General features: G+C 40.0%; 2 protein-coding genes and 3 long non-coding RNA genes across 8 annotated transcripts; 1 reads left to right on the top strand and 4 right to left on the bottom strand.

Moving 5' to 3' along the window:
* Positions 1-340,570: 340,570 nt before the first annotated feature.
* Positions 340,571-1,003,659, bottom strand: PPARGC1A (PPARG coactivator 1 alpha). Of its 3 annotated transcripts, none has more exons than XM_049709463.1 (14): positions 1,003,091-1,003,659; positions 805,987-806,051; positions 432,581-432,760; positions 380,337-380,531; positions 378,383-378,505; positions 377,320-377,524; positions 373,208-373,253; positions 373,025-373,098; positions 359,835-360,750; positions 359,171-359,275; positions 358,898-359,018; positions 350,653-350,774; positions 350,170-350,321; positions 340,571-343,886 (listed from the first exon to the last, which is right to left on the bottom strand). In XM_049709463.1, the coding sequence occupies exons 2-14, from the start codon at positions 806,002-806,004 to the stop codon at positions 343,783-343,785; spliced, it is 2,361 nt and encodes a 786-aa protein (XP_049565420.1). In that variant the 5' UTR covers positions 806,005-806,051; positions 1,003,091-1,003,659; the 3' UTR covers positions 340,571-343,782. The 3 variants fall into 3 exon arrangements, with proteins under 3 accessions (XP_049565420.1, XP_012387199.1, XP_004266246.1); XM_012531745.2 differs by lacking the exon at positions 805,987-806,051 and adding an exon at positions 639,321-639,486; XM_004266198.4 differs by lacking the exons at positions 805,987-806,051; positions 1,003,091-1,003,659 and adding an exon at positions 437,709-438,441.
* Positions 684,662-694,268, bottom strand: LOC125964311 (uncharacterized). The gene is made up of 3 exons (XR_007477217.1): positions 694,098-694,268; positions 691,882-692,316; positions 684,662-684,693 (listed from the first exon to the last, which is right to left on the bottom strand). It is a non-coding gene; the product is annotated as an uncharacterized LOC125964311 (long non-coding RNA).
* Positions 1,003,660-1,025,778: 22,119 nt separating the features above from the next.
* On the bottom strand, positions 1,025,779-1,033,094 carry LOC117200062 (uncharacterized). The gene is made up of 2 exons (XR_004481490.2): positions 1,028,546-1,033,094; positions 1,025,779-1,026,340 (listed from the first exon to the last, which is right to left on the bottom strand). It is a non-coding gene; the product is annotated as an uncharacterized LOC117200062 (long non-coding RNA).
* Positions 1,033,095-1,044,414: 11,320 nt separating this feature from the next.
* DHX15 (DEAH-box helicase 15) lies at positions 1,044,415-1,096,872 on the bottom strand. Its single transcript, XM_004266199.4, has 14 exons — positions 1,096,631-1,096,872; positions 1,090,360-1,090,795; positions 1,087,005-1,087,198; positions 1,071,905-1,072,064; positions 1,070,106-1,070,324; positions 1,065,815-1,065,982; positions 1,057,736-1,057,822; positions 1,056,573-1,056,722; positions 1,056,058-1,056,166; positions 1,055,354-1,055,545; positions 1,052,343-1,052,465; positions 1,047,896-1,048,086; positions 1,046,189-1,046,358; positions 1,044,415-1,044,981 (listed from the first exon to the last, which is right to left on the bottom strand). The coding sequence occupies exons 1-14, from the start codon at positions 1,096,699-1,096,701 to the stop codon at positions 1,044,864-1,044,866; spliced, it is 2,388 nt and encodes a 795-aa protein (XP_004266247.1). The 5' UTR covers positions 1,096,702-1,096,872; the 3' UTR covers positions 1,044,415-1,044,863.
* Positions 1,096,873-1,097,010: 138 nt separating this feature from the next.
* On the top strand, positions 1,097,011-1,152,579 carry LOC117200063 (uncharacterized). Of its 2 annotated transcripts, XR_004481492.2 has the most exons (5): positions 1,097,011-1,097,320; positions 1,110,182-1,110,335; positions 1,125,794-1,125,828; positions 1,140,984-1,141,102; positions 1,151,719-1,152,579. It is a non-coding gene; the product is annotated as an uncharacterized LOC117200063 (long non-coding RNA). The 2 variants fall into 2 exon arrangements; XR_004481491.2 differs by lacking the exon at positions 1,125,794-1,125,828 and having other exon boundaries at positions 1,151,719-1,152,570.
* The last annotated feature ends 854 nt before the right edge of the window (positions 1,152,580-1,153,433 follow it).

Raw genomic sequence — 1,153,433 nt, 5'->3', positions numbered from 1 at the left:
AGACTAATTTTGCATGTTTCTTTTGAATCCTCCATAACATCCCCCATAGTGGATAATCAGTAAACACTTACTGCCTGATGTTTAGACAGTCTAAATGCTTTATTTCCCTGTGAAACTGTCTGTTTCTAATCAACAAATGGAAAATAAAAGTTATCGTAAGAAAACAAATCCAAAGAGAGAAGAAAAAACCAAAAATGTTTAAAGGTCACATTAGATCCGTTTTAAAAAGTGGCCAGATCAGGATTCTTTAACAGTTTTGGTGAAAATAAGCCCACTATATTATTTCCCTGGAGATCTGAGAATAGAAGAGAGTATCAGTGCCAGAATCTTCCTTGCCAGTAATCTTACCAATCTCGTGGATGTGGTGGGTAAGAACCAACCACACTGGACAACCACCAGGTAATACTTTACAATGGAGCATCCCCTCTCAATCTGCCTTAGAAACGTGGTCTAAACCAGCATCACATCTGACATGGTGAATGTTTATATTATCATTTCAGATTTGGGAGATTGAAGAGTTAACTCCAACCTCGAGAGGCAGCGGTATATATGTAAAGAAATTCAAAACAATTGTGATGATTAGATTTGCCACCAACAGGCTGAATAAGTTGAAGCTGCTTTCCTGATACATGGAGCTTCAGTAAAAAAGTGAAGGGCAACTCAACCTCACCGGTATGTTGTAAAAATTAATGCAATAACATAATTATCATCTGCCCTATTATAGGCACTTAGCAAATGGTGCTATCACCGTGATTAAAAGATTACTCATGGGGAGCACCTCCTTTCTATAGCCATCTGGGTTTTGAGCATTTCCAATTACTGCAAATATAAATTGAGATAGGCTTAAAAGTATAAAGCATACATATGTTTACACACACACACACACACACACACACACACACACACACATATATATATAGTTTTCTCAAGTCAGTAATTATATCTTATACCACTGTCACTGTGACTAAACCTATTAAATCATACTAACACATATGTATGAATTAACAAATAAAACCTTAAGTAAATCAATTATAGCTATTTACCATGTTGAATTTTTAAATAGATGAAATTTCCTTGAGATGTAGCTAGAAAAATTATTGGCAAGGCACATTTTTTTCTCATAAATTGTATTTTTACATTCAGGCAACATCTTTCCTCCATTGAGTAAGCTAATTTTTTTCAATGAACTTAAATACTAAAACCAACACTTAAACAGTGAAATAAATAAGGATCATAAAATTTTTTGCAAATCTGCCAAATGCGTAACAAGTGAAAAGAATTGTCTGATATACCTTATGTGTCAGTAAATTTAGTACTGTCATTGAGAAAATATTGATATATAGCTGATGTTGATCTACTACCAAAATATATATTTTAGGAGCTGTGTGGTTTATTTTCAGCACCTGCTCCATGATAGGTTGCATTCATGTCCAGTTAAATGCTGAAACCTGATTTTTATTCCTGAAAACCAATCCACTGACTCATCTAAACTGGTCTGAAAAACAGAGATCTTCATACTGTTTCCTTCTGGCTAACATAAGTGCTACCAGACCCTCAACATCATGTCCATTATCCCCCTCACTCACATTCCATTTATATTAAATATCCAGAAGAGGCAAATCTATAGAACTAGAAAGTAGATTAGTGGTTGCCTAAGGCTGAAGAGACACAGAGGTGGGGGAGCTAAAATAGAAAAAAGGGTATGGGATTTCTTTTGAGGATTATAAAAATATCCTAAAATTGATTATGGTGATGGTTGCAAAACTCTGTGAATATACCAAAAATCATTGACTTGTATACTTTAAGTGGGTGAATTATATTATAGGTAAATTATATTCCAATAAAGCCTTTATAAAAAACATAAAATAAGCTTTTAGAAAGAGTTAAAAGAACAGATGAAGCCATGTGACTTCCATCAGCCAAGTTTTACTGGCATCTTAGTTCAATCCATCTTGATTGAGGGATTCAGAAGGAAAAAAAAGACTAGAAGTTTCCCCATGCAATATCAAGGCAAGCAAAAACTATTTTAATAATGCCAACATATTTACCACAATTTTTCTGCTTAACCAGCTCTATTAACATGATTCACACATAAGGGACAGTGAAGGGGTAAGACCAAAATCCCATCTGTCACATCCTGTAAGTTGCCACGTTTGATGTACAGAAGCTTTGTGTATGGCTTTAATGATTTTCAAGAGGATGACCAGAGAATTATAGAGATATGACTTTATTTCCAGGGCAGTGGGCACTTTCATCCTGATACAGGGTAGAGTCACATCATATACATACTCAACTCAATGGAATTTCATTGTAGGTATTTAAATGGGTGGGGAGGAAAAGAAACAGAGAAGAGAAATATTCATTTGATTGATACTGAATAGTCAACCTGTACAGCTATTTAATGTGCAAATATCCCAGATGTAGCCTAACCTGGGAGCTCAGAATCCACCTTCTGCCAGCATCTTGGTTTCCATATGCCTCTCAGAACCTGAGTATCTCACCTGTGAACCTATGTTTAAAGAACCTCTACATGGCCTGTATAAAGAAGCCAACTACTTTATCTGTGGTTCAACTGAATAAAGAGTGTATGATTCCAATACTGGTGGAAAAATGGACTTAACTTTGTTAAGGAGGATCTCCCACCTAGAATCTATCGAATGGAGTTTCAGACGTAATTTGAAAATACGCAATTGTCTTCTTATTTATGCTCTGACCTTAGACTCTAGCCCTCATGTAAGTGGTACCTTCACCCTTCACTTTATTTCTTAGTCTGCTCATTTGATACAGTTTTTGGACATGATGGTAACTCAATGACAGCTCATAAGTGAGAAAGAGCTGTGAGACACTACCAGAGCATCAGATACAAAACATTATGCAGATAAAAAGAAACTTGGAGCAAAAGAGAAGCAGTGCAAGAAAAAGAAAATGCATGTTTAGAAAATCCAAAAGGAAACTGACAATAAAAAGGGAGACATGAAATGAATTCTGTGGGCCTTCTTGTAACCTTGTCTCATGTAGCAAATAGAATTGTTTCAAATATATACTTTATTTGTGTCTGTGGTTGTACTTTAGTACCTTAACTTGCAGTACTCCAGTTGATCTGAGATTTGAAATATTACTCTCTCATTAAGTTAATTGTACTCTCAATATTTAAATAATTATTAAAATTTTCCATGGGAGAAAAATTATTGTGAAAATGACCCAAGTTGAATTACTGTTTGACTAAAGAAACTTGTTCAGTTTTGCTTTGTGTTGGCTTATCTTAATGAATTTGTATTGGAAGCGATACTTCATTTATAAGTAGAAAGAGGTGAAAGCATTATGCTGAGTTAGAGAGCACATAAACAAATGCAGAAATCATAAGATCTTATAATTTTTTCATTCTGAAAATTTAATTTACTATACAGTGGCCTACTGAAGCAACACCAACTTAATATGCAATGGTTGACTGGCTCCACTAAGGCATCAGCATTGCTCCCACTAGTGGGCTTCTTCTGCATAATATATGTTTATTTTAAAGAGGGACGCAACTCCTTGCCTATCAGCCAACTAACTGAGAAGTTAGTAGGTATCTAGGAATAAACTAGGGGGAGTTGAGAAATATAGGGAAAATAAATGACACTTTTCCTTTACCCTAAGAATTTCCATTATTGTTTGGGGAAAACAAAACTGAGTTAGAAGAAACAGAAAATAGAAGATTACTATCATATTGCTGTATGGTGACTTTCCTGACATGCGTGCTACAGGAATTCAGAAATGGGAGATCTAAAGCTAGGCTCTAAGAGTCAAGAGCAACTTCATGGAAAAGGTAGAATTTTAATTGGGTGTTGAAGAATGGGTAGAATGGGAATAAACAGAGGATGGGAGCCAGGCTTCTCAGACAGGGGAAAATGGCTCAACAAAAAGTCAAAAATTGGAATGGTTATAGATAGTGTTTGGAGAAAGTGGGAGAGAGACAGCAGAGGCTGGCTCAAATGATGGGGCTCAGGTGTGGGAGCCCCAGTGAAACTTTGAGTTCTGTTTGTGACAGGATAGCAACATGTTGTGGCTACCCTTTCCTTTCATATCCAAATAAACTACTGTAACCCATCTCAGCTGTGAGAAAGCCTGACCCCATTTCCACCTCCTGAGGATTCCCAAGGTGGGGGAGCTGATGTTGTCCTGCCCCAGTCACATGCCAACCATTCCCTGCTTTCTTGATTCTGAATATCCTTGCAGATCTTTACTTTTGAAATTCCTATTAATTTCTTTAACTCCTCAACTCTCTAGCTATTACCTGGTAGACACAGATCTAACCCCTCCATTCCTGGAAGAACCAATAATTCAGGCTGGTATAGAATATAGCATATTCTAACTGAAGATTAGAGAAACAATACAGAAGTACTTGGTGGGGTGGGAATATTATAGCACAATGGGAAACATTCTAAGATTGATATTATTGAAAATAAATGAAGACAGCAAAAGCTAGAAGAATTCAGCACCACCAAACCAGCTCTATAACAAATGCAAAAGAAGCTTCTCTAGACAGGAAACACAAGAGAAGAAAAGGACATACAAAAACAAAACCAGGGCTTCCCTTGTGGTGCACCGGTTGAGAATCTGCCTGCTAATGCAGGGGACATGGGTTCAAGCCCTGGTCTGGGAGGATCCCACATGCTGCAGAGCAATTAGGCCCATGAGCCACAACTACTGAGCCTGCGTGTCTGGACCCTGTGCTCTGCAACAAGAGAGGCCGCAATAGTGAGAGGCCCACGCACCGTGATGAAGAGTGTCCCCCGCTTGCCACAACTGGAGAAAGCCCTTGCACAGAAACGAAGACCCAACACAGCAAAAATAAATAAATTAATTAAAAACCCTTAGAATGTAAGTGATGAGAGGGATACAAAGGTATCTTTAGAAAAAAAAAACCCAAAACAATTAAGAAGATGGTAATAGGAACATACATATCAATAATTATCTTAAATGTGAATGGATTAAATGTTTCAACCAAAAGACACAGGCTCACTGAATGGATAGAAAAGCAAGACCAATATTTATGCTGTCTACAAGAGACCCACTTCAGACATAGGGACACATACAAACTGAAAGTGAGGGGATGGAAAAAGATATCCCATGCAAATGGAAATCAAAAGAAAGCTGGAGTGGGCTTCCCTGATGGTGCAGTGGTTAAGAATCCACCTGCCAGTTCAGGGGACACAGGTTCGAGCACTGGTCTGGGAAGATCCCACATGCCATGGAGCAACTAAGCCTGTGCACCACAACTACTGAGCCTGTGCTCTAGAGCCTGTGAGCCACAACTACTGAGCCTGTGTACCAGAACTACTGAAAACCATGCACCTAGGGCCTCTGCTCCACAACAAGAGAAGCCACCACAGTGAGAAGCCCGCACACCACAACAAAGAGTAGCCCCCACTTGCCACAACTAGAGAAAGCCTGTGTGCAGCAATGAAGACCCAATACAGCCAAAAATAAATAAATAAATAAATTTATTAAAAATGAAAGAAAACTGGAGTAGCAATACTCATATCAGATAAAATAGACTTTAAAATAAAGAATGCTACAAGAGACAAGGAAGGACACTACATAATGACCAAGAAGAAAGTACAACAATTATAAATATATATGTATACAACATAGGGGAACCTCAGTACATAAGGCAAATGCTAACAGCTATAAAAGAGGAAATCGACAGTAACATAATAGTAGTGGGGGACTTTAACACCTCACTTACACCAATAGACAGATCATCCAGACAGAAAATTAATAAGGAAACACAAGCTTTAGATGACACAATAGACCAGATAGATTTAATTGATATTTATAAGACATTCCATCTGAAAACAGCAGATTACACTTTCTTCTCAAGTGCACATGAAACATTCTCCAGGCTAGATCACATCTTGGGTCACAAACCAATTTAAGAAAATTGAAATTATATCAAGCATCTTTTCTGATCACAATGCTATGAGATTAGAAATAAATGATAAATAAGTTATTTATTTCTAATAAATAAATTTATTAGAAACAAATTAGATTAGGAAAAAGTGTAAAAATAAAAACACAGAGAGGCTTAACAATCTGTTACTAAATAACCAAGAGATCACTGAAGAAATCAAAGAAGAAACCAAAAAATGCCTAGAGACAAAGATCAATAAAACTAAAAGCTGGTTCTTTGAGAAGATAAACAAAATTGATAAATCTTTAAACATATTCATCAAGAAAAAGAGGGAGAGGACTCAAATCAATAAAATTAGAAATGAAAAAGGAGAAGTTACAATGGACACCACAGAAATACAAAGCATCATAAGAGACCAATACAAACAACTCTATGCCAATAAAATGGAAAGCCTGGAAGAAATGGACAAATTCTTAGAAAGGTAGAACCTTCCAAGACTGAACCAGGAAGAAATAGAAAACCTGAAAAACCAATCACAACTAATGAAATTGAGACTGTGATGAAAAATCTTCCAGCAAACAAAAGTCCAGGACCAGATGGCTTCACAGGTGAATTCTATCAAACATTTAGGGGAGAACTAACACCCATCCTTCTCAAACTTTTCCAGAAAATTTCAAAGGAAGGAACACTCTCAAACTCATTCTATGGGGCCACCAACACCCTGATACCAAAACCAGACGAAGATACTACAAGAAAAGAAAATTAAAGACCAATATCACTGACGAATATAGATGCAAAAATCCTCAACAAAATACTAGCAAACAGAATCCAACAACACATTAAAAAGATCATACACCATGATCAAGTGAGATTTATCCCAGAGATGCAAGGATTTTTCAATATATGCAAATCAATCAATGTGATACACCATATTAACAAACTGAAGAATAAAAACCACATGATCATCTCAATAGATGCAGAAAAAGCTTTTGAAAAAATTCAACACCAATTTATGATTAAAAAAACTCTCCAGAAAGTGGGCATAGAGGGAACCTACCTCAGTGTAATAAAGGTCATATATGACAAACCCACAGCAAACATCATTCTCAATGGTGAAAAACTGAAAGCATTTCCTCTACGATCAGGAACAAGACACGGATGTCCACTCTTGCCACCATTATTCAACATAGTTTTGGAAGTCCTAGCCACAGCAATCAGAGATGATAAAGAAATAAAAGGAATACAAATTGGAAAAGAAGTAAAACTGTCACTGTTTGCAGATGACATGATACTATACATAGGGAATCCTAAAGATGCCTCCATAAAACTACTAGAGCTAATCAATGAATTTGGTAAAATTGCAGGATACAAAATTAATGCACAGAAATCTCTTGCATTCCTATACACTAACAATGAAAGATCAGAAAGAGAATTTAAGGAAACAATCCCATTCAGCATTGCAAGAAAAAGAATAAATACCTAGGAATAAACCTACCAAAGGAGGTTAAAGACCTGTACTCAGAAAACTATAAGACACTGATGAAAGAAATCAAAGATGACACAAACAAATGGAGACATATTCCATGTTCTTGGATTGGGAGAAACAATATTGTGAAAATGACTATATTACCCAAAGCAATCTACAGAGTCAATGCAACCCCTGTCGAATTATCAATGGTATTTTTTACAGGACTAGAAAAAAAGTCCTAAAATTTGTATGGAGACACAAATGATCCCGAATAGCCTAAGCAATCTTGAAGGAAGAAAATGGAGCTGAAGGAATCAGACTCCCTGACTTCAGACTATACTACAAAGCTACAGTAATCAAGACAGTATGGTACTGGCACAAAAACAGAAGTATAGATCAATGGAACAGGATAGAAAGCTCAGAGATAAACCCACACACATATGGTCACCTTATTTTTGATAAAGGAGACAAGAATATACAATGGAGACAAGACAGCCTCTTCAATAAGTGGTGCTGAGAAAACTGGACAGCCACATGTAAAAGAATGAAATTAGCATGCTCCATAACACCATACACAAAAATAAACTCAAATGGATTAAAGAACTAAATATAAGGCCAGACACTATAAAACTCTTAGAGGAAATCATAGGCAGAATACACTATGACAAAAATCACAGCAAGATCCTTTTTGACCCACCTCCTGGAGAAATGGAAATAAAAACAAAAATAAACAAATGGGACCTAGTGAAGCTTAAAAGCTTTTTCCCAGCAAAGGAAACCATAAACAAGATGAAAAGACAACTCTTAGAATAGGAGAAAATATTTGCAAATGAATCCACGGACAAAGGATTAATCTCCAAAATATATAAACAGCTCATGCAGCTCGATATTTAAAAAACAAACAACCCAATCAAAAAATGGGCAGAAGACCTAAAGAGACATTTCTCCAAAGAAGATATACAGATGGCCAAGAGGCACATGAAAAGCTGTTCAACATCACTAATTATTAGAGAAATGTAAATCAAAACTACAATGAGGTATCACCTCACACTGGTTAGAATGGGCATCATCAGAAGATCTACAAACAACAAATGTTGGAGAGGGTGTGGAGAAAAGGGAACCCTCTTTCACTGTTGGTGGGAATGTAAATTGATACAGCCACTATGGAGAATAATATAGAGGTTCCTTAAAAAACTAAAAATAGAATTACCATATGACCAAGCAATCCCCCTACTGGACATATACCCAGAGAAAACCATAATTCAAAAAGACACATGCACCTCAATATTCATTGCAGCACTATTTGCATAATCCAGGTCATGGAAGCAACCTAAATGTCCATGGGCAGACGAATGGATAAAGAAGATGTGGTACATATATACAATGGAATATTACTCAGCCATAAAAAGGAACGGAATTGAGTCATTTGCAGAGATGTGGATGGACCTAGAGACTGTCATACAGACTGAAGTAAGTCAGTAATAGAAAAACAAATATTGTATATTAACACATATCTGTGGAATCTAGAAAAATGGTACAGATGAACTGGTTTTCAAGACAGAAATAGAGACTCAAATGTAGAGAACAAACATATGGACACTAAGGGGAGAAAGTGGTGGTGGGGAGTGATGGGATGAATTGGGAGATTGGGACTGACTTATATACACTAATATGTATAAAATAGATAACTAATAAGCACCTGCTGTGTAAAAATAAAATAGAATAAAATTCCCAAAAAACTTTTTTTCAGCCATTTCTACCCCAAGAAATGTCTTACAAATCCTTTCTGCTCAGAATCCAGATGGCCATAATTTCCTGATTTCTGCGTGTGTCTATGTGTGAGTATATATATATATATATATATACACATAAAATGTGTGTCTCTATTTTCTTCTTCACCTCATTCTAGATTACACCATTATCCCCCCGCCACCAAAACCAGTGGGGCACAAAAGCAAAATTCTTGAGACTTGATAATACAGAGTAATTTTGCTTTCTGTCTCTACTCCCATCCTGGACTAGCTTTGGGGGCCTAATTTTGCATAACCTAAAATTCCCTTCAGTAAGTTTTTCTAAACAAAAGATCATCTACTCCAGAGATGAATTCTGCTCTTACCCTCTAGCAGAAAACAGCTGCAGCTATTTCTATTTTTTAGTGATCTTTATTTCTTGCCTGTTACATATTATTGAAGATTGATTAGCTGAGCAAATCATTTAGGTTCAGGAAGAGGTAAAACAAACACATGCTTGAGGATGACAAAGCCCATTTGAAGCAGGCTCCGGGTAGTCCTTGGTTCATACTTGGAGAAAAAACAGAGACCTTGCTTTTCTTTTCCTTTCTTTTTTTGTCTTTCCACCATATTCAACAAAATAAACTCAGCAAATAAAAGGAAAATCACTGTATGAAAACAAGGCGATAGCACTCAAAGTGCAGAGTGGGAAAAACTGGCAATGCAGATAGCACAGCTCTTTATTTTCACAAAATATTTTGCCCTTCATTGGTGACCCTTTGCATCTGTTGCCTATGGTGCTGAGCCAGGGACATTAGGAGACTCAATGGGGATAATGTAACAGACTCCAGTTCCCTAATGGGAGAAAAGCCCTCATTTATGCTGGTGTAAGTATGCATTCTAAAGACTTACAAACCTGTTTGGATTTTCTGTAGCTTTTAGATTTCCCTGAAAAATCACCAAACCACAATCTTCATCTGTGTAATGTTTTTGTCTGTTTTTAGGAAATGTGTTCATAGCAGTCTTTCTGAAAAGGCAGGTTTGTGTGAGTAAATGGTTTGATGTGTCCTCTACTGGTCTCTGGTAAGAGTATTGGACCATGAGGTTGGTTTGACAGAAGTTGCATTAAGCAAAAACTTAATGCAGCTTCAAGGAAGTTTTTCCTTAATGCAGCTGCCAGATTAGGATCTTTTGTTGTTAGCCTTGAAAGTCAATTTTAGAGTGAACATATACCCTTTGGTTTCTTACCATCACCTTAAATTCAACATGTAGGTAGTGAAATTAATCTCTGATCTCTCTCCTACTAACAAGCTAGTCCCAAATTGGTTCCTCAGCTTCTTCAAATTATGATGCCCTAATTTTGTCACCGAACATTGAAATTTCACCATCATTTTTGATATAAATGCAAGAGATTTAATTTTGATATAAATTTAATTTTGATATAAATGCATCAGATATAAATGCAAGAGCATAAAAAATTGAACTGCCAGAAGGCACCATACCTAAGCAGGGTCAGGGATCCAAACAAATCACGCAGTGATTTGTCACATGGACAAAGTCTAAGTAAGATGAACCTTGCTGGAAGCCTTGATCAATGAAAGTGGAGCACAAATATCACAATCTGTTATCAGTGGATAGAAGTGGTGTGGGGTCAAATCTAGCTTCCAAGGGGAGGCCCTGAGATTCACGTGCTAATGTTAATGTTTATGTCAGTGACAAGTTGATAGCTATGCCCTTTTCTTCTTCCCAGGTCCCTGAATCACAGAACCCATTGGAGACAGTTCTGTGGTCAGGAATGAACTTGCCATAAAATCTTTGGCTTCCTGTTACTTTCAAGGCACACCCAAGGAGGCGAGATGTGGGTAAAGACTACATGCTGCCTGCAGAAAAATATATTTCCCTACATGAAGACCTTACTTTCCTCATCAACTGTGAGACTATAGTCAGCCTGCTTTGTCCATTTGTTGAAGCATGGTATCAACTATCATTCTTTATTGTCCTAAACAGTCCCTCTCCTTGGTGATGCCTGGGTGTATCAGCTACTTGGCTACAACTGAAAAACTTTTGCTATAGACAGGGAAGCACTACCTTCCCTTCTGGGTCTAAATTTTGGTGCACACTACCCCTTGATGGATGCAGATGTAAATTCAAACTGCATGTCTTTTGTGAGTTGCGTGCTATTTCTCCAGCTTTTTTTTTATACAACATCCTCCTGCTTGCAGGGAAATAAGCATGCTGGATTTTATATGGTTATAAAATCCCACATAAGACAAACTAGACAAAAGCCTTTTTATGTAGCTTGGGAATTCTTCACGATACTTTTTTTTTTCCTGTCTCTGCCACACACCCTACCTCCCATGCTGTTTCCTTCTTTCATTCTCCGGTCTTGAGACCTCTTATTCAAAATATTCTGGAGACTTCTAGTTTTTTTCTGTCCATTTTTGACAGCTTTTATCAGCTCATTGCCTGGGAATTATTCTTTTTAACTATGAAGGAGCACACTGAGGGAGGTTTGTAATGACAACATCTGTTTGTTTCAAACAGAAGTTGGAATAATTCATTGTTACACACTTAGCATGTTGGTCAGTACAAGACAATATTCAGCCTGAAAGTAAGGATCCCCTGGTGTTCTGGGGGCCAAGACAGATATTTGATAATTTAAACTATAAACTACTCTGGATGGTGAACCTCATTTTTGGATAAAAATCTATAAAAACACAACAATGCTAATCCCCATCTGCTGCAAAACTCAAACTAGTTATGTGTATTGTATTATAAATTATGTAGCATATAAAGCTACTGCCCACTTTATGAAATTTATTTTAAAATAATATGCATAAGTTCTGCATTGCCTTGAGATATGTTTGTTTACACAATAAGCCCAGATAAACATTCCACTACATCACATGCTATCCTTATTAACAGAAGTCAAATATTCCAAAAGGCTTTTTTGAGTTTAATTTAATCCGTCATTAATCATGACCTTCAAATGAAAACTTGGCTCTAGTATTATTTTCAAAAGAAAACTCCAATACCAGCCATACTTAGCTAGTGCCAGAATGCTTACAACATGATCAGCAAGTTACACATATACCCTTAAAAGCAAGTCAAAGGGTTATAATTGAGAAGCAGGCTGAGAATGTGTTATGATGGTGAATGTAATTCAAGATGCCCAGACAATATGAGGCACAGGTCATCCTAAACTTTACACTCAGAAAAACAACTTTCAGAAGGAAGTGATGCTGAGCAGAAGCCTACGTGCAAGGAAGGCACCAGCCATGCAAATATCTGGGGAAGAGGACAAGAGGCATAAGAAACAGCAAGAATGAAAGATTAAATTTGGGAATATGCATGAGAATAGGAAAGAGGCCAATGTTATTGGAGCAGAGTCAGCGAGAAGGTAGGAGGAAATGAGGTCAAGAAAGTAGCCCAAGGTGAGATATGGCCTTATAGACCATTAAAAGCCATTTGAATTTTATTCTAAATGTGGGAAGCCCAAAAAGTTGAGACCAGAAAAATGAGGAGTAATTATCAAAATAATACATTATGTTCCAGTGTAATAAGTACAAGCTCTTTAAAAACTAAGAACCTAGAAAAGGAAATGCCTAATATTTCTTAGGATGCCAAAAAGGGTAAAATTGTTTTTTGATTTGGAAGTACTTGGCTGAGAAGGGAGAAAAGGTGATTCAGATTGAAGCAACACGTCTGTGCAGAGGGAGCAATATGCATAAAAGTGGATGAGGGGAAAATATGATATATTGAAAAATAGTTTATCTGGTTGGAGTATGGAAGGAAGTGGCATGAGATGAGGTTAGCATTAGATCTTCAAGGTCTTTGCATGTCACCCAAAAGAATTTGGACTTTAACCAGTGGGCTAGGAAGCCACTGAAATATTTTAAGCAAGGAAGTGATACAATACAATCATAGTTTTATTTTGGAAAAACAAATTTGTCTGTAGTGTGAAGAATTAATTGAAGTACAGAGGAGTGTCTGAGGTCAGAACTACCAGCTGGGTAACTTGAAATAACCCATATGAGTAAGAAGAGATGAACTAGGGCCATGACAGTAAAGAGAAATATACTGGAGAGTTATTTAGAAGATAGGGGTTCACAACTATTTGGATATGAGTGGAAAAACTGACTGTCATCAAGGAAATTTTCTTGGCTCATGGTTTGAGGAATTTTGTCATGACATCATTACCCAGGATAGTCTGCATGAACAAGTGTGAGACTAAACGTAATTTCAGTTTTAACAAAATGTGCAATTTGTGAAATAGAGGAGGTACCCAATGGACTAAAGACCTAAAGAAGGTAAGAGGATACAGGTACAAGAATATAGATGTAACTGCTAGCTTTTGGAAAAGAATGAAGGACAACTTATCTGTAAAGGAGAAAAAGATATAATAGTTGATGAGAACATGGGTAAATTATGAGATGGAAGGGAAAAATAAGAGAGTTCACTCAGGATTACCCTCTTTGCTCTCTCTCAACCTCTCTCCCTCTCTCTTGATAGATAGATAGATAGATGGATGGATAGATAGATGATAGACAGATAATGTAACTTTATATGTGTAACAACTTAATGCATGTATATACATACATACATGTTAATTGGGAGAAAAGTTTGCATGAAAGATATATAAGCTGAAACAGGCTTAAAAGGATGGATAGGATTTGCTAAGCTAAGAATAGTCAAAAATGATGGTGAAATTTCAATGTTTGGTGACAAAATTAGGGCATCATCATTTGAAGAAGCTGAGGAACCAATTTGGGACTAGCTTGTTAGTAGGAGAGAGATCAGAGATTAATTTCACTACCTACATGTTGAATTTAAGGTGATGGTAAGAAACCAAAGGGTATATGTTCACTCTAAAATTGACTTTCAAGGCTAACAACAAAAGATCAGAAAGAAATTAAGGAAACAATCCTACTTAACATCTTATTGAAAAGAATAAAATACCTAGGAATAAACCTACCTAAGGAGGCAAAAGACCTGTACTCAGAAGACTACAAGATACTATGAAAGAAATCAAAGATGACACAAACAGATGGAGAAATATACTGTGTTCTTGGATTAGAAGAATCAATATTGTCAAAATTACTATACTTCCCAAAGCAATCTACAGATTCAATGCAATCCCTATGAAATTACCAATGGCATTTTTCACAGAATTAGAACAAAAAATTTTACAATTTGTATGGAAACACAAAAGACCCTGAACAGCAAAAGCAATCTTGAGGAAGAAAAATGGAGCTGGAGGAATCAGACTCCCTGACTTCAGACTATGCTACAAAGCTACAGTAATCAAAACATTATGGTACTGGCACAAAAACAGAAATATAGATTAATGGAACAGGATAGAAAGTCTAGAGATAAACTCACTCATCTATCGTCAACTTATCTATGACAAAGGAGGCAAGGATGTACAATGGAGAAAAGACAGTCTCTTCAATAAGTGTTGTTGGGAAAACTGGACAGCTACATGTAAAAGAATGAAATTAGAATATTCTCTAACACCATACACAAAAATAAACTAAAAATGGATTAAAGACTCAAATGTAAGGCTGGATACTACAAAACTCTTAGAGGAAAACATAAGCAGAACACTCTTTGACATAAATCACAGCAATATCTTTTTTGATCCACCTCCTAGAGTAACAAAAGTAAAATATGGGACCTAATTAAACTTAAAATTTTTGCACAACAAAGGAAACCATAAATAAGACAAAAAGACAACCCTCAGAATGGGAGAAAATATTTGCAAATGAAGCGACTGACAAAGGATTCGTCTCCAAAATATACAAACAGCTTATGCAGCTCAATATCAAAAAAGTGAACAACCCAGTCAACAAATGGGCAGAAGACCTAAATAGACATTTCTCCAAAGAAGATATACAGAGGGTCAAAAAGCACATGAAAAGATGCTCAACATCACTAATTATTAGAGAAATGCAAATCAAAACTACAATGAGGTATCACCTCACACCAGTCAGAATGGCCATCATCAAAAAAATCTATGAACAATAAATGCTGGAGAGGGTGTGGAGAAAAGGGAACCCTCTTACACTGTTAGTGGGAATGTAAACTGTTACAACCATTTTGGAGAACAGTATGATGGTTCATTAACAAACTAAATATAGAAATATCCTATGATCCAGCAATCCCACTCCTGGGCATATATCTGCAGAAAACCATAATTTAAAAAGATACATGCACTCCAATGTTAATTGCAGCACTATTCACAATAGCCAAGACATGAAAGCAACCTAAATGTCCATTGGGAGAGGAGTGGATAAAGAAGATGTGGTACCTATATACAATGGAATATTGCTCAGTCATAAAAAAAGAACAAAATCATGCCATTTGCAGCAACATTGATAGACCTATAGATTGTCACACTGAGGCAGTAAGTCAGACAGAGAAAGACAAATATCATATGATATTGCTTATATGTGGAATATAAAAAAAATGGTACAAATGAACTTATTTATAAGATAGAAATAGAGTAAAAGATGTAGTAAACAAACGTATCATTACCAAGGGGGATGGGGGAAGGGATATGTTGGGAAATTGGGATTGACATATACACACTACCATATATAAAATAGATAATTAATAAGGACCTGCTGTATAGCACAGGGAACTCTACTCAATACTCTGTAATGACCTATGTGGGAAAAGAATCCAAAAAAGAGTGGAGAGAGATATATATATGTAAACTGATTCACTTTGCTCTACACCTGAAACTAACAGAACATTGTAAATCAACTATACTCCAATAAAAAATTTAAAAATAAAATGCAATAAAGTAAAATTGAAATTACACTATTGAACCAAATATGGGTGGTCTCAGCAAAAAGGATAAATCTGCAAAAAGATAGTTGTTGAAGCTACAGAGTTATATTGGTAGCAAAACATAAAAATGGTAAAGGAGAAATCCTTGGACAATGTTAATCAAAGAGAGAGCTGTGCTTGTCCATAGACTCCAGAGTCACATCCCAGCAAAGTGTCTTATATTGGCTCTGAACTGGCTAATTACTTGAGAATGGAAATCCTCCCATAAGAAGAAGATATTTTACACCTAAATGACTCCTTAATAGAAATTGATGAAAGCAGGATGGAAAATGCCTGTTCATGGAGCATGTGATCAGAACATCACTAGAAAGTCCATGCAGGACGATAAAAATACAAAATGAAAACTGAGAGATTTTGCACAGGCTGGATGAAAAAGAAAGACACCTTAGATAAGTCCTAGAGACTGAGGCCATCAACATTTGCAAAGAGCTGAATTTTGAAAGAAAAACAAAACAGGAAAATGACAGTCTCTGGGAGAAGATACACTATGTATACATACATGTCTACCTCATCATAGATAGAGTAAATTGGCAGTGGTAACAGTAATCTTTTGCTCAGACATTCCTCCAATCTGAATTTAAGTTTACACGTTGTGCATTCCAGAAAAAGAACTAACCAGCATTCAGTGATGCTAGGATGCTGACACCCGATTTTCTCCATCCCTCTTTCTTATGCCAGTTCCACCAAGTCTCCACTAGTGTCTGGCAATACAAATCTGAGTTCTTGGAATGGAATTTTGCCTGCATAAATGCCCTTGAGGAAGATGATTGGCTTATTCCCCAATGTGATCATTGTGGGGCCAGTGCTGTGAAAATCTCATGTGTCCCATTAATTCCCTGTAATCTTTAAAAGGTTAGAAACATCAGAGCCTTGGAAATAAGTTAACACATCTTCTGAGACTCTGAAGAAAGTATACAGATCTTTTTGAGAGACAGTCCAGGTTACAGCTGCTTCTGAAACCTCAATGCCACCAGCCATTGAAAATATCTGTGACTGAAACCATGCAGAATATGAAACTGTGGAAAACAAATTTCTTTGAACTTTAAACACACAGAGAAAAAGAATTAGATTTTTTACTTCATTATTTTTGGTCTTTAACTTACAAAGTGTTGTTATATTTGTAGTTTTATTTCTTTTAATAATTTTTTTAATGAGTTGGGGTTTAAACTCAAACTGAGACTATTCTGGTCTTGGTGTTATCCTATTGTACCCTCACTGCACATTTTACTATTGGAGTATCTTACTGGTGTTATCTAATCTGACTGATGAATTTACGATATGCTCCATTGAACAATGTAACTGGCCAGAATAGAGAAATAGAACAGGAAGTGAATTTTCAACTCTGGTTAAAGACTGACCTGAAGTTGATTATATAACATATACTTCTGACCCATTTCATACCTTTATGTGGACAGACCCAACTGCACACAGTTGGTGCAAGGACAAAACCCAAATGAGTTCTAGTTGCCATTGAAGGAGTAACTTCATGGGGGTGAGAGCAGAGTAATCCTGATAGAGGTCAAATCACTCCTATGCAGCTGCCAGCCACATCTTTAATTGACTGTAGTCTTAAGAGTTAAACTCAATGGGCAAAGAAAACAAAGAGATGGGGAACTTTAGGGAAGAGCTCATCCTGTCCATTCTTCCACTCGTAGTTTCTATAAAAGGAGATGTGGTAAGCAGATTAATGTCCCCATTCTCCCAAAGGTGTCTACAAACTAAGCCTCAAAACCTGTGAGTATGTTACCTTACATAGCAAAAGAGACTTTTCAGATGTGATTCAGTTAAGGATCTTGAGATAGGAAGATCATTCTGGATTATACAGGTGAGCCCAATGTAATCACAAGGGTTCTTATAACTCAAAGAGGGAGGCAGAAAATCAGTGTCTGTCAGAGAAGGAGATGTGGTGATAGAAGCAGAAGTTGGGGTGATGCAATTGCTGGCTGGAAGCTATGAGTTAAGGGATGCAATTAGCTACTTAGAGGATGAAAAAGAAGAAAAAAGATTGCCCCCCTAGAGACTCTACAAGGAATACTGCCCTGCTGACACCTTGATTTTAGTCCCATGACATTCATTTTAGACCTCTGACCTCCAGAAATGTAAGATAAATTTATGTTCTTTAAGCTACTAAGTCTGTGGTGATTTGCTACAGCAGTGATAGAAAAGGAATACAGAAGGTTTTTCCCTACTTGTAGCCTCTGTTTAGCTTTGCTCATACTTCCTCGGAGGAGAAATGCCTTGCTTGATTTGTATATTTAGGAAGTTAAAACAGAAATTTTTAGGGTTACCTCTTCTCTTTTTCTTCTTGCAAGTGTGCCTGCACAAGCTCCTCTCTTGTTCTCCATGTAGGAGTATTATCTGAGGACTTGGGTGGCCTGCCGTCATCCATGGTGGTCTGTGGTTGCATGGGTGAGTCTGATTTTTGGAGCTCAGTGAACAGGACCATTTTGCTCTCACACAGCCTTTATCAATAATTAAGATAATATTTTGATATCAACCTGGTGTTTCCTTCTGATTTTTTATTTTTAAAATCTGGGTGAGGAAGTGGGCTATGATTTATTGGATGCTTGAAGCCCCAATAAATACAAAAGGTAGGTGGCAAAACACACTCAACATTGTGGGAAAAGTTGAGACTAATAAGGAAGACTAAAGACTGCTGGATTTGGTAATGAAGTTACCATAATATAATACAAACTTATCACCCTCAGCCTGAAGTATAGCATCATGCTTAAGAAATGCTAGAAACATTTAACATTAACGTTAGGAAACAGGGTGTCCCCTTACACTGCTTGTAACCTTCTTGAGGTTTTAGCCAACTCTATTAGAGAAAAAAATAAATTAGAAGTATAGAAACTGTAAAATGTGAAGTAAAACTATTACAACATGCTGATAACATGATTATGTACCTAAAAATCCAAGAAAAAAGTTAAAATGATTAAAAAGTTATGATAGTTTAAAATCTTAGATTTTTATGTGATTTACAATCATATTTTGTGTATTGTATATACTGTCTCATTTCAATCATTATACTATTTTTTTTCCCTAATTGCATTGCCTAGGAGCTCAGTACCATGTTGAATAATAATGGTCAAAAAATTTTTTCATCTTATTCCTAACTTTAATAGTCATTAAGTATGATATTGTTATATTCTTTTTAAAAATACTCTTCATCAGGTAAAGGAAGTCTACTTTTATATAACTGTGTTTAATAAGTTGTATACATTTCTGTGTGTGATTTATTATCAGTGTATGTAGGATTATTGAAGCTATACCATATTTATAAGTGTGATTGGTCTCTTTATATATATTTCTGTTAACTGTTCTTGCCTGATATTGATATCTATGAGTTATACCAACTCACAAAATGTTTTCCTTCTCGCCTAGTCTCTGAAATATTTTATTTAAGAAAAAAATATTTTACTTAAATTTTTGGTAAAAATAGTCTATGATAATAACTGAACTTGGTAATTTGGGTATGTAGCTTTTTTAATTACAAGTCAATTTCACTGCTTTGTCCTCCATATTTTTAAACTACTCTGTCACATTTTCACTTCTTTATCTTTCTGATTTAGATTTTGGATGAATTCTTCATCCAGTGTAATTAATTTCAATCACATTTTATTTCATTAAATTTCTCTTTAACAGTGTCACACTAGAATAGATGCAATATATTGAGATTTTTAAATTTCAATGACCATATTTCCATTTTTATAATTTTATGTATACCTATTCACAATTCATTTCGGGCAGCTTTAATATATTCTTTTGCCTTTAGATATATTTTTATTTTATTTCTTTGAGGATTTTACTTATTTTTAAGGCATTTTGAGATTGCTCTTTATTTTCATTTTTAGAAGTGATTTTAATTCCTGACATATTTTCTAGCTTCAAACAAAACGTTACAAATACCTTTGAATTTTCAAACTTATCTTATATGACACATTTATTACTACTCTTCTGTCTCTACTTGGCCTTCCCTTTATAGCAGGTCCACAGGTTCATTTACTCATATTCCTGTAGCTTCTGTCAAACATGACGTGTCATGTCCATGTCTCTGAGATCCTGTCTCATGGTGCTGCTCAGTTACTGAGACAGCACGCAGCTTGACCAAGGTCTTGGTTACTGAGCTGTCTGCTTCTGTTCCAGAGATGGTGCTTGTGTAAGTGGTAGCTAAGACTCACATTCCCACTAATCTCTTAATTTCAATTCTTGAATGAAGAAGCAAACTCCAGGCTACCAATTTTAAGCAGTGTGACTTGCTCTAGTCTCCCAAACAAATGGAAGTCCGACTTTCTGCCATTTCAGCATTCTCTGGTACCCTGAGGCCAACACACCCAAAGCTTTAGTCTTTCTTTGTCACTGTAGGCCCCTGTTGAAGGAATATTTAATTTTTAAGAATGGCTATATATTTTTATAATATATAAATATATTACAAATAATTAACTGTAATTAATAAAGAAAACTTTGAAAAATATAAACATGTTTCTGATATTGACTTCAATTCAAATATTGTTTCAAAAAAGAAATGTTTAATTTTTGTAGTTAATTTGAATTATTTTTTGCCTTTTATTTTAATTTAAATTATTATTTCTCCCTTTACTGTTATAATTGACATACCAAAATACAGTCTTTAAATATAAAAAGCACTGTTGTGGTTGTATACTTTACATTTAAATGTGCCTATGTTTTTCATTCTTTTACTTTCAACCCTTCAGAACCTCTGTATTTAGGCATGTTTCCTTTAATCATTATATGATTGAGGTTTTTTTATTATTCAGTCTAAAACTTCTTACATTTCTCAGCAGTATTATTCTATTTATACTTTATGTAAGTATAGATATATTTGGTTTAAATCTACCATCTTAGAATTTGTTTTTGTTTGTCCTGATTCTGATCTCTTTTTCTCTCTCTTTCTCTCTTTGCCTCTCCATTTTCAGGGAATACATTTATTATTCTATTGCCCAATTCACTGGAAATTTTATATATATATATATATATATATATATATATAATGATATTATAATTATATATAAAATACACATTATATATTGATATAAAGAATTATAATATATATAAATGAAAGATTATGTTTTATATATACACATTATAGTATATATTATATAAAATAAATATTATTTTATATATTATATTATAAATATATATGCATTTAAACATTTATATATAAAGAGACTACACATAAAGATATAAAAATAGACATGAATATATATATATCTTGATAATTTTTCTATTATTTAGTGTTATTTTTTTGAAATTATAGTGTGAATCCTTGTCTTAGCATTGCCTAATATAAATTAGTACTTTTACCACTTCCAGGATAATAAAAATGCTTTAAAATATTTTAACTCCATTTCTCCCCTTCTTGATCTATGGGCTAATGTTGTCATATGTTTTAATTCTATGTGTAAAAACCAACAATATTTGTTGTTGTCTTAACTAGTCAATGTCCATTTGTATTTACAAATATTTCTAGTCATTTTATTCACTTTTGTTTATTCTGGGATAATTTTCTTTCTGACTGACTTTTTAATACTTCCTTTCCTGGATGATGAAGGCAGCCAATTCTTGCATTTGTTTGTCTGAAAATATCTTGTTTTTTAAAATAATATATCAAACTCTGAATATTGAATTTAAATCTGCAGTTATTTCCTTTTTTTCCTCTGGCTTCTTTTAAGATTTTGATTTTGCTTTTCAACAATTTTACTATAATATGCGTGAGTGTTGTGTGAGTGTGTGTATGAGTATTTAGATGTGTATGTGTGATTTTTGTTCTTTTGCATTCATCTTGTTTGAGGGTTGTAATTCTTCTACCATCTATATGTAATACATTTTGTAAGATTCTCGGCCATATGTCATCGAATATTACTTCTACTATGATCTCTTTCTCATTTCCTTTTGATATTACAATTGTATGTATGTTGGATTTTTCACTGTATCACACTTTCCTCTGCGTATTCTTTCATCCATTTGTCTCTTTACAGTTCAGTTTGTGTATTTTCTTTTAACATGTCTTCCAGTTTATTAATTTTCTCTTCAGCTGTCTTTAGTTTTTTTCAAAACATCCACTAAGTTCATAATTTTACTTACTCTATTTTGAGTTCTATAATTTTTATTTTATTCTTAATTATAATTTTATTTTTCCTGACATAGATCTCTATCTTGTCACATATTTAGTTGAACTTAGTAACCATAGGTATTTTTAAGTCTAATAATTTCAATTTGTGCATCTTCCATGGGTCTATTTCAATTTCTCATTTTATTCTCTTCAATTTTCAGTGAGTCATTGTCTTTCAATTACCAAATTATATTTAATTATCAGTATTGCATAAAATTATAGTAAAAATGATATTTTGGATTAAATTACATTCCTCCTAATAAGATTTACTTTTTCTTCTTCCTAGCTACTATTTTAAGGGTGAATCGCCTTAATCAATAATTGAAATGATTAGAAATCTGGGTTTAGTCTTGATAATTATTCTATTTCTGTTTCACATTATTGTTAGGATTTAGGCAGTCTTCTCAGCCTTCAGCCATCATTTTGGCTTTAAGCACTGGTGATAAGTCAAGGAGAAAAATGCTCCAAAATCTGGATTCACTTCCCTGGACTTTCCTTATTTTCAAAATCTTGATCCTGAAAATTTTCACTGCCTTGATAAGCTTGCCAGTAATTTCAGTCATCTTTTACATATAAAATTTGTCCAGTTTTATTGTTTGTCATCAGGAGAGTTGGTTCAGAGCAATATTCCCTCATTTGTGGAAGGAAAATGTTTAAAACTTTTGTGTGAAGTCTCATTTTATCTTCAAATTCATAAAATGTTTTACTGTTTGCAAATATCTATGTGTGCATATATATACATAAACATAAATGGAGGTATATGTATATCTATATATATCTATTTCTAACTATCTATCTATCATCTATTTGTTTTAAATGATCTTTATATAGTAACATCAATGGCTAGAAAAATGCTTCCATTTAATCCTGTGGCTTCCCATCATCACAAACAAACCAAAACATACCTCCAGGAAGCAAAATATCTCATTTCCAGAAGTTAGTAAATTAAATGAAGAGTTAAGTGAGCAATGAGTATTTCACCTCAAGGTGTTGCATACCAGTTTTATAGTTCAGAAGCTGAGTACTATAGAAATGGTAATGAAGTAGACTAATTTTTCCTTTGTAAATATTACTTTTCCACATATTTTGTTGTACTCACTAACTCAGTTGTCTACTTCTACCTAATTATTCACATCTTAGCACTGACTCAGGGAGGAAAAATGATCCTGAATTCACAGAGGCTAGAAGAAACAGAATATAAATAAAAATTATATTCCATTAAACTATATGCTGTGATAAATGACATTAAGAGAGTTGTGGACTCTTTGTAAGATATCATTTGTTCATTTGAAATAATTTATGAAATTAATTTAGCCCTAGATGTTGGCACATGAATAATGGTGCCATTTATTGCATGCTTAGAAGTGCCCTCTGAACACAAAAGGGAAAACTGGGCAAAACAAATCATCTAACATGGTATTTTCCAAAATGTAAGACATGTGGTTCCAGAGTTTGGAATTAAATACTATTAAATCACAGACCGAAATAGTTATTCCATTTCAAAGTTTTCTTTCAATACTGATTATTTCAAGAGAAAATCAGTTTAATTTTTATCACATTTAAGGCATCTTAAACTAACTGCTAGTCCCTCCTCTTACCAAAGAGAGTGCACACTTCCAGCTCTGAGCACTTGGCAGGCTGCAATATCTAGCTAAAATTTAATGGCATTGCCCTTTCTTGTTTTGTTTTTATTGCATTGTTTTGTAATGTTACACTTTATTTATCACAAGTGGTACATTTTCCTTCTGCAGCAGTGTTTTTTGTTTCACTTTTGAAGATAGTATGTTAGGTAAAAAGTGAATGAATAGAAAATATTAACTATTAGGTTGAATTATATGAAATTCTCAGTATTCGGCCATTATGGTTGAATATCACAAAAAATGTCAATATTATGTTGTTCAAACTAATTATAATACTATAGGTATTATGTGGTAAGAAACAATTTGTGATGACATTATGGGCATGTTTTAAATCTGGGAATACTGATATCATAATGAGTCCCTTTGACAGGAGCTCATATTATTAACAGCTGACAAGAAGAACTTTTTCTGCCCTCTTCTTAATGTGTTAAAATCATTTTTTAACAAGGAGAGTGATGCTCACTTTGATTCTAGCCTTGGAGCCAGCAATGACCCACATACTGTCATTCTCTAATCTAGCATATTAATTCAGCAGATACTAAAAAGAACTAGCAAAATTAGAGGTTGACCTTTGTGCCATGAGCCACGAACCAAAACATGACTTCAATATGTAATTGGCTGGCATATCCAAAACTTTGAGATTATTGAGAGAAATTTACTTTACATTACAAAAGTCATAATATTCTAATTAAAACCACCACGTGAACTGGGCAAAGACCAGAGAAAACACAAATTTGTTAGTAAAGTTGATCCTTGTCAGTTACCAAGCTTCCACAAATAAAAGCCTTATTTCTATTATAATTCATCTGTTTAGTCTTATTGCTAGATGAGTTATATCAAGAAGTTTTAGAAGGAAATTGTCACAACTGAAGAGCCTGGTACAGAATACAAATGGAAATAATTCTAAGCTATCAATACATAATCTCTGAAAGTGAGATCTCAGTGCTAAAAATCAGAAGGTTATGAGATTAAAAAGAAAATTATAAATGCATTCCAAAAATGTGAGAAAATGAAAATGGAAGAGAACTTGAGGGGAAGCTTCTTAGAAGGAAAATAATTAACTCCTCTCTCACTATACATCTTTTCTTGTCCAGAGAATTCACCCAGCCCTTTCACCAATGACCAAGAAAATTGATGCAGTGTTACATATACATCTTAAATGTAAAATGAAGGAAGAAAATAAATAACCAAGGCCACAGTTTCCAAACCAAGAGAAAAAGAAATGGAACACCATAAAACTATACAAGCAAAGAGGAAAATCAATAAAATTCAGTGCAACACATCTTCCTGCTCACTTCTGAGCATACAAAGTCCACTCATCTAAAATGCACCAGGTGTATGGTATGTGTTATAAATCTTTCAAGTCTTCAGAAATATGATCTATCATTAGAAGCACTGAAAAAGACCAGTTAGCTTCACTAATTGTGGTTTTTGCTTTCTTCCAAACTTAGGTATTGACCAGCACCCTGTGGGCTTTGGATCCATGTTAGAGTGAACAGAACAGTCAGAGAGAAGGTAGACACTAAGAACAGTGTTCTTCACAGAAAATGCTAGTTCTCACTCTTGCAATCCTGATTCAGAGAATCTGAGAGTTTATTGTCTCTCTTACTCCTCTTCTAGGTAGAGAAATGCCATTTCTATACCAGGATGTTAAGGTACCACCACCTCACCCCATCCCTGGTGATTGAATATTTTCATGGTCTCAAAATTACTAAGAAGAGTAATTCTCAAGATTAACTTTCCATCAAAATCATCAAGTTTTTTTTAAATTAATGTAAATTTCTAAGCACCATCTTCAACTTAAAGATATGATACTACCTGGGAATTTACAGGGATGTGCATTTTTTAAAAAATAGGATATTCTGATATAGCCAGTCATAGAACCACATTTGGGTGCCATTGTATAAAAATACTCATCTCTCCCTTTATCTTTATAATGGGCAAGATTTAATAGCATTCTTCTCTACCTTTGGATAAAAAGGCTCTATAAAACCTTTCCCCATTCCCCCCCAAAATGTGTCAGAATACCCCACCTTAATTAGTCTTAACTTTATCAAATATCTTCTTAAAATATCTCATCCATTTCCTTTTAATCTATTCCTAAATCCTAATGTCCTAGGTCTGTTAAGTTCCCATATAAATATTGCAATATGTAAATAATCCCTAGTAGTGAAGGCTGGCTAGCCTTTACTGACATCACATTTCTCCTAGCCTGAATATATATCAGGAAAACTAGAAACATATTTCTACTATTGAGCCTAATAAACTGACAAAAACCTATTTAAAACTTCTTAGCCACCGAGCATTGTGAAAAAAGGCAAGCTGCAATATTCCAAATTTCCCAAGTGGCTTGTTATAAGCATTTCCCCATGTCACTTAGAGACATTGCAGAGAATTCCAATAATATCCGCGTGTTTAGATCAAGACCCTGACTTCACTGCAGTGTTTTCTGCTGGCTGGGTTTTGTCTAGTAAAGATGCTCCAGTGGGATGCTCTGTTGTATGGCCTAAGGGGAAGGTACTGAATGTCTTCCATAGTTAAGTTCTTGACCAAACCTATTATTTCCATGGCTCCTTCCTACTTTATCCTACCTTATGCATAGATCATGATGGATTCAAGATGCCAAACGTATTTTTATTACACTCCACATTATATGAGTTCCTTGGCTAGGTAGAAAATGGTATGAACAACTCAGGTGTCCTGGACTTATCTCTGTTAGTAGTGACCTATATGGCAGTGTCAGCCACTTACCTCTCTGGTCCTTAATATGTTTAACTGTCAGTAGATGGCATTGGTCAGGACAAGTAGCTTTAAGCTGTTCCTTTAGATATATAGAATAATATATCAAACACTCCTGAAGTGTAACATTAACAGCCAAAACCAAATTCTTTCATATCAAAAACCCTTTCTCCCCATTGGAATAGTAGCAGAGGTAACCATGATCTATCCTGAATTACTGTATATCATTATCTTTTTTGCTTTTAGAGTTTTAAAACTGTATTTGTATCTTTAAAAATATGTATATTCTGTGCATCCTTGGTGGCACAGTGGTTGAGAATCTGCCTGCCAATGCGGGGGACACAGGTTCAAGCCCTGGTCTGGGAAGATCCCACATGCCGCGGAGCAACTGGACCCATGAGCCACAACTACTGAGCCTGCGTGTCTGGAACCTGTGCTCCACAACAAGAGAGGCCGCGACATTGAGAGGACAGAGCACCGTGATGAAGAGTGGCCCCCACTCGTCGCAACTAGAGAAAGCCCTCGCACAGAAACGAAGACCCAACACAGCCAAAAATAAATAAATAAATTAATTAATTAAAAGAAAATTTACAAATCAAGCTTAAAAAATTGTGAAATAAAAAATATTTTTAAAAATGTATATTCTTAGTTTTATACATTTAAAATTTTATATAAATAGTTTCATAATATATATTCTTATGTGACTGGTTTCTGTCCATTATTATTATTGTATCAATAAAGACCAAAATGTATATATCCATTCCCCTGTTGATAGATATTTGGATTGGGTCCAATTACTGCCATAAAAATTTTTATACACCTCTCTTCGTGGCCATGTGTATTTACTATACAGAAACATTTTAGAATCTTAGTGTATACTCATCTTCAACTTTACCAGGTAATGCCAAATTACTTCCAAAAGTGGTTGTATCAATGCATAATCCAACCAGAAATGTGTGAAAATCCCTGTTATTCTAAATCGCATCAGTACTCCAGATTTTTTTCAGTTTGGTGGGTTAAAATTTTATCTTCCCTGTACTACCACTAGCAATTAGATACATTCTATTATAAATGAAGACTCACAGAACTCAGAATGATAATACTTACAAATCTATATTTTTAGAGAGAAAAATAATACAAAAAAGCAAGAGAATTAAAGTAAGGATATCCATCAAAGTTAAAGGCTGCTTAACAATGAGAAATCCAAGGAAGATAGGCATGAATTCCAATTGTCCTCTCTCTGTAAGGGTCATGACAAATGTACCTTTTCTCTCAACAAAGAACCACAAACCTGTGCATAGCATACCCAGGAAAAGGGAGCCCAAGACTGAGTTTCAGCCTAGTCTTATTATACCCTCTTGATCAGACAGACACAGTTCCTGTACAGAACTGTCCCAATGGCAGAGCTCTCCAGGGGTTTCATGAAATCCAGGTGCAAATCTTGGTGGCCTTTTTATTAATAAACAATGGTGACAAGCTGATCTAAATCACCCCAGGCTCCTTGGACCCATGATAACAAAGAAAAACTATTAATCATGTTTTTCATACCTTGTCTGGGAATCAATACTGTACTGATACATTTTTATCTTAGTAAAATAGCTCAGGCCAGTTCCAGGCCTCTGTACATCATCATTCTTGCAATTTGAAATTCTCTGAAGACTAATGGATAAATTCATATATTAATTGACAGCTTGAAATTTCTCTCATGAAATTCCTGTCCTGGTTATTTGATATTTTTTTCCTGAGTTTTTATTTTTCTTTCTTTTTTGTGTTGGTTTTTAAAAGTCTCTTACATATCTTGGATACTAACTCTTTACTACAACTTACTCTCTAATTTACAAATTCAAATTGTCATGTATAGACTATCTCATCCTCTCATTCATAGTTTTAACCTTCCTCTTATATTTTTGCTCTTCATCCTAGATTTCAAATGGTTTACTCTGAATCGTCTTCTAATTCACTAATTCTCTTTTCACTTGCATTTAACTGACTGTTTAACTCATTGTATTTGTTAGCTAATTAATTAATTAATTTGTTACATAAAAACAACTCAAAACTTAATAGCTTAAATCATTGATTGTTCACTGTCACCCACAAGTCTATGGATCGTCTGGGGATTGGCTCATGTAGGCTGAACTCAGCTCAAAAGTGTTGATTCCAGATAATATGTGGATCAATGGGGATTGGTAGATCTAGGCTTAGTTTGGCTAGGAAAGCTTGATTAGGATGACTCTGGTCCACGAGGTTCTCATTCCTGATGCGTTTTTCTAATGATGATGGAAGGAACAAAAGAAGGCCAAAGGAAACACACACATGTGTATATATATACACACACACACACATATCCACATCCTATCCTATTGATTCTATATCTCTGGAGAACCCTAATATAAGAGTTTTTGTTTTTTTTTAATTTCAATTCCTTTTTTTCTTATTTGTAGAATTATACCAATTATTTTTCAAAATCTGCCAAATTAGTTTGATTCTATTTAATCTCTTTAAGTACATATTACATATTTAATACATTTAAGTATATTTAACAGTGTATATTTTAATATATATTTAATACATTTAGCATTCATTATGCTATAACTATAAGATCTTAAGTCTTCGCTTATCTGAGTCTATAGATTTTTGTTCTGACCTCCATTTTGCCTGATTCCTTTTTCTCTGGTTCCTTTCAAGATTTTATCTTTGTCTTTGATTTTCTTCAGTTTGAATATGATAAACCTTGGTGTAGTTTAAACAAAAATTTGTGAGCTATTTATCCTACTAGGTGTTCTCTGAGCTTCCTAGACCCTTGTGATTATGTGTTTGTATTAACTTTGGAAAATTCTCAGCCATTGTTATTTCAAACATTTCTTCTGATTTTTTTTTTTCTTCTCCTTCTGGTATTCCAATACACACAAGTTCTACCTCCTGGAATAGTCCCACAGTTCTTAGATAGTCTTTCAATTTTTCAAAATTATTTTTTCTGTTTCCATTTCAGTTTTAGAATTTCCTTTAGGCATATCTTCAAGTTCATTGATCTTTCCTCAACCATGTCCATTCTATTGATGAGCCTATCAAAAGCATTCTTCATTTCTATTAGTGTTTTTGATTTCTAGCATTTCCTTTGGCTTCTTAGAGTTTTCATGTAACTGTTTACATTACCATCTGTTCTTGCATGTTGTGTACCTTTCCATTACAGTCCTAAGCATTGTAGTCAAAGTTATTTTAAATTTCTAGTCTGATATTCCAAAATGTCTATCATATCTGAGCTTGGTTTTGATTCATGCTTTGTTTTTTTAAACTGTGTTTTTAGCCTTCTATTATGCCTTGTAACTTTTTGGTTGAAAGCCAGAAGTGATATACCCCATAAAAGGAACTGAGTAATTAAGCCTTTAGTGTGAGGTCTTTATGTTTATTTGTCTAGGAGTTGGTCTCTTTACTGTTTGCTGTAGCTGTAGGTGTCAGAGAGTAAAATTTTCTCCAGTGTCTTTGTTTTTGTCTCTTATGATGTTATTGGGTTTACCCAGAGGCTCCTTCTGAAATAGGATCTGAAGCATCCAGTTAGCCTACTTGAAATCCCCTGTTATTATACAAAAACCTGATTGACATTGTGATAAGGTGGTAAGATTGGTAAGACTACATTCTATAATCCAATAATTACACCTCTGTCTTTTCATGAGCCTATGCCTTTTGTCTGTGATTCTCAAAGTGGTTTTCAACTTGTTTTCCTCTCCCTTAGGTGAGACGGGGATGGATTTAAGTGTTCCACTTTCTCCAGGTCAATTAGGTTTTGGTAAAATTCAAGTTGGTTATGTAAGGTTATGGTAAAATAGTGCCTTTTGAGGAGTGACAGAACTCCTTTGTTGAGAAGAGAATGCTCTGAATGTATTTCAGAATGGTTACTTTCTCTTCCCCTCCCCCCCACCCCGAAGTCTAAGGGGAGTTTTCTCCAATATGCACCCTGAGGTGAAGGTGGTATAGCTCCAGGAGGTAAACCTCACAAAAGTGTGGGGGACCCTAAAGGCCAAGCCGCAGGAGATTTTACTCCAAAACTAGTCCTCACATAGCCTCTAGAAATTCTTCAATCACACTTTAGTTCTCTTATGAATACTGGCTCCAGAGGCAGGGTTCTGATTGGGCTTCTGCTCTAGGCAAGCAGAAGGTAATGTGGTTTTTGGTATCTAATTCTCTCTCCAATTTTTAGGACACTAGTTTGTCTTGTGACATCAATTATCTGATGGGTCTAAAAAGAGTTGTTGATTTTCAGTTTGTTCAACTTTTTACTTGTGAGAACAAGAGTGATAATTTCTAACATCTTTATATGTTTGACCAAAAACCATATGCCTTACTTCTTCATGAGTTTCTTTTTAATGTTTCTGTAAGCTTATATTCCTTTGGAGTTTTACCTGTGGAATTCTATAACATCTGTGCTGAGAATGCATTCCTTGAGAGAGGATCTGCATTTGCTTCTGCTAGACCCTTGAGGGAACTCTAGCCCAGGAATATTTTACATAATTTCTTGAATCAGGACTTTTAGATACTGTAGGCCTTAATTCTCAACTTATGTGAAGGCTAATATGTAGTTAAGAACTTTTAGAATAAACTTTTAAAATGTTATCCCACCTAAGACTCAAGGCTGGGATTGACAAGGCTCTTTGCTTTTTCCCTTCACATGGTGTATATTTTTCTAATTTGTCTTTTTTTCTGAGGAAATATCCTGTTATGAATCTCAGCTTTAAGGGTGAATGTTGTGACTCTGCAAGACGCTTTCTCCTCTTCTCCACAAGATTGTTAAAAGAACAGCTATAGCTTACTAGAAATCTACAAATACTTTAATGAAATCCTCCGTTTTATTCCACTGTATTTCTGCCTACTTTTTTCTGTCCCTTAAGAACTTCTATTTTACTGAGTACTAAAATACATTTAAATTTTATTTTTAATTTCCATTTTTTTTGTGTGAAAGAAATGTGTTCAGTGTACCTAGCCCACCATGTTGTGAGGAGTAGAAGTCTAGTTCAGCTTTTATCTGTTTAATATACTAGGATTTTTAAAAAATAATATATTTTGGATAAATGTTTCCATGACTACAAAAATGTTAAAAATCATTAAATTAGAAAATATCTATGAGTGTTTCCTCTTCTAAATTCAGTATTGTAGTTAAAAAATATGAGCTTTGGGGCCAGATTAACGGAGTTTGATTTCCACCTCTGATAATTATTCGAGTGACCTTAGGCTAGTAACTGGAGCTTTCTGTACTTTAATTTCTTCATCTTTAAAATGAGGTTAATACTATCACCTTCCTCATAGGCTCAATAGGAGGTTTAATGAGACGGCATATCTAAAGCACCTAAAATTGTGACTGCCACATAGCAAGCATTCAATAAACCTCTACTACTACACTAATGCTATTATGTATTTTGTTGTACTTATTATTGCTGTTGTTTGGGGATCATTCTTAGTTGTTATGGATTAAATGTTTGCATCCCCCCAAAATTCGTACGTTGAAGTTGTAACCCCCAATGTGATTGTATTTGGACATGGGAGGAATTAAGTTTAGATGAAGTCATGAAGGTGGTGTCCTCATGATGAGATTTGTGCCCCTGTAAGAAGAGGAAGAGACACAAGAGCACTCTCTCTCTCTTCTTTCTCTCTCTCTCTCCAGGAGCACACACTGAGAGAAGACAGCTGTCTACAAGCAAGGAAGCAGGCCCGCACTGAATCTTCAGACTCCTTGATCTTAGATTTCTCAGCATTGGACTATAAGAAATAATTTTCTGTTGTTTAAGCCACCCAGTCTGCAATATTTTGTTACAGTAGCCTGAGCAGATTAAGATATTGGCTATTTTCAGATCATGAGTAAATCTCTGTTCTTGCACTAATATGCAAGAATTACTTATCTCTTTGGAATATACTGCTTGACTGAAGTCAATACCTCTAGATGAACATAAGCTGACCACACACAGGACACCTGGAAGTAGGTACTATTGCCAAGAAAAAAAAAAGTGAACACTTTTCTTCAGGTGCAGCTCTACGTACTGTCCTACAAACCTACTTTGTTCAAAGCTGGTGTTTTTCTTTCATCCAAGGACAAAATTCCATATCCTTTATAAAGTTGAGAGTTTCTGCTGTCTAGAGACTGAATAGCTGTACTGGACTCTCCTGGTTTAATTTCTTTATGCCCCTGGGCAATAAAAAGATAGATTTTCAGGTAAAATCAGTGTTACAGGGAGGCCACTTCCACATCTACCTAGACTTGTACTTCCATCTTTTTTCCTAACATCACATCACTGAGGACCAAAGCTATCCATGCCACTCACATTCATTTATTCACCTCAAGTGTTATTTACCAATTTTACATTAGGTACTATGCTAGGCACTTGTGATACTGTGTGGCTTAACAAGAAATCCCTTCTCTCCAGAAAGTCACAATCTAGTGACAAAATTCATCCACTTAAAGAATGTACATATAGTGCCTGAGGGGGTGAAAAAAAGGCTTCTGAATGGAAGTGATATTTGATCTAGGTCTTGAAAGTTGAGAAGGAATCTACCCATTGGAGAGAAAAGAAAGTACATTCCAGGCAAAGTGAACATTATGTGCCAAAGTATATGAGTCAATAATTTGGAATAGTATGGCTTCATTTAGCCAACCCACGTGGCTGAAGTGTAGGATGTATTTGGGGAGGAGGCACAAAAATGAGTCTAAAAGTTAAATGGAGAGCAGAGGCCTCATATGCTAAGGTTTGGGGCTTTGTCTTGGGGGTAGTAGGCCTACAGAGCAGAGAGTTAAGCAGAGAAGGACATAATCAAGTTTGCTTTGAAGAAAAAAGGCAGTGGGAAGTGGGATGAAGAATTCTCATGTTGAGACCAATTAGAGGACAGCTGTGGTGATCCAGGTCTGAGCACAGGCAAAGGTAGTGAAAATGGATTAAATGAGAGTGATTTGAAGATGTTAACAGGCAAAAATGACAGGACTAACTGAGTGATTATAAAGGAAGGATGAAAAGAGCAGGGCAGGGCTTCAGAAAGACTTCTAGTGTGGATGGCATATTTAAGTGACATAGAGAATACAAAGTGAAAGCATTAGAAGAGCACTCATTTGTTTTTAATTCTATACCAGGAAAAATTGGGCAAGGCTTGATCATGTAACCACAAAGGCCTTTGCACTCTTGAGTTTCTGGACCCTCTGTGGCCCAGGCTTGCTGCTGTCCTGTCTTTCCTTGGAGCAGGCCCCAGGGACTCCACCTACTCCCAAGTCTCTGAAGCTGTAAACACCAACTTTATCCCTCGAGGATTCTCTCCCCTGGAGCTTCCTTGCAGAGAGTAACAGTCTTCCCAGATTCCTCCTTCCTTCCAGTCCCCAAAGACGAATGCACATGACATTTTAAAAAATTACTATTAATCACCATAGAGAAATGGAGAAAAGCAAGAATAACAAACACTAGGGAATTGCAAAGTTTAAGAAATTTTACAGACTTCTTTATCCTTCTCTTACTGAAAAAGTAACAGAGAACCCATTACTGCATTTTGTTATACCTTTATTGCTAAGCATGGATGGCAGCCATCTCCTCAAGCTAGTGCCAGTCTTTTAAGAAGAGGGCATGATGACTCCTTTCTCGTGAAAGCCCTTTCCTTTAAAGAACTGGCCTGATTTCCTTCATATTTGCCCATTAGTTCCACAAGTATTTATTGAAACTTGCTTTCTCCAGGCACTGTGCTGGGCCCTGGGACTACAGTAGGGAAAATGACATAGTTCCTGCACTGCAGGCTCACCCAATAGTGGTGGAAGAAGCTGAATACTTTACCAGGCAGTGTCCTTTTCCCAACCAAATAACATATTCAGGTAACCTCCATGGTGGCAGGAATATTTTTTAAAAATATGTTTTGTTCCCTGCTGTCCATCAGTCTTCCATCACCAAGAATAGAGCTCAACTAACAGCTGGTGCATAATAAATGCACTTTGAATCATGAAATGTCCTTTGTCAAAAACAGAAAGGTATTTGAACACTTCCTCAAAAAAGCATTGATTCCTTTTATGACTGAGGTATTCAAAAATAGTCCTATAAGAATAATAGTCTTCATATTCACAAAACTATTATTAAAAAAGTAATTCATTCATTGGAATTGACTTTACTTCATTCACAACTTTACTCCTATTCTGTGAAGTGTATTAAGAATACCAGTTAGTGAGTTGCACTAGGATTTTTTAAGTTTAGACCCTAAACATGGGGTATAGGGAGATGGAGGAGGAGGCCATCAATATGAGGACTTCAAGACACCACTGGGCTTCTTATACTGAGATTAGTACATTTTGGGTCCATACTTTTGGCAGATTGTATTTCCCAGAGGTGGCAGATTGTATTTTCAGCAATATCTCCCAACACACATGCTCTTCTTTCAGTGTGATTTTAATTCTCCTTTTATTGAGAGGTGGTGTCTCAGTTCTCTCTCCTTGAATATGGGTGGGCTTGTAGCAAAAATGATGCTACATGACTTTTGAAGCTAGGCCATAAAAGCAACATAGGTTCTGCCTGGCTTTCTTGGAACACTGACCCTTGGAGCTCTGAGAAACCATATTAGCAGTCTGGCTGTCTTCAAGCCACCATGCTGTGAGGAAGCCCAAACTAGCCTACATGCAGAGACCAGAAGGAGAGAATGGGTGTGAAGCTATTTGAAGAAATAGATAACTGAGACAATAGTAAATATTGATTTGCATTGAGTCATTGTCACTCAAAGCTGGCATGTAGTATTGTTGTGTCCTAGTGTTCATTCCTTATCAAGTTCTTAATAGCACTCAAATATTTTTTCTCTTTTCTTCCTTCCTTTCTTCCTTCCTTACTTCCTTCTTTTCTTTCTTTCTTTCTTTCTTTCTTTCTTTCTTTCTTTCTTTCTTTCTTTCTTTCTTTCTTTCTTTCTTTCTTTCTTTCTTTCAGAATTACCTCTCCATCTGTGGTTGGTCTTGGAGGAAGGGTAGGTAAAACAATATACCAAAGGTGAGTAAGAGTTCAAGTTTCTCCAAGGACATTAAATCTTGGAAAGAGTAAAGTAATTACCAAAAAATAGAGCTTATTCATCCCATCCATCATGATGAGGTTATTAGTCAATGTTCTCTAAATCCCTGAAGTAGTTCCAGCTCTCATCCTATTCTAAACACACTTTTGTGAACTTTCCTGTAATCCTATACAAATTCCTTTTCTGTAAATTTATCTGGCATACAATTTATGTACATTCCTAGATAATCCAAGTTGAGTTTTGAGTTTCTATATGCAGACTGATCAACCCATACAAATAATGACAAAAAAAAAATGCTGAATCTCCAGCAGATCAACAGATCTGGTCCAGCAGACCAGAAGATCATTTTGGTTCCTGACACATTTCTTAATTTGATATTCCCTAGCCAAATTGACGTTTAGGTGTTCCTGAAGTCAGAACCTCCTTTTCATCTATTTTTATTGTATCATAGATTTTGTAATATTCTTATGTTTACAAATGAATATATATTCCTCAGAAAACTTAGAAAGTAATGATAAGCCAAATGGAGCAGAAGAGAAAAAGAAGAAATTGAATCTCTCCATATTACCAAGGAACATACAATTGGAAATTAGAAGATGCTCAATTTGAACTAGTTTAGCTAAGAAAGAAATGTATTGGCTCATATAAACAAATTGCAACAGGGCAAGGATTGTGATGTTCTCAGAGATGACTGGGTCTGGGGATTGAACATGTCAAGACTTTCTCCCTATTTTCATCTGTACTTATCTAAGTGGAGTTGTTGTACTACCTCATATAACACAGATTGGGAGTAGAACGATTTAACTACAGGCAATTCCAGGCTGAGTCTAGCACCAATGCATACAGATGACCTCCAGGAAAGAAATATGTTATCCAGCTGACTCTTTGTCTTTATTTGGAAGCTGTAATTTTCAAAGGTTCTACAAATTTCTTTTTGAGTATGAGACAACCTGACCAACCCATATAAACTAGTTAGCATGAGACAATCAGTTCTGTCCCCCTCAGTCACTTCCTGTTGTGCAGTTAGTTAAATATTTGACTCTTAGATATCGACACAGACTCCAACCCCATTTCTACTGCCATGAATAAGTGATTCCCTGGTAATCCTCATTATGTCACTAGAAGTAAAAATTCTACCCAGCTTTGGCTGCCAAATTCATATGATGATTCAGAAGTCTCTGGCATTCATAATACCCAGGATCCCAGGCTACAGAAAAGTTTCCATTTACAATCAATCCAAAGGCTTCTTATTTCATAAGGAGGGAGAAAAAAACATATATATATTAAATACCTACTGTTTGTCAAGTACATGCTTATTTCTCCGAATATGTTTCTCAGTCCTTTCCCTCAACAGTGTGAAATTTCCTGGTCAGATTCAGAGGCTGCCCTAAGGTATATATTTTAAGAGATCACAGCACCTCCATTCTTGGGCAAGGGTCCAAGTCTTCTATCATAGCTCTTAGGGTTTTAGAGGATCAAAACACAGCAAGTCTATTTCTCACCAAGATTTGGGGCCAATTAATAGATAGACACAAGAAGATGGGAACAAAATTGGTAGCTTCATTACTGATTTTTTAAAAAAACTAGATTGGAGGACTTGGGTGAGATTTGCAAACAAATAGGATTCTGTGGCTCTTTGTCCCATACTCATCCTTTCATATTCTTTGCTTGGTTTAAATGTTGGGTCAGGCTAGCTAAGGGATAGTGCCTACAAAGGACATATGCATGCCTAAGGCAGGTGCTTCTCAATGTCTTGAGGCAACAGGAAAGAAAGGAGAACAACTCTCCAGTATTTCAGTCATTGACAGGAATATCTTACTTGATAAGGAATTGTGGACTGATGACAATTGCTATTTCATGGGAAAATGTTGAATATATAGTGAAGGAATAAAAGTCAAGGGTATCATTCTTATGGTGGTAAGTCCACCTAAAAACATGAAGAGAGTGAGACAAGTGGTTCCTCCAGCCCTGCATGTTCCTGGCTGCTACAAGTACACTAGCTATGAATGAGAACAGTAGTTTAGATTAACCAAGTGGTCTACGCTCAAGCTCAGGGGCTTCAGTTTTCTCTCCAGGTCAAATTTCTCTCCAGCCCTGAAGTCCTCAAGTGCTGATAATGCAGGCAACCCTTCATGCATCACTTTCCATCCTTTCTCAGGTACTCTAACATCCCTTAACCAGAAGCTCATTCACATAATATTCTCTCTGCCCCTAAATCCAAACTTCTCTCCATGCCCTCCCAAGCCCTGTCATATTGCCCACGGGTTATGGCAATATATCATCAACATAATATCCTACAATTATTCTCAAATTTTTCTCTGAATGGTCCCTTCCTTTTTTTATCAAACTGAAACATGGATAACCCCTGAGAACTCTGCTTCCCTACATCTCTCAATCACACGCTAGATTTCTCTCAGTTTTACATACCTTTTGACACTTAACTCATATCTATTTCCTCCTTACTTCTCATTGCTTCTTTCAAACAATTTTGTTCTTTCAAAGACCCCAACTTCTTTAAAGTGAATATTATCAGGTGTCATCATCTACTTCTGATTTTTGATGTTGCCATTTACCCTTTCAGTCCTTTCTTCTCATTTATAGATGACCATATATATCCTTCTTCGCTACTATTTTGGTCATTTTTGACACTCAACTTGAGCAGAATGGATTTAACCAACATGCTGATCTCTCACATCTTCTAAGTCCTTCACCAAAAATATCTTCTTCCACAACCCTCCTGTAATCATACTTCAGCCCCTCCTGTAATCATACCCTGAGACTTATACCAATAACTGCATCTCTGTGTGTGTCTCTCTTCCTTTGTCACTCTCTCTCTACAACCAATACTTATTTTCCTTTTAATTAATTTTCCCTTGAACTCCCACTCCAACAATTATCCAATATCAGTGAGATTTCTAATCCATTGACTCTGATATTTATCCTGTCCGTTACCCTCCTCCTATTCTCACATCCTAATTTACCCTCAATTCCATAGGTTGACATAATAATTATATTCAAAAAATACTCAATGTCCCTGTTCACATTTATTACTTTCATAGTCCTTGCATTTTTTTCTATCCTGTGTAACAAATTACCACAAACTTAGTGACTTAAAACAACATCCATTTGGCACTATTTATAATAGCCAGGACATGGAAGCAACCTAAATGTCCATTGACAGATGAATGGATAAAGAAGCTGTGGTATACACACACACACACACACACACACACACACACACACACAATGGAATATTCCTCAGCCATAAAAAGAATGACATAATGCCATTTGCCGCAACATGGATGGACCTAGAAATGATCATACTAAGTGAAGTAAGTCACACAGAGAAAGACAAATATCATATGATATCCCTCGTGTGGAATGTAATTCTTTAAAAAATGATATAAATGAACTTATTTACAAAACAGAAACAGACTCACAGATTTCAAAAGCAAACTTACGGTTACCAAAGGAGAAACATGGAGGTGGGAGGGATAATTAAGAGCTTGGGATTAACATACACACACTACTGTATATAAAATAGATAACCAACAAGCACCTACTGTATAGCATAGGGAACTCTACCCTATATTCTGTAATAACCTATATGAGAAAAGAATCTGAAAAAGAATGAATATATGTATATGTACAACTGAATCACTATGCTGTACACCTGAAACTAATACAACATTGTAAATCAACTATACGCCAATAAAATTAAAAATAAATACACAACATCCATTTGTTATTTCACAGTTTCTATGTATAATGGAATACTACTCAGCCATAAAAAGGATGAAATTTTTCCATTTGTAATAACATGGATGGACTTGAAGGGAATTATGCTAAGTGAAATAAGTCAGACCGAGAAAGACAAATAGTGTATGATATCACTAATATGTGGAGTCTAAAAAATAAAATGAACTAGTGGATATAACAAAAAAGAAACAGACTCACAGATGAAGAGAACAAACTACTGGTTACCAGTGGTGAGAAGGAAGGGAGGATGTCAAGATAGGGATAGGGGATTATGAGGTACAAACTACTATGTATAAGGTAGATAAGCTACACAGATATACTGTACAGCACAGGGAATATAGCCAATATTTTATAATAACTATAAATGGAATATAACCTTTGAAATCATGATGCACCCCTGAAACTTATGTAATGTTGTACATCAACTATACCTCAATAATAAACAAACAAACAAATAAATAAATAAATAAAAAGAAGTCTAGGCATTAACTGGACTGAATGTTCACAGGATCATAAGGCTGAAATCAAGTTGTCAGCTGGACTGTGTTCTTCTCTGGATGCTCTACTAAAGAAGGACTCACTTTCAAGCTCCCTCAGGTTGTTGGCAGAATTTCTTTCTCTTCTGGCTGTAGATTTCATAGAACTTCTTTCTTCAAATTCAACAAAAGAGAGTTTCTGCTGTCTAAAGTCTCTATCTTCAGGGAAGGATTGCTTACTCTTTTAAAGGAGTTACCTGACTAGGTGAGACCCATCTAGGATAATCTCTCTTTGATTAATTCAAATTCACATGGTTAGGGATCTTAATTAGACATCTGCAAAATCCCTTCACCATTTCTATATTTTATTGGTTAGAAGTCAAAAGGAAGGTACTGTGTGTGAGACTTTTGGGGATAAATTTAAGGTGTGTCTATACAGGCCTCTCAAAATCTCAGTTCTGATTTATGTTGGTTCAATTGAACTCACTGTTAACTCTGCCCCTGCACCCAAACATACAAATATTATCAGTTTTAAAAAAAAAATCACAGACTTGGCTGTTTGGTTACTTTTCAAACACATGGAAATAAACCTCAAATGGCTATTTAACACTGGATGTACTTCACTAGAAAAATCCCTCTCACTTCTAGGAAATGATTTTCACATCTTTCACTCCTCACACTTAGCTGATGACAGTGCCTTATACTCCAAAGACAGCTACCTCATCCTTCTGCTATCAAGTCTACAAACTCCCCATCATCTGTACACACTCTGCCTTTTATTCTGTCTCTGCTTCTATTTAAGACCAACACCTTTCCCTTGTACCATAGATCTCTTTCTCATGGATCACTATCTCAAGGAATTTGTTCTGTCATGATCTCTTTTTTCTGTAGTATCACTTCATCTCTCTTCCTTAAAAAAAAAAAAAGGAAAAAAAAACTTATCTTAAAACACAATATCCAAATTCAATCTCTGCAATTATTCAATAAATCTAAAATTATTCCAAAAATAAAAAATTTATAAAAACAAAAGCAAAACAATGTCCTTTGTCTCCAAATCTTCTGGTTGCATTTCAATTCCATGTTTCCTTTCACACCAAAGCTCCTTAAGAGTTGTTTCTATCAAATTTCTGAACATCCTCACTTCCCATTCTCTCCTCAGCTCCTCTTAATCTATTGCCTTTTTATCAACATCATTGGTTTTTCTTCCTATTGTAGGCAATACTCAGGTCCTCATAATTATCTTCAATTAACCACTCCCTTCTTCTTGAATACCCTTTTTTTCTGAGATTCATTGGCACCATAGGCACCATACTGGACTATTTTTTTTTCTCACAATTGACTGTTCTCTCCTTCCCAGTCTCCTTTGCTGGCTCCTTTAAATGCTGTAGTACCCCAGAGCTCTCTCCTTGGCTCCATGTTTTCTACCAACAGTTCTTCCATAGATGATCTCATCAGTTCCATAACTTTAAATACAATAAATCTTCTAATGATATGTTTGTCACAGGATGTTCTCTAGGGATCCAGATCCATACACCCTATTTCTTATTTGTCATCTCCTCTGAATGTTCAAAATGCATCTCAAATTCCACATGGCCAAAATACAACTAGTTATTTTATTCCAAAAATTTACTTTTTCACAGACATTTTCTATCTCACTAAATGATACTACCATTTACTTAGTTGCTTAGTCTAAAACCCTGTAAATCTCATCTTCGTGCTCCATATTCAAGACACTTGGCCCTTACTCAAAAATATATTCTGAATATAATTGCTTCTTAGATGGCTCTTCACTGATCTCTTCTACTAAAGCAGCACTATACTCTCTTTACATTCTCTCTCATGTTAGCACAGTTTACCTTTTTTCTGTTCCTAAAATTCTTATAGCCTTTGTTTATTTTTTCTCACTTTCACCCTTGTCGATGAGAATATAAGTACTTGGAAGGCAAGGACTCTATGGTATTCTCCAAATAAGGGAACTGAAGCTCAGTTAAATGGTTGAAAATGCTAATATGAGCAAAAAGTGGTAAAAATGGAGTTTGAATAGGTCAGTTTCCAAGCCCATGCTGTTTCTATTGCATCACTAAGAAGAAAACCTCTTAGATTAATAGTAAAGGAATTGTATTTAATCTCTCCAATTGTGTCTTGCATGTGTCCCATATTTTCCAACCTGAGTTTGCTTTAGATGAGATACTATGAGCAGTGGCCCACAATATTTCTGATATCATGATAGAGAGAGGTAATAACTTCACTCAGTAGTGATACTTCCTGGCTGTCACCTTGGAAATCACATAGCTTCCTTCTAAGTTAAGACACAACCAGGCTTATAACCTATGGAATCATTTTTATTTTTAAAAGTTTTTCTTATAGTGGTAGATTTCATCTGGTTTAAAGTTAAAACTTTAAAAAATTTTTTTCCAATTTTTTATCTGCCCTCTCTCTGACCCTAAATCCACTCTCAAGGGAGCAACCAGCAGCATCTTCTCCTGAGGTATGATTAAAGAATAAATTAGCATCATGAATTCTAATCCCAAGTATAGCAGCTACCAGTTTCATGGCCTCAGGTAAGTACCTAAACTTTATAGATCTTCGTTTCCAGTATATCAACCAGGGATTTTAAAAGAGACTTGCCAATTCTATTACATAATCCAGATACATGTAGCCTATGCTTTTACTCTGGACCAATTTAAATCTAGAATTGGCTCTTATCTGTATTTCCCAGAAAGAATCCACTTCCCCCAAAAGTATCAGTCATGAATATAGAACATAGAAAAATTTATAAAAGGGGACAGAGGTGGAAATTTTTCTCCCCCATCGCATATGTAAAACTAATCCTCAAGTAGATCCATTTTCCTAGTTCCTCCTTCCACTGTTTGCCACCACTAGGGAGTTCCCTTGGTTGTCCCCCTTCTATGTAGCACCCAAATTCATTGGCTCCATTTGCTCTCCTTCTGAATTTCACCCCTCCCGTGACTCCTCACATTATTACCCCATTTCTCCAAACTTGCTTACTCACACCCATTCCAATGTTCAGCAAAGTACTATTCAGCTGCCATGTGAAGGGGGATTCTCCCTCCTAAGAAGGCATTGGTGAAGGGGGCAGTTAATTTTTAAACTACCTTACAGTTAGAATGTTGCTACTTAATGGTTCCTTCACTTACAATTGCCCTAGTTCTTTGGTATCAGTTAGGATAGTTTGTGTTTCAAGTTACAGAATACTCCTAATCAAAATGCCTTAAAGAATAAAGAAATTTGTGATTTCATACCTGAAGTCCAGAAGTCAGGTTCTATATTCTACTAGTATAGCTTCAAAGATGTTAACAAAGACCAGGTGTGTTCCATCTCTCTGTTCTGTTATGTTCAGCATTGTTTGACCCACAGGCTTGTTTCCTTCTTGAAAGCAAAATGTTTGTCAGTAGCATTCTGCATTACATTCTTCCTTGTTTACATATAGTGGAAGAATGTGAGAAAAACTCCATTCCTTTAATTTGATTGAGTCATTTCCAGTCAAATGCTAACAACTTGGTTGAATCGTAGGTGACCATAAAATTTATTTGTTAACTATGCTGGAACAACAGGTGTAAACCAGGAGAGGTCAAAGTAGACTCAGACATATGTCAACTCTAATAATAGTTACTAAATCAATGTCCTATGCTGACTTTAATCTCTACAATAGTGAATTTATTTTTCAGTGTTTTAGGGAAAAACTCCTGCTTTTCCTCTTTTCTGGTTTCTCCTTTAAAGTTTTCTTTGTCCATCTCTTAAATATTAACCTTTTAAAGGTTTTGCTCTGAGCCTTTCTCACATAGCATCTTCTCTCACTGGATAATCCAATCTACCCTAATTGCATCATTTATCATGTATATGCTAATAACACCAAATCTTTATCTCAGCCTATACAACACCCATGAACTATAAATACAAACTAGTGTGTACAAAGGCATGTTTTGGACACCAAGAAATTGATGCTCCACAGACACCCCAAAAATATCTAGTATTTGAGAACTCACAATATACCAGGTACTATTCTGAAATTTTTACATGTATTTTCTTATTTAATTTTTGTAGAACTCTATGGATTTAGTACTACTACTATCGTGTTAGTTAGGGTTCTCCAGGTTAAACAGAACCAATAAGATATGTGTATATACAAATATGTACCATATGTATAGTCTCATGTGACTATGGAGACTGGCAGAGTGGGCCAGCAGCTAGGGAGCTAAATAACAGGTGTTGTTGAAGTTCAGATTTGAAGGTGGTCTGCTGCAGAATTTCCTCTTGCTCTGGGGAGGTCAGTCTTTTGTTTCATTCAGGCCTTCAACTGGTTGGATGAGGCCCACCAACACTATGGAGTACAATCTGCTTTACTCAAAGTTCACCAATTTAAATATTAATCTCATCCAAAATGTCATCACAGAAATATCCAGAATAATGTTTGATCAAGTATCTGGGCACCATGGCTCAGCCAAGTTAACACAGAAAGTTAACTATCACAATTAACTAATAACATTTTAAAGATGAAGAAACAAAGGTATAGGGAAATAATTTGCCCAGGTTCACACAGCCAATAAATGGTGGAGCCAGGATTCAAAACCAGACAATCTGGTTCCAGAGCTCATTCACTTAATTACTATATTATTTCAAATTTATTATCTCCAACACTGAGCTCATTATGTTATTGGACCCCCTCCAAACTTGGTTCTCCTTCTGATCCATCACTCCATTGGAAAGAATTATTCTATTCAGTTGCCCAAGTGATCTACCTAGAGGTTAGTTTTAACCATTCTCTCATATCTAACCAAATCTTATTGTTTCTACCACCTAAATATATCCCTACTCCAAATTTTCAAAGCTAGTACCTTAATTTGAACCACTATCCTTTCTCACCAAGATCTCTTCTCTAAGTCATGTTGCAACCAGATGTACCTGATGATCTCCCCCAGCTGCATGACTTTGCATACAACATTTCCTCCAGCCTAGAACACATTCCTACCTCCCTGTCCCTATACATCACACACACACACACACACACACACACACACACACACACACACACACACACACACACACACACTACCAACCTAGATCCTATTGGTCAATTAGACATCAGGTAAGAAATTATTTTTCTACAGAATTATTTATTGACCTACTAAGACCTGGTGAATTGGTACCTTTAAGGGCTTTTGCAGTTTCACATATCAGTGCATATTAACTGTGGTCGAATTACCTGGTTAACTATTTGTCTCTGCCACTAAATAATATGGTCCTTCAAATCTTCCATGTTTGGTCCAGGGCTTGTATACAGTGAGCATTCTATAAATTACTATTGGGTGAATATGTCTCTTTATTCTTCACACATATCCACCCCATCTCTCTTGAATTTGTAATATCCAGCTCAGAACTGCTGTATTGAAATACAGGTCTAGATTAACATATAGCATCATGAAAAATGTAAAGGAAATGTGCATTGCTTCTGAATGTTTAAAAATATACCCTGTATAGTTTTATGGCTAGGTAATGTGCAGAGTCAATACTTTGCCACATGGAAATGATGATCCACTGGATCAGTCAGGAAGATACTGAGTTTTATCTAGATTAATGAGTAGAGTATGCTCAAGAGGAACTCAGTTCAGATTGTCAACATTATCCATGAAAGCCTAAGTGGGCAAGTCACATGAGAAATGGAAATGGTAGTCCCCAGACAGAAACCACAATTTTAGGTATTCTGTTGAGGCTGGAGTGGTGAAAAGAGAAACAGGACCAGAGTCTGTGACCAGAGGAAAGGAATGGAAGAGATGGACAAAGATGAAAGAGGTCCAAGATTTGACCCTGTGGAGAGTTATTTTTTTTATCATTAGAGAACTGAAGCATAAGCAGTAGCAAAGGCAGGACCTCAGGACTTTGGGAAAGTATATCTTAAGTTTATAAGCATAAGGCTGCCTACTGTACCTGTGTGATTGACTCATGATGTGCCTTGGCCAGAGATTCGTGGCTAGGGTAAGGATCAACATTGGTCCCAATAGCCTCATAAAATTGTGAGCTAAGCCCACCATTGGGAAATGCTGGAAGGTACTGAAAACAACAGTGAAAATTTTATTTTCTTTGATGATTTTGCCTAGTGGTTATTGCTGATCAGAAATACATTAGAAGTCATTTTTTCCTGACTTTTTAAAATAGAGTTTGCATATTATCAAAGCCTGGCTTACAAGAGCTATTTGTAGGTGCAGAACGTTTATTTTTTACTTCCTTCTTTCTGTTATTCTTTTAGAATCTCATCTTCTCCTCATGTCTACACTACAATGTAACAGTTAAGAGCATGGACCCTGCAGAAAATGCCTGGGCTAAAATCCCTCCTGTGCCACATCCTACGTAGTTGAGCTTGGGCAAGTTACTCAAGCTCTCTATGCCTTAGTGTCCTTGTCTGTAAAATTAGGAAGACAAAAGTGCCTACATATCAGGATTGTTGTGAAAATTAAGCGGTTAGTGTATGTGAAATCTTGGAAAGGTGGAAAGCAATAATCTTGGAAGGGTGGAATGCAATAAGCTCTGTGTGGTATTGGCTATTATTTTTCAGAGTTCGACAGATACACTTTCACATGCTTGAATAATACTTTATGTATAGCTCTAGCACACTCCAATCAATTGTGTTTTACTTGTACATTGTCCCACTAAGTTGGGAGCTCTTTGAGGGCAGGTATTATATTCTCTGTTCTCTTGACTGGATAGCAGTGCTTGGTCCTTACTAAGTGCAAAACGGTATGTTTGTTAATCAATTGAGTCCCATGAAATATACAATGTCACTCTCCTTTGTCTTCCAATGTGTAAAAGGGATATGTTATGGTGTTTCAACTTCTTAAAAACTTGAAATAAATAAAGAAATACAAAAGTCTTTCCCAAATTCCTGAGTCCATGCCACCAAGAGCAAAAGGGAGTGCTTCAAAATGTGATTCTGGAGTTGCTTTTGCTGTATTTAAAGTCTCAATATATTACAGTAATTAAACTGCTTCATGACCTCATTGAAATCCTATAAGGCTTAATTAATGTTTGTAAAGCCTTTTACAATCCTTAGATGAGAGGCACCAGGAAAGCATTAAGGAATCATTATTATTATGACTGATGCCATCTTAAATGACTGCAAACAGTTTGCTTCACTTGGATTTGCTGATTAAATCCTAGCTATGACCATGCAGAAACACAGGAAAATTCACTTCCGCAATGTAGCTCAGCTTGTCTTATTTAAAAGGTCTTAGACAGATATAAATAAATTTTAATGCACTATTTTTCAGAAGGACAATACTTAAAATGAAAGAAGGGATAAAGTCAAAAGCATGAGAATAAGCCATTGGCCTAAGCTGTACCATCTTGCAAACTATCTTCCCATAAACTCTGGAGCCAAGCAGATCTGCGTTTTTAGAGTCAGGCAGATCTGGGTTGGAAAACTGGCCCTGTGATTTAACTTCCTTGAAACTTTGGGAAAATAACTTAGTATCTTTGCCTCCTCAACTAATCCGTGAACTCTGTGGGGAGCATGGGTTCTGTCTGTCTAGTATAAGATTTTTACCAAGTGCTCAACATATGTATTCAAGATATATTTTTTAATGTATATCTATAACTCTTCATATGAAACGATTAAAATACAATATCACCAGCGTTTAAAAGATTGATCACCTCCATCTTTTGAAGGGCCTTCATTTCATCATCCAGAATGACTTATTCACCAACCGTTCTGGATAACTGGATTTTACTGTGATATTTCCATGACTAACGATTCTATTTTTGAAGGGCACTCAAAGGTAATATCATACAAAGGATTTACCTAATATGTTCTGTTTATCCAGTGTTTATCTAGTTCTGTTCATTTATTATCTATTGCTTGTTCTATCTATAAAAAACACCTCAAAATTTCGTAGTGTTACACATCCATTTTATAATGCTCATAATTCAAACAGGGAATGTCTTATCCTGGCTGCCTGATGAATGGGACTCAACAGGGCTGGCTCAAGTGGCTGGATTTTGCTGGAACAGCTTAATGAGGGCTATATTTTAAGGACCTATTTATCAGTTGCATTCTTCAATTCTTCTCCACATTATATCTCCTGGGACTAGAACATCCAAGATGGTGTCATAATTCAAAAATCTGGTCTCTAGATTGGGATGGCTGAGACAACTGGGGCTGGCTGGTCATCCCACTCTGTCCATGCATGCAGACTTTCCACATGGTTGTCTTGAGCTTCCCTAAAGAATGGTATTTTCAGGACTTCTTACTTGGCAACTGAGCTTTCCAAGAGGTATAGACAGAACCTGCATGGGTTCTTATGACTTAGCCTAAGAAGTCCAGAATATCACTTTCACCACATTCTATTGTTCAAGCAAGTCACTAAAGACATCCCAGATTCACAGGGAAAAAATTAGTAGACTCTACCTCTCAATGGCAGAACTTGCAAATATATATTCACCTTTTTCTTCCCCATAAGAGAAAAAAGATTGCTGCCTTAATTTTTAGAAATCTGAAAGTCATCATAAAGAATTCTATCTTAGTCATGCTTCTTTCCAATGGGTAACTGCCTGATCCACTTCAAAGGGTTAAGAGAGATGGGTTATAAACTTGATTCTACCACTGATTAACTGTGTGACTTTGAATACATCTTTTTTTTTTTTTTTTTTTTTTGCGGTACGCGGACCTCTTACTGTTGTGGCCTCTCCTGTTGTGGAGCACAGGCTCCGGATGAGCAGGCCCAGAGGCCATGGCCCACAGGCCCAGCCGCTCCGCGGCATGTGTGATCCTCCCGGACCGGGGCACGAACCCGTGTCCCCTGCATCGGCAGGCGGACTCTCAACCAGTGCGCCACCAAGGAAGCCCTACTTTGAGTACATCTTTTAATCTTTCTCATCTTGTCTCTTCATCTATCTCAGAGAAAAATAATGTCTCTGTTATCCATGTCACTGAGTTGTGGAGAAGATGAGATAATAGAAGGATAAAGTGATAAAATTTTAGAAATCCTACATAGCTGCCAGTGTCATTGTTAGTAAAATATAGGAAGGAAGCTACAGTCACTAAGCTTTCCAAGTCTAATTAGAAGAGTTAGTTTGTTAGCTGCCTTGAGTTCCTGGATTCATTAAGACTGAGACTGATAGAAATCCAGAGACCAAGGCATAGTTCATTCAGTCTAGAGGTCAAACTTAGCTTCCAAATTCAGGTCTTGGTCATATCTGGGTTTAACTATGCAAGGCTCTTGAGTCTCCCAGCTGTGCTGTAACCATCTCAAATGGAAAGATGAATAAAGTGATAACTTCCTGTGTAAGTAACAAGTAAAACCATCCAAACATTTGTGTCTTTTGGTCAATTTAAAGCTTTTTAATTATGGAAATGAACTCAATTATTTGTTCATTATCTGAACAGAAAACCTTTAAGGCTCTAATTCTTGTTAGCAACAAACTGGGGAAGGGAAAATATATCCAAGTGAGCCATTTAGCAAAAACTGGGGTGTAGCTGCTGCTGTGATCCCAAAGTCTATATGGCTTTAAGGTGGTATCATGTAGTTTGTGGTTTTCATAACTGTGCATCTCCCCTTCATTTTGTGCTTCTGATCATGTTTTTCAAAAGTTGTATATTCTACGATTATTTCTGGAAAGATAAAGGTTTTTGTGAATAATGTTTAAACACAAACATTTGAACCTAGTAAAGCAATGTGGTATAGAGAACATGGCACAAGTCTAGTCACAGTACTTGGGAAAGTACTCTAAACTTCCATTATTTTGAAGACAATGAGGTCAAACTACTTGAATTTCTGGGAGTTTCACATGGCATGATTCTGTGATACCATTTTTCAAATAGGTGGCCATTATAGATTCTGAAACTATGTAATTATAAACTAAATGTGACCATTATAGATTCTGAAACTATGTAATTATAAACTAAGTCCAAATTTAAATTCAAACAGTGAGATTATCTGGCAAATTTCTACTGTTATAGAATACCAGAAGCCCTGATTTGACACGTTTCCAAGTGGTAAGTCTTTCTACCTTCACTTATGATCTGAAATAAGTAAAAAATGCTGAATTCTAGCAAGCACCCAATATGTAGATTCTACCAACCTCTCCTTAGTTCACACACTCTTTATGCATCAAAATTGTTCTCAGACTTCCTTGCCACTAAATCCCATGTCCACTTTCCAAGCTCATCTTCCCTGACTTTTGGCAGCATTTGACGCTGGTGACAGGATTCTCCTTATGAAACCGTCCCTTAATTTTATTTCTGAGACATAACCCTCCTGATTTTCATCCTACTGTTCTGACTAATTCTTCATAGTCTTATTCATGGCATTTCCTTCAATTGCCCAATTTTGAAATGTATATGTAATATAATCCTCCTCTCTACACATGCTTCTGGAATGATCTCACTCATTCTTAAAGCTTTAATTATCATCCATTTGACATTCATGATTCATAAATATTTATTGAATGCCTTTTGTTTTCCAGATACTATAACTTGATATTCCAAATACAAATCTATAACTTAGTGCTTTATGCTGAGCTCCAGACATACATATACAGCTGCATACTTGCAGATAGAGGACATGGCAGAACTCCTGAGTGCAGTGGTTATGCCCTGCGTGTGCAGCTCTCTGTCTGCCTTAATGTATGACTCAAAGTCAGCTTGTCCAAAATGAAACTCACCTTCCATTTCCCAAAAAATTATTGCTCCTTTTGTGTTTTCTAGCTCAGTGAATTAGTTTCAAAATTGGCAAGTTGTGCAATCACTGAGTTGTCAGGATCTTCAGCTTAAAAAAAAAAAAAAAAAAGAAAGAACAACATCAGCCTTAAAGGAGCGTAAAGAAGATTAAGGGAAATAATACATGTAAAACACTCTTTCTAGTATCTGTCATATATTAAGCACTCAATGTTTATTACTCCCCAATCCCTACTGACATCCAAGCTAGAAATCAGGACCTCATCTTTGACTTAAAAAAAACTGTTTTCAACCCCTTCAATAAGTTCAAACAAAACAACATTTTACAAATTTTAAATCTCATAAAGTATATCCTTGTATTACCACTACCTAAGTGAATGAACATTATATTTCTATTTCATCCTACTAACTGGTTTTCTTAATTCTGGCCATGCTAGATCTCCCACCCCCATCTATTTTTTATACCTCTTCTTCACTGAACTTTCAGAATAGTCTTATATATGCTACTGGTCTGTTAGTTACTCAAGCACAAGCTTTCCATGACTTTTAGGGACAAAGTCCAAACTCTTAAGCTTGGCATGCAAGGCACTGCAGGACATGGCCCCTTTCATCATCCACCTCCCAAAACTCTGACCCAGACAAATTCAAATGCTTTCAGTTCCCTTGTCACACACTGCTTCTACTGCTGGAAATACCCCCTCCTTCTTTCTCTAACTTACTGCTACTTACTTTTCAGAACTTAGCTCACAGGTCATGTCTTCCAAGAAACTCATCCTGGACACTGAAACTGGATTATGTGTCTGTATCTCTTACACTGGTGATAGTCTAAGGTCCCTGAAGCAGAAACTGCATCTCACCCATCTTTGTACTCCCAATGCCACAAAAGACCTAAAGTGCATATGTTTGTACAAGCAATGAATGAATGAAAATTTTACCATTCAGACAAATGCTATGCAGGCAATGATTCTAGCTGTTACATCTGTATAAAGAAGGAATTGCTTGAACTTGGTGGTAGTGGAGGTGGTGGTAGCAGGCAGCTTAGAAACAACCTGTGCACCTTCTCAGGATCCTAATGGATCTGAATAGGTGTAATAGAATGGTGGGATTGTAGGAGAAAAAATTACTTGTATGAGATACTAAAGAGCCTCTATAGGGTCACAACATCTTAAAGCAAGGCTTAAGATTTTTAAAAAGTTTTATGTTAAACTTGGATGATATAAATAGACACAACAGATTGTAAAAACATACCAACTTATAACTGTGTAATACAAGAATTTTTAGTGCCAATGTTAGTTCTTAAATAACGCTATTTTAATTATTGTGTGCTAATGAGAAGAAAAAGAAAGGGTGAAAATGATTTAATACATTTTGTGTCGCTTTAACATAAAGTGTAGGTCAAATTACACCAAGGCTCATTGAATGAAACAACTATGCAATCTTGTAAAAAGTGGAAAACAGTGGAGGAATTTTATACATGTTGCTCTAAAAACAAGACAAAACTGTGCCATAGCCCATCAATACCATATTCCCATTACAGGAATTTAGTTTCAGCAAAACAACATCATCCACCAGGGTATCACATTACATTATACTGTTACTTTTAGATTTTGTTTCTGTTTGCATTTACCTTATAAACTTATTTTTGCTTTATATTATACACAAGCTTTAAAGATACAAATATTTAGGAAACAGTATAATAAAAATAACTTAGTATAATGATAGAGACCTGAGAGATTATCTTCTTTAAAATAATTCATACTTAACTCAGGGTGGCAAAAGACTATGTTAAAAAAAAGGACATAGCAAGCCTACTTGGGAATAAAAGCTTCCTTATCAGAGTAAAATGATTTATCTCTTAGCCCAGCATGTGCATACATACACATATACCACACACATGCACATACAAAATCACATACAAATAACAGAGATATACACCACAAAAGAACACACATAGCACATACTTCTACCTATATGTATGCGACACACAAATACATATGTATCTGCTTGTATCACAAATAACCCCATGCACAAAGGAAGCACACACACACACACACACACACCTTCCATAAATGTATATCTGCATTTTATAAAGAGACAATAAATACAAACTGAGAAAGCTAAAGTTGAGCACAGCATTTTTAAGAAGGGGGCCTCTAGAATTAGACTACCAACTTACCAGTGCCAGTTCTGCCCCATCCTAGCTAAATAGCCTTGGACATATTTACTTAGTGCTCAGTTCCTCACTCTTCTTGTCATTAAATAGGAAAAGATAGCAAGTACCTAACTCACAGAATTGTTCAGAGAATTAAATACACTATTGCATGTTGAGAAATTTGACACTGTGTTGGCACCTAGGAAGAAATCAATAAATGATGACTTCTTTATGTACATGTATATGTGTGTGTATATATTATAATATATATATTATATATATACACACATACACATACACATAGAGCACTGCTTTGGGATGCTGTAAGAGTTGTCCCACCAAAGAGAGTTTTTCCCTTCATGGTCAGAGAAAGTGAGAAACCTGGGGGTCATCCCTAACATTTGCAATACTTCATTGTCTGTATTCAATCTATCACCAATCTTGTTGACTTTTTTCCCCTCTGACACTCTCTCAGATTGATGCATCTCTCTTTACCCCATATGGGCTGAAGCAAGAGGCTTATAATTGCTTTTCCCACATTTATTCTTTTTTCCTCACTGACCAGGCAGCTCTTTTTCGAAAAGCACATATGACCATGTATTCCCCATAATACTTTAATGACTCCCCATTGCCTTTAGGGTAACCTTTGCACAGTCTAGCCCTTCTCTACCTCTTCATCCTTCCTGCTGGGTCAAGACACTCTTCTATATTGTGTGGCATTCCCCTATTGAAAGCCTATTAAGAACAAGGATGGTCTTTTTTAGCTAACCATTGTCTCCTTGTCACCTAGTAGAAGCCTCTGTAAACATTGATTGGTTGGATGAGAAGAACATGACACTGCTTTAACACATCAGTAGAGGGATGTGGAAGATGGTGCCTCACAAAAAAGACTATGATGCCTGATATAATAGGACAGTACTCTATGGTATATTTCAGTGCCTGGTGAAAATCAGTAGTATAAAGTTCATCATCAATGTATGTTGGGAGTGAATGTAACCAACAAAATTTTCAGCACTGCCCAATAAACATAATGGTTTCCAATAAAGGAAAACAGATTAAGAGAGGAGATTTTTATTTTGTTTGCTTGCTTGCTTGTTTGTTTTTTTAAATCTGTGGTTTCTGAAAATACTTATCTGTGAACACAAAGGTGATTCCTCCTGGCTCTTCTTGGTTATATACATAGTGGGATCATTAAAGCAGAGTGGAAGGGCTGTAAGATCCAGCGTAGTGGTTGCTATTTAGCTGTATCTCACTTTTTTACCAAGTGAAATGAAAGATGTGTCCTAGTCTGGTTCTCTGACTTGCATGATAATAAAAAACTACACTCACATATCACAGTTTTACAGATTATTGAGGTCACGGATCCATACCCAGCATAGTTTCTCATGTCACTTAGCTCAGGTCACACTAGTGAATGAGGATAAATGTCACTGGCTCATCAATTCTAGTTTCTCTTGGTTCCATGGAGACATATTTATGAAGGCAACATGGTCTAAGGAGGTCTAGAATAATTCATTGTTAAGTTTGAGATGCTGCTCATAAATTTCTTCACAAATGCCCTTATTTTTGGTATGAGAAGCATTGATGGTTTTTATCTGAACATGTTCAACTAAGTAAGATATATATTCAGTTTGCCAAATCTTAGTCAGCTTACTTATATCTCTGATTCAAGCATCTTCTACACATGTACCCCTATTATACTATATCCCACTGTAAACATCGCCTTAAAATGTATCCTAAACTGAATTTTTGTTAAGGATGTGTACTTTTTCCATTGCCCTATTTTAGTTTTTCCAAGATCTTAAACTCTTATTTCTGGTGTATAGTCAATTGAAAGCAGTTCCAATACTCCATTCTTGTGTATTAACTTCATTTTCTTTCCAGCTTAACCTCATTCTATAAAGTATTTAACGATCTGATAACTAAGAGCTGAATGCACTGGTAGACTCTGATATTTCAATAATTCCTCTGTGAACTTTCTTGTAAAGTGAACAATTTTTTCTGCAATAAAAATGATCCTCCCCAGTTATTGTTTTGTAGATTTTCAGAAAGAGGAAACTATTTTTTTAAACAGCTGCCACTGATGTGTATAAAATGAATGACTAATAAGAATTAAAAAAAAAAAAAAGAAGGAAGAAAGAGACGAAGCAGTGGCCTCTAACTACTAGTGAGTGAGAAAGGAGGCATAATTACATAAATAGGCAGCAAGGCCAGAGTGGTAATTAAAATAGCTTGACTGTATAAATCTTTGGCAGTAGCTAATTGATCACAGTCTATGTAGGATTAGAATAGGTTATGTCATTTTAGGGAGAGGGAAATGTGTTTTCATTTATACAAGGAATTTATTAGGATAGGTAAGAATAATTTTTAATATATAACTATGGGGAAAGTCAAAGAAGTCAAAGTGTCGGACTATAGTAAACATTCTTTTTGCTGAGTTGTTCCTATTTGGGGGGAAGTCCCAAGATCAGGGGAAGCAAGATTCTACCTCTCATTGCAGAAGCCAAAGTGGAGAAGATAATCTGTCTTCCCTATCTTTTGGGAGACAGAGTGCTGGCACAAAAAATAATAATAATAATTTTAACTATGCATATATTTATTAATGAAAGTTATAGTGAACACTATATAGAGATTACTAATTTGTTCAGAATTTACATATTTCCCCTTAACACTAAAATAATAAGAAATATTTATTTTCTTCTTGTCACTTCATAATTCTGCTGTATTTGGGAATCAGTATTCATACTACTATAAAGAAAAATATGGGTGTCATTTATTTAGTGTTGTTCATCAGATTTTTTTGAAAGGAGGGGGCATTTGATGATTTCCCAGGAACCATTTTGTTGTATGATCTGGTTATTTTTTCACATTCTTTAACTGTTCTACAAGTAGTGCAGATAATTAATATGTTCATTCATTCAATTATTCAACAAATATTTACTGTGCAATTACCATGGACTAGGCATTGTCTAACAGCTTTATCAACTGTTATGATTAACAAACAATAAACTACATATATTTAAAGTGTACAATTTGATAAAATTTGACATATACTTATCCTCATGAAACCAACACCACAAAAAACAACAAGCATATCCATCACTCCCAAAAATGTCTTTGTAAGCATGTGATCATCCCATCCCAAACCCCATCATCAGGCAACCACTGATCTATCTGTCAAAAAAGATTAGTTACATTTTCTAGAGTTTTAGATGAATGGAGTTATACAGTATTTAGTATTTTGGGGTCTCCTTTCTTTCCCTCAGCATAATTTCTTTTAGATTCATCCACATTTTTGAATGTATCCATAGCTCAATCATTTTTATTTCTGAATAGTAGTCCATCGTATGGTTATACCATAGTTTGTTTATCCATTCACCTCAGGTTGACATTTGGGTTAATTCAAGTTTTTAACTATAATAAATAATGATGCTATGAATCTTCAATGAACTTATGCTTTCAGTTCTCTTAGGTGAATACCTAGCAGTAGATAGATGTTTAAGTTTTTAAAAACTGCACTTCTTTTCCAAATTGGTTTTAGCATTTTACATTCCCAATAGTAGTATATGAAATTTCATTTGCTCTTCATCCTCACAACATTTCATATGGTCAGTCTTAAATTTCAGCCATTCTAATATACGTTCAGCTGTATCTCATTGTGGTTTTAATTTGAATGGACTAAATGACTAACTACATTGAGCATCTTTTCATGCGTTTATTTGCCATCCCTATTTTCTTCCTTGGTGCAGTATTTATTCAAATATTTCCCCATTTGTTACTGGGTTGTTTGTTCTCTTGTTTTTTAGTTCAAAGAGTTATTTATATATTCTAAGCACTGTCTTTTACTGGTATATAATTGGTAAAAAGTCTACTAATCTGTGTTTTCTTTTCATTCTCTGAACAGTATCCTTCAAGGAATAGAAGTTTTTTTCATTGTTGATAAAGTCCAATATATCAATTTTCCTTATATGGATACTGCTTTTGCTACTGTATATAAGAAGTCTTTGCCTAGTCAAAGAGCACAAAGATTTCCTCCTATGCTTTTTTTTTAGAAGTTTTAAAGTTTTACGTTTTATATTTAGGTCCATGACCCATTTTTAATTTCTGTATATGGTGCAATGTATGGATTGAAGTTCACATTGGGCACACATAAATATCCATTGTCCAGCACAATTTTTTTGAAAAAAAAAAAAAACTATACTTTTTTCCCTGAAATGCCTTTGCACCTTTTTTTTGAATTAAGTTGTCCATATAATGTGGGTTTATTTCTGATCTCTCTATTTTGTTCCACTGATTTATTTATCTATGTATCAATACTAAACTGTCTCCATTACTGTAACTTTATAATAAGTCTTGACATCTTCCCTTTCAAAGTTGTTTTGGCTATTTTGGGTTCTTTATCCTAAGTCAGAATTTTAGAATTAACTTCTTAATTTCTACAAGATAGCCTGTTGGGGGTTTGATTGAAATTATACTGAATCTATTGTTCAATTTGAGGAAAATTAATATTGTGATAATATTGAGTCTTCAGAACCATGAACATAGCATGTCTCCTTTTATTTAGGGTAACTTTATCTCAGCAATGTCTTGTAACTACCATGTACAGTTACTACACATAATTTTGCAGATTTTCTCCTATTTAATGTGTTTTCATACTATTCTAAATAGTATTAATTTTTCAATTTAAAATTTTGATTGTTGCATATATATACAAATACAATTGATTGTTGTTCTTGATTATGTATACTGCACCATGTTAAGCTCATTTATTAGTTCTAGTAAATTTTTGGTAGATTCAATGATATTTTCTACATAGATCATGTCAATTCTTAGTAAAGTTTCCTTTCCAATCTGAATGTTTCTATTTTTTTATCTTGCCTTATTATACTGGTTCAGACCCACAGCAATATATTGAGTAGAAAGTGAACACCCTCCTTTGTTCTAATCTTAGTGGTAAACCCTCTAATTTTTCAATGTTAGTTGTGGTGTTAACTAGAGATTTTTCTTAGATATGCATTATAAGATTTAAGAGGTTCCCTTCACGGCTGAGAGTTTTGCATTAACGTTCATTTTACGTTTTTAAGTAAAAATAAAAGTCATGTTTTTCATTTTCACCAAGAACTTTATTGAACAATGTATTCACCGTTTTGTTCCACTACCTTCTGCCATTTTTCAGGCAACTTCATAATCCCATCTTCCCAAAACTTTTGATCTTTTTGAGCAAAGAACTGTTCCAGGTGCCTGTTATAGTCTTCCAGGGAATTGAATTTTTTCCCATCAAGAGAATTTTGTAAATATAGAAATAAATGGAAATCCAAGGTGCAATGTCGGGTGAATACGGAGGATGAATCAGAACTTCCCAGCCAAGCTGTAACAGTTTTAGCCTGGTCGTCAAAGAAATATGCAGTCTTGAGTTATCCTGATGGAATATTTTGTGTTTTCTGTTGACTATTTCTGGATTTTTTTATGTGTGTATTTCTATAAATATTCTTAGCTCTGTATTAGGACACAATTTATTTATTTGGAAGCAGTTTAATCCTTTCAAGTCTTTATTTTAAGGGTTTTTGTTTGTTTTATTTTGTTTGTTTGTTTTTAGGCAGGACCAGAGCAGCATTTGGTCTAGGGATAATTACCCTCTACTTCTAAGACAAGTCCTTCTGAGTACTCCACTCAATGTCTTGTGCATTGTTTTTTATTTTTATTTTTTCTTTTCTTTTCTTTCAGTCTGGTTGTTAGAAATAGGCACCATTTCCAGCCTCTTGTGAGTGCCAGGCATTCTTCTTTCTAATTCTCTCAGATGGATTATTTCTCCAGCCTTAATTAGTTTTCTCATAGGTATATTGTGATTTTTACTCTGCTGAATACCTGAGACTATATATGGCCTCTGCACATATCCAGTTTTCTCTCTGAAACTGTCTCCTCTTTGATATTCCTTGGTGTAAATTATTGGCACCCTTTTTCTATTTGAATTCTCAGCTCTGTCTTTTGAACTCAGATTGTTCACCAAGGCTACCTGGGTTTCACTCCCTGTGCCATGGCCTGGAAACTCTCACTTTTTTTCTGCCTCATTTACCACTTTTGGATTCCCTCTTAATATTGGAGGACCCCAGGTAATCTCTTTTCTTTGCATTATTCACCTCCTTGATGTTATCATTTGTTCTCATCTATATGTTAATGACTACCAAATTTATATCTCTAGCTTGCGTATCTTCTCTAAAATACGTATTTAAAACACTCAATATATTGCTTAAGCCTACTATATTAAGATATATTAAGATGTCCAAATCTGAGTCATGATCCCTTTTTCCCTTCTCAGAAACATACTCCTCTTGAAGTCTTTCTCATCTCAATTAATGGTGACACCACCCTTCCAGTTTCTTATGCTCAAAACCATGGAAAAATCCTTTAATCAGCATTTTCTCTCATATCCTCTAACACTTCAACAAATCTGCTGATTTTATCTTCAAACTATATCCAGAAACTAACCATTTTTCACCACTTCCTTTGCAATCAACATCATCTCCTATCCAGATATTATCTACTTAAAGCCTCAATGTTATCTGTGTACAGTGTAAGGCTACTTCTTTAAACAGAAATGTTACAAATAGTTTTCTTCAAACATTTTGAATAAACATTTTATTTTGAAATAATTTTAGATTTACAGGAAGGTTGCAAAGATTGCTTGAATTATACCTTTACACTGCTTACCCAGTTTTAGTTTCCTCTAATATTATCATTATCATTTAGTTTCCTCTAATCATTTAGTTTCCTCTAATATTATCATTATCATCTTACATTTGTCAAAATTAAGAGACCAACATTGGTATATTACTTTTTAACTAGACTCCAGAGGTTATTTGAATTGTGCCAGTTTTTATATTTTTCTCCTGTTTCTATTCTAAGACCCAGTCCAGAATTCTACATTGCGTTTAGTTGTCGTGTCTCCTGGTTTCATCTGTTCTGTGACATTTTCTCAGTCTTTCCTAGTTTTTCATGATCTTAATAGTTTTGAGCTGTACTGGTCATGTATTTTGTAGAATATTCCTCAAATGTGGCTTATCTGATATATTCTCATACTTAGAATGAGGTTATGGGTTTTGGGAAGAAACATCACAGAGGTGAGTGCCCTTCTTATCATATCACATTATAGAGCACCTGGCATGCATATGACATTATTGATAATATTAATTTGATCACAGGTAGTGCTTGACAGGATTCTTCACTACAAATTTCCCATTTTTTCCCTTTTTATACTCTATTCATTGGAAGTGAGTCACTAAGTCCAATCCACACTCAAAAATAAGAGTGTATCAACATTTTGAAAGGAAAATATGTCTATTCTCCTCCATTTACTATTTATTTATTCAGTCATTTATTTGTATCAGTATGCATATCTGTATATTTATTTTATACTTTGGCTATAATTCAATATTATTTATTTTGTTGTTCAAATTGTTTTAGCTTTGGCCATTGGGAGCTCTTCCAGGTTGCCTTATATGTCCAATAGACATGACGCTGCACATGTATTTTTGGCCACTTCCTTTCTAATATTTTCAAACATTTTACTTTCAAGGAATGAAAAAAGTAATAACAGCTGAAAATGTTTAGGTTTTTATAACACTATGACCTTTATGAAAGCAGAACATTTGTCATTGGTTTCAATTACTTACTACAGCAAAGATGCCTGGGGATAGCAATTTAATTGGGTTAAGATGCTCTGTTAAAGTGTTTCTTTTCAGTGTAGCTCAAGGCTGTCTGATGCTTCTAAATTTCCCAAGGCCAATCTACATAATTTCTTTGAATTCCTTATTCTATTATAGACACCACTGGTGTCTGCCACAAAACAAGCAAATATATCTAAACATGCCCTTTGTTACATTAATGTGCATATCTATCTTTGACTTAATTTTTTTACATTTAGTTGTACTATACTTAAGGGAAATTATAGTTCCCCAAAATATTTTCTTTTAGCTGATCATAGGTGGATAGAATATGAGGCACATATAAAGGATAAGTTATATGTTACAATGGATGATGAGAACCTCTAAAGTGAATTAGATAGTAAAAGCACATATGGTCAATATTTTTACATTTGCATCTTTTCTAGTGTTCTCATGGTTCTTAATATATGAAGATGCTTAGAAGCCAAACCATGACCATATATATATATAGATGTGAATATATATAAATATATATTCATATTACAAAGATCCACATATATCTTTGTAATACAGATTTTTTTACATGGCCACTATCATTAGTATCTATTTATTATTTTTGTATATACTTAGAAAGTTTTCCGGTAAGCTGTATAGTTACCTATGTTAACATCACACGATACATTTTCAGCATAGACATTTCTCCCATACCATTTTGTTTAGTCAAATGCTTTGGTTAATATTAACATTAACCAATTGCAGATGTCAACAATTAAGCTCAATGCAGCAAAACATTTAGTCAGGCACTTTCCTCAGACAGAATAAAAAGACTTTACATAAACATGCGTAGTGCATTTTGAGTCTATCTTAAGATAAAATAGTTGTGTTTAGTGACTAAACATATCATTACTCAGATGCCTTATCCCCTTTTGCAGCTGTTCTTGCTGTTTTGGTTCTACATAGCCCCTTTGCTTGTATTTCTTGTGGCTCTCACTTAGTGTTGCACTATTTGGGGGGAAATCTGCAGATGAGGGGTTCTGGCTGATTTTGTAATGTGCCTGCAGAAAGCTAAGCTTGCATTGTAATGAGGTCAGATTTAATTTCTAATCAAGGTCATGCTCCTGGGTTGGTATAACTCCAAGGAAAATCAAAGTGCTGACAGAAACATCTAAAAGGTGATGATTCAGTAGGTGGCACTCTTTCCTCCCTGCAAATTGTGTTGTCAAAACTCAGGTTCATTTTGCCTTTCAGAGTAGATTTACATGTCCTCTTTTGACCATTAGGGAATCTAGTATAAAAGAGTTTATTTGAGGAGTGTGGGGGAGGGGATGTTGGTTTATAGTTTTCTTCAGAAAACAAGGATGTTGCCTTTAATTCCTGTGTCTTAGATATACATGAGCTCTGTATTTTTGTTTTGCTTTACCTAGAATTTCAACTTGATGGGCTGGGCTAACTGTACAGGCATATATGCTGCTGAAAAACTTTATTCTGCTTGGAAGACATTTTCTTATCTGTGTATGAGTTTTCTACTTTCTGATTATTTATGAAATTCTCATTTAGTTCCCAGAGTTGCAGAACCCACAAAATTAGCCTGCCTTGTAGAAGCTTCAAATTTTAATGACTACCAAAAAAATACAAATACTGATTTCTTTGCTCTTTCTTCATGAGCTTGGGACACAGCAATTTTAGCTTTTATTAAACTGAATGTCAGCTAGGATCCAGAGGATAGATTTATTAATGAATTAGACTTCCTTCTGAAACTTTCCTTTTCCTCAAATGTAAAAATAAAACAAAACATGGAGCGGTACTTTCCACAACAAAAGTCATAATAGAGCACGTTTATTCCCTACTTTATAAAAAACACACTGAAACTACTTCGAGAACCATTCATGGTGTCTCATTTAGATTGAAGATCAGTAATGGAGAAATTAAAACTCCCTCCCTGCCCAATCACACAAAAGAAAGTGCTAGACAAGTAGAAACAATATGAGCTGAAAAAAATTGTTGCTTCTCCTATCAGATTATTACATTTTCTTTTGAAAATTTTTCTTCTTTTTCTTTCTCTGCTTACATTAGACTTTTGCTTGTCATGTGACTTGGCTTTTGTTAAAGTGTATAAAGAATGTCAGGTGTGACTGAACTTGAACTTACAAGAGCAAAGGAGTGTAAGTAAATTCATTTGAGGTTCTATTAGTTCAACCTGGAAAGATTGCCTGGGTGTGATGGTTTGACATTTATCAGTACCCATAGAATGTTGTGCAGAAAGAAAAAGAATTCACACACACATTCACAGGCACACATGTGTATGCACACACACACACACAAACATACACACTGTAGGGTTCCATTGAGTCAAATCAACTTGATCAGCTCCAAAGAGAAACGAAAGAGACAAATTTCCCAAGAATGCGATAATCATATAAACCATCTCCTTCCTCTAGTAATGTTGTTTGAACCCCTTGAATAGCTTTATTTGGATCCCCTCTCAAATCCTCCCACCAATTAAGTTTTAACACACCAACCAGTGCCAACCATAAACTCCAGTCACAAAATTGTATGATCTGCAAATCTCCCTGAACTCCTTTGGCTCCTATTCCTAGAACAATACTGTGCCATACATAGTATTAATTGTTCCTGATGACAGGGATAATTTTAGAGAGGACTTGGCTGGCTTCTCTGGCCTCCTTATTTGCACTTCTTTGTGACAAGTTCTAGAAGAAGCCAGGCATAGACGCTGTGAATTCCCCTATAAAGCTAACTCACAGTCCTGAGGTAATATGCCTTCATGGGAATCCTGCATTCTTTTTTCTTATTTAAACAGGTCAGAAAACGCAAAGCAGGCTTAACTGGCATTATTTGTGCTTGACTCTATATAGCTTCAATCATCTTCTTTGGATCTTGTGATATAGAGATTTTGAACAAATCTTGACTGCAAATAAGAAATAACCACAAGTTTTTGTGGCTTAAGAAGATAAAAAATATCATGTTTACATAGTGAGACACATCATCATATCAGAGTGTATTGAATCCTCACCTCCATGATCCCTTGAAGTTTCTATTCTAGCAAATCTTCACTTATGTTTCAAGCTTCTGTACATTCTTTTCTTTCTCACAAAAATACTTTCCCCAAACCCCTCCTTAATCCACTTTGCAAACTTTTATTCCTCTTTCAGAATCCTGTGCAGACATCTACTCATTGGAGAAGCTTTAGTTTACTCCCCACTAAGGCAACTGAGTTCATCTCTTTATTCCCTGATCAATGACTGGGCTTCATTAATTGAGTCTCCAGGGCCATAAAAATCCACACTACTAGAGGTGATTAGCACTATCTTCTATATGGATGGTGCCTTTGAAGTTGTGGAAGGAGGCAGACCTAGCCTAGAAATTACTGCAATGCCTTCCACATAGAACCTACTCAGTAGATGTTGATTGAAATGAATTTGTCTAATGTAAAACCAAGAACTACAGCCATAAATATGCTAGAATTGAAAAGAACTTTAGATGTCACTTGGTGCAAACCATTTAATCTATAGATGAGCAAATGATGCCCAAAGCTATGAATTGACCCATTAATTTTTTCACTGCTTGGTGGTGGCAGATTGACTTGGATTAGAACCCAGTTCTATGTATTCATCCTTTCTGCAGCAGCAGGATGCCTCACAAATTGCTGAAATGAAAAGGTATTATTCCAATGGGGAAATATTGATATTATTAAATCCTGCCCTTGGAAAGCATCCCCATGGAGAGATTCATGTTTCTTCCACTGTGGCTGTAACTAAATTGAGCAATCTCTTCAACCATTTTTTGTTCTCGGGTTGAAAAGCACTTTGCACTCTTTTCCTTGTAAAATCACAGAGTTCTCTATAGGTACTAATTAGGCCTCATGACACTCCCCTGTGGAAATGATCTTATTATTATGACTAAAATGATACTGAAGATATTTAAGATGTTTAACCTAAAAGTGAAGAAAAGGCATTAAGTAGTCCAACCCCAGGCTCCTGGTACTGAAAGCACTGCAATGCCAAGAAGCTTGACAGTGTGGCCTGGGGCAAACTGAAGAAGTAGAAAATACCTTGTCTATTGGGCACAGCTTCAGAGGGTCATCAGTATTAGTCAGGGCCCTTCACAGCAACAGAACCAATAGGTTATTAGGATGTATACATTTACACACATACATACATACATATATGTGTATATATACATACATATATGTATACATATATATGTATGAATGTGTGTGTGTACATATATATATATATATATATATATATATATATATAGAGAGAGAGAGAGAGAGAGAGAGAGAGAGAGTTTGAGAAATTGGCTCATGTGATTATGGAAGCTGAGAAGTTCCATGATTTGCCATGTGCAAACTGGGGACCCAGGAATGCCAGTGATGTAATTCAGTGGGTCTGAAGGCTTGAGGACCAGGGGAGCTGATAGTGTAAGTCCCAGTCTGAGGGCAGGAGAAGATGAGATGAGATGTCCCAGCTCAAACAATGAGGTAGGGAAAAGGTGAATTCTCCTTTCTCCATCTTTTATCCTATTCAAGCCCTCAGTGGATTGGATGATGCCCACCTACACTGGTGAGGTCAACCTACTACTCAGTCTACCATTTCAAATGCTAATCTCATCTAGAAACACTCTCCTAGACAATCCAGAAACAATGTTTAATCTGGGCACTGTGGTCAGTCACGTTGATGCATAAAATTAATCTTAGCACCATCCCCCTCACCTCCAACCTTGCTTACACCTTCCTCCTTTCCAGACTACTTTAGCTTTACCTTCTCTGGACATTTTTCCAGCTCCCCTTTTACTCTAATTTGGGAATTCCTCTAATAACCTGATGTCTAACCCTGACAACTGACTGCTTAACACTGCAATGCCTTATGTAGGTATCCTTTCTTTGACAACTGTTTTGTTTTGCCTTTTATTCTATGGTACAGGGTGAAAATATATACGCTGTAACTTTTATTGAACCAAACCAATTGTAATGTATTCTAAGCACCTATCCATCCATGCTGCCTGGAAATTCATTCTACATCATTTAGGGGTTTTTATTTGCCACCCAGCACACTGCATTAATGCAAAAGTTCTGTTGTGGAAGAGGTATCTCATGCAACTAAGAGAATTCAGAGAGAATCGTCAACTTTGATCCACACCGATCTTTGCTAATATAGTCACTGGTTAATTCCTCTGAGTTTCTTGAATATGACGGCCATCTTGCCTCTGAGCCTCCCTTGGGCATGATAGTACTTGCTAAGGTAGGGAAATGAAGGCCTTGACCTTGCTTCCTGAGATATCCCACACAGCTCTTGGTCTCTGAAGTCATTTAGCCTTAGCGTGATGTTAGAAGTGACTCTGGGAAGTTTCCCAGAGGTCATGAAACCTGTGCCTTTTACAGTCTTTTGGGAACTTCTCCTCATCTCCGTCTAGAGTTCAATTGCTTCTGTCTTCCCAACCCAAGCCTCCCCTCTATCCTCTTTCCCCTGGAAACACCCTGAACAAAGTTCTCTGAACTGACCTTTAAAAACATAACTCTATCCTTTCCTTCCTCTGGGAAGAGGTGGGAGATAAATTCATCAGTGCAGTTGTTTTCACCTGTTCACTATTTTCTTTCCTCCTTTCTTTCCTTCCTTCCTCCCTTCTTTAGGTCAGTGTGATCCATCTTCCTCCCTCCCTCCCTCCCTTCTTTCATTCCTTCTTTCCTTCTATCCTTCCTTCCTTCCTTTCTTCCTGACATAGCTATTCTTTATATCCTCCAATTAACTTAATGTTTTATTAAACATAGCTTCCATATTGCCCTCATGCAATTTTATTTCAAACTTCTTTGTTTATGTGTTTCCATTTTCCTAAACTTGCTTTTCTTACTATTTTATCAGCAAACTCCTATTATGAGAACAAAGCCCAGCTCTGAGGTCACTTCATTCAACATTTTAATAAATATTTAAGATTTATAGAATAATTTCAAGTTGTAGGTGTATTTTAGTAAAAACAAAAGGTTAGATTCTGCTTTCATTATGCTTATCCCCTTTGTGAAGCATACTCTGCCATTTCCCAGTATTGATATGTATCTTCTATTACAGCAGTGATTCTCAACCAAGGTGTATTATTGCTATTACTGTGCTGTATTTTAATTATTGGTTTTCATATCTGTACTTTCTATAATTCTGAAAATCCTTGAGGGTCTTACTTGTATCACTTTGGTTTTGCCCCCTCCTCCCCATTGCTCAGTATAGAGGCTTGTACACATTAGGTGATCATAAAGTGCTTGTTGAATTTTGATGATTTCAAATTTCTTCAGCATCTACTGTACAAAAAGCACTTTAATAGTCCCCTTAGCAGTTTTAAAGTTTGATAAAATGGGTATTGTTACACTCAAAAAAACTAACAGGGAGAAATAGGGAGTTGCAGTTTAATGGGGGTAGAGGTTTAGTTTGCAAGATGGAAAAGTTCTGGATGTTGTTTGCACAACAATGTGAGTACACTTAACATCACTGAACCACATTTAAAATGGTTAAGATGATAAATTTTATGTTATCTGTATTTTACTTTATTTTTATTTAAAAAGACTAACAATGTAATAGGTATCAGTTTTGCTCATGATATCAAGTAAAGAGTGATAATTCTCCTAAGAAATATACAGATCTGACTGGAATTCAGAAGATGGTGAAGAGACCAAGGAAAACCCAATCTCCTCTTTTCCAGAGATGTTGCCTACATCACACTTGGAAGACTTGACTGTCCTGTGTGCAAAATCTTTGGAATTTTATAAAATAATAATGGAATTTATGAGGAAAGAAGAACAGGTTAATATTGGTTGATTTTGAATCAACTGTAACCTGTCAGGACTTCCTAGGAGAATTTGTCCAGTAGCCATAAGAAATGTAAGGTATTGGCTTAGGAAAGAGGTCTGAATGGAAGATAGTGGCTTAAAAATTCATTCCCAACAAACCTGGACCCATGAGACTATATTATGTCTAAAAAGGAAAAAGGTCAGGGGAAGGAAAGCAGAGAAAGCTAAGGACTGATCTTGTAATAAGTTTAACTAAGGGCACAAAAGGAAAGAAGGTGATGAAAAGGAAACATAAGAAGAGATGTAAACATACTGATTTTTTTAATCTTCTAATAATGAACTCTGACCTTTACTGGTGCTTTATAGTTTTAAAAGAAAAGTTATGATATGTATTTTTATTATCTATTAATAAATACTAACATTTGAGTCATGCTTTACAGTTTACAAAGTCGGTCCTTAGCACATTCTTATGAAGAAAGAATCCATTTTTCCCATTTTGCAGAAAAATAAGTGCTATGTATTATAGTTTATTTTGCTGCCACATGGGTAAACAGCAGAAACCATGTTTTCTGACACCAATTCTCATTTTCATTTCAAACACAATTTATTAACATCTTATTTTTAACACCAATTCTCAATTTTTCCTTACATCATCCTTTTCCTAAAAAGTATTAATTCCCATTGAAGGATAAAATTCATGATTTTACAATCATGGATGACTTCGAAGAGAGCAAATTGAGTTGAAGAGCTGAGATCTTTGCCTGTCCCCAAGGAGTGTGTGTGTACTATGAAAACGAAGGCAGAAAATGTAGATTACTTTTTGAGGCACTTTGATAGTGCCTCAAAGCAGAATTAGGCTGTTTTCTCCAAAGGTGGTAGGATTGGATAAGACTTTCTCTAACATATAAAAGATCTGAGAATTTTTAGGAAGATAATTATACAGTGGGTTAGAAGAGATGGAAAAATGCAAGAAGGAAAAATGAATAACAGAAGGAGGGGGTCCTTGAGGAGACAGGAAAAAATGGAGTCAAGAGGATTAGCTTGAAAAAGGAGGAGGGACACTTCTCCCAGACATAGAAGATCAAAGTCTACCTAAAGGTAGAGAAAGATATAGAATGGTTATGGTAGGGCTGTTGACAAAAATTTTGAAATGGAGAGAAGATAAGTCAGCTGCCCCAGATAACTTCAGTCTTTTCAGAAAATAAAAATGGACATAAGAGTAAGGGAGAACAAAATCTACATTGAATTACAGGAAAAATTTTAAAAGAACTCTGTTGTGCTGACAGAGGAATGGATAAAGAAGATGTGGTACATATACAATGGAATGTTAGCCATAAAAAAAACCAAAATAGTGCCATTTGCAGCAACATGGATGGACCTAGAGATTATCATACTATGTGAAGTAAGTCAGACAGAGAGAGAAAAATATGTATGCTATCACTTATATGTGAAATCTTTTTTAAAATGATATAAATGAACTTATTTAGAAAACAGAAACAGACTCACAGATTTCGAAAACAAATGTATGGTTACCAAAGGGGAAATGTGGGGAGGAGGGATAAATTAGGAGTTTGAGATTAACATATACACACTACTATGCATAAAATTGTATGACACAGGGAACTCTACTCAATATTCTGTATATGTATAAGTGAATCACTTTGCTGTACACCTGAAACTAACACAACATTGTAAATCAACTATATTACAATATAAAATAAAAATTAAGTTAAAAAATAAAATAAAAGGAACTCTGTTGCAAATGTTACATGGCACCAAATGTGGTGAATAAAACAAACTTAAACTTGAAAAATGGAGTCTTGAGATGGTTGAGAATGAATCTAACCCATTGTGCCCAGTTCTTGGTGTCTAGGTATCATTCCTTGCTAAAAGGAATTAAGAGTTCCTTGGAGAAATGGCTAATTCCAAGGGAAGCGGAGGAGGAAAAGAGAATACAAGATAAACCAGAATATCTTGTGCCTGAAAATAAAAAGTGCTCAAAAAATGGACTTGTGAAAGTAAAAAGCAGCCAGATTGAAGTGGTTCCCAGGAGGCAAATCTGAAACAATTTGAGCATCAGCATAAATGATGATGTTAATGTGTTATAATCCATTGAATAAAATAAGAATACCCAAGCCCATACTGATCATAAATGAATCAAGAAACATTGGGGGAAAGTGTAAAACAGAATGACAGCTAATAAATGTAGAAAAAAATGAAACAGCAAAATCACCATTGTGAAGTCACCGTAAAAATAGCAGAATCAAACAGAAATCAATAATGAGATCCTAACACTAGTGTCTAAAAATTTCCTGAGAAATATAATATTTACAAGGTCTTAAAATATCTCCTCACAGATTTTTTATTTTTTTCTTTTTATTTTATTATTTTATTTTATATTTTCCTGAATTTTATTATATTTACTTAGTTTTTATACAGCAAGTTCTTATTAGTTATCTATTTTATACACATTAGTGTATATATGTTAATCCCAATCTCCCAATTCATCCCACCACCACCATCCCCCACTTTCCCCCCTTGGTGTCTATATGTTGGCTCTCTACCTCTGTGCCTCTATTTCTGCCTTGCAAACTGGTTCATCTGTACCATTTTTCTAGATTCCACATATATGTGTTAATATACAATATTTGTTTTTCTCTATCTGACTTATTTCACTCTGTATGACAGTCTCTAGGTCCATCCATGTCTCTACAAATGACCCAATTTCATTCCCTTTTATGGCTGAGTAATACTCCATTGTATATATGTACCACATCTTCTTTATCCATTCGTCTGTCGATGGGCATTTAGGTTGCTTCCATGACCTGGCTATTGTAAAGAGTGCTGCAATGAACATTGGGGTGCATGTGTCTTTTTGAATTATGGTTTTCTCTGGGTATATGACCAGTAGTGGGATTTCTGGGTCATATGGTAATTCTATTTTTAGTTTTTTAAGGAACCTCCATACTGTTCTCCATAGTGGCTGTATCAATTTATATTCCCACCAACATTGCAAGAGGGTTCCCTTTTCTCCAAACGCTCTCCAGCATTTTTTGTTTGTAGATCTTCTGATGATGTCCATTCTAACCAGTGTGAGGTGATACCTCACTGTAGTTTTGATTTTGGCATCTCTAATAGTTAGTGATGTTGAGCAGCTTTTCATGTGCCTCTTGGCCATCTGTATGTCTTCTTTGGAGAAATGTCTATTTAGGTCTTCTGCCCATTTTTTGCTTGGGTTGTTTGGTTTTTTAATATTGGGCTGCATAAGCTGTTTATATATTTTGGAGATTAATCCTTTGTCCATTGTTTTGTTTGCAAATATTTTCTCCTATTCTAAGGGTTGTTTTTTCATCTTATTTATGGTTTCCTTTGTTGTGCAAAAGATTTTACGTTTCATTAGGTCCCATTTGTTTATTTTTATTTTTATTTCCATTACTCTAGAAGGTGGGTCAAAAAGATCTGCTGTGATTTATGTCAAAGAGTGTTCTTCCTATATTTTTCTCTAGGAGTTTTATAGTGTCCAGTCTTACATTTAGGTCTTTAATCCAATTTGAGTTTATTTTTGTGTATGGTGTTAGGGAGTGTTCTAATTTCATTCTTTTACATGTGGCTGTCCAGTTTTCCCAACAACAATTATTGAAGAGACTGTCTTTTCTCCATTGTATATCCTTGCCTCCTTTGTCATAGATTAGTTGACCATAGGTACGTGGTTTTATCTCTGGGCTTTCTATCCTGTTCCATTGATCTATATTTCTGTTTTTGTGCCAGTACCATATTGTCTTGATTACTGTAGCTTTGTAGTATAGTCTGAAGTCAGGGAGTCTCCTTCCTCCAACTCCATTTTTTCCCCTCAAGATTGCTTTGGCTATTCCGTGTCTTTTGTGTCTCCATATAAATTTTAAGATTTTTTGTTCTAGTTCTGTAAAAAATGCCATTGGTAATTTATTAGAGATTGCACCGAATCTGTAGATTGCTTTGAGTAGTACAGTCATTTTCACAATATTGATTCTTCCAATCCAAGGACATGGTATATCTCTCCATCTGTTTGTGTCATATTTGATTTCTTTCATCAGTGTCTTATAGTTTTCTGAGTACAGGTCTTTTACCTCCTTAGGTAGATTTATTCTTAGGTATTTTATTCCTTTTGTTGCAGTGGTGAAGGGGATTTTTTCATTAATTTCTCTCTCTGATCTTTTGTTGTTGGTGTATAGGACTATAAGAGATTTCTCTCCATTACTTTTGTATCCTAAAACTTTACCAGATTCATTGATTAGCTCTAGTAGTTTTCTGGTGGCATCTTTAGGACTCTCTATGTATAGCATCATATCATCTTCAGTGACAGTTTTACTGTGATATGTGATATACCATATTAACAAATTGAAGAATAAAAACCATATGCTCATCTCAATAGACGCAGAAAAAGCTTTTGACAAAATTCAATACCCATTTATGATAAAAACTCTCCAGAAAGGGGTCATAGAGGGAACCTACCTCAACATAATAAAGGCCATATACAACAAACCCACAGCAAACATCATTCTCAATGGTGAAAAACTGAAAGCATTTCCTCTAAGATCAGCAACAAGACAAGGATGACCACTCTTGCAACTATTGTACAACATAGTTTTGGAAGCCCTAGCCATGACAATCAGAGAAGGAAAAAAAATAAAAGGAAAACAAATTGGAAAAGAAGACTATTTATTAATTCGAGGGAAAGTAGTAACTAAGTGAGGAAACATGACAGTCATAACTTTAGCTAAGAAATCAAAGTTAAAATTACCCCAAATGGGACAAATCAACTGACATTCTGTGCCTCCTAATGTGATGCTCTGAGGACACATAATTACCTCTGTGGCATTCCTGCCTTAAAATGCACACCTTAAATCTAATCATTAGAAAACATTAGACACACCATATTGAAGAAGATTCTACAACATAACTGCTCTGCAATCCCACTACTGGACATATATCCAGAGAAAAACATAATTCAAAAAGACACATGCACCCCAATATTCACTGCAACACTCTTTACAATAGCCAGGTCATGGAAGCAACCTAAAGGTCCATCGACAGATGAATAGATAAAGAAGATGTGGTACATATATACAATGGAATATTACTCTGTCATAAAAAGGAACGAAATTGGGTCATTTGTAGAGACGTGGATGGATCTAGAGACTGTCATACAGAGTGAAGTAAGTCAGAAAGAGAGAAACAAATATCATATATTAACGCATATCTGTGGAATCTGGAAAAATGGTACAGATGAACCAGTTTGCAAGGCAGAAATAGAGACACAGATGTAGAGAAAAAATGTTATGGACACCAAGGGGGTAAAGCAGTGAGGGTGGGGGTGGGATGAACTGGGAGATTGGGATTGACATATACACACTAATATGTATAAAATAGATAACTAATTAAAACTTGCTGTATAAAAAATAAATTAATTAAATTAAATTTTTAAAAAGTTAGAGAAAGTCAAATACTGTATGATATGATATCACTTATATATGGAACCTAAAAAGTACAACAAATTAGTGAATATAAGAAAAAAGAGGGCTTCCCTGGTGGTACAGTGGTTGAGAGTCCGCCTGCCGATGCAGGGGACGCAGGTTCGTGCCCCAGTCCAGGAGGATCCCACATGCCATGGAGCGGCTGGGCCCGTGAGCCATGGCCGCTGGGCCTGTGCGTCCGGAGCCTGTGCTCCACAACGGGAGAGGCCACAACAGTGAGAGGTCCGCGTACTGCAAAAAAAAAAAAAAAAAAGGAAAAAGGAAAAAGAAGCAGACTCGCATATATAGAGAACAAATTAGTGGTTACCAGTAGGGGGAGAGTGTGGGCAGTATAGGGGTGGGGCAGTGGGAGACACAAACTATTGGGTGTAAGGTAGGCTCAAGGATGTATTGTACAGCGTGAGGAATATAGCCAGTATTTTGTAAAAACTGTACATGGAAAGTCACCTTTAAAAATTGTTTAAAAGATTAAAAATTAAAAAAAAAATTAAATTTTCTCATAATATTTTCTTACAAATAAAAATTAATTTAAAACTAAAAAAACCATACCTGCTCTGTACTTTTCAAAAACATTGATATGACGACAGACAAAGAAAGGATAAGAAACGGTTCCAGATGAAAGGAGACTAAATAAACATGACGACAATTAAATAGATGAGCTTGCATTGAATCCTGATTCAGAAAAAAAAAATAAATTTCTTTGGAGAACCAATTGGAAATATTTGAATATTAGCTGTAAATAAAAGTATTTATTAATGTTTAATTTCCTGACTTTTATAACTTTATGATGATTACATAGAAAAGATGCTTTTGTTCCTAGGAAATAAAAACTAAAGCTTTCAGGAGCAGAGGCTTGATGAATGTAATTTGCTCTCAGGTGGCTCAGGAAAAAAAAAAAAATAGAATGTTAATATATATAGAGAGGGGAAGAAAATGATTTAAAGCAAATGTGGCAAAATGTTAACAACATGTGAATCAGGGAGAAGGGAGTATGAGGTTCTTAATGCACTTTTTGAAATTTTTCTGAAAGTATGAAATTATCTCAAAGTAAAAATGAGAAAATAATGACATTTGCCACCAAACTAGTAATTAATGAGCACCTATCAGACATCAGGCCCCAGAGAGGTACTGGAAATCCAGAACTCTAAGATAAAATTCCTGGTCTCAAGTGGTTCCCAGTTTACATCAGGGGACAGAGGAACCAGCACTCAGGATACTGGAATCAGTGCTGGGGTATGGAAAGAAGTGGAATGGGCTTATAAACAACACTTAAGCTGGAAAGTGAGGTCAAATGTAGGTTGGTTCATTTTACTTATCTATCAAAATTTTCAAAGAGCTTCCTGTTTCTTACCAACCCCCCGCAAAACAAAACAAAACAAAACTTCAAATGTTTTAGTTCAATGGGTTTTTTCTCCTTTACCAAACTCAGTTGAATTGTACTGGCTGCCTCTCAGATTCAGTCTGACGCCATGACATGCACTGAGGTATAGGAACATCACCTGGCACAGCACTGTGGATCTGGGGTCAGTTTCCATTATTAGTTTGCTAGGGCTGCCTTAACAATGTACCACAGTGTGGCCCAAACAACAGAAATCTATCGTCTCACAGTTCTGGAGGCTGGCAGTCTGAAATTATGGTATGGATAGCGTTGGTTCCATTTAGGAACTATGAGGGAGAATCTGTTCCATACATCTCCCCTAGCTTCTGGTGGTTTGCTGGCAATCTTTGATGTTCCTTGGCTTGTAGATCAGAGAGCATGTTGATCTCTGCTGTCATATTCACATGGCATTCTCCCTGTCTGTCTCTGTGTTCAAATTTCCCCTTTTTATACAGAAAGAGTCATATTGAATGAGGGCACACCCTCATGACCTCATCTCCTCTTGATCATCTGCAAAGACACTATCTCCAAATAAGGTCACAGTCACAGGTACATGGTGGGTTAGGTTTTAACATCTTTTGAGGGGATGTAATTCAACTCATAACACTGCCTCACCATGACATTTACAGCTCTCAAAGAATCTTCCCAAACTATCTGCTCAATCTTATTTCATATTCCTCCCTATAAAAACACCTATCCCAGATAATTTGCTATAAATGCCCTTGGAATACCTTTTCCCTAGATCTGATAATGGCTAACACATTCTTCTTCCAGCCTTAGTTTGATTGTTACACATTGAGTTACTCCCTAACACATCACGTGGCTTGATTTTCTTTGCAGAAGTTACATTCTGATCTTATGTATGTGTTTACTTATTTATAGTCTGTCTCTTGCTACTAGGTTGTATGCTCCATGAACGTGAGCATTCTGCCTGTCAGGGTGACTACCACAGCCTCAGCCAAGTTCAGTGTTTGGCACATAGTAGATGCTGAGTATCTCTGCAAGTGCAATGAGGACAGGGGCCATTTCAGTCTCTGTTATGTATTTTCTTCTTATTTTGACCAGTCCTGCTTCACTAACTCAGAGTAGGCATTTTCTGTTTTGAATAAGTGTATAAATCAAAGTGACCTGGATGACAATAACGAAGATTCATCAGAACAAACAAAATGTCCAATGATGGGATAGCCTTTGAAAGCCAACCAAATGAACCTGTTTCCATGACTATAACTAGTAAAGAAAAAAACTCAGTTGGAAGTAAATTAGAAATGTGAAGATAATAAAACATAGGAAAACCACAACAACAAAATCTGTAACATGGAAAAAATACTTCAAAGCCCATAAAAGCTTATGAATCTACCTTGCAGTACTCACATTGCCAATGTTGGAATAACCAGTAACAGAAAATATTTAATTTTGGATCATTTTGCTGTTGTTGTTGCCCAACCTGCTTTTGTACAAATTGTTTTTTTTTCCAAGTGCATTCAGCCTCAGTGCTATTGTGTATGTGTGTGTGTTTGTGGTTTTGGTTTTTGGTTTGTTTGTTTGGCTTTTTTTAATTTTTTTTTTTTTTTTTGGCTAATTACCAAGGGCATACAAAAGCCATTCATTAAATTGTTAAATGATAATACTTGTTACTATTATTACTGGTCTTCACAATATATGTATGTGGAAGGTGGAAAAGGAACACAATTTTAAACATGAGAAAATGAATGCCTAAAGGTCTTACATGCCTAATCCAAGGTTAGGCAGGGCTAGAATGAGAGTCCAGAGAGCGCCTTCTTTCCCTGGTCCACACTTTCTCTTTAGATTTGTTTGTTCAGTCACAGTCCGGAGCCATACTCTTTGGGGACAGAGTGCCTAGGGTCCTGTTTCACCTGCCCCTCTCAGACTCACACTGCCAAGCTGTAAGGTTAACCAGTGTGACTCAGCTGCCGGCTGTACTGCCAGTTGATAGAGTCACATGGCCAATCCCTCACATGCAAGGAATGTCACCATTCCTGGGTTTGTCCCCTGTGTGTGGGTATAGCAAGAGGGCCCCAAAGGTAAAACTGCAGTCACACTGACAGTTACTTAGCTGTTGTCTCCATTCACTGTATAGCAAAACAGTGGGACACCAAAAAACAGAACTGACATGACACAGAAAAACAAGCACGGGTGGAAATTGCATCCTACGATGACAAAGGGAAAAAGAATGTGTCTTGAGTTTGATTTTCAAGAAGTGTATTCGTCAAAAGTGGCCATATGAGTAGTTAGATGTAGTTGGAATATATTTTAGTTATAGTATGCTCATATAAAGAGTAGAGGGTAGACTCTCTCTGAGTTCATAGATGACAACATTGAGAATATGCCAAGCCACCTTTTAGGGAAAAAAGGACAATGCACGTTCCTTCCACAAAACACGACATCCATGGTCAAATATAAGCTGCATGGGCAACAACATAGTTATTATCCCCTCCCTGCCATCCATCTGTGTCTCTCCTCTTTCTCTCCTCTTGCCTTCTTGGTGGCCTTTTGCATAAAAGTGAGTAATGCATTGCTTACACACTTGAAACAGAAATATATACATTTTTAATATGCAAGTCTAAAGGTTCTGTTTGACAAAAGAAATCCCAGTGATCTATATTGTCTCTTTTTTAATAAATTTATTTATTTAATTTATTTATTTTTTGCTGCATTGGGTCTTCGTTGCTGCATACAGGCTTTCTCTAGTTGCAGAGAGTAGGGCTTCTCATTGTGGTGGCTCCTCTTGCTGTGGAGCACAGGCTCTAGGCATGCGGGCTTCAGTAGTTGTGGCTCTCGGGCTCCAGAGTGCAGCCTCAGTAGTTGTGGCTCATGGGCTAAGTTGCTCTGTGGCATGTGGCATCTTCCTGGACCAGGGATCGAACCCGTGTCCCCTGCATAGGCAGGTGGATTCTTAACCACTGCGCCATCAGGGAAGCCCTATATTGCCTCTTAAATTGATCCAACATATTCTGGTATTCAGGCTGAGTTACTTGCTAATAATTTGTTAACATAAAATGGAAAGACAATAGCATTAGTAAATCAAGCCAAAGGTATGATTAAATGCCATGTGAATATCAGGCATTTGTTTCCATTCCATCAGTCCGACTTCATGGCAGACCAGCCAGGGGAGGAGGTCCTGTCATTTGAATGCTACAGCAAAGTGCATTATACAAATCACCCAAAATTATCCACTGCTACAAGAGAACTGGCTGCTGGAATATAGCGTTCGTATATCAAATGCAAACCTCCAGTGAGGACACACCTTGATTTCTCATTTAAGAGGATATCCTTTGTTGCCTTACAGTACGTGCCCTTCCCCAAATCCAACCATACTAGCTTCCCATCAGGTTCTTTGACGTTTAGCCAACATGGTAAACTGGCAGCAACCTCTTACTTAACAACTTTTACTCTTTCTACACCTTTCTCAATACAACAGGCATTTCTCTATCACCAACTTCCACAGAATTCTGAGTTTTAAGGCTAATTTTTATTCTCATCTACAGCTTGAAATCAAGCTAGATCTAGTCTTTTCTCTTCTGTGCTTGCTATCTCAGTTTAAACAATCATTCCATCCCTTTTCACATTTGAGTTTTGACTGCTTGGGTCAGAGATACATCTGAATTCCACAGTGGAATCTGGGTGCTACTGTGCTCTATGAAACACATTTCCATTAGTGACCCATCCACAGATGAAGTGTCTGAACTCTCAGGAATGACACGAGAAATCCAGGTGCTAGTCTCAAAGTTTGAGAACTCATCATTTCTTTCTGTGGCAGAGTGCCCTCCAATTTTTATGGGGATCCCTCTTTCAGAGTCTCACACAGAAAGCCTGATTTAGGGGGTAAATCACTTACCAAGTGGGGAAAAATATATCTGCTTATTCATTTATTCATCGTATGTATTTTGGGATATGAAAAATGTGCAGACATGTTTTAACAGACAGGGCAAAAAATTGATTCAATTGTAATCCTTGGTTTATAACATATTGCTGTTCTTCAAGCATGACCTTCTCAAGTTATTTATTTAATTATCTTAGCTGGGTAATAAGAAGATAACTAGCACTCATGACGAACCCATCACCTAATTACATCTACCAATTTGCTTCTACCTAACCCTATCCCTTTTGCTTCCACAAGACAATGACTACCTGAAATTTTGTATTTCCTTGTTTTATTTAAATTATTCTTAAGCATTATTTGTTTTTGAATTTTTTGAGAAGGGCACCATGGAGTCCTCCAAGATGTCATTTTTTTCACTCAGAATTATATTATCGAGATTTATTTTTCTAGTTGCACATACAGTTGATTCTCATTATTTGCAGTAGTTGTATTCTGTAAAGTCACTGTGAATATTGAATTAGCCAATAGTGAAAGATTGCTCCTAGTGGAAATTCAGGGTTAGGTTCCTATGAGCCTCTGGTCACAACATTTTTCTTAAGTGATTAATACCTAATCTTGTTCTTATGTATTTTTGTTTAAAGACAGCTTATTTAACATATTAATATTGACCTCATACAGCCAACAGGACTATAACTCATGCCTGGTCAAAGCTTATATAACACATGCATTTTCTCTGTAAGTCATACCACAGCCTTCTTGTACTTAGGGCCACTTGTAAGCATTTTAGCAACTGCACTTGGAGGCCATTCAAACAGTAAAATCATCAACAAAATGCACAAAAGTGATAAAACTATGACACTGAACAGACTGTGAAAAGGATATATGTTTACAGCATGAGAGCTGAAACAAGAAGGCAGAGTATCTTGTGCATCAGGCAACTCAAACTTCTCACTCCATGTGTCCATAAGTGACCCCAAAGTGCCATAAGTATTTGTTTTGGGGCTACACATACAAGTTTTAGCAAGTTGGGAACTTGCAACTATTGAATCAGAGAATAATGAAGATTGACTGTAGTCACCTTTCATTCATTTTTATGGCTGTATAATATTTCATCATGTAAATATACCCCATTTTAAACATCACCCTTCTGTTAATGAACATATGAGATTTTACTAAGAAATTTTTTTAATGAATTTTAAGTTTTCCTTATACATGAATTGATCATGCTACTGAAATAACTGTGCGGGGGAGAAATGCTGTTTTCATGTAAATATAATGTTCTGTACTTACACGGCAAAATGCCATCAGCTATCTGCTATCAATCTAAGTATTTACTGTACATATTTAACACTTGACTTTGTAACAGAAACAAAGATGTATTAGATACAGAGCAACTTTTATCAAAATTTTTGAAGACAAGTGTGTATTCTATGTTAAAAATATGTGTGTGCACTGTGGTAAACTCTGAAAACAGAGCTAAAAGGATGATCATTGTCTCCATGAGTTCCAAGTCTAGGGACGTGTAAACAGGTAACATAAAATTATAAATACAACCAAAGTAGTATAGAGGCTTCAAAATCCAGTCACAGGAATGTTGACCTCTGCAAAGGAGGTGGAGATGATGTTGATATTTGAAACATAGTGATACCTACACCAGGATCCCTTAATGACACTTTCCAATGGAAAATTTGCAAATTCTCTGGTCCTCATTATTACTTGTATCATTTGAAATACAGAGAGACCAGGTTTGGCCTTTACACATGATTGCTTCCCTCAATTTCATGCAGTCTTCCCCGTTGACACTAAATAAGGGCTTTAGATGCTGTGAGCTGGTTTTAGCTGCTGTAGGTTTTGAAGAAATAGAATTTATCCTCCTCTATACTCCCTTAACCTTTGGTTACATGTGCATTGCGTTTGTGCTATTTCTGAACTTGATGGTATGATATGATTGGTCATTCTTTTCTGAATAGTGTCAGTTCCTCTTCACAGACACCCAGACCTTGTCAGTATAAGACAAGGCTTTCAATGTGTGGTTTTCAAAACAGTCACACCAGCCTTGTTAGAAATATTAATTCTTCACCCTCATCCCAGAGCTACTGAGTCAGAACTTCCTGGGGTAGAGTCCTGTGATCTATGATTAAAGAAATCTTTCAGGTGATTCCAATGCATGCTAAAGTCTGAAAACCAGTGCAAAAGGAAATCTTTATTGATTTAACTTATACCTAAACACCAGATTTTGTCAGGGCTGCAAATTGATCAAAGGATGTTTTCTGGCTCTATTCTTAAATAAGGACTTAAGAGAGAAAGTGATCAGAAGACTGTAAGTTGTAAATCACAAGCGGAAAGTCACAAATGCATTACACAGGTTGGAATTGAGAAAGCACTTAGAGAAATGAAGAAATATGCCATTGTACCCAAACCCACATGTCAGTACCTGGAAGCAGCACTTAAGCCTGTTTCTTTAAACCCACCCAAATGGATTTATAGATCTGTGGTACAAGTGTCTATGCCCATCCTATACAAAATATGGTCCACCCTTCAGCAATATTGGCTTCATCTGGGAGCTTTAAGAACTAAAGAATCTTGGTACTCCATCCCAGACTCATTGAATGGGATCTGCTTTCAAACAAAATCCCTAGGTGACCAATTGCTCACAAAGTTTTGAGAAGCACTGGTCTAATCTTTTGCACAATAGTGCATGGTATATGTTGCTTCTTAATTTTGAATTGATGAAAGAATGAATAGAACCTTCCATAAGTCATTTAGCCTTTAGATATTAGACAGAAACACACTTAGTATGAGTAAACACTTGTCTAGCACTTGCTATGTGCCAATCATCATTTAAAAATGTTACATACATATATACAACGGAATATTACTCAGCCATAAAAAAGAATGAAATAATGCCATTTGCAGCAACATGGATGGACCTAGAGATTGTCATACTGAGTGAAGTAAGTCAGGCAGAGAAAGATAAATATCATATGATATCGCATATATGTGGAATCTAAAAAAAATGGCACAAATGAACTTATTTACAAAACAAAAATAGAGTCACAGATGTAAAAAAAAACAAAAACAAATTTATGGTTACCAGAGGGGAAAGATGGGGAGTCATAAATTGGGAGATTGGGATTGACAGATACACACTACTATGTATAAAATAGATAACTAATAAGGACCTACTACATAGCACAGGGAACTCTACTCAATACTCTGTAATGACCTATATGGGAAAAGAATCTAAAGAAGAGTAGATATATGTATAACTGATTCACTTTTCTGTAAAGCAGAAACTAACACTATATTGTAAATAAATCGTATGAAATAAAAATTTAAATAAACAAATAAAATGTTACATATATTGATTCATTTAAGCCTTACAACAATCCTATGAGATAGGTACTGTTATATCCACATTTTACACAGAGAGGTTGGGTCACTTGTTCAAGGACATTAATTTAATAAGGGACAGAATTAGGATCCAAATTTTACCAATTTGGTCCCCAGTCCTGTAATATCCCTAAAGCTCTCTCGCCTGATTTTCATATGAGCAGAGAGCTACAATGCACTTGATTAGATTAAGGAATTGTGTTGGTTTTGTATTATAGAAACTCATAACCAAACTATGGACAATGAGGAAGATTATGTTTAATTGGAATCTTTTTTCCACAGTCCTCATGATTTCTTTTAGAGGAATTTACTAGAGAAACACTTCTGGACTCTTAGTTCCTCGAAGTTGCCTGACAGATGAATCTGGGATAAAGAGCTGGGCCCATTATGGATCAGCTGCTTCTGGGTTCTCTAAGCCTCTCCCTGAATGGAGCGAAACCTGATCTCTCCAGAGAAAAGGGCCTGTCTCTATTTTGTGAGACCTAGGGTTTTCTAGCCCTACTTAATACAGAGGGTTAAATTTTGCAATCTTAAGAAACTCGTTGTTGCTGGACACCTAAGCTGCATCCTTCAATCCATCCATCATCACCAATTAACACAGATATTTTGGTCTATATTTTTTCACTTAAGATAGTCAATCTCTTAATATGTTCTGGAATCAAGCATGGATTCTTTTCTACCTTCAAAACCATTAAGATGTATACACTAAGGGAAGCAAGACTGCCTTTTCAGAATTTTCATAGCAAAAATAGTCAGTCACAGGGCTTCCCTGGTGGCACAGTGGTTGAGAATCTGCCTGCCAATGCAGGGGACACGGGTTCGAGCCCTGGTCTGGGAAGATTCCACATGCCGTGGAGCAACTAGGCCCGTGAGCCACAACTACTGAGCCTGCACGTCTGGAGCCTGTGCTCCACAACAAGAGAGGCCGCGACAGTGAGAGGCACGCACACTGTGTTGAAGATTGGCCCCCGTTTGCCGCAACTAGAGAAAGCCCTCATACAGAAACGAAGACCCAACACAGCCAAAAATAAATAAATTAATTAATTTTTTTTAAAAAGTGCAAAGATCCCTTTAAAAAAAAATAGTCACTGTAACATCCATAAGTGAAATCTAATTAAACTGTTTCCATATAATGAAGAATCTGGACTTCTGTGGTATTGTACAAGCTCTTTCCTCTACCTTGTCCATCTGGAAAAGTCTTGCTCCTCCTTAGAGATAAGGTCACCTCTCCAGAACCCCCCCTTTGTCATGAATTTTTCCATGGCCTCTCAAGGGACCACTGTGTGCTTCTCCTCTTCCTCTCAGGGACTCTCTCTCTCTTTTTTTTTTTTTTCAGTACGCGAGCCTGTCACTGTTGTGGCCTCTCCCGTTGCGGAGCACAGGCTCCAGACACACAGGCTCAGTGGCCATGGCTCATGGGCCCAGACGCTCCACGGCATGTGGGATCTTCCCGGACCAGGACACGAACTCGTGTCCCCTGCATCGGCAGGCGGACTCGCAACCACTGCGCCACCAGGGAAGCCCTCGGTGACTCTCTTGATACCTATATTATAATATTCACTCCCAGGAAAGAGGCCTTGAGTACAAGGGCTACTTAACTTTTCTTTGAAAATAGCTAACACAGTTATGCCTGGGTACGAAGTAGCCATGAAATAGATATTCATTCAATGAATAAATGGATGAATAACTTGGACTTGCAAGGTGAACATATTTTGAAATTAAATTTGAATTAGTGCAATCTTTGCACACAGAAAAAGAATTATCATAGAGATTCATGAAAGAATAGCTGCACTGAGTTGGTTAAAAGCCCAACACCAAATTGAAATATAATCGTGTTATTTTACAATGCTTACAGAAAATATGGTGATTTATAGCCTAGAATTTTGGAACAGTATCAGACTGATAAATTCAAGGCTTTTAGCCCAATAAACACACTCACAGGAGAGAGAATATACAGTCACAGGGACAACAATTCAATCTAGCCTTGCTCTGCAGCTCAGTGGATGTCTTTAGGGAACTCGTCAAAATGTCCAGGTAACACTTGGCCTACAAGTGGCTCTGTGGGAAAGTGCACCCTGATACACTTGGAAAAAAATCAGCTCCCATGAAAATTTGAGTATTTTCCACAGTTCCTCCTCATCTTCCTGATCTTGTTTGCCTTGAACTTGCACAATCAAGGCAGTGCTGGTTACACAAATCCCTGTCTGAATTATCACAAATTTCAAATTCGCAGGATCTGAGTTAATGAAAATTTTACCCAAATGCATTCCATTTCAGCTCTTCCAGATAAAATGTGCTACGGAAAATTTGGAGGCGGTCCAGAAGCCAGCAACTAAAATGATGAAAGGTTTGACTAATATTCCCTCTGAGGAAAGGCTGAAGGAGTTTACTTAGCCTAGAGAAAAGAAGGCTGAATAAGGAATTAATAACAGTTCTCAAGTATATGAAGAAGTGTGTGAGTGACAAGAAGCAGATTCCCTTACTTCTAATGAGTCCAGAACAAGAGGAAAGTGGCTTGCGACAGGGGAAAACTGTGTGTCATCCTTAGAAAGCCTTCCTGACTTAAGACTCACAATAGTGACACCTCGGGGACAGCTCCAGTGGATGTTTTATGAAAAACCTAAGCATTTACCTTCTTTCATGGGCTCATGTTAAGTCTTGCCTGGATGCAAGTGGTTTAGATTAAATGACCTCTCAGCGTCTTTTCTAACCTGGTGATTCCATTTGATGAAAGGTCATTTGGTTGAATTGATTGGAAAGTTAAAATTGCACTCCTGGATCAGTGGATTTGTACTGCAAGAGAGAGCCCTTCAGTTCTGTGTGGCCAGTTCGAATTTCATCCTGTTGGCAGTGACCCAAAGTTATACCACACTGCCAGCGCAGCCGGGCACACTGCACTGTCCAAAGTAATAAGCCTTGTTGGCATTGCACTGAGAGTGTTCTATCTTGCCTTTGAAAAAAAATGTTTCAGGGCTGTATGAACGACAAAACCACAGCATCTTTTAGATTTACCTCAGGTACTAAGACAGCAAAGTCTCTGCAACAGAGCATTGTGCCAGAAGAAACAAGACAGTCTACGCTTTAACCTCTAAGAACTTCAGAGATTCTGAAACAAATAGAATCAGAATAGGATTCCTAGAACATGAGTGTCAAATATATATGTGAGGGACTTGCAGTCTCTATATTGTCATCTAAAAGACAGGATGGTCACAAACTAGGGATCCTGAAAATCTACTCTAGTAAACATAACAGTGAAAAGTCTTCTTGAGAAATTCAAGTATTCCCCTAGACCTGAAATCAAGGTGACATTCTTGACTCCTTCCTCTCTCCCCACAAGCCCCTCCCAAATCTGTATCCAGTATCCAGTTACTCGTCCAGCCCTAGGCTTCTTTATTCTGTACAGCTCTTGTGCACAACCCCTTTTTGCAACCTTATTACCACCCTCTGATCCATCTTCTTTACAAATTTCAACTGTAGCCTTGAAGTAACCTCCTCACCAGTCTGCCTTCTTCTTCCAGCTCACAAGCCACTCTACACACAATAGCCAGAATTTTAAATTGCAGATCTAATCATATCACTTACCTGCTTGGGGATCCTCAGTTGATTCTCCTGAATTCCAAAATAAAGGTCAAACTCCATCCCAGTAAGACTATGAAAGACTTTCATAGTCTTACTGGTGCCCACTTCCTTAGCCATACTAATATCCCCAGTTGAAAAGTAATTTTCTGTTCCTTCAACGACTCATGGTTTTTCAAACCTGTATGGCTTGGCACATATTACTCCATTTGTGTAAAAATGTCTCTTGATTTCCTACCGTAGCTCCCTGCTCCATACTTCACACAGATAATTTGTTTTCATATTTCCGTTAAAGCACCACTTCCAACAGAAGACTTCCTAAATCCTTCAGGGCTATTCCACCGCTAACACTGTATACTTCTACATTCTCCTGACATAGAATTATTTTAGTGGTCATTTCTGTGTGTTTTTTTTATTTTTTTGTCTGCCCAGAATCCATGCCCTCTTTTTCTAATTTTCTTTTCCCTGTTATGTGAATTCTTGGGTGGTTTGCCATCCAGAACGCCCTGCTTTCCCCTAGCCAACTGGGGAGTTGAGATAAAGCTAGGCCAATTGAGCTTACTCTCTTGGAAACTTGAGATCTTGAGTGGAGAACTTAAGGATGGAGAATCGTTAGTGCTGATTAACCAGAAAAAAACACTGATTGGTCCCTGACTTTTATCATGGAGTCCCTCTGGCTCCTATCCATTTGGAAGCCTTAGTTACTCAGATTTCCTTTTAGTACTGTGAGCAACTCCATAGCCTTCAAATAATTTTTTAATTAAATTAACTAGAGTTGATTTCTATTGATTACAACCAAAAATCCTAACAGATACGACTCTTCTAGAACTTATCTCTTATTTGTTTGGCTCACATTATAGGCTGTTTTCTCTTAAAGGGCAGGGAGCAGGCACTTAACATCCTTTTGCACTCATCATTTAATATAATGCCTGCCTTATAATAGGTGTTCATAAATAAGTGAATGAATGATTTACCTTATAGAATGAACACGGGCAAGAAGCAGTGATTAATACCAGCCTAGTGGAAGGATACTAATGTCTCTAGTCTGGTTTACATTATTTGTCAATGATTAGGATGATGATTTAGATGACATACCTAACACATTTGCAATCTTCACTTAACTGAGAGGGATAGAAAATATATCAAATGACCAAATCAGGTCCCCAAAAGATATAAGTAGGCTAAAAGGATGAGTTACATTTTTTAAAAGTTTTATTGAGGTATAATTCACATACCGTAAAATTCATTTAAAATATACCATACATAGGGTTGTAGGATAATCACAGAGTTGTGAAGCCATTGCTAAAATCTAGTTTTAGAACATTTTCATCACTCCAAAATAAAACCTCATACTCACTAGCAGTCACTCCCTATCCCCCACTACAATCCTCAGCTCTAAGCAATCACTAATTTACCATCTGGCTCCATGAATTTGTCTTTTCTGGACATCTCATAGAAATAAAATCATACAATATACCACATGTGTGACTGGCCTCTTTCACTTAGCATAATGTTTTCAAGGTTCATCCATGTTGTAGCATGTATTTATACTTCATTCCTCCCTATTGCTGAATAAATATTCCATTGTATGAATAAACCACATTCTGTATATCCATTCATCAGTTGATGGACATCTGCATCATTTTAATTTTTTGACTGGTATAACTAATGCTGCTGTGAAGATTCATATACAAGTATTGTGTTGCTATATGTTTTTCTTTTTATTTGGTGTATTTTAGAAGTGGAATCACTGAGTCATATGGTAAAGTTATGTTTAACTTTTTGAAATACTACCAAACCCTTTTGCAAAGTGGCTGCATTTCTACCAACAATGTGCAACGGTTCCAATGTCCTGGAAATATATTTTGCCATTTTTTTAATTGGGTTGTCTTTTTATTATTAAATTATAAGAGTAGTTTATATATTCTGGATAAAAGTCCCTTACCGGAAATATGATTTGCAAATATTTTTCTCCTATTCTGTGAATTGTCTTTTCACTTTCTTGATGGTATCATTTACAGAACAAATATTTATTTAATTCAATTTATTTTTTTTCTTTCTTCATTTGTGCTTTGGGTGCCACATCCAACCCAAGGTTACAAAGTCTTACTTTTAGGTTTCTTCTGTGAGTCTTACAGTCTTTGCCCTTATATTTAGGTCTATGATCCATTTTGAGTTAATTTTGTGTATATGGTGTGAAGTGTGTGTTCAACTTTGTTCTTTTTCATGTGGATATCTAGTTGTTCCACACCTTTTGTTGAAAACACTATTCTTCCCCCCTATTGAATTGTCTTAGTACCTCTGTCAAAAATCAATCAAACAAATATGCATGGATTTATTTCTGAACTCTCAATTTTATTCCATTGAACTATACATCTATCTGTATGTATGCCAGTACTGCACTTAGTTCTGAAATTGAAAAGCATGAGTCCTTAAACTTTGGTCTTTTTCAAGATTGTTTTGACTCTTCTAGGTCCCTTGCATTTCTATATGAATTTTAAGATCAGCTTGTAAACGTCTGTAAAAACAAACAGCTGGAATTTGGATGAGTTATATTTTATATTATAAAATATAATCCGTTTAAATACCTGAAAGCATCATTAGTGAATGAGGACGGGGTAATTTAAAGTCCTTGTCAACTCTGGAATAGCAGAATTCTGAAAATTAGCCATGGTAAAAGAGAATAAATATTTACAAGTACAAAACATAATAATTTAATTTAATTAATTCTTAGGTGAGAAATTTCATTTACCCTTTTGCCAGCCCCAAGCTTCAAAGCATTTTTTTAATTTGCCTGAGGCTCATTATTGTTATCACCATCAAGCATTAATATTTATAGCTATTGATGATCAAGCTGTTAGCTCACCATTGTGATTTTAGCTAACTTAAAAAATAATAATAATTTCTTTTAGAGAGGCAGGAAAGGTTTCCAATCCTGAGAGGATGGAGACCATGCTTTATTTCCCTTTAGAGAATTAGCATTACGTATCTAGTATCTACATCTAGCGCTAATAGGTCTCAGATTTTCCAGGCTGAACATGATATTTAAAAAGGTTGGTTTATAACAGCACCAAATGACATTCATTTGGTTGTTCACCCACAGATTATCGCAATGCCTCTAAACATGTTTCTTAAGAACCTTTCCCAATTCTTAACCGACCTTTTCTGAAAAGCCCAGAAAATGCTCACAGATGGCCATCAGGACCATCTTCTTGGTTATTAAGTATTATCTGTCATTTTCCTATGATTCAGTTCTAGCTCTATGAAGAGGTGTATGAGACTTCAAATGCACAGAAGCTCCACAAAAGTCTGCACAGCTCTGGGGACAGTGCTATCCCATCAATCTAGAACTCTATTCTATTCTCAAAGCTGGTATGCTACATCCCCTTGAGGCATTTTGCTTCTCCAGGCTAAAAGTCTTAATAATAGCAGGAAGGATTTTAATACTACTATTAATAATAGTGATTTATTGATTTTCTTTTCTAATAATTCCTTATTCATATCTTTTAACGACTTTCTGAAATCAGTTCTTTTTTCTTATCTTTTCTCCTTGACTTGCAGGAGTTTCTTTTATATTCAATATTAATCCTATATTGGCTTGTGATACTGTGAATAATTTTCCCAGTCTATTATCTATCATCAACTTTATCAGTGGTTTCCTTAAGCAGATATCCTTTATTTTTAAGTATCATAATTACCAGTTTTTCTTCTTATGTTTTGCTATTGCCATCTTGTTTAAGAAGTGCTTCATCACCCTTGGGGACAAATATGTCTCCTACTTTTTATCTAAGAGCTTTATAGATTTTTCTTCATATTTAAGTGCTTAATCCACCTGTGGGACAGGGTGGGAGCTCTTTTATATGGTGTAAGATAGGGATCAAGGTTTCTTTTTATTTCCTAAAAATTGAGCCAGCCTTTGTTCCTCAATGATTTAAACCAAATTGTGATATATAAATGGGACTTATTTTAAATTCTTTTTGCTAGCTTTCTCTATTTTATCCCACTGCTCATATATATGTTCTTTTCCTTTTCTTTCTTTTAACTATGGTTTTGCAACATAACTTTCCAGAAAGAATTCTCTCTTGCTGCTCTTCTTTTTAATATACTCTACATAGCACTTTCATCTTTCTTTTAAATTTTGGAATAAATGTTTCAATTTTGTCAAAATATTAAGTTGAATTTTTTAGGATTATATTAAATCAATTGATGAAATTTGGAAACTGCCCCTTTATAAATGAATTTCAATCATCTAATAGCATATATCAATCTTTCTACTTGTCTTAGATTTTCTTTTAGGTCAATTAACATAATTAGTTTTTTCTTTTTAAAAGTATTTTACATTCTTTGTCAGGTTATTTCCTGGATACTTTATATAGGGTTTTTATTGTTATTTGAATGTTATGTATTGTATACTCTTTTCTAGATAAATATTATTGGCTAAAAGGGAACACAATTGATTTTTTATAAATTTATCTTTGGTAATCTAACAGATTACTCAGGTAAGTCTAATATTTTATTTTAGAAGTATGTTGGATTTCCTACACAGATCATCTTACCTAAATCATAAATTTTATTTGTACTTTTCTAATCTTTGCATTTCTTATTTCTATTTTTTTCTCACAGCATAAGTAAGGAAATCTATGTTAAACAAGAATGGTTATTAAAAAACATCATTATTTTATTCATAAACCTGAAGGAATGTGACTCAAGTTTTTCCATTGAATAAGAAGTTGTAGGTTTTAACTATAAGGTCTTTATTTATTAATTTAGGGAAGTTTCATTCTACAGGTGATTTTCTGAGTCTATGTCAAAAATAGACATTGAAATTTAGTAAATGATTTTTTGTACCTATTAAAATAGTTTTATGATTAGTTCTTTATATGGTAAAACATAAAATGGATCTATAAATGCCTTATTTTGTATTCTACTTATCCAATTTCAAAATCAATATTTTACTAGTCTCATAAAAACTTGGGTGTCTTTCTCTCTTATTTTATTTTCCTTAAAGCATTTTATAACATAGGAACAATCTATCCCTTGAAAGCATGGAAGAACTCAGCTATGAAGCTATTTGGAACTGAGACATCTTTGGAGGAGAGCCTGAAATTACCGTTTTAATTTCTGTAATGGTTATTGGTCTACTCAGGTTTTTTATTCCCCTTGCTTCAATTCTGGCTTTTTTTATAGTTTTATACAAATATCTCTCTTCTTTCTAGGTTTTCAAATATATTAGTGTATAGCTGCTATAATATTTTTTAAATTATTTCCAAATCTTTTTTGTATATATATACATATAATATTTTTTTCATTCTGTGTTTTGTATATTTGCTTTTATTTTTTTCCTAGATCACTTTTGCCAAAGATATCTGTACCGTATGAATCCTTTCAAGAAAACACCTTTTGGGAACTATTATCTCTGTATTGTTGGGGTTTATTCATTCATTTATTAACGATGTATTGAGTACCTGTAATGTGCTAGACTTTGTTACAGGCACTCTGATATAGCAGTGAATAAAGCAGACTAAAAACCGTGACCTCATGGAGGTTACATGCCCATGCTATTCTCTAGATCCAGCTAAGATTATGATCAGCTCCTCTTGCTTCACTGGCTTTCTTTTTTTGTTTGTTTTTTCCAGCTTTTTACATTGGATGCATATGAATTTCCCTCTTCAAAATGCATTTACATTATCACTAAGTGGCTAAGTATTGTATGTTTTAATTTCCTTTATGATTTCTTCTTTATATATTTTTTATTTTTAATCTCCAGTTAATTATGCCTGACATAAATATTCACTAATATATCATTTTAAACTTACTAATAGCTATATCTTCCCCCATACAGAGACCTTGCTTCTTTGGACAATAAACTTGATTGAACTATTTACTCATCCTTAATGTCATTTACATATTATATCTATCTATCTATCTATCTATCTATATCTCTTCTAGGATTTCTCTTATTTTCTAAGTACTTTCTCCAAAAATAATCTCAAAGAGGGTTATGCGGGGTAAACCTTATGAACACTGAAAATAGCTTTATTTGTTTATGTATATTTAAATAATTTCTAGCTTATTAAAAATTTTAAGTTTGATGTTCTTTTTTTCAACAGTTTGAAAATATTACCCCATTATCTTTCCTTGTTTTTCTATTGAAAAACTTGATGTTCAATGATTTTGTTTTATCTAGAGAGTTTTAGCATATTTTATTTTGGCCATTTTAAAATTCTTGTCATTCACCACAAGTTGTCTATATATAGGGTTTTTTTAATCTAACTATTTGGCACTCTATAATCCCTTTCAAATTGAGGTCTTTCGTTATCCACTAACTCTCATGAATTCTCAGCCCTCATTTCTTAAAATACATTTTCTCCTCCATTTATGAGTTTTCTTACCTTTAAGGAATCATAAAAAGTTAAAACTGCTAATTCTATTCTTCGTATCCTCCAACTCTTTATTTTTTCTTTTTCATCTCTCAATTTCTTTCTGTGCTCTTGTGGTGACATCCCCAAACTCTATATTCTAGGTCAGCAATCCCTGTTGGATGGATACATGTTGCTATTTATTCTTTCTATTGAGTTTTTACTCTTAATTCATATTTTTATTTTTTGTATGTGGATGGCACCAGGGTTTGCCTCACCCTGGTTTGCCATTTGCTCCTCTTATCAGTTAACAATGCTTCCTATGACCTTGAGATTTTTCACATGTTTAGAATTGATTTGTGTATTTAAACGCTCCTCTCTTTCATATGTGATATTATCAGGGTGCACTTCATGGGAGGGAAGCACAGTATACTAATTCCCACTCTTGTCAAGATTATTCTTTTATATCAAGAGTAGCAAGCAGAAGGAAGTTGAGAATTTAGGTGTGAATCCTAGCAGGATAGCCCATGGCCAGGCTGGGTGTCTTCCAAGAATGTCCCAACCATCAGGTCTATCTGGGACCTGCCAGTACATTGACCATATCTGAAGAAGATTGAGGACTTGAGGAGAGTGACATAAAACTCAAGCAACAGGGAAATGAATTCCGATAACAAATAACATTTTCACTGAGAAACAAGTGATCAATATTCTTATTCTTATTCTTATACCTACAAAGGCACTGACTGAAAGATAAAAAGAAAATATTCCCTGTTCTCACCTAGGCAGTCACCCTGGAGGGTTTTAGAGGCACATGGATTGATTCTTAGCAATTGGAAGCCTTCAGAATTTGCTCTCCTTTCTTCTATCTTCTTTCCTCTCCTTGTCCTTATTTACACACATACACACACACACACACACAGCACTTCTTTATTTCCCCCCGCATTCCACATTACTTGAAAACTGATTACTCATGAACAGGTTGTCACAGTTGATTTTGCATTTTCTTCCACATTTTCTGCCCTCTATTATGAAGAGCATCTTACTATGTATTCCAAAAGAATATACAGTAAATATATAGTAATATGTATTTACTATATAATAATAAGATATTAAATAATATTATAGTATTAACATATGATGCTTTACTATAATAAAGTATATATTATATACTTGCATATATAATATATTAGTATATTGTATGTTATAATAATAATTATTATTATTCTGTACTACATAGTATAGTAAAATATAGGGGTACCTGTTTTTCTTCTGATGCATTTTCTAGGTGTCTTTGGGAATCTGTATATTCATATTATAGAAAAAGGAGATGTGGAATTCTCAGTAGTTTTCCATGTTAAAAGTGCTCTTGGAGGAGCTTCAAGATGGCGAAGAGTAAGACGTGGAGATCACCTTCCTCTCCACAAATACACCAGAAATACATCTACATGTGGAACAACTCCTACAGAACACCTACTGAACGCTGGCACAAGACCTCAGACCTCCCAAAAGGCAAGAAACTCCCCACGTACCTGGGTAGGGCAAAAGAAAAAAGAAAGACAAAAGAATAGGGACGGGACCTGCACCAGTGGGAGGGAGCGGTGAAGGAGGAAAGGTTCCCACACACTAGGAAGCCCCTTCACTGGGTGAGACAGTGGGTGGTGGGGGGGAAACTTCGGAGCCACGGGGGAGAGCACAGAAACAGGGGTGCAGAGGACAAAGCAGAGAGATTCCTACACAGAGGAGCAGTGCCCCAAAACACTCACCAGCCTGAGATGCTTCTCTGCTCACCCAAAGGGATGGGTGGGGGCTGGGAGCTGAGGCTCTGGCTTCAGAGGTCAGATGCCAGGGAGAGGACTTGGGTTGGCTGTGTGAACACAGCCTGAAGGGGGCTAGTGCACCACAGATAGCCGGGAGGAAGTCTGGAAAAAAGTCTGGAACTGCCTAAGAGGCAAGAGACCATTGTTTTGGGGTGTGCAAGAAGAGGGAATTAAGACAACCCCTTAAAGGAGCTCCACAGATGGGCTCGAGCTGCGGCTATCAGCGTGGACCCCAGAGCCGGGCATGAGACGCTAAGGCTGCTGCTGCCAACACCAAGAAGCCTGTGTGCGAGCACAGGTCACTATCCACACCTCCCCTCCTGGGAGCCTGTGCAGGCCGCCACTGCCAGGGTCCTGTGATACAGGGACAACTTCCCCAGGAGAACGCACGGCGAGCCTCAGGCTGGTGCAACGTCACGCTGGCCTCTGCGGCCGCAGGCTCACCCCACATCCGTACCCCTCCCTCCCTCCCAGCCTGAGTGAGCCAGAGGCCCTGAATCAGCGGCCCGTCCTGTCTGAGCGAAGAACAGACGCCCTCAGGCGACCTACAAGCAGAGGCGGGGCTAAATGCAAAGCTGAACCCCAGGAGCTGTGCGAACAAAGAAGAGAAAGGGAAATCTCTCCCAGCAGGCTCAGGAGCTGCAGATTAAATCTCCACAGTCAATTTGAAGTACCCTGCATCTCTGGAATACCTGAATAGACAACAAATCATCCCAAATTGACAAGGTGGACTTTGGGAGCAATGATATATATATATATTTCCCCCCTTTTTCTCTTTTTGTGAGTGTGTATGTGTATGCTTCTGTGAGTGATTTTTTTCTGTATAGCTTTACTTTTACCATTTCTCCTAGGGTTCTGTCTGTCCATGTTTTTTGTTGTTGTTGTTTTAGTATACTTTTTAGCACTTGTTATCATTGGTGGATTTGTCTTTTGGTTTGGTTGCTCTATTCTTTCTTTTTTTTATTACTTTAAAATAATTTTTAAAAATTTTCCATTTTTCTCATTAACTTTATTTTATTTTATCTTCTTATTTTCTTTCTGTTTTTCTCCCTTTTATTCTGAGTCATGTGGGTGACAGGCTCTTGGTGCTCCAGCCAGGCATCACAGCTGTGGCTCTGAGGTGGGAGAGCCAAGTTCAGGACACTGGTCCACAAGAGACCTCCCAGCTCCATGTAATACCAAATGGTGAAAATCTCTCAGAGATCTCCATCTCAACGCCAAGATCCAGCTCTACTCAACGACCAGCAAGCTACAGTGCTGGACACCCTAGGCCAAACAACTAGCAAGACAGGAAGACAACCCCAACCATTAGCAGAGAGGCTTCCTAAAATCACAATAAGGCCACAGACACCCTAAAACACACCACCAGGCGTGGACCTGCCCACCAGAAAGACAAGATGCAGTCTCATCCACGAGAACACAGGCACTACTCCCCTCCACTAGGAAGCCTACACAACCCACTGAACCAACCTTAACCACTGTGGACACACAACAAAAACAATGGGAACTACGAACTGCAGCCTGCAAAAAGGAGATCCCAAACACAGTAAGTTAAACAAAATGAGAAGATAGAGAAACACACAGCAGATGGAGGAACAAGGCAAAACAAATGTATACCACCAGACCTAACAAATGAAGAGGAAATAGACAGTCTACCCGAAAAACAATTCAGAATAATGATAGTAAAGATCATCCAGCATCTTGGAAATAGAATGGAGAAAATACAAGAAACATTTAACATGACCTAGAAGAACTAAAGAGCAAACAAACACTGATGAAAAACACAATAAATGAAATTTTAAATTCTCTAGAAAGAATCAATAGAATAAATGATGCAGAAAAACAGATAAGTGACCTGGAAGATAAAATAGTGGAAATAACTACTGCAGAGCAGAAAAAAGAAAAAAGAATGAAAAGAATTGAGGACAGTCTCAGAGACCTCTGGGACAACATTAAGTGCACCAACATTCAAATTATAAGGGTCGCAGAAGAAGAAGAGAAAAAGAAATGCACTGAGAAAATATTTGAAGAGATTATAGTTGAAAACTTCACTAATATGGGGAAGGAAATAGTTAATCAAGTCTAGGAAGCACAGAGAGTGCCATACAGGATGAATGCAAGGAGAAACATGCCAAGACACATATAAATCAAATTCTCAAAAATTAAATACAAAGAAAAAATATTAAAAGTAGCAAGGGAAGAACAACAAATAACACACAAGGGAATCCCCGTAAGGTTAACAGCTGATCTTTCGGTAGAAACTCTGCAAGCCAGAAGGGAATGGAAGGACATACTTAAAGTAATGAAAGGGAAAAACCTACAGCCATGATTACTCTACCCAGCAAGGATCTCATTCAGATTTGAGGGAGAAATTAAAACCTTTACAGAAAAGCAAAAGCTAAGAGAATTCAGCACCACCAAACCAGCTTACAACAAATGCTGAAGGAAATTCTCTAGGCAGGAAACACAAGAGAAGGAAAAGACCTACAATAACAAACCCAAAACAATTAAGAAAATGGTAATAGGAATATACATATTGATAATTACCTTAAATGTAAATGGATTAAGTCCTCCAACCAAAAGACATAGACTGGCTGAATAGATACAAAAACAAGACCCATATATATGCTGTCTACAAGAGATCCACTTAACACCTAGGTACACATACAGACTACAAGTGAGGGGATGGAAAAAGATATTCCATGCAAATGGGAATCAAAGGAAAGTTGGAGTAGCAATTCTCATATCAGATGAAATAGACTTTAAAACAAAGACTATTACAAGAGACAAAGAAGGACACTACATAATGATCAAGGGATCAATTCAAGAAGAAGATATAACAATTGTAAATATTTATGCACCCAACATAGGAACACCTCAATATATAAGGCAAATACTGACAGCCATAAAAGGGGAAATCGAGAGCAACACAATCATAGTAGGGGACTTTAACAGCCCACTTTCACTAATGGCCAGATCATCCAAAATTAAAATAAATAAGGAAACACCAGCTTTAAATGATACATTAAAAAAAGATGGACTTAATTGATATTTATAGGACATTCCATCCAAAAACAAGAAAATACACATTCTTCACAAGTTCCCATGCAACATTCTCCAGGATAGATCATATCTTGGGCCAAAAAAGATGGCTTGGTAAATTTAAGAAAATTGAAATCGTATCAGGTATCTTTTCCACCAAAATGTTATGAGACTAGATATCAATTACAGAAAAATATCTGTAAAAAATACAAACACATGGAGGCTAAACAATACACTACTTAATAACCAAGAGATCAATGATGAAATCAAAGAGGAAATCAAAAAATACCTAGAAACAAATGACAATGAAAACATGACAAACCAAAACCTAAAGGATGCAGCCAAATCAGTTCTAAGAGGGAAGTTTAGAGCAATACAATCCTTCTGCAAGGAGAAGAAACATCTCCAATAAACAACCTAACCTTACACCTAAAGCAATTAGAGAAAGAAGAACAAAAAATCCCCAAAGTTAGCAGAAGGAAAGAAATCATAAAGATCAGATCAGAAATAAATGAAAAAGAAATGAAGGAAATGATAGCAAATATCAATAAAACTGAAAGCTGGCTCTGTGAGAAGATAAACAAAATTGATAAACCATTAGCCAGACTCATCAAGAAAAAAAGGGAGAAGACACAAATCAATAGAATTGGAAATGAAAAAGGAAAAGTAACAACAGACACTGCAGAAATACAAAGGATCATGAGAGACTACTACAAGCAACTATATGTCAATAAAATGGAAAGCCTGGAAGAAATGCACAAATTCCTAGAAATGCACAACCAGGAAGAAATAGAAAATGTGAACAGAACAATCACAAGCACTGAAATTGAAACTGTGATTAAAAATCTTCCAACAAACAAAAGTCCAGGACCAGATGGTTTCACAGGTGGATTCTATCAAACATTTAGAGAAGAGCTAACACCTATCCTTCTCAAACTCTTCCAAAATATAGCAGAGGGAGAAACACTCTCAAACCCATTCTACGAGGCCACCATCACCCTGATACTAAAACCAGACAAAGATGGCACAAAGAAAGAAAACTACAGGCCAATATCACTGATGAACATAGATGCAAAAATCCTCAACAAAATACTATCAAACAGAGTCCAACAGCACATTAAAAGGATCATACACCATGATCAAGTGGGGTTTATCCCAGGAATGCAAGGATTCTTCAATATATGCAAATCAATCAATGTGATACACCATATTAACAAATTGAAGGAGAGAAAACATATGGCCATCTCAATAGATGCAGAAAAAGCTTTCAACAAATCGACACCCATTTATGATAAAAACCCTCCAGAAAGTAGGCATAGAGGGAACTTACCTCAAAATAATAAAGGCCATATATGACAAACCCACTGCCAACATCTACCTCAATGGTGAAAAACTGTAACCATTTCTACTAAGATCAGGAACAAGACAAGGTTGCCCACTCTCACCAGTATTATTCAACATAGTTTTGGAAGTATTAGCCACAACAATCAGAGAAGAAAAAGAAATAAAAGGAATCCAAATCAGAAAAGAAGGAGTAAAGCTGTCACTGTTTGCAGATGACAGGATACTCTACATAGAGAATCCTAAAGATATTAGCAGAAAACTACTAGAGCTAATCAATGAATTTGGTAAAGTAGCAGGATACAAAACTAATGAACAGAAATCTCTTGCATTTGTATACACTAATGTTGAGAAATCTGAAAGTGAAATTAAGAAAACACGCCCTTTACCATTGCAACAATAACAATTAAGTATCTAGGAATAAACCTACCTAAGGAGACAACAGACCTGTATGCAGAAAATTATAAGACGCTGATAAAAAAAGTTAAAGATGATACAAATAGATGGAGAGATATACCATGTTCTTGGATTGGAAGAATCAACATTGTGAAAATGACTCTACTACCCAAAGCAATCTACAGATTCAATACAATCCCTATCAAACTACCACTGACATTTTTCACAGAACTAGAACAAAAAATTTCACAATTTGTATGGAAACACAAAAGACCCTGAATAGCCAAAGCAGTCTTGAGAAAGAAAAACAGAGCTGGAGGAATCAGGTTCCCTGACTTCAGACTATACTGCAAAGCTACAGTAATCAAGACAGTATGGTACTGGCACAAAAACAGAAATATAGATCAGTGGAACAGGATAGAAATCCCAGAGATAAACCCATGCGCATATGGTCACAGTATCTTTGATAAAGGAGGCAAGAATATACAGTGGAGAAAAGACAGCCTCTTCAATAAGTGGTGCTGGGAAAACTAGACAGCCACATGTAAAAGAATGAAATTAGAACACTCCCTTACACCATACACAAAAATAAACTCAAAATTGTTTAAAGACCTAAATGTAAGACCAGACACTATCAAACTCTTAGAGGGAAAACATAGGCCAAACACTCTATGACATACATCGCAGCAAGATCCTTTTTGACCCACCTCTTAAAGAAATGGAAATAAAAACAAAAATAAACAAATGAGACCTAATGAAACTTAAAAGCTTTTGCACAGCAAAGGAATCCATAAACAAGATGAAAAGACAACCCTCAGAATGGGAGAAAATATTTGCAAACGAAGCAACTGACAAAGGATTAATCTCCAAAATTTACAAGCATCTCATGCAGCTGAATATCAAAAAAACAAACAACCCAATCCAAAAATGGGCAGAAGACCTAAATAGACATTTCTCCAAAGATATACAGATTGCCAACAAACACATGAAAGAATGCTCAACATCACTAATCATTAGAGAAATGCAAATTAAATCTACAATGAGGTATCATCTCACACCAGTCAGAATGGTCATCATCAAAAAATCTAGAAACAATAAATGCTGGAGAGGGTGTGGAGAAAAGGGAACCCTCTTGCACGGTTGGTTGGAATGTAAATTGATACAGCCACTATGGACAACAGTGTGGAGGTTCCTTAAAAAACTAAAAGTAGAACTACCATACGACCCAGCAATCCCACTACTGGGCATATACCCTGAGAAAACCATAATTCAAAATGAGTTATGTACCAAAATGTTCATTGCAGCTCTATTTACAATAGCCAGGACATGGAAGCAACCTAAGTGTCTGTTGACAGATGAATGGATAAAGAAGATGTGGCACATATATGCAATGGAATATTACTCAGCCATAAATGGAAATGAAATTGAGTTATTTGTAGTGAGGTGGATGGACCTAGAGTCTGTCATACAGAGTGAAGTAAGTCAGAAAGAGAAAAACAAATACCGTATGCTAACACATATATATGGAATCTAAAAAAAAAAGGAAAGGAAAAAAAAATGTTCATGAAGAACCTAAGGGCAAGACCGGAATAAAGACACAGACCTACTAGAAAATGCACTTGTGGGTACAGGGAGGGGGAAGGGTAAGCTGGGACAAAGTGAGAGAGTGTCATGGACATATATACACTACAAACCGTGAAATAGATAGCTAGTGGGAAGTAGCCGCATAGCACAGGGAGGTCAGCTCAGTGCTTTGTGACCACCTAGAGGTGTGGGATAGGGAGAGTGGGAGGGAGGGAGATGCAAGAGGGAAGAGATATGGGGGCATATGTATATGTATAACTGATTCACTTTTTTATAAAGCAGAAACTAACATACCATTGTAAAGCAACTATACTCCAATAAAGATGTTAAAAAAAAAAAGTGCTCTTGTTGGAAATCACCAGTCCCACATATTCAAAGCCCAATCTCAGCATTTCTTATGTCCTTTGAAGGGTGTGGGAAGCACAGAGGGAGAGAAAACAAGCAGAACTCCATAAATACTCAAGGTCTCCCTTAGACTCCTAAGCTCTGTATGTGGCTGGACTTTCTGTAACCTTAATCACTGGAGCCTTGTTAGTGTCCAACCTGGCCATCAGGAAACAGAGATGAGTTAGTCAGACCAAATGTGTTAATAAAACCAGATTGCACTACTAAAAAAGAAAAATCAGCTACCAGTTATCAGATGACTCTTGCACAGTTTTTATTATGCTCTGACAGAACGATACATCCTTTCTTTCATGTGTTTCTGGGGCAGGAGAAAAGACAAAATTCTAAATCAGACATGGTGAGGCCAAGGCAAGATTGCTGTGTTGGATGCAGGCTAGTATTTTTGTGGTCTCTGTACAAGCCAGGTACTTTATAAGCATTACTTCATTTTATTTTCCCAACAAAACTGTTAGATGTATGTTATTATGAACATTTTACAGAGGATGAGACTGAGCTTAATGTCATTCAATATCATTTTGGTTTCACAAGTAACCATGGAGGAAGCAGATTTCCCCAGAAGAATGTTTAAATGTAAAGTTTGTACTCATTTCACTCTTACAAAGATAGGAGCCTGCCTTAGAGAAGGGTTTGCCCTTAATTAAACATGAAGCAGCTTAAGAATACCTGTGATACCTCCCACCTGTAACGTTCTTGTTATAGATCTTATTTTCCCTTTGTAGTATCCCGCTCCCTACCATTTAGGCATTCAGTACTCTTAGCCAGTATCTAAGTTTCCTAGAATATCTCTGATATTCTAATTCTCACTTTGGTGTTAGCCAAGAAGTTGTTCTTTGTTGTTGTTGCTTTTTGCTTGTTTGTTGTTTAGATTGTTTTGTGTTTGCCTTACTTAGAAAACCATAGATAAAGGGTAAATCGTTTGTTTCCTATCTCCTATTGTTTAGTTCAAAGACATGAATTTCTGAATGTAGAGTTTCATTCTCTCGAACCTAAGAACAAACCATGTAAACCTGGGGTCCCCAATCCCGGACCATGGACCAGTATCAGTCCTTGGCCTGTTAGGAACCAGGCTGCACAGTAGGAGTTGAGCGGCGGGCGAGCAAGCAAAGCTTCATCTGACACTCCTCATCGTTCCCCATCTCTCACATTACTGCCTGAACCATCCCCCTGCCTTCTGTGGAAAAATTGTCTTCCATGAAACCAGTCCCTGGTGTCAAAAATATTGGGGACCACTGATGTAAACATTAAATTTACTATCATCAAAATACAGTCAAATCTAGGAAATTATAAATGCCCCATGGTCATTTTGGTACAAGAAGACATAGTATCTAAAAACGCAAGAGAAAGTAAATCAGGGGATCTTGAAAAAGATTCCCTTGAGACAATCAAGGTAGAAATAAAGAAATCTCAAAAGTTTGGTGTGTGGATGTTTACCTTGCTAGTTACCGTCAGTAGTTTTCTGTAGCTGCTTATTGAGCTGGCTAATGTTTAATTTGAGTAACCTTGTGGAAAGACCTGTTTAAGTGGAACTATCAAACAATAGCAGCAAGAGGAGAGATAAGGAGAAAGTATAAAAGAATTATTAAAGAAACGCTGGGGGTGGAATTTATCTCTCCAAACAAATCAGGGTGTTCTGGGCTTAATAGAAAAATCTTATAATAGGTGGACAGATAGGAAACTGTTATTTTCCAGAACGTAGTAGCATGTAGGTGGTTTTACTCTGATTTTGTGGAGGGGAACTGGGGAGGGGAGACTGACTTTCAATCATTATTTATTTATTTATTTATTTATTTATTTATTTATTTATTTTGTGGTATGCGAGCTGCTCACTGTTGTGGCCTCTCCCGTTGTGGAGCACAGGCTCCGGACATGCAGGCTCAGCGGCCATGGCTCACGGGCCTAGCCGCTCTGCGGCATGTGGGATCTTCCCGGACCGGGGCATGAACCCGCGTCCCCTGCATTGGCAGGTGGACTCTCGACCACTGCACCACCAGGGAAGCCCCAATCATTATTTTTATAACACATTTTCTAAGATCTTGACATCCTAAATACTTTTATTTTTAAACAAGGGATCAAAGTGGAGGGAAGGACAGGGGTTTGAGAATGCCTTCCCTAACTTGCCTTCCATAATGTAGTTGCATAGGAAAGAAATCTCTGTTGATCCCTTTTGCAACCCTGATACATTTCACAGTAACACTTGGATAAGCTTTGGCCAGTTGCATCAGAGTAGTTTTACTAAACATCTAGAGTAGAAAAGAGATATAGAGAGTAGAGAGACTAATTACTAAATAGAGGCTGAGTTTGCCTTTCATTACCTCTGTTACCTAGCTAGACATAATGAAATTTCCAACATGTGTTCCTTGTATTTCTCTATCACAGAAGAGAATTAATAATGTGCATGTATTGAACTTTTATTTGTATAGTTGTTGAAGCAAAGAGGTTGATGTAAAGAATCCAATATTCTATTTGACCAGTCAGTTTATATTTGTTAAGAACTTAATAAGTAGCCACTTCTGTGGGGATTTGGAGCAGGGCTATCAGAAATGGAGTGACTTTTTTTCAGGTGCTTACAGAAAAGGTGGGTTGACAAGACATATACACAATAATCAGGACAGTGGAGCAAGATGCTATAGCTTTGACAAGTCTCACTTCCTCTTCTGTGTTAGCAGTAGATAATTACTGGACTTTTCCATAGAAATGAAAAGCTAGGATGAAGGTTTGAACAACTAGCTATGCACCACAGTTATCTGCAAATTTCTAAAAATTCAGATGGACTGGCTCCACTCTAGATGAAACAAATCAGAATTTCTCTGGATAAGTGTTACAGATTAAATGTTTGGGCCCCCAAACTTCATATATGGAGTGTCCCCCCAAATTCATATATGGAAGCCCTAACTGCTAATGTGATGGTATTTGGAGATGAAGCCTTTGGAAGTAGATGAGGTAGTGAGGGTGGGGTCCTCATTATGGAATTAGTGCCCTTAAAAGACAAGATATGAGGGCTTGCTCTTTCTGTGTTATCATAAAGGGGAAGTCAGTGAGTCTACAGCAAGAAGGAGGCCGTCTGCAACTCAAGGGGAGAGTTCTCACCAGAACCCAACCATGACAGCATGCTGATCTTGAATTTCCAAACTCCAGAATTGTAAGAAAATAAATTTCTGTTGTTTAAGCCACCCAGTCTGTGGTATTTTGTTATGGCAGCCTGAGCAGACTAAGGCAGTGAGTCTTGGAGATTGTGATGAACTTAGTTCCTTGTCTTTCTGCCTCTACTAAACTATTTTTACAAGATAGTAATTAATTTTTTTTCAAAACTTTTCTTATTGTCTCATTGTCCTCCAACCATTCATCTGTAGTCACCACTGCCTCACTAGGAGAGTGGATATAACTCAGGAAAAAACAGACTTAAGCATGTTGTGGGTTAAATGGTGACCCACCAAAAAAAAAAAAGAGAGAGAGAGAGATGTTAAAGTTCTAACCTCCAGTGCTTATTTGGAGGTAGGGTCTATACAGAGCTAATGAAGTTAAAATAAGGTCTTTAGGGTGGGCCTTAATCCAATATGACTTATATCCTTATAGAAAGGGGAAATTTGGACACATAGACATAGAAAGAACACTATATGAAGATTGTATTATGCTGTCCTAAAACAAGGAATGCCAAAGAGCACCAGCAAACCACCAGAAGCTAGGCAAGAGGCATGGAAAATATTCTCCCTCATAGCCCTCAGAAGGAGTCAACCCTGCTGACACCTCAGTTTAGGACATCTAGCCTCCAGAACTGTGAGATGATAAATTTCTGTTCTTTAAGCCACCCAGTTTGTGATACTTTGTTACTGGCAACTAGAGCAGATTAATACAAATCATCTGATAGCTAAAGCACTTATGATTTCTAAGAGCCAAGATCTTGAGGAAAGATTGCTTGCTTGTTTGTTTGGGACGTTTTTGGTTTTGTTTTGTTTTTTCTAGAATTTGCCAAGACTTAAAGTCCTGTAACACTTAGACCAGTTGTCCTCAAAATTTAATATGCATCCAAATGGCAGAAAGTATTTACCAAAACACAGACTGATGGATTTATCCTCAAAGTTTCTAAATCAATAGGCCTGAGATGAGGCCTGAGGATTTGCTTTTCTAATAAGCTATTAGGTGGTACTAATGATGCTGGTTGGAGGACAGAGAAGAATGTTGGCTGACAAAAGAGCCCATTTAATAAGCAAATGGTGATGAGAGATGGAACAGTCAGTAGAGAAAGAGTCAATGAGTAAACACAGAAGCCATGCCAACTGGGATATAGTCTTGGTACTCAAATATGTAGAACAAGACAGCTTAATCAGTGGTTTTCTAAAAGAGGGTCAATATAAGTCATCAGGTATTTCACAGCTTTAGTAGTTCAGATATTTTAATATATTTGTCCACGTTTTCCAAAACATACAATTCTGGGAAAGCTGGGTTACTAGAGGTGGGGTTAGAAGGGTAAGCAATAAGAAAGTTTCAGGCAGAGTGAAAGAGTGAATAGCATGTGCAAAACTCATATAAAGCATGTTATAGTGCAACAGCTCACCTCTGTAACCCTAGAGGTGGGGGAGCATTTCTCTGAGACGAGACTGCAGGTTACAGTCTGGGTGGGCATCCCAGGAGGTGTCTGTTAAAGCAGTTAACTCACTTTGGTTGTTTTAGAGTTGAAAGAAGCCTCTAACTTCCAGATCATCCAATTTGTACAGAAAGGTAAAGATATGATAGGGATTCCTCATGAATTTCAAGCTATCTCCTGAGTCCAACCTCTACAAGCCAGTTGGTAGCCAGATCAACAGTGCAGGCATTCTATTTTCTATAGAAAGCATCTTAGGTCATGTCTCCAGAAGCAGACCCTGAGACAAGATTCACTTGAATGTGATTTATTAAGGAACTGTTCCTAGGATAAGCTGTCAAGAAGTGGAAGAATAATAGGGAAGGAGAAGTTAAAATAGGGTGCTATCCTGATCCTGCTGCTGGAGGAGAACTCTGGAGTGTAAATTACATTGTGGTAATCTTGGTCTGAGTGGGGTCAGGAGAATACCCAAGAGCTGTCCTCTAAGAAGAGAGCTCCCTGGTAGCTATTGGAAGCCAAAACATACCAAAATTATGGGAAGAATGCAAAGAAATGGTAAAGGATAGCTGTCTTAGTCTGCTTGGGCTGCGATTACCAAATAGATTGGGTGACCTAAATAACTCAAATGTATTTACTCATGGTTCTGGATGCTGAGAAGTTTAAGATTAAGGTGTCATCCAATTCAGTTTCTGGTGAAGTCTCTCTCCTTGGGTTGCAGACGACTGACTTCTCACTATGTCCTCAGTGCATGTGCATGTGGGGAGAGAGAAAGATGTATCTCTATCCTCTTCTTATAAGGGCACAAATTCCATCCTGAGGGCCCCATACTCATGACCTAATCCCATTACCTCCCAAAGGACTAGGTCCAAATACCACTACATTGGATGTTAAGGCTTCAACCTATGAATTTGGGGGGTTGGGGGGGGGGACAAACATTCAGTCCATAACAGGAGTCTAGCGGATATGGTTGAAATGTGGACAATAACATCTGCTACAATATGTCTTTCATGTCTGCTTCTAGTCTTTCCTGATGCTGGCCTCAATCAGCATCACTTAAATTGATCAAATATGTTCTAAATGTTTGGAAAGTTTTACACTGGTTTAGAAGACTCTTTTATTTCTGCAGATTTTCCTGTTTGCCCAACCCTTTATGGTTGTGTGCAGGGAGGAGCACCAAAGACTTCCTCAGCCTGAGCTTGAGCCCTAATGGAGTCAAAAAGACATGCTTCAGATGCACACATTTGGAGAAGAGGTATGGACTTGTGCTACATTTATTTAATTGAAAGATCATAGGGGTGACTCTCTCAGAACAATGGAAGTCTACTATTGAGGAAGCATCTGAGTATGCAACTCCAGAAAGAGAAAACAGATAGCAAAGTCCAGATGGGAATTCCCCAACTTAAAAAAATAAAGTCCCTTCCCTGGAAGTACCACAGTGCACCAAAAATAACATCAAACACCCTTACCTCCAAGGAGCAGGAAGGATATTTCTCTAGAAAAGTATTTTATTTTTTTCCCCTGCACTGTAGTTCAATTTGTTCCTGAAGCCTATTCCAGGTTAAGGATGGAAAAGAATTACCCAAGAGATCAATACAAACATCATCCCTTGCAGAAGGTCCTTTCACACTGAGCTTGCTGATGTTGCAGTCTTCAATTTTACACTGTTTCTGGTATATATATGTATATGTATACATACATATATGTGTATGTATATATGTATATGTACACATATGTATATGTATACATATACACATACACATATATATACACATATATATACCTGAATTTTTTTGCTTTACAAGCCTCTTCTGGTCTTCAGGCTGACTGTAGGCATTAAAATAAATAGTTGTAGAACAAATGCATTAGACTATGGGCTTTGGCATCACAAAGAGCTGGATTTGAGTCCTAGCTCCTCCACTCTTGTGTGTAACACTAAGCCTCTCTGAGTCCCGATCAACTCACCTGTAAAGTAAGGCTAATTATACCTTATCTCAATTAGTTGTCATAAGAAATGCATCCAATTATTTCTGTAAAACTTTCAGCTCAGTGCTCAGCACACAGTTATAAGATAAATATTTACTAATATAAAATAGCAATATTTAAAGAAAGAAGTAAAGAAGGCTGAGAATATTGATGCATATGCTTAAAGCAAAAATGATCCATTTCCTATTAACTCAACTACCCCCAAAACATATTTTTAATTGAGAGAATGAGTCAGTTTGACAATGAAGTTTGTAGAATGAACGAACTTTAGTGCTTGAAGGAACCTTAGAATCAAGTATTCCTCACTTTCAGATGATCAGAGTAAGGTATCAAAGATGCTCTGACTTGGTCAAGGTCAAAAGCTACCAGGCAGAGGCAGCGCTAAAACGCAGTACCACACTGTGTTTGGTACCACAATTTATTCGACCTCAATTCCTATTTGCAGAAGGAGTGGATCTGTTTCTTTTTAGAATTCATGTATAAATTTATAAAGCTGGTTCAGGACATTCCATGTAACATGTCACCAAAACAACTGAGCATTGGTTTGACACACATAATTTCTAGCCAACAAAAAAGCTTACGTGAGACTCCCCTGGTGGCGCAGTGGTTAAGAATCCACCTGCCAATGCAGGGGACACAGTTTTGAGTCCTGGGCCAGGAGGATTCCACACGCGGCTGAGTAACTAAGCCCATGTGCCACAACTACTGAGCCTGTGCTCTAAAGCCCTCAAGCCACAACTATGGAGCCTGAGTGCCACAACTACTGCAGCCCGTGTGCCTACAGCCTGTGCTCCACAACAAAGAGAAGCCACCACAATGAGAAGCCCGCACACCGCAACAAAGAGTAGCCCCCGCTCACCACAACTAGAGAAAGCCCGCACATAGCAACAAAGACCCAATGCAACCAAAAATAAAAAATAAATTAAATTAAATTAAAGAAAAAAAAAGCTTCTGTTGATGCCTGAACACATTCCAGAGTCTTGGAAGTAGAAGAAAAGGTTTTAAAATGCAAACAAACCTTAGTCATGCTATTAAAGGACACGTTTTGGAATAGAACTCTGGAGTGCTTAATTATCAACATGTGCCTTTCCATCCCTGGCCTATTAAATCATCTGGCCTGCTAATAATAGCCTGTTTAGCCATCAGGAGAAGATGGATGAGTTTTAGTTCCCATTTTCAAATCCGAGGGATCTGCCCTGTTTCTGAATTATCCACAGATGAAGATTAGTCACTTAGGTATCTGTAGGTTGTACAGAGGACACTGGAGTCTTGGCCTGCACATTTATCCTCACCACTGTGCTCCCCCCTCTCCTCCCAGGCTTCCACTGGTGAATAGTGACTGAAAGAGCCAAGGTTAAATGCAGGGAAGGAAACCTTACCAATGAAAAGCTCTTTTTAGCATTTGTAAACTGGATTTAATTGCTTCCTGTTTTTAAACCATCCATGAATAGATCACCTATTTAGCTTGGCAATGGCAATTGTACATGTAGTATGACTGCTTTTACAAAGACAGCTGTTTTTTTTTTCTTTGTTCTTTTTAATCTGCCTGTTATCTGTTGATGTGTAACAAACTATCCCAAAATGTAGTGGCTTAAAACAATAATTTATTTGGATCATGGTTTTGTGGATGAGGAAGTTAGGAAGAGCTTCACTGGGTATCTCATCTCTGCTCCATGAGGTGTTAACTGGAGTTACTTGACTGGTCCAAGGTGGCTCACTCACAGGGCTAGCAAGTTGGTGCTGATGTTGGCTGAGAGTTTAGCCTAGTTTTTTGTCAGGGTAACTTGGTTGTGATTCATGAGGGCCTGTCTGCAGTCTGGTTGGACTTCTTTATAGCAAGAGAAGCTGAGTTTCTAGAATGAGTGTTGCTTCAGCCCAGTGAAAGCTACAAAACACCTGACCTAGCCTCAGAGTCCCAGAAAGCCACTTTTGCCATATTCATTGGTCAGGCACATCACTTAAGGCATGCTCAGATTCCATGGGATGGAAAATAGACTCTCTTTCTTAACGGTAGGACAACAAAGAATTTTCAGACATCTTTAATCTATTACATGGGGGAAAATCATAATCATTCAATTTTAACTACCCCCTCCACCCCAGGGGGTAGTTAAAATTAAGGAAGTTAGGAACCTCTTCCTAACTTCCTCATCCACAAAGTCATGATCCAAATAAATTGTTGTTTTAAGCCACTATGTTTTGGGATAGTTTGTTACATATCAACAGGTAACAGGTATCTGACGTTTCTCAGAAGCTTAAAAGTATTTTTAATTTATTCATCAGATCTCCCTCCACTCATGATATTTAATATGTAACTTAATAAATTAAATATTTTATTTATTTATTTAATTAAATTATTTAATATTTAATTTAATAAATATTGTGTGATGTTTTAAAACAATGATTTCAATCAATCAGTCAATCAAATTCCATTTATTTTTCTGATGATTACTCCTTTCCTTTCCCAGCCCATTTCCATGCTGATTATAATACTTCAAATGCCATTCTGGATTCTAAATAACTAGTAAGTGACACATAATGGAAGCTTCAACACAACATTCTCTGTGAAAGCAAGGCAGACAGGGAAAAAAATAATTTAAAAACACTTGCGAAGCTAAAGAAGAATCTTAACAATGGCAGAGCTTTTGAGATATTTAGGTAGCTCTCATGCCACCCTTTCTCTTTTATCCTCCAAGGAGTAAGGATACAAAAAAACAGTTTTGCAGATCTTATCTGTAGAATCCAAAGTAGAAATTAACTAGTAGTAAAAATCACATATATTGAGCCCCTTTTCATTTGCATATATTTGCATATGAATTACCAACTAATTGTTGTGAAGTAACAATTAAGAGAACAATAGAAGAAAGAAAAGGGGATTGAAGCTGCAACAGACACCTGGAGACTGTATTTAAAAAGCTTTTTAAATATTTGAATTTTTTTCACTAAAGACAAAGGCACTGAACAATGCACAGAAAATGCTACCAAAAGAATCGAAGTGGGAAAATGTTCGTGACTTACTAACACCATTTTTTGATGAAGAGAACTTTAATTCTTCCCCCTTTAATATGATTAGAACCTAAGGCACTGTCTAGAGACAGTGCTGAAGCAAGTTCTAAGATTCCTCTGCCAAGTTCATAAGTTTGCACTAACCCTTCTTCAAACTGAGATTTTAAAATAGTTGTTTAATGTTCTTTTAGTAGAGAGCTTGTTTACTGTGCTTGGGATGAGGTTGCCTTCCTTTTGCCCCTTTGTCATCCTGAACAATTCAACTCTGGCCCCAAATTGGCTTACCTCACTCAGCAAAACTAATGACTTCCATTGAACCCTTTACACTCTTCTTCAAAACCAACTTGGCAAACATCTGTGCTACGTTGAGCACAACCTCTGTGGGATTTACCCCTGTAATAGATTTTTTTTTTTTTTTAATTTTGCCTGCCTAGCATCTATTTCCTCTTCTGGAAATAGAACCCTAATTTTTCTTCATACAACTTTATCTCATATTCTCAGTCACTGTGGCTTCTGAATAGACTCCCACCCTGAGCTTTAAGAATAGAGCCAAAGGCTTCCCTGGTGCCGCAGTGGTTGAGAGTCTGCCTGCCGATGCAGGGGACGTGAGTTCGTGCCCTGGTCCGGGATGATCCCACATGCCGCAGAGTGGCTGGGCCCATGAGCCATGGCCACCGAGCCTGCGCATCTGGAGCCTGTGCTCTGCAACGGGAGAGGCCACAACAGTGAGAGGCCCGCGTACCACAAAAAAAAAAAAAAAAAGAATAGGGCCAAAACAAGGGGAGGTATAGTTCAGAGATAGAGATGGACCAGACAGAGTAAGTTGAACATAAGAAAAGAAATGGAGGAAAGACAGAAGGAAGGAGAGAGAGAGAGAGAGAAACCAACAGAAAACACTGATGACATCGTTTGAGATCTTGAATCCAACCATGCCCCAAACTATATTTTCGAGTTATACAATCTTCCTCCCAAACACCCCCCCCACACACACACACATGCACGCACAAAAGCATTCTGTTAATTTATATAATAATATTAGTTATTATTTTGCTTAAGCTGGTATGATTTGAGTTTCTGTCACTTGAAATCAGGCTTTATTAGTACAATCCCTTACCAACCCCAAGCAGAGTCTCTTCCAACTGTTTATAATACTGCCTTTGAAAAGCACTGTCAAATCTAGACTAGTATGTTAAATTCACTCCACTGACTTTCATATAATAAGTGCAATCCAACCAATGGTAGCCTTTCCAAATTACTTATATCTTGTATGGGATTATTCAACATCACTAACTAAATTAACCAATATAAAATTATTTAATTTGTCTAGACAAAACTTTCCTGTTAATATACTTACACACACTCACACATACCTTTTGAGTAAGGGTAAAAGGCCACAGTACTCCAATTCTCTAGGTGGGTGCACATCTAATTAGTGTCCCAATATGTGTGTGTATTTGGTAGTTTGCTGGAGTGACAAACAACTCCAATATCTCAGTGTCATATAACACAAAGGTTTATTTCTTGTTTACTTTACATGTAGGCTTTTATCCAGTAGAGTTCTTCTCCAGCAGTGGCTCTGTTCCATCTGTATTGTCAATTAGACCTCCGGACTATAGGAGCAACTTCTATCTGGAATGTGCCACTCTCAGAGCAGAAAGCAGAAGGAAGAGACTAAGCTGAACCATGCAGTCATATTTAAAGCTTCTGCTCCAACATGGCACACATCGTGTTCACTCAGATTACACTGTTAGGAAGCTAACAGTGTCTTAGCTTCCTAAGGGACAGGAAGTCTTCCAATGGGACAGGAAATTATATGCCACCTACACACTGGCACAGCAAGTTACACTATAAACACAAGGACATATAAACTCCTTACAAAGATGGGAGTGAATTGTTTTGAACAATAATGTAATCTGACACAAAGATATAATCTGATGCAATAGATCTGTGTCAGATTATATTACTCTCTTTACCTGGCTGTGCTCTAGGGCACCTTTGCGGCTTGAATCCAGAGCCCAGCCTTCATTAGATTTCTAGAGTCTCCAATGAGAAAATTTACCTTCAAGATTTAGCACAGAGAAAAACCATGTACCCCTGCAGTGGGAACACATGCCCTAGAGCTATGAAAGCTAAGGATTCTTGCATTGTGCAGGGGGAGAAGTTCCCTTTCTATCATGGACTCCCCTATGGTCATTGCTTTATAACTATAAAGCTTGCTCAGAAAGCTATATGAAAATGAACTAACCCTAATGTGTTGGTCTTAGATATGATTAGCAAATATTTTGACTCCACCATCCTATTCCTCTGACTCTAGGGTGTTTTTTTTATAAATATGCAAAATATACACCCCTCAAATGTTGGCACTATTAAGATGCTGTGGTTATCAGTGGGATGACTTATATTCAATAATTTATTCATACACTCATATACTCTAAGGCATTCTAGTAAATACAGTTTTCTCCATTTCTCTATATTTCCAGTAATATTTTAGGAATACTTTGGTGGGCACTATTCTAGTGACAATGGCTGTTTAACAAACCACCCTAAAGCTTAGTGACTTAAAACAACAATAATCATTTATTATTTCTCATGATTTATATGAATCAGAAATTTAAGAGCAGCTCAACTCTGCAGTTCTGAATTCATAGACTGATGGTGGCTAGGGCTAGTGTCATGAAAACTTCCTCACTCATGTGTATGGAACTCCAGCTGGAAAGACTTGGATATCTGGGAATAACAAGGGTTCCTCAGGTATCTTTTTGTAACCCTAAGTTGTGTCCTATGTGATCTCCAGCATGGCATCTTCAGACCTGCTTACATAGCCGATCAGATCTCCAAAGGTCCAATTACATAGAGGGAGGGAGAGAAAGAGAGAGAGAGAGAGAGAAGGGCTTCAGGTGAAGCTATATTACATTTTATAACCTAGCCTGAGAAGTCAGGCAAGTGTCAGTTTTGCCATGTTCTCATAGTTGAAGCAGTTACAAAGGTATGCTCAGGTTTGATCATATGGACCAGAGACCTCACCTCTCAGTAGAGGATTGTCAACATCACTTTGTAAGAAGAGTGTGTGGGATGAGATTAATACTGGTGTTATCATAAGTGGAAAATCCAATTTGCCAAAAATACCTTGGCTTCCTTGCCCCTTAATCTAGTTCTGATGAGATACACTGCATTTGAATCAAAAATGTTATAGCTAAAAGGAAAAGACCATAAAATAATCTCAGGCAACTCTTTCCAATTGCCAATTCAAGGAATTTAAGTAATTGCCCAAGGTAAGACAGATAATTAGATATAATATACCAACATTAGACTAGGAGTCCCTATCCTGAGCCCTTTTCACTGAATCACAGCAGTAGGATTCATTTTATTGGGCTTCTGCTTTATAGGTCATGGCCATGGTGTAGTTAAAATGATAAAAGCTGAATCTCAAGTTCTATTGAACTGCAAATCAACTGTTATCTGGTCTTGGATATTTAGGTTTTTAGATTTTTTTAGCTAGTAGTGATACATACTTATATCATTGGTCAAAAACAGAACAGACTTCGCACTCACTCAAAATTAACTCCAAATGCACCATAGATTTAAGTGTAAATATAATACTATAAAACTTTTAGGAGAAAAAAAATATCAGAATATAATATCAGATTACTAAAGAACATAAAGTGATACTTGGTATGATTTTTTAAATATTCTTAGCTCAAATCTGTATGAAATAAGCAGTATTAAGAATTTATAAGAACTTCAAACTCAATTCCTTAATAGTTGAATTCAAATCCCTTAATAGTTATAGGGTAATTGCAGTCATCTATTTCACAATCTATTTTATATTGGATAAGTAGTGGTAGCTTCTGTTTTTTAATAAAGTGATTTATTTCATCAAAATTTTCTAATTTAGAAAATTATGAAGAATTGTTCATAATTCTTCAATACATGAAGAATTGTTCATAATATATCCATATTATTTTTTGATATATCTGCATGATCTGTAGTGGTATCCCCTGCTTTATTTCCCTTTCTTTCTTCTTTTTTTTTTTTCCTTCCTCAATGTTGCTAGCTGTTTGTCAATTTTATTGATCTTTTTGAAGAATAATCTCTTGGTTTCATTGATTTTTTCTATTGTGTTTCTAAGTTCACCAATTTCTGCTCTTATTATTTCCTTCCTTCTGTTTGCTTAGAGTTTATTTTGCTCTTCTTTTATGGGTTGAAGTGGAAGCTTAGATTATTGATTTGAGACATTTTTCCTAATGTGTGAGTTTAGTTGTACAAATTTCCTCCTTAGCACTGTTTTATCTGTGTCCCACAAATTTTAATAATTGTATTTCCAATTTCATTCAGTTAAATGAACATTTTAAAAATTCTCCTGAAACTCTCCTATTGACCCATGGATTATTTACAAATATGCTGCTTAGTTTCCAAATGTTTGAAAAGTTTTCTGTAAATTCTCTTACTGATTTCTAGTTTGATTCCATTGTGGTCAGAGAAAACAGCTCTGTATAATTTCAACTAGTTTAAATTTTTGAGGTTTATTTTATGGCTTTCTACTGCAGGATATGATTCATGGGCACTTGAAAATGGTGTGTGTGTTCTGCTGTTGTTGAGTGTTCTAAAAATATTGAATAGATACTGTTGATTAAACACTGCTGTTGAGTTCTTCTATATCTTTGCTGATTTTCTGTCTAGTTTTTCTATAAATTGCTGAGAGAAGGATGTTGAGGTCTCCAAGTATAATGATGAGTGTATATTTTTTGTTTCAGTTTTATCAATTTCTGCCTCACACATTTTGCATATATGTTGTTTGTGTACACATATTTAGAATTTCTGTGTTCATTTGTGGGGTTACCCTTTTATCACTGTATGTCACCAGTTCTTTTCTGTGATTTTTTTTTTTGCTCTAAAGTCTACTTTATGTGATATTAATATATCCATTCCTGCTTTCCTTTAATTAATATTTGCATTATATACATATATATATTATATAGACATATGAAACCTAAACCTATTAAAATGTAAACCTTCCCTCCCTTTAAGTCCCTTTGAACTCTCCTATTTATAATATAATTGTCTTAAATATTTTCTTGGCATAAATTTAGAACCTTGTCACACAATGTTAAAATTTTTGTGTCAATCATCAAAAAAATTAGAAAATTCAAGAGAAGAAGGAAAACCTATTGTATTTTCCATATTTTCTTTATTTTGCTCTTTCCTCCTCTCCAAAGTTCTAGGGCTCCTTACTTTATTTTCCTTTCTGCTTAGAGGACTTCTTTTAGCCATTCTTATAGAATAGGTCCAAGAGTGAGAGATTATCTTAGTTTTTCTTCCTCTAAGAATATCTTGGTTTCCCTTTTATTCCTGAAGGATATTTTTGATAGGTATAGTTTTCTAGGTTGAAAATTCCTTTCTTTCACCACTTGAATAATATTGTCCACTTTATTCTAGCCTCCATCATTTTTTATGAGAAATCAGTTATCATTTTACCTGTTTTTCCCCTACAGGTAATGTGTCATTTTTCTCTGATCACTTTCCAGATATTTTCTTTGTCTTTAGTTTTCAAAAGTTTAATTATAATGTGTCCTTCAATGGATTCCTCTCGGTTTATCCCGTATGGAATTTACACATCTTCTGAATCTGGAAATTTATGACTTTTGACAAATTTGGGAAATTGCTGGTCATTATTTCTATGTGTAACTTTTTCATCCCTGTTCTCTTTTCCCTCTTTATCTTAAATTCCAGTGGCCAGACTGTTAGGTGTTTGATTATAGTCCCACAGATCCCAAAGACTGTTGATTTTTTCAGTCCATTTTCTTTTTGCCGTTTAGATTGTATGATTACTATTCCTCTGTCTTCCATTTACTGATGAGTTTCCCTGTCCCCTCCATTCTGTGATTGAACCTATTCACCAAGGTTTTATTTCAATAATTTTATTTTCAGTTCTAAAATTTCTGTTTAGTCCTTTATATCTTCCATTTCCTTGCTGAGACTACTTCTTTGCTAAGACTTTTTATTTTTTCATTTGTTACAAGCACATTGGTAATTGGTCATTAAAACATTTTTACTGTTGCTGCTTTAAAATCTTTGTTTGATCATTTTAACATCCCTGTCATGTCAGCATTGGCATCTCTTGATTGTATTTTATTTAGTTTGAGATCCTCCTGATTCTTGATATGATGAGTGATTTTTTATTGAAACCTGGATATCTTTTAATTATGTTGGACAATTCTTTTTTTTTTTTTTTGTGGTACGTGGGCCTCTCACTGCTGTGGCCTCTCCCGTTGTGGAGCACAGGCTCCGGACGCTCAGGCTCAGCGGCCATGGCTCACAGGCCCAGCCGCTCCACGGCATGTGGGATCTTCCCAGACCAGGGCACGAACCCGTGTCCCCTGCATCGGCAAGTGGACTCTCAACCATTGCGCCACCAGGGAAGCCCCTGGACAATTCTTGATATTATTAAACTTCACTTTTAGCTGGACTTTTTGGGCATGACTTGTTGAGGGAAAGGAAAAGGTACCATCTTTTTACTGCCACATGGAAATAGAATTCCAAGTTTGCCACTTAGCCTCCATTAACACTCAGGTTGGGCAAGGCTCCTCATTACTGCTGGGCAGAGGTGGAAGTTCTGACCCCCCATGTAGTCCCCACTGACAGCAGTGGGGGTGGCTGTATTACCACTGGGTGATGATGAAAGACACCACTCTCCATTAACCTTCTTCCGATACCATCTGAGTGGAGATTGGGAGCATTACTGCCAAGTATGGATAGGAATCCAGGCTCCCAGGTGGTCTGCCTTTACACTGTGGGTGAGGAGCTTTGTATGCCAGTAGGGATTAAAATTCTTGCTTCTTACTTAACCTTCTCCAACTCCATCCCAGCAGCGGTGTTATATTTCCTCCTCACATCCTCAAGTGGATTCCTACTCAGCCTTTGCTGGCATGGGTAGAGTTGGGCCAGACTTTTCTCTGTGTTGTTTAGCTGTCTTATTAGGCTGCCATTTTTCCTGGTCCTTTGGCTAGAAAGAGCAGCCTTTTGTTGGGGCCATTTTTGTCAGTGCTGGCTGGTATTTTCAGGTTGCTGGCTTCATCAGCTCTGAGTCAGGATATATGAGGCAAAAAGAAAACCGAGGTAACTAACCACCATGTCGTCCCTTAAGTCCTAAGTTTCCTTGACAGTCTGTCACCTTCTTTCTATATTTCAGAGTCTTCTTATTTTAGTCTTATATATATTGTTTAGTATTCTTAATTGTACTTAGTGTGATGATAAGGGAAGTATGTCTACTCCATCTCCTAGAAGCAGAAGTCTTATTAACCAAAGTTTTATTAAAAATAAAAATTAATTTATATCATTTTAAATTAAAAATCCACTGTCTAGTTTGTTTGAGAGATTGCCCAGCAAGTGACAGAGTCATAAAAATAATATTTGCTACTGTGATCAGCCTATCCTAGAAAGTGAACTCAAATAGTACTTAAAATATTGTTACCCATGCAATCCTTAGCTCCCAAAGAGCCAGAAGACCATTAACATATGTTTGCCTTCAGGTCATATACTGGGGCAAGTACTTGAACCAGTCACATCAAGCCAAACCTTGGGGCAGATATTAAGACCAAACAAGAAATCATGGTCACAGGTAGACAGACAGACCAGGGAGAACAGGCTGGTCAGTAGTCTTTTACTATCATGTCATCTCCCTTCATCTTGACCAAAGCCCTGTGAAGTAGGTACTATTATTGATTTTCATTTTACAAAATAGGAAATAGGCACTTAGGGACTAAATAATTTTCCCAAGTTTTCACAGAAAATAAGTGGAGGATCTATTCTTTAAAATGTGTCTGTCTGACCCTAGAATCTAGGCTCTTAACTATCAGAAATCAGAGATGCTCAGATGCAGTGACAGTAATATTAGCATTCCAGATCAGAGAACATAATAATGATATCCAAGTGTCACAATAACCTCTAATTTCAGACAAAATGATCTACTAAGATAGTGATCCGAAAAGTAGCTAGGCGTTCCAACAGATGAGCTGAGCTTCAGTAAATTCCAACACAAATGCTCTGTAGTTGCTGGAAGAGAAGCAAACTGGTAGCATCAGAAAAATAGTCAGGGAGAAGAAAGCCCCAGTTCATGGATCAGGGTCAGAGTAAAAATTTCTGGACTAATTTGAAGGGACTTGACAGAAATGTAAGGAATAGACAAAAAGCTCGTGAGGAAAGGGGAGGACTGCCCAGATGATTAGAATTATGACTCATAATCAATAATCACATTGATAATGACCACCGATTATTGAGTGCCTGCCATATATCATAGGCTGAGCTAGATACTGAAATAAATTTCAATAATTGGAAACTTATTTTAGCAGAGATTCAGATTTGAGTTAAGTTTTCTGAGTTCCCTTTATCACAATGAAGCCCCTTAAAAGGATGTACTTGGAATCTCACCATTCAGCACTGAGGGTTTAGAATCCTTATAAGAAAAGACAACTTTGTAAGAAATTTCTGAATAAGAAAATGGAAATCCTTATATACTTCCTGCCTCAAATCATGATCGCTTCTAGAACACAGGATGCAACAAAGTCTGCAGTTGAACAAATCAATGATCTGTGAGGTTAGAAATTTAAAAATATATATATATTAGGCATAAAGTCTCTCACCTTTACTAGGGACACATATATTGTTCCAAATCCAAAGGGGAAAAATCAATAAAAGATAGCATCCCTTCAATCCATTCACCTATCAAACATTCATTCATTCATTCACTCATTCAACGACTAGTTACTAAATACCTATTCTATGCTTGGAATCATGCTAAGTCCTCTGGATACAGAAAAGAACAAAAGATGTCTGATTTCTGCCTTTGTTGGGCTCACTGCCTAACACCAGAGAACACAATACAATAAATTGATTGATTAATCAGAGTACATATGAAACAGTAGACTAGCTGTTTAAATGCAGAGGTTTCCCTTCTATGAAGGATGTAATAAAAGTGTATAGCAGAGATACATAACCTTGCTCAGGGAATAGAAAAGCCTTCCCAGCGGAAGTGACATTCAAGCCTCAGCTTGATTTTTAGTGGAGTAAGGAAGGTGAGTGTTAAGAAAGTTCTAGTCAGAGTGAATAGTCTGTGCAAAAGCCCTGAGCCTGGAAGTTACACCTCATGCTGAAGAAGCCAAAAAAAGGCCAGAGGGGCTAGAATCTGGTTAGGGCACAGTTCACCTCTGTGACCTTAGAGGCAGGAGAGAATTTCTTAGAGATGGAACAGAGTACTGGCTGGGTGGGCAGCCTAGGAATTGTCTCTGAAGTGGCTGGCTCACTTTGGTTACCTTATGGGTGGCAGGAACCTCTCTCTAAGGCTCTGCCCGCCTTGCTGTCTTTGTACTAAGCACAAAGGGTGAAGATGTGAGAGGACAACTTCTTATGTCTTAAAACTTCATCTTCTCCACAGCAGGAGTTCTCAAATGGCCCCAAGTTGGTATTTGGAGAGCAGTATTAAGTCTGCCCTTGTGAAGAGTCATCTATGAGCAATGGAAGTTACTTCTGCATCAGCTCCTCAGATCAGAGGCAGCCGGGCAGCCAGGATCCACATGGCCTGATCCAGGTTGCCATGTAGCTGAGGAGGATAGGGTAGGGACTCTGCCAGCTATAAGATCTAGTACTGAGAAGCCAAATCATGTGTTTTAATCTGCTTCAAAATCAGTGGATGTTTTCTCCTCCTCTGAAGATCATTACCATTAGTAATCCCACTGACATCTAATACCAAAGGGCAGTTGAGAGGTATAATTTTCCAGCCAATTCAAGCATCCTGTTCTGCTAAAACCCATCTCATTGTAAGACTACAGAATAGTGTATATCACGTATTTCTTCCCCATTTATATTTGGAATTATTTTGGCTCGATTTTGTGTGTTTGTTTCTTTATTTATGTAAAGGATGGTTGTCATGATTTTGATAGAGTAACTACCAACCCTGTGTAGGTAGAATAATTAAATGCATAAGCTTATTTTATTTATTCAATAACTATTTACTGATTCCAACTACCTGTGAGGCACACACCTATGTACCAGAGGTCAATGGGGAAAGAGATACACAAAGTTCTTGTTCATGTGGGGTTTGTAATCTAAAGAGTTGAGAAAATAGCCAGGTAACAAAGGAAAAGAAAGAAAGAAAGAGAGGGAGGGAGGGAGAAAAGTAAAAGGAAGGAAGGGAAGGAGGGAAAGTGGGGTAAAGGAAGAAAAAAGGACATTTCCAGTAGTGTTAGCTAGTAGGAAAGTGTAATGTGATAAACCAAAGCATACTTGGCATGTGTCTGGTTAACCAGTGCTCTGCAACACACTACTCAAATACTTAGTGACTTAAAACAACATTGTGGGGTTTTTTTGTTTGTTTGTTTTTTGCGGTACGCGGGCCTCTCACTGTTGCGGCCTCTCCCGTTGCGGAGCACAGGCTCCAGACGCGCAGGCCCAGCGGCCATGGCTCACGGGCCCAGCCGCTCTGCGGCATGTGAGATCTTCCCGGACCGAGGCACGAACCCGTGTCCCCTGCATCGGCAGGCGGACTCTCAACCACTGCGCCACCAGGGAAGCCCCAACATTGTGTTTTGTTTTCAATTTTTTTGAGTTGAGAATTCTGGAAGTATTCAGCTGGGGGATTTGTCTGTGATCCATATAGTGACAGCTGGGACAGGAAGAACCACTTCCAAAAACAGCTTTTTCATTCACATGTCTAGTACTCAGGTCCTCTCTCTCACTCTCCCTCTTTTGTCTTTCTCTCCCTTTCTCTTTCTACACAGCGTTTCATCCTGAATCTCTCTTTGTGGCTTGGGCTCCTTACAGTATGGTGGTCAGAGAGGAGTCACACTAATTACATGGTAACTTGCTTCTAAGTGTGAGTGAAAGTTGCCAGTCTCTTATCACCAGAACCCAAAAGAGACTGGCAACTTCTCTTTATATGAGCAGTCATGGGGTCCACCCAGTCTCAAGGAGATGCTACATGGGCCTCCTGCTCTCAGTGGAGAAGTGCCAAAGCGTACATGGCCATCTTTAATCTACCACAGGGTCTCTGATATAATGTTGAATGATTAGGATAGCTTTCCTCAGGAAGTTACGTTTTAACTGAGTCCTGAATGAAAAGAAGAAACTAAAGTGCTAACTTCTAAAAGCAGACCATAATAGGCAGAAGGAGTAGCAAGTACAAACCCCTGACGCATAAATGATGTATTTGAAAAAAGAGTGAAGGCTAGTGTGGCTGGATCTCGAAGACTGAGGGAGAGACTTTAAGGAGATGAGATAGTAAAAGTAGAGTCATTTGGCCATGGGCAGGAATTTGGATACTATTCTTAGTGTAAGGGAAGGCATTGGAAGCTCTTGACATTAGCATGAAGCAATTTACATATTTAAAGGATTATAGAAGTTTAAGAATAGCAGTTGGAAGAACAGTTAGGAGACTATCACAGTAATTCAAGTATGAGATGATGATGACTTAGACTCACTTGAATCCAGTGGAGACAGATTTAAGATGAATGCAGATATAGATATAGGCATAGGTTTAGGAATAGCTGTAAGTAGAGATACAGATAGAGAAGTAGAGATAGATTTAGAGGTAGACCTATATAGGTATAGATTTAAATATAGATAGAGATTTAGATATATGTATGCACATAGAAATCAATATGGAAATAGTTATATAGATTGAGAGAGAGATAGAAATATATAGAGAAACTGATATAGAAATAGGTAATAGATTTAAAGATAAGATATAGAGAGATGAAGATATAGAAATATATTTAGATATAAATAGAGATAGATATCAGTGCAGAAGCAGATGAGTTTAGACAGAGATAGAGACACCAATGTAGATGTAGATACACATTTGAGGTGGATACAGTAGAATTTCCTAGTGAATTAGGTAAGAGAGTAAAGATACAAAAGAATTCAAGGATGACTTGAGAACTTAGACGCAGAGTAATGTCGCTGACTGAGCTGGAGGAGACTGTTTATGGAAATTATTCCACTAAAGAGGTAAAAGAGGCCCAAGAAAACCTCTGAAATCAGAAGTACTTGAGGAAGTAATGTCACACCTACGTATGCACCCACTGAGTTATCTCCTCTTCCCTCTCACATGAATGCTCTTTCTTGCCTCTATCTTTCATACCAGCATTTCTCACATCTGGAATACTGGGAGTGGGAGAGCATCACAGACTTTGGAGCAAGAGAGGTCTGTATTTAAACCCAGTTGCTGCCATTTACAAGCTGTAGCATTTGTACGGGCAAATGAGCTCACTTTAAGCTTTAGCATCTTCCACTTCAAACTGGAAATAAATTTACCCATCTCACAGGGCTGCTATGAGAATTAAAATGTAAAAATGTGTAAGACGCATTTAGCGCTGTGTCCAGAACCTAGTAGGGCTCAAGAAATGTTAATCTTCTTTTCCTTATATCCTCAAGCCTTTTAAAATCCTACTTGTTTACTAAGACCCAACCTTTCTTAGCTTCTTTTTGAAACTTTTAAAATCATCTCCGCTCCTCAATGCATTATTCCATGATTATTACCATTGAGCTAATGCAATTCCTCAACTAAACTGTAATTTCCTTAAAGGCAGGGATTCACTATTAACACATCCTCTTTTTTCCACAACATCCAGCTCAATGCTGAACACTCCACAAGTACTATATAAGTAAACCCTGTTGGTTGATTTTTTTTTCTTTTGGTGAATTAAATAATTCTTCTTCAGTAATGAAGTTTCGATGAAAAGTTGCCTCTAAAATGATTTAATATATAGAGTTTCATGGATTTTCCTAATTAAATAAGAAAAAGACTTTGGAGAGATTTGTTTGTTTTTCTTATTCTTTTCAAGTGTTTCTCATATTTAATAGAATGTAATAGATATAAAAACACAAGGTCTCTGTAATGGATGATTTTTTTCTATCAAGGTCTCTGAAAGTTAGTCAACATCTACAAATTACATTGATGTGTCATAGTCTTAAATAAATTATATTAGAATGTTTGTGAATACTAATTCTCAGTGCTCTTGATGTAAAATTTATGTCTGAAAATTAACTTCCTGAGACAGATATTGTGTATTATATTTTAAAGTATATATGTTACAAATAGTATTTTTTTAATTCAAAATGTGACTTCTGGATAAGGTTTCACATTAAAATAATATCTTACTCTTCTTTCTGTCTCTGCTTGTGACCATGAAACTATTCTCTTGCTTACACAGACTATAAAGTCATACTCACCAATGCTGGACTCTTCCTATCACTGCAAAAACTGTGACCACTGAGAATGAAACTTCTTCACCAATTCTAATCAGATATAAGAATCGATATCTTTGTCAAACTTTCTTAATGTGAAGAGAATTTATCTTTTGGTAGGTTCTTCATCATGTGTTTGTAAAATTATCTCTTTATTGTTTGAGAAATTTTATTTTCAAGAAATATCTCTCATTTTACATTATTATTGCTTATTGGTCTTGGTATCCATTGATTTCCCACACTGGATGTTTTTATGAAATAATAGTTCCTATTTTAAGAATAATCTCATATATATAAGATATTTAAAATAACATATATACAAATACACTTTTCTGTACTATGCAGATACCATTGTTGGTATATCCTTTTCATCAGAGTTGCAAACTGAGTATTCTATAACAAAGGCTATATATAATCATAATAAGAAAAAGAAAATTATGAAATAAGAAATATTAAGCAAAAAGTTTCCTTTCCCTGGTACAAATATAAAAAGATTCCCTTATGTATAATTTTTAATAGATTCTGGAATGTGGGCTATCCCACTGTTGAAACATTGGCATAAAAATCTATGTTCCAAATGGATGATTCAGTAAGTAAAAGGAATAGTCAAAAATGCCCCAAATCCTTTGATCATTTTTCATCTGTCCCTGGTGTGATGTGGATGTCTGGACCCTTCTTTCCTTTCTGTCCTCATGTCAGGTTACTCCTTGCCTTGCTCAGTAAGCTCCAGACACACTGATTCTCTCTGATTCCTTGAACACACATAGCTCTCTTAGCACAGAGATTTTGACCCTGACATTTCCTCTCCCTCCAACATTTTCCAAATGCCTCTTCACATAGTGCTATCTTTTCATCCTTTGGTTTAAATATCACCTTCACAGTAAGACTTTCTTCAGCTATTTGAAGTACAACTCCCTGTATTGATAGAGCATCTTCTTTCTTTCAGAGTACTCATCCCAATGTGTAATTGTAATCATACATTGTTCAGTGGTTTATTTTCAGTCTTCCTCATTAGAATAAAACTTCCATAAGGACAGGAAATGCATCTGTTATTGATCATCACTCTCTTTCTGGTGCTTATGAACTGACTGGCACATGGCAGATGGTCAACATATTTTCTGCATGTATGAATGAATCATACACTTACACCATGGAAATAAACTGAGTGGTAGGTCTATATGACCCCACCCACCATCATTTCCAAGGACACAACACTAAATCCTCCTTCTCCAATGTAGTCTACTTTTAGCCTTTTGTTATTCTCTCTAATGTGTGAGAAAATTATACTCTTTGGAGTCTGAACCCAAACTGACAAGTTTATTCATTAACTCATCCAGCAAAATAATATGATATTAAGTATTGGTGAGCTAAATATTGACTGCATGTAAAGAAAATATTGGGCAGCTACCAGAATAGAAAGGAACTTTTATGTTATTATTTCTCAAATTTGTCTGTTTAATAGAATCCAAGGAGCTTGTTAAAAAGTAGAGATACACAACAACCCACTCCTCTCCCAGACTGACTGGTAGATTGACTCTCCATGTGTGACACTTAGGAACCTGGACATTTAACAAGAACTTACTTATGATTAAGCAAGTTTAGGGAACACGAGTAGACTTCATACTAGAAATTTTTTTCCTGAAGATGTGGGGAAAACAGTTCAGGAGTTTAAGCAGGAAGTAATCTTTAGGAAGGACTTCCTGGTAGCTGAATGTAGTAGTCAGAATGCAGAAGGGGCATGATTTCTATGAAATTAGGTGAGAACATGGAGGTGAACTTTGGCCAATGCTTAGATTTATGGGTTGAAACTTTTGAGGGGAAAAATCATGTGGATAATGGTGCCTTTCACTGACACTGAACTTTCAGAAGATCAACTTCAGAGTAGAGTGGTGTGTGTGTGTGTGTGTGTGTGTGTGTCTGTCTGTCTGTCTGTGTCTGTGTCTGTGATTGATGGTGCTTGGTGGTAGGAGGTTGAAGAGTTTAGCTTGGGAGACATGAGATTCGAAGCACCTGTGGAGCAGTCAGTTCCAGTGAGCAGCTGGGAATATGTTTTAGGGTTCTGGGGCGTGATCTGGGTTGGAGATGTTAATGGAGAGTGGTCAGTATAGAGACAACTGTTGAAGTCAGCAGAGTAAATGAGATGGGGGAGGGAGAGTGTTTAGAGAGAGAGAGAAGAGGGATGAGGATATACCCTCATGAAATTCTAATATTTAAAGGAGAAGCAGAGGGAGAAGGATCCATAAAGGAAGCTGAGGTAATGACCAATGATATAGGAGGAATCGGATAAATGATGTGAGGGAAAAAAATCAGAAAGGATTTTCTAAAGAAAAGTGATCACAGTCTTAACTTTTGCCAAAGTTAAGTAATACTAGAAGTCAAAATGCTTACTGCATTTATTAATAAGATCACTAATGACATTTACTTATGAACTTTTGATAGACAACAGTAGAAGTTTGATTATCATAAGTTGCAATATGTGTAAAATAAGAGTACAAATGTCTATGACATTCAGGTTCTCATCTATGAAATGGGTACAGTAATACCTTCCTTGAAGGGCTGATGTGAAGATTAAATGAGATCACAGGCTTCTAACACACCATTTAACCATTTAGAACATAACAACTATCCAAAAAAATATCTTGAAGAAATTTTTGTTCAATATTATCAATACAAAATGAGGGATTCCATATTAATTCAGTAAAATTTAGTTCAGTTTATATGGGTTAAAAGCATAGAGTCCATTAATTAATATAATGAAGATAGTGACTCATTTTCATAATTGTTTATCAATGATGAGGACACAGGATAATGTTTCTGAGCGCATAGAACTTATAAAATTAATCTAAGTAATATATGCTAAAATCCTATCAAAAATTAATAATAATTTCAGTTACTTTGATATTCTTTGGGGCAAAATAATGCCCTTAAAACAAAATTGTATATATGCAAGTCTGATATAATGTAATCACTTTATATTCATGAGTCATTTCTGTACTGCAATCCAGCATTAAAAAGATGTTTATTATACTGTATTGCCAGGGAGAAAAAACTGTAAGACAAGTTACCATTTATTAGGCAGTTAATTCAGTTTTTAATTCACGTTTTTAGCGAATTTTATGAGTGAAACATATCATATCACTTACTTAAACTTTACAATAACCTTATTACTCATTCCTCTTTCACAGATGACAAAATGGAGATTCATAGAGAGTAAGAGTATTGCCCGGGACACACAGCTAATTAGTACTAGTACTTGGACTGTGACAGTTTAACTCTTAAGTAAACTACGATGTCTATTTCACTTGTTCTCAGCATCTCCACTCTAAGAAGCAAGGTATTGAGTTACCATCATTGTTCAGCCTCCATAAACATATATCTGCTGGTTATGCAATATGGGCAGAGCTCTCTGTAAAATCTGTGTGTGTTGATGAGTATAAGACATCGTCCACTGCTTTATCAGAGACAAATGAAATAATGAGAAATGCCCACAAAAGACTTATTATTATTAGTTAGAACTTATTAGTATTAGTGCATACATACTGAAGAATGAAAGTTGTATCTATGATTAACTTAATATTTGAAGGTTGGAGATTTTATCTATATTTGAGTCCAGCCTTACTCCTGTACATTGCCTTATAGCACTGGATATTGTTTACAGGAATTAAGAAATTTGTAAAGGTGATGAACTGCTGATACCTAGACACGAGGTAATGTATGGAGTCAAGAGTACAAAAAATAATTGGTATTAAGTTAGGCATGGAGCCAAAGTGGCCAGAACTTGTGCTGTTGGTGAGCTGAATAAAATATACTTTAAAATATTTCAGCATAGCCCTCTATATTATACTGTTACAGGTTTGTTAATTGGTTAAGCTATAATCACATGCAAATGGCTGCTCTAATCAGGAATTCACACTTCAAGGGTATCTAGCATTTTTAATTTAAAAACTCTTATTCTAGAATTGGCTTCTACCTGTGCTTCTTTTACCCTGATCTCAATTAATAACAATGTTTTACTAAATAGCTTGGTAATTGTCAGGAAAAAAAGTTGTCAAAATCAATATGCTATTAAATATCATGGTTAATATTAGACATGAGTTCTCATTGGTAAAATATTCAAAATAGTTTAGATTGGCAAAAAATATATTAGAGAAATTCTAATCCTTGCATTAATAGCATTTACAAATCCAGGCTGCACTTTAAGAAACAGTTCCTTAAGTTCCTGTGGCAGCCCACCAGTTAGGAAGATTTCTGGTTGCCAGCTCTAGACCATAACGGCCACCAATCACTACCTCTGGCCTGTTGTCACATTTACCTTGAGCGAATGTTTCCTGCAAGGTGATGGTCAGAATACCTAGCAGGATGGAGGGCTGGAACTTATCAGGTTTACAGAACCAAATACGTGCACTTTCAAAGACTGCTTCCAAATAAATGTTTAGAAAACAAACAAACCCAATAGTTTGTGTGAAAGATATTGATCTGAAACTTACTGTTATGATAACCAGGTAGCATGCTTGTAGAGAATTAGTCAGCCCTGACTCTCTTCAAAATTCTTGGTTGACCTGTTTTCTAACAGTAAGAATCTACAAGTTATATATGCCTATATTGATTTGAGGTAGTGTGCATAATACCAGAGTACATGGACTGAAACATAGTGGGGAGAGGTATTTTTGATTATTAAGAAATAGTCATGGCTTTCTATAATAAATATCATCATACAAGAGTGGAAAAATCTCAAAGCAGTCAATAAGTCTGTCTCCCATGACCCTACTCTTATTCTCCTTTCTGCTTCATCAAGGATAACTTTACCACTTTCACTAAGACAAGTATCTTTCCTATACAGTCCAGGGTAATCATAGAACATTACCAACCATTGGTATACTTTTCTGATATAAAAGTCCTTATTAAAATAGCTCCATATAAAAACACCTGTTTTTCCAGTTTTTCAAAAGTATCTTGCATTCTAATGTGTGCATGTTAAAAATATTATCTCTAAATATTTTGAGGATAATTTTCCAAATTAATATGAAAATTTAAAGTGACTTATTCTGTGTTAGATATAGTTATTAATTAGTTATTAATGGATGTTAACAAGAAATATGTCCACATATGTCATGGTGTCTCATATCTATTTAATATTACATTCACAGTCCAGTTTGGAAAACTGATAGAGTTCTCAAAAAAAAAATTACACCGTTTGGATCAGCACAAAGTTTTGGCTTCACATAATAGAAATATAGTTATACAACATTTAGATGATATCGCCATTCCTTCTATTGGGATTACCAATCGTTAACTTGGAAGAATGCTTGTAGTCAAACAGAGGCTATTCCATACATAGCATTTAGAGGAGAAACATAATGGAACATGGTCCATTACTGAATCCATTCTAAAAACGTTTGATTAGAGCACCTGTTAATTCTCTCTGTCCTTAATTTTGCATGTGGATAGTACATTGGGTGCCAAGGAACTCAAAGTTTCATTTTATTTTATTTATTTATTTTTTTAACATCTTTATTGGAATATAATTCTTTTACCATGGTGTGTTAGTTTCTGCTTTATAACAAATTGAATCAGTTATACATGGACATATGTCCCCATACCTCTTCCCTCTTGCATCTCCCTCCCTCCCACCCTCCCTATCCCACCCCTCTAGGTGGTCACAAAGCACCGAGCTGATCTCCCTGTGCTATGCAGCTGCTTCCCACTATCTATTTTACGTTTGGTAGTGTATATATGTCCATGCCACTTTGTCACAGCTTACCCTTCCCCCTCCCTATATCCTCAAGTCCATTCTTTAGTAGGTCTGCATCTTTATTCCTGTCTTGCCCCTAGGTTCTTCACGACCTTTTTTCTTTTTTTTTTTTTTTAGATTCCATATATATATATGTTAGCATATGGTATTTGTTTTTCTCTTTCTAACTTACTTCACTCTGTATGACAGTCTCTAGGTCCATCCACCTCACTACAAATAACCCAGTTTCATTCCCTTTTATGGCTGAGTAATATTCCATTGTATATATGTACCACATCTTCTTTATCCATTCATCTGTTGATGGACACTTATCAAAATTTCATTTTTGCTAGAGGGAATCAATATTAGTGATTGAATGGGACAAGTTCATCTGTCTACCCAATATTGAAATATGACTGATGTTGTGAAAATACATCTAGTTGGAGGAAACAGAGACATTTGATAGCAAAATAGGTGGGATCTTGCCAAAGAACTCCCCCCACCTTCTCTTTCTCAGTGACATTTGGACAAGAACCAGAGTAAGAACTAACATGTTTCTGAAATGTTCCAAGGTCACCTTCTGGGAGTTGTTTCTGCTATCTTCCTTAGATACATGTTTATTCTCATTTTTAAATGAGGTTCATCTATGGAATAAGTTTTTTTAATAGGAGTTGTGCATTTTAAATCTAAACAATATATTTTAATAGGATGAGGGAGGAGTGATAATTTTTCACAAGGCACTATTCCAAATTCCTCTAGTCCTACACATCACATCTTCCTCATTTTGGATGTATTCTTGACAGAGCCTAAGGTTAACCCCCAGGCATAAATGCACATTTTTAAGAAAAAGGTTTGCATCCTCCAATGCAGACTTGCATCAAGATTTGAGGGGGGTTTGTTTTGTTTTTGTTTTGACTTACAAAAGGAGTATTTCTTAAAATGCTCCATTAAAAGTCCTTGGCCTAGCAGCAGGCAAAAATGGTGAATGCAGGCATGGGCACTGGGGACAGCTAAATATATCTGACCTCGGTGGACTCTTTGGTACTTAGGTTTTCAGTGATCTGTTAAATGTTCTGCACATTTGAAAAGCTGTTTTCAGGCAATTCATGTAAGATGGCATAACAGGTCATGGTTTGGATTTGCAAAACATGTTTATTTAACAAATTCAGATTTACTTCAGTTTGATACTTTGGCATATTATATTTTTATCTCTTCAAGATTTAGAAAACTTTCTTTAGGAGCCTTCCAATCTTTCCTACAAAAGAGTAACAAATGCTGTCTTGCCTGGTAATCTTTTGAATGGTATTCTCAAAACAGGATTTTGGGAATTTCTTTTCCTGCTATAGAATCCTGAATCAGCAAAATTTGCAGCCTTGCTGCATACTTAAAATAGGTTGGCATGAATCTAGTATGGTATTGCTGGCATGTGTTACGTTTAAAAAAAATCTGTAAGGTCGTCAGAATATGACCAGTGCATAGAAAGAAAGAATCTATCCTCCTGAAACACTCCAGTGCCTGCTGCTTTTCTATTGCTTTGCCTTTGTGCTTCAAGACTAATGATTTTGAATTACAGTGGCCTGGTGGCTTGTCAGTGACAGAAATGAATGACTTTTGAGCTATCCCAGTTTTCACAACTCCTCACTATTGGTTTCTCCTTAGCCATTCATAATCAACATTTAACATCCTATTTAGATACTCTTAAATCTCTAGATAACCTGTTTAAGATAGAGGGCTGTTGGAAATTGGGAAAGGATATTAACATGTGGTAGAAACTACAATTTCTTTAATAATTGAAAGAAAGCTTGGCTTCAAGGTATCTGGGGAAAACAATTCAAACACAAAAGAAATCAAGAACCAATCCAGAAGAGTCTTCTTTGTTTCATTTCTGAAATCTACTCTTTTGCTGAAGGGGTATTATCCACCGCTTTGGAGAACTTTCTCTATGAATCCTAGTGGGTTTGTGGTGTGTGTGGGTGTTTGGTGGTGGGAAGGTATTTGACTCCTAATTTTGTCTCTTACTCATGGTCTCGCTTTGGGCTGCTTTCATAGTTCTTGATCTCTGAGGATGGAAAGAACCACTGGAGAAGGTGCTCACGTGCTGTGTATATTTACTCTTCTGTCTGCCTAGCATGCATAGGTGCTTTCCAAAAACTCTTGTATTTCCTGTATGGGGTTAACTCTCCTCCATTGACATCAGTCTTGATGGGACTGTAAATCATTCATTCCCTCCCCTTTAGAAGCCAAAGGAGTCCCTGGAGACATGATAGGCTTCTCCCAAGAGGTCTTTTCTCTCCAACTCAGTATAGCCAACAAGTAGGTTAGCATAATACTTAAGTTCAACCAGTCAGATTCTTCTTCCTGGAATTTTGAATCTCAGCAAAAGAGTTTTAAGATCTGAATGAAACATGGTTGGTATTGATTTATTCTAACTCTGGCACCCTGATATACTGGCTGAATAGTTTTTCCTGCCCTGATTGTTCTTATTCTGTTTGAAAGTATGTGTGGATATGTGTGTGTGTGTGTGTGTGTGTGTGTGTGTGTGTTCTAGTTTTATGGTCTATATACTAATTTTGTAAGCTACTAATATCTTTCCAGTAAATTTATTTTTGCTCAGAAATAATAATAGATTTTTATTATTTGCAACAAAAAAAACAAGCAAACAAACAAGACAAATACCCCTAAAGGATGTATCCATCACAAACCCTTTCTAGAATAAAGTAGGATAGAAATAAATGTAATAATTAAGTATGAAAACAAGCTCTGGGCATAATACATTTCTTCAGGTGCTGGGACTGTTATTAATTCTAGACATCTTGTAGGGATGTTACGAAAAAGGTTTCAAACAGTATGTAGCTTCAGACAGTAAGAAAATTTCAAACCAAATGTAGTAAGCACCTACTATATGTCACATTTCATATGAGAATAGATATGAGAGATAAAACAATGAAGAAGTCACTCTCAAGCAGTTTATAATCCAGCCTAAGAACCACATATAAACAGATGATTTCAAAATAATTATGTAACAGCTGTAAGCCCATATGAAGCCCTATTTTTGCTCTATGTCAACTTTGACCTAGTGTATCTCATCACCTAGATAGAACTTACTCACATCAATATGTTCATCAGCAATATAGAATTTTCTCAAAACTGTGTTAGGGAGGAATATGGATATGGAGGATTTTATATTGCACACTCAAAACTTCTGCCTCACTTATACATTTTCTGCATGTCTCCTTTCTTAGGCTTCTTTTTTTTTTGTCCTTTCTCCAGGCAATTTTTGTCCTTTTCTCTCTGTTACCAACAAATGTCTTCCTTGACACTTCCCTTCCTCTCACTCACACTTTTCTTTTTTACCTACAAAATGATTACTCCTCCAAATTTACTTTAACCCCCCCCCCCCCATAACCCTTCTCAACTAACCAGGGATCTTCTGGTAACAGGATTCATCATCCTTAACAGACAACGGTAGGATACAAATGAAGGTGTTTTGGTAAAGATGATGGTATATGATCTGGGTTTCAGTCTGTACCTAAAATCTGCCAATTAGCATGGGTCTGTGCAAGTCTCCTATCGTCTCTAAGTTTTATTTTTTCCAACTTAACCCAGACCTATTTCCTTTAAGTGTCTGTTGTGAAGATAAACTATGTTCTTCGCAAAATGTTCCATATTATAGATGTGTAAGAAAATAAAATTCTATCTAGGTGGTAGTTTGACAAGATCACCTTTATGTTATCTTTTTTTTTTTTTTTTTTTCCCCGTACGCGGGCCTCTCACTGTTGTGGCCTCTCCCGTTGCGGAGTACAGGCTCCGGACGCGCAGGCTCAGCGGCCATGGCTCACGGGCCCAGCTGCTCCGCGGCATATGGGATTTTCCTAGAACCGGAGCACGAACCCGTGTCCCCTGCATCAGCAGGGGACTCTCAACCACTGCGCCACCAGGGAAGCCCACCTTTATGTTATCTTATCCCAAGATGTCATCTGTTACATGAATCATTACATAGAAGAAACCCAATCGAAGGTACATAAATGACAAGGAGGGCATCTAAGTTGTCATCACCAAAATTTCCAAAGCAATAATCTTTGCCTTGCAAAGTTCGGTACTTTTATAGCACTGCTGAGTAACCTGATATTCCCATTCAAAAGTGTTCACTTGGGTTTCCCTGGTGTCGCAGGTTGAGAGTCCGCCTGCTGATGCAGGGGACACGGGTTCGTGCCCCGTTCCGCGAAGATCCCACATGCCGTGGAGTGGCTGGGCGCGTGAGCCATGGCCGCTGAGCCTGCGCGTCCGGAGCCTGTACTCCGCAACGGGAGAGGCCTCAACAGTGAGAGGCCCGCGTATACCGCAAAAAAACAAACAAACAAAAGTGTTCACTTGGATCACACTAGACTATAATCAAATACTCCTACCCATGGTCACATTTTCTTATCTGTTCAGTGGAACTGGGTCTAGGAGGATGAGATCAGGGACAGAGGCAAACACATTGAATACTGAAAATACTCCATTACAACAAACACTCTCCCAAACAATACCCACACAAACACACACAGACCAACACAGGCACAAATACCACACAAACACAAGCCCCTTTAGTGTCAGAATACCTGCTCTCCTGGGGGTCTTTTTCCAGGAGTCAATTGTCACGAAAGGGGTTGTTTCTCCTCTTTCTGAAGACCCACTCTCCTCCCAAAAGTGTTGATTTTCTCAAGAACCAATCAAACCTCAGGACAAGAAATACTTAAAATCCAGTTTGAGATTCACTGCGTTTACAGTATTGGGCTATGTCTGGGGCAACAGGTCTTTCTTTCGCTCTCAGAAGTTTCTAAATTTCTGGGACATCAGATCCTATTAAAAATTAAGTATAAGACAAAAGCCATGTGGTTTCTCTGCTACTGGATTTGGTGGCAGGCAAGGAGAGATTCCGCAGCTAATGGACACGTGGGTTTCGGTCACAGCTCATTACATTGCCTTCTCACGGGGCGTGTGTATTAGTGATCACCTCCAAGCAATCAATTTCATCCAGAGTGGACGTAATGGAGTGCTAATATATATTGCTGTATTGAAAATATACGCAATGCCCCTTGTGTCTGCACTGACATAAGACAGTGAAAAGTAAGGCATTTATAAACATCTAAGATAAAAATTCTGTGACCAGTTGCTTTATAAGAAATAATGATTATGGTAACCTGGCCCCAATCTGGGAAATAAAACAAGAAGCCTTTGGTTAAGCTTAATACTACATAGAGCTCACCAGAAGACACATGACCTAGGTAGGCCAGGGTACATTTTTCAATTACTCTGCCCCAGCCTGACAGGCTCTACCTTGCCCCACTGAGCAGGTCCCACATAGCAGGTCTGTGCAATGCATACAACTCTGCCTTTTGTATATAGAAATCTGGTGGCCACACAGACATCTATCAACTGTGCAAACAAGACTATCGGTTCAGGATCCCAGGGAGTCATATAAGGACAGGACTGCTTCCTCCCAGCTGTGTGACCTAACACCCCAGAGCCACCAGCACCCCCAGGAAGCTGTCAATGCTAAATGAATGAAAGCCTATGACAAACCAGTGCCTCCCACAGTGCGACTTGAAATTCAAACAACTGAGGACTTCCCAAGCCTGCCCTCCTGACTATTTATTAAATTATGATATATGAAAATCTATTTTTAAGCCCTAAGGGAGCATTCAGGCAAGAATCAATTTAAGAAATAACTAAGATATGCCTCACATGCAACTCAGAGTTAGGAGGCCAGCCATTCAATTCTTTCCTCATCCCCACTGTAGTAAGACTTCTAAATACACAGACTTGAACTTGAAGCAACCCCATAGGCAATACGGTTTGGCCAGTTATAGTTTTCTAACTCATGAGAGATTCTGATGATTAAAATAGGGAGCGGATCACTCTCAAACTTACAAGCAAATGGCTTTTAAACTAGAGCTAATGCGTTCCCAATAGGTTTTATTTATTAGCAAACATGCAACACATACCTGGCGGGCATGAACTTTCTGGGAAAGCATATATACACAGAATGAGGAACTATGAGCACATACACTTAAACGTGCTTAAAAAGACAACAGTATGTTTTTCTGTTGCTTCCTGAATTAACTCTGAATTGGAAAACAAAGTTTCAGATTACAGCATGAGTAACGCATGCAGTGTCTTCTTCCCATGCCTCTTCTGGCAGAGGGATGTGTTGGCAAGAGCAGAATTATACTTACAGGTTGACTTGGCCAAATCAGCCTGAGGATTAGCTACAAAAGTGATGGTTACATGCAGATGATGATGTTGGCACAGGGAGGACTCTCTTTATTTATTTTTAGGCATTGAATTAGATTGACTGAAACAAAGCTTCATAGGCATCTCATATCTGATGTATTTTAATCTCTCTGGGAAGCATTCCTCGACCTCACTTTTCAGTTTGTGGTGAGGGCTGTGGGATGAACATTTTCTGGTTTATCGTTCCCTTTAGTCAGACATTCTGGGGTCTCCGACTGCAAACTAGGCTTGAATGCAGTTGCTGTGGAATACATTAATTAATTACATTTATTTTACATAATTGGCATTAGGGCTTTCTGAACAAAATGCAAATTTATGGAAATTGGTTGAAATACTTATGCAAAATTATATAAAAATGAACCTCTAAATTATTGGAAAAAATAAGGTAGTTTTAATTGAACAGCTAAAAGATTTGTACGTTACTATATGATTATATCTAGTAAACTCAATTTAAAAAGTAAGTTCATTTGCTTCTATCTAACCCTTCCATACCTTGCTCAGTATCATTGGTATAATTTTCACCAATAAAGGACCAGTCTTCTTTTCTATCTCTTTTTGCATCAAGTGTTAGTTCTGTAAACAGAAATGGAATATGTTATTCTTTTGAACAGAGCCTTGTGCATTACAAATTAGGAAGCATCAGGCCAAAGAGTTGCAAAGCAACCAATTATTGCTTAAAGGGGACATAATGCAGCACCCTGTTTATTTGTTGTTTTGCAGGGGGAATGACTTTGCTGTAGAACAAAACTTTCCACAAAAGATCACTGCGAAGCAGTTGTAAGGTAAATGGCCTTGCAATCAATAGAATATATCTGGCTACGGTGGCAAGGAAGGTGTAATATGGAGGTATATGCAGTTAGGGGTGTAATAAAGAGTACTATGATGCTTGTGACATAGGAGTGAATACCTGAATACTGATAAATGAACACTTAATAAAAGAATGTGTCAAGAATTGTGAAATATGGATGGGTAAGCACTAAATGAAAGGAGTGAGAAATAAAACATTCCCAGGTTAGGGGACAGAAACATTTACATTCAATTAATAGGTTGTTAATTATTGATGGACAACTCCCAAAATTCAAAGAGATCCAATTTAATATACATTCAGCTAATCAAGAAATTAGACTGACCTCCAAACTCCAAGGGTATGGAAGTAGTTTCACAAGATTCAAATAATTATGCTAATGCATTAACTTTCTTATTCCGTATTTTTTCCTTTGGAGGGGTGGGGAGATGGTTTGGAACAGATTGAGGGTGAGCTTACTTTTCTGGTGCTATTTCAGTACCTCCACTTGGATAATTATTTCTGAAAACATCCTTGGGATTCAATTGAATACTTTATTCTCTTTAGGTTCCTACCATAAAATGTAATGGGAGGTTGCCTGAGACTATTTAAATCTTGTCAACCTCTCATCAAGAAATGGTAGGTAAATTGATCTTTATAAATAGAGGGCTACACTCTCACACCTTGTTCCTCTGGAGTGATAAGTAGCTAAAGGACAAATCTGTAGTAATCTGAAGAAATGAAATTAGTAAGTCTTAAAAACTGTTACCTGAAATATTCAGATTTTTAAAGTCAATATGGGGCTGTGATATTAATATTCTCATCATATATTTTCTGTGTGATGATACATCATTTCTTCCATTTTCCTCTTTTGTTTTACAATGTGCTGCACTGCATGTGTATTTTGCCCCTACTATGTGCAAAATAGTACAAGTTCTGAAGAGAAATACAAAAATATAATTCACAGTTCTTGCTCTTCCACAGACCCTTACAAAATACAAATTATCAAGCAGTGTGTGAAAGGGTTATAATGAAAGTAGTCAAGAATGAGGTTTAAAGAGAACTAACTTAATCGTTCCTAGATGAGATACATAACAAATTGGATTTGAAGCGCATGTCTCCTTTACTCATCATTGACATCATATGTTTCATTTCAATATTACTGTAGAAAGCATTGAAATAATTATACACATTCTCTTCCTCCCTCTTTCTTGTCTCTTTTCATTCTTTATTTATCCTTAAATTAAAACTATTTGGTGGGACCATGCAAGATTTCCAGGAGAATTGTCTTCTGCCAAAATTGTGGGGAGTTCAAACTAGAAAGATATAATAAAAATCAGTGAATTATTCAGTTCAAATGGGTGAATGATATGGTATATAGGTTAGATCTCAGTAGAGCCGCTAGTAAACCAGCAAAAATACTGGGTTAACTAGTAAATCTGTTGTTGAATGTAAGTTCATGTGCCCAATGCACAGTGAGGCCAAATAAACCATAATGTCAGAGTTTGGAGCAGAGAAATGTTTCTTGCAAGGGCAAAACAAGGAGAACGGGCAGTTCATGCTCAAAAACCCCAAATTCCTGGATGGTTTTTAAAGGGAAAATTTGCGGGGAGGGCTGCAGAGTGTGTGACTTTCTTCTGATTAGTTGGCAGTGAGGTAACAGGGTAGTGTTCTAGGAATCTCGATCATCAGCCTTCTGGGTCCAACCAGTCTGCTCTCTCAGCGTATAGTTACAATCCTCCATCTGGGTGGGAGCTTTGGTTCCTGTAGAATAACTCAAAGATATATTGTTATGTATATTCCTTGAGGAGGACCAAGGACTCTGGTTCATAGCTGTACTATTGTGTCTTGACTGTTTTTCCTTTGTTTCTGCATTCCTTCACTTCCCTGATTAGTGCCTGTTTGAATCTACCCTTTGTGACTCAGGGAAGGTCTAGGAGGCTGAAGTCTTTTTCCTACAAACAAGACATGGGGGACATGGAAAGGCTTTGGTACGCAGGAGAGCCCCATAGTGTCCTGCTTGGTTTCAAATTCATACTAATAAAGCTATAAGAATGATTAGTGTTGGAGTCCACTTACTCATTCACAAATTCATTGGGTATTGTTCATCAAACATTTGGCTCAATGTTGGAAGTATACCCATGAATACAAATCAGTGCCTAGCCCCTGCTTCAGTATAGGAAGAAAAACAGATGTGCAAAAAAATAAAAGTGCAAAAACACCATTGACTCTACAGTGAAAGGGGCTAAGTGAAATGAAAAGAACAGGTTTCAAGATCTGAGATTGGAGGGTTTCAGGAGAAGGGGTGAGCGTATGAGGATGGTCAGCAGTGTGAAGGGAAGATTCTTGGGTAAGGTGAGTGCTGAGCTGGGTTTTGAACAATAAATAGACATTTTTGGATAAAAAGTATGTGCAGTTGTGAATTGGGAAATTCTACATCATACACAAAGATAACAATGAGTGTAAATAATAGAAAGATTATATTAAATTATTTAGGCATTAACTATAGTGGAAGAACTCAAAGATGTTAAATATTTCTAGTGTGTAAAGTTCCAGGATATGACCTGCTAGAGACAGTGGTCAAGTCATAAATGGTTTTGTATGCCAGAGCAGAGAGTTTGAACTTTTTAACCTGTTAGCAATTTCTCCCAAAAGACTCCTTTAGATTTTCTTTTCAATTTTCCATACATCCACACAGTGGGCCTTGTCAGAACTTGCTAGTCAATAGAAGATCATTTTTCAACCAAATCTTTCCATAGTATAAGGTTTGTTGTCCCTTTGCTATCCTGAAAAAGAAAAAAAAATTAGCTTATATTATAGTTTCTCTTCCCCTTGCCAGCCCCAGAATTCTGCCTTTAATTAATTAATCAACATTATTTTTATTAAATATCTACTATATGCTTAATAAGAATGGGGGGAAATGTGATTTTATAGTCTTTATTAATATTAACAGAAAGTATTTATACTCAAAGAAAAGATGGTTCAGAACACACTAAATTTTGTCAGCACAAAATGTCACTCACGAAAAAGGTCTAGATGTTTCAAACCAGGAGTAATGGAAATGATACATGATACATTTGATGTTTCTTTCCCTGTACTGTAAAGCTTCAATGCACTCATATGAGAGCACTATGTAAACCAGGATTCATTAACTCCACTTGCTACATCAAGATACCAAGACCCAGAGAGAGTAGGATACTTATTACAATCCCCACAGCTCTCTATGAGCACAGCTGGATCTCAAATTATAGTTCCCTAATTCTAACTCAAAGTTTTTCCAACAAACTAATCATGTTCACATTCCATCCTTTGGGTCTCAGAAACCTCACTGGCAAGAAGCTGAAATGAAGAAAAAGTATGGGGTTAGTATTGTAGGAATTAAAGGAAAACCTAAAGTTTGGTAAGTATGAGTGAGTTTTAGGAAATTAACTTAATTGTAAAAGATTATTTTACAAGTCATAGTTCCTAACAATAAAATTCAAAAACCTCCAAATTATTTTTATTATGTTGGTATTTTATAGGATGAAAGTTGGGGAGAGGATACTTAACTTTGATAGTCTTCATAAGTAACCAAATAAAGAACCTAAAAAACAACTACACGCACATGTGCATGTCCACACACATGTTGTCTCTCAGGGGGAGTGTGTGCTTGACCAAGAGTGAGTCCCCAAAGTAGTGGTGCCCCAATACCTTGCTGTTATTTCTCACATTTGAACCCACACTCAGTGCCAGTCATTGTGCTAAGTGCCATATATAAATATATTCTCATGTAATTTCCACAATAACACTGAGTTGAATTTTACAAACTAGGAAATGTAAGTAATAGGTGTTGAATTTGAAGCAATGTCTGTCTGATTCCAGAATCTACTCATTTAATCTTGATATCACCAATATTGAAATGGGGGGGAGGATGCTTTGAGGTTTAAGTTTCTTCCTGACCACACACTCAGACAGCGTGTGTGGGAAAACTAATGAGTTGACTGTCCCACAAGCTAAATTATATTTACAGTTGATTGTTATATAAATAATAACTGCAAATGATATAAAAATCACTTAAAATACAGAAGATATAAAACGGAAACTTCTCCCACTCCACTGACTTATCCACATACCCTCTCATCAGATAATTGCCGTGAGTAATTCACTTCAGCTCAAATGGGGACAACTATGTATTTATCAACTTTATGTACAAAACATGTATTTATCAACTTTAAATAACTACTTTTAGCATCCAATTTAAATGATGAGGTAACTTTCAGTTTATACCACACTTATTTCTTCTTCTCTATTCAACCAAGTTCTCTCAGCAATATTATTACTTTTACATTGTTAAGATTTACACCACTATCACTGAACTTAGCAGTCATAATTATACTGTCTAGTTTTGCTTACAGTTTGATTCTAAATGCTGAAAATTATTAAAGTGTCTAGCTTCTACCTAGATGGTCTAAATGGATCTGTAAGAAACACTGAACTACACCATTTAAAAGATAATATTTTGTAAGTCTAGATCAAATTATCTTTTCTCAATTGCTCATGTTTATGCCATTTATTTTCTTCACTTTTGAACCTTGATTTAGTTTTGAACAAGGTTTGATCTGAAAGTTGAAAATGAAATCATTGTGACCATATATGTATTGTTCACTGACCCAAAGTAACATTTCCTCCTTATATAAGACTTGGTCTTTTTGGAAGTTCAAATGCCTTTTATTTCATAATAGTACATTACTTGCTGTTAAGCACTTAGGGTCCAAGTAAACTCCAAACCAGCTCATGGAATCATTTTTTCATCTCATAATAATTTCTTCTAAGAACAGTTTGCCCTTCTCTTCTACCCTAAATTTAAAGTCCACTAGACCTCTTGCACAACAATTATCCTGGGAATTCCCTTCATTGTTTCCCTTAGTTGGAGCCACTGCTTCTTGGAAACCATATGGTAAGCACAGTGTAACTATAAACCATGTCAAATAGCTTCCATGCTTAAAATCTTTATGTGTCCATTTTAATTATTAGTTTTATCGATTCTTTTGTGGTTTCCTTTTGTGTTTGAACGTTTTTGATTGTGCATTACACATTGTCTTTGAAATATTATTTTGGGTCATGGATTCTCTATGACCTAGGATGAAGTTACTTTCTACCAAGTTCTATAAATCCATGACGACCCTAAATCAAAGCTGTGGTTTACTTGGAGTCCCAGGCAGCATGAATCTGAACCACAAATCTGAGAGACAGCAATGAAATAACCACAGCTTTTCAGAGTTGTTGCTGTTGTTAATACTCTTTTCTTTTCCTTCCTTTATCTGTTCAGCATCAAGGCAACTTTTTCTGTGTTCTCTGAGGAGAGAATTCATTCCTGTTCACCTTTATCTTCCCAAGTTAATGTGGAGGTGTCTCCTGTTCAGTATTGGATGGGACATTCTTGCCTAACCAAAGGCCCAAGTTTGCCAGCAGTAACAAATGCCCTCAGAGCAAACACTCCTTTATTCCAGTACAGGACACTGCTTGTATCTCTGGGTTCTATAGTCCCACAAATTTTTGACTTAGTAGATCCTCATCATCTTTTCAGCTACCCAATACTTTGAAGAATTTTTAAAATATTTTATCTAGCAATTTTTGTCATTTTTAGCAAAATTATCCAAATAACCTGGATCCCTATGACTGGAAACAGGAACTCTTCTCTTTATTCTTGCAGTTCAGTTATTTCACTAGTATATTTTGATGTTGATGTGTTAGGGACAGGTGTACTTTTTTCATCTACAAATACAAGCTCTTTCTTAAATTTCACAATAGTTTTATTTTCATTTTATATTTTAATATTTTATGTTCCACATGTTCTATTCTCATCTTCAGAAACACCATTTTTTTTACAAATATTCAATTTCCTTTTTCTGTCTTCCACACTGAGTATAATTTTTTATAATCAATTTTAAATGTTATTTTATTCTCTTCCAATTTTCCCAAACCCATTTGCAATATTTTTGACAGCATTTTCTGTTGAAGTTATGTCTTACTGTTGTTGTTTTTTTATGTGACTTTTCTCTCTATTCTGTTTTCATTGTTCTCTCCCATATCCTTTCTGAGCTCTTCCTGCTTGGCTTTCGTCTCTGACTTTTGTTTTATAATTTCTTCTTTAAATCCTTGTGTCTTTTGGTTGACACCTTGTTTACTTCTTTGTATTAATAGATAAACAATGTCTGCTATTCTTTTGAGTCTAAGTCTAACTAGTTGTCTGAATCCATCTTGTGTTTCCTTGGGTAACTCTGTTTATGAAAAATCTTTTCTTATTAAATTATTTTTTGTAAGGAAATAAATCCAGATGACAGATCCAGGGGTGTTGGTTGGAAAAAGTTGGAAGGAGCCTTGGGACTTCCTATAAATCCACTCTTTCTCTATAAACTACTGATGGGACTATAGGACCAGGATTAGGCATTCTGAGTTGATATGCTTAAATTGGAGAAGGACAAGGAAGAAAGTTTTTCTATCCATTACATAATTACACACTGTTTTCTTCCTTGCCATAGCTTAGAGTTTTTCTTTTCAATATTCTAATGGATCTAAGACTCACTAACCATTTATAAAACCACATTACAGTCTAAAAAGTCACTTTAACAAAGTTTCCAGTAGATGCATAAAAGTATTTTGAAAATACCATATTGTTATTATTTTTATGATTATAAGCATTCAAATGATTGAAAGGAGGTATTTTTTTTATCATAGCCTATAGTAGTTTTCTTTGCTCTAGTTCAGAGAACTAGGAATGACACAAGCATTCATTTTACAGAATTTTGAACAAGATTATGTCCAACTTACCTTGACTCCTCCAGCAATGTAGAGACATGAGTGGCTTCAAACATGTCTTTGGATAGAGGGAATGTAAAGACCCTAAGGTGGGAGTTAACTAGCATGTTTGACAAACTGCAAGGGGACAGTGTGAACGGAACAGAAAAAGGGAGGTGGGAAGATGAGGGCCGATAGGTTGGGGAGCAGAGTTACACTGGGCCTTTTTTGGGTTTTTGACTTTTACTCTGAATGAGATGGGGAGCCACTGGAGGGATTGTAGCAGAGGAATGAGATAATCTGGCCTGTTTCAAAAGGATTACTCCAACTGGTATCTTAAAATTACATTGTAAGGGAAGACAAGTGGAATTAGAGAGACCAGTTGGAAGGCTAATGAAATGATACGGGTGAGAGATGGTGGCAGCTCATAAGGAGCATTTGCAGTAGAGGGAGTGAGCAGTGGCCAGATTCTACATGTAATTTCCAGCAATCATCAAAAGAATTTCTGATGTTTTGGATATGGGCTATGAAAGAAGAACCCTACAGAAGGATAATTCTTTGTTTCTAGTCCTTATCAACTTGGATGGATTCAGTTGTTGTTGAACAAAGATGGAAGAGACACTGGGTGGAATGTGTATTTTGGGACAGGAGATCAGGAGTTCAGGTTGGACATGTTAAGTCTGAGATGACTCCTAGAGATACGTCACCTGAAATGGAACTTGGAATCTTAGTATACTGAGTTGGATAGTGTCTCCTCAAAATTCATGTCTATGTGGAACCTTTGAAAGTGGCCTTATTTAGAAACAGGGTCTTTGCGGATGTAATGAAGTTAAGATAAGGTCATACTGTATGAGGTGAGCCCTAAATGCACTGTGACTAGCAACCTTATAAGAAGAGGGAAATTTGGACAGACAGAGACAAAAACACATGGGGGAGAAATCATGTGATGACAGAGGCAGAGACCAAAATAATGCAACTACAAACCAAGGATGCCACTGACTGCCAATAGTCAACAGAAGCTAGAAGGGCAAGTAAGGATCTTCCCTTAGAGTCTTCAGAGAGAACATGGCCCTGCACATACCTTGATTTCAGACTTCTAGGCTCTACACCTGTTAGGTAATAAATTTATATTATTATAAGGCACCCAGCTTATAGTAGTTTGTTATGACAGCCTAGGAAACTAATACACCTGTGTATGTTAGTATGGCCTGACTGGCTCTTAGCAGTTCAGAACCATTAGCTCCCGTATTCTGGATTCTCTGTCTCTTGCCCCAGTCACAGATCATATTCACTCCAGGGGCAGGAATCTCCCTCATACATGTGACTCACATTGAGCTAAATATCTACAACCACTAGATTCAGGGGATGCTGATTTTTTTTTGTTACCGTCCTGCTGGTTAGTTCATTCTTCGTCTTGTATTTTTGCATATGATATTCTCAACACAAAATCTTTCTGAGATTTAATTTCTTCATGTATATGAGAGAGAGGTTCTAAGAAATGCAGTGTATCCATACAATGGATTTTGGAGTTATACAGGAAAGATTAAATACAAAAACTTGAAGCAAAATTCAACAGCTTGTCTCATGTTGTAAACACTAAAGCTAAAGACAGTTTTGTGGGTTAAGAAGATCAGTAACTTAAAAAAAATAGTTCACATTTTGTCTAGTTCAGATATTGTAAGTCATGGTGATTTAAATCATGATATATCCAAAATGTTAGTTCATTAAGCAATCCATTCTTGCTCTTTAGGAAATGAAGACTGCCTTATCCACCTCCTAGGCTTACAAGAAAAGTCTAAGCACTCATACTACAAGTGGCAATGCCTTATCCAAAAAGACTTTAGTAGCTCCTGTTTTAAAATTTTCCATCTGAATTTGCTTATGGCTGGTAAAAAAAATGTTATGCATGTTCGTCCTTTGCCATGTGCCCTCATCATTTTGAGTTATTTGCAGTTGTAGAAAGAAGGAAAGCTGGGGAAAGACCTCAGAAACTGCAGAATTTCTCTGAGGGTCAGAAAGACAATAGGCTTTTTGGAAAAGTAAGGAGGAATTCTCACATGGTGAGGATAAGTTGTTGGGATTGAGCTAAAAGCTAAGCATCTGGCTTATGAAAATTTTTGCTGTCACTGCTGGAGCTAGTCAGCATTATATAGTTCCTTGATCACTAGGGACTTTACGAGCTGTCTGAAGTTATTTGTGCATTAACAGTAACTTTAACTGTTCATTTCATGATTTCTAGTATTTGTAGGGAAAAAAACAGAGTAAACAGTGTCTGAAAAATCTGAACATAAAGACATGTTAAAATAAGGAGATTGAATGTTGAAAAACAAAAAATACAGAAGAACACCAGGAGATGCAATAAATCCAAATGGTTTTCCAAACAAGAAGGGAAAAAAACTAGCTAACACAAAACTGAACTGAAATATGCAAATAAATAAGTAAATTTCTCATTCAGAATCTATTTAGACACTGTATTTCTTGCAGAGTTACTGCTTATTATTGTCATGCTTCTAGTTTCCCATCTCCTTTTGTCAGTCTATTGAAAGCTTGTTAAAATCTTATTTGCTTTTCCTGTTCTTTTGTGGTAGCTGCTCTTGCCTTAATTTTAATGTTAAATCATGTGGAATTAAGGTAAGAGGTAGAAAAAAAATCAGCATGAATCATCACTGCAGTGGTCTAGTTTTATGGATATTTTATATATTGATCAGTTTATGTTTTATTCAGACAAATGGGAGAAAAATTGGGAAATAAATAATATTTATTTGCATTGAAATTTATTATTTCTCTTAAATAATAAATTGCAATGCTGATGCAAAATGTCTAAGGGTTTCCTAGAGAGACTGGTTAGAGTCTGAAAGGGCACTGATATAGAAAGGAAATAATTTGTCCATGGATATTCCAAGGAGAACAAGACGTTGCTACACTAATTCTTATCTCCTTGTTTTGGAGAAGATGATAATATATTTTATCCTTGCTGTCCAGAACTAAGCACAGAGTTTGACAGATAGTAGATCTGCCATAAATAGATGGTGAAGGAATATATGAAAAACTTGATGATACCAATTAAGTACACATTCACCCAATTAAAAGTAATCTAGTGCATGGAGGTTCTAATGGTCAGAAATGCTGGATTGTCCACATTCAAACCAAAGATCACTTGAATACATGTTAGCCACTGCCCAACATGATTTAGAAAGTACTAACTGTGTAGTTTTGGGCAAATAACTTTTGTGAGCTTCTTTTTCTAAAATTGGAATAGAATGAGATAATATCTCAAAACATAGTTGTGATGATAATAAGTAATAACTGAAGTACTTATCACTGTGTCTGGTGCATAGTTAACATCACTGGGGATGATGATGGTAGAAGTAAAGGAGTATTAAGTGTTTTCCTCTTTGTCAGCTACTTCTGTAACATTTTCTCTTTCTTGTTCCCAACATTCACTAGAGAATTTTAAAAATCATATTCATCCTTGACTGCCTCTCACAATGCTGTCATCTGCATCACGGAGGGCCATGAGCACCTTAACATTTGCTCATTCTCCACTGATAACTATCACACCAGTCCCTGATTTCAAGTCCACACTCCACATTGCTCTAGAGACTATGCAGAATCTGGTGAAGCCTGTCTGGCCATTTTAATTGCACATAAGAAATCCTAATAGAATACTAGTGCCTTGCACATAGAGGGCTACATTAAATATTTCTTTTTATTTAAGAGTCTTGTTTACTTTCATCAGCTAACTATACCTTACAGCAGAAGGTGAAGACAAATTCACAGACATGTTTTCCACCTCCCCCCAATTTTAAGTTTGAGTCTGGACTTCAACAGGCCAAATCCAGGGACCTGGTACTTACATCAAAAATCGCAGAAAGTCTAGCTATATCTCATGAGAACTTCAAGACAATCTCTCCCAATGATTTACCTATGAGATTAATCATTTTTTTTCTTCAGGAATATTTTACAGTGCCTCTTTCTAGAAGATGCTGTGCTAAACATTAATCTGTATTGGAATTCTAAATGAATTGGGCCCACTCTTCTCAAAGGAATGAGAGGAAATGCATCTCTTAAAAAATTAAGATTACCTCCCCTAACTCCACCCCCTACCCCCCACCCCAAGCCTGTTACATTGGTGCTAAATATGATCTCTTACCAGGGTGTGTACTGCATATCTGAAAATCAAGCATGGTGAGCCTCTGGAGTCTACTCCTTTCTTTCTTTATTAATGAAAGTGTTTTTATTTGTGCCCTCCATTATTCCCAGAAGTACAACACAAAACAAGATGGGGAACCATGATTTATCTTCTGTTTGATAAAAACATCTGCAGAATAAACTGAGCCTCTTGATGCCAGAATTGTCATCAATGATGACTTTGACAAAATGAGCAATACATAATTTCCTATCTCCCTCGCAAAGCTGAAAAAGATTGTCAAATAAAACACTGGAGGAGATGCATATGGGCTGAGTAGACCAGCTTTGAATAGGAACACACACAGGTGGTGGTTTAGTAGTGGCTCTAAGAAGGAGGACTGCCCTAATTTGGAGGGTCATTTGCATTTGAAAATGCTCATTGCTCAATAATGAGTATTCCCTGTAGGAGAAGAGAATGGATATGGCCAAAACTTGCATCTATTTCTGTCCTTTGGTAACTTGAATAAATCGGAGAGCCCAAGCAAAGGAGAGGGCAAGTTATACTCAAACAAACTGTAATAGTGGGCTTTACAGAATACAAATCAGTAACATATGAAAAAGACGTTTATGAAAATCAATTGCTTTATGGTTAAAGATGGATTTTCCATCAACACTAAGCATGGAAAGTGTGCTAATGGGTATATTCAGTATGCTTTTTAAGAAATGGCAATCAAATGCTTTTATTAGTCTTTATATCTGAAAACTACAGCAGAAGTCATGTAATTATTTTAAGTTTGAATTTCACAAGCCAATACTAGTTGCCAAGATAGACAATCATAGCTCCTATACCCTGAAGATTTGGATCCTTTACCTGGGAGAACCTGCCTCCACTGAAATTCCTGTTAAGTTCACTTCTTCCCTCAAAAGAAGAAAGCAATTGATGTTTTGCCATAAGAGTTACATCATTTACTCAAAATATTATTCTCCTTTAGTGTATATGTATTTCTAATAAATTTTTTATTCTAGAATAAATTTAGATTTAGAGAAAAGTTGTGAAGATAGTACAGAGTGTTCCATTTAGCCCACAACCAGTTTCTCCTGTCATTGACATTTTACAATAATATATTTGTCAGAATTGATGAATCAATATTGATACATTTTTATTCAACCCATACAGATTTTCTTAGTTTTTACCTAAATGAACTATTTTTGTTCCAGGATCTCATCCAGGACCCTGCATTACATTTAATAATCATGTTTCCTTAGGCTCCTCTTGGCTATAACCGTTCCTCAGGCTTTCCTTGTTTTTAGTAGCCTTGACAGTTTTGAGGAATATAGGTCCAGTGTTCTGTAGAAGGTTCTTCAGTTTGGGTTTATCTTATGTTTTTTCACATGGTTAGACTGGGGTTATGGAGACCACAGAAGTAAAGTGTCATCTCATGCAATCATATTAACAGTGCATGCTCTCAATGTGACTTGTGTTGAGGTTAATTTTGGTCACTTGGTCAAAGTAAAGTTTTTCAGCTTTCTCCACTGTAAAATTATATGTTCTCTCTTTCTGTGCACTTTAGAAGCAAGTCACTAAGAACAGCTCATCCTAAAGTAATGGAGTGGTTAAACTCCATTTATTTGAGAGGGTATTGTCTACATCACTTATTTGGAATTCTTCTGCACATGAGATTTTTATATGTAGGATCATAATCCAATACTCTGTACCTTTATTATAGTCAGGGTTTTCCAGAGAAGCAGAATGAATGAATAGATTGTGTGTGTGTGTGTGTGTGTGTGTGTGGAAAGAGAGAGAGAGATATTAAGGAATTGGCTCATGCAATTGTGGAGTCTGGCAAGACCAAAATTTGCAGCGTAGGCTGGCAGGCTAGGTCACCCGCATTATGGAGAGTGATCTGTTTTAATCAAGTCTAATGATTTAAGTGTTAATCTTGTCTAAAACTATATTTATAGGAAAATTTAAAATAATGTTTGACCAAATATCTGGTTACCGTGACCTAGCCAAGTTGACTCATAAAAGTAGCCATCACATCATCTTATTTTGTTGCTCAAAGGGTTTCAGACTTGGCCATTGGGAGCACTTTCAGTGGTCTCCCATGACCCTCTGCTATACACCTATTATTGTGGATTGTTTTTTCTTTTGCGGGGGGAACTTCCTTACTTTCCGGCACTATAAGAAGCTCAGACTCGTACAGTAGTCCCCTCTTATCCACGTGGATATGTTCTAAGACACCCAGTTGATGCCTGAAACTGGATAGTACTAAACCCTATATATACTGTTTTTTCCTATACATGCATGCCTAGGATAAAGTTTAATTTATAAATTAGGTACAGTAAGAGATTAACAATAATAATTAATAATAAAATATAAATATTTAAAAATAAAATAAAAATATCTGTTAAATACCTAAAAAAACCCAAAATGGAACAACTATAACAGTATACTGTACTAAAAGTTATGTGAATGTTGTCTCTCTCTCTCTCTCACTGTCTTAAAAGATCTTATTGTACTGTACTCACCCTTCTTCTTATGATGATGGGAGATGGTAAAATGTCTATGTGATGAGATGAAGTGCATTGTGACATAGAGTTAGGCTGCTGCTGACCTTCTGATGACATGCCAGGAGGATCATCTGCTTCAGGTGATCCTGGGTCATCAAAACATGACAACATTGATAGTTGGAAGTGAGGAGTAGATGACATTGATGGTTGGGAATCCTGGGTGGGATGAAGCAGGATGGTGCAAGATTTCATCATGCTACTCAAAATAGCAAGCAATTTAAAACTTATGAATTGTTTATTTCTGGAACTTCCCGTTTAATATTTTTGGACATCTGCTGATGATAGGTAACTGAAGCCTCAGAAAGTGAAACTGCAGTTAAGGGACAGGCTACTGTGCTGTATTTTCCTCCCACATCCCTATTCAGCCATTTCTCCAAGCATTCTGAGCGAGGGAGAGAGAGGAGAGAGAGAGAGGAGAGGGAGAGAGAGAAGAGAGAGAGAGAGAGAAAAAACGCACTTTGGTGTCTCTTCTTTTATGAACACTAATATTATCAGATCAGGGTCCCTCCTTTATGACCTCATTTAACCTTACTTACTTCCTTAAAGACCCCATCTCCTATTACAGCCACACTGTGGCATTATGGCTTCAAAAATATTTTTTTTGTGGGGGGGCAAAAAACATTCACTTCATAACATATCATTTTCTTTCTGCCTGAAGAATTTTAAGGTTTTTTGCAAGGTAGGGCTGCTGGAGATAAATCTCAGTTTCTATTAGACCGAGAAAGTATTTCTCCTTTACTTTTAAAGGATAATTTTTCTGAATATAGAATACTATATTTGTGGTGTGGGGATGGATGGTTCTATCAATATTTTAAATATTTTGCTCCACAGTCTTCCTTTCTTTTTTAAAAAATTTATTTATTTATTTATTTATTTTTTAACATGTTTATTGGAGTATAATTGCTTTACGATGGTGTGTTACTTTCTGCTTTAGAACAAAGTGCATCAGCTATACATATACATATATCCCCATAACTCCTCCCTCTTGCATCTCCCTCCCACACTCCTTATCCCACCCCTCTAAGTGTACAAAAAGCACAAAGCTGACCTCCCTGTGCTTTGTGGCTGCTTCCCAGTAGCTATCTATTTTACATTTGGTAGTGTATATATGTCCATGCCATGCTCTCACTTTGTCCCAGCTTACACTTCCCCCTCCCCATATCCTCAAGTCCATTCTCTGAGTCTGTGTCTTTATACCTGTCCTGCCCCTAGGTTCTTCAGAACCTTTTAATTTTTTTTTAGATTCCATATATATGTGTTAGCGTACAGTATTTATTTTTCTCTTTCTGACTTACTTCACTCTGTATGACAGACTCTAGGTCCATCCACCTCACTACAAATAACTCAATTTTGTTTCTTTTTATGGTTGAGTAATATTCCATTGTATATATGTGCCACATCTTCTTTATCCATTCATCTGTCGATGGACACTTAGGTGGCTTCCATGTCCCGATTATTGTAAATAGAGCTGAAATGAACATTGTGGTACATAACTCTTTTTAAATTATGCTTTTCTCAGGGTATATGCCCATTAGCAGGATTGCTGGGTCGTATGGTAGTTCTATTTTTAGTTTTGTAAGGAACCTCCATACTGTTCTCCATAGTGGTTGTATGAATTTACATTCCCACCAACAGTGAAAGAGGGTTCCCTTTTCTCCACACCCTCTCCAGCATTTATTGTTTGTAGATATTTTGATGATGGCCATTCTTACTGGTGTGAGGTGATACCTCATTGTAGCTTTGATTTGCATTTCTCTAATGATTAGTGATGTTGAACAGCCATGTGTTTGTTGGCAATCTGTATATCTTCTTTGGAGAAATGTCTATTTACATCTTCTGCCCATTTTTGGATTGGGTCGTTTGTTTTTTTGATATTGAGCTGCATGGGCTGCTTATAAATTTTGGAGATTAATCCTTTTTCAGCTGCTTCATTTGAAAATATTTTCTCCCATACTGAGGGTGATCTTTTCATCTTGTTTATGGTTTCCTTTGCTGTGAAAAAGCTTTAAGTTTCATTAGGTCCCATTTGTTTATTTTTGTTTTTATTTCCATTTCTCTAGGAGGTGGGTCAAAAAGGATCTTGCTGTGATTTATGTAAGACTGTTCTGCCTATGTTTTCCTCTAAGAGTTTTATAGTGTCTGGACTTACATTTAGATCTTTAATCCATTTTGAGTTTATTTTTGTGTATGGTGTTAGGGAGTGTTCTAAATTCATTCTTTTACATGTAGCTGTCCAGTTTTCCCAGCACCACTTATTGAAGAAACTGTCTTTTCTCCATTGTATATCCTTGCCTCCTTTGTCATAGATTAGTTGACCATAGGTGCGTGGGTTTATCTCTGGGCTTTCTATCCTGTTCCATTGATCTATATTTCTGTTTTTGTGCCAGTACCATATTGTCTTGATTACTGTAGCTTTGTAGTATAGTCTGAAGTCAGGGAGCCTGATTCCTCCAACTCCATTATTCTCTCTCAGGATTGCTTTGGCTATTCAGAGTCTTTTGTGTTTCCATACAAATTGTGAAATTTTTTCTTCTAGTTCTGTGAAAAATGCCAGTGGTAGTTTGGTAGGGATTGTATTGAATCTGTAGATTGCTTTGGGTAGTAGAGTCATTTTCACAATGTTGATTCTTCCAATCAAAGAATATGGTAAATCTCTCCATCTATTTGTATCATCTTTTTTTTTTTTTTTTTTTTTTTTTTTTGCTGTAAGCAGGCCTCTCTCACTGTTTTGGCCTCTCCCGTTGTGGAGCACAGGCTCCGGACGCGCAGGCTCAGCGGCCATGGCTCACGGGCCCAGCCACTCCGTGGCATGTGGGATCTTCCCGGACCAGGGCATGAACCCATGTCCCCTGCATCGGCAGGCGGACTCTCAACCACTGCGCCACCAGGGAAGCCCTATTTGTATCATCTTTAATTTCCTTCAGCAGTGTCTTATAGTTTTCTGCATACAGGTCTTTTGTCTCCTTAGGTAGGTTTATTCCTAGTTATTTTATTCTTTTTGTTGCAATGGTAAATGGGAATGTTTCCTTAATTTCTCTTACACATTTTTCATCATTAGTGTATAGGAATGCAAGAGATTTCTGTGCATTAATTTGTATCCTGCCACATTACCAAATTCATTGATTAGCTCTGGGAGTTTGCTGGTAGCATTTTAAGGATTCTCTATGTGTAGTATCATGTCATCTGCAAATAGTGACAGCTTTAATTCTTCCTTTCCAGTTTGGATTCCTTTTATTTCTTTTACATCTCAGATGCTATGACTAAAACTTCCAAAACTATGTTGAATTATAGTGGTAAGAGTGGACAACCTTGTCTTGTTCCTTATCTTGGAGGAAATGGCTTCAGTGTTTTACCATTGAGAATGATGTTGGCAGTGGGTTTGTCATATATGGCCTTTATTATGTTGAGGTCAGTTCCCTCTATGCCTACTTTCTGGAAGGTTTTTATCATAAATGGGGGTTGAATTTTTTCAAAGGTTTTTTCTGTGTCTCTTGAGATGATCATATGGTTTTTCTCCTTCAATTTGTTAAAATGGTTTATCACATTGATTGATTTGCATATATTGAAGAATCCTTGCATTCCTGGAATAAACCCTACTTGATCATGGTGTATGATCCTTTTAATGTGCTGTTGCATTCTGTTGGCTAGTATTTTGTTGAGGATTTTTGCATCTATGTTCACCTTTGATATTGGCCTGTAGTTTTCTTTTTTTGTGACATCTTTATCTGGTTTTGGTATCAGGGTGTTGGTGGCCTCATAGAATGAGTTTGGGAGTGTTCCCCCTCTGCTATATTTCAGAAGAGTATGAGAAGGATAGGTGTTAGCTCTTCTCTAAATGTTTGATAGAATTCGCCTGTGAAGCCGTCTGGTCCTGGGTTTTTGTTTGTTGGAACATTTTAAATCACAGTCTCAATTTCAGTGCTTGTGACTGGTCTGTTTATATTTTCTATTTCTTCCTGGTTCAGCCTAGGAAGGTTGTGCTTTTCTAAGAATTTGTCCATTTCTTCCAGGTTGTCCATTTTATTGGCCTAGAGTTGCTTGTAGTAATCTCTCATGATCCTTTGTATTTCTGCAGTGTCCGTTGTTACTTCTCTTTTTTCATTTCTAATTCTATTGATTTGTGTCTTCTCCCTTTTTTGCTCGATGAGTCTGGCTAATGCTTTATCTGTTTTGTTTATCTTCTCAAAGAACCAGCTTTTAGTTTTATTGATCTTTGCTATTGTTTCCTTCATTTCTTTTTCATTTATTTCTGATCCGACCTTTATGATTTCTTTCCTTCTGCTAACTTAGGGGGTTTTTTTGTTCTCATTTTTCTAATTGCTTTAGGTTTAAGGTTAGGTTGATTTGAGATGTTTCTTGTTTCTTGAGATAGGATTGTATTGCTATAAACTTCCCTCTTAGAACTGCTTATGCTGCATCCCATAGGTTTTGGGTCATTGTGTTTTCATTGTCATTTGTTTGTAGGTATTTTTTGATTTCCTCAATGATCTCCTGGTTATTAAGTAGTGTATTGTTTAGGCTTCATGTGTTTGTATTTTTTACAGATTTTTTCCTGTAATTGATATCTAGTCTCATAGTGTTGTAGTGGGAAAAGATACTTGATACGATTTCAATTTTCTCAAATTTACCAAGGCTTGATTTGTGACCCAAGGTATGATCTATCCTGGAGAATGTTCCATGAGTACTTGAGACAAAAGTGTATTCTGTTGTTTTTGGATGGAATGTCCTATAAATATCAATTAAGTCCATCTTGTTTAATGTATCATTTAAAGCTGGTGTTTCCTTATTTATTTTAATTTTGGATGATCTTTCCATTAGTGAAAGTGGGCTGTTAAAGTCCCCTACTATGATTGTGTTACTCTCAATTTCCCCTTTTATGGCTGTCAGTATTTGCCTTATATATTGAGGTGTTCCTATGTTGGGTGCATAAATATTTACAATTGTTATATCTTCTTCTTGAATTGATCCCTTGATCATTATGTAGTGTCCCTCTTTATCTCTTGTAATAGTCTTTGTCTTAAAGTGTATTTTATCTGATATGAGAATTGCTTCTCCAGTTTTCTTTTGATTTCCATTTGCATGGAATATCTTTTTCCATCCCCTCACTTGCAGTCTGTATTTGTCCCTAGGTCTGAAGTGGGTCTCTTGTAGACAGCATATATATGGGTCCCGTTTCTGTATCCATTCAGCCAGTCTATGTCTTTTGGTTGGAGCATTTAATCTATTTACATTTAAGGTATTATCTATATGTATGTCCCTATTACCATTTTCTTAATTGTTTTGGGTTTGTTATTGTAGGTCTTTTCCTTCTCTTGTGTTTCCTGCCTAGAGAAGTTCCTTTAGCATTTGTTGTAAAGCTGGTTTGGTGGGGCTGAATTCTCTTAGCGTTTGCTTTTCTGTAAAAGTTTTAATTTCTCCCTCAAATCTGAATGAGATCCTTGCTGGGTAGAGTAATCATGGCTGTAGGTTTTTCCCTTTCATCACTTTAAGTATGTCCTACCACTCCTTTCTGGCTTGCAGAGTTTCTGCTGAAAGATCAGCTATTAACCTTATGGGGATTCCCTTGTTGTTTTTCCCTTGCTGCTTTTAGTATTTTTTCTTATATTTAATTTTTGATAGTTTGATTAATATGTGTCTTGGCGTGTTTCTCCTTTGATATATCCTGTATGGGACTCTCTGTGCTTCCTGGACTTGATTAACTATTTCCTTTCCCATATTAGGGAAGTTTTCAACTATAATCTCTTCAAATATTTTCTCTCTCCATTTCTTTTTCTCTTCTTCTTCTGCGACCCCTATAATTCGAATGTTGTTGCATTTAATGTTGTCTCAGAGGTCTCTGAGACTGTCCTCAATTCTTTTCATTCTTTTCTCTTTATTCTGCTCTGCAGTAGTTATTTCCACTATTTTATCTTCCAGGTCACTTATCCCTTCTTCTGCCTCAGTTATTCTGCTATTGATTCCTTCTAGATAATTTTTAATTTCATTTACTGTGTTGTTCATCATTTTTTGTTTGCTTTTTAGTTTTTTAGGTCCTTGTTAAATGTTTCTTGTATTTTCTCCATTCTGTTTCCAAGATTTTGGATCATGTTTACTATCATTTTTCTGAAATCTTTTTCAGGTAGACTGTCTATTTCATCTTCATTTGTTAGGTCTGGTGGGTTTTTACCTTGCTCCTTCATCTGCTGTGTGTTTCTCTGTCTTCTCATTTTGCTTAACTTACTGTGTTTGGGGTCTCCTTTTTGCAGGCTGCAGGTTAGTAGTTCCTGTTGTTTTTGGTGTCTGCCCCCAGTGGCTAAGGTTGGTTCAGTGGGTTGTGTAGGTTTCCTGGTGGAGGGAACTAGTGCTTGTGTTCTGATAGATGAGGCTGGATATTGTCTTTCTGGTGAGCAGGTCCATGTCTGGTGTTGTGTTTTGGGGTTTCTGTGACCTTATTATGATTTTAGACAGCCTCTCTTCTAATGGATGGGGTTGTCTTCTTGTCTTGCTAGTTGTTTGGCATAGGTTGTCCAGCAGTGTAGCTTGCTGGTCGTTGAGTGGAATTGGGTCTTGTTGTTGAGATGGAGATCTCTGAGAGTTTTTCACCATTTGATATTATGTGGAGCTGGGAGTTTTCTGGTGGACCAATGTCCTGAATTTGGCTCTTCCACCTCAGAGACACAGGCTTGACACCCGGCCAGAGCACGTAGTCCCCATCAGCCACATGGCTCAGAAGAAAAAGGAGAAAGAAAAAGAAAGAAAGAAAGAAAGAAAGTTATTAAAGTTAAAAATATTTAAAATATTAAAAAATTAATAAGTAATAAAAAAGAAAAAATAATAAAGAAAGAAGAGAGCAACCAAACCAGAAATCAAATCCTCCAATGATAACCAGAGCTAAAAACTATATAAAAGAAAAAAAAGGACACACAGAACCCTAGGACAAATGGTAATAGCAAAGCTATACAGACAAAGTCACACAAAGAAATATACACATACACACTCAGAGAAAGAGAAAAAGGAAAAAAATATATACATATGTCTATATAATTTTAAAAAATGGAAGAGAGAAACCAAATCAATAAACAAATCTACCAATCATAATAAACTAAATACTAAACTAAGATAAACATAAAACCAGAAACAAATGAAATGCAGAAGGCAAACCCCAAGTCTACAGTTGCTCCCAAAGTCCACCGCCTCAATTTTTTGATGACTTATTTTGTCTATTCAGGTATTCCAGAGATGCAGGGTACATCAAGTTGATTGTGGAGATTTAATCCACTGCTTCTGAGGCTGCTGGGAGAGATTTCCTTTTCTCTTCTTTGTTCTCACAGCTCCTGGGGTTCAGCTTTGGATTTGTCCCCGCCTCTGCATGTAGGTCACCTGAGGGCATTTGTTCTTCACTCAGAGAGGACGGGGTTAAAGTAGCAGCTGATTAGGGGGCTCTGGCTCACTCAGGCCGGGGGGAGGGAGGGGTACTGAATGCAGGGCGAGCCTGCAGCGGCAGAGGCCGGAGCGACATTGCAACAGCCTGAGGCACACTGTGTGTTCCTGAGGAAATTGTCCCTGGATCACAGGACCCTGGCAGCAGCGGGCTGCACAGGGTCTCGAGAGGGGAGCTGTGGATAGTGACCTGTGTTTGCACACAGAGTTCTTGGTGGCGGCAGCAGCAGCCTTAACGTTTCATGTCCTTCTCTGTTGTCCACACTGATAGCCGCAGCTTGTACCTGTCTCTGGAGCTCATTTAGCTGGTACTCTGAATCCCCTCTCCTCACACAACCCAAAACAATGGTCTCTTGCCTCTTAGGCAGTTCCAGACTTTTTTCCAGACTTCCTCCCGGCTACCTGTGGTGCAGTAGCCCCCTTCAGGCTGTGTTCACACAGCCAACCCAAGTCCTCTCCCTGGGATCTGAACTCTGAAGCAAGAGCCTCAGCTCCCAGCCCCCACCCATCCCTTTGGGTGAGCAGAGAAGCATCTCAGGCTGGTGAGTGTTTTGGGGCACTGCTCCTCTGTGTAGGAATCTCTCTGCTTTGTCCTCTGCACCCCTGTTTCTGTGCTCTCCCCCGTGGCTCCGAAGTTTCCCCCCCCCGCCACCCACTGTCTCACCCAGTGAAGGGGCTTCCTAGTGTGTGGGAACCTTTCCTCCTTCACCGCTCCCTCCCACTGGTGCAGGTCCCGTCCCTATTCTTTTGTCTTTCTTTTTTCTTTTGCCCTACCCAGGTACGTGGGGAGTTTCTTGCCTTTTGGGAAGTCTGAGGTCTTCTACCAGCGTCCAGTAGGTGTTCCATAGGAGTTGTTCCACATGTAGATGTTCCGCAAATACTTCTGATGTATTTGTGGGGGGCAGAAGGTGATTTCCATGTCTTACTCTTCTGCTGTCTTGAAAGTCTCTCCACAGTCTTCTTGCTTGAATTTTTTTTGATGAAGGGTCTGCAGTAATTATTATTCCTGTCCCTCTATTTTTCCCTCCCTCTGGCTCAAGATTTCTCATTTTAATTTTTTTCTTCAGTTTTAATATAATATTCTTAAATATAGTGGGGTTTTTCCCTATTTATCTTGTTTTGTTTTCTTTTATCTTCCTGGATTTGTGGTTTTCTGTCTTTCATTAATTTTGGAAAGTTCTAGGCTTTTATTACTTCAAGTATTTATTCTGCTCAATTTTATTTTCTTCTTCTTCTATTTCAGTGACGTATATGTTATACCCTTTGGAATTGTCCCACTGTCCTTGAATGTCTGTTCTCTTTCTAAAATTCTTTGAGAAAAAAGAACTACATTTCAGTCTGGGAATTTGGTATTGACCTATCTTCAAGTTCACAGATTCTTTCTTGGCCATGTCAAGTCTACTGATAAATTTATCAGAAAGCATTCTTCATTTATGTTATACTGTTTTTGATTCTTTCTTAGGGTTTGTATCTTTCTACTCACATCACCCATCTATTCTTTCATATTTACTCCTTTTTTTCATTAGAGCCCTTAACATGTTAATTGTAGTCATTTTAGATAATTTGTCTGATAATTCCCAAATCTGTGTTATATATGAATCTAATTCTCATGATTTCTTTGTCTCTTCAGACTTTTGTTGTTGTTGTTTGACTGTTTGCTTTTGCCTTTTGACATGCCTTGTACTTTTTTTCTTGAAAGCCAGACATGCTGTATTTACTAATAGGAGTTGTGGAATTGCTCTTTAATATGTAGATTTAAATTAATTTGGCTAGGATTTAGACTGTGTTTAATGGTTGCTTGTATCTGTCAATGCTAGAGGCTTTAACTTCCTCTAATGTCCTTGTTTAGGTCTTTTCTATGCGCTATTCCTCAGAGGAGTTTGTACATACAGCTTTTCTAGGTAAAACCCATGGTTATTGTACCAGATCTCTGTTTGTATAATGGTAAAGTGAAGGGGAAGCAGAGTGTTGTATAATCTTCTGACTAATTTTTAGCCCTTTAATGGGCCTTTTTGTTTCAGGGCTTTTTTTCAGACGTTCATAACCGTTTCCTCCCATATTAGTTTTTCTACCACAAGCCCTTTATTCCCTTCCATAGCCACAGTGTTCCCAAATTATTCCCTTGTATACTGACTCCTGAAGACTGTATTTTCCTCCTTAGGTGAGACAAGAGGCTGGAGTGGGAGGAATTCCACTCCCTCAGCTGGGATTAGGCTCTGGCAAAGCTTTATTCCCCTCAAAGAGTGGGCCTTTGTTATGAGAAGGCTCTGGGTATATTTCATAATGATTACTCTTCCCTTCCCTTTGCCAGAGCCATGAAGGGTATTTTTCCTGTATCTTTATACGAACCTGGTGGAGTTCCTGGAGGTTAAACCCAGAGAACTGTGCCCCTCCTCCCCCAAGACTTTGGTCACCAGGTATTTCTCAATATCCTGCTAGTCCATACTCAGCCCAAGCAAATCATCAAGATTACCACTTAAGTGTTATTGCCAGATTATGGCCCCAGGATTTCTGTCCCTGATAAGCAGATTCAGGCCGTATCTCTTTAGATGTGCCTACCTCTAGAGATTTCAGGAAGCTGATTTGTCCTGAGACTTCAATTCCCTGATTGGTGCAAGAAAAAGTCAGTGATTTTTCAGGTTACCCAGCTTTTCTTGTTGTCAGCTTGGTGGTGACAGCTTTCAATCACTTTATATGTTAGAACTGAAGCCAGCAGTCTATATTTTTTAACTCTATTAAATTTTGCACATGTAGTTGATGCTAGTCTTTTAAATTAGAATTTCTAAATGGCCATGTCATAGAAATTGTCTTTTACCTTCTTCTTATGTGTGCAACATTATCTAAAAATGTTCTATCCCTACCAATTCACTATGAGGAATTTTTGTTAATTTATTTCATTTTCCTCATCTACTACAAGTCATATCAACTCTCCATTAAAGGCTAAAGACTAAAATATAGCAAATTTCATATTCTCTTATGATATCAAATAGTAAATAATCATTCAGGACAGTTTATGACTCAAATATAACTCCAGGCGTTATTTATTAAGGGAACACACAGCCTATAATGGCCACACTAAAATGACAGGACAAGAATAGAGTCTTTAAAATAGTAGTACATAAATTGTGGCTGTTGCTGTTTTTTCTTTTTTTCTCTACTTCTAACTTTTTTTCCTTTGGTAGTACTTTATGGATTCAGTAATTGAAAATTTAGAGTCTGGGCTAATGAATGTGTCAAAGCATGGGACAAAGTGCAACCTGGTGCTTCCTGACAATAAATGTTTAATCCTCCTTCCTTGAGAGACTTCAGAAAACTCTGAAGCAAGAATATCTAACCCTGGAGTACAACTTTTTATGAACACTGTGTAGTTCATGGCACGCAAGGGATCTTTTAAAAACAGAGCTTTGGTGTTCAGTAAGTTTACCCTTTGAAAAATGACTGTTTTACTGTATACAATACTCCCTACAAAACTTTTACTACTGTTACACAAAAGAGTAGTAAAACGAGATACACCTTTTTTTTCCTTCTCTATTTATAGATCTCTTTTGCCTCTGTAACTAAGCCTAATATTTACCTGAGGGAGAAAAAAATTCTAGGGAACCCTATGTGGGGTTGATAAAATAATCAATGAGCTAACCTATGAAGCAGTTTATTGACTTACTGAATAACCCAGGAATATCCCACCACACCCCCCCATATTCTGCCAGTCCACAACTGGAGACCCAGTAATAGTGACCCTACCAAAAGAATTGTCATAGAAAGATGTAGGGGATATTTGTATTTGTAAAGATGAAGGGATATTTCCCATTTCATTATTTATGTTTTCTTGTGCCATCCTATTGACAAAATGTTCAATATGAATGCAGAAATTTACAAGTGTCCCCCCTCCCTTCCCCCCACACTCCTGCACTGTATACCTAAAGAGAAATTTTGCCAGAGATGGTATCATATGGAACTAACAATACACTCCATTAATTACTCTCTCTAAGGAAGAGACATGTGACACGTCTTACAGAATCAGCTCAAAAGACAGAAAATCCAGAGCACTCATTATATATTTTCTCCTGACACAGCACATTAAAATCTGAAAAAAGAAGGCCATCTTATCATAAAGTCAGCAAAAAAGAAAACAAAACAATGCTCCTATTTGCACACCTCTGATCATTTGGAAGAGTATGCATTATGCTACAAACATTGTTTTCTGAAGACCCCACATGGTGTAGAGCAGGGAACATAGAACGGTTAATTAAAAACAAATTAAATCTCTGTGACTTCCTAATCCATGTGATCGTCTAAGAGTTATTTAACCTCTCTGTTCCTCAAATTAATACCTATCTTCGAAGGTTGTAGTAAGAATTTTTATGAGATGACAGATGTAAAACACCTAGGAAAGGTTTTAGCACAGAAAATAACTTAGCAGATATTCGTTTCTTCTTGCTTGACAGTCTCTCAGTAGGTAAATGAAACCTAAAATATAGCCAGAATGGCTTAATTACTTTAACCACTAGTAGGTTGGGAGATAGTCCCTAGAAGTATAAACTATTTCATTCAGTTAACAATCCTTTATGCTTCATCTGGTAAAAGCTTCTTTCTCCTTCTCTTTTAAGGCCTTTCTCATCAGCATATTACATCACAGGTTTTAAATAAAAGCTGCCAAATTAGATATCTAGTATTCTAGGTACATTGAATGGGCCAAAGCTAGAGAACACCACTTCCTTGGCTAAACTGATTGGCTTGGGATTAACCAAGGAAAATCAGGATCTTTCACTAGAATTTTTCAAATGGTTGCTGGAAATAGAGAAATAATTTCCTGTCTAAAGAAATATGAGTGTGGAACTTGGGTGGGAAAGTAATGTCCTCCACCAGAGGAGAAATCCAGTTGCAATAGAAAGGAGTGTGCTGACAAGCAAAAGGAAGCTTCAGCTACTCTTATTCTGCAGTGACGTTCTTGAAAATTAAAAAAATTCCTTTAAGATTCAGTGCAGATACTGCCTCCTCTAGGAAGTCTGTTATGATTCTGCCATGCTGGATGTAGGGCTCTATCTTCTGTCTTCACATAGAATCCTGTGACTACTTCCATCTTACGTCTGACCGCTTTATAATTGCTCTCCCTGTCATCACCACTAGTCCCTAAGAGTCAAGAAAGACTTGTTTTATCTTTTAATACTCAGTACTTCTCTTGGTACTGAAGGCAGCCTAGTCGCTGGGACACAGACATATAATTCTATTTTAACTAACACTTCTGATTTTAGTTGAGTTCTTTGTTGCCCAGCAGTCCACAGCTGTGCCACAATATTTGAAATTTCATCTTCATGTGTCTTTGTGGTTGTTTTGATTGCTCTGGTTGATATTTGATGACTTAAATACATATATGGCTTTATTTTAACATCTTTTTACTATCATCATAGGCAACTAGAAACCTTTCAGCAAAACAATCCTAAGGGGTTGGAAAAAAGGCAAACAAACCAAAAACAAAAAAACTGTCTTTCTGCCCATCTATACACAAATGCTTTGTGTTTAATTTTGGCAAGGAAAACCACACTTCTATTTGAACGTTTATCTCATTTTTAAAAGTTACCCTGTTTGATTGTATTAATTATGAAAGTGTTTCAACCCACAAACAAAATATCACATGTTAAATGTCAAAGTTTGAGAAAAGAAAAGCCACAATCTTTTACATGTTTTAGTTCAAAAGGTTTTGCTATTTATTTATTTATTTAGACTCTTGAAGAATATACAAGGTTCTTAAATGAATTGAAATGAACCTAAAGTGAAATGATTTTCACACTCCCTAAACTTTCCTCCAGGAAACAATAATCAGAAGCCAAAGACTGAGGTGCCCACAGGCAAGAAGCAGTTGGAAAATAAATGGGAAATTTTTCTAAGAAGGGCAGAAATAGATTGTTTTGGCTTATCCCTTTCAAGGTTTTTACTAACTCTCCTTTAGAAAGTCATCGCTGAATTCTCAATACTTAACAAATGTCCTTCACAATTTGGGACTTTCTCTTAGATTCAATTTCCCAAAACTGCCTTTTAAGCCAATCCATGTTCAGTGCCACTGAGAGAGGATTTATGATCGACCTCTTCATTTGGGTTGCTCATCCAACCCCCCAAATCAGGGAACAATGGGACCTGCACTGATTTCAGAACCAGGGAGGCTTGTGTTCAAATCCAGTTCTCACTAAATCCAAGCTGTGATCTTTGGCACGTCTCAGTGTTCCTAACCCTTAATTTAACTGTATGAAAACTATGGCTATGTGATACAAACCTCTCAAGTTTGCTGCATGGAAAAATGAGATTTGTGTATAAGTACATGGTACAGTGCAGGACATGCAGAAGGTGCTTTAAAAAGGTAGTGGTTATTCAACAACATTATGACATCTTATATTTGTTTGTGCCAGGTATTGTGATGGGCACCGGTAAATAAGGGGTGAGGGCAAGTTATTTCCCTCTGAGAGGTAGCTTCTCTAAGGGACAGACCCATCAACAAGTAAACGAATGAATGAGGGAATAAATGAATGAATACCTACAGATTTTTAAAAATGAAGGGGAACAACAATGAAGAGAATGTTGGCAATGTAGGGGGAAAATATGATTTCGATAAGGCTTTCTGAATATGTGATATTTACATTGAAAGGTTCTAAGGATTGCTGTCTAGCCAGTGGAAGTCACCAAGGGAAAAAACTTCCAGGCAAGAAAGACACATGCAAAGGTCCTGGGGCTGGAATGGGCTTGGCTTTCAGGGAACTGAAAGGAAACTAGCATGAATGGAGATTAGAGAAAAACTGGATTTTGGAATAAGATTAGTTTAGAGGTGAGCAATAAAAAAACAGGAAGCAATGGCAAGAGTTTAAATTGGATCCGAAGAGCAATGGGGAAGGAAGTCTTAAAAGACTCAAGCAGAAGAGTTACTTGCTCTGAGTAATCTGGTGTGTTTTGAAAAGACTACATGAGGGCAAGTGTTGAGACGGGGACACCAGCCAAAACTTTATTAGAGTAGTCCAGTGGAGAAATGATAGTAACATTTACTAAAGTGGGAGTCATGGAAACGAGGACATTTGCACTGTCACATCACACAATTTTCTCCCTTATGGTGTTATGATTAAGAACATCAAGACACCCCATCAAAGCACCTACACTCAGCATTGGCTCACAGCATCCTCAAAGTTCCACTTCCTCTACTCTCTATATTTTATTTGCACATGTCTCTCTTGCTCTCTCTTAGATCAAAAGCTCCTGTGAAGTTGGAAGCTCCATCTTAAACCCATCTTGCTTGCCAATTCCCTCCATCCCTTCATTCCTATCCTAAGTACAAGCATATAACATTTGGATAACAGGCAAGAACATAGCCAAGATAAATAAGTGATGAATGTCACAATGGGCAGTTTGGAAGCTTAACAGTTCTCTCTGGTTCTCTTCCCCTCTAGAAAAGTATTGCCAGTCTCCTTCCTCTGAAATTTGAGGTGCCCTGACATCTTTCAGAATGCTACCCATATCAACAGTGCAGAAAAGTCTGCCTTGATTATCTGGTTTAGAAATAGTTTCTTTGAACATCTCATCATAATCAGAGGTGAATTCTGGCTCTGGCATTATTACTGGCCATAATTAGCTCTAGTTAAACCGCCCCTGTGCAGCCTGGCAGGCAGATCACCTACATCAATACAGCTACCGGCTTAAGCTTGCTCTGGGGAGACATTGTATGTGACAGACTTTATCTTCAGGGCAAACTGCCACCGAACGCAGTTGCAGAATCCATCTCTCTGTTTAGTTCAGCTAGAACTGTATTTGATTGGTGGGCCTTATGGTCGACTGTCAGAATAATAAGGATACTAATCATTTGTAATCACATGGCACCGTTCATCCAGGGATCTCTGAGGACTTTGCTGGAGTTAATTAATTTCGACCATGCCTCTGTGAGCTAGGTAAGTGTTATCATCCCCATTTTACAGATGAGGAGACTGATTAATGGAGAAATTAAGCAGCCTGCTCAAGGTCACTCAACAGATGAAAATTCAAAAAATGTCCCTGAGCCTGCTGAGCCCCTGTTGCCTTGTCAATTAAATACGTCAGCTCATCATTACACGCTGCTTCTTAAACGATCATGTTTTACTAATGTACACTGTTAGGTAGCTGCCATATTTCACCAAGAGGTGGTCACCTTTCAATCAAGGAGAGAGTAATTCAGGTTTACCGCAACTGTGGTAGTAAATGCTAAGGGAAAATTAAGCTGCCTGTCTTCTATTATATCACTCACTCTTTGCCCTTAATGACTTCTTGCTTGGGAGGAAAATCTGGTCAGAAACTTTTGACTGGTTGCTTTGTATCTAAAGGTAATTGGGGGTAATTTTTAACATAGGAGAGAACTATTAGACAACCATACTTCTCAATAAGGGAGGAAAAACCTGCCTTGTTATTAAAAAAATAACCAAACTCATTATTTTACTTCAGCACCAATAGAAAAGTGACTGAAATAAACATGGGAAATATTCCACATAATGAACCTGAAAGGAGATGAGAAAATTTGAAAGCTGAAAAAGTGTATCCAGGTAGAAATTTTTAAACCCTCACTTTGGTCAGGGTGTGATCCAATTTTTGTTCTTTGCAGGATTACAGAGTTAATGGAAAGATGAAGGGCAGAGAAGCCAAGCCTGAGACAGATGTGAAGAAAGGGAAATTTGTTTTCAAGGCCCAGCCATGACCTTTTCTTTGCTTGCTTTCTTGCACAGTACCATGTGGCTGTGAGAATGTGGTGCTTAGGAATAGGAAAATATTTTGCCACTTTTATTTGAGTCACCTTGAGAAAGATTTTTTAATTTTCTAAATCCTTGTTTCCTCATCGGTAAATTTGGAATATAATCCACCTCGCAGGATTATAGAGAAGATGAAACGGAATAGCGTGTGGAAGATTCTAGTCTTGTGCTTGGCAGGCAATAGACACTTAAGAAAAGGTAGATAATGCAATTACTGTTAGCAGCCTCTTTCTCTAATGCAAACATCCTCAATACCCTTCAAACCCTCAAAGTCACCTTAGCTATTCAATATGCTCGCTACCAGTTCAGTAAGAACTGACTCTCTCATATGCTGTCTCACTTCTCCTTCCCCCTCCCCGCTGCTTACTTACTCTTTAATCCATTCCTTGAATTCATTCACCAATCAGAGCCTCAGTTTCTTCCTCTGTTTGATGAGAAGGACCTTCCCTTCTGCCTACCTTATCTCACATGATTAATCTAAGAAACAGATGGATAAACAACTCAGTTGGCATTGTATACTCTGGCATGCCATCCATCAATTTTCAGTTTTCAAACACCACCACTATTATTTCTTAAGGCTTCACTAAGGGAAGAAATCTCAATTTAATTATTCACAGTAAGACATTAGTGATAAAGAGGAAATGGTTTACCCCTGCTAGGTAACACTGATTTATTTAATAGAGACCTTTAGTGCCTTAATCCAAAATTGGAAATATTAGTGAGAATCCAAAGCAGAGGAAAGAACATGGAGGGGATTTACTGGCATGAGGGAACGCCTAAAATTACCTTGCATGTGTTTTGCCTTTAAAAAAGGATCGTCCGTTCTGGCACATTTTATGCCTGCAAACCCTTTGCACAGTATTCAAATGTGATCTTGAGAGAGAATTTGTAACAAAAAGGGGGTTGATTATCGGGTCATCAAACAGTCAGTATTTCATTTTCCTCTCTTCTCTCTCTGCTTTTAATACTGAGGTTTCCTTGTTTGACAACCTCAATTTAAACTTTTTTTCCCTCATGGCTAAGAAGAATTTTCTGCTGCAAGTGTTAATTGTCCTGATAAGGATGCCTGTCCTCTTAATTTGAACAGTGGCTGTGCTAAATGATGCAAAATATCCAAAGATCTACAGTTATACCCCCCCAATAGGAAATGTTATTATGAAAAGGTCTTCTGCTTTTCATATAAAATTCCCTGCTAACTGTTTTAGTGGTGAAAAATTAAGCCCAATACAAATACAAAATCCAAGTGCCAAAAAGCAAATAAAATGATTAGAAGATCCTGGCACTGATTTGCAATGATGTGCTGAAATATGCCAAGTCATGTTCAGGAAGAACGTTAGGTTGTTGCTGTAAATGGGACCTATGGATCAGCTAAAGCAATAGAGTCTAATTACTAGTATTAATTGTAGCAAGAGTAAATTAATCTCTCCTATCAGCAAGCAGATATAATATTGGCCTTTCCTTTCAAAGATAGCTCTAATGCTATTATTTACTATACCAGCCATGTTATTCTGCAGTACTAGTCACAAAATGATTAGCACAACGATGTCCCATGCTGCACTTTCAAAATTCTTTTGAATTCCATTGGGCACAACGATGGTCATGCCCTTCAGCTGCAAAGCATCAGTGTCAATGCATTAAAAATGTAAGGAAGAAAATAAACACCAGCCTAGCTAAGACGATCAGCTGAAATAATGATGATCAATGAGGTAAAAGATATCTCACATTTGTCCATCCATCTGTCCATCCATCCATCCCAATCATCCTGCTCCCCTACCATCACCAGCAGCATGCATTGAAGAATACCCATTGATAGTAGAAGCAGGATTCCCAAGGGAGGTCAGGTGTGGCAAAGATAGTTTGCACCCAATAAATCTCAGGCATTCTAATACATTTCTCATATCAGGGCATTAAGTCTTGTGTATACCAATGAACTGTGAGAGAAAGTGACATCTGTCACTTCAAGGGCAAGGCAAAAAGTAAGTATCCGTCTGTCTCCTTTACCTCTCTCTTCTCCTGTTAGAACAATTTTGGAGGCCATGTGTTGCAAATAGCATATCCACACAGTGGCTGAAGACCACCTAGCCCACATCAGTTTCAAGTAAGGAAGAAGGAGACCCTTTCATTGTATTAAGCTGCTGGATTGTGAGGCTTTGTCTATTGGAGCAACTAGTGTTAATCTTCCTGAAACATAAGATCCAAGCATTATCATAACATGTTCAGTGACCCTGGGCAAGTCTCTCAGAGTCTTGAGGTCTATTTTTTTCACAGATAAAACAAGGAATACCCTTATTTCTAGCATTCTATAGTTTGCAATATGTTTCTTGAGTATATTGGGGGAAAGGCATTTAATTATTGGATTTCATCTATAACTTTCTCTTACTCTACAGCCAGAATATATTGCCCCACCATTAACATTCTTACAGTTTCTATGCATAACTCTCCTATAATATTTACCCCACTGTATTGTCTTTGTTCATACATCTCTCTGTGTTTTGTTTTTGTTTTTGTCTTACATAGAACGGTGAGCTCTTCTGGGACGGGAATTGTTTTTTTGATCACTTTATCGCCAGTGAGAGAATGCTTAGCAATCAATATTTTTTGTTGTTGTTGGAATGTAATTATGAATCTTGGAAAGAAAGCTTGCAATAGCTTGTTGTCTCTTTCCTGCCACCACTAGGGGAACATTACCATATAGGATATATAGGGAGTTTTAGAAAACGGAAGTGCATGCAAAGGAGGGACAGAGGATGAGAGATAGACAGAATGAAAAAGGAATTGAGAATACTAGGGAAGAGAACAGGAATAACTTTTTGATGTCAAAGGGGACACAGAGAAGGTATGAGTGAGTTAAGCCAGAGAACATAGTGAAAAGTCCAGGTCAGAGCACAAAGACCATCTCTAGCAGAGCACCTAATCATTTTTGAAGGAGAAAATGAAATGTGACTGAGAATTGGGAGTTCAGAGACAGGATGGTCATACATACAATATCTTTTCCTTTTAAGCAGGGACATGCCATTGCTGGGACTTAGAGGGAATGAAACTTTGAGATCTGATGGCAGGGCCTCAACTCTCCAGATGTCTGGGGCCAAGAAATACAAGGCAGGGTGAATTGGTCAGGATGCTGGTGACAGTTTCAAACTTGTTTGACAAGTAGAACAAGACAGGATGATATGACTAGATGCCAAGTGGAGTATCAAGACTCTGGTATTGTCTCAACTAATATAATCAGGGAAAGAAAACATTCCACTCTCTCTATTGCTAGAAATGTCCAACCCAAAGTGGGAATCTCAACAAAGCAACCACTACTCCTCAGCATGTCACCAGGATTCTCAGAAGGCTGTTTATTGTAACACAGGTTAGCAATTGGTCTTTGCCTGATTGTTTTCTACTAGCAAAGCAGGGAGCCTCAGTTTTTCACCATGAAAGAATCTTCCCTATCTCTGAAACTTGTTCTTGATATACCAAAGTACCTTGGGGTTCAGATATCCCCAATCTGAGGAAAGTGACAAAGCTAGGACAACAACACATGATGACTGCAATCTGCCTGACCCTTTATCAAATCCCACCCAGATTGGGGTGTGGGCAAGCCTGACCAAGGTGCCAGCTACAAAGAACTACATTCAGGCTGGGGATTAAATTGCAAGCTGCCAGAAGACTAATAAATAAGCAAAGAGCTAAAGAATATTAGTGGCAAAGTTTTTAGGGAGTGTTGAGAGTCAAGTGTAAGCCCTGAATCTAAAAGGCAGCATCATAGGCAAAATAAAGAATGAAGTCAAAGATCAAGGCACAGGTGGCCCTGGAATAAATGAGAGGAGATGAAGAGTAAGGAAGAGTGAGGGGTTGATGTTTCTATGCCAGTGTTTTCCAACGTTGGGAAGTAAACTTCAAACAGTTCTATACCCTAGTTCATATACATGCTGTCCTTTCTTAGGACTAGAGCTCCAAAAACCATGTCCCTGAAAAGTTCTGTATCTAAATTCCTTCCTTAGGTTCTTGCTATATTTATTTATTTATAGGCCTAAGGAGGCCTCTTAAAGAATGGAATCCCCCATTTTGGATTTCACAAACCCAGGTTTTTCATCTTCCTTATGAGTCATCCAACAGGGATTGTCTACCTGATGGTCTCTCTACTAGATGCTCTTATTTCCCTACCTGTCTCTTTCATGTTGTCTTTGCATTAATTTCCTGGATCTCTTAACCCTCTCTACTTTCTCCGGGACCACTGTGTTTCTAGGTCCAGAAATTCTCTCTTGAATGCAGCTAAGTCAGTGTGCATCCTGTCCCCAGGCACTGACTCTAATTTCTTGGTTTCTAGCTGAGTTCCAAGTTCCAAATCTGATTGCTGCAGTCAATTAAGATTGCTAATTGTATAACATCAATGTATGTGGTATCCAACCAGTCTAACTAAGTTATTAGTTGATTTTGCCTGCTTTCTCCATAATTAAAAAAAAAATTTTGCATTTCTTTAACCAGTATTACTAGCATAATTACTTTTTTTTTTTTTAATTAGGGAAGAAAAATCTCCAGTTCACAAGTTCCCTGATTTCTCCTATTGTGTCTTAACTGGGGAACATGTCTGACCAAGGGAAATGATACAGTGATGACTGCATCAATCATAATGCATTCTGGGGTAAGAGTCTAAATGCCGTGTAATCAAAGGATCTCCACGTACTATCTGAACAAATTGGAGTTTGTTAGCAGGAAAGAAAGGGGGAATGACTGATGTATATGCAATGGACTTTGTCTGCATATTTTTATTTATGACAACATCATCAAATTAATTGAAAAAAGAAAACTCTGAAAATTAGAATTGTCCAACGATCCAATGGAGTCCTGAGTTCTTGCTCTGGAAATGTCCCAGCAGAGGTCAGTTGACCACCTGAAAGTATAATGTAAATGGGAAGCTGAGATAGACCTTAATATTCCTGCCCCACATAGCAGATAAAGTCCCTAAGCATCTGGGGAAAATCATGAAAACATTGGAAGTGAAGGTAACTGAAAAAAAGGAAAACTTTCAAAAGCACACTTGGCTCCCTCCACAACTTTCTGGGACCTGTGAACAGATGGCCCCTATTGATTATGTCATAGACTGTTGCTTCCTCCAATTTCCATTCTCACATTCCTACTTTAGTAAGGAAACTGCTAAGTTTTAATTGTACATATGGCTGCCCAGCTGATGACTACATTTCCCAGCTTCCCTTGCAGCTGGTATGACCATGCTGAGTTTTCTATAAAGGAATGTTTTAAACTTCCTGTGAGTGGCCTTAAAGGCAGCAGATTTGCTGTCCTTATGCCCTTCATCCTCCCTCTTCTTGCCTGAAATGTAGACATGGATGGAAAATGATCTTGGATGATTTCAGAAAAGGCAAAAAAACACAGAGCAAGCAAACAGAAAGTTTTGTTCCCCAAGACTGGGGTCACTAAATAAGTCTGTGTTGCTTATGCAGAGATTGTTGCATGAAAGTGATATACACTTCTTCCTTGTTTAAGCCACCATTATTTTTGTCTGTTACACTGGGCAGATGTTTATCCTAATAAAACTATGGCTCTTCTCCATTTCAAGCAGTAGCTTTTGCAAACTTTTGCCAGGTATCTAATAGCACAAGCCCAATCTTAACCTCTTTCACTCTCTGTAAATGGCCTCATATCTTACTTTTTGCTGACAATTCTGGCAATTAAGAGAAATTTTCTGAAAATTTTTAACCCTCCAATCCACAAATCTATCTGCATCAATATCTATTTTGATCTAGACCCTCCTGCCATCACAGACCTAGGGGCACAGAGCAAGATTTCTCAAGGACATTATTCTATTCTTTTTTTTTTCATATAATGTTAACATTATTCTCTTTGTTGTTATATTGCATTGACATTAATATATATTCAAGTCCTCCAACTCTGTGTGTGTGTGTGTGTGTGTGTGTGTGTGTGTGTGCAGTTGGAAAACAGAGATGGAAGTGAGGAGAGAGCGACTGAAGTGCATTCCGTATCTTAGACTTCGTGATTTTCATCATAAATATCTAGGAAAACACAGAAAGACATGAGAGTGCATAATAAACTAAGAAACTAAGATTGACAACTAATCTACTGCCAAAATCTTAGAGGAATTTCCTCTAATTATAATATTTATGGAGTGGAAAAGAGAAAAACAATTGTCAGGTGACATTAACATATACCTTGTCACTTGCAGGAGATCAAAACTGCCAACGTGAAGGACAATGCAGAGGCTCATCAACACACTTGCCTATGCCTTGGCTCAGAAAAGCAGAATCTGTGACAACCACCAACCACCAGATATATTGTATAGCTACAGCCCTATCAAATAGAACATGGAACATGGATTCTAAAGTACCTGTGTATGTGTGTTTGTGAGTGATGTGTGTATCATATGAGAAGGATTACACAGACACACACACACATGCACACATACATATATTCCACTTCAGATTTCAGATTCCCCAGTTTTGACATCTTCTAAATAATTTCAGGGATTACAATTTTCAGGAATCCTACACACCCATTGGCAGAGAAGTTAAGCTATAGCATATTTTCATCTTAGAATAGAACATGAAAAGAAAAAAAAATGCATGTTAGTGGAACTCCAAGTTTTGCCTTTATTGTTTCAGGAAATGGAAGGACCTCTCGCTACTTTCAATCATCTATAAATACATGTTCCTCCCAGTAATAATAATAGCAAACATTTATCAGATGCTAAATACAGAGCACTCACTGCAAGCCAGGTGGCCTGGATTCTAATGCCATTTTTACATCTTACAAGCTATGTAACCTTGGGCAAATTGCTTAATTTATTTCTACCTCAATTTCTTCACCTATAAAATGAGTATAAAATAGTTGGGACAATTCTGTGAGTTAATGTTTGAAGTACTTCAGAACAATATAGCTTTGATATCAGTATCAATTCTCATATGATGCAATAAGACATGTGCTATTATAGTGACCATTACACAGGTAGAGTAAAGTAGGTCTTGTAGAGGTTAAATGACTCTTCTAAAAATTGGTAGACCCAGAATTTGAATGCACCGTTTTCATGTACACAGTACATTTAATATCCTAATTACTACAGTATGTTGCCTCCTCACAGCAAGTCAAGGATACCTCAAGAATAGATGTTAAATACCTCAACCTCATCATTGACCACTAGACACCATAAATTTGACATTGAGGCATAAATATCAACCAACTTTTTGCTCCAGATCCGGGAAGAAGACTTTAACAGTAATCTAGGGCTAAGTGGAAGGAAATGATAGTCCTCAGTCAACCATTGATAGTTACCCCTTTGTTTAAAGATAACAACACTGAAAACAGAAAAATAAACGGTTCCAATGAAAATATTGTGCACACTAAAAGGAAGAAAGAGTGATCAAGATGCAACAAAAGAACAGTTTAAAAACTCACTAAAGGAAACAGAAATTGCTGAAATTGTCTGCTTTGTAATCTTAATAGAAATGAAAACTACAGCCTCTGAATAAAGAGATGAAAGATGAGATTATATGAAAATAAGTTGAGATAAGAAGGGAGTTGGCTGAGAGGCAGGTAGAAATAAAAACAGGAGTTTGACATGATAAAGAAAGATTTTAAGGAGATTAAAAATGCAATAATAGAATAGAAATCTGCATTAAAAGCAATAAAGAGCAGAATTAACACTATAGAATTAGTGATAAGTTTAAAACCTAGAATCTGCAGAAAAAATGCAGAATGAGGAAAAACTAAAGATGCAGACATTGCTGGTAAGGACAAAGAACAAAGAGAGAAGCGTCCAATGTGGGGATTTTTTAGAAGCACACATGACAACAGAAGCAATTAGTAAAGCTACTTTTGAAGAAACATATATAACATCTATATTCAATGAGTTTACAGATCAAAAAGGATTACTTACAACATGAGTTATACATGGCTGTCATTTTTGTTTTGAATGTATTTATAGATCAGTGTTACTGCTTATTACATGAGTATAATATGCACATTGAGGAAAAAACTAAAAAATGCAGATAAATAAAATATTTTTAAAGTTGCCTACAACCCTTTTACATAAATATTACTAGCTCTATTCTGTGTATTATTTCAGACTATACATGAAAATTAATTGTATCATACAAACATATAAAACATACATAATATTTTATAACATATCTGTATCCATATCTGTGCTATATATTTCATAATCATTTAATCATAGTTAATACTACTCTCAGATTACATTAGGATAAGGTGAGTTAAAGTATACAGAACTTAGAAAAATGCTTAGTACACAATAAGAATTATATAAGTAGTGATATTTTTTGTCAATGAGAAAAAAGTTAAAAATTCATGCAATCCATAAAATTATGAATAAAAATTTAATCACCCCAAATTTCTTTGAGAAATAAACTGTCGTCACTTTGAAAATGATTTTCCAGGTATCTCTTTATACAAATGGAAACCAGTTAATATAGATGAACTATGAATCTGGCCAAAAGTAAACATAGAAATATAGATAAATTGTTACATAAATTAATCATATAGCCAGTGCTATATTGATATCTACTTTTTCACTTAGCAATGTATTGGACACATTTTTATGTCAATTAATAGAGATTTATTTTATCATGTTGATTCCATCAGATTATCTTGTATGACTATGCCATAATTTATTTAATGCATTGACTACTGGTGAGCACTTGGATTACTTTTAAACCTCTCTGTGGCTTAGTTTTCTCATCTGTATAATGGGAGTAGTTAATACTACTCTCAGATTACATTAGGATAATGCGAGTTAATAAGTGTACAGAACTTAGAAAAATACTTAGTACACAGTAAGAATTATATAAGTATGTGATATTATTTTAATTAATATTGTATTTAGATTGTACATTCTTTTTTCAATCATAAATATAACTATGAGGAAGAAAAATCTTTATGTGTACATTTTTATAAATTAGTTCATCTTTATTCTAGGTAGTGCCAGAATCAGATTTAAATGTTAAGCTTTTCCCAGGGTCTTTATTATTTTTGTTATTCTTGGAAATGAAATTTTTCTTTGTTTTGTTTTCTAGTTGGCTACTATTAGATATGTAAAAATCTGTTGCATTTATATTTAACTTTGTAATCAGTCTCCTTTTCTCCTTACTTAATTTTCTTAATAGAATTTCCTAATATTTTATTTATGGGTCTTCATTTAATCATATTTACTTATCTCATTAAGTATAATCTTTTTATTATTTTAGTAATATATCTGCACATTATTATATTATATTATAAAAAGCATAAGGAATATAACACCAAATTCCCTCCAAATAATCTTACTTGCCAGAAATAATATTTGGTGAGGCCTCCATGCATATAAGACTCATGTTTTTTAATCTATTTAAATAGACATGATAGAGGTAGACAGATACATACACAACAAGACATGCTAATATTCTGGTATTAAATTTATAAGGACTTTAATTTTACCTGAATTTAAAGAGTATTAAAGAAAATGTAGTCAATCTAAAGGAATTAATATATTTTACTTAAAAAGTTTTTTACTTGATTTTTAAATTATGAGATATTGAATCCTTTAAATTTGTCTGGGTTTAAGGCAAGAAATATTGAAAATATTAAGAAGCTAAGGCATGAAGAATTTAAGCTCATGTTCAACATAGACAACCTTGAATTATTCCTTGTTGTCAAATATGAAATAGACTCATACATTTCCTCATATTTTAACCCTCCCTTAATTATTCTTTTTGATGCACATATTTTATTTCAAATTTTCTACAATTTATATTATGCTCTGTAACCATAGTCATCCCAGTCAGTCTTATTTCTACATTGAAATAGATTTAATGATTTATGGATATTTGTCCCACTTTTGGGCTCTTATTTTAATCCACCTCTTGGTTAGTATTCAGTAGATTTTTTCAAAGGAGAAATTATGGATTCCATTTTCTCTGAGTTTTTTCAAGTTTATATGTTCTTTTGTCCTGTATGTCTATTGTCCTGTCTGCTTCAGTATATCTTGGTTCGGTATGACAATTTTAGGTAACACTTTCTTTTCCTTAGAATTCTGTATATTTTACTATAGTTTTCTAAGAAGCCTGAGGCTCATTTAAAGTTTTTATCCTAGAAAGTAGACTTGATTTTTCTATATGAATGCTTGAGGAAATCTTTCCTTATGATTAAAATTTAGCACTAAATCAAGATATAGTTAGATGCATATTTGTCTTTTTCAATTCTCCTAATACATGGTGTGCATTTTTATTTTTCCATATAAATTGGAGAATATACTTACAAAGTAGCTAAAATGTGAGATTACGGAAAAATTTATAACATTAGTCATCCCATCCATGGAATACTGTTGATCACCGTAGTAGTTTTGTGAATTTTTTGTTATTCCCTAGATTCAGAATAGTTTTTAGTCAACACATGAATTGCATTTATTTTTTTAGTGTACTGTAAGCTGATTTTTAGATTACTTTAAATTGATCCTATATACGATAAACTTATTAAACTTTCTCATTTGATAGAGTTATTTGCTACTTCTTTCTTCTATGTAGATGATCAGATCTTCCACAAATAATGGTAGTTTGAGATTTTCCCTTTCACTCCCTACACATGTTATTTCTTTTAATTTTCTAAGAAATTCCCCAGGACATCCTGTACTATGTTTGTTTGCTTTAATTGATTGACTATATTGAAGTACATTTTTATCTCTCAACATAACTTTTTTTTTTTTTTTTTTTGGCTGCATTAGGTCTTCATTGCAGCGCCCAGGCTTTCTCTAGTTGCAGGGAGCAGGGGCTACTCTTCACTGCGGTGCACAGGCTTCTCATTGCGGTGGCTTCTCTTGTTGTGGAGCATGGGCTCTAGATGTGCGGGCTTTAGTAGTTGTGGCACGTGGGCTCAGTAGTTGTGGCTCACAGGCCCTAGAGCGCAGGCTCAGTAGTTGTGGCGTATGGACTAAGTTGCTCTGCAGCATGTGGGATCTTCCTAGACCAGGGGTCGAACCCATGTCTCCTGCATTGGCAGGCAGATTCTTAACCACTGTGCCACCAGTGAAGTCCCGTTCTGTACTACGTTTTTTAAAAAATGTAATAGTGAGTTTTGTTGCCTTATAGAAACTATATTTAAATTTCTCTGTCATATTTTTACCATTTGTAGTGAATGCTATTGTGTGCTGCTCAGAGCCTCTCCTTCAATACTGAAACTCTCATTCTCCAGCTGCTGGCATATCAACAGCTCTCATCCAAGTCCCTCCAAAACTTGACCTTGGCTGAAGAGACCCTCCTTGCACAAGATCACAGTCCTTTCCCAGGGACCCACTACAGCTAATGATGGGTAGATTTGGTTATATAGAATTATCACCATCTTGTTTCAAATGAGCTTAACTCTGAATGGCTGTACCCAGGCTGCTTACAGGATTAGGTGAGGCCTTTGTTACAGTTTCATAGCAGTTGATCTCCTCTTGCCCAATGCTGCTTTCTTCACTCTCCTCAAACCCCAGTATTGTTCATCAGAGCACTCCTCAATAAACTTTCTAAAAGGAAATGTCTGTCTCAGGGTCTGTTTACCATCAGTCACACTAAGATAGCAAGTGACCTTAAGTTTTCAGTTTAGTAAGGATTTTTTAATCAAGAATACATGTTAAAATCTGTTAAATATCTTTCTTCGTCTATTCATATAATCATTTGATTTTTCTCCTATATAAATGCAATATGTTACCATATTGGTAGACTTTCTGATGATAAGCCAACCTTGCATTCCAGGGATAAACCTAACTTAGGGATCATAGTATATTTTATAAAACTCATTGGATTCGTTTATATGTAACATAATATATAATCATATATATGTAGATTTAAAAAATCTATATTCACAAGTAAAGTGAGCCTATCAATTCCTTTTCTTGTACTGTCCTTAATTAAATTTGTAATAAAACTATACAAGACATTAAATTAGCTGTAAGTTTTGGCTATAATATTAATCAGAATAGGTGAGACTAAACTGTAAAAAAAATTATCAGAGTCTTAAATGTAGCATTTTATTTCTTTCTTATGCAAATTAATGAGAAATGTTACAGCTCCCAACATCTCTCTATTGGAATTGTGCTCCATGTAGTGCTCTTTGATTTTGCTGCTCTGCCATCCACATGTGAGACTTCTTCACTGCCAAGCCTGAAAGTGACAGGTGTCACTTCTGTTCACAGTCTATTGGCAAACTGGTCACATGATCCCATCTAATTATAATGAGGACTAGAAAGTAGAGAATTCTGTGCCTACAAAAGAGAGGAGAACTAAATGTTAATGAGAACCATTTCATTTTGTTTTATATAAGACTTATATATTTCTCCTTAAAAATAAGCTTAAAATAAGTGGGAGATGGTGGGTGCCTGGTAACTATTTCAATTGAAAGTATATTATAAACTAAAAAACAAAAGGTTGGAAGACAATATGTGGCTATAATCTTTCAACTGAATAGGAAGAGATAGTGGGATTTGGAGAGGAGATGAGGTTAAAAAAAAAAGAAGTAGGAGGAGTAAGTGCCTAAGTGAGAAGGAAAGGGAAGGGGAGAGAAAAATAGAGCATCCAGAAGGGTTAGGAGCAAGTTTCAGTCCCTTGGTGCCTTGGTCAATGTCTGGATTTACCGCTGATAAACATATAACTTAGATCAAGTTACCTGACCTCAGTTTGTCTTAGTTTCTTAATTTGCAAAATGAAAATAATAATAGTGCATCTCTACCAAGGTTATTTTGAAGTCTAAATGAGTTAGTATGTGTAACACATCACTTAGATTGATGCCCAGGACATAATGAACACTAAAAATTATAAACTTTTATTTCAAAGAGGAAGAAACTAGACATAAACATGTATAAGAAGTAGAATGTTTGGCTGTGGAATTATGTTTACTGGTTAAGAATTCAGACTCTGAGCCAGACTGCCTGGGTTGAAATCCTATTTTTGCCTTTTAGGGGCTTTCTGTCATGGAATAGATTACTAACTTTTCTGTGTCTCGGTTTCACATCTTTCAACTGGAATAACAACAATCACTGCCTCAGAGAATTAACTGAGTTAATAAATATTTAGTTTTGAACACAGTGCTGGGCTCATAGTAGGAGCTACAAAAGGACCCCCTCACACCTAAGCAGTTTTTTTCTGAGGATAGAGCAAAGTTTATTAACTCTATTTTGCATGTTGTGGGGAGTGTCTGCACATGTTTTGAGAATTTTAATTGGGTTATGTAGTGACCCTTTCAAACTTTAGCAAAACTGCATCACAATGTAAACATTTGTGTTTTGTTTTTTTTTTTTTGGTAAAAGGTTGGAAAAGGTAAAAGGTTGATCTATATAACAGCTTCTCATTATTAAGTGGTTTCTTCTTCATAACTCATAAATTCTTTTTGCAATTTGGACTTTCTTATTTTTAAGCAAATATTTATTCACTTGCTTCTTTCTTACTTCTCTAGAGAATTTTGTCATTCAAAACTTAAAGGCCTAAAGGGGGAGTGTCAAACTCCTATGTTTCTCTATAGTTCAGTTAAAAGTTTACAGTGAGAAAGGAGACATTCAGACCCACGTCTGCTATGTAAGATCCAAATAACACCTAGAAATCATGTAGCCTGAACTCAGGATGACTTTTCTGACCAGGAAAAATGCACTTTACATTCAAATTTTGTGCTGGTTCCTGTAACTTCTTCATTCCAAGGAAAGTTCTATTAACATCATTGACATAATTCTTTAGTAAACCACCGCAGACCTCTGTTATTTAATTTTGCCTATTTGTGTGTCTGGTACTATTCTGGAATCTGGGAATATAACGTTGGACAGCAATAACAAGGTCTATGTCTTCATGAAGCCAGCAAGTCACTGAGAAAAAGGCAACCAAACAAATAGAGCAATGCAGAATTATATGTACTGAAAAGGTAAAAAAAATAAATTAATGTCTCATATACACACACACTCACTTTTAAACTCATAAACTATAAAATAAATCAATTTAAAAATGAAATATCATTACCTATCAAACTGCACTTTAAAACTAATAATAATATGATTATTCATATACTCAAAGAAAGGAAATCAACCTAAATATCCAAAAAGAGAGAACTGTTCCAATGAATTATGGTGCCCTCACACAATGAAAGATTATTCAGTCCTCTGCTCTGAGGGAACATGAGATTAAGTAGTCACAGGATTCTACCCTCTGGGCATATCAATAGTAGCATTATGAATTGGATATCATTTCAGCACATTTAAGACTGAAACAAGAAATAGATCTCCACAGTTAGCCGCCTTGAGTCGCCTGATCCTATTTATAAGGCTCTTGAACATTCAATGGCTCTTTGAAAACAGTCTTCTCATACCTTAAGTGCAGCTTGAATCAGAAACACATATATTTTGTAGGTATTTGAATCACAAAAATGATTGAGTTTTTGTCAGTTTAAGAGGGATTATCAACTTGCATATCATATCTTTGAAATGTCAGTGGACTCCTACAGGATTTTTACTGGAAGAAGCATACGCTTTATTGTCAGATGCAACTTGGTTTGCAACTCAGCTTTACCAATGCAGCATTACCTTTACAAGTTTCCTACATTCTCTTTAGTGCATTTTACTTACCTGTAAAATGGGGATTACAGTGAATGGTTTGAAAGTATTGAATGGGTTCAGGTTTATAGAGCATCTAGAACTGTAATTTGGCCCATAGTTAATATTTTAAGAATGATTTCATTTCTGCTTTTCTTCTTCCTTTGTAGCTTCCATATGCCAGTTGGGAAAACCTAAAGATGCTTAGCTCTGGTGGGGAAATTAAATCTTTAAGGAAGAAGAAAAGGAACCCTGAGTGGGAGGGCTGCATTTTACAGTAGCAGAGAATATTGGACCTGCATTAACTTTAGAACCAAGTCTTATTGAAAATAGAACTCAAACTAGTCCACAGAACTGGCTGGGGATGAGGAAATTCCTAGTAATTAATCGGAGTCAGAGGCAAATAGAATTGGGCAAAGACAAGTTGTGGTTCAGACCAACTGGGTGATCGAGTGTCATAACAAAGTCAGACAGAAACTGAGACTCCAAACTTTTCATTCACATAGTCTGAAGTTGAAGAAAGGATTCTAGCCTTTCTCCAAGTATGGTAGGGACTCAGGCCACTGGTGACATATGATATTATTTTTGGTGATACAGAAATAATTTTAAATTAATAGTTACTTTCTATAGGTCAAAGAAAATGGTTTTATAAACAATATAAATTTTCTTTTATAATAAATTGATATAATTTTTTAAAAGTAAATTGACTTTAGAAAAAAATTTAAAATAAATAATAGTACAGATGGTACTCAGATATGACTAAAGTAGTACAGGTAGTATATCCAAATGTCTAAAGTTTGGGAGCCACTACTCCAGACAAAGTCAAGAAAGAGGGCTTGTCTTAGTCCACTTGGGTTGCTATGACAAAATAACATAATTGAGTTTCTTCTAAATAACAAACATTTAATTCTCAGAGTATTGGAGGCTGGGAAATCCAAGATCAAGGTGCCATCAGATTCAGTGCCTGGTGATGGCCTGCTTCATTGACAGCTCTTTTCCTTCCCACTGTAACCCCACATGGTGGAAGGGGTAAGGGAGCTTTCTCTGGTCACTTCTGTAAAGTGACCAGAGATTCCATTTGTGAGGGAGACCTAATCACGTTCCAAAGACTGTACATCCTAAATACCATCACCACCAGAGTTAAGTTTCAGCATATGAATTTTGGCGGGGGGGCATAAACATTCAGACCGTAGGAGGGTTTAAGAGGTAAAGCAGTAAGATATCCCTAAGCCAGCATTGTGTGTGAGCTGCTAGGCATTTATTGCTCTGAAAGTTACTTAACTGCTCCTGATTTAGACCCCAGCGTAGTGTCATGTACACAATATATATCTAGTGATTGTTACTTCCCTTCTCAGTCTTTTGACTGTTGCCCACTCCTCGTCATTTGGAAACCCTTCCCATTACGATTAGACCCTTTCATCCTGTCTGTCAAAAGGGCTGTGATGAGAGGTTGAATTCCATGTCTCTCCCTGGTCCTGAGTGCCTGGGCCTCGACAATTCAGAGAAAGGTCAAGCTTGGTCAGAGACTTTTCCCAATTGTACACTTTACTAAACTTTAAAGTAGGACAGGCAATTCTCTACCTCAATCTTAGACTATTAGTCTGCAAAATCTTAAAGACAATCCATGATAGCAGGACCTTTCCATTTGAAGAATGGGGAAGTCAAACCAGCCTGAATATCTTCCATTCTAGTTAAGAGCAACATTAAGTACTGCCTGGCAAATGATAACCACTGAGAGAGACACTGTTACGGGCTGGAGATCCGAGAGTGAAAAGCAAATGCAGGGATGTAGCTTCTGCTGGTGTTTGGAAGTCAAACATTCCAGATACAATTGGACACATGAGCATATCTAGAACCCAAGAAATCAACATGAGTAATGACAGAGAGGGGGCATTTAAAAATGCTATGGCCTCTTATCAAGTGCATGAGGGCCTGGGCTAGGGAAAAACAACACCCAGAGCATGCAGTTCAACAGATGAAATCAGATTATTTAGGTCTTTATTAACCAGACTTCAGGGATATAAACCGTGGGAAGGAATAAGTTATGTTTTACATGTTTTCAGTGTTACTACAATTAAAAAGCGCTTTTCTAGAATAAATGACAAAGGAAGGTACTGTCAATTAAATAACTATTATGGGCTAAGTGTTTTACTCACATTATATTATTTTATTTACTTATTCATTTAATAAATATTTATTGAGCATCTAATATATTGTTGTTACAAGCCAGGGAATATTAAAGTGAGGAAGACAACATCTTTCTTCTCAGGGAACTCAGATCTCAGTGAAATAGATAACAAGTAAAGTAATAAATATGCAATGTAATTTCAGATATAAATAAGTATTATGAAGAAAAATAAAGCAGGTAAGGATTAAAGAGTGACTGAGAAGACAGGCTATTGGACAAAAAGTGACCAGGAAGACCTTGTGACCAAGTGCACTAGAGCTTACAACTGAAGGGAATCACAAGTTAAATAAAAATGCAAGGACAGTTCCAGCAATGGGAGGAGCACATGCTCAGGACTTCAGGCAGGAGTGGGTTTGACCCATCCAAGCAAGAGCAAAGAGGCCAGTGTGGTTGGAGCTGAGTGATTGAGGAAGGAAAGGTTAGAAAGAAGCAACCACGGAGAAAGCCAAAGATCCCAGCAGGAAAAATGATCATCTTACCCTCGCAGTACTCTGGCAAGGGAGGCTTTCTGACCCTAGATTCTAAGATGCAGGAAGCTGGGAAGAGGGTCTCAAAGTTATTAATATACTATATTATATATATCATTAATATTATAGCATAGTATAATAATTATGTAATAATATAATACTATTATTATAATTATATTAATACTGCTATTATACTAATATAATAACAGTATTATATAATTATTATACTAATATAATAGTATTATATAATTATTATATTATAATAAAATTTTATTAATATTATAATATAATATATTAGCATATTATAGTATATACATGTATATATAGTATATACAATAACATATAGTATGTTATTATAGTATATATATTATATAATTATATACAATATATTTTAATTGTAGTATATAATATATATAATTTTGCATTAGGGAATCTGATACCCGAAGAGACTAAATGATATGTGTAGATCAGGTAGCATCAATGCATGAGATCTGCATTTCTAGAAAGTCTTACTCTCTGGAAAATCACTAGAAGGTATATTAAGGGTGTTTATGTACATGATTTTATTTATTGATGAATCATTGAAGTGCAAGTAATAGCCCATAAACACAGGAATCAAAATACATCATGGTCTTTATATCACAAAGAATAAACCTTAATACATACAATTTTTAAAAAAATCTAGGATTCTGAAGTATCCTAGAATGGCATGAAGAATGTGACAAAACAATCTAATTACAAATGTATAAAACAACCTCACTGAAGGGATAAGGGGAAAAGATGCTAATCTAATCTAAGTAACTTTGGAAGTGCATGGAGTCTCCAAGTTTAAAGGCAAAAGAAATTATATATAAGCTCTGTACTCTAGTTAACATTATTTCCCATGGGAGTATGGGTTAACAGCTCTGATACCTCAATACATATATACTTGAACAATTAAATAAATGGATGGCAGATGGTGGGAGCCAGGTTTCTCACTGTTGGACTGGGAGGTTATAGGTGGGCAAGAAGAAGAGACGAGAATGATCTATGTTGTAAAGGATTACAGTCAGAGACATCAGTATGAATTTGTGTTTAGCTTAATATAGATACAGATGGTTAGACATAGAAATATTTATAGCTATTTGTGTATACACAAGTTAATATACACAAACATACATTTCCTCATTCTGGCAGCTGAGCTTGCCTAGAAACAACTGCATTCCAGTAGCAAGAAGTACATCTAGAACCCAGATCTTGGTTTCTACTACTATTCTCCAATAATTGGAGCCAGAATTCCTTGGAGAAATGTTTGCTTCTCCAAGGGCAGGAAGTATATAAGACGGACATATGGTAGTGACAGAAATTAAACACACACACAGTGATCAACGATGGGGACATGTGAAAGGGATCCAAGAGCCCAGTGAAAGAACTCCTATTGGACTAAGATGCAACAATTTGAACAACAAAATAAATAAAGTAATAGTGGATTATAACTTAAAGTATAAAATAAATATCATGGGTCTAAACTGATATAAATAAATGATAAATAAATGGGGAGAAGAGACAAATCTCCTTCACAGAATTTGAAACAATTTATGTAGTTAGTCCACCCTCCAGAAGGTGGATTATAACTTCCCACTCCTTCAGTGTGGGCTGCCCACAGTGACTTCCTTTTAAAGAGGAGAGACAGTATGAGAAGGGGCAGGGAAGAGTAACTTTACAGTGGAGAAACCTGACAAATATTACTTAAGGCAGGTGATCAAGGTCTAGAGCTACAGTGATAAGTCATGTTGATAGTGTGTACCCTTGATAGGATGGATTGGAAATGTCTATTTGATCCTATGCTCTTCACTCAAAACTCATTAGCCCAATCTAATCCTAAGAAAAATACACAAAACTGAGGAACATTTTACAAAATACTTGACTAGCTCTCTTCTAAATTATCAAGATCATTAAAAAACAAGGAACGTTTAAGAAAAGTCACAGCCAAGAGGAGCTGAAGGAGATGTGACTCCTAAATGTAATGTGTTATCTTGGATGGACTCCTGGAACAGAAAAAGAGCATTAGGTCAAAATTAAGGAAATCTGAATAAATGATTGGCTTTAGTTAATACCAATGTATTGATATTTGTTCATTAATTATATCACCTCCCATAGTCTATAAGATGTTAATAACACGTGAGCTCTTTGTACTATCATCCCAAGTTTTCTGTAAACCTAAAACAGTTATAAAATAAATTTTATTTTTTAAAAAGACCATAGTAGCATAGGTGTACATTATTTTAGAACTAAAATAAATCTTGAGCTATCTCAATATAACCCTATCCTCTTATTTTGCACTGAGGATACCCAAAGAGACTAAGTGACATGTATAGATAACGTAGCATCAAAACTTGCTCAGAGTCGTGATTATTTCACTTTATTCTGAATGGTGATACAAGCTCAAAATGACTTGAAGCCCAAAAGTTTCTTTTGAAAATGTGTGAAATAATTTCTCGTCCAGCAATCCCTTCAAAAATGTTGACCAAAATTAGTCAAATTGTAAAAAGAGTTGTCCAAAATTGTGTCTACTGAGACAATATTTAGCTCACAGAATTAATAACAATTTTTCCAATGGATAGCTCCAAAAGAAAGCCAGAAGGTCTTTGTCACATGGTGCAATGCTTCAGCTGGATTTTTGTGGTTTTATCTGTCCTACAATCTTTAAACCCAAAGTTTCAGGGTCTCTGAACTAAACAGGTTTTGGGAAACTAATTGTGCAGATCAATCGTAGAGGAGACTAGGAGCTAATTTAGGAAGCCATTTCATTGATTCAGATATAATGAAATACCTAAGTGTCTCAGAAACCAAATCTCTGGTGTTAACACGATCAGCCCAAAGTTGCTCAGTAGTTTGACCAACACAAGGAGCCACGCTATATGGAAAATTGTGCTCGGCACAGAATCACAGCAATGATGCATAAGTTGAACCATTAATGGAATTAAATTCACACGCCCTCAGTCCATTTTGCCACAGGAAAGGACTTTCTTTGGCAATGCTAGCAGTCCATCACACTCTGCCCCCTTGGTTCTCCTGTTCCAGGGTTTGTCAACCTGGCTCACATGAAAATCACCTGGGGAACTTTGAAAAACGCTGATGCTAGATCCCTGTCCCGGTGTGTCTCTGGTGGTGGGATTCCAACCTTGCCACCTTGACACTAGTAAGTAGCTCCACAGATTCATCTAAAAAGCCACAGCTGAAAATCACAGATCAATACCTTCTATTCCCCCTACGAACCCCCTCATGCTACTTCTGAAAGCCAAATTATTTTGGAACTTTTATTTCAAAGAACTATAAAAGCTAGAATGATAATGGGAACTTCATAGTTTAATAGACAAGTGCTACCAGTATAACAACACACATGCCGTATGCTGAAGAATTACAGTGTTCAATTCCAATAAAATATATCTTTATTCATATACATTTTTATATCATGCTGTATAAGAAAAGGAATTATATTTCTGCTAGACATTTCCTTAACTTAGAGAAACTCCTGCCAGCCTCTCCTGGCTCTGCTGTAAGGGCAGCCTACGTCATGGTCCTCATCATCAGGGAAATATGAGAGAGAAGGGGGTAAGAAATTAATTTAGTATTTATTAGTTTGTAAAGTGTCACATTACTATTTTGTAGAGTGTTATTCCTGGTTTGGTATGGTTCTAAAGGGTCAATTTTCTATGCTGTTCCTTCCCTCCAATTCCCAGCACTAAAAGTGGGGTGTGGAGGTAGCAGGAGACATTGGCTATGACTCATTCATGGGCTTGTTCATATAAATTAACTTCTCCTTATTCTCCCTGCATTACTTACGGTGTGTGAAAAATTGATCAGATCTTCACTTCAGCAAAGAGAGAACAAGGACACAGACTAGAATGAAAACATGGTCCCAACAGGTTTTTTTCCTTGTTTCTCTTGTTCTTAATGTTTTCTGATTCAATATGAGAATAGATAGGTGTTGTGTTTAAAAATTAAATTTTTAATTTTGTAAATAGTTATAAAATGTTATTTCTTAAAATAAAACAATAAGTTAAGCTAAACTAAGGGATTAAACATTTACAACTAATATTAGTAGAGAAGCATAGAAGAGGAATCTAAGACATTACAATGAAAACATAAAAAGGCAGGGGTGAGAACTCCCAATCTGGCTAATGTTTACTAATCTCTGTAAGTGGTTTTGTACATTTCTCTTTGATCCACTATTTGTAGATTGTAAGGTTTAGTACTGAAAAGCTGAGTTTTCCCCATCTGTAAATGTCTAAATGTTGGTGTCTCCTTGGTCACCACGCACATTTATATGTATATTTACTTTCACCTTTTGCTACTTCCTTTCAAGTGAAAGGAAGATACATATGCATCTGACTGCTCTTATATATCTGGCTTCATCAAACATATCTGACATCCTTCAATACATCTGTCTATACTAAATATATCTGCCTGAATCGAATGCATGTAGCATTTTTCCCCAAATACAGATTTCCATGTAGCCCCAATGTTACAGTGTTTTAGAATAGATGGTAGAATCTGGTTTTGCTCTACCTTATTAACTTGTATTTCTTTCATTGTCACCCCATGGGTTAACTTGAATAGTGGCCTGGCAGCTGTGGTTCTCCCTTTTCTAAAGTTCATTGGGAGTAACTTTCATCCCAGAGCTGACACTAGGATTTAGCTCTGAAGTTCTAAGAGACTGAGCCTTAGCTGTATTTCAGGGCTGGGTCAAAAGCAAAGAAAGTGAACCTGCAGAATTCTCGTTCCTGGCTTTCTTTATTTGTGTACCACAGTCTTCCACGAGCTAGGAAAACATCAAAGGAAAACAACCAAGATACCCTCTAATTATCTGTAAACTCAACCTGCGTTAAAGATAAATGAAAAGGGAAGATTTAGGCCTTGACTTGTTCCAGTCGACAACCAGTAAGGGACCTTTTGCAATGCCTAGCCTAACCCCAATCACACCTGGTACCCCTCATTTTTCTTATAAATTTCATTCCAGCATACATTTCAGAGAAGTGAACTCAGAGCAAGCAAGCTGTGACTAGACAGGAACGTTACGATGGATTCACGTGTGACTGCATGCATTTGTCTTTATCTGATTCTTCTCCCTGTCAGTCTCCCTCACACATACCTCTCCACCCACTGCCTCCACCACTGCTCCATACACATTAGGTTGATATATTTAAAAGAAGTAGCAAGAGCTTCCCTGGTGGCGCAGTGGTTGAGAGTCCACCTGCCGATGCAGGGGACACAGGTTCGTGTCTCGGTCCAGGGAGATCCCACATTCCGTGGAGCGGCTGGGCCTGTGAGCCATGGCCGCTGAGCCTGAGCATCCGGAGCCTGTGCTCCGCAACAGGAGAGGCCACAACAGTGAGAGGCCCGCGTACCGCAAAAAAAAAAAAGAAGTAGCAAGACTTTCTGAAAACGTGGCTAAAATAACTGGAGAAACTTGAACAACGTTGGGGCTTGAATATGAAAGAATTTAAAAAACAGTAATTAGCTGCTTTGACCAAACCCTCAGAGGCAGTCTCTAGAAGTGTAAACCCACAGTGGTTCCAGCAAAGTAATCCAATGGGCAGCTAGGAGCAATGGATTCCCATAGTACCCTGCCTCCTCACTTCCATCTCTCCCAATTCTCTATGCAATATCCTAAGTTTCAACATTTTGTAGGAGCTAAGCATATCTCAAATACTACTGTACTTATACCTGCTATCAATCTGGTCAACCAAAGTTCGGTCCAGGTGAACAGCTTCTATTCCCCAAGCACTCCTCATGACACTGGAAATTAGACACAGGCTCTGCCCTAGAAGTACTTCTAGTCCAATAGTGAAAAGCAGTTGTATATAAATAGGTGATTAATATGATAAGAACTAATGGAAGATGAATTCATAACACATTGTAGCAACACAAGAAGAGCTCTTAAATATACTTAAAATTCAGAAAAGGAGAAGAGATGACACACAAATAAGATAAGAGTTCGGAGAATAAATATGGGAAGGCTTTTACAGAGGGGTGAAATGAATAAAGTAAGAAATGGAATAGTAAATGTGGTTAACTTCAAGAAGTTAAGCAGTATATGCCTGTCAAGTGTAAGACAAAGAAGGCAGGAATTAAAGCTATAGCAATAGGTTGGAGATGTTTCAGGGAAGCCATGGGGAGACTAAGGAATTTAGAATCATTCTGTAGATGACAAGGAGTCATTGAAAGGGTTTAAAGCTTCAAATGATCTCAGAGTCTCAAAAGATGTAGGTGGGAATGTCATTGAGAGGACCTGTAATATAAAGACCAATAGGATCCACTATACTCGTGATATGGAGGTTACTGGTGACTTCTGTTAGAAGGAATCAGGAAGGGAAGGAAGACAAATGAGATTGCCCTCAAATGCTTTTTTAGTTATCTATTGCTACATAAAAATTACCATAAATTTAGCAGCTTAAAAGAACACACATGCATTATCTGATAGCTTCTGTGAGAGCTTGAGAATGGCTTAGCAGAGTCCTCTGCTTGACAGTCTCACAAGACTACATTCAAGGTATGTCAAGTGGGCTGCATTCTTACCTGGAGACTCAAATGAAAAGATTCCATTTCCAAACTCACTCAGGTTGTTCTCAGAATCTGTTTCTTTGAGGTGGACTTAGGGCCCTAGCTTCTTGCTGGCTGTGGGCTGGAGGCCGCCCTCAACAACTAGGGGTTGTCCAGAGTTCTTTGCCATGAGGGCTTCTCCACCATGGCCACTTACTTCACCAAGCCAGGAAAAAGAGTCTCAAGAATGAGCATCCCAGCAAGATGGAATCTTTTATAATGTAATATAATCATAAAAGTGGTATTCCATCACCTTTGCCATATTCCACTGGGTAGAGGAAAGTCACAGGTCCCGCTCATGCTCAAGGGTATGCAATTCCACAAGGACATGCACACCAGGAGATGGAGACCATGGGGGCACCTTAGAATACATCTGCCACAAATATCATACCTTAAACATTTTCTGTGCCCAGGTTTTAATTTTTAAGGTGACTGAGTGATGACCTGGACAGGTCAGTTCATTGAAAGAAAGATTTAATGTTACTCAAAGTTCCTCTAGTGAGGCATGACTTACTGAAGAGCTACAGGAGGAACGTCAGGTTTCAGGAAGCAGAAGCAGGACCAGGGGATAGTTTGAGGGCTTTTATTGGGATTTCCATAGGAAAGACATGTTAGGGAGGGGTAAATAGTTTAGGATTGGATAGATTGAATAGTTTTGACTGCCTTTGGGCTAGAGGGATGATCTCTAGTTGCCTGGCACTTGGCCTTGGGATGATTAAGGCAGAGGAATATTGCCTCCTGGGCTGTAGGAATCAGATAGAGGAGGTCTGGCTCTGGATTGGTGAGTTTGCATATCAAAGTTAGCTCCAGGCTGGGCCCTTTGCTGTCTCTAAGCATTGGCTAGCCCTTGAAGGGGAGTCTCTTCCCAGCCAGAAAAGTATTTTAAGACATCAACACATCATAACATATAGAAAATTTTAAGTATGATTAAAATTAGATATCTGTATGTTTTCCTTTCTATATTTGGTACCAGGATGGAGGTGGAGGAAAAGTAAAAGAAAACAGAAAAGTGAATAGGAATAAAAGTATGTGACTATAACTCAAGAAATCCATTGGCCAACTGGCTGCATCATCACCCATCTAAGCCTAAAATACAGCACTTGGACTTCCCTTTGATTCCAGGACTAAATGAGGCTGGAAGGAAAACTATCAGAAAGACTTGTATTTAGGAGAGAAAAGAGAGCAACCAGTATAATAGTAATATGTGTGGAGAAATAGAATCCATGAATGCAAATGAATAACATCTTCCTTTTCCATAGAATTCTTTGGGTTCTCAGTGCCAACACAGACATTGGGCTTTTGCCTAATGGCCTTTGTGAAGTAAGAAACATAAAGGCTAATGAGCTCTCTCAAATACACTGAATGTGACGATATTCTCCAGTCTTTCTCTTTTCTAACTATGCTTCTCCCAGTTTCCTTCTCTCTGCCTTTTCTCTCTCTCAAACACACGCACACTTGCCTCACATGCACACACACCCCTTCTCATGTTCCTTCTCTCCTAAGGTCACACACCACACTCCAGAATCAGATAAATCTGGTTCAATCATTAGCCCAGCCATTTACTAGCTATTTTTTTTTCTTAATTCTTGGAAATAGGTATGCAAATACCACTTATCTCAGGTGGTTATTTTGAAATTTCAATAACATGAGTAACTCACTAAGCACAATGACTGGCATATAGGGAGCATACTGTGAACGGTATCAATAATAATGATAACATTGACAATGGTGATAATAATAATGACAGGGGGAAATACAGATGTGATAATCGTGACTTCCTTGCAGGGATTTGCAGAGCAATTGCCAATGAATTAACTATATCAGCAAGGGAAGCTATCAATATCTGGCACATGATGTCCTAACCCCTTCCCTAACCCCAATTAAAGGGAAAGTTCCAGGATAAATGATGACTGACAAAATCAATAATTCACAGTGTGACAGACTGAGATGTTGCCCAATGAAAGGAGTAAAATAAGGTTCAGAATAGATTTAGCCAAGGTGTGTTGGCTTTGGATTCTTGTTTATGTTTTAAAGGAACATCAACTGACAGATTAGTCAGAAACACTTAGTGACCACACACAGAAGAGAGTCCCAAAGGCAGTGAATTGATGCCTGGAATGCTCTAGGTTTGGGCACCTTTGATCTAACCATTTTGGGGGCACTGGGCCATTCTAAATTCACACGAACAATGGGGATTACAAGTGTGACCAATATTATCAATTCCCGGGGAGTGCTAAGAAGGCAAGTCCAGTTTGGAGGCATGAACAAGAGAGATTACTGGTGTGACCACAGGAGGGAGAGGAACCGGGAGGGACTCATGTAGAAAGAGTAAATGAGCCATTTAAATGATGTTTTTGAAAGCTTTAATGGAGCGAAACAAAGTTTACAGTACAATTTTAAGTGAAAAAAAAAAGCAGTATTCATAATTGTATATTCAGTAAATAATTTGAAAAATACAAAATCTAGCTCATTTCTTCATTACTTCCTCATCCCTCACCGCACCCACACCCAAGATAAGAAGAAAAGGTGCCATAATGTTCAGGGTTCATATCTGATGGATAAGGACTTAAGATAATTGTTTTCCTTCCTTCTTTATCATTTTCTGTTTTCCAAAAAGTTCACGGTATGTATGCATTAACTACACAATTGACAAAAATAAGAACAAAAAAACCTGTTTCCTTGGTTTGTTAGACTGACCTACTTCATCTAGCTGACTCCTACTTAATCTCCCTGCACATTTAGCTCTTACTTTATCAAGGAAGACATCCACCCATCCCAACAGTGTAATGGGAGGAGCCATGACATTATCCCCATAGCGCTCGTCTTCACCCACCACGTACTCTATGCACTGTAATTCATTTTCTGTTTCTCTACTAAATGGTAAGCTCTGAGAACAGGGACCATGTGTTTCTACATCACTGTTGTATTTCAGTACTTATAATACCTGGTCCCTAGGAAGGAGAGTAAAAACAAAGAATTGATGCAAAAAAAAAAAGAGGACATGAGAAAGGTTTAACTTTAGTGAGTAGAACCAGAAAGGGCACCTAAGCAAAAGGGTGTCTGAAGGCAAGAGAATGAGGGCAGGGAAGAGAATTAGTGCCTGAAGCAGTACTAACCAGCTGAGGGCAAAGGAAGGTGCAGAAAGGCAGGTTGAGCTCACCTTAAGACCGCTGAAGTTCAGTAATAAAGTCTTCAGCTGACAAAAGGGATGAGGAAACACCACTCAGGCTTCGGAGGAGAGAATTGGCATGGCTGGGAAGAAATTAGGAGGAAAGGTTTTATGTCTGGGACTAGACAGCATTATAAGTGGAAACACAGAAGGCATTACTTCAGATCTAAAATGGAAGCAGAGGCTCTTGATTTTCCAGAGTCCTAAAATGCTGTGTCATCCTCCTGCTCTCACCTCTTCAGGAGACCTGGCAGCACCTCCTGCCCTTCTCACCCCAGGTAAGCTGGGAGAGGAGGAGGGATGGAGGGAGGGAGCGAGACTAATAATCTATACAGGGGGAAACAAAAGCAAGCTCTCCAGGCCCCATCACAACCAGGAGCCTCCTGCCTCTCTGCTGTTTTTGAAGGGATGGTGGCTTTGTTTGTATTCTTTTGAGGAAATCTATTTGCAAGTCAAACTTTTTATCCTGGTTAACCCACTAGCTAAGCAAATAGAACCAAAGCTGACAAAATGTCTCTTTAGAACAGAACTCAAAGCCAATTGTGTCAGCTTCCTGTTTTAAAAGCTGCTTTGGTTTCTGGACCCTCTAAGAGAACGCTTGCCTCATCGAGTTAAAGCTGCTTGAAGGAGCTGAGTGTCTATCCTGGGGAATGTTATTATGTAAAAGACTGTAGGAAACAGTCTTGGGTCTTCTGCTTGGCTCTGCTGTCACGAGAGAGTTATGACAAATCCAATGCACCACTCCAGTAATATTTTAATTACATAGGAATTGGAGCATTAGCAGGTTATCTTCAGAACATTGAGCTTAAACTGGCCAAAGTCTATGTCCTTCTCAACAAAATTCTTGAAGAACAGCCAGCGTTAACAACCAGACAAAAAAAAAAAAAAAAGTATCTAGGAGCATAAGATAATCAAGAACCCTGCAATGTACTGCAGCCTTCTGCTCCAAATTGGAAAATGACATTTTGATCTCTCTGAGCCCACCCTCTCATGGCTACTCTGAGAATCAGTTCTCAGATCATATGCAAGCCTAAAATGTGTTTACGACATTAGAACATTTTAAAGTTTTGAATTGATATATTGTGGCCTGTGGGGTTTTCACTAGGTCCTTCTGGGTGAGGTGTTATGTTACGGCAGTTAGTCTTTATTTTAATTTTTATTTTTTATTTTAATTTTAATTTTATTTATTTATTATAAATAAATTTTAATTTTATTTATTTACTAGTTTTCTTGCTAACTTTTATGGACCTGAAGGAAAGTATTTGCTGATACTCTTTATTTTAATTTTAATTTTTTATTTTAATTTTAATTTTATTTATTTATTATAAATAAATTTTAATTTTATTTATTTATTAGTTTTCTTGCTAACTTTTATGGACCTGAAGGAAAGTATTTGCTGATACTCACCCTGTAGAATGGTTGTCAGTGTGGGTATTAGTCAGCATTCTGGATTCAAAGCAATGGAACCCGATTCTAGATCAATTCAATGGAAGTGAATGATAAGAAGGAAGTCACAGAACTGATAGAAGGCTGGAGAACTAGGCTTACAAGTGAACAGGCATCAAAAGAGCTCCAAAGTATTAGGAGGAAACACAGCAGTAGTTCCATAGCAGGAAATGTCTGAGCAGCTGGAAATCAAATGATCTTTACCTAACACTGCCTTCTAGAGCTACTAGGTCAAAATGCAAGGCCTCAGCATATGGGTAACCTAGAGGAGGAGAAAGAATGGAAAAGCAGCCCTACCTCACACCCTGACTATATACAATGAAGAGTTGCCCCGAAAGGACATCAAGGTGCTCTTAGGAAGGAAGACTTGAATGTGGTTAGCCAAAAGATGGTAAATAGTCATTCTGGTCTGATAATCATAGGAAAGAGATGCAGAAAGGTCCTTTAGAGATCAGTTAGCATAACCTACAAATTGAACACAGTCAGGTTCCCTGATTTTAGGACAAAATGCTAGCCAAAATATCATACTAGTGCACCAAAAGCTTTCATCTGATTTTTTTAAATGCATTTTTACCTTTTAAAAATTTGGTTTTAAATTATAAAGAAAAAATGGTCATTTTGGAAAACTTTCAAAATGCATAGAAGCAGAAAAAAGAATACATATGTTATTACTCACAGTTCCTTCATTCCCAATACTGATGAGATTCCAGTTATTTCCTTCTGTTTCCTTTGTATGTTTATTTCCCAAATATATACACTTGTATATTCTACTTTTCTTCTTATCTTCATAAAAAGAATTTTCCATATTATTAAAAGCATCTCGTAAGTGTTATTTTAATGGTTGTATAATATTCCATTGCTTTGTCTATCATTAAGTCACTATAGTCTTTGGGAAATATTTACTTTGTGTCATCATTAAAAATAAATATCAATAAACAACTTGGTACGTAAATTTTCTTTTTTCCATTTGAACAAAATATGGCTTACTTGTAGTAGAAATGTTAGATAGAAAGGTCTGAAACTTTTCAAACTCTGCTACAAGCAAACCATATTGGATTTTCAATCCACCAGGCAAATTTGAGAAGAGCAAATCACGTATCTCCTTTCATATTTGAATATATAATAAAAAATACATGTGGTCATTCAATAGTCAGTGTGGAATCTCTACTGGTTTAAACGATGCTTTCTTGTTTGTACTTCTCTGAATGTTGGTGAACTTGGGACAGTTAATGGAAGGTATAGGAAAAGGAGTGCCAGACAGGGACCTAATTCTGAAGTCTGAAGTTCATTTGTTTATTAACTTGTGACTTGGGCAAGTTATTTAACTTCTCTCATACTCTCCTCATTCACAAAATAGGGAAATAATAATGACCATCATAGAGTGTTGTGAAGATTCAATGAAGTCATCATGCATAAAATTGCTTTGTAAAATATAAAACTATCTTTAAATCAAAGTGTTTTCTTAGATGTCAATATATCTTGGAAGTTTGGGTGAGGGGTGTCCAGAAAAAGCTCATCTAAGTTCATGCCTCCTTTCACACGAGTCCAGCATCATAAAGTACAGAAATCCCTGCTGTGTTTATGCATGCCAAATCTAATATTAGATCATCAGGGGGTGTCTGATTAAAATTAGGCCCGCTTTCCTCACCTGGCAATGTAGTAGCAAATTAACTTTTTCTTATCGTAACAGAATTGCATCTACTTCTCAGGATTTTACCAATATTAAAACTAGAGTGTGGTATAGTGAAAGAATGAAGAGAAATCTTAACTTGAACCCATTATATCTCCCTCAACAATAATATTCTCAAGAAGATCTTCTCCCCCCAGATTTCTCCCACCACCTTCTTCCAAGTTCAGGATGAGTTATATCAATGGTTACAGTGCCATACAATTAAAAACATCACAAGGGACAGATATACAAACCAAGTAACCCCACCAGGTAGCACAAAGAACACCTTAGTCTCCCAGGACTAAGTGCCAATTGGGTCAGGAAGTTTGTAACTATCTATAAGCCAGGGACTTTAATATAGAATCAGGGAAAGGTCAATGATAGGCTTTTGGGGAGATTCTAGTATGCTTTTTATTCCACTTAATAATTCCTAGAGTTCCTGAATCTCAGGACAAATCTTGTCCTGTCTAGAGTGTGATCTAAAATTGATGGAAAGCCTAGGAAGAATCCAGGTGTATTCTTGATTTTGTGTTGTTGTAAAAGTGTGTATAGTCCCCAAAGATTCATTTTCAAAAGGAATTAATTACAAACCCACCCACCCACCTCCCCAGGTAAGGGACAACAGGAAAGTATGGCTAAGGTTTTCTATGATGGTGTCTTTTAAAAATAAATTGTTTGGTAAGTTCCCTTGTAGAAATAATGGTGGATCCCTCTAAAACATGACTCATTGTCATGAATCCTATTTCCCTATTTCTTAGGGAAATCACATGTTCTAAAACAGCATAGCTCCAGGTAATAAAAGACCAATTCATATAGAAGGCAAGCACTGTTAGGGAGTTCTATATTCTTTGCCAGTTTATCTTCATGCTATTCTAAGGAACTACGGGTGGCAAGATCAGGTGATTAACAACAAAAGTTCTGGAGTCAGACTGCCTTGGTTCAAAGCAAAGCATCTCCATACAAAAGCAATGTGCTTTGGGGAAGATGCTAAATACGCAGAATCATAGTTTTCCTCTCTGCAAAATGAGAGGAGTAATAGACTCTACATCTTAGACTTGTCATGAGTATTAAATAATTTGCGTAAACCAATTACAGCAGTTCCTAGAACATAGTAAATGCTCAATTAGTATTTAGTGGTATTATTTTCAGAATTAGAACTTCAAGAAACTGAATAGAAAAATAAAAGCTTTCCTTAGGTAAGTAAACTTTGGAAATCATGTTATGGTTATACTTTTTGTGAGATTCACAACATAAATTTATTTATTAAAGGCTCTGAAAAGTCCTGCACATGTTTAACACAATTTTACTAAACTTAATTAACCACACACTCATTTGGAGCTTTTTATGTGCTATACCTGTTTAACATCTCTTCTCACCATCCCCTCCAAATTAGCATTTCATTCATTCATGGAGTAATAATTCAAAATCTCCCTTTAGAAGCATACACCTTAAGACAGCATTACAGATGGCAAATCCCACTTCTTAGGAAGTGTGAAAGTGGTCTGACTATAACATCTGTCCCCTTTCTACTCTGTATTTGGGATAGCCAAGTATACGTCCTCTTCACACTTGGTTTGAGAAAATAGCCTTCTTAGAGGAGAAATTTTCTCTAGACATGCTTTATAAGAAGCTTTTGTTTCCTTCTAGAATGACCACTCCATCAGAGAACCCCAAACACCCCAGGAAATATAATCTCCATTAATGGGATGATGTATGTGTTTTGCAAGTTACTGGTGCTTGAATTACTAAAATTCCTGAGTCTCCTATGCCCTCTTTTGCTGTAAAGTGCTGGTATGGGCCTGTGCCTCTTTTCATTAAGTGAAGAGGAAAAAAATTTTCTCTCTCTTCTTTTCTTGAGGTTTAACAGTGAACTTGACTGAGACAGTTTACTGAAAAATGCCAAGGTCATCGGTATTGGTGACCCCAGTATGTAGAGACTCCTCAAGGCTATTCCCAGAGATGTCAGAGTACAAACCTGACCCATGGAATTCATACTTCCTTTGCCTGCTCCTGGGTCCAGAGATTCCCTGATAAATTATTTTTTACTTACAGATGTCAGATCTTTTCCACCCTCCTTTAGGCTAGTCCATAAATATGCAGTGTGGTGTGGATGTGGGTGACATTTTTCTCTTGGACATTTTTGTCTACAGCAAATACCGTTTGTTCCAGGTACACTCCAGACACAATTATGAAGGCTCAGAAGATCCTGTACTATTTCTCTGCTCAAGCTGTTAGTAAAAAAAACTTTTTTAATGGTATAACTAGCACTTTGTGTAACTCATGGTGTGAGTTATCACATATCCTTTGAAATTTTAAATAAAGAATAGTGATTCAGGAGCAAACTTATTGAAAACACCCTTGACCCATATACTCTGGTTTGAAGAGAGGGGTACTTAGATTGGTCTGTCCTGGATTGTGTGGTTTCCTAAAATCAGTCACCAAAAGTCAGCATATGTGATGAGGCTGGGAGTGTGAGCTGAGGCTGGGAGTATCATGATAACCATGGGAATTGGGGGAAAGCAGTTCCTACAAAGGAAATAACTGGTAGAAATTTCCAGAGGTTCACTTAGGAGGAGAAACACAGTCAAAGAAGAAACGTGGGGACTAGGTAGAGACCAGATAATATAGGACTTGAAGACCACATTATTAAAGGTAAATCATTATCAAAGACTTCAGTAAGTACCTATCATCGTGGCCCAAGATGACCCTTGGGACTTGGCCTAAGTCTCTGCTTCAAATTCACCATGAACAAATCCCCTTGTCCTGCATACTTCAGCCACATGACACTATACATCCCACCAAATCACCACGTCCAACCTTCTTTAAGAGATATTTTGGACATGTTATTTCTATTTGAATGGTTTCAAATAGAAAACATATTATTTCTATTTGAATGTTTTGCACCCCCCTCATAAGATGATTCTTAAACTTCTTAAGCCTACTGGGGTGGCTCTGAGGATTTTCCCTCATAGCCCTTGTAACTACTTGTAATTATATATTTACCTGTGTGATTATGTGTGTATTGTGTCTCCACCAATCAGCTTGAAGCCCTCTGAAGTCGGGACCCACATTGCTGTTGAGCGTCATTTTATTCCCCTGGCTCAGCACGGTACCCCAGCACTCTATATGTGCGATAAATATTTGTAGAATGGATAGATTAATAAACACACCTTATATTTCAATCATTTTCTGAGTATAGAATGTCCTCTCATACTCTTGTGGTGCTGTATATGCTACACTTCCCTTCCCAGATTCTCTGCACGAATGCTTTCGCTCCTGTGTTATAAAAACTCATTTTCTTCCCCTTTTCTACACTGTCCCAGGCTTTCCATTCTCTCTCAGAAAAACAGATACTTCCGGTGTGTGACCCTAATCACCCAGTGCATACTTCCATAATGGCAAGCCATTGCACTTCATTGTAAATTATGCTGCTATTACCTACTTTCACTGCAGTGTGTTCCTTAAGAGCAAGTAAATTTGCATCAGCAACAACTAGCAAAATGCATGCAACACAGCAGTCATTTCATAAATGTTTCTTAAATTAATGAATGAGGTGAGAAAATAATAGTTTATTACTGAAAGAGGCTACAGAAATCCCTTTATTTTATAAATGAGAAAGTCACGTTACATAATAATGTTATTTTATCTTCCAAGTCAACCAGAAGATGAATTATGTGTCTCTCTTGGGCATCATTATATCCTAAATGTCTAGTGTTATGCACAGTATATATATCCAATGAATAATGCTTAAATGTTAAAGTTTAAAATCTCATAATCAATTAGTGACAGTGCTAGTTTAACAAGTAAGATATTCAAACAAGTAAGATTTTCAGAGGCTTCCCTGTTGGCGCAGTTGCTAAGAATCTGCCTGCCAACACAAGAGACACGGGTTCGAGCCCTGGCCTGGGAAGATCCCACATGCCGCGGAGCAGCTAAGCCCGTGCGCCACAACTACTGAGCCTGAGCTCTAGAGCCTGCAAGCCACAACTACTGAGCCCGTGTGCCACAACTACTGAAGCCCGCGCGCCTAGAGCCCATGCTCCGCAACAAGAGAAGCCACTGCAGTGAGAAGCCCGCGCACCGCAAGGCAGAGTAGCCCCTGCTTGCCACAACTAGAGAAAGCCCACACACAGCAACGAAGAACCAATGTAGCCAATAAATTTAATTAATTTAAAAAAGAGAAAGAAATTCTTTTAAAAAAAGTAAGATATTCAAATGCCAGATTCATTTTCTGTTTCTCAATGTGTGCCTCGTTAAAAAGTGCTGTCAGGGCTTCCCTGGTGGCGCAGTGGTTGAGAGTCCACCTGCTGATGCAGGGGACATGGGTTCGTGCCCCGGTCTGGGAAGATCCCTATATGCCGTGGAGCGGCTAGGCCCGTGAGCCGTGGCCACTGAACCTGCCCGTCTGGAGCCTGTGCTCCGCAACGGGAGAGGCCACAACAGTGAGAGGCCTGCATACCGCAAAAAAAAAAAAAAAAAAAAAAAGTGCTGTCTTCTTAGAGTTGTTTTCAAAGTAAAGGAAAACACCTACGCATTTCCAACTTAATAAAATAATCCCCCTTTACTCTGTTTCCTCCCTTTTTCTCTATTTTAAGGTTGACCTTTCTCCCTTGAAAGACCATCATAATCTAAACTCTCCAGTTTGGATTCAGTTCAAATCCAAGTCAAATAATCAACCCTGAGCACAGGGCAGTCACGGCTGTGGTTCTTGGGAAGCAAACCAGGTCAATGCATATTGACATAAAGCTAGCATACAAGCCCCTGTGTTCCCCTGTCCATTTATAAAATACCCTCACATCTTTCAAAATCCATCTCTAGCATTCTCTGCTTAAAACTGGTTAAATAAATTATAGTGGCTCTTCACCACAAGATATTTTGCAACCATTAGAAATCTTTCAAAGACTCAAAGACTTTTCAGTGAACTGGTGAAATAGTCAGTACACAATACCAGGTGATGAATTGGGAGAGAAAATTATGTCTATCATTTGATCTCAATTTTTAGATAAATGGATGAGAAAAAAACCACATTGAAATATTAAGAGTGGTTTTCAAGAGGGGTAATTCTCTAGTAAATGTCTTCCCTCTATTTTTTATCTATTTTCCAAATATTTTTCCAATGAGCATGTAAAAACTCTTGAACCAGTGAAAAATAATGTTGTAATAATTCTCATGAAAGGATCTACAATTAGTCATTTCTACATCAGTGCGGTTTTATTTTATTACTTCATCCCCTCCAGAGGCATTTTCTTTCAAACTTCTTTTCTCATTGTGAAATAAAAGGCTTTATTTCCATTCAGAGGGCTTTCAAAAATAAGAGGAACAGTAACAGTACTGGGGAACAAATTTGTATGGTTGGAAAGAGCATGGATTTTTGGAATCAGAAAAAGGCGAGTTGAGTCTTAAGTCTGCCCTTTACCAGGAGAATAATCTTCACTAAGTTGACTGAGCTCTCTAAGATCCAGTTTTTTCATTTGAAAACCAGAATTGTTAATGAGAGGAAGAAAGGGCACAGTAAAGAGGAATTAATATGGTACACTGAAGATAAGATGGACTGTGTTAGTCAGATAAAATGGGAGAAAATAGGAGCAATGACCCACACAGGCTCAAGGTAAGTAAAAAATTATTTAAGTTTACTTAGTGTCTATTATGTCCTGAAGTGTGCTTTGCTTTGAATATAACTTTACTAGTTTACGAAGTGACAACTGTATAAGCAATGTGGTTAAAGTGATTGGTTTGGGATAGGTAATCCAAAGCTGAAGTACTTATAGGTGCCAGGTTACCCAGTGACCTAATTTAGGACTAAGATATGTATCTATTTTCTCTACATTAGTATCACTTGAATACCTTTTAAAGCTACTGATGCTTGGGATTCTTCTCAAATCAATGAAGGTGAGGAGGTGAGATTCAGGCATGCATAATTTTTAAAAGCCTTTTAATATGATTCTAATGTGCAGACAGATTTGAGAACCATTGATCTGGGCTTATCTTCTTTACTATTTTTCTCGTTGCTTGTGTCTCCCTTCTAACTTTCCTTTCACTGTGATTTAAAGAATGTTTACAACAAGGAGCTTCTCAACTGGAAGATATATATCAGGGTTATTGTTTCAATAACAGCTGAGCCTACACCTTTATGTCAAGGAGGCATTAGGGAGTGGTGGAGACTAGGATAAACTGGAGAGCAAATGTCCTATATTAACAGGCATCTGCTACTCACTCATCTAATGCCTGTTGTTGCCAGGTGGAATGCCTACCCACTGTTGGAGGTTTCTACCCTTTAAAAAGAAAAACCAGAACTCAAGATTTTCTGTAACATCTCTTGATTTTTAAATGTTGGCTCAATTTTTGTATAACAACGTAGGAGACAACCAAACCATGTCTGTGGGCCAATCCAACATTTTAGCCACTAGTTTGTGATTAGGGGATTAAAATATGACATAAGCATCTATCATAGGACTCTTGGAAGGGCTGGAGGAATGGACTATTTCAATGAAATATCCCTGCTATGAAACAGTCTATCATCAGGCTGTTGAGAAGTTGGTTCTTATCTCTGCACAAGGGACACAGCACTTGCACTGATGTTGGCAGTGTTTAGTACTTAAGCCTGCTCACCTGGTTTAGGTCCACTCCCAGAGACCCAAGCCAATCCCTGCAGGGGCCATAATGATAATTCCTAACACCCTAGAGGTAACATACGTAAAGTGTGTATTACAGCACCTGCACATAGAAGACATGCGATAAATGTTTGCTTTCTCATCCTCTCTTAATTGGCTGCCTTTCCTCCTCTCCCAGGCTCCTGTAAACATTTGACATGTCATCTTCTTCTCCAGCATAGCCTTGGTCAATGCAATTGACTGCTGCTATCATTGCTTTAGAGCTTTTGAATATCTGATATAAACATTTATTGAGCATCCTGTTCCCTACCCAGAGATCAGCAAGTAATTCTGACAGAGTAGTTCTAAGGCAAAATAGGTATAAAAGAAGGGCAATTTGGCAATATCCATAAAAATGTAAATTACCCATCCTCTTTGACACGTGAATTCATCTAGGAATTTATTCTACAGATAGGCTTATACATGTACTCAGAGATGATGAATTTGGAATGCTCAGTGCAGCATTTTTTGTGTGATTTCAAAACTTGAGAACAACCTAAATATTTATCAAAAGGGAGTACATATTTATAGAATAGGGGCACCTAAAGCCACATTTCTCAACCAAGGGCAATTTTGCACATCAAGGAACATTTGGCAATTTCTGGAGATAGTTTTGGGTTTTATGACTGGGAAGGTGCTACTGTCACTAGTGTGTTTAGGCCAGAGATGTTGCTAACATCCTACAATTCACATGACCGGCCTCCACATCAAAGAACTATCTGGCCCCAAATATCCACAGTACCAAGATTGAGAAACCCTAGCTTTGCAGATACTAAAGAGAATGAGCTTGTCTGTGTAGGCTGATAAGGAGTAATCTTGAAGACACATTGTTAGGAGAGGTGAGGCATTTTCTATTTTCATTTAGGTAACTAAAGAGAATAAAGACACACACACACAATGCACACATATATATACACCCTATGTATACTAGTATATCATATATGCATATATGTTTGTATATTCGAGTATTTCTGGGGAAATAAACTTCAACATTTCCTAACAAGTTGCTTCTGGAGAGAGGTCTAAGAAACTGGCGATCCTCAATAGAGGGTAAGCATTGCACTTTATACACTTTTGTATTGTTTGAAGTTTTCAGCAAATCATCTTAGTTCATTTTCAGTTGAAATTTAGATTTTATGCTTGTTGTTAAGTACAATGGGTAAAGGTAAAATGGAACTGTGACCAATATGTCTCCTTTTCTATTCCCTTCCTTTCTCTCCAAAAAGGTATCCTCCCATTCAGGATATCAGGACTCTTCTCTTGTCACAGTGGTCTTCCAAGAAAAGCTCAGCTATCAGTAATTTTTACTTTAATAAAAATTTAATTAAAATGTAAACTCTATTAGGAAGTTTTATGTTTTCAACCTTGTTTTTTCAAATTCTACTATGAAATAAAAAATCGTGTCATGTGTAGTGGGATTTTAAGGATGGAGTACATTCTAGAGACGGGAAGATATTTTTGGAGCTGCTGAAATTGTGCCAACTATGGAAGCATCCTGCTTAATTTGGCCAATTTTCTTTTGGGACTGTATCTCTTTATTCGCATGCTCAGAGCATTCACAAAACTTTATAACACGTCAGTTCAGTGATATATACTACAAGTTCCAAGGAAGTTAAAATTTTTGGTTTGATTTTGGGAGTTTACTTTTGTTTCCAAAAGTTTCCAATTAACCCTAAAATTAAAACCTCTGTCCCTAATTTCAAGAATCAATCATGGCATTTTCTAGTTAACTGATGGCTATTTTATGTGACAAGAAACACTAAAAAAGTTAAATCCTGTTATAATTGAAAAAGGAAAATCCTGGGACTTCCCTGATGGTCCAGTGGCTAAGACTCCATGCTCCCAATGCAGCGGGCCCAGGTTTGACCCCTGGTCAGGGAACTAGATCCCACGTGCTGCAACTAAAGATCCTGCATGTGGCAACTAACCCAGTGCAGCCAAATAAATAAATAAAAAGAAAAAGAAAAACCCCAATATTTAAGTAAAGCTTCCTGGTGTCTTCAATTTTTATCAACAAACAAGAAAACAATCTGGGACTGGTGTCATGACGTAGTTTGTAAGAAAAAAATTCTGAAAATATGACGATGTGGGATGGGGGCTGGTATTAGAGATATTAAATAAAGTTGACATATAAAGGGCTATATGATCCTATTGGCATTTGTGTTGTGTATATTTAGAATATTTCAAGGCAGTAAATACTTTTTTAAAAAATGCCACCTCTTTACTATGTAAAATAGTCTTTTATAGATTGGCCTCTTTGTTATATCAGCCCTTCCAATCAAGCATCCAACTGTAATCCTGGCTCCCTTCCTTGAATCAGTTTTCACTAGTTGTATATTCAATACACAGCCAACACTATATAGTTATGGTCTCCATCTGCAGACTCCTATATCTTCAATGGCCATAGGAAGATTTCCTTTGGGTACTTTGAACAGAGACAAAATAGGCAATCGATGATCCTGAAGCAATTATAAAACTGGATTGTTCAATTCTTTATGGTAAGAATTCATGTGCCTAACTCCCAACATAACATCGCTTCATATAAATGCAATAAAAACTATAGGCTCAGACTCAATTCTGGCATCACATATAAGAACATTGTATCTTAGCAAAAACATTTCTCAGGTGACGAGAGTGGCATGGACATATAGACACTGCAAAATGTAAAATAGATGGCTAGTGGGAAGCAGCCGCATAGCACAGGGAGATCAGCTCGGTGCTTTGTCACCACCTAGCAGGGTGAGATAGGGAAGATGGGAGGGAGACGCAAGAGGGAGGGGATGTGGGGATATATGTATACGTATAGCTGATTCACTTTGTTATACAGCAGCAACTAACACAACATTGTAAAGTAATTATACTCCAACAAGGATGTTTTTTTAAAAATTTCTCAGGTGAAATAAGCTGCATATAGTTACAGAAATGCTTCAGCCATAAATGTGATTGCCATAAAAAAAACCACGTTAGCGAAAGGTCTACCATTTAGAGAGTCAAAAGAACCATCTAACATGCTCTGCAAAAAGAAATTCTCAGTTTCTGCCAGTGAATCCCCAAATTAAAATACTTTTCAGTGAGCCAAATACTATGGATAACGTAAGTATAATTACTTACCTCGGATGACCACTACTGTAGCCTCCTAATTGTTCTCTTTTAACAGAAAATAACAAATGTCTCCAAACTAGCCTCCATGGTTTTGTCAGTGTCATCTTTTTCTAAACGACAGTCTCATCTGGTCACTCTCCAGTTTCAAAACATGACTCATCCCTGTGATCCACAGGGTAAAGTCTTTGGAGATTATCTTCAGAGAACAAACAAGACTTTTCATCATCTTACCCCAGCCAGTGTTTCTAGCTTCCCTCCCTTCAATTCTCCTACTCTTTCCGTGTACTTCAGCAATACCTTAATAACTGCAGTTCCCTGCATATTTCTATTATTTGATGCTCAGGGATAGGACTAGTTTGAGGAGGGTGAAGATTTTGCCTCAGATGTGAAATTTAAGAAGACGCCAAAAAAAAAATCAGTAATCAAGGTAAGTAATGTTATAATGCAATATTTTAAAAAATAAATACAAAAGTTCAAAATGAATAAAATATCAAACTATTTTAAATATATATACTATTATGTAAATGTCAAAGATAGTTATCTGTGGATCATCATTCCTCACTTTGTGTATCTGTTCTGTATTTGTTTATCTTATTATTCTTATTCATCCTTCAAGAAATACCTCTCCTAGGAAGCTTTCTCTGATTTTTCCCTTTCCAGAAAGAACTGGGGGCTCCTTATTCTGAACTACCATGGTGCCTTATACATGCTTCTATTTTTGCACTTATCACCCCATGTTTAATTGTAAGTGTGTGTGTGTGTGTGTGTGTGTGTTTGTTTGCTTATTTATCTCTGTATCAACCTGAGGTTAGAACACTGTGGATTCCTGTCACATGTTTCTTTCAAGTCATTATGTTTATTGTCCCCAACATCTCTTATAGATACTATGGTAAGCAGAGTTCCAAAATGGCCCCATAATCTCTGCCCCCTGGTGTTATGTTCATGATTAAGTTACATTATATGGCAAAGGTAATGGATCCCACTCCCTTGAGTAGGTTACATTATAATACAATTATAGAGGAATTTTGTAGATGTAATTAAAACCCTAAATAAGTTGAATTTAATCAAAAGGGAAATTATCCTGGACAGTCCTGACTTAACAAGTAGAAAGCCTTTAAAAAAGGGCTTAGGCTTTCCCTGAAATCAGAGATGGTCTTGTTGGCTTTCAGAAACAAATTACTGTAAGTTCTACAGTTGTAAGAAAATGAATTTTGCCCCAAAACTGAATTTATTTATGTAAAAGCATGTGATCACCATCTTCTCATTTATGTATATATGCACTGACATTCGTGTATCTTCATAGAAAGTTTCTAGAAGTATATACAAATAGTAGTCAATGGTTGTTAAGCCCTGGAAAGCTGAATTGAAATAAAAATAATTTTTTTTGTAAGTTTTTACTAATCATTAGAGAAATGCAAATCAAAACCACAATGAGATATCACCTTGTGCCTGTTATAATGACTAGCATCAAAAAGAAAAGAGATAAATGCTGGTGAGGATGTGGAGAAAAGAAAACCTTTGTTTACTGTTAGTGGGATTGTAAACTGGTACAATCAGTATGAAAAACAGTATGGAGATTCCTCAAAAAATTAAAAATAGAACTGTCATAAGATCCAGGAATTCCACCTCTGGGAATATATCCAGAGGAAACTAAAACACTATGTTGAAGAGAGAGATATTTGCATCCCCATGTTCATAGCAGCACTATTTACAATAGCCAGGACATGGAATCAAGCTAAGTGTCCATCAATGGATGAATGGATAAAGTATTTCTGGAATATTATTCAACCATGAAAAAGAAGGAAATCCTCCTATTTGCAACAAAGTGGATGGAACTTGAGAGCATTATACTAAGTGAAATAAGTCAGAGAAAAATAAATATAATATGATTTCATTTATATGTGGCATCTAAACAAACAAAAAAACCAAGCAAATGAACAAACTCAGACATAGAGAAAGAGATCAGATTTGTGGTTACCAGAAGCAAAGAGTAGGGGGAATTGGATGAAGATGGTCAAAAGTTACTAACTTCCACTTATAAGATAAATAAGCACTCGGGGTGTAATGGACAACATGGTAACTGTATTTAACACTGTAGTATGATATATAGATATAGATATGCATACACATACATATGAAAGTTGAGGGACTTCCCTGGTGGCACAGTGGTTAAGAATCCACCACCTGCCAATTCAGGGGACATGGGTTCAATCCCTGGTCTGGGAAGATGCCACATGCCGCAGAGCAACTAAGCTCGTGCACCACAACTACTAAGCCTGTGCTCTAGAGCCTGAGAGCCAGAACTACTGAAGACCGCATACCACAACTACTGAAAAGCCCACGTGCCTAGACCCACTGCTCTGCAACAAGAGAAGCCACCACAACGAGAAGCCCGCACACTGCAACGAAGGGTAGCCCCCACTCGCTGCAACTAGAGAAAGCCCACGTGCAGCAACAAAGACCCAACTCAGCCAAAAATAAATAAATAAAATAAGTTAAAAAAAAAATGCTGAACAAAGTAACTCCTAAGAATTCTCATCACAGGAAAAACATTTTTTAAATTTTTATCTTCTTTTTTTTTTGTATCTATAGGAGATAATGGACGTTAACTAAACTAATTGTAGTAATTATTTCACAATATATGTAAGTCAAATCATTATGTTGTACATCTTAAATTTATACAGTGCTGTGTATCAATTATATCTCAATAAAACTGGACAAAAATTTTAAAAAATATTTTAACTTTGTAAGTTTAAAAATTTTTTGATCTGCTTGGCCATTTTATTACGTTCATGTATTACTTTTAAAAATTAATAAAATATGTACATTTATTATAAAATAAATATAATAAATTATATAACTATATATTTATATATAGTTACTTATAATACTTGTCTGTATCTAATATATACACAACTTCAAAGAAGAAATATAATCAAAAATTCAATATAACCACATTTCCTCTATTTGAGGAAAAGGGGAAAAAAACACACAAACATACAAATCCAAGATAATTATTACCTTCATGTATTTTCCTTGTCTTTCCTCATATGCATGCTTTTCTCCTAGTTTTTATTGTATTTGACATTGAATTTTGCATAAACAAATTAATTTGTATAAATTAACTAACATAGCAAATATTTGTTGAGATTATTCCATAATCTTCATAAAGCATAATTTTAATACCTGGAAAATATATCTTGAAGTATTGTGCCATATTTATTAAATCAGTATATCATGAGCTAGCATTTAAGTTGATTTCATTTATTCACCATTGTAAACAATATTGCAATAAATATTTGTTTTGCAAAAATATTATCCTTATTTAGCATACTTTTATTAAGATAGATACCCAGGGTCTTCCCTGGCAGTCCAGTGGTGGAGAATCCACACTTCCACTGCAAGGGGCACGTGTTTGATCCCTGGCCAGGGAAATAAAATCCTGCATGCTGCATGGCGTGGCCAAAAAAGAAAAAAATAAAAATGATAGATACCCAGATGTGGAACTGTATCAAATGTACCAGTTACCATCCTTATAGACTTTCTTTACCCTATTCCCCCCTAATATAATCTCTCCCTGATAACACATTTTAGTATGTTGGTCTATTTTTACATACTTAACTACTATCTATCCTTTACAATGCATATATCTATATCCCATAGGTAACTAATTTCCATATAACACACGAATATATAAATCGGGTAGTAATAAGTGGAAGATGTTCTTGCCAGGCTGTTATGATATGAGGCTAATGGTAAGGGGCTACACTAGGGGCTTCAGTCTGTGGTACTTCTGCTTCATGTACCCCTGCTGTTGTATGAAGTCTTTCCAAGAGTTCTGAGTGCCCAACTTCCTTAGGTACTCTTATATAAAATTGGTCCCCTTGAGAACGTTAAAGACATCATGCAATTTTTTAAACTTCCCTCCTGCTTTAAACAAAACCTCTTTTCTTCTTGTTTAAGATAGAAAGGCATAGCTCCCACCAATCCTGGAGTCTATCTCTGGTAAAATACCCCATATGAAAATCTATGACACCAAAACAAAGGGACACATACTGGTGGAGATGCTGAAAAACTGTATGAATCTAATAAGTAGGTGACAAATTTTTTTCTGAAAGCTAGGTGGTTTCTAATTCTTTACTTTCAGCAAAACTAAGGAGGATTTAAGTTGTCAGCTAATAGATTAAAAATAATTTATGATGCTAGATGACTATGTGAATTCTGGCATATATCTCTGAAGAAGATCAAAGAATTGAGTAACGTTGCTCCTTCCATTCCCATCCCCTTATTTATGTGAATATGATTTCTTAGTGCTTACAACTATAAAAAAAATAGGAGCAGAATTTATGCAGTAACTATATGATTCTAGCAATAAGTAATATTCATTCATAGATATGAGCCAATGAAAGAATAAAAAGACATCTATCTCATTAAGAGATGAATTTCCAATAAAATATTACTTTTATACTTAATGATTATTGATCATTTTTGAAATATAACATATTGTTTTGATCAATGATGTACTTAAGACAATTACTGTAACTTAATGTGGAAGATAATTTTAACACTTAACAGTCTTATGGTTACAGGAAACATTTAAAAAATTAAATCTCAACTTATATACATGGTTTATTGTAGAGAAGTATGTTCAGGTGATCTATAAAGACTTTCAAGCACAAAACACATGACATTGGGATAAAATTATTCAGAGAAAGTAGACTAAAAAATACTAGTTCGAAGAGTAAAAAGAATTTTATTTTATTTAAAGTTGTTCATGTGGGTTTTTTTGCAGTACGCGGGCTTCTCACTGTTGTGGCCTCCCCCGTTGCGGAGCACAGGCTCCGGACGTGCAGGCTCAGCGGCCATGGCTCACGGGCCCAGCTGCTCTGCGGCATGTGGGATCTTTCCGGACCGGGGCACGAACCCGTGTCCCCTGCATCGGCAGGCGGACTCTCAACCACTGCGCCACCAGGGAAGCCCTGTTCATGTGTTTTAATGGGACTTCCCTGATGGTCCGATGGTTAAGACTTTGTGCTACCACTGCAGGGGGCACAGGTTCGATCCCTGGTCTGGGAACCAAGATCCTGCATGCCACGTGGCACAGCCAGAAAATAAAAAATAATAAAAAAATAAAATAAAATTTACCACTTTATTTAAAAAAGTAAAGTTGTTCATGTGCTTTAAATGAATGGTGATAAGTATTTATTATTATTATTGTACTTAAATTTTATTGGAAAAATTTAAAGCATGGTCTAACAGTTTTATTTTACATTTTTAATATTTCTACCACGTGGAAAATGACATTTTTGAAAGTATTTAAATATATGATGACATGGGCTTCCCTGACGATGCAGTGGTTAAGAATCCACCTGCCAATGCAGGGGACATGGGTTCAATCCCTGGTCCAGGAAGATGCCACATGCCGCAGAGTAACTAAGCCCATGAGCCACAACTACTGAGCCTGCGCTCTGCACATGCCACAGTTATTGAAGCCCACGTGCCACAACTACTGAGCCCATGTGTCAGTTTTGGCAAGAGAAGCCGCTGCAATGAGAAGCCCGCACACTGCAATGAAGAGTAGCCCCTGCTTGCCGCAACTAGAGAAAGCCTGCGTGCAGCAACAAAGACCCAGTGCAGCCAAAAATAAAATAAATTTTAAAAAATAAGATAAATATTTTAAAAATAAATAAATAAATAAATGATGACAAATATCAGTTGCCAAGTGAAAACTGAACAAGTGTATAGTTTTACTAAATTATTTTAGGGATACTCTGTAAGCTACAATTATTATACTTTATGTTTCATTATAATTATTATCAAGTGGTATGCACAGAAGTCAACCTCACCTCACCCTTGTGCTTCACTCCATACCTATAATACTACCTATGACTGAGTCTCACCACAAACCTTACTCCATTCCAGGTTCTTGAGCCATCCTTGACCTCCACCAAAACGGCTCAGTTAAATGACACATATTGAACAAAAAGGACAAATAAACTGCTAAAATTTTCAGTAAATACTGCAAGTTTGCTCCTTTAGTACAAAGGATATCCAGGTGAGTTCCAGTGAGCTCCCTGCAGGTGCCAGGCCAAGCATCTCTTCTGCCAAAAAAACTGACTCCTCTGATGGTCCAACCACTGAATTCCCCTGTTACTCCTACTGCTCACAGCCATGGCTGTGCCAGATACTATGGCCTCTCAGTTTCCCAGAAATTTTACGTTCAGGAGGGAAAAATTATGCTCTTGTTAGTTTAGTATTTCACAAATCAAGCATGTTTGCTACATAAGATATTTCAGATGTGATTTTTAAAAGTCTTTCACTTTAAAATTTTCCTGAGGACTTATGATTTTCCATGTGTGGGTTATTTAGACTTTTATTCTAGGACATTTTTATCTGGAATCAAAGAATGGATAAGATTGAACTCATGCTGATTTGAAATTTTGCATTTAAAATATAGTATGGAAGATTGATACAAGCCTAAGCAAGGCAGGCTATGCCATAGGTTTGTTACTCAAGATAAAGCTCTATTAAAATGCTCCTTTATAAATTGATCTAAAAATTTGAAGTATTTTTTAATTAAAGTATAACTGACTTACAATATTATATTAATTTCAGGTGTCCAACATAGTAATTCAATATTTTATAGGCTATACTCTTTGCAAGTTTATTATAATATATTAGCTATATATCCTGTGTTGTACATTATATCCTTGTAACTTATCTATTTTATACCTAGTAGTTTGTACCTCTTAATCCCTCTCACCCATTTTCCCCTTCCCTCCACTCTGGCAACCACCAGTCTCTTCTCTGTATCTGTGAGTTTGTTTCATTTTGTTATATTTGTTTGTTTTATTTTTTAGATTCCACATATAACTGAAAACAAAGTTTTCCCTCTTTTTATAAAAAGGAGGAAGCATTATGTTATCTTCACGTAAATGAAAATGCATCACAAGTCTCAAACTGAATAGAAAATTCAACCAGCATATAACTCTCTGGATCCAAGGGTGCCTTATAAACTCGTCAGGTTGCAAGACAGTTATCTGTAGCACAACACACCAGATCTTGATTGTTCTACCTCCTTTCCACCTCTCCAAAATGTAACCATTAAAATGTAATTAGGGCTTCCCTGATGGTGCAGTGGTTGAGAGCACACCTGCCAATGCAGGGGACATGGGTTCGTGCCCCGGTCCAGGAAGATCCCACATGCCGCGGAGCGGCTGGGCTCGTGAGCCATGGCCACTGAGCCTGCACGTGCGGAGCGTGTGCTCCGCAACAGGAGAGGCCACAGCAGTGAGAGGTCCGCGTACCACAAAAAAAAAAAAAAAAAAAAAAAAAAATTATTAAAGCCAGGTAATCCAGTTTAAAATTACAGTGATTTTTTAATGTTAAATCTAAAAGACGCTTAAAAACATGTTGTTACACATTTCCACCTAACACACACATCTAGAACTTGAACTCTCTACTTGGCACTATAAGGTAGACTCTAATATTTTCATAAAGCTCTTTGTACATATAAAATGTACCCAGCAGTCTTCAAGGTATTGGGGATTAAAAATAAATAAAAAATAATCCCTGCCTTAAAGAGTTCACTGTGTGTAGGGGAGGTAAATTTATAGACAATGAATTTAAAATTGTAAATTGTGAATTTATAACTGTAAAATGCAAAAAATAAGTTAGAAATTGTAGTATATTAAATATTTTAGTGAAATAAATACTAATTTCCCATTATTAATTCTGTTCCTTCTACATAGTAGTTATTGCGCCCATCACATGACTTCCTATTTCTCTTCTCCCAGCCGTGCCCCAAGGTAGATCTTGTTATCCACTACAACTAAATTGAGAAAAAAATAAATAAATAAGTAGTCAATTTGACTTGTTAAGTGTGTGATTATGACATATGAGATAATAAATGCCTGTAAAAATGCAGGATTTTGTCCTCAACCCTCTTTTTTCATTCTTATAGTCTCTCAGTAAATGATCTCCTCCATTCCCATGACTTAGAATGCTATCTTTATGTAGATGACTCTAAAATTCATAATATCAAGAGTACCATCCCTCTACACCCCAGATCCATATGCAATTACATATTTTCACTCCCAAACTTGTCGGTTCAAAGTTGAACCCTTGTTCTCTCCTGAAATCTGGAAACTGGATATTTTTCCCTTTTGTTGCCAGTAAGGGGCTCTGACATCTATCAGTTGCTAATGCCAGAGACTGGAAGTCATCCAAGATTGCTTCTTTTTCCCTACCCAACATTGAATCCATTTAAAGTCTCATTGGTTCTACTTCTAAAAATATATTTTGAATCTGTCCCATCTCTACTATCAGCACCAACATCACCCTTGTCCTAGACCACAGTAAAAGCTTTCCTCTCAGTGTTTCCCTGCTTTCACCCTTCTGCCCTCTCCAGCCCACCTAACTTTCAATCTATTCCCCACACTATAGCCACGATGCTCTTTCCTAACCCATAATTTTGATCATATCACTCTTTTGCTTAAAACCTCCATTGCCATCCTTTGCTACTTGGAATGAAGCCAAACTCTTTTCTGTAATCCAAATATGAACGATATGGCCCCTGCCTAATCCTTCAGCCACCTCTTACGCCATCATTCTTATGCTCCAGAGACATTGGCCTTCTTTCAGTTTCTCCTCCATGTTAAATGTTTCCTTTTTCAAGATGTTCATACACGTTATTACCTCTGCATGTAAATACCTTCTCCTGTGCTTTGTATGGCTATTCTCTTTTCAATGTTGGTCTAAGCTCTCAACATAATCTTCTCAGAGAGGTTTTCCCTGATTACCTTATCTAAGAATTCTTGCTGACATTTTTTTAATATTACATCTAAACCCTTCCCATCTCTTCAATCAATTTGCAAATATACATTTCTTTACTTGTTTATTTTCTGTCTTCCCTACTGAAATGTGAGATCCATAAGACCTAAGACTGTCTATTTCATTCATCAAAGTAGATCTAAGACTGTCTATTTCATTCATCAAAGTAGATCTAGAGCCTGTAATAATATCTGCCACATAGTTGATACAAGTATTTGCTAAGGATGAATAAATTAAAAAATGAGAATCTTATTGAATACATGAAGGAGGCATGGCTTCTAAACATTTGAGAAGCAGTCAAACAAAACTGTGTCTTTTTAGCTCACTTATAAAATAGGGATAAGAATGACTATCATTCCTAAACTCATAAGGATATAGTAAATATCATGAGAAAGAAATTGATGTGAAAGTCTGAAAAGTTAAAAGCATTAAATCATTGACTTTTTTTTTTTTTTTTTTTTGCGGTACACGGGCCTCTCACTATTGTGGCCTCTCCCGTTGCGGAGCACAGGCTCGGGACGCGCAGGCTCAGCGGCCATGGCTCACGGGCCCATCCGTTCCTCGGCATGTGGGATCTTCCCGGACCGGGGCACGAACCCGTGTCCCCTGCATTGGCAGGCGGACTCTCAACCACTGCGCCACCAGGGAAACCCTAAATCATTGACTTTTATTATTACTTAATGGTTATAATTTTTATCACTGTCATTGTCCTAGATGATATAAATTCTGATTATTAATAACTAGATGTCACCAAACGTTGGTGTCCCTTTTGAAAATCATGTGATAATATTCTAGTACCAGTGCATACATAAGAGTTTCCATGTTAATCATAAAACTGACCCAGCATGACTTAGGGACTAAAACACTGCCACACCCCACTTTTTGCTCACCCCAGCCTTAATGTGGAACTTCAGGGAATTTGCTTAGTCTCTGGGGGCCTCAGTTTCCTTATCTATAAAGTGGAGCCTGCCTCTTAGAAAGTGCTCAGTGAAATAACTAATTATGAGGGCAGTCACTAATTGCTGAGAATGAAATTGGGAATGAGGGGAAATCTGAATGTTAAGGGCTATTAATTGTAATAAAGCACAAAGGTCACTAACTTACATCTTTCTCCTTTGAGGGACTCAGCCAAATGGATTTGGAGCACTTTTGCAGAAATTCCTATTAGGTCCTTGCGTTGAGCTCACAATGTCCCTGGGGTTTGGGGAGGAGAAATCAATGGTTCACTATAATAGGAGTCCTGCAAGGATAATAATGTATTTCAACGTTCTTTATACATAGCCCTTTGATAATCCACAGAGGATGCTTGGCAACCAACAGTCAAGATAAAAAGTGTCCTATTTTAGTGATTTTCCTTTTGATCACCAAAACTCCACATTATTGTGACAGTGAGCTAATGCTCATGATATCCTGTTAATCAGCCGGACCTAGGCAACCCTCAGGAACTACTTGCTTTCAGGTAGCTTCTTTCTCTCTGACGCCAATTTCATCTTCTGGAAATACTACATTAAACAAATCACTCCACCACTTAAAGGTCCTCAGTGCCAGTTGCTCTTGTGAATTTCCAAGGACATTAAGAAATCAAGCAATGCTTGGTTAGCATTCAAGGCTCTCCCTGACTTGATTTGGCTTATCTTCTGATGCTCTCCTTCAGATGCCCCACACTGCAGCCAGACTGATCTGGAATTGTTTCCTCATGCCTTCCTCCTCATGCTGACACTTCTGGCCATTCCATTTTCAGCTAAATAAAACCCTTGCTCTCAAGCCCTCTACAAAGTCTACGCTTGCTGCCCCTCTTGCCTGGAATACTCTTCAGCCATTCATTCATTCAATTCATGTTTATTGAGCACCTGTCATGTATCTTGGGCACAGAGCCGTAGAGAAAATAGGCACATTTCTGAACTCATGGAGCTTAAATAATGCTAAAGAGAGACATTCAATGAACAAATAAAAGAAGTGTACCTCCTGAGGTAATAAATACTATGAAGATAAATGATATGAGGTAAGGGGTGTGGCAGAGAGAGATGATTTGGGAGAAGTATGTTGTGTATGGTGGCCATGGAGGGCCTGTCTGTAAGAGGTGAGAACTAAGTGGAGACTAAGTGGAGGGGGGAAAAAATCCATGTATCTATGTATATATCATGGCAAGGACGTAGGGGCATTTTGGGAAAAGGGTTCCGAGAAAAGGAAAAGGGAAGGCAAAGAATCTGCCTTGTTTGAGGAAAAGCCTGGAGTTTCAGAAGCTCTTCAAGCTTCTGAAGTACTTCAAGATGGGATTCCTGTAGGTACTTCAAGATGCATGAACTAGGAAGAAGGGACTAGGGACAGAGGTAATGGCAGGGAGTGAGACTTTTACTGCCTAATAGATTTTTTTTTCCTGAGGTGGGAAACCATTAGTGGGTGTTTGGAGAAGAGGTGTGACATCTTTTGATGTCACATCAAATAGATGTATTTTATAGACCCTCTGATTTTTTTCTTCTCTGCTCGATGAGACTACAGTGCTCTGCTAGCTGGTGCCTGGTGCCTGCTCCCTGCACTACAGTCCAGAAAGCCCTTCCACACAGAAAGCCCTGTAGAGCTCACATCGTTTGTTTCCCCCCTCTGTCCTACACTGCCTATTTCCAATGCTTCATACATTTTGACCAGTTTTCTTGTTATTTAAAGTAGGAAGGCAGGTCCAGTACCAATTAAGAGGAAACTCCAAAATTATTTGCATTATGATTTGAATGCTTATATTTATTTTGTTGTCTGCTTTAAAGGAACTGGAAGTATTGGAAGGAAAATGTTTAAATTGCTCAAATAATCTAAAAATACTATGATCCCAAGAGAAGTCTGTAAAAATCATACATTAAGGATTCATTTCTCCTTTCTCTCTGTAGTGGGGAGAGGTACAGCAGATCACTTACACATCTATATTTGATTTTACTGTGTGTGACAGCTATTCCAGGAAGGGTCTCCCTCAGCCTTCCTTGTTTAGCACTGACACTAAAGTGACTCTCAGATAGCACCCCTTCTGGGAGGCACATTGCCTTCTTTTCTTGTTGACATGGTCATCACTGTCTTCCTTGTTGTTATTGCTGTTTTTTGCCTCAATAGTGGACCTTGAAATAAATTTTGAATGGAAAGGGATCACAATCTACTAGATGCTAAATCAAATCATGTGTCTAATGCCACCAATTATCTCAATTAATGTCAGCATCGACTCATCTGCTAAAAGTACTCTCTCACAAATCCTACTTCTTCTACTCACCTGCACACATATATTCTGTCTTCAAGCCGTTTGTGTTTAGATGGCTTCCTTCAGTCTACACACTGTTCTTCTTTCAAGGCTCAGTGCATGCCCCAAGTCCATCAAAAATATTTGCCAATTACTAGTATTTCCTAGCATATACACTTACTGTCTGTCTATTATACACACCTGGCCCTTAGTTATATACTCTACTATGAATTAGGCTAGGTTATATGATGAATCAACAGCTGTTCACTAACCTTATGGGCTCCTTGGGATGTTATATGTTTTGTATCTATCACAAGTCTTAAAGTTAGGATCTCAGTAAATACTTAACAAAAGTTCATCAATCTTGTTATATGTAATTCCACCAATCAGTTGCTCATCATGAAAATACAGGAACATTTTTTAAAAAGGAAGATCATTTGTAAAATTAAGGCAAAAGGGAATTCCCTGGTAGTCCAAGGGTTAGGACTCTGTGCTCTCACGGCTGAGGGTCTGGGTTCAATCCCTGGTTGTAAAACTAAGATCCCACAAGCTGCGCAGCATGGCCAAAAAAAAAAGAAAAAAATTAAGGCAAAAGGTATGAACCAACAATTCACAGAAGATATATAAATGGCCTATAAACTTGCAAAACTATTTAGCTTTAATAGTAAGCAAAGAAATGCAAATCAAAATGGCAATGAATATGTATTTTCAATTTTAAAAATTGGAAAAGATATTTTTAAGTAATAATGTTCAATGCTAACAAAACTAGTGAAAAAGGATCATTTTTCAACTACTAGAGGGGATGTAAACTAGCACAACTTTTCTGAAAGTCACTTAGCGATATATATAAATTGTTTAAAACAATCCATACCTTTTTATTCTTTTCTCAGGAATCTACCCTATGGGAATAATCATAGATTTACCAAAGAAAGGTGTGGTAAAGGATACTATTCATAACATTACTCATAACAGCTCATTAAAAGCAAATACACACCAATAAGGGAGAGGATAAATAATAGTACATATAATGAGCTTTTTACATTGCCATTAAAAATGATGTTTCAAAGAATATTTAATGACATGCAATATAACATGTAGTGAAAAGTCAGGCCAAAATCAATATATAGAAATGTTAACAATTTTGTTAAGAGTCTACTCATACACTCAAGAAAATAAAAATAAAAAAAGAAATAAAATTAAATGGACTAAATAAAAAAATTAATGAAATGATTCTGTTAAATCCAAATATGTCAGTATTTATATTAAATGGAAATGGATAAAATGCTTTACTCTTTCTGGATAGGAGTTTCTATTGTGTTATCGTCTGTCATTCTATTAAATTGTTATTTACTAATTCTTTAAATGGCCACCTTAGAAGTTACAACTTGCATTCTTGATCTTAAATTAATAACCTTCCTCTCTCTCAGAAAATGCAAGTAATAACACTTTAACTCCATCTTTTGTGCTACTACTATATTTTGGGCCCGCTTTAGGATATACCAGGAGGTGTTTAGCAACCGGTTATCTGGGAAAAAATGTATGCAGAGATACATAAATGAGTTTATTATTGTTTTTCTTGATAAAAAGCATGTGTAGCACTAAATTTTAAAATAAAAATAAAATGTACAATACTATCTGTTATAAATTCCATATAGTCAATTGATTCTCACAGAATGCTTACGCTGCATTTTTTTCAAACTCTTGTATCCTTAGTCAAACTATGGCTGAATTTGATAAATACATATAGTTATAACACCAGTGGGCTCATATCTTGGTTACATTAACATGAATGATGAAAATGAAACAAGGATAAATGTCAGAGCTTGACAAACTGACATGAGCTATTTCTTTGCTAAAATGGTTGATAGTTAATCTGCTTTATCAACATTTTTATCACTTTCTACACAATTAACAAAAACAATAAATCAAGCCCTGATTTGTAGTATATGCCAATTTTCATGATATAAATACTCCCATGAGAGCCAGCTCCAAGTTACAGTGTGACATCACTGAATGCATGTTGAAAACAGTTGTGCATTAATACACCATTATGTGGTATTTCCATCATAACATATATAATAGATATAAATAATCTCCAGAGCATAGATAAAATGTAGTAAGATAAGGAATAGGAAGTTATGGAGTTCTGGTTATTTATTACATTTGTTGTTACTAAAAATTATTTTACTGGAATATTATGCAATTTTTTTTTTCTTTGCGGTACACGGGCCTCTCACTGTTGTGGCCTCTCCCATTGCGGAGCACAGGCTCCGGACGCGCAGGCTCAGCGGCCATGGCTCACAGGCCCAGCCGCGCCGCGGCATGTGGGATCTTCCCGGACCAGGGCACAAACCCGTGTCCCCTGCATCGGCAGGCGGACTCTCAACCACTGCGCCACCAGGGAAGCCCTTAATTTTTAATAATAGTTAAAATACTGTGTTCAACAACCAAATTTCAGAATTCCTGAAAACTTAACAGTAAGTTCTTACAAGCCAGTACTAGCTGACTCCAGCACATCACTGGACTCTATATATATATCTCAATTCCTCAAAACATCATTTTAAACAGTTATGCTTATCCACATATTTATCTTTTTGATAGTTTTTATTTCTTCCTGAATTATCATGGTTATTATTAGAATTATTTTCCCTCTTCCTGAAGAACTCCCTTTAGTATTTATATCAGTGAAGGCCAACTGGCAGCAAATTTTTGAAGTTTCTATTTTTCTGTGTGGTAGGCAGAATAATGGCCACCAAATACGTTCACACTCTAATTCTCAGACCTGTGAATACATTACAGTATGTTACCTTTCATGACAAAAGGGACTTTGCAAATGTGACTAAAGTTATGTACCTTGAGATGAGAATATTATCCAGAGGTCCAGTCTAATCACATGCATCTTTAGAAATAGAGAGCCATTCCTAATTTCAGGGAATGAAAAAGATGGCAGTGTGAGAAAGCCTAGGTCCACTGTTGCTGATTTTAAAGATGGAGTAAGAGTCCCAGAACAAGAAATGGAGGTGACCTCTAGAAACTTGAAAAGGCAAGAAAATGAATTCTCCTCTAGAGTCTCCAGAAGAAAATTCAACCCTGCCAACACTTTGATTGTATTCAGTGAGACTGGTGTTGGACTTCCAGTCTATAAAACTACAAGATGATTATAAGTTTCTATTGTTTATGGGATCAAATTTGTGGTGCTTTGTATTGACAGCAATAGAATACTAATACAGTTTGAAATGCCTTTAATTTACCTTCATTTTTGAGGCATTTTTTAACATTTTTATTGGAGTATAATTGCTTTACATTGTTGTGTTAATTGCTGCTGTACAACAAAGTGAATCAGGTATACATATACATATATCCCCATATTCCCTCCCTCTTGTATCTCCCTCCCATCTTCCCTATCCCACCCCTCTAGGTGGTCACAGCACTGAGCTGATCTCCCTGTGCTATGCGACTGCTTCTAACTAGATACCTATTTTACATTTGATAGTATATATATGTTAATGCCACTCTCTCACTTCGTTCCAGCTTACATTTCCCTCTCCCCGTGTCCTCAAGTCCATTTTCTAGTAGGTCTGCATCTTTATTCCTGTCCTGCCCCTAGGATCCTCATGACCATTTTTTTTTTTAGTTTCCACATATATGTGTTAGCATATGGTATTTTTTTTTCTCTTTCTGACTTACTTCACTCTGTATGACAGACTCTAGGTCCATCCACCTCACTACAAATAACCCAGTTTTGTTCCTTTTTATGGCTGAGTAATATTCCATTGTATATATATATGCCACATCTTCTTTATCCATTCATCTGTTGATGGGCATTTCCATGACCTGGATATTGTAAACAGTGCTGCAATGAACACTGTGGTACATGACTCTTTTTGAATTATGATTTTCTCAGGGTATATGCCTAGTAGTGGGATTGCTGGTTCATATGGTAGTTCTCTTTTTAGTTTTTTAAGGAAACTCTATACTGTTCTCCATAGTGGCTGTATCAATTTACATTCCTGCCAACAGTGCAAGAGGGTTCCTTTGCCTCCACAGCCTCTCCAGCATTTATTGTTTGTAGATTTTTTGATAATGGCCATTCTGACCTGTGTGACATGATACATCATTGTAGTTTTGATTTGCATTTCTCTAATGATTAGTGATGTTGAGCATGCTTTCATGTGTTTTTTAGCAATCTGTATATCTTCTTTGGAGAAATGTCTATTTAGGTCTTCTACCCATTTTTGGATTGGGTTGTTTATTCTTTTTGATATTGAGCTGCATGAGCTGCTTGTATATTTTGGAGATTAATCCTTTGTCAGTTACTTCATTTGAAAATATTGTCTCCCTTTCTGAGGGTTGTCTTTTCGTCTTGTTTATGGTTTCCTTTGCTGTGCAAAAGCTTTGAAGTTTCATTAGGTCCCATTTGTTTACTTTTGTTTTTATTTCCATTTCTCTAGGAGGTGGGTCAGAAAGGATCTTGCTGTGATTTATGTCATAGAGTGTTCTGCCTATGTTTTCCTCTAAGAGTTTTATAGTGTCTGGCTTTACATTTAGGTCTTTAAGCCATTTGGAGTTTATTTTTGTGTATGGTGTTAAGAAGTGTTCTAATTTCATTCTTTTACACGTAGCTGTCCAGTTTTCCCAGCACCACTTATTGAAGAGGCTGTCTTTTCTCCATTGTATATTCTTGCCTCCTTTATCAAAGATAAGTTGACCATATGTGCATGGGTTTATCTCTGGGATTTCTATCCTGTTCCATTGATCTATACTTCTGTTTTTGTGCCAGTATCATACTGCCTTGATTACTGTAGCTTTGTAGTATAGTCTGAAGACTGGGAGCCCGATTCCTCCATCTCCATTTTTCGTCCTCAGGATTGTTTGGCTATTCGAGGTCTTTTGTCTTTCCATACAAATTGTGAATTTTTTGGTTCTAGTTCTGCGAAAAATGCCATTGGTAGTTTGATAGGGATTGCACTGAATCTGTAGATTGCTTTCAGTAGTATAGTCATCTTCACAATGTTGATTTCCAATCCAAGAACATGGTATATCTCTCCATCTGATTGTATCATCTTTAATTTCCTTCAGCAGTGTCTTATAGTTTTCTGCATACAGGTCTTTTGTCCCCTTAGGTAAGTTTATTCCTAGGTATTTTATTCTTTTTGTTGCAATGGTAAATTGGAGTGTTTCGTTAATTTCTCTTTCATGTTTTTCATCATTAGTGTATGGAAATACAAGAGATTTCTGTGCATTAATTTTGTATCCTGATACTTTACCAAATTCATTGATTAGTTCTAGCACTTTTCTGGTAGCATCTTAAGGATTCTCTATGTACAGTATCATGTCATGTGCAAACAGTGATAGCTTTACTTCTTCTTTTCTGCTTTGGATTCCTTTTATTTCCTTTTCTTCTCTGATTGCTGTGGCTAAAACTTCCAAAACTATGTTGAATATCAGTGGTGAGAGTGGACAACCTTGTCTTGTTCCTGATCTTAGTGGAAATGGTTTCAGTTTTTGACCACTGAGAACAATGTTGGCTGTGGGTTTGTCATATGCGGCCTTTATTATGTTGAGGTAATTTCCCTCTATGCCTACTTCCTGGAGGGTTTCTATCATAAATGGGTGTTGAATCTTGTTCAAAGCTTTTTCTGCATCTATTGAGATGACCATATGTTTTTTCTCCTTCAATTTGTTAATATGGTGTATCACATTGATTGATTTGTGTATATTGAAGAATCCTTGATTCCTGGGATAAATCCTGCTTGATCCTGGTGTATGAACCTTTTAATGTGCTGCTGGATTCTGGTTGCTAGTATTTTATTGAGGATTTTTGCATCTATGCTCATCAGTGATATAGGCCTGTAGTTTTCTTTTTTTGTGATATCTTTGTCTGCTTTTGTTATCAGGGTTATGGTGGCCACATAGCATGAGTTTGGGAGTGTCCTCCCTCTGCTATATTCTGGAAGATTTTGAGAAGGATAGGTGTTAGCTCTTCTCTAAATGTTTGACAGAGTTCACCTGTGAAGCTATCTGGTCCTGGGTTTTTGTTTGTTGGAAGATTTTTGATCACAGTTTCAATTTCAGTGCTTGTGATTAGTCTGTTTATATTTTCTATATCTTCCTGGTTCAGTCTCGGAAGGTTGTGCTTTTCTAAAAATTTGTCCATTTCTTCCAGGTTGTCCATTTTATTGGCATATAGTTTCTTGTAGTAATCTCCCATGATCCTTTGTATTTCTGCAGTGTCAGTTGTTACTTCTTTTTCATTTCTAATTCTGTTGGTTTGAGCCGTCTCCCTTTTTTTCTTGATGAGTGTGGCTAATGGCAATTTTGTTTATCTTTTCAAAGGACCAGCTTTTAGTTTTCTTGATCTTTGCTATTGTTTCCTTCATTTCTTTTTCATTTATTTCTGATCTGATCTTTATGATTTCTTTCCTTCTGCTAACTTTGGGGTTCTTTTGTTCTTCTTTCTGTAATTGCTTTAGGTATAATGTTAGGTTGATTTGAGATGTTTCTTGTTTCTTGAGATAGGATTGTATTGCTATAAACTTCCCTCTTAGAACTGCTTTTGCTGCACCCCATAGGTTTTGGGTCGTCGTGTTTTCATTGTCATTTGTTTTTAGGTATTTTTTGATTTCTTCAGTGATATCTTGGTTATTTAGTAGTGTACTGTTTAGCCTCCATGTGTTCATATTTTTTACAGATATTTTTCCTGTAATTGATGTCTAGTCTCATAGAGTTGTGGTCAGAAAAGATCCTTGATATGATTTCAATTTTCTTAAATTTACCAAGGCTTGATTTGTAGCTAAGATGTGATCTATCCTGGAAAATGTTCAATGAGCTCTTGAGAATATACTGTATACCTTTGTTCTTGGATGGAATGTCCTGTAAATATCAATTAAGTCCATCTTGTTTAATGTATCATTTAAAGCTTGTGTTTGCTTATTTATTTTCATTTTGGTTGATTTGTCCATTGGTGAACATGGGGTGTTAAAGTCCCCTACTATGATTGTGTTACTGTCAATTTCCCCTTTTATGGCTGTTAGCAATTACCTTATGTATTGAGGTGCTCTTATGTTGGGTGCATAAATGTTTACAATTGTTATATTTTCTTCTTGGACTGATCCCTTAATCATTATGTAGTGTCCTTCTTTGTCTCTTGTAATAGTCTTTATTTTAAAGTCTACTTTGTCTGATACAAGAATTGCAACTCCAGCTTTCTTTTGATTTCCATTTGCATGAAATATCTTTTTCCATTCCCTCACTTTCATTCTGTATGTGTCCCTAGGTCTGAAGTGGGTCTCTTGTAGATAGCATATATATGGGTCTTGTTTTTGCATCTATTCAGCCAGTCTATGTCTTTTGGTTGGAGCATTTAATCCATTTACATTTAAGATAATTATTGATATGTATGTTCTTACTACCATTTTCTTAATTGTCTTGGGTTTGTTATTGTAGGTCTTTTCCTTCTCTTGTGTATCCTGCCTAGAGAAGTTCCTTTAGCACTTGTTGTAAAGCTGGTTTTGTGGTGCTGAATTCTCTTAGCTTTTGCTTGTCTGTGAAGTTTTAAATTTCTCCATCGAATCTGAATGAGATCTTTGCTGGCTAGAGTAATCTTAGTTGTAGGTTTTTCCCTTTCATCACTTTAAATATGTCCTGCCACTATCTTCTGGCTTGCAGAGTTTCTGCTGAAAGATCAGCTGTTAATTTTATGGGGATTCTCCTGTATGTTATTGTTTCCTTTCCCTTGCTGTTTTTAATAATTTTTCTTTGTATTTAATTTTTTTTTTTTTTTTTTTTTTTTTTTGCAGTACGCGGGCCTCTCACTGTTGTGGCCTCTCCTGTTGTGGAGCACAGGCTCTGGAACTGCAGGCTCAGTGGCCATGGCTCACGGGCCCAGCCGCTCCGCGGCATGTGGGATCTTCCCAGACCAGGGCATGAACCTGTGTCCCCTGCATCGGCAGGCAGATTCTCAACCACTGCGCCACCAGGGAAGCCCTGTATTTAATTTTTGATAGTTTGATTAATATGTGTCTTGGTGTGTTTCTCCTTGGATTTATCTTGTATGGGACTCTCTGTGCTTCCTGGAATTGATTATTTCCTTTCCCATATAAGGAAGTTTTCAACTAAAATCTCTTCAAATATTTTCTCAATCCCTTTCTTTGTTTCTTCTTCTTCTCGGACCCTAATAGCTCAAATGGTGGTGCATTTAATGTTGTCCCAGAAGTCTCTGATACTGTCCTCTACTCTTTTCATTCTTTTTTCTATACTCTGCTCTGTGGCAGTTATTTCCATTATTTTATATTCCAGGTCACTTATCCATTCTTCTGCTTCAGTTATTCTTCTATTGATTCCTTCTAGAGAATTTTTAATTTCATTTATTGTGTTGTTCATCATTGTTTATTTGCTTTTTAGTTCTTCTAGGTCCTTGTTAAACGTTTCTTGTATTTTCTCCATTCTATTTCCAAGAGTTTGGATCAACTTTACTATCATTACTCTGAATTCTTTTTTCAAATAGATCACCTGTTTCCTCTTCATTTGTTTGTCTGGTGAGTTTTTATCTTGCTCCTTCATCTGCTGCATATTTCTCTCTCTTTTCATTTTGCTTAACTTATTGTGTTTGGGGTATTCTTTTCTCAGGGTGCTTGTTCATAGTTCCTGTTGTTTTTGGTGTCTGCCCCCAGTGGGTAAGTTTAGTTCAGTGGGTTGTGTAGGCTTCCCGGTGGAGGGGACTGGTTCCTGTGTTTTGGTGGATGAGGCTGGATCTTGTCTTTCTGGTGGGCAGGACTGCATCCGGTGGTGTGTTCTGGGGTGTCTGTGAACTTAGTATGATTTTAGGCAGCCTCTCTGCTAATGGGTAAGGCTGTGTTCCTGTCTTGCTAGTTGTTTGGCATGGGGTGTCTGTCACTGGAGCTTGCTGTTCATTGAGTGGAGCTGGGTCTTAGAGGCATGTTTTTGGTGGCAATTGGATTCTAGGTTTAAAATTATTTTATTTCAGCAGTTTAAAAGTCATTTCATTATCTTCTGGTCTCATCTTTTCTCTATAGCTCCTCTTTTGAAATCAATATGTCTTTTGGTCTCTGGCTTTTAGGTTTTCTGTTTGTCTTTGTTTTCTGACAATTTTACCATGATGTGCTTAGATATAGCTTTATTTTATATTTATTTATCCTGCTTTGGTTTCTCGGAGCTCTTTAAACCTGTGGCTTAATGTCTCATGTTGGTTTTGAAAAATGTCTTTCTTCTTTTCTTGTATCTGTTAAAAATGTTTTTGTCCCATTCTCTCTTTTTTCCCCTACTCTGAAACTCAATTTACAAGTATGTTATACATCTTTGCTGTATTCTAGGTGTCTGGTATTCTTCTTTTTATATTTTACATTTTTTCTCTATGTCTCAAAATGGATATTTCCTACTGTTTTATCTTCAAATTCTCTACTCCTATCTTCTATTGTATTTAATCTTCTACTAAAAGCAGGTGTTGATCTCTTAATAGCTGCTATTTTCTTTTTTATAACTAGAATTTCCATTTGATTTTTCTCATATATTTAAGTTCAATTTCAATGTTATCCTTCTTTACATTTTTAACACATTAATCTTAGTTATCTTAAAGTGTCTGTTGGATGACTCTAATAAATGTTTCACTCAAGGTTTTTATTTTTTAATTTTTAATTTTCTGTGTTTCTTCTCCTTCTCCTGTTTTTGGTCAATATTGTACAATATATAGCATTCAATTAAATAAATGTCATGAAACAATTTTAAAGGGTCTGATGATGTTATCTTTCAGAGGATTTATTTGTCGTCTGGCCAGTAGCTAGAATATGATCATATCACCTTAATCAGTCAAGATCAGTGGCCCTTCCAGGCTCTCAAGAAAATTTGGACTGTTTACCTAGGCTTTCCTTCATTACCCTGAATTTCAATTTTATCTCCCAGTCATTACAAACTGCTTAATATTTTATTTAGTTTTTCAGCCTCTTAAAAATATCTTCTTGAAATATTGTCTCTCAAATCCTGATTGCCTTGGTTGTTCTCTATATCTTCAAATAACTGTTTTTTCCTTTGTACTTTATCCAGATTTTTTAGTTGGTTCTGGTGAGAGGTTCAGCCTAATATCAGCTATTCCATTAAATCCAGAAGCAGAATTGACTAAGGGACCATGCTTTATTTCTGTATATAGCAAAGACTTAACTTAATGTTGGCAAATGTTAGGTATTTGATGTAAATTGATAGAAACAGAATTAACAGGTTAACAGCATTTATTATATATGAGTTCCAAAAAACTGGATACTCTGAATAATTTACACAGTACTCATTGGAACTGCATTTAATGAATTATGCTTTAATTTTATGCCAACTGTTTACCCTGTTGAACCCTAAAATAAATAGTCCTATAAAAGTATTATGGTGTGTACTATTTGACATATTATTGAGGAACTTGTTTATTATGACAGTAGTGTTCTCTCTAGGAGAGCACTCAGAAAACATACTCTTTTGGCCATAGTGCCAAGAATAGGTTATTTTTGCCATATTGATTGGTCTTTATTCTGAAGTTTCTATGTTGTGTAACTCTCAGGGTTTGGTTTGGTTTTTTCCATTTGGTTAAGAGGAAACATAGAGGACATAGAGGAAAGTTTGTAGTCTATCCATAAGAAATATATGATTTAGCTTTATCCCTCACTACATTTTATTTTCCTGACTTTTTTCCTACTACACCTAATTTAAATATTTTTGTTTATTTTATGTATTTTTGATTGCAGCCTCAGGTTGCCTTGAAACTAAACAGAGAGGACAAGTAAATTACTTGAATTCTTTACAAAGGGTTTTCTGCAACATATATTCCTTCTCAAAACAGTGCTTAGCTACATTTACATTGGTAGGAAGGCTTTGATAAGTATAACATAGACATATATAATACATATTTTATAGTCTAAATAGATTTACAAATTTTATTTAGTTGTTTAATATCCAATAAAATAGTATAAATATTACCTCTGCCACCTCTTTAACAAATAAAAAACCAAAGTGCAGAATCAATTAGATACCATGTGAACAAGTTAGAATTTAACCCAAATATCCTGATTTCAATAAAATACAAATAGAAAATAATAAACATAAGTGCTTCCTTTAAAAACCATGCCAAGAACTTAGATGCTTATTCTCATTGTCTTTCTACTTTGCTTTTGTGTGTCTTCAATTAATCAGTACAAATATTTTCTTAAGTATGATAACACAATTTTATTTTAGCTTAGTACTTACAAATCCTTTCTTTGCTTATCACTACACTTTCTGTAAAATAAGAGCTCTTTAATTCACCTTTCATACATTCCTGCTTGAAGATACACCTTCAAATGGATCAAATTTAATTGCAGTGTGGCCCTTAGCTAGTTCAAATTCCTCAATCAATTCACCTCAGACTCATCTTCTTTCAAGACTAAGGGACCCCATTTTTCTTAATCTCTTCTCATGTTCCATAATTCTTTCCGTTCCATTTATCATTTTTGTTGCCCTGTTCTCTCTCCAACTTAGCTATAATGTTCCTCAAATAAGATCTTCTATCAGATGGGCACATGCTTAAAATCTCCTCTTCTATACTCACACTAGGCCAACTAAGAAGCTGCCCTGGTAATTTCAGCTTGCACAGTTATTATGAGCCTCAAGTCTGTGGAATGTTGGATACAGTATTCTAAAGAGGTGGGAACAGTTGACATTTCCTTGTGTCAATATTTTGAGGCAACATGGTACTTTGCCTGAAAAATAAAAAGATGAGTCTTCAAATCCCAACAAAGTAAGTGCTTTGCCTGTAATATGGATTTTTTGATGTCTGTATTAAAGAGCTACTTTGCAATTTCAGGAGATAATGTCATAATTGTAAATAAATAAATATGGTTTCTTTTCCCCAAATACCCAGTGACTCTTGACAAGAGTTTATCTATCATTATCAAGGCAATGAGTCTGATGTGAATTCAGGGTCTTTGCAATAATGGACCAAATTCATCATAAGATAGTATTTGCTTAAAAAAATTAAGTAAGCAAGAAAAAGCAAATGTTACCTAAAAAAGTTAGTCTGCAGTTCTCTGAGGCACCTCGAAAAAGAAAGAAACACTGGTGTAAGAAACATCAATTACAAAAGCCCCTGAGTGATAAACAGCTACTTCCATGCAAGTAGTAATTACTGTCTCCTGGAGCTGACCCAGAGAATCTCTGTAGGGAGCAAATGTAATAGTGTAGTTGGAGCCATATGCCATGGGCATCTCTATGCTCTGATGGAGAGGACTCATTTGGGAATGAGTTGGAAGAAGTCATGTGTGTTTATGCAAAACAATCTTGCCATTTTGTTATAAAGAGCTCAAATGTTATATTCAGATTCTTAAGGGAAAGGCAGAGTGGCAAGACCAGAAGTTGGGCAAAGCAGTTCACTGGTTAGATTTTGAGAGCAAGCACTCAACTAAAACAGGCATGGAGAGCATATCTAAAAGGCTTGGAATATTTGTTGCCAATAGTGCTGAGCATTTCAAATGCATTTGGCAGTTTCAACACTTGGAAGTCAAAAGAGTAACTACCTTTGTGTTGTTTAGTGGTAAATGATATAGCACCAATTTTCCTAGTTTAGGGGAAAATGATAATTTGTTGGCCCTGGCAACTGAAAATTTTGATCATATTCTGGCTTCAGATACAGATGGATCCACAGGAGATCAGTGGTATCCTCAGGATTCAATCTTTATCCATCTCTGAACTATGCTTTCTTCTGTATTTGTTCCACTGTCAGGCAGAGTCTTCATTCATGATGGCAAGATAGCTGCCAGCACCTCCAAGTTTATATTTCTATCCTATCCTCTCAGCCATGTCAGTAGAAAAAATGTGTTTCTTTCCCAATAGTTTTAAAAGAAATCCAGAATGAGTCTTATTGACTCTGATTGATCTGGCTTGTTTCATAAGTCTGACTCCAGACCAATCACCCTGGCCAGAGGAATATGATTCTCTGATTGGTCAGACATGGGTCACTTCTACTGCCTCACTCACAGTGCCTCCCTTGGAGTTAAGAGAAAGATTAGCCCTCTCTCCCAACAATTGCATGGGCTAACTGGTGTTTCTCCAAAGGAAAACCATAGTGTTGGTATCAGAAGAAGAAATAATTTTTTTGAAAAAGTCAGGTGTTTAATTCTCCATAGAATTAAAAGCAAAAGAGCTATTCTGGAAAACCCCATAGGACTATAAAAAGTAGACAGTGGCATTCCTCTCACATTTAAATATGTACTTATGTATATTTCTGACTACTACAACTGCCCCAGAGATGTTTAAAACACTACTGGGAACAGAAATCCCCTTAGTCATGTGAAGTTGGCTTTATATCTCTCAAAAGACATGAGATCAATTATTCCAACCCTAGAAATCATCACTTTTTAATTGTTTTTGCTGTTTGTTTGTTTGCTTGCTTGTTATAAGGTATGAGAACACTCTGCTAAGTGCTTTACAAACATTAACCCATTTAATTGTTAAAACAGTCCCATTTAATTATAATTTAATTATTCTTCTTTCCCTGTTATTAAAACAGTTCTGAGAAGTAGTATTATTGACAGTTATTTACACATGAGAAAACTTGGTCACAGAAGGTTTAATGACTTGTGGTTCCACAGCCATTGATGGCAAGACTGGGATTAAGACACAAATTTCTTAGACCTTTTTTCTGCATAATGCTCATTCCCACTCTAAGTTAGCAATACCATTTGAAAAGCAGGAAAAGTGAATTCTAATTTTATTGTGAAGTAGAAAGCTGTTTTGCAATCATCGTATACAACACTTCAAATCCTCGTCTTTCCTTAGTTTGTAACCCTTGTACAGCCACTTGAAGAGAACTGAGAGTCATTCAGAGCTCCACAGATTTAGGTTTTATACAGTTTGGCAGCCATTTCTGCAGTATGGAAGGTGATTGTATGTCCAAAGAAGTTGGAGCTTTATGAGTTCAAAACTCATTTCTACCACTTTCTAGATGTGTGAATTTAAATAGGGTTTTTTAAGCTCTGTTTTCAATTATTTTCCCAAATACTAAATAGGTATGATATTTGTCCCTCCTTCATGATATTTGTCCCTCCTTCTGATAGCTATTTTGAGGATTAAATGAATTATACATGAAAATGGCTTAGAACAGTCCCTTGTACACAAGATGCACTCAACATATTTAGTTTTATTGTTATTGTTATTGCTCCTGTTATTGTTGTTGAAAGTAACTGCCATAACATAATTACCAAGATCTAAACAAATCAGGAAGCAGAGCCTATGCCTAATAAAAAGCCTATGTGGTTAATAAAAAGATAAATATAAAGCAATTATTTTGCTGTGATTTTGAAAGCACTAGTGGAGCTTGAAATATACAAATCCAAATATACACATGGGGAATTGATGACTACAATTTATTCTCCAGTCATCAAGAATGGATTCTCAGCAGGAAAGGAAGATGAACAACTAAATGAACAAAAGAATCAACCATTCAAATGGTATCAGCTCTGTGAATTTGTCTAGTTACTTCCTGAAACTTTGGACGCCACATTTGCTCCTTTGAGATCATCATATCTATGCCCAGTCACTTATGGAGGCTTCAATAAAATACTGTGATAGTTTGTGCTATATAGTGGGTACACTGCACAGTGTGGAGATTAACTTGGATACTCATGGATGCAGGATTCTGTCTGACTTTAATTACCCTAAATTATATTCTTTCCACTAGCACTGTGTTTCAAAATTAATGCAAATACAGTCTCCAGGTCAGTAAACTAAAATTCAGAAAGATTCTAACTTATTTAAAATATTTTTTAAAAAGCTATTAAGTGACTCTAAAGTACATCATCATTTCTTTCCTCTACCACCTGTTCTAAATTTTTCTGTTTTGGCTAGCAACTTCAGCTGGTCTGTGTATTTTATTGGGTGGAATGAGCCAAATCTTTATCCCCGAATTTTGCCATAAACTCCACAGAGTGTCTTTCACAAACATTAATACGCTTCACTCCATAAAGTCATCCAGATCGTGCAATCCAAGCAGCAGGGCCACTTGCATGGAGCCATAAACTTCCACAGAGCCATTTTCTCCTCTGGGCCCCATCAAACATGTCTGACTTTTGGGTCATTCAGGGTATGGATTAGAGCAATATTTCCAAGTATGGTATTGGCTTTCTCCAGAACCTGAAAACTTCTATGAGATATTGTGCTTCCTTCATCACCAAGTGAGATAGAAAATACAATCATCTGTCCTTTCATTTGGAAGGTATGTCACAGCATGTCCCAAATCACTGGAATCCTAAAATTTTCACTGATATATCTTCATCATGTTATCTCCTATTTTCTCGAGGCCATGTGTCTTACTGAGGCCTCTCATCTACTTGCCACATCTTGCTCATTCATGCCAGTTAGCATGATGTCATTATAGATTGGACCAGTGGGATGCTCTGAGGTATGTCAAGAGAGTCCAACTTTTCTCAGTCTATATTTTGACAGAACATGGGAGAATTTTCACATAGCTCTGGGGCACGACTATAAATGCATACTGTTTTGATTTTTTTTATTTGAAGGTAAACTTCTTTTGATCCACCCTTTTGATAGGGATGGGAAAAAATTATTCACCAGATCAATAGCTGAATACCATGTACTTGAGGCTATTTTTATCTGTTCTAGCAAATATACCACATCTGGCACTATATCTGCAATTGAGATACTACTCAATTGAGTTGGCAGTGACCTACTATTATCTTTCAGAATTCATCTGACTTTTATAAGGTAGAGACTGGTGAATCAAATGGGGATATGATAGGATGCACTACCCTATATTCTTTAGGTTTTTAGGTAACATTAATTTCTGTCATTTTCCTGATCTTTTTTTTTTCTAGCTGTCTTAGCAAGAGAGAGAGTTTCAGTTTCAGAGGTTTCACTTGGCCTTCCTAACTACTGTGGCTCTTATTCCACAATAAAGGAATCAAAATGAGCATATCTATGTCAATTATTTATTCAGAGACTGGGAAACAACCACTGGGTGTGTCCTTGGACCCACTGGACACACTGGTGAGCCAGACCTGGGCCAGAACATCATTTATTACTTTGCCATATACTTCCACTTTACCAGAGGAGTCATGAAACCTGGATATTAACTCGAATCCTCCCTTCTTGAAATATTTGGATAGTCTTCTTTCCCTGTTGTAAATGTCTGAAGGCCCTTTTGAGAAGTATTGCGGAAATATTACTCTATATTTTACCTGGTTTTCTAGGATCTTTTCTTCTGAAGATCTGGCCTCTCTTTCAGTCTATAGATTCCAGATGTGAAAATTGGCTTCTATTTAGAAGCTGAACATGAGATCACGACTTTCATTGGGTAGCTATTCTCAGTCTCCTGATCGTTCAGACTTGGTATTTTTTTGTTAGTAAAGACTGTGCAGTATGCTTTTAGCTATTGTTCTGGACACAACCTTCATAGATCCCTACAAGTCAGGACTTCCTGGATGCCACTCCAGCCCTGCTGTTCATTATGATAGTTACACCGCCTTGCCTTCTGAGAATTAAGCACTGCTGCCTAGCCTCTTTTATTTGAAACCCTATCATTTCCAATGCTATAAGGAGCCAACTGTGTAACATCTCCCAATGTCAAGGGATGATATCATCTCAGAGGAAAACCATCACTGAGTTTCTCAGTGATGCTGACACCCTTTTAACCAGTGAACTCTTTATTAATTTGGCAAACAAAATGATCTCTGGGCTCCCCCATGGAACATAACCGCCCAGTGGGGTTTTCAGGTTTACACCCACTTTCACATGCCTACTTCTTGGAGCTTTCTGAGCTCCTCTTCCGTGGTGTGGCATGAGTTACAGTATTTCTACTTTATTTAATGTGCATCATAACTGTCTCCAAGCTCCTAAGGGCCCTCCTAGCAGATGTTTCCACAGCCCCCTGTACCCTTATCGGAGTGTTAAATTCCACCCCCGCCCCCAGAAGTATGCTCACATACAATACAGCATTTACAATCAGGTCAATCTGATTTCAGACTCAGTATTCTTTCATTCATTTCCCCTTTGTTAAAAAGGTTTGCATTTTTTCTAATTTAAATAGGTAATAAGCAGTTTACCATCTTTCTTTCAGAATGGATTCATGTTGTTTTTTAACAGAAGGTCCTAAAATACATGCTGGTGAATCCTGACCAATAATGAAGAAGGAACAATGAGTGTGAAAACTCAATTTCCTGGCTAATTTCTGTGAATTTCCCTCATATACATACAGGAAAATATACTTAATATAATTAAAAGAACTTTTATTTTTGTAAGATTCAACAGATTCCTCCTAACAGAATATTTGAAGTAAAGTGACCAGTTTAATGGATTAATAAATGATTAAGTAATCATAATTATAAATAATAAATCCATCAAATGATTGTATCTGAAATCTATTTTTCTGGTTTTGTTCACTGGTCAATATCAAGCATCTAAGGCAGTGCCTGGCACATACTACTTTCCCAACAAATATTTGGTAATGAATGACCATTAGGAAATAATATACACTTATACGATTGTGTGTGTGTGTGTGTGAACATATATAGTTTTAAGATATCCTTTTAATACAATTAAATAGATGTTTATTTTAAAATATTTAAGCAATGTAGATATCTCTAGTAAAACATGAAAGTTGTATTTCACTCTCAACTTAATGTATTTAATTCATTCATTTAGCAAATAGAGAATCTTCTATGTGACAATGACTATGCTATGTGCAAGAGATATAACATTAAGCAAAAATAGAATGATCCCCCTCAGAATAACCACTGTTACCATACTGGTGTTTATCCTTCCAGATATTTTCTTGTCTATTTTTAAATACAAAAACACCCACATATACACACACATTCACATGCCAAACAAACATTTTTTTAACATAAATGAAATTACCCTGTATATATGATTATGTAATTTCAGGTTAACATAAGGTGTTTTAAACTTCTTTACTTCATGGCAAACATACAAAATGATAATATTTATACACTGTACTAGGATAAACTGTTTATAACTTAACATATAATGGACATTTCTTTTGTTAAAGTAACCCTTTGGTTACCTAATACTAAATCATGAAATATTCTTTTAATAAGTTACTGGATCTAGTTTGCTAAATTTCAATCTAGAATTTTTATATATTTATATATTTTCTGTATGTTTATATTTATATGTAACTGTGATTGGACAGTAGTTTTCTTTCACCTCTTTTAAAATCTATATTTTTCCAGAATTGCTGTAAGGATTATGGTTGCTTTATAGAATGAGTTGAGAAGCTCTGCATTTTATCCTAATATCTGGGATCATTTTTTACATAAATAAAGGATTTATTTGCTCATAACACATTGATGACTCTCTTATGTAAGACTGTCTTGGTTTATTGCCCTTGGTGTGGGTAGAGGGTTACCATGAGATCTTTACTATTTTTCAAGTTTTTTCTATGATTTTTAGTCTGTTAAGATTATTTCCCTCCATTTGAATCACTTTGGTCATTTATTTTTTCCAGGAAAATCAGCCATTTCATCTCAATTTTAAAATTCTATTTGTTAAAATTTTTCTCTGTAGCTTATGTCAACTTTCTTATTTAAAGTGAATTTGTTTGTGATTTCCTTCTTTTATTCTCTCCCCACAGTGACAGGACTGGTTAACTGCTGGACTGATTGGAGTGGGCTTATGGACAAGCTGACTTCCCTTACAGCTAGTGAATCGATCAAAACAGGTATGAAGTTTGCCCCCTCCTCCTTAATTACCAGAGAAAAGATGCCTTTACTCTGGACGAGAAACTTGTCAATGACTTTCACACTTTGAATAGTGGGGGGAGCTCTCTTTCCTTTTTCAATTATTATTATTATTACTTTTATTCTTTCAGATCTACTATCAAGGTCTGAAATCATAGCATCCTCTGATTGGCTTACCCTCATCAGGGTAGCCCTCATCAGGAATACCTCTTGCTTTCAGCTAAGAGCCATGTGCTAAAAGAGCCAATGTTATACTCTAGAGGAAGCATAACTGGACCAACTCTTCCATAGTTAAGCCTTAATTCCTCCCCACATCATCAACTTACTGACTGCTCATGCTCTTTCTGCACCTTCTGAGCTAAGTTTTCTCCTGATCCAAATGGGCAAGAACTGCTCTTACCTCCATAGTTATGATTTTCTCTGTTCTAATTTCTATGACAATTTGATTCCACATGCTTTCTAGCTTCCAGAATTTTTCAAAATTTCTATTTCACTGATAGCATCACTTCCTCTGTTAGGAATGTGTACAAGTTTTACAGTGTTTACCTCACCCTTGCAAATTGTAATGAATGGTCCTTTTGCCATTTTGATGGGTTGCAAAAAGCAAATTCTTTGGAACCTAGACAGGTGACATTTGTATCATATTTGCTTACTAAATGTATCTATTCATGTGAGAATTATAAGGAATTTTATAGTTGTACTTATACAACTATAGAATGTATAAATTAAGAGTTACGAAGTAATTTAAAGTTGTATATGAAGTGGTCTTCCCTTTTGAAGAGTTATTTTCAAAATCATCTGTGTTCTAGCAAAATCTGTAACAGCTTGATGTGGACCTGTTTCTGAGATGGTGACTGGAAAGCATTTCCACCAACATGCAAAGAGTTTCCAGTGTCTGTCAGCACTGTCTGATTTTCAAATATATGCATCTTTCACCACCTAGATTCCTGCTCACAATAAGTGACATGTAGATTTTTAGTGCTTCCTGCACCAGGGACTGTCTTTACAACTCGGATTGTGAAGTCCTTTCAGAATTCAGCAGCATTATTCATCTTCATTATGCCACCGGTCTCTTTGATGGGAGGCTCACCCACTTCCTTTAAGAATAAGGATGAGATTTAAGGTTTAACTTCAAACATTTAAGGCACTTAAGATGCCAGGTCCAGTTTATTTACAGCTTCTGATCGATGTCTACTTTCTGTGTGGAGCATGAACTGAAGATCAGGATTACTTCCATCAGTTCACTCGCCATCCCTATGTACATGCAAAGCCAGGACCCTTCTCCAGAGTCGCCTGCTGCCACAGTCATCTTTTGACATCAGATCTAAGCAAGATTTTTCAGTTTTTACTCTTTGGACTTTTAATGGTCTAACTGGAGAGCTGTTTGGACAGCATATACAAGAACAGTTTTAAAAATGGGGCCCCTTTAGAACATTGAGTGCATACTTGCCAGTATAAAAGCCAAACCTGTATTAAATTTTTAAAACAATTTTACTTAATCTGGTTTGGGGCCAACGAAATATGTAAACCAAAGTTGTTCATTGGGGTGGAAGACTGTCTCTAATTGAATAATGTTGCTTGTATTTTATTTATGATTCTTGCTTGATTTATAATGTTTTAATATAATCTCCTTGGAGAGAAAGCATGGTCCTTTGTAGTGGCGTGATGACTAGGCAAGGAGATATGTGACATGACTTTTAATCCTCAATCTGTCACTAAGAATTGTCTGACCTTTGTTATCTCACCGATCTGGACATTAGCTTCCACAGCTCTGAAGCAATCTTTAAGTTTCCTCTCATTTCTAAGAATCTATTTTCTATGCTACTGATTGTTTTTTGTTTTATGATTAGGCTCTGAGAAAATTATGAAAATCCCCATACAAGTAAATAGACAATCATAATAATGACAAAAACAAAAATTAGAATCCACAACTTCATTTTTTCCCTCTAGCAAGTCGGTAGTTATTCCAGTATTGTCTACAGGTATCTGATTTTACTGGAGTGCCATATTTAAACATTCATTATCAACTCATGCAATCAGACTTAAGTGCACCTAAGTACACCATCTGTCTTTTTCTTTCTTATATATTCCTCTGTAGTCACACACATATATCTGCTATTCTAGTAGTGTCTAGAGCCTATTATAGCTGCACCAGTTACAGTGCAATCAGCAAAGGAGGCATTCCCTTTCCAAGTCCTGATTTTCAGAATTTAACTGCACCAACATTTATAATGGCTCTACCCTTAATGTGATACATTCACGATTTTCTACACAGGTGTGTGTGTGTGTGTGTGTGTGTGTGTGTGTGTGTGTGTGTGTGTGTGTGTGTGTGTGTGTGCCTTTTCCCCCAAAGCTCCAAAGGCAAAGTCTATCTTTGGAGGAACTGTTCAAAGCTTGGACCTCTTTTTAAAAAGGCAAAGCATGACAGAAAATGTTCTGCAAATCCAAGAGGTTTCTGGTCAGTCTGTACCGTCATGCAAACCATTTCAAGACTACAATGCAGACAGAGGGTGGTTCGGAGGCTGTTGGCTGTTCCATCACTCTAATCCCTGAGGCCAGAGCCTGGTCCTTTAAATTGGATTCTACAGTCACATTATTCGAATAGTGTGCCTGATCTTGACCCAAAGAGACTCAGTTCATCCTCTGAAAAGCAAACTGGAACACACCTTTTCAACATATCAGTGATGACTTGACGGCAGTGGGACCCAAAGGTACAGATTGGGACTCTCAGCGGTAGGTCTTGCATTTTGGCAACATAAGCATGTAAATGAATAGGACACAGGGTGAGGATTGAGGCCTTTTGGAAACCAATAAGATCCTGAGGTTGCATTCTGGAATAATCAACTACACATTGAAATGAAATGCCCCTAAGTATGCTGACTCTTGTCGCTCAGTTCTTGTATTATATATTTTATGGTCTCTTGGGACCTTTGAAATCATTCCGCCTTCATTGTAGTTCCCATCCCTGCCATTTATGAATTGTGTGGTTTTAAGCTGGTTGCTTAACCTTCATTAGTGCTGGTAGCCTCATAGGTGGGATGGGGATTATAATACCCATTGTTCATAGCTTTTGCGAAGATCAGCAAGACAAAGCACAGTGTGCCAAAGGTATGCTTAGCACTGCATAAATGAGACAAGAAAAAATAATACTATAAGGCACTTACTATATTCCAGGCTCTATTCAAAGAGCTTTCATAGGTTGTCTCTGTTAACCCTCACAATAACTAAGAGGTCAATGCTATTAGTATCTCCATGATAGATGAGGAATTTGCAGAGAGGTTAAGTAAGCACCTGAGTACATTCAGCTTGTTCTTGATGGAATCAATTACTGAACCCAGAAGTCTGATTTCCTAGTCCACACTCTCATCTACTACCCCATACTTCCTTGAAGAAAACCAAGCAGCTAGCCAGCTGGCCATCCAGATTGCCCAATGCACAAGTATGCTAAAAAATATTGTTTATTACCTGACCTGTCCACAGTTCCCAGAGGTTCACATTGCCTCTCCTGGCCTCAGCTGGTTAAACCACTCGATGACCTGGCTCAAGAACTGTCCATCCAGAAACAAGCCAGCAAGTGATGATTTGGCCAAATGCAAAAAGTGGTGCAAATAAGATTTTCTCACTAAGGAACTTGAATGAAAAAAGCATGGAGAGAATTTGTCCTTAAGCAATGAGAATAAGAGTTGAGACAAGAAAGAGACCAGGGTGGATGAAATTTGTCATGGTAATATCAGTTTTATGAGCCCACATTGACTGCACTATGATAATTTTAAATACCAAAACACTGGTCTTTTTCTTCCATGATGTCATTATTTTACCATTTTTAAAAAATCTGAAACCTGAATAATTTAAAACTTTAGAAGTTACACAAAGAGACTGATGGAACCAAGCAGTACTCTGCAAGTGTTCTAACTGTATTTCTCCCTTGTTTAAAATCTTTCCCAAGTATTTTATTGATGTTTCCAATTCTTCTTTCTAAGGTGATCATCTTCTCATATGTTTAGTAATCATTTTCATACCTAAGGACCAATTTGGGTTCGTTGTTACTTCTGGAGGTCCTGATAGGGTTGGCTTAGAGTGGCAGCCGTTACCTTAAGGAAAATAGTAGGAGGGTGAGGTAAGGGGATTGGGAGAGAAGAGGACAGGGAAAAGGTGGGGAGGTCTCCGAGGCCCAATCTCTAGCTACTTCCCTAGAGCCTAACCATCTCCCTTCTTCACGTGTGTGGGTCCCTCTTTTCCCCCTGCTCCTTTATCCTCCTCATAAGACCAAGTTCATTCCTTAGGATCTCATCACTGCCATCCCTCCAGCACCATGGACACTATTATTTATCTTAACAAAGGCTATATTTCCCAACCATCTGCCTTGGGGATACTCTAGCCAAAAGGCCCGAATAACCTTAATTTTCTCTCAAGTAGAACAGAGTGTGATATACGATGTAGAACCATATTGCTCAATGCAGTAGCCTCCAACCATAAGTGGCTGTTGAACATTTGAAACGTGGCTAGTCCGAATTGAGGTCTGCCACAAGTGTAAAGTACATGCTGGATTTCAAAAACTTCATAGAAAAAAAAAGAATGAAAATATATCTCACTATCTTTATATTGACTCTCTGTTGAAAAAAATAATTTGGAGTATTTTTAAAAATAAAACACAGTATTAAAAGTACAGTATTAATATTAATTTCATATGTTAATGTGCTTCTTTATACTTTTTTAATGTGACTCCTAAAAAAATTATAATCATATATATGTCTTTTATTATATTTATGTTGGTGTAGAAGTTGACAGTAATCATATTTCACTTTTTATTAAAAATATTGGTATTAATACTGGTGTTAATACAGCTATTTGGAAATTACATGAAATAAGGATTAAAATGCTGTGATGGTGATTTTGCTTTATAACAATCTCTGTGAGGTATTATAGGCAAATCAAAATTATGAGAAATGAGTCAGTAGAAGCTCTGAAGAAGGGAAAATATAGAGAACAAGTAGAGGATCAGGAGCCTGAATTGCAAAAAGAATAGATAACAGAATAGAAACGAGTCGAGGAGAGGGAGAATGACTGATAATACTGCCTCCCAAGCAAAGGGCAGACACCCCCAACTCCAGCTCTTAGGTCCTTACTGGCGTCTGGAGCCATCCTTTTCTTTCTTTCTGAGGCTGGGTAGCTTCACAGGAAGCCATGTATTCTGGGAGGCAAACTTTCCTTGTCTTTATGAAGCACCTTCAACATACAAAGCATCTTTCTTTTGCTTGGGGACGTAATAGTGAGCAGGTCTATTATGTAGTATTATTTTATGTAATAGTAAAAACAGGTCTTTGTTTACACTTCGAGAGCAAGAAACTAATATTATAGAAATAATCAATATTTAAGAACTGTGAAACAATATCTAAGCAAGAAAAATGGATGCAGTGAGAAGATCTCTGAAGACTAGAAAACAGGTGGATGCCACAGAGGGTTTTTGCCAGGAGATGGCTACTCCTTATTCAGAAAGTGACAGGTGAGCTGAGATGCAGAATGTGAGAAAGAGCCAGTCATGCAAAAAGTCTGGAATAAGGAGAGAAAGGGGAGAACATTCCAGGAGGGAAGAACAGCAGGTGCAATGTCCCGAAGGCAGAAAGATTTTTAGTTTATTGGAGAAACAATGTGATTGTGATTAGAGGGAAAGAGAGTGGTGTGAGATAAGATGAAAGAGTCAGACAGGGAACCAAGTCATGTACACAATTTGGGTTTTATTTGCACTGGAAAGCCACTGAAGGGTTTTAAGTTGTGCAATGACATGACCAATTAGGCATCCATTGCAGTGGTCCAAGCAAGATGTGATAGAAGCTTGGCTTTGAATAATCCCTGGTACTTTTGAATCAACAGAATGTAGGATTAAGTCATCTGTATGGGATTTATTTGTCAAAAAATAATAATATTCAGCTGGCTTTTTAATATGCTCCATTCTAGTTTTATCAATAACAAAATTTATATATATTCTTTGAAACAAACTTTGAAAATACAAATAAGCACAAAAAAAATCACCCATACTTCTGCCACCCTGTAAGCATGGTTGACATCTTAGGAGTGTATGAGTCAATACATTTCTAACATCTAGGTGTTTGTGTATACACAGAAATAGGATCATATTTATATATTTTTCAGAAGTTTTATAAAACTTATACTGGGGATGTACTTTATATCATTAAATATTCTACAAAATCATAGACTGCATGGCAATTCAAGTGTATGGATATTAGAGAATTGATCTGATACACTATACTTAGGGATTTAATTTGCTTCCAAGTTATTACTAGTATTATTTTAATGTTTTAATAGTATAACAAAATGTGATTATTGCCATCTTTATAAATAAATATTTGTGTTTACCCTTAATTATTTCCAAATGATAAATTCCAAACATATAATTATATCCTAATTTAAACTATTTCCACATTTTCAATGCATAATGTATATGGTAATGTATCCTTATTTCAGTTTCCCAGGAGTTTTGGACACAATGGATACGATCATTTTAAATTTTTTTGCCTATTTAATAGGCAATTAATAATACATCATTATTATTTTGTTTAAAGTACATATTTTAAATTTGTATTTCTGTCTAGTAAGGTCAAATATGTTTTTCTTTTGCTTATTGGCCAATTTACCTATAGTCTCTCAAAATTGCTTATTCATATCCATTTTGCTATGGGGTCCTCATTTAGCTTGGCCTTAAAATAAATAAAAGGATAGAGAAATTGTTGTTGAGATGTTATTTCTGAATCATGAAGTTAATCAGGAAAAAATTCTATTAAGTAACAGCACACATAATGCCAAGTAATCCCTGCCAAAGTGATAGTGACAGACACTGAAAAGATTCCACCTACAAGGAAATGGTTCAACACAAAGTTTCCTTCTATTCAATAATGTTTGCTGGGAATATTCTCAGAAGTTTTTGAGGATTCCAAAATATTATTTATGTCATATTTTATGTCTCTTATTTATAGGAAGCTTCACTTACTATCTACTCAGTTTGTTCAGGGTTCTGATTTCCCTGAAAAACAGCTCAAAGTGAAATGTCGTAAGTTAGAGAAAGTCAAGGAGGTAGTGAGAAAAAGATGTATATCCTACCAGGTGAAAAACCTAATAGGCTCTGTTTGAGGGGTGATAACTTAAAACTGGTTATTTTTCTAACTAAACAAATGACTCCAAGAAACTTTCTAGAAATATCCATATGGGTCAGAGCTTAGAACCATACCTAGTTTCTTGGCCATTTAGTATTTTTCACATAAAACAAATTGTTTCATCTAAGAGGCCAATGCTAGTTCTTTAAGCTCCAAATAAAGGATGTTTACTTCACCTGAGTGCACATATTACTCCAGTGAACAGGTTCATAAATGATCTCAGACAAGACATAGCAGAGCTCAGTTGAAAGGTTAGGAGATTAAGAGACTAAAGACTCGGATTCATGTCCTGGTTTCTTCAGCTTCTAACTTGTCTCCTTGTGGGAGGCACTTTAACAAAGCCTCAGTTTATTTTTCTATAAGCTGTATTTATTCTGTAAAATAAATGAAGATATGTAAACTTACTATCAACTGCAGAAGGTTTCTACAAACACAGGATGTTTTTGGCCCTGGAGTGACAAACCCAAACATCTTCAAGGGGTAGGTAGTCTTCTAACTGCACGCGGTGGATCCATTGGGCTCTGGTATCTTCTAGTTCCATAGGATTGCTGCCGTCGTGGCAATAAAAGCCAGGTGTTATCTGATATTTCCTTTTTTTTCCAAAAAAACCCTTATAAATCCTGATGAGTGTGTAAAATCTCCATCTTTAAGTATTGACAGCTGATTAAAATATATTTCAAAATGATTTTGTTGACCAATCAAATCATACTGGCTACTCATTTTACAAACTGTTTTATTGTCTCCAATTTACACTGCTGCTAAAGCCCCTCAAACCTCCATGTTAGCATCTTTAGTTTCAGAGTATTTATTGTACTGAGTGTATCAAATGCAGTCCAATCTTGTAGTAACCAATTATATGTAATTATTTCCACGATGAGGGTTTTTCTCTTCAGGTGGCCAATTACTTCCTATCAAATTATCACTGAAAACCATTATTTTCATTTCCATTTGTAGACATCTCAAGACTTTATTTTCTATTCGGTACAAGTAAATGAAAAGGAAATAATAACAGCCAATGCAATTATGACTGTGATCTTATCTGTCTGGATTGATTAGAAGTCCTTACTCTAATCATGCAAACTCTTTATAATGTTAAGTTTATTAAAACCTAGGTTCAGATGTAGTTTTTTCTTTAAAGATTTCATTTATTTTATCTTTTTATTTTATAAGATGGCAGGGAAGGCAGGATAGGGAAACCAAAGGAAAGCCTAGTTACCAAAGGGACCTAGTCTTTCCTGTAATTTGGCTTCACCACACTGATCTACTTTAAAACCCTTTCTCCATTTATCAAAACTCTGTCTCTGGTGAATTACAGTGAAGTGTTGCTAATTCATACTAATGACTGGGATACCCAGTGCAGATTATTGAATTCTGAGAATTAGCAAGTGAGCAAAGAAGGTGAAAAAAATGACAATAAATGGAGGCCACTGCATCACAAAAGGGTCCTTTGTTCCTTTGTTTTCTTAATTATAAGCCAGCTTTTAATTACTTAGGTTAATGTATCATTGATACTAGCACAAATTATGTCCCTAGAGTTTTCCAACTTTAAATATTAGTTAAAAATTAGGTGTAAGTTTATTTGGCAGTGAGTTGAAATAAAGCATTGGCAGAACGGCAAGGCTAGATTTAAATTGGTATTAAATTCACAAAATTTCCACTTACTGTAATATTCTTTTTTTTTCCCAGCCTTGGCATCAGTCATTGGTATTAAATATGCTTTTTGATTAGACCAGTACTCTAGGGAAAGGCTACCCGCTGTTGAACACTTACCTGCTTAAAGAAATGGCAGCTGGGTGTTCACAGGAGTTGGCATGGTTGCTGCTCCTCCAAGTATTCCCACAAACATCTCAGGGTGAAAACCACTCCCCACCCCATTTTTCAAGAAAACAAAAGGAGAAAGTTTGGGTAGAATTTCATAAAAATATAATTAACTTCTTTTGAATGTTAAGCATTGGAGAGCTCCTTATGTAGAGGTGATGAAAATGCAGATCAGAGAAAGAGAATGAGGTTCCACAGAGAGGACCCAGTTTCATGCTTTTTCAATCTACCTCCTTGGATGCTGGAAGGCACCCCACACTCCTTCTCACATTTTGTTATTTATTTACAATTTATTTATTCTTTTAATGAATCGGCTATAAGACCGGGGTGTGAATTTGTTTTCTGCTCACGCTATGCCCACACTTCCTAGCAAAGTTCACTAGCAAATCATAATCACTCAGTACACATGCATTCGGGACTGAATGTTTATATGATAGCATGAGGAATCCCAGGATCTAAGAACAGAGCTGTGGACCTTTCCTTTAGAAAGCTCACATTCCTGAGAAGGAAAAAAATAAGTAAGCAAATAGGTAGGATGTTTCTATACATTTCTATACAGTAGAATGTTTCTATGATAGAGGGTAAGCTCAGATTGCCATGAAAGCACAGAGTAAGTGAAGCAAAGTTGGCCCAAGATAGTAAGGTTATGCAAGGCCTCCAGAGGGAAATGGGATTAAAGAATGAGGAAGAGTGAGTTAGACGCAGAAGGCTGGAAAAATGTTTAGGGAGCTTCACCTAGTTCATTCTGGAGAGGGGGGTAGAAAAGTAACTAGGAGCTAGACAGGAGAGTTCATAAAGAAGTTGGGATGCCATGTGAGCTACTTCAGTTTCATTTGTTTGTCATCAGGAGCAGAATCAAAGATGGACCAAAGGGGACAATGCTAGAGGCAGGACACCCAATGAGCAGACTGGCAATAGCCCAGCTGAGATTTGGCAAGGACCTCATGGGATCAGTTGTTGCTACCCTGAACATATTTCCTCGTGGTACACAGGATTTCTAGAAAACTACCCTTCCCCCTACTTTTAGCCTGCAGTGTGAGTGAGATGACTTCATCCTCAGCTCCAAGGGTGATTCTTAATAAACACAAGCTAATCAGCAAAGCCCACTCACTTGGCCATAGTCATTGGATTGGAACTAGACACCTGACTCAAGTGGAACAAATGTGGCCAGAGAATATCTGGGCTGGGCTTTCATTCATTTGTTTGTTTGTTTGCTTTTGTTTGTTTTTCTGCTTTAAGAGTAGTTTATTAAGAGTGACATGCTATTTTTTTTTAATTTTGTTGGAGTATAGTTGATTTACAATGCTGTGTTAGTTTCAGGGGTACAGGAAAGTGTTTGCTATACGTACATATACATTCATTCTTTTTTAGATGCTTTTCTCATATAGATCATCACAAAATATTGAGTAAAGTTCCCTGTGCTATACAGTAGGTCCTTGTTGGTTATCTATCTTATATATAGTAGTGTGGGCTGGGCTTTTGGAAGAGAATCTCCTTTGCTCTTTTGGGAAAACTACTAGGAATACAGATTCTTCTGACTTATGATGGTTTGACTTATTTTTTGACTTTACGATGGTGCGGAAGTGATACACATTCAGCAGAAACCTAGAAAACCTTGAATTTTGATCTTTTCCCCACTTAGGAATATGTGGCAACCATTCTGTCTTCCACGTTCAGCAGAGTAGTCAACAAATTACATGAGCTATTCCACACTTTATTATAAAATAGGCTTTGTCCTAGAGGATTTTGCCCAGCTGGAGGTTAATGCGCATGTTCTGAGCACATTTAAGGCAGGCGAGGCTAAGCTAACATGTTTGCTAAGTTAGGTGTGTTAAATACATTTTCACCATGGGATATTTTCAACTTATGTTGAGTGTATCTCGACATAACCTCCACGGTAAGTCAAGGAAGATCCGTGGTATTCTCTCTTCCGTGACCAAGCAAAGCAGCCTGGACACTCTTGGCTGCCGAATTGTGAACAGAAAGACAATCAACCTTCAGATTAGGCCAACACTTCAGAAAGCAAACGTGGAGAACCAACTGTACCAAACCCCACTTTAAGTCTACTCTAACTTGGGGTCATAGATAAACAGAATTATGAATTTTTGAAAATCATTTATGCCTTTTAAATGGGTTTTTCTGGAACTTGGACATTCTTTTTCCTGAAAGTATCTTAACTGCTAAAAACCTGTCTGTGGCAGCGACAATCTGGATAAAGGTAGAGATTTAGATGACCTCTTCCAGTCTCTTCATTTTTACGATTCCCTCTCATCCTTAGTTTATTAAGAAAATATCAAGGCTGCAAACAGCAGGCTGATGACTGAAGAAAAATGACATAAACATCACAAGAGTCAAATGACTCCTCCACGGTCCCCTGACAGCTTTTCTCCTTTTCTCTCTGTTGCCTGCCTGTCTCTGGCTGCCAAGAATTTGCTGTTTGCTTCTCACTTCCCTCATCCAGTCCACACTGAGAAGATAATGTGCTCAGAGAGCACCAGCACAGAAAGCAAACGTCAGCACACATTTCCCAGTGAATGAAAATAACCTACCGGTGCAGAGTGCCCTCTGCTCTCCAGGGTTGAGACCGGGTTGGGTTGGGTGGGGAATTCTTCAGCCTTCTGGTCCTGGGATTTCAGCTAATGGCTTTGGGGTTTTGCACAAGCCACATGCTCCTGGCTTTAATGTTGCCACTGTGGATGAAAACTTGTCATGTTGGATAATATTACACAGTTACTCCAAAGCAGCTTTCTGGCTAAGTGACAGCTTTTGACATGTCTCTAATATTGACAGTAGTGGTGACTTTCAAGTGTGCTATTTATTTCAGGTAGAAAGGGAGCAGAGAGTTTTAAATAAAATAAACATGTGCAAAGGAAATGTGGCTTATGGAGTAAAAATGTCAAGGGAGCTTGAATACCTGCTCTGCTATTTTTTAGTCATGGACCATTGGGCAAGTCTAGAGACTCAGTACCTGTCTGTAGAATGGAAATGGTGATAATGTCCACCTTCAAGCATCAAAATCACATTATCCAATGTGTCTAAGTGTCTTGTGTGATGCCTGGCTCACTGTAGACGATAATGGTACATCTATTAATTGGGATTCCTGCCCAATTGTCATGTCATGTCATGACCTTTTCTAAGTAAACAGCTATAATCAAGCACTTAAATCTGAGAATCCTCAGGCAACATTGGTTCTGCCATAAGGCTTAGCTACCTTGGCCACAGACGATTATACCATTGGTAACCAGGCTCAACACAGGTGACGTATAAGGTAGCCAAGAAGTTATGACCTGGCAGGTACCTAAATTTGAACTACTTCTAAGATTTTGATAGACTCTTGCTTGAGTCCTGAAAAAATCAGAGAGTTAGTAGCCAGGGTTGAAACTGAAAGGATTTACAGAGAGAAGCCATGATGTTAGGGCAACAGCATGAAGAATCACTGAGGTTATGAGAAAGGAGAGTGTAAGCAAACTGGCAAAGTTTGGAATGATTCACAGACGGGAAGAATCCATGAGTTTATGGTGAGGGCAGCAGATAGATCTACAGAGAAGCAGACATATTAAGAGGAGCTGAGGTGCATGAATGGAAAATCATAAGTTTGAGACCAATGAACCTGTCTGTTGAGGACCTGGCAACTTCTTGTAGATCATATAGAGGTCCTGGAGGAAACAGTACGGTGGAATTGTTAATCACACAGCTCTGGAGTCAGAATAGCTGGGCTCAAGCCCTGTCTCTGTCACTTACCAGCTGTGGGGATTTAAACAAGTTTATCTGTAAAATGGGGAACCAACGGGACCCACCAATAGAACCATTCTGCGGAACAAATAAGTTAATACATGTGAAGGCATAGTACACCACTGACACATAGTTATTTTTCAATAAGTAAATATTAGCCATTATTAGCTATTATCAACTATGCCTCAACTGACATAAAGCTGGCATATTTAGCAGCCCCTCAGTTCTAATATAACTCCTATTTCCCTTATATCTAAATGTACCTTATAATTAATATCACTGTCAATCAAAAGAGGATACCTAAACATTATTATCATTTTTATTTGAAGAACAAGGTAAAAAAATAAGAGGGGCAAAAGGAGATAAAATGTTAAATACAACAGTAATGGTTACCATGTTTGTGTCCTAACAATTTTTTGTGTCATTCATTCATTCATTTATATATTTGTTTATTCATTTTCAAAGATGTATTAAATTCCTACTATGCTGGAAATTCAATAAAACAAAGCAAAGAAAAACAAATTCAGCCCCTGTATTTGTGGAGCTTTAAAATTTCTTGGCATTAAGCAAATATTGAAGAAGGATCATTTTTAAGCTGACATCTGAAGATGAAAAATCTGTTTATTCCCTCATCTCATTTAGATAGTGACTCAAAGTCAACTTTTTGGTGAGTTCTTGTCTAACCAATGTTATTAGTCAGAATAAGATACGTAATGTGGTGGTAAATTAACAAATTTAAATTTAAATGGCTTAACACATCAAATATATATTTCTTGTTCATATTATGTGTCCAAAGTGGGTTGGTCAGGCAATCTGTGTCTCACACAATTACTGAGGTTGATGAAGACTCTACCATATTTTATTGGCACCATCTGGAGCATGCAGGCTCATGGCCTCAGTGGCAGAGGAAGAATGGCCATGAGGAATGTACAGTTTCTCGGGCTTCCCTGGTGGTGCAGTGGTTGAGAATCTGCCTGCCGATGAAGGGGACACGGGTTCAAGACCTGGTCTGGGAAGATCCCACATGCCACGGGGCAATTGGGTCCACGAGCCACAACTACTGAGCCTGCGCATCTGGAGCCTGTGCTCCACAACAAGAGAGGCCACAATAGTGAGAGGCCCACACACCGCGATGAAGAGTGGCCCCTGCTTGCAGTACCTAGAGAAAGCCCTCGCACAGAAACGAAGACCCAACACAGCCAAAAATAAATAAATAAATTTATTTAAAAAAAAAGAATGTACAGTTTCTCTTTAATTCCTAAATGAAGTGACCATATCACTTTTACCACTAAGCCCTTGGCCCAAACTAGTGATATGATCCTATCTAACTGTGAGGGACTGGAAAGCCTTTCCAGCTACCAGGGAGCACAGAGAACTAGCCATCTGTACCAGAGATCATCTCATTTCGACTGTAGCTCCAGCCTTAACCCTCCCTATCTCTTTCTCTGATTTATTTTTCTCTTTAGTCTTTTCTAACATCTAACATTCTAATTTAAGACTGTCTCTTCTAACTAGAATGTAAGCTTTAAGAAGGAAAGCATTCTTGTCTGTCTTGTATGCTGATACCTCCCTAGCACCTAGAACAATCTTTGGCACAGAGAAGGCACTTGATACATATTTGTTAAATAAATGAATAAATGAATGTTATTAGTGAGAAGAGATGGCAATTAAAAGGGGTAAAAAGCATTAAAAAGACCCCAAGAGGGGCTTCCCTGGTGGCACAGTGGTTGAGGGTCTGCCTGCCGATGCAGGGGACACGGGTTCGTGCCCCGGTCTGGGAGGATCCCACATGCCGCGGAACGGCTGGGCCCGTGGGCCATGGCCGCTGGTCCCACGCGGCCAGAGCCTGTGCTCCACAATGGGAGAGGCCTCAGCAGTGAGAAGCCCGCGTAACACACACACACACACAAAAAAAAGACCCCAAGACCGGAAGGAACTTGTCTTGTTCAAGCAAGAGTTAAAAACCAACCTGGTTACAGAAGAATGGTTAAGAAAATTGGCCCAATGTTTATATGCATTTTGTTAATGCTTGAAAGATCCTTCCAAGGTAAGAATTATTATATTCCTAGGAAACAAAAACTGAAGCCCAGGATAGTAAGCTAACTTTCCTAAGGTCACACAGCTGCTGAATTGAAGAAGTAGATTCAATCTGAGTTTACACATTTTCTGCTCTACCAGTGAAAGGGTCTGGCTGATTCAAACCAACCTAGAGCTGCAGGGAGCTAGATCCATAAAATCACTGTTATGTGACGAACTAAGAATAATATGGACGATGTTAGTTAGATATCTGTCAATTTAGGCACCTCCCTATAGTAATACCTGATATGTTTGACATGATGAAAATATGTTCTAAGTCCTACTAACTTGTACATGTATACCTTAATACATCCTAACCAGAGCAAAAAGGTTAGAATTGAAACCAGAGGCCTGACACCAAATTAGTTGTTTGAACCCAGTAAGATAAACTACTTTTAAAAAATGGGAAAACCTAAAAATCACCCACAATTAGCATGAGTACTAAGAGGAGAAGCACAAAGCCTCAAAACAAATGGGAGGAAATTTTACATTGGGACCACCCATTACTCACAAAGAAACACTGACATCCTTTTGTAAAATTTCCGGAAGTCATAATTCAGAGGCAAAACCTGAAACTGGGAACTGGAGGCCATAGTTGGAATGGCCTGTGTAATTTTGGTCTGTCTCATATCTGAAACTCTTTTAATGTTTGAGAAATTCCCTAAGAAACAAGTCTTGAAGGGAGATAACTTAATTCTTCTAGAAACGTTAAAATGCAAAAGTCAAGAATCACTTGCCCAAACTGTTTTCATGGGCATGTGACCTACTCTCAGCCAATAGGATGTATCTGCTAAGGACTTTTACCAGGAAACAGTAAAACTAAAACCTGCAGCATAGGGGAGTCTATTCAAGTGGAGACTGTATGTGGGCAGGAACATTCAGCTTCCATGTGTTCAGGGTCAGAGGGGCATCCAGGGTTCAATGGCAGTGACAGCTCTATCCTGGTGAGTAATGGATGGTCTCAAAGTGAAATTTCCTGCTGCTTTCCTGACCGTTTCCTGAGTTTGATTCTGCAATGTTTCTTTTATTAAATGCCTTTTCTAGTTTAATCTAACAGAGTCATTTCTATTGCTTACAATTAAGAAAACTGAATATTATGATACTCACATATTAATTTCAGTGGGTCTAGCAAGGAGGTGACACAGTAGAATCTATGAAGGATAATGATGAGAGACAGATGATATGACTGTCTCTTCAAGTGTTAGAAACTTTCCTAAACACTTGAAATATATTATTCCCACATTCATTTGTGCTGAGCACTTTTATTTCTACCTTAGATGAGTAAAATAAGAGAGGCTAAGCAAAATGTTCAAGGTCACAGAGCCAGTACGGTAGATTAGATTACTGTTTCTCAAAAATTCACTTCTTCTCCCCAACCCACCTACCCATTGGATGATTGTATATCCCTACCCCACTGATACTGAATGTGGCCATGATACTTGATTTGGTCTCATAAAGGGTTGAGTATTTTTCCCATTGACTTAGGAGCTGGTCTTGTGATTTGTTTCAGTCAATGGGGAGTAACTGGCCATAACATAAGCAAAGTGCAAAATACGACTGCATGTGATTGGACTCTCAACTCACACTTCTGTCTTCATTGTTACAGGAACATGGCCCAAGTAGCCTGTGAGTCTCAGAAGAATTGAAGATAAATTGAGTATGCCTGAACTAAACCAATGTTCCAATACCAAGACCAGATGAGCCCAGGCTAGATCAGCTAAGCTCTAGCTGTTCCACAGACATCTCAGTCAGTAAAAGATTCTAGTTTTTGCGTCCTTCTGAGTTTGGGAGTGATTTGTTACTCAGCATTATTGTGGCAATAGCTGACTGATAAACGTAGTAAGCCATGCAACCAGGATTCAAACCTGGACCTGGTTTGACTCATAAACCTGTTTCTTAATTACTTTGCTGTATCACCTTCCCTGCTAGGTCTGGATATTTGCACTGAAAGAATACAAAAGCAGGACAAAGTATTATCACACCTCGGACTCTGACATTTCCATAGGCATAAGAGAGTCCCTTAACTAGAAATGTCTATGATAGTGTATCTGCCTTTTTTGGACCATAGCCTCACTTTAGTTAATTTGTCTTGGTCAGTATGTCTTGCTTCTGTGTTTCTTTGTTCCATGCTGGTCTCCACAGGCAAATTATTTCCTGGTTTCAATGCTAATGGACCTAGTACAAAGATTCTAACTTCTCAGAGTGCAGTATATTGAAGTTCTGCTCTTAACTCATGAAGCTCAGCAACAAAATCTGTATTTCTTTCTCTGATTCTGCTTCTATTTCTGCCCTGAATTCTTAGTTCACAAATCTAGGTAAAACAAGAAGTACATGAGGTAAGAGTAGCTTGTAACTAACTGGTGGGAGTTCCTAAGTATCTTGCTCTTCTAGTGATTGATAGTTTTGTCCTCTTTGGTTCAAGAAGCACATTTGTGCCAAGTAATTCCTAAAAAGGTTTTCCCCCTACTCATGCACACTTTCCATCATAACTGTTTCCTGCCCGCTCCTTAGAGATTATTGCATGGTCAAAATGTTGCCTTTTCCTATTGGTCTTGGGTATAACTCTTTCATGCCACTCAACCACTGTCTAAAGATTTATATTAGCACATTTGCCTCGTGTCTCCTTACATTCTATTGACTTTGTGTAACCAAGGGTCAGATGATTAGCTGAAGGCAACTGACCTTGCCTGATTGCCACCTGGAGTGGGAGAAGCAAGACAGAGTCGGTGTTTGAGCATCAGTGCTGATAACCACCATCCACTTAATATCTGGTCTGTGTACACTCTTTGAAAGGGAAAGAGATCCGTAACTGATGTGTCTGATATAAGAAACAGCTTAAAAGCACAATATCAGCTATCCATATAGAAGAGAAGGTGTTTTCATTTTCACTTGAATGTGGTATGAACGGGACCCTTCCTGTTCCTACCTTTCAGGTAATGCCCATTGTTTATTGCCCACGTGAATACGGTGCACTAACCCAGAGGAGATACAAGCTGATTTTGGTCCTTTTAGCTAGAGAGAAACAAGCCACAACTGAGTCTTTCCTGCACTTGCCACTCACAGGAAGTCCTTGCCCTGACTGTTTCCTGCCCTGTGCCTTACCCTGTAGATGCCAAGGGTTGTAAGAGCTAGGAAAATCACACACACGCGTAGAAACACCCACCTGGATCCGCAATGTCAGGCCCAGGCTGGTCCGAGGCAGAAGAGAAAATTAATCAACAAAATCCTGATTTAACTGTTTACAAAGTACACAGGATGGATGTCTTGGGACCATGAACTGAAGCTAAAAACCACTCAGTTGCAGGACCTCCATCTCTTGCTATGGGAACAACCTCTTTCAGATGGTTTTTTGTATAAGAAAATGCCCTTTGTAGAGCACACATAAGATTCCAAGTTTCTTTCACTACTGCAACTATTTTAAAGACTAGGCAGGGTCTCTAGAAACATAAGAAGGAAAAAGATGCTAATATAAAAAAAAAACTGAGGCTCAGAGATATATAAAAAGTTTATAAACAATATCCAATTCCCCATGCAGAAAAATGGATCTAAAGAATCCCTTCTTCGTTCTACCCACAAATCCCTAGGGACATCAGATATAAGATTCTATTAACTTCATATGGTGGCAAAATCAAATGATTCAATGAAGACCACTGCACTTGTCTGGTTGCTACCTGCAATGGGAGACGTGATCAGTTGATGAGTAATTCTCAGAACTTAAGGATCGCAGTAGTTCCGGGTTTTGTTTTTTCTTCTAATCATGAGTCATAACCTATTCTCAGGCTTATTGAGCAAAATGAAAGGAAGTATATTGAGAAAGTAATTGAAACAAGGTGAACATTCTAGGTCAAGCCAGAACGAGGACATGGCTGTGCATACAGTGTGGATCTGTACTCCAGGGAGGGGATCATGGTCCATTCCTCCGCTCCCATTTTTATAGATAAGAGTGAGAAAACAGACCTATCTGTGGAGAGTGCACAGGCTTCTCAGCACTGGGAGGTCTGGATGTGGGTATGCTCGGAGTCTCTGGCACCATGAGAATTTGCGGTTCCCCTGCTGGAAGGAAGAAGGCCTTTGCCCATGAAAGGTGAACTTGGACACAGCCTCTCCCCCTGGAGAAAATCTTGGGGGAGGTGGAGCTGGCCTCACCAGCTCAGTGTCCAAGCATCCCAGAGTGAGCACCCAGGGTCACATTAAACAGTTCAGCTTCTCTGCCCACACCGTGTCACTGGGCTGGTGTCCCCCAGTGTGTTTAAGAAAAAACTTACTAAGTAAAGAGAACCGAACCCTGCGTGGCTGAGGCAACCTCATCAATATAGACCATTAATTAAAATAAAACCTGACTCTGAGTTGTCTTTTTTTTTTTTTAACAGATTGAACGAGGTGTAATGTATACTGATTTTGTTTTGTCTTGTTTTGTTGCTGCTTTAAAAAATGATTCCAACACTGCATTCCATAAGGGCATTTCATTAACCGGTTGAATTTAAGTGACTTAACTGATGTAGTTAAAGCATTCACTTTGCTGATAAAAAATAAAACGACTCAGGGCAAACACGCTATCATACTGTTATTATTGAACATGGACTGCAAAGCGCTGGCACAGGAGATGTTGCAGAGCACACAGTTAGACATGGTCCGTGTCCCAGGGGCATGCAATCCCAGCAAGGTTGTTATATGGTATTCATTGCAATTTGATGAACTTCATTTATCTAGACAGCCACTTATTTAGGATGAATTGGAACCTATTGAATCATCTTAATTCAGAGGCTTCTGTGGCACCATGGGTCTGCAGCATCTATTAAACTTGGGAAGATTCGGCAGCCATGACACAATGAATGTTATTAGTCCCAAAAAATTGTCTAGGGGTGATGAATCATCAGCTTTAGGGACAGGTGTGGGGTGATACCCACTATCACCTTACTTCCCCCTTAGGTTTTTAAGTATGATATCAGTGCTGCAGTCCCTGTTACTCATCTTCCCCAATAAAGAAGTTATCTGTCACAGATGATGCTATTTCCCCAGTAACACAATCATTCAAATCTTGGGGAAAAAAATATCACACAGTCTGAAACCCTGATACAAGATGAGGGTTCCCCTAGGCACTGAGTTTTCTGAAGTGATGAGTTAATGAGGAGAGCAGAGTTCTCTCTGTAGCAGATACAGCCACTTTATGGCATCCTGTTACTAATTGAGAGTAGGAACTCCCATAAACTATACTTAGAGGATTTATTTGGATTATTTACAAGGCCAAGGGAGGAAACAGGCAAATAGAGACTTGCATCTAGAGTGAATCCAATTGCTGAACAATTGTACATTCTATTTATAGACTAGAGGGCTTTTTCGAAGACTGGTGCTATGTAAAATTTGAAAAAAAATCTTAGGGTTGTCACTTTCCAAATTCCTGGCTGCTTTCTAAATTCAGTACCAGAGACTTTTATAACCTAGTGACCAAGTCTGTGTTGTCTTTGATGATAAAGCTTAAAGCTTCAAAATCTCAATGGTAGACTCTTCCAAAAAGTCACAGCAACTTTTAATCCTTTCAGGCTTGAAAACACACTAAGGGCATTGTATCAGCCAGGGTTCTCCAGAGAAGCAAACAGAACAAACATATACATCATATGTCATTATAAAATATATATGAAATATTATATATGATAAACATATGATTTATTCATGTATATATGGTCTATTTTAAGGAATTGGCTCACACGACTATGGGGATGGCAAGTCTGAAATCTGAATTTGTAGGGCAGGCTGGCCGGCTGGAAACTCAGGCAGGAATTTTTTATTGTTACCATCTTGAAGTAGAATTACTTCTTGTCCAGGAGATTTGCTTTTGTTCTATGGCCTTCAGTCGATTGCATGAGGCCCAGCCACATTATTGCTGTTCCTTCTGATTGTAGATGTTAATTACACCTGCAAAATACTCCCGCAGCAACATCTGCATAAGTGTTTGACCAAACAGCTGGGCACCATAACCTAGCCAAGGTGACACATAAAATTTAACCATCACACATATCATCTCTATTTGTTGATATCTATGCTGTGAACTTCAGCAAACAATATTTCCTAAATTGGCACATACAAAACCAGTAAGATCTGTATTCAATAGAAGAGGATCATCTAACTTTTGCCCATATTACAGCTTTAATGAAAGGTTATTTAGATTCAGAATACATAATGCTTTTTTGTGCTGATGTCAATTATTCTGCTGAAAAGGGTAGTTCTTGTGTTTTTGTAAACCCAGTGTTGGCAAATCATGACCCACAGCTAACTCTCATCCACTGCCTGTTTTTCTATGGCCAATGAGCTTAGATTGCTTTATATGTAAATGGTTCCATTATAAATAGTTATGTAAGGAAGTGCAATTAAAAAATGGTTAAAATGGTAAAATTTATGTTAACTGTAATTAAAACACACACACAGACACACACACACACACACACACGTTATGTAAGAACCTCTTGGCCTTCAAACTCTAAAATATGTATGTACAATCTGACCCTTTAAAAAAGTTTGCCAGCTCTTGTTATAAACCAAATACTTGCTTACTGAGTGAAGTCCTAAATATCCCACCTAGTGATATGCAGCATTATTGTAACAAGTTCCTTTAATCCATCTCATAATATCATAATTCCTCAAGAAGCATTAAAAATAATAGATTTTTGTTTGTTTGTCTTTTTACTTAAAATCCTATCTTTATGAAGTAGACTTAAAAATATCAGGAGTTCTGGTGTTTAATGAAAGAAACCTTCATTTAAATCAGGAGCTTGGTATAAACATACTCACACTACTATATATAAGATAGATAACCAACAAGGACCTACTCTATAGCACAGGGAACTCTACTCAGTATTCTGTGATAACCTATAAGAGAAGAGAATCTAAAAAAGAATGAATATATGTATATGGATAACTAACTCACTTTGCTGTACACCTGAAACTAACACAACATTGCAAATCAACTATACACCAATAAAATTAAAATGAAAAATAACAAAGCTAATAAAAGCAATCAGGCTGCAGACTCTCAAGGTCCACCATGATCTGGTCCTCTGCCCTCCCCTCCAGCCTCACCTCCTATGGTCTCCCACCCCTCATTCCACTCCAGCTCCATGGACTTCTTTTTATTCTTTGAATACTTCCATCTTGTTCCCACCTCAAGCTTTTGCACTTGCTGTTCCCTCTGCCTGGGGCACAGTCCCCCCAGGGCCTCACATGGCTGCCCTCTTCTCATCAGGCAGATGTCAACTCAACCGTGACCTACCAAGGCAGGCTGTCTCTGACCACCCTCCTGACCCACACCCCCATCCATCTCTCCATCTCGCTATTCTGATTTAATTTTATATAGTGCCATCTGGAATTATTTGTAAATGTGTTACTCATCTTTCATCAGTACAACGCCAGCCCTAACTTGTTCAAGCCTGTACCTCAGTATCTAGAACATTCCATGGCCATAGAAGGCATTCAGTTGATATTCATGTAGTAGGCAAGTGGGAAAACAGAACACTAGCCAGACTGAGTTAATATGTCATCCTCCCTAGTGATTAGTCTTCCAATTAAGTCACCATTGGGTTAAGAGTGGTATTTAATCTGACCATTAGTTCATTTAACTAAAGGCACTGAGGACCCAACTCAGGGAAAGGACTAGGTACTGTGGATCCAACAGTGAAGAAGACAGACGAGGTCCCTGCATTCAGAGAAGTCACAAAATGATACATCAGGAACAGAGAAGTTTGAGATAATGCCATACACCAGTGTTATTATAAAACATTTTGTATATGTCACTGAATATGTTTCTTACCTCAAATAATTTCCAAACCACTTTGAATAATCATTTTCTAGCTTTAATAACATTCACAGTGGTTTCTTGAATATGTAGGGTTTTGACACCATATCAGTGTTAACTATAAAGGATTATAAAGATTTAAGCTAAAAACTAAAGGAAAGACAGAAAAAAAAATATTTTGTGTGCTACAAAACACTATATAGAAAGTAATTCGGGGGACCTTGAAGATGGCGGAAGAGTAAGATGCGGAGATCACCTTCCTCCCCACAGATACACCAGAAATACATCTACACGTGGAACAACTCCTACAGAACACCTACTGAAGGCTGGCAGAAGACCTCAGACCTCCCAAAAGGCAAGAAACTCCCCACGTACCTGGGTAGGGCAAAAGAAAAAAGAAAAAACAGAGACAAAAGAATAGGGACGGCACCTGCACCAGTGGGAGGGAGCTGTGAAGGAGGAAAAGTTTCCACACACTAGGAAGCCCCTTCGCGGGCGGAGACTGCGGGAGGCGGAGGGGGGAGCTTCGGAGCCAAGGAGGAGTGCACAGCAACGGGTGCGGAGGGCAAAGCGGGGAGATTCCCGCACAGAGGATTGGTGCCGACCAGCACTCACCAGCCCGAGAGGCTTGTCTGCTCACCCGCCGGGGCGGGCGGGGCTGCGAGCTGAGGCTCGTGTTTCGGTTTCGGCCGGAGCGCAGGGAGAGGACTGGGGTTGGCGGCTTGAACGTAGCCTGAAGGGGTTAGTGCACCACGGCTAGCCGGGAGGGAGTCCGGGGAAAAGTCTGCACCTGCCGAAGAGGCAAGAGACGTTTCCTTCCCTCTTTGTTTCCTAGTGCGTGAGGAGAGGGGTTTAAGAGCGCTGCTTAAAGAACTCCAGAGACGGGCGCGAGCCGCGGCTAAAAGCGCGAACCCCAGAGACGGGCGCGAGCCGCGGCTAAAAGCACGGACCCCAGGGACGGGCGGGAGACGCTAAGGCTGCTGCTGCCGCCACCAAGGGGCCCGTGTGCGAGCACAGGGCACTTTCCACACCCCTCTACCGCGGAGCCTGTGCAGCCCGCCACTGCCAGGTTCCAGGGATCCAGGGACAACTTCCCCAGGAGAACGCACGGCGGGCCTCAGGCTGGTGCAACGTGACGCTGGCCTCTGCGGCCGCAGGCCCGCCCTGAATGCAGTGCCCCTCCCTCCCCCCGGCCTGAGTGCGCCAGAGCCCCCGAATCAGCGGTTCCTTTAACCCCGTCCTGTCTGAGCATAAAACAGACGCCCTCCAGCGACCTACACGCAGAGGCAGGACCAAATCCAAAGCTGAGCCCCTGTGAGCTGTGAGAACAAAGAAGAGAAAGGGAAATCTCTCCCAGCAGCCTCAGAAACAGCGGATTAAAGCTCCACAATCAACTTGATGTACCCTCCATCTGTGGAATACATGAATAGACAACGAGTCGTCCCAAATTGAGGAGGTGGGCTTCGAGAGCAAGATCTATGATTTTTTTCCCTTTTCCTCTTTTTGTGAATGTGTATGTGTATGCTTCTGTGTGAGATCTTGTCTGTATAGTTTTGCTTCCACCATTTGTCCTAGGGTTCTATCCGTCCATGGTTTTTTAAAAAAAAATGTTCTTAATAATTAATTTTAATAACTTTATTATACTTTACCTTTGTTCTTTCTTTCTTTCTTTCCTTCCTTCCTTCCCTCCTTTAGACAATGAATCATCCCAAATTGAGGAGGTGGTCTCTGAGAGCAAGATTTATGCTTTTTTCCCCTTTACCTCTTTTTGTGAGGGTGTATGTGTATGCTTCTGTGTACAGCTTTTGTCTGTATAGCTTTGCTTTTGTCTGTATAGCTTTGCTTTTTGTCTGTATAGCTTTGCTTCCAACATTTGTCCTAAGGTTCTATCCGTCCCTTTTTTTTTCTAAATAAGTATTTTTTAATTCAATAACTTTATTATACTTTATTTTATTTTACTGTATCTTCTTTCTTTCTGTCTTTTTTCCTTCTTTCCCTCCTTCCTTCCTTCCTCCCTCCCTCCCTCCTTTCTTTCCTTCTTGCCTTCTCTGCTTCTTTCTTTCTTCTTCCTTCCTTCCTTCCCTCCTTTCCTTCTTTCTTTCTTCATACTTCTACTAATTCTCTCTACTTTTTCTCCCTTTTATTCTGAGCCGTGTGGATGAAAGGCTCTTCGTGCTCCAGCCAGGAGTCAGGGCTCTGCCTCTGAGGTAGGAGAGCCAACTTCAGGACACTGGTCAACAAGAGACCTCCCAGCTACACAAAATATCAAACGGCAAAAATCTCCCAGAGACCTCCATCTTAACACCAGCACCCAGCTTCACTCAACGACCAGCAAGCTACAGTGAGGGACACCCTATGCCAAACAACTAGCAAAACAGGAACACAACCCCACCCATTAGCAAAGAGGCTGCCTAAAATCATAATAAGGCCACAGACACCCCAAAACACACCACCAGATGTGAACCTGCCCACTAGAGAGACAAGATCCAGCCTCATCCACCACAACACAGGCACTAGTCCCCTCCACCAGGAAGCCTACACAACCCACTGAACCAACCTTAGCCACTGGAGACAGATAACAAAAACAGCGGGAACTACGAACCTGCAGCCTGCAAAAAGGAGAACCCAAACACAGTAAGATAAGCAAAATGAGAAGACAGAAAAACACACAGCAGATAAAGGAGCAAGATAAAAATGCACCAGACCTAACAAATGAAGAGGAAACAGGCAGTCTACCTGAAAAAGAATTCAGAATAATGATAGTAAGGATGATCCGAAATCTTGAAAGTAGAATAGACAAAATGCAAGAAACAGTTAACAAGGACCTAGAAGAAATAAAGATGAAACAAGCAACGATGAACAACACAATAAATTAAATTAAAAGTACTCTAGATGGGATCAATAGCAGAAAAACTGAGGCAGAAGAACGGATAAGTGACCTGGAAGATAAAATAGTGGAAATAACTACTGCAGAGCAGAATAAAGAAAAAAGAATGAAAAGAGCTGAGGACAGTCTCAGAGACCTCTGGGACAACATTAAACGCACCAACATTCGAATTATAGGGGTTCCAGAAGAAGAAGAGAAAAAGAAAGGGACTGAGAAAATATTTGAAGAGATTATAGTTGAAAACTTCCCTAATATGGGAAAGAAAATAGTTAATCAAGTCCAGGAAGCACAGAGAGTCCCATACAGGATAAATGCAAGGAGAAATACACCAAGACACATATTAATCAAACTGTCAAAAATTAAATACAAAGAAAGCATATTAAAAGCAGCAAGGGAAAAACAACAAATAGCACACAAGGGAATCCCCATAAGGTTAATAGCTGATCTTTCAGCAGAAACTCTGCAAGCCAGAAAGGAGTGGCAGGACATACTGAAAGTGATGAAGGAGAAAAACCTGCAACCAAGATTACTCTACCCAGCAAGGATCTCATTCAGATTTGATGGAGAAATTAAAACCTTTACAGACAAGCAAAAGCTGAGAGAGTTCAGCACCACCAAACCAGCTTTACAACAAATGCTAAAGGAACTTCTCTAGACAAGAAACACAAGAGAAGGAAAAGACCTATAATAACGAACCCAAAACAATTTAGAAAATGGGAATAGGAACATACATATCGATAATTACCTTAAATGTAAATGGACTAAATGCTCCCACCAAAAGACACAGATTGGCTGAATGGATACAAAAACAAGACCCTTATATATGCTGTCTACAAGAGACCCACTTCAGACCTAGAGACACATACAGACTGAAAGTAAGGGTATGGAAAAAGATATTCCATGCAAATGGAAACCAAAAGAAAGCTGGAGTAGCAATTCTCATATCAGACAAAATAGACTTTAAAATAAAGACTATTACAGGAGACAAAGAAGGACACTACATAATGATCAAGGGATCGATCCAAGAAGAAGATATAACAATTGTAAATATTTATGCACCCAACATAGGAGCACCTCAATATATAAGGCAAATACTAACAGCCATAAAAGGGGAAATCGACAGTAACACATTCATAGTAGGGGACTTTAACACCCCACTTTCACCCATGGACAGATCATCCAAAATGAAAATAAATAAGGAAACACAAGCTTTAAATGATACATTAAATAAGATGGACTTAATTGATATTTATAGGACACTCCATCCAAAAACAACAGAATACACATTTTTCTCAAGTGCTCATGGAACATTCTCCAGGATAGATCATATCTTGGGTCACAAATCAAGCCTCGGTAAATTTAAGAAAATTGAAATTGTATCAAGTATCTTTTCCAACCACAACGCCATGAGACTAGATATCAATTACAGGAAAAGATCTGTAAAAAATACAAACACATGGAGGCTAAATAATACACTACTTAATAATGAAGTGATCACTGAAGAAATCAAAGAGGAAATCAAAAAATATCTAGAAACAAATGACAATGGAGACACAACGACCCAAAACCTGTGGGATGCAGCAAAAGCAGTTCTAGGGGGAAGTTTATAGCAATACAAGCCCACCTTAAGAAGCAGGAAACATCTCGAATAAACAACCTAACCTTGCACCTCAAGCAATTAGAGAAAGAAGAACGAAAAAACACCAAAGCTACCAGAAGGAAAGAAATCATAAAAATCAGATCAGAAATAAATGAAAAAGAAATGAAGAAAACAATAGCAAAGATCAATAAAACTAAAAGCTGGTTCTTTGAGAAGATAAACAAAATAGATAAACCACTAGCCAGACTCATCAAGAAAAAAAGGGAGAGGACTCAAATCAATAGAATTAGAAATGAAAAAGGAGAAGTAACAACTGACACTGCAGAAATAAAAAAGATCATGAGAGATTACTACAAGCAACTCTATGCCAATAAAATGGACAATCTGGAAGAAATGGACAAATTCTTAGAAATGCACAACCTGCCAAGACTGAATCAGGAAGAAATAGAAAATATGAACAGATCAATCACAAGCACTGAAATTGAAACTGTGATTAAAAATCTTCCAACAAACAAAAGCCCAGGACCAGATGGCTTCACAGGAGAATTCTATCAAACATTTAGAGAAGAGCTAACACCTATCCTTCTCAAACTCTTCCAAAATATAGCAGAGGGTGGAACACTCCCAAATTCCTTCTATGAGGCCACCATCACCTTGATACCAAAACCAGACAAGGATGTCACAAAGAAAGAAAACTACAGGCCAATATCACTGATGAACATAGATGTAAAAATCCTCAACAAAATACTAGCAAACAGAATCCAACAGCACATTACAAGGATCATACACCATGATCAAGTGGGGTTTATTCCAGGAATGCAAGGATTCTTCAATATACGCAAATCTATCAATGTGATAAACCTTATTAACAAATTGAAGGAGAAAAACCATATGATCATCTCAATAGATGCAGAGAAAGCTTTTGACAAAATTCAACACCCATTTATGATAAAAACCCTGCAGAAAGTAGGTGTAGAGGGAACTTTCCTCAACATAATAAAGGCCATATATGACAAGCCCACAGCCAACATCATCCTAAATGGTGAAAAACTGAAAGCATTTCCACTAAGATCAGGAACAAGACAAGGTTGCCCACTCTCACCACTCTTATTCAACATAGTTTTGGAAGTTTTAGCCACAGCAATCAGAGAAGAAAAGGAAATAAAAGGAATCCAAATTGGAAAAGAAGAAGTAAAGCTGTCACTGTTTGCAGATGACATGATCCTATACATAGAGAATCCTAAAGATGCTACCAGAAAACTACTAGAGCTAATCAATGAATTTGGTAAAGTAGCAGGATACAAAATTAATGCACAGGAATCTCTGGCATTCCTATATCCTAATGATGAAAAATCTGAAATTGAAATCAAGAAAACACTCCCATTTACCATTGCAACAAAAAGAATAAAATATCTAGGAATAAACCTACCTAAGGAGACAAAAGACCTGTATGCAGAAAATTATAAGACATTGATGAAAGAAATTAAAGATGATACAAATAGATGGAGAGATATACCATGTTCTTGGATTGGAAGACTCAACATTGTGAAAATGACTCTACTACCCAAAGCAATCTATAGATTCAATGCAATCCCTATCAAACTACCACTGGCATTTTTCACAGAAGTAGAACAAAAAATTTCACAATTTGTATGGAAACACAAAAGACCCCGAATAGCTAAAGCAATCTTGAGAACGAAAAACGGAGCTGGAGGAATCAGGCTCCCTGACTTCAGACTATACTACAAAGCTACAGTAATCAAGACAGTATGGTACTGGCACAAAAACAGAAAGATAGATCAATAGAACAGGATAGAAAGCCCAGAGATAAACCCACGCACATATGGACACCTTATCTTCGATAAAGGAGGCAGGAATGTACAGTGGAGAAAGGACAACCTCTTCAATAAGTGGTGCTGGGAAAAATGGACAGATACATGTAAAAGTATGAGATTAGATCACTCCCTAATACCTTACACAAAAATAAGCTCAAAATGGATTAAAGACCTAAATGTAAGACCAGAATCTATCAAACTCTTAGAGGAAAACATAGGCAGAACACTCTATGACATAAATCACAGCAAGATCCTTTCTGACCCACCTCCTAGAATAATGGAAATAAAAACAAAAGTAAACAAATGGGACCTAATGAAACTGCAAAGCTTTTGCACAGCAAAGGAAACTATAAACAAGACCAAAAGACAGCCCTCAGAATGGGAGAAAATATTTGCAAATGAAGCAACTGACAAAGGATTAATCTCCAGAATTTACAAGCAGCTCATGCAGCTCAATAACAAAAAACCAAACAACCCAATCCAAAAATGGGCAGAAGACCTAAATAGACATTTCTCCAAAGAAGATATACAGACTGCCAACAAACACATGAAAGAATGCTCAACATCATTAATCATTAGAGAAATGCAAATCAAAACTACAATGAGATATCATCTCACACCAGTCAGAATGGCCATCATCAAAAAATCTAGAAACAATAAATGCTGGAGAGGGTGTGGAGAAAAGAGAACACTCTTGCACTGCTGGTGGGAATGTGAATTGGTTCAGCCACTATGGAGAATAGTATGGAGGTTCCTTAAAAAACTACAAATAGAACTACCATATGACCCAGCAATCCCACTACTGGGCATATACCCTGAGAAAACCAAAATTCAAAAAGAGTCATGTACCAAAATGTTCATTGCAGCTCTATTTACAATAGCCCAGAGATGGAAACAACCTAAGTGCCCATCATCGGATGAATGGATAAAGAAGATGTGGCACATATATACAATGGAATATTACTCAGCCATAAAAAGAAACGAAATTGAGCTATTTGTAATGAGGTGGATAGACCTAGAGTCTGTCATACAGAGTGAAGTAAGTCAGAAAGAAAAAGACAAATACCGTATGCTAACACATATATATGGAATTTAAGAAGAAAACAAAATGTCATGAAGAACCTAGGGGTAAGACAGGAATAAAGACACAGACCTACTGGAGAACGGACTTGAGGGTATGGGGAGGGGGAAGGGTGAGCTGTGACAGGGCGAGAGAGAGTCATGGACATGTACACACTAACAAACGTAAGGTAGATAGCTAGTGGGAAGCAGTCGCATGGCACAGGGATATCGGCTGGGTGCTTTGTGACCGCCTGGAGGGGTGGGATAGGGAGAGTGGGAGGGATGGAGACGCAAGAGGGAAGAGATATGGGAACATATGTATAACTGATTCACTTTGTTATAAAGCAGAAACTAACACACCATTGTAAAGCCATTATACCCCAATAAAGGTGTTAAAAAAAAAAAAGTAATTCATTTACAACATTCAGAAATAGTGATGCTCTGACTTTATGACTACTGTTTTGATGGCAGAGATGGAAAATGTCCGTATAAAGATATACATGATGATTTTTCTGTTGTATGGATTTCTGACATTCAGATATAACAGCTCATTTTTAGCCAGAAAGGAGATATTTAACATGCCTACCTTTACTTCCTCCTTTTTATGCTTTTTAATTTTTTTTATAAGAGTTTACTTTATAGTTTATACATGGTCAAGCCCAGTTTTGAATTTTAAAACTTCAGGTGACCTCCCAAGCCTAGGGTCCCTATCCCAAGAGGAAAGGTCAACGGTAAAACCTGGCAAAGAATCCAGTAGCATCTTAGACCAAGAATGAAAAGGAGAAGTAGAGACACTGAGTTCACACACTGTGTTTCATGTGTTGGTTTGCTTCATGGAGAATTTTGTATTTTTAACTCAGCCAGCACAAGTTTATTAAGTAGCAAAAAAAAAAAAAAAAAAAAAAAATCAAGTCCTACCCAATAAATCTTTCTTTATGTACCTGCCAATATCTGTGTGGGTTCCCATGACCTTGTTTCTTAGAATGTATCCTTCTAAACACACAGGCGTACACAAACATACAAACTGAAGGGGAATTTGAGGGTTTCTCTCTTATTTACTTCTTAGTAAATTTAATAAGAAAATTTGCATTCCAATTAGCCTTTAACATAAAATTGAGAATTTTGTGTATATATATAAATATTCTCTATATATAGAATAGTGTGTATTCTATATGTAATGTGTATATATAAATAATTTTTATATATAAGTGTACATATATATATAAAAATATATATTCTTTCCCTACCCTCAAGAGTCAAAGCGACAGATAGGTGTATATAACTGCCACAGAACTGAAAACAAGAAGCGCTGCCTGGGTTGTAGCACAAATAATCTTTGAGCTTGAATAACAGACTTCACTTCTTTGTCAGTTTCCTCACCTGTAAAATGAAAACATCTTATTATATCATCTCTAATCTGTTCACTTCCAATTCTAGGTTCTACCATAAAGTTTAGTTTATATAAATAAATAGCACCTTGTCTCATTATAGTAAGCATAGCCAATTTTAAGCAAGGATAAACCAGAATTTTTTGGAATTTCAGGACTGACACTGGATACACATGTCAAAACATATAAAACTGCACACTTTAAATGTATGCAGCTTAATGTATGTGAACTATACCTTTATAAAGCTCTAATTTTAAAAAATAAAAGAATGACATTCATTATCTATAAAGAATTTAAATTAACAGCACTTTGGAGGAAAAAATTAAAAATGACATATTTTTATATGGATATTATTTTAAACTGCTGCTCAGGTAAGTAAAAAAATAAATGTGTCCTTTAAGAGCCACTCTTTTTTTAATTTAATTTTTATTCTATATTGGAGCATAGTTGATTTACAATGCTGTGCACAGCCTTAAGTAGCCTTCGGTACACAGCTAAACTGCTTTGAGACAAAGCCCCTAAAAGCTGAATTTTGTCCACCTGTTTGAGTTGTTTAACCTCTTGAATTCGGCAGGTAAATAGGTATGCATCATTTTCAAAATAACCGGTTGTTTGTTCGCCACCTCCCACTGCTGCCCCCAGCCTGGATAGGACTGTGGGGCAGAGACTCTGCTCCCAGCTTGTGAGTGGAAGAAGGCAGGCCTGTTTACGTGCCAAGAAAGGTCTGGGATGAGCTCACGACTCAGCTGTATTACCGCAAAGCAAAAACAACTCGTTAAAGAGAAAACAATTCAGTCAAACTGAAACAAAACATAAATTTCTCTGAATTCAACTGTATTTTGAGAGACTACATTCAATGAAACCGATTAACGGAGAGTCAGGCAGCTTTAGGAATAATAAGGAGAAAAGAAAACTGTGGGATGGAGGGAAAACACAAGGAGAAAAAGAGATGAAAACAAAAGAGAGACAGGAAATGGCAGTTTGCAGTTTCGGGATCAACATTCATGTTTTCTTATACTTTATTTAAAAAACAACCCTTCTAGGATTCCCAGGCAAAAATCTCTGCCAAGATGCCAGCTCTGTGAATACAGAAGAGAAAACGGAGAAGTGAAGCAACTACACAGATTCTGTAGAATGGTCTTTACTGAACATCGAGGTGATTAAAGCCAATTCTTTTTCTTTACCTTGCATTATTCACAAAATTGTCTTAACGTTTCACTTCTCATTGTGTTGTAAACAGAGCTAAAGCCAAGTGAAAAGTTAGTCCAGTTCTTTGCATAACTCAGGCAAAAAAATCTGTATTATACACATATTTGCAAATGTGTAGACTGGCATTGGAGAACTTTGTGAAATAGAAGACAGATAGCAAGAGAGGTGTCTATCAAAAGCACAAAAATGTTTTGCAGCATTTTCCTATATCTTTCCTGAATGGTCAGGGATGTTTTAAACAAGGTTCTGCTTTCATTATCACGTAGACACTTTTCCCTCCTCAACACTGAAATGACATTCTAAATGGCATGTCTGTGTATTATAACCAGGTCCCAATTTCTCCTTGTTTTTGCCTTCCACGTTAGCAGCGAGAAAGGCAAAAGATTGCCCTGGACATTGCTAAAGCAATGCAGAAACGCCTTTAGTTATTATTACCAAAGTAAATGAAGAAACTGCCGACCAGATGGGTGTATATTATCTATCCAACTAAAAAAGTGTCTTGTTAACAGAGATAAATGGTCTGAAATGGCAGAACATTTTCTTGCAATTTTAAAAAATAATAGCAGCAATATTTCAGAGGATAATTCTGCAATTTTTTCAAGGTTTCTGTTAAAACCCACATTTGATATTGATAGATACATTCTTAAACTGTTCATTGACACATTCATAAATATGAGAAGTTGAAAGGGGATTTTTTTTTTAAAAAATCCAACTATAATAATCTCTCTTGGAAGCTTGAAGACCAGATAGCACCCAGTAGGGCTGAAGATGTTTCATTCATTCCTGAATCAGCATTACCAAAACAAAATCAAGGCAGAGTGATGCAGAGGGGAATGTGTAAGTTAAAAGAATCAGACAGACCTGGGCCGCTCCCATTACTATCCTTGTGACCTTGAGAGTGTCAAATATGTTAAGTAATCTCAGTTTTCATATCTCTAACATGTAGATGAAATCTAGGACTTTAGCATTGCCTTGAGAATTTTTTAAATACCTTATAAATTTCCTGCATGGTACATGCAAGTTGCCATCTAAATGTTAACTTCTCAATGAGCAGTATTTGTACAACACATTGGTTCTTTTCGTCTTCTAGAAATGAGTTTCTAGTTTTATACAATTGGAATATTTTGTTTTCTTTCAATGTTATGGGTACATTGCTACACTTTGGATAGAAAATGAAACAAGATCTTTGGCAAAAATTTATAACACATATTATCCTCTTCTATAGTCCTTGGCCTGGTTACATCAATGGTACAGTTAAACCTAAAATCTATTATGAATATGAAAACATCACTTTCATTTGCATCTAGCCATATCTATAGTCAAAAAAAAAAAGGTTATTTGCTAGAAGAAAAATACAATTAAATTCTGAGATGTTTTATTTCATTTGGAAAGCCTCCTTTCTCCAGGAACATAACAATGACTTACTGATTTATAAAGTGCTATACTTTAGAGGCAGTCAAAATGCTTTCCTGTAATTATGACACCTTGTATTTCTAATCTCCGTAATACCTAGCTAGAACATCAAAAACTGCCTTTAAAGAGGCTTTGGGTCTTTTTTTGTTTGGATCACCTCAATTGCCCTTGGAGCCACCCAGAAGCTGTGGGTAAGTTTTAATATTTCCATTTTTAGCATTTGGTTAGTTGGTTTATTTAATTACTAGGCGTACTGAAGAATACAAGTGACTTATTAGCTTGTCAAGCCCAGGAGAAGCTACAACACTGCATGTGACACCCCAGGAATAAAAAAGAAGATGAAGATGTCTTTCCTGACACTTGCAGCCTGGCTGTGTAAAGTCTGCTTTGATGAGCAGAATCAGAAGAGTTCCATTTTACTTGGAGTTTCGAGTCGGAGCTCTAAATGGTGATCATATCAAGTCAAAGCACTCTTGGAAAAAAAGAAAGCAGCATGGGTGACACTCACACACTATTTTCATTATAATAGGTCCAAAGCAAGCCACTCTTTTTTTTTTTTTTTTTTATAAATTTAATTTTATTTTTCTGGCTGCCTCGGGTCTTAGTTGCAGCACGTGGGGTCTTCCTTGAGGCATGAGGGATCTTTCATTGCTGCGTGGGCTCTTTGTTGTGGTGCGCAGGCTTCTCTCTAGTTGTGGCATGCGGGTTTTGTCTCTTTAGTTGTGGCTCGAGGGCCCCAGGGCATGTGGTCTCTGTGGCTTGCGGCACATGCGCTCTCTCGTTCAGGTGAGGCCCACAAGCTCAGTTGGTGCACGGGCTTAGTTGCTCCACAGCATGAGGGATCTTAGTTCCCCAACCAGGGATCGAACCTGTGACCCCTGCATTGGAAGGCGGATTCTTTACCACTGGACCACCAGGGAAGTCCCAAAAGCAAGCCACTCTTGCTCCAGCGTCCCTCTGTTCTTCAGCTGAGCACCAGAGGAAGTATCTTGCTTGGACTGAGAAGATCTGGCCTATGAAAAATACATACCTCAGCACAGTGTGGAAGCTGAGACAGATAGTGGCAACTTCAGATTCATCTCTCTTAATTCACGATATAAGAGAACTCTGTGGCAGGTCCTCTGGGGACCTGAGGTTGTATTTATGTGATTAGATACATATTTTAAGTGACTCCATCACATTACTTTTATACCCAGGAAAACTCAGTTTCTGGGAACAGATCCTTCCCTACTCCATCTATGTGCTCCTGACTGGAGTTGCCATGTTTTTATTAACGTCACCCTCTTCCCCAATCTGGACCAATCCCTACACTTTCCTAAGATATTTATAGATTCAGAACACACAGAGGGTGATACAGTCTCCCTCTTGTGGCCAAAGCAAAAAATGTGAATGTTGGTTTTTCCATATGCCTCCTCAGAAACATGACATGCGATGAAAATAATAAAGTTGAAATGCAGACAGATAGCACCGTGAGACTTGCAGGGAGGGTCTAGTGCACTCACACCCCTGGACCTGGTTATTCCTGAGACTCAGCTGCGCCCCTCTCCTTGGCCTTGTTTGGTTGGTCAACTCTGCCATGATCGTACGTGTTGATAAATGACCCTCTTACTAATAGCTTGCTAGGGTTAGGCTTCTGACACTTGCAACCAAACTAATACACTCACCAAAGTATTATTTACTCAGCTCAATTTTCTCCTAAGCAGAAATAGAACTATCACCCTAATAAAATCCTTATTACTTGCACACATGTATAGAGGTCTTTGCAGAACCCTTCACTCTGACAGTCTGATTTAACAAGCTGCTTCAACTCGCTGTGTCTTAATGTCCTCATCCATGAAATGACACTGGTGAACGAGGTCAGAGGAAATAAGGGATGCACACACACCACCACACCCCATGGCAGTTATTAAGTACCAATCCTGGCATTCTTCCCAAGGACCTTCGCTTCTGTTTCAGAAGCTTTCTCAACACAGTATACAAGAAGAAATTTATTTTTCTTTATTGGACCTTAAATAATCTCAAAATAGCATGATAACCTTTCTGCTAGTCCAGTGTATTAGACCAGGCAAGTATCTGATTCCCACTTCACAGGTAAGGAGATTGAAGGACAGAGGAACATATGGTTTACGTAAAGCTGTTCACCTTGCTTTTAACCCCTCCTCCCATTCAGGAGTGGGAGGGGGAAGGAGGATTAAAACTGTGGCGCCTTTAAGTATAGTGAGTTTATTCCCTGCGAAAGGGAGCACAGTGAGGCAAGTCACTCCAGGCCTTTTGTATGTTGCCTTGGAAATTATCTCCTTTGCTTCCCCACCCCTTTCTCTCCCTTACCTTATTCCATCACATTGGTACCAGTTGGCTGTACCTCATATCAGAGGAAGAATGTGGCCCAGCCAATGACTGCTTCTCTGCACTAAGATGTACCCTGGTGAGTAGCACTCTCAAAGGGGTTTAACTTATGAGTGGGAAATAACACAGGAGCCAAGGGAAACTGGCTCAGGGACCCACTTTTGAACCCAAGCAGAGATGCAAATTTGGGGTCTAAGCATGCCATTTAGTCAACCATGCAAATTGGCACATGCTCACTTGCCTGGGGCCTGAAAGAAACCAGGAGGGGGGGCCACAAGGAATTCCAAACTGTTCTGTTTCTCCTTCAACTGACTTTTGGTCATGTTTTCATTGGTATTTGCTTCTGCAGATTCCAATGGCTGAAGGGGAATATTTGTTTTCTTAACCTGGGCATCAGGAAGCAGATGTGAAGTAGAACAAATGAGTTAAGATTGAAGGTTAGTAATGCTAAATTTTAGGAGTAAACTAAGAAGAAAAGGTTAAAAGAATAAGATATATAAAAATTATATCTATATAAAATTTTACACAACACGTGCACACACATACCTCTGAAAGACTGGTACAAAAAGGCAATTCAACCTAGTCAACCCCACATCTAAGAATCTTTCTTTCTTTTTTCTTTTAAAGGTTACCATTTGCAATCACTGTTTATGGGTGCAGGGGTTAGGACGACTGTATTTAGTTGCAATTGTTCAAATATATGCTCTTCATAAAAGCAACGGTCTCACTCTGACAAGGGTTGTAACCCTCATATATTTCCTATAGCTCTAGCTGAATTGCAACTATTAGGTCCTATTCACTTACACCTTCTCAGCAAAGATTCCATTTCCCAAATATTGGAATAGCGAGTCAAATAAAAGCAATATTGCTAAAGAAAACAACATGAAAAGAGCCTTTCAGTATCTAAAAAAGCTGGGGAACGATTTAAACTAAGTAGTTGGAAACATATCTCCATCCATGGCTTCAACTACAAAGGTGGTGATGGTAGGGAATGGGGTGAGGACAAGAGGGGTAGGAGCTTGGAGCAGGGGCAAGGAGGGGAGAAAATTCATTGAAGTAAAGAAAGAGAATTGGTACCTGGTATTTCCTCTGCAATCTAATGCTGTCAGGCCAGCATCATGCACAGTTACCCAGGTTGAACACTTTGCTATTACGGAAGCAGAGCTCCCTTCTAGGATAGATTCAAGAGCTAAAAGGTGAAACCAACTGCAGGGAGCATCTGTTTTTTTCACTTCAGAGCAAGAGTCCTAGCAAAACTGGAAAAATACATGCTCCAGATTTCTTAGGGGGGTTGTAGTCTAGGAGGCGGTTTCTATATTTTCCAATTTTTAAAGAGCCCTAAGCTCAATGAATCTCCATGATTCCTTCCAACATGTGACTTGTCATAGCAACTTCACCTTCTGAAATGTTACCAGTGTGAAGAGACCTGGAGAAGCACAGTGCCACTTTACCCAAGACATCGCCTATCAATGGCCTTATTCTTTTTTTTTTTTAAAGTACTATTATTTATTTATACATTTATTTATTTACTTTTGGCTGTGTTGGATCTTTGTTTTTGCGCGGGCTTTCTCTAGTTGCAGCGAGAAGGGGCTACTCTTTGTTGTGGTGTGTGGGCTTCTCATAGCGGTGGCTTGTCTTTGTTGTGGAGCACAGGCTCTAGGCACACGGGCTTCAATAGTTGTGGCACATGGGGCTCAGTAGTTCCAGCTCGCGGGCTCTAGAGCGCAGGCTCAGTAGTTGTGGCGCATGAGCTTAGTTGCTCCGCGGCATGTGGGATCTTCCTGGACCAGGGCTTGAACCCGTGTCCCCTGCATTGGCAGGTGGATTCTTAACCACTGTGCCACCAGGGAAGTCACAATGGCCTTATTCTTTGAGTGAGACCTGCGTGGATATATCTGTGCATCCTGGCTCCTGGGTACCTTGAGTGGTTGCCCTGTTACTTATGCCCTAAAAGAATAGATGACCTGCTTCTTCTCTGTCATTGTAAACTAAACAAATGATTGGAAATGACAAGTCTGCCAAACATCTGGGGGTCATACAGCCAACTCACAGAATCTTTAAGGATTTCTTTGAGCAGGGATCAAGATGTATAGAGTATGAATGGTGGGAGTGTCAGAGAAAGAAGAGACACTCAGGATATTTGTTAAGCAGCAGTGGTAGGTCAAGCAATTTAAATTTGTTATCTCATGAAACCTTCACAATAACCCTGCAAATAAAATTGGATTATTCATATTTTCATTGAAGAAACATAAGACTTATCAAGAATCTCCAACATCCCTGACTGCAGCCTTGCAAGGTAAACTCAGCTGTCCTTGACTCCAAAAGCTCATGAACCATGGCAAATGCATCCACCTCTCCCCCAGCTTTATTGAGGTATAATTGACAAATAAAATTGTAAGATGTTTAAAGTGTACAATGTGATGATTTGCTATACATATACATTGTGAAAGAATTCCTCCCATTGAGTTAATTAACACATCCATCACCTCACATATTTACCTTTTTGTGTGTGTGTGAGAAAAATTAAGTTCTACTCTCTTAGCAAATTGCAATTATACAAGACAGTGCTATCAATTATAGTCACCATGTTATACATTAGATCCTCAGACCTTATTCATCTTATAACTGAAAGTTTATACCCTTTTACACACCTCTCCCTATTTCCCCCACCTCCCAGCCCCAGTGCAGCCACTTTTAAAGTTGTGTCACCTTCTCCTGAAATCCTATTTTAAATAGCAGACACTTCTGGGATGAAGAGAGGGCTCCTGTACACTAACGTGCTGTGGGTCCCTATGGTTTAGTAACAGGGCTTTTGGAGCTCTTTTGAGTATGATGCACATAAGAAATGAATACTATTGTGACTCTGTACATATATACCTGTTACATATGTGTTTTATAACTGAAAAAAGTCCCCAAACAATATTTTCTGTTATATATGCAATGGATTCTGATGTTTAATATATTTTTAGACTATGTTGCTATGAACCCACTAGCACAGTGGTTGTCAATGCACTATGGAGTAAAACCAGCTGAGATCAGATCTGAGTCTAGTCATGTGCTAGCTGTATGAACTTGAAAACATTACTGAACCTATAATAATAGTAACATTCATAGGGATTATGATGGTTAAGTTAATGTATCAATTTGACTGGGGTAAAGATGTCCAGATAGCTGGGAAAACGTTATTTCTGGATGTGCCTGTGAAGATGTCTCCAAAAGAGATTAGCGTTTGAATCTGTAGACTGAGTGAAGAAGATCACTTCCATTGATGAGGGTGGGAACCATCCAACCCACTGAGGGCTTGAATAGAACAGAAAGGTGGGCAAAGTGTGGGCATTTGGTCTCTCTGCTCAAGCTGAGACATCCATTGTTCTCCTGCCCTGGACATCAGCACTCCTGATTCTCAGGTCTTTAGACTCACAGTAAGATTTCAGCCATCAGCACCCCCATTCTCAGGCTTTTGAACTTGGACTGAATTATACCACTAGCCTTCCTGGCTCTCCAGCTTGCAGATAGCAGATCATGGGACTTCTCATCCCTCATAATCATGTGAACCAATTTCTATAATAAATCTATTTTATGTATCTATGTCTATATCCCATTGGTTCTATTTCTCTGGAGAATGCTAACTTAAAGATGTTGTGAAGATTAAATAAATAAATATTACATGAAAATCACTGACACATTAAATGTACCCAATGAATGTTAACTCTTATTCTGTGAAGCCCTTAGCATAATGTGACACAATGATGGAGCATCTTTACAGTGACTGACGTACAGAAAGTGCTCAACAAATATTAGCCATTCGTGGTAATGTGTTCTTATTATAGCTACTAAGTATAGGACAGTATGCTAAGAGTATTGCAAGTAAAAACAAAAGAAACTGGAGACTATTTAAATCAATGAGAAGAAAGAGGAGATCAAACGACATAAAGACTTTTGTGGAGACAGAAACATTTTTTACTACTTTGGCATCAGAACCCTAGCCATTTCCTTTTGTAACAATATAAAATAATATGGTGTAAGTATTTGTCTGTTCTCTTATTTTAGACTATCTCACTAGACTGTCAAGTCTTTCAGGACTGAAGCTGTGTCTTGTTTTTTTTTTTTTTAATAAATTTATTTATTTATTTTTGGCTGCATTGGGTCTTCGTTGCTGCGTGCGAGCTTTCTCTAGTTGCGGTGAGCAGGGGGCTAGTCTTCGTTGTGGTGTGCAGGTTTCTCATTGCGGTGGCTTCTCCTGTTGTGGAGCATGGGCCCTAGGCGCACAGGCTTCAGTAGTTGTGACTCACAGGCTCAGTAGTTGTGGCTTGCGGGCTCTAGAGCACAGGTTCAGTAGTTGTGGTGCACAGACTAGTTGCTCTGCAGCATGTGGAATCTTCCCGGACCAGGGCTCAAGCCCATGTCTCCTGAATTGGCAGGCAGATTCTTAACCATTGTGCCACCTGGGAAGCCCAGGCTGTGTCTATTAATCCACCACTGTTAACCTAGAGCCATGCCCTTTACATAGAAGTCACTCTATAAATTGCTATTGTTGAATGGATAAAGAAATGAATGGACACACATTATTAGTTTATTTGTATCCATATGTCAAAGTAATTGTTCAATTGATTAAAAACTATAGTCTTGTGGCTAGTGGTTGTATTGAACAGAGCCCTCCCCTAAACTTTACTCACTACCCAGTTTTTAACATCATGTTGGTATTCATGCACTATGAGAGAGAGAACATACAATGTGTTTGTTCAAACCCTAAAAGAAAAACTAGATTTGGAGAAATTTTACCTTTTTCTGTGAAGCACATCATTCCAGCTTTGGGACAGCTCTTGAGAACTCTACATGCTATTGTGAGGTAAGCTTAAAGATGAAGTTGAGATCTCCAGTTGCCCGGGCTAGGAAGTTGGTCAAGCATGAATTCCCACTCCCTACACTACCCCAGAGGAGGGAGCGAAGTTGAATGAAATGACATCACTTAAAACTTCCATTGGTGTGTTTTTTCTTTTGACTTCCTCTATTGATCTGGGCAAAAGTACAGAAGAAACTGGTAGTAGAAGAAAAGCACTGAAACCCAAGAGGGAAAAGACCTATGAGATTATGACACATTGTTTCCTGTTGATGCTTCCAGCTTCTTTTCATGCCCAGTTGGCATTATATCCTTAACCCCTCTCATTTCCACTTCCGTTAATAGCAGAAAATTCTGTTAATTCTGTTCATTGTGCTAGTGCAAGGGAATTACAATGTTGAAATTCTTCAAAACATTGAGGGATCATGATTCAAGGTACAATGGCCCTGATTCACCTCTCAAGTGAGAGATGGCAGGACGAACAAGGTCTTGAGATGAATAAGCCAATTATGTAGTATTGTTGAATGCCTACTGCTTGCCTAATGTTATGCAGGGCAAAACAGAGGAGGAAGAAACAGAAGACTCAGTCTTAATCAAGAGCTATGAAATTTTCTTCCTAATAGGACAAGATTGACTGAAACATGAAGGACAAAAAACCCTAAGGGTAGGACTTGTTTCTTATTTATCTGTAATTTCCTGTACCTAGCACCAGACCTAGCACACAGTAGGTAAATGCTGGTAATTAACCAATGAGTAGGTTAAAGTAGTACAAATGTAACCCTTGGAATTGGACAGACCTAGATCTCAAATCTGTCATTTTCTAGATATGTGATTCTGCACAACTTACTTGATTTCTCTAAGTGCTGGCTTTCAAAACTCTCCTCATCTTATCCTAAACATAAACATTATGAAGATTAAGTGGATCAGAGATAAAACATCTAGAACAGTGCCTGACAAGGAATGTCTGCTCAATTATTGCCTTATAGTTGTGGTGACATCATGCCTTAGCCCATACTCAGCAGGGCGAGCTCCCTTTTCTACACATGAAGATGCCAGGACAAACCAGGATGCAGAGCACAGTTCCTATGTTTATCCAGGAGTAAGCCTGTGGGCTGTCCCCAATTTAACTATGCTCATCAAATATCTCCCCCTCTCGTGTTCTACTGATCTCAGATTCTATCCTTAGCTGTCCCTTGGGTAATACTGATCCGTGGCATAATAATAAAGGTAGCCTAATTTGCACCTAGATGAAGAACACAAGGCCCAGTCTTATCAGAGCAACGCTAACAGGTAGTAGAGTGATACTGAAGAGCTCTAAGCCATGAGGCAGACACCAAAGTTTACACGGTTGAAAGAGAACACACTTTTCTGACAAATCTTGAGTTCAAGTCCAAGTCATGCACTAGATATATGCACTAAGGCAAATGGTTTAATCTTTCTGAACCACAGATTTAAAATGTAGATATTACCTAAAAGTTTATTTTAAGAATTATGTGACATAATGTATAATGCGTTTAACATGGTTACTGGCACAGAATAATTAACCAATACCTGATTTGAATATTTTTTCTCCTCTAAACTTGATAGTAGAACCCTAACAGTGGGTGCAGCCACTGTCCTGCATACCCATTCTGTCTTCCTAATGTATTTCTAAAAATACTGTAATTTCACATTGCTTCAGTGAGCACTTAATATTTCTCGTCCTTTTGAATCATAAGCCTTTTTAGTTTGTGAAGAACTGATCATTTCTGTCACCGGTCCCCAGAAACTCTCAACTCCTGAAATAGTAACTTTCCTTCTTGAGCTAAAGAAACGTCATCAACAGCCATTACCAACTGCGGCAATGACTTATTCTTTCAAAGCCTCTAGAGGGCAAGATCACTATAATTTGCTCCTAAATTTCATGACTTGTGATTCCAATTTAGCCAGAATTATGAAATGTCCCTTCAAATTAAGTAAACCACAGCAGTCCTTGTGCTATCTACAGGATGACAATGTATCCCATTAGCCCTGCTCTACAGATTTCAATGAAATCCAAACCCATCTGTGATGGCCCTACAATTGGCACTATTGTCCTTGATCAGTACCAAGAGTCTATTGATGGAAAGGAGCCATCAGCAATCAATAGAGCGTTAACTTCCCAAAAAAGCCTATGGTTAGCAGTTATTTATTGAGATACTGACAGTTTCTAAACCCAAATCAAGGTATAGAAAACAGAAAATTAGGGGACTCCACCATCATTAATGAGATATCTCTAGAGAAGGTAGAAATATTACATAAATATAATGTGATTCTGTGTTCTTAAATGGAAATAACTGTATTCGAGGACCAGAAAGTAAAGCATTTGATGTCATTATCCAGGAAAAGAAGTTTTCAGACAGGTTAGTTAAAGAAGTGGATAGTGCCGTATGGTATTACAGAGGGGGAGGTATTTCATACATCTAATCTATGCCAATCTGCAGAGCTTTCTTGTTTATATCACACAATCCTTCCTACAGCTCTATAAAACAGTATTATCTCAATTTTAAAGATGAGTGAATTGAGGTTCAGAAAAGCTGAATAACACATCTAAGGGCACAAAGGTAGAGGTGGAGGAATTAGGATGGGAACATGGGTCCATTTGGCTTTAGAATCCATGCCCCAGGCTGACTGTGAGGCATAAAGCATCAGAAGCATATTGCATTGAGGACAAGGACTAGAGAGGGATAATTTTCAACTCAATGTTGAGTTCAATTAAATTCTTTAAGCATTCTTTTAGTAATTGTAATCACAGACTTTTATCAGCTGCCCTAGAGAAGCTATATACCTTAAAGTTTATATCTGTGGGTTCTAGAGTCAGATTCCCTTTGTATTTGTATCTCTGATATGCCTCTTACTAGCTGTGTAAACTCAGAGAAATTAACTCAATTCCCAGGTTTCCTCATCTGTAAAATGGATATAAAAATTACCTTGTACAATTTCCATGGAGATTAAACGAGATGGCTTATAAAAGCAAAGTACTTTGCCTGGCATAGGGTGCATTCAACACATGGTGATGGTTGTTATTATCCTTTTAATACAAAGTTATCTTATAAATTAATGCAATGTTAGTGAAGCAGTCGAATCCTTCAGTGGAAATATTATTTCTTGTTAGAATAAGAGTGGACAAATATCGTTTATTCAGGACAAGGAAAAAGTTGAAACCAATCATCATACCTTAACCAGAGTTATAGAGAAAACAGGAATATGAGATGGATTCCCCCATGGTACTGCTGAGAGCCATACATGAGACAGATGGGGGAGGGGGGAGGGCAGGCTCTTACCTGCCTGTGTTAAAATTTTATGTTATTATTTATTCAAAATATCAGAAGGCAAAACTTTTACTAAAGCTTGTGACAATTAACACTGACTGAGAAAATCTAATGGGCAGTAAACATCCAAAACCACTTAGAAGGTGTGGACCATCCCAAGAATTGTATTGTTCTTTCAGAATCTGGTCTTCCGATTCTTTAAAATTGTTGCTTAGCTGGTAGTTTAGGGGCCTCACACCCTTTTTAAAGAAGCAGTTCATCCAGGATAGTTTCCTCAATTCAGATTAATCGTTTTGTTGGGGAAGAAAATTGCCACTTATGGCCACAAAAATGCTTACAATTCCCCCCAAGCTCCTGTAATCCATGCTGTCCTACGTCTTCTGGGCATATAATCCAGATCACCTGAATTTGGCCATATTTGATCAGAGGCAAGAAACGGGATCACAGTGGTAGAAATGAGGCAGAAAAGAACTTCCAGAACACTGAGAAGCAGTCCCCACCAATCCTGCACCCAGCCCAGTCCTATTTCATGTTAAAATGAAACATTCACATCACCCTTTTGGTCATCAACTCCCCATACATTCCCGTCATTTCATTTCCTAAGCAGAAGGTAGCTATGTGGACCTCTACTAAGCCAATCTATTTCTCTATGGAGAAATTTCTATTTCCCATGAGGTACATGCAGGAAATGAATTCATCACCTTCAATAGATTCCATATAAAGATGAGAGAGGCATCAGCCTGAGCTCGGATGCCAAAGACCTTCTGTACGATGTCCCCAACACACAACCCTGGAATCCCTGAGCACTCTTACTTCTTCTCCCCAGGCCAAGGTTACTCCCTTAGCCAGCACTTTCTCATCCTCTTCTGGGTTCTTTGCTTTTCTACTTCCTTTCCTTCTCTCTCCTTTTCCTTTGCTGCAGGCTCCAAATGCTTCCACAAATCATTAATACGTTTCCTATTCTGTACCTTCTTTTTAATTTGACCTCTTCCTACCTTAGTCCTCTGCCCAGTTTTATATGCTTCATTCTCACTGGGATCTTCTTCCCTTGGAAACCTCTACTTGGCATCTCTTCCAAAACTTATTTTCAGTTTTTCAGTGCTCACAGGAAGCAAGGTAAGCTTGGAGGGCAAGCCTTGACATTCAAAGCATCCTGGAATATTTATCCCAACTGGGTTCTTAGTCCCAAAAAGTTTGCCTTTCTTTTTCTTCTTAGCATATGGCTGGAGTGAGGAAAAGGAAGACAGTATGATTGCTGATCTTGGTCTTACGAGACTGATACTTTCAGGGGAACAGCCTGTTTGTTTACAGACAGGGCCCTTGGGGTAGTTACCATTGGTGGTTGCTGTGGCAGCTTCAATAGCACCATCGGCAAGGAGTCACCTCCACCCTGTCTTTTCCCCACATCTCCCTCCCCTCTTTACCCAGACCCTGGTTACCAGGAAACAATAGAAAACCAAAACGTTATGTAGACCTCTTCATTGATAGAAGAGCTCATTTGCTATAGTTGAGCCTATAGTTGCAGAATTAAACTCACCTACTTGCCTGCATTTCTAAACACCTCACACTGTCAAAGCCCAGGACAGATGAAATCTGCTTCACGTTCAATCATTCTTTATGTTGGCTGTGTACCTGACACCATGGTAGTTCCATAGGAAAAGCCAGATTTCCTGATCAGCTATGGCTTGGATCCACCTGTGGCTGACACCAAGGCAGCTCAGTGTGATGGGGCTTAGGATGATCAAAGAGCTGGCTGTCACTAGGTACTACACCTGGTTTCTAGTGTGCCTGGGAATACACTGAATCCCTGAAACCTCTGCCTCGCTACCTAACACCAAAGGCAGTATCAGATCATCTGACTGGCTTTATCCTTTCTGTTTTTTCCTTCTCAGTCCTAACAACCTAGCCCTTTTCAACCAGAGAAAACTCTACTTTCAGACACGTGTATCAATACAAACTGATCTCTTCCATTTAAGACTGTGACACCAAAGTTTATCATGCCACACTTGAGTCTTTTTGTATTTGACTGCTGAAATATTGGAAATAGTTGAATTGGCTTGAAGAAAGATCAGGTTGGATTAATACTAAAAGATACTCTAAATGTGATGCTTTGGGCTCTGGATCTTCCTTGAAAGGAAACTTATCAAGAACACACTTTATTTCTAGTATTTTTCAGTAGCTTAAGAGAACATAAGTAGAGAAGTTTTAAAGCAAGTCACCACTTTTTAGGTGAAAGTCCTAGGAAGCTTTGCTTTTCATCTCACATCCTCCTTACTCTTTTCCATGACACAGAGAAGATGGGAGCAAGGAGGAAGTTCACCCTAACTTCATGCCAGTAAAATATACTGACTAAACAATTTAAAGACAATCACAGGGTCCCAGGCGACCAGGCCTCTCAGTTTTAAATGACTGTGGACTCATTTAAGCTTTTATTCACAGAGGGGCAGAAGTCTATAATGGATCATGCAAGTCAGAGCTGAGTAATGGTTCACCATGGCCTAGTTAATAGTTAGACAAGCTGTTCCCGTTTGATTAGGGTTTTCTTTTCCATTGCTATAATTGTATGATAATTAACTCAACAGAATTACATCTCATTTGGGGGAAATATGTACATTTTGAAGTTTTAGGAGTAACAGATCCCACATGCCAAGGAAAATGTCTGAAATTATACTGTGGGTCTCTTGCTTAGCCATAAAGATTGAATCGTTAAGCATGCGCCTTGTGAGTTTTTGCCTCCAAAGGAGCTAGTGAGTTTCCTTAGCTCTGACTTCTTCCAAAGGCTCTATGCACAAAAGTACTGAACTCAGACAGCTGTTGATAGATTAGAATTGCCAAGTGGCAAACAGCATGAACATCTAATGTAATCTGACTTTGGAATTCAACGTGAGATGGAGCACATGAGGCTTCCCTAAAAGAAAAAAGCACCCATTAATACAGGCACCACCCCATGATCAGGTGTTTTACATAATGGAAGGAAAGTCTTTTAAAGCAGATGGCAAGGTATCAGAGTGGATGTCCAAATTAAGTCATTTATAAATTGGTCATACCGATAACTGTGGAGATCTTTTCCCTCCTCTAACCACCTATAAACTTAACTCTATCACACATGGCAGCTAATAATCATTTACTGTTTTGTGGTTATGCTAATTTCTAGAGTTGCTTGTATCTTTAAAGAGAGAGAAGACACTTTAGAGCAGAAACTCATCTTTGTTCTCTCCAAATCTTGCTAGTTCAGTGCTAGTGCACGATCTGTGCCTAATGCATGGGTTGAGTCACCCTCTAGGCCTCCGTGTCAATGTCATTTTTTTCTAAGAAGCCACACTTGACCATCAGTATTGAGTAAGTTGTTTCTACTCTGTGCTTCTAGAGCTTCCTGGACTTAAATTTATCAAAAATAGGACTCCTGTATTAAAATTATTGTCATGCTCGTCTTGCTGGTCTACAGTTTGTTTTCAATACAAATTTTGCGAGAGTAAAAGTTCTAACACATTTACCTTTCTCTTCTAGCAAACAGGAAGAATCACGCAAAGATCCTTGATAAACAAGGTGTATCTACCAATTTATCTCCTGGCTAAAACTTGGCATTATTCTCCCACCAAGTTCCAGTAGTCTTACCATATTAGGATTTAGAAAGCTAAACATACTCTCTTAGGCTGTCAGTAATGAGCTATCTAAATGTGGGCAGGGTGGAGGGTGGGGAGAAAAAGATTCTAAGATTTCTGAAAGGCCAGTATGACATTGCTTGATGAGGCAGATAGCGAATGATCACCCTTAACTGCTGTCCGTGCTAAGTGTTGCTTCTTCCAGGGACCTTTGGATCCTAGACTCACGGGTAAGATTGACTGATGTGGTACAGTCAAAACAGCATTGATTTTCCTGTTGTTTGTCTACCAGAGAATTTTAGGGACCTAATATCCTTAACTGAAATCCTTGATTTGGGGGTAGATAAATATTCTAGAATCACTGATGTGTGAATCACCCTGTACTCCTGCTTCCCTCTCACACCATGAATTTTCTCTCATTGAATTTTTCCTCCCTCTTACCCATTTCCATCTCAGCAGGGAAGTTCTTCTTTTTCTCTCTGGTCTAAACCTGGCTATAAATCCCTCTCCTTATTTCTCCCTAGAATAATAGGCTGACATTTTGAACAGATACTTTATGGAAAAATAACCTGATCCAACACAGGTATAGAGTTCATTATACAGTTCACGTTATCATGTCTATTTTTCAGATTCTATACAATGTAGGAAATGCAGTGAAGAGCATTCACACCCCGAATCCCTACCCTAACATAATCCCCTCCTGAAAGTGCTTGACATAGCAGTCACTATGGTTCTTCCTCCCAGCCTGGCTGCCCATGTTGCCCGAGGACACCATCTTGCCTCTCCAGCACCCACGTGTAGAGCTACTTATATATTATATCCTTCCAAGGAAAAATGTCAATGCATTAAATGACAACACATGGGAGTTAGAACCTTGCAGACACCTAGGGACACCTTCCCACTCAGTTCCTATTTCCCGGTGGAAGGTCTAGTCTGGTACATAGAAAAATAATTAGCAAGGAGGTATCCTACCTGTTATCCCCTTGAGCAACCTGATTCTTCCATTTCTGCATTATCATTCATTGTTCACACACCTAGACAATTCTAAATGACTCATTGAAGGGAGTACCATCATCTAAATACCGAAAGAAGTGATATTTCTAGCAGACACCTAGCAGTATAGTTACTAGAACATACATACAGGGACTTCCCTGGTGGTCCAGTGGTTAAGAATCTGCTTTCCAATGCAGGGGATGCAGGTTCGATCCCTGGTGGGGGAACTAAGATCCCATATGTCTTGTGGGCAACTGAGCCCGCAGTGCTCTAGAGCCTGCGTGCCACAACTAGAGAGAAGCCTGCGCACCACAATGAAGATCTTGCGTGCTGCAACTAAGACCCAACACACCTGATGCAGCCAAATAAATAAATAAATATTTTTTAAAAGAACATACTTACAATAAGCATGTACAGTACTTTTTTTATAGATGTATTGGGTTTAGAGACACTATGGCAGTGACACTTGCAATCGGTCTATTAATTTAAAGAAATGTAAGTGTTAAACACACGACTACCTGTAATAGTAGACATTACACTCTCTACATACTTGTTAATGTTTCTGTCTCCTTAAGATCAGGAACCACTTGAAATCAGAGATTAAGTCTCTTTAAAAATTTTTCATTTCCCTCATCCAACACAGTGTCTGACACTCTGTTAGCCCTCAGTAAATGTTTGATTAATTAGCAAATGAATACCTGAGTTAATTAATTGTCTGATACAAAGCAACTTTGCTTTCTATAGTAAGTACTATTTAAATTTAGACTAAGAAAAGGAAGCAAAACTATTATATAGAGAATGGATAAACAACAAGGTCCTACTGTATAGCACAGGGAACCACAATATATTCAATACCCTGTGATAAACCATAATGGAAAAATATGAAAAAAATGTGTGTGTATATATATATATATATATATATATATATATAAATTACCTTGCTGTACAGTAGAAGTTAACACAACATTGTAAATCAACTCTACTTCAATAAAAGAAAAAGAAAAAAGAAAAACATAAGCAAACTCAGGTGAAGCTTAGTGATTGAATGTCCTAAACGTATATGGGAAGGTGATGTTGTTTTGGAAGCACAGGCAGAAGGATGAAAACATGGGTTTGACAATTCTGGCAAGTTGATTTCCTTTTCTGAAAATCAGGGATAATAATACTTACAGTATAAGACTGATAAAATAATGTTTACAAAGACCTTAGCATGAGCCTGGTACACAGTCAGCACTCGTAAAATGGAAGCTTCTGCTGTTGTCATCCATGTGGCAGTGTAAGAAGGCAAGGCACAGCTAAAGAGGTTCTTAGTTAAGAAGATGCCTAGATCTAAGCAAAACATTGTCTGAGGTATCCATATTTGCATAGCTTATCTCCAGACCATAGCCTAAAGTTACCAAATATTTAATCTCCAGGGATATTGACAAGAGCCAAATGGGATCCTTTAAGCAGAACTGAAGGTTTTGAATGGACAGAAATGACCACATAAAAACTGGGCTCAGTAAGAGCAAAGGCCTGTGACCCTATGGCCGTGTAGAGAGGCCTCATTCTCAGCAAGGAACACCAAGCCCCCACTTCCGTGCCAATGGGTTTATTCTAAGCCTCAGTGGACATAGAAAGTGTGTTTGGTAGTAAACACTCTCTGTCTGAGTTGTTGTAAAGTCAACAGGGGTGTGGTTAAATCCATGAATGGGGACAGCTGTGGACCAAACTGGGAGGAGCTGGGGAGAGCGGAAGCAGGTTGACAGAGACCAAGATGAGAACAAAGCATCCTGTGCCTAAGGGATGACCATGGCATTGGGGTGCTGGTTTGTAGCTGAACTAGGACAAAGGAAAATCCTGTGTGGGCAGGCCCTCTTCATATGACAAACACTCTGGGCATCCATCAAATTGAAATCACATTCAAAGTGAAATCATGTTTGTGTGACCAACAATAGGGCATCAATCAAAATGTACATCCAAGCTCAGAATGTATTGAGAAATCAGAAATATAAGATAGTGGCAAATGCCGAGAGCAATACAATGTAGAAGGCTCAAGCAAGAAAATTTTGATAAAAATACCACAGAACAACAGGGTTATGGGCATACATCATGCCTCAGGGTTAAGTTGTCCTAAAGAGACATGTCCCCAAATGCATTCTTCCTAGTTTTAAACTGTGAGAAGCTTCAGGGAAAAAAATTGTTTCTGTGCTCAAGTAACTGAGAAATGCTATAGCCCTTTTTAGAGAGTTTTCATATAACATTAGCATATTAATGACAAGAGAAATCCTGCTAAAAATCATGCTTGTATTTATTTTTTTTTGCGGTACGCAGGCCTCTCACTGTTGTGGCCTCTCCTATTGCGGAGCACAGGCTCCGGATGCGCAGGCTCAGCGGCCATGGCTCACGGGCCCAGCCGCTCCGCAGCATGTGGGATCTTCCCAGACCGGGGCACGAACCCGTGTCCCCTGCATCGGTAGGCGGACTCTCAACCACTGCACCACCAGGGAAGCCCGCTTGTATTTATTTAATCTAACACTTCCCAATCTTCTGCAGCCACCATTTCCTTTTCACAGTACTTAATATTCTGTGAAGTAACTTTGGGAAGTTATGGCCAGGACCAACCATATTAAAGCAAGTACATGTTTTTGGTTTCCTCATTTAAGTAACAGAGATGCCAAAAATATGAGAGCAAAGTGCAAGGATCAAATAAGGTAAAGTATGTTAAGCACCAAGAAAGCAATGGACCAGCTACATGGTATCTAGAAACAATGGAAGATAACAAGGAGAGCCATTGAGAATAATGGTAGCCGAGAAGGATAATATTACTAAGACAGTCAACGTATCATTGAAATATTAGAACTAATACTCTTTGGAATATATAAGCTATGTATTTTGCAACTGTATCCAGTATCCAAGAATGTCTTAAGCACATTCTACTACAGTCTTATATTATAAAACAGCATGAACCATTCCTTTTTCCCTCCTCATATCAAATATGTCTGATCACTGTCAATTCTCAGTTTAGAAGATCTCTCTCTCTCTCTGTGGTCATCCAACTCCTTTCCTGCTTTCAAAAGCAGCACCACTTTGTATGGAAACTGGGAAACAAAAATAAAACAAAATGCGTATCCTATTTCTTTCCTTCAGGTCTTCAATGGGTGGGATGACTCAGGTCAAACAGAAAAATCTTGGAACTGAAATTTAGAGAAGAATGAGAAACAAGAAAGATTCCCTCCCACCAACACACCCTCAAGATAGACATCTCAGTGACAAGGTCATCATAGGCCTTGCACAGTGTTGATTTCTAGAGATTCAAATGTTGACTTTTTAATAGGCCAGGCCTTCTGCCAGAAGTCAAGACTAGGCCTACATCCATTTGCCAGTTTCACATCTCCAGTTGGATGTCAAAACAAAATTCTTAATTGAACCTCCTGCTGCCTCCAGGCTACCAAACTTCTTCTTCCATTGTCATTCAGTAAATACGATAAGCAGCAACCCAAGTCTATCATTGCTCAACCAGAAGCCCTGGTGTCATCTTTGATGTCTCTTTCTCTCACACATCACTTCCAATTCTTTAGCCAAATCTGTCAGTTCTATCATCAAAATATATACCAGGTACTCACCTGCTAGCCACCACCATCTCTTACCCAGATTACTACACTATCCTCCTAACAGACATACCTGTGCTTCCACCCCATGATCCTTCTCACATATTCATCTTCTAATGTGAGCCCTCGGCAGCTGGCCAGCTCACTCATGGTATAATCCAAGGTCCTCACCATGGCCCCAAAAGGCCTGCATTCTTTTTTTTTTTTTTTTTTTTTTTGGTACGCGGGCCTCTCACTGTTGTGGCCTCTCCTGTTGCGGAGCACAGGCGCCGGACGTGCAGGCTCAGCAGCCATGGCTCATGGGCCCAGCCGTTCCGCGGCAGGTGGGATCTTCCCGGACCAGGGCACGAACCCGCGTCCCCTGCATCAGCAGGCGGACTCTCAACCACTGCGCCACCAGGGAAGCCCAAGGCCTGCATTCTTTAACTTCTCACCCCATCTCATCACACCTCTGACTCTCTTCCCACTCCTTCTCCTCTCCATTCACTTATCTCTGGCCTTCTTGCTTTCCCTGGAACATTCAGGAGTGCTCCCACTTCTTAGAACTGTTGTGAGGATTAGATGGTTGATATATATAAAGTACTTAGAGCTGCATCTTACTCATAAGAGGTCTGAGTTAACATTGCATCACCACTATTTAAAACCCCTATATATTTCTTTTTACTTTATCTTTTCACCACATCATGTATCATGGGTAGTGTTTTATGTCCCCACCACAGAGCATTTCTTCCAAATATTCCTTCTGCTCAAATATCCTTCCCCCAGAAAGCTACATGGTCCTCAGCCTCACTGCCTTAAGATCTCTACTAAAAGCATCTTAACCATAAGTCTCTCCTGATCACACTATATAAAATAGCACTCACAGCACAGGATCTGGTGAAAATGTAGAGAGGAAAAAACAAAAAGTCAAAGGGGCTCCAAATAGTTATGACATAATGTTAATTGAAATTTATTATAAGACATGACTCTAAGAGCTTTACATGAATTGATCACTTAATCCTCGCAACAGCTTTGTGGGACAGATAACATTATTAATTCCATTTTTTAGAGAAGAAATTTAAGACACATAGAATTTACTAACCTGCTCAAGACCATGCAGCTAAAAATTATGCAGTGATGTTAGGATTTGAACCCAGGCATTTAAACTGATGGCCACTGTGTTTATCTACATTACAACCTGGTGTCTTCCTGATCTTTCCATTTTAGTGTCCATAGAGCTCTTCTTTCACTGATTCAGCCATGTTTTGTTGAACTCCTACTATATGACATGGTGTAGGGATGGGAAAAGATAAAGGTAAGAAATTAATTTGGAGATGTAGCCAGGGCTCAGATTGCACGTGGCTTAGCAGGTATTGTCTTAAATGTGATGAGAAACTATTGGAGTGATATGACCACATCTGCATTTAGATGGAACACTCTGGTTGCTTAGTGGAAAATAAGCTGTAGGAGGTGATAGAGAAAGCTGCAGGGTCAGTAAGGAGGCTATTGCCAGGTCCCAGTTCACAGGAACCATGATGGATGGTTCCTTGAACAAGGATGCCTATGGTGGAACTGATGAGAATTGGTCAGATTCACAGTATATTTTGAGGGAAAACTAACAGAATTTGCTGGTGGTTTGAACATATGTCCCCCATTCTTTAAGTTGTACCGTTATATTGCACAATATGAATACTCCATTGTGATTAGCCATTCCTCATATTGAAGGCACCTCCCTACCTTTTTAAAATCACAAAGTGTGCTAGAATGTTTGTCTGTATTCATGGTTTTTTCCACACGTGTGATTGTTTCTATAGGGCTGTGAAGTGAAAATGCTGAGTCACAGAGTCCATGAAAGTTTAATCTTAACAGATATTGACAAAAAAAGTCTCTAAACCATGTGTACCGATCAGCCTGTGCCAATTGATATTCCTCTACTTCTCTCTTTAAAATGTGTTGACAGTGTGATTTCAATGTGACATTGAAAACAGGCCTTCTCCCTGTTTTCCCAGTCTGTCTGCAGGTTATGCTGGGACGCAACCTCATCTATGTACCAGTGATAAAATGATCCTCATTACATCACTGGCCTCCCCTTGCTCAATCAATGCCCAAGCAAACTGCCACTTCTATTTGCAGCTGTCTGTTCTGGGCAAAGCTGAGAAATCACAGAGAGAGAAGAGGTGTGGGCCTTTCCAAGGAAATTGTAACTGCTGCATTTAGCTACCCTTGTAAATACCTGGATACAGGAAGAGCCTTCCCAAATCCGGTTATTTCCTTGTCAAGAACGTGTCTTTTCACAGCCCTGGTACAAGGTCAGGCAGTGCCTTCAGGGGCTGTTAAGAACAGGATGCCCTGTAATTAACTGATTTTCTGCAATACAGTAGTAAAGCATGTGTTTCTGTAACCTTGAATATCACCTAGTACATAGGTGCTCATTTACCTAGAAGTTGAGGGCTTTCAAGAAAAAGAGATAACTGTGCCCAATAATCTTTCTTACCCTCTGCTACCTAGTGCAATCACCCAGAGATTGCCTATCACAACAGACTGTAGACTTTCTGATAAACAGTGTTTTGGACACTTTCTAAACTTTATCTCATTAACTCTTTCAAACTCACATGCCTGGGAGCAAGGCAGGCAGGGATATATTATTCTAAGTTTACTTAAGGTCAACCTGAGGAATGGAAAGGTTAACTGACTTGGCCAAGGTCATAAAACAAGCTGTAAATAGAATCAAGAACAGAATTCAGATCTCTGGAAATGTTTCCAGTCTAGTGTGGGAAATGTTAAAGTACTGTTCCTTTCTATAATCTTATACCCCAAGAGCAATTTTGCCTTTCTAATTACTCTCAATTATGTTTTCATATCATGGCATGCACAGAAAATGACAGCACTTATATGAGTCATGAGGGTAAATGGATGAAAATGTCTGTGGTGCCAGGTGACCAGCTTGGAGCCCCAGTTATCCCAGGTCCTGCTAGACTCTTTTGAAGAGTGAAGGCATCAGATCTCTGCCAACTATAATCCATTTGGGTCAAACCAATGAGGAATCATCCAACATTCCTATAAAGTTCAGCTTCGTGCAAAGAACTACTTTGCTCTGCCTTGGGACAGATGTAAAAGTATGGCAGGACCTGAAGAATTGAGATTTTGTGTGTGCTGGGCATCCTGTAGGCCTGGGATTCATAGTAATTTCTCACTGGAGCTGTAGGAGACCAGGTGTTTGGAAAAGGGAGCTAAGGGCTAGATCACTCCAGATAAGAGAGGAGGAGCTGCAGGAGCATGGGAATGGCAGTGGCACAGAAAGCAAATACCTGAATTAAAAGAAATTTCCTAGGAACTGGTGACCATCCATGGATGTCTTCAAGATGATTAGCCTTTTAAAACTTCTCCCTAACGTTCCTTTCTCTATACTTAACATATGGTCTCAAATCTTATGTAGTTATTTTTCTAACACAAAACTTTGATCACACTTTCTGTGAAAGCTTTAACTGTTTCTTATCTGGCATAAGAAAAAGTCCAGACTCATTACCTGGGCATACAAGATCCTTCAAAACCAGAATCCAAGAACAAGCCACCAGATTTCTCTCTCTCCACTGCCTATCTCAAAACCAGGGCTTCCAGACACACAAAAGAATGATCCTTCCCTTCCAAACTGAGCTTTTCAATACCTTCTGGATGGTCTTTGCTCTTTCCCTTACCTTGTTCTCTGCCTGACAAAATCCTCCTCGAGATCCTACATGAATGTTACTTCCTCTGTAAAAACTTCCCCTAATCTACCAAGCATGTAAGTTTTCTCCCTTCCTTTTCCTACCATAGAACCTTGCTATTCTTGCATATTAATTAGTGATCTGTATGAGTTCTGTCTCTTCCAATGGGCAATGAATTTCCCCCCAAGGTCAATGCTAAGATTTAACACCCAGCATCTAGCATGGTGCCTGGAACATAATAGGTACTCCAGAGTGTTCATTTGAAGAATTGAATAAATAGATCTTCCATGCTGAACAATGTTTGTGGACTAAGAAAATGATTATTCCTTTTATTGTTCAACATCCTACTAGAAGTGGGCCTTATTGATGCCATCATACATGATTTTGAATCTCATTTTTGACTTAAGATTTTAAGTGACTTAACATCTTGGAGCCTCCTTTCTCCCACTTATAGAATGAATACAACAATAATCTTACAAGGTTGATGTGAGAAACCAGTGTTATCCTAATACTTGCCATATGTCAAGATATTTAGTAAACATCTCTTCCCTTCTGCTTTTATTCATTGAAAGCACTGTAAATGTTAATAAAAATATATATATATTTTTTACAATTCCAGTCTTTATTCACATCTTAATCTACTATTTTATAAAGGTCACACATTTACTTTTGAAATTACTTATCCATGTGAACATAGCATATTAAGGTACATATGTATAGCTGTATCTTCAAGTATATAAACAAAAAATTTTTAATGATATCCCCAAGAAATCTATTATTGTTGCTAAACACTCATACAGGCAACATATGAATGGCTAAAAATGAGTAATAGTAATAAGCTTATTGCAGTAATCTTATAGTAATAACCTGAGAGGTAATAAAATATGGGGGTTAAGTGCGTGGGCTAGGAGTAAAGAACAAACTTGGATTTTAATTCTGACAATATCCCTTACAGGAGAATCTGACTTATGATGCTTCAGTTTCCTCAACTGTATCATGGACATAATAAAACATATTTAACTCAAAGAATTATTGTGAGGACAGAAAGAGATAGAGAATGTAAAGCATGTGGCACAGAGCCCAGAACATGGTACACTCAGTGGCTCTAAATTTTATGGTTGCAATCATTATAATTATTTCTCCAACTTCACCCAAACCTACTATTGCAGACTTCCAGGACCATGATAATCTCACACACATATTCTGAGCATCCAACAGGTCGTCCCCAATGTGCCTATAAATGACATCTCAGCCTTCACCCAATAGGGAGTATAGAATGGGCAAATAGGGCCTCTTGGTGAAAAAAGAGTGTGACCATGGTAGATCCATGCAGGAAGCTGTGTGACTCTTTCTTATTAATTCCCCTGGTGCCAGAAATGCAGTCACCCACCCTCTGACCCTCTACCACCCCCCTCACCTCTGAGCACTACCTCGGCAGACGCAGCCATCTACAAGCACTGTCACCCCGCATCCCCCTGCCACCTGGGTATTTCCAGTGTACAACAGCTCTTGATGTGCCAAAGTAGCACTGAGTGCCGTGCCAACGTGGAGAGGATGCTTTGCCACCATCTGTCTTGTTACACTTGTGGCATAGACACAAAAATGGTTTTGTCTTGAGGCTCAATATTGTATGGGGTTTTCAGTGTGTGGGAAATAGAGGTTCATAGGCTGTGGTAAAACCTGAATGACTGAGGGTTCTTCTATTAGAATGACTCTTATTCCCTTTCCAATAACAGAGTCAGATTACCAGACACAGCCAATTTGTCTTTCTCTTCCCTTCAAAGAGAAAGTCACTCTAGTTAGCACTCTTCAAACTCTCCCTCCCAAGTTCTATACACAGTGAACCTGAACCCCATGTGTCTAGGAACAGAGCCAAAAATGGCCTGACATGAGAGCAAAATCTCTTTGATGTGCCATCTTTTACCTTAGGGAAAAAAATCATATGAATTTGGCATCCTCTTTGTGGTATTATATTAATCTAAAATAATGGCATTCTTCCTCCAGATTTTTTAGCCCATTTCACGGCTTTGGGTTCCCTCTGGAATTCCCAACCAACCTCAATAGCACTCATATCCCATGTTAGGATCCCTGATCAGCCTTGGAATAAATGAGCTCTCTCTCAGGAGACGCCTTCTTTGTTAGTACTTGGTGGAAAATAGATTTCTGGCATGCTCTTTTCACTCATTTGTCAAACATGCCCTGACATGGCTGAATCCCAGCCATAAACACAGTGTAAGGTTAAACTTGACTCCCCTGTTCCCCAAGACATTTAAGCCCTGCCTCAGAGACATCATGAAGAACCTCAATTTTTATCCTACCATCTGCCTATGCATTTGCTGGGTAAATGTGAGGTTCTGTTGGCTGAGTAGTCAAAAGCAGAAGGTTTGCTGTGCCTGATTACTGATGGAAACCACACTGCTTCAAAGTATGAGCAGACACAAGGGAAGCATTTGATAAATGTGTCTTAAAGATAATGACTTACATGGAAGTTTAGCTTTCTACGAAAAAAATTTGGGTTATCCAAAGACATTCAGGGCCTTCCAGAAAATAAAACCCATTCAATTAGTTCTCTCCATGTACTTAAGCATATAAAAGTAATGGATCCATATAAATTATTACATTCCATATCCACACCAATTAAAAATTCCTCAGATGGTTCAGTCAATGGCCCATATGTATTATAGTTCTAGCGACTCCCATCTCTTTTATAGATGCAAGTCAACCATATGCAGTGACATAGGCTGTGCCAGAAGTACCAAAATAGTCTTTGGAAATGAATGCATCTGCATTGTGGCTCATAAAAATACCTGTGCATTATAAATGTAAGTCAACCCAGCCCAGTATTAGTTGAATGACAAGAAGCTAATTGCTGAAATGCAGCGAGATCCAGAGCTAAACGCAGTGGGCAAAGACTTAATGGAAAAGTAATAAGGTTAGGTCACGTTACTATTATCTCTAAATTCATGTGGTTTTCCATGAAATAAGTGGAGCTCACTGCAGTCTTCTGAGACCTGGAGGTTTATAGCCCTCATGTTGGTTCTGCTTAAAAAGGCCAACCTCCATAAAAAGGAAGGAAGTACCGATACATGTTACAACATAGATGAACCTTGAAACATTATGTCAAGTGAAATGAGCCAGTCACAAAAGGCCACATATTATACGATTCCACTTACATGAAATCACCAAAACAGGCAAATCCGTAGAGACAGAAAGTAGATTAGTGTTTGCCAGGGGCTGGGGGAGAAGAAAATGGGGCCTGGCTGCTAATGAGTGGGCGTTTCTTTTTGGAGTGATGAAGTGTTACAAAATTAGATAGTGGCAATTGTTGCACAACTCTGTGAATATACTAAAAACCACTGAATTGTATGTTTCAAAAGAGTGAATTTTATGGTAAGTGAATTATACCTCAATAAAGCTGTTATAAAGGAAAAACAAAAGTTCAACCAGGGTGTAATATGAAGTGGAGCCTAGGACTGGGGAAGGATGAACCATGGCCAAAAAAAATCCTCAGAAGGGCTATACTGGACCCATCCATTCTGGACAAGCTTCCAGAGTGAAGCCCAGCATCACTTTCGAACCTCACCGATTTCATTCCCCAAATCCATAGGGTGATAGTTTTCAAGTCACTAAGATATTTTCATTCCCTTTCTTTCTTTGTTTTTTTTCCCCCCTTCATTGAATTTTCTAGTAATTTTGAGTCAGGTGGAGAGGAGTCCGCTCTGCTTGTGCTGTTCATTATGGAAATTGATTTGACCCTCATTTGCATCTATTTGCACCGCCATCAAGCTGATTTAGAATCCGAGGGTGGTTGCAACCTCCTCGGAAGCTGGCAGATTTGCTCTAAAAACAGAGCCCTGGAACTTTCTAACCAGCTCTGAAGAGCTTGTTCTCTTGCCCTTTTGATTTCTGAATAACATGGGCAGAGTTTCAGAGAAATACAACTCGTGGTAAAGGAAAGAAAGGAAACCTTTGTTGCCTCCTGCTATAAATAGCCTCCATCCACTTGCCTTCCCTCCAGGCTGCTAGTCAACCTTGCAATCCTGGGTTGCACATCAGAAACAAATACGTTGGTCTGTGGAGCAAGTGGCCCCAGGCAAGCTTGCAGCTGGCAACCGGCAGCAGAGGAGTTAAATCTTAAACAGTCTAATATGACCTGAGCGCAACAATTATGCTTGCAGTACTGACCCACATGTTCCTCACGAGCCGCAGGAAAGGACAAAGCGCAACCCTGCATCCTGGACCAACTCGTCAAGAGTCGTGATAGGAACTTAGGAGAATTCAGACTACCCCTGCCTTAGACATGCTTGCCTCTCCTCTTTTATTTCCCTTTCCTCTACAGGCCTGGGCTGATTTCTTGCTTTCCATTTAACTCCTTCTCACACCTGCTCTGTTTGGTCCCTTCTTTCATCTAGCAACCAACAACCTCATCTTCTCTATACAACCTGCACTCTCTCTTATTATGATGGTATAGCTTGATTGCTATCCGTGATTGTAAAACATTGAATTCTCATTGTAAAAAAAATTTCAGTTTATATAAAAAGGAAAATAAGAAGGTATAAAAATTAACTCTATTTGCCACTCAGAGAGAAATTCACTGGTATTTTGAATGCAGAGTCTTCAAATTCAAAGAGAATATATATATTTTTTAAATGAAACCTATGAGACATATCTATTTTTCACTTAGAAACCCATCTTGTGCATCTTTGCATTTCAATAAATATAGATCTACACTACCATTTTTAGCAATCTCTATAAATGTATCCATGATTTGCACACTTAGTCTGTTTCTTCTTGATTCATATATATATATATATATATATATATATATATATTCATAGATAATGTACACATTCACAGTTTTTTTTCTTATCCCCAAATTTATCCATGAGGGCTTCACTCTATCCACAAGTTATCCAAGTTTTCCTAGTCGCACCTGCCATCTGGACCTCCTACTGTGCCAAACTGTCTGCTCATCAGAAGTTGCCCATCCTAGGCCTTATTCTTCACAACCGTATTCCATTTGATGGTAACAGGGAAACTGCAGGGAACAAAGTGAGCTAATGGGTTAATTGGGACAGTGGCTTTTATTTGGTTTCAACAGATAATTGGAGCAGGATGAGCTTGAGAAATAACCCGATATGGCACTTCCCCAAGGTGTCAGTTCACAGGAAGGTAGGAGGGAGTACAGGGGTTAGCGTAAGTATTAAACAATTCTCTGGCCCCTACTCCAGAGCGTCCAATGTGATGAGTTTGGAGTGGGGTCTGGAAAACTAACATTTAGTAAGCACTCCATGTAATGATTTTGATCAGTCAAATTTCAGAAACGCTAACTTTATCCAATAGCTTTATCTTTCATATGAGGTCATAGAGGACCAAAAATATATAATTTGTCATGTCTACATGAACAATTAAGGTAAGACTTGAGGTACTGCCTATATTTTCCTATCTCCAAACTTGTCATCTCTTCACTGTGCCAGAGCATCTTATTCTAAAAAAATTTTTTATTAGAACAAAGGACTTCTAAATAGAATACTGTAACAGGAAGTATTTTTGCCTGGTACACAGTGACAGTTCTGGTACTCAAAGTGGGCTAAAGGGAGATTGACTTTGAGGCAAAAAATGTTCTTTTACTGCCACTTAAATCATATAGAACGCAAATGGCTGTTTGCATTGTGTGTGTATGTGTGTACATATGCCTATATACAGGTCTTAGAAAAAAAATACAGTGAAACATAATTATAGAACCAACAGGATCAGAATAAAGGCTTTAAAGACCTATTTCTAGAACTATCTCCAATGGAAAAAAAATACCAGGGCTAACGCAGAAAGACTGAATCTAATCAAAAGCAAAGTTTCCTTTGATTTGAGTCTGTCGTGATCCATGCAGAAAAAAATGCAAATCTTTCAGCAAGATTTTCAACTTGCACTAGAAATGCATAACACAGAACATGCAGAGATAGAAAGAAGACTTCTTAAAAGCAGTATTCAATAGTGGGCTACTTATCTGGTCTAGTGGTCAATTCAGTTTTGGTGTTTCTATATAATAAGTATTTGGCAGGATTCTTTAATTCAGGATCATATAAAGATAATAAAAGTGGTCATTTAAAATGCCCTAACCTCATGGAGTAGGAACTGTGATGGAAACCTTCCATTTTCCCAAGAAACAGTAGTGCTTCCAGTGAGCACAACTTCAAGTGGTACGTTCAGTTGTCTACTTTGCATGGGAGGAAAAGTAACCATATCAATTTCCCAGGTTCCTGTCATGGGTTGAACTGTGTCCCTCCAAAATTCATATGTTGAAATCTCAACCCTCAATGCCTCAAAATGTGACCTTATTTGGAAATGGGGTCATTGTATATCTAATTAGTTAAATGAGATCACAGTGGAGTAAGGTGGGCCTTTAATGCAATATGACTGGGGTCCTTATAAAAAGGGGAAATTTAGATGCAGAAACAGACACACATAGGAAAAATGCCATATGAAGACTGGAGTTATACTGCCACAAACCAATGAAACCCCAGAAGAAGCTAGAAGAGAGGCGTAGAACAGATCCCAACTTATAGCCTTCAGAGAATATGGCCCTGCTGACACCTTGATCTTGAACTTGTGGCCTCCAGAACTGAGACAATAAATTTCTATTGTTTAAACTACTCAGTCTGTGGTACTTTGTTACAGCAGTGGTCAGAAACTAATACACTACCCTTCAGAACACAGCCTTCAACCAGATGACACTTTTTAAGCCAAGGACAATCCAACGATAGGCTAATACCCATGACATTCACTGTTTGGACCATACAAAAGCTTAACAGATTCTGAGACCCTAATGGCAAAGGACTAACACCTGCAACAAGGTTCAAAACCTGATTCTCGGGGCTTCCCTGGTGGCGCAGTGGTTGAGAGTCCGCCTGCCGATGCAGGGGACACGGGTTCGTGCTCCGGTCCGGGAGGATCCCACATGCTGCGGAGCGGCTGGGCCCGTGAGTCATGGCCGCTGAGCCTGCGCGTCCGGAGCCTGTGCTCCGCAACAGGAGAGGCCACAACAGTGAGAGGCCCGCGTACCGCAAAACCTGATTCTCTTGAAATAGAAGCTGACTGTTCCCCTCAGTTATTTCATGATCCTTGTGCAGCTGCACTAACAGAGAGAAAAGGGTCATTGTACCTGCAGGGATGATTGATCCTGAGTCTTGGATTGTTGCTATTAAACATTACAAGGAGGACAATATATGAAACGTAGGATGTCACCTGGAACACCTCTTAGTAACCCCTTGCCCAACAGTAATAATGAATGGAAAACTGAATCAACCCCCGCCTCACATTCTCTCTAAATTGTAAGATCCGTAAGGATGCAAAACCATGTGAACAAAGGTTCAGGTCACCACCCACCTGGGCAAGGTGCTGCCAGAAGTCATAAGGAACCTGAAATGCATAGCAGAATATGATGGTGACGATGGTGATGATTACCAAATTGGGCCTCATGACCAGCTACTGAAGCAGGACAAAAGCAGCAGAACATTATGATTATTTACTTTTTTTTTCCTACTACTTTATATGATGACTGGTGGCTAATGTTTTCAGTTTCAAGTAGAAGAATGAAGGAATCAACCATCACCCCTACGATGATACAGTAGCAACTTTGTCTGTCTCCTGTGTTTAGGCCATAAGATTTTTAATGGATGAAGGAGTGGCTTCTCAGAGGCCAAAAGGATTGACTGTGCTCCTGATCTCTCCAGATCTGCTCACTGCTCTTCCCAACCCTGCTATTTGCCTCAGGAGGCTGACCTATAAATGTTGCATCAATGGTCTTTCATCTCTCTGGGTTCTTGTTGGGATCACCCAGTGGGAACACTGGCAAGAAACGAGATACAGAGGAGACAAAGAAGTCATGATATTTCCCTCACTTCTTCTATTAAGTCAGTGTCTGACTGGCTGCATTCTCATCAGAAGATCATAGGGCCCATCAAGTGGCCCTCACCTCATATTTCTTTCTTTTGAGTTCCAGGAAGTATTCTCTTTCTCTTCCCCTTTATGCCTAGAAATGGTAATGGTGCCACAACCATCCCACTCACACACACACAGTTTAATAGTCCCTGGTAACTGATCTCTATTCTTTGTGGTTTCCCTGTATCTTTGAAAGCACTTTATTAAATGTTCTTCAAATGAATCTATTTGAGTATGCCATCATTTGTTTGCCAGGACTCTGATGAAATAGAAACTCTGACTTGTTTAGCTATATGTATAATGTATACAAATTCTATTTAGCAAACTTAAAGTGCATCTAAAATTGAATTCTCATTTTAATTTCCAAGTTTTCCTTCCCAAGAAATTGATGAAAACCCCTAGCTGGCTATGGTTCAGTCCATTATAGACTTGTGCTCTGTTGGCTGTAGCCGTGGTCTGTTGATCCTCAATGCTGAGAACTGGGCTGCCTTTGTTCCGTGGCAGTATGCGTTCAGTTGTCCCTTTCTTATATCCAAACTAGTTTTCAATCCAAGTTGATTTTTTTTTTTTTTTTACATCTTTACTGGAACATAATTGCTTTACAATGGTGTGTTAGTTTCTGCTTTATAACAAAGTGAATCAGTTATACATATACATATGTTCCCATATCTCTTCCCTCTTGCGTCTCCCTCCCTCCCACCCTCCCTATCCCACCCCTCCAGGCGGTCACAAAGCACCGAGCCGATATCCCTGTGACATGCGGCTGCTTCCTACTATCTATCTACCTTACATTTGGTAGTGTATATATGTCCATGCCTCTCTCTCTCTTTGTCACAGCTCCCCCTTCCCCCTCCCCATATCCTCAAGTCCATTCTCTAGTAGGTCTGTGTCTTTATTCCTGTCTTACCCCTAGGTTCTTCATGACATTTTTTTCCTTAAATTCCATATATATGTTTTAGCATATGGTATTTGTCTTTCTCTTTCTGACTTACTTCACTCTGTATGACAGACTCTAGACCAGACAGGTCTATCCACCTCATTACAAATAGCTCAATTTTGTTTCTTTTTATGGCTGAGTAATATTCCATTGTATATATGTGCCACATCTTCTTTATCCATTCATCCGATGATGGGCACTTAGGCTGTTTCCATCTCCGGGCTATTGCAAATAGAGCTGCAATGGACATTTTGGTACATGACTCTTTTTGAATTATGGTTTTCTCAGGATATATGCCCAGTAGTGGGATTGCTGGGTCATATGGTAGTTCTTTTGTAGTTTTTTAAGGAACCTCCATACTGTTCTCCATAGTGGCTGTACCAATTCACATTCCTACCAGCAGTGCAAGAGTGTTCCCTTTTCTCCACACTCTCTCCAGCATTTATTGTTTCTAGGTTTTTTGATGATGGCCATTCTGACTGGTGTGAGATGATATCTCATTGCAGTTTTGATTTGCATTTCTCTAATGATTAATGATGTTGAGCATTGCAGTACTTTCAAGTTTTAGTTGTTAGGTTTCACTTGGACCATTTACTTGTTTACCTATGGTATTTCTAGACTTTGTTCTCCCTCTGATGCATTTTGAAAAATTCTGGCCAGATATTATTTTTACCCAGGTAATGGCTTTATTTCTACCTCTCTCTTTATATTGTCCTTTTTCCTTCTCCCTTTCAATCTCCCCTCCCCTCCCCTCCCCTCCCCTCCCCTCTCCTCTCCTCTCCTCTCCTCTCCACACTCTTGTTCTATCATTGCACAGAGCAGCAGTGGGAAAGCATTTCATTCTGCTTCTTTTGTGGAAAGAGTAACTTTTGTATCAGGAACTATACTGCAAGGAGTCACACCCTGTTTAACAGTGGCTGTAGCTTCTTAGGGATATTAAACTATTACTTGTGTAGTTTCGGGTAAATTAACTACAATCTTGCCGCTACTGACTTTATATAGGAACTCTTTTTTTTTAATTTAATTTTATTTATTTTTTTATATACCAGGTTCTTATTAGTCAACCATTTTATACACATCAGTGTATACATGTCAATCCCAATCACCCAGTTCATCACACCACCCCCACCCCCTGCTGCTTTCCCCCCTTGGTGTCCATACGTTTGTTCTCTTCATCTGTGTCTCAGTTTCTGTCCTGCAAACCAGTTCATCTGTACCATTTTTCTAGGTTACACATATATGTGTTAATATACGATATTTGTTTTTCTCTTTCTGACTTACTTCACTCTGTATGACAGTCTCTAGGCCATCCACGTCTCTACAAATGACCCAATTTCATTCCTTTTTATGGCTGAGTAATATTCCATTGTATATATGTACCACATCTTCTTTATCCATTCGTCTGTTGATGGGCATTTAGGTTGCTTCCATGACCTGGCTACTGTAAATAGTGCTGCAATGAACATTGGGGTGCATGAGTCTTTTTGAATTATGGTTTTCTCAGGGTATATGCCCAGTAGTGGGATTTCTGGGTCATATGGTAATTCTACTTTTAGTTTTTTAAGGAACCTCCATACTGTTCTCCATAGTGGCTGTATCAATTTACATTCCCACCAACAGTGCAAGAGGGTTCCCTTTTCTCCACACCCTCTCCAGCATTTGTTGCTTGTAGATTTTCTAATGATGCTTTCTAAGTGGTGTGAGGTGATACCTCATTGTAGTTTTGATTTCCATTTCTCTAATAATTAGTGATGTTGAGCAGCTTTTCATGTGCTTCTTGGCCATCTGTATGTCTTCTTTGGAAAAATGTCTATTTAGGTCTTCTGCCCATTTTTGGATTAGGTCATTTTTTTAATATTGAGCTGCATGAGCTGTTTATATATTTTGGAGATTAATCCTTTGTCTGTTGATTCATTTGCAAAGATTTTCTCCCATTTTGAGAGTTGTCTTTTTGTTTTGTTTATGGTTTCCTGTGCTGTGCAAAAGCTTTGAAGTTTCATTAGGTCCCATTTGTTTATTTTTCTTTTTATTTCCATTACTCTAGGAGGTGGATCAAAAAATATCTTGCTGTGATTTATGTAAAAGAGTGTTCTTCCTATGTTTTCCTCTAAGAGTTTTATAGTGTCCGGTCTTACATTTAGGTCTCTAATCCATTTTGAGTTTATTTTTGTGTATGGTGTTAAGGAGTGTTCTAATTTCATTCTTTTACATGTAGCTGTCCAGTTTTCCAGGAACGACTTATTGAAGAGACTGTCTTTTCTCCATTGTATATCCTTGCCTCCTTTGTCATAGATTAGTTGACCATAGGTGTGTGGGTTTATCTCTGGGCTTTCTATCCTGTTCCATTGATCTATATTTCCGTTTTTGTGCCAGTATCATATTGTCTTGATTTCTGTAGCTTTGTAGTATAGTCTGAAGTCAGGGAGTCTGATTCCTCCAGCTCCATTTTTTCCCCTCAAGACTGCTTTGGCTATTTGGGGTCTTTTGTGTCTCCATATAAATTTTAAGACTTTTTTTTTCTAGTTCCATAAAAAATGCCATTTGTAATTTGACAGGGATTGCACTGAATCTGTAGATTGCTTTGGGTGGTATAGTCATTGTCACAATATTGATTCTTCCATTCCAAGAACATGGTATATCTCTCCATCTGTTGGTATCGTCTTTAATTTCTTTCATCAGTGTCTTATAGTTTTCTGCATGCAGGTCTTTTGTCTCCCTAGGTAGGTTTATTCCTAGGTATTTTATTCTTTTTGTTGCAATGGTAAATGGGAGTGCTTCCTTAATTTCACTTTCAGATTTTTCATCATTAGTGTATAGGAATGCAAGAGATTTCTGTGCATTAATTTTGTATAATGCAACTTTACCAAATTCATTGATTAGCTCTAGTAGTTTTATGGTGCCATCTTTAGGATTCTCTTTGTATAGTATCATGTCATCTTCAAACAGTGACAGCTTTACTTCTTCTTTTCCAATATGTATTCCTTTTATTTCTTTTTCTTCTCTGATTGCCGTGGCTAGGACTTCCAAAACTATGTTGAATAATAATGGTGAGAGTGGACATCCTTGTCTTATTCCTGATCTTAGAGGAAATGCGTTCAATTTTTCACCATTGAGAATGATGTTTGCTGTGGGTTTGTCATATATGGCCTTTATTATGTTGAGGTAGGTTCCCTCTATGCCCACTTTCCGGAGAGTTTTTATCATAAATCGGTGTTGAATTTTGCCAAAAGCTTTTTCTGCATCTATTGAGATGATCATATAGTTTTTATTCTTCAATTTGTTAATATGGTGTATCACATTGATTGATTTGCGTATATTGAAGAATCCTTGCATCCCTGGGATAAATCCCACCTAATCATGGTGTATGATCCTTTTAATGTGTTGCTGGATTCTGTTTGCTAGTATTTTGTTGAGGATTTTTGCATCTATATTCATCAGTGATATTGGTCTGTAATTTTCTTTTTGTGTAGTATCTTTTTCTGGTTTTGGTATCAGGGTGATGGTGGCCTCATAGAATGAGTTTGGGAGTGTTCCTTCCTCTGCAATTTTTTGGAAGAGTTTGAGAAGGATTGGTGTTAGCTCTTCTCTAAATGTTTAATAGAATTCACCTGTGAAGCCATCTGGTCCTGGACTTTTGTTTGTTGGAAGATTTTTAATTACAGTTTCAATTTCATTACTTGTGATTGGTCTATTCATATTTTCTATTTCTTCCTGGTTCAGTCTTGGGAGGTTATACCTTTCTAAGAATTTGTCCATTTCTTCTAGGTTGTCCATTTTATTGGCATAGAGTTGCTTGTAGTAGTCTCTTAGGATGCTTTGTATTTCTGCGATGTCTGTTGTAACTTCTCCTTTTTCATTTCTAATTTTATTGATTTGAGTCCTCTCCCTATTTTTCTTGATGAGTCTGGCTAATGGTTTATCAATTTTGTTTATCTTCTCAAAGAACCAGCTTTTAGTTTTATTAATCTTTGCTATTGTTTTCTTTATTTCTATTTCATTTATTTCTGCTCTGATCTTTATGATTTCTTTCCTTCTGCTAACTTTGGGTTTTGTTTGTTCTTCTTTCTCTAGTTCCTTCAGGTGTAAGGTTAGATTGTTTATTTGAGAGTTTTTTTGTCACTTGAGGTAGGCTTGTATAGCTATAAACTTCCCTCTTAGAACTGCTTTTGCTGCATCCCATAGGTTTTGGATGGTCGTGTTTTCATTATCATTTGTCTCTAGGTATTTTTTGATTTCCTCTTTGATTTCTTCAGTGATCGCTTAGTTATTTAGTAACGTATTGTTTAGCCTCCATGTGTTTGTGTTTTTTACATGTTTTTCCCTGTAATTCATTTCTAATCTCATAGCATTGTGGTCAGAAAAGATGCTTGATATGATTTCAACTTTCTTAAGTTTACTGAGGCTTGATATGTGACCCAAGATGTGATCTATCCTGGAGAATGTTCTGTGCGCACTTGAGAAGAAAGTATAATCTGCTGTTTTTGGATGGAATGTCCTATAAATGTCAATTAAATCTATCTGGTCTATTGTGTCATTTAAAGCTTCTGTTTCTGTATTAATTTTCTGTTTGGATGATCTGTCCATTGGTGTAAGTGAGGTGTTAAAGTCCTCCACTATTATTGTGTCACTGTTGATTTCCTCTTTTATAGCTGTTAGCAGTTGCCTTATATATTGAGGTGCTCCTATGTTGGGTGCATATATATTTATAATTGTTATATTTTCTTCTTGGATTGATCCCTTGATCATTATGTAGTGTCCTTTCCTGTCTCTTGTAACATTCTTTATTTTAAAGTCTATTTTATCTGATATGAGTGTTGCTATTCCAGCTTTCTTTTGATTTCCATTTACATGGAATATCTTTTTCCATCCCCTCACTTTCAGTCTATACGTGTCCCTAGGTCTGAAGTGGGTCTCTTGTAGACAGCATATATATGGGTCTTGTTTTTGTATCTATTCAGCAAGCCTGTATCTTTTGGTTGGAGCATTTAATCCATTTACCTTTAAGGTAATTATTGATATGTATGTTCCTATTACCATTTTCTTAATCGTTTTGTGTGTGTGTGTGTGTTTTTGTTTTTTTTTTTTTTTTGTAGGTTCTTTTCTTCTCTTGTGTTTCCCAGTTAGAGAAGTTCCTTTAGCATTTGTTATAAAGCTGGTTTGGCGGTGCTGAATTTTCTTAGCTTTTGCTTGTCTGTAAAGCTTTTGATTTCTCCATCAAATCTGAATGAGATCCTTGCTGGGTAGAGTAATCTTGGTTGTAGGTTTTTCCCTTTCATCACTTTAAGTATATTATGACACTCCCTTCTGGCTTGTAGAGTTTCTGCTGAGAAATCAGCTGTTAACCTTATGGGAGTTCCCTTGTATGTTATTTTTTGTTTTTCCTTTGCTGCTTTCAATAATTGTTCTTTGTCTTTAATTTTTGCCAGTTTGATTACCATGTGTCTTGGTGTGCTTCTCCTGGGTTTATCCTGTATGTGAGTGTCTGTGCTTCCTAGACTTCGGTGGCTATTTCCTTTCCCATGTTAGGGAAGTTTTTGACTATAATCTCTTCAAATATTTTCTTGGGTCCTTTCTCTCTCTCTTCTCCTTCTGGGACCCCTATAATGCAAACGTTGCTGTATTTAATGTTGTCACAGAGGTCTCTTAGGCTGTTTTCATTTCTTTTCATTCTTTTTTCTTTATTCTCTTCTGCAGCAGTGAATTCCACCATTCCGTCTTCCAGGTCACTTATCCATTCTTCTGCCTCAGGTATTCTGCTATTGAATCCTTCTAGTGTAGTTTTCATTTCAGTTATTGTATTGTTCATCTCTGTTTGTTTGTTCTTTAATTCTTCTAGGTCTTTGTTAAACATTTCTTGCATCTTCTTGATCTTTGCCTCCATTCTTTTTCCGAGGTCCTGGATTATCTTCACTATCATTATTCTGAATTCTTTTTCTGGAAGGTTGCCTATCTCCCCTTCATTTAGTTGTTTTTCTGGGGTTTTATCTTGTTCCTTCATCTGGTACATAATCTCTGACTTTTCATCTTGTCTATATTTCTATGAATGTGTTTTTTGTTCCACAGCCTGCAGGATTGTAGTTCTTCTTCCTTCTTCTCAGCTTAAATTAATTCCCAGACTGTCCTCCCCTTTTTGTCCTCTCTCTCTTCCTCTTTGTCTCATTCTTTCTTTCTTCTCTCAATTGATAATGAGTGGAGGAATAGAGAAAATGGAATTGATCTGCTAGTGTTAGAGGGTCTCCTGCAGAGGCGGGGGGTGGCTGTGGCTCACCATGAGGACAAGGACGCTGGCAGCAGAAGTTCTGGGAAGTACTCCTTGGCGTGAGCCTTTCCAGAGTCCTATGTAGGAACGCTTCACAGAATATACCAGCTGTTAATGAGATACTGCACTTGCAGCATTTCATCATAAATAGCAGATCCTTGAGGATAAGAAGGAGTGTTTTGGTGTATGAGGCAACCCACCATCACCATCATGAAAATATTTGAAGAGATAACATTTTTAGAAAACAATCTTTTGAATCACATTTTGTTGCTAGATACAGGCTTGGGGTGGGGTCTTGGGTTTCCATGATAAGCAAAAACTACTCTTCCAGTGGCTGTGACTCAGAGCCTTTTCTCTCCTCTTGAGTTGAAGTTATTTAATTCATCTCTGCTCAATTCAATTCCATTCAATTCATTTTAATTCAACCCTGAAGACAGAGATGGATGACTTATATGTACTTGGTATTGTGAGAGATTCAGTGATGGGAAGTTGCTATCATTTTATTCTTAGCACTTTCCCATTCACAAATTTACTTCCTCTTGCTCATCATCCATATTTGTTCATCTCCCATGTGTCCAGGTCCTTCATACTGTGACTCAATTGGGCAAAGCCTCATATAGTGCCGTGCTTCCATCTATACTTGAACCTCAAGAAACAAAAGCTCTTCTCTCATTATTTTTAAGCAAACACCCCTCCTTTGCATGCATTCCAAGAAAGACATGCATTAATTGTTGTAGAAAGATCTAATAAATTCACCCCCACTATTATTTTATCTAAGGTGGAATAGGAATGGTAAGAACTAATTTGATTACATCTCCCTGGGGTAAAATTTCGCCTTTGAGCATAATGCTCTAAGACAATGGAGTCTATTATTAATACAACTTAAAGTTTTAGTAGAAAATAAGGTGGTAAAACGATTGGTTAGGGAGTGGTCCAGATGTTCCATTGATTTTTGTTTTGTCAGTAGGATTCTTTCTCCCACTGTTACTACATGAAGATCTCCTCCCAGAGCTCTTTTTAGTGAAATCCTTGGAGGATTCTGTGCTTTGCATCTGTAATTGAGGAAGTGGCTGGATTAAAGGGAATAAACTCTGTGAAAGGTGATGCTGAGGAGAAAATAGTCCAAACCCATTTACACAACTGTGCCATTATGCTTCTTCAAGAGCACTTTTTTTTTGGCTGTGTTGTGTCTTCGTTGCTGCACATGGGCTTTCTCTAGTTGTGGCAAGAATGGGTTGCACTTATTTGCAGTGAGCAAGCTTCTCTTGTTGTGGAGCATGGGCTCTAGACATGAAGCTTCAGTAGTTGTGGCTCGTGGGCTCTAAAGCACAGGCTCAGTAGTTGTGGCACATGGGCTTAGTTGCTCCGTGGCATGTGGGATCTTCCTGGACTAGGGCTTGAACCCATGTCCCCTGCTTTGGCAGGCAGATTCTTAACCACTGCACCACCAGGGAAGCCGCCCCAAGAGCACTTATTTTTAGAGCTTTGTGCTTTATTTTTTCTACACACATCGAGGTGTAGTTTACAAACAATAAAATGTATTCTTTTTAGGTGACAGTTCTATGCATTTTGATAAACTTATATAGTCATGTAACCACACAATAATCAAGATGTAGAATATTTCTGTCACCCCAAAATATTCCCTTGTGTCCCTATGTAGAAAAATCTCCTTTCTTCACTTCCAGGCCCTGGCAACCTCTGATCTAATGTGTGTCCTTTTAGTTTTGTCTTTTCCAATATGTTATGTAAGGGGAATTATACAGTATTGTAGCCTTTTGAGTCTGGCTTCTTTCAATTAGCATAATGCTTTTGAGAGTTATCATTTCTATTCAATATTTTAGTACTTCATTCTTTTTTTATTGCTGAATAAAATACTTATTATAGTATTTTGCTGTATGGTACACCACAATTTGTTTAACCATTCACCAGCTGGTGGATATTTAAGTTGTTTCAAGTTTTGACAATTATGAATAAAGCCACAGCATGTATTATTATTTCTCTTTGGTAAATACCAAAGAATATTTTCATAGGTTGTATGGTAAATATCTGCTTAAACTCATAAGAAACTAACAAACTGTTTTATAAAAAGCCACACCATTTTGAAGTTGCACCAGCAGTATATTAGAATTCTAGTTTCTCCACATCGTCATTGACATTTGTTATTGCCTTTTTTTAAAAAATTGAGCCATTCTAATACTGGTTGTATTTCTTTGTAGTTCTGATTTGCATTTTTCTAACAGTTAATGCTTTTAAATATCTTTTCATGTGTTTGTCATCTATATACCTTCTCAACTGAACTGTAGGATCAAATGTTTTGCCTCTTTTTTAATTGGGTTGATTATTTCCATATTATTGGGTTTTGAGAATTCTTTATATTGAATATATTCTGGTTATTAGTACTTTTTCAAATTATTGTCTTTTTAAAAAATGTCAGCAATTGCCTTACAAACATTGTAACCGGAAGAATAATTTTCTCATTCTTTCATTACTTTTGGAGGATCATTGATTCACAACTATTATACTTTTCCCTCAATCTTCTAATCTTAAAATTTTGATCTTGGGTCACTTTGAAAGTTATATAAAAACTAACAGTCTACAGTCTCTCCATAAAAATCTGTATATATACAAATTTTTTCATAGCTTTTTAGGAGTCCACAAGATACCTACTCCTGAAGTTGCATATGGACCATGAACCATGAATTCCAGATTAGAAACTCATGTGTGCACCCTGTTAATGCCAACTTGGATCACTATAATTATCTTCCTCTTTATCTTAGATGGACACAAGCTACTGGGTGATGCTGGATAAATCACACAACTGTGCAAATTAATACACTAAAGATATTCTTTCAACTATTTCAGCAAGGTCTACACAGCTATACAATAATATTGCATTAGTCTCTGTAGTTCTATGTTCAATTCTTACCAAAGCCAGTCAACACATGTTCTTTATTGCCATTTCCTTCACTCTCTACAGATGGTCCTGCTACCTACTTCCCAGAAAAATAGAAGAAATCAGGTGTGAATGAGCCCCCACTTAATTTAAACTTACACATGTACACAGCCTTTCTTCTCTCTAGTCTCAGAGAGAGAGGTGACATTCTTCCAGCCAATGCTAATCCTTCCTTTTGGGCTCTTGATCCTACTCTATCCTACTCTAGACCTTGTTCATATACCCATCTAGTCCACCAATATTATTAATGTTGCCCTCTTAAATTGCTACTTATTCTCAAGATTTCATTATTTTTTATTTGAAAAGAGACAAAAAGCTCCCTCGATGGTATAACTCATTTTTACTCCTTTCCATACTCTACCCCATCCATTTCTCTTTTTCGTAACCATACTTCTGAGAAGAATATGTTACACTCACTACCTTCAATGGTTCCATTTCTCAAATCAATCCAAACTCCTGTAGCATCTCTGATACTCCATTAAAATTGCTCTTCACAAGTAATGAATAACTTTACATATGCTCTAATCATAAAAAAATAAATTGGTTATTTTCAGTTATTATAGATGTCCTCTTGGAAATATTTGCTGTTGATGACTGTTTCCTGGAACTCATTTCTCTCTTGTCTTTTATAGCAATATTCTTTCCAAACTTCTCTGTTAGTGTCTGAACTTTCCTCGATCTCTTCTCCCAAAAAGCACCACTATGATGGGGATCCTCAGGTCTCTCTCTCTGCTAAGAACTTTTTTACCTCAATACACAGAGTGTTTCTGGATGATGAAACTGTATGATACTTTCAACAACCAGCTACCTATGAATCAATGAATCACAACTCTTGACCTCACACTAGATCACTTTTAGAAGTTCCACTAAAAACCTTTTAAGCATTCTTTTCATAAGCCGCTTGAACCCAACCTGTCTCAAGTAAATGTAATCATTGTCACCCTCCCCAAATTATTCTCCAAATTTGTTTTTCCCTCTCTTGCCCTAACTCAGTGATTATTCCCACCATTTCCCTGTTGCCCAAGAAGAAAACAGTGTCACACTAAGTTTACTCTTTTTCCTAAAATTCCCATTTCTGAGTAGTCATTTAGTCACTCACACATTCATCTGTGCAGTAAATATTTATTGAATGCATACCACATGCCAAACACTCTGCTAACCTTTTGCCAGGTTGAATCAGACATTATACTTGCTCTCTAACTGCTTACATTTTAATGTTGCAGATGCTATATACTATATATAATGTGAGCTCAAAAGTAGGATTATCTTAATTAACTTAAATGTGGGAGAGTCAGAGAAAACTTGCCAGGGGTAACCCTTGAATTGAATGATAAAGGATAAATGGTAATTAGCTAAAGAAAGGAGAAAACAATAGTCCAAGAAGGAACAGTCTACTTCAAGGCATGGCAATATGGTTCTGCTTCCTATGTCACTCCCTTTCACTTCCTCTCCAGATGCACTGCCAAGTACTTACATACAGCTGGTCCATCATATTTTTTACCAATACAATTAAAAAGTGCTCCTAACAGGTTTCATTGGCCTCTAGTATATCTTCCTCCAATCCACCTTCCACACGGCTGCTAAAGTGATCTTTCTAAAGTGTCCCTCTGAGCATACCTCTCTCATATCTAAAATCAGTGAATAGCCCCCAAGTTTTTAATTGCATCCAGAGGCATAATGAGTTCGCTTCTCACTACCGTATGGATCCAATAAGCTACTATCATCGGACACTCTACTGACCACTCAGCTTGCTGAATATGCCAATGTTCTTGCCAACTTTTGAACTTTTCCAAGTGCTGGTTCCTTTTCTACAATCCATAACAATGTATGCATATGTTTATTATAGCATATATCACGTCATATTATGCCTGCTTACTTGTCTATTTCCCATCACACCTGGAAAGCCTTGAGGAAAAGAAAAATGTCTTACTCATCCTCATATATCCAGTGCTCAGCATAGTCCCTGACATATTCATAGGTGTTGAGAATATTTATTGAGTGAGCATTAATTAATTAATTAATATTAGGTACATCCGTTGATTAATGAGAAAGATTTCACAAAATCTTTCTCATTAATTTCATATCTGAAAATATGTCTTTCCTACAACACTAAAGAATCAACAAATATTGCCAAGCTCTTACTATATAGTCGCCGCTGTGTCAGGAACCGATAATTTAAAAATGAAAAACACAGTCCCTACTTTCAAGGGGCTCGTAGTCTATGAGGGAAGAGAGACATGAACACAGGCATCTATAAAAGATAAGTTTTAAGCACTATGATAAGGGAAATAAAGAGAACTATGAGAAAAGGGGTAGAAGGGCATCCAACCTGAATTCTTAGAGTAACTTTCCAGAGCCAATGAGGTTTAAGCTGAGATCTGAAGAATAAACAGGTGGATGAGATAATTATTCCAGGCAGTGGTAATTTCATGTGACTGTCCTGGGTGAGAGTAAAAAATCACTAGAATTTAAAGAAGTGAGATTGTGAAGGGCTCTCAGAGTTCCCAGGGCTTAAAGAAAGGGACAGGAAAGATCAGGTTATGTTTAAGAAAATCACACTGGCCGCAGGATAGAGATTGGTTTGGAAGAGGGCAAGAATGAAGGCAGAGAGATCAGAAAACGATCTATTCCCATCATCTGGGCAGGGGATGATGGTGGTATAGTCAGAACTCTGTCGGCTCCACCAGTCTTTAAGAATGTGCTCTGTGATCACAGATTTTTAAAAAGCTGTTATGCATCAAAGTGCCTCTAACCTCCTTCCTCCCTTACTGGGAAATGACAAGAAGCCTGTGGAATAAAGGCAAGAAGGAGCTCCTTTATCTGAAGATATCCTATGTCTTCATCTGGATGCCAATTTAAATGTGTGAGGGAAACCTATACAAGACAAGGTGTGAAGAGCTGAAACTCAGAGATGATGACAGATTGATGATTAGGCTTTGGCCAGCCACACCGCAGAAATGTTACAGAATACAGTGTGAACAACAACCATAAAAGTATGTTCCACAGGCAAGAAAAAACTGCTCTCAGTGCGCTGCTGAAGGTGACTGGCAGTAAAACATGAGTCTATTCAACTGGACAAAAGTTAAATTCAGGAAGGAGGCAATATAAAGCCAAAAAGGGGCTTCTATTCATGTACTTTCTGGTTATGAAATGGATGAAAAATGAGGTTTCTCTGGTTTTACGTCACAGCCTAGCACGGGCATCCAGGCTGAGTTCAGATTCTTCCAAGTTGCTGCTGTCATTTTGTTTTCTTAGAATCTGGCTTCAGATCCTTCTTCGCTTAAAGAAAAAGTAACTTGAAGGGGAGAGTAGGATCTCAGTGTGGTGAGACAGAATGTTTTCTACCACACTCTTTTCTCAAAATAAATAACTGCTGTCAGGAAGAACTCCCCTCAATTTCCCCACCGAGTCCCGTATTTCAACGCCTCACAGCCGAGTTTCCACTTGGCTTTATAATTGCAGAAAGGAATTCAAGTATACTTTAAGCACCCTGATGTCCTAATACCACCCAACCTTAGCCATATATATTGGGCTTATTTCAAGAAAACGAGAGGCTCCCCCTCTTCTATATTACCAACTATGAAAATGTACATTTTGCTGGCATAGGTTTCCCATAAGCTCTCAGTCACTCAATTAGATGTTAAAAATATGGCCTAAAGTCTCAAGTCATATTTACTACAGAGGAACGGTCATATATACATTATATTACACATTCCATGCGGAAGGTGCATGGCAAGCTCTGCTTGGTTCACATTTTTAGATTCATCTCCATCCCATTCACTTTTCTCTATCCCAGTGGCCACTGCCATAGTTCAGGCCACTATGATCTCTCACCTGGAGACTGTAGCTGACTCCATTCCAGAGGACTCTGCCTACCATCTTGCCTCATCCAATCCATCCTCCACACTGCAGCCAGAGTGATACTTCTAGAATGCAAATGAATGAAACATGTCACTCCCCTACTTAGCACTCATCAAAGGTTTCACAGTGTCATTAGGATAAAGTCCAAGCCCTTCAGAATGCCCTTTGTAGCCTGGCATCCAGCTTTTCTTTCTTGCCTAATCTCTCATCCTCTTGTCCTTCCCTCTTTATGTTCAAATTAGGTAATGGATCCTTTTCTAGTTCTTGAACATAATTTTATTCCTACTCACTGAACTCTTAGTATCCATTTGTTTTTCACTTTAACTATCATTGAGCAAAGCTTTACTGCCCCTTAATAAACAACGTCAAGTACCCCTGCCCTGAGTTAACACTGTATCTTGCATCTTATTGCTTTACCCAGCACACTTTATCTCAAGTGATGATTTAACTATCTGATTCTCCTGCTAGACTGTAAACTTCCAAAGAAGTGAGCTTTCGAATTTGTTCACCATCATATTCCCAGCAGCTAGCACAGCAACTTGCAAATCAATTTACTGAGTGAATGAATGGTTGGATGAGTGGATGGATAAATGGACAGATGAGGATGAGCCTGCTGGAGAGCTTGGTAAAGAAAGTGAATGGAGGGCTTCCCTGGTGGCGCAGTGGTTGAGAGCCCGCCTGCCGATGCAGGGGACACGGGTTCGTGTCCCGGTCCGGGAAGGTCCCACATGCCGTGGAGCGGCTGGGCCCGTGAGCGATGGCCACTGAGGCTGCGCGTCCGGAGCCTGTGCTCCGCAACGGGAGAGACCACAACAGTGAGAGGCCCGCGTACCGCAAAAAAAAAAGAAAAAAAAAAAGAAAGTGAATGGCGTCTTTTGTCCCTTCTATAAAGTGGAGATGATAAAAATATCAACCTCATAATCATTGCCGTGAAGGTTAAATGAGATATTTATTGAATATTATATGTAAAGCATTTAGAACTGTGCCTGGTATGTTCTAAGCATGCCTCCAAAAAATACTAGTATTGAGAGTCATAATGTTATGTTCCCAAGAAATATGATAATAGATTAATGGGTAAAAAATTTTAAAAGCCAAAAAGACAATTCAGTAGTAAAATCTAGATAAGTTCTCACTGACGTTTCTGTCCTGCCCTTAATTACAAAATGCCTTTGAGACTTCCTGACAAGGCCCAGCATCTGTGGTCCCAACTCATCCACATTCAGCAGGCAGACACAGAGTACAATGGAGCACTTTCTGCCCTAGGATCCAAGTTCAACCCTTATTACTAGACTTATTTCTGCCTAATTCCTAACCTCTTAGACTCTGGACCCTGTCTGTGCTCTGAGATCTAGGACATCTTTTGGCTTCCCCTTGTATTAGCTGACCTTTCGGTCTTTGGTCCCGTGACCGCCTGCGCTGGTGGTACCTGATTAATTGGGCTTATGTTCCTGACCCTTCCTTGTTTGGCTTGTATCCAGGATGGGTCAATGGCTTTAAGGACATGCCCCTGGGCAGTGCACCATGCCAAGACACACAGGAGAGGAATACCATGCCAGTTGGTCTACATTAGCATAATTCTCTCTGAATCCACTTTCAACCAAGTCATTCTTTGTCTGAAGCCAACCTATTTTTTACCTTGGCTTTATTTTTATTACTTCCTTACCAGTTGCCCTTTCAACTTGGTGTTGTCCTTTTTAAGGCTTTGATTAGCTTTCTCCTAATGTGACATTTCCTTGGAAAATGTTTGGCTTGGTCCCGGGATCCCGCATATCACTGAACATACTTCTGTGCTGCTCTAACTGGGTATAAGCCAGAGGTGATATACAAAATATTTAATGAGGCAATAAGGAGTCAAACTGAATGTTGGCAACAGGACTGGAGGAGGATTCTGGAAAGTTCTCATACTATGTCAAGCACTAATCCTTTGGTAGCTGGATCTGAGGGTATAGACTGGGGACTTAGGGAAACAGCCACTCACCAAGATGTATAAAAGCATTCCAGGGCTTCTCAGGTGGCGCAGTGGTTGAGAGTCCGCCTGCCGGTGCAGGGGACGCGGGTTCGTGCCCCGGTCCGGGAAGATCCCACATGCCGCGGAGCGGCTGGGCCCGTGAGCCATGGCCGCTGAGCCTGCATGTCCGGAGCCTGTGCTCCGCAACGGGAGAGGCCACAGCAGTGAGAGGCCCTCTTACCGCAAAAAAAAAAAAAAAAAAAAAATTCAACAACCATGATAACTATACCTCAGCAAAGATTTTATCTAGGATGGTGTTTTCTAACACAAACACAAGCCTATTTTCTTTTTTTATATCCCCACAAGGCATTGCCTATTAGACTAATCTTTAAACTTAGGCATTAGGAGATAGGATTTCTCACAAAGGCTATGTCTACACATCTATTTGGCTTTAGTTTCTTCATATGGAGATTACTAGAAGCAAAGTCATCCCCGAGGTTACTATGCTTTTGAGGAGATGATATTGCTCAGAAAAGCTCAAACTTGTGACTGTTTAATAATTTAAGCCCTTGAAACTTCACGAACAAGAAATGAACTAGGAAGCTTGTACATGCCTCAGGAAGATCATTTTCTCCAGAGTCTGTTTCAGATTACAGCCACGATGGATACTAGGGATCATATTAGAAAAGGATAGGCTGACTGTCTAACAAAAAAATTGTACTCCACTGCCAAGGAGAAGCCCTTGCCATTTGATGTGTGTTACAGACCAGTAATTTGTATGTAACACCCAGTCTTCCTTTTTCCAAGATGGAAATTTTATTGTAGTTACCCTGTTCCACGGTTGGATACTGGAAGAAGGTAACAGAATACTTGTCTTTCAGCTAATAGTCACCAGACCAGGAAATTCACTCCTGGATCTGATAGTGAGTACTGGACATCACTCTCAGAGATAATGCACTTGAAGCTAGATTCTAAAATGAATGAGATGAGGGGTTAATTCCTGTGGGACAAAGATGAAACATATCTATATGAAGAAGGCTATATGAAGATTCCCACTAGTGTAAGGGGCAGATTATGTTACAGACTACTGATTGGTTAGTTAAGTACTTACCTCTAACCCTCTTCTTCCTTGCCCCATCTATCACAGAGGCCAGAAAAGCTAAATATATGCTTTCCCAGCTTCCCTTGCAACCAGGGTGAGCCACATACTTCTAAACACAAAGAGATGAAGGTCAGAAGTAATATGTGAAGGTTGTTACTGATCAAATAAGCAGACACTACTGATTCTTTACTTTACCACTTTTTTCCTAACTTTAAGGTAGACATGAGACTTGGCGGTGTGGCATCCATCTGATAATCATGTGAAAAAACCCAAGAGAGTTAAAGTACAAACCCTGACACTATTATGGTATTGAACATGTCAGCAATAATCAACCTTCTGATTCTTGTTAAGTGAAAAACATTTATTCATATTAATTTACATCGCTATTGATTGGATTTGCTGTTTTTGCAGCTGAAAGCATCTTTACTAACAAAGTCCTTTGTAACGTAATTGAAGTCTCCAACATCATTAAACCTAGTGAAAACAATGGTAAATTTTGCACTGTATACCTTTTGCTTTCTTAGGTTGAAATCTGTTTCCTTATGGTCCATGTGGGCTATCTGCTCTCTGCCATGAAATCTGTCAGGGTACAACTTTGTAATAACTCCAACTGGGCAAACAATACATGGGCCAGATGGCTATGATGATACATCAATCTTTCCAGAAGTAAATTTTATAATAACAAGTTTAGAAACCTACCCAAAAAATTATCAGAAGAAAACTAAACATAATTGAAGTAATAATTAGATATGAATCACAATGAAAAATTCATAGAACTCAAGCTGGCACTTGTAAGCATTATGTTCATGATAGGTATTTCTAAATGATTACGGAATATTTTTTCAGCGATACCTCTTAATGTCTAAGAATCCTTCATTAGGGAAAGTTCTACGTAACCAGTATCAAGTAATTGGCGCTGACACATAATGTGAAACCTAACTATTTGTTAACAATTGCATACACACATTTTGTAGGTATGGTTCATGATACAAACACAAATCCGTGCTCACCAGGAACTGATAATATTTTTTGGTGGGCAGGGAGAGGGTACCAAGTGAATGTTTCAATTTTGTTTTGCACCCTCTTATTTCCATTAAGTCCTAATTAACCTTGTCATCCTCATCCTAGTCAAGAAGATATACAGAATCTCTTTGAGTTTATTCAAAACTCCATTATTATGACATTGTATTCACTGTATTCATGACTAGAGCTAGTAAACGATCCTGTTGCTTATTGCTTTTATCTCTGTCCCTTTATCTTTGCATCTGAACATTTAAAACTTCAAAACTATTCTTACTGTTATGTGTAAAAAGATGCTTCCACTATCCCTTTACAAACGATTATTTATCTGCCCTTTTGGACAAACTACAGCCGTTGATGGAAAAAATTTGTTTCTAGATATGACTTTTGGAAGACAGCCCCTCCCTCTCCCCCATGCAGGAAAATAGCTCCCTGCTTGAGTGACCTTCCATTTCCAACCAATGGGCAGTTTCCCGCCAGTTGTCAAATCTATCTGGCAACTTAACCTAAAGGATAGATGAAAAGGAGCAGGGCTATTAGGAGTTAATACTTAACACTTTCCTGCATATGGAATGTAGTTATTTGATCTGGGCTACAGTGAAAGAGTGCTAAAAGATACCTCCAAAAATACCAAAATAGAGATGTTACCCAGAAACTCAGGCAATTGCTCTTTGGTGACCTGAAAGAAGGAATAACATGAGAAAAGCAAATGAGAAAATGCCAAGAAAAGAAAATATAGATTGGGGGGGAACAAAACAGGACAGAAAATTAAGTTTAATGACATTTTAGAAATAGGTATATGTGCATGAAAAAAATAATCTAAAAAAAATCGGCTCCTGCTAAAAGCAACTCCAGAAATACAAAGAATGTGAAAAATATAGAAAGGTTGACTTAAAATCAGCTGGTGTCAGTGAGAAAGAATGGGCATGGAAATTCCAGCTCCCCATGACAAAATGGCATGATCTTGAAAAATAATTGTAAGTTCTCTCATTGCAAGAGACACTGTGAACCCTCCCCAAGGGAGGAAACAAAAGCCCACGTGAAGCAAAGACAGGAAGCAAATGAAGGAGGGCACTTTGGCTTTGATTCAGTCATTCATTTATTCAAATATTAGTGAGTTCCTACTAGTTCTAGGCACTGCTTTAGGTGCTGAGTGTACATCAGTTAACAAGAGCCTCAAAACCCTTGTCTTCATGGAGCTTACATTTCTAGTGAGGCAAACAGAGATGATACAATAATAGGAAACATAGAGATAATCTCATGTCATTCCCATGGTGCTGCCATTGGGATAGGCCATCCCACCTTTGTCCTCAAAGCTTGCTCCTAACTTCACCTTCTGCATCGAGACATAATATGACAGACATACATTAAATCAGGGCTGAACAATATCAGAAGAAAACAAGTCCACTAGTGGAAAGCAAGAAAGCGCATTGGTTGGCGGAGAGGAGGCCGGCCTGGGTGTCAATCCCCCTGGGGCCCACTCACATCCCTCCCTTCCCACGGTTTAGTTATGGGGACCACAAATCCCTGTTGTGTCTACACTCATGCCTGTGGGGTTCTGATATGCACAACCAAATGGGCATGACTTCTACACAAGATACAAGAGCAATAAGCTGTCCTCCACCTTATTTCATCATTGGATAACATTGTGTTAACATGCATCTGATGTTAAATAATGGAGCTCTCTGTATGCTGACTGTTGGTTCTGGTTTTTGCTGCTAAATGTTGTTTCTCATTTAATTGTATTCCCTTCCAAAATGATGCTGTGTTATCTATGCCAATTTTGATATAGTACTTGTAAGAGGTTAATGTAAATACAATCACACACACAAAACTCAATAGAAAATGTTTCAAACTTGTTTTGATTTGAAAACTGTGGTCAGTGTGAATGTATCCAAGAGAAAAAACTGCCCGCAAATTAAACAATTGGCACAATGTTGTTTAAAAAAAAACAAACAAACTCATGTCATTCCACACTGTGTAATTATGTAAAATAAAGCCTAAGTATTTGACAACTTCTCAGATACAACAGACTTGTCATCTAATAAAATCAGTGTAAGAGATAAGTTATATATTTGCGTATACACGTTGTCTTGCCTTTTTTCATGTGTCAGCATCCCTCCCTATAAGAAACCATGCTTGCTTGGTGAAAGGTAGAAGCTCAATTTCCTGATCAGGAGAGGTAACTTGGACTAGGCGCCCTATTGCATGTTGTTCCTCCTAACTTTGACTTTAGGCCAAGGAGGATTAAACCCACAAGGAGATGGGAGCAAAGCAAGGTATAGAAATAGAAAAATCTCAAAGAAATTAGTAACAATGATCAAGGCCAAAACACTGAGAGATAACATCTTTTTTTAAAGGTGAAAAAAATAAGTATAAGAATATGCTAAGAAGTTATGTTTTCATATAGAGATGGTTGTTCTAGGTCATCCATCCATCCATCCATCCATTCATGTATTCTAAACAGAGTAAGGCATAGGCAAATTTATCTTCACTAAGAAGGAGATGCCCAAATATGAGTTGACTTGCAAAATCACATTCGAATCCCATGAAGTTTATTCTGCAGGCTTTGTCAATAGAGCTGATTCTTGGGGGTAAAAACTGTGACGTAAGCCATATTTGTCTTGAGCCCAGCCTCTTTTTCTCTTCCTGTGCATTGCCACATCTTTACATTTCCTGTTTAACATATAGGCTTGGGTGAGCAATTTCCCAAAGTTGTTAGATGTGTCTGTTTGTAGAAGAGTCAAACGAAAAATCCTAAAAAGAGAAAACTTCCTCCTGTCAGAGGTCTGGTATAGTTTTGTCATGAATGATGTAGAGACATTCCACAAAGCATTAAAGGAAGCCCTGGGAAATTTATGTTAAATGCAATCAGTCTTACATAGACATATATCTTGAAGTCCACTCTTTGACATTTCCTCCTTAAGACAAAAATTAAATAATGACCCCCTATAAAAACATTAAAGGGCTCCTTTTGCTGAAAAAAAAAAAAAAAGCAAAATTACATGGCAGATTTTAAGCTCAACTTGTGTTTAGCCCACCTTTAATTCCTTTGACACACTCCCAGCTCTACCTTAACAACAATAGGAACAATTCCGTTAAGCTAGAGATTTATAACATATGACAACTCAACCCAGATCCTTATGAAACTAGAAGTGAGTCAGCAACATTATATCTGCTTGAAATTCAGGGCATTTCAGAATGAGGGGGAGAAATCTTCAAGAATTTCACAGAGAATGTTTTACTCTCTGAAAAATTGCTAGAATTCCTCATAGGCAAAGAGGTGACTGAGGTTTGCTATCCCCCTATGGCTAGGTGGCAAACGAACCCAGGCTTTGTGAGCCAGGGCCAGACAGCTGACAACAAAAAGGGCCACATCCTCAGGATATTTAGTTGCTACCACACAACGTTTCTTAAAAAGGGATTAACCTTCAAAGGCTTCCGTCCTCTTCAAGCAAATAATCTCTACTCCTTAATGCAGGCCACGCGGCCCTTAGTGAATAGGCTTTTGCTTGACCATCCACACGTGTCACCCACTCAGTCTTCCTGCCCCTCTTCTACATACCCCCTGCTAATTTCAGACATATTGAAATTCTTTCATTTCCTCAATAGATCGTGCCCTAGTTCTAATTATTATTGAGATGACTCATGATAGATTCATAATATAAAATAGTTACCATACATAATAACAACAAAAATAGAGCCTCCATGAATTAAGTATTTACTGTGTCGGACATGAGTCTTGTGCTTACATATAGCGTGCTAATCTTCACCCAAACCCCACAAAGCAGGCTATATCTATTTTTGAGCCCAGGAACCTGCATTTTGAGAGGATGGGTAATTTGCCTAAGGTAACACTGAACATATATGGTAGATGTGAAACGTTAGCGAAGGTCTATTGATGTCCAAGCACACCATCTTCCTCTGCTCAAGACTCAGTACCATGCCTAGAAAGTCTTCCTTGGATGCCCTCTGCCCCTACTTGCCATTTGAAAGCAAGTAAGGATGCTACAACTTACAAGTCTGCTTGCATCTCTTTCCCTTAGAGTGCAAGCAACAGCCCGGCCCTCTTCTCTCTCAGTTATCACATTACCGTGTATGAGCTGAGGGCTCAAAAGGTGTTTGTCACCCATGGCCAGCCATAAATGAACGAATGATTCAAAAGATGCTGCGTGACGATTCAGGGACCAGGTGAGTCGCAGGAAGTAACTATCTCAAGTCTTTCTGAGAACGCTAACTGGTATAACCAGATGTGGCTAAAACCCAGGGCTTTGTTTTCTGAGCCCTCCATCTCCCCTTCCCAGCCCAATTTACTCCCACAGACGATCCAGGAAAAGACAAAATTATCGCCCTACAAGGAGATTTAATAGTGATCATGACAGGTGGCTGCTGAGGGGCCTGTGTGAAGTCATGATAAAGGCCGTGAGGAGGCTTTATGGAATTGTAACCCAGGAGAAATGTGGCTGGTTTCATCCTGTTGTGGTTTGGGGACCTATGAGCAAGTTTTACTGGCTGACCTGAACTAGTGAATTGATTTTTCTTTTCTCACAGACACCTTAGCAAGAGTGGAACAGAGAAAAGACTGGAGGCCTGGAAGATGAACAGAAGAGATGGCAGAGCTGAGGGGAGTCTTTCCTTCCTTCTTCAAGATGAATGTGTTCTCTGGAGACTGAGCCCTGGGGGAAGGAGACCCCACCACCCGGGCCCAGCTGAAGATGAACCCACTGTATCCCCTGGCTTCTGCGAGTTGGGCATTTCCAGACCAAATTATAGAGCAGGTCATAGAATCAGGTCACAGGTGGGGATGCCAATTTCCTGCTTCTCTTTCAAGAGTGCTAAATGACACATATGAAATCTCTCTCTTTCTCTCTCTCTCTCTCTCTCTCTCTTTCTTTCTCTCTGCTTTTAACAAGGAATCACTATAGCACATAATCACTATAGCATAATATAGAACAATATTGCACTATAGCTCTCCACACACTTGTATACTAGGTAGGATATGCCTTCAGTCAATTACATGTCTTACTATCCTACTGTCCTAAGAGGACTAAGTGGGCATTGGAGGGAGTGTCATCTATCTGAGTGCAGGAGCTCTTCCAAAGTATGCCATTTATTAAGTGATGAAAGCTTTTCCTTGGCAGAGATGGTTATCACAGAAGTTGCACAGTCATTTATTTTAAAAAAAGATAACCGTTGTTTTTTCAAAAAGCGTTACCTGTAGTGATTTCTGACCTGTGACCGTGATTCTCTATAATAATAGCTATTGATTGGTGTAATCACACTTAACTCATGGAGACTGTGAGCTTCTGATTAGGGCATGAATCTCCGGCAGTGCTTGAACAGGGCAATAATCATCTCATCGATGTTTTGTTATGATTAACTACTATTAATATTATCCCCAGTTTACAGGTAAAGAAGCTGAGGGTTAGAGGAGTTACACGCTTGCCCAAAGTCACACGGCTAGTAACTGACTGAGCCAGGGTTTGCTTCTCACTGGGCCACGTGAAGGCTCTATCAAGGCTTCTTGACAAGAGACATGAGTGCAGAATCCGAGGAGCAGAGAGGGTTCCCGCAACTGCCTCTTTCTCTCCCATAACTCAGAGGAGAATGCCAAGAGATGCTTTCCGATAGCTTAAGTAAGAGGAGGGTCCCACACTATGTGGTGAGCAATCAGCAGTGGTCCAGTTTCACCAAAGACCTCCCAAGCCATTGTCTCAGAACCAAGTCACTCAAGCTGGGAAGTTGTGGTAACTCCTTGGAACTCAATTTCATTCTGACACCCTATTCATCTTCCAGCTTATTTCCCATCACTGACCCTGATCTGATTAGAAGGACCTTGGAAAATATCAGTAATGGCACTTTTTTTTGACAAGTTACTCCAGAATGTATTTAATATCTTAAAATTGTCATTGATTGAAACTGGTAATTCTAAATGAGCAGTTTAAAACTAATATCCCTCTTTTTTTTCTTAATCTTTTTTCTTCCTAGCCACTGGTTACTTGATCTTTTCAAAGGTGTCTTCCTAAGCATTCAACAGGCTGTAAAAATGTTGAGAGAGGAAGATAGAGAGAAATGTCCCATAGCATAGAACCTCTCTGGAAGCATAAGTTGTTTCCCCACTGAATTTCCTACGTAGAACAGAGCCCAGTGCACAGCAGTTGCTCAAGAAGTGTTTTCACAAATCAGAAAAAGGTTTTCCTAATGGATTCTTATTATTCAGAAAATTGGAGACCTGAATCTCAACACTCAGTAGTGGTTTTCCAGAGGGGCTCCTGTAAGCAAGGACATGCCAACGTGTAGGTAGGATGGGTGATGTTATTCAGTGAGATTTGAGAGGCAATGAAGTTTTGTCTACTTCAACCATTTCTCTCTTCCAGTCATCTTTTACCAACTGAAATTTCCATCTCTGATTCTGTATTCAGTACCAAAGGAAGGGCATTGACTGGAATTAAGAGCTATTAGTTCAGATAAGTTCATTTAATTAGCGAATTGAGACATGGGTCCCTAAAGGACAAACATATAGGGGTGAGTGAGCCCCAGTTATAGGAGAGAATCAAAAGTGCTCGACAAAAAGGGTAGAATGATTTGTTGCTGTTTGTGCAGGGAGAGCTGAGAGGAGCATGCCAAAGGGAAGGTCACCCAACCAAATTCACTAACTTAACTAGCCCTCGCCTAAGTGCCAGACGAGTGACATGTGTTTGCTCCAAGAAAGCCATGTTTGCACGGTCCATGAGAGACATGTAGCATTATAAGACAATCATGAGGGAGGTGATATGGGTTTATGTGTATATGTATAGCTGATTCACTTTGTTATACAGCAAAAGCTAATGCACCATTGTAGAGCAATTATACTCCAATAAAGATGTTAAAAAAAAAAAAAGACAATCATGGAGTTGGAGTCTGGAAAACTTGAACTGGCATTCTAGCTCTGTATAACCCCAAAGCTTAGCTGCCTGGTTGCCAAACCATGCCCTTCATCTGAAGACTCTAAGCAGCCTTTTACCAGAGAGGGAGATTCCCAAGCTGCAAATAGGAAGCAATTCCTTAAGAATAAAAACCTCCGTGTAGGTAAAAATAAATAAATGAATAAAATAAAAGCCCCCGAATCAAAGGAAAACTTGGTGGGCACTGATTCTAAAACATCAGAGAAAGTGACTAAAGGGGAAGCTTGATCAACCACCATCACAGAGTCACAGAGTAAGGGAATGTTATCTCATCTTGGAATATTCTGGAAGAGAAGAGGTTCCATCTCTCCCGCTATTTTATTCATCACCTCTTCAGAAGTATTCAAATGCGTTGAGACAACTGCTTCACTTGGCATTTGGATCCATCTATTAGCTACTCAGGGCCTCGAGTGCTTAGTCATTTCTCAGCTCATGTCACTGCGGCTTTGTTCTCACATTTGACACTGACTCCAATGACCTTGTAGCATCTGCCCTGCCAATTCCCTGAAAACCCTGAGCAACCTGCTCTGATGAATGCTCCTCTGAATGTCCTTTTTTCTCTCTCTCTCTTTTTTGACAAGGAAAAGAGCTACCAGGTTTCTTGAACATTCCTGAGTAGCTAATTCCTGGAGTCCTTGTCTTCACTTCTTTCCCTCTGCACCTTACTGGCATTTGCTCCAAAATCTGCTGCTTTTCCAACAATGGCCTGGCATGGAGCTGAGGCTTTCAAATGTTAACTCCCTGGCACCAGTCCTGTAGGTGCTGGCAGAACTCTTCCCTGATTTGCACACAAACCCTTTCATTTTGATGCAGCCGGGTCAGCTCGGCTTTTTGCCTGGCCTACAAGGTGGTTAGGAGGCCATGGTCCAGGGAACAGAATACAGAAGTGTCCTCTTCCTTTTCAGATCATCTCTCAGCCACTTTCATCTGAGTTTGTAGAAATGCATCGTCCTTCCAGGCTCTTACTTAAACCCTGTGGGCAGAGCCAGAGGGTGGACTCTTGCCTAGATATCAGCTTTTCAGACTTCCTTCAGGGAGGTCTGCACAGTCTCCAGCTTGCCTGTGCGGTTCTCATGCCCTTGCTCAGGGGAAAGCTTTTCTAAAGCTTCTATGATGGAAAAACCTTTCCACCCAGGAGCCGCTATCAATATGTCTATTTTAGTGGAACACCAGGGGGCTATCTGTGATGTCTACTCTGGGGTGAAGGAGTAGTCTCACCTGCCTGACATCCATCGGTTTCCATATTCTCTGCCTGATTCTTATGAACCGAATGTAAATGGAACATGGTAAGGGGAAAACAGGAGAAAAAAAGATACGAGTGAAAGAGATAATCCATTCATTCATCCATTTATTCACTCAAAAAGCTTTTCTTGAGTGCTACTATATGGATCTGGGAAGGGTGCTGGGGTTTCAAACATAAATGACACAATCTTTGTCTTCCAGAAATTCAAGACTCTAGAGAAGAAAGAGAAACCATTCCAATAGCAGAGTCTGTTACTTAGGAGAAGTATTGCACCAATGTTGAAGGAAGATTAGGGGGTTAATAAAAGCTTCCCAGAAGAAACAGTGTTAGAGTTGAATCTTGATGGAAATAACAAATTTTACAGTGGCCTTGCTGTGGGTCAGACACAGTGACATGTGCTAAATAAATGTGAACAAAATAGACTCTGTCCCTGACGTCGTGCAGCTTAAATTCAGAGCAGGGCATAGAGAGGTGTGGTTGCAGGATGGGGGGAGGAGCTTAGAATCTCTGTAAAGGACAAACATTTGCTAACAATGATTGAATGTTCCTATGTGCCATATGCCATACTAATTGCATCATATTTAATCTTTAGAATAACATTATGTAGCGGGTATTGATATTTACATTTTAAAGGTGATCTAACCAAAATTAAGCAAGCACAAATAACCTGCCCACCATTACAGAGCTTGTAAGTATGAGATCTGGCATTCAGTCTTAGGTGTGTCTTACCTCAAAGCAAGAGCTCTTAACCGCAGGGGGAAAAGACCCTCAGGCTCTCTGACAGGGCAGCAGAGGGAGGGCATTCCAAGTAGAGGGAATAGCTTTTGCAAAGTTTTGGAAATAGGACAGAATTGAGGGTGTATATTCCAGAAACTACAAAGGTGGAGTAAGAGTGAAACTGTAGTACAGGGGAGCTATGGAGCTGGGAGCATGGTAAAAAGTAATGGGGGATGGTAGGGGCCATTCATGGATGAAATTATACTCAATAATAAGACCTTTGCGTTTGTTTCCAGAGAGCCACGTGAAACCATCAGTGGGTTTAAGAACAGGGTAGGATAAATTTAGAGTTTTCAAAGCACTATTTTGACTGCTAAATGGAAGCTATAGTGGAATTGGTTATAACTGGAATAATGAAGATGAAAAATTTGAGAGCTTTAATAGAAGTAGAGGGCTTCCCTGGTGGCGCAGTGGTTGACAGTTCGCCTGCCGATGCAGGGGACGCCGGTTCGTACCCGGTCCGGGAAGATCCCACATGCCGCGGAGCGGCTGGGCCCGTGAGCCATGGCTGCTGAGCCTGCACGTCCAGAGCCTGCGCTCCGCAACGGGAGAGGCCACAACAGTGAGAGGCCCGCGTACCGCAAAAAAAAAAAAAAAAAAAAGAAGTAGAATAAATAAGACTTGGTGAGCTTAGATTTGGTGAAATTAGATATGGTAATGAAAGAGAGGGAGGATTTATGATGACTCCCATGTTTTTGCCAGGGAATTTCGAGTTGATGATAATCTCTGAAAAGGAGAATATAAGTCTATTTTTTTAAGGAGTAAGATGTTGTGTTCAGTTTGGGACATACTGTGTTTAAACTTCTAGGAGAAACTCAAAAGGAAATGTCCAGTAGGTCTATGACTCTGAAGCTTGGGAGAGTGACTTGGGTGAGAGAAATTGATTTAGAATTCATCTTCCATGGTCTTCAGGCATTCACTGTTATCGTGGTCAAGGATACATCTCGAGAACGTGCATCAAGAAGAGAAAGACGATTAAAGAAAAAATCCAGGGGAATATCGACATGAGAGAGATAAGTAGAGGAAAAAAAAAAAACTAATGAAGGAGACTACAAAGGGGTGGCTAGAATGGAAAGAGAAAGATGAGAGGATAATGCACTAAGAGTATTTTCCTATTTCCATAGCAGGTTAGAATTGGGAGCTATCTGCCCCTTTCACTTTAAAGATGTGAAAAGTAGTGCTTGGGATACAGTTGGTGACCAGAACTGAAGCCCAGAGCCGACCACGGTTTTGTGTTTTTGTTTGTATTTCCTTTAGTCTCACTGTCTAGCATAGTGTATAGGAACTGAAAAAATATATATATATACAAAAAAGCAGTGTCCTTTTGACATCAGATTTCATCACAGCTTTCCAATTTTTCAAAGGCATTTCAAGTGCCCATTTGGACCACTAAGAAGAAAAGGGAGTATGCTCATCATTTCCCCAGTGGTTTTACAGAGATTAGCCCGGGACACGTCATATCAACCCCACAGAAAGGGCTTTGTTTTCCCATTTTCTCTTGAAGAAACTGAGGCTAAGAAATGTTAAGAAATAAATTTGCTGGGATCACACAGCTACGGTAGACAGTTATTTCATGGTCAGATTGCCCTAATTATTTCTGTCTGTCAGTTTCTCGGGGATTCGGTGCTGACTCCATGTGCAAACTAGCCAGAAGGGACAATTCTAGGGGTTATCTTAATAATAATAATAAAAGGGTAGATTGATTTAAAAGCTTTGTTCTCTGCATTGGGACACTGAGATGAATTCTAAAGTGGTACCAGAGCTTTGAGGAAATTAGTGATATCTTTCAAAAAATGCCAATAATTGAGAACTAGCTCCAGAGTTATTAACGGAGTCGGCACTTTCTACTTTCAGAAAGAGTCTATCATTGTGCTGGGGCCTTGGCCTCTTGTGTTGGAAATGAGTTAATGTCGTCAAAATATGACAAGCTATTTTTATTCCTCACCCAGATCAGCCATAGTTTAACAACGCATTTCCAAAGTAAGGCTGATGGAAGCTCCACCTGAAACCTGTTCTCCCAGATAAGTATCTTCATCCCATTCATCGTTTCAAGAAAAGAAATCTTACTGCATGGCAGCATTTTCATCTGCTTTGGTTTCAGCTAGAGATAAATTGTGCTTGCTGCAGACTAATTAATATCAGTCACCTGGAAAGTAGAAATTGGGAGACAACAGGCTTCTCTTTCTTGATAAACAGATTGCTGGGTAAGGGATGCACATGGATGTGACAATTCATTTGGCCGTAGAAATAGCAGAAATGAGACTTTTTGGATAGATATTTGGAAGGCATGGGGAGGCAAACCTCCCCAGCTTTTGCCATTTCTGCTCAGGTGGGCCTTTTGTGCTAAGTTTCAACATTCCCTAAGTTGTTTGGATCAGCAGAAATCTCTATGCCCCCAGAGAAGTTTCCCTAAAGCTATAACCAGAATTTGAAAATAATGACCAACTCCTGGGAAAGCTCTTTTTGCACCCCAGTCATCAGCAGCCCCCTTGCCTGAACTAAGTTCCCACTTGGCCAAAGAACCATAAAGGATGGCCTGGGTGATGTGTAATCCAAGGATTCCATCAGAGCTATGCTGCTAGCAAGGAAAAACAAAGTACGTTTAGAAGCAATAAACAGATTCCTCCCCAGAACTAGCCTGTGGTGGCCAGGGGAGGGGTGGGGGAGGATGAGTTGTAAAGCTCTGAGGAAAGAGCCCATGTTTCTCATGGACCCCGTAGAACCAGCTCGTCATGACTGCCCTCAAATGAGGAAATCACATTCTGTCGTAGCAAGCTCTAGTTTCAGGGAGTGGTTCTTTGAAAGAGGCAGAAGAGGGAAAATGCCACCATCTGAGTCTTCCTTACACCCAATTTCTCAGAGAAGTCTTGAGGGATCATTTTTTCCATATCAAGAATCATAAATTGCCCTTTTTATAGGAGCTTGAGACGAATGATCTTCCAGAAACGATTCAGAGCCAGGGCATTTGGGGATTCGTTTAGCGAAAACTGAAAATTCTGTCAACTTTTCATTCATCTATCCAGTCAGGTGTATACACAGAAGATGTAAAAATGAAGTTAGTTCTGCAAATCTGGGGCAGAAAGTGGGGAGAGAAAGGTATGGAAAGTTTTTCTAGAAAAGGCAACACTTGAGCTAAGTCAATGAAAGATGGCAAGTATTCACAGGCAGACAGATCAGGGAAATCTTGAATGTTCCCGATTTGAGGAGAGATTCTGGGGAAAGAGAGAGTTTTACTGCTTCTGCTTCTCCCACTGCCCAGTTCCACATTTCAAGGTCAGTTCTGTTACTAAAGATCCCACGGAGGGACTTCCCTGGTGGCCCAGTGGTTAAGACTCTGCACTCCCAATGCAGGGGGCCCGGGTTTGATCCCTGGTCTGGGAACTAGACCCCACATGCCGCATCTAAGAGTTGGAATGTTGCAACAAAGATCCACGTGCCGCAACTAAGACCCAGCACAGCCAAATAAATCAATAAATATTAAAAACAAATCCCATGGAGCTTTCACTGTCCATTCTCCCTTATGAGAAATAAATTTGTTCCTGTAGGTATTGGGACATTTCTGAATTGTTCACTCATTACATTGTATATGCATTCACTAGGCTGCAAATTCCTTGAGGACAGGGTATCTCATTCATTGGTTTTTGCTACCTCTGGTGATGACAACAGTGTCTGCGACATAGCAGGTGTTTCCGTAACGTTTGTCAAGTACTCTGTATGTCTCCACACTTGATTGGGAGTTTCTTAAACGTAGAAACTACATTATTCATACCTTCCAGGTCTAGCTCAAAGTACATATTAAATAAATATTTAATGAATGTCTAAATAAGTGAGAAAGAAAGTCCTTAGATATTGAGAATACAAGTGAGTATTACATCTTCTTATAGGAACTCACTCAAACTTCAGCATGATAATGGTGGCAAGGACACACTCACTGTATGTCCTTCTTCTGACCACCCAGTGTCACTGTCCTTCCTGTCTTCCTTCAGGGAGGGAGGACTTGGGTTTTCCAATTTCTCTCACTTTGGGTCTAACACAACCACCAATTATCTTGAAATGATCTGAGCAACAGTGAGTTAGGACTGGTAATGGCCATAGTTTTTCATCTTTCCCAAGAGTACTTTCAGTTTAATTAAAACCTATATGAATCACCAAGTGTTGAATTTCCAATATGATTGGTCAGCCGTAGAAGAGATATTTTGGAGAAAGGCATCTGCCGTGAACCTCTCAACTCATACTGTGGATGCAGCTGCCTAATTAGTAGTTAATTGTTCTGCATGAGTTTGTTCTTGTCAATGTGTTGCTGGTTCATGTTCTGATATTGTATGGTGCCCAGCAACTTGTGATGTCACTGAAATAACAATGACAGCCTGTATTCTTCAGGTCATCGTGCGACCTGAAGCCAGGGACTTATCCACTATGACCCTGAGTGTCCTTGACTGTGTCCCCTAAGACTCTCCTCCTGATGTTAATTCTATCATTCTTTGAGTTTTATTTATCTTCTCAGATAGAGTCCATGAAGTCAGTGGATATGGTATTTCACTTATTTCATCTTATTCATAAGTTTCATTTGGGAGAGGGAGGGATGACCTTGGAGGGATGTAAGAATTGTGTAACTTGTTACTCATGGTGATTCATTAAGCTGCAGAGAGGTTCACAGCCCATCCAAGCTTCTTAAACAACCCATCCAGTCCCAGCCCCTGGCCTGATCATGTAGAGGTTGGAAAATTCACAGCCACAGAAAGCTCTGGAAATGGAATAGCATCTGTATATATGTTGGGTGATGGGGGAGACATGAAGAAGAAAAAGAGACATATCCGATGGGGGAATGGCGGAGTAGCATCTTCTGGCATCCAGATTTACTTTAGGACCACCTCCTACTTCAATTTAAATATTCACTGATTGTGTACAGTGGTCCTCAATACAGAAAGGCCACCCCCTCAAGGAAAACCATGCCCTCCAAACAGATACACAAACCACATTCTAGCAAGATTCTCCCAGAAAAAAAAACAAAAACAAAAAGCCCCTGCATTTCCTCTATTAAGCTCAACCTCCTTTCATCAATTCCTTTCTTCCTTGGTCCATGAAACGAATCATGAAGAGATTATTTTCTGGGAAAATTAGTAGAAAAACCCTGATGCAGACAGTTTCCCTTCTGATTGCAGTCTGACTTCCACGTATTGAATATCACATCAAGTATTGGTTCAGGGGTTTCAAAGGAGAGCTCAGCAAAAGAAGAAAAACAAATAAGCCCACAAAGTTTTTCAATGTACCTACTGCAGAGTTATCAGGTCATAGATCTAAATGTCAGCGCTATATGCCCGATTTGCACATTTCAAACCGATTTGGTAATTTTTTTTCATTTTTGTCTGCACGCATGAAGTGCTTTAGAATACTGAAACAATTTAGAATCATATTTAGTTTGCAACAGTTCAATTAACTTAAGTGCTGAAACATGCTCCCCAGCTGGTAACTAGTTTAATCGGTTACTATTACAAGAAATAATTTCTTCAGTGCTGGGGCTTCCCAATGTCCTCTTTGGAGAGGGCACGGCCATTCACAGGTATGTGGGAATGGGAAGGTTAGGACTCTGGCAAAAATCTCTGATTTAACGGAGAAGAAAAATCAGAACCCATTCTATTATTTAAAAAACAAAAAACCAAAAACGTAGGTATGGGTTTCCAACTTCTCCTGTGATTTTATGACTCCCTGTTCCCTTGGAATAACTTATAACCACTCAATAAGCAAGATGAGGGTGTGGATCAAGGGTCGAAGACTTTTAAAGATATTGCATAAATGCACTTAACCATGAGCCAAAGTGATAAATAGGAAACCAAGATGAATGTCAGGAATGCTGTGAAGAATGATTAGCTGGGACAGTTGAGCAGCTGCTAAGGCAACTCCAAACACCTGGAAAGAAGGATTTCCTTCTGGCTTACAGCGAGGCTGAATTGTTTTAATTGCATTTGCATTAAAAGGCACCACTGGCAAATTGCAAAAAGGATACCGTACGGTGGGAAAACATTATGTAAATTTTCAAAAGGCACAACATAATACTGCATCTTGCTTTTGGAAACAGGGAAAGGTAGTTAGGAGAAAAAGAAATGGATGGGAATAGCAACACGCCAACTACAGGAGACAGGTCACTACTGAGGAGGGAAGGAGAAAAAAAGAGATGGGTATGTGTTTTTTTTCAGAGCGATCTTAAGCATAGAGGGTAAAATGTTAAGATCTTATACATGAGGCTCTATTCGATTATTTTATGCACTTACGTGTCTGTTTGGTATGTTTTCTAATTAAACCTTAAAAACATTTTTAAAAGAGTCTGTGACAATATCCATTTTGCAGCCACTGTTAAGCCAGTCGTTGCTGGAATGTTTTCTCTTACCCTGGAGACTGATAGCCCTAGACTATTTTTTTAAGGTTCATAGAATGTCAAAGACCAAAGTCTGTGATGAACTACCCCTCTTTCCCTCTTCATCATTTTTTTCTTTTTAGTTATTTATTTTTTATTGGAGTATAGTTGATTTACAATGTTGTGTTAGTTACTGCTGTACAGCAAAGTGATTCAGTTATACATACATATATATATATATACACACACACACACACATTCTTTTTTATATTCTTTTCATTGTGGTTTATCATAGGATATTGAATATCGTTCTCTGTGCTATACAGTAGGACCTTGTTTTTCCAGCCTATATATAACAGCTTACATCTGCTAACCCCGACCTCCCACTCCAGCCCTCCCCTAAGCCCCCTTGGCAATCACCAGTTTATTCTTTATGTCTGTAATTCTGTTTCTGTTTCATAGATAGGTTCATTTGTGTCATATTTTAGATTCCACATATAAATGATATCATCTGGTATTTTTCTCTTTCTGACTTACTTCACTTAGTATGATAATTGCTACTTGCATCCATGTTGCTGCAAATGGCATTATTTCGTTATTTTTGCCCTCTTTATAATTTTAACTGACCTCGTTGAGCTTGGACACTGGATTGGAAATGTAGCCCAAATATTGCAGTCTTAGAAACTGAGCCCTCTTTTCTCTACTCTTGATTCCAGGTGCAACATGGACACTACCCCCAAAAGGCCATCTATAAACTCAAACTGTGAGTGTCTAGTGATTGATTGCTTTCCACAGTAATCCTAAGACCTTACTGTAGAAATGTTAGCATTGGAGAGAGAAATCCAGACAAAATACACCTGAGAAATTTTAAGAAGGTCCTCTATCATGAACAGCTGATATTCAAGATAAAAATGACTATACACACAGGAAAGAGAAAGCACTCAGTCAAAAGGGGGCTAGTGATTATGCCTTCAGCTTGTCACATAGCTTAGCTTTAACCGAGAAACTTTTAAATAGTGTTGGGAAAACCGTAAAGAGCTATCAAATATTGATTATTTTTGTTATTGAATACCTAAGTGGTAATGGTGTACCAACTCCAATTTAATTTTAATGCAGGGAGGAGGTCTACCTTTTTTAAAGTTGATTGGCAGTGCTTTTAAGTCAAATTGTTTATCATGGGATCACAGCACTTTGCCATTCCTGCCCATTAAGTATGAGAATCTCTGGCCTCAACCTCATAGACATTAGTAATACCGCAATATACCTTCCAGAAAACACAAATACACACGCACACACACATATACATATGCATATATGTATTCACATGTATACACGCATATGTACATACACACATATACATGTATACATATACAGTTGACCCTTGGACAACATGGGTTTGAACTGCTAGGGTCCACTTATACTTGGATTTTTAAATATGATGCGATGTGGAACCATGGATATGGAGGGCTGACTGTAAAGTTATTCTTGGATTTTTGACTACACAAGTTGTAGGCACTCCTAACTCCCCATGTTGTTCAAGGATCAACTGTACATATATACATATACACTTGTGTATGTGTATACACACACACACACACACACACACACACACACACACACACACACACTTTCTCTCTCACACTCCTGCTAAGAGTGCCCTGCTGTTGTTATTAGTAAACACACAGTTTAATTTTTTCTTACTATGTTGTCAACTAGTCCCTTCTGCTCCTAGTACCTAGTATGGTTTCTGGCCCATTGGAAGTGTTCAGTGAATGTGGAATGAATGAATGCATTACATAACATTCATTCATTCTAACAAGGTGATAACAACAAAACCACACAAACTTTTCCATCACCTCCAACAGAAAAATATTTTATTTGGGGCGTTAATATTTTATTGGAGGCATTATATGTATGAAATAGTCAATTAAATAAGTTTTAGGGTCAACTGGACTTTACCCAAACGTTGGCAGCTTCTCTACACCTCCATTTTCTCATCTATAAGGTGAGAATAATGGTACACTACCTCATTCTTTACTTAGGAGGATTTATCAAGAAAATTCACATAAAGAGTCAAGCAAAGTGACTAGAAGATTGTAAGCCCACAATAAATGTTAGTTGATACCACCATAGTCATTATCATTAACCTCACTGTTTTAATCACAGCCTGAATTTGCTGGACTTTCGAATGGAAGATAGATTTTCATATTAGCCTTCTTACTGCAGCAGAAAGATGCATCTAATTTGAAAATTAAGATGTTAGAGGAAGAGTCTCAGATTAAGTAACATCGTTATCTGAGGTGGAATTGCTGAGCAACCGAACAGCCAGGTGTGTCACTAAGACCAGATTCCGAGAACAGAAGCCTCCAAGTTGATCAAGTTTCCAAATGGAGATGGTAAGGCTAAGTTTTTAAGAGCATGCAAAAAAAAAGCAAATGATGCCTTTAAATCATCCCATTGCCATGAACTCAAATGTCTCCATGGTATCTAACAGATATGACTTTTGAGGGGGTTCAAATTTAACCTTTGCAAGTCTCTGATGCTCCCTTGCTGCAGGTGGTGACCCTGGGGATGGTAAAACTGGACCAATTAGAAGGAAAAAAAAGGATCTTCTGCAATGCATCATCGGAAGGTGAAGAGTCCTGTTTATTGTATGCACATGTGGTATCATTTTAATATTCCCCCAAAATAAAGTTGAAAATTTCTCTCCAAAAACCTCATTAGGGAAACCTCTAAGAGCCTCCCACCAATGTTAACAGCCCAGGCACTAAACAGGATTTTAATAGCTCCTCCAAGCAAACACCAGGTCGGTAAAGGCCGACTGCTGTCTAGCTGACACAGAACCACGCACACATATGGAATCGGCTTTGGAAGGTCCATTCTCTTATTCACAGCTCCACTGCCCTCGCAGTACAATTGCCCCTTTTGTTTATATAATCCCATAGACTGAGTTGGCATAAAAGGCAAATAAGAAACCAAGGGGAATCTTTGCCCAAACATTGCTCTGTACCCGAAGTTCAAATGTGTTTGGTTAACCTTTTATTTATTCCTTCTCTTTCCTTCAGCTGAGCTTTCTAGTTTTAGTCCTTGCCATGGTGAGTCATGGCAGAAGGTGGCTCAATGAGACCCTGGCACTATGTGACAGAGGAACTCTTATGAGCTCTCCATGAATTGTTTCATTCATCAGGCACATACACTGACACTCCCTACGGATGCCACCATACCTGCCATTAAAAAGGGGAAAACGTCAGCTATAACACACAGGTACTTCTCAACTTCAGACACAAAGGCCAAACATTTGGTGGAGAACTCCAGTTTTCGCTTTCCTTCTAATCATTTTCCTATTGGATGGTTTGATAGAGATTCAGATGTTGACCCTGCAAAAGGCAGCTCATTGGATAGTACCAGGATGTTTTGTAGCCAGATAATTGGAGGAACATTAGGCCGTGTGTTGCCCTTGATCATGAAGTTACCTGACACGAAAGTAACATGGCCACATCACATGTTGTGTCACCGATTACTAACTTATCCTTCTCTGGCAAGCAGAGTAATTAACCATCATTCTGTGCACACACATTCCTACCAACAAATAGTGACATGCTTACAGAGGGCAATACCTCTAAGTACTACAAAACATGAGTCATTTGATTAAAGGGTATAGCAATCAAGCTGAAAACCTAAACTAGGAACAAACACACCCTTATTTTCTTTAAGTCTTAAGTGTGCTGTGAAGCTCTGGTAGGAATAGGAGACCTGGTTGGAAATGAAGTATAAGAGGAAATAAGTATAAGAAATCATTCATTGATATGAATGATTTTCAACACCACCAAAGTCAATCAAAGTACCTGTGAATTCCCTTAAATGACCTGCTGGAGAGTATTGTGTGGTAGCTATATTATTATAGTCCCCCTTTTTCTCATCAATTAGTAATGTTAAAGAGAAGCTTGGATAGAGTTCCTAACAACAGCAAAAACAAATTCTCTCCAATTAAGTAGTCTAATAAGCTACTTAGGATTTTACCACTTAACATTCTTTCCTTCCCATTTAATTTCAGCTTTCACTTGGATGTCATCTGGTTGAAAATCTATCACAGAAAACTACATGGAAGAAAAGATAATGTTGCTAAGTGCTCCCAATGTTCCAAAACGAGCAGAAGCACATTTTTTTCTAAATCAACCCAGGACTTTGCCTAAAAATTCAGCTTCTTCCTACTAGAAATTAATATATGAAAATGGTCAATATGCAAATTTAAATATCACACTGGCTACTCACCTTCAGTAAGTGTTATATGCATACATTTGGAGGAATACAATATTTTAAGGTTCTTGATGATAATATGCCTTGGTGTGCATGTGTGCATGTATAATTATGCTCATTTAATTTAATCAGAAAAATATTATAGGATCATTTGGTTTTCTCCTCTAAAAGTTCTCTCACTTTATTCAATTAATTAATTCCACTCTGCCCCTTTTATAAGTCAGCCGATGGTAAGTAATGGTTTTAGGGTTAAAAGGAATATGGTCACATTCCTGTAAGAATGATGGACAGAAAGGAGGCTAGGGGAAGGGGGTGGCCTCTTGTCCTTATCATACATCCTAATCAAGGAAAAGTGTTAGGCTTTTCAGTGGGAACCTGGTCCTAGAAATATCCAAATTTTCTGATCATTTCTTCCTGCAAGTTTCCAGCGGCCCTGAATGCTGAGAATTTGCCCCGGGGGCAGTCACCTGGTTACAACAGAAGCCCAGGAAACAAGCTCATGTGACCCACACATTCCACATGCTTGACTGGAGTGGAGCTTGTGGGACTTTGCAGAATTACTGGAATCACATGGGATATACCGAGGGGAGCAGGAGGGTAGAGGACATTTAACTTAAACCATGAACTAGAAGAGTAGATAACGTCACGGTAAGTAGAATAAAAAGGACCATGTTGATTGAAAGGGAAGAAACATGACACAAAGGTCATTGCATATTATCTTTCCCCCACCAAGGAAATCTTATTTTCTTTCTCATAGAAGAAACTTTGTTCCTTTTCCCCAACATGTTAACAGAGACCAGTGAAAAGAAATAGGCTGCTTTGTTCCCATCAATAGAATCTATACAGCATCTTTTCCCCCAGGGATTAATTCAGCTTTTGATTAAATCTTTCTGAGATTTAAATCATGATGTTACAAACCTCCGAGGAGCTCCTCTATGAGTTGTGACCTTATTTATTGCTCTCTGCTGTTTGATAAAGTGTGAAGATTGATTTATAATAGTGTATACTGTGTTTGAAAACAAGGCATGGTAAAGAGAATTGCAAAATACAAGATTAATATAAAGTAAACATTGCAAAAAGTACGTCTTGGTTATAATACGCTATAATTAATACTGAGTTACAACTGTGTAGCTAGTAACACTAGTGTCAAATGAGTATAACAGTGCTCTCAGAGCTGTAAATTATATCCAATGATTAGCTAAATAAGGCTACAATTAAGAGAAAACTGGCAATGCTGAAAAAGGATTTTGAACCAATATCACATTGTATACTTTAAACAGATTAGTTTGGAGGACTTTTGAATGGAAACAAGCTCCTTTTAAATAAACTATTCATATCCAGTGTTCATTTATTTTTGTCAGCCTAATTTTGGATTCAATAATTATTTTGCCATTAGTGTCATTAAGGATGGAAGCGATTTAATGTTTGAGGACAACATCAAATGAATCCTTTATCTCTAATCTAGTCTTGTCCCTGTACAAGACTCAAAAGGTTTTTAAGGGTAAAAAGTTAACCCTTCAAAAGGAAGGCTGTCATTATTCTATTGCCCTTGCTAATTCCAGCCAGAAGATTCAAAATGCCCTATACAATTTAAACACCAGTGGAGACAAGTCACAATGTGAGGCCTACCCACTGAATCACAGTTGTAGATGAATGCAGTATTGGGGTAAGATAACAGGAAGTTTTTATTTTCTATTTTGATAAAATAATTGGCAAATCTTACAGTGCTATAAAATAGAGAGCCATGGGAAGTGCTTCTTGTGTTATTTAGCAGATTTCAATGTACTATTGATAGCTCTATCACATTTCCAATAATTACGAATACATTTTTCTGTAGGAGAAAGGGGGGTGGCTAGGAACTGGAATACATTTAACCACCTTTCCCCATGGCTAGGCTTATGCTGAATCTTGCAGTGCAAGTGGCTGGGAGTGAGGACCACATCTGAAATCTGGACATGGCAGAGCACTAATAACACATTCTCTGCAATCTCTGTCACGAAGATCACCAATCACCTACAAGGCACAGTGGACATCCTGACAGCAAGCCGTACCGGCAGCAATCTATCAGCTTGTCCCATATTTAACCTGATGACTTACATATGACGGGGGGACAGGGAGATGCATTCTGTTACAAGTCTTCAAAAAATATTCAGTCCATGCAATACACCAGAAACTAACATAACATTGTAAATCAACTGTCAATAAAAAAAAATTCAGCCCATTAGAGTACAATTGCTTCCTAAGCTGAAATATTTAGCAGGTTTCTCACTAGGGGCAGTGGCTCGTACCTAAAATTCACACTTTCCAGGGTTAAGTACCAAAACAGAGCTAATCCGTTTGATAAAGTCCCACATCACTTCTCATTATAGAAATCACCACTTCTGCCTTTGCCATTTGAAAGGAGACAAGGTAAAATACAGAAGGTGCATGTTACCTTAGAGCTGAAATCCATCCATGAATATGGAAAAGCAGGGGGAGGGGGGAGATCCAGAGAGGAAACAGAATAACGATAAGCGAGTAATGTGTACTGATCTGAGGAATATGCCAGGAGTTTGGTTATGATAAATAAGAAAAGCAGAAGTAGATTTGAAACATTCGTTTCCCTTTATTAGCTCAGTGAGGCTGATGTGTACTGCACATTTAAAAAAAAAAATCACAGGAATTTTCATACAATGAATAAAACCACAACAATACATGTAGAGTTGGCAGGTGGGAAAAAAAAAAAGCCCGACAAGGGCTCAACTAATCGCTCACTTTCCCTCTTCAGCATAGTTCAACCAACAGTATTACACTTTCACCTACAAATCTTATAGTAGCTCCATCAAATCAGCAGTTCATATTATTGAAAATGTCTGTCACATAGGTACAAATTTAGAATCATCACATTATATTACATGGCTATTCTAGGTCATCTATAGATCAGGTCTTAGACTACAGTGATTGAAGTTCTCGTTACAGCCATCAAAAAAGGACACATAATCATTACCTACTGTAAGTTCACATCTAAAGGCATGAAAAGGTTTCCTTTTTTTCAACTGACCCAACCATCATACCCCAATAGTGCAAAGTTCCCTCTCTGCTGCTTTGAATGTTGACAGCCCAACCGTTGCTCTCAGAGTCGTTTAGCAAAAATTGATTTTGTTGCACTGGAAGAATTATTCTGCTACATCTCTTGAAAAACAAAAAACAACCCACATTTCTAAAGCACCAGTTCAGTTACCAAAATTGTAGATGTGGTACTTACCACAGCATGAAGGCAATGGCCCGGGGTCATCTAAAAATCCTACAGATCTATGCTGAAATTTGCCTCCAGTGATGATGGGGTGCATGTGTTCATTGGAAATATTCTCTCCAAAAAAAATTTTAAAAATAAAAATAAAAGGAACACAGTTTACATTTTGATGGGCTACCCACAGTGTCTGCATAAGATACAAAAGCTCTATTTGGATGGTCTAGTGAGTCTCTCTTTGCACTAATTTTAGATGCAATTTGAAGTCCATGGAAGAAAACTATCTTCATGGTAACAATATTTGTCAGGCCAGAAGGGGGGATAAATGAATCCTCAACATGAAATCTGTAGTGTTGTCTTTTCATAAGTAAGAAAAGAAACCAAGATTTTTACTCATGTCAACAATCCAGGGCAAAAAGGAGAATGTATTGAAAATTGGATCACAAAAAATTTAAAGGCAAAATAGAGAAAGCATCTGGTCCTTGAACACATAATATGATTTACTAAATATTGATTTCTTAAAAATAATTTATTGCTCTTAATAGTCTTTTTTTATTCTTATTCTACAACAGAAGATACTCAAAATTCAGAAAGAAAGACTGTAAACTTTAGTTTGGCGTCCACACAGAGTTAAAATACCTGCATTTAACCTACGGAACAACAAGAATTAGGCGGATTAAAGATGTGTTACGGTCGTAACGCAGGACCTGTGAACAAGTTCTTTTATTTCATAGTATTTTTATTGCTTTCTATCTACTTAGAAATAAGAAGCCAAAAACTCAAGCAAGCATCCGACAGGACAGACAGTGGATTCACTCAGAACACAATATGCTGGTGATAAATGAATGCAGCTTTCAAAATTAGCTGCATTGGCCTGGGGGTGAAATCCATTTTATAAGATCGTGTTGGGCGAGAGAAAGGAAAAGAACGATTACGTAGTAGGTATATCATGTCTTCCAGAAAAGTCATGTCGGCCAAACTGTAATCGGATCTCAATTTAAAAACTTGAATGTACACGCCAAACTTTACTGACTTCCATTCCAGGGCTCCACACTCAGAGGAAATCCTGATGCTCAAAAATGGAGGTTTTTCTGAAGTTTTTATTGAATTTAGCAGAAGCAATGTCATCAAGAACAACTTCATGGTCACGTCAGAGGCCATGCTAGTGCAAGTAGAAACACTGCTTCTGCAAAAGCGGAATTTCCCAAATGAAACACTTAAACTCCAACCTGACAATTGCCATGCATCCTAGGTAGAAAATTTCCACTGGCTTTATTATTTTCATCATCTCATAATTTATAATAAATAGGCTATCTGCAACTGATAAATATGTCTCTTTAGTAAACAAAGGAATGAAATATCAGTATTTATACAGGATGCATAACTGTAAAAAATACAGATAAATACCATCATCATACTCTGCCAAGGGAAAGAGATACTGGCTTCAAAGATAGTCTTCAGACACACATTAATTATTGTAAAAATCATACTGTAATTATTACCTCAGCATTTTGTATCAAATTAAAATCACAAAAATTAAAACAAAACAGCATTTTAAAAAGATTTTTGACCTCTAGTTTCAAAACTACTGTTGATAGAGAAAATAAAAACATTTCTTAATGGTTACCCATTGAGAGACTTTACATAAAATCATGATATCTTCTAGAAAAATTTTAGATGAGAAAATTTCATTCCCCTAACAAATCCAGTGTATAAAACTTCAAAGAAAAACAAGCAACAAGAAAATGTGGAAAAATATCGCAGAAGTGGTTAATACCTTTAGGGGGCTAGGAGATTTCTTGACAAGATGCTTGGATCGAAGCTCACCTAAGAAGGGATGGTTGTGCATAAAGCATCGATTTGTTGTGTTGCACTCAACGGACACACACACTGTCCTTTTTTGTTTGTTTTGTTTTACAATCAAATATATATAAGCGGTAAGTTCAGCTTCTAAATATGTTAGTGTACAATAATTGTTTCACCTCATAATTACATTTGAATATTCTCGATTAAGAAAAATTTAGCAGTTTTGAAAAGAAGGCTGCATTTACAGTGCATAGCTGTAACAAAAAAAGAACATCATTGTATCATATGTACACAAAATAAAAATACTCCATTTAACATCTGTAAATACTTAACTACATCAGAGAATGTAGCAATGATACTATCTGAACACATCCCAGAGAGTTCTACCCAACTCCCATTAGTAATGTAACACCGTGCTCGCTCCTCAGAAAGAACCACTGAACAAGCTGCAAGCTTGACCATTGACAAGGCTTTTGAAATTCGCTGTGGAAGATCAACATTTTGGACATCTACATGGGTGTCATGAGAAAGGACGAACTACAGAAACTTCAAAATGTTAGGAAAGTTGAGCTCGGTGCCCGAAGTATCCTCTCCCACCCAGATTCCATGGCAAAAGGAAAAAAAGAAAGAAAAAAAGGGAGAGAGAGAGAAAGGATATGAGTTCTACGGAACCTGCAGTTTCTTCGGGATTGTCATATAATCGTTACGTTATGAGAGAAAGCTTGCTTCAAGTTGATTTTGCACTTTCTTAAAAAAAACAGAGTACGGAGGCTGATGCCCAGACATCAGTGGCTGTCATTTTAGGGTGGCTTGTGGTTGGTTGGTTTTCTTTCCTTTTGGATGTACATATTTTTTTTTTCCTTTTGAATAGAATATGAACATTTTGAAGTTCTAGGTTTTAAGTGTGTCTTCATGGAACTGCTGCCATTTGAAGTGGTTTGCCCTTGCACGCTCTGGTCAGGTGCTCCCAGTCCCCACCTGTACATACACACTTCCCCCAAACCAGGCAAGCACACGCGCGCGCGCGCACACACACACACACACACACACACACACTCCATCGCCAAGAGACTCAGGGAAAGCAAAGCTGACACCCATAAATAAACATGTGCTTACTGGGTTTCCATTCTGTCTCTTGCCTCTTCAGCAGCTGTGTTCATGTAAACCATTGTTGTTGTTCTTGTTGTATTGTTGTTGTTTTGTTTTGTTTTTGTATAGAGAGTGTAAAGTAGGAGAAATTCCTAAGTATGACTTGCAACAGTCTGTTAGGGAAGGACGCGCTGTCCCGTGAGGTATTCACCGTCCCTCTGTCATCCTCAGCCAGGGAACATGTTACCTGCGCAAGCTTCTCTGGGCTTCTTTCAGTAAACTATCGAAATCCAGAGAGTCATACTTGCTCTTGGTGGAAGCAGGGTCAAAGTCATCTGAGTTTGAATCTGAAAGAAACCCAAGCCAGAGTTAGATGTACCCTCTGCTGATGGTCATTAACTCAATCATCTATTCTAAGATTACCTGATTCAAGAGCAACTTATCCAATCGATATACTTTAAAAAATATGCCCAGCTTTTATTAGTATATGATATTGATGTTGGTGTACACATATATATGCATATATTTACATATATATTTTTTCAGAAGGTATTTATATGTATGAATATTAATATGCGTATATCTATTTGCAGAAGGTATTTTTACAGTATATGGTACTGGTATATATACACACGAATATTTTAGTTAATTAATTGTATATTTATATATTTATTTATTTATAGCACATGTATATATTTGCAGAGGGTAAGGAGTGATGAGCATTCAAAACAGTCATCTATTGACTCATTTTAGATTTAAACACTCCTGGAGGTAATCAGAACAGACTTTAATATTTCTTTTCAATAGTAACTTAGTCAATCAATATGCTTTAAAAATAAGCCCCCTCTCCCTTCCTGGCATGTTAAATGACTTACCCAAGGTTCCTCAACCACTTAGCTGGAGAGGTAAAAGTAGAAGCTGGAACTAATTTTCCTATTCAGTGGGATGGATTTCATTGAGCATGAAAGCCAGTTGAGTGGGAGAGAGATAATTGTCAGAACTTCACCCACTCATCACCCTGCTGCTCCCCTTTCAGGAGGGAGGGACATACGATCTCCAGTACCTTGAGGGACCCCAGCAACAGTGGCACAAACTCTCCCCAAATTAGAAGGTTTAGGAAAATGCTTCATGTCCAGAGAGGGCAAATGCAGCCTCTTTACTCACTAATAGGAGAGGAAAAATATACCCGTATAAATAAAGCCATGGTCTTTCTTAGATCTTTAAACTAGTCCAAGTAAGCTTTTGTGCAAAGCTCCACATGCCACTTTAAGTAGCCCTGAACAAAATGGATGTATGTCAGCCACGTTGGACGTAAGGTAAAATTCTGTCAAATATTTCTGATTTTTCTCCTTTGACATCTATGGAAAAGTCAACTATTTCTGCTGGTCTCTCAGCTTGAGAAAAGGTATCTTGGAAATACAATAGAAAGCCTCTGGCAAACACATTCATTCCTTGGAAAGCACTTACTAGAAGAGAAGACTAAACCTTTCTGGGAAACGTTAACGATCTTACTAAAATATAAATATTTGTGTTTTACCCAGATTAAATTACAAAATAGAAATGCTCGGTGACAGAAAAAGGTAATATTAGATAATATGGGGGCTAATCACTGACCTCACAAGGTGTTCTTCTGAAAAGGTTGCAAATCCCTTACGCTCTCCAGAACCAGGCTGATTCCCCTTCCCCACCAGCTTCAATCTACTTTAAAGACAAGGAAATTCCTTCACTTTTTTTTTTTTTCTCATTCTCACCATCCCTTGTCTTTACTGCATTTCTTTTTCCAGGTAAGATGAACAATTATAGTCAGCCTCAGATATAAAAACAGGACAAAAATGGCCCATCTTTCCTCACTAAAATTTTATATGGTCAATCTTAAATTACACTGGCTTACACTCTTCTCTTCATAGCCTAATGAATAATTTGCCTGTATAACCAAAGCCTCATGAGCAGCTGTTGTTCAAATCAAAATCTCTTCTGTAGACACACAAAAAAGTTCTGCTCATTGTCAGAGATTAGCCTGAAATCAGAATTCCACTTGCACTGTAGATGAAGACGGAGGAGCTGTCCAGTGATGGCAGTCTGTGTGACATAAAGTCAGCATAGAACCGTCGAGAATATATATGTGTATCTTTCCTTGGAGGAGATTTTGAGAATATTTAAAATGTCTTAATTTGGGATTATTCTACATGAAACCCAGAATTTTCTGGGTTTTCATCAGTAAATACTAAAAGCACTTTGATACAGTGGATTTCAAGAGTTTCTACACTGAAATACAGTGGCTTGGTGCTTACGTATATACCAACTTTCATGGGCATACTATGTCAGTCGGCACCCACAAAATCTTTCTCATTTCTTGAAGAGACAATGTGTTTATACGCAACTCCTGTGGCAATAACATCCACTCCACCCCTTTCCCTCCACTAAAGGAAGGATATTGCAACACAAGTAAGAGATAATGAAATTTTTATAGGAATAACCTGAAAGCCACGCTAACAAATTAAAAAAATAAAATTTTATAATTAATAATACTGTATTAATAGAAACAAATCACATCACAACTGTATTCCGAGCACCTAGAAAACTGTTGGCACAAAGTAGGCACTCAGTATTTGTCTAATGAATGTATTAGTCTTGAACACCCACATATTATTAAAAACGTGATTGAAAATATTTGTGTTTAGATCTGGGATTGATTTACCAATGAATGGCAAGGGTATATGTAAAGTTACATATGTATTCAAGATGTTGATAATATACTACATTTATTTGAGTTAATAAAGAGTTTGTGACCAATGTTATTTGTTTACTTTTTATTATTTACAAATTCTAAGCCAAAACTAATTCCTGATCAAAATGATCATATTCTTAATCATGACCCATCCTTCTGTTTTGACCCTATAGTCCTAATTTAATTTCTGTCTTTCCTCTTTGAGATTTTTCATCAAGCTCTTTCAAATGGAAAGATCTATTTGTTTATAGAACAGTAAACAGAAAGACACACAGATTACAGATTCATAGAAACCAGACTTAAATATTGGCTTCATCATGATAAGCTGATCATCCCTTTAAATTCTGAGTCTCATTTATAAATCTGGCTCATAAATAGTAACCAGAATCATTGTGTTTTGCACTAATAGTATTGTAAGCAACCATTAAGTGGCCTCAACAGCAGAAAAATGGAGGCCTAAATAGACATTTCTCCAAAGAAGACATACAGATGGCCAACAGGGACCTGAAAAGCTGCTCAATATCGCTAATTATTGGGGAAATGCAAATCAAAACTCTGATGAGGTGTCACTTCACACCAGTCAGAATGGCCATCATTTAAAAGTCTACAAATAATAGATGCTGAAGAGGGTGTGGAGGAAAAAGGAACCCCCCTACACTGTTGGTGGGAATGTAAATTGGTACAACCACTATGGAGAACAGTATGGAGATTCCTTAAAAAACTAAAAATGGAATTACCATATGATCCATCAATCCCACTCCTGGGCATATATCTGGAGAAAACCATAATCTGAAAGGATACATGTACCCCAGTGTTACAATAACCAAGACATGGAAGCAACCTAAACGTCCACTGACAGAGGAATGGACAAAGAAGATGTGGTACATATATACAATGGAATATTACTCAGCCCTAAAAGAGAATGAAATAATGCCATTTGCAGCAACATGGGTGGACTTAGAATTTATCATACCAAGTGAAGAAGTCAGACAGAGAAAGACAAATATCATATATCACTTAAATGTTGAATCTAAAAAAAATTATACAAATGAACTTACTTACAAAACAGAAATAGACTCACAGACATAGAAAACAAACTTATGGTTACCAAAGGGGATGAGGGGTGAGGGGGGTGGGGGAGATAAATTAGGTGACTGGGATGAACAGGCACACACGACTATATATAAAATAGATAAACAACAAGGACCTACTGGATAGCACAGGGAACTCTACTCAATATCTTATAATAATCTATAGTGGAAAAGAATCTGAAAAAGAATATATATATACATGTATAACTGAATCACTTTGCTGTACGCTCGAAACTAACACAACACTGTAAATTAACTATAATTTAAAAATAGCAGAGAAATGGGATACATGAGCTAACTTAATTTAGGAGAGCAAATAAAAATTTTAAAAATTGGTAATCTATCTAAAATGATAGGTTGCTTCACTTTTGGTAAAATTAATCAGTATCACATCATTTTCACTTTACTCTTGACATATACGTAAGCTCCCAACCCCTCTAAGAGTCCAGGATATGCTTATATGCACCTTATTCAGCATTCATGGCCCGAGGCACTTAACTTCAACTATTCAGGGAATAAAGACAAGACATACATGATGTTGTTTGGTTCCAAAGCTGGCCCCTGGTGTTGATTCTTTCATTTTAAAATAACTTCAAATTTATAACTTCTCATAACAATCATTTTTATTATAATTATAGCTACTATTCATTGAGAATCTATTTTGTGCCAGACACTGACACTATGCTAAGGGTTTCACAGACACAAATTTAATCTTCACAACAACATTATAATGTATTTTACAAATGAAGAACCAGAAGCAGAGGGAGTTTAATTGCTCAAGGTCAAAAAGCTAACTCAGGTTTCAAAACCAGGCCTGCGAAATTCCAAAGCCAAGGCGCTTTCAACTACACCAGGCCTACACTCAGATCGACTCCACTTCCTGCATTTGTAAGGCTGGAGGGAAACGGAAAAATCCATGCTATTACAATACACATCAAACACACCTTTCAGGAAATCAGAGCTAGCTTAGCAATGGCAAAGTTTCTATTGCTGCTGGCAAGGCAGAGAGATAACTAGAGGAGAAGCATTCTTCTTAGAAATATTTCAGGGAGGCTCCAGTGCAATTTGGAAATACTATCCCATGCTCCCTTTACCAGTGATGAATCACGATCTAAAGGCCCCTCTAGGTAGCTTATTCTAAACTCTAGATGTTTTGAGAGACTAGAAAACACCCTGGCCTTCATCACCGAAGAAAATAAGTCAAATCAACTCAAGACTTCAATCTGTCTGGACTGTTTTTATCAGCCAACATTTGAACAAATGACTTGCCACCTTTTATATTTTCATCCCTAGGCGTCTATCTCTCTAACAGTCAACTGTCTCTCCCCTGCTTCATACTATCTATTTAGCTTGTGAAGTGAATTATAGCATATTCCTCCTGAACAATGCACCCCACCTGTATCAATTACTCTAGGAAGACATCAGTTCAGCTGAAGGAAGAAAAAAGCCCTGTATTTGGTATTCATTTTTTTCTTTATACCAAAGCCAAAGCAAGTGCAGATAGACATATAATAATGCTTAGGAGCAGATTGATATGTTAATTTCATGATGATTATTATAAATTGATTTCAATAATTATGTCATATGCACAAGACATTTGCCATTTTCCTTCCTTCATTATTTCATGAAGGAATTTAAAGGCTTACAACACACACATTAGTTAGGGAATAACATGGAAAGGAACAAAATTAAAATTGGAAAGGAAATCAAGATGTCCATCGTGGCATTATTTATAATATCAAAAACTGAAAATGTGTTTAGCTATAAGGGAACGATTAAGTATAATGGCACTATTTGCCAGACAGAATGCTATACAACCATTAAAGTGTACTGGTAAATTATTTTTCACCCTTTGAATCACAGTGGAAAATGAACTTATATAATATTAATCGAGAAAAGTAGAACTTAAAAGTGTATATATATGTATAATATGACCTCAACTACAAGAAATTTGACGGTCTGACACAAAATACTGAACAGCAAATCCCATACTAGGTAGCAGTGGTTATCTCTAGGTGATAGGCTATTTTTCTTAATACCTTTTTATATTTTCCAAATGTCACCCCTTGAGTCTGTACAACTTTTATAACAGGCAAAAAGGAATACTTATCTACTTTTCAGCTTCCTTACCTGTAAAATGGGGATGATAATATCCACTTCCTAGGATTGTTCTGGTAATTAAATGAGAAAACGCTTACAAAGCCTTGGCACAGTGCCTAGCATATGGAAGCACTAAAAAAAAACAGGGTTTTTTTTTCTTCTTTTGTTTTAAAGAAAGTACAGTGTGATTTAGCACATGAAATTTTACTTTCTCCTCTCTCTGGGTGTAATTTGTAGAAAATGTTGACATTTCTAAGAGTTTGTGAGATAATAAGGAAAAAAGAATAAGACTTTTGCATATTCTGTTCTGCAAAGCAATGATGCCAATGCTATAGCTTGTACAAAAGGATTCAGGGTAGGCACGGAAAGCAGTAACAGATTACAAACGAATACAACACTTGCACACTCAAAACATACCACACACACACACACACACACACACACACACACATACAAATAGTGCAGAATTTCAGCATATGGGCAGACAGTAGAAACAATTTGCTTCTTCTCTTTGTTGCCAAAACTTAAGCCCCTTGCTTCTGAAACTGTCTCGTGTGTTAAAAAATAAAAAATAAGATAAAATCTGTATTCAAATATTCCCTCTAGTAAAATAAAGCGATGGTCCAACCCAATGTGCCTACAGTTTACATATGCTTCCATTTTGAGCTCTACATTATGGATTCCTCATTCTATGTACAGTAAAATCCATACCTAGGTCTGCATAGTTAGACTTGAAAAACTGCTTGCGTCCACAAAAGTACAGCTCGAAGTCAGTTTCATTCGACCTGCGCAAAGTATATCCATTTTCAAGAGCAGCAAAAGCATCACAGGTATAACGGTAGGTAATGAAACCATAGCTGTCTCTGCAATGGACAAAGAAGAGAAGTTCAAAGCTAGTGAGGAAGGATTAGCATATATGACTGTAACCCTTTCTACTTTGGAGACTTCGCTGGTGCCAACGTCTGAACCACTGCATCCATTTATCAGTGTGATTGTCCTGTCAAGCAGCTAAATACTTATTTCTGGGATAGGAAATCTCAACTAGAAAGATTAATAAATAGGGATGAAAGAAAATAAATAAGGTTCTGAACTCAACATGTCATCTGTCAAAGCATTCCCATTCTAGTAATCTTATGGCCATAATTTTTTACATATGTCAGCTTCTAAACAAGAAATAATCTTGAAGATTCTCACCCATCATCCCGCAGATTTACTGTGCACTCCTCAATTTCACCAAAAACTTCAAAACGGTCCCTCAGTTCTGTCCGTGTTGTGTCAGGTCTGATTTTACCAACATAAATCACACGGCGTTCTTCCTAGGGGGGGAAGGTGAGAAGACACTTGCTAGTTCTGAAGATAGGAAAGAAGTTGAATGCTAGAAACATTTATAAATGTGCAATCATGTATAATAAGAACCCCCCCCCGAGCATGCCAATTAAAGCAAAACACACACTAAACCTGAACAAAAGACTACACTTGAACCAAGTTTTACTTTCCATTTCTTCAGTATCACTCTCTTCTGCCTCTCACTCTCTTCTACTTTTTCTATCCATCTGTTTCTTTGTCACATGAAATTTAATGTATTATAGAAGAAATGTGTGTAATGCAATCTTTTTTATCACTGAATAGCTGAATAATATCTATTAAATATTTTAACACTTGTGACTTGATTATTAATCTTCAAAATTGGTAGGAAACTGACCTGGCTTGCAAAACTCTTTAATTTCTCCTTAACTCAGAATTGTAATAATAAAATATACACATATTTTAGTTCTATTGACAAATCATTGACATCCGTTACTATGTAATTTTAAGATGTACAGCATGATAGTTTGACATCCAAATTTTGACACCCCTCAAAATATTGATTCTTAAACTCTAGTATAAATACAAATTACCTGGGGTGCTTACTAAAAATGCAAATGATTGGGTTTATTCCAGCTGTATTAAAAAAATTTGGAAAGTAAGCTTCAATGATCTTTATTTTTAACAAGCACACCCCAGTGATTCTGATACAGGTGGTCCAAAGACAATAATTTTAAAAATACAGTCTTAAAATACTGGCCATTTTAAGCCATGGGTCTCCAAAGAATAAGAGCTATAAAAGAGGCTATAAATTTCACTTTGCCAATGAATCTTATTTTAGGAACAGACGAGAAGGGTGTGGCCTAATTTTCACAAGTGGAGTCAATATCATCATAATCTGAAAGTCAACAGCAATTTATAACCTACAAAATATGGGAAGAATATTTTATAGCCTGAAGATGGATCACTTTTTACAGAACAAGAATGCATTCTTAGTGTAAGAAGTAATCGTGTATCTCTTATTCCAAGAAGACAAGGCCAAAGATGATGACGTTTCTCAAGCTGAGAAAAGGTGTAAGAAGTTGGTATAACGAAGTGCTTACCAGTTAGCTTGCATGTCTATCAATGGCAAACAAGAATGAAATGAATTTAAGGTTGGAGAGATTTAAGTTAGACGGAGGCAGAGACTAGGAAACACAGGGCAAAGGTACAGATTTAGCCTGCCTAAGAGTTTTCTCTGGATGTGCTGAGAATATCTTTTTACATCTTGGATGATGTAAAAAGTCATTTAGGCTTAAAGCAAAGAGATGTCCTATGTTATTTACTGAACATATGTCCATTTCATGTGCCCAGTATTTAGCAAAGAACTTGGTAAAGAGTGGACTCTCAATAAATGTTTGAGAAACGTAACTGAACAATTCACAGACCCTATAATACGTATCCTCCTAGGTGATTTGATCATCCATGTTTCTTCCTTTACCATATGCAACACTCATATTTCCGTTTTCATCAGGAAAGTTCCTCTGAGCTTCAGGTTCAAATAAACAACTATCTATTTGACATCTCAGGTTGGATGTCCCATAGGCACCTCAAACTAGACCAACATTACCCAAACCAAACTCTGTAGTTCAGCCTCTTCCCAGTGGGTCTTTCTTGTATCAGTGAAGTTAACATCATTTTCCTTTCTGAGACTTGAGGTGAGGTTCGGCTTTCTATTACAAGTTGCTCTGATAGAACACTCTACTTCTCCTTTGTAGTTCTGTGCCCAATTGTAATTAAATAATTAATAGTTTATTCGGTGTTTAATGTCCATCTCCCCCAACAATGAAAGCTTCATGAAAGCACAGACCATACCAGTCATATCGACTACTATATTTTAAGGGTACCCAAACATAAGAGTCTTCTTAATGAATATTTGTTGAAAAATCAATCAATTAATCACTTTTGACACCTAGTTCCATACCCTTCATTACATCAAAGGTGACTAAGTGTGGTCCTTACTCTGAGACTCTCTAAGACAGTGGAGAATGAAAACCAGGTTTGGTGCTTTATCATAGGAAAAACCTTACCCAAGTAGCTCAGCTGAGTGTACTAACAAAGGTTTCCATGATTTGCTTTTATGGTTTAAGGGTAAGTGCTCTCACTTGTCTCACTCCACTGAAACAGCTGGTAAAACACAATTCTCTGACAGCAACCATTGAGCCTACGTAACTGACCAGACGAAGTACAGCAAGCAGAGAGGGCTGCCTGATTCGCTTCCATGTAGATTGTATGTCTCAACTGAAGGCTGTAATTGTGTTGTTCCAGAGCACCCAGCACATCCTGGAGGTCAATAAATATAAATGGAGAGTGAGGCTCATCCCGGAGCAGTGCTGTACACTTGAGCAAGGGAATCATCACATCACATTCCATTCTATTTATGCAGCCAGCTCCAGCCAAACAGCAGAATTTGATGGGCCTGTTATCTAAACTTCCTGGCGCCTGCTTGCATGAGTGTTATTTATTTATTTTTTTTAATGAATGTTTTTAGGAAGGTTACTACTGTACAGAGGAAAAGGAGGGAGAAATGCAGAAGAGAGAGAAAGAAATTGAACCATCACGAAGAAATTGCTCATCTACCATTAAGGGAATATACACAGCCTATGTTCATCTTCAAGGAAATTCACAGTAAAAGTGAAAATCGACCATATGCACATCCATATGCAGACATATTGGGATAGTCTCTGAATTGCTTCTTTATACGAAACTCTGCGCAACAATAATCCCAAAAAAGGATAAACCAGAGGACCTTTTATATTGGATACTGATACATTCTGCAGTAAAAAGAAGACACAACCTAGATAGGAAAGACAGAAATCCAAAGGGCTGTTCCGCAATCACTTAAATTACCTATTTGACTGTCAATCTTCTTTTATGCAACATAAGAATGCGACCACATCTTGCTATCTTACAAAGATCAGAGATTGAATACATGTTGAAATTCTCATTTGAGAAAATGATTAGAGTGTTTGGTTTTCCTAGTGATAAAAATGAAATTAAAAGGCATCTGAAGGTCTAAAAAGCAAAGACAAAAATCTTTCCAAGATTGACCAAAATGTCTAGTGAAGAACTGATTATTTTTAACATGTTGCAGTTTTATTAGACAGATGAATAGATTCCATATCTTTAAAAAACCTTAACATTTGCAGCCAATTTTTCAAGACATTAATTTCTAAACAGGAGATGAAAGGAAAAGAAATCAAAATGCTTAATAACATTTCCAACTTCTTAAAGGCTTGGAGGAACTCTAAACCTTTGGAAAAAGCTCCTTGAAAAATGATTTTCAGACCAGTTTTCCCTATCGAGGAGGAAGGAACATTTATCAAGTATATTTTAGCTTCAATTTTCACAAAAGCTAGTTTGCTGATGGGGTGGATAATAAAAGTGAAGATTTATGTTGCATTAACAGGTATGGTAAATCCTCATTATATCAAAACACAGGGGATGAACAGAGGAAAAAAATCCGACTGAATTAAACTGACTTTGCATTATCAAAATCTTTATCAGAAAGTGTGTAGAGCCTCCCAGTTAGCTGGGGGAAATATACAATGGTTGTTTCTCATCGAAAAATAAGTAGCTCCTGGTAATAGGGGTTTGACTAAGAAGAAAAGGAAATTAGTAGTGAGATTAACACTTACTAAATTCTAACAGATGCCAAGTGCTGTGCTTGATGCTTTTCTGTGGGTTATCTCACTAAAATGCTCTGCAGTGTTAGGGAACAATAAGGAACAGCCTGACATAATTTGGATTTTAGTTCTCAGAACTTTTATTCTACATTTCCAAGTCAGGATAATTTAAACATCCCTCTTCCTATGCTAAGGAAACTGCATGTCAACTTTGACAGTGAAAGATTTATGTTCACCTCCAGATTAGTTACAACCTAACTTCCTCAAAAATTCCAAGGATATTACAAACACTATAGATGAGATGAGTGGATAAAATGCATGCCACTTCTACAGTGAATGGTATAGCTAGGTCCTCTATCTAAAAGAGAAAGTGAGAGGGGTGAATGACCATGAAGAGGTGTGAATGGATAGAAACAAAGGCCAAAACTCTGACATAATGCCAAAACAAGTTTCCTTTTTTGTTGTTTTTTCTCTTGTTCTTAACATTGATAACACTCATCTGATTCAGTAGGCATTCAGTAAGTGACCGTGACTAGGAGACACTTTCAGGGGAGAAACAAAACTATAGCTTTCAGTTTACCAAAGTTACTTCCATCCAAGTATGGTCCAGGAATACTCCTCCTTAGTGTCTTAGGTTGGATGGATGTGAATACATCCAGGTTAGTTTACTTAAGAGCTAATATAATTAGACATTAAGTACTATACTCTGGCTTCCAGAGTTCCAATATCCTGAATTATTTCAAGCCTATGAGACTGAGAAAAGCAGAGGATAAATTGGGTTTTGAGAGCATTTAGATGGAAATTGGAGGAAAACAGCAACTTAAACCATGGCAATATTCAACCACAACATATGATTCTGTGTAATTACTAATTATTAGTCTTTTCTTAGCTGTCTAATTTGGTACACTGAAGTCGGTCTGAATAAAGACTTTTGGACACATACATATTAAAAAGTTTATAGATGACCTAAACCACCATCTCCTTCTTATGGAACTCAAAAATAAGTCAGTATTATAGACCACAAGACAAGGTAGCAAAGGTTAATTTTGTAAAATATCTATTACATGATTGTAACGTTATTTTTTTCATTTCCTTTTGGAGCCTCTGTTTTGCTGCTCCCCTGATTATAAAATTGATCTGAATTAATGAATAATCCAGCACTGCACCCAAGATATTCCAGATATAATTTGCTATTTATTCATTACTTTCAGGGTGTCTCAGAAATCTGAATGGAAATCACCTACCCGATCAACTTCGGCAAACTGTCCTAGTTCCTCTAGCTGTTTCATGAATGACTTTTCAAGCAAATCTAGTCAAATGAGTCAAAAATCATTGCTTGTATCTCCAAGTCCGTAAAAATATATTTTGCAAATGCATTATGGCACAAGAAAGCAGACCATTTTGAGGAAGGAAATCAATCAGAAAAACTTCCTGCGGGTAATCTCATTAAATAGTTCCACTACGCCTTCAAGATATTCTTCAAAATCTTTATTATGACTTAAAGGACCCTTCAAGGATCTGGCGACCATGGAGCCCTCCAGACTTATTTCTTGCCTCTCCTGTACCCTGGTGTTCTAATTAAATGACTAGCAGTTTCCCAATATAGCTTGTTCTTTTCCAGAGACTTAGTATAAGCTAAAGTCTCTGCCTAGAATAGTAATTTCCAATAAAAATATAATGCACCATATGTAACTTTTAAATTTTCTGAGGCACATTTTAAAAAGTAAAAAAACAAATTTAATTTTAATAATATATTTTACTTGGCTCAGCATAGCCAAAATATTATTGTTTCAACTTGTCATTGATGTAAAAAATATTAATGAAGTATTTTACACTCTTTTTTTTTTTGTACTGTCTTCAAAATTCAATCACACTCATAGTGCATCTAAATTTGGGACTAGCTGAATTAGCCTCATGGCTAATGGCTCCCACACTGGACAACACAGGTGAAAAAAACCTTTGCCCTTTCCTCCCTTTAGGTTTCAAATCAATCTCACCCTCTCCAGGGATGCCCTCCCTCGTTCCCAGGGCTGGTTGCCGACCCATTTGCCACTGCAGTACCTTAGGCGCATCCTCTGCAATAGCAATTAACACACCCTATTGCCTCTTCATGTATCTTTACCAGCCAGTAGACTTGAACTCCCTGGATGTGGGGACTAGGTCTTACCTAATTTTAGAACCCAGGCACCTAACAAATGTCTCTCATACACTCATGTGTTTTCACTTATTTTAAGCAAAAATAGCATCTAATAGTCCAAGTGGGCATTGGTTTAATAGTTAAGTCCCAAATCTTTATACTAAGCTCTTACTACCTATGGGTCACTGTGTTAGTAAACAATCTCTATGTCCTAGTTTTCTTTTTTAATCTGCTTTTTAAAAACAATAAAAATCTCAAAGCCAGAATTCTCACAAACATCTAGTTAATTATGATGACTTAATATAAGCCAAGTTGACATTTGCACTATAATTGCTGTCTTTCAAAGGGAACTGATACAGACTGTCTTAGTCAAAGAATTAACCAAGGAACTGGTCAATATTTGTGACACAGGGAAAGGCAGGGTGGTAGGGTGGTATCTGCTTCCAGACTGAGGCTAGTGGCCTCAAGAGTGCTTTTGGCTCAGGCATCTATGGAATATAGACCATCACACTCTTTGATCTATTTGTAAAGAACCAAACTAGCAAAAATGACCCCTCCCTCCCTTTCTTCACCCTAGTAAGTATCTGGCACTAAATTATCTTTGGAAGAATAGAATAAGCACATGTCATTTATCTACATCTATCTACATAGCTTTGGTTACAGCTGTGTTATATTTTGCACAAATGAGCAAATATATGATAAAACAATTTCTCTCTTTAGTGTCATTCTTTTGGGAAGAAACATGAAGAGTTTTATCAAATATGAATATGAAAACATTGAAATAACTATTTACCTTCATGCTTACTCAACATGACTCTCTTTGGTATATATTAACTGTACCATGCCACACTACAAGGCTTTGTAAACTATATGGCACTCTATAAATGTGAATTATTATAATTATTGAACAGGCTATTAATTAAAAACATCTAAATTAGAAAATTGAATTTTTAATTTTCATTAGTCTTCTTAAGTGTTAACTAATGATACTCTGGCAGATGTTAATATCACAGCTCATTTGAAAGTTGAGAAAAATGAGGGAAAGTGTTATAATTTTCTCAAGGCCTTTAATTTGGTCTTAGGTAGATTCCAAGTTAAATGGCAGCAAAGCCCTAGATCTTTAGCCTACGTATTCAATTACTTCTCCCTTCTTTTTCCTTGAGTGCCTGAGTTAACAAACCTCTCAGTTAACCTTTTTCCTCCAGTTGATAACTGTTGGCCAACGCTCGATTTGGACTCTATTAGTCAGCTCTATTAGTCGATTTGGACTCTATTAGTCAGCTCTTCTAGGTAGGTTTTTCAAGATTTTGTTGATGGTTGTGGGTTGTTTTAAAGGTACCATATCCATCTAACATTTCCAGCTAAAAACCATTTCCCTAAGCCCTGGTTAGCTTGTATGCAAGATGTGTCAAAGGTTGATCTTCATTGAAATGACGTTTAGCAGCTAACAGACAGCAGCTGCAATGAATGAAAACAGTGCCATTTCCAATGGATATGCCATGGCTCCCTAAAGCACCATGTTGGGAAAGCCCTCAAGGCTCTATTGGGGCTCAGTGGGAAAGATTTCCTTAATCAATTAGGAATATCTGCCTTGAACAAGTACTGGATGCTGACAATTGGAGGACCTCCTTTTTGCCTTCTAAGGTCTGACCAACGGAGAATGAACTAGATGCACATAACCTAGATCCTAACCCCAAAGGGTCAGTACTGTGTATATGTCAAGCGAATGTAATACCCTGCAGTACGTGGTGCTGAAATCCATAATAGGTTATTGAAAAGCAGTTCATAAGAAATATGGATGTGTTAGTTGTTGACCTGGCACAAGGAAGAAATGATGACTTTCTTAGCAAATCTTTCTCTACCACTGCCTTTAAATCTAACTCAATCCAACCCTCACGTCTGCCAAAAAGACGAAAACTGAAACCAAATAGTGATATCTCTTCATTTTCCACTCAGAGAAAAAAAAGCAGCAGAGAACAATACAAAGAACTCATCCTCTGGCTTGATGGGACCAGTACCTGACTGGACAAATCTCTCCTTCCTCCATTTTTAGAAACAAAGGTCGAAAACAGTAATGAGCTTCAAGATGAATGAGAAACAGGTAGTATGGAGGAGAAATACACTGACCTAACATTTTGCTTTCCAATAGTCTGTGTTAAGAGGGACTGAGGACTCACTGATGCTTTAAAGCCAAAAGGCTGAGTATTGCATATTCTAACAAGAGTCTTTCCCTTATTTTCTAATCTATGCCCACCCCCACGAAAAGAAAAGACAGGAGAAAAAAAGAAAAGAAACCCTCCTGTAAAATGAAAGTAAGCTCCAAGCTGCTTACAATTGCCTTCTGCCTTTGCCTCTCTCTCTGTTTGGCCCTTTCAGACTCCCGTTTCTCATACTCTCTGCGGTATTCTTCCCTCTTCAGCCTCTCGTGCTGATACTCTTCGTAGCTGTCATACCTGAGAAACATAACTTCATCATTAAGGCAACCACCTCCAATCGCATGAGCAAAATTAATCGGAAATTGGGGAGGGGGCAGGGTTTTAGAAAACATCTTGTCATCTACGGGAGGAGATGAGAGGCGCGGAGGGAAACGGACGTGTGTCATTACCTGGGCCGCCGGCCGTAGGGCGATCTTGAACGTGATCTCGCGCACAGGGGAGAATTTCGGTGCGCGCGGTGTCTGCAGTGGCCTGACTCATAGTAGTAGCAAGATCTGGGAGAGAGGAGGAAAAACAGAAGGGCATTTGCAACTGCCAGTGAACCCCAGTTTATCGGCATGACTGAACAGCCCCTGGAATTCCGCATTACATAAACCGGCTTTCAGTTCCCAGCTACTTGTGAGATTTCCCAGTGACAGTTTGTGATCATCTAGTCAGCTTAGAGGTCTGGAGTGACGTGTTCTCTTGCAGCGTCTCTTATTGATGTGAATGCCGAACGCCGGCCTGGTACACTGTCAGCTTTATCTTGCATGGATCTCACCTATCCTGGCACAAGGCAGCTCTCCAGGTAATGGAAAAAGGTAGATGAGCAAGTTTCTTACAAATTGCTCTCTCAGATCTGACTGGCTCAAGGCACTGTGTTCAAGAATGACAGACTTAAGAGAAGATGGGGAGGAATGTATGGGTAACGACAATCTCCTTAGTTCCTGTGGCACTGGGAATGGATGGTGAGGGGCTGGGCTGCCTGTGGGTTTTGAATGCATTTTTTGCCTTTGTTTTTTTTTCACTTCCTGGGGACGCCTTAGGCTTTGGGTGGGTTTTGACAAGGTTTACCTTGAAGAGGATCTACTGCCTGGGGACCTTGATCTTGACCTGGAATATGGTGATCGAGAACACGACCTATGTCGAGAAAAGGACCGTGAACGAGAGCGCATCCTTTGGGGTCTTTGAGAAAATAAGGATTTGGGTGGTGACACGGAATCTCTACACGGAGAGTTAAAAGAAGAACAAGAAGGCGACACATGGAACAATGAATAGGACTGCGTGCCGTCCCAAGGGGACTTCAGTTTATCACTTTCATCCTCGCTGTCATCAAACAGGCCATCCATGGCTAGTCCTGAATTTATAAACATAGGTAGTTTGGAGAATTGTTCATTACTGAAATCACTGTCCCTCAGTTCACTGGTCTTGTCTGCTTCGTCGTCAAAAACAGCTTGACTGGGATGACCGAAGTGCTTGTTCAGCTCAGCTCGGATTTCCTGGTCTTGGAGCTGTTTTCTGGTGCTGCCGGGAGAGACCTGCCTGCTCACCCCCGAGGCCTCTCTCAGGTAGCACTGGTCTGAATCTGCGGAAGAGCGCATCTGCCCCTGCCAGTTGGAGGAGGCATCTTTATATTCTAGTTGTCTGGAGTCGTGGAGCTCCTGTGATATATTAATGAGTATTTCCGTTTTGGAATTAATTGACTGACAATAGTCATGGTCACCAAACAGCCGCAGACTGGGCCGCTTGGCCTTCCTTTCCTCGTGTCCACTGGTGAGCACGGAGGTCTTGCTGAGCTGTGCGTACAACTCAGACTGCTCGGGCCCTTTCCTGGTGGAGTTATTGTCTTGGATACCGGAAGACTCACTGTACCGGGCCTTCTTTGATGGCGGAGGTACCACAGTCTTGCAAGAGGGCTTCAGCTTTGGAGAAGCCCTAAAAGGGTTATCTTGGTTGCCTTTATGAGGAGGAGTTGTGGGTGGAGTTAGGCCTAAGATGATAAAAGAAAAAAAAAAAAAAGGGGAGGGGAGAGAGAGAAAGAAAAGAGACAGAGATATGTTGTTAAATGCCAGGATATGTTTTCCTAACTTTTCCAAGATTTCAGACAATGGTTAAAACTCAGTGAAAAGGAAGGAAACTAAATTCACGATAAGACCGGAAAAAGTGACTCTGTCTCCCGAAGCCTCTGTCACCAAGAAAAGATGGATCTACGATATGAGGCTGTGGTGAAAGCCATGATATTTTGTATTTCAGACGCCAATGCTAACCGATCCTGCTTCCCAGGAAACATGACCACGTCACCACCAGGCATTACAAAAGCTCAGATTTACAGGGGCTTCTCACAGTCTTAGTTGTGGAAAATTAACACGGTAGGGACACAGGGAAATCATAGAAGACCTTTGGTGGCATTTGTCTGTAAAGAATGCTGGGGAGGATGCATGTAGGTCAGGAATTTTTGTAAAATCAAGGATATCTACCCACGGAGCCAAAGAATTAGGCAACTTTAAAAAAAAAGAAAAGAAAAGAAAAGAAAAGATGGGATGACAGCAACTGGGGGGGAGGGTGGGAATGACATTGGCAACATCAAAAGTAAGTTCAGTAAAATGCAGCCGGCTAACGCAGGGTACCAGACAACTCTACAACGTGACGGCAATGATTCTCTGTCTCCACAGTTCATTAACTTTGTAAACCATGGCTAATGTAGGTATAGTACATTCTTGTAAGCATAACTAATACATTCTGTCAAAAATATGGTTCTGCAACAGAAACTTAAGTGCACAGTAACACTAAATATTGTGGTACCAGCACACCATTTTATCTGGAGCACCCCATCAGGGCGGGTTAGGAGGCTGAAGGATTGAAACGAATCCAAGCTTCGGCAACTAACTAATTGAAAAAATGAAAAAAAAAAAAGAAAGGAAGAAGAGGGGGAATCTGTCAGCTGTTGCCTTTTGTGCTTTTCTACAGAGGGCAGAAAATTCCATCACAAGTCATTGTGGGAGAGCGTGTGAAGCCTAGTTATCTCTGTTCAGTTTCACCCCTAAGTCCTCCTCAGCCCTTTATGCCAAGGAAGAAGAATTGTGGAAGAGCTCCAGAGTTGACGGAACTTTGAAGAAGGGCAGGCTGGAGTTCAAATGACTTTATGCTTACAAGGGAACATTTTAGTTTACAATACACTTTTTATTTAGGAGGACGGGAGGATGCTATTCAGCAAAAAAGAACTTAAGTCCACAAGAAGCCTGGGGTTGGACTTAAGGCGACTGCAGGCTTCAAGGAAAATTCTACCTTGACACACACACATACATACACACACATAACCAAGTAGGGCACAGAACGCTACATGAAGTTTTGGTATGAACAGGAAGACACTGCCTCTCTCCCCTACTTGACAATAAAGAGATAGAAGAAATTAATATTTTCCTTAAAATGAAATATTTTGCACCAATATTTGGCAACTTTTATTATACGTAGCTAATTCTCCCTAAAGGAGGGAAGGAAACGTACAAGAATGCAAAAAGGTTTGACTTTGGACATCTATCCCAGAAAAGTTCAGAAAGACAGGGAAATGCAAACACAAAGAGAAGGAGACACTGCTCTCCCTTCGTGACACATCTGAGTCTCAGAAAAGCTTCCCTTTATCAGCAGCCTACTGTACGCCTGCCCTCCATTCTTCGCTTGAAGATAATAGGGAGGTGACATTACTGAAGGAATCATCTATGTCACTGAAGTTCACTCTCCTTGTGTTCCCTCTTTCATAGACAAGTATATCTTTTACTCACTCTAAGAAATTCCTATGTGGCCAATTTTCTCTCCTCCTTCCCTCCTTCCCCTCCTCCGTCTCTTCCTATTCCTCCCATTTCCCCCTCCATCTCCTTCGCCCCTTCCTTTTCGTGCTTTCTTTCTTACCCTGTCTATCTTTCTGTTTGTCCATCTCTCTCTCTGCTTGTTTCCTCTACCCTTTGCACTGCCCCATTCATACACACTGATTTCAACCACATGCTACCTTCAATTACTGCTACAACAAATGTAAAGATACCAACTCCCAGCAAAGAAATGACAAGATCTCAAATATTTCTCACAGGAAGCTAAGATGCTCAAAGAAATAATGATGAATAATCTCTCTTTGCTGAGTAAATAACAGTCAAATATTCCAAATGAGATAGCCCTTGAATTGGGGGAAATGACATTCAACATCCTCAAATACAACTTCATAGATCTTTTCATGATACTCTGAATGGGGGTAATTTTTACTTTTCCAATAATTCACTGCCAGGATCACTCACTTACCAGATATTGCTATATTTTCACGCTTATCTTTTTGAATGTGAATTACATCTTGTCTCTCCAGACAGATGAGAAGCTCTCAGTGGAATATTGCTCGGGCTTATTTTTGCAAAATGTTTCACTCATTTTTATTTTTCTAGATCCTCCTTTACTAGTAGGTGTCCCATTTCAGTGGCCCATGGATCACTTGGGAAGCTGGTCAAATATTTTTAATGACACGGTTCATAGACCACTTATGGAGAGCCACTATCCCGCCGCGTCTATGTGGCACCTTGCCTTGATCTCAGGCAGATATATTTTGACTGACATTCTAGACTTATAAAAAGAAACCCTAAACTTCAGAAACACCAAATTAGGCCACTATTAAAGAGAGACTAGTTCTAAAAATAGCTCAGCTATCTAGGGATTTTAAATATAGAAATTCTTTTTCGTCTTGAACATTTGAAACCCTTGTCCTAGTACCTAAGCTCATTATCGCTTAAATAACCGATTCTCAAGTTGCTCTTGGGAGCGCTAACACATGATTAGAGTTTCTTGGCGTTGAAAACAAAGCCTTTTACTTCCTTTTCATTTTAGATGGCCTGTGGCAATTAAACAGACTTTCACTCAGCACCTACTGTGTGCTGAATATTCCACCAAATGCTGGCATTTCAGGGATTCAGCCCCCAGGACTTCATAAAGAGATCATTCTTTAAAATCTGCAGTAAGTACAGATTTTCTTGTGTATCTGCTTAAAACTTACAGAAACACCCTGAGATAAGCAGATATACCCTGTGAGTGAAAATATCAGGACTAGAAATTTCGGACGGCCCTGCTCATTAAATAATACTCTCTTAGTGGATGGAAGTTATTTTAGGATTAGTGAGTCGGTGGGCAGGGAAAAATAATTCAGATCATTCCCTAACCTTTTGACTATTTACTGAAACTTCTTCAATCCGAGGAGCATACCCCAGAGCAAGACTGAGACATCTTAAGGAGCACGAGACTGCGTGTCACCAGTGCCTCATTGAAAATCTATTTCCAGATAGGGTTGAGATCCAGAGTAAAACAAAACAAAGCAAAACAAAAGTATAAGAAGCGGGGCTTCCCTGGTGGCGCAGTGGTTGAGAGTCCGCCGGCCGATGCATGGGACGGGGGTTCGTGCCCCGGTCTGGGAAGATCCCACATGCCGCGGAGCGGCTGGGCCCGTGAGCCATGGCCGCTGAGCCTGTGCGTCCGGAGCCTGTGCTCCGCAACGGGAGAGGCCAAAACATTGAGAGGCCCGCGTACCGCAAAAAAATAAAATAATAAATAAATAAATAAATAAATAAACATGTAAGAAGCTTTTTCTTTCTTTTCTTTTCTTTTAACGTGATGTCCAGCTTTTAGGAGTTGTGCCCGGGACAGGGAACCCTTTGCTGCACCTGAACTAATTAGATTTCTCTAACCCCATCTCCTCCACCCAGAATGTTTTCCCCTGCGGTACAAGGGCAGTCAATAATCAACTCCTCAACCCCACTACCTTTGTCATCTTCCCACTAATTGCCGGACTCTCAATTTCAGCCCACAAGCCTAAATCAACCGGGCTAATGCCTCCCATAACCTCCGGATTATTTCCTGTGTGTTGATTTTCTGGGGAATGTGTACATTTTGGTGTTGACAGTACAAGGTATATTCCATGCTCTCTCTTGAACTTAGCAGGTTTTGACAGATTTATGTGAGGACAGATGGCCATTACAGGCTGAAGGCTGACAAGAGGCAGTTCAGAACATTGTTAACACACTTGCACAAACTCTCAGCAGTGCAGCACTGTGCAGAATGTAATTCAGACTATAGCTTTTTTATTGCTGCCTATTTTCTTTTGTCAGAAGAGCCTGCTGTGCAGAGCAACAAATGGCTGCTATTACCCAGAATGTAATGGGTGTCAGACAAATCACGTAACACAAACAATCAAGAGTATGTAGGTCATATTTCAACGGAGCACAACCTTAGCAATATTTATGATTACTGCATTGAAATGTGCTCTATAATAAACAAGTACCTCTACATCACTCACACTTCTGCACTTCTGCACAGCAAATCTGGGGGAAGTGGTACACACTCTCCCACACTCTCCAGTTATCTTTTTAAACAGCCCTTTAAAAAAAAAAAGTCAGAGACAAGTTTGGTTTGGTTTTGTGTTTCATTATGTGCTCTAAAACGATCTCCTTTGAGGAGTTCTCTTTTGGGTTGGTGTGTTTAATTGAATGACTGATAAATGGCAAGTCTTCTGCTCTGTATTCTGTGCTCCACTATCCAGACAATGACTTCAGCAAGATCTTTCTTAATAGTTTACACAGTTTTGCAGTTTACATTTCACACAACCTCCTGCTAAATCTGTGACTCGCTTTGGAGTTTGACAGTGGGATTTTTCTTATGTCAAATGCCAGTTCTAAGATTTCTCAAGGAAAGACACCAAGAAGATGATTTTCTAATTTGCTTAAAAACTCACCAAAGAAGGAGGACTGGGCAAAGAGAGGAGAGTAACTTGAGTTCTACTCACATATTTTTGGCCTCAAGAACTTGGAGTGGGTGTCAAGGGAGCATAGGAAGGACTGATACTCAATCAGTATGAACTGTTACTGCTATCATTGTTAAAATATTTTGTTGATAAAAGCTCCTCCAGTGCTCTCTCTTCACCCCTAACTTCCCCAGGACTCACTGGATCTCCACAAAAGCCAGCAACCAAAGTGTTAACCCCTGACACAGAAGGTCCTCCCACACCTCGCTCTGGTACCCAGGCTGGCATGTCCCCTCTGACTGATGGAGCCCCCGCCTTTCCTGCTTTTTAAGGATTTCCTGTATCAGCTCTGAGAACTGGGGAACAAACTCACTGCACAGAAAAGCTTCAGAACATTCCTATGACATGTGTCTAGTGCCCCAACTCTTGCTCATGGAAGATGAAGCTGTTATTCACTGGCCCTCGGGCACTTTCCCACAGAGCTGGGGCAGGAGAGGGGGTCCGGGGCAGGGAGGGAGGAGTCTGGCTTTCCAGGTGTCTCCCACCAAACCCCTGAAGTTGATACGGGAGAGAAAATTGCTTTGCTATCCTTGGCTTGCAAGACATTGGATAGTACCATTTCCAGAAAAGAAAACTGAGGTGTTTTGCAGACGCTGAGTCAAGAAGAATGAGATTAAAAATAGAAAATGAGGGATATGAAATATGGAAGAAATATGGAAGAAATTCCTGTCAGGACGAGTTGCAAAACACTGGAGTGGGCTGTGAAGAGAATTCGCTGGGTCTCCCTTTCTTGGCTTCTTCAGCCACAGGAATGGATTATATGACCTGTCAAAATCACTTTCTAGTTCTCTGTCGCTGTGGCTTTCTGTTAAAACGACCAACTACTATTCCTATTTTGCTTTGGTCTATTTCCCCACGGGTAAGTCACATACAAAAGATGTATACACCAAAAGGGTACAGCAAATTTATGCTGTTTGTCCATATACCATCCAGCGAAATCAGCTTTGAAATGGGAAGTCCAAAAATGACAATACAAGACTCCACATAAAAGAATAAGAAATTACTCAGTGATGGGTTAACGAGCTGGGTTTTTTAAGCGCAAGTCTACTGAAGTGCAATTTCAATAACTGCCGATTTAAAGCAAATCCACCATCATGAAAACCATGGGGAAAATATACATATTGATGGAGGAAAGCATTGCTAAGACCTCGTCAGTTAGGGTGATGAGAGTGCTGATGATTTTGCCCTTATTTTCCTAATTAGTTATATTTATTCTTATTACTTTTACAGTAATAAAAATAAAACATTTATATATACATATACATGTGTGTGTGTATATATATATATATATATATACACACACACACATACACATATATATGTATGTACATGTAAATAAATATATATAAATAAAAGTTTGGGGGTTCCTAATCAAATTCCTTCATGTCCTGTGGTTAAAACCATCACCTTGTTGAGCTGACATTGCTTTGCCATTGCCACTTCAGAAGCAAAAAGTCTAGCACTCTGAACATCTCCATATGCAATGGATTTAAATGCCTTCTGCCAAAAGAGCATTCTCTTTTCTCTCATCTTGCTTTACTAACAGCTATTTTGAAATCAAATTAGTTTTTACACCTGTAAAAGAGAAGCATTTTTTTTTTTTTTTATCAGCCAAAATGAGCTACTTTAGGACAATCACAAAGTCAGACCAGCTGGTGATACTTAATAAAGCAAACTTCCTATCTCATCCCTCCTGTTTCCCAAAGACTCTGCAGATGGGGCAGAGGGATTATTCTTGAGGTCTTAGAATTTTGTTGACTCTTTACGTTTTCACTTAAATGTTTGGAAATTTTCACTAAACTTTGTAAAATTAAATAAGAAGACACCAGAAAGTCCTGGGCAACAGCTTGATCCATGTCCTCTGTTGCAACCAAAGGCATTAAGCATGTATACGAAGGATCAACAAATCAACAACCTGAATGCTGTTCGCACCCTGTCCACCCTTCTGCTGCACTGACGGCAGACATTACTAACTGATCATGACATTCCCACTGAGTACAGACTTGGCCTTAGCATCCTTCTCAACACAATGCTTCTGGCAGCCAATACCAATCAATGACACTTGGCAAGTGAAATAAAACCTATTTAACATAACAGATGTCCACTACTATCTTTAAAATTTAGGCATCAGGAAAGAGACATAATCTCTAGTTAGACAGACTTGCTTTGAACCCAGGGTCCACCACAGACCTAGAATCGACATATAGCTTTTTCCTTCACAATTAAATGGACAGACAGTCAAAAAATAATACATGTGGGGCTTCCCTGGTGGCGCAGTGGTTGAGAGTTCGCCTGCCGATTCAGGGGACGCGGGTTCGTGCCCCGGTCCGGGAAGATCCCACATGCCGCAGAACGGCTGCGCACGGGAGCCATGGCCGCTGAGCCTCCGCGTCCGGAGCCTGAGGCCCGCGTACCGCAAAAAAAAATAAAAATAAAATTAAATAAAAATAATACATGTGAAGTGCCTATTAGTGAATGTCTAGCCTCTAGGATTTGTAGTAACAGCAGAAGTACCTGTTGTTGAGAGAATGAATGCCCAAGGGGAGATTTTTCTACCTTGATTTGGAAAATCCCAGCCCCACACCAAAAGCAGTATATGTTCAATTTCATGGGGAATTAGGGGAATTTTACCACAAAAGAGAATAAATAACTTCATATATGAGAGTGCTAAAGAAGAGCTAGTACAAAGGCCAATAAAAGGAACCAGGTAAAAGGTAGTCAAAAGTTGAAAAGGTGAGCAGGAAGGTACAATGACCTCCAGAAATGAAGTTAATGTAGAATTAGTAATTAAATAGCTAATAGTTATTGAACACATATGCTGTCACTGGACTAAGCTTTTTTCATGTTTTATATCATTTAATCCTCACAGTGACCCAATGAGATGCAGGTACTGTGATCAGCTTCATTTGATACATAAGCTTCCTGAGTCTTACAGAATTTAATTAAATTGACCAAAGGCCTTACAGCTAGATGGGGGTAGACCCAGAATTTAAACTTGGGTTTGTCCAATATCAGAGCCAAGGTTTTTCACAGCTTCACTAAACTGTGCTGTCTGTTTTTTTAAAAAATCATAATAGACTACTTTCATTTGGAGATTTGCAGTTTGTAAAGTATCTTAGTTCAGGTAGTATCACACGAAATTGCCAATTTTTTTGGTATGTCAAAAATGTTGAATACTGGCAATTTTATGTTTCAATTTACAATACAGTATCTTCTGCTCCATCAATATCTTCTCTCCTTTCCACCCACACACTTAAAAATCAGATGCAAATATTTTTCTCCCTTAAGGCACCCCAAGTCAGTGGAGCGCTCAATTTCCTCCAAACTCCTTTCCACAGATCAACTCTGTCACTCACTGCCTAATGGTATTGCCTTAATGCTTCCTTCAGTCCTGAACTGTCTCTACAATTCTTTTCAATCTTTTGCACAATCATGGTATTTAACTTGAAGCCATGTTACAGGGTTCCCTATGAAAGCTTATTTTCTCCCTTTGGTGATTCTCCTGAGGCACAGTCAGTGTTTGTCATATCCTCCAAACGCTACTACACAACAAATTTTACTGAAGACGTTTAGTGGGGATGGAGGTCATGAACATTACACATTGTCTAGCACTTCAAACACACAATAGCTTTATCCAAAAAAAAAAAACCCTCTTCTCCCCCAATCTCCTCCTCCCTATACCATCCTCCGAGCAGGTTTCAAACTTCTCCTTCTAGCCACCTTCTACAGCCTCCAAGTTCTTCTTCATCCCTTGATTTTCCTGTAGCTCGAATTCCCTTCTTGCATGTAATGCAATTTGGCCATACATCAGCTTGTGTAATGTGTATCTGCACTCATTACCACCATGCTCAACAAATGAAAAACAACCTCTGGGCCCACCTTCTTTTGAAAGTAGCAAAACATTATAAACAGTAAATAATATTTTCCTTTCATGCTACTTGGACAATATGTGTTATTTTCCCAACTGACTATAAGCCCATATCTTAAAAACAAGGATATTTATTTAGCACCTACTATGAGCCAAGTACAATAGTCCATGGTTTGCATGGATTAGTCTCTATGTCTTTTTTTTTTTTTTTTTGCGGTACGCGGGCCTCTCACTGTTGTGGCCTCTCCCGTTGCGGAGCACAGGCTCCGGACGCACAGGCTCAGCGGCCATGGCTCACGGGCCTAGCTGCTCCACGGCATGTGGGATCTTCCCGGACCGGGGCACGAACCCGTGTCCCCTGCATCGGCAGGTGGACTCTCAACCACTGCGCCACCAAGGAAGCCCAGTCTCTATGTCTTATGCTTGATAAATATTCCCCAAGATCTACAGTGTTGCAAGCATAGAGCAGGTATTATATATGTTATATATGTTGGTAAATTGATTTCCATTGTACTCAATAATCTTTCAAAGCACTAATAAAAAGGGGTTTAAACTAGTAAGATGAATTCTGGTTCACCAACAGAAATAAATCCACTGTATATATTTTTAGGATGCTAAGTATTTTTTTAAAAAGTATCTTCTATAAATTCTCAACAGTGTAGCCTACTAACCTTTCAAATGTATAACTAAATTATTTAAAATTAGGTCAGTAAGAGAAATAATAAAACTTCTGACAAGAAGAAAATAAAAATAAGTGCTTTTTTGAGCTCATAACACCATAATCTTATGAGTACAAGGAATGCAATTTAAATGATGTTATACACATAAATGAGCAAAATATTTAAAAAACGAAGATACCCAATGCTAGCAAGGATGTAATAAAGCAAATATATCCACATAGTGATACTAGGACTATAAGTGGAAACACCTCTTTTGGAAAGCAATGGGGCAATATGTATCAGAAGCCCCCAAGATATTTATATCCTTATATTCGTATTAATAACTACTAGTAATTCATTTTGAGAAAAATAAGATTTAAAAAATTTATGAACAAAGATTTCCACTGCAGTGCTATTTCGAAATGGTAACACTGTAAAACAACCTAAATGTGTAACAAAGAAGTATAATTAAATTTTGATACATTTTGATGCACCTACTCAAACTAATGTTATACAGCACACTAAGAAAAGCCTGATAATAAAGGGTCTGTGATGATATAAAACTTCCTTATTAAAATGTTAACTGAAAAATCAGAATGCAAAATTATGTATATACAAAATGATCACAGATGTAAAAATATCCATAGAAAACAATTTAGAGCTATACACAATTTTCCCACTAGTTTGTATTTTTGACTTTTTTTTATAGTAAGCTTATATTATTTATAATCAGAGAAAAATTTAAAAAATGTTTCTTTAATGGAAAGCTTGGTATCCGTATATACAGTGGAAGCTTTCTCAAACCTCTCTAAACCAAAGCAACTTACACCTACAGCCATCCTAAACACTCCTAGTTAATAGATTCCTTTCAGCTGGTTGTTACTATAGCCAAGGTAATGTATTTTCCCAAATCCACTAATGTCCATTGTACTGGTGACTGAAATTATGTCAGATAATAAAATATTATGTAACTGAATGAAATATTAGTAAGAAAAGTTTTTTCTATTAAAAGACCCGATAAAGGTATATTACTAAAAGAAGGGCTGTCAACTTAGTTGTAGGTGGATGGTATGGGAAAACATAAGGAATTATGATTATGATTATGTTAAAAAAAATCATAAAAACCTAGAATGGGGCTTCCCTGGTGGCGCAGTGGTTGAGAGTCTGCCTGCCGATGCAGGGGACACGGGTTTGTGCCCCGGTCTGGGAAAATCCCACATGCTGCGGAGTGGCTGGGCCCGTGAGCCGTGGCCGCTGAGCCTGCACATCCGGAGCCTGTGCTCCGCAACGGGAGAGGCCACAGCAGTGAGAGGCCCGCGTACCACAAAACAAACAAAAAAAAAACAAAAAAAAAAACCTAGAATGATTCTGCACTCATACTACCACACAAATACCCTTAATTATTTTCCTTCAAAAAGCAAGAAACAAAATGTGAATACCATCTTTGATGCATTATTAGTGAAGTTTGTGCCAGAAAGATGAATGGATCCCTAGTTAGTACATTTAAGTTCAGTGCAAAGGTCTCTCTGTCTTATACCAAAAATTTTATATTTGAATGTATAATTTGTATGTTTTAAGCAAAAGTAAAATGATTAAACTGTGTATACTTCAATCAACTTTTTAGATAAAACCACCAAATACTCACTCATTGGTCGGACAAGAAGGCCTCTACGGCACATAATACACGCACACAAAAGTTACTTATGATCACATGTGTAATTGTAATTTATTTAAGAAATGATGTTATATATATTCTTTATATGTGAATACATGTGTGTACATGTACTATTATATAACGATATATTTATACTTGTATATGCACATATAAAATATATATAAATACCATGAAATTAACTGCTCTACTGCTTGACCAAATCATGCAATCATGCAACAGACCTTTCATAAGGAAGTAATTTAGCAAACTCAAAGGGTGAGATTAAACTTAGTAACAGTGTCCACGGTGTGTGTAGGCACCATAGTTCTGGTTGAAAGCATTTGTTTAACTTACTGTTCCTTTACCCTTATCAGCAATGGCCAAAGCCTAGGAACTTCTTGTACAGACATCCTCAGATTCACTTTCTGGCGGGGTTCAAGTGCCTAAACCTAGGCACTTACTGCAAAGGCACCATTTGCAGCCAACTCAGAAGTCTGCCTAGGAACTCTGGATTTGTAAGTTTCTCAGGGGTTAGTTCAAGTTTTTAAAGCTTCTTCCTCTTCAGAATGTGAAGTAAGACTGGCCAAATAAATTAAGAAGTCCAAACGGTGAAGGAAATTGCTCTTGTTTAAAATATATAAGAACATTTTGTTTTGGTGAATGGACGTATTTTCATTTTTTTCCTTTACTGGAAAGATATAAAAATGGTAACATATATAGGAGAGCATTACACTGTTGAGTACAATGGTGATTAAGAAAATATTTCAGGTGAAGTACTGATAATTAGTAAACCTGAGTTCAAACCTTTGCTCTTTGTTTTCTAGCTCTGCAATCTTGGGCAAGTTACTTAACATCTCTGAACCTTATTTTCTCATCTTAAAAATGAAAAATACTACCACCATCTTCATGAGGTCATTATGAAATTAGCTAAAACCACTTACATGCTTGGCATATCTATTGAGTGGAAGACCAATAAATGTTAATTTCTCCTCCTACTCAAGTTTTAGTGTCTTAATCGGAAATAGGTTTATTTGTGGATCCAAATCAATGATATATATCAGAGGGTCTGGCCCAGGTGTGACACACAATAAATGTCTCCTCCTAAAAAAATAAACAACTGAAAATATTTATAGATAACTTCTTATCCAATGTTGTTTGTACTCTGTGAATTTCATTAATCACATAGAGAATATACTCTAATATATATTTCACATACAGACTCACCCACACAAAAAGATTCAAGTGAAATGTAAGGCTTACCTGCAGTTCCAGAGAGTTCCACACTTAAGGTTCGTTCAATAGTCTTGTTCTCAAATGGGGAACCCTTGGGGTCACTGGAAGATATGGCACATTTATAAAAACAAACTGAAATGGAGTTGCTGTAGCCAAATGTATTAGAACCCCCTTCCCTTTCTGAAAATGGTTACATTTCATAATACTTACTTTGGTGACTCTGGGGTCAGAGGAAGAGATAAAGTTGTTGGTTTGGCTAAAGGAAAAAAAAGGAAACTAATTATGAAATATTGAGAGTTTTCAGATTTGTTTTCTTTCTACAAGTCAAGTTGGGAACTGGAAACTGGAAAGCTAAAGTAAGGAAGTCCCTGAATATTGGACCAAACTCAGACAACAGTCCATTATGCTAAAACAAATTCCAAACAACATTTGCATCAGTAAACTATCATTTGAAAACACATACGAAAACAGAATTTTCCCCAAAATGTAGCATCCCTGTTAAGGATACAAAATTTGCATCAGACCATCAGAGAGAAATAATGTTTTCTTTTTTAATTTGGAATATAGTACACGGTTTGTTTAGGCAAGAAAACAGCAGAGTAACTACAAGACGACAGAACGTTATGAATATTCAGCTGATTTTTCTCCTAAAATGTATAATTTTATATCTAGCCCTGAGAATAGGTTATTTCTATGGGCCAAAGCTCACTCAAGAACTATTCTATTCACTGAAAATTAAGTGAGAGATTATGGCAAATTGTGGACACTGACCCAGATAGTTTAAAAGGCCTTCAGATCCCCAAATCTGATAGACAACTAAAGGAAAACTACTGTTTATCAGTTGAGAGACGTATAGACTTGCAAAGAGAGCTCATCTACTTCTTTTTCTGCTTCCTAAATCTTACCCTCCTACAGGAGGCATTTCCCAGTTATGAAGGGTGGAGTAAGAATCTTCTTCTCACTCCAAAATTTCAATTGCTTCTCCTTGGCAGTCTTGTCTTTTGAACAGAAGGAGGGGAAAACATGATGAGAAACGTACTTGGGATATACGTCCACATATTATGTATATATATGCTTATCTATAAAGATATTTTTATATGTATGTAGATTTTGTCAATTTTTTCTCATTAAAATAACTACTTTCAAAAGGTCAAGAGGTAGTCATTTATGTAATGAAAATTATGGACTTGAAACCAAAAAGGTCTTCAGTATAAACTTTCTTATTTTATGGATGAAAAACCTGAGACCTAAGATGCTGCATGATATTTCCAGGGCCATAAAACTAGTAACTGGCAGAGTCGGGCCCTGAATATGTTTTCTTTCCCCTATTATCAAAAGGAATTGCATTCAATAGATATTAAAGGAAATTAATCAACACCAGTAATTAAGGCCCTTTGAAATGTGAAAATACTATTTATGTCCAAATTAGGTTGAAATTAGGTATTTTACTTGGACAAATAGTATTTACATATACAAGTAGTATTTACATAGTATTTAATTTATAGATTTAGATTTCATTTTTAAACAATTGAATGGTTTATCATCTATCCAATATGCATCCAGAAATATGAAGCTCATGCTGTCTTGTGCAAATTAGGTACATTGACTGATTGGCTTTTTCAGATATACCAATAAATGAACTGATTTGACATTAACTTTTTAATATGTCTGACATAATGAGCCTTTCAAAAAGAACACACTTATGAAGGAACTTTACCAACTTCTACGGTGCTCAACTAATAATTAAGATAACACACACAGGTTCTATACAAAATATCACCAGGTATGAATATGTGCTATGTCACACAATAATGTACATTGAAAATCAGTCACTGAAATTCCAGTTTTCAAGGTGTGGGGTAGCCTATCTGGAATGCTCAAAGGAACATCCCCCAAATTCTGATCGTTGGGTAAAAGTAAGGCCTATGGCAATGGAAGGAAAGGAACAGGCAGTGGTCATATTTCGTGGGACAAAATGCAAACAGGAAATGAGGGTCACAGGAAGGGTACAGCTTCAAAGCACATCCAGAATCTAATCCCAAAATAATTCCACGTTCACAAAAACTACCACTAGAGGAGCTTTGATTTGGTTTACTGGAAGTTTAATCCACACTGTTCCAATGACTGGTAGACCAGAGGCTCTAAGATCCTTGAGGAGAGGAATGAATCTTTTTCATGAAGATCATGATATCTTTGATGAATGAATCAATAAATGAATAAATGGGACCATACAATCGCCAAAATCCAGACCATTATCCTAGGGAAGTGAAAAGAACTGGACCCTACAATGGTACAGAGAGCACACGTGAAGCTCCGTGCAAAAAAATGACAATATGTTCAATAAGGTAACCTCAGAAAGTCCTCTTAGTTATTGTTTCTAATTGTTCATATATTTTCTACATTAAAATTTTGAATAATAATTTAAATAATCCCTGAAACTCAGCATTTATTTCCTGTTGGTTATTAACAGCCAGCCATGTTTGCATGTTTATTTTCTTTTAGACCTCTAGTAACTACAGGAATTTTTTTTTTTTTTGGTTGTTGTTGTTTAACAAGCTTTGTTCTATTCTGGGATATACTTCTGATGCCTCACCACAGATATATACCTTAAAAAAAAAAACCCTACATACAGCAGGTTTTATCTAAAGTGTATGTCCTTCATAGGCCAATTTAGTTCTTCACTGCCATGGTTTGTAACAGATTACAATAATATTTAGTGGTACATGGATTGACAAAATTAATAAACCCTCAAAATCCAAAAGGACCAAGTAAAATTAAAAAAAAAAAAAAAAGACAAAAAACCCCCCACTTTAAAACATGTGCTGCTGGACTATGTTTACTGACTACAGGGTTCCAGCAAGTTTGGGGCTTCAAATTCAGCTCCAGAAAATGAACATATGACCAGGACCATGTGGGGAGGAGCCCAGTGAATTCTTCATTTCAGGTCACCCACTAGAATCCCACAGCATGTCTGGTTCTGCACTGAGAAAACTGTTCCAGCGCATGCATGTGAGAGGCCAATCAGGGTGCAGCAAACTGAGAGACTGTGGCCCATTTTGATAAATATATTTCCTTGAACTGACAGAAAGGGATGGACAGTGATTTTTGAGATATCCACCAGGGAAAATCTAATTGAGAGCCAATTAAAAATATTAAAGGAATATGAAAATCCCGGGTTTATGGTGAGGTAGGGATGAGAGAGGGAAATTCAAAACACTGGAAAAGAAAAGATGTATTAAAAGCAGCAGCAACAGCATACCTGTATGAAATAATCATGGTTCAAAACAGGGATCAGGGGCTACCACTCTGCAGCTGGAAGGGGAATTGGGGAAACAAAAGGGAAAAAAAAAAGAGGTGGATGTTTATAACTGCTATTTTAGAATGTGTCTACTTCCACTACAAAGTCAGAGGTACAGATAATGTGGAAGTTAAATATTTTAAAGCAACGGCAACTTTCTATGGGCTCTTGTTGGGCCTCTACAATTAGAATATTTTGAAGGAAGATAAAGAAAGAAAGAAAGAAAGAAAGAAAGAAAGAAAGAAAGAAAGAAAGGAAGGAAGGAAGAAAGGATGAAAGAAAGAAAGAAACAAAGAAAGGAAAGAAAGAAAGAAAATTTATCTTTGCTAAGACAGACTTTCCCCAAATCACCCTAATCTGCCTCAGAAGTATCAGCCTTCTAGTAACATACGGGGACAATAAAAATCACCCCAGATGTTTAGTGTAATATAAGCTTATATTTTTTAAATAGAAAGCAAATTTTTAAAATATCCAGGAATTTCCAAATCCTTATTTACAAAATAAAATTTGTGAGTATACCACGTAGTCTAAAACAAGAAGAATGCACATGATAAATGAGAGACTGCATAAATACTAGTTACTATTTCATAAGGGATAGACAGCAAGCAAATCAACAGTGCCTCATTTTTTTTTCCATTATTGGAAGGGAAAAAATAAAAGCTCTTTCACGAATTGGCTAGCCCAGCTTGCCCAGAACTTCAGTTATCTCAGCAATTCAGAGATTCCTACAAACCTCATCCGATGTTGCAATTCCCTCTACACCACCCCTGGCTCCCCACCCGGCTAACATTTCAGGTGCCTTCCGGTGATTGTGAATTAGGCTGCATTTCAGCTAAATAGGGTATGTTCAACCTGTGTCCAAGGAAGGATTTCTTTTCCCCCAGTTATCAAGAAGTGCTGAGTTCCCTTTCAAGAGAGACACCGATGGAACAGAAGCCCGAAGGTTGGGTATCCTCAGCCCAGTGTAGGCTTGCCCTGCCCTCTGCGCCCTCACCAGCAGCTTGTGTTTGGGTCCACAGCCTACCTTGTAAATGCTGTGACTGAGATTGTGTGTGGACCTTCTTTTTGGAGGTGCATTTGTCTCTGCTGCTGTTCCGGGTCTCTGTGGGTTTGGTGTGAGGAGGGTCATCATTTGTGGTCAGATACTTGAGAAGCTCCGAGCAGGGACGCCTTTGTGGCTTTTGCTGTTGACAAATGCTCTTCGCTTTATTGCTCCATGAATTCTCGGTCTTAAAAACAAGGCATAAAGAAAGCTAAAATTGGTGAACTGAACCTTATCAGAATGGATATAGGTTTTCTGAAGAGATGAGATTTTCAATGAAGTGTTCAGTCTAAGTGTACTAGATCTATGAGCTGTGAATAATTGTTTGCAGAACAAGGAAAGAAAATTACATTTAAAATTCCTAAATGACATTTATGCAGCTTTTTATTTCATTTCTCCTACATTTCAGTGTTCCTACTCAGCAACATGTAACTAACAAGACCCTACAGAGCCTTTACTGTGAGTAAAAAAAAAAAAAAAAAAAAAAAGCCGGTTTAAACCTTAATTTGCCACTGATTGCCAGAGCCCAGTATTCACAATTCTCTTAAGTACCCCTTAACGCTCCGTTTTCACTCACAGTGAATGGCAAGACAAACATTGTTTAATACAGCCCGCTAACCGAATTATGTCATTCCAGCATTCCATGCAATTAATGGCAGAGATAGATCTTTTGTGGTGATTCCAGAGTAATCTTTCTCAGGTTAGACAGCTGGCAAAATGGCAATCCAGCATCTTAAAGTCACTCATAGATGATACTGGACTATCAGCAAATTTGCCCACGCTGCTGCGTGTATTAATAAAGTAGGCAAGAAGTAAGAACTGTCATTTCAATCGTCCAAAGACAAAGCGTTGATGAACTCTTCCTAGTTTAAAATAGCTAGAGTATTGCTTTTGGAAACCCATTTCGTAATCTGTTTCACCATTAGGAAGCCGCTGCAGGATTCCAGCTGAATTAACACATAGAAACCTATTGTTTATTTTATAGCTTTAAGCCAAAGTCCCTTGTGACTTCCCCTCCTGTATTAAAAAAACTTTACATTTGTACCTTAACAACTGCAGGGTTTGTTCTGATCCTGTGATTATGGTTTGCATGGTTGTGGGTACTGAGGCCACTGCATTCATTATAACTTAGCTGAGTGTTGGCTGGTGCCAGTAAGAGCTTCTTAAGCTGGAAACATATCAAGGAAGAGAGAAAGCAAGAAACGTTAGGCATCTTTTCAGCATTAGAATAAGCTGTTGAAATTTTAAACTTAAAATTAGTTAATTTTAATTACAAAAATGAATTCACTCTAATCATAGCACACCTTAGCACAATAGCACTAAGGAAACATTTTTAAAAAGTAAGAAAAAGTTTGGCATTACACTACAAACTGTGAAAGTGTTACCTTCTCCTACATTTGAGACTTAGTAGTATCTACCTTAATTTTCCTTTTAGATAAAGTAAGCCAGAAGAATCTTCCTAAAAGGATTTCCAAATACCTATGAGGTGAGAAAAGCTGCTTTACTAAATGAAGACTAGGGGATTTGGGGGTGGGGGTGGGGTGGGGTGTACATTTCCCCCTCAATAACCCAAATGAATCAAGGGGCAATAAAGAAAAGATTCTGTGATGTTTTGAATCATGTTTCACAATCAAGTGTAAAACACTACTGATTCAAATAATATTTCGGATAAAAGAGTGGCTTTCACTAAAAAGAATTTTTAAGTAGGTAGAGTCCTGGCCTGTAGATCAAGAGATCTGGGTTCTGGCTTTGGCGAAGCATTTCCTCTCTTTTGACGTCTTTCTCTTCATTTGACTTGCTGGCCTTCCAGGACCTCCCTGATGGGATATGTAGTATGACTCTGAGTCAACAGCCCCTCCCAACTGAAACCACTGTGTGGATGAACATCATTGGGTATCCACGTAAAGAAATCAGAGTCTTAGGCAGCAAAGCCAATGACACTGGCACATGGAAAAATTGGGGAATACATATGTTACCACTGCTTATGAGATATTCTCCTCTAAACCAGAAATCTCAAACTGCAAAGGCATATGAGTAGGGTCTCCATAGGTTTACATGGAATGCTTTTAACATGTAGAAACTTAGAGACGGGAGAGAAACAACACCTAAACGGCAGGCCAAAGCACACTATTAAAGTTTGCAGGATGGCATTCCATAATTTACATTGCATGCTTTTACATCAGATTTATGGCAAATGACAAATGGCTACCATAGCTGAGAAGGTAAACTGTGTCTTAGAACTAATAAAATCCTGGTCGAGTACTGCACTGAAAAGAAAATTCACTCTTCATTGCCAATAAATCTACTCTTCATTGCCTACCATAAATTTAGGTAACTTAGGTGGCAAATGTGCTATTATTTTCCAGTCTTCATAAGAATTATGGATCCAAAGGCTTGAAATACTGCATACTCTTTGATCTACCTTCTATTTCTAAAATAATATGCATGAGAATAAAACTACAAATACGTCAATTAGCATACAATTTATGACGGTGAAAAAAAACAGGAAAAAGACTAAATATCCCCACCATAAGGGATTGCTTAATAAATTAGTTCATCTCCAAACAATAAAATACTATGCAACCATTCAAAATTATGCATCTATTTAAAATTCATGAACATGTTCATGATATATCTTAAAACAAGAGATTTCAATAATTTTTGATACTAGAGATTATTTGAAATTACAGGTGAATTTTTTGTCTATTCTCTTTAGTTGTCTATATTTTCTAAGTTTCTAACCACACACATCAATAATACCAAGATATAAAAACCTACAAAAGGTAGTTTTAAAAAACTGCAGTGAGACCACATGAAGACTGTATTATCAACATTTTTCAACACAGAATCACAGAATTTGCAACTCCGAGTGTGCTTGGGGATTATTTTGGCACCAGTCTAAATGAAAAATCCAAACCTTATTGTTACTACATCATACCCACGCAGCAGGTAGCCAGAGGCAACTCCAATTCCTGTTAAACAGTAGGAAGGGTTCTTACCAGAGACGGCTCTTCTGTCTCCTGAGGCGGAGGGGTGCCATCAGGCATGGAGGAAGGACTAGCCTCATTCTCGGTGGTCACATCTCCATCTGTCAGTGCATCAAATGAGGGTAATCCGTCTTCATCCACAGGGAGACTGTCCAGTGTCTCTGTGAGGACTGCTAGCAAGTTTGCCTCATTCTCTTCATCTATCTTCTGCAAAAAACAGTAAAACAGAAGTCATGAGTTAGTTCACATTGGGAGATGAGTAATCTATTAATCAGCATAGGCTGAATATGTTTACCCAAATGAGTGCGTGATACATGAAATTTGGAACATCCGTGCCAGAACACAAGATCACGTCTTCCTTAAATTCCAAAGCCCTTTTGGTCTGAATCACGCAATCAATTAATACCTTTAGTGTACCAATCTCTGATTGTTGAGCTGTCCAATTTAGCTATTTATTGTGTCGGTGTTAACACTGCTAAATACGATTCTGTCTTGTTCACAGTCATTTTCCGTATATTTATGTCTTGTTTCCTTAACTAAAAGAGAAGATTTAGAGAATCTCAGGGCTTGAGAGCATTTTAATTATCATCTATTGCATCTTCAGATATAGTGTTTCAATCTCCTGTACAGCATACCCACCAAAATGTTTAGATAACCCTCTGTTTGAACACCACTACAAACTGAAACTATACCAAGAAAAACTATACACTTCCATGGTTTCAATTATAATCTCACCACTGAACACTCCACAGTCATTTATTTCTCTCCCTGACATCTCTCCCAACTTTAGTCATAAATCTATAACTGCCTACTGGACATTTCTACCTGATAAGAGCTCCCTCATCTCAAAATCCAAACTTAGGACCTTTCGTGGAAAAAAACCCAAGAAAAGAAAAACAAAACCAAAAAACTTGCTGTTTCTCTTGACTTTCTGGGTTTGGATAACAATTCTTCAGACCCTAAACTCTGGAACCACCTTGAGTCCTCTGTACCTGGCCAGTCACCAGGTAGAGCCTTACTTTGTAACATCTCTTGAATGCATTCACTTCTTGTGACCAGGGGTACTTTCTAGGGCAACGTCGCCTCTAACGGGGGCTCTTGCAAACATGGTTTAACTCATTTTCCTACCTGCCACACTCATTTCCACCAACACATCCTTGGAAAGCTCATCTTCAGTTATTCATTGCACAAATATTTTTGAACACCTACTGTATGTCAGGGCCATGTTAAGTGTGGAGACACAAGGAGAAACAAGACAAAACTCTGCCCCTCTGAGAAACCACCAGGGGAAGGAAAGAATCTGTAAACAATTTATTATAAAAGAGAATATTCATTTATTTCAGCACTCTGTAAAAAAAAAACTCAAGATCTTCCAAACTGGAGCTTATACCCCTTGTCTATAGGTCAATGAGCTATATTCTTATGTACCTGGGCAACCAATGCCAATGCTGGGCATACAGTAGACAGTCATTGATTACTTGCTGAATAATTCATTGATCTGCATTTTTTTTTACCTAAAATATATGTTGTGTAGATCACTTTCTTTTCCTTCTTTTAGCACTTCACGTTGTCCAATCTGACCTGCTTCATAAGTCATTTTTTTAAGTTCTGTACGCTATGACATTAACAATATCAGCTAAATTATCCCACACAGATTCTATTACAAAATACACCTAAACTGCTGACATCTAACAAAGTCAGCAGTGCCACACTTCCTTTCTCTCTAGCACTGAACTCCAGTTAATTGACCTGACAAAATTACAAGAATCACAGAATAAGACAGCTAATCAGAAAATCAAATTGTATTACTAGAGAAATTAGGCAGGCGTTTATCACGTATACATTCTATTTTCACATAAAAATTGCTTTCCCTCCTTACTGATGATTCTCCATCCAGGAGTAAAACTATGAACGTCTTTCTGTTTTGGATTCAAGAAGGCAAGAAGAGCCATAGATACTCATGGTAAACTTTATTTGGCACTTTTAACATTTGTTCCCATCTCCCTAATGGCCCTGTACTTGACCTTGTGAGTCAAGTGGTTTGGGGAACACAGTGTGGAGTAACAATTCTAGGAGTTTTTAGACTCTAGTGCAGGCAGTAAACCCTAATCAGAAGGGGTGAAATGTTAACTTCAAAATTGCACCACTTCCTTCCATAAATTGGTCAATCCTTTAAAATCCAAATTGCTCAATTCAATAACAAGACTTTATTGAGCATCCCCCTCACCCTCAACTCTTCTGGACTCTGTCCATGTAACCTTAATAATAAAGATACATTAATAATTTGCTCCTATTTTCTGCAGAGGCTCATAATCTGGTATCCAAAGATGCCAATCTCTCCCTTTTAATTTTGATTTCGATTCTCCCACGTACCAAAAACCAAATTCAGGTCATTAAACTATTCTGAATAAAAGTTATATTTAAATGAAATATATATTATTTTAAATCATTTCAAAATCATCTCAAAATCTCAAAATCAGATTTACACTAATATAAGAATCCCCATATTGCCTAATAAATATAATCTTTGAAAATGTCTCAAGCACACACATGCATGCTTACACACACACACGCACATGCACACAACACAAGCACACGCACAAGCACTTTCAATAAGTTGGACATTTTTTCCAGGTATCCCAGTTTTCAGAAAGGCTTACTTCACTGAAGTTCAAAAAGAGCTCAGGAAAAATAGTTAAGCATGTTTACCAGTAAATGAGTAATTTTGTTTACTCTGATTTAAATTTTGCATTTGGCTTCCCAGCAATACTACCAAGCCCCTATTTGCTTTCAATCACATAATACAATAGTGTCTTAGTTCTATCCCTAGTGTAAACAAATGACGATAATTCCAATCAAGTCAAAATGACAAAGAACACTTAAATTAACTAGTTTTCTTCAGTTCCTTTAATAAGCCTGGGTGAGTGTACACCAAATACAATGGCAGAAATACTGGAGTTTGATAATGTCATAATTAATTTACAAGACCTGATTAAACCACCAACTATTTAAAGTCTCCTCTTTCCTGAAACCACCATGGGAGGGTAGGGTTTGTGGAATGGAAGACTGGCATTGTGGGGGGGGGGAGGGGGAGAGGGAGGGAAGGGGGAGAGAGGAGGGGAGGGGGAGCGGGAGGGGAGGGGGAGGGGGAGGGGGGAAGGGCAGGCTGGTCTTAAATCAGTATGGAACAGTGGGACTGTAATCATTATTTACAGGCAGTGTCCGTTAGAAATAATTATTAAACCTTTTTATTATCATCCTTGTGTATGTGTGACTCAGAGAGGTGCTCCAAGACCATTTGTTTTAATAAAGTTGCTCTTGAATTAAGGTAGAAACGAATGCTATGATTTCAAAATCTCTGTTTTCTTTCGTCATAGCATACTGGGAAGAAAGTTTGATGACACTTCTGTGTTGAAGCTCAACAGATATTCGTACGTGTAAAGTTGAGTGAACACTGTCCCTCATTCTGACAATTTCAATTAATTTGGCATGAGTTTCAACGATCGAACACCCCAGAGAAGGCAACGCATGTGACCAAAAGAACTCAAACAATTAATGTCACTTTCCATTATTGCTTCGGTCCCAATTTACAGAGCAAATAAATGAAAGTCGCTGCAGACAAAGCCCACTGGCCTACTAACACGTGTCTGTTCACAGGGCATGGAAATACATGAGTCAGGAAAAATGCCATTGCAAGATAACCTTTCCAAGACTCGGCTCTGATACTGCTTTCTAATTGTTCAAAATAACTGTTTTTATAAAAATATACTAATTAGCTCCATGTAAGTTAGGAAAAGAAAAGCAGAGCGGTGAAAAAGAGAGAGCAGATCACCAATTGGGTGGTGATCTACAGCTACACAAACAGCTCAGTCTCCTCTGGGGGCAGAAAGGCAGACGTAAGGTTGGGAAGCAGACAAGGAACATTTCCATGTGGAGCTCTGTGGCTATCAAGCTGCATTTCCCACGATGGGTTTCAACCTTGGCCTCTCCTTACATAAAGGAAGTCCACTGCTATTCTTCTGACCTAAATAAAGGTCCTTGTGACTCTAACACTTCAATCTCTAAGGGCTCTCCAGGAATAAAGAAGGCATAGCAACAAAAACTCACTCAAGGTGTAAAGAATTTCCAGTGACAGATACACATACACATACGTGTATACTAACAAACCACAATTTAGAATGTGCAACAAATCGGAAGCCGTATTGTGTCCTTAATAAACGATAGTTCAGAACAGTCAATAAAACCAGAAGATTCATTACCTCTCTTTGGAACTGTCGGGTCCCTATATGAATTGCACTAAGTGTGATATAATTCAAAAGGTACAGCTGAAGGAAGGTAGATTCAGCCCCTTCACACGCCCCAAGTCACCTCAAGATTGAAATTTGGGATCCAGTGTGTAATATCTGGGCCTTGCTCCTTTGTGAGCAGTTGAAAAAAGGATCTTCCAACCAGTTACACATGGTGGGGTAGACGATGCATTCAACTCACCCAAATGCACACAGAGTGAATAAATCCACTAAATTAAGGAGAAGGTGAGGGACTCTGAGATGCTGACGCCTGAAAGGAGAAACACAGAGTGCAAAACTGCAAGAGGTATCCCAAAGATTTTTAATGCAGACTATCTGGAAGGACCATGCCCTGCTTATGATAGTCATTTTTTCCACATCTTGTAGAATTGCAATTATACTCTGCATCCCTAGGTTCTTACACTTGCTTGATCTCTGTTTGATAAAAATAGTTTAATAGCCATTTAATCACAGCTTCATTATCTTAGCTCTCTTAATGCGAATTAGGCCAGGAGAATTCGTGCCTCCTCATTAGTCAAATCATCAATAAGAAGGAAACAGTGGGGTCTTCTTATCATTCATTAATCAGTTTCAATACCTTAGGGGCTGTTTACTCTGAGATCAATCTGTGTGAGAGGTCCCTTAACCTCTCTGAGCCTCTATTGTTTTACTATGTAAAATTTCGAGTTATCTCCCGAATTCCTATTACAGAATTTTTCTGCACTCATGAGTAATAAGGAGTTGATAAACGCCTGAGAATTCTTAAAGAAGGTGCTCAATAAACATCTCCTGTATATGCCCATCATCTTGATTACCTGTATTTGAACTTCATTCTTTGAGCACGTTCTACCGCTGACTCTTAGCACTGGGCCAGCTTCCTCCCAACTTCCCAGCATGCCTTGGGCTTCCTTCTTGCCCCATCCTGCTGATTTGGAAGCAGCTAATGAAGACAAAATTAACTCCTACTTTAAGTGAGGCCTAATTAAGAAGGGAATTCTGCTAGAGTAACATCTGGTAATGTATTCTGAAGCCAAATATAAATGACATTTTTGGATTAACCACTATATTGGATTATTTGTTCCAATAGATCCCACCAGGAGTTGAAATAAATAAATAATAAAGTGAATTTTATGATAGATTCAGGGGCTCAGATAAGGAATACAACTGATCATAGGCAACCCTTTCCCAAATCACCATATATAAAGTGCTGTACCACCGTTTCATGCACGAAAAGGCAAAAAATGGTTGCATGTATCAAGGTTGGTTTTGATGTATAAAGTTTGATTCAAGATTTTCAAGAAGCTGAATTCAAAATAAAGAAAAAAGTTTTCTTCTGAAATGAAATAAAAAATAACAATTCGGATTAAACCCCTGAAATAGAATTTGAGGTTTTAAGTTTTTTTAAAAACCATTTTAATGAGGACAGATAACACTTCACTAATTGTTTATTGCACATGTCTGCTCTGCAATCCACTGTGGTTTTTCTTGTTTTACTTACACCCAGGCATGGGTAACAACAGCACGTCTGTCCACCTTCTCACACTCCAAATCGGGCAGAATCCCCACATGGCACTTATAGGTTGCTAACTCCTACCCCATTCCATAGGAAGAGCCTCTAAAACACTCCACTAACTTTTTGCTTAGCATATGGAATAAAGGGCTTTGAAAATGGGATGGTCACTTGAAGGCAGAAAGAAAAAACAACTTAAGAAATCTCAAGCATATATGTCCAGCAGAAAAATAAGCAAGACAGTAAAGACCACCTTACCTCATATCACATATTTCTTATAAAAAATACTTTTTCATCGATTCATTTCTTACAAATACCCCCAAAGTTAGCTTAGTCCTCTATCTTATTCCCAGGAGAGATACAATGAGTACATTAGGCGCCACTGTATTTGCCCTGTCAGATGCCAGAGTGCTGGTTGTATGATATAGTGGCTAACAGAAAGAACACAAATTTAAATTTCACTGTCTAGGCAACTCCCCATGAAACTACAGGCTACTTAAAATATCGTGTATGTAAATGTGTCTACACACATCACACCCCTCAACACATGTAAGTCTGCATTTCAAGGACATATTTAAAACAGAATCTATGTATATGTGCCTCTCAGTCTCTTGAGTGTATTCTACATATTCAATTGTCATTGACTGTGTAAGTGTATAATCAGTGCATGTATTTTTCCTCCCAGTTATCCACTCTAACTGAAGAAAGCAATGAAGAAAAACTGAAGATAACTCCTGCAAAAATAAAATAAGGATCAAGTGGAAATAAACACAAGCAAAACTGAAGGATTCCCTCCATAGATATATTTACCTGTGGGAGTCCATTTCATTCCCGTTAACACTTAACGCTCCCATTTAAGCAGGCATAAAATTTAGGTTCACATCTGTACTTAGGCGCTATACTAACTTATTAGCTTATATCACACACTCATGAGTTAATAAGCATGTCCTGAACATATGGAGTCCATTATTCTGAAAAGGTCACATGAGCCAAAAGTGTAAATACAGAAGTTCAAGAGAAAGGCCTAAGAAAATCCTGGCTGATGCACTCAAAATGAGCTAGTTAAGGGGTGGGTGGGGGAGATGTTTCACGTCTATTCCTCACACTATATAGAGGAAGCAACTGGGTTGTGCCATCAAACAGGAGGCTTAATAGACCTGGAAAGAGCCAGTAAGGCATTCCATTTGTCCTCAAGTTTAAACCAAGAGAGAAACTGGGCAGGTTATAAGAACACCAGACTGGAAGTCAAGAGAATGGATCCTAGTCCCATGTGGACCACCAGCTATCTGTATGGCTTAAGTCAAACAACTCAATTCCGGCTGCCCTGCACATGCTAGAATGATCATTCTATAGGCTCCCAACTGGCTTCCTGTTTTCACTCTTGCCACTTGCCACTCCATCCCAATAGTCCATTCTCAACCCAGAAGACAGTGATCCTGATAAAACTTGAGTCTTATCTTGCCTCAATTTTGACCACACCCTCCATGGCTTCCCATGTCTCTAAGAGTAAGAGTCAAAGTTCTAAGAGTGACCTTCTAGCCTAGGATCACCATATAAGTTATCATCCAAGCCAGAACACTTTTGAGAGTGACTGGGAATCATCAACAATCAACCACTGGGGGCTTAACCCAGACTACTGCAGGCTAACTGAGATGCATTGTTGGCTGCCCTATATTAGACCTATATCCTCTGATGCTCTCAACACCCCCATTTATCAGGCTGAATCCTTTCCAAACACTCTGAGCTCCTTACTAGATCACAAAAATGCCAGGCATTCCTCTGCCCCAAGGCTCTGCACCTGCCGTTTCCCCTTGCTAGAAGGAGCTTCTGCCAGAAGGCCACATGGCTTGCCCCCTTTATCCCCTTATTTACTCAGATGTTACCTTCTCAGTGAGACCCTCCTAACTACTCCAAACACAGTCTATCCACCTTCCTGGTTTATTTTTCCCTTTGAAACTTACTGCTTAACTGAAACTTAACTCAGTATATATTTTAATGACAATTGTTCATGGTCTGTGTAAAATAGAAGCCCTGCAAGGTCCATCTGAGCGCTGGTTAAAACATGTGACGTATAGTAGAAGCTTATTTAAAATGAATCAATAATAACTAACAAGTCTAATCAGTTCTAAGAATATAATGTGACTTTTCATCCTCCTTTTGTTATTGCCACTGTTGTATCCTCTGTAATTCCCACCTCTTCTCACCCTCAGCAGATTTGTCTTGATAATAATGTTTATCTTAGGCTCTGATTTAAAAGAGCTTCCATTCATTTCTCATGCAGTTTTTGTAAATCCATCTTTTGTAAAGGAAGGGTTTGGGATGGGTCTTGTAAATGTAGAGATTTACTCTCACCAATCCTGGTGTTTGGAAAGATACTGGAATGCATTATTAAGCAATTAATTCGCAAATATCTCAAAAGAGCCAAGAGAAACATCATGCCAGACCAGCTAACTATCTGCCCATGCAGGAGCATCAGGCTCACTAATCAAGAGAAAACAACTGATACAATCTATCTGGATTAGAGTGAGCTTCTTTATTTCATACCTTATAACATACTCGTCTACAAGCTGGGTACATATATTACTCTTAGCCAGAGGGTTTTTCAAACTGTGTTCCATGGAACCCTGGACATCAGTACAGTTACTACAAGGATTGATTGTAAATATTTTAGTATATATTTTATATAATTGAATCCGTATACAAATATAAATAATTTGCTTTTAGAAAGCAAAATGTACATTCAATTGTGTTATTTATCTTATCATAAACACAGTGGAGATCACCACTGCCTTAACCTGCCAAGTTGAGTCATTTGGCATTGGTCTCAAGATTTAAAAATATCTTGAGATGTGCACATGAGCAGTTTAAAACCTGACGCCATTTACAAATACTCCTTCCTACGAAGCAGGGTGTTCTCCATCCTCTTCAATCAAAACAAAGTACAAAATAATCAGTTGCTAAGATTGCTATAACATACTAATCATTATCTTATAACCCAACTTCACTTTTTTATGTTCATTTAAATAGTGTCAAAAATACTGTGACATATAAATGTTATTTTGATATAAAAACTAGTAAACAGCAGCTGACCTTTACTGAGTGCTTCTCATGTGCATGGTGCTGAGTTAATTTCTTTATGCATATTATTTCACTTAAACCACCATTAACCCTAGTAGTAGCCCGAAACTCATGTGGCTAATAAGAAGCAGAGTTGGATATCAAAACAGACACCTCTGATAAAAACTTGTTCTCCCTCCCTTTTTTTATATGTTAGGATTTTATGGAAGAAATTATTAGAACAAAAATGAAAGTGGGCATGGGCTAGTCTAATCTATATTCACATTTGGAGGGTACAAAATGAGTTGGAAAGACATGTCAGTTCACTATCAACAGGTAGGGACTAAGGTGAAGAAATATAGTTACATCCCATGAAGCAGAGTTGGCCTTCCATGTAGAAAGAGGCGGTTTCTCTGAGATTGCTTCTTACTATCTGCTGCTGGCCCAGTGTTACTGCCTATCTTTAGTCCTACTGGGTGTGATTTTCTCTTCGATTAGAATGATCTCCCCTTTCCCCTTCATTTTTTTTCATATCTCTGACTCCCACCTCAAAGCCTATTATAAGTGGTCCTTCTTTAATGAAAAGGTTTTCAACAAATCCAACCCGTACTGGTGTCTTCAAGCCTTTATAAGAGTAACCTGGATCCCTGGTTAGAAATACAGATTTCTGGATCCCACCACATACCACCAAATCAAAATATCTAGATCAGTGTTTCTCAGCTTTGGCACAATTGACATTTTGGATCAGATCATTCTCTGCTCTAGGGGAAGCTGCCCTGTGCCCTGTAGGTTGTTTCACAGCTTCCCTGACCACTACCTGTTTAGATGCCTATAGCACCTCTCCAGTTGTGACAACCAAAATTGTCTCCAGATATTGCCAAATATTTGCCAGGAGGCAAAACTTCTCCCATTTGAGAACAATTTCCCTAGAGAAACAGTCCAGGATTCTGTAGTTTCGATAAGCACACCAAGTGATTCTGATAATCATGCAAGTTTGGGTAAGTTGCTATTTTGTGCCTGTTGAGAAATGTATAAATAAAGTTAGAATATACGATTCCACGTATGCTAGATTTATCTCTTCTCACACATGCAATTCTAGTAGTGCCTAATAGTTATTAATAACATTTTTGATTTATTCTATGTGAATGCTTATTTCTAATAAGCATTCTAATAATTAATGTGCCTAGGTGTTTTACAGCTTACTCCCCGAATTTCTTTTGGATTAGTTCTACAGCATTTTACTCTTTTTATTACCAATCACTCTCCTCTCTCTTCAGCATTTTCTGACCATCATCATTATCGTAAAGTTCATTTTCGTTTTGTAGCCTATTTGATTACATAGACTAGATGCCAAACGATTCTTGAGGATTTTCTTCTATATACTTTCACAGAGTTCTTAAATATTTCTAGACTTCTTAAGATTTTTTTAAAGATCAAAAGCACATAAAAGCCTTATAAGATTTTCATGTTCTTATGAAAGAGGCAGTGAGGCAAAATATAGATTCTGAAGTTAGATTGCCTGAGTCGGGATCCTGAATTCATCCTTACAAGGTATGTAACCTTCAGCAAGTTACTTAACCTCTCCATGTCTCCGATTTCATGTCTGAGAAGTGTGTTATAATAATGACTTAAAGGGACTTCCCTGGTGGCGCAGTGGTTAAGATTCTGCACCCCCAATTCAGGGGGCCCGGGTTCAATCCCTGGTCAGGGAACTAAATCCCACATGTACGCTGCAACTAAGAGTTCGCATGCCACAACTAAGGAGCCACCCAGCACAACCAAATAAATAAATATTTAAAAAAATTTTAATTAAAAAAATAAATAAAACTCTGAGCTTAATTTAAAAAAAAATAATAAGACTTGCATTGTAGGGTTATTTTGAGACGCAGTTGTGCTAATCCATGCATACATGTAGAACAGTGTCTGATATATAGTAACGACTTATGTTTGCTATTAATAATATTATCACTATTATTGTCCTCATGCACTAGATTGAGTTCAAAGTAACTGAGACCAAATATAAATTTGTTGAAAAAATAATATGAAGGAACACAGAGTAGACTTTGAGGTAGGGACAGAGTATAAACAAATGAAGGGAAAAGGAAAGAACATTCTACTCAATAAACTGACACAATATAGAGATTCGAAATGTGCCATCAAAATTAGTAAATATACGAATGCTCAGAAATCCTTACAATTTGTATAAAGGTCATTGCCTACCTGTTACTTGTTAAGGCTGATATGTCCGAGTTAACAGGCATGGTTTGACATAATCCCTGGATGCTTGCATGTTTATTACATGAAGTGATCACCTGAAATCCATATCAAGCTAAACTTTGATATCTACACTGGACATACACTTGTGCACACACAGGCATAAATACCATATTTATGTGCATGTTTATAAATGTATGTTTTTATTACTTACACTTTTTTTTTTTTTTTTTTTTTTGCGGTACGCGGGCCTCTCACTGCTGTGGCCTCTCCCGTTCTGGAGCACAGGCTCCGGACGCGCAGGCTCAGCGGCCATGGCTCATGGGCCCAGCCGCTCCGCAGCATGTGGGATCTTCCCAGACCGGGGCACGAATCCGTGTCCCCTGCATCGGCAGGTGGACTCTCAACCACTCTGCCACCAGGGAAGCCCTACTTACACATATTTATTGAGTGACTACTACATGCTATAATCGTTTTTCTAGAAACTTACATTTTAGTTTGGTAGACAGAAGATGGCAGACCTTCCAAAGATTAGACTAATATATACATATATGTATAAATATATATACATATATAATATATAAATAATATAGAGTATATATGCATACTACACAGAGTACATATATATATAGAGAGAGAATATATTTGGTTCATTTATATATATACATATATGTAATATATACATACATAGAGAGAGAGAAGGAGACAAATTATTTGGAGTATATAGATAGACAAAAATGGAATATATGTGTGTATGTATATTTATAGCGTAAACGCATATATATACCTTACTCTGTGCGTGTGTGTGTGTGTGTGTGTGTGAGAGAGAGAGAGAGAGAGAGAGAGAGAGAGAGAGAGAGAGAGGGCGGGAGACAGAGAGAAAGCATTTGAAGTAGCAAGCCATAATACCTGAGAAAGAAATATTTTAGGCAGAGGACAGAGTAAGTACAAAGGTCCTGAGGTACAAACTTGCAATGAGTAAGATATTAATTTTTCCACGGTTTACATATTGGTAGAAGGGTGAGGGAGGTAATATTGAAAATATTTAACAAACATTCCACAAGAGCATTGATCAATCAGAACAGCAGCACTAGGACTTCAGAGAGGAGGCTTAACTCTAAATGACTCATAAAGTTTTATTTTTTAAATTAGCAGATTATACTAACCCTGGCCATAAGCAATGTTTTTTAGATTGACTCTGTAAGAAACATTTATAACAATTTTCCATTACAACTAATAAATTCTCTCTAAGATAGTACATTTTCTGCCCCAAAGAACTGCTTAGAAGGCACCATTACAGAGGCCAACGCAAAGCTATTTGTTCCTAAAGGCTTAGCACCACAAGCTATGTGTGCAAAACGTGCAGCTGCAGATGCCTGGCACCTGGATCTAGATGGCATATTAAGGCTGGGGACGCCAAGATGCAGGCGATGTCAAATGATCCGATTACTGCAATATTCTGGCAATAGCATTAAAATGAGAGAAAATTGTCTCAAGGTAGTTAGAAGCTAATCAGAGGCAAGGCTGTCCTCTCTATGGGGCCTCTAGGGTGAAGGAAATCAGCGTGTACATCCTGAGAATCCTCTGTGCCACTCCTGGCCTGTCCCCAAGAGAAGAGGAGCCATTCACATCCTGGGATTGGACCTTAGACTCCTTGAGCACCTTTCATTTTCCATTAAAGCGTTCCTGCACAGAGCAGTGCGTTGTCAATAAATACTTGCCAAATAAATACAATATGAGAAGTTCATCTTTTCAATTACTTTGTAGTTAACTAAGTATTTCACATAGGTTTGGGTTTCCAAAGCAGCTGAGTAAGTCTGCAATCTCCTAGGATTTAGAGATTGAGCTTCTCTTAATGCCAGACTGAGTGCAACCCTCCTGAAAAATCTTTAAATACTTTATACTGAATTCCTTCTGGATACAGAATCATTCATGATGGTCAGTAATTTATATGCATACACAGTTAGCACGCACAGCAATGTAGCCTAGGACATCCAGTTAGACAAAGTGGCTAATAACACCAAAGGTAACATATTCAAAAGTGGCCTTGATAGCTGTATTTTTAAAAGTGTATGTGCCTTTAACAACATGGGAAATGACAAGAGAAGTACAAACCAAACTGGATAAAAATTTGAGAGTTACAGAAAGGAGAAAACAAGCCTCATATAATGATAGAACATAGTAACAGAAATGCCAAACAGTAAGAGCTAAAAGAGTCAACTCATCCAGTCACATGATTCTGGAGATTAGACAACTGACCCCCAAAGGGTTAAACAGACTTTCTCAAGGCCAATTAGTAACTGATCTAAATCTATACTTGTTTGTGGCCTATGGTTTCCTTACTTTTTCTACTATACTATGTTGTTTCCCAGGAGAATTAAAGGAAATAATAGCAAATAATCTTTCTCATGCACTTGCCACTTTATTCTTTAGGCCTCAACATTGTTTAAAATATTGTAAATGGCAGTGTGTACATGTCAATCCCAAACTCCCTAACTATCCCTCCCCTCCCCACCCTTCCCCCCTGGTAACCATAAGCTCCTTCTCTGAGTCTATTTTTGTTTTGTAAATGAGTTCATCTGTATCCTTTCTTTTTAGATTCCACATGTAAGGGATATCATACATATTTCTCTTCCTCTGTAAACACTGCTATATTTAAGATGGATAACCAACAAGGACCTACTGTATAGCACAGGCAACTCTGCTCAATGTTATGTGGCAGCCTGGATGGGAGAGGAGTTTGGGGGAGAATGGATACGTGTATATGTATGGCTGAGTCGCTTCGCTGTGCACCTGAAACTATCACAACATTGTTAATCAGCTATACCCCAATATAAAATAAAAAGTTTAAAAAAATAAAAATAAAATATTGTAAATGGAAAGTTCCCGTTTCAGTCCTCTATAGAAATGCTGGACTACAATTAAGTTCCATGTCTGTGCTTTTCAATAGACCATAAGCTTCTTGGGAATAGGAATCATGATGTGCGTGTCAAACTGAGTGTCAAACAATGTTAATGAATATTTATTGAGTATCTACTATGTGCCAGGCATTCTTGACAGTGGGAATATGAACAAAATAATTAAAAATGAACAAAGTAATTAAATGTCCCTCCCCTCACAGAGCTTATTCTAGCAAGGGAAGACAGATGATTAAAAAAATAAATTACTGTAAATGAAGTAAACAATTGTGAGGAATAAATGACTAGATAAAATAATAAGAATTCCACTTTTATTCAAGAAAAGCCAAATATTTTTAAAAATCAGATTTATACAAAACAGGGCATGACTTTTCCTTAGAAAATATTTCATACTGGGATAACACAGAAACACTCAAACTATTGAAAATATAATTCTTAGTACAAAAACTTGACTCAAAGAAAAGTTTCCTGTTGTCTTTCACACAAAGTAAAAGGCATCTGTGAGTCTCAACTTTGGCTACATATTAGAATGACATGAGCATTTAAAAAAATACTTATGCTTGACACCCCCCTATCCCCACCCCCAGAGCAACTAAATCAGTATCTTTGGAAGTAGGAATTAGTATTTTTATAAAGCTCCGCTGGCAGGATTCGGGAGCCAGGACTTAATGGTAGAGTCTTTGAGGGAAGGTGAAAATGCTTGCTATGATCTATATTTCATGGGCTTTTCCATCAGCGCAGGCCAGTGTCCCACAGTGAGTCGCCCTGAATTCTCACATGTTCCACAGAATGTGGATGCTTCACCTTCATCCAGTGCACATCAAATCTGGCCCCTTTGCTAGGTGAGGCTTTCTTTCCTGGGTCCTGTTCTCATTTCAATTTCCCACTCAGACTAGGAGCTGAGAGTTTGACCTTTGAATCCCTGGGTTAGTTCTGTCAGTATCTCCGGCACTGGATCCTTCCTTAGTACTCGTAAGTCCATCAAATAGATCTTTTTGGCATATGGCAGGGACAACCACCAGCCAAGAGCCTCATTGCTATGACTGCTGCCGTCATACTGGATCCCTTCTTTTAAAAAAAAAAATCATCACAGATCACGTTAGAGTGGCCTCTGGCTATAGGCTGGGCAGGAGATGAAAGCTTGGGTTTCAAGTAAAAAGATGTCCAGGAGAACACACACAGTGACATGCTACATCCATGAAAATGATGATACAGATGTATATCATTAAAATGAAATGTACCCATTAAATACTATTAAATCAATAAAGAAATTTAGCAAATAGCACTTGTTCAGCCCATGATCTATGCATGTATATGGGGGAAACATCTGAAAGAATAAACACCAAAAATTACAAGGAAGTGAGACTTCCGATGACTTTAGTTCAATTTGTCTTTTCTCTAATCATTCTGTAATGATCACTTTTGTATTTATAAAACATAAAAACAAAAAGCGTGTGTAGTAATGTGATAAAAGGGACAAGAGAAAAAGCTTAAGTGTGATTGAAGAGTTAATCCAGATCGGTCCAGGTCTACTCAGCTTTGTGGCTCTGGCTTAGAATCTGCCTTCCTTGGACCTTAATTTTCTCAACTGTAAATGGCAGCAGTGAAATATGCCCTGGTTATTCCTGAAGGTTACTGGAAGTGGAAACATCGTAATACCTATGTGTTTTGAGGAAGAGTTGAGAAGCAATACACAAAAATGTAGTGCTAAAGGTACATGTGTGTCAGATAAAATCATTCAAACAATATTCACTGAATTTGCAATATACTTCCATAGTTGAATACTTTACTTAAATTTAGTTCTTCCTCACAGCACCCCCACAATATCAAGCAAACTATAGCAACCTGTATAAGAACAATGACAGAATTGGCTGAACCAGGACAAAAGTATCATTAAAAAAAATAAAGTACCACTGAGTCATAGGCAATATAAACAGGGGGTATATAGGAAAAGAAAAGGTTATTGTGTTGGAAGACTCCATGGAAGGGGATTGAGCCGTGGAAGGGGATTGAGAAACGACTCTGACACCCTTGTTGCCCCAGCTGACATCAACGGTTGTAGACAGACTTTCCAGGTATGTTTGTTGGGATGATGTCAGCCTGCTGTAATCTGTTCAGGGGTGAAAGATCTGATGCTATCAGCTAAGGGTGGCCCTGGAGTAAATCCTTTCACCTCTGGGCACAATATGAAAACACACAGCTTTAGCAATTGACAGCAAAATAGTTCTGAGCCATCACAGCATCAATTGCTGCTCACTTTGTCCCTGGCAGAGCATTCAGTAGTTCAATATTCCTGAAACATTAACCCAAGTTCCCTCATTTTGCTTCTGTTCCTATTGATATCATGTCCACTGTGAATACTTTTAAAGTAATAGTCAAAATCTTATGAGATTTGGCCTAAGAAGAATAGGGTTCAAGTTCTGATTCTGTCACACACTAGCCTATATCCTTAGAGAAGGCATTTGGGCCCTGTGGCCCCAGTTCTATCAACTGTATATAGAGGTAGCTGCTTCACAACATTGAGGTAAGGATTAAATGAGATACTGGACAAAAGAGTACCATAATACACTATGGAACTATTTCCTACTATTTCTCTAGTGATGTTCCTTTTAAAAACTCATTTCAAAATGTCACCCTGTCAATAAAAGAGCAAAACTTAGGAGAATGTCCTAAGAAATCCTATGTAATAAGAACTTATGATGAGCCATTTCACAATCTTTACCCCTGATTAAATAGCCTTTCTACTTACACAATAAATTGGGTTTAGTAACTGATAAAACCTTATAGATATTGCCTTCAATTTGGAATAGCTGAACTAGGACAAAAGTATCATTTTAAAAAATCAAATACAATTGAGTCGAAGGAAATATAAACAGCAGATATAGGAAAAGAAAAGGTTATGGTGGTTGAAGATGATAATGGGAAGAAATAATTGATTCATCTTATCTAAAAATAAGACTAGGTAAAATAGTCTTCAGTAAATATAGCAGATATTGCACTTTCATTTTTTATATCTTTAAAAAATGGGAAAAAAGCCTCAATACATATTTAAGCATTTTGAAGTCCATAGCCATGTTTTATGTGGCTTTATTCATTCATTCCTCCTTTTATTCATTTGTATATTTAGAAAATACTTTTTGAATGGCAAGTGTCTAAGACACACAGCCATGGCTCTAACAGACACAGTCCCTGTTCTCATGATGTTTACAGCATCCCAGCTGCTCAGCAGTCATTGGTGTAGAATCTAACATAATTATTTAAACAAAAAATGAAGGAAAAATAGACTAAAAAATGAAAAGATGGAGAAAAAGAAAACTGAAAATCAAAGAAAAGGAAATTAGGAGAATGGAATAATTCATAATTTTATCATCACTTTTAGTTAGAAATGAAATACTCTTTTCATATTATACTCTTTGTTTGGGCTGTGGGCTTCAGAAAATAATTACTGTCTTTGAAATGTGAATTAAAGTTTTAATCACCACACACAACTCTTCAACCGCTCTTTATTCTTAAACATTGCCAAGATCTTCTTTGGGAGCTATAGCTATAATAAAACATTAGAGGAGAAGTAAGATTTTTCCTTGAGATTCTGTGACAGTGATCAGAGTATTATTGCCATAAAGCCAAATAAAATCAAACCACAATCTACCAGGGAACTAAAAAGTAAACTCTTTTTGGCAGAGTGGCAGAAACTGTCCATTTCTGTAAAGTACAAGTATGACAGTAAGATACAACTCTCTTTCTAGTAGATAATACAATGGCTGCATGCTTTTTAATGATTACATATTTAATCTTGAAAAAAATAAGGTTGCTCTAAGACCAAAGTTATTTCAAGATAAAGGGCATGTGAAGAAAAATATCTACGTTGACAAATAAAAGAGAATAGTAGTCTTTGAGTTCTTGCTATGTGCGAGGGATATTGTACCTGCTATGTCTTTTTATCCGTAAACAATCCTTTGAAACAGCTATCACTTCACCATTTTACAGATAAAGAGACTGAGGCTTAAGGAGGTTAAGAAACTTGCCTAAGTTTACATTGCAAACATGTGACTGAGTGGAAATTTGAACCCAGGGTCCCCCTCTCTTCAGTGTCCCTAACATTTCTAGAGCATTTTTCCAGTGGCAGAATTCAAAACTCTTATACCTTCACAGGTGTGAATTTCAACTTAATTTTATTTTCAAGATCTCTTTGGGGAAAAAACACAGCTCACCGAATATTCTTCTAGAAATAAAAGTCACATGTTTCATGGCTTCTAATGAGTTGTTGCAGCTCAGAAGTTTCCATTATATTCTGACAATTACGTTGCTAATAAACTGAGGAACCACTAATTGACTCACCTATCTCACACATTCAAGATCCAGCTAGTACCCTACAACACAATTCCCATCACTGAACCAAAAATCCCTCACATTTTGCAATCCACTTAGTGAGTAGATTTGATCTGAGTAAATTTCATATGGTTCCCGTATTTGACATGAAGTTCTGACTGGGAACACACACCAGCACCTTGTCACATATTAGTGACAACGTGCCTCACTGCTGCCGACTGCATTATAGGAATGATAAGATATTGTTATGCTGGGACCAATGCAATGACTGAGGACCCAATATAAAAAAATTTATGGTAATTGAAACCACAGAATCTTAGGAAATGCAGTCAATTTCATAGAGTATCAAAAGGTCACCCTATTCAATTCATACTTGAGGCTGAGCACGATATTGAAAAAACCACGTGAAAGCCGACGACCTTATCAGTTGTCCAGGATGCAACATTTACTGACTATATAAGGTAATTTACTGATTACCAAATAAACGCCTTACCTGTGTGTGGAGCCTTGCATCTGGCTCACCAAATTCTTGTAAAGAACTTAACAGTGTGAAAGCATTGTTACATATGTCAACATTACCATATTAACTGCTCTGTTCAAGCTTCAGTAAAAGCAAACATTTTCAGTTCCATGTTCCACTGGTAACACTAAAGGTTCTTGGAAATGTTGCTATCTGCTCGAATTGTGGCTGTACAATTTGCCTTACAGAGGCCATTTAAAAATAAGAACATTAAGCGTACTAAATCAGGTGCTTCGCATCGCTGGATGACGTTGGTAAAATGCAGATTCTTACCCTGGGGTTCGGCCTGAGATTCTGAGTCTCGAATAATCTCCTGGATGATACGGATGCGGTTGGTTCACAGACCACAGTTTGAGTAGCAAGTCTCAAGTTTTCTTCATAAACTCAGCACATTTTCTCTAATACTTGCCCCATCACACAGGACAGAAAGATTCTGTTTATTACAGTTAATCCCCACTAGAAAGACACGCCATAACATTTTGGATGAAGACTTAAGATTTTTATGTCATTTCACTCATCCTAGCTCAGGTTCCAAATCGGAGGTCTTTGGGCCAGAACTAGCCCAGACATATGTTTTGTTTAGATAACATAGTGTTTACCTACAAAAGGTTTTAAACATTATTAGATTGGGTAATAATATTTACTAAACTGGAGATTTCATCTGAAACTTTTGGTTTTCCAAAGAAATCAGAGGATTCAAGGAGCAGCTGATCACTTTACACAAGGGATGTCCTCACCAATTCTCCACTCTCTCCCCTTATAGCTCTGCCATTGAGTTTCCATGGCCTTTTTTACTGTGTTGCCCACCGGCATTAAAGTCTCTCTCTCCTCCGATCTTCCTTTTTTTCCCATTTACCTCCCTATTCATTATGGTATCTCTAATATAAAGTACTTTTCCCAATTTTTTTCCTCATAGAAATCCTAAGTATGGCTTAAGATCCAGTTTGATTTTTCCTATCCCATTAAATATTACTTAAGCACACCAATATAACTCTTTTAAAGTGTTTCAGCACATCCTACTATACTTTAAGCTTATCATGTAAAGCCTAGTTTGTATCTTTTCATTAGCACATTTTTATCAGTCTTCATCTATGTAGTGATAGACAGATGCAAGAAACATGACTCAGATAAGCATATGAGAGAGAGAGAGAGAGTGTGTGTGTGTGTGTGTGTGTGTGTGTGCGCATTTGTACACCAGTTACTTCAGCTTTTAACTAGATTGTCACTGTCTTCAAGGAATTAACAATGCGCAGTGGTGTTTGCATATTAACAGGATGATCCACAGGAAGTAATTATAAGCAAAATTATTTGCTAATTTTATGCTGGAGCTATGATAGATCTCCTTTCACAGGTTTTCCTTTTTGTATAAGGGATTTGTAAAGTTTTTTTTTTTTTTAAAGCATTTAGCGCTTAGGATATCGGTTTTCTATATTAGAAGATCTGGGTTACAGAAAGCAAAGACAGTCAAAACTTTTAACTACTTAAAACATCATAGCTTGATTAAAGGTAAGTACAGAAAGAGGGGATCATCTTTAGTGGAAGACACACTCTGAAACATCTCTTTGAATGGGGAGTGTGAAAGATGTGTAAGAAACACAGGTAGAACAGAAAATTCAGCATAAAAGCAATATCTACATCAGGGTGGTGATACTTTATATGCACTATTACAGTGGGCCAAAGTATTATTATTTATTAAATAGATGAAAGGAAAGATTTCCTAAGTTATAGCTACTATGTTGCCTCAGAAAAAAATGAGCTACATTTTGAGGAGGGTAAGTATACTAGATGAATCTCAAACTGGGGAGTCAGACATGTTTCCATATCTGAACTTGATCAACACTGAGCCACTATGAATTTTCAGTGGTGAAAATGAAGAGGGATTTCTGCAGAAAATTCTTATGCTGAAATAATCCCTGCTCCTTAGTCAAACTCCGCAGAATATTAAGGTAGTAACTGCCTTATATCTTCTATCCAGAAGGATATATCAAAACATGATAAAATTATGAAAACATCTGGAAAGCTATTTGATAAATCAATCATTTCATTTTTTTTGGAGCCCCTTCCATGTATGAGTCATCATTCAGTAACGCATGAGATAGCTGGAGAGGTCGTAGAGTGAAGGATCTAAGGATACAGGAGCTGGCGTCAGACTGTATGGGCACAAATCCTAGCTCTGACACTAGGGCTGAGGACAGAGGGTGAGCTGCTGAACTTCTCTATGACTTGGTTCCCCATATATAGTGAAGACAATTATAAAATATCTGCCTCAAGGTTGTTGTAAAGATTAAATGAATTAAAACATGTAAAGTGCTTAGAATACTGCTGGCACATAGAGGCCTTCAATAGTTAAAAGTTTTCTTTGTTATCCTGAATGAGTGAGTTTATGATCTAGTCAAGGAAGTGTGACGGGAACAATGAAAATATAACTAACTCCACAAGGCCACGGACATATGACATGTGTCAGATAAGTCATTCAGAGACTGAAGGTTAGTTCTGAGAAGGGAGCATTATTTTTAGTTTTACATAACGTTGCCAGGAATCCAGGCAAGGGATTTCTTATAGAAGTCATAGCATTTTTAGCATAGTTACATTATTTTGGTCATGGAAATCCCTTCAACAACAATTACAGAACAGGCCTCTCCTAATGTCTGGGTATGCTGAGACATCTAGGTTTTCCCTCTGACCTGTGAATGAAGGCTCATGGTGAGCACATCTAGACCTCACACTCGCGTTGATTATGAACCTATCCAATTACCAGAAACACGTACAAGTTTCCGATGGCCTTGCAACTTGTCTGGCCTGAGAGGCCATACAGCCAAATAATTTCACAGGCTTAGCAAAGAAGCCTAGCTTGAGAGAAAAAAATTAAAACCTCTATAAACGAAGATACCCTTGCCCCACAAAGATGAGTTTTATTTTTATTTTTTTAACAATCTATTACCTTTTATACAAATGTAAGAGTAGAGTTTTATCTTATTTACATACTTTGTCATTATAAATCCAGTAAAGTCAGAGCATGTATACAAATTAGGAATGATGTAACATTAATATGGAAAGCCACAATTGGGGGAAAAAAAAGTATGCTTTCTTTGCAAACAATAAATGCTGGAGAGGGTGTGGAGAAAAGGGAACCCTCCTGCACTGTTGGTGGGAATGTAAATTGGTACAGCCACTATGGAGAACAGTACAGAGGGTCCTTAAAAAACTAAAAATATAACTACCATATGATCCAGCAATCCCACTCCTATGCATATATCTGGAGAAAACCATAATCTGAAAGGATACATGCAACCCAGTGTTACAATAACAAAGACATGGAAACAACCTAAATGTCCATCAACAAAGGAATGGATAAAGAAGATGTAGTACATATATACAATGGAATATTACTCAGCCATAAAAAAGAATGAAATAATGTCATTTGCAGCAACATGAATGGACCTGGAGATTATCATACAAAGTGAAGTAAGTCAGACAGAGAAAGACAAATATCATATGATATCACTCATATGTGGAATCTAATTTTAAAAAACGGATACAAATTAACTTATTTAAAAAACAGAAACAGACTTACGGATATCGAAAACAAACTTATGGTTACCAAAGGGGAAACATGATGGGCAGGGGGGATAAATCAGGAGCTTGGGATGAACATACCCACACTACTATATATAAGATAGATAACCAACAAGGACCTACTGTATAGCACAGGGAACTCTACTCAATATTCTGTGATAACCTACATGAGAAAATAATCTAAAAAAGAGTGGATATATGTATATATATAACTGAATCACTTTGCTGTTCACTTGAAACTAACACACATTGTAAATCAACTATACTCCAACAAAATTAAAATTAAAAAAATAAATGTGACATAACTAGATAGAAGGTAGTTAAGTTAAATAAAAGAAAAATGATGTAAAAAAAGTATGCTTTATTTGATATTAATTATTTAATAGAAGCCTATCAACTCCATATAAAAAGCTTCACATATTGGCATTTACCAACAACAACAAAAAATGGCAATACATAGGTTCGCTATCATTTATATCCTTTAGTTCATCATCTGAATGTCAAATAATAAAGACGCGTTTTAATACCGATATACTCACTGCACTAAAATGTTTGGCTCAAAGGCAGGGCTCACCTTAAAAACTGTTCACTTGTGTGTATTTCCTAGGGAGGGATGTACCATTTATTTTTGTATGCTGAGTCTCTGATACAGCAGATGCTGTGCAAATCCCAGATGGATGAATGAATGAATGTGAAGAAAAAAAGGGGAAAGAAGAGAAAGAAAGGACTTACTTCAAAATAAAATAGGTTCAAATATTTTACCTTTCTCTTTAAGTGATCCTCCCATGACGCCACTCTTCATTTCTCTTTGTCTTATTTGAACCTACCATCACTCGAGGCAAATAGCACTTAATATTAATTATCTTTTAAAATACCCATCTTGGGAGTTCCCTGGTGGTCTAGAGGTTAGGATTCAGTGCTTTTACTGCCATGGCCTGGGTTCAATCCCTGGTTGGGGAACTGAGACCCTGTAAGCTGAGCGGCGCAGCCAAAAGAATAAATAAATAAATAAAATAAAATACCCGTCTTTACTTCTAAATAGACAATGACCTGGAACATAGTAGGCATCCAAAAAGCACTTGTCAAAAAATGAGAATGGCTGAGTTAACTGTAAGCTCCTTTAGAACAAGCAAGTACCTACTTATGCTTGACGGTTCTCCAAACAGCAAGCATTGTACCTTTCATAATGTACTCCAAAAATAATTTCAGATTTTTTAATGTCTTACTCATTCAACATATGCATAACAAGACCTGACTATATTTCAGACACTGAGTTAGGTAATGGGACTACGTTAGTGAAAATCACAGTTCAGACCCTCTATGGGGCACATAGTAGAGATGCCTGGATGTCTTGGGGACCAGAGGGAGATAGTCTAGGGGAGGTGATGTAGAAGGGGAAGTCTGGATGATAGTAAGAAATTAGGCAAGCAGCAACGAAATGGACAAAGAGATGTGCTACATCTAAACAAAACGATATAACTTACACATAGAAAAACCCAAAGTGTCACCAGACCTAGCATCTAGTAGATGTTCAATAAATAACCACGGAATAAGTGAATGATTACACAAATGTTACATTACGGGACCCATTCAACATTAAACTACCACCAGGTTCTCCCACCCTGAACCAAAATAAAGTGGTGGTTGGGCATTTGTTATACAGTCATAATACAAATGTGTTACATAGTTATAAAACAAAAAAATATTTATATGCCCTAATCCCACACCAAATTGCTCACACAACATAGATTAGAGCTTACTGCCTTTCTAGAATGTGCCCCTACAACCATAAAGAAAATCAAACAGCAGTTGTTGCAAATGCCAAATTCTGAACTTTTGCAAGCAGTATTCTGAGCAAAGGTTCCCTGTGTCGATGTTTTCTGCAGTGTAGGCCACTGCTTCCTGGTTTCCCCTTACCATGGACTCATTAGTCATCGCAAACATCATTGACTAAATGGGGTCCACTTTAACATATAAAATGCCTTTGCTTGTTGGCTCTCCTCAGCCACATCAGAGAGAGGTCCGGGCCATGCTCAAAGCTGCTGGACACGCTAAGAAATCACACTGTGCTTGCTTGTCTTCCCTCCAAAGGTTACATTTCATGACAGAGATTAAACACCTCGCCCGTTCTAGGATCGCTTTTGGAGATTAAGCACTAATGTTAGCCACTCAAGCAAGCAGCTTAGTCATTTCCCTTTGGCCTCTGTCTAGAGCTTCCCAGTTTGGTCATTTTTTCAACAAATATTTCTTAGGTGCCTACCATGCGCTGGGACCCATGCTAAGTGCAGGGTCTGAGGTGAATAAAAGAGACACGGCCCCTCCCTCCTGGAATTTACCTTAGATTCAAGGTACGCATTGGATACACACTAGGAAGTCACTAAGCAGAAACCCCACTTCCCCTTCATCAATGACGGGCTGGCACAGAGCCCAGGGGCGGGCTGCTGGACACTCCTTCCCCGGAATTTGAATCTTGCCCAGAATTCTCTTGCAGTTTTTGTTCCCAAGGACACTTTGGGTTTTACAGAGTTATCCAGGAAATTTGAGGTATCGAATTTTCCTACAAATGGCCATTTACTGACTACCAATTAGGTCCAAGCATTAAACTATGCACTTCCCTTACATTATTTCTACATATATTATTTGAGATTTTTTTTTTTAAATGAGAAGACTAATGTTTCTTGGCAGAGAAACACAAGTGATTTCTCAGGGACAGCAAATACATGTGATTATGGAGTGTATCCCCAGAGCCAGCATACCACTGGGCTCACAGAAGATGCTCATCACTGATCTGCTATATGTGTTTCTGGGATTGTTGGATCACTATAAAGGCTATGAGTGCATACTGCCAAATGCCAATGAGATATACAGACCACAGGATGGAGAGCTCAACTTTGGCAAATAACGTCAGAAACAAGGTTTCATAAAACGTAATTTATTGTGTGTATGTATACAAATGTATATTTATATTTCGAAGGCACAAGTAATTAAAATATCAGTGCTATTTTTAATTCATGGAATTTCAGAGGAGAGACACTGTGTGGTCAGATTGCCACTGTTTATTTAGGAGCAAAAGCCCTGTTCCTTTCCTCAATGTCAAGCATTTTATGCTGACAAGATCCTCCAACCACCTTAGGACCCTATAGCTTTCATGTCTTGTTTCTTGACTTCCCTGTATTTTGTAGTAGCACCACAATTTCCTCTTACAAAATGATCCCTTCTCCATTAGATACACACTGAGAGCCAGAAAGCCAAAGCCCCACTCTCTGCTCACCACCCAGGAGCTGGCATAGAACCCAAGCAAAAGCTATTAAGATTTGAACTGTGATCAGAGCCATCTGGCAGTTCTGTTCCAAGGCTTGTAAGCCCACTTCAACCTCTCTCATCAGTTCCATCAGCCACTGATGTCCTTTTGCTCCTCTGCTTGGGAGTAGACTCTATATTTTTTTTTTCCATCCTGTTGTTTACAACCAAAGAACTCAAAAATTCTAAATTCCAACTATTATAGCTAAACTGTAAATGGTTTTCATGGAATAGACTGATTCTTGGAAAATTTAAGGCTTTGTTCATATTACATTTATTATCTTTACAGATACCCTTAAGGATGAAGGACAAATAGCATCACCTCCAGCTGTTTACAGATTTTTTATTTGTTAAAAATCATTTCTTGCATATCCACTATGTCCAGGCACTGTGCAAAGCACTTTCATTGCATTATCTCATTTAATCCTAACAACAACCCACTAGAACATAAGCTCCAGGAGGGCAGGGCTTTTAATTCCCTTGTTTACTACTGAATCCCCAGTGTCCAGCAGACTTTTCACATGTAATAAGTTATCAGTAAATGTTTGCTGAATGAATTAATAATTTGACGAGGCAGGCACTAGTATATGAAAGAGGAAACTGAGACTCAGAGGAGTTATGTAAATGTATCCATGGCCCTACTGCAAGTAAGTGGTGGAACCAGGATTTCAAACCCAGGCCTATCTGACTCTAGGACCCAATCTCCTAACCATCCTGCTATGCCTTTGGATTCTTGGGATGCAGAGAAGAAGGAGGTCACCGATGTCTAGGAACTTGGGAAAGGCCCTCTGAGTCTCGGTGTCCTCTTGTGAAGAGGAGATATGGCCCTCATTTGTTTTTTGTAGATTTTCCATAATCCCTTCGTACACATGGGAAAATGTCATTTGTAGAGATAATATGCTAAAATTGAGAGAGAGGATTGAGAGTCAAATGTCACCTTTGCCATTGCTAGCTCATAGAGTGGCAGGCTTTAATTCTGAGACTGAGCCCCACTCTGCCAAACATTTGCTTTCTAGTCCCTTTAGGAAGGCAGGCAGAATTAGTGCAAGTCGTATGGACTGACTCTGAGTGGAAATAGAAATAGAAATTAAGGTATATAAACATATAATTATATAAGTTTAAGGTATAAATTTATATTTTATAAGATAACTTATAAATAGAAATTAAGGTAACACATAAATATAAATTTATATAACATAAATCTAGTTTTAAATATAAATTAGACTATTATTATGATAACTTTTAATACCAGCCCACTCCAGTACACTCTTCAAAGCAATTATCCACTCTGTGCTCTTCCCCAGGAAATAAAGTTATACTAGGAGGGTTCTCAAGCATCATTTCATAAACCATTCTTCCTTGCCTCTGTTAACTAGGGAAGAGTGATACTGCCTAAAATGCTAGTCCCAACGTCAGACCAACACAAGGCTCAACGCAGAGATGATGGCAACACGATCAACAGAGCCAGTTCAGATGTGAGCTTTGGCTTGAACAATTAGCTCCGGTGTGCCTGCATCCCGAAAGTGTAAGGGACAGGTAATGTAAGGATCTTCTAAGCAAAGGAAAGAGAAGAGATGTGCTCAGAGAAGTAGGAAGAAAATTAGGAGACTACAAAAAGGGAAATTAACAACAACTAAAACATTTAAAATAAAATACCAAGGGAGCAAAGAGTTTTACTACCTCCCGGTCAATGGGGAATAATCAAATAGCACAGGAAATTCCAGAAGAAGGGGGACCTGATCAAGGGATTTTATATTAGACAATTAAGAATTCCCTGATGATATCAGAGGAAGCGCCGTTAAATTCAAGAGGGGGAAATTAGATGCAATGATACTGTCTCCCCATAATCCTTCAAAAAATGGATGAAAATATGAGTATTAAGGTGAGAAGGAAAAAGGAGTAACAGAAGAATTCTAAAAAGTCGAGGAATTCTAAATAAAGAGTAAAAAGGTGGGAGCAGGACAATATAAGGGCCAAAATCTAAATAGTGGTTCTCAGAGGGCATTGGCTTGCTCCCTGCTTGATAATATTCACCTACTGACCATTCTTAGCCTTCCTGGGATGACCAGGCTCCCAGGAACAACCATAGTGCCTGGTAATAACAGCTGCATTCTTGGATATCTATCTTCATTCAATCAGCAGTATAACTGTTACCATAATACTCTGATCACTACTCTTCTACCCAAACCAGAATACGATGACCTTTAAATACAACATATTTCAAATGAAGGGCAAGTCCACATGACAGTCCTTTCTCCGTGTGCTGCAGCAGGAGTGGTTGCAAGCAGTCTTGTGTTTAGACAGCAATAAAACACTGTTTTGTAAATGTAACCAGAAATGCAAAATGGGCACCACTTTATCTTAAACATCAGTGCACAAAAACCTGTATTATTTGAAGCAAAGAATGAACTAGCTGAAATGGAATCATTGGCTTAACCAAAGATTTTGATACAGTCACCAGACGCAGCCTGGCAGCTACTCAAGAGATCTTGTTACCCAGGTAATTTTCCCAGTCCCCTAAAAATACTTCCAGGATGGTTTAGAAGATCACAAGTAAAATGTCATTAATTCATTCATTAGGCAGCACTGAGTACCTTTTGTTCACAGAATTTTGAACTAGGAACGAAAGAACTGCTAAGATAACACAGGAACCAAAATAAATAAAAATCAACATCCCTACTTATAAATTAGCTGAGGGAATAATACACAGCCTTATGACATGTATTTATTGAGTTCCTATTATATGCAAGGCATTGTATATAAGAAAAAGATGAATAAGGCATAGTGTGACTTCTTAACCCAGGAGCAACAGAAAAACAGAATATTAAGAAAAAATGCACGGCCACAATGCAAAATGATTTGATGTCCACTAAGGGAAGGAGAATTGTCAGAGCTGAGTGAAATTGTAAGAAATGGTTTATTGGGGGAAATATGCCTGTTTTCAATTGCATTTTAAAAGAGTTATATTACCACTAAACTTGTCTTCTGGGAGACTTATCTCACAGGCATATTCTACCAAATCTAGTTTACGAAGACATGCCCATGAGTTCAATAAAGGACTTTAAAGCCAAGTTTAGGATGCTTTATCAATACTTTGCAACTGCCCTCCTTCTCAACCAAATACCAACAAAAGTATTGGTCCATCAGTCAACACGCATCAGGAATATACACACTGGGGGCATGAAGAATATCACAAACAGTTCCTGGCCTTACAATTTTAATATATGCTTCCAAGGACAATCCTCTGCAAATGAAAACATCTACAGATCCATGTGCAATAAGGCATAAACTCTGATCTGTTGACCAGGCTGTGGCAGGATGGATTCATGCAGTCTCTCCACTAAATAACATGAAATCTACTCTAACAAGATCAGATCTGGGCTCTGCTAGCTGTTGGGGTAGAGGTGGAATTAATCAGGGAACACTTCCTGAATCTGAGAGGTTCCTGTGATTTTCAAATTCAGGAGAATTGAAAACAAGGGGACAGAAATAATTCCAGGCATTTGGAAAATTTTAAAAAGGCTGGGAGTAGGAGGGGATGAGAAGCTTAGAGCACGGCAATAGCAGTATTAAGTCAAAAGGTTTGGTTAAAAATTCAAGTTTGGGAGTTGGGCCGTCTTAGTTCTTCTGGTTACTTTTTGTAACTTGGCCCTGGACAAGTTACTTATCTAAGCCTCATTGTCTGAACAGTAAAGAGGTAACACCTCCAACCCGTCATGGCAATTAGGTGAATCAAACGAGATCATTTATTTTTAATATATTAAGTTAAACTTTTTAAAAAAACCTTATTTTTTTTTTAATATACAGCAGGTTCTTATTAGTTATCTATTTTATACATATTAGTGTATATATGTGAATCCCAATCTCCCAATTCATCCCACCACCACCACCCCACCCCCTGCTTTCCCCCTTGGTACCCATACGTTTGTTCTCTACATCTGTGTCTCTATTTCTGCCTTGCAAACCAGTTCATCTGTACCATTTTTCTAGATTCCACATATATGTGTTAATATACGATATTTGTTTTTTTCTTTCTGACTTACTTCACTCTGTATGACAGTCTCTAGGTCCATCCATGTCTTTACAAATGACCCAATTTCATTCCTTTTTAAGGCTGCGTAATATTCCACTGTATATATGTACCACAACTTCTTTATCCACTCGTCTGTCCATGGGCATTTAGGTTGCTTCCATGACCTGGCTACTGTAAATAGCGCAGCAATGAACATTGGAGTGCATGTGTCTTTTTGAATTATGGTTTTCTCTGGGTATATGCCCAGTAGTGAGATTGCTGGGTCATATGGTTAATTCTATTTTTAGTTTTTTACGGAACTTCCATACTGTTCTCCATAGTGGCTGCATCAATTTACATTCCCACCAACAGTGCAAGAGGGTTCCCTTTTCTCCACACCCTCTCCAGCATTTATTGTTTCTAGATTTTTTGATGATAGCCATTCTAACAAGTGTGAGGTGATACCTCATTGTAGTTTTGATTTCCATTTCTCTAATAATTAGTGATGTTGAGCAGCTTGTCATGTGCTTCTTGGCCATCTGTATGTCTTCTTTGGAGAAATGTTTTTTTAGGTCTTCTGCCCATTTTTTGATTGGGTTGTTTGTTTTTTTGATATTGAGCTGCATGAGCTGTTTATATATTTTGGAGATTAATCCTTTGTCTGTTGATTCATTTGCAAATATTTTCTCTCATTCTGAGGCTTGTCTTTTCGTCTTGTTTATAGTTTCCTTTGTTGTGCAAAAGCTTTTAAGTTTCATTAGGTCCCATTTGTTTAATTTGTTTTTATTTCCATTACTCTAGGAGATGGGTCAAAAAATATCTTGCTGTGATTTATGTCAAAGAATGTTCTTCCTATGTTTTCCTCTAAGAGTTTTATAGTGTCTGGCCTTACATTTAGGTCTTTAATCCACTTTGAGTTTATTTTTGTGTATGGGGTTAGGGAGTGTTCTAACTTCATTCTTTTACATGTGGCTGTCCAGTTTTCCCAACCACACTTATTGAAGAGACTGTCTTTTCTCCATTGTATATCCAAAATTAAACTTTTTTTTTATATGAAAATGCTGTTTGAAAGTGTAGTCCTAGTGTCTAGCACATAAAAATACCGAAAGTTACTGTTACTATTGGCAAGAAAAAGCCTGGCGAATTACTGACCTCAAAGCAAAAGTGAAAAATCTTTAATCTGTCAGACAAAGGGGAACCTTGATATCCCTCCTCCACAGTGTCTGCCAAATAAATATTTCCTTTAAGACACCCATCCTCATAAAGACTTCCATGACTGCGCCCAAGCTCAATTATTATATTTTTTTTCACAGACTTCCAATAGCAGCCACCCCAGGCTCTTTACAATCGAAGCACATTACATTCTAGACCCTTCCTCTCAGTTCCTGCCGTGATCCACATACCCTCCTCTGATTCTCTTATTTTCCTTAACTGATCCCAAAGTCTCCAAATCACCCAGGCTTGAAACCACAGCCATTTTTACTCCTTTTTCTCCCACCACAGCATTGAACCTCTCACTGGATGGGATCAAGATCTTCATCGATTCTTTCTTCACAACGTCTCCCACATCCACCCCTTCCTTTCATTGTCACCATCATCTCCTAATTCCAGTCCTATTACCTCAAGCTTGAAAACCACAACAGCCTCCTCACTGGGCCTCCGCCTGCAGCCTCTGTGCAAGGTAACACTTCTTCCATGATAACAAGCCCTGTCTTCTGTCTTCCCCCTGCTTGTCCTGACCTCAAGCTGTTATCTATCACACAAGTCACATAAGGTACCTGGGCCTCAGTTTCCCTATTGCTGGACTAATCTCTCCTCATATTAATTTAGTCCAATGCTAAGATTCTATTCACTTGTATCTACTTTCCTTCTTGCCCAATCAGATTCGTTCTTATTTCCCAGTCATCCCTTGGGCTCTCTCCAGCACCATGATTTTGCATTTAACGTGGTCCCTGTCTCATCCAGTTTGTTATGCCAACAGCTAGTATAAATCCTGGTACATAGCAGGTGGGCAATAAGTATGTAGTAGGGATGAAAACTGATGTCTGAAATACTTCCCTTTCCTCTCTGCCGATGGAAATCTCTCTCCATTCTGAAGATCTATTTCAGAAGATCTGGCTTCTGTGTTCCCGCACAGGCCTTACGGATCTCTTCCCAATTCTAAAACTCTTAGAGGAGTTTGCTAATATCATGCCGATGAGCACATGTTTCCTTATGGGACAATGAATTTCTAATGGAAACTGAACACAGGGACTAGATCACTGACTCGTATATTTTACGTTGTGCCTAGAATAGGGCTTTGTTGAATGTCCATCCACATTTCATCCACTGTTCAATTGTGTCCCATGAGTAGGTCTTGTTTCCTCACAAAGCTGTGTATCCCAAAAAAGGTTATCCCTAAAGTCCACATATTTCTTCTATAGGTACCATAGTTTCTGGCAAAGCTCTAGACACACAGAAGAAGCTGAAAAATAATGGTTGGTTTCATCATCAAGTATGGAGTGTGTGGGATATGATACCTTCTGAAGTAGCTGGGAACAACACCACCAGGGAAGCACTAAAGGGGGCTGTGATCACTAAGTGCAAGTTGATATGAGTTAAAAAGAAATGACGAGGAAGATGTGATCATTCACCTAAGAACAGGAAGTTCTCAGCAACAGACCGAACATGGAGAACAAAGGACGGGGAGACGGAGGCAGTGACCCTAAGGCTTGTGGTTTGGGGGAAAAACAGCAAAGTGGTTTCTGATCCCTGGGAGCACACAAACAAGAAGTTAGGCAACCTGGTGTGCGCTGGGTTGCAGAGTCAGCCTGTGCTAAAGATTAACAGCCGGTCTTAAAGGGGACTAAAGATCAAGAGCGAGCTTGTAAAGCACAAAACACCTCCCTGGCAGCAGACTGCAATGGCAGGACAAAGAATGCCCAGACCCCACCAGTGCTCTGCAGAAATAGGCACCATTTGTTCATTTAACAGGCAATAGAGCAGCTCAAGGAAGCAAATATATCCTTGGAGATGGTCATGCGACTGGCCAGTGTTTCTGAAGCTTCCTGATAGAAAACAGCAATTCCATCCTACTGACACTGAGGGCAAGCAATGGGAACCAGGGAATTTGAGTTCTGGTTAAATACTAACTCCTAAATCCCTAATCTGTGGGAAGATAGAAATCATGCATAACCAAGAGGAGTGGTGGGGCATTCATTTATAAGGGGCCTAATGACATGTTTATGAGAAGGCTGTTAATTGAGGTAGGATCACTCTGGAAGAGAGGAAGCCCAGGCATGGTGTCTGGATCTCTATAAATGTCCTAAACTTTTCTGACTGCCACCGTGTGGGCGTGGGCAACTTCCTTCTGCCATTCGGTGACAAGCCTCCTTGAGAACTGAAGGCCTGCCTTCATCACCTTTCTAACCGCCACCTCACCTGGTGTACCATCTTGCTTATACTATGAGCTCAAGAGACTTTTGGCTACTGATTGCTGAAATCTACCCGATACTGGATTGGCAAATTGTCTTCTGAATTTCAATAACCCAGTCAATCTGGGAACAACCTTAAACTCGGACGGTTAACAGCATTGTTTTTGATGAACTAAGTAGAAATTAATGCATTGTTAAGTGTTGTAATCCACACCTTATATGGTTATATGATTTAAACTGAGATAGCTCACACGTATGCCTCCAGACATACACCCAACACCCACCAACCCACACCCTCAAAAAACACACAGGGCTGTGAACAATAGAAAGCTGATAGAGTTGTCTGTATATACTATATAGAGACAGACAGACAAGAATTGACAGAGCAATTGTCTCACAAAGAGTTGTTAATATGTAAGAAAGAAAGATACTAGGAATAGCCAGCCTAGTGTTTTAAGACGGCATTTTCTTTGCTTTCTGCTTTTAAATTACACACTGCAAAGTCACTGAGGAGAAAGCTTTAAGAAAACTTTCATTTGCTATGGTACAGCTCACCAGTCTTTCTTTGCCTAAAAAAATAAATAAATAAACCCCCTGGAAACGTTTCTTTCTTCTCATAGACATTAATAATGATAGCCTGAACTGTAAAGATTTGGTTTTACTGAAGGTAATGGAGTAATGTTTATTTCCATTAGGCTACGCCTATAAAATCCTCTTTTTATAACCGTGAGCCTACAATTTCAAAACAGCAAAGTTTGACATTTTGGTCTCTGACAGGCAACACTTAATATTGGCATGTTTAAAAAATCTATATGAAAAAAGCTCCTAATACAAGATAGGCTGAACATTTTCCCCGAAAATGGTTTGTTTTAGCTATCTCTCTTCCTCCTGGATGGACAAGGAAAATCAGACAGCTTATTGGCTTAGTTTGTTAGGCCAGGTTAAAGGGATGCAACGCCAAAGACTCTTAAGGGAGCTTACCCTTGGGCTAAAAATAGCACGCACTAGAGAATTATCTTAAATACGACCAAACTTGTTCTGCACTGTGAATGCAGATAACTGTAATATGTTTCCATTTTTGGTCTTTTCAGGGCTTTTTTTTAAGTTTGGCTTGTGGTAGCTGACTATTTAAGTCATTTCTGATTCTATTTGTCACATTTGCTCCCAGGGATACTGCCAAGAGTACCTGACTGAGGAATTCTTCTCATTTAGCTCTGCTGCTTTTGTTAAAATCTAATGAGCTACTGGACTGCCAAGCGTGACGTAGAACGGCCTTGTTAGAAGGCAGATTCATTTAAAAAAAATGTTATTAAGGGCCTAATGTGTGCATCCTTTTTCTTGGCTATTCCGTTTTCCTGCTAAGAGATGGGAAATGCAGTTTACTGTATTTTCTAAGTAAATAGGAGTGTGTTTAACCCCTGATGCGATGAAGTCTCAAATAAATAACCTACCAACACTTACAAACTTTCCTCCCTTTTCACCCTTTCAGCAGACAATTTTACTCCTCTGTTTGTGTCTTCATCTCTACTTTTGCCACAAAATCCATGCCAATATCTTATAATTTGTTAAGTGTCTTTTCACTAGACAACCAACTCTGTGTCCTAAATATTACATACATAATACGTCCTTGTATTCTGAGCACCTAAATTAGTGCCTTACACATAGTGGATGCTCTTTAAATGGTCAATAAATGGGTCAACTTAAGAAGGACTGAAATAAATTCCTGTATCAGAGCATCCTATATAATAGCATACTAAATTTTAACCCATGAGTCAGCCTAAACAGGTACCCACATGGGCTGGGTAAACTGTTCCCTTTGAAACAAAGACAGCTCACTGGGGTCTTTGCTAAAATAGCAAAGATGACCAAGAATTCAACTGTTCTACAGAAACTGGTAAGAAATTCAGGTTAAGGGGATCCTTTTGCTTTGCTATTTTTGCACCCAGGTTTCCAGCCTATACACCAAAGCAAGGCCAAGACATTCACAACTTCTGAAGAGCCTGAACGCCTTGGGAGATTAGCCATCCTTTGCCATCCCACCATTTCTTTCTAGCCTCTGTGCTTGATTCTTCCAGGAAATAGGATAACTGTCATAGAGCTATGGTACTGTAAACTTGTGCGATTAGGCAATCACTTTTCCTCATGAGATAAATTCTTTTCATTGCAATTTTTGACAAGGAAATGACAACAGAAACAAAATATCTGCAAATGTTTGAAGTCTGGATCTGTTGAGAGAGGCAAAACAGACCAGGAAATATGGGCACAGTGTGGGAACGATGTGGGCCATGGGAAGCTGGGGCCATGCATTTTTATAACTCCCAGGTAACAGCTGATCCCTTGGACAGAGGCAGAGTTAATCCGATGCTCTGGAACGCCATAAAGGTACCAATTCTTCAGCTCTTCACTGAGTGTGAGAAATATTCCCTCTTCCGTAGGAGAGAGGAGTGAATACTCGACGTCCAAAGCAGACATACAACAGTGTCTTTTTGTGCCAACACACACCAGCTTAACACATGTCTTGCAACTGCCATTATAACCACCCATCTATCTTAATCTGAGGAGCAAGTTTCAGTGAATTAGAAGGTAAGTTCACAGCTAGTCTGGCAGGTGCACACACACTGCTGTCACAGTTGGCTCTGTTTACAAACCATCTCTTGGAGAGCATGCTCTCAGATCTTTGAGATGTCTTATTTTTAGCAGGATTGGTCTAAATGGCTGGGAAGGTCATTTTATTCTCTCTCTCTTCCTCTCCCTGAATCTGACAGAAACACTGTAAATCCACCCGCTAACAGACAGCAGAGATAGAATTCCAAATATGCACAGTTTTGTGCTCGGCACAGAGAAGGTGACGAGGTAACAAGTTAAGGCACACTTACAAAGGATACGAGGGAATGCCCTCATGCAGTTCATAATGTAGCTTGAGGGATACTGCCGGAAGGACAGACCCCTATGGCCACAGTGCAAAGACCTTCACAAAACGAAAAGATGCTCTTTGGCACATGTGATAATAATACTCATTTTGCCTAAGAGGGGCCACTCATAGCTTCTTAAGTTTAGAGATTTAATAGTTTATCCTTTGCCTGGTGAAGGTTCCCACTGAACACAGACCCAACCAACCACTGGCCTTTAGTGTAGCACATGGTTATAATACAGTTTATGGACATTCGGTGTATGGCAAATTTCCTTTGGACTCTCATTTCTTAAGACTTATTTCCACTGACACTCAAAGGAGGACAGATTTAATTTCTGAGAACCCCCAACTGCACATCTTTTTCTGTCCGTGCCTCCGCACTTCATTTGCATTGATTCTTTCCGTTCCACTGCTCAGCTCCACGGAGGACACTGAGATGGCAGGGCAGCCAGCTTGCACGCAGCCTGGGATGGGCTTTTATGCTCCTGGATGAAAGGTTGGGTGGAAAGGCCCACCATCGACACAATGGATCTGGTCCCTCAGGGACCATCCACTGGTTCAAGAATAGCTTGCAGGTGAGTGATGGACAGGGTCACCACTGCCCGACTGTATCAGGAGCTATTATGACAGCCATAAAGAGAAAGGGAAAAATTGAACAACGGAAGAATGACTCCTGAAGGGGACATGAAGAGAGGCACAAATGTCTTCATACAAGGGAGAAGCGTGAGAAGTACCAGGGGAGCTGGGCTGCTTACAGTAGTCAGGGTGGACGACATTCTTTGAAATTGCCAAAGTTTGAATATTAATGAGTGGTCATGCCCCAACCAAAGCTCAGGGTCCATATAGAGAAACCCACGCTGTCCGTTCTCTCCCCTCGGTTGAAAGGTGACAGAGCTGGGCCAGAGAGTTTGGATAAAGAAGACACAGTTATACCTTTCCTTGGGTTTCGAGAGAGAAATGAGATTTAGAGAACTCAGTGTTGCACGTTATCTGAAATCCTGTACCCAAAACCAAGCAGCGCATTTCGTGATTGTCTTGTAAGCCCTACAGCCTCTATTTATAAGGATCTCCAAACAAAATGGGAAAAAAAGGGGGAAATTACTCATAGTACTGGTAATACAATTGAGTGTGTTCTCAAAGAATATAGACACATAAATTATGCATTGTTGGAGTGGTGGTTTATTTGGGGACTGGGTAGAAAAGCAACAAAGGCGAAAAGTATCAGTAATTTCCTTCTAAGGTAATGCGGGGAATTACTTATTTAAGGATAACTCTGCTGAGCTGTATTTGTCTTGACCAATGGCCTTATAGCTAAAGAGCTTTACTCCTGACAAGAAAAAAAAAATCAGTGATCTTTTTTTTTTTATAAATTTATTTATTTACTTTTGGCTATGTTGGGTCCTCGTTTCTGTGCGTGGGCTTTCTCCAGTTGCGGCGAGCGGGGGCCACTCTTCATCACAGTGCGCAGGCCTCTCACTGTTGTGGCCTCTCCCGTTGTGGAGCACAGGCTCCAGACGCGCAGGCTCAGTAGTTGTGGCTCACGGGTCCAGCCGCTCCGAGGCATGTGGGATCTTCCCGGACTGGGGCACGAACCCGTGTCCCCTGTACTTGCAGGCGGATTCTTAACCACTGTGCCACCAGGGAAGCCCTCAGTGATCTTTTTATTGGAGGAAATTTTTTCCAGTTGTGTTCTTTTTGTCTTGTTTTACTTTTGGCTGCGTTGGGTCTTCGTTGCTGCGCGCGGGCTTTCTCTGGTTGCGGCGAGCGGGGGCTACTCTTCATTGCAGTGCGCGGGCTTCTCATTGCGGTGGCTTCTCTTGTTGTGGAGCATGGGCTCTAGGCGCGCACACTCAGTGGTTATGGCACACAGGCTTAGTTGCTCTGCAGCATGTGGGATCTCCCCGGACCAGGGATCGAACCTGTGTCCCCTGCATTGGCAGGAGGATTCTTAACCACTGCACCACCAGGGAAATCCCACCAGTTGTGTTTTTTTAAGGGAGAAAGTGATCTGACAGATTATACAATGAAGTTTAACATTACATGGAATGTTCTCCTATTAGGTACTACTACGTGGGAAAAACAGGATGATATCCAGACCCCAGGAAAATCTTTTAGATGTAAAAATATGTGTGTGTGTTTGCATATATGCCTCATTTATTTCTCATGATCAGGCATTAATCCACATGGGCACCTGTGCAGCTGAATCAAGAAGCTGAATGGTTAACCACCCGAGTTTTTATTAAAGCATTTAATAGGAAGATTTCAAAATCATTTACATATTTCCCTCATCTTAAAAATTATGAGAACTGATTTTTGTAACATTATGTGATATTGTAAAATGACCACAGGGAGCTATTTAGAAATATAGTCCTGAGAAATATAGGGCGCTTTGCCCTCAACTGAAATGGCCCCAGACAGTCATATTTTGAGGAAGTGTCTACTTTTTGTAGTTTTTAGTCTCATCTGTTTTGGCCAGTTCCTACTTCCCACCCCTCGCCTCTACAAGCTCATTAACTTTCTAAATCATTTCTTCTCATCTCCCATGTGCTCAGAACACAGATAACTAGATTGGTGTAAATTGCAAGTAAAACAAAAGGAAGCAAGTGGTAAGGGAGAGCTGGAGAAGCTTATTGGGGAATAAAATGCATTGAGTTTGAGGGTATGATTTTTTTTTTCATCTGGCTTGGCTTCTCAGAGACATTTATACAAATGGTATGTTTCTCAGCTATGTTTCAGACAATTAATAATACTAAGTTAATAATGGCCAGAGAAATGAGGTCTCCTACTATGAATTATAAAAATAACCACTGTGATTAAGTAAAAGTGCATCCCATCTATGGAACATACATCTTCCCTTTCAGCTATGAAACATGTCGCTGGAAATAAAAACGAACCAGCAACTAAAGGAAAAAAAGTGGGATCGCTGTTTTGTTTTTCCATATCACAAAAGCAGGAGGGAGGCCACACAGTACCGTTGGAGGGTATCATGCCTTTTGCTGACTCAGAGAAGAAACACATTTGCCATTCAAAGACAAATTAAACAGGGCATGGATCATGCTACGTGGATTGCCAGACTCAGTTATCTGCCAAGACCAGGCAACATTCAGTTACCTCCAAAGGCATCTAAACACAGAAAATTCTTTGGCTGTGTGTGGACAGAATGCCTTTGTCAAAATTTTCAGTTGGAACAAATATTGCAAAGCAGTCCAGATGAGATTTGTCCCAGGAGAAATTGACACAAATTCCTTTAGGACAGAGGAAGCTACCTCAGCTACACTGCTGGGATTGCCAGGTGATAGGATTAAAGGAGCTAGAAAGTGGCATCGTGACCTAATATAACTCTCAAATCTACTGCACACAGAGTCCTAGAACTGTGGACCAGAGGGGTGAGAAGTCACTTAACCCATGCAGCATCACGGCGTTTGGATGCTCAGGTATTTGACTAGACCCTTCTCCAGTGGGAACAGGAGGCGAGCCTGCCCATCAGGCAGCACTGCCTAAAAGAAAAGGCAAGCTGATATCGGTGGCTCAGAGGAGAGCAGGGTGTCCCTGCTAAACATGCACTGGCAAGACACAAGAGGATCCTGACATGAGAACATTTCTGGACAGGATCTGAGTTGGCGAGGATCCCTGGACACCTGGGAGAACTATGTCTGGAATACAGAAGCCCCAACTTCACCTCTGAACAAATGTGATGGCACCCGGCGAAGCTAATGTCCTTAGGCCAAGAGTCCATGTAAAAACCAAGGGCATTCCTATAATAGAGGGACTTTTTTCCCTATACAAGCATCATTCAAATCAGAAATAAACTTCTCGGAAAGGACTGGGGAGAAAAAGTTTAAGCTGGAGAATTACAGGGAAGTGAAAGAGATCTAATTGAATCAGGCCCAGCAGAGATGTAATGCTTGGTACCTCCAGAGAGAAGAGGAAAGAGGTAGTGAGCATTCTTCCTGTGCCTGCCTCATTCACGGAAGCAGGTAGGACCATCCATGAAACAGTGCAAAGAAAGCTCCAAGACGTAGAAAAGCCACATATTCAAGGTGTCGCATATAGACAAAAAGTGTGTCAGGCTTTCCAGCTGGACTGAAATATCATCCTCACAGAGAAATGTCAACAGGCCTAAAAGATGCAAAACGGTATTCATCCAAAGGAGCCCCAAATGCGTTGCCAGGGGCTCAGTGTTCCACTCACGGCAGCATTGTACACTAGTGAGAGAACTTGCTGCTGACAGCCTTGCCCTCTTCCCTTAGGTTGACTACCTCTCCTCTTCTCTCAGCCATTCCAATGAGCAAACTGCTGTTTTTCTCAACACACAGTGGGTAGGACACCATAAATCCCAGGTTCTCTAATTTCAAATATTCTGTCCCACTGCCCTGCTTTTGATGGACCCTATGCCTGGGCTCTTGGTTTGGAACAGAAGGTCCCATTAGCCAGGAGAAATGCTCTCCAGCAAAGTTCCATGTCGAGGTGAAGGCATTTCTGAAGATGATAAGTGTACCAACCCAGAGAAGGGCAGAAATTATCTGTGAGCGATAACAGGCAGGTGGGGAAAGTCCCCGCTTTGCTTTCTCTATCAGAGAGCTTATCTCACTTGATTTTAAAGCCCTGTCTTCATCACTAACCATGAGCTTCATAGTACCATGGACTTGTCTACACGTAATCACTGTATCTTCAGAAAGTGGCAAGGAGACGGGCATGCTAATGGTTGACAGTAATTTTTTTTTTTAATGAAGGGATAAATAAATCAGTGAGAGAATAGAGAAACTGTTAAAATCCAGAAGCATGAAGAAATGTGAAACTACGCACAAGTTGGAGACCAAGTAGCTTCAGCCGGCAAGTGGTTTCTTCCAAGAGAAAATGTGACCCATCCATACCACAAGTGATATGGGATGAAAGATCAGTGTTAGTCATACCCCCTCGGTAATACACACATTCTAAAGCACAGTCCTGAGGTTTTAAAGTTGGCATCTTAACCAGGAAAATCCACATGACGGCAGAGATAGCCGGCAACACCTTCTGTTTCCAGACCATTTGAAGGAAGATGGGGAGTGTTGAACACACTCTAAGAATTTCTCCAAAGTTCAAAAGTACTTGGCATCAGTTTCTACTCATGCCTCTGGTGCCGAAATATCAGCCACCGTGGAAACTGGTCTCTGCAGTTGCTCCCCAGCGACTGGTGAGTATGTTTCATTTGTCCCCTTCTCCTTTCAGTAAGTTGCACATTTGCTTCAATCATTTCTCTGCTGCATCTCTCTAAATTCTCTATCGTGGGAAAGTCTGATCAAAATGTCCAGCCTTCACTATGACCCAGGGCTCTGGTAATGAATTAAGAGTTAACTGGAGTGCACATGAAACAGAGAGCTTGCCAGAAGACGGTTAGAGAATTTCATGACAATTAGGACTGATTTGCGCTACAAAAATACAAAAAAAAAAATTGTTTCAAAGGAGAACAAAAACAGCTTCTCACACATACATAACCCAAAAAAAGCCTTCTAGCACTGACTGAAAATGATACCATTGGATGACAGAAGAAACACACCAGATTAACCAATTAGCATTCACCCAAGAAAAGTAAGCACTTTGGAGAGAAGGGAGAAAAGGAACCCATCAACGGTAATATCAACTTTACAATAGCCCTGACTGTTTATCTACCCAAAGGAAGTGCTACCTCCCAATTTTTTTTGTGACCCTCTTGACAATTCTGGGGGAAAAAGTGTTAGTTCAACATTATCGCAAGCCAGAATATGACTCTATTTATGTGACAAGTTGACAACATACAATTTCATGCTTGTTGAACTGATCGGTGTTATATATTCACTGTGCATATTACGAAGGCTCACTGTTATAAATATGAAACAGTATACACTTATTCAAAGTAACTCCAGCAGTGGCAATTTATAACTGGGTTGTTTGTGCTCTTACGAAGCCCATTGCCACCTTAAGGGGCTGCAGCGCACAGAAACAGATGTGAAGTGTGACTCTGACCAAAATGGACTGACGATGACCTATGTGAAAGCAGGCTATTACATTTTGGTCTGCATGGCAGCTGACACTGGTTTGTATTTAGATATGTGACTGGTGAGAACACTGTGTTCTTAAAGCTCTGTTTAAACATGGGCCAAGACATTTGTCTGCTGGACTAATTATTTTACCACCCAGCCATGGCAAGTATCCCATTCTTCTCCTTAAAAAAAGAAAGAATGTGAATGTGTATGCACACACACACAGGCACACAGTTCCACTATGCTGTGTAAAGTTACAGTCAGTACTTTAAACCTTGGTCATGTCAGGTGAATGTTGGCAAGAGTTCTGGAACGTCTGCATAACAGAATCGTACCACGTTCTCGAGCAGGTGCCTGGGAACGGGACAAGGCCACAAACCATCAAATCATAAGCTGTCCCAGACACTGTTTTTGGTCAAATCATTTCCTCCTTTCTTTCCCCGCTTTCTTTCTTTCTCTTAGCAAGCTTCAACCAATTTGCAAGTGTTCACTTCCACAAGGACAAATTTGGAAGAGTGAAGAACAACACAGTTTATCCAAATGTGGAAGGAAATGAGGGAACCAGGTGCCCTGCTAAAGCTAGATATCACAAATTTGCATAAGTAGTTTCCCAACGACAGAAGTGCTATTTGGAACAAAATAAATTGCTTGTATTGTATGCAAGGGCACAAACCTTGACCAAGTTTGTGGTTGCTTCCCTGCTCCTATGTTTCTTTAAGTACACCCTGATATTCCTGCTAAGAAGCCCAAGTTGGTGGCCCTCTGTAGGTAGATCTAAAAGGATAATAGTTTATTTATTATTTCATTTAACTATTTGTTTTTAGGTAGACCTAAAAATCTTACTGTTTATCTAGAAGTCTTCAACATCTGTATGTGACTATTAAGAAAAATAAATAAAAAATATTTGAAATATGAATTACGTTGCTGCAGGATTTTCTAGTAATTCTTCTGTTTCCTTTTTGTTTGTTTGCTTAAAAGTAAGTAACACCCTTAGCTCTCATTTTGAGATCTAGCAATGCAGTCAGTGACCGGAATCGTGGATCTTTTTTGAAAGATTTTAATTCTAGTGTTTCGGAACTTCCCCACTCCAACAAATTTGTTATTCAGAATCTACATCTCTTTCTACTTTTCCTGTTGGACTGAAGTGAAGGTGTTGTCAGTCTGTCTAGTAAATCCAACCCACAAGATAACATAATCACATACATTCATTTCTCAGAGACCTTGGTGGTTCTTATCTCCTTGCTTTTATGATCTCTTATGAACAGCCAGGAATAGCAATTTGCAGGCTGTTTGTAAAGCCATCTTAGTCTGAACCTAGCCTTCCCCTCTTTTATCACACGGCGATATTCTGCAGCTAAATCCCACTTGCCATAGCAAAATTTGCTCTGAGCTCCATTTTCGAATAATTTAAGTATTCTCTGTGTGTACGGAACATATCAAACATGCAGTGTAGGGCGATTATCATTTCAATGAACTATTTATTAATAGAAGGTGGTGTGTGTGCTTTGCTTAGATTTATTGATATGCTGCCCACTGTATATTGTAGCCTGATGCTATTTAGTTCATGGTCATCAGCGTCTCAGATAAGCAGTGCTGTGGCTCTCATGGTCCCAGTTCTTCTTTGTGCTTTGCTCAACTTTATTTTACCACTGTATCACCTAGAACCTTAAACACAAGGCTTGAGTTCTGTGTTAAATCACAATTGTTTCCTATTAAGTGTTCCAAGCTCCCCATTTTTATTAAGTTACTTTATTAAATCCTTAATAACATAGATAGAATAGTTAGTTAATTTGTGTGTTGAGCCATGGATGTTAATTTGTAAACATAATAACATACTGCAATCATTTGCATAATAGCATTTTAATCTTTTTAGTAAAAGCTGTAATTCCCTACAAAGTACACTGCAGTAGAAACTAAGTGACTATTGGTAATAGTACAAAGGCCTTAAAATTCTGATCCTATTATAGTGTTGGAACATACCCAAACTGCTTCCATAATCTCTGAAATGTTACTATTCTCTGATTTAGGTGTCTGTGTCAAGAATAAAAATGAAGTATAACTGGTAGCAATAGACTATTTCCTAAATGTAATTTAGTATTCACGAAGCACCAGCACTTTGCAAATAGCTCTGAGGCTTTCCTTCAAAGTTCAGAGCTCCAGCCCTGCACATTGTGTGAGAAACACCAAGGATCTCACACTAAACTTGGTTGTGCCGAAGACAAGGCTCCAATAAATCATGCTGATGTGGCACAGGGCAGGGCATCGGCCACCAAGAATTTGGCTGTTAAGTCTCCTCCCTCCTCCCTGCCCGACCGGCCTGCTTTTACCTCCTTGAACTAACTGCTTCTGAGCAGCAGTTTGGGAGAGAATGAAAAAGTGGGGGAAATAGTTAACAAAGAGACTTCTAAAAAAAAAAAAAAAAACCAAAAAAACCAAAAAAACAACTCTAGAGGGGGCTTGAAAGAGCCCATTAACACCAATCACAAGACTGGCCAAAAAAAAACAGAAAAAAAAAAAAAAAAACAGAAAAAAAAAGCCTACTTGTTTAAAAGTCAAGCCAAGTCATTTTACGCAAGATCTGGTAATTCATTAATCTATCCGGCTGCAAACCTTGAATGAATAACTTGCTCTAGTAATGGAGATGGGCAGGTCTACACAGCATCAGTGTTTAGGATCTGAAACTATGCAAATTATTCTATCATTTTGGAAGAGAAAAGGCACGAAAGTATCTCCTATTATCATTTTGGGGTAAATTGCGTAATGGATAAGAAGTCATTTATCTTTGTAAAAATTTGCCCTTGCCAAGAGTAAGAGTGTGTATTTCCTGTGTATCTCTCTCCCCTTTTCCCTTGCTCTCATTCTAGCTGCTTGTAATTCAGCATCTTTGGCAGGCTACAGTAAAACACAGTACCCTGCTTTGCTTTCAAACTATACCTCAGAGCGCACAATCTTGAAAGTAACCTGAGAGGTTAAAGAAGAAGAAAAAAAAGCGTCCTTACAAAATTGTTTTACATCACAGGCAATTCATTTTATAAAACACACAATAAAAGTTTTCATTGTTAAAAGAATAGGCGCATAATTATCGGGACAGATAAACCTTGTTAAAAAGGTGAAGTCTGGGGTAGAGAACAGTGGAAGAACAATTTGGCTGTCGGTCTTTAATGTTCATCTTTTTATCTGCTTTGTGTGTTGATCTCGTTCAGAGGTGAGCCATCTGCTGGGCTGTGTTTCCAGGACATTTCATATAGATGGGGGGAGGAGGACAAACAGACACTATGTATAAGCTTACCATGCAAGCACACATCGTTGCTATACAAAGAGACAGTTTGTCCACTGCAGCATCCTGAATCTTAATGACTTTAACCTCGACTAATATCTTTGAATAAATCTAAGAGGCAGTGCGCCACTTCTTCCTGATTCCTCCCCAAGTTTTCCTCCTTGTGAATGTGGGTCTCCACTTTCCTGGCTCCCAAGATATCCAGGGGGAGTAATGTTTAGTTCAATGACCCACTGGAGAGTCCAGGAGGTAGGTAAAGCCCAAGAAATGTCTCACCTCCTTCTTGGAGTGCCAACAGTATCGAAATAGTTGGTCTCTATCCCCAAAACACAAACTAGCACCTTCTACAATCATTGTGCCCAATTACACTTACGGATCCTCACTTTCCAAATTGCAAATGGCTAAGAACTAGATTGACTTCCCTGAAAAACAGCAGCCGACCTCATCTTTTGTAACCACAACTTACACTAACAAAAGCAACCATCAGGAAAGTTAGTGGCGAAGGATGTCATTTAACTGGCATCCTTTGACTTACTATTTATTAGTAGGGATTGATGCCAATAGACATAGCCCCATGGGTCAGAGCTCCTGAGCCACATTTTCCCAGTGGTCAGCACAATGGCGAGGAAGAAACAGGGTGATAAACCAGATGTTCCCAAGATAAGGCAGATGTTATCAAGACAAGAAGTCTAAACAGTCTTTAACTGAGGTGTGTAGAGACACACACACACACACACACACACACACACACACACACACACGTGAACACTATTCAGTCTCCCAGCTGGATAAGCCCACAGTAGAGGTTGAAAATAAAGCAGCACACAGGCTGGGTCAGATGGTTGCTTCCTGATTTGTGACTCTCCGAGATGAACATCTAACTGATTTATACCCAGAATTTGAAATTTTGCGGTAGACTACAAATGCAAAGAGAAGTACAACATAAATTTTTAAAATACTCCATAAGTCTCCAGGAGTTTCAACATTCTTCAATGTTCTTATGTTACAGCCAATTATCTCCCCACTTAAATGGCTATTATTTTCTTACTTGAAGTCTATATTCTCCCTAAGCGTCATTACCAAGTGTGGCAAAAATCTGGTTGTGGGCCGTAAATTGAATTGAAATGACAAACTTTTATTGATTGCAAATTGGAAATTCCAGAAATCTTCAAGAAGTGATTATTGTAAATGAATTCGGTCTCTCCACATAAAAAAGGAGAATTTATTCTCCTGATGATTAAATTAAGAGGAGGTGGTTTGGACACACATTTTTTTCTCTGTTTGTTTTATTAAAATTCCAAGAGGTTTGCCATTCATAGAAAAGTCTGCCTGACCTCAGGCACAGGCAGAAGCAGGAATTCATTACCATGGAAGGCTACAGAATTTCCTCCAAGGAGACAAGTGAGAAAAAGCAGACACCACATGAATTTGTGGATTGGGTTAAATAGGTTCTGCCCCTGATGCAGCAGGGAGATGGCAGCCCCTTTGTAAAATGACTCACAGTCCAAGAAAGTGCTTCAGCTCCTAAAGGTGAGCAGAAACTTAACCAGATAGATACCCGTGAAGTTCCAATTCCCTTTGGAATATTTTCGAGTTAGTCTGCTTTGCCACCTCCCTCCCTAACCTAACCCATATTTATCAGGACTGATGGAATTTTCCTTTGAGGTGCTTAAATTTTGTTCCCTGGACGCCATCCCCTCTGCTGTCACCTTGTCCCTTCCCTGCACCTGCATCGCATGGGGTTTGGAATGCAGCAGAGCCTGCTGTCGGATTTCCTCTACTTTCTGCTTGTCCATAGCTCTTAAAACGATCAGAACGATCACCCTTAAATACCATCCCCGTCACGTTGCTCTCCTGTTAAAAATCTTCAGTGGCACCCTAATTCCTATCGTGGAAACTCTAAACACTTGCAACTGGGTCCTCAGGGCCTGGCATAATTTTGTACCCACCCTAAATCCAGACTTACCTATCTTACTCCTGTGCTCCCATTAATACATTTTTCACTTTGAGTAAACCAAACTCTTCACCTTCATAATCTGTCTATGAAAAGACTTCACTCTTATTCTCTTATTAACCTTGGTGATGTTATTCTTGCTGATTCCCTCCTTAGCTAGGATACATACACACACACACACACACACACACACACACACACACACACCCCTACATGTATACATGTATATATGAATACACACAGTCTTGCCATATTTGCCACTTGCTAATATATATATAATATATAACCCCATGCATATAAATATACATGTGCACATATACATGGATGTATATAGTGTTACGTTGTTCTCCAATTACTGATATATATGAACATGTACATATATACGTATATTTGTATACACAGTCTTCCATTATTTGCTAATGGTTTCCGATTTCACCCTCCCCAACTAGATTTAAGGTCCTTTAGGAAATAGATCTATTGGAGCTTTATATTTAATTTTCACATTAACTAACGCAGTTCACGCCATCAATAAATATATGATGGTTAACTCATTCATGAGGTTGCAACTATTTACTGAGTACACACTTTCTCATGCTTTCTAAGAGAACATCTAGAAAAACTTCAGTGAACAAGACAAGCTGGTTCCCTGCTCCCAGAATGCTCACAGTCTCTTGAATAGCCAAGATCTGTTGTTTTTAACTTTTTCATAAGTATATAATATATGCCCATTGTAGAAAAAATTAGAATACAACTGAAAGTCGAAGGAAAAAATGTAAAATCATCTATATTCTGACCATAATGATCGAATATTCTTGAAAGTTTCCATCCGCCATTCCCCGGTGGCATATAGCAGGACACCTTACAGACAGATAGCAGGAAACCACCCTTTTTCTTTTACAAAAGTTCACAGTATCAGACCTTCCTGCAAGTTTCAGTAATCACCCAACATGAATACTGGCCACAGCTTAGAGACCTTCCCTCCCCATTAGCAAAGGCAGCCTTCAGTACGTATTCTGAGCAATGACCTAGAGGCAGCTCTAGGTCCTCACTCTCCACGTACTAAAGAACCCCAAGTAGCTGCATTCAGAAGTTACCAGACCAACAAATGAAAGATGCCCATTCAGTGGAATCAAGGAGGCATCAAAGCAGAGGTTAAAATAAAGCAGAGACAAGGTGGCCCACAATGTCCCAGAAGAGCCAATCTGCTATTTAACCTAACCCATGCCACCCATCTTTACACACTGCCATGCTTTAAAAGTACTTCTTTATTCTCCTCCTTCAAACAATGCACAAAGCAACAGAGAGAAGGAAGTTGTGTTGCAATATTCTGAAACATAAATCTTGCTACCAGCCGGTCCAGGGACAGCATCCTGTTTTCCTGACACATGGATAAGATAAACTGGGTGCTGCACCTATAGGCCTTGTGTCCTGTTTTGCTAAGTGGCTTCTGAATCATACGTGGTCACCTGCATTTACACATCCAAACATAGGTTGTGCAAGCAGAGAGCGCTGTTTGTGTGCCCAGTTACTCAACCAACATGCACAATTACGTGTCAGCTCACTCTTCTCCCACTCAGGAATTCACTGTCTCCCCAGTTGGGACATTCAATTCCATTCTTTTTCTTCTTCTTCTTCTTAAGTTATTCAATACATAAAAATCAAACTAAGATTCAAATTATGGAAGAGGTCAAAGGAAGAAATTTCTATTTATTCCCCACGTTTAAACATTCTGCAATACTAAATGTAACTCTAAATACCCGCTTTCTTCCCGCTTTGATGAGAATTCAGAAATCCCGTGGCCAGTTTCCAGCAGTGTCATCAATGTGATACTTGAGTCAGGGAAAAGTGTTGAACTGCTCAGTGCCTTATTTTATTCTGGGAATCCGAGGTAGATAATGCTTGTTATTGGCAGATCAGAGGTGGCAGAGACCGTGACTGTTGGGCTTGCTCAAGTACAAGGCCTTCACAAATGTGATGAGGCAGGGTTTTGAGAACTGGAGGAGAACAAGGGAGCACAGGTGAAAGTCCGCTGTGAGAGGTTTAAAGTCACAGGCGCTGGGAAATGCCTTTGGGGTAATGCAGCTTTGGTAGAAGCAACGTGCAAGGCTGTAGCCATTCAAGGGTTATTCTGTTGCCTATGGAGTTTCTTTACAGGGGAGGACACAATTTTAGAATTCCACCTATGCCCAAAACACACTTTTTTTCTTCGTTATAGAAAAGATGTCTGAGTTTAACGCTAGAGGGCAAAGAGTAGAGGCATCTTTCTGTATGCAAATGCTGAGGAAGCCGCTGCTGTGTGTAACAATATTGCCACATTTGGCCTTACCCTCGGCATCAACAGAGAAGAATGGGCTTTGTGACATCAGAGAAAACTGTTATGGGGACTTATTGATACAGTCACTTTTGCTGTCTGCCACTAAGAGAAGTCCCGACATATCATTCCTGGGGCCCTGCGCATCTCGATAATTTTATATGGCTTCTAAGTCTTCATATCCTGTATCTTAACTCTATTTTCTCTCTCAGAAATCTGACAGATTCATCTTTAGTGTTTTCTAAAAATTGCGGCGACTTTTTTTTTAAACAGGGTTTCTTCACCTCAGCACTATGGTAATGGTCACTTGGGGTCAAATGATTATTTGCTGTGGGGAGCTGTCCTGTGCATTATAGGATGTTAAGCAGCATCTCTGGTCTCTACCTACTAAATACCAGCAGCACCTCTCTGCCTCCTGTCCTAAAAATCAAACATCCCTCCAAACAATGCGAAATATCCCCAGGCAGGCAAAGTTGCCTTCAGTTGAGAACCACTGGTTTAAAATGAACTGATGAGAGATTAAATGAAATAAACCTTGTGTTTAGCGGGTTGAAAACAATTCCACCAGTAGTATAAAGTTATATAGGAAAACAAAAGGGGTGTCTTTGTGTAGATTAAGCATCTATAGATATATAACTGGTTGCCAAACCCAGTCTCCCGGAAGTGTAAATGAGAAGTACCTCATGCAGTTGCCACGACATGAAATACAGGGACACCAGCCATGAAAAAAAGGTGTATTTTTTGCAACCAGCCCACAAGGGAGGCCTTGACCACCACGCCATCGCCCCAACCACCTTTTAGTTTTTCCCTAACCATCTTCTACAAAATGCATGGCATTCACCCAATATGAAATAGTCGATTTTTAGATAAGAGGTCTATGGAGATGGACATTTTTAAAAGTACTGTTTACTTAATGCAGCATGACTTAAAATGGGCCTGTAACCTGACAAGTGTACTGAATGAGGAATGTTCAATTTACCAGTTCGAACCAGCCAAGTCCTCACATGAACTTTCTGAGACCCGGCTGAGAAGCCTGGGAAAGTATAACTAACCACAAACCCTCAGTGTTTCCTCCACCTGATTCCTTCTCCCCAGCTTTCACTCCATTACCTTAAGCACTCTTCTAAGACCCACATAATGCTCCAGGCATATTATAAAACCTTAGTGGTCAACAGAATATACAGCCATCTCAGCTCACCAGCTATATACCTGCTTCCATGTCAACCAACACTGAAAGGAAAGATTCTGTTCTATTTTTAAATATATTGAGCAAAGAAGCAGCTTGGTATGTAAAGGATGGCTGTCACCCAAATTCACTGTTATTCTATTTTTAATCAAGGATAATAGACTTCGAAGTCAGATACATCTGGGGTTCAAATCCCACGTCTTTGTCAACTGTGTGATTTTGGGAAAATCACTTAGCCTCTCTGAAACTCACTGTCTGCATATGTAAAATGGGAATGATAATAATAGTACCTAAACAATAGGTTGTTTTGAGGGATGAGTGCGATGACATACATAAAGCAAAAGTGTGCCCAAATGTTGGCCATTTTGTTATTACTATTACTCTTATGAACATACCATATTCATCATTCACTCACTATTCACAAAGCACTTATTCAACACCTTCTGTGTGCTGGAAAAACTCAGTAAATATTGTAAAATGGGTTTTCTTAATGACTCAATAAACATTTATTCAGTGCCTTTTATGTGCTGGGTGCTGGAAAAACTCAATAAATATTGTAAAATTGGCTTTCTTAATGACTTGAGATTTCAACCAAACAACATTGAAGTATAAGAAATGTCTCTTCTGGTGGATAAAAAAATACATTTAAAGTGCTTTGTTTGGAGGCTGGCACATGGTAGATAGAAAATGTTACATGATAATGGTGGTGCTGGTGCTGGTGATATTGAAAACGAGTTGATTTGATAATCTTTACTCAATTCACTTGCCAGAGTTTGTCCCTCTAAGAAACCATTTATTTTCAAGTAAATGAGGACTGATCTTGTAAGAAAGAACTTCTTTTCTCAAAGTAACTGTTTAATAGGTGCAGATTAACATTCTTTATTACAGGGTAGGCTTATAATAAAGAGTCTAGAGCCTGGGAGGTAATTCTCACTACTCAAAAGTAAATTAATTTTGACTAATTTATAAGTAAATATCAGAGTAGTTGGGCTTAGAAGTTCCCATAATATAAAGAAATCAGAGGTACGATTATAAATATGACAATGACAGTAAAAAAAAAAAACTGCTCACCTACTTTGTAAAATAATTAAAGGTAGACCTCATGCCTTGGTTAAAAAGAAATGTATTCTTTTACATTCTACGTTAGTTTACAGTAGGCACCATTTTCTGTGGGAAATACACAGGGATAAACAGGTGTAGACGTTTGTTCTTCTTTGCCATTTATTCTTTCACAGTCCCTTAGTATTTCAACAGAGTTTGATGCACTCTGTTGTGGGTCCTTAGGGCCTTAATTCTCACAAAAAAAAAAAATTTGTTTTCCAAAATCGTTTTTCCACAAAATAGGAAGTGCCTAAGTATGATAAAAAGTCTTTTGGTGACAGCAAAGTAAGAACTCATTATGCTTTCAGGCCAATAATATTTTAGTGTGGCATAAGCCAAGTTCAATGAGAAATTAATTTTCACCAAGGGCTGTCCTTACCTCAAATATGTTTGCAGGCTCATTGTTGTACTGATTGGATATTATTTCTGACTGGTCACTGCACCACTTGAGTCCACCCAGAAAGCTGTCTGTATCCAAGTCGTTCACGTCTAGTTCAGAAAGGTCAAGTTCAGGAAGATCTGGGCAAAGAGGCTGGTCTTCACCAACCAGAGCAGCACACTGCAGGGGGCAGGGGAGGAAAGAAAAAAGCTTTCATTAACTGCAGGAATTTATTAAACTGCAATAGCATGTGATAGGAATTAAGCCTGGTTAATTCAACGACACCACCAAAGCTGGTTTCCAGGGTTTTAGTCCCCAGAATAAACATCCTAAATTCTTTAACTCACTTTGCTCCCAAAGGATACTTTGCCAGAACCATTCCATCCCAAATTCTACCTCCAAATCCATAGTAAATGCCATGCTTCCATGAAGCCTTCTCTGATTCGTCCAGTTAGAAATCAACTTAGATTTGTTGGTACCTCTTCGATAGTTAGCACCTACCAAGTTTCAAATTGTTTTCTGGTTAACTATATGCAAAAGTTCACTCTACTCTTAGAGTATAAGCCCTTTGAGGGAAGGATACGGATTTGATTTCACCTTGGAATTACATCACACGTACGAGAGACAAACGATGACTAAATGAGAGGAAAAAAAACCCATAAGAACTATACCAGGAAGACTTTCTCCATTTACTCTCTCTTTAACCATTATAATCCATAAAACTCATTTAGCAACTAATGATGCAACGTCCTTTAACATGTCTATGGTTCTCTTGAATTGTTATTTAAATCTTTTACTTGACTTTTCATGAGATTCTGAACTTCTCAAACAGGTCAAAAATAAATCCATTGAGATGAAGGACAAAAATCATATTTTTTATGATCTTTGTTATCTTCCACTATGTGTACCTTGCAAGTCTTCTGTGTTGGTGTGTGCGTCTGTGTATATGTGTATACCGTTGGGATCACCTGAAGTCTGAAAAGAAAAACCACTCTAGCACACCACAACTATGTTTTTGTTCATCATTTATATATTCCTAAACTATGCTCTAAGTGAATTCAAAAGAACAATTTTTTATTTGGAGTTTTAAAAATGGTTTCAATATATTGAGAGGCTTCAAATACCCTCTACCGGGACTGGGCTGCTTGTCACCTCCTTGCACAGAGTAAGTGGTCTGTTAACTCTCCTGCACTGTGGGTTTCTGAGGAAAGTGGACCCGCTTCCTAAGGTGGGCTTCTAACCTCGAATTGGCTATCTGACTGCTGTTTCATCACTGCCAATTGTGAAGAACCCTGCAGAAACTTCCTTTGGAAGGGATCTGGTGACGCCAGAGCCATAAGGACTTTATCTATCTGCAAACTGAGGGGTCTCAACTGAAAGACACACTCTCTGAGGTGGTACCCTCACGGCCCTCCCTTCCAAGGCCAGGAGAGATGCTGGGGAGTTCTTCCCATCCAGGCAGCAGTTGGGCATGAAGCTAAAGATACTGCTTGACATTTCGATTTTGAATAAAATAAGTTCTACGCAGATTTTTTTTCTCAAGCACCCCTGTCATCCCTGGCAGGCTACATTACACGGGTCATATGCAGCAGCATGTTTGTAAGCAGCACGCTGAGAAGTAGGTACTGGGGAATGGAGCCAGCAGTTGGTAAGGGGAGGCTGGGAGAAGGCTGAAAATTCCTGCACTTCCTCCCTAAGACCACTGGGCCCCACTGAGATCCCAAACTGCAGGCACAAAGGTAATGCCAAGAAAGGGCAACCCCCTTCATCTCAACTCTTCCCTTATCATTTTATCGGTCTTTCTCTTTTATTATTGGAGTTAGCCCAAAGTTACAGATCCGTATACTTGACTAGATTGATAAGTGAGCGGAGGCTGGGCTGAAGAGAAGATTTTGTTCTGGGACAGTGTTTGGATTTTGTTACAGGCATAACACTTCCCAGTCTCCACACTTGCCCACTGCTTGTCCTCCAAACACAAACACACACACCCCCACACACAGTTAACTCTTCCACAACACGACCAATTCAGAGACAAGGGGGGAACTTTTTCACTGGTGCAAAACCCACTAGGATTAGGGGAGAGTCCTTAAAATAAAAAGCCTAAACAACAAAAATGACGACAAAAAAGAGTAAGTTAGACAACGTAGGATCTCTACATCTGGCTTAAATTCCTTTTGTGGACGGCATACTCTAGAACCCGTGTTCGGGAATGTTGATACCAACTGGTGGACAACTTCTTGCTGTCTCCCTCTTTAACAGCCCTCTCGAAGCATGACTTCTCCAAAACCCTTTAACCTTTCAGAAATATGTATTTTTCAGTAACTTTTGAAAACCATTAAAAAGATCAGATCAATTTTTTGTATTTTACTCTGCTGTAATTCACGTATTTCTTTCCTTTCCTCTCTCTGTCTGCCTCTCTCATTTTTGCTTTTCTGTTATCATTGAAAAATGTGCATGTGCTCTTGCCAATGCTGACGTGCTAATAAAATCAGGGCTTCTGAACGTGGCATTATCCTGATAATCTAAAACACATTAGTGGCAGCAAGTGTTCCTGTTATTAATTTATATTTGGCCTTTGGATGATGCCAGACTTAACAGTCCGAGCCCTGTAACTGTCCTCATCTGACACTCTGATATTTACTGCTTCCCTATACATCTGTAACAGGTGTGCTTTACTGCAATTACAGAGACACATTCTACTGCCTCTTCGCAACTATGACAGCTATTTCACAACCACAGCCTTAATTTTATAATAAGATTTAAGAGGATAAAGCAGTCACTAAACACAAAAGGCTAATTATTGTACGTTATTTCACCCCAACAGACTTTTCTCTTAGTTAAAGAGCAGACAATAAATTAGCTTAACTGCACTGATGATAATGAAACATTATAATTAAGTATAATTCTCCATTAACCTTTTGGAGGTTTTTGTGCCATTGATGGTAAATTTTAAAGAGACAGAGAGCAGAAAGAGTGGACTTGGCCACATTAATTACATTAATGAAGAAAGAACCTGACTTCTTAAAAAAAAAATTAGGACAGGGGATAAGGGGCAGGGCAGGGGTCAGTAAAGAATGACAGTCTTAGTAGAGTGTATGTCATCGGAACTGTCTCTATCAATCTTGGTAAGCTTACTGGACATCACCTTCATTAAACTGTGAAACACGGGGCACTCTGAGTAGCTATAGTGATAGAGGCCTTTATTAACCAACGTACTGTCCCGTCATTATGTGCAAAAGGGCATAATATGTTTTAGGATGACAGCAAACATTAATGATTCAAAAAATGAAAGCGGCCTACGCTACCTGCTGCTCATAATATCTGAGCCTGGCGGAGGTGATTCCCAGGGCTGCCACCACGAAGGCTGGGCTGCTAGCAGCCTGCTGCCTCCAGCGCGATAGAGAAGCGACTGGCCCATCTCAGCTGACCGACAACTCAATCCACGGCTGGACAATTAGCCCGAGACCTCACCTCCTTAAGAACAAAATTAAAAAGCCAGTGTCCTAAACGGTTCTGACGCTTATTTGAAAATGACCGCAGGAATGCCGACGAGGAAAGGAAATCTTCCCTATTTCCATATGATCTAGTTCTTCAATCAACTCCTAGCAGCATCAGGAAGAATACATGATGGAAAAATGAAACTGCAGCAGCTGAGACCCACAGCGCCAGCCAGACAACCGCCCGCAGGATACTCCAGCTACTCGAAGACAATTAGGACTTTGAAGCCACTTAGAGCCCTGAGTCGTAAGAGCTGCAGGACGTACGAATTATCCATAACTCTTCCACCTTACCAAGAAATCACAACAAGAGAAGAACAGTTACAATCTGCAAATATATATCTGCCAAGGCAAGAGAGGGCAAACGGAGCCAGCATTTGCCAGCCCAGCGAAGAGTTAAGGATCCAGGGCATGCCTCACTAGAGAGGAAAAATGCATTCGCAGACGGCCTTGGCCAAATTATTTTCACTTTAGATGTGTATCGCAGCACCACATGGACATCTTATTTAATCAAATCACGTGTAGCCCTTGATCCTCCCCTTACCCTACGTGCCCCCAGCTTCCCAGAGGAAGCTCTCCCAGCCCTTTGCCAGATTCATTGTTAGCTGCTCAGATCCTCCCTGCAATTCAATTCGGGTCCATCTCACCAGAGTCCACAGAAAGTTTTGCTTGTTTCCCAAGTTGGCCAAACTTCCCGAGAACATTCCATTGTGTTGAATGCGAACATGCCGCGGTCCTCCGGCCCCCCCGCTAGTCACTCTAGACTCCAGAGATTACGAGGAAACCAGCTCGCTTTTTTGCCCCCTGTATGAATTGTAGCCAGCAGAGACTGTGGAATTGATGTATTGCCATCTATTTTTACACAAGCAGTGAGCAGCTCCACACACAGTCCTGCATAAACTCTCTTCTCTCTCCGGCTTCAGGCAGCTCTCCGTGGTACAGAGAGATTTAACCATTGGCTTCCCTGCCACTGACGCTGATGGAAAACCTTGCACTGTAAGGCTTTTTTTTTTTTTTTTTCTTTACTGGCCAAAGCTTTCAACCACATAGAGGAGTTTTAAAGGAACCAGCTTTGTTGTTTTGTGTTCTGTGGGGAAAGCAATCTAAAATAGCCCAGCAGGATTATTTAGGATTCTGTGAGTTCTCTGATGAACAGAGAGGGAAGAAGAAAAAAATCCAGACTAGAGTCAAAACTGACTAGATTTGAGCCCATCTATTTTAATATTTTTATCTTCATCTTATTATAAATAGAAATGGCATTTTTCCAACCAGGCCACTAAACACCACTGGAAAGACTTCAGCTTCTGATTCATATCAATATCTTAGGGCATAAATATTGCATATGAGTAGAAACAGAGCCAAAGGCACATGGAAAGAGTTTCTAACTGCAACAGATCCTGATGACAGCAGCTAAGCTTTGATTTGTTCACGGTATCTCAGAGCCACCTTAAAATAGCAAACTTATTGGAGTTAAGATAAGATTGAGATTCCCTTCCCAAAGCTCCTGCCGGGGCTACTCTGCTGCCTCCTCTCCTCACCCAAGCCCAAGCCCTTCCCCCTCTTACAGGAATAATTGCATTGCGAGGGAAGCTTCCGTCCTGGCTGCAGTGCTGAGCCCAGCCCCACCTCACCTCGATGTCACTCCATACAGAGTCCTGGTTGCACATGTCCCACGCCATCCAGCTCCTGAATGACGCCAGTCAAGCTGTTTCAACTCCAATCCACAGTGACACAGAGCACACACTCATGCAGGCAACCAGCCCCTTACTGAGAGTGAACTGAAGGCACCTGTCTTACTACAGTCCCCAGTCACATGACAAAGCTATTAAAAAGTAGGCTGGGCTGTCACTCACCCAGCCTCCCTTCTCCTGTGCTGCTAGCTGCTCAAACTCGTGACGTCACTCAAAGGCAGCCCTCTGCCTCAGTGAAGTAACGCTTAAAAAAAAAAAAAAAAAAAAAAAACGGAAAGAAAGAAAGAAAGGAAACACTTGGACTTTTGGAGCATCATGCTGTGACTAAAGCCAGCTTTGAATGCCACCGACTCTAAATGGAGCCCTGGCCATATAATAACTAAAATCCCCTGCAATCTTTTTTTAATTTATTTTCCTTCCAAAACAAGCAAGTGGCAAAGCTCTCTGTTTCATGACAGAGTAACTACATTCTGAGCTAAAATGTGGACTCCCTCAGAACTCAGATTTGAAGACATCCAAGTGGACTTGGTTTGGGACTAAGGCAAGATCTTATCACATGATGGATTTTTATGAGACATTTTCTAATTGGGGGAAGTGTTTGAAAACAGAGAATGGGACATGCTTTCTTTCTTTTTTTTTTTTTTTTTTTTTTTTGCTTATTTAATCAACAAAACAGCCTGTATTTGTTAAGGTATAAACAAACTCCTCTACCCAGAAATCTGCTGTCCCTGTGGCAGTAGGGAATACCAGCTCCCGAGAAGTGTTACTGCAGTTTACTTTGCTCCATATAAGGAGAACAAGCAACAAAATACCACCCTTTCAGGGTCCTTCTAATTATTTCCATTTCTCTCATAGGCTCTCAGAAAACAAGTGTTAGTAAAGACAGTCGCTGCCGCTTTGCCCAGATCAGCTTAGTTTCCCGGCTACCTTTTTTTTTTTTCATACATGTAGCATTTCCTCTGCAACTGCCTTAGGGTGCCTTTTTGAATAAACACTGGATTCCAACCCTAGTACCCTGGGTTGTGCAGTTTACCTTTGAGATCAAGAATGTCCATGGAGTAAGGGAAAAATACCGACATGCTATTAGCAGAAATATTCATTTCTTGAGCTTTTTCATTCTTTGAATTTTTCAGCTTCTAGCCTGAGACAATGAGGGCTAATGCAGGTTCAACTGTTTTATGATGACACTACATATTGAATCCATAACAAACTCAAGGTACTAGACAACGCCAGGAAACACTTCCCATAACACCACAGAGGTCGGATTTAACCCTTCCAAGTTCCAGAGTGATGTTCACGTGGACATATATTTGTGAATATACATGTTTTTATAAAATTTTAAACCCCATATATTTTAAAAACCAACTCAGTCTTTTACTTGATAATTACTCATCTGAAAAAAAAAATTCCCCAGGTATTTAAAAATGATTCTAAAGCACTATTCATTTAATCTCCTATTCTACTAAGTTTAATGTAATGAATTCGCTATTGTCCATTCCTTTATCAGGAAAAGAATGGTGATCTGCTCTAAATATAAAGTTGCTCAAATATTAAAGTGAAAGAAAAAACAAACCAAAAAACATCAGACTGTTTCTTCTTTCAGATCACATCTATTTTAAGAAATTTGTCTACTCTGAGATCTGCAACAAGTTGCTACTATATTCCTGAATAATGTGAGGAAATTGACAGTTTGTCATTACTGGACATAAAACGATGGCCAAAAGCTTTGACGTTTTAAGTTAGCTGAATACATTTCACTGGCACATTTTCCCTCTTACAAATAGCGGAAAATTACCATAGTTTTAATTTTCCAAATCAAGAAAGAACAGGAAAATACAACCTCAGGAAGGCTTTTATACATGCAATTAGTGGCATTACTCTGCACTCCCCACAAAGAAACACTAATTTTCTTCACAATTATATTCTGATTTAATGTAAAACTACAGTAAATTATTAAAATGCAGGGCAAAGGTCATTGGCTCTGTGCTCAACACAGTCAACTGTGAAATAATATTGGTCGCTTGACCGAGAAGACTGATGTTTATTCATTATTATCAGGTGATCCCTGTGTCGTGATATTCTCTGATACTTTTGCGTTCATTGAATGCTAGGCATCCATTATATTTATGTGAATATATATATAATTTTTCATCCTATCTTTTAGAGATGTTCTTTACACTGGAACATTCTGTATTATTATTTTTAATATTTAACCTGTTCATATTATGTTATCGGGGTTTTCTTGTTTGTCTTTTTGCCGCCTAATTCCACTTTTTCTTCATCAAATCAGCACATCCACTGAAAGCAAAGGTGGTTTTATATATACATACATTTTCTTTTCTTCTTACCATCACAAAGAGGGTTAGTTAGGAGTCAAAACATTGAAATGATTTATAAACTCCAGCATACTGCAATTTTTCCCTCAAATTTCTATTATTGTCCACATAAAAATTTAAATAGATTCTTGGGGAAAATTAGAGTACCTTCCACTGTTGTTTTTTTGGTCTCAAAATTACAACTCTAATGAGAGGGATACTCTAGAGGTCTTATAACTTGGTTAATTAGCTCTTCAGATTAAAGTTTCTCTTCTGTCCAGTTTTCCTTTTCTCAGGAGAACATAAAGTGTTAGTTGCTCACCAACCTTGGTCTTTCCTGGTTTCCCAGGATGTTTCTATATTTGATTCTCCCTCAGGCCTTGACTGTTTCTCTTCCTTTCTCCCTGCAGCCCTCTTTTCACCCCTTCATCAACTCTGCCTCCAAGATTTCCAAATGTTTGGTTTCAATCAACAAGGATCTATTGAAACCTTACTGTGTCCACAGCAATGTACTGCAAGGGCTGCTAAGAAGGCATATGTCATGAACACAAGGGAACTTACAATTTGGGGGGATGACAGACCTTAAAAACACAGAATAATCTGATATGAAAAACACAATGCTATTTTGGTCAATATCCGATTCCTGTCTTCCTTAAAATACACCCTTTCTATGTACAAGGTCCTTTCACTAACCATTAAATTCACACCCAATCAACCCCATTTTGTCTCAACAATAGAAGGAGGTATTTATTAACATCTGTTGAGTGCTCATAATTTTCCATATCTACACAGAGCCTGGATTCCACCCCAATGGAATTTCTCCCTTCAGTAGTTCTGTTATTGTTCCCCAAGACTCCAACATTGGTGGAGGCAAGAGTATCTATCCTTAAAGTCGATAACAAGAGAGAAATTAAACCTTCAAGAGAAGAATTCAATTCTATGAAAAAAATTTGACAAAGTACATGATGTTTGAGTTTCCTTCCCCTCTCCTGCCCCAGATTACAAGGCTTTTGCTGCCCTGCCTATTTCAGACATCTGCCACTTATAAAAAATAAACACCATCAAACCCAAATACCCAAGTAGACAACAGCAGAGACAATCGGTTTTGATCTCATTATTGAACATAGGTGAGAACTCAGAAGTGAAGACCTACTAGTATAAATATCTTTGCTCATGTGTTTTTCTAAGCTTACAATAAACTACATAAGAATAAATTTAAGGCGAAAAGTTTATAAGGAAGAAAAATGGGGAGGAAAATATACAGCAGAGCTTACAAGGGCTAGACACTGAGATTAGCATTTTAGATACCACACTTCAATCAATTTAGTCCTCAAAACTACCCAATAAAGATGATCTGTGTACCCATTTTATAACTGAGAAAAATAAGACAGAGCCAGGATTTAGACAACAGCTGAAAAGAGCATACAGATCTCTGAAAACCCTTCTAGGAAGAACTAAAGTTTCCTAATAAGAATAATATTCATTCCCAAATCAAAAGCACAGCAAAGTCCCCCGAGGCAACTTAATAACCTAGAGACTGTCTACGTAGCTGGAAACCAACATTCTTGGGAATGCTGCCTGCATAGAAAGGAAAGGGATCTGCCCAGAATGCCTAATATTTTTAAAGTTAATCATTGATAACGGGCATTCAGTTGCTGGCTTTTAATTCCTAGAGGGGCTAACTGATCCTGAAACCCCACATCAGTCTGAGCACGTGCTCTGAGCCCCTGGGACGTGTTTGAAGCGGCTGCTGTGCAGGGCACAGAAGGTGGTAGCAGGGCAGGGTATAACAAAGGCCTCTAGCCTATACCCACTCTACAATGAAGTCTTATTTTACACAAAATCACCATGGTGATGGCACTGTGAACTAAGCACATTTGGGAAACAGAGGAAAATCAGTAGTCGGCTTTAATGCCTCCTAGCATTTGTTTATTTTATCTTCTAATAAACTAAACAACTTCAGCAACCTCTGTCTCATCTCCAGCGACACCTTCTGCAGACCAGCTCTATGCAACTGAGCCTGTATTTTAACGTGGATCTCAAAATCTGCTCTTGGCATTTTTCACATTAAAGTAAAAAATAATGTGCAAATTAATCCAAATTGCAATCAACTGGACTAATCTAAACATAAGGCAAGAAGTATGCTTATTAGGCCCACAGATAAGAGATAATAAAAGGATGGTTAAAATCTGATTTCATCTGATGCTTAACTCTGTTGTATTTGTGCATTTATAGACATTTTCATTTACCTTAATTATTTCAGGTTAATTCATTTATAATGCAGCGAGTTACTGACTATTTAAACAAGAAATGTTCAATAGGATTATTTAGCATTTTCTTTTACTGAAACTGAAAATAAAGCACATCATATCTTATTAAATTTGTTATTATTTAAAATTTTAAAGTCCTATCGAAATTCAATAACATAATTCACTTGGTAAGAGAGATATTTTATCCCCTAACTGAAGTTACTGAAGGCCAGAGTAACCTCAGGTAGAAACACAAATTATTAAATTGGAATAAAACTGTTAGTCAAACAGTTCCCCCTGTTTGGTACTTATTTCTAGAGCTGGGGTCTTAATGAGCCTAACTTTTTTTGCTTGTAGAGAAAAAATTGTATTTTCAACTATTGTTGAAATGGAAGAATTAAATAAGTGAAGTTTTTTTTTTTCTTTTTCTTTTTTTCAATCCCACCAGGTAAGATTCAGAAGGGTTTTAGTTATTTTGCTTTTGTTTCTGTTGTGGATTTCTCCAGTGCTTTGGTATTTGAATTTTACTCTAGCGGAGTGAATATATATCCTAAAAATGTGGGGATGTAGAAAGGAAATAAATTCTCATCTTAGGAAGCAATTAGCTTAAGGTCTAGCTAAATTTTGTGATACCTTATATAAAATCTTATTTTTTGCTAGCCCAAGTAAACACAGGAGTTTTGAGGAAATATTCTTAATCAAGAAGACCACTTCTAAGACTGACCTCCACATTTAGCAGCTCAATCAAAAACAGATGTCAAATACTACTGGTCAGATTATAAATGAGTACAAAAACGTTAAAAAAAACGTTAAAAACGTTAAAAATGGGCATCCCCATAGATCCAGAAATTCTACTTCTAAAAGTTCATCTTAAGGAAATAACAGGGGGATATGTGCAAAGATTTTTAGTGTGAAGATAGTCAATGCTACATAATTTACACTATTGAAAACTTGAAAGCAGTGTAAATGTCCAACAATAATGGCCTAGCAAAATAAATAATGGAACACTATATATATAGAAACTCATATATATTCATACACATATATTCATTATGTATATATATTCAATGCTATCATTAAAAACTGTTGTGAAATACATTAGTGGCATAATGATAAAATGTTCAAAATATATTAAGGTTTAAAATTATGTTTGAAAAAACTATAATCACAACAAATTTACATATAAATATACGCTCAGAAAGACAGAAGAGCTAAGAGGATAAGGAGAAAATATAATACGGTGTTAATAGTGGCCGATGACATAAGTTCTATTAAATTTGTGTTTAATAGACATGTGCCTTTATGTAAGGGGGTATATGTGCCTTTCTGTAATTTTTTTAATTTTCTATGCTAAATATGTATAACTTTTATATTCAGAAGAAGAATAAAAACTATTCATTTTAAAAAGAAACACAGAGATTCAGACTTATAACTGTGCCTTCTTAATATACAGGGAATGTAGCAAATAGAAATAGCCCCTGACATCCAATATAAGCCTCAATATTCATCATATATTTAAAAGAAAGCCATTTCTGTCTATCAAATCGAGTCTAACAGCCACTCCCCTCAGGATGCAAAGCTGAGAGAAGTCACTACCTCGCACCCTGAGAAACCTCTGAGTTCCGAATTATAGGGAGAGGAAAGCTATCCACTATTAGCTTGCCTCAGAGGTGGGCCCAGACCACTGACACCCAGATGCCACAGCCATCTTCACTTTGTTTCTCAAGTTGAAATTTCATCAATTAAGTGAAACAAACATTCCATTCTAAACTGCAATTATCCTTGGTAGGGTTAAGGGGATTTCAGTTATTTATACAAAAGCAGCTATTTGTTAATCATATTTTTTATTCCCTTCTAGCATCTAATGGAGCTCAGAAGCACATACCAAGAAAAAAAATAGTAAATGCTTTCAGAATGTTATGACTAAAGTATTAAGAAAATTTCTCAAGAAGGGATTGTTACTGACTAGCGAGTAGGAAGGGGCAGTTCTAGAAGGAAGAAGGGAAGAGGTGCTGGAGATGTGGCTTCTACTGGAGACCACGGAAATTGACTGGATGGGGAAAATACAGTCCACGTTTCAAACCAATGACTTGCAAGTGAACTTCTGGACCACAATCTGTTCCAAAACGGGGAGCCACCTGTATAAATGCTGTCATGTTGCAGCCCTGTTCTTGGGCAAGAAGCTCATTCTGGGTTCTCCAAATGTCACATGAGACCTTGACCCATCTCCTTCCCCCTGGAAGGCTGACTATCTCCACAGGAATGGAAGCTGTATTATGAGCCTCTTCGACTTAGCATCCTTGCAGTTTCATGGGCCTTTCCTGCAAATCACTCTTCCTACACTTGGGTGATCATTATTTTGACCATTAAGAATTCTCATGAGAAGATGGTTGACGGGGCTGGAACCAAGGCCAAGCTCATGAGATATCAAGTGATTACATGAGGCTCAAGTCTTCCTGATAAGTAGAGTGACTTTGTGGATCTTGATTTAGCCCAAAAGAGAAGGACAAGGATGGTAGGAAGGACATGGGTCCTGCAATTCAACTTTGGGCGGTTCACTTAATGATTCTGCGCCTCAGTTTCCTTATCTATCAACAAAGATGGCCGGATTCAATTATATCTAAGATCCCTGTCAGCTCTCAAACGCAATGCTGTATCTGCCTTGACAGACACAGGCAACCTGGGAAGACTTCTCTGCACGGGGTGAATCCAAATGTCTCATTGTACAAAGGCACTAGAAATCAGGGAGGGTGTGCAGGAAAGGTATCTGGTGCTCAACTTTGCTGAAAAACCACAGCTTCATCACTTTCATAGCAATATGGATATTTAACTTCCTAACCATTCCAGAAAAAGAATAGATGAGAACTGGTGAAACATAATACTTTCATGAATATTGGCTGTTAAGAAGACCAGCTTCTACAGACCTGGATTTCTTACAAAGCCCAGGTCATTGCCCCAGAGAAACAGCAAGCTTTCATCTTGTTTATCATTAATTCTATTAAATGGTACAAGTCACGTAGAAGATCAAGTCCCTGCTTGCATAGTAAGGATGAAAAACACACAGCTGATATGATAGTGACTATTCACTTCTGCCTGCATATAGATGCAATTTTACATACTAACATGTGATTTGGTTTTACAACAGGTAAGAAATGATGTTACCCAGAGAGAGAAGATAGAAAAGAGGATGGATCCGAAATTCAGGGTTTTGTAAATAGGAATAAGGTCTAGGGAAATACGAGCTTAGAGTAACACTTTTGCCTCCTAATACCAGAGCACTCCCCCCGTTAAATAAACAGCTCATGGTATTGGGTCAAAGAAGACCTTACCTTTTTTTTTTTTGTAATTTGAGAAGGATCATCTGAGATATTACTTTAGGGTGTGGAGGCAGAAAAGAAGGACAAATGCCTAACATAGGTTATCCTGGCATTATTAGCAAATATATTAAACCAACTCTGTATCACAAGGTATATAGCTGATGCATCACTGGGAGTTATCGAGTTTTCCTGTTTAGCTCTGTTCTTTGTACATATGACCCTATTTATCAGGAGGAAGACCCGTGCTTCAGAGCCAAATAACATCACCAACTTAGAGACCTTCCTTTAGCGCTGAATGAATAGCCCAGCTGCAGCCACACTAGATTCCCTAATAGGACATTTGGAGAGGGAGCCCTGGTAACAATGGAGTAAGCAAAGTAAGACCAGGTGAATGATAAACCTCAGTAAGGACAAAGCCTTGACAGAGCACCAGCTCAAACAGTGCTGGACACTCCAGCAGGACAGATTTAACTTCCTGTTTTCTTGCACCCAGAAAAAAGAAACAACAAGAAAACTAACATAAGAAAGCTTGATTTCTGGGCCTGTGAAACAGCCTCCAAAAGGCAGTTTACAAGTTTCCCTCTTCAACAGTCCAAAAGCTTGATTATTCTTTAAAGAGCCCAGGTTGTACTTTGCCCCAAGCAGACGATCAGAAAGGCTTCTTTTCCTACCTCTTTTCAAAACAAAAATCTCTGACAACTCCTGAGGTGTAAGTTCCTACCATCCATCTTAGTACATCCATTTCCATGTAGGGTACCTAAAAATAGGCCACACCTAACCTTTTGCACAGCCATACAAAGCTCCTTAGTGGGAACTCCAACTATTCAATCTCCTGTGGGTATTTTCAGACTGTGCCCTCCTTGCCTTCCCTATTGTATTACCCTATGTTGAATATTGCGTAAAAACACAGAACAAGAGAGGTTTGCTGGGAGGTACCTTACACTGCAACCGTTAAGGCTCCATATTTGAGCTTTGTGATTTTGTTTTAGACTGAATCAAATGAAACTGTGGTTAATAATGTTCTTTAAAAAGCAATTTAAATAATAATTAATGTTCAATAAACTTATTAATTCCACTGACAATATTATGGTTGTTGAGGTCCTTCCACTTCAAAAGTATAGCCAAGTATATCAATGAGAATGAATAAACTTCTAGTACACATCAAAATGTACATAATTTCCACAAACATAATGTGAAGCAAAAGAAGCCAGACACACCAAAAACGTACATACGTACTTACGCTAGTCATTATACAAATAAGTACAGAAACAGATATACCTAATTTATGCAGCCAGAAGTCAGGATAGAGGTTGCCTTTGGTGGTGGTTGGAGGCTGGAAGGGGCTCCAGAAAGCTAGTCATGGTTTATTTCTTGTTGGCAGTGCTAGTTCCATGGGTCTGTTCAGTTAGTAAAAGTTCATGGAACTGAACCCTTATGATATATGCACTTTTTGGTATTCATATTATATGTCAATAAAAAGTCTAAAAAGCATAGAGAAGAAAGAGAAAGAAGTCTTTCTATACTCCCAAGTTTTAAAGTTTGCTACCTTTCTGTTAAAAAAAAAAAAATCTGAATGTTCAATTTATCTCAAAAATCCAGTAAATCACATAGACAACCAGAGTGGAGTAGGAATCAAAGGGATCCGATGTGTAGGTTTGTTTGTTGACCTTGGACAAAGCCATTTCACCTTTCTAGATCTATCTTCTATCAAAAGGTGGGATAAGATTAGGTATCTCTGAATGTATTTCCTAAATGAATGAAGTGAAGGAAACTTCCAACCCTATACCTTTAGTATTTTGCCGTTGGTTTAAAATTTGTTATTGAAGGGGGTCACTGACTTGGTGTGAAAACAATGGTCCCCTTCTGTGAGAACATAAGCTTTGGGATCAGTCAGCGCAGATGTGCCACTGGGTATCTATCTGTGTGAGCCCAAGCAAGTTACCTAAACTATCAGACCTCTCATTCTTAGCTGTGAAAATGGCAACGTAAATACCTACTTTACATGATCGGTGTTAGGGTTCAATGAGATGTATACAAGCCCAGTGCTTAGCATATAATAAGTACACAGTAATGATACCTGTCATTCACATACCAATACTTAAAACTCACTGAACATCAAACACCAGTAGAATAAATACATAGGTTTGCTTTTTGCCTGGCTCCTCCATCTAAAAAAAGTCCTGAAAGCAAAGCAGAGCAGACTTTCTTTCGAAGTCTTACATTAAGCCAACTCTCTACGAGTGTACACACTGTACCTGAGGAAGGGAAAAGCAGTCTCAGACCAGCCTCGACCTGGCTCTACCTCTAAAGAGACCAGAAGGAGCAAGTGCAGAGAACAGTTTTTGTTTCCATGTTGCTGTCCACAAAAGTGATCTGAGCCAAAAGTCTTTCAAGAGTTTCTCTGTTAAGAAACAAGACATCCATATGGTGCCTGAAAACTGACAAGACACCATGAGTTTGCAAATTCGAAAAGATCCGCCAAGTAGCAAATCATGTTTTAAAATGATGATATCTATGGGGTAAAAGTGGAAAACAAAGCTGCAGGAGCAAAACAATTCACTATAAAGTCAATTTTGCCACCAGTGGCCCGTTAACTAAATTGTCTTAGCATTCATACTCTTCTCGAATTTGTGATCAATCATACAATTACTTTTTAAATTGATAAAGTGACATAAAGGGTATGTTATATTTTGTTTTAGATAGTTGAGGTTTTTTTTTATTTCAAGTAATCTTTCTGTGTAAGGATATCCATATACATTAAAAAACTGTGCTGGCATATACATTTAAAAAGTTGGCATATACTTATATATTAAATATATATATTTAATATATTTAGATATAAAAATATATTAAATATTTATATTTAATATATTTATTTATATATTTAATATATTTATTATATATTGAAGTATATATTGTATATATTAAAGTATATACCTTGGCATATACATTAAAAAACTGTGTTGTCCAATGCAGCAGCCACTACCCACCTATGGCTACTGGGCACTTGAAATGTGTCTAGTCAAACTTGAGACGTGCTGTCAATGCAAAATATACAGAGGATTTCAAAGTCTTAAGTGTGAAAAATTGAATGGAAGATATTAATAATTTATAGTGATGACATGTTGATATAATATTTTGGACATATTGGGAAAAATAAAAGATTTTATTAAAATTAAACTTACCTTTTCTAAATGTGGCTACTAGAAAATTCCACATTATATATGTGATGTACATAATGTTCCTATTTGACAGTGGTGGCCTGAAATTTTGCACTCATTCTCGAGTAAGTGATATCATAGATGCAAATTAAATGAATGAATACAGAATCAGGGCATTTCAGAAGAGAAGGGGTATCAGAGCAGGGCCCCAGCAGTACACAACTCTAGGGGCATCACTCCCATCCCCGTCAGTGAACAGTGATCCTTGGATCTTTACCGTATTCTCACACAGCCCTGTATTAAATGTTGTATGATCCACCTCCTTACATAATCAGGAAGTCCTTCTAGAATATCCTCGAGGCAACCCCATATTATCTTTTCAACACCTTCCACACCTTTTTAAAACATATACATAATAACGCGATGGAAATTTTTAAAGTGAGGTCTAACTGGTACTCCAGATTGGGGGCGGGGGGTGTGGATAGAAAATAGAGCTGATCATATTATAGAACTCGAACAGGCTGCAGGAGAAGGCCAGAGCAGCACAAAGTATGCAAGGTCTGAGGGATGAGTATGCAAGGTTCTCAAGAAGACTGTTCTCTTCCTGGGGACTAGAGGCATTTTTCAGAGGGTAACATTCACTTGAATTACAAATGCACCCGCCTCTCTCTTCCAAGGGAGAAAAGCCCGTTGTTGCATCTATAATGTAGCTTTAGTTTTCAGTGCCAAAAATGATTCAGTAAACACAGTTATGTTACGGTATACTATTCTTATTCAGTGCTCAAATTAATCTCAAGGCAGTGCTGGCATGAATTCAATTTGATGCCTGTACTTAGGATTTCACATAGGTGCCTTCATCCAATTCTTCTTCGCAACTAATAAAATCTTAATTCATGGTAATATATTTATTTCTAGTTCAGTTCATATTAAGGAGTGCAGTACTTTACAGAAAACTAATTAATATCAATCATATATTATAACATTTTTAATGGTTCAGAGGAAAATCTTACACTAGGGGAAAGATTAGATGAACCGGGGGTCTTAGCCCATCCTATTACTCTATTCTAGAATTTGAGAAAAAGGTATCAAGCATCACTTAAAATATTAATTTAATTGAAGATGTGCATCATGGGAAGTCTGGGAATTAAGAAACCTCGTTCTTATCCCTAATAGGACATTGATTTGATGTGGTCCAAGAATGTAATTTACACTCTCAGAAATTCTGTTTTCCATCTATTTTGTGTAACAACCATATAATTTGCAAGTTGGTAAAGACAGTCAAATTCAGATGCGTGACACTAATAAAATAATGAACTTCACTAATAGCATGCCTTCTGCAATTGTTGGTAACAATTCTATTTTTATGTAATGTCTGAGTAATGTTAATAGCATCATATTTTCTGGGATTGGACATATAGTCATCAGGATAGTACAAGCGTGAGTCCTTGACTACGACAGAATGGTGCCCCCTGGAGTTGTGCAATATGGTGGCCCTCCATTGCCTTAAGGAACGATGTTTAAAAGGCCTGATTATCCCCCAGGTACAAAGGACTGGAGCAGTGGTTATACAACTCTTGAACATCTTAAAAAACAATAATAATAATTCAATAGATGCCTTGAAATTGTACGGTCATACTATCCAGCCTTTCCAAATCAGGCATTAGGCATTCATTCATTCTATAACAATTTCCCCACACTGACATGCTCTAAGCAAAAAATAAAGTTAAATAAATAAATAAAAATGAAAAAGATAGGCACATCCTATTCTTTTTTTTTTTTGCCTCTTTAACAATCTACACATAAAACCTCCAAATCTGAGACAGACAGATAGATATAGACAGACAGATATCTATATATGTATTTTTTAAATCCTGATAAGTAGAAAGAAAACAAAAGCCAAGACACCAGAAGGAGTCTGGGGACAGAGATCATGCCTCTTGATACTCACTTTCAGAACCGAGTCCATAAATGCGAACCCCCAAGATGCATGTCATTCATTTTACTGCAGTGTAAATACTTGCATGGCAAGTTGAGGGAACACTCACGACGGGGGCTCACACACGCTACTTTTTAATTCACAAGGGCATGATGACGTGGGAGGGCACCTCAGAGTCACTGCTCAATGAACTCCACAATAGGGCACAAATCTGAAACCCAATCTTAGCCTGATACGGACGTAAGAGCAAATATATACAGTATCATGTGCTTTCCAACAGCCCTGTGTCTCGAGGGAGCTCTCTGACATCAGCAGTTGAGACAGGTGGTTCCCTTTCCAACTGTGGAAAATAAAACCCCATTGCAGAGGCACTAAGTAAATATAGCTGTACTGTAATTTTTCTTTGGTGCACTCTCCCTGTGATTTCTGTCCTGTGATGATACTTTATCGAAGGAACCCATCCAGGGCATCCTTCCATGCTAAACACTGATTAAACATTGGCAAACGGGCTGAAATTGACATTCAAGACACTGGTTGAGGATTCTGTTTTGCTGCTCTGGTTGGAGAGTTCCCCTCCTCTCGTTGTCAAGTGGCTGCCTAAACCTCTGCTGGAATATGTCCCTGTTACTAATACAGCCCAACAAAATGACAGACAAGAGTCAGACCATCTGAAAATCACATGCACAGAGCAGGTTAATACCAATTACATCCAGTTCAAGTCTGAGAACTCAAATCAGCTGAGATGTACTAAGCCCTTTGTGACCACAACTATTTGCTTTTGCATTTAAGAATTATTAGCAGAAGGGCACCCTGTAACTTGTGTATAAAATTACTTAATTCAATTTCTGTTTCCCTTTCTGAACATAGATACTTTTACACTCTGACAGCCTCTGGCTCTTGAAGCATTCTCCTTTTTGTTGTATCTCCTTAGAAACACAAATCTTGTTCCCTGGCAGCGGCGGCTCTAAGTGCTGTACCACATGCCCAAACTAGTTCTCCCTCGCAGCTTTAATTCACAGTAAGTGGCATGAAAGGAGGTCAACCCTTCTCGAAAAACACTCAGAGTTCTTTTCGACTTTGGAATCTATTTTGGAAAGCCACACTCCCTGGTACGTAAAGAGCAGCTTCCCATTTTGAAATTCTGGCTGTAACTACTGACAACTTGACGGAATGGCCTCAAAGGGGCAGAAGCAAGGTGACAATCACAGTTTCAACTCTTGATCATCATTCTCTCAGGAAACTCCATGAGATAAGAAAGTCAGTAAGCTGCCATCCCGTCTTTGCCCCCAAATAACCCTTTTATTTGAAAACTACTTATGGCGGGCATACATGTCTTAGCTTTGCTTTCCTGAGGTGTTTATTGAATGCTTAACTCAATAATGCCATCTTAATCCCAAAAGTTTCCATGGTAACCTACCACTGTAATAAACAAGTCTGAAGGATGGGAAATGAAGCACGGGGCTCCTTTCTCCCCCTCTCCTTCTTCAGCTTTCAAAGAACAGACTCTTTTCTACTTCTAGAGAACGTTCTACTTCTAACATTCACAGTCCATACCTCTTTGAGCTACAGTCAAAATAGCAGCAATTAAAAAAAAAATCGATGGCCAACATTTGGTGAATATTTGCTATCATGCCAAGCACTGTGCTGAGAAGCTTTGTGGATTATCTCACTTAGTTCTTGCACCAACAGGAGAAGCAGGTACTATTATTATGTCAGTTCTAGGAACTGAATCTTAAAGTTTAAGTAACTTTTCTAAAGACAAAAAGCTGGTATGTAGGAGACCTGGGACCTAAAGTCAGTCTTGTCTGACTCCAGACATTCTGCAGACTGTGCAGAAAAATGGCATTTTTGCTTGTGCCCCAAAGTCACGTAAGTTAGACATCTAGGAATCTCTCCACGAATCAGAAGGGAATCATAGCTTCCCATTCAGAATGAAAGTAAAAACACCACACACATCTAGCTAAAACTGCCAGGGAAATTAAGAAAAGGCAGAACTCAAACAGGATCACAGCCAACACATGGCACCCTGCTCTGGTCAAAAGTAGGCACACCACAGGGCTCTTTGAATGTGATTTGACAAATCATTTAAAAGAACGTCCCTTTCTCTGTGGATTAACCTCTAAAGTTAACTTGAGATGTCTGATTCAGATCACTGACAGCACCCCCAGAGAAAAAGGAGCCCTTATTATAATGCCACTCTTCTCCCTAAATGAAATTTAGACTCCTTCTGAAGATGGCGATTGCAAACGAAAGTCAGATTGGAACACATCTTAGGACCACATGGCAAACCATATTACAAAAATGTTTTCCATGCCACATATCTGTTCCTATACAAATCTATCCCATGAAGTACAAACAATATGCTTATCTCACTCTAGAACAGGACTCAGTAAATACACCTTAAGTTTGACCCTTAATACCAATAATTGAATAAACTTATAATTTTATAGCCTTTGCTTGGAAGTGCAGCCAAATACAGAAAGGTAGCATGAGTCAGGGCCATTCAAAACTCATCATGGTACTAGTCTTCAGAAACGGGAGCTAAAAAATATGGTTTTCTAATCTCCTCTGATTTATGAAAAAGAAATAAAACAAACTCCACTGAATGCATTTACCCCCCAAAAATGTAAGCTTGCAGAACCTTGCAGCTCTGGTCTTAAAACAATTATAACTAAGACCCAAAGTACCTGGGTCACCTGGTGGACTAGAGGGCCATCATTCAATGGGGCAGGTTCCCAAGTAAATAGCCCAGAATTCAAAGCCAGAATGAGACTGTGTCCTTTGATACGCTCACACCTCTTGGAGCCTAGAAGAACAGAGGCAAACAGGGATGGCCTATGGCCACTTGGGGAGGTAGGCATGTGTTATTAATTCTGAAATCCCCATGGCTACCGTCACCACCACGCCTAAAAAAATATCAAAACCACACTGATTATAACTGAGTAGGAATGAAAGTTGCATGTTTTGGTTTTGTAATATTTTGAGGTCTGGTCTGAATGCGATGATTTTAAAAAGGAGAAACTCACTTTCTAAAAGAGCATTAAGCCAAGTTCACATTCGTGATCCCTTTCTAGGCATGCAAGTTATGCTGCTAAGAACAAACACTTGGAAGCAAAATCTAATTCCGATGGACGCAGAATACATTGGCTGTGAAGGCTGTGCCCTCAGCAAGGCGCACCAGACACAGACATGAGTACGAAGCCACTTCAGAACATTTCATCTCAATCCCAAGAGCCGAACTACTTATTTTCTCTGTGCCTTCATTTTCCCATCTAGAAAATGGACATAATGCCTACCTCCCAGGCTTATCACAGGGATTCAACAGGAAAAGCTGAAGGGGTGTAAGTAAGGGGCATACAAAATGAATGCCTCACCTACAGGAGGAGCTACACAAATGCCCACTTGCCTCACTTTTCAGATTTCTCAGATTCAGCTATTTCTCTGTCCTCTCACTCCTTCTCCCTCCTTTCCTAAAGCATTTTAAAGTAAATTATATGCAATAAAGTTTTTGTACCTTTTAGTCCATGGAGTAGAGATTGAGATTTATGAATACACAAAGGTGTATAAGAACCAGGACTCATGCTTCCTTCTCTGGGGTGCCTTGCCCACTTACTGAAGGGAGAGAAGAAATGACAACTCTGCTTGGAGGATAAAGTAAGTCCCAACTCAACGTATAAAAGAGAGGCATTTTTAAAGATCAAAGATTCCTGTGAAAGAAAAATCCTGAAAACTTTTAAATGGAAAAAAATTTGATATTTGGATTTATCGCCGATGCTTTAGTCATTGCCAGTTTGGGTAAATGTATGAGGAAAGAGATAGTACAAATTGCTACCAAATGTCACTTGCTTCAAAAGAACGAGTGACAGACAATGTCTACATCTTCCAACTCCAAGCATCTCTTTTGTTATTTATAGGCAAAATTATTAAGGACTAAATATGAAAAATCAAAATTTTGAAAATGCAGAAATAGGTGAAGTGCGAAAAATAAAAACAAGCAAACAAACAAACACAAGGAAAACGTGAAAGTTGGATTACTCATATGCACCAAAGCTCTCTCTGAATATCTGCATCATAAAGTTACTGTAGAAACGCCCAGAGGTTAAAATAAGTAAAATAAATTAAACTGGTGATATAGGAGAGAAGAAATGTATTCTCAGAATCTATATATTGTTTTTCTAAATATTATCAGTAACCATCACCACTTGAAAGGGGAAGAGGGAAGTGGAAAGAAAACACCTTACTGCTTGGAAAATTATCCACAAAGGATTCGTCTCTGCGATTCATGTCCATAGTCGTTATTTATAGTCTCAGACAGTAACTTGAGACTTGTCAAAGGGTGTGAGATGGACTTCCTTCTCCTCCACATGAATTCTGCCTACTAAATACTAACTGTTCACAATCTTCCCACCTTGTAAAGGTAGATAAAGTCGATCCTAAAGGCTACAGTTAAAACTGAAAGTCCTGGGCTTCCCTGGTGTCGCAGTGGTTGAGAGTCCGCCTGCTGATGCAGGGGACGCGGGTTCGTGCCCCGGCCCGGGAAGATCCCACATGCCGCGGAGCGGCTGGGCCCGTGAGCCATGGCCGCTGAGCCTGCGCGTCCGGAGCCTGTGCTCCGCAATGGGAGAGGCCACAACAGTGAGAGGCCTGCGTATCGCAAAAAAATAAAAAAACTTAAAATCCTTGCTCAAAGACTTGGGGTCAAAGGACAACGTCAGTGTCATGATGCCGAGGCAAAGAGGAAGACACACATCACCAATCTCTCTACACCTAGCCACCTGTCTGGGAAAATAGATACCTGTAAACATGTAGAATGCAAGATTAAAGGGGAAACAGCCAGGTGTTACAAGTCAACAAATCAGTAAGTATCCACTACTATCCAAAAGATGGTCCAGCAACATGCCAGGTACTTAACTTGTATAAGACTGTATAACTCTCTGCCCTGAAACTTCTTATAGTCCAAGAGTGAGTGGAAGGTCAGACTCAAGATCAATTAATACACTCACATGTGAACAGAACAATAGAAAGTGTGTTGAGGGAGAAGAGATAGTGATCAGTTAGGGACTTGAAAATAGATCTATTTCACTTTATAAACATCCAGACTGTGAAGACCTTAGAGGCTCCTGCCCCACATGTAATTCAAAATAAAAAGTAGACTAATTACTAAATTACATATGTATAGAGAAGCCTAGTAGGGTTCTAACCTTTGTCACAATAGCTGTTTCCAATGATCACTTTTTTAACCATTTTTTAAAATTGAAGTATAGTTAACTTACAATGTTGTGTTAGTTTCAGGTGTACAGCAAAGTGATTTCAGATTCTTTTCCATTATAGGTTATTACAAGATATCAAATATAGTTCCCTGTGCTGTACAGTAGGTCTTTGTTGTTTGTCTATTTTACATATAGTAGTGTGTATCTGTTAATCCCAAACTCCTAATTTACCTCCCCCTTTCCACCTCCAACCTCCACTATCCCCTTTGGTAACCATAAGTTTGTCTTCTGTGTCTGTGAGTGTATTTCTATTTTGTAAATAAGTTCCTTTATATCATTTCTTTAGATGCCGCGTATAAGTGATATCATACAATGTTTGTCTTTCTCTGTCTGACTTATTTCTCTTAATATGATCATCTCTAGGCCCATCCATGTTGGATGCAAATGGCACTATTTCATTCTTTTAAACAAACGTAATAATCTTTCAAAGGAGACATTTTGGTGCCCTTGCATGTGTGCCCTGCTCTGCTGAGTGCCCTACTCACTAGCTTAGTGTAGTATTGGGTAATCCTGTATGCTTGCCAACATGCAAATAAAGGAAAACAGAGATGTGGTTTGCCAGGACCTTGCCCGTCCATTCATGGGCCCTCCAATAAAAGTTCTGGGATCCCGAATAAATGATTGCAAGAGGCATACGTGGCCGGAAAAGAGCATGTGGATTCCTCTAGCTCTGGGATGGTGGGGGTACCTGCTGAGACCCCAGAAGGGTGAAAGGCAGAAGGAGGAAGGATAATGAAGGAGAGATTTAAATGAAGGCCGACCTGAGGACAGAACCAGGCTCTGATACTTCCAGACTCTTTGAAATGAGTCAAGATATTGATACTGAATCTCCCTGGGTCTCTATAAAATAAGGATGACACCAATGCCCTCATGGAGAATGTAAGGATCAGATACCTAGAGCGGCATCTGTAGATATTTGGTTAAATTTTAGTTTTCCCCAAAACTAAGGGGACTAGAAAATAAAAAGTCCTGGTGACAAATGATAAATCATACAAAGTCCGGTGTTAACTGCTAAGGGAAATACAAAGAAATACGAAAGGCGGTGAGAGCCAGGATCGGGCTCTCAAGCAGGTGGTAGGACGCAGCTGCTTATGTGATATTATTGGAAATCAGTCTTTAACCCACAACATTCTAGGAAGTAGCTAGACCAGAGATAGAAAATCAAAAGTAGTTTAAAACGGAAATAAGTGGTTTTCTTAAAAAAATACAATTGAATGTATAAGGTCCATCACGTACCCACTACCATTCTAAGTGCTTTATACATATTATCTTATGAAATAGGAACTATTCTTATCCCTTTTTTTTCAGACGGAGAAAGAGACACAAAAAGTTAATACATCTACACATCTAATAAATGGTAAGGTTGGAACTTGAACCTGGGCAGCCTGTTAACCTCTACACTAAATTGCCTCCCTCTGCTGCCTGACAAAGTTTTTAATCTTTGCTAACTAAAGCTGTGTGATGCGCTACGGCTACATAGTTGAATTAGATCTGGCTGCTGGCCTCACAGAGCCCACAGTTTAATAGGGATGATGGAATCTCTGAGTCTGGAGCAGCTGTACAAGAGGAATCTGTTGGACAAAGAACAGGGCGACCCAGGCTGCCTGGAAGAGAGTGGGGAAGGAGAAGCAGGCGTCATCAGGAGCCTTTCTCCCATCTTCCCTTCTGTGAAATCATTCTCTGTGTGCCTAGCGCAGTGTGGGGCACACCCAGTGGAACTCATCGCCTTTGTCCTCTTCTGAGTATCAAGATAATATTTTCTACTGATCTTACTCACAATTATGAATAAAATACAATCTATCCTCTCACAAGGAGTTTATGATCTTGTGGGGACAGAGATGTGAACTTAAATAATTCTAATACGGGTTCACATGTTTTGCGGTGAAATCTTGAGATGACAGACATGATATACAATTAGAGTCCTGATATAAATAATGACACCAACAAGTTCTGATAGTTACCTGATGATCTTCCTAACGGGCCATCAGTCTGACAAAATCTGCTGTTAACTGTTGATAAACTGGGATAAATGATCATGTATTTAACCAATAAACACATGTTAAACTATAATTAATCAATGATTTTCCAATTGGACAAAAGATTGACAATGTCCACCGTGGACTAGAGAAATTATGATACATGAATACAAATTATTTCATCAAGAAATATATACTGGGCTTCCCTGGTGGCGCAGTGGTTGAGAGTCTGCCTGCCAATGCAGGGGACGTGTTCGAGCCCCGGTCTGGGAGGATCCCACATGCCGCGGAGCGGCTGGGCCCGTGAGCCACAACTACTGAGCCTGCGCGTCTGGAGCTTGTGCTCCGCAACGGGAGAGGCCGCGACAGTGAGAGGCCCGCACACCGCAATGAGGAGTGGTCCCCGCTCGCCGCAACTAGAGAAAGCCCTCACATCGAAACGAAGACCCAACACAGCCAAAAATAACTAAATAAAATAAATAAATAAAATTAAAAAAAAAAAAAGAAAGAAATATATACTAAAATGCATAGGAATGGATTCTGGAAAGCATCTATTTTTAAAGATATGCAATCCTAGGGGCTGTTCAGGAACTGCCTGTCCCCAAATGTACACAATCACAAACTGCATAATCACAAAATGGAAAGACTAAACCACAAAGAGATCATCAGGATTCATTTGAAAAGATACCCAGTATGCAGAACTACTTTTTTTTTTTTTTTTTTGCCGTACGCGGGCCTCTCACTGTTGTGACCTCTCCCGTTGCGGAGCACAGGCTCCGGACGCGCAGGCTCAGCGGCCATGGCTCACAGGCCCAGCCGCTCCGCGGCATGTGGGATCCTCCCGGACCGGGGCACGAACCCGCGTCCCCTGCATCGGCAGGCGGACTCTCAACCACTGCACCACCAGGGAAGCCCCAGAACTACTTTTTAAAGTAGAAAAATGTCTTAGAAAAGATTTAAACAAAGAGAGGGAGAGGGAATTCCAGGTGAAGAGATGGCATTTTCAAAAGTGGGTTCTCGGTTGCTAGGCCAGGCTGAGAGGCAACATGGTACAGACAGAACCTCACACCCTCGACTCTGACACTGACCTTGGCTCAGAGCCACATGGCCTGAGGAAAGGTTGGAAGGCTCTCTGTGCCTTCTGTAAAACAGGGCTCACTGTGCCTAGGCTCTTTAGGTAGATTCTATAAGGATCATAAAAGATAATATTCTGATTGTCTGTGTGTCAACTCGGCTGGACTACGGTGCCTAGTTGCTCAAACACTAATCTAGGTGTCGCTGTAAAGTTCTTTTGTAGACGTAACTAATGTCTACAATCAGTTGACTTTAAATAAAGCAGATGACCCTCCATAATGTGGGTGGGCCTCATCCAATCAATTGAAAGCTATAAGACCAAAAACTGAGGTTGCCCTAAGAAGAAGGACTTCTGCCTCAAGGCTGTAACCTAAAAAATCCTGCCTGAGTTTCCATCCTGCTAGCCTGCCCAACAGATCTGTAGATTTTAGGCTTGCCAACCTTCCCAATCGTGTGTACCAAGTTCTTCAAATGCCTTTCTCTTTCCGTCCCCCTCCCCTCCTAATTTAATCAAGAAACACATGTTAAACTATAATTAGTCAATGACTAATAGTCAATGACTTCCCTTTCCCCCCACCTCCTATCTCTGTCTCTATCTCTCTCAACCTCTCTCTCCCCTCTGCCATGTAATAAATGAGCATATAGAATGTAGGCCCTTCAACAGTAGGAGACCAACCGGTGAAATGTCTAAAAGCTCAGGAATATAATTTTTAATGTAATTTCAAAAGTAAATTAGGACTGAAGCACAGAGATATTTAGAACACACTCTCCATGAAGACAATTGTTCACAATTATGTCCATAGGTCTAAAACGGTAACTAAACAACTTAAAAAACATGTGTTGGAAAGGAATGAATGCTAGAATTCTATAGCTATGTACAGCAAGGTAGGATATTTTTTCCTATTGGTATCCACCCAAACTCTTTTTCTTCTGAGCTAACAGAACATCATGGAGGAGGTATGTATTCAAGCACCCATCCTCACATGCATCCGTTCATAAAGCAGGCACTGAGAACCTGCCACATTCCACAGGCTGTGCTGGCCTTCAGACTGTGAGATAAAGAAGATATCTTCCCTTTGGAGCACCACAGGCTGGTAAGTGAGCCGATGAATAAACATGTATAATATGTTAGTAAAATATATTGGAGTTAAGCAATGCAGGAGGTGCTGGGCAAGCTCACAGAATGGATACCAAACCTCTTCTGGAATTCATTCATTCATTCATTCATTGTGTTCTTTCTTAAATGAATCTTTATTAAGGTGAACTCTGTGCCATACATTCTGCTATGCCCTGGGAATACTCAGATAGTATAATAAATAATACTAATAATGGGTAAATTATATTGATCACTTACTGTATTTCAGGCATGTTCTAAGCCTTTTACTTTATTTACAGATTCTCCTTATACCAGTAGGGAATCAGGTATGTGTTTTCCATATCTTTCCTATAAGACAATCATATGGGCATAAATTCTCATATTTACTCTTCAAAGAGTTGTTGATCACCGACCATCTAGAAGGCACTCTGTTAAGCACCAATTTATGTGATTAACACCTAATCTCTGCCTTAAATTTAGTGGAAGACACTGACATATCCACAAACAACTACAATATCAGGCTATGTGACACCCACAATCTTGCAAAGGCCTTGTCATAAGCATAAAGATGCCACCTCCAAAACTTCACAAAAACTTGGGAATATGATTATGAACACAACCAACAGAAATGTGTTGAGAGTGGGGTGTTTTTGCTTTTTTTTAATTGAAGTATAGTTGGTTTACAATGTTGTGGTATTTTCAGGTATACAGCAAAGTGATTCAATTATACATTATCTATTTTTTGTCATATTCTTTTTCATTATAGGTTATTACAAGATATTGAATATAGTTCCCTGTGCTATACAGTAGGTCCTTGCTATTTATCTACTTTAAGTAGTGTGTATCAGTTAATCCCAAACACTTTGTTGTTTTATCCTATCCTTAAGCCAGAAAAATAACCAAAGAAAAATATCGTTAACATGCATGATAGACAGATCTTCAAAATTATATTTAAAAACAAAACTCTCTCTTTTTCGTGACTAAGGACTAGTTACCACGTTAACTGCAGGTCAACATTGCCTGAACCAAACATAGACGCCTGGGATGTCAGTCAACACCAGTGTTTTCAGTCACCTTCCAGGCACTAATGTTAACATAAAGTCTTGTTTCTCAAGATCGCAAAGTTAAAGGTGTGAGCATAACAACAGAAGATGTTGACATAAATATCTTACATTATTGATAAATAGCTTGAATTTGTCATCAATTAACACCAACTATAGATTGCAACAGCTCCCAAATGAAGCCTTGTAAATAAATGTAGTTTTAATTACTCTAGGAAACTACAATATCCACCAGCATCCACAACTCCTGCCAAGTATCACCATGGTCCTAGGAAGTTTCACAGTCACTTAAAAAGGTTATAGTAATAAAAGAGGAAAGATTTTTGTATCTCAAAAGAAAAAGACCAATTCTAGCCAAGAAACACAAGTCTAAACCTTCTTGGAAAGAGAGAGAGAGACAGAGATAGAGACAGAGTCAGAGAGAAAGAAAGAGAAAGAGAGAGAGAGAGAGAGAGAGAGAGGGTCATGGGCATTGGGGAGAAAGCAATCAAAGTAATAAACGAAGAGTCCCCAATCAAGTCAGAAATGAGATTATTCAACAGTCAGTATGAGAAAAAAGAAGGGGAGATTCCTTTGAACTCAAGGAAAATTGGTTGTTTGGTTTCTCTTGTACTTTTCATTGACTCTATTCATTTCTTTGATATTTAAAATGTATATCCTATCTATTTCTAAAAATGGGATTCAGGATTACATATGAAGTTAGACACATAAAACAAGACTATAAAAATCAAAACCACATCAAGTCAGGTTAAGAGGAGTCAGGAATTAAACATTAGGTATATACTTGGAATGCACTACTTTTTTTGTAACTGAGTTCTGAATTTACTTCTGAGTTTCCTGGCCATTTGGACAAAAATCAAAAAGTGTTTGGGTTAGATAAACATTCATTATTCAACAAAAGGAAACAGGACTTCCCTGACCTCTCCAGTACAATTGTAACCTCACCCCTACTCCCATTGCCCAGCCATTACTATCCCTATTCCTTCCATATTTTTCTTCATAGCATTTATCAATTTTCTAAACTTGTATCTTTTGCTTATTTTCTGTCCCCTTCCACTAGAATGTAAGGTTCATGAGGACAGGAGTTTTTTGTTCACTATTTTATCTCAGTTCCCAGAACAGTGCCTGGCACATAGTAGGTTATATATGGATAAGTGTTGTCATGTAGCCAAGAGTGATTTTTTTCTCAATACTGAATTCCAGCAGAAATTTATCATGAGGTCCCCTAAATAAATTATACCAGGCTATGAGGCCACGTTGGGATGGGGAGATAATGGGCTGACAATCCACGGCAAGCATAAAATGAGGCACATGCAAACGTGTAGTGACAAGGGAACAGAATTTGGAGCCAGAAGAGCTCATTTCAGCTACCAAGTCTACCTCCTCCCACCCTGCACCTTCTATCAGGCAGCACAGCATCACTGTGAAACACGTGGACTCTGGAGTCAAGCAAACTCGTTTGAAATCCTGGCTCTATAAGCTTATAAGCTGTGTGACCTTTGACAATGTACTTAACCTCTCTGTGCCTCAATTTCTTCATCTGTAAAATATAGATAATAATAGGACCTTACCTCAAAAGATTTCTGTGATAATTAAATGAGTTTATATGTGTAAATCAATCAGAATATTGCCTGACACAGTAAAACTAAGTACTGGCAGTTAATTTGAACTTGTGCCCCTCATTTGTAAAGCATGGATAATAACTATCCTTGGAGTGGTCGTAAGGATCAAGTGACCTTAATATATGGTAATGTGCCTAAGTTTTTTAATGGATGACTTATTGTTTATTTTCATGAGTGTAGCACACGTTCATTGTAAGTTTTTCAGAAAATGCAGAAAGATGGAAAGGAGAAAGCAAAAGTCTTCTATATCCCAGTAAACAGTGACAACCACTATTAGCATTTTCTTGTATAAATATCCAGATTGCTTTCAATGCTGTACCTACATACAAATATAGATGTCTGTGAAAATATAGTTTTTAAACAGCATTAGACACGCACAATAGACCTGCTTTTCTAAAACTTATCATGGGTGTTATATCAGCAGATAAAGATCTACATCATTCTGTATAACAGCTGCCTAGTATTCCATTGTATGAAAGTGCCTTGATTTATTTAGCCAACACTCCATTCACAGACAGGTTGTTTCCACTTTGTGAAAGTGCTTGGTAAACTACAAAGTAATATACAAATGTTAGCTATCGTTATCATTATTTTTAAAATAAATATCTAGACATCACCATTAAACTTTTTTTTTTTTTTTTTTGCGGTACGCGGGCCTCTCACTGTTGTGGCCTCTCCCGTTGCGGAGCACAGGCTCCGGACGCGCAGGCTCAGCGGCCATGGCTCATGGGCCCAGCCGCTCCGCGGCATGTGGGATATTCCTGGATCGGGGCACGAATCCGTGTCCCCTGCATCGACAGGCGGACTCTCAACCAGTGTGCCACCAGGGAAGCCCTAGACATCACCATTAAACTTTTGAAAGGTCTTTTTTTTTTCACTATTTCTTTAACCCCCTGGAAATGATGCTTTGATCAAATTGTATTCACACCATCATTCAAAAAAGCATGGCATTTAGGGATCCTATGTCTGAACAGGAAAATCAACAACTACTAAATCAGAAGTAGGGGGAGACGTTAGGGAATGAATGTCCCAAAGAGCCCACTTCTCAGTACAAAGCCTGTGTCCTTTCCTGGCACCTGCCACCTCACTCTCCTTTGCTCATAGACTGACACTGCTCACTGATTGCCACCCTTTTCAGAATCTTCCCATGGCTTCAGAATCTTTTTTGATAATGAATTCCAAGTAAACATTACGAAACAATTGGAACAGACAAGAGAGATGAAATATACTTGTTCACTCCAAGTTGAGGATATAAAGTGATATCTACCAGCATTTACTGCGCAGCTACAACTTATAGTATCCATGTTGTAAATGGCAGATTTTGTAGCTATGTTAATTTACATCATCGCCCCTCCTATATTCTGAGTTCCTTGAGATTAGAAACTATGTCCTGTCCTTCTATGTAGCCTCACCTTTGCCTAAAAGAACGCCTCATAAGAGTAGATGCTTAATAAATGTTGTTCACTTGTGGGTGAGCAGCTGAAATAATGTCTGGAGTCCTTGATCTCATGTATTTTACAATCTCATTGATTAATAACTGAAATTAAAATAAGTGCCAATGTATTCTCTGAAAATAAAACCTGCCAAATTATTTCTGGTAGAGTGGAGTTGGATAGGGCATCCAAATGCATGAAAACAAGTAATTTAGAATTGCTACTCTTTTTTTACAATAAATTTTCTCCACTAATTAATGTCGTGACTTAGAGCAAATGTGCATGGCAGGAAACAGAGGGCCGTGTTTATACCAATTTTACAGAAGAAAGTGGCTGTGCATTGCGATATATTGTGAATATTCTACGTCCTAGCTCAGGTCCCAGCAAGAGTTGGATGGATTCAGCTCATAAAACTCTGGCCTTTCACCTCTTCAAGGCTACAATTAACTTCACTGTGAGTTTCATTCATTCAACAAATATTTACTGCATGCCCAATATATACCAGGCACTGCAGTAAGCACTAGATTTGGAAAGGTCCAGCATGACCAAAAAATGATTTAAATTCAAATAGATTATACATAAACATTCCATATCCCTTAACAATGAATGGGTCATCATGACAAGTATTATTCATGACTGTCGAAGACAGAGATTGTGTGTTTTTATTTCCTAATATTAAAATAGGAGCTCATCACTCTAACCAGGAAGATATTTCTATCCTAACGTGGAAATTAACAAATAGATTTCATTGTCTCCTGCCTATTTCATAATGGCTACCAGAAATTCACTGCTTAAAAAAATTCAACCATGTCTAAGCATTGGGAAAATTTCTACGATCAATGAGTAATGTCTGCCGTGAATAAAGAGTGGGGCAAGCGGCCTGTGTGTCAAGTACTTGCCATTCCTATTCCATATATATCATGCTGACCCTGCTCCTCTGTTCTGGGCTGTTCTCTCTGGATAACTTTTCTATTGGTTCTTTGTGAGTTATTTGAGGACTCATCTATTCCATAAACCATGACCCAACATGGTTAATATTGAGTGCTGCCCCCATCCACACTGCACCATCTAGCACTTGCTTCTATGCCGAGCTTCACCCTTCTCCAGTTTCTTCATTTGAATATATCTAATTTTTATCTAAAATCATAAAGCTCCCTGAGAGCAGCAACCTTTTATCTTCATTCTCTGTTGCCCTACAGCACTAAGCACCCTGCTGGCTATGTCAAAAGTACTCAATTATTTTTTTGTATGGTTGCATGGGGAAAGGATCAATCTCAGAGCCCTAAAAACCTGGCTTCCTATACTAATTCTCCCCTTACCATATACAAGACTTTGTATACATTTACGTAACTATTGTAAGCCTCAGTTTTTCCATCCCTAAAATAGAGCGGTGGCAAGAGAAAATCTCTAACTTCCCAAATCACCCTAGCATTCAATGATTCTACGTATCTTAGAGGATATTTTGCTTGAAGGAAAACTTTTGCTGTTTGAAATATCTCTTTTCATCTAAGAAAGGAAGATATTGTTTTTTCTTTGAAAAAGAAGTGAATTGTGAATCCTCTTGACAGGCAGCCCAGCCTTCGCCCGCTCTCTATTCTAACTTCCTAATAAATGAATGGTGATTTTCTCCTCTTGCTTCAGCCCTTAAGAAAAGCCCACCCTCTTACTAATAGAAAATAGGCTTTGAGTGATGGCTTTTATGCTAATTGGTCAGGAGCTTAGATAAAATATTGTTATTGACAGACTGTTCTCTTTTTTCATGCACTGATAAAGTGGCTTAGCAGAGGGAATAGAGAGTAAATGCAGGACAAAGAAAAAGTACCTGAGATTTGAGTCAGATTGGAAGAGTCAAGTCAGCACTGTAAAGTGCTTGCTAATAAGAGACCCTGAGAAGAGGACCTAACAGAAGCCAACGTATTCAACAAGACAATGGAAACAGGAAAGCGAGCATCACCAGTGGTGGGTGAGAGGTTAAGAGCGAAGATCCAGAAGTCCGACTTGTTCTCTTTGACCCTTGAGGTCCATGTAGGATCAAATGTAAATGAGATCATTTTGAGACCATAATTTTTAACTCAGCCAGAAGAGTGGGATGCATAAAGCAATCCCATCGCAATCTGTCAAAAACTATTGATTTTAAAAGATAAAACATAAAATGTTCAAAGCAGCTTTGTAAGTGTAATGGAATGGGTTAAGATCAAGGGCAGAGAAGCTTCTGCCGGTGGGACTGTATTCTCCTGTGGCAGGTGATGAACTAACTCAGTAATCTCTCAGGTCTTTTACCTAGAAAGGCACCTCTGGCTACTATGACTTGATCCATCTAAATTTTAGAAGATGAAAATGGAACCAAGGTTAATATTGATGCTAATCGTCATAATGGTAATTTGTTTATACTGTGGTCAAGACTTTAATTTGCCATCCCTCAACACTAAACTACAAAATGCAGAAAACACTACTCAGCCAGCAGCTTGGCAGTGCACTAAGGAAATGGAAGCCATGAGAGAGCAAGCAGTGCCCCCTGCCCCCGGGGAATCTGATTCAGGCATAAATACCATAATCCTTTCGTTTTAAGCAGTGCTTGGACAAACCAAATCTTCATTTTCCCCCAAACCCTAAACTTATCAATGAAGGACACTGCAATCATTCTTCTAATCTTTTCCTCTTACACCCCAACTCTCCTCTTCCCATCTCCTCAGTAGCAACCTTCCCTCAACTTCAGAAATGGGTACGTTGGGGCAAGTTTGGCTGGAATTCTTTTATGTAGTCTCTGTATCCTACAACTTGGCCTCGAGAATCCTCCTTCCTGCTTGCCCTGCGATTGAAATGACCAGAGCCAGACCAGACTCAGGTTCCTGTTTGGAAACAATAAAGAGGTTCCTCCCGGTTGTTCAAACCAGTCCCAGCAATGGGGAGCCTGTCCCAGGCAGAACTCACGCTCTGCTGAGGATTCATCAGCTCCACCACCCAGCCCGGGCTTGCCCACCAAGTAAACAACCAGGAAGGCACAGCCCGGAGAACTAGGGGTTCATCTATAAAAAGAACGCCACCCACCCACACCCCTCCTACCCTGCGTCTCAGAGGGGAGGGAGTGGGGTACTCCACTTTGAGCTTCGGGCAAAGGAACAATTCCTGTCTCCCACTCATCACATTCTTCCGAGGAATGGGGCTGACTTTGATTCATCAGATTACATTCACAATTCAACTCTTCAAGACTTTGTATTCTGGGAAACCGGTAAACAACCCAAGGCTTGTCCTCAGATAACCAACTGTGTGTGTGTGTGTGTGTGTGTGTGTGTGTGTGTGTGTGTGTGTGTTGGGGAGACAGGCATGGAGTGTGTAAGGATTTGCACTGAATGAATGAGAAGGGATTCTTCGACTCCTGAGAAGGTCTCCACACAGAGAAGTGCATGAGAGTGAAACACCTTGTAACCTAAAACTATGTTTCTCCCGGCATCTCCAGTTCTCAGCCTGAGCCAGGTCGGCCGTGGGATCCGACTTGGCTGTCCTTGCATTAAACACAAACACCACACTGCTGGGCCGACTCCGGGGTGCCAGACAGCAACTCATGAAAAGTCCCCCGGGGCACCCTGAACACCAGTTTGTTTGACATTTCACTGGCGACCACGGAACCGTCTGAAAGTGCTCAGATCCCATCAGGCCGGCAGGTGGGAGGGGAGGGTTTAACAAGATAAGCACACTCTGTGTGGGGCTTCTCTGGAATTTATTGTCAAAGGAACGTGGAGCCAACTGAATACAAGCACAGTTTTACAGGGGCACATTTCACGTATTCGTTGGGGTGAAACGCTATTTGGACTCAGCTTTCAAAAGGCAGTTCAATCCTGGTAGCCATAAATTTGTTTTCTACATCCGTGACTCTATTTCTGTTTTGTAAATAAGTTCATTTGCACCCTTTTTTAAATTTTTTTAAAGATGTCACACATAAGCAATATCCTATGATATTTGTCTTTCTGTGTCTGACTTACTTCACTCAGTATGACAATCTCTAGGTCCACCCATGTTGCTGCAAATCCTGAAAGCAATCATAATAATTCCGTGGTTTCAAGGAAAATACGGCCTTCGCCTAAACAGAAGGCCTCTGCCAGCCCCCAAATTATAATGTGATGCTAGAAATGTTAGAGAGCACTTTCTAAGTGTGTGAGCCTTGCTTATGACCCATCGACAGGGAATAATATCATTCATTCATTCCACAAATATTTATTGACTATCCACAATGTTTGTGAAATATTCTTATCATACTAGAAGGTAGGCAGAGCACGGAAGGATACCCAGATAATCAGATCTGGATTTTGACCTTATGGAATTTGCAGTCTGATAGGAGAAACAATACACAAACACTAAAGATCTTTCGGTGCAAGGAAGAAATATCAGGCATGAGAGAAATTGGCCCCTGATGGACTGGGTGTTTGGCACTTGAAGAGAAATTGATTCTAGCTGGGGCAGAGTATATTTCTTAGCTTTGGTATGCAATGCAAGACAGGGAGGAGCCCTCAACATCCCATCACATCAGGAAAGGAGCATCTGTTGGGGCTTCCCTGGTGGCGCAGTGGTTGAGAGTCCGCCTGCCGATGCAGGGGACACGGGTTCGTGCGCCGGTCCGTGAACGTCCCACATGCCGCGGAGCGGCTGGGCCCGTGAGCCATGGCCGCTGAGCCTGTGTGTCCAGAGCCTGTGCTCTGCAGCCACAACAGTGAGAGGCCTGTGTACAGCCAAAAAAAAAAAAAAAAAAAGAAAGAAAGGAGCATCTCTAAGACGACTTCACTTTCTTGCCAAGATATGCAGGTACACATCCATGTGTGGTCTGAATTTCTATAGCCATCCAGGGGTTTTCCCTCCTTTCTTGCCCCCAGTAACAGCAGGGAGTAGACGTGTTCACACAATGGCTAGGCTTCATTTTTTTTTTAACTCTGTCATGTTTTAAGAGGATTAGCTTTATTAGCGCAGTTAGTTCCCTTTCCTTTGATTTTTTCTTTCATGTTAAAAACAAACCGAGAATAAAAGCAGGAGTTGACTTCAGTCATCCCCAGCAAGGCACTAACTCTCTGGGTCTGAGGTGAAGGAGTCCGCCAGCATTTTAGCCCGCCATGTGTTTGTCTGGTTTACTCCTGACAGATACAGTGGAATGCTTCAATGAGAAACACCCGACTCATGTTCGATCTATGAATGAACCGAAGGCATCCCGTGGCTATTCAACCCCACTGGAAGCCTGCTGGCTCGTCCATGCTCCACCATGATTGTACCCACTCTGGCTTCCACATGTAACTTACTAAAGTCTGTGCTGTTTCCTGGCAGGATGATTTATCGCTGACGCCTCTTCGCCACTTCAACTGGGGGCCACTGCGATGGGGCAAGGTTCAAGGAAGGTGGCCAAAACCGAAGCAGACATTTTATCAGCTAACTATTGCGTTTGCTAGTTCTTGACTTTTCCCCAGGAGCTCCTGGTTTTCATTTTGGTGGCTGCCGTTAACTCTTCCAGTGGCGTACAACCGCAGGTTGTTTTTTCTGAAAATGAAAGCACCTCCAGTACAGCAGGGTTTTTTGGTAAAAAGATATGGAGGCTCCTTACTCCTAACAACTGAGTCTCACCATGGTTTCGAGCATTAGAGGAGTATTTCTGAAGACGCTGGATAAATGGGCAGACTGAGGTATGGAATTAAGTCAAGAGCCTGAAATTATATACAGGTCAAAAGAGGCAACTGAGGAACGTGGCCGTTTGCTTGACTCACCCCCTTGAAAACAACTGTATTCCAGTATCTGTTACTTTTATAACTTCTTCACTTGCTCGATCACTCATTTATTTACTCATTTATTGACTCACTTAACAAATGAACTTAGTGATCTTAATATGAGAAAGATTACTGTGTAATGACTAAATGCTAGTGATGGAAACAAAAAACTGAATAAGATATGGATGTTCCTCTCAAGGAATCCACAGTCCCATAGGGAAAATGCATCATCAACAAATACTCTTGAGGCGGAAAAAAAAGAAGTGACTACTAGAAAAGAAGTACATCAAAGAGCTGTCAGAATATAAAGGGGAGAAAGGAGTATAACCTGATCAACATAGATTTAGAAATAGTTTCCAAAAATGCTCCAGTTATACCCGAAGCAAAATTTTAACTTGACTTCCTGAGATGGAAAAGAGAGAGAGGAATCAAATCCACCCTCTACCTTTCCCCTGAGATAAAATATTTCCAAAAAAAGTTCCTTTTGAAATAATTTCTCCACCTCCTTTTCCTTAATTTTACACCCACCCTCAACACTTTCTTCATATTTTCATCCTTTTTGCTCTTGTTGAAGCCACATAGTTTTCTTCAAGAGGACACAACCCAGAACTCAAGAAGAAATCATGAAATCTCCTTCCAGGATTGGCCTACACTCTCCTTCTTTACTAAGGACAGATGCCGTTTCTGCGTCTGGGAAGCAAGGGTAAATCAATTTCAGGGCTGGCTCTGTCCTGGACTGTCCTGGGCACAGGTAGAAGTGATACCAAACTATGCTGAATCACTTACAGTGGTTTTATGCTGAAGACGCTTAGTCATAGAAGATCGACTTGACCATCAACTCCATTTTGTAATACTGAAAAATAGGTTGGACACCGAATGGGCCAGTCCTACACTTCTTAGCCTCCCTCTCTGTGTAAACAAGTGCCCTACCTCTCCTAGGAGACTCCCTACCCCATTTTCAGGGGCCATCCGTGCTATCTAGAGGAAGCGTTGCTCAATTAATGTCCACAGTAGACATGTCCAAATTTCTAAGGCAAAAAGTAAAGGAAGAGTTTTTATTCCATCTGTTTTCTCAGACAGGACTCCAATCACAAGGCTGTGGGACAGCTTAGCCTTTGCAGGCACAAACTTCCATGAAGCACCAAGCCCAGGCAGGACCAACTTCCTCACCATAGATGCTCACTGAATTCCATCCTCACTCACATCACCAAAGGGCACGAGGGATGTGGCCGCCTGAACTAATTAACCCTTTGGTGACACACGCTGTTTTCATTTAAGACTCTCCTGCTCCATCTCTTTCACACACCAAACAGAAGAAGGACAGTGTTCTCCCCCTTTCCTCTCTTTTATAGAAACCTGATAGGCTCATGGTGAGAAGATCAGAACACATCAGTGTCGAGCAAAACACATTATGTTTCGAAAAGTGTGAACTACTTGAACAATTAAATAGCTTAAAAGACAAGCCTTCAAGTGTCCTCAGAAGAGATGTGTAAGCACAATTTTCTCCTAAAATGAAAACCCGGAGAACTAAATATGGGCCTGAAAGCATTTTGTTTTTAATTAACTTTCTAAAAATCCTCTCAACAGGAGTGATCTTTCACCAACCCATTGTCAACTGGAAGAAACAATTAATTTGGTCATCAAAAGAGTCATTTTTACCAATGAACCATCATTATCAATCAATTTAAGCTTCTCTGCATATCCCTGCACTAAATACAAAAATGAATAGGAGAATAATTCTGTAGGTGAATAAATTTTCTGCACACCAATCCCCACAGGCTATGTGTTTATAAGTCAACAGCTTAAAATGAAAACATCTGATGAAGGTAATACACCTGTTAAAGGAGCATAAAATTCCAAACCCAAAGGTAAAATATAAAGATTATAAAGCCTCTTAAAGGAGCCATCAAAGCGAACTATTAAATGAGTACATCTGCTCCATGCTAGACTCTAGTTTATAAGTGCCACTCAAAATAAAAGAGATTTAGGACAAACATTTCATGAAAGAATGTGAAAAGCAGTGAAGGGACCATCTTTTGAGGATGATGAGAGAAAATGGAATGGATTCAGTTAAAAAGAAGAATTGACCTAAACTCAGTCCAGGACTCAAACAAAAGGTTTTATGAGTCTAGTTTTCACCGAAAGGGGTGCGACATGAGAGGATATAGGAAGATCATTTTTATGCCCCACTTTATACTTTGGTTTTAGTCTACAGGCAAAAAGGAAAATAAATCAGTTTAATGCTTAAAGTTACGTGTCATGAAACATGATATTTAAGAAAAATACATATATAAATATATATATATTAAAATATATATTCAGTCAAGGAAGTCAAGGTAGTTCTTATACGACTTTGAACCCAACATGTTACCAAAGAAGTCTAATAACAGAGGAGTATTAATTGTGCAAGACTGTGTGTCTACCTGACCCTCTCAAATTTGATTGTAGTCATGCTGTATTTTCTGGGTTTTCTACCTTTCCAAATGGTGCTTCACAGTTCTCCATCCCTATAATGTTGGTGTTCACTATAATTCTGTCCTCGGCCCACTCTGCTTGCTCTTCATACTCTTCCTTGGATTATGTCATTGCCTCTCAAGGTATCATCACTACAATAATGATACCCATATCCATGTCTCCAGCCCAGAATGCCTCCCCTCAGCCTTTGAGTCAGCCAGCTGCCAACCACTGACACCTTGCAAGTCCAGGGAAACTCAAAGTGTACAACCTATATCTTCACATCCTCTCCCCAACCCAGCTGTTTCTCTGTGTTTTGCGGTACGCGGGCCTCTCACCGCCGTGGCCTCTCCTGTTGCAGAGCACAGGCTCCGGACGCGCAGGCTCAGCGGCCATGGCTCACGGGCCCAGCCGCTCCGCGGCATGTGGGACCTTCCCAGACTGGGTCACGAACCCGTGTCCCCTGCATCGGCAGGCGGACTCTCAACCACTGTGCCACCAGGGAAGCCCTCTCTGTGTTTTTTGTATCACTTGGAAAGTAGCTGTGAGATCCACCCAAACCAGAGATACAGGCATCACTTTTTTTTTTTTTTTTTTTTTTTTGCGGTACGCGGGCCTCTCACTGTTGTGGCCTCTCCCGTTGAGGAGAACAGGCTCAGCGGCCATGGCTCAGGGGCCCAGCCGCTCCGCGGCACGTGGGATCTTCCCGGACCAGGGCACGAACCCGTGTCTCCTGCAACGGCAGGCGGACTTTCAACCACTGCGCCACCAGGGAAGCCCACAGGCATCACTTTTAACCCCTCATCACTCCTAAATGTGGCCCTTCTTTTCCATTCCACTCCCAAGGTGCTAGTTCAGACCCTCATCAACCTCATCTCAGTACTCTTTCTAAGACACAATGATGGCCACACCCACCTTGTTACCTCATTTCAGGGCCTCTACACTGACCTAGAGGGAGCTCTTGAACATGGCGGGGAGGCCTTCTCTGAGCTGGCCCCTGCCCATGCCTTCAGCCTGACTTCTTACCAACCACCCCTGCACCTTCCAATTTCCAAAAGAATGATCTTTTTCATGCCTTTGCCCAAGCTCTACCCGAAATCCCTTTCCAGGTCTTTTCCCTTAGCTAACATCTCTTCTTCCTTGAAGAATCATCTAAGATGTCAGCTTGTCTGGGAGATCCTGCTGACCCCTTGAGGCTAAGTTAGGTCATTCTGCTCAGGGTTCCCAAGTGCCTAGTATACTCATCTGTTACAGCACATTATATGCCCATTTCCCCCAACAGACAATGAGCTCAAAGACAGCAAGGGCACTCTGATCCGTCTCTGTATCCACCACAAACAAGACAACAATTATTGAATACAAGATCTCTCACAAAAATGCATATACATACACCTATACCCCACACACAGATATTTTAAAGATACTATCATCTAATCACGCCAAAAAAATAAGAACTTCATATATGTTTACTTCCTTACATCCCTTAAGAAAAGGTTTATGGTTTCTTTCTTGGTTTTGTTTTGTTTTGTTCTGCAGTTAGAGAAGAGTGTAATCGGAGCTGGTTCACCTTTTCTTGAAGGAAATTAAATTTGAACATGAGTTTTGCCAAACTATCTAATAACATTAAGAATAAATAATAATCCACTGTTCTAGGTGCTGTAGATGTCTGAATTAATTTATCCTTGCTGTAGCTCTAGGCAGCTTGGGTCCAGGTATTACTGTTCTCCCCACCTACACAAAGGATAACTAAAGAATTGAGAATAGCTCATCTAAAGCCACACCAATCAGAAGGGGTGGAATTTTGATGCAGCCCAAGATCTTCAACTGTGTACTACACTGCCCTCAATCAAAATTCAGCTCATGATGACTGACTCCTACATCATGGAAACAAATTGTACTATGGCTCAAAAATGTTCATAGGCATAACAGCCTATATGGAAATGGACATCACCAATCAGAACACATTCTAGAGGGTCCTGCTACAACAATTAATTCTTTGGTTCCTGTATCATGAGGCAACCGAGGGATTCCAAGAGCAGAAGCCAAGGTGACGGGGGGTGCAGGCACTCAGAGGGCTCAGGCAGCAGCTAGTTACTGATGACCACTTCACTATTTTGACAACTGATAATATCAAATGAATATCAACCCTGATCTAATTCATCAGAATAAAGGTATCAAGAAAAAATGTCTGGCCTATTCTCAGGTTTGACGGTTTACCCTCCCAAGGGTCACCATCCTTGTATGCAGCCGCCATTGAGTAGAATTTCCTTAGAGGGAAAAAATCCACAATTTCTGGTGGAAGGATAGAGGCAGCAAAGTTATTCTGGGCTTCTATGCTCTTTTTTTAAATTTTGTATCTCCAGGCCCTAGAAGAATGTCTGGCACAAAAAAAAGGCACTCGGTAATTATTGTTAAATAAATGGATAAGTAACTCACCAACACTGGATTAAATGTTAGGACAGATGGGGAGGGACACAGAGCACTAATTTACAAAGGATGCTAAAGCACTGCTGGTGACAAAGTGAGACAGAGGGCGCTAGATGTGGTAGAAGGAAAACTTTGATAAGTTGCTCGAGACGGAAGAATGAAACCCCCCAGCATGTGCTCACATCATAACAGATGTTCCTTAAACTGCTATCTAAGGATGGAGGCCCTGTGAACCACAGGCCTGTTGTACGGTTGAATGGCACATGCAAGTTGGAGCCAGAGCTGAACTGCTCGGGGCAATAGGATGGGGCTGATGCTGCCTGCAGGGGTCCTCCCACTCACGCTATCATTTTACCGGAAGTGGTCCTGGTCCCTTTGGAGTAACAAAGTGGGAACATTGTTGGATGTCAGTGACAAAGGTAGTAGCAGGCACTGCACTGAGGGGAAGAAGTGTGGCACTCATGGGGATATGGCGGAGGATTTGGGAACTTGCTTGACCCTCAGTAGGAAGACTGAAGTGGTCTCAAGGTTGAAATCATCCTGGAAATGTCAACATTTCAAGTCTGTGTTCAAAGTCTTCTGCCTTCTGCTGCTGAGCATGCAAACAATGACAATAACAAGAATAATAACTAGAGCAACACCTGTCAGCTTTCACTGAGCACTCATTGTGCCCTAGGCTAAGCCTGTCTAAGCCTCTTCTCATTAAATCTTTTTAACAATCCAATAACGAAGGTACTATTATTATTCCATTTTATAGCCAAATGTTAACAGTGCCTGAACTCACCAAGGAAATCCTCAAAACACGGCTGTTTTCCAACATCTCCTAAAGCTTTGGGATCCCATTGTTTGTCCCTCCAGGGTACCCCACTGAGCATAGTTACATTTTAGCACCCAGGACATTATTTAGATGATGTCATCCAAATTCTGCTCCAAACACTCTGTTTTATTTACTGTTAAGTCCCCAAATAAAGTTTGAAATTTCTTTTCACTCAAACATAAAGATCATTTACATTGCTTCATATGGCTTCAAGCAGGACAAAATCCCTCTCTCCACATGAGGGGCTGTGACATTTTTATTTATTTCTTTTTTTATTGAAGTATAGTTGATTTACAATGCAGTGTTAATTTCTGCTGTACAGCAAAGTGACTCAGTTATACACATATATACATTCTTTTTTTATATTCGTTTCCATTATGGTTTAACCCAGGTTATTGACTAGAGTCCCCTGTGCTATACAATAGGACCTTGTTATCTACCCTTTCTATATGTAATAGTTTGCATCTGCTAAGAGTGGCTGTGAATTTGATTTTTGGCATGGCAGCCCTCGTGCAGTTGGCTACCATTGTGCCCTTCCATGGACACTCAGGGCAGCATATAAGTAATAAATCATAGCATTTCTTATGTTTGCTTTGCACCCTCCGAGACATCAATCGTATCGTGAGGAGGAACGCCTTCTCACTGCTGACATTTAGGTACGACGCTGAATGACTATTTCTCTAGCCAGGATTTCCATGGAGTTCTCTAATATCTTAAAGATCAACCTTAGCAACAACAACAACAACAAAGGCATAGAATTTTATCAGTACAACGTGTAAGAAAAGAAAGGTTTTGAAATATGAACAACTATCACCATTGATTTTTTTTTAAGCCCAAAGAGCATATACCATTCAAGCTATAGGGACAAAAATAATTTGCTACTAAGGGGCCAACCAGATGGGAACCAGTAGGATCCTTTGAGGTCCAATGGACTTCTTTGTTTCTTTCTCCTCCCCCCCCTCCCTTCCCAGACTCTCAAGGGGACAAACTCGTGTGGGAAAGTGATCCTGGAAAGAATGGGTTAATACATGCCATACAGTGCCCTCTGTGATGCCTTAAATAATTGTCACATGGCCCCTATAATCTGTCCCATGCTGTCAGCACTGGGTTAGTCATAATAATATCAGATAAGAGCTGTTCAAAGTGACACACTAACCAACATGAGAGCCACATGACTTTCTGGCTCGGCTGCTGCCCTTCAGCTGAACTTCGGCTTAGAACGAAAGACTCCCAGAGGCGGCCCATGCACATGCCCCCGAGGGTCGCGTGGCATTTTCCGTTGCTAGGGCCTCTGTTGCTTCCTGAGCCGGTGAGGGGCAGCCGGGGCTCAGTTACAGGGAGTCGCCGGCTCACCCGACCTCTTGGGCCAGGGAGAGGGAAGCGCGGCGGGGCGGCCGCGGCTGCCTTTCGGAGCCTGGGCTGGGACTCCCTGTCCCCGCCACACTTGATTAGTTTTGCAAATGTGTGTGCCACACCGTTGTGCCGAGCGCCGCAGCGGGGAAACGGAACCCCACAGGGAGTTTGTGCCGGAAGAGATGGAGAAGGAATGTGGCTCCTGGCTAAGCGGACGCCAAGGCAAGGGCAGGAAAAGAAGGAGGCAAAAAAAAAAAAAAAAAAAAAAAAGAAGGAAAGTGGTCATCTCTGGGTGGAAGGTTATTATAGGCTGACTCTGGTTTATTTGTGCTTTTCTGCTACTACTGCCCCCTCCCTGTTTTTTTGGCTTCTGGCATGTTTTAGATTTTTAACTTGAAAAGTAAAGTCATATCTTTTTTTTCAAGGAGAAGAAAGGAAGCAAAGAATAGTGGAAAAGAGGAAGAAAGGAGGTGACCCGTTGACTCCCTGATTCATTCACAAAGGAGAGAGCAGAAAAGAAGGGAGAAAGGAGGTCATCTGACATTGGATTTGAGAACATTTATTGGCTGTGTGCCTCTGGCATATTTACCTAACGTCTCTAAGTGTTGTTATCCTCAGCAGTAAAATGAAATAATAATACCTAATTTACAATATTTCTGTGAGGGTAAAAAGAAGTGATCCATGCTAAGTGGCACATGTGGTAGATGCTAGATAAATAGTAGCTACTGGAAAGGCACAGAAGCTGTGGTGATCTTTGGAGTCAGAACTACCCAAGCCCACAATCTGGCTCTACCACTTACTGGCATGTGACCTCAGTCGAGTTATTTCACCTCCATGAGCCTCAGTCTTCTTATCTATAAAATGGGGATAATGACACCCAACTGTCAGAGTTATTGAAAGGAATTATGGAGGTAATGTTCAGCACTCAGCACAAAGCCAGGCACTGAGTAGATATTCAGTAGATAGTAACAGTGGTGGTAGTAGTGGTGGTGGTCACAGGTAGGTAGGTAGGTAGGCAGGTAGAAAGAAAACAAATCCATTCATTTATTCAGCAGATGGAAGTCACAAGAAGTAGAAGCAAACGAAAATTTATACAAAGGTAGGGAATACATAACTAAAAATCAAAGGGAAGGGTCAGTAAAGATAGGAAGGTTTTTTAAAGGACACAAGTACATGAAGAGACAGAGAACATTCTGAGTAGGACTAATCATATTTCCTAGTTGGACATTACCTAGTCCACCCTCCTTCTGCCTTTAGGGAGGTAACATATTATTCTTCCCATCTTATAGATTGAAGGTCAGAGATACATAATGACTTTTCTAGGATCACACAGCCAGTAAGTAGCATAAGGGGACCTAACCTGCAGCTAGCACCCTTACTATGCTCTTTTAGGAAAGACAGGTGAGTATCAAAAAGCATGACAGAAGTTCCATGTAATTAGAGAAACATTAGCAACTAAATGAAAGGCAATAAATGGTATTGGGCAAAAATTCCTGTTTACACGACGGGAAATGGAATAGAAAATAGGGTTGTTGTTTTTTTTTTAATAAACACAAACAGTATTTTGACAAGATGAAAATTTTAAAAATGAGAAATAAAAATTGTATTTAATAGAAGGACAACTTATCGAAGATAAATCAAGGAAGCTAGAAATTCATGGAGAAACATAAGTAGGAAGAATTCCAGTGGGAAGAAGGAAAGCTAGACCCCCTCCTGCTAGTGTCCCCACATCTGATTATTCAGGGCGCTGCATGTGCTAATGCCCTGAGAAAGGCCACAGCAACTTGCTCTGCAAAAAGGAAAGCCACCAACATATGGGGTCTAGGAATCCTAGTCTTGCTGGTTCTAGGCTGTTAACATTAGTTGCTGCAGGAAGAAGAAATGACTTGCATTGGCCAGGTGGGGACACTGCACACTCTTCCCTACAAGTGGTGGCTCTAAGGGGATAAAAATAAGAAGACCCCAAAGCAAAGGTGAAGCTCAGCAGGAAGGAATGGAGCCATTGCCTAATTATTCCTACACCAAAATATCTGAAAGCTTGTGAACATTTTTCAAGTGGAGCCCGTTCCCTTTCCGGAAGCCAGGGGGTGCACTAGAGCAGAAAACAGTCACGGATGATGAACTGTGCCTCTCGCTTTTGCCACTCAGGAGCCAGGTGGACTTGGGCCTGTCTTTGAAGCTCAACATCTCCATCTTTCTTGCCTCAGATATGAGAAGAAAGCCTTCAGGGTTGTTTCAAGGATTAAATGAGATAGTAGGATGCACCTGGCACATTATAAGTTATTAATACTCTCATTTTTCCTTTGCATCCAGGAGCACATGTTTCCCCACCACACAAAAGCTTGGCTTGTTGGGTGGACTAACTCTCACCTGCTCACCCCACACTGGCTGGAGGCTTATGAAGCTTAAGTAAAAGAAACGAATATGAAAATGGATAACAAAGAATGGGAGAAAAAGAAGAAACACAATTCAGTGTTAAGTAGAATAGTACTGGCCCAGCATTCTGAGGCACTAGAGGCATTTTATTTCAGAGAGCTTCCTGGCTATCATCTAAGTTCATGAGTGCTAGCCTTGCCTTTGCCATGTGTATAAATCATCTCTGCGCATTTAATAATAATCATAAGAGCTTACTCTTATAGGGCTTTAGTTTAGGAGGCACTTTCACATACATTACTTAATCATTCACCTGACGCCAGGTACCAGCAGCTGCTGACCACTCATCTGCCAGGAGCGGGCAAAACAAATCTTTCTTTAGTTATGTAAAGATGAGTACCAATTCCTTCTGGGAAAGAGGTACTATATCCTGTGTGGTCTAACAAAGATGTCTCCCAATATCGCTTGCTATGTGAACCCATCCACTGAAGGATGGACTTACAAACAAATTGTCATGGGGATAAGGAGACTCCTGGAAAGAGAAATTGGAACGTCTCATTTAATGTTCAATGTTATTGGAATCTCGCTATTAGAATGAGGCAGTCTCAATTCAGGTCCCAAAGAGGACCCATATGAAGGTGACATGGGGAAGGATGGATTTGGCTGAGACTGGAAATCCACCCAGAGCCTGCTACCCTGTCTTGGTATAATGCTATGAGGAACACTAACTTAGCATGTGAGTGTGACGAAAGAATGTGGCAAGCCGGAGCCCAAGCCAAGGGACATCAGTGCGTCTGCTTGGAGATCTACAGCAGCAAAGGTCCCTGCAGAGCAATGGACCAGGCTTCACTGTGCTATGCAGGACCACCATCAAACAGTGACACTGTGTGGTAGCAACAGAAGCAGCGGTGCCAGTAGAAAGCATAGCATCCACTTGTCCTGCTAGCATGGTATAAAAAGAAAGAAAGAAAGAGAGAAAGAAAGAAAGAAAGAAAGAAAGAAAGAGAGAAAGAGAGAAAGAAAGGAAGGAAGGAAGGAAGAAGGAAAGAAAAATAGAAAGAAAGAAAGGAAGAAAGAAAGGAAGGAGGAAGGAAGGAAGAGAAAGGAAGGAAGGAAGGAAGGAAGGAAAGAAGGAAGGAAGGAATAAAGAAAAAAGGCTGGATCCTCTAGACTAAATAAAACCCTAGTTACTGTGAACAATTAGGATTGTCATCTGTGAGATGATGGAGAGACTTCAGGAAGGCTATTTCAACTTCCTGCAACAATGGCAGCTGAGACACTGCTGATTAATAACAAGAAGACACATAACTGGGTGGCCCAGGCTGGTGAAGCCCATCCTCTTGGTTACATCTACAGCAAATATTGGTTGAGCAAAAACTCTGGGCCAGACACTCTTATATAGGCAGAAAAGTTTTATTATTCGTCTCACTTTATAGGTGAAGAAACTGAGGCTCATTTAGGTTGACTGGCTTCCTAAGACCCCAGTTCCAGGAAACGAATGAGGAGGTTCCCTTTCCAACGAAGATGATTCTAGGTAAACAAGAAACAATGTCTCTCCTTTGGGGCAAAAGTGGAATATCCTACCAGATACTGTGGAATTGTCTCTGCATGTGAGGCTGCATCATTTTCACAAAGGTTCCCTGTCTTTTCCACTCCCCTACATGTACTTGGGCAGAAACCAAGCTCGCGGTCCTGCTCACATGCTTGTGGTTTGGCTGCCAGCTAGGGATCACATTCTCTGCTCCACGGGCAAAGCCAAGGATTCTTCTTGCAAAATACTACTTGTGTCCTGGTACCACCTCCTGAAAGAGCCGTCGTCTACAATAGCCACATGCCCGGGAGGTGGGGTGGGCAGGATCAAGCACTGGCAACCAGAACATCCAGCGAGAAAAGACTATTTTTCCCCCAGTAAGTTTCCTAAGAGTCATAGACTTGACCATTGATAAATACAACACACATTCAGGAAATCTCTCAGATGAACTTAAAGAGAAACAACACCGGTAGTTGCTCATATACCAATGTTGGCCACTTTTTTGCTCCTTACACATGTGGCAGAGAAAGAGCAGATAATCATGCCTTTCTGATTCACAGGTACTCTTCCTAGTTGTATCATCATAATGAAAATGTTAGTAGATACCAATTTTTATAACAGAGCCACTTATTGCACATCTCAAATGGGTGCCATTTACATAGAATACAGTGTTGAATGGTGCCCCCTAGAGGTGTGCAACATGGCTGTTTCTATAGACTACTTTCCTTATGCCAGGCACCAACATGATTTACATGTAGTATCTCATTTTGATATAATGACAAACCATGTGGTAAGCATTAGTATCTATTTTATAGACAAGGAAACAAATATTGAAAGTTTAAATTATTTACCTATGGTAACACAACTAGTAAGTTGCAGAAGCAGGATTCAAACTCAGAACTATCTGAGTCCAAAACTCATATTGTTAATTGTTTCACTATCCTAGCTGATGCCATAGTATAACAGTTAGACATGAACCTTTAAGAAAGAATTACAAAGCTGGTTAGTATCTAAATGCTAACTCCATATATAAGCAGACCTTTAATTCTATTTTTTCAAAAAGACAAATGGATTAAGTTTTCTTGTCCTCTTAACATGTAATAACTTTTCAGTACATCTCTTTAATTTAGTGACTATTAAGTACTGATATTACTACACATTCATTCATGCCCACGTCCAGAAAAAAAAAGTTTAACTGATTTCATTTCATTTAAAATAAGCCAATATCATCACAAAGCCTTTAGATACAACTGATCTATCACTATGATTTCAAGAGCTAATAACAAAAGCTAGCACATGTTGAGTAACTACTATGTTAACAGTTCTAAGTCATTTCCATAGCATGTCTCATCCCCAAGACACCCTTATAATGCAAATACTATAGTTAGGCCTACTTTACACAGATATTTTAAGGAATCAGAATATGAACTGGGCAGCAGTCTGGCTGTGGGTTCTATTTTACTGACGCAAAGATCTGAAGGATAGAGATCATAAGATACAGAAAGCAGCAGACGGAGCCAAGAAGGGGAATCATATAAAAACAGAAAGAAACAGGATCCCAGAACAGGGTAAAGCACCAGCTCCTGCATGTACGAGACATCAAAAGCATCGACTTCGCCATAATGCCCAAGAATGAGGGGGCACTTTCTGTGCAGTGACCAAGAGTGGTACCATGAAGGGTGCCACAGTGACAAACCCCAAGTTTCGTGATCCACAGGACGATGCAACTCTTTCAATCACAACTCTTTTGCATAGAAAAGAGAGGAAGAGAAGACAGGATAAACCATAAGATAACAATATCCCCCGTGTAATGTGCACTGATGTACCCTACTTTCCTTGCCTCTATGGTAGTTTTACAAGTGAAATTCATCTTTCATTTATGTGGGTGGTCTTTCTCCCACCAACATAGGGAGCTCATACAATGCAGGATGATGCATTCAAAAGTGCTGCTGATCCCATTCTGAACCAGGAAAGGGAGTCAGAAAGTTCCACCATTTCTGCCCAAAGTTAAAACTTGGCGCTAAGTCAGAGGTAGAATCGTGGGTCATAACTGACTCCCAGTTCCCAGCACACGAGTTCCCTTTTCCTTTCACTGGAAAAAAAAGTGAACCCAAATATAATCTCTGTTGACTCTCTTCACCTTTTTTCTATTAAAATAAACTAAATTTCTGTCTGTCCTCAACAGGTATACTTATACCAGAAAGGTGAGAAGGTACTGCCAACTGTCTAATCATTGAGCATAAGTTCACTTGTTGGGTGTTCACTCTCCCATTCTGTACCCTGCAAGTCCAAACTGCTTAATAGATTTCTACCGGAGACAGAAATGATCCCTCTGTCTTTCTCCCCAGAAGGAAGAACAGAGCCTTATGTGCTAGCATTTTCTGCCTCATCATCACAGTCCTTTCAATTATACAACTTCTCGTTATTTAGGGTCAGTCCCTTTTCACAGTGTCCCCAAGGAACATGCCTCAACAAACATCCCATTCATCTCAACAGAACTTAGCAAACTCAGAATAATATGCATAAGCACAATTGGGCTTGGAGGTAAGTCCAAAAGAAACTAGCAAATGCTGTGGCCCTCGGGAGGCTTGGAGTGGCCAAAACGGGTCCTATGAGATCGAGTTGAGGTTACGAAAATAAGTAAACCAAGGAGGTGGAAGAGTCGCACAGAGACAGGAAAACCAGAAAAAAAAAAAAAGGTTTCTGGTCCTTGCTATGGGTTTAATTTCAGCACCTCTAAGTCTCCTGAGTAAGAATTGTTGCAGAGAAAGTCTGAGGAACAATGAAAAGTCCCTCTTTGGAAGGTAGAGGCACCGTATGACACTTCTTCATCTAAAAAGAAAAACGCACATCTTTTCCTGGTCCAACAACTCTCTAGGTCAATCATTTATTCATCCTTTCATTAAATTACTGCACACTTAGTACATGTCATACGTTGTGCTAGGTAGTCACTGGAGGATACAATGACAAATAAGACATGCCTTCGAGGAACTTGCAGTAGAGTCAGAAAAACAGACTCTAAAAGACTGATGAAGATGCAAGATGCTAAGGGAGTAGAGAGGAGAAAATGACTAACTAAGGATGACAAGGAAGACCTCCTTGAAGATGTGATATAAAGCACCGTGAACAATGAAGGTGCAAGTGCAAGAGGCAAATAAGTCAGAGAAGGACACTCAGGGAGTGGTAATATCATCACCCCTTTCATTAAGTAGGGATCACTTAAAAAAAAAAAAAAGAGGTTAAAAGCAAAAGCCAGAGAACTGATGAGAGACAGTGTCAGGGAAGTGAACCTTCCTTCCAGCCCTCTAGGACATTACTTCCATGTCGAAGAAGAGCTGTGAGGAGACAGTGTGTCTCCCGCCCAGCAAAGGTTGGTTGGCCTTTGGCAGCTAGAAGGCACCCTGTGGCTGCCCTGGTGGGTGCCCCCTTGGAGTCAGGGAGAAGCCTCCACAGCTGCTCTTGTTCAGAGGCTCATCAAGGCTGTTTTGGGCTGGATGGGGTCCATGGTGATGATCGCCTGGCCAGGGCAGCTTACCCAATGTTACTCTTTAGCATTCTGTTTTCCTTGTCATTTAGCTCTGTACCATACAATTACTCAAATAAGGAGAAAAAAAAGAAAGGGAAGAAGAATATGACTACATCTTATTTTTAGTACTCAAATCAGTGGTGGCGAGATCCTCTGCATTTCGATAGAAATTTTGCATATCGAAATCCCCCCAAATAAAGCAAAGTAAACATATTAAAATCCATAATGACATTTTTTCTGCACTGTTTCAAAATATGTTTGTTTGTTTTGAAATACCAAAATGGCTCAGCCCAAATTAAAGACTACTTCATTGCCAGATGGGCAAAAATAATGTATAAATGCAATGAGCATCCTCACCTTAGTGCCCTCTAGGTCAAAGAATAATTTAAAATATAACAACATTTTTAAAAAATTTCAATACTCTCTCCTTCTAAAGAATTCAACACACATTTCAAAGATGATCATAGTCACAGGAATCTACAGTGGTAGGGACTCTTAGAGATTTTGCTGTCTTTGCTCTGTGTGTAAACATTCTCTGCGAGATGAATTTCTAGCCCATTTGATTATTACAGAGGGAAAACGTTAGAGGGTAGCTCACACTAGTAAATGCCACAAACCTAGGAGTTAGAGAGATCCTCACTTCAACACTATTGATGCCTACCATTTAACCAGCTATGTGCAGACACTAATGCCGAGAAGTTTACATGCAACGTCATAATTTAACTCTCACGATTACTCTGCAGAAGTTGATATGACCTTAGTTTTACCCGTGAGAACACTGAGGCTAAAGAAGACAAAGCTTGTAAGGGAGAAACATAATAAGAACCTTCGAAGTCTGATCTTTTTAAAAAAAATAGCATGTTACCTCTTAACAAGGAAAAAAAATCATTCTCATTAATTTCTCTCTTCTCATCTTCACTTGCTTGAAAGTGGTCAGAATCTGCATATAATTAACTGTATGTATTTGAAAATATATTTTAATCGTTTTGCATCCCTAAAACCTTTTCCAGAACACTGAGTTTTCAAGCATCCCCTTATTGGTCCAAATTTCTAAAATGTAATCAGCAATTTACCAGAACATATAAAAATTGTGTTGATCTCAGTTCATCCAGCAATTAATTTACCAAATATGTATTAAGTGCCTTCTCTTGCAGTACACTCCTCTTTTTATCCACAGAGATGAAAGTATACCATTCCTGCTTTGAGGAATTCAAGAGACATGCAATAAATAGTTGCAGCAATGTAACAAATTCCATCCTATAGCAGAGAACTATGGAAGGTACTACATGGAACATGGAAGAGAACGTGCCAACTCTTCCGTTAGCTCCGGGGAAATTTCCAGAAGGAAGTGATATTTCATTTAAGTCTTAAAAGCTGAGTTGAAATTTCTCAGGTGATCTAAATAAGCAATTGTCAAAGGAGAGAGGACAGGTGGAAGCACATTCTAGATTTCCATTTGAGAATATGCTATGGTTTCTATGGTCATGTTAAAAACAAAAAAGAAACAACTAATTTTCACTGACTCTACATGCTTATGATAATAGCAAATGAATAATCACTATGTGGTCAGTAGAAGCAGAAGCATGAAACCAGATGACATCAACAAAATTAATCCATGAGATCTTTTTATCTCATTGGTTCAAGTGTATGTGTGTGTTATTATTGGTTTTGCTTTGTTTTTGTTTTGTAGTTAGATCATGGAATTCTCTTGTTTGGTGGGCATTCGACAAGCTAGACCTGGGCCTCACAAAGAATCACCCTATAAGATCCAATTCTAATTTTCCAGGATCCTTCTCGGATGCTTGCTCCTTAAAGCCCCAGCATAAGATCGTTCCCCTCCTGACTCTAGAACACCACTTAGCTCCGTAGGAAATAGATGAACTTTAAAGCCCAGATGTAAAGTAGTGTCTCTAAACTGTAGGCTAAAATGTAGAATGCCTTATGAAATTAATGTTTGTTAAACAGAGACTTTGGCAAACAGAACTCTGAATCACTGAAAATAATTTTTAATGCCTTAACTCTAAAATGGATTAACCAATTCATATAGCTTTGTAAGAGAGAAAGTAAAAATCTAACTTCTAGATTAGAATGTAATATCCATCAGACTGGATCAGATGGGCAACTGATATAAACAAAGAATTTCAGGATTACCTTCTAAAATGGAAATAATAGCCCACCTTTAACCTCATCCCTGAAGGGACTTATAAATTCACAGACAGAATATATAAACTCCATTTCACACATACCCATTTAGAAAGGAGAATGGCTCTGGTGACATATTTCCATGTCAAGGGTACCTACTGTTGCTTTTTGGAGTAGGAATTCTGATGCAAGACCGTTCTAGCTTTATGAGGCCATGTACCATCCTAGGGCACAGTGTCACCACTGGATGGCTTCGTATCCATCCATCCTTCTAGGTATTATTTCCCTGGATACATGTTGAGTATCATCACTAAAAAAAACGCACTGCATGAATCCAAGCCACAGCACCGACCACTGCTACAATTACATTATGAATGACTATAATGTCTTTCCTTTTCCTGCTTACCCGTTATACTAAGAATGATTTTAATTGGATTTGGAGACTAAAAAACCACCATTGTTTCAGAGAATGGTCAGAGCTCTTGGTCCTCTGTACTTTAAGCTGGGCAAAGACTTTAGCTCTTAAAGGACCCAAGAATACCATATAATGTGAGAAGATACAGTCTTTCCACTGTGGGAGATGATGGATTGCAAAAAAGCAAAAGAAGAAGGAGAAGAAGAAAAAGGAGGAGGAGGAGGAAGGGAAAAGGAGGAGGAGGGAGAAGGAGGGAGGGAGAGGAGAGGGAGGGGGAGGGGAGGAGAGAGGGAGGGGAGGAGGGAGGGAGGGGAGGAGGGAGGGAGGGGAGGAGGGAGGGAGGGGAGGAGGGAGGGAGGGGAGGAGGGAGGGAGGGGAGGAGGGAAGGAGAGGAGAGGGAAGGGGAGGGGAGGAGGGAGGGGGAGGGAAGGAGGGAGGGAGAGGAAGAGGAAAAGGGGGAGGGGAGGAGGGAGGGAGAGGAAGAGGAAAAGGAGGAAGGAGAAGGAGAAGAGCAAGGGGAAGAAGTACAATTTCATGGATTTTTGACCTTAACGAAATAGTTTTCAAATTTCACCTCTTGCCCTACTGATCCAAGTGTGTTCTAAAACAGTACCATCAGCAGCACAGTTCTTGGGATAAACAAGGAACTGATGAGCAGTGAGGGAAAAAAAGTAATTGAATTCACTGAAGAACAGCTGAAAATGTCCCTCTGAGAAAGGAATTAGTATCCATATTTAGATTTTGATTGTATCTAAATGATTCCTAATTTCTGATCCACTCTACACAGTCAGATTTCACAGAACCAGTGGATTTTGCCGTTAGTAATCTCAGAATTTTTCCTCTTTTCCTCCAGTTCCCAATCTAAATATAGTACACTAAGATCATTCCAAATAAGTATAGGGTTTAGGACAAAAATCTCAGTCCTTTGAAACACCCACATTGTTATTTATTTAAAATTCACCTCCACACTTATTGAATCTGTGCAGCCCTGTTTTCAACATATCCCATTGTGCTCATACACTTAGTATTAGTAAATTGGTCCCTTTGGGAATCTAAACTTAGGTGCACGTAACGCTACATCTTGGAATTCATAATTCTTCCATAATCACCTCCCATTTGGCATCTGTGAAATCACAAAGGCAGGTTTCCTCAGTAAAGATCTGTTCAGAGTCCAATATTTACATAAACAGTTTCTGTTTGGAGTGTAGGTTCTTTCATGCACCAATAACCTCTCCATCTCTGTAGTTCTCTAAATTTCATGTTAAATAAATTTTAGCACTGTAGAAATACTTCAAGCAATCTTCATCATTTTTTTCAGCATGAAAAGTCATGTAGACAGTCTAAAGAGGTATTTTGTGGATTTTTAATGGAATAAATATAAGTACAATTTGAATTGTAGGTACTATTTGAGTTGCAGGAATAATTTGAGGGTTTATTTTTTTTAATGTTACCTCCATCCCTAGATTAAAATATCCTTGGGAGTGGGAACTAGCTACCTATCCAGAACACGGTCCGGCAAATACCCACTGAATTAACATTTTAGATAATCTGAGTTATTTCCCTGATAAAAGAGTGATTATGATTTTTCAGTCAAAACAGGACTTTGACTTTAAATCCTTCTTTTTAGTAGTATATCTACTACATGCTTAAATTTTCTGCTTATCAAATCATCAATGATTAAAAGGATTAATATACAACCTTGCTATGGTTTGGTAAAGATAGCATTCACCAGTGTAAATAGGTATTACCTTTCTATAAAGTAATTCTCCACCAAAATTTAAAGTCTTTTAAAAATACCTACTCTTCGACCCAAATTTATATAGAAAAGGTTTTTTTCTAAAGAAAATAATTTGAGGGGTTCAAGGATAATTGTAAAGAATATTCATGTGGCATTGCTTTAAAAGTTGATATAAATGGAAAAACCTCAGAGTCTATCAATAGGGAGTTGGGGAAATCAGCGGTGGAACACCCATGCAGTGTAAAAATGCCATCATGCTCTCCGCTCAAGGAAGCAGAACTTAACTCCCCATCCCTTAAGTGTGGGCTGTATATAGTGACTTGTTTCTAAAAGCACAATCTGGAATGCAGGGTAGGGAGTAACTTCACAGTGGAGAAATCAGACACACAGACCTCAGCCTGATGATCAAGGTTAACATCATCACAATTCATGCTGATAGCATGTACTCTGGACGTGATGTGTTGAGGATGACGCTTCACCTCTGTGGGCTTCCCCCGCAAAACCCATAACCCCAGTCTAAACATGAGAAAAGCATCAGACAAATCCCAGTTGAGGCACATTCTATAAAATTCCTGACCAGTACTCCTCAAAAGTGTCAAGGTCATCAAAAACAAGGAAAGTCTGGGAAACTGTCACAACCCTGAGAAGCCCAAGGACACATGACAACTAAATGGAATGTGGGCTCCTGGATGGGATCCTGGAACAGAAAAAGGATATTATGGAAAAACTAATGAAATCTGATTACAGTATGGAGTTTAGTTAATAACGATGTACCAAAATCGGTTCATTAGTTGTGACAAGTGTGCCATAGTCATACGATATTAAATTAGGTGAAACTGGTTACAAGGTATATGGGAATTCTCTGTACTATCTTTACAACTTTCCCATAAATTTAAAACTATTCTAAAATAAAAAGACTATTTGAAATAATACAGTCATGAACAGCGATGATAAATAAATGTGTGCACTACTTCCAGATTAAATTAGGTGTTGCCAATGTGCCCCAGAGTACCCTGAACTTCTCCTATCATACAGCACAACTGTCTCTTTCCTATTTCATGAGAGCAGAGGCTAGTTCTGTTCTGTGCAAAATTCTCCCAAGACTATGCAGGAACTTAGTAAATAAATGAATGGATCACCACGTTGCCAAGTAAAAAAATCATCATCATAATAAATTACAAAGCAGTCTGTATAGCATGCGCTATCACATATTAGCTATACAACCTTGGGCAAGTCAGTTCAGAACTCTGAGCCTCAGTTTCTGCATCTTTAAAACAAAGATAATCATCACCCATATCCCATAGATTTGTTCTGAGGATTCAAGGGTTAATATGTATAAAATACACTGTTCTTCCCCCATCTCTCCATCATCCAGATGGAGTGATTAAAAATTATGTATATTAGAAGCTACATATCTAAAGTGAATGATATTTGCCATTTTAAGATGTGTATTTTCAATTTATTTTTGATTAGCTCTGTTCATAATTTTTAGATAATGAAAATATATTACACTCGTTAAAAATATTAATAAAAGGAAAATAAGTCAACATACATACACATAACACCAATGAGACACAGCAAAGATCCATAGAATATTGTTCTGTCCCCCAAATAATTTACAATCTAGCTGAAGAGGCAAGGGACAAAACCACTGCTGAAAAGTTGAAGAAACAGTAAAGCAATATAAAAGATGCCTTAGGGCTTCCCTGGTGGCGCAGTGGTTGAGAGTCTGCCTGCCGATTCAGGGGACACGGGTTCGTGCCCCGGTCCGGGAAGATCCCACATGCTGCGGAGCGGCTGGGCCCGTGAGCCAGGGCCGCTGAGCCTGCGCGTCCGGAGCCTGTGCTGCGCAACGGGAGAGGCCACAACAGTGAGAGGCCCGCATACCGCAAAAAAAAAAAAAAAAAAAAAAAAGATGCCTTAGAGTAACCTCTGAGGAGCAGGCGAGTGACCAGAAGAAGCTATCATTAGAACAGAACTTGAGAGAAAGGAAAGGATGATGCTATGAGATGCCAGCTGGGGACAGAGTTGGGGGCAAGGTGGTCCTAGCCGGAGGGACAGCAGCAGCGAAAGCACAGTTAGGGAAGCTCAGGTGTGAGAGACACCCACCGTTCACACACAAGCCTGCCTTGTATATCTTTACATCAATCCAGGTTCTTGAATTGTCCTCAAATCCCCAAATATGTTTTTTTAAGAACTCCTGATTAATTAACCCTCATCAAGCCTTCCTAATCCACTCCCATTACGTAGAAAGAAGAACGAAAGACCAAAAGAAGCCTAACCTCATTTCTGAATTTACAGTTCCAACGCCAGTGACTCACGCACGTGTCAAGATGGTCAGCCTCGCGTGACCTGCAGATGTGGGTCACAAAGAGATGCAGAGCGGGCACAACCCAGGACAGCTGGAAGCGGACACAGAGTGACAGCCCAGCCCCTCCCTCCTCCCAGGGGTGAATCAACCCCGTCCATATCATAACTTGGCTCGGGTATCTTTAGGATGCCAGGCTTCCAGACAGAGAGGGAGTGAAAAGAAGTGGGGAGCTAATTTCGTCCATTACTTGACAGCACATCATGGAGTACACACTCTCCCATCTCCCCCAGAAAAGAGTACCCATTTTGTCTACCACTAGAACTTATGGACTTTTAAAAATAGATTTTGCCAAACAATCGTGCGGGCAAATGCTGACTTGCAGTCTGGGAGCTATCTCTTCGTCAGGCCCAGCAAGATGAAAGCAGGTTCTATTTTCATCATGAGAGAGCCGCGCGTGGAGGCACAAAGGAGAAATTCACTTTTCATCTCCATCAAGCAGAGCCCCTCACGAGCCAAAGCGGGGCTGGCTCCAACAATCGCCAAAACGCCCTGCGCGGGAGGGGGGTGGGGGGGGTGGGGGGGAACAGCAGCTTCTGCTTGAAGAATGGCGTCGTGCAGCTACAAATCCAGGACAGGAGGATTTCCCAGCGCCCAGCTCGAGCTCAAAGTACAGAAAAATTCTTTCCTAGTCTGGCGTGCCAGGAACTTGACAGTGGAAGAGTCTTAGTAGCGAGAGCAGCAAAGGTACAGCGCAACCCAGGCATACAAGCACGAAAAGAGAACACGGATAAAGCCTGCTCCGAAAGCATAGGGGATTGGTGCTTTTTTTGATCTCTTTGATTTTCCCCCCAGGGCGGATTGTGCCCTTCAAGCTTCAAGTCTGAGAGTAGTTTCAGTATATTTCTTTCCTGGTGGGGAGGTTAAAAATTATTTTTTTAATATTCGTATGTATGTATTTTGCTCTCTTATTAACTGCTACCAAGTAGTATTTTTTAATATTCACAGGGTACCTCTCATGTAACTATCTCTTCACAACAATCGAACTGAACCCAAAGAACCCAGTTGTGCATTCAGCCTCTGGCAGGTTAGTGCAAAATTCCATTTGTACTAATCAGCCCCTGGCTGTTGAAGCATGTAATATACTAGACGTGACAATTCCCTGTCTTACCGTATCCGCTTTTTCCCCCTGGAGGTTCCCTGATGCCAGCTAACTGGGAGCAATCACCTCACTGAGAGAATTCGGTATAACGAAGGGTGAGGTTCAAACCCATTAATAATGATGGTGACGATCCTACTAGCATTAATATGGGAAATGGCAGCTAATAATGGTCATGTGCCTACTGTGTGCCAAACACGAAACCAAATGCTTTACACAGATCCTTTCATTTTACCTTCAAGCTAAGCCTGTAAGGTACATAGAATTATTATCGCTGTTTAATAAATGGGGAAGTGGAGACTTAAAGAATTTGATCAGTCTGCACAGGCTCACACTAGTAATCAGTGGAGCTGGAATTTGAACTTGGGCAGTGTCACCCGAGAGCCCGTGCTCTGGTCCGCTGCTCAGATCATAACTATATCCTCCCCAAAGCTATGCTTACCACCCCTTAGTGCAGACAGGAAACAAAAGCCACCCAGTCGAGACAGGACCCATCAGATTTCACAGACATTCCAGGTGGACACCCACCTCCTCTCCAGTCCAGTAGGGGGGCAGAGGGCGAGCACAAAGGAAATTACATGTGTTTCTCCCTCCCTGCTGTGCCGAGCTCCAGATTTGCTTCCTCTCCATCTCAGAAACTCAGCAGGATCTGGGAAGCCATGTGGGGACAGGAGGACCAGTTCTTCCTTGGTTATGACAAACCCTCGAGAAGAGCCTTCTTATTTTGCCACTCAGCGTAAGTTTCCATTGGGGAAAGACCACTCTGTGTTCTCGTGCTTCCTGAATTCTTATCAGCCAAGAACACAGTCACACTCCTCGCTGTCTGAGAAACCTCTGCTGTGGAACAACCAAGATTCTTTTATTCTTTAATTCATTCATCTATTCAACGAATGTTTACTGAGTACTGCTCTGTCCCAGGCACCATGTGACTGGGATAAGTGATTAATAACACACAATGGCTAATTTCAAAGGGGTCAGCCTCGATTAGGGAATACAAAACTCTGGTCCCTTCCTTTAAAAATGTATATTAAGACATGCTACAGAGTGCAACTGTCTCCGTGGGGAAGGGAGGAGGGGGTGGAAGGAGGCAAGAGGACAAGCAACTCCTGTGTGACAGTCCCTGTCCTAGAAGCTTTATGCACATCTAATTCAATTATTTCCCCAGTTCTGAGAGGCAAGTACCGTGAGCCCCATTTCGTAGCCAACCGAGGTACAGAGAGGTTCAAAAACACCTTTTCCCTAGACAGTGAAGGCTTCACAGCTCCTGTCTGGGAGATCCTGAGGGGCTGAAATCCAGCTGGACTAGGGAGCTCGAGAGGGCTTGTCTTGAAGTTGCATTTGCAAAGCGGGTGCGTTATTCTGACTTAGGGTCACCGCACATCTCAGTGTCTCCAGGTCCGTCCTGCTTTATGCCAGGGTCCCTGAGTGATTATTCATGAACTGAACTCCTCTTTTCATTTGTAAGTGTTCCATGTTGATGATAAATGACACGGGCACCCTATTTTTTTTTAACATCTTTATTGGAGTACAATTGCTTTACAATAAATAGCGTGTTAGTTGTTGCTGTATAACAAAGTGAATCAGCTATACGTATACATATATCCCCATATCCCCTCCCTCTTGCGTCTCCCTCCCACCCTCCCTATCCCACCCCTCTAAGTGGACACAAAGCACCGAGCTGATCTCCCTGTGCTATGCTGGGGATCCTATTTTTACTTCAACTTTACTCATTTGAATCGGCTTGGAGAAGACTGGTGGACATTGCTGGGATTAAATCTTCTATTTCCCAAGCCAGCCCTTTGGAGCACCCAGAGCCAAAAGGTTCATGTCCAACCCTAGTAGGATTCTTCCCCAAATTATGAGACTCCAAATCCACTGTTTTTTCCCCTAGTACTCTTGCTTCCTAGGAGAATCATAGCTAGAGATGGACATAGAACTTAACTTCCAAACCACATTACTCTCTTGGCCTAAACTAGTTTTTCCCTTCATATTTCAAGTCCTAAGGCAGATAGAGAGCTGAATGGCACAGGACTGGTTGAATGAAGATCATTTCTGAATTAGCTGCCCATTATAAGAAAATCAGAATAAGATCAATGAACAGACCAGTCAGAAACTCAAGGAGCCAACATGCAGACATGGGCCAAGCACAGCATCACTCATCCTGCAAAAAGTCAATACGATGTCTGATTTGTCAACCATGTATGGAATGATACGCACAAAAGAAACAAAGACAACATCATGATGCTTGCCACCATCAGCTCTCTCTGTGCTGGGCTGTTCCATCGTGTAAGTCCCAAAGCACCAAGCAAGGCACTAAATTACGTACAGGTAGTGGCTGGATATAGGCTGCCAGCCGGCTTTTAGCAACATCCCCCATATGGTTAGGAGCGCTTGTGCCAGTTAATTAGCACTGGCATGAATCGAGAGAAGGAACATTGACCAGGACATCGAGGTTATCCTTAAACTATTTAAATGTGTCACGTGATCATTCGTTCCATCTGTTATCAACATACCTCACACTTAATCCAGTAAATAAACTCCCTACCACTTTAAGCAAATGATTCCATTTTGCCAGGCCTCTTTAGGCTTTGCAAATCTCGGGGTGTTTTTCTCCCTAGAATCTATAGTGTGAAGTGTGACAGTGTCCTGATGTGAATTCAAGGACAAGAGCGACCCCTCCCCCCATCCATGAAATCCTGGAGAAGTATCCGTAAGAGGTGGGGGGATAAAATCAACCACATGCCATCACTCACTCAAATGCGTATTTTTCACTTTGCAGCTACCCAACAAATCTGCCTTATTTTCTTTCCATGCTCACAATGCTGCTGAAAGCACATGGAAAATAAAGCCCCGTTATTCAAATGAATTTCACTGTGCACTAAAAATGTGACTATGTTTGGGGGAAACCCATTTTAAAAGTGATCTCCTCTGAAATGGATGATGCCTAGCAAGGTATAAAACACTTGGTACTTAGAAAAGCAGATAGGAAATAGTCCAACCTCAAAACACTTCATTGGCAAATTGACTCATTATAGATAGACCCAAAGTAGATTTCCAATCCACGTCCTAGAAAGGTATATAGACCATGCATTTTTAGAAACACTGGTAAACATCTTCCCTGAGAAACTTATCTTCAAGAGTCTCTTTTCTTACCCTAAGAAAGGTTATATATTCAATATATCATTAATCTTTGGCATTTCTTTATCTACCTCTTCCATAGACTTCTTTCCTCTTCAACACTACCTCCAAAGCCAATTCTCATTAAACTGATGAAAATGTACACCATTTTCCCAATGCCCTCTTCCTTTAGGAAGAGGCCAAAACCCCCTCAAAGTTATAAAAGGTCTCGCGTATTGGTCAGATGAAAGTAAAAATAATGCCTGATCATGATGGAACGTCTCTTAGTGCTGAGACATCTTAGAATAATGAATAGAAAGCACTGAACCTGACTGAGGAGGATCAGGGTTCAAATCCTGCTGCCTCCAGAATGGTGACCTCAGGGAAATTACTTCATCTCTCCTGGCTAAAAATGACAATAAAATCCCTATTCTCTCCAAATCATAGAGTTAGCATGAGATCCAGCGTAATAATGGACATTGTCATTATCACCTTACTCACTGTGGACTTGGCATAGAGTGGTAATCAAGGTTAGTTCCCTTCTCTAGTACTTCATATAAAAGGTATTACCTAATCTGCAATGTCGTCTTAAAAGAAGTACAACTTACTCTTTCAGGTAGCTCAGTGTGATGAAGCAGACATTACTGGTCTAATTTTACCCCAAGCACAGGGAAAATCCAAAAGTCATCTCAGGATCCAATTAATCAGAGAGAGATAATTAAATTTTACACATTGGACTAAGTTTTAACTAGGACACTAGAGCTACCTTGAGGATTACATAGTGTTTCCTGCTCTGGGGAAAATGAAATTCGTACAATTATACAATTGTTCAGCTCGACCAATACCTATTGATGATCCGCTTCATGCCAGATCCTACACACTCTGAACACAGATAGGAATTCGACCCTTTTCCTGACCTGGAAAACCATGTGGTCTAGGAGGCAAAGATATGATGCGATATATGATATGAAAATTAGGAGACAGAGGTACACAGAGAATCAGGGGGTGGCTTCCTGTAAGGGATGTCATGTCTGAGTCAAGATGAATAAGAGTTAGATGAGTGACTAGTCACAGGAAGGGATGCCAGGCAGAGGGAAGAGCACAGACAAGACCCTACATGGAACCCTTACGGGGAGCTAGATGCCGTGCTTTTTACTGGAAAATCGACATGAAAGAGCAAGGTCTGGAACATGAGGCTAGGGAGTATGACAAACAGATAACCTAAGAAGAGGAGAAATGGTGCCGTGCACTATTAAAGGATTCTTTACTTTACCATCAAACATCACACAGCTTTTCTTAAAATGAAGATCAAAATAGACAAGCAAAATGCATTCGTGTTTGTAAAACACAGTCTTACAATAGATTCCAAAGAAACCATCTATTTACCCAAATAAGGAACAGTGGGATACATAAAAAGATGGAGACAATAGTCTCCGGGATGCTGCAAAGCTGACTCCCTTGACTGAAACTCACAAAAACAAACAAACAAACAAAGACCCCAAACTACCTGGGAATTTAGAAGGAAAAACCTGGATCTTAGCAATCCTGCTCTAACCTCCTCCATTTATTGACTAGAATAATTTGCAGTCTCTCAATCTAGAACCCATTCACGAAAAATAAATCCTCTCCCCCTTGCCCTGCCAGAAGAGTCATTGCCGTCATCTCCAATACAACACTCCAGAAGTCTAACATTCCTATCCATTCGTCAGTGGTATGTGTAAATATCTGAACAGTTATTAACAAAAGCTCAGGCTGAAAGGTAGTTGCTCATCTGGAAAGTGTCTGTAGATTGAATAATTCTGTTTATAATTCATGGTCATTTCCTTCCACTTCCCCATCACAGTTTACCATGTGGGACACACTGGCCCATGGTTGTTCTGTGTGTTCTGTTACTTGTTTTAACCAAGGCTCTTGTACAAACTAAAGTCTGCAGTACAACTTTAAACATTATGTTGCATATTATCCTTCTCAGAATCTACCATAAGAACCCACACCCCGCACATTCCCAGGCTCACAAGAATCCACCTGCCAATGCAGGGGACACAGGTTCAAGCCCTGGTCCGGGAAGATCCCACATGCCGTGGAGCAACTAAGCCCATGCACCACAGCTACTGAGCCTGCGTGCCACAACTACTGAAGCCTGCGTGCCTAGAGCCCGTGCTCCGCCAACAAGAGAAGCCACTGCAAGGAGAAGCCCGTGCACCGCAATGAAGAGTAGCCCCCCCCCACCACAACTAGAGAAAGCCTGCGCGCAGCAATGAAGACCCAATACAACCAAAAATAAATAAATAAAATTTAAAGTAAATAAAATAAATAAAAATATATGACCATAGAAACATACCCCTGACCCCCCTTGGGGCCTTGGAAGGGGTCTATAGAATGAGAAACCCTGAAGCCTAAACTTGATTTGTTTCACGGTAAGTCCCCTCTCTGCTGAAGACTTCCCACTTTGGCCTGTCTCTTGGTGCCCCAGCATGCCTGTTTGTTCTCTTTATAAGGTCACACCTCTATAAGGAACCCCTTCATTAACGTTTCTTCATGTACACAATCTGTGTTGATTCTGAGTCCTGCAAAAATCCTTGCCCATTCTAATGTATTAAGTGAAGATGTGATAGACAACCTTACTTTCTTCCCCTTCTGCCTACCTCCCTGAGAGACGTGAAAGTTTCCTGTAACTTAGTGTAAATTTTGAGCCTTTCTTTCCAAAAGCAGTCATGAAAAAATAAAACTAGGCAGGACTAGAAGAAATACTTTACTCTCTTATGAGCTTTTCCAAGCAGGCCACGAGCTAAATGAATTGGGTCTATCCTCACTAAATACATAAAAGAAATATCGTGGCACCTTTCTAAAGATATGTTTGGTCAACTACTTTTTGGCAGTTGTAATTGCAGTGCAGCTATCCAGCGTTTTTCTTGCTGCTCCTTTTGAATAAACATCTTAGTAAACACCCCAAACAAAGCATTATTATGTTACATAAACAGAGAGAAGAACTTTATTATGGAACCATGTTGGTTTGGCTCTAACCATACAGAGTACACAATTCTGCACGTATTTGATGCAGATGTTTGAATTGATTAGCCCCTTGCTTTTACTATAATATCCAGGGTCTGCATCAATAGATTATAGAGCAAAATCCCCAGTAAAGTGGTGAGAGCTTCAGTTCCCTGGATATCCAAAGCCCACTCAGATTAAGCCTGCAATGGTGTATTGCAAGCCTGTTGTTTCTTTTTAATTTTCAGAACCATGGCATTCCTAATGTCTACAGATGGAATACTCAGTAGTAAAAGAAATGGTGACCATTTTACAACTGATTCAAACAACTTCACCTTCCAAAGTTAGAAACTCTAAGAGCTACATACCAAGAAGAAAACACAAGGCTACATTGTCACACGTGGAAATATACAATGGTATTCGAGTCACCTCCTATGATAAAAGTGCTTCAAATTAGAACAACACATTCATTGTTAGGAAGATGTTTCATAAGACTACACTGTCCACTAAGACATATTCAGTTAATTTCCTCTGAAACATGGCTTTTTTCCCTCCATATCATCACTTATCCACCTAACTCTCTACCGTCAGTCTTTGGTTTTGTTTTTTAACTCTTCGTAGCAACTTCACAACTCAGAGTTTAAATTGTTTATGGATGCTGGCTACCTTGCTCAACCAAGTTGAAATTTACATTATCAAATTTTTACTACATTAGTGTTTCTAGGATGGAAAAGAAAGGAACAAGAAGATGAGATCTTCATAGCAAGTTCACCATCCTAAATGTGGCACAGAAAATAAGCAGGCTTATTTTTTTCACTCTGGCAGTTTAGTAATGCTAACTGTGGGAATATCCAGTTTTTATATTGCATATTTACTAAGAGTAAATTACACATTTATTAATATGTTAGTAAACAAGTACATATTTGTTTTAAGCAGTGGTCATTTTAAACGCTTTTTTGACAATTTTGTACTATTTGTAACTTAAATGTAATATATGTTCTTTTATATTTAAAAGAACTCTAGAGAATTTTTTCATACTGTTTACAACCTAAGATCTTCTAGAAAGAGCTCACATTTAAATGTTTAATGTGAACAAGTTTAAATAAAAGTTTGAAATATTCTCAATAATTATATAACAATAATTTGGGCATAATTCTAGTAGATGCCAACTGGAAATATAAATGTTGATTAACAAACCAAATTAAGATGGAGAATAAGAAGATAAACAGAAAACATATATGTATTTATCGCTACCAAGTTGTAAAGAAATAGATTGTTTCATATTAAGAGGCAATACTCTGCTCTTTTTTATTTGTAATAATTATAACATCTTAGAAATCTGAGTCTGTTTCTCTATTTCCTAACTCCTAAAGGCTGTGCTAAGAGAAGATATTTACAATAATGGAAGATCTAAGAAAATTATCTGATACTTAACACCACAGCCCAGTATTATATTCACAACCAGGAAATAGCTGCACATAAATTCTCAGTTTTGCTGTTGCCTCGCTCTTTGCACCAAGTGTCCCCAGATATCAGTATTTGCTAAAAGAGATATCAGAGTGTAGCTAATAAGAAAAGGCAGAGGTAAAAAGGCAGGAACATTCCATTTTTCTTGAAACTGTATCTTTCTTTTGAGGAAAAGTTATACTTCAATTGGGGAGATAACCAAAATATTGATCTACATTCAATTTAAGTTCAAATCAAGGTCCAAGTATTAAATACCAGCATGGTTATTTGCAGCATTCCCTCAAAATGGGAAAAAAAATCCATGACAGTGACTTTCTTTTATTGATGCTTTTAAAATGTATTCAAAACACCCCATGCTTGTGTTACTATTAATAAATGTTAATTCTTTACCCTAGAAAACCTCCGGAAATACACACAGCATCTGCCCAGAATATAAAACAACATTGATTTATGCCTTGAACGTAGGGTTACAATGAATAACAAACAAATTCATTATGATGGCATAAAAATATCAAAATAAATTACTCCCTAGTATCTATATCACATTGTAGGTTATTAGTTATTAATATCATTATTCATGACAGGCTTAAATACTGATGTAAAGGAGTAATTTTCTTTATTACTATGCGTTCTTCTAAAATCGGTTAGTTGGACAAGGACAGAAATCTAGGTAACTTAGAGTGAATATTTAAAAAAAGCTGTGTTAGATGTGCCTGATAAGAAATCTGCATTGGTGCCTGAAAAGAAATCTGCAAGCAGGATTAAAGAAAAGCCCTGGGATGTACCTCAGTCATTTATTAATATTTTTACGGAGTAATAAGAATAATTGCTGATATGTACTGAGCACTTACTATGCACTAGTCTTTGGGGTAAGTACAATAGGTGCATTATTCCCATTTATTCTTATTATTTCATGGGTAAAATTATATCTTCATTTTATAAGTGGAAAAAAAATCAAAACGGAGAGATTTTAAGTAACCGCATGTGGGCAAATAGCATCAGTATGACTAGGACTCAGGTCTTCCTAACTCCCAAGTTCTTTCTGTAGATCAGAAGCCAGGAAACTTTCTGTTAAGAGCAATGTAGTAATATTTTTGGCTTAGTGGGTCATATCTTCTCTGTGGCAACTACTCAACTCTACAGTTGTACAGCAAAAGCAGCCATTGACAACATGTCCAGGAATGAGCATGGCTGTGTTGCAGTAAAACTTTACTTAAGGACACTGAAATTCGAATTTCATATAATTTTATATGTCATGAAATATTATTCTTCCTTTATTTTTTCTAACCATTTAAAAAATATAAAAATGATTCAGCAGATGAAAGGACAGAGAAGATGTAATATATACACGCGTGTGTGTGTATGTACACGTACACACACACACACACACACACACACACACACACACAATGGAATATTACTCAGCCATAAAAAAGAATGAAATAACGCCATTTGCAGCAACATGGATGGACCTAGAGATTATCATACTAAGTGAAGTAAGTCAGACAAAGAAAGACAAATACCATATGCTAGCGCTTATATGTGGAATCTAAAAATAATAATACAAATGAACTTATTTACAAAACAGAAACAGACTCACAGACATAGGAAAGAAACTTATGGTTACCAAAGGGGAAGTGAGGGAGGGAGGGATAAATTGGGACTAGGGGATTAACAGATGCACACTACTATATATGAAATAGATAAACAACAAGGATTTACCATATAGCACAGGGAACTATATTCAATATCCTGTAATAAACTATATTGGAGAAGAAATTTTAAAAGAATATATATATATATATATATATATATATATATATAAAACTGGATCACTTTGCTGCACACCTGAAACTAAGACAATATTGTAAGTCAACTATAATTCCAAAAAAAAAAAACATTCTTAGCTCTCAGGTTAAAACAAAAACAGTGAGCTGGATTCGGTCAAGGGGCTGTAGTGTGCAAAACCTGCTCTGAACTAGTACTTTTCTACTTTAATGTACACACACATTAGCTGGGAGGTCTGGGGTGAGGTCTGGAAATTCTGAATTTCTATCAAACCCCCAGGTAATGTTGACGCTGCTGGGCCACAGACCACCACGCTCTGAAGAACAAAGCTCTACACTGTAATGCTCTCCTAAGCAGTCTCTAAAGATGCTCATTTTCCGACACCCAGGGTTTTGGGTAACGACCTCACTGAAGCTCACAGTTGTCAAAGTTGGGAAGCTTTGAGCCCCCGGCCCCATTCTTATTGTTCCATAGCTGATTTATCTCTCCAGAGGCTCTGCCTCCTTTCCATCCCCAATTCCATTGCCAATCACATCTTCCAAACAGTTCCCTAGTCTTCAGTCCCTTCTCTCTGAAGCCTCTCCTCTATTTGGCAACATGGGACTTCTTTCTCTTTAAAATAAAATAAAGCCCGAATATTTCCCTTCCTGACTTGCACTCATCTCAGTTGTGGCCCAGGGCATACAGAATAAGATTCAAATGTTAAGTTCTTCACAGTCTCACCTAACCCACCTTACCAATTTCGTCTCGCATCATTTCCTAATGATAATCATGATAACAGTAGCCCCAAACTTTTGTTAAGCTCTTATCACGTAGAAGGCACAAATACATTTCTTTTAACCATTGCTCCAGACTACTGTATGAAGTAAGTTCTATTATTCCTATTTTATAAATAAGGAAACTAAGACATAAAGAGCTTCAGGCACCCAAAGCTACAGAGCTCCCAAACAACAGATGTGAAGCCAGAACCCTGGCCTTCTGACTCGAGCCCGCAGCCTAACCGCTAAGGTGTATTCCCTCCCAAGGTCATTTCACATGCTCATCGCGCTGAACTACTTGAGTCCCTAATGCAGGTCACGCATTTGCGGTGGCTCATCTCTGCCTATGACCTGCTTTACTGCCATCGTCGCTTGCCCCCTCCTCACTCAGCACTCAACTCACAGGTCACCCCTCCCAAAGTCTCCTTTGTCTCCCTCTCTCCTCATGGTGCAGAGATGCCCGCAGAGTCATTATTTTTCTTGTGTCCATTTCCCCTACCAACACTGACCTCCCTTAAGGCAGGATCTCTGTTTATTGTTTTCTGGTACCCCCGTCAGTTAATACTATGCTTGGGAGGTAGCCGGTGTTCAATAAATATCTGACAGATGAACAAGAGGGTCGAGGAATGAATGAATGGGTGGGCAATCAATTTAACAAATCACCCTTAGCTGGATTTCCACATCTGTATAAAGAAGGGGTTGAATCAGATAAGTTCTAAATTATTTTCGTCAAAACCCATCATATATTTATTATTCATTCACACCCTTATTTATTAAATGCCTACAGCCTGCCGGGCACAATTCTAGATCCTGAGCATAGACAGTAGCAGAGGGAGCAAAGTCCCTGCCAAAACTGACTTAAGGAGCACTCTTTTAGACAGATGTACACATATGCATAACAAAAAGACAGCTATTTACAGGTGGCACTTATAATTGTATTAATCAACTCATATATGTACAAGTAAGAATCAGTTCCTTCTGGTCTTCAAAGAATATGTATTGCCGATATGGCAAGAATATGGGATATTGACAAAAGGACAGAGGGGCATTTGAGTTTAGGTTGACTATAGTGTCCATTTGGGGCCTCAAAATTGCAGTAGTTTTGCATTTGATGTATTTAGTTGCTAGCAACCCATTCCTGAGTGTGCACTTACAGAAGGACACTGCAAATAAGAAAAGTAAAGAGATATGAAACAACTTTCCATGGCTTCAGAAACAGTTATCTTGTGGAGAAATGGAAAGTTATACTTGTTGAATTGCGTATGAAAAGCACAAATGATTTGTTCATTCTATTTAAGTTTAAATTAAGTTCCAAGTATTGGATTATTTTAACAATAATCATCATTTTCTTACTTTTCATTTTACTTACTGGTCATTTTTACTGCACATAGAATTGTAGTTACAATAGAAATAGAAGCATTCTTATAGAAAAAAATATATATATAACCTGAAATCCTTGTAAAATTTTCATAAAACCACAGTAAGATAAACTTGTAAATTAGTATTCAGACATTTAAAACAGCTGATAACTTGACAACCACAAATTCATAACAAAAACAGATATGAACCCAGGGGCCTAAGCATAGTCTTCAAGTTTATAACTCAGAATTTTCTTTACCCTGTTTAAAATTCTGCTTTACTTTAAGTAAATGTATCTGTATCAACTGTAATCTACTCCAACAATTCATTTAGCCTTAATGGTATCAATTTTGCTCAAGTGCAATGCAGTTTTCAAATAAATGGTCTTCTGTGGCTATCAATACCTACGTTTGTGATTGTAACTCATTGCCCTTTCTATAAGAAAACCTAGAAATGTATAATATTTTTCTTATAGAAATCTTTTCTTATAGAAAACATAGCTAATGGAAAACAGGTAATAGAAAATAAAGGTTTTGTACTTGCAATATTTACAGTAAAATTATTTCTAGAAAGTGCTTAAGCGTATTTATGAAATGGAATTGTCTTCAGCATAGTCTCAGACATAAAATGAAAATAGATCACTATGCCCTTCCCACCAAGGAAGGCTAGAAAATGTTAGTAGAGATACACCCAGAGTCCTAGTTGCCTTTATTTCTTAAAGAGTGTGTTTGTTAGTATGACTTACCCCCAAAGGATTTACTAATATTAACATAAGGAGCAGAATTTGGAAGATATCCTAGAACTTCAATATGCAAATAAATGGCTTTAGCTAGTACCCTTGATTTAGAAATAAATGAAGCCTTTTATCACTCTATGCTCAGTCCTGCTCCAAGCACAAGGTCCTTGGCATTGGAGAGGAGTCTCCCCTTTACTGTCTCATCAGGGAGTGAATGCAAATGTGACTACATTGACTGAGGGTGGGCATTACACACCATATGGCCCTGTTCAACAGAGTCAACATGAGGAGGGGCTCTTTGCTGACAGACAACTAAGCAGGGAACAAGGTGAACACCTGGTCAGATAAAAATCCATCAGGATATTTGAATCGGCTGCCCAGTCTCCAAATTATTTGTAGGCATCAAGTCCGAGGTAAAATGAAATGTGCCCCTCTCGCATATTTCAGTGATTATTCTGGTGTTAGAACGTGCATGAGATATCCCTGAATGGAAAAACCTTCTCAACTGGCCAGTATGACTTTTAATTCCACAGAAGGTGGTGATAAGGTGTGGTGAACAGCTTAAGAGATTAGAAATGGAGACACCCTGCCATTTCTTCAGCGGGCACAGACCAGCCCAGTGTGGCTTTGGGGAACACCACCCTCCCTAGCTTTGTCTTGACTATTTGGAAAGATGCCAACAGTGACTACCGGGCTGCTGGCTGCCCTTTTAAGCCCTCAGGTGGCTGGGAGGCCTTGGACTCTCCCGTGAAGGTAGAAAGAGAAGAGGGTATGTGACAGGTCAATCTTTCTCCTTTTCTCTCTGATCAGCAGTTCTTTGTCCTTCTCATTTATACAGCAGAACTTCTATATCAGCCGGGAAGATGATGGCAGCAGAAGATTTTAAATCGTTGGAAGCACCAGTAAAAGGCTGCTTATCAGTAAGTGCACCAGGCCATGGTAAGCTCAGCGAGCTTCTGTAATGAGTGCCCAAGAGCAGAGGGGAAACCTTGAGTGTGTAAAAAAGCAACCCAGCCTCTAAGCTTGGTCAGCCTGGGCAAGTGCTCAAAATGGCAATTTCAAAGCCAGACTAATGAGCTAATAAATTATAGTCACTTCACACGCAACATGGTATGATTTTTCCTGCTGAGTTGGATCAGGTAGCAATCTAGACTAACCTTTAAAAACTGATTTGAAATCTCTCAATAAGGTGGCCCGATAGATTCAGCCTCTGTTTTGGATATGAAGGCCTAAATTTTCATCCTTTTGTGTCAGAAATATCTCTAGAGCAGTAGCGATTTTGTCCCCCAGGGACATTTGGCAATGTCAGGAGACATTTTTAGTTGTGACTGCATGGGGGGGGAGGGGGTGGGCAGGGATGCTTCTGGCATCTAGTAAATAGAGGTCAGGGATGCTGCTAAACGTCCTACAGCATATGACAGCACCCCTCCCCATAAAAAAAATTATATAGCCTAAAATGTCAACAGTACTGAGGTAGTATTAAGAATCCTTCTCTAGAGGGTATACAAATTGGTAAACCACAGCTTGTTTAACCAACAAGAGTGAGCTGGCAAACTCTGGCTCCTAATTTGAGAGGCAGGACTGAACAAAACATGTAAGTCGGGCTTCCCTGGTGGCACAGTGGTTGAGAGTCCGCCTGCCGATGCAGGGGACACGGGTTCGTGTCCCGGTCCGGGAAGATCTCACGTGCCGCTTAGCGGCTGGGCCCATGAGCTGTGGCCGCTGGGCCTGCGCGTCTGGAGCCTGTGCTCCACAACGGGAGAAGCCACAGCAGTGAGAGGCCCGCGTACCGCGAAAAAAAAACAAAACATGCAAGTCCACTTGCGTTCCACTGGGCAGGGCTTGGTCAAGTAAATCCACTACGAAGTCCTGTTGGGGTAATGAACTTGTCCTGTGCAAATGACTAAATGGAAAAAGGAATAAAATTATCATTATTTCCGGCAGAGAGCCCCATCATCTTGAATTGTGCAGTGTGTCCTGCAGATGGGTAAGATTTAACGAGCATGCCCAATTAGCTCTATTGCCTCCACTAGGGTGAAAGTCATCACATTGTTTCAGTGCCTGAGGCTTCAAGCTCCCCTTAATCTGCCCCAATTCATAACAAAATTAAGCATCACTAAAGTCAGTCATTCCACTTTCTCTGGGAACCCGATGGACTAGTGGGTTTATAAGCACGTGACAGAACAATGGTAGTTAGATTAACTACCAACTCTGTTCACTGAGCGCTCTCACTTCCAGATATCAAGGAAATCATCTATGAATAGTTGCTTTAATTATGTTCCTGTGTTTCAATTTAGCTAAGTCTACATGTTGGTGGAAAAAGCCAAAAAATGGCTAAAAGCATGTGCGTGTGTGTGTGAGCATGCATCTGTGTGTGTGTGTGTAGTTTTTCTAGATAGTTCTTTAAAAAAAACTCATATATCTAGGCAGCTAAAAATAATGTCAAGAATGGGGCAGGGCTTCCCTGGTGGCGCAGTGGTTGAGAATCTGCCTGCTAATGCAGGGGACACGGGTTCGAGCCCTGGTCTGGGAAGATCTCACATGCCGCGGAGCAACTGGGCCCGTGAGCCACAACTACTGAGCCTGCGCGTCTGCAGCCTGTGCTCCGCAACAAGAGAGGCCGCGATAGTGAGAGGCCCGTGAAGAGTGGCCCCCGCTTGCCACAACTAGAGAAAGCCCTCATACAGAAACGAAGACCCAACACAGCAAAAATTAATTAATTAATTAATAAACTCCTACTCCTACATCTAAAAAAAAAAAAAGGTTAAGAATGGGGCAGTTACACCATTTTACTATTTTCATCTTATAACAATGCTATCTCTTCAGGAAAGATCTGCCGCCATAGCAGAACTTCTGATCTTCTGATGACAGAAGAGCGATTTAGATTTAATTTCCCCCTGAGCAAAATTTCATCAAACTTGGAAGAGGGTCAGAATATCCTAACTCAAGTCCCAGGGCAGGACAGTTCCACTCGTGGAGGATTTCCGGGATTCAGCTAAAGTATATGACGTGATTTACCCTTATGCTTCTATAGAAACCATATGGTACCTGGAAGTTCTCAGCATGCTCAATTGAACCTATTGGGGAGAACAGCCATCTCCCTAACTGACTCCATTACACTTTCTATTAAAGGTTAGGGCACTTGTGGGTAATTTCAGCATGAATCCAATCCCTAGAGCAACACATGACAATTAGGCTGTCTGACAAGGACACGTGACCCCCCACCCTTCCATGTCACCTGTTACTGTGTTACAACTACATGGAACAAGAACTGGCCTTTTTCACTATGGCGATTGGGATAGGCATTGAGTGGCCACATTCCCTGCCTATCAAAAGGCCCCCTGTGCTTGTTATGCAGTGATGAGATGCCCATCGCAGAGGACTCTGCCGAAATCATCCTTTTCCCTACATGGTGACACCAGCCCTAAAGGTGTCCAAGTGAATACTTTAACTAATAGGCTATTTTGAGGACTTTGGACAAAGAAGTAGGTGTGAGGATCCTGACCAATAAAGATAATGAGCATCTGCACTGTTAGATACCATTTCCAACTAAATCAAACCCTCTGGCCAGTAAGAAAAGGGCTAGAAAAAAAATCCAACAGCAAATCTGCTGAGAAAGCCAAATGGGTCCGCCTTCCACAACCCCTTCTCTACCCCGTTTTTTTGGCTTTTTTTTTGAATAGTACCAGGAAGAAAAGCAGAAGTAGCAGGGGTGGGGGCAGTTTTTCTTCCAGTTAAAATGTAGAAGGACAGAAAATTCTGAATATCCATTCGGCAACAACTGTCAAATTCTACTGTATGTTGGGGGTGAGGCAGAGCATGGCTGAAAGGGACTGAAGCTAGGTTTGTCACCTAAGCATAGCATGTTAGGACCATGAGGTCACCTGGCCCAACACCTTCATTTCAAAGAGGAGAAAACTGAAGCTCAGAGCGGGTGAATGATTCACTCAACCAATTCTCTAGTAAGAACACCAGGAAGCGAAACTTCCAATTTCATCCTGTTGCCTCCCCTCACTGGTCCACTCTTTCAAGTCCATTGCTTAGACCTCCCTCGAGTCTACCATCTCTGAGTTCAAAGCTGTCCAAGACAATTTGACAGTCTAAAGCAACCGATGCTTCCCAACTCCCAAAACCAAACTGGGAGTTGGAACTTGAGGTTGGCTCTCCCTAGCCAGGAAGATATTTTTTCTGACTCCCAGCAATCCCAAATGTCAATACAAGACTTCTATTTGCCCAGGGCTTACCGCAGGAACTTGGTCCTCTGAGCGAGCGCATATGGCCTGCTGGGCACCTGCACATATAGATTATAACCTTGACTGAAGGCCAAGTAGAGGAGGTGATAAAGGCCACTGCCATTAGTCTGTGCCTTTTACCTCTTCCATTTCAATTGTCTCTTGCTCTTACCTGAACCCACAGGAAAGCTGCACAGCAAGAAACACTAAAAAAAAGGGAGGCCTCTTAAGCTCCAGGGACTTGAGCTCCTAGCCGCAAATTTCCTTTCATTCAAAAGAATGATCTCCACCTTTTTTCTCAGCACAACACTTAGCATGCCCATGGGGGGGTGGCGGGGGGCGGGAAGTGTTTCTCACCAGGAATAAGCTGCAAGGTATATTTGAAAACTGAGATTTTTGAATTGCAATTGGCATCTCTCGGTGCCTTTCAGATGGGGGCCATCTAACTGCAAAGTGACATTTTGTGATCAGGACTTGGTGGAGACCCAGTGAAAAACTACAATCAGTCAGTTTCTAAAACACAGGCTCAAGAAACTGGGGCCTAGCATTAAACCTAGACAATCTTTCATGATTGTTCATCAAAGGAAAATCACAAGAGACATTCAGTTTTCAAATTATTCTCCCTCGCTAGCCTGCTCTTATTGCTATTACCATGTGCAATATCATTCTTTACCCACTGCAGGAATCTTTTGTGAGCAAAATACCATTGAAAATCTTTACTTTCGAATCCATTCACTCCTGGCAAGAAGCAGTCCTGGATGAACTTTCGGGTGCCCAGCTCAGTAAAGGAGTGACCTTTGGTTGATCTAATTTACTTGTCTCTTTTATCCACATATGATTTATATTACATGTGTATTTAAGTAATGCCTTTGTCTTCTAGCACCTGTAAGCCCTTCATAATCATTAATTAAGCCTCAAATCCACTTGAAATAACAGATTTCTTCGCTTTGTAGAGATGGAGAAACTCTGGAAGGATTGCAGGTCCACGTGGAGACAGTCTTGACTCAAGCCCTAGAGGGAGACTGGTACATTTCCCAACCTCTCCAGGCAGCCTAACTGTCCATAAATGTGTGGCCATAATATTAAGTCCCTACTAACCACATAATTGCATTTATGAAACCCAGGCAGCTCTGTATTCACTCCTGGGTGCTCTTGGAAAGTTGGCCAAAGAGATGAGGGTATTGGAGCATGGCTAGAGTGAGGAAGGGCCAGCCAGGGAGGAAATATTGAAGTTTTTGATGGCTTGATCTTGAAACAAATATTCTTTATAACATGGTCAAGCAACTGTGAAGAAGCCATTAGAGAGGGATGAAGATGGAGGCCAGGGGCCCAGTTAGGATGTCTTTATAGAGTGAATCCAGAAAGTACAGTGGCTAAGGGCACAAGTTGGGTTTTTTTGGTTTTTCTTTTTTGGCTGTGTTGGGTCTTCCTTGCTGTGCATGGGCTTTCTCGAGTTGCGGCGAGCGGGGGCTACTCTTCGTGGTGGTGGCGGGCTTCTCATTGCGGTGGCTTCTCTTGTCCCAGAGCACGGGCTCTAGGTGCGCAGGCTCAGTAGCTGTGGCACGCAGGCCCTAGAGCTCAGGGGCCTCAGTAGTTGCAGTGAGTGGTCTCAGTAGTTGTAGCTCACAGGCTGTAGAGTGCAGGCTCAGTAGTTGTGGCGCACGGGCTTAGTTACTCCGAGGCATGTGGGATCTTCCCAGACCAGGGCTCTAACCCATGTCCCCTGCACTGGCAGGTGGATTCTTAACCACTGCGCCAGCAGGGAAGTCCCTCAGGGCACAAGTTTTGACATCAGTCAGCTATGGGTTGGAATGCTGGCTTTGTCACTCACCAGATGTGTGGGCAATTTATTTCCCTTTTTGAAGACTCTTGTTTTCTCATCTGTAAAATGGGACTAACAAAAGTCCCCCATAGGGCTGTAGAGATTCTATAATATAAATGTAAATCACTCAGCACAATATTCAGTGCAAAGAATGTTCAGTTATAATTGCAAAAACTGAAATAACGCTTACACTTGCTGGGCACTGTTCTGTTACTCTTTAAATTCTCACAACAGCTTGAGAGGCAGTGTTATATTTTGTCTCCATTTTGCAGGTGAATAACTAAGGTACAGAGAGGATTTGTAACTTCAGTTATGGAGCCAAGATTCGAACCCACACACTCTGTCTCCAGAATCTGTGCTGCTTATTACTCCTCTAATAATAGCCATTAGTATTGATTACTAAGGCCCTAGATCTGGAATGGAGACAGATGGAGGACTGCGTCCCTGGCAGGACGTAGGGATGACAAGAGAAGGGATGATCCAGACTGGTTCCCTGCGGTTTTGACTTGAGTGATGGTCCATGGTATCTCTCACAGTGGCGGGTGGTGGGGAATACAGAAAGAGGAACAAGTCTTATATACCCGTAGAACATTCAGATATAAATGGTTAATAGGCGGGTGCATACATGGATCTAGAGTTCAAGGCAGAAATTAGGGTGGGTTTTATAAATTTGGGAGTCATCAGAAAATACTTGGGAATGGGAGTCCTGTGAGATCACACACACAGTGTATGGGGTGAGAAAAGAAGAGGACTGAAGAGGATCCCTTTGGGGGGAAGCAGGGGGGCTCCAACATTTAAGGGTTGAACAAAGAAGGGTCCTTAAAGGAGCGCAAGAAGGAGTGGGTGGAGAAGGAATGTGCTTGCTGAAAGCCAAGAAGGAAGAGGGTTTCAACAGTCTTTCTCTGATTTAAAACTAGATTTTTTTTAATTAGGGAAAATATTTTATCTTTCCCCACTTACCTCTTTAGGGTACCACTCCCCAACCAAATACAAGGAATTTAAGTGTAGATGGATTCGTGCCATGCCAGCTCATTTCCTGGGAAAATAAAAAACTCACATCATGGGCTAAGGGGAGGTCAGCTTGTCCATCCCTCTCTCCATCTCTGACTGTTAAGGACTCATCTATTCTTCATCTCAAAGGCTGCCATGTCCATGAAGCTCTCCCACGTACTCTAGTTGGAATTTAAACCATGTTCCTTTGTGGTTCTAGAGAATTCCAGACATATCTATACCACATACTTTTGGTGTAATTCATGTCACAGTTGTTCGCACAACAGTTCAATCACTTGCTAGACCAAAATTTAATCGATGGCAGGACCACATCTCAGCCTTTCTGTATCACTAGTGGTTGATGCTGTGTCTGGCACATAGTAGGTGCTAAATAAATGCTTGTGGGCCATGAATGAATTTAGATCTTTAAAAAATTTTATTTATTTATTTTATTTTATTTTTTATAAATTTGAATTTAAATTTTTAGTGAATGTAGCCTAACGGGTACATTCAAGTCAGTTACCATCTTGCTTCTGGCTTCCCCTTTTATGCACTGTACCTCAGTGCAAAAATACAGTATCACGTTTCCATATCTGTAAAATTAATGAAATAGAGCTAGTGGGAATTAAATGAGATTAGAAACGGAAGGTACTTAGAACATAGCAAGCATCCAATACTCGTTAGCTATTAAGTGCCAGGTTCTCAGCTCAATGACCGGCCGAGCCCCTCTGGGGAGGGTTTTAGAAATTCCTTGCTGTGTTTGGATTTCCCGTGGGCCCCTCACAGACCCAGGGGTCCTGGTTCCCAACCTAGTCCTTTAACTCCTGTCCTGTAGGATTTATAGCCTGACTGTGACAGCTAATTTTGGAACTGTAATGCCTCCTGTCATCTTCCATAAATTTGACATAAATAAATCACAAAATACCCTTTTTTTATCGCTTTTTATCTTGCCACGCTCCTTGTTTCTTTTGGAAACAGTTTTTATGGCACATGCACAGTGTAAATCCACCCGGCAATAAAGTATGCCAAGCAAGCGTGTAGAACAGGCACCTGAGAGGAAATTACCCGCCATTTGCAGTGCTGCACACAATTACCAGCAGGATGCTGTGGAGTGAGCCTATTCAGCGTGCCGCTCTGTCCTCCTCACGCATGATTTGCATAGCCCTTGTAAACAACACTGTCACACAACACAGAGAGGACCCACTGGTCTGCGTCTTCATGCCGGCCTCCCCCAGTGGCAACGTGAAATCCTGACTTTGCGTGGCATCTCCCCTGCCTGCTTCCCTGAAGAGGTCCTTTCTCCTACAGCGGCAACATCCAGTAGAACCTTCTGCAATGATGGAAATGTTCTGTACAGATACGCTCGCCATCCAGGATGGCAGCCACAAGCCCCATATGCAGCTACTGGACACTTGACATGTGGGTTGTGAGACAGAGGAACTAGATTTTTCAATTTGAGTGTAATCAATTTAAATGTAAACTCCACCTGATAATTCTGTAGCTGAAAATATATACAATGTTGGATTGATGTAGCTAATACTTCATTTCAAATGTTTGCATCTATAAGTGAAATGATACATAATTTACTTTTCTCGTATTATCCTTATACAGTTTTTGAATGAAGATTACACGAACCTCAAAAAAAAAAAAAGTAAATAGCCACATGGGGCTAGTGGCTACCATAGGGATAGCACGGCAAAGATCGTTTGACCTGTCTTCCTTTTCAGATACCTTGTTCCGTACTTCTCCAATTTCAAACACCAGGAATCATGGTTCATATCCACTGAGTACTTTCTCACGTGGCTGCTCTGCTTTCACCCTAACGGTGACCCTGTGGGGTAGTTATTAAGATCTCCATCATTTAAAGGAGGCCCCTGAAGTTGAGAGATTTTAAGTGACAAGTCTGAAGTCTCTCTGTGATGGAACAGAGACACGCACCCAGGTCTGTCTGTCAAAGCTTTGCTGCCCTCAGAGTGGTGTTCAGACCAGGCATTCTGGCTTCAGGTTATTATAACTGAATCATTAGGGCAACCTTTGTATGAATTTGTTACCACTGCAGGATTCAATACCTAGCTCTGCAGAGCTCTCTATACGGGGATGGAGAGAGCTAGCTTCTCATCGCACCCTACCGCCCACTAGCTGCAGGTGTGAGGCCATGCACTTCTGGACACATCTCTCCGTGTGTGTACAGGCTTGTGGCTGCCTCACAGGTTTGCTGGGAGCACTTGAGAGATCCATTTGAGGATGTGCTAAAGAATAAAAGCGCTGCACAAATATAAGGCCTTGCGATTAAAGGAAACTCTGATGAATCCTACCGCACCCTATTTATTTCCGGCCTAAGTTGCCACAAAATCCATGTGCAATATCATTACCCACATCGATATTTACTGAACACCCCCGAAAGCCTACATCCTGTGCAGCAAAATTAAAGGAATGCATCCTGTGGCTTTTTTGTTATACCAAATTAAAGCAATGGCTATCCACAGCAGAAAACCCACCCCACCGTGCACTGATTATTAACATGTTAATTTCTATGTCCCAGCTTTCGAAAATGATTCTGGGAACTACTTATTGAATTTTTAATTTGCAGATTATCTACCAAATTGGCTGCAATGGCTCTGAGCAATGGGGCCCACATGTCAGCTGAGCAGGTAAGGCAGCTGGATGCAGGCAACAGCGGCTCAAGTTCTGATGCGTCTGCCTACCCCAGGACCTGGGCCCCTTACTGGCTCCTGAGAGCTTCGTGTTCAAGAGAAATAATAATGTATTTCCCATATGTGTGTATCAGGAGGGGAAGAGATATTAGAATCCTCCCCTAAAGAGGTTTCTAAAAATCATTCCACAGTCTGAACCTCTAAAGTCATTTACCAAGCTTATCTTTTATTATGCAAAGCCTCCCTCTTTCCCTTCCTTCCTTCTTTCTTCCCTTCCCTCCACCCTCCCTCCTTCCTTGCACTGGGAATACCAGATGGAATAAGGCAGACCTGTCTCTGCTCTCACAGAACTCACAGTCCAGCTGAAGCTGTGGACACAAACAGTATGTGACACAACAGTGTGACAAGATCTACGTATGAAAGTGTATAGGAATCCCTAGCCCAGAGACGCGGAGGAATAATACCAAAGAAGCCTTCCTAGAAAAAGCAAATTAAAGGGAGAGCAGGAGACAGTCAAATGGGTGAAGGGAGAGAATATTTCAGGCCGCGGGAACAGCAGAAGAGAAGAACCGGAGGTGGAAGGAGGTGGTCCTCCACCAGGGCTGCAGATTCTAGCCCCACCCCCTCGCAGGTGCAAGCGGAAGAGCCCCAGCAGCTGAAAGCCTCCCCCTCCAAATCAGGCAGGAAGCAGAACGGTCCCCAAAGCCCCTAAGCACCACTTGTTAGCCATTTGTCCTCCAGAAAGTGACTTTCCCTTTCTAAGCCCCCTCAGATCACTGGAGATCTCGCCTTCACCTGGAGTACCTTCAGCTCTCTTTTTCTTCCCCATTCATTCTCTACTCACTCTCTTATATACACAGTCATCTTTTTCTTCTACATACCTTATTTCTGCAACTAGATCATAACAACTTATTCCTAATAATAAACGCCTTTCTTAAAGTAAAAACTACTGCGACTTTGCATTTGCCCAGAACTCTGTACCTTGCAAAGGGGTTTCACCGGAGGGATTGTTATAGAGATCGGCAGCGTAATCCCCTCAGTCAGTAGGGCAAGTATTAAGATCCTCAATTTACTGAGGAGAGCGCCGTGCTTCGGAGAAGCACAGATGCTATGTGACGTATCTGAAGCAACACAGCTGCTTCATGGTTGAGCTGATACGAGGACTCAAGCCCTAGAGCCAAGATTAGATCCTTGATAAATGTTTGGTAAGAGTCTTACCAAACATTAAATGGCTGACATTTTAAGTGCTTACTGGGTATGCTGTTCTAAAAATGTTGTATGTATGAAGTACATTGAACTTTAAACTCATTGTATGAGGCGAGGGCTACCATTATGTGCTTTATTATGGACAAGGAAACTGAGCCACAAGGATGTTAAACAGTTTGCCCAGGCTCACTAAACTAGCAACGCTGCTGTGACCCACGCCTAGATCCACCCCACAGCACGTATCCAGAGCCTCTAGGCACTCTGCTTCTCTTGATGACAAAATTTCTTTTACGCTTGTTAGGAATCCTCCAGTGCTGGGAAGAACACCATGAACGCTGAAGAGGCTCAATGAATATTTATTTATTTATCTTTAAAACAGTTTACTCTCTTATAGGAATTAAAAGTTTCTTGACAAGTTCGAAGGCTTTGATTGTTTATTTCTTCCAAGTTCCCATAACGATCACAGCTGCCCGTGAATCAGCTTTCTCTAGTATCTCTTTACATGCATTCCCAGCCCTGGACTGGGGACATTCTGCTATTGTATTTCTCTCTGCTGCTGGGTCACCCATCGGACCCACCCACGTTGGCTCTCCCAGACATACACCTGCCTCAAGAGCAGCCTCTCAGCATAAATCACACACTCTCAGCAGGAGGCACTTTCAGTACCACTTGCTCAAAACAGCCCATTATGTCCCTTAATCATTCCCCCCCCCCCGGCCCCGCCCAGAGGGTAAGGACTTTCCTTGGTTCCCTTTTTCTTTTCCCACAGAGATGAGGAAACAATTCTCCTTAACCTTTTGAAAACAAACAACAGACAGCGAAATCATGACACAAGATACAGATAGATACATGCTGGCTACCGTGAATATTCTATGGGATTGTTTAGTGTGTGACTGTCCCACTTCTCATTGACCAAAAGCAATGTGGACTGAGGAACACGTAGACAGACTTCTTATTTTACGAGATATCCTTTTACTTCCGGGTCTAAGAATTCCTACATCAGTCTGCAGCAGACTGGAGAAAAAGCTTAAGTACAACAAATTCCAACTCACCATAGCAGCCATCATTCGATAAGACAGGAAACCAAACGATACACTCAACCCTTTTCCCACGGCTGCAAAGGGCGGAGGTGATCCCGTTGCAAATTCCTCAGCCTTTGCTACCGGAGCTGAGATTTAATGGGTTAATGACGGACCCTGAAGTCAGATGAACCTGGCAACTCCCAAACTGCTATTTTGCAACTTAACAGAAAGCAAGCTGTTAGCCACATGTCCTGGCCTAGCCCCTCCAATTTTTCAAATCATGATTTGTATGCTTGGCTGCTTTTGTCTGGGGTAGGCACTGTAATGTGTGCTGATATGAGGGGGTAGGCAACCACGGGGAAACACTACCTGGAGGTTCAATTAACAAGCTTGATTTGACCCTCGGAGAATGGCAGATACAATTCGTGGAGTCATATGCTATGTCTTTTCCCTCAATCAACTTATTTTCACAAGTGTTTACTAATCCATACAAAATGTGTTACCTGCAGCTGAGGGACCTCGGGTCACCACTTTACGTACATCCTTTCTTCCTGGCTCAATGGAAAGAATAGCAGATTGGTATCTATTTGGTCTAGTGTCAGTGACTACGATTTTGGTTAAGGGTCAAAAGGCTTTTATACCCCAGGTTTTTTTTTTTTTCCTTTGTAATTTTTCTAAAATGAGAAAAATGGTACCACTTCAGTCTATTTCTTAGTATCCTTCTCATGGTATATTCTGCTCTGACCTGCAGCATAGTACAGCTGCACTGGCTGTTAAACATTAAGACACTTCCATGCTGGCTACTTGGGTGCAACATCGATCACCCTATGACGTGATGCAACCTCCCTTGGATGCAACAGCTAAGAGGGGGGCGCCTAGCACAGCACAGTGCAGGGGGCTCCACCATTCTGCTCTGGGCTGGACCTGGGTCCATTTTGATTGGTCATTGCCCTAGTTTTCGTACCTGTGGTTATCTATTCCAAATAGTATCTCAGGATATATGGGATAATAGATGCAAGAATCCTAACAGATTTTTGCAAGGTTCCAAGGTTCCATATAAATTTAAGAGAGTATCATAGTAATAACTCATGTAATCAATACGGTTGGGGCATAGTATGTTCAGAATGGCCTAATTCGCTAATTTACTCAAGGTTAACCCACTTCTGCAGGGAGATCGACTGAAGCAAAGGACCTTTCCTCGAACAATATAGAGGACGGCACCTTGGACCTGCATTTCAGACATTTGACTTTAGTGATCGAGCTTTTCTCTAATTCATATTTTTAGCAGAAAATAGGACTTTTTCACCAAATACAAAATCCGTCATCTGGACCATCATATATTCTTAGAAACAGCATGCTAGGCCTGCTGAGTTGCTGATCTCCAATGATGTGGTTAAGCAAGGTGGAAGAGCGAAAATTCATCCTCCCCACATGACACAGGAATAAAGGCACAGACACTTAAAGAAATAAAGTAAAATTTGAAATGTAAAACGTCAGAGGTGGTGCTTAGGAATAATGAAACTGTAAGAAGTTAAACACAATCAGGTTTAAAGAGATAATGATAAAAATGAAAATCTGAAATCTCTTGCCAGTAGAGTAAACCTAGTCTAGGAAAATGAATTCAATATTTCCTGCAAATAAACAGTGGTTTCTAAAAATAGAAAACACAGATGTGAAAGCCAGAAAGTTTCAGGGGATCGTAGGTAGTGATGGTCAAAGTATGACTTTTTTGTGACTCTGTGAAATTACAGATGAGGGATTGCAACCCTGAAGGTAACTGAGATTTTATTAAACCGACAGACTATATTTTAATACATCCCTGATGAAATATACATGTGCTCACTTTTCAGACATAATCTGTATGAAAGTGCTTTGTGAAGCACTAAACCAGTGTATCTTCAAGTGGATTGCAAAGAATCAGACCTGTGAGACACTTAGTGAAAAATCAAACTACTATTTCACACTGTTTCTCTGTTAGATATTCACAATGCTCATGAATCTATTAAAGGCTCTGAAAAGTCCTGCAATATTTTTTTAAATTCCTTTAACTTTTTTTCCTCTCTTTAATCAATATTTCCCAAATTTACCTGAGCAGAGACACCATTTTTATTTGTCACAATTTGGGGGTTGTTACATTAGAAAAATATAAGGAATTATCATTTTGCTACTGGAAGATTTTTGAAACACAAATATTCTGTGCACACCTTCAGGTGTCTGATCCTAAGGGTCCTCAAAGGCACCCTCTCAGGCTTCACCTGTGACTTCCTATCTGTATCAGCGATACAGATAGGTTTGAGGGTCTTTCAGCTGCTGGTTAAGTGAAGATGAACTGCATTATTACTCAATTGCAGTGATTCTACCCACTGTCAATTCCCTAGAGGATCAGATAAGTCCCCCCACTGTGGTCTTCCTGGGCTCAGGATGCTGGCTTGCAAGCTTCCCTAATAGCTTCACCCCCCTCACTTCCTACCCTGCATTTTTATCACTGGCAGGTGTTAGCAGGAAGCACAGTCCTGTGGCCGAAGGAGGAGAGAAAATATAGAGCAAGCGCCTTCTTTTAAGGAGAGCAGCCTTAGCAAAAATGTTACAAATTAGCTACAATTTACAGGTTCTCATTCTTTCCCGATTTCTTCAGGTGCCTGTGCTTGGCTCTCCAAAGGCTTTTAAACTTTATTTTCCTTTCTTTGATTATGCTGGTAGAAAGATGGAATTCTAAAGGAAACGCATCATAAAATTTATATTTGGGCAGTCTTATCAGCATTGGACATACATAATCTTTCATTGCAAAGTTTTTGCTATGAAATTGCACACAAATTCGTTTCTAAAAAGAGAGACAGAGACAGAGACAGAGAGAGGAAACCCTCTATGTTTTTATGGTGTTTGATGCCTATTTTTATGTTTCTTAAAGATAAAGCATTTATTCTATGCATGATTTGAATTTTATGCATCTCTTCTTTTTGCCTTAACGGAAGTGAATCCTTATTTCATAGCCAAATTTTACACTCAATTTATACTGCAGAGTAACTCCCTTCCTCCAGATGGGACTATAAACCAGTAGAAAGAAGTTTTTTAAGTGTTACTAATTGAATATAAGGGATCTACTTCTGAAAGGAAATCAAAGGCTCAGGGGAAAGCACAGAACATTATTGGTAAAGGACACTAATATCCATAAAATAAAATAACAAAATTGGTGCCGAGGTGGCTTGGTAACCAGGTTGGGTTGGTAACTTTGAAGACATTGCATCGCCCAGTCACAGAAAGGGCAGCATATGGGGGGAATGCAGAGGAGGAAAGGCTGTCTTACTTGGTAGAAAAGATTTCTCCAGCTTCTTTGAAAGCTATTGGAGATCAAAGATAAGGGCTTCTAATGGCTTGGAAGATGAAAGGGAGAAGACTAACTACAAAGCTGTGGAGAGCAGGCCCAAGTATTAGAGAGATCGAGAGGGAAAAACTAGTTGCATCAGGACCACTATTATCAAGGATCCAATAATGATAACACGGAAAAAAACTTCTTTGCTTAATGTGTGTGTGTATGTGTGTATGTTTCCCCACAAAACACCTGTGATAATGCAGTATGCAAGCAGAACAGACAACTGCCAGGGCACCCACAATAATATAATAACAATAATAGTACCACCTCATAGTATTTGCTGAGTACTTACTATGTCCCAGGAAGCTGTGCTAAGCCCTTTGTAATGTATTTTTAAATTCTCTCAGCAACGTTTGAGGCCAAAACCCTGTCTCTAGTGGTCACATGAAAGGTGCTAAATAAATACTCATTGAATTAATAAATATTGCCTTGATGTGGTTACCGTTATTCTTCCTCTTTCACATACGAGAAAAATCAAGCCTCAGAGAGCCTTGAAGAGGTGAGGGAACCATACAGCTAGTAGTTGCAGAGGTTGTCTTGCACCCGTGACTGTCTTTGTCTATGTTTTATTTCAGTGATACTGCCTAAACTGGGACAGAGACACACATAATCTTTCCTCACAAAGGTTACGGGGGATGGGGTCTCAGGATCTGGAGCCATGGCTGTAGAGACAGTGCAAAGCCAGGAGAGAGGAAAGAGCATGGTTATAGGACAAAGAATCACCTAGTTTGATTTTGGGGTCCATTATAACTAACTGCTGACCTCAGTTTCCTTATCTGTAAAATGGGGAAATTGAAGCCCATCTTATTCAATTGTGAAAGTTTGAGGTTATGCAGACAAAGTGGTATTCACGTGTTCAAAGTTGGTAAACGTTATTTATATTCTGTGTAATAAAAATAGCAATCCCAGCCGCCTGGAGTTTGTTGGGTGGCATTTCATTGTATGACCATGTGAAAATAAGAACCACTGGGCCCTTGGTTTCTTCATCAGTTTCAAATACTGAGTTAAACTATGAAGGGTTTCTAGAATCTCTTCCTGATCTCAGCTGTGCTATTCACTCCTAACAGCATTATAGTTAATAGTGCAGGTGCTAGAGCCAGGCTTCCCAAGTTCAAATTCTTGCTCAGCCACTTAAAAGTTGCGCAATCTTGTGCTTAACCTCTTAATGGCCTTCATTTCTAATTTCTAATATGCAAATAATGACATAACAGTCTCAGTTTCCACATCTGTAACACATGAATAATGATAGTGACTACTGGGTACGGTTGCTGTGAGGATCAAATAAATGTTAGCAGTGACGATGTTTGTCACAAAGATGATAATGGTCCTTTATCAGACAGCTTTTGGAGTTTGAAATTCTCACCATACACGTACATCAGGTTTGGTTAAGCAGATATGAGATGTCCAAAAAAATGAAGTTCAGAATTTGGAATGGCTGAACAAGAGGGTAGGTAAGCTTTGATGTGGGGCAGGAAAGAGGAACCATGGAACTTTTATTTAGTCATTAAGTAAAGAAGACTGTTCTGCTAAAAACAACCCCACAATAATGTGGGCTTGGGACCCTGAAGAGAAGGATTGGTTGGTCTCCAGAGTGAGATGCTCTGAAGGAGAAGTGAGCTATTAAAAAAAGAGTGGGAGTGAGGGTTGAGCTGTTAACTCCTTCACAAATAGCTCTCTCGGATGTGAGATGGACAACTTTCACTCACCAGAAAAGATCTAATGTATATTTCATATCATGGTCTAAATGAATCATTTATCCAGACAGCCTTTATGGTAGCTATTATAGACTGAATTGCGTCTCCTTAAAATTTACCTGTTGAAGTCCTATCCCTCAAGGTGACTGTATCTGGGGCCAGAGCCTTTAGGGAATAATAAGGTTAAAGGAGAGAATAGGGGCAGGGCCCTAATCTGATAGTACTGATGCCTTTATACGAGGAGGAAGAAACACCAGAAATACGTTCATGCAAAGGGGAAAAACCATGAGGACACAGGGAGAAGGCGGCCACCTGCAAGCCAAGAAGAGAGGCCTCAGAAGAAACCCACCCTCCTGGCACCTTGACCTTGGTCTTCCAGCCTCCAGAACCATGAGGAAATAAGTTTCTGTTGGTTAAGCCTGGCTAGAGCAAACTGACACAGTAGCTGTAAGAACATGTAGGCTTAGAAGAGTCCCTCTGCTTAAGTGATAAAGAAGAAAGCTAGAAGGAATTGTAGAAGGAGAAAGAAGAGAAGGAGGAGGAAGAAGTGCAGGAGAAGAGCAATGTTCCTCAGCGTCTGTTCTGGACCACAGTGTAAAACCATCATTGCTGAAAATTCTTCCCACGACCCTCTGCTAAGGATGGAGTTTGCCTGTCTACAGAACTCAGCCGCACGAGAGCTGCTGCCTGGCTCCTACCGCCTTCTGCGCGTGCGCTAAATCCACGAGGCTCTGTCATCCAGTAGCTTCCCTGGTCATTGCCTTCTCTGAAATTAAGCCCAAAGCAAAATGATACTTTATTTTATTTTATTTTTTGCGGTACGCGGGCCTCTCAGTGCTGTGGCCTCTCCCGTTGCGGAGCACAGGCTCCGGACGCGCAGGCTCAGCAGCCATGGCTCACGGGCCCAGCCGCTCTGCGGCATGTGGGATCCTCTCGGACCGGGGCACGAACCCACGTCCCCCGCATCGGCAGGAGGACTCTCAACCACTGCGCCACCAGGGAAGCTCCAAAATGATATTTTAAATAAGAGCACCTCCACCCGAAAGAGAAGAACAGAGTGGAAGCTTAGCGCATTGTAAACTTGTCCTGGTTTAAAAAAATAAAAATAATAAGCAAAATCTCAGAGAAGCTTTCCACCTTGTATATAGCTACAAAGAGTGAAAAGTTAAACTAAGAAAAGGATAGTTCTAAGATAAATACAAATAGGGAAAAGAAAAGCATTTTTTCACTTTCAACTTCTATCATCATCACCCGTTCTCTTCCGACTTTGAAGGCTACCATGGTACCTGTTCGTCAATAATAAAAAGTAAATGTATTTTGAGACTATTATAAGCCTCCTGATAGATTTTTATTGCAGTTGATATTAATTTGCCTTCTCTATTCACATACTATGGGTGCCCAACTAAGTTTAAAAAACTGCTAGTGCGTAGTACAACAGGGCAGAGAATTACATTAAAACGACAGTATTTTCAGTTGGACTTATAGGAGGTCTCCATTCAGATATGAGTGGCTATAGTTAGCCCCCATCCCCCAGCCACTAAGTATCCAATTTGCAGCCAGTTTTGCTACTACTAGCTAAAGAAAAGACTCCAGTGTTACTTTGAACCCACTCCATCCTGACAGGGGAGGACCATTTGAAAGGCAATTATGTATTCAATAGTAAAATGCTTGCCTGTTAAGGTCACCTAACCATCCTACTCTATTCTTTTTGCATTTACTGGCTAGAGACTACCTTAATTCATTTTATAGCAGAACAGTTAGATTATGCTCCATTTATTATAAACATTTGGTTTGCATAGAAGATTTGCTATGTTTTATTAATCTATCACATAGTCTTTCTAAAACTATGATGAACAAGGTAGCATAAAATGTCATTCTTTATAAACTTTAGGTGGTTGGCAATTAACACGTTGAGCCTCTGCAGCTCTTCTGACTCAAAGGCTGTTTTCTGATACGGACCCATCTTGCCCATATCATCTGTGGAATTACAAAACATATGATAAATCCAAGCATCTGACAGCATTATTTCCATCCGGTTATAACCCTATTTGATAAACTCAAATCAGCAGCAAAACTATACCAGATTAATGAAAACCCATCAGAAAGTGCACCATGCCATTTAATTTCTGGGGAATTACAGCTAAGATAAATGCTAAAACATTCAGAACAAATGGGGCAGGCTTTTTAGAAGTATATTTTAGTTAAAGTGACTGGGAAAAAAAACACCCGCAGGATTGTATATTCACCACATCATGTCCAAGACGCTGAAACAGGAACAAAATAAAATGCAATGTGTTTTTGCCAATGAACAAAACTGCTTCAATTATAAAAGAGTACACTGATAATAGAATCCCAGAGACAAAGAAGTAATATGAACACATGGCTTACTGCTTACTGTATATACAGCAAGGAAACAAGTTACATCTATTGCACATAGAAAGAGGCAGGAAAAAGAGTTAAAAAAAGAGAAAATGGAGGAAGAAAATGCACACTAAGCTTCCGTTATGTTCAAAGAATAATTTCATGTCTAAAAATGATTTAACCCAATAATGTAGCAAAAATTCTGGCTTATATGTAATTATTGAAGAATCCTAGCACCCTCTTTTTTTAAGAAGAGAAAATTGTCATATTCAGATGCTGACCTTTTACCATGCAATATGAAGCCATTAATAAAAATTTATGTTAACACCAACAACCCCAAAATGCTTTAAAATATCAATTTTAAAGGATACTTTCTCCTATATCCTTTATTGTAAATGTTACACAGACACAGGCAGAAACCAAAAATCAATTTTTAATATATTTCTTCCTACCACAGGGCATGAGAAACATTAATGGTTTCTGCATCTACATGGCTACAATTATTAGCTTTGCTTTTCTAACGCAGCGCTCATAAAGTATGCTCGGCTTATGACTGGGGGAACGGGGTGCTATTCTTAAGGTTTTTCTGGATGTAAGTTAATAAGCGATAATCCAGGATCTTGAGAGTCATGCCATTACTTGCTTCCCCCATCCAGCATCCTGATATTTACATGACCACTTACACGGAAGCAGCAGAACAACTTAAAACTTAATGACCCCAATTCACAACCCTGCAGCGGGGAGAAGAAGCTGCTGTAAACCTACTGAGGGATGTTATCATGGGTCCTTGCTGTACAGGGAGGGAAAATAACCACTCCGATGGTTTTGTTTCACCTCTACTCAGATGGACTCAGACGTGCTTTATGCCTTTTCGCTTTGTGTCCAATGTCTTTAGGGCCATTGCTGAGGACAGGTACAGTGGACATCTCCTCTTTCATCTGCTCCCAGTGCCTGATCTCTCTGGAGAACCAATTTTCTCTCTATGGGTGGTCTTACTGGGACTGTTAATCAGGGTACATGGCTCTCTCCTAGCCACGGGGTAAGCACAGCCCACTGAAAAGACTGCTTTATAGTTCCTAGTATCTAGGGCTTCGGGAACGCGCTGGCCCCAACTTTACTAAAACCTGGTTCTTCAGGATTTCCTCCGATTCAGTAACCTACCCCATAGCTTTTCCTCTCTGTTTTAGTTCATTTAGCTAGCATCACTTCCTGTGGCTTGAATTGAAACTACCTGCCAGGAGAAAAGGGGAGATAAGCAGCTTGGTCTTTACTTTCCTCCAAAGTCATGTTTATTGATGCCATTTATCTGTTCAGATATTTTCAGTAGCTCCCCTTCTCGATGGTTTAAAATTCTCCTTCCTCTGCAAGGCATTCAAGGCTCTTGTCAACTGGTTTTACTCCATCTATCCAAACTTAACTCCCACTTCCCAAGACAAGGAATCCACAGAAACTGTGTGAATTCATTCTCCTTGCTTAATGCTCTGTTCTGAGCATATACATGTTCTCGTGCTCATTTCACGTAACAGAGCTCCCAGTCTTTACGAGCAGTGATTCTCAGTTGGAAACAACAGGACCCATGTGTGCCAGTTTCACCTGAAAAAAGAAATTATCAAAGGATGTAAAGTACTTCCCAGAAACTCCAAGAGCTTTAGGCCAGAGGCTAAGCAACCAAAAGCAACAATCAAATTACATCCCAGGGCTGCCCAGTGGGGACCCAAGGCAGTTGAGGCAGGCCATAGACTTCCCATCACCCAGAAAGAGGCTGGCACGGGAGGCTTCCTTTCAATTCTCCCCATGGCTACCTCTGATAGTGGGTGCCCAGTGGAGCCTACTTTTTCCCATAATTTGTTTCCAAGCTAAAATCTGAGTGCAGAACTTAGATCACATGCCTGCCCCTTAGGAAGGTCCCTGGGAAGAAGTTTCTGTCTTCTGCCTTCAGGGAGACACAAATGCATAAGGTGCTGGGTGACCGTGAACTTGACAAACATCCACTATACTAGCCCTTATGGGCTACCTCCGCCATAAGAGCTTCTTCAAGCTTTTAATATGTAATGGTTTCGCTTGTCTCTGAACTCCTTTTAACTTACTATCTATATCTCAAATGTCCAGCTTGATTAAACACATTTAAACTACACTATGATTTGAAAAGTGTTTCTACACACATCATCTCTTCTGATCTTCCCAACGCTCTGTCAGTTGGGTTTCCCTAGTGTTCTCCTTTTCTAGATGAAGCAGGGGAGTTTGGTAAAGTTGAATGACTTGCCCAACTTCCTACTTAAGATGCGCTCTCCACATTACCCTCAGTAAACACACCATGAGGGCAGAAGTCAGGAGCCAGCGTTTCCTTGGGTGTCTGTCTTCTCAAATCGCCCAACTCATATCTAGAAAAGCATAGACCACTCTGCATGTGTGTTCTCTTTCTTGAACGTATAGAACAAAGTTCAACAGCTCACCAACCATGGGACATCACATTTCCAAGGAAGAGGAGAAAGAAATGTTTCCAGGATACCACTGCTGTAGAAATTCCCCTCTAAGTCTCAGAGCCACACAAGCCAGTTGGGCAACTTGAGGGAAATTAGGTGTGGGCTGGAAAAGGGATCAGCATCACCTATCAAAGAGAAGGGGTCAGGGCGAGGAAGAGAGTTTCACTGCACAGAAACAGGTGACAGTCCCAAAGCCTTCAGAGGTAAGTCAACCACCAGACACCAAGGACCTGAATGCAGAAATGGCATTAGCTTTTTAAGCTTTGCAATTTCTCCATGTGTGTTACTTTTATTATTATTCCCTATTTGGTTTTGGTCTTTCCTTGTTCTGCATTTTTTTTTTTTTTTTTTTTTTTTGCCTTGGTCTGTTTGATCACAAAGTGATCAGCCATGGCACTTTTCCTTGAGACCACAAGGAACGGGAAAGCTAAGGAAATGCTGGCCTTAGTGGGAAGAGAGAGCTCAGGGATGGATGAGGGTGACTGAATTAAAGAAAAGGAAAGCAGAGGAGCTTCTATGACAAAAGGGCCCTGAGGCAAGAAACAAAATGCAAGACACTGAAAGTGTATCCACTCTTACCCATAAGCAAGAGATTTCTGGGAAACTCCTCGGAATATGCCCTCTGTCCCCAGTATGGGTGTTTACGTTAGTCAGGATACAGATATACTGCTATAACAAAGATGCTCCACATAACAGTGGTTTAAAAAGAAAAAAGTTTCATACAGCAGTTCAAATAACATGCAGTCCTAGGCTGACATGCTAGGTCCATTTCAAGTCCTCATCCCCAATGGTAGATACTTAACCATTCTCAACACATTACTTTCAACTCCTGATCTAGAGAGCTGCCCCAGCTCCTGCCATCATGAAAGCATTCCAGCCAGTGGGAAGAGGAACAAGACAATGGAGTAGGCATGCTCCTTTTCTTTATGGGCAGGCCTGGAAGTTGAAAACATCATGCTCACTTATTTCCCTTCGACTACAACCATGCCCCACTACAAAAAAGACAAGGATATGCAGTCTGTGACTAGGCAGTCAGGAGCTCAGCTAGAACTATACTATAGCTGCTATACTAAAGGAAAGAAGAAATGGTAGATATTGAAGGACAACCAGCAGTGTTTGCTAAAAAGGCGAGAAATAAAAAAGACCTAGGATAAAATCCTGGTGCCGTCACTGACCAACTGCTTAATCCTAAATAAGTTACTTATCCTGGATAAGTCTTAGTTTTCACATCTACAAAATGAGCATAAAGACACTCACCATACAGAAGAGTTATGAAGATTCAGTGGGATAATGCATGTAAAGTACTTGACCCGCAGAATTGGCAATTGATAAATGACAGTTATTATTATTTTATTGTTTAACAGGAGTTGGCAAACTATAGATGGAGGGCCAAATTCATAAATAAAAAGTTTTATTGGAGCACAGCCATGCCTGATTACTTGTGTATTGTTTATGGTTGCTTTCACCCTACAAGGGTAGAGTTGAGTAGTTGAGACAAGCTCTACGGCCTGCAAAGCCTAAAATATTTACTCTCTGGTTCTTTTAAGAAAAGGTTTGCTAACCCTTGATCTATAGTCACATGTTCTGTTTCTTCAATTGCAAATAAGTCATGAAACATACTTCACCGCATCATTTCAAGAATGAAAGAAATAAACTATGTGAAGCACCTAGCACAGTGCCAAGCACATAGTAAACGCTCTATAACCTTTAGCCCTATTTTATTTTCCTTGATATATGGTTACCACCGGTCCCACAACAACATTCCTAAATGTATGCAAGACATTACATGACAAAAACAAGTGTCTCAGGGGCTCCCCCAGTTGCGCAGTGGTTAAGAATCCACCTGCCAACGCAGGGGATGCGGGTTCGAGCCCTGGTCCGGGAAGATCCCACATGCCGCGGAGCAACTAAGCCCGTGCGCCACAACTACCGAGCCCGCGAGCCACAACTACTGAGCCTGTGCTCTAGAGCCCATGAGCCACAACTACTGAGCCCACGTGCCTAAAGCCCGCGCTCCACAACAACAGAAGCCACTGCAATTAGAAGCCTGCGCACCGCAACCAAGAGTAGCCCCTGCTCACCACAACTAGAGAAAGCCCGTGTGCAGCAGCGAAGACCAACACAGCCAAAAATAAATGAATGAATGAATGAATTAAAAAAAATATCCTCTGCACTTGGTTTGAAGCTTCCTTAAAAACAAACAAAAAAAACAATGCCTCACTTTGGGGTGCTCATATATTAAACTCAGGTGCCTTTAAAACAGTAGCATCTGGGCTTCCCTGGTGGCGCAGTGGTTGAGAGTTCACCTGCCGATGCAGGGGACGTGGGTTCGTGCCCCGGTCCAGGAAGATCCCACATGCCGCGGAGCAGCTAGGCCCGTGAGCCATGGCCGCTGAGCCTGCGCGTCCAGAGCCTGTGCTCCGCAACGGGAGAGGCCACGACAGTGAGAGGCCCGCGTACCGCAAAAAATAAATAAATAAATAAAAATAAAACAGTAGCATCGCCACCCAGGGCAGCAACACCTCATGTTAGTTATGCCAGGGAGAGCCGGGTGCACCCTTAATGATTATCTTAAGTCCATGTGGGAAAAACAGGGTCCACATCACAGAAAGGAGAAGTTCTTATCTATATGTGGCCAAAATATGCAAAGCTTTGAATGGGAAGATGCTAAATCTAAGTCAAGAATTTCTAGAAATAAAAAATATAGAAGAAGTTGGAGCCGTGCGCCTGGTTCTAGAAATATTTATTAAATGCAAAGAAAGAAGGGAGTGGGGAGGGAGGAGGGGAGAGCCCTAAATGGTTTTCCAATGTTCTTACAAAAAAGAGGATTCTTGGGCTTCCCTGGTGGTGCAGTGGTTGAGAGTCCGCCTGCCGATGCAGGGGACACGGGTTCGTGACCCAGTCTGGGAAGATCCCACATGCCGCGGAGCGGCTGCGCCCATGCGCCTTGGCCGCTGAGCCTGCGCGTCCGGAGCCTGTGCTCCGCAACGGGAGAGGCCACAGCAGTGAGAGGCCCGCGTACCGCAAAAAAAAAGAAAAGAAAAGAGGGTTCTTAACTGGCCTATCCTATCTCCCTCTGTGACTCCTCACTCACCACCAGCCCCTCGAATTTTCTGCTCTCCAACCACCCGGCCCTTCTTGAAGTCTCTTAAAATTGTCCACATTCCTCCACCTTTTATCAGAACTTTTGTGAATCTTTTTCCTCCTCCTTTTATCAGAACTTTTGTGAATCTTTTTCTATCTGGCTACCTTTTTTGATTGTATGTTTCTATTAGTAAAAACATTTTAGTGCCCATGCAAACACGTGAATATTTAGTCATTTACAAATTACACGTACATATATGTATGTATACATATCTGTATGTGCACATACTTATACAAATTGTATATGTATGTTCTTCTCTAAAATGACAAAAATAGAAATGTAAAGGCTAGATAGAAAGTTATGACAGAGCTAATGTTTAATGTTTTCCCCCAACCCCAGGACATGCATTTCTCTCCCAGCCACTGCCCTCCCCCTCGTTTTACTTCAGGTCTCATCTCGAAGGTCCCATCCTCAGAGAAACCTTCACACCATGAAGTACTTCTTTGCTCTTATAACTCTTTTTACTTCTCCTTCAGGGTACTTATCACAGCTTAAACTACACGCTCGTTTGTAATTACTCAATTAATGTCTTTCTCCATCTCTCCCTGCCAGCCCCACTCCCACCAATTGTAATATCTATTCAAATGTCTATTCTGCCCTCGTGAGAGTAGAGATCGCATTTGTTTTACTTAACCACATGTCCTCATCACTTGACACACTGTAGATCTGACTAAGTATTGATTAAACCAGCACACGAACCATTCTATAAGGAAATGCATGCTTTAAAAAAAAAAGGCTTAGAAAGGATAAATTTAGAAAATAAGAAATGTCTTATCAAGAAGGTCACTGACAAGATAAGGCCGAGTGAATAATCACATATCACTTTCTGGGGCATCTTCATTTCTCAAAAAGCCTTTTCTATCTGTAATCGTATCAGATTCTCCCAATACCTCTTCAGGTAGATGAGGTCAGACATTTTTATCCCCATTTTACAGATGAGAGAACTGGAACTAAGAGCATCTGAATGATTTTCCCAAAGCTATACAGCTTGTTGGTAGCAGAACAAGAACTTGAACTCAAGTCTTCCCACCCCCCGTCCACACAGCCCATAGTCAGGGAGGATGAGGGAGCCCAGGCAGTGGGAAACTCCTGCATGTCTTCAGGAAGATATGAATTCGAGCTGTCAGAAGAACCCACTGTATGCAATACCATAGAACACTGACAAACATTTCAGAGTGGCCAGGAGATAGAAATGGAAATAATTAAAGCCCCAGGAATTAACACAGAAAGATGACAGGGCTATGGTGAAAGTTTGGAGGATGGAAACTAAGAGATGAGTTACTAACAGTCTTCAAGTTCATCAATGTTTGTTACGTGGCGGGTGGGTAGCCAGCTGCTCTCCAGTTCCAAAGACCACCAAAGAAATGGGAAATCGTTTAAATTAGATGAGGACGCACTCTCCATTCACTACACAGATGTTTGGGTGAGCAAAACGGATGTTAGACTGGAGAATTCACCCCGGGTATGGAATCTCATTCCCTGATGATGAGGGCTGAGAGGACTCCCCACCTAACATCTGATGGAAAGTCAGTAGAAGAGGTAAGTTGTGCTGGTTCCTGCTGACCAGCACCATCCAATGTCCAGAGGTGGATGCTATACACAAAGCAGGAAAAAACAGGAAAATTAGATCCATCCCTGCAATTCTTCCTGCTGACCATTCCTGAACTGTAGACATTGATGCTTAGCTTTTTTAAAAGCAAATATTTTGGCTAAACAGGTAGGAAGCAGAAGTAAATGCACATCTAGCAAGTATGGTGATTTTGAACAATTGCCTGTGCAGGAGGTATTTTCAAATTTGAGAATGAATTAAAAGAAAGAATTAAAAGAAAACTAAATATAAAATCACACACAAATCATAATGCTCAAGGGATTACAGAGAGCACAGAGGAAATCTGAATGTTTCTACTTTATCTTCGAGTTAATGAACAACAACCAAAAAATAGAATGGTCTCATTGGGACTGTTTCTCATGAAGGCCAATCATGCCAAAAGCATGTTATATATCACACCGCAACCAATTTTTTAACGAGAAAATGATGGTAGAAAATAGTAAACTAACTTGAAAGGTGCTGGTCAAGCAATCAGAAGACCTGCCCACAAGCCTCAGCTCTGAGACTAAACCTCAAGTAAATGCCAAAGGGTCCAGCCCTGTGACCTTGGGCTTCATCTCTCTAGACCTCAGTTTCCTTGTCTGTAAAATGAGAAGACACCGCCCAAAGCCTTCTCCAGTTCTAAAACAACCGGCTCTCTGGTTTTAAATCTCTGAAGAGTTATTCAAAGGAAGCTATGTATTAAAGGCCTCCTTTGTGTCAATCTGAAAATTAGAGAATATCTAGTAAACATCTGGAAAAGTAAAGTGTTCACTGGGATGCATCTCAGTATTAATTGAAATGCCTTAAAGCAGAGTTAAAAAGTCTAAAATATTTACATACACTTAATCGAGATTAGCTAGGGAAAAATAAGAAGATTTTCCCTTACTTTGGTTCATGGAATTCTTCATCAATTAAACCTAAATGTAATGACTTTTTTTTTTTTTTTTTTTTTGCGGTACGCGGGCTTCTCACTGTTGTGGCCTCTCCCATTGCGGAGCACAGGCTCCGGACGCGCAGGCTCATGGGCCCAGCTGCTCCGCGGCATGTGGGATCCTCCTGGACCGGGGCATGAACCCACGTCCCCTGCATCGGCAGGCGGACTCTCAACCACTGTGCCACCAGGGAATCCCCTGTAATGACATTTTGACTCAAGTTCTCAGATTAAAATGATTTGTATATGACTCCAGGTAACATTCAGTTAAAAGAAATAGTTAATAAGGCTCTACTTGCAAGAGTAACGGGGCAGTATTTACCAAGTGGACACAGCCCTGCCTAGCTTCTCAACAAGTTCAGAGCAACTGAATTTCCCTTCAGGAGGTAGGGACAACTCTTGCAGGAAAACATACAGAAACCCAGACTATATTAGGCATTTGATAATCATGATCTCATTTCACTGTTTCAATCTCACAATAACAGTTGGTAGTATCATCTATGTTTTACAGATGATGAACTTGAGGCTGAGAAAAGTCAAATTTGCCCTAAGTCATGTAGCCCAGCATCCAGCAAAAACAAAATTCAAACTCAGGCATGCCAGTTTTCTCCATCCTAAGGTATCACCTCTCTAGAGTGTATTCATAAACAATGAGACATTATTGAGCCTCCATGCTACATAAATGATATGCTCATAGAGGGAATAGCACAAAATGTATAGTTGTATAGCAAACGTCATCAAGAATATTATTTCTCTTTCTTATCTTCAAATTCTCCAACGTAACTCGGCAATTACAGGTTGTTAAAGTGTATTTCAGTAGTAATTTTACTACCAAGAAGAACACAGAACTGGTTGTAAAGGTAACTCTCAAGTCCCATAACATGTCTTATGGTATGCATTATAGGTATTTGATGGGTGCAAAATGGCATCTTCCTTACACTGGCCCATGGAGCAAAAATATCAAACCAAAGGCATAGAATCACAAAAGCACTTGTGGAAAGCAATACTAAGAATACTGAGTTTGTCCACTTCCCTCTTTCTCAGAAAGGTCTACGTTTAAGCCACAGAAAACACACACACGATTCCCTCCACACCTAAAGGACCGCAGGAAGTGATTTCATAGCAGCGGGATTTCTTTCACTATAGACTCTAAGCGTTGACTGCTTATTAACAGTCATGTTGTTAACACTCATTCCTCACCGTTCTGCCCTCCCAAATACATTGCCACCTTCAAGAGCTACTTTTGGTTCCCTAAGCCCATCATGGTATTCCTTGCCTCTGAGCTTTCCCAAATGCGCATGTTCACTCTGCCCAGACTGCTCCATGCTCCCCTCCCACCGCCCACCCAGCTCTCTTCCTGTAGGTGTCAGTGTGTCACCACTTCCTGGAAGCACTTCCTAAACCCCACCTCACCCACCACGCCCATGAGAGGTGCCTCTTCTATATGTTTCCACAGCATCACACTTCTAAGTAATAACCACCTGTTCTTTAACTGATTTCCCCACTCCCCAACTATAGGCCCCAAGAGAGTAGAACCTTATTTTGTTTATCACGGTATCCACAGCTCCCAGCTCAACACTAGCACCTTGTAGGTTACCTATAAATACTTGTTAAAAGTATCAGAATGAATAGCTCTGGTGTTCAACACTGTTGGGAATACCCGAATGCAAAAACTATCCTCAGATAAACAAACCTTTGAAAGACAAATGTTAAACATTTAGCGTGATGAAGATTAATAACATTTCTTGCTCTCTTATGTTTTTAGACTATATTTATGTTTTGTATTAGTATAACAGAAATCATCCCAATAGTATATATGGGTTTACTGCTCTTTATAGAGGAAGTTACATACAGTATGTTCATATAAATACGCATATACATAAATATTCTATATATATATGCAGAAGATATATAAACACATAAAAAGAGTTCTAACCATAAAAATAATTTGTACCATAAGTTTATATATTTATTTGTATACATATAAAATTAGTATATAAAATGTATATACTAAAAAAATGTATATACTAACTCCTTGATCTCTAGGGAACAAATCTTATGTTGAAAAACATTTGCTGATGCAGACATGGTTATGCAGAAAATCAAGGTTGGAAAGGTTGCCAGCAAGTATATATTTATCAAAGTGTTTCTAATGGCCCCATCATTACAAGATCTAGTAAATTCTAAACTTTCAGATTAATGGCTTTAGAATTGGGGGTGGAGTTTCTTTTAATAATGCACATTTCAATCCTTGGTTAACGAGAGGTCATGTCAATAATTAATGGTTTCTGTAGCGGTTCGACACTGCATCACTTCCTTGACAGATTTTTTTAAATGTAGGCTTTGCCTTCATAACTAAGTACAAGTGGGGAGGGGAATAGGGAGGTGTGGCATGAGGCCATACTGTGGGATTTATTCATTTAACTTGTGCTCTAAAGTGTTCTTACATATCATCCCATTTGATAGGTACAAAAATCCTGCAAGGAACTTGGGGTGAATGGAAGAGGGACAGGTAAGAAGAGTGGAAGACACTATTCTTTTTTCTTTTTTTTACTTTATTATTTTTTATTTTATTTAATAAACTATAGTTGATTTATAATATTGTGTTACTTTCAGGTGTACAGCTTCAGATTTTTTTCCATTATAGGTTATTACAAGGTATTGAATATAGTTCCCTGTGCTATACAGTAAATCCTTGTTGTTTATCTATTTTATATATAGTAGTGTGTATCTACTAATCCCATACTCCTAATTTATCCCTCTCCCTCCCCTTTCCCCTTTGGTAACCCTAAGTTTGTTTTCTATGTCTATGAGTCTATTTCTGTTTGGTAAGTGAGTTGATTTGTATTATTTTTTTAGATTCCATATATGAGTGATGTCATATATTTGTCTTTCTCTGCCTAACTTACTTCACTTAGTATGATAATTTCTAGGTCCATCTATGTTGCTGCAAATGGCATTACTTCATTCTTTTTTATGGCTGAGTAGTATTCCATTGTATATCTGTACCACATCTTCTTTATCCATGCATCTGTTGATGGACACTTAGGGGGTGGAAGATGCTATTCTATATGTTTTATAAATTGTAGAAACCAGAATGTAGAGAAGTTATGTAACTTACTTAAGAACACAAACTCCACAAGAACAGGAGCATTATCTGCTTTCGTGTTCATTGCTGGTTTTACTCCTAGCATGGTAGTTGCTCGATAAATACTTAGTGAATTAAATATTGAATGAATGAGTAAATGAGTACTAAAATTTGCTGCAAGAATAGGACCTCGACTCCAACTTCCTGACTCTCAGTCTCATGAGCTCCCAGATATATGAACTCCATTGTTCTCAGACTATCCCTTAAAAAGATTAAAAATGATTTAAAAGAAAATAATTGCATATATTCTAAAAGACATTAATAAGTTTTATCCCCACTTCAAAAGGCAAAACAATTGTTAAAGATTTTTTTAAATTAGCTTCCTTAAATAATTTGTCCCTACAATTAATGTTCACTTCTAATATATATATCCTGTGGATAATAATAATAAAAAAGAACTGAGCCTCTTTGCTGATAATTTACCAGGTACTCTGAATGCACAGAATAATAACACCAACAACAGTAAATTATGTTATATAAATACTGTATTCACTATACTACGTACCTCGTAGGTATTAATGTAGCAATTACATTTCCTCACCTTACCATAGTGTTAAGTGTCCTATAGATTGTATGTAGCAAGAAGTATTCTACTGATACACATAGGATAGATCATTTCCCTACAGTAATTACTAGGATGCTGCATTATCCATAAGAAAGCTGTTATGTGCTTTCAAGAAACATAAAGAACAACACGCATCTCCTGTTTTATTGAAGGCAGAACTCAGCCAGCCTCTCTGAAGAGTAAGTTCTCGCTGAGAAACACACTTGGCCTTTCCTGATCACTGGAGAATTGAGTTATTGCACTCAGGTCCAGCTCAGAGGTGGAATCAGCTGTCCTGACCTGCAGGGCTTCTGCAGGCGTCACCAACTCACCGAGGATCAACAGAAAGGAGGAGCGCAGAAGACTTAGGCACAATTGTGATCAATTCCTGTAATTGAGGGAAATCAACCATGGCCACCTGACAAAGTAAAAAGTCAAGTAGGAGAGAGAAAGAAGCATCACCATCTGATACAGAAATTGACATCTGTTGCTAAAACTGCTCCCAGAAAGGCTAAAATAAAATAAAAGTAGCTAAACATCTCACCCCATGAGAGTTTGGCAGCTGCAATCAAAGCATCCTTAAGAGCCGGAGGCTTGTTTAAATTTAGTTTTTGATTCATTTAAAATGAGAAATAAAAGAGCTCTCCAGAATCATACTGTTGACCCAGAAGGACAAGGCCAGTCCCCCAAGGTCAGTTACAAATGATAGGGCCACCCCGCTTTCTGGAAATCAAAGCCATTCCTCCAGAGTCAAGGCCAATTGAGAGACGCGGGCGGGCAGATGGTTTGCTTCGTTGTCTTGAGGAGTAGGAATGCAAGACAATGAAAGTTTTATGAAATTAGGAACTATGTCTTCTCCACCTTGGTAACCCCCAGTGCTGAACACAATGCTGCTTAATAAATATTTGTTGAATGAATCAAACAATTGATTAACCTGGAACTAACAAAAATTAACCAGGTAAGAGAAGCCTCTGACCCTGAGAAAGTACCCAGACAAAGGCAGGCAAAGCTGCTTTCCGCTTGGGGCTGGGGCCTCCTCCACTCTGATCCCATCTAGGGAGCAGGACCTACCCCCCAGAAAGACCTTCAAAGAGCGTGTGAAAGGGAAGCCTGGGCTGCAGAGGCAGTGACATACGAGAGCCTACAAAGAGTCAAATCCTTACTCTGGGAGCCAAATCTACACCACCAGGGCTTACTCCCCAGCAACCCTGCAAAGGTGTTTTGTTTTTTTTTTTTTTTTAACATCTTTATTGGAGTATAATTGCTTTACAATGCTGTGTTAGTTTCTGCTTTATAACAAAGTGAATCAGTTATACATATACATATGTCCCCATATCTCTTCCCTCTTGTGTCTCCCTCCCTCCCACCCTCCCTATCCCACCCCTCTAGGTGGACACAAAGCACCGAGCTGATCTCCCTGTGCTATGCGGCTGCTTCCCACTAGCTATCTATTTTACATTTGGTAGTGTATATATGTCCATGCCACTCTCTCACTTTGTCTCAGCTTACCCTTCCCCCTCCCCATATCCTCAAGTCCATTCTCTAGTAGGTCTGTGTCTTTATTCCCGTCTTACCCCTAGGTTCTTCATGACATTTTTTTTTCTTAGATTCCATATATATGTGTTAGCATACAGTATTTGTTTTTCTCTTTCTGACTTACTTCACTCTGTATGACAGTCTCTAGGTCCATCCACCTCACTACAAATAACTCAATTTCATTTCTTTTTATGGCTGAATAATATTCCATTGTATATATGTGCCACATCTTCTTTTTCCATTAATCTGATGATGGACACTTAGGTTGCTTCCATGTCCTGGCTATTGTAAATAGAGCTGCAATGAACATTTTGGTACATGACTCTTTTTGAATTATGGTTTTCTCAGGGTATATGCCCAGTAGTGGGATTGCTGGGTCATATGGTAGTTCTACTTTTAGTTTTTTAAGGAACCTCCATACTGTTCCCCATAGTGGCTGTACCAATTCACATTCCCACCAGCAGTGCAAGAGGGTTCCCTTTTCTCCACACCCTCTCCAGCATTTCTTGTTTCAGAATGGCCATCACCAAAAAATCTAGAAACAAAGGTGTTTTTAAGAGCCTCCTTTGGTCAATGAGAAAATCGAGACTGGAAGAGCTTAAATCAGTTGCTCAAAACATCCCACAGACAAAAGACAGCAGTAATGTGAGCCCAGGTTTCTGAAACCCACTGTCACTTTCTCTCCTCTATACCTATCCAGGAGTTTCAGCAGCTAGACTAGAAAATGAATAGTATAACTGAATCACTTTGCAGTACAACAGAAACTAACACAACATTCTAAATCACCTATACTTCAATGAAATAAAATTTTAAAAATAAATTAGATAAAAAATTAACATGTAACAAAGGCCAAAAGCCAAGACAAAGAAAAAGGGATGGAAAGAACCACAGCAAGAAATCTCAACCAAGGAATGCTACAACGGCAGAGCGCAAAATCACTGGGGCTGAGTCTCCTGGAATCGAGCAAGTTTTCTCTGTCTCATGGTAGTTAACAGAATAAAGTTTTCCAGGCACTGTATTTTTGAGGGAATTTACTGTGGTATTCTTTTTATAACATTCACTGAACAATGTAATAAATGATTCTTGCATCAACCACTGCTTGGTGATTTTTTTCCCCTTCTTTCAAGTCCTTGGAAAAGAAAATTTCAACCATATTTCCTTGTTTCTGTCACATGGAAGGTAGAATTCTCTTAGTAGTTCCATTGATGCTGTTGTGCTAGCACAGAGGGCAGGAGTACACCTGATTGCATTACTATTAATATTATAATTACCATCAGGTAATATTATGACTATTATGTTCCATTCTTAATGTGTGCCAGGCATTGTTCTAAGCATTCTTTTGCATACATTATTTCATTTAATTCATATAACAACCCTATAAAGCAGGTATTATATGTCTCCTATTAAAATAATCAGAAAACTGGGAGTCGAAAGGTTATACAACTTGCTTACGGAGTTGTACCCAGAAAAGAGCAGAGTTGGAATTTGAACTCAAGTATGGTTTGAAGCCAAGGCCCATCTTTTTTTCCTTTTTTTTTTTTTTTTGTGGTACGTGGGCCTCTCACCGTTGTGGCCTCTCCCGTTGCAGAGCACAGGCTCCGGACGCGCAGGCTCACGGGCCCAGCCGCTCCGCGGCATGTGGGATCTTCCAGGACCGGGGCACGAACTCGTGTCCCCTGCATCGGCAGGCGGATCCTCAACCACTGTGCCACCAGGGAAGCCCCAAGGCCCATCTTTTTAACCACTGCTAAATGAAGGATGCCTGGCTTTGTGACTGCTAATAGTACCTTTTGACAAGCTGCATGTTCCCATTTTAAAAGAGTGATTGAAAGGCTCGATATAGTCCATTAATTTTATACCCACTTGTATCAAAATCTCTTCAATTCCCTTTGCAGCTTTTCCTGCTTCCATTTTAAGCTCTTCCCCTTCCCTCTACTGCTCCTGCCCTCCACTTGTGCATCAAAATGAAGTCTGGAGGCTCCTTCCAGCCCAAGTCTTTCAACATTTGAAGAGCCAATGAAAGCACACCCTCTACCTTCAATTAAACAATATTTAATTCACACAGCACTTTCCTTCTGAAAAATTCAAAGAGCCCTAGGTGCTTTTAATCAGAGTCTCTTGGTACCTAAATGATTGCTTAAGTTTAATTGTGTCCCCTTTAGGTGACAAATTAGCTTCATCCCCTAATCCTAGAATCTGAAGGGAATTGATCCTACTCTGTCCTGCCTTAAAAAACAACGGCCACTGAAACAAACAAATAAACAAACAAAGCAAAACAAAACAAAAAACAAATGGTGTGTAGATACCAATAAAACATAACTAAGGAAAAGCTCTACTCTATAGAAGCTTAGTAAGAATAACGATGGTATTTAACAATTATTGAATACATTCTATGTGCCAGCTAACTCTCCACAGATGATTTTTTTACACAGATTATTTCTTCCTTCAACACTGAATCCTGTCAGACACCAAGTCACTGCAAAAGCAGTAGACTTAACCCCCGCAATGTATAGAGAAGATAACAAATGGGGACAGAGGAGAAAGTTCACTGGACCAATACAGCAGGAATGAAACACTGATATCAAATGATCCCCAGTCAGAAAGTGTTTGCCAACTTCCTCCATGAAGGAGTGATGGTCAAAATGTAGATTCCCATTTGGGGTAGCGTGTTGGAAACTAACCATGTTCTACCTGCTTTAGCTGCTTATATATTCTGATCCTAGTTCACCTCTACAAGCCAGGGATTACCGTCATCAGCCTCATTTTACGGATGCTGAAACTGAGGCTTGAACTTACCCAAGGACACACACCTTTTCAGGGCTACAGACAGGGTTTGGACCAAGCTCCCCAGTCTAAGCTCTTGACTACTAAGCTAAAAGTACCTGGCTACGTGGTCTCTGGGTTATTGAGAAGTCAGCAAGCATTTAGAGGAGAGAAGGAAAGAAATGGATTTTTGTAAACAGCACAGCAAAGGCATAATAATTTCCTGAATGACTAGGATGCCATTCAGTACCTAGGAGTACCTAAAACTCAGCATCTAAAATAATTTAAGAGTAATTTTTTCAGTAGTATCCTAGGGGCTTAAAACAATCCACTGGACACTTCTTCCTTCCTAAAGGGACTTCAAAATCTGTGTTTGACAATTTCTCCTGAGAGCAGGAGTTTCCAGGTAATGTGAATTGAAGGTAAAATATCTCAGTCTGTTCAGATACCCACGCTGTGAGCTAGTAATAAGCTGAGGTTTAGAACCCTGGTCATCTCATTTCCTGACAAACACTCTTCATACTGGCTATTTTCACTCTGTCTCGGCTTAAACCCATCCCGCCCCTGTCTATGTAATCCCTGTGTGTAGGCAGTCACCAGTTAAAGGCTCCTGAGAAGACTTAAAACGTTCTGAAGCTCCAGGAGTACAGAGTTCTTTTGATCCTGCCTGGAAGATTCAGCAGAAAGACTTTAAAGTATACCAGTCAGAAAGTACTATAGAAAAAGGCTGTTTTGTTTCCTGGGGCGAAAGTCTTCCAGGGGGTTGAGGAGAGAAGTGATCTGTAGGGAAGTTGGTCTTTCCTTATGAAATAAACACTCACCCAGATTGGGCAGAGAAGGGAAGTGAGAAAAACACCGCTACTAATAAAGCCCTATAGCCATCATTTTCTAGGCATGTAAGTTGCAGGAAGCGCAATGCTAGGTACATTCCTCAGGTCTAATCTAAACCTGACAACGATCTATGGGGTAGGTACTAGTAATTTCATTTTTACAGATGAAGGAACGGAAGATGTGAGAACTTAAGCAAACTCTTTCCGAGGTCACAAAGATACTAAGTGACACCTCCAGGTTTCCACCTCAAGTCTGTCAGAATTCAAAGCGGCATTCTTTCGCACGTGCCCCACTCCCTCAAGACCAGGGAAGCAGCAGCCATCCAGAAGGAGGCAAGAGAAAGAAACACATTTTTCAATGCATGAAATACAAGAAAGAAGATGATAGGATAAGAAAGGAAGTTGGAAAGGCTTTGCAAGAAGGGCAGCCACAGATGAGTGCTATCAGAAGTGACAGTGACCAGATACTACCAAGGAATGGATTTGGTCATTGCAACATATAAAGCAGATGACGCTTAGAAGCAACGATCACCAGAGCAAGAATGAGCCTGACCAGCCCAGACTGAAAATGTTTACCAGTTCCCTCCATGAAGGATGGCTGGCCTAAAAGAAACTCACATTTACAAGAGCGTGTTCGAAATTGATCGTGCCCTACCTACATTAGCAGTTTAATATAATTTAGTGTGAGTCTAAATCATGGTTGTATAATCAATCTCTTTCTGTGACAGGTTCCAGTTTAAAACTCCCAATGGTACTGATTATATTAAAACTCCTTAGGTCTGAGCAAAGTCTGCAGAGTAGTACAGTACCCAGACGAGGAATGGCAGGTTCTCATGGGTCCTATCTGCATCCTGGGCTTACACGATAGAAAATAACGTGGGAAAGTCATGTAGATTGACTCCATGAAAAAGAGACACACACACACTCACACACACACATCCCTTGCTTAGATGTGTCCATCTTGCCATGGGCTTATTCTCCTTGCAAGTATCGTATTTCAGTTTACAGAACCTCTCTGACCTCCAAAATACTATCCTCTTTCAAAGACCTGTTCACCATTTGATGGTATGACTGCCCTGCTCAGTGGTCCTCTGTGGGATGGCAGAGAGAATTTAATTCCCTCAGCTCCACTACCTTCCCAGCACCCTCCAGCAGCACCCAACTGCACGGAGGTCCTCTCACTTTAATTTCGAGTTTTTCACCTTACTGTCCACGGGTCTGGAACCCTCACCCCACCCCTCCTCTGCATTCTAAACATTCTATGTATCACTCAAGATTTGGCTAAAGAGTCTCTTCTGTGGGGAAGTGACTTTCCAGGGAAGGAGCCAGACCCTCCTGGAGCATCGCCATGGCCCTACCCCTTCCCTCGTCATCCTAATTATCATCTACTGAGTCATTTTCACTTTCACATGTTCATTGATTAGCTGAATGAAACAATGAACAATCCCTTTCAGCAACAGAGAACACTTTAAACGGTGAGGTAAATTCTAGTCAGCCTTCCAAAGGGAACCTGACTTTGGGCCAAATCCAGAAGATCCTCAAAGGCGAGAAAGAATGTAAGTCTAGAAACTCTCAGAGATGCTAAGGAGAAAGTATGTGCTTCTCATCCTCAGCAGGACTTATATCTGCATGACAAAGCAAGAGAACTGGGACTTCCCTGGTGGTCCAGTGGTAAAGAATCCGCCTTCCAATGAAGGGGACGCGGGTTTGATCCCTGGTTGGGGAACTAAGATCCCACATGCCGCGGGGCAACTAAGCCCACGCGCCACAACTACTGAGCTCACGTGCCTCAAGAAGAGAGCCCACGTGCCACAAACTACAAAGCCCATGTGCTCTGGAGCCCACGCACCACAACTAGAGACAGAAAAACCTGCATGCCACAACTAAAGAGAAGCCTGCACACCGCAGTGAAGAACCTGCACTGCAGCGAAAGATCCCACAAGCCTCAACGAAGATCCCGCATGTTGTAACTAAGACCCAACGCAGCCAAAAACAACAAATAAAGAAAAAATAAAGAAAAAGCAAGAGAACTCTGCACAGTTTGCTCATTGTATTTATAAGCACTTTCACAGCTATGACAGCATTTTCTACCTTTGATGAAATGGAGGTGATGGAGATGAACAATGATTGTACCCATACCTTTTACCAGTACTTTTCATGTGTTATACCATGTAACAACCTGAAGAGGTTAAGTATTTCCCCATTTATTATGCAAAGCCCAATGTCACCCAGGAAGTGAGCAGTGGTCATGACTCCAACTCAGGTATGATGATGGGAAAACCTAAGATCTTTCCGCTATAGTTCAGCTTCCACAGAAGAGAAGAATCCTCCTATCTATTGGTCTTAACCTGTATCAGTCAAAAAGGATTTCCCACTCAGAACTGCAGAGTAGGCTTCCTCATGAAGCAAGTTCACTGCTTCTCATTCTAAGTGCCACTCAGACCTGCTCAATACCTAGAGATCAGCTCACGAAGCTTGGCTGGACACTACGCTTCCCCCTCTGCTCCATTCTTCCTATCTTCCCTCCCTCCATCCCTCTCTCCCACCGTGTTTCCCCTGAGAAACTTCTTAACATGTTCTATTTCTGCAAAACAAGGAGAGCCTAGACACAGGAAACCTATAAAGACCTGGGCTGGAGGTCAACAAAATTTTTCTGTAAAGGGCCAAAGGGTAAATACTTTTAGACTCTGACAGCCATACAGTCTATCACCACTATTCAACTCTACCATTGTAGCATGAAAACAGCCATAGACAACATGTAAATGAATGAACATGGCTGTATCCCAATAAAACTTCATTTTCCAAAATAGGTGGCCAGCCATATTTGGCCCATGAGTTATAGTTTGCCAACCCCTGGTCTAGACCAAGGGCAATAAATAAATTTCATCTCATGTGCCCGCTTTGATCAATGAGTGGTAGTTGGCTTCCTGGAGCTCCATGTTCACAAAGACTCCAAGGCTATCTATGGGCTTAATAGGAAAAATGCTGTGATCCATTACTGATGTCTACTATAGGTGTCAGAAGGATCATGGTAGGACATGTGCCATATCTGCCATCTTTGGTTGAGCTTTGAGTACACAAATGAGTTTATAAAGAGGCCTTGAACCAATGTGTATTTCTCAAATACCCTGAGACCCACCAAAGTTGAGTGATCACCAAGCCACCACTCTGCCACCACCTCTTTCCCTAGTAAATTTCACCTAGCTTCTATTCTAAATGATTCACAACTCAAGAACCAATGATTTGGAAAAATAAGAAAGTTAGAAAATCTATCTGTAGATCAAATCTAAAGGTAAATCACACTTTGAGAAGTTGGATTAGGCAAAAGTCATTTCCTATCTAAAGTTTGTACCCTAGATTACCTAGGATTAACAAACCATCCTACTCTCTCTGTAGCAAAAGCAACCATAGCAGGTGGGAGCTGTTTTTCTTTTTCAAAGAGACTCACCATTAATAACTGCCAAGACAACCTTTTGTATAAGCGGTGTTGTCGTCGACAACAGAGATGGTTCAAGAATCACACTTTGAGTTAACATTGAACTTGTAAGTAAATACATAAAGCTTCAGTGCCATAAAGCTAATTTAAAAGGGACATTTCTCTTTATAGTTCCCTGGAGTATTATGGACTCAATGATATTCTTCTGCTATAATGTGGGATTCATTAAAGAACTAAAGTTATAATTTTCTCCATCAGTACATACAGGCCGCCAACCAGATAAATCGTCCCAATGAATTGGTTAATACAACCTCAAGTCCTTGGTGTGAAGTTCTCCATCTGACCCCTGGCAGGTGGGCAGGAAACCCAAGGCTGAATTTTACTTGGGAGAATATCAGAGAAGGAAATTCAAAGGGCATTTCCAAAGCATGACAGTCTTTACACACATAAGACAATTGCTACCTCGCAATTTTATTCCTAAAAATGGAAAATGACATAAGAAACAAATGCATACATGTGTATTTTTAAGATTTATATAGTAATTAATGTAATTGTTGATTGTGATCAGTACTATCTTTCTCATTATATCAATAACGAAAAATTTAACTGTAAAAGTTATGTATCATTTGAAGGCATGTTTTTTAGCTGTCGTATTTCTACATGATTTCTGTATAATGATATGGTAAAGACATGAAGTAACAAAGAGAAAGTAAAGTAAGAACTATGCAAACTGATATCCTCTTAATTAATCAGGGGGAAGGCCGTGTGATAGCAGGAAACTTAGAATAATACAACTTTTACTAAACTCACTACCAATTTTACTGAGAGCAATTTTGGAAGAGTAAGACAATGCAGAGTACATTGGTCAGATACAGATATTATTTTGTCTGTTTAAGGTTTCTGTGCATTACCATTCATAAAATATGTATGGCTTTATTGACTTCCTAGTGAGAACAAGAGGTTGCTTCCCTTTAGAATATAAAAAGTCAGAGAGAAGCTTGAGAGTCAATATCTCTCATACGAAATGCTGTGGTAGCTTGGTGAGTGGCCTATATTTGAATGTTTTGATCTCCCTCAGTTGTTGTCAAGTTTAAGGACTATTTCAACGATTAAAATTCTAAATGAAATACCGCGACTAAAATCAGAAATGAAGATGCTTGATTTATTATGTAACATGAACATTGCTATCAACCTATGAATACATATTTATTTATTACAATAAAAAGAGGCATGCATGAGAACAGGGAACCCTGGAGATTATTTTGCCCATGTTTTATTTGGGCTGGTTACAGACAACAAAGAAAACAGCATATGTAGCACTTCTAGCAAGTGTATATCTACAAGAATACCAAGGGCCTCTTCCTGAGTGCCTTTGTAAGCCACGCTATTCCCTACCCTCTTCTGTGGAAGTTATCGCTGTATCAGATGTTGTTGAACATATTTGATATGAAAGCATTGTCTGTTTGCTACCAGTATGTAACGAGTCTCTCCCCCAGAGTTGCCAGCAAGGTGCTGATTAATTAACTGAAGTAGTGAAGCTGAATCGTACAACAGCTGTTTAGAGAATTGTCATTAACTTGGTCTCCTTTCCTGTCTATTAGCTTTCTTGCAGCGATTCCACTAAAATGCAAATCTGGGAAACTCAGCATCACCATCTTAACCTCTGTGTCCTCTTTGATGCAAAAAAAAAAAAAAAAAAAAAAAAGGAGTGAATGGTCTGGGCTGATTTGTTTTTGAGGGAAATCCAGAATCCAGTGAGGAAACAGGAATGGAAAGAAGGCATAAGAAGGTAAAGAAGGGATTTTTCGAAACTTCCTAGAAGTCCCAGTTTGTCTTGTCACTTGTCATTGGCAGCTGACAACAGGACAGTCCTTTGGGCTGAATGTCAAAATGGAAGGGCAGCTATCCTAAGCTTATTGAACAGTTCAGCTATCTGACAATCTCTCCCTGGGACCTCCTTGCACTAGAGGGGAAAGGCAGTCTGTCACGGAGAGAGACTGCAAAAACCAAAAACGAGCAGTGTGGCGAGACAGATGTAGCTGCTCCTCTGGAATGACGACAGTTGGCGAAGAATTCCAACCTGTAGACCTCAGCTGCCCCAAGAACCGGGATGATTATTCAGAGGTGCAGAATCTATATTAAGTGGCAGATTGGAGGGAGGGTCGACTTGATGAGACACAAGCACATCGTTAAAACATTCTGCGGCGAGGTGTGGTGACTCAGACCAAATAAAAATGATGCGCTTTCTTTTTTTAAGTTCATTTCTTCCTTGCTTTCTTCCTTCTTCCCTCCCTTCCCTCCTTCCTTCCCCCCTCCCTTCCCTGCTTTATTCTTTTCTTTCCCTGCTCCCTTCTTTTCCCCTTCTTTTTTCTTTTACACATATTTTGAAGTCTCCCTGGAACCTTTTGTAAAAGGCAACATCTTCCACATGTAGGCCAACAAAATTAATTCATAACAGAGGCTGTCACCGTTTCATCCCAGGTATCACCTGATAACCCCGGTAAGCTCTGCTTATTCCCTCTGACATGAATCTCAGAGACTTAGTACCAGAGAGCTCAGATGTTGACACCTTCTGTCGCTGTAACGGTTACCCCGTGCAATTTCATCTGCCGTGTCACCCCTTCACATCAGACTCACTTGATAAAACAGCTACGGATTTTCAAATCATAAAAAAGGAGAAATGAAAGATGTGATGAAGTAGCACGTAATCGGGTCATCGAGGCATAGAATAAAGAAGCCAAATACATCCCCCCAATGCAGCAGGTGCTTTTTTTTTTAATGAAGCAGATAAATGTAGAAACGAATACATTGATACAGACAGAGGCATCTGCCTCATGATAAAATTAAGTCTTGTGACAGAAATAAATCACTGTGGGGGAGAAGTAAACCATTATCCGGTGGAATATTTTCTTTTCTTCTTATGTGACAGGACTTATTGGATTCCCTGACGCTAGGCAGCTAAGTGCATCCACAATTTGATGATAAATCAGAAAGACTGCAGGATTTGAAATTTAACAACTACTTATTTTTCTGTGATGTAGAGATAAGGGGAAAATTTTGGTGAGTAACTATTAAATTGGGAATCTCCTTCTTCTCTGATAATCTGATCTTCTGGTACTGTGTCACATCATCACACAATGCCAACAACCAGCTGTGAGTAAAATAGGTTTTGGACTAAGATGAATAAGGGAACTACTTATCTTTCCCTTCCTTTCCCAATATTCATCTAACGAGTACTATAGAAAGGTTACTTTTGACATAAAAACATACCGTTCTTGTTACACTTTCCTTTTTATCCCCTTCAATATTTTTTAAAATGGCAATAAAGGCATGTTTTTCTTTTTAAAATATTTTCACATTTGAACAATTGAAAAGGAAAATCCATATATCATGTTAAAAGTACACAGGAACTAATAGGGCTCGGGATTACTTTACCACGTTTGATAAATGTGACTTGAAAAAACACACCTTCACGTTTTCATGATTCCCTTTGTTGTAATACACTATTAATTACTGGGAGTAGGGGAAATGATTTATCTCTCCAAGATGGACTTTTATTTTTCCCGTGTTGGATCTCTGCAGTACCCTGAGGGCTTAGCTAATGCTTGCCCCAATCACAAACTCTCCTACTGAACTATATACGTCGCCCTTCCAAGAAGCAGAGACGGAGAAATCAAACGATTTTTCTCTCCAGGTAGTTTTTTTTAAGTGAGAACATGGTATATCTTCAAGAGGAACGCGATCCATTGTGTAAGAATATAGTAACAATCTAACAACCGGCATCCTAGAGCACACTCAGTGCATTTTTGAGCCTGGGTATATTTCAAAAGCCAGACCAGAATCAGTTTTCTTATAAACTAAATCAAGCTCACTGTCAAGCTGAGATCTGATATTTTTTTCCTTCTAAGTACTGTCTTGTAAAGAGCCGAAGGTGGGTTTGGATGGAAAGGCACTAAACACTGATCACTGGTAATTACGGTAATCTCCTTCAAGGCTGCAAACTCAGCCTGTCTTCAGAGAGAGCTAACTCCTTGTGACAACACGAGAAAAGCCGTTGAAGAACTGTAGACTCCTACAGCTGGGTACCCGCCTTTAATTAGAGTGTGGCACCGAAACAGACGTTCTTCAAGTATCCGAAGAGGTATAATGAATCTATTAGTTCACGAAGTAGAAGATATCACCTGCCAAATCCTACATCTATCACAAAACATACCAAGAAGTGAAGGAGGGAGGGTCACACCATCGGCCAGACATCATGACCATCAGGAAGAGAGTCATGCAATGTGGTCTGGTATTTAGTTGTTCAGTTTCACACAAACTGGATGATAAAAACAACAACAACCAAAAAAAAAAAAGAAAAAGAGAAAGACACACACTTCTGAGAGTGTCTAGAAATTTGGAACATACTTTTATGCTTTAGAAACTCAGTCTGACCTGATTCGTCACTTCCAGAGAGCAGAAGTCACTGATCTCCTTGCAATTGAGACAGTGGAAAGGGTTTTACAAAAAAAATCAAGCAAGAGATCCTGGCATAATCCCAGCATTAATTGTGGTTCTCAAAAGTGCACGCTGCTATTCTTTTTTACTTTTAACCATCATGACAATATTTTCCTAGCTTTGTTTCCCACAAAAACACAAACAAAAAGAACTAGATGCAATATTGAATTGGCAAGCTCTCCATAGAAACCTCAAGATAAAGGACTAGAAAAGGTACCTCTTAGTGTCCTTCATTATATGCTATCATCTCACAGTTTGGCTCCAGCTACCAGGCATTCCACACATACCTACAAATGTCCCATTTTTTGTTGCTGTGATTTATTGCAGCCCGACACACTAAACATAATTACAGGAAGAACATGGACCTTCATTATATGGAACTGAGTCCACCTCGTGGGGTCTTAAATCCTTCCCAAAACACAGAAATAATTTGAAACGGACAGTGGTGTTCATTTCAATCTTGTTGGATTTATTTACTCTGATCGTCTCTTGATTACCACAGAGAAATCCATTTTTATGATCACACAAAAAATCAGAGTCATGTTTGAAAGCTATGTCCATGAATAAAAAGAACGAGATGGAGTCAAAAGCATCTCATCTTCCAGAAGGAAACTCTAAGACCCAGAGAGGTGGATGTGTTACCTACACCCACACAGCTGGTTATCAAGTCGGCCAATCTAGAACACAAACCCCTAAACTCAGAATCCAATACTCTTTCCACTAAGCTGTCAAATATCTTACCTTCTTACCCTCTAGTGAACAGCACCGAAGGGGGAAATCACAGAAAAATCCAAGATATGCTACTTCAACCTCTGGGAACTAAGTTGAATATATTTTCAATGGTACATAAGACCTAACACAGATGTCCAGTAGATGGAAGAACAGAATTAAAATAGAAAAAATATGCAGTCAAAGAAGTTCTGAGTGAGGAAGAGGGTGGGAGGGTGGGCTTTGAAATAGTAAACATCCATGAGGATCACCCAGGCCGTGAGGATTAATTAGCTGACACCTATTTCAGGCATCAAGGAGACAGCCACACAGACATCTTCACTGGAAGCATTCTAGGCATGGCAAACAGCAAGGCCAAAGACCCTGAAGCAAAAATGAATCCCAAGAATAAGAAAAAGACCAAAGCGTGCACAACTGAGTCAGCAGGAGATAAAGAGGTAGGCAGGGGTCAGCTCCTATAGGAACCTTTAAACCGTGGAAAGGAATTTGGCATTTGTTTTGATGGCAACAGGAAGTGATTTTAAGTTAAGGATGTGATATGATCACATTGATGTTCTGTTTTTTTAAGATGACTGGCTGCAGTGTGAAGAATGGAATGTAGGATTGAAACAACATACATAAATTCCTTTAAAAAAAAAGTTAAGGAGAAATCCAAATGGAAGCAGTGGCTGTCGTTATATAAACAGCATCATAATCTTCAAAAATAATAATGCAGTTATTTTTTTCAGAGAATGTCTTAAACTCTGGCACTAGCCAAAAGTATATGGTTTGTCCATGTTCTAAAACCCAGAGTGATAGACCTCTGAAACAGAGGCAAAGATGAAACTGATGTTGGGCCTCATTGGGTCGGGTCGTCATTGGAATTCAAGCCACCTGCGTTGCTACTGCAGCTTGAGAAAGCTCAGACCTAACACAGGCAAGTCTCAGGTGTTCAGAATTTCAGAATTCTGTCACCTAAGCATTCCAAATTGAACAGAGGGGAAATGATACTTCTTTACAAAGAAGAACCCCAAGAAGTAGAATGAGTAAGCTGAGGGACAGGAATGCAGCCTCTGCATTGAGAAGAGTCAACACCTTATGACTTTAGGGATCAAGAACCAGATCAGTTGGGGTGATTAAAACACAACTGGTGATTTTCGACAACAAAGGAGTAGTCAAGTCCTGCCCCACAGCTAAATTCAAACCGATCAATTTCATCTGCCAATCTCCCTTTTGGTTTTTTGGTTTGCTGGTTTTTGTTTTAGGTTCTCATTAGTTACCTATTTTATACATAGTATCAGTAGTATATATGTGTCAATCCCAATTCTCCCAATTCATCCCATCGCCACTCTTTGCCCCTTGGTATCCATACATTTGTTCTCTACGTCTATGTCTCTATTTCTGCTTTGTAAATAAGATTGTACCGATTTTTTCAGATTCCACATATATGCATTAATATATGATATTTGTGTCTCTCTTTCTGACTTACTTCACTGTTACATTGGCGTATAATTGCTTTACAATATTGTGTTAGTTTCTGCTGTACAATGAAGTGAATCAGCTATATGTATACATATACCCCCTCCCTCTTGGACCTCCCTCCCACCCACCCCCATCCCACTCATCTGGGGTCATCACAGAGCACTGAGCTGAGCTTCCAGTGCTTTATAGCAGGTTCCCACTAGCTATCTATTTTGTACATGGTAGTGTATTTATGTCAATCCTAATCTCCCAATTCATCCCACCCTCCCCCCCGCCCTGTCTCCACATGTCCGTTCTCTACGTCTGCATCTCTATTCCTGCCCTGGAAATAGGTTCATCTTAAAAAGCTAAAAGTAGAACTACCATATGACCCAGTAATCCCACTACTGGGCATATACCCTGAGAAAACCATCACTCCCTTTAGTTCTGGTAGTAACTTTGAACCATTAACCCAAGGTAGAGTTCACCTCTAAAGTCCTGCCTGTTGATGACAAATTCCCTGGTAGTAACTTTGAACCATTAACCCAAGGTAGAGTTCACCTCTAAAGTCCTGCCTGTTGATGACAAATTCCCAGGGATGTTCATATAAGACAAAAAAAAAAAAAAAAAAAAAGGAAAGGGATGGTTTATAAAGCTCTAGGGAAATCACTGATTGTGATACTGGTCTTCAGTAAGATAAAAAATTAAATCAACAGCTCAAGAACCACACTAGCCACACATTATGAAACATTGAAGTTCTTGGATCTGCAAAGACAAACTACTAGAAGAACACCAGGCTTCATAAAGAGATAGGTTTGTGTTTGAATCCTGGTTCCACCTCTCACTGAGTGACTTGCCAATCCATTATGTTTTACCTCTCTGGGCCTCAGTTTCTTTATCTGTAAAGTGAAAGTCACATTGACAGCTGATTGTTGGGAGGGTTAAAATGAGGTCATTTTGGTAAGGCACATAGTAGGTAAGACACATAGAAGGTACATAAGAAATGTTCGTCACAGTACAGTTAGCCCACCCTTATCTCCCTGAGGACTTTCCAACAGCATTCATGACTTAGAAAGACTCCATCTGTGCTACTGACCGAATTTTTGTGTCTCTCCAAATTCATATACAGAATCCTCATCACCAATGTGATACTATTTGGCGTTGGGGACTTTGGGAAGTGATTAGGTCATAAGGATGGAGCCCTCATGAATGGGATTAGTGCCCTTATAAAAGAGACCCAAGAGAGTTCTCTTGCCCTTCCACCACAAACTAGGAAGCAGGCCCTCATCAGACACTGAATCTGCCAGCACCTTGATTTGAACTTCCCAGTCTTCAAAACTGTAAGAAATAAATGTTTGCTGTTGTAGCTACCCAGTCTACGATATTTTTGTTACAGCAGCCCGAGCTAAGACAATCTAGTTACAAACAGAGATGAAGTCTTCAGGGGAATGAGAATCTTTAAGATAGGATCATGAAGAAATGTCCTGAGTCCCCAGGTTATTCCTAAGAAAAAAGATTTAAATTCAAAAGGCAGCAACAAAGCATTTTGAAGTTGTGATTTAAAGAAAATTATAAGCGCTAAACTTATAAAGGAATTCATATTCACATTCTTTAAATGTGAAATAAAAGAGCTTTTGAAAAAAAAGATATTCTTTTTCAAAACAGGTTTGCAAAACTCAGAAGGCAAAGTAAATAGACACTTAAAATAGGGTACAGGAAACTATTGTGCTCGGTATTGTTAAGAATGAAGTCAGCTTGGTATACGGAGAACACATGTGATGGAGAATCATGTCCTGAGTCTACCAGAACCAGCTCTGGGTAACCTTTGGTAATTCATCCCCCTCAATTCTTCTGTTAAATGAGACAATTAGCTAAGACAATCCCTACAGATCCTGTCAGATACAGCCTTTTCATAGTTTATGTCTATGGCCCTTAAGATCATGGGGACCAGAAGGGCAGTGTTAAGTGTCATACTGTTCACGTTTTCATTTCTAGATAAAATTGGAGGTTTCTGGATTTTAGGTGCTACACATAAACTGGTGGGAAGGACACAGGGTCAAACCTATGAAGAGAACAAATACCAGAAACGAGGAAAACATGCAACAGAAGCAGAGAAGGGCAGAAGACATCACTATGGCATAGTAACTGGCACTGAAAACATGTTGACTGGTTAAAGAGAAAGATGGAGAGGAATCAACGGGAGGAGTGCATACTTACACAAAGCCTAGAAATCTTACAATTTCATTAACATATGGGAAGGGGGACTCAGATTAAAAGTGGGGATTGGAAAAGTCTTGGAGACATGTAATCCCACTGAAGCTCACAGGGGTGACATAGTCACTCAGCTAGTTATAGACTCAGGACCAGAATGAAGACTCTTGACCCTTGACCAGTCTTCCTTCTCCAGCTAGACAGCAAGACCGATGGCTTTGCAACTTTATAGGTTTACCCCTAAATACTGATTGAAACCACTGTTAATCCGTTACTCCTCTTCAGAGTAGCCTGGTGCCAAAACAATCACAGAAAGATGCCTAACTATGCTATGCTTTAGGCGTTTAGGGAAAAGATATGCTTGGGCACCTCTCTGGACTACACTCTGTACTGTCTGTAACTTGCTAGTCCATTGGTTAGTCCACTGATAGCCGTGATGTCTTCCTCTTGCCATACTGAAGACTGCCCCTCATAATCCCAACCACCTGAAACTCAAATGCTACTTCTCACTAGATGAGCAAGGCATACCTGTGTGACTAGATGTAGCCTAATCTGTGTCACATTACAGGAAAAAAAAAAGGAAAAAACATTGCTGAGGTCAGCAGTGGCATTCTGATATTCAACATTGGTGGGCAGTAGCATTAATCCTCAAGGCCATCATTCTTCAACCCACATCCATGTGACTATTGATTGAGCTCATTTTCCCTAGATTTAATGTAATCCAACTCTAATGTGCATCAATTCTAAGATGCTCATCTTTTCACATTTTGCCATCTGAAATTTTGATGTCTAAAAATTGGAAGACATTTTACAATCAATAGTATCTCATAGTTTAATGGGCAGTGTTTGTTCTTTCTTTGTGATAAAGAAAGTAATCATGTATCATACAATTTTGTATCTTAGACTCAGTGAAATGTAGTATTCAAAGCATAAATGGAGAGCCATTTCATCACTCTCTTCAGCAAGCTACAGGAGAGTGAACTGCCCATTTTTCTCTTTGTCTCTCTCTCTCTCTGTGTCTCTATGTCTCTCTCTCCCTCCCTCCCTCCCTCCCTTCTCACTTCCCTCTCTCTCTTTTGTGTATGTGCACATGCTCTATCCCTACCACTCTTTCTCATTCTCTTGTCCTTCCCCTGTTTTAACTTAGATTTATCAGCTGTCTCCTCTGTAGCAGGCACTATGCTACGCACTAGAGATGAAATGATGAGTCCAAACAGAAGTGGCCCCTGCCTGCATGAAGCTTACCAGCTACTAGGGAGAGACAGATATTGAACAAATAGTACAAGAACCAATGTAAAGCTACAAGCATCGTAAATGTTTGAAAGGAGAGGTGCCTAGTGCCATGAAGGAGTACAGAACAGGGTAATGACCTAGTTGGGGAGACTCCCCTGAGAAATGAAGAATGAGTTGGGATATCCTGCTTGAGAATAAGTAAAGGTGAAGGTTACAGGCAGAGGCTTTTGTGTAAAGGGAATTTCATATCAAAAGGTCCTTTGGTAAGACAGAAGTAAAACTTTGAGAAGGTCATGTCACTGGAGCCCAGAGAACAAGGGGGGCCTAGATATGGGGTGAAATGGGTCAGGAGTAAGACTGTGGCCAGGTTCTGTCTTCGTCTTAAGAGAATCTGACGGCACTGAAGAGGTAAAACTAATGAGGAGGGTGGGAGAGGCAGTATGTTCAGATCAAAAACCGCATTCTAGCTGCCACATGGGGTCCACCGAAGGGTGCAGGCTAGGAGACCGTTCTAGTGGTCCAGGCAAGAACTGATGGAGGAAAGTGGACTCAGGGCTACTCTCTTCACCAGTTCAGCCATGCAGTCCTCAGCTCTGTAGTGCAGGCCCTCCTGTCACCTCTTCTGTGCACAGACCTTGCAGTGACATCCTGGGAGCAATACCCATAGATTGAGGTCAGAATATTCAATAGAGGTTCCTGCCACAGATGGCAGAGAACTGTGAACAAAGCAGGACAGGGGTGGGGGCTTGGAAATGCACGAGGAGAGGAAGGAAGCGTAGCCCATATGGTCTGCCAGGTCTCCCCCAGCTGGGATGTTATGTAACAAGCCTGGACACTCCTGAACTTTCTGAGTCAACCTATTGTATCACTAGCATGGTCCTCATTAGATAGATGCATTGAAGATCTCACAACCAACTTGGGGAAGATAAAAGTTTATTTGAAGCCTGGAGAAAAAGAGCTCTTTATTTAAAGGAACACAAAGGGTCCTTAGGAGCTTTTTTTTCTTGGCAGATATCGACTTAAAAACCAATCTTACTCCACTGGTTGGAATATATCTATTTCCAGTCCTTGTACCTCTACCCTATGAATTGCGATTTGATGAAGCCATATGAACAACAAATAAAGCCTCAGTGTAAAAACACTAGATGTTCTTAGGAAGGGAAAACATAAAACTTCCATCCGTGGTTTATTAAAATCCCTAGGTAAGCACAGTTTACAAAGCTAAATGCCAATACCTATAATTCACCCCCATGATAATGTTAGCCACAGAGTAACTGCTATCTCTAGCTGCCTTCAAGTTTGGTTGCCCTTCAGAAGTACTGAAGATCTAACTCCTAATGGATTTTTATATAAAAAACAGTCTTTGATTGACAGAATCTAATCACTAGAAGGGCAGCAAACAAAAGCTGGGCAAAGCACAGTTCCATGTTGCTTTTTTTTTTTCCTTGCAACCTCTATAAGCATCTGATCACACAGTTGTGCAATTATTTGCTAACTGAAGATGTTATTATTCTGTTACTGTCTTGGAAAAATAGTAACCTTTCTCGGCAAAGATAAAAATATGTGGGTTCTTTTCCCACAGTTTATACGTCTTAAATCTTACGTCATTTTTACAGCAGCTTTCTTCTCAACTCTCCCACCATTTATCTTTCCATTTTCTGCAAGGGCTAGTTTACTTAATACAGCAAGACCTTCACATAACTTTTTGACATTAATTATTTTGGTGGCACAAACTCCTGTGTGAAATATTTGCTGCAATGTGTCCCACAGCCTATTAAAAAAAATACAGTGAAGGAAAAGAAAAAATGGAAAGCAAAACACTTCTGATGATTATTCACTATGTTACAAGAATTTTACATAAATTAATGGAGAGTTTGATTGTAAAGCACAGAGCCTCTCCCATTACAGCCTTGCATCAGTAAGCTAACAGAAACATTTTGAAACTGTGTTGGCAAGTAAAGGAAGCCAGCTAGGAAAGTGATGGAGTAGAACACAACCTTTATTCTGAGAACAGGATCAGATCCTGCTCTGGCTAGAGGTGTCTTCTGGCAACCGTATGAGGATTATGAAGCACTGTGAGTGACATTAAAATAATTCAGCCCTAAATGAAAACTAATAAGCAGTTCTGAAGAATCAGCCCGCTAGGATGACTAGCAGTGAGATGCTGCACATTTTAGGGCGGACAATGTATTGCTGGCTTTTTTCTTCTCACTCTCTCCTTCTTGTTAACTACAAAGAACTCTCTGTAAACTTCCACTCTGAGAAGAAGTGAAGTGGTAAAACACTGACTGGGTCAATATTTTAAGGGACAGCTCTGGGTTTAACTTGACCGGAGAGAAACTGACAAGATCTGTTTTAGAACACAACACTCGAGTCTGTTTTGGAAGCAGCTGCCGGCACCTCCTGCAAACAGACTGTCACTCTGGTCCAGCTACGGGGCATTTCACTGTTCATTACTACACCCTCCATCGGGAATATCCGGGAAGTAAACTGGCCTGTAACTTGTCAATTTATCCTACCAGTGCTTACAGAGCCACCTACACCTCTTCCCCCAATCTGTGCCCTGCCCTCCTCTCCCCCTTAGCAGGTAGAAAAGGCAGGGACCACTCTGTCAGGCACCCAGCTTAGTGCCTGACACATAGAGAACCCTCAGTAAGAGTTGGTTAGTTGATTCGTTGGCTGAATAAGCAAGTCATAAAAAGAAACTGGAATGATGATTCAAGGAATGATGGCTCTGGCGTTAGGGAAACCTGGAGTCGAATTGCTATCACTCACCATATTAGTCCTGTGCTCTTGGGCACAACTATAACCTCTGTACACTTTAGTGTCTTCATTTACAAAATGGGTGTAATCATAGTACATACCTCACAGAACTGTAAATGGAAAATTCATTCATATGTCAACAAACTACTTATCCCCAGCACCTGGAACGCAGCAGATCACTCAGTAAATATTAACTTTCAAGGCAGTTTTGTGCAGGCTAGAGGATTTAAAGGAGAAGCAGCTAAGAAACACCCTGAAAAGCGGAATTTAACGTTGCTGCCGCCACTTGTTCCGTGGCAGTCCCCATGGCTGAGCCATGCGTTTAACAAGTATTTATTAAATGCCTAGCCTAATCTTCTTCTGAGAAAGCTGTATTGACTCAAGCAAGATTCCTGCTTTCATAGAACTTATATTCTAGTGAGGAAGGCAGATAAAAACACATCAGGAGGGCTTCCCTGGTGGCGCAGTGGTTGAGAGTCCGCCTGCCGATGCAAGGGACGCGGGTTCGTGCCCCAGTCCGGGAGGATCCCACATGCCGCGGAGCTGCTGGGCCCGTGAGCCATGGCCGCTGAGCCTGCGCGTCCGGAGCCTGTGCTCCGCAACGGGAGAGGCCACAACAGTGAGAGGCCCGCGTAACGCAAAAAAAAAAAAAAAAAAAAACACATCAGGAAATCTGTAACGTGTCAGAAAGCACTGATGCCCAATAATTATTCATTCATTCATTTCATGTATATTTATTTAGGATTGCTCTCTTCAATCACTGAGTGTATATAATATTCTTTTTCTGATCACAGGATAATAATTTTTGATAAATATGTACCTAAAATATCAAGAAATGGAGACTGATAAGAAATTAGAACAGTCCACACAGCCTCCTCAGAGCAGACTGCTTCCCCATAACATTTGCCTTAAGGGGCAGAGAAGTGCTAACTATTGTGACTACTGAACATTCCAGGTTGGGGCAGTGTCTCCAAATACCAAAACTAAGATCTTGGTTTTAGGATAACAGAGGGTCCCCGTGAGTATTAATTTTCACTTGGCATCATGTGGAAATCCAGAGAACTGCTCACAACCATCTGTTCAACTATGATGATGAGGGCTAGTGGGTTTCTTTGAGGCATGTACTGGGACGGATGAAGAGCCGGTAGCAGAAGTAGGACTTTGCAGTTTCAAGAGCAAGTAGGAGTGGCCACCATCATCCTGGGGGAGGACAGAACTCTAGGCGGCCACCCCTTCTTTCGACTGTGAAATAAGGCAACTGAATAAAAATAGACTTTAAAGTAGGGGCATCTCCTTTTTAAGAAAGGTCAAAACTCTCTATCCCTTCTCTCTGAAGCTCATGCGCAAATGTATCCACGGAGAGACTTTACCATCTGCCATCAGGACATTGGCTTCCCATGTTAAAGTCTTGACGGAAACAATACAGCACCAATTATACACTCATGGACTCAGGCACATATAACTCACACATACACACTCATAGGTGCAAGTGCATACTGGGGACTCTCATTCAAGTTTATAGAGCATTTCACTCCCATGCTTGGAGAGTAAACAAGGCAGTTTGAGCCCAGGAGGGAACACGCCAAAGTCCCTTGGCTTTCTAGTCTGTGGGCTCTGGGACAGTCACCTGCGACCGTCTGAAGGCTGCACAGAAACCACTCCCTTGTATCCACAAGGTCCTGGATTTTCCTTTCCGTCAACCTTCTCTGACCCACAGTTACCAAAACCCAATGTAACAACTCCAGCTCTTTTGTGTTCAATACCTGAATTCGGTCATCTCAGAGCCTACGAGGAAATGGCAGAAAGAGGATAAACTACCACAAGCTGTGGCAGCAGCTTACAGAGAATCAGTGGCACCCTACACCATTTGTGCACAGATTGCCTCTTTGAGGACAGTTGGAATTAGGCGCAATATATCATTTATTTTGGAAGTCACTGGTTTGTGAAAGTATGGGAAAACTGCCAACTCACCTGAACTGCAGTTATGAGTAATAACAAGGTGATAATTGACATTCAGATTCCATTTTTAAGTTAATGAGGTATCTAACGTGCAATCCAGCAAAAGGCCTTTTGTGCACATAACCTCCGGCTCCCTAAAATAGAAATCTGGGTTCTGATCGTACCTTTCAGACTCATCAGAACACTTACAATGTTCACTGAGAAAACAGTGATAGAGTAACTCTTCACAAAATGGAGCTGCCATCCTGTGCCCAGTGAAATATTTTTGCGAAGAGTGCCCAGAGCGGTTAAAGCTAAAATTGCCTGTATATATAGAAGTGAGCCTTTGGGGAGAAAAAGTCTGTTGTGAACCAGCCAACCTCACTGAGCCACCATAGTATTGGTAATTTCCAGGTGAGGATGATATTAGGGAAGCCAATTGTCAAGGAGTATAGCTCAGCTCTTAGCGGTTCACCTGAACTTATTACGTTCCTGACCCATTAATCAGACTGGACATAGGATTTCTGCTGTTCAATCTTACCTCCCCTCCACAGAAAGCATCTCCCTGGACTTCTACCTTTGGAGTATTCTGTGGCCATCGCCAGCCCATTTGGATTGGACTCTCTCCCCTGCGCCAGATTCTTGATGACCTGGTGCCACCCTGTTCTTCTGCTCTGCAGCCCTGCTTCAAGATCTGAGTCACATGTCTTGAACTCAGGTCTGGCTGCCCACTTAGCCTCCAAAGCCCACTATGATCCTTAAACCTGGTAAAATATCAAAATGGACAGCCTGCCAAAGCCTCATGAAATCTTTACTCATTCAGAAGGTCAGATGGGAAGGTAGACTAGTGAATGAGATACTATTTTGGAAAAAATATATATATTTTGTACATTCAAAATAGCCAGTGAATCCCACTGGACTCTCAATGAATTCATTTACAGCCTTCCTTTGGAGCCCTGCTTTAATGAATGGGAAACAATGTTTTGTGATTGAGCAATCATTTCCATGTTAACAGTTTGTTCTTCCCACTTTTTTGTTTTTATAGATGCAATCACACAGTCTTATTAGGAAACCCTTTTAATGGGTTACTCAGTGGTGAGATTCACTCACTGAGCCTCCAGCTGTGTTTGAGCATTCCCTACTGGCCAAACTCTGAGCTAGGCATCGTGGACGCAACAGAGAACAAGAAGGCGATGGCTCCTGCCCTGGCAGAATTGACACTCCCAATTCTCACCAATTCTAAATTAGCAGAGTATTAGTTAATTAATTTTCATGCTGCCATGCATTGGGTAGTACAAAACTTTCCTAAAAGTATATCCAGTTTCAAGTTCAAGGCATGCTGAAAAACCAATAAGTTCTTCATCACTCTTTTTCTTCTGAAAAATTCCATCATCCAAGTCTAGTTCAAACACCACGTCTCAGATGCCTTCCTTCCCGCCAGACACAGTTTATCTCCCTATCTTCTTCTCTTTCATGTCTTTGTACATGTAGTTGCACAGTCTATCAAAAGTTCATGAGTGATCTTCTTTGCATGATTGCCACCCTGACAGACTGTAATCTCCCTGAGGCATGGTCCAGCCTCCATGAACCACGGGTGGTCCTCTTCCAGGGCTCCAGAGCATAAAATTGCAAATAAAATGACTTAAGAGACCAGAGCCCATGTTCTCAAGGATTCCCTTACTGTCCTCCTGTGAATTCCGCCCTTACCCTCTTATGCGTGCAATCACCATTCCCATTCCCGCTAGAGCAAGTTCAATAAATGATTAATTTTTGGCAAAAGGTAAGGCAATAATTGCACATGTCCCATGCTTGGACATTTAGTCAGTCAGTTCGTACCTAAGAAAGTCACAGTTGTGAAGTACTGTTAGGGTGCCAAGAATTAATTACCCCAAATAAGTTCTTGGGGAGGGACCAAGTTTCCCACATCAACATTCAAGGTGGATGCCACCACACAAAGGGAAAGAGGAAGAAAAAGCCCAGAAGCCTGAACAGGAAAGAACATTTAGAAAGAGAGTAAGGAAATTAAAAAAAAGTATATTACAGCAGCCACACGCCTTTTTCCGCACGCAATGCTGTAGGATGACGTCTCTGCAGGGAACAGTCCAAGACCCCATTCCTAGCATCAAGTGTCTGATGTTTCCAAACCAAGAACAAGCTAAATATTTTTCTTCCTGAAAAGAGAATTGCTCCCTGTTGCAGTAACAGAATGAAACAAATAATAATAAAGCTGAGTTCACAGATATGGGAGCAAAACCACCAGCTGAAGCCAGAATGAACACAAAGGTCTCTCTGCACCTACATCTCTTCCTTGGGATGGGATAGAGGTGGATGAAGCAAGAGGGTGAAGGTGCAGATGGTAGCAGGCACGGGTGCCGTCAGACCCTCTATCTGAACATGCAGATCTTGTTATGTTATGTTTGCCCATCTTCTATTGTTGCATAACCAGTGACCAAAACTTTAGTGGCTTAAAACGGCACACATCGAGCACACCTTAGCTGGGCCTCTGCTCAGGGTCTTCCAAGGCTGCAGTCAAGGTGCCGGCCAGGCTGTGTCCTCATCTGGAGCTCAAGGTCCTCCTCTGAACTCAATCAGATTATTGACAGACTTCAGTTCCTTGGATAGTAAGACTGAGACTCTGAGTTGCTAGGGGTCATTCCCCTCCACAGGAGGCTCACAATACGGCTGGTCGCTTCATCACAGCACTGACGGGGTGTCTGTCTCTTGAGGAAGGACCCGGCCTTCTTTTAAAGGCTCTCACCTGACTCAGATCCATCCAGAATGATCTCTCTTTTGATTAATTCAAAACCAACTGACTTGGGATCTTAATTACATCTCTAAAATCCCATCACCTTTGTCTTATAATGTAACCTAATCACAGGAATGACACAGCATCATATGCACAAGTTTTGACCACACTCAAGGGGATGGGATTATGCAGGGCACATACACCAGGGAGTAGAAATCTTGGAGCCTTTGTGAAATTCTGCCTATCACAAGGTTGCAATTCTCTCTTGACACTTCCAGCTCCCGGTCATTTCTCTAGCATGGGAGGAAATAGGAGAAAAGTGGTAGGGAAGGCAGGCAGGAACCTACTCTATGGTCAGAGTTACTGGGCTGAACCATACAAAATCACCAATAACTCACCATTTTTTTGGCCAAAGAAATAGAAACAGTAGGTATGAGATATACGTGTGTGTGTGTGTGTGTGTGTGTATGCATATATGTAAACATACATTAACAGATATAATTAGATATAGGTATAATCTATTTACTAGATATATAGGTATCGGTATAGATGATGTAGATGCAGATAAATATAGAGATAGATGTGAATCACCCTTTTTTCATAAAGTCAGGTCTTCCAAACCACTCTGCCTCTGGGGTAGCCAAGAAAACCCTTTTCAGTTTGGTATATATGTGTATTTAAGTTAAGATTTCAGTGGTTTTATGGGTAAAAGAGTTGTTATTTACTCTCCCTTCTAACAGATTTTCTTTTGCATCTTTTTTTTTTTTTTTTTTTTTTTTGCGGTACACGGGCCTCTCACTGTTGTGGCCTCTCCCGTTGCGGAGCACAGGCTCCGGACGCGCAGGCTCAGCGGCCACGGCTCACGGGCCCAGCCGCTCCGCGGCATGCGGGATCCTCCCGGACCGGGGCACGAACCCGTGTCCCCTGCATCGGCAGGCGGACTCTCAACCACTGCGCCACCAGGGAAGCCCTCTTTTTCATCTTCACCTTCACTTTTGTAGCAACCATGGAGTCTCAAGGAAAGGAGAAACAAGAGAAAGCTCATTCCAAATCAGGCTTTCACCTCTTGTTAAAGCTTTCTTCGTGGCTGCCTAGATCTTCAGCAATGCAGAGCTATTCTCAGTTCATGGTGGCATATGTGTGCCCGTGTGTGCCTGAGTGTGGTGTCCTCATGTGTGCATACACTCGGGAGACTCTGGAAGGAAATGCCTCCAAAGTACTTGTCTTTTCTGACAGATGAATTAAGTCGGGTCCAACAAGCAATTCATACAAAGCTGCACAGAGAAGGCCTTGCCCAGAGCAGGAAAACAAAGCAAAACTCAACTAAACCAATGGTCATTTTGTAAGGTGGCAAAACTTCAAGAAGACATCATAAATGAACTTGGAGTAAACATTCCATGTTCAACGCCAAGAGTTGCTAAAAGAAGTGAGATTGGCATCTGTGGACAAGCCGGACAGCACAAAGGCATGAATTGTTTGCAGACTGATAAGACACACACAAATATGTGACTGTGTGTACTTTCGGTGGATAAACCCACTGCCAACAGAGTGGTACCACAGGCTGTGATGTTTACAGTATGCATAGGAAATTATGAACACAAATGTGAGAATGTCACCGATCATTTAAGCAAGGAAATGGTTTGTCAATGTTCTGAAAATCAGAAACTATTATTTGTGTTCAATTCTGCTGGAAGCGTAAATTAGAATAAGAATCACCAATACCTGGGGCCATTTCAAAGGCTCATGGTAAGTGAAAATTGAGCCTTTCCTGAAAAGCTGGGTTACAGTGCCATGTGACGGGCATTCGGAATAAATGGGGGAAGGCAGCACGTAACTAAATGTTTGAACTAAACAGCCAAATCTAACCCCAGTTTTCTCAGTGACTTCATGTATGACCAAAAGCAAGTTGTTTCCCTTCTCTCTGTCTTGTTTTCACAAACATATATAAAAGTGTTCATTCATCTAACGAACATCTATTGAATGCTAAGCATAGGCTGGGCACTGGTGTGCTCTTGGCATATTCAGGGAGATCAGTACAGCCACAAGGGACAACACCAGGGAAAAATTATCAAATATTTGTGGGGGAAAGGAAAACTCAGATATGACCCCATGATAGACCCCTTCCAAATCCCAGAACCATGAATATATGTGTATTATTGAAAGCTAGACATGCACCAATAGAATTTTAAAGTTCTTTCAACTTTTGTTTCTGTTCAAATTATGATAAAATATATTTCAGTTCATTGTATGTCCCCATATCTTTAAAAAGATGAATAACACATCTGAAAAATACCAGAGAACAAATTATACGAATAAGTCTAAATGGCTGATAGACTCAGATAGCAGTGACCTCAAGTAACATTAGAAGCTGTTCATAACAGTTATGAACATTCTCTGTCTTGAGTTCAGCCTATATGTAAGCTGAGGAGTCATTTGAGGGATAACCAAAGGTACCCTCTCTTATTGGTCCAGCCACCACAACTGGAGTTCCCAATGTTTGCACATCTTTTGGGGGAGGAGATAGGGGAGTTCTGGGAGAGGAAATTCTAGGACCAGGAAGGAAGGGAATGGGAGTGGCAAAGCACTGCCTCCAGAGAGCGGGGCAGGAACAGAGATGAATGAAGACCTCAAAGGGTGGGAAAGACTGTGATGTATTAAGAGGCTGCTACCTCTCCACTTCAGCTCACTATTGCCATGTGGTAAGGTACCCAAGATGGTTAAATCTTCTGATCTTTTTAAGAAGATCCAAATTTCCATGTAGAATCTTGAAGCCCTAGCAACCAAATAAAAAACTTTTGAACAGCATCTGGATCAAAGCAAACAACCAGCTAGCCACTTGAAACCTCTACCGGTAGACCATAAAGCACTAATATTTTCATCTCCTAATACTATGCATGAAATTGTAATAATATATAATATAATCCCTGATGGCTAAAAGTGCTCTGAGGGTAAATTTTATTGGGAAAGCTAAGATCTCCATGGTAGGAGATGGGATTAAAACAGTGGGGAGGGTTTTGTACATAAAAAATAAAAATGGTGTACATCATAATGCAGAAAAGACAGATAAGCAGAGACAGAGAAAGACAGATAGCTTAGAGAGAAAGAGAGAGAGAAAGAGAGAGGGAGAGAAAGTGCCAACACACAGGAACCAAAAGAAAAAGGAAAGAGGGCAGAAATGGGCATTTGGGGAAAGTAAATATAATTCCTTTAAATCTTCACTTAGAACAGTCCTGTTAGCAAAATAATTTTTAGAAATTGTTACTGACAATGTCATCATTTTTTTATAACAATCAGCATTCTTTATGATGCTCAACTTTTGGGTTGTCTTCAAGAGAGTGAGGCCCCAGAAAAAAACTCATTATTCCTGGAATTGAATTCTTAACAGATAGAAAAAGTGCCTGTGGACATATCTGAGAGTATGATGGTTTTGAGAAAAATAAAATTTTTTCCTTGCAAAAAACTCAGAGTTAAAAAGACAAAATATTCAGAAATATGATTTAACCCTTTGGAGAATAAAAAAGGAGGTTTAATAAGCATTAGGGTACAATCTTATATGTGAGCACATATGCACCTGTCTCTAAAATTATGTATTCAGCAGGATGCCCTGAAAATTCCAGAACCCTAAGGGTCAAGTTGTAGCATCATAAAAATTATAAACCTCCATGCGTGAAAATAATTTTCGATTTATGAGGAAAATTAAGGGACCTGGCCCACTCCTGAGGTATGAATATAAATAGATATTTATAGCAATCATGTGCCCCTTCCAAACATTATTTCAATTTTTACAAAATCCATTGGGATTTAGACCCAACTATTTCAATAAAGACTTGATATGAAACTATTCTCAGTTCTTCTCGGTTTTTTTTTTTTTTCCTCTCTGAACAGGTACAACTTTATTTTTTCTGCTTTTTTTTCTTTTTTAACAAGAGTCAGTAAAAGTGTTTAAAATGTCACAAGTTACTTTTTCAAATTTCTATCCAGGTAAGTCATATTTTGAAAGCCACAACGAGTCTTTCCGCACATAGCCATTTTAGAAAGTTTTATAGCTGATCCAATTTAATTCAAAGGGTGGATGGGTGAGGGTTTGGATGGCGGGCAAATAATGCCTTATACTGCCCATAAATGCCAATCAACCTCCAGTCAGTAGCACAGGCCTCCATCTTTCAAATGTTAGTAAGTCTCCTATTAAAAAAAATATACGGGACCAAGCGACTGTGTAGTTCTCATTCCTCAAGATATCATTTTCAAATGTTCCTGATCTTTCATCCTTTGTTTATGTTTTCTGATAGAGTGACACACCACCAGCACACCCAAGTTTACATCCTGAATTCTCTGATAAAGCCACACTGACACGGTGACTTGTTTTTTCACCACTAAACAAGATAGTCTCCAACTGGGAGCCTCACCCCCGCTTTAATGTTTTCTTTTTTCCAATCAAAATTAGATTTAAATCAAGAATAGAGTGTGAATATTGTAAAAATCTCAGAGAAGCCACAAAAATGAAAACATAAAAAAACTGTATTCCATCACCTAGAGATACACCTAGATAAATTTTTTTGATGTGTGAGTATATACTTATGTTGTTACTGTTTAAACAAACCATAGGATGATACGAATTTTGTTACCTAATGTTTCACTTGAATTATTGTGAATACTGTTCTGTCAATAAATATCAACCACATGGCTCTTAATAGCCAAATAACCACGAGTCATGTATTTAAATATTTGCCATGATATATTTAGCCAATCCAATTTTTCACTATTATAAACAATGCTGTGAGGAACATCTTTCCAACTAAACCTTTGTACATGTTCCTACATATGTCTTAGGCTAGGTTCCTAACAACAGCAGCAATAACAATAGAAATAATAATATATATGAGGACTTACTTTATTATACCAGGCTCTGACCAATCAGTTTTCATGCATTATCTCATTTAACCATGGTACCAATCCCAGTTTTACAGGTTAGAAAACTAAGATATGATAAGGATAAGTAATTTGTCTTAGGAAGTAGTATTCCCAGATCTCCCAAATTTGGTTGAATTCAAAAATCCATTCTTGGTACATGTATCTTTTTTGAATTATGGTTTTCTCACAATTCAAACTATGAATTCTTATAATTCAAAACATATGCCCAGTAGTGGGATTACTGGGTCATATGGTAGTTCTATTTTTAGTTTTTTAAAGAACCTCCACACTGTTCTCCATAGTGGCTGTATCAATTTACATTACCACCAACAGTGCAGGAGGGTTGCCTTTTCCCCACATTGCAGCACTATTTACAATTTCCAGGACATGGAAGCAATCTAAATGTCCATCGACAGATGAATGGGTAAAGAAGATGTGGCACATATATACGATGGAATATTACTAAGCCATAAAAAGGAACGAAATTGAGTTATTTGTAATGCGGTGGATGGACCTACAGCCTATCATACAGAGTGAAGTAAGTCAGAAAGGGAAAAACAAATACTGTATGCTAATGCACGTATATGGAATCTAAAAGAACGGTACTGATGAACCAGATGTAGAGAACAGACTTGAGGACATGGGGGGAAGGGGAGGATGGGATGAAGTGAGAGAGTAGCATTGACATATACACTCTACCAAATGTAAAATAGCTAGCAAGAAGATCAGCTCTATGCTTTGTGATGACCTAGAGGGGTGGGATAGGGAGGGTGGGAGGGAGGCTCAAGAGGGAGGGGATATGAGGATATATGTATACTTATAGCTGATTCACTTTGTTGTACAACAGAAATTAACACAACATTGTAAAGCAATTATACTCCAATAAAGATATATATATTTAAAAAGTCCATTCTTTTTCCCACCCACACCATTCTACCACCCTGGAGGTGAAATTTTCAGCTCAAACAATATTCATTATTCAAAGCATTTCAATGAGACTTGACAAACAGCCCTCCAATTATAACAATGTCCACTGTCTCTCTGGATCCAGGAGAACAGTCTTCCTGGCTCTCCAAGCCCCTCCAGAAATACCACCAACACCACCATTTAAGCACTGCTTGTAAGTTATCTTTAACACCTCAGAAAATGGTGCTGTAAAAATAAGCAAAAGACCTGGGACTCAAATTGAACCTGAAAGTTATTGAAGATATTGTTTCTTGACAAACAGCCTCTCCAAACCACATAAATTGTCCAAAACCCCTTAAACCTTTGTTCTCCATTACCCACATAGGACTTCAAAGGAAATGCCACCAAGGAACTACAGGCTAATTGAAAAATCACTCACTTGAGATGCAGTCAGGATCACGCTCCATTTCTACAGACGTATATAGAAAGTAGAAATATGTGGAGTCTTCCCTGAACAGAGCAACTGGCTAATCAGCAAACTCAAAGGGAATTCATCTGCTTTTTCCTCCCCTGTGTTGCTGGATTTGCATTTAATAATTCAAAAGAGATGCCAAAAAACCCCAAAAAACTCTACAGGGGAGATCAGGTATCCAAACTCCTTCCATGCCCCTGAGTCCTAGCTGCTCCCCTTTCAAAGAAAAACTATAGCCTTGACTGGGTGGGAGGCCGGCCTACCACCCAAGAGCTGATGTGTCTAAAACCTGCTGTTCAGAGATCATGATCATGGGTTTCCATTAACAGGACTAAGTAAACGCTTTCCTAAATAATCCTGTCAATGGTTGAAAAAATACATGTATTTTTGGAAGAAAGGCTCAATACTGTACTGGCAGGGCATAACACTGATCCTCATTTTGGAGGCTTTCCGCTCCCCCTGCTTTTTGGAGAGACAATTAATATTGACTGTACCTATCATTAATTTTCCACAGTCATCAGGGGCTTTTAGGTTTTATAAGTATAATATCAATACAGACTGTCTTCAAAGCTCTTATTTCTTTTAGATTTTCCTTCTGCATTCAGTGTTCTCTACTGCCGCAAGACAATACTTCACAGGTTTAAGGCATGCGGCTACTAGAGAAAGTCACTCTGATACTAGTAAGGAGATGGGCTCTCATTATCTTTCTGGAGGGACCGGGATGCGTGAGTAAAACGCTTTGATTTCCCAGATCCCCAGTCCTAGGGGGGTGGGGAGTGTGTGCTGAGAGTAGAGAGAGGACAAGGGACGGGGGGGAAAAGGGGGTAGAAGCATACCCCTTTCTCTTCTTCTGCATCCCAGAGCTCAATTTCTTACATCCCCTCTTTTTTTTTAATTTATATTTTATATGGAAGTATAGCTGATTTACAAAGTTGTGTTAGTTTCAGGCGTACAGCAAATGATTCAGTTAATACGTATACATGTATCCATTCTTTTCCAGGTTCTTTTCCCATATAGGTTATTACAGAATAATGAGTAGAGCTCTCTGTGCTATACAGTAGGTCCTTGTTGGTTACCTATTTTATATATAGTAGTGTGTATATGTTAATCCCACTCCTGGGCATATATCCGGAGAAAACCATACTTCAAAAAGATACCTGTGCCCCCATGTTCATAGCAGCACTATTTACAATAACCAAGACATGCAAGCAACCTAAACGTCCATTGACAAGAGGGAATGGATAAAGAAGATGTGGTATATATATACAATGGAATATTACTCAGCCATAAAAAGAGTGAAATAATGCCATTTCAGCAACATGGATGGACCTAGAGGTGATCATACTAAGTGAAGTCAGTCAGACAGAGAAAGACAAATATCATATATCACTTATATGTAGAATGACAAATGAACTTATTCACCCCCTGTCTCTTTAAAGCCCCCATGGAGCATGTGGACATCTAGACATGGATGTAGTTTTCTCCCCCTGGGGAACATCAATACTTTAGGTATAGTTTGATTCCGTGTTCTCTCTCTGTTCTTTCAGAAATCCTCTATTCTTTCAAGAATCCCTATGAAAACACCACCAAAGTGCTGACTGACAAGAGCTAAACTGTGGCCTCCATGGCTCTGCTCGGGCCAGTGTGGCCTGGTCACCATTCCTGCCATCCATCAGTGTTTGGTCTAACAGCTCTGAGGTTGCAAGAACATGAGTGATTCCAGTCAACGACCCAGGTTTCTTGGCAAAGACCTGAATGGTCCTTGGGGAATCAGAGACCTCTATAACCTTTGAGATGCCACCTGAAAGGTTTGGCTTGGAGGCAGGCTTCTTGGTCCATAGAAGGGAAGCAGGGTTCCCCTCATCTGGCCCTCTTGCCTCTTTCAGGCACATGAGAAATTATAGGGAGTCTGCTGGCCGGGCAGCCACCTCCAGAGGGCATAGACCATCCACTTCCAAAGTCCTCCTGACCCAGGAATATCCCTCCTCTGGCATCCTGTGCTATCTCAGACAGGCTGACCCTGCACAATGTCACACAGGTCTTCCAAAGCCATGACTAAGAAGCCCACAGGTCACTTGTTAACCCTTCTTCTGTTGGGATGTTCTAACCATGTTGCATTCCTTCCTTCCTCAGGGATGTATTTAGAGCTGACTTTCTGTCACGTGCTAAGCTACACACCAAAGATGCCTGTCCTGTCTTCAAGCAGTTCCTCATCCAGGAGTATGTATATATTATCTGGGGGAGGGGAGGGAAGGAGAGGCACAGAAACATCACAAAAATGGTGATAAATCTGGTGTTAGGAATGAGTGACGTGTACGTATTTGCTGAGGTTAGAAGAGCAGGCTGCTCTGCTCTTGGAAGCCTGGTTACCTTGGGCAAGTCTCTTAACCTTACTATACCACAGCTTCATCACCTCTGAAGTGGAAGTTAGAGGATGTTCTGGAGGCATCAAATCTGGATAACACCGTGATTTGGTGTAGAAGAGATTTTAAAAAACCCAAACACTGTAACACAAGATAGAAATACAAAGTGGCATAAGGCAAGTCAAAATAAAGCACGTGGGCTGATCAGAGCAGGGGGCATCTCTTGACAGCAGATGGCTGAGGTTACAAACCTCCAAAGCAGGTAGAATCAAGCTTCTCTTTGGAGAACATTCAAAGTGCAGCCAACTTAAGTGGAATTTTATAGCTAAAATGCTATCCTGGGACGTCCCTGTTGCAACAATGGCATAATTCACTTATTTCTGCTTTCTTTATGGGTATAATCAACACCTGGGGACCACAGCCCACCTGCACCTACCAACAGACTAGAATAAGTAATGACAAACATCCTCTCTGGGTTTGAATCAGTATTCAAGCTTAACTCACTAACAGACACCTTACTAAGTTCAGGGTCAGACTTGTGCCAGGACCAGCATGTATAAAGCATGTTCTATGTTCCAAGCACTGACCCAGGTAACTTACAAAGAAACAGTCTGAGAGGTTACGTCACACAGTCAGTGAGCAATGGAACCAGATTTCTGGTCCATGTGTGTGTGATTTCACAGAACAGGATCTTCCTGTTGCAACAATAGCCAGCTCTTCCCTGGCTTCGTTCACAAGCAGCAGCTTCTCTCTCCACTCTCACTGTCCACCCACGTCCTCCTACTTAACTAAATTTCTGGTTTTGCCTTTTCTCAACAGCCTTGTCACAGAGCTGCTCAATACCCAGCATGGGGCTTCCCTGGTGGCGCAGTGGTTGGGAGTCCGCTTGCCGATGCAGGGGACACGGGTTCGTGTCCCGGTCCGGGAAGATCCCACATGCCGCGGAGCGGCCGGGCCCGTGAGTCATGGCCGCTGAGCCTGCGCGTCCGGAGCCTGTGCTCCGCAACGGGAGAGGCCACGACAGTGAGAGGCCCGCATACCGCAAAGAAAAAAAAAAAAAAAACCAGCGTGACAGTCCCCAAATTCTGATGGGCAGTAATTTAGATCCACGTCATCCTGTCCAGCTCTTTCTCAGAGGTTGACTTCAAGGGTTCCCTGGAAATGGAAAGCACCGAGCATTATGGTTTGATGGCAATTTCAACAGATCAGCCGGTGGTCAAGCTCTTCGACTGCCTAAGAGTATCAAGTTATCCCCAAAGAAGCTAGTCCTAGGTCCTGCCACAGCACAAGGCAAGGGTGGAGAGGCACTGCCAAGTATCTGCTGTGCTGCTCAGTTTGTACCATTTATCTAACAGCTAATATATAATATCAAGTGACAGCTTAAACAAGCTACTGTCACCTCACCTGTGCATGTTGTATGCAAAACAGCTCTGACCCTGGCTTGGCTCCTTAAAGCATGTAGGATTTAATTATCTCCCACTGTTACAGAAGTAATGACAAGTTACTTAGTACTTTTAAGACTGATAAATAAAGTCCTTTTGACAAGTGAGCTGAAAACTACCCCATTTACAAAGTTGTGATACAAATGCCCCTGTCCCTAAACGCAGGACTTCATTTCTTAAGTGAAAATGATCTCTAGTCCCTGGACTCTCTTAAATATGGTACACCTAGAGCAGTGAAGTTATACAGTGTCTTTTCTGAAAAGAGGCATTCTTCAGGTGCTAAATGAGACAAATTGACAAAGAGAAAGGGAGAGTATGAGGGAAAGAGAAATAAAGAGGAGCATCTATGTATTTTATTAACACTGAACTTCAAATAAACATCTGTGTGAGTTTCAATACACTTGACTATACACCATCATCTTTATGTCACAGCTAAGGCCCTGGACTGGAGAGTGCAGTAGAGATTTATCTGCAGTGATAAAATTTCCAGTTTCTTTCAATTCACATTCATTTCTCCCATCTTTCTAGAAGGAATAGTCTCTCCTCCCTCCCCAGTAATCACAGATCTGTTCCTCCTGCCCGGACTCCATGTCCAATCTCTCTTACTTAACTGAGTTTGACATGTTTCTAATACTTATTTAGAGCTGCCAGTCACCTCTGTCCAATGCCTCACACCCTCACAGAGGGGTATTTGTCACCAGGAAAGAAAGTATGGATATTCATACAGAAGTCAGCAAGGCCCCAAGTGCAACAGACTAAGGCAGATAAAATAGAGACATTGTCATAAATATATGTAATGTTCAGTAAAGGAGGAGTTGCTCTCAAATGACTTAAATACAATCCAGGTTTAGATGACTTTTTAAAGATCATTATGTAATTCAATGGGAAAAGAAGCAGGAGAAAACCTGTCACCTAGTGCTGTAACTGTCATTAGCAAAGCTGGCTTTTCCCCAGGTTTTTGCAGCATGGTTTCTCTCTAGAATCTGATAAGAGGTATAAATCCGTGTTTGCAAACATGTGGCCCATATTGATATCTAACCCAACATCGTGTTGTGTTTGGCCTGCACTACCTTAAAAATCTTTGAATGAATTGACAATATAAAATTGAAATATTTTACATAAAGTCCAGAAAATGTACTTCTCTTGAAAAGTTGAAAGGCCTGACAATACTACGCCAGCATGACCCCACGGTAACAACTGACCGATGCCAGGTAGCAACTTTTCCTCTCAGTGGGGTAGGTAGTGTCTGGTTGGCCACACTCTCTACCAGTCCCAACTGCCTTCCACCTGACTGCATCACTCATGTGCCTGATCTGTAGAACCATGAGTTTCCAATGCCTGCCATAAACCTTCTCTTCCAAGAAATATTTATACACACAAAATTCAGAGTAAAGGTTCAGGGGTGGATAGAGCCCTTGATATAGATTATCCATCGGCCAGAGCTTCTCAAGCTTGGCCAAGCCACCTCTCTGATCTTCAGCTTCCTTGTCTGCAGCATAAGAGTGTGCACGATCATCTTTTAGGTCCCTTGAAGTGAAAGACAAAAGCACTTTTTAAATGAATTCTCATGATGGAAAGCTCAAAGTTTCAAAAATCTTTTTTTTTTTTTTTTTTTATTCTGTAGACCAACAAATGAGCCACTACCAACAGCACGTTCAAAGACTCTGTGGGGAAAACCGGCAAATCTTCAGACACACAACACTTGCTCCAAATAATCATCCATCCTTCACTCCGAGTCACGGAGGGTCCATTCTGCACAACAAGGGATCACATGCCGTTTCTCTAAGGAGCAGGGTGTACAGGAAAGCTGTGGGATGAGAAATCCAACCTGAGAAATCTCTCGGTCCACAGCGCAGTTGTATGGGTGTAGGAAGAGAATAAGCGCTCCAGGACTAAATCCCAAGTGAGAAGCTGATAACATGCTTCAGATTGCTCTGTTGGGCCTCCATCTTTACTCCTTTCCCCAAAATTGTATAAACAGGGCCTGAGTACAAATGAAGCCATTCACGTGATGGCCATTTTCTAGCAGGTCAGTATTGCGACGGAGACATACAAGGAAAGCTGTATTTTGTCCTCCTATTTACAGAGTCACAGGCTTTCAGTGGCAGAAAGGACTTTCAAGGGGCCCTAATGCAAGCCTCTAGTTTTACAGGGAAGGGAAAAGACTTAACTCAAGAAACAGGGTAATGCATCCCTGTCCCAGGCTGCTGTATGTGTGTGTTTGTCTCTCCCCATTTTTAGCGTAGTGTGGCCTATAGAACAGACTGCCTGAGCTCAAAGTGTGGTCCCATTCTCATGACCTGAGTCCCCTGCTTCCTTTGACTCTCTTTCTTCATCTATAAAAATTGGAATAATGGTATACTTACAGGATTTTGTGAGGATAAAATGAGATGATTCATGTAAAGCACTTGGAACGGGGCCCAACAATTAGAACTAAGTCAATGCTAACTCATTATTTATTATCAGTTTTGCTTCTGAGTAGAATTAAGTGGAAAACAGTGTGGGGTGCAGCCAGGTGGATCCTAGGTTCGACTTGGGGAGCCTCTATGCACTCACTATTGGAACATTGAGCAAGTAACTTGACCACCCTGAGACTTAATTACTGGTCAGCAAAATGCTGAGAATTACATGAATAATGTGTATGGAAATGACGAGTACTAAGTCCAGCATGCCATAGATGCTGGACAAGTAGTTCCAATAATTGACCGTTCATATTATCATTAACTTTTGCAAACTTTTCAGTTAGAGGCCACATAGAGTTAATCTTGGAATCCACCCCCCTTTCCCCACAAATCAGCACCCACAATAATGACTAACATCTGCTACGTGCATTTATCTACAAGGCACTGTGCCAAGTGCATTGCATGTACTGATTCATTGAATCCTCATAGCAACACTCTGAAATAGGTCATAGTACCATCATCCCCATTTTATAGATGAGGAGACTGAGGCTTGGAAAAATAAACTTAGTCAAGAGAACACGGCTAGTGGGCTTCCCTGGTGGCGCAGTGGTTGAGAGTCCGCCTGCCAATGCAGGGGACATGGGTTCGTGCCCCGGTCCGGGAAGATCCCACATGCCGCGGAGCGGCTGGGCCCGTGAGCCATGGCCGCTGAGCCTGCGCGTCCGGAGCCTGTGCTCCGCAACGGGAGAGGCCACAGCAGTGAGAGGCCCGCGTACCGCAAAAAAAAAAAAAAAAAGAGAACACGTCTAGTAATTGGAAAAGCTGGAATTTAAAACCAGGCATCAGACCCCTGCAGTTGTTTTACTGGCTCCCCAAGGAAACAAAATCTATTCTCTTAATAAGTTTTGTAGCTGGCCACTTCTGCATAGGGTTTAGAAATAAATGGGCAAAGATATTAAAATGATGAAGTTAAACTTAATTTCGTTCACAGAATAAAAAAATACCAAGTGCCTTCTGACAAACATGACAGCTGAGACACACTGGTATGCGGAACAGTAACTGCAAGTAATCTACCCTAAATCATTATCAAAGTGCCCCTTGGAATTTTGACTTTGTCGAAATGAACGGCTTCTCTTTGTTAAACACCTACATCATGCCAGGGGCCATCTATGAGCCTTTGAGATGTCATTTCATCCTAATGTCATACAGGTGCTAAAAGATCAAGTCAGAACTTGCCTGGAGTCCATCTCATTCTAAGCCCAAACCCCACGCACTATGTGTCAAGACAGAATGCAAGAGGTTCACAGGCAAGGTCTTGGAACCAGCTGCCTGCCTTCTAATGCGGGTTCCTCATCTCACTAGCTCTGTAGCCTTGGGAAGTTAATCCCCCTGTGTTGCCTCCATCCCTTCTCCAGCAACATGGGGAAAACAATCTTCCCAAGACTGCCTACATGTAAGTTGCTTAGGGAAGGGCTACTCAAAGTGTGATCCATGGACTATACCAGTCTTCATCCTGTGTTTCATCACTTCATGATCAGACAAATACTGAAATTGAGCTTCTGAAAAAATAATTTTTATGGCCATTGACTCCAATAATAATAAAAAATGGGGCTTGTATATTCTATGCCATTTTACAAAATTGTTTTGTATTAATTGTTAGATTTTAATAGAGCAACAGTCCATGACACATTGAAATTTTTTAAGGAAAAAAAAAGAGGAAGGGAGGGGTGTCCTTCTCCACAAGCAGTTTGATAAGCACTAGATTAGATGCTTACCAGTTATGCAGAAAGTTCTCAATAAATGTTAACTATCAATATTAATATCATTATTTGCTACACTGTTTCTTCACTTCCTAGAAAGGGAGCCAAAAATTCAAGCAGCATCAAGAAGATAAATTCTAAGACATAGGATGCTGGTAACTTTACTGACCAGAGCTTCACTCTTTCCAAGCCCTGGTTCATGATCTATGGGGAGAAATCATGAGGAAGTTCTGAGGATTTTGCTGGATCAGCTCAGTGGACTTCCAAGATGCCCATTAGTAGAAATGGTAGAAAATAACTCAATCCCTCAACTTTTCCCCTGCATTCCGTGTCCAATGTTCTCTTATTTTCCAGCTATAAAGTCCTTTGCCTTAACCTTTCCCTGGTCTTCTCCTTCCCCTTAAAGATAGTATTTGATGGGATTCACCAGAACACTGGAACAAAGATAAATATTGATTGGAAATCCCAGTTCTCCACTTACTGGCTCTGTGATCTTAGGTGTATTACCTAGTGTCTGAGAGCCCTGTTTTCCCATCTGAATAATTGAGATGACAATGTATATCTTAGAGGAAGATTAAAGGGGGCGCCATATTGAAAACCCCCAACAGACTCCATTGGCCTTCTCCACTCTCCTCTGTAAAGCAGGTAATGCAGCAGTTGGTAGATGTAGGTGGGGAGAGGAAAATTATAAAGTCTGAGAACTACATCGATAGAGTCACTTTGCTCTTATTATTTATTTAAAACCAAGACTCCAAAATGTCTGTTAGACCACAGAGAAAAAAATAAATAAATATGAAATCCAACACTTTCATACCATTGCCAGAAAAAAGAAAGTCTCAGTGAACAAGGCCATTGACTGAAAACCTAAGAGAAACGTCCTATATTAAACAATTGCTGAAGGAAGTACAAGCTGCCCAGGAGCCTGTGTACAAAGGAGGTGAGCTGTCTGGAAAGGCATTTACAGGAAGAAACCAACATGAGGAAGAGGCTCCTCACTCAAAAATCAGCCACCCACCGTGCAGATAGAGTGCTTTTGCTGGTGAAGTGAAAGGGAGGAACCGAACTATAAATTAACACTAATAACCTATTGACGAGGACAACAGACCATTGACCAACTTAAGCGACTCTAACAGAAGGGAATTAACTGCTACACAGCAGAGTTTAACAAACACAGTCACTACCGGATTGGTCGTAAGTGTCTTTGCAATGAGTCCGAACTTTCGGTTTCAGTAAGGGCTGCGGGTAGCAGAAGCTGCAGTCACCTACATAAAAGTATCCAGTGCATCCAAAAGCTGCCTCCCCACTCCCACATCGTAAGGCAAAACTACTGTCTCTAACAGAAAATACAGTGCACATTGGGAACATCATTTATAATGGCTGATGCCACCAGCCTGAGAAAGGTTCACATTCGGTGTAAATAAGGTAGATTTGAGAAGTTACTGAGTTCCACTACCGAAGCTCCTTATTAATTCATATACCTCAAAGACATCTACTAAACATAACACCTTTTGAGTCATATGCCATCTTTATGGAGATCGTTAATATTTTCCCATAATAGAGCAGTTACCGGTCCCATTCTTTCCCTTGATCACCTTTGCACTCCTGACCTGCAACACCGGCTTATCCACAATTCTCGCTTGTGTTCCAATTGCCCTGAGATCCCACTAGCCTCCTTTTCTCCAAGCGACAGTCATCTCTATGCAGCCCTAGTGAGACCTCGGCCGGAAATCTGTCCTCCGCACCTCTCCCCTCTCTTTTCAGTCTGGGATTCACAGAGTAGCCTGGGATGAAGGTGAAAAGGAGATGGAGTCTTAAAACTGCATGAAGACTGGTTTATGAAGCCCTGCCGCATTCATTCATTCATTCGTTTGTCCTCTCGCTCATCTTTTGAACAGTTTTTGAGTACCTGCTCAGCGCCAGGCACGATGCAAGATGCTCAGGATACAGAGAATAATGAGATCTGATCTCTGCAGGGAAGCAGACAGATAAGCAGCTGAGTAAGAAGGTAAGTGCAGGGCTCAGTGGGAAGAGACAGGAGGGCACCCAGCTCACCCTGAGGGAGTTAGAGAAGGAAGATTCTCTGAGCTGGGTCTGGAAGGATTAGGAGGACTTGCCTGTGGATGAAAAGGGGGAAGACACAGGAAAGCTCATATAAAAGAGCAGAGCCGTGCCATTTTATCCTTGGCTACGTACCCTCAGCAATGGCACAGAGCCTGGCAAGCAATAGGGACTCCATGCACAGTGAGCGAATGAACTAACAGCACAAAGATTCCCACGAGAATCTACCACTCATTGCCCCATCAGTCCCTTAGCAAGAGAGAAGAGAGATGGTGACCCCTATTCCTTTTGTGGCCCTTTAATACAGAAGTTGTTTCATGCTCTCCTCTCTAAGGGGTCTCTGATTCCATTTCTTATGTTGGGTGACACCTCCTCTTTGTTCCCAACTTCCTGTCACAAAGAGACAGAAGAGCATGAGAGGAAAAGACTCCCTAACGACAAAATTTGTATGTGGTCCCTTCAAATGACCCAGATGCCTAGTAAAACAACTGTGGATGGGGGCTTGGATGCATCTACGTGGCTGAGCCCCCATGTTCGGAAAGCACAAGGACTTCTTAACCTTTGTACTATGGACACTTTGGCCCAGATCACTCTTTGCTGTAGAGGTCTGTCCAGTGCATTGTTGGGTGCTGAGCAAAATCCCTGGCTTCAACCCACAAGATGCCAGTAGCATGCCCCATTCTGGGACATCAAAAATGTCTCCAGACATGGCCAAGTGTCCCTGGGTTGGGGGACAGTCAAAACCATTATAGATGATAGCTTTCTTGATAATCCACCCCTCTGGGGGTCTCCAGCAGTCAAATGTCCAATCTTAGAAGGCCATCCGAGAATCCCAGTGTAAAAAGTGACCTTGGAGCTCATCCAACCCAATACAGATTTTGCCTGTGGGTAGACTATTCCACTATTCCAAAATGCCTTCGAGTGGATGATAAAGGAGAAAGGGCTCACGCACAAACACACCAAAGCCATTACTCCTGTGTCACGCTGCTACCCTGTGTGAAACTGACTAGGCAGAGTTCTGCAGAAATGGCTTCAGATGGTTGGAAGAGATCAGGGTGACGTGGGGCCGGTAGATGGGGGCGCTTAACTCCAACTCATATTCATTTACTGCTACATTTAGTCTGCTTTCAGGCCGCCTTTCTCTCAAAAATACCTTTCATATCAAGATGGCAAGGTTCTGGCTCTGAAGCCTTAGAATGCTGAGTGATCCATTTTGCTTTCATCTTCCTAAACACGTGGGTGAGCAGAGTCTTGGACAGCTTAGCGTTGCCATAACATCATAAATACATAATTATGTAGATATCTGCTGGACATGCAAAAAAACTATTTCTAAACAACAGCAAAAAAGAAGCCTCATTATTTCTCCCAAGGAGTAACTCAGAAGTCATTCCTAAGGTCTTCTTCTTTCAAGATACTGGAGATGGAGAGAAAAGCAACTCCAATATCCGTATTCCAGTGTGTTACTCTAAACTCAGAAGTTGGACGTGAACCGTCTTCAGTAAATACATTAAAAGGTAAAACAAAAGAGATGGGAGGATATATAGAGTAAATGAAGCTGAAAAGACAAATCAACCAATAGCAACACATGGACCTTATTTAGATCCTTATTCAAACAAACTGCTAAAACATGGCATTTATAAAATAATTGAAAGTTTTGATATTGACTGCATATTTGATAATAAGAATTCTTGTTAAATTTTTGATTTGCCAGTGGTATTGTGGTTGTTTTTCCTTAAACATACACACTAAAATACAGAAGAAAGAATATCTTGCATTTGCTTCAAAGTTATAGGAGAGGAGGAAGCACTCTTAAAGAAACAAGATTGGCCATGAATTGTTAATTGTTGAAGCTGGTTACAGGTACATAGTGGTTCATTATACTATTTTGTCTCTTTTTTATACATTTGTGATTTAAAAGTGAAATAGATAAATTTTTAAAGGAGCAAGAAAAACTATTTTAAAAAGGAAGTGATCGAAGACAAAGATAGAATGGCTTTTTTTGCCTCTGATCAAAAGTGGTACATATGATCATCAACTGCTGTCTCAACAGTGTGTTGGGAAGCATCTGGATGGTATGACAGAGCTGTCTGAAAGACAATCACGTGGACAACTCTGAACGGCTCTATAGAATGTGGCATATTCTGCCTTCCAATACTATTACTTGTAGATGTACCTAATTCCCCCTCCTCTTTCCTTAGATTGTAATCTCTGTGACAAAGACTGGATCTTGCTTATCACTGTGCCTCCTGGAGAGCCATACCTAACACTTAGGACATAGTAAATGTGTGAGAATCACTTGTTGAAAGTATTGAGGCAGTGTTTGTGCCTCTACAGGACCGATAAATTGAATTTAATGTTAATTTTTGAACCAAAATATATAGCAACAAAATTTTTTAAAACTTCTGAGAAATGAATGGATGAATTTGGGCAGGCAGATCATCACACGGCTTAAATCAGTGTTTCCCAAAGTATAGTACCATAGTGATATGTATGCAAGGTGATTTTATATGGTTCACAAATAACTTTTATTGAGGAGTTATGTATTTACTTTTAATATTTTTTAAGATGAAAGTACTTGGTGTTTACATAGATGCAATAGTTTAGGAAGAGGCTACAATGATTTCTCTTTTAAATAAAATTTAGTAAATATTCATACTATTGGCAAAGAGCCATGGAAAAAATGTTTGAAGGTAGTATTCATAGGTTTAAATAGCAGAATCCCAAAGAACATCTACCTGTTTACCTCTCATAAGTGCCCCATTGTTAGCAAAATGTTTTGGAATGTGGACTATGGAACGAGACTATCTGTGTTCAAATATAGGCTTTGCCACTGACTAGCTGTGTGACCTTGAGCAAGTTACTTAATCTCTCTGTGCCCCCAGTTTCTTCATCTGTGAAGTGCGGATAATGATAGTGCCTATCTCCAGGGTTTATTTTGTGGATTAAATGTAAAGCATTTAGAAGAAAAAAAAAAAGATACTAGTATATATCCGTCAGGATGGCTAAAATGAAAAAGACTGACAATACCCAGTGTTGGCACAAATGTGGAGTGACTAGAAGTCTCATATATTGCTGGGAAGGGTGTGAGTTGGTTCAACCACTTTGGAAAACTACTTAGAAATATTTACTAAAGCCAAACACATGCCTACTCTGTGGCCCTGAAACTCCACTTCTTGGTTCACATCCAAGAGGATTGAGTGTATAAGCCCACCAAAAGTCATGTATGAAATTGTTTCTAGCAGTTTTAAGTATATTAGCCCCAAACTGGAAACAGCTCAAACTGTCCATCAACGGGAGAAGGACTAAATAAATTGCAGTAAATTAATAAAATGAAATACCGCACAGCAGTAAAATAAAGAGAATTACTAATATGTGTAACAGCATGAGTAAATCTCACAGGCATTTTGTTCAGCAAAAGAAGATAGACACAAAAGAATAAATAATGTATGATTCTATTTACACAAAGTACAAGAACAGACATAACTGATAATGATAGAAGGAACCTCTGGGAGTGGTAACACCTTGGGTAGGGTATTGACTTAAAAAGGGCACAAAGGAATCTTCTGGAGTGTTGGAAATATTGTATACACATATAAAGATCCATTGAGCTGTACACTCAAGATTAAAGCACTTACAGACTTTACTGTATTTTTTGTACATGGCTCAAAAGTAAATTGTAATATAAAGTACTTAGAACAATGTCAGGTGCATAGTAAGTACCCTGCTATTATTAGTTACTCTTATCTTCTAGTTATCTATCCATTTCAAAGAGTCTACAGAACTTCTTGAGAACCTAAGTATTCTATGATGGTACAAGAGTTACCAAATACAGTCCCCATTTTAACGAGGAGACAAGCTATTTGAGGAAACCTGTTAACAAGTTCCAGTCACTCCTCAGGAAGCATCGTCATGGCTTAGCAATTCAGCGCACAGTCTCTGAAGCCAGAAAAACCTGCCTTTGATTCTTGGATCTGCCATTTACGAGCCTTGGCAATGTTTCTTAACATCCCAGAGTCTTGGTTTATCTTTAATATACAGCTGATAATAGAAGCTGCTTCATAAGATTGCTGTGAGATGCTTATAAAAAGTTAGCTAATATTACTATTTTTAGATTAATTTCATCTTTAATTTTCAGAAAAAAAATGATCAGGGCTAAAACTGAATATTTGAGAGGCATTAATTACAACTGAGTTATAGCTGTGTTCCCATATTCACCTTCCTTTGAACTATTTCCGAATGTTTATATAGACATCACCTGAGAAAGGCTAAATGATCTTTCAAGATCACAGAGGAGTTTCAACTCCAATTTATTTACAGACATGCTTGTGGAAACCTGTCAATATGGCAGTCAATTATGATTTTAAGTATTATCTCTATTAGCAGCAGAGAAAGCAGGGCGTCCCTAGCTGTACGTTTGCATTCGTTTCTGGATTACTGCGTATGTGAGCATGTATTGCACCCGTATTTGTATATGTCCCTTCCTCAACCTTTCCAAACCACCCTCAGCCTCTCTCCTCTTTGTATCTATGACATGCTGTGTGTATAATACTTTTATCACTGCATATATTTCACAACAGTGCCTTTATCCATTTACCCGGTTGCCGGCCCCACGAGACCACAAACTACTAAAAAGCAGAAGCCACGTCTTGCTCATCCCATACCCCCCAGAACTTAGCGTGGTGCCTGGTACAAAGTAGGTACTCAACAATTTGTGTTGACCTAAATGTCTAGAATGATCCAGGCTGCTGCTAGCCTAAACGGCAGCTTTTGAAAAAATCAAAGACACCTTTTTCTTCCATCACAAGAGGTCCCACACCAGGACACACAGCTTAGCAAGCTGAGAATGGACTGGATTTCAGCCCCCCACTTGCCCTCTCAAGTCAAGTTCCCTTGTGAAGTAAACACCCTGCCCAAACATAAGTGGACGAACAAGAGAATGCTATGACCTTGTGGAACAAAACAACATAAAGGGCCGATGGCTTCACTGTGCATAATTCTCTGTTTCCGGATTATCAGCAGTCCCCTCTATAAACCTAGTCTGGATGTCTCTGTCACTTCTAGATGAGATTACTTCAACTCTAGGGGTACCCAAAGAGTAGTTGAGCTGGGTGCAATAGCGGTGGCCCAAACCTTCCTTAAATGAGAGAATCAGTAGCACTCAGGTACCTACTGAGCCAATGCAATTAACTCAAGGTTGGAAGAAGTCTATAAGTGATATTTAAAATTCAAGGGCCAGGTACCAGAGTAATTGCCCTGATTCTGACCCTCCAAGGTTATTTGATCTAGTCTGCTCTTCTAATTCTCTCCCCCAGGGAGTGTAAAGCAGGAACATTCCAAGTCACCATCCCAACTGCTCTCCCTGAGGGCGATATTCCCTCTGGGATCTTCAAAGTAAGAGAAGAGTCTTTCTATATGGGCTGCTGGCTTGGATTTTTCCTTTCAGTTCTTTTTTTTTCCCTCCCTCTGGTTGTATTTATGAAAGCAAACGGCTATATTCAGCAGTGGACCCATCTCCAGTTTAATTTCTATTTACACCTTGTAAGTGCACCCCAGACACTGCCCTGAAATGGGCATTCCAGAATCCAAATAGAGCAAGTGATATACGGCAGAAGCTGGTAAATCCTTCCTCTTAACTCCTCGGGCTTAGTAATTCCCCACAGAACCTGGACAGCCTCACCTAATGTCGCCACAGAGATTTAACGGCAAAGAGCCACAGTGACATCTTGTCTTGCACAATTTAATTACACTCACCAAATAGACAACAGTGCAATTACTGGCCCACCATTAAATATTATCATAAGGAATTTAAACCCAACTTCACTTGTCCAAATATATGGACAAAATACATTCTGTCATCCCAAAGCTTTAATGTTCCCTCCATAACTGTGAATCATCGACAAACCCTCAGTAATTTATTCTGCTTTCCAATTGGAAGCATATCTTAAAGGAAGAAAAGTCAGAATGTGCAACACTTCTGACAGTAAACTTGTCCACCTGCTATCCAACATAAATTAAGGAGCCATACTTTAGTGATTCAATTACACCACTGAGTAATTGAAAATATGCAATTACAAGGAGTTGAGGTTCTTATGAGAAACATAATGTCTGCATTCCAGATTCCCTAGTATTTTATTTATAATTGGAATATTGGCATAATATTCTACATTTGAGAGGAACTGCTCCCTTCTGGATAGTTCTAGAATCTGAATATTTAGGGCTACAAAGACCCTACGAGCTCATCTTGTTTAACCCCTTGTTTTAGGTATGGGAAATGGAAGCTCAAAGATCGGTCAGCTTATAAAAGGCAAAGAGAGGCTTTCTGACTCCAGTTCAGAAAGTCTAGCATCATGGTCAAACTCACAGTCTCTGGAGTAGGACAAGATTCAACCTTGATGCTATACAAGCCAATTAATCTTTCTATGCCTTTGTTGCTTCTTCTTGAATATGGTAACTCCTAGATCAACTAGATACTATTATCTAGTTAAATAAAGATGCCTTTGCTTCTTCCTCTATTAAACAGAGATGATAACTCCTAAAGCAATTAGCCACAAATAGAGAACAACTCCTAGAGTTCCTGACAGAGTATGTTTTCTGAAACACTTAGCATAATGTTAGACCACAGTAAGTACTCAATAAAAAATTAGCCACCACCATCACCATCATCGTGTCCAGTCCCAGTCACTGTATCATTTCATAGTCCTTTATTTAAATCCTATTGTTACTTTCAATATCTAACCAACAATTTGGCCAAAACATATTGCAGTTACTGTTCCACATTTAGCCGGAATATCTTTCCGCTCTATTCCAAAGACCGTACACCTTACAGCATACTTCCCCAATTTGAACAACTGGATCCCCCTTTGTTTTGAGGACAAACATGCTAACCAACCACTAAACCTCCAATGCTCGATTCATTTCTTGGGTTGTACACTGACGAGGTATGTCTGTGTCAGGTGCAACACTTTATCCAATCAGGCTTCCTATGCCAGCTGTCTCAACTCAAACACATGCACTGATCTGCCATTTTAGTCCTGTAACTAACAGTTGCATCTTAATATGTAAATATTTAAAAAATCACAAATGATTATTCCCATCATTGACCTCCATTCTTTCTCTTGACAAAAGAAACCATAGCTTCTTTGAAACCCCAAATAAGCACATGTGATCAAATGCTAATTTAGCAATAAACAGAAAATTGACTTCAAATCATCTCTCTGTCACTCTAATTGATTAACAGTCACATGAAAATTGATAACATGATTTTCAGCAACAGAGCGCGTGGCGCAAGCTTGTCGGTTCTATTGGCTTTGGATATTTACTTCCTTCCAAATAAAGCTTTTTAAGAGTACATTAGTGAGTCCACTAATAATCTTAAAAAGAAGTCTAATTACAATAATGAACTCTGTACAACAAGTTAATGCAATGCTGAAGCTTATAGATCTGAGTCTCTTATTGCAAGAAAAACAAAGTACAAATTCTGTTAAATATAGGACAATCATAGTTTTGTTTCACTGGGAGTGAATAAATGACTATGGTCTTCTTTGCTTCTCTAGCATTCTGGCAAAATATACTCACATGATATCTACCTGCCTTAAAATTGCCCCAACATCCATAATACTTATCTTAACACAAAATGAATTTTAAGCTGCTGATCCTCTAGTGTTCACATGGCTCAGTCAGAAACCATCCTTAAGAAGTAGAAGATTGAAAAAAATTTAACAGAAAATAAAGCTGCATTGGTCTAGGTTGTGAATATTCCTAAACTGAGTAAGTTATTATAGCAGAACTTGACTTCAGCTCATGTTGGCAATACAAAAACAGACATTGGAATGATGATAAAGCATGCTAACTTTCAGTGCGCTGAACATTCTCTATCTGCTCCTTTTGTTCTCTGCTTCACCCATCTCTATTCCTGTGACCCCTGAGGGTGACCTTTAGAAATTGTGTCCTTGGGCCTCCTTGCCCTTCACTTCTGACTAGATTGAGATATGGGGAAACACTAACAGTAGATCTAAGGTCAGTGGAAAAAGGAGGTGGGTATTTTCCTTACAACTCTCTCCCTACTGGGCACAGGTTGAAAGGGACCTCGTTCCTCCACCAAAGGCTGCACTGCTGAGATGTACGCTATCCACCAGCTATAGCTACAGGTCTCTGGGTTCCAGAACAAGCTCCCTTTCCTGGCATCTTCAGGTCTAGGGGAGGTCTTGGCCTTCCACTGCTGCTAACCCTGGGGATTCATCATTTGTTGATTTCCTTTAACCCTTCCCACATCCTTGAAAATAGTCTCTTCATTAAACTCTAATCCCATTTGAATGTGCCATCTGTTATCTGCCAGAACCCTGTCTGAGATGTCTACCTTCCATTAACACAGTGGTCCTCTGCCTGTTGGGGGTTACAAACCCCTTTGAGAGCCTAAATGAAAAAAAAAAAATTAGAGAGACCTCTCTCTGCCAAAATGCACACAGTCACATACATGTGAATTTTCTGATACCATTTCAAAGAGCTGACAGACACCTTGAGTCACATCCATGGATCCCCAAGTATGAACCCCTACTATATTTAAGAAAACAGTTTTTATATTCAGAAGAGAATTATATGGGTACTATGTTGTTTTTTAAAGAGTCCAAAATGGATATCAGATTGTAGAATATTAAGTTATAAGAAAGCACCCCACTCCTAAAAACATCCAAATAAAGAATAAATATAAAAGATATTGCTCAATAATGCATCTTTAATTTTACTACTTTCCTTGCTTGTCACATCATTTAAGTATTTATCACATATACCCTTAGAATGTTTTTCCATCGGCCAATGTTTTATTTACTTGTAAAGCTGATTGTTCATCACTTCAAGTGCCATCTGGACTACTGATAAGTAAATGTCTTTAAAAATCTCTGAAAGCGATTTCTGGAAGTTTTACCATCTACCAGACCCACTCAGCCTTCCAAAGCCTGATCTCCAAGGATGCCGATATGTATTCAGCTGTTTTTTTATTAACACTGGTGGCTTCACAGTATTAAAAATGTATACACCAGGGACTTCCCTGGTGGCGCAGTGGTTAAGAATCTGCCTGCCAATGCAGGGGACACAGGTTCAATCCCTGGTCTGGGAAGATCCCACATGCCGCGGAGCAACTAAGCCCATGCGCCACAACTACTGAGCCTGTGCTCTAGAGCCCACATGCTACAATTACTGAGCCCACGTGCCACAACTACTGAAGCCGGTGCGCCAAGAGCCCATGCTCCGCAACAAGAGAAGCCACCGCAATGAGAAGCCCGCGCACCGCAACAAAGAGTAGCCCCTGCTTGCTGCAACTAGAGAAAGCCCATGTGCAGCAACGAAGACCCAATGCAGCCAAAAATAAAATAAAATAAAGAAACTAACACAACATTGTAAATGAACCATACTTCAAAAAAAAAATTAAATGAAAAATAATGTATACACCAAGTTACCCCAATAGGAAACATGTACGGATTATGATGAAAAATAAATTTCACTTCAAATAGTCACCCTCTCTGCCTATACGCCTTCCCCATGGTCCAGGATGAGCATCTTTCTACAGGAAAATCAAAAAATGAATGCTGAAGTCCAATGCTCCAGAGTGCTTGAATCTCTTAAGGTCTCTATCAGTGGCTATTAAAATTTAAAGTGCACTGCATAGTCCTTGACTCCAAAAAGCACATGCTACTTATATTCCTTAAGCTACTGGCAGCTTAAGTTATTCTGTGCGGCTTGGAGGGGAGCAAGAGAACCAATGCAACAGACATTGGACCATATAAATATCAACTGAAGACCATGGGAACAAAAACTTTAGTTGATGTTTTCCTTCCAATGGCAGTCATCTTAATGACCCTGTATTTAAAAGTCACCTTTTTTATATAAACCTGTTTAAATACCATGATATAGTGTATATAAACTTGTATGAGTCCTATGGGCATACACATTATTCTTTTTTCAGCCCCCAAATAAGATTAGCATAAAAGACACCACTGGTGTTCATAATTTTAAAGAATACATGGATATTTAGTTGGCTGCAACTGATGTTTTTTAAAAAGAAACAGAATGGAATAAAACAAATTGTATCAGAGTGCATCACTTGTATCAAAGGTGAAATATTGTTTATAAAAAAAAGTCTAACAAAAAAATGTCTATCAAAGAATATGTGGATACGTAAGCTCTACAGTTCACATCCTTGATAGTAGTGGAGCACCGCTTTTTATTATTCTACATTATTTTCTTTGTTAACCAAGATTGCCTTGACTATTTTGGTGACAATCTTCAACACCAGTCATCAGCAGTACTGAGAGAGTGCCCTTATCCTCAAATGGTCTTTTTGTCCTCATGATTTTCTAATCTGCCATGAAGCTACCAATCTTATAGGCAGCTCTCTGGGGTCAGCGAACTGCGATGTCTTCCCTTCATCCTTTCCCCACACTGATCCTCTCCTACTGAATCAGGAGATGACTTCCGTTTAATCTTAAAAAGAATAAACATGCAACTGGATTCGGAAGTCCAAAGAAGATTTCTCTCCTTGTCGTCTCCAGCTCACCTAGGGATCCTACCCCTGATTCCGTCAAATACATTGCTGCCAAATTAATCTTCCTAAAAGCACAGCCTCAATTGTTCCCCACTGCCCAACCATCCTGTTCAAAACCTTTCAAGGGCTCTTCCTGTCTTTCTGAAAGAAGAAATTGTTTGAACTCTACAGCCTGGGATTCAGAACCCTTAATAATCTGGCACTGGGTTTACCCTGACCTTCCTCCTTTCTTCTGTGTTGTTGTGGGTTCCAAATGAATTACATCACCATTCCCTGGAGGTACCACGTGCTTTATAATCATGCCTTTGCCCATCTCTCCCTTCTACCAATACAGAATGGCTTTTCCAAGGCAGTTCAAATGTTACCCCATCTATAACACATATGACATCTTTTCTATACCTTCCTGCCCACTGCTCACCAGCCCAACCCCAGGGATTTATCTGGTAGTCGTTAACCTCTCTGTAAACTACTAGACCCAGTTTAGCTATTTGTAAAATGGGGTTAATAATGCCAAGTAATTCTGAGGACTAACTATGTAGAATACTTAAAGCACAGTTATGGTTTCTGTGGTGGTGGCCGTGATTATTGCTTCTGTCTTCAAACAGTTACTATACAGTAAGGAATTGGAAAACTGAACGTGATTTTTGTACCTTCCACTGCCCCGCCACAGTATAAATAACTTAGGAAGAAACAGAGGAAGGACATATGAAAGAAACTACATGCCCTCAATTTGGGGGCACAGAAAGAACCAACAGTTTCAGATTCTGAGTATATCGTCTATGTAGATCAGTTTGGCCTGGAAACACCATATGTGTACCCTGGCTTTCGCTTAACAAAGTATTAAAGTTGGGTCACTGCACTATCACTAATTGAATTCTAAGAGATGTCAAGCATAACTCCTAGGCTGGGGCTCCTTTGTGAAAGATGGCAGTTGAGTGTAACAAGGACCCCTGCTGCTCTTACCAAAAGAACTGAGTCTGTCTTTGAGTCGGGCCGTTTCTTCCCTTTCAGCTTTCCTGAGCTCTCACTTACAGAGAAAGCAAATTAGATGCCACTTTGTCATCTTGGTCTGCAGTTTCGCACAAAGCCTTCCTCTTTTAAAAGACCTTGAGGGTCAGATCCTAATCTGAGTTGTACTGTGATGAGTCTCTTAAAAGAACCACTCTATGCCTGCAAGCACAGCAGAAAGTATTAGGAAATACAACCTCATTAGTCAAAATCATGGCCACCTCCCAGACACCTGACGTAGAAGCAGGGCGGCCATGTTGGATTTGTTTTAGTAAGAAATACGACTGAGCACAAACAGGTTTCATCTTGTCAAAAGACTGCTTCTTTAATCCAGAGCTTGGAGTGGAAAATAGGAGCTGAGGCATATTCAATGGCTCTGAGACATTTTAGGCATCGTACACACTCAGTTTGCAGCACCTCTGAGCCAGGAGTGCACTGGGTGCATCTCAAAGTGACGCATGGTGACATAGAGTTCCACCAGAGCACGGAGCACTGAGTTAATTGGCAAGGCTGGTCACTAGAAAGCACACTTCACTCTGCAGAAGCCAGAGGCCACTTGAGGAACACCGAAAGAAACATTTTAAGTGGGCAAGAGTCACAAAACTGCATACAGCTCACATGACAACCAAGAACTCCTCCTTATTTGTACTCTTTGTGCCCTTGGAGGGGAAAAGGTAAGCCCTTTCCATACAGGCAAGTATTTTAAGTCCTACTGAGCACAGAAGTTCTCAGGGGAACTACCCACAGCCTGAAGGGTCACTGCTTCCTAATTTCCCTGGGTGGTACCTAATGACTCCGCAAGAGTCTACATCTTAATTCTTGCATGGAAGGGATCACCCTAGTTCCAGGAATGAGCACTGCAGCCAGAGGACCTCAATACCACTCACTAGTCATGTGAACTTGGGCAATTTTCTTAACTCACTAAGCCTTAGTTTCTTCTCCTCTACAGAAGAGATTATGTTTTATGAGAATGAGAATATGTATACAAATTACGTTGTAATATAAAAATATTTTTAAATTGAGGATTAATTTTAATGCTGAGCAAAGACAGACCATCCCTCTGTCAAAATATCTCTGTGTTTGGTGCCCTTAGATCCCACACTCTGCATGAGTCCCCTAGGGCTGTTATAACCAAGTGTTACAAACTGGGTGACTTAAGACAATAGTCATTCTATCATAGTTATGGAGGCTAGAAGTCCAAAATCAAGGTGTCAACAGGGCCATGGCCTCTGTTACAGCTCTAGGAGAGTAATTCTATGATGGTAAATTTTATGAGACATCTTAACAAAGCCACAAGGTATCCAGATATTTGGTTAAATATCTGGGTGTATCTGTGAGGGTGTTTGAATTGGTAGACTGAGTAAAGTAGATTGTCCTCCCCAATGTGGGTGAGCATCATTCAATCCATTGAGGGCTTGCATAAAACCAAAAGACAGAGAAAGGGAGAATGTGCTCTCTCTGCCTGTCTGAGTGGGGACATTGGTCTTCTCCTGCCCCCAGATTGGAATTTACATCATCAGCTCTCCTGGCCCTCAGGTCTTCAAGTTTGGACTGGAACTTACATCATTGATTCTCTTGGTTCTCAGGCCTTTGGACTCAGATCAGAACCACATCACCTTTCCTGGGTCTCCAGTTTCCAGACAGCAAATTGTGGAACTTCCCAGCCCCATAATCACAAGAGTCAACTCCTTATAGTCTCTCTCTCTCTTTCAATGTATATATATAACAGCCTGGGTTTTCCAAGATATTCCTGTGCTGGCCCTACAACTTCACTTATGCGTGTCAGAATATATGCCCCAATATTGGTTTCAAAACCAGGCTCACTAAAATATGGGCATCAGAAGAAAAGACAATGGGGTGGTTTGTTCTTCAAAACCTTCATTTCCCTTCACAAATTTCTTCTCCCCCTACGTTTCTTCTCTCAGTGAATCAAAGTTGGGGGTTCTTAATCCTTCGATACCGATTCCTGTCTTCTTCACTCCCATCCACTAATCTGTAACCCTGTCCATTCAAACTCTCCCACATTTCTCAAATCAGCCTCCTCTTCCCCAGCCCCACACCACTCATTTGGTTGAGGACTCATTATGTCTCAGATTATTCACTTTGTTAACTTGAATTTTGGGCCTCACCAATACTCCCACCAGATTGAGCTTTCTAAAACGCAAACTTGATCATTCACTGGCTTCAGTTACCTTAGTGCCTATCTACTGCCTTCAGGATTAAATCCAAGATTCTTAGCATGCCATGTATGGCAGATCCTGCTGGCTATGTGTTCATCAAAACTCATTTCCTCTTCTCCTGGGCATACAGCTGGAGTTCATTGCCTAGCCATCCTTGCAGTTAGTTGTGACCATGTCAGTGGGTTTCTAGCCAATAGAACATGAAAGAAAATGACACGTGCTATACCCAACCTGGTCCATAAAAATCTCCCATGCCATCCTCCATGCTCTCTCTTCCCCAGTTGGCTACTAGGTGCAGAGAGTCCACCACAGGGCTCTGGGGCCTTAGGAAACAGTAGAGCCATAAGATGGAAGAAATCTGGGCTCCTGGAATAATACTGAAAGAAAGCTACCTGCTACATGAATGAGATATTCATTTCTATCGTATTAAGATCTCATTATCCCACTATATTAAGATATTCATTTCTATTGTATTGTATCGCTGAGTTGTGACAGTTGTTTATTACAGCCATGTGCCTACTTTGACCAATATACCACTTGAGGCTCTCAGTTTTCTGGCCCCTACCTACCTCTCCCATCTCATCATTGATTCATTACTCCTTTCCATCCTATACCATCTTTCTGCCTCAGTGAACTATTATGGTCCTCCAAACTCATTACTTCCCTCTTGACTTTGGTTTCATTAGAGTAATGCTCTCTCTACTTAGAAGGACCCTATAAGATAGACTATTCTTTATCTTCATTTTACATACAAGGAAACTTAAGGCCTAGAGAGGTGAAGTTCCTTGCCAGATTGTCAGCTAGTATGTAACTGAGTCAAGATTTGAACCTAATCATATGGCTATGGAACCCTTGCACTTAACCATTAGTTCATGAATCAATAAGTGTTTTGGAATGAGTCCGTCTCAGCCAACAGCAGAAAAGTACTCAAGGTCTAGCTATCGCCAGGCCTATCCCAGCCCACTTGGAAGGCTCAGACACGGTTCAGAGGTTCTGTTCATGAACACACTTAGAGAAGCTATATAATCTCCCATGCTTAATGTTACTCTTAATCTTACAGAGTGTTAATAATACCATTCCTTGAAGGAACATAAACACTTAAAGTGTTTTCTTTCCAACTCTTCTGCCTTTACACTTCCCTTCCTGCCTTTTCTGGTTCAGTGTCATTGAACTTAGTTGGTAAATGGGCAAATATGTATCTCCAGACCATACTAAGCATGTCTTTTGATGTGCTCAAGTTCCAAAATGAACGTCACTCATGTTACAACCTCTCAGGTGCTCAGAAGTATTAGCAATTTCCCTTCTCCTTTGCTGACTTTTCTCTAGGCTATCTATGCTATATTACTTCCATCTTTTTTCGTACAGTAAGTCACGCCCTCTAATCCATTTATCATTCTCGTCATCCTGGCTTGCAGTATTCCTTTTTCATCTTTTTTGAAAGCAAAATGGTGCCCTAATAAACACATTTATACAAACACACACTACAAAATCTCAGGCATTCCAGAACCAGTCTTTCCATCAGAATCCTCTCTTGACAACAGTTGATGTAATTTTTGGCCTGCCTCTTCCTCCCCTCTGCTCTTTGGTCAACACTTCACTATTTTATCCAGATCTGTCCTTCTCATTTTTGCCCAAGTATCTTCAACAGTCACAAGTGGCTCTTTGATCTGCTATAATATACGTAAGTAAACACATTTTGTGGTTCTTTTTTTTTAACTCAAGTATTCCAAAGAGTGATGAACGTCAGGAACTATAAATGGACCCTTGCAGCACCCTGTGAAAATCAGAGTTCAGACGGGATTCAAGCCAGTCTTTCCAATACTGATGAAAGGCAGCTCATCCCAAATGGTGCTTCGGAGAATATTGTCTATACCCAACCTGAGCCTAGAGAATTTATGAAGGAGAGAAATTTTTGCATTGCTGTTCTCATGCCTTTCTATAACTTCCTCCAAGCTGTCCACAGATCTTATTTTCCACCCAATCATCCAGTGTTCACACTCTAATCTTAGACACCAACCTCTTTCAACCTATCAGTCAATTGATTTGATAAATTAATGCTAACTAATGGAAATTAAGGAAAAATTTTCCTCTCTTTAGGCAACATATGACCTCTCTGAACCTCAGTTTCTTTGTGTGTAAAATGGAGATGATATTCTGCTTTCTGTATTTCCACATGTAGGGAACTGTCAATTATTCATATGCTAGTTATAGGGACAACACATTAATTTTCACAGTCTCTTCCCTTAACCCTCCCACTCCCAAGAAAAATTCTAGTATCAGTATGTTCTCCTCCTATGAGGCCTTAATATATACATTAGGATAATCAGGGAAGGGAAGAACCTGAGACGGTCCGAAGATAGGATTTACTCCGAAAAAGATCAAAACTAATAGTCTCAGGAATGGGGTAGAGGAATAAGTCAGTAGCTTCCTGGTATGGATATGGGGGAATTCTGGGGGAGAATGGAAAGGAGTGAGTATTGAGGGGAATGGTTATTGTCTATCTGAAAGACAAGATAGGAACAGAGGAAAGAAGTGGTGGGTGTTATAAATGTCCTACTTCCTGAGCGTTTGTTGGAGAGAGAACAATGAAAACTTAAATCAATGTCAATGACTATTTTCCTTTGACTTGATCCTTGCCAAGACTGTGCTATGAGAGGTTTTGGCTTTATAAAGGTTCTGTGTATATAGATTATTCACTTTTCCATTATCCAAGGCCATGGTTGGTTCCACCTTCCCAAATCCAGAATGGCCCACTTTAACCTTTGTGTACCCTTTTGAGACACTGGCTCCCAACCTTAGTCATCCTTAGTCAATGTCTACCAAGGGGCTTCGGAATGACAGTAGCAAATATAATTAGAAGTTTCGTTCTCCTCCTGTGAAGGGAACAAGCACAGAAGCATTTCAAAACCAAACCAACAGTTTAAGGATTATCCAGAAATGTGATTTATCTGAATTCTCCTCCATTAGTGTTTAATCAAGGACTGACTGTGTGGAGAACTGCATATTTCCATAGTTTCTAATGTTCACTCTGATTTTTCTGAAGATTTTTTTTCATAAATTACTCCCTTGTTAGCTCTTTAAGAACCCTTGGAATAGATAATATGATCTTACTGATTTATATGGTATAGTTTAGCAACCAGAATATTCTTTTATTTAGCCTCTTATGTAGCTTTCTGACTCTCCCACCAAAAATCTCCTTGACTGCCGCCTCTAGGCTTCTCCTCTGTATAATTTAGTTAAAGGCGGAGGCCAAGTAGTTGCTAATTAATTCCTCACATCGCAGCTCTCTAGTCATCTAGCTTTCCTCTTCACATAAAGTGGCCTGTCTGGCCTCCCGTTCTCCTTCATTTTCTAATTCCATTGCTTAGGAGAAATATTTTGGTTGTAGTTGTTCTTGGCATTGTGGAATCAATTACAGCAAAACACAAATTGTCCGAGGTAAGTCTGATCCTTAAACACTCATTGACAACTAGCTTATTTCAAAAGTGATTTTATCAGCCTTTTTGCCAAATCCAATAGACATTTTATTTAGAACATAGTCTATTCTTCGAACCTCATTCATTCAAATATTTTATGGAATTCCAGGTAGTGTACTAAGAATAGGGAATATGATAAAAGATATGGTTCCTTTCTTTGGAAAGGAGTTTCAAAGGAAATATCTTCATATTTGAAAAAAGATGAAACACATTCTTTTAAAGGCTACATTCTATCATAAGTGATATCAATAGTAATAACAGCTATTTACTATGCACTTTATGTGGGCTCCCTCTGTGCTAAGAGTTTTATCTTCATTCTCTTTTTTGATTCTCACCACACCCTATGAGTTAAGTGCTCTTGTTACCACCTATTTTACAGAAAAGAAAATAGAGGATCAAAAGAAATTAAGACACTAGATCAAATTATACGGCTTACCAGTGGCAGAGCTATAATTCATATCTACAGTGTCCACCTTCTTAAGTTCTAAAAACGTAGCATGAGCATGAGTGTGTCTGGCATGTAGTAGGCACCCAGTCTATGTTTGGTTAATTGTTAGTAAGAAGAGGGTCCGGGAGGACAACGGTGTGGCTTAAACAGCAAATTTGAGTCAAGGAGCAATGGAAGCAAGTGGACATGCAGGCCGAGGAAGTGGCCTTGGCCTCCTTTTGGAGGCCAGGTTGTAGAGTGAGCTCTGAAACCTGCAGAGAAGGGGAAGGCACTGAAGACTTCTGAACAGGGAAGAAACCTGGCAAATGTGTCAACCAGGGACAGCTGTTCTCAGTGGTGATGTGCACAGAGAATTGAAAATTGGAGGCCTCAAGTCTCATTAGGAGAAAATAGTAATAGTCTATGGGTGGGATAATAATGAACTGAACTAAGAGAATGGGCATCACAGAAAAACAATGGGCAAAATTTCGATATGGGACTTTGTTGTAGGGTGTAAACAATGGTTCTGAGGTTCTGAAGCTAGTAACTGTTGCTTTCATCGAAAATCATTTAGTCAGGAATAGGTGTCAGTTTGGGCTTGACAAAACAGTGGGTACATAGTAGGCACTCAGACGTTCTTAAAATGAACAAAAGGATGAATGAACAGATGAGTAAATGAATGAGTGAATGAAGTGTTCTTGAGAAGCTGAGTTTGAGGGAATGGCAGAGCTTCCCAAGTAGAGTCAGATCCCAAAGAATTGTCCCTGGAAGCAATGTACATTCCCTGCACTCTTTCCTTCTTTTTTTTTTTTTTTTTTTTTAATTTGCCCCTGTTGTAGCCAAACCTCTGTATTCTCTTTAAAACTCTTTTCTGAGTTAGTTTAGGTAATGTGGTAAATAGTCAGATTTATAAATTTATAGAACTAATTCCTGAGAAACTCTCCTGTCATGCAGCAAGATATATATATATTTTTTAATCCAGCAGGATTTCTCATTCTCGGAGAATGAGTTCTCTGGGAACAAGAGACTCAACCAACACCTCTATTCAGGGAATGCAAGGTTTTGTAACTCTCCTTCAGAATATAAGTCGAATAGAGGACCCAGAGGGTTACCCAATAACCTAAGGAATCAGTCTTATGTCATGTACTGGACACAAGGCATATGTGAAAAGGGCAAAATAGAAGAGGACATGGAATAAAATGGGTGAAAAGTCACATTCATAAAAGCCTAGGCACCAGCTTTGATAACCACCACCAACGTGCCTTAGGAGCAGCACAAGTGCCTAGTTAAATAAAAGATAAAAGATGAAGGGCAACAAGAAAAAAAAAAGTAACTCGGGGTTCATCAATCCTAAATTTCTGAGACCATTAAAAATGGAATTTCAGGGACTTCCCTGGTGGCGCAGTGGTTAAGAATCCACCTGCCAATGCAGGGGACTCCTAAATTTCTGAGACCATTAAAAATGGAATTTCAGGGACTTCTCTGGTGGCACAGTGGTTAGGAATCCACCTGCCAATGCAGGGGACGGGTTCGAGCCCTGGTCCGGGAAGAACCCACATGCCGTGGAACAACTAAGCCCATGCACCACAACTACCGAGCTCACGCTCTAGAGCCCTCGAGCCACAACTACTGAGCCCGCATGCCACAACTACTGAAGCCCACGTGCCTAGATCCCGTGCTCAGCAACAAGAGAAGCCCCTGTACCGCAACAAAGAGTAGCCCCCGCTTGCCGCAACTAGAGAGAAAGCCCGTGTGCAGCAACAAAGACCTAACGCAGCCAATAAATAAATAAATAAAATAAAATAAAATTACTAAAAAAAAAAAAAAAAATGCCATTTCAGGTGGATCCATCCATCCATCCAAACGCTATATTTATATTCAATAAGAATGAAGGTTTTGAAGTCACACAGATCTGAGTTTGAATCTCAGCCACTCTTGCCATTAACCGAGAGACGTCGTGTGAGATGCTTCACTTCCCTTTGCCTCAGTTTCCTCATCTATAATATGCAGATAAAGCCTCGGGTTAGCTGTGAGGATTAAATAAGATAATGTGCTTAAACTCAGCATCTGCCTGGGGCACAGCAAATAGCTCCATAAACTGCGGCTGTAATTTGCATCATTACCAGACTGTGCTACGTACCGGGGCAAATCCAAAGAAATCTAAGACCTGCTCCTTCAAACCCCCACTCCCCACCAGTCTCAGCCAACTCCACCTCTAACTGTAACACTGCTTCAATCATCAGAACACCATGAAGATGTAAAGGGAACAAGAAAATGTGTGGAGTAGATGAGAAAAATATACCCTAGTTACTGGTCTAGCATTACCGCTGCTCTGGATTAAGGAGATTTGGGTCATCCACTAACCAGTGTCGCTCAAAGCAGTGTTGAATTCTCTAATGGAGAAAGGATCAGAGGACAGAACCAGCTGTTTGAGGTACTGGAATTATAAGAATCTGAACGTGATTTTAAGAAGAGATATCCTAAGGAGGAAAAAAATGCTCATTTTTAGATGCATAGTATTACTTGCTCCTGAGGCTGTGGAGGGGGAGGGGTCTCTGGGAGGGAATGAAACACATTTCTTAATATCCTCTTTGAAAAAAAATTATTTGGGCACATAAAACACGTGTTTGTTAAAGGAAGTAAACCATCTGAGATAACAACCTAAGACTGATGTCTTGCGAAAAAGGAGAGTTTTTTGGAGATGTTTATCCCACTTGAGATTTCAACTTTATGTTTTGCATATGTCTATTTAGGGTTTTTAAATACTACTCTCTTCTCACTGCCGCTAATCTTATTTGTACTCTGAAATAAGTTACACTGTAGTGTGGTGGGTGCTTGAAAATATCCTTTCAACTGAGCAAAAATTTACATAATTTACATTTTACATACATATTTAACTCTCATGGTAAAAACATAATCTCACTCAACTGGCAAATGAGCTACTATTAACATACTTTATTAATAATATGAGAAATCCTATTTAAATTAAGAAATTGAAACTCTTCAGAACTTCAAGTCAGTACATAGCATCTAGCAATTGTGCTTTAAGGTGTATTTCACAAGATATGTCTGTATGCAAGAAACAGTCATGAAATGAGTAATGCTTTTAAGCAGGCAGATGACTCCATTGTTGCATAAGTAGTAACTTCAGAAGTAACAGCAGTAATTGTAATAGTAGCAGTAGTAATAGTATAGTTACAATATTACTAAATTGCTGCAGGCATTGCTCTAAACGTGTCGTATGTGTTATCATATTTAATCTTCACAACCCTATGAATTTTTATTACTATCCCTTTTTACAGATGAAGACATTGAGGCATAACAAGGAAGTTAAGTATTGCCCCAGATCATGTAGAGCTGGAATTTAAACTGAGAAAGACTCAAGAACCTGAGATTTTTTACACTTCTCTGGAACACACCTCACTTACATGACTACAAGGAAGGTGAGATTGGATTCTAGCCCACGTCTGTGTGATTACAGAATGTACTCCCTGATTATACGACTTCAGTTGTTTCTTAGGAGATTCCCATGTCCTTTGGGCAAATACGGTCCTGAGGGACCTGTCTCGTGAGTTCAGAGTATATGACCAGCCATCTTCATCCAAGAAGCAGCTATGAATTAGGTCTGGATAGTGATGGAAATTAAAATGAATGTGCATCAGAAAAGTGGTTCCATAGGCCTTAGTTGAGAACCTTGTTCATTTCCGGAGTGAAAGTGGGAGGGATGAAAGGATGAAGGAAAAGAGAAGAGAAAGGAAAGAGAAAATTTTTATTAAACAACTATTAAGTGCCAAGAACAGTGCTGAGCACTTTATGTATAAGAACCCATTTCATCAAAGCACAGAATTCACAAAAAGAGCCACAAAAATGATCAAAAGACCAATGTTAAGTTACAGAAAAATTAAGAAAATTAGATTGACTTATTAGGAAAAAGTCAGCTCTTTATTTTGCACGTTAGAGAAATTTAGTTGGGAGAGCTTCAGTGCCATGCCCCAAGTTACACATTAAGTTAACACTAAATCCAAGACTGGACCGGTCCACTGGATTTCCCTCGGCCCCAGGCTCCATGTTTGCACCCAACTCAAAGGGGGTATCTTTGCTGTGCCCTCCCACTTCTCCACTGGTGCCCGGCAGTAGATCACATCTCAGCTGAGACACGCTATCCCCGGTATTGATTAGTGACAAAGTCATCAATCTGAATCAGGGATACCCCTTGTCAGACTGGACAAAAGGGAGCAGTGCTGGGTACCAAGCTTGACTTTCTAACGTATATAAAAGGTTCTGTTTGCTCTTCCTCTTTCTTTGGGGAGAAAAGGACAGATATTTGTATTTTATAGATGGGAAAACTGAGTTTCAAAGAGGTGAATAAATTGGGCTAAAGTTACTTATCTTGGAAATGGCAGACTTACGGCCCAGCTATAGGATTGCTGAACAAAAGTTTCACCGGTGGCAATGAAGTGCATATGTTTATGTCTATGCCTTTCACTTTGGATCTAAGAAAATACCTTCCAGGCAACCAATTCTTTCTTTATTTTTTTAATCTACTTATTTATTTATGGCTGCGTTGGGTCTTTGTTAGTGTGCACGGGCCTTCTCGAGTTGTGGCAAGCAGGGGTGCTGCTCTTTGTTGCAGCGCACGGGCTTCTCCTTGCAGTGGCTTCTCTAGTTGTGGCACACCGGCTCTAGGCACGGGGGCTTCAGTAGTTGTGGCACTCGGGCTCAGCAGTTGTGGCACACGGGTTTAGTTGCTCGGCGACATGTGGGATCCTCCCGGACCAGGGCTCGAGCCCGTGTCCCCTGCGTTGGCAGGTGGATTCTTAACCACTATGCCACCAGGGAAGTCCCCCATTTTTTTTTAAAGGCATGTTCTGCTTAGGCTGACAGAAAATAGCCATTCTCCTTCCAACCCTAGGAGGAGTCACCAGGTCGGTTCCTACCTGCCCAATTAGGGAAGTATGATGGCATAGAGCATAAATTACCCCCTTGTTGTTTAGCTCAGATTTCTTTTGTTTTTCTTAGAATAATAAAAGAAGAATGTCTTCTTTGTGCTCATATGCAATGTGCAGAGCTCTGTTTCTGGCAATTTTAGCCATTAATTGGAAAAAGAAAAGCCCCCAATTCTTTGTTGATATGCTGTCAATATTGCCAGTACAGGGGACCGTACACAACAGGGACCTTGTTTTTCCTAGAATGATTCCAGAGGCAGCTAGATTGGAGTTAACTAGGTGTGTAGCCTTGAACAATCTCTTTGACATCCCCAAGCCTCAATTTCCTGATCTTGCTTTTCCTAACTTCATTGAAATATAATTGGCAAATAAATTTGCAAGTTATTTAAAGTGTACAACATGATGATTTTATATACATTTACATTGTGAAAGGATTCCCCCCTCCCCACTGCACTGAGTTAATTAACACATCCATCACCTTACATATTTACTGATTTTTTTTTTTTTTTGGAGAACATTTGAGTTCAATTTTCTGATCTTCAAAATGAGGAAAATAATACTGCCTACTGCACAGGGTGGTTGTGAGGCATAAAATAGTTAGGGTGCCACCCTGCACCCAATAGGATGGCTACAATCAAAAAGGTAGAAAATAACAAGTGTTGGCCAGGATGTGGAGAAATTGGAACGCTTGTGCTCTGTTGGTGAAAACGTAAAATGGGCCACTGCTGTGGAAAACCGTATGGAGGTTCCTCAAAAAATTTAAAATGAAATTATCATATGATAATTATCACTTCTGAGTACACACCCAAAAGAACTGAAAGCAGGACCTCAAAGAGATATTTTATACCCATATTCATAGCAGCATTATTCACAAGAGCCAAGAAGTGGAAGCAACTAAAGTGTTCAACAACAGATGAAAGATAAGCCAAATGTGGTATACACATACAGTGAAATATTATGTGGCCTTAAAAAGGAAGGAAATTCTGACACGTGCTACGACATGGATGAACCTAGAGCATATTATGCTAAGTGAAATAAGCCAGTCATGGAAAGACAAGTACTGATTCCACTTACACGAGATACCTAGAAAAGTCAAATTCATGGAAAGTGGAATGGTAGTTCTCAAGAGCTGGAAGAAGGGAGAATGGGGAATCATCATTTAATGGGTATAGCATTTCAGTTTTGCAAGCTGAAAAGAGTTCTGGAGATGGAAGGTGGTAACGGTTGCACAAGAACATGAATGTACTTAATATCATTTAAACTACACTTAAAAACGGTTAAGATAGTTTTTTAAAAAAAGGCAGGAGGACAGCCAACTTGGGGGAGGGGAAGCAATGACACAAATTTTAAATGCCTTCAATGAAAACAGAAAAAGTACTTAGCACAGGGCTGGCCCATTGCGATTATTGAGTGAATGTTGAACCACTGGTAAAGATGTCAGGGAAGGTGGTGGTGAAGTGGGGATGACGTGGTGGAGACTGATGCACGGGGTATTGATGCAGCGTGTGCATACCTTTCCTCCTTAGAAGAGGCTGGCTTCCTCAGAGAGAGAGGCACACTCTCCATTTCAGAATGCAAAGCAACATGAAATGAACTGACTTCTCTTTCACAAGATGAGCCCGTAGGAGAGCCCAATACAGGTAGGAACTGAGCAGGCCCAGCATGGTGGTGACAGAGCATAGCACTGGGGAAACTGTTCCAGCAACTGGAAAAACGTGGAGGTTTTTTGTTTCTTTTTTTTTTTTTTTTTGATCACATAACTTTTCTTCTTTATTCTGCTAATATGATGAATTGTATTGATTGATTTTTTTTAAACATCTTTACTGGAGTATAATTGCTTTACAATGGTGTGTTACTTTCTGCTTTATCACAAAGTGAATCAGTTATACATATGTCCCCATATCTCTTGCGTCTCCCTCTCTCCCACCCTCCCTATCCTACCCCTCTAGGTGGTCACAAACCACCTAGCTGATCTCTCTGTGCTATGTGGCTGCTTCCCACTAGCTATCTATTTTACGTTTGGTATTGTATATATGTCCATGCCGTTCTCTCACTTTGTCACAGCTTACCCTTCCCCCTCCCCATATCCTCAAGTCCATTCTCTAGTACATCTGTGTCTTTATTCCCGTCTTACCCCTAGGTTCTTCATGACTTTTTTGTTTTTTTTTCTTAGATTCCATATATATGTGTTAGCATACAGTATTTGTTTTCCTCTTTCTGACTTACTTCACTCTGTATAACAGACTCTAGGTCTATCCACCTCACTACAAATAACTCAATTTTGTTTCTTTTTAGGGCTGAGTAATACTCCATTGTATATATGTGCCACATCTTCTTTATCCATTCATCTGTTGACAGACACTTAGGTTGCTTCCATGTCCTGGCTATTGTAAATAGAGCTGCAGGAGTCAGGCTCCCTGACTTCAGACTATACTACAAAGCTACAGTAATCAAGACAGTATGGTACTGGCACAGAAACAGAAATATAGATCAATGGAACAGGACAGAAAGCCCAGAGGTAAACCCACGCACATATGGACACCTTATCTTTGATAAAGGAGGCAAGAATATACAGTGGAGAAAAGACAGCCTCTTCATTAAGTGGTGCTGAGAAAACTGGACAGGTACATGTAAAAGTATGAAATTAGAACACTCCCTAACACCATACACAAAAATAAACTCAAAATGGATTAAAGACCTAAATGTAAGGCCAGACACTATCAAACTCTTAGAGGAGAACATAGGCAGAACACTCTATGACATAAATCACAGCAAGATCCTTTTTGACCCACCTCTTAGAGAAATGGAAATAAAAACAAAAATAAACAAATGGGACCTAATGAAACTTCAAAGCTTTTGCACAGCAGAGGAAACCATAAACAAGATGAAAAGACAACTCTCAGAATGGGAGAAAATATTTGCAAATGAAGCAACTAACAAAGGATTAATCTCCAAAATTTACAAGCAGCTCATGCAGCTCAATAACAAAAAAACAAACAATTCAATCCAAAAATGGGCAGAAGACCTAAATAGACATTTCTCCAAAGAAGATATACAGATTGCCAACAAACACATGAAAGAATGCTGAACATCATTAATCATTAGAGAAATGCAAATCAAAACTACAATGAGATATCATCTCACACTGGTCAGAATGACCATCATCAAAAAATCTAGAAACAATAAATGCGGAAGAGGGTGTGGAGAAAAGGGAACACTCCTGCACTGTTGGTGGGAATGCAAATTGATACAGCCACTATGGAGGTTCCTTAAAAAACTTAAAATAGAACTACCATACGACCCAGCAATCCCATTACTGGGCATATACCCTGAGAAAACCATAATTCAAAAAGAGTCATGTACCACAATGTTCATTGCAGCTCTATTTACAACGTGTTTTAATTAGGTGGGTTGGTCGGTGGTTCCAAAAGCAATGGGCTCGGAGCAGAAGGCAGAGAGTGTGCATGCACATGAGCGCAAGACAGCAGCGAGAGATGGAGAGAGAGAGGAGAATGATTGACTGGGGAGAAGGGGCACAATCTGCTGTAAACAGCCCGTTAGGTTCTGAGTGAGCGACTTGAACCGAAGAGAGCGAACTCCTGCACTTTTGGATCTTAGGGGCCAGTGGCATCTTCTTGTGGCACCTGGTGAGAAGCCCTGCCCTAAAGGGATGGCAGGGGCACTGGGTGGCTGCGCCATCACTCCCACTTCCTCAGCTGACTCTGCTTGTTTTCTGACGATTACGAAGGCCAGTGAGGTGAGCGTCTCAGAGTCCAAGGCTAATAACGATAATAAACCTGCAAGAATGTAATTGACTCCACAGAATAAAATTTTGAAAGTGAGACAGTTCTCTACAGTTCTCTGTCATTTCTGTCTCGGATTATGCCGGGGAAGGTTGAACACAATTTTAGTGAGAAATCGATTGTAATTGGCACTCTGCATGCTCTCTGGCAGAGGACGCTGAAAACAGGCTCTCCTGACATCGGCGGGCTAATTCACTTCTGCTGCCAACATCCTTGCAAAGGAGCCCGAGTTAGGGGCCCCTCTTCCCACCACGGTGCTGGGAAGACATTGATTTTGCAGCCCTCTCCTCTTGTTGATGAGATCAACGATAAATTTGGGAAAGGAAACAAAGGGATGAGTGCAGGGCAACTAGTGAAAAGTACAGCTGAGAAGATAGAGATAAAACTGCAGGTAAGAGTCTGTGCTAAGGACTGGGAGTTTCTAGGATACAGCTGACCAGAGAGAAGAAGGAAAAATAACTCTATGTGTGTGGGGTAGGGGCGTGGTGTTGGACGTGGTTTTTTAGTGTGTTTTACCAATAAAACCCAACAAAAGATCTCTTCCTAAACTCTTTTCCATGTTTCTTTCAGTCAAGCTGCACTACTTTAACCAAACAGAACGTGCCAATACTGCACTATCGGAGAAGGAAAATCTGAACGAAATGCACAGTAAGTTAGCAGGAGCAAAAAGTAACAATGTGCTTTCTAATGCAATGCTATCCTGACCTTTCCAAGGGGAACAGCAGCTGGCCTCACCAGACTCACGGATTACAGGACTTTCCTCAGAATTTATACAATGTATTGATGCAAATCCACCCAAAGTATCTTTTATTTAGGTGGGAATTGCAATGTTGGAGGCTTAAGCCTCACCCACCTGTACCTCGGGATGCACTGTCCCCATGACAAGGCCAAGTGAACTGCTTCCGAACAGTAAACAGCCAGCAGTTTTCAAGCTTCATCCTTGGCATCTTACTGACAAGCATCCTGAGTGTCTCCCGAGGTTTGCTTTGGTGTGGGAGAGAGAAAAGGACAGCCACAGCCGTTTCTCCTCTTCCAAAGGGCCAGATGCATTTGACTCTGTACCCATGCTCATTCCTGCCCAGCCCCCCTTCCTGGGCACAGCTGTGGCTGCCACACATTCTTGACAGGGGTCACTTCCCTGAAAAGCATGATGGCATCTTCAAGACAACTTCCCATGCAGAACGACAGCCAAATGTTGCCAGCTTCCCAACTGCCTTCACAGTCTGGGTTCAGCACCCTGTGGGAGGATGTCCCTCCCATCCCCGCCTGTGGGGTCCTCAGCTATTTTCAACTCCTGTAACGATGATCCCTTTTCTCCATGTTACTCCCAGCAGCCTCCAAAAGCCAGGGCAACACGACCCTAAATGATCGTTCTTGCAAAGTCCCAGCAATCCCAAAGCCACCCAGGTCCCCGTCTCTCATGACGCTATTCTAGAAGGAGTGAACTGGGAGTTGCCTCCCTGACCTCCAGCTCCACCACACACAAGCTCACCTTCGACCCTGCCTCATGCACCTGGCACCGGGGAGCTCTCAGCATCTACCTTCTACAAAGGTTCATCACAGAGCTATTTTTTCCAGACTCTTGAGCTTACCAGCAGCACGTGGCTTTGAGCTCTGAAGATCCAAATCCAGAGAGACTGAACTTCATCTGACTAAAGCCCAGGAAGTTAAAAACAAATGAACAAAGATATAATACAATAAACATGCACAAAAGTTGGAAGTATTTGCTGGTCTGCATACTGCCACACAAGCAGACCTTGGAAACTGGCTTTCTTTCATTTTGTAAGCAAACCACCACGGAGCACAATTTCAGGAAATATATGCCATTAAAGAATATTAGAAGCAGCACACTGTAGTAACACCTATAATTTTTCATTCTTTTTTTTTTTTTTTTTTTTTTTTGCAGTACACGGGCCTCTCACTGTTGTGGTCTCTCCTGTTGCGGAGCACAGGCTCCGGACGCGCAGGCTCAGCGGCCATGGCTCGGGCCCAGCTGCTCCGCGGCATGTGGGATCTTCCCGGACCGGGGCATGAACCCATGTCCCCTGCATCGGCAGGAGGACTCACAACCACTGCGCCACTAGGGAAGCCCTTTCATTCCTTTTAATATGCCCGTTTTTCACGTTTAGAATTTCTAGAAACTCTCCCTTATGATGTTCTCTTGGTTGATGTGCCTACATAATCGGATAAGCATTTGTCTAATACTGGGTTATGCTATTTTTAAAAGTACTTTTGTGGAACAACACAAACAAAAAGTCACTATATATAAAAAAAAAAGCGCCCAATCATTGCATTTTAATATTTAAGTCTTTCTAAGGTTGAGGAAAAGATGTATTTTTTAAAAAGGGATTTTAAGGAAATGCGTTCAGGTTGTTAACTGACCACAATGTCCCTGCCACTTAGACTTCTCAAATCAAATCCTTCTTTTTGCCAGGTGAAGGGGAAAGGGTAGTGTTTCATGAGGTCTTCCTTGGAAATCTTAATATAAATGCATAAAAATAATAGCAACGAGTACACTTTAGTAAAAATAACATTTATTGAGTGATCACTACATGCCAGGGTTTTACATGAATTAACCCATTTAATCCTAACAAAAATCCTGTAAGATCCAAATTAAACGTATCCCCATTTTACAGATGAGGACATTAAGGCACATACCAAGCACAAAGCTAACTATTTTACATACATTACTACTTTCATCCTTGCAACTCTCAAGGTTATCCTCATGGCATCAACATCTTTGCCTTAAAAAATGAAGAAAAAGTAGATCAAAGACTTGTAGGATGTGCCAAACATCATAAAGGAATTCGGCCCAGAGCCACTCCTTCCAGAAGCCACACTCCTCATCACCATGTTAATGTAGTGCTGTTAAACTTTCTCTACAAACTGACCCAGTTTTCACTGTTCCAGCCTTAAATGGATGAAGGTGGTTGGATTCACGATGCTGAAGAACAGCCACCTTGGCTGGGATCCGGGTTTGGCCTGATGACTCGATTCCATGCGTGCAGACAACTTGGGAGAGGCTTCACTGAGCTGGGTAAGTTTGGCCAGAGGGAGGCTGGACAAGCGTCTTAGAAACTGCATAAAGTTCACGGCCACAACCATCCCGTCGCTGCTTCCTTGGCGCTCACACCGACCACCAGAGGAAGGTGAAGATCCTCTTTCCCTCCAAGCACCGAGAATTATCCTCAACCCAAGAAATATTTGCTTGTCCTTCAGAGAGGAGTCAGGATTGGGAGAAAGATCATATACTGGACCATGGTCAGCTGACTGGGCCAAGAGAAGGTGGTCAAGGACATACTCACACTGCGGAGACCTAAATGGCCTCCTTTCTCTTGGTTTTATTTCAATGCCAAGCCTGTCTTAGATGCCACTTGTGAGCATCAATTTTGAGCAACATTTCCAAGAGAAAGGCCACAGAGACCAGGATGCCCAAGAGCTTGGATTCCAAGGGACCACAGCAAGCTGACTCAACCGCTTCAAGTCTCTTCCTCCACCCATACCTTCTCACAGTACCATGACAGCGTCTGGGGGGACCAGAGTCTCAGTTATTAATTGAATGTGGTACTTTGTCATCCATGTAATCTTCAGGCACTTCATGGGAAGAAGTGACCATGGCTCCAGCAGGTCTGGTCAAGGCTTTCACACACGGAACCCTGGACCCTACCAAGTACACCATGCCATAACACATATCCTACCATCTACTTAGACTCCAAGCAACAAACAAAGCCCCTCACCAACTCCATCCTAGGATGTTATTCCAACATTAAAGACCTGAGAAGCAGGGAAATGGCATGACTTGGCCCCGAGACAGCAATGTTGATGTCCTTCCCTAATGGTACTGGGGATGCACCACAGGTGACAAGGATACTGTTCTCATGCCTGCAGGAGACTCTTGACTCTTGATACCTCCTAAAATCCCATAGGACATGACTAGCATTCAACTAGATCAAGTGTTTCAGAACAGCTTTTGTTTACCCATTAAATGAACCAGGTGGTCACCGTCTAATTCCTAATAGGTAAAGTGTGCCAGCCTCATCAAGGCTAGTTTGGGAAGAATATAATCTGCAAGTAGAATTTCCCTGACATGAATCACCTCTTCCTCTGTACTCCCACAGCACCATGGACCAATCTCTATAGCAGCTTATCTCACAGCCCTGTGATTATTCATCTGCAGGTCTGCTCCCCCGTCCAGCCTGGGGCCAACCACCAGCAGGGCAGAAGCTCCATCCTATGCTGCTCTGTATGCCTGGTGCCACACAGTCTATGGCCCATCATCAGAGCTTTACAAATGGTTAGCAAATGCTTAGTGAAGCACCGCCCCAGCCATTTCTTCAGTTTTCTTCCGTAGCCAGACACTAAGTGCTGGAAAATAAAACTGCAGCATTGTCTCCTGGTATCAACCCAAACTGTCCGATACATGCCTTCAAAACGGATGCCTCATTTATAAGTGTCTTTCAATCATTTTTTTAAATCCATGTATTTTTTTCCAGACATAGAAGTCCTCCCATTTACACAGAAAAACGTAGAACTACCCTTTATTCCTCCTGAACAACTTCAAAGTAAAGAAGAAAATACAGCCATAGTACTAGAATTCTGGACCTTATAACTGGTGGTCTACCCCCTCCAGAATCCTCAGGACCCCTTCACTTTAGATGATATTCTCCTCTTGGCCGCCATCTTTCCAGACTGAGAGAGAGATTTTTGTTGGCTGTCTGTGTGAGGGCCCCTTCTCCTTGACCATTAAAGATGTCCTCCCAAGTGGGCCTTTTTCATACTTTCTGAAAGTTCTGTAACTGAAACCATTCACTACTCTCCAACCATGGATTCTGAGCTGGCAGATATAATTGGCAAGGTTGGCAGAGAAGTGAAAAACCAAAGAGGCCGTAAGAGTCAACTCCCTCAGGCCTGACAAGAGGAAAGCCAAAGTCAGAGACAGGAGACGAGACTAATTGCCCTGTCTCCCTCCAGCTTGTTCAGGGCACACCATGTTTTCTTTCGTTTAAACAAAGGCCCTTCTCCCATTCTGCCAAGGGCTCCGAAGACTTTCCTGGGATCTGGCCCAGGGCATGGCCCCACCACTCAGTAGGCAGGGAACGACTTCTGCCAAGTCACTTAACTGCCCAATCTCTAGTTCCTCATGTGTAAAATTGGGATAATATTTCTCCACTGACATCTCAGGTCCCTAGCGATAAATATTAATGTCCGTAGAGGGCTTTGAGATCCCGCGGTGAAGGATGCAGCAGGGTGTTATTTTTATGACGTTGCAGCTTCCATAAAGCATCAAATTCAATGAGAAAGAGGAGAGAGGGGGCACTGGGCTGGAACTAAGACTAACACAGGCAGATGCTGGTGGAGCTTCCCCTGCTGCTAATGCATCCCGACAGTCACCTGCAAGTCTGCTGCTATTCCAGTCCCGGGGCTTTCGTTTTTACTGGTGACCTCGTTCACTGCTTCCCCATCCCTGCCTCTGGCAAGCATAGGAATCCCTATTTAGCATCATATTAATATGGAACTGCATAACCCTGATATGGATCTGTGTATTCCCAACATCAGGGGGCCTGCCCAGCAGTCTGCTGGCATCAATATGCTCCTCAGCAGGGAATCTGTGCTCGAGGCTCAGGAGTGGGCCAGCCTTCCAGAGCTGGCCAGACGCCCACATCCCACCTGCCCCAGCAGCACCCCCCCACCCTCCTTCCCCTCCCAGCAGAGGCTTTCCAGGCCCCCAGGCACCCAAACGAAGTGAAGACTGCTGTGCAGAGAACTCTGTGACCAGAAAAGTAGCTGATTTTATTTCCGGATAAAAACGTAGAAGAGGAATCCAGTAAGGACAAAAGAACGGGGAAGGTAATTCAATGGTCCTAAGAAAGGATGGAAGGGGATTGTTACAATGGGATGCCCTGGCTGCATAGCAGGTCAGTGATCATTCGTTCTTGATGTGTCCACAAGGTCTCTGGAGACTTGGTTGAGGAAAAAGGACTACGGGGCCTCCTGCAGTGGAGGATCAGGGGTAGTGAGTCCAGGGCTAAGTTGCAGTCGTTCATTGTGTGGGACGTGGACCACAGACCAAGAGGGAAAGAGTCCAAGGCAGGAGGGAATGGGAGTAACTCTTCCCTCATCTCCCGGATGTGGGTGAGGAAACCAGAGCTGTCCCAAGAGTTGGCAAATCAGGACTGTCAGATCTGGTTAGAGCTGTCAGTGAGCAGAGGGTGGAAGCCAAAGTTTGGAGAAGATGCCATGGAACTAGACTCTGCCAAAAATGTGATCAAAAGCCCACTCAAGATGCTAGTATACATACACAAAGGCAGCTGTCCTTCCTGACGTGCCCCTCTGCTGCCCCTTGTCCTCTTGTAACAGCTCTTCTTCAAAATTCCCTCTGCACCTTCCTTTTTCAGATTTCATCTATATAAAACCCTGTCCCAGGGCTTCCCTGGTGGCACAGTCGTTAAGAATCCGCATGCCAATACAGGGGACACGGGTTCAAGCCCTGGTCTGGGAAGATCCCACATGCGGCAGAGCAACTAAGCCCGTGCACCACAACTACTGAGCCTGTGCTCTACAGCCCACGAACCACAACTACTGAGCCTGAGCGCCACAACTACTGAAGCCTGTGCGTCTAGAACCCGTGCTCCACAACGAGAGAAGCCACCACAATGAGAAGCCCGTGCACCGCAACGAAGAGTAGCCCCCGCTTGCCACAAGTAGAGAAAGCCTGCCCACAGCAACGAAGACCCAATGCAGCCAAAAATAAATAAATTAAAAACAAACAAAAAAACAACCCTGTCCTTTCTAGATTTTTAAGTGCCAGCATGTACATCTTGCTAACTATGAAATGACTGCTCATCCTGCCTTATGAAAACTGCCCCTCGTGGTCCTCACATACGATCCAGGTTAGTGGATGTTGGGCTTCAAAAAATAAGGAAAATGAAGATGATCATCTAGAACATAAAAGCTGGGGGACTTGGTCCTAACACATCATTAAGAAAGTCGTGCATCAAGCCCTTTAAAGAATGGATTCTGGAACACCTTACAACCTGTTAAGGAGGAATGGTTTTTCCTCACTTGTCTTGTTTCCACAGGGGAAGCTGTCATTTAAAGACTAGCGGCCTCCCTCCACCCCTTTCCTCCCTCCTTTCCAGGGCAGGAGAAGGGACTTAACTTGACTGGCAAATTTGGAAGAAGGAGCCCAACCTGGGTAGTTCAGCCCCTTCTGGGTCCTCTCATGAGGTCCTGCCTTACCTGCATCTGCTCTCCCAGGCAGGACTCTTGCTCTGCCAGCGTCTGGGTGGTCAATTTAACTCTGGTGTGCAGACTTTAGAAAGACTATCCCCCACAGAGTGACGGCATGTCCTTTGTTCAAGCTTTTATCTGCAATAGCACCGACCGTTTGATCTTCAGCTCATTGCCCCCCATGCCTACCCAACTCAGGTAGAGAAGTGATCCCCAAACCCCATGCAACTCAGCTTCTTCTCTGTTTTGCCATGCCCTCAGTGTGGCTAAGAAAAGGGGTGCATTCATGAAAAGATGCTCAATGTCCCTAATTATTAGAGAAATGCGAATCAAAACTACAACGAGGTACCACCTCACACCAGTCGGAATGGCCATCATTAAAAAGTCTACAAATAATAAATGCTGGAGAGGGTGTGGAGAAAAGAGAATCCTCTTACACTGTTGGTGGGAATGTATACTGGTGCAGCCACTATGGAAAACAGTATGGAGGTTCCTCAAAAAACTAAAAATAGAGTTGCCGTATGATCCAGCAATCCCACTTCTGGGCATATATCTGGAAAAAACTACAATTCAAAAAGATACATTCACCCCTACGTTCATAGGAGCACTATTTACAATAACCAAGACATGGAAACAACCTAAATGTCCATCGACGGAGGAATGGATAAAGAAGATGTGGTACATATATACAGTGGAATACCACTCAGCCACAAAAAAGAATGAAATAATGCCATTTGCAGCAACATGGATGGACCTAGAGATTATCATACTAAGTGGAGTAAGTCAGACAAAGACAAATATCATATGATATCACCTATATATGGAATCTAAACTATGACACAAATGAACTTATCTACAAAACAAAAACAAACTCACAGACATAGAGAACAGACTTGTGGTTGCCAAGGGGGAGGGGTGGATTGGGAGTTTGGGATTAGTAGATGCAAACTATTAGATATAGAATGGATAAACAGCAAGTTCCTACTGTATAGCACAGGGAACTATATTCAACGTCCTGGGATGAACCATAATGGAAAAGAATATGAAAAGGAATATATATATAAGAATATATATATATATATATGAATATATATACATAAGAATATATATGTAAGAATATATATATGTGTATAACTGAATCACTTTGCTGTACAGCAGAAATTAACACAACATTATAAATCAACTATACTTCAACAAAAAAAGAAAGAAAAAGGGTGTGTTTAATAGAATCGATCCCTTGCTTCTGTTGGACTGCTCGTAGGCCAGTTCAGTGCTACAGTTTGTCCCTGTTGAGAACAGCCCTCAGTCTGAGAGCTACAGCCTCCATGGGCTTTACCTCCCTGACTCCCGAGAAGGCACCACAAGGTCTGAGCAAATTCCCTTTCCTAGGACACTGAGACCTGAGGGGGTTATGAAGCCAGTAAGAGAAAAGGACAAAAGCCAACATCCATCTTACGTGTCCATTCACACATCTGTTGATTCATCATGCATTTACTGAGAAACCACTGTGTGCTGTGCCCTCTGCAAGACCAAGCCCAGGTTGGAATGAGCACCCTCCATCCTTCTCAGAAGCTCTGGAGGAACTTTCCTGCGGGATACTAGATATCTACCCACCCTAGGAATCAGAAATCCGATTTCCAATGCAAATGGGTTTCAGCCTCTGGTTTCCACAAAATCTCAAACTACAACTTCACCTCTCTTTGCCTTGGTCTCCACTGAGCCCCTCCCTCTCAGGGGTCCTCCAAGACTCGTGACTGATAGAGCCACAGGGGGGAGGATGACTGAAGTTGAGCCCCGAGCTCAGAGCAAATCAGATGGAAGGATGTCTGGAAAACAAGCAGAGGGAAAATCGCCTTCCACAAACTCTTGCCAAGTGAGTAAAATAGCCATTTATTTTTGGAGGGGGTGGTAGGGATGGTGATTGGTTGTTTGCAAAAAAAAAACATCAAAAAACAAAACTAATATTTAAAAATGTATTTCAGGGCTTCCCTGGTGGCACAGTGGTTGAGAGTCCGCCTGCCAATGCAGGGGACACGGGTTCGTGCCCCGGTCCGGGAAGATCCCATACGCCGTGGAGCGGCTGGGCCCATGAGCCATGGCTGCTTAGCCTGCGCGTCTGGAGCCTGTGCTCCGCAACGGGAGAGGCCACAGCAGTGAGAGGCCCGGGCACCGCAAAAAAAAAAAAAAAAAAAAAAATGTATTTCAGACGAAAGAGAGTTTTAAAAGTAGAATTATGACCCTTTAAAAAAGAGCTGCCACAAATCTCTATTAGCATAATGGCAGCACAATGCTATCAAAACCCTGATCATGCAGCCCTCTGTCCATCTCCGAATACCAGATAAAGGGAGCAAGAATATTATTCAGGGGTCTGTTCCTCCATCAGGGAGAGGACAGTTTGTATATGGGGAGCACCCATTAGTGTTAATGGGAGCCACAGATGTAAATCCCCAGGCACTGGAAGGGGAAATGGTCCCCTGGGATTTTCCACCAATAACCCATCCAGTGTGACAGGTACTTAGGGACCAGAAAGTCCTCATCAGCCCAGCCCCACTCTGGGAGTGATTTGCAACCTCACCCCAAGTATAAGGGATTGAAAGAGTCTTTCTTTGCTGTGACATCTACAGCCTCCCATGTTCTTTTGCCTTTAGATATTTGTGCCACTGAAGCCTAGTCTGAGACAAATGCCATTTTAATTTGCTTTAGGCGGTGAAGGCCAATACACATTTCAGTGGAGAAAGTTATGTGTTTTAGTTGCTTTATGAAGACATAGCATATGCCCTGACACAGTTAAATGATTAACAGATTACTCCAAATGCCTTTGGCATAGACTATCTATACATTCATTAGCCAGAACCATTTGTCTTCTTGATAAAACTAAAATTACTTATATAGCAGGTTTACTTTCCATGATTAATAAATGATAAAAATCTAAATTATCCATCTGAAATGTCTCTCTTTGGCCATTAATCTCACATTTATCAGCTTCTATAAAACATATCAGTAATACAAAAATTCAATTTTCCAAGTATTTTAATGTGCTAAGAAAAACAAAACACGTTCAATGCAAAGAAGGATCTCAATGACTAGGAAATTCTATAATGATTCCGAAATAGTCAGGGAGTGAAAAGACAGAGTTAGCTTTAAATATGCTTTATGAAAACAGATAAACAAAATCTGGGGTGTAGACAGGCCTCAAAATGTTCCCAAAGCAACCCCTCGCTCAAACTTCTTTCCAGTAGCAAGCCATCAGAATGAATGGAGAGTTTAGTATCGTTCTGTCTGTGCTCAAAAGGACAAAATGAAGAGCACGCTCAGAAACAGGGCTGGGCGTGGAAGGATCTAGAATCCACTAAAGGTCAAAATGCAAGCATTGCATGTGTTCGAGAAAGTGAGCTTCCAGAACAGGTTTAGCTCAAGGGGAAGCCTTGGGAATTGGATCCTTCTGTCAGCTTTTTTAAATGTTTAAGACCGTCTGTCCTCCAATTAAACTGATCAAGGGAGTCCAGGATGGTTCGTTAGCAACTCTGCTTAGGAGAACACTCATTAAAAGGCCCGAGGCTGATTCCGGACCTCCATCTCAGGCACTCACTGCTGCTGTCAGAGACTGATTTCTCTGAATTCCAACTGCCAGAGTAACGGTGGAGGCTGAGCCATGCCACCCCCGCTGCCAGAAAAGGAGGGAGACATCTGCCACTGTCCTGAGTCACCTGTTACTCACCTTGGTGACTCACTCTCTGAGGGGCCTGAACAGAATGGCTCCCGAAAGAACGTGTGTGTGTGTGTGTGTGTGTGTGTGTGTGTGTGTTCACTCACCTATGTTTACAGACAGGCCCTCGTGGGGGTCTGACACTCTTCTAGGCCTAGCGTATGTGGTGCTGGGGAAGAAAACCTCTGTCTTACCCTTCAGGAAGCCACAGTTAAATGAGGTAAAAAGACTAATAAAGAGGGGACTGCACTGCCATTTGCAGCAACCTGCATGACCTAGAGATGATCATATTAAGTGAAGTGAGCCAGACAGAGAAGGACAAACGCCATATATCGCTTATATGTGGAATCTAAAAAAAATGATACGAAGGAACTTACTTACAAACAGAAACAGACTCACAGACATAGAAAACAAACCTGTGGTTACCAAAGGGGAAAGGCAGGGAGGGATAAATTAGGGATTGGGCATAAACAGATACACACTACTATATATAAAATAGATAAACAACGTGGACCTACTGTATAGCACAGGGAACTATAGTCAATATCCTGTAATAACCTATAATGGAAAAGAATCTGAAAAAGAATATATATATATATATATTTATACATAACTGCATCATTTTGCTGTACATCTGAAACACTGCAAATCAAGTATACTTCAATAAAAAATACATATATATATATATAGAACAATAAAAAAAGTTCTAAAAAAGGGGATTGCAGTACAAAGTGATAAATGCTGGGGTAGGAATAACTATGGTTCCTATGGACATGTGACTCAGGTTTTTTTTTTTTTTTTTTTTTGGCGGTAACACGGGCCTCTCACTGTTGTGGGCTCTCCCCTTGCGGAGCACAGGCTCCAGATGCGCAGGCTCAGCGGCCGTGGCTCACGGGCCCAGCCGCTCCGCGGCACGTGGGATCTTCCCGGACCGGAGCACGAACCCGTGCCCCCTGCATCGGCAGGCGGACTCTCAACCACTGCGCCACCGGGGAAGCCCGTGACTCAGGTTTTAATAAAGGAGGAGGGAAGACGCGGTAAACGCCTTCTGGAAGAGGTGACTGACAAAGCTAAGTTAACAGAAGGTGGGAAGATTGTTCCAGTCAGAGGGAACGGGATGTGCAAAGGTCCAGAGGTGTGAGAGAACCCTCTTTTACTTATCCCTTCACTTTTGCACCCATCCTTCACAGAGCATCTGCTATACACTAGGCGCTACCCTAGGCAGTCGGGTTACGGTGGAGGGTGATCGACAGGGCCCTGCCTTCAAGCGGCTTTGGGAAATTGCAAATTAATTCTGTGTGACTGGCGCAGTGTGTGTGGGAGGGGCGGGGGAGGGGAGAATGAGGGCTGAGAGCAGAAGCTGGGGCAGTATGCATGGCTTGGTCCGTGTCACGTTTAGGATTTAGATGTTATACCCAGCGCCACTGTGTCTGTGTGTATGTGCGCATATGCATGTGTATTGTGGGATGAGTGTGGTACCAGAACAGGACACACACACCTGGCCTGAACTGAAGTCAAAGGGAAAGGTACGTAGTCATGTTCACTTAGTCACAGCCTTAAGTAAGCAGTGCATCCTACCCTGAAGGGGACACTAGTACTGCCCCCTACACACCCAACTTTCTCTCACACCACTCAGTACCCCAAATCCTCTACTTCATCACAGCACTCTCCTCACGGCCCTTCATGTACCATCACGGTACCTCATCCTGCACTCCAGCCTTCTCCCGTGCTGGATCCACCAAGACCACCTTCCACAACGGGGCTGCAGTGAAATGAGCAGCACGGAGGTAGAGTCAGACCTGCATTCTGATCTCAGCCCTGCTCCTGGGCAAGGTGCTTGGTGGTGACAGTCATAACTGTACCTGGGATCTATTGAGCATTTAATATACGCCAGGCATTTGACATGCATTAACTCCACTAACCGATTCAAACTTCACAGTAATGCTACCTAGGTCGGTACTTTTATGATCTCCATTTTACAAAGAGGAAAACTAAGGCAAAGAAAGGTTCAGTGTCTTGCCTGTGGTCACACAGCTAGTAAAATGGTAGTGCCTAGAGCCAATCCCAGGAACTTTGGCTCCAGAGTGTATACTTTTAACCACGCTAGACTACCTCTCTTGGGTGCCTTGATTTCCTCAACTTCAAGGTGGATCTAGCAATACTGATGTTCAGTGAGGAATAAATGAGTAACTTCAGTGTCCAGCACAGTACACACTCAAAAAATATTGATTTCCTCTATTTCAATCCTCCCTGTTTCCAGAGGCCAGGTCAAATCTGTGCTTTCTCATGAAGTCTTTCCCAGACATTGAGTCTATATTGACCTATTCTTTCTTTGAAATCTCCTTCAGCTTAGCATGTCTGCCACTAATGTTGGCACTGGTCATACTGTTATGTATTGTTATTGAATTATTTCAAGATTTCTTGGCTTTTCCAACATCATACATTTCTTGAGTCAGTAATCAGGTCTTATCTTCCCCAAGGAGCCTGGGCATTGCTAAGTGCATGGGTTTTCAAGGTGGGTTGGCAGAATAAAGAATAAGTAAATACTACAGGCATCCACATGTGGAATAAATACTCGTTGGAAAAGAAATCAAGTAATTTATAAATTAGTTATAGTTTTGTACATATCTCCATCCATCCTACAGATTCCAAGGAACTTAAATTTCAAGTTATGTTCTAATCGTTAATTTAAATTCTCTTGCTTCCTTAAGTACCTTTTTTCTTCTACTGTCCAAAGGCAAAAATCCCCAGGTCAACACAGGGAAAGAGGGGCTAATTGCTCAACAAATTTGAATGTGGGTATTCATTTATCACTCTCTAAAGCATGAGATGCCCTCCTACACTCAAGTCAATGACTTTCACTTAGGAGGAAGCAAACGCATTAATAAAATACATAAACACTCTCTAATGGCAATAAATCTTAAGAATAATTGACCTCATCTAATCAAAGTTTACAAGTGGCTTTAGATCCCAAGCCTTATAAACTCTAAACTAGGGGCAAGGCTGGGTGGCTGAGCGGAAGGAAAAATGCATCGGGAGTCTAGTTTGGCTTTGAGCGGTGGTTCCACAACTTTCTACCTGTGTGACTGCCCTGAGTGCCAGTCTGCCATCTGCATCAGGGTTTTAGATGGAAAAAACCTGTCACCTTGAAAGCATGCCACGCATATATGGTATTACAGTCATAAAAAGGGCCAGGAACCAATCCAAAGTGTAGGGATTAGAAATATGAGTCATACTAAGTACAAATGATTGTGAGGGATGTAGCCCGGAACGCTTCACTGAGTGCACTTCTGGGGGTGGCTAGCAAGGCAGAGCCCCCCTGACATAAGGGAGGACGTCAGAACCCAAATGACGCATGGAAAGGTTTTCCCATGCATATACGCCACACAGAACTATATCCGTATGCAGGATGCACTTCAGAACAACAAACTTTTTCAGAAGTGCTACACCTTAGTCACAATGGCAAACATATTCAGCAAATGGTCTGTACAGTGCAGTAAAGAACCTCTTTGTTTTATCCACTGGAGTGCTTTGTGGATCAGGAAGTGAGACATTAGAGTGAAAAGATCACACATAGATCTTACTCTGTCTTATGTCGAGACCACTGGTCTATGGAAAACAAAGCAAAACAGAGAGTACTTAGATTCCAGAAACCACAGAATTAGAGAAAAGGGGCAGCTCCTCTCCACTCCTCTGCTGGGACAGAAGAATCATTCCTTAAGTGCTAGACCCTAACCCTTTGTCAGCCCAGCCCAGTGTTCCCCAAACTATGACCCATGAGCCAAATCCAGCTGACCGCCTATTCCTGTACAGCTCTGTGACCTGAGAATGGTTTCTATAGTTTTAAATGGTTGAAAACAATATGAAGAAAAGAAGACTCTGTGACATATGAAAATTACATGAAATTCAAATTCCTGTGACCATAAATAAAGTTTGATTGGCCCGTAGCCATGCTCACTTGTCTACATCTTGTCTGTAGCCACTTTTGTGCTACAACAGCAGAGTTGAGTAATGGCAACAGAGACTTTATGGCTGGCAAAGCCCAAAATGTTTACTCTCTGGTTCTTTATAGAATAATTTTGCCAACTACTTGTCTAGGCCAATTATGTTTTCTTTCAGTGGGTGAAACTAACCTATCTAGCCTGGCTGCTACCTGATCAAACTCTTTCTGACCTTAAGACTGGATTTCAAATGTGTCAGCCTCTGTTCAAGATAGTTCCTAGAACTCCAGAACACTTTCTTGACTCTTGCCTCTAATTTACCATCACCACTTCCATTTATATAGATAGCCCTCCATGAACACATGGACCCCAAATTCTGGTTTCTATTTCCCCACTCTTTATACTCTGATTTCCTCTGTCTATTACACTGTCTTCGATAATTCCTGAACCATCAATACTCTGTTTCTCATCAAATGACAAACTGAAGGAACCATCAGGTATGGAAAGATGTTACCGGAACTTAATATTAACATTAGAAAGTTCCTACCAGTTATGCTTTCTAACATTACATAGTTCCCTGTATCAATAATGCTTTATTTTTCCTGTTCCAAATTGCCTGTTTCTTTCTTTTTTTTCTTGCCAAACTGGGTCAATTTTACAGGTACATTATAATTTCATAGGTATGTTATAATTTGCACTAGTCTCTAAATGACAAATGCATCGCTCCTATTGCATTCACGTTAACTAGCATTTTAAAATAGTCTTACCTATCTAAAGAAGAGACCTAGTTTATCACAGCACTACTCAGGATGTACCTGAATTGTATCAAAACACATCCTGAGAAGCAGTGTAGTAAAGGGGAAAGGGCATCAGATCCAAGTTTTAGTTCACAGAGTGCCATAAACTAAATGTTTGACCTTGGACTAGTCACAGACAAGTCACTCTTTAGACTTGGTTGTCTTCGTTTACAAGTGAATTACTTCAGATCCTGAGGGGCTTTCCCATTCTCACATTCCCTAATTCCAGGACAATAACTCACGCATAGATTCTAATTTGTCATTTAGCATCACATAAGAATTTGAAATACTAAATAGCAATTTGAATCAGAGTATTTAAGTTTTTGTTTTGTTCTGTTTTGTTAGGGCCTGAGAAGCAACACAGGGTAATGGTATTTACCACTAAGGAACAGGGCTCTAAGTGAAGAGAGGTAGGCCAATTGTTTTTCATTACAAGTCCTTTTGAAACATTTGATTTTTTAAAGAAAATATAAGCACATATAAAAAATATGTAATTTTTTTTTTAATTTTAATTAAACCTAGAAGAGACTTTAGATTACTTGTAATTCACACCCTGATGGATGGGGCTAGACGTACTACTGAATTTTAGACATGCATGTGGATTTTACACACATTTCCCAAGGGTCACTGAGAGGACCACGTGGGGCTAAATGACCCTAAAGTCCCTTCCAATACCAGATCCTATACTTCGACCTCCCCTCAATGCTCTCATTGTCTCTCTGAACAATTCTCATTTCATGAGCAAGCTTCTCCCTGGGAACTAGACAGGTGGAAAGTTTCAGCTTTTAAACTTGATTTATGTGTGAGTCCTCCCAGAGCAACAACAAAAAAATTAATGAGATTAAAATAAAAATACTTTACTGCTTCAAAAGCTCAAAAAAAATCATTTAAAACAGGTCTTGTATGAGATTTATCCCTTGAGGCTAAAATAAAGCATTAGAGTTTTTTGTTAAGAGAAACATTTCCTCAAATTGAAAGAAAACAGAGCTGTAATGGAAATATGAATGCAGGCTTTGCAGTTGCAACCATCTAATATAACATTAGAATTCTGCATTTGTGAATTGCTCTAATTTTATGTACATATATTTTTCAACAGGAATAGCATTTCTTTAGCTTTATAGATTTTTTTCACTTATTTAATTGGTGATATAATTACTTGCTCTTATAAATCTGAAAATTAGGAATTCAAACACACACAAACAAAGAAAAGCCTGATTCTTAACGGCTTAGCCATTTTCCCCAGTGCATTGTCATCCCCTCAGCGGGAATCTACAGGCCCTGTGCACCCAATGATCAAAGATTTCTAAGCTACCCTTCCTGAAATGCACATACAAACTTCTCCAGGCAACCTCAAGCAGCCTCAGTATTTTGAACCACGATTGTCTGAAAGGTCTCTGGTATTTTAAAGGACTGAGGGTGACTCAGCCTTGCTCAGAGGTGCTACAGCAATTCAATGACTCCTAGAAAGGCCCACTGGTGCCAGGGAGACCAAACCAGGTGGAAACATTGGCGCAATGCAACTGCATGGGGATCGCTGGCCAAGAGAGACTTGCTAAAGGAAAGTCACTGGGTGGAAGTTGCTTGAAGCACTCGGAGTCACAGTGACTAACTTGCATTGAGTCACAAATTAAGTCTAACTGGAGTTACACTAAAGAGATGTATCAACAAGCGCTCCCAGGATAGCATGGAAGTCTAGATGTCTTAAAATGCTCCCTGATGTCTTCCTTCATTTAATACAGCAAGGTGATCCAGAAAAGTTTTAGTTTTTCTAAGAGACAGTCTTCAGAGCATTCTGACCACTGGTGAACTTTATCCATAATAAAAATGTAGAGGTATGTGTGTGTATGTTTATGTGTGACGGAAGTGGCTGGAGTGTTCGTAAGAGTCAAGAGGAGAAACATTAAGGACAGGAGGGAGTTTATGTTCATACACCTTGTTCTTATTTCTGCTTTTCCTTCTCTTGAACCCTGGACCTCCCCAAATCTCACCCCTATTCCTGCAAATCCAAACTTCAAACAGCTGAAACCAATCTCAGATGAAAAGAGCCACATGCCCTGAGCACCTTGTATGTGCAGGCCCTTTGGGGGTGGTAGTGAGATGATGACGACAATGATGATGGTGTTATTTTCTTGTTTAATCCTCATGGCAGCCCTATGAGGCAGCTACTGTTACTATCATCATTTTACAGATGGTGAAACACAGAAATTAGCACCAAGAGGTTAGGAAATTGTCAAGTTCTCACAGTTTTTAAGAGGTTTTTAACCAGGATTTGGACCATTTAATGCTACTGACCAGCAGTAAACTTGACCTCTCCCCTTTACAGGCAAGCACGAGGAACTGCTGGTCAACTGCCGGTCTCAATCTGTGGAACGTGAGCATGTTGGGGTGGAGGGGAGAGGATAGGGAAGAGTGTGATGTCTTTGGACCCCTTGTCGGCTCCTGGTGGGTATCTAGCCCCACTACCCAAAGGCAGCACTAAGCCTGGATGCCCAGATCTTCCTCACCCATGTAGAGGGTCTCGTAAAGGGAAGTCATCACCAGAAGGAAAAGGGATTGGTCTAGCAAACACTGGGAAGGGAGGACCCCAACAAATAGGATTTCCAGTAACTGTAAAATACCTAGAAAAGAAAGGGGGAAGGAAAATGATAGTCTTGGGGGCCAGAGAGACCTGAGAAGTCACTACCTACTACTACCTATGTGGGCTTGGGTACCCTCCAGAGAACCAACATCCCCATCCTTCAGTTTCCTGATCTGAGAATGGGAATCATTATAAAATTATATATCTGTAGGTTTGACATGAGAATTAAACATAAACTACCATACACATCAGCATCGTTTTACCTAAGTTGCCTTCCCCCGATTTCCTAATTACTCCCTTCTCCTTAGAAGTCATTTCTCCCACATGCTCCTTTGCCTACCTTTACGTGCCCTAATCTTTCTACTGTAAAATCGGCCTTGCTCTTTCATTCCTTCATAGAATTCTCTGAAATTCTGGATAAAGTACTCTCCCTGTGATAACTCCCACTGACTGAAAACATTTGTCCAGTGCAGTGAGATGCGAATAATTGGATGTTTTGGTCTGTAAGCGTCTGCCCGACCAAGTGTTTCCTATATCCCTAACTGCACAGAGATATGTTCAGATTTTTTTGAACCACAAGCATAAACAGAGGACAATGAATGAAAGATCCCACCTTCCCTAAGTGGCAGAGTGTGTTTTCCCTAAAGCAGAGGGAAGGAAAATCCTCCTGATATCCCTCACAGATTCCAGCTTTTTTGCTCCAGAGATACCTAGGGTGCCCTAAGCATCCCCTCTCTTCCCTTCAAGCCCCAGATGCCAATGGCAGTCTCAGGTGAGAGAGACAAATGCCTCATTTCCCTAGAGGTGAAGACAAATATTTTCCCTGCTGCAGAATCCTTCAGGTTTGTATGAGCCCCTCTCCACCTCATATATCAGAGAACAGGGCTTGTCATCGAATAATACATCATGTTTTGAAAATACTCTGTACCGCAACTGGTGTGTTTCTTAAGAACAAGAAATTGCCACATGGGCTTCACACTGTAGACCAAGCGACCTAGTGGTCCATTTTGCTTCCTTGTGAAAATGTGTGATAGGCTGTGGTCTCCACCAGGGCTAAGCTCTAAAGATAGGTAGCAAGGCTAAGCATCTCCCTTTTGCTTAGCAACTTCTTGAAACTATCATCCATGAAATTTTCAAATACTTCTCAAGCCCACTTTCATATTCAGAGATGTCCCATGGAGAAGTATGCTGAATTACTGAGAGAATAACAAACCTGTAATATATTATTACTACCAGTTCTGCTCCAGTTGTCAAATAACCACTACCAAAGGTCAGACCTTTTTCTAACCCATGCCAGTGGTTGGTGAAGGCAGGAGACCTAACACTGGTACCATACCACCTTGACTAGATTCCCTACAGATCTCCCTGTTCCTCCTATATTTTTATGTCATAGTTCGCAACAACCATATAATATAATATTAACATTATAAATATGTTAAAAAGGTACAATATTTGTAGTGATTTCTGGGATCAACTTCTCCCCCTGTTCCCCACCCCACAACTACGCTTCTGCCGTTATTACAATCATTAACATATCAAAGGTCTTCTGTGACCTGGGCACTGTGTTCATCCCTCTACATTCATAACCTATTTTAATCTTATGAAGTGGCTGCTGTTTTTATTCCCATTTTACAGATGAGAAAACCAAAGCTTGGATAGATGAACTAGCTTGCCCAAGATCAGACAGCTAATCAACGGAAAAGGTAGCCCTCAAACCCAGACCCAGAGTAACAACAAAGGCAGCCCATTCAAATCACAATTTATATATAAATTCTGCCTATTCTTAGAAAATAATTTCCTTAACAGCACAATTACCGCATCTCAGAGTGAAACTCACATAAAATACGTGATAAAAATCACTGGTTACCTATTTTAATTCAATACAAGTTTATGGAGAGAGGAATTTCTATTGAGTCAGCCAACTTGGAGGTATGGGAAGAGCTAGAGAAAGGCAGATGATGTATTTTGATAGACCCTTCTGCCACAGTCAGGACCAAGACTAGACAGATAGCTAAGTTCTAGTTCTGGCTCTACCATGAGCTTGCTGCAAAACCTTGAACAAATCATCCAACCCTTAGGCTCATTTCCTTGTTTGTAAATTGTAACAGTCCCTCTAACCAGGTTGTTGCATCAGATATTATCTACTGATGTCTAAATAAGGAAGCGGAGGATTAGGTCTTACACCACCCCTACTGACACATACACTTCCTCTACTCTCACCCTCCCAGTACAGTTATGTCATAGTGTTTTGTAAAATAAATTATATTCATGTTATGTTACGTTATTAAAAACTGTTTTGTTCACTGCTGAGCTATGTAGTGTCTCATAATTAAATTTTCTTTCTTACATACTTTTTTGTTTTCCCTGGAGTTAATAGTTGTCTGCATTTTTTATTTCCCTTTTCTTTCTTTCACTCAGTGACAAACTCTTTGTCAGAGCTGAAAAAAACTTCTCAATATGTTCACTTCAGACAGATGTTCAGTTCCATTTTTTTCCAGCAGGCATCCCTCCAGGAGTCCTTAATCCTCTTGCTCTGATCTGGACTGGCTTCTCTTCAGGCATTCAGCACAGCTGACATCCTAGAGCTCCCTTCTGCCATCATCCCAGGAATATCCTTTGCCTCTCTTATTTCCTGGATCCCATATCTTCTTCCTTCTTGATTCACTCTCTTGTTTTTAATGGCGCACATCCTTTAGTAGCTTTCTGAGACATTTGTAAAGATCTTGCAATCTGAAAACATCTTATTTGAACAACTTTACATTCATTATCTTATTTAATCCTATGAGATGCTTCCAAGTTTATTCCCATAGCAGTGAGAGGCAGTAGCAGGATATTGACTTCTAGGTCGATAATCAGTTAAGATTTTGAATATAATACTCTAGTCTCTTCTAGCTTCGAGTGGTAATTTTCAATGTGATTCTTAGTCTGCTGTATGTGACCTGTTTTTTTTTTTTTCTGGAATCATTTAGTATATTTTATTTATTCCAAATGTTCTGAAAATTTTCAGTGATATGTCTACGTGTATGTGTGTGTGTGTTATTTCATTTGTTATGCTGGCATTAAATAAATGGATGCTTACATTTGTAAACTCATGTCTTTTGGTTCAAAAGAGAGTGGCAGTCCCTCCATTTTATCTGGTATCACTTTCTGAATCTCCTCTGGATTTTAGACTTCCTAAGTTGTTCATCAAATTTTCTTGTTTTTTTTTTCTTGTCTTTTTTTTCTTTTGTATTTTCCTTCTCTTTCTCATTTTTACGTAATTTGTCAGAGATTTTTTTCAAACGTGTTTTCCAACTCTTCTATTAAGTTTAATTTCTGCATTCATATATTTATTTCCAAGAGCTCATTCTGGTATTCAGAATGTTCCTTCCTATAGTGGCCTGTTCTTATAACTTGAATGAAATATATTCTCTTACCTCTCAAAATAAATTTAAGATTGTTTAAAATGTTTTCCTCTGGCCTGCATAGCCTCCATTTGCTCCAATTATTTCGGTTTGTTTGTTTCTGTTTTAGCCTCTTTCATATTAGAATGCCTTCCAGTAATAGCTGGTCATTCAAGAGTAAAACATCCAAGGCTGACTGGGAGTTCCAGGAGCATGGAAAGGAGTTACAGGTGGTGGGCTTTCCCGCGGTATGGCATTGGAGGAGAGTTATCTTTTCACAGTACGCATTTTTTATTGGACTGGTCAGTTTCCCCAGAAAGGAACCCTTCACTTTCCTCTCCAGCAGAGAATGAAGTAAGGCACCAACACTTTGTAAGAGAAGAGAGAACTGGGGTCTCACTGTTCAGTAGGCAGACTCTCACCTGAAACCTTCTTATTTTCACATTGTTTGTTACCTGTCCCACCACGGTGCCTGACTGTCCTCAAAACTCAGATCTTTTCTCAACTCTGTTAGGATATGAACTATTGGTTTTCTGCCATCATATAGTGGAGAAGAGATCTGGTCTCTTTGCTCTTTCTGGATATCTTCAGCCTGTTCACCTATTTTCCATTCTGCTTCTCACCCTCACCTTCTAAGACACTTGGCACATCCAATTCCTGAGCATTTCCAAAATTGGGCAATGCCGAACAGCCTGCTGTTTGCTGATTTCTCCCCCTGGAAGCTAAAATTTCACTATTATTTTAATGACGTGCCAAGTCCGTTACTAGTTGTTTCTTCTCTTTCAAGCCTTCAGACTCCAGTAGACAGTTCTTCACCAATGTCATCTCCTCTTTCATTCTCTTTGTCTTTCATTGTTTAAACCTTATTTATGTCTTTATTGTCTTTCGCTGGGTTTCAGTTACCATATTTAATCCAAAGTATATTGTCCATGGTTTTCACTTAATAGTCTATCAAAAGCATTCTCTCCCTACAGTAAATATGGAGAACACAATTTCTGATGGCTGTATCATAGTGTGTTTGACCAGCAACCTATAACTGGAAATTTAGAATGGGCCAAACTTTTATTATTATAAACAACATCAAAATAAACATCCTTTTACATGAAGTTTTATCTTTGTCACTGATAACTTCCTTAAGATCTATTTCTAGAATCACATTCAGTCAAGTTTTTAAATAATTTTAAGCTATTGATACATATTATATAGTTGATTTCTAGAAAGGTGGCAATAATTCACACTCTCCCCCAAAAGGCAGAGGTAGTACTTACATGGGATTCATTCCACCATCACCAACATCATCACCAACATAATTGTTTCTCAAAATCTTTACCAGTTGTGTCTCACTGTTGTTCTAATTTGAATTCCTCTACTGACAAATATGATTACAATTTTTTCATGTATTTATTGGTAACATATATCTCTTGTTAGTTGTTCTTGGACCAAACTCATTTTTTTTCAAGTGGAATACTAGGTTATTTCTTATTTATAATCTCTTAATTTGTTAAAGATATCAAGCCGTTTAGACCAGACTTGTCAAAATATTTTTCCATTTTATTATTTGTTGGGTTTTTGTTTATTACGTTTCTGACATAGAGAATTTTTAAATTTTTACATAATCAAAATTATCACTCTTTTTCTTTAAGCCTAGAAAGCCTTACCATTCAGAATCGGATAAATATTACCCTATATTTTCTCCTTTCATTTGTATGTTTTGAATTTTTTTACATTTTACTCTTTCTCCCTGGAATTTAATATGTAGTTGTTTCAACTATTAGTTAACCAGGTGGCTCAACACCCTTTATTGCATAATTGTCAGTTCTTCAACTAATATGTAATCTAGCCTTGACCACATCCACCTCCTAAAACTCTTTTTTTTTACTAGAGTCTGTTTCTGGTCTACTTCAACCCCATTTGTCTGTTGATTCTTACTCCAGAGCATCCTGTTTTAATTATCATAACTTTACAGTACATTACAATATCCACTAGAGAAAAGCCTGCTTTACTGCTCTTGTTCTGAAATATTTTTTAGCTCTTTCATTCTATTTACTCTTCAAGATTAACTTTAGATTACTTGGTCAAGTTTCCAGAAAACCACAGCAGCAAAATAATTTCGACTAGAATTACATTAAAAATGTATATTCATTTGAGAAGAGCTAACATGTTGACAGTATTCATTCCTCCTTTCTAAGAAAATGACTCCTTTTCCATTTATCCAAGTCTTCTTTTATGTCTCCTGCTAAAATTTTACTGTTTTCTTCATACAGAATTACTCAATGAATTTACTTTTAGATAGTTTATATATTTTAGTGCTATTTTGAATGATTTTAATCTTCATATTTTCTAACTGATTATCACTACTACACCAGAAAGCTATTAATTTTTGTATATTTATTTTCTGTTGAATCAACTAACTCAACTCTCATTTTTTAAAATAATTTTCCAGTTTTTCTAAATATCTTTGCTTTCCTATATAGACAGTAATTTTAGCTGATAATATACTTTTTTGTCTCTTTTTTCTATGTCTTACTTCTGTCCCATACATGAGTAAATTGGCATAAATGGGATTGTGAACAACATTGTCATAATCCTGGTCTTAATGGAAACACCATGCTAGCCACTTTGCCAAAGGATTTAGGTATATTATTTCCTTTAATTTTCATAATCATTTTAGAGTAAAGTTACTATTGTAATCTCATTTTAAAGGTAGCGAAACTGAGGCTTTAAAGCAGAAATATATCCAAAGTTATCCAACTAGTCAATGGCAAAGCAGAATTCAACTTTACATTGGTTTGACTTCAGAGCTTATGTTTGTGTATAACTAATATTATATTCCAGAATTTCAAGTATGAGTTGGTGATAGGAGTTTTTAAGGATGACTAGATTTTTTTTTTTAATTTTTGATTGAGAAAGGAGATGGGAGAGAGAAGAGTGGATTGATTTTAGGCAGATGAAACATAGACATAAAAAGTACAATAACAGTGCAAGAAAAGTGCAACATAAGATGCTTCTCCACAGCTCCTCAAGATACGTGTGAACACCAAAACCAATTACTAATAAACATAGTATAGTTCGAAGACCAATGAACCTAAGAGTTCATTATTATTCCCACAAAAATAACAAAATCTGTACTGTGTAACCTCTTGACCATTTCAGTTTTCAAAAATTTCTAAAGAAAACATTTGGTTTCATTAGTTCAGATGTTTGCTTCGCTGAAATTTTGATTCATCCAAAAGGTGGGATTGAGGTGATTGATGCTATTTAAGTCACATCTTGGCAAGGAGCTAAGTTGCAGGAAATGGTGTGTCTCCTTCTCCAATGAGAAAAAAAAAGGAATTTAGCCATGTTCAAAATAAAGTCTTTAGAGTGTGACACAAAATTATGTCTCTGCAGCATATCCCCAGATAGTGGTAACTGTGTAATAGCCCTGCTGGACTCCCACCACTGCGAGAAGCCCATGCCTGAAGCCTGAGGAGCAGCATGGAGAAACACGAACATCTTGCTTTCTCACCAGACATTTTCATTGTTGGGTTGGGGAGGGGAACTCTTCCTCAGAAATGATTACATAAAAGTTTTTAGCTTTAAATGTCACCCTTTTTTAGGAAGGGGACAATTGATTGAGGTTAATTATTAATTTAATAACAATTTTTTACAAGCTTCTGGAAAGCTTACCCTTGACCAGGGAAGAGAGAGGTAGCTGGATCTGAGCACACAAGCGCAGGACTGTACTTCGACTCAGGTTCTAGTCCTGGCCCTGCTGGGCAAGGCTCTTAAACCTGTCAGCCCTCAGTTTATACATTTGACGATTGGTTATAATAACACGGTTGCCATTTCCTTCATAGGGCCTCTATGAGATTGAAAAAGGAGTATAAATGGATATGCGCTTTTGAAAACTGAAATACACTTGACGTGTGTAAGGAAAGATCTGACAGTTTCCAGGACGCGCTCCCTATAGAGCAGTCCTATTTATCGCTCACCCGAACTCCTCTGAAAAAGACAAACGGTCATCAACAGTAATGGGGTTCTGCAGAGAGCCGGCCCATTTCCATTTCGATTCAAAGCCCTGGAGGCAGCAAACTTTCAATCCAGGCACTACCCCAGAGTCTCCAGTATATCTGTCTGTTTCCCCAGTATATGTGGTGAGCATTTGACCAGAAGCATCAGGCTATGTCTGATCAGATTAGCCTATCAGGCGGAGATAATTACCATTTAAAGGCTAAAGGAGAAATGACCTATTTTACACCGACTTTGTGAGAGGCGCTAGGGAGAGATGCTGCGTGATCCCAGGACTACTTGGTAACTTAGCTTTGGTCACCACGTGGCTCCGTCTTCCCCTCAGTCCCTTTGGCCAGTCATTTCTTTATACACTGTACAGTGGCTCCGTGTACTGGGGACTGAACTTAAATTGAGCTTGAGACAGGGGCCATGGAGTGATTGAGGAGTGAATTAGATAGAAAGTTGCAGCTTTTGCACCCTAAGTGAGAATCACTGCATTCAACCAGCTGGTACAACTTGTGTATTTCTCACTTACTTTTGACATTTTTTCAACAGGGGAACTTGATGTAAAACACATTTGTCTCTTTAGAGTCCAGAGCTGCTTTTCCCCCTCAACCTTCTTTTAAGATCTGCCCTTTACAGCTCGAATGTTCTGTAGCCAACGTCAGCGTGGACTGTGACCTATGTAAGCCAATGCTCAAGAAAGAGTTCGAGAAGGGAAGAGTCTAAGACATAAAGTCGATGCTCATTGGGCCCCCATCAGAATAATCAGCTGTGAATGTGGCACACAGGAGCACAGGAAGCCGAATGTAAAAGGCAAAGACACCACAGGGAGAATTTGTTTCTCGTATTGGTTTTTTGGGTTTTACACAACACTATTCCCTTCCCAAGAGGTGCTCGAAATTGAGTCAAATTTGAAAACTGTAAAATCCCTGGATGCATTTATTAGCGTGTGTTCATTCATGCATAAGCACAATTGGTTGTCCTTGAACAGTCAGATGAGGGCACTGGTTATACACGGCGAACTTGATTTCAACACACATGACTTAAGCCTGCCCCGTGCCTGGTACTATGCTAGGCCCTGAGAGAAATAGGAAAATGAATAAGATTCAGATTCTGGCCTCTAGGGATTGATACATAACTCTGATCCAAGACAATGTAAGAAAACTCCTAGAAGAGAGACATCAAATGCTGTGGCAGCCTCCCTAACACATCTACAGCTTTTTAAAATAAAGCCCCAGGAGCACGGATTAGGTTAAGGATATGGCAAATGCCTCAGCAGGGCCCCCTGCTCCACTCACAACCTGAAGCTACCCAGATGGAAGAGCCTCTCCCAGCATCACTGCCCATCACACCCCCTGACACAACAAGCCACCCTCCATCTTTCAAACATGTGCCAAACGTCTACGCTTCTAATTCTTTGTTCACAAAGCCTCCCTGTGACCAGAGTGCCTTTTCACCCTCTTTACCACCTAGAAAGCCCTTACTCTTCCCCTAAGATCCAACTCAGTCATCTGTAGGGTGAAAATGAACAAGGAGATGTCATCCCAAGGTCTCTCCCAGCCTTTTATGTCAACGATATGTGAATTTAAGACGTGCATCCAACAGTCCACCTTCCTTGAACCATGAAGTCATTCCTGATGCCCTGGGGCATGATTCCTCTTGCACCTCTGAACCTGCATCCCACATGCTCAAACTGCTACCAGAGCATCGAACATACTGAACTGTCATTAACTATTTATTCGTTCATCCTTCCAAGTAGAGTGGGTTCAACTAGAGGGCAGGACCCGCATCTTATTTCATTTTTATTTTCTTTAACAAGGAGTTACATGACCATAACTATGCATCGACCACTACTTTTAAGTGCATTACATGTACTTATCCATTTAATCCTCACAACAAAGCAATGAGATAGATCATTGATACTATCATTATCTCATTTGGCCCATGAAGGAAGTGAGACATAGAGTTTAAGTAACATGCTCAAGGTCATACAGCTGGTAAGTAGTGATCCATGATACAGCCTGGCTCTTAGTGCTACCTCATGCTGTTTTTACTTATCTTTGTACCCTCAGGACTTTGCCCAGAGGTCTAGTATTTAGAACGTGGAGCTCAATAAATGTGCAGTAGCTGATTAAATAAATGAGCAGATGACCCCTGCTGGTTAGCCCTGGCTAGATCCTCTTGAAAAGTTCTAGACTATAGAAGCTAAAGGTAATTAGTGTATATATATACACTAATATGTATAAAGTGGATAACTAATACGAACCTGCTGTATAAAAAAAAAAAGAAGCTAAAGGTAATGAGCGGATTTGGAGAAGCTTCACAGAAACTCAAGAAGATGGAAATGAAGAATTAAACCTAAGGATTTAAGTTGCTTAGCCTTGAGAAGCAAAAGCTGAAGGCTGCTTTCATAATGATCTTCAAGGCCAGGAAGGCTGATTCCTGAGGACAGTGACTGAGCTGTTTTTCTCCACCTCCAGGGAGGATGAAGGAGCAAGTATTGTCCTCAGCTGCAATGGGAGCGGGTTAAATCCACCACAAGGAAGAATTCCCTTAGCTTAAGAATCATTTGTTAGGCCCAGGGATGAGTTATGGACAGAAGCTATAGAAGGCCATCTGTCTTCAGCATTTTGGACTTGCTTCTGCTCAGAGTGAGGAACACAGAGGGTGAAAACAAACAATGACATGTCATCTCAAGGTCTCTTTGAGCCTTATAAGTCGATGACATTTGAATCTAAGAAATACGTCCCTTTACCTTCCTGGACCAAATGAATGAATGAATGAATGAGTCCCAAATAATTTAAAAGGCAACAAAAAATTATAACCAGCAGAAAAAGAGGGCTTCTCAAACATACTACTGTGCCAGAAATGTAACAATAGAAGAAAAACAGAACTTGTTTTCTGAGAAACCTAAACTCTTAACAGTTCCTACATTCAAACCATTTCTTGCTAGGTCCATCATACTCCTGACATAAAGTTAGAACTGGTCAGTCTATATCCTCGGGTACTGCTTTTACCCTATCATCACAATTTGCTCATTTGATAGATGACATTAGTATCTTGAAGCAGATTTCTCTAAATATCATGTAAACTCAAAATACGAACCACTATTCCATTGATACCAATGTAAGGTGTATCCCATATAAAGAAATGAATCCTTTCCTGAGAGGAGGAAACAACCTCACACATACTTTTTTCCCTTCCTACATGGAAACTGAAACACAAAATAGCAATGGAATTGGAAGGGAAGGTAGAGAGTAACACGAAACTATTTTTGTATTTGGTATTATTTCAAAGATACAATTCTACTTTATTTTCTGTTATTAGAGATAAAAATCTTACATTCTGTCTAATGCTTTACATTAGACAAATTCTTTTAAACACACATTATTTTACCTGGGAAGTGGGTATTTTGCTTTGTTTACAGAGGAGGAAACATCTCAGAAGAGGGACTTGCCTGAGGTCACACATCTAAGTCTAGTTGCCCTTCTCCAGTCAGGCCCTCTAATTTCCAGGCCTATCATCTCCCATACATCATGGACTGCTGGGCACTGGACTGGCCTTGCTAGAGGCCTCCTTCACCATATGCAACCTCTTTTGGGAGCTATGAAGTTGGCCTGTCCCACCTTGAGAAACTCAGGCCAATAACCTTAGGAGACCCATTGAACCCAAAGACACATACAAGAGACTGTTCTATCTGCCCCGAGTAGAGCATATCCACCGCCAGTGAAGCAGCAGAGCCCAGATTCTAACTCAGGGTTTCACTACTTGCAAATTGCACTCCTTAAAAAACCCAGCTCAAATGTCATCTACTCTGTGAACTCATCCCTGGCCCCTAGCTCCATGCAAATGGACATAATCTTAAGTGCTTTCAAGCTCTGCATCCAGGCTGCTTTGACCTAGGCTCCATGGACTGGTTAAGTGATCGATCTTAACCTCTCTGGAACTTCCTCACCTACACCATGAGGATACAACTCGTATCTCTCTAACGCCGTGATGGTGAAGATTCTCTGAGTTAACAGGACAAATGCTTAAAACAGCTCTTGGCACAAAGTAAGCTCTTGGTAATTGTTCAATATTCTTGATATTATTACCTTCTCTGGGTTTTCTGAGTCCTCACGAGGTTTTGTTTATCTTTCTGGTATAAAACACTATATTATTCATATTTCTTATAACTCTCCTCCACTATTTCGTTAGTTATTACCCAGCCCACCATGAGCCGAGAGACCACCTTCTTTTCTGGCAATCTCTTTTCAGGTGATGTCACTGATACCCACTTAGCCATCCTAAAGAGTCATTGGACTCTCCACACCCTCATTCCCTGCATCAATCGATCAGCAAATCCAGAGGCCCCTGCCCTCTAGATTTTTCCGCATCTACGCTTCCATCTCCATCTTATTTCCACAGTCCTGCCAGCCCTCATTCAAAGTGGTGAAGCAGCTTCTTAACTGGGTTTCTGGCCTCTAGTCTTGTTAGTCTAATTTATCTTCCACACTGAAGCCAGAATGATGTCTTTAAAAAATGTTGATCCCTATTTATGCCTCTGTTTAAAGCCCATCGATGGCTCTCCACTGCAGTTTGAAGCTGTTTGGTCTAACCATGCAGGAACTGTCTCCTTCCTGCCCCTTCAGACTCATCTGCATCACTCCTGCCTCACCCTGAAAGGCTGGCACCAGAAGACAACTGGCTCCTCCCGCCTCTGATATGTTCTTTATTTTGGCCTAAACACTCTTCCGAGTTCTTTGTCTGGCTTAAGTCCTTCTCTTTGTTTAATTAGCACCAGTATCACCCCCTCCATGGAACCCCTTAGACGGATCAGAGGCTACTCCTCAGTGCTTCTGTGATACACGGAGCGTTTTGTGGCTATTCTATAATCGTGATGACCTGCTATGCTCTCTCCACCATGACCTCAAGTTCAAGGGCAATGTCTCCTGTCACTGTCTCACTCACATAAGTATGGATGTGCTTTGCACACAGTACCTATTCAAAAAAATGCTAAATGGCTGATCTCATTAAACAGGTAATAGATCCAGATGACACATATAGTGCACACTATGGGGCACTAAACAGTACTTAACTGAAGGGTTCTTCTAAGGGCTTTTCTTGAATTGACTCATTTAATCCTCACAACCACCTTAGAACGTAGCTGGGATAATTACCTCCATCTTATAGGTGAGGAAACTGAAGCACAGAAAGGTTAGAAATGTTACCAGTGTGACATAGTTAGAAACTGATGACACCAAGGTTGGAACCCAGAAGTCTAACTCTAGATCCCATGTTCTTAACCCTTATGCCATTGTTCCTGTCAGATATGGGTACCAGGATAAATAAAGATATCTGAACAGACACAGATAATATATTCTAGTTCCAATTCTACAGGTGGGAAGTTGAGACATTGGAATTTCATGGAGAAGTGATCCAGGGAAACGGAAGAAAGCTAAGCAGGGAGATTACCATCTTCGCTACTCACTAACCAGCAGTAGAACTCAGCGCAGTCAGCCTTGCTCAGCCTTTGTTCTTCACGTGTCCAATCAGGGCCTTGAGGTCACATTACACCTTAGCTTTTTTCCAGATCAAATTTGCAATTCCCTTCAGTTAGGCAAACATCATCAGGGTTAAGTGTGTGTCAGGCTCAGTGCTAAGGGCAGAGACACAGAGTCACACAAGATGTGTCTCTGCCCTTGAGGAATTTGTCTTCTTGTGGGGGAGATGGACACAGACAGACAACATTGACAGAGGAGTTCACAATGGCCACACCACTATTACATTGGTTATTTTCAAGGGAACCACTGCAAGATAAAACATTACCCAGAAATGAGCCATTTGCCCCTCCATAATATCTTTCAACTGACCATTGACCAGAGCAATGAAGCACTGGTGTCTCCTCCCGTCCTCTCTCCAATGCCCCACTCAAGCATAATCACCTCGATTTACAAGTGAAGCAGCAAAGGCGCTGCCTTAAGTAAGTTTGCCAGTAGGCCGACGGTTACCTGGTGGCCGAAGCCCCTGCCATCTTGGTTCCCAGCTTCTCCCAGAGCTGAAGTTGGCCATGGGCAACAGGAGCATTAACCCTGACACAGTTACTGTTGGTTTTCCAGTACAGGTTATAAGCTTAAAAGGATTTTTAGATTTACAGTTGATTCTAGAAATTGCATCTAGCTCATTTTCAACTCCATGGTTAAGCTGGTTCATTTAAGGAAAACAGCATCCAATTAAAATACATTCTGGAGAAATGAGTGAGCAAGGCATTTTTGCCCAACTCATTTATTTACAAAAAAAAAAAAAAAAAAAAACTATCGGGATTTCTCAAGGACTGAATCCCATCACATCATTGTGAGATGAGATAGTTAAAATATGTATGATCAAAATGTAATTTGAAAATACACTCTGAGAGGCAGTCTTGTATAAGAGTACAGGATTTGGGGCCAGTTTGAGTGGGCCCACATCTCTTTTCATCATCTCGGTAGGTATGTAACCTTGAGCATGTTCCTCAGTTTCCTTGAGCTGAGCCTCAGTTTCCCCATCTGTATAAGATGAATAAATAATATCTGTCAGAGTACTTGTAAGAATTAGAAATGCAGCTTAGTGCCTGGTAGATAGTAAGGGTCAAAAAATCAACTATTGAAAAACATTTTATTAAAGCCTTAATGATTCAGAGATTGATTATTCCATTAGAAGATCGTCATACTTTTTCCCTTTCTTTCTCTTTCTTCCTGCCTGCCCACGTCACAGCTGCTCATAAGCTATTATTCCATGAGATAAAAAATGAGATAAAATTCAATTCAGATGGTACAGCAAAGTAGGAAGAGCACAGGCACTGGAGTCAAACAGGACTGGACTTGAATACTGGATGGCTTTGGACAGGTTAGGTCTTAATTTCTTCATCTGTTAAAGGGGGTAATCTTATGTACCTTCTAGGCTTCTTAGGAATGTTGGAGTGGTGTGTGTGGACAAAATATTTAAACTAGGAACACAAAATCCAAATGTTTCTGTAAAAACTCATGTGTCCTATCAACGGTAGCGTCCCATGTTCCTTTAGGTTAGTCATTTCCCAAAAGGCAGATAATGAAAATGCTCTCTCTGCTCCTTGCCTCCAAAGATGCGATACTATTCAACACACACACACACACACACACACACACACACACACACACACACACACACCTGGCACTGTGACTGGTAAATAGTGGTTAGTTAGGTAAAGAAGTATGGAATCAGTTTCTACAAGAAATGTAGTACTAAAGCCAAATTAAAGTTTCAGTTTCAATCACAGTTTGTTTTTAAATTGTCCCCAACTCCATCACTACCATGCAGGGTCAAAAGAAGTCACTCTCACGACAAAGGTCTTACATCTAATGCCATCAGATTTCATTGCCTCCTTTAGGGACAGCTTAAGTATCAGCTGAAGTGGGGTGACTCCGTGCATGTGGGGACCCAGCATGGCAACACAGATGGCTGTACAGTGTGGGCAGCAGGCAGGCCTCACTGGGGGTAGAGCCCAGAAGCAGAGTAGCCATGGCCAAGAGTCAGGGAGGGTCAAATGGGAGCCTGGGATGTCCTTCCCATAACCGTGACCTCCAGGAGCTATAGGGAGAGCTTCGGTTACCATAATGGAAATGGCAAGGGTCAACCTGAACATAATCACATCTTTGGAGGCAAGGAGCAGAGAGAACACTTTCATTATCTGCCTGTTGGGAAATGACTAAGCTAAAGGTTCATGGGACGCTCCCATTGATAGGACACATGCTTTTTTACAGAAACATTTGGATTTCATGTTCCTAGTTTAAATATTTTGTCCACAGAGATCTCTGAGTCATCTCCTCACATGCTTCCTTCCTTCATCCTCCTTTGAAATGAAGACTATATATAAGATGCCAACTCTCTAAAGGAAAACACATAAACAAAAGACAAATATCCAAAAGTCACATCAATATACCATAACATACCTGAATATTTGTTTAGAACCCCTGGGGACCTACCACATGACATTCTCAAAGTAGCATGCAGAGATTTATTTGTATGCCTTCCTGCTTCCTAAATAACACTCCCACTCAAAGTGGAAGGACTCCAATTTCATGACAGGCTGGAGGAGGTTTTTTTCTGAAGCTCCTTACTTAACATCACATGGCTTAGAACAGAACATACCTGTCAATACCAGTATTACATTTCACTGAAATTTCAATAGCAAAGGAGACTCTTATGAAAAGTTTCCCTCCTTTTATAAAAAGGGACAATTATTTTTAAAAATTGATGTTGAAAATCAACTCATCCTGAATCACCATTTCTGTAGGAAACTGTCTGCTATAGACAAAATGGAAAATCACAGTTGCACTTTATCCAACACCGCCCATAAGAAATGCTTCATGCACGGAAGCGTTCTTTTTCCATAAGGAGCAGCATTAGAAAAAAAAAACCAAACCTCTGGCATCACTCTTCAATATTGTTGTCTAATTAAATGGCAATGGAGTGGATGCGTAAAAATATGCATTAGAGGTGTAATGTGTAATGTGAAGAAGAGTAATCAAAGCCATTCAACAGGATTTAGGAAGGGATTTCAGCTGGCAGCTTATGAGACAGGAGCATATAATTTTGCTAATTTGAAATAGGTATTGTAAGGTATAAACATTATTGCTTTGCATATTTTAATGAAAACTGCCTCTACACCAAAATGAATCCTTTAGCTTGAACTTTCTGCATACCACAGAGCTTCCACCTATTATGAGTTCAGCATAAATAAGAAAGGCACGCAAGCCGCATTAAAAGAATGGTCACCTCATTAAAATAGGTTAAAACCAAGCCCCTTATTCCAAGCTACTGTAACACTATAAAGTAAGTCTGGGGACAGGTGTTGTATTAAATTTTTATGTTGCAATGAACTTATACTCACACAAACCAAATCTTCATGCTTCCTTTGACATACACCTGCAACTTGTTAATTCAAGGGGCTTTATTAAGAAAGTATAAATTTAGCAACATCTATAGATTTGTAAAACCCTATTAGCTTGCTCAAGAATCTAGAGGAAATTCATTTGGAATCTTATTTGCATGGTTTACAAAGAAATGAAAACTAATGATGACTTTTCCCAAATGGATGTGTCTGCAGATAACGCATTTGTGCAAACAGACTGATGTGAATTACCCAGACTTGGGCTAAAAGAGTTGAGAGAGAGCTCTGGGTCCGTCTGGGGCTGAGGACATCACTTACCTGCCAGCTCGCTTCTCGCTGAAGTCCTTTTTTCCAGTCTTCTTCCAGCCTGGGGGAGGTCTCATCCATTGCTGATGCTGCTTGCACAAACTGGATTCGCCAGTGGCTGTTACTCTTTCGTTGCAAGCCTTTACCAAAGCGGCAGCGAGGGCAGTTCAGGGGCAGACTGTCATGGAGAAAATGCCATGCCAGAGGATGAGGGATCAGGCAGGAAGAAGCCACGCGGGAACAAATTTGGGATACACGGGGCTACCCTGACGGCTGCCAAATGGCCAGGCAGGAGGCCAGCTCAGCCACTGAGCATCCAGAGATTAGGAACAACCAAGCTCCAGGGCCAGTGGACAATGGGTCATTCTTATGTTTCTGGCATAAAGGTCAGAGGAGGGAGGTGTGAAGGCATGCTCTATGACCTAGAAACATGCATATCTATGTGTGCACCTGTCTCTTCCTCCTCCCCAAACACACACACACACACACACACACACACACACACACACACACACACTCTCTCACAGCAGGATTTGCATTGTTCTGCAGGGTTGCATCAGTGGGCCGGAGTATCCTAGAAGAAATAAGCTACTTTACATAGAAGCAACACATTTTATTTGAGCACATCTCCCTCAACACCGGATGAATCACTCAGCAGCCAGTAAACATGAATAATAGCAAGTCCCTTTGGGGGAAGATAGACTTTTCCTATAGTTGAATCTTGAGTGTCTACAGTCTCTGGTTTCCCCCCTCTAAGAAGTTGTGTGTTTAAACTGAACATGGACCTCAACCCTTTACCAAAACCATTAGCCAAAATGACCAGAGGCTTCAGTTTGGATGGACTCCTCAATATTGGGGGCTCAACGAAGCCAAACCCAACCAAACTCTGCCCTGTTCCATTACTATTTGTCACACAGAATGATACTCTCTCCTGCTAGTCAAAACTGATCACCTACAGTTTTAAGAGAGGCGCTACTGCCAATGGCACCTGCTTCTTTCTGTTGAAACAGTGGTTATCAAACTTGGCTACACAACAGAATCAACTGGAAAGGTTGTGAAAATACTGTTACAGGAGCCTCACCCCTAGAGATTCTGATTTAATTGGTCTAGGGTAGGGCCCAAGACACTGCTATATTGTTTTAAATCCCACTGGATGATTCTATTGAGTGCCCAGGATTAGAATCACAAAACTCAGTGTTGAGTATCATTTAAGGTTTCTCTAATCTAATCACTCAGCTGATGCCTGAATGCCCAAGATCCTGCCAATACCCATGTGAACAATGTTCTTACCACCAATGACAGTAAACTCACTACTTCCCAAGACAGTCCAATTCCATGGTTGATTCTTCTGTCCCACAGTGAACTGATATCCTTCTCCCTGCAACATCCATGGCTGTACTGTTTCTTAATTCCATAAAGAATACTAGAGCCTATTCTGTAGGACAACCTTTCAGAGATCCAAAGACAGTAGCAGCCCACGCCCTCAAACCACTGCTAAAGTATCTCTTTTCCAAGTTAGGTCTTGCTAGTTTCTTCAGCAAACCATGGAAGATGGTTTCAGGTAAACTCTCCAACCTGGATGCCAGCCTCAAAATATATTTCATTATCTCTAGTGATAGTGATTCTAATATTCCAGAAGTGATTGTAATATCCCCGCTATGGTCTATCATTGCACGTAGAGCCTAATAATCACATGCCTTATTTTAAAAATCCTCACACTAACAACCAACATAATAAGAAGAACAGCCAGCATTTACTGAGCATGGACCTGTACACACGGTACTGCAAGTATTTTATTAACCTTACATCATTTATCCTTTATGAGTATACTGTGAAGTCATCATTTTGCTCCTGATTTACAGTGAAAAGTCCAAGACAGACAAAGGTATTTGCCTAGGTGATGGGTCAGAGGGTAGCCCAGATGTGACCCCAAGGCCTGCGTTCTCCACCTCTACTTCATGTTAGTCAGTTCCTTTCACTGATGCAGTCCCAGGTCCCATTGGCTATTCTGACAACCACACCTCACTGATATGGGTCACAGTCAATTAGTACACTGAGGTTTGCTCTCATCTTCAGATTAGATATGGACATGTTATGTAGGCTACAAATTGCCGTACAGGCCTACCTTGACACTGTTATCCCTTTAATAATTACAAGACTATACCTTCCACCTCTAGCAAAGCAGAGAAATGCAAAATCGCTCCTTTACTTGCTCAGCTCCTCTCTTTTATCCATAATATTCAGATGCTTCTTCAGAGGTTACCCTGAAGGGTAAGAGAGAAAGGCCAGAGGAGAAAGGGACCAGAAAATTTCCCCAGAGACTAGACTCAATGGAAGCCTCACCAATCACCTGTTCTTCCCCATTTCCTCTAAATTCTATCAAAAGCACTCCGTAAGGAAAACTGGGGGCAATTAGCTTTACCATTTGAATCACATCATCTTCAAGGTAGCTGACTCAGTTCTTATGGAAGGCAGTACACAAAGTGGTTGAACAGATAGCCTTTGGAGTCAGACAGACCAAGGTGTGAGTAGCAGCTCCATTATTATCTGGTTCTATATCCCTAGGCAGGTCACCTAATACTTCTGAACCCTAGTTTCCATGTGTGTAAAAGGGAAGTATTATTGTCTCAAGCATATTATTGTTCATCAATATCTGATTCCCATTTGTCCCAGGGACACAGCAAGATGGCATTTCCTTTAACCCCCTAAAATTAGCCTTAATCAATCACATGTCTTGTGTCGGCCAATAACATGTAAGAAAAGTGATGGCTATCACTTCTCAAGGGGAGACCTTAATCACCAGCTCTTGACTCCTAGCCAACTCTTCCCCTACTGCAGTGACTGCATATGTTGCTAGGACATGCCTGAACATCGAAGCAGACTAGAACGCTGAGCCAACTCATGGAGGACAGTTGCCCTGGAGAGTCACCTGGACCAACAACAGGCATTATGTGAACAAGAAATAAACCTCAGGGTTATTTGTTTCCACAACATAACCTAGCCTACCCTGACCAATACACTGTCCTTACCATAGAGTCATTATAAGAATCAAATGAAATAATCTCACTACAGCATTATCATGAGCATCAAGTCTGCAGTATTATTTTATTTTAAATAAATTCCATTACAAGTCAGTCTGTTCTACCCACGTCCCACATAATCCACTATTTCCTCCTTCTTTTACAGCCTGGGTTTTTCCTGCTCATAAGATAGTAGCATTAAGTGTGGCAATTTCCAAAGATGATGTAGAAATATGAATTTTAAAAAGGAAGGGTAAAAGTGTTCAATAATGCAGCGTCACTCTGTCTCGGAAAGCAAACTCAGAATAGCATGACTTTAATGCCACTTATCATTTAGCAAGGAAATTAACGAAAGCAACATGAAGCCTCAAATACTAAATGTAGCTCAGTATGAATTCACTACTGATAAAATAAAGTACACGCCTTCAAAATGTAAACATGATGAGAACATACAGGAATATGGGAGCTTATTAAATAGCATAGCTTTTATTCATGATTCTTAAATCAAGCAATCAGAAAAGAATTCATTTTGTTTCTTTCTTTGTAAATATTTTCATTAAAGGAAGGTTCAACTATGAAAATAAAGTGTAAGGAAAGCATATATAACACGTTAGCCAAACTGCAACACTGACATTTCAAGACACAAACTCAAACCTGCTTTGGGACACCGCTGGGAGAGTCTTTTTTTTTTTCTTAATGTTTTGCAAATGCAAACGCTAAAAACTATGCCCTGCATCATGAGTTGAATTGTGTCTTCGCAAAAAGATAGGATGGAATCCTACCCCTAGAACCTCAGAATGTGATCTTATTTGGACACAGGATTACACAGATAATCAAGCTAAAACAAAGTCATTAGGGTGGGTCTTAATCCAACCCGACTGGTGTTCTTATAAAAAGGGGAAAATGTGGACACAAAGACAAATGCACACAGGTAGAAGCCACGTGAAAATGAAGGCAGATATTGGGGTGATGTGTCTACATGCCGAGGATTGCTGGCAAATCACTATTTTTCCTTCAATATAAGCAGCTTATTGAGAATATGCTAACTAATAAGAAATAGAAAGAGTTTTAGAATTTGTAACATTTTCCTTAAGGAAAAGTTATATAAAAAAATAAAAAAGGAGGGCTTCCCTGGTGGCGCAGTGGTTGAGAGTCCGCCTGCCGATGCATGGGACACAGGTTCGTGCCCCGGTCCGGGAAGATCCCACATGCCGCAGAGCGGCTGGGCCCGTGAGCCATGGCCGCTGAGCCTGCGCATCCGGAGCCTGTGCTCCGCAACGGGAGAGGCCACAACAGTGAGAGGCCCGCGTACCGCAAAAAAATAATAATAATAAATAAAAATTTAAAAAAAAAAGGGAAATATCTGTACAAAATGCATCAGTCAGTCCTCCCTTGATTTTAAGGAAAATTCCTTTAACTTATAGAATAAATATGGGTTAATACTTCATTTTTAAGAATCAAAGGACTAGAAAATAAAGAGTTTTCTAAGTGACTTAAGCCATACATTCCACAGAGTTCTATGATGGCAGAACATGACACTTTAACCTGCTCTATGGGATGCAGGTATTTGGTCTAGAGGAGAAAATCAAAGAAAGCCTGGGTGGGGAGAGCCGGGGGACATTGATGAAAATAAGTACAGAGCCAAGGAGTACCCAGGTGTGGAAGGAACCGATGGTCTTTCACCCACCAATAGGATTTTGTACACACTTTCACTTAACACCTGGGCTAGAATTTTTATGAGTTCCTACCATCCATTTTATTATACATTCTCACTTTAAATCCATTCTCAATGAAATTTTCCAAGACGTTTTCCCACAAACTTTTACTTCTGTTTTTGCTCTTTTTTTTATTAGAAGCTAATAGTAAGGTGTTTACCTTCAGAACTTGGCTTCACAGAAAAACTACAATAATGTATGAAATCCACAACACCAGAGGTGTCTGTGTATTAACTCTCACAAAACAAAATAAATACAAACAAACGAAAACAGGTGGCGTAAGAGTGATAAATCTGAAAAGGATGAACTTTGGCAGTGTAGCCGTAATTTGGAAAGAAAAAAAAATAGAACATTGGTTTCCAGTTCACTGTTTCACTGGAATAATTAATGCTAATCATTCCCTCTGTAAAATATCTAAACTGAACTACAGTGATGCCCACAGGACAGTGGACAATAAAGCACTGTGGCTAGGAGAATATTCTCTTGTGCACCTATGTGCTTTGGCTCCCATGTGGCTGAGTTGTAAGCTTATCAAGATTCATTTGTGTTTGTTCCCAATCCTATTTATACCAGTTGTGCCTGTTAATGTAATTACATAATTTAATTAAATAATATAGCTATAAAATATGAGTTTCAATGGAAAGGGAGCTGTTGCTTTCATGAAACAAGTCAAATGCTTTGGAAAGACCCAATAAAGAAAAGTTGCTTTAAAAATATTGTCGTTGCAGGGGCAGGGATTATAAAGGTCTGCCCAGATTCTACTTAAGTTACTGGTCACTGCCTTAAAATTCTTAATTTCCTTTAAAGACATTGAAACTGGAATTTGTAGAGGTTCCTCTAGGGATATAGCTTACACAAAAAAAAGACTCCAAAATTCCACTCTGTGGACCCCTACTTAGAGAAAAGGCCTTAGCTCCACAGCAATACCCTGATGAATAAATGTGCATTTATGGATTTTAAGCAAAAGTCAAATTTTTGTGTAGGTATATGATTTATGATCCCCCAACTTAATCAACTTACATGATTAATCAGTCAACAACCATTTTCAATCATGGAATAAGAAGGTAAACTAGAAAGGACCTTTTCTTAATCGACTCCTAGTGAACAGAGATAGAAAGCAATAGACTCAAATATTCAAACCAAGAAACAGAATCCATTTCAATACCTAAATCTACTTATATCGCTTAAGTGAGAAACAGTCTGGCTATAACTATAAACATTCATCATTGTATAAATCTGGGCCACGTAGACTCCTATTAATTAGTGCATAGCATCCCCATGTCTTCCTATAACCGTGTAATAATACCAACTGCCTATAATCGAAAGGATTTAGTAGACTTTTATTGATGGAAATCAGATGATTTCATCCACAGTGTCTGAATCCCTTTGATATGTTTGAGCCCGAAGCAAAATAATGTAATAAAAAGCAACATACAGATGAGAACCTCATATGAATCTGTCGCTGACTTGAGAAGAATCAAATCTAAGTCCGACCAGGTGAAGATATTCCATACATCATCCTTCCAATTCAATATAAAAATAATATTTCCCCTTCCAGTATGTTTATATACTGTTCCGGACTTTGTGAGATCCTGGACATCGAGAGAGCCCGTAGACACAGAGCACTGCCTTAGCAAATGGTACGCACAGCAGAGATGAATTACAGAATACTTCCTTGAAAGAGATTACTTTAAAGACTACCCCAGAAGTCATAACCAATGGACTCATGAGTAGAGTGGGAAGGTAGATCTTATGAGTAGGAAGAATGAATGAGAAATAGGTTATGTGGGAGGCTGGAAACATCATTCCCTCTTCCTCCTGACCCCCCAAAAAGGGTCCTCCAGTAGACTGCCATGGGGCTAAAATCCCACCGGTCATATCTTTTGATTTTAAAAACTTTTCTGTCACTGTCTATGAAACTGCACATACTCCTAGGAGGGGCCACCTAAAGCTTTATCTCCTAACACTTTGTCACAAGTTATTTTTCAGTTCAGCTTAGAGAGTAAGACTCTTTGCCACCAGGCAAGAAATGAAGATGGAGGCCAGAGGAACCTCAGAAGAGGAGAAGGGCTTAGAACCGAGGAAGTGAGGGATTGCCAGAGCCCCTCAGGCACAAATAACTTTAAGAAATATAAATTCAAAGACTCACGAAAATTGACTTTACTAACCACCAGATTCTTGGAAGATTATTAGAAGCTATCCAATTGGTTTAGGGATTTGTAACATACACCTAGGTTCTCATTGCCGTTAAAAAATATAATGTTGGAAAAATATAATGCCGATATAACTTGGTGGGGGCAGGAAGGGGGTCCATCTCTTCCCTCTTCATTTAATACTAACATCTAAATGCCTGGGGAACCTCAGATACAGTTCAAGAATTTCAAAATACGAAGGAATCAGAATGGGAATTTGGTTAATAGGTGGGCTAAGGACTCAAAGTGTACAGACCAACATGACCTAGGGGCTTGGCAGAAATGCAGAATCTCATGCCCCACTCCAGATCTACAGAATCTATTTGCATCTTATCAAGGCTGATTCATTAAATTTAGGAAACAAAGGAAGAATTATCTGGAAGGTGTATTTGCATAGCAAGCTTTATTTATTTTATTTCTTTTTTCTTAATTTAGAGCATAGGCTTAGAGTAACTGAGGAACAGAATAACTGATAAATGTTACATGGAAGAACTGAGCCCCCTACTAAGAAACTGCTTGATGCTGCCTCTGGAGAATCTTCTCAGTGATCTCACTTTCAAAATTCTGTAAGGATCTTTATCAGCACGATCCAGCAGGTGTGACGGGCGGGACTCCAGCCCTTAAATCACTCAACAACCTCAGTGTACGTGACTATTCCACTTACTAGCTCAGAAAAACAGCTGATGACAAGTGAATGACACCTCCTCTGGACATTTAGATGACTGATTTTGTATAAATCAATATTGAGTGCCACAAAATGTCAGAAAATACCAAATGGGGAGAAAAGAATCAATAGATAACCCTGGAATTGAATGAGTGATGAATAATCTTTACCAACTAAAATAAATTAAACCAGGAAAAGCAAGTTAAAGTAACATCAAGAATCTGGCTTAAAACCACAAAAAAAACAATATAATTTAGAGGTAAGACCACTCGTGACAAACATGCTGTTCATTTTTTTTCCCAGGAAGGCATTATGACAGGAACTACAAAATAAGAGCTAAATTTGTACCTTCTAGCTTCTGTCTGAACAGCCATAATTTTTTAACGTTCTACAACAAATAAACTCCAATTTGCAGATGCAGACCATGCGATAACCTAGCAACCATGAAATTGAGCACACATTTGATTAACACTTTTGGGTTCTAGGGGACAGAGGTAGGGAGACAAATTCTGTAATTTATTTAATTCATTTCAGATTTCAAACATGCCTCTTAGAGCTATCAAATAAACCATAAATTAATAGACAGACCAAATGTCAGAATTCAAATCCAAATGTTTTTCTAAACATTTTTCCTAAACTGGCATCAGAGATAAATCCAGGCCTGTAACAGAAATCAAGATAAACGTCTTTCTTTATAACTACACAGATGCAAAGTGGTTTTTCACATTATTTTATAGCTCGTGGATTCTAAGATCATGAACTAAACACCTAATATGTGCTAGGAACAGTGCTGGGCATTAGAGATGAGAGATGAGGAACACCCTCCTTGCCCTCATGTGAGGGAGACAGCCAGGTAAGCAAATCATCTCAGCCACAATAATATCTGAACATGGAGAAGGAAGGATGCTGGCATTGCCCCAGGGATCCATCCATCCCAACCCCCTATGCCGGCCTAGCTCAATGCCAGGAGGTCCACTCCTGTTGCCGTGTCCTTGGAGAAGGCAATGTGGAGACCCTGCCCCAAATCTGAGTATATAATCTAGGCTTAAGGTTTTTGGTGGTGATGTTTTTAAATCCAATAGTTTCTGAAAGGTTTCTACACAAACACAGACCACAGAACCAATAAGACTTCACAGCACTCAGACCCATGAATTCTTTTTTTCTTTTTAGATTGATTTCCAAATCCAAATATCCACGGACACCTACAGGACACTGATGCCCACACAGACAAACTCTCCTCTGCTAGATTCCAGTCAATGATTTGTATAAACAGAGAAATTTGGGGACAAGGGGTTTTCTGACCTAATATCCCCAAGGTGTCTAAATTCGTACTTTCTAGCTTCTGTCTGAACAGCCATGATTTATCTAAGAGAGCCAAAAGTCCCCTTAGAGGCCAACCAACTAGAGATCAGCAGAGGTGTTAAGTCTTTTGAATGTCATTTAACGAAAGATGTTCCTTTGGAGAGCTGCCTTTCTGAAGACAGAGGGACAGGAGCACACACAAGCAAAGAGATTTAAAAATGCAGCTTCTGTTGGAAGGTTTAGGGAGTAACTGGGGACTGTATTTCTTGGACTTGGGCAGAAAGAGTGCCATTCAGGACCTTTTGATTTCTACCCCATTAGAAGAAATCCTTCAGTGTTTCCAGCCGTAGTTCCGTCTCTCAGGCAGAGTTGTGGGCCGCTCTTATTTCCTGGGGAATGACAGAGGAGGCAGGGGGAAGACCTCTTCCCCAAGAGGCAGCCCACGTGAAGCACAGATACGGCACTTAATATAGATGCAACTTCTCTGAAATGAAGGCTGCCACTCTACCTAGAACAACACTAGGAATCAGGACAGTGAGCAGATTTAGAAACCAAATTAAGGCAAGACCATCCTGTAGATGGTTATTAAAACACAGTAACTATATCAGACCTTGAATCATGTCTCTGCTCTAGAAGACGCACTGGGCCCAGCCTTTGTTACAAGGGTAGACTTAGAGGCTAAAGGATGCTGAGTGTTTACTACTCGCCATGCACGGCAATCTTTAAGACAATTCTGTATGAGGTTATCATTATCTCTCTCTGACCGATGAGGAAACTGAAGCATGAAAAAGTCGAATAATTTTGCAAAGTTCTCATGGCTTTAAGGGAGCGAATCCACGACCAAATGGGTGATTCCAGAGCCCATCCTGGGAGCCACACCCCCGACTGCTTCCCTTCTTAATCGGCCTCCAAAGCAACCACAGGTAACGATGGCACCAGCGTCAGATTGAAGATGCATCCCAGCCACATCCCCAGATGCTGATGCTGATGTAGGGATCCACCCAAAACAACTGGAAACAATGGATCCTGTAGGTGTGTGGGAAACGCGAAGGCCCCAAAGAAGGCATAAGACAGAGAGCAGAGCCCTCCGGCCCAGATCCCTCAGGCTTAGGGCAGCCGCAGTAAGCTCCGGTCTCTCCTTCTGGTCCAACGGGTACTCACAAAGTTGTTTGCTTTTAACAACCACTTAATGCCTTCTTTTTCAAAAGAGAGAAGAAGGAAGCTCGTAAGTATATAATAAACCGGAATTATAGCTGCTGTTCTGATGCCGTGTGTTATTTCTGGCTGACTGTCCGGCTCTTCTCGATTCTGTTGGTAGGGTGCTGCAGCTCGCTCCAGTAACACAGGCTGCCTGCTGTCCCCAGGGGACCCTGAGGAAAACGAGAGGAACTATCTCGCCGTCTTCAGCAGACAGGGGAGGTTTAACATAAATAAACTCCCACTTCACATCTTCTCCAAAAAGAATCCATTCATTATCTTTATTTCCGACATGGTATTTATGAATTTCCTCGCAGCAAGGCCCAGCAGGGCAAACGTCACAACTCTGTGGTGAAATATCATGTGCATTTTCTTCTCCTCCCAGGAAGATTAAGGCCAATGAATAAAAGAAAGGGGGATGTGGCCCCTATATTTAGCTCTCCTTACAACATCATGTCTCACGGGTATTAAAAATAGACCCAAATCACTTGAAGACATTCTGAAAAAATCAGAGGCAGAAGAGCTTTCCAAGAGGAAGTTTTAAATGTTTTCTGCTTTCTTTCTCGTTGAGATTCTTAAGGAGCAAAAGCAGTGGTGTGGGCCCCCCTCTCCCTAGGAGGGCAAGCTCATCATCCCCTCAGCTTCGGTTCTTTGTGGACTGGATTTTAAGAGAAATCTGGGCCGGCCCTTGGCAAAAAACGTGAAATAGTCTGTGTAGAGCAATTCTCCTCTGTTAACAACCTTCCCTCCACCCGAAGTCCTGACACTCCCAAGGTCCCTGTCAGAGAGAAATCAGCTCAGATTCAATTCACTGAACAAATATGTGTTATTTGTGATGTGCCAGGCGCAGTGCCAGGCAGGGCAAAGTGGACAGAGGGGAGCAAAGGATGGAACGTCCTTGTTAGAGAAAGCGTCAGGTAATTCCCTGAGTAAGGAAAGCTTTCAGAGGACCGCAGGCAACACAGATCGAAGAAGAGAGAGTTGCCATCTCGTTGGAAGGAATCAGAACGGACCTTCTTCTGGAGGCAGCACGGGGAGCAGACAATGAAGACAGTGTGGGGATGTGGACTCGAAATACGCGAGCCCAGGGGCGGACGAAGATCAGGAATTAGCTTAGTGCAACGACGCTTCTCAAAAATATATGCCTAGTAAACCCAGAGGAAAAAGCTTTCTAGAAGCGGAAAAAGGAAGTTCCAGCTGGAGAAATCACAGAGAAGTGAAGAATGTAGCCTCTTTCAAATCCTGCAGTTCACCAGTTATGCAACTTTGGGCAATTACTTCCCTTCCCTGAGCCTCACTTTCATATCTGTAAAATGGGGATGATGCTCCATTGGGCTGATGTGCTGATTAAATCATAATATGAATAGATACCTGGCTCAGGATTTGGCACAGGGTTCATGGAAAAGACTCAAGGAATGGGTATAACTCACTCAACTGGGAGCAATTTAAATGAGATCATATTCTAATATGCCTCTAATCACACACAGTACCCACTCTCCTGGCAGGAAGCCTTGATTAATATCAGGGTATGGCGAGAGTAAGACAGAGTGTCCTTTGCTTTCGTAAATGTCTGATTTCGGACTACCTTGTGGCTCACACCACATTACAAAGGAAGAAGACCCCACAGCCACCACCAGTTTCCACTTACCCAAGCAAAGAAGCAACCTTGGGGGGAAAAGATCTTTTTAATGGGCCTTTATGTCAATCCACAGCAGGGAAACTCATCACACTTTGGAATCACTCATACAGAGCTTAGTGAAAAGTGGACAAGCATTTTCTGAGCTAAGGTAAGGCGGGAAAGGGCCTGGGGGAGGTTAACAGTGAAGGAACAGAAATAGCAGGGGTGAAAATCAATGTTTGTTGAATAGTGCAGTGTTTCTCAAACTTTCATGTGCCCACGGATCCCCTGGGGATCTTGTTCAAATGAAGACTCTGATTCAGTCGGGCTGAATCATAGCTCCCAGGGTATATCTATGCTATTGGTCCATGGACCACACTTTGAATGTCAAGGGAATGATGTTTCCACCTGGTTCAAGAAAAGACTGAGTGGGGGAACCAGGACAGCCCCTAAGGAAAGAAGGGCAACTTGAGGAAGAGTAATGTCCAAACAAGATGGCAAGAATACCAGATGATACGAGAGGCGGCCAAGCCAGAGAGGTAAGTACAGAGACACGATGTCCAAGGGGAAGGTTTTCAGAATACAAGAGGCCCCAGCTCACAGAGCTCCAGTGCATTACTCACATTGGCCGTGAGTCACTCACAGCCTTTTAAAATTGTGGATGGCAAACATTTTAGAGAGTGCAGCGATAACAAAATGTGCTCACAGCCATTAACTATGAAGCACTAACTCATTTCAGCAGCCTGACACAAATTATGCTCCGCACTTGAGAAACAGCTATTGATCAGCCCCTTCTTTCTCATGCCTTCCAATACTCCAGATCAGCACTTCTATGTGCTTCCCGCCGCACAGATACCTTTCCACACCTGGTTAGATCCTTCCCAGACCCAAAGATGTCCCCCGAGACTTCACTCTACTTCCTTCTAGATTTCACCTTTGAAAAACCAGCCAAGAAAGAGGCAAATCAAAGCTCTCTCTTTTCATTTCTCTACATATCTGCTTCCTAGGAACTTCCCAATGTCTTTTCTTTTCTCTACTCATTAGAGACACAAAGGCAACAAATAACTGATCTATCATTTCCTGTGTTAGAAGATAAGAAACTAAGAGGGCATGAAAGAGACGGAGTATAGAGTTAGCCTTTAAAGAATCGAATCAGCTTCAGGGGCAGATCGAGTAGTAATACTCCGAGCTCCTTAAGCCGCAGCTTGAGTATCAACGAGGCAAAAGGAAGTTCACGGTCCCTCAAGTTAGAGTAATGTGTATCTTCCTTCGTCTCCTTCTTAATCTCAAGAAAAACTGACGAAGCACGTAGGTCTGCCATGGCAGACTGACTGCAAAGATGGATGTCCCCAGCTCTCTGTCTCTCCCTGTGTCTGTGCCCTTTGTCATATGACTCTGCAGCTTCCTCCACTGAGAAGTGGAGAGCACCTCCCCATTTCTTGAAGCCTGGCTACGTTGTCTCTTGCTCTAGCCAATACAATATGATGGAAATAACAGTGTGAGTGTGTGATCTGAGGCTAGTGGCCCTTGCACACTTCTATTCTCTCTCTTTTTCTTCTGCCTTCACCAAGAGAACAAGTCTGGGCTAGCCCATGATCACTTAGAGCAGAGTGAAGCTTATCCTCCGACTCACCAGCCCCCAGCTGGCCCACCAGCTGGCCCAGACACAAAAGTGAGCCCAGCTGAGAGCATCTGAGCCCGCCTCAGACCAGAAGAACTGTACAGTTAACCCATAGACCTCTGAGAAATAATAAACAGTGGTTGTTTCAAGCCACCAAGTTTTGGAGTGCTTGGTGATGCAGCATTATTGGGTTAAAAAAAAAAAAAAAATAACCGATATTGCATCCTTTGGAAAAGCCATGATAAAAAGTCCAGGTATATAAATAATTCCAACAGGACACTGGCTTTCCTCTGACAAAACTATTAATGGACATAAACACATTATAATAACATAACTGCATCATTTATAAAACAAAAAGCACATTAGGGGATTAGATAATAAAACACATTTCTATATTAGTTTTCATTTTTCAAAGGGTTTCATCTATTCATTAATAGACTATATAAACTTGTGCAAATTTTTTCACACATTTGGTTGGTCATTCCTTCTTTTGTGCATTTGTTTGTTGAGGATTACGGTGGGCAGAGCTGAGAGTCGTGTACTGTGGAGGCTCTAATAGCACATTAGTCCCTGATCTCAAATAATTTCCATCTAGCAGGGTTGACAAAAGCACATATTCACCCTTAACGCATTGCAGGGAACATGTTATGCTCTTGCTTCCATCTCTATGGTTTTAAATCTTACCCATCTTACCAAGTCCAGGTGAAGTGGTTCTTTCTCTTTTTCATCTTCCCTAATCCTACCCTTATTTTTTTCCTTCCCCAGCCATAAGTAAAGTTTCTGAACTTTCAAAACACATTTTGGGAGGCATAGAGCAGGTTCAGGCAAGAATCCAGGGAAGTCATAAAATTTAAGGTTAAAAAAGGAGCTTTATAGCAGATTGATCACGAAAGGCCTTGAAGATTGGTTGCAGAGTACGTGCTTGATTCTACAGGCAATAGGGAGCCATGGAGAGCTTCTGAGAAAGGGAGTGACACAATCAAAGCTATCATTCAGGAAGCGTTATTAAGATGCCTCAGGCCCTTACTTAAGGATCATGGAAGCCCCAGGATGATGGAGTTTCAGAAAGGATGAGACTGTTAGTTGCACGTTCTGCATAGAGATAAAACCGGATGAAAAATCCATTGGGTTTGCCAGGCAGATAGTCTGGTGACCTTGGAAAGGAAAACTTCAATAGAATACAAAAAAAGAACGGGACGAAGTAGGTAAGTGAGAAATTCAAAGTGCCAGTTCCCATCCCAAATTCTTCCAGAGAGGAGACAAGGTTGACTGATTGAGAGTATTTAAGGATGCAGAGCATTTGAGGGAAGATTATAGTCAGCCTCCCTCTGATAAATGGCTTTGGCTGGTCTAAAAGGCCTAAGAAACCCTAGCGTTTCTCAGAAGTGCCTTACAGGCTGTTTTGTGGAGAGAAGGGAAGGTTGAGGTGTCAAGGGGTACAGGCTAGGTGGGCAGGATCCTGATTTCTTGCTCCCATTTCAACAAGCTTCATCTCATTTATCTTCCTTATGTTCTGAGGTTCCATGCCAGAATTTCATCGGGAAAAAATAGGGTTCCTTCTATTGATTTAAAAATTACAATAATCTGAAAACCATTAAACCAGATGATTTCCATGATCCATCCTGGCTCTAAGATAAAAATCTATACTAATTAGCTTCCAAAACGTAGAATTAGGAAAAAAATCAGGACGTAAGCACCCAACACCTCTTGAACATATTGCAGGTCAGGCAGTATGCTGTACACTTTCCTTGGGTCCTCTCATTTAATTCACACCACAGATCTCCAAACTAGGAATCATTAGCCTCACTCTGCAGATGAGGAATTGAAGCCCAGAAAGATCCAATAACTTGTCCAAGATCTCAGTGATGACTTCAGAGCCTGGGCTCTGACCACAGCTGTACACATTTCCATGCACACCCAGTGGCTCCAGGAACTCATCCACGAGCTCTCAGGGGCCTCTGAATTCGAATTTCTAGGAAAACATACAGGGGTGACTTTGGGCAGAAGATGCTACTAAACTTAGGAAACAGAAGGGATATATTGAGAGAAAGAGATAGGAAGAGGAAGGTTGAAAGAATTGGAAAAAAACAAGATTCGAGCGTTAGTGGAATCTAGAAGTATTGGTGACAACAAAAATCTTGACTCTGGAGCTGTAAAAAATCACACACACACGCACGCATGCACGCACACACACACATCCTTATCTGCAACCATAATGCCATTTCTAGAAAGGATATCTACATAACAGAAAAGGCATTCTTTACCCTAGGTTGAAACAGATGTTTTTCTGAATTAGATTTTAATTTGGAAAATCTAAACTCCTTGGTAAGAATTAATTATTAAAATACTATAGCCTCAATGAGGCCTTGTCTAGTTGATCTCATTTAAAACTGCACCTCTCCCCAAGTCCTTATACCCCTTCTCTGCTTTATACTTTTCTCCATAGGACCTAACACCATTTTTTGACACTATGTATCTTATTCCTTCGCTTACTGCCTATCTCTCTTCATCAGGACATAAGTTCCTTGGGCAGGAGTTGGAAAGGAGGTTTATCGTCATTTCTGTGGTTGCTCCCTCTGTATCTCTAGCACCTACCATAAAGTCTGGCTCCTACGAGGCAGTCAGGCACTCAATAAATATTTGTTGAACAAATTAACGTGTTACTTTGTCATGATATTTATGGAATAAGCATTTATATCTACTCATTCCCACCCCACCTTATGGTATCTGAAACGTTAGCATCCCCATCAATTACAAGTCTATTTAGCATTTATATGACACTTCGTATTTAAAACTCACTCTTCAATTATTGATCCCCACAATCGACCTTGAAAATAGATGCTGACAAGTGGTGTAGCCCACACCTCTTTTCTTTCCTAGGCCTTCGCAACAGATGTGAGCAATGGGGTGGGAAGGAAAAGCAAGTTCGAGGATGTGGGAGAAAAGGGAAGGGGCAGGGATGCGAGGCACAAGGAGTTGTTGAAACTCCATTCCCTGGTCTAACTTGGCCTCCTAAGAAGTGGTGGCATGGAGCCAGAGATCCTCCTCTACAGCTGCTACAGATGAGTTCAGCATCCCCACAGAGGAGAAGGAGAAGGAAGAAGCCCCAGGAGCCTAGAGAGGAGGGGAGGCGCGAGGGAAGGGGGGCCTCCCAGCAACCTTCTCCCAGCAGGGATCGCTGCCTCTGCCCTCTAAACTCTCTATCCTTTTCACAGGTGACAATCAGACTGAACATCTTTCCACACCACTTCCTTGCTTCCTTGGTGCTCTGCTATCTACCACAGCAAGCTTGGGGTCCTGGGCCTGGATGCGAGTGCCCTCCCCCAGCCATCTGGTCTACCCACCTATCTCAGCCACGTGACTTAGCCTTAGGTGGGAAGACCAATGGGACACTTTATGTGTAGAGATGACCCGAGTGGTAAAAGACAAATCACCAGATTTTAACCTAAGAGCTCGATATGCCCTGCTTCATTTCCAAATATCTCAACCCCTTGGCTTTCAGGAAGAGGTTGACCTGAATATGGAATCACGTGGACATTGATATGTTCCCTGAACTGTACATATTAAACACACACCTGTCTAAATCACTTAGTTTAGTACCATAGGACTTAAAGCCTCAGCTCCTAACCTACCACACCCTTCCAGCTCAGCAACAAGCATCACCAAATCATCAGGAAAATAATCAATAGGAAAGGAGGACCAGGCGTCTGGTAGTCAGGTGGGTATTTCTGGATGAGGCAAGAAACACAGGTAGGAACAACCATATCATTTTCATAAACTTAGTACAATAATGTTGGCCATTTCTTTGAAATTTCTAACATACATTGTGTAAAAAAAAGCCTTTCTTCATGTAAAAGGAGAGGCAACTAACACTTGACCAGCACGTTGAGTATCTCCAATGTGTCCAGCACTATGCAAGCTGCCCACAGGAATCATCTTACTTTCACTTCTCAAGAATCCTATGAGGTGTATAGCATACATCTCATGAAGGTAGACCTTCGTTTAACAGGGGAAAAGACTCATAAATGTCTAATAACTTGCTTAAGGTGCACAGTTAAAAAGTGGAGGAATCAAGTCTGAAAACCAGGCCTTCTGATTTCAACCCCATTATATATAAACAATTTAAATATTGTTTTATTTCCCACCGACTTTAACTTTTTGATCATTTCTTGTTTTAAAAGCTTAAGGGAGAAAGCATTTAAGGCATTTAATCTTTCTTTGGTGTTACTCTGACATCACACCATTTGCACTGCCCCCGGGGAGATGACTGCAAACATAGTTTGTTACAGTACTGTTTGATCTCTGGGTATTTATTGAACACCTATGGATTGTTAATAGGGATTCCTAGGTGACAGAAAGAGTGGGAGAGCCAACTTTCTTTATTCATTGTTTTGTAGATTGACTTCATCATTTGAAGCCTTCATCTTACCCTCATGAACGTTCTCCAGACATATTTGATTCAAAGACATGTTCACTCCACTGATGTTTCTAATCTTCAGTAGGTCATATATTGTATACACATCAGCTAGTGAATACATTTAAAAAGATACTTTTGATACACATAAATTCACACTGCATGATACTTCATGGAAGAAACTTCCAAACAGTTAACTTGCTACCAGACCATTAATAAAAATGTCGTGGCAACGGCTTCTAAAAGCTGGCAATTAGCTACAATGATTAGACAAAACATGGTTTCACATTAAATTAAATTGATATTTAAATGTAATTGTTTTTAGCTCTGTGGTGTCAAGGTACTACATAAATCCATTATTACTACTATTTAACAGCAATGGTAACAACCACAATAACTCAACCAAATTTTCCAAGATTGTAATTCGCAGTGCCCTGAAGAAGTTAATTGCATACTTGGAAGGTGAGTTAACCCTTTCAATCCACTTGGGATCATTTAATGACAGTTCTTGAAAGAGTTAATTGCCTTCCAAATGCTTCCCAGTGGAGAAAGTTCATATATATATATATACATATATATATATGTATATATGTATATGAATATGAATAGTATATGTATTCATATTCATATATATGAATATATAAATATATGCACATAATATATACATATATGAATGATATATGCATATATGACTATATAGTCTATGCATATATGAGTAATATATGTATACACGAATATTGTATGTATATATGAGTATTATATATGTACATATGAATATTATATATACATATATGATATATATATAAAACAGCTCTGAAGAAGTGTATTAATTTACACTTGGCTTGATTAACTCCAAATAGTTTTACTCCATTTCTAAAACTAACTGAGATGTCAACACATTATAAACAGAGCTGTTAGCAATTCAAATATAAAGTTATTCATTACTTTAGAGAAAACAAACAAACAAAATAATAAAACCTTTAGAAGATAGTGGTGAGCTTTCTCTGAGGACTCTGAAAGATAAGAAAAGTCAGTAATTTCTAAATGGCTAGAGTCACCTGTTCTGTGTTGCCTAAGTTGAACTAAAGTCTCTAACTCAGGGAGGCAAAACTCCAAAGTTTTCACTGTCCACCAGGGACTACATGTGAATCAAGTAGAGCCAGTGTGAGGCAACAGAGAATGGGAGGTAATGTGGCAAACTGAAGGGAATATGCCCTGTTCAAGGCAGCTGGAGCTTCACAGTTCTAGGCAAATATTGCCCTGTAGGAATATCGACCCAGAATTTATACACAGTTCCATTTCTTAGGCCCAAAATCTGAATTTTTTTTTTAATTTCATGGTTTTTAAAACACCATGTACACCTAACAAAATATGACCACAGGCTGGATTTGACACATGAGCCTCAAGTGTGCCCGTCTGCCCTTAGTGGTTTTCTGCCTTCAAGTCTAAGTTAGCAGGTAGAACATTTCTAGATGTATACCCAGAAGCTATTTATGTCACTATGCCTTGGAAATGTAGCCAGGTAGAGGGCTGTCTGCTTCCAAGAGGAAAAAAAAAAAAAAAAAAAAGACCACATCATTGCCATGATCATTCATCACTGTTAACGTGGCTGATGATGTCTATTTCTTCTCTAGGTTTTTGCTGTAGTGATCTTGCCCTGCATGCACCACTTGGAATCATTGGTGACATAATTCCAATAGAAATCTCATCAAAACCAGCCACCCAATTCATCCACAAATTCAAATACACTCATTATCAAGTGAGGCGAAAGAACATCAAGACCCATCCCTTGCCCTTCTCCACTCCTTTTTTAACCAGAGACTACTCCACCCCAAGATGTGTCACAGGAAGCCGGGGCAAGAGAAGCTGTCAAAAATAACTTCTGAGAGAATCATGGACATTTTCTCCAATGACAAAGATACAGGAAGGGCTATTATGTTTAATATAGGTATTAGATAGAAATAAAATGCTCAAATCCAATCTTATTCCAGAAAGCGTCCCTGGTTCTCCCACTTCTGAACTCTCAGGTCAATTCATACTTTCTGTCTTGAGTTATGATTACTTAGGCATATGTCTAATTTCCAAATTATAGCAGGGTTGCTTTTAGAGCAGAATCCATGTCTAGTTTATCTCTCTGTTCCACAAAGCAGTTAATATGTACCTAGTACATAGAAGCTAGTATTCAAATGTTTGGTAAGTTGATGGGGGGGGGGGAATGGATAAATGGAAGGAAAGAGGAAGGATAGATGGGAAAATCTCTATCTTGACCGAGAGAACGATATCACAAGTGTAACTGGTAGAAATATTTACTGAGCGAAAACAAACAAACAAATAAGCAAACAAACCTTATAAACTGCTTTGTGACCAACAAGGCAGATAACAAATACTGGATATTCATTACCCAATAGCCATATGCCCTCTTTTTCTTTGTTGAGAGAACGCTTTATCTTAGGGAACAGGGATCCCTCTCCTTACCATAGTCCAATCCTGGTAATTTCATTTGTTTGGGGGAGGAGAAGGTCAAGTGGACCAGTTCTGATCAATGAAATTTAAGATGAAGCCTGCAGAGGTTGAGGGAGGAGCTTCCTCGCTATGGAAAAAAAAAAAGATACAAACTTACAAGACTTGCCTGTGCCTGTCCCTTTCTGCTTGCAATACTTAGTGTAAAGACATGATACTTGGAGCTGTGGCAGCTATCTTGAGACCATGTGGCAACATTCATGAAGAAAAAGCTGAGAGCGGGCTTCTCTGGTGGCGCAGTGGTTGAGAGTCTGCCTGCCAATGCAGGCGACACGGGTTCAAGCCCTGGTCTGGGAAGATGCCACATGCCGTGGAACAACTGGGCCCGTGAGCCACAGTAACTGAGCCTGTGTGTCTGGAGCCTGTGCTCCGCAACAAGAAAGGCCGTGATAGTGAGAGGCCCGCGCACCGCGATGAAGATTGGCCCCCGCTTGCCACAACTAGAGAAAGCCCTCGCACAGAAACGAAGACCCAACACAGTCATAAATAAACCAATAAATAAATCTAAATCATATGGGCTTCTAAGAAGACCTCTGCTTAAAAAAAGAAAAGAAAAGAAAAAGCTGAGAGCTTTAGAGAAGAGAGATGGAAAGAACCTGTCTTTATAATACTGCTGAGCTAATGAAGAAGCCCTGAGACCACCTATCTCTCCTGTTAAGTAAATAATAGATATGAAGTAGATACTTAATATCATAAACAACTATCAGTTGGGTTTTCTGAATTTTACAGTAGAAATTATTCCTAACTGATACAGCCTTTCACTCAAAGACAGATGACAATAAACAACGACAGCCAAGATGATAACGGAGCAGAGAAATGAGTGGCCAGGTCTGAACGATTTCCACTAACCTACCCTGCAGCAAGGCAAAGTCTTGGGGAAAAAAGAGCAGAATTTTAACTATAATAGTCGAGCACCTCCTTACTCCATCCCATCAGGCAACCACACACACCAAATGAGTTTCATTCCTGAGACTGACAACTCAGGGACTCATTCTTTTGCTCCCATTTGCCTCAAATCACAGTCCTTTGGCATGCCTCCTGGACACTATTTATGCAGGCTTGAATATATAGCTCACATTAGAACAAATAGAACTTCCTAAATTGGGCAATTTGTGACTTTGCACCCCAAGTTTCACTCACTCATCCCTGATTTGAAATGCACTAAAAGCACATTATTCCTGTTTAAGATGCAAACTACTGCCCTGAAAAATATCACTTTTTACCTGAGGTGAAACCAGTTATAAGTGAATCGTTGGGCGAGGGTAAGGTGCGTTGATAAATAGAAATTCCTTAGAACCATGTGTAGGCCATTCTGCTAATATGATGAGGCTATACTTGCTAGTGGATTAATTACTCTTTTCTTCTAACTTAATTTATTTCATACTTTAAGAAACCAAAATGTCCAGTAGCCACTATGCTTGTGACAAAGAAACACAATAAAAGCAATTTCTCCAGTACAAAAAATAAAGCATTCCCGGTAATGCATTTTTGAATCCAGCATACCTTCCCCTAATGAGGTTTCAGCATGCTATAAATAACACTAATGAGACTTTGTCTTGCCCGTGTAATATATTTCCTTGATATAGCCTTAGATTCTCCATGTTGTGTGGAAAACTAACAGCCTCAGAAAGAAACGTCGTCTAATAGCACATTAAAACCAAAAGCACAATTAAATATAAATGAAGTCAGTAATTTAATTGCACAATTGTCGCTTTAAAAAATTCAAAAGAAAAGTAATGATGTCATTTTTTTCAATCGGTAAATAATAAAAGTGCTTGTGGGGATGGTACAATATTTAAATAAACATTTTTCTGGTAAAGGGTAGGTAGCAAAGACAGTCAGATGTGCTTAGGAAAACCCTGAGGCTTGCAAAAAAACATGGAGTATCTTGGCGTACGTCATTCTGCCCATGTGATACGTGGAGACAAACATCTCAATTTCAATATTTTTTGAAAGTGTATCCCATATTTGGAGGGTCTTCTGATTCTGAGTATTAGCAACCAGGATTCACATTATTCCAATTAAAATGAAATGCCAAGCGCCAATGCACCTAAGAGGCTCTCGAAACAGCTCCCGGTGAAATGAGAACACTATGTTATCAGAAAGGCTATCGTTTTCATAGACCAACGATGGAGCACTTTCATGCTGACCAAGTATTAGAAAATCATTAAGGGCTATTCTTGAGCTCCTTTTTATCCAAAGACTGACCCAACACATCCTCCCTTTGATTGTCCTCCCTGATAAGATCAGAGACATGAAACTTTGTCTACAGGAAGATCTAAAGGAAGGCTTCGGGCTTCACTTTACATTGATTTTTATTCAATTCCAATCAAGAACATACCCAAGAAATTTACTTACTCAATTCCAGCATTATGATAAGGAGAGTGGGGGGAGGAGGCTTTTTAATTTTAAGTTAGCTATTATCTTGCCTTCCAGTTCCTGGAACTGACACAAGCAGGTCACCCGAGCACATTCTCTGATGGAGCACCTAGCTGCATGTAAACATCCTAAGCAGATCTGCCCCTTTGTTGTCACTGGCTTTGTGCTTGATATTTACAGCAATTTGTATACAGGACTTTCGTTTACTTCATCCCAAATAACTCTCCAACAAGTAACTCATTTAGTCATCTGCTCATTCCTTCTTTCAACAAATATTTATCTAGCACCCTCTCTGCTCCAGGCACAGTACTGGGCACTGGACTTAGGTCGTTAACAAGATGGTCACATCCTTACTTTCAGAGGCTGACACTAGCGCACTGGGGTCACAGATGATCAACAAGTTAGCAAATAAAAAGATCATTTCTAAAAGCAGTAAGTATACTAAGAATATAATAAGAATAATAAAAATATGAAAGAAAATAATACAATAGAAGCTCAAGAGTAGAGGGCTGCCACTTTAGCATTGTGGTCAAGGAAGAATTTTCCAGAAGCTGACGTGTGATGAGGGACAGCTAGACAATGCAAAGATCTGAGAAGGGCACTCCTGGCAGAAGGAACAGCACACACAAAGGCTCGGAGGGGTGAATGACTCGGCAGGTCCAGGAACATAATGAAACAGGCAAGATGAGTAGGATGGTCCCGATTTCACAAGGGATGAAACGAAAGCCCAGACAGGATTTTGTGAAAACTCACTGCAGTCTCAAACTCAGACCTCCTCAACCTCTCCCCGACGCCACAGCCCTGCACTTCTCAGGTTAAAACATTCTGTCACATGCTTTGGTACAGAGTTCTGAATGGCCCTTGGGAAACCCAGCCTCAGAAACTGTGCTGCATTTCCCACTGACTTCTCTTCTAGACTTCATAAAGTTAAAAAAAAAAAGATGACTACACAGCGAAGTAGGTAAATTATCATTGGAAAGAAATTGTTTTAGATTCCTCTGAAAGGATTACATCTGGGCTGAGCAGGGGAATTCTCAGAAAGCTTTTTGAAACCATAAAGTAATAACATCCTCATAAATAGAGAGCTTTATACTTTTCCAAGAAGACCAAATGGCCTGGATTCGAGTTCTGCCAATGCCTTTACCAGCTGCGTGGCCTTGGGCTCATTCTGTGCTGCGGTTTCCTCTTTAGTAAAACAAAACTAATAGCAAGCAACGCTGTCCGGTTGCTGTGAGCATTAAGTGAGGGAATCCACGCGAGGTACCAGTGAGGACAGGGCCAAGTGTGTACTAATGTCTTTAGATGTTGTTGTTGTTTATCAACATTATTTCTCTAGGAACAAGTCCACCAAGATGAGAAACAGACCAAAAAGAAAAAACCCTTTCACCCCTTATTTTCTTATTTGTAGAGGGCCTTTTGGAGAACAGCTATGACATGTTTAGCATTTGCGGTTTTCTCGTCTCTTTTGCCTAGAAGTGCCTAGTGGGCAAAGAATGTGTCTTTTTAATTAACTTACAACAGCGCCTGGCACACAACAGGAGCCGGGTGTCTCCACCGAAAAGAGCACCACCCCCTCTATAAATATCTGCCACTTGGTATGAGGATAAAATGAGATGACAGAGAAGGGCACACTGTGAAACGGAAGTCCCTTGTAGGAACAAGACATAATTGCTATTAATAATAAATAGTCATAATAAGAAAGAGCAATACATGTTGGATGAATTATCCCCGCGTCCACTGCCGTAATGGAACAATAACATAAAAGTTCTAAGCATCTCTTACAGCGTCATCACAAAAGTCCCCGCTCTGTGACACAAGTTGCACCTCGTTTCTAATTCGCACATCTCCCCGGCACCATCTCTTTTTATGTGTCCGTTGGAATTCCTCACGACGGGAGCAACAGCTGTGTTAGGCCAACCCATCATTCATCTTGGTGCCCCTCGCCGTAACTCAAAAAGCCTGTAATCACTTGGAAACCAGCTCTGACGGTAGGAGGCGGCCGGGCAGACTGAATTTACAACAAAGCCCTGCCTGCAGAAATCTTCCTGTCACCTGCAGGCCACATAAACCATTAGCATCCCAGCCATCGCGCGTGGTCAATGAGCTACACAGGCATTTCAAAACCAAACACTTTGCCGCTATTTATGGGCCAAGTCAGGGATTCCAGCAGCTCTCTGATTTTCTTGTCGGCCTGCCAGAAGAGAAGCTACAAAGAACAGCTGTGTTACCCACCCTCCTACAGTTGGAACGTTTGAAGAAAATTAAAAGAAAAATCCCCAAACGTTAAAAGGTGCTGCTTCCCGATGCCGGCTTCTCCTTGCAGCGGCCCTGCAAACACTTTTAGCTCCACTGCCAGCCCCTGTCTTCTGCTAAAGAGGAAATTGACAACAGAATATCATTTTTGTCTAATTGCCCTACGCAGAGCTCTCACCAAAGGCAAGCCACAGTGGAATATTATTATTTTTAGAACACTACCCGGTTTTAACATTTTAGCAGCCACATGATCTCTTAGAACCACAATGGTCCTAAATGAACCATTTTACCCTATTCCCAGAAACAGATAAATATAGACACACACACACACACACACACACACACATATATATATATATATTTAAATAAGCCCTTTACCCTTACACAAGCTGATAAAAATATACTCCAAAGCCATACCTACATCTATTTATAAGTACAACATATACACATGGGATATTTAAAGCATGGACTGGTTCTTGGAATAGGTTTTTTTCATTTGCATAGAAAATTAAGGAAAGGTCAACACAATGAAACGTTTTCTAAGTCACTCCTCTTTATTAGGAAGTTCAGGATAATAGGCTCCAACCTGAAAAAAAAAAGTCAGTGCAATCTAAAAATAACAAAAGGTGCATAACAAATTTGTCCTCATTTTGTTCTTAATAGAAGGTGTTTCTAGTGCATTGGTGAGAATGACCTAGCAAACGCATCACCTTGTCCAGTCAATTTATTCCTTTATCAGACAGTCATCAGGGAGGGATTTTGGTTTGCATTGTCTCAACATAAAATGGAATGCCAAGCCTGCTTTCCCCGATGCCGTGAGGGAGGCTCTTTTGTCAGGAAACCTTTCAAAGAGACGACTGATCAAAACCAAGAAGATGAGACCCGGACGTGTTCCTCCTGCCGCCCTCAAGCGCTGCTCCCACTGCTGGGTATGAGAACCTCTCAGTCGAAGTACTAAGTCCAAAGTAGGACCCCTTCTGGCTTTCAATGCCACTGCTTCACCAGAAACTCACAGAATGTTCCCCCCAAATTATTTCCCGAGACGTGAAAGCCCTGGGCTCAGAAGGTAGGAACGCGCCCTCTCAATTTTTCGGTTGTAAAACTGAAGGGAGGAAAGATACAGGGGCTGCTCTGTGGCCACCGAGCAAACCGTCAGGAGATCAAAGGAGCGTGTAGAGCCATCCACAAGGGTCACCTCTTCATCTGCACCTCGTTATCTGAACAAGCCAAATGAAAAGCTGAAGACCTGCCCGACTTTACAATAATATAGTATACACACTTGGCAAATGAAAATCACAGACTAGAAACTTGTTGGAGGATTTTAATTTGGGTAATATGGCGCATGTTTTCATAGGGAGAGCAAGAAACGAAGAAGTGGATGCTTTGATCCATTTTTCTGTGTCTGGGATAAGTTCAGGAGATGTGAATTCCGCGTAAGCCATCCTTTTGGCCCAACAAATCCATCCCACCAAAACCCTCCCCCTCTTCACTCACTCAAACACCCCCCAAATCATCTTATACTTATAAAAGGGGCCTGAACTTCCTCCACCGGCAACATATCCTTTGAGTCTTAAACACTTTCCTGGTCCTCACAAGTCCCCTTCGTAGGTTATAAGAATACCCAGATGGATGACACTGTAAAAGGCCTGAAAGCAATGTAAGTAACAGAGGAAGGCAGCTGAGAGCAGGAGAGGAAAAAAATGTACCGGCGTAGAATACCCGCTATGCGCCAGCAACATTACATTATATTGTTTCGTGTCACCTTTGCAAAAAAAGTAGACATTTAACACCACCGTCTGGTCCCACCCCAGCCAGGCAGGCCGACAGGGATATGGGTAAGAGAGGCTCGGACACAGCAGGCACGGAGCGTCCCTCCACGGACCCTGGCAGAGGCAACAGCATGATATTCACAACCAAGATTTAATGTGCGCTGACTCTGTCCTGATTCCTGTCCATATGTGCAATCTCTCATTTAATTCCCGTAAGAATTTTGAGATAAGCTTTGTTCCCATTTTACAGATGAGAAAATCAAGACTTAGGATAAGTAACCTGCCCAAGGTCTCACGGCTACTAATGGCAAAACCAGGCTGCAAAACAGCTCATTAGACCCCTCTGCTTCACGCTCTCCAGCAGTAACAAGCAGGAAATAATTCAGATTGCTGGTCTCACTCCAGCAAGCTACTCAACCTCTCTGGTTCTCAGTTTCTTCGCCTAAAAAACAGAGGTGGTAATAACCACCAGTCAGAGTTACTGTGAGGACTTAGGATTACACGTCCGGGCCCTCCAGGGTGGCTGCATCAGAGCCCAAGCACCTGGGTGGCTGAGGTTCACGGTCACGGGACAAAGGTCTGCGGCCCCTTCAGAGAGCTAGCTTTGGCCAGGAAAAGGCCAGTGAGAAAGAACACAGGCTTCTGGCTATTGGAATGAAGGCTTCTTCTGCCATCCCTCTGTTTCGAATGAGTGAGAACACCAACTAACTCTGTCCTCAGGAACCTCTGAGCCTGACCATCAGTCTCAGGGGTCCCGCTCACTAGAGTTTACCTCCAGTCCCTTCATTCTCCTTGTCGTCATTACAGCAGTTGCCTAAGCACAACTGCTGGCAACCAGGGAGGCATCACTAAGGACTCAGACAACTGCCACTGAAGGAGAGAAGCAGATCCAGCCAGAGACCCCACCGGCCACCACCTCAGACTCAGGAGCCGTCCCTGCCAGGCTTGGGCGACCTGATCTTCCCCCTACTCCTGGACCACCCGCACGGGTGACCAGAGGTGAGGACTACAGAGAAAACCACAAGCCCCATCCACAGCCACATATTTTAAATAGCATCTCTTCTCTGCAGTCCTACGTGGGAGGGAAACATATGGTCCTACATTCATTATACTCCTGAGTTTAGGTTTGAAACATCATATTTTCATTACAAATAAGCTTTGATGACACTGCCTATTGCAATAATTTCAATGCATGGTTAATTTCATCTGCAGCAGTGGTGAGCGTGGCATACCAATTTACTGCCAGATGAGAACAATCTGATTTTAGCATCTTAACCCTGAACTTGAATTCCCTTTCTTCCTGAGAACCTCGTTTTAGCAAGACTTGAAGTGACGGGTAAGAGCACGTCACTGACGGTGACTCAAAGAGTGGAAAAGTTGAAGGGGGAGGAAATTTGCTGAGGAACTTTAATTCTCGAGTTGGGGGAGGAGGGGAAGAAAGTGGCAGAAAGTTTGGGGTCGGTGTGACAGTGTGCTTAGAACTTCAACGAGCGTGTCAAGTCTTCGCAGTTTGGCTGGCAACCTGGCAAGAGCAGATCTATTTGTAAGGTTCCTTTCTGCCGCATCTGACTTCAGGCCAAGCCAGGAAGCAGCAAGAAAGGCTTCACTCATGGAGACCTTTGTTCTGGGCCAGGAAGTTCAGAGCGAAACTAAAATGTGGAATAATGTGGCTGGTGGACGGGAGGGAGAGAAAGGTATGCTCACTTCTTAGCTCCTCTGTAGGAGCCAGAATATAATATATACATATCATATATAATTTATAATTATATAAATTATATATAATTTGTAATATTATATATAATTTGTAATTATACATAATTAATATAATATATAATCAATTCTATATTGATTACATGTTTCTATATTAATTATATATTATTAATAATTACATATATTTATAATGTGTGATTATATTTAAAATTATAAATATTACTATATATTATATTACTATACACTGTACATATTATTATATGAAATATATTCTATAAAATATATATATTAATATACATTATTTTTTCAACCAAACTGCTTCATTCTTACTTGGCAAACTTTTCTGTAGCCATTTGGCTACGTTCATTTCCATTCTTCTGTCATTCAACAAACACTTAGTGAGCATGTGCTAGGTACTGGGAAAAGAAAAGGGTACTGAGAATATGGTCCCTGTCCCCGAGCAACCCAGAACTAGCCTGGGACACACAGTAGAAGGAACCAATTACAGAGACGTGATAAGTTGTTCAGACGTACCAAGAATTCTGAAGAGGAAGTAAGTGACTCCTCACAGGGACTCGGAGAGGTCTTCAAAGAGGTGGTTAAATAGAAGTTGAATCCCCCCAAATTAAGAGGAGTTAACCAGAATGAGGCCACCAGACAGAGCAGCCCTTACAGAGGCCCAGAGGCTAAACACAGCCCAGTGCTGACATCTGAGGAACTACAGGTATAGGAAAACCCCAGGATAACATGTCGTGCAATAATGTGAATTTGAATACAAGATTCAGCTCTTGCCCTCTCTCCAGTCCCAGTTCTCAAATGGGGACAGCTAAAGTTCTTTGCTATGTATGTGTGTGTGTGTGTGTGTGTGTGTGTGTGTGTGTGCGTGCGCGCGCGCACACGCACGTCTGCCTGTATGCATGCACGTGCAAATGGCGCTCATGCACATAAAGGAAGGCTGATGCTGGATCCCACATGCCAAGTAACCTCCCATCCCGATTGCTCCAGAGTGGGCCAAAGAATGACAACCAGCTAAGATTCCCAGAATCACTGCTGCTATCCTGACCAGAATGGTTCCCATCAAAAACTAAGCCATAAAAAAAAAAAAAAAAAAAAAAAAAAGAACTAAGCCAGAGTAGACCTCCACCACCAGCCTGTACCAAACCACAGGTGGGACTGGGATGGATTTGGGTCTTGCAGCAAAATCCCTGAAACCTGTGTGCCTCACTGCACTGGCTCTCCCGGGTCATTCCGCCCACCTCATAGCTCCCACCCCCCTCATTCCGCACAGTTGACTTTTGGGAATCCACTGATTGCATTGTGGAAGGTTTTACTATAGTGGGTTCAGTGTGAGTAGCATTGGGACTGGTGGGAATGGAGTGCAGGGTAGAAGATAAGGATAGAAACAAAGCCCTGATTATTAAGAGTTGCATATCCCATGCCGAAGAGTTTGGAGTTATCTTAAGGTCCAAGGGGGGGACCAGTGAGTGACTATAAGCCAGGGATTCAAAAGCTGTGCACAGATGCAATTTGTTTGGCCTGTACAAAGTTTTAAAAATCAAGACATTCTGCATAAACCTGGATTTTTCCTTAAGAAGATGGGCTGACTTTCTCATTAGCCGGAATAGCAGTGCTCTCTTTGTTAGGAGACACTCCCTTAGTCACCATAGGCCCCATCATACCTAATCAGTTTCATGCCTTTGGTAAAACTGATCCCTTCAGGAACCTGGGTTTTCTTTCAAAAAAAAAAAAACAAAAAGAAGAAGAAGAAGAAGAGGAAGAAGCTTTAAAAGAATCAAATTTGCATGTTACAAAACTCACTCAAGGAATGGGGAGGGACTGGAGGCAGAAGAAACTGTCAGAGGGTCACAGGGATCATCAAGGTTTCACATGCAGAACCCAAGGAAAAATGTCAGAAATGGCTCTGACTACACCTTCAATAAGCACACTGTAGCTGCATATACCATCTTACAATGCTAACCCACAACCCCATAATCTAAATGCAAATGTCGAGGTGTCAGAGCGGCACCACAGTTTGACAATACTGATGGGAAACACAATAAATACCGAGGCAAATACAGCAGTCAGAAGTAAAGTAAATTGATAGTACAGCTTAGCTGGGATCACAAATGAATCACTCTAAAAGCAATTTTGTCCTGTTGTAAAATGAGATAAACACCTACTTGCCAGTTATTTCAGGAATAACACAAATCAGCCCATCTGTCTTAATTCAGTGGTACTCATCATACATTTTTTAAAGTTATCACTTCCTCAAGAGTCATCCTATTGGATGCCAACAGACACCTTACGGTGACAGTCTGTGGCATGACCTGCAGTCTGGGTGTCACTTCAAAGCAGCATTGAAACCCTGAGCTACACATCTTTACCGTAAGTGACTAGTTTTCTAGAAAGCCGGGGAGGGGGAGCCCTCAGTAGTTAGCCAGATACAGTCTTCAAATGACATTGGAGAGGTAGCTGAAGGTAGAAACCCATTTTTTTAGGAAGGAAATGCAAATGTTAGTACAGGCAACAATTTACTGCAAACTAAATTACTAATCAATATCTGATGGTAGGACAGACTGTCCACCAAGGTTGTAAGAGTCATATTCAGCATATAACGGGAGCTGCTAGAAAGGGAGCCTGCTCTGTTTAAATTGTATTCGTGTTTTGTACTCAGATATAAATAAGCTTGCTGATCGTATCACTGTCTCAGATTTATGGTAAACACAGGAGAGCACAAGAATTTCAGAAAACCTCCCTGGGTCTTGCAATTTCTCAGAGTAAATACTTTCCACTCCCTCCTTGAATGAAAGGAAACATGGGATAAGAGTCCGAAAAACTCCTGAAATTCACAATTAGAAACTTAAGGCTCCATAGAAAATATTGGGTTAGACAGCCTGAGGTTAGGGCAGCACTATGGAAAGCTCAAAATATGCTTTATGACCAACACAAACTGCATGCAGAATAAGGATCCCCTGCTCTATAGAGGCCAACGATGGTACTTTACACATCTTAATCATGATGTGGATCACATAATTAACCCCCTCTTATCATTATCATTCTGGGCTCTCGAGAAACTTGCCAGGTCCTCCCTCCACGAGAGTGCCGGCAAAATGCCTGTAAATATATTTTCTTGTCACAGACAGCGAACATGCAGAAAAGCTTCCTCCCCATCCCCTTCCCCAAGGTGGTCTCCAGGCAAATATTCACTGCCTTTCTAATTATATAATATATAATATGGAGCTGTGGATTCCTGGCCTCTGAGTCTTCCAGAGAAGCCACACACCCCCCAAAGCATCTGCCATTAGTTTGGAAGATACCACAATGCTGAGCTCCCACTCTTCTCATAGAAGTGGTTCTGCAAGTCCAGCTACTGGTCTACTTTGGTGATGCTACCAGACTTCAGTGGAAAATTCCACTCCTGCTCTCCTTTCTCCTTCCCTACTCCCTAATATGCTTTATTTGTAATTATCTCTATAGGAGAGACCAGCAATTTATAAATAATGGCATCAAACCCACAAAGTTGCCCAAGTTTTAGAGATTATTAGAAGTTCATGTAAGAAGAATTGAGAGAGAAAGACTTCACACCCCAAATTTATTCAATGTGATCTTATTTCTACAGAGGGCAACGGGCTCCTTTGTTCCTTGAGGTGAGGCAAAGGATTATGTCTCATATATCTCACCTGCCCACCTCCCGTGAGGGGTAGCACAGGGTTCCTTGAATAAATCAGCGAATAGCTTTCCTTGCCTCTGTGAGAGTGAGACCAAAACAAGAAGAGGGTAAGCTCCGAACTGTAATTTTCTAAACCCTTGGCTATGAAATGAATGTTGCTCTTTAATCTTCACGATGACCTTGTGAAGAGTCATCATTACCCTCACTTTCACAGGTAAGGAGAAAGAATGTTGAGAATCAGCGAGATTAAGTGACATGCCCACTGTAGTGACTGCCCATTGTAAGTGACAGAACAAGACTCCAATCCAGATCTCGCTGGCTCTACAGCCCAGTGTAGATGCCAAGAGTGCATCATTCGACAATGACTAATTTCTCCTCCCTCGGTGAATGTTGACACAGTAATTTAAATCATTGACTGGGCCTGGCTTCTCACCACACACAGATACAGTCATTTTTCACGTGGGTAAACTGACCCAAAAAGTCTTCTAAGTTAACTAAGCAGTAATGCCCTTTGCACTCTAAAGTTACACAAGGGACAGAGCCACTTCTGTAGTTCCTCGGATGAAACATACCTTAAAGGGACCAAGAAACGGTGAGCGTTTTGTTTGGGATGTGTGACCTCAAGAGGACTGAGTAGAAGCCTGGTAGCAAGAAGAGATGGGTACTCTCCTTCGTCATCCCAGGACAAGTGCGTCTCAGAGGTAGTGAGGCAGGAACCAGGTAAGTTTTCCTGGCTTTTTTCCCTTGCCTGAAGATGATGTCTAGGGGCGGCCGTACCATGAAAGCAGGAAGCCCCAAAGGTTACCCCATGTGGATAAAACCATCAGCAGAGGTGGGGAAAAGGTGGAGTGCATGCAGTGCTGACAATAATTAGATTTCCCAAGGGCTTCCTTGCAGGTATATTACCTGAAAATTTCAATCCTGGTGCTCTCTCTGTTCAAGTGAAGGAGCTGCCACAGAAGCTGGCTGACCAGCCAATTTCTTGGATACAATTATATTTTTATGTTGAGGTTCAAGAAAACTCAGGGCATCAAGAGGACTTCTGGGCACCACACATCACACGCAGAGCTCCTCTCTTCAGGTTCCATTTGTAAAAGGACGAATCAGCCGGTGTGGCCATTTTCCATGCCTGAACCGAACAGTGGGTCAATAGCAACCATGCTTTTCCTCACACTGTGGTCGCCTCCCAAAGTCCTGGGTCACAGCTGACTAAATGAGCTGGATACTTAAAGGAGGGGATGAGCCATGCCTGAGATTTTTCCTGCCTCATCAAGAACACCATGCCCTTTTTATCAATCTACTTGTTTTTTTCTTTTTCTTTTTCCCCCTTTGAAAAATGACTAGCCCTGAGAAACTTCCAAACCATGGCACCCTCCACCATTAGCTGTCATGGCCAGAGTATTTGAAAAGTTTCAAATGTGCCCTGTGCTTAGAAAACTCAACTAATAAATCCTGGGGTGGGTGTGGGAGACCAGGAGTCTTTCCTGGGTTTTTTTTGTTTTTTTTTTACATCAAAAACCAAAACCTCAACGTGTTCTTCCAAATTTGAAGATTTTCTATCACAACAAAGTCTTTGTTTAAAAACATTTTTATCTGGTGGGGGAAGAGATGGAGTTGGGGGTGGATCATTCTTTGGCAATTAAAATTTCAAGACAGCAATTCTCGAGGATCATATGAGATATATGTATTTTTAAATATATATAATATTATGTATATATACACACACATATGGTGCATGTATATGGATATATATAATATTATATAACATATAGAGATAAAGATACAACTTCATAAAAACTTAAGTTCTATGACAACTTTCCACTACCTTCAGGCTTTTAACAAAAAACATTCATATTTCTCCAGCATGTCACTCTCTCAGAGGCCTTCACGTGCAGTGGCTCACCTGAGCCCCACAGCAATACCTGCCTACCCACCTGCATGGCAGGTAAAATTACTATCTCCATTTTAAAGATGGAGAAACTGAGGTTCAGAGAGTCTGAGCGACTTGTTCAATGAAATGCAATCCCATAAGATGGCCAGATCCAATTTGGACCATGAACTCGTCCACCTAGAAATCTCTTTCATCTTCCTATTATGCACCATGACCTCCAAATTACTTCACATCTCCAGGCCTGAATTTCCTCATCTGTAAATATCTTAAATATTAATTCTAAATCTATTCTAAACCTACCACTAGCTCTAACATTTGATGCTTCTATAAATGAAAATCAACTCATGCCACAAACTACTCAAGACTCATCAGCAGCCACTCACGACCTACGAGACACAGTCCAGCCTCCTTTGTATAGGGGACAGGCCCCACTCATCTCTCTGGGCTCATCTCCCAAGCATGACCCCATTTCTTTGCCCAGATCCAGCCTGCTGAGCCAGGTGGTCTGTACTTTTATTCCCTCAGCCAGGAACATTCTCCTCACCATCACTACCACCACCACTCTTTTCTCCCAGCAAAATCTGATGAGATTTCCCCACCCACTTCCAGCAGGAAGTGCTTCCTGTCCCTTTCAGATAGAACTGACCATTTCCTCATCTCGGACCCTTTACCACCCTTCTGTCACAACCCCTCTCCCGCTTTATTGCACTTCGTTACTTATATGCCCACCCTCCTTGACCGCACCCAGGGGCCATGTCTACCTTTAGAACCCAGCACAGTGTCAGGTACACAGAGCTTGGGGGAGAAATACATGTTGAATGAGAAGACAAAAAACTTGTCATCTGAAGTACTGAAAATGGTTTTAATCTGAGTGCCAAGGTTCTGTCTAGCACCCAAAACATAATCCATTGGTTGTGCTGAAAGCATTAAGAACTGACTTCACTAATTCTGTTTCCACTCTATTATTACGACTACTAACAGTCAACAAAAGATAAACGAGGTCTACAAATGCCAAGCATTGTTCTGGGAGTATATATCATACCAATAAATAAGGCGTAGTCCCTGCCCTGGTAGAAATCAGATGCTAGCTGAGAAGCCAGGTATGTAATATACATCAGTAACTACTGCAATAGGACACGTGGTGTGAGAGGGAAATTTTATGCTGGACCACAAAAAAGAGAAGGTTAAGCATACTTCTATTTCCCCAACTAATTAGATTGGACAAATGGAAAAGAAGCCACTTACTTTGATTTTATATGTTTTCCCTTTTGCAATTTATATGATTTGCCAAACAAAATAAAACCACATTAGTTAAAACACCACTACTTAAAATAATAACCAGAATGTGAGGTATTCTAAAGGTGACCTTGGTTCTATTCTTTAAAAAGGAGCTTAATACGCCAGTTAATGCTGAAAACAGATCAGAAAGGATGCCCACTCTTCTGAGCACTTGAGAAGGAACCACTTTGTATACAAACGCACCTCTCACGATATAAGCAGAGGTCAGAAGCCCTGATACGTAAATTTCGAAACCTACCACCAAATCACTAAGGCACAACTCTCTAGACAGCATGGCATGATTCTCATACACACCCGAAAATAACGAACCCACATTTACGTTAAAGCACAGCACATGCTCCACTGTTATAAAGCGGAAACTAACACACCATTGTAAAGCAATTATACCCCAATAAAGATGTTAATAAATAAATTAATTAACTAAATTTTAAAAAAAAAGAAAACATAGCACAGTTAAGGCTTTTCACTAATTCACACTGGCCTCCCTCTGAATTTGTCTGAAGCATTCACTGAGTGCTGAGAAAGGCACTTCTCATGCATCATCTATCGAATCCTTCCAACAACCCAACGTAGGTGGTGTTATTATCAAGCCCATTTTGAAAAAGAAGAAACTGAGGCAGAGACATTAAACATTAAACACGTCCAATGTTGCAATTTGCAAGGGGTGAAACCAAAGTTCATTTTCAGTCCTTTTGGACTCCCTACACTCCCTAGTCATCAATAAGCTATGGTACCTTCATGGGGCTTTACCAGACCAGAAAAAATAAAAGCCATTATCAAAATAAATTACCAAACCTCTTATTGTTTTTTGAAGAAAGTGAAAACTGCTGTAAAGCTCATTTTGAAGACGGCTTGGAGTCCCCATGACTTTGCTGGGACAATATGCAGTGTTTCCCCTCTACGTAGCTAAATGGCACAGAATTCTCAAGTAATCCAGCAGCTGCTAACCACCATTACATTGTTTAGTCAGTGACTGCACCTCAATGACTTTTTTCTCTTGATTTGAGCTTAGGTTACCAAGAGAAATCTGAGAACTTGCTAATGCAAAATTCATCTAGTGCAAAATGTTTTCCCTCTACCCTCTGCTCTCCCAAAACTGACCTTATGCTTGGGATCCTGATAAACATCCCTTGATTTGTTGTTGTTGTTGTTGTTGTACGCGGGCCTCTCACTGCTGTGGCCTCTCCCGTTGCGGAGCACAGGCTCCGGACGCGCAGGCTCAACGGCCATGGCTCACGGGCTCAGCCGCTCCGCGGCATGTGGGATCTTCCCAGACCGGGGCACGAACCCGTGTCCCCTGCATCGGCAGGCGGACTCTCAACTACTGCGCCACCAGGGAAGCCCAACGTTCCTTGATTTAAAGGTTGATTCAAAATCAGATGGAGGGGGTTTCCCAGGTATTCACGTATTAACATTTGCAGTTCAGGTTTTGTTTTTTGTTTTTCTCCCAGACAAACAACATCCTTTCAAAGGGCTCCTCTGGTACCTTCCTCACCTGACCTACCTAATTTAGAGCTGTTCCTGGTGCCATCGTGGTGGCGACATGGCTCTGTGATAGCTAATACACACGCATACTTACTGCTGACGTTTAAAAACATTCCTAACAGTTTGTGTGAGTACATGGTAAACAGATGCTGTGGGGTTTTTTACCCATTATCAGTCATCTCCGAAGACTGCAGTCAAGTGACAGGCTTTTGAGGCTTTTCGGTCTAACAGAAAGAGATTTATTTTTAATAGAATATTGATATTATGGTACAAAATGGCATTTGATGTTTATCCCCCCCCCCCCCGCTTTAGCAATGCAGTTCAGCTTGGTGGGTTATTTTGAAGCCCTAGCACCCTCTATGCTATCTGTTACTCTGTTCTTTTTTTCCTTGGTTGGGGGGAAAGTTGCAGACTTTTATGAACTCTGATTAAAGTACCTCCATCTGAATGCAGATTAAAAGTTCCAACACCTGAGAGCTCAAAACCAATGAATATTTATACCGAAAACCAGCAGATGAATACACTCTAAATCTTCAAATGCAAGTCTAGTCATGGGTTTTATCTTATGTTAGGACTTACTTTTTATTAAAATGAACTCTTGCATATTTACAGTACAGAAATAAATGTTATTTGGAAGCACAATACAGTGGAGACCTTACAAATGCATTGCCTCTGGGGAAGGCAACTTCTTTCCTCAAGCAGATTTTTATTTCTTTATCAGGTCTTCATTGAAGAAAGGTTTCATTGTATATGACTGGCATAATTTGGGAACCCGAAAACATACTCACTGGGGAGAGATTATTCATTTCGTGGCCAAGAAATTGTGAGTCCCTTCATACATGGGGGATTTCATCGATTTAACAAGTTTCCCCCTTTCATTGGAAACTTCGTTCTGGACTGCTTCTCTAGAATGTAGAGATTGTATAAACAAGCACAAAGGAACATTATTTCAGAAACAAGTTTATCTGCCTTCTCTGTGAGGTGGCCTAACACATTTTGGTTTTGAGGTATACCCCTAAATCATGATCTGTCTTTTCAGAATGTAATCAGAGTGAACAAACACTGGCCTTCAGGACAGCTAGCTCTAAGAAGCGGTAGTGGTAGCACAGCCAGGCCAAAGTTCGATGATACCAGAACCAGAGGTTCCCTACCAAGCTTACTTATACAGTGACACAAGTGAAAGTAACCACTGCCACCTACCAACATCACAGCATAAGTAAATGACTCCAAAATGCATTAAAAAGTGATTATTGCAAAGATAGAGAAATCTTCTGTCTTAAAATAACTAAGCTGGAGGTGAAAAAGAAACCCATTCCTTCCCCAATCCCCTTGCAACCTCTTGCTGTTCATTAAAGCGCAGTAAACCTCACATAAAAAGTCAAGTGGGCTTATCAGAATTTGGGGAAATACAAATTTTGATTGAACCCACCATGCATCTTGAGACTTCTATGCCCTCACGACACTGAGGACTGAGAATGTGCAAATTTGCCATCATGTTCCCAAACTTATTCCTTCTTTTTCATAAAGTAAGCTTAGAGATAAATGTTTACAAATCAACCCAGTCATCATTTCTTCATTTTAATGCTGAAACGCTTCATTTTGATTGCCGCCTTTTTGACATTTCACTAAGGAAATATGTTTGCGTGTTCGCAATGCCATTGAATCAGCAATTAGATCTCCATATTCCAGATGTCATGAGAGTTTTCAATGCATCGCCCAATAAAATTTATTTCTGAACTTTGAAAAAAAAAACAAACAAATGTACTTTGTATAAATTAAACACATTATCCTTATTTTTCTAATTGCTACATTTAACACGGTCAGGGCTTGAACTTATGAATTCAAGAATTTCACATCATTCTATATAATATTTTTTCTTGCAAGGAAGACAATTTTGGATTATTTATGGGAATGACTTAGGCATTTTGATTCACTAATTTTTTTACCCCTGGTGGAACAAGAGATATGGAGACAAATTTATGCCATTAGCAGCATGCTACACTCTCCATCCTTACCAGCCTCTCTTGAGCCTTGGCAGTCTGGCTGAAGCAGGAAGTTTATTGTCAAAAGTGGACAAAGAAAAATGTAATTCTGGTCTCATGCATGCCTTCATTAAGATTTTTTTTAACTTCTTAACTCCCTTCCAGCAGACCTCACAATGCTCTCATTCTCCTTTAGCTCACAGGGCTAGCTCCAAAATGCAGTTTCTGTGACTGCTTGGCTATCGTGTGTCACTGCAGAGCAATCCAACGCCAAACCTTTCCTCTTTCACTCCTTGGTGAACTGAATATACAGCTTCCCAGCTCTTTTCAACACACTCTAACTGACTCTTAAAAAAATACAATAGGGCTTCCCTGGTGGCGCAGTGGTTGAGAGTCCGCCTGCCGATGCAGGGGACACGGGTTCGTGCCCCAGTCCGGGAAGATCCCACATGCCGCGGAGCGGCTGGGCCTGTGAGCCATGGCCGCTGAGCCTGCGCGTCCGGAGCCTGTGCTCCGCAACGGGAGAGGCCATAACAGTGAGAGGCTCGCGTACCGCCAAAAAAAATAATAATAATACAATAAACTAAAATGACTACACAACGTGCAATTCGGCACCACCGGAACATTTAAATGGCATGGCAGAGGTACCGCTGTAAGGAGCCACCCTGGGTGACTTCGAGCATAGCTGTGTCAGGGAGAAACAAGTTTGCTTGTTTCTGTTCACCTGAAATGGAGATACACACCAGCTCTTCATCTTCAAGAATGGAGGAGCGTGGCTAAGTGAGTAGAGAAATCCTTCCCTAAAACCCCCTTTGCAGGGCACGCCCATCACCACAGAGGACCCTGGCAGACAGCAGAGGTTCTACTCCTTCCATTTTTCCCAAGAAAACGCGTTGGCATTCTCTCCTTGAATAAGAAAAATGACACAATCCAGTGCTCCTTCTGATGGAAGGATTTTGCTTGGTATTTACCCAGTTCCAAAGGGTAACACAAGAAGAGCTTGACTCCCTGTTCTCTTCCCATCCATAAAATGTTTTGTAATGTCTCCATCTAGCCCATCCCACCTCCTGAAAAATGTGCCCGAGCAAAAACTCATCTGTTGGTAATAGAACTGGAAAATGCCTCGTTCCAGCTAGAGGTGGTACGAGAGCTGCTGCTGCTCCAGCAAATTTATTTTGCCTTTCAAGGGTGTAATTGCACACAACATGGTGCAGTTTTGATGAATCCTTCAGAACTTAATACATACTCTGGGGGGTGGGGTCCAATATGTTGATTCTTCATGCATCGCTATCATGGGAGTAACCAGAACGCGTTTAAACACCACAGGAGGTACACTTCAACTTACCTGGTCCTGCCAAGGGGAAAAAGTGCTCATTAATGACTCAATCCAGGAGGGGAGCCAGCAGAGGGGGTGCTTCCTCTCTGACACTATTTCTGGTTTGCTTGGCAGTCACGTTTCCCTTGGGGAGGTCCCAGGTGAGATGCACACTGGAATCTTCCAGGCTTATGCCCTGATCATTTTAATGAGAAGGCAGCATCAAAATATTGGCACCTTGCATCCAGCCAACATATGGAGCCACTGTCCAGACACTTAATTGAACTCATTCAAGATTATGAAGGGTAGAGTCAACCGGGTCGATGAGTGTTTATTCTGTGAACTTGGGCTCTGAAGAGGTGATGCACAGGTAATAACAACTCCATTTGCCATTTTCACAGAGAATGATCTTTTTTTTTTTTTTTTTTTTTTTTGAGAATGATCTTTTAAAGTCTAGATTCTACGTTCCTGTAGTTGGATTTCTGATGAAGCACATGGGAAGTCTACGAGGTACAGTGCATTAGGAAACATGTGGACGGGTGTCGTAAGACCCTACGGTTTGAGTGTAACACAAGCAGACTCTAAGTTACCAACCCTCCCCAGAAAGTCAGAATCAGAGTTGAAGAACCACAAGAACAGTGCTATGGAAACGCTGCACTTGTGAAGTCATTGTACCAACTATCTCCGGGAGGGAGGTCTGCTTCAACAGAAATAGAGAAACGAAATAGAGCACAGAATGTAGAACCAGAGAAGGATTCAAGCCTTGGCGGCCCTGCTTCTCTCTGTGTAATGTTAAACAGCCTTTTCCAGCCTGTTTTCTCACCTAAAAATCGCGACGTTGAACCGATGCACAGGGGCTGTGTTACGGGCTGCATTGTGTCCCACCCCAAAATCCCTATGTTGAAGTCCTAACCGCCAGGACCTCAGAATGTGACTGTACTGGGAGATAAAGCCTATAAAGAGGTTATGAAGGTAAAATGAGGACGGATGGGTGGACCCTAATGTAATATGACGGGTGTCCTTATAATAAGAGAAGTATTAGATACAGATCCACACGGAGGAAAGACCACGAGAAGACAAAGGAAGAAGAGAGCCATCTGCAAGCCAAGGAGAGAGGCCTCAGGATGAACCCTGCTGATACCTTGATCTTGGACTTCTAACCTCCAGAACTGTGAGAAAATAAACTTCTGTTGTTTAAGCCAACCAGTCTGTGGTGTTTTGTTATGGCAGCCCAAGCAAACTCATACAGGCTGTTCTGAGTCTCCAGTGCCATCAGATACAATAGGTGCTCAGCATGGCACAGGCCTTCAGAGAATGTTAGTTCCCATTCCAGTCTCTCCAGTCCGATTACACTACACGAGATGCACAAATAGAAACAGATCAATTAGGATGAGTTGCCTTGATGTGATATAGTAAGGACAGAAGGCGGAAGTCACCTTCCAAAATTCGGAGGCCAAGCCTCGCGGTTCACGCCTCATCTACTGGACCATTCTGCCTCTGCAAGAAATAGAAGCACAGTGGGCATAGGGAAACACATTAAACAAAACCCTAGATGACATTCCTGGCTTCTAGCCAAGGGCAGATTCCTATCTCAATGTAGCTTCAATATTTCTAAGCTGCAAACAAGGGGTCAGAGGGAGATCACTGTGTACAAGCAAACAGCTTTTCCAAAAATCCCTTCCCCAAAGTGCTAGCCAAATAATCAAGCAATGTCTAACCCATTTTTTCCCCTTCTATCTAGACAGAACTGCCTGACAAGTCTATGATGAAATTAACCCAATTCTTAACTACCGCCCCCCCCAAAAAGCCATCTCCCATGATTGTGAAAAACGTTCCAGTAATATTCACAGACTGTCATGCAAGCATTTGAAGAGCTTCATGCCAAAGAGAAAACCGGGGCCCCAGAAGGCCAGGGTTATTGTGGAACCCAAGATTCTGAGTATAAACTCTCCACACCCATGGTCTGTGTGCTCACCAGATTAAACTAGCTATGAGACATTTAAAAGTTAGAACAACAAACACCCTGCCAGGTTTGCAGTGAAACTGCAGTCAGACAGGGCCACCTAGTCATGTGTGCCCCTCTTAATCCCCTACTGGGGGTCAGGTAACACATGGAGAACCTGAGAAATATGCATATCCACCCACAGCCTGTTCCAAGTCAGTTTCTCTCGTTAAGTCAGGTCTCTCTCAACCTCCACTTCTTGGCAGTTTTCAGAACCAGAACCAAAGGGACAATTGGACACAGTCCAATTGCAGTGAAATTCGAAGTTGCCTTAGATACACCAGGGTATACAGAGCAGGGGCTTGCTTACTCAACATATAAGTTAAGGTCAACAAGGGAAGGAATGCTTCCTGTTCACAAATCCTTTAGGGCTGTTTGTTTTGGGGCCTCTGGTTGTTCCTGGTGAAATCCCAAAGTATATGCCTGGGACTAACCAGCTTGGTCACATGAAATGCATTCTCCTTTGCAAATCACTGAAGTCTTACCAGGCCTAACAGCATGCAGTTCCTGCTTGTTCTCGCTAAGAAGCGAAAGAATAGAATTGTCTCTCTTCTCAGAACAGCCAAGGCCTTTGACCATTCGAATGGTCAGCTTTCCCGTTAGCCTGTCAACTCAATTCAACTGGAAACATCAGGAGAAATCCGTGTAAATGCAAAGATCCTAGTGTGTGCATGTGAATACGTTTCACGCTGCCTGGAAACACAGCGGGGACCGTCTATTAAGTGAGAGTATTGATTTTGAGACTTACTTCCTTAACCTACAAAACACTCCGTGGCTTCATATCCAGTACCTCTTTTAACTTCTGTGTTTTGGGCCCTATATTGTGATCCACCAAGGGAAGCTTGTTTCCATCAGCAATATCTCCGTGTAAACTCCGTGCAGTTCTCCGGTACAGTTTTTCTTCCTCTGAATCAATGGTGGATGCAAAGTGGGTTAAGCTATTTCAAAAAAATTGAGTTACTAAATTGTTTTTCTCTACCATCAGAAACTTTTAATTACATATATTTACTAGTAAATTTTTGCTAGATGGTTATTAAAAAAATCAACTGACATTAATGGCTCCAAGTGTGAAATACAGATTGCTTGAGTAAACACTGCTTTCTCTTCTTTTACAGTGTATAAGTGGAGAGAAAAACAGACTTTTGCTATTAATTGGTGCAATTTCACCCAAATGATCCTGTTTAGTGAGAAATAAACACAATCCCAACATGAAGATTATTGTTTGCTGTCACCCTGACTTGTTTCCTGTGCTCATGGCCCTGAGGATACCTGAGGATTCTTGACGGTGCATGAAAGGATCTTGTGCGTGTCCCACACCAGGGTGCCCATCCTTCCTTCCTTCCCACATATTAATAAGCATTTGAGCAAAAGCATCAGGCAAGCAGCACACTCAGCGGCTCACAAGGGAAGTGCTCACTTGTGGGCTTAAATGCTGGAAATGAGCACACCAAAGAGGAGGTATGTAAAACTCTGGTCCATTACGGCTCAATTATCCACAGGATTCAACCTGAAAGGCAGCATCTCTGAAACAAGTTCATCTGCAAACCCAACTGGAAGCCTCTCCAAAAAACAAACAAACAAAAACAGGCTGGCTCCTTCCCAGCAGAGAATGGGGAAGAGCTGGGGTATCTCCAGGTACCAAGCAGAGGTGAACCCATCTTCTGCCCCATCACTCCAGAGGTTACAAGGAGATCATCACTCAGCCAGGAGCCAAAAGCTGCCCGAGATGCCTGCCTGGCACCTGGCTGTATAGACACTAGACCACAAAGGCATAGGTGAGGGAATGATTCACCCTCAGCACGGCACCAAGGGTAAACACCATTGGTGGAGGACAGAACAGGAAATAAATCCAACAGGCACGTCATCTTCAAATGCAAAGGACGCGCTCAGAGATAAAGGTGGGGACAGATACAGATAGACCTGAGTCACGTTCAGGAAGGCATCCATCTTGGGTCACGTACCTGATCACGGGCCCTGTAATCACATTGCCTGGCGACAGGAACAAGAAATTTCTTTTGTTCACAACAATGCCCAGGATCTGTGATTTCTTGGCCTGATCGTTGGACAATGCTACACTGGCAACTTTCTGAAAATAGCACGCTCCTCAAATGTACGTATTGCCAGGAGAGAACTGAGATAATACACTCTGCCCTAACTTAGTCACATACCATGAATGGCTCTAGAAATTCCTAAAAGGAATGCCAGGACCTGGTTGTAAGGGAAGCTGAATTATACGCCAATGACTTAAAAATAGGATTCTGCTGACGAAAAGGGAGACAAAGAAAGGTGAATTTCTTTCTTTGTGCTCACATAGCTGAGAGAAGCGTGACTTAGGATTCTTTCAAACCATCAGTCCCTGATGAATATACATCTTCAAAAACCACTGAGTAACACCAGGTTTTCAGGCTTGTAGGAGACATTGCCCCCAACCCATCCCACCTGGAACCACCCCCAGAAGAAACCAAAGATAGATAGTCCCAACCAAAAATGATGATGGGTGTTCTTGGCAACACAGATTTATCTGTTTTTCTTCTCCTCCAAACCATATTGAATGATTCTCCAGATAACAGAAGAACTAATAGGAGGTGGGAGAACTCTAGGGAAGGCTAATCACTAAACACAGGCTTCAGACAGCCATTAGAGGTACCAGAAGATGCTGAGCCAGGATCCTTAGAGCAATGACTTAGGGAGAGAAGTGGGGAAAAGCCACTTCTTTTGCCTGGAGCAGGCAAAAGCCCTCACTCCAGAAGAATTTCAACAAAACTCTGACAAAATGCCTTCTATGGTTCACAAGATGGCGGGCACATCAAAGAGGCCCAGACAGCGACTGGCCTCCAGTCCACACATTCAGTCCCCTGCCTATCCTGAGCTTGCCCACCCCTCAAGGAATGCATTGCTAGAAGCATCTACACAGCTATCTCCAGCAGCTGTGAAGTCCTTCCATCTTCAGCGTTGCCCCTGTGCTCAAGTATTGCTGGGCTGATACAGTTTGACCCCAGATCTGGGTTTTACTAACCAGCTATGTCAAATTATGCATTTCTCAGAGGAACCAGCAGGGCCTCCAAGCAAAGAGGATAGAGGTAGAGAACACGGACTCCAAGGAGTTACTTTATTAAGCAAAAGCAGGAGGCCCTGAGGGAAATGGTGTATGTGTTCCCCCTTCCAATGCAGAGACTTTCTTATAAACAGCTATCATCTCCAACTGACCACCAAGGCATCAAAAATTCAAATGAGAGACAGGCTGGTAAGGAAGGTTGCTCGTTTTTATGGCGTATCTTACTTGCTTAGAGGCAAAATCTGTTGCTGAATTTGGACTCCTGAGAGAATGGGCTGCGGCTCTTGCTTCAGGATCTAAAGATGTGACCATCTGAAGCAAAGAAAGAAACACTCAGTTTCCTCCAGTGAAAATAAGACACTGCAGGTTGATAGGTTCTAAGAACAGTTACCAGGGAAAAGGGACCACGCTTCTAATCAGGGCACAAAATCTGCTACCAAACAGTGGCTCAAAAAGCTTGGCATCATGCTAAAAATGATCACCCATAAGACAAAGTTATGACCCTTTCCTGAGGAGCTCAAAGAACTATTTAACTTTCAAAATATTATTCTATTATAAGAGAGTCAGCACGTAGTGTTACAGTCACTCAAAACTAAATCGTCATGGCCCACACAGTGCAACCACCTAAAATAACCGTGTTGAGGGGTAATCCCTTCAGCAAAGATTTATTGAAACCAACCTCAATAAAGTATTTCAGGCACTGATCTAGGCCCTGGGAATCAGCAAAAAAGAAAAGAGACAAAATGCCCTGCTCTCATGGAGCTTACATTTGAAGAGGGGTGGAAATGGAGCAGTAAGAAATAAGCAAAATATATATTGTCAAACAGTGGTAAATACCACGGAGAAAAACAAAGCAGGCAAAAGAGAAAGAAGAGTGTTGGCGTTACAATTTAAAAGGGGAGGGAGTGGTCAGGATCTCCTAAAGGAGATGAGGGCATCAGTCATGTAGATATTTAAAGTAAGAGTTTCCTAGATGTGTGCAAAGGCCCTGAGGCAGGAAAGAGGCCTGTTTGAGTAACCAAAGGTATAGTAAAGGTATGGTAAGTGAGGATATGTAAATTAGAATAGCATGAGACAGTGTGAATATGAATAGATTATATGTGTATATATATATGTATATACACAAAAGATGTATATTATAATGTGTATGTATTATAATGCATAGGTATACATATACAATGTGTGTGTGTATATATATATATATATACACATATGTGTATACATATAGTCTTACATAGTTATATGACTGTGCCAAGTATTTTGATCACTCATTTACTGAACATCTATTATACGCAAGCAACTGTGCTAGGAATAAGGTTGTAAATAAAACAGACGCTGGTCCCTGCTCTCAGGAAGGCTTAAATCAAATCAGAGGCAAAACCAAGATCTCAGAACTCCCACTTGGCACTACAGCAAATTGGGAAAGAGCCAGCAATGGATTTCAGGAACCACGCAGTCTTACCCCAAGTTCTCCACAAGTGTTAAGCAAAAATAGCAGGTAAACTGGTTTTCTTTAGCACGCTCTTGACTGAACAAGGAGTCTGTGTGCTTTTCACTTATTTGCATTCATATTTATCAATACATTCAACCAGCCCTACTGACCACAGGCCCTATGCTGACCCAGTACTAAGAGGTAAAGGTGTAGAGGTGGAAGAAAGTTTCCCCTTAAGGAGCTTCCTATTTAATGAGATAGACTGCAAACAATTACAAGTATACAGTGTCCCAAAAATGTGCCTGCACAATTTAGTCATGTGATGATTAACTTGTAGCAAATAGGATAGATAGATGCTAACTGTTTTGATTACCTTAAAGTCACAAATATTCAGAGCCCTCACCCAGTGCCATCACATACGATTTATGATGTCAACTTCAGAAAGGTGAATATGGTCCAAGAAAACTCTGGTGTAGGAATATGCAGGTCTGTGATTAAGAAATAGGGAAACACCTGTTCGATAGCTTTAAGGATAACTTCCCAGGGGAACTGATGCTGGAGGTGGCTTTTAAAAGAAAGTGAGAGTGAATAGGAGCCTTGGAATTACCACAAACAGTCGTCCCTGGGTATCCACAGGGTATTGGCTCCAGGAAAACACACACACACACACACACACACACACACACACACACACACACACAGATACCAAAATCCGGTTGCTCAGATCATGTTAAAACATGGCGTAGTACAGTCAGGCCTCCGTATCTGCGGATTCTGCATTCACAGAAATTCTATCCTCAGTCGGTTGAATTCCTGGATGCAGAACCCGCGGACATGAAGGGCTGACTGCAGGAATCTGCAAGCTGGCACTAGCATGCATGGAGGGGAATTCGGAGCTCCTGGCAGATGGTGAGACGGATGCAGGATGAGAGTTCCTGGGAAAGGGCACCAGTCTTCCTCCTGTGGCCCCTCTGGTCTGTCTCCTCTCCCTCCACATTCTCCCTGGTTGTCGGTCCTCCTTTGAACCTTCATTGCCACCTCATCCAGACAGTAAAAGAATAGAGCCAGCCTCCCTACAAAATTGATGCACTGTTAGAATAAATGTTAGTCCTCCTCTGATGTTGACATTTGGCAAAATAACTGAAGTGTTATTTTGTTTCTCAGCCAGGGGCAAGCATGCTTTCACGCTCACGCTCTGTGAGGGCAATAAACATGTTTCAGGGTCTTTTTACTTTTGGTCTCTGGATGCTTGCCAGCCAGGAATAATTAATATCTTGGATGACTCCCCACTTTCCCACGCATCCAAGGGCATCTGTTTTATGTAAAAGCTAGTGTTTGTTGAATATATAGATTTCAAACCTATATTTATATAAGTTATATATTACATTATACCAATATATATTTACATATGTATATTATTATACAATAATATATTATAAACAATTATAATATATTATTACATAATAATATATTATATTCATATACATATATTAGTGTTTGTTGAGGATATATATATATATATATATATACACACATGTGTATACGCCAAGCACTTTACAAGTATTTACACACTTAATCCTCACAACTTCCCTACAATTACCTCCACTTTTAGAGGAAGGAGGAGACGAAGTACGTTGCCCAAAGTCCCTCAGCCTATACCAGCAGGCACAACCAGCCAACTCCATTCTGCACTTGTGAGAGCAGGGTGCCTCACGCCATCCTCCCTGGTAGATCATGCTCTAAGCATCCAGCAAGTCTCAGTGCCTTGCCAAGGTCACACCATCAGACCCTTAACTTCCCTCAATCGACTGCTGGTTCTTTCTGTGGAATCACGGTACTCTGAAAAGCTTTATGACCAGAATGGCAGACATCACCATGGAAAAGCCAAAAACTGCCCTTCCCAGCCTTGGTCATCCCCTGTGTAGGAGAGGAGATGTTAAAAAATAAACTCATTCACAGAAAAACAAAGTAACACTACATTCTACGTAGGTTTATAAACACCCAGTATGAGACAGCTAGAGACAGGAGGATAATTCCAGATGCATGATGAACAAACAGTAAATTTCATAGTGTGGGCCTTGTTTATACTTCTGCCATCAACTTTAATGATGAGCCTATTTATGCTAAACTTCACTACATTATCGGAGTCATTAGTGCCTGTAAGTGAGTGATGATGTGCTTGAAACTTCCACAAGTACGTGGGGCTTTCTCTGAGCCTACATTTCAATGTTGGGAGATGCAGGGCCAGTGAGTATTTGCATACGAGCACCTAGCACAACTATTTGGTATTATGCCCCAGAAAGCAGCGCACTGGCCAAACAAGTTTGGGAATGTGAGTTAAAGAGAGCAAAACAGATGTATTTAACCTCAAAATCTGTAACATAGTATAAAACGGTAATACGTCCTTTCTCCAAGATGGAACACATCATGTCACATTTTCTGAACACTGACCAAAGAAATTTGCTTCAAAAGAGGACCTATCTGATTATTAGTCTATTGGAACACCAGTGTAATGGATGTCGAATCAAAGAACTGTAGCAAAGCCAGTATTTAAGTATAGCAAAGAATAAACAGAAATATGCATTGGTTCATCACTTGGCATTAGCCATGTGTATATTTGGGCCTGGCCAAGTTATCTGTCCTCATGTGCGGGTCTTCCTAAGGATGTGCATGTTACCAAGAATGCACATTTCTGCAAATGTAAAGTCCCAACGGAAAAGGACTCAATAAAGTTAAAATCAAAGCTTCAGCAAAGAACCTCAGAACTTTGCATGAGTGTTTCCCCTCTGTCAGTGTGAGCCAGAAGTTTCACGTAACCTCAAGTATCCCTACACCTTTACCCCCTGACTAGGAAAGCACCGCATCATTAGATCCTGAAAGGAAGTACACATTAAAGATTCCAGTCACCATCAGCATTTTGCCCAGAGATGAACCACGTTATTGGCAAACAAGCTACATGCAACCTCAATGAGTCCTGAAAGATAATCAACACAACAGCCAACACTGGACCTTACGAGCAGCTCAAAATGGGGCCAGTTGGAATGGGGCACTAGGACATTCTCACACGACAGACCTAAGCACCTTCTGACAGTGTCCCAACATCAGAGAGGTCCTCCCCAACCACCTACGTGAGGTTACCCTCCCAGTGGCTCTCCAGCCCATCTCCCTGTTGCTGTCTTCCACAGCACTTACTGTCTAATATTTTCTTATTATTTTTCTTTTTTATTGCCTGTCTCCTCCCACTAGACTGTATGTTCCATGAGGACAGGGACATATCTGTCACATTCATCACCATAGCCCCCATGGAACAATACTTGCCACAGAGCAATCACTCAGCAAATACCTGCTGCACACTGAATGAATGTTCTGCTTTCAGGAAACCTTGATTCAGGGGACCAGATCCCCTGCCTTGGGGAATGACAGTCCTGTTTTAATTTCCTGTCCCACCTTGACACAATTATCATGCCTCCTTACACTCCTCTCAGCCCCAACCTAACCCAGGGCAAAAGAAGTAAAGAAAAAAGGGGGCAGGGTAAAGGAGGCAGAGCTCTGGTGTAGACATGACATCACATGTACCCTTGGGCTCATACCCTATGCAGAAGGTCACGTGCTTCAAGATGGACCCAGTGGTAACACACCCTATGAAAGGAGCTCTTTCCTAGCTTCTTACATCAGAGCAGACAATGCCTAGCATTTGTACCAGCCCTCCAGCCACAAGGAGTTTGTCAAAGCCTTTAAACACTGGAGACGACCCCTCTCTGTGCCTTTTCTTGCATTGGGCATACTTTATGGCCATTCCTGCCCAAAGCCCCTTCTAAAGAATGTGAATCGCTCAAACACCCTGTAAGGTCTGACTGCCCCCTCACCCAGTATTGGCCAGCTGAGTAAAGAAATGGCCACAAGGTCACAGACGGCCAACCGCTGACTGACCAGTGGCCGATCAGCTCATAATCTCCTGAGAGATTATTTAAGGGCCACAGAGACCATCATCCACAGGTTGTGGGCAATAGAACTGTGAGGTCTTAACAAATCAGGACGTGCAATATTGGCTGATAAATGAGCAGAAGCAAACCAATCCAAATACAATGGAGATGGAGAAAGCAGGAATGAGATACTGTGCGTGGCTTCTGTAGTTAAGAAACTTGCAAAGCCAGGCCCCACCCTTGTAGACATGACAAGAGATGCTCTCCACTCCTAGCAGATGCCTAACTCCAACTCACCTGAGGTCTGAGCAGCTTTCATTTCCTGTTATCTGTGAGTCTGCTCCTCATCCAGCCACATATACCCTCTTCACTTCAAGTAGCCTGTGTGGCCTTTCCTACCTCGCAATCAGATCTTGGATGGAACACATGCTTTGGGGCTAAGATGCATTCGACATCTCGTTCCTTTATCTGTGTCCTCAGGACTATCCCCATAAATTCTGTTTTCCACCCTTCCCTCATGGCCCTGCTATAACCCTACCTGTTGTTTTTTAAAATTTATTTTATTGAATTATAGTTGATATACAATGTTGTGTTCATTTCTACTGTACAGCAAAGTGATTCAGTTATATATATATATATACACACACACACATACATATATTTTTTTTTCCATTATGGTTTATTACAGGATATTGAATATAGCTCTCCATGTTATGCAGTAGGACCTTGTTGTTTATCCACCTTATATATAATTCTTTGCATCGGCTAATGCCACACTCCCAATCCATACCTCCCCCACCCCTTCCCCCTTAGCAACCACAAGTCTCTTCTCTTTGTCTGTGAGTCTGTTTCTGCTTTGTAGATAAGTTCATTTGTGCCATGTTTCACGTTCCACATGTAAGTGATATCATATGGTATTTGTCTTCCTCTTTCTGACTTCACTTAGTATAATAATCTCTAGGTCTATCCATGTTGCTGTAAATGGCATTATTTCATTCTTTTTTATGGCTAATATTCTATTGTGTGTATAAGTGTGTGTATATATATATACATGTTCCACTGTGTGTGTGTGTATGTATGTGTGTGTGTATATATATATATATACACACAGTGTGTGTGTGTGTGCACGTATATATATATTTCATTCTGTGTGTGATAATATATCACATCTTCTTTATGCATTCATCTGTTGATGGACATGTTTCCATGTCTTGGCTATTGTAAATAGTGCTGCTGTGAACAATGTAGGGGTGCATGTATCTTTTCGAATTATAGTTTTGTCTGGTTATAGGCCCAGTAGTGGGATTGCAGGATCATATGGTACCTCTATTTTTTAGTTTTTGTTTTCCATGGTGGCTGCACCAACTTACGTTTCCTCCAACAGTGTAGGAGGGTCTCCTTTTCTCCACACCCTCTCCAGCACTTGTTATTTCTGAACTGCTCTTTAACATCTTTTTTAAGCCCTAGTAGAAGGAACACAACCCTACAAACTCAGGCATGCTCTCTGACTCCATGTGATACCCACTGAAATTCCTCCCCTATGCGTTGAGCATCTACTATGTGCTCTGTCGGGTTCTGGGAATATGAAGAGGAAGGAGACACAGTCTCTGACCACAAGGAGCTCCTAGTAGGATGAAAAGGAACCAGCACATCAACATAAATTACAGCACACGGTGTGAAGAACTAAACAGAGCAACAGGGCTGAGAGCCCTGAGACTGCTTATGTAGGTTCAGGGTCAGAACTGGTGCCTTGGAGCTTCAAGATGGCAGAAGAGTGAGACGTGGAGATCACCTTCCTTCCCACAAATACATCAGAAATACATCTACATGTGGAACAACTCCTACAGAACACCTACTGAATGCTGGCAGAAGACCTCAGACCTCCCAAAAGGCCAGAAACTCCCCACGTACCTGGGTAGGGCAAAAGAAAAAACAGAGACAAAAGATAGGGATGGGACCTGCACCTCTGGGAGGGAGCTGTGAAGGAGGAAAAGTTTCCACGCACTAGGAAGCCCCTTCACTGGCGGAGATAGGGGGTGGGCAGGGAGGAAGGTTCAGAACCACAGAGGAGAGCGCAGCCACAGGGGTGCGGAGGGCAAAGCGGAGAGATTCCCGCATGGAGGATCGGTGCCGACCAGCACTCACCTGCTAGAGAGGCTCGTCTGCTCACCCACCGGGACGGGCGGGGTCTGGGAGCTGAGGCTCCGGCTTCGGAGGTCGGATTCCAGGGAGAAGACTGGGTTGACGGCGGGAACTCAGCCTGAAGGGGCTAGTGCGCCACAGCTAGCCAGGAGGGAGTCCGGGAAAAGGTCTGGAGCTGCCGAGGAGGCAAGAGACTCTTTCTTGCCTCTTTGCTTCCTGGTGCGCGAGGAGAGGAGATTCAGAACACCACCTAAACGAGCTCCAGAGACGGGCGCGAGCCGCGGCTATCAGCGCGGACCCCAGAGACGGGCATGAGACTCTAAGGCTGCTGCTGCCGCCACCAAGAAGTCTGTGTGCGAGCACAGGTCACTCTCCACACCCCCCTTCCGGGGAGCCTGTGCAGCCCGCCACTGCCAGGGTCCCGGGATCCAGGGACAACTTCCCGGGAGAACGCACTGCGCGCCTCAGGCTGCTGCAACGTCATGACGGCCTCTGCTGCCGCAGGCCCGCCCCGCACTCCGTGCCCCTCCCTCCCCCCCGGCCTGAGTGAGCCAGAGCCCCCGAATCAGCGGCTCCTTTAACCCCGTCCTGTCTGACCGAAGAACAGACGCCCTCCGGCGACCTACACACAGAGGCGGGGCCGAATCCAAAGCTGAAGCCCTGGAGCTGTGTTAACAAAGAAGAGAAAGGTAAATCTCTCCCAGCAGCCTCAGGAGCAGCGGATTAAAGCTCCACAATCAACTTGATGTACCCTGCATCTGTGGAATACATGAATAGACAACGAATCATCCCAAATGGAGGAGGTGGACTTCGTAGCAATGATACATATATTTTTTTCCCTTTTTCTCTTTTTGTGAGTGTGTATGTGTATGCATCTGTGTGTGATATTGTCTGTATAGCTTTGCTTTTACCATTTGTCCTAGGGTTCTATCTGTCCGTTTTTTGTTGTTGTTGTTGTTGTTGTTGTTTTTGCGGTACGCAGGCCTCTCACTGTTGTGACCTCTCCCGTTGCAGAGCACAGGCTCCGGACGCGCAGGCTCAGCGGCCATGGCTCACGGGCCTAGCCATTCCACGGCATGTGGGATCTTCCCGGACTGGGGCACGAACCCGTGTCCCCTGAATCAGCAGGCGGACTGCCAACCACTGCACCAACAGGGAAGCCCTGTTGTTGTTGTTTTTAGTATACTTTTTAGCACTTATCATGGGTGGATTTGTTTTTTGGTTTGGTTGCTCTCTTCCTTCTTTCTCTCTTTTTTTTTATTACTTAAAAAAATTATTTTTTTATTTTAATAAATTTATTTTATCTTCTTTCTTTCTTTCTTTTTATTTCTCTCTTTTATTCTGAGCCGTGTGGATGACAGGCTCTTGGTGCTCCAGCCAGCTGTAAGGGCTGTGCCTCTGAGGTGGGAGAGCCAACTTCAGGACACGGGTCCACAAGAGACCTCCCAGCTCCACGTAATATCAAATGGCGAAAATCTCCCAGAGATCTCCATCTCAACACCAACACCCAGCCTCACTCAACGACCAGCAAGCTACAGTGCTGGACACCCTATGCCAAACAACTAGCAAGATAGGAACACAACCCCATCCATTAGTTGAGAGGCTGCCTAAAATCATAATTAGGCCACAGACACCCCAAAACACACCACCAGACGTGGACCTGCCCACCAGAAAGATAAGATCCAGCCTCATCCACCAGAACACAAGCACTAGTCCCCTCCACCAGGAAGCCAACACAACCCACTGAACCAACTTTAGCCACTGGGGACAGACACCAAAAACAACGGGAACTACGAACCTGCAGCCTGCAAAAAGGAGACCCCAAACACAGTAAGATAAGCAAAATGAGAAGACAGAAAAACACACAGCAGATGAAGGAGCAAGATAAAAACCCACCAGACCTAACAAATGAAGACGAAATAGGCAGTCTACCTGAAAAAGAATACAGAATAATGATAGTAAAGATGATCCAAAATCTTGGAAATGGAATAGAGAAAATGCAAGAAACATTTAACAAGGACCTGGAAGAACTAAAGAGGAAACAAACAGTGAGGAACAACACAATAAATGAAATTAAAAATTCTCTAGAAGGGATCAATAGCAGAATAACTGACACAGAAGAACAGATAAGTGACCTGGAAGATAAAATAGTGGAAATAACTACTTCAGAGCAGAATAAAGAAAAAAGAATGAAAAGAATTGAGGACAGTCTCAGAGACCTCTGGGACAACATTAAATGCACCAACATTCGAATTATAGGGGTCCCAGAAGAAGAAGAAAAAAAGAAAGGGACTGAGAAAATATTTGAAGAGATTATAGTTGAAAACTTCCCTAATATGGGAAAGGAAATACTTAATCAAGTCCAGGAAGCACAGAGAGTCCCATACAGGATAAATTCAAGAAGAAACACGCCAAGACCCATATTAATCAAATTATCAAAAATTAAATACAATGAAAAAATATTAAAAGCGGCAAGGGAAAAATGACAAATAACACACAAGGGAATCCCCATAAGGTTAACAGCTGATTTTTCAGCAGAAACTCTGCAAGCCAGAAGGGAGTGGCAGGACATATTTAAAGTGATGAAGGAGAAAAACCTACAGCCAAGATTACTCTACTCAGCAAGGATCTCATTCAGATTTGACAGAGAAATTAAAACCTTTACAGACAAGCAACAGCTAGAGAATTCAGCACCACCAAACCAGCTTTACAACAAATACTAAGGGAACTTCTCTAGGCAGGAAATGCAAGAGAAGGAAAAGCTAGTACAATAACAAACCCAAAACAATTAAGAAAATGGTAATAGGAACATACATATCGATAATTACCTTAAATGTGAATGGATTAAATGCTCCAACCAAAAGACACAGACTGGCTGAATGGAAACAAAAACAAGACCCATATATATGCTGTCTATAAAAGACCCACTTCAGACCTAGGGACACATAAGACTGAAAGCGAGGGGATGGAAAAAGATATTGCATGCAAATGGAAATCAAAAGAAAGCTGGAGTAGCAATTCTCATATCAGACAAAATAGGCTTTAAAACAAAGACTATTACAAGAGACAAAGAAGGACACTATAAAATGATCAAGGGATCAATCCAAGAAGAAGATATAACAATTGCAAATATTTATGCACCCAAAATAGGAGCACCTCAATATATAAGGCAAATACTAACAGCCATAAAAGGGGAAATCAACAGTAACACCATCATAATAGGGGACTTTAACAGCCCACTTTCACCAATGGACAGATCATCCAAAATGAAAATACATATGGAAACACAAGCTTTAACTGGGTACATTAAACAAGATGGACTTAATTGACATTTATAGGACATTCCATCCAAAAACAACAAAATACACATTCTTCTCAAGTGCTCATGGAACATTCTCCAGGATAGATCATACCTTGGGTCACAAATCAAGCCTTGGTCAACTTAAGAAAATTGAAATCGTATCAAGTATCTTTTCCGACCACAATGCTACGAGACTAGGTATCAATTACAGGAAAAAAATCTGTAAAAAATACAAACACATGAAGGATAAACAATACACTACTTAATAACCAGGAGATCACTGAGGAAATCAAAAAATACCTAGAAACAAGTTACAGTGAAAACACGACAACTCAAAACCTATGGGACACAGCAAAAGCAGTTCTAAGAGGGAAGTTTATAGCAATACAATCCTACCTTAAGAAACAAGAAACATCTCAAATAAAAAACCTAACCTTACACCTAAAGCAATTAGAGAAAGAAGAACAAAAAAACCCCAAAGTTAGCAGAAGGAAAGAAATCATAAAGATCAGATCAGAAATAAATGAAAAAGAAATGAAGGAAACGATAGCAAAGGTCAATAAAACTAAAAGCTGGTTCTTTGAGAAGATAAACAAAATTGATCAACCATTAGCCCGACTCATCAAGAAAAAAAGGGAGAAGCCTCAAATCAGTAGAATTAGAAATGAAAAAGGAGAAGTAACAACTGACACTGCAGAAATACAAAGGGTCATGAGAGATTACTACAAGCAACTATATGCCAATAAAATGGACAACCTGGAAGAAATGGACAAATTCTTAGAAATGCACAACCTCCGAGACTGAACCAGGAAGAAACAGAAAATATGAACAGACCAATCACAAGCTCTGAAATTGAAACTGTGATTAAAAATCTTCCAACAAACAAAAGCCCAGGACCAGATGGCTTAACAGGCGACTTCTATCAAACACTTAGAGAAGAGCTAACACCTATCCTTCTCAAACTCTTCCAAAATATAGCAGAGGGTGGAACACTCCCAAACTCATTCTACGAGGCCACCATCACCCTGACACCAAAAACAGACAAAGATGTCACAAAGAAAGAAAACTACAGGCCAATATCACTGATGAATATGGATGCAAAAATCCTCAACAAAATACTAGCAAACACAATCCAACAGCACATTAAAAGGATCATACACCATGATCAAGTGGGGTTTATCCCAGGAATGCAAGGATTCTTCCATATACACAAATCAATCAATGTGATACACTGTATTAACAAACTGAAGGAGAAAAACCATATGACCATCTCAATAGATGCAGAGAAAGCCTTTGACAAAATTCAACACCCATTTATGATTAAAAACCCTCCAGAACTTTCTAGAGGGAAACTAGAGGGAACTTTCCTCAACATAATAAAGGCCATATATGACAAACCCACAGCCAACCTCGTCCTCAATGTTGAAAAATTGTAACCATTTGCACTAAGATCAGGAACAAAACAAGGTTGCCCACTCTCACCACCATTATTCAACATTCTTTTGGAAGTTTTAGCCACAGCAATCAGAGAGGAAAAAGAAATAAAAGGAACCCAAATCGGAAAAGAAGAAGTAAAGCTGTCACTGTTTGCAGATGACATGATACTATACATAGATAATCTTAAAGATGCCACCAGAAAACTACTAGAGCTAATCAATGGATTTGGCAAAGTAACAGGATATAAAATTAATGCACAGAAATCTCTTGCATTCCTATACACTAATGATGAAAAATCTGAACGAGAAATTAGGAAAACACTCCCATTTACCATTGCAACAAAAAGAATAAAATATCTAGGAATAAACCTACCTAAGGAGACAAAAGACCTGTATGCAGAAAGCTATGACACTGATTCAAGAAATTAAAGATGATACAAATAGATGGAGAGATATACCATGTTCTTGGATTGGGAGAATCAACATTGTGAAAATGACTCTACTACCCAAAGCAATCTACAGATTCAATGCAATCCCTATCAAACTACCAATGGCATTTTTCACAGAGCTAGAACAAAAAATTTCACAATTTGCATAGAAACACAAAAGACCCCGAATAGCCAAAGCAATCTTGAGAAAGAAAAACGGACCTGAAGGAATCAGGCTCCCTGACTTCAGACTATACTACAAAGCTACAGTAATCAAGACAGTATGGTACTGGCACAGAAACAGAAATATAGATCAATGGAACAGGATAGAAAGCCCAGAGAAAAACCCACACACATATGGTCACCTTATCTTTGATAAAGGAGGCAAGAATATACAGTGGAGAAAAGACACCCTCTTCAATAAGTGGTGCTGGGAAAAATGGAACACTCCCTAACACCATACACAAAAATGAACTCAAAATAGATTAAAGCCCTAAATGTAAGGCCAGACACTATAAAACTCTTAGAGGAAATCACAGGCAGAACACTCTATGACATAAATCACAGCAAGATCGTTTTTGATCCACGTCCTAGAGGAATGGAAATAAAAACAAAAATAAACAAATGGGAGCTAATGAAACTTAAAAGTTTTGCACAGCAAAGGGAACTATGAACAAGACGTAAAGACAACCCTCAGAATGGGAGAAAATGTTTGCAAATGAAGCAACTGACAAAGGATTAATCTCCAAAATTACAAGCAGCTCATGCAGCTCAATATCAAAAAAACAAACAACCCAATGCAAAAATGGGCAGAAGACCTAAATAGACATTTCTCCAAAGAAGACATACAGACTGCCAACAAACACATGAAAGAATGCTCGACATCATTAATCATTAGAGAAATGAAAATCAAAACTACAATGAGATATCATCTCACACCAGTCAGAATGGCCATCATCAAAAAATCTAGAAACAATAAATGCTGGAGAGGGTGTGGAGAAAAGGGAACCCTCCTGCACTGTTGGTGAGAATGTAAATTGATACAGCCACTGTGGAGAACAGTATGGAGGTTCCTTAAAAAACTACAAGTAGAACTACCATATGACCCAGCAATCCCACTACTGGGCATATACCCTGAGAAAACCATAATTCAAAAAGAGTCGTGTACCAAAATGTTCATTGTAGCTCTATTTACAATAGCCAGAACATGTAAGCAACATAAGTGTCCATCGACACACGAATGGATAAAGAAGATGTAGCACATATATACAATGGAATATTACTCAGCTATAAAACGAAACGAAATTGAGTTATTTGTAGTGAAGTAGATGGACCTAGAGTCTGTCATACAGAGTGAAGTTAAGTCAGAATGAGAAAAACAAATACCCTATGCTAACACATATATATATGGAATCTAAAAAAAGAAAAAAAGATCATGAAGAACCTAGGGGCAAGATGGGAATAAAGACACAGAACTACTAGAGAATGGACTTGAGGGGAGGGAGAAGGGTAAATTGGGACAAAGTGAGAGAGTGGCATGGACATATATACACTAGCAAACGTTAAATAGATAGCTAGTGGGAAGAGGCCGCATAGCACAGGGAGATCAGCTCAGTGCTTTGTGACCACCTAGAGGGGTGGGATAGGGAGGGTGGGAGGGAGACGCAAGAGGAAGGAGATATGGGGACATATGTATAGGTATAACTGATTCACTTTGTTGTAAAGCAGAAACTAACACACCATTGTAAAGCAATTATGAAAAAATCCTAAGGAGGATCAACCCAAAGATACTACACTGATACACATTACAAGCAAACAAACAACCAAAAAAAAAAAAAAAAAAAAAACTGGTGCCTCTGTGTTTGTAATGAATCCCACATTCAAACGGGCCAAGTCCAGGGAAAGGATTAGTTGCTCATCATATCAAAGCTAAAAGTATATGCCCAACACCGAAATAAATACACTTAGAAATGCTGCTGTCATGTAGACATGGACATGATACATGTTTGTCAAGGCAGATGAAAAATATTTCCTCTCCGTGAGTAAGGACATTCACAAACAGGATCTGAGACAACCCATTAATGACACAAGACTAAATGCCGCTCTAAATGCAATGTAAACACATGTGCTTGATTTATCAGTCAAATATCTTAACCTGCTCAGTGGCATCAAAGGCTGTATTCAAATCATGCTGTGCCCCAAATTTAATCTCTGAATGGTCTTCCCTTTCACCATGCCCATTAAAACTATTATTGCATCTATCTTTAAATGAGGAAGGACACTTAAATGAATGACAAAAATAAAATTGGCAAAATACAAAGAGAATGCTCATAACTGCATGGAATTAAAGGATAAAATAGTTCTGATCAAGAGTTTTCTATATGAGTACAGTTATTATTAGCACTATCTGTCTCACATGGTAAATCAAGAATAATGAAGATATGCTATCTATGTAGAGTTCCATAATTCATTATTTGCTCCTAAAGCCAATATTCCTAAAAGGAAAAACCAAGGTAAGCAGTATTAATGAATTGTTGGATTTAGAAGTTTTAAGAAGATTTTAATATCTAGCAACTTTTATGACAAGCTGCTAATAAAAAAATAAGTTGGCAGTGAAAAGACAGAAGCTGGGTCTAGAGAATTAGCCTGGGGGTAAAGCAAAAAGGCCTATTGGGTTACCATTTGTATTACTAATTTGCTTTGTTCATTTAGGGAATCAATTTGTTGCCATTAAAGGCTTGGGTTTCATATACTTTACAATTTACACACATTTCCTGATGTGAAAGATCTATGCAGTTTGTAGGAGCTCAGACAAGCTGTCCTCTAATGGTCCAATAGATGCACATGTTCTTAAAATGCACTTGCAAATAGAATGGAAATGCCACCATGCCTACCATTCTCCATAAATGGGAAAAAATCCTGAGCAGTGTTGAAACTTGGTTCAGCAGGTATATATTAAATAAACCAGATGTGAAATAATAGAAATTAAGAGGGTCCTTCCTAGCCTGAACTATTTTCATCTAAATCTAAATCTAATTTTTCCTTAACTTACAGAAAACCCCATGGGAGAATTTGAAATGCATTGATTTGGAATAGGATGGACGATTATCCTTCAGGAAGGTGGAGTATCCCCAACTTTTGGGACAAAAGAGTTTTTACAGATCATAGTAAATCAATAACTCATAGACAGTATGACTTATACCGAATATCCTTACTTAAGATGAAAAACAAATTGTGCATTGCAATCGTTAATCAATAAAGAGCTAACAAATCAGCAGTGTAAACAGGATGAGAGAATCTTATTTCATCCTCAGTCATGAACTGAAAAGATATACCGGGCTGTGTCCTGTGGTTAAAAATTGCTCCCGGGATGGAGTGCTTGCGAACTATTGAGTAAGAAGGTCAATGGAGACCAACTCCCTCTGGGATCTGCAATGCAGAAAGGACAAGTGGGTGGAACATAAAAGGGCACACTACATACATATCAGTTAATGTATTATTCTTCTACAAACTTCCTTCAGCAAGTATTTTGGTGGCTTTAAAGCCTCTGTTCTTCTCGTGAGAGCAAGAGGGAGACTTCTTGCTTTAGCTTTTCATTAAACGATGTTCAGAAGAAAACCTATCAGCATAGACTAAACACTTCACATTAAAACTGGAAGGCTTGATCCACCCCATTTAGCCCAAATCCCTGGAAATTTTACAATGAAGAGGTCCTTTCTTTTCTGTTGCCAGTTAACTCTAAAAGATTGTTTTTGGAGTGTAACTCTTCAATTGCAAAAACTCCAGTGTGCACTGCACACAGGAGATACACTAATCGGAGCCATTCTTTGAGTACATGGAGCATTAGGACTTATGTAAATGGTGCTCATTTTATAGATGAGGCCTCTGACACTCAGAAAGGTACAATGACATGCCCAAGGTTGTACAACTGAAAGAGGCAAAGCTGGGACTCATATCAAGCTAGTCTGAATCCAAAGTAAATTCTCTCACGCATGACATTGCTATAGCCGTAACGGGCTCAACCTAATTTTCCACTGCCTCCCCACATACCCCCCTCTTCTCTATTCTCACACACCTCCTTTATGTCCCAAATATGCCTTGTACTTTCCCACTTTTATAGTTTGCCATATGAAATTCCCTGTTCTGGGGTCCCCTCCACTTTTTAAAGTCTACCAGTCCTCAAGGTTCTACTGTAAGCACTGTCTCGCCTAAATTCCTATTGCCTCTGGTTGCTGCCAACAAAGCATTTCTACTGCCATCTAATTCTCATTTCTCTACATCACCTCTCCTTCTGGGCCCCCACATTATATGTTGCCTGGGGGCAGAAACTGTGTGCCTAGTGTATTAATCAGCTCAGGCTGCTGTAACAAAATACCATAGACTGGGTGGCTTAAACCGCAGACATTCTCACACAATTCTGGAGGCTGGGAGGTCCAAGATCAAGGTGCTGGCAGATTCAGTTCTTGGTGAGGGCCTGCCTCCTAGTTTACAGATGGCAGCCTTCTTGCTGTGACCTCACCTGGTGGAGAGAGAGAGGGCTCTAGTCTCCTCCTCTTCTTAGAGGACACTAATCCCATCATGGGGGCTCCACCCTCATGACCTTATCTAAATCTAATCACCTCCCAAAGGTCTCACCTCCAAAACTGTCACACTGGAGATACGACTTCAACATATGAATCTTGGAAGAACACAAACATTCAGTCCATAGCACCTAACTAATATCTATTGAATGTGCATATTTTTGTGCTAAGCACTGTTCCACGCTCTTTATATTGATTAGACGTTTTCATTCATTTATTCACCACAATTACCCTATGAATAGGTTCTATCACTACCCCTATCCCACAGATGGGAATACAAAGGCACAAAGTGTTTAGTAACAGATCTCATACATCATGGAGTTAATGAACGTACACAGGCCTGTGGTTCCTGAGGTCATACTCTCAACTTTGACACTGTAGCATCCCCACATATGTCTATGCTAAAAGAGCACCTAGATAAGTGCCTCAGACATAGGCAAAACCAAACCATTGCAGAGCGGTTGGAACAATCAAGCTCAGAGTTTGTGGTCTCAGGAAGCATCTGGTTCATATGTTTAAACAGTAAGACACAGAGAGGGGAAATGCAGGGCTAGAGCTGGTCTTTTGTTATGGAAATTGAAGAAAAGCATTGCTCCTCAACTGAGGGACTTGTTAGCTACTTCAAGGTTTTTCTTTCTTCTTTTTAAGCCACATCCCCCCAAAACATAAAGGTAAATTTTAAAAGAAGCTTTTTCTTAACTACAAAGGCCTTGTAACTATGTCTCTTTTCTATCTGTACTTACATATTTAAAAAGAAGCAGCTCTAAGAGCAAACTAGTTCCTTGATTGGTATTAAAATCAATGAAATGCTGAAAATCAGCCTTCCATTCATGCAAACATTTACGCAGCACCTGAAATGTGTGCAACACAGTGAGTGATCGTGGACACCATGATGTAAGTCAACACCTGCGGAGAGGGAGGGTAGCTTTTCACACAATGCGAAGTATACCACCACATGAAATATAGAAATAAGGAGTTATGGGAGCACACAAATGAATCAGAGATGGAGTTGGGACTTTGAGGCTGAGAATAATCAGTAGCTACCTTCTTCCAATACCACAGTATGAAATGTGATGAAGCCTTTGTCGAAATATTTGAATAGCTTGCCATTTATTATTATTACTATTATTATTATTATTAGTCATAGCTATGAAGTACCTTCCAATGATTGCAACAGGCATTAGCTAAGTTCATTCATTAACTCTTTATTAAGCATTAAAGTTAACTGTTGAGATTGAAGCACTCCTAACCTAACTCTAGGTCTTCAACAAATAAATATCTATTTACATCTCACAAATAAGTTGGAATGTCTCAAATCCCACCTTGTTTGCCACTCAGCAACACTTCCATGTGCTAACACTGCTGTTCAAGACAGAAGACATTAATTAAATGATTAGCCTGAGCTCAGACATGTAAACAAACACAATTGATGAATTTGTTAATTGTTCTTCCCCGCTGTGGACATGAGCTATTGTTAGCAACAGTAATAATAGTGCTGACTGATTTCCAAGAGACACTTTGGATACAGAAGGTGAAATGAGCTCAGGGGTGGCCAAGGTGCTGAAAAGGAGCACAGAGTATTCTCTGAAGATGCCAACTGTACGATCGCTCTGTTTATACAGTCACGTGGAATACTGGTCAAACAAAAATAACCTAGTCGATGGATATGAGAATTTGCACCAAACACTGACAATTCAATTGTTTTTGCCAGGCTCCCAGCACTCAGAAATAAAGTAATTTAGATAATATCTCCAAAAAAATGCCATGCTTTGAAAACAATATCAAGCATTAGCCCCTCCTCTCCTTTCAGCAACAGGAAGATTTGATTTGAATAAAAATGAAACTAGACGGTGCAGACTGATGTTCCAACATTTCCCAGGATTTCTTTATAAATGAACTATAAATAGCAATTATCAGCAGACATATGTACACTGGACATGGAAGACATACGCTGGTTGACAACAGGTTTCCAATAGGAAATACGAGGATAACTAGAAAGCAAACCAAAGTATTTTTTCTGCTGTTTATTAACATGTCAATTACTGCTTGGTCCATAAAAATTTCATAAAATCCCATAAACATTTCCGCATGTTCTTCATTCACATGAAAACATAATGATACTATTTCCTGTGCCATGTTAATGGGAGCTGATGGTGACTCTGTTGATGAATGAAGTGGTATGATCTGCTTTTTATGGGCTGGGCTGTAGGTTTCCTGTCACTATAAGCCTGGAAATAAGATCAAATTGAAATCAAACTGGGCCATTGGCCCAAGAGAGGAATACTCTCTGCCAAGCAAAGACAGACTCCTCCAAATGACAGACGGGGTGGGGAGGGGAGGAACAGTAGGGAACATACACACTTGAGAGGGAGGGAAGGGAGAAGTGAACACAGGACAAAAGATCCCAGGAAAGCCAGAATTTCTTACAAAGAAATACAGAGGACCATGGGGCAAAGACAGGAATCCACAAACGCAAACTCAGGAGCCACCTTTCCCATTAAGACACTTGAGATTGATAATCGCTGTTACTTTTAATGTTCTACAAACTTCAAGGCCCAGTTTAAATCCCATCTCCTCTAGGAATTTGTCCAGTGTCACCTCCTGCATGATGTGTTTCCCTTCATCTTGTGAACACATAAGCTGAATTCTACCACAGTGATTCTTGTGCTGTCTTGCCTCTCCAGTCAGACTGTGAAATTCTGGAGGGCAGGAGCTGGGCTTCACAACCTTCAAATTCCCCACAGGACCTGCACATGGAATCCCTCACACTGCAGATGCTCAAAAACACACTTGTCAAATAAATTAATCAAGCAAATGACTTTCTTCTTTTTTTATTGAAGTATAGTTCATTTACAGTGTTGTGTTAGTTTGAAGTACACAGCAAAGTAAATCAGTTATATATATATAGATATTCTTTTTCAGATTCTTTTCTATTACAGGTTATTACAAGATATTGAATATAGCTCCCTGTGCTACACAGTAGGTCTTTGTTTACCTATTTTATATATGGTAGTGTGTATCTATGAATCCCATACTCCTAATTTATCTCTCCCCCACTTCCCCCTTTGGTAACCATGAGTTTGTTTTCCATGTCAGTGAGTCGATTTCTGTTTTGTATATAAGTTCATTTGTATCACTTTTTTTAGATTCCTCAAATAAGTGATATCATATGATATTTGTCTTTCTCTGTCTGACTTACTTCACTTAGCATGATCATCTCTAGGTCCATCCATGTTGCTGCAAATTGCATTAGTTCATTTTTTATGGCTGAGTAATATTCCATTGTATATATGTACCTCATCTTCTTTATCCATTCATCTATTGATGGACATTAAGGTTGCTTCCATGAATTTCTTCTAATAGTCGTAGAATCTGAACGCTTTTATTGTCTGAATGGCAGAACTTAAAATATTACGAGAAAACTTGGGGAAAATACTATGGGAAGAGTATTCTGCAAGTCGTGGTGGTCAGCATTTAAATAAAACTCAAAATATATGGCCAGCCAACTTGCTTAAAGAACTTCCTCTCTGCTTTCTACTATCAGATTTTCCCACTGACATCAAACAAGGTGAAGTGCCTGTCCTTTTCCCTTCACAATGGAAATGTAAAGGGTCATCAAACCTTGAATGAATGAGTGAATGAACGAATAAGCAGGCACTTGGGAGCTGGGAATTCAAAACTGAGTGAAGCTCTCATCTCTGCCTTCATGAAACACACAATCACCCAGGAAATATAAAGTAAGACACAGATATGAAAACCAATATTGTGAAAGGCAGGGTAAGATTAAGTTCCAAAGCAAAAAACTACAATGTTGATTCAAATAAAACAGGTAAGGGCATGAGGGAAAGCCTCTTGGAGTAGTTGCTATGTCTTGAGCTAAGTCTTGAGACGTGTACCAGAGTCCACCCACCAAGTGAGGGGCAAGGGTGTTCCAGGCCGCAAAAGCAAGAACCAGCACAACGTAATGAAAAGAGTCCAGGTTTTGTTCAGTGAAGATCTGGGTTCTAGTCTGATATCAGCCTCTTACAAGATGGATGGTCTTGTGTGAATCACTCTCTTCTCTGGACCCCAGTTTGTTGATCTTGAAGTAGGAAGGTTCACTGCCAACCTCAGTGGATTCTTGTAATAAACGTGATGATGCGAAACTGCCTAGCAAAATATTTTGCAGAAGGCAAAGGCTAAAGGTCTCAGGATGTATTTGGGAAACAAATCAATCAATGAAGTATTTGCAAGAGGGACATACTATGGACCCAACACTCACTGCCAAAACACAAGGAGAATATAAACAATCAGTATATTTCACTTCCTGTGAAAGCCCTCATGAAGCTTGTAGTCTAGTTGCCAACACAAAAACACCAAGGCAAGTGTGACCCAGGGCTCAGTGGAAACTAGGGTGACCAATCGTCCAGGTTTGACCCAGAGAGAGTGTGCTACCAAGACCTGGGATTTTCCATGCTAAAACCGGGGGAGTCCTGGGCAAAGCATCATGAGTTGGTGACCCTACAGGAGACATGCAAGTTACAAGTTCTGCAAGAGCTCCAAGAAAGGAACTGGTACTAGAATTTATATAATTGGGGGACTTCATAAAATAAGGACATTTTAGACCCCTACACTCAGCTATTTCTCCATCTTTCTGTTCACAGAATTCTGAACATTTTTTTGGAAAGAAGATCCATTCACCTTAAAACTCAAATTTAGACAGGACCCTGAGCTTTGAATATGAAACCTGGTTTTCAGGTTCTGTTGGATATAGGCAAACACTGTTTTTCTCATTTTGAACATGGATAAACTGAGCTCCACAGACAGGTTAAACTACCTGTTCAAATCAACGACACAGCTGGAAATAAAACCCAGTTTCTTTACCTCCTGGTTCAGTATGTATTTTGGGATATATAACATAGGCTTCAAACAGTGTTTAAGTTCTATTTAACCTTAGTGGGGAATATTCCAATTAACATATCCACCCCTAGGGTGTTTCTCCCAGTTAAAATTTTCTTTCTTTTTTTTTTTCGTAAAGTGGAGACGCTCTCCCACCAACCCCCCATCTCTTTTTTTTTTCCCTTACTAAAGCTGGCAAGTGTCTGTGCCTTTTTGGCTTTCTGTTCAATTCAACTCAAGAGAAGCCTGAAATGTATTCCATTTTTCGTAACAGTTAGGAGAGAACTGTTAAGGGGTGGGGAAGATCAATCACTTGTGAAAAATGCTAGGTGTCCCATTATGGTGTGATAAGTTCAGCTGCATAGCATATGCATTTTTTTTTTTGCTCTCTGAATAAATGGCAGAAGTCAGTTCCCCATAAATTCAAAATGTATATTAGAACATGAAATCATATTTTAAGTGGATTTCACATATTGCTTCTCTTCATCATTCTAAATACCAAAGATTAAGCTTGCCACTTGCTCTGGAGGTCTTTTCTCTCTCTCTCTCTCTTTTTTTTTTAACTTTTGTTTAATCAGATATGAAGAGTGGTTGGTGGCCTTTATTGCTCAGAACTATCTGAAAAGGAAAGGGAGGGAATGAGCTCTGCTTGCTGTCTCCGTTCCAAATGAGATTTATTTTCATTATGACTGTTTCTAGCCTCTTTCAAAATGGCACCGTCACCCAAATGGTGAAGCTGACCAAAATATCTTTTCACTAAGCCAATTCCACTCCTCCTTTAATACAGAACATTCTTTCCCCCCCCCTCATTTATTTTAAACTCTTTCAAGGATTCCACATAGAGGCAGTGTAGTACGGTGGTAAAGAATCCAGATGCTGGAGCCAAGATCTTTGAATTTAAATCCCAGCTCTATCGCTTCCTAGCTCCGTCACCTTGGTCAAGACACTTAACCTTTCTGTGTTTCAGTTTCTGTAAAATGAGAGGTAGCCACTCCTTTGATCATCATCAATATTGCTCCCAGGAAAACTCTCTCTACCAGACTCCTAGCCCAAAATGGGCCCATTACTCTGCAGCTATGATCCAGCTGTCAGTGTCTTTCATCTCTTAAAAATTTTTCTCCTCTTAATTGATCTGCAAAACTCACCATCTCCTCCTAGCAACACCCCCTGTGGGCTCCTTCTCCCCTTCCTCTAAACATCTCAACTCTATCTCCTTTCTCTCCTAGAAAACCTCACCTGAGCTTTAAATAATATCCTAAATGTATACCTTTTTTTTATTTTGGCTGCACTGGGTCTTCGTTGCTGTGCACAGGCTTTCTGTAGCTGCGGCAAGCAGGGGCTACTCTTCCTTGCGGATGCGCAGGCTTCTCATTGCGGTGGCTTCTCTTGTTGTGGAGCACGGGCTCTAGGCACGTGGGCTCCAGTAGTTGTAGCACGCAGGCCCTACAGCGGGTGGGCTTCAGTAGTTGTGGCTCACGGGCTCAGTAGTTGTGGCGCACAGGCTTAGTTGCTCCGCGGCGCGTGGGATCTTCCCAGACCAGGGATCGAACCTGTGTCCCCTGTACTGGCAGGTGGATTCTTAACCACTGCGCCACCAGGGGGGTGCCCTAAATGTATACCTTTAACAGCGATTGCTCCTCTGAACGCCTGGCTCACACACCTGCCTCCTGTGCCCCTCCACTTGGACAACTAACAAACGTCTCAGTGGTAACCTGACCTTAGATATCTCCCTGAATGCACTCCTCCAGGCTCCTTCCGACCTCGGCAAGTGGCATGACCATCCATTCTGTGGCTTGGTTCCAAAGCCTAGGAGTCGGCTTTGATTTTTCTCTTTCCTTCACCCTCCCAAATCCTTACCCCAAGACCTCCACCTCTCAAATCTGCCCCTATCCGACCACATCTCTCCATTTTTATCGCTGCCATTTTAGATTTGGTCTGGATCTTTGTGGTGTCTTCTTACTTTTTGTCCCTGTACCCCACCCCACAATTTTCTCTCTACCCTGCAGCCACAGAATTCAGAAAAAAATTAAAAGCAAATTAGATCTTCTCAGTTCCCAGTTTCATGACCTGCCCTTGTCCACTGGTCTGCTTTCACATTTAGAATAAACTCCTGTCTCTTTACCCTGACCTTGTCAATGACCACCATGAGTGAGCCTCTGCCGACCTCTCCACTTTTCTTCCCCTGCTCCCCCTACATTTACATTTTTCGCTTCTTTCTGTTTTGTAAATAGTCCAAGCCCATTTCTACCTTAGGAGGTCTTTGCAATAGCGGTCTCTGACCAGAATGTTCTCCTCGGCCACACCTCCTCCCCACCCAACGCCAGAATCATTCAGGTCTCTATTCATAGTAACATCTCCAAAGAATTTCCTTGCTTTCTACCTACAATAGCCTCTGAAGCAGTCACTTTCTGTGTCATTATCCAGCTTTATTTTTGTCATAAACTTCATCACTATCTGAAATATTATTTCTTTGTTATTCATGTATTACCTGTTATCCCCCCAAATTCCATGAAAGTAGGCATCTTGTCTAGTTCACAATCCTATTTCCAATATTTAAAAAAGACCAAGTACATGTTATGCTCTCCATGTCTTGGCTAAATGAATGAATTAATGAATGAACTTTTTAAATCTCTTAATTCCCTGAACTCATCCACATTACACTGGTGAGATGTTTTGCAGGCCTAGATAATTATATTGTAATTAGACTGAAAGAAAGGCATTTACGTTGTAAATTAACAAGCAGATGAATGAGTGTTCTGAGGACACTGGCCACTTGTACATTGTCTGCAGAGTGAAATAAACAAGTCAAATCTGGCTGAAATTGTTGTGGGACAACTTGACTTGATGTAAGAAAAATCTTTTTGATTTTGAGGGTCATGAATAATTGAGAGAGGAAATGAAGAAAGGTGCTGGCACTCAATTCCTAAAGCACTTGACAAACAATAACCCGTGATTTGCCTTCAATGCTTCGGTAATTTGTTAATGTCATGTAGCCTACTGTCATTATTAGTAGGCTACATAACATAAACATATTTCATCCATTCTGAGATGCACATTTTCCCATCTCTGATATCAGAATGTATCTTACAATTGATAGTGCATGATAGTTAAATTGGCAGCATCTTTTCTTAGTGGTATGTAAAATGATGGTACTTAACATATGGCATCTTAGACTCAATAAAGTATAGTGATTTATTATAAGTTACGTTCATTGAATGCTGGCTTTGGGCAAGCACTTGCAAGTGTTTAATCTTCACAAGAAGCCTATAGAATAGGTAACATTAGACTTATTTTATAACTAACAAACTAAGGAACATGGAGATTAAGTAACTTCTCTAAAATCATACAGCTTCTAAGCGCTAGAGCCTAGAATCTAATCCAGATCTAACCAGCCCTCAAGCCAATTCTCATCACCACTCTACTATGATAACTATTCATTGTTAAATTAGGTTCTGTACATAAAATACAAACTCACAAATAAGTCACAAAACAGGTATTCAATTCATGTTAGTTCCCTTCCTCCCTGCTCTTTCACATTTGCCTGAATGTGAGAGCACGAACTGTGCTCCGATTCCATGATTTACGTAAAACCTCTTAGAGGGCAAGCTTTGGCAGTCAGAGCCTGAGGTCCAGTTTTTTGAAAAGATCTGAACCCATATCAAAGGCAGGAAGTTAGCTTGGAAATCAGTGGGACCATATAATGATTGGGCTGCTGAAGGACCACTCCCTGATGAACAGGGCTGAGCAGAACAGCCAAATTAACCCCCTGCCTCAGTCTTGCCTCAGTGGGATGCTAAAAAGATTAGACTTTGGAAGCAGGTGGGTCAGAGGTACTAGAACAAGCATAGGAGGTAGAGCACAGTAGGAAATGCATTGGTTTTTGAGTCTGACAGTCTTGGGCTCAGATCCTAACTCTTCTTCTTAATGTCTCTGGGCCTTAGTATTCTAATCTCTAAATGAGAGGAGGTGCTATTTCCGCTACAGAATTGCAATAAGGATTTGTTTAGGTCGCAAGTGTTTATTGAGCATTTTCTATGTGCATGTGAGATATATCATTGAGCAAAACAGATAAATATCCCTGCCTTCATTTGGCTTACATTTTAGCAATGAGTGCTAATGGATGCAGAGCGTCCAGCATATTACTTGGTGATTCGTAAATAAAAGTTATTATTAAAACTATTATATAGGAGTATTCACACCTGATATTTTGATTAGAACTGCTGTCCAGTTGAAGTTTGCCCAAGAATTCTTAATGAAGTGCCAAACTGATCCCATCTCGGGGCCCTTTGTGCCTAGGTCTCCTCTGCCAATAGCCTTCTTCCCCAAGATCACCACACGTCTCTTCCTCATCATGCCATATCTGGTCCGAGGTCACCTCTCAGAGGAGACGCTGCCTAAACCAGCCTCTTCTTCCTGGCCCAGCCCCATGTGTCTATCACCTCACCTTAGTTATCTGCTTCAGAGCCCTCATCGCAATCTGAAATTCTCATTTTTAAACGTGTTTGCTTGTTTACGTATTTACTGTCCTATCTCCGACTAGGATGTGAGCTCCCTGAGCACAGAGACCCATGCTCTTTGCACCTAGAACAGGCCCTGGCACTTAACATTGGTATGAATTAGCATCAGTGATACACCTTGCCTTGCTAGAAAAGAGCTGTAACGTATATACATGGTGAGTCAAGGATAAAGCTGGCGACCTCAGGAGCAAACACTCAAACTTTACTCGCAGCAGCCAAAGCAATACAGAGTTAGCAGAATGCTACAGAGGCTGGCTTCCAGACCCTGAAAAGACAAATCACTTCATTTCATTCCAAGACCTGCAGATTCTTAGAATCAAGGTGTTCAAATCATTGCACACTGAAGACAACAAAACCAATGGGAGCATAGGAATAGGATTGAGGTAGGAGATGATGAATTCAGGTCTGCTTGATCATGGAACTCCTCTGAGAAGGCAAGTGTGGCAACTAGAAGAAACGAACGTCTATCGTTTATTTAGCCTCAAAAAAAAAAAACCTTCTGACAATACTTCAAGTCCAGGGCCATTACAACACTGAGTCATCCTGGGATTCCGGGAATTAGCCTGACAAGGAAAGGGGATCAATGAATCCACAAGAAATTTATTGAACATGTACTATATACCTAACCTGCATCAAGTGAATTGGCTTAAAGACAGAATGCAACGAGAGAGCCCCAGAGGCTACACTGACGTTAGCCTTCTTTAATATTTTTATAAATGATCTAATATAGTGGTATGCACCCAATTCTCCAGCTCTGCTGAACAAACAAACTCTTCAGGTTAATGAAATACTGAGCTGATTGAATAGAGGGGCAGAAGGAGTTCACAATGCTACCCGATGCACGAAAGAATAGCAAAGGAGGAGTTTTGTGAGTGCAGAAAACTGTCTTGAACAGGCAGGAGTCCTGCCCCCCTAGGGAGAGTAAACTGAAAGGTTGTGGAGGCCAAGGGCCTTATCTATCTTCTTTGTCACTGCATACAGAACCTAAGACATAACAGGTGCTAATTTGGTGAAATAGAGGGGGGAAGGCACTAGACAGCTAAGATATGCCTTCCATTGGATTTCAAGGCATAGGTGGGGTAGAGGCACTGGATAGGAGGAGGAGAAGCTAAAACTGCGCTCATAGCCAGCCTTGTTCCTTCATTCCTGAGACCTGAGCGGACAATGGGTTGACCGTGCAACCGTCAAGACCCCTGACTCTCCTGACAAGGGGGAAGAAGTGGGACAGAGAGAAGAAGGTGGGTAATTTTCAGCCTGAACAAAATGGCCAACACAAGAAGCCTCTGTCAGATGAGAACATTTGGAAAATCAAGACTCTCCTGCTTCCCTCGGTCTAGCAATGCAAGATCTGAACAGCTAAGGCTTTTCCTTTGTTGCATGATCTAAAACAAACATTTGACAAGTTTGATATCACTGGGCTTTCAAATTATACCACATTGTCACTGGAGCTCAGCAGTGACACTGTCTATGGTCTAATTTCCTAATTTCAAGAGTCTCCCCAGACAGAAACCTGAAACTTAAACAACAGCACAAGAGAAGAAAAATCGAAACCGTTTCATCAGGAATGGGCTTTTTTAGAATCTCTGGCTCTGTCAAATGTTCTCCCTCCTGCTGCCAAAAACCAGGTGTTTGCTGGGAGGAGTAACTATGGACGATGTGATGGGAGACAGCGGAGATGTTTTAACCTGTGCACCTTGCTGTGCCCTTAGAATGAAAAGCCAAAGTGGGGACAGAACCAAATCTCCTTCCAGGCCTGGAGGAAGGCAATCGCAGAAAAGGTACGGCGTGGATTCCTCAAAACGTGAGGGCGGTGGCTGCTGGCTGCAGGATGAGTGATTAGAAAAGGAGTTTGTCAAAGAGCCAGAGCTACTCTCCAACTAAATGCTTCCCAAGTTCTACTGGCTGGTCTGCAATAAGGAAGAGCATGATTGAGGATTACAATGGTCAAGAAGCAAGAACACAGCATTGTTAAATGGCCCAGGTCCTCCCTTAGCGAACAAATCTAAAACACCAGAATCCTGACGACTTTATTCAAGGGTCCGTCTTCTCAGGACCAGCCACATGCTCTCACACCTTTGAACTTTTGCTCGTACTTCTTAATTCTAGCCTGTTCCCACCTAGAATGTCCAACTTAAAAACACAATTCTATCCTTTCCTTCAAGACCCAGCTCAGATTCCATGCAAAGGAACCCAGGCTTCGGAGCAGGGCACATGAGGAATCTGATACGAGGTCCATCCCGCATGAGATCTGTGCCTATGGGAAGCCACTTAACTGCCCCAAGCCATTCTCCTCACCTGGAAAATGGAGCTGACACCATCTGTTTCATTCATAGGGTTACAGATACCATGGGAGAATTAGAGAGGGGAACAGAGGCGGACAGGTAGCAGATTCTAAATCAGCACTACAAGGGGGTTTTAACTGAGAGTAAAATATGAAGGAGTAGCTAAGGGAAAGAGGCAGTTTGCAGAGGTTCAGATGGTAAATTTGGAGGTCAGGGAAGGGATTGGCGGGGAGCTATCATGTCCCTGAGGACCAGCCATTGCATAGGGCACTGGGAGATACAGAGGTGAGCAAAAATATGACCCATTCACTCAAGAGCCTTCAATTGAATGAAAAAGAAGTGGCCTTTGGAACCAGGCCCACTTGGGAGTGAATTCCAGCTCAGCCATATTCTCACAATTGGTCCTGGGCAAGTGATTCAAATTCACCCAAGCTACTTCCTTACCTGTAAGATGAGGTTAATATTAGCTCCCTCACAGCGTTCTTCTAGAGATTAAGTGGGATACCTCCGTAAGAGCCAGTCCTACAGGAGAAGGCATAGACTTTCCTTATTTCCTTCTTATTGGAGTTTTCTGCCATGCCAGAAACATCCAAGCGTTTTGTTTTCATAAAGGTAATAATATAAGATTTGTGGAAAACAGACACCAAGTGTATTTTTTTCCATCTCCCTTTCTAAAAAACTACCAGTATACAAACGATTGCCCTATGTGTATTGGTCTGAATGAGCATTGTGGTCTTCATACAATATTCTTTTCTTCTTCCTGAAAAATAAAGGACCTAATGATTTGAATGCTTCCCCCGCCCTCATGATCAACAGCAATGCTGATCTGTGTACGTTTCCACTAAATTATGTGCCATACTAGATAAAAGATTTGTTTTGAAAAACAGCCACTTCCAAAAATAAGAGAGTTTATCAATTCCAATCATTCTTATCCAAAATTAGTTGTCAAGTTTCAATGGCTGAAATGAATTTAACAACATAAATTTGGTACCGCTGCTGAATGACTAATGCAACCCCATAGAGCAGGCCTGAATACGCAGCTCTGCTGGGGTTCACCAGCTACGTTGAAAATATCAGCACTTTTGTGTTATAATAGAGCCTATTAACAACACTTGACTGACGTTAGATGTGGTCAAACTAAGCATCAATTAAAAAAATATGCTGACCTCCCCCAAACTTAAGAAGCCATTGTCCCACACTCACCAAAGGGAAATCGGAATAATCACTGTGGTGTTATGAAACCAACTTATTTGACCAATAGACAGCAATATTTTTTCACTGCCACAAAAAGCCAGCAAATACATTATGATGCTGTAGCAATATTGATATTCATAAAATCTCATTAGGCCAACTGGAAGTCAAACATTAGCCAATCATGCTCCTGACTCCTACTTACAGATCAAAGTTAAAGACGTGCTTTAGCCAGTTAGAAACAAAATTGAATTTGAGATCCGCATGGCTCTCATTAAGTAGCACTCTGTTAGGCTGTGTTTAAGACAAACAGCCCATAGGGAGCTTTTTCCAAACCAACAAGAAGACCTCCTTCCCGCATCAGACTAGAAATACCATGACTGTTCATTCATTTAAATAAACACATTTTCAAGCAGGCTGGATTTCCATTGCCCTGCCTTCTCTCTTGCTCGGTCATTTCACCTTAGGCTGATTTATTCACAGAAAAATGAAAATCCTATTTGAACCAAATAATTCTCATTTTGCAAATACGCATCTCTGTATTGTGTCCATAGTACAATAGGCAACTATCTTCCTTGTGTGTTTCTTTCCTCTTACATTAGTGCTTAATGAAAAGGCAAACAAACTGATTTAAACAGGTGTCATGAGTGAGCTGAGCTTCATGCAGAGGAAAACGAAGTTGAGTCAGGCGGTAGCGGAGTTGAGCTGGCACCCGGAGCAGAAGCAAAATCTCAGAATCCTCAGCTGTGGGGACAGAGCAGGGACTCCTTTTCCTAGAGGAGACCACGTTTTGAAATTCCAATAAGCAGCACATGCCAGCAAAATGCGTCTCCCCTCATGCCGAGACGGTTCACTGCTTCCTCTACATCATTTATAGCCCACAGCTGGGGGTTATTCCACAGGGTCGCCAGGCCAGGGAGCAATACCCAGAGACTGACAGCTTTGAGCTGAGCCTCAGGTCCTCAAACACTGACTGTATCTCCATGGTGCCATTTTATATATGTGTGTGTTTGTGTGTGAATCCCATCTAGTTGGTTTATACAAGGGACATCAAACAGAAAGAGGTTGATGTGATTTTCTTTTTTTTGTTGTTGTTGGTACGCGGGCCTCTCACTGTTGTGGCCTCTCCCGTTGCGGAGCACAGGCTCCGGACGCGCAGGCTCAGCGGCCATGGCTCACCGGCCCAGCCGTTCCGCGGCACGTGGGATCCTTCCGGACCAGGGCACGAACCCGTGTCCCCTGCATCGGCAGGCGGACTCTCAACCACTGCACCACCAGGGAAGCCCTGATGTGATTTTCTTGTACCCTTTCAAATGAGTTGCTTTGGAGGATCTGTTTTAAAATAACTGAGAGCTTCACCACATTACCTACAAGGCACAGCCTTCATTGTTTGCAGTACATGGGGAAAGCACGAGTTAGTCTATGCCTTGTTCCCAGTGCACAGATTGGAAGGTAAATAAACCTTCTGACTCTGCACGTTGGCAGACCCAGAATTTCTATTGGGGGGGCAGGGGTTGGGCAAGCAGGTTGAAATGGGGGCTGAGGGAACCTGTCTCAATGTGACATTTTGCATGGCAAGCGCATTGTTTTGACATAGCAGATTCATTTGGTGTGCGAGGGGAGCCTGCCGAGGGGAAGTCTCCAAGTCTCTCCGAGCTACTCTGATATACCTACTAGGAGTAACTACAGTTGTCTCTCGGTTAGTATCTGACTTGACTCCTTTTTAAACCTCTTAAAACATGGAAGCATTTGAGGAAAGGAAAATAATTTAACCAAAATATCAGAAGCTTTCCTTTTTTACAACAGAAATTTCCAATGGACATATTACCAAATAAATTCTAAGATTAAAAATTACAAATTGTTTTTCATTTAAAAAATAACTGGATGTTGGTGTTTAGGAGCCTGTACTTGAAAATGCATGAAATTTGATCAAACTAAAATCATGACAACAGGCACGACTTATGCAAAAGTATCACGATGAAAATTTTAAAAACTTTTGTATAGAAACTTCCAATTCACGAAACATTTTCAAATAATATGAACTCTCTGGATCCTTGTTGAAACTCTGTAAATGAGGTGGACAAGATACCAATATACCCACGCTGTACATCACAGAGGAAACTGAGGCTCACAAGTGAAATGGATTGCTTGCATTCAAACATACAGTAACATGAACGAGTGTATCCCAGTGCCCCAAATAGCAGCTTCAAGTTCACAGCCTCTTCCACCATACCACAACTCTGTCTCCTCAAAAGAATGTTTGTTAAAGATAACCCCTCTGGGTGTAGAACAATTATATCCCAGTAACAATGAGGACTCCTAGAACCTAGTTTTTGGTTTCCAATACCATTCTCCAATAAAAGAAACCAGAGACCCTTACATAAATGCCTGATTCTCAGACTGGGGCAAGAAATAAACTCTGGAGTATCTTGCAATGCCAGAAAGCAAGGAAGCGCTCAAACACACATACACACATACACACACACATACACAATGATGGGAGCATGTCAAAGGAAACCAAGAGTCAACCAAAAGAGTTACCAATTGCCAAAGCTGAAACGAAATAAATAACACAGATTACTTATTTCTTAGAACTCAGATTATAAAATAAATATCCACGAATCCCTACTGATAGAAGTAAATAATTGAAATAAATAAGGAAATGAAAGAGAGGAGGCAAATATCCCACGCAACAAAATTCCAAATAATGTCTGCACATTCGCCACCCTCAAAGAGGTGGAGAGTAACTCCAACTTTTTAAGTGTGAGCAGTGCAATGAGAATCCCCTTCTTCCAAAGAGTACAGTATGGGAAAAGGAAAAATAAAAGAATAACTTTACAGTGGAGAAACCTGACAAACACTCCTTCAGATCAAGTTGAACATTGGCAGTGATAAGTCATGTTAATAGTATACACCCTTGACATGATGTGATTTACCTCTGCCACCTTCCCCACAAAATCCCATAAGCCTAATCTAATCATGAGAAAAAACCATCAGACAAATCCCAATTGAGGGACATCCTGTACAATGCCTGACCAATCCTCTTCAAAACTGCCAAGGTCATCAAAACCAAGGCAAGTCTGACAAACGGTCACAGCCAAGAGGAACCTAAGGAGCCGTGACCACTAATGTAATGTGGTGTCCTGGATGGAATCCTGCGGCAGAAAAAGGACATCGGGTAAAGAATTAAGGAAATATGAATAAAGCACGGACTTAGTAGTAAAGTATCGATAATGGTGCGTTAATTGTAACAAATGTACCATACTAACATCAGATGTTAATTATAGGAGAAACTGGGGGTGGGTGGGATTATATGGGAACTCTGTATTACCTTTGCAATGTTTCTGTAAACCTAAAACTGTTCTAAAATTAAATGTTGATTAAAAAATGATGTGTGTGTTGCCTCTGCAACAAAGCCACGTACATGACACACAAACCATTTTACATGATCTAAGGATGGGATTTAATTCAGGGTAAACAAGGAAACTTAACTATGCTTTCTGTACACTGGCCCTAATGGCAGCCCTAAGCCTTCAGGCATCTAAATGCTTTATAATGAATATTTTAAATCTATAAGATCCTCCATAATCTGTGGGTCATCCTTCTTTACCACTGAGCAAACTCATAAAAGATCAGAGGCAACAGCTGCTAAGGAAACAAGGGTAGCTTGGGAAAAAAAATGTGTTGCAGGTGGTCCCAACTGTGCTCCCTGATTCCAGCCCCAACAGGACTCTACTGAGTGGTGGTGAAAGATGAAAAATCAGTGAGTCACTCACAGCTGGGGGAGTAAAAGGAAACAAGTTCAGCTGGAGTGTGTGTGTACCCGGTGTGAAAGAGATTGGAAAATTGTAACTCTAAATGTCTTGGGTATTGACAGAGCAATCCACGTGGTGGCTAAGTGGACATTAATGTACTATACAGTACCTGTCGGAACCTCACAAACTAAGTTATTTTCCCTCCTACCTATACACCAAGAGGATATAATCTACTGAGGGGAAAACAAGAATTCTTGATTTTTAAATTGAGCTAAATTGCAATGACCGGGCAGGGAGTGGGGCCCAAGCCAGACTCTAGTCAGTGAAATGAGATGTTGTGCTGAGCTCCTCTGAGCCTGGTCACTTCAGATCACCCACCTCCAGCAAACGCCGGGCAATAACCCATCAGCTCGTTGACGGACTGGAGGCCCTCTGACATCTGCTCTGAGATCCCATCTTTTTAGTACCGAACAGCATTTTCCTGTCTCAAAGAATCATGGTGCGGTCTCAGTTTTGCAAGAAACCTGAAAAACTCTTGTATTCAGCAGACCATTTGATACCCGATGCATCACCATAGGATGTCTGCCAAAGGATCCTTCAGCCTCTCTTTGGGACGAGATCCTCACTGCCTTTCAGGGCATCTCCCGAGAGCATCATTGTCCTTTCTTGATCCCATTTCTCTGACATCCTCTCTTACTCTTACTCCCCCACTCCAGCCATCTGATCTCACTGTTGCTTGTGCACTCCATGCACACTCCTGCCACAGGGCCTTTGCACTTGCCTCTTCCTCTACCTGGAATGCAATACTGCCATATACTCACATGACTTACTCCCTCACCTTCTTCATATCTGCGCCCAAGTGTCACCTTCTCAATGAAGCTTTCCCTGACCACCTCATTTTAAATTGTCCCATTCCCACCTTCATCCCCAACACTCTTTAATGGCTTAATTTTTCTCTACAGCATTTATCTATCTATCTATCTAACCTACTATATATTTTCCTGTTTATTTCTTTATCGTCTTAGTCTCCCCTCTAGAATATAAGTTCCCTGAGGTCAGGGTTCTTTGTTCACTGTTGTACCCCCAGCACTCAGAACTGTGGTTTGCATATGTCACTAAGTTCATACAAATTCATGAATGAATAAATGCTTACCTCTCAGCAAAACTTTCTATTTGTTTGAGCAGCTCACATTTATAGAAACCTTATCCACCACCCGTTAAAAAAGTTAATCCATGATATGCATATATACGACATTCCACTTTAATGGTATTATAAACTTTTTATCAACAGGTCTTTTAAGGCTTTCGGTGTAGAAAATACAATCACCTTATGTATTAGAAGTGATGTTAAAACCGTTTTCTTAGGCTTCCCTGGTGACGCAGTGGTTGAGAGTCCGCCTGCCGATGCAGGGGATACGGGTTCGTGCCCCGGTCCGGGAAGATCCCACATGCCGCGGAGCGGCTGGGCCCGTGAGCCATGGCCACTGAATCTGCGTGTCCAGAGCCTGTGCTCCGCAACGGGAGAGGCCACAACAGTGAGAGGCCCACGTACCGCAAAAAAGAAAAAAAACAAGAAAACAAAAAAAAACCCCAAAGCCGTTTTCTTTTGTTTCTTACTTAGGTAGTGAGTGGGGAAATTCACAAATACATGTGAAATTCACTTCTCATCTCTGCACTCCTCTCTTTTACACAGAGCCCCGCCCACTACTTTCCATATATGTCCACACTATAACTTGTACATGAATGTTCATAGCAGCATAAGAATCAAAAGAAAAAATACAAATGTCCATCAACTAGTAAATGGAAAAACAAAGTATGATGTGTCTATACAAGGGAAAACTATTAAGCAATAAAAAGAAATAATCTACTGATACACACTGCAACATGGATGAACCTTCAAGACATTATGATACATGAAAGGAGCAAAATTCACATCGTATATGATTCTCTTATATAAAAAATGCTGAAAAGGCAAACCTACACAGACATAAAGTAAACGAGTGGTTGCCTGGGGTTAAAGGTGGGATTGGAGCTCGAGGGCAAATGGACATGAAGATTCTTTCTGAGGTGATGGAAACATTCTAAATGCGGATTGTGGCGATGGTTGTACAATTATGTAATTTACTAAAAATCATTGAGTTGTATGCTGAAAACAGATGAATTTTATTGAGTGTTAAACGTACTTAAAGGTATTTAAAAATGAAAAAAAAAAAAAAAACTGTTCAGGAACAAGCCAGGCACTGTCTCACCATTACCGTTGTGTCACAAGTCAATACATTGGACAGAGACAGAGGAAATACAGCCCCAAACAGTGGCTCTCTACAAGGGCAAAAACTGACTCTAGTTTTATCAGAGTGAGAAAATACTGATGACACTGAACTCCATGATCTATTACAGTATCACAGAGGAGCATTGAAAAAGAAGTTTAAAAGTGGTCTCTGCCCTTCTGGGTATTTTTCAACTGAAAGAAATGAGATGTTCAGATAAACTCCCAATTTAAGAATATCTTAATTCCTGAGCCCCCAAAGAGAGAGCAATTCATCAAGCATTTAGTCGTTCAATTTTCAAGACATACAGTGAACATTTACTTTGTGCAATCACTTGCTAGGTGTTGGCGACACACAGATGCATCCGACACACTGAAGCACAGAACAGCTCTGATACTGTCACTCAAGGCTCAGGAAGCTCCAAAAGAAAACCCCCAGTTCTCTCTCCCTACAGCTGAGACTTCCTGGGAAGATAGAAGACAGGGCTTTGGCAAGCTCACAAATATATCTCTCTCCAGGATTCTAAGAGAAGGATTAAAGCCCTAATGCACTCCCGGCTTGACCAAGAAAGAAGAGAGGGCCTGGGGTGTTTTATATGTAATTCCCTCCCTCCCTCGAAGGCATGGCCTTCTGGGTTTCTGCTTCCCTGTCAGTCTCTTTTTCTCAGGCAGACAGTTCATCTGTTGAAATCAATAGGTAGGAAATCAATAAAATGCAAACATGGCACTTTACCCTTGCTGGTTTAGACTCTCTCCTTTCAATCCTGAAAACACCGCAGCCTTTCCTTCACGTCGGCCCCCTTGTTGCCTTAAAAGCCTCTTCAGTTTTTGCCATCTTACCGTTCTCCTCGGCTCTGATATGAAGTCACCTTGTTGTTTATCCAAGGAAGGTGACTATTCTAAAACCCAGGGACTCTGTGTCCTGGACTCAGTCAACCACTATGAACTGCACATTGTATTTTAGTCCCTTGAAGCTTTCCCATCAGCCCAACAGAAGATGGAAGTAAATGTGGACAGATTGTGTTGTCTGCCCAGAGTGGTCAGAGACGGCCTATGATCATAGAAAGTTCTCTGTCCTGGGAGCCATTCAGATGGAGGGCTCAGGATGTGTCAGAGATCCTGGAGTCAACATTCTGACAATGTTCAAGGTTGGCCTACACGACCATTAAAGTCCTTCTGATTCTGAGATTTTGTTATTCTAAATGGGCATGATAGATCCATATGTTACGAAAGCAAAATAGCCGTGGTCGATATTGGGCTGGACAAAGAAGCCCCATCCCCACAGAAATTTCTAGAAACATCTGAAGAGAAGCAGATCGTCAAAGACCAGAGAAACAAGTCAAGGAGGTGGGGCCTGGGTGCATTAATATCAGTGGGACTACATCTGTACAGAGCAGCTGGAAAAGTCAGAAATATTGGGATACATTATGAGGAGAATAATACAGTATGACGGTCGAGGTTTGAGGCTGAACTGGGTTCCCATTTCACTTCTGCCATTCCCTCCGGTAGCTCAGCAACCTCATGCAAGTTATATAACCTCTTCTGGACATTCTCAATTCATAGGTCAGTTGGGAGGCCTGGGGATCTGCATTTAACAGAGGACAGAACACTTGTCTTAGTGCCAAGCCATTTATTGTTGGTTTTGTTCCTTGATAAGCACTCACCATCGAGGTCCTGGAACATGCCAGAACCTTGCTATAGTAATGCACGTGAGACATGCCTCTCAGTCCTCTCAATTTCCATGGGACACAGTGACAGTCGTCCCCATTTTAAAGACAGACACTGAAGCTCAGTCAGGTAAGTGACTTGCCCCATTAAGCGTCAGAGCTGGGGTTCCAACTCACATCTTATGACTGCCGCCCAGGGTGTTTTTTCCATGATCTCATGGTGCCTCAGTAACCTAAATCACTCCTCTATCAACAACTCCAAGACTGATGATGCGGGCAGCCATATGGGACTAGTCATGGGATCTTCCCAGACTAATTCTGACATGTCTTTCATAGCAACAAAGAGCAGCTGCGTTTCAAATACGATGTCACTGGCTGGAAATGGCACGCCGCCCAATGCATGGCCTCTTTAGACATCCTGTGAAAATGTCCTAAGAATGCTCTTGCCAAGTGTTTATTTTCTCTGGTAATACTAAATACAAATGTTGTCTCCCTGGAATCTGGTAGCTTGGGGCCTACGTATAACTTTATAAAAGTAACTAATGCCCCTACACAGTTCCCTACAGAGGCCTCACTATATATATCATTAGTTCACAAGCTTCACTGTTGGGTAAAAATGCCATTAGAAAACATATCATTTAGCCAACAGACTGAAATGGATCCCAAAGAGCTCTTCCAGTCTATCAGGTAATTATGGGGTAAACCCTTTATTATCTACCGGAGAAAAAGGAATGCCGCTCCGGGGGGCATGAAGGTCCTTCCTCGCTCGTCATAAATAGAGGATCTCATTTTGTGATAACAACCATTGAACCTACTCTGATTTCTGGGGCTTTTTTCAAACATCCTTTTGTTGCTTTTCTTTTATATATATATGGCTAATAGCTCCAAGCCAACCATAAATAATAAAATACCTAAAAATTTCATTGTAATCCCATTCATAGCTCTATTTAGCAGAAGGGAGTACAAAATCCTCTGGAATCTCATTTATTTCACAACTGTGGTAATGACCACTTAAACAGGCAGCATATGGCATCCTCTTATCTCCCAGGGCCTTTGGAAGCTTAGAAGCCACAGGCCCAGAGTCAGCTGACTCTTCAAATGCAACCACTCTGGGGACTCCAGCTAGAAACACAGTGAATAACAAGGACTTAACCTTCACTCTCATCATCTCAAATCTTGAGGATCACTGGGCTAGGACTTTGCTTCCTCCCAAAAAAGCCACTCTTCAGAGCCTTAGACTGGAGTACGGCTGTATCCCCTGGACCTACCGTGGTCCCTGGCATTCTGAGGCTCTGCGATAAAGGTGTATTGCATGAGAAAGTCCTTTCTTCCAGCTTTAACATCCTATAACTTAGTCACTCTATTCACTGCTTTGTTCCAGCACCTAGAACAGTGCTGACACAGAACAGAATCACCTTTTTAGCTGGTGATGTTTCTTTCCTTTTTGCAACATGTCTCAACTGTGGTATTAACACGGCCTTTACTTCTTGAGCCTCCATCATCCCCCACTGTCCCACCCACACTGAAAAACTGTAATGGAAGGAGGCGAATGGGGACATGACACAAGACTCATCCTTGAAAGCAGAATGGGGAAAAGGAGAGCAAAGAGATGTTCAAAGGCAGAAGAGGATAGTGGAGATTACAACAGGGAGGGCTAGTGAGGAACCAGAAAAGAGACACAAACAGAAGATGGAACCTGTATATTTCCCGACCATGCAGAGGGTGCAAAGCACCGTGCTAAAGACACCCGAGAGGCATGAAGAACAACTATCGCTTCTTAGCCAAAGACCCACAGCACTCATCAGAGAAGAGTCAACCTCCTCAGAGAAGCATAACCCAAGTTAAGACAATAATAATAATAGTAAGGTCAACTCAGACAACCACGTGGAAAAGATAGAACTAGAGACAAGAAGGCAGTGCCAAGGAGGAAAGGTCAAAGGTGAAGAGTGCAAGCAACATACCTCAAACCACGGGGTAGAGTGCCCATTTGCTCTATTTTTCACATTCTGCACAAAAGTCAGTCAAAAGTCCTCACGATTTTTGGAAAGAGGTCTTAAAACTCAGTCTTTAGGACTCTCTGCTGTCTTAACACTAGACGGGAAGCTCCTTGAGGACAGGGCTTGGGCAGTGTCTTCAAGCCGTGGAAGAATTCTTGGGCTTCTTAGTGCTTAGTAGATGCCAGGCATTCTGAGGGGTGACAGGAGTTCAAGTGACAAAACACAGTTGCTCTGTCTTCAAGGAGTTTACCATCAAAAGAAGGGAACCGATAGGAAACATGGTGCTTTAATTACATCTGGGATATCTTAGGGTAGACACGTGTAATGAGTCAACCACCACTTATATGTAATAATACAGATTCCATTTCCAGGAAATTATCTGCAATCTTGAAAGTTACCTTACAAGGGAACAGGTTTCTCTTTACGCCATACACAGGTTATCTTACAGTAGTATACTGCAAATAGCATGGGGGGAAAGCACAACTGAAAGCATCTTTAGTGGGATGTCTCGTGTCTTTAATCAGCTATATGAGATTCTGGTTAAAAGATAGCCTTCAGGAAATGAGATTCCCCCTTAATCCTCTTTGCCCCTCCCTTCCAGAAAAAGAAAAAAAAAAAAAAGAAATGAAATAGAACTCCATAAACGACCATTATTTTTTTCTTTTTTTTTTTTTTTTGCGGTACGCGGGCCTCTCACTGTTTTGGCCTCTCCCGTTGCCGAGCACAGGCTCCGGACGCGCAGGCTCAGCGGCCATGGCTCACGGGCCCAGCCACTCCGCGGCATGTGGGATATTCCCGGACTGGGGCACGAACCCGTGTCCCCTGCATTGGCAGGCGGACTCTCAACCACTGCGCCACCAGGGAAGCCCTATTTTTTTCTTGAACTGAAATGCATCTCTTTATTCATTAGGCTCTCTGTTGGAAGCCAAAGTGGGATTGGATCAAAAAGGTGGTGAAATGTGAGAGAATGCCCTCCTGATGGCACCCAAATATTCACTTTAACATACAATTATTTAGCAACTAGTATTTGCAACTCACTGAGATTTAAGTAAATTCCAACCTATGCCTTCCAGAGTCATACAGTCTAGTGCTGGAACACTTTTGCTAGAGGGGTTACCTGCTATTATGATATCTAGGTGTCTGTACTTTAAAGCAATGCCCGTAATGAATAAGGGCCACAAGTACTAAATGGCATGTTGCTGCTAGTGGTTTTTTAGAAGCATTACTCAAATAACATCATAAACACATGTGAGACTGCACAGCAGAAGAAAAGAAACAGCAAATGTACCGAGTCCTTTCTTGGAAGAGCTAACAATAAGACCTTCGTTATTGTTTTTTTTTTAAATCTGACTTTGTACAACATCACAGCATGCTCTACAATCTTACTTGAAGCAGTTAACTGTGGGGTGGGGGGGAGTTGAATATTCCTCGGAAAAGACGGTCCATTTCTACCTGCTAATGGGCCAGCTAAAATGACCATTTATATGCACAATCATTTACCTGATGCATAATACTTAACTCGAAAATTATCACTAAGAGGTATTGCCAGCGCCAGCATTTGAGCACAGGGTTTTGGTGCAAATGCTAAAGCATTTCTACAGATGATGAAGCACTCAACAAAGTGCCCTTTGTTAGACAATAAAAATAAATGACTTCAAAAGCCATCAACGGGTGATGAAAAAAATATATTTTATAGTAAAGCCGTTGGAGATTTGGGGGTCAGCTCGTATTTCACTATAATGGGTTTGTTTTGTCTTTTGTTTTTCTTTCTTTTTTAATCACAACCTACTCGGTATTCTCCACCTATAGCTTATCTTCGTTTTTTTATTAATAATAAAAAGAACCACTGTCATTTATGGACTCTTTCTTTGTGCCAGGACTGGGCTAAGCAGTTTGCAGTCACTATCTTACTGACTCTTCGCATCTCTTTATGAGGCAAGTTCTGTTATGACGTTCTGTTCTACAGAGGAATTTGTGCAAAGTCAGCACAAAATCATACCTTTTTAAGAAACTTTGTAGCTTTCAAAGTGTTTTGACATAGTTGGTCTGATTCATGTGGCCTGGTTGTAACTTTGAGCACTGAGGGGCTAGTGTGTGTGTGTGTGCGCGGGTGTGTGTGTGTGTGTGTGTGTGTGTGCACATATCTTTTTTTAGATTTTTTTTTTAGATGCAAGAATACCACAACCTAGAGAAGTGAAGTAACCTGTCCAAGGTGACATGTTTGCCAAGTGGTTGTAATAGACTACACCAAATGGCCACAATGCTTCACTTCCCTGTAACTACTCCCTTTTGCAATGTAATTTTGCTGTTCCTCCCACCAAGAGGAGGAGTCTCTTTCCCCTTGAATCTAAACTAGCCTTGGGATTTGCTTTGACCAATCCAATGTGTTAGAAGCTGCAACATGCCAGTTCTCAGGCTCAAGAGGTCTTACGCTTTTCTGTGCTCTATTCGCCAAGAGAATGAGCTGTGCTAGCCTGATGGATGGTGAGAGACATATGGCCTAGCCACCCCCCTCATTCCAGGTAACGAGCCCCAAATCAAAGTGCCTAGCTTAGTGCCTAACCATCAACTCACTGCAAACACGTGCGTGAACTCAGAGGAGACAAATCCAAATTACAAAACCACAGAACTGTGAGCAAAAAAAAAAAGATCATTATATTTAACCATTAAATCTTGGGGTGCTTTGTTACACAGCAAGAGCTGACTGACACAGTGGCAGTGCTGAAAACAGAGTTCAGAAGTCAATGTTTTTTATTTGCTACAGAAAAACTAGATTACTTTCTAATTAAAAAATAAATATTGGGTGTGGGAGGGTTAAAGTAGCAATAAAAGATAAAAACATGGAATTATTTGATTTAAACAAAAGGTAGGGGTTAATTAATCCTCCATGTGTGTTTCATTACCAGATCACACCCACCATGCTACAAAGGAATGACGTCTCCCTAGGATTTACCATAGCTATTGCCTTACATCTCCAATCTATCAGTGCTTCTTCCTGCCATGAGAGACTGTATCCACAGTGACTACATGCCCAATTTGAGCTCTGAAAATATGAGCATGAAAAACTTTTAGCAGTATTTACACACATAAAATTACCTTTTTAATTAACATTGCATTAGCTCAATATTCTCCAAATCTTATTCATTTACATATCACTTTCACAATCTTTGCTAATCTGCAAACTACCAATATTGTTATTTACTGAATATTTTTCTTTAAATGAAATTCAAATTGACTCACGTTTTTTACTTTGCTTAATCCTGAGATAATAACCATGAGATCACTTGTTTTGTAAACTAATGATATATTTTTCTACATAACTGTTAAAATAAAAATGCATACATTCATCTGTATACCATCTAAAATCATCCTGCTTGCCATACTCCGAGAAATATTGCATGACCCATATTTGATTGACTTCAACTCTTTACCTTTGACTATTAGCTACAGGGGAAGGGCAACTTACAAGGCTTTTCTAGGCCCAAGGGAACTCTGATGGAGATGACAATTCCATTGGTCACTTACTTGACCAACACCCTGCCATCTGAAGAACCATGAACAAATGTTCTAGCCCTGGGCCCAGCAAGCAAATGTTATTTCCTTGGTCTCAACTGAGTTTTTGACTCTTTTAGGCACTCTTGATCTGAATAAGCTATCAACAGGCCCCCAGATGGCTTTGAGGCCATGAAACTGTTCATTCCCATCCATGAGGACTAGAAGATGGGTATGCAAAAGTATTAGAATATTCCCAATGCCCTGCATTATTTTTGTTTGTTTGTTTGTTTGTTTTGCGGTACGCGGGCCTCTCACTGCTGTGGCCTCTCCCATTGCGGAGCACAGGCTCTGGATGCGCAGGCTCAGCGGCCATGGCTCACGGGTCCAGCCGCTCCGTGGCATGTGGGATCTTCCCGGACCGGGGCACGAACCCGTGTCCCCTGCATTGGCAGGCGGACTCTCAACCACTGTGCCACCAGGGAAGCCCCTCTGCATCATTTTTTTAATACTTTTGATCCTCAACATAAACCTTTAAGTAGAAGCATTTAAAGTCGTGGTTCCTGTGTCATTTACAAAATCAAGACTCAAAAAATGACCTCTCTGGGACTAAACAAGTTGCCTCTGATTCATCCAAGTAGGCACCTGCCAGTCCACAATAAACCAGCTCCAGCCCTGGGAACATATTTTTGCCCCTTCAATTATTGCCCACAAACAATATCAAGGAAATGCCATAAAACGGAGTAAACCTTAACTTAATAAAAACATTAAGTAAAAGCCTCCACGGTTTCTTTGAGAATAAGCTGGTGGACTTAAGTGAATTACTAACAGCCAAAAATCACTGTAATCAGGAAGTATGGACTAATGGATTAGTATCTACAGGAGGGATCATAGGGTAGGGTGTTAGAATGAAAAACACAGGCTCAAATCCTCTCTGGGTTGAATCCTAATTCTGTCTAAATATCTTGGGTAAATTATTTAGTTTCTCTCTTATTAGTTATTTATTTCCTCCATGTATGCACGGTGATAATAATGGTCATTACCTTGTAGGGTTCTTGTGAAGATTAAATGAGCTAATTCATTCGAAACCCTTAGAACAAGACCTTACATGAGTTAAGTACTTAACACTAGCTATTGCTGTAAGTAATTCTGATAGTTTCCTTTTTACGTCAATATGGGATAGCTACTTTGGGTGTCACACGCTCTATCCAGCTCCACATGTTTGCCAGCTCCTTGAAGGAGTGTGTATAGATCATGCTGATTAACTATGTATGGGTACCTGAAGATAAGAAAGAGAGCTCAGGGCTTCCCTGGTGGCGCAGTGGTTGGGAGTCTGCCTGCCGATGCGGGGGATGCGGGTTCGAGTCCTGGTCCGGGAGGATCCCACATGCCGCACGGCAACTGAGCCCACGTGCCACAACTACTGAGCCCACGGATCATGACTAGTGAAGCCCGCGCGCCTGGAGTCCACGCTCTGCAACAAGAGAAACCACCGCAATGAGAGGCCTGTGCACCACAACGCTCGCCGCAGCTAGAGAGGGCCCACATACAGCAACGAAGACCCAGCATAGCCAAAGATGAAAATAAATAAATAGGTAAATAAATTAAAAAAAAAAAAGAAAGAGAGCTCATACAATAGATGTCAGAACACAAGTTCTAAGATACCTTGACAAACAGAACCTTGGGCACGGAGCCAAGAAAACTCAACAAGGATAAAAGTAAAGTCCCGCATGGTCAACTATAGTTGAAGCAACTCTAAGGAAAACCTTGCTTCCTAAAGTCTGGTTGGCCAGTAGCTGATGTGTGCTCCCCGACTGAGGCGGAAATGTAAAGAGCCATGGATGTCTCCCCTGACAAAACAATACGGAGGCCCATTTTCCCGAGAAGAAACGTTTCTGCGAGCCCTCGGGCCAACAAGATCACATCTGGTATAAGGTGCTTTGTTCTTGGTGCCACATTTTAAGAGGAATAAAATGAATAGCAGGCTGGATAAAGTACTGAAACCAAGTCACCTGCGGAATGGCTAATGGCCTCAGGGGCATCTCCACTTGGGCAAGAGAATCAAGTCAGTCAATATTTATGAGCACCTACTATGTGCCAGGCCAGGGCACCAGGAATCACATGGTAAACAAGACAGACAGCATCTCTGCCCTCAGTAAGCTTACAACCACTGCAGAGAGTGACACAAGAAACATGTAATTAAAGAAATAGCAAAAATTACTTTAGGCCCTGAAAAGTGCTGCAAAGAAGATAAAATAGCTTATGCAATGCCTTTCTAAGGAAATGGCTCCAAGTGGAAATAATATAAAGACAACCAGATGGGAATAAGGAGAAAACGATATGTTAGATGTAAAGCATTTATCAAAGTGCCTGGCACATGGTACAAGACTCCATCGCCGGTAGTAGCATCAACAGTAACAACAGCAAATATTTCTGCAGCACTTACTGAACGCCAGACACTGCTCTAAGCTCTTTACATGCATTAAGTCATCTCTGTTGGGTAGGAATCCTTATTACCCCATTTTAGAGGTAAAGACACTGAGGCACAGGGCACTTAGTAAGTTGTCTACGATCATACTAGTTACAAGCTAATGAGATCCAGGTTCTGGAGCAGGCAGCCTGACTCCAAAGCCTAGGCTCTTGGCTACCATGCCATCCAAATACTGAAGGATCATCTCATAATCTCATTGAAAGGAATTGTCTAGGTACTGAGTTGGAACAGAGGGCAGAAATAGAACCAAAGTGAGGGAGTTTCTTTAAGGTCTTGAAAAATATCCTTGTGAATATGAATCAACAAGTGGTCCTTGCACACCGGCATGTTTCCTTCATCTTGGTAGGCATGAGACTGGTGAAAACCACGTTTATATTCAGAATAGACTTGCAGCAAGTGGATCGGCATTCCTGTAATATAAAATCATCTTCTCATGGGCAATGGTTTCCCTTCCTCCCTCTGTTCTTTCATTCTCCCTTCAAGACCCTGTTATCTATGTCAGGAACATCTGATCTTGAAAAGGATATGCTAGTGATAAAAGAAAAAATGCAAGATTCGACTTAGTGCCTTGCCTGGTGGAGACTTTTTTTAATGAAATGTTACAGGAGTCTAGTTTCTGGGAAATAATCAGTTTGCAAGTTGAAGAAAAAACATAAAACTCCACGGACACAAAGACTGGTGTGAAAAATACTTGCTTACCTGCCCCCCCAAAAAAAATTGCCTACTGAATCTTCCTTGGCTGCACTCCTAAAATAATGCACTGCCTTGACATCCTGTGTCCAACTTTCTTAGTTGCACTTCTCTCCTCAGCCATCATTAGAGGAAGTGCGGAGTTGTAAATAAAAGTATTGCTGAGCTACCTGGAATTGCGGATACAAATTCTAGGAAGCCAATGGACGATAACAACAACAATAATAGTAGCTAACAATTATTGAACAGAATATCGTATTTGGCACTGTTCTAAGTATTTCACCTGGAGTTCAGTACTTTTATTATCCCCAAATTGGAAATTAGAAAACTGGCTTCTTAGGGAGAATATGTAAATTTACCAAAAGAAAAAAAAGAATATTCTATTTTCTGGTGAGACAACAGATGGTCCAGTGGTGAGCACTGAACTATATTTTTCTTCCTCACCTCCCATGGGTCTTTAAAGAACTCTGAAACTAACACTGAAGAGGTATTTGAGCAATTAATCAGCCAGTTCTTACCAGGTGTTTAGTCCATACCTGGTATGTGGGTGGTCTCTTAGTTTTGCAACCACCAACCCCATCAGGTCGCCAAGGGCAGATAGGGTGCCTCCCAAGGACCTAGCTGAATACCTTGCACATCGTAGGTGCTCAGGAAATACCTGCTGGTTGACTAGTTTCCTCCTCTAGGCCCAGCCTCTGCCTGGGGCCGATGATACTGGGGATGCTATTCTTGGTGCTGGTGATGGCTTTCTCTCCTTATCCACCATTACTTTTTTGCTCTTTTTTTGTCCTTCAGGGTCCAACTGAAGTTCCATGTGGCTCAAGAAACACAGATGGAGGGGCTGAATCCCAGTCTGACTCAGAGATATCCCAGCTACAATAATTTTCTAGAGTCAAGAAACTGCTTTTCCCCAGGAAAGAAATGATGAGGAAGAGGGAGAGGGTGATAAGAAGAGGCAGAAGGAGAAGGCAAAAGACCAGAGGAAAGAAAGAAAAAAGAATCGGATGGGAAAAAGAGAAAGAGACAAGAGAGCTATGTACCTCTCCTGTCCTTGTCTCAGAGATACTACGAGCTTCTTGAAAGGCCCTGTGTTCTGAGAAGAGGATTTTTTTCGCAGTCTAACAGGTGTGGAGGCTTAATTATTATTTTAACAGTGTGTTCGAGAAAACTACAGACACTGATCTATACAATTACTCTCCTCAAATACAGACATTTGCCTCTGTTTTCACACATATAAAATGAAATCATCAGATGTACCAAATGTTGACATTTTCCCTCATGAAATACCAGATATTTCCTGAAACTTAGGTAATTATGTCCTTCACCACCCTCCACAAAAAAAAAAAAAAAATTAAAAATCTCAGCCTGTCACAATATAATTCCAAAATCATTAAAATTGTTAAGTTATACACTTGAGAAACCAAGAGAGACCGAGAAAAACCAAGAGGTGGATGATTTTCTCATCTTAAAACTGAAAACTAGATCAGCCACATATTGACAAAGCAAACCTTGGAATTCTCCGAAAGAGCTAGGATGCGCATGCTTCCACAATCCCGGAAACGCTCATCAATGAAATTGCAGCATTTTTTAAAATATTTATTTATTTATTTTTGCCTGCGTTGGGTCTTCGTTGCTGAGCACAGGCTTTCTCCAGTTGTGGCGAGCGGGAGGTACTCTTTGTCGCGGTGCACGGGCTTCTCATTGTGGTGGCTTCTCTTGTTGCGGAGCTTCAGTAGTTGTGGCACGTTGGCTCAGTAGTTGTGGCTGGCGGGCTCTAGAGCGCAGGCTCAGTAGCTGTGGCGCGCGGGCTTAGTTGCTCCGCGGCATGTGGGATCTTCCTCGCCAGGGCTCGAACCCGTGTCTCCTGCATTGGCAGGCTGATTCTTAACTGCTGCGCCACCAGGGAAGTCCCTGCAGCATTTTAAATGTACACAATCACATGTAACCCCGGTCCTCTCAAAGACAGTGACATCAGCGTAGTAGTTCTCCCCATGCCAGCCTAAGAAGCAAGGTAGAGCAGCCACCAACTTTCAGTTCAAAGATGAGGCTCTTTGTATGGGTGATTTATTACATGTTTATAGCTGGAGAGAACAAAGTTTTTTTTAGTTGAGAATATTACTTTCTTTCAGGGCTTCAGGATTCTTACCTTCTTCCTCTCCTTTAAAGCAGCAAAAGCGTTATATGTATGAAGAATCATCCCTGGGCCAGATTCTATTTACAGATATTTGGGGGAGGGGGGAAAAGGAAAACATTTCTTAAAGCAATCTTTGGTTACTCATGTACAGCAAGTTTGATTTGAACGTTCATGAATTTGTGGCATGTTGATACCTCTGCTGAACGTGTCAATTATCAGACTGCTGGCAGATTGGAGCCTTTAGCCCTGCGTGAGGCAGAGAGAAGGTAGGAGAAAGAAGACAGAGAGGGGGAGAGAGGGCAAGACAGAGCAAGAGAGAGATAAGAGAGACACATAAACGAGAGACAGACAGACAGATGGAGATGGAGGCACATACAGTGCCAAATGCCTCAGAATGCAAAGAGGACCCTTCTGTGCAACCATTAAGTTACAGTCAAACAACCTCAGAGTGAGTATTTGGGCTTCAAACAACCCCACCTGTCACCTCCTACATCTGTGCCTCATGAGGCAGGATCACCCAGTTATTAAGAGTGTGGGCGCTTCTGAATCAGACACCTGGGTTCAGGGCCATCATGTGCCACATGCTTATGTTGCATGTGACCTTGGGTAGTTTATTCACACTCTCTGTGTCACAGTGCCCTCAGTCTACAAATGGAGCCCACCAGCAGGGCTATTGGAACAATTAAATGAGTGTGAATGCAGGTAAAGAACCTAGAACACTGCCTGGCACGTGGGAGGGAAGGACTCAGTACACATTTGCTGCTGCTACTCACACCTTATCATCACATTGTCATCTCTGAAGGTGGGTCGCAAAGAGGTTGCTACCCAGTTCGAGCCACTTGGAGCATGTGCTCCTTTGCGTGGGGGCATGATGGCTCTTCTACCCCATTCAGTGCCACTGGTCACCAGAACCATGGGCGGGACGGCCAAGGAAAGATAGCCACTAATTACCAGCAAAAACTTGTGTACCTGCTTGACCATTGAAACTGCTTCTGCATGTGCAGCCAGAGATGTTTTCCAAATGAGCATCTACTTGTGAAAAACTTAATGTGCTTTCCTTTAAATACAGCTATTTTTTCATTGCCAAACACTGCACCACCTAGAGAGAGGACAGTGCAACTGCAGCTCCCATCACCTCCAGGGACTTTGGGGTTTTAGGGCAATAAAATTCCATGAATACTAGTCCTCTTTGCTATGCACCTTAAAATGATGTCACTTGTCATCTGGAAATACCCTCCTCGACTCAAGATGATGATAATGGCAGTGATGATGATGGAGGTGATGGTGGTGGTGGTGATAGTGGTGATGATGGTGGTAGTGGTGGTGACGGTGGTGATGATGGTGATGGTGATGGTGGTGATGATGGTGGTGATGATGGTGGTGATGATGGTGGTGGTGGTGGTGATGGTGGTGATGGTGGTGGTGGTAGTGATGATGGTGATGGTGGTGGTGGTGGTGGTGATGGTGGTGGTGGTGGTGACGGTGGTGGTGATGGTGGTGGTGGTGATGTTGGTGATGGTGGTGGTGATGATGATGGTGGTGGTGGTGATGGTGATGATGGTGGTGGTGGTGGTGGTGATGGTGGTGATGATGGTGGTGGTGGTGGTGACGGTGGTGACGATGGTGGTGGTGATGGTGGTGATGATGGTGGTGGTGATGATGACGGATAACATTTATTGAGCACTCTCCATGAGCTGGCACTTCTCTACATGCTTTACCTAGATTATCTCATTTACCTCTCGTGAGTACCCTAGGAGATGGGTAGCCTTTTATACCCATTTATATAGATAAGGAAACTTAGGTGCTGAAGAGTTAGGTATCTTGACCATGGTCATACAGCAGGTGACTCCAGAATCTTCACTCTTAATCACCATATTAGGCTACCTCTAAAATTATCTAATAGAAAAATCACTGGTTTGGGAAATCCAATTGCTAGTTCTGGTTCTGCCCAACCACTTTTTCACCTATTTAACTAACCTGGCTTAAGTCACTTTGCATCTTTGGTTTCAGTATCTTCTTCTAAAAAAGAGTAGTTTTTACATTAAATGTCTGTTAAGGTCTCTTCCAGATCATCAATTGTATGATTTATTCATTCATCTAGTAAATAATAATTGGGCATTAAGCATCTATTGTGTTATAGGCACTGTATTGGTCCTTATGCAACAGGGGTGTAAAAACAGATGTTCCCTACCTTTCTGGAGCTCATGGTCTAGAAGAGGAGATGACGTTAAGTAAGCAGACAAGTAAATATATAATGACAAACTTTTATAGGTGCCCTAAAGGGCAAGTACCAGGGCCCCATGAAAGAGGATAATATGAAGAACCTGATTTAGACTGAGGGATCCTTTGAGGATGTGATATTTAAAATAAGGACTTCAAGGCAGTAGAAGCTGATTAGTTTAAGAGTCCAAGAAAGGTACTCCAGGTTGAGGGACCAGCATATGCAAAGGCCTGAGATGGGAAAAAATATGGTGTATTCCAGGAACTAAGAAAAGGCAATTGTAGCTAAGACATAGTGAATAGGGGAGAAAAGTGGTACGAGACAGATCTGGTAAAGCAGGCAGGTGGCAGACCATTGGTGTCTTTGTCCATCCATGTCCTGTATCCTAAGACTACATCAGAATGCTAATAACTGCCACAGTAGAGAAGTCTTCCCCGTTCCCGTCTCCAAGCCCTCCATGTCAATATCAGGCTTTCCCCAAGGAAAAGGATATTGAGCTAGGGATCAGGCAGAGGCACTCACTTTTAAGGAACTCCCAGGCACCATTAGTGCTTTGACAACATTTACCTATATTATTCTCTTCACCAACAGGAATGGTCCTGGGGGAAATAGAGTAAAGAAGGGGAAAATGGACAACTACCTGGATAATTCAAGTTTCCAATACTGCCTCAAAAACTGACCTGAGTGATCCAAATAGCTACTTGGATTCTCCATTTCACTCCATATATGTAGATACAACTGTAAACCCATCAAGAAGCTCTGCTGTGCCCCGAGAAAGCCCTACCTAAGCGCTTCAGCCTACCCTCTGGCAAGACTATGAAATAGGAAGCATTTGGTAATTGTCCTCTTAGACTTCCAGGTCCTTCTAACGTCACCCCTTCCAGGGAGCCTTCTCTAATTACCCCTCTGAACTCACTCCTCTGACTACTATAGTTCTTGCATCATACCTGCATAGGTGGTTATCTTACTCTGACTTGCACTCACAAGTTGTTCACTAGGTGGTGAGCACCTTGAGAACAGAGTCTGACTTAGTCAAAGGTCTCCTTGCTGGAACCTGGCACAGTGGCTGCACAGAGAAGACCCTCATGCTCCATGCATTTAGTTTAATGGATTTAATCATCTGTAGCCCTAAACCTTTCATTGCCTCCTACACCCCATCCCTACCAGCCTGCCCTGAGCATGCCACCAAATGATTTCACCTGGCAACTCTCTTCCTTCCACCATTTCTCAGCAGCCCCTTCCCAAGCACACCTGCTCTGTGTCCCATTTCTGCAAGGCCCTACCACTGCCTGCTAGGTTACAAGGGATGGAAATTGGTTGATCCAATAAATAAATATGGTACTCAGCTAAGGAGGTTCCCTTCCAGGCAATCTCATACCATAACCCAATCAAGATGTCCAGAGTTACAGAAAACTTGTAAGAATTGTGGACCTCTGGACGATAATGGGGGTTCTCTGCTGCAGGCCAGTCTCTGGTAAAATCACAACACATGGGTGGCTACCAACTCCACCCATGGTTACAACTGACCTGTAAGTAATCTCATGAAAACAATAAAAATAATTATCTCCATTATTTCCCGAACCCCTACTAACTCTCAGGTTCTAATCCTCTCCAAGCCCTATAAATTAGGTTTTATTAGCCCCACATTACAAAGCGGGAAACTTAGCCTCAAAGAGATGAAGTGACTTCTGCATGCCATGCAGCTGAAGTCCCACGGCAGGTTTCAGCTGCACTCTCCATCACCTGGGCTCTTTCTGCTCTGCCTCCTCATGCCTCTAGAAATAAAGGAAAACTACAGCCAGTGGCCAACCCCCACTCTCTTCTCAAGCTCAGCATATTTCCTGCTGCTGGAGGAAAGTGATGAACAGCTGCAGCATCCTCCAGAGGAAGATCAGTCTGCCTTTCATTGGAAAAAGAGCTTCCCAGAGAAGAGCGCAGAAGGAGCTATGTAGAGCCCAGCACTGCCCGCTTCCGTGAAACAGGGCGGCACAGCCAATCCCCCAGATGCCATGAGAGGAACAGATCCCACCGCTGCTGGGTGAAGAAAGCTGCAGCCCCTCTATCTGTGTTCACAGTGGACAACAGGCAGGTCTCCACAGTTCTCAACACCAACCTGGGACATTAACGAGGCATGAAACTGTCACGTGATCCAACATCCATGAATGAAGAATTGAGCTCCACGTGTTCTTTGAGCAGAAGTTACAACTCATCAAAACGGGGTCAATGTCAGCCTGAACATGAACGAGGGAAGGGAAATAACATCCAGTAGGCACCAGGTACTGGGTTGGGCATTTGATATACCTTATCTCTGAACTGCCTCCAGAGAAGAAGTATTAACTAGAGTCCCACTGTGCAGAAAAGGAGACTGAGGCTCAGGGAGGTGATTTACAAAGGCTGACATGGCTAGCAAATGGTAGACTCTGGTTCCATGCCCACGTCTGCTGATGCTCCCAGGCTGATGCTTTTTCCATTATACCATAATGTCTCGCCTTTGCATGCTTTCTGAACTCCATTTGTTGTGATTTTCAGCTGCTTGGATGGATTGCACACTTGGAAATCCACCAAAAGCAGATCCTACATCTTTAGCAATCCACATAAATGCTAGGCCAAATTCCAACCATCTTTTTCACAAGAGAACTCTCCACCCTGAGTAATGGGGCTTTTAAAAAAAGGAAAAGAAAAGGAGAAAGGCAAAAAGTAATTTGCAGAGGAGGCCTGTGTGATTCAGATGGGTGTGGGTGGCCGAAGCTGGCACAGATATAATCACAGCCCATCGTCAGAACAATGAAGCCATAAGTCCAACTTCTGAAGAATGCCATTCGTTCACTCCACAATGATTTCTGAGTGCCTCATTTCAACAGAGCAAAGCACTGTGGGAGTGACAAAGGAGCAAAAAGCTTGGGCCCAACCCACAGGGAGTACACAGTACTCCCATTCAGGTTCTCAGACATGAAAACGGGCATCTATACTGAGGAACATTACATTTTTCAGACATACCTAGATAGACACCTCTGATATGAACCTCTTCCCCTGTCTCTAAGCTTATATGTTTGGTCCATGGCTCCAGTAGGATTTCTTCCTTATTTTCCTTTCTTTCTTTCATACTCCTCTAGTTCTATTTCCTTACCTCTTTGGTGGAATGTGTAGTGCAGGAAAAAAGTTGTCCTGGAGATAAAAAGTGTCCATCCAGCTCTGTTATCTTCTAGCTATGTGACCTTGGATCAGTCTTTATGTCTCCTGAACCTCTATTGGCTCATCAGTAAAGGAAATGTAATAATCCCTATTTCAAGGGTTATGTGAGGATTAATTGAGATAATAATAGGTAAAAGTCCTTTGGAAAATAGCAAACTGCTAGGAAAAAATGTCCACTTTTACCACCAATGCTAAGATTTATTAGATTATTTATGTTAATGGTTAATATTCAGCTGAACAGAAAGCCCTGCCAATTGGCCGTCATTCTTTCTGCGTTTCCTTGGGCAAAGGCTGGCTAAGCAAAAAAGAAAAGCCAGACAAAGAACGCTGTTTTGTGAATTCTCCCCCAAAAGGACAGCATTGTAAGTCTGCCGTGAATAAAGAGTGTAAATTATATTCAGCATGATATAAGTAATGACATATCAATTAACTGTGTCAACAAGGTCTAAAAATATGCAAATTACTGTACTTCAATTAGAAAAATCTACATCCTTAGAGAATATTGTAAATCAGGAAATTTGGGAGACATTAAGAGTAATCAGTGAGGGAAAGCATGTACTTTTTGCCGTACCCTATTTTTATACCTACATAATGAAATAATTATAGCTACACTGTATTTATGCCTGTGCAAAAATATTAAAATCTTAAGATCTTTACAATGATAAGTTAAATCTGTATTATGTTTTCAGACAACATTAATTATAAGGAAAAGAAATCTATTATCATTCAATAGAAGTAAGTTGAAACTAATTTGGACATGTAAATTAGAAATGCTGTTTTTTCTCAGTACCAGAACGTTAGAAAAGAAGAAGCAAGAAGAGATCTCTAGATCAATTACTGAGTCTATAAATGCAAAGGCTTTAGCATATTTAAGTTGTAAGGCAAATTTAAGAATGTTTAGTAACTTTTCTCAAAAATATCAAACTATTTGGTTTTTGCATTTTAGAGGTTCTCCTGGTTTTCTTTGTTTAAAATGCATTAATCTATCTCTTTGGGATGTATTTGCTCTTGCCTGAGTTGGCCCCTAGCTGTAACTCCCAAACAAACTGCAAGAGACAAGGCTGGGATTGTATAAGGTGATGCCAGTTTTCAATGACAGGGGTATTCACCACAGTAACAGAGGAGTGCTACCTTTGCTTTGAAATTCAATTAGCATCAATTACAGAGATGCCAGAGGAATGCAAGGGAAAGAGACAGAGGACTCCATCAAAAGCAGCTCACCTCTACCCAGCCTTCCAGGAAAGTACATCCCTTTGGAAAGTCCTCAATAAGCCTCCTTGGCAACTGATGGGTTTTACCCTAACTAAATGCAAGCTATATGAGGCTTCATCAGGATCTGAAAATTCTGACCCCATAATGTTTTGTTCCCGTGAAGTTTCCATGCTCTGCCTCTTTTCCACACGTAGGGATGCCGTTTACTTGTCAAGACCCAGAGTTCAACATCATCTTTTATAAAATCTACCCCAGCAGTTGCAAGCAGAGTCGCTCCCTGCCTTAGCTTTATGAAGCCTAGGGCACTGTGACTCTTAGTGTGTCCATTCCCCAGGCTAGGAGCAGCGTGACAACAGGTACGGTGCGTTTTGTCTGTTTGTGCTCCAGGGAGGCACAGCAACTCTTACAAAGCAGTCACTGGATCAAGAGTACACTAATAAACAAAAGGAAAGAAGAAGACTGGGCAACTCTCTACCTGGAAGAATGTATTCTGTCAGCGCTAAGTGTGAAAACTTTCATTAAAGTACCCAGTACTGATTCAACTCTTTCCTTGGTTAAACCAACTAAATAGCCAGAATTCAAGCTGGTTTAGTGAAAAATGGGGAAGAAGGTGAAGTTTACCTTCACCCTTAGTATCCCTTTTCTATTCTCCAACACCACTTCCCCCAGAAACTCCCATGAGACTTCCATTCTCTGCATGCTTTCTTTACCTGCCCTCATCTAAGTCTGCTTCTCTAGAAAACATCTGATCAAATTGCTCACAATAAGTGGCAGCATTTACTATAGCAACCCTTCCAGGAGTTTTGTTCTGAACATGGAATAAAATGTTATGTCAAAAGAACCAAAATATAGCAGAGGGAGAAATACTCCCAAACTCATTTTACGAGGCCACCATCACCCTGATACCAAAACCAGACAAAGATGTCACAAAGAAAGAAAACTACAGGCCAATATCACTGATGAACATAGATGCAAAAATCCTCAACAAAATACTAGTAAACAGAATCCAACAGCACATTAAAAGGATCATACACCATGATCAAGTGGGATTTATCCCAGGGATGCAAGGATTCTTCAATATATGCAAATCAATCAATGTGATACACCATATTAACAAATTGAAGGATAGAAATCATATGATCATCTCAATTGATGCAGAAAAAGCTTTCAAAAAAATTCAACACCAATTCAGGATAAAAATCCTCCAGAAAGTAGGCATAGAGAGAATTTACCTAAACATAATAAAGGTCATATATGAGAAACCCACAGCCAACGTCGTCCTCAATGGTGAAAAAATGAAACCATTTGCACTAAGATCAGGAACAGGACAAGGTTGCCCACTCTCACCACCATTATTCAACATTGTTTTGGAAGTTTTAGCCACAGCAATCAGAGAAGAAAAAGAAAGAAAAGGAATCCAAAGTGGAGAAGAAGAAGTAAAGCTGTCACTGTTTGCAGATAACATGATACTATACATAGAGAATCCTAAAGATGCTACCAGAAAACTACTAGAGCTAATCAATGAATTTGGTAAAGTGTTAGGATACAAAATTAATGCACAGAAATCTCTTGCATTCCTACACATTAATGATGAAAAATCTGAAAGAGAAATTAAGGAAACACTCCCATTTACCATTGCAACAAAAAGAATAAAATACCTAGGAATAAACCTACCTAAGGAGACAAAAGACCTGTATGCAGAAAACTATAAGACACTGATGAAAGAAATTAAAGATGATACAAACACATGGAGAGATATACCATGTTCTTGGATTGGAAGAATCAACATTGTGAAAATGACTATCCTACCCAAAGCAATCTACAGATTCAATGCAATCTCTATCAAACTACTACTGGCATTTTTCAAAGAACTAGAACAAAAAATTTTACAGTTTGTACTGAAACACAAAAGACCCCGAATAGCCAAAGCAATCTTGAGAAAGAAAAATGAAGCTGGAGGAATCAGGCTCCCTGACTTCAGACTATATTATAAAGCTACAGTAATCAAGACAGTATGGTACTGGCACAAAAACAGAAACATAGATCAATGTAACAGGATAGAAAGCCCAGAGATAAACCCATGCACATATGGTCACCATATCTTTAATAAAGGAGGCAAGAATATACAGTGGAGAAAAGACAGCCTCTTCAATACGTGGTGCTGGGAAAACTGGACAGCTACATGTGAAAGAATGAAATTAAAACACTCCCTAACACCATACACAAAATTAAACTCAAAATGGATTAAAGCCCTAAATGTAAGGCCAGAAACTATCAAACTCTTAGAGGAAAACATAGGCAGAACACTCTGTGACATAAATCACAGCAAGATCCTTTTTGACCCACCTCCTAGAGAAATGGAAATAAAAACAAAAATAAACAAATGGGACCTAATGAAACTTAGAAGCTTTTGCACAGCAGAGGAAACCATAAACAAGTCAAAGAGACAACCCTCAGAATGGGAGGAAATATTTGCAAATGAAGCAACTGACAAATGATTAATCTCCCAAATTTACAAGCAGCCCATGCAGCTCAATATCAATAAAACAAACAACCCAATCCAAAAATGGGCAGAAGACCTAAATAGACATTTTTCCAAAGAAATAATACAGACTGCTAACAAACATGTGAAAGAATGCTCAACGTCATTAATCATTAGAGAAATGCAAATCAAAAATGCAATGAGATATCACGTCACACCAGTCAGAATGGTCATCATCAAAAAATCTAGAAACAATAAATTTTGGAGAAGGTGTGGAGAAAAGGGAACCCTCTTGCACTGTTGGTGGGAATGTAAATTGATACAGCCACTGTGGAGAACAGTATGGAGGTTCCTTAAAAAACTAAAAATAGAACTACCGTACGACCCAGCAATCCCACTACTGGGCATATACCTTGAGAAAACCATAATTCAAAAAGAGTCATGTACCAAAATGTTCATTGCAGCTCTATTTACAATAGCCAGGACATGGAAGCAACCTAAGTGTCCATTGACAGATGAATGGATAAAGAAGATGTGGCACATATACACAATGGAATATTACTCAGCCATAAAAAAGAAATGAAATTGAGTTCTTTGTAGTGAGATGGATGGACCTAGAGTCTGTCATACAGAGTGAAGTAAGTCAGAAAGAGAAAAACAAATACCATATGCTAACACATATATGTGGAATCTAAAAAGAAAAAAAATGGTCATGAGGAACCTAGGGGCAGGACGGGAATAAAGACACAGACCTACTAGAGAATGGACTTGAAGATACGGGGAGGGGGAAGGGTCAGCTGGGATGAAGTGAGGGAGTGGTATGTGTATATATACATTAGCAAACATAAAATAGATAGCTAGTGGGACGCAGCCGCATAGCACAGGGAGATCAGCTCGGTGCTTTGTGACCAGCTAGAGGAGTGGGATAGGGAGGGTGGGACGGAGGGAGAGGCAAGAGCAAAGAGATATGGGAATCTATGTATATGTATAGCTGATTCACTTTGTTATAAAGCAGAAACTAACACACCATTGTAAAGCAATTATACTCCAATAAAGATGTTAAATAAATAAAGAAATAAAAAGAACCAAGATGTAGCAGAGGAATTTCAGACACTGGTGGGGCAAGGAGTAAGGCACATTTCTAGTCCCCCTTAAAACACACACACACGCATGCATGCACAATCAGGGAGCTACATGGTTTGCCTGTGTGAACGTCAGCTTTGATGGGTACTGATATTTCTCAAAATGGGACTATACAAAATACTTTTTAAATGACTGCTTAATTGGTGGTGGGAATGGAGCAAGAGAAAGGATGCTCTTTCAACTGGGAGAAGCTAATTTTCAGCCTAATAAATAAATACCACCACATCAAAATCTTTTCCAGCATACTTTCTCCAGTGGAATGGAGAATATGGCTAGCGGTTGAGATTTAAAAACTAGCATCCTTCCTGGTTCACCCAGTGTAAATCCTGGCTTATAACAGATGAGTTTGGGGACTGATGGCATTTGACAAGCTAGTACTTACCCCCAATTTTGCAGGCATATGGTACCTACTCCTTGAATCCACATGGCTCGAAGTAATTCATCTGCCTTACTTGTTTAAGAATTTAGAGAGGTAAATATTTGGGCCAGATTTGCTTAATCAACTGAATTTCCAGAAAAACGGGAATGTCAAAGATCAAGGAAGCAGGACTGAAAACAGCAATTTTAAAACCGTTAATTCGATACTGTTCCTTATGCAAAACATCACATTATCATGCTTTTTTCTCTGTTATCAATTAATCCATACTTTTCTGCTCATTGTCTTCATTTTCCTCATTCTCTGAATTTTTATCCCACACCATCCATAGTTTTGTGTCTTAGATACTCTAGGATTTATAGCAAAAGTACCGAGTTCACACGCAGCTAAGGTTCTGCTGCTTGATCATGCTAATAAAGAAATACACGCAAGGTTTAATCACCAAGTGTAGCCCGAACTTCAGAGCATCAAGGATCACAAAGAAAGGAGTTCCAATCTTTTATTTAAAAGTTGAGGAGTCAGGATGAGATGACACGAAATCTGCCTGTCTGATCCAAAAGAGGCCAGGGGACTTTTCTCTAATTCATCTCATCTGTTTTCTCACTTTTGGTCCTCAGAAATAGAGAGAGCATTTACCCATCATAACTTCTGACTATCAAAAGTTAATTTTATTGAATGCCACAATCTATATCCCGGTGGTTGCATCGGATAGATACCAGATTGGGGTAAGGATAAATTCTACAACGTTGACCGAGTCATCAGTCTTTGTAAAAATAAAGGGAGAGCTAGGGAGGAAAATCAGTCACCCCTCTACCACTCCCAGAGAAAGAAAACATAAAAATAAAAACAAGAGAGAGAAACACACGTGGTAAACACAGCCCACCTTTCATTGCAGAGCTTCTGCTGGGTATCCAAAGGCTTTGCAATTATTTGGCTATTACTTATCTTTAAATATCAGCTAAAGAGATCTAGCGTTTTGGAAAGGTAATTATACCGTAATGCAGATGGTAGTAATAACAATTACCCAAGATAAGCCCTTGCAATGATCTTTACAAAGCAAAGCAAAGCACAGCAGAAGTAGTACTGACTCATGAAGGACCTCCAGTGGAGAAGGTGGCAATGCATGAGCCAGGCTCTAAGCACTTCCTAAGTTTAAACCATTCTTGATGGACAGATAATTTCTGAGAGCCGCTATTTGCCATGAATCCTACCCATCTCAAATGGAAAAGGTTTCTTCCCCTGCCTCGTGCATGCCAAATTTGGCCCTGATTCCTATATCAGAAACTGCCTGCCACACATACTTCTGTGGGGAAAGAGTTATCCTACAACATGATAGTTGTTGAAACAGGGGGATCTAATTGCTTAGAAATCATTAATTGCTATAAATAGATGACTTCTGGGAGTCAATGAACTATAAGCAGAAGACACAACGTGTTTGAATGTCACACCTGTGCTCCGGATAGTTTTATGACTTGTCAGTGGTTCCGTAAAGAACTCGCACAGCAAAAGGTGCCTAGTCAACCTGGACTGATTGAAATTGCCAGTTAGAAATAGATCGTCCCTCTTTTAAACCTTGACCACCCATCTAACAAATCAGGATGTGCATTTATGATGCATTACTAAGGAAAGTTAGCAGCAGCCATCCAAGAAGGAAAAAAAGGAGGCACTATCTGATCTTTGCTATTTTCCAGGGCATAAAATAACAACCCGTCATCTACCCTTTGCAGGTCATTTTTATCACATTGCAGGCCGAAAGGAAATTTGACCTCCATTTTCCAGCTATGCTGGTGAGGATAAATTTAATGCGTGCAGAGCAAACGCACGGGAGGCCCAGAGAGAGTCAGTTAGTGGGATTCTTCATTTCTGAGTTTCCACAAGGCAAAGGGGCATTTCTCCCCTTAGAACTTCTGTCATCTTCCTTCTTCTGCGTCCTCACTCGGTGCCCACATCTTGACCACTTGGCCTGAGTAAGTCCGCACACAGCCCTTCTACGTTCCTACACCACTAGGCCCTTTGCTCCTAACACTTAAAGGGGAAGGGTCATCGTTTCTGTGAGTCAGCTCATTCTGTGATCTGATCAGGGTGCTCCTTTTTTCAACAAAGCAGTAAATAAATCCCATAAACACCTCTTTCAAAAACCCCAGCACTGATGCAGAAAGGTGCGGCCTTGAAGAGGAGAAACTACTATGGAACCCAACAACCCTGCATGGCTTCGCCGCAGGGAACGCAAAAGTAATTGAGCTGCCAGGTAGCAGTTTCTTACCAACCTGATGAATTAGCTAACGTCCCCCTTAGCTGTAGAACTGGATTTTATGAAGGAAGCTTACCTTTACTTGCAGCTCACCTGCTAGAAAACATGGTTAAGCAGAGGGCATTCTGACTTAAAGCCACCCCCATCACAAAGCAAGAAAGAGTGTGTGACCTCGAACATCATTTTCAAAATCCTCAGTGCCCAGGGGAATTCTAAACGGCCTCAGATTCCTGTTGCTCCCTTCCCACTTTCTCCCTCCCGCACAGACTTACCAAGCCTAGCAACTTTTGACCATAGCTAACTTCAGCACTATCGAAGTGTGGAATCCAACTGGTCCTCACTAGAAGAGTTGGCTGTGATGCAATACTGTCTTGTGAAATACAATTGCCCTTCAGATCTGCATGAATTGGCATCTCTGAACAACCAAAGTATTTGTGAGGTCTGTTTCAATCCTAAGTACACATGCATGCATTCATTTAAAACCTCAGTTTTGGGCTTCCCTGGTGGCGCAGTGGTTGAGAGTCCGCCTGCCGATGCAGGGGACGTGGGTTCGTGCCCCGGTCCAGGAAGATCCCACATGCCGCGGAGCAGCTGGGCTTGTGAGCCACGGCCGCTGAGCCTGCGCGTCCGGAGCCTGTGCTCCACGATGGGAGAGGCCACAACGGTGAGAGGCCCGCGTACCGCAAAAAATAAAAAATAAATAAAACCTCAGTTTTATCCTACCTCTCCTCTGTTCAAAGGCATCCAATTCATTCATCGAGAATGAGTGATAAACCCCTTACCTTGGCTTATAGGGTCCCCGCTCCTACTCCAATATCATCTCCTGATCCCTCCCCGGCTCACATCTGCTCCAGCTGTTTCTCTTGGCTGTTCCTCAAAAAAAATGCCAAGCACACGCCCACCTCAAGGTTAGGGTTGGGGTTAGACCTGCTGTTCCTTCTGCTGAGACACCTTTCCTCCAGGTGTCCACAGCGTACTCTCTTTACACTCAGGTCCCCCATTCAAAGAGTCCTCTCCTAACTCCCCGTTATTGATTGGAAACCTCTCTAGCATTCTCTGTCTTAGTTTGGGTTCCTCCAGCCAGAGGCAAGGACTTGTGAGCAGAATGTTTATCTGAAAGGTGATGCTAGGAAGCTGGAGTGAAGAAGTGGCAGGAGAGAAAGCCAGTGCAGAGCGAAGATGAAGCTGGTGACCACTGTGGGTAACCGGAGCTCAATCCTGCTGGAGGGAAGGCTGCTCCTCCCAGGAGGTGCCGGTTCCTCAGCTTTGGAGAAAGTGCTGCAGGTGGAGGGCTGTCATTAGCAAAGGAATCTCGCTCAGTGGCAGCTGAAGTCAGAGGTGGGCTGAAGGGCCGTGATGCAAGGCAACGTCAGCCTCCACTCCCTCTCCCTCGCCTTACTTGGATTTCTTCCCCTGCAATTTTCATCCCCTGATGTAGTATACATTGATTTGTTGATTTATTTATTGTCTATCCCTTTTCCATACCTGCTCCCATGCCAACAAACACATCCATGTAAGCTCGAGGAGAACAGACATTTCACAGGTTGGTTATCTGCTACATCTCCAATGTCTAGACAAGTGCTTAGCAGATTTTGTTGGATGAATTAATTTATTTGTTCATGCATTTATATAATAACCATTGACTGGGCTGTACCTGGGCTAAGTGTTAGTGTGTCAGACGTGACAGGAGCTCAGTTCTACTACACAGCTGGGCCCTAACAGGATTCACACAACACTCGGGAGGGAGAGACAATGCCAAGTATTTTTTTTTGTTGTGGTTGTGGTTCTACAGAACCTAGCACAGGCCAGGCACAAACAAGGTACTCAAGAGATGCTCGGGCTTCCCTGGTGGCGCAGTGGTTAAGAATCTGCCTGCCAATGCAGGGGACACGGGTTCGAGCCCTGGTCTGGGAAGATCCCACATGCCGCAGAGGAACTAAGGCCATGAGCCACAACTACTGAATCTGTACTCTAGAGCCCGCGAGCCACAACTACTGAGCCCGCGTGCTACAACTACTGAAGCCCGCGTGCCTAGAGCCCGTGCTCCGCAACAAAGAGAAGCCACTGCAATGAGAAGCCTGCACACTACAATGAAGAGTAGCCCCCGCTCACCGCAACTAGAGAAAGCCTGCACGCAGCAACGAACACCCAATACAGCCAAAAATAAATAAATAATTTTTAAAAAATTTTAAAAAAGAGATGCTCATGAACTGAGTTGCCTGCCTATCATCCCTTCCCTGGAAAATCTCACAGTCCAGCCACGGAAACAGCCACAGAAAGTAATAATAATATAACATCGTAAGTGCAACAAGTGTGATCTATACAGAGAGCCATGAGAACAAAAAGAAGGAACAACAAAGAATCTGGGGGAATCAGAGACAGTGTCCCAGGGGCAGGGATATTTTAACTGGGACTTGAAATATCAGTAAGAGTTTGCCACTCAAAGGCAATAAACGCATTCCTGGCAAAGGGGATGGCTTTTACGATGTTCAGATAGCATGTGACATTACACAAATCTGGAGCATGCAGCAGGTTGGCAGGGGTTGAACTTGTAACATAGCCTTCATCAGCCAGAAATAAATTCCCTTAAAAAATCAAAAGTGAAAGACTCTGATACCAAGTGTTAGTGAAAATGTGCAGAAGCAGGCATTTTCTTACACTGCTGGTGGGAATGTCAATTAGTACAACCTTTTTGGAGGACAATTTATTGATATCTAGCAAAGCTGAAAATACAATTCCCTCACTGTTGAGCCATTTTACTTCCCAGTACTTGCCCAAGAGGGGCGTGCTCACAAACAAAAGGAGGAACATCCTTGAGCATGTCATTAACAGCGCCATTGATAACTGTGAAAAACTGGGGGCAAATCTAGGTCTCCATCTATAGGAGAACAGATATCTTACCTATGAATAAGCAATAAATACACCACAAAATTTGTGTATAGAGGAGTTAAATGAATGAACTAGATCTACATCATCAACACAGAGAAATCTCCATTATAATATCGAGAAAAGAAAGCAAGTCAGAGAAGGATACATGTATCAGAATACCATCACGTAGATTTTAAAATTCACAAAACTCTAGGCTGTTGGTGGAGTCTATGCTCACATAAAAAAATCAAAGGATAAAAACATGTATAGATCCTGTAGACTTAGTGGTTACCTCTGAGACGTGAGAGAGGCTAACGGGATTAGACAGGAGGCAAATGGAGCTTTAATGTATCTGAAATATGTTATTTCTTAAGAAAAAAAATCCAATGCAAACGTGCCAAACTGTGAGCATTTGTTAAATATGGATTTTGGACACACGGATGTTTTTAGGCGTTTGTTACATTCATCTCTGTGCTTTTCTTACTGTTCAGAAAGATTTCATAGTTTTTAAAATGGCCAAAGGAATTTCACTTGAAAGATAGACTTATTTTATATAGTTTTCATTCCTTGGCCTCATTTTTATTGTGTTGACTCTGTTTTCTATATGAAAACAAAAAGTCAGGGACTATTTACTCTATTCATAAATTCAACCATTCACCCCAACAACAAGCATTTATTCAGTGTCCATTATGTAAAAAGCTACCATTTTCCATAACTTTAGGGACTTCCTGTGACCCAAAGACAAAAATCCTCAACTTCAACATGTATATAATCTGTCTAGAGTCAAAAGACACATACATTCAAATAGCTCCCAAACACCTCAGTATACAGAAATTATATGCCAGAAAACTACATCACCATAATGCACTTTAGTTTTTATTAGTATGTGGCTGGTATCAGTGTAAAACAAACTTGGAGCCATAAATACAATATCATGTCTCGGCAGTTGTCAAGATCTAAAGAAGCAATGTCAGAAAAGGACCTTACACACTCATAAGGACTTATGCCATAAGGCATAAGGACCTTATGCCCTTCTTGATGACAAGGAGTCAAAAGTTACTTTGCCAGCCCTCACCCCCACTAGCACGAACATGCTGGTGAAGAGAAGAGGAAGACAAATGGTGCGTCCCCCCAGTCTGCATTGTGTTCAGAAGCGGAGTCAGCCATTTTTAAAGTCATATAGATTATTGCGGCTACCTTCTAGGCCTGGTCCTGGGAAGAAGCAACTCCAGCCAGGCCCCTGGTCTTTTGCTCAAATAAGACCGCGGCTCAATATTCTAGGGTCAAGAAGGAGAGGGCGCTCACTCTGTCCCTGCTCTCTTCTGATCTCATATAATCTAGCACTTACTTCCTTATTAACTTTAAATTATATAAGTAATATATAAATACATTATCCTTATGAAACAGAAAAAGAAAGTCCACATGTAAATATCATGGAAGTCTCTCTTCAATGCATTTATCTACATCCACGAATATATACTTTTTAATATAAATGGCTTATAGGGAAAGTAAAATATTTTTTCACTTGACAATAGTCTTGGCAATCTTTCAATGTCGTTGCCTTCCTTTAAACAGGTGCAGAATACTCTACGGTATGGTTATAGCATCATTGGTAAGCATTCCCATACTGAGCGACATCAAGAGCGTTTCTAATTTCATTGCACTTTCAAATAACGCTGCAATTAATTTCCTTGTAAAGCTCAATTCTACACAGCCAGGCACTGTTTTCTAGCCGCTTCGTATATCTCTGCCTCGGGCCCCAGTATGACTCAAACTACAGTCGGGAGGGAGAGACTATGTCACATTTTTTTTTTGTTATGGTTCCTCTGAATGTAATGCAGAGCCAGGCATGTGCATGTTCTCAAGAGATGCTCATGAACTGAGTGCACTTGTGACCTTGGTGCCCTCACTGTCTCTAAGTGGAGTGTACCAGGGTGAAAGCTGACAACTGGTACCTTATGCAGAGGAGACACTTTAATAAATATTAAATGACCCCAACAACTTGAATAAACCAAAGGATTGTGCCAGAAAGTTGAAAACTGTCCATGTGGGTCAACTCTCGTCCTCTTTGGCCTTTTAGGAGCAGAGAGGACACAGCCCTCTCCGCCTTGGACAGAGAGTGGGCCCATTCATCATTCTGCCAGGCCCCTCCAAACAAGATGCCTGCAGGCTCCTCTCTCAAGTGGGTCCAGGCAAGGTCATTACCTGGCCACATGAACTCTCCTTATCTCCCTGGCCCTGTTTCAGAAAAGAGTCATTGACAGCAGGGATTCGATCTCCCCTCTAAAGCCCTTTCCCAGATAAATAAGCTTTAAAGAATCCACCATGTGCACGGCCTTTTGAGAAGCCAAGTCATCAAATGGACAGGGAGGGGCTGAGGAGTAGACTGCCCCTCAGCAGGAAAAGGTTCTCTCTCCAAAACAGGGTTGTGGCCCAGGAAAGGAAGTACAACAGAGAATGCGCATCCGTAACCACAGAGGCAGCTCTGAAAATGGACCGTTATCAATTTAACAGGGCACGGCTTTTAAAATCCAACCCGTGGTCCACACGCAGGAAGACTCTATGATGGAAGGGAGCAGATCGCCGGCCAGTGGAAGCACAGAAATCCCTCCCGGGACTGTTTTCCACTAAGAATGGACAGTCCTTAAGATTCATCCCTTCAATACAGAAATAATGAACCATTCAAAGAAAGTGAAGGAAGAAATAACTAGAGAAAGATAGACAAGAGAAAGAAAAAGAGAAAACAGAGAAACAATAAAGAAGTATTTACAAGTTTGGCTTTAAAATACAAAAGCATAAAACATCTTTGAATACGAAAATCTGTCTTTTTGCCTGCAGACTCACAGAGGGCGAGGCAATGATGAAACCCCGTCGTGAACGTCTGATGGATAATGTGAGGATCAAGGAGATAAAGCAGACAAGTTGCTCTGAGCTCTTTGAAAGAAAGGGAATAAGCCAAAGTACTGACTTAGGAGTGGTTTAAATTCTGGATAACTTAAATATGGTGAGCTTGACTCTGTCTATGCTTATGGGTACTTCTGAAGTGTTCACTGGAGTATGTATTGTTCATTGTTACTGTGAAATTAAGTTGCTGGAGTAGAGCATTACCTCTAAAAATAAATGCTTTAGGGATCTGCTTATTAGAGATGTCGAACCAAAACCATCCTTGAGTCAACTCCTGCAGAGACTCTGCCTGGAAATGAGATAAGTCAAGGATGTAGGAAAGTGAATTTTAAAAGGAAAAAAATGGCATATAATTAGGAAACTGGCAGAATCACCCAAGTACTGATCAACAAGCACATCATGAGGGCCTACCATGAGCACAGGGCCAGCAAAACTCACACAGGGCCAGCAAAGAGTTAAAGGACTCAGGGAGCCAGCAGGAGCTTTTCTGCTAAGACAGCATGGCTTGATAGCAGCAGAAACATCTGCATATGGACCACTGTAATTTGGTCCTTTAATCAGTGCCAATAGGCTGACCCACTGGAATATAAGCTTTTTGAGGGCAAGAATTTTGCCTATAGTCATCATTACTGTATCTCCATGCTGGTAAATAGCAGCTGTTTAAGAAACATTTATTGAGTAAATTAAATAATAAATGACAGGAAGGAAGGAAGGAAGGAAGGAAGGGAGAGACGGAGGAAGGAAGGACTCGAAGAAAAGAAGATAGAGAAGGCTATACTCCTCGGTGAACAGCCTTCCTAGGATGATTTCCCTGGAAACTATCCCTTCCTATATCCACATACCCCACAGCATCCTGAAAGACAGAAGCAGAGAATAAGAGCCAGCAGGAGAGCTGTGAATGTCAGTGCATGTATGAGCACCAAATTCCTCTTTTGCAATGCCATAATGTTTTGTTCACAACTCCTCTCGGGCACTTACCACCACTCTGCCTCATTTGTTTATGAGTTTGTTTACCTGATCCTGCCCATTGAGAAAATGGGCCTGACAGAGGCGTACACAAGGGGCTCTCAAGTTCAAAACCGAATATTGACCACAGAAAACGCCGTGCAGCAGACACCATGTTTTCCCTTATTTTTCGAAGGGGTTAGCCACGTGTACACCTTAGTGATGATAATCCAAGGCGTCACCCAGCCCGCATATCCCGTACTAAATGTTCTTGCTCATATTTCTAGTCCCTTAGAACATAGCAAGAGCTCAACATGTACCTTTTAAATGCATGAAAACTTCCTTTCAGACCAGACTAGCAGTGGTTATCAACAGTGTTATCAAAAGAGTTGACCAAACCAGAAGGAAGACATAATTAGTGAGACTCTAAGCTGAAAACCTAGAATTACCAACCAAAAGGAGAGACTTCAAGTTTACAGACAGAGTTTTGTTTTTGTTTTTTTAGCATTTTTATTGGAGTATAATTGCTTTACAATGGTGTGTTAGTTTCTGCTTTATAACAAAGTGAATCAGTTATACATATACATATGTTCCCAATTCTCTTCCCTCTTGCGTCTCCCTCCCTCCCACCCTCCCTATCCCACCCCTCTAGGTGGTCACAAACCACCGAGCTGATCTCCCTGTGGTATGCGGCCGCTTCCCACTAGCTATCTATTTTACGTTTGCTAGTGTATATATATGTCCATGCCACTCTCTCACTTTGTCCCAGCTGACCCTTCCCCCTCCCCATATCCTCAAGTCCATTCTCTAGTAGGTCTGTGTTTTTATTCCCATCTTGCCGCTAGGTTCTTCATGACCTTTTTTTTAGATCCCATATATATATATGTGTTAGCATATGGTATTTGTCTTTCTCTTTCTGACTTACTTCACTCTGTATGACAGACTCTAGGTCCATCCACCTCACTACAAATAACTCAATTTTGTTTATTTTTATGGCTGAGTAATATTCCATTGTATATATGTGCCACATCTTCTTTATCCATTCATCTGTTGATGGACACTTAGGTTGCTTCCATGTGCTGGCTATTGTAAATAGAGCTGCAATGAACATTGAATTATGGTTTTTCTCAGGATATATGCCTAGTAGCGGGATTGCTGGGTCATATGGTAGTTCTATTTTTAGTTTTTTAAGGGACCTCCATATGTTCTCCATAGTGGCTGTATCAATTTACATTCTCACCAACAGTGCAAGAGGGTTCCCTTTTCTCCACACACTCTCCAGCATTTATTGTTTCTAGATTTTTTGATGATGGCCATTCCGACTGGTTTGAGGTGATATCTCATTGTAGTTTTGATTTGCATTTCTCTAATGATTAATGATGTTGAGCATTCTTTCATGTGTTTGTTGGCAATCTGTATAATTTCTTTGGAGAAATGTCTATTTAGGTTTTCTGCCCATTTTTGGATTGGGTTGTTTGTTTTTTTGATATTGAGCTGCATGAGCTGCTTGTAAATTTTGGAGATTAATCCTTTGTCAGTTGCTTCATTTGCAAATATTTTCTCCCATTCTTACCATTGCAACAAAAAGGATAAAATACCTAGGAATAAACCTACCTAAGGAAAAAAAAGCCCTGTATGCAGAAAATTATAAGACACTGATGAAAGAAATTTAAGATGATACAAATAGATGGAGAGATATACCATGTTCTTGGATTGGAAGAATCAACATTGTGAAAATGACTCTACTACCCAAAACAATCTACAGATTCAATGCAATCCCTATCAAACTACCACTGGCATTTTTCAAAGAACTAGAACAAAAGATTTTACAATATGTACTAAAACACAAAAGACCCCGAATAGCCAAAGCAATCTTGAGAAAGAAAAATGGAGCTGGAGGAATCAGGCTCCCTGACTTCAGACTATATTACAAAGCTACAGTAATCAAGACAGTATGGTACTGGCACAAAAACAGAAATATAGATCAATGGAACGGGATAGAAAGCCCAGAGATAAACCCATGCACATATGGTCACCGTATCTTTGATAAAGGAGGCAAGAATATACAGTGGAGAAAAGACAGCCTCTTCAATAAGTGGTGCTGGGAAAACTGGACAGCTACATGTAAAAGAATGAAATGAGAACACTCCCTAACACCATACACAAAAATAAACTCAAAATGGATTAAAAACCTAAATGTAAGGCCAGACACTATCAAACTCTTAGAAGAGAACATAGGCAGAACACTCTATGACATACATCACAGCAAGATTCTTTTTGACCCACCTCCTAGAGAAATGGAAATAAAAACAAAAATAAACAAATGGGACCTAATGAAACTTAAAAGCTTTTGCACAGCAAAGGAAACCATAAACAAGACAGATAGAGATTTAGTATAACCTACAGACATTTAGCAAATGATATCTGTCATGAATATTATAATGTGAAATTAGTAAAAGAAGTAACTTGAAGCAGGTGTTCAAAACGTTCACCCTTGACCTCTCCACATGGTAGATCAGCACACACATGTCCAGATTCTATGCTTCCAACACGAATAAGAGCAATTGAGGCTTTTCTTCACGGAAACATGATCAATGGATGGTACAGTTGTTGCTCTAAACACAATCCATATGTAGAAAACACTGAAGTCAGAGTCAAGATATTTGGGAATCCTTCTGCTGCAGGTTCATATTGGAAAGTCTGTTACTATGGTTAATAAACCATGCATTTTTGGTATAAAGTAACCCATGTTCAATAAGAACAATGTATGGCTAAACACAAGAAACTTCTAACAATTAGAGATTTAAAGTAGGTTTTGGGGGAAGCTAACCTTGAATTATTAAAACTCAGCTTTAAAAGTCAAGGCTAAGTTCAGCCAAGTTTCTCTCTTGGCTGAAGGCAACTATAGCTCCATTCTCTGGGCTCAGGGCAATAATGTTGTCACACTGGAGGCAAGATTTGGAAGTCAATTACAGGAAATCACCTGGGTCCTTTATGCCTGAAATTATCCCCTGGTAAAGATGTGGAAATTTTATTTAAAAGATAGAAGGCCATTTGGCCTAGTAAAAAAGCCAAGTTAAGATACCACAGAGGGAGGTATAAGCAAATCACAGAAGTATGAGAATGGGAATATATATCTGGGCCACACCACTCTCACCTAATTAATAGGTCCACAGTTTTGTGTAACAAGAATAATGGTAACTTAAATATCTAATAATAGAAGAACAGTTGAGTCAAATATGGTTTACTCACCAAGGAAGATACTAAACTGCTATAAATTTGCAATAACACAAAAGCATGGGTATAAGTTACATGAAAGAAAAATTAGGATACAAAAATTTATGTGCAACAGGGAACTATATTCCATATCCTGAGATAAACCATAATGGAAAAGAATATGAAAAAGAATACATATATGTATAACTGAATCACTTTGCTGTACAGCACAAATGAACACGACATTGCAAATCAACTATATTTCAATAAGATTTTTTTTTAATTTATGTGCAATATTATCTCAACTCTTTCATTTGAACCTGTCTATAGAGAAAAGCCTGAGACCATATTTAAAAAAATGCTAACAGTGGTTGCAATTAGATGACAGAACTTTATGTAACTTTTAAATATTTTCTTTTGACTTTTTAAAAATTTTTCTGCATTTTTCACATATTTTCATAATTGGGGAGAAAAAAATTGAAACCCCCAGTTCCTCAGGTGTTTACTTCCTTTGAATCTCAACAGCCTTTCCTAGACACAGTGGGAATAAAAAGGCTGGCTGCTCTCGCTTTCAATTTTTTTTTTTAATATTTTGATGTGGCTAGGCAATTACATATAATTTAACATAAAATCAGCCTTTGAATGATACCAGACAAGGCAAAATGGAAGCTTCTATTCACTCACTCCATTAATACCTAAAGAGAGGTTACTCAATGAAGTTGAGAGGCAAAATGTTTTTGAATACATGCTTTTCGAACAAAAGGAACATTCCAATTTCATATCTCGTTTAGGTTAAACGAGAAAAGCCACATGCCTACTTACATTCACACCTCTCTAACACACTCCCAATACCCATACAAACATAAAACAAGCCTATACTGTTAATTTTGCTTTTATAAAACATATTCTGAAAATTATAGGTTTGAGGTGAGGTGCTGAAAATTTGAGGAACATAAAACATCAACGAGTCATAAAATGGTGGAAAAGTTTCCCCTTTTTTAGTGTTAAGATCCAGATCATCAACAGTCATTTGCTGAAAAGAAACTTGCTCATTTTTAAACAAGACTGAAATTAAAACTGATGTAGCTCCTGTGCTTGTTTGAGTAATGACGCAAGCAGGCATTAGTTTAAATCAGCTATCGCTGCTGCGATCAATTTTCTCTTAAATTTATCAAGCATTGTTATGCCTGGCTTATTGATGATTTTTGATGTATTCCCAATAAAAAAAAAAACTTCCTCAACCTCATAAGTTATCTTTTTTTCATAAAGCCACAAAAGAATTCTAATTTTTCTAAAACTAGCCAGAGGAAACAAAGAATAAATCAAAAACCTGAAACCAGATAAGCAAACTTGCGTTATGAAATGGAATTCGAGAAAATATCATGACAGCAAGCATCTCAGTCAATTCCAAGGGAACAGTTAGACAATCCTGATGATTAAGTTTCTGCATTTCCATTGACTAGATCAAATTATGATGAATTCCCTTTCCTTAAGCTTCAGGTCCTTAAGAAGAGTTTGAGCTCCCTTTCCTCCCTTTTTTCCAAACATATGCAGTCACACTGAGCTGCACAAGGTGAAGGGGGAAGGAGAATTTCTGGGAGTGTTACCTGGCAAGGACCATTAGGTATGATTCTAAAGCAGACCAAAAATGATAATGATCCCACATTTTTGATGGCTTAAAAGGAAGAACACATGCATTCATGGCTTCACAACAAACAATTATTGACCACCTATTACATGCCAGGCTGAACTAGGCAATGATGATCAAGTGATAAATAAGACAGGCCTTGTCCCTATTTCATGGAATCCCTAGTCAAACTCACCAAACATATACATATACATACACAGAAATATCTATACTTACAATATACATTATGATAATATGTATCATTCATTGAGTGCTTACTATGTGCCAGGCAAGAGTCTGAATGTTTTATACAAACATCATCATAATCAAAATAACAGCTACTACTGTTTATTAAGAGCCAGTAACAGTCATTGTGCTAAATTCGTCATTCTTAGGATACAAGAGTTCTCCTCCCTTGTAGGTCTTATCATGATGAGGAAAGAGTGGCTTAGGGAGGTCGAAGGAATTGCTCAAGGTCACAGATAATAATGGCAGAAGACAGATTTGAACACAGGTCTACCTGATTCCACCTCACACTGGACCACCACGGTCTTCCACACTGGGCTTTGTCAAAGTCCATTGGCAGTGAAGCGCAAGACGTTAAAATTAGACATGATATGCCTGGGGACAGGAGACATCCCAAGGCTGATAACATCACTGAACAGCTGGATCTCTGTTCTGGCTGGCCAGTCTCAGGAGCTGCTGGACACAGGCTAGAACCAAGCCCAAGGGTCCTCTGGATGAATTTCAAAGGGCAAGAAAAAACATCTTCAAACTGGTGCTGCCAGATGCCTTCTTCTTTGACATTAGCAAGGAGGACAACATTCCTAACGATTACCCTAAAATGGTGGTTCTCAACTGGGGCGGATTTTGCTCCCCCTTCGCCCAACAAGGCACATTTGGCAATGTCTGGAGACATTTTTCTTTGTCACTCTGGGGAGGGTGTGCTACTGGCATCTAGTGGATAAAGGCCAGGGATGCCACTAAATATCCATAATGCACAGCCCCTCACAACAAAGAATTACCTGGTCCTGGGCTTCCCTGGTGGCGCAGGGGTTGAGAGTCCGCCTGCCGATGCAGGGGACACGGGTTCGTGCCCCGGTCCGGGAAGATCCCACATGCCGCGGAGTGGCTGGGCCCGTGAGCCATGGCCGCTGAGCCTGCGTGTCCGGAGCCTGTGCTCCGCAACGGGAGAGGCCGCAACAGTGAGAGGCCCGCGTACCGCAAAAAAAAAAAAAAAAAGAATTACCTGGTCCAAAATGCCAATAGTGTCTCTGCTGAGGAACCCACCCTAAAGTATCCCTATGCTGCCTAGTGGATTTTTCTAAGAAAATGAGGCATAGGAATGAACTTTGAGCCCCTGAATTGCCAAAAAAGGAGTATAGACTGGACGGCAGTCTTCAAAATGGAGTATAGCAAGAAAATAGTATGCCTTCCATTCATCTGTATACATCTTTATGTTTTTATTTCCTGTGTATGTTTTATAATGTCCCTAAAATAGTAGTACAATAGTACACGCAAATAATTTGTGTATAAACAAATACATATTTATTGGAGGTAAATGTGCAGAACAGTAAAAACACATAATCAACAAGGATGGAAATGTAGAGAAAAGAGCTATAGATTTGGAATCAAGGAGATCCGGGATCCAATTCCCAACTCAACCTCTAAATATTAAATGTATGACTTTGGTTTAACTGTCTGTAAAATAGTTATAAGAATACTCATCCCCCCACCCCAGGATTGTGTGATGAATTAAATTCAACTGTGTATTGAACACCTAGCACATAGTAGCTGCTTAATGAATATTCATTTCCTTTACCCTCTTTTCCCTCCCTTGTGTTTTAGGTATAAAAGCCTGGGACAGGTCACAAATTCCCTGTCCTGAGTGTCTTCATCTATAATCAAATTATGAATATTCCATCTACTTGACAGAGTTGGCATGAAGGATTGAATTAGAAAATTGGTATTAAAGTGCTACCAAAAATACAAAGGATTTATAAATATAAAGTTGTTTTCCTAAATTGTGATCGTACAACCTTTTATCAAGGGTATTCCTGATAATTACTCCTTTGCCCAATTTGGAAACTCAAAGATAAACATTCAGAAAGGAAAGGGCTTGATTCTAATAACTCCATGTGGCTTTTTCTTTTCTGCTTACACTATTTCACCATCTTAGCTGAGAGAGTGCTTAAATATTGCAAAATCAGGAATTTCAACAGCGGTATATTCAGTTCAACAGCATGGTGTTTGTTGGTTTTTTGTTTTCTTTTCTTCTTCTAGAGGGAATTGATTCACACGCTGTGAAAGCACACTGCATCACAGACTGACCACGCAGAAGGGCCCAGAGGCTGTGTACCTCCCGGATGGTGCTGACGTCAAATTGCAGGGCACATGGCCCTGTGCACTCCCAGCTCAGCACAATTCTCCCACATGCCTACGGCCTGGGATTCGTGCTCCATCACCTATAATTCCAAGTGCGTATTTTTAAACTTTTGAAGGTGAAGTGTGTTCATGCAAGCACTCTTCACAAAGGTCAAAAGCAGGCGGGAGCCATGGCGTCCTCATTGGAGGAGCCTGAGCTCTTGGAACCTCTCCCAGTGGGAGCCTCGGAGATGCTGGGAACTCAACCTGGATCTTGCTGGCATTTTCTGACTTTCTCCCCCCACTCTCCCTCATAGAGTTAATAACAATAATAGCACACCATTTCAAAGCACTTTAGATTTTAAAAACCTGTAATGAATATTATCTCCTCAATTCTTTGAACTGCAACGGCTTCTTTACTTACTTATCAGCCACTAGATTCTGAACTCCTAAGAGCATGTCCTGTGACTTGCTTCTGTCTTGGTATCTCCAGGGCCCCCCTAGCATGTGCGTGGCTCATAGTAGGTGCTCCACTTCCATTCCTTGAAAGCACAACTAGATGAATGAATATTATAATCCTTACCTTAACTGTAAGAAACCTGAAGCCCAGGGACCATAAGTCGTTGTGTGCTCAAAAACATGCTTTTGTAAGTTACAGAGACAGTCCTAAACCCAGGTCTTCTGACCTCATTTTCACCAGACATCAATATAGAAAGCAATTCCTACCTTAGGGAGGTAAACAGAAAAAAACCTGAATGTTGCTTTCCTGAGTACAGCCTTGAACAAGCTGCCAGGATATAGGAGTGGGCACAAACGGAATCATCGAACTCACTATGCCAATTCTCTTCCCGTGTGCCCTGCATGCATTTTGTCCCAGGGAGATAGGGGTATATGGCCCTGGGTGCATGCATGGCTGGCACGTCTAGGAAATGATGAGTTGGACCCTAACACCCCACCTCCGTTCAAGGTCTGACACCATGCTGCCCAGATCTCAAGCTGTGGAGTGAAAGGGGCTGAGATTGAATCCAGGCTCAGCCACTTACACATGGTGTCACCCTGAGCACTCCTTGTCTCTCCATCCCCTCATCTGTAAAACGGGGAAAGTAATATAACTTACTTCATAGGGACGTTCTAAGGATTAAATGAGTCCCCTTTTTTTTTTTTTTTTTTGGCGGTACACGGTCCTCTCACTGTTGTGGCCTCTCCCGTTGCAGAGCACAGGCTCCGGACACGCAGGCTCAGCGGCCATGGCTCACGGGCCCAGCTGCTCCATGGCATGTGGGATTTTCCCAGACCAGGGCATGAACCTGTGTCCCCTGCATCAGCAGGCGGACTCTCAACCACTGCACCACCAGGGAAGCCCAATGAGTTCCATTTGTTTAAATGCTTAATACAACGAGAGGCACACAGTCATAGGATAAGAAATACTAGCTATTGTTATGCTTGCACTGGCATATTCTACCTCTGTGATGCTCTTTCCTACTTGTTTCATCACCTATGCCAGCCTGCACCTTGGTGTTACTCCACTGCCTGCCTACGGCCCCACCTTGCCCTGAAGCATCTTCTTTCTAAGCTCTTTCTGAAAAATCTCCTCTGATCATGTGACTCACTTGCCTGAACACCAATGGCTAAGATGCTGCCCAGATTCCTTCATATGGCTGTCAAGACCTTTCCCAATCCAACTCCAAGCCTGCATTCAAGCCACATCTTCTCATGTTCTACTTCCTTGATCCTTGAGCACAGCCTATGTAAAACCAAGAACGCGCATTGTTTGACTATCCATGCACCTCTGACACCTGCACAGAACTATAAAAACATTCTAGGTGATTTAAACATACATTCATGGAATTAACTTCATAAAATAACTGAATACTGAGTAATATCGTGATTAAGAGCCTGGGCATTGGTGGCAGGCAGATGAGAGTTTCAATCTCAACTCTGACACTTATTAGCTCTGTGGCCTTAAACAAGTTACTTAACCTCTCTGAGCTTCTATCTCTTCTTTGGTGAACTACAGCTATTGTCTGTTGTAGAGAATATTGTGAGCATTCAGTGGCATAACGTAATTCAAATTAGTTCTCACAGTGCCTGGTGCATGGTACACTCTCAAAAAATGGCAGCTAAAACTAAAAGTTTCTAGTGTACATCAAGAGTAAAAAGGCTTATGGTGATAATTGGGCAACTTGTTGAGAATCCTGGAGCCTACTTGCATATCAGACTAAGCCCCCTAATGCGTAAGCCCCCGGTGAGAACCACAAGGCCTGCTTCTAGAAAAGCCAGTGAACATATGCTCTGAGACAGCTTTAAATAAGCACAAAGCACTCAGCAGCCCACACACATTCTCCAAGCCCGTTCTCACCCACGGAAAGCAGAGAAAACACTGGTCACCATCATTTCCTCTTCTCTTAGCAGAAATGACTATGGCCTTGTACATGTAAGAGTGTGGTCATTCCAAGTCTATGACAATGGCCTGTCCAGAGCTTCTCCAGGCCAGCGGTGATTCAGAGATGACAGCAGCTGAAGGTAGAGCCCTTGCTGGTGGTCCACTGCTAGCCTGACCTACAGCAAAGATCTACCAGTGGTCCCCAGAGAGGCTCCATGTCACACTTACGTCCTGCTCTGGGTGACACACAGCCTCTTCTCCATGGCCCAACTGTCTTCAGCTGACCAGAGCACAAATGAATATTTAAATAGAACTCCCATGACCTATTGTGTATATAACCTTGTGTACATAACATTTATATAACTCCAGCCTACTTAAGAGCGACAACTCCTGATGCATAGCTGCACAGAGAGAAATGCATGACATTGCAGTCTTTCTCCTGAGAACTAGAAGTTGCAAAATGATCCTTTTTTTAATCAGGTAGCTTGAAAAAAATATGATGCAACTAGACAAGAGCGTGTGTGTGTGTGTATACGTGCACGAGTGTGTGTGTATGACACAGAAGGAGAAAGAAAAAGGAAGAGATTCCTCTGTTCCCAAAAATTCTTAATTGATTATCTAACATGGCATGTTGGCTCAGGTAATTTAGGAAATTGAAATTATATGTTTGTACAGAGATAATCTATGCTTAAAAATATCTGGCATGGTAGGAGGAACACTGATGAACAGTTAAAACACTTGCTTCGTGCGGGCTTAATATGGGGCTAATTCAGAATTACAGAGCTGGAGAGTTATGGGACTCAAGATAAAATGTACCAGTTCACTGAGCACCGTAGCGATCAAGAAAACACACATAAAAATTCCGATAAGAACGGAATGTGAGGCAAAAGCACAATTTCCTCCCAATCTGGAATATCAGCAGGATTTGCACTCGTTGTTTGTGGTTTTCGGGGGTAGATGGTACATTACAGTAGAGCATCAGCAGTAATGCTGCATGGCAGCTCCTCGGAATACCATCTGTTTCCCTGGGAACTGTTAGTATAGTTGTAATTATCTACTTCTAAGCACTTTATTGAGAATATCATTTGCAAATTAATCAACTACAGACCAGTAAAACAAATGACACGCCTCCCCGAAAACAACAGCATTATTTCACATTATTTTCCAAAGGATTTAGGAAAGCTGAAGGGGGGTGTGTGGGCGGGGGGGGGGGGCTGTTAAACATGCCTCTAAACCTCACCCTGTGTACATAAGTTGAGCTGAAAGAGTTACAGAATTGGGTGTTCTAGAAAGGTCTTTGGAGGATTTGGGCAATGGAGAAGAGGAGGAGAGCAGCAAAACCTAAGAGATGGGTTACATTACCACGTGAGACAAGAGGCGTGAGAGAGACTCCAGCTGACAGCTACACGATGGTGAAGACAAAGATTTCCAGACTCTTCTGCAATCGCTCCCTTGACTACAGTGTGTTGCCTTCTCAGTCTTGCCCTCCAAACCTTCCAGCTGTCCATAGCGTGTGGATGGCCCCTCCATCCCAGGTCATTTCTTCTTTTTTTCTCTTTGTGGAAAATTAATTTTTATTTATTTTAAGCCAATATCTTCCTGAAATTTGAATTGTAACTAAATTTTAATAATGCAAAAAAATACTAGTTAAGTCATATAAATATGGCAGGACGTATATATCAGAAATTCAGCCAAGGCCATTTCTGTTGGCTACAGGACAAGAAGCAGGAGTACAGGAGGAGAGAGAGGAAGTACTGAAACTCTAATCCTTAATTCTCCTGCCATAACTGACCAAGAAGGTAAAGCTTTGAAAGCAGAAAAGCAAAGAGGGGAAAAGGCAAAGTATCTAAATGGCAGAAATGAGCCAGGAGTCAGGGGACTCAGGATTGAGAAAAACCCCAGGCAGGCTGCCCCTCACTCTGAGTAAGCGGCATACATGAATGGGTCTGAACCATGAGTCTTCAAGTCTGTGGCTTCAACCCAGAGGCCCAGAGGAGAAAAAGGATCCCAGTCACCATCACAGAAAACTCCAAGTGCACCTTCTGTTAGCAGCAAATCCGAGAGCCGAGGGAGAAGGAAATATTCACTGCCCTGGCCCTCCCCCACAGAGGCACTGGCTCTAGTCTGGTAATAGAGGGAGTCGGTCTCCCCAGGACATGCCCAGGCTCTCAGTTAAACAAATGGCTTCAGACCCTCCTGTGCTTTCCCCACCATCTTGTCAGTTCAGATGTCACACAGCAACAGAGAGCCAGAGCCACACCCAGAGAGAACGGCTTGTCCACACTTGCATGGCACGTGGAGGATGCTGGTACTTGATCAGAGGATGCTGGTACCTGGTCAGTTTAAGAAGACCCAAGCTGAATTTCACTGTTGGAAATAATGGTTTGTTGGCCTCATTAAACAAGTTTTACAAGAATGTACGAGGGTCTTTCTTAAGAGGGAAAAAAAAGTGTTTAGAATCAGACAATCCTGGTAGTAAATCTTACCTTTGTTAATGACCAGTTACTTAATCTTGAGTAACTGGTCCTTGAGTTTACTTTTTTTATTCATGGGAGTTTGATGTCTTCTTGAAGGAGTTTATGTGCAACTTTAAAATAACGCTACATGTGCAGCGACATGGATGGACCTAGAGATTGTCATACTGAGTGAAGTAAGTCAGACAGAGAAAGACAAATATCATATGATATTGCTTATATGTGGAATCTTAAAAAATGGTACAAATGAATCTATTTACAAAACAGAAATTCAGTCACAGATGTAGAAAACAAACTTATGGTTACCAAGGGGGATGGGGGGGCAGATAAATTGGGAGACTAGGATTGACATATACACTCTACTATTTATAAAATAGATAACTAATAAGAACCTGCTGTATAGCACAGGGAACTCTATTCAATACTCTGTAATGACCTATATGGGAAAAGAATCTAAAAAAGAGTGGAGATATGTATATGTATAACTGACTCACTTTGCTGTACACCTGAAACTAACACAACATTGTTAATCAACTACACTCCTGTTAAAAATTAATTTAAAAGAATAAAAAATAAAATAAAATAATGCTACACTTACTATGGAAGAAAAAGGAGATACAAATGAAGACTTTTCAAACAGAGAGGTTTGTCAGGGAAGAGGTGGGAGAGAAAAATGAAATAACACCACGTGGTGGCCCATGGTTCTCCTGCAGGTCCATAGGGAATGACCAAGACGGCCATAGTAGGGAAGTGTCCACATCGAATTAACGTAAGAAACATGTATTGAGCATTTACTGGACTAAACGGATTGGATTGTCATACATTGGATAGCTCTGTAAAAATGCGCTTTCCTATGGAAAGGACAAAGCCCATGTCCTGTTTGTTCTCATAGCCCATCCCAGACTAGACAGTGAGATAAACAAATGTCATAGGCATGGGGTTAGGTGCTGTGGAGAGTACACCTCAATCAACTTTTTCCAGCTCCCGTTAAAATACCTGTGAGGGGGCTTCCCTCGTGGCGCAGCGGTTGAGAGTCCGCCTGCCTATGCAGGGGACGCGGGTTCGTGCCCCGGGCCGGGAAGATCCCACATGCCGCGGAGCGGCTGGGCCCATGAGCCATGGCCGCTGAGCCTGTGCGTCCGGAGCCTGTGCTCCGCAACGGGAGAGGCCACAACAGTGAGAGGCCCGCATACAGCAAAAAACAAAAAAACAAAAACAAAAGAAACCTGTGAGGCTGGTATTTTCACCAGTTATATTTCAGGTGGGTATCATCTATCCAATCTGACCAGACCACCCTACTGTATAGCACCACCTCGCACAGAAGGCTTATCCATTTTGCAGCTAACTTCTCATAAGATGGTACATCATGGGGCTGACTTACTCAAAATCAGCTCTTCTGATTTTTCTGAGGAGATAATGAGGTTCTTCAAGAATTGAAAAGATCCACTGAGAATTATGTTGCCCTTCAGTTTCTTTTCTGGCCCAAATTATTTATTCCATGAAACATAGCTTTAAATAAAAAACACTCAGAGGCCCTAGCCTCTTCATTATTCAAATATTTGAGTGGATTTAAAGGGACAGTTTCCAGAAGCTACAAATGAAACTTACTACCAAAAAAAAGGGTAGAAAGAAAATCTTACCCAGGAAGGGATTATGTTAGGAGCACCCCTTGGACTTTCTGATCATCCGAGATTCTTCCCAACCCAGCGAGTTTGTCAGGCATCAAGACTTGATTTTGAAACTGTGACCTTGGGTACATTAAGTTCTTTGTGTTTATTCCTCATCTTTTTTGTTTTAATTTAATTTTTATTTTATATTGGAGTATACTTGATTTACAATGTTGTGGTAGTTTCAGGTGTACAGCAAAGTGATTCAGTCATACGTATACATATAACTATTCTTTTTCAGATTCTTCTCTCATATAGCTTACTATAGGATATTGTGTAGACTTTCCTGTGCTATACAGTAGGTCCTTACTGATTATCTATTTTACATATAGTAGTGTGTATATGTTAATCCCAAACTCCTAATTTATACCCCCCCACACACCTTTCCTCTTTTTATCCCTCATCTTAATACAGAACTAAGTAATATAACTACCACCGTTGTAAAGACTACATAAGAGATAATGCATGCAATGTGCCCAACACACAGTAGGTCCTCACATTAGGGCTCCATCCCACAGAGTCTGGGGCAACCCTTGGCAGACTCCGGAACGGAGGTGACGTGTGTGAATATATGCATATGATATTTTGAAGCTGGGAGAAACGTAAGTTAGGGATCTGAGGGAATGAAGAATTTATTTGTCCCTTAGGTATTTCCTCCCAGAGATCTCAAGCAAAACTTCAACTGGCATGTAGCACATCCATGTTCATAAGAAATAGTAGATCATTAAATTGATTAAAGAACTGTAGTAGTACTGCCTTAACTACCAGAGATGCAAAGGTAGTATTAACAGTTTGTTGATAAAATGTAGGAACCTAACCTTCATTCTTGATCATATTCTCTTCTCTAGACCATTCCACACCTTCACAGAAGTAGGCCTTGGGGACACTGAAATGTGTCGACCTAGAGAGACCTAGGTAGAGGCTATTGCCATTGTTCAGGCATGCCATTGCTGAGCCATGGAGGGTGTCAGATGGTGTTCATGGGGACAAGAGAAGGGGCCCCATATGAGGAAACAGGGAAAGACAGAAACATCAGAGCCTGGCAACTGATTTGAAATGGCGAGTAAATTTTTTTCCATTTTTAGCTAAGGTGTGTTCTTCTAATGTTTCTACAAGGAATGTGTAACATTTATTTTTAAAATTTTTAAAGTCAATGTCATATTCAAAAAAAAGAAGGCATTAGTGATTACGAGAAGGCTTTAATCTTGAGTGCCTGGGAGAAAATGCTAGTGTCACTGATACAAACTTAGAAAATCACCATAAATAAGGTTTCCAGAGTATGGATTGGAGAATGGTGAGAAATTTATCCAGAGACATCTTGAATCTAAAATGTTGGTAGAGCATACAGCAGCAACTGACATACAGCATATGCCCAATAAATGCTTCTCAAATGAATAAATAAATGACATAGACCATCTGCTCTGGGAATTAAGGAACAGCTAGAGCAGACTCTTACCAAGCCTGGTACACAAAAGACTAAGTCGTAATTGTTGTCACAGAAAAAGAGATTCCATGATGAGTTTGGAAAATCCTAGACATAACCATTCACACCAGTTTTTTTTACCACTTTGGAGGGTACAGAGAAACTGGCAGTGCAAGGAAAGAAGGAGGTGGCCCCTGTCACCTCGGCCAGGATGCAGGGCTGAACCAAGTCATGTGGGTCCCCCAAGAAGCTGACAATGTGTCATATCTTCCAAAAGGCATTGAAGTGATGGTTAAATATTTCTTTAGAAGAATGGCAGAGAGCTTCAGATAGGAAGAGGGCAAGAGGTAGCAGTACTCAATCCTTTCTGTAACGTCCCCAGCAATTCAGCTCTGGCCCAAACTTCCCCATCCTACCAACACACCAGTTAACTGCTTCCATCCTCCTTGGAAGGCAGGTTAGGGAACATCCATTGTTCCCCAATCTACCTCTTGAGATGATGGGCCCCAAGCAGCACAATCATGGCACTCTTTCCAACCACATTTTAACCTTTGTCCGGACTGGAGTTCTGGCAGCTAGACATCATCTTCCCTTCACCCCCAGTGCTGTTTAAATCTCCCTTTGAGATTGGTGTCCCAATGACCTGCCCTGCTGCCCACCCTTGACTCCACTCTAAGGAGACACATGTATAGTCTCAGTCCCCTTCTAGGGCAATCACCAAGTCCAAGATGGGGAACACACAATCCTCTTCCCATTAAAACAACTACAGTGCTGTTTGGGTGGAGTGAGAGAGGGGTACTTAATTTCCCCTTAGAGTTCAAATTTCAGCTGCTTCAGAAGTAGTGATGGCAGAAAGGTGAACAGACAGGGTGACTGGTACCAGTCCAAACGTCCTGGCGATGTTTCACAGCCCTGTGCCCCTTGGAGATGGAGCCAGGGAAACCGCTCTGCTCTTCTGCAAGCGCCAGCACACTGCTGGGGGTAGTCACACCTGGGCCAGTGTGCTCTGAACTCTTGTTATCCGGCAGCAGCCATCCAGAATCTCTCTACGATGCTGAGAGTAGCTGTCAGACCAACACCTGCAGGCTGGAATTGCCGCATTCCCAGGCAGAATCTTACAAACAACAGCAACCAGGTTATCTGCTCCATCGTACCGGGCTCTTGCTTCCCTTGAATTGTTCAGGGATGGAGTCAATTTCCTGTCACCATCTGCATTGCTGCCTCTACCCCATAAGAGCAACCATCAAGATAAAGTCTCAGGGAAAGGGTCCTGCTCAGTTCACAATCAATCCATCAATGAGTTGTCTCCATTATTCCCTTAACACTTACCTATCTTCACTAAACACCTGCAGCCACTGGCTGGACTCCAGAGGCCCATCTCCCCTCCCCCAAATACGGTCATTCTGGAGACTAGTTAAAAATGTGTGGATAGGAATGGTGTTTGGATATTTGATGGTCTGTGAGTGGTGCCTTGGACCTGGTATTGGAGGCCATTCAGACATGAGCCAACATAAAGGCCACTGCCCCACTCTGGTGCTAATCATCCACCATCCCATCCCTTCTGTTGAGAAGCCCCTTGGAAGGGCCCTTCCTAACGATAACATCAAGTAACAGGGTCCTGCCTTTAAGAAGGGATTTCTCTCTTTGAACCGACTGTAGACAAGGCGTTTAAAATTTTCACTTCTTAGAAATAAGTCCACTTACTTTACAGTTCCTTTGTAGAACTCCAGAAACTACCATAAGAAATAGCACATCCTATCCCCAGATGGGGAAAAGAAAATGAGGATGTCTCCAAAATTTACCAAAATACTGTGACATTATTCTTTTTAATCCATAGATAAATTAAATCTTAATTTATTCTACTTTCCAAAGGAAAATTTTAGAGGGGAGAGATCACAAAATTAAACAGTGAGAGAGGCTGGGAGTCATTGATTTGGAGAAAGAGAAACAGGAAAAACATGGAACAACTTCCCGAAACAGTTTCTGAGTTTGGACTTTACCTAAATGTTTATTACATTTTATTAAAATTTTATTACATGGGCTTCCCTGGTGGCGCAGCGGTTGAAAGTCCACATGCTGATGCAGGGGACGCGGATTCGTGCCCCGGTCCGGGAAGATCCCACATGCCGCGGAGCGGCTGGGCCCGTGACCCATGGCCGCTAAGCCTGTGCGTCCGGAGCCTGTGCTCCGCAACGGGAGAGGGCACAACAGTGAGAGGCCGGCGTACCGAAAAAAAAAAAAAATTTATTACTTACGTAGTACTAGCTAATTTATTGAACACTTAGTATGCACCAAGTACTGATGTGCATTTTATAAGCATTAGTTCATTAATTTTATTTAATCTGTACAGCAAATCTATGTGGTAGAGTGGTATTATCCTCATTTTGTACCTGAGGAAATCGGACAACCTGTCTAAGTGATAGCAGAGCTAGGATTTTATCCAGGTCTTTCTGACACTGAAACCTGCGCTCTTAATCACTGGGCAAAATTATCTTCCAAACAAGAGTAAAATTTCATATAAATAAAACATAATACTAATTCTTGACAACAAAACACAGAGGAGATATTTGCCTGTGATGTAGAAGCACAGAGGAAATACATAAAATGGTAAAGTTGGAGGAGCAATGGAACAAGTGTAATTAAATTAGCTAGTTGAAATGATTTGTTTGTTCCAATAACAGTAAGACCTGTCTTTGCTCAAAGTTCACCATTCTGGGCGGAAGAGAAACAAAATGTTCTAGAAACATCCCAGATGCTGCGGCATTTGGAACATTTGCATTAATTTTAGCAAGTCCCAGTGTTTCGAACATCTGCCTCACTGAGAGACACCCATTGATAACACCGAGGAGATGGTAAAGGGTATCATCTCCAAGGGCGATTATATCATCGGGGTGTTTGGCTCAGGACTTGAGTCAAAAGGCAGAGGTGGCTGGAAAATGTGCTTTCAGTTGGCAAGAGAGTAAATCTCATCCTCCCATCCTAGATGTGGAAAGTGAACTCATTAGCATAGAGTAGAAAGTCCTCCAAAACCTAATATCTCCATCCACCTCTGCAACCTCCTGTACATTGCAGTGTGTTACACTGGTAGCAGGAAGTAACTTAAGGTAGTTAACAAAATATGCTCTAAGCCAGACTGCTTGGCTTGGTATCCCAGTGTTTTTACTTACTAGATGCAACAGCTTCTCTGTGCCTCAGTTTCCACATCCATCAGTGCAAATGATAATAATAATAATAATACCTATCTCATGGGGTCATTGTGAGAATTCAATGAATATACAAAGTGATTGGATCTTTTTCCAGCAAATGGTAAATGCTATACACGAATGTTTGTTGCTATTATTATCATGTGTTCAAAGTGATTAAACTGAATCCTTCCTAAAATATCTAGAGGCAGTAGATTAGTGATCGCCCGCAGCTGGAGGTGGGAGCAGGGATTTATTCAAATGGGCACAAGGGAACTGGTGGAGGAAATGTAAATGTTCTAAAACTGGGTTATGGTGGTGGTTGCACAACTACAGAAATTTACTAAAAACAAAAAAATCCTTGACTTGCACACTTACAAGGCTTAAATGTTATGGCATATGTTATACTTCAATAAAACTGTTGGAGGGAGCTGGGGGAGGAGGGATAGATTGGGAGTTTGGGATTAATAGATGCCAACTATTAAATATAGAATAGATAAACAACAAAGTCCTACTGTGTAGCACAGGGAACTATATTCAATACCCTGTGATAAACTTTAATGGAAAAGAATATGACAAAGAATATATATGTATAACTGAATCACATTGCTGTACAGTAGAAATTAACACATTGTAAATCAACTATACTTCGATAAAATAATTTTTAAAACTAAATAAAACTGTTTATCAAATTAAAAAAAAAATTCTTCCTTACATAGTCTGTGACAGAGACAAGCAGTGTCAAAGTTCCCAACAGAAATTCTTGAAAATTTCAAGGTTAGACTGTAATACCTTTTTTAAAAAAATCCTTGGGAAATGGCAAAAGTCAATTAGATTTGTCCTTAGAAACAAAAATTGATTTTCTTTTTCAATAATTCTATTAACTGAATCTTCTCCTTCACTCCAGCCAAAGACCAGAATTTGAAGAACAATTCCAGTCTCTGTCACCTGAGTAAGATAATCTTACAACACATTGTCAATAGCAACATGTTCTACTAGCAGTTTAGACACATCACTCAATTTGCTACTAATGTAATGTATACCACCTTCTAAATAATCAAAACAATGCAAATATAAACCTGCTATGCATATAAAATTAGCAAAACCAAACAAAAATTGATAAAACCTAATGCTGGCAGAGTTGCAATTAAGCACAGATACTCAAGCATATATTTTGGGTAACAGTCTAAGATATTGTAATCCTTTTGAAAAACATAGCAATATGCTTCAAAAGCTTTTAAGTGTCTGTATCCCAATGAATTTATACCAAGGAAACAATTCAGAAGGTAAAAGTTACAGGCACAAAGACGTTCACAGCAGGGTTATTTGTAGTAAAGTAAATTACATAAATATAAACGTAAAGTAAACCTAAGTGTAAAATAAATATACATACTACGAACTATTTTATTTTTCTCAATTTTAAGATACCTTTTTTGGTAAATTTTCAACATTTCTGAAATTAGACTGCATCTTACATTCATTGTACACATTTAAAGTGGTAATATTTCTTCTCTTCCTTGAAAAGCTGTTATGAAAGCAATGGTGCATCTTAAAATCGGTAGCATCTTATGATCAAGAAAATGCAGTAGCCTGTGGTCATTAAAAATAGTAACTATAGATGTTGTTTAAAAACATGAAAATATCGAATACAACCATATTAAATGTTGTATGATTGGGGGTTACAGTAGAAAGCAAGTAGACGAATGTAGGTTGATTTACAAGTAATATTTTTCTTCCTTTCACTTAGAGTTGCATGAATGTCACTATGATATTATGCATGTGTTAACATTTCTTCTTCGTTTTTCTTAAGAAAGAAACATGCCTTCACTGATATTCACTTCCCATGAAATCCTGGGCAGAAATATCATGAACAAGATAGGAATAAAAGCCACCTAAATGCCCTATTCATTGTAGAAACAGAAACCTAAGAGTTTTTAGGGACTCCTCTGGTGGTGCAGTGGTTAAGAATCTGCCTGCCAATGCAAGGGACATGGGTTCGAGCCCTGGTCCGGAAAGATCCCACATACTGCAGAGCATCTAAGCCTGTGAGCCACAACTACTGAAGCCCACATGCCCACGCTCAGCAACAAGAGAAGCCACCACGATGAGAAGCCTGCACGCTGCAACAAAGAGTAGCCCCTGCTGCCGCAACTAGAGAAAGCCCATGCACAGCAACAAAGACACAACGCAGCCAAAAATAAATAAATATTTTTTTTAAATCCTATTAAAAAAAAGAGTTTTTAATCCCTACCTCCTCCTTCCATTCCAGGAGGGGTTGTGTAGGAGGAGGCTGGGGAGAAGAGCGGGGTGACCCCTGAGGACATTTACCCCTGCAAGCTACAGTGGGTTGTCAGGAAGCCTAAAACAAAACAAAACCCCCTAAGGTAGATTATGGGACCTGTTCAGACTGCACACCTACTGCCACACTGGACCAAAGAGAATTGGGCTCCATAGCTAGGTGAGGAGAATGAAGATAAGGCAATAGGAACACAACTGTTATTGAAAAATGAGATAGATGTCAGGAAGTTGATGTGGAGGCAGGAAAAAAGAGAGCCCTGGGAGGAGAAATAAGTTAAGAAGAAAAGAGAGAATGAACTAGAACATCCTCAAAGACGCATGGTGTAAGTCCTCACCAAGTATTTGTTAAAGGAATAAATAAGGGAATGAATGACTTCTATATGCCTAAATGCTAATGCCATGCCTGACCCATAGTAGTTGCTCAATAATTTATTCAACCACTATTCATTCATTCATTTAACAAATATTTACTAAGCATCTGTTATGTGGCAGGCAATTATCTAGGCAAGGTAGACAAAGCACTGAAGAAAACAGATAAAAATCCATGCCCTCAGGGAGCTAACACTCTGGTGGGGATGGAGCAAGGTAGAAAGGTGTGTAGAGAAGACTGACTATAATAAACAAGACTGTAAAACACACAAAACATTAGATCATGATATGTGCTGTGGAGGAAAGGCAAGAGTCCAGGTGGATGAGAGTGCCTGAGAGTGAGGGAGAAGCTTACAACTTTAAATAGAGTATTCAGGGAAGACCTCACTGAGATGGTAACACTGGAGAAAAGACCTGAAGGAACTATAAGAGGAAGCCATGTGGATACCTGAGGGAGAGGAAATAGCACATGCAAAGGCCCTGAGGTGGGAATGTATAAAGCCTGTTCAAGGATCAGCAAGGAGGTCAGTGTGGGTGGAGCAGGGTGATGAGCTCAGAGAAGGAATGAACAGGTTGGGGCCTCCGAGACCATCTTAAGACCAAAGCTTTTACTCTGAGTGAAGTGGATAGCCAGTGAAGAGTCTGGACCAGAAGGGTGACATGATCTGACCAATTTTAACAGGATCCGTTGCTGTGCTGAGAATAGTCCATGGGGGAAAGGAAAGAAGCAGGGAGGCCAGTTTGAAGCCTATTTTAATAACCCAGCTAGGAGTCTTGGACCAAAATGATAATTGAAATGTACTAAAAAGTGATTGGATCTGGGAATATTTTGAATATGGACCCCAAGAGGTTTGCAAATGGATTGGATGCGGTGTGTGATAGAAAGAGAGAGGTCAAGGGTGACCCCAGGTTTTTTGGTCTGAACAGATGGAAAATGGAACTTCTGTGTGCTGAGATGGGAAAAGTGGTGAGAGGAGTAGGTTTGGATGGAGAAGGCCGAGAGTCCACTTTGGGGACACTGTAAGTTTGCAAAATTATTAGATAGTCCAGCAGAGTTGTCCTGTTGACTGGTGTTTAGGTTGAACCAATATCTGAACAAATGCTCAAAAAACAGAAAAGTGAAAAATGAAAACAGAAAGAAAGGAGAGAGAAAGGTAAAAAATATAATGCTGTTGATAAAATAAAAGAACTTCGAAAACAAACTTATGGTTACGAAAGGGGAAATGCGGTGGGGGGAGGGATAAACGAGGGGTTTGGGATTAACATATACACGCTACTATATATAAAACAGATAATCAACAAGGACCTACTGGATAGCACAGGAAACTCTATTCAATATTCGGTAATAACCTCTGTGGAGAAAGAATCTGAAAAAGAATGGATATATGCATATGTATAACTGAAGCACTTTGCCGTATACCTGAAACTAACACAACATTGTAAATCAACTATACTCCAATATAAAATAAAAATTAAATTAAAATAAATAAATAAAAAACAAAATAATAAAACAAAAGGAAAGAGAGGGAGGCAAAGAGAAGGAACAGCGTCTGAAACAGGGAAGAGAACAAGTGAGGAGAGGTGAGCGCTGCTGAGCCTGTGCTGACAGGGGTCTCTAACCCTCCATCTCCTGTCAGTGGAGGTCTGAGTTTCCTCCCAGCCCCACTTTCACCACTCCTAAGAGCCTGCATCCTAATCTGCCGTTGTCTGACACTGTAAATACCAGTGACAAGATGATTTCTCGCACGTTTGTCTAAAATGTGCTCATTCCACCCGGGCTGTAGGAGGGTTGGAAATTGGAAATCTGGGAGCAGGACAGAGGCACCCGGCCCTCTGCATCACACGCTGTCAACCCTGCCTGGGTCTTCTTAATACTCGCTTGCCGTGGAATAGGAATTGTTCCAGGCCCTTCCTCTGCACTCCTGACTTGGGCAGGCTGGGAAAGGCGGTTCACCGTGAATAAGGAGGGTTAGGAAGACACGGGCAGAGGGAGGATGACGAGGCAGGAACTCACTGGCCAGCAGCTGTGTCTTCAGAGTCAAGGGGAAATGCTGATGTAAAACAAAGAATTAGCTCCTCTGGAATAATCCTGGGAAAAGTGTCTCCCAGCCTTTCCTTCCGAGTTGATTTATTTGGCTCTGTGTTTGGAGAGAGCTGAAGTCGCCCCCAGAAGTCCTGGGGCCCAGGTCTCAGCTAACACTCACTGTGTCATCTTGGGCGAGTCACACAACTTCCCAGGACTCGGTAGCTCATTTGGAGAAGTAAAGATAATTAGCATTTGCCTGCCAGAAGGCAGGATGACGGGCCAGATGATCTGGCTCAGGCCCTTCCAGCTCTAAGGTCTATGATTGTGTGATGGTTATAGAAAGTGAAATGCACAAGGGCAGGAGTTTAGAGATGTGTGCAGGGAACAGATGTGCTCGGTCACCCTCCTTCTCACAGTAGAATTTCTTATGGCATCTTCAGCAGAAAGTGAAAACCCCTATCCTGGCTCTTTATTCTGTGAGAAAACCATATATTTTGTATTCAACCAGAACTGTGTTTAAATTCTTGGTTCCAACACTTCTAGAATTATAACCTGGGGGAAAGTATTTAACCTTTGCACATCTCTGTGGACTCATCTGTAAAATGAATATAGGAGAAGGCAAAGATTTCTGGGTTGCTGAGAGGATTAAATATGATGATAAATGTAAAACACTAACTCTATCAGTCATGGTCCAGTCATAACAACAGAGATCACTCTAGGTATTTAAAGGATTGAATACAGAGGGTTGGTTACTGCAGAGATGGAAGAAAGCCCAATATGCCTTCACTTCCAACCTCAGCTCAGTCTCCAGACCTCCAAAGCCCAGCCTTGATCCTACACTCCAGGGTCCCCTGTATCTGGAAGAGAAAACTGGGCATGAACAAAAAAAAAATCTAAGGGCAGATTCCAAAGAGGAGGGCAGTGAGAATCTAAATTGTGGAAGTACAAATGGAGGTGGGAGGCCAAAAATAATTTATAGGGTTGCCTAATGAGAGAGAAGCAACTTTTCTTTTCTCTGTTTCCATGCAGGAAAGATTTCCCTAAGAAACAGCTGCCTTCCCCATCCCATTACAATGGGGCAGTGGAATGATCCCCTTAACTTGAATTTAGGGAAAACAACTGAGTACGCTGAGCTCAGCTCCATACTTCTCATCCTCAGCATGAGCTACCCTCAGGGAGCTGGCGTATTCCAGCTGGTTATTCCACCAAGTGCCAGAGGCAACGGGGGCCCCATCCTTCAGTGACCAGGTAGATCAGTCTACTCCACCGTGAGTCATAGTGATGGGCCATTTGCCTCTCTTGGTCAAGCCGGGTATCAGCAGCAGTGGAAATGAAGATGGCCTCTATTTTGACTCCTTTCTTTCTCAATTTGTTCAAAACCCAGGGAGGGAATAAAGGTAGGACTGCTCAGAAGCCCACGACAATGAAGACGAGCCCTGGTCTTTGATTTAATGCTCTAGCTGCACGCAGCTCTATTATCACTAACTAATTAAGGCTGTAATTATTCATGTCATCAGAAGTAGATATTTATCACCACAGTTCATTTCGTTGTTTGCCAGCGGATTTATCTTTCAACTCCTGTCATTGTCATGGTCACCTAGGAAATTTGTTTAAAATACAGATGTCCAGGCTCCAGCCTTTGGGATTCTGAGTCAGTAACTGTGTCTTTTATAAGCACTCCCAAGGTATTCCCACACTTTGAGAAGCAAGGTGTATAACTAGTGGTCCTCAATCTTGGCTTCACTTTGAAATAACCTGAAAAGCTTTTAAAAATAATGATTAGCTAAATCCCACTCCTAGAAATTCAGATTTAATTGCTTAGGGATGACACCTGGCTCTGTGGACTTCTAAAAGTTCTCTAGGTGATTCTAACATGCAACCTGGGTAAGACCCACTGGTATAGCCCCTCAAAAGAAATCTTTCTTTAAGGGTTGTTGTTGTTTTTAAAGATCTTTGCTGTTGTTGATGGGAGGAAAGGCTTTCTGTTCACTGAATGCCTCCTGGTGTCTGGAGTTCCTCTTCCTCTGCAGGACACAACATGGTAGCTGAATCCCCAAAGTCCCAGCACCAGCATCAAAGCATAATACCACTCTGCTTTCAGATGAAATGCAATTTACATCTCTTTAACTAGATGTATTGGTGTTATTACCATTGCAATCCTATTGATTGAAGTGCTGCTCTTAGCAACACATTCCAATTTTATCATCCTTAGTCATTCTTACATGAGTATATATGTAGAAACAAGCTCTGGTATTTAAACCAGCACACAGTTGGGGATGAAAAGGATCAACTGCAAATCTCTAAACCTGCCTGTGAAATGAACCCAAAACAATAAATGCCCCCACTTCAGGGACTTTTCTCTCGGTCCTCTAGATTTTCCTTCTGGGGAGAAGCATGGGTAGGACAAGGATCTGAGACCAAGTTGAATGGGAGTCAGTTCCCATTTTATGAACTGTTTCATTTTATAGATGAAGGATACAAGCACAAGAGATATAAATTAATTAACTTAAGGTTGTCAGCTGGTTAACGGTGGAGCGGTGAGCAGAACATACTCTTTCTTAATCCCCACCTGGTACTCTTCGACCCAGCCCATATGGCACCTTTCTTTGCCTCAATATTGGGTCTGTAACTTCAGCCATGAGTCCTCCAAGAGAAGAGAGGAAATCTGGGGACCACAGGATGGGTTCCAGGGTAGAATGACTCTGGGCAGTGCGAGAAGAGAGAGAAAACTCAAGGCAGACGTTAGGAAAGATCTAAAAGTAGAAGAAAGCGAAGAAGGCCACTTGCACCTTGCTGTCTTGAGACAAGTGTGGGCAGGATGACAGAGATAACTGCCAACTGTACACGTCAAGTAAAATTAGCTCTACTAGTATGGATTTCCAGATATGATATAGAAACAAGGGTCAGGGGGAGGAGGGGTGACAATCAAAGGGCTATACCTCTCAGTGAGAGGCACAGGAGAGTAAGGAACCAGACAGATGATCAAACTTATAGAAAAGAAGAAAAGGTTTTATTGTTTGACAAGGGATGATGTCACTGCAACTTTATAATTGGAAAGCTCTCATCAGATACGGAAGAGGAACAGAGAACAAATAGCGAACAATCCAAAGCAAGATGTAGATGAGAAGTTGTAGGAAAAAAGGGCTCCAAAGCGCTTCCAAGAGAAAGTCCAAGTCCACAGCCTAAATCCCAAGTCCCTGTCTGACTCAGCCACTGTCTGTGTCCTGAGTCTCAGGTGCTGACACTCCACAACCAAAGACCTCTCTGCAGCTGTGGGCTGTACTAGTAAAATAAGGCCAAGAGTCTGGCGCAAAAGCCCCGGGCTAAAAACCCAGTTCCACCATTCACTCATTTTGTGACACCAGGGTGGCGACTTCATTTCCCTACCCATCATATGCCTTGGGATACTGACCTATAAATTCCACTAAAAATTCTGGACCATTCAGAGCCCTGATAGCCAACATTTCAAAGAGATGTAAGGCCTTCTCCAGTCTGGTCCGGTCTCTCTCCTAAGGGTTCTCAGTACAAAGGATTTGCCATGCTCCCCAGAGGGGTCCACCCCAAAGGGCTCAGTCCCAGAAATCTTAGGAGATGGAGCTCACATGGGGGGACGTTACCCAGGCTCAGAGGCTTCTGGAGAGGGAACTGTAATCCTCCCCAAATTAGCTGTCAAACGGCAATTTGTAAGGGAGTTCAAATACCTATTTCCAGAAACTTCCACTCAGGAAGAAATCATATTTCCATAAGGGAACACAAAGAATGAGGGTGCCACTAAACATTATTTGGGTATTTGGGACATGTGCTTTTTATTTTTTATTTTTTGCCAACTCAAATTCCAGTCTTTTTCTTGTCAAATGTAATATTGCCAGAGTGAAAGTGACAAGACATACGATAAAGTTGAGGAAGAGAAACACAAAGACCTAGATAGTAACCTATTTATTTTCCAGAGGAAAAAAAGTAACAACTATTCTGGCAAAGAAAATAGCCCTGTATTTGGTCTCTTTTTTTTTTTTTTTTTTTCCTGTGTTCCCCTCAATTTAAGAGAAAAACTTTTCAAATTCACACAAAATGGTATACCCTGTCTGCTTTTCTGTGGCTATCTTCAAATACATAACCTTTCAGGTCACCACAAAACACTTTTCTGAAATATGTCTCAATCTGTCTTTCAGTGTGACAATGAAATTACCAGTCAGTTCAGCATGTGACATGACTGAATTAGGCTGTAGCTGACCAACTGCTATCATCATCATACTCCATTATTTACTTCCTGGTCGGGGGAGCCGGGGGTGATCACTGAAAATCCCTGGAACAGAATCACAGCTGATTATTTGTACAAGGGAAGTGACCCTGTGGAATTACACCGTTCCGTTCTCCTAGAGATCTCAGGTCTAGAGAACTACTGATACAGAAGCAGGTTTGCTTAAAGTCTTCTGTCACCACCTTGCCAGCCTCCAATTTGTGACTCCGTTAGTTACATACCTGTCCAACTCCCTTTGGACCGATAGCGAACACCCTGGAATGTCTTCAGATGAAAGTTATATAGGAGTACTTGACCTTTTTTAAGAAATACTGATCAAATTTGCCTTGACAATTTCACTGTATCACGGGAACAATCATAAATGGCATAGAAAAATTCAACAGCTGCTGGGATCAATAACCTGTTCACTCAGAAAAAAAAAAAATATATATATATATATATTACATATATAATACATAAATGCACTTTAAAAGAAAATTCACAAAGACTTGCTGCTACTCCAAGTAGAATTGGTTTTGTTCTTATGCTAGTACAGAGAAGCTGGCTTCCAGCCGGGCCTGACTGAAGAATACCCACAGGATCAAATGAAATTCCTACCATGTACACCATCTTTTTGACTTAGGGCATTGTCTCTAGAAATAGTCTGTTAAAATACAACTATTTGATCTAGAAGGGATAACATACTGAGTAATTAATAGGTTCTAACACATTTGCATGGATGTGTTTATTAACATAGATGGCAGAAAGCAAATCCCTAAGGATAGGGATCAAAGACAGACAAGTGTGATGAAGAGATGGGCGGAGCAAGAACCCAGGGCATGACTGAGAATGTCCAGTAGTGGCTAGAATAGCCACAAAATGTGCCCCAAGGCTGCATCAGGGCTCTGGTGCAGTAGAGTCGCAGCATTGTCTGTTTTTCATATTGCCCTGGGCCCCCTTTCTTCTTGAGGAAAGCCTAGAAACAGTGTATCTCCAGTGTATCTTCGGAATTTGTAGCAACAGCTCAAAAGGTCTCACTTAGAGGTATGTGCAAATAAGATGCGATTGGAGAATTTCCTCTCCAAGGCAAAACAAAGAAGCAAAAATATTCTGACAAGTCACCCAATAACCAAGCAAATATGATAGCCTGTTTGTGTGTCATAAGCCTTTCACATACACATTGTACTAAAGAGCATCTCCCGCCCCCCTTCTCCTTCTCTCTCTCTCATCCCCCCCCCACACACACACAACCCCCTCCTCTCTCCTTCTTTCTCTCAACTGGATTCAGAGGAAACTAACACATTGTCCCAATGGTCCCAGTGAAATTCCAACCCAAAGCGGCTGGAGGAAATGCATAGATGGAGAATACCGTACATGTGCCAACTCAAGAGGCTCTAATAGCTGGAGACTCCCTCAGTGACCTGCAGTGAGGACACACACACACACACACACACACACACACACACACACACACACACAGAGTTTGGCAAATACACCCATTTGAAGACCTTCCAAACATTTCTCTTCTCTCTCCTGAATGAAGCTACCTCGTTGTCAATGAGATTTTAAATAAAATTGAAGCATAAATTTGCTTCAACGGTCACATAGGTTAAAAAAAAAAAAAAAAGAATTAATAGCCTAAGAAGCTGGGGCAAAAGACCAAAAAGTTAAAGCGCTTACAAGGCAAATAATTTGAAGAGGCGGGATAAAATCAAAAACAGAATTTAAATGATCCCAGCCTAAGAATTTATAAAAGACCAAGTCCTGACCTATGACAGAAATGAGAACTTTATTGGGCACGTAATTCAGAAAGGCAGGAAAGGCTGATACACAGAACACAATGAATGTCAGGCTAAGGATTTAAATCTCAGTCTGACGGGGTCGGGAAAACCAATACAATAATGCCAACGAGAAGAAGAGGCGAAGGAGAGACGTGCTGTGCAAATCTAGTGTGGTTTAGAACTTGGACGTCATAATTGGCCCATGTTGTAATTAAGAATCTAGAGGGCCTATTGAAATGAAAGCACAATGGGCAGACTTGGATTTTGCTGCATGGAGCCAGAATACTTAACGCAGTAAGAGTTTTCCCCGATTTTGGCTACATCCTTTCATAGCTGACAGCCAGCAAGGCTTATAAACATCCTTGCGCTACCTGTTTCATAACAATCGCGACTGACAGAAAGGAAATATTTTAAAAGTCCTTACATGATGGTTTCATCTTTGAGTTTTCTATCTCACTTCAGGAAAACACTTTTTGGGGTTATGATTTCACCATCTGATCACAGGAAACTGAGTTCATTACAGGCATGAGGTCAAGGCTGAGTTGATCTCTAGGCCAATGATAAACTGGCATTATGGGCTCGTTTTATTTATAGAGACCCGTGATATCAAATTAGATGGAAAGGAGGAGAGGGAAGAATTTAGCTTTATTTAGAATAAGTGTCTCTGGAAGGCATCCACAACCAGTTTTCTAAAGATATAAGACAATGCCATAGGTTCTGCCTTTGCCTTTAGGAAAATCGGAAGAGGAAAGTAAAACGCTTACACACTACTGTGATTATGAGCTAATTCAAAGGACCCATCTTCATATGAAAGTAAAGTAACCTGAGGAAAATAATGCATTTTGTCCATTTCTACTGCTCTTTCATACAATCCAATAAATAGACCCTAGGGGTCACTGACTCAGCTTGCCACACTAATTGGGGAAAATGAAACAAAGAAAGACAGGATTTTTTTCCTGTTTTTCTTGTTTTTTTTTTTTTTAAGGATAGGCCTTTATGACAACTAGTTGCAACGTGAAAATAAAACATCACATGCTAGAGAACTCATGAAGAAATGTAAGCCTTCACGAGAGCCCCACAGCACAAATTCTCGGTTCCTGCAGTTTCTGCAATGCAACGCTCATTTAGGGAAGATTTTTTTAAGACAATATAAGAGCCCTTCAATAATCTCATTAGGAAATTAGAAATCTCCATCAAGAAAAACTCCACTGGATACTTGACACCCATCCAGGTACCCAGAATAAAAAGAAAGGATGTCAGAGAAGCATCCACTTCTGAGTTCAGAGTTCTTAATCCAAGGGAGGCGGTGACTTTAAGAAACTCTTTGGTGAAACTGACATTTATAAGAATCAAGAAAGGAAGCCTTCAGTAAAATGTGGGGAGCAGAAGCTCTTGGGCACTTAATATAGCTTATCTTTCACATAAAGGTATCTTGAAAACCTTTACACAAGTTCTTTATGAGGGAATAATTTCTGAGCTAGGGCAGACAATGGTCTTTCAAATCCATTCTCAGTTTAGAAAGCATTTGTAAGGAGGATTTTTTTTCCCAGCCACCGCATGAGAAGTGTGATGCCCTTGGAAATCTCTGTAATTAACAATAAGCCTCTTTCACAATTGAAAGTGGACCCTCATACCCTAAAGTAGCACTGATGCTTCTATTTCTGACCTACACCCTTCATTTTATGCAGTGTCTTTGTAAAAACCAAGGGCAAGAACAACCTGGAGAGAAATTTTCAAATTTTGGACCAGAGCCACCAAATCAATAATGGTGGAACAAAATGAATTAGCAACCTCCACTGCTTCAATCACAGGGAAAAGCAAGGAGTTAGCCAAAAGAGAAACTGCGGTCAATGTTAAGAAACAGAATGAATTGACTTTGAGGTAAGCTTATATCTAATTAAATGAGACTGGGGGCAAAGTCAAGGTAGACTCATCCGCAGCTGATAAGGAAGTGATCAGAGGCAGGTGACTCAGCTCAACTGAACCGCATTTTCCAAACTGGAAAGGAGAGCAGGAAGTGTGATGGGAGGAGGTGGGGCGCACAGGGAGGAAACTGCAAGTTTTTCAGAAGGTATTTTCCCTCATCCTGGTACTGTACGTAGTAAATATCTCAAACTCTCACCACTAGCAATTAATGTCCAAAGGTTCAACAGGAGGAAAAAGGAGCAAAACCACTGCTGTGTGGGACTGGCATATGAACTGAATGCAGCAGGCGGAGAGAACCAGCGAGGTATACCTACCATTGATTTCTAGTAGTGAACCTAGGTTCTAGTGGTGAACGCTTTGTCATGCTCGTGGAAGCCTGTCATGAAACTACGGTTCCCAGACGCCTGGATTATACCATCACCAGCCACCCACGTGGTGCCTTGTGAGTCTGGGAGAAAAAGAACAAAATAATGCCATTTGCATCAACACGGCTGCAACTAGAGGTGATCATACCAAGTGCAGTTAAGTCTGAGAGACAAAGACAAATACCATATGATATCACGTATATATGGAATCCAAAATAGGGCACAAATGAACCTATCTACAAAAGAGAAACAGACTCAAGGACATAGAGAACGGATTGTGGTTTTCAGGGGGAGGGGGTGGGGGAGGGATGGAGCGAGAGGTCTGGGTTAGCAGATGTGAGCTTTTATATATAGGACGGATAAACAGCAAGGTCCTACAGTACAGCACAGAGAACTATATTCAGTATCCTATGATAAGCCATAATGGAAAAGACTATACTAAAAAACGAATGCTTATATATGTATAACTGAATCCCTTTGCCGTACAGCAGAAATTAACACAACATCGCAAATCAACTCTACTTCCATTAAAAATAAATAAATAATAAAGGCCGAAGACACTCCTGGTGGTTTCTTCACATATTCTCTGTGGACTTGGCACTAGTAGAGTCATAAAATGGGGTCCAACTGCCCACCAATGATGACACCCTTTTTTTTTTTAGAAGAAAGGGGGTTTCCAAGGATTCCATGCAGTACCCTGAGTTGTACATGGAGATGCTGTGTCTGACAGCCCAATTAACATCTGCTTTTAGCCTAGAGGCCTTGTCAGGACCAAGAGCCTGAGCAAAGAAATGAAATCCCATCTTTCTTACCCCACTCACCACGTCCACACTGACCTCTAGTGACCCCTGTAACTTGAGTTAAGGAAAACTGCCCTCAACTTTCACGCAGACACTCAGATCAGAAAAACTACAGCCTTTTTCCACAGTGCCCTGAGCTTTACCAACATATATTAACACTTCCTGATCCACTTGCAAACACACAGTGTTCTTTAAATGTGTATAAGTGACACTCAGTACTTTTGAAACACTCTTAAATAAGCCCAAGATGACTCACCATTTTCTGGTCCTATACTGCTAATTATATGTTCAAAAATCCCTTTAAAAGTCACAAAATCTATCTTGGTACTCTCAATGCTTTTAAATGGCAAAAGGGTTGGCCATGAAGGAGTACGCCTAGCAAGGCCAGTAAGAAATTAACATGAACACTGAGACAGACTTGGGCCCTTCTACAGACCTAAATTCACAAGAGTGCTGCACGCCCTTATCAGGAAATTATAGATCTTATTATTGGGGAACTGGGTGGCAGGTGCCAAAAACATTTAAATTCGCTCCATTTCTAATTCATGAAGCCCATTGTAGCTTGGTATGATGGTTTTATTAGATTTGTGCATTTAGCCGGGAACCTATTATTATAATAAAATACAAAATACAATTATTGTTTTCTTGCAGTGAGAACCTCAGAGTTATCTCCCAGTTTATTGTTTCCCCATCAAAAGAAATCCCGAGTTCAGATTTTTTTTAGACTTTTAAAGGAACGTTGCTTCCTCTATCTATTTCCATTATCGTTCTTGCTTTGTGCTGCTTAACAGGAAAAGAAAGAAAAAGGAATTGAGATGGAGGCCATAAGTCACAACGGTTGTCCTTTAATTACAGAATTACAATTCTCATATTTTCTACCGTTATCTCTGCCCAGCCAAATCTCCATTCCTCATTCAGCGCTCATTAATTGAGATGGCGTTTGGGGAAAGCTGATATATCGATGCGAGTTTCATATGGCCAAGTGCTCACCTACTATTACACACCAAATGGAGTTCAATACCCGTAATGGTCAATTTAGCTACTTGTCATACGATACCCACTCTTCATCCATCCCTCACCGATGCTCTTACAATTCCTCTTTTCTCCTCTCTCTTTCCACTTCACATTATTATTTTCTCTCTTCATCAGAGAATGAAAACGTTTTAGAAATACTGAAGGGAATCACATCAGATGTGAGACACCACAAAATTATGCTCAGATCACTGATTTTAGAGTTGGAAGGGGCCTTATAAATCATGTCGTCCGAACTCTCATTTTCCAGATGAGGATAGCGTGATCCAGGAAGATCACACTGCAGTTAGTTAAGGACAGAAGTCAGGACCTGTCTCCCACTTCTTAGGTCGCTACCAGTGAGTCCTGACTCTGTGCCCAATAGACAGGGCATCGTCTCCCATAATCTTCAAGACAACCTCATGAAGTAGATGTTAATACTGCTTCCATTTTGGAGATGAGGAAACTGATGCACAGAAAGGTTAGGTATCTGCTCAAAGACACTCAGAGAATAAGTGGCAGACTCAAGATTCGAACCCAAATTTGTCTAATTATAGAGACTTACCTCTAAACACTACACAGGACCATCTTCTCAATATTACCACGAACTGCCCTTATCCTTGGTTATTATATATCCACATAAATAAAAACATCATTAGTGGTGCTATTTTACAGTAAATAAAATAAAGCACAGACTTTGGAATGAAAAGGTGTGGGTTTGACTCTTGGCTCTGTCATTGATTAGCTAGGGAACTTTCATCAGGATCATCAACCTCCTGAAAGTAAGTACTTCATTGACCAAATAGAGATAATAACAATAACCTCCTCGAAGGGTTACGGTGAAAGCCAAATAAGGTCATTCAGCCACTCATCAAACATATACTGAGCACCAACTATATGTCAGGCACTGTTAAAGTGCTGGGTATGCAGCATCATCACTCCTGTGTTCCATCTCAAACCCAAACCCACAGCAGCAAAATAGGTGCTTGACAGCAATGGAGGAGGGAAAGGGAGCAAACGGTTGGTCTGTGTTAGCTAGAGAGAGAGGGTCTCTGTCTGTCTTGTTTTTTTCTCTCTGACTCTCCATGTCTCTGTTTCTCTGCATTATGTGAAATACAAGAGCTTTACAAACATAAGTCATTATATTAGTCACTGGAGTGATTATATAGTACAAGAAGCTCTCCATTTCTTAGGAACCTTCTACCTGTCCACCACTGGGTGTTTTCCCTCTCCAGAAGATCTCTTAAGTGAATCCAGTCAGACCAAGGGTGTGTGTGTGTGTGTACGTGTGTGTCTCTGATTACTGATTCCCCCTACTTTTAGATTTAGATACTCTTTGGAAAATTTTATCGTACTTTCTATAGATACTTTTCTTCTAATTTACTAAAGTTGAGGAAAAACTAATAGTTAACATTTGAGCCCTGACTATGTTTCAGGCACTGTACTAACACAGCACATGTACTATCTGTAGTATACAGCTACTAGTAAAAGGAGTTGAATATCAAGCACTTCATCAGAAACTGAGACTCCTGACTCTAAAGAAGGTTGCACTGGAAAGTCAGATTCCACTTACACAATTGTTTTACCCACACAATCATTTTTTTATTGAGCATCTACCATGGACCAGGCACCTAACTGTCCCAAAGACATTCTGCTTTCACGGAGCTCACAGTCTGGGAAGGGGAACAAATATGCAAATGAACCATGATGAGAAAACTGGGCTTGTGCTATCTTCGAGGTGAGGTGTTGTAGGGCACACAGAGAAAAGACTGGTGAGCTCTCTCGTAGAAAATAAGCCTTCTCTATGAAAGCAGACCTCAGACATTTAAGGGCTGGGTGTGATCCTACTCGCCTCTTCACCACTAACTTTCTGTGTGATCTTGGGCAAGGCACCTGACTTTCCTGCCCTTAGTGTCCCTACATCTAAAGCAAGGTTAGGGATAGAGAAGAAGGCTAAGGGTACCCACCGTCGCACAGTTATGAGGATGACCCTCTTCTGAAGGAGTTAGAATATCTACACATGTAAAGGGGGAAAGCGTTCTATAGGCAGAATTCAGGCTCCATAGTAAGTAGTTGCCTTGCCTTTGGGAGTAAAAAATGTGGTGCAAAAAACAAACCACTGGGGCTTCCCTGGTGGCGCAGTGGTTGAGAGTCCGCCTGCCGATGCAGGGGATGGGGGTTCGTACCCCGGTCCGGGAGGACCCCACGTGCCGCGGAGCAGCTGGGCCCTTGAGCCATGGCCGCTGAGCCTCCGCGTCCGGAGCCTGTGCTCCGCAACGGGAGAGGCCACAACGGTGAGAGGCCCGCGTACCACAAAAAACAAACAAAAAAACAAACCACTTTTCTTTGAACTCTGGACTCTCCCTCAGGGTGGCCATTGGCTGCACACCCTGAAATGGGGCACCAGGGGGATGCTTGAGTCTGCTGGCTCCTTACTGCATCTCCATTTCCACCATCCTCTCCACGTGCAGCCTTCTCGCAGCTCCTGTGCCGCTCCTGTATCCCAAACCCAAAGCAGCAAAAGAGGTGCTGGTTGACGACGGAGGAGTGGAAAGGAGCAGATTGCGGGTCTGGGTAAGATGTTTAGGGAAAGGCTGTCTGTCTGTCTTGCTTTTGCTCCCTCTGATTCTCAATGTCTTCGTTTCTCTGCATCATCTCCCCAGACTCTCTCCCTCACCCCCTGCACCCGCCTCTCCCCAGTTTTATACTTGAATCCCAGTAAGTTCAACGAATGGAAGGTGAACGTCACTCTATGTTAAAATGCTTTGCATCAATGGAAAGTGGAGTCCAAATGCTGGTGACTTTTATTAGTTCACGTTAATGCCGTTAAAAGCCTCCCGGTAATTTTCCAGAAAGGTATGTCTTATGCTGAGGTCCACAGGAAGATATAATAGACTTCAGAAGAACTAGAAGCCAAGGAGAAGGAGTCTTAAATCAGAGGCTTAGAGACACAGAAGCCCTTAGGAAGTTCTGTGTGTCAGGTGAGAGGAGGACTTGAAAGCTTACTTCTCTTTTAATTATCTGATGCTCACACCCCCCTCCTTTGTTGCCTTCAGCCTGAGCTGATAAGGAAAGACACCAATAAATATCCTGCGGTCTGAAGGGAGAAGCTATGTTTCATGGGACTCCCTGCTTCTACAGCTGTTGTTAAAATATTACTGCTAATTAGCTGGCTAGTTATATATAAACCCTTACAAAGGAGTATTTTTACACAATCATAAAATAAATTAAACTACCAAAAATTCACGCTGTTAATTAAAATAACCCCTGTAGGAGGGGGAAAAATCGCTACAAGGCTGAGGTAAACAGGAGGCAATTTCACAAGCACAAACTGATTAATTTTATTTCCCATTACATGTATTTGCTAATATCATCAAAATTAGAAAATAAAGCAATTTTGCCTTGACAGTAGTTCAAAAGGAGGCAGTTCCTAGCAGAGGAATGTAGCTATTCAGATACACCCTTGGCCGGAGAGCAGCTCTCAAAGACACCTCTACGGAGAGACACACATCATGTAGGGTGAGAGAGAAAGGGGACCCCTCCCCAGTCCCCAGAAGCAGCCTCATCCAGCTCATGGAACATCCATGGCATGACCTGTCATAGTCACATCCCCCTCCCAACCAAAGAAAAAGCCATGAGGATACATGAGAAACTAGGATGCTGAGGGGTGGCGGGAGGAGGATGTAGAAAATGAACTCATCTACCCCTAGTTCCAGAATGGCCAAGATAGTTTATTCACAATTTATTAACACTGTTTGTGTATTCTCTCTTGCATGTGTCTCCTGCCCCAGATATTGTAATGGGGTTGCACTATTCTGATGTTTGTGTATAATTCCTATATGTAAGTAATTGTCCAAACCCTTTGTGGATCATCCCTTTATAAAAGATTACAAGAGGTTAATCAAAAAGTCTAGAAAATACTTTTGTAGCCCCCCAAAAAATGCTATTTAGGAAAGAATGAACTCAACCTTCAAGTTCTTGCCTCTTTGTCTGCCAGCCAAGTTAAATGATAGACGTTAATTCAGCTGGGGAACCCCTCCAGACACATAACATTTTATCACCCCTGATCTCTCCACCCCAAGTTGTTTCAAGCAAACATTCACCTGAAAGTATATTCCTAAAAAGCCTAGATACACTACTTTATATCCCTTTTCGTCAACCGGAAATATTCTCAATTCCCTTGGACCTGTAATTTGGTTGCTTAGTTTATCGCACCTTGAAGCAAGGTTTATTCACTCTTACACCTCTTAAAATTCATCTACAAGCTCAAGCCTTGGGTAGCACCTAGTTTTATGGATGGCTCTTCACAAAGACTCCCAGGCTTTGTCAACACGACACCAAACAGCTGGAAGAAGAGGTAAAACTTCAGGCCTAACTCCAGATGTTTCATCTGTGCAGCTCCAAGTATCCAGATGTTTCGAGGGAAAAAAGAACAGCATCTTATAAACGCTGCCTTTGGCAAAGAAAACGAACAGGTGCATGAACAATCCAAAAGAGCAGATAAAATGGGAACTCATGGTTGCCTCTGTACGTGTTGGAATATTTTATTCCTGTCCTTTTGTTCTGCTGTAAGATTTTCTTCCAAGCAGCATTTTGTATAGATTCACGATACCATTAGCCGGTATTTCCCCAGCTATTAAGGAAGCAATAGTCAGGGTGTCTGAAATGCCAAAGCCCCAACACAAAATCCTGTTGATGCTCTCTCCTTAAAAGCTCCAGCTCACCACTGCTGCCCTGATGAAAGATCTCTTTATTCCTCATCCTGACCAGCCCACAGCCCTTCAGTCACATGTTCTGGCTTCCGGTCTTCTCCTCCGCCCACCAGCCAAGTGACTGTTCTAAAACTGCAGCCGAGATTCTCGGTCTTCCCCAAGGCCTCATTTCAGGATGAAGCCCAACACCTCTGCAGAGTCTACAGGGCTCTTGACCAGTGATATTCACCACTGACACCAGCCCTGTGCTCCAGCCCATGAAGGATAACTTTGCTGTGCTTTGGAAGATTCCTGTAAATCTTCATGCCTGCCTGTCTGTGTAGTTGCAGTTGTCCTACCCGGAACACCAGCTTGGAAGACGGCCACTCTTATTTCATAAGGATTCAGAAGTTGCCTTCTCCGTAAAGCTTGCTATGGCCTCACCAGCAGGGTCGCTCGCTCCATCCTCAGCCCATAAGAAGCATTTATCTCAGTGTGTTCTCTCCATCCACTGATCTGATCTGGTCCATATCTAACCATGGCCAAGTCTGTCCCTTTACCCTCTAAATAGCTCTTAACGTCCCTTCAACAGCCTTGATCTTAAGACAAAGACCAAAATCGATAGCCCCTGAAGCCCTGTTGATCGCATCCACATCTGCTGTCTGGACTCCATCCTGCTGGCCTTCATCACTCCCTGGGTCCCCATGTTTCCTCCTGTTTCAACACTTGCCATCCCCCTGATTGGGATACTAACCCTACTCCTCTCCTTCCAACCTCAGAACATTTAATTCCCACTCATCCTTCACAGCTCAGAGAAAACAGTCTGTTTCACGTAGAAACACTTTCTGATGCCCCTTTTCCACCCAATTTGAGTCAGCTTTTGTGGTTATATACACACAAAACCACATCCCTTTCCATCAGTACACTTAAGTTAGTGCAATCGTCTTATATATTTGTTAAGGTGAAATTCTGATTAATGTCTTTCTCTTCCATTAGGCTGCAAGCTCCATTGAGAGTAGAGATGGTATTCTTGCTCCACTGCATCCCCAGCTCCTGGCAAGGTGCCTGGTTCCTCATAACTGCTCATGTTTGTTGAATGAATACATGAATGATTTACATCCATGAAACATATCACTATGACCATAATTCGCTCCTTGAGGGCAGAAGCTATCTTTTATTCGTATTTGGGTCCCAGCACAGGTGGATCCTCAGAATGCACTTGTTGAAGGAATACTGGGTGAAGATAGAGAGGCAGATTCTATGCCCCTAACAATCAGAGAGAGTGGACCAGCAGTTAAGCATCCTCCGTCACTTAACCGTGAACTCCCCATCTCTAGAATCATTCAAGGATAGAACAGATGGACCACATCAGAAATGGTCTAGAAGCAATTCAACCAATGGACTTGCTGATCTCTCAAATCCTTTCCAACCCTCATGTTCTATGGTGCAACTAGAAAGAGGGTAGGTGTAAGGAAGAGAGATCCGCAGAATATGAGTGAAATTGCAACTCCCTCCCTCCCAGAAAAGAGAGTTTCAGAACAAATGGGAAGAGCAGGTTTTTGCCAAGGTTTTCTTAATTGCTGGCAGGTAGCAGATATGAGAGGCTCTGTTAAAATATGTGTGTGATGGCTGGAAGGGAGATGTCAAAGATTACAGTCTCAACTCCCTGTCTGATGTCTACTCCTTCATTCTTAACCCGGCCCTTATTTCTAGATTTAGATATAGCTCAAAAGAGACTCAGACTTTGAAGACCCAGGCAGAAAATTGTGCTAGTCACATGGAATCATTTTGACTGTTTTCTCAGCTGTTTCCTAAGAAAACAGATTTAACATTTGTCACCTTCGTTCCGGAATAAGGAAAGAGATTTCACTTCCTCCTGAAGCAAAAACCACAAGGTGGATTTGGCATTTGTTGAGTATGGAGTGGGGTTCAGATTAATGGTGTGTTGAGGGTTTCTTTGTTTTTACAATCTTTCCATATTTTCACATTCAAGAAGCTAAATGAATTGCCCACGCCTTTTCATGGGGCTCCTTAATAGAAAGGTCCCACTGGGAAACTGTTCTCCTCACCTCACCATTTCTCCTTCCACTCTCCCTGTTTCACACCTTTGGCCATAGTTAGTCAGTTTCTGGAATATAAGAATGGCTGGGGGGAAAAAAAAAAAGAATGGCTGGGGGATGGAAGGGGAGAGGAAAAAAAAAAAGATGAAACCAGAATTGAGCAACACATGATGAAAGGGGCCCACAGGACTGCCTTTTATTTCTCTGCATGTCTAAACTGACAGTCATAATATTTCCTATGTCAGGTCATATAATCAGACCATCTGTTTTTGAGCATGTATATATGCCATATTCTTTATACATATGAGTTCACTGATTTTCAATTACCTTATAAGTTAAGTGGTATTATTGTTATTTAACAGGTGGAGAATTTTAGGCTTCAAGAAGCTAACTGTCTTGCCCAGAGTCACATTAATTAGTGACAGTTAGGGTTGGAGCCAGGATTCAGACCCAGGTTTCCTGCCTCCAAATCCAGGTCTCATACCTCTATCCGTACATCTCAGAGCCAGTAAAATTTTTCATTAACAAAGACCCAGTTAGCTGTCATACTAGATCAACCAGGGGTAGTTTTGCTCCTGAGGGGATATTCAGGAATGTCTTGAGACACTTTTTGGCTGTCACCATGGGTAGGTGCTGCTGGCATCTAGTGAACAGAGGCTAGAAATGCTCCCAACATCTTACAGTCCACAGGACAGCCGCCCACCACAAAAAAAATGATCAGGTCTGAAATATTAATAGCACCAAAGCTGAGAAACTCTGTGCTAGATGCTCCCATTATTATGTAAAATGGTTCTCTACCACCAACTCATGACTTTCTGTGTTAAACAGGGGAACAGTTTGTAACTTCTTGATATACATGTTTAACGATGTCTGGAATTGGCCAAGGTTCTTTTTAAGAATGTTAAAAAAAAAATGAGGAAGAAGTAACAAAAAGAAAGAGAAAAAGAAAATGAACAAGAAAAAGAGAAGGAGACACGTAACATTAGACACCTACACTGCAGCATTCAACAGCTGGATCACATTACATGGAAATCTGCCGCAGCAACAGCACAACAGGCTGCTTTTGTGTCTTCATGAATAACGCAATGTGCTGGGTAAATGCTTTTCCTCATTTAGAAACAGGTAGTTAATGGGAATTGAAGTGATCAAATGCTGTGTACCCCAAGGTTACTTACATCTCAGGCCTGGGTGGCCCAGAGCTCATAAATAAAGCATTGGAGCATCTTATTTTAGGCCCCAGTCAGATAAGCAAAAGCTTGCATCATGTGAGCCGAGCCCACAGCGCGATATGACACTGAGCCTGCTAATTCCAGGACCTCTTGGAATGTGACATTTCGAGCACAGTACACCGAGTTCATGCCCTGTGGAAGCTCCATGGCCCATCAGGCCTTAACTTTCCATCACCTCCTTGATTCAGCTGCCACGAGAGACGTCACCGAGCTAGATTTTCAGTGATGCCCAGCTCCTTCCCTACTCTGCAGAAGTTAACGTGAGGCATATTTGCAACTTACAACTCTGATTTACTCACTTGCTGGGACGAGGACCACAGACGGCTTAACAGCCCGCCAGCTCGCACAGACCATTCCCTCGGAAAACGTTTGGCCCAACTCATGACACAGCTTGGCAGCTCAAAAACACAGCTGCCGGACCATGGCGGAATGCGGAGTTGAATATAAGAAAAGAAAAATGTCTATTCTTTCCCTCAAAGTTTTACATGTAATTATGTAATCATATCCCCATTCAGATACTTTGACATAAATTGCGCTTAATTAAATTGTTGCTAATTTGTTGTTTTATTGTTAGTTCATGGCTTGTTTGTCGACATCTACCCACAAACCGTGTGCAACACACACACACACACACACCAACACACACACACACACACACTCACACTGACGCTCAGCCATACTATGTTGTTGCTTTGAAAATAATGAAAATGTTCTCTGTGAATAATTCCTCTATTTGACAGAATCACAAAATTTTTCCAAGAGTGCTTATTCACATGGTATACAAATGGCTGTATGAATAACTCTAATGTGATAATTTGCTGGTGTTACTGTTTCTTTTCTCACAGACTTCCTATAATCTGATCCTATCAATCAAATAATACATTCTCTGCATGAAATAAATTCTCCTTACTATAAAAAATCAGCTCCTGTAATAAATATATTTCCCAGTGATCAGTATTAACACTGTTTCTCATTCAGATCCTAGCCCCAAGAAATTATCTTCAGTATATGTTTGTACACTTGAATCTGGGGTAATAGACATGCTCTGAATTTCCTACAAGGTTGTATAATTAGTCATTGACTAAAAGCCACCACCCAACTACCAGGAAACCATCTTCTGGGAGAAGGGACACTTCCGTCCAGCACACATCACCTCTCCCATTCCACTTGGGATCTGTCTAGGTACCAACTCCTCTGCCTCTAACACTGTTTCTCAAAGTGTGGGCCTCAGAACACCTGCCCGTTAGAAGTAAAGATTGTTATCAGCTTTTCAGGGTGCGTTTTAGAAACGGTGATTCCTAGAAGCCATGCCAAACCGATTAGAGCTGACCCTCTAGGGGAATCTGGATGTTCAACAATACGTGCAGGTGAAATTGGCTTTCTTCTTTGAGTCTTGTGGAATATGGACTGAGGGGTAGAGGAGAGAAAGCAAAAGCATATTACTAAACAATTTTCCCTGGAACAAGGGATGCAAATGAGATTGTGGGAAATGTGCTCATTAACTCACTGCATTTGAAGTAAAATAATGTCAAAAATCTCATAGTAAAAATCATCAGTTGGCTAATGCCCTACATCCTCTCAACCCTACATCCTCTCAACCTACCAAAAAAAAAAAAAAAAAAAAAAAAAATCTGGTCTTCAGAAAGATAACGCTGAGGTTCCACAAAAAGAGAGAGGCACGAAAACAGAGATATAAGCATTTTTCCATGATATCCTTTAGAATGAATTTTCAACTGCAAAGGTTTAAACAGAAGTTTTCCTAGCTAAAACTCCACTTACCCCCCAAGGCTTGTAGTTCTAGTTCTATATTTTGCCTGATAGTCAATCATCTCTTTGGTTTTCTATCCCAGCTCATCATCATCGTGATGACAGAGTAAAGTGACTTTAATTCAAAGTTCCAGAAGAGGCTCAAAAGTAAGACAATAGCCTAATTTACACCAAAGAGATCAGCTCTACCTTTGGAATTAGACCTGCACCCACACAGCACACCCAGGGGTTGCTGACTTCAAACATCTTTGTTAACTTTATTCCAGGTAGTTGCTGAGACTGGCTGAGTAAGTGTATGCAAAGTGTTCATGTAGCAACAGTGCAATCACTGCCATCATTATTAATATCACTTATTAATATTGTGCTGTGGTCCTGTGAGTGGAGTCACAGGGCCTGTTTCACCCACCAGCCCACAAATGAAGGTATCTGAGGATACAACTGGCATTCAACCATTCTCATCAACTCAAATGTACACACTTGGGGGGAAGAACTGTGTTTTCTGTTTCTCTGTCCCCCTAAATCACCTAAAAACTAGTTGGGCATATAGCTGCCCCTGAAAGATACATGTGTCATGGTAAGAACTATCGCATGAGTATTGTCATCCAACCTTGGTCTGTGGTTACCAAGACCAAATAAAGCATATTTTGAACCTTCTGCTTCCAACACAGGGACCTGGATTTCTTCCCCAAACGAGTCAGAGATAAGATGGCAGCCTCACTACACCTGGGCAGAAAGTATATCACGGGCAAGCTCCTTGCAAATTCAGATCCTTTTACTCCGGAAGAACAGAAAAGGAAAGTGTCCTACCCTCTCCCAGGAACCATGACACCTCTGCCTGGATCCCAGCTGTATTCGAGATTTACCGTGTGGCCTTGGGTAGCTCATTTAACCACTCAGTGTCTTAATTTCTTCATCTGGAAAACGAAGATGCTGCCTACAGCATAGGCACAGCGTTTCAAGGTTAATGGTGAGGCTGACATTGAAACACAACCTTGCAGGGGAATGTCTAATGTGGGGGGAGAAGTCAGGCACAGCAGTGCACTCCTGGTGGTTATAACATATGCAGGATCGCAAAACTGGGCCCTAAGGTTAGCAGCGCACATGACGAGTGCAATAAGTGTGTGTTCACAACACACCACCTGGAGTCTTTTATTGTTATTGCCAAGTGCAGTTGATAAGCAAACAAAGTACGGGGGTGGGAGCCCTTATTTATCAAATGTGTTGATGCAGATCTGATATTGACAGGCAATGGGCCACTTTTATATTCAGATCAATAAATCCATTTCATAATACAGTACAATCCCAACACTTTGTTCCCAAATCCATCCATCTAGATATTAGAAATCCATCCTGCCTTGCCTGCAGTCTGTCAAATGTCACCACGGAGTGCAGAAGCCACCCTGCCAAGTCTATATCCTGAACTAAATCCCAATGGAAACTTCCCAGATATAAATAACCACTATGAACATACAGGGAAGAAAAATAGCTATGAAGTTTCACTCTTACTTTTTTTTTTTCCTTTTAGCCTGTGACAAGTAAAAAATCATAGAGTTACTCACTCTCCAAAAACAATCTAAAACCAGAAGGTTTAACCAATTCAATTTTCTAGTCACTGTGACAACTATTTTCATCCTTGGAACAGCGTCTGGGGCACGTATACAGGACTAATCCCATGGTGCTTTCACGGGCAGGCCCCACTGGAAACTCTGAGGGAAGCTTCCGTTCCTGGACTCACTGTGGGCAGTGGCATTTGATGACACTCAGAGTCTCATGCCATGAAGAAAGATTCTTTATTTACAGTCAGAGAGGGAGAAACCTTCCTTCTACTTGGGAGTTGATTATTGAGATCCCGGGGAGTCAGTTGTGAGGAGAGTCCAGTTTAATAGGGAGTGGGGAAACCCACTCAACACTTGCAAGGCCCAGGAGAGTAGCATAAAGAAAATAGAAAACTGAGCTTGAAAATCAGAATATCCAGCCTTGAATCGTGCAGAGCTAAGAACGTGTGGTCTTGTTTAAATCATTTGGCCTCCCTGAGCCTCGATCTCCCATTGTCAACAGGTGAAGGGGGCTGTGAGAGAATCAAAGGGTATGAAAGCCTCCGGCACAATGCCTACATGTAGTAAGTGCTCAGTAAATATGTGCTGAAACACAATCTGAAACAAGAAATACTGGATTACTGATATCACTCCTTAACCAATGGGCATAAGTTTAATGTACTGAATGCACACCATATGCCAAGCACTAAGTGGTGGGAATAGAGAGGTAAGATGTTTGTCCTCAGGATAAGACAGAGAAAGTACACAGGACTGGATTAGGAGACCAGTCATCTCTAAATATGAGACCCAGATCTGGAGACTGAGGGGCAGCCATCCTACCCACACCCAGGTTTGGGGGGCTGTGAATTATCCAAAAATGCATTGCCTAAAAATAACTGGTTTCTTGCAACTTACAGACTTAACTCCTGTGCTCATTTGCCCAGGATATGCCAACTCATTTTAATATTAGCCTCACACAGGTTGTTAGGAAGATAACTCTCCTGCAAATATAAACACTAGGCATGGATTGGTTTAGGATTATCTAAATATCCAACGGAAAGAAAGATTCAGGGGCAGACACATGTGCCATCCTGGAAAGCCGAAGGTAAATTAAAATGCCATATAGAGATAGCACAGGGAGATCAGCTCGGTGCTCTGTGACCACCTAGAGGGGTGGGATAGGGAGGGTGGGAGGGAGAATCAAGAGGGAGGGGATACGGGGATATATGTATACCTATAGCTGATTCACTTTGTTAAACGGCAGAAACTCACACAGCATTGTAAAGCAATTATACTCCAATAAAGATGATAAAAAAAAAAAAGCCATATAGAGGATTCAACTCTTTTTCTATTGAATTGCATTACACATTTGCATTCTTGGGGCATGGCCTCTTTGGAATGTGTCTCATGCACAGTAAAAAGAAGAAATGGAAGAGGTAGAGAAGAGAAGAAAAGAAGGAAGAGAACGAAGGGGGGCAGTGGAAGAAGAGGAGGAAAAACTAAAAATCTCCCAAACAGCCCAGATCTCAGTCCGGCCACTCCACAGACGTTCGGCGGCGGGTGGTGGGGGGAGCAGATGTTTTCCCCTTCCCAAAGGAGCTGCCAGAAATGGGAGTGAACTCAGCAAGCTACAAGGACTTCCTTCTCCACGCTTCCTTTCCGAGGGTAAAGAGACTTGCTTCTTCCCCAGAACTTAATTGTTGTTGTTTTACACAAGAATGATTTAAAGGCAACAGTCTCCTGTCATAGCCCCAATCTCTCCTTGCCCCAGAATTTCTCAGGCCAAAATCATCTGGGAACCAGACACAGGATTTTCGTCATATTAGATGTCACCCCTACTATTAATTGTTTCATATGACTCATTTAAATCAAGTTACTTTTTAAAATTTTACTATTGTTCTAGGCAGTAATATCTATAAAACCATGGTTTTTATTGTGCTAGCTGTATTTTCCTCATACACATTGAGATAAATCATTATTGTTAAAATAGCACAGCAGCGTGGTTAGAAGTACAGATGCTGACCGCATTCAAATCCTGGCTCTGCCACTACTAGTTGTGTGATCCTGGGCAAGTGACTTAACCTCTCTGTGTCCCAGCTTTATGGTCTGTTAAGTAATAATACCTACTTCACAGAGTCACTCTGAGGATTCAATTAGTTAATATTTGTAAAATACTGGTATTGTCTAGAACCTTCTACATGAAAAACACTACTGGGGACACTGAAGGCATTCAAGTATACGCCATCTCTTGCCTCAGGATTTGCCTATGTTGTTCCTCTTCTTGAGGATATTCTATTGCTTCCTCTCCCCATCCCATCCAAAAGCCAAAAACAAAGCAGTAGACAACACACCCTCATTCCTGCCTTCTTAAAAGCCTACCCATGTTAAGGTCCATTTTGAATAGACACAATAGTAATTACAAACACTTATTGAGCATCTATTACTTTGCAAGCCCTGTGCTCCATCCTTTGAATATATCATCTAATTTAATTTTCATTTTTTACCCTATGAGGAGGGCCCAAGCTTAAAGAGCTTAGGTAAATTTTCCTAAGGTCCTACACCCGGTGAATAGGAGAGTCAGGATTCAAACCCAGGTCCATGTGACTCCACAGCCTACACTTATCCCATTAAGCCATGAGGCCCCACCATGAAGTTCTCTCTTCCAAGAACCCACCACAGGGTTCAGACAGACATGAACTTTCTTTCCTCTCCCATTGGACTTAGTAAAGTCCACTTTACAGTATAATTACTTACTTGTTCCTCTTTCCACCTCTGTTATTCAAGATAATCTTTTCTATTTTAAGCATTTTGGAAAGAACTCATCCTAAAATGTCCCTGAAGTTGAAAAAGGGCTACATTATACTGGGCTGAATATAACATTTTCTTGACAACTTCAGTCATCTTCATCAATGACAAGCCCTATGATATCCTATGCTATAGACGTGACTTTAGGGCAATTTTTATCTGTGTGGTACAGGGTGACTGTTAAAAAAAAATCAGACTTATGAGCCCCTCCCTGGATCTACTGAATCAAAATCTCTGGGTTAAAGACCAGGAGTCACTCAAGTTTCAGAATCACTGCCTCAGGCTATGTATGGGCATTTGACCCTGTTTATACTCCTAGACACCAACTGTATCTTAGATCTTGTGTCTGTTTTTCATGGCTTTTCCGACCTCTTCCACCCTGCCAGTTGACAGCTATCATTTCTCACTGCCAACCAACATTGCAGCATACATTTTTCCTATTTTATCTCCTAGCTGCCAGTGCTATGGTTTCCAAGCTCTTTCTTTTTACTTTTAGCATGCTTTCCTGAAAACTGATTCTTAGGCAGATGCCAGTGTAAAGCACATAATATCAGAGCTATTCAGACGCAACAGGGGCGAGTGGCTTGGATTCCAATGCTGGTCCCACTCCCTTTCCTCTGCCCTCCCCCTTTGCCACCATCCATGGTGGTCCTGAGTCCCCTCCCAGATTCCCTATGCTTCACAGAAAGCACTTCCAAAACCACTGAAATAACGCAACTTTCTGGGGAATCCTGCCACACACAGTTTGGAGATCATATCGCCAAATGTATAAACAGCCTCTATATTATATTTACAAAGTCACCCCTTACAGTGAATATCCTTAACGTGGGAAACGATGATCGCATTGTATTAGTATTTGGACTACCGTCTACTTTTGAAAGGCTCTCAGAAAAATAATGGTCAAGGAAATTTGCCTTTTCAAGAAAATCTCTCCTCTGTGAAAGAGAACGTAAGAGCATCCAGAAAAACTTTCTAACCTTTTAAAATTTTAGGCATCTTACATTGGCCGTGTTCTAAATAAGTCAGTAGTATAAATAGTCTAAAAATAAGTTTCAAGCAGCAGTTTCTAAACTTGCAAAAATATTTAGGCGAAGTTCTCTTATGCTCTTTTTGGATATTTCCTCCAAATTTATAATGTTAGATGCAGAATTTAGGAAGTAAATTTAACATGTGCATGATAAGCAGGGGCACATGGAGGGTACATGATTTCTCTGGTGAATTAGCATGAGGTTCAAAGACATGTCTAGAGAGAGAGATATTATCACTGTGGCCAAAGTTTGACACTTAATGAATACAGGTAAAAGGTGTACAGAGTGTGCCTTTTACTGTTCTTTCAACTTTTCTGTAGCTTTGAAATTTTTCAAAATAAAATTGGGGGGAATGTTCAAACGCACGTACAAATGAAGCACAGTCATCGGGGCCTGGACTAGGGTGAGGAAATTGAGGCACCTAAGGAAGCACCTGCAGGACTCTCGGAGGGTGAATGCCTCCTTGGCACCGGTACAACTCCGAGAGTAAGCACCTCCTGCAATTTTGTACCATAGGTGCTCACTTGTATCACCCTAGCGTTGGCCCTAGTACTCAACCTTAGCAAATACACCTGCTTTCTCAAACTGACTGTAGTAATCCTAAAGAGAAGAAGCTTACAGTCAATGTTATGTATGCATTGATTCCTTCATTTATTCACCAAGCATGTATCGCACCCCAGCTATATGCTAAGTGACCACTCAGCTAGGAACCTATTCTGTGCTAGTAAACCATTTTGACACTCGAACGAAAGAATCTTAAACCAAATTCCTGCCACTCGTTTATCCATCCATGTGTTAGGTGCCAGAGACACGGTGATGACAGATCAGTCCCTACTAAAATGTCTTACTATCTGCCAGACACTGTTTAAATGCTATTATTTTCATCATCATCATCATCTATTGGCATGTCTATTTTCCCAATTCCATGGAACTATTTCAAGGTAGGGAATGAATATTATTCATCTTTGTTTTTTTGACACCCAGGATGGTGATAGATAAAGTATTCAGTAAATATTTCTTGAATGGATAAAACCATAAATCTACTTATTTGTTCTTCCTCAAAGATTTGCCACATTTAGATGACTATGAAACTTCTTCCCAGATTGCCTAATATTGTAATACTAGCTAACATGTACTGGGTGCTTACAAACTGCCTCACATTTCCTAAGCTCTTTCCATATATGAACTCAATTAAGCCTTGCAACAAGGCCAAGAGTCTCCTTTTACCAATAAGCACACAGGAGAGACTTCGTATCCTTCCAAGGGCCGCACAGCAGGTAAGAGGCTGTACCAGGGTTTGAACCCAGGACCCCAGCTCTGGAGCGTGCCCACTCAGTGACTCTTTTAAGTCACCTCACAATTCTGACCCAAAGAGGTGCTCCCCTACCCCAAACAGCACTCATCTTCAGCTCATTTTTCACCAACTATTTCCTAGGAAGATCTAGAGGGCACCAGGGACCCTTTTAGTGAAATGATCCTCAACTCCCACGGCCAAGTCAGACTTTGGGGGACTTCCTGCTTAATTTCACCTTGTCTAAATATAACCAGCTAAAAATAACCCGAAAGGGAAGTGTCTCAGAACCGCCAGAGGAGCCGCAGTACACTGCAGAGGACGTGATGTGAAAGAATGATCCAGCCTCCCTAAAACACTGATATGCTTCCCAACCCCAGCCAGTGGCATATTGGGATGAAAAAACAAGAGTCTCCAATTATCGAAATACCACAGTGTATTTAATTATGCAATTGTCTTACTGTATTAACAAGAGCTAAGGCACAACAGCAATTGCTGAGATTTTTGCAATTTGGAAATGCAGGATTTAGTCTTCCCCTCAGCTGACTACTTCTCATGAGTCTGTCCATTTTTCTGGGATTATGGAAATGATCTTATTTTTGAACTGCTTCATTCACAAATCGAAAGTAAATCGGACCCCCATTTTTGCCACTCCTTAAAATATGACCCCGCTACTGACTGAGCATATTTCAAGGGAAAAGATCTGCAAATTCACATCATTTTTGTTTTCACCAATCACTTCAGGCTCTTTCCTCCTTGGAAATTCAAGTAAATATAATGTAAAATATAAATTAAAAAGCAGTTATACAAATTACGTATTTTCAATGACGCGAATACATTCACAAATACATTCCTATTCATCTGCTTAATAAGGACCTATCCCAAAGGGTTCCTGTATCAGACTGTAAAACCCAGAGTATTTCATCAAAACATCTAATATAAGTATGCTGTGATATTATCATGCACTTCTATTTGCCACCATCACCTCAGCGAATATGAAATATAATCATGCAAAATTAAACATTCCATACATTTTCTATTCATTCTCTAACACTCTCCCTATACTCCAAAATAGGCTATCACACTTTCAAGTTTACAGGGACAAAAGGTAAATCAAATTTCTTGTTTCTGAAAGCATTCCAAGTAATAGGTCTTTTCACTTTAGTCTTTTCATCTAAGTATCACCAGGCTCTTTACACATAAAATATAATTAATCCATACCGTTGGCTACACCCCTACCCAATGGGAATCCTCCTTGCTGATATTCACTCATGGAGAAGCATACCTGCATTTTCTCAAGCTAAATTTGGTCCAGGCTATTAGGAATATGTTTCATTTACTTGAGCATGACTGGGAGGCATAATCTTATGTAGGAAAACCTGGCCCCTTCTCCCAAATAAGTGATAGCGAAGAACACAAACGCGGGCCTCCAGTTGCCTGGTGTTTGAATCCCAATTTGCAATCATTTAGCTGCGAGTTGATGGAGCAAGTCCTTTTGGCTTTCCTGAGCTTCACGTTGTGCAGTAGTAAAATTGGGATAATCACAGTACCTTTCCCATAGCTTTGTCAGGCAGATGAAATGAGCCACTCCACGTAAGTCACCTAAAACATAGCCTTGTCCTGCCCAGATAGGACACCTGATGCCTTTCAAAGCCATTTCCCAAAGATGACATCACTGGGGTCTCACCGTCTTCCTGGGAAACAGTGGGAGCAGATGCTATGATGCCCATTCTACAGGGGAAGAAATTGAGTTTCAGACAGAGCTCCTGGTGGTCAGGACTAGAGCCCCTGAACCCAGCCTAGGATTCTTCCACTATTTCTCTTTACATTCAGAACACACTGACTCAGTGTCCCAGACAGATCCCTGTTTATGTTTCTTAGGGGTGGTGGCAGCGCAGGGGAGAGCGTCTTGTTTCAAACCCCTGTTTCTGTCGCCAGGCTTGTCTTGCATAGCAAAAGAGCCCCCGATCGGCAGAAGACACATCAACAAGACTGCCTTAATCATGCTTTCTGCTAACTACGAAATGAAAGTTAATTTCATGCCTTTCATTCACAGACAAAAAGGTTCAGAGCTGTTTAAATTCTCTTCAGCCCAATGACAGTTAGTAAACAGGAGGCTTCGTGTTCTAATGCTTGAAATCACCCTTCTTATCTCAATATATTATTTATGCACTCGGCTTAAAATAAACAGCAACTTTCAAGTAGGTGAGTGGTCTCATCCAGGATGAACCTTTTCTTTTTTTTCACTCTGACAGTTACTTTAAAACATCAGTAAACAGCCTTAATTCACTTCTAACGAATTAGTAGGCGACTGCTGCATATCGAGGAGGCAAGCAGTTTGTATTATTAACCAGAACAACGTTCTCCCTGTCAGTCATCTGCACCTCACAGAGGGACGTGGGTTTTGCTGTGTCCTTACTCAAACCAATCCATGGGCGCATGGGATTCCAGACGATTCCTGCGAGGTCATTCTCTTCCAGACCTCTGAATAGATCTCTTGACTCTGAGATGCAGAATGAGGCCTGCAGAAGGGAGATTCTCAGTGCTGCTTGTTAAGAAAGATGTAGACAATGAGAAGCTTCCAGAGGGGTAAAGAGTCGGGAAGTCAAAGCAGTCAAGCTCTGCTTGTGGAGGGAACTGAGGCAGGGGGACCCAATAAGTACCACCAAATACTTGAAAAAGGGTGTCACTTTGGAGGAGGAAGGCTGGTTCTTTGTAGGGATGGATAGTAAAATTAGGACCCGAGCGTGGAAGATACACAGGAGGTGGATTTGGGTTCAACTCAAGAAAGAATGCTCTAACAGAAAAGAGTTGCCTCTCGGGGTAGTAGGTCAGCCTCTGGGGGTGCTCGGGTACCCATCAGATGGAATACTTAGAATTGGCCAAGAAATAGGACTAGAGATGAGACATGCATGGACCCTTCCAGATATAAGATCTTACAGCCTTGGAAATCCCAGGGGGTCTCACTAAAATGGGCTTCGCTAAGCAGTCACAACCCTTTTAAAATTTCTCTCTGGAGTTTTTAAAGGGTGATAGCCACCCTTTAAAAATATATATACCATGAGTTAAGCTGGGCATGTCTTTGGCCAATCTACAGTTGTTCACACAACACCAGAGCACTGTTTGACCTAACAAGATAAAAATATGTCCCATTCAGCAGGGAAAATCAGTTGAAGCAGCTGCTATAGGATTATACAGTTTCTGCCTGCTCTTGGGTTTTGTGGCTTGCAGGCCTCGGCCATTCCATGGACAGGAGTCCACTCGCAAGTCACCTGGGCCGTCACAAGGTCACAAAGGGGTGATCTACACTTAGCTCACCACTGTAGCCTCCTTCCCCAAACCCAAGTCTGAAAACACAATACTTAGCAACTTAAGGAATGTCTTGTTCAGTTTCATCATTAACAAAACATCGCTGACCTCAGTGAAACATGCAGTTGTCTCCCTGAAACCAATCGTTTCTTTGAGACACAAATGGACTGATCAAAACACAGAGTTAAACGCAAATCAAAAAGAAAGGGAGAGAGAGGTGAGGGAAGATAAATACAGATACCTTGCATTCATATCCAGGGTTGATATCAACATTTTTACACAATATGCAGACATGTATTCTTCCAAATTGTCTAGTAAACATTAACCAAATATTTTGAGGGGTGGGTCAGGCTCTTCTACATCCAACATATTGACAAACCATTAGAGAGTTCAGAAAAGTTAAAGTCTTCAAAAGAAGTCAGATTCTCAATATCTGGGTGTGAAACTTGGTGTTACTGATTCCCTAATATGGCAAAAAACAGACATCTGATATTTGCACTTTGGAGTAACAGAACATAACATGACAATAATGTGGTTATACTTACAAAGTACCCTTCATCCATGGGGCTCCAATTTTACCAATATTAGTTCACTGATTTTCGCAAAAAACCTGAAAGGCAGAGGGTAAGTTTGTGTTACCCCCACTTTGCAGATGGGGATATAGAAATGCAATAGGAGAATAAATTATTGGTCTGTTATAATGAGAGAATTCAGTAACAGGAGGACAAGAATTACAACTTTCATCTTCCCTGTCAGAAGGCAATTTGACCACCCATCTTTTCCTTGGGGACTGATATTTCCCATGTAATTTCCACCACGATCTCAAAGTATTAAACACATTCTACCCAGAGTAAGACGGTGCTAAATGGCACTAGGTCCAAAGAGCCCAGAGACCAATATTCCTTTAATACCAGAGAAAAGTTTAAAAAAACCTTTCCATATCCGTCTAAACAGGAGGAAATATTAGATTGACAAAATACAATCATCGAAGTAAAATTTGGCCTGAAAATAATGTTACTACTGTTCAGTTTGTTACATACATACTTATGTTCACATGTCAGCATATGGACCTGTCTTTAAAAATTATTCCAAGGAAGTCAGAAGCTTCAGAAGTAATCTCGCTAACAACATTTTTAGAAGGGTGTATTTTTAACAACCCTTTCTAGGACACCCCATCCTTTCTACCACTCTCAGGCCATTTATTCACGCATTGACCAAATAATCAGTATTTACTGAGTTCTATGTTTAAGTTTAGCACTCCATGTGCTTTCTTGGAGGACACAAAAATGTGTATGACACAGGTCCCGTCATCAAGATACTTATAATCTTATGGTTCAGTGATTCGAAAACAGTAACAATCTCTCTGATCTAAAACACTCTGGAAAGATTTGATGGTTTCTGGACACTCCTGGTGAGCTGTGAACACCAGTCCCAGAAGGATGGTTCCTTTGGGGAATGTGCTCCAACAAGATGAGTTTGGGCTCTGTTTATGAACCATACTACTTGGGATTACAGAAATGCTAAAAACTGTGTCTCCTTAAAAATGTCTGACACAGAGTCTTCCCAAGCCCATGATTTGAGGGTCATGATCTCTCCTACTATCTTCACGTCCGCAGCCACACTGACCTCTTTGCCTGTCCCCAAATACCTAATCACAGGTCTTTTGCCCCTCCAATTGTTCCCTTCTCTTGGGAAAAGCTTCCTGCAGGTATTTCCATGATCTCTGTTCGTATCCCTGCTCAGTGATTTCTCCCCTGAACACTCCTCTAAAATAGCTGCATTGCTATCAAAAAGTATGCTAATAAAGACTGTTTTATTTCTTCTTTTCCAGTCTAGTCTAGTGCCTTTAAATTCTTTTTCTCACCTCCAGTACTCTGTTGAAGAGAAATGGTGAGAGCAGATATCCTTGTCTTATTCCAAAACTTAGAGGGAAACATTCTTTCACCATGAAGCTAAACTTACCACCCGACAATTCCACTGTTACCATTTATTTCTATGAAATTTCCCGAAAAGCACATGCCTAGAGACGGAAAGCAGATCACTGGTTGTCTGGCCCTAAGGGAGCGAGCCAAGATTGACTGCAAATGGACTGTGGTGATGGTTGCAGAACTCTGTACGTTGACTAAAAATCATGGAACTGTACACTTACAATGAATGAATTTTCTTTCACGTTAATCATAATAAAGCTGTTATGAAATGCTAAAACAAAACACCAAAAATAAAATAAAACAGCTGCAACTCACCAGGCTCCATCCCCTTACTGTTCTTTCTCTTTCTCCACGAGGCTCCCCACAACCTAACATTACTGGTCTTTACCTGTTTTTGTTACCCTATGCCTCACCCACTAGGATATAAGATCCATGAGAGTGGGGACTTTTTTGTTCACCACTAAATCCATCCTAAGGTCAAGGCACCCCATAAATACTGGCTGAATGAATGAATCACAGTGCTGAACTGGGTGCTCTGCCTTTCTCCTGCATCTTGTTTTACTCTCACTGGGATACTGTTGTAATTACTAACAAATACATCTCAAAATTGGCTCATAATAGGTTTTTCCACCTAAAGGGAAAAAAACTCACAGTCAATGAAATGTTTCTGAAAAATATAATAAACACCCATTTTTAGCATTTTCCCTTCACTTGATTGTTCGAGCACTGGGCCAAGAGTCAGGTAACCCTGCTCTCCGACCAGCATCACTGTGGGCTGCTCTGTGGCCCTGAGCTCTTCACCCTCCAGGGTCTTTGTTTCCCAATGGTAAAATAAGAAAGCTTAAGAAGGTTATTTCCAGGCTGCCTTCCGGTTTGGAAACTATGGAGATCAACCTACAGGTGATGGGCCAAATTATATTTTTACATCTTCTGATTTCATACCACTTTCTAAGTATAAGCTTATCTCAAAAGTAGTGAGGTCATTTCAATGAAGCAAGACGAAATCCCAGAGGGAAGGAGTTGATTATCTAACCGTATCTACAAGCATGCTAATTTTGGAGAAACACCAAAAGCTTGTTCCCCACCACCATGCATGATCACGCCACCAACATACAACAGACATGCAAAGAAAGATGCCACATCAGCTGATTATGACGTCCTGAGTTACAGACACTTCAGTGGGGCCTTTAAACAGATTTCTTATTTACTTGCACATTAACAAAACTCGTACCTTTGCCAGTCACAATTTTTTCCCCAAGCATCTGAACATCCAAAGAGATTTAGAAGCAATTAACATTCACGAGTAACAGAGTAATCAACAAGGGAATCGCTAATGGGACTGGACAGAATCCAAAAGCAGATATTAGGATAATAGTGAGTTCCTGACATAGGTTACAGTGTTAATTCTGGAGGGCAGACTCGTGGTATGTTTTCAATAGCTTTGTGGGGCCTGCTGTCAGAGCCACATATGCCTCCTCTATATATGGTTCCCAGCCCCCCCTACAACATACTTTTTTTTTAACTGCTATCGAAGAGAAGACATTTTTGCATTGTTATAACACAACCTCTAGCATTAATGGTATATATTGAATTCAAGTTTATTTTTAAATTGCCTACCTGACAAAAATGTTAAAATGTCATTTTTTCCCACTTTGGGTCTCTAGACTATCTTCACCTGTTAGCTCTTGTAGCTAGAGGCCACAAAAATAATAGCTATGAATTTCCACCTAGACGCTTCCCCAATAAATGTTGCCACTTACTTGCATGCACACGGGTTGATACATCCCAAGTACACAGAAAGACATGGGCACTCCCATTCCAACGAGCTCTATGCCTGCCTCCCGGTCAGTTTTTCTGACCTGTTTTCATAAATATCACTCCAAAATCAGCACACACACACACTTTATCTTATCCTACCAGGAGAGTCTCTGGGTAATAGAGAGTGTTTCCACTGTTACTCTTCCTGCTTCCGTTTCCTTCATCTCTCATCACTACCATCCATCTAAAATGCCAACGCCAGGCAAATCGATCTTGACCTCCCTTTGGACCACATTCCTGAATCCTTGCCCTGGTGCTCCTTCTCCCTCAGCCTAAAGTGTGAACGGCTCAACCTTCGGAGGCTGGACCTCTCCAGACCCACACATGCCTCTCAATCTTCAACTCCCCTGCTAGCCTTCCTGCGGGGTCATCTTGTCACTCTCATGACCATGACATTCATATCGAATCACAGGACATCTTCCCTTACGTACGGACTCTGGGCCCCAGGTGGGCAGAAAATCCAGTGTATTCCCATTTTTCAGTTTGGGTGTAATTCATCACTGCTTACTGTGGTTTGCTTTATTCTCTGTGGCCTAAGAAAATAAATTCCTTCCAAGGTTGGGCTTTTAAATTTTTTCAGATAGTTTAACGTTAGATACGAGTATATAACTGGATAAACACCATTCATTTTGACAGTAGTAATATTTTTCTGGTGGTCCTACAGCATTCATGCTCTATTCCATTTCTTTCTCCTTCTACTTTGCTGTTTCTAGCTTTGAAAGGATCCCTTCTTAACAAGTCAGCTCTTTTTTTCCTTCATCTCCCCATCCCAGCACACACCCATTATGAAAATGTATCCCTATCTAAAGCTTTGGTTTATCCCCTGGATACAATCAGCCGCTGATACACAATCTACCACCACCAGGCTGTGCGTGCTAAAAGCCTGTTTTGACAAAGATTTTACACAACAGAATCCAAATTAAAGGGAAGTTATCAACAGACCCATACTTGAGAATCCCTCCCTTTATCTCTGTAGCAAGTAGTTTCATATTCCCAGCACCAGCCCCAAGGCTGGGAGACTCAAGCTTCTGAGGGCCTCCGTGGCACACACACATCTCAATCACCCAATCATCACCTCACCTCCCCCAGCTCCCTCCCCACCCCAAGTAGCAGCAGTTGAGATTAAAGTGCTTCTGGGGCTGTGGTAATCCAGTCAGGGCTGGGCGTGCTTCAATCTCTACCATTCCATTCGGCTGGAAAACATTTTGGCAGGATGCCTTTCAGCTGCACTCTGCATTCCGCACTGGTCCCTTGTTTATTTTTGACCGCTCCGCTCTGCAGAAGTGAACGTAGCCAAGGGCCATCCTGTCCCGGGAACAGGGCTTCACCTGCCTTCTTAAACTGCAGGATATCAGAAGCACTCCTGGCATCAAGGAGTGGAGTGTGTGTGTGTGTGTGTGTGTGTGTGTGTGTGTGTGTGTGTGTGTGTGTGTGTGTGTGTGTGTGTGTGTGTGTGTGTGTGAGAGAGAGAGAGAGAGAGAGAGCGCGAGGGCGAGAGAGAGAGAGAGAGAGAGGAGAGAAAGAAAGAGATTCTAATGCACCCACCTACAGGTGGGGAGCAGGGACAGCAGGGGTAAATACTGCACACATAGTTTTTTTTAACTTTAAAGATTAAAGGAAACCCATTTTTCAACCCTTTGCCTTACCTAAGCACTAACCAAAAATATTCCCCGCATTCTATATTAGTCAAGGCTTTTCAGGGGTCCTTATCCTTTCTAGATCCCTTTGGCTATCAGATGAAATCTATGGACCCCTTCTAAGAAGAACGGTTTTCAAAGGATTACAAAGGAGATTAATTACATTGAAACATTTTCCATCCTGAGTTAAGAAGCCCAGCGGGGTGTGGTTTTAGTGGATGGGAAGTAGAGATGCTGTCTGGATTTTTATTTTTTGAACTTGGGATTTCTGCCCTGGAGACTTGTGCTGGGAGAGTGACGGGTGGTGGCAGAAAGCAGAAAGTGGCCTTTGCATACTGTCCCCGTGACTGTACACCTTCCTGTACACAGGCTTTGCAGCTGTTTCTGCCTTGCAAACAACCCAGGCCCATGAACCCAGAGCCCTTCAGTATTTGATCCACTGAATTACCTAAGAATGTAGACTTTTATTTACAGCCCTAAGTAGATTTTAACTACTCGTGAGAAAGAAGCAGAGGAATAAAGAAAGCAATTTGAGAAATTTTGGAAAAGTAGAACTAATGGTAAAAAAAAAATAACCCTCTATTCAACCATGTATTCTTTCACCAAATATTTACTGAGCACCTTCCTTAGAGTCACAGTGGTGAATAAATGACCTATAGAACTTTCCAAGGAATGTACATCCAAAGGTAGGGAGATACCCTGTAAGTAAATACATAAGTAAATGTAAAACAAGTACACATATGTCTGGTGGTGATGAATTCTTCAGAGAAAAACAAAGCAGAGGAGGTTAGGGAGTGTAAGAACATGAACTCATACTTCATTACAGCATTTATTTCTCCATTTCATGTCACTAAGTATTTGTTGCCAAGCTCCTACTATGTTTCAGGCCCGGTAATGGGCTCTGGGGAAGCCATATATATATATATATATATATATATATATATGTATGTATATGTGTGTGTGTGTGTGTGTGTGTGTGTGTGTGTGTGTAGATGGATGGATGGATGGTTGGATGGATAAATAGATATAGATATGCATATATACACATCACACACTTAATTTCCAGTTATTTGCATGTGAAGGGTATACAGTCTTCACCAAGCGGGGTCTGTGTGTAATGGTGCAATCTGACTGCAGTTTCTTTTAAAGGGCAACTGATGAATGCCTCTAAAGGGTACCCGGAGTCGGAAGGGTGCACTGGGGTCTGTGTCTGCTGTGCTGAAGGACATGGGTGTTGGAACCATTGAGAGCCCTGGTTCGGGGTCCACAACCATGCTCCTCCCTCAGCTCCACCACCTGCCTCACTGAGTGGCTGTAAGCAAGTTACATCACCGCTTTGAGCTTCAGGATGCTCATCTACAAAGTGAGGATCCCAGGTGCTGTGGAGTTCAAATGCAGTCAGGCAAGGAGAGTGGCAAGGAGAGTGGCCAGCACAGTGCCCGGCACAAGGAAACTGACAGATGAGTCCGTGCCTCCCTCATCTTCTCATCCAGGAAAAACACGCACACCAGAAATGCAAAAGCCCCCAACAAAGGGCTGTGCACCTAGAGTAAGGATACAGTAAACGCTTTTGCTTGTTTTCTTTGTTCTTTGACCCAAAGAGTTCTATGGAATACCAGATGGTACTTTAAAAAAAAAGTCCACAGTCAAATAAGTTTTAGAAACAACAAATGAAAATGAAGCCACATGGGTCTTTACTTCAGGTTTTCCTGTTCTGTAATACATGGATGTGAATCACATAGCTCCAAGAAATGTGAACAATGGCATGAGTGTTTCCCACCTTATATGACCCTGGAACCCTTTGGCAAATCCTATATGACAGTCATTCAGTGGAACCGACTTCAGGAAATATAGATTTGCTCTAAGAATAAATGAATCAAAAGATAAGGAATCTATATCATCTTTGGTTCTGATGGCTTTCTTTGAAAAGGCAGACCTGGGCATATTTTCTGCAAACCAAGAAAGCCTGGTGGCAGTGCTTCCCATCCACTGGACCACAGCAACTTCTTTTCCTAGAAAAGAAGTCGTTATTCTGGAAACACACCGCATTTGGGGGAAGTGTCGGCTACATCTGAACACTTCTCATTCCCCAGGACAGGTAATTCCCCAATTTTCTTCAATAAATGGGCTCAGACTGCCATACAGAGTGAAGTAAGTCAGGAAGAGAAAAACAAATATCGTATATTAACGCATATATGTGGAAACTAGAAAAATGGTACAGATGAACCGGTTTGCAGGGCAGAAATTGAGACACACGTGTAGAGAACTAACGTATGGACACCAAGAGGGGAAAGCGGGGGGGCGGGGGGGTGATGAATTGGGCGATTGGAATTGACATGTATACACTGATGTGTATAAAATTGATGACTATTAAGGACCTGCTATATAAAAAAATAAATAAAATAAAATTTTTTTAAAAATGAGTTTCGTTAATTATTCTCTTGAAAGCCAAATCCTCTTCTGGCTACATGGGGAATCCTGCTACTTAAAGCCACCCCGGGTTTCCTTTAACATCTGAAAGCTTCACAGTGAGTGTGCATCACTTTCATAAACAGAAGATCAATGCTGGGGAAAAAAGGAAAAGAAATTCTGTAGAGATGTGTTGATATACCAGTGATCAGTCCAAAAATTACCTACCTGCACATGAAGATTTTTATATATGGGGTTTTCCTGAAGATCTTACTTAATATTAGTGCACTTGATAAAACTGAAGCAAAAGAGGGAGGCAAGGAGGAAACTGGGCCAAGATTGTTCCTCACATGCTTAGAATTCAATCTCAGGAGGAAGGAATCACCCACATTCTCCCATTCTCCAAGGCAAAGAGAGAGAGAGAGAGGGAAGGAGGAAGGGAGGAGAGGAAGAAAGAAATAGAGAGAGAGAGAGAGAGAGAATGAGAGGAAAAAGCAAGAGTTGTGGAGAAGCCTAAAGTGGGGGGACGGGAACACAAACCCGCAGATGAAGTTGACCCATGTCAATACAAAAGGCTTTGTGCAAGGGCTCTGGTATTAATGGGATTTGGACCACTAAAGACCTGCAAATCACGTACAGAACATAACCAAGATGCAGGAGTTATTTGTGAAATTAATGTCCTAAGTAACATGAAGCTCGGACTTCCGGGGTGGCGCAGTGGTTAAGAATCCGCCTGACAATGCAGGGGACACGGGTTCGAGCCCTGGTCCGGGAAGATCCCACATGCCACGGAGCAACTAAGCCCGTGCGCCGCAACTACTGAGCCTGCGCTCTGGAGCCCGCAAGCCACAACAACTGAAGCCCGTGTGCCTAGAGCCCGTGCTCCGCAACAAGAGAAGCCACGACAATGAGAAGCCCGCACACCACAACGAAGAGTAGCCCCCGCTCGCCACAACCAGAGAAAGCCCATGCGCAGCAATGAAGACCCAACACAGCCAAAAATAAATAAATTTATTAATAAATTTAAATCTTAAAAAAAAAAGTAACATGACGCTTAACTAGCAGGGACAGTCGCAGCATTTTGCGTCACTGCTGCTGGCTGGTGGCCCGGCTGGGAACCGGAGCTGCCCCATCAGCAGCAGCCTCCCACCTGGGGCAGGACCAACTAGGTGAGCCTTCACCCAGAGGTGAGCTCAGGAGGAGCTGGTGTGTGTTGGCAGGGAGACTGTGCCGCTCCCTGAATCCATCAGCAATGCAAATGGTACACCTGGTGGGGGACCTTCTGAGCCTGAATCCTGGGGCCCTGGGTTTAGAAAGGAGCTTTCACTCTTTCAATCAGTCTTGCATCAATGTCTCCAGGGTGTCTGCAGCCATTTGGGGTCTTGAAGATACTGGGATGGACCACACAAAGCCCCTGCTCTCAAGGAGCTTACATTCTCCTGGAAGAGGGAAAGCCAACAAGTAAATACGAATTTCTATTGGTTATAAGACACATGAAGAAAATCAAAAATAAAAGAGGGGGCTTCCCTGGTGGCGCAGTGGTTGAGAGTCTGCCTGCCGATGCAGGGGACACGGGTTCGTGCCCCGGTCCGGGAAGATCCCACATGCCGCGGAGCGGCTGGACCCGTGAGCCATGGCCGCTGAGCGTGCACGGGCCGGAGCCTGTGCTCCGCAATGGGAGAGGCCACAACAGTGAGAGGCCTGCGTACGGCAAAAAAAAAAAATAAAAAAAAAAAATAAAAGAGGAAGAGAGAGGGCTCCCGGGAGCGGGGAAATGTGCTCAGAGAAGACAGCTCCGAAGAAGAAACATTTAAGTGAAGACTCGTATAACAAGGTAGACCCCACCCTGTCAAGACCTGGAAAGCACAGTGGAGGAGGGAGTGGGCAAATACTCCCTCAGACTAAGCAGAGGCCACCATCACCCCTCACTTCCAACCAACTCAGCTTTCGGCAATACGAAATTCAAAAGCTCACAGGCGTGTTTAATTTTAAAATCTTAAATTGCGTACCATGGCTGCTAGGAAAATCTATCCTGAATCGGGATATTTTTAGAATGGTCCACTTCAGTTTCTTGAAGTACTTTTCTCCCTGTTCAACCAGAAGACCCAAATAGTCCAGGTAACATCAGCCTCCTCTAAATACCTGAAACTGCATTCATCAGACACTCTTTAAAAATTCGATCTTACTTCAAAGCTGAGTGACTTGATTACTCCCATAACAGCATATATTACACTGATTACGGGATTATTCACATGCCATTTCGAAGAGGTTGGGCAACATTTCTCAACATCGCACCCACCAACAAACAGCGTGGTAAACGTGATAAATGGGATGCCAAGATTCAAATGCCTTCCGTGTCCTGATACCATGATAAAATGCCTCTGCACTCTTTTTCTTTTAACTGATGTTTTTTAAAAAGAGGGAGAGAGGAGTAATTATTTTGGTACAATACAGCTCAGAGAGAAGAAAAGAAAAAAGCACCAACAGGGTCCCAAATATGAGGCTGTTTCTAGGACGTGACACACACCAGGCACTCAGTAAACATAGGTTCCCCTCCCCATACTCCTTGCCTGAGTATACCCTGAGCAGTTATTTTTATATCAATAATTGGCCAATAGCATATTCATTGGCTCATTTTTTTCTAACTGCCAGTCTAGTGCCATGTTTTCAACATGCTGGCAATTGGTTCAGCTTCATCAATTCATAAGAATGGCTTAGGGTGAGAACGGGGGTGAGGAGGTGGAAATTTTATAGACATGATTCACTGCTAATCGATGATTAGCATTTTATGCTCAAGACAATCAAATTCCTATTATTTTACCCTTTAAAAGTTTTTAAAGGAACACTTATTAAAAAGCCAAAATGAAAACAGGGCATCACAAGTTCAAATAAACCATAAATTAGACAAAGAAGCATAATTCTACTGAAAACCATTTTATTAGCTAATCAACGTGTCATTTTTTTTTCTATTGGCATCTACTTACTGTCATGCAATTTCCATAAGGGCACCATCTGTATCTATAAAAAGAATTATCTTTGTGGTGATCTAGCAATCTACAAAAAATGGTGATATTTAACTTTTCTTAAGGGATCAATTTTAGAATTGGGTTAAAGGATTTATAAGACTCTTTTTCATGATGAACCTTAAAAGGACTTATCCATACATTTCGGTGAGGTTAGAAGCACTTGAAGTAAAGAAACAAACAAAAAAACAACAAAATGTAATTTTGATTTATTAAAATGTAAAGTTCTGGATATTGACACGTACACATTTTTAATCAAGCATAATGGGTCCCTACTATGAAGTCCAGTAAAACAATAATAAACAAAATATTTTATTTTTTTTCCATTCTGGCTGAAAGGGCAGGTAAATTTTCAATGTGATCGGATTTGATGCCGCATGCTAAGACAGAACCCAGTATTGGCCACGGTAGCTGCTGTGAGTTGAATCAGCATCAGGCTAGTTCACTCATTTATGACACATGATCAAACCATGCCTTGTCCAGTTCTTAACGCTAGCCTTGCAAGGGCAAGGCACTGGCCTAATGATGGCTAGTCAAGCTGGTGGGAATGAGCCAGCAAACCCCTTACCACTAATGGAATAGAAACTCGTAATAGAAGCCCTTCTGTTGGACACAGACTTCATACATAGATGACAAAACATGGGTGCAGGGAGAGATTTGTTTAAAGAGTTTTTATGGCTATCAAGTAGGACCTCAGCGAGAAGAGTTTTTGGTTTCACAAAGGTGCATCAACTTCAGCTTTGAGTCAATCCAAAGAGCAAGATGCAGTTTGAGAGAATCAACAAAAGACAAAAGGCTCACTCTTGGTTAGGATGCAAATTTCTCCACTAGTAATCAATTACTTTGTAAATTTAATTTTAAACAAGATTTAGAAGGATTATGATTAAAAATCTATATGACATACTAACCAACAAAATAAAAAGGCAAAAAACAAACTCATATTTATACTTCATTGATTGATTCCTTAATTTGTATGGGTTCATGGATTTCTATCAAATATCAAGGACCATATTAAGGATCGGGAACAGTGAACAAAACAGACAGTCTTTGCCCTCCTGGAGCTTTACTGTCTTTAAAAAAAGTATGTGTGAATTGAGTGGAAATTCACCAAATCATATTAGTGATTTAGTTAAGATATGTAAGTACTCTGTTTCCTCTCTTGAATATAGTTTTATTGCTTTTAAAATCTGAAGCATTTATTGTAAGTAATTTGATTAGGTACTGGGACCAGGAAGTAATCTTTCTGGACTTGTTTTTTGTTTGTTTATTGAAATGTTATTCATTGAAATGTTAACTTTGGAAGAAACTTTGACCATTGAATATTTGAAATATGTTAATCAAATAGAGAATGTTTAGGGAAACGTAACAAAAAACATATTCAGGAGTGGAAAATGGGTCTACTTGGGGAAGGATAAGGAATTAGGCTCATTTCTCCCAAGAAATAACTTGATTATTATCTCTGTGGGGAATGAACATGTAAGAGAATGAACTCTGGGATCAGACAAGTTCTCTCTTCAAATCCTGGCTCTCCCACTATGTAGGAGAAGCTCTCCACATCTCAGTTTCCTTATCCATAAAAGGGGCATATCACAAGAACTACGTGAGTATAATAAATGTAAATAGCTTAGCAGGTAATCCTTAGCTGCCTTCATCATAACACATCATCATCATCATCATCCCAAAAGAACCCAAGATCTGTTGTAATAAAGAGCAGCTTTAGACTATCCTGGTGGTAACCACAAAGGAAGCAGGTAACAATCTATCCCGAGAAAACACTAGAACTTAAATCACAAGTCCCTGGCTCAAATCCTAGCTCTTCTCATGCTAACTTTGCAAACTTGGATAAAACTCTTAAACTTCTGAGTCTCATTTTCCCCAGCCCTAAAATGGGCCTCATAGAACTTATTTAATGAGATAATATATAAGGAAGGATCACATACATCATCTCATTATACACAGGACACTACTCATTTTACAGGAAAGCACATTCTGACAATAACATACCATAAAATGATCTCTTTTTTAACCACCCAGGTTAAAAATTCCCAGAAAGATCATGAACTTGAATTTCAGCTGCACTATTCACTAGATGAATAACATCTCTTAAATTCTCTGGGCACCGGTTTCTGGTCAGGAAAATAGCATACTCATTGTGAGGATTAGAAATTAGATGTGCAAAGTGCCCAGGAGGGTCTGGCACATCACACATATTCCCTGATAGGTAACTTCCATCCCTCTCTGTTAAACCGTGGTTCATTTCTTTTTTAATATGTATATTCCCACACTCTAAAAATCCTTAAATGAAAAGCATTATAAATAACCTTGGATGATCTTTAAATAATTCTTTATGGTTTAGAGGGGGAAAAAATCTATAGAAACATAAAAATCCAGGGTGTCAAATATACAGTATAATCATTTTGTATGATCACTGCTAATACAGTTCAATCTAAATTGCAGTCTCATATTTGACATAATTATATGTAACCAAACACTAATAAAAATTGCTGCCTTATATTTCAAATTAGTAATTATGGTAGTAAAAATTAACAACATGTCAGATATAAGATGGTGATTTGTTCTGAAATGTATTAGAAATCATTATACTGTATGATAATTTTAATTACAGTTGGGTAGCAAGAGAGCAGGCAGCGCTTAGGGCTCTAAGTGCATTATGGGAATCAGCAGCTCTTCAATTCAGCCCTAACTCTGACTCCCTTGGTTTGAGTTCAGGAAATGCACAGTTCTTTCTCCACCTTTAAATAGTGAACACAATTCCCTCTGCAGAATCAGTACTATCAGGAGGTTTGAAGCCATTTTTCCAGGGTTTTAGAATCCTTATTCTATCACTTTCTAGACACACAAATTTGACTGACGGGAATTTCTCTGTGCCTCTGTTTTCTCATCTTAAAGATGGAAAACATAGGGCTTCCCTGGTGGCGCAGTGGTTGAGAGTCCGCCTGCTGATGCAGGGGACGCGGGTTCGTGCCCTGGTCCGGGAAGATCCCGCATGCCGCAGAGCGTCTAGGCCCGTGAGCCATGGCCGCTGAGTCTGTGCGTCCGGAGCCTGTGCTCCACAACGGGACAGGCCACAACAGTGAGAGGCCCATGTACTGCAAAAAAAAAAAAAAAAAAAAAGGAAAGCATAGCAGTACCTAACTCAGAGAGTGATAATAGCAGCTAAATTAGATCATTCTGTGGGCAATACTTAGACTGGCAACCGGAACATAGTAAGTCTTCAATATATAATGGTGGTTGTTATTATCATTTTATATTAATATCCAGATCAATCATTTTCCTAAGCTTAATAATAGTGACCAAAGGTCCTATGTAGAGTAGAAATGTGCTGACTGTTAGCTTCTTTCTCTCAGGACACTGCAGTCTTCAAAATTTAGTCATTCTCCTTTCCTCTCTCCTTCCATGTTTTCCCCATTTCTTTTTACTCACTCTGTTTTGTGAGTCAGTGGGAAGACCCCATTCTTTATATTTTCACCTCTCAGGAATGTCTGGCTTTGGCTTATCCTTTCATGGCATCCGTTTCCATGTTGTCCTTAACATTGACCTCTAAACAAAGCCATGGCCTCTAAGCATGGTCCAGTGTCCAGACTCCACGCTCCATTAATGATGACGGTGGAGAGACTGAGAAAGTCCACCGCCTGCCACGAGATGGGCAAGTATATGAGGCACGAGACTCACAACCCCACTCATATTACAAGCTGCCACACCTGACATCTGATCACTAGGCTCTCATTTAGGAGTTTAATGCCCCTCCCACCCTGCCTACGCAACCTCCCCCAAAATAAGTGAAATTCATTATTCTAACATTAAAACCATTTGTTTATTCAGAGTTACCGATTTCTACCACTTTTAAAGATCCGTTGATTTATGCAATTTAAGAAAAAAAAAAAAAGATCTCGGGGCCTTGCCACGTCTGTGCAGACTTACCCGCCTCCAAACTCTCCATGCATTTACATGGTCTCCTACAAAGTCGGGGAGAACTCCCAGCATTATGATAAAGCACCTTTCCTGTCTACATTTCCATACTGTTTCAGGGAAAATATTCAGGGGAACAGACTGGACTGCTAATTAGAGAACTGTCTGAAACCACCAAGAACCGCATTTCCATAGGTGCAATAAGTAAAGACTCTTCATTAAACTCACTGCTCTCTGCAAGGGAAAGCCGTTTCAAGCGCAATAGATCTAATTCACAGGAGTGATCATGCAGACCCAGGTACCGTATTCATTATTAACTTAAAAAGAATGCCAAAACAATTAAAAACCATTTTAAAAGGAAGGAATAAAATTTAGTTCTACCTAACTGCGGCTCAGCTCTAATTTATCTTCCAGCCACTTTCAAGGGATTTTACTTGGTCCTTAATCTAACATTCACCGGAAAGGGTAATTTTCATGAAATTACAATGGCATCTCTTGCATCATTTAATGCAAATGTTCCCATTCTTCGGAAATGGAGAGCAGCTTCTCCAATAAAGACCTCCTTCAAGGTGTAAAGTGGAAGAACTCCCAGATCTGCTTGAGAAGAATAAAACATCCCGTTTCAGAAGCTACTCAAATTTAAAACTCTGCTTGCACCCCTATGACAAACCGTATTCCAAATATAAGTTATTCACAACATGTTTGTTATAAGGCGAGGCATATGAATTCCTGCCGTGTCTTTCTTTACAAACATGTCAAGACTTGTGAACCCTTAATGAAATGCAGCATTTTAGAGGCACAGAGGAAGCTACAAAGATGCCAGAAAGAAGAGGCTCCTTTCCTGGGACTGGGGCTTTCTTATGCTAGTGATAGTTCTCATTATCAAGAGATATTATATCATCTCAAAACCTATTATATCATCTCAAAACCAAATGGGGCTTTAGAGGTCATTGAGATGAGCCACTTCTGCTCACAGATGAAGAAACTGAAGCCTGAGAGAAAACAAGATTCGTTCAAAGTGTTAGGGCTAGTGAGGGGCAGAGACAACTGGGCCCAGGTCTGGCCTGGCCATCCCACGGCTGCCTTCCACTAGTGCCATAGGGTTGACAAGACTCTAAAATAGACTTTGCCCTCCTGGGGCACTTTCGTAAGTCCCATGGGGTGCCAACCTCCTGGTGTTCAGATAAAAGTTCTAAAAACTTGGAAGTGAGCTTATCCCAGTAGGATATTTTTAGTCATGCTATTGAAACCGAGTCCCCCTAAAATTGATTTCCCCTGCCGAATTCATCATTAACTTCTCTATCCAAAACTTTATTCTCTTTCTTGTACCACCCCCTGCTCCCCTCGGGATTATGGAGTAGCAAAGAAAAGGGGGGATTAAAATAGAACAGGACCCTGTGGTAAAAGAAAGCCCCTCTGTGTCCCCCATTTCTTATTTGTAGAAAAATGCTTTAGTCGCCCAGCCTTCCCTGAGCTCCAAAGAGCAGATTCAAGAAGTTATTAATTAGGGAAGTGATGGATGAAGGAACAAAGGAAAAGGAGTCAAGAAACAATAGTTCAGTGATAAAACAGAGTCTTAGCTCCTCCTCAAGGGATATACTTAATAGTCTGAAACATATTCTTGAGTTCTTCTGCAGGAATGAAGACTCGCACCCAGGTGGATGATGGTGACTACAAGCATGTAGACCTCAAACCGGTTGGAACCAGAAGGTTGATGATTAAGATACCTGAAACACCACCCTGTTACCTCACCACCAACCAATCAGAAGAAAGTCACGCCCCCTGCACCCCTCAACCCAAATGTTGCCTTTAAAAGCCCTTCCCTGAAAGCCATCGGGGATTTAGTGTCTTTTGAGCATAAGCTGCCCATTCTCCTTGCTTGGAACTTGCAATAAATGCTGTACTTTCCTTCGCCACAATCTGGTGTCAGTAACTTGGTTTTGCTGCACAGCAGGCAAGCAGATCCAAGTTCGGTCTGGTAACCCTACAGAAGTTAGTTGGATTGATTTTATATTTGGCATTTTTTTAACTAAGGCCCAGGAGTGCAATCTTTCTCACTTGTTAACTCCTTTTCTCCCTTACACCACTGTTCACTAGTAACCAGAGGTCCCAGGCAGAAAATATCCACTTCCTACTCAATCCCCAGTCTGGAGCTTTCTGAGTTGGTGAGAACACAGTCATCTACCCTGGTTTAGTTTAAAGCAGGGCTCAGCAAACTTTTCCTGTAAAGGGCCAGATAGTGACTATTTTAGTCTTTGCAGACCATTTGGTCTTTGTCTGAACTACTCAAGTCAGCCACTGTAGTGCAAAAGCAGCCACAGACATTATGTAAGCAAATGAGCATGGCTGTGTTCTGATGAAACTTTATTTATCTATGTTGAAACTGAATTTCATATAACTTTCACGTATCATGAAGCATTATTCATCTTTTTGATTTTTATTCAACCATTTAAAAATGTAAACACCATGCTTAGCTCGTGAGCTGTACAAAAACAGGCAGCAGACCAGATTTGCCTCGTCCCTGCTATAGTTTGCCAACCCCTGGTTTAGAGTTATGAAAGCACCCACTGCAAAGAAAACTTCCTTTTCCTACCCAGCTGCTCTCTTTATAATTTGCTATCAGCACTCACCTGGCTCATCCACATTTTCTATTAAATGTGCACGTTCTTCCATTGGTGTGTGATAGGTATGATTTCAGTAAGGTTTTATCTCACTTGCTAGTAACTTCAGTTATCACACAGTGTTCCTGAGTGGGGTATCTTCCTCGATGGGAAATACAACTGAAAAGATTAACTTGATCACCAAGAAACAGTTGTGAAATTATGTCACTATGATACCAATCAGATGAAAGAGAAACATCCAGCCATGGGACAGTTGATACATGTTCTACTACTGGATTTTTAGCCTTCATACATAAATATTGCTATTTATGTAAATATTAATTTCAGAAAGAAATATTTTAGTTTCACCTATGGCCAATATTAGCACCAACAAATCAATCACTGAACTCATTATCAATCTTTTGTCTGTTCAATGAAGTAAGTAGGAACCTTCCATTTAAATACTTTTACACACAGCACAGCTCTACTGGCATCAGCATATTACAAAAACCAATTTTCTTACATCAACTTCTATCTACTTCTAATTCTGTAGCATAGCTCTGGGGAGTTGCTACAAGGTCTGTGTAAACTGAAAATCTAAATAACATTATGACGCCTATTACAGAACTAATTTATAATCTAATACCCCAGTTGAATTTAATATCCTATTTATTTATTCAAGCAAAATATCTGGAAAAAATATGTCACATCATAATGTAGTTGTTATGAAAATGGAAAAATAAAACAGAATTTTAGAGAAGGCATGATAATTGCTAGGGGCAGGTATGAGCAAGAATTTCCAAGCCCCTCACACAAAGGAGAGGCAGAGACGGGAGTCCTTTAATAAATAGAATTTTTGCTTTATAAAGCAATTATTGTCAAATTTAGTATTTTACATCAAATTTACAACTTTCAAATGTGATTCCTATTAATGTTATCTGCTCAGAGCTACTGCAGCATAAAACTGTTGGCCAACAGATGCCACCTCATCAACTGTCTTTAACAACTCCTTTCCCATCCTAGATGGAAGAACCAAGTTTATGGCAGCGTTTATAAGCACGCCCTGCCAATACAAATGCACAAGTGATGCCCGTATATATTATAATACATACGGGCTGATGGAAATAACTCTACAGAGGCTTCTAAGAACATTAAGTTTCGTGCTGATTTTTTTATCTTAAGATAAATGGAAGGAAGGAATCAAGGAAGGAAGGAAAAGAAGCAGGGAGGAAGGAAGAAAAGGAAATGGTGATAATGACATCCTACCACAGATGCTCCTAGCCATCCAGGAAGCTGGGGATGATCTGATGAAAGTTTAGTGAGGCTCCACAGTACATTTACAGGGGAGTTGCTAAGACTCAGAGAAAGGGTAGCAGTACTGAAATCACAGTCAATAAGGAAAATGCTTACTGCTTGTTTTTTCTTGAGATAGGAGCCATGTTTTTAGTAAGTAGCAGCCCCAGGTTACGCTGGTCTAGGTCCCGAAGCATGTGCGCACCCAGGTGCACCCCCATGCTCACACTGATGACTTCCAATCCTCACAAAAAGGCAGAAGCAGCAGCCGTCTACATTGCAGGCTCTCAAACCCTGAGGTCCTCTCAAACCCTGAGGTCCTGTTCCAAACCTGCATGTCTGGATTACGAGCCCTACACTAGACCGCCTAGTGATTCTGATGCACTTCAAAGTTTAAGAACAAGTGGCCTCTGTGATCATACTTGAAAGGCATCTGGGAAGAACACTTTGCTCTGGAAATTATAACACTGCTCTCTCAATATCCTCGAATTCCATAATTAGCAATTCATTCTTTTGCCTTTTAAAGATTTTTCCGGTCTCCACGGGTATGGAAACTGAACTCAAATATAACAATACCTAGAAAAAAGAGCTTAAGTCCTTGTACCAGATGATGCCTTGTTGGATACTTAGGCCCTGCAGAAATTAAACAAGGCATCACAAACAGGCAAGAAAATGCCCCATAAAAGGAGGATATCAACGATACAGGATTAGACTCAGTTCTGCACACATAAACACACATGGGTTGTGTGATCACATATAACCTCTGAGCAAAATGCGTGGGTGTCAAGGGTCAGGCATCCCAGCTTCATTCTAGTTCTGCTGTGTACAGTCTGACATCAAAAGCACTTCACATTCAGGTCCCTCATGTGTTCCAGAATGTACCCATGTCCAAACGGGCCTTCCTTCATGGGTATCCATTTTCAACAACATACACATGGAGATTCTGGTGTGAGAGTTAATGCTCTCTCCTGACAGATGGGCCTCCTCTGATGGTTTGCCTTCTCCAGATATAGAGCTGGCCCCCCACTATTTCCCAAGCATCCTTCCTAGGGTGGATTCTGTCTCCCTCCTCCTCCTGCCATGAGTGTCAGCTCAGTGAGGCTGCCCGGGAACTATGAAGACCACCTCTTCCCTGAACAATCCTACCTGCTCTTTGTGAAAGGTACACACATGCAACAGAAACCCAGCTCAGCATTCTATTGATTATTACCTATAAATCTCACTACTCATAAAAAGGCTCCATGAAATACAATCCAGGGACATAAATCTCTCTGAGAGAGATGAAATCTGATGGGAAATAAAATTCCCTCATTTCATTTATTCCCTTGTTTAAAAGACTGACTTTCCAATCAGCTGGGAACATTAACATGAGATGGTTGGGGGACGGGGACAAAGCACAGGTGGAAGGCTCAGACCAACAGGAGAGCAAACACTCCCCGTGCCAGCCCCTCAGTGTGTGTCACCAGCAAGTGACATTCTCTCTGAGCCTCAGTTTTGTATCCCACTACAATAAGTGGGATAAACTCCCTTGCACGGCTGCCATGAGATCAAATTCGATAGACTATAATGTACCACACACACATTAGGCACTCAAGATGGTAGCTGTTACACACAGCACATCTCCACCTTTAAAATTCTTTTTAATACAAGAAAGAGAAAGAAAATAATTAGCTACCCCCCCAAAGTCCATACTTTCTTCCCACAAGACCAAGTGATGGCCCATAAGATGGTTTTATTCATTTAACAGACATTAAATAAGCATCAACTATGTATCAGGCTTTGTCCTAGATCCTGGGAGTTGTTCAGGCTTGACCTCCAATTTTAAAAGGTGACAGCACCAACAATTAAGGTGACACACAAGAAAAAAACAGGTGGTGGGAAAATCATAATTTTTGGCAAAAATTCTCATACTGCACACAGGCCCGGTCCCCTGTGTCCTTCGTGAATCTTGAAGACTGCATCTGCCCTTTCAGAAGCCTTCAGAGATCTCCAGCCCAGTTCCTCCCCCTGGGTTCTCTTAGCTCCTGAGTGAAGGTCAGTCTCCGAATTTCCACATCGTGTTGCCACTGTGATGCAACAAAGTGACAAATCCCTACATTGTGAGCTTTATAAGGACAGGGACAATGTTGTGCTCCCTCATCAGAAGAGTGTCTGCACATAGTACTCAAATTGCCCCTCTGAGCTTCTGCTTCCAGAACAGGACGCCTCACCATCAACATCCTTCCCTCCATCACTCCTAGTGACCAGAAAGTCAGTCCCTGAGTTTAAGTGGCTGCGTTCCAGATACATTTTCCCACAACAACAAAAAATGACAAATAGGAACCGTTTGTTTCTAGAAGAAGAAGAAAAGTTTACAAGGCTGAGAAAAATGTTGGCATTAGCACTCACTCCAACTGTCCAGCAAAATTTGCCATGGCTTTTTCCCAGCTGATCTTCTGGGCCTTCTAATCCTATATTTCCGTGATCCAACCACGAGGCAAAAACCACATTCTGCTCTTTTCCACTTTGCTTGAACAATAAAATGGTCTTTGGTTTGAGTGAGTCAAGAGCCTGTTGGTTTCACTGTTTCTCTATACATACAGTATATGGTGCAAACGAACAAGAAGTCTTGAATCGACTAAATGTCGGGCAAAGATCAAAGCAAGGTTGAATGATTTCACAGGCATCTTGAGAAAGAAAGAATATGAATCTATTGGGTGGTCCTTGTAATCCCATTCTTAGGTCACACCGAGGGAAGTTTGGAGCTGCAGAAAGAACATGGAAGAACAAGATGATGGGGAAAGAGGTAACCGGGAGAAAAAAAAAAACTCCTTCTATCCTGTAGAGTCAGGCCAAGCATTTGTTACCGTTGTGTCTAGCTCTCTAAACCAAAAAAAGTAAAATCAAAACAAAGAATGCACCAGCCAGAGCCAGGCAGACTCTCCCGCCTTGATTCACACATGGTCTCCTCGCTCCACACTCCCACCACAGATGGTGACAAAGCTCTGACACATGCGGCGCCCTCAGGCACTGAAACTTCCTCTGAGTCCCTCTGCAAGGGTGGCTGGCGGGTCCAGCTCTCAGCTGCCGTGGGGCAATCTCTGCCCCCCATTCTCTCTGCATCCCATCAAAATGGCACACTGTTAGAAATGTGCTCAGGATGTGTGATTTGGGGCAGATAGTTGTTGGAGTCCCATATGCTTAAGGTACATAACTGGGCCACTGAGAAAAAGGAATTTAAGCATTCTAGAAAACAGCAGGAGAGCAAATTGGCCTTTCCCTCTGAGAGCTATTATTAGAGAGGCCCAGCCCAATTCAACCAGAAAGCCAATATCTAGCCCATCCATTCTTCCCCTGCAACAATGCCCCCAACATCCCACCCCCTTTCAAATAGGCCTGTCCTGATGCATCCCAGCTAGACACACAAGTCATCTTTAATGCTGACCACTGGCTGGCGGAGATCAGTGGAAGCATCCCTTCTCATATAGCAACTTCATGGTCCAGAGGTTAATTTCACATAATACCGAGAACTCCGGGAATGTGGCAGTGCATTTGATGTGTACTCGTGGAATTTGGCAACCAGCTTGCTCTTCTCTTTGTGTACCTCCTGAAGTCGCAGCTGCTGCCTAAACTTTGTAAATAAATGCTAAACAAATGCCAAATAAAGAAACCAACTTCCCAGGAAGCGGAAAGGGCAGGAGATCACAGTTTTTGTTCTCAGAAATATGCTGTGACCTGCTTCAGAGCTGCATCTTGGCAGCCTGGGTGTATCTCTGTTCTCCTGTGCCTTGAATGCTGTTTTACCGAGGGGAAAAAAGCCTTTAGAGAATGCTGGCTGGGAAGACAAAACACAGTCTTACTATTTCTTGTAACACCTATTTCTATGGAAATTAGAGATTTTAAGAGTTAATTTTTCCATGGACTTCATCTCCAATCGTGCAATGAGAAAACAGGTTTCATTTCACTTGACTCTCAACTTTTCAGGCATGGACCCGTTGCACGTATGAAGACATTGCTGGGTGGGCCTTCTTATCGCTCCTGGTCCTTTGGCCTCATGGGACATGTTTCTCAACATCAACTCCTTGCCAAAGCGGGTGGAGTTAATCACTCAACATACTCTGGTATGTCACAGTCTGCATTCTCTTGGGCACAGGTAATGCACAACGGAATCAACCAACCAAAGTTGGAGAAGCCCAACATTTCTCATCACGGAGGAGAATATACTTTACAAGTGGGCTGTCAGGCAGCCACCTCTATTTCCCTGCCTATCTCAAAGGATACATCCATCCCAGATGCAAGATGAGAAACCAGAAGGAGGTGCAGGCATGATATATAGACTAGATGTGACTTACAGCTCCTCTCTGCCTTTCAGATTCTGGCTCCTAGTGACCCAGGCCAAGTAATCTGGGTAACAATGATGTTACTTATAGCTACCATCTACTAAACACTTAAATGCCAGGCTCTGTGCTATAGCACTTTATGTGTCTTGTCTTCTCCCAATAAACCTGGAGTTCTATAAATGGCAAAGATCTTTTCTCTGTTGTTTTCCTTTTTCTTTTTGTTCTTCTTTTGGTTTGCCATTGTCCCCACCACATAGTAATGACGAACACTTACAGAGCGCTAAGTAGGTGCCAGGTACCTTTCTAAGGGTGGTAAATACAGAAACTCATCAAATCCTCACAACAACCCTATGAGGTAGATACTCTTGTTATCCTCATTTTTTACAGATGCTCAGAGAACTTTAGTACCTTGTCTAAGTAAGTGGTGAAAACCAGAATTCAAACACAGATATTCTGCTTTTAACCTCTATGCTATTGCAGGCTGTTTACTGTACCAATAAGTAATTTTTAAATGAATGAAGGCTCTAAGGTAAGCATTACAACAATCTTAAGGGGAAAATATGACTACCCTTATCTACAAAGTTGGCAGCTGAGACTCAGAGTGGTTAAGTAACTTGCCCAAGGTCACACAGCTATGTGTGCAGAATGAGGACTCAGCTTGGGTCTTTCTGACATGGAGGCCCATGGTCTTGAAACAACTGTAATATTTTAAACCATGCGACCAAGCAACTCCCTCTTCAGTGCTTCCATTCAGTGACTCCATTTCCCCCATCTTATCAATAAGAGTACCTATATTTGCAACCAAAAAAAAAAAAAGTTGTTTATGATAAAGCAGATACATCTCTTTATGGGTCTGCAACTGTTTTTTGTTTTCCCCAATAAGTTGTATAACAAAAGAAAGGCTGATATTATAGGTGACAAGTGAGAAGTGGGTCAGGCAGCTCTTTGATTTCAGGGGAGCCTGTCCATCAGAATTTGTCACTGATGAGGACCTTCTCTGTGTGGTTACTTCTGTAAGGAATGTCTCCACGTCAGGCTCTGTACATTGCTTAATCAGTATTGGAAAGACTAAGTATTGGCTAAGCAAGGACCTCATCCCTCTCTCTCATCCAGGCTCAAGTCTGGGAGGCAGGGAGGTCTTCCTGAGCCGTGGAAAACCTCTACCTTCGTCCAGCACTTATTCCAACTGCTTGCTCCTAAATGACTGCTCTTTCATCTGATTATTTTTCTTCCATACACACCTGTCATCGAACTTTTCATTTTTTAAAAAGTTTTAAAAATTTATTACTCCTGAAGCGAGAACCTGAGAATGAGCCGGTGATTAACGGAATCATTTGACTGACCTTCAGGAGACCCAACCAGTGGGTGATTGATGAAATGGCTACAGGTTTAATCAGAAGGTCAGCTTCAATAATATGGCTGTTACTTCCCATGGTCCTTACAAACCAGCTCAGTCGATGGCCTTCACTTCTCCTTCGCAACAATTTTAAGGCCAAGGCATCTGACTGACTCCACCACGTTCCTCCCTCTTGTGAGGCTTGTTACATAGTGACAAAGACGCAGTGTTGGTATGGCACCCAAAACACTCATGATCTAACATCAGATAAGATTGTTCTCAACCACTGAGGGTCCCTGTTAGTTGCTTTCCCACCATATCCAATTGACCTCCCACGGAGGCCCGGCAGGAGGTTACCTGGACAGCAGTCCTTGCTGCACCATCTAATGAGCCCTGCCCTCTATAACTGCTTCCCTTTTCTTAAAACGGGGGTCAAAAAACCTACCTGCCCATCTTCGGATAATTATAACATTAAAGTTTTCCTTCTAGCTGGTAGCATTTGAATTTGAAAGAGGGGACAAAAGAAGCGAAAAGACTTCATTAAAATCTTTTTCTGGCAACTTCTAAGGGTTAGATAAATCTTTAACCTCATCAACATTTAAGAATGCACTTCAAATTTTCTCTACAAAGTAACCCAATAAGTAGGAAATTACAACAGCAGGAACCAAGAGACCACTGTATCACTTTGCCTGCAACATCTCAAGGAATCCTCAAAGGTTTCCTAGGAAATCAGGTTAGGAACAGAGGCTCTGGTCCCATACTACTCAGGATGAAATCCTGGTTCTTCCACTGACTACCTGTGTGACCTCGGGCAAGGCACTTAACCTAACCCTGCCTCAGCCCCGTACACACAGAATGGGGATAATGATACCCAGCTCTTAAGACTGCTGTAAGGATTAAGTGAATCAATGCATATAAAGGGTTAGACCAGGTCTGGGCATGTGGTACGTGCTCAGGTAAGCACTGTAAATTATTACTATCATTAATCCAGTTTTATAGATGAGGAAACCAAGGCTTTGGGAGATTAATTAAATGCCGTGCTCAAGGTCATGACTACTGAGTGGAAGCATGGGGATTTGAACCAGGCAGTCTAACTCCAAAGCCCAAGTTCTTAATCACTCCCTTAGTTTCTTCATGGGGACAGTTTTTAGCTGTGAGTTTCTGGGCCTATAGCCTTCCTTATTAGCCTCGTGATATCAATTAAAGATGGATATTTAAAGGGGAAAAGATCACAAGGGCAGCCCAAAGCCACGACCGGAATGGAGGGAGGTACTTCCCGGCGTCTTGGTCAGCAGCGCAGGGCTGCCCACAAAAGCTACGGACTTAGGGACACCTCTGTAGCTCTGCTCTGTAGCTCTGCTCCATCTCCTCCAACCCTCTACAAAGAAGGAGTGAACCCTCCCGGTCTGTCCGTGCCTTGAAGCAGGAATGTGTCAGAATAGTTTTCACCCGTTAGAAAGGAAAGAAGAAAGTAACAGATCATCCGCGGAGGTAAAGAGGGAATAATCCGTGTCGTATGCAGCCCTTTCTATTAACAGGAACTTGCATTTGTAAGGTCAGTCATAGGCAGAGGAGGAGAGTCTGATGCCTAAACAGGGTGGCTTAGATGTCATAGAAAGACATCTAAGGCATCTTCCCCAAAGAAATGTTTACCCACTGATGTCCTGCTATTCGTGATTTATGCTTTCACATTTAGCCTGTATCCACTCAGTCCTCCTCTTTCAAAATGCAGATATGCCTGTGATGGGTACGAAATTAAATTCCTGCCCGCAGTGGTGCCTGTGTTCCTCGGATCCCCTTTCCACGTGGCAAAATACACAAGCACATGGATGTCCTCAGGGAGGAATGAGGAATAAAGTAGTGACAGGGGGCTCTGAAAAAGAGGCTTGGAGAAGGGAAACAGAAACCAACATCAAGATTCTACCCAACAGAAACAACCTGATTTAACTTTTCATAAGAGAGAAGGAAATACAGTGCTTACTATATTGGGTGCTTTCATGTACCACAGATTACAGCCTGGAGCCTGAGAGAGGTTAAATGACTTGGCCAAGATCACAGAGCTAATAAGGGGCAGAGCTGAGATTTGAACACGTTTATCTCCAAATCCCATGATCCTACCCCTGTCTTCTCTGCCTCTCTATATTAAACTACCGGGTGCAACTCAGAAATGGCTGTGGGTCTCTATTTCTAAACCAGAATTTGTGCTCAATCATTCCTTTGCAGGTCATCGTGTTTACAAACTTGTCCCTCATCATATGTATTCTTCATCTGTCCACCACTTCCAATGCAGTCATGAGAATAAAATATGTGATTTTGTTCCTCTCCATAATTTCTCCTCCAGAAGGCTATGGTCATAGTATGAAGCAGCAGGGATTGCACTGAAGCTTAAGGAAAAGCAAAACTATTAAACCACAGTCCATCCATCTTCAAGAACTCTGCCCAAACTTTCGGAGGAAACAATGATTACTATTACAGCAGCAGCAGTCCCCTGAGAGTCAACCAGCAGCCAAGAGCAAAATACCTGAGCCAACCAAGCCTTCTCACCCTCCTTACTAATTCCCTGCATGCAAGGATACCTCAGTGGGAAAACATCTGCTACAGAAAGGGTAGAGGTGAATGGGACATGTAATTGCCCAAGCAGTCAGTACCCGGAGATCTAACTAGAGTCTCGGGCTCACTGACTCCACAGGAAAGTTACCCAAAGCTACAGGCTTCTACTCACAGAGGGAAAGATGTGGAATTGTCTCTTCTTCAGCCTTGCTCTTCTTTTTTTTTCGATAGAGACCACTTCCCATCACAGAGGCAAGAAGGCCTAATATTTACTTTCCTAGCCTGCCTTACAACTAGGACATCAGTATACATCCTAATCATGTCCGCGGGGATGTAAGGGGAAATTCTTATAAGAGGCTCCTGAGAAAAGTTTTCAATTCTAATAAAAAGAGATACCCAAGAAGAAACTCTCTTTCTTGCTTTTGGAATTGAGTGTATGATACCTAGGGCATCCATCTTAGGATCATAAAGGGAAAGCCCAGGGACCAGCAAATGCACAGAAGATGGCTGAGTGAAGGCACAAAGACAACCTGGGCCTGGATGATATTACTGAATCTCTGATCCACTTCTGGAACCACCTCGCCTCCAGACTTCTTATGTATTGGTTATCAACTGCTGTGTAACAAACAGCCCTAAAGTTTAGCAACTTAAAATAACAAACATTATCTCACAACTTCAGTGGATCAGGAATCCAAGAGTGGCATAGGTGAGTGATACTGGCTTGGAGTCTTCCACAGGCTACAGTCAAGGTGCTGGTCAGGGCCGCAGTCATCTCAAGGCTCAAGTGGAGGAGGATTTGCTTCCAAACTCATTCATATGGCAGTTGACAGGCCTCAGAAGATCAATTTTCAAGCTCATTCACACAGGCCACACCACACGGCTGCCTCACACCATGGCAGCTGGCTTCTCCCAGAAGAAGCAATGAAAGAGAAAATGAGGGAGAGTACCCAATATGGAAGCCATGGTCTTTTTTATAACCTATTATTAGAAGTAGCATCCTAGGGCTTCCCTGGTGGCATAGTGGTTAAGAATCTGCCTGCCAATGCAGGGGACACAGGTTCAAGCCCTGGTCCGGGAAGATCCCACATGCCGTGGAGCAACTAAGCCCATGAGCCACAACTACTGAGCCTGCACTCTAGAACCTGCAAGCCACAACTACTGAGCCTGAGCACCACAACTACTGAAGCCTGCATACCTAGAGTCCGTGCCCCGCAACAAGAGAAGCCACCGCAATGAGAAGCCTGCATACCGCAATGAAGAGTAGCCCCCACTCACCACAACTAGAGAAAGCCTGCGCACAGCAATGAAGACCCAATGCAACCAAAAATAAAATAAATTTAAAAATTAAAAAAAAATACATTAAAAAAAGAAAGAAGTAGCATCCTATTACTCCACGCTATATTCTATTCTTTTAATGCAGAGGTTCTCAACCTTGGCACCACTGACATTTTGGGTTGGATAAGTCTTTGCTTGGGAGGTTGCCCTGTGCTTTGTAGGATGTTGAGCGGCATCCCTGGTCTCTATTAGATGCCAGTGTTACCATCACCACCCCCAGTTATAACAAAAAAAGCCACCAGACGTTGTCAAATGTCCCATGGGAAACAATCACCCCCAGATGAGAACCACTGATTTATAATGAGTCACAAGATCAAGGGGAGAGGATTACATAAGAGCATGAAGGACCAGACGCCAGGAATCACTCACTGGAAGCCATTTGGGTCCTGCATACCACATCTTGCGTTATAAGATAATCAACTTCTTGAATGTTTAAGCCACTTAATGTTGACTCTTTGGTTATTTGAAGCCAAGAGCTCCCTAACCTATACAGAGGGACTAGCCACTTATTTTCTCTATTAATAATGCTATTACTTAGTGCTGGAGAGGGTGTGGAGAAAAGGGAATTCTCCTACACTGTTCGTTGGAATGTAAATTGGTGCAGACACTATGGAAAACAGTATGGCAGTTCCTCACAAAACTGAAAATAGAGTTGCCATATGAGCCAGCAATCCCACTCCTGGGCATATATCCAGAAAAAACTGGAATTCAAAAAGATACATACACCCCAATGTTCATAGCAGCATTATTTACAATAGCCAAGACACGGAAGCAACCTAAATGTCCATCGACAGATGAATGGATAAAGAAGATGTGGTATACATTCACAAGGGAATATTACTCAGCCATAAAAAAATGAAATAATTCCATTTGCAGCAACATGGATGGACTTAGAGATTATCATACGAAGTGAAATAAATTGGAAAGAGAAAGACAAATACCATATGATACCATTTATATGTGGAATCTAAAACATGACACAAATGAACTTATTTACGAAACAGAAACAGACTCACAGACATAGAAAACAAACTCATGGTTACCAAAGGAGAAAGGGGGTGGGGAGGGGATAAATAAGGAGTTTGGGATTAGCAGATACAAATTACTATATATAAAATAGATAAACAATGAGGTCCTACTATATAGCACATATTCAATATCCTGTAATAAACCATAATGGAAAAGAATATGTATACATATAAATATGTATGTATGTATAACTGAATCACTTTGCTGTATGCCAGAAACTAACACAACATTGTAAATCAACTATATTTCAATAGAAAAAAATAATAATACTGTTACTCTTCCCATCTTTTAAGATCAGGCAAAGCATCAGGCAATGAAGTGACTCAGCACTAGTGTCCTAGGAAAGAACCATTATCTTCCGTTTCGGACCAATAAAATGTTCAACACCATACACACATGCACACACACATGCACACACAAGTTTCTAAAGAAAAGACATCAACTGCCCCCATCTTATGCGTTTTCACTACATGAAGAAGACCTGAGAGTCAGAATACAAAGGACAACGATTGTTTTAAATGGTACCTCTTCAAAAAAGGAATGACCCGTATCATACCAATTGTTTTTTTTTTTTTAAGCATTTAATAAATGCCACGCACTCAGCAAAAGACTACTCCTGATTTGCCTGGGTATAGAGTTGAAATGGACAATGACCTACCATTCAGAAGACACAGGCATGGACTATATAGCAAAGGAGAATGACAGCCAGCTGATCCTGCAGCACCTTCTCTCGTATTTGTGTCCTTTCACCACATCCCCGCATCTTTTTTGGGTGCCCTTCAAGTTAAACCCTCTTTAGGGACCTAGCAACTCTCGTATGCTTCCTCAACCCATTCCAGTTCTTTGGCTAACCTCACTGTTACACCTTCAAACATGCACTATATTCAATTTACCAACAACCCTGGTTTTCATCCTATAGATCCTTCAGGAGCTGTCCACTCTTTACAGTCTCCCAGGAGCAAAGAGCTCCTTTCTGCCTTATGATGACCCTGGCTGGGTTTCTGAAGCCCCAGGCTGTGAACAAATGGTCCTAAGGAAAGACCATATGGCGATTTTTATTTAAAAACGAAGGGTCTTTTTTACTGGTCTAACCCATCCCTTTCCAGAGCTCCCTCCGGAGATTACAAAGTCTGTAACAGATATCCGAAACCAATTATCAACTAAGGGGCAGTAGTCCCAGGAATAACTATGGAGTTCAAGATGAAAGGCTCAAAATGAAACCTATTTCCAACACAAATATCTCTTAGAATGGTAGAAATCAACCTGGGGGGTGAAATAACATTATTGTAAAATATGTTCTATGACACTGTAATGATTAACGGCATTTCACACTAATAAAGCTGACAGGAAGAGGATGTGAAAGACTAACAAAAGTGCAAATACAAATTTCCTTTTAATATCACCAGCATTTTTGTACAAGAACAAGACATGCAACAACAGGATAAGAGGAAGAGCTGTTTTAAAAATCCAAAATAAATAAATAAACAGCAGTAGACATCAAAGGTGCAACCAACTGAATAGCAAGTCCCGTATGATAAATTCCCCAGAGCGACACTGAAACTATGGAAAATATTCCTTCCTCCTTTTAGTCGCCAATCCTTTCTGCTGACCAAGACTTTACCTGATAACATGGAATCTTACTGTTTGCAGAAAAGGTTGTCTGAATCAAGAGTCCCACCTCTCTGTTACATTGGTCCATTTCAGCAAATCCACACCCTACATCTCCTTTCTCATCCTTGCCGGCATCCTTTAAGAGCTGAGCCCTCTCCTCCACCATTGCTCCCACCTCCTCCAGCCACCTGGACCCTTCCTTTTCGTGAGCTCGCCTCCCCTCCCCTCTGCACCTTCTGTACCTTCCCCACATAGAAAATAACTTTACGTGGTTGCGTTTGTTAACTGCTATTTTATTTCACTTCTTTCTCTCTCTAACTCCTGGGATGAGTGATCTATGCCCATCTTCTCACTAGACATTCCTCAATCTGGGGAAGCATCTGATATGCATCATCTACTTATACTTACTACTTGGGGAGACTGACCACTGGGAAGTCATCAGTAGCATCTTTCCAGCCAAATCCCTGAAGTCTTTTCTCATTTCTTATTCTGCTTAACTTCCCAGGGCATTTGACATTGATCCCTGCCACCAGCCGCTTCTGATTTCTCTCCCACTTCTCTGAGCCCTTCTTCACCTTCTTCCTTACTTCTCCTTTCTCCCTCCCAGCTTGACTAGTCGACAGCCTGCAAAGCTCAGTCTTAACTCTTCTGTTTCTCCTCCTGAATTAGCCTCCCCACGCCTCCATTTCTTTATCTATACAATGGAGATTATAGTCGTATCTATCTCACTGAGTTGACCTGAGGAAAAAATAACATAATTAAACCAAGTAAAGTGCTGAGAACGGTGCCATCCTAAAGTCAATGTGATTTACCAATAGGATTTCCTTGAATCCCCATCCTGTCCTCACACTGGAATGGAAGCTCCAGGAGGGCAGGGACTTGGTTTGGCTTACTCCTATATCTCTGGCTCATAGAATCATGCCTGCATGATTTCAAGTAATGACTCAATGCTGGTGACTCCCAAATGCAGCCCCTTATTTCTGACTCTATTTGATTCCAATTCTGAGACACATTTGATATGACTCTAGAGCCACAATCTGCCTAAAATTTAACTCAATGTCTTTTTTCCATCTGATTCCTCTTTGCAAAGTCCTCATTTTTATTCATTTGAAACAACCGTTTTCCCCATATCCTACAGACAACATTTTGGTTCACATGTTACTCTCTCCTCCCCTCCGTTGCACCCTCACTGTTTCATGGACCCCATGCATCCTTCTCTGCTGTCACTTTAATCTGGGTCTTTACCCCCCTTTCTGTCTCTCAGATCATCACTGTGACCTCCTACATGGTTTACCTACCTCCAATCTCCCTAAAGTAGCCCACCCATTTGCTAGATAAATCCCCAGGAAATGGGTGCCCAGAATCACTCTTTTGTTTAAGAAGTTTGTCTCCGTTGCTTTTTCTAACATGTCCAAACCCTTGAGCCTGACAAAACTGCCTACTTAAAATTCTCTCTCTCTCTCTCTCAGTATCTCTTAATGATATAATAAATTAACTTCTTCCCACCCTTTCCCCCATCTCGGTTTTGTAGTGGACAAGAGGTCTGTGCAGCCATTCTATGTCAATGTGTATATGATGTAAATGTTAAAGAGTACTTCTTGAACTTGAACTTGAACTAGGATGGCTTTAAACAGTGAATGACAGCTGTGGCTGCTAGTCATTGGGTTCCTGCTCTCTGACAGGCATGATGCTAAGCCTCACACACAGCCTGCAGTACTGCATTTAATCCTCACAAAACCCTAGGAGGCAGGGAGTTTTATCCCCAGGTACAAGAATCCTCAGGCTCAGAGACCTAACAACTTGCCTCCAAACACGCAGCGACTGAGGCAATAGAACCGGCTTCTGTCCCAAGGCCAGCTGATCCCAGGACCCACGCACTTGAACAGCCTGAACGTTTAAGCTGAACTCAGGGGCCAGGGTGCCTGGGGTAGAGATCAGCGGACGTGAAGAACAAATAAATTAATTAAAAGAGAAAAGGAGCAGGAAGCAAGTAGTAAGTCAGAGAGAAACATCTGGCATGAAATCAGTGACGAGGGGAAGAGCTGGAGAGAATTCTTCGGAGAACGTGAGAAATGAAGACATAAGTGAATCTGAGGAGGAAACGGCTAGGGCAGCTGGAAGACACTAAGAAGGGCTCCTGCAGAGGTAGAACAAAAGGGGATATCACTCTGGATGCTGGGCGGCAGCAGCACGGAAGTCTGGTAAGAGGGCCTGGCTTCCTCAGAGATGGAAAAAAGTGGGTGAAGAAGGAGAGAGAGAAGGCAGGGAGACAGACCAAAAGGAGGACACAGGCCGAGATGTCTAGACAGCTACGTCACCACACAGGCTTCTCTGAGACTTACCTCCTACACAGGGATGCTCTCAAGGGTTTGACCTCTATTTTCACCCCTGCCTAGAGATGAAGCCCAGAGGACAGATATAAATCTCCAAGTACAAAACAGCCACTCAAAAAATACTTCCTGCCCTGAAAGAGGGAACTGTTATGAGTTGCTTTGAATGCCCTGATTATGTCCATACTGGTTACTTTCGAGAACGGAGGCGTTAAGAAGAGATAAGAGGTCAGGACTGCTGTCCACTATTCTACGGAAAATGTCAATTACAAATAAGCAGGTGGCCAAGACCTGATGTTCCATCTCCCAGAAATGCCCTTTCCCCGAGAAGCTGCAGAAATGTCACCCAGCCATGCCTGCCTTTCTTCCTTACCAAGTCGCCCTCCGTCACCTCCACCCGCTCCCTGTCTACCCGGTGCCCGTGCTCCTCCTGTATCCTTGCTACCATGTCAAAGCCCAACCTTTCTTCAAGGCCTAACTCAGGGATTATAGTTTTCCTTCAGGCTTTCTAGAACACTCTTGTTCCCCAAGTACCTACCTATTGCTCTGAACTCAGGTATTACAAACCACCCTAAATTGTTTTCTGATTGTTCCAGGTACCATGTCTTCTCTTTTGAACTTAAACCCAGATCTCTGAGTAGAGAAATTGTATTTTCTCTTATTTCTTCCCTACTGCATTTTCTTAGAGAAGGCCTGGGCCAAAACTGAGCCTCCTTTTATAGTATGAATGAGGAGATAAATATATAAATGCATGAAACTTTTAGAAAAAACTTGGCAGGTAGAAAACCCATATGAGCACTAACTGTTGTTGTTGTTATTATTATTATCATCATCATTATTATTATGGCTACAGTGCCATGCCTTGTACATAGTTGATGCTCAGAAAATATGACTTGAATGATGCCTCAATTAATATACGGTCTCTAAAATGTATACTGTATCTTCTCTGTGGAAGGCTTAATTTTTTTGAGCTTTTATCTCTAAAGTCACTCTTTGGGAATAAATATTGCATATCGACTGCTACAAATTTTCTTTTCTAAAATAAATAGGAAGCAATTCAGAGGTATAGTTAGATCACGAGTTAAAGAATAAGTGACAGTGAGCATAAACCAGCTGAGTTGCCACGAAGAAAGCCCACTGAGGTCTAAACCTTCCCCCACCACCCCCAGACAAGCTTTCTGCGGACAGATCCTCATTGGCCTTTGGAGATTTCTAACAAGAGTCAGCATTGCCATGGGTCTCTTCACCCATGGACGCCAAATCACTATGCTGTCAAAGCTTAATCTCTCTCTGTGAAAGATGAGAAACCAAGCAAAGGATTTCCTTTTATTCTTTCTCCCCACGATCCCACAAAGATGCAATGACAAGGCAACAGGAGCTCCCAGTTCTCTGGCACCAATCACATCTGGAACTCTGGGGTGACTGCCATCAGGCTTTTTGAAGGTGGCAGCTCTAGCTACAAAGGCTATGCAGAAACACAGAACAATCCCAGGCCCCTGGCCCTTCCTGGGCCCCGCCTGCTCCAGCAAGCCCCTGGGAAGGCTTCTGAGGAGGCAGTTTCATGGGCAACTGGCCATGCCGTGGTCCATCAGAGGCATCAATCACTGCTTTCAACCCAGCTGCCTCTCCAATTAATGCAAAGCTGTTTAGTTAGTGCCTTGAGAGTTGGGACAGAGAAGCAGCCTCAAAGAATATTCTTTAAGGATAAAAGCAAAACCTCTTTCTAGTCCTTATCATGAGATGTTTTTGTGTATTTGTTTTCATTTTTTAAGTTTATCTAAAAAGGAAGAGGATCGTAATAATCTCCTTCCCACCATTACAACTTTTAGAGATGTTTACCGAAGCCAAACCTCTCTTGACGTTTGCCAGTTGCTAAATAGAAGTTGTTTCTCCTGCCAAATATACCCTCTCTTTTTTAGTGCTTATAAATAGGTTATATATAAATAGGATGAGTTAATGCTGTTCATCTGATGAAACAGATTAAAATAGATGAACACGAAATTAAGGTAAAACAGGGTTCTATTGGAGTTTGTGGGAAAAGCATCAGAGAGAGCCTTGCACTAGAGGCACCAGAGAGTGGAGAGAGAAAACCGAATTTATCCTGAAAGGACTATTCTTGACTTTACCAGCAAGATTCACAGGAGTGGCTGCTATACAGTCCCACACAGGGTGGCCAGCTTTAGAAAATACAAATATAGAACGTCCAGTTGAATTTGAATGCCAAATAAATAGCAAATAATTTCTTAGTATACGTAGGTCCCATATATTGCCTGGGACCTACTTATACTAAAAATTATTCATTGTTGACCTGAAATTTCATTTCACTGATCGTCCTGTATTTCATCTGTCAACCCTCACCCCAAAGAGTTTACGTTGATCCTCAGAAGCCAAGGAGTTAATCCTTTTGGCAAATTCAATCAAAGGCCAGATGCTTTTGTCTAAATCAATTAGGTTGGCAGAAAATTTGCTTGAATGATTCACAAATTCAGGACCTAGCAGCCTTCATGGCAACATGGTCGGCGGCCATCACCATTATGAATTTCACCACTTCAGCAGTCCTAGCTGTGCGTACCTGTGACACATGCTTTAAAATAGTAACCCATTCATAGTTCAAACAGCAAATAATGTTATCATCAAAAGCATCTTCATGGGTGTGCCCAGGCTCTATGCTAGGTGTTTATAGCTCTAGCTAATTTAACCCTCACAACTCTGTGAAGTTGGTATTATTCATTACTTGGCAAGTTGCAGAAACCTGTCCAGGGTCACACAGCTGGTAAATGGAGATTCCAGGATGGACATCAAGGTCTGTCCCACCCCCAAGCATATGTTCTCCTATCTCACCAATCAAATCAACACAGTATTTTTTTTCAGTTGCAAATGTGCAATGCGTGGAGGACTGCCTTAAATACTAGGGATTGATTCTGGTTGATGGCAAGGGAAAAAGACAGAAGACAAGAGACTGGAGTATTGCTAAGAAGACAAGACAAATGCATTGAAGTACAATTAATAAAAGACAGTAAAGAACTGTCAAAGTGACTCTCACTTGAAACTAGAAGGGTCCTGGGGATCAAATCAATATTACTAATAATGAGCATCATTTAATAAACACCTGTTAAATACCAGGCACAAGGTAGGCATTACAACCTTACCAGTATAAATGGGAAAGTGAGGCAAAGGCTGCATAGCTTTCCTAGAGATGCCAAGTAGTAGAGCTAATAGAATTAAACCCACATCCCTATGATCACTCTCCCACAAAGCCCATACTCTAAACCACTAGGCTGTGATGCTTTGATATAATTCTTCTCAGAAATGCACTTTAAAAAGCCTCTCCTTTCTTTTCATGAGCTTCTCACAGCTTTCAGCTCACTGCAAAACACAAACATACAATTTACCCTCATGGGCCATCAAGGGGATGTAAATACTCCATAAAAGCCAATGAACAGATTTCAATCATCCATATGTAATCTTTGTATCTAGAAGAAAAGGGTCACTGCAAAAATACGATTCATTACCATAAGGTCAACAAAAGCCAGCCTCAAGCATTTGTTCCCATCCCAGGAATCATAAAATAACTAACACCTGGAGCTCATCATGAGCTCTGAGGGAAGTAAAGGAAGTGAGCCCCCCCCTCATATTGTGATTCCATTCAGTCACCATCGAATGAGTATCCCATTTGTACACAGGAAAAAAAAAAAGTGGCCAAAACAGCCTAGTTTGCCTGCATCCAAAGCCTCTACTGCTCCATGCCAAGAGACATGGAGACAAAAGAGAAATGTGTCACTAAGATGTAACCACTCTACTGTCAGCTATGTTCTGGGTCAATCAGGGTCCTTTGGTTGTAAGCAACAGAAACCAGCTTTGGCTAATGTAAGTCCAAATAATTTTTTACAAAGAGAGAATAAGAGGACGTATGATAACCCACAGGACCAACTGAAAGACTACAGAGTCAGGCTTCAGAATGAACACAGACCTAGATAACAGGGGACCCAGAGAGCAGAGAGCCACCTCCATGGAGACATATTTTAGCTCCAATTATAGTCAATATTCCAATTCCTGGGAGAGAAAAAAGCAAAATCCATGTGCTATTACCAAAAAAGAAAAAGGAGAGGTGGTCAGGGAAAACATAATGTTTCTGCTTTGGAAGGCAAAAACATCAAATGGTTACAAAAACATTATGTAGCAGTTACAGGTGCAGACAATGAAATCAGACTTCCCAAAGTAAGAATCCTGGCTCCTAGACTTACTGTGTAACCTTGGATAAGTTGTTTAACCATGCTGTTTCTCTGTCTTCTTGACTATAAAATGCTTATGATAATAGAACATATCCCATTTAGTTGTGAGGATTCAAAGAGTTAATCCAAGTAAACTATTTGCAATAGTGTTTACTATGTTGTAACTACTCAATAAATGTTGGTCATCATTCTTATCATTGATCTACACAACTGCTCTTGACCACCATGATTTGAGGATTGTTTGTTAATGCAGCTTCACCTACTTTATCCTGACTAATATGGGATTCCACCTTCATAACGGTTTAGTCCATTTCAACCAACACCTACTAAGCACCTACACATATCAGATTCTGAGTTTGGCATTGAACACTCAGAAAAAGGAACTATCTGAGCTTAAAAATGTAGCAGGAAATGTATAGTGTCTCTATAAAACATGGCTTTTACTATGCTCAATTCCACACCAAAAACAAAACCTAGAAACAGATGTCCAAGAGACACAGTTCCTATAAAGTTCTGGGTTTTACTGGTATCTCGCATACAAATTTACTCTTCTCAAAATGTAAACATCTAGAAGCACCTATGCCTCCCTTCTGTGAAACAGCATTTATACATATGTGTTTAATAAATGTGCTTACTAAATGTTTAATGATGAAAACCTAAACAACTCCTCTCACTACAGGAATAGAACAGCTAATAGGCCACTGGTGGACTGGGCAGTAAAAAGAAGTACAGAATTGAGTCAACTAAATCCATAGGTCTCATTACCAAGAAGGGGATAAAATATTCTATACCAAAACCAATGCACAAATGCTGCCAGAAGTCACAGCCAAATATACAGACTGAACACAAAGAACAGCTGTGGTGAAAATTTTATGCTCTTTATTACACAACTTCTCTAAGGACCTGATTTTAAATCCAGTCACTGACTTCCTCATTTGTCTGCATGGATTGCCACAGCCGACCACAGAACCTAGTTGACAAATGGGACTTTTGCTATTAAAAATTATTCACTCAAGCCATAATTTCCAGTGGAATAAAAAATATATGGACATTACAATGTTAAAAGTCTATGTCTTGTGCGTGAGCATTATTGCCTAAGCAGTTGTAACAGAAGGGACTTTTAGCTCTATCTGGGGTGTAGGCTTGTTCACAGAAGTAAGTATATGGGATTTTTTAAGATTCCACAGTGTCCCGGAGCACTATTTTACTAAATAAAGCCCCTTCAGGGGGCCAAAATGGTTAACCACCTTGCTCAACCCTGGTGAGGTTAAAGAGCTAGCTCACTGTTTGGAAAACGTGGGCTACAATTTGGTCTTCCTTCTCCAAATAAGTCTGAATACGACTCTTATTTATGATCATGAATATGGACTGCCAATCAAGTCTCTGTGGCACAGAGCAAGACAAACAAAGGACATCCCAACCCAACACATAAGTAATTTCAGTCCTAGGGACTATCACAAGCCTATTTAACTAGGCTGTTTTCATCCTTCAGGAAAGACACATCTTACACTAGAATATGAATAGCATCACTAGAGGCAAGATCCAGGCCAGAAATTCCTTTTTGAGAAATATAAAGTCGTTGTAGGTTAATTGTATATCAGTTAACCTCCTCTATAAGAACCATGTGTGTTGAAATTAGAGTCTGCATCCAAAATCATGTGGCTTTTTATTTGTGATGTGGAAATTAAACATTTTCATATTTGCAATTTAAGCTTTTACTTAATTCATCATTTCCAATCTGATGGGGGTCCCACGCATCAAGGCCTTCTAAAGGTCAGGTCTGATTAGGTGAGGACTCTGCAGTTCCTGCCTTCAGTATCTACTCCCAGCTCCTTCTTCAGGAACAGTTTACATCAATTATTTGAATCTTCCTCATATATATATATATATTTTTTTTTTTTTTTTTCTGTACGTGGGCCTCTCACTGTCGCGGCCTCTCCCGTTGCGGCGCACAGGCTCCGGACGCGCAGGCTCAGCGACCATGGCTCACGGGCCCAGCTGCTCCACGGCATGTGGGATCTTCCCAGACCGGGGCACGAACCCGTGTCCTCTGCATCGGCAGGCGGACTCTCAACCACTGCGCCACCAGGGAAGTCCTCTTCCTCATATTTTTATACCACTGTTTAATTTGCCACATTTTGCTATATAGGACCTCATTATCTAGAAATAAGACAAAACTGACTAACTACTGTTTTATGGTTTTTTTCTCCTTTAAGCAATGGTAGTTTTCTAAACAATAGCATTTTTTGCATAAGTTAAAAACACAGGGTATAGGCATATTGGCATATATACGTACTTGTGTGAAACATGACAAAAGCATATATCAAAATACATGATTGTATAAAAATAAGTATGTATATACACACAAACACATAACTACAAATGCACAATATAAATTTCCAGCTAGATAAATTTATTTACCTTTGGCATCTGGCAGTAACCTGACATCTGCAATAAACTGGTTATTAAATGGACCCATCAGCTTATAAACTGGTATACGTATGCCACAGAGAACGTCTAACTAATATCTGTTAGGGAGGCTGCCTAACCTAAAATTCATTCTCCCATCCTGCTTAATAATAAAGCCCCAGTTTCATTTGGAGGACCAAGGTGCCCAGTTGAGTCTACATTTCATAGCTTCCCTTGTAGCTACGTGTGGAGAGGTAAGTTCTGGCCAATGAAACACAAACAGAGGTCATTGACTGAGCTGTCCAAGAAACTCCTTAAAAGAAGTTTTAAACTGGAACACACCCCTTTTTTGCCCTTGCCCTTGCCCTTGCTTTTCTGTCTGAAACATGGAAGTAATCATCATCATCATAATCATCATCATCATGGAATAATAATTCAGCCACTGTCTTTCATCTTGAAGATGAAAACCCATGCACTACTACTGAAAGAATAGAAAGACAGAAAGACCTGGGTCCCTAATACATTTTTGGAGCTACCATGTCAGTGTTAAAGGACCTATTTCTGGTCTTCATTCATAAAGAGAAAAATTCCACCCTTAATTTGTTTATTTATGACTTAATTCAGTATGTATAAAGGATACCACACTAAAAGTCAAAATAATAATTTATGAGCCGATTAATGGCAAATAAATGAATACAATTCAGATTTTACCTTAATAAAAGCTGGTTTATTTTTCAATATTTATCATTAAAAAGAAGCATAAGATCTTTCAGACCCCATAATTTGGAAGGATTTTATCTGGCAAAACCAACCAAGTCCAGGGTTAATGAGGTTCATGTTGATGAGAACTGAACTCTAGCTGTTAAGTAAATAATAACACCAGTAGTGATTTAGAGCTTTTCATCCCTAAAATTTGTAGCAAATTGCAAATAGCCCTATGGGGTAGGTAAAATTACTGACATAATTTTATTGACAGAGAAACTGAGTCATCAAGTCATAAAATAGCCTGGGGTCTATTTAGTAAATAAGCAACATCAGTTGAGAGAGACTGTAGTTAGTTTCTAAGGCCATCAAAGAGGATTCTTTAAGGGTCAGCATTTAATGAAACACTGAAAATGCACCCTCCCCATACCCATCATTATCCAAAAAAAGAAGTACGTGCATGTGTTCAAAGCAGGCAGCCAAGGTTTCTTGGTTCTTAGAACCAGTGACTGCCTCAAATGCAAAGATCCTGAAGTCTTTTTATCATTTCTTGTCCCCTTAACCTAGCACAGGGCTGGGCACATGAAACGTGCCCCAAACATGCTTACTGAACGAATTGCTATCTTCTAAAATCATCCTGTAGGTCATGCTACTTGTGAAATTCAACCTTCACTTTGAATCAACGCTATTCCGACATTAGAGGCAGCCCTCCCTATTCTCTTCATGCCCTCTGCCCCCAAGTTGTCCCTCTCGAGGCAGACACAGCATTCTCATGGGTCCCTCACCACTCTAAATTCAGGCCACCTCCGAAAATCCATCTTCCTTCTTGATTCATTCTTCAGCATGAACAATGCAATGGTTTGATTATAGAGTAATAATTGATGGTTATGATATCTGATGTTGTATAAAAGGTTTGATTTCACTGCTGCATAACTTTTTACAAAACATCATATACACACACACACACACAAAAATATATATATATATATATGTCCTAAGTAATACCCTTGCTGGAATACTTTATTTCTAGAAGAGAGCTGCACTGCCCACAGAGACTGATGGGCCACTTTTAAATTAGCAGGAGCTGAAACGTCTGTTCTCCCCTTCCAGGCCGTTGTTATGAACGGTCACATCTGGCCAATCTCTTCTTTGCCCCTGCCCTCCAGGCCATCTTGGCCACTTGTCTTAAACTTGAGCAAGTTGACAGGGTGTTTGATGGAGGTGGCCCTGAGGCAGAAGGCTGGTCTTATTGAATCAAAATGCTGTAGCTTCGCTGAAGACCTTTTATCCAACCACTGTTGAAGGCCTCTGAGGCCCTCATTTACAGCAGGTGGATGAAGTGAACTTCCCATGGTCACTTAAAAAGTCAAGGGCCAGGCAGGGCATTCCATAATCAAGTCCAGTGGCTGTGAAATCTCCACTTCTGCCATTTGTCATGCACACTCAGTGTTTCTTAAAGAGCAGTCAGGAATTATCTATCTAAAGGGGTTTCTGGGAAAACAGGGGGTCGGAGGAATACAGTTACGGCGAGAGAAATGTATCTCTGCCTGGGGACACAGGCTCAAGATCGGATTCCAACTTCTCCAAATGAAGAAGAAAACCGTCTTAATAAACATTATTTCCCATTTTCAGTCTACTTCAGAAATCATTATATTCTTGTACCTCTCGGTCTAGACTCAGATAAAGAAAAAGAGTAATAACATCAAGTCAAAGGAAGGTTCCCTTTTCCTGCCATGAAAACCCAGACCCCTGGGTTGAACTCCCGCCACATTCGAAAGTCACCCTTCCTCCACAACTTCCATCTCCCGTCCACCAGACACCCAGAAATGTCAGCTAGACGGAGCGGTTGCAATCCTCTTGGAGAATCGTCACTCTATTTCCAAGACAGAAGTTATTTTTGCACAAAAGGGAGGGGGAGAAGACAGAGGAGAGGTTATTTACAGAAATTAGTTGCAGAGAAAAAAAATGGGACTCTAAATGGAGAGATGATCAACATAGAAATATGTGTTAGAGCCTAATAAGAAACACATGCTTCACGCAGTACAACTGAATATAACCATTAGCAGCCTGGAAGAGAGGCTGTTTACTGTATTAAAGCTACCTTTACTGGTTGTATAAAAACAAAAAAGGATTGTATTGGGTCCATCACACTCCCATCTTTTCAATTACAGAGATAGAACAATCTCAGATTCCGAAGCTAACTACAAATCAAAATTGTGTTATGTTATCTGCTGAGACACAAATGGAAAATAAATACTGTTAACTGTCACTTTCCATTAGGTAACAGAAATTCAATTACATTTCAAACAAGCCTCCATGTCAACAGAATAAATCTGTTTCATAAATGAGCAGGTAACCATTTTTGATTCCAACTTCCCAAAGGGAAAAAATCAATTTTAATCACAATTCTTCAATTTTTTTCCATATGAATGTTTTGGAGTCGAGTACATCATCTGGTCTAATAAACAGTGTTGTACAGAAGAAGGGAAGAGAGCTGAAATTGGTTGTTGTTTGTTTCTGGTGCCTTTCAAACCAGAGACTCTTCATGTCCAGCTTAATTGAACCCTGTATTGTTCTGATGCTTTCACTTTAAAATCAAATGTCAGAAAGTGGGGAAATGCACAAGCGAGATGCTGTCTGCGGTGGCGTTAGTTCCAATAAGAAATGTACATAGGGAATATGAATCAGTTCTAGTGGCAGACCTTGAGAGGGGACACCCTTCCACAAGCCCCACCCCAGCTCCCCTTGAAATGTAAGGAGAATCAGGAAAGACAAGTTTCTGTTCTGGAAGATTCAGTCAACCAGAGGACAAGTTGACGAATCTGGGATGACTGAGAGAGCTTGAAGTAAATTGCTCACCCAGTACAAGGGTATTTTGATCTATAAACGCTTGCTGGTTACCGGCTTGTGTTGCAATGGGACAGCCTTTTGGAGGGGAGCTTTTTACATTTTACTTGGCTCCTAATAAATGCCGAAGGGTAGTGATTTCCAATAATGGGCCCCCAAACTTATTATAGCTTGTTACAGGACAAAGCACTCCCAACAGCTACTACTTAGAGTCTGAACTATGACGCAGGCACTGCTGCATAATTCTGCGTAATTATTTCATTTAATCCTCGCCAGCAACCCCGTAAGATAGGTCTCAGTCTTATCTCCGTAAGTGGATGGAGGCACCGAGAGGTTAAGTACCTGTCCGACTTGCACAGCAAGAATATGGCTGGGCTGGGATCCAAGCCCAGGTAGTCTGACTCCAGAGTCGGTCCTTGCAGCCATCTCCCCGCGAGACTTCCAAATTCAACCCTCCTGGGCTCAGCAATGTTTTAAGTGTTCTAAGTGGATGACCATATGATTCATCGACCAAATCAGAACACTTTTAAAAGCGAAAAGGGATTCTATTAATAATTGTGCCAAAACAGAAGCAAGCTGGAACTGTCCTTGGCAAATAGGTGAACACAGCCCCCTTAATTGTGAAGAAGGTACACATGTTATAAAGAGAGTTTGAATGATAAAGGAAGACCTTAGCAAAAGTCCTGTGTTACTGGCTTTTAAGAAAGGGGGATAGTGAGCTGACCCACTCATTCTAGAAACTATTAAGCCCCTGCTCTATGTCAAGCACTGTGCTAGGTGCTAAGATTATGGCTGAGAATAAGTCAGACAAGGTCGTTGTCCCCTTGAAGTTTACATTCTAGTAGGATGTTGTGAGGTTCAAAATCAATTCAATGAGATAATATGCACAAGAACAGTGGTTTGAGGGCACACTGAAGTGGAATACACAGCAGACCCTTGAACAACATGGGTTTGAACCGGGCAGGTCCACTTATACGTGGATGGTTTTCAATAAATACATACTACAGTTCTACACTATCTGCAGTTGGTTGAATCCACGGATGCAGAACTGAGGATACAGAGGGCCAACTGTAAAGCTAAAGTCGGATTTTCAACTGCCCGGGAAAGGGGGAGGGAGTCAGAGCCCCTAATTTCTATGCTGTTCAAGGATCAACTGGACACCCAGCTATCACTAAGAAGCAGGGCATTAAGGTGGAAAGAATAAGAATTGGGGAGTAAAACAGACCTGGATTCTAATTTGGCCTTTACCACTTAACTGTCTTTGTGACCTTGGGCACATTAACAAACCACCCTGAGTCTCCATTTCTCTATCTATAAAATGTAAATAACAATATCTTCATCGCAAAGTGGCAGTAAGAACTGTATTTAATGTATGTTACATGCCTTCCGCAATGTTTGCCACCACTTAAAACATGGTAGCCATCATCATTACTGGGATGTCTTCTGGGTCCTTGTACACTGGAGTAGATTCAAAATGCAACAAGCATAGAGAATTTAAAGGATACTTAGCTGGCTGAATTTGTACAACATTTGAAGGGCCTAAAGGAGATAAGCAGGGTGAAATCAGGGATGTGTCCTCAACCTATGGAAGAAATCCGAATGACACAAAAATGGACGAGGTGAAGAATAATCAGTACCCATAAGTTAAGAGAACTCCTGTCATCACAGGAGCAGATGACCAAGAAGGGAACAAGGGCAGTATGCTCGTTGGGTTCTTGACTGGGTCACAGATTTACCCCAAGACCTTGGTCAACATAGTGAACATCCATATTCTAGCTCCCTTATCTGCGACTTCTGAGTGATGATCTAGACCAGAGGATGGCAAAGTTCTAAAAAGCGCTTGATAGTAAATAGTTGAGGCTTTCCAGGCTACACAGTCTCTGCTGCAACTACTCAAATCTGTCATTGTAGAGGAAAAGCAGTCAAAGACAATACATTTAAAATCTGGCTGCAGGATCTCTGAAAACTAGGACTACGTCTTATCATCATTATCTCCCCAACATCTCACTCAGTGCTTAATCAAACTCATTGAATGAACGAATAAGTGAGTGAATAAATGAATCATAAAGCAAAGTTGAAGCTCTCAGTAACACTATTTTGAGTAGTGTTGGTATTTTCAGGTTAATGATGGAGAAAAGCGCAAGAGAGAGGAGTCAGCAGGACTTAGCACTAGCAATAAAAAGGTGAGTATGAGTCAAATAGGGAGTGGGAAGCTAGCAAATGCTTCTGAGGAGGGGTGTGATATGATCAGGTCAATATTAAGGAAAGAATACTCTTAGGTATTGATATATTACAAGAGGGAAGCACGCTTAAAGACAGGGAGACTATTTATCCAGGCAAAAAGGAACCAGGGCCTATACTAGGGTGGTGGCAGTGATGTTGAAGAGTACAAAGTAAAAACATTTTAGAAATAGAATCGACAGGATTGAACACAGACAATAAGAAGGACGTTTACACTAAAGATACCCTGTGGTGTTACGTGTTAGCATCTTGAATGACAATGATGGTAGTAACAAGAGAAGGCTTATGGGGTGGGAGTGATAACATGGTGACCATGTTAAATTTGACATGTCAAAATCTGGAACATAGGAGAATTCATCACTGATCAACAACTAAGTGTCACCCTCCCCACCCCCACCCAGTTCTCCAGCTTAGCTACCATCTCCCAACAGAAGAAAAATAACCTTCAGTCTTAGTCAAACACACTGATGAAATCAGTATTCACAGTATCCGCACATGTGCTGATTTATTAGTCTAACAGTCCACCAGAAAAGAGGTTAGCTTGGCTTCTTTTTCATTGACTTTAGTGATCTTTCTTTTTTCTCTATGTTCAATAACCAGCTATTTACTTCTCTCAAACTGTACTAGAATTTCTCTGAAGATTGGTAGTCACTGGCTTGTAGGATGTCTAAAATCCATCTAATTCTTTCTTAAAAATTAAGTCATCTATAACTTTCCAATCCTCTCTCCGGCCTGGCTCCTTTTCTGTGGAATATGCATACAACCACCAACAGTGGTCCCGTGATATATACCCAAGTCCCTGCATTACTGCAGGTGGCTCAGGGCTGGGTCACCCCTATGACTCACCCCAACTTTGAAACCACCGAGCACCCAGTTTCAGTATGAAGGTCATTGCCTTTGATGGCAAAATAAATAAATAAATAGAAATGAGGGGATTGGCTTCCTCTTTGCCCATACCTGCCCCAGGCAATAAGTGTATCTTTTCATCATCATCCAGAGGTAGATCAGGAAGTTGGCCCAGAGTTCAACTTCTCTTGCTTTTCCCTTTAAGAACAACCTCCTTCTCCCAACTGAGGCTCACTGGTCATAGCACGCTGTAGCTTCTGGTTGTTGTATCATCCAAGCTACGTCCCTCAGAGTCTTACTCAACAGCTGTGACTATGGCTACGGTGGCAGAAAAGCGGTCCCCCAAAGATGTCAACGTCCTAATGCCCAGAACATGTGAATATGCGAGGTTACACAGCAGAGGGAAATGAAGGCTTCGGAGGGAATTCAGAGTGCTAATCAGCTAACCTTAAAATAGAGAGATTATATTGGTTATATATAATGGTTATATATATGTGGTTGTGGTTAATCACTCATCACAGTGGAAGAGGTATTCAGAAGAGAGAACCAGAGAAATGGCAGCATGAGAAGGACTCAGCTGGATGTCACTGGATTTAAAGACAGAACGGGGTCACAAACCAAGGAATGCAGACAGCCTCCAGAAACTTGAAAAGGCAAGGGAAGAGATTCTGATATAGAGCCTTCAAAAGGAACACAGTCCCACCAAAACCTCGATTTTAGCCCCATGAGACCCATCTCAGACTTCTGACCTACACAACTGTAAGGTAATACATCTGTGTTGTCCTAAGCCATCAAGTTTACGGTAAGTTGTACAACAGCAATAGGAAACTAATACAGTAGCACGTGCTGAATGATTTTCAGGCTTATGCTATCATTTTTTCTACCCAGTTATACATCTTATCAAATCAAAAGCTGCTTTCAAGCAGTGCCTTATTCATTTTTCCACACTGTAAAACAAATATGATGCACACATGGTAGATGCTTAAAATTTTTGTTGCTATTACTTAAAAAAAAAAGTTATAAAAGAAGGACTAAAAAAGATCTACGCCAAAACGTTAGTGGCTATTCAAGTGGTGACACTCTGTGAGGGTTTTATTTTCTTCTGTAGCAAGGTAGAAAAAAATACTTTCAAGATTCCTTTTAGAAAGAGTCCTGTTTTCATTTGGGACTATTTCTAGATAAGTCTCTTGGGATGGAGAGGAGACATGGAGGGTTTGCACAAGCAAGACCCCCAAAATCAAAAGGACCAGTTAATAATAGCTCTGCTGCGGCTAGCCTCGGGTCTGACATTCATGGCTTCCCTCTTCCCACCTTTGTAAATAGTCTCTCTATTAAACCTTGCTCAAATTAGTCTAACCCAAGTGTGACTTCTGTTTCCTCTTGGGAGTCTGACTGGTACAGTGACCTAGTACACACACACATACACACACACACACACACACACACACACACCCCTGAAAGTTGTTTCTTGAAAGTTTCAAGAAAACGTTTATCTGGCCATGCCTTATGCTGCCTCACCAAATAATCAAAATTTATTTCATGACCCTCATTTTGAAAGACCCCTTTCAGACTACATCCATGGTAGGAAACACAGGGGGAAAAAACCTAGTTAAGTGTGCTCTGCATTGGGAAAAAAAAGAGAGAAATCTGGGACCTAGGAAAGAGAAAAAGAGGTGGCGGTAGAGAAGAATCAAGAAAATGGTTAAGTAATATGCAAGGCTGTCAAATGGCTGATAAGAATAGGCATTTCTATCTTCAATTTGAGGTGATTTGTTTTGCTCTAACTTAAGCATCTTCCATCTCCCAAACCCTTAAGTTTGCTATATATACAAATGCCTTGCATTCATGGATGTGGGTTTGTTTGTTTGTTTGTTTGTTTATTGAAAAGGGGAGAGAAAATTGAGTCAAGGAACAAAAGGTTCACTTCCAGGTCTATATAGTTAAAGTAGGAAGACACCCATGAGGCATCTCCATGATCCAGAGGCAGTGGTTCCATGAAAAGGGTGTCAAGTTCCCACAACTTGTATAGTGGGGTTTCACCCAATCTGTCAAGACACTGGAGGCAGCTCTCCCCATTTGACACTTGGATACAGTTCTTTCTTTCTGCTTATATTAAATTTTCTACAATAAATATATATTACTTTCAAAAAGAGGAAAAATGTCTTCTCCAAACATTTGTTTGAACTGAATGATGTCAAAGGCACATGCTATATGCCTGGCATTGGGGTAGGCACTCTTGTGAATTTGAGGCAATTAATTCTAATACCTGTCCTTGGTCTCAAGAAGCTTATACTCTCCCCCAAAATAAGGGGAAGCAAGGAAGAAGCTGAAAACAATTCTATTTTGCTACTGGACATGGTTCAAAAAAAAAAAAAATCAGGAGAGTTAAGAGTCATTGAGAAACACAAGACTACAAGGAACATGAGTTGATAAAGGCAGATTCTCTGAGGAGCCCAGGTACAGAAGAGGAAAAGGAAGTCTTGATTTAATACCAGCAGAGGAGCTGGTTCAGAAGATGAAGTTGTTGGAGCCATTAATTAACAGTGACCAGAGCCACAGCTGACTCATGAGCTCACCCTCATTTCCAGTTCTGGCATTTTTCACTAGCCTGCCCTGACTGTTTTAACAAATAGCCAAGACAGTACTCTAGCAGTGCTATCCCCTGCCTCATTCTTTAGAGAGTGGATACGACACAGACCCTGGTTCCAGAGCTCCAATGCCCAAATTCCCTGCCTTTCCCAACTAACAGGGAGTACAGCTATTCCCCCAGGAAAAAAGAAAAGTTACTTTGAAAGCATGTCTTCTCTAAGCTACATTTAAATCAGGTTAACTAAACACATGAAAGGATGCTCAACATAACTAATCATTAGAGAAATGCAAATCAAAACTACAATGAGGTATCACCTCACAGCAGTCAGAATGGCCACGATCAAAACATCTACAAACAGTAAATGCTGGAGAGGGTGTGAAGGAAAGGGAACCCTCTTGCACTGTTGGTGGGAATGTAAATTGATACAGTCACTATGGAGACAGTATGGAGGATCCTTAAAAAACTAAAAATAGAACTGGATATGACCCAGCAATCCCACTACTGGGCATATACCCTGAGAAAACCATAATTCAAAAAGAGTCATGTACCACAATATTCATTGCAGCACTATTTACAATAGCCAGGACATGGAAGCAACCTAAGTGTCCATCGACAGATTAATGGATAAAGAAGATGTGGCACATATATACAATGGAACATTACTCAGCCATAAAAAGAAATGAAATTGAGTTATTTGTAGTGAGGTGGATGGACCTAGAGTCTGTCATACAGAGTGAAGTAAGTCAGAAAGAGAAAAACAAATACCATATGCTAACACATATATATGGAATCGAAAAAAAAAAAAAAAATGGTTCTGAAGAACCGAGGGGCAGGACAGGAATAAAGACGCAGACGTAGAGAATGGACTTGAGGACACGGGGAGGGGAAAGGGTAAGCTGGGACGAAGCGAGAGAGTGGCATGGACATATATACACTACCAAATGTAAAACAGATAGCTAGTGGGAAGCAGCCACATAGCACAGGGAGATCAGCTCAGTGCTTTGTGTCCACCTAGAGGGGTGGGGTAGGGAGGGTGGGTGGGAGGGAGGGAGATGCAAGAGGGAGGAGATATGGGGATATATGTATATGTATAGCTGATTCACTTTGTTATAAAGCAGAAACTAACACACCATTGTAAAGCAATTATACTCCAATAAAGATGTAAAAAATAAAATAAATCAGGTTAATTTTTTTCAATTTGCTAGGTTTAGGGTCATATTCTCTTGCCTTAATTTTTTAAAAAGCACAAATGTTTTTTGATTTATGTAGTACGGAGGGATTAATTATACTCTTTACCACATGGACAGTATGGGATTTGTTTGCCATGTATTTGCCTTGGAGTTCATCTCAGAAAAATTGACTGTGTTAGTAAAAGGCTGCTTGAGCTGAACAGACAATGGCTTGCAAGCTGCATCCAAAGACCTCGGGTTCTACCAAGGTGTCTCAGGGGTCAAGTGTGAGAGCGAGAGGGAGGGCTGTAGACCATCTCACTTTAAACAGAGCTATTTGAGGTTCTGCATAATATTTCATTGGAAATAAAACAGGGGAAGGTTTCCTGTAGCTTAAAAAAAATTGTAAACCACTGATTCTCATTCTATTTGCTCATTTCACAGATGGAATAAAAGGGGTCCCAAGAAAATGGGAGACTTACCCAGGATCACCCAGCTAACTGGTAATGGAATGAAGGTGAAATCTCTAAGAGGACTGATACAAACAGAGAAAATCACAGTCACATCAGTGATTTCTTTCAACCTTTCAGCATGAGGTATCAGAAAATGGAAAAGACTTGAGGAGTTAGTATAATAAAGAAGAAAAAAGCCCAGTACTCCTGGTTTCATTCATTTATTCAACAAATATTATTGAGTACCTTCTATATATCAGATACTGTGCCAAGCACTGAGGAAGAACCACATTCAAGATAGAAAAGGATGTCTTCTAGGAGCTCACACTCCAGTGTGAAAGAAAAGGAAAAGATTACAAACCAATAAATAAACAAAATAATTACAGATGTGATACACGCCACAAGGGAAATATACAAGACGAGGTAGTAGGTAAGTCTACAGATTGGTTACGAAAGGTCACTTTAATGAGCTGATAACCTGAATTTAAGCAGAAGGAAAAGAAGGAGCCAGTAATACAAAAGGGTTAGAGAGAACATTCCAGATAAAAAGAACTCTAAGTGAAAAATCCCAGAAGTGAGAAAGACTGGGACTCATTCAAGAAACAGATAAGGGGACAGTGTGGCTGGAACCTGGTGGAGACAGTGGCCAACATGAGGTTGGAGAGGTGAACAGAAACCAGATCACATATGACCAGGTGGACCATGGTGAAATACTTAGATTTTATGCTAAGAGCAAAGAATCTAAATCACTGAAGAGTTTTTAGACAAAGAGTCATATAATCTGACTTATATCTGAAGAATACTCTGGCTGGTGTGTGATGCCTAGTTTGTAGGGGATATAGGGTAAATGCAAGGAAGACCAATAATGAGAGGCGATTGCATTAGTCAAGGAAAGAGATAATGGTGGTAAAGGTAAAGGTAAAGGTGGTAATATTAAAGACAGAGAGAAGTGTATGAATTCAAAGGATATGTTCCATATAAAGCCAATAGGATTTGCTGATGAACTGAATGGGGAGGAGTAGCACGGAAAATTGTGCTGAGTGGCTCCCAGCTGAACATCAGGGGGGATGGTATTTCCATTTATTGAGATTGAGGGGAGGGATATTTTGCATAGAGAAGTCAAAGTATTCATTTCAGGTATATTGTATTTGAGATGTATACTGCATATCCAAATGGAGATGATGAGTAGGACTTTGGCTATACACATATAGAGCTCAAGAGAGTGTTGAGGGATGAAGTTGAAAATGTGGCATCTGTAACTTGGAGATGGTATTTAAAAACTTAAAGTTGGGGAGATTCACCTCCAGTATGGCTGAAAATGCTCCTGTCAGACTGACCATCCCACAGATAAGAGCTATAAACTCCAGACAAAATACCAAAAACAGCTACATAAGGCTCTGCAAAGTAAACAAAAGTAGACAGATTCTAGAAAGGAATTTTTAGATTTTAGAAAGGAATTGATATTTGGAAAAAGATATTGTCATAGATGAGTTTCCCATTTTTATGGGTTTTAGCTTATTTGGGGCTGGGGGGGCGGGCGGTGGGGAACCTGTCTTTCTGGCCTGAGAAATCAGAGGACAGCAAATCTCTGTGACCCTGAACCACAACTGATGAGGCCAACTGAAAGCTCCTCAGCTAAAGATAAAATACCTGAACTGAGATTTTAGCTGCTGCTATCCAAGAAATAGAGTTTTCTGAGTTCAAACAAATTAACTGCCTACTAAAACAAAACAAAAAAAATCAACTCTTTGAAAACTGTAACAGAATCCAGAATCTCCATGACAAAATCTGCAATATCTGGGATACAATCTAAAATTACTCAACACATGCAAGAGGGAAGAGATATGGGGACATATGTATATGTATAACTGATTCACTGTGTTATGAAGCAGAAACTGACACACCATTGTAAAGTAACTATACTCCAATAAAGATGTTTAAAAAAAATAGAAATTTAAAAAAAAGTATATGTAAAACTGATTCACTTTGTTATAAAGCAGAAACACACCATTGTAAAGCAATTATACACCAATAAAGATGTAAAAAATAAATAAATTAAAAATAAATAAAATTACTCAACATACCAAAATCTAGGCAACTGTGACCAGTATTAAAAGAAAAACGATCAATGGAGAATAACCACAAGATAACCCAGATGCTAGCATTAGCAGACTATGATTTTAGAACAACTATTAGAAATTTGAAGTGGATAATGGAGGGAGGGATAAATTGGGAGACTGGGATTGACATATACACACTACTATATATAAAATAGATAACTAATAACAACCTGCTGTATAGCACAGGGAGCTCTACTCAATACTCTGTAATGGCCTTTATGGAAAAAGAATCTTAAAAAAAAAAAGAGTGGCTATATGTATACGTACAACTGATTCACTTTGCTGTACACCTGAAACTAATACAACACTGTAAATCAACTATACTCCAATAAAAATTTTTAAAAAGAAAGAAATTTGACCAATGATGTAAAAGAAAGCATATTTGTCGTGAATGTGTAGATAGGAATCTCACAAAGAAAAATAAATACTACCCCCAAAAAATCAAATGGAGATTAGAAACCAAGATGGCAGAGTAGAAGGATGTGCTCTCACTCCCTCTTGCAAGAACACCAGAATCACAACGAGCTGCTGGACAATCATCAACAGGAAGACACTGGAACTCACCAAAAAAGATACCCCACATCCAAAGACAAAGGAGAAGCCACAATGAGATTGTAGGAGGGGTGCAATCACAGTAAAAACAAATCCCATAACTGCTGGGTGGGTAACTCACAGACTGGAGAATGCTTATACCACAGAAGTCCACCAACTGGAGTGAAGGTTCTGAGCTGCATGTCAGGTTCCCAACCTAGGGGTCCGGAAACAGGAGGAGGAATTCCTAGAGAATCAGACTTTGAAGGCTAGTGGGATTTGACCGCAGGACTTCGACAGGACTGGGGAAAACAGAGACTCCACTCTTGGAGGGTACACACAAAGTACTGCGCACATTGGGACCCAGGGGAAGGAGCAGTGACCCCAGGGGAGACTGAACCAGACCTACCTTCTAGTGCTGGAGGGTTTCCTGCACAGGTGGGCGGTGACTGTGTCTCACCGTGGGGACAAGGACACTGGTAGCAGAAGTTCTGGGAAGTACTCCTTGGCATTAGCCTTCCCAGAGTCTGCAATTAGCCCCACCAAAGAGCCCAGGTAGGCTCCAGTGTTGGGTTGCCTCAGGCCAAACAACCAACAGGGAGGGAACCCAGCCCCACCCATCAGCAGTCAAGCAGATTAAAGTTTTACTGAGCTCTGCCCACCAGAGCAACAGTCAGCTCTACCCACCACCAGTCCCTCCCATCAGGAAACTTGCACAAGCCTCTTAGATAGCTTCATCCACCAGAGGGCAGACAGCAAAAGCAAGAAGATCTACAATCCTGCAGCCTGTGGAACCAAAACCACATTCACAGAAAGATAGATAAGATGAAAAGGCAGAGGGCTATGTACCAGATGAAGGAACAAGATAAAACCCCAGGAAAGCAATTAAATGAAGTGGAGATAGGCAACCTTCCAGAAAAAGAATTCAGAATAATGATAGTGAAGATAATCCAGGACCTCAGAAAAAGAATGGAGGCAAAGATCAAGAAGATACAAGAAATGTTTAACAAAGACCTAGAAGAATTAAAGAACAAACAAACAGAAATGAACAATACAATAACAGAAATGAAAAATACACTAGAAGGAATCAATAGCAGAATAACTGAGGCAGAAGAATGGATAAGTGACCTGGAAGACAGAATGGTGGAATTCACTGCTGAGGAACAGAATAAGGAAAAAAGAATGAAAAGAAAGGAAGACAGCCTAAGAGACCTCTGGGACAACATTAAACGCAACAACATTCACATTATAGGGGTCCCAGAAAGAGAAGTGAGAAAGAAAGGACCTGAGAAAATATTTGAAGAGATTATAGTCAAAAACTTCCCTAACATGGGAAAGGAAATAGCCACCCAAGTTCAGGAAGCGCAGAGAGTCCCATACAGGATAAACCCAAGGAGAAACATGCCGAGACACATAGTAATCAAACTGGCAAAAATTAAAGACAAAGAAAAGTTATTGAAAGCAGCAAGGGAAAAATGACAAATAACATACAAGAGAACTCCCATAAGGTTAACAGCTGGATTCTCAGCAGAAACTCTGCAAGCTAGAAGGGAGTGGCATGATATACTTAAAGCGATGAAAGGGAAGAACCTACAACCAAGATTACTCTACCTGGCAAGGATCTCATTCAGGTTCCATGGAGAAATCAAAAGATTTACAGACTAGAAAAAGCTAAGAGAATTCAGCACCACCAAACCAGGTCTACAACAAATGCTAAAGGAACTTCTCTAAGTGGGAAACACAAGAGAAGAAAAGGACCTACAAAAAAAACCCAAAACAATTAAGAAAACGGTCATAGGAACATACATAGCAACACTTACCGTAAACATGAATGGATTAACTGCTCCATCCGAAAGACACAGGCTTGCTGAATGGATACAAAAACAAGACCCATCTATATGCTGTCTACAAGAGACCCACTTCAGACCTAGGGACACATACAGACTAAAAGTGAGGGGATGGAAAAAGATATTCCATGCAAATGGGAATCAACAGAAAGCTGGAATAGCAATACTCATATCAGATAAAATAGGCTTTAAAATAAAGAATGTTACAAGAGACAAGGAAGGACACTACAAAATGATCAAGGGATCAATCCAAGAAGAATACATAACAATTATAAATATATATGCACCCAACATAGGAGCACCTCAATACATAAGGCAACTGCTAACAGCTATAAAAGAGGAAATCGACAGTAACACAGTAATAGTGCGGGACTTTTAACACCTCACTTACACCAATGGACAGATCATCCAAAATGAAAATAAATAAGGAAACAGAAGCTTTAAATGACACAATAGACCACATAGATTTAATTGATATTTATAGGACATTCCATCCCAAAACAGCAGATTACACTTTCTTCTCAAGTGCGCATGGAACATTCTCCAGGATAGATCACATCTTAGTTCACAAATCAAGCCTCAGTAAATTTAAGAAAACTGAAATCATATCAAGCATCTTTTCTGACCACAACGATATGAGATTAGAAATGAATTACAGGGAAAAAAACATAAATAACACAAACACATGGAGGCTAAACAATAACGTTACCAAATAACCAAGAAATCACTGAAGAAATCAAAGAGGAAATCAGAAATACCTAGAGACAAAGGACAATGAAAACACGACGATCCAAAACCTATGGGCTGCAGCAAAAGCAGTTCTAAGAGGGAAGTTTATAGCTATTCAAGCCTACCTCAAGAAACAAGAAAAATGTCAAATAAACAATCTAACCTTCCACCTAAAGGAACTAGAGAAAGAAGAACAAACAAAACCCAAAGTTAGTAGAAGGAAAGAAATCATAAAGATCAGAGCAGAAATAAATGAAATACAAACAAAGAAAACAATAGCAAAGATCAATAAAACTAAAAGCTGGTTCTTGGAGAAGATAAACAAAATTGATAAACAATTAGCCAGACTCATCAAGAAAAAGAGGGAGGGCTTCCCTGGTGGCGCAGTGGTTGAGAGTCCGACTGCCAATGCAGGGGACACGGGTTTGTGCCCCGGTCCAGGAAGATCCCACATGGCCCGGAGCGGCTGGGCCCGTGAGCCATGGCCGCTGAGCCTGTGCATCTGGAGCCTGTGCTCCGCAATGGGAGAGGCCACAACAGTGAGAGGCCCACGTACCGCAAAAAAAAAAAAAAAAAAAAAACTTCCAACAAACAAAAGTCCAGGACCAGATGGCTTCACAGGTGAATTCTATCAAACATTTAGAGAAGAAATAACCCCCAATCTTCTCAAACTCTTCCAAAAAACTGCAGAGGAAGGAACACTCCCAAACTCATTCTAAGAGGCCACCATCACCCTGATACCAAAACCAGACAAAGGTACTACAAAAAAAGAAAATTACAGACCAACATCACTGATGAATATAGATGCAAAAATCCTCAACAAAATACTAGCAAACAGAATCCAGCAACACATTAAAAGGATCATACACCATGATCAAGTGGGATTTATCCCAGGGATGCAAGGATTCTTCAGTATACGTCAATCAATCAGTGTGATAAACCATATTAACAAATTGAAGAATAAAAACTATATGATCATCTCAATAGATGCAAAAAAGCTTTTGACAAAATTCAACACCCATTTATGATAAAAACTCTCCAGAAAGTGGAGAGTTACCTCAACATAATAAAAGCCATATATGACAAACCCACAGCAAACATCATTCTCAATGGTGAAAAACTGAAAGCATTTCCTCTAAGATCAGGAAAAAGACAAGAATGTCCACTCTCACCACTATTATTCAACATAGTTTTGGAAGTCCTAGCCATGGCAATCAGAGAAGAAAAAGAAATAAAAGGAATACAGATTGGAAAAGAAGGAGTAAAACTGTCTCTGTTTGCAGATGACATGATACTATACATTGAGAATCCTAAAGATGCCAACAGAAAACTACTAGAGCTAATCAATTAATTTGGTAAAGTTGCAGGATACAAAATTAATGCACAGAAATCTCTTGATAATGCACAGAAATCTCTTGCATTCCTATACACTAATGGTGAAAAATATGGAAGAGAAATTAAGGAAACACTCCCATTTACCATTGCAACAAGAAGAATAAAATACCTAGGAATAAACCTACCTAGGGAGACAAAAGACCTGTATGCAGAAAACTATAAGACAGTGATGAAAGAATTTAAAGATGATACCAACAGATGGAGAGATATACCATGTTCTTGAATTGGAAGAATAAATACTGTGAAAATGACTCTACTACCCAAAGTAATCTACAGGTTCAATGCAATTCCTATCAAATTACCAATGGTGTTTTTTACGGAACTAGAACAAAAAATCTTAAAATTTGTATGGAGACAAAAAAGACCCCGAATAGCCAAAGCAGTCTTGAGGGAAAAAAAACTGAGCTGGAGGAATCAGACTCCCTGACTTCAGACTATACTACAAAGCTACAGTAATCAACACAATATGGTACTATAAAGCTACAGTAATCAACACAATATGGTACAATCAAGACAAAGTGGCACAAAAACAGAAACACAGATCAATGGAACAAGATAGAAAGCCCAGAGATAAACCCATGCACCTATGGTCAACTAATCTATGACAAAGGTGGCAAGGATATACAATGGAGAAAAGACAGTCTCTTCAATAAGTGGTGCTGGGAAATCTGGACAGCTACATGTAAAAGAATGAAATTAGAACACTCCCTAACACCATACACAAAATTAACTCAAAATCGATTAGAGACCGAAATGTAAGACCGGACACTATAAAACTCTTAGAGGAAAACATAGGAAGAACACTCTTTGACACAAATCACAGCAAGATCTTTTTTGATCCACCTCCTAGAGTAATGGAAATAAAAAGAAAAATAAACAAATGGGACCTAATGAAACTTCAAAGCTTTTGCACAGCACAGGAAACCATAAACAAAACAAAAAGACAACCCTCAGAATGGGAGAAAATATTTGCAAACGAATCAACAGACAAAGGATTAGTCTCCAAAATATATAAACAGCTCATGCAGCTCAATATTAAAGAAACAAACAACCCAATCCAAAAGCAGGCAGAAGACCTAAATAGACATTTCTCCAAAGAAGACATACAGATGGCCAAGAAGCACATGAAAAGCTGCTCAACATCACTAATTACTAGAGAAATGCAAATCAAAACTACAATGAGGTATCACCTCACAGCAGTTAGAATGGGCATCATCAGAAAATCTGCAAACAACAAATGCTGGAGAGGGTGAGGAGAAAAGGGAACCCTCTTGCACTGTTGGTGGGAATGTAGATTGATACAGCCACTATGGAGAACAGTATGGAGGTTCCTTAAAAAGCTAAAAATAGAGTTACCATATGATCCAGCAATCCCACTCCTGGGCATATACCCAGAGAAAATCATGATTCAAAATGACACATGCACCCCAATGTTCATTGCAGCACTCTTTACAACAGCCAGGTCATGGAAGCAACCTAATGCCCGACGACAGACAAATGAATAAAGAAGATGTGGTACATATATACAATGGAGTATTACTCAGCCATAAAAGGGAACAAAACTGGGTCATTTGTAGAGACGTGGATGGTTCTAGAGACTGTCATACAGAGTGAAGTAAGTCAGATAGAGAAAAATAAATATCGTATATTAACGCATATCTGTGGAATCTGGAAAATGGTACAGATGAACCGGTTTGCAGGACAGAAATTGAGACACAGATGTAGAGAACAAACGTATGGACACCAAGGGGGAAAGCGGCGGGGGGTGGGAGATTGGGATTGACATGTATACACTGATGTGTATAAAATGGATGACTAATAAGAACCTGCTGTATAAAAAAATAAATTAAATTTTAAAAAAATCAAATGGAATTTCTAGAACTAAAAATGAATATCTGAAATTCTTTTTAAAAAAATCATTAGATGGGCTTAACAGACCAGACGAATGATTCAATGAACTTGAATATAGATAAATAGGTACTATACAATCTGAAGAACAGAGGGGGAAATTTTTTTTTTTGAACAGAGCCTCAGTGGGGCAATATCAAAAGCTCTAACATATGTATAAATAGAAATGTTAAATAATATCACCTAGGAGGACAGAGAAAAGGAGGGGGTCCAAGGAATATGCCCTGAGGGGGTTCCATCGTAGAAAGAATCAACAAAGAAGATGGAGAAGAAATGCTTTAATTTTCTTATCTATCAGAAAATCCACTTTGATGTTTTGCTTTCCTCTTTGTCTTATATCTACAAATACAGCAACCAAAACAAGTCAGATGCGGGGACGGACTTTCATCTACCGAAGTTGCAACTTACTGACACTACCAATACCTCTGTCTCTACTCTGTTACTAAGACCTAACCAGTAGTGTGAACTACAGTGATTTGTTAAAGCACAAAGGAATTTACTTTCCTAGAAGTTTTTTTTTTAGTTTGTTTACTGCTTCATCTCACAATAAAACTGTGGATAACATTCATCCAGGAATTCGACCATGAAAAATCCCCTGAAAAAGAGATTCCAAATTTTAATCCATAATCAGAACAAAATTCACACCACACAAAAGTTAAAACAGTGACCAAAAAAAAAAAAAAAAAAAATCAGAAAACCAGCAAGGTTCAGAAGCTTATTGAGACCAAAGAAAACGGATATTTCAAGAAATTGAAATCCATTCCAGTGTGAGGCTTACAGAAGAACAAACTTTAGCAGGTGAGATGTAAAGTGAAGATTAGAGAGGATTAAAAATGGTGTTTGAAAACAAACAGCCAATGATAACAACAAATAATATTAAATTCTTTAAACACATCAGAAATAAGACTGCTGCAAAGGGATCAGTGAATTGGCTAGACAAGCAGTGCACAAAGGAGATATTCAAAAGGATAAGGAGATTGCAGGGAAACTAAATAATGAATTTGCATCCGTTTTCACACTGGAGAATAAATCAATAGAGGAAAGGGAGGAAAAACCTTATTATGTGAAAGAGAGGCCCAGCTTAGATTGAGACATCAAAAAGAACCATGAGTTAATGAAACAGCAAAAGAAGGTATTGCCATGTTCCAGCCAAAGCAGGAGGCATTCACCAGAGAATCCAGAAGTGCAAAATGTTTGTAATCTCTGATTCCTTATAGCTTTACCATTTAACATTTAAAAGGCTTCATTCATACTGCAGTGAACTGGAAGGCAAGTGACACTCTACCAAGGTTGGAAAATATACTTGATTTCTATGGTAGAGTGATCTCCAAACAGCAAAATACCCAGCCAGTATATTATAACTCAACTGGCTGGTTGATCAGAAGTTAAACAAGATTCTGGAGATTTAATCCAGCCCATCTCAGAATGTATGGAAATGGAAATTGTCATATATGTCTAGTAGGAGGATAAACTGGTACCAGCAGCTTTGGAGAACATTTGTAATATCTAATAAAGATTAAAATGTATATGCGAAATGAAGCACCAATTTCACATTAGGTGCAAATGCTAAAGAAACTCTAGGAGAAATTACAAGATTACTCACTGAAAGATTATTTCTAGAGGTGAAAAATTGGTAACAATATAAATGTTCATAAATGGATGAATGGATAAACAAAGTATATTCATACAATGAAATACAAAAGGATGTTTTCGACTCCTAATTAACTAGATCTATATGTATCTGCTTACATACTTCAAAATCACAACACTGAGTGAAAAAAGCAAGTCGATAACACCTAAAATTATAGAATACATTTTTTACATATTCATAGTTTAGGCAAGTAAACAAATACACTAGTAAGATACACAACAAATTCATATTATGGGATGCCTCTGGCTTTCCAGAGGCCTTTTGGGAGGGTCATGGAACCAGGGACGGAGTGAATATTTCACTTCATCTTTTGAAGATCTATTTCTTTAATAAAACATTTGAGAACAATATGACAAAATATTAGCAATTATCAATTCTGGGTGGTGGTAATAGAATTTTTGTTACGGTACTTTTCTTCTTTTCTTTCTTTCTTTTTAATTTTCAAGAAAAAAAAAGTGTTCTGTCTATCACCTGGGTACAAAGCTTAACTTTATTCAATTGCTTACTACTGAATGCACCGAGAGCTATTACTAACCTAAACTCAAAATTTGCCTTGGAAATCTAAGGTGAAGGCAGAAACATTCTCTTCTGCTAACTTAGATCATGATACTATAGTCAGCATCTCTTCAGTCCCTAAGGCTGCCTGTTTTCCACCATCCAAGAATTCATGAAGAATAATTAACAGCTCTATGGCATTCCATTTTTTCCAGAAAGTTTGACTCCATTTTAAAGACTAATCAACAGAGGCCTTAGGTGTTAAGGAAAGAAAAGAAATCAAAACAAACTAGAACTCAGGGGTCCAGACCCCCTTATGCCCAAAAGACTTTCTTCCCACCACTATGTTTAATATTTGGCAGTTCTCTTTGAATTGAGTTCATAGAGTCAAGCCCAGAGATGACAAACAGCTGACATCTTGCATACTACTTCTGAACAATGATAGGTTCCTGGACCTTATGTTGAAAGGATGCTGATGCCACCAAGGTCAGTAGGAAAGTGTCATGATGGATTTGCAATGTCTGCATGAGCACAGGAGTGGGGGAAGAGGGGTTGTAAACCAAGCATCTGCTCTCCCAGGTTCAGCCACTTGAAGAAAATGGCCTTGGATAGGCTAAAACTGAAAATGCATGGTGTTTTATGGTATTAGGCCCCAAATATCTTACAGAATTCCACCCAAGAGTGCATAAGCTGCTGAACATTCAAAAGTACACCTGGGATACGAGATACATCAATAAACCAAGGCTTTCTTCACTGACCAGCTGGGCTCAGGCCAAGCCTTCACATGCCAATGACCCTGCAGCAGTGGTTCTCAACCAGGGCCAATTTTACTGCACTCCCAGGGGACATCTAGCAATGTCTGGAGACACTGTGGTTGTCACAACTAGGACGATGCAACTGGCATCTAGTGGGTAGAGGTTAAGGATTCCGGAAAACATCATACAGTGCAATGCACAGGACAGTCCCCAAAGGAATTATCCAGCCCAAACTGTCAATAGTGCCACAGTTGAGAAACTCTTCCCTGAAGGTCAGAACACTTGCAGGTTACACTGCCAGGGCCTTGCTGGGCATTCAAAGCCAGACAAAACTGGGGCATTCTAAAGGTTCCATCCTGGACCTGCTCTTCAGAAAGGACACTTCATATCCAAGGGCTCTGGCCTGCATGAAGAGCCATAGGCCGGCATGCACCCAATGCCCCAGAGGCCAGGCCAAGGGAGCAGCTTCTGAAGCCAGCACTTTTCATTCCGACCCTTGAGGTTGGGGGCTTTGCTCCATTTGTCCCTTCTGTTGGATCCAGAATGATTTTCAGGATCATCAATGCTCTCACCTGTCTTGGTCTAGCTCGAAGATCACAATTTCTTCCAAAGCAAGGGGTCAACCAAGGTGATGCTGCACTTGTCAAGACCAAATGTTTCTGCCACAAGGGGTTTCATCTTGGATGGGCAGAGACACCTATAGCAGGGCTAAGGAGAGACAGATACCAGGGCCAGATGAACCAACCACATCTCTGTAGCTGCTGAGTCAGCTTAGCATCCGTGTCAAGATGCTAAACCAGTTAGCATAAAGTCCCAATGCTTTACTTTCAATGGTTATTTAGTGGGCTATAATTCAATAACCTGTAGTCCTGTCACCCTCTTGAAGCAAAAGGAAAGAGGCATGATTATGCTGCTGAGGGGCCTTCGCTGCAAATGAGCTTGTTCCACAAACACCAATCTAAGACTACTTTTCAGAAACCCTCCATGTCAGTTTCTGTAACGGTGTCTTCCCACAGGGGCAGTGGCAAGACCCAAAGTCCACACTTGGCTCTGCCATTTACTCATGCAAGATCTTGCCTTTGATGTCTCTGAGCTTCCATTTCATCTTCCGCAAAATGGTAATAACAGAGCCTACCTTTAAGGACTGGCTTTCAGAGTGAAATGAGATCACATATATACCTTGCCTGACACACTGTAAGAACTCTGAAAATGGAAATTAATTTTTAAAAGTCTTCTGGAAAGGTAGGCTTTCATTAAGCTACCATGTCTTGGGCTAATTCAGTACAGTTATGACTGCAAACATTCCTACCATTTCCATAACCCTCCAGCAGAACACACATTCATTTCTGCTATGCGTGCACATTGGGGGAGAAGAAAGTTACTTTACTTTTATTCAGAAAAAAAAAGAAATAGAGGTATCAAGCTGTAGCTGAGGACTGTTCCAAGCACTTTGTGCCTTAATCCTCACCATCACCCTACAGATAAGTAATATTATCCCCATTTTACAGATGAGGAAGATGTGGCTTAAAAAGGTTATGTAAGTAGCTCACCCGTGGTCACTCAGCTAGTTGGGTAGCCTTTAACCACAGCTGCTCACCTCTATTCATTCATTTATTTGTTGGTTAATAAGCATGTACTGAATCTAGCTATATTCCAACCCTATTCTAGGCTCTGGGGATACAGAAGTCATTCATTCAGTGGGTATTGACTGAGCAAGGCCCTGACATTCAGCAGGAAGTATGGCCAGTCTGGTGGAGTGAAATCAAATGTCCAGAAGTGCTGTGGCTCCATGATAGAAGGGAAAGGGATGAAAGAATGGTGGTCCAGAAAGGCTTCATAGCAGAGGGGACTTTGAGAAGTCCAGTTTTAGCAGGACTTAAGCAAGAAGAGGAGACAACAAACACCAAAAGAATTATCCCTGAAAAACCTGCAGGTAGATGGCTACTTGGCACCCTGTAGACAGAGAAACCAGTTGTTTGGCTGGACTTTTCCCTTCAGAGCTGGCTGCCACACTCCACAGCCCCCAGCCCAGCCCCGGACAAGCATCCATCTTTAGCCAAGTACAAGAAAAGAATAAATTCCACAGGACAGCATTTCAAAGCACCTACCAAGACGAACGTGCACTCTGGCCTGGTTTTTTGTTTGGGAAAATTGTGTGCTAAAAACAGCAGATAAAAAGGAATCTGTGGGCATAATTTATTTAGATTTTCTAAAGGCTGTGAAGAAGGTCTCTCTGATAGGAGGCTATTAAGGCCAGGCAGGCAAGTCGGTAACTACAGGGTGAAAGGTAAAGTTCTGTTGTGATTAAAGGCTTCTTAAGCTAGGGGAAACAAAGAGCAGGAATAAATAGCCAATTCTCCACATGGGATGCTAAAAATAATGGGGCTGCTCAAAGATTAGTCCTGGGGCCAGCTTTGTGCTATCTATTTTTAATGATTTGTCAAATGAAGTACAGTAAATAGAAAAATGCAGGTAGCTAATGACAAGAGAGTGCACGGTAGATTAGAGAAAGCACCCAGCTTGTAGAGTATTAGGGAGCCTGGCCCAGCCTGGACCTCTTAGTACTATTCTCTGGGCCTCAATTTCTTTATCTGTGAAATGATGAGATTACACATGATATGGCCTAAGGGCTCTTAGACCTGTGAAAATAGTTAAAACCCTTCAACTTGAAGTTAAGGTCGAACCAGAAGGAAAAAAGAGAATTAAAAAGGTTGAGCAATCCATGATCAAAAGGAGCATCAGAAAAGGCAAAGGAAACATTTTCGCCCTGCTATTTTTGTGTCTTGATTGGTCCAGAATAAGTGATAACTTCTTTACAGAAGGCTGTGAGCATCCCAGTGGACAGCTTCATGAGAATGCCTATTCTTAGTCCGGCATCATCAAAAGTGCCAATAAACTGTATGCAGCATTTTTTTTTTTTAAGCACTGAGAGATACACAGAAAAGTATTATTAGGCTATGGCCTAAATCAGCCCAAACAACAACTACTGGTTACACCGAGGATGTGTAATTCGGAGAGCCTCTGAATCCCTACTCTCCAGAAACTGCAATCTGGTTGATGAATTTACAAACACAAAAGAGATGACTCAGAAGTTATCACTAGCTGTTGCCACATTGATAATCCAGCCAATAAAGTTTGAAGAACTTCCCAGATAAGGTAGGATGTGAGCATCACCTTCAAGGATAAATACTACTTCTGAGAATGGAGAGGAACGGGGAGATCATTCCAGATTTAAAAAAAAAAAAAAAAAAAAATCTGGAGCAGGGAAGTAAAAAGAAGAGATCAGAAATGAAGTCATTGATTTGAGAAAAGGCTTAGTTTGTCCTGAGATATGAGTTAACATTGTTGTGAAAATAGAGAAGTGTCAGGAAAGATAAAAAGTACAAATGAAGGGACTTACCTGGTGGCGCAGTGGTTAAGAATCCTCCTGCCAATGCAGGGGACATGGGTTCCATCCCTGGTCTAGGAAGATCCCACATGCCGCGGAGCAACCCAGCCCATGCACCACAACTACTGAGCCTGTGCTCTAGAGCCCGCAAGCCACAACTACTGAGCCCACACGCCACAACTACTGAAGCCCACGCACCTAGAGCCCGTGCTCCACAACAAGGGAAGCCACGGCAATGAGAAGCCCACGCACCGCAACGAAGAGTAGCCCCCGCTCGCCACAACTAGAGAAAGCCCACGCACAGCAACGAAGACCGAATGCAGCCAAAAATTTAAAAAAAAAAAAAGTACAAATGAAGTAATTAATAGATGAGCGTTCATGAATATGCCAGATGGACATTCTTAGTTACCTTGTGCCACAATGCAAGACCAAGGAAACACTCCATGAAATTAAAGAGAAAAAAAAATAAATGGGTTGAGGAAGCGCTTTTAACATCACACAATTAGCTCTGGGGATTCACTGCTATAGGAACTTTCTTCCCCAAGTAGCTTAGTGAGCTTTATTTTTAATAGAATTATATGTTCACACCAGTAAGAGTTCTATCTGCAGTTATGGCTAATGTTATTAATACTCATAACTCAAGGCAGACATTTGGGTTCAAGAAGAAATTTTTCCCTCACATTAAATTGTTGCCGAATGAGTTGAATGCACTCCAAGAAGGATATGTTACTTCTCTCTAAAATACCTGTTTCTATCCACAGGGCTGTCTCTGATTTCACAGCAATTCTTTTTTTTTTTTTTCTTTTCTCGGTTACTTTTTCATGTTTGTTGCCCAAAAAGCTGGCTCATCAAAAAAGAGAGACAGGGGCTTCCCTGGTGGTGCAGTGGTTGAGAGTCCGCCTGCCGATGCAGGGAACACGGGTTCGTGCCCCGGTCCGGGAAGATCCCACATGGCGCGGAGTGGCTGGGCCCCTGAGCCATGGCCACTGAGCCTACGCGTCCGGAGCCTGTGTTCCGCAACGGGAGAGGCCACAACAGTGAGAGGCCTGCGTACCACAAAAAAAAAAAAAAAGAGAGAGAGAGACAATGGCTCTCTAAGAGTCATTCTGGACCCGGATGTGTCTCACATGTAAGGCAAGGCCTCCAGAAAACAGCAACACAAGACACCTGGAATGATTAACGCTGAATGGCAGAAGGACCAGGAAAAGGCATCAGAACACTAGAGTGGACTTCTCTTCATTTAGTTGGTAAACTTAAATTTCTAAATGATGGCTTTCCTTAGAAAATGTTTACTTGCTGTGAACCACTGCCACTAGCTCTCTCCAGCCTTCTTGAGACATCTTGTTTCTGGCAAGTTTAAGCAATGTTCTCTGAAATTATCCTCTATCTTCAACATCATAAAAAGGAAGAAAACTTTGCATTTTTTTTACATTCTAGAATGAATAATATAGTTTTCACAAAAAATAAATACAACACCATAACTAATAGGCCTCATAGATTCTATTCTACTCAATCTACATTTCCTTAGTTCTGACGGAAAATAGACAACCTTAGCATTCAATATTAGTCACAATATATACGCTCCTTCCCTTTCTCCCTTTCTTTTCTCCATAAAGCAATGCATTTAAAATGAAGACTTGGTTTTCACTCTTTTTGACATTCCTGAAGTGTATTTAAGCATTAGGAACTTGAAAATATTTTGCCGGGTAATGAACATCCTTTGAAAGCTATAGGCCTTCTCATACAAAAACAGAGATGGGGTTTGATGCTCAGGCTGGTGAACATGTGTCTCCATTGCACAAAGCTCAGAGGAGCTCCTGGGAATATGTGTAAAGGCTTTGCATAAGAATGTGTCTCAGCGTGTAGTGGAGATCATCCAGATTTTACAGATTGCAGCCAAGAGGAACATGCACAGACAACTATAGAAGCTAGGTAATAAACTTCTGAATACCTGTTTGCTATTTTGACAAAAATTGCACTTGGGCAAACAGTATCAGTAGCCGGAAAATGACTTCCAGTGAGCCAACCCTTAGAGTCCTCTAAAATTACAACGCTATTCCAGCAGTTTCCAGAAATCAGCCTTACAAGGCCACCAAGACATCCGGGCCCCCATTTTCTCTCCCCTAGTCCCAGCTGTACCAACAAAGAGTTGCCAAATGTAGGGCCTGACTCCTCTTTGTGCGAGCCTGAATTATCTAAGCAAGCTCTGAAGAAGAGGAAATTCATTTCTCTGCTAAGTCATCATGTAAAGCTTCCAAAATAGAGGTGCCCTTCGAAATAAATTTGCTGGTGTCGATTCCCTCATCCTAAACGATACTGTGTAAGAAGGATCAAGTGATTAAAATGAAGCAAAAAGAAACAGAGGTCACCCCAACACCTGGCTTTTAAAAACTGGGGACATTCCAGGCCTCAGAATGCTTGGAAAACTAAAATGTGTGTGATGCAACCATCAAACCCAAAGGCCTTCTTCGAACTTGTGTCCAACTAAAATGCATAATCCTATAATGACGAAGCTGGCAGCCCCTCAGTAGTTTGACTCATGTTCCTGCTAAATTTAACTGAAGATAGTTTTTCCACTAGGAACTACTGTATTATTTTCTCCCAAGTGGGAAACAGAAACTAATCTCAATATATAAAGAAGTCAAAGCAAAAAGGATGACACAAGTACATCTCTGACTTTACTTTTTTCACAGCAGTACCCTGCTGGAACCACTATTCCAGAACCCAGAGAGGCACCAATAAAGATGTTTATGGACGGATAGGGAAATATTTGTCAGCTGTACAATGTAAAAATCACCTCTATCTGCTACATACAACTTGACTGAAATGATTTAGTCTTAATATATGATGATGGACGTTGGTTTGTATTGTTTAGCTCTACAAAGGCCACTGCCAAAGAGACCAGTATTTCAACTGACTGCTATTCCTCTCCAATTCAAATGAAAAGAGACTTCAGAACAGACAACACTCAGCAGGAAGCCTATTAGAATTCTTTGTAAGGAGCAACTCTGGACTTGTCCATAAAAGAAAGAGCAACAAAGTGCTCAAATCAAAAATTTCACGGCCTGCACGGGATTGTTTCTGCTTCTAAAATAGATGGTGGATTAATGGAGAACAATGACCTAATAGGAGCATCAACCATTTTTAGAACATAGCTGCCCCAAGAAGCCTTACAAGGAATTATTCCAACTATAATGCTGTAGAACTCCTTACCCACTGAGTTAAAATCAGCTCAAATCCAGTTGCTCTTAATGCAGAATTTCCTGATTATAGCCTCCGCTTATTTTGTCCACATACCAAATCTGCAAATGGTTCTTTAAATTGGTGACTTTGGGGCTTGCTTCGCCGGTGTTCGGGGTACAAAATTATTTTCTCCCCTCAGGTGAAGCGTATTAAAAAAAAAAACATTTGGTGAGAAATGCATTTTGAAAACGAAGCTTGAGTGGTAGCTTCACTACAATGGAGAAGCAGAAAATAATCAAACTGCAGCTTTCCTCTTGACAACCCTGACGGCTCATCTGGTGACACTTCAGACACTTTATTCCCAGCTGACTTGTTCTTATACGTCATTTTTAACTTCACATTTTTTTGGAGGGAGAAAAGGATCTCTTGGATGCATGTGTAACTGTGTGTGTGTGTGGGTGAGTGTGTGTGTGCACGCGCGTGTGCAGAGATAATATTAAACTGGCGTGTACTTGCTTCAGACTGCGGTATACTGGCTTATGTTCGCTTTTGCAAGAGCAGATTGTTAAATTTGCAGGAACTCTGCAAGTCCCTTGACATCATATGGGTGGCTTGAAATTGACTGTGGTGGGAGTATTTACACTACAGAAATCGACATGCACTATGAGTCAGCACTTAGTCAGGGCTCCCTCCAAAAACTTCCAAAAACCTGGGAGTTTTTGGAGGGACAGTCAGTTGTTAAACATGCACCAGCCCACCTCTGACCACTGCTATGCCCGTTGTTTACATAGGCATCCATCCTGACCCACTACAGTGTCCACTTTGGTCACACCCAGCATTTTTTTTTTTTTTTTTTTTTTTTTTTTTGCTGTACGCGGGCCTCTCACTGTTGTGGCCTCTCCCGTTGTGGACCACAGGCTCCGGATGCGCAGGCTCAGCAGCCATGGCTCACGGGCCCAGCCGCTCCGCGGCATGTGGGATCATTCCCAGACCGGGGCATGAACCCATGTCCCCTGCATCGGCAGGCGGATTCTCAACCACTGCCCCACCAGGGAAGCCCACACTCAGCATTTTTAATATCACCCTCATACACGTGTAACCAAATAATGTTGCAATGACTACTTTTTCTTTGGATGTAATCATTGAAAAGCAGCTCATACTCTCACAGCATCCATTATCAGAAATATATACATATATATATATATATATATATATATATATATATATATTTGAGCATGGGGTTGGACCTCAGGTAATTGTCGAATAAATTCTGGACGGCTTAACTGCTGGTAGATCCCAAACAGATCATTTGGGAAGGAAGAAACCATGCTGGGCCTTAGAGAAAAACAAAATGAGTCAGTTCTCACTGCTGCCTTTGGCCAGCCCAAACCCTGGAGTCATCCAGCATGGGGGAGATTTTCTAGTCAACGAATGCAGCACTCATCTGCTCAAGCACATCGAAAGATAAATGATGGGAGGTTACTGACAACACAGAAGACTCCCCCTCCCCACAAAATGGAAATTAGCAGGTCCCCCAAATCAGAGCATTAAAACAAAGATCTGCCAACATGGGATTTTAGTAAACAGAGTAATTTGGGCTTTTGGAGAGCATGAAAATTCTGCCAGGATTACAATGTCTTCTACCACAGACCTTAATTTCCTCTGTCATGGAGAATATGACTAGACTCAGTCCCATTTGATTGTAGGAAACGTCAGTTCCCATTAACAAAAGAGGCACAAGGAAACATGGTGCACATTTTTAACCCCTTTGGGCAAGGAGGATTTTTTTCATCCCAGACTTCTCATTAGCAATATTCAAAGCTTTTAAACCCTAGCTAGGAGTTTACAGGAGTTTACCTACTAAAATCACCTCCCTTCCCAGGGGAGGCTTTTTTTGTTCCAGTGTTGAAGAAAACGTGAAGGTCATGTATAGGTTCTTTTGTTTGGTTTTATGTTGTAATTCGAGGGATTTTTTTCCACACCACCCACCCCAATCTATGAGAAATCCCGCTCCTTGCATAAATGGAGCTTATTTTAAATGGTCTGACTCTTTGAGGGCAGTCGGGGGGGAGGAATATCCTTTTGGCTACCTGCATTGCTTGGCCATTCGGCCCATGAACTGGTTAGAGCAGGTGGTTTTCACGGGCACTGGGAAATTACAGTCCCAGACCCAAACCTGTATCAGTAAACACCACCGCCTCGGGCTGTTCGCTACAATTCCACTGGACCCTTGGCAGTTCAAACGGGGCAGCTGGGTCAGGCTGCGAGCTTAGCAGGCACAGCTAACCCTGGCTGCCCAGCAAACAGTTTATATTGGGGAGCAATCTAGAGATTTCCTAAGATAAGGATGCTATTACAGGCTGACAAATGTGGAAAGGAGCAGAGTGGGCAGCTTTTGTCCAGAGTGACCCCGGGTGAGCATGCTAGGATTACTGCTGATTGGGGATAAATGGCAACCGGTGATTTATTTGTTCAAGTGAAACCAGCCAAGTTCATCCTTCAACACCATCTCCCATCTCTCTTTAAGATATTTTTTTTCCTTCTTTTTCAGGCAAAAAGACTTTGCAATTTTGGGAACTCTTCAAATACCATCATTCCAGTGAACCCCATTACCCTTAGGATAAAATCTGCAGTCCTTAACCAGACTTTGACGCCCTGCACGATGGGGTCCTACCCACCTCGCCAGCTCCAACTCTTGCCACTGGTCCCCGCAACCTACTGCATCAACCACAAGGGCCGCCACTCAGGTTTCTGAGTGACCCGAGCTCCACTCCACTTCCTGCCTTAGCTGATGCTGGGCCTTCCTCCTGGGGCTCTTACCTGGCAATTTCTCCTTATTCTTCTTGTTCCAGATTGAATGTTATCTGCAGAGACTTGGCTAGGTCCCCCATTATGATCTCCTGGGGCCCTTAGCCCAATCACAAATAATTAATTATTGGTGACTATCGGTTTGAAATTTTGCTCCTCCATTGGAAAGGACTGTGTCCTATTCACCTAGCACTCAGTGCAACACAGAAATTTGAATGCTCAAGTTCTGAATGCTCGCCAAGGTCAAATGAATGAATGAATGAAGTCGTTGCACAAGAGCTACTGATTGCCTATGAGAGAACCTAGCAAAAAAAAAAAAAAAAACAGCCGAGGGCTTCCCTGGTGGCGCAGTGGTTGAGAGTCCGCCTGCCGATGCAGGGGACACGAGTTCGTGCCCCGGTCTGGGAAGATCCCACATGCCGCGGAGTGACTGGGCCCCTGAGCCATGGCCGCTGAGCCTGTGCGTCCAGAGCCCATGCTCCGCAATGGGAGAGGCCACAACAGTGAGAGGCCCGCATATCACTAAAAAAAGACAGCCAAACAAAATCTTCATTTTAAGTGTGCACAAGCTATGGAGTGAGTTTTCTCTCCAACCCCTCCTCCTCCCTCCATTTCAACACAAGAATTTCAGATGACCCCGCCATTCCATCAGGGTTGTCCTATCAAATCTGCTGCCTGGCTTTAAAGACCCTCCTTTACCACCATCACCACAATAGTTAACACCGAGTGTGTTCTATGTGCCATGTGCATTGATAAGTGCTCTCTCCTAACCTAGTCACTCCTCACCACAATCAATAAAATAGTGTGGCAGATGAAAGATGACTCCAGATGGCTACAGATTCTTTAACATGCCTCCCATTGAGAGGTGGGGTCTCTGTCCCCTTACAGCTGAGCGGGCATGTGACTGTTTTGACCAATAGAGTGCACGGGAAATGATGTCATGCATCTTTCCAGTTCCTGTCTTGGAATGCTCACTCTGGGGGAAGCTAGCTGTCATGTGAGAAGTTTGAGCCCCCTGAGAATTGTCATGCAGGGAGGAAACCCTAGCTGGTCACAGGAAGAGGTCCTGGGGAGAGAATGTGCAGCCAGCCATCAGCTGTTGCATTCATCCCAGTGCAGGTACCAGACATCCAAATGAAGATGACATCTTGCACATTCAACTCAGTGGAGCCTTCACTTGACTCCTGCCTCAGCAGATCCCACTGAGCCCACAAAATTGTGAGAGGGAATAATTATTTGATGTCTTGAGCCACCGTGTTTAGGGGAAGACTGCCATACAGAAATAGATAACCAGAACATATGAATACTATTACGACCCTTCCTTGACAAGTGAGGAAAGTGAGACACCCAAAGCCTACAATCACACCGTTGGTAAGGAGTGGGGCTGGGAGTCCAAGCCGGGCAGCCTGGCTTCAGACCCTGGGTGCTCTTCCATGATGCCACACCACTCCACAGCGACCCACCTTCTCCAATTGACTGCTAGATATAGTCTCCAGCTGCCCTCCCCTCTATAAGGGTCCCCTTGCCTTTTCTTCTGCCCACCTATCTAATCCCCTTCCTCCGTCATGATCCCCTCTCTGAGTCCTCCACTGATGTTCTCTTCCTCCAAGTTCTTTGGCACATTTCAAGACAGCATGTAGCCTCATCTTTCATTGCTCTGGTACTACACTTCCTGCTACATACTCTCCTTGAAGGCCGAAACCAAGTCTTTTGTTTTTGCCCATCTTTCAACAGAACTTTGCCCATCCTCACACTGCCCAGCACAATGTACACACGATAGGACATTCTTCACCCACTGCCCAAGCCCATTGCCTTCTGGTAGCCTCTGCATTTGCAATTCTCTTTACTTGGAACGTTCTTTCTTAGCTGTCAGCCTGAGCTGTTCCTTTACAGCTTTCCCATCCCGGCTCCTATCTCCCCTCGTCCTCAAGAGGCCTCCCCTGACACCCCTATCTAAACGAGTCACCCTTCCCCACCCCCAGAGGGTCACGCACCATCTCCTAACGCTGCAGTGTATTATGTAGTTATGTATTCCTTTTCTTATGAAGAGAACAAGTTCCAGAAGGACAATGAACTTGCCCATCTTGCTCGTTGCTGTAGTTCCCGACACTAGGACAGCATCTCAAAAAAATATTTGCTGAATGAGTGAATAAATATTTGTTTACTTAATCTTCATTTCTCAGGAAATTCCATCAGGAAGCAGGCTTCCTAATGTATATAAAGCACTTTCCCCTAACATTTCAGTTGCATCTCTACTATAACATACATCCTTCCATTTCTCATTTAAGAAGCACCTCCACGTGGCCCTAAGGTAAACTCCACGTTTAGCCAGATGTTGATTTTGGGCAGTAGCTCACATGATGCTTTGTTATCCAAGCCACCACTGACCATCCTGTATGACTGAGGCTCTCTGGGGATCAGTGGCTTTAAAGCCAGTCCTCAGAGGTGTCTCTAGGATGATTCCAAGGAGAGAGGGAGGCTGAGCAGACCGACTTCACATCACTTCATGCATTAGTAAAGGCCACATAACTGGAGATGATGACATGACAATATTAAACCCAATGGAGGTTGGCTGTGCTTACAACTGTAAACACAGAGATTCAACCCAGTATCGGGAGCAGAGTAAACGCTCAGTAAACTCTCAATAAACACTTGCTGAATGAATGAATGAATGAAATATTTTTGCCTTGTATTTTATCGCTTACCACTTATTATTTCAATATGTACAAGAACCGACAGTGCATCTCTTATTTTGTGTACGTGAAACCTACCAAAGAATAGTAGCTAAAGAGTTGTAAAACTATTTACACTAATTGGCACAAGGCAAAACTGAAATATAAATTATCATCTATACTACCCAAAAGACATAATGTGCAGACGGTGAAGTCTATAGAGGACAGGCTGTAGCCTGGGGGGCTAGTAGATGTGCCACTCTGTTAACATCAATTAACTTTCTCAAGTGTAAAGTTCAGAAATTAGCCTAGTTTCACTGAGACTCAGTTTCCTCATCTGTACACTGAAGACCATCTCTTGCCTATCTACCAACCTGAAATATTCATAATGAGTCTAACATAAAATAATAGATAAACAAATACTTTGCAGAGTTAAAAGTGTGGTAGGGATACGAGCTTATGACATGTCCTGTCTCCTCATCTTCCTGACTTTTCAAAGACTTCAAATACCTTTGAAATATTAAAAATCAATTTAATGTATTATGTGCTTTCTCTAAGTTTCACGATCCACTCACAAATGACAATTACACGTTTGTTCCAAATGTTCCGTCAGCAAAATTTTTCCTAATCCTTTTACAAGTCTTCACAAATACTTTGATTCTGTTTTCCCCATTTTTCTGCAAAGGATCCTATGATACAGAGAGCTTCTCAATCTTACCAGAGGCTGAGGATAAGTGAGAATAGCAAAACAAAAGTCAAAACTCTTGAGCGTCTAGTCTGTGGGTTGCATTATAGAGCTGAAAGCCACTGGGCCTACCAAATAGTCACCAAGAGAGAAGTCAGCACGAAAGAAACTGGCCTAGTGGTCCTCAAGGCGATGGTGGGGGGAGGTGCAGGGGGAATCAAAATCACCTGGAGGACTTGTTAAACCACAGATCACTGCACTTCACCCCCAGAGTCTCTGATTCACGATGTCTGGGATGAGGTCCAGGATTTTGCATCACTAACAAGTTCCCAGATGATGCTGATGCTGCTGGTCCAAGGTAAATGTAATTATACCCATTTTCTGTATTAGGAAACTGAGGCCCCAAGTATAAGCTTGGCTCTAATTCCAGCTTGTTGATTAACCAAATCAGTGTAGCCTTCTCAAGGTCAATTAACCTCTCCATGGCCCATATTTTTCAATTACTGAAAAAATATTACCTGAGATCTTGTGAAGATTAAAAAGACATGATGTCTAAGAAGTGTTTAGCAACGTCAAAAGCAGGTGCAGTTCCTGAAAGCTCCTCTATCACAGGACTTGACCTGCTGGAGAATAACTAAGGTAGAATTCCAGGAATCTCTATTTTCTATTTGCGTGGGAAATTTTTAACCACCAGTTTGACAAAGTACTCCACCATCCAAGCATTTCCATCCACAGGGTTTGGTTTTTTTTTTTTTTAATTACTGAATTTGTTTTTCCAAGAAATTTCTTTATCTGCTGTAATGGGTGTCGGGGTGGGGGGCCATGGATGGGGGGTTAGTTATTATACATTATATATACATTATATAATATAATTTGTATATATTATATATACAAATTGGACACTTCCCCAAGACACTTCTTTACTGAACAGCCAATGTTTCCTGGGTTGTGACACGCAGTTATGTTGAAGAATAGTATGAGCATATCCTCCTTTTGTATAAGGTTTTCTGATTTGGCTTTCAGAGGATTCAAGGTATTTGATTTCTATATTTAGAAATCCAGGGCTTTTTGGTATGCTGCAAATCATGCTGAGGCAAGATTAATTGTAAGCACTTGTACTTAAAAATTAGTTTCAAGAATAAGAACCTTCAGAGATTTCCATATTGTATTCCACTAGAGTATCATTAAGGGAAGCAATTACTTATCAGGATATACTCAAAACAACTTTATTGCGTTCGGAGGAAATAATGGGAGCTGTCTGTCTAAATTACTAGACAGGGGCCCTGGAAATCACTTAGCATAATTCTTGGCATAAGGTAGGCAGTCAATAAATGGAACAGGAGTCACGTAAATGAACACCTAGTATGTGTTAGGTGTTTGTACATGTTACGTCATGTGGTCTTCATTATGGCCCCTGAATTTGGTATGACTACGTTCATGTGTAGATGAGGAAACTGAGACTCATAAAAGTTAACTGATTTCACCAGTTCATTAGGTAAGTAGGTGAGTTAAGCTGCAAGCCCACAGGTGCTTGAAGCCAAAAATAATTTTCTTTCCACTACACTCAGCCATTTCCTTCCTTGCTTCTATCCTTCTTCCCTTTTTGTCTCCTGACCTCTATCAAGTTCCTCTCACAGAGACCAGAAGTCTCTGTAAATGCCAGCCAGTGACAAATGCTAGCAAGCCATTCCCGTTTCATGGATTGGTTCATAGTAGGAAAAAAGCGATCCCTCAAAGCCATCCCTGAAAGGTCTCAGAATAAAATATGGAATGCATTTCTGAATCTGATCCCTCAGTGCTCAGCCATAAGCACTAGGGTAACTTTCAGAGGATCCTGTATTTAGGAAAACAAAGTGTTTGTTTGTAGACAACAGTCACACGACAGTCCATCACCCAGGGCTGAGATTCCCAGCTCAGTATGAACAAGCTGCTCAAGGCAACAGAGATGCATGGGAGGAAAAACTGGTCGTGTTTCCAATTTGAATCACAAATGCTTCCTGGAGAAAGAAGTCAGGTGGATATGCCCATTTATTTATTACCTAATGATACCACGCTATATAAAAATAAGTAAATAAATAAAAGTAAAGCACCTACTGATTTATTAGTTGATCAGAATACATGTAGGTCCAGAGCAATACAGGGACTAATTGAGGACTTTCTCTATATTCCCCCAAAAACACCAGTTGTCTTTCTCTTCTGTTTTTTCCCATTTTTTTTCCATTCCTATACCACCATCCCTCTTGCCTCTTAATGGCTTCTGTTTTCCACAATCTGTCTTTCTCTCAATCTGTCCTTTTGGCCCTCTCTTCGAGGACTCTTTCGTCCTCATCTCCTGAGTGCCTTTTCCCTGGTATTTTGTGTCTGGTTCCAAGAGGAGATATCCGAGTGGCAGCATTTCCACCCCCCTGTTGGCAAGAGCTTTGTGTCACTGTGTCATTTCAGATGCACTGATCTATCAGCTTCTCCTGCCCCCAGGAGAAGGGGATGGTCCAGGTGTAGGCTATTTCCTCCTGAAAATCACGCTGAAAATTGTGCCCAGCGTCTCTCTTTAAATGGATTACGGAAACTAGATTTTTTTAGGGGTTTTGTCTTTCTAATTATAAAATTAATAAACATTTATTCAAAGTACAGAAAAGTATGGAGAAAGTAATCACTCAGCATTATTGCAGTATGGAAGCAATTATTGTTAAACGTGCATATATTTTATTCCTGCATTTCAACACATATCATAAATTTGCATATATCACTAATTTTACTTATATACCTACATTGTCCATGCTATTACAATTCTCAACATTATTTTTAATGGCTACATCTTATTCCAATATATGTTTATACCAAAATATACTGAATCATACTCCTTTGATGCTAAATAACTTAATCATCAAAGAAAAATAGTTGGCTTTTTATTTTCAATTTTCTGCTGTTCTAAATAAATGCTCCCATGAACAACTTTGTGCAAAAAGTTCTTTCTGAACATTTCAATTATTACCTTAGGAAATAATTTTAAAAGTAAAATTGTTGGATCAAAGGTTATGAGCATTTTTAAGGTTCTTTATATTGTTTAACTGCAGTCCAAAAAATGTGTGCTCTCTCTAAATTCCTTTTTATAAATTTCAGAAAGAAGTTTTACAAAGAAAATAATCACCTCCTGAATTGTCATCTGGGAGAAGGCCCAAAAAATCCAGGTCCATCTTCACTCTGACTCACCAGCTGCTCTCCGCCCACCACCTACAGAGGGTCAACAGCTTCTGCCCTCTAGGTTTTTTGCAAGACAAGTCAAATGAAGCCATTCTCTTATTCATTCATCCGACCAACAGTTGAACCGTTAGTTGAGTAGTTGAGCCGTTATTTGCCAGACCCTGTGCCAGGTGCTGAGGACATAAAGAGGAACAGAACTTCATCCCTAACCTATAGGAACAGCGGTGTTTTGGGGCAGACAGACATGTAAATGAATGAGAGCACCACGAGACAAGGGCTCCACAGAGGTGGGCCTGGGTGCCCCAGTGCTCCCACAAGGGCATCTGTAGGGGGCGGGGGAGAGGGGGAGTCAGAAAGACCTCCTGGTGGGGATGACACCTGACCATTCCCCCAACAACGTAATAATAGTTACTCTTTCTGAGCACTTCCTTTTGTACTTACAGGCATTTCCTCATTTATCCTCAGATCACCTCCATTAAAGAGATACTATTGCTCTTTCACAAATTTCACAAATGTGATCTTGGACAAATAACTTGTCCAAGATCACAGAGCTAATAAAGGGTGAAGCCAAATGTGATGCCAGACATAACTTTAAACCTTTACATCAAATGCAAACTATTAAATATAGAATGGATAAACAACAAGGTCCTACTGTACAGCACAGGGAACTATATACAATCTCCTGTGATAAATAATAATGGAAAAGGATATGAAAAGAATATATATATGTATAACTGAATCATTTTGCTGTACAACAGAAATTAACACAACATTGTAAATCAACTATACCTCAATTTTTAAAAAGAAATGAAAGTTGTACTCAAAGTTAACATAAAAAAGTAAACAAGTTAAAATAAATTTGGAATGATCACAAATAAAAAAAAAAAAGCTCTACATCAAGCTGATCCATGGCTCACTACAAACTCTCCATTAGCCCAAATAAAGCTCCTGAGACGTGAGCTCCAACTCCGTGGTTCCATCTGTGAAGACAGATTGAGGTGCCTTCCCCCCAACTTGCCTTCTCCCAGGCAACCTCCCTTGCTCTGTCCTCTCCTTAGCTCTCTTATCACCCAGGAGGACTTTCGTTTTCTTTTAAGCTAGGTGCAACTAAAATTCCTCTCTTTGCCCAGCCTGGCCATTAGGGTATAAATTTGTTCTAACTGCAGAAAACCGATGGAATGAGAAAAGGATCAGTGATGACCCTCTGGACCCCAGCTTCTCTGTCTCTAAAGCAAGGAGATCAAAAATGATGATGTGATCACAAGCACTGAAATTGAGACTGTGATTAAAAATCTTCCAATGAAAAAAAGCCCAGGACCAGATGGCTTCACAGGCGAATTCTATCAAACATTTAGAGAAGAGCTAACACCTATCCTCAAATTCCTCCAAAATATAGCAGAGGGAGGAACACTCCCAAACTCATTCTATGAGGCCACCATCACCCCGATACCAAAACCAGAAAAATACATCACAAAGAAAGAAAACTACAGGCCAATATCACTGATGAACATAGATGCAAAAATCCTCAACAAAATACTAGCAAACAGAATCCAACAACACATTAAAAGGATCATACACCATGATCAAGTGGGGTTTATCCCCAGAATGCAAGGATTCTTAAATATACGCAAATCAATCAATGTGATACAACATATTAACAAACTGAAGGAGAAAAACCATATGATTATCTCAGTAGATGCAGAAAAAGCCTTTGACAAAACTCAACACCCATTTATGATAAAGACTCTTCAGAACGTAGGTATAGAGGGAACTTACCTCAACATAATAAAGGCCATATATGACAAACCCACAGCCAACATCGTTCTCAATGGTGAAAAACTGAAACCATTTCCTCTAAGATCAGGAACAAGACAAGGTTGTCCACTGTCACCACTATTATTCAAATTGTTTTGGAAGTTTTAGCCACAGCAATCAGACAAGAAAAAGAAATAAAAGGAATCTAAACTGGAAAAGAAGAAGTAAAGCTGTCACTGTTTGCAGATGACATGATGCTATAAATACAGAATCCTAAAGATGCAACCAGAAAACTACTAGAGCTAATCAATGAACTTGGTAAAGTAGCAGGATACAAAATTAATGAACAGAAATCTCTTGCATTCCTATACACTAATGATGAAAAATCTGAAAGAGAAATTAAGGAAACCCTCCCATTTACCACTGCAACAAAAAGAATAAAATACCTAGGAATAGGAGTGGTGGGGGGGGGTGTGATGAATTGGGCGATTGGGGTTGACATGTATACACTGATGTGTACAAAACTGATGACTAATAAGACCTGCTGTATAAAAAATTTTTTAATAAAAATAAAACTTAAAAAAAATACTTAGGAATAAACCTACCTAAGGAGACAAAAGACCTGTATGCAGAAAACTACAAGACACTGATGAAAGAAATTAAAGATGATACAAACAGATGAAGAGAAATACCATGTTCTTGGATTGGAAGAATCAACATTGTGAAAATGACTATCCTACCCAAAGCAATCTACAGATTCAATGCAATCCCTATCAAACTACCAAAGGCATTTTTCACAGAACTAGGACAAAAAATTTCACAATTTGTATGGAAACACAAAAGACTCCAAATAGCCAAACCAATCTTGAGAAAGAAAAATGGAGTGGGAGGAATCAGACTCCCTGACTTCCAACTATACTACAAAGCTGCAGTAATCAAGACAGTATGGTACTGGCACAAAAACAGAAATATAGATCAATGGAACAGGATAGAAAACCCAGAGATAAACCCACACACATATGGTCACCTTATTTTTGATAAAGGCGGCAAGAATATACAATGAAGAAAAGACAGCCTCTTCAACAAGTGGTGCTGGGAAAACTGGACAGCTACATGTAAAAGAATGAAATTAGAACACTCCCTACACCATACACAAAAATAAACTCAAAATGGATTAAAGACTTAAATGTAAGGCCAGACACTATAAACCTCTTAGAGGAAAACAGGCAGAACACTCTATGACATAAATCACAGCAAGATCCTTTTTGACCCACCTCCTAGAGAAAGGAAATGAAAACAAAAACAAACAAATGGGACCTAATGAAACTTAAAAGCTTTTGTACAGCAAAGGAAACATAAACAAGGCAAAAGGACAACCCTCAGAATGGGAGAAAATATTTGCAAATGAAGCAACTGACAAAGGATTAATCTCCAATCTACAAGCAGCTCATGCAGCTCAATATCAAAAAAACAAACAACCCAATCCAAAAATGGGCAGAAGACTTAGATAGACATTTCTCCAAAGAAGATATACAGATGGCCAACAAACACATGAAAGAATGCTCAACATCACTAATCATTAGAGAACTGCAAATCAAAACTACAATTAGGTATCACCTCACACCAGTCAGAATGGCCATCATCAAAAAATCTACAAACAATAAATGCTGGAGAGGGTGTGAAGAAAAGGGGAGCCTCTTGCTCTGTTGGTGGGAAAGTGAATTGGTACATCCACTATGGAAAATGGTATGGAGGTTCCTTAAAAAACTAAAAACAGAACTACCATACAACACAGCAATCCCACTACTGGGCATATACCCCGAGAACACGATAATTCAAAAAGGGTCATGTAGCTAGTCGGAAGCAGCCGCACAGCACAGGGAGATCAGCTCGGTGCTTTGTGACCACCTAGAGGGGTGGGATCGGGAGGGTGGGAGGGAGACGCAAGAGGGAGGAGATATGGGGATATATGTATATGTAGAGCTGATTCACTTTGTTATACAGCAGAAACTAACACACCATTGTAAAGCAATTATACTCCAATAAAGATGTTAAAAAAATTTAAAAAAAAAAAAACAAGAGTCATGAACCACGATGTTCATTGCAGCTCTATTTACAATAGCCAGGACATGGAAGCAAGCTAAGTGTCCATCGACAGATGAATGGATAAAGAAGATGTGGCACATATATACAATGGAATATTACTCAGCCACAAAAAGAAACAAAATTGAGTTATTTGTATTGAGGTGGATGGATGTAGAGTCTGTCATACAGAGTGAAGTAAGTCAGAAAGAGAAAAACAAATACTGTATGCTAACACATATATATGGAATCTAAAAAAAAAGGTCCTGAAGAACCTAGGGGCAGGACAGGAATAAAGACGCAGACATAGAGAATGTACTTGAGGACCCGGGGAGGAGGAAGGGTAAGCTGGGACGAAGTGAGAGAGTGGCAGGGACACATCTACACTACCAAACATAAAATAGACAGCTAGTGGGAAGCAGCCGCATAGCACAGGGAGATCAGCTCTGTGCTTTCTGACCACCTAGAGGGGTGGGATAGGGAGGGTGGGAGAGACACAAGAGGGAGGAGATATGGGGATATATGTATATGTATAGCTGATACACTTTGTTATAAAGCAGAAACTAACACACCATTGTAAAGCAATTATACTCCAATAAAGATGTTTTTAAAAAATGATGATGAGTGGGGCTTCCCTGGTGGCACAGTGGTTAACAATCCACCTGCCAATGCAGGGGATACGGGTTCGAGCCCTGGTCCGGGAAGATCCCACATGCCACGGAGCAACTAAGCCCGTGCGCCACAACTACGGAGACTGCTCTCTATAGCCTGTGAGCCACAACTACTGAGCCCACATGCCACAACTACTGAAGCCTGCGCACCTACAGCCCGTGCTCCGCAACAAGAGAAGCCACCACAGTGAGAAGCCCGCGCACCACAACGAAGAGTAGCCCCCACTCACCGCAACTAGAGAAAGCCCGCGCTCAGCAACGAAGACCCAACGCAGCCAAAACAAAAATGACAATAAATAAAATAAATGTTTAAAAACTCTTATCTATAAAGAAATAAAAAATGATGATGTGTGAGCCCTTTTGCTAGTCTCATGGTGTAAAATTCCACGAGCCACTGAACCACACCATCAGCATTTATAGCCACTATTAGAATGCAAAAGCGAGGGTTTGGTTCAAATTGAAAAGGCAGACACTTGTGGCCTCTTCCAATGAAGAAGAAAGGAAGAGAAGTGCTTTAATGATTTTTTTAATCATTTCCTCCCAAGCACAACAATGAGAATATATTTGCCGGAGAATGAAAAGAACACAACATCAATTTAGTGCACAGAACTACTCTCAAACCTAAGGGCTGGTCTCACGTTTTTCATTAATTCCAGGCTGATAACTTTCAGCATTAGGCCCCGGTGCTTCATCCAACTCAAGCTTCCTAGAAGCACACAGGCAAATCAGACTTTCTTTGGGTTTGCCAAGAAGTCTTTCAAATATGGAGTACGACTCCGGCTGCAAGTCATTTATTGCTGCCTTAATTTCACTGTCAACCATACATTCTCCATTAGAAACTTCCATCCATCAACCCTGTTAGTTTTCTCATGAAATTATAGAGACTCAATACTCATCTTCCTATGTGATGGCAACAAAAATGGTCTCAAACATAGCTTGTCAACAAAAGTACAAAGCTTACAAAAAAGAGAGCCAATAGCTTAATTCCAAAGATGCCACTTGGATCATATCCTCCCATCCACAAGAACCTTCAATGCCTCCCATTGTTTTCAGAATTCAATCCAGTACTTCTAAACTTTTTCCTATTATAGTAAAACATATATAGAAATAATATACATAACGTAAAATTTTCCATTTTTACCAAAGTGTGCAGCTCAGTGGCATTAAATGCATCCACATTGCTGTGCGCCCATCACCACCATCCTGTACCCATGAAAAAATAATTCCTCATGCCCCCTCCTCCCAGCCCCTGGAAACTTCCATTCTCCTTTCTGTCTCTAGGCATTTGACTATTCCAGATCCCTCATATAAGTGGAACCACACAATATTTATCCTTCTGGGTCTGGCTTATTCCCTTAGCTTAATATCTTCAAGGTTTATCCATGTTATGTATGTATCAGAATTTCATTCCTTTTTAAGGCTAAATAATATACCATGTATTCAGTCCAGTATTTTTTGCATGCCATTTTAAGCCTCCACATCCTGGTCTGATTTTTTTTTTTTCTTTTTCTTCTTCGTACTTATTTTCCGTTACATAGCTCTGTGCACTCTGGGGCAGAAAAGATTAGTCAGGAGTTCCTTGCCTCTTCCCCAGGAATTTCAAGTCTCTTCCCCTTTGCTCACACTGGTTCCCCATCCCAGCACACCCCACACCCGGCTTTCTCTACTCTAAATCCTGGTGGTTGCATGAGCTCGATTCAACACCGGCTCCACCACAAAGACCCACGGGAGCACGGATCAAGAGAGATCTATTAAGCACCCACTAAGCTTAAGGACCCTTCAATTACAGTCAGACCAGCTGTAAAATGTGTGCTTTCACAACAGCAAATGGAAGTTCAAGTACCTTCCTGAAAGCAAGAGAGTTCAGAATACATGCGTCAATTCTTTGGTAGTCCCTCTTTTTGTTAAAAAAATTTTTTAACGTTTCTTATTTATGCCAGGTAATAATATGGCTAATGTGTACTGAATACACATATACAATAAAATATATTGCATGTATAGTCTCAGTGTTTCAATGTAGTCCTGAATAGCCTTTGGGGGCAGTAGACTATTTCTAATGTAACCGGTTTGAACTGAAGACAGATATCACTTTTGTTCAAAGAATAGTACAAGTATTTTCTCCTCTTGATTTCCCTTCCAAGTTATAGATTAAAATATATTAAATGGTATCAATAAACTGACAAAAAAAGAAGTCACAACTGCACCTCTCTTTTTTTTAACAACTGCACCTCTATTATTTAAACTGCTTCCTGAAAATTCTGACTGGATATTTCTCTTTAAGATTTACAATGGCGCAGATTTTATATATCTTTTTTTGTGTGGTTAAATTAGTAATAACAGCGTTAAAATCTTAAGAACTGTACAGTACTATATTTAATTATCTTCTGCCATAATTACACTGATTAAACACAGCATAAGAGACCATAAAGATAGATAAAACATTATGGCTACAAAACTGTTTTTTAATGTCCATAAAATGACTATTAAGCCCTAGGTGACTAAATTAATATCACCCATACAATTTTATGGGATTTCTGTCCACGTCCAACAGTATCATTTGCTGTGATGGCAGATTTTTTTTTTTTCGTAGCAGTATTGAAACTTGAACTAACGCTTTTCAAATAGATGAGAACACGGTGGGCTGACTTAGTCAACTTTACCGGAAGAAGAGGTTTGTGTTTGACCAACGCTTCAGGCTAATATCAACTGTAGGCATTTAAACCCAGAGACCACCCCACTTCCTTTCTCATTTACTCCTCACCCCAGCAGGCAAACAAAGAGGTAACATTTGCTGGATGCATTATCCATTTCTGCATTTCCTTCTAAACATTATCTCCAGAGATTTGGGCTTACACTGACAGCACAGGCAATCAAGGGAGCAGAGTTACATTTTCCATCGGAAGAGCGAGCCTGTGAAACGCCCAGGGACGTTCATACTGAGTGGCCCGTGCTATTACAGAGGTTACAGCACACGACAAAACCCCGAGAAAAATTCACTCGAAAAGCCAATCCTGTGGGGAGGAAAAGAAAACTATTTGAAAGCTTTGCAAATATAAAGAATAGCTCCCCAGGATCATAACTTAGCAATTAAAAAATTATATATACATATACACATACAATCAGCAGAACTAAAATAAGCCTACTGCTCTAAATGCATTGTCACCGCTAAAAATCTGCACAGATTTTTCTAACAGTGCTTGAAAAATGAAAATAGAGTTTAATACTAAGATGATTCTTTTATTAAATCAACAAATATATTTTAAGGACCTATTGTGAACCAGCTAAGTCCTAGATGTGGTAGATAAAACAGTAAACAAAATCAACACAGACTACAGAGACAGACTTGTGGTTGCCAAGGGGGAGGAGGAAGGAGGGGGAGGAAAGGGTTGGGAGTTTGGGATTAGCAGGTGCAAACTATTATATATAGGATGGAAAAACAACAAGGTCCTACTGTATAGCACAGGGAACTATATTCAATCTCCTGTGATAAACCACAATGGAAAAGATCATGAAAAAGAATATATATATATGTATAACAGAATCACTTTGCTGTACAGAAGAAAAATTCACAACTTTGTAAATCAACTATACTTCAATAAATTTTTTTAAAAAATCAACACAGGGCTTCCCTGGTGGCGCAGTGGTTGAGAGTCCGCCTGCCGATGCAGGGGACAGGGGTTCGTGCCCCGGTCTGGGAAGATCCCACATGCCGCGGAGCGGCTGGGCTCGTGAGCCATGGCCACTGAGCCTGCGCGTCCGGAGCCTGTGCTCCGCAACGGGAGAGGCCACAACAGTGAGAGGCCTGCGTACCGCAAAAAAAAAAAAAAAAAAAAAAAAAAGAATGAAATAAAAAATCAACACAGTCTCTGGGACCTTATGAAACTTACAGTCTAGTGGACGAGGCAGTAAACAAACAGTGATACAAATAAACTGTGATAAGTGTTTTGAAATAAAAGTGAAGAGTACGTTGAGAAAAAATAACAGCAGTATTTACTTTAGATTGGATTGGAGACAGGAGATCAGCTTGTCTAAGGAAGCAAAATTTAAGACATGAGGACGTATAGAAGTTAGGTTGAGGAAGGCATCAAAGAAACAACATTCTAGGTAGAAGAGACACATGATTCAAGGCCCTGAGGTGAGAAAGAGCTTAGTGTGTTTGACACGCTGGCAGTACACATGTACCAGGAAAGCAGGGTTCAGATCCGTTTTAGTTACCACTTGCTCACAGGAGTGTCTTGTTCATAGAAGGTGCTCACGGACTATCTACTAAATGGTTGTTAAGTGAGTAGATGTGGCCAGTGTTCCTGGAGTTTAGTGCGCAACAAGGGGAGCAGCCTGAGATGAGGCTGTTCACCCAGGCAGAAGCCACATCATGGAGGGCACTGCCAACATTTTGAAGACAGCTCCACTGCTTCACAACACCCAACAAACCCAGAGGCAACTAGTTTCCTCCTTTACTGATTAAACCCACGGACTTCCTATGCCTTGTAATACTCACTTATTGCGTGGTTTTCAAAGGCAGAGACCATGTCTTACTCATTTTGGTGGCCCCTGTGACTTGCATGGAATAAAACGCGTGGAATAAAAGGCACCTGAGTACTTAATGACTGAAAGTCCATGCATGGAGTCCTTGGTAGAGATCAGGTAGTGTCCTAAGCACTTTGTATGCATTAGCTCACTCAAGTTTCAAAAATATCTGCAGTAAGTGTGTGTGCGTGTGTGCACGTGCATAAAAGAGAGAGAGGTTTTCCTTATTTTTGTTTCCAATTGCAAGTGAGAAAACTAAGGCTTAACGGAAGGTTAGGGAGCTTGCCCGGGATCACGCTGCTAACGATCACCAGATCTTCCACCTCTAGAATCTGTTCTCTTATCTATCACCCTATGCTGCCTCCCTCAACCAGACTCTAGAGGCGACAACTCCACTGATTTCTCCTTCGAAGAGAAATATACATAATGGCTACCGGATGATACATAAGGGAGTCTTCCCTTTATTATATTACCAAGATTTAAATGTGTGACGCAAAATGTATTTTCTTCATGTGGGCACGGTAAAATGAAGAGGATTGTTGGGTGAAACAGATTTCTTCCAATTACACTGGGTTTGGGAACAATTCAAAAGCTTTACAGACTCCGTGACTCAGAGCCTTGATTTCTTTGGGTTTCCTCATGGGCATCCAACCCAGTTTGATCCACTGGGACGCCTTGCTTTGTGGGCTGCTAGAGTAAGCCCCTGACTTCCTGAAGATCATTTTGTGGTAGAACTCTGACATGCTTTCCTAAAAAACAACACTTCCCCCCATACTGGTGACAGAAAACTGGGCTAGAGAGACTAGGACATTGACCCACTGTGGCATTCTCATTTTCTGATCCTGTCAATGAACTTCAAACTGAGCTCTGAAGGTCAACTGGCTTCTGGGATTCATTTGGAGGAAGGGGGGCCAGGGAACCAGAATAGAAAGTTTCAAAATAGCAAAAACCACCATGAAAACACTCTGCTTCTAGAGTCTCCTGATTCAGACCAAACCTTTATTCACAGATGAATTATCCTGTATCTTTACCTCCCATGCAAGTTTCAATGCTATGGCAGCAAACACAGAAAAAGTGATGCAAACCTAAAATTTATTTGACTGCCTGGATTAAAGATAACACCTTGTATGTATATGCAAATAGTTAGGGCTGTGGGTAGAGATTCGATGCTACTTTTTAGGAAAACTATTTAGTCTGTACATTCTGAACAAGCAAAGCTGTCCTGAAATCTGCCCTGTCTCTGAAAAAATAAAGAAAAAATAATGAAATGTTCCAAATGATTAAAACACCAATTTCAGGTTAAACCAAGAGCAAGGATATCTACACCTGAGACGTAAGGAAAAAAGGAGGAATGGGACAAAAACAGTTCCCTTATCTAAATCACCAATTCCCTCAGGAGAAGGTGTAACATAATAATAGCTCACACTTGGTAAGCACTTCCTGAGTGCTGGAAAGCATGCTTTCATGAGAACATATTTAATCTTCCTATCAACCCTATAGGCAGGTCATATTATTATCCCATTTTACAGATGAGGAAACTGAAACAGGCAAGTTAGGCAACTTGCCAAAGTTTCACAGCTAATAGATATGACTTGAACCCAGAAACCCTGGCTTCAGGGTCTTTGTCACCAACTACAACACAGCCTCTAGTTCATTATGAGCAGAACATGGAGAGAGGACAACAAAAAGAGCTGTTAGAAAAGAACAGATCAGGTGGGGTCAGGAGCAAGTAGACCTGGAGACTCAGACGCTCAAATTTAGGTTAGAAGACAAAGAGCTTAGGAAAAAACCCAGAATTCCTGAGCGGAGTTGTGATGTGCTGAAAGCAGTATTTAAGGCAAATTATTCTGAGTACAGATGTTTTGCTTGATATGGAGTGTTTATAAAAAGCCATCACAATGCACATTAAATAATTCAATATAAAAAATTAGTTAACAGAAATAAGCCCAGATATAATCCAAAAACTCTTTCCAAAAAAAGACACTAACTACCCAATGTAAGAAGTGTTTAGTCTTAAGTATTTAAAATTATTTTATTGTAAGAATTGAGCTGAGAGGGGCAAAAAAAAAAAGCTTTCATGGTACAGAAAACATACAGCATCCTGATTTAGGGCATAGTGTACTCTGAGACTATTTTCTAACCAAAAAATCACAGTTGTTTTTTTTTTCTTTTTTTAATATGGTCTTCTAAAAAGAAGCCCTCCTGTAGTCAACAAAGAAGAAAGAGATTTTCAATTTTTTTTCTTTCAGGAAGGAGTTTATTCTATCCTGGGAAGCAGTTTCTGTGCAGAGCTGCAGAGCTGGGTACTGTATTGGTTGGGCTCTAGGGTCGAAGTCAAAGCCTCGAAGGTTGTTATAAACCTGATGGACGTAAATCAAGGAGGCCCCAGAGGGATGAATTTGGGGTCCATTGTGTTGCTATTCCAACTCCCAAATGAGGTACCCTGGGACTTTAACAATACAGAGTCACCAGAGAGTAGAGGGGAGAGGCCAGGAGAAGCCTGGGATATGAGGGACGGGGGGAATGTAAGCTGACCCAGAGGCAGAACTGGGTAGGGGGAGAGAGCCCGGCATCTGCAGAGCAAGTTACAAGCTGGGGAAAATAACACAAAGACATCAATCCGACAGAAAGCAGAGAGATATCAGGCACTGGCCCCAACCAGGAACTAGGTGAGGGGGCAGCTAGGATAGGAATGGCCAACACGAGTGGGTAGAACTCCAGCAGGTGACAGAAGAGGAAGTTCTAGAAGCAAGCTCTAGGGAAGGGAATTCAGAAGAGCTAACGGACTAGCTAGGATTCTACATCCTGTGGGCAGGGGTGATCAGAGGTGCCAGTTTCACCCCCCAGATCTCAGCGGCAGGTCTAGCCAGGCACACACACTGAGCTGTAGCCCTCAAGGTCTAAGGATTTGATTCTCAAGCCGCAAAGGGTGCTGGGCATTCTCCCCAACCAACCCATAAGCAAATACATGTCACCAACATCCGACTGCCAGCCCCAAACCTGGGCATGTGCTCGGTGACCTTGGAGTTTTCCCCCTACCTATGGAGCACGGAACTCCTTGTTTACCAAAACCTGTTGGTCTTTTTTTTTTTTGCGGTACGCGGGCCTCTCACTGTTGTGTCCTCTCCCGTTGCAGAGCACGGGCTCCGGATGCGCAGGCCCAGCGGCCATGGCTCACGGGCCCAGCTCCTCCGCGGCATGTGGGATCTTCCCGGACCGGGGCACGAACCCGTGTCCCCTGCATCGGCAGGCAGACTCTCAACTACTGCGCCACCAGGGAAGCCCCTGTTGGTCTTTTTAAACAGCCTCCTCCTCCCTCTAGACCGGATGCTCCTCAGAAGCAGGTAGCACTTTGTATGCTTCCTTCCTGCTCTTGTGGAACTTAATGCTGCCGTGTGAGTGCTTTAAAACCACCCATTAAACAAATCCTGTCTGGAGGTCTCCACCAGCCTTAAGGCTGAATTGAAAGAAGCCGTCTCCCAGCACAGGTGGGGCAGGGGTTCATTAGCTGATAGTCAGTTTTCTCTCTGGACAACGTGTAGGGCTGTTCAAAGGCTGGCAGAGGATCTTGGGATTTCAGGGCCATGTTGCACATGTCTAATCCAACCGGCATCGCCAGCAGTAGAACCAAAATCTGGCTTAGTGCGGTAGGATCGGCAAAGCCAAGCGACCCTTTAAAATAATCATTTTTTCAAATACTCTTTTGTCTTAAATACCGACCTGATTTCTTTGCCAATTCCTTTGTCTGATTCTTAAATACCACCCTGATTCTTTCCTAAGAAACTAGGTGTGTATTCTGCAAGCCACAAAGCATTGCCGATGAGTAATCAGAGAAGCCAAGTATACAGGTGGGAACCTGAGTGGAGACTGAGAGATGAGCCAATCGGTCTGGGTCCCCCCGTCCCACTGTGGGTTTTTTTTAAAAAAGTCAGGGACGATGTCCTCCATCTTCATCAATATTGTATCAGCCAAAGAAACAAGTGGTTCTATTCTCTTGTTTTCTAGAGCAGAAACTGGCCAAGTGGTTCTATTCTCTCGTTCACTGGGGTAGAGGACTCGGCCAGTACAATTTTGGTTTCCTGACTCGTGAGGTTTGCTAAGGACAATGCAAGAGTGGGGCAGAAGATGAAAAAAAACATATTTTTTGGAGGTTCAGAACCTCACTATGTCACTTACTACTGCTTTAAGCTCAGAAGAGTTGTTGAACCTCTCTTATCTGTACAGTATGATGTTACCTACTGCACAGATTGAAATAAGGTTAAGTAGGTTAATCAATATCCTTGGAACACTGGAGATGCTCTATTAATCTTCACTTACCTCCTCTTGTCTCTCCATCACCCAAGTCTTCTGACATTCTAGAAACCCAGGACCACAGGTGGGAATTTGTTGAAACACTGGAGCTAGAGCGTTTGATTTTGAAAAGAAATGATACGGCCCTTCCTGACTGGGTTCAGAAAGTACCTTATCATTAGGAAAACTCTAGACCAGAGAAACTGAGATATATTGGTCTGCTATTGCTGCTACAACAAATTACCTCAAACTCTGTGATTTAAAGTGATACAAATGTATTACCTTACAGTTCTGTCCATCAGAATTCTGGTCTCGCCAGGCTAAAATCAAGGCAGTGGCAGGTCTGACTTCCGTTCTGGAGGCTCTGGGGAGGACCGTTTCCTCATGCAGTGGGGTTGTTGGCAGAATTTAGTTCCTGGCACACAGCCCCTGCACCTCGGGACCAGCACCAGGGCATCATATCCTTCTTTCCCTCTCACCACAGCCAGGAAAAGTTCTCCGATTTTAAAGACTCACATGATTAGATTGGGTCCACTCGGATAATCCAAGAGAATCTCTCCATCTCAAGGTCTATAACCTTAATCATATCTGCAAAGTGCCTCTGGCCATGCCAGGTAACATTCACAGACTCTGGCGGGTCGGGACGTGAACATTTGGAGGGACGGGAGCCTTATTTTGCCTCCCAGGCTACTTGCTGAACATAATTCATTAAAGTGTGCACCAGTTTACACCTAGAATGCCGGGACCTTGGTCAGGGAAGGTTATTGGTGGGGTCTTTCTACCACTTAGTTCTCTTCTAATTAGCTAAAATGACGTTTCCCCAGATCGTGTTAAGAAAAAACAACACTAACCTATCATTTAGAAGCGTTCCTTTGTTGTTGACTTGGACTTTTCACAGGAGGCAGGTTCAGCTTAAACCAAAATGGGAAAAAGGTGTTCAGGGAATCTGCCCCCAGCAAAGAAAAGCCAGGAACTGTTTTCGTCACCCGGGATCAGCTTCCCTCAGAAGGCTGCAGTGACTTACCAAAGCTACATTTGTCGTGACCTCATCTCTGCTTCTATTTACAACACACAGAAACAACTCACAATTCATGACTGATGGCATGGGACGCGGGAGGCAAACAGATTTGAAAAGCCGTGTCCATCATCCTTTCTACAGCTTCTGAGGCATGGCCAAGCCTCCACCTCATTAGTCAAGGGACCTTCTAAGTAACTTTCCAACCCAGCTAAATAGGCGTGGGTGCCGGAAAAAGGCAAGAAGGGTCGAGTGGGAAGACAAAACGGACACAATGAACCCTGGGCCTTTTATTGGCAAAAAAAAGAGGAGCTGCCTGCCACTCATATCTTCATCCATGGCAAGATGCCCCTTCGATCCATGCCCTCTCCCCTTCTCCAAATTGGATTTATCATCTCCAGCCCCTGATACAGAATCCCTGGTACAGGTCAATGACGGTCATTGTGAAAAACAAGAAATAGAAAAGCTTACCACTTCCTAATGCTTTTTAGCCCCAAAGCACAATAGTACCTTTTATATTTTTTTCAACGAATGCCTCATATGAAATGATAATGTTAACATATCTGAGATTATGGGCTAGAAAAGAGCAAGCGCCAGCACCTGGCAGTCACGCACCAGCAAAGCAGCACTTGAACGGCATGGGTGGGGTGGGGAAGAACTGATATTCCTATTGTTATATTAGAATCCTATTTATATTTTGGCCATCAAATTAAGGCCAGCTGCAGCAAGGCATCCTAAACTTATTGCAATCCTCACTACTATCTCTGTAAGATAATGAGTTTCCCAAGCATGTGTGAATTGTACTAGGCAAGCTACAGGGAGTCCCTCTCAGTCAATATTTTCATAGAAAGTCACTTTACGGGAAGGCCCAGGGTCTGACCTAAGCTAATAAATGATTATCCTTTGCTACTAAAATCAGGCCCTAATTAACTTGCTAATTGTTGGTCTCTGTTCACAGACATTAACCTGAGTTATCCCACCATATACACCTGTAAGTAAATTACAGGCTCTATTCTCAAGATGAACCTTCTGTCCAAGAGGATAAATGTGACTTCAGTGTGTCAGCCACACCTAATTCTTTTAAGTGACCAAGTGTAAAAGATTCTATTAGGGGCATTTCTCCAAGCAAATTAAATGGACACAAACTGCCTCTAATAATTTATTTCCTCAGTAGAGTCTATGGGCACCACTCTTTGAAAGGCACAGTCTCCTTTTTCATACATTTCTCCTTTATAACAGTAACAGCTACCCTTGCTGGCTTTCCAAGCAGTCTAAGCTAAACATTGTATGTTCATTGTCACCCTGAATCCCCACAAAGAACTATGAGGTATACGGTATTATTATGCCCATTTTATAGAAGAGGAAACGAGGTTTAGGGAGTTCAAGTGACTTGTCTTGGCCCATACTGTTAGTATCCATCCATATCTGCTCTGCAATGGACTGAATATTTGTGTCCCCCCAACAAATACATATGTTGAAATCCTAACCTCCAAGGTAATGGAACTAGCAGGTGGGAGGGTGGTGCCCACATGAGTGGGATTAGTGCCCTTATAAAAGGGACCCTAGAGAGCTCTCCTGACCTCTTTCTACCATGTGAGGATACAAGAAGTCAGCAAGCGAGCAGAGGGCCCTCACCAGATCCTGACCATGCTGGCACCCTGATCTCGGACTTCCAGCCTCCAGACCTGTGAGAAATAAATTTCCGTTGTTTATAAGCCGCCCAGTCTATGGTACTTTGTTATAGCAGCTGAGCTGACTAAGACACCCTCCATACTCACAGGTTAGCATCCTTAGCTTATTCCTAAAGCCCAGACTCTGCCCCAGGGCTTTCTCTATTCACAAGAGCACCTGGGCTTATGAGTAGGGCAGTATGCAAGTGCCAAGGAGTTGATGTTCCCTGTCCCAGGAGCATCCCTCAAATAAAGACAAATGGGAGTTGGTGGGTAATACTTGAGCTTCCTTGCTCCTCAGGTGGGACAGGCTGAGGAAGGTCTGTATGGTTATCCAGAGGTCCCAGCAGAACTGGGTTTCTGGTGCCCACAGCTGTCTCCTGGTCATTAACACACCTTGCACTGGCTTCCTGACCCTCTCCCCCAAGACAGTCAAGGGCCTCCAAATAAATGTGCACCCAGATAAGTAACTGCAACTCAAGTCTAAGACTTGGGGTCAGCTTCTGGGAGAAGCCAACCTACAATGTTTGTCCAAGGCCATATCACCAGTAAATGGCATGGCTGAAACCAAACCCAAGGTAGCTGATGCCAAAGGCCACACTCCTGCCCCCTCAATTATACCATCTCCTTTCATCACGGATGCCTGGTGTCTTTACAAAAATTCCCCTAGGAAATGAATACACACCCCCAAAACCCACACCTTCCATCTGAGTGGAAGGTCAATCCATTCCTCCCATTGATCAGGCCAATTCTCCACTTCTTTCCCTCTCACAGCTCACATTCAATCCATCAGGAATGTCAACATTCAAATACATCCAGAATCTGCCATCTCACTACCTGCACAGCTGCCATTCAGGCCACCATCAACTCTCCCCTGGATCAGAGCAAAGACCACCTAACTGGCCTCCCTGCTGCCACCCTGAGGCAGCCACAGTCCATTCTCCACACTGGAATGTGTGCCGCTGGAATGCATTTCTAAAAACGTAGATCAGATGATTTCACTCCTTGCTCAACCATCCTGACTCCAGAATAAAATCCAAGCTCCATTCTATAGCTCACAAGCCCTCCTTGTGGTCCCACCATCCCCTCCTGGAACACATCCCCACCTCTATCCATCCCTTGCTCTGCTCCAGCCACACTGACGTCCTATCTGATCAGAGGCCATCTATATGGCACCCGCCTCACTCTCTGTTCCTGCTTATTTGTCTTCTGAGCGCTGACCACCATTACCATCACCTGGCTGTTATGTATGTGCCTGTGTATTGTCTAGCTCCCTCCCTAGAAGAGGGGCGTGGTGTTTCAGCACGGCTCTTCTCCAGGCACTGGAACAGTACCCTGTGCATCAAAGACTTTCAGTACATCTGTTGAAGCAGGAAAGTGCTGGAGAGGGCATAGACCCAGGAGCTGTGGTGTCAAAGGGGCAGGACCTAGTTCCACCCTAGAGCTCAGTTTTTCTTTTCACCTCTAAAAAGGGAAGAATAATAATAATATCTATCCCCTGGGATAATGCAATGCTTATATATAGCATGAGCCACAGCACAGTTGAAATCAGCTATATTACATAGCTTAAATATGGATATATAAATACATATCTTATATAGAGCTTAAATACAGATAAGGAGTGTCTAGTGGGCAGTGTCTAGTGCGGGATAAGAATTCAATAGAATGCAAGCTCTTGGTGGGTGAGGAGTGCAGGAATTGCGGGCAATGAGGCGGGGACCTGCATGAAGTGTGCAGGCAACCACCTGCCAGTAGTTAGTGTGGCTGGAACACAAGTGAAGCACGGCAGGCAGCTAGGGAGGGACAGGAAGAGAAGGAGGTGGGGGGCAGGCGGCAGCCGATGAGAGATGTAGCCGGCACCAGAGCCCAAAAGGCTTTCTAGGGGAAAGACAAAATCTGATTTAAATGGCAAATGGGAAAACAGTTTATACGAAATACATCAGGGATTCAGAGACCCTACAACTCCCCAGTTTACCTCTGAGAGTCGAACTGCTAAGTTCCCACAGCAATATAGTCACTAAGGCCTGAAAGGGAGACTTTTTTTTCCTTTCACAACCAGTATCAGCAAGAATCTCATGAACATTCCCCAAAGGAGATTAATTCATTCTGTCTCTGTCTCTCTCTTTTTCTGTCTCTATCTCTCTCTCTGTCTCTCCCTCTCTGTCTCAATATACTATTCTGTAGATGGGCTGTGCATGTGACACCCTGAGTTGGATCATTTCCTGTTTGAATGCCTCTGTTTTAACTTCTCGGCTTAAAAGATCAAAGAGAAAAATCTAGTATTTTTTAGTGCAAGAAACCCAGGTGAAGGCTAGAGAAATGTATACCCAGGGCCCCAACAAAAAGGAAGAAGCAGAATCCAATCCCATGTAACAACGCCCACCTCCTGTTGTTAAGCGGGCAAAGACCACACCATCAGCTAGAGAAACCCTGTCCTGACCTGTTGGAAAGTCAAGACAGCAGAAGAGGGAAAGGGGCAGCAAGCTCGTGGCAAGAACATAAAGCATGTCCCTTCCCTTGGACCAGTCTCCTCAAACACAAATGCGTTGTCCAGAAGAATTTCCCACTTGGGAATAAAGACAAAACAATAAGCTGGACTTCAGCCCAACCCTGACATTCTGAAGGAGTTTTTCTGTCATAATAAAACTTTAAGACTAGTAAGACCAAGTCCCATGTGAAACTCATATTCCTTCAGGGTTGCAATTTATCCAGAATATTCTTCACAGACCTATCCCTGGTGTCGTATTCTGAAGAGACTCCAGTCATGGGTCCCCACCCACCAGTGCCTACCTTTGAGCTCACCCACTTCAGATACTGGATATGATCATCTTCCTTTTTTCTTTTTAATATATATCTCCTACCATCTCATTTGGTCGCTCCAGACTCCTAGGCCAATTCCAGCTCAAGCACAATCCCTGAGACCTAGCAGGCAATCAATAGAAGTGTGCTGAACTGGTGAATGAATGAATGGATTCATTCATGATCAAAAGATCAAAGATCTGCTTTTCTTGGGGTAAAGAAGTAAATAAGTAAATTCACTGAGCGTTTTTTTTTTTTTTTAAGCAGGGTGCAGAGGAAGATGAAATGATTAGGTTTTTTCCCTCCACAAATTAAATTCCACAGCCAAGAGGTAGCCAATTACAAGCTGCATTGCCTTAAAGTAAAGAGAAGTACTTATTGGTCCCTTTCTCCTCACTTCCAGAAATCTCAATCCAGAAAGCAATCTCAATCCTTGCTTCTAACTTTCCAAGAAATGTCTAGAGGTGGTTTGCAAGTCTCTTCATCCAAACAGTTACACTCATCTCCCTTAGCTGACATAGTCAGGCACAGTCTGTTCCCAAGAATCCTGGTTAAACAACTACCGCTCACTTCCACACTTGGATTTCAGTAGAACGATGCCCAGCATATGATGACCTTCCTTTTATGAGACAAACTGAGGCACTAGAGAGCACACACAGAGGCCCTTTTGAAATATCATGCCTGCAAAAAAAACCCTCAAGATGTCCCAAAGCTCACTAAAAAAGAATCAATATAGGACCTTATTCCAAAAGACCCCAATAATCATTAGGAATTTCTATTCAGCCAACTGCCGAGTACAGATCCTAGGGCATCTCCTCACCTGGATGTCATCCTTTCCCACTCTCGCTTCAAGCTTTTCTGAAACACTGGATTCTTTTCAGGAAATGTGACCAGGGACAATGCCTTTATTTCCCACAGGAAACCCCTTCACAGAGTTTGAATGTCTTTTTGGTGAAATCTCATTCACGGACTCAGAGCATTTATAAACCTTTTGTACATTCCAATTATATAACACTTTTTGCCAAAGAAAAATTGGGTTGATTTATCTCGGCCCCAATCTTTTATTCAGAGGCTGGGCTCCCTTATATGTTTAGACCTAACATTCGTGGTGGTTCAATATAAATATCTGGTGCCAGCCGGAAGTAACCATATCACTAATTACTATTGAATTATAGTGGAAATCATATAGGAGTACTTATAACATTCAGACTAGGACAAGAATCTAGTCTGAATGTTCAGACAAGGTCTGAACATTTCCGTGTGATTAATGTTATTAACACAGCATTCAGTTCAGTAATATACCATAATGATCTGGCTATTATATTAAAGTGTTACTAAATATTCACTTAGCTCCAACAAAAACACAGTGGGTGTGAGGTTTCTTGGTCAGATTTGGGATTTAAACAGTGCTCTTTGTCGGATTTGAGCCTGGTCTGAAGCCCCAACGAACAAAGTCTGCCTACTAAAGGAATGTTTACAAAGATCCAGAAAATACCCACAGAAGGAAGCAGTTTATCATAAACAATACAAATATTTACTTGATTATTTAATGGGTGCCCAGCATGTCTGTCCTTAATGTAGCATTAGCTGACATCAGGAACACACCATATGTGCAAATAATTAATTCAAATTATGCTTTCCTTCCAGTGAGTTCTCTTATAAAGGAGGGGAATTAATGTGGAGGCATATTCAGGAGCAGGGAATTAGAGGCACTCTCTCCATGTCTGCCTTTATGGGTACCTAGTTTTTAATACTTCATCCTCACTGTCATCCTGCTGCCAAGAGCTGATGGCATTTGAAATGCTCCTACCGTGTTCCTTATGTAATCAGTAGGATGACTAACACAGCGATTAAAAACCTGACTTGGCTCAAGATTTTCGTATAAGATTAAGCTTTAGAGGCCCAAGATCGCCAGAATAAGTCCACCTCTTTTAACCACCACCACAACTGCAAAATAATCGGCTTGCAAATATCAACAGTGGATGATCCATCATTCCTAGCTTTCAGGAATGGAAAGGGAAGAAGGCCATTCAGATGAATATAAAGTGTTTCCAGTGAAGGTGCTTGAGGCTTATTTATAATAAAGACATTCATACTCTATGAAGGGGTTTCCTGTGGGCAATTACACCATCCCTTTTCTCTATGAATTAATACATGGCAAACTTTGGTTTGCATAACATTTCAAATGGCAAAACCCTTAGCAGAAGGGACGTTCAGACACAAAGTGCAACATTAAAAGTTGCAAGCACTTAAACCATATATTCTTGTGGTGGTGCTTGCAGGGAGGTTAGGTGGCCTCAAGTGCCGCCCCCCGCCACCGCCCTCCAATTCTGCAAGAGGTGAAGGTCTGTGGCTTCTCCCCGACTCTTATGACATCATGTTCTTACATATTTTTTCTCTAACTGTTCAGGTGAGTAATATTTGAGAGTTTTTTCTTTATAAGAATAATAAGAAAAGAAGACAGAAAAATCAAAGAAGAATTTCGAACATCCCTCTGATAAGGAAACTGATCCTTCCTGAGAGCAAAGCATTCCAGGCCTATTATGTAATTATTTACTTATATATTTTGTATATATGTGTGTATGTATGTGCCTATATACATGCACGTATTATAGAGTTGCTGTGAGGATTAGATAGTATACATGAAATAATTACCACAATATCCAATATCTAAGCTCTCAATAAATGTTAGCCACAATTACAATCCTTGGATTGTATCCAGAGCACAATGCTTGGTACACTGTGAGTCCTCAAATATAGCAGATGAATGAATAATTACTAATCCTCATAGTATGCCTCTACATAACAGAAGCCTAAGGCTCACAGAAGTTATGTAGCTTGTGCAGGGTCACACCTCTGACAAACACTAAATCTAGGATTTGAATCAGATTTGTTTGAGTCTAAAACCCTGGCCCTTTTCACTACATCCTGCTGATTCTCAAATACCTACAATAACAAACTAATGCAGAGATGGCATTGAATAATTGAAAAGTTCATTGATCTATTTCAGATTTCAATGGGACTTCAAACAAAATAAACCTTCCCACCAAAATAAAGAAAAGGGATCTTCTAATTTATTTTAAAATATTTCACAAGATTTCTCAATGTTATACAGATGACTACGAAAAGTTTTAACACTCAAAATCATAAACTTATTCCCTGCCCAGTGACATTTTCTTCTTTCTAATGAATCTGTACTTAAGAGGAAAATTCCAAAAGTGAAACAATGGCAATGACTGAGTAATTCATAGCTCAGTGCTATATGAGCAATTAATTAAATCTCTCCAGCAATACAGAGAAACCAGTCATCTGCCCTGTATTTATTTTATTTCATTTCATTTCCTGTATCTTGTATATTCCCCAAAGCAATTCTTTGCAGTCATTTTACCTCCCATGCACAAATCTAATAATCCCTCTTGTTCTTAAGCATTGCGTACACAGCATTGTTATTATATTATTAAATGTACATCAGATAAATTCAGTTGTGCTGCATTCTCCAATATACTTCTTTTTCCCCAATCACTTATTTTCTATTTCTCATAAGTAAACACTGAGGTCTTTATTAGCGATAGGTTTTTTTATTTTTTTAACCTATGCTTCAACTTTTTTTCTTATAAGTTTTGTTGCTAATCACAAGATTTAGTCAGTCTCTTATGCACATTCACGACTCTGTAATCTTAACAAGCTATATGCAGATGATTGACAGATAATACTTGACAGGTTCAAAATTAGAGAATATACAATGAAAAATTCAGAACACCCAGATCACTTAGTATGCTACCCTTTTCCAGTTTGGCTTCTCTCATAATCATCAACTTGGGAGGGAGAGGGGGAAGGGAGGGAACAGGTCTGAACATTTCCTCACTCTCTGATCTCCTGGATGAAAAACCACTGGGCTTGAACCAGTCTGAAAAAGCCATCAGTCAGAAATCACCTCACCAAGAGTTGAAATTCACACCATCAAAACATGAAGTTGAAAATATGATTCTTCAGCATTTAAACCAAAACACCAGCCTCTCCTTTCTAGAGTCAGCCAAAATATTCTTTTCCATATTTTATTCAGTTTCATTCATTGAAGAGAGTTATCATTTATGTAGCATTACTCCTTAAATCTTTAATGAGAAAAGAAATCATGTCATGTTTATTGAAATGATTAGCCCAAGTTTTATTGACTCTGCACAATTTATGTGACAGTTGATATTTACCTGAAGGCTTTCTATCCCGGAAAGGATTGATTGATGAGTTCCCACTATAACATTAGACTCAACTACTAGAGATCGAGCTAAGAAAAGGAGCTTGTTGGTTCTATTTTGTTTTATTGCCCTTAACTTCTTTTTTAAGCCTCCTCACACCACAACCAACAGCACACATCTTTCTCCTGTTTTCAGGAAAACTGGGTGACACAAAACTCTTATCAATGAAACCAGCAGCATTAAATGTTTGGGAAGAGCCAAAGGCCATGCCTACTCAAGCAGATGCTACTCCAAAGACTCTGACCCTGATTCAAGGCAGTCTACTCTGCCCTCCCCCAGATCTAGTTTCAGTCAACATCCCATTGTGATGAATTAGGAGCCAGCAAAACCTAACTTGGGCAGGCCTTTCTTAGAGGTCATTCACAGGAGAATTCCACTGGCACCAGCCATGGGTAGGACCTTCTGTCCTCTGAAATAAAAGTAAGTATTTTCCTCCCTTTTCTGTTACCTTCCAACTCTGATCATGTTCACAAGATGACAACTATGTTGGGATTCCATCCAGGAACATTTTAGGAGGGGAGAGAAATCAGTGCCTGAGGGATCATTAGTTGATGTGCACACTTGTGGAAAAACAACAGGGTTGTAGGTGTTAGATCCCTGCTCTCTTCTGGTGTGGCCATTCAAAATAGGTCATAATGGATAAAATTGTTGAAATGTGGCTTTAGTCCTTTTAGAAAGCAATTGCTGTCCAGAGAAGCATTTGCGTTAATGGTTGGTAATCAGTGGTAAGAGCCCAAGGGTTAGTAACTACTCCTGTGGAAGGAAAAGTGGGCATCTGAGGAAGAAATGGGGAGTCCTCTGGAAAATCACAAGGAAAGAGGAGAACCCTGGATTTCCATCATCAGAGAAATGTACACTGAATAATCAGGCCAACTTCGACTCAGCAATCTGTTAAAGGGACAGTTTCGAAGTTCTGCGCAATTTGAGGGTAGAAATCCTGAAATATCGCTATGGGTGGGACAGCCACAGAAGGTTAACAGATACTTCCAATAAGTGATAAAGATATTTTGTAGTCATGGTAACCTGCATGCAAATTTAGAACATTTATTTTAAAAGACTTCTCTCCCCTTTCTCCCAATATTACTTCTAGTTTTCTTTTTTCTATATTCTTATCTGAAGCTGGGTAACTAAGATTCCAACAATAATGGAATCTAATTTTTGAGTTTCTCTCTTCAACATGGAACTTGGTAATTTTAAGGCAGATCCTCTGAACAAGGGCGTTTAAAATATCCATATATTACTGTATGCATTCGTATCATAATTTACACCACACAAAATGTTGAAAAGACCTTTAAGTGTCCTGTTCCCAACAGGCTGTGCAATAAACTGATTCATATTATAATGAATTTCTTGAACATTAAGCTAAAGGGAGGCAGTTGAAACTTAATATGTATGAAAGGAAGAACTTTTCCTGGAACAAAAATTAGAAGGAAGCATATACACCAGGAGATGCACAAGAAACAGAAAGGGAACAGTCAGGAGATGGCAATTTTCTCGTGGCCTGTTAACTCGGTTTCTTTCAAACAGTTTTATTCTTTCCTTTGAAATGAGAAGCTGGGCAAACTCTCCAACGATGGACTGGAGATGAGCCTTTATTCCTGGTCCTCACTCTGCCATATCTTCAACCTCCCGCTAGCACCCCAGCTGGCTCTGACAAGCACAATTTCAGAAGAGGACTGAAGCCAGGCCAAGCTTATTACCTCTTCCTTAGGCCACTGAGTTTAAAGATATATGGTAATTTGATATCAGCATCGATGGAGAAAAAAGTCCAAAAGGGCATGGTCGGAGCACAGATAATCGTCACTTCCTTCTTTTTGCATATTTCTGTTCTGTAAATCTTTTAATTGAACACGCACATCCCTTTTACACTCAAGACAAAAAGCCATCAAACTTATTTTTAAAAAACAGAATGAAAATCTAACAGCACCCCACCTCCTGTTCAAACTCTGAGATAGGGATGGAGGAAACAGTTTCCCTCTAACAGTTCCTTTTCACTGGTAAGGGCAGGTGGTGGGGGGAATGTTGTCAGTGACATGAAAGTTACAAGTAAATTAATTTGAGTTAGATAATGCCCATACCTTACATCTTGGATGCACTTTTCAATCACTATCCCATTTGTCCGAATTACAATCCTAGGAGGTAGTTAAGAGAAGTCGTATCAGCCCCAAGTCATATATGAGAAAACTGAAGCTCAGAGGAAACAGAAAAACTGCTCAGGGTCACACAGAGAAAGAAATATAAAACATCCAACTCATTCACTTTTTAAAAACACCATAGCTGGTAGCACGCCATGCTTTTTTAACACCCTGCAAAGCTGTAGCTATAAATGCAGCAAGAATAATTTTGGCATATTTGCTGTCGCATAATTATTCAAGAAGGTACAAGTGCCCTGTCAACACCTTCGATTCAGTCACAATGAAGAAAGGCAGTCAAGACTTTGTCTTTTATGGCCGCCCACCCACCGAATTAGCAGGGGCTTAGCGAGGCGGGACTATGTGCTATGGCTCAAGGTACCCACCGTGCGAGATGGCTGATGTTGTTAGTTGGGTGAGCGCAGCATTAAACAACGTGCTGGTTCCTTTTCAATCCTGTTTTCAATCACTGTGATTCCATCAAAGAGAAAGTCTTGGCTTGGAGATAATAAACCTTTACCACCTTCCTCAGCCCTCCCAGACTACTACCGCTTTTTAACAAAAGAAAAACAGGTTTCAGACTCATAACCTGCCTTGGGCAACAGTGTCTAGCTAAATATATTAACTTTTTGGTGTTCCCTTAACCTTTATTAGGTATCCTTCTGTTTATAGCAAGTGATACTGGTTTTCCATATAAATGGTAACATAATATTTCTTCTAGGAATAAATTTCTGGAGGTAAACAAAAAAGTGAGATAAACATATTAGGTTAAACCATGTGAAACCACTGGGGGCATTTTTTTAGATCAAAAATGGTCAAAAATTGGCCCTTTCATATGATTTAGACTAATGGATAGCATATGATAGATGGGTAGTAAATGATAGTGATTGTTTATAGATATGACAAATATATAGATATACTTAGAGATGACATATATACAGACATATTTAGATATGACTGAAAATTATAGTAGATGAATGACTTCAATTTGAGAAGCCTTGTTATTAGGACCATCATCGTATTAGGTTGGAATCTCATTTTTCAATAGCAATACCCTTAATCCAAGACAATGTGGCTTTTGATCCAATCAAAGTCCTTCTGGTTTCACTTAGACTGGACCTCACTGTGGCCCAGGGCCAGCCACAATGGAGAAGCATGTGCTGCAGATGAGCCAAAGAGCAGAAGAAACAAGACTACAGGACATCCCGACCCACTCTCTCTCATCACCTTCCTCTTGCCTTCCCTCATCTCCAATATGGAAATTATGTTAAACCACCATGAAACAGACAGACCAGCTTTCATCTATCAGAAACAATTTCATCCTGCCTCCATGCCTTACACACCCTTCTGTCCCTACTATGCTTCCTCCAGAATAATCAAGTTGCTTAGAGTCCTGAAAAGAGCTTTGAGTGATGGTACCTACCCTTACCTGCACTGTCCCCAACCCCCACCCACTGCCTTCTCCAAAGGAGAAGCTATGGAACATCTCTGGAAGAAGGAATCTCAAAAGTTCATGAGGAAGAGGAAAAGGAAAAGGAAGGGGAAGGGGGAGAATCCATGAGTCAGGGGTGAACACGGGAGCCTGCACCTTTCATATGGAGACCACGGAAAGTCAGTAGGATGGGCTCATTTTCACGAACGGCTGCCTCTCTTCAGAAACTCACTGGTGCTACTTATGAAACCTAAGAAAGTTACATCTCTCTTTCAGCCTCCAGAGTTTGGGAGGAGCACATTTTAATGCAAAGCTCCAAGCTTGCTCCACTTACTGTGAGGCAGCAGCTACACTAAGGACACAAGCTACAGTCTCCTTCCCAGTCTTTTCCCCACCAACTTGGTGACCTTGGCCACGTCACTGAACCTGTCGGCTTTGGGTTTACTTAAGTGCCAAAGGTGACATGGCCAAGGTCACCAAGTTGGTGGGGAAAAGACTGGGAAGGAGACTGTAGCTTGTGTCCTTAGTGTAGCTGCTGCCTCAGAGTGAGTGGAGCAAGCTTGGCACTTAAATCAGTGGTTCTCAAAGTTGGCTCCATATTAGAATCGAACCACCTGCAGAGCTTCATAAACAATGCCCAATCAGGCCCACACCTGGAAAGTGTTTAACGGGTTAGCACTGCGCCATGCATTTGCATTTGTAAAGCTGCCCTTGGGGTTCTATTATAGGATTCCTGGCATGGAGCTTCCCTGAGGGCCCATCCCAGCTCTGACATTCTTGGAGTCCCTGAACCTCATTTAGGGGCTGGCGGCCTTTTCTGGTTTCCATTGGCACTACCTAGCCTTTATCTATAAACACTTTTGCCTTTGCTATAATTGCAGTTCTTAACCTTATCGGGAAAACTGCCAACACCAAAGAGGTGAAGTTTATTCTTCTACAAAAAGGGACTTTGTACTTTGGTGGAAAACTGGCTTTGCAGCTATGCAGACTCGATTTTGAATCCTACTGTGGTGGCCTTGAGCAAGCTTCTTAATCTCACTAAGCCCCAGCTTTCTCATCTCCAAAATGGGGATGATAATACCTCTTTCATGGACGGTTGTGAGGAATGAATGTATATATAAAGCACACAGGATGTAAACACTGAATAAGTGTCAGTTACCCCTCCTTCCCTGAAATTTGGAGGTGACAGGGGGTTCTGTGCTCACAGAGGAAAGAGCTGGATGAAGGCCAGTCTGAATTTCCAGAACCCCAAGAGCAGTCTTTGGCTGAGCGGATCAACACCTGCCAGAGAGACACTTAGAGCTTCAAAGCCCGGCCTCCCACGAGCCACAACGTCCTCCCACCATGAGCCGCAACGTCCTCCCTCCCGTTAGCTGCAGAAAAGCAGAAACAATCCGGTTCATCGCCCTGGAAGGGGGAAGCTACAAGTGTGAACTAACAGAACTGCAGGCCATGAGATAAGTAGGCCAGTCCTGGACTCCTGCCGCCAAAAGCGCAGGAAGAGAGAGGCAACCGTCAAAGGAATGTAATGAGGAAACAGTGGAGTCTAGTGATACTGGGGCAAAGAGCCGTCCGCAACAGATGGAAGAGGAAAAAGATGAGAAAAAGAAAAGATAGTTGCCCTTTGCAGCATTGGCAGGGCCAGGGAATACATTTCCCAGATCCCTGAGAATAAACAGCTAGGGAAACATTCGGCGCTGCTGTAAGTAAGGTTGCTGTGAAAAATTAGCTTTACCCTCCCCATGCGTACGTGGCAGAGGAAAAAGACTGGAAGGAAACACAAAAATGTTAGTAGGGTTTGTCTCGAAGTAGTAAACTTGTTGGTCATTTCTAGTCTCTTCCATATACATGTCTGCAGATTGCAAATCTGTAATGAATAGGCATGTCTTTTATTTTCAGGGAAACAAATGGAAGGAATAAATGAAGCATGTCCTACAAGTTTATAATGACAGACAGGGAAAAAAAGGAAAGAGGCACGGGGTAGGGGTGGGGGTGGACATGAGATGATCAAAAAAGAGAACTGTGTTTTTAACTAGCAAATATGACAGAAAAGAAGCGACTCACAGATACAGAAAACTAACCAGTGGTTACCAGTGAGGAGGGGGGAGGGGCGATATAAGGGCTGGGGAGTGAGAGGTACCAACTTTGGGGTGTAAGACAGGCTCAAGGATGTATGGTATGACACGGGGAATATAGCCAATATTTTGTAATAACTGTAAATGGAAAGTAACCTTTAAAAATTGTATAATTTTTTTTTAAAATTTTTTAGAAGAGAGCTGTGTTTTTAAGAAGAGAGCAAATGAAAATTTGGTGGGTTAACCATTCATGAGACCCTATTTCCTAGGAGACTGGGGTCAGAATTTGCCACTGCAAATAGCAAACAAGGCTGCAGTCTATATTTTAACCTTTTTTGCTTGCAATGTTGACACTGGCTTTTCCAGTGTTTTGGAGCCTGGGAATTGCTATGTGATAGCAAACACAAATAAATCACTAAGGAATGTTGCTGCAAATGCTCTAGCAAAAGAACCTAGCTTTGAGCACAGACCTACAGAAACCAAAACAAAACCAAGGAGGTGCTTATATTTCATAAAACATCACTTGTCAGTATTTTTCCAATCTAAAAATACATGCAACCTCATACAGGATGTCATGGATTTCGAAGAGGCGATCCCAGATGTCAGAGTTAAAATTTTCCTACAACGTTCAAAATGCTTCCTATGGCAAAACTATGACAGTTAACACCCCTGGGGAAGGACAGGCTTTCGATGCAGGAAAGCCTCCGCTTTCACTAGGCCAAGGTCAGTGTTTCTTTTCTTCTGTCTGCCTCTACCTCTGGTCTGCTGGCATAGACCCACTCAGGGATCACAGAATAGCAATTGCACCCTGTTGCTTTATCCTTAGAGGTCTTCTGATGGGGCCTGGCTGCCACAAGAAACCTGTCATGAAGAAATCTATCATCAACTCTGTCCAGTTAGGGGATGTGGGACTTTTAGACAAAACAGCTAAACAGCTACCATTAAAACTCCTTGTGAATATAGCCAATATTTTATAATAACTATAAATGGAGCATAACCTTTAAAAATTGTGAACTACATTGTACATCTGTAACTTATACAGCATTGTACAGCCACTGTACTTCAATAAAAAACTGTTAATAGGTTAGATCTCGTGTTAAGTATTCTATTTTTTTTAAAACAGTAACAAACTAAATATATATGTATGTGTGTGTGTGTATATATATATATATATATTTTTTTTTTTAGCAGCATATGGTTGGGTCTTGCTTTTTTTTTTTTTTTTTTTTTTTTTGCGGTACGCTGGCCTCTCACTGTTTTGGCCTCTCCCGTTGCCGAGCACAGGCTCCGGACGCGCAGGCTCAGCGGCCATGGCTCACGGGCCCAGCCGCTCCGCGGCATGTGGGATCTTCCCGGACCGGGGCACGAACCCGTGTCCCCTGCATCGGCAGGCGGACTCTCAACCACTGCGCCACCAGGGAAGCTCTGGGTCTTGCTTTTTAATCCAGTCTTACCATCTCTGTTTAAATCATTTACTTTTTAAAATTTTCCCACAAATCCCATAAATATGGGTTAATTTTTTTTTCTTATTAGTTATCTATTTTATACATATTAGTGTATACATGTCAATCCCAATCTCCCAATTCAGCACACCACCACCACCACCACCACCCACTGCCTTCCCCCCTTGGTGTCCATACGTTTGTTCTCTACATCTGTGTCTCTATTTCTTTCTTGCAAACCAGTTCATCTGTACCATTTTTCTAGGTTCCACATATATGCGATAATATACGATACTTGTTTTTCTCTCTCTGACTTATTTCACTCTGCATGACAGTCTCTAGGTCCATCCACGTCTCTACAAATGACCCGATTTTCTTCCTTTTTATGGCTGCATAATACTCCATCGTATATATGTACCACATCTTCTTTATCCATCTGTCTGTCGATGGGCATTTAGGTTGCTTCCGTGACCTGGCTATTGTAAATAGTGCTGCAATGAACGTTAGGGTGCACGTGTCATTTTGAATCATGGTTTTCTCTGGGTACATGCCCAGGAGTGGGACTGCTGGGTCGTATGGTAGTTCTATTTTTAGTTTTTCAAGGAACCACCATACTGTTCTCCATAGTGGCTGTACCAATTTACATTCCCACCAACAGTGCAAGAGGGTTCCCTTTTCTCCACACCCTCTCTGGCATTTGTTGTTTGTAGATTTTCTGATGATGTCCATTCTAACTGATGTGAGGTGATACCTCATTGTAGTTTTGATTTGCATTTCTCTAATAATTAGTGATGCTGAGCAGCTTTTCATGTGCCTCTTGGCCCTCCATATGTCTTTTTTGGAGAAATATTTAGGTCTTCTGCCCACTTTTTGACTGGGTTGTTTTTTTAATATTGAGCTGCATGAGCTGTTTATATATTTTGGAGATTAATCCTTTGTCCGTGGATTCATCTGCAAATATTTTCTTCCATTCTGAGGGTTCTCTTTTCATCTTGTTATAGTTTCCTTTGCAGTGCAAAAGTTTTTTAAGTTTCATTAGGTCCCATTTGTTTATTTTTGTTTTTATTTCCATTACTCTAGGAGGTGGGTCAAAAAAGATCTTGCTGTGAATTATGTCGAAGAGTGTTCTTCCTATGTTTTCCTTTAAGAGTTTTATAGTGTCCAGTCTTACATTTAGGTCTTTAATCCATTTTGAGTTTATTTTTGTGTATGGTGTTAGGGACTGTTCTAATTTCATTATTTTACATGTAGCTGTCCAGTTTTCCCAGCACCACTTATTGAAGAGACTGTCTTTTCTCCATTGTATATCCTTGCCTCCTTTGTCATAGATTAGTTGACCATGGGTGTGTGGGTTTATCTCTGGGCTTTCTATCCTGTTCCATTGATCTGTATTTCTGTTTTTGTGCCAGTACCATATTGTCTTGATTACTGTAGCTCTGTAGTTTAGTCTGAGATCAGAGAGTCTGATTCCTCCAGCTCCGTTTTTTTCCCTCAAGATTGCTTTGGCTATTCGGGGTCTTTTGTGTCTCCATACAAATTTTAAGATTTTATGTTCTAGTTCTGTAAAAATAATGCCATTGGTAATTTGATAGGGACTGTATTGGATCTGTAGATTGCTTTGTGTAGTACAGTCATTTTCAGAATATTGATTCTTCCAATCCAAGAACATGGTATTTCTCTCCATCTATTTGTGTCATCTTTGATTCCTTTCATCAATGTCTTATAGTTTTCTGAGTACAGGTCTTTTACCTCCTTAGGTAGGTTTAGTCCTAGGTATTTTACTCTTTTTGTTGCAGTGGTGAATGGGATTGTTTCCTTAAATTCTCATTCTGATCTTTCGTTGTTACTGTATAGGAATGTAAGAGATTTCGGTGCATTAATTTTGTATCCTGCAACTTCACCAAATTCATTGATTAGCTCTAGTAGTTTTCTGGTTGCATCTTTAGGATTCTCTACGTATAGTATCATGTCATCTGCAAACAGTGACAGCTTTACTTCTTCTTTTCCAATTTGTATTCCTTTTATTTCTTTTTCTTCTCTGGTTGCCGTGGCTAGGACTTCCAAAACTACGTTGAATAAGAGTGGCGAGAGTGGACCTCCTTGTCTTATTCCTAATCTTAGAGGAAATGCTTTCAGTTTTTCACCATTGAGAATGATGTTTGCTATGGGTTTGTCGTATATGGCCTTTATTATGTTGAGGTAGGTTCCCTCGGTGCCCACTTTCTGGAGAGTTTTTATCATAAATGGGTGTTGAATTTTGCCAAAAATTTTTTCTGCATCTATTGAGATGATCATGTGGTTTTTATTCTTCAGTTTGTTAATATGGTGTATCACATTGATTGATTTGCATATATTGAAGAATCCTTGCATCCCTGGGATAAATTCCACTTGATCATGGTGTATGATCCTTTTAATGTGTTGTTGCATTCTGTTTGCTGGTATTTTGTTGAGGATTTTTGCATCTATGTTCATCAGTGATACTGGTCTACAATTTTCTTTCTTTGTAGGATCTTTGTCTGGTTTTGGTATCAGGGTGATGGTGGCCTCTTAGAATGAGTTTGGGAGTGTTCCTTCCTCTGCAATTTTTTGGAAGAGTTTGAGAAGGATGGGTGTTAGCTCTTCTCTAAATGTTTGATAGAATTCACCTGTGAAGCTATCTGGTCCTGGACTTTTGTTTGTTGGAAGATTTTTAATCACAGTTTCAAGTTCATTATTTGTGATTGGTCTGTTCATATTTTCTATTTCTTCCTGGTTCAGTCTTGGAAGGTTATACCTTTCTAAGAATTTGTCCATTTCTTCCAGGTTGTCCATTTTATTGGCATAGAGTTGCTTGTAGTAGTCCCATATGATGCTTTGTATTTCTGCGGTGTCTATTGTAACTTCTCCTTTTTCATTTCTAATATTACTGATTTGAGTCCTCTCTTTTTCTTGATGAGTATGGCTAAAGGTTTATCAATTTTGTTTATCTTCTCAAAGAACGAGCTTTTAGTTGTACTGATCTTTGCTATTGTTTTGTTTCTATTTCATTTATTTCTGCTCTGATCTTTATGATTTCTTTCCTTCTACTAACTGGGTTTTGTTTGTTCTTCTTTCTCTAGTTCCTTTACGTGCAAGGTTAGATTATTTGAGATTTTTCTTGTTTCTTCAGGTAGGATTGTATAGCTATAAACTTCCCTCTTAGAACTGCTTTTGCTGCATCCCATACATTTTGGATCATCATTTTTTCATTGCCATTTGTCTCTAGGTATTTTTTTATTTCCTCTTTGATTTCTTCAGAGATCTCTTGGTTATTTAGTAATGTGATGTTAAGCTTCCATGTGTTTGTGTTTTTTACGTTTTTTTCCCTGTAATTGATTTCTAATCTCATAGCATTGTGGTCAGAAAATATGCTTGATATGATTTCAGTTTTCTTAAAATTACCAAGGCTTCATTTGTGACCCACAATGTGATCTATTCTGGAGAATGTTCCGTGTGCACTTGAGAAGAAAGTGTAGTCTCTTGTTTTCGGATGGAATGTCCTATAAATATCAAGTAAATCTATCTGGTCTATTGTGTCATTTAAGGCTTGTGTTTCCTTATTAATTTTCTGTCTGGATGATCTGTCCATTGGTGTAAGTGAGGTGTTAAAATCCCTCATTATTATTGTGTTACTGTCGATTTCCTCTTTTACAGCTGTTAGCACTTGTCTTATGTATTGAGGTGCTCCTATGTTGGCTGCATATAATTATTATATCTTCTTCTTGGATTGATCCCTTGATCATTATGTAGTGTCCTTCCTTGTCTCTTGTAACATTCTTTATTCTAAAGTCTATTTTAACTGATATGAGTATTGCTACTCCAATTTTCTTCTGACTTCCATTTGCATGGAAAATCTTTTTCCATCCCCTTACTTTCAGTCTGTATGTGTTCCTAGGTCTGAAGTGGGTCTCTTGTAGACAGCATATAGATGGGTCTTGGTTTTGTATCCATCCGGTGAGCCTGTGTGTTTTTCGTTGGAGCCTTTAATCCATTCACATTTAAGGTAATTATAGATTAAGTATGTTCTTATTACTGTTTTCTTGTTTTGGGTTTGTTTTTGCAGGTCATTTTCTTCTCTTGTGTTTCCCACTTAGAGAAGTTCCTTTAGCATTTGTTGTAGACCGGGTTTGGTGGTGCAGAATTCTCTTAGCTTTTACTTGTCTGTAAAGCTTTTGAGTTCTCTGTTGAATCTGAATGAGATACTTGTCAGGTAACGTCATCTTGGTTATAGTTTCTTCCCTTTCATCACTTTAAATATATTATGCCATTCCCTTCTGGCATATCGAGTTTCTGCTGAGAAATCAGCTGTTAACCTTATGGGAGTTCCCTTGTATGTTGTTTGTCATTTTTCTCTTGCTGCTTTTAATAATTTTTCTCTGTCTTCAATTTCTGTCAATGATTACTATGTGTCTTGGGGTGTTTCTCCTTGGATTTATCCTGCCTGGGACTCTTTGCACTTCCTGGACTTGGGTGGCTATTTCCTTTCCCATGTTAGGGAAGTTTTCAACTATAATCTCTTCAAATATTTTCTCGGGTCCTTTCTCTCCCTCTTCTCCTTCTGGAACCCCTATAATGCAAATGTTCGTGCGTTTAGTATTGTCCCAGAGGTCTCTTAGGCCGTCTTCATTTCTTTTCATTCTTTTTTCTTTATTCTGTCCCACAGCAGTGAATTCCACCATTCTGTCTTCCAGATCACTTATTCGTTCTTCTGCCTCACTTATTCTGCTATTGATTCCTTCTAGTGATTTTTCATTTCAGTTATTGAATTGTTCATCTCTGGTTTTTTTCTTCTTTAATTCTTCTAGGTGTTTGTTCTTTAATTCTTCTAGGTCTTTGTTAAACACTTCTTGCATCCTCTCCATCTTTGCCTCCATTCTTTTTCCAAGGTCCTGGATCATCTTCACTATCATTATTCTGAATTCTTTTTCTAGAAGGTTGCCTATCTCCACTTCATTTAATTGTTTTTCTGGGGTTTTATCTTGTTCCTTCATCTGGTATATAGTCCTCTGCCTTTTCATTTTATCTATCTTTCTGTGAATGCTGTTTTTGCTCCACAGGCTGCAGGGCTGTAGTTCTTCTTGCTTCTGCTGTCTGCCCTCTGGTGGATGAGGCTATCTAAGAGGCTTGCACAAGCTTCCTGATGGGAGGGACTGGTGGTGGGTAGAGCTGGGTGTTGCTCTGGTGGGCAGAGCTCAGTAAAACTTTAATCTGCTTGTCTGCTTATGGGTGAGGCTGAGATCCCTCCCTGTTGGTTGTTTGGCCTAAGGCAACCTAACACTGGGGGCTACAGGCTCTTTGGTGGGGCTAATGGCGGACTCCAGGAGGGCTCATGCCAAGGAGTACTTCCCAGAACTTCTGCTGCCAGTGTCCTTGTCCCCACAGTCAGCTATAGCCACCCCTTGCCTCTGCAGGAGACCCTCCAACACTAGCAGGTAAGTCTGGTTCAGTTTCCTATGGGGTCACTGCTCCTTCCCCCTGGGTCCTGATGCACACACTGCTTTGTGTGTGCCCTCCAAGAGTGGAGTCTCTCTTGTCTCCCAGACCTGTCGAAGTCCTGCAATCAAATCCCGCTAGCCTTCAAAGTCTGATTCTCTAGGAATTCCCCCTCCCGTTGCTGGACCCCCAGGTTGGGAAGCCTGACGTGGGGCTCAGAATCTTCACTCCAGTGGGTGGACTTCTGTGGTATAATTGTTCTCCAGTTTGTGAGTCACTCACCCAGTGGTTATGGGATTTGATTTTATTGTGATTGCACCCCTCCTACCATCTTATTGCAGCTTCTCCTTTGGATGTGGGGTATCTTCTTTGGTGAATTCCAGTGTCTTCCTGTTGAAAACTCTTCAGCAGTTAGTTGTGATTTGGTGCTCTTGCAAGAGGGGCTGAGTGCACATCCTTCTACTCTGCCATCTTGAACCAATCTCGATATATTTTAAAGTCTCGTGTTAAGTATTCTTAACATGAATAAATTCTAACAATGAAATACAATTTTTAAATATACCATGTTCATATTAACAGTATTATAAATAATTTGCTTATTACAGAAAACCAATAAGAAGAAAATAAAAATCACTCATAATTACCCCCAAAAAAACAACAACAAAAACTCCTTGTGAATTTTCTTTCCCAAGACACTTCTAATCTAGCCTCATATGTTAGGTTTTGAAGAAAACAGTATCATTAAAAAAGAAAATAGAGTTGGGGGAGGTTAAGGTTAGGCTTAAGGGTTCATGAAATTCAGACTCCACACATTTCAATTAAATGGTACATTGACCCATGTACCGAACTGTACTGAAATCTGCTCCAAGTCCCATTTGTCAAGTTTCATCTGCCAGCATTTGGATTCAAGATGACAGACAGAGTTATAAATCCAATTCAAGATGACACTTATACTGAGCAGTATACCTAGTTTCATCAAAATCAGTTAGCATCCTCAACAGCTGAACACAGGATAGACCAAACAGACAGTTAAAAAGGAAAATGTTATGTCATCTATTTGAAGCAGGAATTGTTCTTAAATTGTGCTTAAATTAAAATTCATTTGTGTGTCTACTCATTCATTTAGCAAATATTTATTGAGCACCTACTTTATGTCACGTACTGCAGGAAAAGCCAGGGATATGCAAATCACAGGGCAAAGTCTTTGCCCTTGTAGATCTTACATTATGGTGGGGAGGTGAGGGAATAATTAAATAAAATCACTAAAAACTGAGATTAGAGCCATCATGGAACTAAGAAGGGAGGTATGATAGAGAAAAATAAGGAAAGCCTACTTTAGACAGGGTTGCAGGGAAGCCTCCTCCAAAGGGACGTATTTAGGTTGACATGGAAGGATGGGATGGAAGCAGCCACATTAAGAGCCCAGGAAGAGTGCTCCACACAAAAGAAACAGCAAACCCCAAGGTCTTAAGTAGGACTTGTCGTGGTCATGGACACACTAAGGATGGGAGGGTGAGGAGGAGAGGCAGAGCAAGCCCACCATGACTCGCAATGTTAAATGATTACTAGTGGTATTAAGAGTAACACTGTCTGGGAATTCCCTGGTGGTCCAGTGGTTAGGACTTGGCACTCTCACTGCCAGGAGCCCGGGTTTGAACCCTGGTTGGGGAACTAAGATCCCGCAGGTCGTGCGGCCAAAAAAGACAAAACAACGTTAACACTGTCAGAATCATTTGTGTGGATTATGCAAAATGGGAGACATTGTGCCTGAAAGGAAACTATGCATTTTGCCTTTCTTCTCTTTAAGGGTTTTCCATTCACACATTAAATAATGCCTAACAGCTCATACATTTCACTTTCTTTAGAAAATTACCACTATTAAATATTATCATCGGCCTCACTAAGGAACTTTTAAGTGTGATACGTAGCCCTTTAATGCATTTAGCACCTAAGCATATAAACTTCCCACCACAGAATATGGAAGAGTCCTCCGTCAAATCAGTTAACTCCAAAAGCAGTCAGGTATCTACTGCATGGCCTGCGGAGCAAATAGCTCTTGGGTACTTCAGCCCTGTAGGGCTGCAGAAGCCATCGGATCTCCATGAAAGCTTGTCACATTCGAGATGTACCCAATCTGCTCCGTGGATACAGGTCAATTCGCAGAGAGATAAAAGGATGTGCCCGATTATACAAAGCACCTTCCATTTCCCAGTCACCAGAAACGTTGTAAATTTTATGAAATTCCAATCTTATAGTTCTCTTGATTGCTTTTAAGCTATTTGGAAAATAAAATGGATTGCAGGAGAGTTTTCCTAACTAGCTCAGTGATCTTTCCTTGTCATGTCAGGTTGAAAGAATTCACCATATGACTAAAGGTCAATGTTCTAGAAGTATTTATGGGTGACTAAAAGGGGAAGACTATTAGGGAAATTCTTTTTCATTACCCTCACTATTGCACAGTTAGTTACACGAGGTGCTAGACACACCCGTGCTACATCCTTACCCTCCCTTCCATGTTCACGAACCCATGGGTTACGTTCCTAGGTAGGGGGGGGTTCTTCTTATAATGAATTTAAGGATACCCTTTCAAAGAAATGACTAAATGTTGGTTACATTTTAAATTGTGCATGATTTTAGTTCTCTCTGAATAATGTTTGATGGATACGTCTTTTAAAAATAGTCAAATGGCCTAACTTTTTAGCAATAAAACTGTGTGCAATAAAAATGCTGGAGGGTACCCGTTAGCAAACTGTCATAGGCTGGAGAATTATTAGACCCCATAATTCTGTAGTGCAAAACCAAATTTGTTGATTTTTTTCAAGTAGAAAAAACTCCAGGAAATTAAATGGAAAGACCTGTAGTAATGAAATATTAAATGCAATTTCAAGAGCACAAAAATGTCAGAAGCCAAAAAAAAGATCTCAGGAACAACATTACTTTTCTTACACCTCATGTATGCCTGAGCTTAAATTGCCCTAGAAACCAGCCAGACCCAGATGCGGGGAGTGGTGGGGATGCACGGGAAAGGTAGGAGGAAGCAGCCCAGAACAGGAAAAAGTAAGAACTAAGAGTAATGGAAAGAAGTCAGATAGAAAATATTTCATTTGTTTTCAATTTCCAAAGTTGAAGTCATACTCCATCAACACACATCAACACCAGCAGAAAGGCATAAAAGCAAAAGCAAAAGTACCGAACTTCAACCATGACATGCCCGTACTACCCAAAGTTCAGTCTGATTCTTGGTTCTTTGCACTGTTACAGTCCTGGGCTCCTGTTCTTAACCTCAGCATAACTGTACTTCAATTCTGGCCAAAGAGAACATGTCTCATAGGATGGTTTGGTGAGCATTTGGACTCAGTCAGTTGAGATGTGTCTACATGAAGAGGACTACTATTGGAAGCAGTCACTGGAAATCTACAGCTTCAGCTGCAGAACTGGCAGTAATAATTCATTTTAGTAATAAGTATTTAGGAAGGGATAGGGAGAAACTTTACAGGCAAGATTTTAAAATAAAAATCATTGTGTGAATACAAGTGTCAAATGTTAATATCAGGACACCGTGAGTTTAGGCAGGACACGTTGTTCATGTGGAATATTGTTTCAAGATGCACACAGGGAAAATCCTGGCTAACTCTCCAGGTCCAATTCTCACACAGTCTGTACACTCTATTTTTTTTTAACTTTTTATTTTATGTTGGAGTACAGTTGATTAACAATGTTGTGTTAGTTTCAGGTGTACAACAATGTGATTCAGTTATACATATACATGTATCTATTCTTTTTCAAATTCTTTTCCCAATTAGGTTGTTACAGAATATTGAGCAGAGTTCCCTGTGCTATACAGTAGATCCTTCTTGCTATATCCATTTTAAATGTAGCAGTGTGTATATTCTTTCTTTAAATAAGCTACAGGAATCAGATGATCTGTAATTTATGATTGTTACACCTTTAAAACCTTAACAACACGTGATGAAATCTATTTCTTTAGAATATCCATCTGTGTGGTTGCAACGCTGGATGGCAGAAAGAAAGATTTATATTTATGGCCAATTTTTATTTATTCTCACCTATTTATAAATTGGGCTACAACTTCAATAGCCATGGTTAAAAAGAATAATGTCATTCCTAACCACTGCCTTTGACTATAAAAACAATTTCACCATAACAGATAGCACTGAAATACTCCAAGAATAATCTATAAATGAATCCTGGATTACCAGTCTAAAGATGGTGGTTATAAATGATTACATGAAAGAGGCTGATGCTACTTTGAAATTCTTAAAGTATGTCTATGGATTTTCGTATTTTATATGTAACATTTTTATGAAGTGATTTTGCCGTTACATAATAGCTTTCATCTTCAAAGCACTTCACAAATATGAACTAGTTACATAAAAAACTATATTACTGCAAAATCAGAAAATGGAAAAGCTAAGGTTCTCCTAGTAACAGTCACTCTCACACATTCTATATGTTTAATCTACAACAAAGGTTATGTATTTAAAACATGTTTCATTATAAATACTGTTAACAAAACCATCTAAAGGGTTAACAGAGCTTTCACTATACCAGGCAGCTATTACTATCCATAAAAATCTCCCTTTTATGGAATTTATAAATTTGAAGAAATTAGACTTGTATTATGGTAGATCTTCTTTGTCCCCTTCTTCTAGTTCATGAAATCTGTTAAATATCTGTAAAAAGTGATGTTCAACAAAACTTTATCACGATAAAATTGAAAAAAAATTAAACACATCATGAAGAATGGTTAACTAAATTATAGTATGTTTATGTGATATAATATTCTCAAATATAATACAGCCATTAAAAATTACGTTTTTGAAGAATATTTAAATACATGAGGAAATCTGTGCAATATATTAGTTTTTTAAGGGCTACAAGATTATCTATATCCTATCATGCCAATTTTATAAAAGAAATAATTATATATAGGCACACAAGCAAATTGGATGAAATAAATATGGGTAATAGGGCATTGTGATTTTATTTCCTTCCTTGGACTTTATTATTTAAATTTTTGACAATAAGATATATATTTTAATGGGACATATATGTTATTTAAAGGAAAACAAAACCACAATCCTTGGCTTCAAGAACTTACACTCTACTGGAGAGGTAGAAAATGTCCGTCAGTGTGATAATCTCTTTGAGAGTGAGAGCTCAGAGGACCATGGGAGTAGCCCAAGGCAGAGGTTCAGAATAGAAGGAGGAGAATTTTCAACTGGGTCTTGCAAGGTAAGCAGGTATTTAATAATAACAGAGAGAGCAGTCTAGACAGAACATATACAGAGGCCCATGTATGAGACACATGGACACAACAAGAAAAATAAAGAGCTTTCCTGGGGCAAAGAATATGGACAGGAATCATAGAAGATGATGCCGGTGATGGCACATGCTAGATCATAGGAGACCTTGCATATTATGGAAAAGGATCTGACTTCAATCTTTACACACAATGGGTAGACCCTGCTGGAAAAGGGGATGTGGAGAGGGGTTAAGTCAAGAAAGCAATAACGGGCTTCCCTGGTGGTGCAGTGGTTGAGAGTCCGCCTGCGGATGCAGGGGACACCTGTTCGTGCCCCGGTCTGGGAAGATCCCACATGCCGCGGAGCGGTTGGGCCCGTGAGCCATGGCCGCTGAGCCTGCGCGTCCGGAGCCTGCGCTCCGCAACGGGAGAGGCCACAACAGTGAGAGGCCCGCATACTGCAAAAAAAAAAAAAAAAAAGAAAGCTATAAGAAGAGAGGAGTTCTTTATGTCACTGGCTGCAGCAAGCAAATAATTGGAGGAAGGCAATACTAGAGGCAGGGATCCGGGGTAGGAGATTCTGATAGGATTTTCCCTCAAAGAACAGTGGAGAAGAAAGGAGAGAAGGGGTTCTACAGAGAGTTAGGAAATAGAATCAATATAATTTAGTAGCCAGATAGATGTGAATTAATGAAAAAAAAGTGTCCAAGGTAACTCCCAGGACTCTAGATGGAATGAGTGAGTGGTACCATTATCTTAATAAAGTGGATCTGGGCACAAAGCCAGTGAGCTTGATTTGGGACATGTGGAATTAAAGGAGACTCCAGATATTCAGATAAGAATACACAGAAGCCTCCATGGATTCGTACACAAGTCACAGGTGAAGGACAGAAGAACAGACTTGAGAACACTCAGCTTATAGCTCCGTGCTTAAAAAATTAGAAATGGATGGAATCACCCTAGAAGACTGGGCAAAGTGAGGAGCCTGGAAACTGGGGAAACATCATATACTTGGGGACAGGCACAAAGAGCCAGCAAAAATAACCAAGATGGAATGGTCATGGAAGCTGAGAAGCAGAGATTTTCAAGAGGGAGTGAAAGGCTATGGAGGTCAAACAGATAAAGGCCAAAATGCATCATTTAGGTCTGACAATAAGAATGCTCATTTGACAACTGCTGCAGCAGTTTCAGTGGGTGGTATGAACAGAAGCTTATAAGAGATCACGGAATGATTCAGATTTAAGGGGAACCTGAGCATAGGACTCCTTCCACAAACTTAGCTATGAACTGAAGAAGAAAGGAAGCACTAAAACTAGAGATGAACGTAGAACTAGAAAAGAAGGGCATTGATGATTTATGGATAGGTGACTAGCAACAATCGCAGTAACGACTACCCACGAAAGACAGTCACCTTTTTTCGCCTAATAAACATATAGTCATACGTATACAGATGGCCAAAAGACACATGAAAAGATACTCAACATGGCTAATTATTAGAGAAATGCAAATCAAAACCACAATGAGGTATCACCTCACACTGGTCAGAACGGCCAACATCAGAAAGTCTACAAATAATAAATGCTGGAGAGGGTGTGGAGAGAAAGGGACCCTCCTACACTGTTGGTGGGAATGTAAATTTGTGCAGTCACTATGGAGAACAGTATGGAGGTTCCTTAAAAAACTAAAAATAGGGCTTCCCTGGTGGCGCAGTGGTTGAGAGTCCACCTGCCAATGCAGGGGACACGGGTTCGTGCCCCGGTCCGGGAAGATCCCACATGCCGCGGAGCGGCTGGGCCCGTGAGCCATGGCCGCTGAGCCTGCGCGTTCGGAGCCTGTGCTCCGCAACGGGAGAGGCCACAACAGTGAGAGGCCCGCGTACCGCAAAAAAAAAAAAAAAACTAAAACTAAAAATAGAGCTGCCATATGATCCTGCATTCCTACTCCTGGGCATGTATCTGGAGGAAATCATACTTTGAAAAGATACATGAACCCCAGTGTTCATTGCAGCTCTACAAGACATGGAAGCAACCTAAATGTCCATGGACAGATGAACAGATAAAGAATATGCAGTACACTTTCACAACAGAATATTTCCCAGCCATAAAAAAGAATGAAATAATGCCATTTGTAGCAACATGGATAGACCTAGAGATCATCATACTAAGTGAAATAAATCAGAAAGAGAAAGACAAATATCATATGATATCACTTATATGTGGAATCTAAAAGGAAAAAAAAGACACAAACGAACTTATTTCCAAAACAGAAAGAGACTCACAGACGCAGAAAACAAATTTATGGTTACTAAAGGGGAAAGGGGGGTGAAGGGATGGATAAATTAGGAGGCTAGGATTAACATCTACACACTACTGTGTATAAAATAGATAACCAACAAGGACCTACTGTATTGCACAGGGAACTATACTCAATATTATGTAATGACCTATAAGGGAAAAGAATCTGAAAAGGAATATATATATATATATATATATATATATATAAAACTGAATCACTGTGCTGTACACCTGAAGCTTACACGCTATTGTAAATCAACTATACGTCAATAAAAATTTGTTTTAATAAATAAATATATAGACATACAGCCACAAAACAAAGATATGACAACACATGTCCAAATGTTTGCTCTAAAACACCAACATTATTCAGCTAAAATTCACACTGGAGATATCTTTTGTCAGTGTGAGAGAATCCTGAGATTCCATTTCCAAAGTCTCACCTTAAATTTTTCTGTTGCTCAGGTCATTGAAAGAGTTTGCTGATATGAGGAATACAATTGATAGCTATAAATAATTTGGGACCAGCGATGAATTCATTTGGGGCTAAATTATCTACTGAATGACAAAGTTGTTTTGAATTAACTGAATAACTCTTTCAACACTAAGTAGACCTAAGCTTGATTAGGTAAAAATCCATTTGTCTAGTATAAACTAGTTGAAGAAGTTTGCATAGAAATTTAAGGAACTTCATTTTTGTTGTGGTTCTTACTGGGCTAGTTAATTTAATGTTAGGAACTTTAACCCATATTGGGGTCAAAGTCTATACCATTCTTTCCTTCAATTCACCTAAAAATATCAAATTCACTCTATGTGTAAGATCCACAAAAAGATTCACGATTCATTATTTCTAACCCAGTAATTCTGCTCTTAGGAATTTATCCTATGATATAATAGGGGAAAAGTGCTATTTGCACAGATGGGTTCACTACGATATTATCCAGAAGAACAAAAACATGGAAACAACCTAAAAATTCAACAATGGGGAGAAAACCACATCAATTACAGACATTTACTTAATGGAATCATATACAGTCATTAATTGCGTGAAACAAAGCTGAATAAGATTGTTCACTTTGACTGCAATCATATAATTATAAATTATGTGTGCAAACCAAAAAATTCTTAAAGGTAATATAATACACACACAGCTATGCTGTAGAAATAAGAAAGATTTTTGTTTCTTTTTTCAAACTTTCTTTTAATGTTCCTATAAGAACTTTCAGAAGTTAAGAGAAAGGAAGACAGGGGAGAGAGGGAGGAAAAAGGAAGGAAGGAAGAAGGAAGAGGAGAACATAACTGAAGATCAAAAACAGTGGAAAGAAAAGTCCTAAAAGAGAAAAAAAGAATTCTAAAATGTATCTTGACATATTTGCAAACTATTTGTTGACTGTGACTCACTTGCAGATTCTGAAGTCCTGTCTAGAACTGATACAAGGTTAAACGGAGTTACCCACTTGCACGTATGGCTCATTTAAATGATACAGACGAGTACCCTGTCATCACTACAGTCAGAATCTATTAATGTTAAATATATATTTTTTGACCGATTTTACTGAAAACAAAGAAATAAAGATGGCAGACAGTTCCAGCATAAGTAAACTGTTGGTGTAGTGCTAAAGTTTTCAGGTTTCTCTGTATTCTTAGTTGAACATTATTTACAACAAACTTAATTTTATTTTTAAAATATTTTCAGTAAAATTTTGAATATGCTCAAATAACAACACTAAGATAGAATCGGGTTAGCCTGAAGTAGCTAACAGGCCTTGCTTCAATTTTAAGCAATTTAGATTAACGAAGGCTACTTCTCAACATTGCCATGAGAACTGAACTTCTTAACGTCTATAATAATGCTTCAGGAAACAATTAGTTATTTTGCTTACAATTTCAAAGGCCTGTAATAGTTAGAAGGGGGACTCCAGAGTCAGAGGGGTTTGCATTCCAGCTCCAACATTATTAGCTTGGAGACCCTCAGTGAGTTACCAGAATGCTCTGTGCCACTGGTTCCTCATTTACAAAATGGGGATGAAAGGAGTATCTCTCTCATGAGGTCTTGTGAGTATTAAGTGAGATTAATGTATGTAGAGTACTTAGAGATATGCCTGGAACATAATAAGCACACAGATAATGGGAGCTGTTATTATTATTAGATATTGCAATGATACACAGAAGCATCAATGCTCTGGCCTTGAGGGAGCCTGCATTTATTAACATTAATAATAATGACATAAATAAGCATAATGGTAACTACTATTACACCTTTCGCAAGCATGTCATCATTTCCATGTATTAACTCTTCTGATTTCACTCTGACTCTGTAAGACAGGTTTTAGACACATGATATAGCTCAAGCAACTGAGGTCCAGGAGAGCAATGCAATTGACGGATTGCCCACAAATAGGACGTTAGTAAGGGTTGAGGTAGGTTTTGCTCTAAAGCTACAGATTAGAAGTGTCAACCCTCACGACAGGACCCGGGGAGGGGGTGGGGTGTGGGGGGAGGGGTTGAGGATTGGTTAAGAGTTTATGGCCTTCCTTTTTGCTGACAAAGCAATTTGGATAGGTTCGGAGTTTTAAACGGTATAGTAAAACTTGACTAATCACGACCCACAGTATGAATTACAAGTACCTTATTTTTTCAGAAAAATGAAAGAGCTGCCAAAAGTAGCACTACAGAAACTGTATTTTAGCAGCAATATCCTAAAAGTCCACAGACTACGATTATGCCTCAGACAAGTCCAGCTTCAAAGTAAGATCAGAGTCACAAGACAGAAGTAAGCACACTTTTTCCCCTCAAATTAAAATTATGACAAGACTGCTGTTTGAAAATACCCATGCTTACAACAAAAAGGTAGGATTTTTAGCAATTTATATAATTCTGGCTCCTTTGATGCATTACTTTACACAACCAGATGTATTTTTATTAGTTTTGGTCTCACATAAAAACGTATGTTTACCGTGAAGAATTATGAAAAAGAAAGTAAAAAAATCATCCTAAATTCCACACACTTCAAAATAAATAATGTTGTAATGTTTTGTAGATGTGTCATATGCATATGTGTACAACCGCTTATTTACATGCCCCCAATATAAAATTTTATTTCCAACTTCTTGTAGCTCATAACTTCTTAATGTCACACAAAAACCACTTCTTCTGTTGTTGGGATACTATATATGCAGTTTTGTCTGGCTTGCTTTTCATTTAACATTATATCAAGAGCATTTCCCATGTTATTAAACATTGTTTGAAAAGGTATTTTTCCTGACTTTTTAGATTTGGATACCTTGCCTTTTAAAAATAGCACATAGATTCAAGAATGTTCTGCAACTCAAAACTCTATGACATAATATAGAGATCTAAGTTTCATGACCCCCTGCTAACTCCAGTTAACACATGTTAAATTATCTAAAGCAACTTAGGAATTTAATAATTTTACCTTAAAATATCAGGGAAAAGCTTTTAGTTCAGGGTAACTCCTCATGTTTGCATTTTAACAGACCTCTTTTGGGTACCTCAAATCTTTTGGCTAGAACAGCTTTCCTTAGCTTTATGATTTTCCCTGCCTAGAAAGTAAAGGTAAAAGTAAACAATTATTATGAAGTTCATATGCCCTTATCTATTGTGACTGGAAGCCTTGTTAAGGGCAGAGACCACTTCTCGATCCATCTCTCTATGTCTTCTTGAATGCCTTAAAAAATTAATTGCACCAGACTGTTACAACTTTTCTAAAAATACGTGTCCAGGTGAATATTGTACTGTGAAACCAGTGAACAGGTATATACACAAAACAATGATCTCTCTAAACTCTGAGTTTGAGTTGGCCATACCTCATCACAAGAGGGGCATTACACAGGTATTCAGTTCATACATATCTCCGACTACTCATCCAAATGAAGTTGGCTCATCTTCACCAAGAAATCGTTTCCCTGGAGGGGGTAAACGCACATCTAAACCCACAAAAATTCTATTAGCACCAGTTATGTTGTAACACAATGATGAACACTTTTCTTCCAATTTGCTAGCTCCCCAAGTAAAGAAAGGCTCTGCCGGTTCTGGTTGGCATTCGAGCTGTGTGTAGTAGATATGCTGATTTTTAAAAAAGAAAGAAAAAGAACTACAATAATGATGTGGTCTCCTGAGAATATATTTATTTCTGCAGTATAAAGCAAAATTAAATTCTTCAATCTCAAAAACTATTAAAAGGTTGTATTTAAAATGCATGAAGCATTAAAAAGACATCAAAATTAAAATAATCTCATAAATCTCTTCATTTAAAAGACTTATTAGAATACAGATCGAGGCAGAAAACAGCTGCCCGGCACTCCGGAGTAGTAAATTATGACTGTTTTAACTTTTTTTCATTTTCATCATTGAAAATTCTTTTCCAGAATAATTGTATTGCTGTAGCAAGACCAACTGTCCCATATATTTAATGTGTGAATAGTAAATTGCTTTCAATGGACTCTGAAACAGATCTGCTGTAAATTCTTTCAAAGAACAGCAGGCCACAGGGTCGTACCCTGGCAAAGGATACAGAAGATACAAGCAGAAATTAGCTTTTAATGTAAAATTGATCCAATTAATTACTATTCCAATTCGGTTTGCCAGAGCACTAGGGATACCCTAGGAAAACCTGATAGCATAAGAGGTTTTTTTGGGCCATTCCCTTCTTCCCTAGATCTGCCAGCTAAAACCCAAGGAAAAGTCAGCAGAGGAAGGACAGTCAGATGTGTCCAATTGCCATCCATCATGAAAAACGGACTCTCTTTTGTAAATGACTGACAGCTAGAGGAAGTTTTGTTTGTTAATAAAGATTCTCACTCCACAGACCATCACGTGTCAGTCTTGATTGTACTAGAACATTCCTTGGAGTACAATTAAACTATCATCTTGATTGCACCTCAATGCCTTTGAAGCCTAAGGGGAAGAAAAGAAAAGCCAGATGGCTAACCAGGAGGCCTGTGATCCCCCTCGTGATACTCTTTAACAATATACTAGGAACTGAGCAGAGCTGTTGTTGATGGAAACAGCCAGGTATGCTTTGAAAGTCTTAGAAGATAAAAGGTGTGTTGCCATAGAGCTGCCTCCCATTTTTATCGACCTCCCCTTCCTCAGATGCACTCTGACCTCATTCCTCCTTCACAGAGACAAGATTAGTAAACAGTGGGCTTTATTAGGAGCTGTTTAGAACACCATTAATCCAACTTAATTGATGGTGTAGTGGTACCAGGTCTTTTTCTGCTTTCTCTTTCCAGAAGACAACATTGGTAGCAGAATTGGACTTCTTTCCAGAAACAGCACCTATCTTTGTAATTCTGTACACTTTCCCATTGCCTTGGCTCAAGCAGGCTGAGCAAAGCTTCTTATCTAAGACTCTGAAAAGGATAACAGGACTGCTCAAGTATAAAAACTGCAAGTACTTTATTTATCTTTCTTTCTGCTTAGATTACCATTATCTCTGGTCACTGAATTTTGTCTTTGGGGCTTCAAATGGAGAGCGAAGTCAACCAGAAGGTACAGCTCTAAACCCAATGGAATACTGCTCCATCAGCACTCATACACACACAGACACATACACACAGAGGCTCACATACACACACACACACACAGAGGCGCGCACACACACACACACACACACACACACACAGGCACGCCTCCTTCCAGCCTTTGGCTTTACCCTAGGGTTAACTTCCTCATGAATAGTTTCAGATGATGCTATGATCTTCCTTGCAAAATATTTATGCTGAAAAACAATTCAGGTTCTACAAGTGCCTCAGTAACTACTACTTACAGAGAAGCCGAAAGGTAGGCCGAACAAAGGAGCTGTCTAGCCAGGCACGGTTTCTGCAGAATGGGGGGGAAATTGCATAAAATAATTGCTAACCTGAATTTCAAATCTATCCATTCATTCTTTCCTATAACCACATGTAAGACATTGAAGATACCATGGAGATGAATTGAGAAGTGGTTCCTGCCCATAAGTCTTCCAGTTATAACAGAGATGGTCATGTGAATATCTATGACAAGATTAGAATAACAAAAATACTAAATCATGTTTTAAGCAAAGTCTTATGGGCATGCACAATTAACTGTGACTACAGAAATCAGGGAAGGCTTCAAAGAGGAGAAAGCAAAGGAGATCCATTATTAGTGCGTAGGGAAAAGAGCACTTACAATTAAGGAACAGCATGCACAGACTCACACAGAAGTCAAGTCATCAGAAGAGATGGCTCCTGCGCACATTTTTGTCATGTGAGGACTGCATTCACAATTCTTGCTATAGCCACACACCATCTGTACTAGTATTTGCTTAACATTCTTTTTTTAATTGGCTCCATTTTTACTGAAATAAATTTATTTTTTCAAAGGAAAAATTTCTGTCACTACTATAAATGGAAATCCAGTGTTTTTTGCCCCAAGCACCACATAACTATAAAAGCAAATAAATGAAAACAAAACAATGAAATTCTAGCTAAATACTGTTGGAGCCTGCCCTCTCATTATCACAAAGGGGAGCTAGTGGGGCAAGATGCTGAAGAAATCCCAACATCAAACAAAGACTTTCTCCTCAAGGTTCTCTGAAGGGTTGAGAGAGAACTCTAAATTCTTCAAAATTCTAAATTCTGAAAAAATCACTCATGGGGTAACTCAGGGTTTTCAAGGCCATGTTAGGGTACAACCTAAAGTCATTCTGAATCATTGTCCTACACTCTGGGAAACACTGAAATAGATCAAAGACCTTACCCCACCCTAATACGCACCATGGTATTACATATATATTTCTCCCTACCACCCTATCCTTTATATAAACTAAGTCATTATTACTGCATTTCATCAAATCTAAGTTAATATCAATTGTGAGATGCACCATTATTTTATGTGCCATTAAGAAAGAAAAATGCTGCCAATTAAATTATGATACACCATCACTTATAAGAAGCATCTAATTTCAGAGATGTTAAAATGTGGCGGGGAAATGCTTGTTTTGGAATCAGTGAGACACATTATTAATCACTGTTGCTTAGAAGCAAATAACATAGAGCTTGGAAGTTAACTGGTTTTCAGAAAACAATGAAAAAGCGTATCTGGTGTAATGTCCTACTTGATATAACTAGAATAGTAAATTGTCACCCTTTTAGGACAAGACAATATAGAACAGTGATTCAGAGCAGAGCCTGGAAGACCCTGGGTTCAAATCGTGCTTCTGTCACTTACTAGAAGTGGCACATTAAATGACTAACAAACTCCATTGGTTCATCTGTAAATTACTCCATGTATTTTCAATATTTAAACATTTCCCCAGTGGAAAACTAAAAAAGAACCCTGGGTATTTTCCTGCCCAGATCTGTCAGAACTGATTTTTAATGAAAGCTAAGTATCATTTGTAACTACTAGTACCAGTGCAGTATAGTTAGTAAAATTTTTTTCCTCTTTTATTTTTTAGACCCAAAGAACCACAGTGCCAACTAGTTTTAGATCATCACTGCATGCTTTACTAATGCTCACTTACATAGGATAGTACCTGAAGACTAGTCAGTCACAAATAGAGTTAGACCCCATAGAGGTGGGTTCCTTTGAGTTGGTCAACTTACCACCTCAGATTCCAGTTCCTTGTGACTTTCCGTTCCAAGGCTCCTCCTGGACACTAACAAGTCTATCAATGTGAATTGTCCTGAAGATAAAATGTGGAATGATCTACCCCAGTGCAACCCCTGGGAACAGCAAGCTGCTTCTCCTGTTGTCAGAGGAGCATCTCCTTAGTTTGTGCGTTACCTGTACTAGGTGCTTTCACACTACGATACAATCTGAGCCTTGTACCAAGCCTGGGCTTTAAACAGGACAGGCGTTATTGCTGCAAATCATGGAAGTCAAACTTGAGACTCAGAGAGGTCACGACAGGATTTGCCCAAGGTCACACCATCGTGAGTAATGGAGATGGAAGGAAGCCCAAATCTGGCTCCAAATGTTCCACTCACTCCATGCTTCCACATCATAAAAACTTTTTTTTTAAGTAATTACACCATTTTGCTGTTCATCCGCATTCTATCTCCTCGTTTCTGGCTCGGTACTTGTTCTTCACCGGTCCTCCAAGCTCTCACACTAGCCCTAAATCTCTTGCTGACCTCTTGTCAGTGTCGTTGAGATGAAACAAGTTTCTGGGAGACTCAACCCTTCATCGTGCCCGCACTTTCTGGGGCTGAGTCGGGCAGACACTGGGACCTTCGTCACAAGCGTGCAGGAGACTGCTGTTCTCAGGTAGAGCCACACGGGGGCAGGGTGACGAAGGATGCAGCCACGCCTGGAATTCCTGGGAGAGAACGAGGGTACAGTCCAAAGCCTTAGGGCAAGTGCAGGACGATGGTGAAGGCTCAGAGGCAGCTAGGCATGGAGAATGTGGTCGCTTATGTGGGAATTGCACCCACGAATTCTAGATTTGCTTCCTCAGCCAACAAGCTGGGGAATGTTAGGCAACTTGCTTCCCCTGTTAGGTGATCTAGTAATCTCTAAGAGCAGACCCCTCTTTAAGAGTTGTTGACTCAGGACCTTTACAGTCTAGCGCTAAAGAGCCCTGATAGCGTTCTTACTAAGTGTGAAGTGCCTGTGCAGGTTTAAACGAGACAGTGTTTACAAAATGCTCTCTACTGATAGAGAGCCGAGATGGCTGTCTGTAGCGCGCCCTCTAATGGATAGGTGGTATCATCACAGCCTTCTCTATCTTGAAATAACAAGAGAATACATATCTTAGTATAAGTCTCATATTTTTCCCTCTGAGTCCTGACAAAGCAGGATTCAGGAAGCCCTGGCAATCGTTTTAGAGGTCAAAGAGCATTGCACTGCTCCCCACAGCTCGTGCTTCAAACACACTGCATGTGACTCTTCTCTGTGTCACCCCTTTCTCCATGCCCTTTCTGGTTCTTCTGATTCCTTCATAGAAAGATACTCTAATTTCTGCAATTAAAACACTGCAGAAGAATGATATTAACTCAAACATGGAACGTGTGCAAATCCTAGTCCCCATATAGTATGATGAAGAGAGCTCTTGACTACCCACCACATGCATTCTCATATATCCCCTATTCCAGGACTGCCAGAAACATTATTTCTGCTTTATAATTAACATGATAAAGGGTCAATAACTTAATATAAATGATTAATAAACAGTTAAAAACAAACAAATCACTCCTTGGACTTGGAACATAAACAAAAAGTTCAGGAAAGATAAACAGCTAATAAATAATAAAATAAAATGCCAATCCACACTAGTTATCAAAGAAGAATAAATTAAACATGACAACTGACTGCCAATATTATAAAATTCACTATTCCCAGTGCTGATGAGGGTGACATAAGATGGGCATTTCAGTATACTGTAATTGGTACAATCATCCTGAAAACAATATAGCAGAATATATCAAAAGTCTTGTTGGGACTCGTATGTACAAAACATGAGGAAATTCTTAAGGTACAGTGGTCCTCTGATATCCTTTCTCCCCTTCCTCTTTAGGAATGGAATCTCCAGTTTTTTTAGCTGGGCATATGTCCATTTGTAATAAAGATTATATTTCCTAGCATCCCTTGCAGCTAGGCGTGGTCCTGAAAATATATTCTAGCCTAAGAAATGGAAGTGGAAATGACTGATGCAAATTCCAAGTAAAGGCTTACTTTCTTCCTCTCTTTTCCTTCTTTCCTACAGTCTGGAATGCAGCTGGATGGCTGGAACTCCAGCAGTCATTTTAGATATTGTGGTGGTTTGAGAATGGAAGTCACATGTGGTGGAGCAACAAAATAGAAACAGCTGGACAAATCACTACCAAACTTTTTAAATTCAGAAGACAAATAAAATTCTATTTTGTTTAAGCCACTCTAATTTGGAGTTTTACTTGCAGCCAATCCTAATCCCAAATAATATATGCATTAATACTGAACGTACAGCAAAATATTTGATTGAAAAAAGATGCAGAGCAGTGTGTACTATGCTACCATTGTATAAAAAAGGAAAGCAAAAACATTATGTATGTGGAAGCTAGCTCCCTAATGAACCATGCCTCCCATTATCCATACCTTTACATAGACCCTTCCCACATTGAGTCTGAACTTGCTATATGACTCACTTAAACAAACAGAAAGTGGAGAAAGTGACACTGTGCCAGCTCCTTGCCTAAGCATTAAGAAAGCCTGGCAGCTTCTGCCAAGATGTTCTTTGCAAATAAATAAAAATAGGAAATAAATAAATAAATCCCACTATAGGGGAACATCTACATTATGGCATTTCTTTACTCTTTTTATATATTATACAGCACAATGATTGAGAAAATGCTTATTATATAGAAAGAAAATGATAGCATAAAATTATACTCATATGGAATATGATGTCTACTTTGTAAAAATGCATAGAAAATAAGACTTCAATGAATTACATAAAGAGTACTAATATTACTTGCCCCTTACTGACTGAATAATGGTTAATTTATGGGGGGTCCTTTATTCTTTCCAAATTTCTTACAAAGAGCATGTTTTACTTTTAATTTCAATAATTCTATTTTTATTTCTAGAAGTTCTACTGGGTCTTTTTTGAATATTTCTAGGCTTTCCAATAAACTTTTGATACAGTAGTCCCTCCTTATCTGCAGTTTCACTTTCCATGGTTTTAGTTATCCACTGTCAAACATGCTCCAAAAATATTAAATGAAAAATTTCAGAAATAAACAATTCATAAGTTTTAAATCGCATGCCTTTCCAAGCAGCCTGATGAAATCCTGCACCATCCAGCTCCGTCCTGCTCAGAACATGAATCATCCCTTTGTCCAGCATATTCACACTGTATAGGATTCCTGCTCGTTAGTATAGGAAAAACATAGTATATATAGGGTTTGGTACTATTTGCAGCTTCAGGCATTCACTGGGGGGTCTTAGAATGTATCCCCCATAGATAGGGGGGATAACTGTGTATGATTTGGGATTAGTTGATTCTTTTGCTCATGTTTTCAGTTCTACTATTTCCTTGAACATTTTTAATTTATCTCTGTATCTTTTCTGTATCATCATAACTCCAATATTTGAAGCACTTGAGGGTCTCTTTCTGCTATTTGTTGTTTCCCTTGACTCTTAAATACAACTACATTCTTCATGTGTTTGTAATTCTGGATTGTGAGATCACATGAGACTAACCTGAAACTGTGACGATGCCACAAGGTCTGGGATGAAGGTCCATTTCTCCAGAGAGCATCTGCCTCCACATCTTCCAGGCACTCTGAGCACCACCAGCCCAGGACCTCTAAAGTTAAGATCTCATCTAGATCACTCAGGGAGTCTAAATTCAAACCCCAAAGCCAAAGGAGGGCAGAACTCTTGTTAAAATTTGGGTAAGAAGACATTTTTCCCCCCAATGAGAGCTAAGTCTAAGATATCTCTCTTGGCCAAAAGGATGATTTTTTTTTTTTTTTTTTTTTAACCTAACTCCCTTTTTCATGGAAAGTGTAGTACTTTGAATGCCCTAGCTTTACAGTAGGGTCTCATTTTCAACTTCCCACATTGCACGGGCCCAAAGACTGGTTTCTGGTCCCCAGCACAGTAGTCAGAGCTTAAGAATCTAAGTTTCTGCTCTCAGCAAACACCCTCAGGGCAGTCTCAGTTTCTCCTTCACACCCACTTTCCATTTCCCTCTTTATTTTTATGCCCTGGAAACTCCACTCCCTGTTTTGCAGATATCATTAAAAGATGTTAGTTATACTTTATCCAGCATTCTTAGATTATTTGAGCAGGAAAGTTTATTAGAGTATCTGGTCTACCTGCCATGTAGCCAGAATTGGAAGTATGGGCTGATATTACTTTTATAATCAAAAAAAAAAAATTTCAGTACAAAATAACCTATCCCTATAAAATGGGGAGAGTCTTGCCTATTGACTATCCTGAAAACTTCCCTTACAGGGGAAGTTGCTAAAAATTATTCAGCACTGAGATGCAGCTCTAGGAAAATCTCCGCACCTTGATGAGACTGAAATTAACGTTAATTCATTACCAAAATAAAAGGACATTATATACAAGTCGAGAACTTCCACAGGTGAGCAGAGAAAGCAAGGTACAAGAGAACATCAAGGTGCCAGAATATAGTAGGTGCTCATTAAATAATTATATTAATAAAATAAAAATACCCATGTCTACTAGGCAATATTTTAGAAATGGGTACTAGCAAAGTTTTGTCAATAATTTTATATTTACCATATCCCATTTTTTAAAGCATATAGACATTTACATCAAAGGAATCTCTTCAAATATTCTATGGATCAATTCTTAAATATTCAAAAAGCTGAGATACATTTCTCTTCCCTTCCTTCTATTGTAACCATCGCTAAGCAATGATATTTCTACAACATTTGCCTTAATTTGTAGGTACAGAAATCTTCATTTTATGTTCTAACGTGAGAATTAAATGAGATGATTCAGGCAAAGCGCACAGCACTTAGCACAAAATAAGAGTTTGTTACAATGATGGTTGGGGGGATGATGATGGTGGTAATGATTTTAAAAAGCATCAATGTAAAATGTGAGGGAGATACACCAACTGACTGAAAACTAAAATCAGTGCAGAGCAAGTGGAACATTCTTTGTTTTGGTCTTAAAACCCCAATAGAGGCATGCTTCAGAGTTGTTTATCTGTATCCAGAGCATCTGAAAATGAATCAGGTCTAAGTAGATACTTAATAAATATTCCATCTTTATGGTAAATGTTAGTGTTGCTGTAAGGGTATCACCGTCTCATGAAGGCAACTCATGAGTATTAGGTTTCAAATTTCTAGCATGAGGCCAAGATGGACACATGTACCCATGAGTCTGAAATCTCTGAAGAATACCCCTCAACCAGTGTTCTAAGGCCCTGCTCCTTACTGCTCCAGAAAGAGAGATCCATACTCACCTTCACAGCTGAGAATGATGGTTATTATCTACTCTTCATATACTGTTACCAGGGAGTGGGGTAGGAGGGAATGGGGAGTTGCTAATCAATGGGCATAAAGTTTCAGTCAAGCATGATGACTAAGCTCTAGAGATCTCCTCTACAGCACTGTACCTAGAGTCAACCATAACATATTGCACACGTAAAAGTTTGTTAAGTGGGTAGATCTTAGGTGAAGTGTGCTTACCACTATAAAGTAACACATAAATAATTAAAATTTTAATATACTTTTTGTGGCCAAAATAATTAAATATAAATATTCAAATGATTTAAATATTAGGAAAAATGTTTTAATATAGCCAAAATGCAAAAGGGTGATGGATCTATAAGCTTAAATGATACGAAAAAATTGTAAAGAAAGTGCATACTTGATAACACAAAATTTAAACTTTTCACCTGAAAAAAATATATTTACTAAGCACATACTATGAGCCGAGCTTGATGCTTCCCCTTAGGGAAGGAGATAGTAGAGTGGTTAAGAGCACAGATCTCTGGGATCTGTCTGCCTGGGCCTGAACCCCAGCTCTGTCATTTACCTTGAGCAAAGCTAGTTAATTAGTCTCTCTAAGCCTCAGCCTCCTGGTCTTCAAACAGGCAAACAACAGCCTCCTGGTCTTCACACAGCTCTGTACTCATAGAGCTGGTGTGGGGATGGATGAATTGCTATATGGGAAGTGCCTAGAACATAGTAAATGTTATGTAAGTCTTAGCTATTATTATACCTCCTTTCCAGATGAAGAAACTGGGGTTGACAGCAGTCAAATTATTTGGCTCGTAAGAGGAAGAGCTGGGACTTGAACCCAGGCAGCCTGACTTTTAGACACTTGACAAAAAGCAGAAGCTTGATGTACGCACCCTTTCCATGGCAGCTCTGAAGCCTTTTCCCCAAACATAAGTGGTCTCACCCCACTGCAGCCAAGGGAAGGACTGCCAAATACAACTCTATCTGGCTGAGAGGGAACAGAATAGACCAAGGGAAGGCCTGTCCCCCTGGCCTGCCCCACTCATGACCGGCCTCGGCCCAGCACAGTTTTAAAACGGACGATGTGGACAAACAGCTGAGAGGTGGAGAGAGAGAAGCCACAAGCCTCTCAAACTCAGCATCTGCTGCTGTGTTCTGATTCCCCAGCCACAGAAAGGGCGGCCAAGAATGAGAGGCGGGAGTGGGTATGTCTTCCCCACCAATGCATACGCTGTTTGAGAGTCCAACCAACAGTAATATCCACTGTTTAACAAACACTTCCGGATGTGGCAGGTACCGAGCTGGGTACTTCCCAGGAACTTCATCTGATCCCCATGACAACCTCCTGAGGCAGGTGCTGTCACGTTGTCCTCTCTGCAGATGAGGAACTTGAGGATTCTTGAGATCAAGTAAATTGCCTGAGGGCACAGAGTTAGACAGCAGAGCCAGGCTCAGCCCAGAGCCGGGTCATAACCCATCTAACTACACTCTGCTGTAGACTGAATGTTTGTGACCCCACCCCTAAAATTCATATGTTGAAAACTGATGGTATTAGGAGGTGAGCCTTTGGGAGGTCATAAGGGTGGAGCCCTCATGAATGAGACTATAAAAGACCTCAGAGAGCTCCCTCATCCCTTCTGCGATGTGAGGACTCAGCCAGAAAGGCTGTCTATGAACTAGGAAGTGGGCTCTTACCAAACATCCAATCTGCCAGTGCCTTGATCTTAGACTTCCCGGCTTCCAAAACTGGGAGAAGTAAATGTCTGTTGTTGAAGCCACCCGCTCTAACGGTATTCTGTTATAGCAGCCCAAACAGAGTAGGACACTCTGCTCCAACAGTGCACACCAGGGAGATGACGGCAATAAAATGGCTCAGGTTGCAGCCACAACGAGCCTCCTTTCCCCGGAGGACTGGTGGATAGAGCCCACTAGTCAAAGATTTTGGAGCCAAAGACCCCAAAATCTGAGCTCAGCTCCTCCTCTGCTCTGCACTCACTAAGGAACTTTGGACCGACTGTTTGTAACCACCACCATTTATTGAGATATTACTATGTGCCCCACATTGTGCTCAGTGTTAGATTGTAAGCCCCGTGAGGGCAGGAATGGGGTCTGTCGCATTTACTAAAGTATCCCCAGAAACAGCACGGTGCCTGGCTATCAGTAGGGGCCGGAAAAATATTTGTAGAATAAATAAATGATGGATGGATGGATGAAAATATTCTCTCTAATCCTTATAACCACTCTGTAAAGTAAAATTTTAATCCTCTAAATATAGGGAGAGAAATTAATTTCAGAGATGTCGTATTCCTGTTCAAGGCCACACAGTTTCTGAGTTATAGCTGAGACTCAAACCCAGCATCTCTGGCTCCCAAATCATAGTCTTTCCTCTGCATTTCTTTTTCCCCAAAGGAGACAATGCCACTCTCCTACCCCACAGGGCTATTGTGAAGGTCAAATGGATAAGGTGTAATGAGTGTGTTTTGCAAACTCTGCACTTGAGAAGGTTGATAACTGATTTTAACACAGAATCAAAGCCTAAAGCCAAAACAGCACAATGTAAGTGGAATTTTAAGCAGTGAGAAGAAATGGGTGTATTTGAGAGACAAGAGAGCTGTCGCTAGCTTTAAAATCCAACCACACTGCATGCGCACGGCCACCTTCTCAGGAGGTAGGCGGTGAGCAGAATCCCCAGATTTGGAATTGCAGAGTTGCAAAATTATGCAAAGGGCACCCAAACAGCCTTCTACCCAATGCAGGACCCTCAACAGATTGTCACCTCAACTCTGATAAAACAAAAAAGTGACAGCATCACACCAGGAAGAGGTATACTGGGGGTGTGGCTCAGAACCCACTGCATTTATTCAGCCTGCTGCATACAATCCCCTCCTGAGACCTGAAGGTCTCATGCGCCAGAGATGTTTTTAGATTCCTGGGTGATCCATCTAACCTGTAACCTCCATGGTTAAATCAAATGATTTAATTACACTTCTGCAGTAAATTAGAATTCAGCAACACCTTATATCTAAGGAGTGTACAACACCATGATCACGTCTTGATTTTTATTTTTTACAGTAGCCTTATCATCATTTCCCTAATAAGAAGAAACTATATTCAGCATAGAAATTTGCCCAACAAAATTGAAGCCCACATGCAAAAGTGAAGGCTAGATAGACTTCTTTCTTCACACTCTTTATCCCCCAAAAGATGGCTTAAAACAGATCTGATCAGAAAATAGAACACAACTGAATCAAGTAATAGCCACAAAAGCCTTTTTAAGAACACAAGTAGAATGTCAGCCTACACCGGCTAGCAGAGTAAAAATCTCTAGTGAGTCTCCGAATCCTAAACCATCAGGATTGGGGACCTACAGAAGACAATCTTTTTATAAAAGGCTGAAAAATTGCCAACTTTTCTTTAAAAGCTGAAAAATTGAGGCAATGCAAAAACGAAAAGATTATTTTAAAACCAGGTGCAAGAATGATGCTCCCAGGGCAAAGCACCCACATCCTTAGTCTCTCCCAGATTCAGCAGAGGGGGCAACTCAAAGCTTTCTGGGCCCAAAGCTGGCAACTTACATGAGTGACTTGGGCATAAGGATGTGGGCTGTACCCAGTCTGATGGAGCGGTCTTACCTTGATGGAATACAGGCTTAGTGTTGCCAGATTTTATTGATATTTTTAAAAAGAAGCCGGAAGTCCTTTCTTTACGGGGGTGGGAGGAGCTGGAGCAAAACCTTCTGACTTTTCAACGACAAATTAAAAGTTTTGGCCAAGATTTTCAACTGCAACCTTTCCCCTCCTGAGTGGCATCATGGTACCCCATAACAAGTCCAAACGAGACCCTGAAGACCTGCTCTTCACTTCCCAGTTACGCACACTTTCAAAAGGTCACTGAAACTTCTCTGGGCCTCAGTTTCCTCATCTGCAAAATGGACCTAAGGATGTCTCCCTCATTTATTTCACATAATTTTCCCATGAATCAAATAAAATAAGCTTTTCAAAAGCAAGGGTCATTTCATTTTTATGTCCCTGGGGCCTGTGCCCAATCGAAATAAAATATATATTAAAAGTTTGTTGAACTGAAAAGTACATTGAAAACTGTGACGCATCTATCAAATGTCAAGTTTCACACTAAATACTAGTCATCAAAATCTTTTAAAATTGTACGGAAAGTTTATATGTGGCATTTTCCAAAGAAACAATGTATTTTTCCCTCCCTCCGAAAAAGCTCTCCCAACAAAAGTGACGGTACCTGTTTAGTAACTTGAGAGAGAGAGACAGAGAGAGAGAGGGCTCTTTTATGCAAATTTGATTTCCCTATAATAATCTAGAGCTATTCTGCTAGAAGGAATTATCTCTGCAGCCTGGCAGCTGTGGTAGGAGTGAATTAAAAATGGCTCTGTATATGGGAAAATCTGTTCTATAATCAGTGCTATTCTTGGAGGGGACATCAATCTAGTCCAGCTCCCATGATGCTCCACTTGTGTGAATGACATACAAGTGTGAGGTAGAAACTCTCCTTACATCATGGCTGAGGCTGCTGCCCCACCAGAGACTCTGCACCACGACCCTGAGATGGATGACGACAGACCTAATGGTGGCCTCCAACCAGCCAGTGTGGCCAATCCCCTTAGTTTGGATAAAAAACATGAGCAGAAAAACAAATCTTTCAACAGTGATTTATTCAACTCAACTCTAATGAGCTGCCCAGTCTTAGGGTTACTGTAAGGTTTCTGCCTGTTTTCTTTTCCTTCCTTCCTCCTTCCTTCCTTCCTTCCTTCCCTCCTTCCTTCCTTCCTTCCCTTCCTCTCTCCCTCCTTTTCTTCCTTCCTTCCCTCTTTCCTTTCCTCCTTCATTCCTCTCTTCCTTTCTTCCTTTCCCTCCCTGCTGTTCCCATACAGAGTACAAGCCGCTATTCCTGAGTCATAAGTCACCAGGCAAGGAAATGCTATTCAAGGGCTTTTTGTCCATGGGAAAGGCACATGGACAGAAAAGTGTTTTAAAAATAAGCAACCACCACAGGGCTTTACATAACATGTCATCACGCTCTTAATGAGACAACTGCTTGGTCATTAAAAATACCCTGGCCCTGAGTGGCTAATTTAACCTGAAATCACCACACGGCAGCATCAGCCCTCACCCCACAGAAAGAAATTACACTGCAGACGAGTAAAGCCATTATATTCCTCAAAATGAATCCTAGCTCCTTCCTCGGACCATAGAAACTTCTTGGAAATCCGCATCCCTGTGTTACATCTGAGGTGTCCTCCTTCTTTCTCTGAGTCAAACACACCCTCATTGTGTCTGCCTGGGAAGATGCCAGGATATCAAAAAATTAAACTGTGGGTTTGTCTGCATGTGTGCCTGTGTCTCTTTATAACTGGGTGTGAACTTACCCTGATTTAAGTCGCTCAGGATCCTTTAAAATAACCAAGCGCAATGCCAGGAACGCCAAGAAATTGTATCTTCTAAATTGCAACCAGTTTCCCCCTTTCAAGCACTATTAAGAAATTGGCTTTGTCAGTGTGCATTGTCCATGAGCCTACAGACCCAAACAGCTGGGTGCATACATGACCACAGGGGAGGGTCAGAGTCTGCGGAATGTTGGGTCCTCCAGGGAGGACAGAGCGGGCTCCGTTTAGCCCCCAGTAGAGCAGGGGTACCTGCTTGACGTGGTGGAGGACACCTCTCCAAGTTGATGGAGAGTGGAATCTGCTTTAGACTACGTGAGGCTGCTCTAAGACAGCTCTAAATATCTCCAGAGAGATGCAAGAAATGCTGCTGTGTCCTTCAGGAATGTTCCCAAAGGGAAGCATTCCCGCTCCCCGACAGGGCTCCGTTGTCCGGCCCTGGCGGGTCATTCTCAGGTAGCCATTTCTTTACGCTTCCCTTGGGTTCTGTACTTTTGAGGTCTTTCTCTTTTTTTCAGCTACAGCAGCCCTAGATACCGGGCATCACTAGGCACGCACCTATCTTGTAGCCCAACTCCACTCCCTCTGAAGCTCTGGAAGGCTCCAACGTCCCGACAAAAGGCACAAAAGCTGCCTACATTATCACTTCAGTTGGAAAGCAAATCGGGTGGCACTGCAGGGTTAATTTAAAAGACAGCTGCATCCATTTTGCTCATTACTCTTCATGTACAAACTGCAAATTGCATTTGAAAATATTTTCTTTAAAATAAAATTGTCATTTCTGAGCCTCCTGCAGGCATCTAGTGTCTGGGTCAAGCAAGTAGCACAAATGAAGCGGGGTGTCATTCGGCATATGCTTCACGGAGGTAGCAGGCCACGCCCTGCTGACCCTATTGCACAGTGAATAATGCAAAAGGGGGAAATGTTATTGTTCGATAAATCGTTCTCCTACATTGGGAAGCTGGGTCAGAATTTGCCTCACAAGCTTCAGAATTCAGTCTGGTGACTCTGGGTTTTAAGAGGAAGCAAGTAAATGTGTGACTCCCTAATTTTGTCCTCCCGTTGATCTCTTTCTCTTTCTCATGGATCTAAGTTGGTTTCCCCCAGGAATCCTGAGAATGAAATTAATCAGAGGCATTCATTGTCTGGATGTCAGGCACTGGTGGTAAATGCCTCAGCTTCCATCTCTGGAAAACAGGGGTACTCGTAATACCTCTTTTATAGGGTTGTTATGAAAAATAAATCAGTTGATTCATAGAAAGTATCTGATATGATGTCCAGCACATGGTTAGCACATGGTAAATGCAGACATAGATACAGAAACGTAGACGTTACATTTCCTGAGCCTGCAAAACAAGAGGCAACTATTTAAAAGCTTTTTCTAAAAAGGCTCAATTGGAGTAAGGTGCTCTGGGCTTAACACCTGAACCCACAAGTTAATTTCAACACCACCAGAGTGAAACTGATTTTGCGTCTCCTGGTGTGATGCAATCAGAGGTACACATCACCACCTATGAAGTGTTTCTACCAAAATTGTGAACCTGAACTTGATCAAGCCTCTGGATCTAACAGCGTCCAAGAGAAAAATTAAAACGACAGAGGAACATCAGGTTGCAAGCAACAAAATCCAAACTGTAGTAAACTCAATAGGACAAATAAATTCAACAAATACATTTCAAGCAAAGAATAAAAAGAGGAGCATCTTAAATTAAAAGAAACATAAAAGTCATATCCACCAAATGCAGTGTGTGAACTTCATTTTGATCCTGCTTTGGACAAACCACATGTAAAATACCAGTACTTCAAATGGGGCAATCTGAACGCTAACTGCGTATTTGTGACATTCAGGAATTACTCTGAATTTTTTAGTGGCTCCTCCCACTGAGAGGTAGAGTCTAATTCCCCTCCATTGACCCTGGCCCTAGTGACTCCCTTCTTCAACAGAACGTGATGGAAGCAATGGCAGTAAACTCGGATGGTAGATCATAAGAAGCCTTACAGCTTCTACCCAAGTGTCTTGAAACACTTGCTCTTGGGACATTCCTTCTTGGAACCCAGCAGCCATGCTAGGAGAAGCCCAAGCCACGTGGAGAGACCATCTAAAGAAACGAAGGCATCAACAGCCCCACCTGAGTCCCCAGCTGACAGTCATATGAGTGAGCCACCCTGCATATGCAGCCCAGTCGGATCTTCAGACAACTGCAGCCAACTAAGATCTGATTATAATGGCATTAGAGACCCCAAAGGAAAACTGCCCAGCTAAACCCAATGAGCCCACAGAATTGTGAGATAACAATAAACTATTGTTTTAAGACATCTAGTTTAGAAGTGGTTTGTTATGCAGCAAAAAAATCAGAAAACTTTATCTCTTGGAGACGTACCCTTCAGTATTTACAGAAGAAATGATATGATACCTAGGATTTTCCATTTAATCCAGTTGAGGTGGGGGGAATAGTTGAAATGAGCTTGCCCCATGTGCTGCTAATTATTAAAACGGAAAAATTGGATCATAGGGAGTAATTATACTCTTCTTTCTACTTCTGAATATTTTTGAAATGTCTTCTAATGAAAGTTTTTTTTTTTAAGAGCTCTGGATTTATCAAGACAGTTCCGAGCCTACAGGGGGAAAGAATATTAGCTATTAGGTGATTCTATGTGGTAGGCATCACAGATGCCATTTAAATGTGTAGTGTTGATAAGTTCATTGTTACCTGTCCATCTACAGGACATCCATCTCTCAGAAGTCAGAAGATAGAGTTGAAATAACCTGGAGTCAAGAGTGGAATTCAAATCCCAGCTCCACCTCCTCCTGGGAGTCCTTGGGCATGCTCTTCAGTATTTCTGGGCTTCACTCTTTCACGTGCAAAACACTTCTCCTGGGGCTTCCCTGGTGGCACAGTGGTTGAGAGTCCGCCTGCCAATGCAGGGGACACGGGTTCGTGCCCCGGTCCAGGAAGATCCCACATGCCGCGGAGCGGCTGGGCCCCGTGAGCCATGGCCGCTGAGCCTGCGCGTCCGGAGCCTGTGCTCCGCAAAAAAAACCACTTCTCCTAATGAAGTTGCCCAATTCTTAAACAGTTAAAGGGGCAATGTACCCTATAAAGTGCTATAAAAGTATAGATATTATTGTTGCCAGCTGTGATGGAAATCATTATTCTCAAGGTCTTGACAATATTACATCACTAGAGATCATCTGCACACCAGCGTAAATGACATTAAATTTCTGTTCTTTTATCACATATTCAAGAGCTGAACAGACCTTTCTTCATGCTGGAGGATGCATTTGGTTAAAATAGAAGTCATGCAGAGTATGTAAGGTTCATTTTGGGGGTGGGGTACATCTTGAAGAGATATGCATTCATCGCCTAGGGCATCAGAAACGTGGTGCTATGCTTGGAGCAGAAAATCGGGTGTACAGCAGAAGAGAGGTCAACCAAATTGCTTCTTGCTATGGGCAACTCCAGAGAGCATCCTGCAGAGTGAGCGGTTCAGAAACGATTTCAGGACGGTTGGTTATTCTCCCAAACAACACGAGAGAAGCTAACAAGTCATTAACTCCACTAATAAATTAATCCACGAGTATGTGTGCTGCTATCTTGAGATAGAATTCAATGTACATCTCTCTTTACGTAGTGAATATGGAGGAAACCAAATATTGTCACTGAAGCAGATTCCTCCGTTAACTCGGCTTTCCATTTCAATGATCTGTTGCTATTGAAATAAATTGTGAAAAAAATTAATGAAATCTAACTTTAAAAGGCAGCTTAAATCCACACACTTGCCAATGGCTCATAACTTGCTAATAAAATATAAACAACATGTTAGGTAATATAAAATAGTAATAAAACAAATGTTATTATAAGACAACTCCTTGCCTTTTTTCCTCTACTAGATTTGAAGCTTTGTGAAGGTAAATTTTTTGTGTATTTAGCTTTCCTATGGCATCAACTGAAATGCCTTAGACTAGCATTTCCCAAAGAATGTCTGCAGATCCCCACACCACCTAATTTTATTGGTGGTGGATTGGTTAATGGTCTCTGGAGTAGTGTGAGTGTTTGGGAAATGCTGGGTTGAACAACCTTAATCAGGTTTTGTATTTGGTGGTGGTTTTTGAATGATGAGCCTTGGGACAGTCCCTCTTGGAACCCAGCAGCCGTGCTGGGAGAAGCCCAAACCGCCTTCTTAAATGGTTGTACCATCTTGCATTCTCATGAGTGAGAGCTCCTGTTGCCTCACATCCCCTCTAGTAGGTGGTATCATTTAACCTGATTTTTATTTATTTATTTATTTATTTATTTTTGCGGTACGCGGGCCTCTCACTGCTGTGGCCTCTCCCGTTGCGGAGCACAGGCTCTGGACGCGCAGGCTCAGCGGCCATGGCTCACCCGCTCCGCAGCATGTGGGATCTTCCCGGACCGGGGCACGAACCCGTGTCCCCTGCATCAGCAGGCAGACTCTCAACCACTGCGCCACCAGGAAGCCCTTAACCTGATTTTTTAATGAAGAAACTGAGTCTAGACTCCAAATGAAGTGACTGGAACCAAGCACAAGCACAATCATTGTGCTTTTTACAATTCACTGGAGCAGGAGTCTAAAAGCTAACCCCCAGGGCCAAATCCCACCCACCACCTGTTGCTCTACAACCTGTGAGCTAAGAATAGTTTTCACATTTTCAAATAATTAGGGGGAAAAAGTCAAAAGAAGAATATCATCACCTGTGAAAATTACATGGAATTCCAATTTCAGTGTCTATTTAATAAAGTTTTATTGGCACACAGCCACGCCTATTGTTTTCCCCTATCTGTGGCTGCTTTTGTGCCTTGCCAGCAGAGTCAAGTAGTTGCCAGAGAGAGAATATGGCCTGCAGAGCCTAAAATATTTACTAGCTGGCACTTTACAGAAAGAGCTTGCCAAGCTCTGCCCAGAAGAATCAGACCCAATTAGAAGTATCATCTTTATGAAGATAATCAGGCTTTGTAAAGGTTTTCTATCAACAAACTCAAAAATGTATTCAAAAGTAGTGGGTTTTTTTAACTTTTTATTTTATATTGGAGCATGGTTGATCAACAATGTTGTGTTAGTTTCAGGTGTACAACAAAGTGACTCAGTCATACATATACATGTATGTGTTCCTTTTCAAATTCTTTTCCCAATTAGGTTGTTACAGAATACTGAGCAGAGTTCCTTGTGCTATACAGTAGGTCCTTGTTGGTTACCCATTTTAAATATAGCAGTGTGTACATGTCAATCCCAAACTATCCCACCCCTCCCCACCCTTCCCCCCTGGTAACCATAAGTTAGTTCTCTAAGTCTGTGAGTCTGTTTCAGTTTTGTAAATAAGTTCATTTGTACCATTTTTTTTACAAAAGTCGTTTCTATATGCAGCTCCCCTCCTTATAGAACTCTCCTCGCTACTTTTTCCGGACATCTTAGCATTGTATAGGTGGTGATGCTCCACGTAGAAAGTATTGAATTTTGACTGCCAACAGTAAAGTGCACCATCTCTTAAGATTTAGACTCTTTTCCCTTCAAGAGAGCAACATTCTGGGGACTTCCCTGGTGGCGCAGTAGTTAAGAATCCGCCTGCCAATTCAGGGCACACGGGTTCGAGCCCTGGTCCGGGAAGATTCTACATGCCGCGGAGTAACTAAGCCCGTGCTCCACAACTACTGAGCCTGCGTGCCACAACTACCGAAGCCTAGAGCCCGTGCTCTGCAACAAGAGAAGCCACCGCAATGAGAAGTCCGTGTACCACGACAAAGAGTAGCCCCTGCTCACCGCAACTACAGAAAGCCCGTGTGCAGTAAAGAAGAACCAATGCAGCCAAAAATTAAAAAATAAATAAATAAATTTATAAAAAAAGGAGAGAGAGAGCAACATCCTGCCTGGCCTCCCTTTTTTTTTTTTTTTGCCTTAAGGTTTGTTTACACTCAGCAGGAGGAAAGGTAAGGAGATAAAGCAATGCAGAATGAATAAAGGAAGACAAGGCTACAGCAAAACACAGAGAAGGCAAGATTAGAGGAGTGAGCCCCAGGGAAGAAAGTTTACAAGTTAGCAACTGAGTGGATGGAAAGAGAGATTACACCTGGAACACAGTGGCCAGAAGGAAGAATCACTGGAGACAAAATCGCCACAGGCAAAGGTTATTTCAAATGCACAGATCTCCCAACGTGTGGATCAAGTCACTGAAATAATGAATTTAATCCTGGCGATTAGCTTCTCTAGTCGGCTGGGAGCCCTGCTGGTATTTCAACCCAGACCCTTGCTGGGCGGTCAGTTAGAACAGGGGAACACAGGGAGGGGAAAGACATTTTGCATCTGCAATTCCTTCCTTCTGTCGCTCACTTCCCAGACAGAGGAAAGGGGAGAAAGGACTCAGGGCCAGTGTCAGCCTGAAAACACCCCTGATACTTTAGGCTCTTGAAAAGCAGAAAACATGAGTTTCTTTTTTTTCCCCTTGCATCCCCAAAGTAATCTTATGAATAATAAAGAATGGTCAATTATTGAATGTTTACTATAAACCAGGCCCCAAATTCAATCCTTTCCACGTATTAACTTCTTTAATCCCTGTAACAACCCTTTGAGCTAAGTAATATTCTGGAGACTTTGAAGAGGTTTAGAGAAGTCAAACGACAAGGCTGGGAAGAAGCTGGGCTTCGAACCCACAGTGACTTTATCAGCCTCCAAAGTCCACACTCTAAAACCTCCATGAGGCACCGGCTCCCAGTGAGCTAAGAAAATTACCTTAGGCACTAAATCAATCAAACATGTTCTGAGCGAATCCAAACTGTGTTCCTTCTGGCCATCAGGCATACTTATTTGTACTAAATTATGAAAATGTTATTTATAAACACCTCTTTAATTTAATTCCGCCCCAAAACTTGAGTACGAACAGAAGGAAACCCTAAGTGCCTTTAACCAATATCTTTTCTCCCCTTCTATTATCTCCTTCCAGATCAGCAGAAAACTACGTGCCTAGCCACCTGACGGAGAGGAGTAGAGAATAAACTATAATATGCATCACTGTACCTCTGGGTTTGCCCAAGGCAGGCCCAGTTTAGGTCCGTTGTCCCTCTTTCACTCTCAAGAGTGCCCATTTGAATTATCAATTCTATAGTGACCCCAGCTCAGGGATCCTCAACCTCAGCTATGCAACTGGATCACCTGAGATTATTTTAAAATACTGAGTCCGACCCCAACCATGTAGATTCTGGTTTGATTTATTTGCAGTGAGGCCCTAGCATAGGTATGTTTTAAAAGTCCTCATGTGTTTCAAATATGCAGCTGCAGCCTAAAAGTACTGTACCAGCTCTAAACCAAAGTTGTTGGGTGTAACTTCGGGAAAAATTATTTTGAACTATGTAAAGGGAGCTTACTCAGCTAGGAGGAGGTGGCCTTGGGCCCTTCCTCCTTCTTTCTGGGAATGCTGACATGAGAGCTGGAGCTCAAGCAGCCATTTTGGTCTCTGAGGCTACCTTGAAGATGAAAACCACACACCAAGAGGGAAAACAAAGAGTAGAAGCTGGGGTCATCAACAGCTATAAAGCCATGGAATATCTATAGATTTTTATCAACAAGGAAGAAAAATCTTTCTTTTTTCAAGCCACCACACCAAATGTCTGTTACCAACAGCCAAATGCAATTTTTAAGTAATACAGTTGGCATCACTATGTTACAAATGAGAAAAGTTGCTCAGAGTCCCACAGTTTCTAAGTAACAGAAGTCAAATGTTCTGACTCCAATCCTACGACCTTTCTGCTAGAAGGAATGGGGCAGAGTATATTTTACGGACAGAGAAAAGGGTTCTCACTAACAAACGTGTATCTTCCCAGACAACTCTACTGACATTCTGACCACCTATTTTTGAATCCCTTTCATATGTATTGCCAGAACATTGAACAAGGAGAAGATATGATAAGTAGCAGCTCTTACAAATACATATGAAGTTTATTTTGCTTTAAGAACAGCATGCCCTTAAAATTTCCTTTATACTGTGGTTGTATTCCTGATAAATTTATGTAAAATTTCTTAAATCCCAAATTCTTTTAATTTATTTACTCAACAAATACTTTCTGAGAACCTAGTATGGAAGAGACACTAATTTTACAGGAAAAGGGTTTGAGAAAGAGTTTGCAGGGTTTACAGAAAGACACGTGTTCTTCCCCACGAGGAGGTGAAAATCTGAGTGGGATATAACATGTACACGAATAGCTATAGTGGACGTTCAGTGCTGCCTGCAAAGGGTTGTGGTCAACCAAAGAAGGACAAGATCACCTTTGGCTTAAGGAACCAGGGAAGGCTTCACGGAAGAGGTGGCATTCATGTTTTAAGATCTCAAAAGGCCAACGGGGACAGGCACTTCAGGTCCAGGAACTTCCCTGATCAAGGCTGAAAGGCAGTTACGAGGTGGGTGTGTTAACAAGGAGTCCAGTTGGACTGAAACACAATGTCTGTGCTAGAGAAAGAGGGTAGATGAGGCTGGGGAGGTAGTTTAGGGTCAAATTACAAAATGTCTGGAAGGCCAGGCTAACAGTTTTGGATCTATTCAGTATACAGTGTGGGTCAGAGCAGTGACCTCGGAAGATTAATTTGCCAAGCCCAAGCAAAAGGAATTAGCCAGGGAGAGAAGAGAGGAAGGGGGACCACGTAATATGTCACAGCCACAGTCCAGGCAAGAGGTAATGCGCGTCAGAATTAGGGCAGAGGTAGTGGGAATGCAGAGGGAGGCTAAGTGCCAGAAACAGAACTGACTAGACTTGGCAGGATGTGGGAAATTAGACAAAGGCAAGGGAGGAATTGGATGGCTCAAGGTTCCAGGCTGAGGAAATGAGTGGCATTCATCAGTAGTGCAGGTTCCAGGAATGCAAAGTTCTAACAGTCGGTAGGAAGTACAGAACCGGCCTATGGGAGAGACATCAAGAGTGCAGTTTCAGATTTCTGAGTGATTTGTCTGGAAGCCATTAAAATAGGGAAATAGTAGAGAGAAAAGAAATGTGAAGACCGAAACTTGAGTAATATTGACAATTGGCAGATGGGGGTAAAGGAAGGAAAGAAGAAAGGAAGGGAGGGAGGGAGGGAGGGAGGGAGAGAGGGAGAGAGGAAGGGAGACTGAAGATTAGAGAAGAAGGAAAGAAACTAAGGGAATACAACATTACAGAAGAAAAGGAACACAGGATTTAAAGAAAGAATTGTACTAACAGTGTTAAAGCAATAAAATAACATTATCTGTTGGGTTTTAATTTGACGTTTTCTTTCTGTGGGTAGCTTAGCTCTGGTGCTGGATGACTCCCAACACAAGCCACAGATTCCTCCCTTTCCACAGGAGGGTGTAGCCACAGACACCAGACAAGGTCAGTGGCCTCCACTGATGTAATAGGAAAACAGGTCCCCCCTAGTCAGGGACCTAAAAGCCCTGATATCTGATCCAAATTCTGCCTCTCAGATAAATTTCATAACTTCTCTGGGTCTCTGTAGATTCATCTATAAAATGATGAGTCAAGATCAACTGCACAAAGATATATAGTCAAGGGTATTCCTCGTAGTATTGCTTTGTTACGGTAAAAATTTGGAAACAACCCAAATGTCCAACAATAAGGAATTGGTTAAATAAATTATGGTCTGTTCATACAGCAGATCACTTTGTAGCTGTTAAAAGCTATGATATAGAAATAATTTATTGACACATAAAGGGGTGTACAATATATTCAACTTCAAAAGCAAATTAGGAGATTATGATGTCTTTTTTAAAAACATATGCATAGAAAAAAGTATAGATGACATAAATGTTTGTCTCTATCTCTAAAGTAGAGAAATGATGGATGATTTTCACCATTTTTCATTTTACTTATCTGTATTTTCTAAGTTTTCTAGACTAAACATTTATTATAGATAAAAGTTTTTAAAAAACATATTTTTTCAAGTGAAATGGCCTCTATATGGCTATAATACTACCCCTCTCCCTCAGACTACTAACTTCAGGTTTTCTGTAGGAATGCTCACCATATATACATAACAAAAAATAATAGAAATGTTATTCCTTATGCTTGATTTTAATTTATAATAACTTATGTGGCCATCCGTTGAGTGTGCAGTTGTAGTCAAGATCCTTCAGTCTACAAGCAGAAAACCTGAACTCAAGAAGAAGTTTTCTTAACCCCAAGGATCCAGCTTCTCCATCTTGTAAAATTTGATGATACTTCCTACCCCAGTGAACTCAGAGTCTGAGATTAGCTGAGCGAAATAAAATATGTGCCAGGCTGTTGGAGGAGGTCATTGAGAGGATGTGTTGCTGGTTGACCCTGGAGCTGGACCCAGGCAATCAGAGATTCCTCACTCCCTCCCCTGTCCTTGGAACATACGTTCCACCCACCATTCCCACACTAGGAGATGTTTCAAGGATGCAGCCTTGAGAAGGTAAGGTGCCATTGAGACCCTCTGGACTGGGTATGTGACAGAACCCCATTAAGGCCTGTTTGTAAACTTTTAAGATTCTGATGGGTGGGGGGCAGAAATCTACTCATCTTGTACTGCCCAAGACAAGCTTCGTTTGTAAGTTTCCTCGCTTATTAAACCCTCCACTCATCAATCTGGGGTGGGCTCCTCTTTCTTCAATCACTCCTTGCCCTCTGCATATAGGGCCAGTTTCAGATTTCACCACGGGAATCTCCCAAGGTTGTGAACCAACCCAGCCCTGAACTGTAAAGGGCCACCCAAATAGGAAGTTATTATTACATTCTGGACTTCAAGGGACACATAGTTTTCTAATTAAACACCATGGACTACTTTCAGTCCTCTGGCATTTATCTATTCATTGAGCAAATGTATTCCAAAGTCCTACTATGTGCCAGGCACTGTGGCAGGTCCTGGGGATGCAATGGGAAGTGACATAGACATTCTGTCCACCTTTATGTGCCATTATCGAGTCATTCCCTAAACACCAAGACACAGTGCTGGAGCCCAACAGACCTAATTCTAATTAGAGCTCTTAAAGGTGTTAGGACCCAAGTCAGGTACTTAACCTATCCACACCACCCTTTATGTGCCAAATAAGGGTGATAATATCCATCTCAAAAACCTATTCTAATATCCATTTCAAAAACCTGTGCTAAAGATTAAGCGATTATACAAAAGTGTCTGGCACAGGACCCGGCACATAGTAGGACCTCAGTAAACATAGCTATTATTTCATTATGAATCCCATTGTTTGCTGATTTAACTGCCAATATACCATGAGCAAATTTTTCTTTAAGTCATTCAATAGCAAATTTTATTTCACCAGACACACTTCAATTCTGATCAATGCCACACCTTTTACTACGTAGGAAATAGTTTTGCTAATTCTTTGCCAGAATTCTTATATTTAGAGAGCATTGGGTTGTATTATTCAATTTTCACTCTTTGACATTCATCCAGGATTTCTTTTCTTCTTTGAGGCAGCCGTAGGGTGTCTAGATTTCAAATACTTGGCTTCTGTTGGAAAAGGAAAAACAAAAAAATATTCCTTTGGACAATGATTTCTTTTCCCCAGTGGTTAAAAACAGAGGGAAAAGAGCCAAAAGAGGAGGCTGGTATAAAGAGAGATGCCATGAGACTCGCCATCATCCAGAAGTTGGGTTGTCTCTGCTATGAGAACACTTCCCACGGCCCCCTTAAGGCAGACAAACACCAAAGAAAAGGGCATTCCTTCTCACTCAGGGACCATCAGTCAGGACACCATCTGTTGCTCAGTTGGAACAGACCATACTGCTTAGATACCATGGAAGTGTGATATTTCCCTTCACTTCCTACTCCCCAGCCAACACCAATCTCTAACAAATCTTCAACTGTGTATATGTGTGTGTGTGTGTGTGTGTGTGTGTGTGTGTGTGTGTGTGTTACAACACAAATTCAGGAAACATTGCATCCTAATCAAAAAGAAAAAAGAAAAAAAAAATTCCTCTCCCCTTTCAGCAGCATCCTAGATACACAAAGTATGCAGTAGAACCTAAAGTGCCCTAACAACCCAGAGAAGCCAGAGGTACCAAGGCTATTCTCTCCCACTTCCAGCCTCGGGGAACTTCCTTAATGCCACAGCCAAACTATGTAACTGTGACCACACTTCCTTATGGCTGCAGCGCCACCTAGTGGCCAGGTGAGCAAGGCGTACGCTCATTCTCATCAATGTGAAAAAGCAACTTCCATCCTTTCCAAAGAGAAACAAAAGTGGTTGCTACACACGACAGCTAGAATTAGGAATCACCACGGTTCTATCATATTCAAATTATTTCCTGATTATAATCACATCCAAATCACTGGGAAGAGACAAGAGAATAGAAAATTCCTGCTATCATTAGATTTTCATGTCCAAATGCATCCTCATACAAACTCACAAACTTACACAAATATTTAGTCTAAATCCAGGCATTTTTGTGGCCTGTAAGGTCTTCAAGGCCTGCAATTATATACATAAAGTCTTTTTAAAACAAAAAAGGAAGATGAAAAATAGGTCTCTAAAGACCTGTAATGAGATTCCTCTTTTCTATTTTCCACAAATTGCTCTGTCCACTTGCTGGCATTTTTGATGTCATAAGAAACTGACAACTGAATTGCAACTTTATCCTGCAGAGAACAACCAAAAACATGCCTGTACATTGTAAAGATGGCAGTTTAACTAACATAATTTGTTTAGGACTTAACCTGGGGGTATACAACCTAATTCAGTTCATTTTAAACCCAAATTATTCCAGTTAATAGCCTGGTGGAGCTCAGAACAGAATGTGTGCACTGCTGCTAAGTATTCCATATTAAAAATAGTTTGTGATGGGATATGCTTTTTTTAATTAAAAATTTAATGTACATTAACATTTTTAGATGAAAAACTGACAATCCAAAAACAGTTCTAAATTCTCCTTTGATTATTTTTCCCGAGCACTGAAGGCATGATATAGTTACAGAAATAAGCTAACAGTAAAGTTCTTTGAAAGACTATTTTCTGTCGTAGCTCACGTGTTCTTTGTTATAACCCTCCAGTGGTTTTCTGGTACAGAGATGAATCGGGTAAACCTCTTAGCTGGGACTCCAACCCACAAGAACTTGACTTAGTTTCTGACCCATACCTCCTGCTCAGGCCTACTCACTGTCCCCTGCTGAGACCTACAACAGACCAAATTCTAAGTAGGATGAGTTGCTGATTTCCTGCACTCTTTCTGCATCCACCGGCACCTTCGATCCCCCACCACTCACATGGCCTTGCACTGACCCCTTGCTTTGGACCAGAGTAGGGCTGTCAGATTCAGAGAAAAAAAAAAAAAAAGGAAAAGGAAAGAAGGGTAAGACATTCAGTTAAATTTGAATTTCAGGTAAACAACAAATAAATTTTAGCATCAGTATGACCCAAATATTGCATAGGGGCATACTTATACTAAAAACTCACGTGTTGTTTACCTGAAGTTCAAATGTAACGGGTGTTCTGTATTTGATCCAACAACTCCAGCTTAGGAACCCTCTTGGGGTGTCACATGGTGATCTGGTCTTCAATGCAAGAGTCTTTTTCCCATCCGTTTCTGAGCCACTGACTCCATAATGAAGCCTACCTGTCTACATTATTTTCAGATGTCCAAGTGACCAGTCATCAAATCAGAGAGACTAATGTTAAGCTCTCTTTCTTGGAACTGACAACAGCCTTAATCAATAGTTCCCAAAACATGGCGTGTGCGCAATTAGTAGTACATGACTGAATTCTTTTGTTATTTTTTGTTGTGTTGTTTTCACTGTATTTTTTTTTTGGTGATCAATAATAACACTTTCTACTCATTAATAACACTACTGCTTTCCCATTTATGGTAGTGATATAAATTTATTTTTAAATTTATTTTAAAATAAACTTAAGTTTTTTTTTTTTTAAAAAAAAAAGGTGAATCAATATAAGGGTGAAAAGTAAGTAAACAATAGCACAGATGCTACTCAGATAAAGTGATATCATGACAGTGGCACCAAAAGGACTGACGTTTAGGAAACAATGACCTAAAGCCCACAGACCAAATCTGGCCCCCCACCCATTTTTGTAAATAAAGTTTTATTGGGACATGGCCACAACCATGCGTTTATGTATTGCTTATGGCTGCTTTCATGCAACAACAGCAGAGCTGAGTAGTTGCAAAAGAGATCATATGACTCACAAGGCCTAAAATATTTACTCCCTGGCCCTTTACAAAAAAACAAGTTTCCTGACCCCTGACCTAAAGCATCACTCATCCAAGCTAGTCAAAGGAAAAGATAGAACTTTGAAAGTCCCCATGACAGAGATATTTTTGGACAACCCAGCCTAAAGCCGAAATGGTCCTCCATTTCCCATTTCAGATTCTTTTTGTTAACCTCCTTCCCATGCCTGAATCTGCTGAGGCTTTCATCCTTCATTCTCACGCTTAAGATTCAGAATAATATCTGCTTCTTCCAGTAAGCCTTCCCTTATTAACTCAGATCCACCTACACCCTGAACTAGGTGATAGTAAGTGAAATACACCAACATGCTTTTATCGAGTTCTCTTTAAAAATACAAAAAGAAAAAAAAAATCTGTACTTATAGAGAAGTATGGCCATATGAGGCAAAGCCTTTTTAATAACAAAACAACTCAATACTTTAGTACAGAATATGTTAAAGTTAGCATAAATAGGTAACACAGTAACTTCCATAATCATGCACAAATTACTTCTGAAACAATGGTTAGGCTCTGGAAATAAAGCTTTAATCAGCCGCAAACGTCTGAGTAAGCATAATTGCACCCCGCTAGTTAAACATCCTTAAGCATGATAGCATTCTGATCCCACAGGTCAGCAATATTGCAGCATCTCAAGCCAATTCACTAAGATGGGAAGACACAGACACCTTAGGTTTAAAATAAAATTAAAATACAGCCCCTACTGTGCTGTTACAGTCATTGAATATATCTAGAAATTTTCCCAGCCTTGGAAAACACCAGATAGATAGATAGATATGTGGATTCCAGCTCAACGTCATCTCCTTGATAAACCTTTCCAAGCTGGCCCAGACAAAATTTGTTGCCCTTCCCTCTGAATATCTATTGACTCTGGTTGCTCTTGAAAGTCCAGTAGTCACCAGCATGCCATAACTGTGTACCTGGTGACAAGTCACTGACCTGGTTGCCTCTAAACCCAGGCCTATGTTTGACTTGCTTTCTCTAGCCTAACACATGACAGGGCTAGTTAAGTTTTGGCAAAAAGAAGCGATGAAACACTCAAAATTGTTCCAAATGAGATCCAAGGAGAATATGACAAGTAGCAGAATAAAACAAAACTAAGTAAATGTTTCTGTACTAATCAAAGAAACGTTCTGTTTGTAACCCAGTTTGGTTAACAAGTTATGCCTATCACGGCAAGACACACAATGAGTAGTGTTGGGGGAGGGGTGGATCAATGACCTCTAGCCTTTCCCATTTTCTATGCTTTCTCTTCCTGTCAAGTTCTTATCATCTGCCTACTGCTGCTCTTTTTCTCTTAGAAAATAAGCCAGCATCAGTCATTTGCACATTAGTATGAATAAGATAATTAGTTACCTCTCCCAGTTACCTCTCTCAGTTCTAACAGAGGCAGTAAAGTCATTATCCCAAATTAAAGGAACCAGAAGGATGTGCAACAGGCCAAGGAAAACGTCAAACACAACCCAACTCTGCCTACAAGTCAAGACTGTTGGGATGGAAAGTTACCTTGGCTCAAATAGAGATGTACAAAATGGCGGCAGTAATGGTGGGGATTGAAATACATACAATGATTATTTTTAGCATCCTTTCCAGATCTTAGAGTCACTTTGTTTATTTCAGAACATAATAATATATTATTTGCAACTGTGTGGTACATGTTTAAAAGTAGAGACCTTGAGCCAAAGTGAAAAACTTCAAGGAAAATTTTACTGTATTCATGAGAAAGACAAAAACATCCTAAAAAACGTTTGTTCTCTATGTGATTTTTCTAGCCTTTACATGTCTATAGCTGGTTTTTTTTATTTGGGTATTTTGGGAGAAGCCTCACTGATTATGCCAAATAGGAAAGGAAGGAGAGAAAAAAACTACGAAAGAGCTGTGCTGGCTGAGCAAACCGTTTAAGTAAACACCTAGTAATAGGGGAGCGGAAGAAATGTTAAATCCAGAGGGAACTATATACCATGTGTTCCAGTATCTATCCCGGTTAGAATGCCACCATCCCAAAGGAGAAGTGCTATAAAAAGCATAATATGAGTATCAGCTCTCATCATTCAATATAGTTTTTCAACCCTTTCAAAATTACATTGAAAAATCTATAGAACGCACGTTTAGATTAATGAACTGTTTGGATCTGGATCAATAAGCACTCGAGGCTCTGTGCCGTTGACACCTGCTGGGAACATCTAGAATGCTTCATGAAGGGCAGAGCCCGTCGGCACTTTGTAACTACAGGGGTTCCACTTAATAAACAAGCAATCTAATACATGACCTCTGCAGATTAATTTCCTGAGAGCAAGTAAATAATCTGGCTTCAAAATTTCCCTGATTATGCATATAATTACAGTATCACTTACCAATTAACACGCTGATTTAAACCTTCTTGGGATTATGTATTTAAGAGTATAAAAGAGATCATTCTGTCATCATCCAAACACTCAAAAACGCTCTAGTTTGGCAAAGAATCACAGAGAGCATAACTTTCCACCCCTCTGATTTCTCTCATGGAAGAAAAAGCTATGATGCTAAGGTTATAAATGATACCTTAAAATATCATAGACCATAATTATTGTCTCAATAACTGGACCACAGTGACACCCATTAGCAAAGGTTTGTACATGACATAATAACAAAGTCTTGGGGAAACCTCATCATCTCCTGAAATATTTCTGTAGGACCACAGATTTATAAAACTGCTTCTCTAGCTCGGATTATTACTATTTTTTAATTTACTGCAGCAACGAGGGTATAATTTATCCACCATTAGACAGTTACATAAATAGACAAAGATATATGGTAGAGATTCTTCTCCACTTTAGACAAGTATAATGATTAATGTTAGTTTGTTATTTCTTATTCCTACATAAAATTTCTCATTAAAAATGTTAATATATCCCTTCACAAGGCCACATAGTGATGGGGGAAAAGAATAAAGATGAAATTGCTACACAGCATGCATACATATGTAAAAGAAGTTAAAAATAATAAATCAACATGGCAAATATAATGAAGCCTGCTGTCGAACAGTAAAAGCTGTCAAAATGAGGTTTTATTATTAAGAACTTTATATCCAACTGTTCGGCTGCGTAAAATCTTTCATATCACTTGTGTACTTTCAGGGAGAGAATTCACATCTGGGATGAAATTGTCATGGTGTCGCATTCCTGATTCCTTCCCCTGGTATTACTTTCTGAATAATTATTTGAATCTCCACAGAAAATGAAAGTTGACTGAAGCTAACTGCAAAATAACAAGCTTTTACACGCAGAAAAGCCACTCTGTGGTGTTTTCTCTAACGGTAAATATTTCAAAAAGGAATGCTTAAGCATTGGAAAAATAAAGATGTCACTGGTTCAAACTCCAGAACTACAGTTTTCTCAGTAAGATCATAACACAAACAATCATAAATATGATTTAAAATTACAACTCTGGCGTAAATATTTAAAGCACAGTCTTAGCATTTTGGCAATGCTACTACACATGACCATTGTATGATGTTGCACAAATGATTTAACTTCTTTGTACCCCATTTTCCTATCTAAAATAAAATTCTACCCCATAGATTCATCCAAAAAATAAAATAAAATAAAATAAAATTACAACTCTGGGGAAACACAGTCAGTTAACTTTGGACTCCATTCTTATGTCTTCTAGAGAAGTAAAGCCCCTAATATAATGCTTTATGATTCCAGAATATATAATATTGACATTGTGATTGTTTTGGAGACATAATAACTAATTATTCAGAAAGAGCAAGAAAATAAACCAATCCAACTCCTCCTCCAACCTTAATCCCTAATTTAAAGGAGCAGAAAACACGGCTTCATAGAATCGGAAGTCCCAAGTGCCATTCCAAAATAAAAGGAACACTTCAAATAAACTTCAATCCCCCTGACAGCATACAAACAAAAATAGCAGCTATATACCAGCTTCTCCCCAAAACAAAACCCAGTGAAATGACTGAGAATTTCAGCTACCAAAATCCAACTCTGTGAAACTCTGGGGGTGTCAGCAGCTACTCAATAAAAAGGAAAACTGAAAATAGTACAAAAATGGCTCCTAATAGCAATAATGTATACTTCTGCGGTCATTACTGGTCAGATAATAACCGGCAGTGACCTTCAAACCATACATTATGGTTAAAGTATGGTCTAGTGCTCATTGCAGATGTGTAGCCTAGAAATAAACAGTAAATGCTCAAACCGTTCCAAGGCTGCTTGCATGCATGGATTTTTTCCCTCCCCAGCATTATCACACCAGGAATCTTATAATGATCTGAAAAAAATGTACCTAGGGTAATAGTGTTATACTGAAAAGATAAATACCCAGACCGATGTAATCGAAAACACACACAGAAAGCAGCTTTCCTGTAATGCAGGTGAACGTTTTATAACACGAAGACTCGGAGAGAACATTCTGACCTTTTTAAGCCTCAGCTGTCAGGAAAGCTGCAGGGATCTTGGTTAATTTATAAATCCCCTCTGCGAAATGGTATAATATTAATATTCCCATTCTGCAGGTCAAAACAGTGAGGCCCAGGTAAACCAAATGGCCTGTTATGGGAGGAAGCAAGGTAATGGCTCTGAAAATTAACCTCTCTGTAGGGCAGGCCTGGGTTCCTACATGAAGGTAAATTTTTTACAATTTTCAAATTCCTTCATCACAAATCTATTTGTATTTCTTTCCCATCTCCTGTAAACTAGGGGATTGCGCACATTAAAAAACTTTTTTTTCAAATGTACAGGGAATGTTGCATCTGTTTTCTTCTTTGTAATTTTTCTGCTCAACCATTTTTTTTTAACATCAAATAATCTTTGCAAATGCGTCTCTGGCCAACATGGAAGAAACTGTACAGTCTGGGAGCCATGCTTGGTCTAACTAAAGCTTTCTTGGACATTCCATTCCAAGACTCGAGAAAAGAGTTCCACTGCTTTATCAAGAATTACCATTGGTTATTTCTTGGCAAAGCAGTAGTGGGGAGAGTACAGAAAATTGGGCACTTCCTAGAATACAGATGAAATGAAGCCAGTTACAGCTACTGGCTGTAACACAAAAGAAGGAAAACAGTGACCCCAGCTTCCCTCCTCTTTTTCATTACTCCAATGAGCTAGTTCCTCCAGAGTGGACATCTGCCTGGGTTCCTTTGGGCCACAGTTCTCACCCCTTCATCACAAGTTCATGCCTAAAGTTGAGAACCAGCTCACTAATTAAACACAGGAACTCTTTTGTTCCAAGTTTTCTTACTACCAGCATTCTCATCCTCTCCTTGCCCACCTGGAAAACAATCTCACTCAACTGATTTTTGGTGGGGTCTTTACTGAAGAAGCTGAGAGGCAACTTTCTTTTGAAGATTTATTGGCTTCATCTTTCCAGGTGGAGAGCTCAGGATCTCTGTCGATGCCAGTGGTGATCAGCCCAACACCATCGGAGCTGCCTCACAGCTGAACAGGCCATAGCTAGGTGGGCAAATACCTGTCTAGGACAGTGGTTCTCAACAGGGGTGACTGTTCCCCAGGAACATTGATCCATGTCTAGAGACATTTTGAGTTGTCATAACTGGGGGGATGGGGGGGCTTGATTCTTGGCATCAAGTGGGTAGAGGCCAAGGAATACACGGAAAACACACACACATACACACACACAACAAAGAATTATCCAGCCCCAGGGACTTCCCTGGTGGTCCAGTGGCTAAGACTTTGCCTTCCAATGCAGGGGGTACAGGTTCAATCCCTGGTCGGGGAGCTAAGATCCCACATGCCTCAGAGCCAAACAAAACTAAAACATAAAACAGAAGCAATATTGTAACAAATTCAAAAAAGAGTTCAAAAATGGTCCACATTAAAAAAAAAAATCTTAAAAAAAAAAAATCTTAAAAAAAAAAGAATTACCCAGCCCCAAATGTCAACAGTCTCCAGGTTGAGAAACCCAGGTCTAGATGCCTTGCTGTTTAGAACAGGTGTCCCCCGACTCAACCCTGCATCCCCGGCAGTTCCCCGGCATCGAGCACACAGAAGGCCCTCAATCCGTGCTGGTGGAAATGCAGGCAGTCCATGGTAAGAGAGCAGAGGGGTGGGCCTGTCTTCCCCGTCCCACCTGATGTCCCAGTGTCTTCCATTTTCTTCTTTCGGTCTCTTTCTCTGTTACTATTGTCCCATTCCCCCTCTCTTTTTCTACTCTCTGTTCTTTCTCTTTGCCTTCAAAAGGCTACATTCGGAGAGTGCTTCACAGTTTCCAAGGAGCTTAGCCTATGTGATCTCCAAAACAACACAACAAGGGAAATATTACATCCTTACTCAATACAGGGTGAAACCGAAGCTCACACAATATAAGCAATTGGTCCAAAGTCACCCAAGTTACTACACTGTAAAGGAGAGACCGGATGTGTGTCCAGCTCCAGGGCCAAGAGTTCTCTCCTGGCAAAGGATGGGCTGGGATATTACCTGCTTGTGCTGCAAGGAGGTGGCTGACCCATGTTCTAAAATGAACTCCAAAATATTCCTAAGTAGTTGGCCAGTAAGAATGATGTAACAGGAAATAGACAAAGTTCACTTTCAGACCAGCATCTCCCCCCTCTGTCCTGTGATGGCTGTAAGCCAAAGGCATTCAGGTGCTGAAAAATGGAAGTGTATCCTCCTTATCACTAGCTATACAAATGCCTTATTTTAAGAGCCTCGGGCCATGGGTAATCCCAGGCTTTATGAGATACAAGCAGAACTGACATGGGACCCAGTGCCACAAGCCACTGACCTCATCAGTGAGGAGAGGCCCAACACAAGGGCAGAGCCTAGTGTCATACTGCTGCCGGACATGACAAAATACACGTGGAATTTCACTGCAAATCCCCAACTGTTGAGCCTGGATAAGCGGCACAGTACACCTTTGGTCGGTGTCTGGCCTCAGGGGCACTGGGCCGAGGCGGTAAATATAAAAAAATAATAATAATCAAAGAACTGGAAAGTCAGCTGTGGGCGTGCACACACATGTATTCATAACTGCCGTGAAACTAATAAACACATGTGTTTTCCTCCATCTCCCGAGTTCTTCTGTGTCCCAGGCCCTGTGCTGGGTAGCAAAGAGACAAAGATGAATTGGCCTGACATTCATCCTCTACAGGGTCTAGTAGGGGAAACAAGACATATCAACAGGTGAATCACATTCCAAGAGACCAGTGCCACACTGGAAGGTCAGGAAGCTTGGGGATCAACCCACAGAGGAAGCAGTAAGTGGCCCTGCCTAGGGAAGGTGACACGGAAGCTGGGACAAAAAGCAAGGAGAGGTTTGCCTGTGGGAAAGGGGAGCAGCACAGAGACAGCGTGGGCAAAGGCATGATATCAACAGAATCAGACCTGCTCAGCAACAGCGAGATGTATTTTTCCTTACATGTGACTTGAGGAGGGTTTTCTTGTGACAGGCCCTGTGTGAGAACCTGTACAGGGAGACGGAAATCAGACTGAGAAACGCTTTATATGCCAAGCGAAGGCGTTCGGAAGATACCCCAGAAGGCTGCGCTTCTTTTTAACTTTTCAGGGGCTACCCAGATAAGATACACATTTTCCATTACAACCGAGTGCTTCCTGACCAGATTTGCAGCTGAAACAAATGTTTTACAAGATAACACTCACCTTTTCTACGTGAAATTCATTCTGTTCCTCTTCGTATTTTTGAATGTTTGTTGCAAACTGCGTAAAATGATTTCATGAGCCACATATCAGTTTTATCCTACAGTTTTTAAACCCTGCTACAAGCCACAGGGAAGCAAGAGAATTTTTTAAATTGGGAACTGACAAAATCAGGTATATTTAGGATGATAATTTGGGCAGCAAGGTGAGAGGTGGACTGGAGTTGGGCACCCTGGGATTAGGGAAGCCTGCTAGAAGCCAGAGTCCATAACAGACATGATCTGAGTCTGCACTAAGGTAATGACCCTGAAGATGGAAAGTAGGGCAAAGCTCTAGAGCCTTTAAGTCACAGAATCAACCACCCTGGGTGACTTATTACAGCAGGAACGAGGGAAAAGCTTCTAGATTGAAAGGTTGATGGGATGACCCCCCCCAATGCAAGTGTCCAGTAAAGATGCCTCCAAATTTCAGAAGATATGTCTAAAGATGGAAACATGGATGGAGATGTAATTAGCAGAGATATGATCATTAAAGCCTTGGGGTGGATGCGTTCTCCTAGAGGGTCATATAGAAACAGCAAAGAGGAGAAATAGACATGGAAACACCAAACTGAAGAACCAGACAGAAGAACCAGAGAGACTGTCAAAGGCAATGGAAGAGAGATCAGTGGCCACCAATGGAAGGCTGGCCATCATCATGGCCTCATCATTATCCAACATGATACTTTATGTTCATTTCCATATTTATTTATTGCCTGCCTCTCCACTAAAATATGATACACTTCTGCATCTCCAGAACCTAGAAGAGTGCCCTCAGCACATAGTAGGACTGAAGAAATATTTGCTGAGTGAGTGAATGAATAAAGAAAGGAATGCAAGCCAAGGAAGGAAAGGATCTCAGAATATGGGAGTTGTCAACACAGGCAACTGCTTAAAAGAATCAAGAAAGAAGAAGACTGAAAATAGGTCATTAGTTTTGAAAATTAGGTCATTGGTAACCTTAGCAAGAGTCCTTTTGATAAAGTGTTGGGACAAAAGCTAAATTGGTATGACTTCAAAGAAAATGGGGGTGAGGGCACTAATTGCAAGGGAATAGGAGGCAATGTCAAGAGAAGGTTAATCTGGGAGAGGAGAGATGAACGCAATCTGATATCACATATAGGCTTAGATGAATAAGCCTGAGGAAAGAAACTGAAGATAAAGAAGGGGAAAAGCAACGGAATAAGCCAGTGAAAAGGGTAGAAAGGGTTAGGGAGGCCAGCATACAAGTGAAGAGGTTGTCTTAGCTCATTCCAGCTGCTATAATAAAATGCCATAATCTGGGTGGCTTACAAACAACAGAAATTTATTTCACACAGTGCTGAAGTCTAGGAAGTTTCAGATTAAGGTACCAGCAGGTTCACTGTGTGGTGAGAGCCCACTTTCTGGTTCACAGACAGCACCTTCTAGCTCTGACCTCACATGGTGGGAGGAGCGAGGGATCTCTCTGGGGTCTCAGGTACAAGGGCTCCAATCCCATTCATGGGGGCCCCACCCTCCTGACCAAATCACCTCCCAAAGGTCCCCCCTCCTAATACTACCATAGCAGTTTTAGGATTTCAATATGTGAATTTTGAGGGGACACAAACATTCAGACCATAGCAAAAGTTGACTTTAATAAGCTTTGTCTGTTACAGAAAAGGAGAGAAGGAGTGGATTGTCATGGGTAAATGTTCTGATATATGCAAGGAAAATGAAGGAATCCCCAGCTGATGGATTCATTTTTCCTTTGTGAAAGATGAGGAAAAATTACCTGCATAACCTGCATAAGGTGAGGAATAGCTTGTTTTGAATGGGCTGCCATGGGGAATCCAAAGGTGGCTAATTAGGGGAAAGCAAAGAGATTTCAAGAAGCACTGAGGATCTAACCAAAACTGGAAACCATAATGTTATGGTGGTGTCCATCAGCATGGTTATGGAGCTCCCTTTAGTGATGCTGAAAGCCCAGAGCAGAAGCAGAAAAAAAAATTGGGTTTACCATGCATCCACAGTGTGGTCTAACGAGGATTGTCCTGGAAGAAAGCCTACCCTCCTTCTCCACCAATAAGAGCAGGTAGTCCCTGTCTTAGCCACACTGTCCCATCAAGGTTGCTGGGTCCTGAGCAAGTCATCATAACTCTATGAACTTCTTACCAATAACTGTGGATCATAATATTGTTCTAGTCTCACTGACTTATGCGGGGGTCCAAATAGGACAATTTATTTGAACGACTTCTGCCAACTCCTAAGTACTACTGAGGTCACCCACCTTGCTGCTTTCCCAAACAAGTCTTGTACCATCTTTTTTTAATACAGTTGTGCCAGGATGTATTGAACACCTACTAGGCACCTGGCAGTCTCCTTCTCTCCAACTATTCCCCTTGCCCCATGAGAATCACATTTTTGACCTACAGAATAAGGACAATTTACATAGGAGACCCTTAATTCATTCAGTATCTATTTAAATTACTTCTCCATGAAAAGAACTTCTGCCAACTCTAATGCCTTAGAGATGGAACCAAGGAGAGAGAAATTTGCTTTTGTTAGCGGACTCCATAATTACATGGAGATATGTCCACCTGGGTAATTGCTCATGGGATTTTTTTTTAACTTTTTATATAAATGTTTCAGGTTCTTACCTTGCTACGTTGACTTTTTTTCAATATTAATTGCCTCCATAGTCTTAATCTATAGCAACATTTCTAACCATTGTCCCTGTACATTTTTATTTCTTCCTCAGGAGACTGCTACTGGATAACTTAATTTAAATTTTTTAATACCATGAATAAATATTATCCGCCTTCTCTCTAGAGGGGACAAGCGATTCTCTGGAGGGTTAGCGTCAACTCTTTGACAGTTTACTTCATGAAATAGGTTTCTGGGTTTCAGTGTGGTCCATAAGTTTCATAAACTAGGAAAACCCACATCTCCTTTAACCAGTGTTAATTACCATCATCTGCAGAAGGGACCTATAAACCCTCACCTTCAATGCATCTGTCTACAGGCACTGAGTTTATGAATGAGGTCTCTTGCCTAAAGGATTATTGGATAGCCTTTTATATAACGAGTCTCCTCCTCTGTTGATTCGCAGATCCCAGACAATGGGGTCACCTGGGATGCTAAGTTGCAGCCATAAATTATTCCTTTTTGCATGACTGGAGCAGCTGCTCTGGCCACACAGTCCAGCTCTCTCCTGTTCCAACATAGAGGGTGATCTTAGACCCCCGTCACTTTTTTTTTTTTTTTTTTACGGTACGCGGGCCTCTCACTGTTGTGGCCTCTCCCGTTGCGGAGCACAGGCTCCGGACGCACAGGCTCAGCGGCCATGGCTCACGGGCCCAGCCGCTCCGCAGCATGTGGGATCTTCCCGGACCGGGGCACGAACCCATGTCCCCTGCATCGGCAGGCGGACTCTCAACCACTCCACCACCAGGGAAGCGCCCCCCCCCCCCCCGCCCACCTCCCGTCACTTTTTAAATAAGCTCTAACTCCTCCCATTCCCGAGCACGTGTTCTGTTCCCTGGATAGCCCAATTTTTACTGCTGAAACTCAAGAAGCTATTAAAGTCTCCTCAACCTGGCAGAGCCCCGGGACCAGATGGTGTTCTCCTGGTTCTTATAAAGCCTTTATTAACAAAATGACACCAAGCCTCACTGGCCTCCATAATGACTGCTTTTCCCACCCACGGTAGACCCTAGATGGGGAGGATGACCTGTTGATTGCTATTCTTGTCATCATTGTCAAAACATCTCTTGAACTCCGAATTGCTCTGAATCTTCACTTGGGTCCCTCCGATCCCTTGCAGGGCACTGATGAGAACTGCTCTCTCTCCCCAAAAAGGAAAGAAAGCCAAAGCAAGGGCTAAAGCTAATGAGAAGCATAAACAACAGACTACAGAGGGGGTTTTGCTAGGAATTCGCCGCCCCTTTCAGGATTTTGAACAGTTTGGCAATGATGAAGCTTTCGGCAGCCCCTCTCAGGAAAAGTCAGAGCTGTTAATTGCTAAGCTGGCCTCGTGGGATCTGCATGGATGACTCACTTTCAATCGGTGTAGTTTTTCATCATGAGCCGATGCAGCATGCCACACGTTACTCTAAGTGTCGAGGCTACATCAGGGTGCCCGGGATTGCTGAGTGAGTCAGTAAAGGAATACAGAATTTCTCACCTCCAGGTCACTAGTTCAAATGCAAAAGGCCATGGAGAGCCATTATCTTCCCGTGGACTCTGGGAAAGTTTTCAGGCGCTATCAGCTGCCACAAATGATGCTCGCGTGACAAACACTCACTGCACAGCATCTCAGGAAGAGCTTGGAAACTCACGCTCTCCGAGGTCATACTGGGCTTGGGAAAGCTGAGGCTATAGCAGCCCTTTTCCACCTGTTCTGTGAACTTTGCCAACACCACCAAAATGATCATAAATGCAAATTCCCCCTCAACGCATTTTTGAAATTACTTTAAAGTTCAACAGTTTTACTCTCACCTAATTTTTGTCCACTCATAACAGGCTGGTGGAAACAGGTTAGCAGTTGAAACTTTTAAGATTCCCCCAAAATTCAACTCTGACGTGGGGGAAATGGGCAGAGCCCGTGAGAACTGCCTGTACATTCTGCTCAGAAATGTTAACTCACCAGGGAATTTTCTCAGCACGGGTGCTTTACAGCTCAGGACCTTTTCTTGCTGAATACTGAAGTTATTTCTGGAAAAACAATTCTTATTTCCAAAGTAATATGGCTGGTGACACAGAAACGTCCCTTCTTGTTTATCCACTGTCCATCCTAAGACTGGCTCTTTTGGGTTTAACTCTTTGCCCTCTTTCTTCACCCTCACTGAGATGTCGTCCTCCTCCTGTCCCTTACTGGAACCTTCTCTAGAAGTACAGCCGCAGACCCAGAGCTCAATTCCTGCCTTTGTAGGCAGCACGGTCCTTTCTTCTGATGGCATGGGTAGGCCAGTGAATCTTCCGGATCCCATACTCCCTGTATCACCCAGAGCCAGCAGAGCAGCTGATACTGGTAAAAATGACAACATAAATTACATAAAGGAATGTCCTGTACTGCGGCAATCCTAGCATTTGTTCATTTCCGCATGCAGGCTAAGCCCTTCCCCACACTGGGTCTTTGAACGAGATGTTTCCTCTCCTTGGAAGCCCTTCCCACTTGCTATGCCTCCCGAACACCTGTGTTTTCCTCAGATCTCACCCACATCACCGCTTCTCCCCTACTCTCCCTGAGGAGGGCAACTAGCCCTGTCACGGCACGAGCACCGACATGTACGCCCCGGGTTAAGGTCCACCTCCCACTCTGGACCACAGACTCCCACGGGGGCAAGACAGCATCCTTGTTCCTCTTCCTCAACTCCATACCCAGCACTGAGCACAGAGCTGCCACATCGTGGGCACCTCAGAAGTTATGTGTCCCATGAATCCATGACCTCATTTAACATTCACAACCACCCGATGCTTTTTTAAATCTCCACTTTACTAAGGAGGACGCGGAGGCTCCGAGAAGATAAATCACTCGACCCAAACCACACAGCTAATAAGTTGGCAAAAGCAAGGCTGGAACCCAAGGCCATGAGGCTCCCAAGCCCTGCTCTTGCCCATCATTTTATATGACCTTGCTCCCAGGTCTCAGTCAACGCTAGGCTGTGAAAAGAGTCCACGTGATTTCCTAGCTCCTGACGTGTCTGCTGTCAGTTTAGCAGGGTGGGCACCTGGGGTGCATCCACCCAACCCCATGCACACCACAGCCCATGGTACAAATCAATCACTCTTCTACTGAGCAAAATAAAGCCTTCGATTCCTTACCTATGCCTGTATATTCATGAGCAATATGACATTCCCAGACAGGGCCACGACTAGGGCAGGGCCAGCGAGGCACTTGCCTTGGGTGCCAAAGTTAAGGACACATCAAAATCTCATTAACCAAGATATTTTAATGCAATATGTTAAAAAACTGACACAAAAAAAATTGATGAGCAAAACGTCAAAATCTTACGTCAAGGCGGGATGGGCATTACTGATTTTTCTCCCACCTCAGGCTCTAGTGTGGCTTGGCAAGGCAGTGCTCACTGCACCTCTCACAGGTAAGCAGAGGTGGCAGACGAGCTGACACCTCTTTGCCACTCCAGTGTGTCTGCCTGGTGAGGAATGTCTGCCTGACTTGCTTTACGGAGAACTCAGCAGAGCAACGTGAACACATGGGTATTTTGTTTGTTAATAAGCGACGGTGTCTGTCTTCCCCATCAGATGTGGAACTACAAACCTGAAAGTTATAAGAGCTTCCTCTCTTAAAAGACTGGACTCCTTTTTAAAATTTATTTTATTGAAGTATAGTTAATTTACAATGTTGTGTTAATTTCTACTATACAGCAAAGTGATTCAGTTATACATATATATATTCTTTTTCATATTCTTCTCCATTATGGTTTACCCCAGGATATTGAATATAGTTCCCTGTGCTATACAGTAGGACCTTGTTCTTTATCCATTCTATAAATAATAGTTTGCATCTGATAATCCCAAACTCCCAATCCTTCCCTCCCCCTCTCCCCCCTCCCCCTTGGCAACCACAAGTCTGTTCTCTCTGTGAGTCTGTTTCTGTTTTGTAGATCTGTTCATTTGTATCATAGTTTAGATTCCACATGTAAGTGATATCATATGGTATTTGTCTTTCTCTTTCCGACTTACTTCACTTAGTATGATAATCTCTAGGTCCAACCATGTTGCTGCAAATGGCATTACTTCATTCTTTTTTATGGCTGAGTAGTATTCCATCATATATATGTACCACATCTTTATCCATTCATCTGTTGATGGACATTTAGGTTGTTTCTATGTCTTGGCTATTGTAAATAGTGCTGCAGGGCTTCCCTGGTGGCGCAGTGGTTGAGAGTCTGCCTGCCGATGCAGGGGACACGGGTTCGTGCCCCGGTCCGGGAAGATCCCACATGCCGTGGAGCTGCTGGGCCCGTGAGCCATGGCCGCTGAGCCTGCACGTCCGGAGCCCGTGCTCCGCAACAGGAGAGGCCACAACAGTGAGAGGCCCGCGTACAGCAAAAAAATAAATAAATAAAAATATAAATAGTGCTGCAATGACCACTGGGGTGCATGTATCTTTTTGAATTAGAGTTTTCTCCAGATATATGCCCAAGAGTGGGATTGCAGGATCATATGACAACTCTATTTTTAGTTTTCTAAGGAACCTCCATACCCTTCTTCATAGTGGCTGTACCAATTTACTTTCCCACCAACAGCACAGGAGTGTTTGCTTTTCTCCACACCCTCTCCAGGATTTGTTATTTGTAGGCTTTTTAATGATGGCCATTCTGACTGATATGATGGTGGTACCTCATTGTAATTTTGATTTGCATTTCAAGACTGGGCTTTTGTTTAGCAAAGCAATAAACAAACATGAGAGGTGATGTCAGATTGCCTCAATATCTTGTGAAGGAAAGAAAGGAGATGAGAAAGGACCTTTTTGCTACACAGCTTCCAGGGCCACCTCTTGCCCCATATTCTGTGTGAACAGTTCCCCCTGGAGGAGTGGAGGCCACAGCTCAGGTGTGCAGAGGGACAGTAATGGAGGCCCAGAGTGGCCACTTTAGCTGGTGTGGTCAGGGAGGAGGTCTCTAAGGAAGGGACATATAGAACCTGAAGAGTGCATGTAGTCAGCTCAGAGCTGAGGGAACTAAGGCCCCAGGGCTGGCAAGCGCTTGGTGTCTGTCTTAGCTCGGACTGCCATAACAAAATACCACAGACTGGCTGACTTCAACAACAGGCATGTACTTCTCAGTTCTGGAGGCTGAGAAGTCCAAAATCAAGGAGCTGGCTGACCGGTTCCTGATGAGGGCACTCTTCCTGGCTTTTAGCAGGGAATCTTCTTGCTGTGTCCTCACATGGCAGAGAGAGAAAGAAGCAGGCTCTCTGGTGTCTCTTTAAATAAGGACATTAATTCCATCATGAGGACCCCAGCCTCATGACTTCACCTAATCCTAATTACTTCCCAAAGGCCCCATCATATTTGGGGGTTTAGAGCTTCAACATATGAGTTTGGGCATGGGGCATGGGGGCCCAATTCAGTCCAGAGTAGCATCCAACAATTAGAAGAAAGACATGAGTAGTTAGACAGAGTGACCCAGGGAGAAGACTGCAGGGGATGAAGCTGGACATCCTGTAGGACTTTGAAGACCATGGTAAGGACTTTGGATTGAAATCTGTAAATAAAGGAAAGCCACAAGAGGAAGTTAGCTGGAAGACGGTTGATCCAATGACCATATGTCAATGTTCACTCTGGTCCCAGGTAATGAGCTGGTTGGAAGGGAACAGCACAGAGGGTGGGTAGATTCAGTAGGAGGTCCAAGATGGGATCGGGGGAGGCAAAGATGGAGATGAACAAACTGACTCAGCGGTAGAACTGATAGCACTTGGTGATGGATTTGATGTGGAGGAACAGGGGAAGAGAGGACAATTCTTGGGTTTTGGCTTAAGCAACAGGATAGAATGACTGAGGTAATAAAAGACTGAGTAAGAAACAGATGTGAGGTGGAGTTGGAGTGAAGGGAGCATTATCCCATTCTCTATGGAGCAGGGATTTTCCACCAGAGATGAGGGTATGATACTGGAGAAAAAAACCTACATTCCTACTGATAATACCCATACCACTGGCTGAAAACAATCACCCAGGATTTTAGTCTCCATCAATCCTCCCACTTGTGTCTTACTCATGGCAGTAAAGTTTATTCCCAATAATACTGCTGCAATTTTTTAATTCATCATACTTGTGTTTTAGAATTATCAGAGCAGTGAAATTTATATTCAAGGGCATTATTACAATTTTTGACTGCTAATGAAATTATTGTTTCTGCTTGTGATGTGTTTTGGAGCTATAATGATAAAAAGTTCCTCTCAAAAATACCACTGCAATGTTGATGTCCTCAAAACCTGCCATAAATGACAAACTGCAGAGTGCCTGTGAGCAGTTAATCTCTCTTCTTGGAAAAGCTGGGCATCATGTTTGTATCACGGTAGGATCTAGGCCCTTTAGTAGAAGATAATTAAAATACTAATGGTTGAAACTCACAGTCCAGAACTGAGGTTGCCAAACATTTTTGATCCTGTACTTCATTAGTAAAATAAAACTAAGCACAAATCCCCAGAATGTTTTTTTAATTTATAATAAAATGTGATATAATTTAATTATATATTATTTCTACTGCACTAATATAGTATATGCATTATAGCCTATGAACCAAAAAGAACTTAAGAGGATGAGATACAAAACAAAAAGACATTGAAATTCTAACATCTTCCCTTTCCCCACTGCCCTCAACACCTGGGTAAAAGCCCAGCAATTTGGAAAGAATGGGCCTGGAATACTGTCCTCCCCCAAGCCCCCGCCCCCCCCCCACCCCCGTCGCTGATTCATATGCATCTTTCTCATTGTTTGAGAGAACTGATCTGACCATGGATTTCCACCCCCTAGGGCTAAATGCAGCACCCTAAGGGAAGGCTTAGGTGCAGGGGATGTGGAAGGACCGGCTTCATCCATTTTAAATTGGGGGATTTTTGAGTGAGAAGTTTCACTGAACAAAGGGACTTGTTCATAAAATCAAGTTTGAGAAGCACCACTCCACAGAGCAGCTAGGGCTCCTTGGGCACACCAGTTAGAAGTTATCCGTGTGCTCCTTTCCATTCTCTGTACTTGCTGTAATTTCTTCCTGTTTTCTTCTTGACTTCTTCCAAGTTCCAGGCTAGAAGTCATTAAAGCAGCCTCCAATGACGATTCAACTGGTATCAGTAGACACTCAAACCTAGAGACGATACGGCCACAATCTGGGTGTTCCCACAAATGCTTTCACGTGAAAAAAAAAAAAAAAAAGACTTCCAGAAGAAGATAGAAAACATTCCAAGACAGGGTTAAATAGCTTCTCATCAGCAGGCACAAGGACCCCGCGGTCACTCTGTAGAGACTCCTGTTGTAATTGCTCTGATCTTTCCCATCAAAGGTCCAAGATGATCCCAATAAAATGACCCATTTACTCCAACAGACCCTGGAGTTTCTAACCCTGGATTTGCTGTGGATTTACCAACCAGTCATTGGCAAGTGACCTAACCCTCTGGGTCAAATCCCATACCTCCATGGAGACTTTTTACCCAGAAGGAATTCTTCTAAAAGAGGAGTTGCTTCAGTGTCTCACTCTGACTTTCTCTCCTCCTCATCCAGCCTGTTTTGGAGCATACTCCCAATCTTCTGATCCCTGTTCAAATTCCTTGCCCTACAGCAAACGCAAAGAGAGGTCTCTCTCCTCCTAGGGGTTCCTAGAACAATGATTATCTGTGAGATTTATCTGACAATTAATCCTGAGAGACCTTGTACTGTTGACCTCAACGGTTACTGTGATGGTGGTAAACTTCATAGGTCCTTCCAGTATCCCGAGGTAGACCAGAAGTATCTGCAGGGCAGGAACTATTTTTCATCTTCCCACAGGGAACGACACACGGCACTTGGCACACAGGAAGTGCCCAGGAGAGATTTGCTGAATTCCATGTGCTTCCAAGCTTACTGCCAGTTTCCTTTAACTCCTGTGAAAGGGAAGAGCAGTACGCACCTGGTGGGGCCAGGCCGAGGAGTGAGTCGGCCAGCTCAAGCACAGCACAGGTCACAGGTCGGAAACTACCAGCCCCAGACACGTTCACCTCATAGACACATTTAAATGTTTATTTTAAATTTTAAAATTTTGTTGTCAACAGTCAAAAATCAGGAGATGTCACACACACATATACACACACACACACACTAGCAATTAAACTTGGAACACCTACTTTTGTTGAAAAATCAGAGCTCATCACTCTGTATGCATCCCTACCTGGCAACAATGGATGGGCCTTAGGGAGCAGCTGTCTCCTCTGGAGAAGCACAGATTTTTCTGGTTCACAACGTCCTCACCATTCCCAAGCTATTTAACACAACACTAAGTGGAGATTTGACACAACATAAAAATTCCTGTTTCTTAAAAACAGTCATCGCTTGTTTGCCAGAACACTGTGGGATGGTAGGGACTGTGTGACAAGGACACACCCAGTCACCACCCACCCAGCGCACTTCATTCATGTGCTTCCCTCCCTGGCGCTGGCACGTGTGTGTCTCACCTCTAGTAGGTGCTTCGGAAACAGCAGTTTTCCTGCCCCACCTCCCCTGCCCTTATGCTCCTCTTCTAGCTCTGATTTATTCTTTCAACAACCTAATCGTTTCTCTGTGCCCTTTTATTTCCCTTTCAGATTTGTATTCCCCTGCCCCTTTCTGCCTGTGGGATCCTGCTGCTAGGACACTGGAATCAGACCTTACCTCATTCTTGGAGTCTAAGCTACTGCAGCCTGACTGCTGGAGCACAAGCAAATGAGCAGTCCAGTCAGGGAAGAGCTACACCACCCAGAAGAAAATTAATTCCTAAGGCTTGATGGACCTGGCAGAACCAGAGCCTTACTCAATCACAGGCCCAGGAGGCCGCGGAAAGGGGAGGAGGGACAGCCGCCCTGAACGTGGATTTTGCTGCCTCAGCCCAAGGCCGGCCTCACATCTGTCATGCCCACAGCCCTAGCTATTTGCCAAAGAAAAGAAGGAAGGAAAGAAGCGAAGAAGGAGGAAAGGAGGGAGGGAGGGAAGGAAGGAGGGAGGTGAGAGGTGAGGAAAGAGGAGGAGAGGGGAGGGAGAAACTCTGAGATGCCAAAAACATACTCATCATAGACACAGCTCTGAGCCCAGGAGTGTGGTGCTACCTGATTTTAGCAAAGCTACAAATGCAAAATTCAGCTGGTCCTTAAAATTCAGTAGCCCCAGAACAAAAAAGAACTGCTTGGCGGAGCTGTGACATTTAAGCGGTCATGCATTTTTCAACGTATCAGTTATGCAAAGATGTTTATATTCACTCTCTCCTCAGTCATGTTTCATTTAAATGGAGTGGAAAAAAAAGTCTTCCAAAAGTTTAATTAAATAAGATAGAATCATGGAAGTCAACGTTAAAAAAAAGACTTTAGAGGTGAAAAAGAGTACAAACAAATTACATAAATAATAAGGGAAAAATAAAAGCAGAAGAGTAAACTTAATACGTATTCTTGTTATCTCTACCTCTTGTTGTTTCCCCTCCAAGTGAATTTTTATCTTGCATTATGTTTCTAAAAATCCAGAAAGAAAAATGTCAGTAGACGACAACATGAAAAGGTTCATGGGAGGCTGAGTTCCTCTAAAAACGTGAGAGGTAAAGAAAAAAATTCTTTATTTAAAGAGGCAGTTTCTCTTTTAAAAGAATGTGGGGCTGCATGGACAGTTTTCATTCATAATGTTACGAGCATGCAAATAAAGTTCAGAAAGGTCTAATGGAAACCCCAGACCAACTCAAGATCATCCGTTTCGTTCCTACGTTCAGCCATAACAGCTTTAATACGTAAGGTAATGACAGCAGTGATAATGACCTTAACTTAGGTAATCCGTTTGTTGACAGCAGGTGATAATTCCGGCCTTCCTGTCAGTAATCTGTTTTTTGGCAAACAAGGGAGAGGGCTATTTGCCACATACATTTATTTTTATGGGGAGGACATGTTTTATAAAGCTGGATACGGGACAGTACAGGTGTGGAATTAATCGTCTAAGCTGCAAAATATGTTAGTGATGGTATGTTAAATCTATGGCACACAGTGGCCCTGACATGATTAAATGTTCACTTCTATTAAGTAACCACAAGCCTGTATTTCCAATTATGGTGGTGAACTGCTTTCTGCTGAGTGGATTAGCTTAGTACTTCATTCTGCTGGTAGTTTTATGATCTGAGATCTTTCATTTTCCCAATTCAACTCTTAGGGCTGCAAAGACAAGCTGCCTGACTTTTAAATAATATATTCCCCCTTTAAATTTCTGCCTCCTTCCATTTCCTAGGAGTGCCATTTCCTGTCACCATAATTATAATAATTTGTATGTAGTTCCTGGGATCACATTTCCAATTGAGTCCTAAATTGGTTAACCTCATGAAGTTATTAATATGCTTTTTTAACCTGCACAAATTATATATTTGTCTGGTTGGTCAAATAATGTTCATTATTACATACATTCTTTGCCTCTCTTCCTCAGTTTTAATGTCACTATTTTAGTTTGCAAAGTGCACTTCATATTTTTATAATACGCTAAAAATTACAGAACAGTAAGAGTTGGAAAGGAAGGTCTGGGTTAGGGACTAGTAAAAGCAAAGGCTCAGTGGAATAAGAGATCACATTGCACCGGAATAGTAAAACAACAGCTCTGGCACTGGGGAAGAGCCAGTGCAGAGGTGGTGAGAGGTGGGAAGAGAACGCTCAGGCCACACAACCGGGTCCTGGGGGGCCGCACCAAGGCATGCAAGAGAACAGTCAGCTCAGCAAGCCTCCACGAAGAATCCCTCCAGAAAACACCCCATGACCAAATGACCAGCTCTACACAAGAACCCCATACATGTTAAGACATTCACCCTGATTGTCTAGGCCCAAACCCTGTGCAGACAGTGGCAGTCACAGGTGTGAACGTTAAATAAGATCTCAAGACTGAATGTCTCTCTGGCTTGAAGATTCATATAATCCCGTTTCTCTCACTAGCTGTTTATTTAAATGTTTCCTAAATCATGTGTCAGTAGGCCCTTGCTGATATAAAATCAATATCTCCACAATTCCTTTTTGTCTCTGATAACACAACCAGACTGTCGGTACTAGATGACTGTGTTTTATGGGGACTCTGTTCAGAATACCAGCAGTGGGTTTTATTATTATAAAATCATATAACAATTTGCATCCACAGGATTCAATTCTTCCAAACCTCTCAAGACATGTGTGGGTATTTGTTAAGCCTTGAACTTAAAGCGTTTCAGAGGTTAAAGCATATCTGTAGGTCTTCCAAAGTCCTCAAATCTGGGTGAGCAAAAGGGACATGAAACTATCAGAAAATCCACCATTATGCATTTCTGAGTTTACTGGGCAGGAAAAGATTGCCTGCCTTTGCCAAATATATTCTGATAATCTGGAGAACATTGCTGGTTAAACGATATTAGTTCAATATCACTGAAATGATTGAGTCCATATCGTTATGATGTGAATGTGTCTCCCCAAAATTCATAGATTGAAATGCTAACCCCCAACGTGATGTTGTTTGGAGCTCGGGTCTTTGGGAGGTGATTAGGTCATAAGAGTGGAGCCCTCATGAATGGGATTAGTGCCCTTATAAAAGAGACCCCAGAGAGCTCACTCACTTTTTTTACCCCATGAGGACATGTCAAGAGCATGGCCATCTATGAATCAGGAAGCTGACCCTCACCAGACACTGACCTGCCAGCATCTTGACCTTGGACTTTCAGCCTCCAAAATTGTAAGAAATAAATGTTTATTGTTTAAGCCCCCCTATCTGTGATATTTTTGTTATTGCCGCCTGAATGGACTACGGCACTGATGAAACAGTTTCTTCTTACATACTTTCTATCACCCAACAACACCTGGTTCTGGAATCTGCCATAAACCAAAGACAGGCTAAGGAAGGAAACAGCTGAATTTCTTCACATCCTCACCAATACTTTTTTTTTTTTTTAATAACAGTCATCCTACAAAGTGTGTTATAACATCTAATTGTTGTTTTGATTTGCATTTCTCTGATGATTAGTGATGCCGATATACCTGTTAACCATTTGTATGTTTTCTTTGGGGAAATGTCAATTCAAGTCTTTAACCCATTTTTTAAAATCTGGTTATCAGTTTTTTGCTATTGAGTTGTAGGAGTTCCTTACACATTTTAATTCCCTCAAGAAGAGGGAAGAGACAAAGACACTTTTAACATAATAATCACACAGAGGAGTGCTAAGGAGAGGGCGGTATTGCCAGAATCGAAGGTGAAACTCTCAGAATAGACAAGGTGGTGTTATGGACTGAATGTTTGTGTCCCCTCGAAATTCATCTGCTGAAATATAATTCCCAGTGTGACCGTATGAGGAGGTGGGGCCTTTGGGAGGTAATTAGGTCATGAGGGTGAAGCCCCCCATGATGGGATTAGTGCTCTTATAACTAGAGGAAGAGACCAGAGGTCTGTGTCTTTCAGGCATGTGAGGATACACTGAGAAGTCAGCTGTCTGTGACCAGAAGAGGCCTCTCACCAGAACCCAACCTTGTGGCACCCTGATCTGGGACTTCCAGCCTCCAGAACTGTAAGAGATGAATCTCTGTCATTTATAAGTCATGCAGTGTATGGTACTTCATTATAGCAACCCAAACTCACTACAACAGGTGGGAGATGCTGAACTTACTAGAAAGCCATCTCACATCTTTGTCTTACTTTACAAGTGAAAATCTGACCAGTGCATGTAAAACACCTCCGTCTAGAGCAGGTCCTTCAGCCACTGGCAGCGTCTCTTCTCTGCCTGCGGCTACTCCACCATAACCTTCCTCCAGCTCTTGCCTGGAGACAATCCCGAACCTCCACAGGCAGCCGCCCATCCCAGAACCAGGAGTGCCTTCTCACCCGCTCCAACACATGACCAGAAACACTCTCCTCCCTCCACTGCCAAGTGGCCCAAGGCTGTGGAGAAACCAAAGATGGCTCTTCTTCACAAAAATGCTACACTGGACCCACCCGTCATTGTCCCGCCCAGCACCGCTGAGTGGATGGACGAGGGGCCATCTTAGCCAGACCCTGGCCTCCACCACAAACCAGGACCAAGCAGGTGACTCCAGGGCCTGAGCCAAACAGAACTGCCCACTGGGAAACCAAACAAAGAGACAGAGAAGGAACATCAGTTGGGATGGGGCACTGGGGCTGAGCAGTGATGACATGGAATCAGGACCGGCAGCCATTTAGGTTGAATCTTAGGCCACATAAGTCAGGAGCAAAGAGGCTCCTAAGACAATGAGGGCACGTAGCCCTTGTCCCAACTACAGCACCCAGTCCTACTTCACGTGACACATCGCTTCACTTCACTTTCTGACCTTGAATCCCATGATGTGTCTGGATCCTTGCCACACATCTGCTAACCATCAAAGCCGTGTGTGTGTCTGTGCATGTGTGTGTGTGCTTTCTTAGTGAGCTTTCTTCCTTGCAAACAAAAGGAGGAAACATTGGCATGAAACAGACCCAGAAGATATGCTTCGCCACAGAACATCCGAGGCAATGACCAGCTTCTAAAGACTTCAGCATCAAGCCCTTCTTTAAACTGGGCGATTGTTCTTTACAGAAACCAACAAAACAGAGGGCTGCTCCTTTAAACATTTCAAACACTTGTTTCGAAAAACCCCAGAGGGTTCACAAGGGTACAGAGTGTGCCCACTGGAGTTGTACCCTTCTCATCTCCCACCGGAATCCAGCCAATCACAGAGATCCACGGGCATCTGCCCTGAATGTGCTACTTAACCTTTGTACGCCATGTAATGTTTGAGGAACCCACTTCAGGTTTGTCATTTGCACTATTACCAGACACTCGGACATCCTTACACCGTTGGGAAACAGAGGCAGCTGCCCAAACTCTTCTTTGTTTAAGGTAATGACTCTCCATCTTGAGTCCCTGCCTCCACCATCTCTCACATCTATCTTACACAAGAGCCCCCAACTGTTTATTCTTCCCCTGATTCACCCCCGCCTCTGCCATCCTCCTCCTCGAAGAAGCCAGAGTGATCTTTTAAAAAACATAAATCACGGGCTTCCCTGGTGGCGCTGTGGTTGAGAGTCCGCCTGCCGATGCAGGGGACGTGTGTTCGTGCCCCGGTCCGGGAAGATCCCACATGCCGCAGAGCGACTGGGCCCGTGAGCCATGGCCGCTGAGCCTGCGCGTCCGGAGCCTGTGCTCCGCAACAGGAGAGGCCACAACAGTGAGGCCCGCGTACCGCAAAAAAAAAAAAAAAAAAAAAACATAAATCACGGCATGTCTCTCCCGTGCTTACAAATTTCCAATGAATTCTCGCAACACTGAGGATGGATTCTAAACTCCAAACTCCTCACCTTTCAGCTGCAGTCTGGTGGGATCTGGGCTCTTCTACTTCTATCCTGATGTCCAGCCACATCCCCTCACTCACCCAGTTGCAGCCACACCGTTAGTGCTGTCCACTTCCGGCCAGACCACAGAAGCTCCAACACGACCTACACAGGGTCTTCCCTTGACCACCCCAGCATGTACACCCCCTCCACACACCCCATCCTCATCACTGTCAACCCCATCACATCATCCTTTTTTATCATCTTCATAGCACTTATCGCTTTCAGAAATTACCTTGTGCCTGCATTTAATTGTACTGTTTTTATTTTGTCTCCGCCTGCAAGACGATAAATGCCACCAAAGCCCAGGCCTTTTTTTCTTGCTCACTGCTGTCTATTCAGGTTCTAAAACGGTGTCTGGAACATGATCAAGCCTCCAAAAATATTTGTGGAAAGAACAATCCTCTAACTTGAGATTGAAAGAGTTAGTTTTTCAGGTAGTTTGGCTCAAAAGACTTTTTTCCCATTTACAAGCCCAAAATACTAATTTCTACCTTAACATTACTTTTTCCACTGATAATGGAAATAATAGTCACCACCTGGTTTTGAAATACCACTCTATGTTAAATACCTACGCAATCTGCATTTATTATAGGTCAACCAAAAAAGAACTGGCTATTACCCATCTCCTATAATCTGATTGCATTTTCTGAAGAATCACATTATTCTTGAGTTTTACCTTCTAATTTTCTTTGGTATTATGCTTTTATTCCCTGCAAATAAATGGGCAATTTTTTCCATTTTGTTTGCAAACCAGAAAAAAAATATTAAAATCTGAAGCAGACAACAGAACTTCTAGAAATGATGTGACTAGTATATATTAGGGCATACGGCTTCTCAGCAAAAGACTAAACGTGTTTCTTCCTAGAAAATATTTTATTGAAGCTTACCTCATTACCAACATGTTCTGTGGGAACAAATACAGAAGGGGGTGGAGAAAATGGGGTCTAATAGATATTACGGTTTCCCCAAAATTGTCTCTTGTAAGCCTGGTTAGCATCTGTTCACATATGCTGCATCCATCTCCCTCTTTTCCTTTTATACTAACATCATCATTAAAGCTTCTGTTTGCTTTCCACACTCCAAGCACTGTTCTAAGCTTTTCCCTTGTATTATCTCATTTAACTCCTAGAATAACCTCAGAAAGTAGATGTTACAATGTCCATTTTACAGATCAGAAAACTGAAAGTTAGTAACTTGCAGAGCTGACTATAAAACACCAGACCTTCACCATCACACTATACGTGGATTTCCTTCTAGAACTTCTACATGGATAGATTTCAATTTGGAGAGGTCAAACCTCTGAAGCAACCTAGAATTCTTATACAAATCTGCCTGAGAAGATGTAAATGTTGCAGAGATTCTTTCCTTCCCAGTAAAAATGGAGAAATCTGAAGCCTGAATTATACTCACTAGTAAAAATGATGACAGAATTAATAACTGCTGTGTGGAATTCATCATTACAAGTAAACTTTCTCGCTTCCCTTGATTTCATAAACACTGCATATTAAGTCTGGGCCAGATGCCTACAGACATCTTTGAAGACAGTATTTTATCATCTGAATATTCGGCCATTTGAAGAAAAAACATAGCTTGTTCCAAATTCCTCACCCTTGTAAATGTTTTTAAGACTTAATAGAAATATAGCTTCGTACCTGTTATTACCTCTCAAATGACCACCCACAAGGCCTCTTCTGTTGTGAAAGACTTTCTCAGAATCCAAAAACTGTCTAAGAAAACAATTATTTCTTTTCATCACGCTTCTGAGTCTGCTTAAAGACAAGAAACTACAGGGAATTTGATTACAGTACAAATAGATCTAAGAGTAACAGTAAGGATGATAACTAAGCTATAATAATCAGCACTTCAGCTTGGCTCCCTAATCAAATAATTCTTTGATTTTCATGACTTTGTTTCATCTATAACACCCCTTCCCAGCATATACCATAAACTTTGATTTCATGTTTGCATAAAAATGAATACAGTACTCATACTTGTGTGGTGTTTATCGACTGAAATTAAGTTCACCATAAAATAAGGATTTTAAAGTTTTCTTAAACACTCAGGGCTCATCATATTTTCTACTCGAGCTACAGAAAATCATATGACTATTCCTTTTTAGACTACAGAACATCTTTTGAAAATGCTGGCTAACATCTAAATCAGGCAAGACCCTAATGGCATTTTCAACAAAGAGTCCCTCCTACATATGTACATAGGTCAGTTACTTATTTATTTTCGTCCATTCCTTCTGCCTACATTTCAGTCATTATATTCTATACCATGAAGTGCCTCATGGGACCATGAGGGTTGAACCGGGTGATGGTTAGTTTTATGTGTCAACTTGGCTGGGCCATGGGACCCAGATATTTGGTCAAACATTATTCTGGATGTTTCTGTGAAGGTGTTTTTTGGATGAGATTAACAGTTAAATTGGTGACTGTGAGTAAAGCATAATGTGGGTAGGTCTTATCCAATCAATTGAAGGCCTTAATAGACCAAAAACTGACCTTCCTGAGCAAGAATTCTGCCATCAGATGGCTTTGGGGCTCCAATGGCGACTCTTTACTGGGTCTCCAGCCTGCTGACCTACTCTGCAATGTTTGGGCTTACCCGGCCTCTACACTTGCATGAACCATTTCTTAAAATACTTCTCTCTCTCTCTCTCTCTCTCAACACACACACACACGCACAAGCACACAGTATGTCTGTTCTGTTTCTCTGGAAAACCCTAAAACAGGCTGTTTCGGAAAAGTCTAACATTGCTGTCATTTGTATCACAGTCTCAGCTTCTTTCTTTAGTTAACAGAATGTATTATATTTGCACACGTGGGTCTAACAAGTTCTAGTCTCTCAACCACGTCCTTCAGTCATTCTGCACTAGTTATGACTTGGAATGGGTGAAGGCTAGAATTTTCTCACTTCCTTACTCATGGTCAGCCAAAAGGCACTAAGGCCACATCATTCGCCACTATTTTCTAAATCACAAATCCTGAGATCACTGTTTCTGGAGGACCATTTCCCCAGGGCCTCAAGTAAAAAGATAATTTACTTATTCTTTTCATAAGCTGGAAGTCATACATTCAAATTAAGCACTGTTGATTGGGGGTCTACTGTTCCAAGTGCTGGACACACAAAGTGTGCTGCCCTCACGAAGCTTACAGTCTAGGAAGGTAGACATGAAAAAATGACAAAAAATATACTATCACTTGGCACTAACAACACTAAAAAAGGGCCTGAGATTTCAATCCTACCACTATCATAATAGTTTTAGGATGAGGTAGAGGATGCTGGGGGGAATCAACATGGGTTGAATTGTGTCCCCCCACCCCAAAAAAGTTCATGATGAAATCCTAACCCCCAGGACCTCAGAATGTGACCATAGTTGACGACAGGGTCTTTGCAGTGTGATTATGTTAAAATGAGGCCCTTAGGATGGGGCCTAATCCAATATGACTTGTGTCCTTATAAGAAAAGGAAAAGCTGGACACAGACACAAACAGAGGGAAGACAACGTGAAGAGACACAGAGAGAAGACAGTCATCTAGAAGCCTAGGAGAAAGGCCTGGAATGGGTCCTTCCCTCCTGGCCCTCAGAAAGAACCAAACCTGCTTGCAGCTTGACCTTGGACTTCTAAAACTGTGAGAAAGTAAGTTTCCATTGCTTAAGCCACCCAGCCCATGGTACTTTGTTACAGCAGCCCTAGCAAACTCATACAGAGGTTAAGCTTACAAATTATGCAGACCAGTGGCTGATGATAGGAATAAGAGAGTTCACATGAAGGCATAACCAGCCTAACTTGATGGCTGACTTGAAGTGATAGGAGAAGGAAAGCAAGAGATACTGGCTGACTTGGGTCATGAGTATAGTTAATTATGAAAGTGGCCCCTGATTCCCTCCCACCCACCCCACCTCCCACACCCATCACACACATGCATGTTCTTGTGGTGTGGCCTTGCAGCTCCTCCCATCAAGAGGCAGAATATACTTCTCCACTCCCTGAATCTGGGCTGGCCTTCTGACTTGCTCTGACCAATAGAATAAGACAGAAGTAATCTTTTACAAGTTCTAAGCCTAGGCCTCAGGAGACCTTGCTGCTTCCTCTCTCTTGCTTTTCTTGGGAAGCCTGTGGTCACTACTATGTGAATGAGCCTGGGTTAGCCTGCTGGATGCATGGATACATGGCTCAGTTAACCCCATATCCCCAGCCAACAGCCAGCCATCTGCCAGATGTATGAGTGAGGCCATCCACGGCCAGCTGACTGCAGACATAAGTGAACCTAGTTGAACCGGCAGAAGAACCACCCAGCTGATCCTAGCCCACATTCCTGATCCGTATAATTATGTCCTTAAAAATGGTTGTTGTTTGAAGCCACAGGGTTTTGGGTGGTTTGGTATACTGCAAATGTTAACTGATATGCAGGATGAGTATTGTTGCCTTTCATCCAGATAAGGAATTCAAGAGCAACGCATGAGGAAGTCTGTCTTTTGACACACTGTGCTTAAAATATCAATGGGACTGTCAAGTAGCCAGTTGGTTTGGAATTCAGGAAGGAGATCTTGCCTGGAAATACAAATCTGAAAGACTGATTTCCATGTGTGAAGAGATTGCCACAGGAGAGCAGGAATACAGTAAAAGGAAAGGAGATCAGAGTGGGGACCCCAGGAACATCACATTTAAGGTCAAGCAAAGCAAGAGTCAATGAGGGAGAGGAGATGTGATGAAAGATAGGAAGATGCCACAGAAGTCAAAGCAATTCCTCAACAGAGTCACAGAAATACCTAAAAAAAAAAAAAAAAAAAATAGAACTAGTAAGAGTCCCAGCCTTTGGGTATTATGAAGCCATTGCCAGGAGGGTTTCAGCAAGGTGGTGATGGGCGAACCCTTCTTACAGCTCATTAAAAAGCGAGTGGGAGGGGAGGATTTGTAAACAGTGAGTATCTACAAGGTTCCTGCTGAGGTTGGCACAGAGGTCACCTGCCTGGATCACTATCTGCCCCTTTGCTCCAGAAATCTTTGAGCCACTGAGAGAGACCAGCCTCACAGTCATGCAGATTCTTGACTCTGAAATGTACAGTCACATCAGCTGGGCTTTTTCATGCCATCCAACTAAAGAAGGAGACAGGCACCCTCTAAAGGGAAGTAAAAGGTTGATGGAGGAATTTTTCAAGATGGGAGTGGAACACTTATTCCTAAGTGTATGGAGTCACGAAGCCATGATGATGGATCAAAGTCCTGGAGAGGTTGAGAGGGGACGATATTCACGGGTGCAAGAAAAAACCGGAGGTGAAAAGATGGAGATTTCCAGATATGAGACAAAAGATTAAGGGAATTCACACTGGGTGACCATGAATCCTCACCTGGGAAGGGAGCCAGTGGTGGGCAGAGGAGTTGAGGACAGTGGGCAATGTCTGGAGTTGCAGATACGAACAGTGAGTGAGCTTGATGACCCATACAGAGCTTGGTGAATGGCACTGAGTTTGGGGACAATAAAATCACAGTGGCATTCTTTAGCATGACTGGGTTTTTCCAACAGCAGGCAACAGCTTGCATGTAGAAGCAAACAAGGCAGTTGGTTGGACTGACCCAAGACTGGGATTCTGTGGACAGATATTAAAGGGCAAAGGATTAATAAGGGCTTTGAGGTTTGGGCAAGAGAGTGGTTAAAGTGATGTATCAGGTTCTCCGCTGGCTAAAAAAGCAAGGAGGAAAGTATGACTGATGAGCTGCGAAAAAAGGGAGAGCAGTATAAGGACCAGGGATCTTGGAAATACATAGGTGAGGGAGCAGAAAGGCTATGAGGCTGTAGTCATGTACGATGACACTGGAGTTTAAGGTTCCAGGAGCAGAGCCATTCCAAACGATAAGGTCAGCTGGTGACTGGGCCACTGTGGGAGGTGAAGCGTTGCAACTCGGAGACTAAGCCACTGGGTCCATCCTCCATGCACAAATGCTGAAGATCACCCTGGTGATGACAGCTGGGGGAGAGGGGAGGCATAAGCCAAGTGTCTGGGCCCTCAGGGGAAAAGGGGAAGTGACAGGGAGCTGATAAGATGACCAGGAGGAAGGGTAGGATACAGTCTCTGGGAATTTCACCGGGGGCTACAGGAATCACATGGTTTTGTGTGATAGTGGCCAAGTAATGTTCTGGAAGCAACAATGACCACAGCTCCTCTGGGCCTAAGGGGTATGGACAAATGAACAGCCACTGCCCCACTGTATCTTCCTAAGGAGGAATCAAACTGTAGTAAAGGCAAGATTTGGGAAAAGGGAGTTTATACTGTTAATAAACCAAAGGTCCAGAGGCATTATGGAAAAAGCTGTGAGGAGGTCAACAGAGAAAGGAAGTGGGGCAAGCCAGTGAGAAAAGAGAATGCCCTTCATTGTGGAATTGAATCATTATTACTTTTGTATAAGTTTTTATTTGCACAAATATCTCTAAGATTTGTCAGATCTGGGTCCAGACCAGACCAGCAATAATGATGCCTTATTATATAGTTAACATTCCTCTTCCCTTGGAAGTATCTCAGGAATGACCAGAGATACTGCTTAGAGTCCAGACTTACTCCTTGTTTTGAAGTTTAAGTAGTTCTGTGAGTGGAACAAGAAAGATTTTTCTCTCCATAGGTCTCAACAGAACATAAGCCAGGAGGTTTTGTAGAGATAATACGCCCTGGAAAGAGAGGAAAAAAATGCTCATTTGATAACCAGAGTTAAACTCTTGACGTAAACTATTTGCCTGGATCTAGCGTTTTTTTTCTAGCGGCCCAAAGAATTTGAAAAACTAAAGACGAAATAAGGTCATAATTGATATAAGCATGACCTCTTGACTGACAAGGTCATTATAAAGGTTTATTTTGAAGTTTTCAAATGGACAAAGAAAAGACTGTAATACGAGGTTCGTCTCCTAATAGCCTCCATCTGACACGTAGCTGCTGGGAGTATAAGTTGGTACATCTCTTCTAAGAAACAATTAACACAAAAGTCGTAAAAATTTGTATGCCCTTTAACTCAGTAGTTCTATTACTGGGTATGATCCTGAAGAAATAATCATAGATATGCCCCAGGTTTAGTCATAATTGGTGACAACCTAAACACCCAACATTTAGGAGGATGGTTAAATAAATGGTCCTATAATCATACAATGGAATACTGCAGAGACATTAAAAGGGATATAGAAGCATATGAAATATTACGTGGCAAGTTAGTTATGATTTATTGGGCTAAGATCAGGTTATAAAATTGCTTACACGTGATTCCAATGTAAAAATGAAATACTATGTAGGCCTAAAACAAAGACCCGAAAGATATCCATTAGAGTGGTATCTGTGATTACCTTTAGATGTTTGCATTATGTATGGTTTTGATTTTCCTCTTTTTTCTGAACCTTTCTAAGAAAAGTCTCCAAAATGAAAATGTATCATATCTATAATAAGAAAAATTAATAATATGCTTTTATCAGTTTCCTAGTATATGATATTCCAAAACAGTACCTTAGAAATCAGGCTTAAATATATTTTTTAAATTAAGTAGTGAAGTATAAAAGAAGAAAGTATTCCCTATTCTTAAAAATGCAGAACAAAAGAAGTATTTGTCCTAATTTTGAAGAGAAAACTCCCTTTTTAGCAAAAGTCCTTTTTGGGTTGGTGCTTAAAGGAATGTTCCTACCTCTATGTTCTGATCCTTTTTGAAACAGGGGCTGCTGATACCTGTGTATTCCCAGAAGGAGTCAAACGTTATTTTTCTTTTCAAATGATCAATAAAGATTTTAGCACCTATTTTGTTCCCTGCACTGTATTTAATGTGAGTCATGCAAATGATGTTTAAAAAAAACCTCAAGGCATTTATAAATCAACTAAGAAAAAGCTGTAACTATTTAAATACAACAGATATAAAAGAACTAATAAGAACAACAGCATTCAAGGAGCGCTTCCTATTTATGACGACTTCTTAAATACCATATATACCCAAATATAAGATCAGGCATTTTCCCAAAATTCTCCCAAAAAGAGGGATATTCAAGTATCTTCAAAGGCTCTCATATTACAGGACATTCTCTAATTACTTTATTTAAACAATTAAGTAATGCTTGGGGAAGACTTATTAGCCTAAAATAACCTCAGTCTATGCTTTTTTTTTTTTAATGCTTTTTTGAGATGCTCTCAGAGGTCACTTGACAGAATCAGTTACAGAGGAGGCAGAGATTTAATAAAGATTTCGTCAACCCCACAATGCAAATGTTTAATATCACTGTCACAAGCATTTAAAAAAGAACTACCTAAATGAGTATAATGCATATTTATTTAACATTTACTTTATTTCCGGTGGGTATTCGATGCTACTGTAGTAAAAAAAAAAATGGTTTCAGAAGGCAAGCTCTCCTTCCACCATAATGATAGTGACTAAGAGAGCACTTTATAAACATTCCCCAAAATATCATCATACTCGATTTTACTACTACAGTAAAAGAATGAATATGGCCAAAATTTGGGGGAAATGAACCAGTATTTATTTTAATGCACATAAACAGGAATCAACCTATTGGTTTTTGGAGGGGGTAGGGGTTGCTGTTTGGTTTTGTTTTGTTTTGTTTTAGAAACTTGTTCTTTAAGGCCAGTTTCATTGGGGAAAATAATCCTAAAACTATTTCTAATGCAACTGTTACTAGCAGGGTCACAAAATCAATTAGCAATGGAGTCCTACTTCCTAAAAAACAAGCATTCGACAAACATTGTAAAGATGATTCCATTCCCCTTTACAATTTTTTTTTGGCTCTTTTCCCAACGCTATGTAACCCTTTTAGTCTGACATCACAAAAAGAAAGAAGTAAATAATTTCATTAGCACTGCTGCACAGGCCTCAGAGCGTGTCCCCAACTTCAGAGGCTATGTCACTTTCTAGCTCGGATGACTAATTTTAATCCAGAAAATGTTTAGCAATCCATTAAAGTGCAATAAGATCCAAAATAAAACTTTACGTTTGATTTACTAATTAAACTGTTCTCTTGACATTGTCAACAGAGCAGATTTTAAATGATGCAAAGATCTTAACTCTCAACTAAGTTTGAAAGCAACTCCCCTGTTTAGATTACTAACTCACATGATCCCACCTCTGCTAGCTCTGTCCCTATGCTAAGCAAGAGAGAGGGAGGGGGACTGCCGGTGGGAGGACTGTAAACTCGTCCCTTGGAAGATCCTTTATAAACTTCCAAAGTTGAAACAATGAGTAGGGCAGACCCTGCCCCCTCACCTGTTCTTCTCTCTATATAACATTTTTTATTTTTCTTTCTTGGTACTTCACACAATTTGAACGAGATGATGGATAGATCGATGGATGGATGGATGGCTGGACGGATGGAAGGAAGGAAGGACAGACAAATAGATGATAGATTGACGATATGTATAAACACATGGAGACGGATACAAAAGAATTTATATATAATATATATTATATATATGTCATGTGATCTATGTCTCTCCCACTAAATTAAATCTCCTTGAGGGTGGGGATAAGCACAATAAATTGTAGGTACTCAATAAATTTGGTTGAATGAAAAACAATCGACAAAAAAAAAAAAAGAACAATCTTGGACAACTACTCCTTGACAAATTCCTTCTGCGCTTTCCTTCTGCCTGGAATGCCCCCTCTGCCTCATTCTCATCTACCCGAATTCTCCCCATTTTCCAAAGCCCAAAGCAAATGTCACTGCCTCTTTAAAATCTTCTGTGATTTCCAAAAGGAAACTCCCCATCATCCAAATGACCACTGCACTGTTACCCACTGCTTTCTTAAAGCACTACCCATTTTCTAACCTTCTCTGCATAGAGGTGAGGTTCCACTTGAAACCCACACCCATGTTGAAGGCGGCAGGTTTTATCCATCTTTGATTTCCCTGTCACCCATCGGTTCGTCCACCTGAAGGCAGCCTAGCATGGTGGCTAATATTAAAACACGGGCTCGGAAGCCAGACATGATAGATACAGATCCTGACTGTACCACTTACTGACTGTGTGACCTTGGTTGTCACTTCACCTCTCTGTGCCTCGGCCCATTTGTAAAGGGTAATATGCAACACTGATAACAGTACCTACCTCTAGGGTTATTCTGATGACAAAATGAGTTGTTCTATGTAAAGCACTTTAAAAGGTTTCTGGAATGTTATAGTAAGTGTTCAATGCAAGAACTCTATTATTATCGACTCAGTCTAATGTATTGAGACTACTATGCACCAGGCACACTGCTGGACTGCCACATCAGTAGGTACTCTATAAATATTTGAGGATTGATGGAGAAGACCTAACACTGACTCAGCTCTTCATTAGTCAAGAGCAAAGGTCTTCCCAGGTCCAAGGTCTCACTTGATCTTAACAACCATTCTAGGGGATGGATGTCATCATTCCTACTTTTATGCAGAAGCAAATGGAGTCCCTTCTGCTCTGAACTGCACGAACACATATTTGATGGGTGAAAAGTCTCTATAGTGTTCACCTCACAAGCCCTCCAACTTCTAGAGATTTTTTTCCGTCCCCTCCTGCAGCTCCCTCAACTTCACCAGAAGCATCCTTTTTAGCATCTGTTCAGCCTGACTCCTGTCATTAGATACATTCTTGTGTGTTTATAATGCACCACTGATTTGTTTCAGACTAAATCGTGGGATCTAAAAATAAAGTGATGTTGAACATATTTCTTTGCATATTAACTTTAAAGAAATAGATTAATCTTTTAGAAATAATCAAAAATGAATGATCCACTCAGCATGTAGAAGTTACCAAAAAATAAAAAGTTAAAATTAAAATTACAACCCCTCAGATTCCCACTTTTCCTCCTTTATCCTTTCTGAATTTATTAATTTAAGTATACACTTCATAATTTTTCATTTTAAAAATTAAGAGGTCTAGTGAGCCTACAGTAAACCAATCATCTTCTTCCCTGGGGACACTTAAATGAAAGCAGGATTCATTTACTCTCCAAGTCAAATTCCCATTTTCAAAAATGACACTGTAGAATTGTCCTCATCATCCTAAGAGATGGAACAAATAAGAATAAACGAAGGGACACATATAACGGTATAAAAGTTTTCTGAAATTTCAGACATTTTCCAACACCTCTGTCTGTCTACTACAGGCCAGGCATGATGAGGGATCTTGAACTGAAGAAGGCACTGTTCCTTCCCACAGGGAGCTTCCTAAGTGGTAGGAAGGGGAGGTGAAACTTACACATTAACGATGACAACTCAGGATGGAAAGGATTATGGGAAAGACAGTCATGGGAGTGGGACAGAGAAATGAATTCTTGCTGATGTAAAAATACGACTCATCTATTTGATAAATTATTTAAAATGTTGCCCCCTTCAGAACACACTCACACACACCCATTTTGACAATATACTTCTTTTCTTTCTTTGCAACCTGAAAACACTCTCACTCATGAGCCCTTGGGTGTTTATCTTAAGCCACCAACCAGCCTTGGTGGCATCATTTTTGTCAATTTGATGTCTTCTTATTACTCAGAAAGGTTACATCTGCAAATAAATATACATTCTGGTTGCAACACTGAATAATGAAGCAACCTGCAGTCCATAAGATGCAGTCATTCCACGCCACATTTCATTTTGGAAGAGGGAGGGCTACAGTCGACTGTGAACAATTACCAAATCATCAATGGAATTCAATAAATGTTGTTTAAAAAAACTAATTATTTGTTACAATAACCAGCTACTACTGCCACTTTGTATTTGGAGGTTTGTAAACTACTTCCATTTGAAATGTAATTGATTCCATTTTTATCATTTGTTCAAGTTTATGGGGTTGTTCTCATCCTAAGAGATGATAACATCTATTTTCAGCAAATTATACATTATAATTCCTCATTCAAAAGCTGTAACAGAAAACAAAATGCTAATTTATGCTGTAAACAAAACTACAGAATCATAATCATTCATTGTTAACTTTAGGGACTGAACTGCTACTGGAAATAATAAATTGGAGCAAAATGTGGTAGGGGGTGATGGTTAAAGTCCTTTTTCTTTTTGTTTGTGCTTTTTTGGCTTGTTTGGTTTCGTCGTCACACAATTAACACACTTTCTAACACGCTTTCAGGCAAGAGATTACATGGATTTTTTGTCTTCTCCCAGATATAAGCCAGACGTTCTTTGCCCCATAGCTACGACCTGCAGCTGGATATTTCAAATCTACAGGAAGATGTGCTCACAAAGAAATCAGAAGCGCACCAAATCAGAAGCGCACCCTAAAAAGGGCCAGGGTATTAGAACCGCACGCCTGCATCTACGTATGTCGTTAAGCTTCCACGCCCACACTGCCCTTTACCCCAGCGATAGCCCCCCTTCTCCGTGCCTCTCCCACATAAGCACCCCTCTGCAGCACCTTCTTGTCAAGGTGAGGTTGGCAAGCTTCCCCTCTATGTCAGGGAATACATGGAATAAACAAACAAACAGAAGTCCGGTAACTTTAATAAATCAGGTCGATTCTTATTAACCAAAAAAGAAGGGGAGGGTAGATGTGGTTCCACATCCCAGACACTGCTTTCCTTAAGTAACTATCTTCAGGTGAAAGACAGTAACAGCACCCAACGGTACTTTCTCTTCCCCATTTTTTTAAAAAAATATAATCCAAAAGAAAGAAAGATGTTAATATAATTATGTCAAAAATGTGAATTCTTTGAAGGGACCAAAAAGTCACACTGCCGTCTTGAGTAAATCACTTTTCTGCTGCCCTTTCATTTAATGCCGTCTGCTGTCCACATTTACCTCTCCAGTGGCAAAGTGTGATCATTGATTTCCTATGGTCTCTCTCTCTCTGGAAGGAAGTTCTGCTTCCTTGATGATAACTACAAAGGGTAGGTGACCCCATTCTCATTCCAATGCAAACCCAGCACTTTTACATTTCCACTAGGGCCGCAGGAACGTGCAACTAGACAGACTCTTTGCCCTCTTCGCTGAGACTGTCTTGCTATAACTACTGACATTTAATGTTTTCCCTCCCCTTCCCACAACTGTATTTTAGAAGATCACGATACAAGTGATGAACCACTAAAAGGCATTAGTTCGTGATGGACATAAATGTTAGGTGCGTGATTTGGTACAGAAGACACATGTTATAACGTCGCCATGACGAGAAAGGTAAATCTCAGTCTAAATCGCAAACACAGCTATATACAGAACAAACCCAAAATGATATAAGTTTGCTTATAAAAGGAGAGTGAGTTATGCCTCAAATATATATATATATACATACATACACATACCTATACCTATACAAGCTACGGTCTTGGTGTATCTGAATGATTATTTATAAAAATTATTCTATTCGTGTACCTTAAAATTACATTCCTTCTGTACAGTGTTATCTTCCTGACGCCCACATACATTTGGAACGAGCCCTCCACTAACTCGTAATTATCTGATGTTGGGAGCTGGCAATCTGAAGACCCTCTCTATCTCTCAACCTGGATGAACCATTCAAACCGAAAAGAATGGTAAACTCAAACATTTAGTCCATCACCAAGAAACAAAAAAAAAAGCATCAGGTAGTTAAGGCTGATTTCGCCAAAACAAAAGACTTCAACTCATTCCCAAACAGAATTATACCTGGTTACATAAATAACCAGGGGGGGAAAAAATGAGCAAACTTGGACAAGCAAAGGATTTATTCATTATTTCATGAAGCTGGCAAATGACTGACAGCATAACAAACTTGCTAGAAACGTACCTGTGGCCACACAGCATTTTTCTGTTGTACTGGAGAGCAAGTCTAGTGTGGAGAAAGAGTAAGTGGGACTCTGGGCTCTGAAACCAGACTGCCTGGAGGATGTCCCAGTCTGGCCCCTAATTAGCACTGAGGTGTGAGGCAAGGTACTTACCCCTCTGTGCCTTATCTTCTTCATCTATAAAATGGGAACAATAATAAAGGTATCTAACTCATATGTTGTGGAGAGTAAAGGAGTCACAGACTTTTAATTTGGAACAGCGTTAATCAATCGTAGCTATTGTCACTGTACTTTGGTTCCCAAGTTTTAGGGTGACAACAACTTTATACAGAAAAGAGAACAAGACTTTCAAGCTTGTACCTTAAAGAAGCTGCCCTTGCTGGAAGATGCACGACAAACCCAAGTCTCTTTTACTTTTCTGTCTACCTAGGAGAAACCCAATGTTGGAAAAACTGGGATAAGGTGAGCTGGATTTAGAGGTAGATTTCTAAAATGTATCTGAAGTAAATATATAGAAATGTACCTAAAAACTAGTTTGCAGTTCATACACTCATCTTCAGGGAAATTAAAATGTTTTTAAACAAAGAAGCCCAGTTTATATTTTTCCAGCTTTAAGATACTGGCTTCCTAACAACCTTGTAAACGGAGGATGGTCCCAAGTCTTGGCTCATCTCCATGGATCCAAGCAGTGTTACCACTTTAAGAATTATGAAATACCCAGAAAAGAGGGGGAAAAATATTGAATTCTTTACGGTACTTGGACTGGATGGAAAAGAAGTGCTCCTCAGCAGACTGTTTCTGCTTTGGCTATCTATATTCATGGAAGGAGTGCCAAGCCCTACCCCTCAACCCCCCCCAAAAATAGGCAGTCAGCACAGCGTTCAACAACTTACCCAAATCCATTAATGATTCTGCACTGAAACGTCTAGCCTGCTTGAAAAGATAGAGTGAGTACAAAGAATTATAGGTCTTGGCTAACAAAAGTCCAGGGCTGAATTCAAAACAGTCACTGTCTACTCTGAGAAGAGAGTGTGTGTCCTTATAAGGATGCCATTTTCCATTTCTAGTCTGGCAAATTTGAGGGAGTGGCAGGGGGAGGGGGTTAGGAAAGAAAAACAGTTAAAGGCAGAGTCGAGTCTGCTGGTGATGCCTTTATCACAAACTCAGGTTTAAGCTAGACCCAGTAACCAAAGAACTGGTCAATCAAGTGAATAAAGTCAGATAGCTGGCCTTGTGGACACCCAGGCAGTCAGCTAATTGGCTTCATTTTTCACTTTCAGTTGATTACTTCAATATCATACAGACCTGGCCTGCTTCAATTTGGGCTTACAGAGGGACAGCTAAGAAGGTGACCCAGGTCCCAGCTGCAAGCAGTAATGACCAGTACGCAGTTTCCTGATGGAGACGGAAAGCTTCAACAACTATAGGAGAGACGCGCAGGTTGAAAAAGCACAACATAAAAAGATAGAGTTGGGTTCTGGAAGCTTGCACTACTGCCATCCCTAGGCGTGAAACTGTAAATTAAAGAATGGTCTGTTGTCTGCTGCGCTGAGCCAAATCAGAGACATTTCGTATACGCACTTTAATTGGGGTCTTCATTCTAATTGAAGAAATAAATTCCACCTAAGCAGATGCTCCCCGCCCCACTCTCACTATGGTATGTTTTGCACATTGGCAAGTGGGTGCAAAATTTCTGCAACATGGTCCCTTCAGATATAAGATGGAATTTCCCAGTTTTTAAATGGTAACATATTCGGCTCTAATACACACTGGGTTCTCTCCCAAAAAATCACCCCAATCCACCCTCCCCCTGCTTTAATAATAAAATGTCACAGAATAACTAAAAACCTTCCAGTCAGCCATGATTCGTGTTTGGGTTTTGGGGGTCTGTTTTTGTGTTTAGTAAGGAATAAAGGCACCAGTCGTTTCCAAATTTCCAGGTCTCTGTATAAAGAACCCCCACTTCCATTAGTTTTTTCACTTGCTTATCACCAGAGGTGTCATAATCATGTTTCTTGTGAAAATGAAAGTAATCAAACTGCCTTGTGATTCCAGGAAAAGAGCTTCTTAGGGAGACATGCCTGCGTTCTATTGATGTCGTAAAAAGGCTTCTTTTACATGGTATTAGATGTTGAGAGCATATCATATTGATCTAGAAATAAAAAGGTTGGTTGTTTTTTTTGTACAGGGAACCCTTACCTTCATAAGCACTTTCTAACACTAGGAATAGGATTTTATTTTTAATTGAGGTGGAGTAAACAAATTGTATTTGAAGAGCATTGCTATTTTTAGGGAATGGAAGATTTGTAAGCTTTTGGGCAGCGATTCAGGTAAAAATCATGAATAAGTTTCACTCTTTCAAATTTGGCCCAGGCCTCCCCCTAGCAGCCCTGCCCAGAGTCCAAGATGAGAGTTGGGGTTGTCTTTGTTTAATTAATGCTTTTTCTCCTAAGGAACAGTTAGGAGCAGGTTTCTTAGTCATTTAACCACGCTCCAATGCTGAAATGCAAACTGGCGATCAATAAGAACCTAGGTCCTTATACCTATATATTCTTCATCCCTGAAAATGGTGATAGGGCCGCGATGGAAGCCGCAAGTCCTGGTAAGACTCACTGCCACTGCCTGGCTGCATCTACCACCAGAGATCAAAGCCTCGGTAGCACTTTGAGGGCACCTTTCTCTAATGATGTACATCTCTCATTTGTTTCTGTACTTTATGTTAAAGTTCATACCGCACCAGTGGAAGAAGAAATCAATATTTCAAATAATCTCCCTTTCCCCACCATACAATGTCACTGCACTAAGAGTAGCACGCCACCCGGTACCGGCCTGTGAGCTAATCATCCTCCACAGAGCAGCGCCAGCTGCTTTGTCAGAAATTCTTTCCGATTTTCTTAGCAACATGAGTCTCCCTTTCTAGAAGAAAGATCTTGCCTTTTGGGAAAACGCTTTTCCAAATCAAGTTAAACTAACTTTACCCGAAGAGACCGATAGTTTTCCTCTTTTTAAAACGCCACCCCCGCCCCTTCTCTGGTTCTCTCCTTCCTTTACTCCAATCCTGCCCGCACCCCTCCCTCTCGCCCACCTCCTTTGGTTTCCAAGGAGTTTGCACGTGATTGCCAGTCTTGCAAAATCGGGCCGTAGCCCTTCGCTTTTAAAGGCTCTCAAACGACTTGCTTCCTATCTCGTTAAAAGATGTTGCCAAACCTCCCATCGCTGTAAAGCTGTATCTCTGTGAGCTTCCTTACACCCAAATCTCCTTTCTCTCTCCCTTGGGAGGTAAACAAAGTGCGGGAGTTTCGCGGCCCAGAGGTGCAGGTCGGAGGTACGCGCCTAGAAACTTATCCTAACGCAGCTGACTCCCGGACTCGAGGGCGCGGCGCTGCCAAGGAATCCCTAATCCCGCCCCGGCTTGTGCGGGGTGAGTGGCTCAAGCCTTTCCTACACCTCTCGGTCCTCAAAGACCAGCTGGGGTTGGTTTCTGACTCATCGACAATCTCACACACACACGCGCGCGCGCACACACACACACACACACACACACACACACACAGACACGCAGGCGCGCGGACGCCCGCTCCTGGAGAGCTGGAGTTTGCCGAGCCAGAGGGATTGTTGGCTCTCGGCAATCCGGAGCCGGCGCCGGGAGGCACGGAGAGCACCCGAGGCAGGGTGGTCTGGAGAAAGCCCCCAGCGCCTGCCTCGTTCAGCCGAAGTACCCCTCCAGTTCCCCAATCCCAGCGCCCGCCCGACCCCCTAGTCAGTTCCTGCAAGTTTCTACTCCCAGCGGGGCCTCCCGTTTCTCGGCTGCCTTGCCTGAACCCCCAGTTCAAGCCGCCACCCCGCCCCCCCCCGTCGTCCCCCCTCCCCCACACCGCGGCCCCCGCCTTCCAGAGCTCCGCACCCGGCGAGCTGCCGGCACGCTTCCGGGGAGCGGCCCAGACGCCCCCACCCGCGGCGGCAGCCGGCCGGTCTGGCCGGAGCTCGCCGCCGTCTCCCGCTGATGCTGTCTCGGCGGCAGGAGCCTCTCCCAGGCTCCCGGGCCGCCCTGCTGTATTATTCACTCGGATGGCCACGGCGCTTTCTGGAGAGCCCACGCCGGAGACGCGAGGTCTTCGCCCGGCGATTACTAGTTCGGCAGTCTCAGTTTCTTGGAAACTGGGGGTGTTGCGGGGGCGGCGGAGCGCATTTTTCTGTTGTTTCGCTTTGGGGTATTGGCTCTTTTGCCGGGAGCTCGCAGGAGCGCGCTGCGCCCCGGGCCCAGGAAGGAGCGCGCCAAAGCCGGCGAGTGCGGCGGGCAGCCCGGATAACGGCCGAGGCGGGCGGGCTAGCTGAGGAGGAGAGACGCCGCGGCGGCTGGGCAAGCCGGGCAGAACAGAGCTCTTTTCCTCGACGCCCCCCAAGCCCCGCCGGCCTGCTCCCCCCGCGGCGCTGGCTCCGCTGGGCCCGGGAATCCCCCGCGCCCCGGACCGCCCACCGAGTTGCTGCTGCCTTTCAGCATTGCTCCTTCGCCTCGCCTCCCGCCCCAACTTTCCCCAGCCTGGACTCGCGCGCGTACACACACACACACACACACACACACACACACTCACACTCCTCTCCCTCGACTCCAGCTCCACTTCCCCGTGTAGTTTGGAGATGACAGATGCCTGTAGACTTTCACCAAACAAGCGGTGGGGGCAGCAGACTACAACAGTTATTTAATTAAAAGGCATTTTTCCTCTCTTTCTCGCTCTGGCTCCCGGAATAGCTTCTGAACGCCTAGACCCTGAGCACATGCCTGTCTCTCCAGGTTACCAGTGGCCCACTAACACCCATATCCTTCCACGCCCCCCCCTTCCGGCGTCTACCCCCAGCTCCTCCGCGCCCCCCGAGCCACACCGACAAGCACACCTCGAGGCCGGCGGCGGGGAGCGTCGAGGGCACGATGCAGCCGGACTGCATTGCACTGTCATCAAAGTTAAGTGTGTTTGTGGGGTGCTTGTGCGCGCCGGGGGAGGCTCGGGGTCACGGGCACCGGAGCATCCACTCTGCCCCCCTCCTCCTCGGGGTCAGGGGACGCCTCCACTTGAGACTGCAGCCATTTTAGGGAAAGAGGTAGCTTGGAGCCCGGGGGGTAGTGGAGGGGGAACAGCACGTCGCGGGGGACTCAGAGCTCCGCAGCCCCTCGGCGCAACTGGAGGGCGGGCAGGCGCCGGGCGCACAGGGGCGCGGCGCCCGCGGCGACTTGGGGAAGGTTGCGCTCGAGTTCCCTGGTTTTGCCTGGAGTTGTTCGGGGTAACGTGCCAGCTCCTACCTCTCTCTCCCGGGTTCCCGCTGGGCTGGAAGGTTGGGGCGGGGGGTGGGGAGAGGTCTGGATGGTAGATTGCACAAGGGAGGGACGCAACAGACCCTGGAAACTGGAAAGCTAGTGCTGGGGGAAGGCGGACACCTCCTCTCGCCGGTTGGCACAGACCCAGACGGTGCGACCCACTTGGCCCCCCCAGCCTCCCCACCCCCTCCCGAGCCTCTGCTTCCCCGCCGAGTGCCAAGTGAGCGCACGGCTGGGGGCACGGGGCGCGACGCCGACCGGCACCGAGCCACCCCTTACCTGGTTGGAAGGGGTTTCCCAGGAGGAGCCGTAGTTGTAAAAGAAGGAAGAGAAGAAGGTGTCTTCCGACAGCCCGCAGCCCGCCATGCTCTGGATGCAAATAAAATGAGGAAAGAAAAAAAAAAAAAGCACACACACAAAAGCAACCAAAAATTTTCAAAATCAAATTAAACCAATAAGCGAAGAAGAAATTCTCTCGAAAAATAAAGAAAAGGAGGGGGAAGGGAACGGCAAAGGGAACGGAAACTCTCGGCGGTGCTCCCTCTCCGGCTGAGGAGGGATGCTCGGGCTGCCGCTGCCGCTGCCGCTGCTGCCGCTGCCGCCGCCGCCGCCGCCGCCGCCTTCTCAAGACGGTACCTAGAGAGGTTCGTCCTGACTTGAGCAGCCGCCGCCGCCGCCTGTGCCGGCTGCGTGTGTGCGCGCGTGTGTGTGCGTGTGCGTGTGTGTGGTGTGTGCGCGCAGAGCGAGAGACCGCAGGGGAAGCGAGAGGGCGAGAGAATGAGCGAGCCGGGATGGAGGGCGCGGAGGCAGAGCGGGCGGGCGTGTGCGCGCGGGGGTGCGTGCGTGTGTGTGTGCGCGCCTGTGGCTGGGTGTGCGTCTGTTTGGGGAGCTCACTGGAGAGCCGGGGCCGTCACGTGGGTGCGCTGACTCCGCCGGCTGCCGGGGACAGCCTGTACTACAGCCACGGCCACTAAATAAGCCCTCGCCGCCAGACCTTTGCAGTCCCCCCCAGGCCGGCGGCCAACCCTCCCCGCGGGTCTGTGCGGGCCCCGGGACTGCAGGGGCCGCGGGTGCGGCGGCGGGCAGGTGGGTGGGTGGGGAGGGGGTCGCTCCAAGCCTGGACTGGGAAAGAAAGATACCGGCGGGGAGGCACTTGTCCCCCGCTACGCCCCGCACCCTCCTGGCCAGCCTTCCTCACACCCTCTTTGAAGATTTTTTTTTTTTTTAATTCCTAAAATTGCTTTCCCGTGCAGGGACCCCTCTTACAGCCACGGGGAAATTATTTTCACACAGTTGCTACGTCTCAATGGGTTTTTTTTCCTTTCCCGGTGCTCCACGTCTCCCGCGCGCGCGCGCGCACACGCCGACACACACACACACCCGTGGCCGCCTCCTCCCATCCCAAATGCAAACCCACTTCCTTTTGCTGTAGTTAAGCTAAGTCAATGCTACATCAAACTAGGCTAGGCTGAGAGAACTGGAAAGTGGATTTAGGGGACAATACTGCCCCAGCAGGAAGAAAGGCTCTAGTTTGGCATTCTGTTGATTTAACAGTTTAAAACGTAGAAGGATTTTGTAGCTTCTGCACTGAAATTCAGGCCCCTTGAGTCACAATTCTTTAAATGGAGCTATTTCCTTAAGTCTATTACATGCTATAAAACTGTAAACTGATAACCCCCGCCCCCAAATGGTATTTTAGGACCAAAGCTTTCTCTCAATTTTAGTAATTGAATATCCAAGAGGATTTTTTCTGCAAAAAGCCATTCCTTACCTGCTCCCCCCAACTTTTTATAGATATTCATAGTAGGTAAAATTCAGATAAAAGTCCGCGTATCGGTGTAGGGTGCTCCTACAAGTATTTGAATCCTTCCAGGACAACTTGAAACAACCTGTTATAGACAATTTATACTGTTTTCTTTCTGAATCCTTTTTCCAAATGCTGCCCATTTTTATTCAAACCAATCGTGCTTTTCCAAGACTCCACACTTCCTCTTTTAAATTCCCCACTTGAGGTCGAAATCCTCTGTGAAATCAACATTTCCACAGCAACCCAGTGATGTCACAAACATCGGCTCATGATTTCAGAGGGAAAATAAAGCAATAGAAAAGGATCTCTCTAGAAAGACAGCTTCTGTTTTCCTGCAAATGGCATTGCTCCTGGTAGCGATTCAGAAAACATATTAGATTTCTGGTTAAATACCTGTTTTCTTTTTTCTGAGATTAACTTATTTTTCAAAGATATGTCAAATGATCTTAAAAGAAATAGGTCACCATCCTCTTTCCTGGGTTCGTGAAGAATGGTGTTTCAAATCAGTGGTCTCTAATCACACTGGCCACTAGAGATTTTAATAAACGGGAAAAAGATGTTTTTTTCTAAAAAATGATGGCAGAAAGAACACCGAGAGATGAAATTTAATGTACTAACTTCAGATCCAAACAATGCTGACTGACCTGGCTTCAAAAATACAGTCGTTTTTAAGGAGTACTAGGCCCACGGAAATTCTATTCGCTTATCAAAATTAGTGCTGATCTCGCCAATATTGAAGAGAGGGGCTTTTCCTCCATTGTTCCTTCTATTGTTTCCTGGATCTGCAGGCTGGGAGAAAGAGGGAAACAGTTTTCATGCCGTCCCGCCTTTTAACCCCCTGCAGTCTCACGCTTATCAATATTAAACGTAAAGGGAATGGAAAATAGAAATGAGGCCCAATGCCTGGGATTTCTTACTTACACTTCCTGTCTAAATAGGTCCTTTAGATAATATTTCCACAGAGCACTATAGAGATTTAGTCTGTAAGGTGTTTTTCATATACATTTTATCTCAAGTTTACATTCCTTTCCTACAGCCACTTACTGTTTCCCTGGTTTCCCCTCAGGTCCCACCTCCACCCCAAGGAAAGTTAATTCTGTCTCTGTGATCCCCTTTCCTATTTGCTGAATGAATAGGTTTATTCCTTACAACAATCCTGGAAGAATCGAGACTCTTTAAACCCATTTCAAAGATGTGGAAATAGGCTCAGATATGCCAAATAACTTGCCAAGGTCACCCAGTGGCAAAGTACTGGGAAGTGAACCCAAACTTTGTGACCACCCCCCTCACCTATCTCTCACATCCAGATCTAACTGAGCCCATCAGAGCACTGCTCTTACATGACCATATCACACATCCCTCCAAGAGCAGAGTCAGTGGTTCTACCCTCTAGCTGCCCAAATTGGTGGTGTGTGTACATCTGTGAGACGTGTTCATTTAAAAGTTGATTGCACGTTCACTAGCTCATCCACTCTTCATGAGGACCCTGTTAGGAAGCTATTATTATTTTTGTTTTAGAGGTGAGGAAACAGAGGCTCAGGGAAAGACTCTGATCCCCATCCTACCCAGCTAGTAAGTGGCAGAGCTAGGTCTTGAACCAAAGATTTCTGGTTCATGACTTCTCTTTCCTTAAAAAATAGTCTTTCCCATCTCCAAACACACAGGAAGATGGGTATATGGATCCACTGAGCAGGCAGGACCTACAGAGACATCCAGGGAGGGAGAGGCAGGAACAGGTGGAAAGAATCTCCTCTGAGCACCAAACAGGGGAACATTCGTAGACAGAAGTCTGGCCTCCAGCCACAAACATTTGGCTGCCCTCAAATCTCCAGCTCTTTCTTTTTCCAAACAGGGGAGGCCCAAGGAGGGTCACCTGGATAGGCTTCTGATGAAACACCTTCCTCTCTGCCCAGCTTGTCCCTCTCCCAGGGCAGCCCTGCCATCCTGAAAAAATTCTTCCTTGGTAGGTTCGCTCACCAGGTATTAGCACAGTAACGTAGAGGTGTGTTTGCTAGTTCCCAAAAACATAAAAACAAGCCACCCCTTCTACCCCCACTGGGGCCCAGAACAGATGGAGACAACCCCTTGGGAAGTCGGGGGAGCCACAAGCTCATTGAGAAAAGATCATCCCGGCTACCTTGCTAACTCTTTGCTCTGCATTATTCAGAGATATGAAGATGGAAACCGCGTTTCATTTCCAAACCCCCTGTGCTTGGTTCTCTGAAGACAAACCAAACTTCTGCACGCATTCCCCTGTCATACTGCCAAGTCACGATTTGTCACACTGCAAATGTGTGATTTGTTAAATTGACATCTTTCCATTAACAAGAAAATACATCTTTATTCGTAAACACTTTCCACCCTAAGAAATGTTTTGCATTCATTTCATATTGGAAATTGGTTAATAGTCCATATGATGCTGGGGTGTTTTCCTTGTTTATAAATGAGTTGCATTAACACTCTCATACCACTAGGGTGTCATTTAGTGAACGGTTGCTCCACTCTGCAGATGCAAGAGGCCAAAGTGTGGTGGATGAGGATAAAAAATGGTCGTTTTGGCAAAAACTGCAGATGGGAAGCAGATGCACAGAGGAAGAAGATTTCATTCAGTCTTTTTCCTTTATTAAAATGAAGTCTGCTAATCTGTCTTATTTTAAAAAGCCCTCTGAATACAAACTCGTGTTAATTCCAGGCACAGTGGAAACCAAAATCATCCCTGCCTTCAAGAAGTTTACCGTCTTGGGGCTTCCCTGGTGGCGCAGTGGTTAGGAATCCGCCTGACAATGCAGGGGACACGGGTTTGATCCCTGGTCCAGGAAGATCCCACATGCCACGGAGCAACTAAGCCCATGCGCCACAACTACTGAGCCTGCGTGCCACAACTACTGAAGCCCACGTGCCTGGAGCCCGTGCTGCACAACGAGAGGAGCCACTGCAGTGAGAGGCCTGTGCACCGCAATAAAGAGTGGCCCCTGCTCGCCGCAACTAGAGAAAGCTCGCGTGCAGCAGCAAAGATCCAACACAGCCAACAATAAATAAATTTATTAAAAAAAAAAGTTTACAGTCTCAGCACATGTTGTTTGGTCTACCAATTGGTTTAGTTGCCGATTTTCTTTATAGTTGTTTAAAAATTTACATTCACTCATCAAAATTATAATTACCCTGGGGAGAGATTAAAATTAAGAAGTAGTGAGACAAAGAAAAGTTGAGAGGGCAGAGGGATGGTATAGCAAGAAAGAGACAGGGAGATCCCGTGGAAAGTGCAGAAAGAAAAGGGCAGGAAGAAGGATGCAGAGGTTCATGCAAAACCCAACTACGGCAGAAAATGAACCTCAAAATAACTATGACAATAGTAATAACAAATGTGTAACGAATGCTGACAATATGTCAGGCATGATGTTAAACATAAGGCAGCCTTACTTGGGGCTGCCCTGACCAAAGGGAAGTGCATTAAAGTGCAAGCTGTTTATTTGGGAGGAGATCCTAGGAAGCATAGGTAGGGAAGTAGAAGTGAAAAAAGAAGTGAAGAAAGGATTAAAGCGGGCAACTATGGGCAACCAGAGCTTAACGCCACTTGGGAACCTCTGGGGGCAGTAGAGGAAGCACCCTTCAGAGTTACCCCACTCGAGGGCTGAGGGTGCTGGGATACGGATCCGTCAACTCCTCAGCTGACGGCTGCTCCCAGGTGTCGTTAACTCCCCAGCACGTCCAACCTGCGGCAAACGTGGGCAAAGTGGGCGCCGGCAGCCAGAGCAAGTCCTCAGGCAAAGGGATGCAGAGACCGCTGTTCGAACCTGGGGCCACATACTTGGAAATGGTAAGGGCTGTGGGGCTATGGGTGAGGCACCAAGAGCATCTGCACCCCAAACATTGACTCATTTCATTTTACAAAAACTTTTTGAAGTGGGAACATTTCCACTTTTCCCTGAGAGAACATAGTCTAGGAGAGTAAGAAGGGGCATCTGTTGTTTTTACCCAGTTAACTAACATCAGTTCCCTCTTCTGGTAACAGCCCCCTGCTTTTCCTTTGAGGAGCATTCCCTCCCCTGTCTCATTTATCTGACCTAAGCCCCTCACTCCAGGGATGCGCAGGTGACCCAAGCTGACCTGATAAGAGCACTACCTCAGACTTTCACTGGACCTATAGGACTATAGAGCTGTAGAAGTGTATTCTTTCTGCTGGGAGAGCAAAGCTGGGAGGATATAGGCCTGGAGCTCTTCCAGGCCCTGTTACACCCACAAGAATGAACCCAACTGCTTCAGAATGAAGCCAGCTCAGAGGAAAGCCAGCACTGAAAGGAAGCACCACAGATTCGTGACTTACATCCTCTGAGCGACTGGATCCAGCCCAACCTGAAGCCAGCCACCGCCCTGGACTTTCCAAGTATGTAAGCCAATAGACTCTTCTTTAATTATACTCCAGTTGGGGCTAAATTCACAGAAGTTAAACAACTTTGCCAAGATCATACCTCTAATGAATGTGGAGGTAATATTCAAACCCAAGTAACCCTAATTCATTTTGGTGCTACGGCCCATGTTCTTAGCTCATGCTCTACAGTGGCGAGTAGTATCTACCACAGGACAGAGCTCAGAGCCACAGCACCCTCCTCATTGTCTGGCCCTCACTTGGAACCTCTTTCCTTCCAGAAGCAGCTGCCAGTTTGTTTAAGAGGATGATGGATCGAGGTGTATCTTGGCTGTATTTGAATTGCTTGTTCCATCAAATCATTAAAAGCGCAACCATGTGTTAATGATGGTCACTTAAGAAAGGCTGGAGCGGAAGTGACAGAAAGCTTAAAACGAAAACAGAGTTAAGAGCTTCAGTTTTTTGATGAGCCAAGCAGGACCCACTTATGGACAATTCCAGTTTTAGTCAGGACTCTTGGTTGTAAGTGACAAAAACCCCACTTCACTGGCTGAAGCAAAAAACAAACAAGTGAAAACTTTATTGACTAACCTAACTGAAAAGACCAAGAGTAGGGCTGTCTTTGGGAAAGGCTGGATCTCTGCAAGTCTCAACCTACATCAACAACACAGTTTCTTGGTTTTACTTGCCTTTGGGTTGACCTCATTCTCAAGCCTGCACAAGAGCCTCCAGCAGCGCCTGGCTCACCTCTTCCTTTTTATCAGTAGTCCCAACAGAAAGAGAGTAGACAGATGCCCCTCTCTCTCAACAGTCCCAGCAAAAAATCCCTGAGATTTCAAATCACTGGCTCTGATCGGGTCATGCGCCCATCTTTGCGCTAATTATGGTAGCCAGTGGGATACAATGCTCTGACTGACCGGACTTGAGTCACATGCCCATCCTTGGCTCTCTTGATGGAGTCAGCCCATGAAAGCATGTGAACTGAGACTGGAGAAGATGGGGTCCCCCAGAGGAAAGCTGGGGCACATACTAGTAATCTTCTCTTTCTAGAAGAATGATGATTGGCTGTCAAGCAGACAGATACGGCAATCATCCACAGCAGCACTGTGGTTGACATTAGAGAAGACTCATGACCTCGTCTTAGTCTTTAAGGAGCTCATACTATGCTCGGAAAAAAAGGAACATTACATGTAGAACAACAAAGAAAATATGTAATAATAAATGAAGTGAATTGCAGGTTCTTATTTGCAGGCAACAGAATACATGTCAATGCTTTAAGCAGACAATCTGAGGAAATTCATATCATTCCTGGGAGGGCCAGACAATTGGGTTCGGATGCTACAAATAGGAACAAAGCAGACAGAAAAAGAAGTGATATGACAGTAGGGACTGGACATCAGAAAACTCTACCACCCACTGTCCCAGAAGAACAAAAAGTCTTTGCCACCTCATTGGCCAGAACACCTGATCTCCTGCACTTAGCAGCCACCAAACATTGCTCACTTCTGCCGGTCAGTCCAGAGCAGGTGTGTGCACTTGTGGGGGGCATCTTATGTGCAAAGGAGTCTGGGAAATGTAGTTTTCCACTGTGTGGCCTCCAAGTACCAAAAGGTTAATTAGGAGGTGTGGCAATGGATACTGAGTTAATTTACAATACCTGCCACAGAGCAGATGACAGGAGTTCAGACCGAGAGTAGATGATAAAGGCTGGACTCAGATCACCTGTCACACTGTTTTGTCTGACTTGGCTCTGACATTTGCTAAAAAATTAGAGGATCTCGATGCCAGGGGATAAGATGCACATGGAAGCCTGTACCCTTCAGACCACTCCTGGACCATACCTGCAAGTCCTGGGTGCCATCTGAAGACAGATGACGGCACATTGTGTCTGTCGCTGGGAGGCAATTAGGAAGAAGTCTTGACCATGATGTATGAAGAACAACCTGGACATCTCCCTCCCCTTCGACGCCTATATCTACTGTTTCCTCCCCTTAAACCTTCCACTTTTCTCCAATTCTTCCCCATCACTCTAGGCCAGGCCACTTTTCTCTTTCACCAGGACCTTACAGTAAACTCCTTTCCCTTCCTTTTGTCTCCATTCTTGTTTTCTACTTACCATTCAAACAGAATAAGATTTCAAAGCACGGGTCTAATCAAGGCCTCCCTTCAGTGGCTTCCACTGCTCTTTGGATCAAAGCCCAAATCCCGTAACATATACCCACTATTACATATAAAATAGCTAAGCAACAGGGACCTGCTCTATAGCACAGGGGGCTATACTCAATATCTTGCAATAACCTATAATGGGAAAGAATCTGAAAAAGAATAAAGTTTTAAAAATATATATGTACATAAAATGGGTAACTGAATCACTTTGCTGTATACCTGAAACTAACACAACACTGTAGATTGTTCACTTCAATTAAAAAAGTAGTAATTACTATTGTTTAAAAAAGCCCCAATCCTTACACGGGCCCCTTCCAATTCCTTCAGTCTAACTGTCCTCACCCTCTCCAAGTCTGGCATGATTTTCTATGTTCCCGTGCGGCTTAAGAAGCGACAGGAGCGGGCTTCCCTGGTGGCGCAGTGGTTGAGAGTCCACCTGCCAATGCAGGGGACACGGGTTCGTGCCCCGGTCCAGGAAGATCCCACATGCCGCGGAGCGGCTGGGCCCGTGAGCCATGGCCGCTGAGCCTGCGTGTCTGGAGCCTGTGCTCCGCAACGGGAGAGGCCACAACAGTGAGAGGCCCGCGTACCGCAAAAAAAAAAAAAAAAAAAAAAGAAGCCACAGGAGCCCTGACGATCAGATTCCTACCACATTATCTACCCGGTCTCATCTCAAGTCCCTTTCTCCTCTGCTCCTCCTCACGTCTCCCAGCCACACACAACCTCAGTGCTGCCAACACTGATGCCCAGAGACATCAGATTCTCCACATGGGTGTAGCTTTGCCCCTATGGCTCCGTCTGCCTGGAATGCCTTTCCCACCTTTCTGCCTGGCAAAGACCTCAACAGCGAACTTGGGAGTCACCTTTTGGGGGAAAGCCCTTTGTAAGAGTCCCAGAGGAAACGACATGTGTCTCTCTTAGCCCTGCTCCCACCATTCCTATGGTCCACTGCCCGCAGGCCGGTCTTTTTCACGTGGATTTTCCCACCTAGCCCAAGACCAACTCGATAAAAGTTGACCGAACAAGACCAAATAAACTTTTTTTTTTTTTGGCTGCATCGGGTCTTCGTTGCTGCACGTGGGCTTTCTCTAGTTGTGGTGGCTTCTCTTGTTGAGGAGCACGGGCTCTAGGCACGCGGGCTTTAGTAGTTGCAGCACATGGGCTCAGTAGTTGTGGTGCACGTGCTTAGTTGTTCCACAGCATGTGGGATCTTCCTGGACCAGGGCTCGAACCCGTGTCCCCTGCATTAGCAGGTGGATTCTTAACCACTGCGCCACCAGGGAAGCCCCAAATCAACTTTAAAAAAAAAAAAAAGTCATCCCTCTACACAGAAAGCAGTAATAAAGAAAATGTGTTCTATTACCACCTTGAGACTTCAATTAATGTGCTTTTCTCCTCGTGAATCCTTGCTTCCAAACAAACAGAACCTGACAGCCCGAATTAAATCATTTATCTTTCTAGGTCTCTGCCTTGGCTCTAACACTAGTGAAGAAGCCTGATATCTCATAAGAAACTGGCAGAAACAAAAGCTGCAGCCCGGTACCCTTGACTTCATCTGGTTTTATAACCCATACATACATACGTGCAGGAGAAATGTTCATCTCCAACTCTTTTACCTAGGCGGAATTAAACGCCAAATTATCGGACTTGATCATTACCAGACTTGTTTCCTCCCATAAACCCTAAAGAGGGGGGTGTGTGTGCGCGCATGCGCGCGTGCGAGCGCCTGCTCACGTGCACGACGACAGACCACTTTATCCGACTCCATCCGTGAATTACACAGTGCAAACAGCCTTGGCAGTGAAGAACACAAGCAGAAATGGAGAAAACTTCTGCTGTTATGTTCCAGTTCCTTCGTATACATTGTAATGGCTTTTGACTTAGAGTGACCTCTGTGTTTCCAACCATGGGCCAGTGAGGAAAGAAAAGACCATTTCCACTCTGCCCTGTATAATTAAATACCTAGATGAAGTTTTTTCCCCCGGTCTGCTTTTAGAGCCAAACAATGCTGGTTTGCATTCCATCATCATATATAAACACCCACAGGCCAGGGTAATTTACCTTTGCTGTTCTAGCCCCTTAAATCAGGGCACCCTGAACTGCATTTAAGCATATCGGAAGGGCCTCTGGTTATGGAGACTGCAGTATTTATCTTTTTTAAATAACAAAAATATCCTCTTTACAATCTACTATTTGGAAAGAGATAACATGGATACAGGCACTCCATAGATAATCCTCAAATCAGGTCTATGGATTCAGACCTCTTTTTTTTCTTCAAACCTTTGTCTTAGAGCTGCTAAGTAGTCACTAAAGAGAGTGGCTTGGAGGTCGCTTCTACCAGCTTCCCCTGCTGAGATCTGGAGAGTGAGATCCCAGCAAGGAGTAAGAAGCATCAGGAATGGTCAGGGGGGCAGGCAGGCTGTGGGGGAGGCCTGAGGGACGCTGCACAGCACGGCGGGTCGACCAAGGTTTCTCAGACTTAACTATGTACATGAACCACCCAGGGACTTTGTCACAGTGCGGATTCCGGTAGGGCTAACTGGGGCCTGAGATTCTGCATTTTTCTCGCAAGCTCCTGAGCGATGCTGATGGTGCTGGCCCAGGACCCACAAGTCAGATGATGAGGCTTTTAGACCTCAGGCTCCCAGTCAGATAGGCCTGGCTGGGAACCACCTCCTCGGTAGCTGGGCGCTCTGGGACAAATTACTTGACCTCTCTGGGCCCTGGATTCCTTATCTGTTTAACAGTGACGATAGCAACCTAACAGGTCTGCCAAGAGGATTAAATTGTGGAATGCATGTGAGGGGCTGAGTGTAATGCCTGGCATGTCCTTAGCGACAGAAATGGAGACCAGGGCCCACCTTGCCCACTCCCCGGGAAGTGTGCCTTGCCCATTCTAGTATTTCATTCTTTTTAGTATTCAATGACTTTTCTTGATTTTATTGTCTCATTACACAAAGTAATACATGTTCGATTGAAGAAAGAAGACGGGAAGGGAGGTAAAGAGGGAGGGAGGGAGGAAAGAACAGAAGAAAATAAGAAAAGACCTATCCCTATACCTCCAGTCATATGTACACACATATCTTAACTAATGGAATTGTATTGTCCATCTCATTTTGCAAGCCTTCATTCTCACTTGTCATATCAGGGTAACAACAGAAACAATAACGGTCATAACGACAGCAAGAGCTCATCTCCATTAGGCTCTTACTATGTGCCAAACACCCGTCTTGCACACTAAGTGCCTGAACTCATTAATTCTCACAACTCTTTGACATGGTCTCTTATCAGCCTCATTTTACAGACAAGGAAACTACGGCACAGAGAGTGTCACTTACCCAAGGTCACACACTTGTCAGTGGGGAATTCAGGTTGGAAACCAGGCAGCCTGGAAGCACAGCCTGGGCCTTTAGTTTCAAATTCTGTACGCTTCATGGGTTCACCCTAACATGCTGTTTTATTGCCTGATTTTTTTTCCCACTTGCCACATCGTGAATATCTGTTCATGTTATTTCATATTTTTGCACAACATCATTTTAGGTGACTGCTAAATGGTAGTATTCCATTGCCCGTTTTACAGATGGGAAAAGCGAGGCCTGGCTGCTCGCTAGAGGGCAAACAGTAAGAGGAAGAACCATGCCCCGCCTGGGGGCCTAGGCCCCGTGCACCTGAGCATGCCCTCTGGACACAGAGATGCTGACTGCGCACCTACCACGTGCAGGGAATGTGCTGGCCTCAGTGGAGAATGGAAGACCGACAGGATTCTTACTCTTGTGGCCCTCGCTGTCCAGTGAACTGAGCCATGCCATAAACTCAGTCATTTTTTATTTGGACGAGATGATGTGAGATAACTACGAGAGAAACAATTCTACCCTGTGATATGGCAAATGGAAGGGCTGGTGATCATTTAGGAAAACTGAGGAGGTAAGATTTGAAGGGATACCCAAGTGACAAGAGGAGGGAATCACACAGTCATCTAGTCAGGTTTATTTAAATCTCTCAACGTAAAACAAAAGCTTAATGGTAACCCTAGGGAAGGGTACTCAGAAGTATCATGTACCTACAAAATTCTCATAACATGTAAGAGTGCACAGTGGGAACAGCAAGGCTAGGGGGCCATCCTGGATCTGTCCTCCATGCAGCCTTAGACAGTCTCAGTCACCCCATCTGCAAAATGGGCTTGGGACACTTACCCGAGGGCAGGGGCGGGGCTGCTGTGAACATGAAATGGAACAACGTGGGAGACATGGGACACTTTAGTTGCTGTTGACCTTGACACTGAGTGGTTGACCTGGCTGTTGAAGGGTCAAATCTGCGCTATTGAGACATCAATATTCATCAATAGTAGAATAAGGAGATTCCTGAGACCTCACAAGCTATACATATCTGGGAGCATGTTGGGCATGGACACGTGTCATGATTAAGATTCAGATAATCCTTCCCACATTGTTTGCTAAGTCTCACCACCAGGGCAGCTTAGGACATTCTGAGTATTGACTTTGGCTTCTCGTTTAATCTGTTTACTCTGGTAAACTGAGGGAGAAGTCTAACCAGGGTCCCCTGAGCACCTTTGACCTCTCTCAACTCCCAGGTGGTGTCATTGCTGAGGTAGAGGCCCGGAGGGAGGTTGCGGTAGGGATTCTTCCTCACACATCTTTGCTCAGGGAAACAAATAACACTAACAACGGCCACTACCGTGCGGGCTAAACACTCTACATCCAGCGTCTAACTTCATCCTCTGACCTCTTGTCCTCTCCATTTTACGGATGCGGGGACTGAGGTTCCAAGAGGCTAAGGAGCTTGGCCAAGGCCACACAGCCAGCCAGGCAGCTCGCACTGTGCCAGGTCCCTTCTGCATCCCCATGCTGGTCCTCACAGCAGGGGCTCAGCCTTCCCTGCACAGGGACCACTCCCCCCCATTTTTCCCTGGTTAACTCCGATCTCGTTTGGATCCCAGCGCTGTCACAGTGAAATGCCCATATCGTGGGCACTCCAAGCCACCTGTCAGAGCTACAACTGCACGCCGTGCACACGATCATGGGCTTCCTGTACAAAGTCGGGGTTGAGCCCAGCTCAGATGTCAGGCATCAGAGCTGGAGCAAGTGCCACCTCTTCCCAGCTGAGCGCTGGGCAAGTTCTCTAGCCGCCCTCCACCTCAGTTTCCCGGGCTGTAACACAAGGAACATAGGAATCACGACCTCATGGGGTGGCGGCAACGATGAAATTAACTGATGCTGCTGCATGGGAAGTACCCCGCAGGTAGCACCCGTAGGAAGGGGGAGAAGGCCGACCCCACCCCCACCCCCGCCCACGAGGCTCCACCAGGGCAGGACTGTGCCCGGCTCAGCAGAGCAGGCCTGCCACCAGCATCTGGAGAACTCAGTGAGATACTACGATCATCATCCCATTTTACGCACCAGCGGTGAGTTCTTGCCCAAGGTCACCCAAGCTGGTGGAGGGGCCGCGCTGAGCCTGGCCCTGAATCCTGTGTGCGTCCCCTCTTGGCCACTCCCCGCTGCCCTTTCGGTCTTTCCTCCCGTCTGTGGGGTAAGAGGCCACAGCCTGGGTGGGAGAGGTGGCAGGGGTGTCGCGGAAGCTCAGAGGGAGGCCCATCCTCACACCCTCTCCCCAGCATTCCCACCGCCCCGCCCCCGAGCCCGCACAGGGACCATGAAGATTTCACCCGGACCCCGTGGTTCCGAGCAGCTGGCAGCAGAGGAGCTGAAGGGCACTCCCGGGAGGGGGACAGAGGGGCCCGAGGCGTCCAGACCTCCCCGCCCCGGGCAGTGGGGTCTCCCGTCAGGCCTGGGGCTCCTGGGCACAGGACGAGGACAGGGGACCTCTCAGCTGTCAACTGCCCTTGTGTTTTTAACTTGTTCCTTCATTTCCCCAGGGCCTCACATGTGGCCTGGGCCTAAAGATCTCCTGTGAAAGCTCCACCGGGGTGTTTTCTGTGTCTTTAGAGGAAGGACTAACCCAGCCAGACCGTCTCCATTCCCCTCCTTTCACCCCCTCAGACCAGACCAGCCCAGCCTTTTTTTTCTCTTGAATTTAAGAGCCTTGCAGACACAAAGATCCTTTTAGCTTTTAACATATTTAATAATTTATTATTTATCTGATATTTTGGTAAATGTATTCCTCAGATCGTGCCTCTGCCTCTCCAGTTTCCAATTTGCACCTACCTGACATGGTTTATATTACAATCCATTGATGCTCTCAAGGCAGGGTTTCCTCTTTTAACACTCCTTTATAGCCCTAATGAACTTCTATGCTCCATTTACTCAAGAAGACAGTTCTTCCCCCTTTTACATTTTCCTGCTCACAGGCATACAAATCATATGTGTCACTAATACAGTGCTGGTTTTCCCTGCGTTGCTTCTTTTTTTAAACATGTTTGCCCTTCAGCCTGCTATTAACCAGTTTCTTCCTACTCTGAAAAACTTGCTCTTTTTAAATTTCATCATTCAGTTTTTTTCCTCGGGGATTTTACCCTTTATTAAGAAGTCAAAACCAATTTTGGAGCGATCATAGATATCAAATAGTCTCATGAATCTTTTGTATCCTCCACTGCTCCTGACACAGGGGTGGGCACACAGCATGGACACTGTAAACACTTGTTGCAACCAGGATGGTCGACAAGCGATTTTTGAAAGGCAGGGCGGTGCGATGGCTAAGTACACAGGAGCGAAATCTGACTGCGTGGATTGGTTTAAATGCTCATTTTTATCCCACATTAGCTGTGTGACCTCAAGCAAGTTACTCAAAGGCTCTGTGCTTTAGTTGCCTCAGCTCTAACATGGGAATGAGAGTCATTCTACCATCTTCCAAGGTTTGTTGCGAGGATTAAATAACTAAAGCGCATAAGATGGTTCCTCACCAAGCAAGCTCTGAATAAACAGTGACTTTTGTTATCACTGCCTGCCGACTATTTGCAACTTTCAGATATTATCGATTACCTTGGATCACAGATAGAATCAGGCAAATCATACTTCTCCCCTCCCCTCAAAATTAAGAACCACACATGATGAAGTACTAAGATCTCGTTCCTCATTTTCTACACGGGATTCAGATGTGTGGAATGCCCCCTCTGTGTGACCTCAAGGCCAGCATGTATAAAATGGGAATGATGCGTCGTCTCTTGCTGGGGAAAACGCCCACAGTCCCCGTTCTCAGATCTATCACCTTCATTTAAATAATTTCTCGACTCGTTCGTCTAAAATGAATTGCCCACATACTAGTTCAGAACAGTTGCTAACAAGCCAACGGAAGCCATCGGTCGTAAGGATGGGTCGACTCAGGTGGCAGAGGCAGAAATGCCCACTAGGGGGCGAGCGCGTTCACTCCTTGTTCCCTGTGGTGGCTCAGTCCCAGAACCGGCTCCAGCCCCTTCTCTGTGTGCACTACCGCCTATAATTCCCCAATGCCCAGCTCAGGAAGCTGTATTAACTCCATATCAGACCTGAGAAATCTCAGGCTAACCTGCCCAGGATCACAGCGCTGAGAGGAGAAACTGCAATGGAACCCAGATTTCTCTTACTCTACCAGGCTGCCCCCAGATCCCAGAAGAAGGCAGCCCTCGGCATTGCCCGGAGGAAGGGAAGGTGTGCAGACACCTGAAATGTAGACATTGACAAAATGGTGGGTCACACGCATCTTCCCCCCAAAACGAGCACAGGATTAGGCCTACATTTCCCAAAGTGTGTCCCATGGAACATAAGTCCTGGGAGGTGCTCTGTAAAAAGGGTCTGGGGCCATACCAAGTCTGTGAAACATGGCATTCACTATTCTGTCTGAAATACAAAGTACACATTAGTTTGTTAAAGGTTCTGATAAGTCCTGCAGTAAAGAAAACTCTTTGCTTGACTTTGTTTAATCATTAGCATTTCCCTGGCCTACCTGACATCTGGGTTTTTATATACATATGACATCTTTTAATGTTCACTTTGACAAATGCTGGTTTTGGCAAATAAGGAGCATAATGAAAGTGAAGAAAAGGAACTTCACACACGTGAATAATGAACTGATACAGATGTCTCAAGGACAGAGGAAAATGTGTCCAAGCAAGATACTCATGGAAAGTCTGAATTATGAAACAAACAGAACCAAAACCATAAAGAAACCTAAAGTCTTTATGATATGGAAAACCATTTCAGCATTCAGGATGACTCCCAAATATAATCCAGAAGACGAAATAAAATGGCAACCAGGTTGCTTCACACCATGGGGTACAAAACCTCTATTTCATTAGTTCATGCTCAGAGCTAAGATCTTCACATGGAATGATGAGATTGCTATGTTCCCCAAAATGATCGGATGTTTGCTAAGACTCTGCAATGAATGGCTTAGAAAAGTACAGTCCATGAAGCATTATTTACACTAACCAAGACATGGAAACAACCTAAGTTGTAATGGCTTGTACATGTTTCCTTCATGAGTCTATAAGCTTCTCTTGCATATACCAAGAGCCTAAGTGCTATGGTTGGGCAGGACAGACAAGCACCACTGCTGGGAAGGATGGATGGATAGATGGATGGATAAAGAAAATGTGGTATATATAATACAATGGAATACCATTTAGCCATAAAAAAGGAAATCCTGTCATTTCCAGCAACATTGATGGACCTTGAGGACAATCTGCTAAGTGAAGTAAGTCAGACAGAGAAATTCAAATATTGCATGATTTCATTTATATGTGGAATCTAAAAAACAAAAAAAGTAAAAAAAAAACCAAAAACAAAACCCTCGAAGAGAAAGAGATCAGATTTGCGGCTACCAAAGGGAGGGAGGGGCATGGGTGGGGAGGAATTGGATGGAGGTGGTCAAAGGGTACAAACTTCCAGTTACAAGATAAATACTGGGGATGTAATAGATAACATGATGACTATAGTTAATGCTGCTGTATGGTATATTTGAAAATTGTAAAAGAGTCCTTCCCCCACAAGGAAAATTAATTTTATAACTATATTAAGTAATGGTTATTATGTAAACTTACTGTGGTAGTCATTTCACAATACACGTATATCAAGTCATTATGTGGTGCACCTTAAACACATACAGCACTATATGTTGATTACAGCTCGTTAAACTGAAAAACAAAAAGAATTTAAAGCAGTATTTAAAGGATCACTCAGTTAAACAAATTCAAGAGAACCTGAAATAAATAACCAAATAAATAAATAAATAAAAGCATCAAAACACACACAAAAAAAGAAAGAGAAAAAAGAAAGAGGAAGGAAAAAAAGGAAGAGGGAGAGAAAGAGAGGAAGGAAGGAAGGAGGGAGGGAGGGAGGGAGGGAAGGAAGGAAGGAAGGAAGGAAGGAAGGAAGGAAGGAAGGAAGGAAGGAAGGAAGGAAGGAAGGAAAGGAAAGGAAAAGAGGGAAGGAGGGTGGGAGGGAGGGAGGGAGGGAAGGAGGAAGAACAGTCCACAGGGACAGATGGTGAGACCCACGGCTGGCTCTGAAACCTGCCTTCTCCAGTTCAGTGAGAGGCCAGCAGAGACAAGTAAGGAACCAGGTGCTGCTCCACAGCTGGAGCTGCTGAAGGACTGACCCTGAGTAGACCCGTGGTCAGCACTGGAGCCCAGCAGCTTGTGCTGACCTCATGCCTCAGCACATACAATAAAAACAACACTTGCTGTTCCTGGTGGGTTAAAGATAGGTGCAAATCCTTTGATACTTCTCCTTTTAGTAGGTGTGGTCTAATTTCCCTTCCCTTGGACTTGAACTGGCCCTAGTGACCTGCCTGACCAAGAAAATGCAGCAGCAAGAATGTTCTGGGACCTCTGAGGCTAGATCACTGCAGCTTCCGTCAGTCTCTTGGGACACATTCTTGGAACCTAGCCCCTCTTCTGTAAGGAAGACCATGCAGCCACGTGGAACTCCAGCTGAGCCCCAGCCATGTGAGCGAGCCATCCTGGAAGTGGATCTGCCGGCCCCAATCATGCCATCTCAGCCATGGACTATCCGACGCCACCCAGCCAAGTCCTTCCCAAATAACCTGACGCTCCATGCATGGAATATATGGTAAGATGGTTGTTTTAAGCCACTAAATTTGAGGTCATTTGTTAAAAGGCAATAGATAACTGGAACACAATTTTATTGAGCTACTACTATATGACAGGTGCCAAAGTAGGTGCTTTGTATGTTATCTCCTGTCATTTTCACTAGAGCCTCCATGAGGTAGATAGTTAATGATAAATATGTGAGAATAAGTTTTGTCCTTGGGTGAATTAAAAAATTCACCCAAAGTCACATAGGAACACTGTGTTGTCTGTCTCCAAAATCTTTAAAGACTAGAAAACTCTTTAGGGGAAGAATCCACGAAATATGCTAGGGATAAAATAGGTGGGTGAGTTTGTGTGGGTGCAAGGGAATACACCTCAGATTCTGGCCTAAAATAAAAATAAAAGTTGTAGGCAATTGGAGAATTTTCGTGAAAACACGCACTCCCTCTGCCTTCAGCTTTATCACTGCTATGCAATGAAATAGGAAAATGGAGGGAGGGAATATTTTCACAATGTTAAAGATTTTTTTTCTTTTAAATTACCAAAGCTAGCACACCGACTGTGCCCTGACGTTTGTCTTTAATAACAGCACCCATGGACGTAGCATCTACTACAGGTAGGCATTGCTTCAGGTGTGTCACCTGTCAGGTAACCTCAGGCACATTTCCTTACATTTTTGTAAGTGCTTTGGAGTTTATAAACCACGTTTACCCACATGCTTATTTCATCATGAGAGCAGATGCTTTTCCTGGGGAGCAAACAGAGCAAAATGAATCAACAATTAATATTTATCAGGTACCACCTATGTGATTGAGAAATACGATCTTCCTTGATTCTCCCTCCCCACTAGCTTATTTCCTTTGCTTTCTTACTTAACAGTTTGCATTGTAATGGCTTGTACATGTTTCCATCATGAGTCTGTAAGCTTCTCTTGCATATACCAAGAGCCTAAGTGCTATGGTTGGGCAGGACAGACAAGCACCACTGCTGGGAAGGATGGATGGAAGGAAGGATGGATGGAAGAACTGTATGCATAATTAAGCGGTTAAGAGTGGTTAAGACCTGTGGAATCACCCAGTCCTTACTACATTATTGACCATGTGATTGTGGGCTAGGGACTTAACCTTTCCGAATGGAAATACTATTACTTACTTCCATAGAGTTACTGGGGATTAAATGAAATAATAGATATCTCTCATAGCGGCTGATACACTATTAACTCTCAAAAGCAGAAGCTGTGAAAGGAGGAGGGGATGCTGCAGAGGGGGAAGAGCTGGAAGGACAGGAGGAAAAAGAAGTCAGCACAGGGAAACACCTGCCTACTATAAGAAACAAGCAGATGTTTCTGGCCCCTTCCCCTATGTATTTACATATAATGTGGTATCTGCTTTCTTGTTTGACCATTTCTTTACTAACTTGCTGGATTGACCGAGGCAGCCCAGTCCCTCTGTAAAGCGTGCTGACGACGCCCACAGCCCATGAAATGCTCAGAGCTGGTTTGCTCCACTTGAGTTCGCCCACATATTCCCACAAACTGAATCAATCTTTTGTTCCCCAAACCTGTGGCTGCCAGTTTAATTCATTTGTACCACAGACATTTGAGCACCTGTGATGTGTGGGTACTGTTCTAAGCTCTGGTGAATAAGACAGAGAAGGCCTGCTCTCAGGGACCTTCTATTCCAGTTATACGTCTTTGATTTCATAGTTTAATCACATATTATGAAACCTGTGGGAAAAAGAAGTCCTTGTTCCTATGAAAACCAAGTGAAATGTTTTGCCATGACTGAGTGAATGCAAGTTGCTAAAAGAAAATTGCTGTTGAATCTGGTGTGGGCCAGATGACCAGACAGTGCTGGGAGCATTGGTAAGAATCCAGGATTCCGCTCTGCAGGTGTATTAAAGTTCTTCCCAGCCTTTAAAGAAGCCGAAAGCAGAGGTTAGAGATGACATATTACTTCAGCGTATGGCTTGTGCAGACAACAAACAAGAAACTCTAATCAGACCTAGATAGCAAAGTAGGAAGCTGGTGAGGCAAGTGAGAACCCAGGGTGCAGAATTTCGGGAGGACTTGCCCCCAGCACCATGCGCATACAGGGTCGGCACCCCACAGTGAGTGCCTCCTTTTATTTTGTGCCCGAAGTGCCTCACTTGCCTTCCCCCTGGGGTCAGCCCGGCCAGGTGGTCTCAGATCTACGTATGTTTTAAGGTAAAACATTGAAGGGGTATAACGTTTTTAAATATCCATCATTTTATCAACCAACCAACTGGTTCCAAGCTTATTGGAAAGGAGAGCTTCTGCGGTATCAAAAATATGCATTCAGCTGTGCAATAATGGCAAACATTTATCGAGTGCTTTCCACGGATCAAGCAATGTTCTAAGTGCACTGTGTGTTAACTCTGTTAATCCTCTGCTTTGTTCTAGATACTACTGTTATCATTCCCATTTTGCAGACAAGGAAACAGGCACTGCGAGCTCAGTTGCCTAGTCGCAGTGTCTGGCTGCAGGGTCTGAGACAGCAGTACTTACTCTCAGAGGCCACATGAGTCATGTAGGGCACGACTACCCCCGCCCCATGCTCTACCACCAGCCCTGTCCAGACAGTCGGCAGGGTTCCATCTCCCTGGCCAGAGTGATTGGCTCAGGAGTGGGTATGGATCCCAGCTGATGCATCCTGAGGCCAGGGCTCCCAAGAAGAGCCACTGTCTTTTCAGTTGAGAGAGCTGCTCATGAAGTGGATGAGTTAGCTGGTGGTGTCCCCAGGAGGAGCCTGAAAAAGCCAACACAGAGAGGAAAGCAGAGGCAAAAGGAGGGGAGAGACTGAGTCCCAAAGCCATTGTCTGAGCTTTGGATCGAGCGCTGCCTAAAGCCAATGTACCCCTCGACTTTTCCACTGTACAAACCAATACGGTCCCAGTTTTACTTAACCCTATTTGAGTTGGGTGTTCTGTCGTCTACAACCAAATATTTTCTAATTGAAAATTTTCTAATCGCAATCCTCTTTTCTGGATACTTTGATCATTGAATGAGTATTTGTTGAGAAATTATTAGGTATCTGGTCCAAAACTATATGCTCAAAGGGCGATTATCCAGTTTAAGACAGTGTCCCCACCTACCAGGAACTTACAGTCTCACTGGGAGAGATATGCCCACCCTACCCACCCCAACTCCATCAAAAGTTGGATAATATTAGAACTGCCTCAAGGCAGTATGTGCCAAATGCAAGGAGGGATACTCACTGCTGAGGAAGGAGTGCACTGGAGTGGTCTGAGAAGGTAAGGATGGGTCTTGGAGGACAGGGAAGATGCAGCTAAAAGATGAGTAGCACTTAGGCAGAAAGGAACAGAAGTGGTAGACCCCAGAAGCAGACGCTGAGACGACAATGCAGTGTGTGTATTTTATTTGGGAGATGAGCTCTGGAAATACGGGTAGGAAAGCGGGGTCAGGGAAGAGAAGGAAGCCAGTAAAAAGGGCACCATCAAGCTCACTACTGCAAGGGCACGGAGCTCTATCCAGTGTGCAACATGCTCGAGAATCATCCCAGCTGAGGAGAGAAGAAGGTATTTATCCGCAAACTTTCTGCCCGATATTGGCTCCAGGCTGCTCCTGGGGCCATTACCTCACTGCTGGAAAATCAGGAACAGCCTGGGCAACCAGGCACAAGTGCTAGTCCCACAGGTCTGCGACAGTCACCATTCTGCCTGACTGCCTTTGCACTGAGCCAGGACAACCAGGATTTTTGTCCCCAACTGTATCATAAAACCTGTCAAGTGTCTTACTGAAGCCTGGGCAGTTTGAGGCCAGCGGGGAGTGGGTGAAGGGATGTTGGGGAATGGGGTACTATTTTTGTAATGTTAGCGCCCAGGGAATGTTTCGGGAGTCAACATGGCAAAGGCAGGGAGTGAATCCAGACCGTCTCCCCAGTTCCCTCCCAACTCTGCTGATCTCTGATGCTGAATTAGGATGAAACAAAGCTGCTCCTCCAGAGAAGCCCCGGTGAGCCATTTGATCAGAGACATTGGAGTCACCTTTGTCCTCTGCCCAGCACAGTGGCCCAAATCCCCACAATTATGGTTTTAAAAAGCTGCTGGCCTTGGACAGGTACTTCTTTCTCATTTGCAAAGTAGAATTAATGCCAATTTCTTGTTGGCAACCCACAGCGTGTTTGAAGCATTCCTTGATTTAAGCAGAGTGCCTGCCTTTTAATGAAAGATTCAAGGAAGAAATCCACAAACTACACTAAGAATACAGGTGAGGGGGGAATGTCATTTAGGAGGCCCTCGAGCGAGAGGATTCATATCACAAGGAAGATCTTTCCTTCTTTCCTTCATTCAACAAATATTTATGGAATCCCTACTTTGTGCCAGGTAAAGTGAACGAAACAAGCTTCTGCTTTCATATATAAATAAAAATATATACGTACATGTACGTATTGTCAGGTAATTTGATGCTATGAAGGAAAATAAAGCAAGGTAAGGGGAGATACAGGGATAGGAGTGTGTTACTTGAAAAAGGCCTCTCTGAGCAGGTGGCATATGAATAGAGAGAGACCAAGGAAGGTGAAGAAGGTGGAGGAACCCAGGCAGGTAACTGGGGGGAAGGGCATTTTAGAAAGAACAAACAAGAAGACATTACCATACTGGTTTATAGCTTTTACATAAAGCATGTGATGCAGGTTGCATTAGCTTCCTATTGCTGCTGTAACAAATTACTACAAAATTAGTAAAATAAAACACATTTATTAGTTTACAATTCTAGAAGTCAGAAGTCCAAAATGGGTCTTGCAGGCTAACATCAAGGTGTCAACAGATCTGTATTCCTTCTGTAGGCTCTAAGGGAGAACCTGTTTCTCTGCCTCCTCTAGTTTCCAGAAGCCACCTGCATTCTTTGGCTTTTGGCTCTTTCCTCAAATCAGTCCAAACTCTCTCTGCCTCAGTCATCAAATCTCCTACTCTGTGAGTCTCCTGCCTCCTTCTTATAAGGACCCTTATGATTATAGTGGACCCACCAAATAATCCAGGATAACGTGCTCTTCTCAAAATCCTTAAATTAATCACATCTGCCAAGTCCCTATTGGGACGTAAGGTAATCTATTCACAGGTTCCAGGGATTAGGACATGAATGACTCGTGGGGGTGGGTCATCATTCAGCCTACTGGTGTACAGCCAACGGTCATAATGCTGGGACCCCTGAAAAGGATGGCAAAATGTTAACTGTTGAGGCAGGGAAATGGATACATGGGAGTTCATTACAAAACATCTATACTTTTGTACAAGTTTGAAAAATCCCATTAAAAAGTCTGAATGGGATTTTAGAGAAGGACCAGCTGAGGTTTAAGGGAAAACCTGGCTTTTGAATTAGAAAATTTAAGATCTATTTGCACATGAAGACATGTTCTAACTCATGAGTAATCAGAGAAACGCAACTTGAAATAATGAGATATGAAGATGGCGAAGATGAGAAAGTGGAATGCCACCAGCTGGCAGAGGCGTGGGGGGAGCGGAGCCTGTGCGGCCATGCTGAGAGCAGCACGGCCCTGCTCTGACCTGGCGCCCAGCACAGAGGTCCGCACACAGGTGCACAGGGCGAGTACAAGGAAGTGTTCCACGCAGCTTCATTTACGGCAGTGCAGAGCTGGGGGCAACTTGTGTGTCTGTCACTGGGAGCATGGGTGGGTAAACCGTGGGGCTTGCAACCCACGGAGCACTATGGCGTAGTCAGAAGCAACAGGTTTGATGTACCCACGGCAATAATGGACCTTAAAGGCATCAAGTCGAAGGAGGAACAAAGTAAGAAACAAATTCTCTGTGAAAAGTCAATTCAAAATACTGTCCCACAAGACAAAAGTCCTCATTTGGAAAGACACATATAAACTAGGAAATGGGACTTCCCTGGTGGTGCAGTGGTTAAGAATCCGCCTGCCAATGCAGGGGACATGGGTTCGAGCCCTGGTCCGGGAAGATCCCACTTGCCGCGGAGCAACTAAGCCCTTGCGCCACAACTGCTGAGCCCGCGCTCTAGAGCCGGTGACCCACAACTACTGAGCCCGCGTGCCACAACTACTGAAGCCCGTGCGCCTAGAGCCTGTGCTCCGCAACAAAAGAAGCCACCGCAATGAGAAGCCCGTGCACCGCAACGAAGAGTAGTCCCTGCTCTCCACAACTAGAGAAAGCCCGCGCTCAGCAACGAAGACCCAACGCAGACATAAATAAATCAGCAAACTATGGCTCTCAGGTCAAATCTGCCCTTTGTTTTTGTAAATAACGTTTTATTGGAACACAGTAACCCATTCGTTTAAGCATTGTCAGGGGAAGCTTATCTGTACAAATGACGGTAACATGCCATACACTAAGGGCCTGATTAACTTAACCCTCTGTGCCAGAGGTTAAAAAAACAAAGAAGGTGGTTAGAAGATCTAGGCTTGAGTCCTCACTAGCTAAGAGAGCCCTGGGAAGTCACTTTTCCTGTTTGCTCCTCAGTTTTGACTGTAAAAATGGGGCAATATTCATCTTAGAGACAATATACCTGCAAGTGCCTTGTGAATTATAAACGGCTCTTCAAATGTGAAGGCTTCTTAGTATCAGGGGTGGGAATGGTATCGCAAACATGTGTCCTCCTATAATCCAATGTTGCCTTCTTCCCAGACTTCCTACTAACAGTGTCTTATCCTTTCTCTTCCTTGCCCACTCTATGGAGACACTAACGATAAGGAAGTAGCCAGAAGGGAAGGCAAAGAGAAGGGAAACTGCAGACCAACAGGATCCACAAATGGGAAGCAAGCTGGGAAAAAAGTTAGAAAAGCTTATCAAGGGGAGATGGGTTGGACCTGACTGTGGCCACTGTCCAACAGGCCTCAGAAGAGAGCCGACTTAGGACGTAGTATCGCCTCATGACATCCGACGTAGAGGGATGAGGGAAATTGGCAATTTCTGGTAACAAGGTCCAACAGCTACCATTGCTTAGATGCTGAGCACAGAGCAGGCGTATGCTGAACACCTCACGTACATAACCTTATTTATCCCAAGTACCTCGTACCATGATCCCATATGACAGATGAGAATACTGAGGGTATCAAAGGTTCAGTAATTATTCCAAGGCCACAGAACTAGGAAGTGGCAGAAGCAGTTCATTCAGCCCTCCCCACAACCCTACGAGGAATCATCACCACCGCATAGATGTGAAGTAACACAGCTCAAAGTGTTTGTGGCAGGACCTCAGAAGAGTGACGCCAAACGTCCCAACTTTCACCACCACTTCAAAACGTCTCCCTGAGACCCAGGGCCCAGACGACCATTTATTAGAAAAGCCCGTTCGCTTTCTCATGCCCTGAGCCATGCCAGCCAAGAGAACATTCTAAGAAGTAAAAGCAGACTTGAGCGCTGCTGGAGACCTACCTGCGAGGGGCTGAGCAGCCTGCTGTGCACATTCCCTTCCTAAAGGCGCCCAGCTCCTTGCTGTCGGTAATTGAAGGGAAGGCTACCTGGTGTAACTAAGAAGCTGAAATTTAAAGGGGAGATGGCATAAAGATAAGAAAATCAGCTTTGGAGGAGGGAACAGGACCCTAGGCCTAGTCGTGAGAACTTGGGCAAGTCGCTTCTCAAACTGTCAAGTTGGGTTTGCTTCTTTGCAAATGGAGACCTTCTTTCCTGCTTGAACCTGACCCAAAGTTCCCAGTCATTTAAAAATTAATCACAGTAATAATCTACTGGGTACTTGATCCTGGGAAGGGACTATGCCCTTTTACATATACTATATAATTTTATACTTAATACAAACGTGTGAAGTAAATACTAAACTATCCTCATTTTATAGATGGCAAAGCTTAAAGTAACGTCCTCTGTCAACTCAGGATTTGAATCCAAGACTGCCTGACCAAGAAGAGCCCATGATTTTAACCCAAGGTATCTAAACCCTAAATTCACATTAGAACCAAATGGGGAGTTTTGGGGGAAAAAAAAAAAAACAAACCTGATGTGTGGGCCCAATCTTAGAGATTTTGATTTCATTGGTCTAAGGTGGGGCTGGGTTGAGAACCACTGGCTTAACCGTATTACAAGGCAGCCCCCTATTAAAAACTGACCAGCTGCTCATGGTGCCCATTCCACGTCCATGCACAGAAATGCACCAAGGTGCCTTAATACAGCTATATAACAAACTAACATAAAAAAGCTTCATAATGTGTGGTACGTGGCAATATTCTCAAGCAATTAAACTTGGCTCTTAGTTATTCATACTACTTTATATAAATACAAATGAATATATTTGGCTTTGCAATTTTTTAAAAATCTGAATTTGAAAGGTATAGCATTCTGATAGCATCATTTTAGGTTGCTGGGTTTTGTTGTTGTTTTTCTTTTTTAAGGAAAGATACAGTAATATAAATGAGGAAAATGAATCAAGCAATAAGAGAGAGCTCTGGTAAAGAGAGTCCAGCCAACATTCCCACCCATACAGGAGTCCCAAATTGCAAGGGTGACCCTTAGGGTTTTGTTATGTAGAAGTTTACATCAGGGTGACTTTTTCCAAGGTCAGTCAGTGAGGAAGGTCAAAGTGCAGTGGAGAGACTTACATTTTCCCTTTTAAATCCAGAATAAGAGTAATTAATCCTTAAGCTCTGCAACTAGACTTCAGCAAGTAGGTACTCCTCGCCAATTTCTAGGTTTACGCTGAGATTGTCACTGTATATTAAAGTTGCATTCTGCGCTCTCAAAAACAATTTTCTCACCTGCTTATTAGCTAGCTGTGTGACCTGGGCCATTTAGTATCTCTCAGCCTTACTTTCTATATTGAGCAGTAGGAATAATACCCAGGGTTCTTCCCGGTGTTGCTGTTAGGACAGAATGTGTTCATCTGCGCAAATCAGTCTAGCACAGCGGCAGGAAGAGAGAGGGGCCTCACCAAATATCAGTTCTCCACCTTTCCCATGAATGCTCATGCTTGGTTATTGGCTCAAACATATCCTTGGAGGATCTTGGAGCTAGCTTTTTCTGTTAAGAGTTCCGCAGTTTGTTTTAAATACAATCACAACTGTACCTTCACCATAAGCCTTGTTGATTGGATTAGGCTTATGCATCAAATAGCACAATCTCACATAAGACCTGTAAGTGTTGTATGTTACCTGAGTCAGGATGAGCTAAATATATTGTAGCAACAAAGAGTCCCCATACCCCAGTGGCTTCTACAAACATGGGTTTATTTCTTGCTCATTTCCATCTGGGGTCAGCTGGGAACTTTGCTTTGTGTGGCCTCACTCTGGGACAGGGCCATGGCAGAGGGAGATCGGTCAATGGGAATCACACACTGACTATGCTCTTAAAGCTTACAGTCTCACTTCTACACTGGCCTAAAGTGAGCGAGTCACGTGGCCATACCTAACTTCAAGGGAGATGAAAAAAACTACCACCTGCCTGGAACCAGAAATATTTGGAGAATCACACTGATGACCACCACAGGGATCTTACAGTTTACAAAGCATTTGTCACAATGATTGCCCAATTCTCAAAATATCCAAAGTAGCAATTAATTAATTATATGTGATAATTCAATTATAAGGAGTCAGCAAACACGAACAAAAACAGAGAAAACCCAATGTAAACAGTTTGGGCAACTCTGCCCACTATTCTGAGTGAAAGTGCCTCCGGCTTACGAAACGTTGAACTTGCTCTTTCCTCAAGACGTGTCTGCCTCTCGAAGTATGTCTTCGGTAATAAGTGGGATTCTCATTTTGATTGATATTCTCTAGTAAATGGCCTCTGAATGAAGGCCAACTATATCAATTCTCAGCTTAAAAACTGTGATCTTTCAATACTGAAGGAAAAACTGGCCATTTTTTTTTTCTTGAAATAGCTCAGCATGCACCTCTAATACAGCACCTTCTTGGGGAGATTTAATTTGGACTATATAATGATTTTTGCCTTAAGGTCTGACTTCAGTGTCTGACCCCTGGGTGAAAGATGAGACTTCACTTTATCCCTCTCCAAAAGAGGAGGGAATGAACAAAGGCTCAGCAGTCAAATAACAAGGACACTGAGGAAGGAAGCGGCTTAAATCCCCATCTCCTCAAGGCAAGTCCCCTGTGAAGGGATAGCTTAAATGCATCTCAAGCATTGTGTGGCCCTCTGGGTCTGGCCCCTGGCTCAGTATTTCACCCACCTCTTGCATCCTCAAGATCAAAGTGTGAGGCAGGAGGCTAAGAATAGCCTCCTCTTTTCTTAGTTAATCCTGGCAAGGAAGTGTTCTGGTTTCAAAGCCTGACCACTGGGTGTCAGGCTTCAGGGGGAAAGAAAATAGAGATGGTTTATCAACCCCACTTAATTATGCCAATAGAACCCAAGTGAGATTTGCTAAAGGATAGAAAATCAGCTGGCCCAAGTATGTCAATATGTCAGGGAATGCTCACTAAACTTTCACTCATCTGATTAAATCAATAAATATTTATCTTTTCTACATCTGTAGGAATAATTCATTAGATAGCACAGTGCTGTGCCCCTAATCCTCTCTTGATTTAAAGATTAAAGCGGGGTACTTCCCTGGTGGTCCAGTGGTAAAGAATCTGCCTTACCATGCAGGCGACGCAGGTTCAACCCCTGGTCAGGGAAGTAAAGTCCCACATGCCACAGGGCAACTAAGCCCGCCCACCACAACTAAGAGAGAGAAAACCTGCACGCCACAACTAGAGAGAAGCCAGTGCGCCGCAAAGATAGATCCCACATGCCGCAACTAAGACCTGACACAGCCAGAAAGAAATTAAATAATAAATCTTTAAAAAAAGATTAAAAGGGAGTGGCCAATTTCTATATCAAGCAATTCTAGAGACAGATCACCTGAAATCTTCCTGCAACAAAACACCTGAGAATGCAGAAGAAATATAACAAGATCTTTTAAAATGCGTAACTGAGCACAGCAGGAAATAGGGGAAATCCCCAAGATGGGGATGGAGGAAGCAACCGACAATTCAAGGAAGGATTAGGTGAGTGGGTACGCTTTGACATTTGCCAAACTTGGCAAGACAAGGACGGGAGGAATGGGACTAAGGGGTGGAGCACAACTGTGATTTCTTCATAAAGCCTTGGCCTTCAAAAAAGCAAGTCTCTAGTGGCACAGATATGACAAGGAAGTTCAGCTTTGCACTGGCTGGGGGTAGGGTAAGGTGTTAAGGGAAATAACAATGCTGTGGAGATAACTGAGCTCTCCCTGCTCAGTTATCTGCTCTCCCCACCCTTTACCTCCACCTTCAAGGTTTGAAACCCATCTCTCACTTAGGCTTGAAATCTTGGGCAGGTTACATAACCTCACAGCACCTCATAATTTTAGTTTATGTTAAGTGCTTAACACAGTACTTGGTACATAAAAGTACTGTTCAAAAATCATAGGGCAAATCAAAATGTGTTTGATACGTGTTTTTCTTCCAGAGTTCAAAATTTTTCCTTAAGAAAAAGTCCAAAAATGATTTATTTCCTTAAGTTAAAAAATAAAGAAGTCAAAATTTTCATTATTTGAAAACTGAATGAAAAAGAAGTACACTCCATCTTTAGTTGTAAAGGACCAAGATTTCACATGCTTATATGATGCTAATCAAATGATTAGAAAAAAACAGTCTGACATCAGCAAAGGTTCGAAACTCCCTCCACAATGAAATTACTAAAATAACACATACACAAAATGTTTTAGTAACTATTATCCAAGTTCCCTTAATGCCACTGGCATAGTTTAACAACAGTTTTTATTTGGGAAAAGAAAGAAATCAAAAGGGATTATAGGGCTTCCCTGGTGGCGCAGTGGTTGAGAGTCCGCCTGCCGATGCAGGGTACACAGGTTCGTGCCCCAGTCTGGGAAGATCCCACATGCCGCAGAGCGGCTGGGCCCGTGAGCCATGGCCGCTGAGCCTGCGCTCCGCAACGGGAGAGGCCACAGCAGTGAGAGGCCCGCATACCGCAAAAAAAAAAAAGGGGGGGATTATAAATATAAAAGCCACCATGTATGTAATTGTACAGGGGGGAAAGCCCTCACTTGGAATGAGGAAACAAAGTAACAAAATGAATGACCTTGAAGCAAACTTGGTTATTTCAGGGCTTTGATTTTTCTTTGAAAATGAGGATTTGAAATCAATGGCTTGAGGTCCCTTCCAGCATTTCCTTTGATTTTGACGGCTGCTGCAATGGCACAGAAGTTATCCATTTGGCCCTCCCATTCCACAAAAACAAAACACATTATCATTTTAAGAGTCAAAGAGTCAAACTGTTGTTTTGAATTTTAAAGCACTACATGACTGCTAAGGTTAAAACTCCCCTCTTTCAAAAATCCGAAAAGGTTGAATCATCAGAGGATAAAACCCATCACCACTGAAAACCAAAGTGCATTTTCAACCTAGTAGAAAATCTGAATTGACAAAGCATGCAAAAATTAGCTCAAATAGCTGCAGCCTTCCTCCATGAGTATCCTGGTAAATGCTTAGTGGTTTAAGTGTTTATTGTTTATGCTGCAGAAAGCAATGAGGCTGGAAGCATGAATGTAATATGCCCAGAAACTAGAATCTTCATTCAACAGGGAAAGAGTTTTCTTCAAATAAAAATAACACAACTAAAAAATTCCAAATTCTTAAAAGGTTTAATTTTTTTCACAGGATTCTTTTTTTTGGGGGGAGGGGTAACACATGGGAGCAAACCACCAACTGTCAATCATGTATTTGCAAAATTCCTGATATTTTACAGTCACTGGATTTACATACATTTGTAAGTGAGGTTTCTCCACATACACATACAGTGAAAGACACTGTCCAAATAACTTCTGATGTAAAGTAGAACTTCGAAAGAGAAATCACTTAAAAAATCAAATCTTATATAATAAAAATACTTTAAGCACAGCATTCACACATTTGACGGTAGATCCCAAATGCTTATCTAAACAGAGGGAATGCAATTAAGCTGCCTTCACTCAAAATGGTGCCAGAGGGCAACTACCCCATTTACTAGCCACTGATAAGTCATGACAACACTATTTCACAGCCCGTCACCATACTTCTGAAGCCCCCCACCCCACCCCAGGATTCAGGATTTCCTCAACACTAGGGACTTATCTCAAAAGCCTTAGTTCAGAACAGTAAAATAAATAAAGATCGCAATGCCACATTCAGAAACTAGGTAATGGCTTGGAAGTAAAAAGGGGGCGGGGGAGAAATGAACTGTCACTTATCTGTTTTTCTAAGTTTTCTATTTTTTAATAAATAGCAAAACTAAACTTAAAACACTAACTTAAAAAATAAATCTAGCAGACTTAGAAATTCTGTGGGAAACCCAATGGCCATGGAAAACTTTTAGACCACTTATTAGTAGGTCTTTGTTCAGATATATGGTTCAGACATAATTTTTTTTTTCAGACATAATTTAATAATACATATGAACATGGTTATAGTATTTATATTTACTAACGAGAAGAACTTGGCAAAAGACACAATATTCCTTTTCACAATAAAAGTTTTGAAAAGATTCTTTAGATATCATATGTATACAAAAGCTATTAGTATTCATTTTTAATACAAAATAAGCTAATTTCCTTACTTATACCATTTAAATATTATTTTTCTCTCTTCCCTTATGGAACTGGGGGGGGGGAATGCTACAGAAGAAAAACAACTGATGTTTCTGCTAAATAGTTCAAAAAGTCTTCCGTAAGTCTAAACACCTGCTCCTGCTTGCCTAGCTGTGTCTAAACCCTGTCAGGAGACTAAAAAGGAAGGTCAAAACAAATAAGGCCTTTCCCTGGAAACCTCTACTGGACCCTTTGAGAGTGCATGACATCCTGAGTTTCCCTTGTAGACAAATACTTCAGACATTTATTTGTAATCAGATACTGACTTCAGTAGATTACAGCACAGGATCTATAAACAATCACAGTCACTACACTATCAATTCATAAATATAATGTGGATTATCCATGAAAAACTTGTGATTCCTTTCAATACATTCTTTCGGGGTACTTCCCGGCAAGCATCCCCTGGCATATAATAAGGAAAAGAAAGCACTCAGGTTACTTAAATCTTCTTGTCATATTCACAGTAGTATCAATGTTTATAACAGGGGAATCTCTTTCCAGGTGACTCTGGCTAAGAATCCTAAGAGTCAGGGACTAATAAACCAGACAGACCTCTGGAAGGCGGTCACAATAAATATTTCAAAGTTCGTGTAAAGAATGGAGCTTTACTCAGGCCCCACGAAATACCCAATCATATTTGTAACAATGGAATAGGAAAAGTTGCTACTTACAGGCATCCACTGGACCAGGTGTTAGTTATATACTATTTCATTTAGTCAACCCAACCCTTTGGCAAAGTATTATAACCAATTTCCCTTAACAAATGAGGACGCGGTTAGGTAAGTCACATCCAGTATTTCAAACCCCATCAATCAGTTTCTAAAGCTCATTACACGATATTCCTACTCCATATTCCTCAGATAATCTGGTTTCTAGCCTGGTGGTTAAAAAAGGAGTAGGCAGTCTAAGAAGTACCCCCATCACCAGTGAGGAAGCAACAATGCAATAAGAAAAGCAAATGTAAGAAAGCAAGCCAGTGGTGAGATTTTTTAAATATCTGCTGAAAAGTTACTGCATACCACACCTAATGTTAGGTACTAGGGACACAGTGACATGTGACACAGCCCCTGCCCTTAAGGAGCTCACAGCCTATCAGAGAAAAACAGCCTTAAATACTCAACACTCCAAGGACAGAAATGGGTAAGACAATCATCATAATGGCTCGAAATCACAGGGAAAAGCAGTTTAGTGTGAATTAAGTAGGAGGGAATATGATTCACTTCGGTTTGGAAATATTTCTCATCCCCAAACTAAACAAGTTAACTTTTGGATTACGTTCACTTCACGCTAGCATATCACTGATCCACTTTAAAAACAAGAAATAGTTGCAGTGAAAATCCATACTATAATAAAGCAAGTTACTGGTTAAAAAAAACATCCCATGAGCCCCTGTAGTACCACTCGAGGAAGAGGAGCACCAGGAATGCAGTAAAGTTCCTTTTCCTATTTCCTTGTGAACATTACACCAGAACGGAAAACTAGATCCACCTCGCTCACACATGTGCCTATGTGGATAATGTTCTAAACTTACGTGAGATCACAATCTGAGAACCATGCAATCAATCAGAGACTCCAACTAGGCTTTATACATCCAAGCTCCCTAGTACACAGCTCAGGGGAAATGCATCAAGCAGTGCAGGGAGCCCTTAGGCCGCGAGAGGAATGCCAGTTCCACTGAGTGGCCACGTGACCTTGGACCTCAGTTCTTCTGGGGAGGAAAAAAAGGGGAGGGGGGGGAATAATGCAGTCTACCCTAGAGGTAGGAGATTGAGTTCTGATCAAGGACTCTTCAGAGTTCCTATGAATTATTTTAAAAGTTGCTATTGATTGCTTTCTCTTTTCCTCCACCATGCTCATCATTTCTACTGCCTTCAGTCTACCTGTTTCTTAGTGAAAACAGGACAATAACTGTCCAAGAGAGCTGTTCATGTGAAAGTCCTCTACACTAAAAGATATCCAATATTACCTTTCTCTATAGTAATTACACAAACTGTGGGAAATTTGGGCTTCAAAGACTTTTCTTAACCCGGATAAACAGAATACCTTGTACCAAAATTGACACGAGCGGATCTTGATCATCACATTACTTTGAGACATCTCTAAAGCAATCAGGACTTTCTGTACAAACTCCTGTTTCTCTGAGGTAATTAAACGTCTCTAATAAAGGCAAGGAAAAAACAGAATCAGGCATTCAAAGTTTAAAAAACACCTTTAAGTCATCGGTCCAGCCTCTCTTAAATGTAAAAAAGGTAAACAATGAGAAAATAAAATGTAAACTATACTTTAAATTACAAAATATTTCATTAATTAATCATGGGAAGTCATGATAGCACAAAGCAGCCAAATATAAAGCTTTTAAGAATTTCTAAGTAAATACTTTACAAAATAGTCTTCAGTACATGTTTTTGTACTAAGGAGAACTGAGGCTGTACAATAAAAAGCAAATATACTAAAGTAATACCATACGCTCACTACTGCAATTCAGAAATGAAATTCTAATCATTTTTTCTACAATTTACTGCACAAATTTATCTATCATTCCTTAAACATTAAAATGTTTCCCTTGTAAAGAAGAATGTTAGCACTGGTAAATTCTCCCTGCGAGTCAAATACTAGGTTCTTTGACAAGGTACTATAATATATAATAGAACTAGTGCCAAAGAGCTGAAGTATTCCCCAGCATCTGACCTTAACAATTCTACTTCTTTATGTGATCTAAAATAAACAACACTCACCTCTGTAAGCATTAAAATAAATTTCCACTAGCATGCCTCTGATTGTGCATCAGATTTGGCTAAGTCAAAATTTCTTTCAACTGCCAACAATTCTACATATGAATAACAAATTAAGCTGAAATTAAGACACCTCAGCAAAAACATGACATCTATTACCGAGTGTAGAATGTGTTCACCAATGCCATTAACCAAAAATCGCAAGAAAACAAGGCATAAGGAAAATTCACTGCTACTTGATGAGTTTACGGGTATAGTTGCCATCCAAATCTAAATACATGGAATGCATTAAACTTTAAGTATAAAGAACATCTGCTTTGCCTAAATTTTTTTTTTTAATGGCAAGATCTTAAAAGACTTTACCACTTTTCTCCATGCCTACTATAACCATCCTCAACCTGGGGCAGCCTTCTCCCTGTTTTCAGTTCCCAGGCTACAACCACAGAAGAGGAACCTGAGCAGAGTGAATTTACTATCAGATTCCTAAGATCTAAACCCGCCCATGAGGAAGGCATCCCTTTGATGATCCTTCGCTTACTCACAATCAAACCACTGACCAACTGTCACGCATTACTCCCTTCCCTCAAGCCTAAACTTGATTTCCAGTGCACACTAAGATCAATACATTCCCCCACCCCCATCAAAACAGAGGCATTTAGGGCTTCCCTGGTGGCGCAGTGGTTGAGAGTCTGCCTGCCGATGTAGGGGACCCGGGTTCGTGCCCCAGTCCGGGAAGATCCCACGTGCCGCGGAGCGGCTGGGCCCGTGAGCCATGGCCGCTGAGCCTGCGCGTCCGGAGCACAGCGCAACAGGAGAGGCCACAACAGTCAGAGGCCCGCGTACCGCCAAAACAAACAAACAAACAAAACAGAAGCACTTGAGTTAGGGTCCCTTAACCCTCCCTTCTATCTTCACCTTAGTCTTTCTAAGGAAGTTTTCTCATTTCCTAGGCTACCACAACCAAGCTTGGCCTCAACCCGTCTCTCTTAAGACACAGGTCCAAGTTTTCCCTAAAAAGGTTCAGCTGGGTCCCCTTCTTTAAAAAAATATCCCTCCCATCTTGATCTCAATCCTAACCATGCAACTTCTTGTAAAAAGTAGCCTTGGCAAGCTTTTCCTAGTTCAAAACCCTCTCTCTCTCATTCAACAATGCCTAACAGAGGGCAGGTTGGCCATGCAAGGGACTCAGGCAAACTGAAGAAAATGTGCCTCCCCTACAGCAGCCAGCCACAAACCCCACTGCGGATTACTGAGTGCCATGCTAAACATCAGGTAGGCTTGTCCTTGCCTGACCTATGAATATTTTGAGAAAACCTTATGTGATCATCTTTCCCTTTCTAAACAACGGCTCTACTTGGTTTGAAACACCCCACGGTCACATAAAACAGATGAGCTGGCTGAAATCTGGCTCTTTGGGCTACCCATTTGCAGCCTCTGCCTTAAACATAAACTAGCTAATCCGATGATTTTGTAGATTCACATTCTCATCGACCCATAAAAGTGCACTATCTAAACTTTTATTTCTTGGTTTTTCACCTCTCCAATTCCCTTATTGTAGGTTCTATACTTGTAACCTCTGCCATTTCTCTCTCTACGTGGCAACTAGGATCACAATAAAATGATCTGAAGCCTAGATTCGCAGTTGGCACACCAAACCATTTCATTCACTTGTACCCTAAACCAGCTATCCTTAATGACTCCTTTGCTTTATGTCACTACTTACTCTTGCCCTTTCACTCTTATTCTTCTGTTTGGGTTCAATCTTCTTACCTGGATTATAATGTTCTAAGTGGCTTCAGTGTCCCTCACTACTTCCAATCTATCCTCTATAGTGAACTCGGATCCATTTTTTTTTTTTCCCCCAGTACGCAGGCCTCTCAACTGTTGTGGCCTCTCCCGTAGTGGAGCACAGGCTCCGGACGCGCAGGCTCAGCGGCCATGGCTCACGGGCCCAGCCGCGCCGCGGCATGTGGGATCCTCCCGGACCGGGGCACGAACCCGTGTCCCCTGCATCAGCAGGCAGACTCTCAAACACTGCACCACCAGGGAAGACCCTCGGATCCACTTTTAATCTAGCCTTTAAAGCCCTCCACAACTCGATCCCTACCTAAATTCACAGCCTCATCTGACCTCACTCTATAGCGTATACTCCAGCCAAAATGGAATACTTGCTGCCCCCTTAACACACCATCAAAACTGGCCCCGAATGCCAAGAGCACAAACCATAAAAGGGGGAAAAAAAAAAAAAAAGGATAAATGGGACTTCATCGGTATTTGAAAGTTCTGCTTTTTGAAAGACACCCTTAAGAAAATAAGTCAACAGGCTGGAAAAACATTTGCAAGACATGTATCTCATCAAGAACTTGGATCCAGAATACATGAAGAACTCAACAATAAAACTAATAATAAAAAGGGCTAAAGATGTGACCAGTCACTTCACCAAGAGATGTGAATGACAAATAGGCATGTGAAAAGATGTTCAACACCGCTAAAGATTGGTCGTGCAAATTTCATCACAGTGAAATGCAAATGGAAACCAAAATGAGGGACTACACACCTACTTAAATGGCTAAAATTTTAAATAAAAATGGGGGACTCCCCTGGTGTTCCAGTGGTTAAGACTCCGAGCTTCCAGTGCAAGGGGCAAGGGTTTGATCCCTGGTTGGGGAACTAAGACCCTCAGTGTGGCAAAAAAATAATAAAGGGGGAGGGTGGTAATTACAAAACACTGGCAAGAATGAAGAGCAATGAAACATGCACTGATGGTGGGACAGCAAAATAGTACAGCACTTTGAAAACTGTTGGGCAGCTTCTCATAAAACTAAACATGCGTTCCTAGGTATTTACACAAGAGAAATAAAAACCGATGTCCACGCAAACACCTGTATGCAAATAGCTTTACTCATAATAGCAAAGGCTGGAAATAACTCAACCTTCCAGCAACAGGTGAATGCATAAACAAATATGGTACATACATAATGGACTACTGAATATACCTATATATGCAACATGGATGACCCTTAAGAGCATTATGCCCAATGAAAGAAACCAGACACAAAAAAACTACAACCAGTCTGATTCCATTTATGACCTTCTGGAAAGGGCTAAACTAAAAGGACAGAAAGTCTGTGCACTTGCAAAGCTCTTGGGAGTCGAGCAAGGGGATTAGTGAACAACGGGACAGGGGGAAACATTTTTGGGGTGATCAAAATGTTGTGTATCTATTTGTCAAACTTCACCAAACTGTAGACCTAAATCAACATGGTAGTTTGCTGTATGTAAATTATACCTCAATTAAAGCAGAACAACTGTCTCTGGACCATGACTCTTGGCCTGATAATGCTGTTAATTGTCTAAGAAATACTTAGTGCCTATTGCAATCCTAATAATTGTTTGATGTGCAACTAAACCACAAAATTTCCTGATTACTTAACCCCAAATTTGCAAATGGCTGCCTAGAATCCAGCTTTAAGAGTTAAGAAAAAAAAAATCTAAAATTTATAATAGGGAGACTTAACATATAAATTCGAATTTCCAGCTTGGTTTAAAATACCATCAGGCAAAAAAAAAAAAAAAAAAAACCATCAGGCATTGTCACATGAGAGCCAGGGATGTGAGCTTACCCCAGCCCTTAACCACTTCCATTGGACTCACACTTAACCATTTGACTTACTTGGCTGCTTATTTATCTCACTTTACTCAATACTTGACTAACTAATCCTTAACCTATCCTTCCTCTCTGATACCTATAGTTCTTTACCACATTCATCATACCTTGCTTTATATTATGGATCTTTGAACACATTTTAAAAATCCCAACCAGACCATAATTCCAGACGGTCTCTGAATTATCAATCTATTTTTATAGACTCACACAATGCCTTCCAGAGTTGGTACTTAATAAAATGAACAGTGATCGGTATTACTAAGCGATGTATACAAAAATTGTATGAAGGAATACCAATAACAATAAAACTTCTATCAGGGAGAAATGTTAAAAACAAGTTATAAATGTAGTTTTCCCATGAGTTCTCAATCAGGTTCCATTTACTACAGTCTATTATTAATTATAAATGAAGACTCTACAAAAAATAGCATCTTTTCAAACAGAATAAAACAGGCCCACATATTAAAAGAATGCAAGAAACTTGCCAAATACAAGTAACTCCCAGGTTTGGGTTAAACTTAGTGTATGACTGATAACAGAGGCTGCTTTTGCTAGGCTAAGTTCAAACACTTTAGAAATGAGCAATTAACACTCCAAGCTAGAGAATTCACAGTAAGCCAAACAGGAAAGTTCCCAAAATCTAGCCGGTGTATATCAACAGAAGTACTTAAAAGTCACTACAGCAGTAAGTTCTCAATAAACACATTTGCCTTGATGATGGCAAGATAACTATCTGACCACTTGTACGATGGTTATCTTTTACCTACGGATAAAACATCCACCTATTTTATCCATAAGTATGGTACGAGGGCACCTCTAAAAATGCCTGGAACCAGACCACAATCCCCTCCTCTACTTTCAGTAATATAGGGTAATGTAATCTTAAGTTGCATTAACAGAAGCAATGGCATGTCTGGTCCCCTGGGAAATACAAGTTCCACGGCACTTTGCCCAGCTTAGACCACAGTATTGACTACAATCCAGAGAACACCCAGCAGAGGTTAAGCAGGAACATTCATGATATCTATAGAAACCGTATCAAAGAGGAAGGCTGAGGAGGAAAACAGGCTGTACAGCCTAAATAAGAATAAAGGAAGATGACAGTTAACTCAAATAACTAAATGGCATCATGCAGAAGAACAGCCAGGCTTATTTAACTTTACTCTAGAAGAATTAAAAACAATTAGTTACAGTGAAAGAGTATGCCCAGCATTTCTAAGAGAACTATTAAGATGTCTTCTAAAGTAATGGTTTTGCTCTGAAGTATCTGAGCAAAGGAGATGGCCATTAAAATTATTTAGAAAAGAATCCCAACTATTTGCAGGTACCTTACAAACCTAAAATTCTAGAACTAAGTCATATACTATATTAAAAATTCAGCATAGAATCCTTTTATTTTTGCAATTCTAGCTAAATGGACTGATTACAGGGTATGTATTTTATCCTGCCCTATACCCCCAAGTTGTGTTCATTTCCTCGGCCTTTACAGACAAGCGTTCTACTTGCTGATTGTCTTCCTTCCTTATGCTACCTATTCTGCACTCTGTATCTAGGGGTTCTGTATCCATGGTTGGTTGAATCCAGGGACCTGTGTTTACAGAGGGCCAATTGTACTATGCCATTTTATATAAGGGACCTGAGCATGCACGGATTTTGGTAACCACAAGGGGTCCTAGAACCAGTTCCCCACAGATACTGAGAATGACTATATTCACAACAAAAAGCAGTTCTACTTATTTTAAACTGAGAGATAAGGAGACCTCTCCAGAAAACCTTCAAAAAAGATTTTCTGAATTACTATGGAGGGAATTTTAATATTTTGGTAGGCATGATAATAGGGAATAAAAACTCGGTTTGCTCTGTTTCCAGGCAGCCACTCCCAATGCACACTCATCACTTGTAAGATACAAACAATACCAGCCATTCCCAGAAACTCTGCCAAATAACTACCTAACATTGTTCTACATATCGCTCTATAACTTGTTTCTCTATAAGAAAACCGAATGGTCGAACTCTAGATTTTAAAAAGCACAAGGTTAAAAAACACATACAACACACTGAGACCTATTTAAAATTGGATAGATGGTCAGATTATAACGATATGCAACTGATTTACCAACTGTATACTGTGGTATAATTTTAACAGATAATATATTACTTTGGCAAGACCTACCATTTTAGTAAACAGTCTTATCAAGTGCCTAGACTTTCTTAACCTAAAAAAAAAAATGCTAGCATATAATATTGCCAATAGTTAACGTAGGACAAATTTTTAAACAATTTAAATGAAACCTAAAATATTACTTCAGCATGTAAATTACTCCATGGGACCAAAATTAAGCACTTAATAGAAGCATATTAACTCTTTCAAACCACTAGGCATCATTTAACAATTAACAGCTACCTACACTGAGAAGTATCCCAGTAACCTGAAATACTCTTAACTTGCCCAATTAACTCCCTTACACCACATACTAGATATATGCCTCAAAGTATATTGAAATCCCAACTATGTATACCTATAAATTTAACATTTAAATATTTTTAAAGAGGGGAAAGGGAGAAGAGGCAAGTCCAGACATTAATGAGTACAGTATTTACTCTTCAAGTAAAAGGAACTGATTTACTAAGAACCCTTTGATGGGTCACACCCTAAAGACGGGTCGCATCTAAAGACCCTTTGATGGGTCATTTGTGGTTAAAAAAAGGGTTTTTAACTTGTCTGTGGCCTGTTACAGGGAATGGAAAGTTCACATTTTAACACACTACACTAATTACTTTGTACATTGCATAAAACACCCAACACTGAGAATTCAGTAAAACTGACCAAGATCTACAATATATCATTTCCTATTGTCTATTTAATACAAACATTTGTTTCAGTGACTAGAGTGCTTAGAATGGTATAAGTAAAACAAAAACATCTGCTAAAAATGTGGTAACAAAATAATAAATAATCAGTCTTATGGAACGAACTTTAAGATGAAGAGAAAACTATCCTTTAATTATTCTGTCTTTGGGGATCCAATTCTGAGTAAAAACTACATACTTTATCTCATTAGATCACATCCTGACCTAACAAAGTGCTAAGCTATGTTCTTTAAAACACTGCTGTAACGACTACTTTAAAGAGCAACCCTGTGGAAAGATGCTGAATATGTAATCATAGTACACTTACAATTCAAGGAGAGAAAAAAAAAGTCCCACACTGGGGAAGAGAAGAAGCCATACTTAAAGAGACTAGAACAAAAATATCAAAGTGCTGTGGCCAAAATTAGTATAAATAGACTTTATTGAAGTCAGTGCCTCTGTACTGAGACAGAAGATTGTGTCTACATAAGCACAAGTTGTAACATTTCACAACTTCTAAAAGGAATGTCAACAATTACAACGATCATGCATACCATGGTCGATAATCACATTTTAGAAGCATTTTCAACCATTTCTAAAGAAATGCTTATAACATTGTTATATATAGAACTACTTTCAATAAACTGCAAAACATTGATCGACTTTTCCAGTATGAGCTACAGTGTCAACACAAAAGGGAGGCATAAATGTTTAATTTATGAAATCAGAATGGAATATTTACTGTAAAGAAAAATTAAAAAGCTTTCAAATAAAGGCCATTATTGAACCAACGTGAAGAGCACAACTTGAACTTTTGAGTTCATTCATCTTTTAAAGCTGTCCTCTGAATAACTTCAGTTCTAAGCATTGAATTCAGTACTGTGAATATTCCTTGGATTGCAGTTTGGCAATGATGCGGTCCAACTGTCTCTTTGCTTCACACTGTGGGAAATTGCTCATGTCATAATATTGAGGGGCAATTTTCACCAACCTGTCCAGAAGGGGGGGAAAAATTACCAAATTAACAATTAAAGTACTGGAATTGCTAACGGGATAGGCATTACTCATTAATATACTGATAAAGAAAGGCAAACCTACAAATCCAAATCAATGTTAAAATTACAAATGCCTAATCCTTATAAACACCACTTTTGATATGTATGCTTCTAATAAGCTGTAAATTTTCTGATGGTGGACTTCCCATAAACTTAAAAAAAAGATAAATTCTTACAAAAAATCCTTTCTTTACATTAATACAAAGATATTAACATAAGGTCATTCATTTCTTCACTCTAGAACACTATTTTGACCAACCTCTCTAAGGTTAGAGTACTGAAGGTTCTATACAAGAAACATCTTGGTATTCAAATGACTGGATCTTCTCATTTTCAAAGTTCTAATAACCATAAATATAACTCTATACCCCAAACAATACACTTGACTGAATCTTTTTTAACGTTTAGCCATACAATTTTTTCTCAACAAAGCATTTAAGATAAAATGATAATGTCCTACACAATTTCAGTGTCAAAAGTCATAAATCAGTGTAGGAAATATTGCAAGTCACATCAACTAAAATAAGCGCTTCAGTCCCACCATTCTTGGCTGACGTTTCCTATCTTAAGTTATAGAATAGATTCTGGCAAAAAAGGAAAAAAAAAGGACACAAGAGGGAGTGAGGTAGTGAGCTAGTGAAGTGGGTGGGTAATTTTGCTTAAAATAAGTCAGTTCTGATTACATTTTGTGAATCAAATATGCAATGATACAAAAAGAGGTATAGTTTTTAATGCCTGCTTAGCTCCTAAAGCACCAACATATAAATAACAGTTGAGAGCTAATTATAGTGGGACAGATAAAATATAAAGACTGCCTGACTTCTGGAACCAGAAGACTTGAGTTAATCACAACAGCAAGAGAAGGGCTCTAAAGACACTCTTGATATCAGTTAACTGTAGCTTTATATTTGGCTCCAAATCCTGCCCATGTCCGTACCAACGATCTCACTGTCCTCTTATCAAACCAAAGATGTTAAGAGGTAACCATACCATCAGGTCAAAGCCCCATAACTATACACTGGACTATATACCTTAGTGATGAAAACACCAAATTCCCCAGAGTGAAACGAAAAACAAGTCTTTCAGATTCCATTCTGAGCAAATGGTAACGAAAACTTTTAGAACGAAAGGCGCTGAGCTTACCATTCGGGCTTGATATCTGTACACGTCCGGATGTAATTCTTTGTTGTAAGAACAAACTCATTATAAAGCACCCATTCAGGCTTGTGGTCAAGAACAGTAGAGGGATGCAACTGAACCACCTGGTTATCTTTCACAGTTAAGTAATGCCCTGTTCGTTCTAAATGTGCCACCTGAAACCAAAACCCAGTAAATTAATACGATACTTCTGATGTGCTAGTTACAAAACAAAAGTGGTGTAAAGCTACCTATATAATTAGGGACAAGCAAGCCTCACCTTTTGCTTTTTATCTGATGGCTGTATTTATCTACCACTGCCTAATAAAAGCAGGCATCAGCCAACTACAGCAGGCCAAATCCAACTCACTGCCTATGTTTGTAAGGCCTGTCAGCTAAGAATACTTTATACATCTTTAAATGATTAGGGGAGAAAATTCGAAAGAGAAACATTTGGTTGACACTGGAGTGGAAATCACGTGAAATTTACATTTCAGTGAAGTTTTATTGGAACACAGGCATTCCCATTTGTCCAAGGCTGCTTTTGTGCTACAAGGGCAGGCAGAGTTGAATAGTTTTAATAGGGACCTAATGGGCCCACAAAGCCTACTATATACTATTTGGCCTTCCTGCCTTAGACCATCTAGAGTAGGTTCTTAATGCCAGGTGACAATTTTGTGGTAGCTGAACAACTACTAAAAGATTAATTATCTACAATCAAACACATCAATTGGTGGCACTCATCTAATATTTAACAAATACCAAAGCAGATGAAGATAGCCCTTTCCAATTCTAGAACTCTAGTAACATAAAGAATATGTGTGAATAATAGAAATGAATAATACATAATAGAAAATAAACTCAATTTTATTCAATAAATATTTACTAAGCACCTACTAGGTGCCAGGTACTACACTGCATGCCCTATTTCTAATAAATTTTAATCTTAAGAGAATTAGAAATCCATAATGCTTGAATAACAGAGCAAGGCATGAAAATCCTAACTCTAGTAAGATCTTATAAGATGCCACAATAAATATTCTGTTGCTTTGATTTCAAATACCGACAATGCGCCAATCTACTTTCATTCTGACTCAGTGCATTTAAGTCCATTCTATTTATTGAGCTCATCTGGCCTTAAGGCAGGCCACATCTTGCTTAAAAGACAGAGCCAAAGGAGACAACGAAAAAAACAAGTGGGATATATAAGAGATAACTAAAACCAATCCCATCCCAAGTAAGGGACTGACTTGTTTTCATCAGAAAAACTTTGCATTTTTAAAAACATAATCTGTTGTAAGTCCCTTAAAATAAATACTCACTAGATCTACCTGACAAGTTTTACTTCAGCCTCCAATATAAAACACAAAGCTAAATGAAATGTTTTAAATTATTTTTCTTTATTACTTAAATCAAAAGACCGCCTGGCTTTCCCAGCACCAAGTGTCTTAAAGACTCCATTAATAAAAAAGTAATTCTAAAATTGATGTCTATATAACTGGATCACTAACTATGCCATTTAGTGAATTAATTTAGACACGTAAAAACTTCTCAGTGTATCAGTTCATTCAAGAATTTGGACATAAAATTTAAGATCAATATTTATAGGCATTCTTCAACTGAATTTTTGTGTTTATGTGGATTCCAAGGGCTGCTATAGAAAACAAACATTATGTAAACATTTAATTATGCACTTCTGTATTATCCACATACCTGCATAAAATACCCAGTAACCAAAGCTTTTCTTATATTAATATAATAGTCCCTGCTTGTAAAGTCAGTACTTCGACGAGGCAAATTAAATCTGTCCATAATTCTCGATAGCTGCTGGCGTACATTGTCTGCTGACATCAGGGACCTGTAGTTAATGAAGTTGTCATAACACCACTGAACCGATTCATGATCTACAAAGTTGGAGGGAGGGAAAATAAGAGGGACATGAATCATCCAAACAGGTATATTATCTAATGAAAAAAGGAAATCACTATAAACAGTAAGCTAAGTAATCCAAAAGGGAATAACCCACATCATTTTTATAAATTAATCACAATGTTATCAACTTTCCTAAAAATCTGGAGTGAAGTTCAAAATTAGAAATAGCACTAAGGTTTCTGGCTATTGAATGACAAAACAATGGTTTTTGGATAAACTATTTTAATTGTTCTGAGTTATTTACCCATAAACATACACCTGGTTGTTTTCGATAGTCTGACAGGGGTGGGTTGAGAGAATTTGGAAAAATGCCATGTCTTTCTCATTTTCAAAGAAAAAACAAGCTTAGATTAAGACTATCAAATACAATTTAAAAGTTATAAAAATGAACTTCAAGTGACTATTGTGTGCTTTGCTTTACTCCTGAGCTAGAGCACCCCAAACTTAGTGTTTAGAAGTTTTACTGTGACCCATGTACCTCTTAGTGGTTTAAAATACAAGTGACATAGGTTACAAGGATGTCTGGAACACTCACTCTTATGTTTAATAAACAAAGCTTATATCAAAGCACTTCAAGTAATTTCACTACATATATTTTATTATCAAAGGGATCTTTCTCCATTGATGAATCCTTCCAACTAACCTAGAGATGCTCATATAAGAGCTCAAACTGTAGCATCATGTAAAACATTACACAGTGCCATCTTTATGTCTCAAAGTCACAATGGAAAACTGCATTATTTACTTCAGAGGCCCTTCGATAAATAAATCTAAGAGGGTTATTTGTGAAATTGGGGGGGTCCTTAAAATATTACAACTATGATGATACTTTTCCAGCTATGTGATATACAGTAATCTTTGGCATAGTCCTTTCTCCTTGGTTCTAGGATTCTACGAATTATAATACACATATTCTTAATAGTTTGTCAGAGGAACAACAGGTATATTAATAAATGTTTATCCATTACAAAATGCAGCCACATTTCAGAAACAGGGTAGGTGGATAGATGGTGTAGTAAATGACCTTTAAATTGAAGACCTGACATGTTAAAATGTCCATTAATTAACCCATCTGGAATGAGAAATAAAAGGTATCCAACTGAACATACTGACATTTAAAGCAAAGCACTGAGTATCTTCAGAGATGAAACAAAGGAAGTATGTGCTTAATGAAAGGTAACGTCGAAACAGACAATAAAAAGGGGGACTTCTTAAAAGGGTTGTTCATTTGCAGACTCTGATCTGGAGTGTAGTGTTTCTGACATGCTAAACTTTTCACAGAATTCATACACTAAAGAGTAACAGAACAGGAATTTTAAGTTGTCAAGATAAACAAATAGTATCTGATGGTTTTACTATGTCTCTAAATTTTTGAGAAATAGTTTGATAAATGGGAGGAATAAAATCTAAACATGGGAACATTTTATTAAAATAATTCTAGCTATTTATTTCTCACAGTGAAACTACTCTTAAGATCTAAAGCCAAACCATTAGCACAGACACACACAAACACACAGAGAAATTAAGGCACTGCAAAATAACTTAAATCTAGTTCTGTTTCCCAAGTGTTAAAACAAATAGTATAAAGACTAATTTATCTTTACTATGTAATCAATCATTGTTTTTAATGAAATAGATCGTCTTGACTAATATCTGAAATATTTGCTAATATCTGCTAGTTTGCAAATACACAATGTTTCAAATACAACACAGCATCACTTAAAAAATAGTTAAAACACCCCAAATTCAATAAATGGATCTGAAATGTCCAAGTATTATGTGGAGATCAAAGTTTGATGTTATTTTTAGACTAGCTCTCCTTATTTGAAAAGGTGGCAGTGATTAAAGGCTAAATGTCCAGTCATTCTGTTTCCTTTGACCTTATTAAGAAAAGCGTATCGAGGAAAAGGTCTAAAACTAACCAACAGCTTACCATCCCTATGGCAGTGAAAAGCATTTAGTAGAAAAGGATCATCTATCTAGTGAGCAGATGTTCCCATTCTACTTCATGACACCCCCTCTGCTCAGAATGGGTAGGAGAAAGCTTTTATAGGTACCTACTGTTCAATATTTTCCTAGAAAGTTCCCAACTACCAAATATGTGTATAAAGCACAAGCATTCTTTAGCAATTTTATCATTTAAATCTTAAAACTCCTCTAAGATACTGTAATGTTACATTTATATGTAAAAATGAAAACACACAGTTCCACTATAAATCTTAAATTTCATTTTCAAACCAAACTATGAAATACAATGCTGTGCTAGTTATCATCAAAAGCTTAAATGACAAAATAATACAACCTAATTTTAAAAGAATTAAAATGTCCTGTGAGAGAAATAGGGTTAAAAAACCATGCTGCTCCTACAGAAATCTTTTCATTTCCACTTAAAACAGTACCTTAATAACGTCAAGGGATTCTGAGAACCAAGATGGATGTGAATCTGCTCCTTCTCAAGGCAGTTATCACAATCTGTTAACAAGTTACGTGTCTGGTGGTCACACAGTTATCAACTAGCATGCAATACAGTTCGCACCACAACAGGAATATAGTGTATTTCTTGAATTGATCTATCCCATCAGGAATAAAGGCTTTAACATTATGCATTACCAATACTTTGGACACAAGAAGGATAAAATAAATTTTCTGACGTAAACTATGTATTGGCCTTCATCCGTTTCTCAATTACTTTTCATTTACCTCCCTTATGTGCCCCAAATTTCTCAGATCCAGGAAGAGAAGGACTCTCTACCTTTTCCTTATCTGATATTCATCAATTCTATCAACTCATATCAGAGTTCGTGTGTAAGACACAGATGTGCAATTTGGCTGCTAAGGTCCTTGTTCCTCATACTGGCCCTCTAGCACTTCTGGACCCTGAATGAATAAATTCACCCCTATCCCCAAAGAGATGTGCCAAAGTCAACAGACTATTTTAAGAGTGTAAATAGGATTTTTTGAGAAATAAAAATGAGATTCAAATAAAACAAGGAGTGCAAAATTTGAATGTCTATATAATAAATTAGGAAACTAAATTCTTATCAGCAGAAACCACAAACTTTCAGAGTGATTGAAGACACCACATTCCTGGAAAAGGGTGATGTAGGGCTATCAGTCTCTGATAACGTATCACCCAACAGGTTAACCTACCGATATGTAGAAATCAAATACTTTCAGAATCTATTGCAATTATTTCCACATTTTTTCCCCTTTACATTTTCCTCTCATTTAATTTTTATAAATAGTGCATTCCAACAAAAGCATCTAGCAATAACTGTATTATTACCACTATGTTTCCTTGTTTTCAAATAACTGGAAAATGTTTTTCATGTTGCTAAATATTCTCTGAAAACAATATAAAGCTAGAACAATATTTCATCACGTTGCTATAGCATAAATCACTGAACCATCTTTCTACTGGTGGGCATTTAGGTAGTTTCCATTTTCCCTTACTATGATAGATAACTGTGGGATAAAAAACTTGAAACATATCTCTGTCCACAGAATACTAAAAGAAAATCTCACAGATTATCTCTGGGTCAAAGGGTTTGAGTTTGTTAAGGTTCTTGGTAACATAAAATCTACTGCTTTTCATAAACATAACATAAATTTACATTCCCAGCTCTGGTGTAAGACTGCTCCACTAAACCCACTCCCACACAACTAAAGACTATTTTTCTTTAACCTTTGCCAATTTTACAGGTGAGAAAATGGCACCTCTCAATAACAATGCATTTATTGAACTACAAGTAGAGGTGAATTTCCTCCTCATGTTTATGGACCACTTATAGCCTGAGAATGGTCATTCACATTTATAGCCTGTATTTCTATTTTGTTAGTTTACTCTTTTGTAAGAGCTATTTATTAGTAAAAATATTAGACAGTAATAATTCTATAATACAAAACCATTCACAAAAAATGCAAAATTAAAACAAAAGTATATCAAAATCTGTATGTTCATGGTAAATTTTATACAAGTATTTTATCTTTATTTCTCTGTGTTTTCCAGGTTTCCAGTGCTTTTTCCCTGATTATAAAAGTAAACAACTCTGGAAAAGATGGGCAATTTCTATTTTAAATGATAGTCATGAGTTTTTTTTCTAAAGGATCTCTGGGTTTCTAATGTAAAGTTGTCACGGATAATAAATGAAAGTGCGATGAAGAAACATCTTATATGCTGCAAGTGACATTTAGACAAAAGAGTGCCTTCAATCTAATTTACACTTACTTTGTTTAAAAGCGTGGTAGACATTCAGCAGTGTCAGATGATCTCCATCTATGTGGGCAAATCTCATCTTGGCCTCATCTGCGGCTTTCTTGGCCTCCGTGGGGCGAACAAAACACTGTGGGACTAAACAAGGTTGGTATGGGCCCAACACAAACGCCCATATCGATGAGTCACGCATTCACAGATAGAGGAACAAGGCCTAGCTAGGTCAGTTCACAGAGCATAGGGCAGGGCAGGATGGCCTCCAACTGCATCTTGGACTGTTTACTACCTTGATTTGGTACATCAACACCTAACCACATCTGTAAGACAAGAGGGTTTCAAAGCTACAGAGTACCTGATTATTTTTAACTAGATCTAAAAGTAGGCATCAAAACAGCTATTCTGAAGGCCATCAAGATACTAGGAAGCTCAACTCATTTCAAAAACCAGTGCCGATAGCTCTACCAATAGCCAGAATTACGGTGTTAATAGCCTTTTAGCTAAATATAATTTTTTAAAAGGCCATCCATTGAATCCACTGAATGGTTATGAAAGTGATGAAGCTATACTTGCCCACTGCAGGGCTAAAAACAACTTTCCAACCAGTGTACTGCCACATTTCTATTGTAATTCTTCCCTAGTGCTGTGGCTATTACCAACTGGTGGGTATCACTATTAGCACTGGTGAGCAGAAGCATATGTAAACATAAAAAATATCATGAAATCTTGGGTTTTGATGATAGCAGTAGTGGTGGAAGGTTAAACCGCCTCTGAATTAAGAAAATTCAAAAAGGCTGGGAATATTCGGCCTAGTTTTCCAGCATTTTAAGAAAGATTAGAAAATAAAGTCCCAAGTTCTTTTTTTAAACTGTATTTGAAGACTTCAATATAAAAGCAGAATCCAATATTTTAAAAGTTGACAATTAGTCTGAAACGGTCATTATTTCAAGGGTCATCAAAATATATAACTACAGTATTTGTTTAGAGCCTCAATATTAATTCACATAAAACTTTAAGTTGTTACATACAAAGCGTGCACTATATTTTTTGAAATACAACTTTCCTTAATTCACTTTAGCAATTCCATAGTCGTAATAGCAGTATGAAAATAAAAAGACTTAACAACTTGGGACTTTGTGAACACATTTTTAAAGCTCTTAAAACTTTGTCAATAAAAAAAAATTATAAATTATCAGTTCAGATAGAAGATAATGGGAATAATCGACAGTGAGATCAAATACAGTATCAATTACTCTTTGCCATACAGTTTCCCCTTTAAAATGATTCCAAAGAAGCCAAATAGAGACAATGACACATAATCACAGTAAATACTAAGTCTTGCTTAATGTAACTGAAGCAAGGTAATAAATAAAAGTACAGAAACCTCTCATAGCTGTGAAAGTTAATGTGAACTAGCTACCAGAGTTAAATATTGGGTATAAGAAGCACTCCATAAGGCCCCTGATTTGTACTATTTATATCAGGACCCAAAAACTTCAGAAACTATTTAAATGGAAAACAAAGCATTACAAGCTCAGCAAACTGTTTCAGTTCCGTGACTTCTTCCTCACACTTTAATAACGTTTTCCCCCACAAATGCCATGCTTAATAACCGCTGCACATAAGTGTTCACTCTCTTGATGTGCTAAAGATGACCAGTAAACCCTACGTTTTGTAGAACTAGTACAAATAAGAGATGTAGTTGGAAGATCTCAACTGCATCATAATGACCAATTTTTTTTAAGGGCTAATTTTCTGAACTCAGACAATGGTAATTGTATAGTATGCCTGATAAGAGAACCTAGAAAAATAAAAACTGGGCAGATAACAAATACACAATCTGTTAAAACTCTTGCCCCACACTTTCTCTAAAAACTAAAATGTTGGGTTAACTACAACTGGGAGAATCTAGCAAAAACAACATATAAGAAAAGGCAGACAACAACCTACCACCACCTCCGCAAGAGACTACAATTTCATTAAAATGATTCGATACTGCCCTGCCCATCTGCTCTGAGTCTGATCAATCATAACTCTGCAAAAAAAACATTTTAGCTAGATCTTAAATTAAAAATTCACACCATTAAAATATACATCTAAACTAAGCCAAAATTTTTATATTTAGAAATTTTAAAAATTTCCTCCTTTAACTACATGTAAGATTTTGAATTATTTGAGGCATTTAATTATAAATAATACCAATAAACCACTCTATGACTGGAAGTCAACTTTCCCCAGTACTGAAACTAGTATTATAGAGTACTTTGATAGTAAAAACTTAATACGTTTTCTATTTTACGCTGCAAGAACCAGTGTATATTTTTATATTAACAGTATTTCTTTTTTTTTGGAAAATCTAATTTCCAAGTTACTATTTATTTATGAATTAAGTGTTACTATTAAAAACAACAGTATTTGTTCAGCTTAATGTTCTAATTTTTAAAATAAGCCATTTTATCTATTAGACATATTTATTTTATCAAGTGTTTTCCTGTCATTGTAAAAGAATTACCATCAGGTTAGATTTTAAACCCAGAATTATATATTACTACTTCTATTTATTTGATATTAAGTTTGAAGTAAATGTTTGATTGCCACTGCAGTATGATTTATACATGTAAAAAAAGCTCACTCTTTAAATGACAGTTTGCTTTGTCTCAGGCTCACTTAATAGTGCCAGCTACTAGAACAAAGTTCTTCTGGTACTTTTAGCAATAAACTGCAAAACTAATGGACCTACCAAAGAACTCAGTTATGATGTCTTCAGACTTACTCTCTTATTGAGATTTTTATCTGCACTCAAGAGAGCCCATGTTTTTACTATACTGTGTGCACAATGACTTAATTTACTTTTGTAAATACTATGTCATTATGAAGCTACTTTACAAGATATTTAGGAAGCAAAATGAGTCCCTTAAAACCACCTATAAAATCCACTATCATACTAAATATTAGAAAACAAAACCAAAAGTGAAGTCCACCCAAACTTTGAAGAGCTGGGCTTTTTTTAGTTCCTTTCCCTCTATTACCTGACAACATAGCAGTAATAGATAGGACCTCATTAGAACAGTTGTAGTCACAACTTGCAATAACCATTTTAGCGAGCTGTGGATCTAGAGGAAACTCAGCCATCATGGATCCCAATTCAGTCAGATCTCCATCATCATTTAAAGCAGCCAGATAATTCAAAAGTTCTAGGGCTCTCATCAGAGTTTCAGGAGCTAGGAGGAAAAGGCAATATATCAGACAAGCAAAAACGTGACAAAGTACAAATTATTACAAGCATTCTCATTTTTCATTCTACAGTGGACAAAACTCGAAACTCAAACTGTCATCAAATTCAATTACAGCGATCTAGCAAACTATGAATCATATAAAATTGCAAAACTTTCCTGTATAATAGTAAAACTGTCATCTTCCTAAGTACATTAAATAACTGTTAACTCAACAATGTGTTTATCAAACTATTTTTCTTCCAAAAAAAAATTGGGAAAATTTTCATTTTCATGCCCTGTCAATAACTCCCAGAATAATTTAGCTATTCTGAAGGGGAAAAAAAAAAAAGAATTTGCTCTTTTGTCACTCTTTTAGTTTTAATGCTAACACACAAAATTTATCTTGACACAGTGTAAGAAACAGGTAAAATGTATTTAATATACATACTGAATAGGATGCAGAGAAAGAGTCAATTTTGGTTAAAAGGTTTGATAAAATATGCTTTGAGAATTCATACCTGGTGGATCCATAAAATCAAAATGCACCAAATCATCAATACCGAGTTTCTTCAATTGTAACACAACTGATCCTAAATTAGAACGCAAAATCTCAGGATAGGTGTTATCCTAGAAAAATACAAAAACATTTGTTCTGTTAAACATTCCTTAATCCTCTTGCTCCAAAAAGCAAAACGTATCTGTTCTCTGCCCCCTCAGCTATTAACTTTTGGCATTTCTTCTAAACCGCTGACTAAAGAGAGGAGAAAAACACTTATGGACTAAAAAGACTAAAAGGGAATCAGACACTTTCTATGAACTATCTTTATAGGGTTCGAAGCGTTACTGCTGCTGCCCACCTAGACTTAGAACTGTAACAAAGATCTGTATTGGTAGACTACACCATAAATCTCAGAAAAACTAAAGAGATTATAGTGCCAAAAGGCAAGATAAAGTAAATGAAGTAATTTTCTCCTGGTAACAAATTCAACTTAACCTTCCAAACACACTAGGAAGGACACAGTAAAACCCTTACCTGCATTTCTGTTTTGTAAGCTTTCTCTGTATAAAGTCTGAAGCACTTCCCAGGTCTGGTTCGTCCAGCTCGACCAGCCCTTTGCTGAGCTGAAGCTTTACTAATGGCTGTCACTAAAAGGGACTCGACTCTGATTCGAGGATTATATACCTATTGGAATGGAAATGACATTAAGAATGATTCTTCCTTCAGTTAAACACAAAACTGTGATCTAACAGAAGTATCCAAAGCCCACAGCTAACCCCAAAATAAACAAAGTAGTACTGATGACCACGATAAACCATGCTGGGACAGAAACAAAATTCATCGTCTTTACTCCTTAACTTTCTTTCAGGTATTCTGTCTCCAACATTTTGAGAGACCCAAACTAACGTGAAAAGTCTCTTATCTAACACACAGATAGCTTATATCATCTTTACTCTTCCTAATTTAAAATAATTTCAGCTTTACCTTACTCTTATATAGTGGATTGTGCTGAAGGTTTTTGCCTGAAAAGAACCTGTCAATTTCAACACCTTGGACATTAAGAAAACTATTTTGAACTTAGTCCAGAAGAAGTCAGTTATATGCTGCCAGTTTAAAGGACAGTTTTCTATCAAAAACATGAATACTATGTACAATGAATTCTCCCAATTATACTTATAAAATGTAATCAAATGCAATCAAAGATCTTTAAATTATAAAACATAGTTTTATTTATTTACTGAGCAGTCACTTCATTTGGTAAAAGTGCTTGGTATTCAGTACTGTTAAACTAGAGGTTAACATAGTACTTTTTATTCAAGTACTGTGCCTGGCACATAGAAACTCTAATTTAGTTGGGGAGTGACTGATATGCAGGTTATGATAATCAATCCTGTATTTATTACTACCACCATACTCCTTACATGAACATACACTCACATACAGAACACTCAACATCACTACAAAGAAACAAAGAAAACAATGCAACCGAAAAGAAGCCTAGGGTTAAACATTAAACATGGGCTTAGTATGTGAAAGCCAGCTAGAACACAAAGAGTTCATATCTCAGAAGTCTGAAAATGAAACACAAACTGGAAAATAATTCTAAAAAGTAAATTTAAGCCATTAAATGAGTAAGCAGTAAGTACTGTTAAACTAATGCTAATTTATAAAGTACTAAAGTAGTACAAAATACGTACCTTTTGTTTCGCAAATCCAGGATCAATCACAAATACCACACCATCTATTGTCAAAGATGTCTCTGCAATGTTAGTTGACACAACAACCTGTTAAGAAATAAAGAGTATTTAACTTATACTACCGGCCAAGTACAATTCAAATAGTAAGATTAGCATTAACTTTCACTAAACAATCAGTTACAACCCACTAAATAAACCAGAAATAAGGTTTGATCTTTAATGACCAATGCTATATAAAGACGAATATTTAAGAATTCAGGGCTTCCCTGGTGGGGCAGTGGTTGAGAGTCCGCCTGCCGATGCAAGGGACACGGGTTCGTGCCCCGGTCTGGGAAGATCCCACATGCCGCGGAGCGGCTGGGCCCATGAGCCATGGCCGCTGAGCCAGTGCGTCCGGAGCCGGTGCTCCGCAACGGGAGAGGCCACAACAGTGAGAGGCCCGCATACCACAAAAAAAAAAAAAAAAAGAATTCAAAGTTTCATTAAGCTCATCATAGTACCTTCCTTTTTCAACAAAAAATCTTCAGGTTATTACTCAATCACATCATGTTTTGATTATTCAAATAGCAGAAGAACATCAAAAGAAAATTATCAATAAATCAATATAAGCTTACCTCACAGAATGTCTCCCTGAGAGAACACTCCTTTGTTAATATCCAAACTCCACACAACATGTAAATCTTTCAATATTTTCAGGCAACATTGACAAAGGAAAACTTTATATCACCAAAACTCAACTCAGTATTTTAAACAAAATGGCACATAGGGATGAAAACCTCAAGTTAGAATCCAAGAATTTGCAGATCATCAGAACAGAACGTGGATGTTTTGTAAAGTGTATAGTCTCAAAGGGGGTGTCACTGCATACAAGGAAACTGTTAATCATTTTAACTTTTTATTGACAGGGAATAATGTTTAAAGCATTTACATACTAACATGATAGCTTGCTTTTTCATGTGGGTGTTTTACTGTATTTTAAACAGGTTTTAGAAGATTAGGGGCTTGAGAATGACATGTTACATAATTTTTCTTTTTAAACAATGGGAAAATGGGATCCTCATTATCATTTTCCCCAAAACATCTCATTTTGGGAACAGATTGCTGCCATTAAGTAGGAGATACGTGTATATGCAAGCAGTTTACACAGAAGATAGATCAGAGTCTGCTCTTAAAGCTTTTACAGTTTGTAAAGAAACATTAGAGGTGGAGAGCAAGTGTAATGACATCAAAAATGGGCTGTAAGGTTTCCCTGGTGGTGCAGTGGTTGAGAGTCTGCCTGCCAATGCAGGGGACACGGGTTCGTGCCCTGGTCCGGGAAGATCCCACATGCCGCTAGGCTAGGTCCGTGAGCCATGTCCACTGAGCCTGCGCGTCTGGAGCCTGTGCTCCGCAACGGGAGAGGCCACAACAGTGAGATGCCCGCGTACAGCAAAAAAAAAAAAAAAAAAAAAAGCGCTCTAAGATTTTTAAAGTGTTTATTTCCAAAGTGAAGACAATGAAAACTTACCGAGAAAATGGCGTTTAGGAGAGTTGTTGAAGGTAAGGTGGGATCTACCCACAAGAGGGAAGGGAAGAGCACTAGAAATAGAAGGTTCGGCTTAAACGAGAGAGCATGTGGACAAGAATGCCCATAGGCACATGTAAGAAAGGACTCACACTGCCAGGAAATCTTGGAGGTTTAAAAGATTACTAGAATGCCGCGGAGCAACTAAGCCTGTGTGCCACAGCTACTGAGCCTGCACTCTAGAGCCTGCGAGCCAAAACTACTGAAGCCCATGTGCCTAGAGCCCGTGCTCTTCAACAAGAGAAGCCACCGCAATGAGAAGCCCAAGCACCATAACTAAGAGTAGCCCCCGCTCGCCGCAACCAGAGAAAGCCCACGCACAGCAACGAAGACCCAACGCAGCCAAAAATAAATAAATAAAATAAATTTTTATATATTAAAAAAAGATTACTAGAACATCACTAACAGGATAATATTTTAGAATCACTTGCATGTCTAAGACAAAAACACTCCCTTTGTGCATTGGTCAGTTGAAAAGACTACTAACTAGCAAATGGACAATAAACCATAAGTGGTTTGATGCTTAATGAAATATATTTTCCAGAACATTTTGAAGACATGCACATTCAATAATTAGAGCTGAAGCAAGCATAAACAAGGTTAACAGGTGAACTTAAATAAATACAACCAGAGTTTATTTAATATTCTTCTACAAAGTCAGTGTGTTGTAGTGGAAGGAGCAGGGGTAGGTGGCAAAGCCAGGAATCAAACCTAAATAGCTAAGTAAGAGTGGAGAGGTTTTAACACCCCCAAGCTTTAATTTCCTTTTATAACTCTTGTATACTAGTCTAGCTGAGACAGAGTTTTAAGATATAAACTTAGATAATGTGGAAAGCCCTTAAAACTATACAGAATCACAAACTACATGCCTGTGATTACATAAGAGGTCTTGTAATTTTCTGTTATTCTGGGGTGAAAATGGTTGCCATTATGGATAGATGTTGTACTTCTAGATAGATGTTTAAAACACATTTTGGGGGAAAAAAAATTTCACATATTTCTAATAGAACAAAATATACTCAATGTAATAAAAATGTATTGATGTGATTAACCCTTTGAGTTATTTAAAAACAATTTTTGTCCACCAAATAATTTCACTTGGTGTTCATGTGTCTTCTCTGGGTGTGTGTGTGACAAATCATACAACACCTTATAAAGTGGTGTGGATGTGTGATTTCACAAGTGTTTAAGAATCAGGTGATTACACCAACTTTGACAAGCTCCGTGTCATTACTGATGATAAAGTCAACTGCCATCCCAAAGTCACACTCTGAAATACAAGCATAAAAACACCTAGAGAAGCATGGTCTTTAGACTTTTTCCAAAGATTAAAAAAGTAAATTGGTTAAAAAGCTTTAAGGTGATAAAAACTTTTTTTTGAGTAGGACCTACCTACCCTATGAGAGGTGGGTTTTGGGACAAAAAAGGGGAACAATCATATAACAAATTGTACAACTCTGAGGGAGGTATTTCTACTGACTCTACCACTAGAGCTGGATAAACAATACTAACTAAGGCTAAATAAAACATACACACCCACAGATTACAAAAGAATAGAGAAATAAATGAGATGATAAAAGTTATCTAGCTGTCTTGGAACCTTAGCAGTGGGGTGAGTGAGGCAAGCCCTAAGTATGTTCTAAATGTGTTAAGTGGCACATGATCTAATTAGGAAGTGGTCATAACACAGTGATACTGAATTTGTCAAGGGACTTACATATTACTGACAGGAATATATACGTTATAAGCTTTCTAGACTGTAGCTTGCAAATAAGTGTTCAAAGTGTCTTAAAGAGTGTTCAAACCTCACTTGCAAAGGAATTATTTCAGGTAAATAACCCCATATATAGAATAAACATTATGACAAAAAGTCTGGCGATGCCAATTCTAATCTTTTTATATTGTATGTGTTAAGAATAAACTCTCAGCTAGATTTATCCCTTTCCTCCTCAATAATCTGCCTTCTAATGGAATCCACGTTGATTTATTTCAGTAATTCCATTTCAAAGTACTTGAGTTGCTCTACTTGAATTCTATTTGGACTCAGTAATGCAGTTAGGTTAAACAAATTTGGATTTTTAGTCCCTAGGGAACTCGGTGGGGGTCTCCAATTCAGTGAGGACATTAGCTTGTTTGTAAATGTCCCAGCAGCACCACACTAAGTTATCTTCAGAGAGTGTATTATTAAGCCTCTCTTTAAAACTATAGAGCCATCACCATAAGGGCCATTTCTCTTTTATATTGAGCAATGTATGCTCTGAGCATACACTGTTAATTAGTAAACTCTAAGATAAGCTACAGAAAAATCAGCTATTTGTATGGACAAAATTAATGAAAACTAAATAAAAACAAAAATAGTTGCTGGATTTTAATAACACCAAATCTACATAAAACAGCAGCTATAAGTCTTAGTCAAAAAATGCATACAAGTGACTTACTGATGAGTAAACTTTCATGCATGTACAAAAGTACTGTAGCTTTAGCTTAAAGTCAAATACTTGAACAAATGTCAAGCATGATCAAAACAGGTAACAGTCTCCACCCTCACATAAATTTATGAATTGCATTCTCAACCTTTCTTTTAAAACAATTTATTTATTTATTTATTTTTGGCTGTGTTGGGTCTTCATTGCTGCACGTGGGCTTTCTCTAGTTGCAGCAAACGGGGGCTACTCTCATTGCGTTGCGCAGGCTTCTCATTGTGGTGGCTTCTCTTGTTGCGGAGCATGGGCTCTAGGCACGCGGGCTTCAGTAGTTGTGGCTCTGGGGCTCTAGAGCGCAGGCTCAGTAGTTGTGGCTCTGGGGCTCTAGAGCACAGACTCAGTAATTGTGGCGCACGGGCTTAGTTGCTCTGCAGCATGTGGGATCTTCCCGGAACAGGGCTTGAACCTGTGTCCCCTGCATTGGCAGGCGGATTCTTAACCACTGCGCCACCAGGGAAGCCGTCAACCTTTCCTGATTAAAAACTTGAAAGTTTACCATTGGTGCTATGTTGCAAGTCCACATAAAAAGAACTCAGTAACTATTTGTAAAAGGAATACTGGTTAAGTACCCAGTGCCCATAAAAGATTACGTTTAATATAGCCTACATTTAAAAACTTGAGTACTAAAAAGCTGTTTTGTTATTAGTTTTACCACAATCCTATTAGGAACCCTATTTTGCATAAATTAATACAATGAGTAAGATAATAAGGTACTACCTTACAAAACGTGCTCGAATATAAAGTAATTTAACAAAAACATGAATCAAATAGTATTTTGTTTCACACTGGAAGCAGACTGTAAACCCCTAAATGTTCCTATGTAATTTTATTTATCTACTTACTTATTTTTGTGCTTTGTCACACTCTTTATATTTTTTTAAATTGGAGTATGGTTGATTTACAACACTGAGTTACTTTCTGCTGTACAGTTTACATATATATATATATATCCACTCTTTTTTAGATTCTTTTCCCATATAGGTCATTACAGAGTATTGAGCTCCCTGTGCTATACAGTAGGTCCTTATTAGTTATCTATTTTATATATAATAGTGTGTATATGTCAATCCCAATGCCCAATTTATCCCTCCCTGTAATTTTAAATGAATTGTATCAGTCAGTGACAGCACTCTTGAATGAAAGTCCCATTCTAGTAACTGGCAGTTATGTTTAATTAATGAATTCATGACAAAAGAATCAAGCCTTGGCCTCTAGTTCTTTGTTTTATAATATAAATAGGATATTACCAAAGTTGTAGCATTTAAAAAAGAGAACAGGAAAATAGCAACTGAATACCAGTTCTTACTGTTCTGGTATCCACCCACATTCCCTCATGTAACCTGTGTGCATCTTAATTCTTACCCTTCTTCTTTTTCCACAATCCCACCAATCCTTTCTTCTATTCTAACTGAACCTGCCAAGCCCTGGGTCTGATGGTCACTTGCTCATCTCGCCTGCCAGTCACTGCTTGGCCTTAGTGCATTTCAACAGTCTCAGGTTTTCAGCTGGCACTCCTACCTTCCCTGACCAGCTTCAAAATACATGATTTGCTGGGTGAATCCTCCTCTATAAACTTCTATAAAAATTGTTCACTTTCCCTTAAACATGCTGGGGTCCAATGTGTCTTTCCTCATAAAGAATAATGCACCAATTGCCAAGGGAAGTCCTCCCTCCCCTGGGATCATCCAGGGAGGCCATGACAGCCCTCTTCTCAACCTCTAAGATGAAGCTGACTCACGCCAGGAGATAACATGATTTCCCAACAAGAGATCCTATAGCTTTAGCTGAATGAAACATCATTAGTGGATGATGAAATAGCACTGTGGCCCTTAGTTTTGATTCTGAATTAAAAGCCTGAGATGGGATCCCAAGGTGAGTCCAAGCCCTGGGAACTCCAATGGCCTCCCCTCAACATCTGTGGCCATCACACATATATCCAACTGCTGCTGAATCACTCTTTTCAGAAAGACAAAATTCTCCTAAATATCCTAGGATTTACAAGAACATGAAAAGCAATAGTTTTAAAAACCAAACAACTCATTCTATTCCATGGGCTTTGGCTGTAGAGTCTACAAAATGTACCATGTACTGGACTGACACCAGACTGAACCTAAATTTCCAATATACTAGTATTAACAGAGCGAAGAGCTCAGATATGAAGTAAGTTTTAATGTGTGGGCCCAATAGTTCTCAAAGTAACTCAAAATGGAATGAAGAGAACTACATGAAAAGACAAACATGGCAAATCTTGCTGTAAGCCAATTTTACTCAAAGATAAATAAAAACACCATTTTAAAATTAAAACGAATGCAGATAACACAAAGTGTACATGATTTCAAGAGAAAATTAAATCACCTGCCTGGAGGATGTACTAACTCTAACTCCTCTTTACTACAGAAAATGTTTACGAAACAGCTATTTTTATATACATCCATTGACAAAGAGTGAAGTTAAAAACTCCACAGAGAATGAGTACTTTTCAGTCAACAAATCAACTTCAAAATTATATACTAAAGTTATCACTTAAAACTGTCCCCCAAAGTTCTGAATGCACATAAACAGAAAATATTTTAAAACATATTCTAGAGACAGCACTGACAAAAATAATTGCAATAATTGAACGTAATGAAGCTATGATCAGACTTTTTTTTTTAAATAATTGCAATGTTGAACATAATGAAGCTATGATCAGATTATTTTTTTAAAAGTCATATTCACTACTCTTGTTGATCTATGAAAAACTCAAAACCTAATATTTTTCCTTATCAACCTCCTGTTAATTTATATACCACTACGCTGGGGGTGCCTGACTTTTCAGTAAGTTCTTTCCATTTGAAAAATGTATCTGGTTCATTTAACTTTTACACAGCCATGTAAAGAGATAATTAACCATGATACATTTAAATATCTTTATAATTTGTAATTTTCCAACAATCATCAAAAATGTTGGGAAAAAAGATCGAAAAAATACAGCAAAAAAAATTGTGAATCTGTTAAGCTAGAATACAGACATAAGAAAGCAATAAATTCCAAATCTGACTGACAAGCAAGTCATAAGTGAGTAATATTTCCTAAGACTTTTCTATATGAATAAACTCAAGAAATGTGTAACAGTTGCCACGAGGGCCTAGACTGTTCTAGATATGTTAGTACCCTGTATACAATAAGCTTAATCCCCGACAATCATCTCCCCAAGGTGATGAAGGTAATCAACTATACCCAGTTTAAAATATGCAAACTTTAAAACCAGATCAAGAATCGTACCAAAATTCACATGCAGCTTATTATATAGCCTAATAAGTGGCTGGGCTTTTTAGAAGCCAAATTGACTCTAGTGGCTTTCCAACCTTTTCAAACAATGCAATCTTATTTTCAAAGGATCTAAGAGAATCTCCATCTCTTAAAAAATAAAGGCATAGCTACCTGTATCAAACTCAGATCTCCTTCCTGTACACGCCCCCCCCACACACAAAGCACCCAGAAACAAGGCTGGAATTCCCCTGGCTCCCTTCCTGTGCCAGGCAGATATCCACACCAAAAGGATCCACAGTTCCTGCCCACAAGAAATCCAAATATTTACGCAGTGTGATTAGTGTTGCTGTTATTAGAGATCTGTGCAGTCACCATTTCATACCTACAGACATGACATTTGGTTAGGTCTTGACAAAAATTCTAGGCAGAAGCCAAGGCACTAAAGAAAAAAGTACTTAGTTTCTGCCAAGTGATTTAATGGGGAGGAAGACATCTGGCTGTCTTCCTCACCCCAATCAACCTTCCATTTGCTAAGGAGGAACTTCTGGGGAGAGAGGGAAGCAGTATCTGCTCTTACTCTAAGGTCAAAAGATATGCAAAACTCTACTCAAATACATTTCTTTCTATTTACTTTGGAAATACAGGTAACACTGTAGCACACAATTCAGATGACAATCACCCATAACTTACTCCTTTATAATTAATTCAATATAGTTTGATATCTCACAGACAAATCTTTCGGCATTAATGCAATGTTTATAGAGAACATTTCAATGCTACCTTTCTTCCAATTGCTCCGTTCTGCTTTTTTGGAGGCGGAGGCTCAAAAATGCGTTGCTGCTGCTGAGGTGGGAGTGTAGAGTACAGTGGAATGATTTTAATGTCACCAACTTCAGGGCCCAAATCATCAACCTCACGCTTTATTCTCTTACAGGCTTCATCAATTTCCTACAAAAGTTTGAGTTTGAAAATAAAATGAATACACACTGAAACATTTTAAGTATTTATCATAATCCTAGTTCTATGCACCTTATTTTCATTTTAGTAATCAAAATTAATTTAGCAAATTTCACTGGGATTTCCATAAATAATCCAAGAAACTGACTTCTGTAGTCAAATAAACACAAAATTGCCTTATTGGCATTCCACACCCTTTTTCTTAGACTCGATATCCTAATTAATTCTCAACAAACTGTACTAAAATTGAAATTTCTCACCCAGGAATATTTAACTGCACTCATAACCTTTTCAATTTTCACAATCTAAAAGAAATTGATGTGCTAGATATTTTAAACAAGCCAATTAGGCTTTAATGTCACGTATCACTAATGCAATTATATGGAAGATTTGCTTCATTGTGCTTAATGAGAACACACACCTCTACAGTATCAACATAGATATTTAAGAACTAGGTTAACCCAAATATCTTAGAGCCTCTTCAAAAATTTCCCTACTACAGAAAACGATTCCAATACATTTGCATTCAAACCCAGTTTTAAAGAGAGGACACACAATGAATACTGAGAGTGTATGAGCGACAGGTGGATGGGAGGCTCTAGGGGATGGCAAAGGGACTTGAAAATGGGAAGGGAGCCAATTTTATATTTTACAGAAGCTTTGATTTAGTTAAACTCAGAAGTATGCTAAATGATTTGGCAGTCTGTCCAATAATCTCTACCAGAAGTTACCCTTACTGACAAATTATCTTTTATTCAAAAGACAGAATGATTTTTAAACATTTATCAGGTTAATTTATTGTATATTATAATCAAGCTAGAATAATTTTCCTTGAAATGATTGTAAATCAAAGTGCAACTCTGTTTCCATGTTAAAGAATACAAAGATTTTGGATACTTAAGAACAACAAAAAAAAGGTTTTTTCCATCAATTTCAAACATACCAGTTTTCTTGAATAACAGATAAAGTCTTGAAAATTGTGACACAGAAAATTACTACTAAGTATTTGATGTAATAGTTTCCTTTGAGATCTAAAGTTTCCAAACGAAAATGAAAGTTTGCTATTCACTGAAAAAAATATAACAAATGAAACAAATATTTTTACCAAAAAAACTGCTTTCAAATGCTGTACCTAATTAGAATGCCCCCTGCTGGTATACAAATACAAAATTAGACCTCTTCCCCACCCCCGCAAAAAAAACTGAATATAAATCCAAAACTAGATTTTATATATTACATATCCTATAGGAAAACTGACACCAGTATTTTCAATTTTGTTAATTCTATAATATATTCGACTGGAAAATAAATGGTCAGAAGCCACCAAATCCCAGATTTTATATAGAAAATTAAAAGTGCCCCAAATCATGCATTTGCAGACTCCAGAAATTTTAACAAGATTATTGTACTTGGAAGTACTAGAAGTATTTGCTAAGCATGTATGGAGCTAAAACAAAACCACTATTGCACGGGATATAAAGACTACTCTAAAGAGCAGAGGGGAAAAAAATGCCACACCATTTATGTTTTTATACAAAGTTCTAAACACTATGCTTTTAAACTCAGCAACAAAATTTTCCCTAAATTTAACCAAACTTCCAGAGTCAACACTGTCAGTTCTGAAGACCACAAAGCTTATTAACATTCATCAGCACAATGCAACCTTCTGCTTAGTCATGAATTGAGAACTGAGACAAAAGTTTAAGAGTTTCTGAATTCAGGAAAGACTTTCAGCTCCAAAAGCATCAATATGTATGTTAGTAAATTAATTCAGACCCTACTAATTTAAAGAATCTCAACTCCTGCATGTGGAAAAGATTCAGTGAAATTAAAGATAAAAGAATATACTGCTTAAAGAATGAAGGTTTCAACATCTTTAAGCATCTACAATTGATATTTCAATTATAATCGTTCTTATCTAATTCAGTAGCACAGCTCCTCTAAGGAGTTCTTCTAGGAACACTTGATTTAATGGATTAACAAAAAAATAATACACATTCTAGAATTCACATGTTTTCCAACCTTTCACCAATTAAAAACTGGTCTCTCCCCTCCCAAATTAACTCAAGGGACTACAGAAAACACAACTGTTTACGTGGTCAAAATGGTAACATGGTCATCATTTTTAAATGTCAAGATAGCTAAATTTTATGGATGCTATTCAAATTTATGGAGACAGGAGTACTGAATTCCCAGAATCTACCATTTAACTGACCAAGTAAAAATAACAGGTTCACAGACATGAGGAATAGTAGTATTGCTACCTTATCCTTAAAGGTCTTTACATTCTTCAAGACTTTATTAGTCTTCTAAAGGAAACTTAAAAATGCAACAGGACACATGTAAACCTAGTTCAATTACAGTAATACTTTACTGAAAGATACACACATTTGAAAACCTTGGGGCTTATTCCCTTCCTTTCCCCAGCTGTGGGGTAGCTGCCAAAATATCAACCACAGAAATTTAACTCATAGAAAAGCATCTCAGGTCGTCTCCATAAGGCCATCTGATATTTTTGATAGAATTCTAATATGCTTGTCTATCTGAACATAATGACTATTTTGAATAGCCGTTAAAAAAACATGCTATGCACTTTGGAGGAAGTGAGAAACTATAGAGACCATACACAAAAGAACAAAATGAATACAACAGCCTCAACATTGCATTATAGGATAAACACTGTTTACATGCATCTAAAAAGCATTTGGTACTCTTGCTTACAAAATATATATATAAATTCTTCCATTCAAAATGCATACAAAGGGAGACTAATACATACAGAGATCTATCTGTAAAACTGAATTTGCAACCCACCTTTTTTCCCAAAAGAACAAATATGATTCTCTACTGTGAATGATTTTGCACCCCCAGGGGACATTTGGCAACGTCTACAGACTGGGGGAGTGTAACTGCATCTAATGCGTAAAGGCCAGAGACACTAAGAAACATCCTACAATGCATGGGGTACCCACAGCAAAGAATTAATCAGCCTACAACATAAATAGTGCTATGGTCGAAAAACCCTGCTCTACAGAAAAGAAACTATGGTCAATGGGACAGAAATAATAAATCATATGGACAATACTGAAAAAATGCAAGGGTAAAAAAGTCACTCAACATTTATAGCTCTTAATGCAACAGCATTTGATCAAATATTATATATCAAGCATCCCTGCAGACTGAACGCAAATAAGAGAGTTCACATTCTAGTGGAGGTGAATGAACAGCACAGATACAGAACATTTCCAGCTATGAAGAAAGTTGTAATGGAAAAGCACTCCTCTAGAACCTTGCTAGGAATAGAATCTCATTCAGGTAGGAATAGGATCCTACCTGACCTATTGAATCAGAATCTTCAAGCTTTCTAAGTGATCAGCACATATATTAGTTTGAGAAGCAAGTTCTAGAAAATTCACAAAGCCTACTACAGCAAATGACAAGCTTTAAGAAAACCTCTAGAAAAGGCTTTCTAAAACTATTTTATCCAGATAGCTTTCATTGAGCTTATTTAGCCATCAAGAATTTTTCAGCACACCTGTAAACATCCTGTTGGATATGAGTTTAGAAAATGCTGCATCTGAGAATAAAATTCCTATCTTAAAATTGATGTAAATTCTAACTAAGGAATTTCAGTGATTCCTTCCAATCCTCAGTAAACACATGCAAGAAGACAAAAACAAAACACACACATTTGTTTTGATGGTAGATGGGCACCTGAATTACCTGAGTTCACTTACAAACTAAATTACTGACTATAATAACCAGATTTCACATCACCTGTGATTCAAATTCATACCTCAGCAAAACTGCAAATTAACACAACACTACTCACCACCCAGGTCTCTCCAAAGTTGAGACTACAATTGCTAAATCTTGAAATTCTAAAAGCATTTAATATTCTTAGGGTAATTAACTAGAACACAAAGACTAATAGTATAAAAGGGTATTCCTAGAGTACACAGATAAAAGGAGTTAAATATTTCATATATATATACAATCAGGTTGAAGAAAAACTTTAAATACTGGGATAAGAAATATATGGTTAATATATGCCAAGTTCTTAAAGTTGTTGCCTAATAGAAACTATAAATAATGAAGCAAATAATGACAATACCTCTTGACCAGTTAAGAAAAGTAGAAGATCTCCTTCCTCTTCTTCACACATATGAATCTGGATCACGGTTCGAATTGCTGCTTCAAGATAATCTCTCTCTGGTTCGGGAGTATAAAAGATCTCAACAGGATGTGTACGCCCAGGAATAGTTAAGAGAGGACAGTTATCAAAGTAAATCTGGAATTTTCCTGCATCTAGAGTAGCGCTCATAACTATAACCTGAAAAGAAAACAGTAAATTAAGTGAAGCTGTCTTCAAAGATCCTTATGTGGTTTTAAAGTAAAAAACAGAAGAGTAATGTTTACTGCTCCAAATATGTCAATATGCCTAAATAAACTGTGATTAAAAAATTCAAATACAGAAAAGCTGTGCTATAGTAAGCTATTTACATTTTTAAAAAGTAGGAATAAACCTGGCATCCAATAAATAAACTAGAATACATGTTCATGAAGCAACACCTTAAAAACCAAAGTTTATATAATTACATGATATGTAAAAGGGCTTGGTAAAAGACAACATAAATATGTAGTATGATTGCAGCTATGTTATTAAAACAAAACATGACAACCTTGCACATAGGGGAAAACAGGAAGAAAGCGCAAAAACAAAACAAAACAAAATATTTCTCTATTCTTCCAAACCATCTTTATTAAGCATATGTTCTTCAGAAAATTTTCTAAAACAGAGGCTTTCTATACTGCTGTAAAAGCCACAGTGAAAAAAGGTTGTTCAGGTGCAGGGTTGCATGACCGTGTAGTCACCCTCCTTTTATTTAAATTATGACGTTATATGACCCATTAAAAACGTACTTAAATAGAAGGCTCCCCCCTTAAACATTCCACTACAGAGTTCTTAATTTCTACTTTGAGTTCCTAACTAAAAATTTCAGTAGCTCATAAGGTTTAATCAATAATGACAGTACTCATATAGTTATTCAAATATATTCTTTAAAAGCATAAATTTAATATTTATAAGCCAAATCATACTCAATATCAATTTTTCTTAAGACCAAGAATCTTTCTGCCTAGTATACAAACCCTCTGTAACACATACACTAACACACGATACTAAGTTCCAATGAATGGTACACACATACACACAGACACAATGCAAAAGGGGAACTTCATAAACTTTGGGAGACAAAAACGTCAGCATATTCAGTCAGTTTTAAGCCCTTATCAACACAGTAACACTGGCCAGGGTCTAAGTGGTGTAATGGACAGAAAAACAAACAAACAAACACAAGACCCTAGGTTAAGGGAAGGCATTTCTAAGGAGTGGTTTATTCTGGGTGTAGATATTCCACTCTCCAGCATTACGGGTTATAATGAGCATGTTTGTGTTGGGACAAGGACAAAGATTTGATCCTTAATGAAGGCGTTCCCTGTACTTAATAAAGTCAGGGTGAACAGAAGGCTTAAAAACACCATTAGATCATTTAAAACAAAACAAAACAAGAAACAAAAAACTGGGTGGGTTAGAAACTGAAAAGATTTGGCTTAAAAATACATTACTAAAATATATTACTAAAAATACATTACTAAAAAATACATTACTAAAAATACATTACCAAAAAAATTTGGCTTAAAAAGGCATTACCAAAAATACATACTTAAAGTCTAAAAGACACAGCAAGGTAAATTAGAAAGAAAGGATAACCACTATAGGTACTCTTATTGGTTGCTTCTTTTACAGGTGATTATTTTTTGTAGTCGATTAGAGTGAGCATCATGTGCTCCCTGTTTTTTATATATACATACATATATAGGTATTTTTTAAGAACAAATAAATTAATTCACCTTTAAATCTGATCTCTGTCTAACAACCTCCTTCAGAACACCCATGAGAATATCTGTAGCCAATGTCCTTTCATGAGCCTCATCAAGAATTATTACACCATAACGCTCCAAGAGAGGATCATTCATAGCTTCACGAAGTAACATCCCATCAGTCATATACCTATATTGACAAAGAACATGTTAGTTAAGGTTCATTTAGGGCATTTTAAAACTAACCTTCATGACATAAATATGAAATGCAAAGACATCAGGTAAGTCAAAATTAAACTCTTATTCAAACCAAGTGTGCTATTGTTTCATAATCAATTGCAAAATTAAGCTTCCAGAAAAACTTTTCAGTGAATATATCAAAGTTATACATTATCAAATCCTGTCAAGTGAGCCTGTAATACTGCAATGCATTGAGAAAACAAGGTAAATCTGATGATGGAATATAACAAACACATGGTTTCACACAAATGCCAAAGCAAAATTAGTCACTTAAAAAATTTCTTAAAAACAAAATAAAATTTTAAACAAATATTCAACCTGCGAATAAAACTAAGAAACCATTTTAAGTTGCTTTATCACATTACAGCACTAAAATGTTTTACTTCTTTAAAATCCTAATAATTCCTCACTTAAGCTAACAGACTCCTGGTTCAAAAGGACTAAGAGAGCACAAGTCTACCATCTTTCTTTCCCCAGCCCCATCCAATTCAATAAAATGATGGTAAAGAATCATAAAAAGGAATATATTCATGGAATGAGTAGCAGCATTACCACTATGGAAATGCTGATAAATACATATGGAAGAGAAAAGGCAAATGGCATTAGCTGTATCAATGAAGCAAAGAGGAAAACTAGGCTTAGGGATGGCTCAAGAGAAGACAGCTAATGTGTGATACAGGCACTCAGAAGAAGGGTGGTTTGCAGAATGGCTGTATGGGTCAGCCATCTCCTGTCCATTCCATTCTGGCTGCTACTGTCACTAACACGAAACGCTATCCTACATTTGGCACCTGGACAAATTGCAAATGCTGAAGTCACAGGTCATTCAGTTAAAATACAAATCCATGGTTTTATTTACAGAATTAAAAGCAGTATAAAAATCTGATGTCATTATTTATGACTTCACTATTCTGGCTCTATTTTTTGTATTGTTTTGTTTTGTTTTGCGGTACGCGGGCCTCTCACTGTGTGGTCTCTCCCGTTGCGGAGCACAGGCTCCGGACGCACAGGCCCAGCGGCCATGGCCCACGGGCCCAGGCACTCCGCGGCACGTGGGATCCTCCCGGACCGGGGCGCGAAACCATGTCCCCTGCATCGGCAGGAGGACTCCCAACCACTGCGCCACCAGGGAAGCCCCCTGGCTCTATTTTTGACAAATTAGTCTAATCTAATCTTTCACGGACCAACTTGATATTTTTAGCTAAGGCCATCTGCTGGAGCACCAAGTTCAGCAAAATGACAGTATACAACCCACAGGAAGCCCTCTCTTTATTTTACCTGAACTTAATTGTAAATTAAGACTTTTGGCAAAGAAATCCATCTTTACTCTTTATATGTTATGTTTCCTTCTTCTTTGGTCCTATTTTAAAAAGGAAGCTACCACATTCCTGGCATCGACACAGCATTACCTGCAAGATTATTTTATATTAAGACCATGAAGCAAAAACAGAGCCAATTAATCTATGACTCAATGCCTTAACCACAGTGCACCACGGTGCATGAATCAGCTACACTATCTTCTAGATGCTCTGAAATATCTTTTATCTCTTTGAGGACATGTGGTGCTTTCTCCTGCCTTCAGATGTTATTACTGACATGAGCTGGGCAGTCCTTTTGCACATTATCTCAGTAGCAAAATATTAATACAGTTTCATCTACTTGTGGATAATTTCCTTAGATTCAACAAAGCTCTTGTCTGTTGCTTTGCAAGGCAAAAAACCCGAACTGGTCACTCTTTGAACAGCAAATATCTGCTTAAATACTATCAAATTTACACTCTACTGCTCAGTTTGCAAGCCAACTCATTTCAACATGGAATCTTAGTGTATTATTTTGAAGATACTTTAATTAACAAATGAACTCAACATATGTAGTTACGGCAATACATATTACTTATTTGAAGTGACAACTTGTACAGCTAGATCAAGTTCAAGCACTGACAACCACCTAACTTCTACCTGCTTAGAAGACCCACATAGACTGTAAAATGCATTCTAATTTCACATATTAAAATTGTGATTAAAAAGCCACTAAAGTATCAAACTTTCACTTGAAAAGTCCTTAAAAAAAAAACAAAACACCCTTTTATTTTGATCTTTTCTCATATTCCTCAAACTTCAGACCACCAAAACACTATGGAGGCATCCAAAAGGAGAGCTAACCCAAATGCTCATTCTTTCATATTTTTCTGAGAAGAGGGGAAAGGTTACAAATGGCAGTTTATATATTAAATTAATGGAACTATTATTTGCCTTCTTTTATTAACAAATTGTATTACCTATTACCAAGTTAAATGGTCAACTAAACCTGAACCCTCTGACTTCCAGATTCTACAGACTCCTAATAGTTCAATATTGATTAGATCATCACCCAGTGATCCAATTCTATGACATGTTACAGTTAATTATCTCCTGCATCACCAGCTAATATGGGAAGCTTGCTGTTTGTACAACAGAGAGCTTCAGGAAAAAAGACATTTGTGAAGTTGGAAAATCTCTCAAAGATACAATCAAATTTGCTGCTTTCCCAGTGAAGAAAACTGAGTACTAGCAGTTAACTTTTCCAGGGTCTCAAAACCAGTTAAACAGCTTACTAAGACTAGGTATCAGTGTACTGATTCCCAATCCCAGGCCCCTCCTACACTAACACACTCTCCTAAAAGTCCCAGATAAATAAATGAAAAAGATACCTGGTGATTTGCTGTACTGCTAGATGTATGAAACCCTTTGCTAAAAAAAACAAAGTAACCTGAAACAGAGCACAAAAAAGGGAGAACCAGGTAGGTACTGGTGGTCCTATTAAAACCCTAACCATTTTCTTTTAGTTAGGTCAAGTTTTACTACCTTTCATAGTAGTGATAAAATACTTAACCCAGACTAAGGGGTGAGCCATAAAAATAGGGGGTCACAATAATAAATTGTAATTACATTATTCTGAAGTTTCAGTAATGGACTAGTAAACAAAAATTGCACAGGACGGCCGAACTCTACATTTTACTGGATACCCTATTCTCCAGTGTTTTTTTAACTGTCTTAGGACAAAGACTAGCTTAAAAAGTCATCAGCATCACCTGGCAACTGGTTAGAAATACAGAACTGGCCTCACCTCAGACCTACTTAATCAAAAATTCTGAAGGTGAGGCATAGCAATCTGTGTTCTAACAAGCTTTCCTATGATTCTGATGCTTGCTAACTTGTGGAAAGCACTAGTCTAAATTAATCAAGTTAAACAAGAGGCAGGGTATTCCCTGGCGGTCCAGTGGTTAGGACTCCAAGCTTCCAATGCAGGGGGGCCAGGTTCAATCCCCGGTTGGGAACTAAGATACCGCAAGCCGTGTGGCATGGCCAAAAAAAAAAAGTCTTTGGCGCTATTAAAATAAAACTTAAAAAAAAAAAAAGAGGCAGATTAAGCAAAGTAGATGGTTAAGGTGGCAAAAACATCCTTGGAGCAAGTCAGAAACAGTCCCTATTTCCAAACAGGACTGTCTATATGATAAAACAAAGCAAAAAAACCCGGTGTGCTAAGTACTATCAATTTAGCTTAAGTATTTTTTGCAGTCAATGCGCACAGGCAGACGGCATGGTACAAGCCAACCGCAAACTCTGATCCCAACCAATGTCACAAATTCTGGTATAAACAAAGCACTTTAAAACATTATGTACTGCAAACGTGTTATTTGTTTATAGTTTTCTTTACATATATTTATAATTTTTGAAACATCTCAAGTAGTCAGATTCAAAGAAAAGCCATAAAGGGAAAAAAGATCCACAGAAAGGTGACAAATGCTTTGCAAAATGAACACCAGAAATTTAAAAAAAAATTTTTTTTTTTTTTGTGGTACACGGGCCTCTCACCGTTGTGGCCTCTCCCGCTGCGGAGCAGAGGCTCCAGACGCGCAGGCTCAGCAGCCATGGCTCACGGGCCCAGCTGCTCCGCGGCATGTGGGATCCTCCCGGACCAGGGTATGAACCCGTGTCCCCTGCATCTGCAGGCAGACTCTCAACCACTGTGCCACCAAGGAAGCCCTAAAAAGTTTTTAATAATAAACTATGTATTATTTATAACTTTAATGAATGTCAACAAGTAATGCTCAAGTTATGAGTGATGAAAAACTGACTAGGGCTTCCCTGGTGGCGCAGTGGTTGAGAGTCTGCCTGCCAATGAGGGGACACGGGTTCAAGCCCCAGTCCGGGAGGATCCCACATGCCGTGGAGCAACTAAGCCCATGCAACACAACTACTGAAGCCCACATGCCCTAGAGCCCGGCTCCACAACAAGCCACCGCAATGAGAAGCCCATGCGCCACAACAAAGAGTAGCCCCAACTCGCCGCAACCAGAGAAAGCCCGCGTGCAGGAATGAAGGAAAAAACCTGACTGTATGGGTAAGCAATCCTCAGTAACAGTGTTCTCGGGGCGGGGGGGGGCCAATAATAAAAGACTCCCTGCCTCAGCGCCACCCCCCCAATTCCAGACTGATCAAAGATGTTTAAGACAAAAACATACTAGAGTACAGAATACATGGAGGCTTATTTAAAACAACCTTGGCCAGGGTGTGATGTAAAATCCACATTAAAAAGTGGTTAAACGCTTGTATAAAATTCGTGTTTCTGCAAGGCATGAAATGTCATAAACAAGGCAAGGAAACAAATGGCAAACTAGGCAAAAACTGCAGCTCATATCCAGAATACCAAACTGCTAAAAGTTCATACAAATCAGTAAGAAAAAGGCCGACCAACCATAGAACAACCATAGGACAAAGAATAGAAAGTTACCAAATTTCATCAATCCTATAATACTGTATATTTTTAAAATTTTCCTTCTCTGTGATTGGCATGCATTTTATTTTTATTTTTCCACTCATGATTTTTTAAATTGAAGTATAGTTAATTTACAATGTTGTGTTAGTTTCTGCTGTACAGCAAGGTGATTCAGTTATACATATACATACTTTTTAAATATATATTCTTTTCCATTATGGTTTATCATAGAACACTGAATATAGTTCTCTGTGTTATACAGTAGGACCTTGTTGTTTAAAGCATACATTTTGAAATAGCACCTGTCAACCAGGTAGCAATACTCCTGGAAAGATGAAAAAAGCATCTCAGATTCCAAAAAAAAATACAAATGGCCCATAAATACATGTAAAGATGCTCAATTTCATACAAAAGAAATGCAAATTAAAACCATAATGAGATTCTATTTTTCACTTACAATACTGACAAAGATAAAAAAAAAAGTTCCACGACAAAGTGTTGGCAAGAGCATGGAAACTGATGCTCATTTTCTCATCCCTTACTGGTCTGAGGAGATAAAATCTCTGTGAAGGGAAATCTGGCCACAGCTAATAAATTCAAACACACCCTTTGATCCAACCAGTTTCATTTTTAAGAAACTCATTTCACAGATATACTCACCTGTACACATGTGTGAAAAAATGTGTGTACAAGATTGTAAGGGAGTACCTAGGGCAGCAACTGATTTTAATAACAAAAACTGTAAATTTGAGTGTCCATCAGAAGAATTAAACTATGCAGCCATTAAAAAGAATGAGGCGGGCTTCCCTGGTGGCGCAGTGGTTCAGAGTCTGCCTGCCGATGCAGGGGACACGGGTTCGTGCCCTGGTCCGGGAAGATCCCACATGCCGCGGAGTGGCTGGGCCCGTAAGCCATGGCTGCTGAGCCTGCGTGTCTGGAGCCTGTGCTCCGCGACGGGAGAGGCCACAACAGTGAGAGGCCCATGTATCGCAAAAAAAAAAAAAAAAAAGAGGCAACTTTGTTTACTGATCTACAACAACCTCCAAGATAAATATAAATGAAATCAGCAGCCATTCGTCTTGAACCAGCCCTACTATAAACTCTGAATTAATCTGTTCTGAAAATCCTAGTTACACGGTGCTTTTCCAATACTGTTAGGGTTTTGGTTACCTTTCGAAGTATAGGCTTTATCCTGGCATGATTAAATATGCATGTAAATCAAAACTATGTTCTTAGAGGATCCAAAATTTGTCTCAGTATGACCCAAAGAAATTCTTGGTATCTGCTTCAAAGAGTATTTAGTATAAATGACAGGCACTGTTCATTCTGAGTAATTAGACTTACTGCTTCACAAATACTTACACATAACTATATGGAGAGATGAAGAATGAGGATGGAGAGGAATAACAACACATACAGTAGTTAAGAACACATCCTTGTTGCAAGACAAACCTTGATCAAGTCCCTGCTTTCTTACTGGTGTTCAACCTTGAACAAGTTCAACTTCTCTAATACTCCATTTGAAAAATGAGAATATGGTAGCTATTGTTTAAATTAAATAAAACAATGTATATAAAACACCTAACTGCACCAACTGCCTGGCACTTGGTAAGTATTCAATACAGTAGAACTCTACACTACACTCTTAACTAACCTCCACCTAATGAATGAATCCTTGGGAAAACCACCCTTACTCTACAAACATACTGTAGTATAACTACACTTTTGTCCCTGCCAGTTGGGACAACATAATCATATGTGACATGATGATCAACTTTTAGAACAGAAAAGAGAGTTGTACGTATGTATCCTAAGTTGTATGCTCCAGAAAAGCTTGAAAAAGATAAATCACACACACAAAAACTATCAAATGTGTGAGATAACTACAGAAGAGTGAAAAGTGTCTGGAATTCCAGAATTCCAAAAGACTGAACTCTCTTAAATTCCAGAAAACAACACCTGTGTACTTTGCAAGTGTTTGAGGTTTAGATCCCACCTTTAGAACTAGACATTTTACTAAGTAATGGAACTCCAAAGGGCCCATATTCAAGGAAATGGGTTGGTCCTACATTAACAGATTGACGAATGAATGTATGGGTTTTAAGCTAAAATAAAATGTTTAACATTTTCATAAATTTTCTATTTACCACTGTTTTTATTTTATTTTAAATTTTGACTGCGTTGGGTCTTTGTTGGTGCACATGGGCTTTCTCTAGTTGCGGCGAGCAGGGGCTACTCTTCATTGCGGTGCACAGGCTTCTCATTGCAGTGGCTTCTCTTGTTGCAGAGCATGGGCTCTAGGCACGCGGGCTTCAGTAGTTGTGGCTCACGGGCTCTAGAGCGCAGGTTCAGTAGTTGTGGCGCACAGGCTTAGTTGCTCCACAGCATGTGGTATCTTTCTGGACCAGGGCTTGAACCCGTGTTCCCTGCATTGGCAGGCGGATTCCTAAGCACTGCACCACCAGGGAAGCCCTACCACTGTTTTTAGATTAACCCACTACAATCCAGTCAAGTGACATATGTGTCTCTATTAAAGAAAAGCTACCCATATTAAAATGCCTACACAAACAGGTTTGTGTCTGGTAATTTCTTCAAAGTTATAATGGATCAAGACTTCTGAAAGAGACAATGACTAAAAGAAGTACTTACACACTTTCCTACCACAAAACCTATTTTTGTTTAACACCCCTATCCGTAGAATAATTTTTTAATGACAATAGTAAGGAACAGAAAAATAACAAAGCTAAAATAGTTTGCATTTATCAGGAATAATATTCAGAAGATAGAACTACATAGAGTACAGTGATTTTATAAAATATTGTTCTTTTCACCAGCAAATATGGTGAGTCTAAACACCCTACCCTTCCTTCACAATGCCAACACTATGAAATGGTTGATTACCCAAAAAAAAGCAAACAATTTTTAAACATGCTTACAGTGAATGCTATTATACTTATTAAAGAGCTACTGATAGTTATCAAATACCTTCATCCATCAAAACAATTTTTTTCCAATATCAGTTAGTACTTCTGTATGCCATGTGCACAAAAAAAGTTGATCATACATTTTAAGTATATAGAAGTCAGTTTAAAAAATGAAGTTTTTTACCTCTTTTAAGTGACCTGGCTATTTCTGGACTCATCACTAACTTAAGAAAGTCTTCTTGTGCATGTCCAAAATAGCTAGCACTGTATGCCTCAGTTCTATGAATTTATTTTAGACAACTTCACAAACCTGATCCACAAGAACACAGCCATTTAAAAAAGCAAGACATTTTGTTGTTCAATATTAAGATCTCCTAAAGGACAGCTCACATACAATCCACTAAAGCACAATCTAATTTTACTGTGTAGAAAAATAAAGGTGGGAGCATCCAATCTGATTCCGCAGACATCACATTAGCAAATAATGGTGGTTAAGAATGAAATAATGACTGAGTTTTTTCTTTCAATGTCCAATATTTGTTTAATAATCTATTAAGTTGTTAGAACATAAATACTTATTAGGTTCTTAGAACCAAACTACTAAATAAACAAGAATTCTGAGTTATTTCTTTAGGCCTAGGGTGTCATGAAAAAACTCCTGACATTAAGCATGCTGCAAATCAAAGCAGCATGGGAACTTCTACTCTACTTAAAATCTAGCTTATTTACCTAGTTAATTTGCCCATTTAAGTCTCTCCATCCTTCTCAGCTCAGATGAAATACCACCTCTTCTGTGAAATCATCTACACAATTCATGTGACATTCAAACTACCTTCTTAATTGCTTCATAGCTTACCTCCCCAACCAAGTCAGAAAAGAGCCAGCAACACTAGCTCGGTTCCTTTATATACATAATGATCCTTTCACTGGTAAAGGGATAAAGATTTATATAGGCTCACGTTCAGTCTGACATATTCTTAGCAAAAGCATTACCCAGTATGAGCAACACTAATCTTACTATAACCACAACACCATATTTAGCATGATATCAGTTACAATGAGAACAAATCACTATTAAATGTAAACAGTCACATGGAAAGGTACTATACAGTACTTGGAATAATTTGCAATCTACAATGTTTTAATGCAATTCTAGTATCAAAAAAATGGACAGGGACTCCCCTGGTGGTCCAGTGGTTAAGAATCCACCTTCCAATGCAGGAGACATGGGTTCAATCCCTGGTCGGGGAACTAAGATCCCACATGCCGCCGCAGGGCAACTAAGCCCGCCCGCCACAACTTCTGAGCCCTCTCGCACTAGAGCCCACACACGAGAAAGCCCACGTGCCAAAACTGAGCCCTCGCACGGCAATCAGAGAGAAGCTTGCACGATGCAACAAAAGATCCCACGTGCCCCAAACTAAGACCCGACGCAGCCAAATTAATTACTTATTTTAAAAACGGACCAAAAAAGCCAAACAGAAAACATCAAATCACACTTATCAAGTATATATAGCCTCATAGTTATTAACTGAAATGCTGAAGATCAGCAGCCAAAGAATACAGCTTTATTTTGGCAAACAGCCAAAATACATTTGGTATGTGTTTCAGAGTTAAGGATCTCATCAAGCAAAAGAAATTAATAGAAAAATAAGGAAACTAAATCATTTTTTTCAAAATATACTGCATGCAAATTTTCATAACTTTTGAAGGAAATGTTCTCCCATCTTCACAACAGAATTTACAAAGCTAGGATCAATGTGTAGGTTCTACTTAGTGTTTTCTTTTAATTTATTTGGCTGCGCCAGGTCTTAGTTGCAGTATGCAGGATCTTCAGTTGCAACATGCAGATCTAGTTCCCTGACCAGGGATTGAACCCGTGCCCCCTACACTGGGAGTACGAAGTCTTAACCACTGGGCCACCAGGGAAACCCCCTACTTGGTGTTTTTAAAGATGTTGGCACTGTAAACAAAAGAGACTTCTATAATCCCTTGTGAGTGCCTAAGTATAAACACAAGCATCAAATGTAATACTATATGCAGACCTTTAGGAAATCAAGTTAGCTTTCTATGAATTAACAAAAGCCAACAGAATTTCAATTCTAAGGTGACAACAGTGATTTTTTTAGTCTCTATGACAGGAACTGCTTAAGTGGTAAATAGCCACATTTACTCTTTATTCCCACCCCTTTCTAAAGATCCACTAAAACCGCCTTTCCCTAACTTCAGTGCTACACTTGAATTAGAACAAAGCCTACCATATAACAGATGTTCAATAAAGTAGTTTATAATTGATGTTTGTATAATTAATGACCTCTAATGACCAGATATCTGTTTCCACATCTTACCTTCAGTCCTAAAAGAATATTTGGATTCATTGATTAATTTCATATTGACAAGTAACGTTTAATTCAAGCTAAAACTCCCAAATTGTAATTCAATTGTTGTATTAAAAGGAACTTTATTAAATTGGTTTTATAAGTCCATTTTAAATTAACCAGGTTAACTGGTTAATAAGATCCAATAATTTCTCAAACTGGAAATCTTCCACCACTATCAGCAGCAGCAAGAGTAGAAATGTTGACTTAGCACTTGCTGGGTAACAGGAATTACTCCATGGGCTACACACAAATTACACATATGATCTGAGAACAACCCTAAGATGTAGTTGTTATTATCAGCTCCATCTTCTGAAAAAAGCAATAAGCTCAGGGGAGATTAATTACGTGGCCAAAATCACACCTAATAAGTGGCAGAGCTAGGACACAACTCAGGCACTGCAATCCTAGAGTCTGTGCTCTACAATCTCTTTCCTTTTGACTCTCTTCTCAAGTCAACTTTTCAGAACAAGACTGTCTTGTTGGAAACCCACTCTGGAATCTCTAAGTAGTCCTTATAAAGCTGGTGCTTCGAACTGTTGTTTCCAGGGGTCCCAAAGAATTTGCTATGGCAATGTCTGATAAATCCTCCCCAAGGGTCAACCTTAGATACTCTATTTTACTGGGTTCTTATATTTGTTAAATATTTTTGGATTCTCTTTCATCTTCTTGCCTAGACTGTCTTTTGGAGATTAAAAAATTCTGCAAGTTTCCGATCCATGTTCCATGGAAAAGCACCTCCTTGGCTGGTTTGCTCAAAACTTCTCTCCCTCAAGTTTTACAAAGGGCTTACCACACCTTAAAACCCAAGGCTTTATTTCTCCCTGTCACTTAATTAAATTTCAGCTATGTCCTGTCTTTTAACTTTCCTTGATTTTCTAGCATCTTGTCCTGAAGTTATATAAAAGATAAACATCTCAGGATAGTGCACAGTCATACAGAGCTAAAAGCATGTGTCCTCCAATAAAGAGCTGCAACACTTTCTGCTTCATCAACATTATCCTGGGTTGAGTTCTTAGTCTTGTGACATCCCAAAATTGAAATGAATCTGATACCCAAAAGCAAAAGATTCAGAATAAAAGGCAAATTATGTACATAAAATCACTATACCTTCTCCACCAAGACAAGTTTAAACAAATCAGGGAAAATGTCTTTCCATGAAAATTCTACCCTTTCCATGATTATATTTAAGATTCACCCTTAGTCTACATTGTAGTGACAAATTTTCACACTCCTCTGCTGCCCCTTCCGTGTCCTCAGAATTTTTTTTTTTTAAAGGATTCATGCACAAGACATGTCTACAGATACAGACACAAACTCTCTTCCCAAAGGGTTTATGTTCCAATTAGGTAAGGAAAAAAACAAAAAAACCCCAATCTCTGATCATCCATACTGTCTACAAACCAGTCCTGAAATATCTCAAAAGCCATCTGCCATGGAAATGCTGATTCACACAAATGAGTTGGATACTTTAAATAATATGCAGACTACAGTGCCTTCAAGCAAAAAGTATGATTTTTTCCCCCTTCAGAAAATAAGTTTTTAAAAATGATGTTCCATGTGCCTAGAAAGATCTGCCTCTCTGTACCCCAATCCCTACTCCTGGCAAACCATTACTTTTAGTTCAGTCCTTGACTTAAAATTCTGCCTTCTCTTTTCTAGTCTCAACTGAATTCTCAAATGATGCTTTCCTATACACTCCAAAATTCTCTTTCAGAGCCTAATCATAATTTTAGATTTTATATTTACTTTTTTATTTGCTTTACGTAGACAGGAACCAGATTTACTACTATACCTAGTACTGCCCAACACACAGAAGGTACTCAATTATTAACTGACTGAATTAATAAGCATTACTGGATTCCCTCAATATCACAATCTCTCAGTAATTTGGCAGTTTGAGGGAAAAAAACAGAAAGGAAGCATACCACCTAAAATAACAGCGAAATTAGCTACTAAATTAATAACTTAAATATTATGATGTTTTCCCGAAAGTTCAAGACTACTAAACTGCTCTATTCCCTTAAAAGTTAACAGCTCCTTCACAAAGAATGAAGAATGGATTTCTTAAAATTTGTTACAAGTCCAACTACGAAGTGTTTAAAATCCTGTGCAAAACTGTTATCAACCTCTTCCTAATATTAAAATGAATTAAGATATTTTTCACTGACTCATCACAAATTTGGCAACTTAATCTTTCTGACTATTCTGGTCTTCTTATTGCTACCTCATGAGGTACCTCTCCCACTAATGTGCATTCCAAGATGGCCAAAGGAACATAAATATACTGCAAAAGAAATACTTTAGGGAGGGAAAAAAAAAAAAAGATGGGAGCAGGCAAACACACAACAAACAAAATATAAAAACATTTAGCAGTGGTGGTTTTGAAAAGTAACTTGTCTACTGGGACTGGATAGCTATTTAAGGCTAGTCTAACATACTGTGCACTAATTTACACTAGAGCCAATCCTCTAAAATAGCATAATATTAGACCTAGAACCTAGACATATATGTGTCCCAAACACTGAAGAAACTATCTTTGGACCATTAATCTGTATAAAGATGATTTAAAGATATAATTAGGCTAAAGTACTCTCAAACTTATTTAATTAGTAAACACGTATTTGTTCAGTATACACAACGAATGAGGAAGGGCATGGTTAAATTCTCAGCTCCTGAGACAGAATCTTTGTAAGTTAGTCCTCTTTACCATCCTTCTATGGGTGAAAATTAAAGGCTTCTTCTGGCTACACAGTAGATACATAAGCATTTTATATCTATATATGAAAATAGTTTATGGAGGGTACTGATAGTTGTCTGATGTATTCACTCTTCCTACCCAATTAACTATGTAACCGATCCTCGTTAAGTTAAAGCTTTAAATGTTTTGAACACTGGGTTCTCAAGAAATGAGTTGATAGATGACTATACAAAATACATACAGGGATTCGTAAGACACTGCACTTAATGAAGCACTTCCATTAGTTAAAACTACCACTAACCCTGTACTACTAGGATTTGATATCACTTAAAGATAATACCAAGTCAGCTTCTAGCTCTTCAGAAGATTCTAGAAGAAATTCCAATAAGCTTACCCTGTCAAGAATTAAAGTTTTTTAAATTTTATTATAGCCTCCAGAAACCATTCCATTAAAAAAATATCACAATGCCAAAGATACTTTCATTTTGAGCTATCATATGTTACTTGTCACTCCCTATTAACTGAACCAAAATCTTTCACAAGCATACACCTTTTAAAAGCCTACCACTTCCTACTACAAACATACACAACACACCTTCTGTCCCAACACTGCATGTAACTTTCTCATCTCCGAATTTCCAAATTCTGTTCCCCTGCTCAACTGTGGCTTTAAAAAAAAAAAATTCAATGCATACTGAATCAAATTTTAGAATATTATTCCTCCTAAAGGTGAGTAAAATCTGCCTTTTATTATCCTCAATTGCTTGACATTATCTAATCTTAAATAAAAAAATCATAAGTTAAGATTTTGCTTATGTAGTTTTTGTCAATTATATTGTAATTACAACCAACCAATAATGTGATTACACTAAACTAAAAAGATTTATTCAATGAAGATTAAGGTTTAAGCCAAAAACATGTCTCATAAAGTCATAAAGACAAGCTGAAGTAAACACCTAAGTTCAATTGCTATTAAAAATGAAACAATCTGAAGTTCTAATAAAACAGTATATCAAAGAAACTAAGAAATTGAAATGAAATTTGAGGGTAACAATGTTCTGATTATGGAAAAATTTTAAGTTGTGATATCACAGTTACATTTCAAGAAATCTTATCTTCGAGAGATGCATTGAAATATTTAGATGAAAGTGTATGATGCCTAGGATTTACTTCAAATTATATGGGACATATAAAAGGTTGAGATATGGATGAAATAAGATTGGCCAAGTTTGAAGATGCAAGACAAATAAACATGAGTTCATTACAGTATTATTCTACTTTTACATACATTTGAAGTTTTCTGTAAAATATATAGTTCCCCCCATAACACAGTATGTACCTCTGCCATCAAAGACTCATGTCACTGTCCATGTAACATTTTATTCCCAATTGTCTTTTAAAAACAACCTGAGGGAGAAGATTGTATCATGACAAGGAAATTGTTTTTAACAAATGATTGAAATGTCATACATACACAGAATAAACAAATTTTAAAAAGGGGAAGATTTTCAAAAGCATTACCATCAGGCAACAAACATCACTACTTACGCAGAATGGAAGTGTTAAGATGAAGATAAAAAACTAGGGAAATTAAAGAAAATGTTAGAAAAAAGATCAGTATGGTTGTCAATCATGTGCACCATGGTATAATGAAGAGGAACGAGGTCTTTGAGGAGACTCCAAGAGTATATCACAAGACAAAAGATTCCTCCTTTTAGCTCATAACATATGCATGGTAATAGCTGTACAGTTAACATTAAAAGCTCTCTCACCCAAATAAATCATACCCCTTCCCACACATCATTTGTTCTAAAAGTAACTGTCCTTTACTAAATATATCATTTTACTTTTCTATCATATTTAAATGATACAACATTTCACCTAAGATATTGCACCAAGTAACTAAAAAATCTGACCTTTGAACTTCAATGACCACTGAATAGCTATACATATATTACTACCAAGAAAAAGAATCCATATTAAAAAGTCATCTAGTAAGCATAAGAAGGTCTAATCTGGATTATTCTAAAGTCAGATGGCTTGAGACTCCACTAGCGAAGTCCCCTATCTAGTGGCAGAAAATAAAAACAGAGGGGAAAAAAGTGTTCATTTTTAAAGATAATACTTACTTAAGAATGGTTTTTGCACTACTGCAGTCTTCAAATCGAATGGAGTAACCAACTTCCTGGCCCAACATCACATCCATTTCATCAGCAACTCTCTGGGCCACACTCATTGCAGCCACTCTCCTGGGTTGGGTACAGGCAACTCCTCTTTTGGGTCCTGGTAATGATCGCATGTACTCCACACACCACTGTGGAATCTATCAAGTAATTTCACATTTAAATTAATTCTACTCTGCCTGTGCATCAGGTATATTTAACATGAAGTGTTTTATCTCATTCTAATAATTTAAAACAAAATTCAATTTAGGCACACCACAAATTATTACTTATGACTTATAATAGCATGAGCTCTCCAAGCCAAGGAAGGGTCATGTATAACACTGATATGTCATAACTGTACTCCTCAGTGAGCTAGGTCCACTGAGGCTTTGCTGAACATGCTCTATGGTGTCAGTGTTCCACCACCAAGCATTTCTCTCTGCACTGGAAAAATTCCAACTTATGAAAATTCTACTTCATAACAAATGTTAGTTCCCAAAAATATTCTAAGAAACTGTAACTTAAATTCCTATACAATTTAAGTTACAAATTCAGCTCATACTTGGTAAGCCAGCAGAATCTAACTCCTATCCTTCTCCCCTCAGAAGTATGCACAATGGAAACACCTTAGGTACATCTTAAAAGTTAATTTTAGTTAACTATCAAACTCAAATTCAATAGGACCTATAGAAGCAGCAACAGCACTTCCCTGAAGGAGGGAAATGAAGGGTAAACAAGGGAAAAAAAAAAAAAAAAAAGACCAACAAGCATAAGTAGTTGGTTGTTGCCATGATGACACTGCATTTCCTAGCTGTTCCATTATCAATAGAAACTAAGATATTTGATAATTTAATGGTTCTTCTCTACTCACTTACCTGTGAAAGAACCATGGGAAAAATCTAAGTGCTTACTACATTAAATTGGAATCCACTCCTACAAGAAGGACATGATGGATCTCCATCAAAGCCTCCAAAAGCCTAACAGATTTTAATGCTACAGGAAAAGTGGCATTTTTTTGGTATAGGATTTGTACAGTGATATTTGAAGAATACTAGTTGTACTATTACTACTTTTTTTTTTTTTTTTTTTGTGGTACACGGGCCTCTCACTGTTGTGGCCTCTCCCGTTGAGAAGCACAGGCTCCGGACGCGCAGGCTCAGCAGCCATGGCTCACGGGCCCAGCTGCTCCGCGGCATGTGGGATCTTCCCAGACCGGGGCACGAACCCGTGTCCCCCGCGTTGGCAGGCGGACTCTCAACCACTGCGCCACCAGGAAAGCCCTATTACTACATTTTAGTTAGGTTCCTTCTGCAATTTTGTTTGGAGAATTTCACTTTCTGATAGGCACAAAAAGATAACCAAAAATGGCTAACTATTCTTAATGGTTTTGAGTCAAAGTTTAATAGGAGTATGTGGAAAAAGCATTTGCATGAAATTCACTATTTACAGTTGTTTCCCTTTGAATACCCCAAATCCCTGCAATCCTAGGTATCCATGTACCTTAAGTATTAAAAAAAAAAAAAAAAAACTAATCCAAAAAATCACAAATCTTGTTTTGCGTTCACCTGCCCTTCTTCTCCACTAACTGCTACTAAATAAACTCATCTCTGAAATAAGGTTAATCATATAAGACCACAGAAGAGCAGTATGAAATAAATATAACTTTGGCTATGAGACAAAGGGACAGAGTTTTAAATACTGAACCCACCTATATCTACAGTGTAACCTAGGGCAACCCACTAAACCTCTCATAAATCAAAGCCTCATTTTGCTCATCTGTAAAATGGTGATTAACAACTTCCTTGCATGGCTGTTGAAAAACTTAAATGAGATAATACAAACTACATAGTGCCTGGCTTTACCCAATTGCTGACTAAATGGGTGCTATTAATACTACACAAACTAGATAAACCAGTTGAAATAATTATTAAAAATATAATATTAATAAGCTTAGAGTTATATCTTTTCATGTATTCTTTAAATTTCCATAAGGTGATAAAAATAAACCAACAGTTTTAGCTTCTAACATCAGCATTACATTTCCTCCGTTTAAAAAGAAAAACCATACTTAGGCTCAGTCTTATATTATATAACAAAAGCCTCCAATCTGGGTTGCTATTGTAGCCTTCAAAATGTCTCCATGAAATACTCAAATTGACAGACTTGTGGCATTGTGTAACTTAAATTATACACATACAGGATAACCTGTACATGTAGTATGCTCAAATCTAAACATGTTCACAGGTACATAAACATGGAAAATCAGGCCCATAGGAAACACAGCAATTATTTCTGCGTGATAAGTAATTATTAAATTCATTTCAACACTTTCCTGAATTTTCCAAATTTTCTACAATAGCCAGGGGCTGCTATTTTTGTAAAATCTAAGAAATTTTCTGATGGATCAGGCTCAAGCATCTGAAAATGAAAATATGGTTACCTCGCTCATAGCAAGAAAATGCAAATTAAAAATTACACTGAAATACCATTTTTCTCCTGTCAGATTTGCAAAAGTTCAAGTTCAGTAGTACACTCTAGTGGTTTCCCACATATGCTCTCATACATACTCACGGAACGGTAAACTGATACGTTCCCTATAGAAGGCTATTTGGCTGTACGTTCCACAACTATAATCCATCTTCTGACCCAATAATTTCTACTTCTGAGAATTTATCCTAAAGATATACTTGCCCATGAAAAACAACCATGAGAAGCAGCCTAAATGTCTATAACATGGGCCTAGTAAATAATGGTTCATCCATGTTTGAAAAATATCCTAAATATATTTCTAATACAACACTAACATGTGTGTTTAGTTCAGGGGTGGGGAGGACGGGGACACTATTGGATGGAGGTCACAAGTAAAAAGACTTTACTTAGCTCTTCTATTTTTTTTTTTAAAGAATAGATAATATTCACATAGTTCAAAACAATTATAAAAACAAAGAAATGAAAATGACAAAAACAAAACCACTCCAATGGTTCAGCTCTCTCCACCCAAGCACTGGAAAACAAACCTTGTGCCTCCAAATATGTACCACCCCAGATTCAAAGTGGGTGGGAGAGTATCACTGCCATAATTTACATAATAAAACTGGAAAAAAACAGCACCGCTGTTTTTCCAAAGAGACTCAGGAAAACAGGTACTCCCTACAGGATTCCAACTCCATAAGTCACTAAAAGTTGCTAAACATAAAAGCAGCTATGCTTCAAAAAGTTCTGACAGACAGCCAATGAGAATAACCACCAGAACCAAATACGCAACATTTAGTAAACATAAACATTAATGAAGTACGTACTGTGGTATTCAATAACTCACCTGTGTTGTTTTACCAGACCCAGTCTCACCAACAAGTACAAAGGATTGATGTCTAACCAGAATATCTGTAAACCTATCCTTGTACTCCCAAACAGGGAGCTGAAGCCGTTTCTTCAGAATATCATAGTATCGAGGCGTATGGGGTAAGTTGGTAAATGGATTAATGCACTGTGGAAGTGATGTGTGTCCTGCATGTCCGGTGTGTGTAGAATGAGCAGAATGTGTTGAATGTGCTGAATGTGCCGAGTGGGTTGAGTGAGCTGAATGGGAAGCTTTTAAAGGTGGTAATCCAGCACTGATAAGCATAGCATTCGTGGAAGCTCGCAATTCTTTCTCCTTTTCTTTCTCCCTCTCCCGCTCTCTATCTCCTCTATCTCGTTCTCGTTCCCGATCTTTAGACCGATCTTCACGATCACGGTCACGATCTCGATCCTTCCTAAAAAAAAAAAAATTTATAACTCAGATTCCAAATTTTATGCAAAATGTTCATAGCGGCGTTATAGTCACAAGAAAGTAAAATGTCCAACAACCAAATAAACTGATATAAAACTCGAAGTATCAGAAACAATGAAAAAGAACTTGTAATCAAGGATCCTCCATGCCTTATCCATAAACATCTTTCCCTTCCTTAATGATGCTTCAAATTCTATTAAGGAACAGTCTCTTTCCACCTTTAGCCATTCTGCATGTAAAATCCTTTCCTTCTTAGAAATTAAAAACTGAGGGCAGTGTGGGAAAAAGGTAGGGACAAATTAGGCAAAAAGAGAATGGCATCAGAGTCTTTCCCAGATTCTCCTTCAGGTTACATGAAAAGGTATTTTCACACTGAAAGTATGTTCAAAATTTAGCAAGAACTAAGTCTTTTATTGCTTCTGGCCTCAAAGACAATTCCACCTCACATTACAGTAATACAAACAAAATTCAGCACAAAATTCCGAGTTAAAGAATTAGCAAGTTTATTTTCCTAAGTTAACGCTTTCCAAATTTTGTTCAAAATGCATATATTGCTCTGTAAGGAAAACTAAAACTTTTTATTCTTGTTTTCATTGTTTACTCTTGCATGTATCCTTAACAGCAATAGTAAAAAACACTGGAAGTACTTTGTAAAACCTATGTATACTTTGATCATCCATAAAGGAAAAGTAGCTCATTTAAAAACAAGCTTCACTGAACACTATTAAGTTGTTTAAAATGTTTAAATTATGCAGATGACCACCATATTAACCTTAGGTCATTTAGCCAATTCCAGCATCTACTTCTAGATACTAGAGATGATCCCTAACCAGTAAGAATTTTAAAATTATCTGTACTTATTCATTTTACTAATCTAGTTTATTTCAGACTAAATCCTATAGCAGACAAATGTGCCACAAGGTGTTTGGACTCATTTGAAATAGTGAGGCAACTTGGAACCATGACACAAGCTGCTAAACATGTCATTGTTCCTTATCCATAACACACACAAGACATACAAATTTCCCATGCCCCAATTATCAGTAGCAGACTAGGGAAGACCATTCATTCTGATGTAATGGCAAATCAGCTGGGCAACAGTTACTCCCCTTCGTAGAATACAGCTAAAATGCTGAGCCCAGCATGAGTTAGGATGGTTCCCCAATTACAAAAATGGTAAGCTGACCAATTATATTTGATATTGTCCCTTCTAAAATAAATAATTCTATTCCACAGGAACTTGCCTAAATAGAGAAAAGCCTTATTATATGTTCACAAATATTCATACACACATATATTTTTTACATATATATACTCTTTTCATGTATGTATATATAAAAAGCTATTCTCCCTTCCCCCAACCCAATGTTCACCTTCTACAGAATTACAGGACATACAAGCTAGGATCGGAGCTTCTCATCCCATGTGGCATAAAGAGAAAGAAATCAAAGGAACCTAAAGGATAACCTACTCAGCATACAAACTGAAGTCCCACAACTCAGAACTTAAGCTTCCTGGCCTATCTTCGCAATATACCATCAACCATCCTTTCTTTGCTTCTCTCATTCTGCTCCAGTTTAACGTGCTTGTAATTAAATAAGTATTTGCACAGCTCCAAAATGTAAATGAGAAAAAGTTTACAACAGGATAGATAGATACGTGTCCAGCAAAGTGAGAAGCACTGTAGTCAGGAATGGATTCAAAGACTAGACATTTTATAGTTCATAGAACATAAAGAATCCTTAAAGAACATCTGGTCTAAATAATACATGTTTTTCAAGGGCCTACTTCACCAGAAACTTTATTACCAAAAATAACTGCAACAGAGGAAGCATAAAATACATTCTGAAGACACAAAGATTAACTGCTGACCATGAATTGGGGTTTAACTCTAATATAAGAGTAAAAGGAGCATGAGCACCTAGATCACAGTTGCATAACCACTGGAAAGGTATAAGCCTCAATTTACTAATCTGCAAAGCAAGAAGTATTAATAAAATAGTCTCTTAGATTAAAATTAGAAAGCAAATTCAATCACCTAGAAATGTTGCCTGTGATTCCAACTACCCACCTTCAACAGGAAAGGGAAGATAAAAATTAGGGTCAGTGGGGGGGGGGGGCCTCAAACCCACTGCTTCATAAATATATGCAGAATATTGTGTATATGCATGTTTTCTTTTTTAAACAGGCACCTTTATTATAAAGGAGTTTGTTACTTAGAAGATTTACTAATCGAGGTATAATGCTTAAAAAACTAATTATCAAAGCAGTGATCACTTAGCCACAATAATGGCAGGGAGAGACACAACAGGACACATTTGTTTAGCACGTGGTTCAGTATTTTATCTCAGCTTAATCCTGGCTCAACACTTAAGCTATATGACCACATTTATTTCTTTCCTCATCTTTAAAAAGCTCTTGTGGGGTACTGCAAGGGTTAAATGAGTTAATATATGTAATGTGCTTAAAGTAGTGCCTGGAACATAATAAATGCCCAATAAACATTGGTTATCATTTATTTTTTAAATTTAAAACACCACGTTAAAATTCTACATGGAGTAACAGAAACTAAAGAAATGCTAATGAAGATGTAAACTGGTTATCAAAATCAGAGTATTTTAAACAAGCATTGATTTTAATCTGGTAATCTCACTTTCAGAGACTTCTAGGGATATAAGTACACATAAGGATGTTCATCACACTTTTCACTTGTAAGACTAGGAAACTACCAAAACGTCAGTGAACAGGAAATTGGTTAAATAAGTTATGATACCCCTTTACAAGTGGAATACTATGCAGCCAATGAAAAGAATAATGGATATCCATTCCACAGTTTATAAAGTATTTCTGGGTGAATTTAAAGAAATCAAAGCACAAATAATACATATTAAAAGATTCTACTGGTATCAAATAGGATACCTGTGAATAAATATGCAGAGATCTAAAAAAATTTTCATCAAGGGATTAAATAAAGATGGGGATGAAGATTTCTGATAATTTTTTTCCCTTTTCTTTATATCTTTACGAATGGACGTTTCTTGTGTTCCCTGGGGCAAGTTACTTAACCTCATCACAGAACTGCAGTGAAAACCTGTTTATAAAGCACCTGAAAGTTTTGGGAACACTGTACGTACGTTATCTTATCTATGTTTCACATTTTTAACCGAGAAAATTCTTATCAGGCAGTAATATCAGAAACTAACATCAAAGTGAAAAATGTCCCTGTTTTCAAAATTTTTTTCCATACTTCAACATTAAGTTGTCTTTTGGTTAATAATTTTACACAGAAAATGTTGTGGGAAAAATGGAAAAAGGAATAAGGTCAATATGTAACAGAAACCTTCAACTTCTTTACCTGTTTCCAAACTTAAAATATAGCAAGAGTAAATAAAGCCATATATAGTTTGGGAGCATGAATTTGAGTAAAATCTCTCACTTAATTACCTTCCCTTCTGAGTAGCGGGGAAAATGGGACATCCATGTTTGGCAGTGGAGTTCACAAGACTGACAGGCCTACCCTCTCATGTAAAACCACCTGCTACTTAGCAGGGCTTTAAAAAAAGAAAAGAAAAATCTGCAAGATTGCATGACAGTCAACAAATTATTTTGTTGACTTTTTAAATTATTAAATATGGAAAAAAAAAACCCTAAGCACTAATAAACACTCCAAGCCCACTGCTAAAGAAAGTTCTATCAGAAATGACATTCAGGTGACACAGAAATGAGTATACAAATGTCCCTCCAAAATATCTCAGAACTTGAGCTTTATTCCAAAGATGAACTCTCGTTCATTTACAGGTAGATGTCATATATAATATCCAAGAGAATCAAAAGGTCACCACCAAAGACTTAAAAAGTCCACATTTTTACTAAGGATGTCGGATTTGCAAGGAAAGGGGAACAAACCCATGTACATATCATGGGCCCACTAATCCCCCAAAAAGCATTTAAATGGTGCACATACACACAAATATTAGTAAGTGAATTCATTCCTTCCCCGTATATTTTTTTCCAATCTGAATTCTGTGAGAGGCATTAGTTGCATCTTAGCCAGATGACAAGCAATTTATTTTTGCTTCACAGGAACAAAGAACCAAGTGTTCCCTACTTTACCAACCCATTGTAAATGTCATTAAAATAGGCTGTAATGACTCTTAACTACAGTCACAGTCTGTGTGCTGTACTGGAAAAAGCAAGAGGCTAAGATTGAAAATTAAAAGATCAAGGTTCTAGATCCACCTGTAAACTGTAAGGTTGCACAAGCCACCTTAACAACTCTGGGTCTCCATTTCTCATCCCTCGAGTGGAGCCGAGTATACGCTCTTTAAAGTCACTTCCAGCTCTAAGGAGCCTGTGACTTGTAGCTCAAATGTGCTCAAGTTCTGCTGTGTGTGTTGGGGTCAGGGAGAGAAAGCTGACACAGAACACTGTAAACTAAAAAATGTACACGATTAAACTGTTATATATTTATGCTTTCCATATTCAATATACGGAAAGCCACCAAAAAGTATACCCTATCCTGGCTTATACTCCTCAGACACAGACACCTCAATCAACCGAAAGGAAGGACTCTGAGTGAACAAAAGTTATACAGACTTGACACAGTGATTCTGCACACGTACACACACACTAAAATGCAAAATTATGCAAAGTATTGAAGATATTCAGACTTTCATGTCTCTGCCTGAATTATCCAAATAAACCTCTGTACTTCAGGAACGAAAAGTACACACTGGACAAGAAATGATTTTGATGCAATTGCTAAGGTTAACTGTTAAATTCCTCTGCACCTTTAAGAAAAGGTAAGTAGAAAGGAATCTGAAACACCACGGGCGTGGTCTACTTCAACTCCCAAGCAACCTCCCGACAGGCGATACTTTGCCGTAAACACTAAAAACTTTTGAAAAGGGTCTTCTCGTTTCAAAAGCTACCTAGGAACGAGGGCCGGGGAGGGACACAGAAAACAAGAATTTATTGGAAAAAAAGAATGCCTTCTAATTGCTATCCCGGGGATGCCCAATAACTACTGTTTTGGCCAAAGCAGGAAATAAAGGAGATGGCGGGAGCGTGGGCAGAGAGCGGAAGTTTGCCTAGTATCTACTTTGAAGTGTTTGAATGGACCGAGGCACGCACTCTCCCGCCAAAGTATAAACTCCGCGTCTCCAAACCACCAGCCCTCCAGCCCATCAGGTATACTCCACATTTTCCTTTCTCCCGGCTGGCCCTCTACTCTCCCCTCCCCCGAGAACTCCGCGTCCGCACGCCTCACTCTACTCTCAGCACCTCCACCCCAGCCTCCACAAGAATCCCCGCGCTTCGCTCACTTTCCGGCCTCCGCTTCTCCCCTTGCTGGGCGCCCAGCCGCCCCCCAAGGTCCTCTCCCCGACCCCGCTGGCTGAGAAGTACCTGGTGCCCTTGGAAACGATTACTCCCGCCGCGCCCTCCCCCACCCTCTCCCCAGGCTCCAGGCCTTACCAGGAGCCCAGGCCACGAGGTCCGCGGTTCCCTCCCGTCCGCTCCCCTCGAAGTGACTCTTGCTCGACTCCGCCCGGGGAGGAGGCACCCTACTGGCCACGACAGGCCTCTCCGCTCTCCCGACTGGGCCGGGCGGCCACCGCGCCACTCAGCTCCCCGCGCCCTTGCTGGGCCGAACGCCTGGGGGTCCGCTCTCCCGCGCCCCGCCGCCAGTGACCCGAGCCCAGAAGAAAACAAAAGAGTCAGGGCCCGTGGCCCGCTCGGCCTAGCCCTCCCTGGCCCGCTCCCGGCCGGGACCCCAACAAAGCCTGAGCCCCTGCCTCGCGCCCCCGGCCTGGCTTACCCATCGGTCCCCGCACGCTTCTTGCCGGAGGGGTAATCCTCCCCCAGGTCCAACCGGTGTCGCTTAGACATCTTCGGACTCTTCGAGCGGGTGGTTACGAAGGAAGAAAAAAAGAGAACCTAGCGGCTCTATCGGTGCGGTCGAAGGCAGCTACAAAACTCTGGAGGACCCCCACCCCTCCCGCTACAACAGCCTACACCGTGCGGCCGGAACCAGGAGCTAAAATGGCGGCGGCGATGAGGGCTGGGCCTGCGCGCGCGCTTCCGCGGTATGCTGTGCGTGCGTGCGTGCGTACGTGCGTGCGTGCGTGCGTACGTGGTGCGCGCGCACGCATAGGAGGCGGGAACTCAAGCCCCGCCCACCGCCTCGTTGACCCGCCCTTATTCCGCCCTCCGCCTGGCCGGCACTTCCCGCCCTCTGGGCGGGTGCTAGGCGGGTTGGGTCCTTGGCCCCTTCACGGCCCTCCGATTTAGGAAATTGAGAGAAGAGGAAGTCTAATGCTAGTTAGGAAATCCTAGCCATCTGTATTACCCTGGCATTAGGGGAATCTGAGACCCACAGAGGTTGAAAAACTAATCGAGATTATACAGCTGATAAGGGACAGAGCCAGGACTGGTACCCAACTAAAACTCCTGATCTAGCACTTGAAGCCACTGACCAGACATTCTCAACTGCAGTGGGAAAACTGAGGTGAGAAAATGTCAAGACTTACCAAAATGCATTTTGCCTTTTTTTTTTATGTTTATTTTATACTATAGTTGATTTAACATTTTGCCTCTTTTTACCAAGCACGGACAGATTGCACTCAACCTATTGATGTTTTTACTGGAATAGGGAAAATTGGCAGTAAGGGCATAACTTTTTCCTGTGTGCATATTATGTGCTTCCACGCTGTTAACCCTACTTCTATTCTCATTCTTACAGTAACCCTGCAAAGTAGGTGTTATTTAATAGATGTGAACACCAAGACTGAGAGAGGTTATGTCACACAGCCATTAGGGCTGTCCCTAAAGCCATAGCAAATTGTTGGGATAGAATGACTTTATGACTTTTGTGACTCTCTCCCCCCAGAACCTATCTGCTTGCTCAGTTGCATTCATTCCCAGAAAAGCACACAAGAAAAAGATCTGTGAACCAGCCCAAGCCGGGTGATCTATGTAGTTTGCGCAGTGGTCATTTGGATGCCCTGGAAGACCATATTAGGGTTCTTATCCAGTCCTCAGAATTGCAATCTCTAAGGTTAAATACAACTCTACAATTACAGCTTATAAAGAGAATTCTTTTATTTTTTTTTGTACAAAATCCACATTCCAAAGTCAGCCCAAAGAAAAGTGAGTATCTTCACTTACAAAATACCCAGTATAACTTTCTACCCTAAAAGTACATTAACAGCATATTGACTTTTGTTGGAGATTATGATGTATAATCACTGAATTGTAAACCTGGAAGGGTTTCCAGCTGATCTTCTCTTTCTGCTTCATTTTCCAAATGAGGAAATCTAAGCCCTGTGATGACCAGGTTCACCAGTTAGTGTCAATGTCAGAATTAAAATCCAGATTTCACTCTCACATTTCCAGGCTCAGGTCTCCAGGTTCCCAGTTTGAGGGATACTATAAAGTGCTCTAAAATTTTGGAGAAACAATGAAGGAAAAGCTTAGAATTCTACCTGCAGAAATGCTCCACCCTAAGAGGCATCAGCCTGTCATAAATGTGCAAGGAAACTTGGTAAAGGAGGAACTGAAATCAAAGTGATAAGACTTCTTCCTTGGGTCTAGTGTATATCTAAAGAAAACTGTAACCTAATCAATTGTGTTGTGACCTGAATGACTGAAGAGAGGCTGTATTTCTCTAAAGATAGTGGCCTTTCTGGAATCTACAACAGGGGAGCAAAGGGCCAGAATCTGCCAGGATGTTTACACTCTCTGTGAGGAGGGATAGAGTTCTGGATCTGAATGACTCACCCTGGATTTTCAGGCAGAATGGTCCCTAGAATAGAGAAGAGCTATCCACCAGCTCCCCTACAGCTTCCCAGAAATGTTGCCAGAGGAGATTTCCTTTACTCTTACTCTACCAGACAACTCTCCAGTCTATTATTTGGTCTATGGCATGACTTTACTCACCTACAGGGAATGTCTTACGCAGCTAACCAGCTCCAGGTGTCAAGCCAGAGGTGTCTCCCAACCTAACTTAATAAATAATATTAGCTAACACATATAACACACACATATACTGGGTCCCACAAACTGTTTCTTATATATATTAACCTATCAGATCCTTACAGAACTTTAAGCTGGGTGCTATGAGTTAGACATGTTTACAGGTGAGGAAACTGGTGCACCAAGAAGCTGAGTATTATGGCCAAGATGACAGTTTTGGATTCATCCCGGTGCTTAAGGGGTACACGGTAGTGCTGCTGATAAATAGGTATTCTTATTCCACATTATTCTCCTAGGGTTTGGTTATTGAGGATAAGTTTCCCCAGTCAGACAGACTCAATGTGAAATGATAAGTTTCTACATTGTCAAAGGGGAGGACGCGTTTACAGAGCTCTCAATGAACGGGTCAGGATTTAAAAGACTTGAACCCACTCTGTCTCCAGAGCCACATGATTAACCACTGCACTTTGTCACTATTATCTATGCCTTAATTACTTCATTTACTTATTCACTCAACAAATATTTATTAAACTCCCATGTCAGGCATTGAGTTAAGTGCTGGGAAAAAGAGAAGAACAAAATAGCCATCGTTCCTGCCTTTATGACACTTATCAGAGGGAGAGAGGCAGGCATTAAACAGATAAATACACAGGTAACTATATCTGGTAAGTGTTTTTAGGCCATGCAAAGGGAACAGACACTGAGAGAGCATATAACAAGTGGCCCTTATCTAGAGTGAAGGTTAGGGAAGACCTCTCTGAGAAAGGGACATTTAAACAAAGACAAGAATAAGCAGTACAAATTGGTCAGTCAAAGAGGTAAGAAAGCATTTCCAAGCAGAGGAAGCAGCCTGTGCAAAGGCCCTGAAACTTTCAAAAGTCAGGTGCAATCCACAGACAGAGAGAACATAAGTGCAATGAGATGAGGAAGACGTGATCCTGCAGATGCAAGAAGGGGCCGTTTCACGCAGAGCGTGAGTTGTCTGCTAAGGATATTAAGACTATCCTTCCCAAGAGTAATAGGAAGACATCAAAAAGACTTAATTGGGAAAATATGATCACTTGTGAGGATTTGCCAGGATCAACCGGCCAATCTCTCTTTTTGAATTCTCTTTAGTTGCAAAATGCTTACAAATTCAAAACAATCTTCAGTAGTGCTTTTAATCACCCTGTCCTCTCTCTACCATTTAATGGAAACTGTAACAAAGTGTACTGGGCACTATGACTTGCCATGGAAATTCTGCTTCAAGAATGAAAGACATCCCTCAGTTTCTAGGAGTGCTACTTGCAGACGGTACTCAACTGTCTGCTCCCTTCAGGAATTTCCTTGGTTAAAGAGAGCTGCCTGGGACTTCCCTGGTGGTCCAGTGGTTAAGAATCTACCTTCCAGTACGGGGGATGCAGGTTCAATCCCTGATCACGGAACTAAGATCCCACATGCCGCGGGGCAACTAAGCCCATGCGCTGCAAGTACTGAGCCCGCACACTCTGGAGCCCACACACCACAGCTAGAGAAGCCCACACACCACAACTACTGAGCCTGCACCCTCTGGAGCCCATGCACCGCAACTAGAGAGAAGCCCATGCGCCAAAGAGCCCAAACACTGCAACAAAGGTCCTGCATGCTGCAACTAAGAAGCAACACAGCTAAATAAATAAATAAATAAATAAATAAATAAATAAATAAATAAATAAAGAGAGCTGCCCAAGGGCAGCCTGAAGACGTTGTGGAGGTATAAACACCTGATCCCTTTACGTAACTAGGAATAACCGTGAGCTTTGGCGCATCAGAGCTCCCTATGGGATCAGCTGAGGCTGTTATTATTTATGATGGTGTCTCTTGTACCACCATGCATTTTGGCCACTAACCACCCAGAGTTAACTCAGATGCCATGATTTAAGGGCACAGTCTCCAGTAAGACTGCCCTTACTCCAGATGCCATCCGCAAGCTCAGGGACCAACAGGCCACCTGTACTTCTGACCAACTGGCTACAAATTTGGGGTTTCCCACAACCTACTCAGGTTCAGTAATTTGCTGGAATAATGATTCACAGAACTCAAGAAAGTGCTATACTTATGATTACAATTTTATTATAAAGTATACAAATCAGAATCAGCCAAATGAAGAGATACATAGGGTAAAGCCTGGGAGGGTCCTAAACACAGAGCTTCTGTGCCCTCTCTCTGTGGAATTAGGACACATCACCCTCCTGACACATCAAGGTGTTGTTCACAAACCAGGAAGTTCCACTGAGCTTCAGTGTCCTGAGTTTTTATTGTGGTTTCATGACACAGCCATAATTGATTGAATCACTGGCCCCATGATGGAACTCAATCTCCAGTCCCCTTCCCCTCCCTAGAGGTCCAGAACCTACGCTGATGTCACATGGCTGAAAGCCTCAACTCTTTTATCACATGGTTGGTCTTTCTGGCATGACCAACCCTCATCCTAAATCATCTCATTAGCGTAAACTCAGGTGTGGTCCGAGGACCCACCATAAATAACAAACTCACTCCTATCCCGTGGGAAATTCCAATGGTTTAGAAGTTGCCTCCCAGGAACCAGGGACAAAACCAGTCACATTCTTTATTATACGACAGCATCACAGCCTAATTTTTCCCTCTGTCTGATCCTACTTTTATGCCTTTCCTTCCACTAGTGTACTCCTTAATAAACTCCCAGAACACTAATCTTTGCTTCAGAGTCTACTTTTCATGGAACCTGACCCAGGAATGGTCCAAGAAAGAAGACACTATGATTGAATTTTGGAGTTGGCCACCAATTTCATTGGCTGGCAATGAATCAGTGGCAGGTGGAACATAGCTACCACAAGAAAACACGGCAATTGTTAAAGCTTTCAACTGTGGTGTACGGGGAAAGATCAGGCACTGTTGCCAAAGTATAGGGGAAATAGTATCTATACTATAAGACCATTGGGATTTGATTGGCTATTGCTAAGTAGACTTGATACTTTGAAGAGAGATAATGAAAGGCTGAGTATGATTAATCTGCAAGTCAAAGCTCAGTATGGAAGCCAGAAGATCTTCTGGAAGCATGTAAAGAGGTTCTCATCTCCTGCCGTGGGAAGACAGAGAAAACTGAGGACAGATCCCAGGACTTAACTGTAACAGTAACAGAAAGCCAAGTGGAAACTTCCAAAGAAGATTAAACTCTCCATTTAGGCAGGCATGATATTTCAAGGGTGGATCCCTGGTTGGGAAAGAGTGGGACCCTGACACATGGGATGAAGACATTTAGGTCGATATACATGAAAAATCTCGAACCCTAAATTCTCTACAACCTACTGAGCCTGCCAAAATGCCCCACTACTTCCTATTAAAAGCTAGTGCTCCTTCCTTGTGAGATAATGAGAGGCCTTCTGTGCAGGATAACATGCACCTCCCTCAGGATGCACCCCCCACATTACCTGCCGATCATTAGGCAATGATTAGAATTAAGTCACAATATATGATATTCCACAGACATTCTAAGGCTGATAATATTGGAAAGCAACCCCAAAGAAGCTGTAGAACCTACGCAACAAGTACCAACAGAAGCCAGGGAAGTATGCATGTGATTGAATTCTGAAGGTTCTGGATAAAAAGAGAAGAGGGAGGCGGAACATAAAGTCCAATGAGGGAGAATTTATCAATTTGGGTGTACTCTCCCAGGATACGGGTTCGCGCAAGAACCCCAGGTGATGGCGTGAACGCACTCAAGATGTCATCTAGAAGCATGGCAAAAACAATGGCCCAAACTACATCAAGTAAGGTAGAAATGCCGGAACTGCTGTGGTTGACAGTGTAAGGGGTGATTAAACAGTTCAGGTAAGTGAACATGCTAGAGCAAAAATACTTACATAAAGCTGGAAAACTCAGCAGATGAATATATTCCACAGAAAAGTTCAGAGGACACACCACTTAGCAAATCGAAAAGGAATTTCTGGTAAGAGGCATCATAATCACTCATAACTTCAGTGGTGGCTGTCATCGTAGTCCAGGGCTGAAGATAGAAGATGACATTTCAGAGCTGGGCTTCCTGAGAGAGGTAGAGATGATAGCACCCTGTAACACAGAGGTCTTATGGTGGCATTTAAACATCCGAAACCAAGTGGATGCTATAAGGTAGGAGTGCAGTCAAGGGGGCCTGACCCACAGAATTATGGAGATGGTAAATAGAACAAGGCATCTAGGGCAAAATGGATGGACAACCATCAAAGGAAGCCCTCAATCTGAACAACCAAAATAAATCAAGGATGCAAGATCAAGAGGTTAAAGAAAGTTGCCCCAGTGAAAATTTGCCCAGTTTCTGGACCTGAACTATGTCAAAAACCAAATTCTTCACACTGAGTAAAACAAAGCAGAAAGATGAGTTTATTGAAAGGCTTTTGACCTGCAAGGTGGGACACTCAGGGCTACCAGAGCAATGAATTCTGAGTTGCTCACAGACTAAAGGGTTTTTGGGAGGGTAAATGCAGAAGTTATTTGGACTTTTCAGCTGATTGGTTGCCTGGTGGTCTTCTTCCTTATTTTGGTCAGGGTAGTGAGTCAGAGGAACAAGGAAATCCAAAGATGGCATGAATAGACTTGGCATTTGGGGACTTACCCGCATCCTCTGCTGATTTCTGAGAAGAGCTGTAAATTCCTGCAACTTATGTTAGGTAACGTTAAGTTTCATTTTTCTTTAATGAACCCAAATTAGCCAACTCCATTTTGTCCCTAACATAAGTGACTCCATTTTAGTTTGGGGTTTACAACCGGTTTTTGGACCTGGAACACGTTAATTAAGGGAGAAATATGTTCCTAGGAGAAAGAACTCTACAACACCGTAACAGTGTATTCAGTAGTCATTCCCCGAGTCCTTTCCTTAAGGGGTCTGTAGCCATTTGCTTATGTAGCCATACACTGGGGAAAAGAGAGTACCCAAACGTTTCAAGGACAATTGGATATACAACCTGAACTGACATTGACGCTAAGAGACTCCAAGTGCCTGTATGGACTCCGTTAGAGTGGGGGCAGATGGGAGCCTGGAATGGAGGTCTGGCCCAGGTCCAGCTTGTAACAGTTTTCCTGGATCCTCAAACACACCCACTTGTCATGTCCCCAGTCCATAAATGTATCAATACACTTAAGAATAGACATCCTTGGTAGTTTGCACAACCCCCCATATTGAATTTTTGGCCTGTAAGGAATAAGAGCTATCATAGTGGCAAATGCCGAGTAGAGGCTTATGAAACCATCCCCCCCATCTCAGCCAAGATACTAAATAAAGAACAACCTGGGGAGGAATTTCCACTTACACCACCAGCATGTAAAGAGCTTAGAAGTTATCACTCCCGTTCTTAGAAGAAAAAGCTGAACAAACTGAAAGCCAATGGCTTTTCTTGAAACCATTAGAAAACTGAGGTTGCAGGGTAAACTGCCACCCTGAACTCTGGAGAGACAGGCAAGTTCAAAGAGTCATAGCAAAGATGTGATTACCTGGAGCAGAAGCCACTGGAGCCATACCTGGTTGGAACGCTCACCTCAATGGTCATTTTGACAAATTGCTAATGGCTGAGTGGGGACTATCTAGACAGTGAAAAACTCTTGTGGGCCTCAGTCTTAGGTGGGCTTTCCCACTCCAGTGGGTTTTACCTCCAGGGATCCCACCAAGTTTTCACAATAAAGAGCCAAGAAAGATACTCTTGTGGCGCCGGAAGAGATGGGGAAGAGCAACCATTGTGAAATACGCCCAGAACATTCTCCATAGCAAGAGCTTACTTTCCAGGAGAGAAAAAGGCTCTTACCAGAGGCTTCCCACCTGGGTGGAGGGCATTTCTCCCACTCCAACCCCTTCTAGCCTTCCTGTTTTATCTAAGGGTGTAAAAAAAAAAGCTAAGGCTTGTGAAGGTCACAGCTCAGGAACACAGGCCCATTAGAAGATAGATTCAGTGATAAGATTAGAGAACACATCGCCTGCCCACTCCTTACCACCACCCCAGCAGGGTTGCAGTGTAACAGTATAACACGATTAGCACTGAAAGAGCTGCAGGATGAGGACTCAAACTGAGGATGATTCCATAGGGAAACCACAGTCAACCTGGAAGACTAAATAAGGACAACAGAGGAATTTGAAACCTCTAGCACCTACAGGTACAGTAAACATTAAACACAGCCCAACTTCTGCCAGACTAACATAAAACCTCACACTAAAGACCTACTGTTTACTTCAGTCCCTGTTACCCAATACATCATGCTGGCTTTCAAGAAAAAAATTACAAGGCTTGCTTAAAAAACAAGAGAAAACATAGTCTGAAGAGACAAAGCAAGTACTGGAACCAGAATCAGATATGACACAGATTTTGGAATTATCAGACAGGGAATTTAAAATAACTCTGATTAGTATGCTAAGGGCTCTAATGGAAAAAATGGATAACATGCACAAGCAGATTAACATAAGCAGGGTAATACAAGTAGAGAAGTGGAAACTCTAACAAAAGAATGAGAAGGAAATGCTAAAAGTAAAAAACATTGTAACAAATGAAGAATGCCTTGCAAAAATTATTAACAGAAGTTCTTCAGGGAAAAGGAAATGATATAGGTCAGAAACTCAGATCTACATAAAGAATGGAAGAGTATTAGAGAAGGAATAAAAGTAAAATAAAATCTTTTATTTTATTTTATTTTATTTATATTTTGTTATAGCAAATGGATAAGTTAAATGAATGACAGCAGTGTTATAAGGGATGTGAGGGAGGAATTGGGATATTCTGAGTTACCTGCAATAACTTAGTATGCATGAAGCAGTGTAATGTGATTTGAAGATGGACTTAGATAAGTTTAAATGTATATTGAAAAGTCTAAGGCTACCACTAAGTTTTTTTGGAAGTATGATTGATATGCTAAGAGAGGAGATAAGATGAAATCATATAAAATGTTCAATTAAAACCTGAGAAGGCAGAAAAAGAGGAGGTGAAAAAAGAAACAAAAAACAATTGCAATGAATAGAAAACAGTTACAAAATCAACTCAGGAAACAACAAGAAACAAACAACCCACTTAAAAAAATGGGTAAAGAACTTGAATAGACATTTCTCAAAAAAAAGATATACAGATGCCCAATAAACACATAAAAAGATGCTCAACATCACTAATCATTAGGGAAATACAAATCAAAATCACAATAAGAAATCACTTCTACACCTGTCAGGATGCCGATTATAAAAACAAAAAAACAGAATATAACAAGTGTGGGACTTCCCTGGTGGTCCAGTGGATAAGACTCGGTGCTCCCAATGCAGGGGGCCTGGGTTCAATCCCTGGTCAGGGAAGATCCCACATGCATGCCACGACTAGGAGTTCACATGCCACAACTAAAGAGCCCACTTGCCACAACTAAGGAGCCCACATACTGCATCTAAGGAGCCCCCCTGCTGCAACTAAGACCTGGTGCAACCAAATAAATATTTTCTTAAAAAAAGAAAGAAGCACATGGTGTCCAGGTGGCTCTTTAAAAAAAAAAAAGAATATAACAAGTGTTGGCAAGAAATTGGAACACTTGTGCATTGCTGTTGGGAATGTAAAATGGTGCAGCCACCATGGGAAACAGTATGACAAGTACTCCAAAAATTAAACATAGAATTACCATATGATTCAGCAGTTCCTCTTCTGGGTATATACTCAAAACAACTGAAAGCAGGGACTTGAACAGACATTTGTACATCCATGTTCATAGCAGCATTATTTCACAATAGCTACAAGGTGGAAATAACCCAAATGTTCATTGATAGATGAATGGACAGAGAAAATTTGGTTTATACATACAATGGAATTTTATTTAACCTTAATAAGGCATGAAAATCAGACCATCTACAGTATAGATGAATCTTGAAGACATTATGCTGAGTGAAATGAGATGTGGCGATTAATGGCGGTGGAGGTTGCACAGCAATTTGAATGTACTAAATGCCTCCGAACTGGACACTCATGAATGGCTGAAACAGTGAATTCCGTGTTACACAGTCATCCCTTGGTATTCGAGGGGGAGTAGTTCCAGGATCTCTGTGGCTACCAAAATCCACAGATGCTCAAATCCCTTATATAAAATGGTGTAATATTTGCATATAACCTACGCACATCCTCCGGAATATTTTATTTAATTAATTAGTTTAAACCAATGCTAATTTTTAAAAATGTATTTATTTATTTTGTTTTTGTCTGTGTTGGGTCTCTGGTCGCTGCGCGTGGGCTTTCTCTAGTTGCGGCGAGCGGGGGCTACTCTTCGTTGTGGTGCATGGGCTTCTCATTGCGGTGGCTTCTCCTGTTGTGGAGCACAGGCTCTAGGCGCACGGGTTGTCACTAGTTGGGATACGCGGGCTCAGTAGTTGTGTCTCGCGGGCTCTAGAGCGCAGGCTCAGTAGTTGTGGCTCACGGGCTTAGTTGCTCCTTGGCATGTGGGATCTTCCCGGACCAGGGCTTGAACCCGTGTCCCCTGCATTGGCAGGTGGATTCCTAACCACTGTGCCACCAGGGAAGCCCCCTCCTGTATATTTTAAATCATCTCTAGATTACTTATAATACCTAATACAGTGTAAATGCTATGTAAATTGTTGTAAATACAATGTAAATGCTATGCAAATAGTTGCCAGAATGTGGCAAATTCAAGTTTTGCTTTTTGAAATTTTTTTCAAATATTTTCCATCCACCATTGGTTGAATTTGTGGATGCAGAACCTATGGATATGGGGGGCCAACTGTATGTATTTTACAACCCACATTTTAAAAAAACTGAGAGAAAAAAGGTAAATATGGTTGCCTCCCTTAAAGACCTAAGAGATGGATGGGTGGTGGTTCCCATCATACCTCTTTTTAATTTACCAGTCTGGCCTCTACAAAATCCAGACAAATCCTGGAGAATGGCGATGGACTATCACACATCTAACCAAATAGTATCCCCAATTGCAGCTGCTGTGCCAAGTATGCTATCTTTGCTAGAGCAGATTAGTAGGGACTCAGGTATATGATATGTGGCCAGTGATCTGGCAAATCGACTCTTTTTCTATCCCCTATCAAAAAAAGAATCAGAAATAACTGACATTCCTTTGGAATGTGTGACAATATCCATTTATGGCCTCGCCCTTAAGCTATGTTAACTCTTTGTCCTCTGTCATAACATAGTCTGAGGAGACATGGACCAGCTGGACATCCTGCAGAGTATCACACTGATCCAGTAAATTGATGACATCATGCTAGTTGGATCAAAAAACAAGCGATTGCTAGGATATTGGAGGCCTTGGTAATTTACATGCATCCTCAAGGGAGATGAACTCGAAAAGACCAGGAGCCTGCCACATTAGTATTTTTTCAGAGTCCAGTGATCTTGAGTATGCTGGGGCATCCCTTCTAAAGTAAAAGAGAAATCACTGCATTTTGTAGCTCCCATCATGAGCAAGGCAGCACAATGCCTGCCAGGTAGACCTCTTCAGGTTCTAGAAGCAATATATTTCCAGAAGTACTGCTCCAACTCACATACCTGGTGACACAGTAGGATGCCATTTTTCAGTCGGGTCCATAGCAGGAAAGGGCTCTGCAACAGGTCTAGGCTGCAGGGCAAGCAGCTATTGGCCTTTTGGACCACACAGCCCAGCAGAGCCTATCAGGGGTATCAGTGGTGGGAAAATATGACATGTAGATTTTATAACAAGCCCCAAAAGGAGAATCACAATGTAAATCCATAGAATTCTGGATCAAAGCCATGCCAACTGCAACAGAGAATTATACACCTTTGAAAACACAGCTCCTGGAATACTACTAGGCCCTGATAGAGATGAATGCCTCACCATGGAACACCAAGTGACCATGACACCAGAACTACCCCTCGTGAGATATTTCTATCACACTTTGCAAGGCATTAGCTGGGGCAGACCCAGGTAGAAGAGGTACATCTAGCATTGAATGTGAACAAGACCTGAGGGCACAAGCAAGATGCAAGAGAAGATAGCATGCAGGTAGCTCATAGCATCATGCAGGTGCTGTTATGCAGCACTTAGTGGTGTGCTGGAGCCAGTCTGCACCAGCTCATGAGAGCTCATTGTTGTTTTCAGGAAGGGTTGCCATCTTGTCGACATCATATTGGTGGTTTGAAATTGACCATAGTGGAAGTATTTACACTATGAAAATTAGCTAATGTTATAAATCAGATATTTTTTTCTCCTTTTCAGAAAGCCAGTTGTTAAATATTTACCAGTATACCACTGCTCAGCTCACATCTCTTACTGCATGGGGGAATTTTTGATGATCAGTTGATGCAGGAAAAAAAGCCTGAGCTTGATTCACGAATGGCTCATCTTAGTTTGTTGGTGAAAGCTAGAAAGGGGTGATGGCTGCACTGCTGCCCCACCCAACGTGGTCTTGAAAGATGACGGTGAGGAGAATGCCTCCCACCTGGTCAGCTACTTTATGTGGAAAGAGAAGTGGCCTGAAATTAGAATACACAGGGACTCATGGACAGTGCTGGATAGCTTGGCCCTCTGATCAGGGGTTTAGAAGCGGAAAGCTTGGAAGACTGGGGAACAGCAAAGACAAGGGTAAAGCCATGTGGTTGAACATATGGAAGTGAGCATAGAGTGTGACGATCCTTATTTCACATGTTAATGACCATCAGAGAACATCCATCATAGGAGACGTACTACAAAAACACATATCCAGTTGATACAAGCCGGCCTCTGTCATCAGCCACTCCAGTGCTTGCATCTTGGGCACATGAATGGAGTTCCCGTGGTAGCAGGGATGGAAGCTATACATGGATGCAATGGCACAGGTCCCTCTTAAGGGTGATCGACCTACTCTCACCACTGAATGTCTGACCTTCTCGCAACAGAAACCAACAGCACAGTCCCTCCAAGAGACCAAGCAACCACCTGATGACAAGTTAACTACTTTGGATACCATCTACCCTTTCCCAAGGATAGATGTATATTCTAGGTGTGGATTTGCCTTTCCTGCCTGCCAGCCCTCATCCAGTACCATTATCCAAGCACATATAGAATGTTTAATCCTCCAGCATAAGATTCCACATACTACTGTGTCACACAAAGGGACTCACTTAACATTAAAGGAAGTGCTGGAACAGGCATAATACCGTGAGATCCACTGTTCACATCACATACCGCCATACCCAGAAGCCACTAGCCTGATAGAAGAGCCAGCTCAGAGCCAATACCTTATGAAGATGGCATGCCGTCCTGTGCAATGCAGGGGACATTCTAAATAAATGACCCTTATAGGGTGCTGTTTCCCCAGGAGGTAGAATACATAGGCCTACGAATCAAGAGGTGCAAGTGGGGGTACTCCCATTTTCCTTCACTCCTACTGATCCATTTGGGGAAATTGTGCTTCCCTTTCCTGAAACTCTAGGTTCTGAACAGTCAAGAGTCTTGGTTGCTAGAAGGCAGTACTTCCACCATGGCTGCCAGCTGGGCTCTTTAAGCTCCTCCTGCCAAGGTGTCGGAGGACAAGAAGAGGAATCACCATCCTGGCAGGAATAATTGGCCCTAGTCACCAGGAAGAGGTAAGACTGCTGTTAGACAATAGGGGCAAAAAAGAATATGTTTTCCACCTGGGTGATCCATTTGAGCATCTCTTGGTACTCTCTTGTTCAGTTTTGGTAATAAATAGACCAGTGTAGCAGCTACAGACTGAGAACAGCATTGTGACCAGGGACTCAGAATCTTAAGAGTTGAGGGTCTGGGTCATACTACCAGGTAAGCCACCAGGAGCACCAGAGGTGCTAGCTGAGGGTGAGGGTAAAATAGCCAGTAGAGGAGGGAAATGATGAGTATTAATTGCAGCACTGAGACCTACTATAGTGGTAGTGTCTAAAGTTGATCCCAATAGTGTACTTCCTCCCCAGGGTAGCCTATGTCTAACGACTGAACATCATGGATGTATAAATCCTGGTCCCAGCTGTCATGATCTGGACCAAATTGGGAGGGCTACCCTAGCTTCGGAATTCCTATTAGGATCAACTTAGACCTTTTAGGGGACTAACACAGCCAAACTTTTCTCTCTGCCAAATTCTACTTTCTTTTCTTTCCACTGGTGTTGATCCCTGAAGCAATCCCTAGTAAACTTCCTACATGCTAATCTCAGGGTCAGAGTCTGCTTCCCAGGAAACCCAATTTAAGATACTAGGTTGGTTTCTTTATTTTCAATATGAAAAACCTCCAAACAAATTCTAGATTAATTATCAGAAAGCTTGAGAGCCTCATATGTACATTGATTAATTCATTCATTCAACAAATATTTATTTAGTACCACCTATATATCAAGAACCATTCTAGAGGCTAAGGCTATAGTGACAAAAACATAAAAAGATTCCTCTCCTTGTGGCACTTGTATTCTAGTGGAGGGTAACCAACAATGAGCATAAAACAAATAAGATAATTTTGATGAGTGCTATGAAGAAAATAACACAGGAGAGTATGATAGGAAGTAACTCGAGATGCTAGAGGTATGATGGGTTCCATCAAGAAGGTGGTTAAGTAAAGCTTCTCTTAGAAGATGGCATTTGAGCCCAGATAAGAGGAACCCAGCCTTTTAAGAACTTGGTAAGAATATTCCAGGCAGAAAAAAGAGCATGTGTAAGGAAGGAAATGAGTGTGAGCATGTAAAAACTAGGACAAAGACCAGAGTGGAAGGAGGTGGTGACCAAGAGGGAGTGGGCTAAGAGGAGGCCATTGAGGTAGGCAGGGGCCACATTGTATAGGACCCATGGGAAATTGAAAGGAGTTTGGATTAATTCTAATCTCAGTGGAAATCCATTAGAGGATTTTAAACAAGGGAGTAGTATCATCCGTTTTATTTTTTCATAAGTCAATTTAGTTGCTGTTGGAGAATCAACTAAGGGGGAGAAAGGCAAAAAGTGAGAACAGGGAAATTGTTGTTGAAGTAGCCCAGGTAAGAAATGATGGTGACTAAACCTGGAATGGTGGCAATAAAGCAGGTAAGAGGTAGTTGGATTTGGGATCTATTTTAGAGGCATAGCCAACAGGACATGCTAATGGATTGTCTCAGTGGAAGTTCAGGATAACAGAAAGGAGAAGAATATAGAATGTCTGATCAACTGGATGGATGGTGGAACTGTTTATTAAGATGGGGAGGATTGTGGTGGGTGGGTTGGAGGGAATGAATCAAGAGTTCTAATTTGGTGATGCTAAGAGACATGACACCGAATGATAGGTAAAGTCATGAGTTCCGGGCCCCAGAGAAAGGCTTCAGGTGGGTAAAAATTAATACTGGTTTCCCCCAGCAAGAAGTCAGGCCACCTCTGGATTTCCAGACAGTTTACTGTGAACATTTAAGTGATCTGGGGCAAGGATATCAGTGAATGCCCCTCGCCCGTGGCATACACACCTTCTCTCTCCTCCCTGTGTGGACACTCCAGCCCAACTGTGATGGCTCTGGTCCAGGTTCCCAGGGGGCACAGACTCCAAACAGCCACATTGCCTTGGCCCTGTAGACACTTGGCCAAGTGGGTGAGTATTGCCTGAGAAGAGCCCCAGGGGCGCCCTCTGTAGCCCAGGGCTCAGGGCAGGAGCCCTGGCTCCCTGGGTCTAAGGGAGATCTTGCTCTAGGCTCTAGTAATGTGTGCCAGTTTCTCCCCTCATCATGATAACTGTATAAATAGAGCAGTAGGAAGCTCAGGGCACCTAGTTATCAAGCCCCATAGAGGTGCTGAATTATTTAAGAGGCAAGTAAGAAAAATGGGAGCCTGTAAAGAAAACAAAAAGGAACAGAAAGTGAGGAAGGCAAGCCTACCAGACTGTGAGAGACTTGAGAACAGTGGCCACGTCATAGCCAAGCTTGGATCCTCAGCACAATGCCTGGAACTTACTAGGAGCATGGGGACAGCTTCTCTTTCCAACCCCAGCTTTACACTCTTTTAAGGCACATCTTCCTCTTGGGGAAAGTACCAGCAAGGAAGATTTCACCATTTTCACCAACTCAGTAGAGCCTGACCTCCATTGGTCCATGTTTCTCAGTTGGGTGAAATAAGTGTCACTGTGCAACCAGCCTTTTGGTTCTTGTTCTCTTGGATCTGCATGCCCACAAAGGGAGTCCATTGTCTTTCTGCACTCCCACTCCTCAGAGGAAGCTTGCAGAGATAAAGCACCCACACTGCTCTCACACACCCCCTCCCCACCAACCTGTTCTCCCAACAAGAGGAGGGAGGCCTGAAGTTCCCCAGGGGTGCTACTTCTGTTCAAAGAGGAAAGAAATATTAGCCCCACTATCAATCTCATGTTTAAGATGGTTCTTGGTCAGTTCTCCAAAAGCCAGTTTTCTAAAAGCCAACTCACCGAAGGCCGATTTACTGAATGGCCCAGTCTCCAAAGCCCAATCACCAGGAGGGAGTCTGATGTGGGTCTTTTCTGTATCTTCCACATCTCTCCTTAACATGCTCATGTTTTCCTCCACCTTCTTGAACATATTTGTTATTACTCCTTTAATGCCATAGTCTACTAATTTTATCATCTGTGTTATTTCTGGATCTGTTTTATTGATTGATTTTTCTCATCTTTATGAGTTATATTATTCTGCTTCTCTGCATGCCTAGTAAATTTTTATTGGATGCAAATAGTTTGAATTTTGTCTTGTTCAATACTGGATATCTTTTGTTCCTTTGAATGGTTTTGGGCTCTGTTTTAGGACACAGTTAAGTTACTTGGAAGGAATTCAGTCCTTTCAAAACTTGTCTTTATACTTCGTTAGTTGGGTTCAGAGCAGCCTTTAGTCTAGGGCTAGTTCTGGGGATTGTTCTGCCTGATCTTTTCTGGTGGTCTTCCCCTAACCTCATGTAGAGTTCTCACACACATTGCTATGGACTGAATGCTTGTGTCCCCCCCAAATTCACATGTTGAAACCCTAACCCCCAATGTGATGGTGTTTAGAGGTGGGGTCTTCAGGAGGTAATTAGGTTTAGATGAGATCATAAGGGTGGGGCCCTTATGATGGGATTAATGCCCTTATAAAAAGAGGAGGAGACCAGGCATCTCAGTCTCTCTGAGACACCAAGGAAGGCCACGTGAGGGTATAAACAGGAAGAGAGCTCTCACCAAGACCCAACCAGACACCCTGATCCCAAACTTCCAGCCTCCGGAATTGTGAGGAATAAATGTGTTTTTTAAAATTTTTAATGGAAATACAGTTAATTTACAATATTAGTTTCAGGTGTAAAACATATCAATTTTTTTTTAGATTATACTCCACTTAAAGTTATTACAAAATAATGGCTATGGAAATAAATGTCTGTTGTTTAAGCCACCTGGTCTATGGCATTTTGTTGCAGTGGCTGAGCTGACTAAGACACCTAGGTACTGATGAGTACTGAGCTGAACTCTCAAGGGGAACTCTCTGTGGATCTCTGAGCTCTCTTCATGTGGCTGTTTACTATCTTCTGGCCTGACCCACAAATTCCAGCTCCCTTGACCTCCTCAGGGGTCAGAGACCACTCTGTTTAGCTGTTTAGGTGCTCCTTCCTGTGCTGCAGCTGAGAAATTCTCTCCAGGGGGTATGCTTGGACAGTCTTAGGGTTCACCTTGTTTGTTTTCCTTCTCCGTGCTGCCTGTTGTCCAATGCCTGAAAACTATTGTTTTACATATTTTTTTCTAGTAATTTCATTGTATAGGAAGGAGGCTAAATCTGGACCCTGTTATTTCATCATGGTCAGGTAAACTCAGTCTATACTATAGACTCAATGCTCCAGTATCTAGTAGGGAAGGTCTTCCCTCATTTTTCTTTTTACTTCAAAACTTTCTTGGCCATTTGGGTCCCTTTCTCTTTCATATGAATTGTATAGCCAGCTTATTAAATTCCCTTAGAAAGTCCTGTTGGGTTTTGGATTGGGATGAATTAAATTTATATAATAATATGAGATATAACTGATATCCTTACATTTGCATATATCTTGCCCTTGGATGGGGAAAGTTAATATCATAAAATACTGCTTCTCAGCTGCTGATGCTTTCGATGGCCTGGAAGGGGAGGATGCATAATACAATTGGATTGGGCATTTGAAGAACCAGTGGAGGACAGGCTGGCCATTTCAAGGTTGATAAGCTGGAAGGGGGTGGGAATTCTATTGGATTAAAACCTTAAAATTCTAAAGGTTAAGGAGGTAAGAGTGATCTCTGAGACAGTTTATTATGAGAAAACAAGATGGAGAGAAGTATATATGGTATATATATTTAAGAAAGGGGAGATACATATACACATATATAGATACTGTGTATGTATACATGTGCATAAATCTATAACTACTGAAATTAAAAACTGTAAAGTTAATTAACTATAAAACCAGTTTTCAATGACTTCCTGTGGGGAAGTAGTGAACAAGCAGAGACAGAAGCTGAGCTTTTCTGAATATTCCCTGCTTTTAGATTTGACTTTAAAACCATATACGTTTTACACAATTATACATCAAACTTAAATTTTTAAAAAGCAATCCCTAAACACTGAAAGTAAAATAAAACAAATGAACCCAACTCAACCAGAATCATGTTTTGGTGGCACAGCTACCCAGAGAGAAGCAATTTAAAGTGACTTTTAAAGCACAGTAATTTGATAGCCCATCCCTAGTGGGATATGCCCTACGGACAAAAAAAGAATTGCAAAAAATATCTTAAGCTGCCCTGAGAAATCCCACATTTTTGGAGGCAGTATTAGGACCGTTATTCTCAGACCGTTATTCTCAGACTATATTCTCAGACTATTCTCAGACTGTATGTAGAGTGCCCTAAAGGAAGCAAGTAATTCTGCTGAGATTGTCAACAACTGAAATTTTTCAGTGTGGTAGGAAGGAGGTCAATGAGTTAAGTAATAACCCTGTAGTCTTTAATTTGAGTTGAAACTATTAGTATAAACTCATGACATGTACTCTTACCAGCAAACACCATTTTCTACTCTGTCCACTGAAAAAAGATTCCAGAAACAGTGACTAAGCCAGTAACATCAAGTGCCCAGATGGTGGTCCCAAATTCAGTTTCACCTAGAAGGCCAAAGGGCCCCTTGGATTACAGCCATGACAGATCTAGGGCAGGAAACACACCACCTGCCCTGAGTAACTGAGCTTCCTGCTCTCTGGTGTGACCTTAAAGGTTCCCAGGGCTGTGTCCAAAGGCCTCACAAGCCAACCTGAAGAGGCTCCCACAGGCCACTGAAACATGAATAATAACTTTAATAGATTAAAATATATCCAATATGATTATGCCCACTAGTTCATAACAAAGCAAACAAACAAAACAAAACAAAAGTTAATGGTCACTTTCAGAAGATTCTAGGAAGTCAGCTCATCTGAAATCAATCTCTTATCTTGTTTTTTTGCATAACATGTACCTCCAGGTACCCAAGTAGTTGTAGTACTTTTGTAGAAGAAACATCTAAAGCTGCTTCCGTTAACAATACAGAAGGAGTGATGGAGTCATAACGTCACCACTGTGCAAGTTCTAACAAATCCATGGATAGAGGAGTGCTGAATAACAAAGAGAATCAGACATCCTGTGCCGTCCTCTGGGAAGAGTATTTGCCAGAAAATTGAACCTGAGTCTGATCAAACTTCTAGATCTAACCACTAATAGGCAGAAACTAAAGGGACAGAGGAATACATTAAATGACACCACAGAGGTGCAGTTATCAAAATGCAGGCTAGGAAATGCTACTGGAAAAAACAGCCCATTCTCTTCAGTAATTGCAAGAAAAAAGTGTGACAGGGGAGGAGTCTATAGATTCAAAAAAGATTTAAAGACCTGTCACAACCAACTGCAATTTATGGCCTTATTTTGATTCTGAGTCTAACAAATAGACTAAATAATCATGCGATAATTGGAGAAATTTAAACAGTGACTAGACATTTAATTATCCAGAAATTGTTCATTTTTAAGATGTGATAATATTTCTCTTTTAAAGAGATAAATACTGAAATTCTTATAGACAAAAAATAACAATGGTCTCCCTAAATAAATATAACACATTCCATTTATTATCCTAACAAGTTTTTTGGGGGGAGTGGAAGGAGTTGATAAAATTGTTTTAAAATCTATATGGAATACATATGGAAATATAAAAGCCTGAAAAGCAAAGAAAACTATAAAGAAGATAAATAATGAGAGACTTGCCTTCAACTGAAAGCCATTGTAATAAAAATCACTGTAATACAACCAGAATGGTATTGGCATAAGAGTAGACAAATCAGTGGAACAGAAGAATGGATCCAAATATAGATCTCAGTATATATCATAATTTAATATGTGACAAAGGTAGTATTTCAATTCTGTGGGAAAGAATGGTTTATTTAATAAATAGTGCTGGCATAACTGGCTATTCATCTAGAACAAAATGAACTTGTATCCCAGTTTCACAACAATACAAAAATAAATTCCAAGTGGATTAAAAACTTAAATGTAAACAGTAAATCTTAGAAGAACATTTAGGCGACTACGTGGAAATCTAGGGGACAGAGAACACCTCTTTAACTAAAACCAGAAATCTGGAAGTATAAAAGATAGACATATTTCATTATCTAAAAATGGAAATCTTTTATATGGCAAAAGATACCATAAACAAAGTCGAGTCAAATATGCATTTAGAAAAGTATGTGTAACGCAGATAACAGATAAAGGGTTAATAATTCTTACATGCAACAAATTCTTACGAAGTGGTAAGAAAAAGATAAACACTTCCATTTTTTAAAAAGGGCAAGTGTATAAACAGGCAATTTACAGAATACCAAATCCAAATGGCTAATAAGCATATTAAAAGGTACGCAAACTCACCAGCAGTCAGGAAACTGCAAATTAAAATAATGAGACATAGGGCTCCCCTGGTGGCGCAGTGGTTGAGAGTCCGCCTGCCGATGCAGGGGACATGGGTTCGTGTCCCGGTCAGGGGAGATCCCACATGCCGCGGAGCGGCTGGGCCCGTGAGCCATGGCCGCTGGGCCTGCGCGTCCAGAGCCTGTGCTCCGCAACGGAAGAGGCCACAACAGTGAGAGGCCCGCGTGCCGCAAAAAAAAAATAAATAAATAATAAAAAATAATGAGACATTACACCCATCCGACTGGCAAAAATTAAAAAGAATAGGACTTCCCTGGTGGCACAGTGGTTAAGAATCTGCCTGCCAATGCAAGGGATATGGGTTCGAGCCCTGGTCCGGGAAGATCCCACATGCCACGGAACAACTAAGCCCGTGCGCCACAACTACTGAGCCTGTGCTCTAGAGCCCACGAGCCACAACTACTGAGGCCCACGCACCTAGAGCCTGTGCTCTGCAACAAGAGAAGCCACCGCAATGAGAGGCCCGCGCACCACAATGAAGAGTAGCCCCCGCTCACCGCAACTAGAGAAAGCCCGTGCACAGCAACAAAGACCCGACGCAGCCAAAATATAAATAAATAAAATAAATAAATAAATAAATTTTAAAAAATTAAAAAGAATAATATTATCTATTGCAGTCTCATGCATTGCTTGTGAAAAGTGTGAATTGTTATTGCCTTTTGGAAAAAAATAATCTAACAGCATCTATTAAAATAAAGAATCCACATACCCAATGATTGCACTGCTGGGAATGTAGCCAGTAGAAATAAAAGAACCAGTACAGAAAGCTATATGTAACTTGTTTATTGCAGAATTATAGTAGCAAAAAACTAAAAACAAAGTGAATATGCATCCATAAGGAAATGGTTGAATAAATTGTGCATTTATCTGCGTCATAAAATACTATGCAGCTACTAAGAAGAAGGAATTAGAACTACTCCCCATGAATTAGAAGGATTTCTTCACAATGTTGAGTGATAAAGACAAGATGCTGAGAATTGTGTATATTATGGTTTCCAGCTATAAATTAGTATATGAGTGTATGTATGTATGTGTGTATATATGTAAATGTATATATTTGTGTGCAAACTTCAGTTTGCTCATGATTACATGACCTTGGGGAAAAAGCATGGAATGCTCTACAGGGCGTTGTTAACAAGGGCTATGCCAGGTTGGGGGTAGGGGGATTAGTTTTGGGTAGATGCTGGAAGAGGGTAGAAGGAAAAAAAATCTAATAGAAATTTTTTAAACTAGCGTAATGACACTATATATATATATATAACACACACATTAGTATGTATATACATTATATATACACATATACATGTATAATGTGTGTGTATATATATATTAAGAGAAAAAGCTAGAGTTGAATCTATATCGACATATTTGCAGGGATATTCATGATATGTTGTTAAATTTTTAAAAGCTAGTAATGTGTATGGTATGATTCTATTTTGTCAAAACAAAGAACATAAAAACAAACCACTATAACTGTGGGCTGCATAAATGCTTGTAATACTGAATGAACCAGGAAAAAGATGTGAAGGGATAAATGCCAGTTGTTAACATTTGTCACCTCAAAGGGGGTTGAGATGGGGATGAAATGATGATTAACTTTTCTTTACACATCACTGTAGTAGTTTCCTTGTTGCAATAAAGCTGTATTGCTTTATAATTGGAGAAACATAAAGCAGAGAAAATAAGAAAAAACTATAGTCTTTCACTTAGAGAACATATTATCTTTCATGATATATTGAAGTCTTTTTTTCCCCTTAAAGTTTCTTGGTATTTGTTGTTTTCTTATTCGGGAATAAGTGTTTATCAAATATTTTGGGGGCACCTATTGAGATGATCATCTGGTTTTTCTCCTCTATTTTCTCTTCAATGTCTATACTCTCCCATGTGGCGATCGTATTCATTCTCAAACATCATACATGTGCCAACAAGCCCCAAATACATATCTCCAGCCCAGACTTCTATTCCAAACTCCAGATCCTGGAGAACTGCCTGTTGACATCTCCCCTTGAATGTCTAATGACATCTCAAACTCGACACAACTCTCCCAAATTCCACCAAACTTATTCTACATGCAGCTGTCTTTATATCAGGTAAGGACAACTTCATCTAGCCAATTCTCAGGCCAGAAAATATGTCATCTGTGACGTTTCTCTTTCACACTTTTACACTCAATGCATCAGGAAATCCCGTTCATTCTATCTTCAAAATGCATTAGAATTGACCACTTTCATTACCACCACTGCTTCCAACCTGGTCAGAGCCACAATCCTCTCTCACCTGCATTACTGGTGGTCCTGTGTCTGTTCTTGACTGTCTACAGTCTATTCTCAACAGGACACCCAGAGTCAAGCCCTTTAAATGTCCATGAAATCACATCACTCCTTTGCTCAAAACCCTGTTCTCTCCTCTCCCCGCCTACACACGTCCCCCTGCCACTGCTCCCAATTCATTTGGATTAAAACCCAAGGTCTGTACAAGGGCTACCCAATCCAGCTCCCTGTGACCTCTCGACCTCATCCCCTTCCACTTCCAGTTTCCTCAAAGTTCCTAGAACATGACAGGCATACCACTCCCGCCCTGGAGTCTTCATACTCACTGTTCCCTCTGCTTTGAATGCCCTTCCACCAGATAGCTGCTTGGCTAACTCCTCTCCTCAGCGCGCCCTACCCTAACCACTTTATTCAATATCCAGCCTCCTACTCCCACAGGACAACTGTCTCTCACCCCCATCTACTTTTTCATCTTCCATGGCATTCATCCTCTTCTCCAGACTGAAATGTTTAAGTTTATCTTTTATTGTCTGTCTCATGCCACTAGAACACACTCTTCAAGAGGACAAGAACCTTGTTTTGTTCACTGATGTGACCCAAATGTCTAGAACAGTGCCTGACACATAATAGATGCTTAACAAATATTTGTTGAATAAAAGAATGAATTAGTGAATTGCATTAGCTCCTCCAAAACCAGTCCTCTCAATGCTATGATTCCTCTCTTGGATGTGTTTTGAGCTGTAATGTTCTACAGGATTTTAAAATTTCTCTTAAGTATGACTCTTACTGCTTTTCCTCTTTTAGGAATCTTTCCAATTTTCTGGCTCATTATTGAAGCTTTTCATTGTTTCCCCCACACTATTATAGATTTATTTTCTTTTAAAGTACCTCTATGATGATTTCATAGGATTTGGTGAGTAAGGAAAGGCAGATGTGTGTGCTCCCTCCTCCCACCCTTGACCTCAGAGAACTGGGAGTCTGTTAGTGTGCATCCGTCTCTCTGAATCTGAGTGAATCTGATGAACTTAAGTTACTGGGCTGTGGGCCCTAGTGACCCCATCAATACGATGTAGCCTTATGAAGCCTGGCTTGGCCAACAGCTGGCCTTCCTCTAAAACCTCTAGCTCTAGCCTTTCAAATTTAACACTGTCCTCATTAACCAAGATATTATAAAGTATTTTTTTTCAATTCAGAGAGGAAATGAATTGCATAAAAGCTAGATAATAAAAATGAGGTTCTAATGCCTGACACCACATTTCCTTCTTACTAATCAACTCAAATCTTAAAATCAAAGATATCCACCCGCATCCTTAGGGAACTCATTGAAAATCTTATGCAGCTGAAAAAATTTCTAATCTCCTTTTACCATAGCTCTACTAGTCAATTAAAGATTTTTCAAAATGTAAAATATGCATTTTTATGTCTAGTCTCAAAGTCACTGAAGACCAGATTTTGACCATTGATTTATATGCTGAATATGCCTACCCTATGAAAAGAAATTTGGTTAATTTGGGAGTTTGGGAGTGTGCTAAACTATTTTTATCTGACTTTCCTACTAGCATAGCATTTATAAACTGCAGAAAAACTTGCTTTTTATTCCCTCATTAAAAAAATATTTATATTCTCAATGCTTTTGGTTTTGTACTTTTATGTAATTTCATGGCTATGTTGGATTTGGAGGAAAAGTGTTCACTGTGAACCCATTTATCCAAGACCAAATGTGAATAAACATAGAGCACGAAATCACAAAACTGTGACTGAATTTATTATTTTTAAAAAAGTATGACTTGGCCTTTGACTACTAATCTCAGCCAATATAGAGGAGAGACCTTGAGCTATCAGCTGAGTCAGCAACCCCCCTGTCAACACCCAACTGTCAACTGGATAAACCAGTCTTTCCAGATCTTTCTGTTGAATCAGTAGACCCACGTCCTTGGCCTCCCGCTAACAGTCTTATCCTTTTCCTCTACCTTCTCTAAGATTCACCAAATAAGAACTCCAGTTTGTAAACAATTGGTATAAATGGTTTCTATTATCTTGGGAAAACCTATGCGAATGGAGGCTTTCATCTTATTTTGGAGTTTATTCTATTGTTCTAGCACCGTGATAGTAAATAAGTTCTTCCCTGTGCTCATCCAAAATGTCGTCCTTTGCTGTAAACTCATTTTCTCTTAATTAAAATTACTGGACATAGAAAATCGTCACTCATCATCCTCTGTATTATCCTTGGAGACAATGCACAAGATCTCTCTTTGGCCTATTCTAATTTTTACTTGTGAAAAAATGGAAACCTACTTTTCATTTCTCATCATTTTTGGATGCTGTTCAGCAATTCCATGTGATTATTGAAATGTGGCCAAAATGGGACCCCATTTACTAGATCTTTGTAGAGATGGTAGCTTTTGAAAGATTGAAACAATAGGAGAAATTAAACAGGAAACGATAGATTTAACTGTCTAAAATTTTTGAATTTATATACCATGAAAATTAATAAAGCTGGCTAGGAAACATTAAAATAGTAAAAAATTCATATCTGTACAATCTAAAGAATTTACTTACTTGTATGAAAATCTGCTTATATATAAGATCAAATTTTTAATGAATAATTATGTTCATTTTTTAATGCCTTGGTTATTTTCATTTAAAACCATCTTTTTGAGTAACATCAAGATGCCAGTAGATACATGAATCCTGAATAGACAATATTCTTATTGGCCAACATTCACTTTTCCTCAAAATCTAGTTGACGTGTCATGTCTTGGAAATCCTCAAGAAACTCCTAGGGAAAGTAAGCTCTTCTTTAAACCTGTGATTTTGTATTCCATAACACACTGTACTGCCCTTGTTTAATAGTCACAACAGTATTCTGCAATTATTTGTATGACTGTCTTCCTACTAGAAATAACCAACCGCATGATAAGATGTCAGAGCAGGGACGACGTCTTTGCTTCATTATCTTTTCATTGTCCAACATGGTGTATGCCATATGCAGTAGGTGCTTCATAATTGCTTATAGAATGAATTAGTTCACATTAAAATAAGTGTAAATAATAATTAGAGAATTATAGAAAAGACCCCCCTTCTCAAGCTCTTAATCAAAAGTCTGCAATATAATGCAATATTATTTTGTTCAAAAAGACTTTAATGTGTTGAAGGACAAGTGTTCATTTTGCCTAGGAATTTTAAAAATATGAATATTATTAAAGATATGAAAAGATAAGAGTTTTCCTGAAATTAATTTATAAATTCAGTTTAATGACAGTTTACAGGGTTCTTAAAACTTAGCACACTCATTCCAAAGTCCATCTAGAGAAACAAACATAAGAGAAGAGCCAGATAGAAAAAAATAACGAAGAGAAATAGCCCTATTAAATATTTAAATGTTTCACTAAATTACAGTAATTAACATGCTGTGGACTGCTGTGGAAACAGAAAGATTCTATTAATAAAGAGAATGAGAAATTCAGAAATGATCAGAAGCATGTATAAACATTATTTTACAATAAAGTTAGCCTCTCAGAAGAAGTGATGAAAGGTTGGCCTGTCCAATAAATTATATTATGAGAAATGGAAAGGCATTTGACAAAGGTCATCTGAATCTCTACATCACTTCTTTCACCAAAAGAAATTCGATGGCTTAAACTCTTAAAGTAATACAATGACAACAACAACAAAACCCCTAGAAGAACATGTCAATAAATAAAAAAAAAAATAAGTTTGAATGAGGAAGACCATACTAAGCATGACATGATATTAACAAACCATGAAAGATTAGATTGACTATTTAAATTTTTAAAAAATCCTGAAATTTCCATGCAGCAAAAAAGAACCCTACAAAACAAACAAAAAACTCTCCATAGACAAAATCAAAAGATAAACAAGAAACAGAAATAATAATGTTTGTAATACATGAAGCACTAATCTCTTTAATATGCAGAGTTCATACCAATCCATACAGAAAAGATTAATGTTCCAATAAAAAGATGAGCAAAGGATATGAACACAAAATTCATAGGAGAGTAGTAAATGGCTAATAAATCTATAAAAAGATAATAAAAGAGTATCGAAGTAAAACAATGAAATTCCATTTTTTACTTAGCAGATTAGTAAATTTTAAAAAATTGATGACATACAGTATTGGCCACAGAGAGAGGAAATTAATACTCCCCCCAAAATTGGTGGATGGGTGAGAAGGTGCATAAAATATTCTAGAGGGGTTTTTGGCAATAGTAATAAAACATTTACATTAAAACAAACAAGAAAAAATGTGTTTAAGGGTGTTTATTGTAGCATTGTTTGAAATAATAAATGCTAGATACAACCTGAATGTCTATCAACAGGGAATTAAATTATTACAGAGCCATACAATGGATCTCTATGCAGCTCACAGAGAACATACTAGAATAGAAGAATATGAAAAGGTGTCTGTTATATCATTAAACAAAAAGAAAAGCAAGTTCAGAACAGTGGTAGAATAGGATCCCATTATTTTTGTGTTGTCATTTTTGTTTTTTTCGACTGCGTTGGGTCTTTGTTGCTGTGCGTGGGCTTTCTCTAGTTGCAGTATGCAGGCTTCTCATTGCAGTGGCTTCTCTTGTTGAGGAGCATGGGCTCTTGGCGCGCAGGCTCCAGTAGTTGCAGCATGCGGGCTCAGTAGTTGTGGCACATGGGCTGTAGAGCATGTGGGCTTCAGTAGCTGTGGCACATGGACTTAGTTGCTCTGCAGCATGTAAGATCTTCCCGGACCAGGGCTTGAACCCATGTCCCCTGCGTTGGCAGGTGGACTCTTAACCACTGCACCACCAGGGAATTCCCCCCCATTTGTTTTTTTAATGAGTATTAACAGCATTTATACTTTGCATGTATTTATATAAAAACTATCTGAAAGGACATACAATTTATTAACAGTGGCAACTTCTGGAAACGGGACTGAGAGGAGAAAGTTATGATAGAATTTTACTTTTTACTTTACACTTTCTTTTACTTTTTTATGAGTATGAGGTACTTTTGTCATTAAAGTTTAAAACGTAAAATAAAACTCACATTTTACATAGCAAACATTAGAGGCAAAACCCTCTGACAAACAATCTGGCAACAGGTGATGACCCACAGGGCTGGGGCTAGGGTGGGGCGAGAGAGGCACTTGCTTTGGGCACAGAATTTAAGAGGACATCAGAAAACCCAGAAATCAAGATGAGTGATATTTTAATACACTATTTAAAAACTTTTTTATTGAAGTATAGTTGATTTACAATATTGTGTTAGTTTCTGGTGTATAGCAAAGTGATTCAGTTATACATATATATATTTTTTCCAATTCTTTTCCGTTATAGATTATTACAAGATATTGAATATAGTTCCCTGTACTATACAGTAAATCCTTGGTTTTTATCTATTTTGTACATCATGGTGTGTATCTGTTGGTCCCATACTCCTAATTTATCCCTCCCCCACCTCTTTCCCCTTTGGTAACTGTAAATTTGTTTTTTACGTCTTTGAGTCTGTTTCTATTTTGAAAATGAGTTCATTTGCATTATGTTTTAGATTTCATACATAAGTGGTATCATATAATATTTGTCTTTCTCTGTCTAGTTTACTTCATTTGGTATGATAATCTCTAGGTCCATCCATGTTGCTGCAAATGGCAATGTTTCATTCTTTTTTATGGCCAAGTAATATTCCACTGTATATATTTATATATACATTTATGTATGTATAATGAAATATATGTATACACCACATCTTCTTTATCCATTCATCTGTTGATGGACACTTAGGTTGTTTCCATGTCTTGGCTATTGTAAATAGCACTGCTATGAACACTGGGGTGTATGAACCTTTTCAAATAGAGTTTTTGTCTTTTCCAGATATATGCCCAGGAGTGGGATTGCTGGATCATATGGTAACTCTATTTTTAGTTTTTTAATTTTGTCATTTTAAGAATGGTATATAAGGCTTCCCTGGTGGCACAGTGGTTCAGAATCTGCCTGCCAATGCAGGGAACCCGGGTTTGAGCCCTGGTCCAGGAAGATCCTACATGCCGTGGAGCAACTAAGCCCGTGTGCCACAACTACTGAGCCTGCACTCTAGGGCCCTGCGCTCTAGGACCCACGAGCCACAGCTATGAGCCCACGCACCGCAACTACTGAAGCCTGTGCGCCTAGAGCCCGTGCTCTGCAACAAGAGAAGCCACTGCAGTGAGAAGCCCGCGCATGGCAACAAAGAGTAGCCCCTGCTCGCCGCAACTAGAGAAAAGCCTGTGCCAGCAGCGAAGACCCAACACAGCCAAAAATAAATAAATAAATAAATTGGGGGAAAAAAAAAAAAAAGGAATGGTATATAAACGGAATCGTACAATATGTGACCTTTTGAGATTAGGTTTTTTTATTCAGCATAACAACCTTTTAAAATTCATCCGTATTGTCGCGTGCATCAGTGGTTTGTTTTCATTGTGGAGTAGCATTCCATGGCATGGATGTTACCATGTCATTTTCAACCATTCACCTATTGAGGGAAATTGTAGTTCCAGTTTTGGGCTGTTTCAAATACTGATGCTATGAGAAATCATGTGTCAGCTTTTGTTCATTTCTTTAAAATAAAAGCCCCAACTATCAAACTCTTAGAGGAAAACATAGGCAGAACACTCTATGACATAAATCACAGCAAGATCCTTTTTGACCCACCTCCTAGAGAAATGGAAATAAAAACAAAAATAAACAAATGGGACCTAATGAAACTTAAAAGCTTTTGCACAGCAAAGGAAACCATAAACAAGACCAAAAGACAACCCTCAGAATGGGAGAAAATATTTGCAAATGAAGCAACTGACAAAGGACTAATCTCCAAAATTTACAAGCAGCTCATGCAGCTCAATAACAAAACAACAAACAACCCAATCCAAAAATGGGCAGACGACCTAAATAGACATTTCTCCAAAGAAGACATACAGACGGTCAACAGGCACATGAAAAGATGCTCATTATTGTTAATTATTAGAGAAATGCAAATCAAAACTACAATGAGGCATCACATCATACTGGTAAGAATGGCCATCATCAAAAAGTCCACAAACAATAAATGCTGGAGAGGGTGTGGAGAAAAGGGAACACTCTTGCACTGCTGGTGGGAATGTGAATTGGTACAGCCACTATGGAGAACAGTATGGAGGTTCCTTAAAAATCTACAAATAGAGCTACCATACGACCCAGCAATCCCACTACTGGGCATATACTCTGAGAAAACCATAATTCCGAAAGAGTCATGTACCAAAAATGTTCATTGCAGCTCTATTTACAATAGCCAGGAGATGGAAGCAACCTAAGTGCCTATCATCGGATGAATGGATAAAGAAGATGTGGCGCATGTATACAATGGACTATTACTCAGCCATAAAAAGAAACGAAATTGAGTTATTTGTAGTGAGGTGGATGGACCTAGAGTCTGTCATACAGAGTGAAGTAAGTCAGAAAGAGAAAAACAAATACTGTATGCTAACACATATATATGGAATCTAAGAAAAAAAAAATGTCATGAAGAACCTAGGGGTAAGACGGGAATAAAGACACAGACCTACTAGAGAATGGACTTGAGGATATGGGGAGGGGGAAGGGTAAGCTGTGACAAAGTGAGAGAGTGGCATGGACATATATACAATACCAAACGTAAAATAGATAGCTAGTGGGAAGCAGCTGCATGGCACAGGGAGATCAGCTCTGTGCTTTGTGACCACCTAGAGGGGTCAGGTAGGGAGGGTGGGAGGGAGGGAGACGCAAGAGGGAAGAGATATGGGAACATATGTATATGTATAACTGATTCACTTTGTTATAAAGCAGAAACTAACACACGATTGTAAAGCAATTATACTCCAATAAAGATGTTAAAAAAAAAAAAAAGCCCCAGAGTGCAATTGCTGTGTTACATTGGCTGTACCATTTTACATCCCCACCAGCAATATAAGAGTGGTCCAGTTTCTCTGCATCCTCTCTAGCATTTGGTGTTTGTTATGGGCTGGATTATGTCTTTCCTAAATTCATATGTTGTAGCCATAACCCTCAGTACATCAGAATATGAGTATATTTGGAGATAGGGTCTTTAAAGAGGTGATTAAGGTTGAATAAGGTCATTGGTGTAGACCCTAATCCAATACAACTGGTGTCCTTAAAAGAAGAGATTAGGACTAAACATATACAGAGAAAAGACCATGTGAAAACACAGGGAGAATATGGCCATCTACAAGTCAAGGAACAAGGCCTCAGAATGAAATCAACCCTGCCAACAGTTTGCTCTTAAACTTCTGGCCTCCAGAATTGTGAGAAATAAATTGCTGTTGTCTTCAGCCACCCAGTCTGTGGTATTTGTTACAGCAGTTTTAGTAAACAAATGCAGTATTGTCATAATTTTTTATTTTAACTGTCTGACAGGTGTGTAGTGACATCTCATTGTACTATTAATTTGCATTTTCCTAATGCCTAATGATGCTGAACATCTGCTCATGTGCTTATTTGCCACTTGTATATCATTTTTGGTAAAATGTCTCTTCATGTCTTTTGCCTGCTTTCTAATTGGATTGCTTGTTTTCATAATGTTGACTTTTAAATGTTCTTTGGATATTCTAGAAATGAGACCTTTGTCTAATATGTGATTTGCAAATATTTTCTCCCCATCTATAGCTTGCCTTTTCACCCTCTTAACAGGGTCTTTCACAGAGCAAAATTTTAATTTTGATGAAGTCCAATTTATCCATTTTTTTCTTTTATGGATTGTGCTTTTGGTGTTATGACTAAGAACTCTTCACTAAGTCCTAGGTCCTGAAGACTTTCTCCTATATTATCTTTTAAAAATTTTATAGCTTTACATTTTTTTTTTTTTTTTTTTTTTTTTTTTTTGCGGTACGCGGGCCTCTCACTGCCGTGGCCTCTCCCGTTGCGGAGCACAGGCTCCGCGGCCATGGCTCACGGGCCCAGCCGCTCCACGGCATGTGGGATCTTCCCGGACCGGGGCACAAACCCATGTCCCCTGCATCGGCAGGCGGACTCTCAACCACTGCGCCACCAGGGAAACCCTATAGCTTTACATTTTACATTTAACTCTATGATCCATTTTGAGTTAATTTTTTTTATAAGGTGTGAGGTTCAGGTCAAGTTTTATTTTTTGTTTTTGAGGAGTTTTTTTGTTTTGTTTTCTTTTGTTTTGTATTGCCTATGGATAGCCAGTTGCTCCAGCACCATTTACTAAAAAGACAGTCCTTCCTCTATTGGATTGCACTTGCCCTTTATCAAAAATTACTTGACTGTACTTGTGTGGGGATATTTCTGGGTTCTCTATATTGTTCCACTGATGTATATGTCGATCCCTCTGCCGAAATCACACAACCTTGATTACTGTAGCTCTACAATAAGTCTTGAAATCAGGTAGAGTGATTCCTTCCATTTTTTTCTTTTTCAGAATGGTTTTAGCTGTTCTACTTTCTTTACCTTTCTATATAAATTTTAGAATTATCTCGCCTATCTACAAAAAATATTGCTAGGAATTGCATAAAAGCTGTATATCAGTTTGAAGAGAATTCACATCTTTAGTATGCTGAGTTTTCCAATCCATGTATATGGAAAGTCTCTATATTTACTTAGATTGTCTTTGATTTCTTTCATCAGAATTTTGTAGTTTTCAGTATACAAGTCTTGTACATGTTTTGCTAAATTACACCTAAATATTTCACTTTTGGGGAGCAATTGTAAGTGATGTTGTATTCTTAATTTTGATTTCTACATATTCATTGTTGGTATGTACACAATTACTGGCATCTCTACTAGTATACAATTTATTTTATTTTTTATAAATTTATTTTATTTATTTATTTTTGGCTGCACTGGGTCTTCGTTGCTGCGCACGGGCTTTCTCTAGGTGCAGCGAGCGGGGACTACTCTTCATTGCGGTGCACAGCCTTCTCATTGCAGTGGCTTCTCTTGCTGTGGAGCACGAGCTCTAGGTGCGTGGGCTTCAGTAGTTGTGGCACGTGGGTTCAGTAGTTGTGGCACACAGGCTTAGTTGCTCCGTGGCATGTGGGATCCTCCCGGACCAGGAATTGAACCTGTGTCCCCTGCACTGGCAGGCAGATTCTTAACCACTGCGCCACCAGGGAAGTCCCCCAAAATATATTTTTAATACATTTATAGTAATGTTTCAATAGTAAACGCATTTAGTTTTTTTACAACTTTAGTAATTATTTTGCCATTGCAAAATATAGCAGGAGGATGACTGGACCTTTGCAGCTTAACTCAAACGTGTAATAAAAAAGACACTTCACCATCCATACCATCCCTGAGGAAATGGCTTCAGTAGCTAAATTCTTATCAACTTCCGGTAACTTTTGCCCATACAAGAAATCAAAATGAATTAAAAAGGGGAATTTTCTCTCCAAAGACTAAATTTCTAGATTCATATACTTTTTCTATTTTATCTCCAGTGGTACATTTCCCCTTCCTGTCTGCTCTGGCCCCGCACACAGAACTCAAGATTATGGTGAGGAATATGGGAATACAACAGGATGAGACCCAGGGGAGTCACTTCCCTCAGCCATTTGTACGTAGAGCCACTTACCTGGTTGAGGCCCTTATCATCTCTCCTGGGGGAATATTGTAACAGCCTCCAATTGGCCCCCCTGCCTCCTCCAGCCTCATTCTCTTCCCATTCATTTTCTGTACAGCTATTGCAGTTTTTTGTTTTTTGTTTTTTTGCTGTACACGGGCCTCTCACTGTTGTGGCCTCTCCCGTTGCGGAGCACAGGCTCCAGGCGCGCAGGCTTAGTGGCCATGGCTCACGGGCCCAGGTGCTCCGCGGCATGTGGGATCTTCCCGGACCGGGGCACGAACCCGTGTCCCCTGCATCGGCAGGCGGACCCTCAACCACTGCGCCACCAGGGAAGCCCTGCGGTTTTTTTTAAACAAATACATTTGCTCATGAGACTTTCCTATTTAAATCTTTTTGTGATCCCCTCGTGTGTACAGGATAGAATAAAACACGAGACCCTTCATAAGGCCCAGCCACTCCAGCCAGTGTACTTCTTTCTGTCTCCATCCTCATAAAGCCTAAACTCTAGCCATTAAACTACTCAGAATTTCCTGAATAAGCCAAATATTTTTGTTCATTAATATAATTTTCCTCTAATTTAAACTCTCATTACTCCTATGACAAAAATGTACCTATCTTTAAAGACAAACTTAAAAAAAAAATCAACATTTCAGAAAGCCAATTACTTTCCTTCATCTCCTGTTTCAAATAAAATTTACCACTCCCTTTGTCATGTCCCATAGTCCTTTACCCTTTTACCTGTGACCTTATCTTCCTAATCAACAAGTGTGACACATTTTCTGATAAATATAATTATACTAATGAGGACAATCAGATAAAATACTTTAAATTAAGACTACATAGCACATTTGACAATATATTATAATCATAAACACATTTGATGGTATAATATCTTGATTTTAAGACACTATTGATTTTAAGATGGCATATTTATTTAGTAATACATTTTTTAAAAGACTATTAATCTACATCAATCTACATTTTTTAAACTGCCAAATTTATCCAGATAATTACATTTTACTTTTTTGTTTAGTATTACAGAGTTTAAGTCTTCAACATAATGAGAATCTAAGGGTCCTTCTGAATCACATCTCATCACCTGCAGTTTGCATGGCATCATGGTTTATATCATGATCATTTTGTAATCTGTGCTGGTGATAGTGACCCCTTTAGCATCCTTAGTTAAGATCATTAAGTATGGAGTATATTAAAGATTATCAAAGTTTGTCATTGTTTCTTATTTGGTTAAACTCAGTCTTGGTTGCCATTTAATTAAATGATGTATTGCTGGAAGCTAAATGGTTTCTCTTTAAGTGAGAGGAAGCTTTGAACAGAGAGACTTCTAAAGCCTGAGTGATAATCCTTCATGGTGTGTGAATTGGTTACATCTGCCTCTCCCAGGTTTGTAAGTTCTATCAGCTATTACTGAGAGACTTGGTCGTTTCTACTGTCTTTAATGGCATTGCTTGTTGAAGAGAGGAATTTGTTCAATTTTGTTTGTTTTAATTCTTCATCATAAAATAATTTTTTGGAAGACACTTAAGCAACAATTAGGAATCCAAAGTTAGTTAAAATTTTATCACCGATGCAAATAAAGGTGAGAAAAGGGTAACATACTCACTGTGCATCACTAAATACTCCTGTGCTCGAGCCTTCTCACTTGTGTTACCCCAGCTGGTGACAATTCACTCTTCTGCCCGGCAGCTTGTAGGAAAGTAAAGATTGGCATTGATTGTAAAGGCACATTTCAATTCCAGAAATATCAAAATTTAACAAACATTTGCATTTATCATCACAAAATTAAGGTATTGTTTATGTGTTTGTGTCCTTCACAAGACTATAAGCTCCTTAGTTCTGCTATTTTTTCAACTTCATCTCTGTGTTCCTAGAGTCCAGTATGGTGCTTGGTATGTATTATGTGCTCAATAAATACTGTGGAATGAATGAGAAAATGCAAACTATACACTAATTGGGTAACTAATTTGATACGTGTTCATGTATCAGTTATTTAGTTGGACTGACATAGGTTTGAAGGGGGTGATTCTCAATTTATTCTTCCTTTTTTTTGTGAATTGTGTTAGACATGTTTTGTTCCTCAATTTGAAGAATGTTTTTCTCCAGTTCAAGAGGAGAAAAGTCACATAAATGGATAGAATTTTCTTGCTTAGATTGCCCATGAATCTTTGGAAGCTGCTTCTACTTCTCTGATAAGCGCCAGTTCACAAACAAGTGAATAAACAAGTAGCAAACAAATATTATCAGGACATTTTAGAAATATCTGATAGTCCGTAAGTCCAGAGATTGATTTTTCAAGGAAGAGTGTGCTGAAAGCTGTGCATTTTTATTACACACACGTACTCATGTCATATCTAGGCTACTAAAATTGTTCTTGGTTCATATGATGGAATTAAGTAAAGCAATATTTCATGGTGCTATTCAAAGAACCTTCTCAACTGTTCAGGGGTTAGGACTAGATGCACTGTTTGCCCAGAGGCTCTTCAAAGAGGGAAGCATGAAAAGCCTGGGAGTGAGTGTGGTGTTCTAGTTATCCATTGCTTATAACGAACTATCCTGAACACATGGCAATCATTTTATTATATCTCATGATTTTGTGTGTGAGGAATTTAGTCAGGGGTCAGCAAAAGTGCTCCATGTGGCATCATGTAAGATCACTCAGCAACACTCGGCTGGAGGCTGGGCTGGCCAGGAGGGTACAAGTCGGCTTTACTCACATGTCTGTTGGCTTGGTGAGTCAGATGAAAGGCTCAGCTCAGCTGGGACTCTCCGCTGGAGAGCCTATGTGTGGTTTTTCTCTCAAGGTGGCCTCAGGATAATTGGTTTTCTTACTAGGCAGCCCAGGGCTGCATGGCTGTTTATGACCCAGTCTCAGAACCATATAGTGGCCCTTCCACCCTGTTCTATTGGTCCAAGCCTACCCAGATTCAAGAGGCAGGGATACAGATCCCACCTCTGGAAGGAAGGAGTGTCAAAGATTTTGCAGCATTGTTTTTTTTTGGTTTGTTTTTTTTTTCGGTTTTTTTTTTTGCAGCATTGTTTTAAAACTGCCATGAGTGTGGATGTGGGGAGACTCCAACAGGAAGCCCCATGTATAGGGGGGAAGACTATATGCCCATCAAGCCTGAAGGGCATGGTGAGGCTGCAAGTGGGAGGATGAAAAGTAAGGTCAGAATCTATCAGCAAGAGTCAGAAACTACATGATAGGAGGAACTGTTGGCATCACGTATTCAGAAGAAAGATCTATGAGCAGCAAGAAATGATGGAGTTTTCCTTTAGAAGTGGCGCAGTGCCTAGTGTGTGATATGCGTGGTATTGCCCATCAGAGGAACTCATGATCGTTGCTACTTTATGCTCGGACATCTGAGCAAGTTTGATAATGTGGTCACCAGAAATCAGCATTTCTTCTTCTCAGCAACTCAGCCCATTTTCTGTTCCACAGATCCCTTCTGTAAACCCTGACCAGGGGTCACTGTGTTCCTGGCCTTTCCTCAAACAGAGGCTTCTGCTCAGTTCCCCAGTACCCCCTAGCTTAACCTCAGGGGCCATGGGGCAGAGGGCCATGGACAGATTTGGGGCTTCTGTGGCTTCTTTAAACACCCAGTGGACCTCCATCTTCCTCAGCAGGTCTCAGATCTGTGCCCTGAATTCTGTCTTCCTTTATTATTTCCTCCACATCCTTCTGTCTCTTTCCTATTCTGCTGTTCCCATCCCCACGTTCCGGTTCACTCAGGGTCTTCTTGAGGCTTTCTCTGAGCTGATACTTTTCACCCCAGATTTCCCCACTAGCAACTCTCAGGATGGTTAACTGTTGAATTGTCAGGTTGATTTCACATGGATAGTTTCAACTTGGCCATGGTAGAGTAGCTATAACCCAGCCCTCCCTACCCCAGAGCCAGTTGTTAAACACTTACCAGCACGTTATTGCCCACTTCTTTATGATTTTATTTTCTGTCTCTTGCTTCAACCCACCTCTGTCTGAATTTACTTCAGAAATCACCATTTCCACTCACTGTGGAGTCACGGAACATTTGCATTTGAAAATATAAAATGGTTAAGAGCAAGTGGCTTCACCTTCTTTAAGCTCTCATCCCCTGTCTGTAAAGTGGTGATAGCAACGTCTTCCTTGGAGGTCGTGATGGAACGAGACCAGGTCATGTAGGTCCGGGCTCAGCAAATACTCACTACTCATTGGCTCTTGTCACTGTGCCGGTCCCCGCCCCACCCAGACTCAGGTTACTCCTTTATCCACTGATAGTTTTTCTGGCACTCTCATGTTCTATGAAAAGCTGGCACTAATGATTCATTAGTGCGGTGTGTTTTAAGCTGACAAAAATCACTTCAATGGTGGAAAAAGCTCACGACAATCAATCCACCCTCGTTTACACTTCTGTGATGAACTGTGAAACCTAGGTCTCGTTCTGCAACGCTAGATCCTGGGCAGTTTGAGGGATCTCAAACTGTGAATTCTCGGATCATTATCTACGTTGTCATTCTTTCACTTGGACAAAGCTGTTCTTCTGGGAATACCCATCTGGCACGTGTCTATATTCAACTGTGCCCTAATTTTGTAAGAACAGCTTCCCTGAGTTCATTGTGCATTGAGGTCAGATAAGAATCATTTGGGCAAAACAAGCTGTCCCCTCTTCTCCGGAGTCTGAAACACACACATCCCATCCTATGCATCATCTGACACGGGTAGCGGCTGTTAACATGTTTTGCCCAATGGAATTCATATCTGATTCTTCCTGCAAGGCTAATTTAATTTGGAAAAGACTTTTTTTTATCCTAAAGTTATTATATTTGATGAGATTAATTGCCCCCTGCTTTCAAAAATGCATATTTCAACGGCTAACAAGGATGTCAAGAAATGCATAAAATAAAAATATAAGGCAGGAAAAAATAGCAGTTATTTGTTTGACGTTGGAAAGTGCCAAGGTCCTTTAATCTGCTGCTTCATGGTCCCAATGGACCATTTAAATGTAAAGTTAGGTTTACTGAGGTGTAATTTACATGCAGGAAAATGTACCTATTCTGATGTAGAGTTCTATGAGTTTTTGGGGTTTTTTTTTTTTTTACATCTTTATTGGAGTATAATTGCTTTACAATGGTGTGTTAGTTTCTACTTTATAACAAAGTGAATCAGTTATACATATACATATGTTCCCATATCTCTTCCCTCTTGCGTCTCCCTCCCTCCCACCCTCCCTATCTGACCCCTCTAGGTGGTCACAAAGCACAGAGCTGATCTCCCTGTGCCATGCAGCTGCTTCCCACTAGCTATCTATTTTACATTTGGTAGTGTAGATATGTCCATGCCACTCTCTCACTATGTCACAGCTTACCCTTCCCCCTCCCCATATCCTCAAGTCCATTCTCTAGTAGGTCTGTGTATTTATTCCCATCTTACCCCTAGGTTCTTCATGACATTTTTTTTTTCTTAGATTCCATATATATGTGTTAGCATACGGTATTTGTCTTTCTCTTTCTGACTTACTTCACTCTGTATGACAGACTCTAGGTCCATCCACCTCACTACAAATAACTCAATTTCGTTTCTTTTTATGGCTGAGTAATAGTCCATTGTATACATGTGCCACATCTTCTTTATCCATTCATCCGTTGATGGGCACTTAGGTTGCTTCCATCTCCTGGCTATTGTAAATAGAGCTGCAATGAACATTTTGGTACATGACTCTTTTGGAATTATGGTTTTCTCAGGCTATATGCCCAGTAGTGGGATTGCTGGGTCGTATGGTAGCTCTATTTGTAGTTTTTTAAGGAACCTCCATACTGTTCTCCATAGTGGCTGTACCAATTCACATTCCCACCAGCAGTGCAAGAGTGTTCCCTTTTCTCCACACCCTCTCCAGCATTTATTGTTTCTAGATTTTTTTTTTTTTTTTTTTTTTTTTTTTGCAGTATGCGGGCCTCTCACTGTTGTGGCCTCTCCCATTGCGGAGCACAGGCTCCGGACGCGCAGGCTCAGCGGCCATGGCTCAAGGGTGCAGCCACTCCACGGCATGTGGGATCTTCCCGGACCGGAGCACGAACCCGTGTCCCCTGCATCGGCAGGCGGACTCCCAACCACTGCGCCACCAGGGAAGCCCTGTTTCTAGATTTTTTGATGATGGCCATTCTGACTGGTGTGAGATGATATCTCATTGTAGTTTTGATTTCCATTTCTCTAATGATTAATGATGTTGAGCATTCTTTCATGTGCTTGTTGGCAATCTGTATATCTTGGAAACACAAAAGACCCCAAATAGCCAAAGCAATCTTGAGAATGAAAAACGGAGCTGGAGGAATCAGGCTCCCTGACTTCAGACTATACTACAAAGCTACAGTAATCAAGACAGTATGGTACTGGCACAAAAACAGAAATATAGATCAATGGAACAGGATAGAAAGCCCAGAGATAAACCCACACACATATGGTCACCTTATCTTTGATAAAGGAGGCAGGAATATACAGTGGAGAAAGGATAGCCTCTTCAATAAGTGGTGCTGGGAAAACTGGACAGGTACATGTAAAAGTATGAGATTAGAACACTCCCTAACACCATACACAAAAATAAGCTCAGAATGGATTAAAGACCTAAATGTAAGGCCAGAAACTATCAAACTCTTAGAGGAAAACATAGGCAGAACACTCTGTGACATAAATCACAGCAAGATCCTTTTTGACCCACCTCCTAGAGAAATGGAAATAAAAACAAAAATAAACAAATGGGACCTAATGAAACTTAAAAGCTTTTGCACAGCAAAGGACACCATAAACAAGACCAAAAGACAACCCTCAGAATGGGAGAAAATATTTGCAAATGAATCAACTGACAAAGGATTAATCTCCAAAATTTACAAGCAGCTCAATAACAAAAAAGCAGACAACCCAATCCAAAAATGGGCAGAAGACCTAAATAGACATTTCTCCAAAGAAGAGTTCTATGAGTTTTGACAAACACATGTGCTGTGTAATCACCACAATCAAGGTATAGAACATTCCCAGTCCTTCTCCAAATTCCCTAAGGCCCTTTGATGCTGACTCCCCTCCCCCATCCCCATGCCCCGGCAATCACTGATCTGTTTTCGGGCTCTATAGTTTTGCCTTTTTCAGAAAGTTGTATTAATGAAACATTACACTATGTAGCCTTTTGAGTCTGCCTCCTTTTACTCAGCTAATGCATTTGCGATGCACCCATGATGTGCCTGTACCGGTGGCTTGTTCTTTGTTATAGCTGAACAGTATTCAATTGTGTGCATGTACCACGGTTTGTTTATCCATTCACAGTTAAAGGACATTTGGGTTGTTTCCAGGTTTGGGTGATTATGAATCAAGGCACTATAAATATCTGCATACAGATTTTCATATGGACATAGGTTTTCATTTCCCTTGGGTCAACCCTATGGGCCATTTTCTCAGCTCCCCCAAACTCCTGTGGCTGCTTCACATCTGCCTGCATTATCCTCAGAGCCCCAGCTTGGTGAGTTGAGCACCGTTCTTACTTCAAGCAGAGATGTGTGAGTTCCAGAGCCAGGGAGCAGTTTTAGAATTTAGGTCTCTAGACAACTGACCTACCCTCTCCTCTGAGGAGACAGGGAAATAAATAAAATGCAGAGAAATAGATGAACGATAGATAGAGGGAGAAGAGGTGGGCAAAATAAGGCGAGTGAGCACAAGACAGATCTCCTACATCAGGTGCTGTAATTAAGGGCTTCTTCTTAATTAGCAGCCCAGCTGCCTATAAAATTGAATTGTGTTTCTCTGCTTATAAACAGGAATTGTGACTCACTAAGTTATGATTTGCTTAAATCCACTCTTGCCATTTGTGCGTAGGAGCTAATGTATTTATTGCAGCTGATATCTGGACTAAAGTGAAATGATTAGGAGGTCTTTTGCCATCAGAGATTTCTATTAATAACTCGATTTGAAGAACAATAGTAGCTAACACTGAGTACTTGCCATGTACCAGATACTGTTCTAAGGACTTTACATATTCAAACTCAATTAATCCTCATGACAACCTTAAGAGCTAGCGGTAATTTCCCCCACTTTACAAATTTTATATAATCTGATGCACAGAGAGGTTGAGGACCCTTAGCAAGTGGCAGTGCTGGAATAAACACAGGCCATCTGGCTCTCCAGCCCAATTGCTTAACCATGAGGCTATCCTGCCCCTAAGCTCCTGCCACAAAGAGCCAGACACTTCGTGTGCCTTCTCTGTTCTTCATACCTACCCAGCAAGGTGACTCTTATTATCCCTATTTTACAGATGAGGGAATTGAGACTCAGAGAAATTAAGTAACTAGGTCAAGGTCCCCGGGCTTGTGGGTCATGGAATTGGGAATGGAATCTGAGTTAGTCCACGTGCTCTCCACCACTTCTCCCTGCCTCTAATAAAATCCTTTGGTTCGCCATGGACTTGACCTAAGTTGAGAGGCTGTCGAGGACATGCAATGAAGATGAATCTGTCTGAGGCTGTGTTAACCTGCTCTCCAGGCTCAGCGTGTGCTCTCTGCGTGTTCCTGCTGGGACTTGGCTCCATGCGGCCTGCTAGCCTCAGAGAGGAGCTCTCTGGGGACCAGGAGTCAAATCGTAAAAATATTCTTATTTTTTCCCAGGACTTTTCTCAAACAATAAACTCCCTTAGAAAGGTTGGGGGAAACACACACACACACACAAGTAAATACTTATTGAGAATATATTTATAATAGATGTCTTTTTGCATTCGACTCAACTTTCCTTAATAGGCTGCTTATTCTGGGCATCATGCTTGCTCTAATTAGTTTTTTCATCATGTGATGGTTGGTCTCTGGAGGAAGACAGAGCTTGAAAGCATGAGCCGCAGCCATATTTAGCTGTAAAACCACCAAATAAGCTCATCATTGCCTTGGCTGTGCTTCTGTGAGGTGGAGGTGAGGGCTGGCCCAGTCCTTACAAATCTCACCTTGCGTAAAAATGCCCTGACGTTGGGGATGCTTGGTTTTCGTTATTTATTTTTTCATCATTGGGCATCTTCTCCGTGCTCAGCTCTGCGTTCAGCACTTGTGGACTTTTGCTACCTCTAGTCCCCACAGCCGACTTTCTGCACACATCTGTCCCCCTACTAAATTATGGGTTCCTGAGTGTAGGGAACTATGTCATCAGGGATGAATTGGATCTGGTTTCCTATCATCCAGGAGCCCCTAGTTTAGTAAGAGAAACCGACATATATATAAATAATCTGAAAACATGGCACACTGTGATGGTGCGATAGTTTTATAACAGTAATAATTAACATTTGAGGAAAGGGTATCATGGTCCTGGCCCTGTGCAAAATCCTGCAGTGTTTACATATATCTTTAATCCTTAGGGAAATCAGTGCTGTATCAGTTATCTGTTACCATAATAAGGCTGTGTAGCAACCATAAAACCTCAGTGGCACGCAACAACATTTATTTTTGCTCACAAGTCTGAGCATTGGCTGGCAGCTTCTGCTTCTGGGGCAGCGGGCTGTTGGCAGAGGCACCTTGGCTGAGTTCTCCCATGCATCTGGGTGGCTGGGGACTGGCTGGTCTGAGAAGGTCTCAGATGAGACACTTTGCTTCCATTTTACTCTGTCTTTCCTCCTCCAGCAGGCTAGCTCTTGCTTATTCTCATGGCAGAGGCAGGATTCCAAGAAGCACGTGGAAGCACACAAACCTCTAGAGGACGAATCTCGAAACTGGCACACAGTCAATTCTGCTTCATCTGCACTTGGCCAAAGCAAATTTACAAGGGTAACCTAGATTCAGGGAATGGGGTAGAGGCTCCACCTCTTAAAGAGAGGAGCTGCAGAGTTATTCTGTGAAGGGCATGGATGCCAGAGCAGTAAAGAATCGTAGTAGACATTTTTGTAATCTACCACAGGAACTAGTATCATCCCCATTTTACAGATGAAGAAACTGATGCATAAAGAGGTACCTAAGCTCACGCAGAAAGTACTGGCATCATAAAGAAAAGGGCTATGGAAGTACAGATGAAGGAAGAGATTGATGTTTTTATGACAGACTTGAAATCTTCTTTGGTGTGGGGATAAATCAGAACTGGGACACTGTAGCAGGTGCTGTTGATGCCTCACCCCAGTTCATACCAGGACCTTGAGCTCACAGCAGCTGTGGGGGACAGCCTGCCAGCTTCTCACCTCAAGGGACTCTCTGCTTCTCTGCTTGAGGCTTTTTCCAGGGTCATCAAAGTTTGCTCTGTCTCCTTGCAGGGGAGCCTGCAAGTGTCAGAGTTAATGCCCCCAGAGGCAACCCTCAGCCACCAAGAGATAGGAGCTGAGGAATCCATACCCCAGCTTCCCCATCCTGGGTGGAATAATTCTGTGGCACATTTTCAAATTCCTCAGATGACCCCCTTGGGAACTGAGCCCCAGGTTACTCTCAGTAGTCAACTGCTCATTAATACACACCTTATCACTCTCCTCTTTCAAGGAAGATACCTGCACCCAAACCCTTGTCTTAGGGTCTGCTTTTGCAAGAAGTCAAAGGAAGACACCTTGAAGGACGGAAAAGATGTTGACAGATAGAAGAAGCCTGGTGCAGTGTTCCAGGTAAAGGATCTCATTTGATAATGTCTTGAAAGTGTTCTACACTCGTCTATTTTGTTTGGTCTGAAGTGCTTTTCAGAACATGGGACTGGTTTTGAAACATGTAGCGCACAAAGCAAACATGAGGGATACCGCTTAGCTTATTCTCATTAGGCACATTGATGTTTTTTTGCTTCTCAAAAACTTAACTTTTCTAGTTATAAAAGAAATGCAGGCACATTGTAGAAAAATTGGAAATGCAAAAGAAAGTACAAAGAAGAAAAACACATAATCCTACCACACAGAGGCAATTCCTCCTAAAATTTTTCTATATTTTCTTCTGATTTTTCTTGTATGTGTATTTTAATATGTTTCAGGTATACTATTTATTCAGTTTTGGACGCTTCTTTTCCACTTGATATCAGAGCAAAAGCATTTTATAACATTATTAATAAATTTCCAGAAATCTAACTTCTAATGGCTGCTTTATATGACAGCATGAGAATGTGGCATAGATTTACCTAACCATTCCCCCAGTTCTGGACGTTGTGTCTAAATTTTCCTTGTGCAAATAATACTATATTCATATCATTGTGCAATCGCATTTTATATTAATTTCAGATTATTCCTTTTAGGAATGATTCCTAGAAATAGAATTAGTAGGTTACAGGGTTTAAACATTTTCAAAGGCTTTTGGCCACCAAAATCTTAACTTTAACATTTAGGTTTTGTCCAGCCCAGTTATCTGTCTTAGTACCTGAAGAGGGTTTTAATTCAGAACCTTATTCGATCAATCAACATATATTTATTGAGCACCTATTATGATCAGGCGTGGTTCTCAGTACTAGAGATACCAATGAACAAAACATACAAAAATCCCTCCCCTGGGAAGTACAAGATGAGCCTCAGACATCTTCTAATAAATACTAGAGTGTAAGGAAGTGCTTAAAAAAATGATGAGTGCATGTAGGGAGGACCCAAGAGCCTGCTTGAAAGGGTTCCCACCAGCAAAATCTGGGATAATGTGAATATCAAATAATTAAGGAAAACAGTGTAATAATAGGTAGATAAACAAACAAACAAGGGAGAAGGGAAGGCTCTTGCTTATAGTAAAATGCCAAATTCTCACCAGTCAATGGACAGGGAGTGCTGAAGTGGGAAATTACCATTTTATTACTATCATAATAAAGATTGGCTTAGGCAAGAATCACCAATAGATTAAATCTAGGAGGTAATTTTCACAAGGAGCAGGAGATCTGCATGGCCTTAAGTGTCTCTCTAGAGACTGGTCACCATTTGCAAAGGAAAGAACAGTAACTATTCAGTGCAGAAATCGCACAACATCTCGACCAGATGATAAAGATTGATATCACCCATGAGGGGCAGAGGGATGGTGTGTGCTTTCAAATGTCATTCATTGAGAAGGACACATCAATGATGTATTCTGGTCGGGAATGCCTAACCTGAATATAACTATGAGGAAATATCAGACCAATCCCAAATGAGGAAAGTTCTATTGAAAGAGAGAGAGGGAGAGAGAGAAGCATTATAGTCTTCAAAAGTGTCAGTGTCATAAAATACAAAGAAAGGCTGAGCTGGGAAAAAAGTGCTATAAAGAACAATATTAGATCAATTGACATCATTGGGTCAATTATCAGTTGGAATACCCTAAACACGTTAGATAAGAGTTAAGTTCACTGAAGTTGATAACTGTGTTATGGTGATTTAGAATATCCCAATTCTTAGGAAATACACACTGAAGTAATTAGGGGTAACAGGCCATGATGTAGGCAACCTACTCTCAAATGTTCAGAAAAGTATTATGTAATTATATAGTATGGTTGTACAATTAAAATAATCACGTAAGTTTTATATATGAGAGGGAGTAAATTATTATGCACATGAATAAAATGCCAGCAGTATGTCAATCTGGGGATAGGGCTCATGGGTGTCCTTTGTCCTGTTCTTATGTTTGCCACTTTTCTGTGAGTAAAATTATTTCCATATCAAAAATTTTGATCTCATAGAGCCCACATTCATTAACATTACAAAAAGATTGGGGGAGAATCACTGAATCCACACACTGGAATGAAAACTGTGTTCAAACACTTCACTAAATGTTTGCTTAAGCATAACCAGCCTTCTTCCAGGGTTACCTTCCAGTACCCTCTCTCTAGGTTGGGATGGGGTCCTTAACCAATGGGGTGTAGGTCCTCGGCCTGTGTTCCACTTCTTCACGGTTATGCCCACAACATCTCATCCCCCTATTGTTCTGCATGATGATATTTCCTATTTCAGGACTATATTGGCCAGGTTCTAACCAGGACAGCGGAAACCTTCTGGATATTTAAAACAGAGGGAGCTTAATGTGGGGAATTGGTTACATGGGTGATGGGAATGTTAAGAAGACAAATGGGAGATCGAGGCGGCCCAGAGATTTGCAACAGCAGAAAACCACTGCTGCCTCTGAGCTGGAGGGACAAAGGGGGAAGGCAGCACTGCTGGAGCCCAGGGGCCGGGGTCACCTGGAGACACAGGAACCGCCACAGGCCTAGCTGGCAGGAGCTGGCAGCTCAGACACAGCCCTTGCTAGAGGAAGTCCCTGCTTCTCCCTCCTCCAGCTCCAGTCTCCCACGACTGCCTCCCCGTGGCTGAGCCCAGGGAGCCTGGGAAATGCAGCTGCAGGGTCAGCCCATCTCTCACCCTCTTAACACAGACACCTTGTGGGATATAGAGCAGAGCAGGAGGAGAATGAAGAATAGATCTTAGGGCAGCCACTCCTGTGCCCTCATTGCTATTTGCAGAAAGTTCTTGGCATTGGCATCCACAATGTTCAAAATCCCCTCTATGTATATTGTCTAGGGAGGCTTGTCCTCTCTCCTGTCCTTTTTGTAAATTTTTGGTCTAGGTTCTTGGGCCTGTGACTCTGTCTCTATTCTGAGCCCTCTCTCTGTTGGCCATGAGTTCTCTCAAGTTGACCTGTGTCAGGCGTGGTTTCTGCAGCCAGGCAGATCCCTTTGAAGTCCTGCATAGTTTTCACATTAGCATTTATATTGTGGCTGCACCTTTGAGGGTGCTAACCATGCACTTCTCTCCCTCTCTGTGGTCTAGTTGCTGTTTCCCAAACACTATCTGTAATCGTGTGAGCAGGATTTTGCACCCCTTTGGTGGGAAGAGTCTCTTTTTACTTGGGACCTGGCCTGAAAGCAGAGTTCCCCATTGGGTGGTGCTGTGGCCCATCCTGTGTCCCATTACTGAGAACAACCCTAGCATCACCACTCAAGGATGCTGCTGCTGTTTTCATCTCAGGCCCAACGGCTTGTTAGCCTGTGCCTTTTCATGGTCTTTTGTCTAAGAGCGGAAACAATGGGACTTGACTTCCCATTTTTCCTGGAAAATTAATTTATTCTTTCCATGTCCATGCTAAAGATGGCCAGAAGATTGAAACAGGCACATATTGGAAATACCACTGGGGGAAGGGCAGGTACCCCTATCTCAGAGTGACTAAATGTCAGCGATCTAGATGTCCCCGATTCTCTCAGCCTGCAATCGCCTTGTCTTTAAAGATTTAAAGATCAACTCAAATTCCTATCTCACTTTTGCCAGAAATCAGCATCCCTCCCAACAAACCATACTATTCTCTGTGACTTTTAAGTTCCTCCCAGTCACCTCTGGCTTCAGTTTCCTGCTTCCGTTTGATTCTCATTCTCCATTCTACGTCCTCTATGCTGTTCCTTTTCCACATTGCGCGATCGGTGTCATTCTTAACATCATGCAGGTCCTTGACCTTGGAGGCCATGTGTTTCAAATGCCGTGTCCTCATTGTGGCCAGGGTGAAAAATGAAGACGTGTTGTGTTCAGGTTCATTTGTTTCGGGCTTTATCTGGGATTGCAGCCAGTACTGCTTACTCAAGCACATGCACTTCCCTAAAATTGCATGTTGACACAGGCATAGCAAACTTTTACTGAAATTTTGAGGGTATGGGGGCTGCTTTTAACTCAGTGTAGCACATGCAAGTGCATATGCATACATACACACCCCAACTTAAAATTAAACATTAAATATCCCTATTGAGTCCATTGGTCTTTCTTGTACCATGAACTTCTTACTGGCCAGTCTTCCATATGAAGACATGCTCTATCCCCATATTCTCCATTTGTTTCTTTTTTACATCTCTTTTTTCTTATTTCCTCCATTTTAGAGGATAGCCTCCAGCCCAGCCACACTCTCTTTATATCTTCCTAAGCCAACCAATTCACTCCCCCCCACCCTGAGTGCTAGCCTTCCATAACCAGAATGGTTTATCAGAATTTTCACTAAATAAAAGACGGCTCTCTCTCTCAGGTACCCCATAGCTAATGTGTTTGTAGAGATGGGATGGGAGTGGGGATCAGAGGGGAGAACACAGGAAGGGGGTTTGACAAATGTCCCTTGTGAAGGGGACAAAATAAACATGTTAAGCTTGAGAGTAATCTGGACAATTTTCTGCTCTCCCAAATATCTACCTCACAGTCTCTAACTCGATGCTTTGTTCTTTCGGACTCTGAAAGTTTTTTGGCCTTCAATAATTCTCTATTAAAATGCAAATACCTACTGGGAGTTGTTAAGCCTTATCAGTTAATAGTTGACTGTTGCATGAGCATAGGATCCTGCTTTAATGGGGCCAGGATGGCAGAGGGATGGGGTGATATTGTGGAAGGGCAAATAGATATAGGAAGAAGGGGAGAGAATATTTATTGAAGGGGTCATTTTGGGGTCTTTCTTATATTTTGACCAGAATGAACTCAGCTCACCATTTTCCATAGCCTTTTCCTTTGCCTTCTCAAGAGGAGACATTTTTAAATGGTTGGTTTATTTCCCTTTGACCTGAGACTAAGTTGAATTAAGGAGGGATGCTGGAGCTTCTCTCCTTTGTCATGCCTAAATTAGAAAGAGTAAAAGTAATCCAAGGAAATAGCTACAACAGAAGCCCCCTCCAGTTTAAATTTAGCTCTGTTTAATGGCATCAGTCCCGTGGCAAACATGTGGCTTTGGTGGCTCAGTGGGTGGCAGCAAAGCCTGGATATGGCCTGGATGATGGTGTGCTTCTTCCGTGGTAGGAGGTAAGCCAAATTCCTACCAGCGCCCATCAGGAAGGACCAAAAGAGAGTGCAGGTGCACACTGCCAATCATCCCAACTCCCAGGAAACCACAGAAAGCTCACAACCTCCAGAAGAAATGAAGGTATTGTCAGCTGAGTCCCATCAGCCTTCCAGCTAGAGCACCTTCTGCATCACCTGTGCGCTCTCTACCTACTGTGCATGTCTTCTCTCCCCTGCTGGACCGTGAATGTCTTCAGCAGGAGCCAAGCCTGCTTCATCTTCAAGTGCAAGTCCAAAATGCTTTCAGAATAAATGCATTCATAAAGAATAAGCAACAATGCGGGATCATTCCAAAGCAGAATGTGGAAATAAATGAAATCTTTGCCACCCTCCCATCCCTTTCCCCCAGGATTCAGTTTTCCCTTTCAGTGTTAATATTAAAATATATAACAACCAGGATGGCACCAGCATCAACCAATCAGAAGAGAAGCAAGCTTGCTCAGAAGCTGAGTCCTGGGCCACATGCTGTGTGGGATTAACCCTTTAGTTCCTGGAGCATCAAGTTTGGGAAAGGTTTGCCCAGTTGGCTCAGGAGAGCATCAATTTACCCACCAATGTGGAAACATTCCAATAGTTTAACAACCTTATGGCTATCCTGATGTGTCCTGCCTGAGTACCAGCCCCTGCCCCTTTCTAGGTACTCTGCTCCCAGCTGCAAACCTGGGGTGAAGCTGGGCCTATGAAAGCTCTACCTTGCACTGGCCTGTGCACTTTGGTTGGGGGGAGCTGTCAGGGGGCTCAGTCCTAGAGCAGGGGTTGGGGTCGTTCTGAAGAGGCCCAGGGCCTGGTGGTTCAAAAGGCAATGTCTGTGTAGCTCTGAGCTGGCAGGACAGGGCACATCTTTTCCTCAGACCCAGCAGGCATATGGTCACTGGCTTTGGTGCCAAATTCCCTGCGGCTTATAACAGCTCCAGAGAAAGGCTTGCTATGACACTAAGACATCAGCTTTCTATTCTATTTTTTGCCTTGCATATTCCCACTATTGAAGAAAAAAAAAAACAAAACTTCCCTTCCCCCACAGCCCTCATCCCCCTAAAAAAATTATCTTTAGGCAAACCCAGTTCTGCTGCTCGCTGCTGAAAGAAAGGAAAAGAAACTGTTTTAGTTTCTTTTGATGCATATTAGATCCAGCTTAGGGTTCACTTTTACTACCTCTGTCCTCATTCATGCATCAAAGCTCTCAGTCTAAGACAGGGTTAGGGGAACCCTGACTCTTGGGGTCTTTGAATGTAATCGTGAACCTGGTGTGGGGGGAGACAGGAGGAAGAGAGCAAGGAAGTGAGCTATTTTCAGTTTGTCAAAAATCCAAATGGAAATTATAGATGAACACAGCACCCTTGTGTGCAACTAGAGAAATTCAACTTGAGCCAGCTTAGGGGGAAAAAAAGTGGAATTAATTAGCTCATGAAATCAATCCACAGGAAGAACTGGGGTGTGCTGAGCCTCAGGGACCACTGGGACCAGTGCCTTAAATGTCACCAGGACATTCTCAAATTTTCCTAGCTCTCACCTGTGCTCTTCTCTGAATACAGGCTTCATTCTCTAGATCGGTTCGACCAATGGTGGAGAGTGACTTTACCCTCCAGGGGACATTTGGCAATATCTGGGGGGAGATGCTACTGGCATCTAGTGGGTAGAGGCCAAGATGCTGCGATACATTCTACAATGCACAGAATAGCCCCCCTAAAACCAAGGATTATCTGACTCAAACTGTCAATAGTTGTTGGGAAACCCTGGTCTAAGACCGGCTTCCTCCGTATGGTTGGAAACTGGCTTCTCCCACACCTACATCCAACAGCTTTGATAGCCCAAGGGGGACTGAGACTTGTCCCTTCTGATCCAAATGTCAACAATCCCAGGAAAGCTCCCTGATTGGCCCAGCTTGGCCAGGAGGCTCACCCTAGACTAGTCAGTAGTTCCAGAGAGGTGGGATTTTAAAAGACCAGAGAAGCCCTTTCTAGAACTTCATGGTTGAAGTTGGGAAGGAGCTTTCTCAGAAGTAAGAAAGTAAAGGGCAGGGGAAACATGACAATAAAGTTACAAATGCTACAGTTGAGTAAGTTCAGTTTATTTGGGAGGCAACATCTTTTAAAACTAGGGATATGGGGGAGCCAGTACAGAGAAGTGAGCTTTGGTGGAGTAAAGGTTGGGAACCATATTAATACCAAACCCTCCACTAAAATACTGCACAGGCCAGTGTCCTCCGATCCAGACCCTTTTTTTCCCATTCCTCCCTTGAAGACAATTCCTGGGGGACCCGTTCGCTCAGAATCTATGGGTGGTAAGTGGCTATTCAGATAACCTAATTATCACTAATGTTTAGCTAGGTAATGAGTTATTCTCTCCAAATGACATAATGCCTAACCCCATTACAATGTGCAAATCCTTTAAAAGATCCTTAAAGGAGGAAATAATGGTAGAAATTTCAGGCAAATAGGAGCTTGGTGGGAAGGTATTTTTGTTTTGGTGTCCTCTAGATTCAGGAGATAGCAGATTACACTATAATTGAATAAGACATGTTCAAGGTCAACATATTCTGAAGTATGCTCTATGGAACACTGAGTCCCTACGGTGGTAGAAGGTATTATTGAAAATAAAGGTTTCATAATCAAGTCAGTTGGGAAATGCTGGTTTAGATGACATTTAGTGGGTTTCTTTACTATAGGACGCAGAGCTTTTAATAGTGTGGGTGTTGTGGTTCTCAAGAAGAAACTATATAGTATGCAGACTTCCCAAAATTTTGAGGTCAAGGAACCCCCTTTGTTGAGACATATTTTACATAGGGTGACCAGTCATATTTTACACCTGCTGTCCTTGCATAAATGCTAAAGGCATCTACTTTAATTCCCCAAAGTGTACCAGTTTGGAGAGTAAATTATATGGTCACCCTATTCTAACAGAAACACACTTTGGAAAATGCTTTTCTATTGTCATCTTTATTTTGAGAGAGCAACATTTTATACCACCTTTGATCAGCCTTAGGAATTCTTCTCGCTGGAATATTTATCACTACTTGGGCATCAAACTTAGAGTGAATTCTTAGTTCTCTCTAGATGAACGCAGCATGAGAATTATCTGGAACAATGGTTTCCCATTGTCCCCCAGAGCACAATTTAGAGCACTAAATTGACCCCTCCAATCAATGTTAATATTGGAATCCCAGAATCAAAGCACAGACTTCTAAAATTAGACAGACCCTAAGGTCATTGCATTATTTTTATTTATTTATTTATTTATGGCTGCATTGGGTCTTCGAGTGGGCTTTTCTCTAGTTGTGGTGAGGGGGGGCTACTCTTCGCTGCGGTGTGCAGGCTTCTCATTGCAGTGGCTTCTCTTGTTGCGGAGTGTGGGCTCTAGGCATTCGGGCTTCAGTAGTTGTGGCTCGCGGGCTTTAGGGTGCAGGCTTAGTAGTTGTGGCACACAGGCTTAGTTGCTCCGCAGCATGTGGGATTTTCGCGGACCAGGGCTTGAACCCATGTCTCCTGCATTGGCAGGTGGATTCTTAACCACTGTGCCACCAGGGAAGCCCAGGTCATTGCATTATTAAGGAATTGTTTGTAAGAGACAGAAACTCAAATTGAACAACCAAAAAAGGGAAGGAAGGAAGGAAGGAAGAGAGGAAGGAAGGAAGGAAGAAATTTAGGGAATAAAATTCTAGAAGCAGAGGACAAAATTCAGGAACTAGAACACCTTTGAGTCCCTTGAGGGCTGGACCCAGTTTCTTGCTGTTTCAGGATTCCATCTCCAATCACGGTTTGTCTCTGCCTTAGCGTCAATCTGTCCCACCTCAGACCATGTTGCCTCTATAGATGCTGGTGATTACAGAAGACAAATTTATGACCTGCAAGTATTCACATAATAAACATCAGACAAAACAAAGACAATCATTTAAAAATTAGAACCATGAGCAAAAACATTAAGCAATGTAGAGTGGTTTCAAAGGAGGACAGGACAAAGGGGTTTTGTTTTAAGGTCAAAGTGTAGGACAAAAACCAATTCCTGTAAATAATGACCCTTGGAAGTCCCTTAAATCACCTATAAAGTACAGTATATATGGTTTTACATCCTCAACTCTTGATATGTACAAATGACAGAGGCATGCGATAATGTGAAGAAAATAAGGAATAATGTACAGAAAAATAATGAGTACATGTGTAAAACATAAACTTCCAGACTTTTTACTTTCTTGAAGAGAGCTGAGAAATGGAAGAATAAAGAAGAAAATAAAGGAAAACTACAGATGGTTTCTTCAGTTGAGCACCAGATCAAGTACTCAGTTTAGAATTAAGGGGTATTTTGTACCAAAAAAAAAATGTGTCTTTAAATACTAGATGATATTTAGGGCAGAGACCATGAAACACTTACAGGGAGAAGAGCTGCATTAAGTTTTCAGTCTCATGCTCACACTGAGCTTGGTTCCCTGATGGGAGGTGGGGAAGAATCATCTGCCCTATTTTGACTCTGTTTACTTTTCCTTTTGGTTTTCTTCCTCTCCTTCCCCTTCCCTTTAGCTCTCCCTCTCTCCCTCCCACCTCTCCCCTTTCCCTTAAGCCAGTGTGGTAGGCAATGTAATATAGTAGTAAAAAACACGGGATATGGTTGCATCAACTTAAATCCCACCACTCTCACTGTGGACCTTGGAAAAGTTACTTAGTCTTTCTATACCTCATGTATAAAATGGGGGCAATGATAGAACATGCCTCCGTGTTTTGTGATGATTCAACAAGATAATTCATGCAAAGCGCTTAGAACAGTGAAGATACTTATCACCACTATTACAGCTATTACTACTGCGACTACTATTAGCACTGTATGATAAAGCCAAGAGGGTCTCAGTTCTCTGGGGACCTTTATTTATTTCCACTTTGTTCATTTCCTCCCAATCCCCAGTGTTTGTTTTGTTTCTTTGTTTTTCTTTTAAACCCATCTTTGACTGGTTTGTGCCTTATGGAGAGAAAGCCTCTTTTGATTCTTTCTTCAGGAGTTACACTCCATTCCTCATTCATTCATTCAACATATGTTTATTAAGTGGCTTGTATGTCCCAGGCATAATTCCAGGTGCTGGAGATATAGCAGAAAACAAATCAACACGAATCCCTGCCCTTGGGAGCTACTATGCCAGTAGGAGAAGGAAGCTGTGAAGGGGAAATTTTCAAGCTCCCTAGTTTATCATTCACATTGTGTTGTCTTTCTCCCCTCTCCTGCTCCAGCTTGCTTGTCTCTAATTTCCTGATGCCACATCTTTGGTTTATGTGTGAATAGGTTGTCCCAGAAAAGATTTCAGGCAGCTTCCTTGGCTTTTAACCTCATTGCTTCCAAATGACTTGTTCCGTCCCCTGCCACGTGCAGTGATGTTTTCCTAGATGCTGTTCACCTTTTCCAAGCTGGATCCATCTCCTACCTGGTCTTTCAGAGTCCTTTCCTTTGGTGGAGGCAACAAATCCCAATTTAGTATCACTTGTGATTATAATTAATGTGCTGTTTACTCCCTCTTCCAGATCATTAATGAAGACGTTAAGTGAGACCAGAATGAAACCGTGTTTCCGTGGCATCCTGCTAGACACCTTCCAACAACTTGACACCCTGCCATTTGCTGTTTCATTACCCTTTGTTTACCTTGTGAGCCCAGGCCCTTGCTTCTCAAAGAGGCAGGAAGCTTGATATTTCTACTGCTGCAGAGATGCCACTTAAAGGTGGAGCTATTAAAACCTGGCAGATTGTCAATACATCCTTTTGAATGTGAATTAAATGTGGATTATGAATAGAGCATTGTCAGTAAATACTTGGTTGCTCTCCCTCCTCTCAGATGCCTTTGTTTTCCCTGGACTTTCTGCAGCTGTTCTGTCTTTCCTAGAGCAGAGAAGAGTAGATGGTTGGATCAGCGTAACTACGAACTGGAAAGTTACTGTTACATGTGAAGACTGTGCTAGATGGATTGCATTCATAGCCCCTGTTTTTCTCCCTTCCCTGTAACCATGCCCTCCCCATGTAACCCTGCAGAGCCCCCTTCCACTCTGATTCTGGCCCAGCCATGTGACTTTCTTTGACAGAGGGATGTTAGCAGACATAATGCAGACATTGGCTTGAAAAAAGTCACTGTATCTCTCTGCTTGCATACTTGCACCTTCCACCACTGTGGTGAAAACAGGCCTGGGAGAGCCTGTTGGGAGATAGGACACACAGAGCAGAGCCCAGTCACCCCAGTTGCCCAGTCAGGACAACTAGCTGACCTCCAGATGCATGAACAATAAGTATATTGCGTATGAGGGCTTGTGGTTTTTTGTTACACAGCAGTAGCCATGGGCTGATACAGTAGCACACATCTGGAGTCTCATGGCCTGGAAATGCACTGATTTCTTTTTTCTTTTTTTTTTAAATGAGGGGCAGATACTATTATTATTATTATTATTATTATTTTTCGGTACACGGGCCTCTCACTGCTGTGGCCTCTTCCGTTGCGGAGCACAGGCTCCGGACGCGCAGGCTCAGCGGCCATGGCTCACAGGCCCAGCCACTCCGCAGCATGTGGGATCTTCCCAGACTGGGGCACGAACCCGTGTCCCCTGCATCGGCAGGCAGACTCTCAACCACTGTGCCACCAGGGAAGCCCTATTATTATTTTTTAATAGATCTTTATTGGAGTATAATTGCTTCACAGTACTGTGTTAGTTTCTGTTGTACAACAAAGTGAATCAGCCATATACATACATATATCCCCATATCCCCTCCCTCCCACCCTCCCTATCCCACCCCTCTAGATGGTCACAAATCACGGAGCTGATCTCCCTGTGCTATGCTGCTGCTTCCCACTAGCTATCTATTTTACATATGGTAGTATATATATGTCCATGCCACTCTCTCACTTCGCCCCAGCTTCCCCCTCCCGCTCCCCATGTCCTCAAGTCCATTCTCTATGTCTGCGTATTTATTCTTGCCCTGCCACTAGGTTCATCAGTACTATTTTTTTTTAGATCCCATATATATGCGTTAGCATACGGTATTTGTTTTTCTCTTTCTGACTTACTTCACTCTGTATGACAGACTCTAGGTCCATCCACCTCACTACAAATAACTCAATTTCGTCTCCTTTTATGGCTGAGTAATATTCCATTGTATATATGTGCCACATCTTCTTTATCCATTCATCTGTCGATGCTTCTATGGTCCTGGCTATTGTAAATAGTGCTTGTTTTCCACATAGTGTATTCTTGAC

This window comes from Orcinus orca, chromosome 4, assembly GCF_937001465.1.
Source record: "Orcinus orca chromosome 4, mOrcOrc1.1, whole genome shotgun sequence".
NCBI classification, from domain to species: Eukaryota; Metazoa; Chordata; class Mammalia; order Artiodactyla; family Delphinidae; genus Orcinus; species Orcinus orca.
Note: the sequence above shows the minus strand (reverse complement) of the source record. Positions and strands in the feature narration are given on the sequence as shown.

Excerpts from the sequence above, each read along its gene's own strand:
- PPARGC1A (XM_012531745.2), bottom strand. The coding sequence starts at position 639,389 with ATGGATGAGACCTCCCCCAGGCTGGAAGAAGACTGGAAAAAAGGACTT. Across the intron at positions 377,525-378,382 it reads CAAACCCTGCAGTTGTTAAG|ACCGAGAATTCATGGAGCAA; the intron begins GTACAAATGTAA and ends CTTGTTTTTAAG. Across the intron at positions 343,887-350,169 it reads GTCTAACTATGCAGACCTAG|ATTCAAACTCAGATGACTTT; the intron begins GTATGGATTTTA and ends GGTTTCTTTCAG.
- DHX15 (XM_004266199.4), bottom strand. The coding sequence starts at position 1,096,701 with ATGTCTAAGCGACACCGGTTGGACCTGGGGGAGGATTACCCCTCCGGC. Across the intron at positions 1,072,065-1,087,004 it reads AGTGCAAAAACCATTCTTAA|GTATATGACTGATGGGATGT; the intron begins GTAAGTATTATC and ends TTGTCAATATAG. Across the intron at positions 1,044,982-1,046,188 it reads ACAGATATCAAGCCCGAATG|GTTGGTGAAAATTGCCCCTC; the intron begins GTAAGCTCAGCG and ends CCTTCTGGACAG.